Below are 1,119,484 nucleotides of genomic sequence, written 5' to 3'. Positions count from 1 at the left end.
CAGTTCAGGCTTGTACAATGAGGTGTCTACAGTGTGAGTGTCTATGTGTGAGTTTGGTGGTGAGGGTGCCATTATAACCAATGGTGAGCTACTATAGGATTCAGTTGCCTAAAAATGTGGTCCTGGTACAGTCTGAGATGCCTCCTCACCTCTGGGACATCCATGCAGGTCTGTGTGTATGACACAGTGGCCACAGGAGAAATTTACTCTTCTGGAAAGAGCAACTGGATGCTAAGCAAGATATATTTACTCTGTCCCTAACCTGTATTACCCGTATCTCCACCCCCTTTCAGTGTTCTAAAGTATTCCTCAAAGATAAGAGATCACAAATGTACACTGACAAGATGTGTGAACTTCATATAAACCCAGAATGTGTGTCCCAGCTGAAATTTCTGGAGTGAGTTCTGGAAAAGGCAGGCTGATTTTCTCCCTGTTGCTGTTCAGTGTTGAACACTGGCAGGTCTCTGTTACAACAGTTTACAGTAATGTAAATTTATTGGAATTCTGTTCTTAAAGTGATTAGAAAACGACAGGAAAAAATAATGTAAAAGAACGTCCTATAAAATTTCTGTCACCTTGCTATGGACACCCCAGTAGGTTTGGAGAAACATAAAAGACTTATGGCTCAGTGAGCCTCAGAACTTTTGTGCATTTGTTCATGAATTATTTCTACTTATTAAGACCCTTATATTGCTTTAAGACTCTAACTGCTGGTGGGGCCCGTTTTATTATAACCATACAGAAGGAAAACGTCTCTTCTCTGAACAGCTTACAGTTTACATAGGTGAAGAAGACAAGTGTTGCATATTTTCTGTGTATTTTCTCTAGATAGATGATCTGTTGCAAATCTAAAATGGCTCTAGAATGCAAATTTAGATGGGGATGGAATTATTTCCGATTAAACTAAAAGCCCAGTCAGACTCCATATACCCAGCCAGCAATACGTTTGTGGGAAACTCTATTTTTAAAAGGATTTCACAAGAGATCTTTGGAACTACTTGCCTGTTGTGCAGATGATTCTGTCACAGAATACTCCTGGAGTTATTCTGAACACAGATTTTGGAAGACTTTTATCAGCCCTTGGGTTCTGAGTGTTTTCTGAACAACAAATGAGCTTATCTGAATAGTATGAAGAAACGATAACCTGCAGCTGTCTTGTTAATACTTACATAACAGCTCCTTCAGCTGCTGTGCTGATTTAGCATACAAAGTCAAATGATTTATGTGAAAGCGCAATCCTGAAAGCTTCACGTTCAATTGATTTTTTCAAAATTTAAAAAAAACCCTTATGAAGTAATTAACATTGTAAAAAAAATTTCTAAGCAAACAGAGCTGTTCGGGAGCTGATTTATCTAGGGCATACAACTTGCGAGGGTTTGGAATTGCAGTTTAGTATCAAAAATAGTGACTGTGCTGACAAAAATTAGCAGTTTCCTCCTTTTGAATGGGGGCGGGGGGAAGAAGAGACTTGTAAACTCCATGGTATGTGTAACCTGTGCTGGGGTCATTTAACTATTTCTCAAAACTTTCAAACTCCTTGTGATTTCCCCCTACTTCCTGTGTTTCTCAGCTGTTTTCTGTGATGCAGCCTTACAGGAGAAGAGCCATATTCTTCATACCATAGCCTTCACACCTACAGTTATTCTCATCCTTTCTCAGCTTTCTACACAGATTTTCTGTTGGCTTGTTTCTCCTGAGCACAACTGCAAATATAAAAATATCTAGATTAATATGGTGGGTCAGATTCAGAGCTGAAGAGGAAAGCCATGTATATTTCCTGACATGACATGCCGGTAAATGGGCACCCTCAGTAAATTCCCAGAGTCTTTGGACAGCCGGCTGGAGCACGGCAGCGGTCCACCATGGACATCAATGGGGACACGAATAAAGAGAGCAGTGACAAGGTCTGGGCACTGCTGCCTCCCCGGGGAGCAGTTTTGGGCTCCCTGTGCACAAACGCTGTCACTTCTGCCCGACGGCACAGAGCTGGGGTTGAGCTGGGAGGCACAGGGGTCAGGCTGGGTCTCCTGGGCTGAGGAGACCAAAAAAGTGAGGTGAGAGGAGGACATGACTCCTGTCTACATGAAGGTTTTGCTATGCGGCTTGTGGCATCAGGAAGCCCGAGGTGTGAGAAGACAGCGTTACATTTTCTCTGTGTGATTTTTCTATGAAACTTCAAGAAGCTCAGCGTAAGTTTTTAATCGGACTGTTAGAAAGAATCACACAGCAAAGAAACTAGAGACAACTGGATATTTCCCTCTTTGTGTATTTTCTTTTATGTTGAAGTAGAACAAATTGTGGACATCAGCTTTGACAACAGTTCAGGACCTGTATTTCAGGCTCCAGGAATTGCAGCACAAACAAATTATTTGAGTCAGTACTTTCCTCTCAAATGCACTCCTGATTTGTGAGACAGATAGAGAGACAGAAGGGGCTGGGATTTACTTATTATCGCTAATGAACTCTTCTAAATTTGAATTATTTTTAACAGGATATTTACTAAGTGATTGTCAATAGGACTTACTTGCCCTACTCTTACAATAAAGCCTGTTTGTTGCTTCGTGAAACTTTGCAAAGAAATGTAATTTTCTATATATTTCTATACTCTTTATGGTAGGAATTAGCCTCCATCTTTTTCTTCCAAGTTTCATGAAGGCTTAACCACCTTAATACTGTGAGAGTTGCCAGATGGTGTTTTTGCAGGTACTATTTACAAGTCCCATTTAAATAACAGTGTACTTAGACCTCGAAGAAATAATTCTTTTAATTGGGCTGTGGCTGTTTTTAAAAGCCATCTTAAGTTTCAAAGGCCATGAAGGCCACTAAAATTCTTTCTTTAACTCATTCAGCCCAAATTTTGGAAACGATCCTCTAAGAACATATGTAAGGACCATAGATACAGACTGAAGCAAGTGAACAAATGCTTTCCCAGAGCCGTGCCTGTTCTCCCCTAACCAAATCCCTTTTAGAGCTTGTCCTGTGACTGCATCCCATAACTCCACAAGCAACCATGCTCTCAGAACATGTTACAATGTAAGTTATAACGTGACTAATTATGAGGCACGTGCAGTTAAATTTTATATGTGCCTTTAAGTGGCCGTTTGCCAAAACCGGCAACAGTTATGAAACGTGTATATATAGGAGTCAGAAATACTCCAAATAGGCATGCTCATATGTACGTTGAGATAAACCCAGAATAGTTATTAAAATGTGTCTTTGTCAGTTATGGTTCTAAACCACATCTTTCAATTATTAACTGAAGTAAAAAAACATAACAATACAATGGCGTGCCATAAATAGGACTTTTGGATAAACTTTTGGCATCCAGGATTACAGGATTTAGCCTCTAATTTCCAACATCTGCTTCAGATTGATTAGCCGAGATAGTCAATACTAATTATTTTGAGGTTTAGCAACTATGTAAAACATAACTGTAAATCTTCATAATTTCATGGCTCTTAGCCTTCAATTTCTGAGCTGCTAGTAACCACAAAGCATTTAGTTGACACTTGGTGCTTTATTAAGTTTATTAAGTTTAAAGCATATGTAGATATGAGACAATCTTCTGATTTTCCTCCTGATTTCCTTCAACCGGATTATCGTACAGTTTGTGTTACTTTGGCCAATGGTGGGTGAAATTTTTGTGTTGGTGACCTGAATGAAAACCAGTCACAGAGCACTCTGCATGAAGTTGACATTGGGAGAAATAGCTGCACATGAGACAAAGAGCAGGAGCTTTTAAGTGCCTTACTAATAATTTTTACACTTCTTGTAAAGCTCAACACCCTTTACTTATAGCGAGCAGGACTCAGTGTCGTTCGTTGTCTGCCTACTGATTCTCTCCCCTTTAAAATTCTGAGTCAGATCCACCAGACCACTTTGCAACAGCTGGCTCTCAGGCACCCCGCCGCTCGTCAGCCCCACTGGCAAAAATGACAATGGTACGTGCAAGGGCGCAATGACCTTGGTGGCCACAAAAGCATTCACCAAAGACTGGAGGCATGGTAAACCAATAAGTTCTATGGCTTTTCGCCAGATGGCAAATGTAAGCTTTGGTAGGACTTAATCCATATGGATGAACGTGGAGCTGAACAAAACAAAATTATGTTCTTCCCAGGTCTCAGCTAGAGGAGGGCTAATATGGGATCGGTTTGATCAGTGCAAAAAGTTGTGGTAGGAGGTAAAAGTAATAAAGTTCATGGGGATGTCTGAACCTTCTCCTTTAGCAACTACTCATCAAGTTAGAGAGAAGTGTTGCTCTGTGTGGTTCACCTCCTGGTGAAGTATGAGCTTGTGAGGAGCAGATCCTCCCTTTCGCACTCAAGTTCAGCAACATGTCTTGTTTCTACCAATTATCTTTGTATAGAAACTGCAGATCCAAACTTGTAAATCCTGTTTCTCAGAGGTAGCCCTTGAATATGTAAGGGTTCTCACAACAGAAGCATACTCGTGAACAAGGAGTCACATCCCTGTCCCCAGTATGGCTGGTGATGAAAGAAGCTATTTAGGACTTTCCCTGCTGTTGGAAGCGTTATAGAATACAGATTCAAATTCTGCTTTCCATCTGTCCTCAGGAACTGTGCTTAGGAAACTCTCTTTAGCACCACTACCTTTAAAATCATCCACGGTGGGTACGACAGAGGTTGACTCCAGGTCAACAATCCCAAGAGCTGAGGGGGCTCAAAGCTCCTGAGTGGAGAACAATGCAAACCACGCTCCATGAAGGGGAAAACGGGTGTATGGAGTGAATCCTTATCTGGGTGAGGTAATCTGTGGTGCTCAAATACAAACATCATTACATATGGAGAAACTGCAGCTAGAGACAGAAATAACCAGAAATAATAATTAAAAAAATATTTATACTATGTCATAACTCTGATGTTCAACAGAACATTACAGCTCCTTGCAGAAAACCATGTATCTTCCACACAGTTAGAAAATAAAAGAAAAAATATTTTAACCCAAATGAAAGCCCTCAAATATATTTAAATATTTTTTTAGACACATCATTGCTGATTAAGACCTTGTTTTCCTCTAAAACATAGCAAAAAGAGAAGGAAAGTATAATTAGATGTCATGGAGCTATGACTGTTTCCAATTCATTGGACAGACTAGCTGACAGCAAGATAAATGAACTATCCACAGATAACTCACATCATTGCCATATTTATATGAGTGGGATTGAAAAGAGAAAAGCAGTCAATAAAAATTAAATTGAAAATGAAAATATTGTTGCAGGACAGTTTTGCAAATTCATGCAACGAGTGAAAATAAGATGTGACAAAAAGTGAAATGTGAAGTCTTTTGGTTCTTTCTACTATTCTTTATATGTTTTATTGTTTCTATGCCAAGCATCAGCTTGGCATGTTGGCTCATGAATTTTATGTGTTTCTTATTTAGACATGAGTGACATGGCTATAAAATGGGCAGATTTTCCAAAGAACTTTTCCTAGTGCTAGTACCAATGGAGAAACAAGTTTGTTAAGTTGAAGCAAGACACATAGTCTGGAATAGATTTGGGTATTTATACCAGACATTTTGGGGAAAAAAAAAAAAGTCTCATCTCCTCAAGAGAGGGTAATTATTGTTTAGCAAGTAAGAAGGTGAATAAGAGAGGATCAAAATATCTAACAAGACTAACTGAGGGATGCTGGGGAGAGAAGTCATGAGCCAACCCGATCAAAAAGGAATAAAGTTCCCATGCTTGAGCAACAGAAAATATCCCAACTTCCCTTTCTCTCCAGTGACATGAAGGAAACCTAGGCAAGCCTTCTGCAGCACCACACTGGATGTATTGCATGTGTCAAATCTCTTTGACCAGATTTTCTATTCTTAGCAATTTTGTTTTCTAACACCAAAGTTGAAGGCTAGTCTGAGAGGCGTGAGATGCTAACACCCATAAAATAAACTTTAATCAGAAATCAGAAGTTAGGGAAGAACATCTCCTGTACTGTACACTGCTGAAGAGGTATTTGTGTTGAAGACTCAGGAACTAAGAAGTTTTAAGTGTGGGAAGGGTGTGGTGCTCCGCAGACATGGAAAATGCTGAACAAGCTCCACATGTCCATCACTCCACGTAAGTACCTCTATAGCCCAATAGCCACCTAATCACGGTGCTGAGTCCAGGGGAAGCAGCAGAGAGGGTGTTACGTCACATTACAGTCCATCACACATGAGCTCTGGAGGAGAGGGTGAAGGAAGTTTGAACACAGAACCCAGCAGTCAAGGAAAGAACTTTAAAAAGACCCTGAGACCAACATCCCTCTGTGTGGATGAATCAGACAATAACACAATTTCTAGGGAGTACTTCTAGTGGGAAGCCTTCCAAATTATCAATATAATGCTGAATTAACTTGCTTCAAAACCATATATCTTTTATATAAAGAGTGCTGCCTGTTCTAAACATAAGAGGCCTGAGTCTGATCCTATTCACAGCTCGATGAATCAAGAACACTCCCTGCAAGACCCACAGAATTACTTTAATGAAGAACAACTGAGTGAGACTACATCCTGGGCTCATCCCAGGAGTGGAGCAGGTGACCCATAGTTGAGTCTTATTCTTTAATGATAAAAGGCTTTTTGAAATCCATTTAAGTCTATTAGTGCTCCCAGAAAATTATGCACTCACTCTTTTTCTCAAAATAAATATCCTGGACTTAATGGAGCGTAGTGTCCTTTCACTACCAGTACCCAAGAACTCCAATTATGCATTATTAAGCTATTAAACGGAACTGAACGAAAAGAACTGGCACTTACTGGCAAGATCACTGTTCTAAAATGCTCGGTAATAAGCTATGGAAAAATTAGCAAGCAGTTACAAAACTGCCGTCTCCTACCAGCTGTTATCATTTTGTTTTCTCTAACAGTTAGAACATATTTATGAGCACATCTTATGCATGCACACATATACACAGAGGAAGGCGCACGCAGAGGTCTACCTGTGCTGTCCCAGACTGAGCTAGCAGGGGATTTCAGCAAGCTAGCTCACTCTTGAGCGTGTTGTAGGCTGGTTCCTGCAGCATTTCCCTCTGGAAGTCTCTAAAATACCCTTTGAAATCAGATAGCATACAGGGCTCTACAGACTTTAGGACGTAAAGTGAAAACCTCCCTAGGCCCTCAAATACCTGACGGCATATTTTGATAACAAGTGAGTTAACGCTGGAGCTTCTTTCTGTTGATTGTTCCATTCGGTATGCAGGGAAGGTGGAAAGGGGAAAAGTCAGGCAGAAGTAAACTTGTTGTACTCTTGTAAGGTGCTATGATCCATAAACTTGAGATTTCCACAGAAAAAGCTGATGACAACATTATAAAAGGCTTCAGGGATGTGGAAACATCACAAATGATCATCTAACACTTCACCTGCTTAAAAAAATCAAAGAATAACTAAGTTATTGTTGACTTCAACGCTAACCTATTCAGTCACTTGCTCTATGCCTCTTACTTAGGCATACTTGAGCGCTGTTCAAAATCTACAGCCAACCTTTGCGATCTTTGCTTCACACTGTAGATTTATGGTAAAACAGTGCCTTCATTATTTTGTCTGCAACACTGACATCCATTATTATATATTTCATTTATTTTATTACTCTTTCTATTTTTATTTTCTGACATTGATTTTGTAGGTGACAAACATTCCCTTGAGTTATAACTGAGTTGCCTCCTCGCTCTTTCCCTCATGCATTAAAAGCATGTTTGGATCTGCTTGCTCAACACTGCCACAGTACAGAGTGAAAAGAGCAAATAAAAATGTTAATTAATTATGCAGAGCTGATGGTGGGACTAAGCCAGAGCTACTACCCCTCTCTACTTTTAGCCACACAATGCAGCTCATCTCCATGGAGTTTTATCGTCAATGAGTCCAAGAAGAAAATAGTCTCCTGAAAGGGTATAACAAAATATAAGTTTATATCACACCATATAAAGTTGTAAGGAGTTCAGAATGACTGGGCTGATTGCACCAATAAGTAGTTAGAGATTTATGACTGCAAATACATTTTTTCCACTGACGCATGAGCTCAGCACCCATGTCATGGAACACTGCTATGGGCCACTGCAGGCTCGTACAATGTACCAAGGCATAATCCGTTCATCTGCCAGACTGAAAGAAAAGCACTGAGCCCTTTCATGCATCTTCATGATATTCTCAGCCATTAACACCGTGAGAGGAGAAACCCTCTCCTACAGTAAAAAACATACAGCTATTCAAGTAATCATTATATTAAGGTAAGGAGGCATTGACTTTCTAGATTGCAAACAAGAATTTTGAGACATTATAAAAAAGCTTACATTTTTGTTACATATTTTGTACAAATAAGTATAGGATATTGTTTATTAAATTAATAAATTCCCCAAATTCTCTCACAGAGTTCTTATTAATTGGTGTTTGACAAAATGTTTTGTATTATAGATGTTTAAAGATAACAGAAAAAGAAAGCTGTATGTCATGAACTCTCCTGGAAAGCATTTAAATGCATGGGAATTAGATGCTCAGAATCAGTTTATTTGTGCTTTTTCATCTTCTGTATATTTTTGTTCATCCCTTCCCAAGCATCGTGGTTTAACCCCAGCCAGCAGCTAAGCACCACACAGCCACTCGCTCACTCCTCCTCCCCCAAGGAGATGAGGAGAAGAATGGAAAAAAACCCTTGTGGGCTGAGATAAAGACAGTTCAATAGGATAACAAACAAAGATGATAACAATAACAATAATAACAATGATAATAGCAACAACAACAACAACAATATGAGTGATGCAAAAATGCAATTGCTCACCACATGCAGAAAAAAACAAAATCCAATGTCCAATCTGTTTCTGAGCAGCAAATCTGCCTCCCAGCTAGCTCCCTCAGTTATATATGGACATTACATGGTAGGGAATATCTCTATGGCCAGTCTTCATCAGCTGTACTGGCTGTGCTCTCCCAGCTTTTTGTGCACCTAGAAGGGTGCGAGAAGCTGAAAAGTCCTTGACTTAGTGTAGACACTACAACTACCTGGCAACAACTAAAAACATCAGTGCGTTATCAACATTACTCTCATCCTAAATCCAAAACACAGCACTACATCAGCTACTAGAAAGAAAATTAACTCTATCTCAGCCAAAGCCAGGACACCAAACCTTCTTTGACCCTCCCTTCGTGGAATGTAGGAGGCAAACATATCCAAAGGTTAGTGACAGTAGAGAAATGGTTTTTGAGATAACCTGTAAAATAGAGAGAATACCACAACAATACTGTATTTCACATTGTCAGCCACATGGCTTTTGATTAGGAAGGGAAGAAATGAAATAAAAATGCTCCAGATGTTAAACCTTCACCATTTACCCCATCCTTTTTAATGCTTTCCTTTTATAGATATTTCTGAGCTCCTGAGTTTCTTATTTCCTTTGGTTCATTTTTCTGCCTACAATGTTTCTCCACTTTACTGGACTTACTAAGATTTTTCATTTTACTTGTCTCGGAGGGTTTTTTTCCTCTGTTCTTTAGGACCAGAAGTCTAGATGGATCAATTAACAATGTATCTGTTTCTTATCTGTACTGCTTTTTTTTCCCAAGCACTTTTCAGAGTATCAAGGAGCAATGCTAAGGAGTGTAGATTGGAGGACGATTAGTTTCCTGCATAGCTTTTGCCTCTTTTCTGCTATGCCACTTCTTCCATTCTTGCTGTCTCCATTGTACTGGCACTAAGGAGCTCAGTTCATTGCTACCATGAATCTTGTGTAGATGCTTATGCTCTGGCAAAAAAATGTTTCACCCACAACAAATTAATACTGCTGTGTTAAGTGCAAGTGGTGGAAAGAAATGCCCACCAGTGAAAATGTCTTTCTTTATACCTGGTTTCTGGTATTGTGCCATTAAGAGCTTGCTATATACTGGGTACCGCAGATGATACTGGATACTAAGAAGTGCCATGGAGCCCTCCTGAAGGAGCATCCATGTGCTGGAGACCACTGGTAGCACGGCGTACGGTGGCCTGTGACCTCCACGGGGTACCTGCACACCTGCCCATCTCTTGGGCCACGGCTCGAGTGGCTATGGAACGCAAGGCAAGGCTGTCGGGGCTCAAGTGGCCTGGATGATTTTGGGCTGAGTGATGAAAAACTGGAAGAGTTTTCACAAAATTATTCCTTCTTCACAGCAAAGATGCTGTCCCCATCCCCACCACCTCCCCCCAGCTCTGCCTTCAGTCAAGCGCTTTAGTCGTGCTCCTTTCGTTGGCCAGGTCTTTGGGAAATGGGGAAAGTGTATCATCTGAGAGTAGCCAAAAAAAAAAAGAGCCAGACACTTTGATGCGGTAGCCCGCCTGCTGCTAGGAGGCTCCTCAACCCGGGCTGTCCCGCCTGCGGGAGGGCAGCTGTGTGGAGGAAGGCGGGCTGCTGATCCGGGGACGCTGCTCTGCCCTTCCATCTGCATGGAGCGTGTCACCGTGCAGCCTGGCAGCTCGCTTCCCACTCTCAGCGCCCTACTCCGGCCCCACACTCGCCTACTCAGCCCACCACGATGCGCTGCTCCGTCCCCGTCTCCGTCTCCCCGTCCCGGCGCCGACACAAGATGGCGCCGCAGTCCCCGCAGTGCTGCCGGACGGTGGCTGACCGGCGGCGGCCGTGCCACCGCCAGCCGCCGCTGGGGTCACAACTCGGGCCTGACCAGCTCTCGGGTGATCGCTTAGGGAGGCCGAATTACAAACTCCACACAAATTCATGCGTTGGCAGATTTTTTCTGGCGTGCGTAGCCATAACAGCGAGCACGGCCGTAGTACCAAGCAGGGGAAATGGCAGCCTGACTTCAAAAACCTAGGCCTAGTGCTGTGATCACTAGTGGCTTTCCTCTGGGAGGGAGGTGAAGGCCAGGCAACACAAATATCCCCACCTTTGGGTGACAGTCAGGATGCTGGCAAAGGGACGTGTGCAGATGTCCTCTGCTGGGTTTCAGTCTGTGCCCCTCGGCTGCTGCCCCTGCAGATGGCTCATGCAGGGGCTGAGGCCGCCAGGTCTGGGGGCTCATTGGGGATCAGGGAGTTAGGTTTGCAGAGAGAAAAGGGCAAAGTTTCCCCCCACCACCACCCCGAGGCAAATTTTCAGAGGGGCCTGGGCATGGAGAAGCTGTTGGAGGATTTTGTGCCATGAGTATCAGTGGGTTACCCGCCTGTCCTCTTGGGACTCACCTGAGGGGTGAGAGAAACCATGAGGTGAAAAGGTGGCATAAAGCTATTTTAGCTGAAACACACTTGCTGCATTGAAGCAGATCAAGAAGCAGTCCAGCGTTACGTGCGTATAGTACACACATATGTATGTAATGCATTCTGAGGACATTACAGAGATTTAAATGCAGGGGGAAAAAGATGATGCTCTTTTTTACGAGCCTTCTCCTTCGTATGCTTCTGTGCCATCAAACACAGGCAAAGTAAGGCCTAAAAAAACCCTTTTGCTGGAAGAAAAAAATTAAGGAACACTCAGAATAAACCTCAGTGCTTCCCTGCCGAGTTTGCTTTTGTTAGCTGGGTTAGGTGAAAACTCAGTGAAGTTTGCTGCTGGGTCTCTGCTTTTCCAAAATCTGTTGCTTCTGTGGAGAGAGGGAAAGAGTGAAGAGGAGAGGGGCTGTATAATGCTTCACATGGCAGGGATGGAGTATGGACAGTGTGTGTGGTATGAAGGGGACTATGGCTTTATCAGTTTTTTGTGGTGCACCGGTGATTGTTAAGAAGCAGGGAGCCCTGGATGTGGGCCAAGGAGGAACGACATCAGGTTTCCTGCTGCTGAGTCACTGCCCAGCCATGCCTGGCACAGGGAGCTGGGTGCTGGGGCAGGACCTGTGTAAATAAACTCAGCGATGACTCCATGGATGTGCCTCCTCTGATAACAGCTCAGTTGAAGCAAAATCAGAATTTGGAAGTAGTGTGGAGATACAAAGAAGTGTGGGGAAATGTGGTGGAGAAAGGCCAGCATTAGCTGAAATTGGGCATAAGCAATGGCACTTTATTGCCATTTCCAGAAAGAGCCTGGCTGATAATAACGTTCTTTTCTTCCCTGCCCTTCCTTCCCTGAGTACAAAAATATCTCATTCGTCTGTGCAGATCTGCAAACTGAAGCCAAACCTGGAAGAGCTGTAGTAGTTGCAGATATGTTCTCATTTGGCAAGGGTGGAACAACGTCAAGAGCTGGATTGTGTCTGACAAAGCAGAACAAAGGATCACCGCAACAAAAAGCTCTGCCCCGTCTTAGGTAAAGTGTTGTTTGTTTTTGACTGCTGGGCTCCTGCTGAGGAGAAAACTGCAAGAGAAACTTAATAGTCCTTTAAGAGAACCCTTAAGATGTTTTTTTTTCAGTCCTGCAAGTTATTTTCATTAACAGGCTACTTGTACATGTTGGAACTTGCCTAACAGTAATTTGTTTATTAGTTATTTTTGTTATACTTTGCTAGAAAAGGAGTATGTAGAGACCCATACCTTTAAAGGTCTGGCAAAAAGGCAGCTAGATCTAGTTACATGGTGCAGAATTACGCTAAACAACATCATCCACGAGAATATAAACAGTGAGTGAAGCAGGATTTCATATGGAGCCTTGTCTCTGATGTATCGCCACGCAGCCCTCTTTTCAGCCCTCCCCCCCAGCGGCTTCTCTTTCAGTCACAGGCAAAAAGAGGGAAGAAAATCGTGGTATATTCTTTCAAGGCATCATCAAAGACTTTCACTACATTGTCAAAGGAGGGCAGTCTCAAGTAAAGCAAAAGACTAAAAAAGCCAAAGCCCTGTGAACCAGAGTGTTTATGAGTAGTACTGATAAAGATGCTCTGTCTGATGCTGAAAAGTCCCTCTCAGTACAAGCCACGGTTCCATTTTCCATAGCCGTAGGAGTGAATGGGCTCTCCCCCTTTTTAAGTGCTTTTATAGAAGATGGTGAAACAACAATGCAAAATCTTAATGGTTAAAGTGTGATACATAGCACAGTGATGAGCTGATATTCTAGTGAAAGGAACAGTAAATAATAAACAAGACTATTAAGAAACATGAAAAACTTAGGCTGTTCTGTAGCTAATAGATAACAGTGACAGTACCCTGAGGATAAAAGTAGGAGAAGGCAACTACAATGAGTCCTTTCATAGCAGTATATCTTCTTTTTTGTAGAATAAGAGGCAAGAAAATACAGTAAAAAACCCTCAGAAGACAAGTTGTCTGTATGTGTTATTAATGCAGGAGGAAGAATTGAAAGTGTCTTTGGCCCCAGAGAGGGATCTGTGTGCATCACCCGTCTGCTAAGAATAAGGGTAAGAAAGGCAAACTGCTGAATAGTGCAAGGAATAATGGATGAACAAAGACCCTAGACATAAATCTGGTCGTAGGATGAAGTATGAGGCAGTAGTCACAACTTGCTAAAATTAAACCAGTGAATCTGAACATTAAATGTATCTCTGGTGCACCTGACTTGATTCACTGAGAATACACTTGGGGTGTAGTTGACAAATGGTGTTTATTAGTGGGCTAATAGACTGAATTTGAACAGAGAGAGGGAAATAAATGATTGACAGCACCGAGCATTTTCACATGGTAATTTCTGTAGAACACAGTGACTTAGTATATACATCCCTCACATGCAGGTTGCTCAAGTCACCGAATGCTTCACACCAAGCGGCAGCACAAATGTCCACTCCTCCAGCCTCAGTGCCTCTGTGCCTGCTCTAGGGAGCAGCTGCTACAGCTGTGCCAGGTTTTTGGTGCATGCTGCGCTATGTGGCCCTATGACTATATCAGTTTACAGTACAGTGACCTCTAGGACCTGAAGCCCTCAAATAATTTGACCATCCCCAAATAAATGTCATATTTTAGGCACGATTTTGTTATTTGGTTAAGGTGTTTATTGACATCTGTGAATTTATTTTAAAATAAATGTTTTATTTAGACTAAAGGACAACCATAATTTAAAAAAAATTAGGACATGGATAAGAAAGCAAGAGAGCCTGCTGAAAAGCCCAAATGCAAGATGTTAAACTCTATGACAGTAATTCAGATCATATCTCAAATAAATGTAAATAGTCAAAGCCTGCTGTAGGTGTATACAGATGTCATATTGCTCTGTGATTGCCTTAATTCTTGTATGGTTTCTGCTAAGGATGACTTGCAGAGACAAGACACCAAACAAAACCAGTTGTAGCTGAGGATGACCACATTCTTACAACCGTACCAGGTGCCTTTTTGCAGAGGCAGTCAGGGTGGAACCTGGGTTTTTTTATGCAAGAGCACCCTGGAGTTGGTTGAATACAGGTTGGTTTCCATTTTAACCTCCCCCCCCGCCCCAGACCTGAGTGATGCTTTTGTGTAGGGTGGTGATGCTGAGCTGTCTGAATGCAGAAGAGCTTCCATGACACTGTGCTCTCTCTTTCTGTATCTCCTACCTAGTGGGGCAAAGTTTTCCATCCTGGCTTCCACAGCAAGAGAGACCTAGAAAGCGGGAGCTTGAAGGCAAGTCTCCAGGTATCTAAAGACACTGTCCCTGTGGATTCTCACCTGTAACTGGCAATTTGTGGGTGCAAATAGCCCACTTTTTTTTTTCTTTTTTTCTTCTTCCTAGTCTTTCCAGAAACGTAAAGCTTCACAAGTGTTTTGTGGAGTAGGCACCAGCTCAGCCTGGCCAGGATGCAACAGGTTTCTGTCTATGGCTGCGGCAGAATGTGAGAGCAGTTCCATAGCTGGGTGTGCTTTCTGGGTTACTGACTTCCTCACACTACCCCTAGTGCCTGTCTCTGCTCAGTACTCACGTTCAGGCACTTCCAAGAGGTTTTCAGAGCTTTCATACCTCTGGCCTGATCGCTTCTAGTTTTTCCTCTGTCTTCTGGGCATCCACAACCGTTCCGGTGAGCGTGAGATAAGAAGCTGTTTTATCTGCAGCCTCGGTACTACTCCCTGTATATGATCTGTGGTATTTACAAGTATTTGAAACATCAAGGAGCCTGCAAGGTACCTCAGATTTGTTGCAACACCTTGAAATCAGAGGAGACAGAAGAGGTTAGGCCAGCTGAGAATCTAGGCCACAGTGTAACTGTGATGCATTTTTCTATGTTCATTCAGTTGCTCATTACTTCTGTGGTGAAAGAGAAGCACTGAATAAAATGGGTGAAAATGTGAAACTGCAGAATACATGTATAACTTGTGTAAATTCTGTTAATGAATGAACTTCGTCCACAACAGTATAGCTTCTGAGCTCACTCATACGTTTGTCCTCCCCAAATGCCTCAGAATGCACTGCTATTGTCCTTGTTCTACACAGTGTTCAGGAACAGAAATTAAGTGAATTGCTTGATGGCAACCATGTCTAGTGTGTGGACTCGAAGATCATTCTCTATGCCACATATTACTAATTTTAATAAAGTGACCATGGGATACAATTTCAGACTTCTTGAAGCTCAGTCGTGGAGAATGAGATTAAATAAATTTCTCCTGTCTCATTCCCCATTGGTGGTATGCCATGGGCCTTCTCCAGCTCTCAAGCTAATTCTAATTTCATCTGTAATTCCTTCTCCCACATCAAGTAGCTGAGACAGTGGTCTAATACGCTGATAAAGAATAATCCTGAGAGAAACTGAGATTTGGTTCTGCAGACTGTAACTATTTGTGTCATTGGCTATAATCTCTAGAATTATGTTTCGTCCAAAAGCCACATCAAACTAAATGCACTGGGAAACAGGCTGTCAAAAATGAATAAATGTATCATCTCAGGGACAAAATCTCAGGTGTTGTTTTAAGAGAACAAAAGTGCAATAAAATCATCTTTTTAAGGTGCTTTTATGATTTTTAAAAATGATGGGCAAGAGAAGGTATGATTCCAAACAGTAAATTTTTGAATGATGTTGTGATACACCCTTTTCCATGTTGCAGTGCAGTGTGAGTGGATGTAACCCTTACACTGTCTCAGATCAGTAAGGGACCTAGTGAACCTTCCTGTGAGTTTTTTTGTATAAGTAGCCCATGTCACTAATCTTGAAAATTTTCTTAGGGAAGAGCAGTCACACTCCTTCAGGTGTGTGCAAATCTTTCTCTGCTGCTCTCTACATTGGCAAGGGCCCATTGCTTGTTTCCTTGGCAACTGGGGGAGAAATGGTGTTCATTTCTGGGAAAGTTCTGTGAAAACGCTCTTTCTCTGAGAAGTTTCCATTATGGGAGAGGAGTCCCACAAAGTCTATCTTCTTGGAAGTGAGCTAGCTGGAGCTCATGAGTGAAATCTTCAGTGGGAGAAGTGGGAAGCTGCCACTTGTGGATTTTTCCTCTGAATAAGGCCAGCAGTGGGATCTACAGCGCAGAGCCTGTCCCCTGGTGAGGAAGCGTCTGCCTTTCCCTTGTGCAAACAGAGGGCAAGGGGGCGGACTGCCCAGGGGCCGGCTCCCAGACTGGAATTGCGGTAGGTTATGGAGCCCTTCAAGTTGAGCAAGGGAAGGAAGCTGGGTCTCAGGAAACCTGAGGAGCACAAGCACCTCGGATGGGACTGAAATAATTGAAAACTGATCTCTGCAACTTCAGAAGGATGTGCAAGGACCATGAGTGGTCTTCTGAGGAAACCTGTAGAGTTGCAACAAAGAAATGTGATGGGAAAACATGATGTTAACTTATGACAGTTGCCTATTAATAAAACAACACCTTGCCTCTGCACCCATTCCTCATATAAGATTTATTGATTTCTAAACAGACCTTTGTAAGAGCCGTTTATGAGACTGGAAGGAAGAATTATCTAGTGAACACCTGACAATTTATGCATGGATTTCAACAGGAGAGAAGACAGTAAATTGTTGTGACTAGGTACAGTGCTGTGAGCAGATGTAAATTGCCAGCTCACCAATACTTCAGAGCCATTAAGTGCCAACGCTTATTGATTAGTATGTGCTTTCTCCTGCTAATGGCACCAATTTGTGAACAGCCAGGGTATGATTCTGACATTCATTATCCTTTCAGTGACTTGAAGGGGACTCAGCTAATTTTGCCCTTGACTTCCACAGAAATCCTCCATAGTGTCACTAGTGGTCTATAGACCCGAGTTACATATACAGTGACTAGAAGCTAAGATCAAGGCTGGAACCAACCACCACACTGAAAATGCAAACAGCAGCTGTGTGTAATAAGCTGTTTGTGTATAGTTAGAGAGTTCAGTCAATAATAAGAAGAAAGAATGAGGAATAAAGGCTGACAAAGCTTCTTTCTTCCCTGTCCACTCCCAAACCCACACAAACTTCAGTCATTTTACACTCCCTTTTGTGCCTTGAAAGAAGTCTTTTAGCTATCAGACAGCATCTTGCCCTGCAAAATCCTCAAAGATGACAGATTTCATGTTTCTGTTCCCTGGAAAAGGACACCATTGATCCCATATCACTAACGTTAACAGCAGCGCTAGGACGCTAAAATAGCCTCCATCCTCCCAAAAATATGTCAGAAACAGTCTTTCTGGGTCTCAACAGCAGTCATTTTTTGTCCTGGGGTCAGCCACATCTCACCTTTGCCTGGCAGAGGATGGGCTTGCAGAAGCACATGCTGAGAGCAAAAAGGCCCGAAGGAAGTTTTGGCTCAGGTCTCAGGAGCATTTGTGCCAAGATCTTCATCTGGAGGGCAGGAGTCAGAGAAACTATCTATGCACAGCTGCTTCTGGGGGATGGGAGCAGGGTCGGGATGAGCAGGAGGCTGGTGAAGTGGAGAGAAGCTAAGAAGTTCCTCCTGAGTCCTCTAATAGGACTCACCTGGGGTGCTGCATAGAGAAAAAACTGCATTTCTTCAGGCCATGTCCTGGCCATTTATGTCAGGTTGTGAAGCTGTACAAACCCGAAGGTTTGTTATCTGGAGAAAGAGGAAAATTTGTGTTAGGAAGGGAGAAGGCATAAAGCACACTTGCTAAAACCAACCAAAAACAGCTGCAATGTGCTAGACTGTGTGAGAAGCTGGTATAACAACTAAATACATGAGAAATGGATAATAGCTCTTCTTTTGCCACTTTTAAAATTCTTTTATAACTATTACTTAATTTTATCACATAAAAAGGTCAAAGAGATCTCATGTTATCACTTATTTAGTGCTGCCATCTCATTAGCCATTTTTTTCCAGAGGGAAGGGCTTCATTCTTTCTTTACAGAAGTTCAAGTGAAACCAGAAGAAAAATATTTGTTCTCACTTGTTATCACTCAACACTTGCAAGAGCCTGAATATCTACTGACCTCCTCACCCTCAAAAATTTATAAAAAGAAAGCTTTTTGTGTAGAAAGCAAACAGACTTTCTGGAAAGAATAGAGAAGAACAGTTTGCTTTTACCTATGTGATTAACATGGTCACTCCTTCCCAAAAGGTTTGTTCCTTTAAAATATGTGGGAATGATGAGGCTACAGTGAGAGGTCAGAGACAACTGGACAGTAGAAAGGTGAGACAAAGATCCAGAAATCCCATTTTGTCACGATCTCGAGTTTTACAGGCACATCCTGTCATGTAGCTAATGATTCTAATGGAGAGCAAATCATAGGTCTTTTTTTTAAAATTATATAACCCTGCCATAAACTTTGTAGAATGACAACAGGAAGAAAAGGAGAAGGAATAAGAGTGCAGCTACATGAACAGATGTTGTCCACAGAGCTTACCAACCAATGGCTGATACCAGCTCACAAAGTAGCTGAGTCTCAGCAGGTGTTTGCAATTCAGCTGCATCTGCCACAAAGTACAAGGGAAGAACGTCATGTGATTTTTTGAATGTGCAAGGACATCTCCTGGAGGAAACAATGTCCTTAATGATGAAGCTTTGAGGGAGTGAGAAAAATTCATTAGTCATAAAGAAATTCTGGTGAGCCACCCAGTCACTCAGGAATTTAAAATCATTCTCGTTCCCAGTAAGAACGCATATGAATTTCAAAAATATGTAAGAAGAATGAAGTGTTGCAAGAACTGGATGTGAAGGAGGGAGTAAACAAAGGGAATTAATTTTTGTATTTTTAAAGTAAATTAAATCCCCTGTTGAACTAGCAATCCGACACCTGAATGGTATGACAAATCAATGTGGCTGCCTTTCAAAGGCAGTTCTCCATCTTCTTTTGGTTAGTCCCACAGAAAGATGCAAACCAGCCTGTGCAAACTACTTCCCTAACTAAAGAGCAGTCTGGCCGCAGGATCTGCTTGTCGCGTTGAGACTGCAGGATAATACAGCTCACAAGTCATGAATCTGTGCCTGCTCCCATGTACACATTTTGTTTAGCTCTTCGTTTATCTCTGTTCAGGCAACTTGAATTGCTTGGCACGTGTATTTGGGACTTTCGAACAGGCTGATTCCTTGTTGGAAGATAAATGATGGATGTACAGTTTGAGGTCATTCATTCTTAGTTCACCTTAATCAGAGGTGGCCAAACCCAGGAAAGTGTGCTTCAGAGAAGCATGTCATTATTTTGACATTTAGTTTTGTTCCAGTTTGAAAGTAAATCGAATTTGTCAAAATTTCTAGACGATATTCTCTAAGAAGAAAAAAGTTACACAGCAAATACCAACAACATGCTATTTTTGCAGTGGAGCATGCATCCTCGAGAGGTAGGCATGCAAAGCCATTTGCAAAAGGAACGTGGAGATGGTGTTGCTCCAGACTTGGCGTAGTCTGGGAAGGAAGTCTTCCATGGATCCAAAAGTTCATCTTCACTTGAATGGGGCTCTGAAGGGTTTAGGGGCTCTCAGGTTGCTGCTTCCAGGACAGAAAATCTGGCAGTGCTGGTGGAGCAGTCCTGCACTGGGGTACCGTGCGCTGTACAGAGCTGGGCTTTACTGCCCCACTACTGGTTCATGAGGCAACTTCCCAATAGAAACTTGAATTCGATTCAGCTAAAGTCCTAATGGAACACAACTGCACAGCATGTTATGAGTTATGAATCAGGATTTTTTAATTAAATTTTGTCCAACAGTTACCTACCAGTGATTGTCGTAATCGCTCTCTCTGCATGCTTACACAGACAGAGCCCCTTCACTCTGAACAAAGATAGAAAATGGACGTGTTGGTTCTCCTTTCAGAGCTGTGCCAAAATTTGCATCTCTTAGTAGTTCCCTACAGTTGTGGCATTAAGTTAGTTTCCTCATCCCATGCTGATCCCATCTGCTTTGTATAAAAAGTCTTCAGGTCTGAAATGCACCTCTCCATGTAGGCATACTGCTTCCCTTCCCTGAGCCTGACTGTCAATAGGCAGCCCTGAGCGCTGGGTCCTGTGGCTTTTTGATGCAGGGTGGGTGCATAGCAGAGAGCAGGCTCTCACACACTTTCCAAGACAAATAAAACAAAAATAAAAGGAAGGAGATTGAGGTCAAGTTATTGAAGGGCCAAGCAGTTCCACGAGTTTGGATGATGGTCAGTATTTTTTAATTTTTTGGGGGCAATGATTCAAACTAAATTCTACAGTCAGAAGACTGCAGAAGACAGTCAGAAGAGCTCAACAATGCTCTTTGCCCTGTTGGGATAATTTTTCAAACTACTACTTTAGTGCAGTTTGTAGTACAAATTGGTACTGTATACATGGCTACTGCTTGATATATCCTCACTACATAAAGAGGAGGGGAGCGAGGGATCCCCCTGGCTGGTAGGACAGAGATAGATGAATGTAGTGTACTTTTGAAAATACTTTCATTGCTCTTTCTAGAATGTCCATGTCTAAACATTTATGGAATATGCAGCTTTTTTCTTGGTTAGTATATTTTGCTAAATGCTGCTGTGTTAATTCAGGAATGGGCAGACTTTTTCCTGAAGTGATTTTTTAACCTGACTTGGTAAGAAAATGTAAGTTAGGAGGTCATAATTGTGTATGTGCTGTAATATTTGAATCCATATATAATTTAAGTCAAAGCTTATGTAAGTTAGCCTTAATTTCTGGATTTTTTTTCTTTAGGATGGGAAGAAAGGGAAGAAAGATTCTATCAGTGTCCACAGTCAAGAACAGATCAGTGTGAATTCAGACCTTACGTGGGGAGAGAGAGGAAGGGAAGGAGGAAAAAAAAGTGAGGGAGAAAGTGAATTTCAGCACCCTGATTTGCATAAGGCTACAATTGCAACTTGTGCTTCATTAGCACAAGGAATCCAAACCTTGGTCATACTTAAATGGCTTTGGGTTTATGAGAAAGACATGAGGGAAAAGTTGGGATCGCTATAAATATATTTTATGTTATTTTAGGTAATGGATAAAGTGAAGCGGTTGTAATGAGGCTTTCTCGTCATGCTTTAAATATACTACGATATACAGTATGGCAGTCCTCTTAAACTACATTTACTTTTTTTTTATAATATGCAAACATGAATTTCCTGCATTTATGGAAAATTGTATTGAGGGGAATCAAAGCTGGCAGATTATCCACCCCATTTACCAACATAGTGAGTGTTGATGTATGTCAGTTATACACAATGCGTAGTAAAGAGAAGAGACCATGCAGCAAGTTACTCTATCCATTAGATGTTTGAGTAATGAGATTTCAAAAGCTTTTTGAAGGCTTGGTGTTAGCCTGGAAGATCTCCTATCCACTCTTTGTCTGCTGGAGATAACACATTTCTTTTAATTTACAAAATGATTTAATGCACTGGGGCTTTGAAAGAGATGGACTAGACATCAGTACTGCCAGAGAGAACTGCAAACTGCAGATAGCAAGAACCATTGAAAGCATTTCTGTTATGCAACTTGCCAGATGGGTTTTTTTTTCTTATTAGTCAAATATACTGTGACAATTTTGTAAATTTGCAATTTTAAGCAGCCACATGTAGAAAAGCATTCCAAGTTTTCCAAATGCAAAAGGAACAAGAGTATATTGTTATGATTTTATTTCACTTGCCAGTGGTGTAAACACCAGATAATGAGGATAATGCAGCACTTCTACATCCGTTGCCCATAGATCACCAGAACGTGCAGAAGGCACTTAACTCTCTCTGCTTTGACAGGTGAGCTCTGGGACCTTTCTGCAGTGTCTGAGGAGATTAGAGCCCACAGCCCTGCCCTGCCTCCCCCTCCATGGCTGGCAGGTGACTGGAAGCAAAATACTGCTGAGTGATACCTGCCCAGTGAGCCCAAATGGGAGCTCCAAGATCCCACGTGTTAAAATAGTGGTGTGTTAATGCACCAGTGGTTCTTCTGCTCTGAGGTGTTGTGAAGAAGAAGCAAGAGGGTCAAAAGATGGGAAGATCTCATATAGTCTAAGTTCTTCATTGTTCCCGTGACAAATGGCAGTCATTTGGAGTCTTATGTTAGGGTTCAAATTTGGATAGCGTGCTGTCACTATTTCCAGGGGAGCCAATTTAAGACTTCAGGGTGGAACCGGATCATAGGTCCACACTAAATTACACTTTTGTCTCGTTTCTCTCAGAGTGATCATTCTGATGTTTCATGTCCTTATTTCCACTCTTTTTATCAGGGTTGCTTACAAAACTGTTGAGTCTCAGTGGTTCTCTGATGAATTCTGGGGAAACTCAGAGTACATAGCAAAAAAACCCCAAACTACAGTAACCTTCTAATTTTAAAAGAAAAGTTAGGGGGGGTTAGCAAGCTTTAGGGACAGTAAATTCTGTAGACGGTTACCACAATGCATACGGGTGACACAGTAATGTACAAATGAGATGCTTAATGTAGGCTGAACTTGGACCTTTCCTCACTCAGAAGTATTCAACACACAGACCAGAAGTATTGAGCAAAGCTCTAGGGTCTGTTTATCTTGGGGTATGGCCGATTGATTGCAATGGGATTTAAAAATGCACTTTAGTATTTTACTGGTTAGGAATTAATCTATGCATTACTAGAAGCAGGCAATCAGAACAATGGGTTAAATTAGTCCTTGAATATTAACTCAGTTTAAATTTGGCAAATATACTACTGCATTACAGTAAACATCTGAGAGAGAGATGCCTTGCTCAGAGCTGGGTCTGTGTACAACAGGCAACAGCCCTGACACAAGTGCAGGGGGCGGGAACAGCCCTGAGGGGGCTGCTTCTGCAGCCTTGCCTGGGGTCTGCCTTACGGGTACCATTACTGACGAGCTGCAAGGGAAGATGATTAGCAAAGTCTGCAAATGAATCAGGGCCATTTGGGATGTTTGTGTCTGGAGAGATTAGTGAGCAGCAGTATAAGCAGTTTATTATACAATAAACAGGGGAAACGGTGGAAATAAGGAAGTCTGGTTTTCTTTAAGTCCATGTCTGATTTCCAGCGTTGGCCTCACTGCAATAATAGCAGCCTCCTCAGCATGTCTTTTACAAGAGCCTTGTCATTCCTGCAGCTCCCTCTCTACCTAATCTTAAGCTTCCTCACTGTATCTCCAGGCCCTTCCCTTCCAAACCCACACCTACCAGTTGGAAAGAGGCAGTACCTGGCTGTGGCAAGCTCTGAACTGCACCTGTGCTGCCAACTGACACTTTAAAGATGATGGATAAATGTTAAGCTTTATGCTGTGGCCGTTAACTCAGCAGGCAGTGGAGTTTCACAAAACTTGTTGGAATTTAGGACAGGATTCAGGTTCCTAGACATTTATGTCATTGCCTAAAGCTGGTGTGCTGCCCTAAAGACTTCCACGTGGGGCTGGACCTAAGATACAAAATATATTGAAGACTTGCACCTCTCTGGACCAGCAGAAGGAGGATAGATGTGAACATCTAAAATAGCTCTACATGCCTCTGTGAGCCACTGAATTGTCTCCTATTATCTATTAAAGCCTCTACTAAGTGTCAGATTTGATGAAAGTCAGCCATGTATTACTGGGATGGACAAACAGATAGACATCCAAATGCTACAGAATAGGCTTCATTTCCTCAGTAAACGGAGCTAAAAATGGTACTGAGTAGGCACTGAAAGTGAACGTTTGAGCTACCCAAATGTGTCATTGCTTGGTAATTAGTTAGTGAAGAAAAGTAACTGGCTCTACAAGTCACTGTGAGCTGCTTCAAAAATGTAGTCAATTTGCAGTGACATACTTGAAGAGGATCCCTCTGTCATTCTACATTTTTTCCACACTCCAACTTAACAACTTTTCTCCCTCAGACTTCTGACCAAATACAGGTATGCCAATAGTGTCTCCAAAATGGATGTCTCCAGACAACTAGATGGGGAACATTAATGTTCAGGGTGAAATTAAACCGAGATAACAACTTTTAATCTTAAGCTTAATAGGACAGGGTGATCTAACAGTAAGGTCTCTTTATTTCCAGAGTCATGAGTCAGTCTTCCCATAAGCACATATGTATAATTTTAGAATTTAGTGTGCAATAACTGTTCTTTTGAATTGTCCCCGAAAGCTTGCTCAGTGAGAATGATAACTATCTGGAAAAAAGGAGTCAGTGTATGCTAAAGTGTAGGATAAAAAATTATATGAATATGCAGCATGAACACTGCAATATAAAGTCTGTCTTTCATATAGAACCACGGAGAAGTTTCAGCTTCTGCCTGTTTCAGCTTCTCTCTTTCTCTCGGTCCTGTAGCCCCCATGGAGACACCCCTGTTCCAGCGCCATGAACTGAAGACATGGCAGTTGGTTGCTCTTGCTTACTGTGTATATGCTAATGACTCAGCTGGATCAATTTCTTCATCTCACAAAATTATGAAAGGTACTTGTTAGTGCCTCGTTCCATTAGGACAGGACTATTAAAATGCAGAAGTGATTTCTCCAGGGTTATATATATATATATATATGGCTGGCCGGGACACAGAGATAGGATTTATTAGTATGCAGTGTACGATAAGTAGCAATCAATACTTCAGTCTTGGCACAGTTTAACTCTGCAGAACGGTCTGAAGATACAGTTCATGCCAAATAGCAGCATTGGATTTAGTGCAGTACAGATGTATCTGGAATATTTTAATAAAAAGAGGGGTTATGGAAAACATTTGGCAGTTTCTGGAGTATGCAGCAAATATTACATTATATACCATCTGTAACAGTATAGCTGAGCATGTACGATGTACTGAAAAGATCTTGCATCCACATCCTCTAAGAAGTTTCACCTTCTGTAAAAATATGCCTATTTTTTAGGTTTCTAATTAGGCCAAACTTGTTTGATTTGGAAATAAAATCACATTTGTGCTAAGCTCAACCTATTTAGTATCTTCTAGATGAGCTTTCTAAACTCTTGGTGACAAGTTCTATAGTCTTCAATTAGAAATGTTCTTCCTAGGACAGGAAAAAATTAATTCTGGACTCTGAATCCCAAATGTTTCTACTGTTTTCAACTGTGGCAGCAGAAAAAGTCTTTTTATTTCAATTAACTGGTTTTCAAATGAGGCAGCATTTCAAGGACTGCCACTATAATGATGAAATCACCTCCTGAGCTCAGTCATGAAGCTAATGCAGCGCACAAAACATGCATGTTAGAGCTAAAACTTAGCTTATCCCTTAGTGTAGCACTTAGAAGGGCTACTGTATTAAAGAGTAACTGTATGCTGCTCCCCATTAAGCTTCTTGGGTCCCTTAGTGGTATGGACAATTGCGAGGAGATCCACATCTGAGAGGAAGTACTTTCCTTTGAGCCATTAGGGATGGAAGAAGACTACTGATCATCACTGCCTTCATTCAAACTTGAAATACTATTGATTTCCTCCCTCTTTTCAAGGGCGTGAGCAACGGTAGAGTAAGTAACATTATAAAATCCCAAATAAATGTGCAAGTAGAAACTTGAGCAGAGGAAATACTTACCAAATTCTGTTACACCCAGACTCATCTGAATAAAGCCAATCCTTTCTATTCCATACCTGTGCTGAATGCTAACAATGGGGTCCCTGTGAAAAAATGTAGTATCATGTGTCCCCTTCTCCTTTGGCATACCACAGCCCTAAATGTGTTACTGTCTCCCTTGCATCACTGCATATACGTGAGCAGGAAGGCTACAGGATCTCTAATCCTTTCCAGGCCCACTATGGGAGTCATTGGGGTATTCGCAAAATACTGACATCTGAGAGAACAGAGACTGGTGGCACACCCACTCCGGAAAGGCAACTGAAGAGCAGCAGATTGCTGCCAAAATGATGTACTGTATAGTGTGTTCTGAATGCACTGCAAAGCTTAGAAGTAGGCTTGTATTTCTGTGGTATGAAATGAAGGTGATTATGGCATGGGGGTAGTATATCGGATCTTTCACTGTCTGTTCTCATGCATTGCAAAATTGTCAGAAGGACTTTTGGGCAGTATCTGCTCAGTAGGAAGTAGAGAGGTGCTGCTACTGTAACCAGCGTGGGCAGATGTGGTGATTGCTTAAGTAAAATTGGACCTTGGTCTGACATGGGTCTTTCTCTTGATCTTGTGCCCTTTGCAGTTTCTAATGTCAAACCATTTCCAATGTCCATGCAGTGTTGGATTCCTACACGTGAAGACTGCCAAGAACTGAAAGCCCGTTGGAATGATACTTCATTGTTAAGAGCCTAAATTTGATTTTCTTTCTGACTTACCAGCAACACATGTAGTATAATGTCTGAACACCAATGCCGAACTACTCACTCCATTCTGTTTTGGTTTAAGGATGATTTTTCCTTCTACTACCACAAAGGAGTTGTATGGCATAGACATTCCAACTTCAGTGCTTGTACACTAGTTTCATATTTAAAGTATAGTCTATTAGAGTATTTATAGAGGGTTATGTTGCATGATGGATTGTGTTCTGGTGCATGTCATGGTTTTATAGCTGTATAAAAGCCAATGAAGGGCATATAAGAAATAGTTGGAAATGCATACTCTAAACCAAATCACTCATTAAAGCAGAGGACTGAATTATTTAATATATAGTAAGTCAGCCAGTATAGGTGTGTGACTTCCTTATGGAAACTTAGGAAATTGCTAATCTTTGACCAGCTGTCAGTACTTTCACTTGTTAAATTTCAGTGTGCAGAGCTGGCTTTGCTTTTCAGAATGTTTGTTCTGTCTCAAAATATTTTCTCTTGGAAGCCTTGTAATAAATGCAGTGGGGAATTTTGCATGTTTTTTAACTTTTGACCTTTAGATGAGATATTATTGATACTAATATTCCGGAAATACTTTGTCATGGTAGTGATGTCTTATCTAATGGTGAAAGAAATGTTCATTACTCTTACTGGATGAAATTAAGTAACAGCCACATTGTTTGGACATGTTCCATTTCTCCATGTTATCTTACGGCAAGCCATTACTACAGACAGTTTTAAAACGAAATGTGATGATGTATAATCTAAGCCCCTCTGGAACTCCAGTAACATTGAGACACATGCTGTTTCTGATTATAAAAGAGAGAAGCATTACTATATGCACGAATGGAGTGCAATATGTAATAGGTGGGAAAGGGAAAAGACTTAGGGTAGTAAGATTATGCATTTTTATATATATACACACACGTACATGTATACAAACACACACATACACATCCTGTGTGTTTCAGCAAGAATTTGATAGCACCCTCTCATTTTCATGTAAAAAACCTCCCAAGCCTTAGCAGTGCCTATTTCTAGTAATAGTTGAGGGCTTTTCTGGTGGAAGTACGTGAACTGGGTCTGCATGATAGTTGTGGAAGAACGTGGCCACACATTAGTGGGAAAGTCATGGTCATTTTTTCCATTAGTAATCAGTGATAAGACTGGTATAAGTGATAAGGTGAAGGAAGCTGGGAGGGTGATTCAGCAAATATAAAGGAATGTCTCTCAAGCAGGTCGGAAGTGGGGTGAGTAGGAATTACAAGGAAGAGACTTTAATTTGTTGGAAGAGAACAAGAGAGTGCTGAAATGGCAGAGAATCCAGGGAGATGGCATTCAAAGTTGGAATGAATTGAAAGGAGGAGATGAAATATTCAAGAAGTGAGCTAAAACTCCTGGCCAGGACCTTCCTATTTGTGCAAACATAGAAGGTTGGGCTCTTCTGGAGGCAGAGGTTATTATGGAGGAAGAAGACAGCTTGGTATACTTGCTATGTGGTACAAGAGCTGAGCCAGAGTTAAAGAATGCCAGTTCAGTCTTGGTGGCTTAGGGTTGTCCTAGTTTCAGCTGAAATAGAGTTAATTTTCTCCATAGTAGCTAGTATGGGGCTATGTTTTTGATTTGTGCTGGAAACAGTGTTGATAATATACAGATGTTTTTGTTATATAGAGATGTTTTCGTTACTGCTGAGCAGTGCTTACACAGAGCCAAGGCCTTTTCTGCTTCTCACACCACCCCACCAGCGAGTAGGCTGGGGGTGCACAAGGAGTTGGGAGGGGACACAGCTGGGACAGCTGACCCCAACTGACCAAAGGGATATTCCATACCATATGATGTCATACTCAGCATATAAGGAGCTGGGGGAAGAGGAAGGAAGCAGAGCAATGTTCAGAGTGATGGCATTTGTCTTCCTATGTAACCAAATGAGGGCAATCAGGAGTACCACACTGGTAAAAACACAGTATTAACTGAGTGCCACAAAATCTGCTTTGAAAAATGCCTATGTTGGAAGCTGTGTTCCTTGAGACCTTGAAAAAAAACCCTTAAGAGGAATGTCAGCTAAATGCTTCAAGTAACATAAATGAAAATGAGGTTGAGAATGACAGTTTATGTACTGAGTATGAAGTAGGCTTTTATGATTCTGTTGTATCTATGCTTTTGTTCATTATTCCCGGGCATTATTTTTTCTGAAATGTCACCATAAACACAACCATAACAACTCTTGTGGCTGTAGGAGGCTGTTTGGGATGTTTGACTTGGGAGTATCTATAGTTACTCAGAGTAAGCTACTTAATAGTCAAATCTTTCTGAGAACAGAAAATTGCATGAGAATTGTATTAATGGTATGGAAACATGAAGATGGTATTTTTGTGTAACAGGAGCTGAATTGAAATGGCTTCTCGTGCTCTGTGCACTATAGCTTTCAGACAGGCACTTTTGCTGTTCTGGGCTCACTAGCAATTAAATCATGGTAAATTAAACAGTGCCAGAGAACATTTCTTGGCAGTGAGATTTGGTCTTTTACGCTATTAGACATTTAAAGCAGTCCCCATCACAGCTGTGATCCAGGTCAACTAGCATTTCAAGCCCAGATTCCCAGGTACCTTTGGCAGGAATATTCCCAACAAGACTACCTTGCTTTGAGGGCTCTCAGTCTTCAGCTGTGCGGGTGCAGCCGTTCCAGTTGCATTGCCAGGGGATGGTCCTGGGGACACATCACTACTACTGCCAATGCAGCCTGGATGGTGTAATCTAATCAGTTCTAGTAAGCATCTCCATTTATTTTGGTGCACTGGCACTCCCTTTAAATTAAGAGCAGCTTGAATGTATGGATGGTATTACCAGTAATAATTCTAGGCCATTTGTTCATCAGAGCAGGTGTCTGACTCATTAAGCCCTCAGTGCACGTATTCACAGATGGACGTGGTAGGTACCCAGCAATTAAGCTAATGCAGAATTAAGCGAAGCTGCGCTTGACTGTTGTGTACATGCAGACATAAGAGATAGTCCAAAGTAGGTCTTTAGCATCCTATTTTTAATTTTTATTTCTATAAAGTGCCTAGAAGTACTTTATTTAGGAGATATGGTACCTTTTCTTAGGAAAAGTGAAAATCCAGAACTTTAATAATAAAGCTGAGTGTAGTGTACATCTTAAAAATGCTCTGCATGTGTTAGCTGGCTAAGCCCTGCAAAGCTTTTGTGAGGAAGGGCGGTATTTCTGAGGAGTATTTCTAGATGAAGGCATCAAAGCTAAGAAGTCCAAAAGGATTTGAAGTAGGAGTAGTATAGTTAAAGCTGTTAGTCCTGACACTGAACCCACCAAAAAAGTAACCTTCTTTCACTTGGCAGTCCCAGTCCAGAAGTTCTTCCCCAGATACCCAGCTTTGCAGGCTAGAGGATGATAAGGTTTGTGCAGAGAGCTGTCATAAAGGTGCTTTGAGATAGTATGAGTGCAGGAGCAGGTGTCTCTTTCTGGCTCACAGCTTCATTGCAGAATTTTGCTTGTTTGTTAGTTTTTTTCTCCCTTTCACATGTATGATCCATTTCCAGGACCTGGTAAATGCAACAGCAGATTTTCTAGTATACATCACTGGAGACGCAATAAAGGTGATTATTGGTTATTAAGACTTTAGTTTGGATTGCAAGCTGTACAGTTTTGAAATAATGTGTGTCCATGAGTCAAATAAGCATTCCGAAAAGATTAAACAAAAGCTATACAAATTGGATTTTTATATTGGAAGTAGATTTTCTTCAAGAGTGTTCACAGGTTCTTGTCCTGGTTTAAATTTCAATCTTTGATCTTGCCAAAAGACGTATCAGCTCTTATTTCAGGTACAGTGGGGGTGAGATCCTCAACAAAGTGCAGTTAATGGTAAGGAAAGATTAACACGGGGATAGATGGAGATGCATTTTTTTTACAGCTCCATAAGGCTTTTTCTGTGGAATTTTTTTAATATCAGGCAATCCCGATAGCACTGGGAAGAGCTCATTCTCTCCAGAGCACCTGCACATTATGCAGCTGCTTCACTGATTTCAGGGTGCTGCTTACTCATCCAAAGGCCTTGTGCATTCAGAGGGAGAGTGAGGACTATGGTTATTTCATCCAGGGTATTTGCCAATTATTGCAAGCAACGCTGGTGGGTAAATTATTGCTAACTGAGTCCATTGACGTTTTCCACATTGGCAATGAACAGAAGGTCACCAGTTGCAAATTCGTCCATCTGTGCATCCTGAGATGGAGAAGGAGAGTGTTTGAAACTGAAATAACAGAGCTTAAAAAAGAAAGAAGAAAAGGTCAAAGGGTTATAAACATAACCGGGGCTGCTTGAGCCAAACCTGATCCTCAGAAGCACCTGGACATTTGTGCCACAGGCAGGGGGATGAGGGGGGTGCTACTGAAAATAGAATGCATCCTCTGTGTGTGAGATGACCAAATATTTTCCTCTGCTGTTGTCCTGGCAGATTACAGGAGGCCTGTCAGGGAGGCCCTGGCTGAAGTTGCCTTCCAGAGTTCCTGACGTTTGGGAAAGGTTCTGTGTGTTGGGTTTGCGTGGCAGGGTTTTGGTAGCGGGGGGGCTACAGGGGTGGCTTCTGTGAGAAGCTGCTAGAAGCTCCCCCTGTGTCTGACGGAGCCAATGCCAGCCGGCTCCAAGACGGGCCCGCCGCTGGCCAAGGCCAAGCCAATCAGCGCCTCTGTGATAACATATTTAAGAAGAAGAAAAACACTTAGAGAGGGAGAGCTTTTGCAGCCGGAGAGAGGAGTGAGAAGATGTAAGAAACTCTGCAGACACCAAGGTCAGTGCAGATGGAGGGGGAGGAGGAGCTCCAGGCGCCGGAGCGGAGATCCCCCTGCAGCCCCTGGTGAAGGCCATGGTGAAGCAGGCTGTCCCCCTGCAGCCCATGGAGGAAGGATGAGGGGGTGTAGCGATTCCACCTGCAGCCTGTGGAGGACCCCACACCGGAGCAGGTGGAGGCACCTGAAGGAGGCTGCGGCCCGTGGGAAGCCCACGCTGGAGCAAGTTCCTGGCCAGACCAGTGGACCCGTGAAGAGGGGAGCCCATGCCAGGGCAGGTTTGCTGGCAGGACTTGTGACCCCGTGGGGGACCCCACGCTGGAGCAGTTTGCTCCTGAAGGTCTGCACCCCGTGAGAGGGACTCCATGCTGGAGCAGGGGAACGATGAGAGGAGTCCTCCCCCTGAGGATGAAGAAGCAGCAGAAACACCGTGAGATGAACTGACCGTAACCCCCACTCCCCGTCCCCCTGTGCCGCTGAGGGGGGGGAAGGTTGAAGCCGGGAGTGGAGTTGAGCCCGGGAAGATGGGAGGGGTGGGGGGAAGTGTTTTGAGAGTTGATTTTATTTTCTCATTCCTCTACTCTGTTTTGCCTAGTAATAAATTAGATGAATTCCCTCTCTAAGTTCGGTCTGTTTTGCTCGTGACGATAATTAGTGAGTGATCTCTCCCTGTCCTTATCTTGACCCACAAGCATTTCGTTATGCCTTTTCTCCCCTGTTTAGTGAATGAGGGGAGTGAGAGAGCGGCTCTGGTGGGCACCTGGCCCCCAGCCAGGGTCAACCCACCACATTCTGACATACTTCAAGATCTTCCATTAGACTTTGAGCATCTCATGGGTGCTGGGGGGGGGAAAGTTTTGCAATCATTTGTGCCTAGGTAGGTGTGCTTGTTCTCTTGAAACTGCCTGGCTATGGAGATTATTCATACATCTTAAAAAAGTGGAATTTGAACTTCTTTCTTACAATACCAGTCCACAAGCAGACACTTGTGTGAGAGTTAAGTTAGTGGCAAGGTTTTTTTCTTTTTGGTTCCCTCTACAAAGTGTATAAATTTCTTTAACTGGCACTTAGAGATACACAACATTCACAGTCCTAAAACTCATTATTTGTAAGGTTTTGGGTATGTTCTCCAGGCATACCATTTGTTTTGTTTATTTACAAGTAGAAGAACACAACAGTGAGATTTACTATGGCATTGTCTCCCATGGATTACAACATGGCTTAGAGAAAAGTCTTAGATAAGATTTTAAGGATCAAATTTCATAATTTATGGGATTGAGGACCATTTTTCTCATGAGTGGTCCTTTCCCTTAGGAACTCAGACTATAGAAGAGGAAGGACCCTTCTGTTTATTAAGCCTAGGCCCTCCACTTTAATGTGGAACCGCGTCACATAATATCATGGCCAAAATTTAATCAAATAGTGTCTTAACATTGCTTCTCATGCAAATAGCATTGAGTGCAGTTGGAACACACAAGAATGTAAGACAGATCTGAGCCTTAATCTTTCCATGAGTGTTTAACATAACAAAAGCTAACTGGTCAAGTAAGCTGATGGAGAGCCATGTGTTTAGTTAGAGGAGGGAGACAAAGAGTGAAGCCTTCCAGCACACGGCATGATTCTGTACCATTCAGCTGCAGTTTGATGAGAACAGAATACCTCCTACTTTACAGAGTCTAAAACTGCTTTTGAAAGGGAATGCTTGTAATAAATGCTTGTATTACATCAAGAACGACTTTTTCTTATAGAAGAGGCATAAGGGATATTGTTTGAAAATGTATCTTCAGAGTGAAAGTTTATATTCCACTGGGGAACGGAGCAATTTTTTTCTGACAGGCATTTTGCTGAAGAGCATGAAATAGGAGTTTCTGATGCAGATAGATTAGTCTTTGAAGCAATCCCTGAATGCACACAGCAATGAAATTGAACTTTGGGAAGCTTAGATAGGGGGATTTTTTTGTTAGATCACGTTACTTTCACATGTTATTTTTCTTTGAATATTACATGTTGAGATATAGGAACCAATTCCCACTGAATGATACTGATAATGTAAAAAAAGCAGGGACATTTTAAAGTGCTTTGTCTGTTCATATTAGCAAAATAAAGTATCTGTTGAGCCTGTATTGTTAAATTTTAACCATTCTATGATTTAATGAGCCACTATTGGATGCAATGACAATGAACTTGAGAGGTTTCTCAGCCCACAGGCTTAGCTGTGTATTTGTGTCCCACCAGAAATTACAAACCAGATTTTCCTTTGCAGTGAGGCCACTGGCTTTTGCTATGTGGGAATACCAAGCTAGCACGGGTACCTCCGCAAGACACTGCGCCGTGCCATTTCTGATTAAGGTTGGTGCTTATTAACCTGGCCAAAGAGTTTCACTTCCAGCTCTGACCTAACTGCCCAGGCAATAGATAAGGCAAATCTGCATTGCACTACCTTGCGCTACATAAACATACGTCAAGCAACGTCAAGCAAAGTTGCACTGAACTAGAATCATGTTTTAAAAATCCTTTTCATGTTAAGGCCTATGTAGGCTTATTTAGTTCACTCTAAGCTGTCTTCTCCCACTTTAGGATACGTGTCTTGCTGAGGCAAGCTAAGGCAATATAAAATAATTTAAAGCTACACACACACACATTAAGCTTTGCAGTGGCTTACCTAGAGTGTTTTTTAAACCAGTTTAATTAAATGGGTACAATCTTTGTGTTTTGACAGGCAGAGAGATCCCAATGCTTTGAAGTCAGCTGGACCTTTGCCAGTGTAGTCAGGATTATTTGTAAGATCTTTATGTTGTACCAGTGTTGGGAAGTGCCATATAGAGAAAAGAAGTTACAGTCTCAAAAGCTTATCTGTAAACTGAAAGAAAGATCTAAATTAACATTTGCAATGAGCAACTTGTGCCTTTATAGTAATTAAAATCTGTAATAAAATGGTGGGCTCATTTCAAAATTCACAAAGTCATTGTACTCCTTCAGTGTCTGATAAAAACAATCCAAGCTCCTAAAACAGAATTAAAAAATCTAAACCCCAAACCTCGTGAAAATAAAACCAATCAAACTTTATGGAAAAAAAACCCCAAACAAAATAAGCCATCTGCCAGTCAATCATTGATCTGGACATGGATAAACCACAGGGCAAGAATAAAATATTCATAGTAATTAGTGGTATAGACAGAATAGAAACCTCTTCTTTGCACTTGCTGTTGTTATGGTGATTCTTCCTCCAAACACTCTCTCCTCCCCCCAAATGACATTGGCTCTCTCCACGGCTTTCCATCTGCCTCTTGCTTTCTTGTTTATCCCAATGAAATTAGCTCGACTGCTCATTTGTCACCTTGGAGGTGTAGTCGCTGTGAACATGTGCGGTGCGAGAGAGCAGGACAAGCAGATGGTACTTGAGAATAGATAAACAGACAGATGCATTAAAGAGACAGCAAAATTGTTGGTATGAAATAGTGTCTGGAAGATGATGAATTGGGTTTGTGTTTGGTGAGGCACGGCTAACTCCTGCATGCAAAGAAGGGTTGTTCTCTCATCCTTGTTTTCTTTTAGGCTGCTGGCACACGCTGAGGGCTTTCCGAATTGCTGAAGCTCATGGATAAGAAGAATCAGGGATACCGCGTTTCAGATAGTACGCTGAGGTTTCATGTGAATTGCTGGAAAATATAACACATTTTCCTGGCTGCTTCTCCTTAACAAAACGAAAAACACAGCTCCACAAATCTGCACAAATCACTTATGTTATTAATGTCTGCTTTTTGTCCTAGAAATAGCTCAACTCAGTCTGCCATTTGTGATTTCTGTGGTATCTTATTTATATGTAATGACTATGTGTATAGGAAAAATGATAATTTCATTATACATTCATTTAACTGCATTAAATGCAGAGTTAGTCTGGATTTATGTCAGGGATCAAAATCTCTTGTCCAGAAAGAAACAATGAGAGTTATCCTAGAAAACCTATGAGGAATTAAAGACACAAGCAGAGGGACAGTGTAGATGCAGACAGAACAGAAAAATAAGAATCATCATCTATAAAAATGTGACCTAGTTGGCCCTATCCGCTAGGCCAAAACCAATCTTTTGGCCAAATGAGATTTTTAAAGATAATGAATATGGCATGTTTATGTGTGTGGCACAGGAAAAGTACCTATTATAAAAGGATATTGAGACAAAAGCGGGATAATATTTACTTTCAGAAACTAACACTACATTCATATTAGTTACTGAGGTCAAATTTCTTTTTCCTGAAACACGAATGGAGTGAAGTTGGATACTAAGGTCCAGCAGCTAACAAACTTTACTCCATGGAGATGTCACAGCAAGATTGCCAAGTTGCAGCTGTCTAGACCTATACACAAACTGTCACACATACACACACATAGCCTGGATTAATGAAGAGGCAATTATTTAAAAAGGCCAGCAGTGGTGAAGGAGCCACTTCCAGTCCCTGTGCCCTGCCAGGAGGGAGCGGTGGGTTGGAGCTGAGGGTGCAGATGGAGGGGAAAGGGCAGAGGAGGTTGGAAGCTTGGGTGGAGCACACAGGTTTGGTGAGCCCATGTCTGTCCAGCACAGATAAGGAGCAAGATGAGGATGTGGAAAAGGAGAGGAGAGGAGAGGAGAGGAGAGGAGAGGAGAGGAGAGGAGAGGAGAGGAGAGGAGAGGAGAAGAGGGGAAAGGAGGGGAGGGAAGAGGAGAGGAGATTAGAGGGGAGGAGAGGAGAGGTGAAGAGAGGGGGGGAGGAGAGGGGAGGGGAGGAGAGGGGAGGGGAGGGGAGGGGAGGGGAGGGGAGGAAGATTGAAAAGGGCCAAGGAGGAAGTGGATTGAGAGACAACCATGTGTGTTGGTGAGAAGGAAGATGGGTTGTGAGGACTTCCTCAGCTACTGGAGGGAAGGCAGAACTGGAGACCAGCTGGGAGAAGACAGTCTGTGTTAGACAGACTCACAGACTGCATAGTGATGGGCCTGAACTGCAAAGGGAACAAGTGCTTTAGCCGTAACTCAGCTGGCAGAGTAGGGATGTCTTTGCCCCTGGTATGTGGTTTGGCATCGTCACTGTGAAGTCCTCCTCCTTCTGTCCTGAGGACAAGGTAGTATCAGCTTTTGGAGGGAGAAAAAGAAATAAAAATCCCTACCCCTTGTACTGTATTAACCATCTTAACTCAGCTACGTCCCTCTTACCTTGTGAACCTCTTCCCAAGTCACCCTTAAAGCTTGTTCTGTTGCAAGCAATGAGGACAAAATAAATTATGTAGTTCCTTGTTCATGGTATGGTGAAATTCAGTTTTGACCACACTGCTGAGAAGTTGGAGCTGACTCTGAGGTAAACACACACAGAATCTGAGAAAATAAACATAAAGTCATAACTGTTAGGATTAATTCTTTTGGAAGAGATTGAATATTGTCAAGGTCTTATTAATGGGCTAGGGAGTTTTCCAGGATTTCCACGAACTAGGCCTATAAGAAGTGGTGATTTAATTTAGTGCATTTCATTGGACTTCATTTCCACCACCATTTCACCACCACCACCCCAGCCTAGTCTTTTTTACCTACAACTATTTTAAAAATAACTGTAGTTATGAGTTATTGAATGCATTTCATTTTCAACTGAACACCAAAAACTCTCTTAATGCTTTCAAGATAGCTTTCAAGTAGAAGCTAGAACTGCTGGTGCTAACACTGACATTATCTTCAAGCCTGGCCCTGGAAGAAGCAGTTTCTGTAACTGGCAATAATACAGTGTGAATTCATGGATTCTCCTAAAAACAAACAGCTCAGCACTTTTCACATGCTAAGAACTGCCGTGGCAGGTATTAAGGGGAAGAGGTACAACAGACTGACTTGCCCACTTGTCAGTGATTATGTGCATGTGTATGTCTAGTTCCTCTCAAAAATCAAAAAACATGCCTTGCTAGGATCAATAGCCAACAATAAAGGTAAAAAATATCAGTAGAATTTTTTATTAAAACAGTAGTTTCCTGCTTGTGAAAATTGACATAGCTTATTGTGCTCCAAAAGTGCCAGGAGTCTCAGAAGCCACTGGAGATTGTAGCTCACTCACTTCCCATGCTAAAAACCAGAGCGTTGTGCGTGCCGTTCTCCAGGGGACAAGACCATACCCAGGCTCGAAGACCACGTTTGAAAATGAGGATGGTTCAGGCTTAGCATTTTTGCTCCTTGATACTGCCATGGAAAAATTGCCTGGAGCCAGGTTGCAGCAGCCTCTGTATGTTCTCCAGGCCTCAGAAGCTGCAGACTTTGTTTTCCGTGGGCCAGGAATGCTAATCCAGCTTCCAAAATGGTCAGTGCACATTTCAGAGCAGCATTTCGTGTGCTCAGAACACAAGTGGAATTGCCAAGTGAATACTCTCATTTAATCTTCATTTGTCATCTCAGGGATAAGTATATGCTGCTTCTCTGACCTCAGCATGACACACAAAGTGCAGATTACAGGTTGTTGAAGTGCAGCTTTTATCCTTTTGACTGAGTTCTTGTCTTTGCTTCTGATTTCAGGGAACTAAGGTGGTTTTGTCCACATTTGAGCCTTACTGGTTCGTGTTTCCCTGGCATGAAATAGATTCCTTGTTCGTTTTGTCCTGGAGACAAAAGATTTTGCTGCACAAGGAATGCTCGTTTTCTTGCCTCACTTGCAAAATGTATCGCTGTTTTATAGAACAAAAATAGCTGATATGCAGAAATTAGAAAGACTTGATTTGGGGCTAGTCTGTTGGTTCAGAGACAACACCTTAGGCACCCTGGACATCTTAAGTGCCAGATGGATTATTTTTAGCCTCACATCAGTGTTGCATAGTGTGTAATTCCACCAAGTCTCATCCACACGCTCAGATACAAGCATATTCAACACACTGGTGCATCTCAGTCACTCACACCATAAGACGTGGCGTTATCCTCCGTGTTACAGCAGGAATGACAAATGAAGGGCAGAGTCCAGCCTCCCATCATCCCCCCTTGGGAGGTGGGTTAGGTGCTCTCCTTGTCACCCTCGCTCTGTGCTTGGAAAAGGAAGCACAGCAGCTCCTGTGCTTGCCGAGGGGAGGAACTGAAGAGAATCCTCCCACCTGTCTTTAGTTTTGCAGAGAAACTTTGTGCCAAATATTTGAGGACTAAGTTAAGAGTTGCTGAGTTAAGGGTTTTGTCTTGCAGACATGTTAGGAGAACCCTACCTCTGAGTAACCAGGAAAGGTATGTTTAAAATTCGTAGACCATAGCTAAACTGTTTGGTGATATAGTATTGTAACTGAATGACGGGAGGCCAGCGTGCTTCACATGTCTGTTACGCAAAAGAAAAAAGGAAACTCCAGAAGTTAAATCCAAAGTTTGCTTTAAAATGCAAATGTAGTCAAGTTCTCTTGCAATTCCAGTTTGTCCCTTTCTATAAAGGGAGTGGCATATAGAGACATTTTCCATACATAACATACACTGATTTCCTTTGTAAAACAGAGATTAAAAAAAATTTTAAAAAGAATGCTGTATACTAAAGGGATTTGCATACATCATAGCTTCCTAAGAGGGTTTGCTGGCTCACAAATAGCAAATAAGATCACCTAGCACTCAGGCAATGAGAAGCACTGGATAGAGCAACCACAGTAGTATCATTATGTTGATGCATTTCATTTTAGAAATGAAATGATGGGCTTTTAGTTTTAGGGTCTTTTTTTTTCTAAGGAATTATGAGGACAGATTAAATGGGATGGAAAGGAGCAAGGAAATGTTCAGGAAGAACACTCCTTCGATCAGAGTTTGCTGCAGGATTTAAAATGATATCCAGGATTTCCAATATTCTGTCAGACCTTCCAGGAGAAATAGACTTCATCTTTTAGAATGAATTTCTATATTTATATAGAAATACATATTTCATACAAATACCCTTGGCTATGGCCAATATGCAAAGTGCATAAAAGCAATTTCAGTATGAATTTAGCATCTTAAACTCCAATAAACCAACATTTATTATTTCTTGAATTATAGGGATATTAACTGATGTTAGTAGTACATGCTAAACTTTTAGGTAGGACACATGATGGAAGTGTTAATTACTTCGTAAAAACAGGTAAAGCTTAGTCAGGGGAAGGCAGATGAGGTGCTTCCCCTTACCCTGCTGAGAGTCCTCAAGGGCAGGGTAGCATCCTTACTGTGGTCTGATGGCCCCACCTCTTTATGCCAAAGAGAACAAGAAGTACTTTCAGTGAAATTCAGATGAATCTTCTTTAATGTATTTTACCCTAGGTGCTACAAAGTAGAGGACCAACATAGCTGTAAGAATGAGAAATGAAGCCGTTCTTCAGCCATCACATTTTAGGAGGAAACAGACCCTTGTATATTCCCAACTGCCTATCTTGAGGAGAATCAGCATTCAAATAGTTGAGATTCATGAACCTAATGATTCAGCTCTCAAATCAACAACTGTCAGTGCAACAGGAAGAACTCCAGGAAACTCATGGCTTGTTTTTCTGCTGCTGTATATCATGCTTGATCCCAAAGATGGACATAAAATAAATTTACAGTTGGTTGTGCATGTGCAAATAGTGTAAGGGCAGAGAAACGCCTATCAGTCAAGACTTAATCACAGTTTTTGCATGTTCCCTGTCTCCCATAAGGGGAATGATTTGTTTCTGTATCATTAACCTGGCTGAGCATATGATGAAGACTGTGATGGGAAGCCATGTCCTGCTAGTATTCTAATCCCCCTAATGTTTGACAGATTGGTCTGTACTCCTAACTGCTGCAAAACTCAATGGTATCTGGGGAAAAAAAAAAAAAAGATTTAAAATCCCAATACAGGTACAAGCTCATTCTTGTACTAGTACCTTACTTCTCTGTAAATTGCATGCCAAGTTGAATTTCCTATGTGAGTGTGAAAACTAAGAGGATGTGTCATTCAGCCCTGTGGAAAGCAATGTACTGGGGAGAGCAGAGGCACGGGAACAGCCTAATATCAACTGTCAGGCCCAAGGGTCATAGTCACATCCTCTTATCATCTACAATTTACATGTCTTCCTTTTCATCTTCTGAAGAGAGAAATGGCAACATCTGGCAATTGCTGAAGAGTACTTGGGAGCATGGATTTTGTCACATCGGATAGGACGGTTTATCTATCTGTGACCAGCCATTCTCTCTGCAGCACATACATCAGCTCTCTAACAGCATCCCAGATCTCATGCACCAGGGGTTGGAAGTCTTCTATAAAGCAGTGGTCTCTATGGGATCTGATGAAATTGTGAGATCTTTACTGGCATCGCTGAGCAGTGACTGACTTGCATGAATCATCCCAGTGATTTCAGCTGTTGAATAGCTGCTCACTATTGTGAGAAAAGGCTTCCCAGTTTCACGTTTTTTGCTGGTTGCTGCTTGTTTGTCATGCAGTATGTTAAATCTTCCAGGTAAGTTTGGTATAGTGGTGGTGTTATGACAGCTCTACATGGAACAAACCAGGAAGGACAAAATGAACAATACTGAGGCATATGAGTATTTTTAGAGTGTTTGATCGAGGGCTTACAGCAGCAGTTCCTTATAGCGCTGCCAAGTCACTCGAAAGATGGGAATGCTAAACTAAATGAGAGGTTATTTAGTCATAGTCTTTACATCTGCAGATGATTTTAAGATGACTGCTCTTTTTAATGAGTAGGTGTGATGCTAGAGCCTGAAGGTACAGCCAGAATTTGAAACCACAACAATGAGTCCAAGAGAAGAGAAAAATCTAATTGGGAGAATGAGGCAGGAGATTTCATTTCTACCATGCCAAGGGCTTTCTTCTACGCAGAGAGTGGGAAGATAGGATGAGGCCAAGGACTGTCTAATCTTAATATCTGTGTGTGGAGTATCCTCACCTTTAGCCTCTTCATTATTTCTGTTCAGTGAACCAACATTTTGATGAGCTACTGAGGCAGCATTTACCTTTTGGTCTTCTTTTCATCCACACATAGAGTAGGAATGAACTTGGGCCAACTGAGACAAGGGCTAACATGAAAGTGAGACTCGGCTAAGAGTAGGAAGCAGGGAAGTACGGACATTTTCTCAGCTCCTTGCACTAAATAAACTTGCTTACTGTCTATTGTAGTTTAGAAGTTTTGCTGGAATATCTGTCCTTGGTGAATGCTTAGACATAAGGTGGAAACTAAATTGTTCTTAGTGATATCTATGCTTGACCAAATTGGATCTTTATCATAATTCTTGCTTTGGCCATCTTCTGGACAGATTGCTATAACACAGTCTTAGATAAAGTTATTTCTGAAGACTGTGAATGTAGTTTTGCCAGCTGCTAAACTACCGGAGAGAACTAACAGAGGAGGAGCTATATAGCTTTATATGCATTTGAAGAGGAGTACCACAGCTTGGTGTCGTCAGCAAACTTGCTGAGGGTGCACTCGATCCCACTGTCCATGTCGCCAACAAAGATGTTACGTACTGTGTTTGTTCAGTTCTATTGCTCATATATTATTGCGGCTACATCTTCACTAGGTGAATCACTGGCATCTGTGAATTTTGGATTAAGTGTAGCTTAGAATTCATAATTATAAATCTGCTGTGTTAATGGTTACCATTTTAATTCCAGAGAGTAGTCAGACAATGTTCAAGTATTTGTGCCAAGAGTTACAGGATATCAAGATTCTTGTAGAAAAGAAGATACTCAAAAAGTTAAATAAAAAAAAAATTGTTTAACTTTTCCCCTCCCACTTCTTTACCTAGATGTACTAAATGAAAAGGAAAATAAATCCTGACTTTGAAATGGATGTATTTTAGAAGAGCCTGAAATAAATGGGAAATTGGATTGGAACTACCCCAGAGACTTTCTCTTGGAAATAAATCTTTACAGGACAGTTATGTCTTCAAAGTAAGTTTGCTTGTCCCTCTGAAAGAGAGTATGAACTACATTACCACATTTCCCAACTGCTTTTGCCCAAGAGATCCTAAGAGTGAAATAGCTCTTGGGAATCTTAGGCAAAAGTACCCATTAGTTTAGTCTGGCTTGTTGCTAGTTAGTTAATGGGGAAGGTTGGGCTGTTCCGCAGACCAGTCCAGAGCATGGTCAACACATCACCTGAAATGAAAGGAGAAGAAATAGCACAGCTTACCCTGAGTCATCCAGGCTGCAAACCACATGGTAAAAGGGAAAGAGAAAGATCCTCCCCTGTTTCTCACAGGGGAGAAGTACACGGAGAAATCAGTGATGATTAATAAACATTATTCAGACATGAGGTAGGAAGACAAACAGCTTTCCAAGTAACTCCCTTTACTACAGTAGCCAAGTGGAAAGCAAGCCAACTCCTTTAATTAGGACATGATATCTTGCTCGCTTGTTACCTCATCAGCCAGCTGCAACTTATCATAACCTAGTTTACAAGCTCCCAAGGATGGAGAGTGTATTTTACAGGAGGCTGATGCAGTACTTACTGCTAGAGAACCTGCTCTATAACTGACATTGTAAACACTACTACTACCGCAAAAGCCAACAGCATAAGATGGTTTGGAGACAATATTACCCCCAGGAAAATGTATGTAGATATAAAGCTAACAAATTAGCCTGGTTATATATGAACTTAATAATAAATCCTAATAAAAACAGGATCAGGAAGAAAAATTATTTTCTTTTAGCTCATGTAGTAGAAGGGAGAATGGTTGCATGATCTGTGAAAACCCACCCAGGCTTATGCAAGGTCATGCTTACCCTTAGAGCTACTGTTGAGAAAAAACTAACCCAAACAAAAATAAAAATGCCTTCTGGAATAGAAATGTTATGTACATTGCAGAGAGGTGCACTTCCATTATACATTATTTATTGTCCATGAATAATTTGCTAGAGCAGTCCCCATGCACCTTCTGTTACACAGGCAGCACTATTGCCGAGAACATTTCACCACAAAATGTTCACCTCCTGGGATGCTTCCAGAAATGAGCAGGCACCTGGTCTGTTACAGAGCTGGGGATTTTTTTCTTCTTTTTTCAACAAAGTAAAATGGAGGGAACCCAAAATGAGGTTTAATTGAAAATAAATATAGCTGCGCACAAATTTGCTAGTCTTTTGAGGTGATCTCTTTGCTCTGTGTGAGGCAGTTCTTGCCTCATCGTTCCTTTGCCCTGTTCCAGAGATTTCACTTCCAATCTTGCATGAGAGAAATTTGACATGTTGAATCGTTCTTGCATTCCTGGTCAAATCATAAAGACTACCTGTCCTCATTCTGCAGGAAATAAGATCAAGTAAACATTTTTTCAGCTCCTCACAACTCATCAAGGTACCTCCTCCTAGGGTTGGACTCATCCTTCCTCCATTGCTTTCCATCAGTTTCCCAAGTTAGGGACTTGAAATTCTCAGGACTTCTGCATCATCCAGTTACCAATGCTTTTCTCAGGAGATGAGCTCTATCTGGCATGATGGCTATAAGCTCTCCTAACCCCATTTTGAACAATGAATAATTTCTTATTCCCCTTGCAGCTCCAGAAGTTCAGAGCTTCCTAACCTGTATCCAAAATAGAAACAGCTTCACAATTGTTTCAATGGCTAAAAAATGAATGGCTTACCCATCTGAGGATGGATTTTATCATTGCAACTATTTTAGAGCAATTTTTATCACACAGTCTTTGAGACAGCTTACAGGATCTGTTTGTTTTTCAACAATGTCGAATATTCAGCTCAGTTTTGATAAGCAGCTAATGATGGAGGTGGTGAGCTGAGATGATTTCCAGAAGACCCGTTTGTTTTTTGTGGCTGTCACTGGGTGTCAACATCTCTGCAAATATCTCACTGATTTAGCATTATTTTGGGCCTCAGCAGTGATGACTAACTTGGGAAAACAAGTGACCCGGCATAGCACCTTTTGGAGACAAACTTCTGCTTAACACACAGGCTAAGGCTTGGAAAAAGAGAATGCCTTGAAGTCCGTGCAGCAGCTTCATAAATTTACTTGACTGCTGCTGCTTAGCTTTCTGCCCAAGATTTTGATATTTCTTTTTGCTAAATGAGTCTTCATTCTGGAGAATTTGTTTTCCTAGTTGTTTTCATGGGGCACTTTGATACTCATGTAACTCTTGTGTTTTTATTGTTTTCTCCACTCGTTCTCATAGCCGTGCAACAAAAACAAAAAAGATCTCAGATGATCAGTAAGTACTTACTGTATCAGAGCCTTTGATAATTGCACCATAGGGAATGCAGCATCTTATTCTTTGTGATCAGTCTTGAAAAGAGAATCGGAAGAGAGAGACCTGAAGTGAAAATCAGGCAGTGGCAGGTTTCCTCGTGCAGATTCCTGGGCCAGAAGAGAGCATGGCAGAGCGAGCAGACTTCTTTAGAAGAGGAATTTGCAGACATACTAGATATATCTATCTTCCACATGTATACCACATGCTTATGTCTTCTGGAAGTATGGCATCATTTTCCTTGGTTCTAGCTGCCTGTCTGTTGAAAAAAGGAGCTTAGGAAGGTCCTACTAAACTCCATAAAAAGCACCAGCTTCTTCTGTGCTAGCTGCAAGGAGGAAGCCATTAAAAAAATATTCTGGGAAAGACTTTACAGGAAAATCTCAGTGGACAGTGCAGGTGTAATCAAGTAATCAAAACAAAAATGCTCCTGAACAGCTCTAAAATCCTGAACTGCAAGGCAAGGGTCCAGACATGGTTAATTAAGAGCTGCACAGAGTTGATATCTGCCTGGTGAGCTGGGACTTCTTTTTCTCTTGTACTTAAAAAGCCTTGAATTATATAATTTGAAATGTATATAGGCCATATGAATATAGTTCTTTTAATTTCAGGTCTTTGCTTTTATGTTTTTGGTGAGTTATGAATTCTCTATATGATGTGAACACCAATGAAGAGATCTAATGTCTCCACTATTAGGACACATTTTCCCTAGAAAATGGCAGATAGAATGCTAGATCGAAGTTGTCTCAATGTAAATAATCTCATTTCTATTGAAAATGTTATCCTGCAATCAAAGCTGTTGGTTGGGTTTTTTTAACTATTATAAAGACGTAAGCTCTCGGAAGCTAGTTCCTTAAGAGAGTACTGACTAAAACATATTAAAGCAAAAATTTGCCAAAAGCTAATATGTAGATCCTATCCATATAAAGTGAGATCAACAATAACTTTTATGTCAGAGAAAGAACAAAACTATATTTAAGGTGGGTACTATAGCAACATTTATTCTTCAATAAAACACCAAAAAAAGGTTGTGATTCTTTTTCAGTGTTGGAATAAGGAACTTCACCTTCATTGCTTGCAAGCTATGTGGCCTCAGGCCACTCGGAGTTCATATAACAAACACATTATGGGAAGGAGAAAGCGTGATTCCTGGTGGAGTTGCGTGCATTCATCATGGGAATCTAAAAATACAGTACTGGAAAGAAAAAATAGGAATTTGTGATGCCCTGAAACTCTTGAGCTCTGCTAAAGAAAGCAGCAGCAATGTAGGTAAGTATTTTTTAGTGAACCTCATGCTGTTTTTCAGGGAATTTTCTCAGTGATGTTGTGAATAAGAGAAGAAGAATATCAGCAAATAGGTTGCAGAATGAGCAATCATGCAAGAAAGCAAAATGTCTCTCTAAAGGGTAAAAACCATCCTTTATTTAAAAACACCTTTCCTCCATTTGTGAACTCTTATTTGGTCTTGGAGGAGAAATGCATCCCAAGAACAGTACCTGGAGTCATGGAATACAAGACATCCAGCACCACAACAGTGAAAATTGCCAACCTCAAGGTACAACATATTTCTATCAGGTGTTTGATCTGAGAAGTAGACGCGGCTGAGAGGCTGGCTACAAGTCCTGTAAAAGAAAGGTTCCCCACAAAGTGTGGAAGCATCCCTACACTGAGCTCATGTGGAGGGACTTGTGAGGTCTTAGTCTTTGTAACTTATACTTAAGGCAGGAAGTGGTAGGGAAGGAACAGACTTTCTTTCCCCCAGCCATGGCTCTTGCCCATGCTTTACCAGAGGCATGTCTTAAAATGTGCAAGAAGCCATCCTCAGGGTCCAGTGAGGGCTCTCTTCAGAGAGTGCCAAACCACTTCACATTAAGAAGGCTTGGAGATCGCAGAGGTCATACCCGCTGGTTTGGCATCTAATGGACAAATTTGCCTTTCATTTTCACCAGAGCTTATATTTTGGATTCAGTGTCTCACTAGTCTTAATAGGTGCCTTTTAGCAGTGCTCCAGAAGGGAGAACTTTGGCATTCTGGGATTTTGTGCAGAGCTGTGAAGTTTCTCTACCAGCTGTTATGTGCAAGAATTGCTGTAGTACTTGGTTGTTCACATGAATACCTCTTACCTGGCTTCACAAGCCCCCCCGCTCCTTTTCTGTCCACCCTCTGTCATCCTTGTCCATGTCCTGGGATGCCAGTTCCCCACTTCTGCCTGGACATACTGCAGCACTCTGGGTGGCTGCTTCGGGGAGGCATGGCAGTGTTAAGTCTGCTGAGTTTCTGTCTCATTCCTCTCTCCCCTCACACCAGACTTCCTGTGCAAACAAAGCAAAACTTCATTTAACAAGACCCAGAGACCAGGTTACAAGTGAAATCGGTGTTAGACATAATCCAAGCCCCAGTAGTTCTTCCTGCCTGCTTTGACATCTCTCACCCAGAGGCTCTACAGCATCTTTGAGCTTTGTATAGCCAAGGTGTCAAGGTCTTTACAGTTGTTTTCTTGTGTTACTACTCAATCCAGATGGAGCTACTAAACCGCTCCCATTATTTTACTAGATCACAGTTGTACATATATTCTATACAGCTCTAATTCTCAGCTGTTTTTTCCTCCAGCTTTCTGTAGACCACACAAGATTTTATTAACTAGAGAATGGGTTGTGTTACTTTTCTGTGTTACAAGTTTATTAATGATGACTGAGATGAGGTCCCTTCTGGGATGGTACCTGCCTTTTCCATGATAGTTGAGACAGCACAAATTGTTTTAGGAGATAAGCTGAATGTGCTGAGGGACTGGAGTGTGATTGTAATTACATAAAGCAGAGCAATCGACGTGTAAACATTCAGGCTGTCAAGGCTTCCTTTCTTAAAATTTGGAATAAACTCATTTAACATCTCATATATGACTCAAATGTTTACAGATCTCATGTTGTGTACTAAGGATTTGAAGCAAAGCCTAAAGAAAACAGCTACACAATAAACAATTCATTTTATAGACGGGGCTGGCACTTTCTTTTATGAGAGCATATGGTGAATATTTAGAAGACAAATATATGCAATTCAATTTCACCTCCAATATGCATATTTTCCAGTGAGTGGCTTAAGGCCAAACAGGATAATATCCCTTGTGGAATCCCCCACACCGCTCTCAATTGATTCAAGACAAAATATTTAATGTGGGCTGCCAGTCATTTCTGGATTCTGTAAGTTGAATGCTTTCCCAGATGTTAACCTCCGTGGGACTAAGCACTCTCCTCTCACTGGTTCACAGGGGAAAGCTCCCATGATAGCTAGATGTATTATTTCTGATATGATGCTAATTTATGGGTTTGATATTCTCAGTGCATTGAGCCTCTGTGACATCTTAATATTTAAGAAATCCCTTCTGTTTGCATCAGGAAACTGATAGTGGATTGACTCTTAGCAAGTGTTAACAAAAATCAAAGCATTTTTGTTATTAATGGTATTTTCTCCTGTAATTCTGCCCTATTTCTCTTGCTTTGAAACCACAGTGCTGTAACAGGATCAGTATGAGTGGGTGCCCATGAAAACCCTTACTCAGAAAAGCCGATTGCAAAACCAGGATTGCTATTTACCACTGCTTAAGAGGTTTAGAACCAATATTGCTCTTCAAAGCATTTTCTTGACTTTCCTTGACTGCAAGAACAGTTTGAACCATTTTTTTTAAGTGGAAGTTAAAATTCATCACCCTTTTTACTATAAAAAAAAGGAAAATTGTGTCCCTGACAGAACACCTTCCATCCCGAAGGCACCAAATATTTATTGGGCTAATGGCCCAACCATAGAAAAAATATTGTTGTCACACTGTATTATCATGTATCTTTATCAGTATCTTTATTTTTATCGTTATCTTTAATATAACGTGGCTGAAATAATGCAAGGTTGCTAGACAGTGAACAGCCTAGAAGACAGTGCCTTGAACAAAAAGCCTTACAAGTCAGAAAAGTTTCTGACTCTAAAATACCTCTCACCAAAATCTAACGTTTTAAATAGGATGAAAATCAGGGGAAGAATCGTACCTCTGGGTACAGTTTGAAATGGAGTGGAAGGGAAGAGACCCTTGGACAATTCCAAGGGGGTTCTTGCAGACGTGGCTGGCAGCGCCCCGGTCTCTGCGCCTTCATTTCCCCCGTGCGCAGGGAGCACAAAAATGGTACCGAGTCGATGTATCTGGGCTGGACTCTCCACCTGAGTCACTTCGGTGATTCTCAGTGGAGATAGGAGAGTGATTTCTGCAAAGAATTTCACCTGTGGGCTTTTTACATAGATCTAAATGGCTTCAGAAGTTGCCAGGAGGGTCAAGCCTTGCAATATATTTGTTTGGCAAAGTTTTAAAATCAGTAAAAATGTCTGGCACAAGCCAGGGTCTTGGTCTGGATCTGAAACATTTGTGTTCTGGTAAAGAATGAGGTGTGGATGCGCATTTTATTTTGACTGTGTGTAAACCTGAGTTTCTGGCCTGGGCTTATGATAGAATTAAGGCAAAGTTTAAATAAAATCCTACTGCTAAATGTGGACTCTGAAAATTACAGGCCTGGCCTTCACGCTGGGGCTTTGCGTTACTGGTGTGAAGGCACGATGACAGTTAATATTGGGTACCTCCTTGCCCTAGGTTAGCATAAAGGGTAGCACCCAGGATTTAGGGTGCTGATGCAGCTTCTCCTAGAACTAGAGCAACAGCTGAAACTTTGGCTGCAAATAAGAAGCTGCTTAGGACGAATGTTGTGGATCTTATGCCAGCATGTGAGAGATGGAGGCACCCATGGATGGACAGAGGAAGGCATCTGGGAGGAAGAATGGCTGCAGATAAAGGTATCTGCCAGGCCCTTAGCTTCATCAGCTATCTGCACAGCCTGTGAAGGCAAAGTTAGTACTCCACCACCATATTGCCCATGCTGCTCATCTTTATCACGTAATGGCAGTTAAGCTACAGGCTTCAGATGCACCCACACATAGGACGGTTAAGTTTTTTTTATCTGGACACTTAGCAAAGCTTATATATGCGTTCTTCTTTTCAAATGTAATGTAAAATGGAGTACGATGCCTTTGATGAGAAGTCTGGATGCAAATCTCAAAGGCACCATGAAATGCCCGGGCAGCTTTTTGTTCTGCCCTCGCACTGCGTCTCGTCGTGCGCAGGGAGCGGGTTCTGTTTCTGGGCTCTGGTACAGCGATCGATCTGCTGCGAGAGCCAGAGATCTGCTGTAAATGCTGCCAGCTGGGGCCCCAGCGGGAGCAGATTTCTTTATCCTCTGCAAACTGCCAGGGCCTGATCCCGTATCCTTTTCCTTGCTAAATCCCTCAGGTGCTTTAGGTACATACGGAATGGAGAATTGGGGCCCAAGATCAGGGAAGAAAGGGAAACCTACTTCTGTGAAGAAATTACAGAATTACCAGTACTTCTAGAGCCCAAGCAGTACAGTTGGCCAAAGTTACTGAATCACACGAGGAGGGGAAGAGGCAATTTGTAATACTCCGTGTCTGGCTTTGTTTCTATCTATAATTTGAATGTTTGAAATTTCAATGAAGAATTATGAAGAAACATGAGGGTAACATTTGAGAGGACTGGGGAAAAATCAATTATTAATAAACTGAGCAAAATTAGAATTCATAATGAAGAGGGCTCTAAAACCATGACCTTTCTGCCCTTCTCATCCTTCAAGGCAGAATGCAGGCTTCCTGTTGTTCATGCTAAAGGAGAATATGGTCGCAATGGCATAGCTGCTGGGTCACAAACATATCAGGATTGTTTAGAAAGCTTTGTCTTGTGAAATTAAAGTTGTGCCCCAACTTTGAAACCTGACCTTATTGAGAATGTGTGAAGGAATAATTTGATGCTTTGATAATTGCTACAGCAAACATTCCTCATTTCCTAGAACAGCACTAGATTTCCAAGAATGGTTTTGGCACCATTTCCCTCTAGAGGAACCCAGCGCCCAGACAGTCGACGCTGGAGTGGTTTCACAGCGTTCAGCAGACAAGAGGTACTACATGAATCCTCTTTTTCCATGCCAGGCCCCGGTGAGCTGAGTGAGGATGGGACTGAGAAGAAGGAGTGCTCTGCAGGTGCTTGGGTCTCTTTCAGCACCGCAATATAACGCCGTCCCAGCTGCTTTGCTGGACTGGTTCTCATTGCAAAAGAATATATGCACAGCTTCTGGGCTCAGACAAGCAGGCACAGACCAAAACTTGGTGCCACCCACAGAGCTAAATGTGACATTAAACGCAATTGGCCTTTTCGTTTTAACCCCGGGCCTAGTCCTGCCCTCAGTGCAGGAAGCGTAAGGAAATGGATCGAGGTGGTACTGGATTTCATTTTCCCAATCTGCAGCACCATGCTTGCTGTACAAACAGCTCCACACAATGTCCCTGCTGCTTGCCAAGCTGGCCTTTAATTGTGCTGGGCGATGGCAGAAGGCCAGCACCACCTTTGAGACTGATGTCACCATCAGTCCGTGACATGCCTGCAAGCAACATATTTTCATAAGGATCCATGCTCCTCATTTACCACTGAGACCTGTTCTTACTTGTGTTTAAATCCCTATATATGGCAGAGTGCCACCTGCAACTCCCAGGAAATCCTCAAAGATGCTGGCTTGAAATGGAAGGTGTTTTCCATGGTAGCAGTTAAGGCACATTTCACACTCCCAGGTTGAAAATCGGATGAAACACAGCATTTATGATGCTGTTGTTTTGTGCTGTCCTTCTTGGAAAAAGCAGGAAACATAAATACAGGCAGATCTGTGAATACTCCCGCTCCAGCTGCCCTGCTCATCTTGCTCCGCTCTCCCTTGCGTGCCGACCACGCGGTGCAGCAGCCTGGTGGGAAGCAGGTCCTTGTCCGGGCGCTGGGGAGCTACCAGCGAGGCAGCAGCAGAAAGCCCGTGGCCTGGAACCTTGCAGCCAGAGCTGCTCTCTTCATGGAGGGTGCCCAACAGCACCCAGAGCTGGTCTCTGTTTGGGCGGTTTCACCTTGACCAGGACAGTGCAGCCCAGAGGAATCCAGTCCAGGGCTACAGTCCCCTTACAGCGGCTGGAGGTCATGCCCGTGGCCGTAACACCTGGTCTGCTCTCACCGGTGAAGCTTTAGGCAGTATAAGACGTGGCTCTGTAACTTTCTTAAGGCACTTATCAACTAAAATGCTTGGCAACACTAAGAGACCTGCTCCTTAACCGCAGAGGGATGCTCTCCTCCCGCAGGCTCGCCTTCTCTAGCCTGATGGCCCCTTCTTGTTTCATGGAAAAATGCATAGGATCCGGAAGCTTTTATTAAACCTTGCCATTGATCTGCTGTAAGTGCAAAGGCAGCCTGCTGAACTCAACACAGCCTAGGATGGAGCAGGAATGGGGTGTTTTCCAAGCCCTGCTGCACCTCATTAAATACATCATTTAACTTCTAAATGCCTCAGTTTCCTGGCTGACAAAACAGCAACCGTCACAGGAGAGAAAGCACACTGCCATACGTCCCATCTGTGTAAGCATTGTCTGGGCTCGTATAGGATCTGAACAGGGAAAACAGTATCAAAATTCAGGCAGGTACTTAGAAAGAGGCTGAAAGTCAGACACAGTCCTGCTGGGTGCTGGTGGCTTGCATCCTTTCATCTCAGCTCCTGGAAATGGGATGGGGCAGATGTAGTTTCTTATGGCAGTTGTCACTTATTCTTGCTGTAATGCTGCCTGACGCCTCCTGCCCAAACCTGCTGAGCTCTCTGGATTAGCAACTTTTCCACTGCTGGATTTCCCATCCAAGATAAAAAAATACAAATACATCTTCACAGAGAGCACACACCTCTAGAAAAATGGCCAAGAGCATTCCTGTCCTCAGTCATAGGACACAGCCAACGAAAGGGCATCCAGCCTGTGTTATGGAAATAACTAAAGTGGATCTTTTCTTGCATAGCACCGCTGCTACATTAGTGTATGTCCTGAATGGCTATGGATTTTCCCCATTCAAAGAGGCCAAGTTCCAAAAAACTCCTTGTAAATCTGTTTCTCTCACTGCCAGAAACAGAGACAAAGACATTCCTTTCTCCTGCCTCTACTTGCTCAAATTTAATTAGTACCACAATTTCTTCCTGTACTGAGGAAATGGCTTCTTCTGCAGGTCACTCCAGCACAACAGTATTGCACAGAGATTCTGTCACTAATACAAAAACAAGTTCCCAGTAAAATACAGTGCTGCAATATAGAGAAAACTTTTTAAAACTGAAGAAATCCTGATATATCATTACTTGTCAAATTCTTTGGCTTTACATTACCAGGCACTGTATGTAGCAGCTACAGCTAAAACCTATGTAAGAGACTCCAACATTTCCATAACCACGCGGTCACACGGGTCACCAGGAGCATCCGGTCATTTGTGCTGCTGGAGACAACGTGCCGCAGCAGTGCCCTGGCGAGAGCAAACACCTTCCCAGCACAACCGTGCTTTATCCAGGAGAAGGGCGAGGTGTCTCTGGTGAGGCAGCACCTTCTGGGGGCCCTTCTAGCCCCGTTCCCACAGCACAAACCTCAGCACTCCCTGCCCTAGGTATGAGGCACTTTTGCTTTCATCTCGCCCTCGCTGACAAACTTAGATTGACGTGTGCGTGCTTGTGTAATTAGGTATTTTTTCGTGTGTATACAAAATAAAAGCAGTCTCCACTGCACATGAGTCTTTCCTGAGGGAGAAGATGAGTATATAAATTATGGGACAGATGTTAGTCATGCTGCTTATTAAACCGTGGGACGGTAGAGTTCAAATACTGAAGTGGTAAGTGTGGCAGGACTGAATAAAACAGACAAAATTATTTTTAGGTGTCTGTTTCCTATAACCACACTTTCAGAGGGTGTGAGCACACAAAGCCTCTTTGATTTCATTTGGGACATAATGTTTCGTTTTCATTTCTCATTCAGAAAATACTGGGTTAGCTGAGGGCATCCCTACCCGAAGCGACACCTCCCTGTGCAATGCAGTTGTTCCAATCAGGTTGCCCTTGGCCTTTCCAAAATCTTCCAGTGAACTCTAGTGCCTTTTTAATATTATTTTTATCTTGCTGCTAAAACCAAGTGCCAGCAAATCCAGTCAATAAACTAAACTCCGGTTAACTTGGTTTAAACTGAGATCTGTGCCCATTTCCTCTACTTTCTGATGTAAAGCATTGGGAGGACTAATTGCTGTTTCTTACGGCTTTTGAATATACTGCTGAGGGTATAGGTATCTCAGAGAAGGCTTTGCAAAACATGTGCTCCGTTAATGCAATGCATGGCCGTTTTTAACAGCCATCGTGCCATAGCTCTACAGTATTTGACAGATGTTTTACATTTTTACAATCCGGTGGCACGCTGTAAACCACGTCTTCAGTGGGGAAGGATTTGCATGCTGTTTGATGTATGTGCCAGCCCGTGGCCTGCTGCTCCCTGAAGCGAAGGCTTATTTGCATAAAACATGCATCAAAAGAAGTTTTACGTACGTGGTAGCACACTCAGATGCCTGCTGGAAAAAGGAAACTGGCTGTGATGGAGGTGGAAAGCCAATGTACACATCTTTTGATAGTGTCTGTATATTTAATCTGATTGCACTGATATGGAAAAGAAATAAAAATTTATCTGCGTAAATGATATAGAAAGAAAAGCAACAACAACAGAACCGACCACGGCTTACACACTATTCCCCAGACAGTTCTTCAGTCACCATCTTGCCTAGTCCTTCATTAGTACAGAAAAAAATGCTAGACTTTAATCACAAAGACTTCCTGAGTAGATTAAAGGCTAATTTTCACTGTCCATTTAACTTATCTTTAAAGCTCTGTATTGTATTTATCTTCTTAATCTGAGCTGAGCTTTTATACACAACTGCTGTTTAAAAACAGCAGAGCAAATACTATGTGGTGACTCAGCTCTCTTATTTCCAAACACCAGCTTTGCAGCAGTCCGCGGGTAAAAGTTGAGTGGTGCTGATATGGGATAGAAAATGATGCTAAAAGATGTGGAAAAGTCCGGCTGGTCAGCTTCTGTGCTGGACTGAAGGACATTTCCTCCGCCCTGTTTTGGAAAGACCATTTTATAGACCATGCAAGGTATTTGTTCTTAGGGGTCTGGTTTTAACCTGTATATGCACGTATACATAACTAGATGCAAAAAGATAAAATAGACTTTCTGTTTTATAGATAGATAGATAGATAGATAGATGGACAGACAGACAGACAGATAGATAGATGCATCTTTGTCTGTCTTTCTTTAGGAGACTGTTTTCAATACATACATTTAATTGTGTTCTCTTCTGTGACTATATCAGCTGTTTATAAGTGGTTGCTCTTTAGCCGATGTACTTTTAGAAGGATTTAATGCCCAATGTGCTGCCTGATGTGGTTTATTTCTGAGTAGTAGCCATGGAGGTGCTGCCTCTAGGCAGCTGGCAATGAACTTTCTGCATGTAATGCATTATTTTCTGTTTAAATTATTGTTTCTAGGCTGTAATTACTGTGTCTGCACTGCAATATGCACCAAGGCTAATCAGTTCATCTGTCAGCATTGTCTGCTACCCTGACAAGAGATTAAAATCATTGCAGGCCTGACCTAATAGATGTCAAGGTTAAAAATTTCTCTCTGCTTCTTCAGATTGGCCGTTCTCTGCTGTAGGACCGATGAAGGCTTCAGAAAAGTGTGCGTGGATTTTTAAACTAGATTTTACTGAGTGACCTGACTCCCACAGAAAGAAGTATTTCCACATATCTAACGCTTTCTGGTATGTAGGTCACGGTAAATTTAGTTAACTTGCTAAGTAGCTCAAATGATAATTTGATTTTGGTGGAGGGTGGTGTGTTTTTGTTTTGTTTTCCATTCAGGTCAGGAGTGGCCTCAGGTAACAGTGGGCTAGTTCCTTACTCCATTCCCCATCCTGGCTCCATTTGGGATTCGGAGTTGCCTCTGCCTAACCTGAAGAACCGGCACCAGAGGGATATTTTGTGCTGGTGTTGGGGTGATTTCAGGGTAACTCACTCCAGTGGGAGAAACCAGAAACCCTGGTAGTGAGACTGGCTAAATAAACCAGTTCTGGATCCGGGAGCTGGTGCCGGCTGAGCAGTGCTTGTGGGACAGGGTCGGCAGCCCACAGAGGTTCTCCCGGTTCTTTGGGAAGGATTGATGTGAATCACGAGGGCTGCTGGTCACCTAAGCCAGACCTGAGGACCAGGAGCTCCGGCAGATTCTTCCAAGCAGGGAAATGTTTCTACTAAATTATTTAACTCTGTGCTAGGAGGATGCACTAATTATTTGCTGAGTAAAAGTAACCCACATACATGAGGAGGTGTTGTACCATAGTGCTGCAGTTTCAGAATAAATAATTTTGCTTCTGTACTTGATGTGAAAAGGGTTGTATCATTCGGGGAACAGCATCCCACCATTTCTCCTCCGTTGGGTGCGCTGCGTTCTTCAGGGTGTCGCTGCTTGGCAGGTCAGTCTGTCCTGCTGAAAACTTGAGGGCTTGTTGGACAAATGCAGCGCACAACAGCTCCATCAGCTCGGGGTTTTCCCCTCACTCAGACGTGGACTGATTTTGAGAGACGCTGTCAGTGTTACAGACAGGGGAGGTCTGTAACCTCGTGTGGCCTCCCGTGCAGTACAACAACTCAGGGTTTGCTACAGCCAAGCCACAGGTCCAGGGCTGCTCCCCGGGAAATTAGAATCAGGCCCGTTATTTACCGAACACAGTTCAAGGTGCTGATTTCCAGGGGCTAATTCTGTCTTTCTTGACTTCTTATTGTTGTTTTCCTCCCAACTATTTCATGGTCCTACTACTTTGTAAAAAATACGTTTAATATGGTTTTTAAAAATATGACTACACATCAATTCCTATTTGTAAAAAATTTAAGATGCCCATACAATATATTTGACTTGCATTTTATGTGCACTTAGTGAAGCTGTAGTGTTGTCAGAGGCATCATGGACTGAGGGGAACACAGAAAATTTGCGAAGCCAGGGCTTTGATTTTTGTCTAAGATGTGATTTCCATGACAAACCACGGTGACATTGTACTAAGAAAATACCCTCTCAAAAGTCTTTGGTTTTGTCATGGAAATAGCTGTGACAAAATCATGGCCTTTATTGTTCTTCCTCTCATTCATATATGCAAAGTGGATTTTTTTTCTGTCCTGCCAATGCAGCATGCAGAAAATTGAGCGAGGAACAACACAATACATGTCTTCTCTCAGACAACATCAGGAATCAAGGCCATATTTTAAAGACAAACACACTGAAGCTGTAGTCAGAGACTTGTGATAAAAGTTCCCAAAATGTCTTGGTTACTTAAGTCTGGGCAGAAAATCAATGAGATTTATGTCCTTAATTGCTAAGCACTTAACATTGCAATTCTTAGTAGCTAAAATATATGGACCGCCCCTCTCCTATGTAAAGTGGGAACTTTTTCAACACCCCCAAATAGTGCTCCATTGCCTGTTACTGCAGGGCTTAGTATTTTGGGGCCAAGTTGGTTCCAAGCAACTCGGTGAGGAGGAGGTGCCTGCTGAGCGACGCCTGTGGGATGAGCCTGTCCACTTGCGCTCACCTCTCTCTTCTGCAGCCTCATCCAGAGGGGTCACAGCGGGGGGGGAGATGCAGGAGAAGGATGAGGAGAGTACCTGGGTCCGTGACATCTTTCTGTGTAAACCTATTCTAAAGTCTTACTGTAGGGATTAAAAAATCCAATTAAGGTATATATATATTTTATATGTATATATACATATGGGTTTAAAAGGACAAAACAAAATTTGCTATTGTTGGCATTTAATAGGATTCACATTGCATAGCCTAGCAGCACTCTTCCCTTTTAGTGCAGTATCCGCTTACATTGCTCAGCCAGGCTTGCTGCCATCAAGAGACATATAAAGCTCAATATCCAAACTGCCGCCTTCTTCTCATTCAGATATCCATCTACTCGCAGCTGCCAAGGACATTGTTGGTTTTTTTGGTTTTTTTTTTTCCTATGACCTTCTTTCCTCAGATCTCAGTCCGTCACCCTGGGCAAGACTAACCCAGGCACGTGGGTGCTCTGTCCGCAGCAGGGGAGCGTTTCTGCCACCCACCTCTCGACCTCCTGCAACTCCAACCTGCAGACGACGGCTGCCAAACCAGAGAATTCTGAGGAGCTGCATTGTGGCTGTGAATTCCCAGCCCCACCTTTACCTCCAAACAGTTACTCTGTAGGGAGCACTGCCTTTCTTCAGGCCAGTTCCAGGACAAGTGGCTGCACTGGCTTTGCTGGGCAGCCTGTTGAGCCCTCCCTCATCTGCAAAATCCTGCCCAGAGCACCAAGTTCAGGATTTCTCTCACATTTTTTTTTCCAGAGGATGCCAGGATTGCCCTCCAGAAGATGTTTGTACACCAGAAGAGAATGAATAATGAGAGGAAAAAGTCCTAATTCTGCTTGGCTAGAAAAAAAAAAAAAAAAGGTGGTTTTGAGCAACAGGTGATAATTTTCTTTTTTAGAGACATCTATAGCAGTGCGGTAATCTCTCTCACCCACACCTGAAGGCAGAATGTCTCATACCCTTGCAAGGTGGCTAAGAAGATGATAAACACGGAAGGGAAGCAGACTTTGCTTAAAGACATTAAGCCTCTCCTGAAAGCAGGCTGGGCTGTGTGGATACTGGAGACATTAGCTGTCATTTCATATGAAAATTATATGTACTCAGCAGCTTAATAATACTCTAGCAGGTTGCAGTGATTTACATAAAAGGAAGACAAAACAGGGGAACAGAGAACAAGCAAGAGATGTGGTACCTCCAAAGAGAGCATGGGGAGCTTGATGGTTCCATATATTCAAGGAAGGAAGGGAGGGAAGATATATCCCTTGGGGTACCCACGTGCACGGAGATTTCCTCTGCGCAGAGGGGGACGTGAGGGGAAGGGGATGGTGGAGAGGGATGGGCCAAGCCTGGTCCTTGTCCTGATCTTGGAGCACAACACAGGTGTGGTGTTGCCATGAATTCAGACACAGGGCCCTATTTTGGGTCTTTCCTTGTAGACCTGGGTAGGCGAGTTAAGAGGCTGTACACCATTACCAGTGACGTCCAAGCCTGTCTGGTGTGGAAAGGGGAAAAAAGGAAAAAGAAAAAAGAAAAGCCTCTCTCAGCTGACTGTGGAGAGGCATGAAGGAAAGCAGGAGAAAGGGGTGCCCTCTCCCCCTCATGGTGCCCACGTGGACTCTGCAGTGTTGTGGCAGGTGGGACACCCCGACACAGCTGCAGCCCCCCTGAAGGCCGGCTGGCCTGGGAGAGATGCTGCGGATCGTGGTACTGCTCCCAATTCCCGCTGACATCAGGAGTGGGCGATATCCCAAGGCCAACGTCTCGGGCACCACAAACCCCTGGATGAAATCCAGCTATCTATTTCAGCCTCATCAGGCGAAGCTGTGACAGACATATTCACATCCCCTTACACTAATTTGTGTGGCAATTTGTGAGGCTTCTCCTGCCCTGACTATTCATGAGGCAATAATTCAGATACCTCACAGACAGTGAGATGCAGACCTTCTAAAAAGACTTCTCATTTTTTTCATAGAAGCTTTTAAAATAACCATAGATGTACTACAGAGCCATCATTTATTTTATGATTTATTTAAGTAATTCTGGAATGTGCTGGAATAATGGGGGGGAATCCTCCAACCCCACCAGCAGGAATATTGGAAGATAAAAGCCCTGGTGTTTCTAAAGAGCCAGTAGAAATGTGATATTTCTTGATGCTGCTGTATTTTCTAATTAGACTAGAAAGGAGCTTATGTTTAATTAATGTGATTCTTTTTAAGATCGTCCTCAGAATTTCTCTTTGTGCTTAACCTTCTCCTTCTTGCTATTGCTTGCTGTCTCGCTTTTGTTTCAGCAATTCCTGCTATTTCATGAGCACGTTACCTGTCAAGCCACAGGCAGCTGCTTATCCTCACAGACCTTCCTATTTCAGGATGGCCAGGAGCTAATTCTGCAGGCTGGTGTATCCTTGATTTGAAAGGCAAATACCATTTCCTGGTATCAAAGCCACAAATCAGTCACCTGAATTTTCTTCTGCATCATTAAAAAAAAAATTACAGCTGTCACAAGAAACAGAACAGGATTTTTGCGTGCTGGTAGTCAACATTGCTCGTTCATTTGCAGTTTTAACTTACTTCATCTAGGAAAAAGAGCTTTTAAGGAAGCAGCAACCCCTCCCCGTCTCCCTGCAAAGCTGCTCCTGGTAACTGAGATTTTGAAAACAAACAAGGATCTTTCAGTTGTGGCTTAAGTCTTCTTCAATAACCATTGCAACTCTTCTTTGACCTTCTAAACACTTCTTGCACATGCTCCTCCTTCCACTCCCAAACTGAAATTATTGCCGCAATTCAGCAAAGTGTTGCAGCAAGAAGATTTTCAAGCAAGTAGGATGGCTACCATCAGACTTTGGGGGGGCACAGGGAGTCAACTTAGCACTTAAAAAATGATAGTAGTGAGGCTTTGGGACAACTGGGAAGGCAATTAGCACCTAACATGATTATTGCTGCTCAGGAGCGACACTGGATGCCATTTCTTTGGCTGGTACAATAGTACTTTTTAGTCACTGCCTGTCTTGGTAAGTGGCAATTTTCATAATGATGACCCACAGGTGAACATTTTGACACTGGGTTAAGAGCCATGGTTCTAACAGATGTGGGAGAAATCAGGCCTCAACTGGCTGATATCCGGGAGCTGATCCAACAGCCAGGGAGGTTGTTTGCATCTAACAGATGAATTAAACTTACTAGAAAGCCGGCCATGACGCAGCCGGATGGGATGCGAGGGGCTTATCGCTCGGCAGAGCTAACCGGGGAAGGCTTCTAGGGATCCCAGATGGTGCTCTTCCACAAACCAGCCTCAGAAAGCCTCGGCAAAGGAAACCAAACAGGAATGAGCCAGTTCAGTGATGGGATAACCAGTCAGAGCAGTTCTGGGGCTCCCAGAGAAAGCACATGGCCAAACAGATGGTCCCTGACAAAGTAGCTTGAGAAGCTTCCACCTCTTGGAAGCGCACGAATTCTCAGCTGCATTTACTTCTCAGTCTTAGCCACCAGTTTTACAAAAGCCCTGGGTTTATTGGTCTCTGTGTGTAACGGAGACAACATGTAAGCTTGGATTAACACAGGACATGTCATATTTTTGGTATTATGTTTAGCTGGCTGGTTTTCACTCCCATGAACAACGGAAAGCAACAAGCCATACGGCCTCGTAGGAACTGAAAAGATGGGTCCCGCTATCTGTGCGAGCAGCTGTTTCGCAGAGTTCAGTGAGGGAATTTAGAAACCTTCCCATGGCCTGATCCAGTGCTCACAGGAGTCTGTGGGGCACAGCATAATATTTGGCTTTGCCATGATTTATTTCATATAAAGAAGCATTCTTCTTCCCTTATGAAGAGGGGAAGTTTGGGGGCTTTCCCCTCTTCCTCAGTTAAATGAACCTGGGAAGTACCATCAGAAAAAAAAAAAAATCACGAAGCACTCAAGCAGCTTGTAAATACTGAGGGTTTTATTTCCACTTCACATGGTCTCCAACAGACTTTTAAACAAGACCAGTTACAATTCGGTATGCCCAGAGATCTCCACGGTTTTCCCAAAATGAAGGAAGTTCTCAGTAAACACTGTACATAGCCAGTTGAATTGCTAACAATAATTTAAAAACTCTTTTTGTATAGTCAATGCAAGAATACCAACAATAAAAGTACAGTACAGGTAAATTCACAACAATATTACAGTGAAACAGATTGACTCACATTTATGTGATGGTACAGTAGCAGTATGTACATGCACTAAAGTGCGAGGACCCAGAGGCATGCAAGTCAAGTATTGTAGGTGTATTTTACAGCTAACTCCATAAGACTTTCTGAGGCATTCTTTTTTTTTACACTTCTTCTTGTGTTTACCTGTATTCCCCTCCATCTCAATTAATACAAGTCTAGTGAACTAGCTTAATGGCTTTCTTCACTACTTAGAAGGTATCGCTTCAGACAGTTGAAGCATCTTTAAGAAGCTTACTTTTAAAAACCAATAACACTGACATTAAAATAGAATAAAATTAACTTAAGACCCTAGTTTTACAGGAAATAAAAAAAAGTACCAACCCAAAAAACCCAAAACCAAAATCAAAAACATAACAGTGCAAATATAACCAAAAGGCAGTCAGTATTTGGAGAGAGCGTGAGCACGTATTCAAATTCCCTTAAAACTTAATTTACATTTTATTTTAAATCTTACTTTATATCATTTTTACCCCCTTTTTTTTTTTGTTAATATACTGTATGTAGAAAAGATGGAGACAAAAATAGTTTTCTCAGCTATGAAAAAAATTAAGTTATTACAGGCACATTAACTGTTTCATTCTAGAAACACCTCAGTTTCCCAGGTCGGACATTCAGCAGCTGCATCTGAGAACTTTCTTTGACCTTTCCAAGCGGACCTCTCTCCTTCGCGGCAGAGACGGCTGGCAGGCGACCTGGCGGAGGTGAGTCGCAGCCCCCCCTATTCCCTTGCAGAGTCAGGCCGGCTCACTTCCCTGGCTGGGGGTCTCTGCCGGCGGCTCCTTGCTTCCGCTCTCCTCTGAGGAAGTCAGGTCTCCGGTGGACTGCGACTGTGAGGCAGTAGGGGAATGTGAAGCCCATCGCGATGGTGGGCGCCGGTTCGCTGGTCTCTCTGGCCGGGAGAAGCAGGGTTGGAGGGACGGGGCTAGTGCAGAACAAGGTAGTTCCTTGGCAGCCAAGAGAGCAAAACAGGGGTTAGTGACTCGCATTAGAGGCCGTCTGGGTGCGCAAAGAATTAAGAAACAAAAAATTAAAACTAAAGCTAAGCATCTGTCACGTCGCGGGACAAAAGCAAGCAGCACACGTCTGTCTGTGTGTGGGCTCCAGGTATCTGCACGTATGTCCATGATTTATGGAACAGGTAAGGAGAGAATGAAAGAAAGAGGTTGGGGATGAGCCGGAGTAGCTGACAAACTTCCATTTGCTAATTCTTCTTGTGCTAGAAAGAGAAGAGCTGTAAAGCACATTTGCATGATAATTCAGGAAAATCCACTATTCATCACAAATGCCAGGTTTGGCATTTGCAGGTGGGGTGAAAATCAACCACTGACTCCTTTTGTCTGCTTCAGAGTGCAGACTGACATGCAGGAAAGACTTCTTAGCAGCAGCAGAGTAATGACTACAGGACTAGTTATGATCTCCCGCTGGATTAAAGATCAGGCTTACCTACAGATTTCATCTTCTGGAACATCACTCCTTATGGCCATCCGCTGAAGCCTGAATTACAGGACTCAGTGGTACTGTATGTTAAAGATGACATTCACAGAAATGGGAAAAACCTGAAATTTTATTCCTCTACCAACTTTCTACTGTTCAGGCTTTGTTAGCCTGCCTTTCTGATTAGAAACAATCTGCAGTTGTGATTTTTCACCCTGGCACTAAGTTGGTAATAGCTTCTAATATTTATGGACTTTGCTCATAGCACAGCAAGGCTTCCCGCCTTGCTCTGAACGCTCCTTACATCAAGATGAGTGATTGTGGGAGCAAATCTGTCTTGTAGTGCCAAAGTCAAACTTCTAAATTTCGCTGCATGCTTTGTAATTTAGAAAAGCAAATCAGAGGAGTTTGTCAACCTATGGAAATGCATACACTGAGGACCAGTCACTGGAGAGGACAGGAGAGTTCAATAAAAACCAGTCTCAAAAATAGAATGCAAACCAGTGATAAATGTAGAGAGACACCAGAAACAATACAATGCAAAGGAAAAGCTCTGGCACAGTAAGGCACAGGGAAACCAAGGCAGCAGTAGAACGATGCAGTAGGAAGCAAAGGAGAAGGAGAAACGTGACTTGGGATGGAGAATATTGGAGTAGGTAACATGATGTGACTGGCAGTGAACAAACACGGTGATATGCCATTGAACCTCTCAGTTGCAGTGGGAGGACCAAACATGAATGTTACATGACAGAGAGATCAATTTTGAAGACACAGAGCTGAGGTACAGGAAATGGAGCTTGTGCAGGCATGTGTTTCAGAGAGAGCGCGTCGTCAGACTTGGGGAAGCCTCCGTGGAGGGTGACCCTCAGTGCCTTTGGGCAAGACGCAGCCAACAGGGTAACGTGCCGTTGCACATCACCGCTCGAGGCAGAGCTGTGCTCATCTGCCCTCGGCGCTCGCAGAGCGCAAGACTAGGCAGCCGCCGCAGGAGCTGCCTCTCTGCATCCTCGCCCCCTGCCCCATCTCTGCACCGTAAACTTCACAACGACCCTCGCTAAAACAACGGTAGGGCTGAAATATAAAATCTGTGCTAAGAAGAAGATTGACTCCTTGTCCTTACTTCACCTTATCCCATTGCGCTTGGGGCAACATATGGTCTGTGAAAGCTGCCACTAGACTCAGATTCATTAAGAGAAATCCATATGCACAGCAATACTCACAGGCAGCGCAACACGGTGAATTGAGGCTATGAGATTTGCGGGTTTTGTCTTAGCCTCTTTCTAAACAGCGGCTTAAAATGATATTTCTATAGCACTGCTTGATTCTGGCTGCTTTATCCTAGTTTCATAGCAGAAAATGAGAGTCAGCATGGTGATAACAAAATTTATTTCCACTGCTGCCTCCCAGTTCAAAAGCCTCTCTCCAGTACGCTGGCAGATGTTGGTCAGCTTTTACCGAACGGCAGGGTTAAGCTCATCTTATCTGTGATGTACACATGCCCAGCACAACGCAAGGCTGGGCTCGCGATGGATGTTACTCCAGGGCCGACAAGTGACTGGCAGCGTAATCTTATAACGTGCTGGCTGCTAAGTCAGTCACCCCCACCCGCAGCGTGGCTTCCTCAGCGTGCGCTAAGGAAATCCAGCCGTGACAAGGAAAATATCCGGAATGGTTTATGAAAACCCCTCCTCACTTACCACATGTAGCTGCCATAGCTAGAAATGTTTTTTAAAAAAATGAGTATCCTGTGGGTAATTTAATTTGGTGGTTGCTTGGGGGGTGTAGCTGGACAGGCTGCACTTCTTAGCCCGGACATTGAAAATAGGAAAGATGATTTCAGCTTTAGTTTCTAGCTATTTCCTAAGCCAGGCTGTCAGCCACCGTGGCTATGCCTATAATAATAAATAAAAAAAAGAGTTTTCTGGCTCTGAGGCAGAGTGGATGGTCACAGCTCATGTCTGCACAGCTTCCCCCCTCCCTCCGCTGCAGCAGCCCCAGCCGCTGGCCAAAACTGGGCCGGGAACAACTTAATGAGCAAAGGTGACCGTCAGCCACGGGCTGGTGCTGGAGCCCCCTCCGCAGCTCTCTCCCCCTGCTGCTGTAGCCATGGCCGGGGGAGTGCACCCTGGGGGGCAGCCAGAAGCCCTGCGCAGTGCTGTCTCTTTGTCAAAAAAAACCCAAAACCAACAACAAAAAAATTTGTTATAAATCTGAATCCTTCCCCAACATTTTTGTATACCTTTATGTTGGGCTTAAATTTTGCCAGTTTTTGAAAGTTTACCAAAACGCCCCAACAGTAAAAGTTTTGACCTCTTCATGGCCCATGCTGCCGCCGGAGACGGCAGATGGGCTCCTATCCTGAGCGCTTCCTGACCGTCGCATACGAAGGACCCCACAGAGATGTCGGGTGCGTGCTGAGACCTCTGGAGCTGTGGTCATTTATTTCCCTTCGTTGTTAACCCACACGTTCAAAAATGACCGTTTTCGGAAAGCTCTGGAAACAAGGTAGAAAGGACTTACAGCAGTGAGGCAGGCAGGGTTAAAGTCCCCAGGGGGCAGTTAATAAGACAGTTTGGTTCTGGACAGAACAGACAGAAAAGAAAAAGAAAGCAAGTAGGTTGGAAAGAACTGTTTTAATCAATTATTTTTTTAAAGTGAAGATTTCATCTCAGCAAGGAAGAATTCTCCAGATGTTACTACCCATTCAGATCATGTTACCGCTGTTATCACAGGGAAACTAATAATCAAAAATAAAAGATAAGCCACTTGCAGGAAAAGATTTAGAAAGGAAGGAAGCAAACAAACCAACCTTTTACAATCCTAGCACAGTCTCAGAAGTGGACATAGCATTAAACAAACCAAACATTTCTACTCAGCAGAGAAAGACATCTGTTATCCTTTGCCAACCTTGATTAGGGCTAGGGAAAAACCACGTTACTATGAAAGAGGAATAAAGCTGTATTTTTTTTCCTTCATTTGATTTCAAGAGATAATTTCTGCTTAGGAAATCTTTAACAAGCAAATAAAGCAATTGATATTGTGTGTTACTAATGTTTCTCATGTTGCTCATGCTTACAGTGCTCAGGTTTCATGAGAGCCCTTTGCCTCACCCTTCTCCCGTGTTCCTATTTAACAGTGACACTGGATGGGAGACTCAAACTAAAGCAAAAGCCCTTTAATTCTGACACCACCTTCCCTTCTTTTTAACATTCCCCCTCCCATGCTGAACGGCTCAGCAGCAAGTGTGCGGCAATTGCTCTGCCCCGGCGAGCAGAGGACGCAGCAGCCGCCCGCTCCTCCGTGGGTCTGTACGGATGGTCCTTTCCCAGTGCTGTCTCCAGAAATGAGGCTGACCTCCAGTCCAGGACTGTTGTGTAAACTCTACGTTTTACACCCTTGCAAGTCATAGAAGAAAAATGTTCATAATGCTCTTAAGTTGTTAGTTAGGTAATGCTAATCTGCATTTTTAATAGTAATATTTATAAATCCCATGATATGCAAGTAAGATAGTGTTTTATTGAATTATCAGGTTAATACACTACTAGGCTGCGCTGGGTGGGTATGAATTTGCTTGTAAGCAGCTCTAGGCAAGTTAGAAAATAGGGAGTTATTACTGCTATGTATGCATATACATTCACATGCACACATATGTAGGTAAATATATAAATATATATATATGAACTAGATTTCATATTTGCAGCAGGAATATAAAATGAAATTACCTAACTAAACCACTCAGAAGCTCAAATTAAAGAAAAGCCACCAACAGCTGCTCCATGTCTAAAAGTCATTAATATACCATGCCATGACTGCAGAAACAAGAAGGCGTTTGGTGGTAAGAAGGTCACTTCTCTTGGCCAGAAACCAACAGGTGAGGGGGGAGCAGAGCAGGAATCTACAGGAGGGTGGTAGGGGCAGTGCTGACACGATGCTGCCCCAAGCACAGCCTGCCCCTTCCAAGATCAGCATTTGCTGAACCACTACGTCTGGCTTCTGTGTTAAGCAGAATTTGTACAAAGTGTAATTTCTGTGGTCAGTGTAATCCATAAATGACTCAAGGCATCTGCAGAGTCTAAACTTTTTGCAGTTTTGTTTTCAGCAGCAAATCCATGCTCCACTAAGTGCATCTTGTAGAGCATCACCTCACCTAGGAAAAGCTAAGCTAAGCTCATCGTGTGAACGCTCACAACCTTCCTTTTCAATGCACATTCCTGAGAAATGACAGGACCACCCAAAGATCATAACCTGTGCATCTAGACAACACTCATAACAACTCAGTAAGAGCTGGAAGGAAAAACAAGTCTTAGCTCTGAGGCTTGGAACTCAAAAAATTAGGCAAAAGATACTGAGAATTCACAAAGAAGAGCAATTTTCTGCCAGGTTGACGGTCAATGAGTTTTTGCTAAACAGCATTGACCCAAATCTCTCTGTGCATCAAATTCAGGTACAGATGCTAGTTGTATTTTGCCAACAGCAATTTGTGATGATGCGGGATAACATCTGTTTGCTTATACTTGAAATCTGCTGAGACATTTAAAAGATGCAGGAGGAAATCAAGTTTCCAGGGATGCCTTGAAGACAAAGCTGAGTTGAACCTGTAAGAGTACAACACACTTTCTAATAAGGACCGGTAGTGCATTCCCAGTATTTCAAACTAAGGACAAAATACAGAGATAGCTAGAAAGGGTCAAATAAATGGGCTGCTTTCCACTTTTATTCACTCTGAGGTTTGTGGACAAAGCCCATTTTCATTCACTGTTATTTATAATGTGCATGTGGTTTCTTTTTTATATGTACAAACTTCCCTATTTATATCTGCTAAAACTGCATATAGGGGAACATATCCTCAGCTTTGAATCCTCTGTTAGGCAAAAAAAGATCATGTCCTCTGAGCAGTACCTACAAAAGAGGAACCAATTGTCCATTGAGAACCACCCACCACTGCAAGGCAAACTGCAGACCAAAAGTCTCAGCGCTCAGGTCCCCACAAATCCCTCCAGCCAAATGCTGAGTTAGAAGATGGGGTTTGAACCTTCCCTTGAGTCTATCTGAGGCAGCAGTGGTAGGAGTCAGCCCAGTGAGGCCCAGGTGGGATGTGTGGGGTACACAGGGGTCGAGGAGCTGCTGCCCTGCAGCCGGGGCCCACCGAAACATCAGGATGCTAAAGGGGCAGCGTGGAGCAGAGAGCATGACGGGCTCCTGCCCCTGCCCTGGGAAGTATCACATGCCATTTCAGTGCTGTACCAGAAAGGCAACGCACGCTGGTAAGAGCTTCTCCAACCCTCCTCAAGGCAACACTCTCATGTGCACAATGGTTCACCAGAAACAGGAGGCTAAGACACTGATAACTGAAAGCTTTTGTCCATCATTACACCCTCTTTTTTGTTGATTGCTCTAGCACATTACTGTACCTGAGACTCTGACCCCCAATACCTGGGCATACTTGCTGAGACAGATGATGACTGTTACGCTGTTGGCAGCAAAATATCAATAATGAGTTCTTAAACACTAAATAGATATGTGCTTAGACTAGTTGATTATCTTTTTTCTTTTTCTTATTTTTGTGAAGCAGCCACAGTCAGTACCAAATGTCATGCCATCTAATCACGTTCACAGACCCGAGCCAAACTTAATCAGATCCATCCAGAAAAGGTATGCTGAAGGCCCTGAAGTTTTGAATCAGGGTATTGTAAAGACTATTTTTCACACAAACTTGTTAACACCCATTCTTTTGTAGGAGAAAGAGTCTACCTTTCCATCCAGCATAAAAGAGAAAATTACTCAAACCTAGAGTCCCTAGAGCATCTGTAACATGTGGTGTGTTTTGTGACAGAAAACCCTTATCCCAGTCATTCAGGGGAGAACCATTTTTATCCTGTAAAGGCATCTTTATCCTGTAAAGGATAAAGCTCTTCTGATGCTTTCAAGCCCGATAAGCTGTCAGGATAGAAACTCAATTCTTTAATGAGTTCTTCAGTTACTAATCCAATAGTTTCATGACTGGGACTCGCTGGTGGTACCATGACAGCACTAGGATGTTCATTGTAAATACTCACTAGGACTGCAAGAGATCTCATAATGCGTTTGTTCAAAGAAGAGTGCATTTAGCTATAGGAGGAAAAACAAACAAACTCATTACCTCTATGGACCCTGGATCTACTTTGACAATTTCTCCTGTGCTGTTGTCATTGCTAAGATTTGGTGGGCTGTGTGAAGGTAGCCTTCTCTCTTCCTTTAAGGCATGCTCCAAAAGTTTCTTATTCAAGATCCTGGCAGCATTTTCTGTAAGTGTGTACCCTGGAGGAGCAGATAAGTCCTGCCTGATACTTGTCACCTCAGTCCCTTCTTCCTTTTGCGTCTCTGTCCCCAGCCGGAGAGGACTGGGTGATCTGCCACGGGCATTTGTACATGGCTCCTGCACTGGGCCCAGTTCTGGTCTGGGTTCTGCTGACCTGGACCGGCTGCTAGACCTGGGACATTTCTGGAAGGTCTCATGAAAGATGGGGCTATGGTCAATGATGTTGAACAAACTAGAGAGGCCATCGTTGATGGTAGTGTGGACAGGACTCTCCCTTGTAGTAGTTGATCTAGCCCAAGCGGACTCACTGAATCCTTTCTGAGGTGTGCCAGGCAAAGTCCGGTTATTTGGCTGGTCTGATTTGGGAAGGATTTTTCTTTGCAACTTTGGAGAGCCATATTTGGGGGAGCAGCATGTGCGTTCAAACTTAGCCTGGACCTTTTCAATGACGGGGGTCACTTGCCTGCTTCTTAGGCTTCTGGACGGCGAAGAGACAGGCGTGGACCCCCCCTTTGGTGTCAGACACTTGTGTGGACTGCTGGTGATACTGCGCAGGGTTTCTGTCTGCAAGCCAACACTGATCGTCTGAGTGGTCTGTGTCCCTGTCGTTCTCATACCATTGGTTTGACATGCGGTGTCCTTAAACTGAGGCTCTGTTGAATTAGAGTTAGAGCGTATTGCATTTCGGACAGAGAAAGCGACCTCCTTCATATCATCACTCATGTTTTTGGACATCTCCAAGCTGTGCAAAGGTGAGGCAAAGCCCACAGTAGTGCAAATAGGACGTTCAATGGGATGAAGACCACTCTCCAGAAAATCCTTATGATGTTTGGCCAGGTCACAAGACCATCTTCCAAACATATCCGAGGAAGCACCTTTTGTCTCAGCAACATTCCCCATAGCTTTGGTCACAGAAAACAGGTAGTCCGGCTCAACCTGGTTTTTCCCTTCACTCCCAGCTATCACTGAGTTATCGAACCTACGGACAACCGGTGGGCTGTGAAAGACCCGAACTCCCATTTTTTCAGTTACACCGTGACTCCTTGTTGGCTGCTTTTGGCAGTGCTCCGGGCTGGTCATGGTGTTAGTTGTCATAGTGACACTGGTGGTGAGGTACCATGATGATGCCTGGAAGGGATCTGAAGCAGGATCATTCCCAGCTTTCCCAATTTCTGTCCTTTCTGCCCAGCCTTCTGCAGGCTTCTCGGTGGCCCCACCATGGTTCCTAGTGTTACTGTAATCCCAATTTTTGTTGAACTCCTCAATATATTTCAGATCATCAGGAGACAGGGGAGGGGTTATGTCGTCTTTGCTGCTGGATGAAGGCAAGTTTTTTTCTGGTAGAAATGGAGAAATATCCATCAGGCGCTGAAATTCTGACATGGAAGAAACGGACATTGCCCTGGAGAGGGGAACACGAGAGTCACTCACAGGCTTGGAAACTCTCATAAAGCGACTTATTTTCAGTAGCATACTAACTCAGGAAACCCAACTTTCACTATGTGCTTTTATATAAAACCACTTTAGCCCTCTCTTTCATTAAAGTTCCCTTTTATTATCTTTAAAATAGCTGTGAAATGCAAGCAATCCCGATGTGTCATTACAAGTACCAAATGGATTGTTAATGGCTCTTAATTTACTGCTTTCTCCTGGATTACTGCTTGGCAAATGTCTGAAAAATGGAGCAGTAGGATGTATTTCAGAAATATACCATTCACAGAAAATAAGTGTTTGCAACAACATGAGGCACGTTTTTCAAAGCAAGTGTGGAATATTTCTGACTTGCTGGGAAATCAGCAAGTCCACTCCCACTCCTGAGATTGCCCCGGGCTGCACAGCTGGTGCGTAGCGACGTGGGACATCAAGCCCCGATGCTGTTACATTCAACTGGCCTGGTGAGTTGAGCTCCTGCTAAAATTCAACCAAAGGGAATCGCTATGTCATAATGCTGGATTCTTGGCTTTCCTGCATTTAGCTAGCTTGTGCAAATCACGGGCATTCAGCCAAGTTCTCCTACTGCTTTGTTTTAAATAAAAAACAAACAAAAAAAGAATCCTTCTGAATGGGACTACTTAAAAATGCAAATGAGTGTAGTTATCAGAGTCAGCTCAGTGAGGTAACTCCAGCTGGGTGAGGATTCAGCAAGCAGTGGGTTTTGTATGTCAGTGATCCGGAGGATACAGTAAAATCACGTTGTGAGTTTTTAATCCAGAGCACCAGCTGCAGTTATGATGCATCTACGTTAGGGAGTTAGGTGACATCAGGAGTGCAATTTTGAAGCGGATCTCCTATTCAGATGCTCTGGTTTGCATCAGGGGCAATCTCAGAGAGCATGGGCTGGGTTCCTTTGAGATGAAAGTGAGCTGGAAGATGGTCTACAGAAGCACAACTAATGCACTCTAGGGTTAGGTGGCTATTCAGTCCATGGGATGAGACCAGAACTAGTCCAAAGCAAAATATCCCTGACATGCAGGGGCATGCCAGGTCCTCAGCACCAACTGTTTACCTCTATGTATTGATGTCTACAGATCTGCACTAGTTGCTAAGGTAGGCATAGCCTTCAGTGTAAGCTGCAGCTTCATACACTTTCACACAGTCTGATCTTTGTGCACCACAGCTGAATGTGGCCCAAGTTAATCAGAGTAGAACAGAAGCATGTTGAGACAAATTAATCCTTGGGTAAATCCATTAATCTGGCTCACAGGCTGCTTAGGAGGCAGCACAGCTATGCCCCAGGTCTGTGGTTTAGGTGCCAGAGAGCTAGAGCTCTGGCAGCTATTTGCTGCTTTTTTCCCTGTAAGTTTTACTCACCTTTGAAGATTTCCTTTGTGCGTTTCTTCCTCCTGAAGAAAACCAGAAACAAACAGGATAAGTTATTTCTGAACCTCTTGGTGGCGTTAGCTTTTGGCTGTCTTGTCATTCACTTCCCAGTGGTTGCACCAGGTATGTTTGTCTCTAAAAAGTGGCTGATTTTCCCTCTGATAAGGAATCTTAAGTTGCCAGTGGGAATATTCTTCCCTTTGTACACAGGCAGCAGAATGGGCAATCCCATCAGGACAACAGACCGCACAGGGAAAGCCCGTATGCCAAATCTACAGCAGCCTTGAACTTTTATAGTCAATCACAAATGAAAGTAAGCTGCAAATGGCTTTTTTCCACATGTACAACATATTGTTTTGGACCACGTATCTGTGAGTGAATTTGTTCTGTGGATGTAATCTGCTTTATGCCAGAGACCTAGCTGTGCTGAAATAAGAGATAAACTGGAGTTCTTTGACATAAGATTTCATTATATGTTCTCTAGGAACCAACAAATGGCACCAGTTGAAGCTCATTAAGCTAGCTATATTAAACGTGTGGGAAGACTATTACTTGTTTCATAGGGGGAATACCTATAGCTTGCTAATGGCATTAAGATGTTTTTATGGCAATTATTTCCCTGTGACAATTCCCATAATGAGTTGGTTTTGGTTTTTTTAATAGATACTTCTGAAGCAATTGCTCCACAGTTATTATTTTAACTATTTGTTTATGTTTCTAATAAACTATAGGGAATACAAAATATGATCAGGAAAAAAAAGAGTACCTATTACTTTTATTCGACCTCATGAAATCAAGAACATTACTAACAGAAATGTATTTCAAATTCTGACTATTCAAAAAGAGCACCGCTTAACTCAGCAAATACCTTTCTGATATTTATCCAGAGTCAGGGGAAAAAATAGCAATAAACTGATCCTCCTTGCATTCACTCTGGTGTAAGTCTGGAATGATGTTAGTGGCTTCAGTGGAGTTACTGCAGAGTAAATCTGATCTAACTGAATGGAGAATCAGGCTGAAGACTGGATTGACTTCTACTGCAGTTAGTACCACAAAGAAAATACAGTGGAGAGGAAGAGTCAGCAGGCTGCGGTTGCCTCTGTGCATCTTCAGTTAAGCTATTCATTAAACTCCAATCGGTCTCGCTTGAGCAAACCCTCTGAGGGGAAATGACTTTGCCCAGGTTTCACTAAAGCATGCTTTGAAGGAAAGAAGCTATGCAAATATCACCAAGGACCAAATTTTGCTGCCAACACTTTTGCTAATGGTGGTAATGTCTGAAAAAACAGAAAAGAGGAGAGCCATCTCCCTTCTTAAATATCAGACTGAATTTGAAGGAAAGAAAATAGCAATCAAAATTAAACACAAAACATAGATCCCTGACACTGGTACCAGTATTCTTCACCAAGCACTTGGAAATGTATGAAATAAAAGCTAAGAAATAATAAATATGGGATCCCACACTGCCAGCCATACATTTATAGCACTGAGAGAGGAAAATCTAACAGGAACACACAGGTACCTACAGCTACTTAAAATGTAAGAAGGGCAGTCACATTTCTTGCCTCTCTTAGTCATTTTTTCTCTTCTTCCTAAGAACTTGATTTCCCAATCCTTTAGCTGAGTAACAATGTTGTACATCTCAAAGAAATGCTTGGGTCAAATTTTCACAGGTGCATATGTTCAAGTCAAGGCGCACCAATGAACCTGGTCCTGCAGTGAGCTTGAGATCTGACCTGTTGACCAACTCTTTTCCAGAGTGGTCAAATTTTCAAGCCAGAGTACACAGATACATCTTTGACTGGGAAGTTTCTACTTCCCTATTTGCTATAATGATGTGCTCAGAGCACAAGCCAAATCTCTAAGCCATGTACACAAACCTGAATTTTCAGGCAAGAAGAAAGTACTCAAAATTTGCATCAAGCAACGTGCTGCCTGCTTGATAATTTTAACTTCTTGGCAGTCTCTGAATGCTTCTAGTTCTGTAACAGCCACTAACATTCAAGTAACAATAAAAAATAAAGGAGAGATTAGCATTTTGAAGTTGTAATATGTTTTTAATTTCACAGGAGCCATTAAAATGTGTAGTTGTGGTTAGTGTGAACGTTCTCAGCGCCACTAATATCATACGCCAGTTTACAGGCTACTTCATACCACCATATGGGGGCAGGGACTCTGGGTTTCACTCAGCGACAATATAAACAAAACTGTGAAGACTTGGAACTGGTGAAAGTAAGCCTGTGGTGGTGCAGATTTTAGCAGGATACAGACTACATTCACTATGGCCCAATGGCATCTCTTAGCACTGAGTTTTACATCTTTATAGATTTATGGTGTGATCTCAGAGTAGGCTTTGCTGATGAAGAATAACTATTTTTTTAACATCTCATCTCACTCGTGCTAATCTATTGAGAAGGGAACCACAACGGAACAACAAGAAGTGTCTCTCTACAGCAGTTACTGCTTTACTAACACAATAGAGCCTGTGTTTCTTCATATATATGTATCTACTTATAACTGGAAGAGATCTAAGACCTTCTAAACCTATATGTTGTGTCAAATGTAGTTATCATACATAATACAAATGGCCACAAGGTGAGGTAATCTTTGGGACCTTTAGGCTGGCTCCCAGCCAGATTGACACTGGTCTAATCAGCTCCTAACAAGGAACGAAATCTTGTCCATACCAAATTCACTACTGGGTAACTGTAAGCAGTGCCTGTGACACAGTATCTCACTCCCTACAGCAGAGATGATGTACCAGTTCTGACATGAGAGACAACACACCGCCTTGATAAAAGGTAGAAGAGTGCGTACTTCCGTTAATCCGGTCAAGAATTTCTCCCGCTCCAGCTGCCGAGACCGGTGCTCATCAGACTCGTCGGGGGAATCAAGAGACAGAGATTCCAGAAAGAGGTTTTCTGTGGCGCTGCACCGATCGCTCTCCTTCAGCTTAGACACTGACCGATCGTCAAACTGAATGGCATCTGAATCAGAGTAGGATCTTGACCCCATCGGACGAGACATGTGAAGGTTCCCCTGGGTCATAAATGGACGAAGGTTACTCTCCTTCTGGTCACACAGAAAACCACTTCCTCTTCGTGGGCTCACTTCTTTCTGAAGCTGGAGACAAGGCAAATGAAAAGGACCAGCAATTACTTATGTAACGTACGGCATTCTGCAGAACTCACCCTTCCCCAGGAGCGAGGCGCCATGAGATCACCACCTGGCTTCAGGGATGCTGGCTCTGCTGTACCGGTCCTTCCGCAAAGGGAGGTGTCTCTAGGACTTTGATGCAATTACTCATGGGATTTTTGAGTGATTAAACATGTGTAGGTATAGTTTTGCTTGTTTTTATATATATGTATACATATATACACACTGTGTGTATACACACACATGAAATAATCCATCTGTCTGTAATCTGATTTTTAAGGAAACAAATCAACGCTGACTGTTATTTAAAAGCAAACCTAAAGCAATACAAGTAGAAGCTCAAGGAAGGGTGAGTGACTTGGAATCTCAACAAAACAAGCACATTTTTCTTCTGGTCAGCAATCCAAAGGTTGCACTTTTATGTACATCACTTGTTTCCAGAGATGGAAAATTCCGCTTAATAAAAGACAAAAGCTTTGTTTTAGAGATGGTCTAGTCCTAATGCGTGGCTCAAAAGTTGACTATTGGTACAGAACAGCATTGTCAAAGGGATGAATTAGACATGCAAAGCATGTCTGAAGAAAATGCATATTTATAGAAGGGCCATCAAAGCTATTAACTCTATACTTTGCAAAAGCTGGGTGAAGAGAGGGCGAACCACTAGTGAAACTGCCAATCTTAAAATCAGGTTATGTGATCAACTTCTCCTTTAGTTGTAAATACAACAGGATAGATGAAGTAAGTGATATTTTAAAACATGATGAATGACAGCAGGAATCTGATAAGTAACTCTGATGTTTTGCTGGAGCAGCGTGCTAAGATTAGTGACAATAACCTGCAAACGCAAGTCATTCCCTAGGATCCTGGAGACTGAGGACCTACAAAACATATTATTTTAAACTTGTTGCATGTGTTTGGAAAAATAAACAGACATTGGATTGCCTAATGTAGATCAAAACATTTTAGATCCCAAATGATTAAATATGCCCTTTGGCTGAAATCAGTGAGATTTTTGCTTGATTCAGGTCTACAAAAGGGGGATGCATCTTCAGTGTTTTGCTCATAATATACAAAATCTGAAGCAGTTTTACTAAAAGGAGCTAATTTAATATATCCTATAAAGGTAGGTGCTGGAAGGTTTATCTCAAGAGATCCCATAGTCCATTCCCCAGCATATGGGCAAGACCCAAAGCAAGGAGAAATGGTAATCACATGTTTTCTGTATGCAGAGTTCCAAATGCAAGTCCTTCCAGGTTTTTAGAGATCCTATAAGGATAACGATGTGGGAGCCTTTATGAGAAAACAGTATAGATACTGGCTCACTCTCTGAATCTCAGACAGCTGACAGGAGAATTAAAGTGAGAAATACTGGCCTAACTTTTCAAGAGTGACTGATGATTTTGAGTCCCCATGTGTTTCCACTTTTAAACACACAACTTTACATACAGGTGATTTTGTGGGTTTATATATTTGCTAGCACGCTCTGTGCACAATTAGCTTTAGGAGCAGAGTGGAGGGAGATTCTCTAAGGGAAAACAAAGTGACAGTGTACTTAAAAAAAACCCACACCACTTTGAGTTCCGAAAAACTAGGTCATCATGTTTTTTATATGCGAGCAGTATTCCCATAACCATCCAGAGTAAAGTATTTTATATATTTTATACATTGGTGTGAGCTTCCCCCTTATCATACATGTATTATTCAGGAGCTGCGTGAAAGCAGACAGGCACAAAGCATTAGTATGAAATTTGGCACACACGCTTCTGCTATCTCTTAGACTCTGTTTTTCAAATATACACACTGGTGTAGTCTCCTCATCCTCTATGTATTGCCATACATGGAATACACACAGAAAAACCCTGGGGAGAAGGACTTCAGAGATATACTAATTGTTTCCATATAAAGCAGGGCATGACTGCAATCTGAGAGGATATTCAGCTAAAAGCCTGCAAATATTTGGAAGCTTCCTGTCACACAGGGAAATGTTTGATTATAAGCAAAGATGGAATTATGAAGTTTTGCAGGCAGGTAGCCAAGATTTCAAATGCTATTTCTAATCATCTAGTCCTCTGAAATTAGCTTGATGTAGTATTTTTTATTTCCCCTATCTATTGCTAATTCTGTGTACAACTCTGTTGTACAGTAAATATATAGTTGAAGCCTAGAGATTTCAGAATAGTAACAAAAGAAATCAGCTCCAGGACTAGTTAAGAGCTATTTTGTAGGATATCCCCAGATGACACTGAGAGGTTATGCCAGGTTTAAAGAGAATTAAAGGCTAGGTAACATTAACAGGGATTTCTCTGTTGCTTCCTTCAATGTGTCCCATTCCCAGGGAACAGAAAAAGCAGTCTTTAACCAGGTTAAGTCCCTCAAGCTATTGAGGATACACTGAAGAGATAATATTAAAAGATAGAGTTCATAGGGACAGCAGCAAAAACATCCAAAGAAGTACCAGTGACTCTCTGAAGAAAAGTTTGTGTCCATATCCTTAGTATATTGGGAAATTTTCTGAGGGTTATTTCATTCCCATTGTGCATGAAGAATCCACAGGAAGCAGTTTGGCCACTGAAACTCAACAGTTAGAAACCAGCCCAGTCAAGCCATGAAGAACTTGGCACGTTCTGCCACAGAACCCTGGAAACCAGGTAATTTGGATGAAGAGCTCTGCTACAAGCCTTCCTAGCTCATAGGCATCATTTTTATTATCTTAGGAGACGTACCATTGGGCTGCATTATAAAGGCTACCTCAACAAGCTGCATGAACTATACACAAAAACCCTCAGAAAAATGGGAGATTAAAAAATGCAGAATATCATTGGTTGATATTTTTAAATTTAGAAGCTAAAAAATCACCTTTCTGGTCCATAACCGCCCACTCAGACCTACACTTTCAGCAGTGATTTTAGAAATATCTGTAGAATATAGGATTGTCCTAAGTGCTTCTCTGTGGGTTTAACAGCCATAGCTTAAACTGAGGTTTAGTCTTGCACTCATAATATTTACAGCCTGGTGTCTTTTCTTTAGCTTCTTGTTGCAGCCCAGGCATGGGAACATGAGACACATAAAATGAACTCTTTTCAAAAACTGGTCATGAAGTTACACCAGGCTTTCATCAACTTAACCTGTGAAGCTACTTTGTGCTTCATTCAAGCATAGTGCTCCCTAGAGAGCACACACAAATCTGGTGCCATTCCATTTCTGATGTCCTAAGGCCAGAAAGCATTCAGTTAATTGAGGACCCACAATTTCAGTTGTTTTTCTTATTTTTCCTGGAATGCATGACTCCGAGCTGAACAATGTTCAGTCAAAACCGGTGTATTAACTCTCCCTCATTAAACTTCTTATTTTTTGTGTGGCTTCCAGCCAGATAATAAATTCATTAGGTGTAATTTGTCTCTAATACTAAGCCGATAAAAGTACGGATAGGTACGAAAAACAAGGGGACAGGTATGCAGTTATGAGATTTGCAAATGATAGCAGAGGTGTGCACAAAATTCATGTGACTAAGGTCAGAGGAGTCCTCTGAATATTTAGTATTGATAGTTGTTTATTTGTTATCAGTCAGGGCTCTTCATGTGAACCCCCGGGTTCCTTTGCTAGAGAAAAAGAATTCACTTGAGACCGAACAGTTGCAGCAGCTGCATCTTTGGTAGCTAATTCACAGATAAACAGACTTTTTTGGCAGGAAGCTGTATATCAAACTTTTAATAACCCTGCATGTGGGATTGAGTGTTTTAGCACAAAGAGATGCACAAAAGCTTTCAAACACAATGAATCGATGTGACCATGTCTGTCTGGGGTAATTGAAATGAGGCAGGAAATGGCCTTTAACTTGGAGTTGATTTCTTGTAAGTGGTTTTTTATAGGGATTATGAGCATTTTCCTTTTACTCCCTTGTGTATGTAAATTGTTTTGTAGCATGAGAAACACTGATGTAGCCAAGGAACCAAAATTGTTCCTGTGCTGCTGCTTAATACAGTCTCTTCACCTTGGCCTGAGTGTAGTAATGGTGCAATGCCTCATGCTTGCAGCCAGCCATTGCCCACCCCAAGATGACTCCTTACCTGCTCTATCCGCCTGAGCAGCTCCTTCTTTTGACGCTCCCATTCTCGCCGGTCTCTGTCAAGCCTGTCCAGGAGCTCCACCTTTTCCCGGTTCCAGTTCTTCTCACTGTGCTGGATTTGCCAGCGGAGGTCCATCACCACACCATGACTCTCAGCCAGAAGCTTCTTGTGCTCCTCTCTTTCCCGTTTAAAAGCTCCCTTTGCATCAGAAGCGAGGCCTGTTTCTCCTGAGGTGTTCTCACTCTTCCCTTCCAGCTGGCATTAAAGTAAAACATTACTAGGACATAAAACTTTCTGTGATAAAAACATGTGTCTGACAATGAATTAGAGTTAAAGACCTAACTCCACAAAGGTAATGGCAAAATTATGTCAATTCTTAGATCGGAGGATCTCGATAAATTATCAAATATGTTCAACTCGAAAAAAGTTTTAAAATCAAGACAGTGAAAACCATAGTGAATAATTTCTCAGACTCTACCAGCTCATGCTATTAAAACATCAGTTATGATCTTTCTGATGGGAGTGTGGGTACCAGCAATGAAGGAAACATGGAGATAAACTACAACCTCATCATCGTCTCTGAGACAATTGCCAGGATAACGTCCTCAGCCACTGCTCTGCTTTTGTGCTCTCACTCAGTGCACCCGAAACCTAAAGAGAGTGCATTCATCTTCTGAAGAGACTTCCCAGAACAATCCTCAGCAATGGTCTTATTGTACAGCTCCTCACACCTTCCAACAAAAGGAGCACCAGAAGGACATGTATCAAGATCATTCCCCCATCTCTGCAGGTTCTGGTGTCTAAACTGATTCCCGGGGCAGTTAGCTGATGCTACCTTTCCTCCCTTCTCCTTCACTTCATGCTCAGGGGTCAGCTTGATCAGATCAGAAGAGGTGGCCCAAGGTACTAGATTCACAGGGTGTCACGAGGTCTCCAATCCAATGCCCTGCTTCCAGCAGAGTTGGCTCTGAGATCAGATCGGGTTGTGCAGGACTTTGTTCAGTTGAATCCTGACAAACCTCCAAGGGCCACGATTGCACAGCCTCTCTGGCCAACCTGGGCCACTGCTGGACTGTTGTCAGAGTGAAAAAAAGTGCTCAATGGTTTTGTGTAAATTCAAGCGAGTGAAGAATTCATCCCTGAAGCCTGACCTTTTGTTGACAACTCAGTAGATATGTGCATGACTCAGAATGGGATACGTCTCCATCCCCTGGCTCTGCAGGTGAACTGGAGTGAAAAGCGGCAAAAACTCATTTCTGCCTCTGAAGTTAAAGTTGTCCTCAAAAAGAAGAGGCAGCAGGTCTGCTGGGAAACATGCTCCTTTAGCAAGAGAGAAGGACAGCACCTTCATCTTGCCCTATGTGGAAAATAAGCCCAAACTTTCTGAGCAAAGGGAAGTTCAGACTCGATTCAGGAGTGAAGCTTAATAGTCTCTGAAACAGCCCCTCCAAATGAATGGCTGAGAGGTCATTTCTTGAGTCATTTAAAATTGTACTGAACTGCAGAGAACATCCTGTAACAGCCACTTGCATTGACAGGGAAATCTTAAAACACCTGCGTCCTCTACCACTAATTTCCAAAGTCCAGTTGTTTCCAAATGACCAAACAACCAACTGACCAATCAATCAAAATAATTATAAAAAAGCAGCATCCTATTTTAACAAAGTTCACATGACACTATCTTTCTCACGCTTCTCCTATTTGTGCAGTGTAAATTTGTGGGACCCGCAGTGATGTGTGAGAGGCTGTCCTGCACACAACTGCATGGCTTGGTGGCAGACCAGAGGTGCTGTGGGGCAGAAACACAGAACATCCCATGAGAGACACATCTGTGCTGCAGATCCATGATGGGAGACACCATCCTGGGCAGCACGGCTCCTCAAGAAGCTGGAAAGCTTTGCTGCCTTCCTACCCACTACCCAACACATTGACTGTCCACATGTAGTTCAGTAACATGTAAAAATATCACTGCTAGCTTCCAAACTCACTGCTAACTTCAGGTAATGGGCCTCTTGCCCCTTGTGACATCTTTCCTCTGTCCATCCACAAGTCCCCAGCTCCATTTCATGGTGCTGTGGGAGTCAGCATTGGTGCTGCAGCCAGGGTCAACAATGTTTGCACTCATCCTTTTAGGTTTGTTTGCTTTAATTTTACTATTCTGTGCTCCTCATCCTGGGTCGCTCTTGTAAGTTCCTGCTGGGTTTACTAAGTAGCTGTGACACTAAATAATCATGACTTTCAGGAACGTCACTACAGAGCTGAGATCAGCCAAAATAATAAAGCACTAATGAAGTAAACTCTATACAGTTTCCTTTCACCTAAGCCTGAGAGAGGGCTATTTAGGACTTGTTCTTTGTGATATACGTAAGTCATCTTTCAAGGACCTTTGATGCCCCCGCAGACTTCTCATCTCACAATAGAAGCTCTTAGGGAAGGTTGCTGGAGTGTTTTGGGTCAATCCAACTAGGCTGGAGTGCAGACTCATCCTTACAACTCCTGGGGAATAATGCCACATGCAGCTGTAGCTATGGCTAGCATGCTAATTTGCGAAGACACACCAATGCCTGCGATAAGCTCTTTAGCTGGCATGAAGCATGAAAATGCTAAAAGCAACCCATAAAGCAAACAAATGCTCAGCTGCAATAAATACAGTTTGTATGATTATCCTATAAAGCAAAGTCCTCCTTCCATTTTTTTTGAATCTCAAAAAAATAGCAAAATATTGAACAAGACTCATTCTCTCTTTTCCCTCACACCACCACTGGGCAAATTCTCAGCCTTTCAGTTTGCAAACAAGACAGGCAGTGGTGCCATCAAGAGTGCCATGCCCAAGCTGCTGAAATACAGTAAGTCATCCTGTGCCAGACCATGGGCTCACCCAGACCAGAGCCCTGGCTCTTGCCCCATTTGAGAAGAATACAGGAAGTCTGCAAGTACAAAGATGAGTTCAAAACCAAGGCAAGTAGAATAATTTCAGAATAATTTCCTGTGATTTGGGACATAAAATCTTCTCCAGAGGTGGTGTCTTTACACTCAGAAGACGGTTCTTGGTGCCTATGGAAGGCAGAACAATGCTCCTGGCAAGGACAGAGTCCTTCTGCCTCTGTTTTGACAAAACAGCTCCAATCATGGAGGAAAGGTCCATTGGTGACTCCTTAGCATGAAAGTCTAGAAGTGACTTTCCTAAACCTGCTTACTGCTAAGGACGGCCATATGCCTCTCCTTGTGGACCACGGCTTATATTATCCCCAGGCATCCTTAGGCTGGACCATTGCTCAGAGCCCTAGTGAGGGTCCGTGTCCTTACATGCAAGTCCTCAAAGCACATGCAGGGTTTGGCCCCTCATACTAACTCCCTCCTTCTTCCAAACTTTTCTCTGTTCCCAGAATACTGGGATTTTTCACTTGCCCAGCTGGAGGCTGAGAATTATTGGGACTCCTTATTGGGTCAGCATTATCACAATCCCATACTTGGGAGCAATCTCATTATTTCTTATCTTAAAAACAATGCCTAAGGATCCTTCTGCCAAATAAGATGTATATGCATTTCTGAGAGCCAAGACTTCTATTTTTAATGATATATGCAGTGCTAAAGCTCCAAAGCAGCAGGCAACAGTACATTGTCACCTCTGATATGCAGTGCTTTTGTATCAAAAGAGTTTTCTTTCCTTTTTTTCTTTCTTTCCTATACAGAGAGTTGAAGCATCAAAATACAAAACCATTGCCAGTGACTATTAATTAGGAGTTGACTCTCTTGAGGAAAATGCTCTTGTTAATTGACCTACTGCTTTACAAAAAAAGTGGAAAACAGCAGCAGTGAAGACAACAGTGGAGACTAGAAAGGACTTGATCCTCTGTGGGCTTGTCAGGGGGTTGGCAGCTGTATACAAAACCTACGGTGGGAGGGCTGTACAGCCCACTGCTTCATCACTACCAATCAAAGCAACAAAATGACATCATGAGAGGTCCTCCTACCCACACCAACCTGCCAGGCTTGGCTATTTGGTTAACACTGTTGTTATGCCACATGTTGGGCACAGAATAGCAAAGGATGTTAACGTGACTATCTGTAGTGCTGGTATTTTACACATTGTTCACTAGCTCCTCCCATTTTGAGCCTGAAATTGAACCTATAGTGAAAACAACCCATATTTTGAATCTTTAACATTAGAGTTAAATTTATGTTTGTGTTATATCTATTTCAGGCTTATTATATTATTATTTTCATATTTAGATTTTTAATTGCCTCCTTGCAATTGTGAGCATGTACACTAGACCTCAGTGGGACACTTACATTGTTTGCCCTATCCTAACTGACATTCTAATGATTGATGTGCTATCTTTTTGCTAGTGCATTAGGGACCTGCTTTTACTGTGAAAATAGAAACGTTGTGGGCAATTGGCTAAGGAAGACAGTTTTATGCCTTAAATATTGACTGGTTTCATTCTTTTCATTTGCTTGAAAAAATGTAAAAAGTAACACCTATGGCTCAGTATTTACCATATGTTATATATTATTACCAGTGGAGGTAGCAAAGAGCCTGATAAAGCCCCCAGAAGGAAACGTGCAAATCTTTTTTCTCCCTGGGCAGGAGTGGCAGCACCGTCCTTGTGCTGAACACCAGTCAAAGCGGCAGCCTGGAAGTTTACTGCCCATGCAAAGGCAAAGCATGCAAGCTCTAAATTGGCAGTTCATTGTCAGACTAACTTTCTCTAAGTTTCGTTCTTTGTTGCCATCTCGAGTTTAAGGTAAAATTGTCACCAAGGTTTTATTTTAGGAGGAGTGAAATGGGAATTGATTTTGTTTCCTTTTTTTTCAAGTGATCAGTTTTCTGAAAACGTGTGTGCACTAAGAAACAGCTGAACTGAGAATCTGAATCTGGTGAGAGATAACTATGCTAAAATGAAAGCTTCTTCCTTCATTCTGGGAAAGCAGCCCACAGTACCTGGACAGGAAAAGCAGTGCTCGCATCGCAGCTCTGTGCGTCAGAGTGAGTCTCCGACATTCAGTAAATCCTCCTAAATGTACCACCCTCCCGGCAGTGAATATTTTTATTATATTTGTCTTCTGCAGAGATGTGCTACACCTACAAATCTTTTTCTCAAGACCTGAATGTACTAATTCTCTCACCCCTCCTCTCTTCAATGCAGATAATTAGAGCTTTTACGCCATCGGCTTTGGAAATCAACCCTTGTGGGTTTTTTGCCGATTTGTTTTCATATTGCTTCAGAAAAAGCACATCTTCTGTGAACAGCCGTACGTGACGCTGAAGCACCTGGCACCAGATTTTATATACATATTTCTAACAGTATCCCATGGCGGGTAGCTCTCTCTTCAGTGGGGTACCATCCATCACTAACCAGTAGCTTTGAATAGCTGGTTTAATATTAACACATTGATCTATCACTTCAGTATTATTAAATCACTCTTTTCTCTCCTGTGCATCAAATACTGCAGTTGTTAGGTGCCAAGGCACAGTGACGAGCTAATTGTGAGCACAGCAACATCAAGACATTTTTCTCTCCTATAAATGCCAATAAATACAGACATCTGCATGTCTCATTACCACAGCTGATACATTACCAGCCAACTCTTCTGAGAAAATAAGCAAGAAGAAGTTTAGTTCCTGTGTCCTTACCTATGTTACACAGTACCTTCTTACATGAGCACTCATACTGGGACAACTGGAGGCCAACTCAAGAGGCAAAGCTTTGCTCAGGCTTCAGGGGGGCTTTCAGGCACAGGGTGAAATGAATAAATATAGTCCCTTTCCTGGCTGTCACAGATTTCCTGTTTCATTAAGCACCTCAGCCATTTTTTAGCGGTGTTGGACACAGGGGATGTTACCTGTTCGAGGTGACACTTCAGTTCAGTCATTTCCACCTCCCAGGCTGCCTTGTGCAGGGCGTACTGCTGCTGGAGACCCTGCCGCTCACGCTCCTCGTCCCGCAGCTCCGAGCGGAAGTCATCCAGCAAACCCTTCACAGCGTTCAGGAGCTTCCGATTTTCACTTGCCTGCCACAACAAAGCAAACAAAATGCTGTCATTGGAGGGCTTTAGCTTCCAGTTTCATTTTTAGGAGGAAAAAGGCCTGTACGTCCACTTCATGGAACAGAAAGTGCCTGGGCTAACTTTTGGATGAGAAAACTAAGAATAGCAATGCCTTCTCTGTCTACAGGCTGCCCAGGGAAGTGGTTGAGTTACTATCCCTAAAGGTATTTAAAAGACGTGTAGATGTGGTGCTTAGGGATGTGGATTAGTGGTGGACTTGGCAGTGTTAGGTTTACAGTTGGACTTGATGATCTTAAGGGACATTTCCAACCAAAATGATTCTATGACTCTGTGATTCTATGGTTCTACGTCTTGTTAGCCCTAGTCCTGAAGCACCCATGAAAGCCAAAGATACTTAAGTCACCCTGAAAAATGCACTAAGAATCTTTCTGGATTGAGGACATCTATAATAACTTCTTTTTTAATGCTGTACACCAAAGCTAAAGTATCATTTCTGAGGTTTGTTGGATAGCTGGATGTCTCATATATACAATCATTGCTCAGCATCAAACCTCAAATATTTGTAAACTACATATAAAGAAAAGGGATTAATTTTTGACACTTTTATATTATCAGATAAAATTACTTTGGAAAAAAACCAAAAGTGAGGTTTTGAGTTGAGTATCTCTGCTAAAGTGTTTCATTAGTCTGTACTTCATATTTCTGCTCAGTCCCAGGCAGCTGCACACAGGTTAGCTTTGCAGCAGCACCCTGTTTGGAGCCAAAGGCAGGAATGCCAGGTAGGCCACTTTCCCTCTTGCGAATGGGATCAAAGAGCAAACCTCCATCCACATCTTGTTGAGAACGTCATGGTCATACTGACAATGTTGTCTATGCTCTTGTGCTAGCCAGGAGACAAGAATGGAGTTAAATTAAAAGTCTAGCCCAGAGATGACATCTGATCTTGGCAAGTACGGAGAGACAGCATGTATACTTATTAAAATCTCTAATTTTTTTTCCTCAGTTTTGGTATTTACTTTCTGCAAATTCTCTGGAGACTTGCAAAACCTGTCATTTGTATGTTAAATATTGAAAAAAGTTTTTTAAAGATTCATTCTGGATCAGTAAAACAAAAGGTATCCTATTGTTTTTTACAGTCATTGAATTAGAAAACAGAAATATTTAACATGATTTATTTATCCAAAATTTAAATCAAATATTCCCAATGAGCCTCTCAAAGACCAGGGAGTAGCCAGAGATTGTATCTGACAAGTTACTCTGAATAGAAAAGACTTTTAAGAAAATTATACTTGATTAGCAGACACAGCATGAGCAGAAAAATGGGAAAGCTTACTCAACAAATGCAGCATTTAATCACCTGGTTCTCATGAATGCATTGGCTTCCTTGGGAGGGCCTAACTCAAATTAGCTGTCTCGATTCTTGCATGATAATCTAACTGATTTTATTTTTTTATTTATTTTCCCAAGTGGAGGCTTCCTGCAATTCCTTTTATGTGGTGTTTCATGAAGTACCTACATGGGGGTTTCTTTGTAGACAAGTCACGTAAACAGATGTATGCAAAAATCTAAATAATTTTCATGTGCTTTTTTCAATAACAATACATATAAAACTTTATGCAGACAACTAAGCTGATTTCGTATGCTCATCACATTTGGCATCACTGAACCCACCTCACCCACTTTTGTAATCACTAATCAGGCATACCATGGTGCCTTTTTTCTTTAAAAAACAAACAAATCTGGTCTACTTTTCCCAAGCTATTTGGTTCATCAGCAAAAATATGTTAGATGAAGGGAAATGACTGCAGGTGCTCATTGAGTGACCTATAATCTGTTTGGGCTAATGAAATGTGATGGTCTACAACATGGGGTTTTATAAGAAATGCACCCACAGAAGCAGAATTAATTCCATTAACATTTAATGCCAATTAGCAGTTTCCAACTATACAGCAGCAGTCTCCATCATGCATATAAGATCACCTATTTTTCAATATGTAATGAGATTTTATGTTTCCATAAATGAATTTTCGCTCTGATACCCAATTAAGGCTAAATTCTCCAAACATTTCAAGCCCCTTGTGTAGTAATCAGAATAAGAGCTCTTTTGAAGATTTGTCCTTAGTGTCACAACAGGAGCTGCTGGGTGTTGAGCGCATCAAAATCTGGCCTCATCCTCTTTGAAAACCCAGACCCAAAATGTCTATGAAGTGCTTTCAGTCAAGAGCCACGTTCTGTGTTTTCTGGTATGCTGCATAAACCTTTCTCTGGCAAAGTAGTCTAAAGGCTCCACGAGGGAAATGAGGCAGAAGAAAAATCAAACCGAGTAACACTAAAGCAGGCTACGTCCCTCATTTCTGTGCATACATTTGATAGCTTTAGAGTCCTGTAAAATTAGGTTTGTAAAGAAAGAAGTGACGGACTAGTACAGAAAGGAGCCAAAAGAGCCTCATTGCAGGTTTGTAGCCTACTGGGATGAGGGCATGTCTTATTTCTAGAGGCATTACATCAATGTCGCTGTTATGAGACAAGTACCCCAGGTGCCCCCTGGGCTTGCTGGGATTTTAATTAACTTGCCAATATAAATCAAATTTTGGTTACAAACTTCTAATTCCTACAGAGAAGTCTCTTTTGCATGACTTTGTATTTACAGTCTGAAGTTGGAGAGATCTGTGAGATTGTTTTTTTCTGTTTTGCCAAACTGGAGTGTTTCTGGAGAACAGACAAAGTACTTCTGAGACAATGTGCTCTGAAATACATTTACATCTAGACGTGCTTTAGATTTCTGTTGGTAAAACTGCCAAACAGCTTCTGCATAAGTCCCATAGATACATAACGAGGATTGTTATGGTCTTCCCCTTCCTCCCAGGGATGTTCTACAGGCAGAAGAAAGGGGGCATGGCTGTGATTCCCTGGACAGTCTCCCACACAAGGACCTGACTCTTTAGTACCTTACCAGTTACCGAAATGTAGAGCATGGAGGAATCTGATTCACAACTGATTTAAGACATGAGAATTACAAAAGCAGTTTAAAGTCTTGTTGTATCCACAGCTCAGGATTTATAGGTAAAGGAAACAACAACTGACAATAAGTAAAAACTTAATGTAGTAAACCTCAATTAAATTCCAGGACTTCGGAGTCTTTACTAAGTTGAGTGGACCCCAGAGATGGGAACCTTCAGGTCTAGAAAAGTTTGAGACCAGAGCAGTCGTTTGAAGCTTGCTTTTGCTTTTAATCACAATTCTTTTTTCTCTGAGAGTTTCATTTAAGAATTCAGCCACAGTCTGGTCTAACAAGCAGTTTAGTACAGCAGTCAACTAAAAATGCAAGGTCAGGAGCCTAAACAGCGAACAAGAACTGTGCATGTTCTCTGTCTAATCACAGGTCTAGGCAAAAGTGAAGCTGGATCTTGGTGCAAATCATTTTAGTATATTTAAGTCTTAATTACTATTCCTTTGGGTTTTTCTCGTAGCTAAGCTTTGAAAACAAATATTGTATGAGCAAAAAAAATCTAATTGGGGATTTTCTTGACAACCCCCAGCAACAACACAAGTATATTGTTTTTTAATGCTTTTTCCATTGGACCACAGATGTGTAAACTCTTTTCTTCTTACTTCCCTGAACATACACCATCCAACAGGCATCTCACCCTTTCTCCTCAACTGAACCAAAGCTCTTCCTTTTCCACCAGCTATTCTCCCTGATCCCTTGCTACACACATAGAAACGCTGGCTTACAGCAAGCCCTCCTCTACTGTGCTACCAGCCCGACTTGCCTGCTTATCTCCTGCCCATGACCAGACTTCCCGCTTGGCTCTTGAGCCTTGCCAGTTCCTTCCCCGACCCTTTCTGCAGTGCGCCCCAGCTACCAGCCAAGGGACAATGCCATGAAAAGGAAGATGAATTGGCCCTTCTCAGAGTCCCTATCTACTCTGCCTCTCATCAACTAATCTTTTTTCTTCCCTTTACCCTTTTCTGTGCCTTCATCCCTCCACACACTGGCCACATGAAAATCCCAGACAAGTGAGACGTGCTTTCCACTGAGCTGAGTACCTCAAATCATAATAATATAAAATTAGAGGCTGCTTGTTGAAATTAAGCCTGCAGGGTTTATCATTTTTTCTCAAAACAATTCCACTTTCTAGGCAGGGTAAGAAAGTCAGCAGCAAGAGTGCAGGCTGAAAATACAAGCCATTAAATATGAACATTAAATGTTAAAAATAAATATGGGTTACTTCAAGTTACCGTAAGCCCTTTCTTTTTTCTGACCTAGTTATCTCAGCCACTCCTAGACTATCGCAAAATTTCCTTCCTAATGTGAAACAAGTGCTGATGCATTTCACCTCGGAGCTTGCCAGGTAGAACCAACAACTTAGGGCTCTCGTGGGCATGTGCAAACCTTGGAGACTTACAGCTTCACCATTCACCCCAAATTCTTCATATAAACAGTGCTTTTTTCCAGCTGCGGTCTTAAAGAACCTGCAGAAGACCCCCAAAACCCTGGGTGTTTTTCAGCGCAGCCTGACTGGTCAGTGGTATACTGGGAGGTGAGCACTGCTGAGATCCACCCCTTCAGGAAGGACATGCTCTGGGTCTGCTGATACTCTCAGAGCTTTTAAAGCTGGGACAACACAGGCAAAGCGTTTTCTTGCTCTGTTTTTGTTTAGTTAATGTGTTTTGGGATCATATATGAATTAAGTGGAGCTGATGTTTATGGGTGAAAGTCTGTCGTGTGTGTAGAGCAAGGACCAGGGTCTGTGAGGTTGGTGAGCACAGCAAAGGTCCTGCACGCAGGAGGTTTGCACAGCCAAGCCATCCACCATACTAAGATGGACAGTTCAGGCCCAACTGATACTAAGGTGTGTGAGGGCAGAGCAAGGCTCTGGCAGAGCCTCGAGGGTGCAGGACGTGTGCAGGCAGCTACTCCTCTGTCACAGTCCTCCAGAAGACACTTCCGATGCCCTGAATCTATGAGAGCATCAGAATTAACCTATACTAGGGCTTCCTGCTTCTGTGCCAGAGAATAATCATAATCCTGTCTTGCAATTGACAAATACAAGCCCCCTGGCACTGAAAACCCTTTTTACATGCCTGTCAATAAACACAGTGCTTGTTAGAAGATTCACTAGCGTGAGTGGGCAAAATAAGTAATAGTGCTTAAAATGAGAAATATTTAGCAAACTCACTCACTCTTGCAGTGAGGGAAACAACACTTTTTTCCTGGTTGGAAGGCAAGAAACCTATTTCACCTTCACAAGTCCATTTGGATATCATGCAATATTCAATATCAAGAGGGGTACTGAGATGTGGTCTGTTCCTACGGGTCATTTCTTTAAGCAAGATTAGCTAGAACTGATGCATTAGAACATCATGCAGCGTATATAAAAATGAATTATAAGCAATCCTACTTCCCATTTCTGCCACTTTAATTGAGATTAATGCCTAAGCAATGATTATTTCAAAGAGAACATAATTTATTTGAATGTTCTTGGTCATTTTAAGAGATCTATATGGAAAGTTAGCACATGACAGTGTTTGTACTGAGACAGTATGTTGGTTTATATTTATTTTACTCGTTTTAGATTAAATCAGTTTACAGATGGAATGCAGTTAAATGACGTGCTCAGGAGCATCTCTTCCATGGCCGCCTTCAGCCTCTGCAGAGAAGAGTTTGCTGATAGGATGACAGTGATGAGTCTGGGTGACCGGCAAGGTATGTCCTTGAAATCAGCAATGTCTGACCTCCCACAGGGTCAGTAACACCAGAACCTTTCCAAATGACAAACTGATCAAAAGAATACTGCCTTGGTAGTACACTTCACAGAAAATAAGAGCTAGAGAATGGAGTTGTCACCTAGCACTATGAAAAAGGAAAGCAAAAGAGTATGTAAACTTAAAGTAGAATATGAAGTAGCATAAAGACCACAGATCTCTACTATTTTTTATTCAAACAGAAATTCTAACTGAAGTTACATCTTAAACTGGAGAGGCAGGTTGCAAGGCAGCCTGTGCATCTCCCAGCACCTGCCTAGCCTTGTTATAGGATAGAGACTTACTGGTGCCTGCTGTGTATCTATTAGACCATACAGATAATAAGTAAACAGGTTGTACATAGTCGTGAGAGTCTGGGGAATTCAAGGCAAAGATCTGAAATGCAAAGACACACACCATCCCCAGACCCTGTGGAGAGTCCAGCAAAGGAATGTGGTCATAGAGAGTACATATTTGTCTGAGAGCTCTTGTGGAGTGGGCTCCCAAGTCAAGGGCCCAGATAGAGATGGGGCATAAGGCATAAAGCTTCAAGACCTTTTTGACTGAATATGTGTTTTACACAGAATTCTTGCTCCATTCTACTTACGATTGCAAATAATTCCATCTAACAGGATGCTCTCATCTGAATGTTTCCCATTTTAAAAATATAAGAAGATGCTCCTGAAGAACTGTTGGAAGCCTGAAGTCTGTCCCCTTTGAATGTTTGCTATTATTATTGTTAGGACGGTGGGTATATTAAATGCACAAAGGAAAAAGCTAGGATACATGGCAGCGCTCTGACACACACAGGCAGGGCACAGGAGACGTCAGGGAAAAGTCAGCATGATTTGCTTTTAGGCATTTAAACACAAGCCCAGTAACAGGAAGGAACTTTTGCATTGTTTTCCCGTCATCTCTAAGGGAAACATTAAATACATGTACCAGTTTCTTAAATTATTTAAAGGAAATCAAATCACCTCTTCTTGCTAAAAGCTTGACAGTAGAATACAATAGATATGCTCAGGCAAGAGGAGCATGTAAATTCTGTAAACCATCACATACTGATAGATGTTTCTGGGCAAACAGCCACAAGAGGAAATAGGATTTTTTTCACTGATAGCATCTGCCAACAGGAGAACAGTAATCACGTGGCTGATGATTAAATATAAATATAATGGGTGAAATCCACTGTAATTGCTGTGTAGCTAGAATTATTTTTACAAGTATGATTCTGGGTGATTTAACACAGCAGCAGAAGAAAATGAACTCCCTTGGAAAATCCATGGTTTTTATTCCCAGGGCATAATATACAAATGGTATAGTACCTGCTTCTGCTGCTGCAGTAATTCTGCAGTCTGCAGCTGTGGTCCATGATCCGTGCTCTCCGCGGTGGGACGCTGGGAGAAATCTGTCAGTGCAAACACAACATCCTCTTCATCCTCCTCTCGCTCTGCATCATCCGCCTTCTGCTCAGACTGAATGCCAAAGTCTGGGAGGGCCTCGGGGTGCTCGATCTAAAATGCAAGAGACTGGATGCATCAACACTCTTCTGCCGTTTACCTCAGGGGGCAGAAATCTATTGAAGGGCTAAGGGAAGCGATTATCTTCCCCTGCATCTCTGCGGTGGGATATATTGACTTCTATTCTGTAGGCGACAGGAAATGATCTTTGGGTGATATATGGCACGTTGCATATGTGAACACAACACTATGCAGGCCTACAAAATAGGAGATCAATGCAGCTGAGAAGAGGGCTGTACAACTGTAATGTAGCATGATGGATATAATCCATCACGCATTAATGAAAAACCATACAAGACACAAGCGTGTTGTCTGCTGAAGATACGGAGATCAGGAAATATCCAAATCTAGCACTTTATTCCTCTGTGATGCGTTTGCAAAACACATGACTCCAATAATGACTGGAGGTGGATTGATTGTAAATTAACCAGTCAAAAAATCCAAACAGTGGAAAAATGAAAGCTATTTTGATATTAGAAGATGAGCTAGTTTACATAGAAGCAAATTAGTACTGCTGAAGTAAAGTAGAAGCAAATTATTTCTAAATAGCTACTCATCTCTTGCTTCTGACTCATATTACCACAGCAGATGAAGGTAAAGATGTTCATCCACCTTTTATCTAAGAATACAAAACATTAGAGTATTCAACTTAAGCATACTCCTACCAGACCTGAAAGGTTACTTGTACTGCCAAATGCAGCAAACACTGAAAAACACTAGCCACGTAAGTATCAGAAATACTGAGGATAATTACTGAGTTGCCTTAGCAAATGGATTCAGAATTGCATGAACCTGCAAAATAAATCTATTATTCTCAAGAATTTTGGAGAAAACATCAGAATGGGTGAACACATTTTTCTATTTATTTTTTCTTTAGGTAAGATTTCCAAAGCAAATGGTAATTCTGGATGTGCAAATCAACACAGTCTTAGCAGCACCTTTCTTCACAGTGCATGTTGGCTGGCAATCACACCCCTGCTGAGATGTGTCAGCTTGGGGATTCCAGGTTGTTATGTACTTCTGAAATTCCTGATCTTAATTTAGTTGCTACTTGGAAAATCACCGTGATGACTACTGGCGTACTGCTGCTGACGGTGATAGACGTGTGTATGGAGAAGAGGAACAAACAAGAATGATTCACTGTAAGTTCCCACAAGAAGCTGTATAATTCTCCTGCCAACACGAAAACAGAGCTTCCCTCCATCTGTATTGCTGAAGGCTTTGTAAGGAACACACTGTGCACACGATGAGAAAAACGACAGCTCTCAAACCATCTAAATAGATTTGACTCCATCAGCTCACTAACGTAGTTTTCTTTCCCAAAATTTTTCAGGAGTTGTATCTGTCAGACCTAATTAAATTTTCATTTACTATGAGAGAATTTTTCAGGACCAGATGTTTGTACTAGTTAAGGGTTTAGCACAAGCCAACTTAAAAAAAGGGCTTCATGTTTAACTTGAATCCCCCGTAAGTCTATGTGTAATTATAAAGCTGCTGAGGCCACATCATATTTACAGTCTACACTTAAAGAAGGGACACCCCAGTACCCCCACCGCTTGCACTTTCATTGGATTAATAAGGTGGCACAGTTACCTCTAATATGTCCTCCCCTTCCTCCTCCATTCGCTTGCCTTGCCGCCAATGTTTCAGCAGCCACTTCAGTTTGACATAGAGGAGAAAGGTGTCCTGCTTGAAATGCCTGAGTTCTTGCTGCAGCAGACTCTTCTCCTGGCTCCAGGTCTTCTCTTCCAGTTTGTTCTGCAAAGTCAAGCTCTGCACTTCCAAGTCTTTCCTCCGCAGGGTCTGCATATGCTCCTCCTCCAGCTTTAATGGAACGACAGACACCGTGTCAATGGGATGGTGTCCTGGGGCGGTCACCAGGACTTGTACTTTGCTGGGTGAGACAAACTGAAATCTCTAATTTTCATCAGTAGTGAGTAGGTATTGAGTTTGGCTCAATAAGTTCCTCAGCAGTTATGACTGTTGAGGAAATCAGAGGACAGCAGCCGATAAGCTTAGATAACCATATCCAAGTAACCTGTTGTGGAAGTGGACAGTTTGTTTACTTAAAAGATGCATGAGACCTTTGCTGCTGCTTAAACTTTGTATACCGCTCATTATTCCTCTCTCGATTGTATCCCTGCAGTATGTTCCCAGCACAGCCACCACCGCACACTGCTGCACGTACCACACCTGCTAAATGCATTTGCAGTCATTCCTACAAGGTGGGACCACAGCTGCCCTTCAGACAACCTGGAATATTATCCTTGCCTTTTCCCTCCCCAATCACAGACTTCATCCTTTCCTCTGTGTCTATGTGTCCCTCTCCTGGAAGGGCAACGCTTCCCAAGGAACCACATCCAGTATCTCAGATACAACTACTGGTCCCTCACTTCTCACAGTTCATACTCAGAGGAATCAGAATGATTCACAGTAAACAGTTTCATTCTGATATGACTTGATCAGAGATGCAGGAACCAAAAAGACAGCAATAGACTGCAACTCGGCATTCACCATGTCTCTCAGTTTCAGTACTGGAAACACCAAGAAACGCTCGTTCTTTGGAATTTGTTTCAACACAATGCCCCCTGAAATATTATTCTTTAAACATGACTTCTCCTTCAATATGTCAAAATCAAACCATGGCATGACCTGTGCCCAATAGCACATGTACAAGTTAGTTGTAGAGCATCTCATGTTCTACGTGGATGAGATGGTGCTTCCACTTCAACCAAGCTGTGGTTCACATTGATGAAGAAAAGGCTGATGGAAAATGAGTACAGAGCCACTGCTCACAGATACCAGTCTCTACTATTTTCCATTCTGCGGAACAGCCTCCCCCTTTGCTGACCAGCTCCATAGATGAAATCTGTGAAAGCCACAGTATGCTAATGACCACAACGATTTAAACCATAAGAACATACCTTGCAACAAACAACATTCACAGAGGAATGAAGAATACCTCAGAGATTCTTCTTCATGAGCATGGAGCCCCTAGCAATTAATACTGCTAAGAAATATATGCTTGATTTTCATGGCAACATCCAGATGCTTCCAACACAGGCTACTGGTCCATACTAGATGGTTTACTAAGGACTTTCCTGCCCTTTAAATAATGTTCTCTGGCATAATGCAAATTTTCAGCATCTATGCTACTACATCTTAAAAAATTCCTGATAAAATTATTTACAGTAGTTGCTAGCTTAAATGGGCTTAAAATGCAGCTTAAAAGTCATCTGGAACAAATTAGCTATAATGGCCCAAAAAACATACATGCAACTCATAATAACACTCATGGACATTGTACCCTGCTAGCGCACATCAATTTAATGTCATTAAACATTGCCAAAAATGACATAGTAAAAAAGGGGGTTCTTTTAAATTTAATTTTTACAGGAAGAAACAAATGGATTTCGTGTTGATGCAAGTTCTTCCACCAAATGAAGTTATGGTTAAATACAGCAAAGATCTGAGTCATTTCCACCAGAAATCCTGGAAGATGATAAAAAAGGAACAATATCAACAGGATGGGCATAATCTGGAAAAAATGAAGAATCCAGAAGATGCTTTTATTCTTCTATTTCTACTGGCTGTCAACATGAATAGGTATCTTTGATTTTGCTGCATTTTTCATACAAGCTGTTATGATCTAAGTCCCTGTGGTCACAAATTCTTGCAGAAGACCCTGGTGGAGGTAGCTTCATAGAGTATTATGCTTTTTTCAATGGATAGCTATTGCACAAGAAAAGAACTGTAAGAGGCAGGCATAGCTTCCAAAAAGCTTTCATGGCCAAGACAGCTAGGAAGGAAATCAATTTACTGGTTGCCTTCAAAAGCCTCCGTGAGAAAGCTCCTATGGAGATCAACTGGAAATTAAAGCTACTTATGAAAAAACGGAGAGTTACCACTTGGGCATAATGAGATTAGCTGGCACAAGGAAAAATGATTTACACGATGCAACAATTATGCTGAATTTAGTCTATGAAGTAAATTTAAAAAGAAAACTTCTGTTAAGAGCCAAACAGCCTGCAAAAATTAGCAACAGATTTTTTTCGCCCTAGGAGCTAGAGATCACAAAACTATTGACTAATATGTTCCAGCCTTCAAAAGAGCAGGGGAGCCCCTGTAACAAAATATGATTTATTCACCAGTTATGAATAACAGGGTTGGAAGCATGGGGTACTGAGAAATACAAAATGTCCTCATTTGTGTCTCAGTTATGAGCGTTTAACAACTCATCTGACTTAGAGAAGTGTTGGGTTTTCTTTGGGCTAGGAAGGGTCAGAATAAGGCACAGAGCCACACTGCGATCCCAGAGATCAAACACACCCTTCCCTAGCTCATGGGAGCTGAAGGGGCTGATATATTTCCCCATGCAGTATTTTACATCTCTACCTCAACTTCCCCTGCACAAGGCAGGACAAAACTTCTCTCCACCAAGCACAGAAGCCAGATTCAAAGTGGCAAAATAGGCTTGAGTCTACATTTCCCCAACTTCCAGATTCTTCATTTACTCAGATGAGCTCAGACAGGCACAGCCATCAGGACACAAGTTCCCACGGTCCGGACAAACAAGGTCCATGCCACACATCTCTCCCAGCAGGCGGGTTTCGTATTTACCTGGATGATCCTTTCTGTAAACTTTTCTTGCTCCTCTCGGTGAAGTCTCGTCTCCTGCTCAAGCTGAGCCTGAAGCTCCTGTATCGATACATTCTGTACAGGTAAAACATGGGAATCCCTGAGCTGATTAGCAGGACAAAGGGATAGGTTTAGCAGAAAACCGTGGTGTAAAAAAAAGGAAAAAAGAAAAGAATTGCAGGACAGACATCTGCACAACTCACGGTTATCAATAGTTAAAACCAAAGCACAGTGTGCAAATAAACAGCAATGACCTAAATATGTGTGGGAATTTCCTGTGTGGCTTCTTCTGAAAACTAAAGCTACGATGCTGATGTTACATGTTGGATATTCCTTTCAGGCCTCTGCTCTGGGATTGCGCTCGAGTAGCTGAGACAGCGCACCATCAATGACGTTTGCCAGATTAGCTTTTAGAGTATCGCGTATTTGGTGGCATATTTCTCTACGATAATCAATGCTATAAAGTTTTAACATCTCTGCAGATGATGCATCTAATGCACATATATCAAACCTAATTATTTATTCATTTGCAACACTTCTGATTAGGCAGATAATGGGATAGCATTTATTAAGCCAACTAAGCATATAAGGTCCCTTTCTTCAGATACAGGACAGCTCTCTGCACAAGTCAACTTCATTCTCTGATTTTGACTCCAAATAATTACTCCACAAATGTCACGGTGATAAGCTGTGTGAGCCTGAGATCTGACCAAAATGCTTAAGTATCTCCCCTTTCAGGTCCAACACTTAATACTTTCAGTTTTATGTTCTCATTAAGTATGGCATCCCATCCACTTTACTTCTGAAAGTTACTTAATTCAAACATAAAGACCAAAGAAGGCAGAGCCACAGACCTCATTATTTATACTATGTTAATTAATCTTGTGGCACTTAAATTCCTGATCAGAACTTTCTACGCCCTTCATTTTCTGTCTTTCACATTGGAGCTAAACCGGATTTGTCTGTACAAAGGAGATGCTCGGCCAGACGCCATCCTCTTCACGTGCGTGACCACAGAAAACACTACAGCACCAAACTCCTACTTCCCAGAGTAAAGACGCATTTAAAGAAGGGATCACTTCAGGCTTCAAAGTGTAATCCCAAATTCTCTGCTGGCTGACGTCCAGCACGCTCCAACCTCAGCAGCTGCAAGGATGTAACACAGGTCATGGGACTGCTCTTGGGGCGGGGGGGTTGCATAGCCATTTCCCCTCCAGCATCAGCCCCAGCACCCGTCTCCTCTCCCCAGGCTCTCCTCCTGCTTCCTGAGGGCAAAACCAGCTGCTGCCGCTGCGGCAGCCCTTGCTGGGAGAGTTTTGGTTATTCAGAAAGTATTTGCCACTGGAACAGATGCTCCTCTCCTCCCCTAGGGAAAAAGGAGATGAGGCAGATGGAAGTATCCCACAAACCACCCGCAGGACCATACTCTGCTGAACAACGGAAGTCACCCTATATATACTTTCTGGGCCCCGTCAGTTCCTTCTTTACTTGATTCACTTACTGACTTGTGCACGTCTGTTTTGTACCTGAGGAAGGGATACTTCCAGCCCTCTGAAAGGTACACTCAAAGTGACCAAGAGCACATTATCTGCCTTATCGATTTCATCTTACGCCTTAATGTGTCTGCAGACATTTTTTATTGCACAAGGCCAAAATTCGGGCTCGCAAATAATTTGGAAAGAACTGCTTGCCAGTTTTGCGCAATCATTTGTAAATCATCAGTTTAATTTTCTCATCCAATAAAGGAAAAATTACTTTCATCAGAAATTTCTGTATTCTTTTATTCTGATCAGGCTTCTTTAGGAATATGGCAAGTAAAACCCAAAGTACCTAGTTAATTCAGGTGTAATTTAAAAAAATGTGTGTTCTTTCTTTTTATAAATTCAAAATCAGCCAAAATCATGCAAAGTCAATCTGGTGAAAACAGATACAACATGGCAAGGCTCTTCTATTCTCACTAATCACTGATCTTAATATGCCTCTCCTTGCAGTCATATGATTACACGTTTAGATAGTTAGAAATATTGTTGTTCTCGGGATTCCTGAAACTGGAAGCTGAATCAAAGCAGCAAAAGTTAGCAGGAAGGTAAGGTTTGAACTTTTCACTATTCACTTCACACTTGCGTTTTCCAATGAACAATGACTTGCTAAAAGATCATTTGTTCTACTTCAGACTAGTATTAGTTGGAATCACATAGTTACATATATACACCACCTTATATCTGGAAAATTAGGGCAAGAAAATGATTAACTCATGCACTTTTTCAATAAACATGCAGCCCATGCAAAGCCAAGTTTCAGGAAACTTGGGCGCTGGGATTATGTGATAACTGTTACTAAGAAGAGATGAAATGTATTATAAAGGCAGATAGACTATTCCATGCACACTATACAGTGCAAATGTTTTTACAATTGCTTTGCCTCTTTAAGGATGATAGATTTTTATAAGCGACAAAGTAAACATGTTGAAAAGCAGTTAATGTATGAATGCAGAGCTGCACACCTTTTTCCTTCCAGTGCAACCTGAGGACTCTTCATAGTCTATAATTTCATATAATGTCATTTCTACCAGAAGCACTGGGATTCGTACTGCTCAAATCAAGGGAGATAAGGCTGCTTAAGCGCCTAATAGATTGCTGCTAAACATCTGGATCATGAATCAAAAATATGTAGAAATGTATCGTGATATTTGTATATGCAGTTCAGGTACCTGATATTGCACTAACGGATGTCTATATGTTTATATATAGAAACCAGGCCCCTATCATAATCAGCAGGGTGTAGTCTGTGGCACAACTGTGCTTTTGTTTTGGAAAGCAACACTGGTACAAAATGGACACAAAAGTTGATAACCTGTTAACTTCCATTCTTTGTTTCCTTTGTTCTCATTAACGAACGCACTACACACGGACGGAAAACACCCCGAATATGACAGCCACCACACAACATACCGACACCACGGAAACAGACACAAATGCGCTACAACAAGACATACAAACACACTATGACAGGAACTACGAGGTAGAGCTACTCCAACACAGTGCTGCAGAAGCAGCTGCACTTCATCCACAGCTTGACACCGACTGACAGTTTCCTACAAATCCCAATTATTGCATTTCCAGATCCATTCCCATGCCCGTCCTCTCGGACAGGCAGTGCCAAATCCTTCTGCTGACTCCTTTTCTCTCACCTGTTATCACTCCAGGACAAGCTAATCCATGCTTATGTCTTTACCTCAAGAGGATATACAGAGAAAAGTCATCCATGCTTTGGGGGCTTCACCACTGCTCCCTCATTGCATCGACCCCCTTCTGCCCCTTTCAGTGTGTTGAAGGCTTTTCAGGTTACTTTCCAGCTCACGCAATCCTACTTTTCTGCCATGACTTGTTTTCACGTGATTGCCATGCACCATGAGGTATGGCTGGGTTTTACTCATCTGTTTTCTTCATTTTACCATAGCTAATTGCAATCTCAATTTGCCTGCAAACTTAATTGGTTTATATGCAACAACTGTGAACATCAAATTTCATGGAATCTTTCTTTTTAGCCATTATTTTTCAGGAGGAATGGAATAAAATAATGCCTGAGGAGGCAGGGTAGAAAGATGCTTTCCAGCATTTGTGTGCAATTCCAAGGAAGCCAAAAGATGAACATTTTATGCTGTTCATCTAATGCCACATTGTAATGCTTTGATATTTGGACCATACATTTGACCATGCAGTCTAAAAACTGCTGCTTTTTCACAGGAGACAGTTGACCATTGCACGCATAAAATCAACCAGACCAGACAGGAACTTCCAGTGCCTTTTGTTTTCCTTTTCACATGCAATACACATCTAACTGAATTCTCAGAGGCTGCTTCTGAAGATGTACTCTTCTCCCCTCCCCCTTAAAAATAAATGACGTATATGCCATTTGCTAGGTTACAATAGGCAGTTGTGCGGTTATTTGTCTGTGCTTATATGGAGACTCTCTGATTTTGTGAAAACACAGAACACTGCTCCAAGTCTTTAAAAATCCATCTTATTGTATAAATAGTATACAAAGTCTCACCAAGTTCAGTTAGGATCGGGATATCCAGATTTACATCATAAAGGGTCTTTTAAGCCATTATATTGTCAACCTTAACAGAATCTTGCATAGCAAGAAAGACTACAATTCATCAAAGTAAATTATTCTTGCTGCCCCTAATCTTGGTGGGAAGGAATACTGTCAGCACCAGTTTGCCTGTCTTCTTCCCACAACTATGCATTGGAGGAATAATGGACACTGAGAGATACAACTTTCTATGTGGTCCTCATTTGTTGTTTGGTTGTTTTGTTGTTTTGTTTTTTTCAGAAGAAATAAAAATCGCAATGTATAAAACATTTACTGTTTCCTTTCTGGGAAAACAAAATCTTAAATCAGGGCCAGAGAAAAGGATGTGCAAACTTTCAGCACATGGCTGGGAGCTGCTGCAAAAGCCATCCAGCTGAAAAGCTCTCACATGGGATTATGAAAATTGCACAGAAGGAGTACAGACACACCAAAACCAGCTAAAAATAGAACATTCAAAATATAGACCGAAATTCTCCACGTATGTCCAAAATGGATCCATACAGCAAATGTGATTCAAAGCAGGTGGTAAAGTGACTTACCCAACTTGCACATCACTGTATCTGGTTGGTCCACACTTAACCCAGGTCTTACTTTACAGTAATAGAGATGTTTTATATTTATTACAGGCGTCGTAAGTAAGAAAAAATGGATAAACAGATATAAAAATGGCCTAGAAGAAATTATTCCTCAGTGTGAGCTCTTCCTACTTATTACTAGACCTTGTGAACACTTGCTTTTTAAGACACGCTCTCACCTTCTCTAGCCTGTCTGCTTTTATTTTAATTCTCTGGTGACAACTTGTTCCTTTTAAGTTAATTCACTCCAGTGATTCTTTTTCCATAACCTGAGAGTGTCAAAGATTTTGTGGCATTTTTCTACACAGAAACAAATGTGTAAGTTTTTAAAAGCCATGTATGAAAATAAACAGCGTAATCAAATCTGAAATGCAAAGATGAGTGCTTTTGTCTTCGGTGACGTACTTACTCAGATAAGGGCAGAACTGATACCCTTTGAAGGAACAATCAGACCTATGCGATACAGCTCCATTTAAAAGCATCAGGTATCAAATACTGCAACAAACTATATTTGGTCATTTGAAAGAGTGAATTTTTTTCTTCTCCAGAATGTCTTCTTGATTCTGAACAAATGGGAGGAGACTGCTTAAGGAAGCTGCCTTTGGTTTATGGATATTCCACTGGTAAAAAGGGTAAAATTCACCAGATGAAAAATTATTTACCATTTTTCTCACTGGTTTCCATTTGTTGCCATAGTAATCTTTTGATTGGTGCCCAGCATTTGCTCCATGAAGCATTGCGTTACCTTTTTTAGTTCCTCAGTGTCTTTTAGTCAGGGCAATTCTCACTTGTTCACTCGCTTTTTCTTTGGATGGTAAAGAATGATTTCCCCCTTCCACCGTAACCCTGCTCTGCTAAAATCATGAATAATGGATCGAACAACCAGCCCAATGGGCTCCAACCTCCCACAACAGCAGCTGAATGGCTTGTTTCAGCAAGAAAACAAAGCCCTGCTCTTAAGGCAATTTCAAGATATAATTTCCCTTGGACTCTGACTCTAACCCACCTCTTTAACATGCAAATACATTCTAATAATACTGTTGCACTAACAACTGCAGTGCAAAGCCCAAACAAAGGCAGATGTTTACAGTTAGGCTATAGGGTAGTTTCAAGCACAAGTCAGTCTGCATTTATTGTGTTTAATCAAACAATTAGGCTCCCACGATGCTCCTTTTTAAAAATAGGAGAAATGGCTAAATGGAAGCTGCTCAGCCTTGCTTGGGAAAATTTTCATTTAAAATTTAGCTTGGAAAAAGTGAATTTAGAAAAATGGGTTTGCTTGCTTAAAAAGAAAACATTTGCCTCACTGAAATGAAATGTGTTGTTCTCATGCTGAAAGTCCATACGCAGTAAGATCATCAATCAATGTTATCCACTGGCTAGTGCGTATATTTTCACTTCATAAGTTAAAGCAGATAATGGCTTATGTGTTGCCATCTCTGGTATGGGCATGAAAGGTTTGAGTCTCCATCTGAAATGTCTGTGGTAATAAAAAAACCCTTTGGTATTTGAATTATATTTGGCACAAAAAAATGGTAGCTTTTGCTAGTGCAGTGTAGGAAATTTAAAAAGAAAGGACTAAAAATGTTACCATACAAAATTATTTGGAGGAATCTTCTGCTTCACTTGGGTTTGACTATTACAGATTATAAGATTTCAATTGGCTGCCCACTCACTGAAAAGTTTCCGCATAAAGCAGTGTGATATTCTTTGTTGCTTAAGTAAACTTGACTGGAACAAACACCATAGTCTTCAACATTTTCTCAGGTTGGGTCATTTAAGCCCCAGCTGTGTTCATGTTTTGAGCACATCTGGACCTCAGCTGGATATTCTCTACCTTTGATTATAATAACTGGTTTGTTCCTTGTCAGGCTATTGTGTGAAAACTATCTGTCCTCTGTTTAAACACAGTTTGCTGTACACAGTTTACACATCATCCTGTCCTGGGAGAGGAAAAAAAGATGTTGTGCCAAAATTACCCAAATCCCTAATCTTAACAGAGGGCGCACATATACAGGGCTTAGTATAATAACAAGGCGGATGTAAGACAAGGGGGAATTAATAAAGATGACAGAATTTAAACAGAAATATTATAAACATTTTCTGTGGTCATTTTCTGACCTAATCTACCATAACTATTGACCAATACAATTGCAAAAGGATCCATGCTGAACAGCGGGGTTTCTCTACCTCATCAGCCCATTTCATAGCCGAGGAAGAAAGACCTTTCAGTGAGAGACTTACGGTGTCCTGGGTTTATACCTTTCCTGAGGTTTATACCTTTCCTGAGGTTTATTATCACTGGTAAAAGTGAAACGTTGGAAAAGAAGCTGCTGAGCAAATGAATTATTCTAATACCACCAAAACTCTGCACTGGCAGGATGGTTTAAAACAAACAAAATGAAACCAGCAAAGATTTACCTGTGTTATGAGACGAAGGGTCACTTTCCCTTTGATATTCAGCACAGCATTGTGCCGCATGGCTACCAGCCGCCCTGAACCTTTCTCCTCCTACCCCTGCTTTCCAGTGCTTGTCATCGCTTTTACCCACAAACCCAGCTGTCCCAGCCAGCATTCTCCTTTCCCCAGACTCAGTTAGGGGTTTCAGATACTATATATGTAGTGTATCTATATAAGGCCTCTGTGTGTGTCTTTAAAATTAAAAATATACAAAAACTCATCCCTCACTAGAAGCTACTCTAACCACCACAGTTTCAAGGTGGATTTTGCTTCCCAGTGGCCAGCAGAAAAGTTTTTCAATGCTCCAGCTTGCCTTTGCAGAGACAGGTTAGAAATTGTTTTCTTCAGGACCAGTTGTAGTGTCTGGACAGTCTATGTTGATGAGAAAGCAGCTAAGGAGATGTTAGTGAGGCTGATATGGCCTCTGCATGGATGAAGATTTAAATAAAAACTGATCAATGTTTTTGACGAATGGAAAAGTACTCAACAACTCAAACAATGGAGAATTCTTCTTTAAATAGGTTTTTTTTGGAAGGTGCAGGGTGCTGTGTTCCCTGTTGAGAATCACTATGCACACCAGCATCAAACCCTCTCCTGCGTGGACTACTGCCAGGCAAAATGCAAAGCAGTGCCTATCTGTAGACTTTGCAGATTTAAAATATCCAACAAGGTGAAACCTGGAAGCATGATCTCACATAAAGGATTACAACCTCTTCCAGAGATCTTTCATTACTATACTCAAGTATAGTGGGTCCCTGGGCCATATTTTCCCACTTAGCGAAGCTACTAGGAGCAGGGTGATGAGTCCAAAGTTAGGACCAATTTGCTTCTCTGAAACTGCAAGGGGGAAAAGAGGTCAACCACAAATTTCACAACAGGGGTGCTGTGTGTGGTCCAATTTACTCCCCCAACCCCTGGTTTCTGTTACTCATCTCCTGGCTAAGGCAGCAGGAGGCAGTGAGTAAGGTGGGCTGCTTTGCTGACCTCTAGACTGAAACAGCCCTTGTCTCCTGGCCTGTAGAGTTTAATGTCTCCATCAGCTCTGCGGTGTGAGTCGGTGTTGGCTCGCTGGTGGTGAATCTCTCGCTCCTCTCCACGATCTTGTTTGAGCTGCCACTCCATCTGATCCCTCAGTTTGGACTGTTAGGTGCATGGTCGGTTTATAACAAAAAAACAAAAGGACAGGAGGGAATAAAGAAAACAAAAATGGGTAAGGTAGACGACTGAAAAACTACAAGACAAAGAAAAGCGTGAACAGAAAAACCAACTTAAATACAGTGGCATAAGAAAGTGAAGAAAACAAAACCAAAATGAGGATGAGCAAAATGATGGGCTGAAACATCTGAAAAGCAAAAAAGAGAAAGAGAGGAAAAAAGAATGCAAACACTGGTTATGAGGCGCATGCAATGAGGATGCATGAGTCAAACCAACAGCAAGCATACAAGTCATGAAGGATACGGGACACAAGGCTCTTCCTTCCTTACTTGTGCTGTGCAGAAAAGCCATATCCAGTGTGGCAGTTGTGGCAGTTTAGACATGCGCCCATGGGCAACGCTTTAGGCAAGGCAGTCCTTCGCTGGCTACAGAGCTTCTCACTCGCTGCTCGGTTAGGGGAGTGAGCTGTAAGCAGGCTTTTCAAAACACATCACTTAGAAAACTGCGTTTGGTTGGGTTCTTTTGGCAAGGCTTTTGAGAACACGCCTGACCCTTTTACGAGAGAGCATAATAAAGACCTTCTTACATTTCTTAGCAAGGCTGCTAGTTTACATTCATCAGAATTTATTTTTTTTTAAATTAATCTCCTCTTTCACAGGGAAACACTGCTGTTACAGACAAAACGAAGACAGATCTCTATAGCACCAGTGGATTAGCCTTTTTGCCATGAGGAACCGCCTCTGAATCAAAGGAGTTGTGCAAACAAACAAAAGAAAAAAAAAATCTATAAAGTGTTTGTTTAACATTACACACTTTAATACATCACGGGTCTGAAATCATAACAAAGCAGCTGTGAGGAAAATTAGCTCTAGGGTAGCAATGCCAGCAAGAAAGAGAAACAATAAACAGAAAGAAGGCAAACAAGGGGCTGGCCTACCTGGAAGTCGGTGATTAACTCCTTCCCCAGGTTACCAATGGGAGAGTCTCGAGACATGGATGTCATTGTGGATAGAAAACTGGAAGACTCCGTCAGATGCGGAAGAGGGGAGAGGTCCTCCATCTGCTCCTTAAGGCCCTCTCCAATGTGATCAACCTTCTCCAGGAAGGTCTGCAGCTCCTTCCGGAAAGCTTTCATCCTGGAGTTGATGGTATCCAGAAGCTCTGGTTCATGCTTATCTTCTCCCCTTTCTTCACCACTTTTGAGATCCTGCTCGGTGGATGGGCTGCTGGTTACATGCACCTTTGCATCATAAATCAAGCTGTCCGTATCGGTGATAAGGCGGTCCACAGTCCTTTCGAGCCGCTCAGCCTCGCGTTTGATGTTAATTAAAGACTCAGTGTCCTCTTTCACTCTCATGAGCTCGGCAGAGCACAGGTCACTGACTTCTGATGGTTTCCCACTCCCAAAACCCGACGTCTTCTCATAAACTTCTTCAGAGTCGCTCTCGCCCCCAATGGGCCCCTCTCTCTTTGGCTGGGGCGGGCGACCCTCTTCGCTGTCACTCTCCTTCTTCCCGGCATCGCTGTCGGCATCGCTGTCCCTGGGGCTGGAAGTACGCAAGCCCAGATGAGAGGCAAGATCATAACGCTGGACATTGGACATCAGGACCCTGTTCTCATACTGGAGCTTCATCACTTTCCCGCTCAGCTCGTTGATTTGCAGCCTGGCCGACTTCAGCTCCTCTTGCAAGGTGCCACCGCACTTGGACGCCGCGTCATCCAACCAGCCTGGCTCCTGGCCTGGCTCAAACTTGAATTTGTTCAGCTCATTTGTTAGCTGCTTGTTGTGATCCTCAATTTCGGAGATTGACCGCCTCAGCAGTTCTGCTTCCTCTTCCACGAACTGCAGATGCCGGCGCAGCTCTGTGGCTGACTCCACGGAGTCGCCATAGGGCGAGGTAGGAATGCTTGAAATGTGGTCCCTGCTGAGACACTCTTTTTCATACTGGCATCTCATATCCTCCATCTCAGCCTTAATCCCCCTGTTCTCTACCTCCAGTTCCACTATTTTCCTGCCCAGTATGTTGGCTTCCTCCTCCACCAGCTTCAAACGAAGCTTCAGTTCGGCCTCCCTGGTACTGGGCGGACCCCCTGCCTCCCCGGTAGGCAGGGGACTGTCCACATCTCCATAGATGGACTTGTACTTCTGGAGCTCCTGCTCCAGTTCATCCTTTTCCCTCCCCAGTTTGGCCATCTTCTTACGCATCAGCGCTGCCTCCTCTTTGGCAAACTGGAGCTGGCACTTCAAATCAGCGCTGTCCTCCTGCCAAGAATAATCACCCCCCACCAAAGATTGTATTAGAAGTACAATCAGTTGCTCACCTTCCAAAATGTCCACCTTCCCACCCTCTGAGCTGTATCTGTTAGGTATGCAAACGATACACAGACAGAGCTGCGCAAACCACACAGCTGACACATCTCACGGCTTGGTCCTGGTTAAATTGGCAAAGCAGCTTGACTAGAGTTAAAGAAGGGGGAGGAAAAATCAGTGTGCCAGGGCAAGTGTTCAGTGGTGCAAGGGTGCCAGCACAATGCTTAGTTTTTTAATCAAATACTGAGCAAATTTTGTGGAAAATAAGAATGACTTAAATGAAAAGGTGCCATGACTAGTTGGCACTTTCTGTTCCATTTATGTTTACTGGTATGTTTGCTCCCTTTTAGCATCGCAAAGACTACTCAGATGAATTTGCTCATTGTAATCCCAAATCTTGGACTTCTTCAGCTAGAAAGCACAATAAATGTGTGCTAAGATGCATGGTTGCCTTGCAAAGTGAAGACTTTAATTACTGCATCTCACAATGCTGTGAACTAGCTGGAGTGCCCAACTCCCTTTCTGAATAGGAAGCACTACTGTTGTTTCTGCTGCTGCTATTACTAGGATAGACCAGACTGTGATCACCGTTTCTGGTATGGACAACAGTTCACAAGGGAGATTGGTGAACACATGTGAAAAAGGAAAGAAAAATTCATTAAACTGTAGTTACATCCAAATCCATCCCATGTGAAAACCTGCGTTTTTCAGGAAGCACCAGGGTATTAAATGAAACATTGTTTTTTTGGTGTGTGATGGGCATTTTAAAGCACCCCTTCTCAACTCAAATGAAAACTCCAGTGTGTATTGTGCTGAAAGAAGACAAGGTTAAGTAAATTCTAAGCCGATGAACAATTTCTTTGCATGAATCACTTTCATGAATTGTCATGGAGATACAGGCACTTGGCCTCGTAAGAGACACATTTATCAGCATTAGCAGTATAATGGCAGGCAGGCTTTGAAAGATGATCTCCTGAGACAGCAGATTTCGTCATTGTTGGTAGGCCATGTGGACATATGTGCAATTATCTATGGAAACTTCATTTCAGTCTCCGGAGCATTGTTACCTTTCACAAGCACTATTTTGTTATAATTCCTAACAATGGAAACCAAATCCAGAAGAAAACACAACTGACTTTAATTGTTCACCCAGATCAGGCTATTAAAAAAATAAAAAGATTTACAAAACTAATTATGGCTCAGCAATCTGAGGAAATGATTTAATTTGCAAAGCACACATCCTTGCACATTGGTAATGGTGTCTTTTATATCACCTAGATTAATTTCTCCCCATTCTTTTTAGATATATATTAATTATGTCTTAATTTCAGCTATTAATACCTAAACAGTCACAAAAGTAATTGGTTGTATACTTCTGAACTCAGTCAGCTTTCTTACTGATCCTGCTTGGTGCAGGTTGGAACTTTAAAATACTAAAAAGTGAAAAAGTTATCTTAAATGTTAGCAACATGATAGAGGTAAACAATAGCCAAAGTTTCTGTTAATGTGTGGTTGTCAGTGATAACCAGGAGTCAAACACACCTGCAATCAGTTGATCAGCTGACTGACTAAAACTCTGGTCATTGTGTCTCTGGCCCCAGAAACGTGAGTTTTCTATGAATACAATCGAGGTGCATATAATTCATTAGAAGCAGAGCCTCTAGAAGATGCACTTTCTTTGCTCTCTATCATCTGCTCACATACACACACCTCTTTTTCACACATATATTTGCAAATTGCTTTTCTCTTTATAACTCAAAACTGCAAATTAAGTATCAGATTTAAACCTGGCAAAATTCCATGCAGCCTCCACTGGAGTCAGTCTGAATTTTGGTTGCTCTGCCTGGGTAAGGCTGTATGATTAAAGCATCATCTTTGATCAGGGCTGCACAATACATTACCTCTGGTTTTCCTCTCATCGAGAATCACTTTATCTCTGCAGCTGTAGGCTTTGCTTTTAGGGAAACACAGAGATCACAAGGAAGGTTACATCCAGACCAGTGCTGCACGTCAGAGCTCACAGGTGGGATGATTACTCCAGTTTATTTGTCTGTTAATAGCTTGGAAATAATCACAGCTGACATTTTTCTTATTCTGCCTTTGTAATCCAGCATTTTTCCCCGTGCTTCTTGTCTACCTTTGGCTGCAAGGTCTCAGCCATCAGTGGCACTAGCTGGTGCCTGGCACCTCCCTGGCTGCGGGTGCCTGGATGGACGCGGTAGGGAAGGGCCAGCCTGCCTGCACCCCTCTCCCCTGGCTGGGAGCAGTAGGGGCCGGCTCCTCCCAGGGGTCAGAGGGGGCTCCAGCCTGACGCACACCGCGTTTCAAGCAATATAAACAACAGGCACCGAGTCGCACTCAGGACAACGCACTCAGCATTTTGAAGCCTTTGAAGAAAAGGGAAAGGCTTGGATGGGTTTGGGGTCAGGGGCCCAATGTTTTTGCTCGGCATCACTGCACGACTCAATGCGTCTGCGGAGTTAGAGTGTTATTACAGCAGGACAAAACCACCATCAACTTCTTATAATGGCATTACATTATTGCTAGGTTTTGTCTATGAAAAAAAAAAAAGGACCACATTTGTAAGTTTTTTCACAAGAGCTGAAACAAACAAGATTTTTTTCGTTAAACAAACACAAGCCTCATACAAAACAACAGAGCTGATGGATGTTAATCTTGCCTACTAAATATGGATCCCATCTGGAAAGGTGAGAAAGCTCTAGATCTTCCCCACTTCTCTGCCAGGGACCATGACTACTGAAAATCCCATTCCCTAGACAGCTTTTTTCCAAAGGAAAAGAATGGTCAGGAGAGATTTATCAGCCAGATCTAAGCATGCCAGAAGGGTAGGACTCCAACCTTCATGCATCTGTCCCTCTGAAACTTTGTGTACAGAAATATCAGTGATTTCTTGATCAGTTGAAACCAAGTAGAAACAGCAAGAGGGTGAGACACCCACACAGGCAAGTAGAGTGTTGACATATAAGGCAAACTAAGGAGAGGCCAAATCACCGAAATTAAGACTAGTTCATTATTAGTTAAATCACAAATGAAAATAAAGGGCGGGGGGCGGGGAAGAATACAGTCTTTCCACCATTTTGGAGGAACAAGAGGCTTGAACCCGAGGCTGAAAGCTGGGCTATGGCACAGCCTGACTGTATTTCACGTCCAGTATGTGGACACTTCCCTAAAAGGTGTACATAGGGCAGACCATATAGAAAGAAAAGAAGGAATGACAGTGCAAAAATGTTCCATCAGTAATGGTGCTAGTCATGGACTTTAAGAGATCATTAAGGATAAATAGTAATTAATGATTACTGATAGTAATTATTTGCATGCAATAGCATCTCAGCTCTGCATGGCACTTCAGAGGGATGTTAATGGAAAAAAAACCAAAAACAAACAGAAAGAAAAAAAACCAGATCCTTCCCTACAGAGTCTGCAGTCTCATTTAGACAAATGTAGAATGTAGAGATAATAAAATGAAGCTAAAGGGAAGAAATGAACTTAAATTCATTATGCAATGTAAATGATGTGATGAGAATGAAGAGCTGATCAAAAATTCCCAAATACGATATTTCTTTTCTGGCAAGAAGACACAAAGATAGATAGAGACCAACGCCATCTCCTCTACCACCACCACCGGCTCAAGGGAACTGCCAGGCAGAAGATGGGTAAGCGGTTTTGGAGTTGCAAATCTGACGACAGGGCAGTACGACCAGCACCCAAGCATCTGGCTGAGGGCCAGCACTCCTACCTTGCGCTGGAGAACCACTTTTCTTTGTGTTTTGCTTGGTGCCTGGTATTTTCCAAGAAGCTCCGTTTTGCAATTCTGCTGAACAAAAACTTTTTTTCTTCAATACTGCTAGAGGCGGGTAAGCGCTACTATGAATTCTGCTTTTACACGACTTCAAGACAATCAATTTCACAGGTATTATTTACTTGGTGTGCCCTGCGGTGGGTGCAATGTTCCAGCTAGTTTCATGATGAGCTCCCAGTAAGTAAAATCACCGGTCTTGCTATATGCTATACATAGCTGTAATTGTGCAGATGCACAGAATCTAAGTTTGTGATTGTTTTTCACAAAACATGCGATGGGTATTTGAACTTATTTTAGGTATTTAGGGTGGTCATCCCTGAAAAGCAGTGTTTTGAACCTCCTGGGCTGTGTCTGTACCAACCCCCAGGACCCGGGGCTGTTTGACCAGGTCGGGCACTTGCTGTGTTGTGCTCTGGTCTCAACCAGCACATAGCTCTGAAGGTAGGTTTGAGGACAGGTCTCAGAAGCACTCTAGAGTTGGGAGGTAGCTAGGACATGCACCTATAGGCTGGGCCATGTCAATATATAAGATTGTTTCCCAGTCTTTCCTACCCTAAAAGAACTGCTGAAGAAAACTGAACGGCCACCTTGCATAGTGCTGTCACAATGGTTTTCATTTTCAAGCCCTAATCCTTTGCTTCTCTGAGTTACAATGTGTGTGTACAGCGTAAAGGGGTTTTCTCCCCCAGGTGGTTTCTGGGATCGCTTCCCCACGTTGTGACTGAAGCAGAGCTGACCCAGGGTTACTCGGTTAATTTGGTGAAGTCCTTTTTCAGACTTTCCAAGGCAAACTACAGCTGCTGTCACTGCCTGGATTTGGGCGGAGGAAGCAAGCACAAGGAATCCATTCCCTCTGCACTGCTCTGTATTTCCAGGAATGAGGAAAGGAAAGACGGTGCCGCCCACAAACCCCAGTGGACGCAACCTTGCCTTCATGTAGCTTCATCTGTAATCTGCATGTGTATGGGCATACATATATATATATTTCATCCACATATTTTACAGGCTTGCAGAAAAACAAACTCTCTGACCTGATGGACTGACTTAAATAATTCTCCATAGCAGGCGCTGCAGGCAGAAAGCCCAGTGCCCCATTTTAAGGTCTGATTAAGCCGCATTTGTATCGGCTCGGCAGGGACGCTTGGTCTGCTGTGTCCAAGGAAAGCAAGCTGCAGCCCCCTGCCACCATGAGTCGCCGGTCTGCTCACCCTACCCACTCAAATGCAACATGTTGTAATGATTTATTATGGTTATTATTACAAAACAATGGATTTTAAGACTCCATCGACTCAGAGAAAACCCATAGGTCTTGGTTGCATACACTGAGCCTGCCGAGGGGGCAGCAGGGGAGGTGCAACATTTCTCTAACAACGAAGGCACGATGTCGCTCTTGGCTCCTTTCGCAGCGAGGTGAAACACTATCCCCATATCTCCGGCTATAAACAGTAACCGTACGGGTGCTGGGAAAAGCTTTACCTCCTACAGTCAGCACAAAAAGCAGAGGAAACCGGGCAGACTGCTTCCCTGAGAAGGATCAGCCTACGGGATTTCAGTAAAACTGGTGTCCAAAGGGAGACTGAGTGGGTATCTCAGGCTCTGTAGTGTATCTCGGCTTGGGGGAGCACAAGTTCACATGCTGCCCCCCCACCCTGACACCACAGAGAGATCAAACCCGGGGCTGCGACACAAGAGCTCGCGAGGTGTCGTTGCAGTGTGTCAACTGTGTTCCCTGCCAAGATGCTCATTAGCACAAAATCTTTGGCACCGCATATAAATTTAGTTAGTCCCTAAGCTGCGATCCAATTACTTTGTGATGCAAGGTGATTTTTCTCTTCTTGTAGAAAACCTGCAGCCTGAATCTACTGACAGAACCACAACGAGCCTGAGAAGCTGCACGATTTAGAGATCACACTTGTGTCCTAAATTGCTTCTACATTATCTCTGGGAGGTCTCAGTAGATTAAGGCCTAATTGCACTCTACTTAATGTGCCTGATGGTACTGTCAACACCCATAAAAATAAATTTTCAGTTTTATCATGTGATTTTGTTCAAAATTGCATGTTTTGAAAACCATACCTGGGTAAATGCCTTTTTTTCTTTGTGCATTTCTCTGCTGCCTCTTCTCTTCAGGGAACTCTGCAATAGAAGCAAAGCTGAGTTATTGATAAGATAAACAGAAAGCCTGCAAGTTTGGTGGGACTTACCACCATAAAACTAATTAGGGAGAAAGCAAAGATATTCTCCTGAGCAGCTGGGGATTTAATTTTTCATATTAATCATGAAGAAACCAAGATGATCAGGGCCTTGTTGGTGAATTTTTCAATGCACAAAACTTCCCACCAAAAAAAAAAAAAGAATAAAATTAGTTAAAAGTTCACAGAGAAAAAAAAAAATCTCTTTTCTTCTCCTCTGGACCACTGCAATTTTTGGCAAAATGTTCTTTTTGCATGGGGCAATGATTTATGTTTGATTAATCCACGGCAGAAGTCCAAGAACGTTACTCACAGTGGATGTGAAACACATTGTGGAAACCTCAGAAGAAAGCAACCCAAAAAAAGGGAAGGACATGCTTGTTTAAGCTATGTGGCATAACATTATTGGTTAGCCTGTGCTAGCAAATGTACTGAGGAGCCCAGATAAAGATCAGGTAATTTGCCAGGTATTTCTGAATTTACTTTAAAAATTAGATTTGATTGGCTTTGCAAATCTTTATATCCCTTTATAAGCAGTTTTTTCAAGATGTGGGAATGATGTCACCACCACTGCTTGGTTTTCAGAAACCTCTCAGCACCCAAATGGAAAAGCATAGTTTTCCTCAGAAGTGGAAGGTGGAGCACCGTCAGGACATTACAAGTGTTTGACTTGTGTTTCAGGACCAAGTTCAAAGCAATGCAAGCTGGATCTATTCAGAAAAGGCATAAATTTGACTTTTGCAGCTGGAAGTACCAGAACGATAGATATTAGGCAAAAGAAGTGGGAAGCTAGAAACTGCAGAGTCATTTGAATTCAAAGCCGGCCATATTGCGTTGTCTGTGCCCAGAGCCTGAAGGCTGATACTCCCCAGCAATCACCCTGACATTGTGGCCTCTTTTATTTACGACTCCTCTTTATACTTGCTCTGTGGGGGACAATTTCCAGCTGAGGCGAAGCCTGGGCTGTCATGGGCTTGCTCACAGCATATCTCCCCTCTGGCCCATGCGATGGAGCACCGTGCCTGGACCACTGCCAGCTCCCACGTCCGACGGGCTAAATCCCGGTCTCTGTAACCCACACTAACCCAGCGCTGCAAACCTTGAGCCCAGCGAAGAGGAAGGGAAAGGAGGAAGAGGCATCCTGTTAATTAGCTAAGTCCAGTCTCGTGCTCGGCTGTCAGCTGGCAAAAAACACGACGTGAGCCCAGGGACAGGCGCGCTCACTCCATGCAAATCCCAACCGAAAGCTTTCCATGGCTTTGTGGTTTCTAACTGTTAAGCTATGCAGCTACTGCAAATTATAATTATTCCACGCTAAGACAAATCTCTCCTTCTGCTCTTTGTTATACACAGTTAAGTAGTTAAAACCCATTCATACGTGGCACCATATGCCCAAGACATACTACAGTTTATTTTTGCTAATCTGCTCTCTACTTTAATCCAGTGATTTCCTATAACTAATGAAGCTGAGTAAGAGAAATGGGGTATTTTTGGATAGTGAAACAGTTTAATGAAAAAAGTCTTTAAATACTAAAAACATCATATGAAAACCTGCTACACAAGCTTAGCCAGGATAAACAGTTACTGTTTTCTCTTTTTTTTCAAAACGTGGTGTTATTCTGGAAACAGATACGTAACTGAAAGCAGTCATCAGTCAGCAGGATCATGTCTGGGCGCGCAAGAGTGGTCACTATGGTTGAAGAGATATGGGGCACAGCCCTGGCCCTCACACTCACTGCTTTTCCGTGTGACTTCAAGTAAGAGCAGCTTGAGCAAGAAGAGGTTGGTTAATGCATTTAATTTGTAAGCCTTTAGTGTCAGGGATGAGTCTACCAATTTATGCATGAACGTAGCAAACAGCTACCAGGCATGCTAGAAACGCAAAACCTTGTGTCAAATCCTAAAAACCTCTTGCTCTTACCTTTAAGCAAAAGGTCACACTTAGACACATCCAACTTGAGAAACTAGGGGATATAAACACATGGGCTACCCAGTGCATGAGAAAGTAATAAAGCTTTTGCTCTGTATCTGCAGGATAATGCTTAGAAAATAAGGAAGGAAATTAAAATTTAGGCAGGAGACATGGAACACAGGCTGAGAAACAGGCAGGCTGTGGTCTGGCTTTGGAAGCTGTAAGTTCCACTCGTCACTGAAAAAATGGATTTCACAGGTCCAGACTAACAAGTTTGTAACATATTGCCCTAGATGGGGCCTTGCTTTAAGCATTTTCACACTGTCCTGTTTGGATTTGCGTAAGAACCACCTTCTGATCAGTGCTCCGCTGGGAGATTGCTTTGTATTTCCACAAGGCACAGACTCAACCTTAGGCTGAGTCTGTCCTCAGTGTAAGAAAAAGAATGGGATATTTACCAGTGGATTACAGGGAGAAACCTCCCTCCCACGTGTCAGTGGAGGACTAGAAACACAGGCATGGCAACAAGGGACTGCCTGGCCAAAACCCCCAAGCCCTGTATAAGAGCAAGGAAAGATCTCCATTTCACCATGCACGTGTGTACGAAACACCAACCAATACAGCCGATATTTCAGTAGGACTAAGGGCAGAGGATGTCACTGCAAGCAGAAATAGGTGGAATGCACTACAAGCTTAAATGATTTAAAATGTAAAATGGTGCAATAAAGGAGCATTTCTCTTTGATGTGCAGGAGATCAGCATCAGAAGCAGATATGAATTGACACTAGAAGGAAAATTTCTATACTACTTTTTATACTCAAGAGACCAACAAGGGTTGGCTGTCTACCAAAAAAGTCTTTCATTGGTAGTTAAACAAGATTTTATTAGCCCTTTGGCTAACATAGTGTCTTAGGAAAGAGGTTACTCGCCGGACATTTTCTACCTTCATAGCTTCACTGCAGTTTGTCACCACACCTCTTGGCTACCAAGGAGAGCTAATATACGGGGGTAGTATATTACCTGGTGTTTTAAAAGTTAAACTTCCCAAAAGATTATTGGATGTAGCAACTACAGTATTAATAGCAGGAAAAGACACAATTATTTTCACTTTCCTTAGGAGCCTAGCATGGACAGGAAGAGATAATTTGTGTCTTTCAGTGAATTCCATTTTTAACAGGTCTGAGAAGAGTCCTGCAAACTGAACATTGAGAGCGAGAGTACCCACACGGGGAACAGCAAGCAGGAGGCAATGCACTAGAATTAGAGGTTGAGCAAGACATGGAAATGAAGTTTGAGTTAAGAGCAATCATACATGTAAACGCATGACATGGCCCAAGTTTTCATACTGAGGCAAGTGCTGAGCAGGATAAGAATAGAGCTGCGAACAGGCAGCAGTAGAGAAGGACTTGGAAAATAAGAAGAGAGAACCAAGAATCCCTAAGAGCTGCCAGCCTGTCACTTTATTCACTGCTATTAAGAGGAGCAAGTCATTTTGGGTGCAGTCTGGCATCTGCAGGCAAGCGTGGGCTTGCTATCATATGCGCATCAAACTGAACCTGCAAAATCAAGTAGTCAGCCATTGAAGTGACAATGTCTGCGACTTAAAAACAGAGAGGCTGGCTTGGAAAGTCCAGCCCCGAAGGCAATTTCTATCACTGTGATGTGTGAAAAATTATGCACGAGCACCACTGGGGCTTATGAGCTGTATAAATAACGTTCTGTGCCCAATGATGGCTTGCTACCAATTGCTTTGAAATGGATAATCACAAATTTCATTTGCATTCATTAGAAAATACCACCTGTGAGAGATCTGACAGTACTTTTAAAAAAATATGCATGAGTGACCAAATCCACTTGCTCTAAATGCAGCAGTAAGTGAAGCAGATTGCTTTCAGATTACTGGTATCTGACAGGCTAACAGCTTCAGAGTTGCACGTTGGCATTTCATAGTAAGAGTTAACTTCTTGCTAGCTGTTAAGACCCATCATGTTCAAGAATGAAAAAAACATCCAGAGAGACATAATCTCTGCCCCACAATACATGACTCATTGGGAAATCTTGCCAATGGACCAACTCTCTCATAGCAGTTACTCTCCAAGAAGCATCAGTGATTTAAATGAAGGTAATTCTGCTTGGCATGAATGTGAATCGGAAGAAAACCAGATCCACTTGTAACAGATGGTCAGAAGGTGGGTTTATCCCCAAGTGATGTAAACCAGCGTTCATTAACTGCATCGCTAATCACTGCTCAGGAATGCCTTGCTGCAAGAGTCTTCCAGGCACTGTGCAGGACTGCATGGGAAGATTATGGCAGAGGATAAAAAAAAGCAGGAGATCTCCGTGCTCCTTCTCCAGCAAACCCTCTCCACACAAATCCAGCTCTGCTGGACGCTGCAGGCAGCTTTCCTCTCAACTTTTTGCATCTTTGGACGTGCCAGACCCTGACATTGGGTGGGGTGCATGATTCCCCTTCATCTCACTGCTTCAGAGCTACCTCTGCTTGCCCAGTTTGGTCGATAAAGAAAAAATCCTTTGTGCAGAGTTCTGTCACTCTCAAACCACTAATGAATAAACTCTTCTAACAAATGCAGCACTGAAAGAACATGACCAGGACCTGTTTCTTTAGGAGGAGCAGCTTTCAGCTATCACACTGCAGCTTTCTGAGATCTTCTTCCTGGTACCATTACCTGCCCATTTGGTGAAAAGGAAGCATTTCCCATTTCTGTAACAACATCCCTTCTGGTTTAATGGTAGGACAGGGTAGCTTTCCATTCTTTCTTAAGGCCTGGAGCGTCACTAAATTCCAAGTATCCCACTGAAGTTTTGCTTTGCTGCCATCCTATGCTTCTGTATTACAGAAGGCTGCGCAGTGAAAGTACGGTGGCAGCTTCTTCCATGTGGACTCTCGTATGTATCCATGGGATGGTTAATGGAACTGGAAAATACAATGAAATTCTAATTGCTTTTCACTTGCTGTAGGCCCTTGAAAAAGATATCTCACCAAGCCCTGATAAACCTGGGTTTGACGCAAGTGATCTATATCTGCATTCATTCCCATGTGCGTTTCATTTACTAGAAACCTCTAAATACTGCGATATTCATCATTCACATGACCTAGCAAAGCAAGCCATGTCTGAAATATCATAAGCATTACAGTTCAGGATAAAAGCCATCCCTTGAGTAAAAAAGCTGCAAAGCACACTAGCTTTCAGCACCAGCTTAAATTTCCCTAACGCTGCATTACTCTATTGTGTAAAGCTTATGAATAGGGGCTTTGGAGGAGCCTCTTTCTTTTGCCTTTTACTACTAACACACGGCACCGGCTGTCTGTCATGGCTTCCCGGTGCCCTTCACATGTGGACTGATACTGTCATGACAATAGCTGGCTTGGTGCTTACAAATAATTTGGTGTGACAGGTCTGGGAGCGTGCTGCGGGGAGGGAAGCAGCAGGGTTGCACCCGTGGTCTGAAACCCTGGAAGGTGAGACGGCAGCTCTTGGGCAGATGGGACACAGCCGGACTGGCTCAGCATTCAGCTCACAACACATCACAACACAACAAACTTCATGTTTGGTTAGTGGAGGCCGACAAGAGGACCTGGAACCAGTATAATCATGTGTAGTGATATGATAATTACCTAATAATCATTATAGTAATAACTGGTAAACAATTATAGCCCAGAGATGTAATACTTGTTATTAATATAATAAACAAAATCCCGCAAGACAGCTGAGATCCTAAGCTCTAACAGATCTGTCTTATCAGTGCTTCTGCCCAAGCATTTTTCTTAATAACTTCTTAAATTCTGTCCCATTTTGTTAAGACATAAAATACCCAAATTACATCACATGCATCACAATATATAAAGAAAATTATAACACAACGAGACCAAACTTTCCTTTTTTTTGGGGGGGTTCCTATTTCAGGTGAAGAAAACCAGAAAGAAGCCAGGTAGATCACTGCAGACAGCACAGTTTCTCCCCCTCCCGCTAAACCAGCGCTGTGACACTGATGCGCCGGGAGCAAACATGTCCCTCCCAGCCTCGTCACCCCTCCATTTGCTCAGCGTGATTTCCCCACGCTGTGCCAGTCCCTTGGCCCCCACATCACAGGTGCACTTGCTAACCCTCTGCCGTGGCACCACCATGTCCAGCCCCTGTGCCAGACGAGGACACCACAGCCGCATGTCCCTCGCAAATCTGCCAGGCAGGAGCGGTGGCAGCACCGACTGGCTGCATCTACCAGGGGGTCACTGCCAGCCCTCCACTTCTCCGTCTCCCACCATATTATGCCCACGGTAATGTGTGCTAGCTGGGAGCGCCTGCCCTCCCCCCTTCGCCAGTGCAGGAGGCAGAAGCAGCACCCCAAATTCCCCTATATCAGCTGAGCTGCAGTCATCAAGCACCAGCCTGCTCCTGGTCCCTACAAACGGGCCATGACCCACATCAGCTTGCACCCCTTTTGGAAACAGCTCGTTCAAGAGCTGGGCCTAATCCGAGCGGTATGTGCTGCGCTGACACCGCCTGAGCCCGGTAATTACCTCGTCAGTGTTAGATCATAGCAGACAGCCCATGAAAAATGCGCCGGGCACTATATACACACAGAAGCAGACCTGTCCTGAAACGGCTTGCCAACGGGAACAGTACTCATCCTCGACCACAAAACCCCGTGTAACAATACACGCCTGGTGCCCGTAGCCCAGGCCAAGCCTCAGCACACCCAGAGAGAAACGGTGTCCCCTGTCGGGAGGGCGGGCGCCCACCCTGCGGCCAGCTGTGCTGCCTGGGGCTCTCGTCATCTCTCTGGACAAAACAGGAGTTGCAAAACTGCCGGAGAAGATGAATCAACTTGTAGACTTTTTTAAGCCTTTTTTTGATCTTGTGAGGATACTTACTGCAGCAGCCTGGGCAAACTAGACAATTTCTAGAGAAAGCAAACTCTTGGAAGTTTGGAGTATGTCCCCTGACATACCTGCTCTGCCATCCACCCTCCACGTCGCGCTGCTTGGCATCGCCCGCATCGCCCAACGCTAGATGCAGACTGCCTGAAAACAGAGGTGAACTGCCCTCTCCTCCTCTTCTCCCTGAAAAAATGCTTTAACCCCCAAATCTTTCCTGAGGGACTGCAGCTGTCACGTCACCGGCCTTCCAGCTGGGTGCTGCCAGGGCTGGCTTTACGAAATTGGACTGCAGGTCAGGTACTGCTCAGAGAGGGGATTAGGAGTTTACATTCCCAAGGAAGACAACATGAGAGCATTTGCTGCTGATCAATGCACAGCCAGCCTGGCATTTCCTGTAGCACAGGTGATCTGTTACAGTCATAAATGTTGTTTTGTTTTTTTGGTTTTTTTTTCAGAAGAAGACTAAGAAGGCAGTATATGCACAGGGATAGAAACCTGCTCTCCAATTGCAGAGACAGAGCCCGCTCATTCTCTGCCACCAAGAGCATTCAGAAAGCAATGCTGCATAGCTGGTGGTCCCAGTATCAGGACAGCCTTCAGCACACCAGAGAAACAAACTGGAGAGTTTGACAGTGATGGGGATGCAGCAGAGTTAGACATGATTTGGACAGTGCTGGTAAAGGAGAGGAGGGGAGCTGAGCGAAGCGCCAAGCTCGTACTAAGTAAGGAGGTTACTGCAGCAATTTACAGCACTGGGAGAGGGAGAAAACACACAGTTCTGCAATCTCTGTAGTGTTCAAGGTGTAAGTGTAAAGAGCAAATCTCACAGAATCTAAAAAAAAAAAAAAAAAAAGAATATTTTTGGAAGTCTTTTTGCAGAGAAAGATATTCAGAGCTGCGCAACATCTGCGCTTTCTGCACTAATAGATCAACAGCCGCAGATTGTTTTTTGCATTGGAGATGGAAAGAAAAATTTTCCTTGAGCAGACAACTATAAGTACAAGCATAGTCAATCTCCCCTGGATTAGAGCAACTTGCTGTTTCTATAAAGTATTAAATTAAATTCTAAAGAAGCTGAGAGATTAAAGACCAACTGCAATGATCCCCAACAAAAGTGTCCCAGATAGTCTTTGTAATCCTCGGTTGCCTGTCTATTATTTCACAATTTTAAGGACACTGCACTCTGAAAAGGGGCTTTATAAAAATAGAGCAAAAAGACAGCAAATTCACACTTTGGTAGCTGGTGACATTTTTGAACCTCATATAGTTGCTACCTGTGACACACTTTCCTATATGTCATTCAACACACAACCATTTACTGACAGGTCTTGGGTCACCCCCAAGACATCCATATTCAGCAAGCCATAGAAGTCACAGTTCAAGCACAAATCAAGTTAGTTCTGCTGCAATGAACAAGGCCATCAATTATAGGAATTAAATTCAAGCCAGAGTGTAACACTTGTAATTAAGAAACGGCGAAGCCTAGGCCAGGGCAGGCACAGGAGACGAGAAGGGGATGGAGCTCCTGCGAACACGCCAGCCCACTGGTGAGCTGTAGCACACGATGCTCCAGGAGCAGCAGTGTGATGTTCACCTGCTTTCCCAACATTTCCTTAGTAAAACCGGTCTATAAAGACGTGTCAGCAGCAGCCCTGTAAATTCCAAATGAAAAACTCTACATGATGGATATAGCTTCACAAAGATGCACTTGGAAAGGAGTATGACAAGCCCAAGTGGGAACAGAGCGCTTTAAACACTGAAATTAAAAATGCACAGAAAAATTATAAAGGTGCCACAGATATTAACAGCAAAATATGCCAGTGTGAAGCACATTTCTGAGGAGACCCCAATCTGGGCGTGTATTTGGGTTATCCTTAACCATTTTGCCTGCTCCTGGGGCTGGGTGGTGATTGCCTGGGAACCCATTCCCATTGCATGTGGGGAGCTGGGGTGACTCTGTACGTGTGCAGGGGCTGCCCCCTCCCTACAGGGCTACTGCTGCTTTGAAGCCTAAACGAGTTGCCTCGGCTCCTTGCCGGGATTCATGGTCCCTGCCTCTAGATATGGAGGGATGTTCTGACCTCGAGGACCAAAGCACAAAATGAAAGGCATATTGTGCATTACTGGCTCTTAGGTGGGGAAGGGAGACCCGGGAGCTGGTCTTCATGCTCTCAGAGCTCTGAGAGCAAGTCTCAGGGAGATGGGTGAAAGTGTGGGGTGAAATAACGCTTCTTGGTCTGCTCTGTTGCTCCTGGGAAGGACAGACGGCTTTCCCATCCCTCGGCGCAGCACCTGATCGCCCTGAGCCTCCCCACTGCAGTGCCTCAGTGCTTCGGGGCGCTGGTTTCTGGGGAGGTGACGGCTTTCAGCACCTGCCCAACAGAGGAATTCACGGCTTCAACTTTGTTGGTATTCATCCCTCTCTAAATGCATCCTATTTGGGGCATAACTGCTGTACTTTGTTTGGATACAGATTTGCTATGAAGCACTATATTTTATCTGTTTTTCCAAAACAGTATAGAAGAGAGAAAGAGGATGACCCATTTACATTTCCTTAAACCAGAAAAAGGATTGGTGTCCGGATCACTCAAGTAGCAATAACCCAAGGCAAAAATCTTTATTCAAGCAACATATTGATTTTAGGATACATGACTAAGAGACTTCGATCATCGCTTCTTAGTTTAAATTGTTATATGAATGAAACATTAAAAAAATGGATTAGGACATCTTTGCTTGGACACATGCTTGTTTTTTTTTTCTCACTGTATATTATTCCCACATTTTTGTTTAGTCTAATTCATAACTTACAACTTTCATCACTCCTCTTGACAATTTAGTCTATGCTTTAAATACTCCTGATAGAGGAGGACCTCTCATCTCTGAGAACTTATTCCATTGTCCTCCTTTCTGCCTCTCTTGCTAATATCTAACCGAGTACAAGAAGCCTAAAATGGCAATTTGCATGCACTTTTTTAAAAAAATACAATCATTATGCCAAATAACACCCTATGTTTCCATTCCCTTGTGTAGGGTGAGGAGCTGGCACACAACCAGGGCTGATTTCCGGGAGCTTTTTCTGGATAAGAAACCTTATACCCTCCAGAAACTGGAGGACCTACCAGAGCGGCGCAGGAAGGTCACCACAGCCACAACCAGCCCTGAGCTGAGGCACCAACCAGGAAGGGACCGTGTCTGCACTGCGTTAGGCTGCTTGGGAAACTTCTCTTCTACTATTTCCTAGCCTTTCGAGTGACTGAATTTGTAACCCTAGTCACATTGTACACGGTATTTTTTTAATGATAATTATTATGATAACAAATGAAGATTGACAGCACTTGGGTTCGATGGCTTTCTCTCAAAAGCTATAAAATTATGCCCTTTTCTTTGTACTTTTATATACCTGCTGTAAAATGTGTGTTTTGCTGAGAATATATACAGTTTATCAATGAAGTGGCAAAATCCTACTCGAGCTGTCTGGATTGTGCTGCTGCACATCCAATCTCAAATACAGAATGTAATACGAAAAAGGTGAGCAGCACTGTTGACTTTATGCATCCCTGAAACCTGATGCCAGTTGGTGCATCCTTGGTTGTAACCATGCACCAAAGCACATAAATTACAGGGAAGAGCTTTTCTCAGTTTGTTCATGCCGCTGCCTAGTAAAAGAAGTGTCTGAAGATGATTGAAAATCAGCTTCTGAAAAATAATTTTTAGACAGTAATTCCAAAGTCCTTCTAATCTCTGGGTACTTCTCGTGCCGAAGTACCTCAGAGCAGGAATATCCTTGTGTGTTGTGTATTTGATTTGTCTACTCCAAAAAAACCTCTTCATATGTGGAAAGCTTTGCAAAGCAGCAATGGCATACTCCTGCTGGGGACTGCAGGATGGGAAAATATTCAGGGGAAGTACCTTTTTAATATACTTCTTGACCAAAAAGAAAAGGAGGAACTTTTTTTTTACTATGGATCAGCATATTAAGTACAGGGATTTAACCATCTACAAATGGCTAAATACCAGATACCACTGTGGAATACAATTCTGTGCCAAAATCACACAAATCTCCACTTTTTAATGAGTTTTTTTCAACAATATCTCCTCACATTTTCATTAACTTCAGTGAGGCCTGCACTGAGGCCTCAGGCAGTGTAAGGTTCTCATTGTCTTCTCTGAAATGGAGGGTTGTAGGAGACAGGGGTTCATGCAGGGAGGTACCTAATGGTCACTAATCCACGACTACTGCTTTTCTGCTGGGATGCCTGATGAAAGGACATGATCAGGTCATGTCCTGAAGCCATACTGAGTCTGACAGGCAAGAGTACAAATTTAAGATTATTTTGTGAAGCCTGAAGAAACAGCAAGTGCTGATTTGTTAGGAGACCTGATAAACCTTCACCTCTTTTCTCTGACTAGTCAGGCAAAACAAAAAGGGGAAAGAAAAAGGAAAAACCTCAAACCATCTTGCTAAATATTCTTTCTCTACCACTTGTCAAGGCAAAGGTTCCCAAAAAGCTGATATTCTCCTGGCAATAACAAAATGGAAATGTCTAAGCTACACCGTTCGATGAGCTGTTGACTTGAAACATGGCAAGTAACAGCAGAATACGCTTCATCTCAGCCTGGGTGCAGAAGATTAATGACTACGAATAATATGTATGCATTAGAGTGAATAATGACAGCCCAGTGGAAGGACTGCCAGAGACCCGCATCTTTTTAGATCATTATTTCTCAGATGACAGAAACTATTAGGAGGAAATTCATGCACTTTTCATTTTTCTAATTAAAACACGAAAACTGTTTCTCTCTACCACTTAATTCATTGCTTGCTCTTTCTTTCTGTGTCCTCACCCACCTGGAAAAAGCAGCTCCTCACAGGTAAGCTGTTACTTAGCTGAGGGCCCACCCTATCTCAAAGGGCGCTGTGGTGTCAATGCTTAAAGGAAGGGCACAAATAGCTGCCTTAAGGATTCCCACAGCAAAATAACTGCATAATTTGAATTCCTGGTAGTCCTAAAGCAGGCATGCTGCGGTGACTACCTGGGTGCACGCTCTGCCCACTGACCGATAAGGGGAATCAAACTGCATATGCGACTGATCTTCCAGTGTGGTTGCTGATTAGCAATGAAGAATTCATGTGATCAGTTTTTATGGAGGATCTCAACAAAATATGCATTTCTACTCTGTTCTTAGAAATCTTGGTGTGCTTTTTTTGTTTGTTTGTTTGAGAAACCTGAAGTCCCCATACCCTTTTAGCAGCTATTTTCCAAGATCCTGGCAGTCTTGACACCTAAAACATTGGGAGGTAGAGAGTGAATAAAACCACAGGCAATTAGCAGCCAGTCTCAAACAAGACATCAGTTCCAACCCTTGCTTTTCCTTTTCTTGCTGCTCCACCTTGCCAGGCTCCCATGAGCCCTGGAGGGAGCTCTGAGACAGGCTCTGGATAAACAGAAACAGAGAAGTACCCACTTTTTCTCCCAATAACTCTCTAAAGCATGGCAAAGCCTAGGTCTCCCTCTCCAGACATTGTTTCTCCCTCATCTTTTGCAGTGTTTTGCCTCTAAATGCAAAGCAGGAGCTGCAGGGCCCTCGTCTTTTCAACCAAAGAGCCTCACACGTGTATATTGAGGCTTTTATTCAGAGAGTCTTGTGGCGTGCATTTGGCGCAAGTTACTACACACAGCGCGTGATGGGGACATGAAGTTATAAAAACTCTAAAAAAAAGGAGTTCAGTGAAACGTAGAAACCATCACCCCATGTGCTCATGTGCTCTCTCACACAGATGTGCACAGACACACGAGCACGCAGCTTTCCATACTGTTTCTCCATCAGCCAGCAGCATTGCAGCCAGGCACGCAGCGCTATCCCTCTCCCGTACACACGTCCCCATTGCTACTTGGCTCATCAGTGTCGACGCCAGAAAAGCTCTTCCTGGTCACCCCAAATGCCCTGAACGACACCCAATTTCCTAATCTGGCTTCGTTATTTTATCTTTATTTTGCATTTAACTGAAGTATGAATTTCTAACGCATTTTCATTTACATGGAAAAACTGGAGAAAGCTGTTTGTGCCCCAGAAGGAGACAAAGAAACTTGAAGCAAAAGCAGATCTAGAGTTAAGCAAAATACAACTCTAATTGAAATAATTATTTTTAATGACTTGGAACCAAAACTCATCTGGATGAATCCTCCTCAGACTTTGCCTATTCATTTCCCTAACTGTCAATATAAAAATGGCCAAAGAGTCTACAAAAACTAAAGTGAAAACTTGTTGCAACCTGAAAATCTAAGAGGCATAAATTATCAATTTTATTAGAAGGCATATACTTGTCTGAAATCTCTTCCCACTTTCCAGATAATAAAACTACTCACACTTTAGGAATAGCAAATAATTGATTCTGACTGGTGCTTAAAGAAGATACTTCTTTTTTTAAACCTCTCTTTCTGCCACTGGGCTCTTGTACAGCATTATTGTATGCTCTGTATTACTTGTTGCTATGATTCCAGCAGTGACCTGCAGATACCGCAAGGTAAGTGGTTCTATGTTCCTTCCAAATAATTCAGCAGGGATTCTCTTCAAAAAGAAATTTTTTGAACACCATTCAGCACTACTGAGACAGAAAACAAAAAATTCTCTACTCCCAAATAAGACAAAATAATAAGAAAAAGTAAAAAATAAACCCAACCCACAACCAAAATTCAATAACCATTTTTATTTCTACAGAGCAAAGGGACTCTATAGTATTCGCAGCTCTTCAGGCTCCAAAATTGTGCTGCACGTACTGATGTGAGTGGTTCATTATTAGTCATTCAAGGCATCCCACTGACCTCACTTCAGTAGGAACTGCAGAATCACAGCCCTATTATGGGCAGGCCCAATATTTATGCACACTTGTCAGATTTCACACGGCTCCTCTGAATGACATGCTCTCCTCTGGCCCTGCTTTTCTTTTCTTTAGGCACTTCTTTCTTTCCTCTGCCCTCTAACTTCTATGTGGCTTTTCAGAACAAGTGTGAATTTAACCAGCAAGCCTCTCTGCAAACTCACATGTAGGATTGTACAGTTCTCACAAGGAATGCCAGACATATTCATTAAGACCCCAGGCTGAAATATTCAGTCACACAATAAACTTGCAATGGAAGGATGCAACGCTACAGGGCTGAGCCCAGGGTAAGAGCTGAGGGAATGGAAGAGACTTTTAAAACTTTGCAATTACGGTCTGCAAATAGGTTGCTGGAAATACTCCAGGCTACCAGCTGATCATACTTCTACTAGATGTTTTAAAAAGCAGCTTTGACAAGCTTTCCTCTAAACCAACTGCTGTTCCTCCCAAATTTTTCTGGAAATAGTATTCTCCATAGAAGCCAGGGGACTCTGATTTTCCCAGGAATAATAATGCTTTAATATCAAAAGTGTTGGAGATTGGAAGGGATGCCAGGTGCCCCTGCATGCTGCGTGGAGGCAGCAATGTCCCCATTAACACATTCCCAGTGCAGAACAGCACTTTTGGATATATTTCACAGCAAGAAACTACACGGGGTCTAATGCGGGAATAATCTGCAGAAGCAGTGTTTTCCTTTTGGCTGGATTTTAACAATGAATGCAAAAGCATATAGGCTTTTATAGTCTGAATGTTTCTATTCAAATCTTTTGATTCAAAAGCCTTTTTTTCTCAACCACTGATCAAGAAAACAGAACCTAAAAACCAACCAGTCCTTTTCTGAATCAATATTCTGGGTGCAATGGTGCAATGATGTCACCTAAGGGGTTACAGTTTTTAACATCATCGCTAGCTCTTACATTTTTCCGTGGCTATTTCAGTCTTTCTAAAATGAAAACAGAGTAACCTTCACGTAGAAAATCCTGCAGTTTTGAGATGTTTCTTAGGATACTAGCTTGGTAGTATACTGTCAGCTGGCTGCTCCCAAATTAGAGAGAGGCTGGTGTTTTCAGCTCTTCTGGCAATTTTTTAATTTTTGCAATTTTGTTTCCTTATGATCCTACTGTTGCTTTCCTATCTGTCAGTGTGTCACCACAGAGAGATTAGCTGAAATTTCAGACTCCATTGAAGTCTCTTTGTCCTCTCCCACATGACGCATTAGCTGCACATTGCAGTACCCCAAACAAAAAGGGATAACTGGCAACGAAGTGGCCCAGCACCCACACGGCTGATGCAAATTTCTCCAAACACGAGTTTTATACTTCATTACTCTTGGATGTTGGTGCATACGTGCCTGGATCTTTGCGCGCAGTTGTAAAAAGTTGCTAAATGAAGAAAAGAAATACTGATTTTTCTCTTCTTCCCTACAATTGGATATTTATGATGCAAACAGCCCCTAAAATATGTCGACTTCTTTGCAGAGCCTTGAAGAGGCCGCACAGTCAGCAGAGTCCGAAAGTTCAGCTGCAAAGGTCAGGCAGACACATAGAAAAAGGAAGAAAAATGTCCTGAGACTACCCCCAGTTCAGAGAAGAACAAGCAGATCATTCTGCAAGAGAGCTCACGATTTCAATTTCTCAGCAGCATTATTTCTACCCCACACAGACAGACAAACGAAGCAGCGGGTGCAAGCATGGATGCGGTGAAGAAGAATGCCGAGTTCTAGTTTAACACCAATTTTTGTATCTCCTGATTTCTGGACTGCAGTTCGTTCATGTATGTACCTCACAGGATTGTTGCAAGGATTAAATATTTGCAAAGACTAATCTTTAAATCTGTGTTTTGAAAGGATCTGCATATTATATGTAGAATAACAGCTATAGTTAAGGTCACTTGATTACTCTCCAGGCAATAGAAATTAAAAGATCAGCTGATAGCTATTGTGTAATTATCTTACATTGCCTTTAGGAAAACTCTCTCTATTATGCTGGGATAAAATCTGTGCATAATTTGGCATTACTTAAAAAGCAGACAGGTATTGCAAATTAATATACCTCAGATGATTTCACAGTTACACAAATACTAGTCATAATTCATTCTTCAATTCCCTTTGATGTTCCCCCACATATGTGAAAACACATATGTCATTTCACATTATGGCAGCTATCCTGGAAATGAGCCAAATTCAGCATCAGTGTTAATAGGTGCAACCTGGCATAAGCCAGCCACGATACAGCTGCTGCCAACAGAGATGAAGTTGGTTCAAAGCTCTGTCAAAACAGGAGCGTGCCGGTTTTACACCTTTGTGGTCAGTGTGTGCAGTTCTGCTCCCCTATGTAATTCTATACTGCTGTCTTCTTAAATGTGAAGCATTAAAGAGAAGTGAAAAACTAAAGAATGCCGTATAGATAAGAAGCTCCCCACAAAAGACAATGGCCAGATTTATAGCTCTGAGGAGCTACTCCTCACCAGCGGTCCTGCAGTCAGAGCCATTCAGAATCCCTGTTGTAAGCTCTGACAAAAGACAAGGACCTTCAAAAAGAGAAGTGCGTTGAGTTCATTAGAATAGGCTGCTGCTGGTATGAAGACTCATGCAGAGAAACGAGCATGTCATCCCTAGGGACAGAAGTATGTTTCCCAAGGAGCCCTGTGTGTCCCTGGTGACCTCTACTTCTGGATATAAGACCATATAGGCTGCTTCAGGTGGAGGAATTTTTTTCAAGTCACTTCTATTAGTTGCTACCAGTAGCTTCACAAGAGCTTGCAGGGCCTGAATCGCAGTGGGACCGACTGCAAGGGTCCTTCCTTTCATCTGGAAATGAATATGCAGGGAAAGTCTAGCTCAGCAAAGAAAAAGTCTATGGTCTAGAAACCTACATTAGGGAAGATCCCAAGAAAAGTTTACTTGTAAGGTCACCCTAGTGACAAAAGCAACAGCAACCACAGACTTGTGTAAAGTGGTGAGAGCGGCATGACAGTGGTGAGAGCTATCTGGCAGCAGAGACAATAAACGCTTAAATCAGATTTATATTTGGAAGTAACACTCTGACCAACAATTAATGAGGCTACTCTAAAGTCCGCCCCAGCTGCTGCTGATCTAGTCCATAACTAAGCTCGCTCTTCCATGTCCAACCAGTTCTTCCAAGCCACTTCTGGAAAAGTGAGAGAGCGTGTTACTCAATCACATCATTTGCCAGGGAAATGCTCAGTCCCTGCTCTCTGAAAACATCTGCCATCTCCACATCACAAGAATAGCAAAACACTCTTCCCTCTTATCTGCAGACCAAAGTCTGACATCAGTCCCACGCTGGCCTGGGCCCTCGAAGCTCTCGGTGGATGCCCAGGGGTTTTCCACCCAAGAGATGATTGATTAATGCCCACCCATGACGTCCACCAAGGACGTCAGCACGCTCTGTGCTCCCCTGAATACTGTGCAATCATAGGATTCAATTTAAAGATCCTAAAGACCAGCAATAGGCTCCTCAGATGCTGATCTACCAAACAGTAGGGTGCTCAGCTACAGAATAAAGGAAAAGCAGGAGAGGGCATTTCAGGAGTCTATTGCTAATGAGCGAACCATCTGTCTGTCTTCTTTGTGAAAATTGGCTATTTATTCTGACATTTCCTTTTCCCCAAACAGTTCTTCTGCTGATGACCTTATTATTTTAAAGTAATGTAATCTAATCTAATTTTAATGCTAGTACTTGTCAGATTTTTTTAAAAAAGCAATAAAGATAACTGTAGCTATCTAAGCAAATGGAAAAATAAAAATGTACCATGCCCATGAGATAGAAAAGGTGCAAGCTATCCAAGCTGTGAAGTCCCACCACAAACAAGCCTAGCTGGTGATAATTACACTCATTATTAAGAATGAAAACCATGGTCACAGCTGTGAAATGAGTGACCAATACTGAATTCTTCATATGGGATCATTCTTCCATCACAAATGAAAAAAGACGCTGAATACAAATTAGAAAAAAACAAAGGAAAGTCTCACTGTCGGCAAAAGCTTATCGTAAATACATAAACTGGGATAGACTCTCCCTGGTCTGCCTTACCCAATTTACGTCTCTCAAAGGAATGGGTTCATTTCAGGACAGCAGACTGTCCTTGAATGCCTGTAAATGTGAACAGCATTTTAGCAGAAATGTAAGAAGAGGATACAGAAACTAATCAAGTTGTCCATCCATCTTCCGGTATCACGTCTCTGGTGCAGACACAACCAGCTGCTTCAGAGAAATGAGAAAGAAGCCTGATGGTAAGTTAATAGGGATAGTCTGCCCAGCCCGGAAGTCTCCTCCTTATTCTTCCCAGCTAGTTTTAGACCTCAACTATGACGTTTTGTGGCCCTTTTGGGACTTTACTTCAGAGGGCTTTTTTGCCTGTTTTCAAGCAGTGCCATTACAATCCTAAATCTGAGCAGCTAGGCAATGCCTATGCACTTCTAGTAAATGAGAATATTCTAAAATATAAAAACCCAGAGTATATCAAATTGTAAAATGAGGTCTGAGTACATGTGAGTGGTTATTTTTGGATCCACACTCCCTTTGATCTGTTATCTCAAAGCAGCAAGCACGGGCCAACTCAGACCTCAGAAGCGAAGTCAGGGAAGGCTGTTTCTTTGGATGGGAAGGTAGAACTTGACAGTATTTCTCCAACCACCTTCCAATATTCATTTTCATCTCAGCTGAGCCCGTATTTCTTTGTGCATGGGTTTATGCCAGGTAGTAAATGAAGAATGCTGCATTTGGACTCACATTTGGACTTTGGTGAGGCAAGCATTTACCCCAAATGAACACTTTGCTAAGGAGCTTTGTCAGCAGTGGCATTTTCTGATGCTTGAATTGAAGTTCAGTTTGCCGGACTTATGGAGTGGAAGGAGAGATTTATGGAGAAAGGACCTGCTGCCATGAAGGCCTCACAAGAATGCACAGCTCATAACTACGTGTGGTCTCTCTTTCTTCAGCCTGATGCCTTCCCCATCAGCCTTTGAGATGCCTGTAACATGCAATGAAAAGAGGCATAACGAGCCTTGAGGTAGTACTAACCTAACATCTTTGGGATGCAAACCAGCTGTCAGGGATCAGCAGCACTAAGTAATATAAAAATGTACAAATCAAGGTGGTACAAGAACTACATCTCTTTTAATAACCTATGGCTAATGAACACAGTCCAGTACCAGGACGCTGGTTCAGACCCTTGTGTTAAAAGGAAGAAGCTGGTCACCCCTGGTTTGTATAGTGTGCTACCCGATGTGCTAAACAGTGTCCTAAACCACTGCATAAAGTCAACAGTAACCAACATTTTTCTTTGATTAAGCAACAGAAGACACCCAAATAGGAACTGCTAAGAGCAACCAAACTGGCACAAACTTCTCTTTTGATGGTGAGTAAAGCTTAAGGGACTCTTGCTTATCTGGTGGTTTATATAAAGCACCTTGAGTATGTTCACTTGTCTCTAAAGGCACTGTGGACAACTGCTCCAAGCAAAGCTGCTTCACTAAAAGGGGACTTCAAAAATATCTTGTTAGCATTCATCTGTTCCTCATTACTCCAACTGAATACTAAGTCTGAACAGATCTGGAAAAATGTACTTCCTACACAGACATTTTTTCCTTATTATTGTCTCTCTAAGTACTGAAAATGCAGCTGAAGGCGTGACCAGCTGCACTACTGGAAGCAACAAATATTCTACTTATGCAGTAGCGATGCTGGAATAACCAGAGCACGCCACTACACTTTTTCCAAAAGGAGAAGTTTCAAAAGTGAACTGCTAGAGCAGATTTTCCTACTGCTTTAAGAAAAGTAAGTACTCCGGGGACATGTGTTCATCAAACAACAAGACATATATTTCTGGTTTTACAATCTAGTAGAAGAGAATGAAGGCCTAAAACCTCCACAATAACCCAGAGTATGTCTCGGCAGCTCTATTCTAAGTTGCTCCTTTGGAACATTAAACAACGTGACAATTTCTTCTTTTTTTTGTTTTCATTAAATGATGAGCCCAAGTGGTATTGATGGCAATGTGACCTGGGAGGGAGAAGGACTCAAGACAGCCTAGTTACCCACTGGCATCCACCGCCAGATTGCTAATTTTATTTGGTCTGAGAGTGACTGACTCAGGAATACCAAGGCTATTGTTATAAAAAAGCTACACCTCAAAAAATGGAAAAAAATAAAGAACAAAAAATGAGGCTGTGAGGTTAACTGACTAAAGGCTTTATCACAATAAGCATAAAGACCTGGAGAGGATCAGAGGAAGGACAATAGATGGAGGAACCCAAGTAACCTAATCAGTGAAATCAGAGCACGACAAGTGCTCCATCAAAGGAGATTAAGCTGTTGTTGCTGGAGTGAAACCCACGAAGAGCTGAGGGGAATAAACTTTCTTCCTGGACTGCCGTGCAAAATATGGGGGTTACTGCCTAAAGGGGCATAAGGCTTATTATGGGATGCAGGGGGAAGCAAATCTGGGGATGGTGTATAACCTATTCAGTTAGCAGTCTGTCACTTTAGGAAGATGAAATACTGTATTTTGCAGATCCACCTGCTTAAAGTGGGCAGAAAAATAAGTTCAGGGAGAGAGATACTGCCACTAGACAATCCTTACATTATTTTCTTTTTCTACTTGTCATTGTTTATATATCTCCATGGATGTGCCCACAAAGTCATAAGGTGCACTATGGCTTCTACATGCCCTAAATCTGTGTATTTTATTTATAGGGCTGAATAAGACAGCATAGATACTTTTACTGATCCATTACAGTCTTTACTAGCTGTGTTCAATTTCACTTAAGTATCTTATTTTTACATTAATGGGCTGTAGTCACGTTCACCTGTTCCGTGCTCACACTGAGCATAAGACCTCTTCATGTAAGTTTCCAGGAATGAAAAATTCACTCAAAAAAAAGGGATTGAGGCCACTATTGCATAGGATGAATAGGAATCACATGCCTGCTGCCGAAACTGGAAATCCCATTCTGAAGTTTCTGGTGTTCTGGACAGGAATCCAACACAATCTCCTAAGATTACCTCAAATTATGAACATCGGCTTACAGAGGGACTGTGAATCAAGAATTGTTCCAGTGGGATAAGATACACAACTTCAAAGAACTAATTGAATCCCTCTTCACATAATTCACCAATATGATCAGAACATGAGGAATCACATGGACTTTACCCATTCTCGCCTGAATTTAAGCTTTCAGTACAAAGCATCCAGTGTGAACGGAGATGTAATCCAAGGAGCTTTCTCTACCTCTGCATACAGAGGTAGAAGCGAAACACACCTTCTGCTTTCACAAACACTGCACGCGTGCTTCTGACATGGATTTGTTTGTACCTGCTCCTTTGGGACAAAAGCCTCCTTGGGTTAGCCATGAATTTTGGAAACAGCATAAATTATCTAAACCGCAGCTGCCAATCTTAACGTATTTGATATATGCACACTTTCTGGAAAACAGCTGGAACAACCTCTACCAGAATGTGAAAAGCAACTGAATCAAAGACAGAAGCCTTTTTTTTTTTTTTTTTTTTCTTTTTACATCTCATTGACACTGTGCAGGAGGTCAGTACAAAACTTCTTGGTTTACAGAGGTACTTTATCATCACTAAATTAAGAAAGAGAGTCTGTTAGGGAGAACAATGCTGCAGCCACATTACAGGAGAAAATTGGAAGAGAGAGATTGCAAATGTTGCTTGCCTTTTCACAGTTGGCAATATATTCCCCTGACTCACGCATACGTAGGAGATCTGCCCACAGTCTGCGTCTATGCAGGAGCTTTGAGTAAGACTTTATTACAATCTCTTTCAGTACGTACCCATAAACAAGTTTGTCTTCTCGGCATAAATCTTCTTTTACATTATGTTTATGCTCCACTGCATGTCTCAGGAAAACATTAGAGGGTTTAACATTGCTAAAATTTCAGATATACTACAGCCAATGGTTTAGAAAATTATTCATTAGCTGTGAAAACAGTTAATGTAAGCCTCGCTTTTAAACTATAGAGTCTTTATGACAAAGGACCTGTCTTCTGCCTTTTCTATGAAGTATTTGGGATATTTTGGGGCCACATAAAGTGATAACAATACCCTCACAATCAAGGTAATGAGACTTAGCATTTTGTAATGGTCTCTCTCATAGAAAAAGTGTTCCAGAAAAATTCTGGCATGCCTATGTCTAACTGGAAGTTTTATTTGTATTAAAAAAAAATATTTCTACCTTGACAGATGTTGATTTCATACCCTTCTACTTTTAAACAGGCTTTCACTTTAAATCATGCTTTCACAGGAACAAATGGCTTCAAGTTGAAATCTCTTTATTCTTTGCTTTTCCCCCTCCCTTACAAAAAAATACCATGGAAATAATGCAAATACTGGCCTCCTTGCCATAGGTCAGCACCAGAAAAATCTGAAAGCTTTAACTTTTTACATAATACTCCTTCTGTCTGCTACATACATTAACATTTATGATGGAAAATGTTGAAGACCTCCCACCTCCAGTTGTTCAAGAATTTCTTGTTTAGCATCCACTGCATACTATAACAGATTTGCTGGAATACACATCTCTGCATCCCCAGATGAATACCCTGTGTGTTTGCAAAGGTCTAAGGGATGGGCATGCCAGAAAGCAAAGTTTGTTAACAGCTCCAGACAGTTCTCACTGGAGTTTCTGTGTACCTCTAATACACATCTCAGTATTCACCTAGAGAAGACCATGAGTAATTTCTCTGCAGAGCTAGAACCTCTGCAGTGGGTCAAAAGAGCCTTGGGGTTGATATCAATAGTTCCCTGCTATTCCATGTCCTGGAATATTGGCTCAAAGGAACAGCCTCCAGCAGTTCAAACCTTCAGGTTTTCTGCCTTTTTCAGTTTTTTGGTAAAGACCTCCCAATATTACCTTTTCCATCTACCACTTGAATTCTGACTGAACAGAAAGAACATGAGTCAGAAGTAGACATATGAAGCATACCAAATTCCTGAAGAAGAACAAAATCGCATCTCACTGCTAACCTGATGAATAAGGTTCTTTGCAAATCAGTGATTAATCCCCCTTTGTCTGACTTGATTCAAAGGGAGGGGTGTGATAGGAAGCACATACTTCCTTCTCAGATAGCCTTCAACTCCCAGATCCTCCATGCCATCGCCTACTCTTTCACATGTGCAAGGACTTCTAAATCAATTCTACCCACAAAGAGGGCTGTAAGACTCACTTCAAGACTGTCCTTGTTTCCAAGTTCCCATACAGTGCGGAGAAAAGTGGTTCCTGCCCGGGCCTGGGGCCATTTTGGGTGCAAACAGCAACGCTGCTCCATTTTCCTGTGTGATAGGGTGAGGGAAGGAGCCCGGTGCTGCCATTGGGCAGCCCTCTCCTAACAGCAGTCCTTCAGGGAGGGCAGCATTAGGAGAAGGACACGTTGAATGCCACCTTTGCAGTGACAGGCGCGTGGCTGCTTCCCGGGCCTGCTGCATGGTTTGGGTTGGGCTCCAGCTCCAGGGGTGGCTTTGAGCCACAGGGTGACTCCCTGTTCCCAGGGATTTACATGCTGCAGCCCTGGTCCCACCAGCACCAACCCACCAGGCGTGCAGTCTCATGCAGGCACCATCCCAGCACCCAGCAGGAGCAGGAGCGTGTGTCCACGCACTGAGAGGTGGGCAAGTCACTCACTCACATCTCCTGCATGTTAATAGGATGATGTAAGTGTAGCCCACAAATGAAACAACCATAAAGGAAGCCCACGTTTCCAAGGCACAGCTTCTTTGACAATGCAGCACTCTTTAAAATTGTAGTAAAACACATATGAGTATTTAAATTAACCATGCACATTAAAATGACAGGTGATCCAAGGGACTAACTGATGAAGTTACCTATTCCTGGGGAGAGCAGAGGAATAAGTCAGGCAAGGTGAGTTTGCTGTGAAGGTCTGCCTGGAGACCAGTAGTTTGTGGGAAGCAGTTAAGCACTGCTGTATTTATTGAACTCATACAAAAATCTTTTAATCCTACCTGCCCGTCAGTTCTAGCCTAGAGAAGATACAGTCCACTGGTCTCTTCCCCAAGTGACTCAGGACACTATGAAATTCAGCATAATAATAAAGATGTAATAAAATCCTAAAATCTTCCAGGTCGAATTTTCCAAGCAGTGCTGAGGTGGCATGGGATTAGTTCTTGTCCTGTTCTCACTTCCTCAGCAGTGCCACCAACCTGTACACCCAGCACTTAGTCGGTCTAGTTCCTTCCTTCCACTTCCCATCTGTGTGAGAATAACTCCTGTGCCTTGGTCATGCTTACTACTCCTGTTTTTCCTATATTAGATATGATAATGTAAAGAGAGGACCAATAGATTTTGTACAACCCCTGTCCAAAGGACTTAAAAACTTGGAGGACACTTTTTAACACAGTTCAGTGATCAAGGAAAAGGACGACACATAACTCCGCATGGAGCTTGACCCCTCGCTAGATTCGGCTTCTCCAATCCCAGCAAAAAAAGCAGTTCCCACTGGGCTGTGCTGCGCTCTGCCACATCGTGTCCATCCCTTCACGTCCTGGAGAAGGAGGCTGGCCTGAGCCTGGCACTGAGCAGCAGCTCTTCCCCTGCACAAAGCCAGAGTCCAATTTCCCCCCGTGACGGTGCAGCCCACAGGCTCCACAAGCGACTGTAGATCTGTTATGCAGCTGTTCCTCTCAGATACCTACCCACACAAATCCTGTTTACTCCAACTCTGCTAGGAAGGTACAGAGCAACACTAAATCCTATTTTACTACAGTCAGGATTAAGCTTATATATCCACGATGATAGTCTAAACCTTGCTAAAAAGCCCTGTTAAAGCCATGCACCAGCTAAAAACTGGACTCTCAGACTTCCTAGAAATTTTGTAACATTATCTTTCCCTCATTCACCACTGGGAGAAAAAATTAAAAATAAAGACCTTGGTTCAGTTGAATTACTGACTAGACGTTCATCTAGCAGTTTCCATTAAAAAAAATAATCCATCAGTAAGCAGCAGGATTATACAGACTAATTTATTTTGCCAGAGAAAAAAATTACACAAGCAACTAAATTATTAGGATTTACTATTTTTAATTAAAGTTCCTGAGGAGAAGATAAGCATCAACTAAGAAAAGCCAGCCATGTCTGGAAGCTGTATGGAGAATAAAAAAATGAGATGCCAAAACACATTACAGAAATGGACTTTTGACATTTGAATGAGGATTTCTAATTGCTCAGATGTAGGAAGAATATGAAACCAGAGTTTCAATCTAGAGCTGATTCAGACGTAATCCCTTCTGTTAGGGATTTGGGGCTGTGAAGCTTCTCAGCTTCAATGAGTATGTTTTTAGCAAGGTTATACATATCAGACTGAGAGATACCTGCACGTTCCCTTTGGGAAGCAAGCTGGGGATGATCACCAGTGGTGCCCAAAAGAAGCAGCTTCTGCAGGAAATCCCTTCAAGCCAATGGGACCCCAGGTAAATCTCCAAATTTGACGTGCACTTAAATCCTAAATCCAGTGTTGCCTTCATCCCTAAAACTTGGGGTAATATTTGCACCTGTATGACAGGTCTGGTTGCTCACTTCATACAGATGCATGCCTGGCCTCCTTTGAGCCTCCTAAATCCTTGCCCTTCAGTGATAATCATGTAGCAGTGAGTTTCACAGACTGGTGACTTGTTTACACTGTCTACCCAACAAGTTATTCTGCAATAGCTTCTGCCTCCAGCAGCTCTCTGTGCCAGTATAAAAGTCACTTTGTCTTGGAATGGAGGAGCAAAGTAAGCAGCAGCAAAAACACTTTTTCGGCAGTAAACATCGAGGAAAAATAATGAGAGTTTAAAGATTGCTGTTAAAAGCTGTGATTTGGAGCGCTGTCAATGAAAGGATACCCAAACTGGGCAGACACTCTTTAGCCACACACATATTTTACAATTCTAATCTGAAAAACAAAATAAAACTGCTTCCAAACATATCCCTGGACAAACTACTGTAGTTGCACTTCAAGGGTAAGAATTCACTGCATAGTAGTTGGGCCTCAAAGTCCAGTGGCTATCCCTACTCAAGAGATCAGGAACAACAACAACAACAAGTAGCAGCATATGTTCTAAATAATCCTGTGCTTCACTATTCCCCATCAGTAAGCCTGGGATAAATCACACAGAGAACTCCATGATGTAATTTATTAACTTTTGTGAGTTACAGTGAGGGTATCCAACTGAAAACATTTTGATAGCCCCAAACACACTACTGAGTGTCAGTAAACACCCTGAAATACCTTTGTTTCATTTTTGTGGGTATGAAAGAGCTACTCATACTTTAAGTAGTTACATTGGTTAAAAATCTGTTTAAGATTACTAGAAATTCTTGCAAACACAACAGCCCTGCACATTCCACGTTTTTTTCTCAATGACTGTTTTCTTTGTAGTAGCTGTAATAGTAATCAAATCAATAGTAGTTTAAATTTATTTTCAGCATGCTCTTTCTTCTTTTTTAATTTATCTTTTCCCACTATGGTTGAAATCCCCCTGGAGCTCAGTGGAGACAGTCCTCAAGCTTGACAGCATTAGCAGAGGATCTACCTTGCACCTGAAAGGAGTCTCAGGCTGATGTTAGACAGGGCTCCTGGGACGTGGCTGAGGAGCAGCTTGCACGTTGCTATTCCCTACCACACCCAAATATGAAAACAAGGCATCCATCTCTGTTTCTGCCATTGCAAGGAATGCTGTAAACATCATGATATCATCACAGGAAATTCACGTCATAAAAAAGCAGGGAATGAATAATACAAACAGATGAATGCTTCCAGGCAAATAAACTTCATACCAAAAAAAGGGGGAAGGTGTTTTCCAACCTCTGCTGCACCAAATAAGAAATGACAACAGCAAATTAAAACCAGAGTGCTTGTATTTCATTAAGGTTAGGAAGGAAATTCTGTCTGCCCTCTGATAGCTGTCTGTGCCAGCCGAAAGTGAATTTATGGCATAATTGAAATTACATTCCTTTGCTGCTACTCACTCGCTTCTGCTGAGCATCATTATGCTGATGCAATTTACCATGTTTTATATTTGAAAGAGTTGTTCTATTTCCACAATCCCACCCTTTGTACCATCACTCTCTGAAAATCTGGGCATTATAATCTTCTCCCCCCCCCCCCCCCCGCCGTTCCCCTTCACGAAAACTCTGCAGACAATTATGAGACCAAATACAGAGGACACGCACAATCCCAGATAACTATTAAATCTTTGGAGAATTAAGACATACTTTCACTGTCACGGGTGAATTTTCACTTTGAGCTTTTGGCTTCAGTGTGTCTCATCTAGCAAATGCTCCAAACCTACCAAAGAGCAGAAGCAGACAGCAGAAGAGAGGCAGCAACCTGCAGCTGATCTATCTGTAAGTAGGTAAGCACTGTGCAACTGCCCCAGGCGCCGGCCACACAGATCAGGCGACTGTTCTACGAGAGCAACATTTGTACGTGTAGTTCCCCCGACGCTCGGCAAAGAAAGGAGACATATTCACTTCCGTTCCTCCTGGCAGGCAAATGAATTAACATCCGCTACTGAAGGCAGAAGCTGGTGGGTTGGCCAGTGCCCTCAGATGTGTTACTGTCAGAGGAGGCTGCCTCCGCTGATCATAGCAGAGAACGGTCGATCCATGCCAAGGAATACAGTCTGTAGAACAGGATGTGTTTTTACTATTGTTTATGAATCCCATGCTGAGATTTCAGGACTGGTAATCAAAAACTACACTAAATAGATTTACTTTGAAGGTCTGCTTGATCAAACAGCGAGCTCCAGATGCTGCTTTACATAGCATTTTTCAAGAACAGAAATACCCTTTTAAAGTAGCATGCTCAACCTCACCTAGTCCAGATTTTAGTTCATTACCTGTTGCCACAACGCTGGCTTGGCAGTCTGGAGTTGACAAAACGCAGATGGGGAAAAGGGACTGCGTGGTTGCTGGATCCCACATCATTGGGTAGGAGTAGGCACTCCACCAGAAGATGCTAATCGGAGGTTTTTAAAGTCAACTATTGAGAGTATCCACAATTGCAAGACACTGAAACCTTGATATTTTATTTGGCTGTAATCAAATTACCTTATCAACCCTCACACACTTGTTTGCTATTGAATATCAAACTAAAATAGTGGGTGCTTTAATGCATATGTATTAGTCTGAAGGATTCATTAGGTCTGTAAGAATAATCAACGGTTCGAGACAGAAAAAAATCTTTTTGTTGGGTAGCCTGCCTCCGAAGACTGTCACTGTTACCTGGGAAGGCTTGACTTGCCCTCGCCACATAGCCGGCTTCTTTTTAAAAACTACAGACAGTAATCAGACCTTTGACCCCTCCAGAGATACAATTGCCCTACCTCCAATTCCTTGTAAATATGTAATATTGTCATCAGTTTCTCCCGTATTTCAAAATTCCCATGAGCTGAATGCTACAGTCCTAAAAAGCTTAACAAGGACTGATTTTTCCCTACTTGGGCAGTAATGTGCTATTTCACTTTGCATTTCTTCATCACATCATTCCCCAAGGCTGCCCTTGTAACGCACACTCAGTCATGAAAAAAACTAGGTCTGAAATGAAAGAAAGAACACAAAGTAAAAAGCCAAAGAGCTATTACTCCATGAGCTTAAAAGAAAAAAAAAAAAGGAACTACAGGTAGCTATGATCATTCTGACATCTGCTCACTTCTGGTCAAATTCTCCATCTCCTATCAAAGAGGAAAAGATAAGTTGTCACTACTATGCATGTAATAGAGGCAGAATCTAACTGCCTGGGTATAACAGCTAGGAGTGCTGTCAAAAAAAAACCCCTAAATGCACAGTCACTAATGATTTCATTATGGTAAATCTTTCATTTGAAAATAATAGTCAGTACTTTAATGGAGAAAATAGAAACTCAATAAATCCTTAATGATGCCTAGTCTCTTTTATGCTAGCAGTTTTACATGGTAAAAACAATTCTTCTTGCTAATGTCAACCTGCCAATCTGGTTTAAGGTTTTAAACTTTTATGAAGAATTTCAGAAGGAGAGTAGAAATATTACTGTTAATGGCTTTGTTTGAAATGTCTTGATTATGGATAATCAGCCACGAGCAGTTGCGACACAAGAAGCCCCTGAAAAGAAAATTAAAGCTAAATCAGAAGTATTCCAAGGCTTTCTATTCCTCACCCCCTATCACAGGTCTCCAAGTGGTTACTGCCACATCCTCCTCGCCCAGCAGTTCCCACTTCTGAGACAGGAGTAAAACAAGCCTTTGGTGGTGGGCGATTTATCTGAACTATTTCCTCTCCCGATTGCCCAAGCGGAAATCTCATATTCTCCCCCTTCTCTCTGAGCTGCCGAGTAAAACTCAACTCCAGGACCTCAGAGCAAGAACTGGAGTGACCAAATGAGGAACCAAATCAGCTGCAGACCAGGAAAGGGATGAAAAGACAGCTTCAATTTTAAAGACCAGACTGTAATATGATAAGAATGACAACCTTTGCATTCTAATTAGTGCTCCCGTCCCCTTCAATTATGTCGGCCGATGACCTGGAATAAAGGTGCCAGGATCCAATCAACACCCACATTTAAAACCAGTTAACAGACTGTCAGGTTCAGTTGTGAAAACGCCTTTATTAGTAACCAGTCTCAGTGAATCCTGGAAATTGCTGTCAGTCTTTATACGCTGAGAATTACATGCTGGTTGGTTTATGAAACTGAAGATAATGTATGGAAAGGTCTTCTTTTTCCCTCTCTCTTGGTTTGCGTTCACTATGAAAAATCACGTAGTAATGTTATGGAGGTCTTTCTGTTAATACCAGATTCTTTGAAGAAGTACTGTACTTCTTGTGGAGCATTACATTGTGGATCCTTTGTGGAGTATCACTTGTGGATGCTTGTTGGGTATCACATCCACAGCCTTTGTATTGCCCTTGCTTCCAAGGAAAGCATCCATGAAGACATGAAGCACGGCATGTCCATGCCAGCAATGTTCATTCCCACAAGGCTCCTCTTCCTTTCCTTTGACTAAGAAAATTACTGCCAAAGTTTTTCCTGATCATCTTGTAGCAAAGAAACAACAATGCTGAAGGTCTCTGCAGTGCTTGTTCAACTGGACTTTGAAGGACAGCAGTTCATGCAATGTACCTGCTTCTTCCAACAACCCAATAACACAAACCCATGTTCAATGAAAGGCAGCTGCAGGAGTGCCGATGCTTTATCTTCCTGTGCAGGACCACAGAAAATCCTACTTTCTACATTTTTTCTCCCAAAGAATACACAAATTGCTACGTATGGTTACTCTTACAACAGTTGTGGCCAAGACAAGCAAGAGATATCTCTGAATTTGTGCTACCTGAATTACTGTCTCCTTTATGGCTGTGTGGACTGATGGACTATCCACTCAAACAAAACTGAAAAGATGCAAAACTTTACCCAAGAGTGAAATGAACACCGTAAGATCAAAACCACCCTGACTTTAATATTCACTGACGTACTGGTTTTCATTTTATTTGGTCTTTGCAGTTATTACAGTCAGGACCAGAATGGAAGTGACAAATTATCCCAATAAGGGAATGGTCTCAGAGTATTTCCAGAGAAATTGAGAGCAAATGGAACCAGAAATAGCACAGAAAAAATTCCCTGTTTAAAGATTTTTTTGCTGGCCTGAAGCCCTGACCTAGGGGAACAAAAACTTCTGGCAGTAGCTGTAAAGTAACTTTTCAAATGGTGTAGCTCAGCTCCCAGCACTGGAGACTGCTGTCCTGAGGTGTGCCCGAAGTCCTGCCCATCACAGCTGCCCCTAACCTCAAGGGCTGGTTTGTGTATACTGGAGAACTGTGGGTTTGACTCAGTATCCGCATCTGCAATATGCAGAGGAAAAGCCTAAGGTGAAGAAGAGAGGGAAGGAACAAAAGATGTGAGAATCCCACCAAGGAGAGACCAGTAGAAGGGGAGGGAGAAAAGCTGATATGTTTGGCCATCTGAGGAGACAGAGGACACCAAAAGGGAGGACTGGTGTGCCGGGCATTTCAAAGAGGCATTCCAACTCTTTTTTTTTTTTTCTTTTTTTTTTAGGAAACTAACCTTTATTTCTTTTTCCTTTCCCTTGTGAAGGTTATCCAGAAACTATAGTCACATACCCTGACAGCTGACCACAACAGTGGAGAACTTAAGAGTTATCCTTCTATAATTTTGATGCGTAATGGTCAAGGTACAACAGTAACCTCCTTCCCACAAGTGATTTCCACCATTTCACATCCTGATAAGTACTGTAGGACCTACGTTTCAGTCCCTCCCCAGACTAATATGGGAGCCTTCCCCCATAACTGTCCACAGTTCATGATGCTTGTGGCAATATGCACTACATCTTCTAGTTTGGGAATAATCAACAAAATAATAAAATCATCATAAAAGACACATGAGCATGGCGATGGAAAACCAGAAGGACTCCTTTAGAAAGGAGGACCCTGGGTACTACTGACCACTCAGCCTCACCTCTGTACCTGGGAAGATCATAGAACAGATCCTCCTAGAATCTATGCTAAGGCACATGGAGGACAGAGAGGTGATTCAAGACAGCCAGCATGGCTTCACCGAGGGCAAATCTTGTCTGACCAGCCTAGTGGCCTTCTATGATGGAGTGTGGATGTAATCCATCAGTGGACAAGGGAAGAGCTACAGATGTCATCTATCTGGACTTGTGTAAGGCCTTTGGCACAGTCCCCCACAACAGTCTTCTCTCTAAATTGGAGAGACATGGATTTGACAGGTGGACTGTTTGGTGGATAAGGAATTGTTTGGATGGTCATGTCCAGAGAGAGCAGTGGTCAATGGCTCAATGTCCAAATGGAGGGACGAGTGGTGTCCCTCAGGGGTCCATACTGGGACCAGTACTGTTTAATATCTTCATCAGTGACAGAGACAGTGGGATTGAGTGCACCCTCAGCAAGTCTGCAGATGACACCAACCTGAGTGGGGCGGTTGACACGACTGAGGGATGGGATGCTGTCCAGAGGCACCTGGACGTGGCCAAGAAGTGGGCCCATGTGAACCTCATGAGGTTCTACAAGGACAAGTGCAAGGTCCTACACGTGGGTTGGGGCAATCCCTGGTATCAGTACAGGCTGGGGGATGAAGGGATTGAGAGCAACCCTGCCGAGAAAGACTTGGGGGTACTGGTGGATGAAAACCTGGACATGAACTAGCAATGTGCACTCCTGGGCCAGAAAGCCAACCGTGTCCTGGGCTGCATCAAAAGAAGCATGACCAGTAGGTCGAGGGAGGTGATTCTGCCCTTCTACTCGACTCCCATGACAGTACCTCACCTGGAGTACTGGGTCCAGCTCTGGGGGTCCCCAGTACAAGAAAGACATGGAGCTGTTGGAGTGGGTCCAGAGGAGGGCCACAAAGATGATCAGAGGGCTGGAGCACCTCTCTATGAAGACAGGCTGAGAGAGTTGGGATTTTCAGCCTGGAGAAGAGAAGGCTCTGGGGTGACCTTACTGCAGCCTTTCAGTACTTAAGGGAGGTTTTAAGAAAGATGGGGACAGACTATTTAGTAGGGCCTGTAGCAATAGGACAAGGGGTAATGGTTTTAAACTAAAAGAGGGTAGATTTAGATTGGACATAAGGAAAAAATTTTTTACGATGAGGGTGGTGAGGCACTGGAACAGGCTGCCCAGAGAGGTTGTGGATGCCCCCTCCCTGGAAGTGTTCAAGGCCAGGCTGGATGGAGCTCTGAGTAACCTGGTCTAGTGGAGGGTGTCCCTGCCCATGGCAGAGGGGTTGGTCTAGATAACCTTTAAAGGTCCCTTCCAGCCCAAACTATTCTATGATTCTATGAAGCACCAGACTCTTGAAAACTGAAAGGAGAGATGAACAAAAAATTCTCAATTATTTTTGATACAAAAATATATTATATATGATGAAAAACATTAAAGAGAAAAGCAACTTAAAGGCATTCAGATTCAAATCTGCCTTAGAAATGTTTATCATGCCATTTAATTACTTTATTCCCTCCTTCATCACTTCAAAATCTGCCATTTTGACACCACTGAAGTCAGGGACAGGAATTTATCCTGAACTCCGCAGACAGCGATGGTGAGGAGAGCTGCCTTCACCAATCTCTGCACAAGACCCAGTTTCTCTCAGCACAGCTGACTGCAGCAAGAGCACGCTGAAGAGATTGGACTGTAACTATTTTGGAGTGATCCCTGAGAAAGAGGCCTTAAATAGACCAATACGTACCTCTGGCAATCTCAGATGGATCATTGTGCTCCTTCTGCCCACATAGACATTATGTTGGTGTCCCTAAATATCAAAACAATTTACCCTCCCCAGCTCCAGCTACTATCACTGGAGCAAGACCTAAAATTTTCATATTCGGGCAAGAATATCTTGCAATGCTTATATTCATTTGGGCTCAAGCTTTCATTTTGCAACAAAATATACAATAAAAAGGAGACACAGAAATTACAGGTAATGTACCCATTAGGGGCAGATAGCATCATTTTTCTAGATTGAATGCATCATCATTACATGTACTAAAAGAAACCTCAGGCTTTCTCACATCAAGGCACAAACCCAAACGCAAATCAAGCAAAGGCTTTGCCATGCCTCCTCCCACAGAACAGAAACTGTCTCCTTCCCAGGCATTTCTTGGGAGGCTGAGCATAGGAACAGGGTGAAAAAACATGCCAGCTTTGCAATGAGCATCCTGGCAATATAACTGCTGGCAAAACCCATGGGGATCTGTGGGATGTAGGGATCACTCCTATGGGAATGAGAAAGGGGCTGAAATACTGCATGTGCCACCGCTTTGGCATGAATTGGGTTTGCGAAAAGAGCGAGATAGGTGAAAGGATCCTCATCTGTGGCACAAAGAAAACAGGTTCTTTACAGAAAGCAGCAAAATGTGCTGATTAGAGGTTGCTTGAAGACTCCCAACTGCTCAATTCCACCTCTTTGCCACTTAAACCCTTATCCTGACCTACTTGCACCAACCAATTCCATTTTTTCCAGTCCAGGGGAATGGAGAACTTCTTGATGGATCCAGGCAATGCATGATGCACCACTAAGCTGGGCTGCCTGACAGCCAGCAAGGCTTTGGGGGGCAGAGCCAGGCTTTACCAGCACAGTGCCAGGCATAGGGAAGGGGGAAAGGCCAGTGCCATTGCATGTGGCAATGCAAAACTTGCCAAGACGATCAGATCTTTCCCCCTCATTCATCCTCTGACAGCTTGAGTAGTGTGATGTTAATAATTCATAAGTTATCTGTGCAATAAGTTACGTTCTCCTTTTAAAAATAGAGCTAGAGAAGCAAGCGTAAATAATTAATCTGAGAGGAGAAATAATCAAATAACCCTTTCAAAGAAGGACAAAAATCAATAGATCTGACTTTTTTTCACCTGCCTAAGCATTTCCTGGCAGCCATGGGGATACAACTGTCCGTACTCCGATGCAACATGTATTCCTACGTGCAGTATCACCACAACAAAAACCACAGGCAATCTGGGAAATTTGGTAAGAAACTATGCATCTCACAAAGCTCCTCTTCTCACCCTGACAGACTGTCTCTTCCTCTTTTCCATCCCGCTACCCAGAGCTACAGATGCTGGGATGAAATTACCGGTGATGTGAGATGAAAACAGTTGGCGCCTGCTCACCGCGAGCCAGCCAAAGCGTGGCAGGAAAGCTGCACCTCACAGGATTAGCAGCACCGAGTTTGCTGGTGATGCCAGCTTGCACCGAGCCCCAAATGAAGGGTGCTTTTTTACAGGTTTATATACCCTTTCTCCTTCAGCTGGAGCTTCCTGATATGCTCAAGGCCAGATTCACTTAAGATCTGTGCTGGCTCCTCCGAGTCCTGGGAGGAAAGCAAGGAGGGCAGGGCGTGAGACATCTCTGAAACCGCGATGCCCTGGGTACCCATCTCCACCCCGAACACCATATGACACTTCCCATGTGAACAGTTGCCAGGCAGTGGCTGATCTGAATTTCACTGGAGAAGGGAAACAGTGGATATTCCAGCTTTAAATCCCAGCTTCTGCTCACAGAACAGCAGTATACTGCGAAAATTTGCTTACCCTAGGACAAAAGCTTGCCCACACCTTGGCGGGGAAAGAAAAGGGTACTGTCTTCACCAAGGACTTATGCCCCAACTGAAAAGTGATTTAGAAATTGGAGAGCATGCCCTAATTTTTCCCCCCAGAGCTGCACTTGAAGGATTTGTTACCAATTTTTCACAAGGGCTTGCTGAAGAAAACCTTTAATTGTGCTGTGGATAAATTAAGGGAAGGAATCAAAAATAAGCCCGTCTTTTTCCCATGAAAGTTTTATATAGATGTCACAGAGGCTACAGTTTGCACTGTCACTGCTGAAGCCCATGTGACAGACAGCAGGATTATTTTTGGTAACTGAGTGGAGGATGGGGAAACCGATACACAATTTGAGCTCCATGGAGGTTATCTCCATGCCAGTTTTTTTATTGAAAGAGTAGTAGTCTTTTAGTTACTGAAAGACTTCTGATATATAGCAAGAAAAATACAAGACAAATGGGGCATAGAGGAATTTCAGTTACTATACAAAGAAGGTTTACTTGTAACTAACTGGTACCTGGACAATCATGCAGCTACGGTAAATGCCATCACTTACATGTCATTTCTCCATATGCCAACTGAGGTCCACCAAAGCACTTTAGACCAAGGCCATGAAGGGGGTGAGTTACAGGAAGCCCACGCCTGGGAGCAGAGGCTCTGCTCAGGCTGAGTACCAGGATGCAGGGGGTTTTTCATGACATAAAACTCTGGATCTGATCAGCAGAGTAACTACTACTTTCTCTCAAAAACCCTCACTTCAAACATTATAGTAGGATCTAGAAGCAGTGTCAGATGATTGCTGGCAAATGCGGACAAATAACGAATGCCTAGAAAATAAAGGCTAGCCAAAGCTTGGTGGCAATTTATCTGGTAAATCATAAATCCAGATGCACATACTGGTGGCGGGTGGGGGAATTTATAAGCATAAGAGTCTGGCACAAAACTTTAGTCAATTTTGGGTTCTTTTCTTGTTTATATATATTTTTAAAATTTTTAAAAAGAAATATGGACAGTGCATTAGAAGATGTATAGTATGATTCCTTGGGGAAAAAATAGTTATGTTTCTCAGTTTGTTTCTTAACTGCTATACATTTTGAGTCAAGCCAGATCCATTCCCACGCCTTCCCTCCACCCTGTTTATTGGAATCAACACTGAGCAGACTATTTCACTATCTGTACAGTTCCTGAAATGCCATAATGATTATAAATCATTCACTGTGGCTTAGGTACCAATTCATTATTTATCACAGTGAAAAAAAGATACCGGAGACAAAATGGTGCTGCAGTAAAACTTTCATGCAGTTAATGGTTTTAGTTATGATTATTGCAGAAGACTTCATTACTTATAACTGTCACAAGCAGTAACTTCTAAGCAGGGTTACTGGGTCAACATGATGATCTTGCTTAACCCTTTTAATGTTATTTGAATCTATAGCTTACCAGTCTTCTCTTTGCTCTCTCTCAGCAAATTCCCATCATTTAAACTTATTCATAACTAAGAAAAGTCACATACTACAAAAAATGTATATTCACTCTGGTGAGTAGAAGAGTTTAATTTGAGAAATGACTGAAGAAAATTATGTGCTACCTTAATAAATATGTATGAAGTCCTAGCTAATGAAAACAAGGGCATTAGTTTCTACAAACAAGTATGTTTTCACCAAGAATAATTTCTTCACTCTTTGTGTACTTCGTGCCATATCTAAGTATTTATATCAGAGAGAAAAGCAGGAAAAGTGATTTCAGATTGGAATAATCACACTTTACACACATGCTGCATGTATTATACCCTACTTAAAAGGTTCAAGGCAATGAAAATCAGACTGTCATGCTCAGCTCTAAGAAGTAGCCTCCAGATTTCATTTTGCTATATTATGTTTATAGAGCTAAATTCTTCTATCGGCAGAATGCTCTCTACCTCTAGTGATGTTAAACAGAGTAGTGCACATGCACTTTGGAGCAAAATTTGTCTCTAAATAAGATGCCTGAAAGATGTTTCATCTCATCTCATATATTTCTATCATTTCTGAAAGCATCTGAATGCAGCTTTTCACTCTGTTAAAAGGAACAAATATCTTAACAAAAAAATTACATTGACTTTAAAGCAGCAGTTCTTGAACTGTGCCTCAAAAATCAAATGCTGCAGGGGAGGAGGAGAGGGTAAGTTCAGGCATGGTAGCATCCCCATTAGCAAGTGAGCCTTGGATGAAAGAGCCTTGAGAGAAGCCACTGCCCTGGTAACCACAGGTAACCTGGGAAATCCCATTTACAGTATATACTGGTTTTCATCTCAGTCCGTGTCCTAGAGAGATGTGTTGGAGACATTATTAATGGCCAGCAGACCTGCACTTCTCTCCTCTCATGCAGAAATAAATGGAAATGCTATTTCTTGCCTTCCCAATTTGCCTCTGCCTTTATTTGTAAAAACGCCAGTGAACACGAGCTGCAGTTGTGGTTCTCCAACCACTGGAAGTGATTTCCCGAGTTGACGTGCCTGGAAAATGGCACTCATACCTCTAATGATCCAAACCACCTGGAGGGCTCGAAGCACAAGTGATTTCAACTGAAGTAGGAGCTGGCCCAGAAAACCTCGGTTTCGCAGGGGAGGTTGCCACTAGGTCCTTGCGAGAGAGAAAGCAACACCTCCGGCTGCTCCCCCTCCGGTCCTTCTGCTTTCAGGGGCCATACAGAGAGACTGTCACCTGCTTAGTGTGGCCATCCCACAAGCAACAAATGCCCCTTTCTTCCCAGTTACACAATTCTCATTCGTTACTCACTAAACTGTTTCATAGCACTCATGTCAAATCTTTCGGCAGCTGCTACCCCTGTCCCTAATCCTCCCCTCTCTTTGTCTGGTTGGGCAGGGCTACCCTTCCCCAGCAGCGTCGGCACTGCCACAGCCATGCCTCTTTCTCTTCCCTGGCTCACAAAGCCAAACCCAGACAAAGAACACATGAAAATACATGTTTAGTAGCTGTGAATAAGTGACCGACTCATTCTCCCCACAGGGAACAGGAGCGGGTCCTACGCCATCTCAGCGCATTTCTACAGTAAGCAGCAAAAGTGGTTTATTCTTACCCGGGTAGGAAGTTTTTAGAGGGAGGATTATTCTGAGAGGTATTACTTGCAGGGGAATTAATGATCACTGTATATAAAGGCACCTGGCACCTGCCAAGCATGATTTCACAATTGTTTAAACTTACACTAGGTAGATCATCTAGTTGTGAAATATCTTTGCTGAGGGATTGCCTCAAGTTGTGGGACGAGGACAAAAATTGTTCAGTCCCTTTCAAGAGTGGGGCTAAAGAAATGTAAGGAAGACGTTCCCTAAAGATGTCCTGGTGGCTCCAAGGAAATGATGTTTGGGATGGGTTAGATGTTGAGTGGAGGATGTTTAGATCTCAAAGAAAATCCACTTGCTGTTATCAAGCCTTTGAGAAAAGAGCTGGCTTGTAGATGCTCTGGAGAGAATTGGTAAGAGTTGTGCATTGGTGCAAAGAAAGGAAACTTTGGAAAAGCATTTTCTGAATGCTTGCCGGTTGACCAAGTTAGATTCTTAATATACACCAGTATTTCTCATGAGCTGAATTAGGAAAGGGGAAATGATGGTTGCAGGGATGTTGCTGAGGTAATCTGTTAGTGAGGGAGTCATTAATTTTTTTGTCTTCTGGCAATCTATTGACTCAAATGACCATGTTAATAATCTAGACAAGAAGAGAAAAAAGCAAGCAAGCTTTGGCAGTAATAGATACACTCATCAGATCTTTGAGGTTACACTGCCTTTGCTTTTAAAGTTATAAGGAAGAAGCAGCTTTGGCAAGTCACATAAAAACCTAGCAAATTCCTAGAAGGAACAGTTCTTAGAGACATCCCAGTTTTGCAAGGATATGTTACAAAGAAGTGTTCACAGCAGTAGGAAAACTCTGAAGGTCTGATGGAGAATGCCACAAAAAGGCATCAGAGGGAGGCCCAAAACCAGTTGAAAAGTTCACAGTAAAAAAAAAAAAAAAAAAAAAAAAGATTTGAAAAAGGCAAAATGAAAAAGTATGGTGAACATAATCGTGGAAAAAAATTCAATGAACCACAGTGCTGCAGCAGACTGGAAGACTGAAGCAGAAAAACTTCGTATAGTCAGTAAAGTTAAAAAATGTTCAGAGAAAAAACATTGTTACCAGGTGAAAGAAGTAGCTTCAAAAGAATCAGTGGAAGTATTTCAGGCAAGAGTAGCAGAGTGGTGAACCTACGCCGTGATAAACAAACCAGCTCTGGAGTCCTCAGTACAGGAAAGTCATGGAGCTGTTGGAGCGAGTCCAGAGGAGGGCCATGAAGATGACCAGAGGGCTGCAGCACCTCTCCTGTGAGGACAGGCTGAGAGAGTTGGGGCTGTTCAGCCTGGAGAAAAGAAGGCTCCGGGGAGATCTAATTGCAGCTTGCCAGTACCTGAAGGGGCCTACAGGAAAGCTGGAGAGGGACTGTTTACAAGGGCATGGAGTGACAGGACAAGGGGTAATGGCTTTGAACTGAAAAAGGGCAGATTTAGATTGGACATAAGGAAGAAATTTTTTTATGATGAGGATGGTGAAACACTGGAACAGGCTGCTTAGAGAGGTGGTAGATGCCCCCTCCCTGGAAACATTCGAGGTCAGGCTGGACGAGGCTCTGAGCAACCTGATCTAGTTGAAGATGCCCCTGCTCATTTGTGCAACCCCCCCTCCCCTCTTGAGCTGCTCGATACTTGGCGCAATTTCTCCCCTTTTTTTTTGAGCCACATACCTGAGCAGCAGACCAGAGTGTCAAGGCACGCCCTTAATGTGTCTGGTTCTTGCTCGCTTGGTAGCAAAAATGGCCTGGTACACCTGTGCTTGAACCATGACATTCTTGTTCCCTCATTCCTTGGGAACAATAGTGATAATCAATCACCTCCTGACAGCCTGGTACACCTGTGCCTGAGCCCTGGCCCAAAACGGGGAGATGCCAGAAAAGTTCTGACTTTGCGCAACTGGTGGAAAGTACCAGAATATTTCGTCATCTGAGCTGGGCCAAAGTGGAAAGGTACCTGACAAAATTATCTTGGATTCTATAAATAGCAATTCTAAGTGAGACCCTTTAGAGCTCTCCTGGATTGCAGCAGGCTGTGACCAGTATCCCCCCTGAGCTGACACACCTCTCAGGTGCAAACTTGGTGAGAATCATCTGCCGGGGCAAAGCCAGCCTTCTCCAGTCTCAACTGTCGCCCCTTGAGGAATGCCGATGCATTGTATTTACTCTAAACTTGAGGAGGGAAATCTTAACTATAAGCTGGCTTCCAGCCTTTTCCAGTCTCAGCTATCACCTGTTGAGGAATGCTGATGCACTGTGAGTATTTACTCTAAACTAAAAGAGGGAAATCTCAACTATAAGCTAGCTTCCTTCATCCACCTCTCTACTTACATACGTGTTCAAATACATAACATTTGCCTTTACGAGTGTGGGTGGCATATATCACTGGGCCCAAATATCTCTGTCTGTCTGTTTGTACCTGTTTGTCTTATGTTTTATGCAGAGGGGGTGGACTAGATGACCTTTAAAGGTCCCTTCCAACCCAAACTATTTTCTATGACAAACAAAATCAGAAAAAAGAATTAGAAAGCATTGTGGGAATGGAAAGCACCATATTATCTTTTGACTAAGACGACTGAAAAAAAGGAAGTAGAGTGGCATGATTAAGCAAAGTAAATGCCAGGGTGCTGATGAAAACACTCAGAGAAGAATGGTGTCTAACTGGAAGATATCAGAATTGGATAAAATCCACAAGTATTTGTTAAAAATCCTTACTGATCCATATCTTAGCTCAAAGCACATCTATAGGAAATGCTGCAAAAGACTGGAGGGATGGAGCATTGCTTTATGGAAAAAGAAAAAAAAAATAGAAATGGAAAAGAGGTGGCATTACCCTAAAAACCTTTAAGTGACTCACCTATGATCCAGGAGCTCCTTATTGAAACAATCAGTGAAAAACAGAATATTTTGATGATGGAGAGTACCTGGCAGATATGAGAACAAAACAAGACTCTAGATGTGGTTTTGACAGATTATGGAAAAGCTTCTGAAAGCATGTCATGAAATGGGAATTCAGAAGCATCTGGGACTGGGGAGGAAAGTGCATTAGCTACGACACAGCAGTAGAAGAGGAGATAAGAGCACTGTGAAGGACATGGCAGGTGACTTCGTGTCACCCTTCCTCTTTGTTGTAACTTTACTTCTATTAATTGCAAAGATGAGACACACTGAGAAATGCTATTTAGTGACAAAAGAGGAAAGCCTATCTCACATCTACTTAATACAACAACTTGAAACTATATGGTCAGGAGGAGGCTAAAATTAAGTTCCCAGCTGGAACTGCAAGGCTTTTTTGAAGAAAATAAGAATTTTATTTAGACAGAGCAAGCCTGTATATATTTCACACAAAAAAAAATCCTGTTGAAAGCATCACAGGAGATCGAAACAGGTACCAAGGTGAAAGAATACATAACATCACTGTGAATGTTAGGAATCCTTCAAAAGATTATGATAAAATCCAAAGATGGCTTTAAAGAAAGAGTGCTTTCAGAGATGTGCACAATTCCTAAAGATATTTCAGCATGCAAAATACATTAGAAGCAATCAACATATATGCCATCCACTGCAGTGAGAAACTGGACCCGAGGGAATTGTAGAGCAGGACAAAGCAGAAGCACTGAATTAAGCAATAAACATGAACATGGATGTGAGAAAACTTTTTTGTTGATCAGAGGATGACAGAGGAAAAGGGCTGAGAAGAGTCAAGGATATTACAGAAAATGAGCATATGGTGACAGTGAGCGAATACTGTCTAACTGGGTCTCAGGCAATGCTCCAGGACTGGAGAGGAAAGACGCTCCTTCTAAGTGTCAGCCTTCAAATAGACAAGACGCATAGTCATGGTGGATAGGGAAGAAGCTACATGGCCTTTGGGTCACTTTTCTCCTGATATATAAAGCACTAGTTTTCCCACTGGCATGTCTATAATACATTCCTTTAGAGCTTTGTACACATTAAATGTTTCTAAAGAGGCATTGCTTCTGGTAGTTACTTGAACACATCTTGAGACAAGAATTTTTTTTATTTTTTTTTTTATTTTTCAGCAATGTCAACAACGTTGGAAAACACATACTTATGCGGCACACATACCGCTCTGTTTCTCCAACTTTTGGCTCCTCTGTCCTTGTGTGACCTGCTGAGGACCCAAACCTCCATCTTCTCACCTACTGTGGCCTTGTGAAATCCTGACTCCCAGAGAAACCACCACTCATGCTATGAAAAGAGAGACTCTCTCTACTACTACTACTGTGTCTTATGCTACATCTTATGCCCTGCTGTGCCTCCAGATCAGCATGAACACATCCCATCATTCTACCTGCCACCTCCCCCTTTCCCTAGCTCCCCTCCAGCCTTTGCCTCTTACAGGACAAAGTCTGCTTCCAAAGTAACAGTACGTTCATTTTGACTTGCAACGCAGCAGGGAGTTGAGCTAGTTGGGCTTCCCTGCCCTGCTAGGCTGCAGCAATCTAAGCAGCAGGGTAAATTCAGCCTGGATAGAACTAGCTTCAGGCTCCAGCACTGCTGGACCAGTTTCTTTCCCACTGCTCACCCACAGTTTAGTTTCTCAAACTGCTTGATCCCAAAGACCATCAAGCAGTATCTAGTGGACCTGTGTTTTAATCAACAAGCAGCAATACCTTTGGTTACGTGGCTGATGTTATATATAGACTGCAGATGCAGTAACACGGTATCATGTCCATTAAGCACAGCATTCACAAATAACATTGAGAAAGAAGAAGAATAGCTAAAACATCATGCAGACTTTCTTTTGTGTCAGGCTACTAAATAATCTGAGCAACACTGATATTTACACCAGCTGATGATCTGTGCTGTTAGTTACAAAATGCTCCAAAACTCTTGCACTGGACTCCTCATAACCCAAATGCACAGAGAAATTAAACAGGGGTTGTCCTTATAAAACAGAGGCAGGCTTTGTGCCAGTTGACTCGCAAGCATTGTTTGAAAGATTAAAATAACACATAATTGCACCAGCTCTCTAAATCTGACCAGGGCTCAGAGGATAAATGCCTTACCTCATTATGTTTAAATGCTCTATCTCAATCTGGTTTAAAACAGAGCAGAGGCCATGAGCTGCCAATCTGCTGTACTGTTAAGAGAACAGAAATACCCACTACAGACTGGGATGTGGGCTCTGGCAAAGAGCCATGCTTACTATTTGGCTTTCCTTTACCGTCCCCTGCTCCTCAGCTCACTTGCCTCCAAGGATCGTCACTTCACGCAGTAGGACAATGTGTCAGCTCCAATTGAAATGATCCCTTTCTCACCAGACAGCGCTTCTGCACCTGAAGTGCAATGTTATTTATACAGTACAGACCACATTCCTGCTCATGCTGGTGGCTCCCACTGTCACCACTGAAGGGCACCAGCCAAAGCGGCGGCTTGCCTATCTGAAGTATCCTCTCAGAGACAAGTCACACATACCTCATTTGACTCTCAAATAGGTAGAAGTCCCATTCTGCTTAAAGGAAAGTTAGTGCTAGTGGAGTCAAACCAAAGATAGTTCTGTTCCACTAGGAAGAGAGGCTTTGAGGAGCCAGTTTAAAATGGGACAGAAGCCCTGTGAGAAGCCCTGGACAAAAGACCCAGCATCTCTCCTCTACCTCTCTATTGTTTCTAAATTGCCAAAACATTTGGGGCATGCAGCCAAGGTGAGGAGACCTTCTGGGCAATTGCACAAGCAATACCAGTAGGCATTGCATGTAAGAGTTAGTCTAAGATGCTTGCATGTCAAATTCCCCATCTAACCCAGCAACACCGCTCTGCATGGCCTTCCTGACTATTGCTTACCTCTTTTAACTTGTCCAGTTCATTTTGCAGTGTCTGCTTGGATACTTCCACCTCAATAATTTGCTGCCGAAGGATTTCATTTTCATCTTCTGCTTTAACACGTTTCTCCTCCACGCTCTCCAGCTCATGGTGCAATCTGACAGAAACATCTTTGGCTACCTGGTCAGAAGAGCACAAATGCATGAAGAGGATCCATGAGGAGCAACAGCTACAGCATGTCTCCTACACAGGAAGCATATTACAGCCCTAGACAGCTGAGAGATTTTTAATTCAATTATGACACTGTTGATGAAAGACTCCAAGCCTTCCAGGTACCAAAATGAATATTCATTTCTAATAAAAAAATCCAAGATGAAAATATATTTGATTACCCATCTCCAGCTCCCTCTCCACATTATGCTAAGGCAAGGTCATGAACAGCAGGAGGAAACAAGCAGATACCAAAGTCCCAGCATATCATGTCAATAAAACAAAAGATGAGGAATTGTGCTGTAAAGTTGACAGGTCATCGATCAAAGCTGCATCCATGCAGCAGTCTCATCCACCCAAATTTGCTGCTCTAGCAGCAATCACAACTAGGTAGGACTGATATGAAAGCACAGAAATATATGCTAGCTTAGGTTTTCTGAGTCCAGTCTTACAAGAATAAATATTTACTCCAAAAACATTTAGAAAGGTGATTCATCACGCAAAATGATGAATTACTGAATTACAGCAAGTCAGCAAAAATAAAGCAAACAAACTAAAAAAACCCCCAGTATGTCTTTCACTTGAATCTATGTACAAGATTTTTACCGAGTAATGTATCATTCCTATTATGATAAGGTTATCATTTGTGTTCTGGCATAAAATAGAAAATTAGGTCTGACATTTTGAAAAGTTTGATGACTTGATATGTCACTCTCATTTCCACTCCTGGGAACCAATCATTCCACCTTCCGAAGGTCTTATGTTTTGCATTTTTAAGTACAAGTTGCTTAATAATTCTAGTGGTAAGCAGTCCATCTCTACAGAAGATATTTTCAAAACGGCTACAAGATAGCGATATTAAGAATGATGAGTAAAGCTAGATAAGCATCATGCCTATACAAAGCTTATCCTTGATGGAAACATTTCTGAAAAATATGAACACTGTTTCAGTATGAACATGATTTTTACAGGAATTTGTGTTTTCATGGGAATAGAATTTTGATTCTGTATCTGTCTTGCTGAAATATTATAACAGTCTGTTCCTGTTATGAGTAACTCATTAGGCACTAAGAAATGCAACTTTGACTAGGGGTTTTTTTTTTCAGTTATTTGGCATAAGCAAGAAGAGAAAAGGAAGGAAATGGCATGAATTGAGAAAAGCAGACCAGGTTTTGTTTATACAGTTTTGCAAAGCTAAGGTTTTCAGTAAAGCCAGTAAAACAAAATCCTTTAAATCTTTCAAATGCGCAAATGTAACTTGACTGCATTTCTTTCATTTTGAATCTAAGCACATGTTTTTTTACTCACTAACACATCTTTCTATGATGATAAGCTGCATATTTGTTCTCCATGGCAGAAGAAGGAAATTGGTCCTGACATTTGGAGAACTACTGCCTGTTTCATGTGTCACGCTCCCTTCTATTGCAGGGAGCCCAATCCCAGTCTGCTCTCTTTTGCTGTGAATATGAATCTCTCACTCACCTTTAAATCTTGTTCCAGGCTCCTAATGAGCTCTCCATCCACATGGCCTGTTTGTGCAACTTTCAAGCTTTTCTGTTCCGCTTTCCTGAGACGATATTGCAGAATGCGGCAATTCTTGTTTGCCCGGTCCAGCTCTCGCCGGAGCTCCTGCAGCTGGTAAACATCTTCTTCTAAATAGCTGTCACGCATTTCTTCCATTTCAGCCCGGAGTTCATCCAGCTCATCCTGTGAGAAATCAAAACAGTGCTCCATCATACCTCTAAATCTCACCCATGGGAGCAAAATAGGAAACATGCTCACTAGGATACCATATTAATGAAGTGACACAGATTGCAACACACAGCTCCAAAAGTCATAGGAACAGAAGTTTTATCCCAACGTTGACTAATTATGCTGAACTGAGTTAATGAATACTTATTATATTTCTTAGAATTGCTTTAATAATTAAAAACAGATTTTACCATCTCTAATTAAAATAAAAAGTGCATAGTACTTTGCCACTATCTGAACTGATTCCTTGCTCTAGTTAGACTACAGTAAACCTACTTAACAGAGTACCTCAGCATCTCTGTGTGATGTGCCTTTTCAACAACCAGTACTTCCTAAAACCAAAATTGTTCCTTGCAAACTTTAATGAATCTTTACGCCAAATACCGAACTGCTCCATATGAACATGCTGTCCCATCTGAGCCTAGCACCATGTACATGCTTCATGACAGATGGGTTGGGTGTGAGAGAAAGTGGGCTTCTGTTGTGTGCGCACACACGTCAGTAACAGGACCACAGGGACAAAATAAAACCTGTGCCCGTGGGAATAATCTGGTCATTCTTTTCTGGGCATCATGAACTGTCCCAATTCCACATTATACCATGAGCAGCACATGTTCTCTAAAGTCAGATTTAAAGATTTATGGCTGAACAGGATAAGCTCTATTATTCCCATTTGTTTAATCTGTGCACGACTGAAGCTCCAGAGGTAAAACTCTTATAAAGGTCTTCCAAGCACAGGGGTGCAAGCCATTAAACTACTGTGCGACAGGAAAGCTATGACTCTACTAACTTTGAGCAAAGTTGGCCAAAAAAAAAAAAAAAATATCAAGAAAAAGAGCCAGGAGGAGAGATTTGAAATGAACTAATAATTTTTAAATTGTTTTCTTTAAAATTGCATTTGATATTATAAAGACTAAATTTTCTGTGGAAAACATAGCTTAAATAAGATTCAGTGAGAACTTGCACTGGGGCTAGTTACACTGTCACCTCACTTCAGATCTGTAAATGACACTTGAAATAGCAAGGATGGCTGGAGAATATTTCACACCTGTGTCGGGTGGAGAAGACACTGGTATGGAGTTAGCTCCCTTGACCAAGCACCCACCAGGCTGGACCATCTCTGTCTGGTCCCTCCATGAACATGCCTGCCTACATCCCCCTGGTAGTCCTCTCAGCCAGTCCTCCTTCCCATGGCCTGAATGGATGCATGGTCATGATTGTCCCTGTATTCATCTTGCTCCACTGCAGCTTTAGTAACAAATGAAGGACAGATCTTGTCTCTGAGCACAGCCCTGACCAAAGGAAGTCATGTCAAACTTCTTTAGCCTCATTAACATAGTTATGTTAAAATTATAGTGTTACTCCTACCAAAATCCCATCCACATACAAAGCCTCCAGTATTTAAAAAGCTATGTTTTAACATCGGTTAGTTGAGCCAGCATAAGTCAAATTTTGGGTAAGCACAAGGCTTGTTATTTCCAAAATGACCACTCTGGACTCAGCAGCAAGGCTTTGCTCCACCAGTACAGCCCTCCCAGGGCTCTACACAGTTCTCCCTAGATGCTCAGGAAGGACAGACGGGCGTTCTCACAAGCCCACTATATCTCTACACATTCTCACTATATTCAGATTTCTGCCGTAGGGGCATCCTGTCCCACAGTCTCCCTGGAACAGCTGCAGGAGTAGGATATTTGTGGGGATGGAGAAGCTCAAGGGTTACTCCCCAGTGAACTGGAGCACGCTCGCGCCATACACTGCCTGAAAAGGAATAGTGTAAGCACAGTAACAGAAGTTACCCTTACAGCAATGACATCCTCAGAAGTTGCAAATACATTAATTAACCACAAACAGCAGACTGCAAGGAAGCAAACGAGCTCTGCAGACCAAACTCAGCAGGATTCTTTCAAAACAATTTACGGTCTGCGCCCTATCTGCTCTTCCTCAGGGTATAGCCAAATACTCTGGCCAGTTTACAGCCAACACAGTGGTGAAGTTTTGATAAATGATTGATATTTTTGTGCTTGAGTGAATTGGGGGGGAGACCTGTTTTTCTTTTTAAAGTACATACTTTTTCACTATGCTTCACATTTATAGACACTTTCAAGAGGCAAAGTAAAAGTTTACCCAGTAAAGATGGAGATGCAGAAGAAAATGTCAAGGGTTTAGAAACTGGTTAGAGAGTAGCGGTGGCTTCTGAATCTAAGAAAAGGAGTACAGTTTTGTGTCACCAGTTTATTAACTAGGTATTTTGGCTAAGGTACTCACACCAAAAGTACAGTCTTTACCTGTCAGAGCTAATACAGCCCTCTGGGATGAACAGGACCAGAATTATTGGTTAGGGCTGTCTGCAGACTCAGGAGTTGAAGCTAAATCAACTAGACTTAAGTTCAATTAACTTTTTAATATCACCTTCAGAATGCTAATGTTAGATTAATAATTTGGTTGTAAATTGAGAATTTTGAAACACAAATCCACAATAAAGGAAAACATCTGTCATCATCAAATTAATGGGATCTGGTTTATAATCTGATGTTTATATTTAAGAACTAAGCAATGGCTTTCGTGTATTAAGTGACCTGCAAAGAGCAATTCTAATGTTACTGCTCATCTCTTAAACCTTCTTCTTATCTATATCAGATTTTGGAATTAGTAAATCTGATTGGTTTCTAAAGACAAATAATCCACGATATTTCACTTCAAAGTATTTATTACAACTAAATTTGGAAAGTGAAATTCACATCACTTTAAACAACTCAGTCCCTGAAACAGTCATCCCATTGAAACTGAATATTCCCAAATCCTCTCAGTAGGCATGGGAGCTCTCCCAGCCTTAAGAGTCACTCTGTCTCTGTTGGAGTCTTGAATCCAATGTCTTTCCTCCCATCACAGAAGTTCCCCAAAGAGCTGCACATGTTGGCATGAGTTATATTTCAGGACATAGGCCTGTCTTTTACCTCCAGAAAAACTGAAGTTTTCTCAATCTCCCTTAACAGCACAACTCTGCATGTCTGTGATTTTTTTTTTTTTGTTATGCTTACTTCTGGTTTTGGTTATAAACACACGGTTTGTTTTTCTCTACTGTAATTTTGCAGATAAACTAAAGTTTAGGATAAAATCAAGAAAGCTGTACTTTCAAAATCTGAGAGGAGAACTGTGTGAGGGTTTTTTTGACTGAATTTTCTTTTCCACACTTAAATTTTCTTTTTACTCCAAAACTTTCATATAGAAATCAGACTGTATCCTGACCCCTTGTATTTAGGAATACAGCATCCTCTGGACAAGCTTTAAAACACGGCAACATACATGCAAACACAATGAGGGCACAAACAATTTTGACCGTATAAGGAGCAGAAACCTCACCATATGGGCTGCACGCAGTGCCAGCCCAGTTTCTGCTGTATTACTGCAATGCCTGGGCTTGGACCTACGTAGTCTGTCTAACCCAGGGAGGAAAAACCCAAATGGGACAGATTAAATCTTTTTGATTAGCAAGATGAAGTCCTATTTTTAGATATTAAATATATATATACACGAGCATTTCACCTCTGAAATGCCAAAATATAGGAAAATGATACGTGGTTCAAATTTTGTATGATAGCATGCAATTATGGATGCTGGGATAATCCTTTACTAGTTACACTAAAGACATAATCTTGCTCTCAATACAGGCCACAAAACGAGTCGCAAGGGTGTAGATGCTTCCAGTTCATAACGGCTTATTCTCCTGGGTAGGTACCTGTGATTCTGCCGTAGTCACTGAAACCTTGTGTTAGCATCTCCTAAGTCAGAGACTTTATGCTTACACCTACAAAACCAGGACAGCTTAAACTCCTCTTCAAGTGATGCATGCACACAAAACACAGGAAGCTAAGTTAAAGACCCAGGGAAGCAGAAATTACAACTGAAACAATGATGGTCCCACTTACTGAACTGGCAAACCTACCACTTTGAAGGAAAACATGTCAATCACTAGTGAAATCAAAGGTAAATGCAGCAAAGCCAGAACCTTAAAAATCTCAAACTCGGTAGTTGACAAAAAAGATGCTTTGGCTGCGAGGCAGTTGCAAATACTAGATAAACCCAATCCCTGACTTCACTAAAATGTATTGTTCTTATTACTATTATTATTGAGAGTGAAAATTAAAGTTCTTTCTCTCGGGAGGTATTGAGCTTCATACCGTGGACTTTATATTGTAAAACTGAAAAAAGAGATCAGAATAGGCACTTAAAAGTAATTAACATAAACAAGTAAGAAAACAGCCATCCCTCTTTGTGCATCTAAAAAAAGGAGAGCCTGCTGCCTTCCTTAAACAGGGAGGACCTGTTCCTGCATCCCAAAGTGGCAATTGAAATTAGGAGGTTAAGTGCTGGCATAAGAAGCTTCACTTTGCTGTACGTTCCTGTAGGGGATGAGAGCCTTCTCTTCATCCCTTTTAATTTAATGGTAATTATGTTATTAGTTTCAGTAAGAACAGCACCAGGCAGAGAGTCCTTGAAGAAAGAATATTGCTTAGGAAAAAGCTAACCTGCTTTTCTTTCCAGATGTCACCCTGGTCATCGGAAAGAAGAAATGGAAGTGTGGGAAAGAAAGCAACTTTCTAACTGGCAGCTCTTTTCAAATTTGCAGTAGAAATCCAAGTCGCTCGTGCTCCTGAGTCTAACCACTTATGGTTTCTGGTACTTGGCCCAAATGACTTCCTAAAGGCCAGTTATTTGGGGTCTAATAGGGATCGCTCACCTGAGATTCATGTGGTTGCTGTATGAACACAAAGCCACACTTCAATAGCTGCTGCATTTGCAGGATTCCCCCAGACTCCAGTACAAAAGCAACAGAATTAGGATTCACTGTTTCCCTGTCAGTCTACCAAGCCAAGGTGAGATGGCTGAAGGAGGAAAGCCTGTGTGCAGTTTACATCGCCGCGTAGCCCAAACACATACTGATGGTGTCATTTCACATCTGTACTGAGCAAATTGAAGACTTGCCTGGCAGAAGAGAAGCCATTATCTCATTAATACCTTTACTGATGTCATGCTTGCTTATTATTGATTTAATTTCTAATGAAGTGTAATTAAGGGTAAATTATAGGAATATGCCTTGTTTAGGATTCTTTAAAAAAAAAAAAAAGAGAGAGAGAGAAAGAGTCAGGCCATGCAGCTATTACACTAAGTAACCCATACTCTTATGAGTCATGCCCACTGAAAGGACCAGGAATACTTGTACAACCGCAGGGCTGTGTCTACCCAGCCAGTCTGGTTGAGATCCATAACGAGGTCTGAAAGTAAATTTTCCAGTCATCCCCACCGACTGCGCACTCATTCAGCCCACAGAGAGCGCAAGAACCGGATTCCTTCTGAAATAAAATAAACAGAGATCTACACTCCAGGGGTGCACCAAATGTGCTCCATTACTCTTGAGTCCTCTGGACAACTGTAAAACACATGCACAATTGGAGATATTTCATTCAAGGGGCCAGACTAAATACAGTCCAAAGTAAGACCCCTAAACTGCATATAAAGACAGAGGTGGAGGCATCAGCACCAGCTGCATCAAGGTCAGCCTGCTGATCTACCCCCACTGAGCTGAATTACCAGCTAATATAGAAAAAGCTCTTAACTCAGAGTGTGAATAGACACTAAAAACTGGAACTCAACCACAAGTCAAAAAAAAAAAAAAAAGAAGGAATTTTGGAAATTACTAGTAGGGAGAAATTACATGAAGAAAATAGCATAAAAGATGTATGGATACTGAATTAATTACTATGCATTTATAGTTACTTATATTAGCAAACTGAAAGTCTTTAGGCTTCAGTGAATTAGAACACATCAGTGTCCAGAAGTTATATACTAACTTGGAAACATCTGCAAACTAGGAAGACAAAAATATACAAAACCAACAAACTGTATAGTATTTAAGAAAATGCAAATGAAGGATGAAATTAAATTGTCTATGTACAAAATGTAAGCATTTATTAATTCAGCCAAAAGTCATATTTTCTAAATAGAAGGTTATTTAATATACATTAAATCAAATGAGGGGAGATTGAGGAAAGAAGGAGGGGTGAAAATTACAGTGGGTGGCTGCTATTGTGTTGACGAATCCACAACTTCCAGAAAGTCCTTGATAAATCTAAGATTCACGAACTGTGATTTTATGTAATCTCTGTTTTCGTATTTTAAATATCTCAAACCGTCTGTATGTAGGAGATGCTGCTGCTGCTAAGGAATAAACACATCCCCCATATCACTTTACAGCAGAATCGCAGTGGGGATAAATATGCTCTAAAAGGCTTTGATTGGTAAGAAAGCAACAACCATTATTTTTGCCTCTTGCAAAATATGTTAATGAACCTAAAGTCCCTGGGCCCCTGATATTATTGTTTAGCTCTCAAATCAAACTACAAGTCATGCACCAACCTGACATTGAAGCTTGTGCACCAACCAAGATGAGAACCAAAAAATCGTAGGAACGTGAGCACCTGTTGACTTCAGGGCTGGTTTAAGTTTGCAGGATCCGAGAGCGAGAGCAGCGTCTGGCAGCTTTTCTGCGCCATTCAAGCACCCCACCATTGTTTCAACGCACTCCCTCGACTGGGGCGGCTGAAGCCGTTTCGAGCAGTCATCTGGCTGGTGCAACATTGATACCGTCTATTGAGGGCCACCAAGGGAAACTACTGCCTGGTGCATCGCGCAGCTAATCCCCTCCGGGCAGCGCAGGGGTTGACGGGGACACAGCTGGGGCTAACAAGGCACATGGGCTCGCTATTCTCCCCCAAAGTGACATCTCCCTCCAACAGCTGACCGTCCCTCCGGCCGAGCCCAGCCACGTGGGTTCTGTGCCCCAGGCAGGGTTATCGCCTCCATCCTCTTCGGGACCGCCAGTCACCAGGTGGGAAAATCAGCATGTCAAGCAGAGACAGGGGACGAGCTTTGTTTTGCTAACCCCGGTAACCTTCACTAAATGGAAAAAAATTGCTCCTATCACTTCACGTCATTTTTGCTCTTCAAAACCCTTTGACATACACAACTCCCTGCAGGTTAATAAAAGAAACGGTGGTATTACTCCTCATGAGTTCATCCCAGGCCTACAGAGTCAAAGATGTACAGTTTCAAGGGAGCTGAGAAATACAATGTAACCTCATATGACACACACTGTGATTTTAAACAAAAACGAACATCCTTTAGATGTATCAGAGTAGAATAACGGGCCTGGAGTGACCCCTTATTCAATTTATATCCAGCATATGTCTCAGATAAAAATGAATATAGAAAGAATAAAGACAAAGCAAGATAAACAAGACCATTATCTAATAAATCCAACATAGTTTAGAATGTATTTTTGTGCTAGTACACACTTTAGAAGTATTTCTGGTGTGTTGAACTTACACCAACACGCGCACAAAGAGGAGGCCCGGTAAAGCAAAGCCGAGCAAGCACCAGTTTTGTTTTAAGGGCTGTACGAAGTGTTACGCCTCACGTAGAAGGCTGCTTTCACATTGTGGCCATGAAGGATGCAAAGAGAAAAGGGGCGTGTGTCATGACAAAAATACCACTGCTGTTTCTGCTAGCACGCTTATTTAATCAAAAGAGTCTGAATTAAACTTTGGCCGAGATAAAGCAAGAGCATTTTTCATTGCTAAAATTTGGGCCCTTTTCCTTAGGATTCCTCATCCTTCAGCGAGCTCTACACCAGAAAGTTTCTTTCAAAGTTTCCCAAGGACTTGTGTAGTGCATGATGCTTCTCCACGTGCTGGACACTTTAAAGTAATCCTGAAAAACAATCACTTGTGTGGGCAGTATTTTGCTATTACTAACAAGACTGGCTAGCAATAAGTAAAATTTTACCTTCCACTAGCACTTAGCGATGATCTCCTGGCTCCACAGAGCCAGGTACCACAACACAATTTCTCTCTTACACATCAGCAAATAAGAGATACCTTCTAAATGCTGCTGTAGTGTTACAGTCTTGCCCCATAGGTAGCTGAAATAAGGTTACACAAGAAATATATGAAAATGAAATCAATGATGAAATTTCAGAGGTAGTAGAAGAGACACTTTGCAATGTAAACACTTCTCCTTGGCCGCTTCACCTACAGATTTAACTTTACAGATAGTTGGCCACGGCTGGAGTCAAAGTCTCATCTAGGGTAAAGTCACAGCCCCTGGAAATATATAAGGTGGTAACTTGACATCAGGTTGAGATCTGGCTCACAGTATATGAAGTCTGAGACGTCTGCAGCACCAACAGTTTGCTCTGCAAAGGCTTCCATGGAGCATTCTGGGAGACTTCCAAGCACTTCTTAAGTAGAAATAAAAACAAACAATTGTGTTTGGTTTGGGTTTTTTGGTAGCCCTTTAATCTCCAGTAATCTTTAGCACTAAGTCTATGTATATGCATATATATACACTATGTTCTATAACCTATGTTCTAGACATGTGAAAGATATGTGAAAGACCTTCCTATGTGAAAGATAAATTTCCCTGAAACAGGCTTTAAAATTATGCGCACTTACTGTTGCACTCCAGCTGCAGGGAGGGATAAGGAGGAGTGAAAACTACAAAAATTCAGCATATGGCCATGCTCAAGAAATTAAGTTTCTTCTGGGATTTATCTAATCATTTGTCTATTTACAGCTGACAGCTTCCCCATTATCCCTTAGCCCCCTCCAGTTAAAGGAGAAACACAGCTCGCTCCAATACCACCCAAGAGAACTGCGTTGTAAGAAACACGACGAACAAACCCACAAGTAAACAACTCAGGCGATGCTGTGGTTTTGATTTGCAGAAGATTTTTATAGGTTTCCCTAGGAAAGGAAAATGAAGTTTGTGAATTTTCCCAATAACTTTTGCACCGCTGGGCTGCTTCCAACCGTTTCAAGAGAGGAGCAGAACTGCTAAGACTTCATGCACCCGGGTGGCCAAGGAGAGCAGACAGACCACATACTCATTCCCCTCAGAAGAGGTGACAGTGTGAGCTCATGGCTTTCCAGGAACCAGGACATGCCCACTGGCAGTCAGCTAAGACACAGAGCCCCAAGAAATCAGTCTGTATTATCCTACTGGTCTCAGAAATACTTGTAGCCTGAAAAAGTCATAGTCCAAATCAAAAAAGGGCTGGGACACAATTGCTGTAGATGATGAAGACATCAAGGTGAAAGACCTGAAGACACTGTTGCACAACATGAGAAGTTTGAAATGATGTAGAACAAAGTTCTTTACCCAGGACTTGCCAATGACAATCAGGTCCCGTGATCAGAAAGTCCCTCAGGTGGGACACCCTAACAGCGGTCAGTCCTAGACAATTCAGACAAACTCTTTTTTTTTTTCCCTCCAGTTTCCCATAGTTAAAATTTAATTTCAGTATGAAATAGGAGGCTTAACACATTCTTCATAATGGGTTAAAGTTTAAGTATTATAATTGTGCAAATCCTGTAATGCAAAGAGATGCTCTTGGGCTTTTGGTCTGCATGACTTCTAATGGCAGTGCCAGTTCACCCACTCCTAAAACAATTCCTATTATCAATTCAGATTTCATTATATCTCCTCTTGTTTCTGGGCTGCCAAGCAAAACAGAAGCTTCTGATAAAGGTTCTCTATGCTGCTCATCATTTTACAGACTGTTACATTTCCCTAACACACTCCGGAGTTTTCCATCCAATGAGTGCTATAAAAGCATTGCTATACGCCAATAATTTTTATTGGTCTCATTCTGTATTATCCTTTTCTAGATGACCAGCAGTGCCCACAGTATTTCAGGTACACCCACTGATCTGTGTCACAGCTACAGATCCATAAAACATTGTAATATTTTCTTTGTTATTCTCTATTCAGTTCCCACTGAAATCTAACATAATTTTTGCCTGCAGTTTCACATTGAACAGAGATTTTCATTGCTCCTTCTCAGAGTTAACACAATGCATTTAAAACCCCGAAAAGTGCATACTTCTCTCAAAGTGCTTCAAATTTTCAATATTGAGATTTATTTCCTACCCTCTGTCTTCATTTTTCACTCATTCCTCAGGAGGGTGGGGGGTAAGTCAACAACTAAGTTCTGTCTGGTCTTTGCTGGGCTTGACTTAAGATAAAAAAAATCTTAATGTCATCTGAAAATTTTGCTGTATCATTGCTCGTTCCTTTTTCCAGTTCATTAAGCAGCACCAGACCCAGCAAAGAACCTTGCAGCACCCCTGCTGTTAACCTTTCGCTATGCCGAACATCATTTCTTGTCCCTTAGCCAAAACCCCTTAACAAGCCCAGTCTGCATCTTTACCACCCTTCTTTCCCAAGGTTATACCCAACTCCAGTCCTTACCCTAGCAAAACTCCCATGGATTTCCATGGTCATTTTGCTTGACAACAGGGTGTTTCCAAAATCAGGGAACAAAGATTGTTCTCACCAGCAAGAGTCAAACGGTACGGTAGCTGCCGTTACATGATTATCTCAGTTTATCTTATTTATAGATCTTTATGGATGTAGCCTCTTTGCCAAAAGATCAGATTGTAAGTGCAAGTCCAACTAAAGGTTCCCGCAGGTCAACCCAGCTCAGAGCACGCCTGAATTTAGCTTTTCTGTTTCTCCGAGGACAAATGCACACAGATGTACTTTTCTACCCGTACAAAGATGCAATGACACTTTTTATCTCTGCTCTTGTTTTTCTATTAGTACTTCAACACGAGTGGCTTCACTTTCCAATGATAAAGTAACACAGTAAGTGGACAACATAACGCTGGCATCCTTTCCACATCAAATGAGGGAGCCGGTTTCTTTGGCTTTTCTTAATGGGTGATACTGAGGAAAACAGTTCCTGGAAAGCAAGGTCCAGCTAACCAGTAGAGTGTTTGTGGTGCTTTAGAAAGAGTTGGGGTTTGCTGAGCTACCACCACGCCAACCAAACGTAACGTTGCCACAGTACACGTTGTACCTGACTTACGTTCATCCAGCCTCCACAAATCGGGCTTTTGCAGGGAGCCGCGATCACACGCCTAAGTCCCTTATCTGTCCGTAAGCCGTGCCACGGCCCCGCTTTGCGGGGGCGCGCCGAGGCGCCCGGCTGCGCTCCCTGCCCCTAGTTCCCTCCCGCGGGTGAAATTGGGCATTTGGTCCAGCGGGGGTGGGGGGGTCCCACGGGAGGTGACTTCAGACTGCGCGAATCCCCTCGCCACTCCCAGCGCGGACCCCGCAGACCCGGGCAGGAGGGGGCTGCGCCTCTACCGCTGCCTCCCCCTTCCCGTCCCTTCCCTTCCCCGGGCGGGGACCCGCCAAGGCCGGGCTCCGCGGGCGATGCTCACCTTGAGGTACTCGTTCTCCGAGCGCAGCTCCTCCACCTCCCGCTGCAGCTCCTCCGGGGCCGCCGCCGCCGGCTCCCCGCGGCTCGGGGCTCGCCCCCCGCCCGGGGGCGCGGGCAGCGCATCCCCGCGGGGACCAGGGGGCGGAGGGGCTCCGCGCCCGGGGCCGGTGCCGGTCGGCTCGGCGGCGGGCTGGGCGGCGGGCGGCTCCCGCTCGCGGTCGCTGGAGCCGGTGCCGGACTCGGCGTCGCTGCTGGCGGCCGGGGCCAGGCGCTGCTCGTCGGAGAGCGGCTCGGAGGGGCAGTCGGAGAGGTCGGAGCTGCTGTCCGTGTGGCCGACGCGGGCCAGCGCCGCCGCCGCATGGCCGCTGCCCGCCGCGGCGCCCCGCTTCCCCTTCCTGCCCTTGCCGGGCGGCGGGGCTGCCTCACTGCCGGGCTGCCGCCCCCCGCCCCGGCCGCCGGGGCCCGGCTCCGGACCGCGGGCCGCCCGCTTGGCGCAGGGGGCGGCCTTGGCGCCCGCTCTGCCGGCGGCGGTGACGGCGGCGGCGGCCTTTCCCCCCGGGGCGGCGGGGCGGCGGGAGAGGCGGCCCGGCGCCGCCAGGAGCCCCGCGGCCGGCGGGTGGGCGCCCGGGTGCGGCGACGGGGGCGCCCGGCCGGGGAGGCCGGGGGACTTGGGGGGGGCGGGCGGCGGCTTAGCGGCGGCGGCGCGGGCGTGGAGGTCCTTGAGGAAGGGTCTGGCAGGCGACGGGGCGCGGTGCAGCCTCTTCTTCTCGGCGTGCGGGTGGTGGTGGCCGGGTGAAGGCGGCGGCGGCGGCCGCAGCGCGTCGCCGGGCCCCGGGCCGGGGCCGGGGCCGTTCAGCGCCTCCATGGCGCGGGCCGGGGGCGGCGGGGCGGCAGCGGCGGCCGCGGGGGCGCCCGGCGGCGGCAGGAGCGGCGGTCCCCGCAGGGCGCAGCAGCAGGACGGGCAGCCTCCTCCAGCCTCCCCGCTCGCTCTCTCATCACTTCTGCTTCTCCTAGCCACAGCCCTCACACTTTTCTTTCTCGATCCCCCTCTTCCTGCCCCCCCACCCCCACCTCCTCCTCCTCCTCCTCCTTCTCCTCCTCCTCGCTTCTCTCTCCCGAGCACTGATTTGTTTCAATAAAACGAGCCCAAATCCCCCGGTGGCAGCCGTCTCCTCCTCCTCCCTCTCCTTCCCCTCCCGCTCCCCTCTCTGCCTGGCTCAGCTTGATGCAGCTCAAGTTGTGATGTAGCCCCCCCCCAAAAAAAAAAAACCCCAAACCCTCCTTTTCCCCTCAATCTGAGGCAAAGGCGTGTTTCCCGGCTGCTTTCGCCTCCGCTTGCAAGCCCCCGCTCAGCCCACCGGCACCGCTAACCCCATGGCTGCCCCCGGCCCCAGCTCCGGCCGCCGCCTCCGCCCGGCTCCTGAAATAGCCCCGCTGCTGCCGGGGCCGCTCCGGCGCGGCGCTGCCCGCCTGTGCGCAGGATCCGCCCCCTCTGTCAACCAGCCAGGCTGCTCTCCCTGCAAACTACTTTCCTCGCACGCTTTATTATAGGGGCGCCTCTGCCAGCCGCTTCCTATCAGAAAGCCTCATTTGGGGAGAAATTTTAATTTCCCAGCCATCAGCCTTACAGAGTTGCCTGCGTATTTTTTTTTTTTTTATTCCGAGCTCAGACTTCATGAAAATCCTCTCTCCAGAGGTCGGCAGCAACAAAACAAGAGCCACCGCATTATCTCTTTGCTCAAGGCAGACACAGGTTCACCCAGAGGCAGGGCTGAGTATCCGAGGGAATCAGCAAGTTCCTGGCTGTGGCTAAACTACAAAAGGCATGGACCCATCCTTTTGGAGCACGGGGATATGAAATTACAGCCCTTACATTTGCAAAGCACCCGGAGAGTAAATGAAAGGGAGGGAGAGGCTCAAGCGTGGGAAAGAGGCACAGCCTAATGGGTAGAAGCAAGAGCAGCAGCAGCCGGGATGTTTCTGACTCCTCCGCTCGGGCACAGCGGGAACTTGGACAAGCCGCGGTGGCTCCCTTATCTGTCAAAAAAAAAAAAGGTGGTAAACGCGTGCTTAGCTCATGGAGTCCTTGGGATGCTCAAGTCATCCACGTCTGAACGGCAGCGACTGCAGCGCGCCCTGGGGAAAAGCAGTCCCGGGGGTTTTGGGAGGGCAGCATCCTAGGGCGCTCCAGGTCCCCCGCTCCGCTCATCTGGGCGCAATTACCCCGAAAGGTAAAAGCCCCAGGGACTGCTGGAGCCTGAGGGCACCGCACGCCATCACAGCGGCAGTCAGGGTGGCCAAGGTAAGAGCAGGCAGCTGGCTCTGGCAGCCCCGGTCCGGGTCCGGTGCCAGACGACGTGGGGCACCTGGAACGGCACGGGCCGGCCTGCCTGGGGCAGAGCTGGGGCGGCGCTGGCATCCCTGCACTCCCTGGCTCGGTACACGAGGGGAAAACTGATTTATCCTGCTGAATAGCAGCACCGCACGAGTATGCAACAGGTAGTCCTTATTTTGCAAAGACTGCAGAGGTGAAAAAAACAATATTCAAATCAGAGCTGTATTTGCAGGTCTCCAGGAACAGGGAGCAGCTCCTCGGCACCGCCCCGGGCAGCCGGCGTGGGCAGCGCCAGCCGGGAGAGCGCGGTGATGGCCGGGCGTGGGGGCGGCTCCAGGACCCTGGAGAAAGCCGGGGCTCGGGGCCGGCGGCGGGGGGCGGTGGCCGGGGTCCCTCCCCGTCCCCGGCCGGTGGGACAGACCTCCCCGGCAGGGCGGTGCGGTCCTTCCGCGAGTGGGCAGGAGATGAAAGCCGCGCTCCAGGGCACCCACCGGGCGGTTTGTTGCTGTCGCTGGGTGCGTTTTTTTAATCTTTTGGCAAATTCAGCTGCTGTTACTGCCCACGGTTCTCTGCCCCCGCCCCGTTGGCATCGGGAGGCTCGGTTCCCGCATCCAGATGTGCCTTTCAGGTCACGGGGCAAAGTATCTTTTCTGGCAGAGATGGCACTTGCTGCTGCCGCTCTGTACGTCTAGCAGAGCTGCCGGGAAGACTTCGTTGGGCCAAGGCCTTTAAAATTTCTACAAAATACTGTGAGGAAAGGAAAACACGGCAAACCCACTTGCGGGTGTAAGCCCCCTCATTCTCCCTCCCTGTACAACATTAGTAATGGCTTGTTGATTGGGTGAGATAACCAATTTATAGAAACCATATGAAGTGGCTCAGGTAGATTTTGATCTAGAAGAATGACTTATGAAATATAAACTATTGTTACATTTTAATGTCATAGCATTTGTGTCAGGCCATCGCACATTATCAGACTTTCCTACCAAGCTGCTGTGCTCTTAGTTGTTTTTTTGGGTTTTTCTGGCAATACACTGCTGGTCAATTCAACTAATCCTCCTTTTCAGGAATGCTTGAGAGTGAAAGAGATGGCGGTTGCTGTATTTTGTCCTGAGAAATAGTAATTATTGTGGAAATAATAACAATAATTATTATGGATGTCGCCCTAGATGAGAGGTATCAGAAAGGTTGTTTTGCTGTACTATGTTGCCACTCTCACTTGGTTTTGGTTATAACTTTCAAGAACAGATGGGAATTCCAGTTTCACCTATGAGATTTGCAATGCGTTCTATTCCTGTGATGAAAGGGGAACTGCTCTGTAATAATTTATGGGTGCCCTGTTTTGACTTTGCCCCATGAACAGAACAGTCCAAAAGAAAAATGAAAGGAAAAAGTACGGCCCAAGATAAGCCACTTTTCTACAAACAATAGCTGAGAGACAGTGCCAGGCTTCTTTGCACTAGAGGGGAAAAGAATTAGAGAGGTGAAAAAAGGAGCACATTCACAAAAGCTGGGAATTGTCTGGGAGAATTAATCTGAGACACTTGAGTGCCTGACAGAGTCTAGTTTCCCGTGGTTACCTTGCAAATTTTACATTGCAAATACATGAATAAATACAGTTTTTGCTATTTTATGGGTTTTTTTTCCCAATAAATGTTTTGTTTCAAGTGCTAAATGCTTTATTTTTAAGATGTCTTGTTATATCGCTGTGCATCACTGACTACAAGCTCCTAAAGGCAAAGAGGACTGAAACTCAGCCTGACTTCTGAGGAGGTGCCTCAATAAATAGAGCCTCAGAATAATTAAAGGCGCAAGATGTGACAGGGCAACCTCAGATCAGAAAGAGGACTGGAGAGTGGATGCCTCTGTAAACATATATCCTTGTGCTCTGTGCATCTTCCTCTCACTGAAACATACAGTAAGGTTTGTCATCCCTTGCATTCAGAGGCAGTGCCAGTTCGACTAGGCATCCTAATAAAGTGATTTATTTACATTGATGCCCAAGCAAAATAGCTGTGGAAGTGAATACATGCAGCAGCAAAACACGTTAGGCTGAGACGAATGCTCAGTCACACTAAGATCCCTTTACATTGTGCTGGCAGACTAAAGCATTTAATAACAAAGAAATGCAGTCTCGGTAACCCTCACTGGGCACGTGCCTGGCTGGGTGCAGATGGCAGATTTGTGTGGTATGAGGCCAGCTGTAGCATTTTGGCCGCGTTCCTCTGTCCTCTGCTGTCTGCGATGCCATTTGGAGATCCCTACGAGAGTGGTGTAAATAGGCATGGTGTGAATGAGAATAAGACCCTACTATGAAAGCTAAGTACATACCACAGAAATCTCCATTGGGCTAGGCAAATGCCCAGTGAAGATTACTGATATCATATTTCTTATTTATTTATATCAAAACATTTTTTCCTTTACTTAAAACTCACTAATGGTTCTCATAGGAACATGGAGGCACAGACTATCACGCTTATCCTAATTCTTCTCTCCCTTTCTTTTTATTTGCTTGTAATGTCCAATTGTTTTCTCTTATCATAAATTAGTCATACACTCCCTGGTGGTGGAACGGGTTCTTATATCCTTGTGTAGCCCTTAACATAATAGGACATCTGGGTGTTGGTTGAATAATACAAATAATCAGACATAACACTTTTACAACAAATTTATTTTGGCAATGCTGATATCCTTTGTCTGATTAATGCAGACATTTGATAACTGAGTTGTATTTGCACAAACAATTATGAAAAGTCGATGCTAAGCCTGACTACTTAGATTAGCTATCACACATCTTACAAAACATAAGGCACAGTTTTTGGCAGTGCAGGGCCGCCTAAATTCTTTTCTAGGGTTGAGGCACGAGAGAGTTTACAATTACTTAGAGAAGATGTGAAGAGGCTCAATCTAAATGTAAATTTTTCCCTCAGCTGGCCCATCTTACAGTAGCCTAAGCCTAAGCTGTTATTTTTCTCCTATTTCAAATCCCTATTTGAGATCTACTTCAATGACACCATAAGAGCAGCCAACTTATAACGGTTGGGCTTGGAGTTATAAGGGAGCACTGACATTTACGGAGCTAAAACAAAATAGTAAATGAAGACACAAATGCATCCGTACAGGCCATACGTATGGATAAACCAGCATATATCTGGTTGAGTCTATCATTATTCCCTTTATATGTTGCAGATCATGAGTTGTAATTTCTTTGTGGCCACATTGTGCTCTGTGATTATACCATCCCAGAGGAATCCTAATCAGGGCCAGCAGGTGTTACAGTAACACATTAACAACAGCGACGAGGCACAGCTTCAACAGAAAAATGCGTGACATTTTCAAGTTCACAAATCCTTTTTTTTTGTGTGTGTGTGCAATCTCTCCATGGGGGATTCAAAGCCCTGAAGACCTTTTTAAAAGCTTTATTCCTGGTCCCAGGAGTTATGTCTAGATTGTGATTGCTTGCTCCTTATTTGTATAAAACCCAACTATTAAAGGTCCCAGTTCTTTACCAGAGCCTCTATCCTACAGTAACAATATTAGTGATTGCCATAATTCATTCAGGCAATGGAAATAATTGCATGAACTAGCTCCTGTAAAGGACTTCAGTACCAAAAGAAGGTCTTAAGGAGATTTTTAGTCACCTTCATCCACAACTGTGATCCCCAAAGCCCATCACCCAACCCCACACACTCCTAGCTCTGTTTGCTATCTTAATTTTGGCCATAAAGGTCCATGGACAACCAGAGCTTTTCCCTTGTATGTGCCCACGTCAGCTCCACCAGAGCCTGCCATGGAGCCCCCACTAATGCTTTCTGGTAGCGGTCTGATTGGGGTCCCCACAAAACACAGCCACAATCAGCTCTGTTGAGAAAATAGCAGCACCCCACGTCTCGCAGAGGGCCTGGTGGCTGTGTGGCAGGGCAGCAAGTGGGAGGTCTGGCTTCAAAGCCTTCCTCAGCTTGGCAGGGATTAAAGACCAAATCCCCAAATACCAAGGGGCTAATGGGGCTCACTGAGTGCTATCAGTCATTCCTGCTGGTGCTGAGCCTTTGTGTGCCTGTGTGAAACCTCCTGAGATCATGGTTGGGAAGCAAATATGGCTCTTGCACCCTTGCTGGGGAGAGAGTTTGGGCCTCCCTGTGCAAGCCGAAGTTGTTTCCCATGGTTGAAGCCCTCGTACCCTTCCTGAGCATGGAGCTATCCCCTCTCCTGGTCGCTCCAGCTCTGGGTTAGTCAGCCCTGCCCAGGCTGAAATCTGCAACCCTGTTACGGGCAGCATTCCCAAGTGTGCATGGTTCCTCTTTCAATGTCCAAGGAAATGCCAAAGAGACAGAATGTAAAGTCCTACAAGTTCAGTGTTACAAAGCAGGGTTTTTCCAGTCTGCTGTCCGCTTGAGAGTCACAAAAGTTCATGCTGAGGCCTGACTTGGTCTGTTACCCACTGTCCCACCTCTGCACAGTACAGCCAACTGTAATGTCCGATGTGAAAAAGCCTCCAAAATGAATATATCATACTATCATACCAAGGGGCATCTGTGAACCCCAAACACCAAGGAGTGCATACCATGCTATTAGAGTTATTGCCTGGTTTAGAACTAACCAAGGCAAACATGCAGTTTCCAATATTAAAGAATTTCTACTCTTCCTCCTCACAAACTACCTGTGACCTCAATAAACACATGCACACTTTAAAATTTATCATCCACTCCCCATTGCAGGCACAAGTACCTAGGATCTGGCATTGTCTGTAGCATTGCACTGCGTACCACAGATTTTCCAGCTCCCTAATTTTCAAGGGATCATTTCTTGCATTTCAGCAAGTCTCTTTTAAAGTAGAATTGATACGACTTCTTCTGTTTCTGGTTAACTCTTACATGCTACAGGTACAGCTCAACCCAGTTGAACATTACTGTTTGTTTTAGGGTTTGGGGAGCTTTTTTTTGGGGGGGGAGGGGTGTGTAACTGTACTAAATCAAGACTTTCAAAGCCATAAAACCTTTGATTGTTTTGAACTCCTGGATGTTTGGTGACATTCAAAAGGGAGAGACCAAATAAGTCAAGAATCATTGAGAATCAAAGGCTGGCTCTAATCAGAGGTCCAAAAGAGGAACAGCGGATTTTGGGTCTTCCTTCATAGACAGTAGAAAGCTGGCACAGAAAAGTAACATTAATTTATCAGGCATTCAATGAGGAAAAAGAAAGATGGGTCATATACTTGTTACTTACTGAAGACAGATGCTTTTCACAGTTTCTGGTTGTTGCAACTGATACGCATTACTGGATATACTGTTTGTAAGATAGAGTTTGATATTATCTCAACACCAGAAATATTTCACAGAATTATGAAACATATTTTAAAAGCCGAGGAGGCAGACTAATAAGATGACTGTTGGTTGGCAGTGTTAGTAGTTTGGATATTCTGCAAGGGAAGTGTCACCTTACACTGAGCAAAACATCAGTCTTAGAATATTATAAATTAGCCATTTCTAATGGTACAGTTGGCTGAATAAAGCTGCAGAAAATATCATATTCTGCACACACACCTCTGATAACTAACCGATATCCCAATATAGCAAACATTTAATAGGATTAACTTCCTAGATATATATGTGCCAAATTTAGCAATTAAAGAATCGGTATTTTTCCATAGTGTTTATTCCCACTGTATTATTTCCTCCTACCCCTAGCACCTCTTCGACTATTTCTTTTCTGACCATGATTAAGGAGGCTGTTCCCAGCAGAAACTAAATCCCAAATTTTCTTTCATTCCCACTTCAATTCCTCCTAAGATGCCATGGGCAGACATGCTGTATTCTTTATTTTGTCTCTTTTCAGTAATTTCAATTAATCTACCTCCAATTGATCCTAAACCTTTAGGACCTCTGGCTTTAGTGCCAGTTCCCTTCAAAGCTGTAGCTAGTTTTGATTTAAGTCTGTTTTTTAAGACAGCTGCTCCCTAGTGTTTTGTTTTGGTGTTTTGTTTTTTTGGTTTTGTTTTTTTTTTTTTTCTGCCTCTGAAAATCCCCAACAATTGCTTCTTACAAATACTCTGTGATGGTTTAGGAGTTGCTTTGTCCTTGGTGCACCTGCTGTTCTGTTAGGGCACAGGAAAGCTGATTACTGAAGTCTGCTTCCCTGCCTGTACTTCTACATGGAATTTCCTCTCCAACTCTCCCATCCAAATTTGGGGCACGTCATTGCATCCTCGTGTGACAGTCAAACTCTTGATTATGCAGCATCTTTGAGGCAAGCCCATAGTTACCTCCTGCAGTTCAGGCTCAGCCGAGAAGGCTCCACAATCAGTTGAGAAATAAATGATTTTTAAGGAACATGCAAACTCTCACCCATCAGTGTCTAAGTACCAAAAAATAAAGGCTCGGATCAAGCAGAAGCCAATGAGCAGGAATGCGTTATCCTGACATAAAGTATAAGCAAGTAAGATTGATTTCCATATATCAGAGGGATGTTTGGAAGACAGACCATTGATTGCAGGGGAAGATGGAGGCACAATTTAAGTACAATCTAAGGACAATATAAATCACTGAAAATAGTATTAGTGGTTATGTTCAGGGTTCCACGCTCTTTGAGCAAATAGGTAATTCACTTTAATTTGTGAATTTGAATAAGCACTGTGAGCACTTCTGATTCCAAAGTTGAAGAATCAGCTTTGATTGCTTTCTTAACTTGTCTCATAGCGTATCACAGTCTGTTTCTGATCAGTAGCAGAACTGACAGCGTTGTTTCCCTGAACAAATGGTTCAACAATAAAGATTTTCACTAAAATAGGGAGTTAATGTTCACTAAAAAATGTTTTCAGATCAGCAGATGCCTGTAGCATATCCAAGAAGTGTCATTAGCACTGTATTATTAGAATTCAAAAAAAGGCTCAAAAATTAGACATCTGTTTTATCTTTACAACACTTTGGGGCTCTTCTTTTCTGAGGCCAGTTTGAAGCAGTTCTATATGTTGTTTAGTACTGGAAATGCCTACATTTTATAAAGAATAAGATACAACCTGATAACCAAGTGATTTACTGCATCTCAGTTTATAGGGTCGAGCTCAGAACTATGCTGAAGTGCCCTGCCAGGGCAGGGAAAACAGGTGGGAGGAAGAAGAGTGTTCTAGTTATCTTATCCTGTAAGAAAGTTTGGAGTCTCTTCTCCAGCTTCTAAAGGAAGAAATATGTTTTTATTCAATTTCTTGCTCGGTAATGGAATTAAAGCTCAAATATTCTCTATTTAAAATTGTGCGGTGACAGCACGGTGCTAGCATTGACTGGTCTTAAGATGATAAATGTATTTGAATGCCTTACCTGTGCATAATTAGTCCAATATTCATATGAAGATCTTTTTACATTAGAAACAAAATAAGCCAAAACCTCAGTTACTTAGATATCTATCTTGGTCTGGGAGCAATTACAAGTTCCCACTGCTGTCTTTCTTACAGTACCACTGTAACTTCCTAAATTCATTTCTCCTCGGTAAGAACAGGCGCTTGTCGGAGGGACGCCGCGGCAGCGGGTGCTTCGGGAGCGTTATTGCTGAGGCAGGAGTGAGCGCCAGCCCTGCTGCGAGGTGCGGGCAAAGCTGCCCGTGTCTGCAGGCAGCGGCGCTTGCCCCAACCCCGGCCCCTCAGCCCTGAGCTGGGGGGAAACAAGACCAGGGTTCGGTTTTCCACCCTTTCTCCCGTCTGTGCTGCCCTGGGCTTGGCTCTCTGTCCCAAGGTTTTGCGTTACCCACTCCCCAGGGAGGGATTGGTGAGCCGGGTGGTTTGCACATCTATAGCTAGCTGGGCCACACAGATGATCTGGGAGCGCGGGCTGGGGTGTGAGCTGGAGCCCTGCGTGCGCTGGCTCTGCTGCTCGTGTCCGTGCAGAAAGTTGAATCCATTGACTATGTGGCACAGCTTGTGACTCCTGGGGTAAGACTAGATTAAGCCCAGAAAAAAAAAGGAGGAGGAAGATCTCCCCTACCAAGAGGGGATACCGGCACAGAGGTGAAATCACAAACCAGCTACCGCTCTGGCATAGTGCAGAAGAGGATTCAGCGTTGGGTGTAGCACAGATGTTAATTAAAAATAATAAAATGAAACCGTCGAGACTTTCATGGAACAGCTAATGTTCTTCTAAATACCAAGAGTTTATGAAATGCAGAACAAGCAGCAGCTGCCATTTATTTAAAATTTTCTGAAGGGATAAAAATCTGTCATTGGAGGTTGTTGACAATTCGTCTTGTAATGAGCTGAAAACTTACTGCAAGGTGGGAAATATGTAGGGGTAACTGGCAAAAATGGAAAGCTGTTAATCATTTAATTTGTCAAGGAATATCACAATACAATTGGCATTTTCAATCTATTTATTTGCAATTTAGAAGAGGAAGTGAAAGTCATCATTCACCAAATATGCCGATGGCAACATTTTATTCTGGTGGCTCAAGACTGTGACAGACTCTAGGAAGACCTTAATGAAATCAGGTAATAGACAATTTTGTGGTAAATTTAATTTAGACCCATGCAAGATTAGGGACTAGAGATGAATAATTATTTCTAAAACATATTCAGTGTATTTAACTTTTATATATGTTTGCAAAATGCTAAAGATCCACTTTTGGTTTTCCAAAAGTCATTACTTGTTTCAGTTATTTCCAACATAATTGTTATGAATAATTCTCAATTAAAAAATTGCTTATGGCAAGTTCTGACCATTTTATTACGTAGGACCTCAAAACACATGTCCTGACTCCTGATTCCAGGTTGGTGGTATCTGGAAACAGCAATGCAAACTGATTTCTGTGCTTTTAACCCCAGAACATGCTTCATTTATGCATTAATTAAATATGATAAAGAGAGATTTCTAAACTTTTAGAATTAGCTAAATTAAGGGAAGTGAAGGCAAAATATACAATAAAGTAGAAAATGCAATGGCAAGACACAGAACATCGATCAGCCTTTCTTCTCTTGTTTTGTATGAGATGGAGCTCTACAGGATTTTTAAAATATAAACTAAAACTCTGCATCAGAGCTTAGCAGCAATAAGGAAAGCTAAGCTAATAAACATAAAATTAAATTTAGAAAAATTACAGGAGTAAATAGTGAATGGAGGAGAATCAATCCTAGTATAAATGATGTTTTTGAAGGAGATTCATAGACAGACTGTAGAAAAGCTCAGAGAGTTTGTAGGACCCAAAATGATCAGTCCATTATCACCAGAACCTCTTTAATGTTGTCATTTTATCAGGATGGTCAATAAAGATTTTAATAGCTAAGAATAAAATTTTAGTTTGCTTTGAAAAGGGTTAAAAAGTAAGAAAACTGCTGGTCAAGAGGATCTAAAACCCCAGCCATTTGGGCTAATGGGCATCCTAATTGTGTGTGCTGAGAACAATTCAGAGATGAGAACTGGATCAACCTTTTGCCATTTTATAAAGATCTGTACTGAGCCTGTCTTGGCACACATCACAGATAACAAGCATTGGACTGTAGGTCATACTGCACACCTAGATTTCTGTAAATCTACCATCATACAGCGAAGTGGAGAATTTGGGGGAAAATGGGAAAGAATCTGGATGAGGAGAAAAAGAGAAGCAAGCTTACAAATCAAATTCATTTGATTAATAAACAATTAATAAAATACCTTTAGGTCTAGGGCATACTTCCCTTTAGAGTACATTTGGAAAACTACCCCAGTGCAGCCTGACAATGACTTGTCCCTCCCTCTCTCCCCATCCTTCCCATGCCCTTCCCAAGTGGATGAAGAGGAACCGCGCAACGGAGGGCAGGGATGAGAAAGGGGCTGGTGGAGGCCTTGCGAGACACCACGGCCGTGTACAATGCCTGCTGGCAGTGCCTCCCTCTCACAAATTCACCCTAAGCGTCACCGGCCTTTGTCGCACGAGGATGTCCCTCCGCCTTCCATGTTCACTGGTGCGAAGCCATTCACCCCTCCGAGGGTAAGCAGCTTTGCTCCAGGGAGTGCCAGCGTAATGCGGTGCTCCGTGAGGAGAACGGCAGCGCAGTTTCATTTTAACAGCAGCGAGTTTATGCTTGTGCCACCTCTCATTTTTAATTCACTGTCACGGATGCATTAATTTTGTATCATTTGCATCATAAACAGAGCCTTTCCTGCAAAAGGAACACTAAAGGTCCATTATTTTTATCTTCCCCGCCAGTCTGCTTTGCTGTTATTCACATTTTCTACATGAATCAATGTTGTTTCTCCAAAAAAACAGGCATGTGGAATTTTTTCAGGCAAAGTGTTGATATTAAAACCGGGGCATTTCCCCTTGGCAATAAACAGTGAATGATAACGTAAAGCGTTACCACAGGCAAGCCATCACTTGAATGAAGAATACGCACCTGACTCATCCTTTTTGCTGTCTGTCAACGATAATGTATTCATATCTGTCAGTGCCTCTGCATGCCACGCAACAGGTTGCGTCTAATGTCCTTTGGACTTGTGTACTAAGAATCTGCATTACCACACTCCAGAGATGTGCATTGATTTTTATAACAATTCTGTTCTCCACTGAAGAGCAAGGAAGATCTTTAACATCTATTAGATCAGCATTTGTCACTAATTATTTTTAAGCTCATCATCATTTGTAACTTTAAAGCTCTCTTTAGTTGCTTTAATTTTATACACCATCCTTTTTCCATGCAAGAAAAAGAGTTTGTCATCTCAGGAGGCTAAGCCATGTATTATTTTAACAAACTTCCAAAGAGATGAAAAAGTTATGGATGGATCCTGCAGTCTAGGCAAACACCTACTATGCTGATGTGACTGCATGAAAGATATCAATACAAAAAAGGCAGGTTCACTTTTGGCATTAAGTTTCTCTTCCTTTACTATGCTTTCCTTGAAGCATGCCTGTGTCTTTGCTTATTTCAATCTTCTTCTCCTCCCCTCCCCTCCTCTCCTCTCTTCTCCTCCCCTCCTCCCCTCTTCTCTTTTCTCTCCCCTCCTCCCCTCTTTTCTCTTCTTCTCTTCTCTCTTCTCTTTTCTCTCTTCTCTTCTCTTCTCTTCTCTTCTCTTCTCTTCTCTTCTCTTCTCTTTTCTCTTCTCTTCTCTCCTCTCCTCTCCTCTCTTCTCTCCCCTCTCCTCCCCTCTTCTCTTCTCTTCTCTTCTCTTTTCTCTTCTCTTCCTCTTCTCTTCTCTTCTCTTCTCTTCTCTTCTCTTCTCTTCTCTTCTCTTCTCTTCTCTTCTCTTCTCTTCTTCTCTCCTCTCCTCTCCTCTCCTCTCTTCTCTCTCCTCCCCTCCCCTCCACTCCCCTCTCCTCTTCTCCCCTCCCCTCTCCTCCCCTCTCATCTCCTCGTACAGAGTATCAAAATCGCCTTTGCCTTTTGGGCCATGTTACTCCTTCCCAAATCCTTCTTGCCTGCAGTGTAATTTTTAAGGTCTTATCCTCCCATCCTCATGGGGTTACGCACGCTTCCTGCTTCCTTCCAAGCATAAAATATGAAAGATGCCATAGGCCCACAGAGTTTGAAACCATTATGTTTAAGTCTGGCAGTGGGTCAAGACACAGATGGAGCTGCAAAGCTGCATTTTGGTATATATTTTATGCTTGATCTGTAGTAGAGGTGGGCTGTGTAAATTACCTGTTGAAATCTTTCTGTGATGGAAACTCACAGTGCCACAAAATATACCATCAAAAAGAGACCAGGAAGGAGAGGGAAAAGGATAACTGCTACTCAATCAACCCATTACCCCAGTGTGGGATGAAACAAGGTGACCAGGAAAACCTGTTCACGGGTACTTGGCAGTGCTCTCCTACTTTACCTCCTCCAGAGCAAGTAACATCCATTCACCATGGGGATGGCAGTCATGGCCCTCCAAATAAAGTTGCATTTCATGGTGGATACAAAATATGGCTTCAATCTCTTCTTTTGTGCCAAAAATGCCACATTTATGGTGCTCGCCCTTCAAGAGTTTTCAAGAATGTGTACTGATTAGTTCGATGTGATATTAGTTAAAGACTAGGAATGATGGCATATGTATCTTGTATCATGCATGGGATACATTGGGAGAAATTAGGTTAAAGTTCTGCTAAGTTATTAAATGCTCTTTTGGCTAGTCGCAGTGAGTGTACAGACTACAGGCAGGTTCAGGACAAGAGTGCAGGTAACTCTTCAGTGGTCATTGTGCGATCAGAGATAGGGCAGCTACTCGCTTCTCTACTTTTGAGCTACAACCACGAAGGCTCGTACTCAGGCTCTGCTGCTCTTACTTCATACACTATTGGTCTCACTGTAACAGTCCTGCAACCTCACAGATCAGCTCTAAAGCTGGAGGCCAGATTCACAGGTTGTGTCTCAATTGCTTGGTAATGTTCTTCTGACTATGGGAAAAAAGTCATAGGAAAATATAAGCTGTTGGGAAAAAAATCATAGGAAAATATAAGCTGTAAACTCAGCATTACTAGATGGTGTGCTTTATTTTGTATTCTTTGGTATCTTGGTGAATTTGCCCATAAATCTGTGTTGCTACTGCATGTTTTATCTAATAAGTGGTATTAAATAACGGTATGCTTTTTGTTGAGTTTTCTTTGAATCAGCATGCATAGGTGAAATTTTACGTTGTATTAAATGAAGAATATTATCCAAGAAAAGCTATCAAGTATAAGGTTAAAAATTGAAATCTGTATTATCAACTCAAGGCTACCACACACTACAGAGCAAAGCCTTTTAAAGAATACTATACAATACATTACAGATCTAAGCTTTTCAAAGCAGGATATGCAGGATTAAGGCTACATTTAAATCCAAACATGATAAAAACGAAAAACCAAATAGGCAAAACATGACTACTTTATAGCGATGTTATGTAAGAACTTACATGGGGAAATAATTCATCCCCTGGTTCTATCTTATAATGGTATCGCGGGGAAAAAGATATTTTAAAACATTAATTCTTTTTTTTTTTCTCCTTATCTAATCTGATACCATAAATACTAAAATACTTTAATCCAAACTGTATGGCTATCACCATCATAGTGCAGAGCTCATTTTGTTTGTGAGCCTCAGTCCTGTATTTTCTGTTTCAGCACACTTTGATTTCTCTTCAGTACCATCTCAGCTCTGACATTTTGGGAGTTTGTGACCACTGAAATACTTAGCTTCATGACGCTTTTCAAACAACTGCAGCATTATCTGTACTGTATTCTGTTTTCAAGTTTGTGACAGATATTGTCAGCACTGACTCAGTCTTGAAGTTACTTGCATTTTCAGGCAAAAATGCTAAGATTACACTATCCTTTGGGACTATGTATACTGCCTACATAATATGTCTATTTTGTAAGCTGCTTAGGATAGGGCCCGTGTATTATATAAAGCAGAGTGTATAACCAATGCCCTTATTTAGTAATAACCCATGCTCTCACTCCTTCTGACTGTAGTGCCCGGTGGCAGGCTGGGATTTATTTGGGAGAAGATGAGTGGTAGCACAATAACATCGACTAAAACACACTCATTATTCCTGCCTTTCTCGTTTGAAGTTGAAGACAGCCAGCAGCCAGCGGCACAACCTCCTTGGTAATCGATATGCGTAAGAGGCTCCTAGATCCTCTCTGTGTCGTTCCATCTTCCACATCCCCAGGAGGAAATGCTATGACGGAGACGGCAGCATTATCCGCAGGAGCGTACAACCGCTCCCCTCCTTCCCTCCCTCGCTCTCTCCCTTTCCCGGGCTCCCAGAGAAATACGCTGTCTTTGAAACTCATATGCCAGGATATTATTCAAAGACTTATGGTTCCTGATTCTCGCTACAGTCCGCTCTTGCCGCTTTGTTTACTTGGCAGGCTGAGGGAGGGAGGAGGGAACTAGATTAGCCTCCAAACGCCACAACAAAAGGCAGAAAAGCTCTGCCTTAGGCATTTAATAATCTGCATTTCTAGAGAATTACTGAATATGCCGGAATTATCTCCAGAAAATTTGGCGTATTTTAAAATAGTTATTCATAGCACTTAAACACTTCACATTAAAATAGATTTGAAACCAACAGGAGTTTTGTTAGTTTCGTTCTGATCTGGTAACCACTGTCACATACCATAAGAGAGGAGAAAAACAAAATAATCACACCAGGCTACGGGATTCGCTGAATTCAGTTATTTAAAGTCTTTGGAGTTCTGTTTTTATCTAATTTACCTTTAGAAGCATAAATGTTACACAGATAAAAGTATTCAGAACCACTGGGATGGGACTATTGGGAGAAAGAAGGGGAAACATTTCAGGGTTTTGGCCAAGTGAACAATTATCTTCCTATTTATAAAGACCTTTACAGCTGAGAGAGGACTGCAGTATTTCTCTGAATGTAACGTGGGGAGACGACTGGGGTATTGTTTTTGTTGAGGTTTTTTTTGACAGAGGAAGAAAACTAGCTAGTCTTTGCTCATGGTATTAGACACGTATCATGCAATGGCTCAAAATGCTAATTTGCTTAATTGCATTAGTCCACTCCCCTCCTGTTATGGGAATTCAAGCTTCAATGGCAAATTCAACCTCCTAATGAGATTATGGTGACGTTCCCAATATGAGGCTGTAGGGTGGCAGTAAGATGGGCAAGGGAGCCACGCGTTTCCTTGGTGACTGGCTGAGTGGTTAACCCTGGTAAGAAAGGGTGGAAGGAAGAATCAGTTTGAGTGACAGTACTTCATCCTTTAAACTTCAGTTCATGGCTGAGCAAAACAGAAATAGTGCCAAGCAACGACCATGGGGAAATTACCCTTGTTTTAATCTCTGTCTCCTCCAGCTGATGTCAGTAGAAGGGGACAAGACAAAGGACCTCAAGCTGTGGTAAAGATCATTAATACAGAAGAATATAAAGCCACAGACACCACTGTGCCATCTATTAAATATTAATTTCAGTTGAATGCAGATATTTTTCTTTGTTGTGCTGTTTGATGCTATTATTATTATTATACCTTTAATCCATTTTGTATAGTTTTATTCCTTTTTTAACCTCCCTTGTAATGAAGGTGCCTTCTAGTCAGCTCCACCAGCTAATCAAATTGCTTTCTCTTCATTACTCACATTGAGCTTTCAAAGCCAGAAGCCTAAGCTAACTGGAATATATGGTCACGATTTAAGTTCTGTGGAAGAGCTGAAACTATGCCAGAATCATAGCACATAGCTATGTTATTATCGCTGTCATATTGAGAGCAGGTGAGATGCTTTTGAATTATGGAGTATTCAATCACAAAAATGCCCAGTTAATAATAAAATATGTGCGTTTATCATTCACAGTGTTCAGTAGAAACAACTAAGAGTCCTTTTTGCTGTTTATCCAATAAATTGTGTTAAGACAAATACAGGGCAACATTAAAGAGATTATTTCTATGAATGGAGAAAGACAAGGATTTTTTCTGGGATATTATTTTTTCCCAAGGCAAAGCTATTCCTGAGTCAGAGGACAACATTGCCCACATGCAATAAGCAGTCTATAACCCACACACATGGATCCCCCGAGCCTGGTTTAGTTCACAGCAGTGCAAACCTAGAGGATTTCCATCGCAGCCAGTAAAGTTAAGCTGTTGTTGAAAACACTCATAAAGGCAAAATTGTTCCCACTTTCACAAGACTGCGTATGCGAGGAAAGATGGGCATTGCGGGCCCGTGAGTAAAACTGAATGAAGGGCTCCAAAGGCTATCCGAAAGTGATAGAAAACTTACTTTGACCACCGAGCACCACCGGCGGGTGATTTGCCTCTCTGGCATGCGGCTGCTGCCTGGAAGGACAGCAGCGGGGAACAGCATCCTGGTGCAAGGGCGAGAAGAAAGGGAGAGACTATGTGAAACCAACAGCAGCAACTTTTAATTCCTCTACACTCTAATTTAGTACCACTGGGAGCGTCATCAATTGCTGAAATTTTTTCACTATTTTTAAACCTTAGGGAGCAAATGGAAATCACGTTTTAAAGGCAGAAACTTAATTAGGGTTTTTGAGAACCAGTCATTTGCTAAAGGACAAGCGACAAGGCCAGTTCCACATTCCTTACCTCTTTTCTCCTCTGGGAAGGTTTCTGATGTCTGCTGCCAATTCACCCGGTGTTTCCTTTATTGTGGCTCTGGCTGTGATGGCTCCTGGCAGATCATTTTGATGTAGCTGGTCATCAGCATTAAAATAGAAGAATCAATGGGGTTTTCAGTTTGCTTTTGTTTTTGTTTTCCTCCGTGTTTTTAGAAAAGCCTGTAATTCTTATAATCGCATCCTGACCTTTGTTCTCAAGATCTTCTATTTTCGAAGATACCAACATTGTAATCAAAGTTGCCATTAGGGCATGGCTAGGTATACCTGCAGCGGCTTTCATCTAGATAGATTCAGATTAAAGGTTTCTGCAACCTTTGGGCTGCTGAAGCCAATAGCAGGGACAGCCCCTTACAGACCCGCAGGGAACGCTGGGCATCTGCTTATGAGGGCCGTGGGCTTGGTGGCCCTTCCAATGACAGCTCCTGCCTACCTGGCTCTGCTGGAGTCACACCTTTGCCTCCTAGAAATACCTCATTAAGCCCATCACGATCAGATTCTCTGTAGTTAGGTCTTCAAAACATGACCTTCTTCAGTCCTTCAGCCCAAATATTCATGAAGGGCACAGACAGTTGTGCTCATTAAGCTCTCACAGTTCGTGCGGGCTGAGAGTTTAGCTCCAAATGTAGCAGCTACTGTTGTGGCTGTAACACACATCAGCATCTCCTCTTCAGCTCTGTTTGGGTTTTTTTCTGAAACTTTTTCCTTCTCGGCTTTCTTTAAGCTTCTTTGTTGTTTCTTATTGGTCTTGAGCCCGAGAGAAGATGTTCTGGTGTACTTCTGAAAGGTCAGCAGGGTCAGTAAGTTAGCAGCTTAAGAAGTTGAGAGGCTGGGAAGAAGGCAAGATATTCACAACAACTTTTTAAGGTATTTGATACATAATCAAATACAATAAAAAAATTTGATAAATAAATTAGGAGGTTAATCTCGCTTGACCTTCCTAGCAGTGAAAGAGATGACTCCTCCTGAGTTCACTTGGTGAAGGAACCTAATTTAAGCATCCAGATTTAGATGAGTTAAGTATATGATGTGATGACTCCTTCCCACTCCTGTTCATTTTTCCCCTGCTCACATGGGTAGGAAATTCAGATGTATGTTACTATTCTTTTTAGCCATGTGATGTGACCCCTTATTGCTAATGAGAAGAGATTAACCTTTTGAAATATGAGGATGAAATTACACTCTCTTCAGGACTAGAGCCATGAGCTAATATAATCACGTAGAGCCTAGGAAAGAGATATGGAGACACTAGAAGCCCAGATATGAAATTTGTGTCTATAATGAGAAAACTAGAACCCTTATTAAAGGGTTATTTAAACAGGCTTGGGATCACAATCCCAACCCATTCTGCTTTGGCCAGGAACAGAGAATAGTTAGAGAGTAAGGATGTGAACCCAGATCTCCACCCACAGTTTCAGTGGGAGAAAAGGCCATCTTCCAGCTGGCTTTTGCCATTCACTAATCCTGCAACATCAAGAATTTTGATTTTCAAGGAGAGACCTAAGAACTAAAATGAGCTCTTAAAATGCAGCCCCAACACTGTTTGGAACCGAGTTTTGGGTGTGTAACATACACTCACGACAGTCTTTGGCTGTACTATGTCTTGAACACAGCTGCAAGCACTCATGCAGTCATTCCCTTAGAAACATCCGTCTTGGCTATGGAAACATTAGCACTATTACAAAATAACTACTAGCCATTAGGAGAGAGCACCCTCAACTGACCTTATGCTAAGAGAAGAACCATGCAATATAGGCAATATTAGGCAGAAATTTTTTTTCAAAGGGGTGTAAGGGCAAAGAAAGGCCAAGATAGAACTTTGTTGTGTTGCATTACCATAAAATATAAATAAATATAGCAAAATGCACTTATGATTCCAATTCAGAATTTGAGGATTTCCTTAGTTATGGCTCTACCAGAGGTGAATGGTCAAGGACACTGCCCTTCTGATTGCCAGCAACATTTTCAAACTATTTGACATATGCTTAGGTGCTTGTGAATCCACAGGGGAGGAGTAAGAATGTACAATGTAATGGCATTAAGTAGATTTATCCAATGCAGAAAATACTTACCTACATTAATCCATCTCCCTTTTGGTTCTGCTGTCTTGTGCATCAAATGGGATGCCAAGTCAAATATTGCAATGCTAAAAAGGAGGTTTTTCTGCTGTTATTGGCACAGTTTTAAGAAAAGCAGAGGTCGAGTTTCCAGCGCCACCACAAAAGTGGCCCCACATATGTTTTAGAAACAACCAAAGTATCTGCAGTTGGATTCTAGTTGAAAGATGGTTCCACTTACATGCTAACAAATTTCTTGGCAAGATCTAGACTACACTCTTAATATTATCAACATTTGTTCCAGATTCCCTCTTCCATTCAGTCTATCTGCTTCTTTCTTCCTTCTTCTCCATCCCTTCTAATTCTTCTGCTTCCATTGCAATACTGCTCTGGAGGCTCCTGTCAGTCCCGTCCTGTAGGTATGAAACGTGCAAGAGACTTCCACGCTACAGCTCCTTGGATCCTGGCCCGAGGATCTGAGCCCTGCTCGCTCGCCGGGGGTGCCTGGGGAGCGCCTGTGTGCAGCCTGTGTGGTGCTCAGCTACCCCCCTTCTGACTGGCAAGAGGCTGCTGATGGTTCATCTGGGAACACCAGGAGCTCCACCTGGCTCAGCTAGTGCTGACAAGGTAGGCATCACCCCCCACTAATTCTGACAGGCTGACAATACAGATTTAATACTAACAAGCACAATTTCCTCTCCCAGTACCACATTAGTATCTGCTTGATTAGTCTCATGCCTTCTTCCCTTGCTCCCCCACTTCCACTCTCTCATCTAAATTCAATCTACTTGCAATACGCTCCATCCATTCTCCATTTTCTCTTTGTTTTCTCCTCAAACACTCCTCTAATTCTCTTGCCTAAAGCAACAGCGGCCAAGCGCGCTGAGCAGTTAAAGCACAGATAAGTGGCTACCGACCTTCTGAGCCCTCACTAACACAGCCTTGTACGACTCAAATGAGAAAGAAAGGGACATGATGGGTCTTGTGCTCAGGAGAGAGGTCAAGGTGCTAGCCACGGCTGAGACGTATTTTCTAAAATCTCCCTTTTAAGGGAGATCAAAGACGAGGCTGACCAGATGTGTCAGTGCGCAGTGTGCCAGAGGAGGAAGAAAAGAGGTCCAGGTCCCTGCGGTCAGCCTCCGCTGAAGCCCCTCACAGGAGACTGAGGGGATGTAAAGAAAGATGGAAAGCACAAGGCACTGGATGCCTCAAGCGACGCAGGGCAGATTTGACTCTCAGCTGAATTACTACTTGGCATGCGACATTTGAGATGTGAGGTTTGACTGTCCCTCATCCCTACTCACATTTGCATTGTCCCTCCTATTAATTTTAGTTACTCTTTTCTTTTGCCATGTAGGAAAATGGGAACCTTACTGCTTTCGGAAAGCCATTACAGCAGCATAACCACCCCCTCTTTCACTTCTCATGGCAGAGCTGGGACACGTTAGACCTTCTCTGGAACCACTGACTGGCGAAAGTTTTTTGAAAAACTGAAACATACCAAAAAGCCCCATATGAATTCGATGGGAATTCAGTTTCTAGATGGTGGCAGGTTAGAATTGAATGGCTGATTCAATTAATATCAACCCTGATGCCTGCTGATCAAGCTGATAACTGATGTAGTCCAGGGACTGCTTTCTGACCTCTTCACAGATGGGCAGGCACCTGGAGGCAAATGACTAATTTTCATTTGGACCCCTACATGAGACAAACCCCTCTTTTAAGCCTTCTGTCTCTCAAACACTGATATTTACTTACGATGCTTACTTAGAGTTGTGCAATGCATAGTAAAAGCTGATCTTATTGCAGAAAACCTGAAATTCTTTTTCTCACTGACCTAATTGCATGCTGTTGCCATTTACTGGGAAAAGAGAAGTTTAACCGGTCAGGATAGCTCTCCTCCATCCTCCTTTGGGTTCCATTATCAACCAAATTTTTAATTTCAGCAGATACTTTAACTTTCTTCCTGAGCTGCTAGCACAGCCTAGCACAACTGCAATGATTTAAATCTATCCTATCCAAATACATCTTACCCGTCAGTATCTTACGACCCAGGAAGACATAAAACTCAATTTACTCATTAACCTTAGCTTCCTGAAACTGCAATTACTGCCCTGTGGACAGTCAGTAATTGAATTGAATAAGGGTAGCATGCAAATGCTAGCTGGTGCTAGCTACTGCTAAAAAGATAATCCCGCATGCCTAAAAAAATTGCATGTGGCACACAGACAGCAGGTAGCAAAGCAGAGTATTAGAAAGGAAAATGCATAAAGTAGCATGTGAAGGGATTAAGGAGATGTGAAAGACCAGACTCACAGGAACCCACTCAGTGGGAATAAACACAATATTATATGAGCTTAGGTTTACAGTTACAGTTAATAGCATGCAGTTATTAGTTTTGCATTGAAAAGCATCTTCTGAGCGTGTGGTTTCACCGCAGAATCAGATCTTGTTTTTCTCCCTATCTTTTGTAATTCAAGATGTTAAATGGCATTTTCTATAGCCTAGTATCCCTTGCCCCAACTGCAGCGGAAGAGATCGAGACATGACAAGTAAGGACCAGAGTTAGCAGAAGGAGATTCAGTCTGAAGTGCACTTGTCTTTCAACATTATTACTTTGCATTTTTTTGCCTCCCATTGAACCATGAGTGTATGCTTTTCCAGGCTTGTGGACAGAGCTTTTGCATTTTTCAGCTTGATCTAATTAAAGCGTAGATGACCCTGGTCTCTTACAGCTACATTTCATATCTCACCATGGCACTTGCAGAAATATCTCCCTGGCTGGTTGAGCACATTTACTGTGCAACTTCATACTCCTCTCACATTTAATCGTTTTGTTTAGTTTCCTGGTTCCAGTCCTAATTTCTTACTTTCCTCCTTTGCTACTGGAAGATGCTTCCGTAAATAAAAAAAAGCCACTTAAGAGCTTTAATCACCATGGTTCTGATCCCGTGTAAGACACACCTACATTAGTATTTTAATTCAGATCAGGATCATCCCTTCTTACTGCACCACACTTCACATCGCAGAACCGTGTTGGAGAAAATGAAGTGGATTTCTTCTAGAGGAAACTAAACCAGATGATTTTCAGGAGCACAGGTACCAAATTCCGACCGATCGGCAGTCAGTGCCCGAGGCCACACCAGTGCAAGCCCAAAGCAACGCCTTCCCTAGCAATGTCCATGCAGACTCCCAGCACCAGTTCAGTCTGGCAGATCTGTTCATTTTGGATCACATTACTTGTTAAGATTGACATACCATCCACAGCATACATAAGTATACACAGCTTTCTCCTGTTTTAATTTGGTGATGCCTTGTAAGTATCTACAGAGGATCTACAGCTATCTATAGAAAACAATATGGGTTTTGGCTAATATTTTTGTTGTAAGTGATGTCTCTTCAATCTGATGTTTGACTCAGAGTAGTTGTCTGGTTCTCCTCTTTGGCTGAACTTGTCTCAGCCTGACTAAGAAGCCTTGGTGTAGCTTGCTTAGCTGTAACATTTTTTTTCTTGTGATCAGACAGCTGCTACCCATTCTGTGTACTTTTGCCTATTTTAAGCATGTAATGTAATAATTTTTATAGAGATAGTAATGTCAGTTGGTTATTCTACATAAAGACATATTTAGGACTCAAACATACAGCGGCCAGTGTATTTACGTAGAAATAGAGGCGAGGTATGACAGCAAAGGTCTCCAAAGTGGGGACACTGGATGTGATTTAGACAAATACAGGCCTGGGCTGATAAGAGAGGGCTCGGGATAACACTAAGGATACAAGCACTCACCCCTGGGCAATTAAAGATATGCACAATTTGGAGCTAGGCAAAATGAGTAACTGAGCAAAAACTGGTATCCAACGTATGTAAAATGCACTGTATACTGTAAACACAGATGCAACGTACTTGCAGACCAGTAAAGCAAGAACAATATATTTTCCTGTCAGCAAACAGGAAAATAGCCCCAAGGGGAGCCTGGAGTGATGAAGAAGCTGCCAACATCGCATTCCTCCTGGCAAAGAGGAGGAGTAAACCGGATCACCAACATCACGCTCCACCCCACATATGTGCACATGCTCGTGTGTGTTTCTCTGCAACAATTTAAACTGATTTGGGGTTTTTTGGTTGGTTTTTTTTTTTTTTTAAACAGAGAGAAGTATTCATTTAATTAGATAATTAGGACTGTGAAATTTAGTAACTGGACTAATCATAGTAGCTGGTTATTGCATTTTATTTAAGTCTACTAAAATTTCAATTAGACCAACAATAAATTCTTGGCTTTGCATATAAGGTATGTCCCCTTTTTCCCCTATAACAAGATTTTGAGAATAAGAAATTGATTTCAATTAAGATTTATTTTGTTGCCATTTTGAGTAATCCTTGCCCGGATGCAGGGAGTTCACAAGAACCTGCGAAGGCGAGTTATTTCGGTACAGATTTGTATCCAGAGCAACGCCAGTGCTGTAAGTTAAACGTAACCAAATTTAAACTTTTTAATATGTCAACGTGGAAATTTTCACGGCTTTTAAACTACTTTCAATCTGCTCTTAAGCTGACAGAAATAGTGCGACCTGCCTGTGCTTTCCTTAGAATGATGACTATATACGTCTAGTGCAAAAACTATCTTGTCTGTCCTCCCACACCCGTTCCACTGAAGAGAGTTCTTTAAGGGACATCAGACTGACATTGATACAGGGTAGTTGGCAGATACTGTAATCAAAGAATAGGAGACATGTAGAAAAATGACATTGGGGATCTAATAATATCTGTGATATCCAGCCATTATAGACCGCATGAAGAGAGAGATCCACTTGATCTAATCTACCTGGATTTACGAAAGCCGTTCAACCACATCTCTCATTGAAAACTCTTAGAGATACTAAGATGCCACGGGATAAAAGAAAATGTCCTCTTCTGGATAAATTACTGATTAAATGATAAAAAGCTGTTATGCTGCAACCACATTTTTGAATGCAATGCTGGCTGCCTTGAAAAAAAGATTGTATTAGAAAAAAATGTACAGATGAGGGCTGTAACGATGTTTAAAGGTATGAAATGGCTTCAATAACAGGAACAACTGAAGATATTAGGACTTGTCAAGCCTGCAAAGAATATGACTGATGGAAACATTTGATAAAGGATCTTAAAATTATGGGTGGCATAGAAAAGGTGAAAAGGAAACAATTGTTCCCTGTTTCTTCTGGTAAGAGAATGATGGGGGATGAAATGAATTAGCAGGTGATAGGTTCAAAATAAAGGGAAGGACTTTTTCCCATGGTGTATAGTTATGCTGCAGAACTTACTACCACACTATATTGAAGATATCAATAACCCACATGAGTCTAAACAATCAGCAAGCAATCAGACCCATTCTTGGAGCAAAAATCCATTGTGCTATTACGATTCATCAGCTCAGGGACAGCAGAAGTTTACCATCAACGTTTCCTACCCCGCAGGGAAAAACTTTATTTTCTTTTAATCCTTTTCTATTATAGGATAGCAGTGGGGAAAAAGCATCTATTATATGTTTGTCTATAATCACAGGGGATTGAGTTAAAGAGACCTGAGCAGTCCCTTCCACTTCTCTGTTCTTAAAAATCTGCATTGGAGCAAACAAAGCCATGCCTTTATGCAGAGGTCATCACTGGCTGCAGATGGATGTTTTGGTCTCCCCTTTCTCCCAGTGGTTATCAGAGCTCTTTGGGGATTTTGTCTCCCTCCTGACATGCCACTAGAAACCCCATTAGGGGCAGCTGCAGCATCCTCCAAGGAGGAGTGACTATAGTCACAAACCCATAGCATCAAGTAAGTAATTTTGTAATTTGGCAGGTAACACATTTTGGTTGCCCTACTACCTTCCCTCCTGCTTGTCACTGAAGCTTCAACAATTCCATAAAGCCTGTCTTTACATAGCTACCGTGAATTTGCATCACTGTCCCTGAGAAAGAAAACTGACTGCTTTCTTCAGTACTAGTCAGCTTTTAGGGACGCATAATTTTATGCCAGCTAGGGAAGGTGTCGGGATGATTGCGTATACTAACACACTGAGATACACATGGTAGATTTTATACATAATACAACATGAGAGAGCTTTAGAGAATGTGATAAGAAACTCTGGGTTAGAGAAAAACATAGCAATTTTATTCTAAAAAAGCATCTTAATTCCCTCACAACAACAAAAATCAGTCAACACCAAACAGGATTCCTCCTTTCTAAGAGACCAAAATCACCTTCAGGAAATAAAAACTTAAAATAATAAATAAAATAAAATCTAAATATTTCAGAACTATCTGTTAGGATCTATAGAAAGCTGGATTCTTTTGCAAGGGCTGGCACTTACCCAGACTAACATAAAATTTTGTTTTAGTAGCATTGACCCTGTAATCCTCTGTGACAGAAAAGTATCCTTGAAGAATAATGTGTAGAAGTGGACCTCTGAAATACTCAGAATTAAAATGAAAATTTGACCTTAACAATTTTAAGGAAAAACACCTTTCATCAGAGATAGTTTACATATATTTTGGCCAGAGTTGGAAGGAAAAATAATTTTACTCAAGCCCACCTAGTCAAGTAATATTACAAAAAGCAGACTTAGGGGCAATTCTAAGATATTATGAGTCCTGATAGAAACACAAGTAATAAGCCACACTGAGGTTTTTTTGCATTTTGATTCATTTATTAGGAAATTAAGACGGCCCATCTGTATACTTGATGACTTTTTAATAAGTCATCGAAGGGGGTCCCCAAGAAGTACAACTAAACAAATTGCATCTATCATACAGATGACTGGAAGTTAGCTAAAAATATCCTGTCAGAAAGGATACTTAAACAAACACAACTTCGCATAGAGAAAGAGAAATGTCTACTTTTAATCCTTCGATACTTCCTTCCTTGTATGAACACAACACGTTCATGCATTTCTTTGGCTGTATTTTCAGACTTACTGCTCTTCTACTATTCCCTCTATTATAATTTAAGTTGCTGCTTTGGGAAAACCAGGAGTGTTAACAAGAGAGACATTTACTCAGTGGGAAGCAACAAGAAGCAATTGCTAATCCGACAGGACAGGTAACAGACTCCTTCACTGGCAGAGCTTCAGTGACCCCTAATGGACAACCTCCACCAGTGCAGGAAAGCCAAGCCATGCCATAAAAACTCGTAGTACTCAAAACTACTCCTTTCAGTCTGATATGAACTGTGGCACTTCGTCTTTTCATTATTTAGTGCGAACATATTTATAGCTCACTGTACCTACTAGGGTGCCACCTTTGTATTTTGACCATTTGAAATGTTCCAAGGCAGAAGGAAGAAAAACGTGAACGAACCCCATGGTGAACAAACTCCACATTTAACGCAGTCATTCTGAACAACTAGTTGGGACAAAGCAAATTCAACTTTTTAAAAACCTAGAGCCAACTGGGTTTACACCTTTCAACAAGAAATAAAAAATGCTGAGGACTAACATCTCAAATTGATCCATTTAAACTATTTTAAAAGGAAGGCTTGCAATCAGCACACTCGAGTCTGTATAAACGACAGTAGTAATCTGAAAGATACAGTCCAAATATTTCTGCCATTTCTTCCCAAAGTGAGACTATACCTGCCATTAGTACAGCAATGAGCCATTTTCATTCCAGGAAAAGGATTCTTTGCTTCAGCAAAACTATGACCATTTCCACTGAATGAAAAACTGCCACAGAATGAATTCATGCTGGTTGGTGCAGTTTCTTTTTGTCTTTCACAAACTGCAGAGATGAACATGTGTGAATGAACTCACAGTACAGGAAAGCGACCGAGCTGGAAACGGGCTGCATTCCCCATTCCTCTTCTAGAAGAGGTTTTTGGTCGCATTCTTTCTTTACCAGCTTGGTTGCTCTGTTCCCCTTTTCCTACCTACCTTGCTTTCCTTCTCACCTCAGAAATGTACCTGCTATACATCTTCCTATCTCGGTGAGATTTTGGCACACAGCAAGGTAAGGTCATTGAACAAAAGGATCACAGAGCTGATGCTAGCACCAACAGCTAGCAGAACAGCCCCGTTGAGACAACCAATAGCACTAGTCTGTAAAACAACTATTGGCTTCCAAGGCTAACTGGATTAACTAGAAATCCTTGCCCAAATCAGAAAGACCTACCAAATTCCCAATCTGACTTAAATCTAGCACTCTAAGTAATGATTAGTTTATGATAAAAAGGCAAACCAATCAAGGCAAACCCTTCGCTGCCAGAAATTCCTGCCCTTTCAGTAAGGTGACATAGTAGCAGATTAAATGAGGGTATGCTGAAATCTCACGCAGCCCTAAATTTGCTTTAGCAAGTCACTGTATCCTGGCTTTTTATTTCCAGTCCTTTTTTCCACCTCCTTCTCATCCCTCCTTCCTCAGAAGTACCAAATGTTGACATTAGCTGTGTATCTCAGCTCTGAATGAGAAGACCTGGTGAAAGGAAGATGTGACTGTCACCATTCCTCTAGCGCCCACAGCATACCAGTGCATAATTCAAGATGCCCTGGTAAGCCAGGGGTTTTCAGCTTTTTCCATATCACCACTCACTATTACAAAAAAGAGAAATTTCCAGTTTTCCTACTTCCCTTCTGTTCACCTATGAAGAAACAACCTGTTAACCCACTGGTTGAATGTCCATTATAGGCAGATCTAAAATTTTATGGACACAATCAAATATTGTATCAGTCTCTTGATAGAGATGAACTTTGAGATTGGTACAAGACGCAGTGCTAACTGGACATGCCACTGAAACTGTGCCATTTCAGGAACTTACTGAATTAAATCATAACCACTCTGAAATCAGTGACAAACCACCATTCAAGGACCACGATCTATCTACCATTATTTCATGAGAGTCAAGAAACCACTACTACTTCGGAGCAGATGTTAACTATTCTGACACTCTTGTGATTTCTGCTTGCCATGCTTATCAAAAGACACTCCAGCGTGAAGAAACTGCCAGGGACTAGAGGACCTTGGCAGCATCTGATGAGTTCAGTGGTAAAGCATGTTCAGCTCTGTATTAGAAGGAAACAATCCCCATATGCACCCTGAAGAGTGGGAATGGGTTACCCTAACCAGGGCTCCTCAAGAACAGCAATCTGCTAACACTTAGAACAGACTTAAAGCTGCATCTAGTGCTCATCTTCCCTCTTTTTCAACCTGTGGTCTTGCAACGGTTGTGCAGACCATTCAAACAGTACAGCATTAGATGTCAACAAGGGTTAGGCTGACAGCTGAACTTCCATGTGAGGCAATGGAGCAGCAAGAATAACTATTTTTCCCACCCATCTTTCCACACCACACTGCAAATGCCTGCTGCGTGAAGCAAGGACATAAACGAACTTTTTTTTCACTCATTATAAAAGTTGCAGAGGTAAAAAATTAGGAGTCAAAACCCTCTTCAGTCTCATAGTATAATGGATGCAAAGCAAACAGGTTTCCTGAACTTTTTATGATTTCCAACGAATAATCAAATACATTCAAGCATTCTTACAAAAATACATCTTTCTTAAATGCAATCATGTTTAATTTTTGGTACAAGAGACTGGGATCCCAATCTACCTATATACAAACAGCACAGAATTACAAGAAAGTGTATCTAAGTCAAATTTCTTAATTTTTATTAAATTCAAAAACTGCAGGAAAAAAATCACAAGTTTCTAAGTACAAATAAAAACAAATCAGCTAAAATAAAATGGTTGTCAAGTTAAAACTCATTTTCCATAATTTTTCCTTCCTTGCTATTGCCCACAGTACCATCAGAAATCCCACAAGAGCTTTAGAAATTGATTCTATCTTACCAATGATAGTAAACTGTAAGTTTACTATGTAAAAAAGCAAACTGTTTAGGCACAAGGTGGCAGAAGACATAAGCACACATATCAACCATGCTTCCTTAATTTGCCAGTTGCAATCTGGATGTGCTAAAGACCTGCATGGTATTGTATTCAGAATGTCAGAGCTTACTCAGCGAAATAAGGGCTCAATTTTTAATTTTATTTTTTAATGTTAAGTTTGTTGTGTCTTTTTTCCTTCCAGAAAACAGAGAGAAGCTGTTTAAGTCAGTGGTATACCTTACTGGTCAGTGCCAGTGTTCTGGCTAGCAGAGTGGCAAAAGTGACAAAATGGGTTCCAGCACCAGAGAACGAGAAGAAGAGAAGCTGTAGTGTGAAAAAGACTGGTTTGTACTTGTGTTGCCAGTGTAATTAATAGTTTGGTGACCACCTGCTAAGATAGGATGACAAGCAGTCACATGCTATTTGAAGATATCAGCCGGGCTAGGTCATCAGCTGCTCTCCCAACAGAGCAGTGATCAAGGTGAACAACTAATGTCTGCTGCTCTTCTAACTACACCTAAAGGAACTGTCAAACTGAAAATTAAATCATAACAAAATTAAAACAAGCGTTGTTCCATATTCCAGATTCTACCTTTTACCCATCATTTGATACTTGCCATTCTAATAACAGGTGCAGTTCCACTGTCATTCATAAATACAAAATTTTATTTGCACTTCATTAGTTTAGAAAGACCACAATGTTTTTCAATACCACAACATTCAGGACACACCAAGTTATTCAAATATGTAACTACTGATTTACCACAGCTAAACTAAACAGTGCATTTTAATAAAAGATATACCAAAGATATAATTCACAAATTCATTATCAGACAAAAACCTAACACAGTATTTGCTTGATGGGAATAATTTCCACCATTAGGAAAGAAAATAATTTTATCTTAGGTTCCCTTCCCCCCAACCCTACAGATGTCCAGACAAATACACATATATATTCCTTAACACAGGAAAATGTATCATCTTAATTTTCTTTTTTTTTTTTTTACAAGAATTTGTCTAGGACAGCAGCATTGCTTTTTATACCTTCTTTTAGAACTTGAATATATCTTCATTCTTTTATTGAAACTTAATGATTCTTGCAACCAAGTTTATGCTTACGCAGAAAATTATATATGCTATTTCAGAGTGCAATCTTAGATCTGCACCAGATGTGATGCCTTGGTACACAAAGAAAGGGTGCAGCATTAAACAAAATAAATAAAAGACTGCCAAAAATTAAACTTAGCTTTTCAATAAATCCAGTCAGCAGAGGATGCTACAGCCAAAAATGTTTTCACTACATTAAAAGGAAACATAATGTTGATTATGGAAGCTTTATACATAAAGTCCTCTGTTTTTAAAAAAATTGTCTTTAAAATAGTTAGCAAAGCACCATATACTTGTCTTCATACCAGAAGAGCTTCTGCCTGCCTGTTTATAATAACAAAGAACTATTACAACATTTATGTCAAGAATAGGTATAGATTTAATTTCTCCTCCTCCTCGACTGGAAGTGTGGTAAACCCCCACCGACTGTACAGTATTTATAACACTGGGGCAATGAATGAAACATCATTGTGAGGGAGGGGGGTAATAATTAAATGTTATAGCTGAATCCTACACAGGATTGCATATTTGCATATTTACAAGTTAGTGTGTAGCTCTGACTCGAATAACAAAGTGCAACAAGAAACTGCCAAATGATTGTAGTGCAGAGTAGTACAGATACTTTCTTTACCCTCCCGCTCCTATTTTTCACTCTGTATGGAGTAACAAGTCAACAGCAACGGACATGTGGCCTTGGAGGAGGCAGTTCTGGTGGGATTTCTGGCTCTGGTTGCAGGGACAGGATACTGTTGGACAACTCATTTCTTATAACATCCAGTGGCATCTTAAAGAAAAGAAAAATTACCTGTAAACAGTCATCTGCATAGAACTCAGCGCAAATTGCTCGTTTCAAGAGTCCATTGTCAGGCAAAACCTCAATTTAACGAGCTTTTGGTTCTTATTAGTGAACCACGTTCAAGTAAGTCACGTTAAGAATTTCTTTCAAAGAAAAGTTACCAGACATTGTTGAAATAAAGCCACTTCCTAAAGCAATTACAACAAATTACAACAGAACTGCCCGCAAGTGAAAGCAGGCAGATGTAGAGTCAGTTGCTGATATAGAGGAAAGAGGAAGTATCGCGAATAGGAGCAGATGTATACCAAATTCAACAGCAGTATTTATTAACTGAAGGGTTCGGCAGAGCCTGTGAACTACATCATACTCACTACATATTAACGAAAAACTTCACCTGACCCTGTACGCTTGCCCTCTATGTTCTCCCAACAAGAACCTGCAGTCGTCATTTAAACATCGACCATTTAGGTGGTCAGAGGAACTATCACCTGAATAGTTTACCTTTTTCAGAATGTCATCAACAAGTTTTAGAAATATTTCATCCACATTAAAATTATCCTTGGCACTTGCTTCACAGAACCGCATCCCAGTTATTTGCTGTGCAAACTGATGGAAGAGAAAATAAAATAGCTACATGAAGATATGCACAAACAGCAACAAACAGCAAGCATACACTCCTCATAAAACCTTTAAAAAACCCCACAACTTTCCCCAAATCTGTGACTGAAGTCTAATTCAATTAATAATCCTGAATCTTCAAGGTACAGAAAATATTGCCACATATAGCTAATTTTCACTTAAAATTGGTTTACTGGAAAAGCGTGCTGCATTTTTCCAGACTTAAATCTGAGAAATTTGTGTCTTCAGCTGACATGGATTGCTGTAGATAGCCAAAAAGCAAGAAAAGTTAATCTCAACCTTATTATTAAAATGCAGAAGAGGGAAGTACAGATGTAAGAGCTAGCCTTGACTCTCTAAAAGAAAATGCTTCACTTCCAAACACATGATGGGTAGCTGAAGGAAAATGTATGTGTATGTCCATACTGATAGTGTTCTGATCAAAATGGTGCTATGAGTGTCATGCTAAAACATATTCTCTTGTCAGGTTCCTTACAGCTTTTGGAGTTGAAAGTGAACAAAAGAAACACAAAGCCAAAAGGTGAGCTAAGTAATCAAGCAGGGCTGTTGCCTGTCCTAAACTACTACTGAAAAGCAAACGTCTAGAAGGCTCACAAAGATGTCCTGAGTAGAGATATCTCCATTTGTAATTCAAGTCTTCACTATATCCTCTGTCAGAGCCCAAAAAGGAGTATCCCCTGCACTACTGTGTAGTGTAAGCCAACTTGTACTTTATTTTTTCTTCAGAGGAAAGACATGCTGCTCCAGCAGGAAAGCATATAACTGCACATTCTATAAAATGGTTTTTGACAGATTACCACCACTCTCAGTATGCTCCTTAGGTCTAACAGTGTGAACAAGAGTAGCCATGGACCATCAGCAGCAATGCCACAGCACTTTTGCTTCTAACAGTAACTAAGAATTTGGTTAGACTTCATCTTACCTTTTCTCCCTGCTGTCGAGTAATCTCTCGATCAACTTCACAGTCCAGTTTATTTCCAACTAATAGAAGCTCTGCATCTTCTGAAGCATACTGCAATTAAACCATTTTTAATCAACTAAACCTAGAAATGTTAAGATTTTGTAATGCCAACACAATATTAAGAAAGGGCTGTTCCTTAGTATAGGAATATTTAGTATAATAGGGAACACCTACATAATTTTCTTCCAAACATTATTTCAACAATTTTTAACTTCAATTTTTAAATTACATTTTTAAAACATGACTCAAGAACTAGTTGTTCCAGTTTATTTAAGAGTGAATATAATGACCTTATTTCACAGACAAGAAATAAAACTTTTTTTTTCCCCCTCAGTGCACAGGTAAACGAGTAATGTTGCAGATTTCCACTGACACTTCTAACTGGGTTGATTCTAGTTTGAGGAAGCAGGAATGGACAACCATTTTGCAACAAACCCACATTAATGTTAAATGCTGGCTAACAGAATCCAGTAGAAAATTAGTTGGCATTAGTTTAATAATCCTATATCAATGGTGTTAAAAGTCTTACAGAGTACCTTTGAGGAAAAAAAAAATGCTTCTTAAAAAAACACATGTAAAAAGAAAATACTTAAGACCTACCTTATCAATCATTTTCATCCATTTTGGTAAATCATCAAATGTTTCCTTCTTGGTGATATCATACACCAAAATAATTCCCTTGGCACTTCTGTAATAAGCTGAGGTAATGCTGTTGAATCTCTCCTGACCTGCTGTGTCCCTAAGAAGCAGCAGCAAACATTGGCACAAATATTTCACCAATTTGCAAAGTACAGAATAAATTTATTTACATTTTAATAAAAGCACCCTCACCCTCATTAGACACTCTATATTGAACATTCCCTTCTATATATTTGAATTTCAGGCAAAAAAATGGAGCAGTACTTTCAATCATAGAGTTTTCATATGGGGACAACGTATCCCACACTAACTTCACCAAGAAAGGCCACCAAACAGTTCTACATGTGCCTGGGAATGAAGCTGTCCAATGAAAATGTACCAGCAGATGAAGCTGTTTTTGTGTTGCTGGTTGGCTGGGTTTTTTTAATAGCCCTGAAAAAATGAAGAAAAGAAATGGATACATGCTTATCAAACTAACACAGCCGGACACCCAACTATAAAATGAGCAATGCATTGGTCATTATGATTCAAGCTTTCAGAGCATTTTTTGGAGCAACCACAGCAATTCAGCCATGGTTCTAAAACTAGCGCAGAGGCTATTGGCAGAAGTGAATGAAAAGAGTGAGCAACCACTCTGTGGCATGGCTTTTGAAAGTAGATACGTGGCTTTCACACTTACATCTACAAATCTGAGGTGTTCAAATAGCATTTCCATTCTCACTTCCAGCATTGTGTGTATTTTAGTCTGGGTGCATTTACACTGGAGACTATTTTCCAGCAAGGACACCACCTTGCCTGTACTGGCTGTAGTTTATATTCCAAACTAGATGAGACAGAAGGGTGATTTTTTACTGAACCATGAAAACCTGTGAATTGCTTTTAATCATATAATCAAGCCCGCTTATGGAAGATTTTTGGCAGTTATATTAAAAAAATAGCTGGTGCATACCTTAAGTCTTAAAATGTGACTGATATCACAACTGGAAGATAAGTCAGCATGCTCCAAAGCAATCAAGCATTTGCTGCTTGAGTTCAGCTCCCAGAGTCAACAGATAATTTTGAAATTTCAGTGTTAGAGCAAGTCAAAAGATGGACCAAAATTAAGGGTGGATGGGGGAAATGTGAGCATGTGTGTAGGGACTCAAAAGTTCAAAGGAACTCTCTTTAGCAGTCACATTTTAGACAAAAGGAGGAGGAGGATGAATTTGGGAATGAGATTAACAATGGAGACCTGAAACACTTGTTACCAAAAAACCAAGTTATGTTCACAAAATGCCACATTGATTGTCCTGAAGAACTAATTCTTTTCAAGTTTATGCACAGCAAGTAGTAGAACAAGCTATCACAAACCTATCTTGTGCTTCACAAAATCTTTAAGGATCTTAGCTAAGCAGGTTTAAAAGTGAAGTACTTAACTTTCTCCTGAAATTGCCACAAGCGTACTTGATAGCAACAAGTCTTTGCTAGTGGTTTCACAAAGTAAAGCAGTGTCCACTAGAAAAAGATTTGAAATCTCTGCTTTGTAGCCTGTGGAAAAATATTGCCTAATAGATCACTGCAAGCCAATAGCATTGCAATATAGGGCAGAAGAGAACAAATTCCTATTGCATCCATTTTTATTTTATTTTTATTCAAATCTCATTCTCTACTCAGAACTTCAGAATTACATTCATACAAACCTTTGGGACCCCACAGAATGTAAAAACAGGTAGCTTGTTTCAATAAGGTAAAGCTCTAGTAATATTTCAGACCAGCTTTAGATGGTTAATTGGTTGCTTATCACTAATGAGGCATTTTTATTAAAGCAATACAAGTTCTGGCAGCTGAAATTACATATGTAAGTATTACTCAAAGCAAATAATTCTGTTTTTCTCCTCCATTATGTCCTTGCTATGGTCAGATTTATTTTTTGAAAGGTCCTTTGGATGTTCAGTCCATGAAAAATTTAAAAATTCTAGTATGAACCGTTGATTTTCCACATATGGATAACATTGCTTCAGTGCTTATGAACAGAGTTCTAAGAATTATGACCTTGCAGAGTAGCCCCTGCCATCTGTTGATACTGTCCAGCCTACCAATCAAGCTTACTAAGGATGGCATCGCTTTAGTTCCATCGTTCTGAGCATATATAACTAGGCAGCAGGTGGAAGGGCGTACCCGACGTGGAAGAATGCACCAATTCTAGCTTTGGCCAGAAAAATGGAAGAAGTTGCCTTTTTTTTTTTTTTCCTTTTTCTTCCCCAGCTGGTCTGCCCCTACCAGAACACAGAAATAAAGGGGGTATTTCCAAGTCACCTGGCTGTGCCCACAGGTCAGTGCTGAGGACCTTTAGCAACACCATCACAGAGGGGCTACCAGGGTACCAGATCACTCAGTTCCTATATTAGAAAAACAGAGGGGAAATAAATACACTGATGTTCAACTACTCTCTCTGAAGACAGTCATCAACACACTGGATAAGCCTAGGGGTAGACGATGGACCCAGCTGCACAACATTACACTCTGTCACTCCAGCTATCTCCAACCCTGCATTTCCCCTAGCTTGCCAAGTGTTGTATCTCTATCTTCAAGTCTATCTGGTATTATCAGCCTCTCCTCACCCCACAACACCCTCAGGCTCTTAAGTTTATAGTATTCCCAGGTTGCTGCTCCTCTGACTGCTGTACCCTGAGGTTCTGCACTCCCCATTGAGTAGGTCATTCACCCAAGTATCACACAACTGGTAGTGTGGCTTGCTGGCTATCCGAGACACAGCAGGTGCAGTGGCCACTTTAAAACACCCATGGACAGCCTGGCTGCCCACTACGTACGTTACATGGCCAGATGGCCGCTGACTGTCACCTGCCAGTCACATTAACTACAGTGAATTATGGGTGGCTGACTTTGTCTTGCTTCAAGTCATTGACTTTCCCACACTTCACACAACCAATGCCTCTACTGCTGCAGAAAGTTTAAGTCAAACCAGTCAACAGGTTTCTGATTGTAAGCATGATATTAAAATTTTTGTTTCCTTTGAAAACTGGAAGAAAATAAGCTGAATTTGCAGTCTCTAACATTACATTAACATTGTACTAGCCTACAAATAGTAAGGTGAAAATTGTAAAATTATTTCTACAATAAGTTTAGAATGCAACCCCAAACTACTTAAATAAACTGCAGTTTGAGAAGAGTGTCAAGTTGATCTTTCACATGGAAAATCTCATCTTCTACCAGGTGCTATCTTCTTTTTCATGAAAACATGCAGTAAATTCTTCCAATATTCAGGAAAAAATGGCAACCCCTAACACAGAGCTAATATTAAAAGCATATCCAACTTAAAATGCCTTCATTTTATGTGCAGTGCTGGAGCAATTAAGTTTCTTATGCTATTTTCATCAATATATTACACTCCTGCAGCTGGAGTATTTTAGTAAGGATAGCTATTGAAGCACAAATGGAAAGCTGGAAGAAGAGATGAGCATTATTTAACGGGGCTAACAGTATGCAATTGCATGAATTTTGTAAGTGATACTTACTGCTGCCTAGTTCTTTATTTGCTCTGGTCAGAATCAACATAATAGAGTAAGTCAGTTCAATTTTATTCAAACTCTAGAAGTCCAAATAATAAATTACTACAACTTGATCAATGATTTGGCATCACTGAAAAAAATACAGCAGATTACTTTTTTAATGCTAAAAGCAGTTTTCTTGTATTGATTTTTTCAAGAAATTGTTCTAGTGGAAAAACACTGGCATTTCTAAATTGTAATCAGAAACAGAGTATGACTCCTTGACTATCTATAATCTGCAATAATAAAACCCCACTGCTTGACTCTGTTTTTCTGCTTAGAAAACAGAAAGTAGACATCACTCCAAAAATACAAACAAACATTACACCAAACAAAAGCAAATAAAAAACCCACACAAAGTCCATTTTTAAGTGTTGACTTGTCATATTCTCACTATTTCACACTGCATGAAATACGATACAAATACAGTTGCTCTTAAAATAGGTTTGGATAATCTTTGTTCTACATAGATTTTTCTCTGTGTCTACCTAAAACAGTTGCTTGAAACAAACACTTTGGCTCTGAAGTTAAACTTTTATGAATGGTGGTGTGAAGTGGCAATAGAAAGGAAAATATTTTTAAACATAAATAAAAATTTAACACTAATTTAACACTTTCACATGCTCTCTGCTTTTATGGAACCTACAGGCAACATTTTTAAAAATGTTTTTAAGTCAATTTAGAGGTTAATTCTGCTTGTCAAGCTGAGCTTTTTCCTCCCATAAAACCCCACAAATATATTTAAGATCTTTTATTACATGAAATAATTTATTTCAGAGGTACTGAACAGAAGGAACTACATTCTGTTATATTCCAGGACAGGTGATCTTTTTCTCAGACTACCCCTCATCCCAGAGATTTTCCAAGACAATAGTTGTCCATTAGAAAACGCTGAGCTGGCAGAATGTGAGAGATGCACCAATTTAAACAACCGTCAGAAGCAAATCAAGACTGTTTTCTTGCCAGGTCATTGGCTTCCTTGGGCATTAAACCTGTAGAGATACCAGACAGCCCCTTTGACTCCCCAGCAGGAAACTGGGTGCAGTGGCACAGCACCACAGCTTTCAGTAACCAGGTCCTTCCAGAGAGTAAGCCAGAAGCTGACTTGTGTCAGCTGAGTGCCCAGATTACTCAGTGTCCTGGTTTTGGCTGGGATAGAGTTAATTTTCTTTCACTGATGTTTTGGTTGTTGCTCAGCAGTGTTTACAATTCAGTCAAGGACTTTTCAGCCCTGCCAGCCAGGAAGCAGGAGGTGCCAAAGAAGCTGGGAGGTGGCACAGCCAGGACAGCTAACCCACACCGGCCCTAGGGATATTCCATACCATATGATGTCATGCTCCATATGTAACTGTGGGGAGTTGGCTGGGGGGGTGGTGTTCACTGCTTGGGAACAGGCTGGGCATCGGTCAGTGGGTGGTGAGCAATTGCAGTGTGCACCGCTTGTATTATTTTCTCTTCCTTTGCTGTCCTATTAGACTGTCTTTATCTCAACCCATGAGTTTTACTGTTTTTTCCATTCTCCTCCCCATCTCACCAAATAAAACAGTTTTTTTGTAGTAAAGTTACTGTAATCATTGTACATAAGACTACCAGGAAGTATGAGCAACCTTATACCTGTTTCTGTGTAGGTATGAAAGGAGACCAACTGACTTAGGATCAACCATGCAGCTTAAGTCTGCATTTCTAAATTTCCAAATGTTTGACTTGGTAAATTGTTTTCCTCTTTCAATCTAACAATTGAAGGTACAATAAAGAGCGGCTGAGGGAACTGGGGTTGTTTAGCCTGCAGAAAAGGAGTCTGAGGGGAGACCTTATCACTCCCTACAACTACCTGAAAGAAGGTTGTAGCCAGGTGGGTGTCGGTATCTTCTCCCAAGTAACAGGACAAGAGGAAATGGCTTAAAATTGTGCCAGGGAGGTTTAGACTGGACGTTAGGAAAACTTTCTTCACCAAAAGAACAGCATTGGAACAGGCTGCTCAGGGAAGTGGTTGAGTCACCACCCCAGAGGTATTTAAAAGATGTATAGATGTGGCACTTAGGGACATGGTTTAGTGGTGGACTTGGCAGTGTTAGGTTTATGGTTGGACTCGATCTTAAGGGTCTTTTCCAACCAAAATGATCCTATGATAATACGAGTTTATAAATAGGCCCAACAACAGACACAACTTCAGGATAAATTACTTCAGAATAAATTAGCAAAAGGAGTGGTTATCTCATTGCTTTTCCAAAAAACTCAGAAGTATGTCAAGACAGTTTTAAGGGTTAAGTACAAGAACAGCATTTTAACAGCCACTGTTGGAGAGAGTGACACTTAGGAGCAGCATGTTGTGTTCATGGATTTTATTATATTTTAAAATATTATCTCTTTACAGTGTGTTTTCTCCACTATTTTAGCAGGGTTTTGCACAGAAGTAATGGTCACATTTTAACAACCTATCTATTTTTAGTTTTAAAAGTTTCCTATATCCTACTAGCATATTCTCAATATGTGGAAAATAATGGTTTAAACATCTCTTTTCCATCAAAACATCTCTCCTATATTTATTAAACATGAAGAAATTGTTTGATAAGCTTAGCACATTTCATAGCAAGAATTCCTATCAGGCGTACAGTAGCATCTCCATATCAGAATTTTTTGTTACCTCTGTCAGCTCCAGCAGACCCTGGCTAACAATTGCTGGCTCAACTGCCAGCCTTGTGGTGATAGGTTTCCAAACAGGGACAGATGACGGATGAAGACATGCCACTAACATTCAAGTGTTAGGTGACTGATGATACCAAAGATGAAGCAGCAGTTAACTCAGAGGGAAGCAAGACAGACACATGGTGTGACAGAGTTGATGGTGACCTGCCAAGAGGAGTTAGTAAGCTGAATTCACTGCATCCATGTAGTTAAGAATGAGAAACCACCAGAATATCCCAAAAGTGTAACAACAACTGTATTTAGAGGTTTTTTTCCCCCCCTCTATGGATTGTTAGCAGCTTTAACAGTTTAACTACAATGCCAATTACAAATCAAGCACTGTTAATAAACCGAAGCTAAGCTTCTACATAGTAGTACGTAAGATTAATGTATAGAACATAGCTGGCTTATTCTCTCATAACAATGTTTATGTATTGTACTACTCTGCAAAACAAAGGTGCTCTTAAGCTCAATAATTTCCAAACAATATAAATTGTATTAATCACTGACATGGAGAATCATTATCAGAAAACATGTAACCTACTCCAGAAAGGAAAAGCTTAGCTCAGACTGAGCTTTCTGTAGTAGGACATAGGTACCTGTTAAGGTATAGAGTCTTATTTGTATGGGATTGTTCTGCTTCTCAGTGCTGTTTAGAGTGGATATAATTTACTTAATCTTGAACGCCCTTCACCTGAAAGTTATTTAATATAACATTGAAGAAACAGCACCGCCTATACCAACTTTTAGAAAAACACCTTAGAAAATACTTCACAGTTGTTTTATAACTGCTGTTACAATGAAGGTTAGTTTTAAACAGTCCAGAAAATAAATAAAAAAAACAAAGGGTACTTTCTCTAGTGTCTATTTAACACAGTCACCTTTTCTTGTTTGTAGAACTCCTGTTCTATTTCTTGTGTAGGTGATACCATTCTTCTTGTAAAAGGGGCTCAAGACCTCTGATGCATTAGCATTTCAGTAATTACATTCATGTCCTATTTCTAACTTTATCTCTCCTCCTCTTTTACCCTCAGAAAAATCTAAGAGCTCTTTGGTTTTGCTTAAGTCTTGTGGGAATGAAGGAGAGGAGGAATAAGGTAAGAGCTAAACCAGCTTATAACAGTTAATAGTATTAGACAAGCATATTAATTCATGCTAGAACATAAAAATTAAAACATACTGCTGGTTGCATGTTTGTTTTACTTACCAGATTTGTAATCTAATTTTCTTTCCTCTTAGCTCTACTGTTTTGATTTTAAAATCAACACCTATAAATAAAATACAGTAAACAGAAAAGGAGGAATAAGAAGCAAAAGTAATGAGGGTGTAATTATTATTTTTGTGATTTTTGTTTTTTAGTATCAACTAGTAACAGTCTGAACAAGCAGAAGGGTTTGCACCATTATGGGTCACCTCAGGAACATCATGGGGATGTGACAACGGCTATATAGTTATGTGAGCCATCCAATTTGGCAGCATCACAACATAAACCCTCTACTTTGTTCAACACTTCCAGCAGCTGGTAAACCAAACATAACAGTAAAACAACAGGCACAGTATGTTTGTTTCTCCCCTATTCACCTTGACTGTCAAAGACAAACCTGCTCTACTTCCAACCGGCACAGATGCCCTGGAGGCATGGAGCAAAACCAATACCTCCACATCAGTTTTGCTATCTGTGAAGTGGGAACAATACACATCTGATTTCCAGGCTGGATGCTTAGCATCAGTAAAGCGCTTTTAGTAGAAGTGCTGGAATTGTGGTTGGTTTATGAAGAAGTTTATCAGCACTGTCACTCTTACTTCCTGTAAATATTTATTAGCAAAATGCTTAGATTTAGAGAGGGTATTTGACTTTTAAAATTTCATTTATACCTGTATGGTACTTTTATCCATCATCTCAAAACTCCGGCCACATTTTGAATGCATGCTAAGTATCAAAGATAGAACCATGAAGACCTTGTTATACAGAAAGATTTTACATCTATAAAAAAAATAATGCTGGCAATCAACATGTAAGACATACTATGGTCAAACAATACCCAGACACAAAAGATTACCACCTCAACTAACAGAATATTTCAGGGTATAAGTGTCCTAGAATATCACAACGTTTGTAGATTGTGAACCAGTTCATTTTAGTATACATTTGTATGAAGATTTTTGCTTCAGTTCTTCCTTCTGAACACCATCCCTCCTAACAGTGCTAAATCAAAAAAGGGGAAATAAAAAGACAAGAGAACATGGTTCAGACTGGTACACTTAAACTCACACAGAAGTGTAGAAGCATAACATGTTGGAAACACTTTTGCTATTTCACGTACAATTGTATACCAAGGATAGGGATGAAAGTAAAGAGGAAAAAAAATTGTATTTTCTCTAACAAAAACTACACTTTCTCCTAATGTCTACCTGTGGTAAAAGCCAAGTGTCCCTGCTAATATTGCTAGAGTCAAGACTGGATTGTAACTTTACTAGAAAGGACTGAACTTGGCCCTTATACAAAGCTTTTCAAAACTCCTGAAAATTTAGGTAGGGGAAAAAAAAAGTGCATTTTACATCCTTAAAACCAGTTACACATTGTTGACTTGCCATTTATTTCAAAGCGCTTTTAAAGATAGTTAAACCATGAAAACTGTAAAGTTGTTGGTACGAGACAACAAAATGGACTAAGTTTAAAAAAAACAGATACACTTTACTAATTGAAATGTAAAGAATACATTCAATTCTATTTGTAGTTTGCAAAGCAGCTTGCCACTGTTCAGCTAGACTAAATAAACAGAAGGATCACTGATCTTCATTCTCCTAAACAAAAATCCCTTCAAACAGCTTGCGGTTGCACAATACACAGTGATAAAAGCAGTGGTTACCACCACGGCATTTGTTCTCCTTCTCCATGTCCTTAAAAGTGTCTAGCACACTTACTCACCAATTCTTGTAGAGCTTTTCAGGACATATGATGTTTACACTTCACTTACCAAAATGTATCCCATTCAAACCCCAGCAGGGTTCTCAGGCAATACAGGAGCTAAAGCAATAAACTGATTTGGACTATACAGTCTTCAATTTGATGGTAATTTTCAAGTATTCATATGCAAATTGAGGAAAAAATATTAGAATGATTAAAATTTCAGAGCGTTTATTAATCACAACTTTAAGAAATATTTTTCTACACTTTTGAAAAACCACCACCTGTGTTAGTGTAAAAGCAGAAGAAAGTAAAATGATCCAGCTATGCTTTATCTAAAATGTGGGAAATAAGAATTCTTGTAATTACTGCTTTTCTATTAATGAGATATTTTTTTTTAAAGAAACACACATCCATTTCTACTGTTAAAAACCTTTTCTCTATATAAATGCACTTAAACTATAACATGCAACTGTCTTAATGGTCACGGCTTTGTCTACTAGAGAGCAACTTAACTTGCTAAAGAGATGATCAGTATTAACTGAAATTACTTCAAACCTCTCCCTTCCTCAAGGAACTTCGAATATAATTTCCCCCATGTCTCAACCCCAATCCTGCCACTATCTCATAGACAAGATACTATATGATTTGCCATTCACCTGAAACATCTAGTGTTTCTCTCCCACAGAAACATAACTAGAAAAAAGAATCTATGATGCTTATACAGGTGGGTATACTTGTCTTAGGCTAACAATTATTCTTGCAGAGGAGCTTGATCTGAGCACTGAGATACAACTCTGCTGTGTCAAGAAAAAGCCCTATTGTCACACACAAAAAAGAAGTCTAAACTGCCTCTAATCCAAAATTGTGTATTAAAACCCATCACAGGAATTTCATGTAAGTTTCACCAACTTTGTCAACAAAATATTTTTATTTTTACAGAAGTGCTTAATATACACTGCTGTCTTACACAAACCAAGGAACAAAAAGGTTTTGTTCTATTTTATTAAAAGGAATAATAATGAACGAACTATGGAGAGAAAATCCAGCTGTTCCAATAAAGTAAATTTTCAACTCAGGACTTTCTGGGACTAACAGGCACAACATATGAATGAAATGAAGTAGAAAAAAGCCTACATATTAAGGAGATGGTTTCAAAATAAATGTCAACAGCATTCTTATTTCAAAGGCAGATCTTTCTATTAATCAACTTAAAGTCATACCATGAAACATTTCCCTACTGTTAAATTTTGCAACGAACAATGCAAACCAGTACCAGTTTTGGAAAAGCAGATTCTTCTACAGAACTATTTGAATCATTTAACACTTATGTCAGATAGCTTGCCAGAACTAAGCAAAGGTTGCTCAACTACTTTTTATAATTAGTAATGCTCTGCAAGCATCAACACAATACCAAAAGCTTCATGCATGCCAACACCCAAGGAAAAAAATCTGGCAACTTTCCTTTTGCACATGAAGAAACAAATTTGTAAGCCTGTCAAATTTCATTACCATGCTTCACCATAGACCTGCCAAAGGTAGTACTTTGAGTTCACATACAAATTGATAATTAAAACAACAATACAATAATTTGTTTTCCACTTTAATTTCAAATATCATCTCAAGTTAAGAAAAAGTTCAATGAAACAAATTATTTAGCTTGATCAACATCAATAAAAATACCTAAATGAAAAGTTTTGCTATCCACACAATTACTCCAGTTATTAAAAACAAGATGAAAAACTATTAATATTCTCTGAAGTCAATCAGGAAACAAACACTTTGCACTATTACAGATAACGTACTTATTAGTCACATGTGACATTGAGAGCTGGACAACTGCACCTTCCCATTCGCATATGCTTAAGCCAGTCTCACGTTCTTTGTACTTGCAGTTGTAGAACACAAGATTTGGACCAACTGCTGAAAACTCTCATTCTTCAGCAGAATAACTGTAAACAGTTCTTTTAAGCACCTCTATTCAGCATGGGACAGAGAAGGTATTAAGTCTACTCTTAGTAAATGGTGGGATTTTTTAAAGAAGTACTTTGTAATATTACAGTGTTCATGCCAGCACTATTTCAGAAATTCTTTAGAAACCCTTGCTTCGACAAACTCTTAATTTACAGTTGCTCTAAGCAAGATGTGTATTTCTCAGTCTCGTTAACCTAATTGTAAGACCTGTTAAGCACAGGCACATTCTCAGGAATTTTTCAAGTTTCATACTGTTTGTAATGATACTGGTAGTCCTTGCAGTCACTACTCCCTTAAGGCAAATTCCAAACCACAAATAACACCCAAGTTTATGAAACATTTTTTCTGTGTTCGAACCCACCAGAGGCTGCTCCAGTCTTGAAGCTATATAGCTGCACAAGCAGTGGTGTGCTGGAACGTGTGCACTGACAGACAGGACTTACTCGCCCTGGCATAACACTCTACTAGCACAGCTACACCAACACATTCCCCACCATGCGCCTCCAGTTATGGCTGGTATCCCCTAAAAGGATGTCAAAAGCAGCTAACACAAACAAGCCACTTAAGCATCTCGTGTCCTTAATTATGCAAATAGAACCGAGGTCATGGTTTTATATATAGTTCAATAAAACAGAGGAATCAATAATTACTGTTGACAATTGCATTAAATCTGAACAACACATCTTATAAAAAGAAAGAATTTTACAAGGCTCTCTTTAGCTGCTACAACCTCAACAAACTACTGCTGGTTTGCATGCTACCTAGTTTGCATTTTAAACGCCTGCTGGCTAATTTACTGTCAACGAATAACCAAATGTACACATGCCACTGAAGCCAACAAGTGCATGTGCTTATGATTGTACTGAAGTGTGCCCTTTGCCAGGTCACAGTGATGTGAGGGAAACTAAAAAGCTCATCATAATCTTCCCTCCCATTAAAAAGTCAGCCTCCTCTCCATACATCAGGCTTGAATGGACCACAGGCAATCAATGCATTCACTTTTTCTATTTCTAAAATTATTACACTACACCATGGTAAATCTGGACCATCACCTCTATTAAAGGCGTGCATTTTGAATGTCAGATTTTGACCCCCATTTTTCTCTGGAAAGACCTTTTTCAGTAATCCAAACACACAGCCCATACATATAGAGGAACTAATGAAAAAGGCACAGAAATACAGATCTCAGCCTCTGGTTTGGGTTTCTCATTTTGTATCTGTTAAGCATTTCAAAGTATACTGATTCAGCTTGCCTTACCACTTAAAACTGCAAATGAGCTGCTGCCCTCTTCCCGCAGGCTAGACATATGTCAAATAAGGCATTAAGTACAGCAGCACTTATGTGGTGTGTGTAAGGTTATTAGTTAAGGATTTTCAAAATTTTATACAAAGCATATCTTTTTGTTACTAGCACATGAATTAAAAATTTGCTTCATGCAAATGAGAACATCTATTACAACATGCGCTCAACTGAAACTATAATTTTTCCAGGGAAAATAAAGGACTAGTAGAATAGAAGAGTTTTTTAAAAGTATATTAAACACACAGCTAAGCAAACTGTCTGCACTCCTTTCAAAAATAAACAGCCTTAAAGAGAACAGACACTCAAAATAGAAGTGCACTAATGAAGTTCTAGATAAGGGCAAGTTGGTGAGGATGACATATCTTGTCACTGAACCAAACTTGAGCCTGTTCCAAACTTGAGCCTGAAATTCAATAAAAAAAGAAGTCTAGGCCAGAACAAATTACGATATACTAATTTTTCACCCCAGACAGGAACTAGAAGTTATCGACTAATGCACAAATTGAAACACACACAACTGGGTCTAGCCTCTCTCGTTAGAGCTAAAAGAATTTGTTTAGAAATAAAACAAACAGTGCAGAAATGTCTTCCTATGCATTTTGCATTTACATTTTCAATATTTTTTTTCCTAAGCGGCAGAAAAAGGAGGTGGAAACTGTTTTGCTTAATGCACACAGAGTGACCTTTCGGAGGCCAAGACTTCCTGATAACAAAGTTAAAGGAGGAACTGGGAAAACAGATGGAAATAGAGCACAAAAAACACCCTCCAACTAAAATCAATTCCAATAGATTAAATTTACAGAGGCCTATTAGTGATTTGCATCAAAGCAATTCAATCAGTGAAAAATAATCAGACCACATTAAAGAAACATAATCAGTTTAAAAATTCAGAGGTTGTACACTAATTAAGCATTAGAACAGACATAATTCTAAGGCTATGACAGTTTAATTTGTACATCTGACAGCATTATACAGACAAATTTTCTTACTTCTGCTACAATTGACAACTGAGGTCACGTGCTTATTGAAGTAAGAACCATCTTTATTAGTCCTGGTCTGTAACTAAATACAATTCTTACATCTATCCAGAAACTACTGAAGTCAATGAAAAGATGCTCAATAGTTTTGATACTGATTTCTACCATCTTGCTTGGGGGGAGGGGAAGCAAGCAATAACAAAAGGCACATGTGGGGACAGGGGAAGGTTATGAAAACTGTTTCAAGGAAAAAAACCATAAACGTTGTATCTTATTTTAATTGAAGCTGTAGGACATGCAGTAAATTTTAAAACACATTAAAGAAAAAATACATCTTTCAAACTGCATGTTATAAATTCAAAGAATTTAAAGAGAGATTTGGAAGCACTGTTAGTCAGATATCAGCCATTTTGGGGATTGTTTTAAAGGCAGGTAAAATACGTTGTTCATAAAGCTTCAGCATGTAATTCTAGAATGATTAACATGCAGACATTTGAGACTGCTCGCCTAAAATAAAAGTGTACCCATATCTCAGCTGGCAACTGTGCTACAGACCAGAATGAAACAGATACACCATCAACAGAAAAAACCCAAAGATTTGGTAATATACATGCAGTGACTACATTTTGAAGGTGTAATTACAATGAGGTTTTAGGAAACTGTCAAGTGATTTTTGAACGTCCAATACACAGCTTCTAAAAATCTCAGATGCTTGGTCCAAAATCAATGAGAATGGAGGAAGTTATTTCTTTACATTCTCATGGACAGTAAGGTTATAAAGCCTTTCACAAAATGTAGGCTTTTGACACTATTTACAGTACTAAGTTCAAAGCATGCACCAGAATTTTGATAAACAGAATGAGGTGGAAGGGGAGCTTGAAAGGAATAAGACTCTTTGTGCCTTCTTGAACAAGTCTTATTTTCAAGACTTCCAATTACAGAACAGGAACACACAGTGAGCTATTGGTCTACAAGTACCTAACCTGAAAGAAAACTGAATGTGAAGAAAAATCAAACTTATTTCATGAGCAGCATTATCCAGATTTAAAAAAGGCAGAACCTATTTCAAAATGAGACTGAACTTAGCATTTTGGTTTGGGTATCAAGTTTCCCACTCCTTGGGATATCAGAAGAAATAAGTTGTAAAAGTGTTGCTATATGCTGTTAAATACTTGCAATCTTAACAACTGGGAATACTAATCCTCTTTCTTGTTTATGGACAGCCTCGTGAAGACAGTTTACAAAGATTTCAGGATTTTTGTAATGAAAGGCACTCTAAAAAGTCTGTCTCTTCCATTTTACGGTTTAGCAAAACCCACAATTATTCTGTATAGTGCATGCACTATTTTCATTAAATCAACATTTAAGGTCACAATTCCCAGAAAGAAATAAGAAAGTCCGTAACCAAGAATCATATGGCCCTATTTGCTTTTTTTCCTTCACTACTGACGCGCTCAGCTGTTCACAGCGGAGACTGAGTTTGACAGCTGCATTCCACTCTCCTTGCAAACTAAACTCCACATTTGGCACCATTCAAGTGGCCTCTTCATTTTGCCTGGTGTTTTACTTGCGTATTCTCATATATGTACTGACTAGGGACTACACAGTACTCTGACAGTTCTGTAGTGTTGATATAACCCAGTACCTCAATATTTCTATCAGCTGAAGTTAACATCTAGTTTACAAATGAAGAAAACAAGGTTAATTTCAAATTTACTCTTTTTCACAACTTCTTGTTAATTAAAAACCCCATACCTTCCCAAAACCCTAGTCCTGTACCCTGATAATTTATATAAACTACTGACTACAGTTTCCTATTTTAGAATATAGTTTTGTTACCTTATGAGGATTCAAACGATTATGCACAAAAAACAACTGCTGACTACACCGAATGCTGTAAAATACGCTTACTTGACACATCCAGGGCAATCACCTGCCAGGTGCTTTCAGTTGCTGTAGTCTCTAGTGTCCATTACAAGTGACAACACTGCTCCTAAAGGTGAAAGGCAGCTTCCAGGGAACACAGGCTTCTGTTGCATTTTTTCCTAAACTTACGGTTACAGAATTGAAGAAAAACAAGGCAGGTTCGTACATGCTCCCTAATTATCTTAAGGATTTGTATAAGACAAAATAGTTTTCTGTGCAAGTCTCCAGTCTCCCGCTCTCCTCTATTGTTGTTTGTCAAGGAATTGCAGCACACCATTAGTAAGCTATTTGTTTGTTCTATTTACACGATGCTGCACTAGCCAAAAAGCCAATATATAAGAACAGATAGGTATTAACACCCTGCACATGCAAAGATAAGAAGGATCAATTTTCACAGAAATACTTATCACTGATCAGAACTTTCTTCCTTTTTTTGTACAAAACCAGCAAAAATTTCTCAGTCTGAGTACAGAGCCGAGTACAGAGCGAGGACATCTTACTGATACTCTCTCATTATGTGCTTTAAAGCAAGAGACATCTGTTTCTACCCCTTCTTCCCTCTCCCCACCCCACCTAAGTTTTCAGTGCCATCTTATGGAAAAGAAAAAAAATCTTTAAAGAAAAATTAAAATTAATTATACTTGTCAGAAAGAGCCCACAGGCACATACAACATGTAGCAAAAAGATAAATGTTCATACAGTTGATGTAGGATGTTTTTCTGAAAATTCTATGTAGATTGCTCTTCATCTCAGATTACATCAAGTTACTAGACTTGGTTTTAAAACATAATTTTTATTATAATTTACTGAAAAAAATATTTTTCAAAAGGTTAGTAAGCCACATACCATGTTTACAGTGCTTGTGAGAATAAATACTGACTAGGTAACTAAAAAAATTACAAGCCACTTAAAGGGCAGTTCTGAAAAATGACCATTGATAGTCTTTAAATGAATAGGCTGATCCTTTTAAATGAGTATGTTTACATTATATGACATGCTTATGAGAATGAAACTTAAAAAATGTGGACCAACAACTTAAATGTTAAGGATAAAGAGAATGAAGAAAGGCTTTGAATTGTGACAGAACCCCCAAACAAGCGTACATATGTGTAATCATATATATGTGTATATATCTTAAAACCAGAAGCTGCCTTACTTAAGATTGCTCTGGTAAAAGATAAACCTAAAGTTTTCACCATCACTATTGTTGACTTGATGGACGTTAGGCATTTTGCATGGACATGGGTATTTTAATAAGAATTGATAGGGAAAAGACTGCTTGGAAGAAAAAGCTACCGAGTTTGGTAAATCTAATGAGTTCCCAACTTACATACCATTTCACACGAACATCAAAGTAAGGTGAAACAAGGACAAAGAGCATTTTTGTAAAGTCAAAGGAGTCTTCCACTGCAGTGCATTTGCATGCCACTGATCTGGATCCCACAGGCCACAATTAGTCCAAAACAGATCAGAGGTCACAACATTCCCATCCTGATCCACAACAAGCCTTCCCATTACAAACTCAGCTAAGTAACTCTACCTACGATTTTGCTTGTAAACCAGGACTGAAGGAAGCTTTAGCATTTACTACAAGTGGTGCTGTAGTAGCCAGCAATGACCACAGGGCACCCAAAGTGTTCTGATAGTATCAAGGGCAAGGCCTCTTTCCTGGGGTGCTTTCAGACCTGGTGGAAAAGAGCTAAAGGGTAAGACTAGGCCTCAGAAACTTTCCACACTAAGCCAGCACATAAAAGAAAAGCTGAGGAGCTCAACTTGATTTGAGGGAGCAGGAGAGTCAGCTGCCTGAGAGGTGAATCTCAGGTTTGGGTGAGCAGGAACCTCAGGTTCAGAGATTAAAACCCAGAGAGAAGCATAATGCCTGCAGGAAAATTAGATGGGCAGGAAATACTGCTGAGTACAGGAATTTTGTAGATCTCTCAGGGAAGAAAAACAGGAGAAGGACTGGGGATGAGCTAAGATGTGGTGGATGCAGGTAGGACAGACACCCGTGACGCTGAGCAGTAGCTGGGCAGAAGGTGAGAAGAGAACAGAGGACTTTGAGAAATAAAGGGACTATGACGAAAGAGAGGATGAGATAGCACCATTTAAAAATTAATACATAAATTCTAACAACATCACTATGGAAATCTGAATTAAGATGTATTTCTTTTGGGATAAGAACTACTTTTGGGGATAGAAAAAGAGGGAGGGGGGAAGAGGCAAAGGCAAGAACTCTTCCTTCACGACCCATCTTTGAATCTTCTCACAAATGTGGCAATGAGTATTTATCCACTACCTTTGGAAAGGCCATCCTTTTTCATGCTGAATTTAGCATACTTGTTTTTAATTGTCAAGAGTCTGAAAAACCTTCATGTGATAGTTTTGGATTCTGCTCCTGTGTGAATAATGCAGGTGCATGGGGGTCAGGTAACAAATCATAAACAGAGATTTTTATTTTAAAAGTATATGTATATATATGTTTGTTGACAAAGCCAATATGATGCCAATATTACCCTCACATAAGCATTCCTCCATTATACAAAAGAAGTTACCGTAACTACTTTGGCTTTAACACTGGCATGAAGAGAGTAATTTTACATCATTGCAGGTACAGAGGAACATTTCTAAAACCAATTTCTTTGCCCAAACAAGGAACAAAAATAAGTTATAACCTAATAGTAAGAACAAACATTCAGACCCAGCACATAAAATTGTAAACAACAACATCTATTTCTCATCTGACAACCACATGCAAAAATCAGTAAATATTTGAGCATATTGAGTATTCTCAGTACTATGTAAATAGCAGATTAAGTAGACACAATATTCTATGCAACTAATTTAATGCCCAAAATAAATACATCAAAAGAATTTTAGATCAACAGCACATTGTGTGCCGTTATGAATAATGTGCTGAAATCTGCCAAGCTATTTTCGAACACTTTCAAAGAACTTCAGTATTTGAGATGAGAGAGAAGACATGTTGATGTGTTTTTATTATAGAATTTACTTTACCAATCTGGCAATGTAGTCTTCTTAAATTAGCATTAAAATACCATATCTTTCTTAATTGAATCCACACCTTGAACACTCCACTTCTCAGTGACACGGCATTATTATCCTAAACAGCATTTAGGGACAGGAGACAGCTGAAGTTTTTGGACGTTTGCAATTGTCCCACTGTTGGAGAAGACATCCAAGTAGCCTGTACACTTTCATACAAAAGGTTGAGGTGTTAAATGTCGTTCTGTTTGGCCTATACTTACACAGATTTAATATAAAATCATAAAAGTAAGTAATATCAAGGTAAAGGAGTAAATATGTATTCTAGCATTCCATGTGAAATACAGCTTCGCTAATATAAGGTAGATACAGCAAATTTTAGTTGTTTGTTTGGTTACATAGTCTTCAAATTTAATCTCAAGGTATATTCAGTTTACATAACTTCCTCTGAAATTAGATCAGTCACAGGGTTTTCAACAATGTTTCAAAACACATTCTCCACTTGTAATTCTTGAAAAACACCGCAGTAAGTGGTGACAAAGAAAGTGCTTTATGATTTCAACTGTGTATTAAAGTCTGAACTGAGGTCATTTTAGAGTGCGGGTTATTTTCAATCTACATGAAATATAAATAGCAGAGGTTACTTTTTCTTACTCTATAGTGCAAAAAAGCAGGGTGCAAGCTGACTATGAAAAGCTCTTTCATTTAACAGTCAAAGGATCTGGGGGAATCTCAACAGCTCTCAAGTTTAGTTAGAGGACCTTGAAAGAATGCCATTACTGTCAAGTCTTTCTACGTGTATTCTGGCACAAGTTGATTTTCCTATGTTGCTTTATGTTGGCACACTTGGTATATCAAACATTACGTAATCTGCTGTCTAGCAGCATACCATCATTTATTTCCTGTTTCTTTTTTAAAACAAGGAAGCTTCTCTGCTTCAATCAGTGTCTCTGTTATCTAGCAAATCAGCTTTGCTTACAAGGCACCTGACTGGAAGTCTGGACCAGGATCAAGAGTACTTCCTCTTACTTCTCAAGATTCACATCTGGAAACTAATCCTAGTTACACAGAGCAGCCCAGCCCTGAAGGAACCCTTAATGTAGGCCAACCCAAAGATGATGCACATGAGTTCAAAACAATATATAGACCTGGAGAATTTATAAAGAATACATTCCAATATTCTACTTCCTCAGCTGTACCATATATTAAAATCTGCCTGTCGACAGAAGACATCAGCATTTCTTCATTACGACACGCCACTTGAGGATTATGCCTCTGATATGCTACCACTGTCTTTCTAACTTCTACAAGGTTAAGTTACCAACTCCAAAACAAAAATGTATTGACACTAACAGTGCTCATCTGCACTACCAGATTTGGATCTTTAGAGGACCTAGGAAAGAATGAAACAACTGACAAAACACACATTAAAACTAAATTAAGAGTAACTGTGTATTAATTTGTCATGGCAAGATAGTTTTGGATAGTAATAATTCCATTTCTAAAAGGCAATGTAATCACTTTCCATCAGATACTATAAGTTTCCTCGCATTCCAAGCTACAATTAAGCTAAGCACACGTGTTTTCCAATGACACAGACTTAACAGTTGCCTTGCTGCAATACTCAAGAGTTCAACTCCAAGCGTAGGACTCTAATAACAACGCAGACTAACTAGCTTGTTTTCCTCCCTTTACACATTTGTGTATTAAAAGACAGCAGGCATTAAATTACCTCCAAGACTCAGTACAGATGACTAAACCATGAATAAGACGGCACACTATAGAACTAGGAGGTTGCTCTCCATTTAGTTCTATGAGGAGCAAAACACGCAGTGTGCTCAAGAGGTACTACTCTTCAAGAACCAAAACATCAATCTCCTTGGATCTAACATCATGGAGCGTTTCTCGATGAAGGTATAACAGCAATCTGGAGTTAATCAGACTATGGTCTGGAAGAGTATTTGAAGTCCCATCAACCACGCTGAATACACACTGTACAACTTTTCAACTCCTGAAATACTTCTGTTTCCCTACACGCAACATCTAAGACTTGAGCACAATAACCTGTTTTACCAACCACCCCTATTTTTTTTTAAACTGTGGGGTTTTTTTGTTGTTAGTAATGCTGAAACAGGATACCCCATACCTTCTCAAAACTTGCAAAGACAACTAGGACCTCCACGATCTTTCCATCAAGAGCTGGGAAGTCTGACACCAAGGGCTCCCTCAACATAAACCCCACGAGTTTCCCACTGTGAAGCGGCACACGATCAAGGAACCCACCCGGGGCGACGCAACTCCACTCTGGCAGGCGGGAGGCTGGGCGGGAAGGGGACGGGGACCACCACGCACCCTGAGGGGAAGGAGGCCTGCGAGGCCCCTGAGGGGAAAGCCTCGGGCAGGCATGTGGGGAGGGGGCCCACACGTGGGGGAAGGCGGGAGAAGGGCCAGGGAAGGTGGCCACCACACCGAGCCCCGTGTTTCCACGGCCGGGCCCTGCGGCAGGGTGGGCACAGCGAGGAACGGGACGGGGCGCGGCGCGGAGGACTCCCTTACCCACGGTGGACTTGCAGGCCTCGCAGAAGGTGTCGTCGGTGAAGCGCTCCATGAGGCTGGTCTTGCCCACCCCCCGCGACCCGATGATGATCACCTGCAGCTTGAAGTCGGCCGGGCGCGGCGGCTGCTTCCTGCGGCGGGACTGCCCCCCCGAGAGCGCCGGCGACCCCCCCGCCGAGCCCGCCCCGAGGTCCAGCCCGCCGCCCCCCACCCTGCGCTGCTGCAGCCCCGAGCCCGGCTCCATCAGCGACGCATGCGGCGCCGCGCTGGCGCCGCGCTCCCTCCCCGCCCCCGCCGCGCCCCGCGCTCCCGCCCTCCTCGCCACCGGCACCGACGACTGCGAGGCAGGGGGAGGAGGGGGCAGCGAGGACGACACACAGCCGCCGCCCGGCCCTTCACCCGGCCCGGCCCGAGGGGAACGGGAACAGCAACAGGAACGGGAACTGCGCCGCCGCCGAGAGCGGCGCGCCCAACCCCGCGCCCGGTCGCGCAGCGCCCTCTACAGCGCCGGAGCCGCGGCCCCGCGCCGCAGTGCTGGGGGCGGGGAACGGCCGAGCGCCCCGCCCTTCCCCCGGGCTTGGGCCGGCCGGGGGTCCCCGCCGCCTTGCCCGGCCCTGCCTGCCGGGCCCCGCCTGTGTGCACCCCGAAACTGGGGTGGGGAGGGCGGCCCCGGAGCCCGCCCGGAGCGGGGCTGGCCGGCGTTGCCTCAGTCGCTTAAGCTGAGGTGGTCTGTGGTGGACTGCGGCCTCCTGGGCAGGTAGGCCTTGCTCGAAGCCCAGTGCGAGCTGTCCCTGCCGGGGCAGTAGGCTCTCCCCTAAATTTGCCTTCAAGTAGTCAAACAGACCACAGTCCCGGGTGGGCCCCCGGCACACGGCAGCACCCGCGGTTCTGGTGTCGGCTGGGGATGGATTTCGCTATCAAATCCAAACCTAATACCTGTGCACCAAGATGACATGCTTGCACCTATTTATAACAACCACCTATGCTAGCTCAGTTGTTCAAATTCCCAGGGAAAGGAAAAATGGCATTAGAGGAAATAATGTCATAAATCATGTGAAGGAAAATGATCGGGATGAGTGTTGCTCACTGTAATTTTTGAGGAAATGTCTACTCTCTAAGCACTGAAGACCTAGAGTTCACAGAATCCAGATTTGTCAGCAACAACCAGTGGAAAAGACGCAGCCCTGGCTTCCAGAGGTGGGAAGGATTCATTGTTTTAAACGAGATCTACAGGTAGCTCCAGTATGCCTCTGAACATCAGAGGTGAGGGCAGCCAAAGCTAGTGGGTATTTGAGAAAATTTGGTTCTATTTTCTAGATTCTCACTACTATTTGTAAACTAAGGAAATTCCATAAGGGAATGGAAATTTGGACTTTACACATAGGAAACCATTGCTGTACAGGAATGATTTTTTCAAGAACTAATTTTCTTGAAGAAACACAGTTTGACAGTAAGGCTATATTGTTAAGAACAAAAAACAAAAAAAATTAGAACTAGTTTAGCATTTTTCTTAATTGTCACTAATTTTCATCACCAGAAATATTGGCAGTTCTTCAAACAAGTAGAGTGGTCTAAACCTTAAAAAACCTCAAGCTTCACAAATCAATCCCAACACTTCTTTTGTGTTACTCTCACCCCACCCTCTCCTTACTGATTATCTGTAATGCTATAATTAGGTATTTGAAGGGGCAATCCATCACTGAGAGTGAAATAATCTAGCAACTAGAGCATCGTAACAGGATACCTTTTTATTTTGAGTTGGTTTTTCCCCCCCCCTTAGGTCCTTCCTCTCGAATTATAATGTTCTTCAAAATCAGGCACTTGCTGTGACCCATCTGTAACTCTGGTAGATGCTCAAGATTGCTCAGCTCTTCCTAAATTGTGCAGACGATTAGGTATGTTGTAGACTGTTCCTCCACATTCATTATCAGTCATTAGAGTAGCCCCAGTTCCACATACACATTATGTCCTACTAACTCGCTTTCAAACGAGGTAATTCAAATGAATCTAGGTTGACCGTTCTATTTGTGTACCTGCACAAAGATATTCAGCAACATCAATATTCATTTTCAGTCCCTCATTAAATGAACTGAACTGTGAATACCAGGCTTCAGTTGTGTAGTCTTGAGTGGTCTGTGTTTTGAGCAGCAGGAGAGCTTTTTCCTGATTAGTCAACAGCTGCAGAGAACCCACATATATGAAGTGAATTCATATATGGGCCTCTAGTCTGTCACGTTTAGCAGTCTGTCACCAGCCATTGCCACTCTTCCTTTTTATTTCTCTCTGGCTGTTTGATGGGGCCATCTAGGCAAAAGCATGCATAGATTTTTTCTTGTTAGCTAGTTTGTTCAGCCTGGAGGAGAGGAGACTGAGGGGAGACCTCATAGCGGCCTACAACGAAGGGGCAGGCGCTGATCTCCTCCTCCTGGTGACCAGTGATAGAACCTGTGGGAACGGAATGAAGCTGTGACGGGGGAGGTTTAGGTTGGATATTAGGAAAAGGTTCTTCACTGAGAGGGTGGTCGGGCAGTGGAACAGGCTCCCCAGGGAAGCGGTCATAGCACCGAGCTTGACTGAGTGTTGTGCGTTCAAGAAGCGTCTGGATAACGCGCTCAGTCATATGCTCTGATTCAGCTGGTCCTGTGTGGAGCCTGTGTGGAGCCAGGAGTTGGACAGTTCTATGATTCTATGATCCAGACTTTTCCTTCAGCATCTGTTTTCAGCTTTCCAACACTGACATGCATAGTCAACTACTGAGTATCATAGAATCATAGAATGTCTCAAGTTGGAAGGGCCTCATAAGGATCATCAAATCCAACTCCCTGCTCCATGCAGGACTACCTAAAACTAAACCATATGACTAAGAGTGTCATCCAGACACTCCTTGAACTCTGACAGGCTTGGTGTTGTGGCCACTTCCCTGGGGACCCTGTTCCAGTGACCGACCACCATATCAATGAAGAACCTTTTCCTAATGTCCAATCTGAACTTCCCCTGACACAGCTTCATTCCATTTCCTCCTCTCCTATTGCTGGTCACCAGAGACAGGAGATCAGCACCTCCCTCTCTGCTGCCCCGCTTTGAGGGAGTTGTAGACTGTGATGAGGTTACCTTCTCCAAGCTGAACAAACAAAGTGACCACAGCTGCTCTTCATAAGTCTTGCCCTTAAGGCCTTTCACCATCTTGGTCTCCCTCCTCTAGACACACTCTGATAGTTTGATGTCCTTCTTATACTGAGGCACCCAAAACTGCACATGATACTTGAGGTGGGGCTGCACCAGTGTGGTGCACAGTGGGACAATCACCTCCCTCACCAGCAAGCTCTGCTGTGTTTGATGCGCCCCAGGACACAATTGGCCCATTGGGTGCCAGGGCACACTGTTGACTCATATTCAACTTGCCATCAACCCAAATCAATAGACCCAAAGACTTGCTATCAACCCAAACCAACCAGTAGAGCCAATATGTCCTTGTTTGTCAAGATCGAACTACAAATCTCAGGCAGAATAACAAGCATTGGGACAAACTGCAGTACTGCAGAAATGAGTTTGTCATACCCTCAACTATTTCACTACAAAGAGAACAAGCATTTTTATTGCAGGTTTTTGTTGTTTTGTCATGGTGTTTTTTTTCCCAATAGCTGTGCTTGAATCTATTTGACTGAGGGCATCATTTTTTTAAACCAAAATAATGTTACCTTTCATGATGTGAATACTCTTTTACTGTTATAAAGACTTTTATCTTGGTATGGTTCATACACTTTCCCTAAATGGGAGGCTGTATGTATGATATATTAAGTGTATGTGCATCAGTAGAATCATAACTACATGAGAAGAATGTACTGATTTACTGTATAAAAAAGTTTTGGTAAAGCTGTACAACTTTTATGGATACCCTGGCCTACACTTCAACTCATTTATGTACACAAATACAAGATCAACATGGAAAAAAAACCCCAACAACCTAGCTCAAAAAGCAGAGAAAGAGGTGGGATTTTGATTTCCTTATAATTGGTGAAAAATGATCAATATGCTAGTAGGTAGTGTAGTCTGAGTGGCAACGTTTTCATTACAAATTAAATTGGTATTGGCCAGCAGAAAAAAACTTGGGGCAGAGCTCACAGGATCGGTACCACAGCATGGTTGAAATAGAAAAAGAGCTTCTGACCTTCTTTGCTTCTGAAGCGAAGAAAGAAAGGGGAGGGAAAAAAAAGCCCCCAAACCTCTCATTTTGTTAGTAAGTAGATGTATGGAAAAAAAGACTATTTTAATACATTTTCAAGCTGTGTTCTTAAGGAAAATCGTAGTTAGTATTTCCATCCTTCCTCTACAGTCCAGATACTCTTAGGGCAGCTAGTACATGTGTTCATGTTTAGAAACGTGAAAGGAGACCTGCTTCAATGTGATGAGCTGTTTGGAGATGTCGCTTTGTGTCTGTACAGTTGATTTCCACTGTAGAGCCTTTTGTATATGCCCCTAAATGCTAAACTATTTTTCTTCTCATGCAGTTTCTTTTGCCTTCTGCTGTCTTGTACTCTTCTAGGTTTGATCCAGGTTGAATTTATTTCAAGAGAAATACTTAAAAGAAAATACATGAAGTATTCTTTCGGAGAGAGGGGTGAGAGCAGGGTTGATTGGCTAGATCAGCCTCCATGGCTGTCAAACCCAGTCTCTCTGAGCTTAAAGGATATTGATGGAATATTGACAGACCAGTCATCGTTCCAGTGGAAGGCACTCTTGCTACTCAACTGAGTACAGCAGTATAGTTAATTTAGATGTCTCTTTAATCAATCTTTCTCACAGTCTGTTCTGCAATACTTATAACATCTGAACTATGTTACTCTTCTAATTAATTTCTCTTTTCGGTACACGTCTAAAGGGATAGCATTATGCCCCTATTACAGATGGGAAACTGAGGCCCTGATATTTTTGGCTCTGTACTGTTTTAGACTGCTTTGAAAATTTTTAGATGGTTATTTTATGTATTAAGTCTTGAGGATTTCCTTCATGAACTGGTTGGAATTTGCTGTTTTGGAAAGGGTGGCAGAACAATTTTTAAGACAATGGCAGTCAAAATGAACACAAGATAGGGACTGCAAGCTTACATGTGTACGCTGCCAGAGTAGAGTTTAAGAGCAAGATTTCAAGGCTTGTGCTATAATGCATTGGAAAAGTTATATCACTTCAGAAGAGTAATCCAAGAAATAGTAGTCTTGAGCTAGCAAGAAATGCTAAGCACAGGGGTATAGCTGACATCTCTCTTCCCCGTGGAGTACAAAGTTTTATACAGCTTCTTCAAGGCCCATAGCAGAATGCAGATTCCTCCCAGATTAACATCCTAAAACAATCTCTTCTCAAATATAAATTAACTCAGTGGCTTCTGTTAACTTCATTGCTCCTTTTTCTATGCTCTAAATTTGTGAAAAGATATTAACACTCTGGATCTGTATGCAAGTTTTTTCTTTGGTGGAAATAAACAATTACTTTTTTTTCCCCTGTTTTCAGAAACTTCATCTACTCTGAATATTTTCCCCTCTTTTCTTGGGTGGTCAACTGTGATTCCCATGTGAATTTTAGATATACTTTCTAAACTGTTTTTATTTTGACAAATACCTCCCCTTTTTAATATTTGTTCCCTTCCAGACTTGAATATTTTATTTACTGTGTGAATGAACTGAAAGAACCATTTTCCTAGGCCATCAGAACCCATTTGAGGATTTAAAAGGATAGCAATTTTGAGTGATATCACACCCTGGTTTAGTTCCTTAATATCTTTTTTTCCCTGAAAATTCAATATTAGCATTATTGCATCCATATTGTTCTCATTTTTGACAAATTCCATACAAGCGTGGGATATTTATCATCCAGTATCAACATGTCAGATTGAGTATGATTAAATCAAAGAAGAAAACAAACAAAAATTAGAAAAAGTCCTACTGTAAACTGCTCTGCAGATTCTTTATTGTACTATTGATTTTAAGCAGGTGTCTTCATTGATTTCCGTGGGGAGTTTGGTTAAAAATCAATAGTATGAGCTGGCCTCCTGATTGTACCTTAAAATTTGTACAAAGACAATAAAAGCATATTATGTGAGGGAGAGACCTTTTACTAGTACCATTAATTTGAGAGTTAATGGGGTGTATTCTGATCACTGTCACTTCTGAATAGGTTTCCTTTGACATATCATGCAGATCATGCACATAGAGAACAGGCTATACGCATGTAACCCATACCTTTCTTCATGCAGGAGTGAACAGCTTTCTACATCTTCCTGGGATCAGGATTGATTTCTACATATGCAGAGACCCTTGGGAGAGCTGGAAGGAAATAAGCAGGACACAGGTTAGACAAGGGACTCACTTAGCCCTCACTTTTTAACAAATTTGAAGATGCAGAACACCTAATACCCTTTAGCTATTGCCATGGGTTTGTGTGGTCTGCACGGGAACTCTGGTCTGTTCTGTGAAGGCAAGCAGCTCTCCATCCCCAGTGAAAGGGTGTTTTAGAATTATATTTTGCTGAATTCCTCGGTTCACAGAGAATTATTATCACAAAGGTTTTCTCTTCCTTGACTTGAGTGGAATGGCTTCATAGTTACACAGTGGCTTCAGATTTTGCCTTTATTCTGTTGTCATGCTTTACATTCAGCTTTCCAGTTCTGTATTTGTTTTAAATGTAACAAGAGATTCTTCGTAAAAGAAGATGGCAGTACACGTCTAAGAAATATGAAACTCACTCCATCCATCCATCCATCAATCCATCCATCCATCTGTCCATGCAGGTAAAGCTGGCTTACTCCAGATGGACTGTGGGATGTAGTGAGGGAGAAGAGAGAAGTCCATCCATGGGCAGTAAGTGGCTTGAATGGCTACTGCAGCTTCTGGTCACCAGTGTTCAAAGCAATTCCCACTCTTCTCTTGGTCCACCCATGTGATGGCCTTTCCTGATACCCCTACATGGAAACAGAGACTGTGTTCATTGACTTCTATGGAATCAAACCAGTGGGTACTTCTTTTTTGGGTTGAAGTTTCCAATAAAGTTCAGAAGAACACTAAAAAATGTATGGAGTGGTTTTGCTGATGCAAGCATATTTACCTCAGCCCTGTTTGTAGCAATACTTCAAATAGTCTTAGATTTAATATATCTGCTATTGAAGTGAGAAGCTCAGTAGAGAGCAAAAAATAAATCCTGCAGATAAATGGATCTACAAACAAATTCTTAGAATAAAATTAAAGCTAATGATTCAATAATCTCTGACTACTGTAATATGATAAAACTTGAAACATACCTTCAAGGTATGCAATCTTATGGAGCTCAGATTGTTTTAATAAGCTTAACTGACCAAGTTTCCTCCTTACTTTTAGTGCTATGCTTTTCCTAGCAATTCCAGAGAGCTATTTGTTGGATAGCTTTCAAATGTTTGATTCATTTAAACAGAAATAAATTCTGAGGTTTGATAGTCAATATTGCTAATTATTATGATCAACTTGGAAGCCTTGAATTTAAAATGGAAGGGTTACAATTAGATGAAGGCATTACTTTACTCACTATAAAGAATAGCAGATTTTTTGTAAAATTTGTGGGGTCTTTATATGGGTTGGCTCTTTTGTAACCAATGGCTTTTAAAAACTCAAGAGTTTGTTTTCTTCCTTGTATTTGTCTGTGAAATACTAAAGGATAAATTCCCTCCAAATGAAGAGCTAGATCACAGAGCAAGTCAGATATGGAATGTTTTCTCTCCCATGCAAACACACAAACACACACATGCTTACGCATGCACAGAGATACACATATGAAAACCAACACTTGCTTTTAGTCCATGAAATGTTTATTTCAAGAACTTGAACTGTTTGTGCATTTCAAGACCACTAGGTGCTGCCTATTCACTGCAGCAAACCTCACAGTCTCTTAGAGTGAATGAAATATGTGGATTATTCTTAGTATCAAACTGAATTTGAGGCCTTTTGCTTCCCAGTGTAGTCTGAACAACTGAGAATAAAGCTAAAAATATGGTAGAGGGCTTAAGTTAGGATAAGCATTTCCTCGGCCACTTAGTTTTGAGCCCTCAATTACTGACATGGTGAATGAAAGGTATCAAGAAAATCCTGCAAAAAGCCTTTCCAATGTTTTAGGAAAGGAAAACAGAAAAAGCCCTCTCCTATTCTGGTCTGACTAGCATAGGAGGGATTTACAGTCAGGCAATTACAGAAAATTGAAAAATCTAATTAAGGTTCACTTAAAAGTTTCTAATCTCACTTTAGCTCTGATGCTCATTATCATCTTAAATGTGACATCTATTGTTTTTTAAATAACACATGAAGAGCTGAATTCTTACAGTTAACACTCAATCCTTCCTAATATACTTCATTACCTGCTAATTCTGTACATGCGACTGCAGATTAAGGACAGGCAGGAATAGAAGAAGAAAGTTTTTCTGCATCGTTATAATAGAAAGAAAGAAAGAATACAAAGCTCTAGCTTTAAACAAGTCTGTCCATGATAGTTGTAAATATGCTTAGGAGTGAAATTCCAACAGCAATCACAACATGTGAGTCACCTATCCCCAGACAAATGGAAGCTCATGGTTGCTTGAAATGGCTTGGAAACCTTTGTGATTTGGTTCTGCTTAACCAACCTGTATTCCTATCTTCTAGAAGATGTACTGGTTTAAAAATAAATATGGGACAAGAAATAGAAGTAAAGGGCATGGATAGTGTGTCTATATTAGCATATTACGATAAATGAAACATCAAAATAAAGTGTGCAGTATGCAGAAAGCAGGGTTATTGCTACTATGTGTGTTTGATACCGCTGTGCTCTTTTTCTAATGAAGAAGAGATGACATTTCATTCTTCCTTTGACTCAAATAGACCATTTTTTCAGTAGGAAGAATAACAGAGATGCGAAACTAATGTTGAAAAGCAGACTGAGCATTATGAAAAGTTTTTTTGCAAAGATTTAGATAAAAAATTGCAAAAGAACAATTGTTCTCTCCATGTCAGTAAAGTGACCCTAAGAATAAGCTATTCTCACATTGTTTTCAAGGTCTGGAAAAAAATAATAAAGCTCAAGTAAACAGTAAAATATAGTAAATTAGTAGCCTAGGTGAAGAGATTAATCAGTTCTGTAAAATATCTATTAATACCTCATATAAAAATTGTCTTAAGGGAATATGTAGTCAGGTGATGGAATGTCCGAGGGAGCGGGCTAGTGGTAAGAGCTTGGGTAAGATTCTGAAGCAAAGTTTAGAAACCATAAAACCCTGCACGTTCAGCCTTCAGTTTCCCCTCTCTTTAATTGCAAGGTGCAAATTATATATCCCAGAATGATGTTATGATCCAGAAGACGTAATGTGAATCAAAACACACTCCATGTTATATTTATCAGCGGGAAATCCCAAATCCTTTTAAGCTAATGGGAGGTTATTTTTTTTCACCTCTAATTTCAGTGTAGCGAGGCCTCATCCATCAGTGCTTTGGCTGTTCTTTTACTTTAAGCATTGGCGAGGAAGTGCAGGCTGCTGCCAGTTGTGTGGAACAGGCACGACATTCCCATCCGTGTTTCTGAAACCCTTGTTTTTCACAGCCACTGCCAGGTTCGGGGCCATACAGTCACAGTGTTCTCTGCTGCAGATGTTCTCTAGTTTTGCAGAGCAAGAGACTTGGTGTCAGCTATTCACACTGGCAGCATTGTGTGACATTTATACAAATGTGGTCAAAAGAAAAATGGTATCTACTGGAGGTGGGAACAGTCAGGCTCATCTGGTCCATGTCACTACTTTATTGTAGTGCACATTTTGTCTCCTAGCAGTATAAATAAGCATGATGTGGGGAAGACTCTAATTGTTTGCATCATTCCCTTTTTCAGGAGATCTGCCAGAAAAACAGCTTTAAATCATGTCTGGGGTACTGAAGAGATACTGGTGGCAGAGCCTTCCCCAATGAACAGTGACCAGCTGTGTGGTGTCCAAGCTTTAAATTCCAAATTCCTGAAAACCCATCAGCTATTTAACGATGTTATTTTCAGTTACACGTGGCAAGCTTGACCAAAGAACCCGCTTAGTGAATGTCAATGTTCAGAGATTAGTGTGTAAATGCCAAGCTTGTGTCTGATCACACAGTTGTCCAAGTTACAAGATGTAGACCTTTATTTGTAGTGAAGCTGGCTTCTTTATGACAGTGATGATAAGATCACCATTAACAAACATCTCATTTTCTGGATAGAACAGAATATTTACTTCAGGAAGGTAAAAAGGAGAATATCTGGTAGCATCTTCTAAAGTTAAATATATTTGTATCAGTAATTTATATGCTGTTATTCTTGAAGTGATATTAAATAACACTAATTTTCAAAGGATCTTGGAAATCTGAAGACAATCCAGTGAGGATTTCCAGCATTGTTCTAGAGAAAGTGAAGGAAACTCAGGGATCTGCTTACTTGCTTAAATCCCGTAGAGAGTAACGAACCAGTTAATTTTGTTAAAATTATAAATTTAAACTGTCAATCAACATAATTTTATGGAAGGTAGATGTCTCTTTCCAAACAAACTCATTACATTTATTTTATAGTGAACAGTGGATCTGATGGAACAAGGTGGTTATATCGATACAGTAGTGTTGGATTTCTCCAGTGGGTTTGATATAATCCTGCACATTCTGAATAAAAGATGTGATTTATGCAGGACAACCAGCGTGCACAGCATATAGATTTAAAACTGGATTACTGAAAGGCCTTGAAATGCAACTGATACCAGGTTGACAGAGCTGGGTGTCTCCAGCAGGTTCCAAAGGGGTCATTAAAGTACTTCAACACTCTTTTTAAAATCAATTGTGTAGATGATGATACAGAATCTTCACCTGGATGGTTTAAAAATGACATAAAGATCGACCAGGAAGTAGATAATGAATACAAGTTGCTTTACAGAGAGGACTTAGTTACCTAATTAAATGCAATTACCCAGTCCAAAGAACTGTGATTCAGAAGAGCCACATCTATAACTACGAGTCATTACGGGGCACAGCAAAATCTGAGCCGGCGCTGAGTACTCTTCAGCGGGGCTACTTGGTCTTGGCACGTGATTTTGGCTATGCTGTCCTTCGTATTCCAATTAACTCTAGGAGCTGCCTCGGGTATGTCTGACTGCGTGGTGTAGACTTGCTTACTCTTTGTCTTGGTAGATGAGTGTCTCGAAGAGTTGAAAGTTCACTGTAGATGATCATCTCAAAATCAAGCATTAAGGCTAGGTTTTAAGAAGAAGGAGCAAAGGGAAATGGCAAAGTGACTTAGCCAGTACACATATCAACAGTAACAGCATTACTAGAATATTGTCTTCATTTTTCATACCTATGCTATGAAAAGAATGCGGAGATATGGTTGAAGGATACAGAAGGGTACAGAGCAATGTCGTGGCTATGTCTGCTTGGATTATTGGCTTCTAACTTTTAGGGAGTTTGAAAGAAAGCAGAATGCCTTTCTACCAGTGGCCCATGTTCATAACTTCACTTGTGGACTGTTCATTACTTGGTTAGAAAAAGTCTGAGCTAAAAGTATTCAGCATTGTTCTGAGAATGAATCTGTCTGTTCTCCAGTTTGTGTCCGAAAGCAGAGTTTCTCTTCAGGGTTGACCCATCCTTGGTCCTTTTCCTTGTGCTTTCCCTTCCCCATTTGATTCTTAAATGGTCCTTTTCTCATGACCTTCTTCATATGAAAGCCTGTTGTGCACCTAGAACAAATATCAGATAAGGTGAGCAGAGGAGATTAACTAAGTCCCACACAGGCAATTGCATAATACTGTGCTTTTTAAAATTTGAACCTGAATTTTTTAGAAAAGATGCTAATCATTGTATACTATTCTAAAGACCCTCTGTAATTACCTTTTCATTTTCACTGACTTCACTGATAGCAGAGCATGGACCAGTAATGATCTTTGGCTACACAGTGCTTTTTTCCTTTCAATGAAGGGACAATAGATAATTATAGCTTATTAATGGACAAAAGAACAGTTATATACATACAGGAAAAATGTTAGAGTCTTATTCAAAGCCGCAGAGAGAAAACTCAATGCATAGAGGCATTCTGTTTTATGGAAAAACTTGGGTTTTGTTTTTCCTCTGAACAGTGGTTTTTCAGAGGCTCAGTAACATTTTGCACGCTGCATTATTTTGTTATTTAGCACTGTGTGAGGATTTGCATCTTATGGAAGGGGAAATCTACCAAAATTCAAAGCAGTTTCTGAATTGTTTTATTGACTTTGGTTCAGGTGGGTCTATCTTTTTTTCAGTTAACCACAGATTTGAAAACAGGAATTTTAAGTGTGATGTAAAATGTACCTGCCACTGAAAACTCGTAATCTGCAAGCATCCCATATGACATTTTGATATGTGCTTTTGCTATTTTTAAAGATCAATTTTTTATATAACTCCAGTAACAACAGGTATTACTTGAATTTAAATGTTTTCCAGATTATTTAGTAAGTCTTATGGCTGCAAAAAACCTATGTATATCACATTAATAAAGCTAGACCACCTGCCTCCTGCCTTGATCAATACATCAGCTGTTAGGGAAGGGATAAATCTGTGCTGTAAATTGTAGCTATTTGTTTGTACTCCAAACCCTTTCAATTCAGTCTTTTAAAAAGGAAAGAGAAATATATCCTCTTCCCCAGTCCCTAACAAATATTGCTATGACTTAGAGGTGCAATTTCAGATTAGGTTATTTCCATTTCAAAAGGAGCTTTGAGAAGAGCGGATACATGGAAGATGCAAAACCACCAGAGTCTTTGTGGACCACAATTTCTGAACTGTAGTAGACTTTTATTATTTAATTGTTAATAAGATGCACCACAAGATGGCTCTCTAACAACAAAAATGATCAAAAAATCCAGAGCTGGTACTAAAGATAGTTGTTGAGCTCTGACTGGGAGCAAGTTCATTGGCACAGACCTGTGTGCAGTGCTGTTGGAGCTGAGGAGAAACAGTTTAACCACCCTGACAATACCAAATGCATTCGTGTTTTTTTCCTGCGTGGCGTTATTTGCTTACAGGAAGCAACTAGAATATAATAGCACTCGCTTAAATGTTCAACAGTAAATAGCCATGCCCACCTGGGACAAGTTAACAGTGTATTTTTTATGTGGATGCTGAGTGCGATGGCACAAGAACTCAATGGCATTTTGTGGTTGGTTGACCCTGGCTGGAGGCCAGGTGCCCACCACAGCTGCTCTATCACTGCCCTCCTCAGTTGGACAGGGGAGAGAAAATACATCAAAAGGCTCCTGGGTTGAGATAAGGACAAGGAGAGATCACTCACCAATTACCATCACAGGCAAAATAGACTCAACTCAGGAAAATTAATTTATTACCAATAAAATCAGACTCGAGGAATGAGAAATAAAACTAAATCTTAAAACACCTCCCCTCACCCCTCCTTTCTTCGCAGGCTTAACTTCACTCCCAATTTCTCTACCTCCTCCCCCGCTGTGGCACAGGGGGACGGGGAATGGGGATGGGGTCAGTTCGCCACATGTTGTCTCTGCCACTCCTTTCTCCTCAGGGGGAGGACTCCTCACACTCTGCCCCTGCTCCAGCTTGGGGTCCCTCCCACGGGAGACAGTCCTCCATGAACTCTTCCAACATGAGTCCTTCCCACGGGCTGCAGTTCTTCACAAACTGCTCCAGCGTGGGTCCCTTCCATGGGGTGCAGACCTTCAGGACCAGACTGCTCCAGTGTGAGTCCCCCATGGGGTCACAAGTCCTGCCAGCAAACCTGCTCCAGTGTGGGCTCCTCTCTCCACGGGTCCACAGGTCCTGCCAGGACCCTGCTCCAGCGCGGGCTTCCCATGGGGTCACAGCCTCCTTCGGGCATCCACCTGCTCTGGTATGGGGTCCTCCACGGGCTGCAGGTGGAATCCCAGCTCCCCATCATCCTCCATGGGCTGCAGGGGGACAGCCTGCCTCACTATGGTCTTCACCATGGGCTGCAGGGGGATCTCTGCTCCGGTGCCTGGAGCACCTCCTGCCCCTCCTTCTTCACTGACCTTGGTGTCTGCAGAGTTGTTACTCACATATTCTCATTTCTTTCTCTGGCTGCAATTGCTCTTGGTGTTGTGCAGGCTTTTTTCCCCCTTCTTAAATACATTACCCCAGAGGTGCTACCACCATCACTGATGGGCTCGGCCTTGGCCAGCAGCAGGTCCGTCTTGGAGCCGGCTGGCATTGGCTCTGTTGGACATGGGAGAAGCTTCTAGCAGCTTCTCACAGAAGCCACCCCTGTAGCCCCACTGCTAGCAAACCCTTGCCACACAAACCCAATACACATTTTTAGCTGAAGAATAATTTCAAAACAATTTATACCACTTTTGAGTGAAAAAAATGAAGCATTTGTTCTTATTTTGTACTATTTTGTTCCCTACTGTTCTTTTGAAAAGAAGATAAGCATGTTCCAAACTTCCATTTATTTACAAAAATTATGTACATAGCTGTTACTTGACCAATATACAGGTTTGCTCGTTGGAAATGAAGATTTGCATATGTACAAAAATGTGGGGAGACATATGCATGTGAAAAAGACATACCAAATAAAAGTATCAACCACAAACTTGTGTGCAGTAATAGGCCTAAACAGGTACAGTCAGAAGTGTCTACTAGGAAGGGCCATCTCCCAAGAACTATGCACTGACTTTGCTAAAGATGAAGTACCAAACTTTTGTATTTTTGTCCTTCATCTCATAGGTTATTGCCAAAAACCAGAACATCCCTGCCTGTAGCAAAGGCTAAACCAAACTTCAGTTCTTTTAAAGGCAGTGGCCATTTTTGGGGAGACATTGGGTAGGTCTACACAGTCCCAGCACAGGACACTTCATGTCCTGGACACCCAAAAGACAAAGACACTAGTCTAACTTGACTACTCTAGTCTAGTTGAACTCCCCTTGAAACTTAAGTGCAAATTTAAGAATGCAGTGGAAGAAGCAGGGTCAGCATCTAAGACTGAGTCCTCCATTCTTGCTGAGCAGACCAGGACACACGGAACCCAGAGAAGAAAGTCAGAAACTGTCCTTAGCTGCTCCTCATCTATTAGTCATGGCTGATAGCAGCACTTCAGTAATTGCTCGCGTGAGCATTTCTGTTCCACGTGAGGACAAAAATCAAACAGATTAGTTTAAATTCACCTGTTTTAATTTTCCCCTAGATGGAGTAGAAGAGCTCTTGTAGTCAGTTACCCGCTCTCAGCTATGAGTTACACACTATCCAATTCATAGCAAGGCAAAAAAACGGATTAGTTTCAACTATCTTCAGCAGCTTGTTAAGATAACATGTCCTGAAATGAAGTGCTCCCATAGTCAGGCATAGCAGAGATGTGATGCTAGAATCTCTTTTTCCTTCCCTCTCAGCTGCTAGCTGCTGTTTCAGACCCAGTACCTGACTGCAGAAAGGCTTAGGGAGTACTAATAAATCAAAGGCAGGCACAGATTTAATGTGTTAGTGGGTTTGCCTGTGACTGAACTTGGGATAGAGAGCTTAGCTTAGCCACAACCCATTGTTATTATGGTTTTGAAAGAGACCACTTCACAGAGGCTTGTGCTGCTAGTAATGAAATATAAGAGGATTACTGTTTTGGACAGAGATTTATATCTAGTCTTCCCAGCTCTAATAAGAAATGGTCCTAAGCCGCATAAAATGGGATCTAGACTTTCCTAAAGTTTAGCGGTGTTCTGAATGGGGACTTTGGTTCAGGGAAAGTATTTATAAACTTACCGATCCTGAAGTGTCTACTCTCTGAGACTCCCTAGTCTGCTCTACAGCTCCCTGTGGAGCAGTCCAGCAAAATTACTATGATAAAAGGTCTGCCTTAAAGTTCTTCAGCCCTAACCCTGTCCAGGATACTCATAAAGGGCTCTTGTTGCCGAGCTGGCCTCTTTTGTTACTGCCCTTCAGGTGAATCATCTTTCACAGGGGTGAGATAAGGTTACAGACAATGCTAGTGGAGATCTTCTGATTTGTTATAATGTGACCACTGTTTGATTGCCCATGTGAAATCATGGGATAGACTGTGTCTGTTGATTAACACCAAGCGAGATGATGTATTAGACACTGAAATGGCTGGATTAAACTGGTAGTCATGGCTGATTCCTTCCCTACTACTCATAACACCCTGACCACTCTCTTCACTGGAAGGGTAACCTCCAGTTACAATCTGTTGCAAAACTTAATCTGATGAAAATGGCCCATTTTAGGTGGTACTGGAACAAAAAAGGATCTGTAGATCTGCGGGATGGACCAGGCAGGTTATATCCATTGCTACACAATCCCAGGACAGTTGAGGTTAGAAGGGACTATCTGGTCCAACCTCGCTGCTCACTAGAGCAGGTTGCCCAGGACTATGTCCTGACAGGCTTTGAAGAACTCCACAGATGGAGACTCCACAACTTCTCTGGGCAACTTGCTCCAATATTTGACCACCCATACAGTAAAAAAGTGTTTTCTTGCGTTCAGATGGAATGTCATGTGTTTTAATTTGTGTCCTTTGCCTCTTGTTCTGTCACTGGGCACCACTGACAGGAACCTGTCTCTGTTGTCTTCACTCCTTCCCATAAGTTATTTATATAAATTGATAAGATCCCCTGAGCCTTCTCTTCTCTAGGGTGAACAGTCCCAGCTCTCTCAACCTTTCCTCATATGAGAGATGCTGCAGTCCCTTCATCATCTTAATGGCTGTTAGCTGGACTTGCTCCAGTAAGTCTATTTCTGTCTTGTACCGGGGAGCTCAGAAGTGGACTCAGCACTCCAGTTGTGGTCTCACCAGTGCTGAATACAGAGAAGGGATAACCTTACCTTCTGGCAACACTCCTCCTAATGCAGCCCAGGACACTGTTGGCCTTTTTTTGCCACAGTGGTGTATTGCTGGCTCATGGTCAGCTTGTTATCCACCAGGAACCCAACGTCTTTCTTGGCAAAGCTGCTTTCCAGCCAGTTGCCCCCCGTGTGTGCTGGTGCCTGAGATTATTCCTCCCCGTATGTGGCATTCTGTTTCCCCTCTCTGCCCAGTTCTCTTGTCGAAGTCCCTCAACAGTGGCACAAACATCTGGTGTATCAGCCACTCCTCCTTGTTTTGTATTATCTGATTATCTGTGAACTTGCTGAGGGTGCACTCTGTCCCATTGTCAAGGTCATGAATGAAGATGTTGAAGAGTATTGGCTCCAGTATTGAGCCCTGTGAGTTGTGCCACTAGTGACTTGCCTCTAACTGGACTTTGGGCCACAGATCACAACCCTCTGGACCTGGTCATTCAGCTATCTTTCAATCCACCTCACTGTCCACTTTTCTAACCTGTATTTTATCACCTTGTCTATGATGTTGTTACAGCAGTTGATGTCAAAGGCTTTAATAAAGTCAAGGTTAACGGTGTCCACTGCTCTTCCCTTGTCCACCAAGCCAGTCACATCATTGTAGAAGGCTATCAGGTTGGCCAAGCATGTTGTCCCCTTTGTAAATCTTTGCTGACTACTCCCCATCACCTTCTTGTCCTTCACATATTTGGAAGTGCTTTCCAGGAAGATTTTTTCCATCACCTTCCCAGAGACTGAGGTGAGGCTGACTAGCCTGTAGTTCCCTGGATCTTGGTTCTTGCCGTCCTGAAGACAGGAATGATATTTGCTCTCTTCTGGTCTTCAGGAACCTCTCCCGGTTGCTATGACCATTCAAAGATAATCAATCCTTGGAATGTCAGCCAGCTCCCTCATCACTCGTGGGTGCAGCCTGTCAGACCCCATGCAGTTACATATATCCAGTTTGTTTAAGTGCTCCCTAAATTTTTCCTCCTCCACCAGGGTAAGTCTTCCTTGTCCTAGACTTTTGCTCTGGTCTCAGGTGCCTGGGATTCCTGAAAGATGGTTTTCCTGGTAAAGACTGAGGCAAAGAAGGCATCGAGTACCTCAGCCTTCTCTGTATCATTTGTCACCAGTTCCCTTGCCACATTCAGCAGCGGGCCATGAAGGCCCTTGGGCTTCTTTTTGCTATTTATGCACTTGGAGAATCCTTTCTTATTGTCCTTCACATCCCTTGCCAGACCCAACTCCAAGACAACCTTGGCTTTTCTAACCCTATCTCTGCATGATCAGACAGACTCTATACTCCTCCTGGGATGCCTGCCTCTGCTTCTACCCTTTGTTCACTCACCTGTCATAGCCATGTACCTGCTGAAAATACTTCACAAACATGGAGAAGAACAACAAGATTCTTCACTCTCCAGCAGCCCTTTGCAAGATAGGCTGTGCTGAGTTTGTTAGCTTCTCCTTTCATTTGTACCTATGGACTTAGCATGGTTGTGACACCTAGCCGCTGTCAGCAGCTTCTGCCCCAGAGCGTGCAGCATCACCGGTGCATCCATGGGAAACATTGGGGAACTGGGCTCTATTCCTGCTCACCTGGCTCAGAACTGAACTCGGTGGCACAGCGGTGAAAACACTGCCAGTCCAGCAATGCCAGCACTCCCAGCAGCGCCAGGAAAAGTGCTGTCAGAGTGTGATTAGAAACAAGAAATTGGTGTCTCTAGTGGGGATAAGACAAAAGGAAACATACACTCACTTCTGCAGAAAACCCAGTGGAGCACTTTGCAACCAGCTGGGTCTTCTACCCACTGTGCAGCACAGGTTGCACAAGGGCGTCCGGGCCCTGGTGTTGCTGCAGTGGGAACAGGAGGAAGCACAGTGGCTGCAGCAGCATCTTGTGATCTGGAGCAGACTTGCTGCACTGGGCAGTGCCTTTGAGATGTTACAGCCCTCTCCCGTGTTTATCTTTGGTAAATCCTATCATGGACTTTTTCATATCCTGCTATATAGTTACAAGAAGAATGGATTTTTTAATATCTGAAGGATAAGGATAAAGAACATGATAAATATGTTACATATGTTGTTCCATTTATTTCTGTTTAAAAACTTGTCATTGCAACTTAAAATGACAAAAGTGGCTTGGCCAGTTGGAGCATGCAATCTGCTCTATTGCTCTTTGGCAAGTGATGTTTTGGGATGCACAGGACAAATTATCATTACAGTTGGTGTATCATGGAGACAACTGGAAAAAAGATACAACACAGTAAAAATCTCTTGATCTTGTTCTAGATTAAAATCCACAAATCTTTGCAGATTTAAATGGAGGAAAAATGTCTTTTTAAAATTGTTTTATGATTAAACCATAGAATATTAATATTGAAAACAATAGCAATGCCTCGTAAATAGAAATGTAACAGTATATTCTTTGCATGCTCAAAAGTTAACAATTTCAATGAATTCAGTATAAATGAAAATAAAACACAATAAATTTTATCTGTGGTGTTCAAATGTATCACTGCTATATTGTGAAATTTACAGTCTGTGACTCAAGTAATGATACTTGAAAGTCTTAAGTGATAAAGCACAAAACAGTGGCTCAGAACACAGAAATTACATCAACATGGGCTCAACAGGTAAAGCCACAATAGAGAACAGGAAGGGAAATTATGGAGATGCCCTCATTGCTTTCAGAGACAATGTGAGGATGAGAGGGGCAGATATCTGTCTGAGAAAAATACTCACTTCCTAAAAAAAAATCTGTTGACTTAATCAGCAGTGAATAGTATTCTCAGGGTATTAAAGCATCAGCCAATGTATTTCATCTTTAACATAAGAAAGACATGGACCTGTTGGAGCGAGTCCAGAGGAGGGCCACAAAGCTGATCAGAGTGCTGGAGCACCTCTCCTGTGAGGACAGGCTGAGAGAGTTGGGGTTGTTCAGCCTGGAGAAGAGAAGGCTCCGGGGAGACCTTATAGCAGCCTTCCAGTACCTGAAGGGGCCTACAAGAAAGCTGGTGAGGGACTGTTTATCAGGGAGTGTAGTGACAGGACAAGGGGTAATGGGTTTAAGCTGAAAGAGGGTCGATTTAGATTAGATGTTAGAAAGAAATTCTTTACTGTTAGAGTGGTGAGGTACTGGAACAGGTTGCCCAGAGAGGCTGTGGATGCCCCCTCCCTGGAAGTGTTCAAGGCCAGGTTGGATGGGGCTTTGGGCAGCCTGGTCTAGTGGAGGGTGTCCCTGCCTGCAGCAGGGGGGTTGGAACTAGATGATCTTTAAGGTCCCTTCCAACCCAAACCATTCTATGATTCTATGATTCTGTGATTCTGTGATTCTATGGTCTGTATCCTTAATCTATACATGCCTCCAATGCAATACTAGGTTATGTAGGTGCATGTGGGTTTTCAAAGCGTGCAATATTTTCTTAGATCTGGCAATCTCTGGGAAGATGTCTCACCACTAATCATCTTTAGAAGAGGCAACATTTTTTCCGCCCTCCATGTGGGGAGTTTATGTTCCTAGACAACTGACAGGGCACAAGAGACCTTTCTTGTCTCATTATTAAAGCTGAGGATTGCCACCAGCACATGCCAAATTTTAACTGAAAGGTGTAATTCAAAGCTAGCGATGAAGATGTTTGCTGAAGGGATACACTGAATGGACAATTTGACTTCCCAGTGCTTGTGCAGCTGGACCTGTATGGGAACTGAGGGCGCCTGTATATCCTCACATGATCAAATCTGATCAGACATCAGGATTGTTAATTTTCAGTTAGGAGTTGAAGTACTGAAGGTCAGGCTGCTGACACACCGTTGAGCCATCAAACCACACGTTCCAAGACAATGCACATCAGCATCAGGCTGCTCTCGAGTGAGTAGCACTGGAGTGGGCAGTCCCCTCCTGGTTTTCTCATGCACTCATCCAGCTAGGAGAAATAAAAGATTAGCCCTGAGTGAGACTGCCAGTATCTCTTTGAAGAATATACATCAAAAGCCAAGAAGCTGTAGCACCAAATCCCAAAGTGCATTTCCCGAGAAAGAATAAATGTTTTCCACTATACACCATAAATTCCTCATTGATGCAGGTGTAAGAACTGAGGTTCAAGATTCCCAGGCTTTATTATGCTTTGCCACACAATAGTTTGTGCGTTGAATACAATTGTTTTCCTATCAGTAGATACAAGGATAGGTGTATACAGTATTTTAGACCTACCTTGAATGTCTTAAAGCCATTCCTGATACCTGGTAGTGAGTATGTCTGGAAGAGTGTCTTGCCTGGTTCTCTGTTGTTGTGCCAGAATTTTCAGATGTTCTTTAAAAACCAGTGCTCTATCTAATATATTCAGTACAAATAATACCTTGGAGCTGTTTTCTAGTGAGGATGTAGCTATTAGCAGTGGCAGCAATAAATAGTTTAAAAAACCATGAAAAATCTCTGCATCTAGTAACAATATATTTCAGGCTTGTATGCTACCACATACACTCATAGCAGGTCTTCCAGGATCAGTCCTCTAAGCGTGGGGGTGCACGTGTTTCTTCATACAGATAACTAATCTGCAGCAGAACTAATGCCCTGGAAGGAGTTACTCACATGCCGTAGCGCGTACAGGACTCGGCAGTTCTGTATTTGCATCGTGCAGTTACAAATGCCAAGTTGAATGGTATTTAAGCAGTTAAATTTTTGCATGAAAGAGATACCGTAACACTGTAGTAGACGTCTGTGCATTGGTCCAAGGCAGTGTTTTCTACAAAATTCTGTACTAAATTACAATAATAATACTTTATTTGCTTAATGTCAAGCTATCATCAATCCCATACAAATTGTTAGCTTTGCAACAAAACACCATGTAATTGTCACTACAATCTTAAGCCTCGGCAGTCTTGATTTTCAAAATACTAGTTCATCAATAAACCATTGTAAAGGCTTTAAGCTCCAACAGGAATGCAGTAAGGAAGCGCTTTTCATCTGTGATGTCAATAAGTTGAGACAAGAAACTAGATTCATCAAAGTGACAAGTGGATATATATATTTTAACCGTAATGAATAAATGACATCCCTATTAATGATTTATCTCCTTTCAACTTTAACAAACAGTTCTAGTGATAATGACTAAATTTTTTTTTGCATGAGGAAAATAAACTGACACATACTTAACATAGTCAAATAGAGCCTAGTTTGATATTCATAAATGCTAGCTTTGTATATGGAACTCGAGTTGGTAATTACAACCAGAACTATTCATTTCCTTTTTAAAAAGTAGATACCTGGGAATGCCATTTAGTCATTACTCAGAATTACTTGTTATCTTTGATGAACTTAGCCTGTGCTTTCATCTGGTACCAGACTGCATGCTAATGCCAATCAAGAGTGTAAATATGCAAAGAAAAAAAAATATTTGGGAAGCGAATTTTAAATACGCTTGGTGTCATTTTCATTCTGTTCCCATTGAATCAGAGACTGCAGTGGCAGCACCCTCTTTAAAAATGCTACCGTTGGGGCAAGACGGGATATCACCATGCTTAGAGAAATCCATCTCTATTCTTGTGACAAGAAATGCACTGTAAATGGGCATTTTTCCTATCCCTCAGTCCATTCCATTTGTTCCTATTCTTATACCAATTTCGAGCCACTCACCCATACCCTGCCCATTAGAGCTGGTTAGTACGTGCTGTTCATTTATCATACGGGAAATAGGCTGCTTCAGCGGTCAGATGTTTTACGGGAACGTATCCATTTCAGTGAGGCTTTTTCTGAAGGCTTGAAAAGCAAGGGAGAGAGCCTGTGTCCCAGGGCAGCCCCACAATCTGAAAACTGAAAACCTTTGGCACTGCTCTATTTCGTGCAAACAACGGAAACGGGTTGTTTTTATCCTGGTACGGAATAAAAAACACAGCAGCAACAATAAATGTCACAACCTGAAGAGCTGCCACAAAACAGAAATGTTATCCTCTGGTCAACTTTTGGAGACATTTAGTTTGGAGATCTAACTCGGTGTCTGAAAAAAAAAGAAAGGTGATGTAGCTGTTTTTCTGCAATCGGCTTCTATTTTTTTTTTCACATCCTTATAGTTAAAATATCTGTTTTAAGCTTTCCTGTAGTCTCTGTCATCATACCCTTTAGGTAGTGCAGAGGAAATTTTGCAATACAAATACTCGATAATAATAATAAAAACCAACAATAACAATAAATATGAAAGTCAGGGAGGCAATTACTCCTATTTTTGCCTTTGAAAAGCTCTCCCACTGAATCATTAAACATCCCCAGTGTTCTCTAACCTCAGTATATTTATCTGTAGGGAGATTAACGCTCTTTTGAAGTTATGGGTCATTCTTCAAAATGTTAGTTTCCTCCTGTTTTTTGTTCATTTTTCTCAAGATGCCTCTGCTCTGTGGTGATGCTGGTTAGTGCATTAGCTCTTCACCTCTGAAGAGCTGGATGAAAGATTTTTGCCTTTCATACTTGTCCCTTATATTTACTCAGTCATAAACTACAGCACAGCTACCAGAAAAGCCGGAGGAAATACAGAGCAGAGCTGGAGCAGGAGGCACGGTGCAAGCTTCGAAAGGGGTAATGTTAGTACAGCTGCGAGGAAAACACTTTTTAATGCCAGCAGACCTAGTTAAACCTGACTTGGGCTGTCAGCACTGAGGTCAATGCATTGTATCAGCTAGACCGAGGTGAAATCAGAACTTAACACCCCTTTTTCTGCTGGTTGCAGGTTTGGTGTTTTGCTCTAGCAAGACTGAAGAGCTCTCTTCCCTCTTTGGAGGCCAGACAGTAACCTTGAAGGATAGTTATTTGCATAAAATATGTTGCAAATACTGGATTTCTGAACACAGGCTTCTGTTAACATATCTCTTCTATTTCAATAAAAGCACACTAAAAAAAAGATGGCTATTTGGAATTGTCATGCATTACAGTGAATACAAATACACTCTTATAAATGAATAAAATGCTAAAGCTTCTTATGTTAGGATCTGTCACTCAGTCTCAGTGGAACTTTATCCTCTTCGTAAAGGCTTAAATTTCCTACTGAAATAAATATAAATCAGCACCTCATTCTAAGTCATTGAAATGGTGGTTTGCTTTGTTTTTCTTGACAAAAATCAGATGGGATCCAGTTGGCAAGCTTTGCGGTAAATGCCTTAGTGGTCAGACTAATCACCTTTAATCATTTCAAGCCCTGAGCCATTCTGACATAAAAAGAGAAAATCCAGGCATCGCTGTCTGCACCTTCCTGAGAAAAACTCTGTCTTTGGGCGCAAAGCCCAGTGGAGGCCATGGCCTAGGAAAGAGGGGCCAGAGGGAATAATAAAATACTTCAGCCTAGCCTGGAAATGTTCTTTGTCCCTGTGGGGACCTGCAGAAGGCTCGGGAGGATGCATCTGTTGCCCTTCAGACATGCTTTAACCTCACCAGGGAGGTGCGGGGGAAGCAGACGGATAAACGACAGATAGTGCCTCCCGTCACAGTGTGTGATGGGCTGTGCAATTAAGCAGAGCGGTGCTATTCAGGCGCTTCAGAAAGCAAGTTTTGAGAAGCTGGTTGGCGGGAAGAAGCGAGTGTGTTGTTTGTAATGGCTCGCTCCCAGGAAGAGGGCTCTCAATCTCTTTCCCAATGGGGATCTTTTACAGAAAGTCGTAGCAAACATCAGGCCAGGCATCAGCCAGTTCTGTGGTCTCGCTGTCCTCAGATAGCCATCATATAGTGTGTATAGGCCATTTTGTTATTTACACTGAAAATCACGGCTTCCTACTAGAGACTGGGGAGGTTAAATGAGATTTGCTAACATCACTGGAATTCCTGCTGGGCTGAGGTCCATGGTCTGCATGCAGGTGTTGATAGTGTCTCTGTATGACAAGGAGACAGCATATAGAAATCAAAATGGTTGTTCAGTGCGAATGTGATTTGCCACCACAGACTCTGCAGTACATATGAACCATCTCTGGTCTTGTCTTAATAAGATGTAGAGGAAAATTTCCTTTAAAAAAAAATGTTAACAGAGCTTTTCAAGTGAGGTTTCTACCCTTTTGCCCAGCTTCTTTCAGTTATTATAAGAGTTGAGAAATACATGTATTTGCTTCTCCCCCTCTCTCCCTCTTTCAGCTCCCCCTTCCCCCTGCTCCTCAGGCTCTGCCAGGCTCTCACTGCTGTGCCTGAGGAGCTGACTGGTTCCCAGCAACATCTAGGAAAAAACTTCTGAACTGGGACCAGAAAACAGCAAACGGAAAGGAGGGGATAAGGTATGTGTTACAGACCATTTGTTTTCAACCTTTTCTGTCCCTCATGGCATCATGCCATCGGTTCTTGATTATCCACATTAACAGAGACTTAAGATGGCTCATGTAAAGCAAAAATGTAGCTAATACAAACCATATGGCAATTAGACTATCTGAACATTCAGTGAAAGATATGTCAGGAAAGGGAAATAAGGCCAGTAAAACTCCCGAGACTGGAGCATGGCAGTCCCCAAGCCAACACTGATTTGAGCTGGTGAGTCCACACTGCGCCATGGCACCTGCTTCTGGACGTGTGCAAGATCAGGAAGAGCTGTGGGAATCTCTCTCTAAGAGTGAGTTACTTGTTTACACCTTAAACAGTCTGCTAAAAATAATACAAAGGTAGTGATGCCAAAGAAGGCGTAGAACCTCCTTTCTTCCTGCATTTCAAGAGGAGTAATGATCACTGTCCCCTGAAGTCTGTCCTGTCCTAAGACTGAGTTCAGTAAAGAGTCCTTAACAGTCATGTCCTCCTTCTCTAGCTGATGGATTAACCCGGTACCAAGTTGTTCTAATCTTCTTATTGATAAAACTAAAGAAAACCTCACAGAGGTCCCTTGATTTGCTAGTCCCTTACCCAGCACAGTTCAGAGCAAGATCCAAGCCCCAGGCTTAATTTTCTTCCACACAAGCAAAGGTTTTGATCAACTCCTGTTCTTGAATGCCAGTGTAAAGCACAACCCTCATCCTTCAGCAATTGCATTTCAAACCTGCCACTTGAATAACTGGGCTTGAAAATTATTAATCCCACTGTGGCTTCTCTGTGGGCTCCCAGAATAAAAGAAATCATTGTCCATGCTCAGCAACCATCCACTGCAGAGTAAGTTGCCCAGTGGTCAGCACTGAGTGACATATGTGCCAATCACAACGAGTGAACACCAGTTAAACCTGGAATGTGAAACACCCCAGCTGCTTAATGCCCTGGCTGAGAAAGGAAGGGCCCAGGACCAGAAAAGGTTCCCGTCTGATGAACCGAAAACAACAGCCTGTGAGCAGTTCATTGTTTAGCAGCACCATCAGGCTTTATAGTGCTTTACTCACCTAGAAGATAAAGCTGAAGATATTGCTTGACCAACATGTGTAAGAATATCATATTAGTTTGATGAGAAAAAACATATTTTGCACGTTTGCCATGTCCATTCTGTCCTGGTATTTTCCAGTTCTCAGTGGAAGGAAACAAGAAATACTTCCTCTTAAACGTGATTCTCTTAAAAGCTGCTGTCTGCTGATAGTTTGATCGAGATACAAAACCTCTGTGCTGTCTGGGAGCACTGAGCGTTACTCTACGGGATTAAAAGATTAAAAGGATCCTGGGGTTTCAGGAGATAGCAAAAACATCCAGGGGGATTTAGATATGAAACTCTTGGGAGGGAAAGCAGTAATCAGGAGTCTTGCAGTGATAGGGCTGAAACCACCAGATTCCCCGTGTGCTATAGGACATCACTTATCTTGAAATCTAGTCTACTGATTTCCATCATACTGCTGTAAAATGACTGGAAGGATCCTGCAACCTCTTGTACCTGCCACGGCTGTCAGTGTGCCTTCTGGTGAGCCTAACACCAGTCTGTCATTCAGCAACAGAATACTTAGGGAAAAGAGCTCTGGGAGATAGAAAACCCCCAGAAAAAAAATCTGTTTACAAAGAACAAATTGTACCATCCAAGACAGATTATTTTTTGATAGAATTACTAAATTAAGGGATGATAGGAATGGAATCGATTAAGCAGTTCTGAGCTTTTAGTAAGGTATTTGATACAGTGTGTCACAAAATCTGGTGTGAAAAATGAATAGCCATCAGAGCTGCAAAGAAACAGTCATGAGAGCTGAGGATTGAATCAAGGACTTAAGGGGAGGGAAAGAAAGTTCAAAAAATAAATGACAGTGACAAACCAGAAAGAGGTATTTGCTTGGGGCTCTCCAAAATCCGGTGTTCGTTTCACTGGTATTTCATGCCCCGTTAGGAGCTGTTATGAGAGGCGGAGGTGACAGTAAATTAGGAAATTCAACTGAGTTAGAAATACGAGCAGGAATTAGTAGCAAGATGTATTTCCCCACAGCCCCAGATTCACTCAGCAACAGTCCCCCGTGTGTGTCCCCCCACCATCTCCCCCCGCCCAACCTTGGACACCCTGTGAAAACCCAAACGAAATCTAATACGCTGGGAGAAGGGGAAGGAAAGACAGCAGGACTGAAACATGTGCCTGGAGGGAGTGACATGGTGAGGTCAGCATGGACCTTGGTGTAGAGAACAAGAGGAGACCTCTTGACCGGTTGGCTGCTGGTTCAACCCGTCTTATCATCCAACTGGGGACCCCCCAAGCCGTGGGTTTTGGCTCTCTCTCACAGCTTGCTTGATCTGACAGCCATACTCTGCTTGGAAGACTGAGAAGCCGGCAGAGACCTATAGAGATGGGAATTGAAGAAAAGAAAAATTAGCAATCCCACTCACATAGCACAGAAAAAGGGTATTTTAAGGAGCGTGCGGGAATGTTTCATATCATGTCACATGAAGGTCCTGTCTGCAGAGTGCTGATGAAACTAGGCTTCACATACAGCTTTGCTGTACTGATTTTCACTCCCATTTCTTTGTCTCTTCAATAATAAATAGCATCTTCTTTCCACCTCTCAGGTAAGCTGCACCTTTTGAAAAGATTACTTCTTGAAAATAAACAGACAGGTAACCCACATCCTCCGAAAGGCCAGGCGGGGTAGCAGTGCCCTACCCTGCTCAGTGCCAGGGGAAGGGTGTGAGGAACAGTTTCTATGCCACGTCACATAAAAGGTTGCTTTGCTTTGCCCTCTCCTGTATTCACTGCTGCTAAATTAAAGATATCTCACAGCTGTGCACATGACATCTGTACTACCAGCTTCCAAGGAAATACTCAATAATGGGGTAGATAGGATCTTCTTATTCTTTGTGTCCTACACCTGGAGAAATGAGAGGTGACACAACCAAGCTAGAGGACCAGCGTGGGTCTGTGGCGTGGACAGACCCCTGAGCCCTCAATGCCTTACACTGAGTGCCAACACTAGGTTTTCTAAACTCTTATTAACACTTAATTCCCTCCTTCCTCCATAATATTAACATTGTTTTTGACTAAACCGAATTGTAGACCTGGAAAGTGCCTTTTATTCCTTTATATGCATTGTAGCAATTTCTATTGTGAAGGTCTTCAGGTGTTTTTAGATTTTTGAGCAAGCATAGTAGCAACCGTGAGTGATAGCAAAACCTTGCCACACAGAGACACTAATTTTCTTCTCTTACAGAGATTAATGTTATTCTTTCTGGATACAAAAGAAGTCTCCTGGCTGATGAACTTTGCTATGACACCGAACGGGAATGGCTCCAGACTGTTATTCTCTCTCTTTCTCCAGAATCGCTTTGCTCAGCAGCTATTTGTAGGATACTGAATAAGCCAAGGAGCCGTGCCAGTTCCTGCTGAGAATCAGTGATCAGCTCTTGTGCTGGGGGAAAAGGCGGTAGGAGCGGAGCCCTTCTGAGGGAAAGCTGCCTTATTAAAGACCTGTCAGCTGCTGCCAAAACCAACAAGGTGAACAGCCCTCGTGGGCATCCGTGAGCCCGTGGGTTGGGAGGTCTCTGCTCGTGGCACAGTCCACTGGCTGAAAGCACCTGGGGTTTGAAGGAGCCAGTGGTCCTTTCTGATTAACAGCCTCCTACAAAACACATTTTCATCTAATTTACCTCTTTTGGCTTTCAAATAAGCAAGTAATGTCACACCTGCTAAGCAGCTAGAATTATGCAGCATCATAAATTAAACTTTTTAATTTGCCAAAATTCCTGGCTTATACCATTTATCATTCAGAGCCGTCCTTCAGAGAGGCAGAAGAATTTCCTGCGTGGCTGTGCACGAGAGGCGAATCTTTTCCCTTCGCTCCACAGCGCAGGATGAGGCACGGATGACGGTGGGCAGTGAGTGCCAGCACCAGGAGAAGCTCTCCAGAAAGGTGCTTTGTTAGTGAAGTCATTAACCCCAGGACACTTGCGTGGCAGTGCTGCGTTTTGCACCACATACCCACGGCAGCTGCTTTAGGCTGAGAGACCGGCGCGGTCCTGCTGTTTGGGTCCCCACGGTGCGAACCGAAGCCCTTGGGCAGTGGGGCGGCACTGAAGAGGCAGCTGCTTTGCTGCTGCTAGATACTCTGAGACATTCTTACAAATGGGAGCACGATGCTCAGATTAGTGATGCTTTTCCAGCTGAGTAGGCTGGCATCAGCTACAAGCACTCTGCCATACAGGGAGGGAAAGTGTCTTTATCAAGTTGGGTAGTTTTGACCTCCCTCTTCCTCTCCCTTGACTCAAGGCTCAAAGCTACTTAGCCCATGAGGCAGGGAATCAGAGAGGAGGCTATTTCTATAAATGCATTTCACTGATAAAAGCTGGGCTTTGAAGATTGATATCTCTTGAAAACTCTTTAATACAGTGAATATCTGTTGGAAAAATATTGATGAGAGTGGGTTTTACATATAAGAGCAAGGTGGTGCTGGTGCTTAGCAGAAGCTTCGTGGACACGAAATCAGAAATGTGATCTTGTCCCAGGTCTGGTAATTCCAGATGAAATGGGGTGCTTGCAATGTCTTTTTCCTGTCAAAACTGGCAATGGATTTTCCCCCACTGCCTTTCCTTTCAGGCCAAATGATGAACCCTTCTCATTGTTTGGAGAGTGGTGGTGGTGTTCTCCTTCCAAATGAGAAATAAAACCTCACTTATGGATTACAATAGTTTGAGGTGAGGGATGTGGAGTGGAAACACTATAGTGAAAAAATACTTTCCTGTTAAAGAAATATTTGAAGCCACAACAATTTGGTTTTTGAAAAATTTATGAAGAGTTGTCTAGGCTGCAAGTAATACAAATGAGTTAAACTACTCATAGGCAGTTGCCCTTTTCCATAAGCAAAAAAATCATATCAAAACAAATACAGATATATGTGAACGTGCTTATGGTAAAAGAACTGCGTTTAAAGAACTTAACGCAAAAATGGTGGCACCACAGTCTAGCATAAAAAAGAAGATGAGGGCGGTTTGTGGTACCTTGCAGAGAGAGAGTTTAATTTGGATGCTACCTCTTCTTTCTGTAAAACATCCGCATAGCTGCTGGGAAAATAAGTTGGGAAGGAGCCAAGAAGAACAGCAGTGAATGGCATGAACACCACAATGGGAAAACAAAGTCCACCCACCGCGTGCAGCGCAGCGTGACGCAGCTTTCCCTCTCTGCTGTCTGCTTTCCTCGGGCCAGAGGTGCAGCCCAGGGTCAGCGGGCAGAAGGTGGTTTTTGTGTGCTGGCCTGGCTGCTGGGACCCTCCTTCCATTAATTACTAGAAGTCTTTGGAGGACCTGCAGCTTCTCTTGACCTTTTTGCTGCCCGCTGTACAGCACCGCTGTTCCGGCAGGGGACTCTGCCGGGGCCGTGGCCCCGGGGCTCGGAGGAGATGCCTGCGAGCCAGGTCCTGTGCTCCTATGCATGCTGCGTCTGAGCCTGCGGTGCAGTGCTGGCTGATACAAGGTGGTCCTGTAATACACTAACTCACAGCCAGATCTGCCGGAAAAATAGCCTAAAAAGGCTACTGTTCCTAATACTCCAGGTGCAAACATCAGTGAGGCTGGAGGTGTTTGCCAGTTGCTGTTTGCACCCGCTTGCCTCTGTGTGTCCTTGATGGACAGCCTTCTCCGAGCAGGATCCTGAGCTTGTCAGGGGGAGAGAAAAAGAGCTGTGAAGGCTCAGAGATGCACTCACTGAGGTACCAAAACTCCTCTTCTGATCTCAAGCAATCAGGATAATTCATGGAGGTTTTATCTTGGTGCGGTCTCTACTGAGGGAAGACCAGCTCAAGTTCAGTATGCACATTGCCCATGTGTTACTGATAAACGATCTTCTACGCTGTATCCCTGCTGTTAGGGATATAAAAATCCTTTGTTTAAATTAACACTACATTATTGCTGTTCACATCTAAATTAAAATGTGGAGACCAAGCCTGTAATAGTTACACACCTCTCGTCCCAAAGCACTGCCGAGCCCCTCTCAGTCAGCAATGCGAATGCGCGATGTGGGTAGCAGAGCGTGCTCCAGCTTACTGCCGGGTCTGGAGCAGCAGTGCAATTCCCAGTCCAGTGGTGGAACAAGCCCATCCCTGTGGGTCGGTACCATTAAACGTCTTCTGGAATCTAAATCAAGTAAGCTGGATGCACATAACCTCATCACCATGTGAAGTGTATTTAGAGCTTCACACCTGTGAGTTATAATAAAAAATATGCTAACATATACAGCAATAAGGTGTGATTTGTGATGTTAATGACTTTCCCATCTATACATTTACTGACAAAATATATTGCATAATTTATGAAATTGCTTTAGCACTGAGAGGACAAACAGTGCCTCCTGATTGGCTAAATTCAGTGCCATATGTTATATTGAAAATGTATTTATACTCAACGAAGATATAAATTGTAAGGAAGCCTTGAGTACAATGATAAAATTATAAACACATTTTCCGCCTGTTGAACACAGAATTTATATTTGTAATCTTATCTTGGTTGTGTTGCAACAGTCAGCTTGGCTTCTGTTTTCACCCCTAAAGGCTTTCTTCAAATATTCCCTTACTAGAAGTGTTTTTTGAAGCTCTACAACCAGACAATTAAGTGAGTACAAAGAGCACAATAATTACTTCATACAGCCAGTATCGTGCCATGTGTGGTAATGTCTTTCTTCCTTTTAGTTTATTTGATCTAGTGATATGCTACACCAATAGACTGGCTTCCCATCAGTTTTTAGAGAACATTGCTGTTCAAAAAATACATAAATGTGCAAAAGCTTGAAAACTGGAAAGAGTTAAAGTGATCCAGAGATTTTTCATTCTCATTAACTGATAAGAGCATTTCAAATTTGAACTCTCCTGTTTTATATATATATATATATATATATAAAACTCCATTTCTCTGATTGTTTAAGTTACATTATCATATAACAAGTTACTTTAAATCTAACCAGCAGGTTTATCCTTCCTGAGAGGATTTAGGTGTAAAATATATAAGGGGAGAGGAGAGGTGATGGTGGCCCTTGTTACATCAGCCTGTGGAGGCCGACAGACTCCTTGGAGGACGAGTCACCCTGTGGCTGTCTCTGTCTCCATGGAAAACAGTCTTGGGGTTGGCAGACTCCTACCAGGGTCCTCGGTCAGGTGCTTAAGATTTAATGACAGAGTCAGAGCTTTGGCACGTGTGTTTCATTTGAAATACAGCTTTCTGACAATCCTTGTAGACATTGGCCAAGTTGGCCGAGTCGGCCAAGTCTTTTTTCTTTTTTTTTTTTTTTTGTCCCTGCCTTTCCAGAGAGAAGTGAAGATCCATTTAATTGGTGTCGACTTCATTAGCTGATTGATGGGCTTGCTGGCCTGGCCGAGCACTGCTCTGAAGGTTAGGTTTCCTGAACACAGAAGCAAACCCCCCCATGACCACTCTGGCACTTGTAGAACAAGCAATTTATCTGACTGGCTGCTGAATGTATTAATATTTGAAGTTAATTTGTCTGCTTGAATAATCTAGTGCCAAATCATGTAGCCATTTATCACCTGTAATGGGAAGACGCTGCTCTTGCCAGACCGCCTCTAGAAGGTACCCACCATAACCTCAGTACATTTGACACAGCTGATTGTGGAAAATTACATCGCAATATTGTTCTGACTGCTTGGTTACAAAAGGTATTTAGTAGCTTTATGTGCAAGGTTGGACTTAATTATATCTCCATAGTCCAGATGAAATGCGACAAATGAATTTGCAGTTGTACCAGCAGTACCGGTTAGGGGAGGGTGTCTAATTCTTCCTAAGAGTCTCCGCTAAATGGAAACCTCGTGCAACAAGTTGAAAGAGTTCTCAGCAGAGGTTTTGGGAGGGGAGAGAATGCTTTATTTAAAAACATGGAGTGTAAACACCACCCAAGCCAATAAAACTCTGCCCACCTTCGGCAGACAGAGCTCTGCTCCAGGCTGCGCTGCTGACAGATGTGCTGGGATGGTAGATGGAATGAGAGCCTTTGCTGGAGAACATGCATTTGGCAAAGCCGCCTGTCAAAAAAGACGCGGGGCGACCACACACTGGTCCTTGTAGCGTAGTCAGAGATTCAGAATGTGGGTCGGGGTGAGCTGGCAAGCAGAGAGGGAGGAAGAAAGGGAGGAGTGCCTACAGAAGGAGAGGGAAGCTTGATTTGACCAGCAGGCTTTGTCATCTGATAGAAAGACAGTACAGTTTAATATATTGCAAGTTTTTATTCGAATCAGTTACAACACCACTCACTTACGACCCTTTTGGCTGTCAGACTGAGGCGTAGCTCCACGCTAGGCAGCCTAAAGAAGCCAGAAGGCAGACTGATAGCAGTTCATTCATTTATTGTTGTTGAAAGAGATAGAGATTTTTGTTTGTGCTATCTTCTTCCTAGATCTTAACGGAGATTGGTACAGGCAGGCTAGAAGTACCAACATGTGAAGAGTATATAGGTTGGGGGTTGGCTTGTATTTTGCTTATGTCCTATGAAGAGAAAGCCAGTGTATACACAAAATGAATATCCTGAAGCAAAAGAGTTGCAAGCCATTGACAGATTTTTTTTTTTTAGCGGTGCTATCTCTGTGGAGTTGCTCAAAACCTGGTTGTTTTCAGATGGACTGTCATCTTTTTACCCCAGCCAGCAGCTAAGCCCCACACAGCCACTCTCTCAGTATCCCCCCTGGTGAGATGGGGGAGAGAATCGGAAGAGTGAAAGTGAGAAAACTCGTGGGTTGAGATGAAGACAGTTTAATAGGTAAAGCAAAAGCCACGCACACAAGCAAGGCAAACCGAGGAATTCATTCCCCACTCCCCATGGGCAGGCAGGTGTTCAGCCATCTCCAGGAAAGCAGGGCTCCATCACGTGTAACGGGGACTTGGGAAGACAAACGCCATCACTCCAAACATCCCCCTCTCACTTCTTCGTCCTTCAGCTTTATATGCTGAGCATGATGTCATATGGTATGGAATATCCCTTGGGTCAGTTGGGGTCAGCTGTCCCAGCTGTGTCCCCTCCCAACTCCTTGTGCACTCCCAGCCTACTCACTGGTGGGGTGGGGTGAGAAGCAGAAAAGGCCTTGGCTCTGTGTGCGCACTGCTCAACAACAACAAAAACATCTCTATATAACAAAATCGTCTCTATATTATCAACACCATTTCCAACACAAATCCAAAACATAGCCCCACACTAGCCATTATGAAGAAAATAAACTCTATCTCAGCTGAAACCAGGACATGGAGACTGTAATCGTTCCAAAATACAAGGCTGCAGTCCACCAGTATGGCTGAATATGTGCTGATCCTCTGTAATGGCAAAGCTACATTTTGTTTTATGTGGTGTGTAATATGGATTAAATTCCTGTACATGGCCAACAAAGGTCACTCTCCTTACTGCTGGCTGTGCGAGAGTTTCATGGGCGTTCCCACCAAACTGTGCGGACTGGAGAACATGGAGACGAGCAGATAATGAAGTCTTCAAGGACCAACATCAAATTTCATCCCACCTCTTCTGTGGCAAGGCAGTAACTATATTTCATTCCCAAGACTTTTCATCCCCAAAAGTCTTTATGTAATAGCCTGATTGTTATATACCATATAAATCAGACTTTGGGGACACAACAGCAGGTTAGTTCTCTGTGTTCAGCTCATCTTCTAAAGATTACAAATACAGAGTAATGAGGCTGGTTACATCCCAGTGTCTCTTCAGAGGCCGTAATTACTAACACGATGTATAATAAGAGTATTAAGCACGTGATGCACCCGTGACGTGCATTCATGGCATAGCAAAAACACTAGCAGATTTTTTTTTTTGTCGTAGTAACTGCTGGTTAAAGACAACACTTAAAAAAAGTTGAATACCACACACAGAAGGCCAAGTATCTGTCCCACATTTTTGGCCACACACAATTCAATTCTATGTTGTTCTTACTTTGAGTGGGTCAATCTGCCCCTGTCTATTTGGGTTCATTTTAATAACACGCTTAAATCATGTGCTTATATTTAAGGACCTAAGGAATCTCATTCATTTTATGACAAGTAAGCTCATATTTAACATTTTTTTTATTTAAGCATGTTGTTGACTGATAGCTGTAGATCTTAGTCCTACAAACACTTCTATGCTGACTGTGGTGGGTTGACCCCAGCCAGCAGCTAAGCCCCCCACGGCCACTAGCATACTTCCCCTACACCTGATGGGATGGGGCAAGAGAATAGGAAGAGCAAAAGCATGGAAACTCGTGGGCTGGGATAAAGATAGTTTAATAAGCAAAGGAAAGAGGAGAAGAGAGGGGAAAAAAACCCCCCGAAACAATTGCTGCAAAGGCATGCACTCCCCACCTCCCACAAGCAGACCAATGCCCTGCCAGTCTCTGAGAATTGGCTTCCTTCCCCTCCATCCCCATTTTGTTGCTAGGCATGATGTTATATGGTATGGAATACCCCAGGATACCTTCTTTGGTCAGTTGGGGTCAGCTGTCCCAGCTGTGTCCCCTCCCAACTTCTTTCCCACCCCCAGTCTACCTGCTGCTGGGGCAGAATGAGAAACAGAGGCGGCCTTGACGCTGTGCAAACACTGATTAGCAACATCTAAAGTATGGGTGTGTTATCAAAGCTGTTTTGGTTACAAATCCAAAACACAGCATCATATGGTCTGCTAGAAAGAAAATTAACTTCATCCCAGCCAGACTTAGTAGACCATCATAGAATCATAGAGTGGTTTGGGTTGGAAGGGACCTCAAAGACCATCTAGTTCCAACCCCCCTGCCATGGGCAGGGACACCCTCCACTAGACCAGGCTGCCCAAAGCCCCATCCAACCTGGCCTTGAACACTTCCAGGGAGGGGGCATCCACAACCTCTCTGGGCAACCTGTTCCAGTGCCTCACCACCCTCATAGAAAAGAATTTCTTTCTAACATCTAATCTAAACCCACCCTCCTTCAGCTTAAAGCCATTACCCCTTGTCCTGTCACTACACTCCCTGATAAACAGTCCCTCACCAGCTTTCCTGTAGGCCCCTTCAGGTACTGGAAGGCTGCTATAAGGTCTCCCCAGAGCCTTCTCTTCTCCAGGCTGAACAACCCCAACTCTCTCAGCCTGTCCTCACAGGAGAGGTGCTCCAGCCCTCTGATTATCTTTGTAAATGACATCATGACATGACATGTGCAAGGACTGATGAGCTCAGATGCAAAATGTGTCTAAGTATTGGATTGATTTTTGTGCACAAATGGGACTAGACAATAGGATATTAATGTGTTTGTGGGACTAGGAGTTCCGATGGCATTTACTCAGGCCTGGCAGCAGTATTAACGTATGTCTAGCATGAAAGAGACTTACGCTTTAATTGTGGCCCCTGAGAACAACTTCACCAAAACTCAATTACTAGAAATATCACGACTGTAGAGATACAGTTAGAAGTCTTCTAGCTACTACTGAAAACACATCAATAGAAGTTTCAGGAGTAAAATTACCATTGCTTGGAAAGACTGTCAGCGAACATGAGATATTAATCTCCCCAGAGACATTCCCTTAGATGAACTACAGCAAACATCACTTCACTCTTCATTGTCAAAGCCCACCTTTTCTGTGCTTTGTGTGTCAAGTAGTATCAACAATATTGTAAAAAAATCCTGTTTATAGACCCAAACCTCTTCCAGTCTCACATCTTCATTCCACCTGTCCAAAGTCATATTACCCAGAAAGAGCATCACGTGCTGCGGTGACAGGGCTGGGAGGGAAGCAGGACGGAGGCTCACGGGGCAGGTTATACAAGATCCTGGCGTGAGAGGCAGGACCGTGGTGGCACCAGAAGGCAATTCATCTTCCAGGAGGACCCTTGGAAGCTCTGGTGGAAGATACAGACCTGAAAGCAGAGTAGCACCACAACTGTCCTGCTCTGCCCGGCCAGAGAGATGTGACAGCCTTGCCCTGGGAGTGGGTGAGGAGCTGGAGAGGCACTGGAGGAGGTGGGGGTGGCAGGGGTTGGCTTTCAGGCTTAGGGTGAGTCTGGGGAGATACCCCACGCAGGAGCTGCCTTTTCAACCTCCCACAGAAAAGTCTGCTTGGAAATACCCAGCAGGGATGAGGAAGGCATTTTGCTGTTGCTGTTTATTGCACTTTGCGAGGAGCTGACAAGGCTTCGGAAAGGTGCCTTCGCTTGAAGTGGGCTGCAACATGGAAGGAGAGCAGCAGCAGTGTGCGGGAAGGTGAGGCAACGCAAATGCACACATCAGCTTCTAACTTCACCATATAAACAAGGTCTAGGTTATGAAAACCAAACAAACAAGCTCCAATATAAATGGTGTTATTTTTCACACGGTCTGTTGTATTTTACTGGGTCTCTGCCCCAAAAATGACAGTGGTCATTGGCTTCCTTAACAAGCATCAAATGATAGAACTAAGCTGTATATTTTTCTTCTGTTCCTAATTTTTCTTTTAATATAGCTGAGTGTCTGGAATCCAATATGGGCTGCAAGAGATTTTATAGTCTAAGGCACCAAGTTGATAAAATAAGTATTGTTCATGAAGGCAAATGCACAACTTGGAGAGGTAACTCTGGGAGGCAGAGCAACCAAATTAACTTTGAATCAGAAAACTAATGAGGCTCTTAAACCTCAAGTAAACTTTCAAATCACTTACTTTCCTTTAGTCTTCCTTGATTTTGGGGTGGGGGTGGGGAGACAGAAAACAGCACAAGGGAAAGGAGACTCAGCGGCTGATCCTGCTGTGAGTTTTGGAGTGAGTACTGCCGAGGGGCTTTCGGTTTGCTACTACCATTACAGCCTCCCTGAAGGAAGCCGCGTGGAATAGCTGCTGCTGGAGTGTCAATTTGTCTTCATTGTACACCTCAAAGAAGAAAAATCTATTTGTCTCTTGCTATACGCTGTTAAAGGGCCAGTGTTGACTGAGAACAGGCATATATAATAAACTGTTTGACCTGGGGGGACACCCACATACAGTGAAACAAGAAGTGATAATTTCAGAGATATTAAAGGACATTCAGCTGAAGGATAAATCCTAAATGAAGATGGTCTTGATGCTGCACAGCACCTTCAGATCAAGTCTTTGAGACACAGAGACCCTTTTGAGCCACACTGTGCACAGCTGGGTGGGAAGGTTTTGTATTTTAACATTGAGTGCATTATCTATGCTTTTTTTTTTTTAATCTTACTATATATGTAGTCCTTAAGCTTTGGGTTAGTACTCTGTGAAGCTACCCTGCCAGTGACAGACTCATTTTGCTGATAAAGCAGCCCAGGAAGCCGTTGGGAGCATTGCTGTTAGAGAGACAGATAACCTGCACACGATCACCCCTCTCACCATCCCCATTGCTGCTCTCGTGGAAGATCTTAGCAAAAATCATCCACCTCAAGTTCTGGAGAGATGATGAATTGGGTGATACTTATGGATAACCATTTAAAGTATCTCTTCATTTATGTACCTCTTACATAGTGGGGATTGAAGAAAACATCCTTTCCTCTGTTCCTCCCAAACTAGGACTGATGTCTCCCTAAGTCCTGCAGCTGTACTGGGCTTGTAATTGTGTAACTTCTGAGAAGGGAAGTTGGTTTACGAACACTTAAACCTGCTGACACTGCTCTTTTCTTTCTGTGATCTCCTCTAAAACAGTAACTTTCATAAGCCCCATGCTGCTTCTTGAATACCTGCCTTCCACGTTCATCTCTTCTTTCTGCTCCTTTCTGATTCCCATTTTCTCTGTTCCTGGCTCCTGAAGTCCTCATCTGATTTTCCTTCTTGCCAAAATACTGTTTTACTGAAGCCTGGATTTCTCTATCATTTATATTGATTGATAGCTGTTGTATGAGAGTGAGGACACAGAGCTGCTCGCTGTGCTTTCTTTAGCTGGCTCCCATTTTAAGGCACTGTAGTTCACAGAATGCCTTTTGGGACAACATCACACAGATTCTGTAACACGGTTTGGCTACACCTATGTCAGAATAACCAAAAAACCCCCGTAAACCAGTAAGAAACACTGCAGAACTCTCTCCTCCTCGTCTCCTCCCCGCCCCCCCCCACAAGACCCACCTGTGCAAAGTACGTCTGCACAAGTACAGCATCTGAAATAATGTCTGGCACACACTGGCAGTCTCTGTCTTTGGGAGGGATTGCCATGATTCTTGCTGCATTTCAATAAATCTCATTTACATTTGGGATCACATTGCTTGTGTCACCTTCTGTCCTAGGTTTCCTTCAGCACACTTCACTGTCTTCCCTATACTTCTTGAAAGCATCAGGAAATACTGGACACATACATATTTATTTCAATAAATGGTGGAAACCAAATTTTTAGTGTCCCACAAAGCAGCATGCTTGGCTGGCATACCTGCTCTGTCAAGCTGGTTGTGAGGAATATGATGTTAGAGGTCTGGATTTTGTTTCCTAGCACCAGAGTTTCCAAATGAATCAACAGGCTGAAGTGCTACAGGGTTTATCCAAGGACCATCATTCTTCTCAGGGCTGGGGTGGTTTTTCCCAAGTTCTTCAGGACCTCTGTGCAATTTATAGCAACGGCCGGTACCTGCCAGCTACATTTTAAAGCAATTTTAAGAGATGCTTTCCAGCTGCAGAGGATACCTGTCCTCGTGTCTTCAGATCTGAAGCTTGCAATAGTTTTCAACTGGCAGCTGACAAACTGTGAGTCATTCTGTTCAAGCTGGATCTCTTAGATTTAGAGGCTCTCAAAAACATTTTGACTTTGATACATTTATATAGATACTGCCCCCATCCCAGATGGCTAGCACATTAAAAGGATCTTTTTAAGAACTGAAATACTTTGCAGTTTGCTGCTTTCTTGCATTGGGTTTCCATATAGCTTTGGAAGGCTTCAGTTCTGAGCAGCTGTCAATGCCTCCTTGATACTGTTGGGGGAAAGAAAGATCTGCAGTTCCAGCAGACGGTGCAGCGAGCCATTGCGGGCTCGTTCCCCATTCTTGCTGCTTCGCTGCTGCGCTTCCTGCATCCACGAACGTGAGGCAAGTCCCACCCCAGTGAAACACTGGTGAGTGCTTGGGAGAAAGGGGAACCATCCAAGCGCAGTGCAGCCATTCTCAGGACAGGCAAGAGCTTTAATGATGTAAACCTGTCCCCTGGCAGAACCGGTAACAGAGCACTTCCACTCACTTTTTAACTCCCCCAGTCATTCAAGTCTTGGTACCTTTAGCACGAGGAATTACTTCACCCTCAGGGCAGTCGTTCTTCCCAAGAACAAATGCACCGTCAGCCCTTTGGTAGCAGCAGAGAGCGACTGGCAGGGCATGCCCAGGGCTGCAGAGGAACGCTGTGACAAGTCTGAGTACGGCAAGCCCAACGTCATCTCTTCTTCATACAGCAGGACAATTTTCAGGCTCCGTCTTTGTGCACGTGCTTCTTTAAACGTACGATTCACCTTTTTTCATATATTGGCATGGCACATCTTGCTATTGGCTGGATCAACACTGGATCACAAAGAAATGCGCTCTGGAGGTAGCTCAGTATTTACAAGAATTAATCTGAAAAGAGGCTTAGCTGAAGGCACTCAGATGCCAAGAGATATTAAATTAAACGAGATTTTATCATGTATGTAATTATTTATTGAGCTGAGAATCCATACAAGGTAAACAAATGTTTACACTATCATACAGTAAGCATTTCCAGGGCTTAATAAAAATGATTGTCACTCACTGTGCTTCACAAAAAAATTCATTTTAATGAATAAATAATTTGATGAAATCAAAAAATATTTACAATATAAACAAATGAAAAAGCTTTGGATATATTAATCTGAGCATCCTGCATTTTGCATTTTCTAACTGTATTTCTATCAAGATTCTCTCTCTGAAATGGTACAAAGTGGATAGAAATTACAACTCAACGAAGTTAACATGATTTGGTACATGTCTTTCCATTAGTTCAGATAAGCTACATATGATTCATTTATTATGCACGTGTTAGAATACAAACGTAACTAAAATCATATATTATCAAAATGCAGACAGCATTCTCCACAGAACAGAAATGTACACTAGGCTGTGACAATAACTGAGAATCACAGGCAACGAAATATAACAGAAAAGTACAAATTTCTTCATAAGAATATAATTGTGCTCTCTTATTTACCAGAGGACTATGCTGCTTCACCACGTCAATGGCTATGTATGAATACAGTGTTCAACAACTGCCATGTGGTTTGGTGTACGCTCATATGGGTGTCAAGCAGCGGCATTATAGTGGAAAATGGGCAGTGCAAGCAGTTTTATAAACATCTTTTCGGGCTCCTCAAAAGAGCCAATTATACAAAGCAGTATAAGCATAACACTGAGAAGTCTTCATCTCATTTACACAGATATCATGGAGCGGCTTGCTTTGTTCGTGGTGGTGAAAGGAGGAACTTTCTCTGTGCTGTTTATGCAATCAGCCAGAATTCAAGTATTCCAAAGCCACTTCATAGCAGAATTTGTATTGATCCTGAAAAATCAAAAGAAAACCACAAAGTCAGATATTGAAAGAACTTAATTAAGGGGATCAATATTTCTCTTCTGTTAAAATTATTTACTATCAGCATTTGTCAGTGGAAACCAGTTTGCAAATCCAATTTATATTCAGATAAGAAAATCTTTATATTAACCAGACAATAGACACTACACACAGTAACTTAGGGTACTGCTCACATTAGATGCCTATTTAGCTGCTCTAATACACTCGTACGAGAAAAATTGATTACACGTAAGCAAATTGACTTGCAACCCTTCTGCCATCTGTCAAAATGCTCATGTAGCACTTTACCAGAATTGGAGTTACTAAAATTCCTCCCTGGAAATGTTTATCTTAAAATAGACCCAGTGTCTAGTACTTTCCAGACCGTAACTTTTATTTTAATGTTGATCATATACTTGCTACATTTCAGGGCGAGAACTGTTTACTGTTCCTCCTCTATGTGCAGCCCAAACCCACAGTGAAATACTGTCCTCTCTCAGTGCAACAGGCAACTGGGAGATCAGGTGTGAGCGAAATGGGAGGGTGGAAGCAAGGGCAGGTAGCCTGGGAGGAATACAGAGAAACTGTCCGAGCAGCCAGGGAGCAGGTTAGGAAAGCCAAAGCCCTGACAGAAATTAGTCTGGCCAGGGATGTCAAGGACAACAAGAAAAGCTTCTATAGGCATGTCAGTGATAAAAGGAGGACGAGGGAAAATGTGGGTCCCCTCCGGAATGAAACAGGTGACCTGGTTACCCAGGATACGGAGAAGGCTGAGGTACCCAATGACTTCTTTGCCTCAGTCTTCACTGGCAAATGCTTGAGCCACCCTGCCCAGGTCACAGAAGGCAGGGACTGGGAGAATGCAGAACCGCCCACTGTAGGAGAAGATCAGGTTCGAGAATATCTAAGGAACCTGAAGGTGCACAAGTCCATGGGACCTGATGAGATGCATCCACTGGTTCTGAGGGAACTGGCGGATGAAGTGGCCAGGCCACTCTCCATCATATTTGAGAAGTCCTGGCAGTCTGGTGAAGTTCCCGTCGACTGGAAGAGGGGGAACATAACCCCCATTTTTAAGAAGGGAAACAAAGAAGACCCAGGGAACTACAGGCCGCTCAGTCTCATCTCCGTGCCTGGCAAGATTATGGAGCAGACCCTCCTGGAGACTATGCTCAGGCACATGGAAAATAAGGAGGTGATTGGTGACAGCCAACACGGCTTCACTAGGGGCAAATCATGCCTGACAAATTTGGTGGCCTTCTATGATGGGGTTACAGCGTTGGTGGATAAGGCAAGGGCAACTGACATCATCTACCTGGACTTGTGCAAGGCATTTGACACTGTCCTGCATGACATCATTGTCTCTAAATTGGAGAGACATGGATTCGATGGACGGACCACTCGGTGGATAAGGAATTGCCTGGATGGTTGCACTCAAAGAGTTGCGGTCAACGGCTCAATGTCCAAGTGGAGAACGGTGATGAGTGGCGTTCCTCAGGGGTCGGTACTGGGACCAGCACTGTTCAACATCTTTGTCGGCGACATGGACAGTGGGATGGAGTGCACCCTCAGCAAGTTTGCTGACGACACCAAGCTGTGTGGTGGGGTCGACACGCTGGAGGGAAGGGATGCCATCCAGAGGGACCTTGACAGGCTGGAGAGGTGGGCCTGTGCGAACTGCATAATGTTCAACAAGGCCAAGGGCAAGGTCCTGCACGTGGGTCGGGGCAATCCCAAGCACGACTACAGGCTGGGCGAGGAATGGATTGAAAGCAGCCCTGAGGAGAAGGACTTGGGGGTGTTGGTTGATGAAAAGCTCAACATGAGCTGGCAATGTGCACTTGCAGCCCAGAAAGCCAACTGTGCCATGGGCTGCATCAAAAGAGGGGTGACCAGCAGGTCGATGGAGGTGATCCTGCCCCTCTACTCGGCTCTTGTGAGACCCCACCTGGAGTGAGTACTGTGTCCAGCTCTGGGGGCCCCAGTACAAGAGAGACATGGAGCTGTTGGAGCGAGCCCAGAGGAGGGCCACAAAGATGATCAGAGGGCTGGAGCACCTCTCCTGTGAGGACAGGCTGAGAGAGTTGGGGTTGTTCAGCCTGGAGAAAAGGCAACTCCGGGGAGATCTAATTGCAGCTTTCCAGTACCTGAAGGGGCCTACAGGAAAGATGGCGAGGGGCTGTTTATCAGGGAGTGATAGGACAAGGGTAATGGCTTTAAGCTGAAGGAGGGTAGGTTTAGATTAGATGTAAGGAAGAAATTCTTTACTGTGAGGGTGGTGAGGCACTGGAACAGGTTGCCCAGAGAGGCTGTGGATGCCCCCTTCCTGGAAGTGTTCAAGGCCAGGTTGGATGAGGCTTTGGGCAACGTGGTCTAGTGGAGGGTGTCCCTGCCCATGGCAGGGGGGTTGGAACTAGATGGTCTTTGAGGTCCCTTCCAACCCAAACTATTCTATGATTCTATGATTCTATGAAATTAATTGGATTCATTCCAATTAAGTTTTAGCAACTAAATTGGGCTCTTAACAGCTCTTCTGTTACCCAGGCTACGTTTTTCAGGTGCCAACCCTGTGCTTCAAACACAGACCTGCTGGATTTATTTGCAGCTGCTTGGAAATGGGGCTTATGCCAGGGAAATCCCTTCCCACGGCATGCAACCCCAGTTTGCAACCTTTGGGGACGAAGGGTTGTGACTTTGCACCCTTCACATCTTCAGCGGTACAGAGAGGCCAATGCTTTTGACTGACCCTCGCTCACTCTGCAACTTTAAATGATGCAGTCACTGATGACTTCACAGTTTTGTGTGTGCACACATATCCCTCTTCTGTTTTCATTCTTGCTACTTGCCATATTTAGCAATACTACAAACATTTCAATGAAACAAAAAAGCTGAAAGAAATGCTAGGTGAGGATTCCATGATTCAAAATGCTCTGGCTTCTAAAAATTTGGCTTGGAAATACCTGCCAGTTCAACAACTATTTTTACCACTGAAATGCCTTTTTCTCTTACACACTTTAATCAATTAATAACAGTTAACCAAGCATGTACTGCTATATAGTAACAACAACAGTTAACTAGCTGGCAGCACTCAGTCTTCACCTTCCCAACCCGACAAGTAGGAAGCCTACAATTGCACTTTAGATACGTTCTCCTTTCCATTGAAGCAAACATTTAAAAGGATTAAGTCTGTTGGCCTGTACTTGTGATTTTGGGTCACATTTTAGCTGAGAAGAGAGTCCACCTTAACATTTAAGAGACCGAATAATATGACAACAATCAAAAAGCCATTAACAAGCATGGACAATTTCTAAGTTCTTTTACTGAGAGCTATCACTAGAAAACAAAACAACTCTTAGGTGCACATATCACCTAAGTTATGAACGAGCTGTATGTGAGGTTTGAAGATCCTGCAGGGTTCCAGAAACTGCTTGTGTCTTCTTCAGAATGAGAAAAGAATAAAAAAGAAGAAAGGAAAGAAAGAAGTATTATGTAAATAATTCCTTTTCTGCTTTTATTGCATATATGTTTCTAAATAAATGACAATTACTCTATAACTACATAATAGAGATTGAAACAAGAGATCAGCTATTTATCCATTTCCATTTTTCCATGGTCATTTTATGCTGATTTACTGATCCAGCAGAATAACTGTCACTTTTAGTAAACCCAATACCTGTCTTAAAGAGCAGACATATATTATTTCCCACTGTGTTCACTCATGTGTGTCCTTTGCACATTTTTATTATTCACTTGATGGTGGATCTTAGAAGTCTCTTTACATTAGCTACCTTCAGAGAGGTATATTTAGATTTTTTTTTTTTTCTAGGATACCTACTGGTAGGTCCAATAACATTTATCACAGAATGCTTTGGGCATTCTGTAAGAGACATTTTGTAATACCATGTGCTACCTCTGCATGACGGCTGAAGAATTTCATAGATTTCCATGTTGTATGGATGTCGCATTGAGATTTTTACAAAAAACAAAGTTTTCAATGAAATTAAGAGATGAATCTCTAGGTGTGGAATGTAAAGATTGCCCTTCATCTAATCAGAAAGTGCGTAACAGGTTTTGATAAAGCAGTCTTGAAACTATTTTTGTGAAATACTGTTATAATTCTGAGCATTTAATCTTTTACCACAGTATTTTACAAAGGTAGATGAGTATTATTCTCATTTTTCAGATGTGGAAACTGAGGCAAAGACACATTAATATAAGAAAGGTCACAAAGGATAAAGTCAGTAACAGGATCAGGAAAAGAACTCAAGTGTCCCGATTCCCTTTTACCATGAAACAATCTGCATGGAAATTGAAACCTTGCTAATTCAAATATTTGTTCCTACAAAGGAGTGGACCATGACTGAAGAGATGTAGTTCTAACTCTGCTTTGTCAGTGAATTACGTGATAATGGGGAAAATTCTGATCATCCCCTGCCTTCATTCCTCTACCTGTAAAATAAGGAAAACGATACTGATCTCCTTCACAAGTGCTTTGAAATCATCTAATAAAAAGGCCTAACAAGACCCCAATGCCATCCAGACATTCTCAATACCATCCTCAATTTACTAAGAGCTATTTTTATATTCTAAAATAATACATTTAGCTTTTGATTAAAAAAAAAATCTCTGCTGAAAAATGGAGACAGCTGCCTGATAAATTTACACCTGGTGAACTGTCACGAACGGGAATTTATAGAGAGCATTTTCTTCAACTGTGCATCTTCACACTGGTAATTTTCTTTTTATTTCTATAAAATAAATGAATAAGAGATCAGTGAGTTCTGTGGACTTAAGCTCTGGGAGAACGGAGAACAGCAGGCCTGCCAAGTCTCTATCCAAACTATACTATCTGAATGAAGAAGTAGGACATTTTTCTTAATATCTAGGAAATAAAAATGTATGGTTCTCAGCATGATGATTCTCCTCCTGAGAATATAAACCAGAGGAAGAGGAGCCAACTGAGCTGCTCCCTCCCACCACTGTGAAAGCGCAATAGTTTCTCACTGATACAAGATTCATAGTTCCACATTTGCTGCCTCATGGTGCTGCTTGTAAACTCTCTCCTCGCTTTGCACAGCTGGCCTCATCTGGCTTTTTTCCATGAGCCTAGCCAGAGCAGCATCTAGGGGAGGGTCTGGGACTTCACAGGTAGGCTAGATGAGAGCACTGCAATGGAGGATGTGGTGGGAGCCGTTCTTCTATGGGACAGATAAGGTGCAGTGATGGTGGGGAAGTGGGTGTCCCTACCCATCTATTCGTGAGCTTGAAAGCCTCACTCTTCCCAACAGAAATTCCTGCTTTCTGCCCGTTCTCCAGTGTGTTTCACACCTAGATCTCAGTAGCTCATCTGAGAGAGGGGGGATCTCTCCTAAAATTACAAGAGGCTGGACCAGCTCTGTGAGATGCCTACTCTATGCACTCTGTAGAAAAGATGTTGAAATATGACCTGAAGTTGTTTAACCAGAGCTTGCAAAATTAGCTCAGATTGGTTTAGCATCCCTGAAACTGCCCAGATGCTGCTTCCTCCTGCCTATGATGCTAAATTGAATACAGCTGCCTCTTAAGCAGCCACCTCTACAGCAGGATGTTGTAAAACAGTGTCTTTTATAGCCCAGGCTTCAGAATAGGGTATCATCACGCTACACCCATCTCCAAGTACAGAACTACACACTGGAGTGTAAGAACCTGCTGGTTTAAGCTGTTCCGCAGCTCTTGTGGCATAGCAGCTGGCACTTCAGCAGTTCTCCATTTAAAAAAAAAAGGCTCATAAAACACTCTCTAGGAAAATAATTGCACATGGCCCCTTGTTTCTGAACTTCTTTAATCTTTCTATGAGATAGAGCAACCATAATTAAATGCAATATTCTGGATGTCAAACTGAAATTCATGGCTTTGATAAATATTAGGCGATTAAGCTATTTATAAAATATATAATTTGAAAATCTGCCATTTCATTTTACATAACTATTATTTCTACCATGCAAGGGCTGCTCTCCACTTGGCTCAGCCTGCTAGAAAAGAAAATTAATAAGGATGTTCAGCTGAAAGTTTAAAACTCTTAAAAAATTCAAATGAACAGAGACAAAGTCTCCTTGGGAAGAAAGCAGTGTAAAAATACTCTTACAAGTGAAGTGACTTCATTATCCCCTTTGAAAATTACTTCCTTGCTTTGTGAACAACTCCCACTGCAAATCTTGGAAATCTTACTGAGTCTTCTGAGAAAAAGGAACATTTTCTATTTAGTGGTGCAGTTAAAAAGCTCGTACCAGAAGGTCCACCATGTTAGGCTTATTATTCCTCAGTGTCTTCACAGCATGGAATACGTCAACAGCCCTCTGATGTCGAAGCATTTCACAAACAATACTGATTGCACAAAATGTCCCACTGCGGCCGCCTCCATTCCTACAGTAAAAATGATAAAATGGCTCGGTTACAATCGACTCTATGTTACAAGTTCGTACAGCACCAGGGATGGCTACAGAAGGCATGAGTTCCAGTAGGGAGAAACCACAGAACATTACTGCCCCCACAGACTGCCAATCGCTAGGCAGAATGTGATTTTTAATTGGAATTAATGGGCTGAATGATCTCAAAGCTATGATTGAGAATTCAGCAGGCTGAAAGCCTGGATGGAATCGAACGGCTGAGTTTTACATCACCCTTCAGTAAGCACTTGAGGCAGCACAAAGAGGATGCTAACATAAGAACAAGGTACTTTTAGATTCAGTTCAACACCCCTTTGCACTGTAAACACACAAGGTTGCAACGAGCATCAGGCCTGGAAATGTTACAGACAAAGTGGATCTTTGAGTTCTTCTATTCCAGATCCTGGTGCTTTCCTCCTGGACCCAAAGGCTTTTTAAGGGAACAGCAAAAGCGCCCCGAGTCTCATTTGTAGGAGCCCTTCTGGTGGCTGGACATTTGGCATGGCACGAGGTGGTGCTGCCATACTCCCCTGGCAGCTGCGCTCAGCCCCTGGCAGTGGGCAGCGGCTGCCTGGCAATGCCTGCTTCCGACACGGTACGTGTTCCCCCTCCACCCACAGTATCAGAGGATGAGCACCCAAAGTGACTTGCTAACAAAGAAGCCAGGCACAAACGTTCATATGCATGATCAAATGCAGTATTTAATAATACTTTATCCCCGGTTATTTTTAATCTTTAAGAGAATCTCTTTCTTTCTGGAAACCCTATTATTTCTACAGCTATTCTAATCAGAATCTTTAGGCTGCGCTTCATCGAAAATAATAAACCTTAATAATTACCAGAGCGCAGACTAGTTAGGTAGCAGGTCTTTCAAACCAGCTTCGCAAATGGTTGATTTTCAAAGGAAGATACAACATCGCACATCTGTCACATCCAGGCAGTATGAAAAGAATGCTCTCTGCTGCCAAAACATTGCCTGATATTGTGGGACTCTTTGAGAATTTTAATTAAAATAAAGTCATTTAAAAGGATTATATTAGAGCTTTTTCTTTCTTTACTGCCTGGAAGTGACGCATGTGTGATGTTGTACAACTATTTAATATCATCAGCCACCTCAGAGATAACAGTAATTTGCACTTCAAAAGGGTCTTTTCAGCTAAAGATCTCAAAACATTAATTAATCACACTGCACAATGCTCCTTTGATGAAAGTATTATTATCCCCATTCTACAGATGGGGAAACTGAAGAGCAATGACTTGTTCAAGGTCAGTGATAGTGGGAATTATTAATACACTCTTAGATTTTCCTCCATTGTTCTAACATTGGGACCCAACTTTTGAAAGTGTGTTAGCGTGTGCTTTTCCCGTTAGCATGTCCCTTCTCCATCATGGCAGCATCTTTAAACAGATGTTTAGAGGACGAGGGATACAACTTCAGGCACTGAAGATTCGGTCTCAAAAGATCGGCTACTGCTGAGGGCAAACAGCGTGTACAAGTATTAAGCCATATCAAAAGAAGGATGGTGGCAGAGTGGATGAAACCCTGCCTCAGTGGAGCAGAAAGGTCACAGGGGGACAAAAATACATGCCATTACTAGAGAAAGGTAAGGCAATTACAGGATCATCGTAACTGGTCTATCACGCCACTTCTACTTCTGTGCTTTATGTCTGGAAGAGGAATCACCCCCCCAATACCACTTATTTCTACAGTCCTTATCTGTAGAAATAAAAGGTACGTTGTTCTGAAGGTACAGTTTTGATTCACTTTGAAAGAATATGCACCTTTTCCATTTGCAAAAGTCACTGGACATCTTTATATAAAATAGAGTTAACTTGTACCCATCATCTTTTCACAGGGGTCTATCAAGGGACAGAGAGGGAAACTAATGACCCTATATAACAAAATTATACAATTCCTCTTGTATTCAAAGCTTTTAAATGAGCAGTTGTATTATTTATCCAGTTCAAGATCAGATAGATGCCTCTTCACCTCTTCGCAAATCTTTTAAAACCTGGTACAAATTCTGTAACAGTGTTCCCTTACTTTCTCTGTTCTGTTTCCAGTACTTACAAGCAATGTACAACCGTGCGTCCCTCTCCCCCGTTATATTCTTCCTGCCACTTCTCCACTTGGCGGATGAGCTTCAAGAAGGAGCGTTTAGAAACCGGAGTGTCTCTGTACATGGGCCACCCCAGGAACTGGAACTGCTGCACCATCCGATAGCCATCTTGGGGCTGTAGAGATTGACACAACAAGCATGAAAAAGAACAGCTTTTGTTTTGGGGTTGGTTTTTTTTTTTTGGTGCATAATTTAGATATTTGTATCAGTGAGGAACGTTGTTCAAGCAGATCACTGCTGACAAACTACTAATGTAATTTCAACTGCTCTTAAGGAGTTATGACTTTTAATTTCCAATGGAGTTATTAGAACAACAGGTTTTAAACAGAGTGCTATACAAATAGACTATAATAGTGCAATGGTACAGCTGGAGGATCAAGAAAATAATTAATTAATAGCAAAGCAGAAACTTGGTAGCAATGAGGGAGCTGCAACACAACTTCAATTATATACCTTTTTTTATATGCTTCAGCATTTTGAAGAATGTTTGCGTGCTTCTGTCTGTCTTTACAAGAAAGGTCAAAACCTCTCAAGATATTTTGAAGCACGAAACATTTAAAAAACCAAACAAAACTCTCAGATGTTTCCAGCTTATAAAAATATCCAACTACATTTTATTTGATTGTGTGCTACTGCAGCAGTCAGAACCCCTCTGGTGAAACGTTACTGAACAGTTGCTTTATGGTGATTTAAAATAAAAAAGGAGCATAGAACAAGTGTTAGTGGCAGAAAATTACAGTCCTTTGAAAAGGGCATAATAAACGCACACACACACACGAAAACTCTTTTTGTCGTCTAGGATTTGCCACTTTCACTTCTGTGCAAAGTGAGGGCATTTAAGTGCCACTTTCAAAATGAGCAACACACAGAAATGTTGACATTACAATTTTTTCTCTAGAGTAAGAGGTAATAGAGAGGATGTAAGATTAACAAGATATGGGAATAAACCAAAGTGGATGCAGCATTAGATATGTTCTTCATTGGGTTTTGTCTACTTTATGTCAAAATTTGGAATCTACTGATTTCCTGGCCAGTTTCTTTCAGCTGATGGCCCCACTTCCCAAAGCACATCAGCCCAAGCCAGTGCCCGCTAGAGCTCACATTAACGCTGCTGGAGACTGTGTTTTTACGGCACCACATTTACTGCAAATGCAAGGCCTTCATAGTATTAAAGAATTATCTTGCAGCTTACAATCTGCTTCCCTGTTCAGATATTAGCATGTTTTGGGGTGTGTTTTTGAGGCCTTTCATATCCTGAGAGCTACTGAATCTCAGGGCAGTGCCCCACTTATTTCAGCAGGGAGTGCTGCTTATTCCTAGCTACGGTTCTTTGGGGCTGGATCCCAGTCCACTGCAAAGGCTGTCTCCATCTGGATGGGAAGAGATGCCTGGTCCGTGGTGGAATCTTTTTTCCACTCAGCTTGAAAGACATGCCTTGTTTAGTCTTCTGTCAACTTCACGGGAGCATAACAACTGGGTATGAGAACGTACTTGTCCCTCTGAAGTGTTTACATATACTGTGAAGTGTGATTAGTGGGATAGGATCTTCACTGAAAGCCTGGGACTGGTATTGAAAAACATAAAACATGCCTAGTATTGGTGCACAGCTTGCTTCCATGACACAGGATACAAATAAGCAAGATGGCTAATTTTAAACTGCTGAAATGAGCACCGATTTTGGCATTTCTTGGCTACCATACAATCTGAACACTGCATTTATTTCATTTGCATTTAACACACTTGAAATATTTTTTACTTTAATTACACAGAGGCGGCTTTTTTCTCATTGATTATGGTGTGACTCAGTATTGCACCATTGCTTTCAAATAAATAAGCTGAAAAATGAGACTGGTTTTACGTGAGTTTAACTTTCATTTTTTGTGATTTGAGTAGACTCAACTCATCTACTGAGACAGAATTGTTTTGCAAATAACATCCTTACTCTGGCTGCATTATAAATTCGGAATATCCGGCTGATTATGTCTTCTTCTAAATCAGCTGACACAAACTCCACCTGAATAGGACCGTGTCGGTGTACTCCATTTTCTGGCCAGTACTGAGGACACAGCTAGAGAAGATGCAAACACATAAAAGCACAGTTAATCACTTTGAATTTCATGCTGCCTCAATATAGTTTTCTAGATTTTTCTTTGCGCTACATTTATTACTGAAATTCTCACACAGTATCTTTATGAAATACACAGTGCACCATCCTCCACCAGTTTCGAGCACTTCGCTTTTACTGGTGCGGAACAAGTTTAAACAAATGCCTTTTCACTTAACTGAACATGCTATTGCTTGCCGCTCTACGCGCCATTCTCCAGTATTTGGAGTAACATGTTTCTGACGCTCAACGTCAAACCCGCAATACGGTATGACAAGACGGGGGATGCTGTCAAATATTACCATATCTCAGACACAGCGTGAAGCCTAAAGACCAAAGGCCTGGTATCTCCAACTGTCCTGAAAAGTTGGTAATAATTTAAGCTACATCAGAATGTGTGCTTTATACGATGAAGGGTGCATCAGTTCTCAAAACTCGGGACTTAACTTTCACATCTGTTTCAGCCGTGACGGACAATATTGGCTAGTATCAGCATTGCTTTGAATTTTCAACAACTGCTCAATTTCATCTTATGAATGCCACCTGAAAATAGTAATTATGCTTTCTTTAGTGCTCAGAAAACATTACTTCTAGGTATCTAAAGATCACGAAGTAATATTGCCATTATCTTGCACAGTTTTAGTGTCTAATAATATCATGATGGCTTAATCCAGGAACCAATTATCATCTGTGTTAGTAGTTTAAAGATTAAATCAACACTTTGCAGGGAGGTTTTTGAAGCTAGGCTCTGCTTGTCCATTTCTTTCTATAAAAACCCTAGTGATTTTTTTCCAGGGATATTTAGAGCAGTTCAAGTGTGTAGCTTTTGCAAGCATTCACCAAAATTAAGTATGAACTCATGAAATTTTGTTTGCTTGCAGAAGCATTGATGTCATATTTGGAACTTTATTTCATTCAGTAAAACAGCTGTGGTCTTCATTCTGCTGCCTTACTGTTGGTGATCCAGAGCTGAGCTGACAAATCACATTTACTCCAGATGTTGTTTTGCATTTCTTATAACACTTAATCCTCAACAAAGCTGTTTAGAGATGACTACATTTTAGGAAAACATAATCATTTACTACATCAATTAAAAAGAGAACAGGATCTGATTTGCAGGAGTTCACTTTAACAAGTTAAAACCAGAAATTTCAAGTAGGAAAATATATTTTCATTTATTTGAAAGCCCCTGCACGATTCAGTCTGCTGAGCAAATTACTTTCCAAATATTGTCTAAATCTTACAGAAATTTTTATTATGAAATATGCTAGCGTACAGGATAGAAAAATACAATGCGTACAACTAATGCAAATGCCAGGGCTCAGATCATTTAACATATGCACAAGTTAGTAGACGTCTTTCAAATATATAGGAATACTGTTCTAACAGATCTTTGAAAAATGCTTAAATGATAATAAGCAGAGCTGTTTGCTGGAGCTGTTTTAGGAAGCCAAGATTTTCAAGTTCCAAAGAAACCAAAAGCATTTAGGTCTGCGCATTTTGCATGCATGTGATGCTTACGACTCTCTTGAAGTCAGAGTCACTGTGAAGGGTTGAATTTCATTTCCCAGCAGAGCATAACAATCCACATAAATTGTAATATCTAAACAGAACTGTAAACACTCCATATATACATAAATAATAATGATAACTGTAATTGTTAATAAATCTGAATGTAATGCGTGTTTTTAATAAGCTCTGCCCTCTCTCCGCTTCTGTTTGCTCTGAGGGTTTTGAGATTTATTCCTAATGAAAAGATTGTTACTCACATTAGAGGGAAAAGGTTTAACATACTGCAGAGGCAGGTGCATTAACTGCATATCCCAATAGCTTTTAAAAGCCTGTGAGGCTAATAAACGCTTGAAATAGCCATGCACTATTGTAAATTCAAAACACAGCCCACAAATTAAAAAAACTCCGTTCAGCAGTCCCTAACAGTCTGACTCCCTTGAGTCCTTCCTTATGCATCAGAAAATAATCTTAGACTCATGAATAAAAGTTTTGTCTTTCATTTCTATTTTTCTCCCTGTAGACAGTTAAGGGCTTGGAATCAGAAATTCAGTCTTTAAAATAGTGTGTGGATTTTCCATGCATTCCTTTGAAAGACAAAACGAAGATTAGTATGTTTTAAAAACAAATTCTTCATGTTAAAAAGAAATAAGAGGAAACATTTTTCTAAGTATCCACAATACTCCACAAAGCAAAAAAGATTCTTGATCATATCATGAATAAAAATGACATGCAGTCTGCTATAAAAAACCAACAATTGCTCTTAACCAATAATTAGCAAATATTTACATTTGAAGAATCCAGATTACCACTGCGTTATTCCAACAGACGGCTGGTGCAGTTTGTTGGAACCAAGGAAGTTATATCTGCGTAAGAATTTGGAATTGCGCAGTTGTGAGCCAGGCTCTAGGACGCTCAGTGATTAATGCTAGTGATTAAATTGCCAAACCAGTAGGTACGGTTTTCCAATTCTCTAAAGAACATGTACAGCATGCACAACTCTTTTGTAAGGTAATTACATTCCCCCATACATTTTGTTGCCTTGTTTTCTCTTCCAAAGGATGCTTAGTCTCCAATCTTGTTTCGTTTCTATCTCCTTGCTAACAATGTCATTTTGTGCCAAACATAACACTGATTTTCATGCTGGGAACACCTATCGCCCAGTAAGCAGACCAAGGTCATTGACCTGTTTCAGGCTGTTGGCTTCTGTTTATGACTTTTGGCTATTATTAGTGTGTTTCAGATTTGAGTCAGAATTCTACAAGCATCATTTTCTGGTTTTTAGCAGCTCTTCCCAAAGCATGTTTTCTTATCAGACTAAATTATGGGTGCATGCATTTATGTGTGTCCGCATTAACATTTTGGTGCAGACGCTGCTGATGGTCTGATTTATTCCTCTTTCCCTACGTGTATCTGCAAGGTACAAATAAATTTTTTAGTGTGTTAGTATTTAATGTTGTTTTATAAAACTAATTATGTCCTAAAGCTTTTCTGAAATGCTGAGGCACTAGCACTCCTCTTTTGAATGAAGCAGTCTTCTGGACTTACTTGTGCAGGATCCACATCGTTCAGCATAACTATTGAAGTGCAGTGATAATCTAGGACCAGTCTCCAGAAATCTTTGACGGTATTTGGTAAGGGATGCTGCGTAACTATAAAAGCTGACGGTTGCTTGTAGCTCTGCAAAGAAATAACAAGACGGTGAGAAGAATGGCAAGACATAAAAATCCATTTAGCAGAATGCCAGTCATAGCCCCCAAATTTTGGGACTGAAAGCATTATTTCTATTTTCTATATAATTAATACATTGTTTTCAGCTCTTTCCTGAGATCCTATATGCTGCGAAGTTAATAAACTGTATTTGGGCAGAATATAACTTCTGCAGATGTTCTGTTTCTGAAACTTATTTCATGCCACAGGCATGGAGTAAAATCATCAGAGGTTTTTGCCTCCAATACAACTCCTACAAAATTTTGAGCAACAGTTTTGTATTGAGCTGTTAATGGACAGATTAATCTTGGCTGTCTGCACTTAGCTGTTAATTTGAATGATGCCTGTGAAAGGAAATACTTAGTTATTTTTCAGAAATATTGTTGAAATTCTTGTCTTTCTGACAGCAGCGAGGATACCCAGGGGATAAATTTTAGTGCTCTTTGGTTTTTTCAGTACCAGAGCTGTTGTTGACTGAGCTGTCTGGCGGAACTGTTCCATTGCGGATCTCACACCAGCATTTTCACTTACGTCCTCCTGGGTGTTGAAGGCCAGCATGGCCATACTGAGACAATTGTCGGGGGGGGTGCCATTGCCTTCATTAAGGAGGGCAGAGAAGCCTCTGCATGCCCTGAACTGACGTATTTGCACCCTGACAGAGATATAATCTGATCAGCTATTTGCATCTTTCTTTCAGAGGCAGTCACTGAAGAGACCGCAGAAAATGAATCCAGTGTGTTTTGGGGTACAGATGAAGATGTGCAAGACTTCAGCTCTTTGTTTTGGTTTCAGCAAACTGCAATCAGCAGGTGTCAATGCTGCTGGTACATCAGTCAGCCACCTTCTATCCTACTGGTCCTGTCTTGCTGGAGGTTGCATGCAGATGAGAGATGGTCAAAGGGCTCTCCATTACTCCCTCTCTTAGAAGCCTCAGCAGTTTTTTTGGGAAAATTGTTCTCAAACTCATTCTAATACTGAATAATGCAAATTATGCTTGCTACCCCTTTTGCTCCAAGTGAGCTCTAAAGGTTTATATGAGGTGATCCAACTGCATCTCAACTGATGCAAGTGGAGACGGTGAAACGCATCATCTTGCCTGCTGGAGACGGAGTGTTCAGAGGGACAAATGTCTGCTCTTGTCCGTCAGTGCAGGGACACTGCAGGAGCCTGGCTGGGGTGCGTCAGGTGGAAAGTGACCCAAATCACCTCCTCCCTCGGATCCTTTTGCCCAGACGCACTTTTGGATCCAGCTCATTGTTTCAACAGTGTAGAAGGGAAGCACTTTCAAAGCAAATATTGAGGCACTGCTCTTTCTGAGCGGTACTTAATTTACAGAACAAAACAGTACTGAACTCTCCGGGAATGAAGATGATGTAATGGCAAGATTGCAAATTGCAGATCAAGGAAGCTCCGTTCTAATACGAAATGTCGTTGACCTACTGTGAGAACCTAGAGAAGTCACTTAACTTTTGTTCTCACTTTCTCTACATAGATAAACATAAAGATAATACACTTTGCACAGGAGTGTTTTGAACTTAGGCTTACTTTACGAAAATGCTTTGAGAACTTGGACTGCTATAAACTGTTATTACTCTAGCTTTATTTTTGAAAAAAGGCCATTTACAATGTATTCGTTCTTTGCTAACCTCTGTTTTGTTGTTGTTCATGTGTTTGACAACCGTAATTACTATAGCTCTAAATTGTCAAAGATAGGCTATAAATATCTACAGACTGTAAGGGTGGTTTAAGTGTCTTTTTACTGATATTCTATTAGCAGGATTAGAATTATCATAGATGCATTAGAAAAAAAAAAATTCTACACACACATGAAGAGAAACCATTCAGACAAACGGAAACACTGAAGTAATGGCTTGTGTATTATCTTGTGCTGACAGACAATTATTTTTTTTGTTAATTACTGTTTAAATTAGAAACAAAGGGAACTAAAATATTGCTGCAAACCTTATTATCCTATTTAACTGCTTCAGTGTCTTAATAGGTAACTCTTTTTTTCCTAGGCCAGATGGTTAAAAATTCAAGCACTAGGGAGAAAACTAGACACTTTTAATCTATCAAAACTCCCTAACTTGCTCTCTGAGCATGTCTTTGGAACCTTGGCTGTGACATAACATATGTGGGATCCTAAATGTACTTGGGAGTTTAAAGATTTTGTGCCATGTTTTTGGAAAACAAGCTAGAAGGATTTCAGCTTTCTTATGCTGACTCCACTTTCTGGCATTGCTCAGTCTGGAGGGCTGCTTATTCCCTTTTTATTATTAATGATGTAGTGGAGACTTACATCCATCAGTGCAGCATTAATGTAGTTACTGCTCTCCCCATCTATCGTTATGAGGAAAGGCAGACATCTGTCTGGAGGCAGAACATCCATACAGCGATTCTTTTCATGATTTCGTGGTAAAAGTGCTATGCTGCAGTCTTCTACACGCAGTGTCGGAGTCACCATATTTAAAGTCTTTCAAAAAGAGTAAACAATACAACAGAAAAATTAACACAGCAGTGAAAGCATCCCAAAATATTTAAGAACAGATCAGCTCACCATTCAGTTTCAGTGGGAATCAGTATGCAGAGAAATGAAAACACATCACAGTCAGCAGGGTTTGGAAGGAAAAAATCCTGGAAGCATACACATCTGAAAAATAACCTCAAAGACAGCTGCAGAGTAACCTGCCTTCTGGAAAAAGGACAGCAGAAGGTATTGACATACCTCCCTTGAGTAAAAAGGGAAGTACTCCTACCCTATTGAATTCTTTTATGATTTAGCGTAATTCAATAGCAATTAGAGACATCATACTATTTTCCCCCTTTTTTTTTTTTCAGTCCTTCCCTCCCAGGCCTGCTCCAAAATTCACAGGGTAAAAAGCAAGCACTTAAGCAGAAATCTTCAGTATAGCTGAATTGTATGGCTTCTAGATACTGCTAGCCACAACTTACCCTAAATTCCTCTTTGATCTGGCTGGAGTTAGTCTGAGGATCCAATTTATTCATTTCGTAGTACACAGACCTAACTTGAGAAGCTGGAATAGATGTGTCCCCACAAAGACAGGCTTCCAGGATAGCATCATGGATGAATACATACTGTTCCTGGTAAAGAAATTAAAATAATTACTGTCAGAGAGAACATATGCTATTAGAATTTTGGTTAAACCCCCCCAAAAAACCCCAATATGTTTGCCCCACTAATTCTTTCTGACTTTAATGTCACTGAAGCAAGACCAGAAGGAACAACAGCAGGTAACAAAACTTTATCCCATTCATTTAGAAATGAATACAGAGGGACTGACTCAAACTAGTTACAGTTACAAACAGAAGTGCAATAATACTCCATGATAAAACTCAAATGTTTCTGGTTTCCTCATTCCTCTGCATAGTTCTGTAGGTGCTATCACGTAACTAAGCCTCAACAAGAATCAATCTTCCCTGGAGAGGAAACACTCATGATTTTCCTTTTTATAAAAGCCACTGCAGCACAAACTAGGCACTTGTTTGGGCAGCAGTTCTTCAAGTTTGTGCGTGAATTATTTTCTGCATATAATTGAATAAACTACCTTCTGGATGGTGCCAACCACAAAGAACCTCTAGTTTTATGGGCTAGAAGAATATTTTTTCTTGCAAAGCATAAGGCAGTATTCCAGTAGATTAACAATACCTCGGTCTGCACCATGTTAACTCTCCGAGATCGAAGCTCTCTCACGCAATTGTATATGTCTACAACACCTTCTCTTTCTGCCATATCTAGCATGATGTCAATAACAATGAAGCATCCAGTTCTGCCAGCACCAGCACTAAAGTAAAAGAAGAGCACAGTTAATGTTCAGCAGTGTACTGGAAAATGTAAAGCACAAGGGTTCATCTTGCAGGTACTTGACCAGTGGGATGATTACTGAAATTAAGCCTTGCATTCAGGCATTTGCAGAGTTTCAGACTCATTTTTTCCATTCTTTTTTATATTTTAGGTATTAAGTTATTGTGAGTAGAGCTCCAGTGGTTTTAGCAAGCTGTGTGGGGATTACACGGTGCAGGAGAAGCAAAAGAAGGTCCTGAGTTTAGCGGACAACACAACAAAGGGATTTCTGTTCTGCCTACCTGCAGTGAACAACCAGAGGACCAGCATTTGGTGGGCTCTTGGATTTGACCTGCCGTACAAATCCCAGCAGGCCTGTTGCGTGGTACGGTACACCGTGGTCTGGCCAGCCAGTGAAGTGAAACTGCCGAATTTCTCGAATCTCATGAGCACCTCTCTGTTGAAAAGACAAGGGTTGAAAAAGAAAAAAACAAGCTGGAATGTGAAACAAATTGGACGAGAGGCATTGTAAGAATGTAACTTCAGAAGCTTGAGCCTTGCTGAAAAAATCCTCCCCTACCAATACCCCTGTCTCTGTGGATTGTTGGAGAGCTTTCTCATAGCAGGAGAGCAAGTCCAAAGGTTACGTATCAACTGGTTTCAAAGCCTGACAACAAAATTGACTAATTTAGCACTAGATTGGTTAGAAACTTTTAGCAACAAGATAGACACTCATCTCTATATTTAAGCACTGGGTTGCTTTGAAATCTGTGGCCTTAAGGTGCATGCCATGATCACAGAACAGGTCAGCAGCGAGGCCATGAACATACAGCACAGATAACATTTTTTTCCCCCACTGCTCTCCCCAGGAGTTTTGCTGCTGACTTCAGGGAACTACAATTTCAGCATAATTTTCCTTATCATTTGTCTCCTTCTTGGTCTGAAAGAAACAGCTGAATAGTAAGAAACCTTTTCGCACCTCCAATCATAGGGGCTGCATTTGTAGCCCTCCGCATGCTCACCCCTCAAGTGATTTGCCACAGCCTACAAGGACATGGATATGGTAAGACAGGTATGAATGAGAAGCCGACTGTGTAAGTAATTTCCCATGTGACTTTCTGGAGCAGTCTGGATATTAGAGGTGTGTAGGCTAAGTTTGATTTTCTTAGTGCTTGTATTTCCCCTTTCCCCTCTAAAAATGTAGCTGCCAGTATTTTATTCTCATTAGAAATCCACAGACCAGAGGCCATCATACATATTTCATAAGCAAACAGCAAAATTATGACATATCATGTCTAGGCTGGACTAAATGTCAGTGATATTAATAACCGGTGGTTTACAGTTTTTCTTCTTAAAGATGTATTTCCTGTCTTGAGCTGGTTTGCATATAAAAGGTCTAATTCTCTTTGCATAATGAAGGAATATAAACTTCCTAATTTATTGCTAGTATGCAAGCTGAAAGAGTCTGGGATTTTCAATGGTTGAGAAATTTTGGCTGTGCCAGTACTACGTGACTGGAGTGGGCTTGGTGTATTTTGGAGTCCTGCTGCTCTGACAGCTCAGGCTGGGGCTCTGTGGAGACTGGGCATCTGCTCAGAGGAACATCCACACTCATCTCCCTCGGAAACTGCGACACAAAAAGGCAGGCAAGGGAGAAGGTTGAAGAGCGTATGCGACACTGGTGTAGACTGAGTGGATCACACCCTTGCAACAGAAATGACCTTATATCCTAAAAACCAATTTTAAAACATATTGAAACCCAGGAACAGACAAAGAAATTTGCATTTTGAGACAGTCCAGCAAACATTCAAATACGATTTGGTCTCAGTACTCTGGGGATTTTAGAGTGTGTTAGTTAACACATCTTTTTGCTACTGTAAGCAAGGCCTCCAACTCTGTAAATAGCTGTGCGTAGGTGGGGTATCCATATCCCAAACACTTTTATATTGCTCATGACAACTGCCCACAACCCTCCAAGAAACAAAGTTCCCATACAAAAAAGCAATGCCATGACTACACAAACTGAGGACTGAAACGAGCACCCCACACAAATTCTTCATGCTGTACGCAGCCTTGATTTTCAAGCAACTTACAAAAAGTAAACTGCCCCTCCAAAATAACGTGCCCAGCTGTTGCGCAGATCAGGATACGTCCTGTGTATCTTGTGCATCAGTTTTGAAAATGCTGTCTGTCATACTGACTGCATTTTTGTCTATCGTTGGTAACACTCAGCTACTTAGAAAAGGTTTTGCATATAGGGTACTTTTATAATAAGTCTGCTTATTATACCTACAAAAGAATGATATTCATGTCTGTAGCTTCCCTGCTGGTTTCTAAACCCAAAATAGCAACACAACTGCATGAATCATAAAAGCATATGCTCAGCTTGGGAAGGCTGTATTTTGTACTTTTTCTTTCAGCTGAAACAAACAGAAAATGGTGTACATTGCTAACAAACACTAGGATGTTAAAAAATGCTACAAATACTTATGGTGCTGCTGTATGTTACTATCTGAGTAATTCATCTGAGTTAACTGTTGCACTGTAAAGGAACTGCTCCAAAGGAACTGCTTATGCACACAACATAAAGCATATCTAGGAAGTGGTCTTCAGAATCAAAGTGTAATTTTGGATTCAATTTTCTTATCATTATCCCCCTACTCCTCAATAATTACCAAATAGCTATTTAAAAAAAATAAAATAACTGATCAATTTATCTCCAATCAAATCAACTTCTAAATTGTATTTTAGGAGCAGGTATGAGATGTTCATCCACAAATAGAAAAGATGGTCAGAAGGGACCTCTGGAGCTCTCCAGTCCAACCTCCCCCTCAGAGTGGGTCTATGGCCAACACTAGATCTGTCTAGCTGAGCCATGATGACCTCCAAGAACGGAGATTCCACAACTTTTCTGAGTAACCTGCTCCAGCACTGCACTACCCTCCTCCTGAAGTTTTTCCGGTGCAAGCCTTCCATGCTGCAACTTCTTGGCCATTGCCCCTTGTTTTGCCATCCACTACCATTGAAAGGAACGCGGAGAATTTGGTGTCCCTGATTCTCTCAACATCTTTGAAGTAGTTGCAGGCAGCAGTTAGATCTTCCTTACCCCTCCTCCTCATCTCTACCACACCGAACAAGGCCAGTTCTCTTTTAACCTCCCCTTGCAGCTCATATGTCCTACATCCTTAATCATCTTGGATGTCAGATGTTGTCCGAAGATGTCACAGCCTGTACTGACACATGGGTTAGTCCACCAAAAGGCACAGAACTTTGCATTTTTTCCTTATTGAATTACTAGTTTCTGTTGGCCAAATCTTCAAGTCCTTTGGAACTGAGGCTCCAGTGTTCAGCATTTCAACACCATTCTTCACTTAGTATTATTTGCAGATTTGCTTAGGGTGCACTCTCTCTCATCGTGCAGCTGGTCTTAGAGAGTCTGAAAAGTATCAGTCCCAGTACATCAGCAATATAAACTTGAGAGAATTATGGTGGAAGAGATGTACAGACTTGACCTTCCAGTACCATTGGAAGAGTTAAAAAATATGGAAAATAGGGTAAAACCAAATGTACTTTACTCAAACTACACTGACACTGCTTTTAGAGGCTTACTGAAAAACTACCAACTATTAAAAAGCAGTGTCTAAATGAAATCTTTTGAGATGGAGCTTTTTTTTAAGAAATAAAATGTTTAGTGCCTTTTATCTCTATCTGCTCTAATGCACTTATTCAAGACAGTTTGGTTATGATCAACTGTAAAATCCTCTAGGTCTTTTTTTCCAGTCCCAGTTAAGAAATGAAAAGCTAACATCAAAGCATGAGCTTAAAATTTGCAGAATAGAAATCAACCAGTGCTTCATCTACTTCAAAGTGTAGCCACCGTTTCTCATCTGTTTATTAAAAATATCTAAATGCAAGGAAACAACAGGCTTGAATGGCTTCAATGTACAATATGTATAGTGGTAAACATGATACAATATTTCAGTTCATTCAAATCGCATAATTCTATTATCATTACCCTCAGGTCGCTGTATGGATGCATATTTAAGTATTAGATTGAAGAATAAAACAGGAAAAAAACTAATTCCTTTGTTACTGAAGATGTATGTACAGAGACCCTGTTGGGTCGTCTTTTTGGTGGTTTCATCTACTTGGGTGCAGGATTCTTTGATGCTAAAGATTATGTTCTTCAAAACCATAATTGAATACCATTTCATCATTAGAGAGAACCAGTATATCACAGGTACTGCAACTAAATCAAAAGGAGTTTTCTAAGCTAATTAGTTGAAAATCTACTCAGGGTGATACTGAGGGAACATTACTTCAGTGTGTCATTAGGAATATCAAGTCTTCCAAAGAGGTCCTTTCCTTGTTGCTCTGCAACTCAAATGAGTCTTGACACATATACTTAAAACACTTCTGTCCTTTAATGAAGTCTGAATAAAACCCCTGAATTGACACAAAATGCATTTGTTAATTGTATGTTGTCCATATATTGTAAGCTGTTTGGGAAGCACCAAACAAATTCATGGCATCATTCTAATAAACGGTAATACAACACACTGATTGGAACTCTCCATATAAAGACGGATTCCACAAGAAAAGTGAAATTGCCTTGAGAAGAAAATGAGTGTGTTTCAACTATGCTTCTGCAGACCAGGAACACACCGGCCCAACAGATAACAGTATTCTCCACCATGGACTTCTGAATAATGGTGCATACAGCCTCTGGTACAGACAGAAAATGATTGTGGGGAACATTAGATGGGAAAACAGCACGAATGTGTTTTTCAATTGATTGCTGGGCGGGAGGCTTCGATTTCTCCTAGGCAAGGAACATCACTTTTTCTAACTCAGGCAGGGACCAACAGTGATGGAAAGCACAGAAAAGTTGCTGCATTTAAAGAAAAACAGAGTTTACCATAAGAGGGCAGTAGTCGTTTACCCAAAAACCAGCTACAAAACCGGGATGTCAGTCAAAAGATTTAACTCTCCCAAGTTGAATCTGTATATAAGTTACTGAGGCAGATACCATTGCATTTAAGAAAACAATCTGGAAACTTACCTTTTCTACCGCAAATGTTCGAATCACATATTCAGCCAGAAGCTCTGTTTCTATTAGGGTAACTTTAATGTCTTTATATATCTCTGTGTCATCTGGCCAGTATTTGCAGCATTTGACCTTTAAAAAATACAAAAGAAATTAAGGTTCGTTTATTTTAGAAGGTTCATACTGAATCCATTCTGTATTCTGTGCAATGACTTCTGTTTTAAAATGCAGTCACGCGCAAAACAGTCACATTTTCTGCACATGGAAATGATTAATGTTTAAGGGACATTGCCTCTTCTTTTTTTAAAGATAGCTTTCAGAGTCACAGGTGAGATTTGTGTTGTGGTTAGTGAAGTAAGGCAAATTTGTACGGAGCACAAGGGATATTTATACCCTGCACAACTCAGTTACAGTAACTGTTCATTTCCTGTGCTTTCCGGGGCAGGGTGTGCCCAGAGGGACAACTACCACCAGAAGGTTTTTTCCCTAACCTCTAGTTGGTGATTTGTCTCAAAAGTATCTTCTTACCTTCTAAAATGAAAATGTGCTTTTTTTGGACAGGAAGGATCTTCTCTACTGTTAGAAAAGTATCAGTTTTCTCAGATTAACTTTCCAAAGGAACTGATGAGAGGTCAAATGGCAAAACTCAACACTTGAAGTCAAGAGATGGGTTCTATGTCTGGGCTTTAACACCAATTCACGAGATGACCCCAAGCACTATGGCTGGGATTCATCTCAGCTCAAACTAAGATGAGTAGAACGGATGCCTTCTAGAGGTGCCTTTATTTTTAACTGTGAAAAGAGTCTAGATACCTTCGCCTAGGTGTTTGGCTTCTTGATGGCTAAGGTTAGGGGAGATGAATTCCCCCTTCCCCATACTGATTTCAGTAGGCTTCTGGAGCTGTGCGTTCTTGGCAAATTGATCCTGGGATATGGAGATCGAAAGATAGTGGGGTTTGTGAACTGTATTTCAGATTTTCTGAGCCCCGGTGTGGTCCAGATGGGACAGACTTCACAGTATTTAACATATTCAAATGTGCACTATTATTCTGCTATTTTTTAAAGCGAGTGGTTGTGGGGACTGTATATGATGATGTAGATAGTTGACAGACTTAAGAATTTCCTCCTCCTTTCCATTTGTGTGGACAAGACATTGCGCAGGGAAGCCTACATATTACTTACATCTCTCTCTTTTATTCTTTTCTCTCACATTAATAGCTCTGCTACCACCACTGCATCTGGCCATCGTCCAGTAGTGCAGTACGTGCTAGGAGTAGCATCTGTTATACATCTGCTGCACGGAATGGTTTCTCTCTTTCTTTCACCGAAGGGAAAATGTAAATTGGATCTTTTAATACATGTGAATCTACTGGTTTACTTAAATATACACTTAAATGGGTTGGGTAAAAAAACAAAACACTTCAAATATTTAATGGAAAACTGATAGAAAAATAAAAAAAACCCAAAACTTCACAACTGGTAGAGTATTTCTCAAACCCATGTTCATGCCAAAATATTTGGATCACTATCATGTCTACTCTTGAGCAAAAGGTAGAACTGTTGAACGTGTGTATAACCATACAGTGAAAACTGTAATGCATGATTCAAATGATTTATTTATACAAACTCCAGGTTCAGTATATAAAGGATTACACAGAGAGTCAAACCTTGTCCTGTCAGGCAGAAGAAAATACTTTCCTCAGAGTTTGTTTGAAGTGACGTAGCCAATAATCACGTACAACCCCTCTTTACTGTCTGGACAGAAGAGAGGTCTTGCCACATCAAAGTAGTAACATCAGCTGATAAAATAAAAAGTTTGTCCAGGCAGGGTCAGTAGTTCCGACCCTTTTTCTGACTCTTTAGCAGGATAAAATTTAAATCTGAATAGAACTGAGCTGAAGGGCTGGAAAAACACAGTCCCACATCAGGATCCTCTTCAGAGAAAAAGAGTAGCTGGGTCGTAAGCCCTAGCTCCCAGCCACAAAATTATACAAGCATCCTACCAGCTTATTCCTGCTTACACAGCTGATGGAAAGCTCCTGGAGCAGAGCTGAAGTTCAGGTAGCTACAAGCAGGTTTTTATTTATTTCTCTATGCTTGTCTTCAGACCTAGTAACCGCATTAGTATTGGCTAAGAAAAATTCTTTACATTCTTCACATTTCATCTGGTATGAAGCATGGTTTCAGGACAAGTGGCAAACACCAGGTTATACAGTTCCCTTCCATAGCGAGCGGCTCGGAGCTGGGACACTGAACAGTCCTCGCAGCGCTCAGCACTCCTCCACCAGCGCAAGGGTAGCAAGACTGCTCTCTCCCCCCCCGCCATGCTCACCAGCCCGCAAGCTGACAGGGCGTCAGTGTGGATGAGAAGGTTTCCACCAGCCAAGGGCCAAGCCGAGGGCCAACCCCAGGGTGCCTGAACGGCAGGATCGCTGGCAAACGCATATTCATCTCTAAAGCTTATCTATCAGCTGTAAGCAATGAACAGCTATTTCAAAAGCGTTAAATGTTGCTGCAAGCAGTTTAGTAGTTGCTGCTGCTATCTATTGTTGCATCTACTTGATATTTATTCAGATTTTATCTTGTTTGCATATATTTCCAAAAATCCTCTGGTAGAAGCTAAGCGAAAAACATTGAATGCTCAGTGTTTTGTCTGTGTTGTTAAAATAATCGAGAAAATTCACATTGTTCAAAATCCCTTAGGCCAGCAAACTGACTCTTTTATAATCGTTGCCAGCTACTGTCTGAAACAGGGTTTTCCTACCTGTGGCTAAGATGATTTTTCGACTCTCCGTGCAGAATAAGGCAATTCACACTGCCTCCGGACTGGAGCAGTCCACTTACAAGCCCATCTCTGGAGCCGATTCCCTTTTCCTGCCTGTTCACTTATCCTTTCCATAGGTGGAACCTGAACCACACGGAGACGGCCAACGCACGTAGGAAGGGAGCAGCTGCAGCAGTGATCCTAGTAACAGCACTACCGATCAGCACGTCTCTCTGTTGCTAACTTTAGCCTCGTTTCTTTCTGATGGGCGCCTGCTATCCTCAAAACAGCTCTAGTTTTGTAAAATAAACAATCGGGAAAAAACCCACCCAACCCTGGCTGAATTAAATTGCTCAGCCTTGAAGGAAAACATGCCTGTTTCTAACTTGGTAAGTCTAGACAGTCTGGATTATGACTAAGAACTAGGGACATTTAGAAAGACCAATTTAGAAGAACACAGTCCCCATCTTCTTATGCCTCAACTGTTGGATTTGCTTCCACTCTTTTTTTAAACCTTATTTAAGATGATCCAGTGGAATAATTAGGGAAGCACTGGGGGGATGTTGCACAGAAGTTATAGCCTTTCGAGCCTCGTGCAGCTTGGGCCCGGCGGGGACTTCTTACTCTGCTGCACAGGGGATTTTGGGCACGGAGCAGACTGGAGCTGAGCAGAAAGATCCATGACAACACAATTTCCTGAAAACTCTCCCAAGTGGAACAGGGGCTGTAACAGCCATGGGAACGGTGCCAGAGCCGCAGTCAGAGCCACAGACCAACACTAAATGATTCACTCACTGGGAGGGAAAAAAAACACAAACCAACCCACTTTTTTTTTTTTTTTTAAATTCAGGCTTTTTTCCTACTTTTGGCTCTTGTTCTGCAATGCTGCTGCACGTGCTGAGCTCTAGACATGGGAACTCTGTGGACTCCTGATGAGCTAGAAGTTAAGTAAATGCTTAAAGACCAGTCTCCCATGTTCTCCAGGACCTCTCAAATAATTGCAAGGTGTCTTGAAGACAGAAGTAGATTAAACAGCGTAAATCAAAAATCACACTTATAAATGTTTATTGGATCAGGGCCTTTATTTGTACAAGGAAAGACAATTGCAACAAAATAGAATATGGTTTTACTCATCAAATATGAGAAACACTGCTGGTAACATATGTTTGTTCATTTTTTCTTTTTAGCACAGCTTTAGCTACTGTGACTTGATGAATCTCTTTCCCTTTTTATAAACATTTGGTACATGTTTTAGAAAAAAACCCCTTCTAACAGAAGGTTTAGCTAAATAATTGATACATGAATCCAGAACTGAATATTAAATGCATTGGGGTGTTTTTTTTCACACAGTTGCCACCATAACAGTAAATATCGTTCACAAAGTAGAAAACATAATTTTGAAATCTCATCTGAGCAGAACTATAATTGAGAGTTTGTTCAGATACACCCTACATTTATATCCTAACAACATGCCAAAAAATACAGATGTTCATCACAAGATGAGATAAAAGGGCGATTGCCAGAGACATAATGAAAATGCTCCGGTTTAATCTATTCATCCCAAGGTACACTGTCCAATTGTTCCAAACATGTTTATTTTACTAATAATTTTAGAGATTTGGAGAAGACAATTATCTATTTCCACCCCCTAGCTCCATCTCCCAGCAAAATAGTCTAATGTAAGAAACTAAGAATTAAAAATGAAGGTGGAAAGTTGTTGTTGCTACGTCTAAATATAACAAACAATGTAGGCAGTGGATAGCTAATGAACAGAAATTGTGACTTCCGAAGCTGTATATTTAGCCATTTGGCAATGTGACATATCTAGCTAAAGGCAGTATGAAAGCCAGGACAGTAATTCATTTACTTAGAGGTTTGGAATAGGATGAATATTACAGAATTAATACGTGAGCTGGCTGTGAAATATACTTTGTAGTTCATACAGAACAGTTTAAATAACACTGATTATTCAAAGTTTCCAATTTCCTTTGATTCTGAAATATCTTAGCAAAGAGGTGATATAACTGGCTATGCAGTGCATGGATTGTCGTTAGTGAAGAGCAGTATTATATATTCTAATTTAAAATTAATCCTGAACTAAGTAATGATGATAAGTCAGGCATAAATTTTGAAGTGAAACCTTTAGGATATAAAATGAAATAGCTGACCAAGCTCATTGGTGAAAATTTTTAACAGATTTTTTACAGATGTAGCTAGGATAACATCATATACTTTTATTTGGCTGACTTGAAGTAAAAGGACATCCAATAAATGAAAGTATTTTTATTTAAATGCTTTTCAAACAAAAAATGTACTGTGATTTAAGAACATTTTATAAGTTATAAAACAACCTTTGACAGAAGGTGAAACCCAGTCTTTCTTTTTTAATTTTCTTTGCTTTTGAGTAAGTCAGTTAATTCACGTATAACTCATTTTACAGTTTTCTGAACAAGGTATGGAAGAGTATTGAGAAATACAACATTTAAGATACTCTTTGGCACTATCAGATCAATGGGTCTGTATAAAGGCAGCCAGAAGTCTTCACATTGTTCACAGCTCCCAGAGGGGGAGAGATGTCTCCAAGAATTTTACTAGCTCGGTCTAACTTCTTCCAGTGACGGCTCAGAGCTGATATAATTCTCCACCTTTTGCTGCCCTGTGTTGTCCCAGCAGCGCACTCCTAGGTTGCCTGGTGGATGCACTCTCATTCAACTTCTGCCCAGAATTGCTGGCTTTCTGGACATGTCCAGAGGTAGCCATACACTAATGCTTTCCACCTGAGGGAATGAGTATGATCCCTTTGTTTTTAAGAATCAGGTATACTGTTAGCATGCCATCAACCTGGTAGCTTGGGTTCGATGAAATTATGCTGACAGGCCAAAGCCATGGTGTGGCCTTCCTTTGGCCATAAAAAAGAATTAGTCTAGAAGAATTGCTTTAAGGTAAAGGTAACCCAAGGTAAAGCTGTTGCAGTGTTCCTGCCTCCATTGCTACACCAACAGAAGAATATGGATAGCCTCTATTTCATTGCTTATGTTTAGGCAATTTTGTCTCCCCCTGGTCATTGAAAAAGGCTGTAACTTAGTGCACCTTAGTACAGCTCTGGAGGAAAAAAGGCTGAGCAGAGAATACATGAGAAGGGTGGTCTCATGCCAAGATGAAGGATGGTTACAGGATTAGCTGGAGCTCCTCAAAGCCTGTCTTAATCCCTTACACAACTGTTAAATCATGGGCATATTGCTCAGATCCTGTGCTCCGAGGACCTGATGTGCCTGCATCGAGCAGAACAGCCTGTGCTCTGAATCATGCTTCCGTTCCAAGAGCAAAATCATGCCATTAGTTGAGCTACAGAGCACCAACAAGTTAGTGGATTGCCTTCTGCCTCTAAAACCTGATCAGCTGATGTTAGGTTAGAAAGCTTTACATGTTACTCTACCGGGTAACGTAAAACTGCATCGGTGCCTCCAGGATACTTTTCCTTCACAGACAGACCGAGAGATTAATTTCATGAGACTGCTGAGGTGAGGAGACTTGCAGTAATAAAGCCATTTCGCTAGCTCCGAAATTTAAAGAAGAACTTGAAGCCCTCTTTGCAAACTGTACTTATACTTGCATCCTACACCTTGGCAGCACTTCAGCAGCTAGCCCAACAAGTGGGTCGATGCATTTGTGTATCCTTAAACCTCTTTTATTTATTTTCAAAGTGAATTATCTCAATTGCATTAGTAAGCATTAAGATATTAATCTCTGTTGATTAACATTCTTTGAAACATAGCTTTCTTTTACTGGAAACGAGAATGCATCAAAACACTGAGAGCTGAAACCATGTCTGCTTTGAGTGATGTGGGACAGTGCTGAACGCTTGTAGGTTGATGTCCTGTTTGATGATGCTAACGTTGCTAATCTGGGGACATCTTTATTAAATGATTGCAGAGAGTCCTTCCTTCTCTTTCCTGAAGAACAACAGCCAATTTTTTTCCCTACGGGCTCCTCCCCTGCTATGTATAATGGAATAATGCCAACTTGTTATTTCTGGTTAGAAGTCTAGAAAGCTGAAATCTGTTTTGACAACTAGAAGGATTCCCTGATTTGAAAGATTAACAGGAGTTTTAAATTGTGTTTGTTTTCTTTTTTTTCTCATACTATGTGAAAGTGTAAACTCTATCTAACAAGAGATACTGGAATTACAGTGAAACCAAAAGTAAACCAACAGAATATATAATAACATATATGTATGATAAGCAGAGGTCCCAGGTTTTCTGGGAAAATGTGATTAAGAAAAAAAATTTCTCTAGATGGGGAAGGACACTATTCATAGGTTTTAGAAGCTGAGAGTAGAATCAACTAGAGATAGGGAAGGGTTTCATACAGCAACCTTTCTCCCTCTCATTTAGAAAATGTGGTTTTGTTCTTTCAGTAGAAAAGATAAAATGAAATCTTAGTCACCAGTATGCCTACAAACTCTTTGGCACACCTCCTAAGGAGTGCTAATGCCAGTACCCTGAACTAATTCCAATGTAGGTAATTTGGTTTATTACATTTAGAGGCAATTTCAATTAGATAGAGTGTTCTTCCATTTATACTAAATACAAATGTGCTGTTTGTGAGACATGCTAAAGAGTTACTGTGTTTCACCTCTGCAATATCTCTGTAATGGGTGATCTGAATCTTAAACACAATTTGAATGTACCTTTGTTTATTAGTGGGTTCTTGCGCATGGAAGATTCTCAAAATTTGTAAAATGCGTAAGTGCAAGAATAGCTTTGTGTCAAAAAAATTCCTTTTTTATTCTAAGAATAGGTGGCAAGTCCGTTGTTAGAAATTTTGCACAGTTTTTATGTTGCTGGAATTTCCCACTGGTTCTTGCAGTATGTTTTCACTAAGAAGTCTTTGGATAGGGCTTTATTTGGGAGTTTTTCCTGGATATCTAATGTCTGCCTATAACAGAAACAGAGCATCAGGTGTATCTGAAGAAGACCTGGTTCCATATAACGAGAAACCATTTTAGAAATCTCTTGAATGCCGACCAAGGCTGCACATCCTGAGCAGCCAAGGCCCAAGCACATGCACGTATGACTGCTTAGGCCTGGGCCCATACAGTCTTTCCTGAGAACAACTCCTTTCTGACAGATTTTATCTTACATCAGGGAATGCTTTTTAGCCAGCTGGCAACAAGGAGATACTTCCTCTCTGCCAGAAGACCATTGTATGGGTCTCCTCAACATCATGTGGACCCCAATACTCTTTTAAGCATGAAAAGTCAGAGACATCAACGTTTTTGCAGCAAGGCAGATGAGAGGGCCATGTATGTAACATGTCAGCTGCAGGTCCAGTAAAACAAGCAAAGGAAAAGCTAAGCCACCGTTGTGTTCTTTCTTTTTCTGTATGCAGCTACAGTCCTGCTGGCTCCTGGGAGGAAGAAGTCACCCAGGAGGAGTGTGAGATGGCTATCAGGGAAGCACCACGCTCCTGAGAGGTAAGATGGCAGTGAGAGGCTGTTTCAGTAGCGTGAAGGCGTGCGTGCAGGCACAGGGGCTATTTACCAGTCTATGGCTGACCTTCATTCTGCTGTTTGTGACACAGCCATTCTGTTGTAGTCGACCTTGCCTCCTTTCAAAAAAAAGGGGCTTTTGTGTCCTTATTAACACTATTAGCACTGGCTGTTTTCTAATTCCGGATAATAATTGAGAAACTCTAATTACTGTAATTACTATGCTCCTGAGGTGAGGTTTTACTTTTTATAATTATTTCTAGTGATTTTTTTTGTAAATACTTTGTTATATTAAAAGCATGATAGACAATCATGAGTCCTCCAGTGCATTTATATATCAACCACCTCCACTGAATTTCATCAGTGCATTTCACCATTTATTAATCAGATATTACTAAATTTCTTCTGCCTCAAGCAAAAACAAGGAGTGGGAGAGAAAGTGACTACTGACAAATGACAAATGATGTGACATGCCAAGTTTGATTCTGCCAACCAAGTATTAGTACCAGCCCAACAAGAGCAAAGATGGAGGTGACAGCTAGATGGCACAATTGAATATATTCTAAATCTTCGCTGCCTTCTTCTTCTAACTCTTTGAGGAGGAAAGAAGTGTTTTAATGTGTGCAAACATTGAAACACTTCAAGAAGCAACTTGAGACTTTGGCCAGTACATAAAGACCTTGATCCAGTTCCCATTGCTTTCCACACAAGGATCCAGCTCTGTCTTTTGGAGTCTGTACTCCAGAGCAGTCTCTTGGAATGAGCAAGATGTTCTACTGTGTATATTTTCCCATCATTCCTACACTGGTGGGATAAAAAGTTTCGTTTCTTCTAGAATAATCCACCAGATTATGCTAAGTCTCTCATGAAAAGATGTTGTCTGAAATTACCTACTATCTTCAGTTGCTCTACCACTTACAAACATGACCACGGAGGTCTCTTGGATTAACATAATCCAAAATATATTATTTTGAAATAGCTTGTGGTCACACTGATGTATTTTTATGAGTCTTGGTTTTGCTTTTTACCTGTTAGTGTGTGGTTTGGAAAATTCTGATTCTTGCACTAAAATGTAGGCATATTATACCATTAATTACTTGTCATTCCTTTTTGCGAACTTCATTGTGAGTGGAAAGTTGTTGACCCCAGCATGAAGACAGACTTTTTTCCAAGGCTGCTTCAAGGGCTGCTTATTTTTTCAGATTTTTTGTAAAAGTTCTTATGTCAACCTAGGCCAATTTTAACTAAAATCCACTTCATCATCTGTTATCAAAGAACTGTTCATGCAACTCAGCAATGATTTTTCTAAATGACTGTGAGACCTCATTTAGATTTTAATAAACAGTCACATTCTAATGAGGTCTTCATAAAACTGACTAAATATGTTTAGAAATCATTAGCTTAAATTACCAGTACAAAAGTCTCCTTAGGGAGCCCTGCAGATTTTGTGATAAGACTTCTGGCAGATGGATTAGTATAACAGCACAAGTGAGTTCTGAATTTCCACACGAGCAGTGTAAATGTGAGTGACTGGGTAACAGGCTACTAGATAAAGAGCTTAATGTCCCTCAGGTGGGTTCATTAAAGAGAGAAAACAATCAAAACACATTTCTGTGCCATTTAAATACCAGGTGCACAGCAGTCTGCAGGTGCCAGAAACATTGACAAGGGTCCCTTGCTGGAACACACATGAGCTTAAAGGGATGCACGGTTTTGACAAGTGTGCCTCAGATAATGACAGATATTGGCAGATGTACCCGGACCCTGCTGGAGGGTAATGCGGGGACTGAGTCATTTGCAGCAGGTGCTTGTGTTAGGGACAGCCTCATGGTGATTCCTCCATCCGCAATTAAAACAGTCCTGATGCATAATGCTCCAGGGCAAGAAGCAAGTTCCTAGCACTGATTTAATGACTATCCAGCCAGTCCTGGTAAACAAATACACATACGCCCCCTCAATGATTAATTCATGAAGGACATACACTGTGTGGCAAACATGTTAAATAGATATTCCTCTTTCCTGAAAATATAAAGGAATTTTCCTCCTTGGCATACAATTGGTCAAGAGGGTTAAAAAAATAAAAATAAGAAACCCCTATAAATCTTCTATCAGCAATAGCAATTGAAATAGAAAACCTCAAGGTTGGGAAGGCGACAAGGTTTGCCATGCAGGAATGCTACCGAAAGGTCCATTAAAATCATTACTAAGCAAGGTGGCGCAGAGCTTGTGTTAGGGGTTGTGGGACAGATGGTGTGTTTGTAATATGCCTCCTTGTTGCTGATGGTTCCAGCTCTGGGAGCGGGACAGAAGCACCAACGGAGGAGTGGTTGCATTGTTCTGTGGCTCATACAATCTCATTTCCATTAAAAGCTCATTTCATTTTCTGCTCTCTGATCTCACCTATGTTGGCCTCCAGAGAAAAGTGAGAACAAAGTCATTTCTACCACTGCCAGAAACAACAAAGCTGCAGATCTGTATCCCACTAGGACTCTTGCACCCTGAAGAAATCTCCATGGTGGCCCAAACTGTTGCTTGCTGCTAAGGGAATGTGCTGCGTACCTAAACGCTGTGAGTTGAGGCTGCCAACAATGGCACCAAGACTGGCATCTCCCTGGCTGATACCTGACAGGACACTCTAATTGATGCTTTCAAATACTGACTTTAGGAAAACAGTATTCGGTTTCATGCAGTATGCTATTTTTGTTCTAAGGCTTGTGTATCCTTACTCTGAAAACATCCCTTTTTGTGTGCTTGGGTACTTATGAATGTGTAAAAAGCTTTAACGAAGAGGTTTGCTGGAGAGCTTCCTATTCTTACAAATCCATCCGTTTTGAATTGATATGTGACCATCCAACTATTTCTACCTTCTCCCTCACTCAAGGGACTGAATTTTTAGAGCGGCCTCCATGATCCTTTTTTGCCTCTGCAATTAGTCGTACATGTGTTCCTGCAGCAGGTGTTAATTGCAGTCACAAACCCCATCTTTTTTATATCTAAAAATAATACTGGCACCTGATCTGTTGGCAGGCTTAGGCACACAGATATCTAAACGTTAGGATTTATATTAACAATTGGCAAAGGACATAAGGAAGACTAAACTGAGATTGTAAAACTGGACTTGCTAAAAAGGAGACAAGATCCAACATTTTGACTCACACCACATAAACAGTGCTTGCTCTCCTCATGCAAATGCCACAGGGCAGAGGGGTATCAGCCACTCCACCGCCGTGAAATTAAAAACATCTCTTAAAACCATGTGGCTCACACCAAGATATGTGCACTTGACTTCTTATTTCAACACTTTGATTTACAATAATTGCAGTAGTGGCAATAAAAGCAGTGATGGGTTTGTTTTTTTTTTTTTTTCATTCCAAATGAAAGCTAGACACCCAGTTCCCAAGCAAATTTTCTTGAAGAAAACATCCCAGATGAGAACTAAGACACCAGTGTATAGATAAAGCAGTAAATTAAAAGACTCAGTTATTGATGGTTGTAAGAAACAAAGAAAATGGTTCCATTCAATACTTGTTGAAAACAAAATTAGCCATAATGACTTGAGTAGGAGGCCTGCTTTAGAAGTTATCAAGCAGAGAAAGAAAAGTACACAGTATCAGCCAGGTAAGTCAGGCTTTCCTTTACTACTCAGCTCCTGAAGAAGACTTCCTGGTCAACGAATTTAATGTACTAATGAGTAAAACTAATTTTTTCTGTTTTAGTCCAGAAGGCTTACAGGAAGGAAAATGCAAACAAACCAGATATTGATTTAGACTAATATACTATGAAGAAGGTGCAATTTCATAGTTTAACTACTTATCTCAGTAATCTGTTTCAGAATTACTCCCCCTCGGCCTCCCTTTAAAAAAAGATGACTCCATACCTTGTTCTGTAACCAGTTCCCTGGTTTCCCTTAACAGAAATGGTATGTCGAAGATATATACAAAGGCATGACGCTTTCCCTCCTTGGCAGTCTTTGCAGGCTGTGCTTTACCGAATGCAGCTTTATCAGTTATTTTTTCATTGTGCTAATGTTATCAAAGCCAAGCATCCAAGGCATGTTTAAAAGTAATTGATAATGAACCTCTTAGCATAGGCAGTCATAAATATTTTATGTGCTATACTCAGTATACAAGCATCTTGTTGGTCTGCTATTTAATTTCCAAAAGCAAACACCTTGGAAGTCTTTCATTGTTTTAAGTACAAAAATCACTTACCCTTCCCACTTCTACGAGATTAGTAACCATGATAATGCTGGCTGTGTTTTCATGCCATACCATTCTCCAAAAGTCATATATTGTCTCCTGCATTGGTCCTGAAACAATAAATCAAAGGAAAAGTTACTATCTGAAAGTCTCATGATTGGAAGCTTGTCTCTGGGGTACTCCGAGAAACCGTGACTATACACATATATTCATATCACTATCATCATATTTTTCATTTAGGGTCAATTTCTTTTCTGTCAACCCACCTACCTGCATTTCAGTATTTTTCCCCTGAAACAGTGCTCTGACAGAAAGTTAGTTCTCCAGCATTTAGGTATTTATCTCCATAATACCCAGAAGTGGAATTATAAAAAATGGATAACATTACTCTTTCTCTTAACAATTGGATGATAACCTAGGGAAGGTGCATTTGGAATGAAATGAGCCTCAATGGACTATGTGGCCTTTCCTGGTTTCTAATATTTTTCTTAGTATACACTATCCATCAAATTACCCCAGCTCCTAAATTGTACTTCCTGAAGTGAGACAGAAGTTATAGTTCTCTCCTGCAGTAGATCACTTTGCAAAACAGCGGGGAAAGCGGTAAAGAACCCTGGGATGCCACGGCAGCCACGGCCACTGCAGCGCTTTCCCCAACAACCTGTGCACTTTTGTAGGCGAACACACAGAACTTCCTCTAGCGTCACGCTAAAGCTGAGTACCAGCCCACAGGAAACGTTACAGAAATGTAAAATGTTGAGAACAACCACATCACTTTGCGTATGCCGGGTCCTGTCTGTTTCTAACCCACATATCTTACCCATGACGTTCGGTGTGCCACTCTGATTTTAAACCACTGCTTTAAAATCACTGATCCAATAGAATAAGCAAATGTAAAACACTATCAGGTACTATAAACTTAACATTGATACTGAATCCATTACTGAACTGCCACACTGCAGGAAGCAATTAGTGGTTTATTTAGAGGAATGCCTTAAAACAGCTAATAGGAGGACAAATGGATAATGTATTGGCCTAAATGTTCCTCTAGTGAACAAACCAACATGCTTAAAGCATTACAAAACCATACAGTGACAGATTTGGGTAGTCTGGTACCAATGTTTTGGTACTTTGAGCTCTCTTCGAAAACAAAATTTTCACTCTGAAAGTCAACTACTTAGTGAAAAATGTAGCGATATTTTATTACTTGTCCTAGTTTCAGCTGGGATACAGTTAATTTTCTTCCTAGTAGTGGGTATAGTGCTGTGTTTTGGATTTAAGATGAGAATAATGTTGATAACACACTGGTATTTTGGTTGTTGCTAGACAATTTTTTCACTAAGTAAAGGACTTTTCAGCTTCTCATACTGCCCCGTCAGCGAGGAGGCTGGGGGTGCACAAGAAGCTGGGAGGGGACACAGCCAGGACAGTTGACCCAAACTGGTGAAAGGGATATTCCATACCATGTGATGTCATGCTCAGAATACAATTTGGGAGAAGCTGGCTGGGGGTTTAGACCATGGCTTGGGAACTAGCTGGGCATTGACGGTCTGCGGGTGGTGAGCAATTGTGCTGTGCATCACTTGTTTTGTATATTCTTTTATCATCATTATTATTATTATTTATTATCATCATCATCTTCCTTTTCTATCATATGAAACTGTCTTTATCTCAACCCATGAATTTTACTTTCTTTTTTCCCGATTCTGTCACCTATCCCACAGCGTGGAGGGGAGTGAGTGAATGGCTGTGTGGGTGTTTTAGCTGCCGGCTGGGTTAAACCACGACATTATTATATTATCATGGCAGGGGGTTGGACTAGATGAACTTTGAAGGTCCCTTCCAACCCAAACCATTCTGTGATTCTATGACTTTGTGATTTTATGGTATTATAGGCAAGTCAAAACCAACTCACTAGGCAAATAACATCACAGTTATGACATAACTTAGAACTCCAGTTTAAGATGATGGTAATAGTCTAAAACCTCTGAGTTTTTAAAATTTCTTTTTATTTTCAGCAATTTCAAAGGACAATTTTATCATCCATAATTTGCATAGACCATTTAAAGAAGTTATGTATTCTCCCCCTTACTTTCTCTGCTTTTAAAAATGCTGCATATATAGTTTCACAGGTTTCCCTGTAGTCACTCAGGTTGTCTTTTACTTGCTTTGGTGGTTCATATAACAGGAGAAAAAGCCATTTAAAAAACCAGGAAGCTATGACTGTTAGAACACAAGAAATGTCAGAAGGTCTCAGAGTAGAAATATCAGGAGAATCTATAAGTACAGTTTCTGAAATTACCAAAGTTGAGCTGATGTGGCTACAAAACTGACACCCCCCCCCTTTTTTTTCCTTTAATTTACAGCATAAAACAGTTGATACTTTTGTGAGATTTCATTCTGAAGTATGACAAGAGTTAAGTCACTCTCCATCATATGGGAATTTTCAATAAGTAATTTACATCTACTGAAGTGTCCTGGATATGGAATACAGACGTGGTCCAAATGCAATTTTGAATGTCACAGTATGATAATTAATATACATTATAGTGAAAGTTTAACTTGCGTGTGTTTTAATAATGTAAGATTCAATATAGCTTTTTTGGCAATTAAAGTCACAACAGCGTTAGAAAGGTTTTGGGCCAACCTCTCCTACTGGTAAAAGGAAGGAGACTATTTTACTCACTGTAGGAAAATACTATCTCTGCATAGCTCCTTCCTTCCTCTCAAATCTCAAACAAGTATTCAGCAAAATTACTATTGCTATCATCTTTGAAGGAGTGTAGCTAAAAATAGGATTAGGGAAAGGCAGTTTTCCACAGAGCAGTGTCCTGGAAAGAGTCTGCCTATTCATGACACATTATTAAGATTATTTAAGCTTGATCGAGGACAAAAAATAACACCACTATTGCTTCAAGAATCCTGATTCGCAACCTGGTTTAATGGAGAAAATCTAAATGGCTCCACTGCATTCTGTCACCACAGGTTTATGTGATGTTTCAACATTATGCATCTGAATATGTTTTCAGTAAAGCTGCAGGAAAGGTGAGAAAAGATCCTCTGTCCACACAGCCCTCTTCCTTCCCTTGCAAGAAGCCAGAATCTCTGAGAAACTGAGGGGCAACGTGGCAAGTTTCTTTATGTATTATTTCAGTTTTCTTTCCTACAGATTCACTTGAGATACAAGATGGTTGGGCCCTACTTTGTAACAGTCATTTCCTTTTCACAGCTCTGGGATAACCTGCAACAATTTATTCCTGGTTTTTGGGGGGTTTTTTTTGGGTTTTGATTTTGGGTTTTTTTTTTCTTTCTACAGACAGCATAATTTGTCTTGTGATTTAATGATTCCTACATTTCAGATCCTGAAATCACCAATTACAACTGGGGAGAGATCCTAAACACTGATTTCTTCCTGAGATTTTGAATTTGTCATTCTCTATAAAGAAAAAAAAGATAATAAATTATGAGAAAAATCAGTCTTTAGAAAAAGTAATAGCATTTTTCAGGCCAGAGAAAGAGCTGAGCTCTGATAAGTCTTTCAAGCTTGATTCCAAATATTCTTCTAGAAGAAATGTCCTATTCTGCAGTGCAGAGTACGCTCTTCTCAGTCTTACTATCCAAATGATAAGACAATCATAATTAAAAGTGCTTGAGCGGATTTCCTGCTCTCCTCAAGCATCCTCAAGTGTTTTCTTGCTTTTCCTCTCCAATTCTTACATGTAGCCTCCAAAATTCTTTCATGTTCAGGACACTGAAAGGAAAAAAAACACCCAAAAACCTACCTTAAAGTGTCAGAAAGTAATTCTTTTCTACCCCATTTTTCTTTTCTTCTTGACATTTTTCAAATTATTTTCTGACATATGAATAAATTATTACTTGTCTCCAGCCAGAATTGAAAAGCATTAGAGGCTAGGTAGGGTTGGAGGATTTATTGTCATGAAGAACTGAACAATTTGATTCCAGAGACTCGTGGTAGGGAGAGAAAGAGCCTATAATTGTTCTAAGCATCAACTTAACAGATGTGTGCACAATAGGCAGGAAGGTTATTCTCAGCAGTTGCCCCCTTGCGGGAGGAGAAGGTCTGAAGAGAAGGTACTGTGCTGCCTTACAGTAAGCCTGAGGCGTAACCCATTAGCTACACAATATAGTAGCTGATATCAAAGATTTCTACTGTGAAAAAAAAAAAAAAAGAAATCAACAACATACTGCAACCAGAAGATGAAAAGCAAAGGAAAAGAAGAAAAAGAAACCAACTCTCCAAACCTCAAGCTAATTAAAAGCATTATTGAAACAAACTCAACAGAAATGATCAGTTGTGTATATCACAACTGTTAGTTGTATTACTAGCAGTTGTTAGTCGCTGCTCTGGGAATGCAAACATATTAGGAAATGGAAAATCACACAGCTTGTAAGAATGGTTTAAACTTTTAAGAAGCTGCTTCTGTAGAGAGAGCTTTCTAGAGCCTCTATTTCTGCTTGTTATTGTGAGAATCCAGTTCTAACAACTGGCATTGCTGCTGGGGTATGTGATCAATTCAAATGTGATAAACTAGCCCAGAATACAGGAAAAAGTATTCAGATGTAGGAAAGAAAGCAAACACACAAAGAAACAAGTAAAACCTGAATCCTGAAATAGTCCCAGCACTTACTCAGACAGGACTTGTAAATCTATGGGTCATTTTTCAATTTCTAGAAAAGCAAGCAGCTTAAACAAGGAACAAATAGCTTCTGAAACATTTTTCTAGCGTAGAATGTCAAATCCACGAGCTAATGCTGGGTCCACCTGAGACCAAATCCAACGATAGCTATTAAAGCTAGAAACGTGCAGGAAATGAATAGATACCTTTAAGGTCCAAAGGCTCCCCAGGGACAGTGCAGGGGCACTGGTAGCCGTGAGCATGTGTTGATGGAGGCAGCAGACAGACGAGATACAAGACTTATATCTGCAGCGGTTAAATTCCATCTTGAGAAGAGGGCAATAAACCTCTGTCCAGCGAGTAGATGCGTCCACCCAGCATGAGGAGGTGGTTATAAAGTGGTCCCCTCACCTCACAGTTACTGCAGTTTCTAGTAGCAATGACAACTGTCTTCACATTTTACTGAAGCAAAGCTTGCTGCTTGCTATTGCAACTGCCTGCAACTTGAGCACTCAAGGACAACTAGCTACTATGCCGGTGTAGAGGGAACTGCATTTTAGCCCTCATTCTTCGCTATGGATGATCCCTTCAAAATGAACTTGAGATACAGTATTTTTTTTCTTATTAACAGATACGGTTGCATGGCAAAAAAAAGCCCAAAAGCAATGATTTCTTTTGCAAATGCACTGTCAAAAAACCTCAAGCCCATTATAGCGCAGAAATTGTTCAAAATAAACATGAGAGTATAACACCAGGGATTAAAAAAAAAATAATTACTGGAGAACAGAATACAAGCTAATAGATTAAAAACTTCAAGAATGCTCCTTTTCTTAATGAACCTCTTTAATGGGACAGACTAGCTGTTAGTAGGATAACTTACAGAGAATTTCACAGGAGGAAGCAAAATTACAGAGTTACTAATGCTCTGCCAGTCCAGTGATCTGATAATCCAAAAGTGCATGTTATTTGCTCTTTTAACCACGCTAGAATTCAGAGGTAAGAACTAAATGCCCTTTCAGAAAAAGTTATGTAAAAAACTGCAGTTAAATGTTACTTTAAACTATAAATATCACTGACTGCGGGCAAGAGAACATCTCCCTTAACTGAAATACATTTTTCCCTACTCAGTAAGGCAACGTGCCCAAGATTTTATCAACAGGAATCTGCAGGCGCATCATTATGTGATCAGGTTTTCATGAGCGTTCAGTTCTGTAAGCCTCCCAGTTACCTCACGGGAAGCCCTTCAGAGGTCAGCAGCTCTGCAAACCTGGACACCTCTTTGTGTGACCAGGTGTAGGAGTGTAAGAGTGGGTCCCACTTTTTCATAAAGTGAAATGAAACATTTCTTGATCTTTCTGTCTAAAATAGTCAGCATACTATAAAGAAAAGAGATAGGTCCCAGTTGTGCTGATTTAGTCAGAACAATCATATCAACTGGCACGATAAACTGCTACTTCAGTACTTTTTTGTAACTCCTCGCCCCTGCCACACAGCAGTACAGCTGTATGCTGGCTCATCTCCACCCTCCCCAAATAAGCTGGTTTCTGAACGGAAGATACTTTGAAGATCTGATCAGTTGCTGATAATCTGATTTGTCAAGAGCAATCTTTACCATATGCTTGTTGAATAGGTATGGTAGCATGCATTTAACTGCCAGGAGTTCCTAAGGGTTTAGTGCCTCCATGGAGGCAAGCAAAGTCCAGAACAAAGCTCTGCTATCAACACTTAAGAAGCTCAGGCAGTGATCACGCAGTCTTTCTGCTTCTCTCAAAATAGGTTTAGACATTTGTTTTCTACCATAACATATACACTTAAATTGGCTTTAAAGGCTTATACAAGAGTCTGTTTTCATAGGCACAGTACGTATGTTCCTATAAATACTGTGAATAATTTTTAAGTCTGAAATAAAACTGTGGTCAAGATACCACTAAACCGTATGGGCCCACCACTCATCAATAGCTATCCAAATGCATATAGATCAGTCTTTCGTATTTTAGGGTGTCAAGAAAATAATGATGAAAGCGAATCAGTTCATTTAACCTGGATGCTTCCAATGCTTTAATTAAAGTCCTCCCAAGTCCGTTCCAGAAACTAAAACAGCATCGAGGGTAAAACGTACCCCAGCGTCACGCACCTCTTTACTTTTACTAAAGTCTCCTATAGCGCTGTAAGAATTTGCACACTAAAAGGCAACAGACGTTTGTACTGGCAAAACTTGGCCATAAATGCTTCAGTGTTATTTATTAATTGCTGGTTTCTAGCTGCCATACTTCAGTATTAATTATTATTTGTCGCTTCTGTGTATCCCAGCCCCAGACATTTTGTGCACTAAAGAATCTCAGTGAAATTATTAAACAAAAACCCTGTAATGAGCTGAAAAAACACAGTCTTGCTTTTATCACTTTATTTCATTTGACTTATAGTGTTGATACAGACTGTAATGGCATTTAAAATGCACTTTCTAATTTTAGCCTTACAAATATTAATTATTATGTAATCTTCGGCAGGGCTATATTGTAATTATACAGCTATGCTGGCTTTCCTGATAAAACTTCCTTGGAAATCTCTCTTGCACTGGAAAAATACAAATAAACAAAGCTGTGGATGAACTTCCAATGAGGTTGGGTCCCTATAAGTATGTTAAGCCAGCAGGCAGCCCAAGCAAGGAAGCCTGCTATGGCTACTCTTATGTGAGGTATGGAAAAAACCTCCCCCTCAGTTTTAAACCTTATTTTAACCAATTCCTCCATGGTAGTAGACTCAGAGATGGCGCAGAGAGGAGCCACTTGCTTGCAGAGGCAGTAATTAATTCATAGTCAGGTCAGAAAGAAGACCATTTTGTAAGCAAGAATTCTACCAGAACTTAATTAACAAACGAATAAAAAATGTTCAGTTGCTCCTAACACTAGTTTTAACCCAGGTTTCAGAATATACCATGCATATTAAATATATGCAGAATCTATATCTGGGTTGTAGTCAGTCCACCATTTCTTTTTTTGGCCTTTTGCAATGACACCACCTTACAATGCAAAAGAAAGAAAATGGAATGCAGCCACACCATCCCACAGTAAGTCACCTCAGCTACACTCAAGTGGGTTAATCAGGTCTGAGCTATGAATTTAAAATGTGCTTTTCATGATTTCCTCACCTTAGATGGATTGTCAATAAGAAACAGATCTGACTGAATCTTGTTAGCTTGACATTTCAGGAAAACGCTGCTTATACAGCAAGCTGAAATGCTTTATTGGGACAAATCCTGCTCAGTGCAGCTACTGGCAACGTAGGGGCTTTCTACAGTATCCTTTGCTCAGGAAAAACACAGCCTTCTCTCATTATCAGCCAAGGGATAGCACAGGGAATAGTAATTGGCTGATTTTCAAGCACAAACTAAATCCTACCTGCTTTGAGCTAGCCAGTCAGCAAGCCCTGCTGCCTGCACATCGTTGTGTGTGAAAATTGGCTTTCACAAAATGAAATTTTCAAAGTGCTTTCAAGTCCCATTAGCGTTCAACAAGGCTTAGATTACTAAGTGACTGAGGTGCACGTAGAAATTTTATCTATAGCTCCCATGAGACTGACCAGCGCTTTGGCTGGCTTTCTATACCACCTCCTCCTACATTTAGAGCAGTCAGCACTAGACCTTTCACACGATGAAGGAAAGGAGGAGATTGACCTGTAAATTCTCCACTTCTTTCCAAAGAACATATAAAAACATTTGGCCTGTAACATGCCATTTACAATGTACAGTAGTGATAAGCCCCAGTCCTATTGTTTTATGAAATATGTGCAAGCGTCTCACAGCTAGCTAAAATAAAAACAACCCTCTATTCTAAATTCCCAGTTTAATATAGAGATGCTTAAAAAAATATATCCTTTGAGTAATGACAAAACTGATTATTCCAGAGAATTTTTTCTTTAAAATTGCTCATTTCACAAAACTAGATAATCAGTTTGAAAATACATATTTTATAAGCATGTGTATATGCACATACATATCAACTATTGGCTAGAGCTGGATCATTTCTCTTGCTGGCATTTCGTCTGATCCTATTCTGCAGCGATTCTGTGGGTAGTCAGAAGGTTTCATGGGAATGTGGTATTTATTCTCTGGAATATCATACGGCATTTTCTTTTCTTTATTGATACAGATCTAACCAGGCTGGAAGAGTGCACATCTCTATGCATTATTTTCTCTGCATTATGGTACCATCTAGAAATCCCATTCTGGGACTGGAGCTCCACTGGAGCGGGAACTGCATTACATTTTAAATGTCCATGAATACACAAAAGGTGTTCATGCCCCTCACAGTCACAATCCAAACATACCTTGAGAGACAATAGGAAGCAGGGTAGGGTTCAAAATAACTGAACAGGCTTGGTATAATATACAGCAGCCACAATATGTCAGCTCCCTAGCCATTTCTGAATAATCTTACCCGTCCCTGCTCCACATTAGTATTTCCACCATGTTCAGAAATAAGCCATTGCTGCACTTAAACATATTTTTAAGTCTGAGACCAGACTTTATGTGTGCACTCTTGGCAGGTGCTATTTAAGACATTTTTATAACACTACAGCTAGTGCTACCAGCTAACTTTCCATCTAATAAAGTGTTACACACTTATTGATTGACATTTCTCCACTGCTAAATTTCCAATACTAGCTCAGTTTGTTCTGTATCAACAAAATAAAATGGAAATGCCATATGATTTCCCAAAGAATAAATAGCACATTCCCGTAACACCTTTTGACTACTCACAGAAGTACTGCAGACTGGAAACAGAGGAACTGGCAGCAACAGAAATGGTCCAGATTTATCCAGTTAACCTGAGATCAGGCAAAGCTGAATGCAATAAAAGCTGTGTACATAGTACTACTGGCCATGTATGTACCATTACGCCATTCAAGAAAACTGCTTTTTCTGATCTCACCTGCAGGGCATTAAAAAACCAAACCAAACAATGTAGGTGTAGTTTAATGCAGTTCATCCAGTACAACTGAAGAACTTCTTTCATGCTTTTGTTTGCCACACAGTGGGGATGTAAAATGGTCTGTTCCTCTCATTAACATTTTCTCAGACTGGATAAATCCAGTATCTTCCAAATTCTGCATTACCTGTAGCACTCCCGGCGGTTAGGGATCCCCTAGCGAGGGTTCTGTGGGATACCTGAAGAAGGCCAGAGTCTCGAATCTTTACCTCACACAGCTTTTAAGAGAGCACTGCTAGGCAATGGCTTGCAGGGAGTGTGTTTCAGTTTTTTCTGCTATGAAACAGGAATATTTTGAGTAACTAGAATTGTAACTAGAGGCCTTGACGTATTTTCCCAGTGGACTGTACTGGCTATAGAGAAATAGAGTTGGTCTCACTTGCACATGGACTCTCTTTCTCTCTATGCCCTACACACATTTAATTGTTTAATTACAGTCAAACAAGCCGGGAGAATGACAGGGGACTCGTGAGAAACTGAGATGCAGGTTCAAATTGATTCAGATCAAATAGCGACATGAGGTATTGGCTCTCCATCTGAGGTCATAGCTCTGACTGAAGGCTTATTTCACGAGCCTTGAACCCACATGTGAACATGAACTCTGTTTCAGTCCAACAGAAAGTTTCGGTTTAGCTGAATCAATGTTTTCCAGTAAGAAAGCTCTTTTAGTTTCTAATTTGCACATTCTTCTCAATAATGGTGATTTGTATCATAGAAACATGAATACCTATTAATCACTCATTCTAAATAGTCCATCTGAGCTTGGGAAGACTAACAAATATGGAATTTATTTTGTAAAAAACATGCTGCCTGTAATATTTCCAACTCAAAAATCTTAGGTAATTGACTTGTTGGACTGGGTTCTTCATATCAACTTGTAATGCAGAATCAATTTTGATGATGGATGAGAAGTTTAAGATCATTTTATCCCCTTCAGTAGAAGGTTCCTTAGGGAATGGACAAAAGAACCTAATTAGTCTTTTCCATTTCTACTTTCTATTTTCATGTTGAGTCAATCATAAGCATCAGGATGTAATAAAATCATCACTATTCTCTAGCTCAAAAATATGAGTTCATTTTGGCTACTTGTTTCTTTTATTTTTCCCCAAGGATCTTATTGTGAAGGAATATTGCTCATGCTTGTGAGTAAGATATTCAGATGCTGTATTTTTTAAACTTGTGCTGGGAGCTTAAGTGCATTAACATGAACACTTTACCCAGATGAACAAACAAGATAATTTAGTCTACATTAAAGCATAAGTAAAATGCTAGCAAAACCAAATTTGTCATAATTTATTATCCTGATAGGTATCTCATGAGTGAGATATATCACTCACAATATATTTTTCTATTTAAGGCTGGAGAATTTCGGTACATTCATTTCTTCCTCAGTCATAGAAAAATAGACAGAATCAAACATCAGTCAGATCAAGATGTGTGTGAAGGTCATTAACAAATAAATGTGTATCTGGATATTTTTTCCTTTTAACGTCAAGATAATCATGGTAAAAATTAAATCTGCATGACAACAAATTCTCTTAGCACTTATTTATTGTTATTTTTGGGAGCACATTGGTTATGTTCACCACTTCAAGTAGGAAAGGGCAACGCTAACCTTTTAATTCTATGTTTGATTATATTTTATGGGAGACTGCAGTATTTGATGTACACTGTAAACAAGGAAAGCCATTCGAACATGCGGAGTGTATTTGTGCTTAGTACAGACACAGTAGCACGAGCACGCTTGCAACAGAATGAGATTTAGCAGCAGCAGAGGGAATTTCCACAAAGTCTACATCTGAATATGCAACTGCACGGAAGAATACAGATGGATAGGGAGAGAAATTAATCCAATAAGCCTGTATCTTTTTTTTTTCAAAGGCAGTGCATCAAAATCACCCAGGCTGTCATGTGCATTGGTGGCCATATCAATATAGAGATTTTAGTTGCCACCAAAGGATACAGAATAGAGAAAAGATGACAGGTTTCAAAGATTGGGATATGGTGACAAGACAAAAATAAGCTGCCTTATTTGTTTCTTGATACATTTGTTTCCGAAATACATTCTGTTTGTAAATTTGCTACACTTTTTTTTTTTTTTTTTTTTTTCCCCAGCAAATGAGAAGACGGAGAAGCCTTCTTACGCCTGCTGCCAAGCTTCCACCAGGCTGCTGAAGACTGGCTGGAAAATAAACTTCACAGAAAAAAAGATGCTTTGACTACGTGATTTTCCAGACAAACTGCGTTTCTCTGCTCATCCTTCTGCTTTAGTATTAGGCTTCCCTGATTGACAGGCATGTTAACTGTACTCTGTCAAGAGTGCCAGGTACCTTCCCCATCAAGCCCAATTTATGGCTGATTCTTTATCGAGGACAGAAACCTTATCATCAAACATCAGCTTTCCATAATTTGCATCCCCCCAAAATGTGGATATGTGAGGTACATTTGTAAGGCCGATGCTGTACAAAAGGAATTCTAGTGCATAATCTAGGTAATTAGGAGTCTGAGCAGCAAATACACTAATACATGGCCATCTCCATAATGTTCTTTTCTGAAAGTGTGTTTGGATCACAAGGACAGTTTGCTCAGTTCTTGAGTTTCAGGTAGATGATAACTTCCTCGTTTCCAGGACATATTTCATAGTCACATTTTTTAAAAGAGGAGAAATATATTACTTTTCACGCAATCTTCTATTTTCTGCAATACAACCTTGAAACATTTCCTTTTGCCTGATTCGCCTCTTTGTCTACTTAATTACTGCAGTCTCTCATTTTTCTTACTTCTTAATTCTGATATGCAAAAGCCTGTTGTAGCTGTTCTAAACCAACTTCACAACAGAGAAATCAAACCAATATCTTGCCTTTGAGACAGAGATCTATATATGCTCTGAAGACCTTTATGTCTGATTTCCTGCTGCTCAATCTTTGCAGGGGAGAGGACAAGATTGCTTTTTTCTTCCTCTGTGGCTTTGACAATGGATTAGAGAAAAATCATCAGTTTCTCCAAATGTTGTTTCACAAGCCACATTAAAAGAACAGCCTGCATGGGAGGGAATTTATATTAGCAAATAAATATTAAATAATTATTATAATTTCTAGAGCTTATTTGTACTTTCAAATAATTTCTAAAGGTTTATGAAAGGCAGGCATGTATTCTATGCAAAATGTAGCCACACGTATGTGAAGAAGAATGTAAGCAGTTCTACCTAGTAATGGATCTATCGGCAGTTTTCCAACAATGCTCCTGTTTCGCTTGGCCTGCACACGCATTCAGAGAAGCGACACGCTGCAACAGAGCCGAAGCCAATTTTGTATCTATTAGAAAACTATGCTAGCTCTGCATTTACAGCCTTCTACACTGAATGGAAAGCAACAGGGGCATCTCATTCCCTGTGCAGACAAAACTACCACACGGCTGATTAAGAAAAAGACAGAAAAATAGAGGAATCATGAAAATGATGAAAGATAACTGTTCTAATACAGTTATCACTAAAATCTCCTATTATAAACAAAGAGGCAGAGAGAAACTCTGGTATTCTCATGTATCATAATGTGCAACTGTTGAAACGTGTTGAATTTGATAGTTACCAGTTTTTACTACACACTGTCTCTTTGTTCTCAACACTCAAGAAAGTACCAACTTTTAAAAGGTGCTCAAATGTTGCAATTGTCATCATCAGCCTTCGGTGGGAAATGGTAGTAAGAGAGCTCTGGTGAATTTGCTATATGGCTTCACAATATAAGCTGGAGATATCACTTCCATATGTAAAGGGTGTATTACTTCTGTAAGCATTTGGCTATGGGAAAAAAAGTAACTGCTTTGCCATTCGTCACTACTGTTTCAATGCAGGTGAAGGACACGTTTCAGAAAGCCTTGCCTATTCAGCGTAGTGCTCAAGAATGAGTTTAGCTCCTTCACTGAAGACAGATGGTTTCAATCACCTTTTTAACGTTTTGATGATTAAGAAGTAAAGAACAGCATCAAACACAGTTGAATCTTCAAGATTAATACAGGTGTACAGAATTCAATCACTTTGAATATATATCAGGAAATCAGCCTGACTACCCTACATCCTGAAAAAATGACAGCATATATAAAGCTGAAAAATTGCATAGAACTATCTTGCTTCATTTTTTTTCCCCTCAATTCTCCCTGAAGTCATTTCAAATGTTAATTTTCATCTGGAGGCTAAAACCAAGGCAGTAAAAGTTTCTTTGTGAAGATAGGTGTGGAGCTTCCACACTGCTGTGGTTCTGACAATTTTCTGCAACATAAAAACAAAAAACATGCCAAGGAAGTTAAGAGTATTATTATTCAAAGCAATATTTCTGCTTCAGATCCCTGAAAGGGAACTTTCAGTTTGAAAGAAAATGTATTTTTGTTTCTGAAAACCCTTATTAAAATGTTCACACAACATATACAGTTGTGTGTGGAAGAAAGACACGTATTTTGCAGAAAAGAGAAGGAATATGAAAGGGGTTATTACAGTGGCAAGTTTATGCTGCTGTAGTGAAGACTGTAAACACTTCCATTGTAAATATTTATTTTCAGAAGTTTATAATTCACACCTAAAAAACTCCTCCTGACTGAAACTTGACTTGATGTCTGTCTCCATAATCAGCAATACACAAAGTGAAACAGTTTAGCATCTGCTTTAAAATTCGATATAGACAAAAAAGAGGTTGCAAGGCTACACTGGGCTTTTATATCTAAAGCTCCTTTATTTTCAAGAGTAACTTTTTACAGTCATTAGGATATGCTCTGAAGTACTTCCACAAAGCATCTTAGATTCGGTTCCTCTGCGTGCTGCAGCAAGCAGAGACAATCTGACCCGTGAGGAGCATTCAAAAGTCAGAGATGCACAAATGAATGTACCTCGTATATTAAGACATGCAGCTCGCATGTGAGTATCCGCTGTTTCACACACGATCGATCTGCTCGAAAACCAGCCGGGTGGAAATAGCAATGAGCAATGCTGTAGAACTATATTAACATTTGTTTGTCACTCATAATTTACAGTTGCTGGTGCAGTGGTGGAGGAAGCATTACAAAACCTTTGATAGAGACTTGCTAAAAGAAGCTAAGTCATAGCTCAGTTAACTACCTGAAATTCAGGGGATACAGAACAAGTAAATACAAAGAAGATTAATTCTTCTTGCTTACTAATCAGTGTGAGACATGCAAGATCAACAACAGTCCTCCAATAATAAGAACACCCAGCAGTGTGTGTGAGAATAAGTACCATACAGATATTCAACCTAATGCTCTCACTAAAGGACCTGGTTAAAATTCATTGATTACCTAACTCCTGGAAAAAAACCATCCTAGCTGCCAGCAAATTGAACAGATCATACAAGAGCTCGATATTCTGCTATAAAAGAATTTTAAAGAATTATATCCACGGGAACAAGGGATACATAAAACAAAGGAGCGAGTTTTGAATTCCACCAGCTTGCTGTTTCTGCATGACCCAATATGCCGGCTTATGATGAGAGATTCTTTTTAATCATGGTGACTCAGGTGCGGATCCCATTTGTTGATGCCAATTACAGCAGATCACCAAAAGTCTTCATTAGCTGTAAATTTGGTCTACCACTCACATTATACGAGGAAAAATGATGTTAATTTTATAATTGAAATTGCATGCTCTGAATGTATTACTCCTAAAATGGAAGTAAAACCTTTTTTGATTATTAGTTGAGAAAGCCACCATTAGCTAAGTCTTTTAAAAAATGTTTCTCCTCCTAATTCAAATTAGCAGCAGGATGCTATGAATGCCAAGGTGGAAAGATACCAGTCTGTATGTCAAACTCTGGTTAGTATAGAAGACACTAATACTTAATAAACAGGTGATTATGCAACTCCCAGCTCTGTTAAAAGCAGATTGGTAGTCTATTACAAACTGATTAAATTTGCCACTTTTTCACTTCAAACAATTTTATTTGCTCATTAACACTTGATGTGTTGAATGCAGCTTAAGAAGAACATACGAAAATTAAATATCAATCATTCTAACTCCTCAGAGATTTAAAACTGACTCACGTAATGATATTTTCCTTCAAAGAACAATAGGCATGTGCACCTGTGAAAGTTGCGGTGGAGGAGAAAAGGGAGAATGGGAAAAGTTATTTAAAGACTGATGTAAAGTAGACATCAAGGGAATTAAGCACGCAGCTTAACTGTTGTGCTGCATTGATGTGTTTATACAAATCTCTGTGAAAGTGTGTTCTAAAACAGAGCATGAACATCGTTGGCTATACCGCAAGCCATGGCTCATGACAGGCTTACTAGTAAGGAAGACATACAGAGGCACAGTCTGTTTGACATGTGAAATGGACACCTTTCCTTTCGTAGTTAATATAGAGCCTTAAAAGAGTTTGAGAGATTAATCCCAGTTACCTTATCACCTCTGCAAAACACAGAGATTGCATCTTACTGGAAGTGTTACTGTTGTGCAAAGGCTTTGTCAGGAAGCTGGGATATTGGAGAATAACACTAACTAGCCTTTACACAGCTGCATCTATCAGGACATTGCAGAGAACTATAAAAAGCAGATGAGTATTTTTAACCCGATTCTGCAGATGGGAAAGCTGAGACAGAGGAAGGAAAAAAAAAAATTCTCATGATTCTTCATCAGGCCAGGGACAGAGCCAGAGAGAATACATAAACCTCTTAAGAGCAGTGCTCTTCATTCCTCCAAAATGGAGATACAAATCTGCTTCCCAACTGGCCTTAAAAAATAAGATGTTAAAGATGTAATCTGCCAAAACCCTCACAGGTAGGTGACTTTGAATTTGCTGTAAATTTTATGCCCATTTAAAAATGAATTTTGTATCCTTCAGGGAGTCAGTTTCTCACTCACTGCACTGTGGGAGGGGTCAGGCATCCCTGTGTGCACTCAGCTGCAACTACACAGATGAAACTGATGGGACCTGCCCCAAAGAATCACAGCTGAAACACTCATATATCCTTTACATCTTGGAAGAAGACTTCTTTCTACTCCTCTTATTCTCCTTCTTGACTAGGTACTTCTTGACACCATATCAGGAAAAAAGTGTGGCAAAGAAACTGTTGGGACTTGCTGGTGGATCTGGTATATAGACTTTCAGTACATTATTCATACAGTATTACTTACTGGGCTTTAAAAGCCAAAAGTACAAAAACCTCAAGCTTGATATTTGCTATTCAAGTATTACGATGAGTGATAAAGCTGCATTTAAACTTGTTTCAGACAGGGATCTCATATGTCTATCAGAAAGCTGTCAGGGAGATCTGGTGAACCTCCTGATGAAAACAACTGTATTAAAAACTGCAAGTAAAATGCCAACTGCATATCTTTCATTTTAGGATTCAATTAAAGGTGAAAAACAATAGCATCATCATCTAAAGGTTAAATGGAACAATCCATTTCTTCTCAGAAGAGAAGGGTGTAAAAGCTCAAAGCAAATTAACCGAATGCTGCATTTTTGTCCTAGTTTTCCTATCTGGCTCATCTGTAGAAAGCCTGTGGACTGAGGGATGTGGTGGGTAGGTAGCAGAAGTGGAAGAAGAAGCACATTTAAATGGCTTGTATTCCAAGATCACAAACTCTAATTCTGGTCTAAAAGTGTAATACTGACAGTAGTGAGGCAGTTCTAGAAATAAGATCTGCGTCCTGCCCCACTGTCATCTAACACAAAGTAGCACCTCACTTGGGACTGTGGAGAGCCGAAGTACAGAAAGGCAGAGATACAAAAGCTACCACTGGTAGAAGTGGAGACTGGAAACTGCAGACTCTGGGTTACGTAAGGGAAAATTGAAATTGCAGTAAGACCTCTTATTTGATACGGCCAACTTTTTCTCTGCTTTGATAAAAATTCATTAAAAAAGTATACATCGCCTCTAAATCCAGCACATGGTAAGATTATTCTGAGTATATTATACTTAGTACTCCAGCTGGCTCTCTTAAAAGGTTGGGCATGTGTTGAAATAACGTACGTGGGTATAGGTCAACTTCTTCAGATCCATGGGCAAATGCAGGAAGCTCTGTCACAGAATGCCCATTACAGAGAAGATTCCCTCCAAGCGGTGGAGGAACTATCAAATTTTCACATGTATGCTATCCAAACATAGGCAGGAGATTGGCATATTGTTCAATATTATGATTAAGCAGTCACAGAAGACTCATCTTTCCCACCTGTTCCAGCTCTGAACTTGACCAAAAAATAAGTAAGAACTGCATCAGAATGGGCAAATTATGTCTTTGAAGACAAGTACAAATTGAAAATTAATTTGCGTTTTGACAAAGGAATAGGTTCTTGTTCACAAGTAAGCTTTTAAATGATGGCCTGTAAAATTCTCTTTCTAGATCCCTTTGAAGAATCCCCCTGCAAGTGTAATATGTCGTTGGGTCCTCTACTAAAATTTGCTAACTTAAGTGTTTTGTATTTTAAGGACCTTACACCTAGTTATCATTGAACAATTAAGAGAACATACATTTTCATGACTCTGCTGTCTCTCCAAAAAGTTTACTGAATATTTCTACCATGACTTATTTTGCTTTTCATGGGTAACAACATGTTGAGTGACTTCTGCCAAAAATTTGCTTTTCTACTCAAAACCTATTTGAACAGAAAGGTAAAGGACTGCTTACGTGACATACCTGAAAATTAGATAATAATTCAAATGCACTCACTTCTACTGAAGTGATTGAGCGTACTCTGTCCTGGATACTGACTGTGGCAAGAATGCGTATTAGAGAGTATAAACTGTAATCCACATACCAAAACCTCTTAGCCTCACATAACCAAAAAGAAAGGGTGATAAACTTACCTTGTGTAGCAATGTAGTGATTTGGTCTATGGTAACCCTAAAACAAATTGAAAAACAAAATAAAAAATAAGCAATATGCACCTGGACAATGTTGCTATTAGTGAAACCTCATTTAGAGTAGTATTCAGTACAAATCACAACAGTACAGATAACGTATTGGATGCAAAAGTTCTTTCCAGTGGGGGAAGGGCAAGGGAGAAGGGGAACAAGAAGCAAATGTGTTTTCTGCAAGATACTTAAGTTGCAGCCTTGTACATTAGGGGACAGAGGTAATATGTTCTTTCAGTCCCTTGTTGGCTCTGCTGAAAATGAACAGCATGAAATCCTCTCTAGCGCTTGCAGCTAATGGCATCAGATGCTCATGGAGGCTGAGATGTACCTCCAAGCTATTGCTATTGAGTGCAAAGCCTATCCCTTTTTTAACAGCTAAAGAATGCCAGATTTGCATTCAGCCTGGGGAAGGGTGGGGGGATGTTCACTCTGTCCACTGCGATTTGTTTAGGTTTTATTTCTGAACAGTAAAAAGGAGAGTAAATTCTTTGACTAAATGGTTTGTATGAATACACTTGTTCACATCTAAATAGGAAGAACACAAAACAATTCTATGTTTCTCTGATGACAAGAGCAACTTAATCACAAGCTGCCTGTGCAATAAAGACTAATACTCTATGGATTCTTTGCAACATTGAATAGGTTGCCAACAGGGAATAATACTGTTTTTATAGTATTTGAGTTTCTGATGTGATGGGAGTGTCACCAAGGATTTAGATCAAGCACTAGTATGTTGATAAATTCAGTTATACCAGTGTTGATCTTTTAATAATGGTTATGATGCGTTTTCAGTCATCTACAGGAAGAACTTAAAGCTGCAGCTTGCATGCCACTACAATTTCTTTGTAGAAGAACAAGGGGCATGGTAGTGATGCAAGATGGGAAAGACTCAAACCAATTGAAGATACCTTGAATATTACAGAAAGAATAGCATGAATTACAGAATTGATTCCTTTACATGCCATTGAAGTAAAATCTGGAAGTCTATGAACTGAGGTTTGTTCAGATAGCTATGGAGTTGCTGTTTTTCTGCTGTGTGTTATGTAATATCCCCAGTGGCTGGGATCAAATGATTCTGTTTCCCAGTGAAAAAACGCATGGGAAAAAAATACAGCATAACCATTGCCTCTCTCTCTTTTATCCAAGAAAATTTCATAGTGTCTGTGACGGTGCCGTTCCCTTATTAACATGTTTATTCTGACAACACGATAACTGTACTAATAATCGCATGCAAGAGTAAAATTACAGCTGCTTCTGTAGTAGAAAACCAAGCATTTCTAATGGAAACCTGCCTAACGAGATTGTAAACAAAAAATGCTGTGTTTTGTGGTAGAGTTGTCTTTGGAAGATGTCTGCATCATGAGGGAGAGAATTTTTTCTCTCACCCATTGTTTCTCACCCACTGCTTCTTTTAAAGCCACATTCTCTCCATCCTCTTGCACTTCCATAAGCAAAAAAGGTTGCTATGCAGCTATCTTATCAGCATTTTAAATGAGACTGTATGGTCCAAATCCTTATTCCTCACAAGAGGCTTTTAATATTTAGAGTCATCTCTAAATCCACCACAAGAACATACTAGTAGTCTAAAATGAGAACAATCCTGAATGTTGGAGAAAGTGAGACAGTGAATGCAAATCTAGGTCCCCAACTCTTTCCTTTCTTGACAGATTACTCCCTTCAGAGTTTAGTGAGACATCTAAGTAAATATATTTCCATATGTACCTTTACCTCTTGGTGACTGTGCTATTCTTTCAAACAGCAAGGGACTGAACAGAAATCTGAGCTTAACTTAATGGTTCTTGAACATGCTAATAAACAACAATAGAAGGAGGTATCTTCAGAAAGTTACAACTTCAGACTTCAGATTGCTACAACTGAAGTACCTGCTTTTCTTGTATCGCTCTAGCTGCTTCATACTCTTAGAAAAACATCTGTTACATTCCTGTTTCATATTAGTGATAAAATTTGAACTGCAAACTGTGACACCGTTTTTCAAAGATGCCGCTGCTGAACAAGAAATCTGTAGCAGAGACAGTTTCCTATGAAGCAACACTTGTTTTACTTAGTCTAACATCTAGCACTTCATGTAAATAATAAAATTATTATCTTTGCTATCCATAGATTTCTGGCTCTAGATAGTATTGACTGTCTAATGATTTTCAATTCTACTTTTGAGTTCATTCTTTCAACCCAAAACACCTTGTCTCTTAAAGAATTTATTCTAATGTAAAACATTAAGTTAACATGATGCAGAATGAACAAAGAAGCCACCTTCAATAATTAAACAGCCTACATATTTAATGAAATGTCTTGCTTGCATTAGAAGTACTGGTTAACAGCTGCAGAATATACTTTGAAGGCGACTTAAAAGTGCAGAGATGACAAGAGATTGCAAATCTCTGCATTAGGCATTACAGAGTTTTGTCACATTAATATGCAAACAGCTTTCTTTTAAATGTGGAATGATGCCAAGCTGTTGACAGAAAGTGAAAATAACATTTTGTTAGCCTATATAAGCACCAGCAGGCAAAGTAGCCATACAGTGTTGCTGGCAAGGTTTCAGTCTAGTGGCAGTTTGAGGAAACGGCTCCTTTCATTTGCTTATTGACAAAACCTTTGAGGCTTTTTTTTTTTTCCCTCTAGTGTACATCTCGCTTCCAAAGATAGTACTTTCCAACAATGTTTAGCAGCTGATATTAGCTGTGATATCTATTACAAATTATGAATAACATGCGAACAATAAGAGCTGCCTCTTTGACTGAACACAATGTTAAGTTTGTTGACTACATCAGTATACGCACATCAATATAATTTCCATTGATGTAATCGGAACTTGTTTCTCCTTCAATGGGCTGCAATCTCACTCGAGAATGATCATCTGAAACGGGAACAATGGAGAGGAAAAAAGTAATTAAAGTCACATTCAGTAACAAAGCCTTCATCAAAATACTACTTTAAAGTCAAACTAAAACCTCAGTATTTGCCAGTTCATGCTTGTGTTGTTGTCCATGAAAATACTGTATCTACATTTAATCCTCATTTCAGTCATTCATAAGGCTTTCCAAACCCCCTCTGGTTTTCATTCTGAATGTCTTAAATATTTCTAATGTGAAATCCACTGCAATTATGGGTTTTTTTGCCTTGACACCCCCCTCTCCTTTTGTCAATAAAATAAACAACATTAAGTTTTCAAAGGTTTAGTCATTTGGAAATGCCTCCGCCAGTAGTCAAAATAAGCTGAAGTCATGCTACAAGACATACACCTCACAGCTTCTCAAGGAAGGGAGAAAGCAAAACAAAGTAATAACAAAACCAAAGCAGTCAGTTAATGGCTTTGTCACTGAATTTTGCTGCACTGTGGCCATCTATATCTATCCAGGAATGTGCAAACACTTCCAACTCTATTTTCCAAATTCCAATCCAAAACACCATGGCATGAATTTGTTTCTTGTCACCTGCCTCATTTTCTTTATGATACCACAGCAGTGATTAAAAAGTGCTAGAGGCTAGAACCTCCCCCCAAAACAATATCTGTATGCTGGCAGGGGGCTTTTTCTTCTCTGAGACTTCATATGCTCCTCTGGATTCTCTTGGTTCAAAAGCAACCAAACACAATGGCTTTTCCAGAATGCTGCACAAGTTGTTGATAAAACAATTTGAGGGTATGATCTCAAGGATGGAGAGATGGTAAATAAAATAGCCACTTTACTGCTGCTTTGTTTACAAGTTACTCTTGCTAATTAGATACCTGTGTATTATTGTTTTTGAATGCTGCTTGATAGTTGAGCTAATTACTTGAAGCTAATGACAGACCTTCATGACTGTCATTTTGTTGTAAATGAAACTTGCCACCCATGTTCCGAATAGCTACTTTTTTCAACTTTAAAAATCCTAAGAGATAGCAAATGAATGAAAGAACATGAAGTGGCTTAAAAACCTAACTTCATTATAAGTAGCATAATACTTGCCCACATTATTGGGGAGGAAGGAGAAGGCAAGTGATTAAAATAGCATTGTTTTAGAATTACAAGTCAAGAGGTTTTCAAATGGCTGAGTAGGAAAGAAAGAGGCCAATTCTTTATTTCATCTTCTTTTAAGCTTCAAGTCACAGGGACTACAAATCTCAGAGCCTCATTTGTTTCCCTGGGATTCCCCTGGGAGAGAAAGGGCACAGTTGTAAACGAAATATAGTAAATCAGAATGAATTAAAATTCCAGGTCTAGGTTCCACACAGCTCTTATTCTGCTATTTTCTTGTGATTATTTCACCCAATAGTCTTCAGGAATGAGTTTTTCCAAATATGTTGGAATATTTAAATCGACTATGTTAATAAGGTCAGCCTTTTCAGTCTCTTGATTTGCTTTTCTAAAAAATTATAGCGATGTGACTCTCCATTACATAACTCATACTGGTCTGACCCTACCAAGCTATGCTCAACCAAGTGCTGTGCTATTCTCTGCTTAATGAAACTATTTATTAGTTTCTTCAGAACAGAGGTTTGGCTCACAGGCTCTTAATCCTAAAAAATCCATCTTACTTAAGAAAGATACTACATTAGGAACTTTCTAAGCTCCAGACATGGTTGTTGCTTTTAAAGTTTTGGGGCCTGATCCAACTTCTGCTGAGCTCAGCAGACTTCGGAAGTCAAGCTTGCTTGGACTCATGGTATGTCTTCATCCACATTTTCATTATTTCCTGCATCATTGCCTTAAAAGCGTTCTCACCAGGACAACTCGGGCTAGTAAAGATCTCCGCTTTTACATTTCTTGAATTACTTAGGGCAGAATTCAGTTGTCTAAGCACAAGCATCTCATGCCACTTTATATACCCCGGGATATTCTGCCTCGCTTTTACCTGCCACTACAGAATAACACAAATCTCTCGTTTAGTGTGTCACATTTGTTGGTCCTGCACAGATGTCCTAGGTCACCTAAAATGGTACTACATGCCTACGTTTAGGCAACTGAATCCTGTCTTTGACGACTTGCACACTAATGAGTTCCATATTGGGCAAACCAAGCTTAAATTTCCCATTAAGTAACATCTTAAAAATATAACTTCCTGTTATTTCTTTTAGAACGATTTATACAATTGAATAATATGCAGTGGTATCTTTTCTTTACTTTTCCTGTTATTTTATTTTCTTATTTTCCTCCATTCTTTCCTTGCAATAATTTTTTGCTTTGGCTTGGGCAAAACTAGATAAGTTACTGCATAAATATATCTTCATATCAACTTTTTGCCCTGTTTTCTCCTCACATGCATCCTTTCTAGTACTGCATTCTCAGCTAAGTTTCTGGGAATTCTGGAGGTAATGGACTGTTCAATACCCATTCATTTGCAGTGGAGCTGGAGTGACTTCCTTTTTTTATTGATTTGAAAACTCTAGTTAACCCTTTGCTGCATGGCAACACCTCTTAATTTGAAAAAATTCTTTAGTCAACAAAAAGAAATGTTACTGTATCTATGCCTGCGCTTATGTCAAGTAGATTTAAACCTAAGAGGCACACGAGGTATATATTGTTCCAATATGTATGCTGATTCTTAAATAGCCTCTAGATAAACTATCTAGATTTTTAGGGTAATTTTTTCCTTTATAATTCAGCTGCTCTTGACAATTTTTGTAGCTTTTAAATACTCTCTTTTCCAGCTCATTGTTATTTCGATACCCCTCTATTAGGAGATCAAATTTAACTTTGCACTGATCACTTAAGCTTTCAAAATGAGTTATGTTAGAATCCATTTGTCTTTGTAGAAAATGGTAATAGATAATGAATATGAGCATTTTATTCTTGCTTCCCTCACGTTACCTACAACATGTATACGCCAGCCTGCAGACTGTGATCTCTAACAAGCCCCTTGAGTAGCTGGTTGATTAGCATGCCTAGCCAATGACCCTTTCTTGGGACGTGCCTTGCCGATTCTTTGCAGCTCAAGCCTTTTATAAATGTCTCACCTAAAATCTTTAGCTGCTTTTAAAAGCTGAGATCAATATTCTCCTCTCATTTAGTCAATATTGAGTTAGGTAAAAATAAACACAGAACCCCTCCCATTCTGAAGTGACCTCAAGATCTCTCCTGAGGAAAAACCCATAGATTTTACCAAAATCCATGCATAACCCTATGCAATTAAGGCAGAAAAGGATCTTTTCTTAGGTGAAAAGAGATTCATTTAGCAGATTCATGTAGGTGTTAGTTCCTAATGAGAAAACACAAAAAAGCTTTTTGTGTTCAGTGAAGAAGGAGCATGTTTCCTGTGAGTGACTGGGCTGTGATCAAGAGTCAGCTTGCTGATGTTGTAGCCACTTTCATACAGTGGGTAGGGCACGCTTGTAGCCAATTAAACGCACATCACTTGGGTAATGTAAAGCATATTGCCATTTTGACAAGCTCCTGCAATGCTGGCCGCTTGGTGCTATTGTTTTAGTTCCCTCAGAGAACAATAATGACTACAAGCAATAATGTAACAGTAGTATCTTGGGGAAAATTTAAACAAAGAGGATAAATGGATGGAAAAAAACTACATTAGATGCTTTACAGAAAAAATATACTTTTCATTATAATCATGTGCCCATAGTCAGTGGCATCTGAACCATCGTATTTTTAAGTCTTTAAACATAGCATAAAAGGGCAATTTAGTAATATGCTTTTCAGCTAAAGCAAATACTTTATACAACTATTTGGGGAAAAGTTTCAAAAGTAGACTGCTAAAATTGTACTCTCAGACTCTGAGACAAGGGATCATTTATCCAGCAGAAAAACACATCAAATAATTAAACAGCTAACTACCCCATTTGCATACATGTATTTAACAGACGACAAACTGTGGGCAGTTTCAGCCTCTCTTTTAAGATACTGCCTTTAACTCTAATGGATTTTAATTTTAACTTGTGTTATCTGTGTTTTCACAGCCACATAAATAGGAAGCGTTATTGATAACAACTCCATCCAACTCTTTCCCTTTGCTAAATACTGAGGACATTAAAAGTAAATTGAGATCTAAATGATCTGAGTTATATTTGCCCTCTCAGAAAGCCTTCAGTATCACTTGTAATTGCCATTGATTTGTGTATCTAATATCTTTTACTTGTTTTCCCTTGGCTACTCATCACTTCATTACCTCAGACATATGGCACTAGTAGTCTTCTGTTTTCTTCAACTAAAGGGCGTCAAAGTGTAAGGCGGTGCCTAACATGACATTAAAGAGGGGACTGACAACACTAAACCTGATGAAAAGAGAAGATCTATTGTCATAGGCTTGGATTGGAAATGAAATTTCATAAAGGAAGGATAAACATAAAACTTTTTGGCATTCTTATTTATGCCTTCAGTATTTTTACTTAAATGATATTAGTCATCTAATGTATTCCTCCATCCTCACAAAATAACAAGTATGTTACACATTAAAGATTGCTTGGAGGGAAACAAGCAAAACCACATCTAGCTGACTTATCTTCTTTTGCATATGCTCCAGCCCATCACGATATTCGCATTTTCCCAGAAGATTTAATTTCCTTTTTCAGTAAGTAAGTAGCACAGTATACACCCAAACTACACAGCAATACTATCATGTCCATTCAAAATGATGTGGCAGACAGCATCTCTTGCTTAACTTGCCCCTGCCTCCACAAGCATTTCCTGTGGGCTCTCCTTCTCCTTCTGCAGCAAGTTACAGAGCTGTTTTCTCTTTGTAGACTGTCTCAGCCCAGCTGGGCCACAGTGATACAAGGGCCTATTCATACTTCCTACTGTAGGTCACTAAGTTAGAAGTTGGTCTCTCTAGACTCATCATACAAGCACAGCAGAGAGGACCTCCTGAGGTGGGGATTCAGAAGTATTGAAATGGGTTCTATTTCTAAAGCATTTCCCTAGAAGAGCTGTCCTTCTCTCTGTCAAGTCCATGTGGTTCACTGATAAGGAAACCTAGGTAGATCTGTGCCCAGACAAGCAGGTAGACAAGGTGCTGAAGTTAGGCAGTGTAAATACGCACGACGTACCCCTTCCGCAGGTCTTCCGAATGTTCAGACAATCAGCACTGTTTATTCTTCTATGCTGTGCCCTGTACCTAGGGTTATCTGTGATTTATAAACTCCAGCAGTACCATTAAATGATCCCCTCTTAAAGGCCATCGTTCATTTTCATGCTTACAAAACTTCTGACATGCTGTGACTGCTGCTTATTTCTCTGCTTATACCTGCTTCATGGTTATTTGTCTGGGAGAAACACATATCATTCATATCTTGAACTTAGATTGGGAAGGAACAATCAGGGAAGGGATCATCACCTACATACACACTGGGAACTTGCCCTTTAAGTGCAACAACATCAGTGTGCAAATAATAATATAATTTTACTGAACTTGATATATTTCCTGCCCCCATGTTCATGTGCAGCATCTCTTGCCGCCACATTTTGCAATCTCATAATGCCAGATTTAGGGGTCATTCACCAAAGCATGCTATCATCTCCTCAAGTTATTATATTATTAGTACATCTAATCTTTATCAAGCTTGGCATTTTTAAGTAAAACATACAGATTCTGGTTTTTTCCTTACGGTCTGTCTAGCATTAAGAGGGTAAGTCAGGATAGCTGTCACTGTTATTATGGAATATTTAAGCAGCAGTATTGTCCACTCCTACAGTATCCAGAACCCAATATCAAGGTACTGATGTGATCATGGGAACTCTCTCACTAAGCTGCCAGGAGCAGTTTGGGAGCTGTTAAGAACTAAGTATTGGTTAAAGGTGTCATCCTCCATTAGCCAGACGTTGATCACAGGATGGAAGGTATACAAAGGCTAGTTGAGAAATGCATTAAGTCTGACAGTTTTCTCAAAAAAAAAAAAAAAAGTAACATCTTCCCTCACTTTTATCTTCTTAATTAGAGAAGAGGAATATAAGCCTGATGTGAGCATGAGGCTGGTGGTCATTCTTATCCAATTCTGAAGGGAAGTTAACACAGTGCACAATTACGTTGTCAACACTTACATGCAATGATATTCCCGTATCTATTTTTCATTCTGTTCTCATCTTTCTTAGCCGAATCCCATGGTGCAGACTGTCCTTCAAAGAAACTCTAAAAAAGGAAAGAAAGTGACATTAAGAAAAGCATGCAGCAACAATTACCTTTGCAGCAACAATTACCTTACAGATAACCAAAGAGAAAGGCAAACAGTACTTGCAGGTATTGTTGTTAAAGTGTCATTTAACCAATTCTTTTATTGAGCAAAAATATGAGTCTCCTTTTTAAATGGTATTTATGCATAGCTCCAGATGTTATCTAAAATTTGACACAAGATTATTTGTGTAATACCAAGAAGAATTATTTGCATGTGAAGTGCTACTAAACCTTTCCAAAGCTGCATGCTTGCAACACTAAGAGTCTTTCATTTGTGCTATCGAGATTCTCTGCATAGTTCTCATACACACACATGAAGCTGAAGGAGCTTCATCATCAATGTTGGAGTTGCTCCAGTATTTGAGAACACAATTACACACTGTACTAACACGTTTTATTTTTGACATATCCACAAGCTTCAGTTACTTCTCAGCAGACGACCTCCTGGATCTAAACATATAGGCATTTAAAAGAATTTGGATTCAACTAGCATGCATCTTTTTCTAAACACAATTTAGGATAGGACCAAGATGATTATTTTGTCAGAGGGGAAAAAAAAGTGATTTTGTGAAAGATATAATCTAATATTCACCCAGGCTCTGTGCTGTACTTAATAAATTTATTGTAAATAAGAAAGTTGAAGGTGTTAAAATATATTTTTACATTAATAAAACACATACGCTGTCAAAAAGGCAGTAAGCAAGTTGTTAGGTCCTATCTGTCCTGTGCGTTCTGTGGTCTAAAAGAGCATTTGCACAATTTCTTAATTTATACACTATATCTGTAAGCCATATAATGTCGATGAATTTTATCATATTGAAATATTAATCTTGCGTTAAAAATATTTAGTTGCCATAAACCCCAGTGGAATTCTACTAGGACAGTGGCCAGTCTTAACTGATGTTTTGGTCTTTTTACTAGAATGATCAGTAGGTTAAATCTCTTGATTCAAGAGGGATGTAGACACACATGACTTACTCTTCTGGCAACAGAAGCCAAAAATGGCTACATCCCAAACTAAGCAGGGAAAACCTCAGGAAGTTTGTGTCTCTTGCAAGACCTCAACACATTCTGAGTGGTTTAAAATAGATAATGCCCATTAGACGGACTATCATTAGTGTCTTTTGCCCTCATAGTTGAGATGTTCAAATCTCAATGATTTCCATCAGTAAAGAGCATAAAAGTCAAAATAAACCCTTGATCTCTTGCTGAAGTCAATGGAACACAGGGGCATGCAGTGTCTAAAACAAGCTTTTCATAAGTTCACTAGAGTGCTGTTTTCCAACCTATGATATGGAAACTCCTGGGAATCCATGGATTTCTTCTAAAAAGTTTGTAAATAATAACTTAAGAAAAACAGAAGCCTCGCCGAAAGGCTTCAATTTGTTTGTCCTTCATCTCTCCACACTTCCTTAGAAAATGTTTAAAGGTTTGCAAATTGAAATGATTAAAACCCACTAATATAAATAAGTTTCTCCTTAATCATGGGGTACCATCATTGGGTACAGCTCTGAGAAATGTAGATTCCTGCCAGGATAAAGAAGCGGAACCCTGCAAATCCTAAGATGATTTACAGCTTTGTGGCCGTTTGCCAAAAAGGTGCCAATCATTATCTGATTATGTATCTGCCAACGATGTCTAAAGCAAGCAAGCCCTCCCACTCCAGAGCTCTCTCAACTGGATGGAAAGTACTTTTATAATAAGCCAGATGGAACTGCATAAGGAATTACTCTCCACGGGCAAAGACCTATGTCTCAATATCTTGCAAAGTTCCCACGTACTCTCAGTAAGAAGTGGATCATCACTGGATGATGAACAATTAAACACAGTTAAAAGCAAAACAGAGATGGAAATGTTCAGCAACAAAGCTCCAAAAGCAGAACAAACTAACTAATCCTTCATCCGATCTAAAACTTGACCCATTATCTTCCCCAGGATTTTGCATTTCAGTCAGCTAGATAGACTACAGAGAATTCTAGTTTTCTTACAGTCCTTCTGCTAGAGACTAGTTCACAGAATTGATTCATAAGATATTACCCAGCAAGTGGGTTTGGGTTTAATTCACTAAGCATTACACATGCTGTTACAGAGACAGTCCTGCTGATACAGCTTCCAAGCTTACACCTTGAAATATGGAGGACCCAAATATACTCCTAGGGAATTCTCGCTTCTCCCTTCCTGCTAATGAACTTTTAAAAAATTGCTTTAAACCGATCGATTAAAGTAAATCTCTGGAGACAACTGGGAAAGATTTGCACAGTACTGAATTCAGGGAAGATATACAATAGGCAATGTACTGGTTTGGGCAGCTCATCTGCTTCTCATCTCTTAATGCACGGGTTCAATTTCTCACACCTGTTTGGAACTTCTGAAAACAATGATAAGCTTAATGAACCTTACAGATAAAATAGCTCCTAATAATATATCTACAACATAGATAATTCTGTTCTTTAGAATACATGTATCTCAAACCTCACACAATAACAAAAACCAGGAGACAGATTTACATTTGCAGCTACTGTATATGGACTTCATTTTCCTTATTAAAAATGTATTATAGAAAAAGAACTCCAGATATATATTTTTCTTTGGGGTTTTATCAATAAATTAGTGAATGAAATAAAACCTATCATCACATAGGGAAAATAGACGTAATTTATGTAGATCCATTTTTCCTTTTAATTCATTTTAGGATACACACAGGCATTTCAGTTAGAAATGTACAGAAAAGATAATTTGAAGGAAGAGGTATTACAGTGCAAAAGCATAAAAAGAAACAGTTATTGTAAAAGACAGCTGGAGTGTCATTTCCAAAATTCCCCATGTGCTGCCATTACACAAACCGCAGCAGAACGATAATCCACAATGAATTTATAAGGAGAAATCCCATTTGTCCCACACGGAAGGAACAGAGCAGATACCTCATAACAGATGATCTGTCAAGATCTTGCCTTACTTGTGAGAAATACACGTTTCATTACAGAATTTTTTTTAATGTCTTTCCTGACATATCACTCTCCAGGGAGACTGCTGCACAGCAGCCCACACATTATCTTAGTGGCTATTCGTTCTAATTCATCCTTAAAAGTTTCTTAAAAATATGGACTATTAGGAAGAAATATGCCCCCAAACAGCTTCATTCTACTAAGTGTCTGGCAAGGGCAATGGAGAACCAAAAATGAGGCTAGGGCATTTCTCAAATCATTTAAAGTAAGTATTTCTTTAACTCAAACCTTGGCTGCCCAGCCCCCATGTTCTACTTGAAAGACGAAACACTTTTCAAGCCAGCTGTTGTTACAGCAGACATTTCAGTATGCGATGTCAACTGTCATCCTGTTATTAGAAAATATTTCAATAATCAGGATAAAACAGTTTCTGAAAAAAACCTGAATTATACAGAACTGCTGTAGATGCAACACGAGAATCGGTCAGTGTTGCAGCAGCAGCATCATCTTAGGATGAATGTGAAGCTTTTGCTTGCTTTAACTCAATGCTGCAGTGGTTTCCATTAAAAATTAAGTATTTGCCAAGGGCTAATTCACTGTGACCCTCAGACTAGAAAATAACTGCAATATCTCAAATGAGAGGGGGAGATAATCATTGCAAATACAGATTTTTTAAATTATTCCCTTTCCTCATTTAAAATTCATAAGATCAGAAAATAGTGGAAGGGACCTATATAAAAGTACAGTTTGAAGAGGCTGGAATGTGGAGAACAGGGTGAGATCTTCAGGATGCAATTTGTACCTCTGTCATTTTTGGCAACACACGTTCCATCCTACGTTTTCATGCTTCCAATTAAGGATAGTAAAAATAATGCATCTTTGTAAGCATTTTAACATCTACAAATGTAAAGTGTTGAGTGGAATTACTATTTTTATTATTAATCCAAAGCCAAGCAGCAACTTTTTCAAAAAAATACTTCATAGTTGCTAGGTGACAACAGTGTAGTCTCCTACAATGTCATTTACAAAATGCAAGCTCTCACAAGCAAAGAAATGAGAAGTTAAGGATATCATAAATCTTGCTCTGCCTGCTTAAGAAGCAAGAATATTATTCATAGGTCCAAAGAAATGAGTATTTCACTGTGTAACAATCTTAAGTTTGATCTGTGGATTTGTTTTTAAATGTATGACTCTTTATGATGTCTGATTTTCCTGATTGATCCTAAGTTTCTCCACTGGTAACATCCATTTTTCCATTCTTATTTCTAGATAACCAGATTAAGATGTGCTTTAGCAAAATGAATTATCTGACCTATTCAGTTATAAATGCCTCTGGATTTGTTTTTAAGCTACATGCAGAGAGTTATACATACTGTCTACTTTAGACCAGACCAGACAACTAACAGTGGTCCTAATGGAGGTCCTTGTCTAAACTCAATTAGCTATAGAAGAAACTTACGTTTCTACCATAGGTCCTTTGAGTTGCCGCTAAATTAGATGCCTAAAATGCCCTGAATTGGATAGTGAAGATACATCACTAGTTTTACCTAAATATATCACCCTTTACTACTGCTGTGTCCACTTTATATGTGGAGATTACAGATGGAAAAAAATGCATCCATTAAACTCCGAGTTAAGATCCCTGTGCATTAGACTCTCCTTTGTATTTATAAACCCTAATAAATACATATTTTATTTTAAGCAAGTCCATAAATGTTTGGAGGACAAGGACCTTCAGGCTCATTTAATGAACAGTGCAATATTTATGAGTACAGTAAATCTGTCATTCATTGTTTTTTCTGTTTTAGAATCTGCAAAATATCTGGCATGTGAGGACGTTCTTGTTACTTAACAACATTAACTGTTTTTTTCAACAGAAAATTGAAACAATCAGAATGTTTGTTGATAACTGAGTATTTAGATTGCTAAGAAATTAAGAAAGAAGAGTCATTGATAGTTATGTTAAAGAAATCTGCAGAGAGGTCCAAGCTATGAAACAACATTTTTTATCTTCTAGTCACTTTGAGGAAAGATTTTATCATTGAAAATGCATCACCTGCAAGTAATAGATCACCCCAACTGTTTGTGAGCAGTGGTAAATGATTTCACTGATGGCAGCCCACTGTATGCAAGCAGCTCTTCATACTTCAATCATTGCTTTGGTCACTGAAAGCATCTGTGGATGACAGCGTGCCACTAGAGAATATATTCACCACCAGCTTTTTCTTCTCTGTCAGCTTCAATCACTGAGAATTATGTCCAGTTTTCAAATAATGGAATTTAAAAAACCATTTTAGTATGCCTGCCCTTGAAAACTGTCTGTCGCAAGAGCCAATGTGAAAATCTATCTAATCAATGTAAACTGCCTTAAGCAGTTATAAAGCACTTAGCAGTGTGTTACTGTAACCTAGGTCTGAACATGGAAGAAAAAAAAAACCAATGAAGACTGTTGCAAATAGAATATATTGATGTTATTGCTGAAACTCCCTCGTTCCATTTGGAATTTTCTGGAAAAATTAGGCTGATGATAGTTTACATAAGGTTTTCTGAGTGCGAGATCAGTCTTAAAGCAGACACAGTTACGGTCTGACATACAGCAACTCACTAATATTGTTCCTAATGCTCCTTTATGTGGTTGTGTCTCCTTGAACTGATGTTAAGAAAAAAAGGAAACATCCATTCATAAAGGCTTGCATAGCCAGAGGTAGGAAACAAGAGTCTTTTCCTTCTCAGGTGCATTTAGGTTAGCCTACATTACACACAAGAAGAAGAGTATGAAAGCAGAAGTCCTTCTGGTCTTTTGGGACACTAAACATCATAGTCACTGCCTACATTAAATGGTGAAATGGAAGAGGAACCGTTATCTCCTCCACTGACTAACTGCAGCATGACTTATCATTTGGATTTAAAAAAAAAAATTACTAAAACCATGTGGTAAGACAAAATCTGGTACTAATTCTGTCATCGTATTGGTGTGCTCATTTTTCAGGTGCAAGACGCTTTCAATTAGCGTATTTTCTAATACATTTGTACTTTTAAAGTCACAGGCTCTGGTACTCCCTGGACAGCTGGCCAGTCTAGTCAAGCTATAGCTGCATAATAAAAACATATTAAAATGATTGAACTGCTTTGGTATCTTTAATGACATAGACACTTGTAGCAGTTAGCATGAGTTAGCTCTAGTTGACAACAGTGTTAGCAAATGCACATGAAATTTAGTTAACGCTATAGGATAAGAGTAGCTCAGTTATAAGAATAGAGAAGTAACGTAAGTGAAAATGACTTTTCAGTCACCGTGGAAGTTGTGAAGAAGCTGAACACTTGCAGAAACAGCAGGTTGTGAGTGCCAGCCATGGTGAAAGCTAGATTTTAGGTGCCAAGTGCATTTGAACAAGATAATCAAGAATTAGATATCCTTTTCTACCCTGTCCTCTATCTGACAGTGTCCAGGGTTGCTCAAGGAGAGGACCCAGAGGACAAGGGAGGAGGCCCCGAGTGACATTGCAGGAGAGCAATGACATGGCTGGAACCACCACGCAGATGCACCTGACTTTTCTCCTGGGCCGTGTCCTCTCTCCTGTAGAACAGGGAAGTCGTGCAATTTCTAAAATTGCTCTCAATGGACTGAGAACAGCCCTGAGGAGAAGGACTTGGGCGTGCTGGTTGATGAAAAGGCCAACATGAGCCAACAATGTGCACTTGCAGCCCAGAAAGCCAACCGTATCCTGGGCTGCATCAGAAGAGGTGTGACCAGCAGATCAAGGGAGGTGATTCTCCCCTTCTACTCTGCTCTCCAACCCCACCTGGAGTACTACATCCAGCTCCAGGGCCCCCAACATAAGAAGGACATGGAGCTCTTGGAGCAAGTCCAGAGGAGGGCCACAAAGATGATCAGAGGGCTGGAGCACCTCTCCTGTGAGGACAGGCTGAGAGAGTTGGGGTTGTTCAGCCTGGAGATGAAAAGGCTCCGGGGAGACCTTCTAGCAGCCTTCCAGTATCTGAAGGGGCCTACAGGAAAGATGGTGAGGGACTGTTTATCAGGGAGTGATAGGACAAGGGTAATGGCTTTAAGCTGAAGGAGGGTAGGTTTAGATTAGATATAAGGAAGAAATTCTTTACTGTTAGAGTGGTGAGGCACTGGAACAGGTTGCCCAGGGGAGTTGTGGATGCCCCCTCCTTGGAAGTGTTGAAGGCCAGGTTGGATGGGGCTTTGGGCAACGTGGTCTAGTGGAGGGTGTCCCTGCCCATGGCAGGGGAGTTGGAACTAGATGGTCTTTAAGGTCCCTTCCAACCCAAACCACTCTCTGATTCTATGATTCTATGATATATCTGTGATTGAAATATTTTGGTAGCTGAGTACGTTTAGTCTCCAATGACCAATTGTCATTTGGTCTTAAACTATGACAATACTGCAGAAGAGTGTCATGGAGTACTTCTATAATAACTAACAAAGAATTACTTTCCATACAATTTTTAAACCAACCTATTTATGAGATCTATTGATGTAATTTCTTATCTTGGTATCTAACACTGCCACACCTGACATTCACTTGTAAGATTCAACAGCAGGAACAGAAATCTTTATAGATTCTGTGGAGTGATCTAAAAATTTGATAGATAATCTAGTTTCTATAAGCTTTCAGAGCCACTTCTATTCTATCTACTTAAGTTTTTAAAACTCCATTACTTTAATTCCTTTAAAATTCTTTAAGACTTCTGTATAACGAAAGATTTTAGAAATATGGTGAAATGTGAATTAGTAAGAGGACTGCAATAGAACATACAATTAAAATTCTAATTTAGAAACTTATTCCCTGGCATATTAGATAGCAATAACTTAACCTCATTAATCTTCCTGATTTATCTCCAGCAGAAAAATATAGTATGTTGATGGGATTTTATGATCCTTTTTTTTTAATAGAAAGGACCCTCTGGGTGTAATATGCACCCTTGCACTGTAACTAATGTGCAAGATATATTATTTTTAACTTGTGTGTTAAAAAAATTAAAGTTGGTCTCAAGCAGTGCTTATTTCCTCTCATAAAAACAGATTTCCTCCTTTTGGAGGATTTAACGAATAGTTTTGATGAACAGCATGTGGGTTTTTTATATCTCTCTATTCCTCCACCACTTTCATTTTAATACAATATGTAATTAAAAGTTTTGTTCACAACTATCATACCTTGTACATTTTCAAGAAGATAGTGAACTTAAGCAACACTCATGCATGAACACAGGCTACACTGAATACCAACTACTTCTGTGCTTTGATAGGAAACCTCTTCTGGGGAAATACAGACGGACATTGATCACCACATAGGCATTACCCATCCTTTTGTGAACAAAATTATCCGCTTCATTATTCAGTAAGTCTGCTATCTCCTTGCTTCCTCTCTACATTGTTCCAAAGGATGTAATTACACATTAATTGCACACTACATGAGTGAAAGATGGTGCAGTTATTTATTTCTTAATGAGAAGTCCTACTTGCCAAGACACAGGTATTTACACAAAAGGAGCAGGACTCAAGGTTACATTGGAAAACTGTGGAGTTTTCTCTTTTTTTTTTTTGTTTCCAATTTTTAATCAAGAAACTCTTTCTTAAGTGCCTTTCTGCCAAGCAAAACATTCCTTCCACAATACTACTTAGAACTCAGAAGCATATCACTCCTAGATTTACTCTGTAGAACTCAGAATGTTAGCAGGCAGGTGGATTCTACAATGTGTTTTTAGGTACCTTAGAGCTTTGAGAATATTATTTTGGATCTTTTTGTGCACTTTAATTTTTAATTCAAAAAACTAATAGAAGATTTAAATATTTCTTCTGAGTCTAGCCCATTTTTCCTCCTAAAGATTAGCACTTTGATATTTGATTTACTTCACAAATAATAAAAGCTTGCCCCAGGGAATGGTTTCAAAGAGCTAATGAAATGTTATTAAAGCAGAGCATAAAGATACAATGTGCTATGAAAAAACTAGGCAAGAACTACAAATTTTTTTCTTCCTAAAGAGAAAAGTTTGCACCTGATTTAAAATATAACAAGAGATAAAAAAAGGAAAAAAAAGAAAAAAATAAATGAAAATGAAAAAAAAATATATATATAAAGACAGAGAGAAAAAGAGATAGAGAAGGGAGAAGAAGAAAAGAAGAATTTTTAAGTCATCAGAAGAAAAACAATAGTGTGCATTTAACTGAAGTAGTAAGCTTTGTGTTGTAGTCATTATAATTTTATGTTCACTCATGTTTTATGTAGTGATTGATGACAGCTACTCCACTCATTTCTTACATATGCTACGTAATGCACAAAACGAGGCTTCAGGATTCCAAGAAACTCTCTCTGAAGTAAGTGGGAAATACTTACTTTCCATGGCAAAATACTTTCCGTGATTTAATTGACACTGTAGGCCAGGACACTACGCTTTGAGCAACTATATTAGTCGAAGAGGTACTATTTATTTAATACCTGTGCATTTCTGTTATCTGCTTGCTGAAGATTATTTCTAATAAAAGGTGATCAACATTGAACTGGTGGACACATATGCTGATAAGAAAGCTGGCTTCTGATACGTTTCTAGTTAATCCAGTAATATTTTTGCCTGATTTTATCTGAATAAATCATTGTAATTGAGACAGCGTGCTGAGCTCAGAATTCACAGGAACTGACTGACTCTTTAAATTATCAGCTGACCCAAGCCTAGAAAACCTGATAACATCTTCAAATCCCCTGTAAAGACAAACTGTTTCTGATTTAGAACCACACAATTTGGAAAAACCTTGAATGTCATAAAATTCCCCGAAGCAGAAGAACACAGCATGTGGAGAAACAAACCAAAAGCAAACAAATGTTGAATCTGAAAAGTGAACAAAACTTTCATCCGAGTTGTAATGTACACACAGCTGATCTAACCTTTCAGAAGTGATAAAGCACCCCTCAGATTTTGCTCACTGAGTGAGCCTCAAGGGTTTTTGTGAGTGTATCTAGGTCACTCCAGTTAATATAGTTTGGATAGAAGATAAGAAACAAAGCTCACATAATAAGATTTTAATTCTGCTACAGGGCGACACTGACATCATATTAAACTACAAGATAAAAGACAGTACACTGGTGCGCACAGACAGAGCACAAATATTTTGCACACTGTTGTTTTTCTTAGGGGATAAGATAGTACTTTCAAGGGAAGTAAGAGTAGTTGGGTAGGCTCAAACAGATAAGGGTCTGCTTGCAGTGCCCTTTTAAAAAAAAGATAGCACTTCATTGTGCTGGTTCATTACATTTTTTGATCTTCACAGGAAACTTTGGTGCCTCAATGTCTGCTTTGCAAATACACTATTCGCTAGCATACATAAAGGTAATTATTCATTCCTCTAGGCTTGACTTGTAGCCCAACATTTTCCTTGTTCTAAAGAAAAAGATCTCCTATCTAAAGCTACGTGTCTACTTTCCGCTTTTCCTGGCTGGCATCCAGTCCCTGCGCCTGTCGTTTGCTACACTGTTCTGCTCAGGGGGGAGCAGGAATGGGTCACAGTAGAGCCGCTGAGTGCTTCCACAGTGATGGGAGCTCCTGCTACTTCACCGTTCAAACTCCTGGCTCCGGCTTTTTAAAGTTATGTTGCCTTTTCCCAGACATCCCTCTGCAGGCTCTCACTCTGTGGTTGCTTCCTGCCAATCATCTTCCTTTTGGACAACTGCACACTTACTGGAAAGGAGTGGGCAGGTAAAAAATTGAAAAAAATGCTGTTGGTCTTAAATGATTCCACACCTCTCTGAGAAACTACTGAAAGAATAATACAGAGTATTTAAGAGCATATAATCAGCATAAAAATAGTAGCGGTAGTAATGGGATTGACAATGATGACAAGTGTTGCTGTCAATTGTTAACCGAATCATTTTTAGCAAGCTCACTGCATACTGACAGACAGCAGCGCTTCAATGCAGCCCCAAGACTACTCGTTAGAACGAAGAGTGTCTGGTTAAGTGCACTAATGAATAGCAGCAGCTCACCAACCTGAATTGTCCTGTTTTGATGTTCAAAATGTATAAACAGCACTTTAGAATTCCAAGAGAGGTATCCCTGCAGCAATTCATCAACCAGTCTTAAAACCAGACACTTTATTCAAATATATAATACATGGGATCACAGGCTACTCAAATGACCCAGACTTAGCTAATGGATAAACTGAAGTGGAATTACTCTGGGCTAACAATGAGGGAGGGGCAAAAGGGGTTGCTGTCCCTAAAGGCTGTCACTTGAGGACCACTTCTGCATCATTAAGCTAACATCAGCTATGCAGTACCAGTATTTTGTCAATGGAAAAGTACAAACATACCATACACAAGTGACAGTTTCACCATGGCAGGTGTCCCTAGGGTGGATGTCAAGAGGAAGGGGCCAGACTCTTCTCAGTGGTGCCCAGTGACAGGACAAGGGGCAATGGGCACAAACTGGAACACAGGAAGTTCCACCTCAACTTGAGAAAAAACTTCTTCACTCTGAGGGTGACCGAGCACTGGCACAGGCTGCCCAGAGAGGTTATGGAGTCTCCTTCTCTGGAGATACTCAAAACCCACCTGGACACAATCCTGTGCAACCTGCTCTAGATGATCCTGCTCTAGCAGGGAGGTTGGACTAGATGATCTCAAGAAGTCCCTTCCAACCCCTACCAATCTCTGAATCTGTGAATCTGTGAATGTACAAGTAAGAGCATAATTTAGCAAACTAACAAACCAAATGTAATATTCACAGAAAACAGATGCCCCCCAAAAAAGGGAAGAAAAGTCTCTGTGTTTGACAGAACAGTCTTTTTCCCAAAGGACAATACAGTGAGGACATGAAAGTGAGTTGCTTGTGGGGTAAGGGAGCTAACTAACAGTTAAAAAGTGCATGTAACGCAAATGGATTATGAAATAAGAGACTTAAACAAATAAAGGGTTAGTCATGGAGATAAAATAGTGCAAAATATTGTTTACATTCACAGCTTTAAGAATAGAAAAGAAATAATCATAGTTCTGCACTTAGATCCCACCTATGACCTTACTCTGTGGATTATTTCCTGACGTGCAGGACCCTTGTGAACATGTCACCTAGCTACTCTTTTGTTCAGATTCTGATCTTGCTGAGTATCAAAACAATTCTTCAGTAATGAAGATTGAGGTTTAATGACTTGATGTATAATTTTGTTTTTTGCAATCTGCTTCTTCATTTTCTCTTTTGCATAAACTGAGGAAAATACAGCAATTTATCAGCTCTCCGTGGACATTTCAAGATTTATATACATTGCAGCTCTACGTTTTTATTCTACATTTCCTTTCATTAGAACACTGCACTCAAGCTAGATTAATTGAGGCAAGCCAACATTATAAAAGCTCTGTTGAATAGCAGCAGATGCTTTTATTCTCTGCATCCCTCCATAAAACAAAACTTTTAAAAATTTGAGTCTCTATATAAATATTTCTCTTACAAGACAATACAAAGATTCCAGGCATCTGTCTCTCATTAAGCCAATTACTAGTTGTTTAAAATAATCCAATAAAGTCCATATTTATCAGATTTCTTATTAATAAAAGTATTGTTAGACTCTGTATGCCACATTATGCCAGGAGAATCAGAGAAAACGATGAAGAGTGAGCTAGATGGACAAGAGGAACTTGGCACGGAGGCATTCCAGTCCCAACACTTGGTGGAAGTTCCAACTTTGTGACAAACACCCACTTAAACAGCAGGAGAAGACTTACTGCTATGAGATTCAGAGACGTCAGCTCAGCAGGGACTAGACTTCCAGCTGATGCATTAGGGAGGACATATACTAGAGACTACACAGCTGGAGTGCTAGGGAGGTCAATACTGGGTCCTATTTCATTTAACAGGCTCATTAATGACCTGGATGATGGGGCAAGTCTGTGACAACACCAAACTGGCAGGACTGACTAATGTGCCAGAAGGTTGTGCTGCCATCCAGAGGGACCTCAACAGGCTGAAGAAATGGGCTGACAGGAACCTCATGAAGTTCAACAAGAAGTGCAAACTCTTTTACCTGGGGAGGGAACAACCCCATGCACCAGTACATGCTGAGGTCTGACTGGCTGGAAAACAGCTTTGCAGAAAAGGACCGGGGTGTCCTGGTGGACACCAGGTTGACCATAAGTCAGCTGTGTGCCCTCGTAGCAAAGGCGGCCAATGGTATCCTGGGCTGCATTAGGAGGAGTGTTGCCAGCAGGTCAAGGGAGATGATCCTGCCCCTCTGTTCAGCACTGGTGAGGCCACAGCTGCAGTGCTGGGTTCAGTTCTGGGCTCCTCCGTACAAGAGAGACATGGACATACTGGAGAGAGTCCAATGGAGGGCCAGGAAGACGATGAAGGGACTGGAGCATCTCTCCTATGACGAAAGGCTGACAGAGCTGGGACTGCTCAGCTTGAAGACAAGGCTCAGGGGGATCTTATCCATGTATAGAAATACCTGAAGGGAGGGTGCAAACAAGATGGAGCCAGGCTCTTTCCAGTGGTGCCCAGTGACAGGACTAGGAGCAATGGGCACAACCTGAAACACAGGAGGTTCCCTCTGAACATCAGCAAACACTTTTTCACTGTGAGGGTCACTGAGCACTGGCACAGGATGCCCAGGGAGATTGTGGAGCCTCTTACCTTGGAGATATTCAGAAGCCATCTGGACATGGTCCTGGGCAACTGGTTCTGGGTGGCGCTGCTTGAGCAGGAGGTGTGGAACCAGATGACCTACAGAGGGCTCTTCCAACCTCCACTATTCTGTGATGCTGTGACATAGGTCTTGGAAAAATCCCTTAGGGACACCAGTATTAAACTTGGGGCAGTAGAGGAGAATCTGTTTCTACTGAGAACTCTCAGAAACAGATACTTATCCTGGAATTGCATACTATGTCCCAATTTCTTTTAATATTGGATACAGGAGTCGTTTGAATGCAGACTGTGGTACTGAAATTTAACCTGACAGCTTAGTGATTAGGACACCTTCCTGATACTAGCGATTTGCTGGACATGGGACATGGTATTCTTTAAAATTAGGTTTCAGCCCAAATTGCATTGAAACTAGAAATGTCCTGAAATTACCTAACTTAAGTTACAGGAAAAGAGTTGTCTTCCAAAACCAAATAGGCTCCTTGGACACTGGGATGGTAAAAATAGTCAAGTTAGTAAAAGATAGTCAGATACTAAAAGACAGTAAAACTGATTCAGGCTCAGTGAACCTTAAACTCTGGTTTTCTCCCACACTGCTAACAACATTTAAAGTTCCAGGGGAAACCTTTTATTAGCTGTAAACTGCCTGGATTTAGTGCAAGTCTGTCAGTGTAACATGGTGGTCCTGTGTCCCACTCTGGCTCCCTACCTAGCCCTAAGCCAACCTCTGTAAGCTTAATCTTAGTTCCATAAGAATATATTTAAAAGTATATCTGAGACAATATCCCCCAAAATGTATGGTTTGCTTTTTTTTGTATTAGGTAGCTGAATTTGGAAGTTATCATTCTTGGTAACTTCACTGCAGTCATTCAAATTTGCCGTATCAGTTAAAATACAAATACTTGATCTGACACCAGATCAAACTTGCATTTTGCCATAAACAAAGATAACTTTTCTGTTTTTCATTAGAAGATGCTGAAACTTTGCCAGGCGTAGGCAGAACTGCATGGTGAATGGAATACTTAATTTCTTTATGCACATGCATTTTCAGCTTTTTAAAATGTGGTGTCTATTAGTGGCATTAAAAATAGTACTTTCTATAGCTTTTTTTTTTTTCTTTTTCCCCGTGGAAATAGAGAGGAAACCAATCTTTTTTTTATTATTACGCTACTAAGCTTGAGCACTCCAACACACTGCTCCTCCATGCTAAAACAGTCATATGAGTAGCACCATTCAAATCTTTCATGACACCAAAAAAATCCTGTTACTATTAAACTTCTAGATTAGTCAGTCAGGTTTCTAGGGACTCTGGTACTTGCTGTTCTGCAAAACTGGGGAAATAGGACACATGAACAGGTGACCTTTTCCTCCCTCAATCCCAGAGACACAGAATCTCTACCCTACTATAGTCCCACAGCTGTTTCCACACCTGGCCCCCCTCAGTCAGCAGATCTTCACTGTTTTTCTGGGGAAAAAAGAGTGCTGCTAGCTGAAAGGAGTGAAGTAGGAAAGTAGTCCACCTCTCGCTCCCCACTTTTCCCGGTGTTAGGGAGGAGGACCCCCCCCTGCACTGTCTTGCCTGCTGCACTCAGGAGAAGAAGGTGGCAATGGCAGAACCTGGATGAGAGATGCACGGTCGGTCTGGGCTGGACCAAGTAGGGAAACATAAAAATTGTATCATACCTTACATATTGTTCAGCATCACCTCCACTGAAGGCAGAATCACTCTTCCACACTATCCCCGTGCTTTCAAATACTCCTGCAACAGCTATGGGACCATAAATGTTTTCACCTTACCCTCCTGTGGCAGTCAGCTGGTGAGTAATGGGGTCCCCACATCTAGGAGGGGTTGTAGTGAAAGGTAAAGATTTATCTGTGGGGAAGGTTCCTGGTATTGGAGGGAGCACTTCTGGGGAATGAGTGTAAATATTGCCTAAGCAGACCTCTGTGTCAGTATGTAGCTACACAAAAGTTTTGTACTTTCACTCATTTCTTGGCCCTTGAACAGGGCTATTTTAAAAAGGTCCAACCTGATCCCTTATAAGGTATTTAAGGTAATTCCACTGTAGCATACCTGAGCTCAAAGAAAACATACTCCTAGTTATGTCAACAGGAAAGACATTTGCTTCCCAACTAGGCTGTCCTTCTACCTCAACAATGTTTAAAAATCGATTGATGGCAGAATCATAGCGTTTTGAAAAAATGTCACAAAAAATAACAAACACATAGTCTCAGTAACAAGAAAAAAAAGCAATCCACAAAATAGTTAAACTTCATAGAAGCCCTAAATGCTGCAGATAGCATGGCCTTTTTTAGCTTGCTTTGTGTGCCAGAGATACATGTGCTTCGTAAATATAAGTAAAATAAACACAAATGCTGTACAAAGAACTGACAAATGGAGGGAAAATATGTCAATCTCTAACCAGATCTACAATTAAACATATAAAAAGCATGAGCAATTTATGTGAATTTCCTTGGATTCAAACGTTTTTGTATGTTCTAGCTACTGTCGGTTCTATAGTCTTGATTCACAATGCAACCATCAAAACGTAAAATTCAAGCTGGTGATGTTGTAAAAGAAGAGACAATTAAAAAGTCAGTGGTAAAATTGAAGCGTGTATAAAACTACCAGGAAAGCAACAAGACACCAAATTTGCTCAGATTTGAAATGTTCTCCCCAGTGCAAAACCAAAGCAAATGCTTTGATCTGGTTTGGAAGCTCAACCTGCTCAATTTCAAAATTCATATAACTGTCCCCTTTTTGCTCTCCAAAAGGCAAGAAGTGGTTTACTGCCCACACTAGGAGATTAATTCCACTACCTCTATGCACTGTAAGTAACACTACTCTCTTGAAAAGGCCTAATTAATGTAAACAAGATTCTTTGCAGAATAAAGCACTGCTCAGAATAAAGGCTCAAGGATTAGTCTTTCGCATAGCAGCTATATGCATTTTAAATAAAAACATGTTACAACTGAATTTCTATTTCTTCTCTTTCCCTTTACAGCATCATTATCCTGCATTTCACAGTCCAACAGCAAGACAGTGGACCAGCAGAACAGATACTAAAGTGAAAGAACTAGAAAAGACCATGGATGCTAGCTAACTTAAAGAGCTCTTTGTGTTCTTTATAAACTAATGTTAGTTCTATAAAATTGACTACCGGTAGGTAAAAAAAAAAAAAAATTAAAATTACCATTTCGCATCACATTGTTGGCTTTGTACATACAGAAGCATTGATTTATTTTCTTCTTTATGTGTGTTAACAGCCATACTGGGTCAAACCAGAGGTCCGTACAACCCATTATTTTTTCTACAACAGTACTAGTAGCAGGTGTTTACAAAAAAGTATGAAAAACAGAGCAAATAGAGAGTGACTCTTTCCCCAGCATACCCTCTTAGCTTCTAGCAATCAATGGCTTTCCTGAGCAATCTCTTCCTCAGCCAGAGACTGCACACAGCCATTGTGTTTAATAATAAATTTGTCTAGCCCATTTTTGAACCCATTTATAATTTTGGCTTCACAGCATCTTGAGGCAATGAGCTCCACGATGTAATTATGTGCTATGTGAAAAATATTTCCTTTTGTTCACTTTAAACCTGCTGCTTAATAGCTTTGTTGGGTGCTCCCGATTCCCTATATTATAAGGAATAATGAATAATTGTTGTTAGCATTGCAGAAGTAACACTGATCTCTGGCACAGCTCAGAATATCCTAAGGGGGTATTACAGCAGCCAGGAATGAGTGATATTTCACTGTCCTGGAAACAAGGTAGAAACTTAGTACTGGAGCTGATAAAGTGGCTCTGTGCCACTTTAAGGATTTCCTTACTCATCGAATCTTTGCATAGTTTATTATGCCAACCTTACAGAAGCTGTGTACAGCAGTGTTACACAGAGCATAAAAGCTGAAGTATGAATGGGTGAATGAGCAAAACTACAAACTGAAAATGCAGAGGTTTAATGTAGTTATTTGTTCAACTTGACCAGAGACACCAATGACAAATAGAATCAGGAGCAGATAAAAATCAAGGCTAAGTGAACAAAAGCTCAGCTGATATCGCAGCCTCATGCAGAGGACAATGTTCTGAAACACTCTTCAAGCAAACAATACACTAAAGCGTTCTGGCAATGAATAATGGTTGACAGCACTTGGAAGAGCAATACCGGTATCACAAAAGACTGAAGGACTGTTGCATGCAGTCTTTCTCAAGATTAAAAAGCATATGTCTCAACTTGACAGTCATGCTTAGATTCAGAGGATCTTGGAAGGACATGAAAATCTAAAAAGAGCTTTGCACGACAAGCTTTTCCCCATCTATTTAAGTCATCTCGTTTGTTTCCTAACAAACGAGATGTGGGGTTGGAGGTGGCTGCTTTTATTGTTCTTTCCAGAGTAGAGGATATAGGATCTGAGCTACCTTTTCAACATTTGTTATGGCATATTGGAATTTTGCTGCTTTGTCATCATTCTTGGTAAGGAAAAGTATGGAGGTCGCTCATGTGCAGGTATTTACTGTAAAAATCTGATTGGTAATATTTTTTCACATCAAAACTCTAAGCTCTGCGATACAGCCAAATATTTAAACATCAAAGGCAAAGTATTCCTGTTGCCTTCACCCAGATTAATCACACACTAAAACTTCACGCTTATTTCAGCAACCAACACTGCACACTGCGTGGAAGCTTCCACCATCCCAGAGAAAGCACTAGGAGGCACCGCATTCAGAAGGGAATCCTGTCGCTGTTTGGGTAGGACAGAGACAAACCCCTACCATTTCACTAAAAAGAGGACAGCTTACACCCCCTTTACTGCAGGCTACCTTTGTTAGCAGAAGGCAGCCACAGCTATGGCTGCTGAGAACAGCCCCAGCCTGTGCATCATGGAAGGTCCTCACTTCTTTTATCTGCCTTTGACGTGTGGTCTAAGAGTGGAGATAGCCTGTCTCTTAGAGACTCAGACCTCTCTCCTGTAGATAAAAGAGCTTCTTTTCTGTTATATATTAAAAGCAGTTATTATTGCACAGGCAAGCACCTGAAAGCTAGATGAGCTCAGCTGGTACGTGCATTTTAACCTTACATAAACAAATGCTACATATTTTTTTCCACAGACCAAAGCAGAGCACTGTCAGTCATGAATCTTTTTAAGATCTTAAGGGGAAGAAACTGCACCATTTTGGTGGACAGATATTCAAGCTTTGTCACCGTTACATGAACATGTCAAAACCATTATGGGTCTGATGCACCTGGTGTTCCTTCCATGTAAGTGAATGGTAAAATGTAAACCAGGAAAGAATGTATATTAAAAACAACTTTAAAACAGTCCCTTACATCCCTTTAAAACCAACTGGACTTGAACACGTGCTTAAGGTCTTCCCTGCCTTGGACTCCAAATCATGCTGTAAGCCTAAACCTTTCAGCTCTTGTGAGTGGATTTATGGCAAGTGACTCCAGTGTGCTGTTTCTGTCCTGTGAAGAAGTGTCAATATTACGAATTTTCATCAGTCCTGAACTGAGCTGCAAACCCAGTAACTCCAATAATTTTACATGGTTGATGCTGCCATCATGTAATTTCTGAAATACTGACTCTCTCACTGATGGTATTTCGCAAGTCCCCAAGGTCAGCCTGCTTTTCCTTCTGCCCACCTCCTGGGCTGCTTTGTTTCCATGAGTACTCCCATCTTCCCATCAGCTTTGGATGGGGGGACAATTTTATTCCATAGCTGCCTGGCTCATCTTTGTCTATGCCTGACCAAGTTACCCACATCTTCTCATGGCTGTTTGCCAGGCTATACCCTCTTTGCCTCTCAGATGACTTGCTGAGGACCCTGGGCTACCTAACTGCTAATTAATAAGATGGACGCAGAGCCAAGCCGTTGGAGAACAGCAGTAGCCCCGCAAGAGTGTAGGCAGTGCTATCACTGAGGTCCTGCGTGACAGGTAACTGGGGCAGCAGCTATCACGCAGAGACAGAAGCAATGGCAGGAAACCAGCAGGAGAGACGGGAGGCTTGCTAAACCCTTGTCTGCCCAACTATGACCCCCTCCCCCGATTTTCAGTGGACTTAACATTTCCCACAGAATCTTTTGAGCCCACCAACTCAGTATGTTGTAACAAAAAAATCATTCCTGCTAGAAAATGCTGATCATCTGCTCCACTGACGAGAATTACTAAAGCACTACAGGAAGTGTGTAAGAAGTCTTGTATTTCAGTTAGAAAACTTTTTAAAAGATACACTGAGCCACAGGCTACATAAGAATACAAATTTTCATTTCCTGAAAAATTTATAATGGCTATTTTAACTTATTTAAAACAAATGCATTATAGAAAATAATGCATATTTTAGGCATGCTGTGGATAAACTGCTGCTAAATGAAAACTCCTAATAGCTAAATTATGCTAATTTGATTTGAAAAGAGTTCCTTTCACTTTACAAACAGCCAATAATAATGCTCTGGTCATGAAACCAGCAATGGACTAAAATGCCCAATTATTTGTAGTGAATAAATACAATCCATAGAAAACACATAGGGTGTATATATAATTAATAAAGAATAGATTATAATTGCATTTAACACCATTTGCATAATTTAAAATTGAATAACTACATGACTGATTTTTTATGTCTTTTTAAAGGGCACTAATAAAATATGAAGGAGGTAAGGAGGCTTATATGAGTAGGAAGTAATGAATAATATCTTGAACATTAAAGCACAATATATTATTCTGTGCACATAAATTGGACCAATTCATTTTTGCAGGTGCAATAGGAAAAGTATGGTACATCAGCAGTTTTCAAAAGTAAATAATATGTTAACTGAAGAAGGGATTATGGATTCTGATCAAATATTCAATGTCTTATTTGAATAATTAACACATCAGTCTGGTGCAAATATGCAGTATATAGCCTGCAATGTTTCAAAAACTTTTCTTTCTTTCAAATCATACTTGTCACTAGCATTTAGAAAGTTTAACCTATCACCTTATCGCTGTGAGCGTTAAAGCCATTCTTGTGGACTACCCTCTGGAAACTCACGTTATGAGTGAAATTAAGTTCAGTGGCCTCACTCAGTTTCCTGCCGTGGTGTTCAATAGCCCATAATGATGCACAAAGTGGCTAAATCTGAAACTAAACCCTAATTTCAAAAGATACAGAGAGAGCATAGATTTGATAGTAGTAAATGCATAGTAGCAAGATCACTCAGCAAAAATGACTTGCCTAACAGACAACCAGAGTACAATATAGTCTGAGAAGTCTGCTTCGTACAGTTTGACTGTTTCTCAAACTGTGGCTGCCAAAGGGGAGGAAGACAAGACAGGCTGGAAAATAATGGTGCAGCAGATTTCACATGCTAAAATAGCAATGGGTGAGTGTTGGTTATTAAAGGAATAAGCATGTACCTCTGTGTACATCCAAACACAAGGAAGCAGTAAGATGGAAAAGGTAAATTCTTCCCATTAAAATTATATAACCCCTGTGTTAATTACTCGGTGTGGATACTGGATTTCTGCTCGGTGCCGAGTTGACAACAATCAGTGAAACTTGGAAGCTACTTCTTTTATTGCTCTAATTTGACATTGCATATGCCCACAAATCTTTCCAGTATAAAATGAGAAAGATTTTGCAATGCCTTCATAGAATAAAAGATCCTAATGATGGAGTCATAGGTCAGGAAAAAGGGGAGCCATAGTAAAACAAGTTTTGAGAGACTGCTGTGGCACCTGGACCCAAGATAGGGAATAACCCCACAGCTTTGTAAAGCAGATTAAAACTTTATTGCCATGGGATAATGACAGACAAGAAGCACACCCACAGAATTGTGTGCGACAGCTAAAATGATTCCATTTTAAATGCTTAAGTAGACTCACTCATTAAGAATCAGGAATAACGTCAGAGGTGCTTATCATGCTGTCCTGGTTTTGGCAGGGATAGAGTTAATTTTCTTCCTAGCAGCTGTTATAGTGCTGTGTTTTGGATTTAGGATGAGAATAATGTTGATAACACACTGATGTTTTTAGTTGTCGCCAAGCAGTCAAGGACTTTCCAGCTTCTCATACTGCCTTGCCAATGAGAAGGCGAGGGGTACCCAAGAAGCTGGGAGGGGACATGGCCAGGACAGCTGACCCAAACTGGCCAAAGGGATATTCAATACCATATGATGTCATGCTCTGTATATAACTGGGGGGTTGGCCAGGAGGTGGGGTGGCTCAGAAGCTAGCTGAGCATCAGCTTTGGGTGGTGAGAAATTGTGCTGTTCATCACTCATTTTGTATATTTTTTTATCATTACTATTGTTATTATTATCATCTTTCTTTTCTTTCCTATTAAACTGTCTGTACCTCAACCCACAAGTTTTACTTTTTTTTTCCTTTTCGATTCTCTTCTCCATCCCACTGGGAAGCGGGGAGTGAGCAAATGGCTGTGTGGTTCTTTTAGCTGCCAGGTGGGTTCAACCATGACAGTCCTTTTGGCGCCTACCATGGGGCATGAAGGGTTGAGATAAGGACAGATCTGACCAGAGCGTGTTAAAACAAATTCATTGTAAGCATTCATTATATTAGTTTAATAGTTTCTGGTCACAATGTTGTAGTATTTGTTCGCATGGTTGTGTCATGTAAGTCCTTACTTGCATTATGTATTCCCTATGGTGCTGTTTATCACCTCTGGGAGCTGGATGAAAATGTTTCTTTTGCTGCACTGTGTACTACTCGCTTATGATAACATAACATTATTGGCCATGACAATGATTTGGTCCGTGTACTCAGCACTGCTGTCATTTCCATACTTCAGGCACTATCTCTCTGGAATTATTAATAATCACACTCTCCTTCATCTCTGGAGAACCAATCTATGGGTAAGACAGGGGGGAACAGTTTCACCTTCACCTTCCCTTTTTCCTCCAGGCTAGTTACAACAGCTCTTGAGAATTTTGAATATCCTTGGGATGTTCAGACCAGCATGTTCCTATTGCTATGCCTCCTGAATGTGTTTCGGGTCTTGTTTGGGGTTAAACAACTATTTAAAAATACCACCCAGGGATCTGCCCCAAGGCTGGATAGTTATGAGTGACAGGGTGTGCAGGATAGCATGGGCAAACGCCTAGGAAGGTGGGCACCTCCAGTGTTTTGGAACTTCACCCCTGAACAAGTGCAGAATCCTGAAGAACTAGTAGAATATTTGGAAAAAGTATGCTGTCACCCTGGCAATTCCAAAGAGACACAAATCACTGCAATGTGCTGGGGCCTGGCCCATGCCTACCAAGCCCTGTTCCACACTGTTCAGTACCCTCAAAGGGAAGAGGTCTCTGGATCTGACAACAATATGACAGGCATTGTGCCCACTCCAACCCCGGTGACAGGCAGTGCAGCTGAACCAAAAAAACAACCTGTGCTGGTATCAGTCGCCCCTATACAGAAGAAGAAATATGCAAAAAAATGCGTTCATTTAGTAGGGGATGACGATGAACCAGGACCATCATGAGAACAGGAGAAAGAGGCAGAACCAGAGGTAATCACTTGATCCCTGTTCCTGAGTGAGCTGCAAGATACGTGAAAAGATTTTTAGCTGCTCTGATGCTGGGATAATGGGGTCAGTAGCCTGGAATTAGAGAGCAGGGAGGCCAAGCAGCTGGGATCCCTGTCTAGGGAAGGGGGCATTGACAAGGTAATTGGGAAAAAGACACAAGCCCTCAGCCTCTGGAGGTGACTTCTGTCAGACGTGAGGGAAAGGTATCCCTTCAGTGAAGATGTTGTATGTCACCCAGGCAAGTGGACCACCATGGAGGGAGGTATCCAGTACCTGAGTGAATTAGCCATGAGGGAGATGATTTATTATGACCCGGACAATGCACAGTTACCCACAGATCCAGATGGAGTCCAATGCACACAACCCATATGGCGGAGGCTTGTATGGAGTGCGCTATTGTTGTACGCCAACTCATTGGCAATAATGGACTGGGAAGGTGAAGAGGGGCCAACAATGGATAAATTGGCTGGTCAACTCCAGCAATATGAAGAACATCTCTCTTCCTCCCTGGAGAAACTGGTCCAGCAATTAAAAGAGGATATGTCCTACTCCCCACTTGTATGGACCAGTATCTCAGCTATTAGGGGTAAGCATTCCTCCGCTCAGGAGAGAGGATATAGAAGGTATACATCACAACGCACCCTGTGGTTTTAGCTGCATGACCAAGGAGTAGACATGAGCAAGTGGGATGGAAAACCTACCTTGACCCTAGAGGCAAGAGTACACGAGTTGCAAGAAAAAACAATCACAAAAGGGGATTCTTCCAGGAAAAATGCCACTCCAGTTTCCAGTGGGCAGTTCCCCAGAGTGAGTGGGAGGCTTGATTGTACTTATGATCCTCTGGAAGGGACTTCCAAGTCATTTTTACAAGAAGTGAGTAACGAATACAATGAGCAGGATTAGAGAGGCCCTGCCTCCAGCCAGGTGGAGGAAAGGGACAACTGAGTTTATTGGACTGTGTGGATCCGATGGCCTGGCATGTCAGACCCACAGGAGTATAACGCTCTAGTGGACACTGGTGCGCAGTGTACCCTAATGCCATCAAGCCATGAAGGGGCAGAACCCATCTATTTCTGGGTGACAGCGGGATGCCAACAGCTAACTGTACTGGAGGCCAAAGTGAGTCTAGCAGGGAATGAGTGGCAAAAGCCACCCATTGTGACTGGCCCAGATGCTCCGTGCATCCTTGGCACAGACTACCTCCTGAGAGGGTATTTCAAGGATCCAAAAGGGTAGCGGTGGGCTTTTGGTATAGCTGCCTTGGAGACAGAGGAAATTGAACAGCTGTCTACCCTGCCTAATCTCTTGGAGGACCCTTCCATTGTGGGGTTGCTGAGAGCTGAAGAACAACAGGAGCTGATTGCTACCACAGCTGTGCACTGGTGGCCATAGAGACTCCCTGGTTCCCATCCATAAGCTGATTCGTCAGCTGGAGAGTCAGGGAGTCATCAGCAGAACTCGCTCACCCTTCAACAGTCCCATATGGCCAGTGCGGAAGTCTAATGGAGAGTGGAGACTGACAGTAGACTATCGTGGTCTGAATGAAGTCATGCCGCCAATGAGTGCTGCCGTGCCGGACACGCTAGAACTTCAATACAAACTGGAGTCAAAGGCAGCCAAGTGGTATGCCACAATTCATATCACGAATGTGTTTTTCTCAATCCCTTTGGCAGGAGAGTGCTGGCCACAGTCTGCTTTCACTTGGAGGGGTGTCCAGCACACTTGGAATCACATGCTTTACATTACTTTTTGATTTTCAGTCCAGCTATGCTGAAATATGAAATGAATGTCTCCTAAATATCTCAACATGGAAAAGACTCCCAGGGCATCTTCAGGACCATGAGAACTGACAGGTTACAGCCCATTTTTTATTGCTGATAGATTTTGTATTCATTCGTATGTTTGCCACCCTGTACACCAGGAGTACCAGACTCAGTAGAGGCAGAGAACGATTAAAATAGCTGCCAGAGCTCCTACATAAGAACAACTTGCATTCACTTTATCCATCCAATTGATCAGCTTAAGCACCTATATCTCACGACTTTTGAGGGGACCAACACTGTTCTGAGTGGATCAATATCACCAGTCTCTGTTTTAACTGCTTAGAGGGATACAAAGGTCATGAAAGATGCACTTAAAAGCTACCAGGCTTTCCTTAGGACACAGTCTAAACTTTACGTACAAGACTGAGTCTGGCAGACTCACATGGAGAAAAACATTGGGCTGAATTAGGCATAATTGCTCTTGTTAGGCATCCTTGCTGCCTGAGATCATACTCAGTTCAGACTGCTCAGGCTACTAAGAAGAAGAAAACAGGAGGTTCACACCCAAGCAAATCACAGACTGATCAGTACCAAAAATAGCCGTGTCACAGCATGAGGAAACAGCTGCCCACACCCCACTGAGAGTAATCCTAAGGATATTGGAAGCATTCTAGTCTATACACCTCTGCAATTTTATTATTCAAACAGATAAAACCCCAAAGCCTTTCTAATGAAGCCACGACCCACCTAAATCTATAATCTGTGTTAAGAATAAATTCTAATTAAACCTGCTTAAACAAAAACAAATTGGAAAGCTGTTTCTGCATATACATGCATTTTTATTTAAATTGGAGAAGGCGGCATTTAGGAAGAGTGGGAGAAGGAAACAGTGAGATTCAGAAAGTCCTGGGACACCTTGATCACTGGGCAGTTAGCCACACTGCAGTACAGGGCTGGGTCGTGTGAATGATATTAAGCACTGTGACAGCACTTCTCATACATGTGAAATCTGTTAAGAACAGAAATTCACAGCTATTAAGAACAGGTTAGAATGGCATAAAACTGGCTGACGCACCAACAGACATTCAGGAAACTAAGTGTCTCTCCTCTGAACCGAAAAAAACCCCAAACAAACTCCTATTAACTGCCATCCAGCTAAAATTGTTGACAACTGATTCTTGCTGATCAACAACTGGAAGTCAGCCATTCTGCTGCAAGACTTATTAAAGAATTAAAGGGATATTGCATGCACTGGGAAGTTGTGTCACTAATAACATAGGCTATTTACTAGTGAATGTAGTTTCTGGTTTGGGATGACTTTATTTCAACAATTTGGTATTGATCTGGAGTATCTTAGGATTTCCAAACCAAAACATGCTTTGTGGACATGGCAGCTGCTCATTTTTACTATTGCTTTTGACCTCTCTAGATATGATCTCCCCAGCACCGAGGCTTCCAGTGAGTGTCCAAGAGTCTGGGATAAACCCAAGCAAGAACAAGTTACCTGGGATTCATGGAAGGCTGCTGCAGATACCATGGAAATCTGACGAAACTGGGTTTTTCTGAAAAGAATCCTTTGATAAAGGAGAAATACCTGTCTTACATAAAGGACCTTTATATCACCATTATTTGTGGTTATCCCTCATTGTGCATGGGAGAGAACACTTACATAATAATCTATGCCTATAATCAGACCACGGCAACTTTACTGTATTAAAGATTAAAGATTCATCTGCCATTCAGGAGATTGTTCTGAGCTCCATCTAAACAGATGAAACTTCACAAAAAATAAAAGCTATGTTCTCTACAAATGAGTATTTCTAACAATTTCCCACACCGTTTTCACAGGACAAATTCCCACTATTTTACTTCTGCTTCTGTTATGTTAACAATCTCTAATGAGTTTTATTTTTATTACAAAAATAGAGAGACAAACAGTTACCTGTTCTCAGTTCTGGAGGACGCAGATGTTATCCTTCATGTATTTACACTGTGGACTAATGCCCCCATTCCCACCCAATATTCCAAAGTCTTTCTGCTTTCTTTGTAATTTGTGTCTTGTAGGATAGAAAATAACCTGCACTGATTGTAGTATTGACTGTCTCAGCTGGTGCTGCAGAATATAAAGTAAAATCAGAGAAAACGACATGATAAAAATGTACAGGTTGGAGGTGAGACAGGCCAGTTGCAGTCACAGGGAACACATACAGGAAAAAGCAGCACCAGCTGAGTCCTGCCAGTAGCTATATCAACACAACATCAACAAAATACTTATTTTTCCTACTATTTCCAAGATTTCAGAAGAGGGCCCCAGAATTACAGGGTTTAGAAGTGTCACGTGGCAGCAAATTTGTCTTCCAGGGGGAACCAAAGAGGAAGAAAAGCTACGACTGGAGGACTGGGTTGGAGTGACAGGATTCTAGCCTGTTACGTGTTTGCATGACAGCAAAAAATGGAAACTATCTTAGACTTCTGTCCTAGGTCAGACATTTATCTGATAGTGGTTTAGAGAAAAGAAAACCTTAAGCGGCCACCTATGGGTTAAAGTTCCTCCATGAAAAATTTCCATCTTCCCTGCAATATTTTCTGCCCCCCAAACCAACGATCTGTATTTCTGCTGGTTTTACAGAGGTTTTTTCCTATTTTGTTTCTTAAAACCATTTTCTATTTACCCCAGATATTTCACTCGCCAGTAGTACACTGCGTGAAAAACTGTTTTTATTGACTATCAACACATCTACCTGCATATCTTCTGAAGTTCCATTTCAATTAATATATTGCTATGCAGACAGGATTTCTTTCATAACCCCAATTATTCTCAACACTCACCTCCAAATCCTCTTCGAATTATCCATTTTTTTATGATCATCTTTGACCACAATCCCCCAACGTATAACTGAACAGTGACCATAACCACATAACCTATTTTAAAATACTTCTACCAATCTATAATAGCTTCTAAGAAGTGCTAAACTGAAATGAATTGTTTAACATACATTAGATAATATATTTCATGTCCCTGACCTTGATAGGCCCTCTGAGCCTGTATCCTCATAGGTATCCATCTATTTAACTGTGGTGATTTAGAGATTAATACAGTTACATTGGTGCACCCCCCCAGAGTGGAGACCATGCAGCATAAAAGGGGCATAATCAGTTTATCCTGACAGTATATAACTTCACTCCATTAGGAATAGTATTGGTTTAACGATATTAGTATAAAATCATTTCCTGACTGAAACAGTTAATGGCCACAAAACCTTGAGAAAGGATTGGTTGGACAGGAGCGGGGGAGAGGGAAGACGAGAGAGACAGTAGAGGGAAAGGCCTTAAAGTTAAAGCTAGATGGAGGAACCTTTTTTTAAACTCTGTTATTGACACAGCCCTGTTAGTGACAGTAAGTGAGGCTGATCTGAGCAGGATACCTTTTGCAAATCCTGGCTTTTCAAAGGAACCTCTGGTTTTGAGATAATGGAAGCTCAGAACTCCCTGTCATGGAACATAATGTGAATTGATTTTGCAAGGCTTTATCTACACTAAGTTGCACTGGTTTAATTAAAGGTGTGTTTTTAAATCAATTCTGTTAATCCAGTCCAAGCTCCTGTGTGGACACTCTGAAATCGATTTGAAACTGTCTTGTGCCAACTAACCTTAATTTGGCAAAGAACCAATTTACACTGAACAGGCACCAGTTTTTGCTGATCCAAAAATAGGGTTAAAAATAAATCTTATTTAAAATGATAAGATTTTGATGAATTTCTCTGTTTCTGCCCTAGCTACGCCAAGCTATGCTGGCCTCCAGTAGCCTAGTCCATCTGTTTAGGAAAGAGATGAACTCACTTCTTTGCATCTATGTGTTTACAGCTTTTTGACAGGTACAGGTCCTTGCAAGAGGATACAGTGTAAAGCACTGTGAAATTAGGGAGTTTAAAACCAAAAAGTGGCAGGTATAAGGAGAAAGAAGTGATGAACTGTAGAGACCACTTTCACTCTCCTTTTCTATTTATTTTGTGTCTGTAATGCAGAAAGGAGATAAGCAGTGAGCCCCATTCATGATCAGTAAAAGCGCTCTCATGCTGTAGTATTGGGGAGCAGCTTAAATAACCCCCAATTAGTGTAGGGGTGCATGTGAAATCAGGCCAACATTATCCTGTCAGTCTAACATTGCTGGAACCCAGACAAAATCTCTCCTTTCTTAAGGGTCTGGCAGGGGATAGAAAGGATTTTAAAGATCTACCGCAGACTAGCTGTGTGGAAATTTCCCCGAGTTTAAGGATTTCTGTGCAATCCTTTGCAATCATTCACACTCTACTAGGCCGCAAATGAAGGTCTGCATTTGAGTCCGCAGCTTACACAAACGTATCCACGTTACTTCCACACCTGAGAAACACATGGGAAAACGGGCAGCGAACCTGTTACCAACGTGCTGCTGAGTACACGTCTGTATTTGCTCTCGTTCTACAGGCACAGCCAGACGCAAAATCAGAAGCTGCACAGCTACATCCAAGAGCCAGGGCCTGATCCTGCTCTAGGTACAGGAACCTCCGCACCTGCCATCCCAGGAACAGGGCCAGGCTGTGAGATGTTTCCCTGCTGATATTCAACCAAAGCCTTTTCAGTGATGACAGCCAAAGCATTTCAGCTCCTCCCAGAAGGAGAACAAAATGGTGCAATCCTGCAAAGCATGGTGTTCCCCCAGCCAAGCTCACGTATATTGGGAGCTAAAGATACTCAGTATCTCAAGCAGGTAATCCTGATGCAGAGCTCAGCAGTGAGTGACTAAGTACCTGCCTGCCCTTGCTTAAAGGTGATTTTTCAACCTTTATCCTTTGTGTCAGTTATGTTACTCCAAAAGCTCAAGCATGAACCCAACAGGACTTAAAACTATGTAGATGTGCTTAGATTGTGAACTATAGCGCTAATTATTGAGAATAGTGGCCCTAATTATTAAGTTTTATTTTAAAGCACTTATAACTATGCATGACAGTAAGTGCTCTGTATCCTTGCACTCCTCTGAAGTGCTGCTAACGGGTAATGTGCTACTTTACTTTCTGTTCAGTTCAACAGATTTATTTTCAGAGTGAATCCTGTGTGAATTTCTCCTGAATCAAACTCTTTCCCTGGTGAGACTATATAATCCTGCTGTCTTGTTAGACCAAAAATCATCTATGAGACTTCATTCAAAACAAATCCCCTGCCAAACTATTTCTCTCTTTTCATTTGGACAGTTATCCTTCTGATAATTTATAAGGAAAAAGTTCTTCCGTTGTCTAGTCCAACCTTGTAAAGAGGACACTACCAGTCTGACAGCAGCGTAAACAGAGATTCGCAATCTTAGCAGTGCTGGAATATATTGGGTAGTTTTTCATTGCATATGGAGGAAAACCAGCAATACTGCAGTAGTTCAGTGGAAAAAAAACACTCAGAGATATGGCTAGTTATGGTTCATTCAGATTATAAACAATTTCCATATATAAACAGCACTTTTCCAGACGCAGCTGCAGTATTTTAAGTCCCCCTTCCCTGCCACTACTAATAAACTGCACCCTAATGCATTGCATCTACTGGCATTAGTCTGACTACACCTACTGTCTGTAATGGGATGCCATTCATCAGCATGGTAAACTCAAAATTAAGTGATTTTCCTGGAAACTGTTTCTTAGCAGCATCATTTGATCTGCTGTAGTTAAAAAGCCATGTCACTGGTTGCATTATAAATTCCATTTTACAGTCATCCTTTTTTTTTTTTTTTATAAATTAATTGTAGCTTTCCTCTAGGCTTAATGCTGGTATAAAAGGTTTTGGCTGATGAGAAAATCTTTTGCAAAGACAAGAATTTTCAATTCTATCATTTTTAAATAACAGTGGCATAAAAAACCCCTCACAGGAACAAACTCGTTTAAGTCAGCTACACAAATGAAAGTTGACAAGTGATTAGCTCCTTCTGGGAATGAATTGTTTTCTACGTTTTAGGGGGAAAAAATGTCATCAGTGATTTTGAAAGTGGCCTGAAGCATGGGCTTTGAAACTCTAATACTACAAATACCAGTTTAAACAATTACATATTTAAGCAATTTTTATAACATGGAGTTGGCATGACAAAGCACAAACTTAAAAAAAAACCAACTCTTGTACAATGCAAGCAGCATGCACACTTGTAAAAACTCAGCAGTGTCCTAGTAATTGTATTAGTCATCCTGAAGGTCCTACAACAGTGAATACATCAGTTTCTACCTTTAAAACTTAAGTATGGTATATTGAACCTCTGGGGCAGTGCACACTCGTGCATGCCCAAAAGAGAAATTGTTGCTTGCCCTACAGGGTGGAAATGAGTTTTTCTGGTTGTCTTCCTCCCTTTTCTTTCTATCAGATGAAAGAATGAGAAGGGATCTGGTTTTGGGTTTTTTTTTTTTTTTTTGGCTGGCTTCTACTTTGAGAAGACAGAGTTAAAATTGGATCTGTATCATTCTGCTTCTCACTGGCTATGTCAGAGTCACATCACAGCAGACCCATTTACACCTGTTCCTCTGATTTCTCTAATTCTAGTTTCCAAGGAAAGGAAATTTAGGACTGTGTACTGGGTTGGAGATGCAGTGCAATTTGGACAGGTTCCTCAACTGGACAAATGGACGCTACCACACACAGAGGCAGATACAGCCTCTGTCAGGTGTGGCTTGCTCCTGGAAATGGAGGGGTGGGCTACAGGTGATCATTATTTGTGTCCTAGACCACATGGCAAGGAATGTTTGTTTCTTTTTTTTTTTAAATCTAATCACATCCTCTTGGATCATAGTCCATATAATGTATTAAGAGTTAACAGAGTTTTTCAGAGGTGACAGCTTCAAATCTGTCTACAGATCAGACCCTACAAGTTCTTATGCCATGCATCTTCCCACCTGACCAATCAAAAATTATCTCACAAATTCTCATACACTCTTATGACATTTTTGACAATTTATAGTCCAACTCTACACATCAATCTTAGGTTTCTCTGTGAAGTAATATATTTATGCTACTTGTTTTTTGGGTTCAAACCTACTGAACTGTAATCTTGTGGGAAACTCAACTCACTGCAGACATATTAGAGTATTCCTGTATGTGAGAATCATTCACAAGAATAAACTCCTTAAAATCTGAGCTAAAAGGCAGAGAAAAGTGGACAAAGGACATTTATTTTTATGCCCTAACAATTAAAATATTGGACCTAGAAGATTTTAAAGGGTCTCAAATCCTCCCTTAGAAAAGGAACCCAGATTGATAAGTCTCTGTTTATTCAAATACATGATTTGGATGAGGAGTGGCGTGTTCTTGAGACTCTCACAAGGAAGACAGGATCTGCAGTGCAATGTGCTGCGTTCCTACAGTATTTGCCAGGAGGTAGTGGTCATGACATTTAAAACTAAGATGATAACAGGGAGGAACAGGTCACTCTAGCATGAAATGAAGAAACAGAAGTTGAATCAAAAAAAAGGAAAAAAGAGGGCCTATAAATTCATATGAAAAATAATGAGGATTAGAGATAGCCTCTAGCTAGTGGGAAATAGTTCAGGCACCACAGAATAAATTTTATAGCCCTACAGGCCTCTCTGAAGATTTGTGCACTTCCTCTCCATGATGAATACTATTATTCCAAGAAATACTGCTGGTAGAACTTGATTTCCAAGCTAGTATCGTGGTACAGGGCAACTGTAATTAGACATTCTGTGATGTAGAACTTTGGAAAAAAAAGCTATATTCTTCAATAGTAAAAGAAAAATATGGCAAGTTCTGGGAGGACACTAGTGGACTTGGTTTTTTTTAATATACAGCTTTATGCAATTAGAATTAGGCAGAGATTTCCAAGAAAGGTTTTTATGTCTCACTCCTCATCCTGGTGGTTCCAATCAGCAAATTTGCTCACTGTAGAGATGATCCTTTCCATTCAATATCTTCCCTCACACAGCATCTGGCTTACTTGGTTGAGCAATTATTTTTCCTGTTCTGTGGTACAGGTAGCAGACAGATAAAGCCAACAATGCAGAAGATGTAATACTTAGATCATTAGACCTGACACTTACTTCATACTCCTCTTTGAATCCATAGCCTTCTGCACACTTCATTTGCGTGATGTGCTGTAGCAAGTCAGCCACACGGATAGCTGGATGAAGCTGTCCGGTCTGGTAGGGCACATCCACTGGATCTCGCTTCTTGTATGTATGGGATTGGACCAGGCTGCTTGTGTCACTGACCATCGTATGGGTTTCATCTAAAAAAAAGAGTATTTCATAATGTACTGGCTCATTTTCACTTATTAATAGAAATATAAATTACACAGATTTCTAGAGGAATGGCAGAAATCTGACACCATCGGTATTGCTTCTGTCTGTGAAGGCTACAGAACAGTAAATCCATGGAGCAGTTTACACAGGGAAATCGCAAGACTGATTGGAATGAGGCAAAGTCCATGGTTCTACAATGGAAGCATTGCAGAGCAGTCCGAACTCTAATATTACTTTGAATATCACTAGCTGATTACAAACACATTTTAAATTAGGCATTTGGTTCTAAACTGCATAGAAGTTTCATTCTGAAACTTCAACAAGTCCCATGGAATGAAATTGGACTTGTATTCTTCTCAGATTACTGAAGTGCTATATTTACACTGCAAATTTAGAGCAAATGTTTGGAGTGAGCAAAATAAAAAGATGCACAAAATGGCTTATGGTTTCATCAAGCTAGGACTGCAATGGAAATGTAGATCTGATACAACATTTGGAGACAAACTACAAGAGGACAAATGCAGAGGATCATCTGATCGGGAAAAATGTCTTGACTGGCTGCTGAACATGCTTTAGGACCACAGTATATCATGAGCCATCACATTAGGCATGGAATGTTATATGTAAACTGACATGCAAGCCAACAAACAGGAGAACCCAGTGGGCTGGTTAAAATTTTTATGAGACACATACTCTCCCAACCCTCCACATTTCTTCCATGGGGCAAATGGGCAACTTACCATTGATTGGCACTTTTAAGAAGATACATATCAGGAGAAAAAAAGAGGAGGAGAAAAAGGAAACAGGGCATAAGCAACAGTACTACATTAATAATTACAGGTAATTTTATGTTTGTAATTTAGTCTTTACAGAGTGATTTCCTAAATGAGTCAGATTCTGATCTCAGTTTCACAGTGTAAATTAAATGTACTGAAACCAAGGTATCTTACTGTGAGTCAATTCACACAGATGCAACTGAGATCAAAACTTATACTTAGCAGTAAATAGACAGATGTGAAAGTGCACTCTACCTAAAGGAAGCAATATGACTTTCTTCCTGTTTAGATGGAATTTTAAAAATTTGTTCAGACTTGACAAGAGAAAAAAAACCAACCCAAATTCTAAGGTCCAAGTATCATCATAAATATTTTCTCTGTTTCCCCAAATAATAATTTTTACATATCTCAAAGACTTTTTGATTTTTAACTGAAATTGTTAATGTGGTGCTTTGACTTATTCAAACTACTCCTTTAGTGGCTGCACAGTAAACATAGCAAGGGGTTTATAAAAATACTACATTTATTAAAAACTTATTACTTTGTGAAATATGTTGTATGAAGGGGAAGCATTAAAATAATATTTCCACATTCATAAATTAGATATACTATAGTAGAAAGATCCACAAATACTCTGGATGAAAAGGTACCAGATTCTCATGTGCACACCAAAAATACTACCACACCTCATTAAAGGTGAGATTCTGGTCTTAGTGATACCACTGAAAATTGATGTCAAAGCCACAAAGCTCAATGAGTCATATTTCAAGGATGATTTTATGCTCTCTCAGTTCACACTGATACTAAGATATATGAAATCTGGTCCTCAGTAAGCATACAGTCAATATGAACTGTGCATTTAAACCTAAACCAAAAATAACAGAGAAAAATTTATGGGTATGAGTATGGGCATTTCACTATTTTTCCTGTCCGTTTGCTAAGCTGATCTAATGCAGAGGAAAGGGATTCATCCTTTAGTCAAAAATTTGACAACTTCTGTCTAATGTGCGATAAATTTGTACTGCAAAGCACCTTGGGATGCATGGCATGAAGCGTGGTATACAAGTGTAGGTACAGTATGTTGCTGTTGAAATGGCACCTGAAAATTACAAGGTGGCTAAGACACAAAAGACAAAAAAAGTGTAGGAAGTTGATCATGATTTTTTTTGGTTAGCTTATTTCAATTTTGGAAGCAGGTTAGAAAACTTGGGGTTTTTTTTTTTGCAAAATACAGAGTTCCTTGTAACAGACTGTTAGTAACTAAGATGAAGGCAAAGTTATCAGATAGCAGGGTCTTGTGCTATGAAAGCAGCCGTTAAATCCTTACGAATCTTTTTTCCATGAGTTCCTTTGTTTTACAACAATTTTCCTCTCTCCATTTCTTTACCTCTTATAGCTGCATTAATACTGTTTTCCTCTCTTCGGGAGTGATCATTTAAGTTGTTATAAATAAAGTGCTTTCAGTCCTTGGTTTATATGGTACATTAGGAGCCATGTATATTACAGTTTTTTGCAGGTATAACAGTCCACTGTTTTTCAGAGGGTGAGCTTCTCCAAATGCAGTGTTCATATGCAATGGGAATTTTGTTCAGCTTAAATACTCCTACAGCTGCAGTTCTACTCTCCACTTACACATTCCCATAGAGCTGTACAATACTTATTAAATAATAATATATTTATTTACTAGTTATATGAACTCACAGTATGGAAGGTATCTGGAAGTCCAGCCCAATATCTTTTCTGGGCTGAGGCTCTTTTCTTTCTCCAATTCAGAAATATGCACATTGGTGATACTAGATACATGACCTACACTCATGCTCAGCAACTATAAATTTAGCCACTGTTATGCAAAGTGTTATTTTAAATCTCAAGCTTTCACTTAGGTTATTAGGGTAAGCATGAAAAATTTCCCTCAAATGTAAGAAAATTTCCTTGCATCTGAAACTAAGTCAGACTGTTGCCTTTTGCATCATTTAAAGAGTTCACCACTAATTGAGTCCTTTTTTTTTTTTTAATTGGCTAAGAAGTTTCTACTTTGCATGAATAGTCCAAAGATCTTGCTGTACATAAATTTGGAAATGGTGTGTTGTGGCCTTTCTAGAAGATTTTGAAAACTAAACTCAACCATTCACCAGATCTGTACCCTTCCCAGGAGGTCACACTGAAAAGTCCATTTAGTTCTAACTATAGGCTTGACCCTTGCAGTCTGACACAACTTCTTCACACATTGGAAGACAGCAAGAGCAGGCATTAGTTGCAATTAAAACCCAGTATTTTTTGGTAATAGCTATATTCTTCTACCAACTCAAGCATAGCTAATTTGATTTACCTCAGATAAAACACTATTCCTATATAGACAGTCATAAAGACATTTTGGGAGAGAGAAGTGGTCTGAATGAACACCACTCATAAAAGAGTACTAAATTTTTAACATGTAAGGTTACAAAAATAATAATTTTCCACAGTGAAATAACTGGAAGATTTTCTGAGATGAGTAAGCAAAGGTTCCTGTAGTAGACCATAAAACAGATATCTAATTAATTCAAGGTTTTACAGACGTAGTAAAAACAAAGATTTTTTTTTCCCAGTGTGTGTTTGTCTGATATCTGAATTACTTGCTTAGAGATTATTTCTTGTGGGGAAAAAAGCTAACAAATAATTTCACCATCATCAGCAAAGGATCACAAAAAAAAAAAAAAAATCAGAGAAACCGTTAACTAAAACTTAATAATCCAGATAGGAAATCTCAAAGTTTTTCTCCTGATAATAGTACTTTTCTCCTTGCCCACCCACAAGGTCAGAAAGAACATCTACTGGATGAAGCGTTGAATGAATGCTAAAGCACACAAAAAAATCTAACATCTCAGGCAGTTAAAAGGCACTGCAAATTTCATTTGCATGCAGATTATTACATTGTTACAGTCACTACCGTTACCTTCTCCCAGATTTACATAATGTATAAAAAAGCACAAGTTCCTTCTCCAAGTTATCACACTGAAATGCACTGCGCTAAACATTCTTTCACAATAAGAAATTTTCAAGATCACCTTCCTAAACTTCTCCTATGCTTTGCCCTACTTTTACTTAAGCCTGTTTAACGTACAGTTTAAGGGCAGGAATCAGTTAAGAGGTCTTATATTTTTTACAGTGATTTGAAAAAAGAGGAGAAAGAAAAATATTTGTTGTAAAAAAATCGATCACTGTAAAAAGAGTAAATAGATAGGCTTAACATTGGAGTTTGAATTCTTGCTGAAGTGCACTGTTATATTTTGACTTATTATTTAAAAAAAACCCTCACTGTTTAGTTTAAAGTTAGTATGGGAAGGAGGTGTAAATGAATACAAGCCACAAAGCAGTTAGAGTTACTTAAGCATTGAAAATGCAATAGCACCTCATGCTTATTGTTTTATCACTGTGCAGAAACCTCTCTCCTTTTGACATTGGACAATAGCAGGTTCTCCTAAATTCCCAGTGGAAATGCTTTACACTTTAACTGTATGTTTTTAACCTACAGTTCTACTGTTTCATTTCGTTCCTGTGACACCTGAGGCATAATAAACTATATACTCTAAGTGTCATGTTATCATTTTGCTGTTCAAAATACTCTCTCTCCTCTGAAACTTCACTTTGACAAGCATGTCAGAAACCATGCGGTATTGTGAGAAGAAATGATAGCTGGTGGATGGCCAAAACTGTCTGATTTTCTGTATCATGAATAGTCTAATTAGGAAAAAAAATTTATTTTTAAGAAGTGACATCTTCAGTTCTGAGATAAAACAGAAAAAAAATGAGGGAAACTACTTCAATTGCTGTGATAATCAAATTCTTTTGTGTCACTCCAAATACATGCATAAACATTTCCTCACAAATCCACTTGTAAAAAATTATTTTTCTTTTCTCCCCTGACTTGCACTATGACAGTAGTAATCAAGCCTGATAACTGTCCTCAGCATTCTCGGTGTAACCAAGCCTACCACCCCTCCCTTTAGCATAAAACTCCGTTTTTTTTGCCTACTATTGTCTGTACCCCGAGAACTGTGACTTTCTAAATTACTTCAGCAATAAACTTTGATAAAGGGAAATGTTCTCACCTAAAATTGCAGTTGGCACAAATGGATCTGTCATACATCATAAGCAGGTCAATGCAGAAAAGGTAAAAAGAGAGAGAACAGTAAATGATTGATAAATGTTCCCGAGTTTTCTTTCAGAAAGCTACTGTAAGCAACCAGTGTGTTGCTTATATATGTATTAAATTTCTATGGCAAGAAGTATAATAACATAATTATATATGCTTTTATTATGAGAAGTTCTCTATAGGGTGGAAAGCAAGAAAAAAATTGGTTACCTGGGTAATAAGAATTAGGCACTGTTGTGCTCAATGTGTTAGTTTTCATTGTAAATGAAGATGGTGAAGATACAGCTGCAAAGAGAAACAAAGCTGGTTAGAGACAGCTTAGTGCTATGTGGCTACTCAAGCCGAGTGATGCGGCGTATGTGAGTGACTTGGTTTGGAGTCCATCCTGTTGTGTTTGTTGCACTGGAATCAGGACCTGGGGAAAACCAGGTGCATCTAGTGAATAAAATAGCTCACTGAATTTGATCAATTCTCTAAAGAGAAATGTCATCAGAGAAAGCATTTTGATTGGTGATGACAAATATACATCTTAAATCACAAGATTAGACTGAATACTGATGCTTGAATAAAGACATCACAATGACAACAGGTGTTTTTGACAGAAGCTTTGATCATTAGTAAGTTTACTTAATAATACTGTAAATACTGTATGTAAATATTCTACTATAGCTCATTTTTTTCCTCTCCCTTTTTCTTGATTTGTTCAGACAGGTGGATAATGTGTACACAGATACTATTATGCCCTGAATATTGCTCTTTGTTTAACAATTGTTTTCAGGGAGTGATACCATGCTCGCATTGGTATTTAATCATTTAACCATTTGTAAAGCCTATGGCAAAAGCCCAATGCAACAAATTAAGTTCAGTTAGTTCCCTGGTACACAAAGATCATGTGAATTACTGTTGAAAGCACAGATACATTCAACAGGTGGGCGTTAATCACAACATTTCACAGGATGTTCAGCCAAAGAGTCATTAAAGGCTTTTAAGCAAAGCTCATTGCAAATTCAGCCTTAGTTGCTTGCCTACACAGCTCAAATTCAGTCGGATCACTGAAGGTAAGCACATTCTGGATACCTATAAACACACTAACAGGAATTTGTGAAACAAAAGGAGAATTGAGGAAGATAGGATCTGGTGGATGAGAAGGAGTGAGATTACTCCTGCTGTCTTTCATCCGTGGTTTTTTTGATTGATCTTCTAGGGCATACAGTTGCCAGTCTTTGTTAAGATGGAGCTATCTGAAAACTGGCTTAAATAAAGCTGGCAGTTATCATTTATCCTATAAATGAATATATCTGAGACTACTTTCCTTTGATGATGTCTCCTGAATCACTGGATGGAAAGAACAGAGTGATATTCCTTTGGGGTATGGATGCAGAGATTAATTGAGGTCAGGGCTGCTGCAGCAAATAAAACTGGCTAGATACAGAATGCAGTCAGGAAATAAACTTTCACAGGAAGTAGGAATGTTCAAAATCTCTTGAGAACAAAAGGCCTTACACAAAGATTATTCCTAAAGACTGTCAGACTGCTTCTTCTGGTGACCGCATTTCTTATGGAAAGTCTAATTAGAGGTTCTAGCCCTCAAGTGGTATAAAATACTTGCTGTGCCAATAATTTCAAATTGGTTTAAGGTGGTTTACACAAAGAGGATTTAGTCCCAGGAACTCATTGCAGCTTATTTGGTGGTTGTGACCATTCAGTAACACCACTGGAAAACTACATCATGATGACGGAAGATGAAGTGAAACTTCTTGATCTCTTCACAGAAGTAAGCAATCTCATTAACTGCAATGGTATATTCTCACCAGAAAGGCAAGTCAGATTTTGAAAGATCTATTTCACAGCAATTTCTAAAGTAACTCAAACGCAAATTAACATTGCAAATTCTGAGCCTAACGCTGCTGAGAGAAGTCTCATTGTATAAATCTCACAGAGTGTTTGTACAATTGAGCTCATCAAAGATAAGTTCTTAAGCATATTATTAAAGAGTGGGAGTTGGGCCTTGCATACTGTTAGTACTTGAAACAAAATTCAATCTTTGACAAATTCTGAAGATGTTCAAAAACACTGCTATACAAGAAAAATTGAGGTTCCTTAGGAACTACAAAAACCAAGAAAGTTTTTTGAACATAGTCATTTTTTGTAACAATTATAAAAAAATGCTGGTTTTCCTGGTCTTTGCTTAGTGCTAACCCCCAGACAGGAGTCAGTCCTTGACTAAAATTCTAATAAAGGAAATTTTATATCCCAAATTTTATTTATTTTCAGGGTAGATCCAAGAAGACCCAGGATATTAGAGAATCTCTTATGAAATTGCAGAACAGATAATTCCACTGAGTTCTTCCTTTGTACAAGCAACAGAAAGAGCATCATCTAGAATTGGAAATAATAAGACAATCAGATCACCATTATTAAGTTATGACATTCAAAAATAAATTTCACCTAGAAAAGAAGAGTGAGCAGGGAAGCATTTGAAGGACTTGGGACAGCATGAGGGATATAAATTTTTTAACATAATAGAGATTGGAGAAAGGTAAAACTGCAGCTGTTTCAGTAACGTCTTTGCTGTTCTGCAGAAGAAAAGGATGGACAGAAAAAAGCTCAATTATCCTTATTATTTTTAAAGAAGTCTATTCTTGATGTCTGACTGTCTTACTCATTCGAATACACACTGTAATGTTCTGCACAGCGGGAAGCTCTGGGTCCCATGGATTTTCCATGACTGAGTAATGAGGAATATTTTAAAAACCATTTGCACCTTTCTTCCATCTTCAAAAAAAAAAAAAAAAAGAGAAGAAAAAACTTACATCTCCCATTTAGATTGTGCGTGTCCATGAAAGAGAAGGCTTCGTCACAGTTGGTGCCTTGCTCAGTGTAGCTTTTATCCATTGAATTCACCATCACTGTCATTTCCTGCCGTGTACTACTCAATGTCTCTTTCCGCTTTTTAGCCAATTTTCTTAAGAAATGAATGTTGAGAGAAAAAAAAGAAAAAAAAAAAAACCACTCAGTGAGCAGACATAGTCTTCATGTTTAGATTGGTATTATAGTTTGTAACCACATTGTTAAGTAACAAATTTACAATTATTCCTGCATTTCTGGAGACGTAAATTAATTTCACACTCATGTCTTTCAATGGCATCTGTTAATCAAGGGATAGTTGCCAATGCCTTGAGTTATAGTGAACAGCACCTCAATCCTTGGGGACCACCACTGAATTAAAGGGGACTACCTGGATACAAAGGCAACGTGAGCTACTATATCAGAGGCTACGTCTGTTTAAATACATAAATAAAAATAATAGGAGAGAAGACTTCACTGGAACTGACAAATCAGTAACAATTTTCACTTCACATGCATAGAACTGTCTGGAGCTGTTTCACTGAGACACCATACAATACAGCTAACTGGTTTACATCATACTGTATATTATATGTCTAATCTCTTAAGACAGTTTGTACAAGCAAGTGACATTTTAAATTGACTTGCATTTCTTAAGACTACTTTCTATCACTCTTGATTTCAGGGGAATTAGTCACAAGAGTTAGTTGCTTCTCAGCAGGAGGGGTCTGCCAGAAACAAGATCTTGATTCTGATACTATAATAGTGATTTGTTAAGCTATAGAACTGCTTTTGATGCATATACCTCTTTTTTCCAGATCTGTCTGTTTCTGTCTAAACTAAAATTTCATTCTGTCTCCCCCAGAGTTATGCCTAGCTACCATCACAAAATAACATGTCCAAAACGCTTGATTTTTCCTTCAAGCTCTGCGATACGTCTGTGATCCTGATGATGGTGAATCCCATGCCCATTTGGCTTGTTTCTCTGGCCTGCGACTCTGTCTTAAACCAATCCTTTCCCCAAGTCCTTGCCTACAGCCTTTGTTTAAATTTTCCAGATTCCTTCAGTATAGCATCTTCAAGGTACGGGTTTTACACAGAAATAACTTCTCCACAGACTTTGATCTTCTCATATCTGTTTGTTCAATGACTTTTTCTCTGTGGAAAACATAATGAGCCAGCTCATATCCACCTGTGAGAAAGACCTTTTAGATATCTTCTACAAGAACTCACAGGAGCTTATTATCTGATCTATGTTTCCTTCCACTTCTAGAGGCCTACTGCATCAAGCATAACCAAGATGCGCTAACTCTCAAAGCCTTTGTCTTTAACTCTAATTCAGTATGGCAGAACATGAAAATGATTCCCACCACAGACAATAATTTTATACCAGCCTCCATTAGATTTTCAAACAAGCACATGTTGTCTCCCCTCATGTTGCATGGGAGGAGCTTTCTGTAAACCTGCCTACTGGTCGCTCACTGTTCTGCTTCAAATCACTGCCTGCAGACACACTATGCAAACTACTGATATTACTGCCCACTGTGCTGATCAGTATTGCCTCAGAGTCTCCCCATGCTCCTCATCTCTCTACCTGTTGTCTCTTACACCTAGATAACAAGCCATTTGGGGAGGAGCTATGGATGTGTTCTGTACTGATATACTACCAAGCTCAGCAGTACCTTAGTCCATGACTAAAGCTCAAAAGGCCTTTGAAACTAAAGTCTTGCTGTTAACAGAAGTAGCAAATGCAGGCACGGTATTGGGTCATTGCACACAAAAGTTATTAAGGATCACCTTTGGCCCTCAATAAGCTGCTGGATTGCCACTCCATTCATGAGGGCATGTCCCCATGACTGAAAGTGATTGAAATACTCTGCCTTAAAAACCTGCTAAAGTACCGGCAGTAACGAGTAGTGTGTACCTCTTTGCTCATCCCCGCTCCGAAGTCACCTGCGTTACCTTGAGCCACCATGAACACACTCTAGATTGTGACTGATGCTGAGAAGGAGAGCGCTTATGGTCAGTTGGACGGCAGCCACTTGTGGGACTTGTACTACCCTAAGCATTTAGACGTGCAACAAAAAATCATCCATAAATGCTACTGTGGATTTCAAAATTCACTAATGATGATATTACAGTCCAGCTACAAAAGAGTGTAAGATAAACAGTAACAAGTCACATCCTTCCTGTAGATTAAGTTTAACTCCTGATTTTGCCATTTGGCATATCATTGGGGGACAGCAAAAATAACTCATAAACAATGGTTTTGTTTCTAAATTTTAATTTCATTTTAATTTAACGAGAGTAAATGGAGGAACTTAACAACTCCCTTTCTGATCAGCACTAATTTACTTTGCAGACTTGATAACAAAACTGGTTCTTTATTACTTCACAGTGAATAAATGCAGAGGGGACCATTAGATAATCTAGTCTGAACTATTTTATATCAGAGACAGTAAAATTTCACTCAAGTACCATAAGTAAAACAAAACTCTCACATCTTCGCACCCTTCAATCTCCCCTCTCCCTTATATCTAATTGTAATGAATGACTAATATATTATTTAAAGTAGAATCTGAGATGTATCTCCTAAAGCATGAACAACTTAATGGAAGTCATTTATAAGGACAGGCTTATCAAAGCAGTAACGTGAACTGGATATATTTTCTCCTCTTTCCACCCTTAGCTCAGATGGCAACACATTAAGTCATGCACGGCTCCTCTTCTGATCCTCTTTAGCATTAAGCTGAAAATACATACAGCTACTCCCACCACCTGCAAACCACTGGGCAATTCCCAGCTTAGCTGGGTTGTGAAACCAGAACTGTGGACAGTGTGGTCACTGAAACTTCACCCGTAAGGCACATATCATACCTAAATTTTATTTCACAGCTGTGCAGATCATAGGAAAGTACTTCAGGACAATTCAGCACCAGAGCAATGCTTCAGGAAGGCATGCAGAAGCAGCTTTTCTTCACGAGTCTTCCCTCTCTTCAGGCTGGAATGAACAGCTTCTCTTTAACCAGCTGTCAATCCCATTAGCTACCTAGACACCGCACACTCACTAAAGCCAGGAAACTGCAGTATATAGTGGCCTTCCCTTGCCCATCAGCGGACCTGTGAGTACTATCTCTATTCACAGAAGCTTTAATCACTGTCAATCTCACAAGCTCAGCACTTTCTCCAAGAACTGTTGCATGCGAACAATGTACTGGTGAACACGCAACAACTCTTCCTTAACAGTTTTCTAAAGAAAAGTTACTAGATAATTGCCTTGGGCAACATTATAGTGATACTGATCTGTATCTGAAAATCCACAATGTGGTAAAATATATGATGCCAGCCACTCAGTGGGATTACAAAAAACCCCATGCTCTGTAGGGTGCACCTCTTAAGCATCTGCTGCTACAGGGAATGTCCTTTATTTTACAGTAAAAACTGTATTATTCCCAAGGAAAGCCAGAGTTCTTGCTTATTACACTAACAATATGAAGCTCAAATTTTATAAAAAGTCAGCTAATTTTCTTAAAGAAATTACAATAACATTTTCTCATTTCCTTCATTTTTGGTTTTGGTCCCATAATCAAGCTATAGCAGATTGTTTTTATGACAGTAACAACTGCACAGTACTTCTCAATCTGAATCTAATTCTGGAAATAGGTCTTGTGGGAAAAGTTCAAATCTGAAACAACTGTTACAGGAAGAGAGTGATACCAGCCAGACTTTTGTACTGCGAACAAAAACACCCACTGGACTTAGCCAAGTAAACTTTAGCTGAATATAACATTTTTTACATCCGCAGTTTTCAGATCCTGCTGAAAGTGTTGCAGTGCTGCAGTCTCTGTAACTCATCCATTCCTTGGATCTCTCAGTCCCTGGGAGGCTCTAGCTATACAAGGTTTAAGAAACTCCTGGTACTTCACATCCCCGTCACCACTCATGCTCTTGGATTTGAAGTAAATTTTAGGGGGGGAAAGACTTAAATATTTGATTGTCTTCACTCACGGAAGAAATACTTCATAGCTACTCTCTCAAATTTCCTCCTTGTTAAAGGAAAAGAGATCTACAACCAAAGGAAAAAATAAAACATATGGAAGCTCCCACGATGATTACCTAGGGTGAAATTCTTTATGTAGGGAAATCAAAAATGATCAGCTTATCACACAAATAGTGTTACCATCACTATGAGGAAAGAGAATATACTGTACCAGTCTCAGAAAAGAGGAGCCTGATATTCAGAACAATCTCAAGACTAGCTAGGAACTGTTGGTATTTTAAAGCACAATAAATTGCGTGAAGTGAGCTGGTGTAATGGTAAAAATATGGTAAGATACAGAGCAGACAAACATACAGACTCACCCAAAAAAATTGTGTGGGATTTCGGGTATCATTTACTCTGTTCTGTTACAAATATTAATAAAATCTGCCTAGGAAAATAATACGCTAACAACTTCATCACAATCTGTCCTCATTTTATCTGTGACCATGAAACTCTTAAATGCTGCATCTTCTCCTGCACAGTCCCTTCTAGCTGAAAGGATCACTTTGTAAAGCCTGACTCAGTATCTCCCTCAAAGTCCTTCTTCTCTGTGATTTCTCCCTCAAACCCTCCAACAAACCAATGGCAATAGCTGTTAAGTTGCTGCTATGTTATCAGCCTCTGTTTGGTTTATTTTCCATCTACTTACCTGTATGCACTTTCTCTCTCATGTCTTGACTTAAATAACAAGCTCTTTGGGATCTTGCTTGCCTTTTCCCTTTGTGTTTATAAAGCACTAGTTACAAAGCACAAGGCACAATGGGAAACTACCATAGTTAAAGGAAGGTAACAACAGTAAAAAAAAATAGATGACTGGGGCTGATAATCAGAATCAACTCGGGCTCTGAATAGGCCTTCCATTTCAATTTCGGAACAGTGAGAAAAGCATATTTATTTAAATCAAGCAAAAGCACTCACTTCCTTCTTCCCAATTCCAAACTGAGTGGTACTCCCCTTTTTGTATCAGTATGCCTCCTTTCTTCCAAATAAAGAAAGCAGAAACAAGATGCTGCTACTTTCCACAGCTCCAGGAACACATTACCATCACCAAGATATTAATAATACAGTGAGATGAAAGTTCTAATAGTGTTGCTAAAGGAACTGGGCTGAATTTTCTCCTTTAATTAATTTGAGGAACTATTGCACTAATTGTAAGTTACGATAAAATAACTTCTTCTTATATACATAGTTTTAAATTTTACTTCTCTGTTGGTGGACAGGTCACATAAATGGTTGTGATAAAGAAAGGACTGGGCTTTAACGCAACCCACTGGCGTGGTGCACTTGTAGTTACAAAAGCTTTAAACAGTTTGCTCACCAAACCCCTGAAAGAATCTAAACTCCCATCAGAAAGATCCTTTAGTAAAATAATAGCTGGTTAAAAAGATATGATACAAAGGGTAGGACTAAATGGTCATTTTTCACAACAGAGATACATTACTAGTATCCTACAAAAGTGCATGTTGGGATTTGTACTATTCACCATCTACACAATGATCTAGAACAGGGCAGAACTGCAGGTTCACAATGTCTTTGGACAACACACAATGGAGTTTAAAAGTTACAAATTTATCTCATGAGGTAGAGTGACCGGATATTCACTTAAGATGAAATTCAGTGTTGACAGATATAAAGTCATGCATATGGGAAAAAGTAATCCTAACTATGTACACATAATATTGTGTCTAAATGACTTCATAAACAACAGAAGAAAGAAATTTATTAGTCACTGATTCTCTGAATACAAAGGTTCAGTGCTATGTATAGTCAAAAAGGCAAAAAGAAGTCAGAAGTGATTAGGTAAGGAATAGAGAACAAAATGGAAAATGTCATTAAGCAGCTGTATAAATCTATGGAGCTCCCCCATTTTAAACCCTGCATGCAGTTCTGCCATGTGCCCATCCAAAAAAAGATTTTCTCAAACTAGAGAACGTATACAGAGAGGTGATGGGAAGATCAAAGGAACAGATCCTACCAGAAGAGCGGTTAGTCTTTGTAGAGAAAGAGTCCCCAGTTTAAAATCATAGAATCATAGAGTGGTTTGGGTTGGAAGGGACCTTAAAGATCACCTGGTTCCAACGCCCCTGCTGCGGGCAGGGACACCCTCCACTAGACCAAGTTGCCCAAAGCCCCATCCAGCCAGGCCTTGAACACTTCCAGAGATGGGGCATCCATAATTTCTCTGGGCAACCTGTTCCAGTACCTCACCACCCTCACAGTAAAGAATTTCTTTCTAACATCTAATCTAAATCGACCCTCTTTCAGCTTGAACCCATTACCCCTTGTCCTGTCACTACACTCCCTGATAAAAATAGAGGCAGTTGAACTGGGAATACAATAAAAGTATATAAAAAAGAAAAGCGTGGAGAAAAGTAAGACATTAAGAAAGAATTACTATTTCTCAACAATGTAAGAACCAGAACCAGAGGTTATACAGAAAACTTTTACATATAAAAAACCCTTTTATATATAAAAGTAAGTACTTTCACACAAACCAGATAATTATGGAACACATCACCACAGGACTCTAGAGATACCAAAAGTAAATATCGGTAAAAGAAAAACTGATTAAGGGCTGAGCAGAGGACAGTGAATGCATTACCTTATCTTCATTCTGTTCCCATGTTTGTCTAACAGTTTGTCACTGGCCACTGTCACAGACATGATGTTAAGTCTGGTGGACTTTTAATCCAAAATTTGATGCATTTTTTTATTATATTAACAATCCTGTACAGATTATGCAAGAAATGGGATGTAAATACCTTATATGCTTTTCTAACACTTAGAATGACTTAACTTTTTGCCTTGTTTAGGCTACTCATGATATACCAGGCAGGATTAATTAACTCAGAAATTAATTACTTTGCCCATGTATTTTGGCTGTCTATGATACGCTAAAAGAATACTCATAATTATTTTGGGGAAAATGCTTTAATCTGAAATCATTTAATGAGCATCACTGATTCAGCGACACTCAGTCTGAATATGTAATTTAATAAAAGCTCTCCAGAACAAGCGTATAAGAAAGTCTGCAAATGTATCTGACTTAATCCCTGTTTATTGTGGTTTTATACATTTTTCATACTTATGTTGTGATTATTTTTTCTTTAACCACAAAACAGTCCTTGTCACTAACTGTGATTGTTTTCCTGCCTTCAGCAACGGGTCCTCTAAGGAGACACAAACCCAAACATCACACATCACTGTGAGAATGACATGAGTATGACAGACTTCAGGTTTAGTCTACCACCTCTAGTTTGCAATAGGACACATTTGGTAACACTGGGTATTATTCTAACCTGCATTAGAAAATTCAAAATACTACTTTCTATTTTTTTAGGATATCCTTTTAAGGGCATACTATGAATCTCCATTGCCTCATCTGTATTCTTTATGTTACTTTTCATTGTTAAAAAGTCCTCGCGGAAAACAAATTTTAGGAACCTGAGTATCTAATCCAATTTAATTGACATGGTAAATTTCTTTAGGTGTTATTAAATAACTATCATTATAAGTAATTAATGCTTTTATTCTGCTTTATATTTTTTATCAAAAAAGCAACATGCTGCATGGAACCCTTTATATCTCCCATGAATGGACTGAGACACAAATATGAAGCAACTGAAATCAAGTGAGGCAACAAAATGGAAATAGTATGGCATTAGTGATAGTGAAGTTCTGCTCATAGCAAACTTCTGTCATTCAATGTCACATTTATATGCTTTATATTGAAATGTAATATGCTCAAGAATGCAATTTCACAGTGACATTAAACTGTGTACTGTCAACACTCTATCAGACAGAAAATAAAGTTAGGGGAAATATTTTTAAAGGCACTACGTTTTGCAGCAAGAACTAGCAAGCACTTAATAAAATGCTTTCCAAGTTTTTCCCACTTCAGGAACCAGCATTTCTAGAGAACAACCATAGGGAAAGTAATTGTCAAGAGAATTACAAAAGGAAAAGGTAGGCAGGATCCCACTGAATTGTGCTGTTCCTTGCTTAGGATCTCTTAGTATGCAAACCTGTATTAGATTATAAAATTATTCTTTGTCCTAAGACGTCCCACATATATTTTGTATTGACATCACAACACAGTAAAGCTACAACAGTATGGAAAACCAATGTAGAGATTATGAATATTTGACTATAGCCATGGGTGCATAAGCCCTTTTACCTGACTTTATAAAGGGGTGGTTTATTATAATTTCTTTTAGTTGCCTTCTCTTTGTTTTCATTATCAACTTCCTGCTTCAGAGCAAGTGCCAACATTATTCATTTCATTTTTATCGTGCTCTTGCACTCTCTGATAAAGACAAAAGAATGAACTTTAAAAAAATCCTGTGATGCTGCTTGAATTTTGAAATCAGTGCTCCTGATACCATAGGATTTAATTTCCCCTGCTTTCATTCACTGTGGCTTTCATTTTTGCCACACAGACTTTGGAAGGTCTTTCAATAACACCAAAACAAGTACTGGGAGACGAGGAAGGCATCCCAGTACTAGCAGGACTGGCTAGAAAGGCAGAAGGAGAAAGAAATACAAGTAAGGCGCGGGGGCGGGGGAGGATCCATTAACTTACAGAGTTACACGTAATGAATGCAAAATGAGTACAAACTTCTTAAATGAAGGTGGAGGTTAACAAAAATGGTTTTGATTTCTACCAGCATAAACAAAAAACGTTTTGACTTTCTGTATTTTTTACTTCCCTTTTTACTTATTGCATATTAAAACTTTAATGGTCTTTTTGCACCTTGTTGTAGTAGATTGGTTCATTAGTATCACATGAGATGAAAACAAAAAGAAAAGTTGTTTGGCTACATCCCATTTTCAAGATACCAGCAGTAGCTCACCAGTAAAGTATGGCATGATTTAAGAAACAGTGGATCAGAAAAGAGAGAAAGAAAATATGGAGGGGAATGGGAAATGAGAAGGAAAAGATGATGGAAAAGTAAGGTACAGCTGCAGTCACAGACACACAGCTCACCTCCTCTTTCTGCTAAGAGTTCTTACTGGAATTCAGGTATTCAGCACATGCTTTGACATTTGCTTACAGTGACATCATCATAAACTCTGCTTACTTGTTTCTTAGCTTCCGCTTTGTATGAACTCCTACATCAGGTTATCTGAGTTTCATAGAAATGTAGAATCTTTAAGGTTGGAAAAGACCTCTAGGATCATCAAGTCCAACCGTCAACCCAATACCACCATGTCTACTAGACCGTGTCCTGAAGTGCCATGTCTACATGCTTTTTGAACACCTCCAGGGACGGTGACTCCACCACCACTCTGGGGAGCCTATTCCAATGTCTGACCACCCTTTCAGTGAAGAAATTTTTCCTAATATTCAACCTAAACCTGCCCTGGAGCAATTTGAGACCATTTTCTCTTGTCCTATCACCTGTTACTTGGGGGAAGATACTGACACCCACCTGGCTACAACCTCCTTTCAAGGAGTTGTAAAGAGTGATAAGGTCTCCCCTTAGCCTCCTCTTCTCCAGACTAAACAACCCCAGTTCCCTCAGCCACTCCTCAGAAGACTTGTGATCCAGACCCTTCACCAGGTTTGTTGCCCTTCTTTGGACACGCTCCAGCACCTCAATGTCTTTCTTGTAGTGAGGGGCCCAAAACTGAACACAGTACTTGAGGTGCAGCCTCGCCAGTGCTGACTACAGGGGGATGATCACTTCCCTAGTCCTGCTGGCCACACTATTTCTGATACAAGTCAGGATGCTGTTGGCCTTCTTGGCCACCTGGGCACACCGCTGGCTCATGTTCAGCCAGCTATCAACCAGCACTCCCAGATCCTTTTCCTCTGGGCAGCTTTCCAGCCATTCTTCCCCAAGCCTGTAGCATTGCATGGGGTTATTGTGACCCAAGTGCAGGACTCAGCACTGAGCCTTGTTGAACCTCATACAGTTGGCCTCAGCCCATCGATTCAGCCTGTCCAGATCAAGCTGTCCCGCACAACTTGGTGTCGTCTGCAGACTTACTGAGGATGCACTTGATTCCCCTTGTCCAGATCACTGATAAAGAGATTAAACAGAACTGGCCCCAATACTGAGCCGTGGGGAACACCACTTGTGACCGTCCACCAACTGGATTTAACTCCATTCACCGCAGCTCTTTGGGCTTGGCCATCCAGACAGCTTTTTACCCAGCGAAGCATACACCCATCCAAGTCATGAACAACTTGATTTAGTTTAAGTCTGCTTTGAGCAGGAGGTTAGAAAAGATGATCTCTAAAGGTCCCTTCCAATCCCAATTATTCTAGGATTCCCAATAAATGTTCTGATAATAGGGCTTTTTTCATAAAAGGAAACCATGGGGATTTAAAGGATTACAGATTTGAACACAATCCTCAACTGTGCTCCTTCTTTCGAATAGTACTACATGTGAGATGCACAGTCAGAATCAATAGAGGATAATACTAGCAAAATTACATACGGTCAAATAATTAAATATGATGATAGATATAGATTCTTGTTAATTATTTATTTCATTTTTCAAATAGTTTTTTTCTCCCACATGTACTAAACCACTTTTCTAACTTACGGAGCAAAGCTTGTGTAAATATTTTTATCAATAAAGCTTTTTCATTAGAGAGCTAGTTATATTCACATTGAACTGCATAATGAGAATGTGATAATTTTCCATGAAAAAAAGCAAATTATATTTGGATGTTATAATATGGTATTAATAATATACATGTTCTCATTTTAATGAAGATGAAATGTTCCATTTTCCATTGTGTTTGATTTATATTAATTTCTGCTACATTAATTGTATATAAACATACAATCACATTACACTACTTTACATGATTTCTATTACACTGTTTCAACTTTATTGAAATGAAGTATTTGAAGTTTCTGAAGAGATCTTTTTCTAAAATGTATGGTCACACCAAAATTCCACACCTGACCTTTCCTTTTGCCTGAGGATACTTTTTTCTCCACAAAAAGAAATTCCATTTTCTTAGCTAACTCTATTAAGAACAGTAAATGAAAATTTACACAGAACCTGGACTTTCTCTTTTGTTAGCATATATGCCATTTTACTTATCTAGACTTAACATGAATACCTAGGTTCTTTTGTATGCAAATGAACATACATACCTAATTTCATTTTAAGAGATAACTCTTAAACAATTTAGATGAATGAAAGATGTGTATGTCATATGAGGCTTAGAGAGACAGATATTTCCTTCGTAGTACTGTGTAGAGGGGTATTAAAGACTCTGCACATGGTACAAGAATACCATATTTATAACATTTTTTTTAAAAGATATATTTTGCATTTGACATTGCAAGTCTTCCCCTCTCTCTCAACAGCCTTTCTTTTTCTTCTTTTCCTCCATCATACTATCATATGATCTGAATCAAGAACTCAACAGACAACTCTGGGGGCTACTCAGGAGGAGGTAGCTGTGTTATGTGTAGTACCAGACAACATGAACATGAAAGCTTTTCACAGAAGTACATTCATGACAGATTTTTAAATTCTCTTCCTGAAACTAATTATCATTTTAGAAAAGGCTGGCTAATGATGAAAGAAAACACCTTCTTATCCCAAAGCTGTCAGTTTTAAGCAAAGCCTCAAACTTCCAGGGTGGTGTGCACCGCAGGTGCCCAGAATCCCTCTGCTGTCACAAACTGAGACAAGAGGTGGTGTTAAATTGGTGCAAATTTGTTCTGAGATGCTTTTCCCTACACCAAATTTTCACCACATTTTCAAAGGTGTTCTCAGCGTGAGGCGTTACAGAGCTATATGGCAGATGTATCTATTATGTGGTAGTTTCATCATCGTCTCTGCTCACTAGCCTCTCTCTTTGAGATTTGCGATGATATTCCAAACTCCTTAAGCATGGCCAGGCAAATGTCTTTTTTTAAAAAGTAAATCTGCCACATAAGCGGTTCCTTTCACAAATAGAAAATCCCTAATATCACAGTACATCACTACCTGAGGCTGACCTGGGTACGGTACAGGTGGTTTTTATATGAAATAACTTGTGCAACTGTGGCAGTTTTAAATATAGAAAATATTTTTCCCTGAAGGTATTTAGGTCCCTGCACAGATCGATCTCTCATTGGACAGAAAGTAAGGCATTTGTCTTTATCAGTAGGAGGACATATAATACAGTCAAAATAAATTGTTTAAAGTTCTCCAAAACATACCTTAAAGGAATTCATTATATATATTATATACATGCATGTACATATGTAAATATATAACTAAATATACGTAGTAGCGTAGTGCAGAACCAAAAGCACAGATTTTGATAGGCGTAATCTAATACAAGCCATTAATTGGCTTGCTGCTCCCTAGTAACAGAATACAAAACAGCCAAAGGCTTTTTGCTGATGAAAAATTCTGTTGTATGAGTACAGATGTTGTGATAGACAGACAAGCATCCTGACCTAGCTCCCATGTAAGTCATGCAGTGGGAGGTACTTCTTCAGTTCCTGGGTATATTGCCTTCTACGCAAGACGGTGTTCCTTGCTCACGCCGACTTTCGAACCACAGTCCTTTACTTCCTCACTTGAATAGATAATTTTTGCCTCTTTGTATCCCAATACAGGCAGCAGCCTGTACAACATTTTTGCTAGACCTGGTAGCAAGCATTCACAAACTCGCACATGATTTCTTCTGTGCTACCCACATCTCCATCATCTGCCTTTCACTTTTTCAAACAATTATTTCCCTGAATCCATTTTCCCTCCTTCAAGACTTTTGTAATATTCAATAGACCTCAGCAGTTCAAAATATCCAGCTGCATAGGGTTTTAATCAGCTTTTTAGAGGAGTCTATCTTCCTTCTCTTCCACAAGAAGAAATCTGTCTCACCAAAAGTCACTGACTAAAAACGCAGAATAGGCAATACTCAGTCATGTAAGAAAGAAACTCATTTTTTCCCAAGGGGCTGCTGAAATTGAGCCATCCCCTTAAGGCAGGTAGAATAACTAGTGGGATGCATGAAGACACACCCTGAGCATAGCGTTCTTAGTAGTGCACTCATTTAATAGTGCTCTGTGCTCACTGGGGGAAGGCAGGCACTAAGCAGTGGTTCTTTAGCAGCATGTAGCTCGTAAACCACTCAAGCGCTCTCCCAAGCCATGGGTATATCATCTAATTGGCAGTGGAACTGCGGTGACAGATGGACTGCTGGGAATCCAAAGCCGTGACGACAGGAGTAAGTGGTCCAGCTGCGACCTTGTGAGGCTGATACTATTTGGTCAGTCTAAGATGCAGCTGCACCCTCACTCCTATCTTGTCCCACGCAGAGGAAGGGGGCTGCTGGGAGAAACTGTCATTTGTCCCCTTTATAAACAGCTAATGAAATTGTCCAGCCCCTACTTCTCTCTTAGCAGGTATGTGTGTTGGGGTCTTATGCCCTGTATTCAATGGCTTATAATGAAGATGTTAATATGAGGCTTGTATGGCAAGGAAGGTTGATTAATCCAATTTAGGGGCTCTTTATACCACTGCGGAAAGGGCAGCTGATGCCATGGTGGCTTTAGGTGAGAACATTTCAAATACGTATATTTAGATCACTTCATTTCTAATTCTGGCAAACTTGAACCTATTAACACCAAAGGTTTTCTTAATTAAAAGATGTAAAAGGTGTCAAGGAAAGCTTCTTTAAATCTTTCTAATACAGTTTCATCTGAAAAAAAATCAGTTATAGCCACAATAACTTTAATAGTTGAAAAGAATTTTAATTAATGATTGCATATAATATGGGATTTTCACTCAGAGCTTTGCCACCCACAAGCAGTATGATAATCCAAAGACTGAGGAATCAAAATTTTTGCATGGAACCATCCTACCTTTAAGTCTATACCTCTGTCACAGAAACAAAGAGAAAACAAATGCCTTGTACTTTTTCTCAAATCTAATTCTAAATTCCATGAAAATACACTTTTAAAGGCAGAAAGACATCTTTTATCCTTGGAAAAGGAAAAATTTGAAACTTCTGAACAGAGCTGGCATTGTAAAATTCCTTTTCAGCAAACAGAGTAAAACCTATAAATAATGTCATAGTCCTTCCCCGATGAAATCATCCATTACAAGAATACTATATGTATTAACATGAGTTGCTAGGCACTGTGCTGTTCTTCAGAATGCAACAACCCCAAACAACTAAAATATTAGTACATCATTAAAAATATCAGTCATTTGGAATTTACAATTTTAACAGCAGTGATAGCTGCTGCTCTTACAACACACAGCCCAGTACTTCAAATGTATTGGAATATTACAGTTTACAGTAGTGATGTAATACAGCAAGTATACTGAGTTTTATAGAGATACACAGACCTGTCTGAAGTGTTGCAGGGAGGTGGCAATGAAGTCAGAAATAAAACTAACAGGCTTTTGTGTTGAAAATAACAAACCATTCCTTTGCACTCCTCTAATAATAACAATGATGACATTTCTAAGATACAATGTGGTAGTGCTAAAATTAACTCTCCAACTCCTTATTTACAGAAAAAGGATGTAAAGTGTGACAGCTGCAAGGAAAACTGCTCTTTCTTTATTATAAAAAAATCCAACAGAATTTGATAATGAAGAAAGCAGTACCTCTGTAGCAAAATTTAAGAGTTCCATAAGAATGATTCTGCACTCCTGAAAAATTCAATAGTTAATAATATCCTTTCTATGAGTATTGAATAATACGGCCAGCACAGAATTCTCTGTTAAAGCTCTACATGATTTAGGAGATGGTACTTGAGAGGGAGTGTCTTAATGCCTGTAACAAACTGCAGGTTAGGTCAGGAGACGGGTTTGGGTAGGAGTCCCATTAACAGAAATTAGAGGGGGAGGCTATCAGGATATTAAGTTGCAAGACATCACTACCAGCAATTCTGTGCAATTCACTGGGGACAGACGTTCACTATTTAAATACTGTCTTCCTTCAAAACACTGTAACACTATAAATAACTGTAACTAAATAAGAGTGGCAATGACATTGTAATAATATTTTGATGCAGGTGAGGAGACTATAGTGGACTTTATATAAGAAGCTATGGTAACAAGAAGCCAGATAAACACGAGATTTCCCAAAATCCAGATTCAGAAGTGCAGGCTGAAGGAGATACATGGACATCTGGTTTGGACACTTGGACATGAGTTTGGGTAGAATTTTAAATGGCAGTAGAACAGTATTTCCTCTACTATGATAGCTGATTTCAGAAATTAGGTACAGTTTCTCAATTACTGCCATTTGCAGGTAAAATTGAAAAAAATGGCTTATTCTGCCAGAAGCAGACAGAAATGTTTGCATAATTTGGAATATCTTGTCTACATACCAAAATAGCATATGGATAGGAATGTATGAATGTTGTGGCCTGCATCCGATAAGGACATCTTATCTTCCTGCTGCCATCCCAGCCTGAGTTTGTCTCTACCACTTCTTTTTTTTTTTTTAACTATGGTGATCTATGAAGTTCGTGTTCCTACACAATGTAAGACTCTCATGCTATTTTTTCACTTTATTAATATCGCTCCCTTCACCTGAGGAGTTTTAAATATTTCACGGAGTTTTACTAATTAAAACTTACATCACTCTCTGTGAAATATGTATGGTAAGGGGACAGACTGAAACCACTTCACTTCTCAGTAAAAAGGATCTTGGAAGGAAGTTAACAGTAGGCTGACAGCAATGTTACTCTTCACACAGAAGATGGAGAAGACTATTGCATTCGGCTGACAGATGAAAGGATTTCAGTAGGATGAATGTTATTAGCTAAATGGAGGGTTGGTCCAGAAAATGGAAGCTTTGCATTTTCAAACAACTTTATTCATGAGCAGAACAACTAATGGCTTTGAGCTTTCCATGGATGAATGTCCTGTGTTCCCTAAGTACTGTGTTCCAAGCTCTCCTTTGGTCCCCAGCACCTGCTCCCCAACATTTCCCAGCTACCTCTCCTATCTCTAAAACTAAGTAGCATCACTTGCTAAACAGCAACAAAGCTAAATATAGGATGAAATTTTAAGTGTCTCCAAACATCTGTAACTTCCCCTTTTAAGATGATCCAACAGATGGGCAGAGTGGTCCTTAGCACTGCACCAGACAGTGATTCAAAACAAACTTGTGGCTTTCAACTTACATAATTTTACATATAATTTAAGCTTGATTCAGAATTATATCTAAAAGTGCTGACCTTCAAGCAATCACGTAGTGACAAAGGTTATGGCAGTTATGGACCACTCTCACTGACATACTGGGAGCTAATCATCTCTTGCTGTACTTATTATTTTATCCCCTCTGTCCAATGCCCCTCACTTAACTTACCTTGCCCACTTTTTATGTCTGGTGTTTTGGATTTCAGGTTCAGCAGTGGTGACACCTTCACTCATTAGGTGTTTGACAAGAAATTTTAAATTAAATAACAACAGGTAAAAATAGCACAATAGAATATGACGTAAGCTCAGTGCCCTCTGGAGGTTCTAATTTGTCTCCAATGTCTTGAAATGGAAGCCAGGGATAGTAATGTTTTGTATTATGTATATTTACTTAGGATTTAAATTAGATGGAAATAATCTGACCCTAATGACTTTAGTAGGACATAATCTGGTACACAAAATCAAACAAGTTTTCCTAGTCGGGGCACACTAATGCTAGAAGTAGTTCGGGGCTAAAAGTGCTTTGGGGTAGAGAGATAGGCAGACATATTAATTATATTTTTATTTCAGCACTGGTCACAACACTTTCCCTGTAACTGCCAAGTAAGTTGGCATGACTGGCTTAGGCACACATGCCATACTAGTGCTTCCCTGCTACTAAACCAGGTCCTGAGAAACAGGCAGAGTAACTCCTGGTAATTGTATTCAAAGAACTACTTTGCATGCATAACCACATCTGAAATATTTTGATCTGCTTCTTGGAAACAATGAGTTTTATTACTCACAGGTACTGCCTACACCACATAGGAGGTAAAAATTAAAAAAAAAAAAACCTGCTCAGTTTCTTCTTCACTGCATGCTATCATCACGCTTTCTACCGGTTTCAGAAGGAAAAAGGAGGAGTGTAATGGTTAATCTATTGTTTATTCAAAACCACCAACAGAAGTTAATAGACAGTTATAAACTAATTGAGTGCGTCTGTAGTGCTATCTCCTCATTCATCTCGCTTATTCAATTTAGCTCTGTTAGTGTTCCATATGGTACAGTGCCCCTGCTGCTAGGAACAGTCATTCATTGCAAAAACCCCCCTGTAACAACAGGAAGCTAATAGTTTAACTGTTCCTCTAAATTTGTTTGACAAAACTGACATTTAGTACGCCACGTCACGTTGTCAGTAATCTGCAATTTACCCTTAGGCAGGCAGTGGATGCTCATTTTATTTACCTCTCGTAGTTAAAAGCGTAATTAATATTCCACTCTGAAATAAAGATTAGAGATTTGACAAACACTGCAATTTAAATTCTCCATTATAGCAAACATTAAAATCAAACATCTTTCACACACCCCATTGCATAAAGGACACGTGTAGCTGTAATTTAACTTTTTAGTTTTTAACACCACAAACTAATTTCTGCTGTCAGTTTAATGAGGTGGAAAACACAAATCTTGTTGCTCTCTGTATGCACAGGCTGGGACGGTTAGACTGCAGAGAGCTTGAATCAGTTTGCTTCACAATGTTTCAGTCAAAATCCCCAGATTATTGCGAGTCTAAAAAATAAAAAGTCTGAAAAAAGAAAAGTCTTAAAGACTTTGTTTAACAAAAGGCTTCAATAAACAAATATTTCAGGAACAAAAATACTGTAGCACCACAGCAGTTTTCTGAATTGTCGTAGCATTGCTGAAAAACTCCAATAATCGCAGTCCAGGCTTTAAGTTTGCGGCAGTGCTACCTGTGGCACAAAGCTAAACTCTCCAAAGATTGCGTCAGGAGGGCATGTTCCCCTTCTGGGTCGTTGACCTCCTTCATCCTGCTTTACGCCCAGTCAAGGTTAGGCAGTCATTCAAATCATTTAATCATGGGCTTACAGCAGAAGGATGTTGCAGAGATTCCTGACCTGGGTCAGCTGTCAGGCTGAAGGCAGGGGCCAGGCTGGCATTGTCTCTGCCACCTTCCCTGTTCCTTGCAGGCCAGGCCAGCATACTCCTCCTCCTCCTCCTCCTCCTCCTTCAGCCTTCGCTCCATGCCCACAGATTTTACATGTATAGCAAATTGAAAAACAATAGCAGTGCTTTCTACTCACAATAGTTATGCTCTGTGTAAAAGTCCCATAGCAGGCTGCTTGGTGGCGTTTGCGTTACAACCGATTTATTGCGCCAGATTCTGTGACAACAGGGCATGCTATCAAACTGGCAAAGTAGGGGGAGCTCTCAGAGAAAAAAATGACTGCGGTTTCAACTCATGCTAATTTCAATTGGAATTCTAGCTCCATAAATTCTGTGTGACTGATTAAAATTATTAACATGTACAACACCTTTAGGCAACCACGCTGGCTCATTAAACATGGAAGCCTAGAATTATCTCCACTGTAACAAATGTGTGTGCGCGAATGTGTGTGTTCCAGAGACATACATCAGGAATTTTTAATTTTTTTGGAGGAGATTTTCTTCACAGAAGCACTGATAATGCCAAAAAAAAAAAAAAAAGACAGCATAAACTCAACAAAGAGGCTTCTGTTACTCTCTTCTCAATCCATCCTATGTAGTAACCCACTGACTCCTGACTCCTTCACAAGACTTCATTAGTCACTGCCAACTTCAATCTGCTTCAGTTATTTTGCATTCAGCTCCCAAAGGAAAAGCACTCTCCCCACTGATCACAGGCTAAGCTAAAGATAAACTGGCTCATTTTATAACACATCAAGCTAACATGTCCTGAATCACACCAGCATCACAAACCAGGAATGGAATCTCTGAATGTATCTAACCCTGTCACAATACTAAATAGGAGAGATGCGCATTTCTAAAACTGGGTCTCCAAAGCAAGAATTTAAGTTTTAGATGCAGGGAGGTCAGTGTAAGCACATTATTTCTCTCCTAAATGTCAGAGGGTATTTTCTCTTTCATAATGAAAGTCTGCATACGAAAAAGTCTTAATAGTAGTAGTATACTTTAAAAGAGTGCTGTTGATGTACAATCTGAGATTGTGTGAACAAATGAGTTGAATGTCCCTGTTGAAAGCAAATATTTGACAAGGTTATAGCAATTGAATGAAAGTTATTTAGATTTTTATTTTATTCAAAATGAGATGCAGGTTACAAAAATGTATAAATCAGGAGATAAGCAGCAGAGTCACAAAGGTCAGAATCACAGCTGTTGATAAAGGGAACCTCATTAATCATAACCTAAGAATTGCCATATTGGATTAGACTTGAGCCCCACTGGTCTTATATCCTGTTTCTGTGAAGTTCTGGGTGTTTTATGGAAAGTATAAGACATACCATAAAATGCAGATGTGGAATAAAACTGTTTCAAATCCCCTAATGGCAAGAGATTGCTCTAAATTTCAAAATATCAAGTTTTACATGCTTTCCAAAATGGTTTTTAGCAGTATTTACAGCTGAATTTTAACAATTTTACCTCTGCATATTCTTCAAATCCACAGAGATATCCAGTTCACCTTTGAATCTTACTATAATCTTAGCCCAGGCAGCACCTGGTGACAATCAGTTTCATAGTCTAATTATGCATTATATTAAAGTTTTCCCTTCTATTTTAAATGCAAGTTAATTTAAAAACCTGTTCCCTTCATACTTGTGTTAGCTGACTTACAGAGAACAAAAATTCCTGGTACGATCTACAATTTATTAATTTGTTTACTTTTACTGTGCCTATTTTTATCTTTTTCCTTACATGGTCAATCCCAATCTTTCAGTCCCTGCTCATACCTTTTTCTGTGCCTGACTCTGAAATTTCTCTCTCCCCTCAGTATTTTTTTCAGATGAAGACTGACCAAATTAAGAGCGGTTTAGAGTTGTACTACTCTAATGTGCATTTGCCCCTTCTAGGTTGCATTCTTTCACTACTTTATTCTAGCTTGAATTCTTTCACTTTGTTATGAGATTGATGGCAGTGCAGACTCTCGAGAAGCTGGCTGAAAGCCTTTTTGTTTCTGAACTGGTCTAACACCAAGGGCTGGATTTTGTAAGAGCAAATTAAGAGGGAAACTTGCACAACAGGAGAATATATTTCTTTCCAAATTCTAAGTAGCAATGCTTGACTCGACACCGTTAACTTTTCCTCTTCCAGGTAAATGGAAAGTCAAGATGGCCTTCAAGGAAAATTGAAGGGGCAGAGGCACATGTTGGTAGCCCTCACATGTAATTAGTGTGCTGCATTGGCTTGGCATTACCATAGCAAGAAGAGGGAGGGACTTCTTCCCTTGGGAGGTCTAGCATGACATAAAATCCATTCCATCCTCGGGGCACCACATTTTCCACAGACAGGGGAAAATGGGAAAGCCAGACCTTCATTGGAAAAGCTAATAAACATACAGGGAATGCTTACAGTTTTCTCACTTGTGTCAAAAGTGAAATCCCTAAGTGTCAGGGACTTGTAAAAATCTGTTTTATAGCTGTGGTGGACATGGAGATCACAAGGTTTTCTGTAAACTAGTCAGAGCTGCTTCTATCTGCCATCCGAATCTGCCCCCAGGGTCAGTCTAGCAGACTTCAAATATGAAGACTACCAATATTCTCATTAGGCTTTTTGGGAATTCGGTTGCGAGGTTTGCTCTGTGTGTCACAAAAATCACCTGCAGTTATTTTGCCTGGGCTTTGCATGCCCCTCCCTCTCCATAAACCTTCTCCCTCTGATCATGCTACAACAAGCTAGGTAAACCAACACAAGTTACTCTGCTCAGTCAGGACTTTTATGTAGCTTCATGAGAAGAAGAGGAGAAAAACCACATTGGATGCACTTACCAGTTGTTTTCTCCCCTTGCCCTACTTTTAAGAGAGAAATTAAATATACAACAATTGCTGTGGCAATGGAACAGCAATAATTAAATCCTTGGCATTTTCATGCTCTTCTATGTGACATGCTCTAATCGAGAAACCTTTCACTTCTGTGAGAACGGTCTTCAGAAGAGACAAAGGCAACTGTGAATAAAATACCCAGTTTGAAGGTTCCACTTGAAATGCTCCTATCTTTGAATGATGTCAAAGGTTTGTTTCGACATTTGCACTCTAAACGCTGAGAAGAAGAGTCTGGTGGATTCCAACTAGCACAAAGTTCTTTTTTTTTTTTTTTTTTTGCCTAATTTAAACAGCAACAACAAAAGCACGTCTTATTTCCTGAGGCATTCAAGAAGTTCTTGACTCTACCTGTCCCACTCTTTTGAGGTACAATCACAGGAGTTCAAGAAATTATAGAATTCTTACTGATAGTGTCTTTTTAGCCTAGTCTGTGGGAATCTACCATCAAAACATTCAGCTTGCTTTCTAACTGTAAGCCACTGCAAATGTTTTGCTAAAACTGACAAAAGTAACTTAGATTTCTAATCTTTTGCCATAAAGCTTCTTCTCAAAGAAATGTAATTTTCTCAAGAAGGAAAATGTCACCTAATATAAACCCCACTTAGGAAACTGAAGTTCATTATACACCTAAAATGAGACTTTATCATACTATATAGAGTATGCCAACATTATGTCCACAGATGACTAGGCAGGCAATTAAATATGAAAGCTAACTGAATAAACAGAGGAATTCATTTTTGGCAGTCTAGATAACAGCTAAAAATGTCCTTTTTCTGATGTGTCAAATTATTTTCATATGTATGTATAACATACATCAGTGTACATGCATCTTTGTGTATTACCAGGCTAATGGTACAGGGCAATATAATATAATAAGACTTCCCACATTTCTGTTATGTATCTCCTTATCCAACCTTTTCCAACTATAAACTCACATTATATGCTAATAGACAGTTAACTGACTTTACCATTATATATTTAATTTGATGATGCTTAGGGCTTCTTTTTAAAATCTTTCCCAGTGAACTAATTCATTCCATAAACTTAAATGTGCTCTAGGACATTACTGTAATGTAAATTGTTTTTTCCTTCACAAAGGTCTATTAAAAACTTGTGAATCTGCTCTGCCATTGACATTTGGGGATTATGAGTGAAAAACTTGCATTAGTAACTAACTACGTGAGTGGAAGCTATGTGTGTAAATGCTTGACACATCTTGGGAGTCTGTACCTCAAATCATTTATGAGAAAATTTGCTTTTATAATAGCTATAGTTTATTGAACTTTTCTTAAAATACCGAATTATTCATTCAGCCCACTTATCAATTCTTTTAGAATTTTCAGGAACTGAACAAAACTCTCCAAATACTCTCTCATATTCCTTTTAGAACAGATGATTTACAAATCTAAAGTCTTGGTGTGAAATGCACAGAAAGCTCTGAAGGGAGTGTTTAGATTCCAGCAGCTAATTTAGACATTTATCATTGCAACAGATAAGTCACAAGTACTTATTTATTGTTCAGAAATTTTGGAAGCCCTATGATTGAGTTGGTTGTATCTGAGAAGAATGGCAGAATCAGAGACATAGCATTATTTTAACACTTTCAGAGTTGATTTGTGTCAGTACAGATGTAAACAAAAATTTCCTCTTGATTTGTTGTGAGTGTACAGTTGTACTGTACATCCATTCACTGCTTTATCCCGAGAAGGGTGCAGATTGAACCTGTGCTGATTGGATTCGACATAGATTTGCTGTAGAGAGTGACACAGATAAAGTTTTTCATCAGAGGCCTCTTCTAGTGCAAACACATTTTTCTTTCATCTCTAGGTGTTTCTAAAGTTCCAGGGATTTTATAGTTTTTCTAAGGTGCCTGGCAGCTAGCTGAAAGCTGGAAAATTTGCAAAAAAGCTCTTGCCAGTGAAGTCCTACTCATGTATGCTGTGTTTAGGTTCTGTGTGAATGTTTGTATGGCTATGATGGATGAATCATTAGGTAGATAAAGCTAATTGAACAGTATAGAACTGTTGTGTTGAAAAATTTAACTTTGCCTGTTTCAGATAGTACCAAAATGTATTCCTTTGACAAATGACTACAACTATGATGGTTTGGTGTATAAGGCTCTTACCGCATTTCAGTCTTTAATGGAAGCTGTATCTCAGTTCTCTGAATGCTACAACACTCTCAGCACTTGAGTACACTCATTGTATTTTGCTCTTTTGGCTCGAATGCTTATCTAATTGAAAAGAAAATTCAATAAACTGTATTCACTTAACTGGCCAATAACACCAGAGAAACCACTCCATAAGAGCAGCAGTAAAGTTACAAGCAGTACAGGTACAAGCAACCTCAGAAATTAAGTACCTTTTGAAGTTTTCATATAATCTTTTTGAATGCCATGGCTAACTCCATTACTTGACCTGAGCCTTATAGATCACAGAGAACAGAGGGAATTCAAAGGAATAAAAGTAACTTGGAATGAAACAATGTTGAAGAGAATAAATCAGCATACATGGACTAATAGGTTGAAGATGATGTATAGATATGGAACTTCCAATCAGATCACTGTTCTGAATCAGGTCCAAATACAGCTTTAGACAAGTTTTAAGTGAACTACAGAAGACTGTCCTTTCTTACCATAACACCTTCCATTCGGCATACTCCACTGATGCGGATACTAGGCTGAAAACCACCTCCTTTCATCTCTGCATCTTCTTCTCCCTCCTTTCTCCCCTCCTCCCCTCCAGCCCCCACCCCTCAGAAAACTGTTACTGACATCAAGGTATGCTCATCCCTTCCCCCCCCATTTTGTAGTCTGTAAGCAGCCATTGTGCTTTCAAAACTCATCTTCTTTCTATTTATATATCAATAAAAAAAGCCTAGACTGCAGCATTTCACTAAACAACTTCAGGGATTTGAAAAAGAAAACAAGCCTATTTCACTTCAAAATGTCAAGATTCAATTCACCCTACCATGCTATTCAGCACACACAAAGAAGGGATAAAATATATCCCAAAGTGTAGTGAGTGACTACCAATCAAAAATGTCACATTTAGGTAGACAGCTATTGATAAACCTCTGGGAAGAACAGGAAGAAGTGGATACTAACGACGACAATTATATACATACAGACCCCGAGAGGGGGAGAAAAAAAGTGATAATTAGGACTGTAATCTGTGTATCTAGAATAAATATTAACTGACACTAAAGTAACAGAAATGAGTTCACTATTGCTTCTGTTAGGCATCCACAACACAGTGATAGCATTTGCCTGTGTTCTTGTCCTACTAAAGCAGCAATGGCGGTTTAAATAAGTAGAGAGACTGTTTGAAGTTTTTTGAAGGTTTTTTTCCCCCCCTCTTTTCTTCTGTCTTGGAAGAGTGCCTCTATTCTAAAGAGATGATTGCAAAATAATCTGAGGAAGATACTTTCAACTTCAATACCAGCCACTAGAACTCCTCTGTGTCTTTTTTCTCCAATTTTCATGACAGCATGTTTACTAAGAGCAAATTCATAGACATAAGCCAAGAAAGAATAAATCACTCCTAGATATATAATGAAGGTTGGGGTTCAAAGCACCACTTTTAACAGTCTGCAAGGAACTAAACATGGAAGGACTGCATTTCAGCCATTAAAGGTATGTTCTACATAATTTAGAATATTTAATTAGCTGCTTATTTATAACATCAACAATGCTAGCAGAAACCTCTGCTGCTTTAATGCAAAGATATTTTGATCGCACAACATGTTTTCAGTACATATACTGTACCACTCAGGGATCTATTCTATTCTTGCTTGCATTGTGTTGTAATGACTTCAGGCAGTTCAAAGGAGTAATCTAAATACTGCAAAGCACACACAGAGATGCACGATTATTTTCTGCTGTCAAAATATCTACCTTTTACTTAGCTTTAGATTAGCACAAGATTGTATGTACAGCCAGGAGAAACAGAAGAGCCTATCTGGAGGAAGGCTGCACATCAGCTAAATTAACAAAGATAGAATCGGTGCAACTTGCTTCAGTGAACCAGTTATGCCTTATTCTCCTCCTGTGAAATCTTGTCCAAGTAAAGACCTGGGGCTGCATGAACAGTGATTATAACCCCCGAAAACCCAGGACTGAAGGACAACACTGCCAACCAGCATACCATGCCACCTCTTGGTCTCCTAGCTAGCAATTGATATGCATACTATGTGTTGCTGAAAGGCATTGATTATAAGATCTTGAACTTTCTTACTTACTACTAAACTCCACCGTTCCCTCTCTGGCGCTTCAAGGTCCCCAGTTCACCCTTCGATGTATTTATAATGCTTGCTAACTCATCAGTAAACTTCATTAGCACACTTCTATTTTTTGGTGACATGAGGAGTAATGGCATATCAGAAAAGATCAGTCTTTAGATTGACACTCAAGAAGCTCTCATGTCAAAAAGAAGATTTTGCCACTAATATAACCAGCCATTGCTATCTCTCCTTTGATCGCTTTCTTACGTATCCTACAATTTCTGTAATAATGTCCATCTTGTCTGGTTTAACTAATACACATCTAAACGGCACTGCACCTGTTGTCTTACTGAATTCCAGACTGACCAAATACATCCCTGTTGTGTAGCAGATAATTTATATTATTACAAAACCCATTCTATTGATTTGGATCAACCTGCCTTGGTAAATCTCTTATGATCCTATTACATTTAATCCCATTTCCAAATTTTCTTCAAAAAAATGTTACAAAGTCTTGAATAAAAGTAAGATTATCTGAGACAACAGTTGCCCATGCAGCTTTTTTCTTGAAGATGGGCACTACATTCAGTATTCTCCGGTCATACAGAACCACTCTGACTCAGTAGGTATATTACAGATTATTGCTACGGGACCTGTCATTTCATCTGACAGTTCTTTTGGAATTTGAGAAGGTGGAATTTGCTTCCTCCAGCTTGGGTGCATTGTGAGTTTTGAGTTTTGCTTCCACCTTACAGGGATAATTTCCATTTCCATACCTTCATTCTTCCGGACAGGCATTTATCCCCATGTTAATCGTGATCATTAATTGTATGTTTATCTGCTGGAATTGGAATGGGGACCAGTATTTGGTTATTACGAAACCATGCAAAAATGGTATATTTTAACTAAGTTTTTACACTCTTACAAGTTATTTTTTTGATTGATCAGCCAAAAAGAAATGACCCAAGATGGGCCAAACTTTGCTACCACCTAACTAATACAAAGGTAGTTAATAAAAACTACAAAGAAAGTAGAATATAGAAAACATGCTAAACCTTTAGCTTGTGCCTTAGATTTCACTCAGTCACCAAATTTTACAGATGAATTCAATTAAAACTAGAAACTACGTGAAGAGTGTATGGGTTAAACAGTGCTGCCCATCTTGATTAAGTGGAGTATCTTTATCAAGCAAGGACAGAGGCGACCTACAGTTCTACCCTGTTACTCACCTCATCTGATTTATTCCAGACAGAATATTTGTACTAAGAACCGAGTGAGCACAACCCTCTGTGACAGATTTCAATAGAAACATGGCTGATCTGCAGACAGACATTCAGTGCTAAAGACAGTAGCAAACATAACCAAGGTATGAGTTGAGCAATGCTGATCACATGTAAGGTTTGAATTCCGTTCAATCTGCTGCATAAGGAGGTACTTTAATATAGTAAATCACTGGACATGTTATGTACCCCTGCATCTCATAAATGGCTTGCCTGAAAAGTCAGGACAAGAGGCTCTATTCTTAGAAAAGATCGTATTACATTTTATTATATTAGAATATGATATAGTATATTACTAATTTTAAAAAAAATCCTTCCCCCCTTAGCATAAGGCTGAGAATTGCAGATTTACAATCAACCCTGACTTTTAGTGAGAGTTATCCATCTGCAGCTCTCTTGCAACGCTGCTGCCTGAGATAGTAAAGGGAGTTGGTGATCTAGCAATGCTTTTTTTTCTCGTTTTACAACCGAAATCCAAAACTGAATCCAGCTGTGACGGAACAGAGCAAAGCTCAAAAATGTGTTTACTAAAACTGAATGTCTGGCGTTTGGTTCTACTTCCAGAGCGTTGTGCCTATGTTGAAGGGGTAAAGTGGATTTGGGATGTATACAAAGACAAGTATGGTTTAGGCCTTTCACGACTAAGCTGGCTGTTGTGTTTTTTTTTTTTCCAGGAATCAAGAACGTTCTCTTCTTACTCCTTAGAAGTAGATTGGGAGGATACTAGAAACAGAACAGACTTGTATTTCTATTGCCTTTGCAGTGGACAATCACAGCTAAGGCTGCTCGTAAAGTCTTTACCTCTAAGATATCTCACTTAGAACAGTTGGATCAATACATTCCAGCTGTATTTTTCTGCTTTAGCAGTGGAAAACAGACATAAAATTGACTTAACTGGGTAGTTAAGTCCAGTTAATGGCTGATTTGAATCTCCAAAGTATCCCAAAGCAGTTGGAGTATACTAGTGAATGTGGCCTTTGCAGTTTTGTCTTTAATACCAACATTCTAATGAGGTTCTCCTGTGTTTAAAGTATATTCATTTTTACCTCAAGTCTGTCTTAAAGTATTTTGGGGGAAATTTATGATGCTGAATTGGACTTTGAGATTTTAAAAAAGTAAAAATCCCAAAATAAAATTAAGTTTCTCCTATGAAGCCTTTTTTTCCTCAGTCCACATTTTAAATAGTTAATATGTACACAAGGTATCTTATTTTTTCAACTATTTTATTTTTTTCACCCCTTTACACCAACTGCAGTAGCAAGCAACTATTTTTTCTGTATTCTGCAATTTACCGTTAACAAACTATCAAGTGATGAATTATGAAGTCCAAGGGCTCAGATATAAAATGGAAAATGGGTTCTCATATCTGTAATGAAAGAGACAGTAAAAAATATCCCTTAATAGATGATTTATTTTAAAAGTTAGTTGAGTTATGTATTTTATTTTAAACACTGTAATTTTTAAAGGTCAGTGCATGTTGGTCTTAAATAAGTTTATAGCAACTGGGGACAAATGCAGAGGCAGGTCAAGATGCAGGAAATCTGTAGCACAGTCTGGACGATGGACCCTGAAAATATCTTGTGAGATGTCTGCTTACATAATATATTGCCATATGAGGGTCATTTGCAAATTAAATGCATGAAAATGCTGATGCTACTCAAAACTGTATTAGCAGAATCACAAGACAGCATGTGGCCCGATTAATCTTATGAACTTGACATAAGCATATTACTAGATCACAATGTAGATTACACATTTATGAGCATATCAACATCTGATGCAGAGTAAAATATGCCCTGGAGCACCTCTCAGTGTAATTTTCTTCTACAAATGAAAACAAAGGTTTCAGAGCAATGGCTAGTAGCACCTTCAGGCTCAACAATAATGTGGTCATATTATTATCAGTTGCCACAAACGGTTGCTTCAAAATTCTATCTCCAGTTACAGATTAAGTCTATCATGACAAAGTTTAAAAAAGGGAATGTACATACAAGGATTCATCTTCCATACAATCCCCTCTCAAGATGTATGGAATTCAACACTTACCATGTACACACATGTATTTTAACATGTAGCAAGTCAGAAGGCAAGAGTGGAACACCTTGAATTTAGTTCTCTGTGCTGGTGGTATGTAGTTAAACACTGAAGGAAAACATGCCACGTACTACTTAAATGGTAGTTATGGTCTAAAATAAACAAACAATAAAAACATCTTGCCTGCCATGGCTGAATCGCATGATTTCTAATGTGGCCTGTGGGATCGGTGCTACCTAATATTACTGTCCAACTTTACTGTGGGTGTAACTGAAATATTGAGAAGATGGGTAACAGTATCAAATTAAAGGCTGATCAGGAACTAAATCTATGAATCTGGGATCTTAGATCATGCTTGATATAATCTTGATACAATGTTCTCAATATTTCTCAATACATGGATACAATAGATCTTTCTTGCTCCATTAATTTTGGTAAATCAATTTTAATATTTTCTGATTCAAAGAGACAGCCTGTGTGTGCAACATAACTGCTTTGGGAGGGAGTCACATTCAGCCTGGCTTTGAGCATAGATCCACCTGACCAGGTTCCAGGCCCACAGCTACAAAGGGCCCCAAGATCTACTCAACAATATTCAGTAGGTCTGACAATCAACATGCCAAAATTATTGTTTGCTTTGGATGCACATGTAACTGTGATGCAGTGGGTCTACTGTGTTGGGAGCAATCATGCTCAGTGTTTCCATAAATATTCAGGCAGCTTGACTAGCCATGAGATAAATTCCCCAGTGTCAGAGGGTCCGATACAATGGAGAGCTGGAAAGTTTTGTCTTGTCCTTACTCTAAAACTAAATGCCCATACAGTATCTATCAGGCACCTGACAGAGCTGATACCAACTACAGACAAAACAGGAGACTTGGAAACAGCTCTGGGGTCCTGGCTCCTTGTGCATACCTTGAAACTGCACTGAATTGTATTGGTCTAATTCCCTTCACCCTTCATGACTTGGTTTTCATGCAAACATGGAAAGATTTGAGTCTGGGGCCCCACAGTGCAAGCTCCTTCACATCAGCTTATATATTGCCAGTGTGGTTTAATTTATTCCGGAGGAGAGCGCTGACTCAAGATACAGCCAGCCTGGAAGTGTGGGGATGCAAAGATGTTCTTTCCAGCACGCTTTCACAAGAGCTTCCTTGAACACACTTAGAGGGCTTGCTGCTTAATTGCAACACAACTGACAGATTTTTCATATTTCATTTAGTGAAAATGATTCATGTAACTCAGCTATAAACTGATGATACAGCTCACTATCTAATAAACTAAACAGAAGAAGTAAAGGTTGAAGGGATAAACTTCAAAAAATTCAGATATCTGAAAAGCAATTCAAATATTTGGAAGGTCATTCAGAATGCCAAAAAGCGGTGATGTTATTTCCTGCTTTATTTCTAAATATCTTAGGATGCTCTGCTAACAAAATACGTATCACAGCTGCTCCTAGCTTTTGTCTTCATGATTTACTGTGCCAGATTCTGAACGCTTGTGATTGCTCTATCAAAGGCATTTCTGAGTATACAGAACATTTTGCTAGAATAGACCCAGTGACTTCCACACAATGATATGATGGGGACGATGACTGTTGACAGACCAGATGCCCTCACAAAGTACCTTCCAAACTAAATTATTCTGTAAGTCTGTATCTGCTTACCTACTGATACTTCTGATGTTCGGAGTAACCCAAACTCATCAAAGAAATGGCTACATGTAAATGAAGAATTATGAAAAGCCTTATCAGGAGTTTCACTGCTCTTCTCTAGAGGTCTGGATACTTGGTAGGAAATTGTATATAGCTGGTATCTCAGTCCTGGGGGAGAAAAAAACTCAGAAAAAAATTCCCCTTACCTTTCCATTAACTACAAATACCCTGCTAAGAAACTCTTTTTCTGCGCTCAAGCCAACTATTTTTAATTTAGTCAAAAACCAAGTAAAAGTTCTACTGAGAAATATTTTTTTCCTTCAAAATTTAGATCTTTGTCTACCAGAGTTGATAATGCACTCAAATACATGCATATAAAGACATAGATTGGGCAGAAAGAAATAAATTGACTCTTCCTTTTAGCACCTATGTGAAAATGAAATGTGGACTTGAAAAGAAGTAATAGTGTGCCTAGCCCGGAATCCTTTGTTGCTCAAATATTATAAAGCAATATGAGATAAAGCAATTTGATTATGGGTGCATTCTGCACCGCCTCACTGTAAGTACATGCCATTAACATAGTAGGGTATAGGAAGAGCCCTATTTCCACAAAAACCCCCCATTTTGAATAAAGTACCACAAAGGTTCCACCATGGACTGGAGTTCCACATTGACTCTCACCAGATGGAAGAGGTGGGTAGGTATCAGCTGCAGCAGTCCTTCCTCTTGCCTATGCTATTTTCAGACTGAGTAGGCAAGAGACAACTCCTCTGCTACAATCACAGCAAATAAACAAGGCCTAATAAATAACCATTGCTACGTTAGACAAGTCAAGGAGTTCCTGTTCATAAAGCAGTTTGTGTATATTTTTTCCATCATATTATGCCCTTGTAGTTCATACTAGAACAGACAGAAAACATCCTACTCTTTGCTTTGTTACTTGCTAATGGGGCAGGTGTTGACTGTGGTATTACGTAAGTTTATGAAACATCGTACATTAATTTATTTTAGAGTTCGCTCCTTTTTTGTTATTATCTGCTGACATTCAACCCCACAATAAAACACTGTATTAAAAATTCAGTTTCCACTTGGCTGACATAAAAATACGAACATATTTGATGTGAAAATACCATTTATGCAACTGGTCTTCAAACAACTGTTTTCTAAGCAACAGAAAAATATAATGTCTGCAGCCTTATCATATCACCAAGTATTGTGAATGTCTGCAAAGTAAAGTGAGGTGTTTAGCAAACAAAAAGGATAAGGGATGAGGACTAAGTATAGCTGGAAGATGAGATACAGCCACCTGACTTGAGAAATAGCCATTTAACTGCCAACTGTATAATGAGAGTAAATATCAGGTGAACATGAATTCACTGACACCTATTGAAAGAAAAATAGTTGGTGTCAAAACAAACCAGTACCACAAAATTGCCACGGTAGGCTGCTTTTCTTAATAACTTGTTCTAGCTGGATTCAGCTTTTCCGCAATTGTTTAATGTCTCTTCAGAAAGATGGTCTGTTTCTTTGCTAAAAGTCACCTGCTGAAGAGCTGGCTGAATGGAAGGTTTGTTTGCAGTTCTGATTTGTTTATCTTCGATCTGTTTGACATAATTGCATATGTGAGAGTAATCATTAGATTCCTGAAATAATGCTGCATCTATTTGAACGGAGCAAAAAGGAAAAACCTTCATAAATAATAGTGAGGTAGGGTATTAATAGTCAAGAATTCTCTGTCCCTGGAGCTCTCATATTTGGATGAAGATTGAGCATCGAATATAAGAACTGCAGCATGTGCAAGCCATGCATACATTAAAAATGAACAGGAAGGCAAGCATTTAACTGCTGAAAACTGAGGGACATATTTGGCTCAAACATTTTTTTATGTGAATAGCAGAATAGAGATACAGAATGTTGCTTCTAGCTTCGCCTCTGATGTTCTTTGTGAAACTTCATTCTTTTTAAAATCCTCAATGGAATTTGTTCCAGAAATGTAGCCTTTTATACTGCTACATCAACTTAACTTCTGGAAGCTGATTCATCTATCACACTTTTAACCTTATTATCCATGTGTAACTAAATAATGATATGAAAAATGCATTTTCTGAAAATGAACATTATCTTCAACTGCAGGATCACTGAAAGGACTAAAGTACAGTGCTCTCCGCTTTTGTTTGTGCTGTTATTTACTTGGGTACTACTCATCCTTCTTGCTCCTCATTAAGTCATTTGTCACCTGAAAATGTCACAAGAATATGATTTTGTACTGTTATTGTTCCATGTCGACATGAAAATGCCATTTCCTTTAGCATTCTACATGCTGCCCAGAAATACAGAAAGATGTAGAGGCCTGGTTCAGTATAGCGTATCAGTATTCACATGCACATTTCTGGCTGAATTTGCTGCAAAATTATGGGTTGGTTTAATGCTATGGAATAGAAAAATGGCAGCTGCTGCTGCTACAATGAAGGGTAGCAAAAATTCCAGCTGTGGATATGCAATCCCTCTTTCAGTGTAATACAAAAAGTGATATTTCCTATGTCTAAATGCAATGTGCAACTTTGGCTTGTTTCTCTCTAATCTTGTGTTTTCAGCTACTCAACTTTCTTCAGGATCGAAAAAAATAGATGCTCAATGCACCACTCCCACAAACAAAAGTATCCATGGAATAATTAATGAAAGCTGTGTAATTTCTTTTTTCTATTTGTGAATCAACCCGTAATTTCAATCTCTTCTGATTTCTGTATAAACATTTATTTTTAGCTTCAGAGATGAAAAGCTGACAGGCTTGGTAAAGAGACATTCAAAAGAAATAAGGCCAGGAAAATTTTAATAGCTATGAGATATAAGCATAAAAATGCCATCTGTATATAAACTCCAAGACGCATATAGGAAGAAAAAAATGCAGCTGACACGTTTAAATGTCTATATTTCACTGGTAAATTAGCTACTGTAGAAATTTTTCCAGTATTAGTAATAAAATAAAAAATACGACAGTGTCTTGTAGTAGAGCTGACTAGATGGTGAAGGAAACATAACACTGTCCTATTCCCTTAGATTTGCAAAGGTAGAATGTAGTAACAGACTGTTTTGTTGCATTATGTTGCAGACTAGAACACCGAGAGCTGTAACTTCAAATTTGGCCCCTCCTGAAGCTTCTGTGGACCTCTGCCACCTGTTTCTCCAAAGCTTTGTAGGTCATATGGAAAAACAGGAACACCACAACAGGTGGCAGGTCTCAAGTTCCCGCTATGCCCATCTCCACTTCAGTAGTACTAGAAGGGTGACTGCCTGGCACAATGTTGTGACAAGGTGTGTGAGTATTGTGCCAAACAGGAGAAGGATCCCGATTACTTTTCCTCCCACAGCATGCCTTTGCTGCTGTATCACCAAGAATTACAGTCCATGTGGTACCAGCTAATTATTTCTCTGGTCAAATGGATACTTGTGGGTGTTGTGCTGTGAGGGAAATTTGTCGGCTTCTGAGGCACTGTCAGCTGAAGATTTTCAATGCTTTTCCTTCTTCTACTGAAAGTACTGCTTCAGTCTCACAGGTATTTTCTTTCTCTGCTTTGCCTCCCGGGACATTTATTTCCCTTAGCTGTTCCTTTCAGGGCACGTTTGTCCCTTGATAAAGCATATAGCTGTCTCCCAGCTCATGGCTATACTGAGGAATCCAGGAGTGCTCATTAGCCCCACCAGCCAGGTGCATGCCCTGACTTCATCCTGACTCTCAGGTGAAACTGAGGATGGTCATCCCAAAGCCCAGGGGATCTGGTTTCCTGGCTCATCCAAGTTAACCAACATGCTCAAGAAACTAGCACCTATCGTAGTGTCCACCTGTCTTGCAATGGAGTTCCTGCAGGACGGGCTCAGTGGCTGAGGACACACTGGCCTTCCAGGAAGGCATCAGGATGTCAGCAGGATGACATGGCCCATTGGCTGTCACCAGTTCACAGCTATGTCTTACTATCTGGTGTCTATATGTGCTGCTTCAGCTGCATCCTGCAGTAAAGCTGGTAAGCTGTAAATTCCTACATCTTGAGACTCGTGACAAGTAGAATGAAATCCCCTGAAGCACCTCAGCACAGGCTTCCAAATTTTCTTCTCAACGAGTTGTGCTGAGTTACAAGACAGAAATGTGAAGAGCTGAACAGCTTGCTTTTTAAAGACCATCCATGCAGATATTGCATGGTCTGAAAGGAGTATGAAGAAAAGGAAGGGGAAAGCTTGTTTGAAGATGAGGTCATAGCAGGCCATGTGCCCCTCTGCAGTAAAATTTTATAGCTTGTCGCATCATCTTAAACCCATAAAAACTCTATTTCAGAATAGGAGAGCGAACTTAACCCACACTGCACTACCTCTACAATAATCTGCAATAATAATGTTATTACAGAAAGTCACAGGACTAAATTAACCCCCTTAATTAAAAAAGCTGGTGTACATGGATTATCATCAAAATGTTGGCAACTAGATGTTAGTAAGACTTCACCCCAAAAAAGTCTTAAATTCTCTTCTTCAAAGCTTGACAAAAAGCCTCAGCACAAAATCAACAAATGGAAAAGACTCAAAGGAAGCACTTATTTACTAGTTCTTGGGACAAAAACTCGAGGAGGTTTATTGTGCAGAGCACATGTACACGCACACCTACAGAGCCTCAGATTACAGCTTGCATAGAGGAACAGAGGTATGAAATACCTGACATTAGTACTCTGGCACTTCACTTCCTTCACTTCAGATGCAGCCTCAAATGATATAAAAATAGACTAGCATTACTTTCTGACGTGACTAAGAATCTTTAGTTTTGATCTACATACAACTGCATTAATAATAGATTAAGGGTTGCTATCAAAGTGTGATCACATGCTCCAGAAGGAAGAAACTACAAAGTACAGCTGTCAAATCACTCTCACTAGCTAAAGCAAGGGCAAACTAACCACATCTGAACTTCTAGGACATTTGCTGGTCTATTCAACCTCTCTTTAACATTTCATTCCTGAGCAATGACTTGCATGCACATGACACAAACTACTATTTTTCTTACTGACCTTGGACAGGCAAGGAAAGAAAAGACATTTTTCTTTAAAGGTGACAGTATCGTTGCAGGACATAATGCAATAAAACAACAGCTTGCAGAGAGTAGAAGGAAACATAGCATTAACATTTTGTTAGTTGTTACTGAAGAAGTAGCATGTGACATGGGTTTATTTAGTTTCTCAATCCAATTTCTCAAGGATTACTCAATATTGAGTGGATGATTCCACTTCAAAATGTATAAACTCTGAGTAATCATTTAACTATTTCTTGTTTTCTTGTAAGTATACCACCCTCTTAAACACACACCCTAGTCTGTCTGGCCTGTAAATGTTTTAAAAATAGCTGGTTTGGTTTACTGTCTGGTAAGCATCTGACAGCAAAACAAGCAACAAAAAATAGCACCCCATCACTGTCTTTCCTCAGAAAGGCAAAGTCTTTCTGCCACAGCCCACTGTAGCATCTGCAAAGTGGGCATTTCTCAACACCAAACAGAAATCAAGCAGACAGAAGTTACTAAAATGAGAACAGATGGCTAATATGCACGGTGATCCCCTTTGTCACAAGCAGGATCTGCATCAATATTTATGGAGAAGATCCCAACAGGAAAATCCTAGATCACAGGTACTGCAGAGGTTAAGGAGACATGGGGAAGATGAAGACAGGCCAATTTAGCTTTGAACTTTTGGTGACTAATCAGCAATCATGAACCAGGACAGTGACCTTTCCTGTGGTGTTTTCATTCCTGGTTAGTTACTCCAAAATACACGCATTTCTTGGCTCTCGGATAGTGAAAGGCAGAGTAGTTTTTCATTTGCAGCAAATTCACAAGTACCAAAATAACATCAAGTGACGTTTTATAGGGTTTTACAACTTTTTGGACCACTGCATTTCCTCACCCATATTAAATGACTGTGAGAAAGAGAACTGATTTGACTAGAAAAGTCTAGGTTCTCCATGATTAGTCAAATGCAAGAGATACGTTCTGAAAATCCTACACTGTAAATTTAGCCTAGATTTTCATTAGACTCTGACAGGATACAGAAGGAAAAACTAGGCTCCCAAGAATCTCCACAAAAGAAAAACATCCCAATATTAAAAAGGGAGAATCAGGTGACCAAAAAAATTAACTTGTCAATATTTTTAACCCATCAGGCAACAGTGTCCTGAACGGAAACACCTACAAGAGATGCAAGTGATGCAGAAAACAGATGCAAGTGATGCAGAAAACAGCACTGCTCAGATGAATCTGTTTATGACAAAATATGTAAACACTGACAAATTTGATAGGGTATTAATGGGACGAGCACTAGGACTGCAATAAACATTTCTTGTGGTACTAAAAAGCAGCATGAGTTAAAAGGAAAGCAAAAATAAGTTTTAATATTTGGATTCTATTTTAAGGATGTGCATTCCTCGGTAAATAATCAGAATGGCAGTTCTATGCAAAGTCCATAGCCGAAAGTGAAAGATGTGATCAACCAAGAGCAGCGTAACTGGGAGTGCTCATAGTGGACAGTAACCTTTTATTTATCATTGAGGTTAATTTCCCTTTCTGAGGGTCACTAAGTTGATCTTATTTGCTTGACTTACTGTTGATCTTCTTTAATGGTAGCAAAAAACTGTTGTAATAATGCCTCTCTGAATGCAGCTAATTTAATCGTATGACCTTTTCCATCTTATTTTCACCCTATGGCTATCTGACTTCTGCTAATCAGACAGCAAATGATTAGACTCTAAGCCGTATAGTGCACTCAATTATTTTATTTATGCATTTCTGAAAAACATGAGATGCTAAATTATTGTATTATTCTGTTGCACTGTTTTCATACGTTTATCCAAGGAATCTACCACTGCAGTATCTGGGCTTTAAATAATGATTTTTTTGGTCAAGAGAGTAACGCACATGCACAAGGGTTCAAGCAGTAAAGCTCAGATGCTGATTACTCCTACTGTGGGAAAGGACGCAGCTCTGCAGTCACCGAAGTGTCAAAGCAGCTAGTGTCAGAGAAAACACTTTACACCTCCCCTGGTGCTTTTGTAAGGGCTACTCGTAAGAGAACATGTGTTTCTGCAAGTATATGTGGCTAATCCTGTCTTAGCTGGTGATGTCTCCATCACTGATTTTCAGGTACTAATATTCCAACAACATATATTTTCAGGCAGTGCTGGCTTTCTATTTAGAAACACAAAGACTGAATGTTGTGAAATCCAAGTGATGACAAAGGAAGCATGAAGTATTGTGCCTCTCTGATTACCAGACCTCCAATAGCCCTGATACCACTGCTTTGCAGCAGTTAATAGCAATCAAAATTTAATTAATGTGGAGAATATGGCACCCAAAGGTCTAAGAACTTTCATCAGCGAGTTGGTGGCAGAAATCAGACCTCTTGATTCCCATGCTCTTTCCATAATCTATTTGGAAGCTTATTTAAAAAGCAATTGCTATTATTAGATTTTCATGCCAAGAAGAAGCCTACAGGAAAGAAGTGAACGCCAGGATTTCTGAAAGGATGACTTCAAAGAACTGTAAAGTTATAGGCCCTTCTGGTGTGAAAGGTTTTGCGGAAGTATTTAAATTACAAAAGCTCTGGAAATTCTGGGAAAATTGTAGCCCTACTTCCACTGAATCACCAAGTTTTTCATCTGTCACCATAGCTCCATCACTCATCAGTTAATTTCTCTTATATTGCATTGCAGCAGCCATGGCAATATTTAGAAGTAATCAAAACTTGCTTTAATCAGCTATCATTGGCATCTGAGAGAGGACGATGATGTTCGTGGTGACTTTATTGCCTTGCCATAACTATATCTCTCTTTGTTTTTAATAGCAAAATGTAGAACTGGGCCACAGATGATGTTCAGAAGTCAGTATGTAGAAACAAAAAAAAGTCCCTTATGAAATCAAATCTACATTCTACCCATGTATGCCTTGCAGCATTACATATTTATATGAAACACAGTAAACTAGCTAATTCATTACACAGCACAAGACAGTGATTTATTAGTCCTTTGTTACGCTATGAGAAAATCTGGAGTCTCTTGAATTTCAGTCTCCTGTAGTTAGGTTTTGCAGCTTCCTAGCAAGTCTGTCTGGTTGAAAGTAGCATCTGACCCCATGCAGAACACATTCCACTCTTCCTAAGGCAGAGAAAAGATGGATCCCTATTCTTTAACCTTTAATTAGTACATAGTTACATTATGCATGCTGAGGGCAAGATTAGCCATAAATGCTTCCAGAGGCACTGTACACTTACTAGTAACCTCTGCACGTAGAAAGTATGTATTTCACCCACAACCAGCAAGTGGAAAAATATGTAGCAGAGAGGGTTGGACAGCATATAATTAAACTCGCTTTGCATATTAGGTGAGCAACCAAAGTAGAAACCATTACTCTCTGTCTGCAAAGCAACTCCCAAGGTTGTTGCAGGCAAAACCACAGAGTATATGTCTTGCAATACCACGTATATGCTGCATATGACCAGTGAAAAACAGGCTTTTTCTTATGAAAGGGCTGAGGCATCCAAATACGGGACCAGATTCTGCAAGGTGCTGAAGTCAACGGGGATTGGGGGCATCTAGCACCTAAATGAATTCACACAGCAGGGTATCAGAATGGTCCTTGTTTTAGATATTTTAGGCAATCAAATTTAAGTGGTTAAGCTGAGTTTGTTTTACTCATTTGATGTTGGTTTTATCATTCCAAGATTTTAAAGCAGAGAAGCTTTCCACTGTCTAGTCAAATTACCAGATGTAAATATGACATTTTATTTAAGGATATGATTTTAGGGAGCATGCTGATTTCATCACATTATATGGTGGGGGAAAAATATGTTTACAATCTTAAAAATCTCATCTAATACAAAGCAATCATACACCAAACAACTAAAGCAGTATGTTCTACTGAATCCTTCTGTGTTGTTTTCATGGGTATGTCAGCACTTTGTAAATTTGAATACATCATCATGGACTCATACTCACTAACTTCAGCTATGAACATTTTTTTGTGAATAATACTTTCTACTTCTAGACTCCATGTCATTGAAAAGTCAACTAATAATGATGCTTAGAAATTAATTTATTTCAGGTATGCTATAACAACCATAATCAGCTATAAATCCTTTTGCCCTGTTTGCATTTACTGAATTTGCCTTAATTATACCGCTGCCTAATTATGAAGCTCAATCTAGAGGGGAGCTCGCAAGAAGCAATGATGCAGAAAGCAGAGGACAGTTTATTCCACTTCATGGATTTACAACTTTCTACTACTGCAAACCGTTTGGAACAGACTCTATTTCTGAGGTCATTAACATGTAAACAGTGTCACACTGAAGATGCATGGCAATGACCTACCATGCTAATGAAAAGTGATATTGAGTTTACTAATTCAGATAAGGGTACACAGATTGCCTTTTCTCTAACGCGCAAAGGCCTGTCACAGAAATAAATGCATGGTCCTTGTTGCAATTAATTTGATTCCTGTTCTTTTAAAGCTTTACTTGTAGATTTAATTAAAGCTTTCATGCAGCACACACTTTCAGGAAGTATCTATGTTTAATGGCTTTTTCTCCTAAATTAAAGAAACGAGTGAAGGTTATGATTCAAAGAACAACAGGGAATCATAAAATGAAAAGCTATTCTTAATACAGTAAGCATTATCTTGTTTTGACATAAGTAAATACACAGTGCTGTGGGTGTTAGAAGTATACTTCTTATAATTAATACTTAATTAATATTGCAACTTCCATGATGACATCATTTTCAATTGCTTAAGATAAATTTTTTCTTTTTTTGAATGTAAAATATTGCATGCTAAGTTTCAACCTGGAGGTGAATATTTTTAAAGCATTAGCAAAATCAATTTTTCGATAAGAAAAAATGAGCAAAGAAAAACAGTGCACTGTTTTCCCATGAAAATAAAGAAACAATCCCCAATGCAAAAAATTCTCATGTAGACATTTAACTCAGTCTTTCCTTAATTTTACTGTGTTAAATGTTCCCACAGAATAAGTCTATCTAAGCAATAGCCCTTTAGTAAAAAGCAGAATAAAAAGAATTACATAAAAAGGTTGCACAATAACCGAAGGATATTCTGACATTCTCAGATTTGCCTCTTCTTCCCTTCTACAGGTCTGAGGAGAGAGACAGTAGGACGTGGAGCAAGAACAAATGATGAGGCAGCCTGCTTTAAGTCTCAGGAGACAAAGCAGAGCATAGAGAAAGAAAATAAGGCTATTTTAAGAAAATATTTTTCAGGACAGGACAACCAGTATAGCATCTGGGGGAAAAGGGGCTAAAGGAAAGGAGGAGTAAGTAAAAGGAGGAGCAGAGGAAGCTGAGAAACAGAGATGAAAAAGGAAATAGTGAGCAGAATAAGAAGGCAGGCTTAAGAGCTAGGCACACACATTAGTGTTGAAAGAGAAAAAGAAGCTGGAAGGAAGACAACAGTAGGATCTAAGGAGTAAGTTAGATAAAACCCCTTGTGGACAGAGAACTGGCCAAGGCACTTCCACAGTACTCCTGCCTCAAAATAGGTTCACAGTGCTTTGGGTTTCAACAAAAGGCAGTTGAAACTGCAGTAACTTATTCACCAAAAAACTAAACCTATTTTTGCTGGGAGCTTGTAGTAGGATTCAACATGCAACCAATGTACCTTGTTCTCCTTTTCATTTATTTTTCTTAAGCACGTAATCCCTGACAAATTTACTAACATCCTTATGTGCTTCTCTTATTCTCTTAGTTTAAAATATCTTCTATAATCTTCATCTGGAGAGTATTAAAATGCAGACATGACTCTTCCCTATTTGGTAAGCAGAAAGTAAAGTTCTACTGCCAGTAACACCTGGATGTTACAGCTAAGGATCAGGGCCTTATTCTATGACGTATCATAAACATGACAATCTTACCTTACAAATCTCAGTAAATACAAAGCATTCAGTATTTCATCTGCTTTTGAAAATACACTGTAAGCCATGAACCTAGTCCCTTTGAAGTGACCTTTTCATGGACAATTGCCAAACAGGACCACCAACTGCAAAACACATTCCATTATACCTGAAGTAATAATCCAATACACATCTTTCAGCAAACAAAAATCTATCTAGCCCATTTAAACCCTTACTTGCTGCAGCCAATATGCATGCATTATTACACCCAATATGAACATGTTGGCCAAATCCATACTGGAAGACCTACTTTTGGCTACTGATGTCACCATGCAGGAGGAAAGCACACTATCACTTTGCAATGGGAGATGCGGAGTGGCATCATTGCTCTAAACCAGCTGATCCTCTCATTCCTGTACAACTGTGAAATGCACAGGTTAGTGAATGCTTTGCTTTGTCTTTCCTTCAGACAAGCCAGAGATACCTCTGGTAGCTCTAACCTGTGTCTTCATGATCAGAGGAAGCAGGGAATGAGGAAGGAGAGAAGCTAACTCCCTTTGCAGGTAAACTGAGAATAATTTAGATGCCCCTAGACATTTGGTTCAATGTCTCACCGAGGGATCTCAGATTGAATGCAGAAGTGGTCCTGAGTTTCAGCTGCTAAAAAGAAAAACAAATGTGCTTCTTTATGTTCACCAGCTCAGTACTCACAGGAGCAAGTAGCTCCTGGCACAAGCACTACAAAACTGCTCTGCTCCAGCTACTGCCTCTTTTTATTTGGATCACTGCTGCTGTCTGGTTGGCACAGGAATTGACTAACAGAATTATGCAAGACTTTTCTGACAGTCCTACAGATTTCTCTCTGTACCATACACTAAAAGCTACAGTCTAATAATAATAATAAAACCTTTCCTGCACATTTGTAAATGAGATAGAGCCATGATTCTAATACCTGTGATAAGTCTTGTAAAAGATATTCATTTCCAGCAGGGTATCTGGGACTGATGAAATGCCAGGCTTTGCTGGATTTGTAAGCACCCGGCACAGTCCATTCCTCTGTTTCCTTGCTTGATTAGTTTTTGTGAGGCTCAATTTCACAGCTGATGCAATCTTCCTAGCTACATTTTGCATGTGGGCTATTGTCCTGAAATTAGGAAGGACCCTGATCAGAGAGAATCCTTGCACAGACTCTCACAAATGGATGCAGAGGGCCCGAGTGACCAGGAGTGGCAGAAGAAAGCACCTGAGGTATGGTTCCTTATTCCCTCATGCCAGAGTTAGGTAATTCATTGCAGGAAAACAATGACCAAGAAGAATGACAGAAAGAAAATTTGGAAATGAATGATGCTTCTGTCGGCTAGACACTACAGAAAGCAAATGGCCACTGTTCTTCCCTCCAGGGATCTGGCAGTCTAGACTTTAAGGGAGCTCAAGGAATACTGTAGATAAGAAAGGAAATGAAAAGGAGACGATGGAAAAGGAGCCAAGATTAGAACATTTTCATTGTGAAATTAAGAGCGAGCACTAACAGATGCTACCTTGAGGTGGACTATCATTAACCTGGCCATAACCCCTGCAGATAGGCTCAACAAAGGTATTTCAGCCGAAGCATCTCCCAGGGGATTCAGGGGTCAGGGAAAAGATTACAGATAAGAAGCTCAAACAAAAATATAATCAGTCAATAGAAATTATTGCAATACTAATGACTACACCACCTCAGTACCCTGTGCTGACATGACTCAACAAACAGGAAGATCTCGTTACAGTTGTTTTTATCTGTATCACAGAAGTGATTAAGCCTGTGGTTTACTGGAGCAAAGAAGTCTTACGCTAGATTCATCATATGATTTCTTCTACCCACTTTTCTTTAAGCATTTTTCTGCTGCTTGCCCTCCTTGAGTCCAGGAGAGATACAATGCAACATTCACCTTATTCCTTGTAGTCCCACCTTTTGCAGACATCTTCTGTTGATTAGTTCAATATTTCATTAAGACATTTTGAAAACTAACACTTCAATCTTTTAGGAAAAATACAGGCCTTTAGCAACATAAATTATGAAGTGAGTTTTTGTCTAAATATGCAGTATAGCTTCTTTACTTTTACATATTTACAGTCACAGAAAGTGTAAGGGCAAGTTTGGGTATTACAGAAAATAGGTTTCCAATGTCATTACCCCTCTTGTACAATAAACGATAATACTAAAATAAGGAAAATCTTTCCTTTCTATTTGGATATTTAAAATGAAAGAATATGAAGTCAGTTTTGAGCCATCTATGTATACAGAAATGCAATTTTGGAGTAAAAACTGCATGAATTGCACCTTCTTCCTGAGGGAAAAGTCTTAAACACAGCGAATGAGAATGATTCACCTTATACTCTCTTTCAAAGTCTAATTTGACACTCATGGTACATAATGGCAAAATCTCAGTGCCTTGAATGACTGCTGTATACAGTAAGCATGACTGCTTTAGGAACCAAATTTTTTTGGGAAGCTAAAAACAATGTCAACAGGCTAATTGAGGAATTAATTCAATCCGTAATTTTATAGAGAAGACAGTCCACCCTGGCAAATCAGTAACATTAACTGAACAAGACTCGATGAGGGAGAGCAATACAAATACTCAAATTCAAAGGTAACTTCTTTAACATATATCTGTCCCTATCCTCTCTTCTCCTCCCGAAGGTATGCATTATATCTCAGTGTTATATATAATAAAGATAGGATTCAGGCTTATCCTACAAGAGTATATGGAATCCACAATTTCTAAAAGCAATCTCAGCATTCAATTCAAATCCCTGTATATTAGTTTAGAAAAGCAAGACAAAGCTTTTACTAATGTGGAAAGAACCAAGATGTCTCTAGACTGCATAAGCATTTATTTTTCCTACAGTTACATCGGTTCCCACACTAAATGTCTGGTACCTTCACAAAACGAGCAATGTAAACTGAAACTGCCCCTTTAAGCACAGAAAAATCTCCAAACCCCAGCTCATCTGCAAATTTACTGCTTGACACTGAGGTAGCAAGGACAGTAACTGAGTGTGATTGTGTGACCAGCATAGCAATCAATCACTTCTGATACTTCACCTCACTCTCTCTGTAGTATGCATTTATTTTGAAAAAACCAAACTCGCAGCACATTACAGATTATGGTTTCGCACTCAACACATCTGGGATAATGTGATTTGGAAAAGTCTGGGTAACTTCAGAAATCACCATGGGTTTCCTATGTGTAGGTATTGGAAAAGTAACTTGGAGTGAGTATCTAAACATGCCCAGAAAAGATGAACTAAAGCAGAACTATTCCTCCACATGAATGACCTGATCTCTGTTGCACCTCAAGAAAGCTATTTCATATAGTCAGATCACTGCCCTGAGGGGCTCACGAACTTCAGAAAGAGCTAATAAAATAAAATAAAAATAAAGGATTTCATAACTGGGAGTGTTAAGGATTACCTGCAATTTGTGCTACAGAGAAATGAGAATGTAAGCCTCAGATCCAAAGGAATCAGAAGATACAAGGAATCAGTATAAGAAATAATGACTTCAGAGAGATTTCTAGAAATGATGTGGTGTATTTTAACTAAAAATAAAATTCTGATTCTGAGATTGCTTAGTATCGCCGCATGAAAGCTAGATATCTTACCTCTGTACTCCAAGCATATGGCACATAGCCCACTTATGCATTCTTCAGCGATGGCGATTTAGTAAAACACCCTCCTTGCTATTTTGGGCACTGCATATTATCCAAAGATTTCAATATGTTGGCATTCTAGACTTTGCCAGATGCAACTAAATTCATGGGACATCCCCAAATCATTTAAGTCTGGCTTACAAGACAATTACTGAAATCCACATTTATTTTGGGTGACATGATTCTATGACACAAGTCTATGTAACTATGCATATTTAAAGATTCAGGAGAGATCACAGGCTTAGTCTAACACATCAAACAGTTCAAATGCATTCCTGTTTTTCTGTTCAGTGCTCTCCTCCACCTGCAAGATGCAAACTGATGAACTTATTCTAGTTCCAGGGACAGCTACAGTTGAGAATACAGGACTATTTCTAACATCTCTTGCTATTTTCAAGTTACTACAGAGGTTTAAAATGTGATGACTACATTTTTCCTGGAATTATCCAGAAATCACTGTTAAGAGTTTCGACATCATTGATTTCTTGGAAATTTTATGACTGTGATTATTAGAGTCATTTTACAAATTTGCTAACCTTGTGATTTCTGCCAGAGGTACTAGGTGAATCGCAATGGGACTGGGGAAATAAGCCACAAATGAAGCCTCTATACAGAGCTCCATAAGCCAGCACTGAAAATCTGCTACTGAAGCAAGAGGCACAGGGATGACTAAACTGAGAACAGACTCCCAGGCTCCTGAGCTCAAGTCAGATACACAAGACAAGTGTCCTTCAACTGGGTCCCAAACTACCAAATTCTCATGAAAAGGAGGATATGTTTTTATTCACATTTTTATGAAAAAGCTCAATGTTTGCAGAATTAATTTTCTTGTAGGAGGAACTTTGTCCTCTTTGAGTCATATACAAAGTACCAGGCAATAAGACCTCTACTCATATAGTCCATTTTAGTAATGTTTTAATATTGTATTAAGCTCCTGGATTGAGACTTCCATACAGAGGACACTTCTGTCATAAGTCACCTAACTAGATGATTAGTGCTGGAACAGACAACATCAGATTTCATACTGTATAAGATCTCAACATGATTACTATTTTCTAAGAATACTGGGCAATAATTGTCTCTTATTTCCCTGTTTCACCTTTCACAAGGTGAAATGACTTGTGAAAAGGCACCAAAATAGAATAAAATTATGCACCTAACTGCTGTGCAGCACCGTTGTTGCATAAGTACTTAATTTCAATAATAATCATAACATACCATTTTGATATCAAGTTCAAATTCAGGGACAACATCAAAAGCTACCTTCACAACTCCGTATTTTAATCAGCCATCCATCCTACTCATAGCAATGTAATGAAGCCTTTTCTTGAAAGCAACCTACAACAGCCACAATCTCTAACTATCTGCCCCAGAATTTGAGGTAAATTTAATTCCTCAAACTCCCTATCAGGTGCCAGCATCCCGAGTAAACTCAGATGGTCCACACACTCCTTTTGCTGTCTGGTGCTTGAATGTGTATGAATCTAGTTATTTTAGCTCCTGACTGATGACTAATGATCTCCAAGGGCAGAATCTTTATCAAAATGAAAATCTCAAATATAAAAGTTAATGGCCATCGGTCAGCACAGTGGCGCTCGTTGTCACCTGAACAACAGGCTTGTCTAGTTCATTTAACCATAATAAACTACTAATGTACTTTTCCTTCTCTGGCCAATGTCGCAGGGGTTTTGCCCATCGGAAAATATCTCAGGAGAAAGCAGAGTCATGCCAGCATCAGCTGCCATGCTGAGAACACCAGTCATTACAAGTGTCACTAACGACACCATCTCCACTCTTCTTTTTTCCCACCTGGAATCGACTGCAAAGTCAAAAGACCTGCTACAGAGTTAATTGGCACTATTAAATTTGCTCTAATCTTAAGAACAAAAGAACTCATACAGGACTAATTGTGTCCAGACAAAAAAAAAAAAAAAACAAACTGCTGCCTGACTGAGGTGAAAGGTAAAAAATGCAGCAGTTCTCAGGAAAGCAAGAGTGGGAAGAAAGGCACTGGCAGAGGTACTTAAACCCATTAACAAGAAGTATAATTCTCAACAGCAGTACTCAATTCCTTTTCTGTAACATCTCTCAACTGGCTAACTAGTAAACACGAGATAGAATGGAAATAATTCTCTGCCAAATATGCACAGCTGCAGGTCCATCTCTGATGATTCACCAGCAGTTCTAGGCATCTGCCCATTTTTTTCTTTTTTAATTTAGGATGGATCTAGAAGTGGCAGAGATTGCAGTCTGCTAGGGAAAAGGAGCCCACAGCATATAAGGAAAGCAGCGCATAAGACAATAGTAACTATTTCAGTGCATAGATGCTTGCTTGGATGTCACAGCTTGCATTTACAATGACTAATCAGTAAATTTGAATATGATACTCAGTATAGAAGTGGTAAATCAGCAATGGCAGAGTACTTCAAATTGTGTTTCTCAAAATATAGAACATTTTATAATACATACCAACTTCCTCAGCTAAAAATAAAACTGGAATGAATTCTGCATTCATCTAAGATTTCCACTAATTTCAGTGAAATTGCATGGTGCGTAAACAGGTGGAGAATTTGGTTCAAAATATTTCCTCCTACTGGGGGCCGACCTTGTCTGCTCCTTTCAGGGCTCTTACTTGCCTTCTTTTGCCAGACAGGGAGCAAAACAATACGCAGTCAAGATCACACAATTGCTTTTGGAAGAGTTAATGTACTCAAACTACAAAGTTACTGAATTTGTATCACATTAATAAGACAGATCTTTTCTTGAAGCCACTGTGAGAATATTGCAAATAGTCAAGAGAATCCACTATTAGCAGTCTCTATGATTGCAAAAGCTGTTTGTAAAACTTATAGAAACATTTCAATTCACATATTTTCCACTCTCAGTGGAACAAAAGAGAAAAAAGATATAATCCAGTTTCTTTGAGTAATGAAACAGTGTTTCATTTAATGTTCCATTTGTTTCAATTTTGTTTTTTGACTTCGCCTTGAGACATGAATCATATTAAAAAATTAATTTAAATATATTTACTTATTATGGCAACAACACACTATATGACATACTATATTATACTCTTTTGACATTTTAAAAACAACATTTAAATGGTCCCAAACTGAATATTTTTTAAGGCCTATTTAATGGAAAATATGGTCTTTTCATCTTGGGAACAGAAACAAATTCTGAAATACTGTATCTGTGGAAGAGATAATTTTTTCTGACCTTCACATTAATACAGTGCTTTAAAGAACAGTTTAAAAAAATTGCACTATATGTAAAGTGTCAAATACTGTAATATGAAATCTGAATTACCAAGTAAACGAGCAGTTCAATATATTCAGAAGGCTTAGGGAATTTCAACTAAGAGGTTTAAATTTTAGTTGCTTTAATTCATTTGAAGCATGGTTCTGCTTACCAAGTTTTCATGTTGGAAAACATTTACTAATTTTTCCATAAATTCTATAAATGAATGTTCGATGCTTTTTCAAAATATGAATTGAAAAAGTATTTATTTCAAAAGTTTGAAGAGCAACTAAAAAGGAACATGAGAAACTTCACATTGTTTTTAAATAAAAACATTACAGAAATGTGTTCCTTTCAAGACCATGCTACTACCGTATGTACCTGAAAACTAGTACTACGGTCTGTCTCATGCAAGTAACACCCCATCTTCTGTAACTATATGAAAATATCTTCTAGTTTCCCATGACTTTTAAACCTGAGCTTCAAAGACAACATATCTATTGGACAGCTGATTTTTGCTGCTGGCCAACAAGATTAAACAAGCTTAAACGCATCTCATTTCTCGACTAAGCAAGACCCCTAATATTTTGCTAATCCAAAAACTATCATGTACTCCTTGCACCTGGAAAGCGAGAAAAGGTGAATAGCCTCAGAGAGGGATTTGCTAAATTCTCAGAAGAACCCTTCTCATTCATCACCTGCTGACAGCAGGGAACGAAACAAAGGCTTTGGGTAAATAAAGAATCACATAATGGTATTACTAAGGACTGTACCAAAATGAAAACTTATTACTTACTGAAAGTTATGCTTCATCTTGCCCTCATTTTTCAGTGCTCTTTCCTTTTAAATTCACCCCAGTAATGGTGACTCATGACATTTACGCATGATCATTATTCATGAAAAAGTAGTAATATGTACACAGCAACAAATGGAAATGCTTGTATGTGTCTAACCAATGCTATATTTTCAACAGAACAAATAAGAAAGAAACCACTAAATAAATTCTAAAAATAGTTACTTAGGCATGAAAATTTGTCATAGACATGGTAGCGATATTTATACCTACTACTTTTCAATTAAGAAAATTTGTTACATTATGATATTCAAAGGACTCTAATGCATAGTATGAGGCATAAGAAACTGCTATAAAGCTAAATATTTCATTACATTATTGACCATGTTGTTTTTATCTTGGTAAAGCTGTTTACAAAGTTTGTTTTTATAAAGGAATTTTCAATATTAGCATTTACTACTTATGCATGGAACAACATGGCAGAAAGTGTGTCTCTGATGACAAAGAAGTTACTTACAGGTAATAAGTGTAGGAGTGATAGCTTCTTCTGCCATGATGGTGGAAGGATTAGGCAGTGGTGGAAAAGATGAAATGGAAGGAAAGAAAAGCCAAATATTAATGTATGAAAAATCAAGATGAAACTGAGACCAGAACTGATGACACAAATGAAAGGTAGCAAGAATGCATATCTGAGCATATCATGCAACATGTCTGGAACAGACAGATGACATATCCAATTTCCACAAAACTTTAAGCAATACAATATATTATGCATCTCCAACTGTTAAGTCAAACCACCTTAAAGCACATCTACTATCTAAGTAATATTAGATATTTAATGTATATTTATCTCTGCATATACTACACACACAAACATTCCCAAATTGAAGTGATAAAACACCTCCAATTACACCTCAACTGCATTAGGAATAAGGATACAGAACTGCTAATATGGTGTTAGAAGTTTAAAAATGCAGAATTTCAGAACATGTATTAAGTAGCTTCTCTTCCTGTCAAAGTAGCGTAGAATCCTTGAATATACCTTTCTTTACTTAAAGAAATCAGTTCTGCCATTGACAAGACTAGAACTTGTTTCCAAAGGGGAAAAAATCAATGGCCACAGCTTTTTTAATATCTCAGCTTTTTTAATAACCATTTAAATTCTGAAGAAAAATTTAGTTTCTACCATGCAAATAAAAAGGCTATCCTTATTGGCTAAAATTATTTTAGTGTTATTTGCCCATGTGGCAGAGGAAAAAATAAGCACTGAGCCTGTATCCCTGTTATTTCTGCCCACATGAATGTCACAAAGAACAAGCTGGAGACCTAGCACAACCATCCTGAGAAATATGGACGCAGCCAGTCTTTCCTGCATCATCTCTCGCACAGCCAGACCCTCCATCCAGACATGCTCTGCATGAGCACAAAGTACAGAAGATGTCCAGCTATGCTCTTCTGCTTTACGTCTCTCCATCCCTGTTACGAGCCCACTGCAAGCAGGACTGCAACTCTCCAAAAGGGGCAAGTTCCAGCCTAAATGTTTTCCATATATTGGCTGCAATTAAAAAGAGGCTGGAGATCTTAAAACATTTCTGAGTATAACATCATGTAGCATCCACATGTTGGTATGATAAAAGACTGAAAGGAACCGCTTAGGCATTTGTAATTTTTACAGCACATGCATACAGCCCTTTGACTACAGAGAAACATGTAAACAGGCCTTGCAAGGGACTATAACTAACGTTAACTTGCCTCTGGCTACATGCTTCAGGCATCCCTTTGAAAACTAGGCTTTCATCAATTTTTCTCTCTCATCTTCTTTGTGTGAAGATGCCGTTAGAAATATTTCCCAGTTTTTATTCCCATTTTTTCTGATGCAAACAGTATTGTTCAAACACAGGAGGTTAGATACAGAATATTTAATCACGTGGCACAGCTGCAAAAATGCACACCTGTTAAAGTTGAGTTTTAAAATATATCTAAGAATAGAGGAAGGGGAAAGCTGCAAAACACTTAAACGCTTCTTCCACCAGCACATACCCCATTGCCTTCAGTCAGGAGCACAGGATCAGGTCCTATCAAAGCAGATCGACTTACCTGCTCTATTAGCAAGGGGTTGTTTTCTGGTTCAGTCATAATTATATCTCCCCCCCCTTCTTCTTTTCAGAATTACTCATTCTCTCACTGTCATTTAGAATCTCATAATACTGCCAACCCTGTTTCTTGCCATATGTTGCCAAGACAGAGATTTAATGTAATTAGTACAAATGTTCTCGTACTTCTAAAAGATGTATAATAATTTGAGAAACAACAATAAATACAATTAATCAGTGAGGCACTGCTGGTACTTATATGCAGAATTCTGCCAAATATGTTACAGAGATAAATTATTCCTTATGAAAAAAATGCTGAAAATCCAGGAGCTTTAATTTGTGTAAATGTCCCATTAAAAATTTGTATAAGATGAAAAAAACTAGAAGTCTGAAGCTCCAGTTATTTTAATATTGTTACAGTTGTGAGATTTTCCATGTGAAAGTCCTTGAAAAAGAGCACTGTGGTTTTTGACTCTCAAGAATACCAGACACTGAAAAAAACAGGTAAAAAGAATGAATTAAAAACCTACTGAAAGTTTTAGACTTGCAAGTCCTCAGGCCACATGCAAAAGCACCATTTATAATTAAAAAGATTTAGCTTTTTTAAGAAATATGGACAAGTGCCATTTTGCTTCCTGCATAATGCATACAAACTTACTCTCTCTACATGTGTGAAAAGACTTTTTCTGTTAAAGAGAGTGACCCAAAGATTTTGGCCAAATTTTCTTCTTTGCATGGCTCTTCAGTCACTTCCCAGTAAAGAAGTTATTTTATGTCAAGAAATTGTTTCTGTGTATAGCGAGATAATATAAAGCACTTTTATATCCTTCAGGACTGAAGACATAAATAAATTTCATAAATATCACTTGTAGAATAAGGCCCCGCTATAAAATTTATCAAAACCAACACAGCTGGCCACAGGAGGATTGTCCCACTAGAAGGGAAAACTTCTGGAACTATGTAATTACCACAGTGAAGTCTTTCACTGTCTCTCTTTTGTAGCTGGCCTAGAGGGAAAAACAAGATTCAGGGGTAGTGCTGGGAGAAGACTGGAGTTTTCCTTCAGCCCTATTATCTCCAATTTCTATCCTAACTGCTTGAAATTGTTGGCAAAGGTGTATAACTGAACAGCCTGATTTGCTCTCAGGAATGGGACCAATGCATTCTCAGCCCAGCTCCACCAAGTACAAAAGGCTTCCTTATCCGCTGCCAAGAACCTGGATCTCTGCGTTAAACAGATGCCACAATTACATACATTAGAAAATACTGCAAGGCTCAGGCATAGAGACAGCTGAAAATAGAAACTAAAGATAGGCAAAAGAAAATAACCTTTTGACGGAGAAATGCAATGATCAGAAAAACTCCATTCTACAACCGAAGCAGAAGCCATTGCAATTTAATTTTAATAACCGCTTCCTTACTGCACTCCCACTGCAGCAGCGAGATGGTTGCCCTAAAAGAAACACCTGCCCCAAAGACATATATACTTTTAAGAAAACCTTGGACCCATAAATCCAATTTCTCAACTTCTGCATATTTTTTAAACTTAGCTGAAATAGAATATAAAAGAAAAAAAGAAAAAAAAAAGAAAAAAGAAAAGAATAAAGCAGTAAGGTTCTGATTTTTTCAAGTCTTTATGTAATTGCTATTGCTTTTCCAAAGGTTGTGGGAACAGTTCTCTCATTTTCACTGCTCTACTTTAAGTTGACCAAAAGGTGAACTTGCTTGCTGCATTTTTTATTTTTTTTATTTTTTTATATGCAGGTATATCAAAGACTGGCAGAGATCAAGGGCCTTGCCTGAGATTTAATATTCAGGATCAGATTCAAAATCCACTTTATTGTGGAGCAATATTGTGGAAACACATGTATTGGTTTCCACTGACTTTGTGTTAACTCTTACATGAGAGATTCAGAGCACAGCTGAGGAGAGAAAAGCCTACTGGCATTATTCTGACTTCACAGAGAAGAATCATCTCATTGATATGACCATACTGGTATCAGGAATAGCTGGCAGGTTCCTAGTCTACATTACATGACATCTTTATGCTGGAATGTGGTTGAATGGATAAAGGCAGAATAGAACAGATAAAGACTTCTGAACAATCAAGTGGGGAGAAAAACAGGAAAGCACTAACGCTCTTTCCCCGACTCAAGTGACAGGCATACAAATCTGCTTTACTTTAGTCAAAGACTGAGCGTCCATGCAGAAAATGTATTAGCGTCCATGGTGTTCCTACCCTCACTAGTGACTCCATACGATAAACTGAATAGTTAGGCCACCTAATCTCTCCGTGACACAGTTTACAATATAACTACTTCAGAAGACCATTATATAGTGAAATTAATAATGGTGCCTAATGCCTATGGACATTTGCAGAACTTCTCTACCTAGTGTTTCGATAGTGACCATATCCAAAGCATGTCTGTGCTGCACTGAAAACTCTGCTTTGAATGGTGGTCTTCTCTACTTGGCTACTGAATTATCAAAGTCAAAGAGACTGATCTGTGAAAATCTGTGCGCCTGGCACCGACCAAGCAAAGAATGGTCCTGGCTGAACTGAGGTGGCTATTAAAGGAATATGTTGGACAAAGACATGGTTATCATGTACAGTAAAACCGCTTTCCAAATCTCTTGACAATGGAAATAAATGGTTTGAAATTAAGTTAATTAAGCATTGTGAAGCCCCAGAGACAGAGTAAATTTAATCTACTGGTGAGATCTGGAGATCAAGTCTACAAGGACCCATTTCCATGAAAGAATGAATAACAGACAGTATACGCCTTGGGATAGTGGTGTTTGAATGGGATATCGCTGTAGCCAACTCCAAGTAAGACAAGTTTCAGAGCACGTAGACTCAGCGCAGCAAAACCTAGCATTGTAGCCCAAAGAGTCTGCACATAATAGCACAGAGAGGAAAGTGCTTCTCAGGGGAAAGGTGCCACTGAATTACAAGGTGCTATTTTATTTTTTCAATCAGATCTTTATGCCAGTAAAACTCCTGATAAAGTAAATGAAATAAAATGATCAAGTGCAGTAGACACGCTAGCTTGATAAGATTGTTTCACAAAGTAGCACCTAAAGTATCATAAAACTGCAAAAATACTACAGTTATACTAAGCTTGCAGAATGATTTATACATTTTCTTCAAATGCATAATGTATACACAGTAACTGAACCAAGGTGAGACCATAGGGGCTCTCAGCAGCATAGTGAATTAATGCACCAATAACAATTTATTGAATAATCGGTTCATCTTTTGCTTAAGTCATGAGTGTAATTGTATTCAAGACCTTCTATGCTACAGCATCTGCTTTAGAGGTCTGGGACACAATATACCTACCTTCTGAAACTCTCATTAAAGCCTAGTCACATCCTGTTACACAGATGAACCATTCTTACTTTTTAATATTCACTTCGACTCATTTCACAGTTTGTTTTGTTCAAGGCTGTAGCATCATTCTGGGATATGTTTAAGTTATGGGTATCATTCTTTCTGTACTGCACAATGAAATTGTATGTCTTTGGTAACAGAGTTCCTGGACTTGTACTTTCAATAGTTTCATCTCTGTCACAAGCAGATTTATTCCAAGTCCCAAAGAAGCTCACATAATGCACTTTTCTTCTAACAATAGAATTACTATGAATAATAATTACTGTGCTATGGTAGACTGAAGAAATAAAGTATCCTTCTGTATTAACACGCAAACACTTAGGATTTGAGCCTTCCTGCCTCTAACAATTAGATTATCAAAGAGTGTTTCCCCAGAGAATGAAGCAAGAGTTGGCATAGCATCCATTTAGCCAGAGATCCTGACACCTTATTTACTTTGAAACTAATTTGGATGATTTTGCAATGCTCTCCCTTCAAGATTAAGAAGAACTTGTCTCCCTTAGGTGAATATATTCTACCTTTGGTGCAAATGCTTAAGGAGAGGCTCAGAATTGGAAGAGAGAGGGTGATGAATACTGGTCAGGAATTGTGTGAAGGATTGGCCAGACAATGCGAGAAGCCTTCCTCCCTGCATGCCAAGTGCTGCATCTGGCCCTAGGGAGGAGTCTGGGAGTTCAACTGTTAAAATTGAAGGCATGAATGATGCAAGAAATCAGAAGTGGGAAGAAAGAAATACTGCAAAGTCAGAACAGATTTCAACTCTGCTACACTGTACTTTATTGAGAAGGTTTGGTTACTGGGTCTGTTTCATTGCCCCAGCCAGACCTACCCTGGGGCTTAAAGACTCAATCTCTTCTGTATGGCAGCTGTTGACTGCTTTACCTATCTCTTGTCAACGACCTAACCCTCAGCCCTGGCCACAGCTCACCTTTCTCTGCAAGGAGCCCTTCTAACTCATGGCCCCACTTCTGTCTTCAAGGAGAGTGAAAAGCAGCTACTTCTGTTGCCTGCCCTGAGGCACTGTCAGGCAGCTGCCTCCTTAGCCGTGCACCTCCACTGTTCAAATTCTGGAAGAATTTCGGGCAGCTCAGGGGTTTGGACTATCTCAGACCTGCCAAACTAGTTAATGTACAATTAAATCACATAGTGCTGGGATGAGCAAAATCAGGTCAAGAATGCTCGCAAAGGAAGAAAATGGCAAGGAGGTGAGGCGTTATGGGACAGTAAGAAGACTATGGCAGACATGGAAGGAGAACTCATGACTCAGCTCCTTTACACAGCTCTCACACATTCCCAACCCCACCTCTACAGCTGCAGGTCTCACATCACTCAGGACACAACCTAAAATCTTAATTCTATTTGCTAATGAATTTCTCCCAACCTAGACTTAGCCTCTATCATCATATGGATTTTTTTCTTACCTATGAGATATTTTCCCCTTTATTGTTTTTTCCTTTTACAGTGCTGAGAAAGGCAACCAGGTTTAAAAGCCTTACACTTCTAATGTTGTAGCAGTTTTCAAACAATATTCAAAGCAAAACAATCTCAATGTGTGTGCGTGTGTGTTGAACCAGAATCTGGAAACATTCAGCACCATTGTAACATTTCCATTTGTTTTCAGGGAACGAAGTTTATGCAGAACAATATAGACCCCATTCTTAGCACAAATTACTTTAGCTCTAGTTCCTGTTAGACCGAGGATTTCTTTTACACTCAAGAATGAAACTACATCTAACTTTCAGCTGATCTGTTGAATAGAGTGGAGCCTCACACTTTCAGGATAGAAATACTATTCTATTATTAGAGTCCATCATGCAGTACTAATGCATAAAGTGCTAGAATCATTAATCTCGAGTTGTTTTGCTTCTATAACAAAGCCACAAACCTTAATTCTTAGAAAATACTGTGGGATGAAACAGACACTGTGGTTTTATAAAAACCCAACAAATCTTTGGGGAAGGGACGGAGAAGTACTTCCTAAACTCTGTGGCAAAGGGCACAAAGGGGGCTGGATACTTTTGCCAATATCAAACTAAGAATTGCTGTAGGAGATGCTGTAATATGAGTATATACATAGAAAACATCTACTAATTTCTCACCTTTTCTTCATTACCAGCACGACCCCCAGAAATATAATGACGAACAGCAAGATGCCTGCAATGACTCCAGCAATTTTAACAGTATGGTCGGTCTGCTTCTCAGGCTCTGGGTCCGGTTTTCGAGTGGCAGCCCCTATGGAATCAGTCAAAGGAGAAGAGGAGAGAAAAAGAATAAGGATGTTATTCTTTCGATGTTTATACATTTAACCGACCAATGTCATTAGTCTTATCCAGGGCCAACAGATATCAATGCTTGATCTTTTAAGAAAAAATCCTGCTTTCATATGCATTGACAGGAATATAATTCTTCATATTGTTCCATGACATTTTGCAAGACCACAACACAGGTGGGATACCACAGCCAGCCCTTACCATTTTATAAGAGCCTCTTCAAGGATTCACAAATTTCTGTATTTTCATTATCTGTGCTGGCTCCCTTTTCTTTCTGCCATTTAGAAACTTGCTAACAACACAATAACTACCCTAAGCCTTTATCCAAATTTGATTTGCTGGAACATTTTCCTCAATTATTTTTCATAAATGAAGCTGTAATTCCATAACATATTAGCTTAAACACCTGGAAAAGTGAGATAAGCTCATTTACCATGCATTTTACCCACAATTGTTTTTTACACAATAGACTTTTTTTTTTTGCCTTTGGAAATCTAAATCTAGGTCACATCTGGTAGGCAAAAAGACTCCTTCTAAGCAATTTATTCACAAAGTGGGAAGCAGCTGATGATCACACCACTGGCACCCACATTTAATATCTGTTTAAATGAGATAACCAGTGCCTTACAGCAGCTACTGTCTTAGCTTTTCCAGCTTCTCCGTTTAAAAAAAATAACATCATTTGTACTGTTTACTGTATAATGTGATGGAACGTCAAATCCATGTCTGATGAAATATCCATTTCCTCTACTAAATGAGTTCAGGATGAAAAATGTTAAGGAAGCAACATTCAATTCATGAAACTGATTTTATTTTTTTTATGGACTTTTTTTTAATCAAAACGTGACAGCATTAATCATTTGAGGCACCATGCCATAAAGTGGACACAGGGATTTATGGATCACTTTCCTGCTATAACTTTTTTGGGAGGGGAGAAGGAAGACTAAAGCCTAAGTGAGGTGTAATATTTTAAGACCACATTCTTATCTCACTGCCCGGGTTTCACAGAGGATTTTGAAAGCACCAATTATATTTTATTTGTTTCTTCACTTCCTTTTTTTTTGAAAGAAAGCAAATTAGTGATCAATTTACATGCAGAGATATTTCCTGAAAAGTACCATGAAGACATTTCCAATGTTTCTTCTCAGTTGCAACCAGGATATTCTAAGATGGTGAGTACTTCTGAGTGCCCACAGTTATACTTTTGGCCTCCATCTTCAAAATTCCTTACCAGGAGGAATGCCAGAAAAACCTGGCAATTTGTATTGCTGCCAGAAAAAGTGATAACCTTTAATCAAAATATATCTAAAGCTAACTGCAGAAACCAAGTTCTTTGGAAAATTCTGGCCACGGTACTTTGTGTGAGTGCTAAGTCACTAAGAGAAGATGATCTGCTGCCTGTCTCTGTGGCTGGTCCCATCAGAATATTAGTTTGATAGCAATACACTGTATTGCTAATACACAATACAATTCCGAATTAGCAAAATTCTTACTTCGTATGAGTAAAGATAACAGGATCTGGCTTTGTATTTTCTTCAGTGCGGATTTATAAAATTCTGTTATAAACAGTGCCATTTTTATTTTCCTTGTGTCATATATAAATAATTTTGTTAAACTCTATATTGCTATAATCTGCACAGCATTCAAAAGGCTAGCAGATATTTAGAAGACATCTAGAGTATCTTTGTGCAATAGGCAGCTATTGAGTTGAACTTGGCAAACAGGAAGCAGTGAATCAAGTATGATGCAAAGAGTAAGCCATGATAAGGACTTCACAGTCCTCTTAAATCTAAAACCCAAGCAAGGAAGAATGCAAAGTCAACAACAAGCAGTATCTTTTTAGATGTAATTTCTAAGACTGGTTCCTTCCAAAGCCTATTCTTCATATCCTTCAGGCTACCTCACCCTACTGGAATGCTCATCGGTAATGCCTTCTTAAAATCAAACTCTGCCTTACAGTTTCATTGCTTTCACTAAGGCTTCCAGTGCTAGTTCTGGGATCATGAATGCTATACATTAAAAGTAAGTGAAGGCAGCCTTGCTACATTTTCACAAAGAACTCTCAACTATCCAGTGTGTTTTATCTCAGTGTCATGTCTCTCTTTGACAGCACGGGTCCTCACTTCAGTGAAATTAGCTAGACTTACACTATGCAGAGGAGATAATACCAAAATCGTATTCAGAGTACACACATTTTCTGCATATCTTGGAATGCAACTTTCATGAAATGCCTTCTATGACACAAAGCGTTACCCTCTTGGGAGTCATGGACAAGCTGGGAAATCCACCACTACTGCAAATTCTCCAAAGAAAGCATACACAAGAAGAGATACAGAGCCTAACACGAGGACATTGAAACTCCCATATTGCATCATATATTGATTATCCAATTGGGGGATCATCTGAAATTGTCTAAGAAAAGTGCATGCAATGCCACACCAAGTTAAAAATAGAATAAAGCTTCTCACCATGATGGACTCAGCCTGACTCATAATGGAGATTGTCTTAAACTGGAAACATGCCTTTTAAAAACTCCTATCATTAATTATTATAAAACCCCCAAAACTGGCATTATCTCAATTCTCCTTCAGTTCCATTCAGCATGTCATTTGTTCCCTGAGAGAATGTTCTTGGTGTCAGTGGGTTCCAAAATCCACTTGAGGAAACGAACCAAATTTGCCACATTTTGTCTTTCCTGACCTGAATCTCTACACCTCTGCTGAACACTAAATAGCATTCACCAAGACTGAAATTTGAGTTGGTACTACCTTCATTCAGTTTGCTTTTGTCCTGCTGAAATTCTTTGCAGTCCTGTATGAATTCTGCTAACCCACAGCACCTAGCATCGTACTCAAGAGCTGCTGTCTCAGCACTTACTCTTCCATGTATTTAACAGACATACTGTACAGCATATAGTATTAAACCCTTAAGTGCATTAGCCATGATAAAAGCTGGCAGTCTACTTCTCTCTGGTTTCTGTCTGATAGGTAGATTTTGTTCCAGAGTAATATGTGTAATATTACTTTTAACCTATAGCCACACAGGCAATTGCATTCGCACCATGGAGAGAAAGGTGAACTGTGTGTAAGGAGATGGAAGCAGCTAGGGGCAGTAGTTCTGGAATTCATTTTGCCACTTGATAAACTGCAATGTCAGTTTGTGCTTTTAGTTTTGTTTGTATGTTTTCAGGAGAGATTTGGAAAATTACTATTGCAAGTCTAAAAACGTGATGCCGTGCTTTCTCTCTTACTCTGCTGTACTGACACATACTAAAAAAGTTGAGTTAAATGTAAACTTATTTTGCAGAAGTAGTGTTAACTATACACTATTGTATCATGATATTATAGTCCTGGTGATTTATTTTAGTTATTGTTGTTTCAACCAGTTTGTCTGACATAGTCATTTTTAATTTCCTTGATCTCCCTAAAGCCTTTAAAAATATATAGCTACAAGACTAGTGGAGTACTGTATCTCCAGTAAGTTATCTGTTTATAAATTTATCTCTGTCATTATCTGCTTATAATGACAGACTGCATACTGTTGCCAACAGCTGAGCTAAGCCCACTGCATTTTCCTCAAAACACTGCACCTAACGACTTATATGGGTTTTTTTTGCTCGTTTTGAGCTTTTGCTTCCACCCTTGTACACAGAAGCCTGACTTTAAACCTTGCACTATAACCTCACTTCTGTTTTTTTACGGAGACTGTCTGGGCTAGTGGAGTTAGAAGAACCAAGGCCAAACTGACACATACACTGTGGTCTAGCTCTAGAAAGGCAATAGGTCAGTAAGGAGCAGTGAGTGCAGGACAGCTCAGGGGAGCTGCTTAGAAAATGAAAGGACAAGGAAATGTTTCCTGCCAGTTTAAAAAGGAATAAGGTGCTGACTTTGGAAAGTCCTTACTTGATGAGAACAAACTAGAGTGCTTCCTGCCAGAAGTGAAAAACAGAGATACACTTATAGATAAACTCTAAGGTACCACAAAACGCAGCAAAGTATTTCACAGCCTTCCTACATTTAATAAAGTGGAAGACAGTAATATTGTTTGGTTCCATACTCTTAGTTATTTACTTTTCTAATTAATCTCAGCGATTCCATTTTCCCTTTTACTTAATTATTGCCCATTCTTTGTGGCCTTCCTACAGCAGCATTTAAAATGTGAAGTATCTGTTTTTTTCTTCAGTTAGAAAAAATGGCATTCAGCTGGCCTGATTTATGGCTTTCCCTCATGGGTCCCATTTTGTTCAGTACTTTGCAAGACCTAGCGATAATATTTTTAAATAGTATCCATGAAACACCTAAAGATTTTATTTCACTTATTTTTGACTCTCAGACCTATTCCATTAACTTTTTCTTAATATTGGAATCCCCATTTCTGAAGTTTAGTGATTACTCAGCCACTTCTTGGCATCTTACCTCCTCTTCAGATTGAGAAATGAATTATATTCTAGTCTCTAACATTTAGTGTCTGCCATACTGTGAATTCTTAAATTACTTCATGCAGTGAAATTTCTATTTCTGTACTGTGGGTTAGAAGACTCTGTCTTTGAAGAATTTCTAGTTCTCATCAGAGATATACAGGTCTGGTATTAGTATTAAAGGAATAATTTGTGCTTTTTTGGAAAATGTTTCTGCTGCTTCTTTGGGTGGAAAATTTGCCTTTACTTTCTCACTCGGAAGGCACATATGTTGTGTTATTGATCAACCCCAAAACTTCATAAACAATAATCTCCTGTAGGTAGTTTATGGATAGAAAAGTTTGAGCAGAACTATTCCTCATTAAAATGGAAGCTAAGACTATTCACTGAATGAACTAGCCAAGTAAAATACCATTCTTTTAGCTCACATGCAAGCATTATCTTGTTTTTCAAAACCAATGAAAATGTTCTTCAGTAAAAGAAATAAACCTCTACCAATTAAACAAAAACTCTCTCTCTCCTTCTCTCTTTGTAAATAAACAAAGTTTGGCCTTGCTTTTCAATGTTTATTAGTCCCTTCCAAAAAAACGTAGTTAGAAATGACTGATCATTGTCTAGAAAGGAATGACCAATAAAATAACCCTGGCTCAATAGTCTAGGAGCTGCTAGTTATACTTTCAGGAATGAGATTAAAACTGTTAGTACTAAAAATTAGCTATAGGTTGTTTTGTCTAAAGCAATCTTTAGAAAATCCAGACATTTCTTCTCCTATTTGAGTCAATAAATAATCCCTTCCATTAATTAACTAGACTGGTCTCATTTTATTTCTCCTACTCAAGGCTGACCATACTTGCTGCCTTTTGGACTTCCTTTCTGCAGCTTTAAGCTCTCAAAAGGTACTTGCTTGATAAGTCACTTGCAAGCCTCTCCAACTCTATTTCATTCATAGGTGTTCCAGTGACCAATGTAATGGCTAACTTGACAAGACTTTAAAGCAATAACACAGTTAGTCTAGATCATCCTAGTTTCCAGTCAAACTTGAGACTAACTTGTTGTGTTAGTAACTAGCCCATGATTTCTTTATGCAGGCAGTGTGATTTCACAATCACATCTCAGCACCTACTTTTAACTTGTTTCACAGAGTGAGTCAGGGAAATGAAACATTATACCCCTGTGTGACAATTGCGCTGTGGTTAGGTGGTAGAAATCATGCAAAAGGGTACAAGGCAGAAGGGAGGCAGAGAGGTGTGATGCTTCCTTGGAACATCCATCACTAGGATCCTATTGTCCCTGCCACAAAGTAAGAAGACTGAAAAGATCAGAAAACTTGGCTTTAAAAGCTCTGCCCACGCTCTCCAAAGACAACACAAATTACAGAGGCTACCATCGTTACTACTCTCTATTATTTGTATGTAGTAGGATCAAGAAGCTCTAAATGAGACTGGGAGCCCCACTGTGCAAACAACAGTGCAAGCACACAGCTAAGCAACCTTTGCCACTAAAAGCATACTATCTAGCCGAGCTAGGCTGGAATAGGTAGGTGCAGCAATCGCAGGTGGGAGGGGGAGGTAAATACCCCTATGAAAATGCATTTACAATATCCAAATAAATGGATACTTCTATCCTCCCTGCTCTTTTAGCTAGCTGGTATCACTCAGCATTTCCAGTAAGTAACACAGCAGAAACAGATCTTCAAGAGTGATTTGAGGGACAGAGTAATGTTTTGATGGATGATGTTGGTTAGCGTGTTCCAAGGAAGGAAGTAACATAAAGGTTCATAAACATAAAGGTAGGAGAAGCAGAGGTGCCAAAAGTAAAGGGCTGGGATAAAATGCAGTATGACAAAATAGTCATAGTGATAGTACACAAATATGTTTGTGCTACTGGTATGAAAAGAGGTGCTCCACAAAGGTAGGTCCTTCTTATAAATGTCAAATGATCATCAGCAATTTCCAATCCTGTATCACAGACTGAACAATACACCCGAATGGGGCGATAGTGCAAAATGCCCAGTTTCCCCCAGAAGTTTCCTCAGCATTTCTACCCCATTTCCCCCACAACTGCAGACAACTGTACCCTCATTTTTAAGTTTGTAGCAGTATTACTGGTGTTAGGAAAAGACAAGCCAGTCCAACATGCTTTTTATTTGAGTTTCAAGTTAATTCCAGATGCCAGGATTTGTGACTGTCTTGGAGAAGACCCAAAACACACACAGATTTGTAGATGAAATGAATTACCACCCTGGCTAGCCTGTTTATACTGTAAGTGATTGGCATGCAGTCCTCATCTCCTAGCCAACGTGCATTCTGCTAACAAAGTCTTTGTTTTATTACTCCTGGTAGAACTCCAGCTAAGGGAGAAAGTTCTCCCTCCCCTTCCTCATTGTTAGCTTTCAAATCAGTGTTCCTAGTTCTCCTTCAAAACTGCACTGCTTTTTTGTCCATATGGTAGAAGCTACAAGGTGTTGTTGGGCAGGGTATAATTTGTGACAGAAGGTGGTTTTGATCAGTATTTTTTTCAGTTTTCTCTCTCTACTTCATGCCATATTAGTTTTCTAAATGCCTCAGAGTAAGGTCTGCTTTACTTCTCTTTTTACTTCTATTTTTCCCTTTCCGTTCCTGGCTTCTTTTTGAAATGCTCATGTATAAATTGCATTTTCCATGGGGCACAGATTATGGCTTTTTTTCTATTTTGCTGAGCACAGGAGTCATTTAAGTGTTGAAATCAATGCATCCTGATTTTCCCTCCTATGACGTGTTAGTGCTCACTAAATCTATTTTTTCAATGTCTGGGAAAGAGGGCAAACAGCACTTACATTTTCACAGGAGAATATCTTCTCCGTAATTTATGATCATCAGTACAATACATATTGCTATGTACAGATCTTCTTTTCCTAAAAGAGATTTCTGTACTTCTACAAGACAACCAGGCTGATTTGGTACATTGTTTATTTGGTGTTTTTTAAATGCAGGAAAAACCAGTCTTGTTAAAAGATCTATGCTAAGAAGGGACTATCAAAATAAGGCTCCACTGTGTAACAATAATTATGAATTATTAATTTTGTTTGTGATATTCTTTACTAAAATGTAAATATGGTTGACAAAGAACTGCATGAAAAGAAATGCAAAGAACTACTTTACTGATGAATATAACTCATTTAACTGACTATCAACTAACTGTATCTCTCACTGGTGGATGATTCATGTTGGTGCATGTGAGCAAAAAGACTCTTTTTGTTAAACATCTGTGTTTCTGGTTGTCAGGAATAATAATATTCTTTACAAAACATGCCTAAAACAAATAAAGTTCCCAGTTTGATGAGTATCTTTTGGTCTCATCACAATTTATTTTTTAATGGGATTTTAATCCAGGCTCCTTAGACTGGATTTTTCTGGAGACTGTGTTTTTTTAAAAAAGGAGTTGGAAGAAAACAAGCAAGCAGGCCTTGATAAACAGCTCATTTGCTCCTTTGCAATAAAACCACCAACCTTTTTGGTAGCTCTTTTTTCCCCTTTTCTCTTAATCAAGGAAATTTAAATAATTAAAGTTCATAAAAATTTTCCTCTCCAGTGGGCACCCAAGCAGTTGGAAGCCCTCACTCATACTGGAAGAAAGAAAGTGTAAGTCCTTGCACTTTAATAGCACTGAGATCATTAAGGGATGCTTAAAGCATACTCAACAGCTGCAACACAACCAGAAATTAGTAAGTCTAGAATATACAGACATGGTGTATCTCCTTCTTGGAAATAAATAATTTCCTAAGGAAAAAATATAAAGTCTTTGGAACTTTAAGATTTCAAATGGCACTAAAGGGTACCCCCATACACTTCAGTCTAGAAAAAAGTCTGGTTACGTACGTATAAGGACTCACTTTTTGTGGCCAACGAAGCAGCCACAATGACGCACATCACAGACCTCTATGTCAACGAAGGGAAAAGTCATGGCAGCATATTTGAAAGACAGACCTCGCCACTGAAATAAAAGATAAAATCCTCCTGACTACTATGCAAAGAAGAAACTGGACTTCTTCACCAAACTTCTAACTACCCAAACATGACAAAGGTCAATATGACTCCAAGCGATGCAAATTTCTGATCAAGAAGGTTGACTGAGGAGCAATGAGAACACACTTGCATCAAATTAGTTGTATACATGTAGGTCTCATACTGAATAAGGATGAGGAGGTCTGAGAAAGAGGCACCAACAAGGCCTAGAACTGCAGGTGTCTCAGTACTTTGAAATGTAGGGCTGGTTACCAGCTGATGCTGTGTGAAAGAGGTCCCACTTGCAGCCACTGGAAGTGCAACAGCATTTTATAAGGCTGACTTCTATGAACAGGAAGACCTAGAAGTATAATGTGCAACAAGGGGATCTTTTAGCCCTAACACATTTGATTTTATGCTTCTCTACATAACCTCAAGACAACAGTACTCAGGGCAAAAAAGTGACTCTTTCAAATTAGCTCTACGGAAACGAAAGCAGTCAGTCCAGACTGTCCTGTTCATACATAATGCATTTTCTCAGCAAGTCAGCACCACTCTTCTAGCCACTCTTACAGAAGTAGCAGATAATTTATCATCACTCTCACCACGGAAATTTGAATTTCACTTATTGCTGAAGGAAACCTCTGGTTGACTCTCATGCTTTCAACACCAGATCTACTCCTGAAACTGCACTGAAGTGTCAAGAAATGTCAGACATCCCTGACAGTTTATTTCAACTATCTTCTACAAACAGGAAAGGTGTGGGTTTGAAGCCTGAAGAAGACTCTGCCCTCATTAGAGGAGGTAAAATGTGGTTTTGTTAGGACTTAGTTGGCCTCCACCAGTCAGGGAAGATGTGAAGTCAGATCACAGTAATGCTTCTGGAGCCGACTTACTGAGGGTGAAACTCAGCTATAGAACTAGATGCTCTTGGCATGGACAAACAGAACTGTTTTATTTTCCATCCATGAATGCAAGGGATCACATCCAGCATGGGAACTGAGTAACCTGAAGCTATGGGTAGGAAGAAGTAGTGGAGTGAGGTACTGTCTTCTGAGCTTGCTGCCACTGAAGACTTAACTACAGGAACACTAATGAACAGTTCCAAGTGGGAAGTCAGTGAAGACCTGGTTACTTTGCCATTAGGAAGAATGGGGCAGAAGGACAATGTAGAACAGGAATCCCAGTGGTATGTCTGCACATCCATGCATTTTCTAGCCTATGCTGCCACTGGCTTAAAGATGAGGCTGACGTTCCCAGTGATTTCCGCTACCAGTCTCCCTCCCCATTGTATCCCTTATGAAGGATTCTTCAGAAATCCTTCAAAACCAGTCACACTCTCAGAACTTACTTATCATTACTCACCACCTACCTATTTTCTTGGAAGAAAGCATAACATAACTCATTCTACTAAAAGATAAATGGAATTATACACACAAAGATGCGCACAGAAAGATAAGAATAAATGTATAAAAAGCAGGGAAAAAGACATAAAACTTTTTTTAAGCATTTCCAGAGTCAACACCATTTTGGGGCAGGAAAGTTGGCTAGAGGAACTGGAAAGAAGAATCAGCACAAGAAAGGAAAAATAATTCCACAGAATTCTAAATCTGTCTTTGTGCCAATACAGTGTAGCAATTCTTTTGTTCACATTTCAGAAGCATTTACAGTATTGCCAAAAAAACCCCTGTCCAAACTGAAGCAATGTTAGATGAACCAAGATTCTAGTACAGGGAGAAGAACAGACTGGGCCTCCTCTGAATGGTCATCACCAATTTACATTCATTTTTCATATATTTCGTGTAGATTTTAGGGGTTACAGAAAAATCTCCATCTGTCCTATTTGACAAAGAATGCCTTAAATAGCTATTTTTCTCATCTGTTCTTTTCATATCACTTTTAGTTATTGACCCATTTACTCATAACCAGAAGCTGCCTAATTCAATGACAGCATACTGGAAAGTGCAAAATATAACCATTTTCCTTCAAAAAGGTTTCATGAATACTTTGTTTGCTTCTGACCAATGACAATTTACCATTTTTCCTCTGTTTCCCTTTGTGTTTCCAATGTGAACTCAAAAGATGAAACAGAACCTGAAATTACTGTATTTCCCCTCTTGTCAGCTTGAAACCATGTGAGACAGCAACTTCCACGCACTTTTATGCAAAACTGTGACTCAACTTCCATTTGCATGGGAGTTTTCTATTTACACAAAAACTTCTTAGTGGTCAGCAACAGCAGAAAATCAGATGAAGAGAAGGAAATGAAAGTTCAAAGTTTTGCAAAATAAAGACTTGAAAATGCACACGTAAACTTGAATGCCTTTTCCAGAGCTCTAAAATCATCAGCTCTTGCAGTCAAACTCTCATTACTGCAAAGAAGGGCATTTTCAATATAATGTCTGGAGAAGAAGATGTTAAAAACCTGTCAGTAACTACAGTCATGGCTTGCATAGTGTTGTTACTCCAAGCAGACAAATGCAGCTTAGATATTTATAAAGTTTTCAGTTATGTAGAGGAATCTAAACTCAGTGAACTGCTGAAACATTATTTTGCCCAAGGTAGCATGTTCTGTGTCTTTTGATTAAAGTTGGCATTGCTACTCTCCTCTTTGCTGTACTACTCCATTTAACCATAACACATTTTAATGTCCACCTATACATTAACATAGAGGTAATCCATATAATATTGCATTACACATTTGTTAAACTCTCTGGTGATACAAGCACCAGATTTGCAGTTCTTAAGAACTACAGGTTATTTTATCCACAACTGGTCCCACATTTTCTTTCAAATTAAAATTCTAATTGCTTAGCGTTTTATGAATACAGTCAATAACTACAGATGGGAAACATTGAAATTCACAGGTTTTTTTAGTTACTAATTATATCTCTGAGTTTCTCTCCCTTCCCTTGTCTCTCCTTAATTTTTCATTGTGGTACATGCAAAACATGTTCTGCTTTGAATTTAAAAATCAGAGGCTTTTTTTTTTAACACAGAAATGAAATAACATACTATATGATATACAATCACGCTCTAAAAATTACCTACTGGTATTTTTGCTTTTTTTATGATTTTTTCTTCTCTGTATATTGCTGATGTTGAAATATTTTGGATTAGATGTGATACTCACCAGTACTACACAGATGGCAGAGATTTCTTCAGTTTGTTAAGAATTTATCCTGGTCAGTTCATTCATATTGTTATTGTCATGACTGGGTTTTATGTTTCCATTTTCCGTAATGAGATTAAGGAAAGCACCCTTCTCCCCAGTCCAACCTCAAATAACCTCAGAGATATCCTCATATTAAGAGTTCACATTGCTGAGCAACTACATTATTTTTCAAGCTAGAAACTGAACAGACTCATCTTTAGTGGCTTAAGTTAAATTTTGTTGCACTTTCTTCATGAAAGAGATATTTGACATTGACACTTGGAATCATGTTCTTCTCTCAGCTATAGACTGGAACACTCAAATTTCCAAATCAGTTATGTACTTGAGGGATGTAACTCAGCTCCTGCAACAACTGATTATTAACTCTGTGGCAACCAACTTTTTAACTCCTCTGAATAAAAGATAGTCTCTACCATGCAAAACATACCTAATTAGGCTACTTGTCTTTCTGAAAGGGTAGGGAAAGATTGATACTTTCTTCTAGGCCATGGGATCTTCTCCAGGTGTTCCCGTTCCAGGTTGGTAACATCACTGGCTCTGGTGATACAGTGCCAGGGTAACTGATGAACTCATACCTCCTTGGGCCAACTGTAAGCATCAATGGCTGGAGCAGAACTGTTGGTGTGGCCTTCTGCAGTTTATCCTCCCTACTCTCCTATTTAAGAGGGAGAGTTGCAAAGGTCCCACTGTCCCCAGCCCAACCTGTTCAGAGTAACAGGAGCTGAACGGGAAGAGGTCCTGAACCCCTGATCAGTGCCTCTGGCTTTTCTGTAATGATTTGAACACATTCAAAACTAAGGCTGCTAATTTATTTTCAGAAAACCTTGTAGGAATTCTTATCATTGTAAAACATGAACTGGAGAACTTAATATCACTAATAGAATTGCATTGGTAACCGACTTCTAATCAGCTCAGGTTCTCCATTGTCTGTATCCGGAAAGGGCTTGTATTTATATTACGGGTTATTTCAGCATTTGTGAATTGTTATCAGCATTATTTTTGTCCCTCTTTGTCTAATTGTTTAACTTCAGCTCTTCTTCAGGTGCTCTGTGGAATATGTACTTATGTTTAAAAATCTAGATGCTTTGGCTGCACTGTCTTAGAAACAGAAAACCTGACATTTGACTCTGTAATGTACTAGGAAAAAAAAAAAGGAGAAAAGGAAACAGTAGCTCCCATGGCACTCCTGTATCCTCTTAACATTTTCTTGTAACTATAGTGTTTTATAGATGAAACTGTCACCGCAAAAATGACAAATATAACACATAAAGGAACAAAAATGGGCAATAAATCACAAGTGACACTCCAGCCCATTGAAATGCATTCAGCCGGTGCTGCAGAAAGTAGGAAGATTTGCATTCTGCCCAGCTGAGCAAGAGGACCAGAATCCTTGAACAATTGGTACAACACTGGGACCATCTAGACCTTAAGGTATGCAGGGTAAAAATCATTTACACTTTGAGATTGCCACTATCTTTTTTAAAAAACTCTTCCCAATTCTTAAGTATTAGTTATTCTACAAAACTTCTGACATATCTCGTATCTGATTTGTACCAAGAATTTTGTCTATGAAGAACGTACAATACAGAACTCTCCCTTCCAGCTGCATGTGTAATTAACAATGGGTAGTAAAAAGGGCGTTCTATGGAAATCAGTCTCAATAATATCCAGTAAAGTAGTGGCTGCTCCACTAAATCACAAATGGAAATACTTTAATTTAAATATAAGTAGCTCAGACATATTTCAACAATTAAGAAAATGCCTGAAAGAATGAACACCCTAATCATAATTCCAAGCATGCTATTTTATCAGAATGCAGACAGAACAAAATAGATGAGGGCCAAGTGAATACCAAATATGGCCAATTTAAACCTATTACATGAAGTGTCTCTTACAAAATAGTGAAGCAAACTGCAAATGCTTTCAGGCTTTGTCAAAAATGTGGATTTGTTATTCAACTTTAAAGTCAAGATCATACAGTCCCATATGTATGTGATAAGTTTTTTGTTAACATTCTCCATGATTTCAACCGTGCTGTTAAACCATATTTGTTTATGAAAACATGGAGACAGTCTCATGAAGACTCATGTATACATAGTCTTTTCTCCGGGTTGACAGATGTTATGCAGATATTCTCCCTATCTGTTGGAGGATAGGGTCAATTGAGTGGATTTCAAGTTAGTTACTTTTTGTAAGGTTGACTCTGAAGGGTAAATGCTATCCCCCAAATTTGAATTTAGTTACTAAGTTATGGAATCAGCGATAATAATGTATTCACTAATACTAACAACACTAAATTGCCTATTTTGGCTTGTAAGAATCAAAATGCCTTTACAGCATGTTATATTATAGTATAGCTTAAGGACAACTACATTGTAGGTATTTAAGTGCAACTGCAAGGAAAAGTTCCCTTTGCTACAAGCTGCAAAGGAGTACTGAAGAAAGGAGTGGCTGTGGACATATTTAGGGCAAATAGCAGGTAATCCTATAAATGGTAGTCATCTTATTTTTACATAAAAAGGAAGGAGCAAGGAAGGACAAAGAGGAACTAATAATGCATTGTTTATAAACTGCACCATTAAGGGCCAGGATGAGTTGACAACAAGGGTGGAGGAAATGAGTGCAAGTACGGTTGGCTTGAAAGCTGAGCTGTATTATCATGATCTTTCTGAACAGAAAGACCTTTCAAAATTGGTAACAATATTCAGGAATGCAGCCAAGATTTTAAATTTTCATTATGCAAGAAGCATCATCTTCCCACCTGAAAAAAAGAAAATCCCAACTCTGACCTCCCCACTGCCTGTTATGAATCTCCTCAAATGCTAAAAGACCAAAGTAATTTCTTGATCCTAAATGTAATTACTTCGGTGCTGAGCAAAATAGTGAGGAAAAAGCACTGAATAGAAAATGCTAAGTAACATTATTTAAGAGTTCCAGATGTAGGGCTTGTGGTAACTACAGTTAGCAACAATCCTATGATTTCCACATAAAGAAATCCTTTCACATGTAGATCCCTTCCACACTCCGGGAATTTCTAGGAGAAAGGCGTGGGGAGAATGTGCATCATTCCCTGCTTCCTCATGTCCAGTCCAGCTCCTGTAAATCTCCGTTAAGAAAATCTTTGGGTTCCTCATGGATACTGCAGATACCATTATTGCCAGTACTGCCCTGAAGTCGAAAAGCCTGCCTAAGGGACCTCTACACAGTACGTATCTGTAGAAAACTATGAATTCCTGTTGCTGTCATGGGACCAACCATGTGGGCTGTTTTTTTCACTCCCTATTGAAGTTGTGGCAACTGAGAAGGAGGAAGATGCTTCCTTCCTTTTGATCACAGTCTTTCAGGTATGAGAAGGGGTTGCAAAAATGATGAGGGGGATTTCAGAGACTTTTTAATACATTTCACTGATAGCCATAAATGCTGTTTGCAGGTATAATTTGATTTTTCTTTTTCAGTATCAAAATTAGTTTCTGATAGAACAGATTTATTTAAAAAAAAAAAAAAAGGGAAATAAAAGTCACATGTCTGACAGACAACCACAGAGTGCCAATGCTATAAGCCACCAGTGACAAAGCAACTAAATAAATACTTTGCTGGCTGTCCTATGCTAGCTCTATCTCTGTTCTCTCATTGTTAACTACTGTAGTCATCTCCCTTTTCTGGAACACGCATATGTCCACTGTTTCCTGTAGCTACCCAGTTTTGCATTAAAACAAATAAAAAAGAAAATAAGAAAAACATTTAATTCTCCATATGGAAAAATACATAAGCTTTTTTGAATCCTGTGATGAAGAAATCAAAACTTGTTGAAGTTCAAGGATATGGAAGAGATGTTCTTTGTCTCTTCAAAGCTTTATTTGTATTCACAAGTAAAAAATAATTGAGCTATAAAAATGTATGTGGACAGAGCTTCTGACAAGCAGCACTAACAAGAACAAGCTATTAGCATCATCTAAATGTGTTATTCTGGTTAGTTCATATGTTATTACATACTACAAATAAACATGCAACAATTTTGTCTTGATTGACATGGTAACTTGGGCACTATGGATCACTCAGCTGTGTTATTATAACACATACCCCAGAATTAAAAGCTATGGCAGACATGTCACCAATCCTCTTAAGCTGAATGATTTAACTCTCATTGACTATAGCAGTATTCAGATGCTAAGCACCTGAACTCCTCCTCGTCCCTTAGACACCCTGGTAGCAACATTTACATGCTACCCTTGTAACTATGCCAGTGTTCTTGAATAAGGCAATGATTTTATCATATGCTAAATGCTGATGGACTAGGTCTAACTTCCCTTGTTACATATTCCATCAAACTCACCTTAGATTCTAGAGTTTTTAATGCTCTTTGCTTCTGTTTGAAAATAAAAAGGTTTCTGAATCCCTTAAAAGTTTTATGCATGTATTAATTTTCTGACAAAATGAATCATTTCCCCAAGTTCATACAGATTTTCTGGTACATTCTGAACTATTAATTGTCTCATTTGTGTACTGAGTTTACTTTGACAATTAGATTTAAAAATCTTACCGTCTTGTTCATTCTCATATGTCATATGCTAGGTTATTTTGTTTTAATCCTAGAACTCATGTATGACATAATTAAAAAGGAATCAATTTTATTTATTTTAAATTTTTGCATATTGAAATTTACAAGAAAATACAATCTTCCCAACATTCTGCAGTCAAAAAAAATAATCCATTAATACAAGATCTTTGTCCTAACTTACACATGCAACTCTTGAGCCTAAATTATTGAGAAATTCTAGTGTCTTGATCTAAGAACACAGAAAAAAAAATAGGTACACAAATATGTATCTATATTCAAACTGTCATTTAATTTATGAATGGAGCGAGACTAGATCTCTTTACATCAGGCTTGAAGGAACATTTGACAGATCACACACACAATGGGCACATGCAGCGGAGTTGTACGTACAGGGATGTGTGTGTGTGTTTTGGTGCCAAGCACACAATTTAATTTAATGGAGCTGAAGAAAAATTTATAAACAAAAAGAAACTTTTAACATAGAAAACTATTTATGAGCAGAGAATGAAGAAACCGTCAGGGAAAAGGAGCCAAAAAAAAAAAGAGACAAAATGGGCATGATGACTTGTCTATACTTGAACGTCTGACCTGTTAGTTGGTCGTCGCCTGCAGCAGGGGCGATGCGAATGTATGGTGTTGTAAGCTGAGTCACGATTATCGCAGCTAAGGCAAAGGAAGATTTCCAGGTCAGCATGCATGAGGGAAAAAAAAGCCAGACTGAAGCTAGACCAGCAAGAAGAATCTTGGTCAATAGTTTATTGTCTGAACTTCTTACAAATAAAAACCAAAAAAACTCCCACAAGTTCTTTTTCATCTTCAGTTGTTAGTTTGGTTATTCTGCAAATTAATAGGCTTTTTTATGTGACTTTCATTCAGGAAGAGGACTCAAAGCACATTATTTACATATAATGAATTTGAGGAAACTGGAGACTGACTCTGCTAGTCACAGCACTGGGCTCTAAGTGAAAGTCAACTGCTTATTCAGGTTACTCCAGTCTTAACTTCTCCAGGTAGTTTGAACTAATTTCACTTTTTGTTTTCCTATTTCATAACAGCATATTTTTCCTATAATTCTTTTTAAAGATTATTTTTATGTGAAATATTTTTGAGCTAGCTAAGATTCATTTTTCTTGTATCCTCTTGGGTCTTTGTTCTGATAATGCACACACTGCACATACACTTAACTTTCAGCATACAGAGAATGACCACTGAGAGTTGGCACGCTTTTAGTTAGGTATGTATGTAACTATTTGAGTTTCAAGTTCATGTTTTGCCACTAAGACAACAAAAAGCTGAAAAACCTGAATTCTTTGTGTGCCTCAAGTATTCAGACTTTTCCGTCAGAGCTGTAACAATCACTGACTGGTATAGATAACTATTACCATGGCTCACATTAATAAAATCTCATATTTCTTTGTTTGCCAGCAGTTCTATGATTGCCTCTAAATGGTTAAGCACACTATGATACATATATATTAAGGAATATAAAAAAAATTAAAAGGTCAGATCCAACATGATGCAGCTGGAGTATGATGCAAAGAAAAAATATTGGAAAATTAAGGACAAAATTATATGAAAGATCACTCATTTACATAGAACAGCCTGGGTGCTATTAGAAATGTGGCAACGAGTGAGGAAAATAGATCATCTACCATCTGCAGACAATTAAACTCAAAACTGCTGCTGCATAATATTTTGAAATATCCCTCTGCAACACTGAAATGCAGTGTTGATAGTAGCTGCTAGAGTACTGTTGCTATTGGATTTAAAATATTATAATATCCTTTTCTCTCTCATAATTAATGAAAGCCTTCCAATATTGCAAAATTAGAACAATGATGTCTCCCTCTTGAGAACTGGATTCCTAGGAGATAACCAAGATGTTTCTATCCAGACAGTGTTATAAGTCATATCAGGAAATATAATCTTAATATAAATCACAAAACACCACAAAGTTGATGGCAATAAACTTGGAGGAGTTTTGGAATGTTTTCAACTTCATCTGCTGAGATTTTACAGTCATTTAGCTCGAAGAAAGAGTAGGTATATGAAAGCCATATTTCAAGCAAAATATGACAACCTTTATTACCATTGGTACAAAAATCTCTTCCTGATTTTTGTTTGTTTGTTTGTTTAATTATCTTGTCAAAAATAATGGGAGTGGAAACCATGCAGTCTCCACATTTGTATATCCACCAAGTAGTCACAGAGGTCCTAGAAGCCTTTCTCTACAAAAAACTAAGATGAGAAGACTCCGCATCACAAAAATATGCTGTCTGATCCTTCTCCTAGCAAAGTCAGTGCCAAAGGTTCCCTTTGACTTCAGTAGGAGGAGGAGAACTTTCAGCTCTATAAAGCCCAATATTCTGATCCTAAATTACACTTACAATCATTGCAATAGGGATTTTTATATGATCTCTAAAATACACATTTAATGGAGGTTTCATTAATATAAATGTAATGGTCATAAACAAGAACATTTTTAAAAATGTTACAAATTGAGGTTGTTTATATTTGATGGAATGAGAAAGTATTATCCAGCTACTGACCCTGCACATGCATTTGACCCAGTAGAGTCAGGCTGTACTTTTCTAGAGGTAGGCTGTCCTTTTCTAACAAGAAGCCTGTCAATACGATAATAGGCTATCTGGTGCACTTTGGCTCTGATCCAGCAACACAGTTTAGTGTGTGCCAGTTGAGCACATGCTTGACAGTAAGCACATACATTATTCCTATTGACATCAACTAGAGTGAAGATTGAAGTACCTAGTCAAGGGTTCTGCTGGATCTGGGGCAAGAACACTCTGTATCTTTGTATTACACTTACTCATTTATTTTTATTTTAACAAAAAATACAAAAGCATACAGTGGGCCATGGAATGAACACTACAAAACTCAGTGATAAAACATAATCTCAATGATCTTAGGAAGGTCTCAAGGGCACCGACAACTTTTAGATTATCTGGAGTTGGGATAATTAAAGGAAATACAGCTAGCAAATGATATAGCTATGTTCATGTCATGTTCTGAACTCCCATATTGATCCTGAGGGCAAACTTCGAACAGGCTAACCACACACCCTTCATACATACAACAAGGTGGCTTAGCCAAGCTCAGCTGCTCAGTGGAGCAGCTTGGAGGTTGCCTTGGGTGACCTGGATGCTAGGAAGGGCTGCCAATGGGCTCGGTGCAATCCTCAGATTCCCTGGGAATGGAACTGCAGAAGCTTTCAAGAAGAAAGCAGACAGTTGACTGCACTGTCATGTTTGTTTTACAGGAATTACTTTATGGCACAGGTTTTTATCCAGTAAAATACTTACATGGCTACTTTAAGACAGAATATTTGTAATGTAGTTAGTGCTCAAAATTAGGTACATAACTGGCTTGATTAGGGCCTAAAAGCATATGGTTTCCTCCATACATATTAAATTCCAGCGCACGTCTACTAACTCCAATAACCTACACAAGGCTGTAGATATTTTCAGGACCAGATCTTAATTTAGAAGAAGACTGAACATACACATGAATGGCCTAAAGCACTTCCTTTTAGCTTTAAAACCCACCAAACTTGAACTTTTAAAGATAACAGAAGCCCAGAATACAAACATTTCAGAAATGTTATTAGTATACAAAAAATAGATGTTTTACTGCAGAGCGTTTGCAACTTTATTTGTAAGAAGCGCTGTAATAAATAGATGGACACAACGAGCACATGATAGAGCTTAAGTAGCTTACTGTCTAGTAGCTATACTAGCTACTAGAAAACTACAACAAAACTCTGTGGAAAACAGTGCGTTATCTGTAAGACATCAGGCAAAGCGGTCAGAGCAGCTTTTGTTTCCTGGGGTACAGGCAATGTGAATGTTGTACTAAGCTGGTTTGGGGAGTTGTGGACAGAAGTCCTCACTACAACCCCTCACCTTATTTTATAGGCTTCATAAAGGTATTACGAAGAATTCTGAAACATGCTTTTGAAACAGAAATGTATGGAGATTTGTTTAAAATAAAAGCTGCATTTGTCACATCTCCATTGCCAAATGGGTTAGCTCAAAGTAGGTTGTTGCTATGGGAGCTATGCCAATCCATAAAGTTACCCTCGCTTCTCAAATGAGAGAGTAAGATTTTTCAGTCAGTCAAGTAATTGAAATAGTTGAACATCCATTAGTGATTAGGAATACAAATCTTCCAAATAATTTAAAATCCATTCCTCTAATCACCTATTATGATTTCTGAGGTAATGTAGTCCACTCCTGGTATCACTGAAGCTACTGGAAAACAAAACCACAAGATTCCATTTGAATCTGGAATTAATCTCTCATCTACATTTTATTGGGTTGTAGTTTAGATATTTGAAAGTTTTCTGTGGTTTCGTAAGCACTCAGTTAGTAAATTAGAATTAAAAGACTTCCTTTGGTTTAGAAAAAAACCACTCCAGGAATCAATTCAGAGAGCCATAAAAAATGTATTTGTCACATTAGGGAGGATCCGGCCTTTCAACAGAGGCAACTGTATGCTAACATTTCTGTTACTTTTAAGTAATGAGATTCTCATCTATCCTACTTCGATTTAGTGGTGGTGGTGGAATTGTGAAGTCTACATGTAAAGGAAATCATGGTGGAATCAGTTATGTTAGGGTTAGTCACTATGAGATATGCATGATCTCCTGCAAGGAACAGTGGTACAGGGATGAAGTAGGTTTTGTTTCATACTCTCACCAGGTGCCCAAACTGCAAGGTGGTATTACCTGTTCCTACTCACAGCAGTACTTTCTTTCCTTTTCCCCTATTACAATCTCCAAATAATCATACTATCCCATCACTTCTTTTTCAGTCTTTGAAGTTGCCACCAGCTAGAGGTACTAAAAAGGTGAGACTACAAAGATAATCACAGACAGATTATAGCCTCCAAAGTTAAATATATCAGCAGCACGTTTATCTTTCCCTGGCTGGGGATTAAACCTATAGCTAGCACTATCTCAATTACATAAACTTGTCTCACAAATGGTAGTATCATGTGCTGACGGACCAATAAATATAGCTGATCTGTACCATGAAAATGAAGAACATGATTTCTCCACTTCTCTTTTATAAAGCAATTAAGATAAGATAATTGCTTACGAGTAAGGGGTAATTTTTCACTATGGATGCAGCTAGTATGCACTCTGCAATTGGCAATTTTACAACTCTACTATATATAGAAAAGTCCAAAATATTTATTGCGAGATCATATAAAAACCCACAGAATATATTTTAAAACCCCTGTGTTCAAGTAGACGACTAAAAATGAGCAATATGTTTATTATTAAAAACAAACAAACAAACTTCCTAAATCTCAGCTAGAGATGCAAATGAATAATTTAAAATTCTGTAATAGGTTTAGTGATGCCTTTTAGCAATATAAACACTTCTGGAAGTTTGCAAAGACCATGTGAAGGAAAGGTCAGCAAGCTGAAATACAGAATACATGACATAATATGAACATACCTTTTGTGGCTACCCTGACGCAGTCGATTTTGGTTTCCTGTGTCAAATAAAGAGGAAAAAGGTCACATCTTGTGTTTCTAAGCAAAGAAAGTCATCCATGGTTCTATTCTTAAAAGTACTGATAAAATGTCAGAGAAGTGTTCCTTTAATGTGCCTCATTACATATTTAACTGCTTATTACGCAACTCCAACGTGCTTTCATAATATGGACAAACACTGCTTGGGTATGGTACATAAATATTTCACGTAAGATTCCTCTAAAAGTAGAAAATATGTGAAAGAGAGTCACAAGAGCACAGGCAAGTGCTCAGCTTTTTTACTTTGTCAACATAATGACCTTGGGAGATTTTTCTTTTTCTTACAGATAGTATAGTTCGAGGTATCATGCTAGACAATTTTAGAAAGAAAAAATAACCAACGGTGTTTCACATTTCTGCACTGTCAGTGCACTGTGAAAGAGGGACCATTATGGTTTCTGGCAGAAAACATTTCCAGGCTGTCAGCACAGACAGCCAAAGCTTATCAAGAATTGAAGGGCTCTGGGTAGGTCTGTCCAGGAAATGAAAAACAATTCCAGGAAGAATTAGTCCGATGAAACATGATCTGCAAAGACCTTTTTACACACTTTTCATTTCAGTTCCTTCTACTTATTTTTCTTTTACTGTTTGCAGAAATGGGGACAAAAAGTGGTTTCTAATTCAGTCAGGGCAACCAAATGAGAAAATGGGAGTTCAAGATGTTACAAACTAAGGTAATGGGACTGGACAGGCCAAGACAGATGTGCTAAAATCCACAATCAAGTTTGGCTTAAACTTAGCAAAAGAAATCACAACACTCTCCAAAGTAAGAAAACAAAACCAACAAAGAATGAAAGAAAAAGAGCCAAACACACTCATTGGACAGCTTTTAGATAGTAAGACAGAATGGTAACGCACTACTTTGCCTTCTCACTATTGACAAAATGGGCTGTTTTCCCCTCCTCTTTCCTGTAACCCTTAATCATTAAGCAATATTGTGCTAGGAAAACTGTTATTTTTTAAACTCAGCGTGTTAAATTTCACAGTTACTTCATTTTCTCATTAGCAACTAAATTGGGCATCTTGCTAGTTGGTGCCAATCATCTATTTACATACAAATACTGTATAAAACCACACCTGTCATAAGACTTACCCCATTAGCTCGGCTAGCAGCTTGAAAATAGATGCTGTAGCTCTTATGAGGAAGAAGCGGAGTGTTCCAGAAACCACTGTAGGTTTTGTTATCACCAATAGTAAAAGGCTGAGCAGATTGTAAACCATTGGCTGGAAACTCTGCAGCAAAGTAGTACTGAGAATTCAAAAGCGAGGCATTCTGGAAATGAATGGGCACTGGGTAGCACTTCAGGATTTCAGTTGTCTTTTTGGTCCTCCGTGGGCGTTCTTCTTCAACAACTATTTGATAGACACTAGAGTGTAGAAAGGAAAGAACAAAGGAAAAACACGGTTATTTTAAAACTTGGGCAGTCAACTCATTCTGAAACCATAACAGCATACCAGTATTTATGGAAAAAACCCTGCTAAAAGCAAAGCATATCGGAAGAAAATGTCATTTTGATATTCAGGTGTATGAGTTTGTGGAATAGCTTCATGCTTTCAAACAAATTCATTTTGTTTTGGAAAAACAAAATTAGCCATACACGCCACAGCTTTTCATATAGCAAATGCACAGAACACTTTCTTGTTTGAACTCTTGTACAGAAAAAACTTGCTTCATTAGTGCTAAGATGTAGAATTAAGTATTATTTTGTTCACATAAGTAAGTATAAAGCTGCAAGATTCCATTCTCTAATGTGTTTATCTTGTCTAAACGAAATGAAATCAGTAGTAAGATAAAAATGAAGAAATAAATTACAAAGAAACGGGGAACAGTATTTGCTTAACTGTTGACATTATAACTATTTACAAAAGCACATATAGAGTAAATTGCAGTCTTTTAAAATTTCGGTGGCATATTGACTGTTACTGAACAAGAATAGAACACTTTCTGATAGAAGTTATTCTCACTCAGGAAAGCACTTTTACACATCTTAGAGATAACCATATTTTTAAGTGTTTCTGCATTCCGCAAAGCAATTCAGTTTCTACTTGCATTCTTTGCTGTACTGGGACCTATAGGGAACCGTCCATCCCTCTCCACTGTAAAAGTGTTATGGACATTCAAGCAGGAACAAAGAAACTGTGATTTCTGCTGTACATGCAAACTGTGTAATCATTATACCCTTGCAGTTGCTGTAAAAGCCTGAGTCAGTGCTTTCAAATTTGTGAAGTGGGAAGTCCATGTCTCTAAAGAGGACTGGCTTGCAAGTTTATTGCTTCACTGGGGACCAGTGATTCTTAATCATTATTTGTCTCCTGGAATCCTGAATCCCAGTAAGCAAGTCAGTATTGATAACTGATGTTAAAGCAGCAATGTGTCCACATTTTTGCACATCACCTACATCTAATAAGAATTTATGATCTTTTAAGTTGATAATTCATAACAAGCAGCAATCTCTGGGTAGAGTATGTTTCTTAAAGATGAAATATCCACAGAGTCTTCTGACATGTTGTTCCCACTCCATCATCTGTAGGTAGATGATTACGTTTACAGAAGACTCTGCCCAAAGCACAGGGGCACTCGGGCTGGGTCTCTAAGTCTCAGTCTAGACCCAACAGGGTTTATTGGCTTAGTCATATCACTGAACAGCTACAGCTATTCCCCTTCTGGTTTAGAAATAAAAGAGATGACTCTGTGCAGTCACCAAGCCAGCTCATAGCCAGTGAGCACTGCACCTGCTGGGGCTCTGCTAGACTCAAGTTGCTTTGAGTGCTGGCACAGAGCTCTCCAGCTCTTGCACTCTGGAGCCTTACCAACTTGGTGCACAACCAGACTAACATACTGCTTCTACACTCGAGCTGCCTTTGCACGTTTAGATAATGCTGTGTGCTTGAATGATGCCCCATCAGTGGAACTGTTCAAGGTCACAATGGATGGAGCTTTGACCAACCTGATCTAGTAAAACATGTCCCTGCCCACAGCAGGGGGGGTGGACTAGATGATCTTTAAAGGTCCCTTCCAATCCAAACCATTCTATGACTTCACGATTCTATGACAGCATAATGCTAGGTTTGCAGAACCTTCATAGCTGATTATCACCAAGAGGCAGAAGAATGGCAATTCTCTTGGCCACCTTACTGTTTTTTATCAGACCTACTGATCATATGCAACAGACTGCATTCATTACGTGTTTAAGATCTAGCATCTCCAGTAGGAGATGCTGCACTTCCTATGCTCATAAAAAATGCCCAGAAAGTTAACACTGCGAATGCTTAATACCTCTTTTTTTGCCTGATTTAGACTTTCACTATAGTGGAGATTTAGTTTAAGACACTTAAATTTAAGTGTCTTCATGAAGATGTCTACACATCTGTAAACTCCCATTACAGTCACTGGAGAGCTACTCAGTACAGGCAACAGATCTTAAAGATCTGACCAGTGAGGAGGCATCTACTTTTGGGTCAACTTAATTGCTGTCTACACTCCACTGACTATAATTACTAAATACTCAGCTCACACGTAAACATCTACCAGTGGACATCTGAATTTAGATGTTTTAATCTGATGCTGAACCCCATGCAGAAATCTAACCATGTATAAGTTTGGTACAGCCAGGGAGACAAACAAAAGTCTTAGGGGTCCAGTAGAAGGCCAGTGTCTGTACATTTTGCAGATCTGTGCAATAAAGTCTACATATCTATCAGAAAGATTTTCATTAGTTGATTAATTCCATGCTGAGTAGTAAATGAAGGTCAATACAAGGCAACCTTTCTTTCATCCTATGAGAATTGATCTGTAAAAACTAGCCATGAAATATCTACATTACAATCTTGTTTTTTCTCTTCCAAATCAATGTTTGACATGATTTTAGCAGTTAATTTTCTAGAACAAAACACAGTTGCTTAGAACTGGGATTCCAAGCTAATTTGAAGAGACCGTGTTGCCTCCTCTAACTACAGTGTATCTACAATAAATATTGTCTGCAAATTTAAATAGAGTATTGGAAAAAAAGTAGAAGGTGATTTAAACATCTATTCTTGCAAGGCACTGAAGCATGATGGATAGTAAACTAAGTTATTTGGCTGTCGCCTTCAGGACAGTATTGTTACCTTTTTTTATTGCAGCAGGACTGAATATAAGAGGGACCTCAGACCAGACAAGGTAATATGACCTGTTTCAGTACTGGTTGAAATGAGGATTCTTCTCATTTTTCACTCAGTGATTAAAGCTAAAGATTGTAGATATTTTAGAAACAAATCTATCATTTAAATGCTCCTTTTCCTCTGGCAAATTCATGTTAGTTATACCACATGCACTACTCCTTGTATATTACATTTTAAATGCCTGCCATCTATTCATCTTCAGATACATTAAAAAAGAACTAAGTTGACTGGAGCAATTTCAAACTCAAAATGTCTTTTCATCCTTACGCCACAAGACAAATTAGATTTGCAAGCATCTAGACCTCAAATCTATTTGCTCTTTAATAATTTAAGCACTGAAAGGTCAAGCAGCTCTTTTCTGTTCCCCTTTATCAAAGTCCAAGTGCTAATGAAAAATAACTAAATCCTATCTGCTGCCCAATTTCCACACACTGCTGTTTCTCTGATGTAAATTAACACATTATAAGCACCTGGGTCAACAGAAACCTGACAGAACTTTGAGTGATACATTTTACATTTGTACAAATGAGATCATCTTGCTAATGAATTTTACAAAATTACCCCAATTACAATTATAATCCAAAAGCTTCCTCTAATTCTTACTATAAAAATTGCTTTCTTTAATACATAACAGCTGAATTGCCTACTCTGAAAAGGGTTCAAGCTTAGTGAATTGAGCTAGCACTGCATCAGGATTCTATTATTCCTCTTACGTATTAGTCAGATTTCCTGCTTGTTTGAAGTTGCATTATTCCTTTTCCATACCTCTGTATTTCAGAGAATAAAGTCTTCCTACCTGTAATCCAAAGAATAAAATCTACACTACAGTGAAAGCTGCTGAAAGCATATTGGCTATTGGCAGAACTTAGATCAATTTTTCTAAAGGAAAGAAATGCAATTTAAGTTGAATTCATGTTACACAGTTCTACTATAGAATTCCAATGCCTTGGAAATTGAACACAAAATCTAATTTTATATAGACTGAAACTTGCTGTTGCATCAAGAAAGGAACACATGGGAATTATTTCTAACAGGATTCAAATATTTCAAATTTGGGGATTAAAAAAGGTGGAAAAGAAAAAAATGATGTAATTTTTAAGATATTTTTTATTTTAACAATTCCAAAACAGTTCCAAATTTAAATGATTATGTGGAGATACAGATCTGAACATAATAAGGACTGTAATTTTGCTTAGAAATTAGACACATTAGGCTTCTCAGATATTTACTGAAATTGGGTTGCTTAAATTAAAATGATCTGTCAATGTCTGCTAAATATACCGATTTTTTTTCAGACAGAGTTGAAAAAGAGACATGAAAGAAGAAAGAAAACATGTTAACACAATAATCAAAGATGCTAAGAATACTTAGACAAATGAAGCAAACAAAACAATTCAAAAGACTTAAATGTATATCTATTCTTAAGTACGTGAAATAATGGGGTTTAGTAAATTGGTGAATCAGGACATTATTCCATATTACTGGAATGCAGTAAATCAAATTTTAATTAATCAAAATCTCATTTAAAGTGACAAAATAATTTTCCATGAAGACCCTATTGGATACAAGCACAAACTTCAGGATTTTTAACACAGAAGTCCTTAACATGTACAATTTAGGTATTTATCAATTCAGACTTATGAATTTATAATTACAGCTCCACCAAAAGTAATTCCAAATCTAAACCAAAGGGAAAACAAGCTTAATTACTTCATTATTGAAATGTTAGCTCTATTTTTTTCTCTGTTAAACAGTCTTGATGCTTCACCAAACTGAAGCCATAAAGGATTTTTTAAAATTTATTTTACAGAATAAATTCAGGCCTAAGGACTGAATCTAGACTAAGATTATCTGAATTTATTTACTAGTCTTAATACAATTGTTGTGTGTGATCCAAGGCAAGTCAATTAAATATTTTGTGCCTCAGTTCTCCAGCTGTAAAATGAGAATGAGAAAATTTTTTATTCCCTCTGGACTGTTTCAGCAGTTCAAAACTAAAACCTCTTTAAGACTTCCTTTTTCATTACTCTTGAAAAAATAGGGGGTTGTTTCCTAGGAAATGTACAAAGCCTGCAAAGCTGTTAATCTCCACTAACAGTGCCCTGACTAGCTGTGTAAGCTCTTGGGCTATCTTTGCAGACTGTCATGGTGACACTGTAGAGCCTAATTTGAAGGTTTCTGCTCGTCATAGTAAGTGTCGTCTTAGTCTCATACTTTATTATACACTTATATAACTGGTACTTTTTATAGATCTATTTCTGTATCTCAACTTGTATGCTTGCTTTGTTTTAATGCTAACAGATTTGAACAACAGGATAACATTTAATCTACATATTGACCACTGTTTCACTTATTCCCATAGCACCAATTTACCTATACGCTAGAATGATCGAAAGATAGAATCATAGAATGGTTTGTGTTGGAAGGGACCTTAAAGTTCCAACCCCCCTGCCATGGGCAGGGACACCCTCCACTAGACCAGGTTGCCCAAAGCCCCATCCAACCTGGCCTTGAACACTTCCAGGAAGGGGGCATCCACAACCTCTCTGGGCAACCTGTTCCAGTGCCTCACCACCCTCACAGTAAAGAATTTCTTCCTTACATCTAATCTAAACCTACCCTCCTTCAGCTTAAAGCCATTACCCTTGTCCTATCACTCCCTGATAAACAGCCCCTCGCCATCTTTCCTGTAGGCCCCTTCAGGTACTGGAAAGCTGCAATTAGATCTCCCCGGAGTTGCCTTTTCTCCAGGCTGAACAACCCCAACTCTCTCAGCCTGTCCTCACAGGAGAGGTGCTCCAGCCCTCTGATCAGCTTTGTGGCCCTCCTCTGGACTCGCTCCAACAGCTCCATGTCTCTCTTGTACTGGGGCCCCCAGAGCTGGATGCATTACTCCGGGTGGGGTCTCACAAGAGCAGAGTAGAGGGGCAGGAGCACCTCCCTCGACCTGCTGGTCACCCCTCTTTTGATGCAGCCCAGGACATGGTTGGCTTTCTGGGCTGCAAGCGCACACTGCCGGCTCATGTTGAGCTTCTCATCAACCCCCAAGTCCTTCTCCTCGGGGCTGCTTTCAATCCATTCCTCGCCCAGCCTATAGCTGTGCTTGGGATTGCGCTGATCCACGTGCAGGACCTTGCACTTGGCCTTGTTGAACTTCACTGCGGTTCGCACGGGCCCACCTCTCAGGCCTGTCAAGGTCCCTCTGGAGACCCTTCCAGAGAAGGCAGCTACAAGAAATTGCCACTAACTCTCCTCCTACTGAGCAAGAGTCTGTATATTTATTATAGGTGGCATTAAACAGAGGTGATAATGACAATCCTCAATGTATCAGATGTCTTACCACCATAGTTACATAGGCTTTGCCAGTGGGTCAGGAGTTCTAGCAATACATAGTATATACTGAACAAAATATACTCCATGTGCAGTCATTTCCAGTACAGATGTGAAGCCAGCGAACCAGCTGAACAGTAGTCCTGTCTCTCTGACCACTGTAGAATTTTGCACATTTTGGCAAAGGGGGAAGCAGACACTGTTCAACTGTGCTTTGTCTACATATCAAAGAGCATTGCTATAATCAAGGTCAGCATTTATAGGCTGAAAGAACGGGCTGCAATAATGCCTGTTCCTAGAGAGGGTATGGTCTCAGGACAAGAGCAGTCTGAAAGAATATAAAATGTGTAGTTCAATTGGGAGGGGTGACTTTTCTTGTCCAAGCATTAGAAATGAAGCTATCTGCATGAGTCTGGAATTTTTTTTTTTTTTTTTTTTTTTTTTTTTTTTTCTGAGAGTGAATCGGCATTGTTACAGGTGGGTTAGGGATTAGATCAATGACTCCATAAACTTGGCATTTATGGAGTAGAAGACAGACCAGGGAGTTTTTGATTAGCAAAAGCACAAATGAGTATGCCTACTAATGATGGAGATGCCTGCTTAAGGTAGCCCCCTCTATTTCAATAACATTTTATTTGGGAGATCAGAGATTTTATGGACTTTAAGAAAAATACAGCCTTGTTTGCTATAGCTTCTAAAATGAATTAAAAAATGAAGAATTTAAAAAAAAAAAAGCCTTGCATAAATGTAAGGTTCAGATATGAAAATATAGAATTTACAGTAAAGAAAAACAAACAGACCAAACAAAACTTCCAAATTAAGGCTGCTGTACAAATGCCAACAATGATGCAAATATTGTTAAAGTAATATACTGAGATCTAATTCATAAAGGGGAAAAAATAAGGTGAACTAGGCCATGCTGCAAATAATATTGGCAACACAGAAGCAATCAAAGTTCTTGCAACTGTTCACATTTAAGTGCTTGACATACCAGTGTTAAAGGTGTACTGCCTCTTCTTTTTGTGAGTGAAGGGAGTCTTTATCCCAATAACTTTTTGTCTGCATCTTTACTAGAAGTCAGGAGGTTTTATGTAAACAAAAATTCCACGATCTTTGGCAGGTTTGTAAGTCTGCAGGACAGTTGGTGCTTCCAAAGTGCAGGAAAGGGACTAAGAAAAGAAAATGCTTTGTGCCAGCATCTTGTTGAAACTTGAATTGAATGATTCTACTTCTACACCTGGCTTTATTTACTGGCTTTGCAAGTCAAGAGAGAAGTCTGGTTAGATTCTCCAAGGCAGGGTCTGTCTTCATTCTCAGGAAACACTATTACTGGCACCTGAAATTTCCAGCCCATGGGAAAAGTTAAATTGGAGAAAGCCACAAATCTTTCAGAATCAGACCTGGAGTGAACACAAGAGGAACTAATATTATACAGCACCTCCATTGTCAGGCAAGGAGCCCTATTTCTCAGATCAATCAAAGCAGAAATACCTAAACAGCTGTAAAGGAGGAGATAAGACAGCTTAGGTTCAGCCCCTAGAGATACTGCCAAATGTAAACTCTCAGGTGTCGTAATAAGCTTTATCTTCACAGACCCACATCCATTGGGGAACGGTATCTGGTTTTTAATGTAGAACTCCTAAGCTGCTTTGTGACTGCCCAACTCTTTCGTATGGACAGTCTCAAAGACTTAAAAGTCAGTATTTACAAAGGGGATTTTCTGGGAAAAATACATCCAAGCAAACCTCTCCTTAGCATTCCTATGGATTTATACAGGAAATCCCGACAGTTCTGTCACTGGAAGTTAAAGATATTTTGCTTGTTCTTTCCTCCAAGGACAGCCACCAGGGAAGGATATGACAATGCATTCAGTTCCTTCAAGAAGGAAAGCAGTTGCTACATAATATCTTAATTGCGGAAGAGTCAGATGGGCTCTGAATATGGTAAAGCCATGGCCACCATAAGTTCCTCATGGATTTAAGTGTTTTTTCCAAACACAGAAGAACTGATACATTTCTCTTTTGCAAGTTTGGACTCTCTAGGATTTAAGGGAAACATCAGAGCCTAGGCTCCAAAAATTCTTGGAAGAAAATCTGCAAGAAAGGAAAAGGAGACAATGACGCACATTTCTTCCACCTTCCAGTGGCCAGATGGGTGCCACCTAGTCCTGATGACACAGTGTATTTAATTTTTGCCTTATTTTCTGGTGTATGGATTCACTGTTTTAGAGAATCTAAGCACACTACATTGGGACAGAGTGTGTCCAGTAGATCTTCAGCCTTGTAATTGCAGGCAATCATGCACTATTCACGAAATGTTTGTCAAATATTTCTGCCTTTAGATTTAGTTATCATAAATGATGACTCAAAATATAACTTTGTTTTGTTAGTAAATAAATCAGAGGAGGAGAGAGAAAAAAAAGTCTTTTAAGGATTTCAGTTTGCAATACTTTTGGTTTAGAAGGATAATAAAAGATTGCCAATATGTAAGTGCTAGTAGATCATCTGTATTCCATTTTACAACATATAGCGTGCTGATGGACTGCAGTTTTAACTTTGTCTAGTCCATCTTTTGCAAAAATCAATAAATTCAATACATATGCTAACCTACCCTTATTCAAAGCCAGTATTAATTTACTACTGAAACAGCATATTAAAATTGATAAGAACCGTTTGATCAACACATATGTTAAGTAGCAGTTAGACACAATGCCAACAGTAACTGTGGCAAAGGAGACTGCTCTGCTGTTAACTGAGATTCGCTGGCTGGCAAGGGAATCAGAACTGTTATCTTAACCCTCCCAACACCCTAAATCCTTGATAAATATTGATGATTTTTTTTTCCTCCCTGGCTATACAGCCCCATGATTAATTATTTCTAACTATTTAAGTACTGGTGCCCAGCTAGGACTTGGGAATGATACTACTGTACTGGTATACAAACCTAAAAGACTGTCAGAATTACAGCAAACAGGATGACAAGGACACAACTATGTTTTCACAACTGTTACATACATTTCTACACCTGAAATTCCTTAATCCTGAAATAAAGCTTCCCCACCCCCCCTCTCCAAGGGACTGACTACTACTCTATACTGATACAATCAATTTGATGGAGGACAATGCATTAGCAAGTCTCCATGTTCAGAAATAACCACGTATTTCTACCCTTTTTTTCTATAAAGATAAGCATATACCTATATTGAAGGTAAAGTTTTTCATTATTATTTCTTCTGCTGAAAAAATTGTTCTAAAACATTGCAGGCAACAAAAAAAACCTATCATCAGAAACATACATTTTCTTAACCACTTACAACCTCTCTGTGGCTTGTGCTCTCAATACTTAGTATGGATTCATGTATTCAGCTGCTTTTTCTTCAAATTACAAATGTGAGAAAAATACTGTGGTGGGTTGACCCTGGCTGGGGGCCAGGTGCCCACCAGAGCCGCTCTATCACTCCCCTCATTCACTAGACAAGGGAGAAAAAAGATATAATGAAAAGCTTGTGGGTTGAGATAAGGACAAGGAGAGATCGTTCACTTAAGTATCGTCACGAGCAAAACAGACTGAACTTAGAGAGAAAATTAATCTAATTTATTACTAAGCAAAAGAGAGTAGAGGAATGAGAAATAAAATCAAATCTTAAAACACCTCCCCCCACCCCTCCCACCTTCCCGGGCTCAACTTCACTCCCGGCTTCAACCTTCCCCCCCTCAGCGGCACAGGGGGACGGGGAATGGGGGTTATGGTCAGTTCATCACATGTTGTCTCTGCCGCTCCTTCCTCCTCAGGGGGAGGACTCCTCTCATCGTTCCCCTGCTCCAGCATGGAGTTCCTCTCACGGGAGACAGTCCTTCATGAACTTCTCCTACATGAGTCTCTCCCATGGGCTACAGTCCTTCACAAACTGCTCCAGCGTGGGTCTCTCCCACAGGGTGCAGACCTTCAGGAGCAAACTGCTCCAGCGTGGGGTCCCCCACGAGGTCACAAGTCCTGCCACCAAACCTGCCCTGGCGTGGGCTCATCTCTCCACGGGTCCACCGGTCCGGCCAGGAACTTGCTCCAGCGTGGGCTTCCCACGGGCCACAGCCTCCTTCAGGTGCCTCCACCTGCTCCGGCGTGGGGTCCTCCACGGGCTGCAGGTGGAATCTCTGCACCCCCTCATCCTTCCTCCATGGGCTGCAGGGGGACAGCCTGCTTCACCATGGCCTTCACCACGGGCTGCAGGGGGATCTCTGCTCCGGCGCCTGGAGCACCTCCTCCCCCTCCTTCTGCAGTGACCTTGGTGTCTGCAGAGTTTCTTACATCTTCTCACTCCTCTCTCTGGCTGCAAAAGCTCTAACTGTTTTTTTTCCTTCTTAAATATGTTATCACAGAAGCGCTGATTGGCTTGGCCTTGGCCAGCGGCGGGCCCATCTTGGAGCTGGCTGGCATTGGCTCTATCAGACACAGGGGGAGCTTCTAGCAGCTTCTCACAGAAGCCACCCCTGTAGCCCCCCCCGCTACCAAAACCTTGCCATGCAAACCCAACACAAATACATAGATTTTGTACATATTCTGTAGTCCTGCACAGAATAAAGTGAATGCAAAATGAAAATAAAATTAAATCTACTTCTAATGGTACTGTTTTACACTGACTTCAAAGTCATTTTCTACAGGTCTAAGTAATACAAGGCAAGAGAGCATTTGGCTCTATGTTCATAAATTCTCTCAGCTATTAACTGTGTATTTGCTGGAAAAGCAAAATACATCTTTGATTACAGATCTCCCCTAATGTGCTCCATACTGTATCAATGAGATTTAGCGACTAAACACAGACTGTAAGTGACAAGCTAAGGAGGGCACCAGGATTTGGCAGTGGATTTTTTTTTCTTTTTTGTGGGAAAAGTAATGTTTAGAATGAAGAGACTGTATGGACACATTTGAATAGTTTTAATTTGCAGATAAGTAACTGTGCATATGAAAATGGAAAGAAAAACTGAGCAAACAAAACCAGAAAAAGATTGAAACATTTAAGAATACAAAAGACCATACAGGGTACAAATGTAGAGAAGAGGAGAAGAAGAAAAGGGAAAATAAAAGAATGGATAATATACTGAAAACACGTTGAGATGTACCATCATCTTTGATAAACAAGAAGTGAAAGAAAAAGCAGTAGTAGGAAAGATAAAATAATACAGATACACTTTAAACAAAGCATTTTTAACAACTTACAGTCAGCTACTTTTTACAAATTACATGCAATATGTTTGAAAAGGTGTTTGATTTCATAATTAAATATACAGTTATAAAATCAAACATATTTTCAAACATATTGCATGTAATTCATTAAACTACTATATTTCATAATATAGTTATAAAATCATGTCATATACTTTTATAAGACTGGGGGACATGAATTGTTTATTCAAGAATGACCGCTACAAGATCTCTTCAACACTCACAATGATCTACTAAGTATTTTTTAAACTGTGCTACCAACTGATACTTGGCTTCTTCCATAAATAACTCAGGTACACATAAGCTGATAGTCTTTCTAATAGGTATATTTTTGGCAAACATAAAACTTCTCTGCTGATATGTCTTTCATGTACATGGGACCACAACATCCCATTTACATTGATCCAATACTGCTTTATTTAAGCGCCATTTGAAACAGGAGATGCTTCAAAGCCTTAAAATAGACTAAGATGCTACAAGTTTTACACCAAGAAGTTCAGAATGTGTACCCAAGAACATGCCGTAATCCCATTTATATTCCACGTGTTGTCTGTGATACCCAGCTCCCACCCTCAATATGCCCAGCTCCTTTTAGTATCTCCCAAATATTGGCTGGAAAAGAGGCAACACATGCTGTGACTGCTTCTGGGCTACATATGGGCTTGCTGGTATGTGAATTGTAGCTCTCTACTGATGAACCCAATGAAATGAACTAACTAGTTCACACCGTAACACAGCCTATCCTTCAGCATGCTAATCTGGGTCTTTCCTCTGCACCCAGAGATTCCAAAATGTGGAAGAAACTTACTATTTATGCAACATTTAAACTATTTCATATATGCTTGAAAATTTCCAAGAGTCCCAATATTAATGAGGGAAAGAAGGAACATACAGGCAGGTGCACAGTATGATACATAAGCGTTGTTTTTTTAGGAAATCAGGATAAAATCAGGTGTAAGCTTTAACTTAGTTATGTTATAGAAAGTGTAATTCTTATCTTGGATATGTTATATACCATACACAAGCCAAGGAGCACTTCCTTCCTTTATTTTACCAGTGAACAGGTTTTAGTCCAACTGAGTGTTAAGGGCTCAGTCCCTCTAGACACCAGATACTATTGATCCCACTCCACAAGGCTTTATGCTCTTAATTTAAAGCCCAAGCAGCAGTATCACTAACTTAAATGATGCTGGTCTAAACTGAACTAACCTAAGGCTTCAGATTCTCCAGGGCTTTGAGACTGACTTCACTACAGAGCAGTATAAAACAGGGATGCTTCCTACCTCCTTTGTAATCTGCTCATAACATGGCTTTAGAATGAATGAAAACCAGGGATGGACTGTGAGGATAATAATTCCACAAAATATTCCACAAAGCCACTATCCTAAGATCTTCTGGTGGGCATCATGGAAGAGGTGAGTTAAAAAAAAAAAAAAAAAAAATTCTCTCCAGACGGTTACCTATACATACAGCTGGTTATTACGACACTCCTCACCATTGCCAAGTTCTTCAGAAGAATACATAGATATAATTTCCTCTTTTCCTTTAGAGAGGAGAATGCTATTTCCATTTATATTAATTTTAGAGATAGGAATGGAGAGAGCATGATATGTTGATTTGCAGAAAGCTATACAGACTGTCCCTACTTGAACCAGAAATAAAACCGTGCTCTCATCTGCATCAAGCCCCAGTGCTGTATCTTCTAGGCCATCCTTCCTACCACTGTAAGACTATGGTTTTCAGTAACCTTAAATACACTGTAATTCATCTCCTGGCCATCTGAAGAGGCTTAGCTCCTCTTCAGCTCTACAACAGAGCTCTCCCTTGGGTAAGATGGGCCTACTCATTATCTGAGTTGTACACACTTTGTTGTGTACAAATAAATAAAAATAATTTAAAAAAACTGTTGCAGAGATACATTTCAAGAGGCTTTTCCGCTGATATCAAAGAATTAACAAACAATTTCAAGTACAGAGCTTCTTCACTATCCTGCCAGTGACCTCTGTCTTAATTTGAGTGTTTTTCCAGCAATCACCTATTCAAAGCAGGGAGAGAAGGAGGAAAGGAGGAAGAGAGTGAGAGGGAGGTGGGGGGAGAGAGGTATGCAGAGGAAAAGAGGGAGAGACGGAAAGGGAGAGGCAGAAGAACAGACAGAGATTTCTGTAAAATCCTGCCTGGAACAGGAATGCCAGTTAGTCCCAAATTATGTGGAAGGCTTTTATAAAAAAAACCACCGATCATCAAAGTTACCTACGTTTAGGAAACATTTCTCTCCAATCTTGTTTACAGTTATTTATATGATAAGACTGCCTCAATCTTTCAAAATTTGTATTAAAAATGCCTTCTTTCTATCAGAATATTTTGGAGTAAGAAAAAAACCCTCAGCATGCACTGCAGTGAAAGGAAGGCATTTTGGTTTATTCCAGTGTAAAAAACAAATAGCATAGCAACTTAAATGCTCAGATTTTTACATCTGTCATGCTGTGGAGGTGTTCATGCTTAGCAAAGCTCAGAGAACAGTGTGTAACTCTCAGTACAAAAAGCGTATGACCTAAACCATTCTTGCTCATAAAATATAATAATGAAAACAGATAATAGCTGGTCTTGCACAGACAATTTTTGTTAGATGCCACGTGTTTGATATAATAACACAGTGTTGAATATTTCATGCTTGTAACTTTAATTTCTCTTTGTCCTGGTTTGATCAAGATAAGATCAGTCCTAAATTGCTTTGGAATATTAGCTGGGTACCATAAACGTATTTTGTATTCTCTCAACCATAACTCATTACATGGAACTTGCTTGGCATCCATAAGTCACTATCGCTTTTGTGCGTGTAAGCGTGTGTGGGAGCGTGTGTGTGGCTCAATACCCTGCTGCTAGGCTATTTAGTGATAAAATCTGATATAATAAAATATTAATTACAGCTGAAAGGTTGGGTGAGAAATATGAACTCAATTACAGTCCCATATTGTGAACAAAGGGCAGGGTGAAAAAATCCTTTAGTTATAGAGGTTTGGGATAATAAAAGAACAACTAGAACATTAGACTCAAGCTGAGTGCTCCCTAAAAGGCCACCTGTTATTAATCTTCACATCAGGCGTAGAATTTCAAGTAAATTAGGTCAAGATGAAAGATTTTTGCTGCTGATTTTTTTTGACTTAACTAATTTAAAGATTTCTTTGTCTGAGCATTTTTTTCTTTGATGTCATTGCAATTTAGTAATTAGAAATTTGTAACAAGCACCAGGACACAGCAATTATAATTAAAGGTTAGCTATCACACATGCTATGTAAAATGATCACCTTATATGGTATAAAAATCTATAAGAACCAGCAGTTGATTCTAAAAGTATTTGTTTCAGTCAGATTGGCAGTTTCTCAGCGCTGAACCGTAGCAGATGTGGTCCTACCATTTTAGAAAGCCAAGGTTTTTTTCAAAAAATACCAGCAGTGGAATATAAATTATTTTAAGATTTCTTAATAAATTTATAAATTATTTACCTGAGTGTGAAGTCAGATGAATTACCAAAGATTTAACAGAATGTGACCAGATCGTAAACAAGCACAAGGTTAGTCCAAATCAAATAATATGACCTTGAAATCCTATGCATATTAGTGAATCATAAGAACTGCACAATCTTATCTATTATTGCAGGCTAAAGTACGCCATTATATCATAAAATAAGATTTTCATTGTCTGAAGAATTGAATCCTTAAGGTTTAAGTTTTTAACAGTGTTTTCTATTTCAATGAATTTTGCTGAAACTATGGCGATATATTTTGGTACCAAGCCAGAAAACATATTTTCAATCAATTTACATTTATGATACTTGGAACAATCCAAAGAGCACTTCAAAGCTTCTTAATCAGCTTTATGTTCTTTGCCTAATTTCTTTTCAAAAAGAACACAGAAAAATGATAAGTTCATAAATATGAGAGAAAAATATCTTGGTACAGCAAATGAGGTGCTTTTATAAGCCAATATTACACCATTCAACTCACTAGTTTTCAGGTTGCCGAGGCCAATTTATAAAGCAACTGGAAAGCATGGAAAAAGGAGTAAAGATTAAAAGAAATTAAAGAAAGCAAAACTGTCTAAAATAATTTAGTCTAAATAAGAACAAAGTTAGTGGGGATCTGAAGGAAATATTAAAAACTGAAAGCCATGACAGAGCTGATCCTTTCTTTTCGATCTGCTGCATAGAGAGAAAATATTGATGCACAATGCTACTGAAGTACAGATCAATGAGGAAGAAACAAAATGAAATTCCAGGAGTCTGAACACATGCAAACCAATATGCAACAACCTGTGAGATCATGCAGCCCATCTTATCAGAATCAGTAGTAGCATTTCTGAAAGTGTATGCTTGACTATCTGATATTCAAAGAAAGCTCACTACTACTTGCAAATTGTAGGTCTGCTTCTCACTAGAATGGAAAGATTTGTTACAACACACTTTCAGGTCCAGCAAACTCATTGATGGTACCCGAACCATCAGATTCCACCTGGTTCCTTCCTGCTATGTAAGTCAGGGTGCAAAGAAGAAACAAACTAGTTATTTTTCTTATTGCACAATATGATCCAATGCTGTTACCTAGTCTTCACAAATTAGGTAGAGAATAGATCTAGCAATGTCTAAATGAACAGTTCACTTGTATTCCTGAGAAATCAGGAAGGCAGACTCCCACCTAACAGGGACATTAGTAGTTCTTTAAATCTACATGGGATGAATGTGTTATGCCATTTCAACTAGATAATTTTGAGATTCAGGTATTTTTTTTAAGAAATACTATACTATGTTGTTATTGTTCTACAATGTTCAGAGCTCCTGGATATAATATGATAAAACACTCTACAGGAATTAAAAGGAATGGAGTAACAGAAAAAGAAGGAGTCTTCATGCAAGAGCCTGCCTGAATCATTTTGACTTTCAAAGCAAGCCAGGGCCACTTGTAAACCACAGGTTTCTTCCTGAATAGCCCTGAAGAAGATCAGTAGCTACACAAAGTATAAAAATAACAAAGAAAATACTTTGAGAAATAATGTGATAGTCTTAAAGAATAGGAAAATTTCCTCAGATCTAAATCCATACATCAATGGTAAGATGCACTATTGCTCATTTTCCTGTATTCAGCTCCCTATTTATGTTTATTATATAAGACGCTGCATCCTAAAGCAGTGGTTTTCATTCTGTTCTCTGCAAATTCCTAAGGATGCAGTTTGCAAAAGATAGGAAAAGCACACATAGAGCTTATAGATTTAAAATCGCAACATAAAGATCTGCACTGCAATATCTGCAGAGGTTTACAAATTTTAAAAAAATCACTTCTACTAAGAAAAATGGATTAGAAGTAAGCAATACTCTATTTCAATATTTTCTAGTAAGCCATAAACTCCTGCAATGTTGTGACTATGCCCTGGGGAGTGTCCATGAGGTGTGGACACTGCAAATACAACAACGTTCACATGTGTAACTATGGCAAATTGCACAGCTCTTATTTATGAATGCAAAATAATATGCACGTGCAAAGTGATCAAGGAGACCGGATATTACATAGAAATGAAGAACTGGTATTTAGAGCAGGAGATCAGTTAATGGATTAATGACCTAAAACATTAAAACACTAAAAGAACGAGATCTTCCTATATTCTACAAAGCCATGCACTGGAAACTCACTACTGAATTGAGCTGGGGAATTAAGCAAATAGATGTATTAAAATGAGTGGTTTATAAGTAGAAGGAGAATGCTTATTTTCTCCCTTTTTTAAGGATGCTCTGCAACCTGCTGGTTTGTGTGCAGCACAGAAAGAAAAATATTTGCTGAGGCAGCTGAATGAATACACAAGCCAATTTCAACAGGTTTTTTGATTCAAAGCTTGAAAACTGTTTACTGCTCATTAAAGCACTCACAGAGGATATAAAGTTTTTAATCTATTCAACCAGGGGATACAACATGGAGCACAGAGAGACTAGCTCAAACAGGTCCGCTGTGGTGGTTTAAGATGTTGTCTCGTTTGTCCATTTTCTCTTTCTACCAGATGCTATGCTTTCATGGGAGACTTGGTGGAAAGCAGCACGTGCCTGTGCTTCACTTACAACAGAAAAGCCTAGCGTTATCACTTAAGCAACCCGAGGCACAGACACATTTTCTCCTGCCAACTCTGCTGTGGGAGAGTAGGACCACAGCAAAAATAACCACAACAAAATTCTCATCTCTCAATGCTATCATCTCTTTCCACAACTTAAATGCAGTGGGTCCTGGTCCAGCAATTTGGAAGCAGAGATTACTGTCTGTGTTCATTTTCATCCTTTCTTCTCCACAAAAAGGCTCTGCAGGGCACTCTAATCAGCAGTGCGGAATGATGCAGGCAGATACAGAAAAACAGTTGGGTTTTGTGGCATTGTCCCCAGTTTCTCAGGACTTCTGTGGATAAATACAAGGCTGACCTTCTATTCTGTCAGTGAAGGTATAACTCTTCCTCCTCCCTGCATTGGGAACAACTCTGGTAGGATTAGGTGGCATAGAAACCCTGGCAGCATGACATTGTACAGCTCTTCCCACAGGAAATCTGGCCATAGATAAAAGATTCTGCACAGTTCAGGATTAGCACAGCTGTTAAATACAGATGAGATTCTGGCCTTGTGCTTCTACTACCCTACGAGACTAATCTTGAAAACAGCTTCAACTCTAGATGTGAGAACACGGTTAATTCATTCGCCCTCGTCTGATTTCCCCATGGTAATTTCTCCCTAAATTCAACATTTTTATAATGCCTTAGACATCTATCCTACCGCTCTCTGAGACTGTTTTAGACTGAGGCATTTATACTGCTCCTGACTAAAGAGTTGCTGCTTTCAGTTGTAGAGCCCAGTAAGTGACTCTAATGTTTCTTTATGTCATTTAATGTAATCCAGTTGAGCAGATTAGCTTTTACTTAGTAATGCTTTAGAGTCATGATGCTTGTTGTAAATGCCAGTGATTTCCTTTCCTGCTTAAATGAACAGTGTAACAGAAAGGAAGTTTTCATGTTAATGTTCAGTAAAATGAATACCCTTTCAGCATCCAGTATGGGAAATGACAGTGTTTCACTTGGAGCACATCTATAGCTTTTCTTCTTCTTTCCATGTAGTATTCCTCTTTATTCTTTCATCTCCTTTAATACTACTTAATATCAAATAAAAGCATTCACTTGTTTGCTTGCAATACATGATCAAAATTCTTTAGTACACACAGAATGGGTCAATCAAATATTATTTATACTGAGAGTTAGGAATTCCCCCAAATTACTTTGTCCTGGAAACCAGAGTCCTCTTGCCATATATTTATGTATTAATAACAGAATCTTTTTTAATGCAGCCATTTAGTATTTACTAGTGAATAAAGGGCTCATATAAACTTGCTCAGAAAACACAATACTGGAAGAAAAAATCCTAAGGTCAAAGCAGTATGACAATGCACCACTGTCAAAGAATCTATGGAAAAAGCAATTAAACAGGTACAGGTTACTTCTGTGTTGTAACCTAGATTATGCAACAAATGCTGCTGACTTTTGGCTCCCTGATGAAGACGACCCTAGTAAGTGAGCATCTTGACAAAAGCTTGTGCTTTTTTAGGGGCTGATATGTACGTAAAATTGAAGAGGGACTTCGGGCACCACAGTGCTGTGTGACTAACTCTCACACAACACCACATCACATAACCATTTCTATAAATTTATCTAGCACCACCTTCCTGACATTTATATCTGTACCTGTTTCAGAGCTTCAATTCACCACTGGGTAGAGACTTTATATTTGAGCTGTTTATTTACATTCTCTCTGAATTGTAATTGCTCTTGGAAATTGTCCTTCTCTTGGCCTTAACTGGCTAGCTGAAACAAGTCTAGTTCTCTCGGTCCCTCCACTAGTAACACAGGTTTGCCAATTCACTGATCATTTATGCCATAACACTTTGCTGCTGTGGTCCTAGTAAATTGGCATTTCTTGGTAGATCAGATCTAGGCACAGGAGATCACATGAGGTCCTGCCAGTGTCTTGTACAATGGCATTTATAGATTGTCACCTTTGCTGGAGACCCCACCTGCTGTATACGGCCTATCTGCTTATTTTACAGTCATGTCCTGTCTTGATGATTCACAGTCACACCACAAGCCACCAATACGCACTTTCTTCTGCTCTGTTATTTCCAAAAAAGAGCTTCTATCTTACAACATGCATCCTTGTTATTAGTTCATAAAATGTAAACTGTGCATCTCATCCTATTTGTAGGAGGTTAATCCTAAAGGCTACTCAATATTTTCTGTGCAGCATTCCAATCCAATGCTGCAGCCAGGATCTACTTTTACTGCCAAATGGGTTATAATGTGTTATACTTATATTTGATATCCATAGAAAAAACATGCTGAATATTATTGGGTCACTTCTCAGTTGATAATTAGGTATTTTGCAATACAACACAACGAATATATATTTACATCATGGCAACTGGTATAGAGCTCATGAGCCACTTAAAAATACATAGTCAATTTAAATACTTGTGAAAGAAAAATCTCAAGAACCATAAAGCATATGACATGGCTAAAGCATAGAAAGACTGATGTGCAACATTGCCAAGGCTTCAGTACTAACAGGGCCCAAGCAGCTATGGCTTCCAATGCAACCTGCAAGACTGACTTGAGTGCTTATTTAGTCAAATGGGTGAACGAGCACTAAAACCGATTCCCTACTTTTCACTTCAGACACTTCACTTCAGCATCCAGCACCTGAGAGCAAAAATACTGATGAGATTCAAAACTCCACGAAAACAAAAAAGGGGTTTGTAGTGAGATGATAAACCACAGCAGAAAATCTAATTTCACATTGACATTAAGGATATGGGAAGTGCACACACATAATACACAGTAAGATCAACAGGGAAAGCACCCACAGACAGCAATGGGTTTTATGTGCCTGACAGTTCCTAACTGCAGTTTCACAGGAATTCAGAACGGGTCAGCACTGTGGCTACAAACATACAGCTACTGTGATACACATCCTCAGAAAATGACTTTAAAATGTCTCCAGAAAGTACATCCCCGCATAATCCTGTTCAACAACCACTCGGGGAAATGTAGCTGACTCACATACTCCCCCTTCAATCCTTCCACAGCACACAGTAAAATGAAAACAAATCCCTGACATACTTCAGTAAACACAGGGCAACAGCCATCTCTTTCTTACATCTTCAAGGAGTGCTCTGGTTGTTCTGTGTTTGAACTCTGGTATGTATAAACTGAGTACACTTTTAAAAATCATATAATGCAGTAATTTCCAGTGATGTTCATAACTCTTTCATTAAGGTCCCTAAATTAAGCACCTCTCTCCCTGAAGGTAAGTGCACAGAAATATATACACTTGAGCCCCCTATACACTCAGTGGGAGAGCAAAACACGTCTCTGTACAACTCCAGAGGGCTACTCGGAGATGAAGGTGGGATTGTACCTCTCATAGTGTCTCTACGGGGCGATCAATGTGCCCATAATTGGGAAACTACCTAAAGTTAGGCAGAAGTAGATGCTTACATTTAAAGACCTGAAAGGTACTTTATTTGAGGCTTTATTGTATATGTCTAGATCTGCTTAGGGTGCAAACGTCTGAGCTGTCTCATGACAGATGTGACAGTCATGCCACCTTTTCCCACAATAACCTAACGACTTGAACATGTTCGCAGAAACTGGAAGCCAGTGTTCAATACGGTTTTCCACCAGAGAGGCTTCCACCATATTGCTCCCAGCCCTCTGAACAGTGTTACTGTGGTCTCCTGCTAAGGCTGGCCTAGCGTGCAGACAGAAATACAGGAAGAATCAGAGAACCAGAAAGAGAGCATTCATGAAGGAACCTGCCTAATCAAATGGAGACTTTCCTTATTCTGTCCATTATTTCTGTTTTTATTCAGTGACCATCTAAAATAAACCACATGAAAAATCCTGTGAGAAAAGAACATGAACTTCAGGTCTCTTGCTTGCCTAGGAGGAGCTGCAGGAACTTTTTGCTCCTAGTTAGAGGTTTCTGCTGGTTTACTGAGAACATAGCGATACTTGAGAACAGTCTGGTGGCTCAGACTTGCTAACACTGAGGTGCCTAAAATCCATCTAAGCTATATGCGTAACAGGAGATTAAACGTAGAAACACAACACCATCCTTCCTGTTAAATGGTTTGAAAGGCCCCCAGGAAGGCTTTGGCACCAGCCAGGTACCTCTGTCACCAAAATTTCTAGACATGAATCAGGGCCCATTCCCAACTGGCAGTCTGTAGGTGGTCATTGTGCCAGGGAGCTCACCAGTATGAACATGGACTGTTTTCAGCCAGTTGGCCTCCATACCAGAGAACAGTACAGGGCATACAAAGTGCACTAGTAAATATACATGCCAAAAGTCTGAACTTAAGTAAGCTAAGATGAGCTGAGTAGCCATTCCTTGGAAAGGGAACATGGAAAAATGACACTGTTCTGTTCCTTGCATACTCAGAGATGAGCTGTTCGATTTAGGAAGTAGATTTAAGAAAAACATGTTTTATCAATTCTGACTGAAGTTGGTGGTCCAGAGCCAGCAAAACAGGCTATGAGTTCCAAGAGTTTATCATTCACCAGTTGAATAGCTGTTGGACTTCAGCCTTCACCAGCGAGACTGGAACAACCCAGTGGTCCAAAGGATGTTAGCAGAGAACTAGCCTATCATGCTGTCAGAATGAGAGGTAAGCAATACAGAGAAGATTATAATGTAAAGATACGGTCTCCACCCTACTTAAGGCCAGCAGGTAGAAGGAAGGTTAAAAAAAAAAAAAAAAAGCAGAACCTCATAATAGTGAAGCAAATTTTTCAGTTGTTAATTATAAGCAAAACACTTGAGAAAGTATTGGTGAGTTATGAAACTGAAAAATAATCTCTTCAGAGATATGGAATAATCTATTCTCTCTTTTATTCTGGAATTGCTCTAGCTTGCTTTATTTACCATAGATTAATTTTTGTTAATCACATTGCTAAATGACAGATAGCGTTACATGCTAGGTTCTCAGTGACACAAATTACTACTTAAAGGAATCAAGAATCAATGCTCCCTTTACCCAGGGACTATGTGAGAAGTGACAGTAAAAGGACCATAGAAATTTCTGAACAAGCCAGCAGGACATGTGAAGCTGCATCACACATGCCCAGGCAACACGTACCATAAATTCTAACTCAAGTCACAGTAAAAATCCAGGGACAAGTTCTACTGCATAACAAAAAAGAATTACAGCATTTTTACAGCATAAGCAATTATTGTACTGTTCCCTCAATGAAACTGAAATTGACCCTTCTGCTGTAAATAATTATCCTTGTTGCTATAAAGAAGTGACAATTATGGGCATTAATAAAACCCCATCCCTCCTGTATCACAGACATCCTCAAACAAGTTTACTGGCTGCCTTACAGGTTGTAAAACTATGATTTGGAAATACAGTTTGCAGGCAAGAGCTGACCCTACAGCATACAATTCAAGTCTTTATGTTTACAGACTCTTAAACAATAGAAAGGATGCTTGCAGCAAGCAAATTAAAGAACAGACAGTAAGGTCCCTTCATGCTCTTTAGACCTTGTAGACCACAGTATTGTAGACCACAGTATTTCAAAAGGCTGTATTTTGAACATGACATTTCAGAATACTAGTGAGTTAGTAATGCTACTTGAACATGTACAGTAACATTATTTCAACATAACCATTTCTTCATCATAAATCCACCAAGTATCTAGACTGTTTTATCAGTGAGCTCTTGAAAGGCCAAAGTTCACTCTTCATTTTATTGGGAAGCTTCCCAAATCTCTCCCGGTTAATGCACAGTTTTGATATTTCTCTCCTCAGCTGTGTCTACATGAGATTTTCTTTTTTCTCATTACTGCATTACCATGTAATGTCGTTGGGCATAGAAGGAAATCACAATAACACGCTAGTATTACATAACGTTCTAGGTAGGAATTGTGAGAGGATAGAGCCGAAAGTACAGATACTGCAATGCTTTTATTTGCATGTGCTGTTGCCATGTTTTTGCTCACACAGAATGCTAACACGTCTCTTACTGTGCAAATCAGCACTCTGCCATTTCAAAACTCATTTGTTCACTTATTCTGAATTTATAATCATACTCATGATGTCTGCCTCCATAATTCATGCATGGGAATTAATGCTGCCCTCTTATCATGCAACACAGAGAATCAGACTGAGATAGCAGTACCTCTTCTTCTCTGAGAAGCAGATTGCAACTTGGAGGTCCAGCCCTGTGGCTTCCATGTACTCACAACAGCAATGTGAGTGCCCCGTGGTCTCTTCAAGGTTATGGAAAATATCCTGAAACTTTTGTATTCAGAGTACATGAAGCCCTGCTGCTTTTTGAGTTCCAATGATCTCTGCCATGGGATTCCAAACAGCCTGGCTAGCTTGCTAGCTTTTGTTTAGATTTCTTGATTGCCAGTGAAACATCTGCTGATGTGCTAACCAGGTGGGTGTTTTTGTGAAGATGGTAAGTTTCAAGAATAAAGGTAGGTAGTGGCTTCTCTGGAAGGCTGTCTGTCAGATTGGAGGGTCCTGCAAAAGGTCTCTCAGGCTTCAGATGATCCCATTTCTTTGTATGGAAGTGTCTGAACAGTATTGCACACCCTAACTGACATGGCACAAGGAGTGCACACTCCTGCTGCCAGCCGATGAGAAAGTGAGTAGACATAGTGACAAACCAGAGGGGATGGCCAGACATGCAGACGACTGACCCTCCTGGCACCAGTCATGCTGAAGGAAAGAGATGAGGCGCTAAGACATGTCCTCCTACCTTGCAACATGCGTGGCAGGGATGGGGAGGCAATTGTGACCTCTGCTTCATGTGCAGCATGAGGTGGGGAACTGTTGCATTATGTACAAGTCTTTGCGTTTCAAAGGTGACCACCTCAGTTTAATTTACTCCTTCCTGCTGCTAGGTAGTGGGTAGGAATTAGGTGTCCTCTGTCATTCATTTAAGAATCATTATACTCTGAGTGCTGTTGAAATGGCTAAGCCACGTACAGAATGAAGTACCCCCTGGATTTGGGCTGCAAAAGGTTTCTATACATCATGCATCTTCCTTTGAATCATGCTGTTCCTACCCCAGAGACTGTGTGCAGATGGCGTTAATTCCACCTCTGACAATGAACCTAGTATTTACAGGGTGCCTTTAAAGGTCTGGATTAGGCCAATAAGAAATTCAAATCTCTGTGGAATTTAGACAATCTGAACACATCAAGAAGTGTTTACCCAATGAAGTAGTAGAAAGGAGTGCTTATCACTTTAGATAACATGTAGTTTTCAGGTGCACTTCAAAATACTTAACAACTTAATATAGTCTTTCGGGCTGAAATATAATATACATTACATTTTCAGATTAAAAGTATGTTTCAAAATTAAGCACTTCAAGTAAAGAGATGTTTGCTTTATTTTCCCAGTAGAGTTGTTGTTAAATAACACCCAAATTGCATGGAGGAGCTGCTGGGCACACTGATGATAAAGGGGATGAATTGAGAGTACATAGACTGCCTTCACTCTAGCACACTCTCAGCTTTCAACTCATATAATTCAAAGTTTATTTGCGTGTGGTTTCCTTCGTGTTTTCAAGGTACTTTTAAATTATATTACTTGGCAATTGCTGCAATTCTCTCTCTCCCTCTCACCCAGTCTGGGCTTTGCAGCCCCAGGGGCTTCAGGACTGATCCCACATACTCAGCGAAGAAAGTACTCTGGCATCCTAAATGCCCAAGTATTGCATCCACAGAGCGCTGCTAGCTGACACGCTTGGCCCTCCTGTTCTCTCACTTCAGGCTGTAAGAGGAAAGTACCAGCTGTCTGTGGTGTCTGTGAGAGCAGAAAGGGTGGCTGAATGGGCCATTAACTGATGAGAAGGGTTTAATGGGGCAAATCCAGCTGAGCTGAGCTCTGTAATGTAGTATGAGAAAAAGATCAGGAGGCAGAGTAGAGCCTAGATGGTCTTGCCCTCTTTCTTACCCTTCTTGCTCCTTTCCCCAGCCTGCTGCTCCCAGAGTGCTTGCTGTCGCCAGGTGGTTCCAGTGTTATCTGGGTCACAATGTTTGGGGTTGTTTACTGTTAAGGCTTTTTGAGGATGTGGCACAGAATAGCAGGAGGAGGGTGGTATGCTGACAGCATTTTGCTGATTATGTAAGTGAGATAAAGAAGTGGAAATACTCAACCTTTATCATGGTAAGACTGAATGGAAATCTACGCGACAAAGAAAACTTGCTTCTCCCTGCTGAAGCTAAAAGCTTGCAGGCAAACTTTTCCAGAGAAGGTCACAAGAACCTTTTATAATGGAATGCGGCAAACAATCTAAAGCTCTTTCTAACATAGACGGATATATAAATAACACTAAATACATGCAGTCACCGAGCATTATATTTTTCATTCCCCTGTATGAACTAGATTTTTGAAATAAATTAGCATTCCTTAGTAAATGGCACTGACCAATCTATGTACCTGCAAACAATTTGGTCCCAGGGTATTTTAAAATTTAGGCTAACTTGCCCTGAAAAAGTAAAAGGTACAAATGATACTGCCTTGTAAGAGTGAGTCCTTCAACAGATGCTGAAAAGCCCTCATAGAAAAAATATTTGCATTTGTATGCTTTTAATGCAAATTCTTTAAAACTTTACTGACTCTTACATACACTTATCTTTGAAAAAAAGAGAATATCCACAATAAGACATATATTACACAATTACCACAGATCCATCACCTTAAATTAAAAAAAAAAAAAAGCCTTGCAAATTACAGTCATTCTAAAAATCAAAATAGCTTAGCCAGCTGTTCAAGAAGTGCATACATTCATCATTACTGAATGCATTACTGCTTTAAACATGCAAAATTCCAAAATAATCTCCTTGAAATAAACACAGCAACAGCCATAAAACATGCTGGACCTGAAATTGAAGACAAAGCAAGCAGTATTTGTTGTATTAAAACTCTGACAAAATACATTTTAATCATGTCCAGTCTTACGAATTCTAAAACAACCTGGAATGCCATTTGGCCTTCATGATTAATGTGTACTTTATCACTGTAAACAGAGCTTCCTGAACATTTTTATAATGTCTGCTTTTTGAGTCAACATTTAAACAATCAGCATTGCCCTTTTTCTCCTTTTATGTTGTGGTTGTGTGAGGATTCTAAATAAGGTAGAGGATAGCAGGATTTTTCATATTTAAGTAGAGAAAAGAATTTAATCACAGAAAAAAGCTGCAATTCTGAATGACCTCAGGTATCAGCTTTGCTGACTGGAATGGCAGAATTTGTGCTCTCCTTATCCATCTCAGGAATTAAAGAATTTTATGTGACATGGCTGATGTGTCGATCAATAAAACAACAACTATCATTTACACTGCAAGTTTAGTGCAGTTTCAGAAGTCTGCATTAACCAAGCTGGTAGTTGTAGCAGAATCAATAGACAAGGCATCTTGCTTAGTGGTGTGCATAAATGAAGTATGGCTAAACTTTTAACACCCAATGAATACAGACTGAAATGATAAAATCCGTATGCAGAATGTGTTCTGCAAGCTATGCAATGATGGTGTGCTTGAGAGTGTAATGCACAATAAAATGTTAAAAGTTTTAAGAAATTCTTACTTTAATTTGCACTCTCTGCTTCGCTCAGTATTTACATTGTGAGTTTGCTGTCAGCACTCATTTTATTTTAAGACATGTTGCAAAGGACCTCGGTAAGTTTGCTGCTGTGTGTTCACCTGTCAGTTCTATAGCTTCATGTTACTTTAAATCTCTCCTCCTATTTTCCTAATCACTCATCCCCTTATTTGGCACACTTTAATCTCCTAACTAGATCCTTTCTATTGTCAGTGAAGTTTCTGACATGTCACTACTGCTATAGGAGTCAATCATCTTTAGTTCATGATGCAGATAAAAGGGAATGGAACTGATTTTTTATTAATGGTCTAATATGTTTGTGTTTAAGCAACAATGATTCCAAGCGGTATTATTTTAATCCAGATGCTTGAATTCAGAAGGACTACACTATAGCTTTGTGAGATAAAGACAAACATAAAATCACTCTGTTTCTAATCTAATCTGCTAAATCAAAGTTTCATTAAATCTCCTTTAATTGCTTTCTGTTGTTTTTTTTTCTCAGCTTGTTCAGACTTCCCCAAAGTGTTGCATTTTCTTTTTGAAAAGCTGCCTGAATGACCAACAGGATGACATTTCCTAAATGCAGATCTACATACATACAGTATAGTAAAAAAACCCCTAATTATATGAAACATTGAATATTCTGAAGAAACCCAAAGAACATTTATTTTCATTCACACATACACGAGTATACTAGATCTGTCTTTCCCAAACAAACAGAAATTACCAAAAAACATAGCATCATGATGAAAATAATTGATAGCTGTTCATTATAGGGGGAAACTCTTCCTACAGTAACAAAAAAAATTTACCATTTTTGATGATACTTGATTAGCCAAAAGGAAAAACATCCTAAATCTCTGAAAAATTTGTATTTCTCTCATCTGTATTTTCATTTATTCAGAGTATTGAGCTCATTACTGGTTCTCATTCAAAATAATCTAACCATTCCTCTGTTTTGTTCACTGAAAAGTGGGCATCTTGTATTCTAATCAATGAAGGACTTACACTGTAGTTGTGTATCTGGCTGTGAAATTAACCTCTGCAAACTGGAAATTCATTAACGGCTACTATATAACACTAAAGAAACTACTGGTTTTCCAGGTTGATTTTTTTTTTTCTATTTCTACTACCATGGTCAATTAAATGTAAATACTTTATGAATGTTACAGTACATATTGTCTAAATTGGCTAACTTACTAAGAGTTGATTATCTTAAATCTGTGAAGTAAACAAGAGTGAATATTAAAGACAGTAGTTCTGCATAAAAAATGTGATATGCCCTTGAACTTATAACACTGCAGTAAGCAATTACCTTAAAGAAGCCACCCACACAACAGAACTATGGCTTTGTTCCTTATCTTCAAAGAACAAGCCACTTGCATCTGGTTCAAATCCTTTAAACAATACATGAACACTCAACATCAAAGCACTTTCATTTTCTTCAGTTATTTAATTTAATTAGAGCTAATACAGACATGAATTTAGACACTGATTGCTGTGTAGAAAATCCCCAGAAAACATGTTCAAGAAATTAATCAATTTGGTTTTAATTTTATAAAGATTGTTTCCCCAGTACCTGACAGGAGCGCCTCTGCTCTGTGCAGGTTTCAGCAAGACTGTCACAGTGCTGTCAGTTTGATTCAAAGGTGTTTCAAGTTCATATGGTGGCATAGAGGGTGCTAGAATAAGAAAAGAAAAGAGGCAAAAATAATCATTATTCCTGTATTTCTTCTTTCAAGAGCTGTATCTTTATTTGAATAGGTAATTTTAAAGACTTCTTCAAATACAAAGATCATATTATAGGTCTAAGATGCTTTCTGTTACAAGTGCGAGACAACTGTTAAATAACTTCAGCAAAAAATAACACAAACAAAGAAATCCCAGCTCACTGCCAATTTCAAGCCAGCAAACAGATACTAATAGGAGTAAGTTTGCAGAAAGTATTGAGAATCCATGACTTGGAAAGGAAAAGTTATCTCAAGAAGAGCATCTGCAAATGTGCATGCTGAAATGACTGTAGTTTTTGAAACTGAGCCCAGCTTTCTCAGTATGTCAGTGGCATTAGGATACACTCTCAGAATTTGTCATTCCAGGAATTCTACCTAGTGCTGCAACTGTCTTGGGTCTATTGTCCACCACAGACATCATTTACAATAACGAAGCAGGATTATCACCATGAGAGCTTATCTTGGTTTGAAAGCACACTCAATAGCACTTTTGCAAACTGTGTCTTCATTAAGGAATTACAGTTGTGATTAAAACAAATGGTGCCTCAGTCATTGTCTTTTTCTGTTGTTACTTTTTTCAGTGCTATCATCTAGTCGCATTTTTATCATTCTATTGGATGGAAGGCTGCTCCGTTAATTGGTTGTTTAGCAGTCTGTTGTATCCTTATTGTCCAGTTAATGATGATACACAATTACCAGATTTAAAGGCTATAAAGCAAAAAGTGGTCATAACAATGATCTTTTCTGACCACAGGAATAATGCAGGGCAGTGAACTTCCCTAAACTAATTCCTGCTTGAAAAAGAAAACACATTTGGTGTGGGAGAAGATCTTTTCTTTCACAGGTTCTTCAATGGCTAATTATACTTTATGTTGAACACGGAGACCTATTTGGCATCTCAACTTGTTTAACTTCATCTTCCAGCCACTGGATACTTTGTGTACCATCCTGATGAAGTCACTCCACAGACATTATGCTCCACATACAGATAATATCAACCTCTAGGATCCTCTAGCAAATTAAAAAGCTCCAACAACATGAGTCTTTCCTTCAACTCTACTTTCCAATCCTTTTCACCCTCCCAGTAGTAGCTGCATCTACTTGAAAGGTATATGAACTTCTCTCTCCTTTATCCATATTGCCCTATATAGCCAAGTAAGAATTGCATTAACACTTTTGTGCACAACTCTTCAGTCTGCTGTGAAAACAGTAACAACATCTTCATTGCTTTTCATTGATATTCACCAGTTTTAAAATGTTTCACAAACAAAAAAAATGTTCAAACACCTCCTTGTAAGCTGAGAGGGTTTTATTCTGTTTACAATCCTGGACATAAGGCACAAACATTTAGACTATTCATTTTAAGTAATTTGGGTACCCACTTTGAGAAGCCTAAAGACATAATATTACACAGTTCTTTAAAGAGCCAGACTCAGTTTTCACATAATTCAGTTTTGCAGTTTTGAATATCCAGAACTTGTTCACGTAATGCCCCATCCTGAAAATACGGGAAACACAGAGTAACTGCATCTCCAAAAAGCTGTATGAACTCCGAACATTTTTGGAACACTGTAAGTGTAATTTCCTGCCCTCCGTCTCCTGCCCACATCTTGACAAGTCTTGTAATCTTCCTGACTTATGACTCCTAGGTCCCTACTTGCACTCTTTACTAATCTTAGTCTCCCTCCACCAAAATTGTCTTCCTGTCCAGGACAGGAGTTGTGGTTCTCCCAGTTCCACATTTTACTCCTGGCTACTTTTTCTCTTCTCCACAAATACTTGGACATTATCTATTCTTACACTCTTCCTCCGCCACACTGCCCGCATGTAAAGAAGGAGCTTATCAATAAGCAGAAAACAGGAGATACTCCTCCTGTTCACAGTGTTTGCAACTGCACACCCTGGTCTTCAGCAGCAGAAAGCTGAGATGCACTAAAAGATAAGGCCCTTAGAGACTCTCTGTCTGTGTTGGGCCATACTTAGTTGGTGAACACAGCTAAGGCTCTAAAAGCTTGGAGAACTTAAACCTATCTAGTGAGCACGGCATCTATGGTGACATTCGCTGCTCAATTCTGTCATGTTTCCACCATTTGTGTGCAAACTGCAACATTTGCAAATTGCTTAAATCTGGACAGATTTTCAGAGTGATGGCTCACAGTAATGTCTCTCTTCTTGCTAAATATTTAAATCCTGTTGAAAGCACTTCAGTAATGTATCAGTCAACAGAATTTTTCATGATGTCAGCCATGTTCCTGAAATGGATGAGATTCTTCTTAGTATGGAAGGTAGCGTACAAAATTTCAGCCTGCACAGCTGACTTTTCACAAAGTTATATGCAACAGAACAGAGTCTTCTAATAGAGTGCCCATCAATTTTGATAGCATGCACTTCTCCAAGCTCTGCTTTTGGTAATACGTATTTACATACAGATCACTTCATCCATCAATGCTAATCACACAACTGTAGAATGAAACATGGAGAGCTGGAAAAGGACTGTTTACAAGGGCATGGAGTGACAGGACAAGGGATAATGGCTTTAAGCTGAATGAGGATAGATTTAGATTAGATGTTTGGAAGAAATTCTTCACTGTGAGGGTGGTGAGCCACTGGAACAGGTTGCCCAGAGAGGTTGTGGATGCCCCATCCCTGGAAGCATTCAAGGCCAGGTTGGATGAGGCTTTGGGCAACTTGGTCTAGCGGAGGGTGTCCCTGCCCCTGGCAGGGGGGTTGGAACTAGATCATCTTTAAGGTCCCTTCCAACCCAAACCATTCTATGATTCTATGGCAACTATTTACAGTACAGAATAGTACTATTCAAACATTTCAGACAGGAAATTAAGAGTATTTTATTCAGGTGAAAATGTAGTTTAGAGTCAGATAAATTAAAATGCAATGACTCAGTTCAGAAATTGGTCAGCATGCACTGTTGCCACCTCATCTGTTTGAAAAAAATAGTTAAATCTTTCACTCATAAATGTTCAGCATTTTTGTTTCACATCTCTCCAAAATGGAGAACACTGGCCACATCAAGAGCCTCAAAGCCTTATAGCGAGACAATGAGATCACAGGCCAATAGCACTGCAAAGAGGGTACCATATTCAACAGATAAAATTTCGGTTGTGATTTTTCAGTGATACTAGGAAATGTACGCATTCTGCTTCTATTTTAAATTCATCAAGAGATTGGCTTTAACTACTCATGGATAAGCCATAAACCTTGCCTGTTAGTACAGTAACTAGGACGAAGTAATGAGAGAGTGGGGTGCGGAAAAGACAGCTTGCAGTCTCATTCCCAAGCATGCCTGCAATGTCTGTTCACATTAATGAGTTTTAGCTGGTGACATATCAAATTTAGAAAAGAACAACAATTTAAGATCCAGCTCTATTCCCAAATACCCAGATTCTGATCCACTGTCAATAGTCTCCTTCCTTCCTCATTCTAATAAAGGCTGATTCTGCCATCCTTATCAAGTCTTGCTACATCAGAAATTGATTTCTAACAGAAAAAGTTTCCGCACAGTATAGGAAAGGGGATGGAAAATTATCCCCATCTTTACTGAACAGTGTTAATTATGTTTAGACTTTCTACAAAGAATAATTTCCTAACTTGAAAATTAATGACTTTTTTTTCTCTCTACAAACACCTGTACTGGCAATAATTTCCACCTTACATTAACCATCCTTTCCTATAATAAGAAAAAATAAATTGCTGTATTTCTGATTCACACTTGTTACTTTTTTTCATTCCAGTGAGGACAGAAAATGAGTGATGCAGAAAAGTACACAGAGTGAGAGTAAAAGTGAAAGATTTTGTACCCAAATGATTTCTTTTAGCCTTTCTGAAAAGCAAAGTTGACTACAAATAGATAAGGCAATTTTCTGTAAATATAATCCAGGGGCCATAGTTCATCTTTCAGTTTAATTCCCAAGGAGACTGTAAAGAAGTCAAGAGTAAAGGGATTTCAACTGTAACTTTGCAAAACATTTTGTCATCAATTGCATAAGCATTTTAGACTACGTAATAGTATTGCAGCCCTTCAGCTAGAGAAATGAATTGTTCCTCTGCCTCTGGGAGGGCTTTAAAATATTGCTCGTGAACCTGCAGAAGTGACAGAGTCATGCTGCTATTATCTGAAAACCACTAGTCTTGATGTTCTTGTCTAATACAGTTTCATATCCACTTCAGTCCACACGCCTGCTAGGAACATACGCAGGCTGGCAGTTAGCTACACTTTCTAAGCGAGCGCTAGACGTATAGTATTTCTGCTCTACTCTCAATTGTTCATGGCTCATTAAAGAGATTTTCCAGCACCGTTACTGTACTAATTTAGAATCATGTCAAGGCTGACTAAGCTCTGAATGGAACCCTCATCCTCATGTCCAAAAAACCCTATGCTAAATGTTGCAACAGCAGCTGGCACTGACTGCAGGCACATAATTCATAGGGTTTCTTGGGTGATAAGTTACAGTTGTGAATAGGAATTTCAAAGGACCAGTTGATATTTAAGCACTTGGAAGTTTTTCAGATATGTTAATATATGTCACTTTGACATCTTCAGGGACGAACGTGTATTTTACTTTTTCAATTTGCTGCTTGTTAAATCCTAAAAAAGAAGCAAACAACAAAAGAATTACCCATGTCATTATCCTAAGCAAACAATAACATTCTTTAATCAAGTACCTGATATTTTAGTGGTGAACTGATTTGTGATTGGAGGTCCAAAGCCTTTAGCTGTGCTGGCTCTAATGGTGAAAGAGTAGGTAGTGCCAGGATACAGTCCAAAAAAGAGATAGTGCGTTTCATTTCCTAGCTTTGAGACTCGTCCGCTTTGATTGGATAAATCTATTTCTGGGTCAAAGGAACTGACTGCTTTGTAGGTGATCTGCAAAAGAATAAGAAAGTTATAAACCGCCTTGAGCAGACGGACAGAGATTGCATCTTTATCCAGTAAACCCTTCTGATGTATGCGCTGTCAGACATTTTATGATAAGCTATCTTACTCTCTTATACTCTTCAAATCCCGAATCCCACGAAGGGACACAGAAACTCAGCCATAACTGGTATGAGTTATTACTTTTATAGATACAGAGACTTAGAGGCAGCTAGATTACAACTCTAAAGGATGGGTTCAGGCTTACATTAATTCCTTCAAGAAGCTGGCTTTAACAGTGTCATTTTTTGAATTCATCTTACTGTTGGTTTTGATCAGCAACAATAACAAAACCAAAACAACCAGGTAAAAACAGATAAGTGAATAACAGAAGGTGTGGCCCCCAGTTCCAGCTGACTTCACTATAATTACACTTTGCTCTGAATAAGATTATCCGTAAAAGATGATAAGGGCAGCTTAAGGCAAATTTTTCAGCAAGTGGGTAGAGCTTGTATTTTAGTCTGAAGCTTAGCTATTGTAATTGCTAATTTGGAATTTTTCAGGTTATTATATTGTACCTAGGTCAGATTCTCATTTGGAGGAAAGGAGAGATAAAATGTTAAGTAATATATACAGAGTGTATCCTCGGTTCCTTCTTTGATTCAAACAGTATTTTTAGCTTTCATTAGAAATGTTAATATAAGTTCACAGTAAAACTTTATCCAGATTTCTTCTATTAATTACTAATTTCCATGCACTGTAATGAGAATTTAAAAATAAGAAATCCATTAAAAAATTAAAAAGTAAAAATGATTCATCTCTCCTTTTTACTTTTAAAGTTTCATTTCTATGAGAATAATTCCAACTCTTATTATATAAAGTGATAATTGACATTCTTTCTGCTATATTTATTCCATATCATTACAATTAAGAAGACACATAAAACAATACATAGAAACATCTAAGTGTCAGCATTACACACCTTAAACACTTGTAATTTCCTTAAACCTCTGACTTAATGAAAATTGATTTTTATATGACCCATCTAATATAACAACAATAAAGTGCTGAAAATTAGTAATAAAAACTTTGATAACACCTAGATAAACCTCGACATTATTTCAGTAGATATAGGCAGATCCTCTACAACTCTTCATCCATAAATTGAAGTGAAAGTGCCTTAAAAACCTCTCAACTAACCCTCCTAATTATAACAGAAGAAGATTACTCTACCAAATATCTGAACTGTTATCAGTAAAGAAATTAAGGTTACATATTACCCAAAACACTCTCCCTCTCTGATGCTAAGTGTTGTTATATCTGCTTGTGGGAGAGTGGGTCATAAATTTCTTTGGAGATTTTAAAAGACAGGGTAGACAATTATATCGCAAGTATATTTTATATACAGCTGATCCTGTTCTGCAGCAGATATGTGAACTAAAGGACCTCTTGCAGCTCTCTTTAACTCTGGTTTTTAGATTTCTATGATTCTTAACTGGATTTTCCAAATTATCATGTTAGATTCTTAGAAATTTTTTGCAGTGTTTAGTTATTAGATAGCTAAGTGGCTGACGTTCTGTAACGAACTAAGTTCTTCCATGGATCATGCAGAACACATGAAAAAAGAAGTTTTTTGCCTGGCTAAAATCAACTTGCACTGTTTCTGTATTTTACTCCCATCTGTAAGACTGTTCCTACTTTTTTTTTAAAAAAAACCAACCCTATTTTCTTATGTCCACCATTGCTAATGCCAGTTCGGCTTTGCAGTGATGAAAAAAAAAAGGGCATAAGGGTCATTTTCTTTCTGGATGTTGGGTATTTTTATCAAATTTAGATGAAACTTTGTCCAAAGGACTAATCCCTTTATTCCTACAACTATGGACCTGTACTGGTGATAGAGGAGCAAAATGGTACAATTTGTCATTATGTCATTTTTTCATCTAAAGACTTTTTTCATTTAAATATTGGTAAAATAATTGGATTTGCACTTAATTTCACAATAGCAATGAAGGCTTTAATACTTGATACTTCGACACACAGTTTTTTCCCACCACATACATCAAAAGACTATCTCCTTCAGGCACTATAAACAAATGTCTGGCCCCAGAAAACAAGTTATGAGATTTTTAACAACATAGAAAGTTAGGTACGCAGAGTAAGAAATGCTAGACGCAGAGGTGAGATTGAGCTTTCTCTCTGGGAGCAGGGATGGAGACTCAGGACTGCACGTTAAGTTCATCTATCTGCTGGGAACAAGAGCCTGGGACCTCCTCCTGAAAAAAAGTGTCTGCGGCTGTAGTCTTAAGGCTGCCCCTATAAAAAACAGTTACGAGCTGATGAGCTTGCCCTGGAAAGAACCACCTTGCTCCTAAGTCTGACTTGGGCTTATATACTTGCAGTTTTGCCTCACCCAAGCTGCATGTCTTCAAGTCTAGACTAAAGTACCCAGCACTCTCGTACTTGCTTTCCTCCTGGCACTACAATTCTTTCACCTCTGGTTGTGTACAACCCAGTGGCGAGTGACAAGTGAACTGGAAGAGCATTCACCCCTTGCTGTGGCTCTGTGCCTGAGTCACTTCCCTGCAGGCAAGATTATCATGAACTGGGGAATCCCTCAGGCTGAAATGTCCCCTACCCAGGCCTCCTCCTTACTAGGTTAGCGCTCATCAGCTAGGCCATTCTCTGAAAGGTGAATGCCATGAGCACTATAGTTTTCACGAACATACCAAATATGCCGTATGTTTGTATAAGAGCAGATTCTGTGGCAATGCTTTTTAGACCAGGATTGTTGATGTACACACAGCCAAGGCTTAGATGCCTTTTTGTCTAAGCTTTGGCTTGCAACAAGGTGCAGGGAGGAGCTAGACACCTTACTTTTCTCAAGCCTGGGTGATTTGGAGCTGTGCTGGATGCATTACGTTAGCACCACAAAGATCAGCCAGAGAGGTGCCTACTGAGACATCATGGGTAGTCTAAATCAACCTATAGAACACAGGTACCTAAATTCCATCTAACTTTTCTGGATCTTATCCTGTGAGCTACTTCAATTAGCTAAAATATATCTGAAGTGTACTTTCATATTTCAACTGAAGCATATGTTTAAAATAGGTAAAATGTCTCTGTGATTCACTGTGTATATTCCTTAGCCTCCAGGTAGTTTGCCAGTCACATTTATAAAAACTTTGTGATACATTTTAGGCTTATAAGCAAACATCAGGGGAGAAAAAGTATTGACAAACAAGTCTTCAGCAACTAGGTGTCTGTTCATGTCCAACCACCTGACTGGACTGAGTTGGCATCTTTAGAACAAGGGACGGTTTGGTTGCATCAGTTTGTTGGTATCTTTTACTTAAACACTAATTAAATCAAGTTTCTGATTTAACTGATTGCCTTTCTCCCTCCGTCTCTGCTTTGAGGCACAGTAGACCAACTGTATAAGGAGATATGAGTATTTTCAATATTCTCCTCACTGTTGGAATGCTAGGTCCTTTTGATGTTCAGACACTTGCACGGGCCTGACTACCTTAGAAAGTCTGGCCAAGAGATTGTTTTCCACCTTGGAATACACCTGCACAACTCCCATTACAGCTGATGAAGTTACGTATGAATATATATTTAAGAATGAATTGCATGTATACAGTGCATATACTCCTCTGCAATGTAACTAGACACGCATGCATGTTCATAAGCAGCAAGATGATTCAGCACTGTGTGTTTCTATGTACATAAAGCCCAACATCAGTAAAAACATTAACATATAAACTAAAACATTCTGATCCCTGAAGATAGCCAACTGTTGAATGAGCTGGAAAGTAGTTAGCTTTATAAAAAATCAATCCATACTTTTTCATAACGTTTTACCCTCTCACAATAAAATAGTTTTCAAAACAGTATCAATAGGTTACCATTCAATTTAACTTTTCTTTTACACCACATCTCATTTAGGTGTTGGGTTTTTTTTTTCTTTTTAAACAAAGCATTTCAATACCAATTTTGTAGTAAGGTCAGGTAAGAAGCTTAACAGTGATTACTGTCTGACAGCTTAATCTGTGCAGTCTTTTGTCAATTTTTCTAAAAGGTATTCAGGCAGAGGTTCCACATGAGGAAAAGCAGTGATTTTTAGACATCTAACAACATATAATTTTGTTGAATTTGCATTTTAAAAATGCTAGATTTTTTTTTTAATTATGTCTGCTTGTTTCTATTACAATAGGCTTCCCATAATGAGTCTTATCTAAATGTGATGTTGACTGTCACCACTATGTTATGTCTCCTATTTTTTTAAAAATTCACTAAGATCTGTCTTTCAATCTTTTAAATATTTGATCCACAATACTAGATAGAATGCTACATCACATTGTTCTAAAAATAGCAGTTTTCTTAAAGCTGATAATCCAGGGACATTTTGGGTCCTGCAGTAATTCACTCCTACATTATATATTTGATTTTATTACTTTGTAAGTGCTATTATCTTTAAAAAGAATATTCATTTTACAGAAACTGGAAAAAAATATTTTAATTTTCTTACTAATTATGCACTTTTGAAAATCAAAACTATACATAAAAATTAAAACATGGAAAAATGCTAGGTACCTCATACAAAGTAATGACACCATATGTTTGCGCTGGTTCTCTCCACTGAAGAAAAATCTTCTCTTCAAAGGTACTCCCTTGAATGGATTCAAGTGGCACAGCACTTGGGACTAATGGGTAAGAAAAGGAAAAAATACTGTTTTGAGAAAACCTTCAGAAGGAGACACTCTGCTTAATACTTGCACTGCCGTGGCATGAAACCCATCCATCCATCATGTCTCAATCTCTTGTTGAGATATAGTACGTATTCTGCAGCATTTGGTGAACTGCTAAACAGATCACATATAACCATATATAACCTCCTCTTCTCTCTGAGTAAACCATCTCAATTGCATATAAACTCTTAGAAAATAGCACCCATTATTATTTCTCCAAGACTGAAACAGAGACCAAGCGTAGCTCAGGAGGAGAATGATTTATTTAACATGATAGTGCCATTAAGGAAACATATGTGTCACCTTCAATATAAGAAGGAGTTAGTGAGCGTCTCACTTTTTCAGTAAAACACTCCTGATGAAAGAAAAGGACAATTCAGCTTTTTATAAAGAATTAGGTGATATCTCAAATATAAATTCTTGTAAATAAAATCAACTTGTGATATCCACTTATCAATAGTGTTACTGTCCCATAGTGAAAAACATATTAAACATTCATATATGAAAATGGACAAGCATTGAAGTAACAAGGTATAATTTCAACAGAATGAACTAGAATGGTTAGCTTGGAAAGACGAGCCACATGTTGCAGAGAACAGTGATGCTTACTGACATTAGGCCTGAAGACCTACAATAGGATGAACATAAGCAAATTATGAAGCAGCCAAATTGAAAATTTGTCATTATTCATTTTTCTTAAGGTGTCTTAATTTAAAAGAATGACCTCTGAAGAGTCAGGGATGTCAGAAGGTTCTCATAAAAGATATGTCAAGGTATATACTTCTGTTTCCTGGTTGTTCTGCAACAATTACCTTATCCCCGAGCCAACCTCAATGCAGTTTTCAGAGAAGGAGATGTGTAAACAGCACATGAACATGTATCTGAGATTTTATTTTTGTAACAACACTTGCAACGGAATATGAAAAGAAAACTCTGAAAAATGCACACAGGACTGTTGTGAGGGAACAGGCATTGATGGGTTAGCAGTTTTTCACAAACTGCCTGTGAAAATCTAACAAGAAGATACACTTAACATTTTCCACATCCTAGAGAAAGAAGGTGGGAACTATTTGCTGCAGTGGTTGAAATAACTTCTCAGATCCCTTACTGAGATTTATCCAAATGGTTAAAGAATAGGAAGATCTGCAAGCAAGACAGCCGGTGACTCCTTCCTGCTGCTAGGTCTGGTAGAGCACTATCCTCCTCCTCCATGCTGTTGGTGTTTACATGGTTTGAGACTTCATAATCGTCACTCCATAGCTCTCTGCAGAGTCCCTTGTTCTACCAAGGGCAAGCTCCAAGGACATAGGTGATGGTTTCTGAACTGTCTTACCAGTCCTGTATGGACCAGTAAGATTATGCCTTTACAGCAACCTTAAGTCTGGGCACTAAACCTTGCTTCCAAGGAGCAGACAACTGGCAAAACTCATTTGGAATCATGGGGTTAATTCTATACATGTAAAGGGAGAGGAATTAAATATAGTGTAAATAATTTGGAAGTAGAGCAAAACACTGTGGTAACCCTCTAAAATTATCCAAAGGCCATAAACTCTGAGGAAGGTTAAACACTGGCAGAGGCTACCTAGAGAGGTTGTGGGATATCTGTCTTTGGAGATAATCCAAACTCAGCTGTACAAGAGCTTGAGCAATCTCCTCCCACTTGATCTGCTCTGAGCAAAAGGCTGGACTACATGAGCTCTGGAGGTCCCTTGTAACCTACATGATTGTGTGATTCAAAAAATTATGATAATTGTTTGGGTCAGTATACTTCGTTGTGTTACATCCAGATTGATGTACCTTACTGAAAATGTATGGTACATTAAAAAGTTATAATTTTTGTTCAAGGTATTCTCTCAACCACTGATGCTGGTTTTTAATAGGTCTTGGAATAATATACAGTTCCAGAGGGCCAGGAATAAGAAAATATTACACAAAATCTTAGAGATAATACATAAACGGCCCAGATAACAATAAGGTCTTTAGCTTTGTCATCCTATAATTGAACCGAATAAAAATTAGAGGATGACAGCAAAATTAATTCTAATTAAACATTTTTTTGTTAGCTATGCTCTGTCAAATCTGTTGCAACAGCAACTATACATTCCTAAATTGTTTAATTTATTCCCTCATATATTTTGATTAGAAATTAGTACTACATACACAAAACCAACACAGCATATATTAAATTATTGAATGGTTTAAATGACAGACTTCAAGTATTTATTATAAGATGAGCTCATCACTGCTGAAGTCATTTCTAGAAATATTTCTAACATGTTTGCAGTAAATCTATCGCTGACCTGGAAGAAAACAGAAAGCCATTCCTGTTCAGATTGCAGATGATAAAAATGGGAGGAGGACAGGTCTGTTATATAAAGCAATGCCAGTCATTTGATAAGGTTTCTTTGAAGAGTATGCATTTTAAAACGGGTAAAAGCAAGGTCAAACCCCCTACGGTACACTTGTAGAGGGCACTAAGGGGCCATACCTCAGTATCATAGTGTTCTCGAAAGGTGAAACTGATTCCTGGTGCATGACCAATGCAACAAGGAAGTCTTATTTTGGTATCATAGCTAACAGAGCTCCAGTAAACTCCCTGCATGTATAATCACAATAATATTACAGAGGACTTAGGAGGATGGTATAACCTTTTCATGCAGTATTACTACAGCATTACAGAGACACAGTAGCAAATTCTGCTGTCCACGCTTCAAAAAAGACACTCACAAATTGTGTTATTGCTCAAACTGAGAGATCCGAAAACCCCACGTCAGCTGAAAATTATTAAAAGGAAGGGAGTATCTATATATTTGAATGTCTGTATATGGAATATATTGTCTGAATAAGCAACTAAGCATCCAATGGTTGGAAAGCTAAAGCTAGAGAAATTGAAACTGCAAATCAAGAACAAATATTAAATGTTGAGCATATCACTCAATAGAAAAGCTTACATGATGATACTGGGGACAATCACTTGAAATTTCTTCAAATTGATACTGGAATTTTTAAGAGGCAGAACATAGTTCAAGCACAAGTTATGAGTTTAATGAAGAAATGATTAATGATGTGTGATGTTATAGGTTATGTAAAAGATCATTATGACACTTTTATGGACCCTTTACTGCCTTAAAATTGCTGAAGTTGGTGGAAAATCTGTTACAGATTTTAGTGAAAGTAGAATATGTCATTACATAGAAAAGTGTATTGATTATCAGGTAGTATGCATGTACAATGTGTATATATATGTAAATACAAAAACTCACCATCTTCATCAGTTTGTACTACAAGTTCTTGGCTTTCTTTTCGTCCTTCGGGATTCATCAGTACTAATTTGATGCTGACATTTGTGTACGGTGACAGATTAGTAATTGTGTGCTGGGGATGTGAACTTTCTGTATCCCAGCTTACTTCTTCTCTCACTTGCTCTTGTCCTCCAGCCTGGTAACGGTAATGGACTGTGAGGTTGTATCGATGGCAACGTGTGACATTATATCCAAATGGTTCCCAGCAAATAGTGATTTGTCTAGATTTGATCTCCACAACTTCTAGGTTTCGTGGCCCACGCATTGGATCTGCAAAATTACCAACATAATTCTGGTATGATTATTTATTCATATTATAGTAAGTAACATGAGTAATAAGAAGTTATACAGTTCTATAAATATGACATATAAGCAGAAACAGAAATGCATTCCTTTTAGTGAAAATGACTGAAAAATCGGGGAAAAAAACAGTCAGAAAAGGAGACAGAAGTGTCTTTTATGAAAAATGAAGCACAAACAAAATACCAGAAAGTTTTTATGCTTAAATTCAAACTGCATGATACAGTTTAAATGACGCTTACTTTTTTACTTATCTGTTGCTCACAAAAAATAAATATGGCCAATTTTTTTTACAAATTAATTTGTGTTAACACATTTAGAGCAAAAACCTTCACAAAACAAGTATCTAGAAAGAAAAGGTAATTTTAAGGAAAACTTGCAAATACATGGTGGTTTTCTCCCAGGACTGTTTATACAAAGGAAAAGTGTTAGGTGGTTCTTCAGCTATTTCGTACTCATTTGTTTTTAAGTTAGACTGTATGCAATTACTCGATCTCTATTTGGCCAGGACATTAATATTCCAATTCCTTTAAAATAGTCCATAGGGTTCTTTTCCCATAAACATTAGTTGTTAATAGCTTTTTTTTTTTTACCACATCTAGAATAAACAGTGCAAATAGCTCAGATTGTAGGAGTCGTTTAGCAAAGAATCAAAAGAAGTGACAGGAGGCACATCAGCCAATATCCTACTGCATCTGACCTTTCCTCAAGATCTCCCAGCTGATAACCAGCCATAAATCACATCTAACAAAATCATACCCAAGAACTTATGGCTATCTATATACAAGAACCACAGATTGTGGTTGATGAAGTTAAGTTTTCTTCAGTCCTACTGATCCCAGCAATTGAGATAGAAAAGTGAATCCAAATTTCCACCATATTACAGCAAAAATAAAGTTCACACCCCTCCTCCATTTTCACCCCACAATAATCTGGGTTTTTTTCATACTGGAGCCATCAACAAGATTAAAGATAATGTCTGGTTTTATCCACTGCTTCACTAGTCAAATGCTTAGATGACTTTTAATGAGCTAGAAGCCTCTTATACGTAAACAAATTAATATGCATCTTCCTTCTTTTATGTTTATTAATCAACATGTCTTCACTAGGAATGTTCTAAACAATTTACACAGGATTTCATCTTTTTACTTTTTAATAAAATCCCTGCATGCTTGAAATATTTGTTCAAAGATGTTATTCATCTTAACTCCTTGAAGAAAAAGTGTTAAGAAATTGCTTGTTCTCTCTCATCTACAAAGCAGGGTATTTTTTTTCCTCTTTCAAATCCTCCAGCTCCTTCTTTTTTTTTTTTTAATTAATTGCCACTACCCAACAGTCTTGATCACCAATATAGAATATTTGCCAATTGGTAACAAAATGGCAAAGCAAAACAAATTCAGTAACAGATCTAATCGTGGTCTCCTTTCTAGTGACTAAACTGACTGGTAAAAATGTCCTGACTGAGGATAAGTCACTACAGAGCCATTTATTTGCTTCCAAACTCAGATACCCCAGCTAAGAATCCTGGTGTTTGGGACACTTTTTATTGGTATAACAATTAATGACAAGCAAACCTCAAAGACTGGCAAGTCCTAAGAGTTTCATGTCTTCCTTAAGCATTTACTTCTGCATAATTCAGACATAAATTGCATGAAAAGGGAGGGGTTTTTTTGGGTTTTTTTGTTGTTTAGTATCAGCTTCTGAGCATTTCTTCATTTAGGTGAGACTATGAATAGCAAAGGACATTTGATGGGTATTGTGTAACTATAATACTATCTGAATGAGCTAAATAGGACTAGAAAATCAACAGAATTGAGGTGACCCTGACATACAACATCAAGCAGTTGAACAAAGCTCCTAGCTGCAAGAATATGCAACAGTCTGCTTAGTTCCGTAGTAGGCACATTAGATAATTCACAGGGGAGCTGAGAAATCATTTTGTTAGAGACATAAAACTAATTCGTAGCATTTTAAAACTGAACTCAAGTGGCTGTACAAAAAAACTGGATCAAAATCTATGCACGATTTCTGCTCAGGGGGAAGATATTCTTATGTCACGTTATCTTAGTAAAAAGTACAAGTTAGCCCTCTAGTTAAATCTTGAAGTCATTGCTATGAGAATGACAGATACATTTTCACTTCTAACAAAACAGACAAGGGAAAAAGGAGATTAAATTGTAAAAGATGGAGACAATACAAGCTTTTGTTGATATTCACAGGATAAAGCTCATCAGAGAAGGCAAATGCCCTGGTTGCTTTGGTTCCTGACTTGCTTCTGTAATCTACAGTATCAGACAGGTACACAGCTCATATCTTTTTCTTACCATTCATTCAGAGATTATGCAACTGATAGGGCCCTAATGATCCCTTCGTGGGCTAAGCCTAGTGTGTCAACCAGTCAATGTGTCAACCAGTCAATGACTGAACTTGGTGGAAAGAAAGGGAAAGGTAGGATATTGAAAAAATCCAGGACACAGCAGAGAAAGACATTTAAGCAAAAATAAAGCAAGACCTTATATGATGCATCAGGTGGGATAACTGCTGGTTTATGGGGGATGTCCAATGAGAAAGTGAGGTTGAATATTCCAAAGAGGTTTGTCCATGAAAGAGCCTCTGAAGATACAGGCCTGTACTCCAAAGAATTTACCCACTTTGTGTCCTCTCACTCTTAAATTCTCAAAATGGACATGGTTAGTGGAATAGATGATGCTTTATTGTTTCTTTCATTAAATAAACCTAATTCCTGGACTACCACTACTTCATTTGCTTTATTAGATTTTTCACTCCAATACCACACTACTTTCATTTATCAGACATGACTTCATTACAGACCTGAGGATATCAGTTCTCATCTGCTCTATATAGTTGAGTTTTCAGTCACAACAGATCCATACGCTTCAAGTACATGACAATTTTTGGTTAAATTCAGTTAATTCATACAGTAAGCAGAAAAGAAGTTAAACATGTCTACTTTTAACCAGAAAAAAAGGCTAAGGTAACAATGGAATTTTGAGATTAAAAAACATGTGGCTCAAAAAACAGCCATGAAAAATAACAGTTATTGCAACAAAAAATAGATAAAGAAGATTCCTTTTATCAAGTTAGCACTGAGCTTCTCTGGAGGTATTGTTGTGTACCCCAGAGGAAACATTTAATGTGATATGGTTCTGAGAGCATAGTACATCGCTTCCAATACACTGGAAAGTAGATGCTCTTCATCATGAAGGACGTAGGATACTTGGGGAAAGAAAACTGTTGAGCAACACAAAAAGAATGACAGCTAATGACTGTGGTTTAAAAGGGAAAGCTGAATTAATTACCACAGCATGATGATTTCATTTAGTTGATTTTATTTTCTGCAGGATCTTTTTATCACTTTCCCATGGTAAGTTCCCAACTTTAAGTGAAAAAGTAAGCATTCTATAGAGATGCTACTGCTGTGCTCATGAGACTTGGACTAACTATTCATGTAGGACTTGAAAGTTGTCATCCTAGCAATGGTCTACTGTTGTGACCTTGCATCAGGTAAGAAAAGGGATAGCTACATAAAGAAGTGTCATTTCACAGTGCTAATCACAATTGAAATCACATTTTTTTAGAGTAGAAGATGAATAAGGAGATTAATATGACATACTGATTATATTACATGCAACATAGACACCTCATACCACAACAGCTATTTGCTGACCTTTTGCTTTTGCCTTCCTTGGTAGAGGCCCACCCGCAGAGAGGTTATACAGCCAGACCTCTCCATTCACTCTGCTGTTCTCTAGATGAACTGAGCCTCTGTTGTTCCTCAGTATTCCAGCTATTTTCTTATGCCTCACTGGTACAAATCAGGAGGCGAATGGGGAAAATAAGGCCTACCAATTCACATGAGAAGAGGTTTTCCTCCCAAAGGACTGCACTGCCTGTCATGCCTGAAGCTTAGCCAGGTAGCTCTTACTAATTCCCCTGCTGGCGCCTGCAGCATTTTTCATACTGCTCTCCTTCTGCCACCTTCAGCAGGGTATCACGCAGTGAAGTCTGACAGTTGCAGCTCTGACCTGAGGGATCAGCAAGCCCGGTTCTAGCCCTGGCACTTTAGCATCCCATTTAATCGGTGATCTTGGCTCCTTCTCTGGTCCCTTCTGTTTTCCTGAGAATATGGAGCAGAGAATGACAGGCAGGATCAATTTCCATTGCAGCTGCAATTCACAGCTCATTTCTCTGGAACTTCACACTTTACCTCTTACCACAAGTACAATGCTTTTTCAGAAACTCAATTTCAGAATCACAGAGACATTTAGGTTTATTTTTAGCATCCTATCATTGATCATCAAAACTTGGGTTTAGAACGAAAACTCAGACTGGAAGTTTTGTCTTTTCACCACAGACTGCACAGACCTACTGAAATACAAGAAGAAGAAAGGAAGGGCATGGTGATTTTCTGCAACTCCATGATACTCCAGTAGCTGCAGACATCTGGTACATGTTAGATACCATTTGAAAGACATCTGAGCAATAGGAATGAAGAATTTACTTCTTATCTAGGAAAACTATTTAGGGCGGTTTAGCTCTGTAATCACATGTGATTTAAATTCCAGATTGGACTCTATTGTTCTTCAACAGGAAGTAAAGGATGAACAGAACAAGAAAATGTAGAAGTTTAACATGAAATCAGAATCATGTGAAATTTAAGATATTATCCACTACAGCTCTTTTAAACACAAAATTTAACTAATGATAATTAAATGTACGGGCTTTGTCACAGATTGCCTATGCAGTCTTGTTCAAATTAATTAACATCTTTTCACATCAATTCCCTCTGCATAAAGTGGGAGTCATAGTACTCTAGCATCAGTATCACAGGATGTCGCATGTAACTTCATGAACACCTGCAAGGAACTTGCATACTATAGTTATAGAGACCATAGGCACATACAAACTCTAGACTTGATTCCACACACTAAATCAGGGCCACATCTTATTCAGCAGTCAATTTAAGACACATGCTTTGTTTCAGACAAGGCTACATGTGTTTTAAGTCAAACACATGCTTTAAGAGTTCACCAGCGCTGGTAAAAGTGATCAGGCTGCCAGTGCACTTTACTGAATCAGAACTACCTTCCAGGGAAGAACGAAACAGAACAGCTGAGGAGGAGACATGGGAAGATAACTTTTCCTTGCAGAGAAACTACACCATTAAATGCTTAAACATTTTTTAAAAATGGAGATTACAACTCTTACTTTATATATATTTATGCACACCATATTTCATCCTTGCTTCTCCTTACTTGGTAAAACCACACCTGCAGAGGTTATAAAGCCAAACTTCTCTACTCATTCTACATTTCTCCAGATAAACAGATGGTCTGCTGCTCCTCAATAGTCTATATATTATGTTATGCCTCAGGGGCACAAATCATGAGGTAATGAAACACCATTTCATCTATATGGGTGAAATATCATTTCATCTATTGGACAACAGACTATATGCCTCCTGAGCCAGCTGCTATCAAAGTAACAATGTTTGCTTTGTTTTCAGAAGACAAACCTCAAGATTTGTACATCTATAGTCAACAACAAACAAGAAAGTAGGTAAAATATTTTACTTGTGTTTGATTTGATTTGATATCCAATCTACACATGACTGCAAACAATTTGAGGTTGTTTGCAAACTTGATCAGTCAGTTTTGTGAAAGATCACATTCAGCCGCGATGGAGTGATTTTTGTACTGTAATTATTCTTCCTCTGAGTTCTTCAACAACAGATTGAAGTTCAAAAAGAGCTTTGCTTTGCTCAAAATATCACGTTTTATCAAATCTGGTAATAGATCACGGTTTTTCAAATTCCAATTTACCAAAATCTGCAGAGCGCAGTGAGGAAAAAAACAGTGGGCAAGATTTTGGGTTGTGTAATTTAACAGCTTTGTAACAAATTTTTATTTAGGTCAATCAAAACACATTGGTTTACTCGGTTGCATCTCAAATCCAAAGGAGCAGTTAAATTTGTTAATATAAAGAACTGCTTTGTGGTTACAACTAGAGGAAGAAAAGGGGCACTTTTCTTGATGATTTTTCATACTGTCCCTTATTTGGGTTACAAAAGAAAGGAATCAAATAAAGAGGAGGCAAACGAAGAAACAAAGTGACAGATGACTCATAAAATGAGCAAAATCAAAATCCTAATATTATGTTGCTGATGTCACTGTCCTGCTGAGTCCAATCATTTTAAAGTAAAACAAAAGACTAAGCTACACAAAGCTGTGAAAGATCCAGAAACAACCCTTGGAGTAAAGAGGGGCACCTTATAGGTTGGTCATCTTATCTAAGACCACAGTGCGTTGTGGCAACAAGCAAAAACGTTAAAAGCAGAAAAGAACAATCATAAATTTGTAAAAAAACTTAAAACACTGGTTTCATCTGGTATATCTCTACCTCCTTTTACCGAGCAGCCATGGAAATTGATAGCAATAGTTACCAAGATTATTTAGGTAAGAGTAAATGACCACAGAAGATACCTAGCATCTCCTGGAAAGATTTCAACTTATGGTATTTAAAATTCTTACCAGTCTTTCACTGTTACTTGCTAATAGCATTTCCAAAAGCACACGTCCCTCCTTCTGCAAAAATAGATGCCTCCCACAGAAAAGCAGCACTTCTATCAGTCTTCTAAACGTACTCCCTGACACTTTAAAAAATGTTAGGATCCAAGCCCTGCAGAGCTTCAGCGCTAACCAGAGAAAGAACTATGAGACAGCAAAACTGAAATGATAGTCACCTGCAATCCAGAAGAGGAAGAAATAATCAGTTATATGTATATATATATAAGATGCTGAAAACTGGACTATGCCTGGTTTTCTTCAAGCAAATTCTGGAGAAAAAAAAAAGCTTATCTTTATTTTTTTTTCTAATTTTCTTCTTTTTAATTATTATTCATTTATCTTCCACAGTCAAAGTGCCAGTGAAGGAAGATGAACACAAGGGTGTATGTACCGTAAAGTTATCAGGATGCTAACTTTGAGCAGCAGCCTATGGGTATCCCTTCTGCACACTTCCAAGTTATTGCAGATTAAGAGCACTGAGAGGCAGGAACAAGCTTCCTGCACCTCTGTGAATGAGATCAGCATCCACAGTGTCACAATGGAGAGAAGGTGTCAATAAGACAAGACTTAAGTATAAAAAACCACATCTCAGGGCAACCCCACTACAGATAATTTTCTATCTCTGGACTAACCACTTCACAGCATTTGAGAACTGGAAGATTCTCGTTCACAGCATGTGCTCATACGCAGCCTCTTTTTCCTGCCAGGCATGCCAGCATTCTACTGGGCAAAAGAGAAAAGCCAGCATCTCCCAAACTATCCTGCTGTCAGTAAGATTATAGCTAACACCATTCTTCTTCAGCATGGAACGAGATGCAAGACTGTGCTTCCACTGATTTTGTTTCATCATATATTTTGGGAGTATTGTGTAGTTAAACCTTAGGTATCTGTATGAGGTACGACAATAGCATTTCTCCTAGTTTATATACAAAGAAACTGAAGTTCAAAAGAAATAAATTATCTGCTGAAGGCTACAAAGCATCACCAAAAGCTGTGGAATCTTAATTCTCAGTCTCGTTTCTTACCCAACAGGTAAGAAACTCAACAGGTTTTTCTGTACTTTGTGGCCAGAATTGGTTAGTTCAACAATGTGCGAGCTCAGAAAACAATATAGTGCTCACAGCAATAAAATGAGCAGGGCAAGTTTTTAAAATGAGTCCACTTGAATCCTCATTCACTTCTCCTCAAATTCAAATGTGAGATATAGTAGAGTTCTACTTTTTCCAGAAAGGATCATAATTACTAATAACAGCTTCTGTCATGGTTTAACCTGTCAAGCAGCTAAAACAACCACACAGCCATTCACTTACTCCCCACCCCCCAGTAGGATGGGGGAGAGAATCAAAAAGAATAAAAAAAGGTAAAATTTATGGGTTGAGATCAAGACAGTTTAATAGGACAGAAAAAGAAAACAACAACAACAATAATAAAAATAATAAAGAATATACAAAATAAGTGATGAACAGCACAATTGCTTACCACCCAAAGCTGATGCTCAGTTAGTTCTTGAGCCAAACTACCTCCCGGCCCACCCCCAGTTATATATGGAATGTGACGTCATATGGTACGGAATATCCCTTTGACCAGTTTGGGTCAGCTGTCCTGGCCGTGTCCCCTCCCAGCTTTTTGGGTGCCCCCCACCTTCTCGTTCGCAGGGCAGTATGAGAAGCTGAAAAGTCCTTGACTGCTTGGCAACAACTAAAAAATCAGTGTGTTATCAACATTATTCTCATCCTAAATCCAAAACACAGCGCTATACCAGCTGCTAGAAAGAAAATTAACTCTATCTCAGCTGAAGAAGCCAGGACAGCTTATCACTAGGAGAATTCTTTTGTGATATTTCTAGCTCAAACACAAGCTAAAATTACAGGAATTCTTGGGAGAGAACCATGATATTTAGCCAATTATCAAAGATTCATTGAAAGCACATTCTAATAAGCATCCAAGACATCAGCTCACTGCTTACAAAAAGTAAGTGTAGCTCTTGCTTGAAACCAGATGAGACATTTGATTTAAGCTTTTAGTAATGTATTATTACAAGCACTGGATACAGAAACATGAACGAGTGATGTAATCCTGCCTGAGATGGTGTCCTTAACTTTTTCATCTCTTGTTCTCCAATGCATGGCTACACATGTCCCATGAGGTCTATATCTTCAGGCTGACATTCACAGTTGCAAAATATATTGGTCTAATCATCAATAACACCCTTTTAAAGTTAGCAGTATTTTTTAAGTGTTAGTTTCTATACAATGTTTTCTTTCATGAGAAAGCTGATATGAACTTTTTACTTTATAGTAAAATTTAAATATGAACCAATGCAAATTGAATCCAATATTTCTTTATGTTGTCATTTTATAGGTATACTCTGAATGGTGAGTCATTTAAATTCTAATACATTTAGGTAAGGAATGAAAGAAAAATATCATTCTGTATATTTTTGTCAAATTACCTACATTACATGATTACTCCTCCACAATCAAAATCAGATTTTAAGTATGAATGATACAAACAAGATTACATTCTGAATCTGCAACAGAGATTTTAGTTGCTTGTTTAAAATGACATACCTAGCTATTCAGTAATCACTTTATAATAACCCCTTTCATTTCTAAATCTACTTAGCCATCAGCCACCAGTAAGGAAAATGCTGGCAGTGGTTTTTACAACTACACATTAGTTTTACATTTCATGACAAGCTAATTCTAGAGAGTTCGAAAGACAGACAAGCATGTGTTCTCAAGGTTTTCTTTCTTTTGCATGAAGGAAGCACACATCTAACTGAGAAATGAAAAATAAAGAGCACAGACATATACTTTTCACTTCACACATATGGCAGTGACAATTTATCCCAACCTCACCCCAGGAACCTCCGTGAATATGTAAATCAACAAGAAATAAAAGGTTGCGACAAATAGCTCTCAGAAGAATTACTATAGTAAGATGGCAAATAAAGTGCCTATTTCTGGTAGATGCTACCTTTGGTAGATCTACCTTTGGTAGATACTTGGTTCAGAACGATCTCTGAGGAAAATTAAAGTCAAATGACCTATGTTGCATATATTGTCCCTCTTGATTGAATCACAGGCATTTAACCCTTTTTCTGAGTTGATCACATGGCTGGTTTACAGTGTCATTATAGTCCCTTCCTATCCCATGTCCATCGTATGTTAACATCATATGTTAACAAAGCAGATGTCATTATCTCCTGATCTGACACACAGACACATTTAACCAGACATGTACCTCCACACTCGTGACACCTTCAGAAGTCGGCACAGGTAGCAGACTTCCAGACCAATTTATACAGCGAGCAGCCCACATGCTGCTCATATTTGAGAAGCCACAGGCAACACAAAGGAAGCTGAAGGTCTGAGGAATTGCTCTTGTGGCCACCTGAAATACCTCCTTCATGTAGTTAGCACACAACAGTACTGTCTTCACTGAACATGAAACCATCTGGTAATACAGGGTCAATACAGAAACTTTCAGATACACTGAAAGATGGTGCAGGTGGCTGGCTCATAATTAAGTCCATTCATGAGAACAACAGATGGAATTTGACCATGCACCATGAACAGGGGAAATGGCATTAATGTAGCATACACTCTTCTACTCAGTTGTCAAAAAATGGGAACCCAGGAGAACAGTATAAACATTTAGAAGTTCTGGTGTGAGGGAAATACCTTTTTCCTGGAAATGGCTGGAATACATCTATGACAATGTAGTATGGCAAACCGTTCTCTTTATACACTAATACTGTACATGTATTTTTGTACAGAAAGTGCCACAATCACCTTCTAATTGTGACTAATATTAATGGCAAAGCATGCACTGTTTGCTCTGTAGTGTGACACATTAGCATGTTTAAACTCATTAAGTTTTATGGTATAGCTTCCTGAGTTGCCCCTGAAGTCAACTGGAGCAAAGATAAACCATTGTGTAAATTAGTGAAGGTTTCAGCTGCTCAATACCTGCCATTAAAGTAGAAGCCCAGAGACTGTCTATTATGTTGCACAAAAGAATAAATGGGCAACGCTGTTTCACAGATCAGTCAGAGTAAGATGTAGCAGCGTGTTCTGGTTATCACTGTGGCCTATTGCTACTGACAAATCGCATTAATTCAGAGCTGTTATGTACAGTGGTGTTAGCTAAATTGGGGATTGAAAACAAGCCTTTATTGAACCTAGATGACAGGACAACATGGTCATATAAATCTACGTAAAAGAGAAAATGCCACCAATCAATGTTACTCGTCTAAAAAGAATATTTACCATTCTTTCTAATCTGACATGTGCAATCAACCTTAACCAAATGATGTAGAGTGAGATCAGTTTTGACAAATAACTCTCAAATGCATAAACCTGATAAATGAATCAAATTCTTTGTAACAACTGGTAAAAGAAACTTTGAACTTACATACATGTCAAAAGGGAACAGAATATTCTGTTCTCCTACTACACTATTATGTGCTAACTACTTACTAACATGTAAGCACAATATTAAATGAGAGGTAAGTACTGTAAAGTTGAGAAGATCATCTGTTTAATTTGTGATGAGACTCTTTTCCCAAAAGAACCTGCTACGTAATTCTCAGTCAGTCTGAATACAGCCTTTAACTTTCCTCAGGTTAGGCCCATTCTCAGGACTTTTCCAGGAGCTTCACACAAGCCTGAGGAGTTACTACCTACTGAGTAAATGAAGGTGCTTTTACAACCATCAATACAAACTACCGTCTTTGTCTCTGTATGCTGTCAGTAACTAATAAATTGGGCTTCAATATCAGCTGCAACATTGAACTCTGATTCCTTTCTCAAGCTAGCGCAAATGAGAACAGTACTTTACTCAGACTTTGTTAAAAGAAGCAAAACACAAACTTCTCCTATGCTATCCTTCAAGTTTTGGATGTTTTAATTTAGAATGATACAAGACCTGACATAAATGATATCGGTAAGGTAAATTTTGTTTTTCTGTTTATCAGGACACCTTGTATGAAAGGAATTTCTTGCTGATTATCTTTCCCATTCAATAACTATACGTAATGTCTTTATAGAAAAGTACCTACATTAAGAGTATACACTGTTGATTCTGTTGGTTGAATATATTCAGCCTTTTTTTTCCTGCTATATCAAAATATCTAGAAAATGTCTTGAAGAACTCCCCCAAATTGTTCCCTCTCTGGCAGATTTCTCTGAACTTTCCTGTGACAGCTGAAGAAATTATTTGTCACCAGCACTCTCTGCTATACCATTTCCTGTAAAAAGCAAACATAAGAAAATATGCTTGCTGATGAAGAGAATTTATAGTGTTACACTGTACTATGAAATACAGAGGAGACCAGCCCATCCTTGCTTCTGGCACATTTGTAACAAGGAAAGAAACTTTCATTGGAAGAGGAAGGAGAAGAGCTGGGAAAAAGGGATAGAGTGGATGGTAAACTGCTTCAAAGTTCATTCTCTTTTTCCTCATAAGATTTAGCACAGTCCTAACATTCCCACAGAAATGCATATACTTAGGACTTTGAAGTCTGCTTCAGATACAGATATACATGATACTACTGACAAAAAGAATAGACAAAGGAATACAACCATGGAATAAAGAAGAAAATAGGAAAAAAACCCCATGCTTTTGTGTAACATGTATCACAGGTTAGTTAAGCCTGTGTTGTTTATTTCCTTTAAGCCATGCTTTATTTCCACACATGGTCTTGAGCCTGTGTTGTTTATTTCCCTTCTCTAGTCATAAAGATTAATCATTTATCAGGACTACATTTCCCTACATTGCCTGCAGCATTCCCTGCTTTAATCACCACAGGTCACTTTGCATTTGGTTATGTCCTTCTGCTTCCCTCCCCTCTTCTAAATTTGGCCCTGTCAAATGGATTAAAGAATGTGTGCATTTATGCCAGAACCATAACTGACATGGAAGAACACAAAGCATCCATCAAATATTCAGGAAAGTGGAGGTTATGGGAGGTTGCTAAAGTACCTGCGATACTAAGTGAAGGAGAGGGGCCAGGACTAGATTACAGTTTCACTGGTCAAAGACAGGCATTTACTTTACCGTCGAGACATAAGCCAGCTCCGCTGGTCGCTCAGGAGCCCTGGACCACAATTTTCCCACACAGCTCAAGGAAAACACAGAAGAGGTGACTGGTGAAAGTCCACCAGAAATAAGCTGGTGTGACAAATTACGGAGCTGCATATGACAGCAATTACATAAATCTGAAAACTGTCTAATTCTATCACCCGTGACCTAGGACTCAAAGTCCATTAAGCATTGTTTTTTCCAATTGAACTGAACTAATGGAAAATAATTGCTAGTCTGAAAAAGGTCATACACAAAGTAATAAAAAAGCAAGTGCTATACAGTCACTATTTATATGTTACTCTAATTGGAATTTATAAATTGCTGACATCTGTTATAAATCATGCAGTTTTCTTCCAAGCACAGAAGTTTCTCATCACAGGCTTTGTCCTGTCTGTATCACAATTATGAAAGTAAAAAAATTCAGGATAATAATTTACATGGAGTTTGTGGACTACTCAAGTGTTCATCTTTAAGGGTGCTTTTCACTAACAAAACTGGGAAGAGAGTAAAAAGGAATCAAAGAAACCCCAAAACTCAAGGCATAAAAAGCAACAGCTTAAAATCAGCAGCTCCCAAAGCTTCTGGTCATAGAATAGCCACAGAGGTGTCCTATTTAAAAAATAAAATAAAGTTTTAAACTAGTTTAATTTTAGAAAATAGGAAATATTCAGAAAGATATAAAACACACATTTTAAGTATCAAAATTTGCATTTGCATGATAGGAAATGTAAGCTCTTATTTGTAACTCAGAATCGAACCAAAGGAGAAAGCGACCTTAGAAGAGCTGCTGCTTTTGCATTTGCAGAATGGTTTAGGGGTTGTCTGTTATACTCTTGAATTATGATGATGCTTGTTTTTTTGTCAGTAATCAACATGGGCATAAAAATGGTTTGCTGGATTGAGTATACGTAGGCACACAAAATCCAGAAATATTCATACAATGTATAACCAATTTAAGCTAGAAGTTTCTCCATAACTGAGCATCTGCTTTGTGCTTATGTAAGTCTGCACAACTGCATTTTAAATTACATTATATCTGTAGGTAAAAATAATTTCATTGATTTGTAAATGAGATGATTGTGATATTCAGAACTCCATTTCAAATAGTTAATCTGAAAACATGGAATAAGATGTTACAAACATTAATTGCTCTTGTACTAGATGGTGCAAACACTCATGTGAGGTCTTCCTGACTGGATCTCAAAGGTCAACAACAGAGACAAATTGGGAAAAAAAAAACCTGACAGAAAGACTATATGAAAGAGACTTGAAGTCAACAAAAGCTCATTTGCTCACTTGCCCCATCCAACCCATCAGCTGAGGTCTGTGTGGATCAGTATTATTCACACAGGTGATAGGGCTTAGTGGAAATATCCCTGTACTGGGGATTTTGAAACCTTGGCTCGGTTTCTGGATTAGGCACTCATCACTGGAAGATCGTAAAAATCCCACTCAACACTTCGATTTGAATAACTAAATCCTCTGTTTGTAAAGCACTTTGATATTTATGGCTCAGAGGTGTTACACTGGAAGAAGATATTTTCAGTATGCTCTGAAAGTTGAAAGGAAAGCAACATGAAAGTCAGGGCATCTCTAGCTATTCCACTGCTGAGGACGCTCACCAATTCATACAACCGCGCCGCAGCTAAAGGTATGCGGTAGTCTGCTTCACTAACACACGACTTCAGAAACGCTGACAAACCGATGCCAGGGAAGGCAAGAGCTGAATTCAAGACAACCAGGTGCGTTAGGATGGTGTACGGGGTGCAGGTGCCCAGGCGCTGGCAGGGGGGCTGCAGGCCGGCCCCTGTGAGGAGTGGGTGGGGCTGCCCGGTGCCAGACACAGCCGGTTCCAGCCGGCTCCAACCCACCCGCCGCAGCACACGGCTGTGAGGAGGGGGGGGGGGATTTTGTTGCTTCGACTTGTCTTTGATTCTCACTACCCAAATCCATTTCAACTGGCAACAAATTAAATTAATTTTCACCAAGTTGAGTCTGTTGTGCCTGCAACAGCAATTGGTAAGCGACCTCCCTCTCTTTACTTTGACCTAGGAGCTTTTCCATCTTATTTTGTCCCGTCCCACCGAGGATGGGGAGCGAGGGAGCAACTGGGAAGGTGTCTGGTGGCCAGCTGTGGTCACCCACCGCAGATGGGTTTGGTATTTTGAATATTTAGGTCGGATCCGGGTACAAGTGAGCGTTCCTCGAATGAAGAATACAGTTATGAAGACCTCAGTAAAGAGCAGACAAAAATAGACAAGAAATTTTGCACTGTACAAATTTTTTTGTTTAACTTTTGATGAATTCACAGTGTATTAAGTATTGGAGCAGAAAGCAATCATTTTAAATTGTATCAGCACTAGCAGCATGTAACCATGGTAATTAAAACAATATTATTTTTAAAAATTACAAAAGACCACTCAAGACATATAAAAAGGAAGTATTCAAGAAAGAACATCTTTCTTCTGATAACTACATTTCTGTAAGTCTGCAAAATTATTAAAGACAGACATTTTTTACTCCTGCTAAATAGTTAGTTAGATATGCTACAGAATAATGATTTTAATTAAGAATTAAATTAAACAGAGTTTGCATGGACAGAACTTTCAAGAAGCCTTAAAGCACATTACCGTTAGATCTCTGACAGAATATTTTGACCAGGATTTTTCTACTCCTTATTTATATGGATTTCACTACCTTAATGCCTATTTACAAGTATTCTAATACAACAGCAGTTCCCAATTGAAAAACAAAACAAACCCCATAAAAATAAGGCCTTTTAAGAGTTAAAGCAGAAGGTGCTCACATGACAGCTTAGAAGCATTTAAGTCCTTCCTAGCCCTTTCACTGAACACTGCATCTAATACTACCATTAAGAATATAGGGGAACAGGGGTTGGAGGGACTGGTTCCTCATGGTGCAGTCCTTGCTTAGGACAAGAGAAAAAACTCGGCAGACAACACTATGGAACTGCTTAAGGGGTCGTTTATATAATGAAGTTTAGCCTGGTACAAATGTATTCTTGATTTAACTTCACTAATCTGAGGCTTCTTGAGCCCATGAGGAGAGGTGCCATGCTGGACCTTATTCTCACCAATAAGGAGGGCCTGGTAGGGGACGTCAAGCTCAAGGGCAGCCTTGGCTGCAGTGACCACAAAATGGTGGAATGCAGGACCCTCAGGGCAGCGAGGAGGGCACGCAGCAAACTCACTACTCTGGACTTCAGCAGAGCAGACTTTGGACTCTTCAGGGATCTGCTTGGTAGAATACCATGGGACAAAGCCCTGGAAGGAAGAGGGGTCCAAGACAGCTGGCTAATATTCAAGGGTCACCTCCTCCAAGCTCAGGAGCGATGCATCTCAACAAAGAGGAAGTCAAGCAAATCCACCAAGAGGCCCCCGTGGATGAACAAGGAGCTCCTGGGCAAAGTCAAACAAAACAAGGAGAGGGTGGAAGCAAGGACAGGTAGCCTGGGAGGAATACAGAGAAACTGTCCGAGCAGCCAGGGAGCAGGTTAGGAAAGCCAAAGCCCTGACAGAAATTAGTCTGGCCAGGGATGTCAAGGACAACAAGAAAAGCTTCTATAGGCATGTCAGTGATAAAAGGAGGACGAGGGAAAATGTGGGTCCCCTCCGGAATGAAACAGGTGACCTGGTTACCCAGGATACGGAGAAGGCTGAGGTACTCAATGACTTCTTTGCCTCAGTCTTCACTGGCAAATGCTTGAGCCACCCTGCCCAGGTCACAGAAGGCAGGGACTGGGAGAATGCAGAACCGCCCACTGTAGGAGAAGATCAGGTTTGAGAATATCTAAGGAACCTGAAGGTGCACAAGTCCATGGGACCTGATGAGATGCATCCACTGGTTCTGAGGGAACTGGCGGATGAAGTGGCCAGGCCACTCACCACCATATTTGAGAAGTCCTGGCAGTCTGGTGAAGTTCCCGTCGACTGGAAGAGGGGGAACGTAACCCCCATTTTTAAGAAGGGTAAAAAGGAAGACCCAGGGAACTACAGGCCAATCAGTCTCACCTCCGTGCCTGGCAAGATTATGGAGCAGACCCTCCTGGAGACTATGCTCAGGCACATGGAAAATACGGAGGTGTTTGGTGACAGCCAACACGGCTTCACTAGGGGCAAATCGTGCCTGACAAACTTGGTGGCCTTCTATGATGGGGTTACAGCGTTGGTGGATAAGGCAAGGGCAACTGACATCATCTACCTGGACTTGTGCAAGGCATTTGACACTGTCCTGCATGACATCATTGTCTCTAAATTGGAGAGACATGGATTCGATGGACGGACCACTCGGTGGATAAGGAATTGCCTGGATGGTTGCACTCAAAGAGTTGTGGTCAACGGTTCAATGTCCAAGTGGAGAACGGTGATGAGTGGCGTTCCTCAGGGGTCGGTACTGGGACCAGCACTGTTCAACATCTTTGTCGGCGACACGGACAGTGGGATGGAGTGCACCCTCAGCAAGTTTGCTGACGACACCAAGCTGTGTGGTGTGGTTGACACGCTGGAGGGAAGGGATGCCATCCAGAGGGACCTTGACAGGCTGGAGAGGTGGGCCCGTGCGAACCGCATGAAGTTCAACAAGGCCAAGTGCAAGGTCCTGCACGTGGGTCAGCGCAATCCCAAGCACAACTACAGGCTGGGCGAGGAATGGATTGAAAGCAGCCCCGAGGAGAAGGACTTGGGGGTGTTGATTGATGAGAAGCTCAACATGAGCCAGCAGCGTGCGCTTGCAGCCCAGAAAGCCAACCGTGTCCTGGGCTGCATCAAAAGAGGCGTGACCAGCAGGTCGAGGGAGGTGATCCTGCCCCTCTACTCGGCTCTTGTGAGACCCCACCTGGAGTGAGTACTGTGTCCAGCTCTGGGGGCCCCAGTACAGGAGAGACATGGAGCTGTTGGAGTGAGTCCAGAGGAGGGTCATGAAGCTGATCAGAGGGCTGGAGCACCTCTCCTGTGAGGACAGGCTGAGAGAGTTGGGGTTGTTCAGCCTGGAGAAAAGAAGGCTCTGGGGAGATCTAATTGTGGCCTTCCAGTACCTGAAGGGGCCTACAGGAAAGCTGGTGAGGGACTGTTTATCAGGGAGTGTAGTGACAGGACAAAGGGGTAATGGCTTTAAGCTGAAGGAGGGTCGATTTTGATTAGATGTTAGGAAGAAATTCTTTACTGTTAGAGTGGTGAGGTACGGTACTGGAACAGGTTGCCCAGAGAGGTTGTGGATGCCCCATCCCTGGAAATGTTTAAGGCCAGGTTGGATGAGGCTTTGGGCAACATGGTCTAGTGGAGGGTGTCCCTGCCCGCAGCAGGGGGTTGGAACTAGATGATCTTTAAGGTCATTTCCAACCCAAACCATTCTATGATTCTAGGATTCTTCCAACACCAGCTTGTGTCAGAAACAAAAAATACCATTCTTGGATGTGTTACAGTTGTTCAGTATGGCCACAAAACTATCCCTGGAGAAAATCTGGTTTCAATTACGAGCTAAAATAAGAGAAGAAATATCCTTCTACAAGCATAAATGTAGTTCTTTCTCTGAATTCATGGGTGAATTCAACCACTGCACAGCCTTATGTGTCGCTGTCATAGCAAATCTTCTGTAGCCCAGTACGCTGAGGGAAGATTTACAAGTTCAGAAGACTCGAGTCCTTTGCCCTCTCAAGCATGCCACAGCACAGAAATTCCCCACAGAGTCCAATGGTGCATAGGATCCCTGTAGTGGTTTTCCACCTACAGCAATGGGACTTTAAAAGCTCCAAGCCCCACCTGAAAGGCATTAGTGATAGCAGGCTAGGAAAGGCAAGTTTTGCCTTAATGGAACAGGAATGCGGACAAAATACCACTGTAGGTGAAAGAGATAAGACAGACAAGTCTTAAGCACTCTCAAGTTTCCCATCAAATAAGAAATCATTACCAAAAGTCAAATTACAATACTGTTACTAACACCAGAAAACTGGGGCATGGAAGGTTAACCTCCTACCACATTCAGGGAACTTTTCATCCTTCACGCTTAGGGTTGTGTTTGAACATGCAAATGCGCTAGGAGAGATGGTTACCACAGGACTATGCTGTACCCCTGGGCATGTGCCCAGTACCATGATTGACATGAAGTCCTATGCTTTGAAGGCATCCCAAGAATTTCCATCCTTCCTGTCTTGTTTCCTGAGTGACAGGTGTAGTAAAAGCCACTGGCTCACACAAACAGGAAAACACACTTTCAGTTTTCTTCATTTCTCTCCATTGCCCTTGGCAAAATGCAGCAAGAAGTGGAGAGCAGAACAAAGGCTTCAGCTATTCTCAGCTGCCTCTGGGAAGCGCGGGGGACCCACCACAGACAGACATGTAATCGGATAATGAGGGAGCTCAAGGATGCTGGAAACCTTTGGTTATTCCTACGGCCATGCAGAGATGCTTAGTGAAAGCTTCAAGTTAACCAGACTGTCGGCTAAGAAGCAGAAGTGCCAAACGTCTCATCAGAAAGCCTATTCTCAGTACTAGCTGATAGTTTAATTTAGCAGATTCAGGGCATGTGAAAAAACCAGCTGAATAAAGACAAAGGCTCTTTATTTAAATTAGGCTTTGGCTCAGAATGTCACCTGCCACTACAGGGAAGCTCTATATGTCAATGCTATAGGTGAAAGACCGAAACAGGCAGTGTTTCTGTGTGCTGTGCAATGTCACATTACATATTTGTAAGACAAACTAAAAGCTTAAAAAGCTGAACCTATTATTAAGGAGTTTCTGCCTTCTAGCAGAGGGAAGTCTAAAGCATGGTTATGGCACCTATTTTTACAAGTTTATGCCAAATCACCTATCCAAATTTTCACTAGAAAAATTTGCAGTAATGACTTTAAAAACACATAGAAGAAGTTAGTTACAAATGGCAGAACAAACCCTAGGAGGCTTCTGGCAGCTTCATAGGCATTAATCATGATCCATATATAAAAGTACTCCCTGTGAATTCACATAAAATAAGGCAGTAATTCCATCTACAGTTTCCAATGACATGAACAAATGACTCAAGATGCAATCCTGTTGTTTATGATGTTGCTAGAATCTCTTGATAAAAGTAAAGCCTAATGTTTATAACTATAGACACTTTATTCTTTACAGTATGTTCAGCAGACCATGGGATTACGTAAATGACTGTATGTTGTTGAAACAGTTTTACTCTTGGTACAACTGAAAAACTATTTAAAACTACAATAAATAAACCCATTTGCTTCAGCAGAATTTGCAACTCATTTCAAATTTTAAATATTATTTCAATTATCCTGATCTTAATGTAGAGCTATCTCTTAAGTCAAGAGGGAAACATATGGACAACAAAATGAATATAGCAATAGTATGGAGACAAAAGAAGTAGGGGCATGAAAATACTTTATTCTTGCCTAAGGCACTGTCTGGAATGTCCTGGAAGAAAATTCCTAATAGCTTGTTTGAGCTTTCTCCATTTCCTTTAATGAAGAATGAAAAAGAGCATCTGAAACATTCTGAAGGCAATCTACCAAAACCAGACTAATACAGTGCTCCCTGTAAAACACCCAGTAACAATTATAAAGATCACAGTACATACAAAAATGCCATTACAAAAACATAATCAACAGTCAGAAAAATGCTAGACAGACATCACTGAAAATCCTGAGTTTGTTTATTTACAAAAATTACAGAATTTTATTGTTTCTCAATAAAGCTACAGAAGTGCACAAACAATGCTGGTATCAATCTGAGTGCTCTTGTGCTTATCTTGTGCATGCCTTTAGTATTATATTTAGAGGTAGGTGTAGCTGTTTGTCTTACCAGGAGAGAAATTTAGCAGTGATCTGCAGATATTTCACTCCTGTGTAAATATATTTTTATATGCATTTAAGTCTGGCAGTCCATATGGCAACACTAATGATTGCTGTTTCAATTTAAAAGACATCTACATATCCAAAATTTAAGTAAGGCAATGTCAGTACGTTATTTTTTATCTTGAACTCTATTGTTAAGTAATATAAAAATGCCATATTTAGTAATTTAGTATCATTGGCTACGTTCTTGAAAATAGACAAAATAGCTCATAAATACTTGCTCTGTAGCTGAAATAGAATTGGATCATTATAAAAGTTTCGTATAGAAAGTAAAGAAAATTCACACACTGCATGAAGATGCAAACTGAAGAAGAGCAAAGAGGGACTACTATCAAGACTTAGGGTAGCAAGCAAAAGTCTCTTTTTATTAGAAGCACAATTTTGCAAAAGACAGGATTTGGGTTCTTGACTCCTGTCAAGTTTATGGCTGCGATCTCCTTCTCATATGAGATGTACATTGATAAGCATGTGCGGTGAAAAAAATTGGGCTATTCCCGTGACAGCTGATGTGCAGAACTGTCCTAAGCCATTGCAGACTGCAGGTCACAGCCAGGCAGTCCAGGCACGACTGCTCAGACAAGCTGCAAGAGCAGGAAGAGACGTTCCCAAAGGCTAGGGAGGAACACTGAGCTTATGCTACACTGAGTACTTACACTGAGTACTCTTGTCTGAGTACTTCAGACAAGACTGAATTTTAAGGAATGGAAGCTGCCAGTCAGATTCCGGAGGAAAAGAAAAGAAACATTTTCTTTACAGAAGGACTTGTAAGAGACAACCATTAAAACAGAGAAGAAAAAGGAAAGGAAAAAAATCTTTAATTAGCAACTTTACTTAGCAATTGTTCCAGCCAGAGAAGTATATGGACAGCACAATCCATACACTTGTTAGGGTGTGAATAGTCATTGCTTTTCAGTTTGAGATTGTTTCTGTAAATAAAATATTTTTTTCAGTACTGTTGTGGAAATAGAAAATTTAACTTTTATAATACAGTACCTGAGGTTGAAGAAGAGCAGAAGTGCTTCGTATAAATCACACATTTATGGCTTGAGGCATACGGCAAAATAAAGCTGGTCATTTTTAAGGTTTCCTTTCTTTTTGCAACTGACTCTACTTTCTAAAATGTGTGTGTTTCACTTTCATCCAAAACACAAACAACTTAATCAGATGGCAAATGGCTCACCTTATGACCACAGGCTAACATCTCAATCTTGTATTATAGTAAAACATTGCCTATAGTAAAACACACTCCGTCATTTTGGTTCAGGCAACCTGATACCTCATGTACACATCCAGGGGCAGAATTTGGCCATGTGAGTGCAAAAAAAATAAATCTATCCTTTCAGGAAAAGACAAATTACAATGTTACCAAGCTAAGCCAAGTATATTGCCTACGGTATCTGCAAACTGCTTGCAAACTGTTCACCTACTAGTTGTAGAGTAAGAAGACAAAGGACTAGAGGCCCTTGTATCTATGGTAGTACAGCAGACCTGAGGCCCTTGAATCTTCAAAAAAAGCAGTACATTTGAAATAGTTTTCAATTCATTTCTCATTTTTGTTAAGTGCGTATTTTCACTTAATGGTTTTCCCTTACTCTACATGATGGTTCTTTAATCTTTCATGCCAATTTCTAGCATGATAAAACATAGTCAGCATCCACTTTCATTAAATATTTGATGATTACTTAGCTCTCACAAGGTGAAAAGTTTCTATGATTTTTATTGTAGGTTTCAGATGTTCTGTAAAATCCTAAAAGTACACCAAGAAGAGTTTATCCTTTAAAACTTAGCTAGGTATACACTGTGATACAGAACAGCTAGTGTGCATTGTATCTGAGAACTGCGTTCATTCAAAATAATACACGAGCATTTAATATGTGGCAACCAAACACTTGAGAATACAGCTTTTGTTTTACCCATTCATTTCAACGTCTACCAGAGCAATACACCTTGTCTTGTTATTACGCATCATTGGTTTATTTTACTAACAAAAGTTATGAAGGTGTTGCCTATCAAATGAAAGCATTTACTATAGTGCCTATCTCTAGGAATAGTGAGAAGACTCCATGAATCTACCTTCCCTTTATTAAAGAAATAATGTTGGAAGTTGATTTAGTCTGTAAACTCAATCTGGAGACATCTCTGCCTGGGAAAACATTCTCTCCAGTCCTCACAAGCTTTGTTGTCTTTGCTTGTTTGGCAACACAGCCCTGCAAGTTTGCGACTCCCCAGCAAATGGATTCGTAGTAGGTTTGGTGCTAATGATATTCTTATCTTGCATATGCTCCCCTGTAATGTTCTGATAAGTTCTTCAGGAAACCACTGTAACCTTAGGGTTTGGAAAGGGTGCAGCACACACCTCAAAAGTCCATAGGACAACTAGATTGTTGTGATTGCCAAGCAATGAGGCTGTCCTACTGGACTGATGACAAATTTAGTCTTGCAATCTGTCATGACACTTTCCTAGAGCAATTCAATTTTTGTCAACAAGCCAGATTTGCTTGGTCATTTTCCTGCAAGGTAGAAGGCTGGCAACTTCCTTTACCAAAGAGGAGCACGTTTGTTCGGCTCTTAATATCCGCTCTGAGATGAAATATCAGATCCACGTTTATCCACTGGGCAAAAGATTTAATCTGTGTGAATCATATGGCTTCCACATGTGATAAAAGGCAAAACGTTAAGTTTACAGATCACCCTACTGGAAAATGAAACAGCAAGGAACAAAGAATGTTGAAGCCTGAGATTTCATGATGAATGTCAAGGTTCTCCAGGGAGTCTAAGACCCTAACTGGAGTATCGAAAGGGCATTATCACCGCTTGAAGCTAATGCCATAAAGCCACAATAATTGAATGGAGTATTCATTCCCTATGTGCAATCTTTGCTCTGCTTTGCAGGAATACAGATATATCAGGAAAATACCATTTCTGGAATACACTTATTTCTCCTTCTAGAAGGCATGGAAATAGGAGTATATTCTCGCTTTTGATTGTAAAGTTTCCCTCAGCAGTCCACTGACTAGCTCATGATATCGAGACGTATAAGGTGAGAATTGCCTAAAAGCCTCATGGCTGTGTTTTCAGATGCCTAAGGTTCTATTAGGCCTAAGGTGCCTAATTGGAGGTCTGTACCAAAGACGTGGCATCTTTAGCAAAACCTCCTCATTTATTAGCAGTTTTGATAACGAAAGCAGGCAATAATTTCAGATTCATTTAAAAGACAGGCATACCATAATTCCTGGTCCCATGCCGATTCTTTTTCTCAGGTGACATATGGAGTCTCAGGGAGAGAGCAGCCCTGCACATATTTCATGTCTTGCTTTCTTTTGCAAGAAGAATTGTGCTAAAATATCCAGACTTTGTGGTTTAGTCACTATAAAGGTATAATTGGAATTAAAGGTCAAGTATGTCTACTGCAAAACACTGCAAGTGTACAGACATGTCAGTTGTAAGCTGGGAGCATGTGACTGACATCTTCTAACTGTTCATAGAGAAACAGCAGAGCTTCTGTATTGGGTTTCCGTGGCAAGGTTTTGGTAGCAGGGGGGCGACAGAGGTGGCTTCTGTGAGATGCTGCTCTAGAAGCTTCCCCCATGTCCAATAGAGCCAATGCCAGCCAGCTCCAAGACAGACTCACCGCTGGCCAAGGCCAAGCCCATCAGTGACAGTGGTAGCATATTGAAGAAGGGGAAAAAGCCACCACGAGCAATTGCAGCCAGAGAGGGGAGTGAGAATATGTGAGAGAAACAGCCCTGCAGACACCAAGGTCAGTGCAGAAGGAGGGGAAGGAGGTGCTCCAGGCACCGGAGCAGAGATCCCCCTGCAGCCCGTGGTGAAGACCATAGTGAGGCAGGCTGTCCCCCTGTAGCCCATGGAGGATGATGGGGGAGCAGATATCCACCTGCAGCCCATGGAGGACCCCACACCAGAGCAGGTGGAGGCACCTGAAGGAGGCTGTGACCCCATGGGAAGCCCACGCTGGAGCAGGGTCCTGGCAGGACCTGTGGACCCGTGGAGAGAGGAGCCCACGCCAGAGCAGGTTTGCTGGCAGGACTTGTGACCCCATGGGGGACCCATGCTGGAGCAGTTTGCTCCTGAAGGTCTGCACCCCATGGAAGGGACCCACGCTGGAGCAGTTTGTGAAGGACTGTAGCCCGTGGGAGAGACTCACGTTGGAGAAGTTCATGGAGGACTGTCTCCCGTGGGAGGGACCCCATGTTGGAGCAGGGGCAGAATGTGAGGAGTCCTCCCCCTGAGGAGGAAGGAGCGGCAGAGACAACGTGTGATGAACTGACCCCAACCCCCATTCCCTGTCCCCCTGTGCTGCTGGGGGAGGAGGTAGAGAAATCGGGAATGAAGTTAAGCCTGGGAAGAAGATGGGGTTGAGGGAGGGTGTTCTTAAGATTTGGGTTTATTTCTCATTTCTCAACTCTGATTTTATTGGCAATAAATTAAAGTAATTTTCCCAAAGTTGAGTCTATTTTGCCCGTGACGGTAATTGGTGAGCGATCTCTCCCTGTCCTTATCTCAACCCACGAGCCTTTCATTATATTTTCTCTCCCCTGTCCAGTTGAGGAGGGGAGTGATAGGGCAGCTTGGGTGGGCACCTGGCCTCCAGCCAAAGTCAACCCACCACAGTATCATGTATTTCCCACAATTTGTAGATGAGAGTTGTAGCAGCTGCTGATGCATTTGGCGATACTGGGACCTGGTAGTGATGGAGTGGCTAGGGTACCTCCAGTTATCACTAGAGGAGAGAGGAACTGCAACTTGGCAAGTGATGGAAAGATACCTTCCCAGCGTAATGTGAGCAGCTGATCTAAAATGACCACTGTTACCCGGTGCCAGACCTGAACTCTCCACACTACTAGAGCTGCAAAGCCCTAGAGTTTGGAAAGACCCTTTTCCAAAATGATGCCATTATTTCTATATTAGCATAACTATAAACAGTATTTTTCATCAGCCAGTGTGCTTTCAGCACACATTATCTAAAGTGTTTCCTAAGCTTAGGAAGTATAACTAATAGCAAAGACCTGTTCTGTTCCGCCTCTTCCTTTCTGTTAAAATGCCTGTTGGTAGATAGGTAAACTTGAACCAGTACAACAGACTGCAGAATCAGTGCTTTCTGATACACTGGAGAAAAGCTTGCTATCTCTTACTTTAATATGGTGCTTGTTTCTACCTTTGATTATAAATCACATTTTTAGAAGAACTTTTATTTTTCTGTTAGTGCTTGTGGATCTGGTGAAGAAATGTGTTTACATTTATCCTCTATTTTCTCTTTCTCTGTCCTCAATGTTTTTTTAAATCCTACAATACCTGCTTAGAGTTTGCATGATCACACAGCTCTGGTTGTCTTCTGAATAGGAACTGTTAGGAACACTGAAACACACTGCTTTCCTCATGACATAATTAAACAAAGTCAGCTCTTAGAACATAATACAAAAGAGACTGACTGAGGCAGAGAGCATATATTTTGTATTATGAACTGCAGCTTTAAAGAAAAGAGAGGGAGAAGGGAATAAACAAGAATAGATGAACATATTATTGAAGGACTCAAGCTCACAAGCGAGAACTAGTGTTTCTAACTTTTTCATCAGTTCCTCACATACTGAATTTGACAGAATTACTGCAATGCTCCCCGACACAATCCACTGGCCTCCGGACGTCATGACAGTAATGTCCCTGTCAAACCTGACACTTGTTTTTCATTTCCAGACATTGATTCTCCACCTTATAGCCAGTGTATTTCGTAAGAATAAACTGTTATCATTACCAGCAAAATATTGATTAGACTGAAATCCCTACCTGTAAATTTATAGCCTTAATTTCCAGTAGGTTTCATCAGTTATCTTCAAGCAGATGAAGATGTAAGGGAGTCATTAACACGTGTCAAGCAAAATATTAGCTAGTCTCTCATGTATTTATTAAAGTTTAACAAAAACAATGAATAAATAATTACTTCTATATAATTGGAGAGAAAAAAATGAACACACACCTGTTTAGGGTCAGACAACAGAAACTCAGAATTACCATGGACCTTATAGCTAAATAATAACGTGGGCAGAAGCCTACAAGGAAAGAGTAGAACTCTTCTAGTTGCAGAGCAAGATGTCAATGCTCCCCCACATCAACATCAACATCAACCTCCTCTAAGTCCTTGTACACTCAGCCTGTTACCAAGGCCAGTTCTCTCTGTCCCTGTGGTATTATCAAAACCCAACTTGACTTCAGCCCCTGGGTTTCTGAAAGCCTCCATGCCTGAGTTATCCTGGATAAATGAAGTCCTCTCTGGCCTCCACATTTCTCATATTCCACCTGAAATAGCAGAACCACCTTTGCCATTTGTCGCTTTACCCTGATATATGCTATTTTCAGTTTCCCATGCACTGTTTTATTATATGTAACCTCCTCATCATGGGGAGATATTAATTTTCCCTACTTTTTTCCACAGTCAAGATCCTCCTAATTCTCTCCTCATTCACTAAGCTTGTACTAATTATTTTCTTCATCTCAATTCCTCACCCTTGGCCCTTGACTGCTCTTTGTGTGGATCAATGTTCTCTCTTTCCTGCGTCTTTTTTGCCACCGTTTTCACATTCTGCCTCCAGCTCTTTTTCCTGTTATTCTTCAGGGCCATGATGCTAGTTTGCTACTGTAGAAACACTTTACAACACCTGCTTGTAAAAGGTATTGCAACAATCATTGTGCTTTATCATTTCGGCAGGTGCCTTATTTTGTATGTGCAAGTTGAAAACTTGGACCTGTAACCTTATGATCATTGAAGAGCAGGTCAGAATTAGCTTCTTAAAATGCAGAGCGCTTTGCCAAAGCAGCCTATGAATAAAAGCTCTTCTGAGTCTTAGACACGCACGAGAACACTTTCCACCATACAGTGCACCTCTGAGATGAACAAGACCTCTGGGAGATCAAGGGTACTCTTGTTTTCTCACTACCCTTAAAAAAAAAATCCTTTTTTGCTCCTTCAGTTACAGATCATCACCATCAGGCCAGTGTACATCTGAAGAAAAAACAGGGCATTTTCAACAGGAGCAAAAAGTAAACTGTATTTCTAGAAATTACACTGTGCTGATTTAATTGACTCAAAATGCATTTAAGCGACTGAACTAAAGATCAGAAGCTTGACTTCTTTTTCACACAAACCTCTGGTTTTGCTCATTATAGCTGAACAAAGAAATGCACGTGAATGTACATATTAGTCGTGAACCTTGTCAATTGTAAACATGGACAAGTGCAATTATAAGTGGCAATTTATAATGATGCGTGAGGTTATTTTCATGAAACATATATTCCAGAAGAATTTGAAGTCTCAGTGCCTCATATATACTAACAAGGGCTCCATTAACTTACAGAAATACATTTCTGATAAAGTAATCCCAGAAACCTCTTTCTCTGTCCCTCCCTATAACATCTAATTCCTCTATTTCTTTTCAATTATTCCTTAAGAAGTTATTTTACTTACTCAAAAGACAAAAACACTTATCATTTTTATATTGAAGATATCAATCTAAAATAAATTTATGCAACTTATTTAACAAACTTGTGTTGTTTCCAGCTGCACTAATACTGCTACAGCTAGGAATGAAAATCCTATGTATTCACACTGCACTTTTCATATTGTAAATAGAATAACACACCTTTCATTCATTAACCACAGATTATAAGTCACAAATTTGAAAGAGACAAAATAACCATAAGAAAAAATGCTAAATCTTGGCTATTCATTTTTGTCTAGCTCTATAATATTCTGGAGCTCTTTCATATGAACAGACTCAAAATTCTCTGGAAATCAACAGATAATAAATGAGATTTACCTGCTGAAACAGCAAACAGCATAAAATTCAGGATGGTACTATACAGGTTCGTCAGGAAACAAATATATGTACCTTTTTCAAATGATATGCAAGTCATTTACACTGCTAATGTTGATATGCATTTCAGTGAGAGAAAAATGCACAGTGTTCGTTGTGACTGACAGAGTCGTGCCTAAAACCAGAGCGGCAGGTCATCACTCCTTCAATTTACAGTGCATAATACAAATTTTGCAACCTGTAAAAACATTACACTCTGTTCTATTCTGCTGTGCTGGTAAAGTAGCTTATGGTTGGTCAGACTGACATTTTTCTTTTGAATAATGCAGAGAATCAATACTCTAACACAGAAGGGGAGAGAAGAAAGAATGCAGTGGGGGACTTGCAGGAAAACTGTACGTGAACTGTGTGTCTTAAACAAGTCCCAAGAGTCCACAGAGTAATACGGATACCTAAGCAACGAGGTCCAAATCTGCTATAAACTTCTCTATACGGAGACCGGAGGTTTTTTTACATTTCTTTCTTTATAACCTATGAAATTCTCATAGACCTCTAAATCTTGAAAAGAAGATTTCATCTTCTTTGGAGCAAAGAAGATGACGGTTAAGGAGTTATTCAAGTTGTTGCTGAACCTTAATTCTGTCCATTGGAAAACTTGAGAAACTCAAGTGGAAACTTTTCTGTACTTTCAAACCTTATATGTAAGAAGGAAGCATGTGACAAAGTTGGTCAAATCACTAAGTACAGATGCCTGGCCACAAAGACAGCATCAGTAGGGTGCAGCAGAACTGTGTAACTAGCACAGAAACAATGGTAAAAAGAATACCAAAGAGAAAACTGGTTTGCTATTGAACAAAAAGAAAAAGTATTCAGTATGGACATCAAGGCAACTGAAGTATCTAATGTCCTTTTTGTATCAGTCTCCTCTAAAAAAATCAACTATGACCTACTGCTTATCAAAAATACAAATTCAAGTATCTACAGTAGGGAAGACACAGGTGTGCTGAGGGGTACTCAGATAAGTTAGGTATTTTCAAACCTCTAAGCCTGTTGCTCATCCTGTTTACTTCAAAATTGACTGGTGGTATCTACAATTTATTAGCATTTATTCTGGAAAACTTGTGTGTAAGGTCTCAAAAAGGCAAAAATAATGCTGTTTGGTATTTTTAAAGGCTATTTCTAAAAACCATAAAGGAAGAATCACAGGCCAACTAACAATTACAGAACAACTAACCAGACTACATGCAAGACAGAACTCATCCCTGACAAATTAGTAGAAGACAACATAGACTTGCTAAGAACAGATCACATAGAAAATTACAAATGTTTATTTCTGTGACAAGGCAACAGGTCCTGAGTTTGGAAACAAAGTAGTAGATACCTATGTCTTGACTTTACTAAGGCTTTTGATACTATATCAGGTAACTTTTCTGTAACCCGAAGAAGCTAAGGAGGGTTAGACTAAATGAAGATACTACATTGTGGACTCAAAGAAAGAACCCATTGGAAAAACTACACTGAAAATTTAGTGGTCTGGTACCCTGCCAAAGTGAAATGTGGCTAACAGGGATCTGTCTAAGATCTAGTGCTATTCAAAATTTTCACTAATGGTGTGTGCAACAGCAAAGTTGAGAAGATCCTGGTCACCAAATCTGAAAAAACCCCACCAAAAACAACTCCACCCCACCACCAACCATCAGGATACTATTCATAAGTTAAAATTGCAAGATGCTACAAGGTAGGAACAACAAATTGCACAAACTTGACAGAGGGAACAACCACTTCAGCTGCATTTCTATAGAAGATGATCTTGGAGTTAGTATGAAGTCTGCACCGTTAGGGTCAAAGGGTATTGTTCACCAGTTTGAAGTCTAACCGATAGCTTGTTAGAAGTGGTACTCCTTGGGAGATGATACTGGAGCTGACATTGTCCAGTATCTGAAGATCTGAAGAAAGGAATGTACCTCCAAGCTTAGAGATGACAAAATTAGGGGACCACTTGCTGTGTGGGAAGGTATGACTACTGATCAGAGGGATCTCAACCAGCTGAACCTGGAGGAATTGCCCAGCCTCATTAGGGTGAACAGAGAGAGATGCAAAGTCTTGCACCGAGGATGGAACAACCCCATGTGTCAGGACCAGCTGGGGACCAATGAGCTAGGTGGCAGCTCTTCAAACCTAGAGAGCCTGCTGGATGGCAAGTCAAACGTGAGACAGGAAATGTGCTCTTGCTAACTACATACGGGACTGCATTAGGAAGCCCACAGCAAGTAGGTGAAGGACAGCAATTATTCCTCTGTATAAGGCACTGGTGAGGCTGTAGGTATGTGCACATGTCTTGCTTCCTCAGTACATGAGATCTGACAATAAACTGGAATGGCTCAGAGGGTGAATAAAGTGGCTGGGATGCATCAAATAATGAGGAGAAGCTGAGGGAACTGGGCTTGCTCAGTCAGAGAGGCATTTCTAATTGCTGTATTCCAGTACATGAAAGAGAATTGCAGAGAACAAAGTGTCAGACTCTTGGATGTGCAAAACAAAAGGATGAGAGACAACTCTCACCTTGGAAATTCCAGCTCGCTATGAAGAAAAAAATTCTTCACAGTGGTCAAGCACTGTAACAGGCTGCCCAGAGAGGCTGTGGAATCTCTGTCTTTGGAAATACTCAAAACATGACTGAAAAAGCTCTGAGCAAGCTGACGCAGCCTTTTAAGGACTGCTTGAAGATGGAGATTGGACTGGATGATCTCCCCAGACAAAACTCTGTGATGATTCTTTGATTTTACGTTTTAGCAATATCACATGTGAAAAAAAAGCAACACTGCTAGGACTACTTAGGACTCAACTAGAATGCCATGTTCAGGAACGGAATGACCTTTTCTCTGTGTCTACAGCTGAAAAATAACAGGTTTGTACTGCAGCAAAGATGACTGGCTTAGAGATTAGGAAAACACCTAACAGCAAGAACTGCTAGAATAGGTGGGATGAAGAATTTAATTCCTTTGAAATCTTTCAGAGAGCTAAACAAAAAGATGTCAAAACCAACAGTAATATAGCTGACATGTTATACAGCATATTTCAGGACAGGGAAGGAACAGAAGGCCTCTAGTAAGTCTTTCCATTGTAGGACCCTATGAAAACCAAACCATGGTGACACACAGAAATGGAAAAAAATACTTAAAAATTTATTTAGGGCTTTTTTTGTCATAGCTTTTACTAAGAAATATTCAAATATTAGTATTGCGCCATTATTTTGAAACACAGCTCTCAGTTACTAACGTTGTTTGCTTTGGGCGAGCCCCTAGGAAACTCGATTCGACACTGTTTCCTTGAAGAAAGTTTCTTAGCCAAGAACATGAGCAATTCAAAAAAGAAAACAGAGATAGTGGCTTTCTTTCTATGCAGAAGTTTGCCATTAATTGTCCCCTCCCCTGCTTACCTTTTGAAATGCAGTGCTATGTATGGACTAAGTACCTAGAGCTTCCAAAAATCCAGACAAAGGAAAATGTAGCTTGCCCATTGGCAATACCTGACATCAGCATTAGAAAGAAAATGTTACGGACTCCTTTGAGACTGCAGTATGTGATGAACAGAGAAAACTGAGAGCTCCAGGCTGACAGGTGGAATGCAGCAGTCAGCCTCTTCTATATTTTGTGATTGTAGCTTCAGAATTCTACCTATAGTACTGTGCTCCAGTTTTAATTTTAGCTTTTAAAAAAAACCCCACCACCAAAAAACTCAAACCATCTTACATTTGAAGTTTTTAAAACAATCACGATGATGACAATAGCCTGTACACTACACATTCTTCTTTAATCTGCCAGTAATTTAAAACAATAGCTTTAGGACACTTAAATTCCAACTCTGATGTCAACAAATCCTTAATTCTAAAACCTATCTACACATGAACATTATTAACTCCTTGCTCTTGCTGACTAGATATTCTCCCATCTTTCCTAAGGTGAGGTTGGTGGCCACTCTGATGTCAAAATTTGGGATATAATCTTTCTGAGGTCTTGTGTGTGTGCAGGAGAATGCACACAGAGGTCCATGAACTTGAGTGATCATTTACAAATTAGCACTTCTCTCTGCTAAAAGGAGGTAGTTCACCTAGATATGAAATGGCATCCTAGTTTCTTCAAGTTGGCATTTTCTTCATCTTCTCAAGAAGCTTAAATGTAATGATGTCATGCCAATAAATGTTTCATTTCTTCCCATAAGTAGGCCAAAGTAGCAGGTGTCTAGTTTAGCCTAGAGGAAAAGACGTTTAATGGTGTGTGACAAATAAGAAGAAATAAAAAAAAAAAAAAACCAAGCAACATTTTTTCAATACTACTTACTTTAAAAACGTTGCTTTATTATTTAGGTTGTACATCCCTACTTATGTTGCATTAGAATGACAGTCATAATTTCTCATTCAAGACTGGGTATTAAAAATCACCACAGCAACCTTTAATACACTTAACAGTTATCTCTCGATTTTATTAAAGTCTTGACCCACCACGCATCTCTTGAATGGCCATCTATCAAAAGTGAAGGAGGATTATGGAGATAAATACAAGGAATCAATTGTATCATTCCTGTCAAGCCCTTCACACACATACTTTGCCAAATCCAGTCGACTCACTTGACTGGTTTAAAATGCAACACTGGTTTCCCAGAGAGGATAATGGACTAGTGTATAAACAGAAATAAATAAATAAAAAAAAAGCAACAAGGCAACACAAGTGATAGAAACCTTTCGGGGGAAAAAAAAAATCATCTTTTGAAAGGGAACAGACACTTTAGATACTATATATTTTTCAACAGCAGCCTACTAACAAAAACATGACACTTTAAATATATTAAAAATAATATGTTCTATCATTAAATGATCAACAAAGCAGACAATATTCTCCCAGTAGTGCCTAATCTAACACCAAAAATAATAATCACTTATACTACCAGTGGGCCTAGAATATATAATTATTCAATATTCCATTGACCTAGGAGCTAAATACATACAAAATTAAATGATGGCACCTGTCCCTTGTTTACAATCTCAGTAAAATGGAAGATAAAATCAGAGACTGCAGAACAGATTCAGATACAGGGATGGAAGAGAACAAGTGAAAAATCAGATAATGTTAATTACATATACAACATGTACTCCATGCCAGGAAGGAAAAATTCCTACAGTCTATATTTTTAAACTTGGAATATTGCTCTACATATCTCTGACAAATCTCTCGGGTAGCTGTATCTTATCTGGAACTCATTTCTTTTCACATAGTGGATAAAGGCCATACAGATTTAGATATGGAGAGATTCTGATCATCTTGTTTTTCATTCTGGATAGTCCATTAAAAATACTTAGTGTTATAAAGAATACAGTTATAGATATTATGGTTTTTTGAATAAAAATTTGCTAGTATGGCTGACTGGATTCTTTAATTCACTTGATCCAAAAAATTCGCTACAGTATTTATGCAGGGCTCTAGCATATGCTGTGATCTCAGAACAACAGAGGGGAACGGGACGACAGCACAGGCCTGGAAGGGACAACCCTCAGCACCAAACCCTGTCCTCCACAGCCCACGTGTAGGCTACGTTCCTACCTGTCCCTTTTCACGGCATATAACATTTAACAAACCTAAATGTGTTTCTTCTATTTTTCACCAAAAGTCTTGGGCACAGAAACAAAATTTGTCTTTCACTGCTCAAATCTTGGCATGTTTTTACATTTCACAAAAATTCAGTCTAGTCTGAACTCTAAAAGTCCCTTTGCAGAGCAACGCAGAAAAGGTGAGATCTTAATTTAGGATGCTCCAGAAGAAGCTTTAAGAAGTAAGTTTACTCTCTTTTCGCTGTTAAGAATGAAATAAGTAAAATAGTAGTAGGATTTGTGAATAACCCGACGTTATTTTGACTAGTATGTGTTGCGAATGTTGTGTAAGGCATTCTGTCAAAGCAGTGATTGGGGTCAGCATAGAAAGAACTGTACACATTGTACTCGTTATTACATACGCATTTCATGCCCTTCCATACTGTGATTTGGTCAGCAGAGGATGCTCTAAATAACATGTGTAATTGTAGATTTATTGAAAGGAGACAATTTCAGCAGTTCAGTGAGCTTATCAGAACGAGTTTTGCAGATGAAACTGCACAGCATACTTAGAAATGAAATGTGAGGGACAGAGATGAGCAAAACCCTTTTCTTCAAGGCTCTGGCTGGCTACCAGAGCATGCAAGTGGATATTTGTAATTGACAATTTTTCTCTGGATTCATAGCAATACATTACCGGGATGCAACATAAATGCTGAACAGTCGCAGGGCATGGTGTATATTTTCCACAGTAGGAGGTTTTTTTGACAAGATTTGCAGACTTGCCTGACTGTAGACTCACACTCATACATCGAAAAAGTTCCTCATTCAGAACCTACAAGCAAGGAACAGGTTCCCTTCTGTGAAGCTCTTGCCTTTATTATTACCTACTTTGATATCAACTTTTCACATTTCACTTAGCAGTAAACAACTGAAGCATAATGTACCCGTAAGAGGCAATTATCCTCACAGTTGTAATTTCTATGTCATACTTCTGCACTTTAGAGTAATAGAATACAAATGTTTGCCTTCTGCAGAAACAATATAAGGATCAAGATGCTACTGCATTTACTATCTGGCAGACAGACCAGAAGGGACACTACAAGGAATCTCCAAAGATACTCACTAGCTGCTTGTGTTTAGGGAACTGAACTGAGCCTTGTGACAAAGGGCAAACAAAGTAAACATCATTAGTTAGTACTTCTTAAATAAAGTTTTATCATACACAGGGTCCAGACTATCAGAATCATGCATGAAAAGAACTGAAAGCAACAAGAAAAATACTCAATTATAGGTTTGACTGCCCCAGACTGCTATTTCTATTATAAATCAATATATTCTCTTTTCTTCTTTAATATTACAGGTATAATGAGAATAAAAAAATAAAAAGTAGGAAATTATTATACCAACTGCACACACCAACCTAACACATTGTCATTTGAATAACATTAGGTTTACTTCAGCAAATATATCTGTGGTCTAGCTTGACTAAGTGGACTGAAAGGAGTAGACAAAATGAAGCAACAGACTCAGGGAAGTAACTCGGATGAAGCAACAAGAGAATCCAGGTTTATTCCTTGGTTTGTGATTTCCTTCCATATCCACTACTGCTTTATTTCTTTCTTCCATTCTTCATAAAGCCATGAAGGTAAACTAACAAAACTAACTACACAACAATGGAAAAGAATTCCTTTAAGTGTTAGTTTTGTTTCAGCAAAGTACAACGTTACATGTCTGTGGCTAGGAAAAAATTCAAGGTGTGAATGTGAAATGAATGCACATGAATGGAGGCACACACCAGCAAAAATTAGCTTTATGTTTCAAAAGTGGCAGCAGATTAAGACAAGTGAAAGACTTCGAAGTAAACAAATTATGTGGCTCTTTCTCAATCTTCTGTGCAATTACAACTGCATTTTACACTGATATCATCAAGGTTAAGCTTCGCAAGCAAAGAAGAATTTTTATTCCAATCACAATATGCAATTCCACACTGCTGGAGGAAATGAATTAGGGAACATGCATATTGCCCTTTGCAGGTTATTAATGTGCTTGCCTGCTTGAAAAGCAGTGCTAGAATGTATTACCAAAACATACCTTGCTGCTCTAACTGTGGGTTTTTTCATCATCATCCCTTTAGCCATTTCCAACAGCATTTAAAAAGAACCAATCGCCTCTTAATTTTGCTTTTTGGACGCTGATGTTGATATGATATTGTGTTGGGTTTGCATGGCAAGGTTTTGGTAGCGGGGAGGGTCTACAGGGGTGACTTCTGTGAGAAGCTGCTAGAAGCTCCCCGTGTCTGATAGAGCCAATGCCAGCCGGCTCCAAGACGGGCCCGCCGCTGGCCAAGGCCAAGCCAATCAGCGCCTCTGGGATAACATATTTAAGAAGTAGAAAAAACAGAGAGAGAGCTTTTGCAGCCGGAGAGAGGAGTGGGAAGATGTAAGAAACTCTGCAGACACCAAGGTCAGTGCAGAAGGAGGGGGAGGAGGTGCTCCAAGTGCCGGAGCAGAGATCCCCCTGCAGCCCGTGGTGAAGGCCATGGTGAAGCAGGCTGTTCCCCTGCAGCCCATGGAGGAAGGATGAGGGGGTGTAGAGATTCCACCTGCAGCCCGTGGAGGACCCCACGCCAGAGCAGGTGGAGGCACCTGAAGGAGGCTGTGACCCCATGGGAAGCCCACACTGGAGCAAGCTCCTGGCAGGACCTGTAGACCCGTGGAGAGAGGAGCCCACACCAGAGCAAGTTTGCTGGCAGGACCTGTGACCCCGTGGGGGACCCACGCTGGAGCAGTCTGCTCCTGAAGGTCTGCACCCCGTGGAAGAGACCCACGTAGGAGAAGTTCGTGAAGGACTGTAGCCCGTGGGAGAGACTCACATTGGAGAAGTTCATGGACTGTCTCCCGTGAGAGGAACTCCATGCTGGAGCAGGGGAACGATGAGAAGAACCCTCCCCCTGGGGATGAAGAAGCGGCAGAAACACCGTGTGATGAACTGACCGTAACCCACATTCCCTGTCCCCCTGTGCTGCTGGGGGCGGGGGGGGGAGGTTGAACCTGGGAGTGAAGTTGAGCCCGGGAAGATGGGAGGGGTGGGGGGAGGTGTTTTAAGATTTGATTTTATTTCTCATTCCTCTACTCTGTTTTGTTTAGTAATAAATTAGATGAATTTTCTAAGTTTGGTCTGTTTTGCTCGTGACAACAGTTAGTGAGTGATCTCTCCCTGTCCTTATCTCGACCTACAAGCATTTCGTTATGCCTTTTCTCCCCTGTCTAGTGAATGAGGGGAGTGATAGAGCGGCTCTGGTGGGCACCTGGCCCCCAGCCAAGGTCAACCCACCACAAATATGAAGCCATAGGACAAAAGTCTGCTCTCAGCTTTCCAGCTTAGAAATGCTGCTCTAGTTGAACGTGGAGGACTCAGAGATGTTCCTCCTTTGGCCCCATGTGCCTGGGTAACATAAGCTGAGTCAAGCTCTGCAAAATGAATCTGAGAGCAGCATCTGCTTTCAGAGCGATATACCTTCATGCAGGCAAAACTAATGTCTACATTCACGTTTTTTAAGCTTTTGTGCAACATAAAGCCATGGATAGGTGCATTAGCAGTTTTGTACGGTGGAACAAGTGGATAGTTTTCCTTGTTTGTTTTAAGTGCAACACCCAGTTCCGAAGAAAGGAGTGAAGCTATGAAGAGAACCAGAAGCTATTTCTGTTACTATTACTCCATGGAAAAGACAGCCATCCATTTGGGAAAAGAAAATCATGTGCTTTCTTAAACACTTCGTAAAAGTATAGTTAAAAAACCATTTGTTTCTTAACACATTCACAGTGCAGTATGAAGAGGATTGTCTTTTTCTTTACGGATCTGTTCTAAAAACAATACATACAGACAAAAAGAAGAGGGGTTTTTTTTTCCTCAAAAGTTTTATTTTAAGCTTAACAATGAGACATTTCACCACCTTTCTTCCTCACCCATTAATTTTCCCATAGTGTGTCAGCAGCTGTTTATTGATTTTTTTTAACATCTATTTTGCATTGTACGGGACTTCACTGTCAACCTCCTACTGTACACATCTGATAGTCTGCAATTTCCATGATATGTAGGAGGACGATCTGATATTGGTAGTTAACATGGCAGCAATATTAGCACCTCACTAAGCTGGTGAAGACTTCTTATGTAATGTTCTCGCTAATGTTCTTTCTGCTAATTTACCACATACTCAAATCATAACAGGCTGAAAACTATTCACCTACATTTAACAGTTCATCTCCATACCAAAATACATGCTGATCCTCTGAGGGGGCCTGTCAGGGCATATGCCATCTAAAATTTTTGCAATCTGCATAACCAGGCATGGATGGTAGATAATTTTGCAAAAATATTCCAGAACAGTACTGAAATTCTGTCTCTTTTCTGAACATTACAAAGATGTTTGACAGCATTAAAAATTAAAATGCTTTATTTTCCTACAAAATTTGCATCATACTTGAGTTAGTATTATAAAGGTTCATCCAAGTAAGGATTTTAGTTTGTTAATATGCCCCAGAGTCACAGCATGCCCCTATTAGTTCAGAAGCTATAAAAATTAAAATGCTTTCGAGTATTATCTGACTTTGCCCCTCAACAAAACTACTGTAGTTTGTGTATGCAGGTCATAATGATTACAGAAATCAGTTTTGTTTCCATTTCATACGTTTCTTAACCAAGTACCTCCAAACTGAAGTCAAATCTGGCTACAAGAGGTACAGAAGAGACACAGAATTAAACAGTACATGTCTGGTTCTATGGCACGTCACCAAGTCCGGCAATCCAAAAGCTTCTGGTCAGACCTCGAGAGCAGAAGCTGCAATCCTGATACATCAGACTTCCTGTCACCGCTTAGAGCCTACCGCTCAGGAGGAGAGAGATTTGCCAAAGCTCTTGTTTAACCAAATAAACCATTTTTGAGAACAGAAAGTGTGTGAATATGCCTCTTCTTTTATGTTTTAAAGCTTTAAACATCCCTGGGGACTAGTTACTTCTTTCCTTCAAACTGATGAGTAGGATTCCACAGTTCACATGAAACCACGTAAACCCCTAGATTTTGTTCATTATACATATACATGTATATATACGTACATATACATTATAACAGGTTTAAAGGAATTATAATTCAGGTTAGATGGGCCATAATTCAAGTGTCCACAGACATAACGTTCCGCCAAACCACCCTAGACTAAGGTTGTGGAAACTACCCCGGGTTAGATTTTCTTCTCATCACGGCTGGCTGAGAAGGCAAGAAGCATGCCCACCAGCAACTGAAAAAGTCCGCAGCAGTTATACTTGCGACTACTGAGAACAAAAAAATCCTTACAATAAATAGAGGACTGGCAAGATGCAAATCTTAACCATTTCAGATAAAACACTCTAGCCCTTTGTTCAAATTTGCTTCAGAATGGCTTATTTAGCCTGAACCAGTTTCTAGTTACATTAACATTATCTGAAAATTAAGAGTGTGCACACAGATTTTACTCAAGGCTACACCAGGCTTATATACAAAACTAGAATAAGAGCATCTTCTGAGACACTTATGCTAAACATTATGCCAGGTTAACAAAGCTGCACACCATCTAGACATTGTCTGATTAGCATTTGGCCAACGTGTAGCTCATGCGTCAAAACCAATCTACGGCCAGAACTCCAATTAAACCAGTACAGCCTTACAGGCATATCATAAACTGTAGTGCTAGTCAAGTTTGCATGGCTGTGAGCAACTAAAATGAAGATACAATGAATTATCTATTGTTCAGAGTAGTGGTAAGATGAGATAACTAAGACAGAACAAAAACTCTCTGAGTGATACAAAACATTTGTAGAAATCAGGCCACTGCAAAGTTGAAATAGGAACGTGCAATACAGGTGTAATGGAGAAAAGACAGATTGTGGAGACCAGGCTCAGGAGGCGACGCCAATTCAGCCCAAGGGCTCCAATGTGCTATCTCATGCAAACACAGCCACGTGGCTTCCAGACCCCAGCTAGCTCACTGGCAGCCAGCTTCGCATTTGTGGCACAACCTACGGTGAAATTGGATAGTCTACCAATGGATAACCATGGGCTGTGTGGCTCCATTTCCTAGAAATGTACTTTGTGATGGCAGATCATTATAATGGGAATTGCTGTTGCTAGAAAAATGCTAGCTGAGAAATAAGCAACTCAAGGCAGTGAATGAAGAAGAAATATTTAGCGTTGTGGGCTTCACCTGGAATTTCTTCCTAGTCTATATGTCATATAGAATCATATATTTCCTTCAACGTATATAATATAGCTACTCATTTTATGTGATATAGCTATCACATATGGATAAAAGTATAGTATTAGGTAGCAATATAGCTAAAATATAGTATTATAGTAAATACTATATTTAATATAATATAGCTACTACTTTTATAACCCAAATAATTACTGCTGAGGGATAACACTACTTTTAGAAATTTGTTTCCTTCCTTGGCCTTTGTTATTGTTTAATAGCATATGTATGGGATTTTGTTTTTGAAGGGTAGAGGGGAAAAAGCAAGCAAGCAAACAAACAAACAGATAAGGAAATCATCACAGATCATTTTGTCTACCTGAATTTCTGAAGTTGTACTATATCTATAAAGAGGGTACAAACTCAAGAGGATTCGGCTTGCATAAAAGATTCTGAACCCTGCCAGCACAGGCTTGATGTTTATTGAAAAACTACAATAGAATACCACATCCCTAATTAGAAAAGTTCTTTTAAACTATAAATGATTTGTCTAGAAAGAACAAATTAATATGGTAAGTCACTAGTGCACACAAGCATAAACAAAGCTTTACCTGTGTTCGTTATTCAGGAACATATGTATTTTAGAAGAAGCTGGCTATAGAAGTTTGTGGGATGACTGTATTCCAAGAACTTGAATATTCAAAAGTTACTGTCTAATGTCTAAGGGTATTGTGCAACCACTGAGCATTTGAAGGATCCATTTCTTCTACTATAGAAACATTACTCAGCTGGTAAACTTTATGAAGCACATACACAGTAAAAGTACATTTTCTAAATTTTCACCTGTTTTTCACAAGTAGTTTTCTCTTTTTCCATGACTAAAATTTTTACAGTTTCTTTTTTGTTTCTTAAAATCACTCACAGTAAGTTATCTGATATTCCTTACTGATACCTAGAAACAAAATGTACATTATATTTCATCTTTGAAAACAATGCTAATCAAGCTTTACCATATGGAATGTATTTTTTGTGTGCCGAACAATGAATATCAATTATGATCAGCAATTATGGCACACGCTGTTTATGTGAAGTTTAGAAAACCCTTATGACATTCAGATGAGGAAACTTTTTTATGTTGAGCTATTTTAGGTACCATAAATTTGCTATTATAAATGCTTTATAGTAAATAGAGTAAATAGGCCTAACGTTTGTATCACTACTACTGCAAATTTCTGATCTTATCACAGTGCCTTGAAACTGAGGCCCTCAGATGAAAACCCCTGATCTCTTGTTGCGTGCCTCTGCGGGCAGGGCTGGGTTTCCCCTTACTGGATGTGAGGCATCAGCAGAGCTGTCTGAGCTTTAAGACCTCCTAACCTTCACCTGAGGTGCTACGCTGAGAGCACAACACGGCACTGCGACGTAACTCTTCCAAAAAACACACCGTGTTTTCTAACCTCAGCAAGAGAAATAAGGCAAAGACGAGTTTTAGCCCAGCTCACAGCCTACAGGCCGCCTTCTCTTAGGAACCCTTACACAGACCTTATCTGAGTTAAAAGAAGTCTTACCTATCCCCCTACTCCTAGAACAATGTAATTCCATTTTCTGTGTCTCCCATTATTCTTTAGTCAGCACATGTCTTTAACCCATGCCATTCTGAACCGAATATTCAGAGATGGTCAAATAAAAAAGTCTTAAGGAGTCTTGCGTTTTAATAAGAAGCTACAAGCCTGGAGATGTATCAGTATTGCTTCCTTTTTATGCAGAATTTAGCACAGGTCTGAACCATCTGCGCTAAAACACACCCTAAGCTACTGAGTAACAATCATGTGGATTTACAAAATTTGTAATTCCCAAAATGTCACTATCCGATTTAGTCTAGATTACACAGTTTACCATAAACCCTTCTATAAATCACCAGGATCGGTGTTTCTCAGCTGAGATTTCTGGGGCTCCATCAATTGCTTCTATGTGATCCTCAGCAGGTAACTGAGCAGACCTCTAGTCAGTAGGCTTATAGGCATTACACAGAGTGCTGTACACAGTAATGGCACAGCTGTACAGCTGTTAAAATTTTTATGGAGGTCTGCAAATCAAAGATACTGGGGGAAAAAAAAGAAATAAAAATCAACTGTGCTTTACCCAAACAGATGAGTGAATCATTAAACTTTTTTGCTTTTTTATCATTACTTAATAATTCTAAACATCTCTGATTTACCAACACAATGAAAGTACAAATTAAGAGCTGTAACCTCCACTTTGTCTTGAAGACTAATTTTGAAATTAAAGAGTGCATGAGGTTACTAGCCATTGCTGGGGCAAATATCAATTACAAACCAAGCTCTAGTGAAATCACCCCTCTGCCAGCAACTTTACACACGAGTGTTTGTTACCACTATCTGCACCCAAGACCAGGCAGTTCTGACACCCACTAAAGGTCAGGGCCTGAGTCTTCTCACGTTCACAGTGATACTAACGACTCTGGTAACAGCAAAGCTCCTGCAGAGAAGGTAAGACCCCAAAATCTGGACTTTTTGTCTGCAGTCTAGTAGAGCCAGTTCAGCACTAACTTGGTATAGTCATGAAAAAGCCAGGAAAGGACCACACACGCAGTAAGAATTTTTCAGATATCTAATTATTAAAAGGAAATCACAAACTGGTAACAGAATCGAGCACAATTAAGTAAAAGCATGAAAAAAACCATGAAGACTACGGTCCGCAACCATGTTGCATATTGATTTTACACAAGTTATTACGGTGAAAGTCACATGGTGTAATTAGTTTCTGTATCATTAGCGCTATGTGTTTTGGAACCACACTTAACTACAGGTATCATTAAAGTTAAGGAATTGCTTCTTTTATGAGGACAGAAACATTTGCAGCTCTACAAACCACAGACTAGCCATCAGGGAAAACATCCTAACATCTGATTTTAATCATATGTTCCTTCCGTCTCAACAAATGGATTTCAGAAAAGCTTAGTACCAATGCAATGATATCAGTCCAAGATGAGGAAAAAATTCTTGTGGTTAAAATACACTTGGATTAAATATTTCAGATGTTTTTGTAGCTGGAACTGCCATTTTCATGTGCCAAGCTTCCCCCAGATTAAAGTAAGTTCATAAAGAAAATGAAAACACTTTTTCCATCTACTTTTCTCTGCCCAGGTTTTTATTTGCTGCTTGTATGCATGTGAAAGCAAGTTGCTTTTGCAATGTGAAATATTATGACTTGCAGATTGTTAAAAGGATCATTACATATTTCCTCTTATTTTTTCCTTTTGCTATTAACACTTTTCAAGCAGTAGCTATATTCTGCATAACTGTATCTTGACAGCAGATCTTTACACAAGTCACCGTTTATGATATAATCCATGACATTTAAGATTTGCAAGTGCTGTTCCTACCTGATGGTGATCCTGTTATTTATTATAGCACAATCTGGTTCTATAAAAAGTGGCTGAATAAATTTGCTAACTTTTTCCAGGAAAGGATAAGGTATCAATTCTGTATTTTCAAAAGATCTTTCAATCCATGACGTAAGACAAATTTCACTATATATCTGCATGGTAATAGGATTTCTATAGGCTGCAAATCTCTTATCATCCCCTTTTAGAAATACTGATTTCATGATTCTTAGAAGACCTGGCACCAAAAATAGCTTTCTCTGAATATGTGAGTTCTCTCAAAATTTGACTTTCAATAGAAAAGTAGGAAGACTGAATGAAACTGGTCTGTAAAAAAAGGAAAAGACCTCCAAGCAAATATCTTGTGTCTATCTAATGAAAAAATCTGTGGCTAAATCTACTTGGATGTTTGTTATCTGCATGACAGTTTTCAGCTCTACATTTCTAGAGAAACTATGGAACTGGTGAAAAAATTATGGGAAAGCATATGTGCTGGGGCCAGAATCCAATCTTTTGGGAAGCCAATACTTGTCCTTATGTTTTTCTGCAAAAATACTATTTGAAGCTAGTCCAGGAACTATTTCCTAAAAGAATTCTCATTACCAGGGTCTTTCCTTGCCGATTTAAGACTCTCATATTCCAAGATGCTGAGGCTGTGCCTTCTTCTGGCTAATGTCCAAATTCCTAAGCTTACTCCTCTTCTGAATGTGCTCTGAATTCCAGAATGATGCTGTCTACCAGCGGACCCTCCTTGTACGCAGGGTCACACAAGGTTGTGGTCAACTGGAATATAATTAACCGGATCCCAGCTGCTCCTTTGCACCCAGGAATGGTTCCATGCTCAAGTTAGCACTATTTGAGCAGGTGCAATATCTCTGTGGGGAAAAAAATTGTTAACTCTGAATAATCCAAAACATGATGCATCTCTGGAAATCTGTGCGGAAATACAGCTTTCATTTTTCTAAATCTCATTTCTGAAAGAGCAGCTCTGTCTCTTTTGGTGTTTATCTGAATCCCTGGAGGAGTCAGCGCTCTACTGAAGATGAGATTGCTTTTGTCTAGATTTATTGCAAATCAATGTGTGCTGAGTTCACAATTCACCCTGGCTATACTCTAAATGACTTTGCACTCGGATGATGGCTTGATGAATGTGTCATGCAACTAAAGAAAAAAGTTCATCACCACAAGTTTCAAAAACACTTTACAAATTCTTGGGATCATAGAGAAACCAAATGGCACATATGTATCAACAATAGATGTCTTTTCAATGCTGAAACTATAGGTTAAAAAAACCCCTCCCTGGTTTGAAAAAACATCAAAGAAACTGTCAAGAGTTTCTTGGATCAAATTCAACTCTGAAGCTGCTCTTTATTTTACAAGGAAGATTAACCAGATGAGGCAGGACATTCACATTTCTTTGATTCCTTTGACAGTACTCCCTTTGGGGTTCTTCTGATCTGTTTCACAGGGCAATTCCGCTTGAAGTGCCTGAGGAGGGCCTATGCCAAATATAATTCCTCCACAGGACAGAAAAGAGCTGCTTCGCCCTTATTTGTTGGCATTCCCTTTGGAGACTTCAGCAGACCTTGGTTGGCGAAGGACAATGGACCGCAATTGAAAGAGTCACTTAGCCAAAGCTTCACACAAGTTTCTAGCCCCAAAAGTGGAACTAAGGAGAAATGGAGGTGGTCATAACATGATCTATAAAATCCCAGCACCATTGTTAGGTGTCTAAGGCTGGGAACATTTTTGTGGCTATTGCTATGGCCAAACCTCTTCTATCCAGTGACAATTCACATCGCTTTCTGAAAACATTATAAAAAAAAGTTTCATCATTCTACAAATGAGGCATTATATTTGTTTTATTTCAAATAATGCCTCAATAGCCTGTATTTTTAAAGAACTCTTTTGAACATTTCTGGTAATTTGAAATTTTTTAAATCCTATATGTATTAGCCTAGATTTTTTTTGTTAAACCATTACCTATATGAAGCTGAGGGGGAAAAGAAAAAAAAAATAAAGGTCCTGTCACTTAGATCGTCATCCCTTAGGTGCTTTACTTCTAGCATTTCCATTTCTGGTGGATTGGATACTAAGAGTAAAGCAAACATACATTCTGCATCTTAAAACAAGATATATTTTCGTACTTTCACTCTGCTCAGTATTACCACGGCAAACAGAATAAAATGCAATAGCATAAAATTTACCACATTCTTTCAGGTGTGCATATTTGCTTCAGTGGGACTTAAGTGTAATGTGATCCTAAATGCCTTGCTAAAGAGGAATGGGTTGTCTGAATCTGAAGCTAAATATGCAGCAGAGGAAGGAAAGGAAAAAAGTAAAGATTCTAGACAAAATAAGCAGAAGTACAAGAAGAAACAAAGTGAAGAAATAGGCAGCACAGGACAGCATTCTAAGAATAATTTGATAAACATTTGCAACATGTTTTAAAAAAATCAAGCATCTCAGATTTGAACCTACTGAACCTAGAATGTATTTTGGTAAGGAAGGGGGAGGTCTGGCATGCCTATGATTTTTCTTCCGTTGTGTCATCCTTTTTTCAGTCCCCTACAGTCTGTTCAAGTGCCTTCTCCAGTCTCTCCCATCAGGTTTGGAGGGTGTGTGGGTAAAAATCACAGATTTGTTCTCCTAGCCGCCACTTATGTATAAAGTAAATCTTGTTTAGACCTATCAAAACATCCTGAGAACACAAAAAGTAAGTCATCTCAGTACATGTACTGTAATTTCAAGTCTAATGTGGCTATTAGTGGTATGTACATGCGATGCATTTTCACCCTTCAGCTGCAGTGTGCACAAAACCTCTACACTCAAAATCTACATTGGTGTTTTCTTAAAAAAACGATGTGGACATATAGGTAAACTATTGGCATAGTGTAATCTGGGAAGTTATTTAGCTGCAGCAGTGTGTTGCATATATTTAAAGGAATATAATATAGTCTTTTTCACTAGTTTTGACCAAAACGACCACCAAAACCTCTTCCTTCCATTAACATCTGTTTAAAAAAAACCTATAGCAAATCTTTCTGACAATATGATAGAACTATTTTTCCTTTCTTCTAGAACGTGAAACTCTGCCGGTAATGCTACTGTTGTCAGCTTATTCTTAAGCAGCACAGTTCCCTGGCATCTCTCACAGTATTTCAAACCAGTTGCATAAAATCCATAGCAACTAACTTCAGAATTCATCTTTTTTTTCTGGTATGGAAATTTCCTTGTTTATATTAGATGTTTGGACAACTTCTAACTCCACTGACATAATAAATAGTATTATCCTTGAAACAGCCATTGAGAGCAAGCAGAGTTGAAGTGTTATACTTTAACCTTGGCAATGGCCCATCTAAAAATGAATGGACACAATCGTGAAGATTAAGGAGTCATTTGTCTTCTCTATTCAGAGTAAGAATACATTCTGCTCAGATTCAGAAAGTCAAAGCCCTATTTCACGTTCTAACACAGAACTTAATCAACAATGGCCTAAAAGTAAGGCTTTAAACAAGGTGTTCCTGACCTTATTTTAAGAAAATAACTGATTTTAGTCCTTCATCAATGGACATTAGGACTGATAGTATCGCCATGTATAAAGCCCAGGCAGGTCTTTACATATTTTATAGAAGCAGCAAATCTTATCTTCATTCTAGAATGTTTTAACTTTATCCCCAAGGAGACTTGTGGGCATTTACGAAGATACAGGAGGTTAGTGTCCCTAGAAGCTTTTTATCATCAGTGGAAAGATGATAAAATTTAAAAGATGAATTTAAAAGATGAATAAAAAAAAGATTCATTTAAAAGATGAATAAGGACACTTTGTTTGGATCCTGTTCTGAATCAGCCTCTTGCAAAGCCTGTCTTTCCATGTTGACCCCAGAAGTTACCAAAGATACACACTGAGCAGCACAAGCACGGTTCCTGAAAGCATATGTAAAAGGTGGAGGTAATTCTCAATTAGCAACCCCTTACTTCTGCCAAATCTTAGAAAATAATTTTATGGGAGCAACATTTATTGTTTCCATAGGCCCTAAGCTGTCTAAGGAACCACAGTATTTCCTCAAATTACTCAGAGCAATTCTGGTGACTTTGCCAGCAGAAAGTTTATTACAAAAATATCAACAAAACCTTTCCAAGTTTGATCACAGAAGGCAAAATTAGTCTAGTCTTACTGGCTTATATTTACTTTCCCCAAAATAAAATTACTTGAAATAACAGCGTGATGGCAATACAATTATACGGCATAATCAGATTACTTATTAGTACCTTGAAAATGAACATTTCTTTGCATCTCTGATTAGTCCTGATAAATACCACAGATTTGCCTCGGAATTTGTTTTTCAGCAATAGATCATTATTAGTTTAAAAAAAAATAAAAAAATCTAATGTTATTTGAATTATTACTTTATCAACTGTGCTTTTCAGGACTACGCCTACATAACCTATTGTGTAATACGGCTTATACATGAAATGCTACCCAAAACTGGTGTCCAATATGATGAATAAAATGGGAAGGGTAATGAGAAGGAGGTAAAATGTTTTCTCCATGGACACAAGCAAAAGAAAATGCTGGAAATAAGCAAAAAATGTGGGCCCAGGCTGGACTGGATTAATGAGCTTCAGCCGAAGCAAAAGTTTGATTTTTGCCAAAGCAAAGGACTCAAAGAGTCTCCTGATCCTCATCTAGAAAGCTTCTATCTTAAAAGAGCTTACTCCTTCTCCTCTTCCCTCCTCAGTAAGAGACTGATTCCACATGCACTTCTGTTCATCCACCCACCTGAAAAAGCTGTTCTGCTTTTCGCCCTTTTTGTTTCTCTGTATGAAGAGTTAGGATACGGCCAGAAAGACTGTCAACTTTTGCAAGTCTTAAGCTCTGAGCAGGTAAAGGCTTACTGACCCATGACAGCTGCTGTATCTTCCTGCAGGCTGTCTCATTCTAGAGCAATCTTGAGTTGCAGCACATTTCAGCTTCTGGTTTTCACTGGGAAAAGCGATTCCAGTCATAATCTCGACATCTAATACCACTGCAACACTGCTGAAGCCTTCTTCCCTCTCCCAAACAGCAAAACGTTTTTGCAATCCATGGAAACTTGAAACTGAAAATAGGCAAAAATTATTTTTCTTCTACATGATGTGCCCTGTGCTTTTAGTATAGCATGACAAAATTCTGATTTGAATTCATGGTCAATTTTGTACTATCCAAGACACACGACATCACTTTAAGTTTCTTAAAAAAACAGTATCTCAATAGCATATACTCTTTTAACATTTCATACTGAATAAAATCCAACCTATTCACTACTACTTTAAATGATATTCAATGTATTTTATTTCAGCCAGGATTGAGGCACTGCATACTAAAATAAAGCAACTAAATATCTTCTGAAGTCATTTGGTAACCTTAAATTTGGTGTTTTGCATGAAAAATAGCACAAGCGAGTATACGCCTACAGGTACCAGTGCACATAGCTGTCACATACGTTTCGTTATCGGTCTCTTACCAACTCTTTGTGTACCTTTGCCAAATATTAACAATTTAGACTGAAACGACTTCTCTTCCTCTTTTATCATACTGGAAAATTTTAGCAAACATAGTTCAGCTTTTTCTGAGAATGAGTTTAAAATTAGTTTATCCAATGTTACATGGCTTTCCACCATCATTTAATAGCTCTACCATCCCTTTAGGCTCAGAAATAATCTTGTGCACAAAATTAAGAAGAAAAAAAAAGAAATTGGTTACCTGTGCTCATAAAAATAAGCCTAGATTTAGGAGATATAAATCTGAGAAATAAGCAAGCCACCGTTTACGTCCGATCTAAGAACTTCATAAAGATTCACTCCAATCAATTGCTCAGCTGTACTAGATGCACCCATTTTTGATCAAAATACTAAGCTATCCCCTAGGAAGAACTAATTAAATTTTTATGTGGATCTGTGATGTACTGATGTTCACAGAATTCTCTGAGGGCTACCTTTTCCTTCTTCATGCATCTTTAAGACACTGCTAAGGCAGAATACTGTGTTGCCCTGCCATTTCAGCATTTCAACTTGTCAAATCAACTGATATCGGAATAGAATTATTACAGAAGACATCTAGGGCCATGCCACTTAAAATTTCTCGATAACAGAAGACAGCTCAAACCTTTTCATTTTAAGGAAAAAAACTCTAGTCTGATCCACTGGAGAACTGTGCATCTATAAAGCTCCCAATGCAGAATAAAACCTTAAGATGTTATCGAATTGCAAATTGTATAGTTTTAACAATCAAGGCATAAATCAGTTTGCAGAGATTAAAGTCTGTGGTCTGAAGGAAAAGAAAGTGTCATACAAACTGGCCTCAGCACTTGCAGTAACATCCAAGAAGCAGCTACTGCAGAGCATGAAAAGGAATGCAGAACAGTACTTTTCTGACAGATTTTAAGATATTAACACTGACTGCTTTCCTAAGCAATGGTCTGTAAGTCAAAAGACTAACAGTAAAGTGGTAGTACACACAGAAGTAAATGAACACTTTGTGTTTTAGTAGACAGTCTCTGAAAATTATTGTTATGAAAATAACCTATTTTCAAGTCAGTTGTTTTAGGAACCCAGTACAACATTGTACATTAACTGCATAGCAGAGATTGTGTCACTGTAACACAGAATAAAATAAACTAGCTTTGGAAGATTCATGCCAAACTATTCTGTGATGCTAGTAAAGCAGAAATAGATCCATTGTTTTAACAGATTCATAGGTAAGACAAAAGGCATTTTTACTTAGTCAAAGGTCCAACTTTTCTGTGTATGTAAGAATCACATCTCGAGATTAACAGCATATACACTTCGTTTAAATAATGAACAGATAGTATAGTAAGAGGAATCAGTGTACAATGAGTAGACTTGTGTCTAATTAACAGTGATAACAAAAATACACAAATAAAGAAATTCTGTAATTCTTCTGTAAATACGGAGCTCAAATTAGCATATGGAAGAAGCATTACCCATCTGTTAGTTAAATGAGAGTGATTCCAAGCTTTGCAGTTGCCTTTGAAAATCCGGTGCCAAAACTTTTAAAAATATTAATGTTTGCTGGAGCTCCCTTTGAAAGATTACGTACGAATGAACAGGGTACCCTCCTAATGTTTTTATTAGTTTTCTTTGAGACCTCAGTATCGGAAAGCAAAGGGTCCATCTCAGTCAATAATTGGAGAGTTTGAAAATCAGAATACGTTATCACTTCTTGTACTAGAAACAACTCTGTTCAAGAGCCTTGATACGATGGTCTTATAAAGATCCTACTTCTTCATGAACAGTCTTAGATATAGACGGAGATAAAGTTAATGTCAATAAAAACAGACTGAGAAACCCTATCTGCATAATATTATTCTGAATTACTGCAAGATTTGATTCAGCCACCAGAATTTTTCATCTCCTTTTCCAGTGTGAAATAAATAACGAAAGAATTTTTAGGGTTTTTTTTAAAACAACTAACAATGCAATGCTATTTGTCAGTGAAAGGTTTCTTGACAAAAGAAATGCTTTCATTGATTATCCTGAATTATAAATTATAGCTCTCTAATTCTTCCTCTTATAAATGAATACTCTTCACAATCTAGCCTTACATGTCAGACAAAAAAAGATGAAACTTTTATAATGGAAATTTAATTATAGTACAATTTTTGCCAGTTGTCATTCCAAAGTCATCTATAATTATGTTCAGGTCATTAAAAGTTATTTTTCTCATTTACTTGGCCAAACATGGCAGTTATGCATTGGGTCATCCTCTCAAATTCAACGCCATACAACAGTAATTAAGTAAATTATTGATTTTTTTTGGTGTTTTTTTAAGCTAATTGCAAACAAAACATCTGCAGAAACAGTCAAAACAAAGAGCAACTGACAGACAGTTTGAATTTTGTTTCCAAAGAACATAAATTTTTAGAAATGAAAAGACACTTCTGCATGTCAAGAGTAAACACTTATTACTGCCTTTTTGCTTTACATGCATTTTTCCCATACGTATAATACTAAAAGATAACAGTCCACTATAAACATCATTTTCTACTGCAGAATTTCTGGACCAAAACATCTTCAGAGAGCTTTTTGAAGGTGATGAATCATGAATTAATGGATAAAACTGAACTTTCCCAAAAGAAAACCCTCTTTTTTCCTTGCAAGGAACTGGATCAAGCTTAACAAAATGAGTAAGCATGAACTAAATGCACAGATAGTTTATAATATATTTAAAATAATAAAAAGAGTGCACTAAGGATGGTAGGTATTGAAAGACAGCTAAATGCAGACATCAGAGGTATAAATTTAAAACCACAATTATTAAGAGTATTTTAGATGGTTGGTCATATTTCTCATTTTAAATAAGATCATCGTATGGATGAAAGAACATGAGTACCGAAATGCAAGAGCCCTAAATGATTAACTTCATTGGCAATCTTATTTTAATCTGCATTTTATTCTTTTAATACAGTACTTCATGATAATGCTATGCACTGCATTTCTCAATTTTATTTCTTATTTCCTTTCAGATATTTAAGTATCTGCTTGCTTAATGTCTTCATAGTCAAATGTTTTCTTTTCTTTGGGCAAGAATCCATCTAGCCATGTAGGTACAGAGTAGCAAAAAAGAATATAGAGCAGCTTTTTTCCCCTCAAACATTTGTTGCCTGTAAGAGTCTGGAAGAATCTCAGTTCCGCAGGGATGCCCCCCCTGCCTAACCAACACACTCAGCAGTAATTAGATGGATTACCAAACAAAACTAGTATTTAAATCTGTCAAAATGGAGGTATAGCGCTCTTTGAACTGTCTAAATTTATTTTTCTGTAGTTGTAAACAGAAATGTGATGCACACTTGCTGACCAGAAGAAATCCTCGGACTGTAGGACAGCATTACCTATTCACAGCACTGCAGTGACCTAGCACCCTGAAGAGAGAGAAATGTTTTTTTCCCTCCAAAGGCAGGATATTTCTTCATTGGGATCTGCCCTGACTTCAGGTCTCAAACTAGACATCTAGTCTACAGTCTAGGTTAAAGTTCTAATTGTACGTTACGGCAAAAAGTAGTACCAGAAAAGCCAGAACTCACAGCACCAGTTCTTCCTGGGAACCTTCAGGAGGTTGGACTGGATTCTGCGTACAATTCTACATTTGTAAAACAAACAGCTTCGCAAAGCCAAAATGCCCCCCAAGTACTGAAAAAATTAAAAAAAAAAAAAAAGCATCATCTGAGTGGTGTCATTGCTTGTTTTCCTTTGAAATGAGGTGGAATTGATGAACCATTCATTCTGCAAACTTTTGCTTTTACTGTTCTGTAAGCAATTTATTTTTTTTTTTTTTAAAGAAAACTAAAGATTCAAAACTTAAGTATCTCAGTGTTTCTACATAATTCCTGGATGTTTCATGCATCACAGATGCTCCAATAGAATTGTGCAGTTATGTGTTTTTACAACTGGCCAAAGCTGCTGGACAACACAACACACGGTCTAACAGTCTCAAACAAAAGGGTGAGCCTTAAAATAATAAAACAGAGGAGCATGCCTGTCTGTTCATTCATTTCCATCTCTCAATACACTTTAAAACCATTGGCAAATTTCATTCAAATAATTTGTTTTAAACGAATTTCACGCAGTCCTGCCAGAATTTAATTCCCAAAGATGAGAGCACCAAACTAGTGCCCTCATTCAGGAGGCTCAGGGCAGACAAGCAGAAGTCTAACATCAAATACTACATTTGACAGCAGATTTCTGGTTAATTGGGTGCTACCACTTGCCTTGCAGGTCTCTCATAAGGGAAAATGGGATTACCATCATAAGGTGGCGATATTTAGTGGACAAATCTTTCAGAAATTAGGCTTACATCCTCTATGGGACACCTTGTTTTTCTGGCTCCTAAAACAGAAGTTCACTCAACCTTTTTTTTTTTATTACAAAACCTGTTCTTTAGAGTCTAAATCCCGTTTGGTTACAGGGATGATACATTCGTACATATATATGAAGGAACTGGATTGAGGGGTTGTGTGTGTGTGTGTATGTAGATGCACACATACACACCGACAGACATGTTCTTTTAGACATAAATTGAAGAAGTAAATATACTTTGGCCACTTCAAATGTATAAAAGATTTTGTTTTGGTTTTGGATAAGACCTTCTCCATTGACTAAGTCAGAGGAAAAGCCATTCTTTCCTGTTTCATTTGCTAATGATTTTGCCAAAGGATCAGCATTATCAATAATGAAGTCAAGTGTGCTTATAACTGGAAGGCAGTGTGGCATAACCAGATGTGAAAACTGGAATAACTGATGTGAAAATTGCCCTCAGAAGAGGGGAGAAAGTGCTCACCAGAAAGTTGTTAAGGATAAATTCAGGACACCTATGGAACTCCACAGGGAAGGCACCTATACTCAAAGCATTTCCTTTTCTGTATTTCTAATTGCTTTCAGTAACAGAGTATCAATGCACTTACTTAAATCTGCACTAATAATACTTCTGAAAAGAGAGATCCAAAGCATCCATGGACTGGTTCATGTTCAATTTGTTCAGAACAGAATAATACTAAGGAAGGCCCTATCAATATTTTTCACAAGTATACCTGCTTTACCACTTCTATTAAAGGCGCTCAAATACCAGTCTTTTGCTTACAACCAGTACACTCCCAACTTGCTGGAGTTTTTTCACCCCATACTGAGAAATTCTTCCTGAATCAAAATTGGGTAAAATAATTTTTGGGTGTGGGTTTTTTTTGAGCTTATCCTCATAATTAATAAGAGACTGCAACAAATCTGGAGATGAAGATATGTCACAGGAGAAATCATATGATCTACTTTTTCTCAAGTGTCATTAGGTTTTCCTCACATTCCCTCTACCTGGCAGATGTGAAATTAATAATTTCCCCCCTCAGGTTTGCTATAAGATGGTGAAGGTTCATTTGTCTCCAAGAGTAGGTTAATTTCCTCCTCTGCAAATGTTTTGAAATTCCATTCCATTTATAAATGCCAGTCTATAAAACTCCGTTTATATGACTGCTTTTCACATGACCAAAGACAGTCCTACCTGACAGTTCTTTTTACAAACACTCAGGTTCCATCCCTATATTAATCCAGCTATAATTGTCAGGAAAGAATCCTAAATGCTTCTCCTCGTTCTAATGAGGAACTCCTCAAAACAAACCGATCTGACAGTCAGGTTCCATACTCCATGTTCTTATCATCACTAGAACATGTCTACGTTCCTTATACACTCCAGCCCATGTGTCAGAGAGAGGGCCAACAGACCTAGATCTTCACAGGAGTCTTCCTGTCCTCTTCCTGCTAGTATAGCCCCCCTGCAGCTGCTGGGGGCCTGTAAATATGCTGTTTCTCCAATGAGATCTCTGCATGCTTCAACTAAACCAAAAATATGTATTTAGGGACTGATGAAGACACAAAAGTGCAGGGGAATAGTAATTTCTACATAGCACCAGCTCATTTGGTTGCTGATGTTAGGAAAAGTGCTTGTGGGCATAGGTTGAAGATTCACTGAATGGAGAACCAACCTGCAATTTCTCCTGCAAAGGAAAGACAAACTTGGGATGAAAGGGCAGATACCTTGATAACGTTTTATTTTATAAAATACAATGTTTGGTTTTCCCTATCATTAGCAACCACAAATCTGAAGAAGTATTCAGTGTGATGTGGTGGTACTCAAACTTTTGTGTATGATAAAGAGTCTTTCCATCATGCTGCACCTCACTGTTCATACAGCCTCGGGGAAGGACAGTAATACAGTGGAGATGTCATGATACATCCCTGCTTGTGAAAGCAGAGTCCAGGAGAATTTAATAGATACCATGGTGACAGCTGCTCTTCCCAGAGTTAGACAGAAACTCAGAATCACAGAATGGTTAAGGTAGGAAGGGTCTGGTCCATCTGGCCCAACCACGCCCTACCCCACCCTTGCTCAACCAGGGCCAACTAGAGCAGGCTGCTCAGTACCATGTCCAGTTTCTGAATATCTCCACTGCTCTCCCCTCACCTACCAAACCACTTGTGGTGGGTTGAGCCTGACTGGGGCCAGGTGCCCACCAGAGCCGCTCTCTCACTCCCCTCATTCACTAAACAGGGGAGAAAAGGCATAACGAAATGCTTGCAGGTCGAGATAAGGACAGGGAGAGATCACTCACTAATTGTTGTCACGAGCAAAACAGACCAAACTTAGAGAGGGAATTCATCTAATTTATTACTAGGCAAAAACAGAGTAGAGGAATGAGAAAATAAAATCAACTCTTAAAACACTTGCCCCCACCCCTCCCATCTTCCTGGGCTCAACTTCACTCCCGGCTTCAACCTTCCCCCCCCTCAGCGGCACAGGGGGACGGGGAGTGGGGGTTACGGTCAGTTCATCTCACGGTGTTTCTGCCGCTTCTTCATCCTCAGGGGGAGGACTCCTCTCATCGTTCCCCTGCTCCAGCATGGAGTCCCTCTCACGGGGTGCAGACCTTCAGGAGCAAACTGCTCCAGCGTGGGGTCCCCCACGGGGTCACAAGTCCTGCCAGCAAACCTGCCCTGGCGTGGGCTCCCCTCTTCACGGGTCCACCGGTCCGGCCAGGAACTTGCTCCAGTGTGGGCTTCCCACGGGCCGCAGCCTCCTTCAGGTGCCTCCACCTGCTCCGGCGTGGGGTCCTCCACGGGCTGCAGGTGGAATCGCTACACCCCCTCATCCTTCCTCCATGGGCTGCAGGGGGACAGCCTGCTTCACCATGGCCTTCACCACGGGCTGCAGGGGGATCTCTGCTCCGGCGCCTGGAGCTCCTCCTCCCCCTCCATCTGCACTGACCTTGGTGTCTGCAGAGTTTCTTACATCTTCTCACTCCTCTCTCCGGCTGCAAAAGCTCGCTCTCTCTAAGTGTTTTTCTTCTTCTTAAATATGTTATCACAGAGGCGCTGATTGGCTTGGCCTTGGCCAGCGGCGGGCCCGTCTTGGAGCCGGCTGGCATTGGCTCTATCAGACACAGGGGGAGCTTCTAGCAGCTTCTCACAGAAGCCACCCCTGTAGCCCCCCCGCTACCAAAACCCTGCCACGCAAACCCAACACACCACTTCATCACAGAAGGCTACCAGGTTAATCAAGCATGACTTTCCCTTTGTGAATCCATGCTGACTTCTCCTGATTGCATTTTTGTCCTTTGTGTGCCTGGAAATGGTTTCCAAGACTAGTTGTTCCATCACCTTCCCAGCGATTACGGTGAGGCTGACCAGCCTGTACTTCCCCGGGTCTTCCTTCTTGCCCTTCTGGAAGATAGGAGTGGCATTTGTTGCAGAGGCATTCATTGCTGTTTACTGCATATTTTTTTTTGCTTTCATGGACTTAAAGGACTCCCAGAGGAAAATTTGAGAAGAATTTGAGGAGAACTGAATTGAAAGACTTTTTTTTTTATGGGAGGAGAATTTGGATTATTTTGTTTTTTCTTCACCTAAGATATCCAATTAAAAAAGGGAAGGTTGTTCTGTAAGACAGCATCAAAGAAATCAGCTCATTAAGGAACAACCTGGATGCTTGCTTCCAGGCAAGTGGCTGCCAAGGGGGAACTTTCATATAGTAATCACAGCTGGACATGATTTGTGGGTCCTTTCCAAGAAGATGCATTTTTTTTGTTTCCTAATCAGATGTGACAACTGACACAGAGACATGGTCATACATCCCGCTAGGTAATATTTTCTTGGAATTCTATCAAAATCTATCATCTTACCTTCTGCACATCCAAAAGCTGTGATTCACCTGCTACACTGCAGAAAATCCAGTAATAACTTTTAACCTTATGAGAAAGTGGACCTTATACGGGAATGATTTGTATATCAGAAAGGCATTAGGAAAAAGGATGGTATTCTTCATTTCAAATTTCTATTAAAACTGTAACTTACTTTTACAATAAAACCATACATGAAATGTAAGTTCACTGTGGACTTCCTGTTCTGAGAAATCAATGCAACTGCCCACTAAAGTTTATTATAGCTTCAGGTTTGGAATGGCAACTTTAGAAACACCATTGAATTCTTCCATGGAAAAGAAAATGGTGCAACATCTGCAACCCTCCTCCTCAGGGTTCAGGTGTCTGTGATCTGAGGTCTAGCTCTGATACAACACAGCTGCACAACCTTAGTTCAAACTTCTGAGAAAATTGCCAAGTTCTGAGAAAGAGCTGTAGAAAAGAACCTGCAGTACGGCTTCAATCTGACATGTTCTTGTGATCACAAAACTAAGTGACGTTAAGATTCGTTATAAACCTGAAAAAAATTGAACCGTTCGCTGGCACTCCCCCAAGGTATAGCAACAAGAAGGAAGAACTTAATTCCCAGTGACACAAAGATCCGTCCTCTTTTCTTGAGACAAAAGGGTCAAAAGATCCAAAGAAGCCTACAAGGACAGAGAAAGGCAGACACCATTTCAATCTACAGAAGTTCTTAGGAAGGAATTAATCTTTCCTAATAGTTATACAGAATGGGGAAGAGCATGGAAATAAGCTGTACGTACCACTGAGATTCAAGACAGGCACGGCATGAACACTGATAAAGGGAGAGACTAACTACAATGACAAAAGAAATGGGAGGGCGGAAAATGGGGAAGACCAACTGCAAAGATGACTGAGTATTCAGAATCTCATACACTAAGGGCTGCAGACTGTTCATCTTGTAGGACCTGGCAAGTGCTCCGTGTCATGGGGCAGGAGAAGAGTGGTGGCATGGAGTACGAGCTGGCGTACCTGAGCACACAAGGTTCAAGACAGTTGCTGGCCCGTACTGCCTGCCTAAAGATACTTCTGTCTGTTGCAACCTAATGCAGTTAGAGAGCGTATGACAGCAAAGTACTGTAAAATTTGTAGGGACTATATAAAATGGGTAGATGAGGAACATTAAGAGTTTTATACTTTGGCTTTGAATCAGGCTACAATTTTCAACAGAGTGAACGTATGTTGCCTATGTGAATACTGTATTTCCATACAGCTTTTCCAATGGCTATAGACCATATATGCTTGTAAGTTATGCACCCCTTTTAGCAATGAAAAGGAGAAAACAGGGAACTTAGTTAATATTCCCAAGTAGAAGTAGGGTTGTTGCTTTGGTGCACATCTGATCATCCTCAGGATCTGGTAACGGGAGGTGAGGTCTTAACTGATCAGAGGGAAGAGGATGCTCATTCCATTAGTGAGCATTTTGGCACATGTTGATTTTTTCACAATGCCAGTGAATGCCAGTGGGCAGCACAGAACTTGTGAAGTAATTTTGACACCTTGGAAAATTACCCAGCTGAAGCCAAAGCAGTGAATGAATACAATGAAGAAGATGAATCTTTAAGAGTGGGGATTTATAGAGTTCCTCTGCTCTGTTCTTCCAGATTGTAACATGCCTTCTAGGGGTAACAGACAGTTTACAACTAACCTGCAGCAGTGATTCAAGAGCTCAATTGTATTGGGAGTAAGAGCTTTCCTCCTGACAAGCTCAGGTGATAGGACAGAAGAGACAGCAAAATGAACTATGTTAATTAAAACACTCCTGTTAGTTCCTTGTATGAGGACCATGTGAATTTTCTGCCTGGAAAAATATTGGTTAAATTGACAGTGATTGTTTTTGCAAATACTCCCAGACAATAATTGTGTCTTAGCAGAGAGAAGTAGAGTTCCGACCATTGAAAAAAACCCCACAATTTGGGGATAGTCCATCAGAAGTTTCTTTCATGGTAGTCTTTTTATTTATTTTTCATTTTCTTAAATTTCAATAGAATTTTCTGGTTCAGGAAAGGAAATTATGCTAATTTTCTATGATTATTCCCAATGTCACAGTGAAAAAAGAAGCACGATGAGAAAAAGCAACCATTTTCCCTAGAATACCTTTAAAATCCCCTCCCTTAGCAGGAGAGAGGATTTTATTTTACTTTTTCTTCCTAAGGTAGCTGGCTTTAGCTGTATCTGTGCACCAGCAGACTCAAGGAACAACATTGTCTAGAAATACAATTTCATAATAGAGAGCCCACAGCAAAAAAAAATTGCAGGAGCTTATTTAGCAGTTCTGGATTTTCCAGGAGACTGTTTTAACTGGGGCCTCACCATCAGAGTGCAGGGACACATACTTGATCAAGATTTGCATCATGCAATGCGTTTCAAAGACAAATCACGTTGCAAAGCCCTGAAATAAGTAATTCTACCAATGGAAATATTGATATTGATAAGATGAAACTATAAAACATAGTCTGCCTTGTTAATCCTTCAACATTCCTACTTAAGTTTTTTACTATGGACAGTTCTACTGGTTTTGGGTCAGATTTCAAAAAGATTTGATTCCGGACATTTTCAAGCACAAGAGGATTCCTAATCTACTTCAGTAAAGGATAACAGGGTGTGGTGGGTTGAGCCTGGCTGGAGGCCAGGTGCCCACCAGAGCCGCTCTCTCACTCCCCTCATTCACTAAACAGGGGAGAAAAGGCATAACGAAATGCTTGTAGGTCGAGATAAGGACAGGGAGAGATCACTCACTAATTATCGTCACAGACCGAACTTAGAGAGGGAAGTCATCTAATTTATTACTAGGCAAAACAGAGTAGAGGAATGAGAAAATAAAATCAACTCTTAAAACACCTCCCCCCACCCCTCCCATCTTCCCGGGCTCGACTTCACTCCCGGCTTCAACCTTCCCCCCCTCAGCGGCACAGGGGGACGGGGAATGGGGGTTACGGTCAGTTCATCTCACAGTGTTTCTGCCGCTTCTTCATCCTCAGGGGGAGGACTCCTCTCATCGTTCCCCTGCTCCAGCATGGAGTCCCTCTCATGGGAGACAGTCCTTCATGAACTTCAATGTGAGTCTCTCCCATGGGCTACAGTCCTTCACAAACTGCTCCAGCGTGGTCTCTTCCATGGGGTGCAGACCTTCAGGAGCAAACTGCTCCAGCGTGGGGTCCCCCACGAGGTCACAAGTCCTGCCAGCAAACCTGCCCTGGCGTGGGCTCCCCTCTGCACAGGTCCACCAGTTTGGCCAGGAACTTGCTCCAGTGTGGGCTTCCCACGGGCCACAGCCTCCTTCAGGTGCCTCCACCTGCTCTGGCGTGGGGTCCTCCAGGGGCTGCAGGTGGAATCTCTACACCCCCTCATCCTTCCTCCATGGGCTGCAGGGGGACAGCCTGCTTCACTGTGGCCTTCACCACGGGCTGCAGGGGGATCTCTGCTCCGGCGCCTGGAGCACCTCCTCCCCCTCCTTCTGCAGTGACCTTGGTGTCTGCAGAGTTTCTTACATCTTCTCACTCCTCTCTCCGGCTGCAAAAGCTCGCTCTCTCTAAGTGTTTTTCTTCTTCTTAAATATGTTATCACAGAGGCGCTGATTGGCTTGGCCTTGGCCAGCGGCGGGCCCGTCTTGGAGCCGGCTGGCATTGGCTCTATCAGACACAGGGGGAGCTTCTAGCAGCTTCTCACAGAAGCCACCCCTGTAGCCCCCCCGCTACCAAAACCCTGCCACGCAAACCCAACACACAGGGGTTTTTTGTAACTATTGATTCTCAGATCCTCAAACTTACTATATCCCATATAGCAGAGCCACTGTTGGTTCTGCGCCTACATACAGGGTGATTTCTTTGGTTCAAATATTTGTGCACCTATTTAGCTGCTGGCAATATCTGGGTGGTTGACCTCTCTATAGCAGTGGTTGGCATTGTGAGCCTCACACCAAGCTACCAGGCTTATTCCTCAAATAACTGTGTCTGAAGTGTGAAGCATTATGATATCCTGCCCCTAAATAACTCTAATTGTGGGTGACTACTCTGTAATTCTTATTTACAACTGTACCAAAGTGAAAATGTACATCAGAGTAATTTGAGATATACTGTATAATGGAAATGTTCTGTCATGTATCTCCTGATGAATTTTCTTCCGATCTCCCTCCGCCTCCCTTTTATTTTAAATGTCAGCACTCTTCTAGGTTCATAACACCATATGAGACAGCTGTGGGAAGAGGAAGCTTTGAGCACAGCAACAGATGATTCAAATTCCAGACAACCTGAGGAGGCCTTGATTTCAGACCTTGAAACGAGAAAAAAACCTTTTTCTGAGTCTGACTCAAATGTGGTTCACAATGGCCAAAATGCATTAAACCCCTCTTTTTCAAACCTGAACTCCATGTTCTAGGTTAAATCTAATCCAGATCTGAATGTGATTCCTCGGCCTTCCTGAACATTACACTGAAAGAGCACTTACATTTATATTACACTTTATCAAAAGGAAGCAAAGCACTTTAGAAAGCATGCAACTGGTCCACTAAGGGTGATGCAGCCAAGTCTGGAGAGATTTTTTTTCTTTGCATTCTAATTATAGATGCTTTTATTTACTAAAGTTACAGATAGGACTTGTCTATTACAAGCCTCTGAAATCTCATTTTGCTAAAATGAAAACATATTTCAAATGCTTTGGAGAACTATTAAGATTATTGAAAGTCTAACATACTGCTTCAAGTCTCCAAGTGGTTCACTAGACCCCTAGGGAACAGGCAAGCAGCATACAATTATCACAGTAATTAAAAAGGTGCAATGACTCTTCTCTTAAAGACTCCTGTTTTATTAATTCTATGGTAAGCGTTGGAGACTGGCATTATTTTACTCCTACCCAGCTTAATTATACCGTCATTAGTTTATCTGCATCTCTTTTTAAGCCCTGGGGCCAGTTATTAGCATGTCACTTGCTAAAAGTTAACCAATAACCACTACACCTTCAAAGCAGGATCTTCTGCTATAAAAAAGCCAATTTGCAGAGAAAGATTTAATATCATCAATTTAAATTTTTCAATCAGCCATCACTTTCTGCTTTTAATTTAAGAGGGTTACTGTTTAGTTTAATGAAAACGCTAATAATGCTGATGTATTACAAGACATTACCAGGTAATAAAATTCTTCCAGGACACAGTAGTTTATGAGACTGAATGCATGTTTTAACACTCAACAGTACGTACCATGAAAAGACCAGCGAGCATACGACGTTCTTAAATGTAACTAAAATTCTGAATTTCTCTCTCTACTGGATCTGGTTGGGATGGAGTTAATTTTCTTCACAGCGGCCTGTATGGTGCTGCATTTTGGATTTGTGACTACGACAAGGTTGATAACACACCAGTGTTTTGAGCGTTACTGAGCAGCGCTTGCACAGCCTCAAGGCTTTCTCTTCTTCATACTCTGCCCCCACAGCGAGCAGACTGGAGGTGGACAAGAAGCTGGGAGGGGGCACAGCGGGGACAGCTGACCCCACCTGACCAAAGGGATATTCCATACCATATGATGCCATGCTCAGCAATCAAAGTTCAAGGAAAAGAGGAGGAAGGGGGGATGTTCACAATTGTGGTGTTTGTCTTCTCAAGTAACCATTATACGTGCCGAGGCCCTGTTTCCCAGGAGGTGGCTAAACATCTGCCTGCCGATGGGAAATAGTGAATAAATCTCTCATTTCACCTTGCTCGCGAGCGCAGCTTTTGCTTCAGCTATTAAACTGTCTTCATTTCAACCCACGAGTCTTCTTGCCTTCCTTCTATTTTCTCCCCGTGCCGTGGCAGAGGTGATGGGGTGAGCGGCTGCACTGGGTACTTGGCTGCTGGCTGGTGCCAACCCACTGCATCCTCTAACTGGTCACTTACACAGCACCCAGTGTTACAGCAGATGATCAAACTATGACAAAAACTGATTTAGTTTTAAAATACGTGAAGTACTCGTGTATGAAATACATACTTACCTTGACTAGACAGATCATTTTACAGTATTATGAAAGGCATAGTGACCCAGAAACCCTCCTGCTGAAGGGAACTCCGAGTTTTATGCCTCGCTTTTGACTAAGCTGAAGCTACCTTCGTCTAGTAAAGGAAATCTTATAAATACGAAATACTTAAATATTACTATAACTTAGCTGTACTGCATTTTGGTATTTTCAATAAATACTTCTTTCCAATAATGAGAGGAAGAAAAAAAGAAAAAATATCAAAGATGTAGTACTTGTATAAGCTTGCATCTTCAAAACATAACACTGGGATTCTGACAGCAACTACGTTTCATTCTGTGTTTGACATCACACCAATCCCTTCAACTGAAGTGCCATTTAGCCACTGACAGGTGGCCAAGTAACTTTGCAAAAAGTAACTTTACTTTCATATGCAATGGAAATACAAGATTATTTCTCTTGAAGTATGCAAGTTTTCCCGTTAAAAAGACAAATGACACCGAGCCATTCTTTAAAAGATTAGGATCAATAAGCTAATACCATTTGCTTAGTCCCATTTCCTCTAGGTACACTTCCGCCTATCTTCCACCAACTTAACAGCAGCAGAAAGAAGGTTCAAAATATTGGGGGAAAATACTAATGACAAAAAAAATTCCAGGTCACAGTATACTCTATTATTTTCTGAGCGACTGAATCCCAAATTAATATCACTGCCACTCTTCCTGAAAATTACTGTACAATTGCTTTTCTATAATAGGTCTACTTTGTATCTTTTTACAGTCAGAGGTCAGCACTATTAATTATAATATCCAAAACAGGAGCCAAGACTGCTACACAGCACAAATCACACTGTCTCATTTAATGAAAAGACATGCTGTCAGTCACTCAAGAAAGCAGTCCTCTGCTAAACCACATCTGCTAATTGAGACTTAACAGTGCTTACTCTTGCTGTGACACAGGATCTCTTTCCACTTTATCTACAAGTTTGATATACCTGACACTGAAAAAAGGAAAAAAGGAAACTTTATCCAAAACAACATTCTTATCAAGCTTGGGATACTAGCCCAAAAAAAAAAAAAAAAAAAGAACTAACCTGAAACCCAAACATACACTGGCAAGAGAGATGCGTAATGAAATGGAGAGAGCTCAGTGCATACCTTATAGTAAAAACTGTTTATTTATACCACACTCTACACTGACCACTTCAAGGCATGCACAGGTATGATTTCATATACAATCTACAGTGGCACTGAAGGTTGGTTTCAAGGTCACCGTAGCTGGAAAATGCTAATAGCTTATACTTCAAAGCATTCAGTCTTAATTCCTGCAGCCTGCTGCTTTAAGGTAGACAGTGAAAACTGCTAGTGAAATAACTTAGGTTTTCGACCCTAGAAAGACGCTTACAACTTTCCAATCACCTTTGAGTACTCACCAGCACATTTTGTTCTTGTTTTGAGAGCTGGGCCAGGAGATCCAGTTCCTCCTTCACCTGGTCTTGTCAGTAATACACTGATTTCATATTCTGTGTCAGGATCAAGGTGCCCTATCTTATAGCTGGTGGAGTCCACAGGTTGTATGTCATACCAGCTTCCGCTTGAAGTTCGATACTCAACTTCCCTTTGAATAATGGGTCCATCCCCATTGATGGAATTGGCATTCAACTGTATCCACAAGTAAGTTGCACCGACTGAGGACAGCTGAGGTGGAGCAATGGGAACCGGTGGCTCTGAAGCACAAGAAGTTACAAAAAGCAGCAATGATTATGCTGGCATTTCTTCTGTTTCTAAAACATTCAAATAAACAATGGGGTTTGTACTATATTCGAGGTGAAGATTGCATACAAATATGAAGAAATCATCACTACAGATTAACCTCTTTCCAATAAACTGCAATATGCAAACTCTTTTGCTTCTGCACTTGGAGATTTTAACATGAAGCTTTTGTTTTATACCATATAACTTCAAAACGGGTGCAATTGGAATTCTATTCACTAGACATTACATGGCAACTTTTAACTTCCAGTTTAAAAAGAAAGATAATCTGAGGTTTTCTTATCAAAACACAGCTCTTACTGGATACAAATATAAATCTTACTCAAAACTAACATTTTAAAGCTAAAATTGATATTGTAGTCTGTTCTTAGACATTGCCAGAACAGTGATTTCTGCATGAAAACAAAATGAATTTTTTATTCATTACTTCTCATGGACCGTACTACTCAGCCTTCAGATTTTCAGACTTCTGTGTAAGCAAAATAAATACAGTATTTTTTCAAGTTCTACATCCTGGTTAAACAGAAAGAGCTTCTAAATGAGAGCTGGGGGAATTCTTGAGTCTTTACTACGACTCTTATTTCATGCAATGGCTTATTTTCACCAGCTACCAACAGAAGCAGTACTCTGTCTCAAGCATGTGTGTGATCTCCTGACAGTTTGCATTCTGATGATTTTAAAAGTGAGCAAAAATTTTAAAACCACTTTCATTTATTAGATGTTAGACATCTCATTTTAAATTAGACTGCAGAAATAATTAGCAGACATCATCTCTTTTTAAAGGTAAATAACAAATTCATTTTTTTCCTATTGATTAATCAGGAAATTACTCTGCTGTTTCATGCATCACATCTGCATAAAATTCACCCTTCTATTGGTTAAATATATTCATGTAGAATGAAACCAGGCCACTGTAATAAGGCACTGTTTGATCCAATATTCTTAACATATCTATCAGCAAACACTGCCACCTTCTTAAGGCTACACAGAATACATAATGAATATAGAACATCTGTCTTCCCTAAGCTGTAGATTCAGATTTATCCTCTTCTGCTAACCATTTCCCAACGTGTTGAGATATAGGTAGTCAAACAGAAAAGAAGCTGAATTTATACATTTAATCATTTTCTCAAGGACTTCAAAGTCAGAGTTAAAGCAAAGAACATAAAAGAATGAAGTACGAAGGAGAAAGGAACTCTGGAAATAAGTCTTCATATTTCCTGAGAAATAGAATTGCTATTTTAACAAACATGTAATTACCCTATGTTATGCTACCTTTTTCATTTACAGAAACAGTACTCAACTCACAGAGCACTAAGTACATTGAAGATTAGCTGTGCCTCAAATAGTGTTTCTAATTAGCACTGTACACTTGGACGTAAGCTTCAATGTGTGCAATCTGTTAGTAATTGCTGAAATATGACATCATAAAACAGCATACCCAGGCATCAGCATTATGTATTTTCATCTTAACAAAACTAATTGATGACTATCATGAAGAATGTGATACAGTGGGAAACAATCCAGAATGTCTCCGAAGATGTCTAATTATTAGTGACTGGCAAAGACATAAAAATAGCTTAATATATTGTGGTAGATTCCAGTACATAAAGGAAAGAATATTGTTTACATTTCAAAATCACTAGGGAAAACACTGTTATATGTCAGTAGCAATATATAGCAAACTGATGTCATCTTTCAGTTAGACACATACTGCAGTTTTATTGAAATTATTGTTCCTGAAGTATATAAACTATGGCTTCATACAACGATAGCATGTCTGGAAACAGTTCTGACTTACTCAAAATGATTTAGCATCAATTTAAATCATTAGGCTGTTTTGTGAACCAAGACATGAAATGGAACTTTTATAGAGCATCCTAAGGCATTTACTTAGCCATGCTGAAAGAACAGTTAATTACTTTCAAGTTTCAAATGCTACTAAAGGCTGCTGAAGTGCCATTCAAAATGCAAACTCAGGAGTAGGTCACTAAGGTTAGTGCTTACACCAATTCATTCCAAGTATTACAAGTACTTGAAATAGACAGTATTTTATTGTCTTTTTATCCCTCGGGGCATATTTTTCATTCCTTTGTGACCAAAGTGCAAAAGGTTAATGCAAGCGGCATGATTTCAGCAAAGCCTGCATATACTGCAGTTTAATACTAGGAACGTAGCTTAATACTGAAAGTAGTCTTCTGACCAGAGATTGAGGTTACATAAAATGAACCTTTCATTACAAATATGATGCTTGTTGTTAAGTGATTGGTTAAATACATGAGACCCAGAGTTAAGCAGATACTTTAATACAAACGGTGTACTACCAAACATCATAAGCCCATTTCATGACTAAAGTATGAAAGTTGTTCTTCTGACGTACTCATTTATTCCTTCTTTAGGCAGAATGATTTAATTTCTTTAGGATACTGAGTTTGATTCACTTAATCAGGTTACATACCAGACTGCAGCACACCATCTTTCACTGAAAGCAGTTTTACTGGTGGCCACTGGGGTAGTCTCAAATAAGTACCATGCCAATTATTTTCCGATTAATACCTCTATGAAAATGGTACAAAAGGCCTGTGATTTTTACAGCCAGCCGTCTACATTCAAGGAAGGAATTTCAACTGATTGCAGAAACAAGTTTGGAGCCGTGGCTATTTAGTATGATGGTTTAGTTTAAAGAGGAGTTCCTCCTTGTAGATCTCTCTTGAAACAGAAGTAAACAAAGCTATTCAGTGCTGTGAAACCCTTTAAAGACAGGCCTTTAAAATAGAATATTAAGTCAAAACATGAAGGTAAGATCATCCATAATTTCAAATTTAATGCTTTTTAGACTCTGGACAGACAGGTGACCTCTTCTGGAATTCTGTGACAAATGGCGATGGGCATAATCCCTTATGGAAAGAAAATAGTGGCCGCCTTACAAAGCCAGAGGTCTGCAGATAACAGACAGCTTTAGGGAGATGCTCCAACGTCACCCTACGTAAATGGATCATTTACAGTAAATATGAGAAAAAGATAAAGCCTTTATGATAAGGAGCAGCCCTTCTCTTATGCAAAGGATAAAATAAATTTAGCTGTACATGCATATAAACTATTTATTCTTATGCACTTCTATATTAATTGGAAACATACTTGAAACAGCAACTCCTTTATTTACACTGCTTTGTGCTTTAAATTATATAGAATTTGCAAATATTTTCTACAAGATCCTAACATCTTTATGTTTTGCAGTTCTTTTAAAATTTTAATACAGAGGGGAAAGGCATCACAAAGAGATGCCAGTGGAGACGAGGTAAATCTCTGCGATTTAAGTGAGTTATAGAACACAAAAAATAGGTATTTCTTCTCTGTGGCTCAGAACAGCTAACTTGAAAAAATCTACTTCAATAGTAACAATAACATTTTTCAATTTTTCTTTTGACATGAGAGAGTGGGAGAATGGAACCACATTACATTTGCAGGGGAACAGGGAAGAAACATTTATCCTGCAAGCTGATTTTTTTTTAATTAAACAGTAACTGTTAGAAAGACAATGCCAGGATATTCCCACATGATACTGTTCAGCACATCAACAGTGGGTTATGTGATAAAAATAAGGTATAAACCATCTCTGATGCTATGACCACATTAATAATGTCTTATTATAAAACTAATCAAATCATTATAATTTTATAGTCTTGAAATCAACTAAACAGCTTTAATAATTTTTTCTTCTATTTTCCTCTCTATTTTATGGGTTTTTTTAATATATTATTGCGTTCCTCTTTTAAGCGTGCAAATGATTCCATCCCTTTGGAAACAATGGAGAGCAGTGCCATTTTGCAGCATTTAATTGTGGATGAAGGGCAACAAGTCCCCCACTGATTACAAAAGACACGACAATGATTTTAAAACACCACAGTTCTTCAGGCAATATTTTTTTTCAAAAAAGGCTTTAAATAATTCCGGCCAAAGCATTGAATTATTTAATTAAACAATACCTCTAAATAGTATGATGCATATCATGTCAGCTAATTTTACACTATTTCTTTACTGAGACTGTTCAAGATGAAAACTTGACCTGACCCGGGATCCCAATGTTCTTAAAATTACTTGTAAATTCATCATTTAAGAAAATGTCATTGTTGTATTTTATACAGATTTTGAAACTGTACAGAAAAACAAGTGTCCTTGTACTATACACTGATAAACCTACACAGGTACAACCTAATTAGTTGGATCTTAGTTGATATCCTGCTAAATCCTGTAGTAGAAGGAGGAGGAGGAGGAATACCACCCCTCTGTAACTAGGCAGAAACTGTTCCTCTCCCCAAACATGATTCCTCCCAAACCCAATTGCTCTGACTTGCCCGCTCCTGACTCGCCAATTCTTTTAAGACAGCGGTGCCTCAGCCTTCACTTGCTCTTGCTCCATCCTCATCCACTTACCTAAGCGGTCTAAACCCACCTACCCTTCCCATTCCCAGCTTTGCTCAGTTTTCGTTTTCTCCCCACACTATGGTCACCATTCCCACATTCCATTGTTGTTTTTTTTTTTACCCTAGGCTGTATCTACAAGCTGTGTGCCTGCTCCTCTCCCTGCCTTCCAGTCTGCTGCTGTTCTTCTAACCATGCTTCTACCTAGCACCTGCTTTTCCTCTCCCCTCCTGCACTAGACAGTTCCCTTTTCCAGACAGTTCCCTTTTCCACTGGCCTCAGCCCCCATCCTCATCCCCTACATACATATCCATGTATATACACACATATGTATTTTTGCATGTGCATGTATGAATATATGTTTATCTTCCACCCTTTGTTGTCCTTCTCCCTAGTTTTTAGTGCTTATGTAGTCCCGATTTTCACCTACCTCCCCCTCATTTCAAAACACCTCCCAGTTTGCCATACCTTTCCATCCCGACACTAACACCTCATCCAAGTACGCAGCTACTTGCTTTTGCACCCCTCGCTATCCACATCCTGCATCTCACCGTTTTACCCTCACCGGGCTCAGCTGTGCATGAAAAGCACAGGAATGGTAAGCTCACAGCTTTTGTTTCCTGTGCCTGGATCCAGCCCTCCCCAGAGGAGCTCAGATCAGTGCTTGCATTTAAATTCCATTCACTGTATCTAGAATTTGGGGGGAATTAGAGAGTTTAACTCAGAGAAGTCTCCATTGCACAAATCAGAAAGACGGTCTTGGTGGGTTTTATTTAGTAGCTTGTAAATTGACTATGCTTGAAAACAGATTTTCACAGGAACAGAAAAACAGTATTCTTGACATAAATATTACCCTCCTGAAGAAAAGTTCCTGCGTCAAAGCCCAGAGTCTTCAGCACTTTCCTATGGCAAGTTTGCTAAGATGGCTGAACTACCTCAACTGTTTTGGCTGGAGGTTTTCTCAAAACCTTCAGGCTGAGGCACACACCCACACTCAAAATATCAGCCTGAAGTCAGTTTGCCAAAATATGAGTATTCGAAAGCAGGACTTTATGACAGGAACTGTCAGGTAATGGTAAAAATAAGTCCTAATACCACCACTCTTTGTACAAAAGGGTACAGACAGACTGATAGATGCAGCACGAAAGGCTGGTTGGCAGAGAGAGAAAACAGACATTAAGTACTGAGTATACTTAATGTATGAGAACTACTAATATGACAGATAAGCAATCTTTAATATTTTCTTCCTGTGTCTTGATCTCAGAATGATTTTGCCCTCCAGAATAAGTTCTTCACTCTAGAGGTCCAGAAGAGATTTGGTTCTGTTCCCGGTGGTAAATCTTCCATTTGGAAAGATGCAGACATTTAAGCTGCCAGCATTCCAGATGGTTACCTTTCTATGCTCTCACTTAAAAACCTAGCAAAACTCCTTTTAACCAATTTGACACCTAGGTTTACCTTGTTTGAACTCAATAAGCAGTCTGAACTCTGTAATAATCTGATGTCTGCTCAGACAGGCTCATTCTGTTCTCCTGAATCTAATCTCTGTTGGATCTGCCCACTATTACAAAAATTCAACCTTGGGAGTGCATGTAGAAGTCTAATTTACTTCACCAAATACATTTAATCAATTCCACCCTACTATTTTCCTTTTGCTCAATGTTTGATTACTTTTATGTCACCTATTAGATACGAACTGCTGTTTTTTACAATAAGTGGGTGATCTGACAAGGCCAATTTCATGTCTCCCATTAGATAAAGTGACATTTCAATCCAATTCTCTGACAAACTTAGATGAGGATACTGTGTAGTTTGAGCACACACAATGACAAGGCACTTGCCTTTTCAGCCTTTCCTATCAGAACACACACTTGGGTAAATTGAAAACCTCCCCTTCAGGATTTATTTAAATAGAGCAATCAATACTTTATTTCACCATCCTCTAAAAGGCATATGAGATAACACAAACAAGTTTTCAAAAAAACCCCACCTTTTTTCCTTCTTATTTAAGGCCAGACTAATTGTTCACTGACAGGCTTTTTACTCATTAACTAGACAATATTCATGTTTACAGTTCTTTAATAAGATAACATGGGATTAACTGACAGCTCTTTAATTGCTTCCCCCCACCCCCACCCCCATACAGATTAAACCTCGCTATAACCATATCTGCTCAGGTTAGAAAAAGAAAAAAAGGAAAGAAAAAAAAGAACATTCAGCAGTTTCTTACATATCTCTCATGTTCAAGATCTGATTCCTATTCCTTCGTGATTTCAGGTATGGTTTGCAGCACCTGACACTAGTGGCCTTTCAGCCAATTTAAAAAGTTCTGGTACCTGGTCTCCAGTGCCACACAACATCCCGCCGCAGCAGCACTACAAATCTTAAAGAGGTTTACATAAGAAAGTAGCTGGAATGTACCTAGAGTAAGTTTCTATTTAGTGAAACTATATCTACAATGAAGTAGAATGAACGCTGCACGGAGCTGTAACCCACTCTGCTGTGCAAATGTCCGTCTTTAAAAGCAAAGATATTTTGAAAAAATCCCAGCTCCAGTGCAGGATTTACTTATTTGCCACTTGAGTTACAAGTTCAGTAACCAGAATGAAACAGAGCACAGTAACTGTGAAGAATGGTTTCTCTTTAACTTACAAACGCTGTGTTTGACTCTCCTGTCATCCTAGCAATGTAATTCCAGGGAAATTCCTCTTAAGTCAGCTTAGTTACACCAGCGTAAATGAGAAGAGAATTAGATTCATTGTTTCCAACAAAGAGTGGGGAGTAATTACACCAGTGTTTCTACACATACTATTATTAACCCATCAGTAATTCCCATGTATACTAAGCATTACATGCAGTATGGGTAAATGTACATTTTTTCATGATTTATTGATGGTAATGGATGAAAAAAAAAGATATACCTGCACTGAAATCAATCCATTATCTTTGAATTCTGATAACTAACATTGCAGAAAAGCTGCTGAAAAAATTAGGAAATAATTTTTTTTAATTATACACCATCAATAAGAAAGTGTATTTACTAATTAGCCCCTAATGCTGCTATTTCAGTGTAGTCATCTAAGGTTTTACAGCACAATGTTTAAAATGCGTCTTTTTAGGTCAGAAGGACTGACCTGCAGGTGGTCTCATAAAAGCTCCAATACAAGCAACAGGGATTACCATAATTACTTTGCCACTCTACGAGCAGTTAATGGGATTACACCCGAAGGCTATACGCTTGTTCACAGTGCCCAGTGCAAATTTTCTGAAAGAATCTGAGTAAGCACAAATGCTTTAATGGTAATGCTTCATAATTTCATCCACTGCACCATAAAAGGAGCTCTAATATATTAAAACAATCTAAATCAAAGAAATTGAAAAAAATCTAACTTCTTTGGCTTTCTGTACCTCCTGTCACTGATACAGTCAATCTTCCATCTGCCTCCTTCAGGCAGTCTCCATTCTTCCTTGTTTCCACTGATGTTAGGTCTGAAAGATGCTTCATCATTCCTGTCGGGGTTCATACTCCAACCGTTACTGCTCTCTTTGTTGACTACCATCCATTTCCATTTTTGGCCACTCCTGTTATTTCCTTCTCATGGTATCTCTGCTTGGACTGGAATAACCTCATTTTTTCCACCACGCCTTATAATTATATTCTCATATCACCTTCTCTATTTGTTTCTTTCTTCATCTCTCCATTCAAATAGCTCACCTAAGTTTTCATACTACAATTTGTTTTGTCATGTTATCTTCATACTCTGGTTATTCACAGCCTCTTCCTCCTCTTCTTGTCCTGCTTCTCTCCATTTTCTCTAAAACACACCCACTTTGCTTTTTTAATGTCCTGACCTGATTCTTTATTTATGCCACTGTGCCTCCTGTCCTTCAAACCCCTCCTTTACTGCTAGCTTCTTATACACATGCTTTCTATATCAACTTCGGAAATAACATCCATGCTACATTTTCAGACGTAACAGTTATCCCACCCCTTGCTTATTACCCTGCATGTAAGTTGCCTTTAGGAAAGGATCACATCTTTAAAAAGTCCTGACAAATCCCATATAGGTTTATAAATATACAAAATAGTTAAAGAGTTAAGAGAAAGAAAAGAGCAAATCCCAGATCAACTAATAACAAAGCCCTTTATCCAGCCTGCTGTCTGCAATCAGAACTGTACAAGCTCTTATACTGCAATAGATACTGATTTTGTAATTAGATGACTAAGTCATAAGAAATGTTAACTTGTATCTTAACCCAGAAGATAAAACCCAGAGCAGAATTTGGAAAGCAGAGTGACAAGAAGGTACTACACCAAAGTTAATTTCTTGCTCCTGTTACTCCCTAGCCTATAAGTTTCTTTAATTCTATTAGAACAGCTGTAACGATATCATCCGTGATAATCCGAATGCTATCCCCAAAAGAAAAAAGTCCTATCCACTGAAGGATACTGTTTCTAAAATCAGAGAATGCATAATAGATGCAAATGTGTCCTTCCTAATTCCCAGAGGAAAATTCCACACCTGTGCTGGATTTAGTTTCAGGGTACTTGTTCACTCCTTGCCAACTTAGATCAAATTGTTTTCAGAAAGACGACAAAAAGTCTTTAGAACTCCATCTCACTTCTTGTTTGTTAGGCACAGAGTGGACCAGACAGACATGACACACAACACAATAATCCACAGCTTAGGTGCTACAGAATCTGGTTTTGACTCTGAAAGAACAAAAATAAAATTTTGTTCCTCCAAAATACTAGTAGGAAAATAAGAAGCAATCAAAATGCAAATTAAATATAATGAATGTTAAAAAATTGTTTTAGCGCAGTTTTCTATAATAAGGATGTACATACCTGTAATGCATTCTATTTACGTTTAAGTGTTTCGTGCTGTTTTTAAAAAATCCCTCCCTATGTTGAAATATGTGTATTTTATGTGTTTATTTTAATATAAATCTTTCATATTTTGCAGCAAATATATTTTAGAATGCAGTCTTTATAAAGGAGGTAAATAGCCAGTATTATGTTCATACCTTAAAAAAAAACAACTTGCAAACATAAAGACATATAGTTCTAAACAGTGCATTTTGGGGAATTATTTAAAACAACAATCAACAAGTAACTAGTTAATTAGCCCTGGCTCATTTTGTCATTCTTTCGTTACAGCTGGATAGAGTTTTAAGATTTACATTAACCCAGTCTATTTACTGAACCTCTTCTCGACTTTAACAGGCTCTGTATGACATTCTTACTGAAGGAGCAATTACAAGTCCTTATTCTATACACTAAGCATGCAAATACTGATAATTTTATTGTGAAATACCTTTGACTATCAGTTCTGCATAGTTTGATACACCAACTCCTCCTTCTGTCCGAATCATGCAGCGATAGTTGCCAGCATCCCGCTTCGTAGCATTTACCACACTAAAAAGAGCTACAAATCGGCGAAAGTTGAACACTTTTATGTCCTTCAGAGGTGCATCCCTTACATAAATACCCTAGGCAAAGAAACAGAAATAAACAATATTGTTAGTCAGTAATTAAAAAAATTACTGAAAACCAGATTTATTCCTCTCAAGTTCCCCAAGAGAGAAGGCAAGATGAAGGCAGAAGTCTGTATGTTACTTTTACAGATGTTTACGCTGTGTGAGACTTTACTGCCTTCCCATGTGAGTTAAACCATTCATCATCAGTGGGCAACCACTCATCTGGAACAGCTGCTTTCAACTCTTTATAGATTAACTAATAGAAAGATTTAAGAGTAATGTAACATTTACTTGCTTGGCTTGCTTTACACAAATATTTAAAGTTTTTTCTTTTAAAGAAACATGAAACCCAGCCTGTTCAGTCTCTGCTTTCTCTTCCCCTCCACAACTGCTATTTGGCATATGTGTCTTGCACAGCTTGCACGGAAATGTCAGTGGATGGTTCTCATACAGCAGCACCAATGCACGGCATTATCAGCGACTCGGGTGGATGAGACTAGGCACAGATTTACCAGGCAAATGACCAACAAGGCTGAAGTTGTCTCCATCTCCCACTTCCTCAGCATGGCACTGGGAACAGGGCAGCTTCTACCTCAGCGCAGCGTCTCGCCCTCAATTCAACATATTGCACGCACAGCACAAGAAAATGAGCTACATAACAGCTGAGGAGCACAAAGCCCAGCATAAATCCCATGCTAATGGCCTGCTCCGTCGTGTGATCCAGTGCGTGGCTGGAGGAGGGAAAAAGGGAGGGTAGCAGACAGAAGAGGACAGGGATGACATCTTGCCATGTCCTCTGACATAAATGAGGGCAGAAAGACTTGGCTCTCAGATCCTTATCAGAACTCATGCTCCGCCTGCCCATGAAATAGGATACATGCACGATGAACACTCAAAAACCCTCAAAAATGTAAAATCATCAAATTACTAGAGCTGGCTAAAAAAAAATAAAAAATATACAAAACCTAGTGATAATGTTTACTCAAACAAGCAAAGAAGAAAGATGGACTTTTCACAGAAACGTATGCATTTCAACACACTGGAGACTACAGCCATTATCAAAACATCGAGAGAAAATGGAGAACCCCAACAAGCACCTCCCAAAAGACAATCTTCAGGAAGGCATATGCATAGTTTGATACTGGTTATTTTTAGTAGGTTTTTCTGACTTCAGGAGCTTCAAGCAGGGCAAGGGTCCTGCACTACTGAGCTTCTCTAAACCATCAACACAGCTGGTGATGTCTGGTTTTCTGCCCTAAAGTTTGTAGTTTGTCCAGCAGAAGTCAAGACCTATATAGGAAATACTGACTTCAGTTTGTTATGGCCTTTACTTGCCACCATAGTGAAAGCAGCCTTAAATACCAGTTATAAAGAGTTTTGAATACCAGCCACATGAAATTAAACTCATCCATAAATCACAAAAGCGAGTCAAAGTTAATCACGCCATTAATGCCAAAGAAGTAGCATAATTAACACTAAATACTGATTCTCATGCACAGTAAGGCAGAGTTATTTCCTCTTTAAAAATAAACGTGGGTGATGCACAGCTTATTTAAAAGAAGAAAATGCTTGTAAGATGCCTGAAAATCAATGTACTATCATGCCTTAAAAATTACCCAGTCTTAAATTATTACTTGAGAATTCCTTCAGATAATTGCCACCTCCTTAAAATTCCTAGAATTCTGAGCTGCTGATAAACCGGCTTCTCAGACGTGGCAGGGCAGTCACTGAAAGCAAAACTTGGAAAGAAACATTTCAAACTACTATTTCAAAACTAGTATTTTTAATACTTTTGCCAAGAATGGCTGCAGATAGCAGGAAGCAAGCAGAGTGAGTTAATAAAGATTTTGGAAAATGAATATTTCTTAAAAACAACATTATTTTTTACTTAAGGCAAGAACTGATTAATCCTAATTGTCAGAGCTGCTGACCAGTTACAAACTACATGGTTTTAAAGTGAGTTTCTGCAGCTTTCAGACTCTTTAAGGACTCTGTGCATAGCCAAGTTATGTGCTTACATTACATCCACCCACGCTAGTTTTTCCTTTTTTCTAGTCGCAACATCAGGAAGCTTTACACAGGCTATTTTATCCTGCCAAGAAATAGGGTAAGTTATTCTCTAGGGAACAACATACCACCACACACACTGGTTAATTCTAGTACCTAAACTAGCTCAGATCATTTAGAGTGTGAACAAGCGCCTCCGCACTCCAGCCTGCACAGTACACCCACCCTTCCACGCAGGGCACCTACATCTAGAATTTACCAGGACTCTCATGAGTTATAACACAACTGAAAAACCGTGTAAATATTTTAAGAATTATTCCTTGCTGTCCCCTCCCAACGAAGGCTACAGGACCCTGCTGAAGGGAGAAAGAGGTGAAGGGAAAGGACTAGGCAATGCCGTGAGGCAGAATAATTCCTGCCTTAATCTGCAGCCTGTGAGGAGAGGAGACTGTGGAAAGGTATGATGGATGCACAGTCCCCGGCTGACCTCTCACAGAGGACCATCTCCTACCACACCGGCCACCTCAGGCCTCCCAATGGCCAGTAGAAATTGTGAACACCACAGCCTGGGTTACCCTATAAACTGCCAGCAGCCCACGAAGGGAACTGCTCAAATACTTGGCCCCATAGGACATACTTCCCATCTGTTTCTGTGCATATGTAGAATGAAAACTGGAACTGATCAATGCATTGCGGCATTTATAATAAATTATTATTTCACTGGGGTCCCATAATCTTTTTCACCTTCTGCTTATTCTCGGAACACACTAATCTCACCTCATTTCAAATGTCTTAAGTGCTGTTCTACAAGAGGAAATCTTAGTTTGATCAAATAATCGACTATATGGCCATGCAACACGTGCTATCCATTCACATGTCAATAATTTTGACTGAAAAAGAGAGAAGCTGAGGTGTATTTCAGAGTCAAACATCATTTTGCTCCAATGAACAAGCTACATGAGCCTTAAATGTAACTCAGCTTGGCTCTACAGAGGATTTGAGCCTTTTTGCCCCCCACTGAAATCCAGATGTGAAACAGGTTATTAATGGTGGCTTCAAAATTCATGGAGCTCCAGAATAAAAAGCCTTTATTATTATAACACACCTGTAAAATATATGTTAGATTATTATTAATAAAGATTATCTTGACTGACTTCTCTTAAACATTACAAACTCACAGAGGCAAACTGTAGAGTGTCTAATTATATGTTAGAACTCAAAGAGTCCCACAGAAATCACTGGCATGACATTTCCCACTAGAACTCAAAGGAGGAAAAAAAAAACCCAACAGATTTTTTTCTTTAGTCTCTTTGGGAAAAATATTTTCAAGGAAAACATAGTGTCTGGAACAGACAAAGACTAAGAAACATAATTGCTTTACTTTCCACAAGAAAAAATACACCTCAAGAGAGCAAGTCTTCCCTCTCTTCTGGGACAACAGCAAATGAGTAGGAGAGCCGCCTGATTGATTTAAGCCTGAGCATAAAAGAATGGTAATGAAGGTAATGAATTCAAGTATAAGTAAAATTCAATCCACAGGCACTGGAGAAGAGAATTTAAGGGGGGAAAAAAAAAAGAAAAAAAAAGATGCTGCATAGTAAAAACAAACAAACAAAAACCCCAACCAAGCCCAAACCCACACCTAGAACCTCTCCCAAACACTTATTTCAGCAATGGACAAATGGCAAAAGACTATTTTTAGTCTGAAAAAATGCTATTTATCATTTGCTATACAAATAGAAAATGGCTTCTGTTTTAACTGTACCCACACGGCCAGCTTCACTCCCTTTATTTGTGATTCACATTTTATTCTGAGTTACTGCACAGTGACTTCAGGAAGCTGCATAGGTATGACAGTGTTGGTTTTATGGGTTAGTTAACTATCCAAAATTTGAAGGAGAATGTCAATATTTTTTTCCCATATTTAACAGGCCCCTTTAAGCACATTGTATGATAAATGACAAGCTCTCAGTGCCAATTGTCAACAGCTATTTAATTTCGAACATCTAGAAATAACTTATACCAAATGAACATTCATTTATCGAAATGTATTAGTACATCCTGCTACAATTTTTTTACAAATTATTTTTAATAGCATTCAGAAAATTAAGCTTTTAACACTCACTAATGCAACATTCTGAAGTCCCACAAATAAAAGAGATCACATACAATCTATTGCTTTACTAATTATAGTCATTAAAACCTTAATCTCAGTTCTTTTAAGATAGATTTTGAAATTTACTGATAGGTCTTGCAAACTACCAGTTTTTATGTGGAAGTCTGAGTCTTCACAAATGTATCATATCTTATTGAAAATTAAACGGGGAAAAATAAAGACAAGACTGTAGTTTACTAACCCCATTCCAGAAAACTGTATAAAATTAATGTTTTACAATGCAAGACTGTGGTACTCTATAATAAAACCCATTAAAAAAGGTTGTCAGAGCAACTTTGTAGTGTCCTTTTGTTTTATGAGTGGGGCAGTTTGTTTGTTCGTTTTAAATACAATTCAAAAATAAAATAGTTCTTTTTACTTTTTTACTTTAGCCCTGCTTTGCCATGTGAAGGATTGAGGCTTTACTACAGATTAAGTCTGCTAGCTCTTCCTGCCTCTGGGACTTGGAGAACTGTGTGAACAGGACACTTCATTCTTTGGAAAGAGGAAACTGCCGTAATCATTTAATGCTAGACCTGCTTGGACTAGAAAGGCCACGTCCCCAGGGCAGAGCTATCGAACCTTCTTAGAGCAGAAGAATTTTGACCACAAAACAAAGATTGCAAGATGTTGAGATCCGAAAATGGAAATAGCAGATGCCACTGGCTGCTGAGCAACCTGTGTGTTTTCAAATGCTCAGAGAAAGCTTTTAACAAAAGAAATACACATAGTCAAAAATGCTATTTAAGCCAACTGGTCAATCACTTGTAAGAATAAAATTTGGATTAAACAATGTGTTATTTAATATATAGGGGGATATAAAAAAAAAATCTTAATTTAACTCCAGGATATATACAGCTTGAAAATCCATATTCCTAATACCAGCATATTAAATGCATACAGAGACAGCTTAAAGCGCTTTAAAATGCACATTATTTTTCCATTTTAGGCAAGCTAGAATGAAAAGAAATAGGTTGATGTTTATTTAAATTAGACTTACAGTCTCTTTTAGGCAATGAACTAACTCTAAGTCTTCTAAATGAACAGCAATTTAGCGGCAACAAAATATATATTAAACCTTTCAGAAATACTTTCAACAAAAATGCAGCAGTAATTCAAAGGGATTGAAGTTCTGGGATGTTATATCCAGCACTACCACGGCATTAATCACTCTCAAGGCATGTTTCTACAATTTTGCCAGAAGAGACTGAAAAGGAACCATTGGTCAGTCTCCCTCTGTCCGTACAGGTAGATTAGGCAGCTTTCCAGACATTTAATGAAAGAAAGGGTTTGCATTATCCCACTTTCAAATATGCACATTTATAAAATTGTGATTAGAATCATACCAGTGGGATCTCAAATAACATCAGCAGTGCCAGAAGTAATTTTGTTTAAAAGAGGTATAAAATCTAAATCAAATAGTAATTAATACCTCAGCAAAATTGCTTTGCAGAGTTCATATCATTCCAATAATTAAGACAGTTGGCTCTACCTCTGAATTTCTAGAGCTGCTTTCATAACCAAGACAACTGTGTGTCAGTCTAGATTAGAACCACCACAGATCCTGTGATTATCCTGTATTTATTCCATCTCTGTAAGTTAACAAGTGTATTTCATTCAAGTAATGAGGCCGTGCTGGAAAAAGATTATTATTGTCCTATTTGGAATTATTTTACTATGAACTAGAATTGCACTCTACACATGTAACTAATGGGCATTCAAGCAAAATGTTATTATTTTACCTTTCAAGAAAGATTTCAGCTTTCGGTATTTTAATGTTTGATAACTGAGCCTTTTCTTCAAATCACATAGCTCTCCATAAATCTCTGTTTATTATGACTAAGCCTAAATGCTGGCTGGCGCTGCCAGGTAATATTGTAAAACGTGACTGAAGTTACACATCAAGGAATCACATTACCAAATATTAAGCAATAACATCTATCTGAAGATACAGTTGAACATAAAGAAAGTAAACACAGTATTGCATTTTCTGGAGTCATTAAACTTAGTATAACTTACCCAAAGCAGTTACTCTGTACTTACAAACTGAAATTGTTTTGTATCATTCTGACAGGACCAAATCTGCTATTACTAGATAGAGATTTTACAAAGGAAAAAAAGACAAACCCTGCTCAATCTATTTTTTATTTTTACATTAAATAAAATGAGAAGAGTTAATATTCTCTAACAACTTGTCAGTGCTCACAAAATATGTAAAAATTCCAAACCTTCTTTCCATTCATCTTTTAAAGCACACAATAGAATACAAAATTACTTGTAGGAAACTACATCCTCAGAAACACCTGGAGAAAACAGAGCACTAGGAAATCTCGCCCTAATGGAGAGGTTTATACTTTGGATAGAAATTATGGCAATGATCCATGTATCTGCTAGGCATTTTGCTGAACCCGTAGCCCTACTTACAGTCATTTAATTCAATACTGTATCTTAATTCTTTGAAATAGGCAATGCTAAGTACTTCTCATCATTCTTTTATTTGTATTAAAAATTCCAAGAGTTCGGATGAACACCTTGCTAAAAAATGAAGAGAATATACATAGGATTTTAAATACTCCGGCTTGGAGTTCTGCAGACACCAGGCTTACGGAGGGGCTGGGAAGGAGCAGAGCAATGAGGAGAAAATGAGAAAGCAAACATCATTAGCATAATTGTCATCTGTATACACAACACAAAATACACTAATGCAGGCATTTGTCCACCTTTTCCAGTAAAGCACACCACAGGATAGTTAAAAACCAGTGTGGTCGTGTCCCACACTCTCTTCACTGGAAAAGCATTACCTTGTTGGGAAGAAAAGCGGCATGGGATGAAGAAAGTCCAGCTTGCAAGTTCTGGGGACAAGCTCCAGTCTATTCCAAAGTTATGAACCACTGGAATAGCAGGCAAAATCAAAGTGACACCGAGTCCTACAACGCAGGTAAGGAAGAAGTGGCCAAGAAAGAAGCACACACATATTTGATGATGAAAAACTCTGTTCAGTGGCCTCCTGAAAAGATCCTTTCAAATGGGAGGAACGAATGGCAAGAAGAGACACATGCCTATGGTTAAAGAAAGCTAGAGTAAACCCCTTAACAGTGACAGTGCAATTTGTGAATAAAGACAACCACAGCAGTAATAACCAATAGTAAGTTAGGTACACATCAGTCCATGTAACAGAGCAGCTCATGTAGAGCGGTTTGGATGGAGATGTTTCAGTCTTAATTACGGAGTCTGTCACATAGTTTAACGGTTCCCACCCCCAACAAACACCTCCTCCAATGCTCTGTTTCCTTCCTATCATCTTCCCTTTGGGTTTAATTTAATCTTTACTTTGGTTCTCCTTGTTTCAAAATAGCTTCAACAGCCCTTGGTCTTATAAAAGAAACTTCCATTCAACTCCAATTTGAACACGATACCTCCCAGCAGTAAGCTTGTACATTTTAACTACAGTATTCATTGTAAAGGTCACTGTTTCTTTCTCCCAAAGGTCCAAGAGCACAGTAGAGAAAGCTTATTGAATTTACTTCACCAATTGCCTAATTCGTATGTGTCTCTAAATGATTCTACTGCTGCTGAACTGTGCTTCATAGTAAGGCAGCCTTCAGGGTCCAGAAACAGGCATACCTAACACTCTTTTTAAAAGCAAGCTGGATTTAACCAGCCCCACGTGGCTCAGGTCAACTGTTCCACTAACTCTGAGTTTTGCTAATCACCATGTACTATATTATTTAACCCTCCAGAATAACTGGAAGATTAACACATCAAACTGAGTTTCTTGAAAAGAGAACACTACTTGGGTCACTTCATTTTCAAATTCAGATACCAAAAAGGTTAGATTGATACAGGTAATCCCAGAACAACTTTTGTTATAGGTCACATCATTAAATGAGAATATATGTGGGTATGGATAGGGATGGAGGAGAGAGAGAGATTTATGTGCATCCCCTCTAACTTGCATATACCTAGAAATATCTGCAGGTAAGCAAATTTGCTGCAAATAAATGTATGTAGTCCATTCACTAATATCTGGTATTTTCTGAATACTTGAGACACAGTTCTAAAACAGGGAAAAAAGGAAGAAGAAGAAGAAGAAGAAAGAACAACTACCTGTTACCAGAAGCTTTTTGTCCAGAATCCAAGTTTCATATCATCCTTCTTAAATAAAAATAACAATGGCTCTCTTAGGTGGCATTTATGACTCTCTTTACAGATACAAGGTGCAACAGGGCATCTTCAGCAAATGAGGAGAATCAAAGTCTACTAATTTTTCAGGTAAATTGCAAACAGACTTTGCCAAGCTGTCTCCAGCTGTCTTAAGGTCTTGCACTGTTGTCCATAACCAAAGTTCTAGTGGATTTCATAGTTTCCAGTGTAACTCTAAAAGCAAAACTACTACATTTCATGAATTTTTCAGATCTACTTTTTCCCAAAAATCTCTTTTGGTCACAGGAGATTGCCAAAGAGACAGAGGATTAAGAGTTGTATTTTTGTGATAAAAAGGCTTTTTTTCAAGACAAAAATTTTAATACCTATATTAAAAGTTTTCAGATTCCACATTCCTTTCATAATCAGGAACAGTTGGCATACTAATTGAAAACAAAATGCGTATTTCAGTGTCACAAGCACACTCTTGGCAGAGCAGCATCCACCTCTGCTAGACTGGTGCTGAAGGAAGGCCTTTGGAGAACACCACCCTTTACCACTCCTTGCAAACTGATGGATGACCATCTCTGCACCGCTGCAGAGACAAGCACCTCTCTCCCCTCTATCTACAGTATTTTTTTTCCTACTGTATCAAGGGTTTTGCTTAGTTTTCTTGAATTAAAATCATCACATTTGCTCACATCCACTGAAGTTTTTAGTTTCTTTTTTGGTATCACTACCTATGTGGTCTGCAGTGCTCATTGATCTGAAGAGTTTCTAATTTAAAGGTTTTGACTGATGTCATAATGTAAAACTTTACAGCTGCTTCTCTCAGGTATTTTCAGCAGAAATCAATTATTTTGGATAACATTTTAAGCTTCCACATCACTTAGGAATGATGGAGCTGACTCATGAGAATAGGAGCGAAGTTTATTCTTCCATTTACCCTTATCTGTATTTTTTTGCTATTAGTAACAAAGCACACTGACATTTCTTCTTCGTTACCAACATTTGGCTCTTGTGCCAGGCAGGGCAGTCCGGGTGGATTGGGAGTAAGCAAAGCAGCTTTGCTGGCCAGGCTTCTGCAATATTTCTGAGCAGGAAAATATAAGGCTCATTTTTGTCTCCGCTATTAGAGTGGCACCATCTCATACAAGCAGTGTAATGCCAGAATACAGATTCAGAGTAGCTATTGCATCATGAGGCATTTTAGTCTTCTCAGTAGTTCATTTCACTGGTCATAGTATCTCTGTGAACCCCAGTTGTGATACACAGGAAGCAGGTGAAAGTAAGATGTCAGTCCAGCATCCATCAGTGATTGTACTGGGGCCCTGACTTACCAAGTTGGTGTCTATTCTTCTGTTTATTCAATGGTTTATTTTTCTTAGGAATATGCAGAAATCCCTTGCAAGAACCAGCCCAAGCAGCACACTGCTGCGGAGGAAATATTTTATTGTGCTTGGATGCAAGAACAGGAGGACGGCAGGCTGGCAACCCATTTCCAACACTTCTGAGAGCACGTCAGTTCCCTGATTTTGAGAATTTAGTCCTAAAGCAATCTCAACACCCAAAGAGTCATGCCAGTGATAAGACTACACAGCACCTCATGTGCCACTCAGACTTGCTGATACTAACCTATAAAGCAAAAGATCGTGTCCAAGGAGGAAAGTCAACTTTACTGTACATTCCTACCACGCTCCAAACACATTTTGTAAATTCAGCTGCATGCAGTTTACTAATAAAAACACTGGGCTGGATGATTTCTGCTGGTCAGCTCCGAAACATCACTGAAGTCAAAACACCTCACAGATACTTTGATTTCAAGATATCTTACTGTTTCTTGTATATGTTCACTGGGATCTGTCATTAACAGTCCATAATTAATGAATTTCTCCTAGTCTCTGGTATCACTAATAATTGAAGATTCTGTAAGAGAAATCTTAGCATCAGAGAAAGATTATTCAAATCTATATACACATCAGAATAAAACCTGTAAGCCCAGGCAGAAAAGCCTGGCTGGTGTTATCCCTGATGGGAGATTGCATCCCAACAGACAGAAGAGAGAAAAGGATTGCTCTAAGTGTGATGAAGCCTCAGCCTATTGCCCAGAGGGAAGAGATGTAACTGTTCACAACAAAGCTTCTCACATAAGCAATGCATTCGTCTTCCTCAAAGGATGAGCATCTAACCTAACAACTCTTTTGTAACAGGAACTGGTTTGGAAGTTTAGGTACGTGTGTTCAAAAATGTATTTGACTTTTCATACAATCTAAATATATACTGTCTTAAGGTATAAAGCTTGTAGTACATGCATTTCCTCACAGCTAGAGCAGAACAATTAAAATAAACGTAGATACTCCATTCCAAAAATTTGGTGTGGGATTTCTAATACATGTGAACATGCTTTAAAATTTTATAAGTTTGAGTTGATGTTTAGAAAGCTTAGATTTGTTACAGTTTTTTCTTATGCCTCTCTTTAGGGAAAGAAAACATGTAAATTACACTAAATCCTTCTATCACATTTTATCAAAGTTCTTACTATGCAGAAAATCAGAAAAATTGAAGTTTGCCTCCTAAAAAATTATTGTGACAGTTTGTGCAAATTAAACCTCAAGCAGAATTAAAATAAATGCAAACCCAACTAGCTAACACCATACTGTATGCAAATGTTTAGAAAATTATGCTGTAAAAATTATGTGAGGAGGAACAGGGATATACAGCTAACAATGCATTGTTCCACAGATGCTTCAAAATACCTACTCTTTGCATTTTCTTTACTTCACTTTCGTAAATCATATGAAAAGGAGCTTCTTTTTGCCACTTCCTGTACTACTGGCATTTTATACATGGTACTAGACTGCAGCCTCTGCATTAACTGATGATTTTGTATTTCTGACACTCTCCTGGCAATATACTACTCCTCTCATGTAAATTGCTGGAATTTGAGTGTGATCAGAGGTTTAATAGGTCAGTGTTCATTGACAGCCAAAGCCTCATCCCAACTGTTTTGCTGGGTTTCCTCTCTGTGCTCTTATTGCTGAGAATTTCCTTCCTCTTCCTTTACGATCAACGGAAGTAATAAGAAGTGTACACTGACAGAAATAAAAATTAACAGAAAAGACAGACCAAGAGGTTAAAATGGGAAAAAAGAGGAATCCTGTCAACTACTGAAAACCAGTGTGCGTACACAGGCACCATCACACCTGACCCAAGAAACTCCATTTCAATATTTCCTCATCAGTAAAGTTGCCAAATGCTACAGATGAGAATAGTGATTTTTAAATATTTTCACAGAATCATAAAATAACTGTGGTTGGAAGGGATTTCTGGCGATCATGTAGTACCAGCCCCCCGCTCAAAGCAGGGTCAACTACAGCAAACTGCTCATGACTGCATCCAGCTATATTTTTAGTATCTCAAAGGACAGAGACTCCCTAGCCTCTCCAACCAGCCTGTTCCAGTGTTTGAACACAGTAAATTTTTTTTCCTTCAGTGGAATTTCCTGTATTTCTGCTTGTGCCCATTGCCTCTTGTCCTGGCACTAGATACCACTGAGAAGAGTCTGGCTCAGTCATCTCTACTGCTTTTAAGATCTCCCCCGATCCTTCCCTTCTCTAGAGTCCCAGCTCTGTCCTTGTATGTCAGATCCTTCAGTCCCCTAACCGTGCTCCAACATGTTGGTATCTTTCTTGTTCTAGGGAGACCAGAGGTGGACCCCGCACTCTAGATGTGTCTCCCCACTGCTGAGCAGAGGGGAAGGATCACCTCCCTTGGCCTGCTGGCAACACTCCTAATGCAGCCCAGGAGGCTGTTAGTCTTCATTGCTGCAAGGGCACATGGCTAGCTCATGGTCAACTTGCCCACCATGATCACCAGGTTCTTCACAAAGCTTCTTTCAAGCCTGTCAGGCCCCCGTGTGTAGTGGTGTATGGGATTACTCCTTCCCTAAAGCAGGACTTTGCACTTCCCTTTAATGAACTTCATGAGGTTCCTCTCTGCTCCTTTCTCCAGGCTGTCAAGCTCCCTCTGAATGGCAGTCTGACCCTCTGGTGCACCAGCCACTCCTTCCAACTCTGCATTGTCTGTGACCTTGTGGAGGGTGTACTCTCATCCAGGTCAGTAATAAAAAGGCTAAACAGGACATGTCCCAGTATGGATTCCTAGGGTAAGCTACTAGTGACTTGTCTCTGTAATGCCTTATTATCCATTACAATCAGTTGTATTGGGTCTGGCTGAGATGGAGTTAATTTTCCCCACAGCAGCCCTCACAGTGCTGTGCTATGCACTGGTAGCCAGCAAGGTGTTGGTAACACACCAGGGTTTTGGCTACTGCTGAGCCGTGCTGGGATGGCATCAAGGCTGGCTCTCCAACATTCTCCCCTTCACCAGCAGGCTGGGGGTGGGCAAGACCAAAGGGATATTCCATACCATATGACATCTGCTCAGCAATAAAAGCTAAGAGAAAGGAGGAGGAAGTGGGGGCATTTGTCGCAATGTTTGTCTTCTGGAACAACCACTATGCTTAAGGAAGCCCTGCTTCTCAGGAAGTGGCCGGACCTTGCCTGCTGATGGGAAGCAGAGAATAAATCTTCTGTTCTCCTTTGCTTCCATGTGTGGCCTTTTGCTTTATAAAGCTGCCTTTATCTTGATCCACAAGGTTTTTTCCATCTTATTTTATTCCCTGTCCTGCTGAGGAGGCGAGTGATAGAGAGGCTTTAGTGATGAGCACCTGGTCAACCCACCACAGTCATTTTTGGTGTCCAACATGGGGCACGAGACAACAGCAGATTTGTATTAAGCATGCTATGGCTATAGTAGTTATTAAGTGGCAAGTTCCTGTGTGGGTCACAGAGTTTGCTGGCTGCACTGCTTATCTCTTCATTTTGCTGAGCTTGGGAACATGTTAATACAAACAATGGGTCTGTGCTTTGCCCTGGCACTGATGGCCTTGCTGTGCTGGGAGGAGCTATTTTGTGGGGAGGATGAAGGAATGCATCTCCTATCTGTACCGGGATTGATGTGGATAGTTTCATTATGAAGGCTCCTGACATCCTTGTTCACCGTTATGTGAGCTGTTTAACACTACTAATTAATACTGTTGGCATATTATGGGTTTTGTGCAATCTGGTGTCGTCCTGGTGTAAGAGAAGAAAACTTTTGGGTGAGGCAATACTGAAACATGCCCTGAGGCGGCCAGTCCCTGGGTGGCAGGGTGTGTGGAAGGATTTGGGCAAGTTCCTAGGATGGTTATGACCTCCCATAACCTGGGACTTCACACCTGAACAGACAAGCAACCCTGGCAAACTGACATGCCACCTGATAGAAGGGTGCCTTGCCTGCCCCAACGAAAACCAACAGCTTCTAGCACTGTACTGGGGCCTGGCTTGTGCCTATGGAGCCACAGTGCAGTACTCTGAGAGAGCTGTCGTTGAGACAGGGACCCAAAATGCATCTGAGGACACCATGGTTGATACACGGACCCAAATAACAACAACTACGGTAATTGCCCCAGTAGTATAGCTGGGACAGCTCACCCAAACTGACCAAAGGGATATTCCATGCCATATGACATCGGCTCAGCAATAAAAGCTAAGAGAAAGGTCGAGAAAGGGGGGGCATTCTTTATGATGTTTGTCTTCTGGAGCAACCACTACATACACTGAAGCCCTGATTGCCAGGATGTGGCTGGACATTGCCTGCTGATGGGAAGTAGAGAATAAATCTTTTGGTTTTCTTTTGCTTCTGCACGCAGCCTTTCGCTTGTGCTTTATTAAACTGCCTTTATCTTGATCCACGAGGTTATTTGCATCTTATTTTCTCCCCCTGCCATCATGCTGGGGAAGGGAGTGATAGAGCATCTTTGGTGGACACATGGCATCCAGCCAGGGTCAACCCCCCACATCAGTATACATAATGAATGCTATACATAATTGCTAACATGTGCACAAGTTTTTCTATTAGCCAAATACAAACATGGTTTTAGTTTAGTTTTCTTCTTTCTTTCTTTTTTTAGCCTAAGATAAGGAAATTGGTAAGAACGGTCAGGCTGTTCGTACATGTGTTACTTTTTCATTTCTCCTCAAAGAACTTAAAACCTCCCCAAAAAATCCAGGCAAATTTGAAGGAGTATTTCAGTTCTTACCATGTCTGTAAAAATAAACAGCACAGTTCTGCAAGGTTACCCAAAGCATAAACTATATTATAAACAATTCATATTTAAGGCAGACAATGAAGGAAAAGTTTTGATCAGAGATAACAGCTCGTTAGACATTGGGTAACACAAACATTACACACATCACAAGCCTCCTATATTCTCCTGTTCATAGAACTTTTTCTGTCATATATTAAGATTACTATGCAATCAATGAAAAGCAACTAAAACTGATCAGTGATAATTAATGGAAAATATACAATATTGACTGCAAGAAAGGGACTACATATATACTGGAGTGGAGAGGGGAATACAACCCAAAACCTGGAAATAATACGAAATGGTTACTAGAATTTAAAAAAAATCAAAAAACTTTCATCTGTTCAGTAATAGATAGTGCCCCTTCCTACAGGGAACTAATTATCCTTCTAACAGTAAAATAATCTCGGGTTATCTGCAAAAAAACCCACATCAAAACTGTATACTGATATTCTAGATGCCTAAGTCTGGTCTTTGAGGTCAATTCCCCAAAGTACTGGCCACTCGCTATTGCAACTAACAGCAGCGGACACTGAGCACAGAAAGTGCTCAGTGCCTTACATGCAGAGAATCAGGTCCAGATGTCACAGAGACTCTTTCCAAAAGGGATACATTTTGCTTTTGTTTCTCATTGTCTGTGTTCCTCAACTATAAAATGAAGAAAATATCAATCCAGCCCACAGAAACAACTTAATGTTGTGAAGCACTAAGATTACTAGAAAAGATTCCATTAGAAAATTGACGGAAAATTGATTTGTATAGCATTTAGTAAGCAAAGTGAAAAGCCCTTTATTCACACAAGTGAATACACTTGTGTGAAGGAACCCACATATTAAGGAGCTATTAATCAAGTGAATATGTCCCATATACTGAACAAGATGGAGATTCTATAGAGAAAAAAAAAAAAAGATGTTAGCATGTACCTTAAAAAAGGTAGGCTCAAGAGGTTCAAACTTTTAAGGCGGCAGAGGCACAATGTTTCCAAAGTACTGCCTTGGAAACATTTATTGTAACATTTAAGCAGTTTTCACTTGATAATAAATTTAATTTTAGTTACCATTAAATATAATATTTTGTATATGTAAATATTCAATACATGACAGTTCAAATTTCATACACTTGCAGAGAAGAAAATCTATGTATGTGTATATCTTGGGCTCGCAGTGGAAGAAATTTACCTAATTTTAAGTAAATATTTTTCTAAACTTCATTCTAACTTGCAAGCTACAATTTAGATTCCTGGCTCAAAGATGTTGGTGGAAAGCAAAATGTTTGCTTTTTCAATGTTCTAGTCTGCACCAAAAGCAGTTATTGTGTTCCGTTTTGGTCCACACCATACAAAAAAAGATGTGGACAGGCTGGAGAGGGTCCAGAGAAGGGCCACCAGGATGAACAAAGGACTGGGAAGCCTGCCATAGGAGGAAAGGCTGAGAGAATTGGGTTTGTTCAGCCTTGAGAAACAAAGGCTGAGGGGTGACCTCATCACCATGTTCCGGTACGTAAAGGGTGGCTACACAGAAGATGGAGACTCCCTTTTTACAGGGAGACACATGGAAAAGACAAGGGGTAACGGGTGCAAGTTACTCCTGGGGAGATTCCGATTGGACTGTAGAGGAAAACTTTTCACAGTGAGAACAATCAGCCATTGGAATAATCTCCCCAGGGAAGTGGTGGATTCCCCAACTTTGGACAATTTTAAGGTTCAGCTGGACGGGGTGCTGAGCCATCTTGTCTAGATGGTGCTTTTGTCTAGACAGAACTTTTATCTAGATGGAGCTTTTGCCAAGAAAGGTTGGACCAGATGATTCTTGAGGTCCCTTCCAACCTGGTATTCTACAATTGTATGAAAAGAAGGTTACTTCCAAAAAAGAATTCTATCCTCTTTCTCCTGAAACAGAGATTTGTGTTTCTTGTGCCAATTTACTAAATGCTAATAACTAGCACAAGCTGTTCAGAAGACACTGTTTCAGCTGCTTTCACTTGACCATTAACTGTTCTGTGTTAATTTTTTTTCCAAATTCTAACTCTGGCTCCCACCTACAAATGTGTGTGTGGGGGGGAGTTCTGAAGTATATTTCCATTCCTTGGGATTCCCAGCTCCTTTAGTGCCTAGTTCTTTATCTTACCGTTGGCGTCAACTTCTGGAGCTTGTAGTTTCAAAGAGGAATTTGTTTAAATAAAACAAAAAATAGAGCAATTGCTACAGCACTTACAGTGGGAGCACAGGAAAGAGCACAGGAATGGCGGTTTTGCTCAATCATTCAATGGAATAGAAAAAGTCATTTCATGCTGACAATAACCTGTGTTGTCCATAGATGTGATAAAGAAAATGTAAGCAGATGGGACACATCTGTTAATTATAAACATTCCTTCATTAGTGTCATCAGACTTCTTTCTAAGGTATGTTTCTGTTTAGAACATAAGCTAATGAGGACATGAATTCATAAACATACAATCTAGCCAATGACCTTATTAATTGGACACTAGTTACAACAACAAAACCAAACTTGTATGATGCTGCGTTTGTGTTCTTGAGTCCTTTTGTTTGACTTTAACTTGAAATGATATCACTGAAAATACCCATAATTTGTTGTCAAATTATCTGACAAGCCTGCAATCATAGCTCATGCACTAGGGTGCATGGGTGCTTAGCAGGATCAGGAAAATTGTTTTTCTTGCAAAGCACTGCACTATGGAATAGGTAAACAGCTTTCTGTCTTCCCTTTCCCAAAAGAGTAAATACTGATCACAGCATCATGAAACAGATTTCATGGCTCAGTGGTCTAATTTGGGCAGGTAACCTGTGAATTGTGGTTCCCTCATCACCCTTTCAATTGCAAAAACTTCCATAATACTCCATAGATTAATAGACTTCATATTCCATAGGGAATAAGAGTGAGATAGACTTAAAAAGAAAAAAAAAAAAAAAAAAAAAAAAAGGAGGGAAATAAAATATGATGTATGGGTTTCACTTCAGACTGCTTCAAGGCCTGGGCATTATTAAACTAAGAACATCTATGCCATTTGCAGCAACCACTCAGCAAAGACAAGGAGACTAAAGTAACCAATCAGCTCACAATTATTCATTTGATTTAAGGAACCTAAGTCCCTCACAGTTGAACAGACTGTGAAAAGTAAAATATTTCTTCACCAGAAAAACGTATACTACTAAACTTGAAGTCTTTTGTGGCGTACAAGTTGAGAGGTACTATATAAAAGAGACAGAAGTAAACATAGAAGTAAAATTCTGCCACCTCTGGAAACAGTCAGAAACATCACTGAATTCGGTGGTTTTGTGATTTAACCCTGGCAATTCATCTATACTTCAGACTAACAATTTCGATCGGAAAAAAAATGACAGGTACTGGAAATCATTTGGGAGCAAATTATCTCATGATATTTTGGAACTCCCCAATCCAAACAGATTAGGCCTCCTGATACGACTTATGTTGCAGAAATGCTGAGAAGCCCTTGACAAAATCACACAACTGTATTTATTTATTTACTATGGTTTGCTCTTAAGGATTTATAAATTTAAGGAAACAAACCATCAAAAGGATGGTAAAAAGGGCTTAATATTACTGGTGAACAAACTAGGCATATCAGAGAGATTGCACGACTCATTCGTAGCACGACTAAAACCCGAATCCCTATTACCTGAGCACTATGTCTCCAGAGAATGGTGTTCATTTTATTCTGGCTGTAGTGTCTTTTATTAAGATGTTTTGTAGTTGAACATCAGTTCTACTGCTACCAGGAATGAAAGGATCTTTCGTGTCCATTTAACCAGTCATATGATGTGGAAGATGGCATGTTTTCTGACAGCTATTACAAATAGCAGCATTGTACTCGTGGTACTCTGGCAGCATCATGAGATGTTATAAGCAGGCGTATACAAAATTCCTCAACATCACACCGTGAAACCAGATGGTCTCAGTCGGTTGATGGAGAACTGCAAGGCCTGGGGATCTGTTACCCAATAGTGACCTAGTACACTAAAATACAACTAACCCTGTTGGGAACCGTATTTCATAGCCTTGCTTTGCAGCATCCCACATGTGGAGCTGTCTGATCAGCCTTACTCTAAGTTGCAGCAGACATCTGTGGAAACTGGCAAACAAGTACAAAAATAAATCCAAGCTATCCAGGAGATCCTGTCAGCTTTTAAAATGTTCTTACACAAAGGCACACCTGGAATTTGCACAACCTTGGGCTGATTACCAGAGGGACCTGTGGTTGTATGGGCAGGATAAATAAGCAGTGGCCCTGCAGGAAGATGAAATTCCTCGACAAGTCAATCTGTCACTACTTTCTTATCCTTCATATAGAGAAAAAAAAAATCTCATAATCATGTATAAACAAGGAATCACTTAATTAAGGTCTGCAAAGAAATTCTGGAATCACTATTGCTGTTTAGAAGAATGATTTTATATTACATAAAATCTAGAAAGATATTTAATTTCTAAAATAAACAAATTACATTCCAGCCATGCAGAGAATTTATGCATGTCCTAAATTCTGTGCAAAAAAGTTAAAGCTGAAATTATACTGTCCTGAAATCTGTGGAGAAACTGAATGGAATCAGGATTTCCCTATACAGAATTCTACCTTCAATTTTACAAAAGACCATTATGCAGAAGTTCAAAGGTCCTAGAAAGGTTATCATTGATGAAATAACCCATTATTTTCCCATACGTGCTAAACTCTTTTCATGACTGGAAAAATCATTCTTTCAAAAAAATCTCAGTGGCTTAGGAAAGAGAGGAGTCTAATACTACCAATTCACCACTGTAATGCTGGCTTTAAAGGGTTGGAGCATTAGAGAAATATCAGCCTTATATCAGCACAGAGGTGGAAAATACCCATGCAAACCTAAATAAAAACAAAGGAGATTTCCATTGCCTTCTACTGTATCTGATCAGGCTCTTTCTGAATAGACATAACAGTTCATCATTCATATAAATATGGGTCTTTGCTTTTCAAATGCTTTTACTTATTTGTGTGCTAGTTTTCTTACAACTACTGAGGTGTTTAACCTGTCACACTTAAATGAATAATTTCTGAAATGTTTGACGAAATTTTGCACCAAGTGCAATGTGAAAGGAAAACGATAGTAAAAGCCTGAAATTGTTGAAAGAACAAAAATAGAGAATTCAATCTCTAAGTCCCACCTGTTACTACTGCTTCAATTTCTCCTATCCCTTCTTCTCCATATACTGCAGTTTCATCTGAGTGATGTCCTTAGGCATTGGTTTAGGCATCCTTATTTCCTTCTCACTGACAATGTTCCAGTTCTAGCATGTTGTTTTTCACGTATGGAAAGCATAGGGATTTAGAGGTTAGTATATCCCTAATGCTAAGTCCAAATACAGACTATTTGCTGTAGAGAACAGACAACTCTGAAATGATGGCAGCAAGACAGCAGTTTAACTTGTACCCCCATTAGTAAAAGAGATCAAGTAAGATGCATGATTTTGATACAAGGTTACACATATGGATAAGGGAAGACTGTTTTTACTGAAAGAGGAGGAGTTGGAGACAGTCTTTAAATCAAGATTTGACACCTATCTAGAAGCTACATCACTCAATAAGTAAAAAATTATGGACTCAATGAATATAGGTAGGATTCTTTGGCTCTGTAATACAAAAGGTCAGATTTGACTGTCAGACTGGTCTTTTCCAGACTTAAAAAGTAAGAATGCAATTTTAGCTGAAAATACTAAACAGAGATAGGGGTAAGCCAAGAAAATCATTGTGCGTAATGTTGCACAGCATAGACATTATGAGAAAGTCATGCGCTCTTCCTTGGGGATTTAGCCTTTACTCACGACCGCCACATATAACAAAACCAGTACCTTTATTTTTAACAAGGCATCCCATTGAAACAAGGGAGTAAAATCTTCCAGTATCATTTTCTATAACAGAACACCTACTACACAGCAGTTCAAAGGCGCTACAAAATCTAATATTGATGAAACAGACAGCCCTATCATTTTTCATGTTTTACATTCCTTTGAGAGGGATGAATTCCCCTCCCCCCAGATCTCAGTGTATTAGGAACGAAAGAAATTACCTGTAACCAGAGTCTGTCACTTGAGTCTGTTCCACCATTGGCAGTGCACTGAAAAGTAGCAAACTGTCCTGCATTGACTTCCACACTCTGAAGACGCAAGAAATGGGGAGTTTTTGCTGTTGGAAAAAGATAAAGTATTGAAGTTATCCAAAATGGAAGTATTGGCTATGAATAATACACTGAGCAAATTAAATAGCCCTGCTTTAAAAGGTTCAAAACACTGACTACACATTAGATTTTAGGTTGGTTTACTTGTGTACGTGGGAAAGAGCAAAGAGAAGGGTGCTACTTAATTGTTCCTGCTGTGTAAATTATCTTAGCTCAGCATCCGTGTTGCAATAATACTCTATTAATAAAGATCATATTGGAAACTAATTATGTTTTGAACAAGAACCTATTAGATACTTACACTACCAACTAGACAAAACAGGAAGAAGTTGAGTGATGTTGTCAGGGAAACAGGTTTTTCTTTTTAACCAGGTGCAGTGTCTATAGAGGAGATGCTTTCGAAATGTAGCACACTGAACAGCTAAAATGCTAACATAACACTTCTGACCACCTACAGCTGTATTCTTTAAATACAATTCTTTTCAATGACACTGCAGAAAAAACCCAAAACACAATGCATTCTCCATACCAATACTTATTTTTCATTTAAGAAAGAGAATGGTCCAGGTAAAAATCGAAGCAATACAGCTACAAATAACCTAATGAATGAAATAGATAATCAAACCAGAACTATGTCCACTGAAGGAGGAAAGATAGCATGTGTATTTTTGTTTTACTGGAAAAAGTCAACCATGTGACACAAACCCCCATAAATTTGATACAGAAACTTATCCTTGAAAAGGCAGTATTCCCCAACCATTCAAATCGTACTTCTGGCAAGGGGACTTTTTGCACTGTCCATACTAGCAGATTAGCCAGGCTCTGAACATTTTTTTCAGACATGGAAATCTTAGTACTAGCAATAAACTGGCAAACTAAACATACACTTTCTAGCAGAGCATCACACTCATTTAAAGTTTTGATGACGTTTTCTTAAAAGACCTTACCACTGGGAGAAATTGCAGTTTTAAGGAATTTATAAATAACCAGCTACCAGAATTCAAGAAAAAGTTACTTAATATCCAGTGCAAGGTAGTATAAGAAGGAGGAGATGGAATAAAATAGTCCAAATTAATATCTAACTTTGGAAGGAAATCTTTTCATGATAACTGTCCCTATGGCAAATTCATTAGTTATACTGTGGTTTTTTTCTTAAACACTTCCCAGTTAGGACAACAGATTTAGGCCAAAGTCTTCTCTGCCTATCAAACTATTACTGTCTGATTATCCAGTAAAACTCTTCAATAAATTCCCCATTTCTCAGTCACTTTTTTTTTTTTACATCTGCTTTTACCCCACTTGTTTTTTTTCCTCTGTCTTCGCAAATTCTAGAAAACTAGTCTTTCTGAATTACCAGGTATGCCCTAAGTGAGGAGGGGCATTAGGTTTTAAAACCAAACACACACAAGAAAATCCCATGACATAGACAAGAAAACCCCACGCACCCACCCACCACAAGCCATCCCTTTCAATTCTATGTGCTTACAACTTGCTTTCAGCTTGGTCTTTGTCTGTACTACCTAGTACAACTGCCTAGCAAATATTTTTCCCATTTCAATTTTTGTTTAAAGACTTAATAATTCAAAAAGTTTTTTTTCTGGCAATATACAGAAAGAAGAGCATTATAAATCTTGCAGTTTTAGACACATGGTAGTTCTATTCCAATTTTCACACTTTTTCAATTTTCTTGTAGACAATGTAACTGGTTTGATGTCTTAATTTCTAACATTTTAATTACTTCAAAGAACTTTTCATTAAAGCTTTTTCATTTCAACACTGTCATGTTAGAACTCTACACACTATGGGGTGTAACTTAGTCTTCCTATTAACGAGAGCTACTTGCAGGTTTTGAGAATTGATTGGTACAAATGCACAGATCAAACCTCTCAAAATCTGTATAAGAAAAATTATTAAGCTGATAAAATGCTGTTTTAGACTTATCCTACTCGAACCAAAGATATAAATTCAAAATGCAGAAGCACAAATACTGCCTAACAACATGAGAGCCTGCTGTGTTTATTAGAACTAAGTGATTTAGAAATAATAGCTGCTGATTCTGTGTAACTGTCTCTGCATTTGAAGAAATGTCTGTGTCTTCTTGACACTAACACTAAAACCATTTTTATGAGGTGCTCTGGTACTAACCAATAAACCACTTTTTATTTTAAATCGCAGCTCTTACAAGCCGCAAAGAATGCATATAAGTACAATGCAGTATAAGAGGAAGGTGAACAGTTACACAGAAGTTAGTGCCTTTTTCCCCACTCATTCATTTGGTCAATAAGATTACCACCTACAATTCTATGTATGATCTTAATACACCTTATTTAACGAATAGCAAATATGTGGAATAATCATTTATTTAAGTAGTCTGTTCAATTACCTCTGGATTACTATATTAAAGCTTTAATTTACAACGTTTTGTTTTGACATCAATTTTTTTAAAAGAACTTAGGATAGTTTATATGTCCTAACTAACAGGACAAGGAAACATATCTGAAACATATCAAGTAAAACAGTGCAGAAATTGAGCCCTGAACCCAAAGTACAATACCTGGGGAAGTACCCTAAGTAAGCTTGCTTAGCAAAGCCTCGGCCCTCAGCCAGCTGAGTCTTCTTTCCTCTAAGCCTTGGAAAAAATAATCATATATATTCAGCTCTTGCATTGTTCATCTGCTTTCGCTAATGCCTCAGCTTGTGGCTGCACTGAATTTTTGATGGCGATAGAAAACTGGTCAACAAATCTTGATGACTTGTGCTCTGAAGGAGTCGCTAGATGGCCCAATTAGGCTCTGGGGCTTATGCCAAGCAGTGTACACAAGGTGCGTATAAGAGAAGTCTTTAAAGCCAATAAGGTGCAAGCGCTCAAATGCTAGCAATGCTTTGTACATACTCAGCCTATATTTATAGCAGTGACATTGTTTTCTGACATTTTCTGTATCTTCTGCTCCACATTTATTGAAGCACAGTGGCACATTCATTTTAGAGGGCTGGCTTTAAAATAGTGGAGAGGTACTTACTACATGGGTGTCCTAAAACTTTCACTTCATCAATAGCCACATATCCTGGGTGACCTGAAGTGACCACTTCAAAAACAACCTGAGAAGCAAAAAGAGAATTTCAGTTAGCAGCTTTGTAACACAGGAAATATAAAAATATTGTGTTATGGAAAAATACATCAACTCTTCTAACATGTTGAGAACACCTTGAAAACAAAATACAATCAAAAAAACCCTCAAAATGTGTTCTTATCATTAGAATGAACCAAAACATAAATCACATTTTTTCATGTTTATACTATTTTTGGGGATATACAAGTCTGATCATATATAGCTCACAATGAGAAATAACCAAATCCACCCAAGTATTTGGTCTGCCAAAGAAGTTACCTAATAATAATTTCATTTTTGATTCTTTGTCTTGCAGAATAAACTCCTGCTTTTATTTAAAAAAATGACAGTTCTGCAGTATACAGAGATTTGCACAGTATCAGACACAAACATATCTATTTTTATGAATGTATTTTCCATGCTCTTAATCTTCCACCAAATGTAGTGAATTAAGTAAAGCAGATCCATTTGCCACGGTTTGTTTAATGGCTATAAATAGGTCACAAAATAAATGGACCGTTCTTGTTGTTTGAATTAAGTACACTCAAAAGCAAACCTCTCCAAACTTTGGCAGCCTTAGCTTTGAACGTCCCAAGAATGTTTATGCGGAATAGAAGAAAATATGTCGGTAACATTAGCAGGTACATTTCCAAACCAAGGCTCAAGAAGTTCATGCTCAAATCCAGGTTATGATTTTTTTTTTTTTTTAATGCTTCCCTTTTGCTTGGAAAGTTAACTTTAACTGCCTCCTGTAACTAGTCTCAGAAGTACACTGAGGAAGACAAAGTTTAGAAACTATTTTTCACACATATGCTGTACTTGACCTTGGAACAGATGCAGAAGGACACAATGTAGCATATCCTTTACTGCAATTATTTCAGCAGGAAGAGTCTGATACAGAATACAAACATGTCACAAGGATAACATACAGCCCTGTAATATTATATCACAGTTTTCTGGTGCTGAATAAATACTGGCAGAGCACTGATTCTGATTTTAAAGCAAACCTTGAGATGAGCAAATTCTTCACAACTTCTTGCCTCAGCCTTCTTCCATCTTTCTCATTCCTCCATCTGTGGACACCGATCCTGTTCTCTCCCAGCTATCATGTTCCTAAATACTGTCCATTTCTCCCTCTCAATCTCACTGGAGTGAAACTGCCATAAATATGGCTTTAATTCCATATGGCTAGCAAGGAAAAAACTACTTTTCATTCTAGTTCTATCTCCTTTCCACAAAAAAATTTCAACCTACAGTGCCAATGTTGCCCCCAAGTGAACCAAGCAGCAACAAGAAAATACAAGACAGCAAGGAGAAAAGTCTGAAAGCTACCAAACAAATGTTGTAGAAAAAAAATGCTGCAAGAAACTGTGGGTGAGTCACAAGCCCCAGCCTGTGGCCTTCTAAATGCCTGATGACACACTGATGGAGCTTGAAGTTGATATTGCTGATCCACAGCAACAGAATGGACAGGGTATGGCTCCCAGCATCCAGCAGAGCATCCAGAGCAAAATTCTCTTTCCTACAAAGAAAATCTCCTGGTGGAACCAGTCTTAGGAACTATCTCGGGAAGCAGAAGTACTTAAAGAAAAAAAAAGCAGAAGCTCTTAAAGAATAATTTGCATCCAAAGACCTGAAATAGCTTTTCCAATCATAATCACTCTTACCCTCATCTTAACAGCCTTGAAATGGAAATACAGAGAGATAGGTAACACGCACAAAGTAAGCCTAAGTTTTGATGGCAACGCAAGTCCCAGAATGCAGCTCCTGTTTTCACTCACTGAACTTTGAAACAAGAACCAGCATTTGTCTTTATCAGCAAATGTGACAAACAGTTGTACATTCTCAGTTTGTGTTACGCTTTCTGAATAGAATAGCTATGCAGGCGCCCATGGAAGGAGGAGGAGACTGCTCCATTTCCTGAAAAGCTACCAAGAGTATTCAAAACAGAGAAGACCTAAAAGCAATAGCCAAGCTGCTATCAACTTTAATGACCATAAGTTTTGGTCTCTTCTGACATAAAATATGCAATTTTTAGTAAATGGAAAGAGACACTACAGCCATTAGTGACATACCATCATCAAAGAGACATTGCCTTTTACTTCATATATAAAAGAACACGACATCTATTCCAAGTACAGAAATATAATTTCTGTTCTGTTCACAGGCTGTGAAATACTAGCAACTGCTGTATCCAAATCCAGTATTTTGTTTTATTTAAATTAATAAATGAAGATTATGGACTAAAATATCTGCTTATCTAAGCATTTTCCCTTTTTACACTGAAAAAAAAGAATTTTATCCTATGCATGACATGTTTCTGAAAGTCCTAGTGAGTGTGCTGCACACTGTAAGGGGGTGCTCAGGAATGGACCCAGAAACACTTCTGGTGGCTCATTTATTCATTGAAAAGCTTATATTAGGGATGTTAAGACTATTCACAAATCTGGATCAGTTTTGCTAATAATTTCACTAGAAATGAAACCTAGAAACTTATTTCACATCCAGTTTTTTCCATCATTTCACATTTGAAAAGTTGCTTGTCTCGTAAAAGTTAACATTTTTACTCCCGCCTCCAAACTTTGCCTTTCCTCACGGCTGACGCAACCCCTGCAGGCAATATAAAAGACCCCAGTCAAAATAGAGACAACACTCCAGCAACGTCAGAGTGGGCAGCCCTTGGAGTTTTTTGGCTATTATTCCACCACCTTATCAGTCCGGAAACAACCGGTTAAAACACTGAATTCATTTGCTCAGGAAAAACTCTGCCGCACGTTGGCCTGAGAGCTGTTTTACACCACTCTCCCCCTTGCAGGCCTGCCAAACAGGAACCAGGGAAGCGGCTTAGCACTGCACTGTCCCTGATCCTCCCTGCTTCAGTGAAGAGCAAAATTAGCTTTTCATTCCTGCCACTTCCCCTTTCTACATATGAACAAAGAAAGGGGGTCTGCTCACCAACAGAAATGCTTACAGCTGAAAATGTGTGACCCGAGATAACTTGTCTGTTCCAAAGAACAATAGAAATAAACAGGTTTTGTTGCCGCACAACCTCACTCCGTAAATTCCTGCCTTTGTTGTTGCAAAATTACAATGCTTTCAGTCAAAAGGTGGATTGTACCTAATATAAACACTCTCTACTTCACACGACTTAAAAATAGCACTTTGCAAAAACAAGACAGAAAAGGAGTATTAATAAAGCTACTTAATGTCAGGCTGCAACCCTGCTCTCCGGCACCCCCAGGAAGCGGGCAGCAATGCATCACGCGCTGCCCACAGCACGCACCGCGCTCCCACCCTTGCCTGCTGTGTTTTACCCCACTGAGTGCCTTTCTTTGACTGTGTTTTACAAGGTGTTGGGAACAATCTCCCTCCAGAAAATTGGGAAAATCACAGCGATTGCTGCCTCGTCAAAGCCACGTGAAGGGAAGGAGGTTCCTGACCTGGTCCTTCCCAGGCCCTGCAGAAACCCCCCACAGCTTATTGATGTGGGCTGCCTAAAATGTGGTCAGGCCTCCCTGGCTGGGAATTCGTGTTATGCCATTTCGCTCCCCACCTCTCACTCCTACACAACTACCATTTGGCACTCACATGTGCACTCAAGCACATTAAATGACATTTTGGTGGTTGCTGCCAACCTGAGACTCCAAAGAAACCTCTTACAGGTGAGCATCACTGAAAACTGAGCATCTGACATTAAGGCTTATTAAATCCTATTCTTCTCTTTTTGTTTTTAAATCAGTTGTCTTACCTTTCTCTACTGAAGGCCCGGAAGCTTTCTTGGTTTAGGAACAAGGGATGGGAGAAAATAACAGTGCCTTGGGTCTATGACAAAAAGTGCATGCCTGCTTATTCTTGACCATTTTTATACTGGTAGGGTTTTTAAATTTAGGTATGCGGTCTGCCCTGGTGCATCTTTCTCAAAATAACTATTTCCAAATCACCCAAGCCAATGAAGAAAAGCTATTTAAGATGCCTGACACAGGGTTGTGATTCAAAATGCAATATGCATTTCAAAGTTCCTTTTGAGTTCAAAGCGCAGTTCAGGAACCGTATGCGTGCAGTTGAATGCAACACGCACAACACGTGAGAATGTAAGCCTGACCTTTACTGCACAAGCACCTTAATTCTCTGTCCGAGCTGGTGACTTAAGTACATTGCATGAGCCAAACTCCAAGCAAAGCATGTACAAAGCAGGTTATGAAACAAATGAAAGTTTAAGTCCAGATTTGAAAAGGTAAGTTGGATCTACCGCTTCTTATTCCCTAAACTCCTAATTTACAGGGGAAAGTGTCAGAACGGTAAAGGGTAAATCTCATCTCAGTGTGAAGTGATACCACGTAACTCCTTTGTGTCCTAACTAAAAAAGATCAGGAATTACTGCCAGGCTCTTATCCTATTTTCTCATTCCAGCTTCATAGGAATTTATGTTTAAAGAAGGTGCAGCGGCATAGAGAGTAGCGTTACTCTATTGGAAGCTATTTTTAATCCTTTCAATTCCATTTCTGGATTTTAAAACCACAGTGTTTGTTGTTTTATTTAATCAAGATTTGTTTCAGCTCACTGCTGCCATGCCTGACTCCCAGCAAAGTACAAAGCAAATAATTCAAAATATAAAAACTGATAGGGGGATGGCGTGTAACTTGCAATGGTGCTGTGCCAAATTGCTTGCTTGCAGGGTGAGGAGCTGAAAATACAAGCCACTCACCAGACTCAACCCTGTAGTGGCATTTCGCATATTGTAAAGTTCCCAAACTGCAATGCTTCAAAAAACATAATATATATATATAAAATGCTACTAATTGGTCTGAGAATCATTAACTAACCAGGGGGTGGGTGGGGGTATGTGTGGGGGGAAATTAGTCCCTTCTCTTCCCAAACTGACAAAACAAGAAAAAAAACCCCTGAAATCAACAGATTTTCCTCCTGCTAAAAGATACAATGAGGAAAAAATCAAAACTTCAAAGAAAATAAAAACTAACCCCAAAAAACCCTTCCACCCTCTCCCCGCTAGAGGAGCAGCCTTTTCAGGACTTACTTGTATGTCAAAGCATCAATTTTAGAGACTCTCAACCTATTGAGACTGCTCCCCAAGAATCTAAAACCAAGCTCTCCACTACCCATAGAAATCAGCATAGCATTTAATCCTCTTTTTCTGTGTACATCCTAACTCTATTCAAGTGAGGATGAGGGTGAAGGTCTCAGTAATTATGTGAAGCCTTGTTTTGTTTGCTAGGCTGTCTCTAATGGCATGACAAACTCCTTGATGCTCTTGCTTAAGATGCACCAAGTAGACAATACCTCAGTAAAGCAATTTCTCCTGTGACCAACGATAAAAAGAGGAAGCTCCCTCAGGGGAGCACTCCTAAAGGGGTTTTATAATACAGAAATAAGACCAGCTCCCATGGAAGTATCCCAGCTAGTTCGAAAGTAGCTCAGAGACCAGGAGGCATAGCAGAAAAGAACAAACTGCGCTGATTATCTTTGACCCTCAGAAGGTGTTTGGCAGCTTGAACCTGTGTTACTGCAACTATACTGTAATCAGTAACTGGACTGCAACGCAGACATACCCTGAAGTCAAAGGCAGATGTTAAGCAGTAGCACTTAGAAGACCATTAATTATGGAATTAAATATATCCTTAATCACCAGAATACTTGACAATTTAAGTTTAAATAAGCAGTAATTAAACTACAATTAGTGTTGTTACATGCAGGTTATCATTGTGATTTATATATGTAGTGCAGCTTTCATATGGGGTGAAACCTACACAAATAATTACCTAGTAAAAAGAAAAGTGTACACAAAAAGAAAGTAATTACTTTGTTCAGAGACTGTACTTCTAAAGAGTCAATTCTAAATGGAAACTCAACATGAAAGGTATTAACAAGCTTGGATAACTGGTGCTACAATAATAAAATACTGTTAATTATGAAATCTTTTGAATGCTTTGCATATATGTGTTAATAATATGTGGTTTAAACAAATAAATCTTTAGAATTTGGATTAAAATTCACTCCACACTACACAATCTAATTTTTACTCAGCTACCATTAGTGGGAGTTATTCTGCCTATGTTTTTCATTAATCAACAGCAAAACAGACCAACACCACTGTTTTTTAAATCATCCTGAATTGTATAAATATTATAACTCTGAAATGTTATCATGTAATTTGTCTTCAGAGTTCTGTAGTACATTTTGCTTTCATTTGCAGTTAGACACCTTGTAGGTGTCCTACTAAGGGAATGGAATTATAAGGCATTCACAAACATGCAGATGCCTACACGGATATGTGATTTAAAACACAACAAAGAAAAATCACATGATTACATTGCTTTGTCTCTTCATCTGCAAATGTCGAGTCCTTTCCTGAACATTACTCATGGGAAAACTACCAACCTTCATATATAAGAAGTTACAAAGGGCCCTTATCAGTCCTTAAAAATCTTCTTAGCAGATTTTTTCTTAATTTTGTTCAATAAGGTCAGACAGCCTCAGAAAAACCCTGGGAGGAAGTCTTGTATGTTTTGGAGGTTATGCGAGAAACACGCGGATTTGTGCCAAAAGAAGTCGGAGTTTTGGAGTCAAATGAATAACAGGTTAGGAAAGATACCTGGTGGTAGACACCTGTCGGGTCCTCTGCCTTCTCTCACCCTATATGCAGTCATTTGAGCTCTCACCTAACGTGGACACACTATCCCACAAGATCCACATATACCCTCTCTCTCCTCTTCCTGACCTCCCCTGCTGCTTGCAGCTAACTGTGTCTACCCCCAAACCAGACCCTTTGAAGAGGAAAAAAGATGAAAACAGATGAAAAGAGTTCAGAAACAATGAGAAACTGCAAGTGCTACTGGGCGAGTGAGGAAATTGCATCACAGATTTCTGAGACGAAGGAGGCAACCAAAATGGAGAGAACTGTCTATAACCTGTCAACATGGAGACACAGCTTCTTCAAGAATAAATTAGTTTTATCTGCAATAAAACCAGTGAAGCTACACTATTTTACACTGTTTCCTTGCACCACTATGGACACTACTATAGCATAAGACATTTTGGCACATCAGCTAAATTGCAATATATAACCAGGTATTATTTTGGACTGTATGCAGCAAATACAAAGAAAATGACTTACTATACTCCTCAGTGAAAGAAAGATTATGTAAAAATTTCTATATTTCCAGAGGCAAAGAGAGCACATGGAATCCATTACAGACAGACTCAGGCGTCTATTATATATCAGCTGATGCATGGTAATTTGCTAAACTGCAGTACCCCATCCAAGCACACAAGGGTTCACCTACAGATAAGGGTGAACAGACCAGATGGCAGGTCTCAAGGAGAACATGGACTAGAAAGGTTATCTTTCTATTACTATGGCCAAATATGCATGTTACCCAGACACCAGGTAGATGTATCATATTGTTAGAAATCTGACACAGATTATTACTAATATCAATAACATTTAAAACTGTCCGAGCTTGCCTGTATTTTTATTAACACATTAATTTAGCTTAAATTTACTGGTCAGAGTCTGGGCTTCTATTAAAATTCCCCCGTCCACATTAGCATTTTGGTTCAGAGCTAGAGTGAAGCTTTGAAGCACAATCCTTGTCCTTACTGACTGCTGGTTCACAGAGCAGTTCTGTTGCGTAAAAACCAGACTCCTTTCAGAAGAAAGGAAATTGGAAGCTCCTCTACTAATTCACTCCAAACCCAGATGGGGACATTACAGTCCAGACTTAGGCATAAGCAACACAGTCACCCATTCACACAGTGTATGCAAAATCTGCATGCACCACACGATGCTCCTGAACCACCCAGCATGCTCACAAAGCCCTCCAGTAGATCCCATGTTACAAACCACCCAGAGTTACATTCAATTTCACCCATGAAATTGTCTACTCTACTCTTCTCCCACCATCCACTGAGACTAACAACACAGACTAGTCCTCATTATTTCAATCAAAATAGAAAGGCTCTTTGGCATCACTGGAGGGCATTCTCAACACTGACATCAAATCATTAATGTGGGGCCCACCATCTTGCAGTAAGGTCACAAAGTCATAGAGTATCTTGAGTTGGAAGGGACCCGTAAGGATCATCAAGTCCAACTCCCTGCTCCTCGCAGGACTATCTAAAACTAAACTATATGACTAACAGTGGTGTTGAAACACTCCTTGAACTCTGACAGGTAACAGAATACACACTGCCCTTTTACCCTGCAAGACACAAAGGTATGGCTAAACCAAGCTTGGACTCCGTCATCAGGACACAGCCTCCTGCTCCAGAGAGGCAGCTAGTACGCAGCTTCTCCCACAATGCTGAGGTGAACCTCAACTCTCATACGCCTGCCTTCTGGGAAAGGTGCTGGTATTCCCTCATTGAGTCCACGGACAGTTACAGGAGATCCACTTTACAAGTCCTCCCAGTGAAACTTCGTGAGATGTCCATAAACTTACCCTGAATCCTCTCCAGGAAGCCCTGATGATGCAGTTGTAGCAATTCCTAGCCACTGTGGGCAGAGCACTGGATGCAAATGTGGACCCTGTCAAGACCCTCTACGCAAGCTAGGAACACACTATCTGAGGCAAGAGGAAATGAATGAGTGTGCTCTTTTGGGTCTGCACGTTGTACACGCACTGCCAGGTATCCCTGTTCCAAGGACAAGATGATCCTGGCAGGCATTCCAAACTCATCTTCTGGACCATGACTTTCTGTCAATTGTGGGTGAAGTAATCACAGAGGGAAAGACTCCAGAAAGTTCTTCAGCTTGTTTTTTTTTCCTTAGAGGAAAAAGGGCTCAAAAGGAACTGCTTCAGTTCCATCTGGACTTAAACTTTCATTTGTTTCATAACCTGCTTTGTACATGCTTTTGCTTGGAGTTTGGCTCATGCAATGTACTTAAGTCACCATCTTCGGGACAGCTTTTCTTCAGAAAGCTTCCAACCCTAAGTATGGTCACAATGTTCAGCACAGGGGACCAAATAAAATCCAAACTAAACTTTCTAAACTGCAAGTGAAGATGAGAGGAGCCTCAACAACATCTTTGATCTACTGGTCTGCTCTTACTACACCAAATTACTTGCTTGTGGAGACATAGACTATATTTTCATGGCAAGAAGGAGAAACACTGTTGAACTACCGTACAACAGTAAATAACTGTATAATCTGTAACCTTTCCTACAGAAAAGCAGCACCCTAAGGAACTGTCAAGTGAAATTCTCCCTAAATCTTTAGGATGTAATCAGAAGCCCATTCCTAAGATAGCCACTGTTATATTTATGATTACTACTGAACAGAACAAATGGATATTGCATTCAAACTGAAAACTCAAACTGAAGACTCAAAGGATTCTGCTGGTTCTAAAGCAACAAGTATTGCTGATCTAAATCAAATTTGAAGACTCTACTGCAATAAAATCTATTGGCATTCAATTTCAGCATCCCTAATGAACTGAAAGAATGAGTGAATTTATTATAGAGAAACAGAAGTAGCTGACTAAAATCAATGACAAAATTTCTAAATTGTTTCAATACAATTATTTCACTCACATTTAAAGCATGTATGTGTGTGTGGATACATTTCTATAAATATACATAAACATATAAACACAGTCATATATACGTAAAACCAAACATTTAGCATCATCTACAAAAACATAATTAATGTAAAGATCAACAAAACATACTGAAAAATATTTTGATTTAAATTAAAAATTATGATTAAGAACCAGGTGACTATTAAGAGAAACAAAATTTCATAAAAAGTAAAACATACCTGATAAAAATTGGGCCAGAAAGTGCTAATTGCCAGTTCTGCTCTGTTCCAAGTAGCAGTGATAGATGTGTTCCAGACTGGATTACCAATAGGACCATCATTAACTTTCACATATATATTCAAAGTGCCAGGGCTAGATCCACTCTTGCTTGAAACATAATAGTGGAAATCAATACAATGTGTATCATTTTCTTTCAGATGGGGCAGCAGGAGGTGAGCTTTCTGTCCCGCAAATCTCCCAGATGTATTCACCAACATGAAAGAGCCTGCAAAACAAAGTCACTAGTTCAATTTCTTCTTTATTTTCCTCTCCCTAATATGGTGATCTATAATGAAAGCATCATTAAAAAAAATAATAATTTTGCTTTGCTTCTACCAACATAACAGTAATTTGTATTCAGTAGGCATTGAATCTCAAATTACTTCTGAGAAACTCAAGATTCTTTTCCAAAGCTAATAAATATTAGAATCTTTATTTTACAACTGAAGAAAGAAAGAGGTAAACAAAAAAACACTGATCTGCACTGTGCTGAATCTACAGATGTTAGAAGAGAATCAGTTGCAGGTCCCAACTATCTAAGCATTTCTATATGCAGAGTCTGTACTGAATTTGCATGGCAAGGTTTTTGATAGCAGGGAGGCTACAGGGAGGCTAATGAGAAGCTGCTAGAAGCTTCCTCCATGTCTGACAGAGTCAATGCCAGATGGCTCCAAGATGGACCTGCCACTGGCCCAGGCCGAGTCCGTCAGCCATGGTGGTAGGTGCGCAACAGCAACTGCAGCCAGAGAGAGGAGTGAGATGATGTAAGAGAAACAACTCTGCAGACACCAAGGTCAGTGAAGGGGGAGGAGGTTCTTCAGGTGCCAGAGTAGAGATTCCCCTGCAGCCCATGGAGAAGACCATAGTGAGGCAGGCTGTTCTGTTGCAGCCCATAGAGGTCCACGGTGGAGCAGATACCCACCTGCAGCCAATGGAGGACCCCATGTCGGAGCAAGTAGATGCCTGAAGGAGGCTGTGAACCCGTGGGAAGCCCACGCTGGAGCAGGTTCCTGGCAGGACCTGGGCCCCGTGGAGAGAGGATCCCACGCCAGAGCAGGTTTACTGGCAGGACTTGTGACCCTGAAGCTCCTGAAGGACTGCACCCCATGGAAGGGACCCACGCTGGAGCAGTTTGTGAAGAACTGTAGCCTGTGTGAAGGACTCAGGTTGGAGAAGTTCATGGAGGACTGTCTCCCATGGGAGGGACCACAGGCTGGAGCAGGGGAAGAGTGTGAGGAGTCCTCCCCCTGAGGAGGAAGGAGCGGCAGAGACAATGTGTGATGAACTGACCGTAACCCCCATTCCCCATCCCCCTGTGCCGCTGGGGGGAGGAGGTAGAGAAACTGGGAGTGAAATTGAGCCTAGGAAGAAAGGTGGGGGGTGAGGGGAAGATGTTTTAAGATTTGTTTTTAGTTCTCATTATCCTACTCTGATTTGATTGGCAATAAATTAAATTAAAATTTCCCCAAGTTGAGTCTCTTTTGCCCATGATGATAACCGCTGTCCTTATCTCAACCCACGAGCCTTTCATGATATTTTCTCCCCTGTCCAGTTGAGAAGGGGGAGTGATACAGTGGCTTTGGTGGGTACCTGGCATCCAGCCAGGGGCAACTGACCACCAAAGTGGCAATGAAATCTAGGAGAATTTATAGAATCACAGAATGGTTTGGGTTGGAAGGAACCTTAAAGACCATCTAGTTCCAACCCCCCTGCCACGAGCAGGGACACCCTCCACTAGACCACGTTGCCCAAACAAAGCCCCATCCAACCTGGCCTTGAACACTTCCAGGGAGGGGGCATCCACAACTTCTCTGGGCAACCTGTTCCAGTACCTCACCACCCTCACAGCGAAGAATTTCCTTCTAACCTCTAATCCAAATCTATTCTCTTTTAGTTTAAAATCATTACCCCTTGTCCTATCACCACATGCCCTTGTAAACAGTCCCTCTCCAGCTTTTCTGTAGGCCCCTTCAGGTACTGGGAGACTGCTATAAGGTCTCCCCAGAGCCTTCTCTTCTCCAGGCTGAACAACCCCAACTCTCTCAGCCTGTCCTCACAGGAGAGGTGCGCCAGCCCTCTGATCAGCTTCGTGGCCCTCCTCTGGACTCGCTCCAACAGCTCCATGTCTCTCCTGTACTGGGGCCCCCAGAGCTGGACACAGTACTCACTCCAGGTGGGGTCTCACAAGAGCCGAGTAGAGGGGCAGGATCACCTCCCTCGACCTGCTGGTCACCCCTCTTTTGATGCAGCCCAGGACACGGTTGGCTTTCTGGGCTGCAAGCGCACACTGCCAGCTCATGTTGAGCTTCTCGTCAATCAATACCCCCAAGTCCTTCTCCTCAGGGCTGCTCTCAATCCATTCTCTGCCCAGCCTGTAGTTGTGCTTGGGATTGCCCCGACCCACGTGCAGGACCTTGCACTTGGCCTTGTTGAACTTCAAGGTTTGCATGGGCCCACCTCTCCAGCCTGTCAAGGTCCCTCTGGATGGCATTCCTTCCCTCCAGCGTGTTGACCACACCACACAGCTTGGTGTCGTCAGCAAACTTGCTGAGGGTGCACTCCATCCCACTGTCCATGTCGCCGACAAAGATGTTGAACAGTGCTGGTCCCAGTACCGACCCCTGAGGAATGCCACTCGTCACCGTTCTCCACTTGGACATTGAGCCGTTGACCGCAACTCTTTGAGTGCGACCATCCAGCCAATTCCTTATCCACCGAGTGGTCCGTCCATCGAATCCATGTCTCTCCAATTTAGAGACAAAGATGTTGTGCGGGACAGTGTCAAATACTTCGAACAAGACCAGAGAATTACATGCGCTCAGATGGTGAGATGCAGTATATGATGTAGATGGAGTCTAAAATGTTCTCAATTCCTTAGCCTTACTCTAGCTCATCACCAGCTATGCCCTTCACTGAATTAAGGGTGACAACTGTCTTGTGGCCTCAAGAGCTGAGAAAAGAAGGAACAAATGAAAAGGGTGGCAGTGGTGAATTTTACGTTATGGTCCCAACATAAATGACAACAAGAAATGTAAAGGTATAGTTCAAATGACCCTCACATGAACTGCTAGTGAATTTATGCTCTATTTTTCAGTTCCTATTAATTGAAGTGTATCTTCAAAATAATCATGTTACAGAATAGATGTGCAATTAAAGAATTTGAATGACTGTGTAGACATATTACATTACAAAAATACAACATGATTTTCAAGACATTCATATTTCTGAATTGAACAAACCCAAAGAAAAGAATTCTATTAATACATATACTATGATACCATAGAAGGAAATAAAATTCAACACAATGTCTACTTTGGAAAGAAAATATATCAATAAAATACAGGAAGTAATTTAGACCCTGTGTTTTTTCATAAAAGTCAAGAAATGTTATAGGTTATAGGTGCATGCTGTAAATGCATAGCTAAGTGCTCTTATAAAAATATAAGCACACACATTTCTTAAACAATTCTTAGAAAACTTTTTTGTTTTTTTTTTTTTTTATTTTGATGGGTGATGATACATTGGAATGTCAATGAGATGCAGCCTTCTAAGTCATTTCTTGAAACGGAATGTAAGTGTTTAGAGAATCTTGGTCCAGACTGCACCTTTATCTTAAATAGGTTCAACTATTCAATAATACAGGTTTGCAGTTCCTTTAAATTATTTATCAAGCATAACTTCTCATTAATTTTCATTCTAGACAAAATAACTGAGTTTTTAAAGTTGACGAAAATTGAAATTAATTGCGATACAAAGGAATCTGAATGTTTTACTTCCTAAAAGGCATTACTCTGTACTAAATTTACAGACTGTTAGTTACTATAACATATTGGGACAAATCCATATTCACTAGTAATGTAAGCAGAAGTCACTGGAAGTGTTTTCCGTACTCTCCTAGAGAAAACTTAATTTTTAATGTAGCAGAAGGAAAGAAAGCAAGATTCACGTGTTTTTTCATGCAAGGACTGCTTTCTACAAGTTTCTGATTACACTACCCTCAAATCTATTTTATGCACATCTGCAACACTATTTCTTGCTGTGTTTCAGTAATCTAAAATGTAGGAAGGTCATAATCAGGAGAAAAAAGAACACCCCCCACCCCCCCCCCATTCTAGATGTAGCAGCCAAGAGGTGGTAATCTTGCTCCTAACTTATTGGCACAAGCACAGAAAGGAATACTCTTTATTAGTACTTTTCACATGTGCTCAACCCTGTTTCAGCCTGCCACAACAGCACACCATTTTCATATAGAATGCACTATGTGGTTTTAACTTGTAATACAAACATCTTTAAATACTCCAATGCAGAAAGAATCAAATTTACTTCTCTAAAAATGCAGCAAGGAGAAGACTCTTTATCTTATACAGAGGAGACTAACCAAGTTAGTAGTCTTTGGTCTTTCCAATACTTTCTTTAGTATGATGGTTCCTCAGTTGTTCACAGTCTTGGGTTGATAAACGTATAAAATTTCCCTGTGTTGGAATTTTTGATCCTGTTGCTCAGTGATTAACTAGGATGCTGAAGGGTGAAGAATGAATAGACACCCAGCTAGAACATGAGTAAGTTCTACTATATTACTTATAATGCATTTTCCCATCTATATAACACAATAAAGGGTTAAAAATAAAACATATTTGGATACAAAAAGGAAGCAAGTTCTGAGTTTAGCCACATGGATCTTTGCTTAAAACAGGCAAGAAAGAAACCAATAATCCTTCCATCAGTTAGGACATGCCTTGCCATTCATGTATTTAAATTTTAAACCCTTAATATAGTTATAATTTTGCTAAGTTATCAAAACAATACTTAAAGCATTCACGAGTTCACTAAAAATTAACTGGCAAGCTTTTTTAAATCTTACCACCGAGAATGCCACGGAGAAATATCCATCTTTTCTTAGCCACCTTAAAATTTCAAAAGAGTATGCTCCTGATAACCCAACCAATTTTATATTAAGTGCTGCTAGGAATTCTACAGTCCTTGATAGAACTATATTTTTAAGAACTATTTAACTTATAGCATCCCGATTAATGCAGTATGTATTGCACAACTGAACCATGTGAAAAATTATCAGTGGCTTAAGAAAAGGAATATAGTCAGCCTATTTTGAAAATCTGCCTGTAACTCCTTTGTTTAAAGTGAAAAAGTACAGAAGAATGTCACTGTAAACAGAATAAACCCTACTTTCCCTTTTGTAAGAAAATGGAATCTTTAAAGAGATCTAAATTAAGCAGCAGTATGTCATGCAGATGTGCTGGTTTTGTTTTTCTGCTAGAAAGTATCGGGTAAGCTCTTCTTATTTCATGAGGCAAGGAGTAGGAGGTAAATGCATCCTTTTAATTGTTTGACTAACCTATCGTCTGAATCTCAGGTAATAAGACACCTAGTAGTGCCACAACAGGTAAACTACATCACATAGGTCTTTTGGGACAATTTGATTTCCCACTTGTGAAGGTCTCACCAACTAATGTTTTCAGAAGCTGAAATTTCTTCTGTTCCAGCGCACCCAGAGCAGCACCTTCACTCAAACAACTTCTAACACAGCTGAAAATCAAAAGGACATTCAGCCATCCAGTGTGACCTTCTAAACCCATGGTTGATTAAGTAACATGTAATAGCTTGTTGTATCAAACATTGTAACTTCTATTCTACCCTAAACATATCCTCTAGAAAGTGTTTAGGGAAAACTTTTCCTGAAGAATGTAGGCATCTAGATGATGGATCCAGGAACACACCCAACTGCAAGAGCCTGGTTTCAGAAGAGACTTCTTGCACCAGACACAGGCCACAACTTGTGACTGTGAAAATGAAATCCTAAGGTGCCTGTACATTAAGCTATGTAAAATCAGCCCGTTTAATGCAAAGCCATTTCAAGCTAGCCAATGAAGAAAAACTGAATATAGACACAACTGCAACATTACTAATCTTTGAAATTGCATGGTTTGCTCAAGGTACAAGAATGTGCTCTGTCTTCCTAGACTAGCTAGCCTTGCTTTTTTGAAGATAAATGCTTAGGTTTCTTCTTTCAGTGGGCCAGATGAACATGAAACACAGATGCAAGAAGTCTCAGGTACACACAACCACCATCACCTAGGCATATCTAAAGTTCAGGTTTGGGGAGTTTGACTAAGGTTAAGCAAAAAAAAAACACGGATAATAAATTTCATGGAAGCACCTAGTTGGTGCCTTAATCCTTTATTAGCCTTTGTCTTTGAAAGGCTGCCATCTCATAAAGGAATTCAATATTTTGTTTGACAGTATCTGTTTTTCCAAGCACGTGAATTTTTATAAAGATCAACTCACCTTCTACACCTAGTTTTAACTATGGATCTCCTCACAAGAAAAAAAAACCTAATATGTATAAAAATAAAAAGGCATAATCATTAGACAGAAATCATGATACAAATTTTACTTAAACCCATACAGTGTGCATAATGAAAAGATAAAAGTGAATTGAATGCATTAAAATCTTTCTTACAATGTTGTTTTTTCCAAATCTAGTCAACATATCTTCAGTGTTAAGTCATGTAGAAATCGTCTCTTTCAACTTTTACTATTATCATTTGTTAAAGGGATTGCTGTAATAATACTATGCCAGATAGTCATATAAATCTAAAGCATGTGGATTAACTCAATACGCAAATAAACACTTAATTTTGACCAAAAAAAAAAGAAAAAAAGGAGGTTCTCAGCCATGAAAAAGAATAAAATTTAAAAAAAACCCCAAACCACGGCATACTTTCTTAGAGTATCAGTTCTCCAGAATCATTTATCACATATTTGGGCACATGAGAAATACATGCAAAAAATAACTGCAACTATTCACTGGTGTATCTATTAGGAAACAGTTATCTGCAAAGAAATAAGGATTCAGCAAGAAAACACAGAATATTATAATCAATTCAGTATTCATTCATAAGAAGAGCTAGCAAGTGCACATATTACTATAAACATATTCCTTTTAAAGTGACTGATTTCCCTAGATGCACTTTCACATTTAAACACATGGATGATGATAGTTTCCTCAGTCAAAAAGTTTAAATGGGATTTACTTGGGTTCAGTGCTTAGGTCTACGTTCAGGCACTACTTCCAATTTAATAGTTCGAAAGTACACACTAAAATCAAAATGAGAATAAAATCTAAGGTAGCTGATGGTGCTCAGCATCCATTAAATTCAGGCTTCTTTAATCCACAAACTTGCTAAATCATCCATATTTCATCATTTTACCCAGAGGGTTTAAATCAACAAACTGGTAAATTTGCTACAGTTGCTGCTGTTGTTTACAGTTCCTCACTGCAAAATGTTTCAGCAGTAATTCAGCAAATATTTGGTTCATTAAAATATTAATTCTAAGATGATGCAATACTTGCAAAAGAAAAAAGACTAGAGTTGCTCCAGACTACGTGCGCAATTGAACATCCTGGTAATTCTCATTAGCATCAATGGAAATTTTCTGTGAAGTAAGTGTAGAAGAAAATGAAGTTTTGTACACAAAAAAGATGCCCAAAAGAGTGACACAAGAACTGCCAAAGAAAAAGCGTTTAAAAAAAAAAAATATCTGACAATTGGAAAAGCAATGTACTGTCCTACAAAAATGATGGAAATGTCACAAGAGAGATTTTCTAGTCACTTCTGCAAGTTTTCTCCATGTCATATCACCTTGTTAAGAGACACTTTTTATACTTGGAATGTCAAATTCAATGAAATTGAATGCAGTATCATTTTTCATGCATGAAGAAAATGTGACTAGTGAGCAAAGAAAGTTACTCTGTTGATTTTTCACCAGTCTTATACATAGTTGAGGACAAATGATTAGTTTTCCTTCCAGACTGTGACAACAGACATGACCTATCCAGGTTATAATTGCAATCCTATTGCGATTTTATTGACACAGTTATAAATGTAAGTAAAAAAAGTACTGGTGTTTAACTTATTTAGGCATCAGTATCAGTTGATTTTGACTCCCAATATTTGAAAAATGTACTAAATGAAGGACAGCGGAAAGTCTGATTTTAAGCACAAATATTCTGTGTATTACCTTATTAACAAAACACCCTTCAGGTGCAGAAACATCTTTCTGTAAGGCTGAAAGGCATCAAAAATACCTTTTATCAAAAACGTGGGGATTAGGTAGATACAAAGGATTACTTTTTATTAACAAAACAGCATTCCCTAAATGACAACCAACGCTACTGCCATCACTCACACGAGTAGCTACCTTTTACCAGTAAAATACCACAGCCTGTGACTGCTGCCAGCACCCAAGACTGCGTATGTGACTGACTGAGATACTGCAACTGCTGCGCATGTGCAGATGCATTACAAGGCTCAAGCATAATAGGCCCCACTTTCAGACAAGGCAAAGTCAATATATATATGTTCTTTTGTTTATTATATTTTATAAACATGTGTACAGGCCATCTTGGAAGTACTGCAGAAAGCAGAAGACCTAAATTTAGTAACAGCCAGCCTTGGAGTTTAATTCCCAAAGCTAGTAAACCGGTGCACTTTTGCCTTCAGTATTTTTTCTTACTAGTTACTAATTTTACAAATAAAGGAACATACGTTTTCAGCTAACATTTGAAAATTATGGAGCTGCTGTAATTTGAGAAACCCCTCAAAGCATGACTAGCACTACGTAAAGAAGCCAGAACTTCTGCTCAGATGCACCACTCACTTCCAGATGCCATGCAGTAGATAACTGCACATAACCATCAGTGTCGCTTGCACCCCTGAACTGCCATAATGTGGTGTGCCAAAATACACCAGTTGAGTCTTCCCTTCCCCTCAACTAACACCCATCAGTTCTGTTCATTAACTTACAAAACATTATTGTCTCAAGTGAATTTTAAGCCTTCTTTGGAGTAATATTTACTCATATTAAATGTCATGTTATAATTTTTGATCATTATTTACTACGAATCCTAAAAAAATCATGAATCACCTCAACTTTCAAGTTGTTTATCTTCCAAATTTTCAACTAGTAAAACTCTTGGAAAAAATCCTTTAAACTATTCCATTATAAATTCTGTATATTGTTTGAAAAGATCAATCTACTTCTATCCATCTTCGGTTTAGCAGAACAACTAATAAGCCTGATAAGCCTTATAATTCTTTCACCAAATTCAGTTCTTCAAATTCTTCCTCATCTCATATGCACAGACACATCTTCCATTATTTTATTAGAAATTGTTTTGATCAAACACAAACATGAAACCACATATTTGTGAATCACGTATTTCTGCAGTCCCTTTTCCAATAGCCAGTAATATCTAAAAGAACTGCTTCCTGATGAATGCTGTTTGTTTTTTCAATCCTTTTCAATATTTAAAGATTTTCAATATTTAATGAATTTCACTGTTCATCCTATAATCTTTGTTCTGCTTACTTCATGACTCTTCTACTTTTCAAATACAGTATTGACATTTTGAAGGCTGTTTCTTATATGACTAATATTACCTCTTTGCAAAAAGCAAGCCATGTATAGAAAGTCCACACACAAGAAGTTCACAAACCGTTAGAGAAAACAACTGCACGTGGACAAATCCTGAGAGATGTGTCTAAAGTTTCAGACTCAACTTCTGAGCCAACCATTGCATTTTAGAAAAAACAGAAAGCAAAGTAAGAAAAGGCAAATTATCCATATGCTGGAGTACACCATATGTTAATTAATGAAAATAAAAAAATATCTTCTGGTGCAGAGCTCACTTGAAAATAACAATACAAAGGTTATAGGTGAAGGAGAGGAAATGAAGTGAGGGAGGATGGGACGGAAAGTGTTGGGGAAAACGTATCGTGAAAATTCATGACTCCAGGACACACAAACTCAGAGCCAGGGAGACTTAAAATGCAAAGCCATCCAGCAGCATCTCCCCAGGACTGGAAAAGACAAATTCAGGTTGAGTATACTAGAGCAGGGAAATATTAAAAATTATCTGTTTCAATTAATTAAAATTAGAGGACAATGTTGATCTTTCCAAAGTCTCCTTGACATAAAGTAATACAAAAAGGAACTGGACTCATTTCTACCCTTGAGCTTGAAGAGAGACAGCCTTTAAGAGAAGGGATTCAGCATTACTGAGATGAAGGTATAAAATGTTCACCCATATGAGGCTGTCAGATCAGTAGAGCTCCAAAATAACCTCAAAGATCATTCTTTGAATATATACATCCACACTGGGGGAAACTATGTAAAGTTGATAGTTTAGGCAAAAAAACCCCGAAAAGCCAATAGTATTGTCCTAGAGCTGGATGGTGGGTGTGCAGAAGATGATGAGTCTCTGTATTGTGAACGACGTCACAGAATCAAAGAATGGTAGAGATTGGAAGGGACTTCTAGAGATCATCTCGTCAAATGCCCCTGCTAAAGCAGGATCACCTAGCGCAGGTTGCACAGGACTGTGTCCAGGTGGGTTTTGAATATCTCCAGAGAAGGAGAATCCACAACCTCTCTGGGCAGCCTGTGCCAGTGCTCTGTCACCCTCAGAGTAAAGAATTTTTTCCTCATATTCAGGTGGAACTTCCTGTGTTCCAGTTTGTGCCCATTATCCCTTGTCCTGTCGCTGGGCACCACTGAGAAGAGTCTGGTCCCACCCTCTTGACATCCACCCTTTAGATATTTACAAGCACTGATCAGATCCCCTCTCAGTCTTCTCTTCTCCAGGCTAAACAGACCCAGCTCTCTCAGCCTTTCCTCATATGAGAGATGCTCCAGTCTCCTAATCATCCTCGTAGCCCTCCGCTGAACTCCCTCCAGTAGTTCCCTGTCTGTCTTGAACTGGGGAGCCCAGAACTGGACACAGAACTCCAGGTGTGGCCTCACCAGGGCAGAGTAGAGGGGGAGGATAACCTCCCTCCACCTGCTGGCCACACTCTTCTTAATGCACCCCAGGGTACCATTGGCCTTCTTGGCCCCAAAGGGCACACTGCTGGCTCATGGAGAGCTTGTTGTCCACCAGGACTCCCAGGTCCTTCTCTGCAGTGCTGCTTCCCAGCAGGTCAACCCTTAACCTGTACTGGTGCATGGGGTTATTCCTCCCTAGGTGCAGGGCCCTACACTCGCCCTTATTGAATTTCATATGGTTCCTCTACGCCCAATTCTCTAGCCTGTTCAGATCCTGCTGAAGGGCAGCGCAGCATTCTGGTGTGTCGGCCACTTCTCCCAGTTTTGTATCATCAGCAAATTTGCTGTAATGTGCATGTAAAGAAAGAATACTGAAGAGAACATATTCTTCTGAATTGAAAACACCATGCAGAGTATTAAAAGAAGGGAAAACTAAAGCTCACAGGTTTGAATGTTACCTGCAGTTAAAGATCCTGTAAATATGACCTATCAGAAGCCTCTCTGGCTTCAATGTTGTGGGTATAGAATATTGTTGATTCAGAATAAAGATAAGTTAATGCTGAGTTTGTATAAAACCTTCTGAAGGGTTCGCATTTGAACTGCAGTTCCATCTATGAAGGCAACCGGAAAGATTTTTTTTTTTTTTTTTTAAGAGGAAACCTGACTTGCCTGAATATAAGGCAAATGCAATTACAAGGTAGCGCGCTCTCTATTTGATAAGGGGGGTCGGGTGCGGTATGGACAACAAAGTCTCCAAGGAGTTGTGCTACTCCTCTTGCCCCTGGAGGGCCATCCTCAATGCAACCCAGCCCCAAGGCAGCTTCTACAGCCAGTGAGAAGTGTGCTACAAACTGTTAAAAACAGTAAACAGACTTATAAAACGCGCTCACAACAGACAGCTTCCCACAAATGATACACAAAGTTTTCTTCAAATTCTCTAAAGAGTCCTCATGATGCAGTCAGCTGGATTTCTTTTAAAGCTGGCCCAATACCTTTTACCAGCTATAACATTTCTTAACTTTTCTCCTATGTCTGGATCTCAAATATGCCAGAGCTTTGAGACAGACCTGTCTGCACCTTGTCTTTAAAGTGAACACACCAAAAAATACCAAAAGAGCTTTGAAGAAGTGATGTTTTATTAGAACATAAACTTGAACAAACTTTCTTCTGTCTGAAAACCCTGTTTGTTTCGGGTGAGAGAGATAAAATACAGCCATTTGAAAACAAATACCTTTTCTGCCCAACTGTGTCTTTGCAACAAGGGCCCTTTTCCTCCAGACCTGCTTTTCACACTAGCAACTTTCAATACTGTCTATGGTTTCAACAAACTCTACTTGTTCTCCTCCAGGTCAACAGAAAAATCTCCGCTCTTTTCATCATCTCTGGCCTGGTTTTGTGTCTCTTCCCCATTATTCTAAGAAAACTTCCCAAGTGCGAGCTCCCCAGTCAGCACATCTATTACTGCCTGCCCTGTTCTTCCCTGGAAAAGCTTCTCCCATGGCCAGGTACTCTTAAAGAAGAAGTCTTCTCCTCCCATTCAAAGAACTGCCCCAACCAAAAAAGCATGCAGTTACCAACCATGGACTTACCACAGCACATAATGTGCATAGCGAATATAATTTTAAAAGACATCTTGAGCCACTACCTCATTTGTCACACACGGAATGACAATATGCATGAAGTTTTTTGCACGTTCCTTCTGTTATCAAGGAAGTAAGATGATGTGTCCAACCTCACAGACAGAATAAAACTTGTTTAGCACAAAGGCTCTTTCCCTGCCTCTGAAGGCTCTGCTCACAGATGCTTCCTTGCCTTGTCTGTTCCTAATAGCACACAGTTCCACCAGTTGATTCTTTACACTGGCAAAACACCACGAACTAAGTGGCCAAATCCAGGCTACTCTCAGGATGCGGGGCGAGTCTTCTCCCAGCCTGACAGGCACAAAGTTGCTGCAGTTCCACATCCCCAGATCCAGCTGGTGGTGAGGCCTCCCAACACAGACAGACATACACATTCAGAGAGATGGCCTCACAGATCACATACAGACAGAAAAACCGTGCCTTTAGCAGCACCCCCATAAACACACAGAGCACTCAGACAGCACGGACAAACCCACTCTGTTCCTCCTCTCCAGCTAATACGAATTTCATTCTGCTAGTGGAACCCACACCCTGCTCCTCCCCAGGTGCAGACCCAAGACCCCCTGACTGTCATGGTCCCACACCAGCTGCTGGCACTCAAATCTCTTCTACTGCTCTCTGGTTAGCCTAGTTTGAAGTTCATGAGCATTCACACACACCCTGAAAATGAGAGTGCACCCACACACAAGATGGTTAGAAACAGGATTTAATAAGAACACAGGATAGACCGCAGTGATGAAGCATCAGGCAGAGTCACACCAGCGTAATGAGTGGTCAGCTATTTACAGTTGGTGAGACTCTTTTATCTCTTTATCCCTCTATTTTTCCCATGCTTGCTCCTTCCCAATCCAACTTTACTCCTGCCCTTGGTCCCTAAATTAACAGTCACACCTGCAGTGAGGGCAGCAAGCAAAAGTATAGGCCGTGTTTTCCAATGAGTTGCTTAACTATCAACTTGTATTTTATTATAATTGGCAACCAAAGCATGAGACAGTTGTTTTGTCACTTGAAGACAAGTATCTGTAAAACTAACCAGCAAATGCCAACAACTGATGCTGTAGCCCAGAAAGTCTCCCTTCTTTTCTAAGCACATTCTCTTTGCTGCACCACCACCGACATTAATCTTTATTTTTGTAAACCATTCAGCCATGTAATTCAACATTTAAGAAACAATACTCAGGAGATAAGCAGAAATCATCTTTCACATGTTTCAGGGGAGCTCCTGGGGTAAATTAGTTGCTCTTCAGGTAAAATCTATGGGGAAGTAAATATAATAAAGGGAGGTGTGAGGGAACATGGGTTGATCCTGCGTGTTACCCTTATTGAAAAGGGCCACCTCCAAGAATGGGGTTAAGTGCTACTGGTGCTCTTCTCCCTTCCCAGTGACAGGCTGAAAGGTTTGTTAAACACAAAGGTTAATATAAAAAGCTTCTCAAGCCACAAAGACAGTGAGCTTTACAACTTTTATAGAACTTCGATTTTGTTTCAGCTTTAGGTTGCTAGGTTAATGTTTGACTAACAATCATACCTATGTATATTCTTCCAAATTTTATATCACCACAGCAATAAGTTACTTTCCATTTAAAAGCAGACTGTCATTGTTCTTTCTGCATACAGTATTCTCTGGAAAGAGTACTGCCACCTGGCCAATTACCAATTTCCTAACTACTGATAAAGGCAAATTGTCATCATACTACTATCAAGTGTTTAAACTACTACTAAGGGGTTGCACAGATTAGCATCTGCAGTAACACAGCACATGCAAATAACATCCATCTTTCAAATTCCACTCTAACATCTGATAGTTTGTAACAGACCTGTAAGACAGAAAACAAAACACTACTATATTGCCTATGGCACCAAATCCCACAACAATGCAGAGCCTTCTGAAATCTTGTTTGACATATCAGTAGCTTTAGAAGCATATTAGCCTCAAGGGCCATTCTGTTACTGGAATAATTTACTCCTGGTTTTATGAGTGTGAACAAAGGTAACTCACAAGAAATCTACCTTATCTATCAAAGGGTAGGGTAGAATAAAACCAAAACAACTCCACAGATCTACAGTAGTCTACAATGTAGTGTTTAACCTACTCTTTTGAATCAAAACAACCTTTTCTCATCTGTTTAATACATTAATCTGAAACCTCCCTTATTGTGGAACATATATAGACTCAATTCTTTTACTTCCACGTAAAAAATCCTGCTCAGCAATTAGAAGCTTGCCAGTATAAGTACAATTAGATACACTTCCCTAAAAGATACTTTTATATTTTGTTTGCTTGTTTGTTTTGCTGAGCTGAATCACTGGTTGAAACTACAAAACACAAGTAGTGGGCTTTTTTCCCCAGTTAAACTATAAATTATTTTAGATTGGCATTTACAGCATTTTTCCCTCCACGGAAACACTGCAGAAACCTTAGGTAAGGCTTGCTGAGTCAAATTTTAAGCACATCAGGGCCTGTGTTTAGCTGATGAGCAACAGGATGGCTCGGGACCTTTCATCTTGAGCCCCTGTCCCCATAGGAACGCACTGTGTTATACCACCATAAAGGCACTCACCTGCCCCATGGCAACCACATGACAGTTTAAGCTTTAACAGATAAGCTACTGCACTTTCCACAGGCTGTTACACACTTTAGATATCTACCTTTCATTGTCTCATAGCAATCAGTCTGCACAGTCAACCTATATTATAACAAGATGAAAGCTTTAAACCTGATATAATAGCATATGCAATTGGGTCTGTTACTTCAATCTTAAAAAACAACAAAACAAACAAGAAAACCCACCACGGTGAATTCAAAATCTCCTTTTAAATTGAATTTAAATCTGGTCTACACCAAGATTTATATATGTGTGTGTGTGTGTGTGTGTATATATCAGCTTGAAATACTGCATTACTTGGACTTACTCTGTACAGGAATTAGAGACTCATTACATCTCCATTCCTGGATTTCCTTCTCTCTTTTTAAAGCACTTACGCCTTTGTCACAGAAGCAGCTGACAGCATTTTCTACAAACTGGTATAGAAAGCCATACTTCACTTAGGTTTTCTCCTCTTAGGGATCCTGTTACACTTAGGAATGATAGAGAGAAGAGTGACATATGTTAAGAGTTCAGATTTTTTTCCTACCTGATTTCCAAATTCTAAAGCAAGTAAAAAGCACAGAGTAACTTGTTATCCTGGGTCTAAGTTATATGACAGGGTTATATGAAAAGGTTTCAGTGCATGACAAGTGAAAAAAAAAAAAAACATTTAAGGCATAAGGATTGTATTTCCTTAACGAACATACTTAACTATTAATTCCACAAATTTGAAATCTCACCTCTAAAATAAAACTGGTTTTGCACAAAACACATTGTTGGCATTCCATGAAGAAAAAAGACTTATTCTCAGCTATTTTATTTTAGATATGTAAACCACAACTTATCTTTCAAGTCTCTTATCTAGAGGAGATTACGTCACAGACTACATCACAAATAATGAATACTGTGCAGGTTGCCAATTTATCTGTGTTTATTCACACAATAATTTCCTTCACTGTGGCAACAGGCAGACTTTCCAAAGCTATCTGCACACTGATGAAGTGGGAATTTCTCTTCTCATTCTTTTAATGAGACTTTTTCCAAGCCCCAGAAGGAATTGGTTTTAAGTCTTGTATTACTATGGCTATTTGCTACGTCCTAGTTATTCACAACTTATATCCACCTTAAATACAACAGAAAACATCCCTAAATCATTTATCTGGTGTATGTAATTAAGTTAACAAACTTACCTCATGGAACTATATATTGTTTTTTTTTCCTGTGCAGTCCCATGGAGGATATCGTTAGATATACCTACTTTCAAGTTCTAGTCTGCTAGAGATGCACAAAAGATATTAATTTCAGCCTGATTCATCACTGAAATAAGCCCTCCAGTTTCCATGACTCTCAGTCCCAGGAAATAGATTGTCACTCAAGAGAACAACAGGATCGGGTTTTTTTTCCAAGAAAGCAAGCTTAAGACTCTAATTAACATAAGGGCTTAACGATGTGCTTAAGTACCATTCAGGAAAGCACTTAGATACTTAATTTGGCTTGAATAGGATTAAAAATTGAGAAGGTACATGCATAATGTTTCTGCATGATGCATTCTGGAGTTCTGACATTTCACAGCTTATTTGAAAATTGTTAATTGAAATACCATTGTATTCACGAATACAATTTTCAAAAATACCTAGGTAATACAGAAATCCTAGAGTTGATTTAATGAGAGCTAATTTGTCAACAAAGCACAGTAGTTCAAGACAGCAATTTAGGAGCTGCAAGCTGTAAAATTATATTGGTACATATATATTGGTACATATTAACAGAACATCTGAACTAACCCTTGCCCCGAGAAGGAAGTGCTAATTAATTCAGCAAAACTCAGACTCCTAAGTCCTAAAACTACTTTTTCCAACAATATTTAGGCATTTCTCAGTGGACTTGTAACTCCCAAATTACCTAGAGCAAATGAACCATGCAGAACGATATTCAGCACCATTCAGTATTGTATTTCAGTTACACTTTATATTAATGGTGGGTGGCTGGTGGTCCATAAGAAAAGTTAAGGCTTGGTAGCAGTGCTCAAGCCAAAAATGTTTGGACAACACTAACTTAAGCTCTTGAAAAAAAATTTCAAGCCCAGGATTTAATCCAGATGTTAAATATTAAGGCATGTGAGTGATTCTGAAGGGGGAAGAGGGATAAATAAGTGTTTTCACTGCTGTGAAAGGGGAATGTGTATTTACATGTATTTAAAATATGATGCAGGATAAAGCAGAATCAAACAGAAACCAAACTAAAAGATAACAAATGCTCTGCACTTTTCTTCTTCCTTGACTTTGTCTTACCTTTAAAGCTTCTAGGTTGAAATTTGGACAGGATACCAGAATCCCCCAGATTTCATTACACATTATCAAACAAAAATTAGGGAACTAAAGCGACAGGTTTTGTAGATCATCACCTTTTTTTTTTTTTCCTCAATAATTTTAGTCTGTTATCCTCATGACCCATTCTACTTCTCCATGCTCCCCATGGAAATGTGTCTCTCCCCTCTGCAGCTTTCAGGGATGACTCCCGAGCGAGCCCCAGGCTGCCATTTGCAGCCACCCCTCCATCCCGTCCCTGCTGTGGCTGCCCCGCCGTGCTGGGCCTGGCTCTCAGGGGGACGGCAGAGGCTCCGGCCAGGGCCGTATCCCCCGACAGAAAGGGTGCGCAGCCAGGAGTCCAAGGCAGGTGCAAATTCCCGCCAAACGGAGGATGGCTCCTGACCCTCAGGCCTGCCAGGAAGGAAGCAGGACGCCAGCCGAGCCCTTCTATTGCACCCACAGGGCCTACAGCTCAGACCTGGAAAATGGCAACATTACACACGGCACATTCACTGCCGGCCCCTTCCCCGCTCCTGGGATGTTACACATGTTCCGCTAATTCTTTTTTTTTAATCCCCATTTCAACTGTTTCTTTCAAGTGATGGTTGTTGTGGTGCTGCTGAGTGACATGAAGCGTCCATGGCCGGTCCCCCACCAGACCAACTTGTCCCCAGTGCAATGCTCTCTGCAGCAGGGAGGTAAAGGCTGACCGTGGCCATGACAGCCACAGCAGGGTTTTACTACAAATATGCCTTAACGCTTCTGCCTGTCACTCACCATTAACCTGTTTCACATCAACAGCTTCTTCTGGCCCCCTAATATTAAGAGCAAATTGCATGTACAAGCAGGCAGCTTTAAGCTGAGCCTTGTATCCAGGTAACGACAACAAGCAATGTAGGCAACAGTTTAGGTGTAGGTATGCCAAAGCACTCACAAAGTAATGGTTCTTTATTTTTAACATTTAATAAAAAAATTAGTTTCCAAACTGACTTATATTTATTGTGTCTGACTGTAATTTAGGTTTTTTTGACTAAAATATGACTTAAAGTCTCAATTCTATTAAACTTCCTTTCCCTGTCTGCAAACATGAACCATTTGAATGTATCTTCTGAAGTACTGCAGACCTTTTTTGTTGTTATTTTCAAAGCCTGTTTCACATAACTAAATAAGCTATACTTCAACAGCATATTATGAGAAAAAAATCTTCAGAAATATTATGAAACATTATCATAATGAACCAGATTACATTAAAATATTAAAGGAAAATGAAAATCCTAAACTGAATAATTGCAAGACTCAATTACCCTTTACAATATAATAAATACTTTGTTTTTCATTCAGACTATATCTTGGTATCAAAATCACGAATGCAAAGCACAGTGACATAAATTCATTTTTGTGCAAGTAACAGAATCACTTGGCGTTACTGGAGACACTGTAGCATTTGTTTTCTCTCATCTCACTTGTCGCCTTCTTATTTAGCCTAATATAATTATTTTACTTAACATAATTTTGGTTTGATTTACCAAAAACAAATTTGCAACACCACAGTTCCTTCTCCTGGATTTTTTGCTGTGATCCTTTGAAACTTTTTAGGTGTTTTAGTGGTGAAGTTTCAAATAAATGAAATATGTACCAAATTTTAAAGACTTACCTGCAATCAGCCCAGGAATAATTTGCCAAGGAAATCATATTAGAGGCAGAACATACTCAAACTAAAAACTTCACTTATAGCCCAGATATTTTTTTTTCCAATCAGCTACTATTACAAGTAATACCTACAGATCTAGTACTTTGCCAAGATAAAAATAATATAGCCCGCATTTTCCAGTGTATTTTGTATGTGTATAGGAACATCCAGACTCCAAGCTATATATTCAAACCAAAATGGAGATGGAATTGAAAAAAAAAAAAAAAATAACAGTGGTAGGTATGGCACAGTAAATACACTTTCTAAAACTACTTTGGAAGTTAACTTGTTTTGAAATAGATGCCTACTCTTCCAGCTTCCTTAAGAGTCCTAAGTCCCTTCTTCAGAAAAGCTAAAAAATAAATTTTAAGTAAAACCACCCCTTACAAAACACCCACTCTGTGAAGCACAGTGAAAAGCCCAGATCCTCAGGCAAACCAGATTGTTTGCTAAATCTGTTGGATTAGTCTGAACACTGAGCACTGCTCGCTCACTCTCTGTTACACCTGTCATATTTTTCCAAGTCATCTGTCTTCTGTTCCTTCTTATCAGAAGAGGAAAGTTGAGAATAGCCTACTAAAAAGCGAATGCACACTCAGTTAACAAATGTCAGCAATATTTTTCACATGTCGTACAATCATGGATTTACAAGTTCAGAGATTAAGATTTAAGAACACATTGAAAACATTTGAAATAAAATTCTTGTAAATATATTTCTTGAAGCGTGGGGATATTTTAAAGAAATATTCTGAAATGCTTGCTGAGCCACAGAAGTTACTATGTGAAGCCCAATAAACAGCTACGTACTGACCGCCGTTTATGCACAGAATGAATTCTTGGTCATGTCAAAGAAGCTGTGCACCGCTGTTTGCATTTTGTTTAAATTTTGCACTAACTTTTGTAACTAAAAAAGTCTCTTGAAAATTAATCCTCTTTTTACTATGTTATGGAAGTTTCTAGAGCTAGAGAGGGGGTTTCTTATCATTTGGAACATCCTTATTTTAAAAAGAAAGAAAACTTTTCAGTTAGGCAGCAACATCATCCATTTCATAACACTCAAACTTCATTTTTTGTGCAGACTGTAACTCAACAGACTTCACCATATGATGAACAATTAATAGATAAATGCATCCAGGCTATTCCTACTCTTTGCTCATCATTTTGATAAGGCTTGTCATGATATAGGAGGTAAAACTGACTAAGCTTTAACAGAATGTAAGTTAATTTCCTGAAAGAATAATGTAAGGAAGATTTTTATTAAATCCTAATTACTTCTACTTCATTATCACTTCAGTAGGTGGATTGGCTGGTATCATTATTGTAATGGAGGTCAGTGAGAATGAATCAGTCCAGTCTTACAAACACACTGCTTCCTCTCATTTTTTTTAATAGTCTGTCACCTCTTCTTGTATTTCAGTAATAAAATTCACAGAGGTCATACTGGGAAAGTGAAAAAGCAATGACTGAAAAGTGTCAATGGTAGGCAAGCTCTTACTGCCTTCTTTAAAAAAAAAACAAAAAACTTCATCCAGAACTTCCTCTAGTTGTAGGGGCTGGCACTATTGCCAATATGAAATAATTGAACTTTCAGCCTGGTTTGGCAGATGAGAAGAATGTGTTATGAATCTCCTTGTTTTGTCAAAAGTCAGGGGCAAAAATTCTGGAATATATTCTGACAATGGCTACTCCAGGAGCGACCTACGGCTTTGCAAGTCTAGCTCAAGCAAATAGATAGAAATAAACTTGAACGTCTGTTTTCTTTAGAATCCTCTTTTTTCCTCAGCCAAGTATTTTAAAACAGAACAAGATCAGCACTAACACTAACTTAAATGATTACAATTTATAAGCCTGTTTCACTGAATTAAAAATCTTTACACTTAATTAGAAAAATTGCTGTTTTGATACCTCTTCGAGTAAATTTTTCATGAACAGAAGTCCATAACTACTGTTTTCCACTCCTTCAGAATAAAAAGCAAAGGAGGAAACAAAAGTCTAGGAAAATAATAAAACCCTATAAAACCTAATTCCTTTAAGAACTATAATCTGTAAAAACTATGTATTTTCATGAAAAGCTAGGATTCCTAACAATGGATGGGTTGGGGTTTTTTTTTTTAGTGTAGCAAGTTCACTATCTTGTTATTATTAACAAGTACTTCTGTTTATTTCACACCTATAAAAACTAGTTTAAGATTCTCACAGTTTATGTGCCTAATTCCTTCCTTAAATTTCTGGAGTTTCTTGTCCTGCCACACTCTACCCAACTTCTTTGCTCCGTCAGGGATGCCAGCCTCAACCTCTTCGGTTTCCTCCTGAGAGTCTCCCTGTGTACGGCCCCTCTGCGCCAATATTCAACAACTCACCCCCTTTCTTTCTTCCACTAAATCAGTTTGAAAGGGCGCTCAATATATTAACCCGTTAAAGAAGTTAATTGTCAAATTTTGCTTTTTCCTCTGCCTTGAATCCCGATTCCTTAATTTCTGTTAATGGGGGCCACAGCTATCATAATTTCTGAAACCGTCGGTGGATCGTATACATAAGCATTCATTCATACTGTCTAGTTTGTCCTGAAATCCTGAGTACCAGGAAGATTGCTACAAGACAGATGGAGCCTTTGAACTTAATTAGAAGTAAGTGAAACTATGCAAATAGCAACATATACCTGAACTAAACACACAGTCAAGGTCTTAAAGCGATAGAACACATTCACATCCTTACATCCATCAGTTATCTACCGATTATGTGTGCTAAACTACATGTGAAAAGGATTCTTTAGACGAACTAATTTTAATTCTGGATTAAACAACAAAAATAATATTTCATACCTTTAAAATCTCAAATGATTTTCTAACAGATGGAAAAACAGTGGTTGAGCCAAAATACCAACACTTCAGTTATTCTCTGTAGCATTCTTTTTATTTCATGGCAACTAAAAAGATTTCTTTTTTTCTTTTCTTTTTAAAGAATAATACTGTAGTTCAGTCCATTTAAAAAAGAAAAGGAAAGAAGAAGGAAAAAATTGGAAAACACTGAAGATTTTCTGAGATGCTAGTAAAAATGTTGCTTAAGGGTTCTCAAACGCCCAAGAAAATCATTACCAGGAAATTACTTTTTAATCAAGCATGAGGAGGAAAGGAGAAAGTATTTTATTCCCTACAACAATATAGCACATGCTTAAACAGTTAGAAAACATTGTTTGCACTTCAAGAGAGACCATATCCCCAGAAATAACTAAAATGCTCTAATATTCAGCTTTTATCCACAGGGAGACAGAAACTCATATTTTCCCATAGCTTACCTTTCCTTACAAATTTCTAGCATAAAACATGTAGTCGCTCTGCTGTTATTTATGATTTTCCATCTGTCTCAACTAGGACAGCAATTATAGACTAGCTATTTTTCCTTTTACACTATTTAACTTCAGTTAGTAAGGTTACTGAGACCTAGAGAGAAACCTGCAATCCTCAATCCTCCCCCACCTTTCTTTTCATTTCTTTTTAATTGTCTGAGGAAAGGAGGAATGGATACTTAGTACTGTAATTACTTAATAATGGCTCCGATACTTAAGTAGCACAGATAAGTAGTATTTTAGGGTTGGATGTGTCATGAAAGCTCAGCTAATATGATAATAGAGTAATATAAACATTCACTATTTTAAAAAAATAGCATTTTACTAGAAAATCCAGTAGAAATAATTCTGCTGAACAGTCTACTAAAAGCTCTATAATTTATACTTTTTCTTTATCCTTCTGCTTTGTTCTTCCACAGATCTTCACACAAACATTTTGGAGCTTTTAGCCTCAAAATGGTCAAATTGATCCTAAGTAAGAAGAGATTCCCAAGTCTTGCAAATCACCACCAAAGATGCTGAAAAGTATGACTAGTGCCCACATACACCTGCACAGTGACTCGGTCTCTAAAATCAAAGACTTGGAAATGGAGACTTAGAAATTTCAATTGCCAAAGAAAATCCCTAGTCCTTCAAAAGCAATCTGCATCACAAATCTGTATCACCTGATAATACTTAGAAATTTAAAAAAAATATCTTTCATATTGTTGGCAAGTGATATCAGAATACTACCGTTTATGTATGCCTAGAAAGTAAAATGAATCTGGAGAGAAACCTTCAAATTTGGAGCACCTGACACAGTGCTCTGTCTCTGGGTAAAGGCTGAAGAGGTGTAGTTCAGGCTTTCTGAAACAAAACTCCCTAAACAAGGACTTTTGTCAGCCTTGCACTAATATAAAGAGAAGCTTCACCTGAGTCAACTGAGAGCTGGAGCTCACTGAGTGAGAAAGGCAACATTGGAAGCCAAATCAACATCTGTCACCTCATGCAGATGCTGCATTGCTTCTAGTGCCTTTCTTTAGAGTAATGACCCTCTCCTGCGTGCAAACATCCATTATAAAAACTCTGTATTTTACCAATTTTTGTTAAGATTGGTTTTTATTTCAATCAAAGTTAAAGGTGGATTGCAGACTTTCAGTCAGCATTGGTGTTTTAGAGTGAAAAGCAACGTAGGCATCCTCTGTTAGGAATCATGAACTAGCCTAAGTACCTCTCAGCTTTATTTCACACTCTGCCACTGACTCATTATCTCATGGTAGTCACTTAACCTGCATAGGTCAATGAGATCACATCTAAATTATTGAGGATACCACAGGGCCTCATGGTTGTTATGAGGTGTTACTCGTTCCTGGAAGAACATTTGACATTCTTGGATAAATAAGAGTGTAAATTTTATTACTGCCAGCTAACGAGGAATTAGCTTGTAAGAGGGACACGCTGTGTGCCATTTGCAGTTATTTTGCATGATAAATGATTCTCCCAAATAGTCATCAGTGGTGAATGTCACTTTTCTCAATCCCTGCCCTATTTTTCATATTTACAAGCTTCTGCACTAGGCATGCAAGAAGACAGGCATGAAACAAGGACAGTAATTGTCAGTTCACACAGAACTAATACAAAAATGGGGACACGGCATCCACAAAAATGAGATATAGCGTTCATTTTGTTCTGGAAAGTAAAACAAATAGTAACATTTTACTCATGATTACTATGTCCTTGATTAATTTTCTTCTTTCCTGAAAAGTAGAACCATACTCCCTATGTAATATTGAGTCCAAATACTTAGTTTACAGCATACTATTATTTATTTGACAGGTATGTTAAAACCAAGCCTGTTGAAGCTGTTTATATGTGGTTTACGATTTTATTATTATTACCTGAAGCCAGAAGCAGAAAGACTGTTTACTACACTAATAGGCAATATTTGGCATTAGCAGGCGTAAGAGATATGAAGGACATCGACTTGTGGTGAGGGAATACACTTTCATTGGTTGACTCATAGGAAATATCTTATTACTAACACCTTCTTCTGGGCTTTTTTTTCCCCCTTGTTCTAATTAAAACAGGTAGAAACTGTTTTCCAGTTTTGCTAAACAAACAGAAAAAAAGATCACGCTGACAGAAGGAAGAAATGGTCTTTTCTCAGGAGACATTTCTTAAATGCAAAGCCTTCAATAACCTTCAGTTTCTCTAGGCATAACATGAAATTTTGTCTCAGTCAAATGCAATTGTTTTTTGAAATGGCCAAAGAATTGATTCAACTATTAGTGATACACCATCTGTTAAGTAATGTATCAGGTAGAGATGCAGAACCTAGGCTAGAAAGCACTTCAAGGCCTACCTCTGTAGCCAAAATTGCTCGTTAAGCCATTATAGACCAGTACTGCTACTGAAAGTGGACCACACATTTCTACTGTGCCTTCCTACTTCTGTCCTATGAAGCTGCACAGTAAACCAAGTCAAGGATCCAACTGATCTTGTTTTGGGTTTTTTGGGGGTTTTTGGTTGTGGGTTTGGGGTTTTTTTTCCCAATGCTGGGGATGTGAGAGGTGGTGGTGTCAGGTCCCCAAGGACAGCACCGGCCTGTACTGCCCCACCCCGCACCCGCCCTGCAGCCCCATTTCAGCTCAGCCCTGGGCCGTCAGTCCCTACCCAGGGATGCTAGAGGAGCACCCGACTCCAGCCCTGTCTCTGGCCCCGTCTCCTTCGCATCCTGCCCGGGGTCCCAAGTTGGACCTAGGACCTTGGATCCCACTAGCAGGATGTTACTTCCGTTACTGGCTCTGCCAGCTGCATTTAGATGGTGTGGGACTGTGTCCCATCTGTGAGGACACAGCCAGTGCTGGGATCACCCTTGGCTCCCAAACTCCCTTTCCCTAAGAAGCAGCCAGCTCTTGCTGCCCCCTCATGGGGGAAGGAAGGGGTTGGTCAAGTTGATATAAGCATGTGTGGAAACTACTGCCTAAAAATGAGGCTTCATCTCAGCTCATCCACAGGAAATAATAAGTATGTACTTCCTCTTCAGTTGTACAAACCTCAGTAAGAAATGAAATCCTAACCAACACTGACATTTAAAATATCACATTTGTTGTGTAAGACAGCACTTACCCAAGAGCTATTGTTTCAGATCTTCTGCAAAAGCAGCTGCAGCAAAGTTAGACTTCCATCACATTTTAAACGTTTGCAGTATAACAGCTAGAGAGCCCCTTCTTCATGAATTTAAGTGAGCAAACTGATGCAAGAAATCTATCCCTACCCTGACAACCACTGGTCCTTTATCTATCTTAAGCAAAACCATTAAGGCCCTCCTAGATTCATGTTAATGATAGACCAAGAAAACTGACTGGGATGAACAGATAGGGTCTACCTCCAAAACAGCAGCTGTGTCGTCCATTACCCTTCTTTCTAAGGATGACCTCGTAGTACAGGAAAATAGGAGCCAAAAGCATAGCATGATCTTGAAAAGCTTCTAAATGCAGGAGCTATTCTACTCAATTTCAAAATGCTAAAGAAAGGCGTTTCAGGATTAGCAAAGTGGATTCATTTGACAGAACCCAGGAAGGCCTCATTTCAACTTTAAATTGCTTTAGTAAAAAAGGAACTGCTGAAAAATACTAAAAAGATCCGCTCTGAGAATTTTAATATGCATTAGACTTGAATGAATGTTAACATACAGTCTTCCAAAATCTTATTGCATGTTTTATTTTTTAAATGTCTCTTGCCCTCCAAATTCTATTCCAGCAGCTATCAATTCTATTGACTTATTGACTTGCCCCACTCAGAATACAATATGATCATCTGCTTATCTAGCACAGATTCTTCTAACTCCCATGACAAGATAAAAAGGGACAACATTTATCAATTGGATGGTGTCTTGAACCAGACTTCAAGGCTGATTGTTGATGGACAGAGCGCTCAGTGAAACAGAAAATTAAGGAGTTTGCCTGACACCAACAAAACCAACCCAGTACCTACTACAAGATCATAAAATGAGTACGTACATTTTTCTAATACTTTTTCTTCCAAGCACCCCTTTCCAGATTTGTATCTAGTATTTGTTCTTTCCCCCAGCCACATATAACTCTATATGTGTGATCAACGTGTCTTGCTTCTGATGTAATTTCTTACATCTAAAGATAGGTTGAAGAAAAAGCTGATTTGATCATTTAAAAGTTTCCTGAATCCTTAAAGAATGAGGCATTATTTTACAGTATCATGTAGCTAATTAAGAAGGTTTAAACTCCAAGAGGAGCCTATCTTTGAGGACTAAGTCTGAGCAACATTTCAGCTCCTCTCCGTATTGAGAAGTCCAGCAAACTACTGAGGGGAACTGCAGGAACCTCAGCTGTGGCAGTAACAGGTTGGATCTGATGTCAGCCCATTCCAGCAGCTGGCAGAGGAAGTCCTTTGGAGATAGGGGCTACAAACCCTAAAGCAGGCTGGCCTGAGACAATCCAGGCTCCGTGTTAGTCTTTTCCTCACATCTAGTAGTCAAAAAACAAGTTTTAGAAAGGCAGAGAAGCTAACATTCCCAGCTTAGTGACAAAGCCTACTACAACACTATGCAACCATATGGTACACACCGCTTCATTGACTTATTTTTTTTCCTTCAGCAATTTGTGTGGTAACATTTAATATCTATTATATATTTAGCACATCAATATTTAAATATCATGCTACTTCATTACACAATTGTTTGTATGAAAGTAGATGATTTATTGTTTCAAAGACTGGAATGGGTTTTGTTTACTGAGGTTTGGGGTTTTTTTGTTATTGCTTTTTAAAGAAACCTAATATTCCACTCTGGTTGACCAGAAGTAATACATAAATTTGGAAAGTGCTGTTGTCTGAGTGCACAGAATATTAAGACATATAGTGCGATACTTGTAAAGAAACAAGACCCAAAAAAAATCCTTCTCTTCTCCTAAAGGAGCTTAAATAAAATTAAGAAGTACATTCCCATCTGAGTGTCCAAGTAAAAATAGTTCAGGGTTACTTATAAACCATTTGGAACTGCAAAGTAAAACTACACTTACGTTTCCTCAGTGTAACAGAGTTATAAATACAATCCCCCAAATTAAGGTAAAATAACTATAGAAAATAGGCTACTCTTTCTTTGTTGTTATTGAAAAAGGATGTGAAGGAAGAGCGAGGAGTAGTAAGAGAGCAGGAGAAGTAAGAATGACACAGAAAAATTATTTTACCATGTTCTCTTTATAAAAGTTTATCATTATTTTGAATTACAAGCAACTTATACTCACAAAATACAGTCCATTACAACTTTAGTTGTGGGCATTTGCATATATCTAGCCTAGCATAAAAAAATGATGTCCAGGTGAAGTCAATGGCAGTGATGGACAGGGGAACTGTAATTCAGCTTCAGCCCCTAGTCAGATACAATGCGTTACTAAAAATCAACATGTTCAAGTTTTAAGTACGTTGTCCTCACAACTACCATCAGGAAGTTTTGTCTTATTATAATGAAACATTCTGTTCCAAAAAACCACTTTAAAATTTACTTAGAAATTTCATTTCCAACAATGAGACTTGGCTCTTTTAAAAGACCATGAGAATATTTGAGGCAAAATGCTTTTTGATACCATAATAAAGAATGTACTGAACAAAGAAAAACAGTAATTATACTTTTAATTACTGTGCTATAATTAACACATCTTGTATAACAAACTTTAGAATTGTAGACAAAGAATATCCGATGAGGGCAAAACTTGGTGTCATCTGCTGCTATTTGCACTTAATTAGCAACCTCAAAATTGCAGAAAAATGGTATCGGTTTCTAAAAACATGCTTTTTCACAATTTAACCTTGACATGGGAAGAAGCATGTGTTATGATGCTTTGTATTAAGTATTGAAGAATGCCTGGAAAAGAAGATGACTGTAACATCATTTATCTTGAATCTAAGTAATGCATCTGTGCATGTGGAAGCCAAGTGAAACTGAACGTCTTCATGTGTTTGTTTCAAAGTAAAGGCAACTACCTTGCTCAGAATATCCTGTGGCTCAGCAGATCTATTGAAAAATCAAGGTGGTGATATCCAATTGCTAGTCAGCCCTTCTGGAGTCAGAATACACGCAGCCATAAATATTAATGTGTGTGCTTTTCTAGACCTATCTTCAAATGTTCCACCCAATTTTCTTTAAATGAAGAAAAACATAAAGGAACACATTTTAATAGGCAAAGCAAAGCTCAGGCAACTATTAAGTAAAAAAGGATATCCCAGAATCCTTCAGGGAATCTGACAGTCTGTGCTTCCCTAGGCTTGACATCATTGATATGCTAAAATGCAGTGCACCAACAGAGCTTTAGTTAGGAAATGAATCTGTGAAAAATAATAGTGCTTAGAAAAAACATCTCGAGTTAGAGGTGGCAAAAAGAGAAATTTGGCACACAACAACAAACACGACAGCTGATGCAAAACGTAGAGTTTGTGGCTAGTGTATTCAGCAGAATTTAGAGAGGCACTATGAAGACTTCCTGACCGCAGAAATCTCATGCACATACTAAGCTTAAAGCAGAAGGAAGAGAGAATGAAATTCTTGCAAATAAGTACATTCTCCCAAGAAATATTATGGCATATGAACTGGACAGAATAGGAAAGAGAACAGAATCTTGAAGGAACAAAACCTCAGAATCTCAAAAGTAACAAAAATGAATAAACCTTTTGGCAATTAAGTTTTGCTTTCATTACAAAGATCTGTAGATCTGTCATTTAACAAATGTAGTACAAAAATTAGGACTTCTGTTAGGTTTTAGCCTTACAATAGTATTGAGGGTCTTAAATGGCAAAATAATGGAAATACACAGCTTCATCATAAAAGCAGCCTACCTATTAGCACACAAAATAGTGGCCTCGGGTTACATAGTTTCAAACACTTTTCTTCTCAATAAGAAAATTCACCAGTGAAAGAAACTAGACAACCTCAGATTACACAGGAGGATTTTCTATATTCCCTTACACAGGATAGGCTCTATTTGCCAAACACAAAAGATAAATAGCAGCACTCTAGTCGCTGAAGCATCATTGCAGTATCAATTTTTATTTCCATATTACAGGTGGAGAACTAGCTTTTCCAAATGAGTATTTTCATGATGACAGTGATACGGGTAAATAAAGGATCTCAGAGGAGCTCCTTCCTGGAACTTTAGAGGCAAATTCATTAATGGGAAAAAAAACCCACAAAACTTTTTATTTATGTCTAGATAATTTCACATGTGCATTGCTAAATATCTTTTAGTAGATCATAACAATTATAGATTTCAGATTCCTGAAATAATCTGCTTTGGAGAAGATTTTTTTATGACCCATTTGCTGTTGAGTCAGTTTAGTGAAAACAATCTCTACCAGCTATAAAGGGGAATAACTTGATAGAATAGGATGCATCTAAAATGAACCTTAACACTACAGAGAATGTCAAGTAAAAGTTGGAGGCATTTCCAATACGTACAGTTTGAAGATGTGGAGTAGAAGAGAATGATGAAACTGAAGGGAAGGCTGGACAAGGTTAATTGACAGAGATGTTTAACACCAGAGAAATACTGTCATCCTGCTGGTGGTGTGCAGCTGTTAAGACTACACCTAACGTAAACTCATTTTAAACATGGAGAAATCCTAATGACTGACTTCACTGGTGAATACACACCATATCCAATGTTTGTGTATTCCAAGGGCTTCTTTTTTCTATTTTTCTTTTTAAATGACCTTTGCTTCTTTATATACTTGCACACAAGGTAAAATGACCTGGTTTAATACTTTATGTTAAGGTAAAAGTACAACTGGATGTAGACTACTACAACAATTAGCATGGGTAATTTAAAATCAACAGGCACTTTACTATGCGCTGGCAAAATATAGCTTTTCCTTGCTGTAACTAAAATAATAATAAACTTCTTACTAATTATATAATTGTTGTTATTGCTACACTAAAAAGCAGGGGGGGAAAAATCTGCCATGCGCTCAGTAAAGCTGCTTACGTTTTGCAAGCCATGTCAGTAAAATGCTTGAATTGACATTTCTCCAAACAACTTTCTGCCTTCACAAACATGCCTCACACTAAAATTAAACACGACAACAAAAATACCACAGCATAACACCTAAATATCATTGCTGAAAGATACCGCATCTCTTTATACATGGTACATCAATTTATTCCACTGCAAAATTTCAGGGTCACAGGCTGCCTTAAATTTCACATAGCGCATTGTGCACTCATGAAGAGAACTTGGTGCTGCCGCTGACCAAGTCTACTCCAGAACATGATGCTTTGCTGTTTCAGGCATGTAATCATTGCTAGTGCTGTTACATGATGAGCTTCCAGAACTCAGGTAGCATCTTCACGTTGTCCTGCATGGTGCTTTGTGGATTAATCAGTTCCCATAGGCACTAGCTCAAGAGCAGGTGCACAATATCCCACTGACCTACTGAGAACAGGACCCTCATCAACCCTGGCTGGACCTTTCCAAGGCATTTCATTTGATGTGTGGCTGCTTAATAAGGAAACCTCATAAGAAAATGCCAAGGAAAGCATCAAGTTTTACATCCCTTTCTTCAGGTACCTTGCTAGCTTCTGGAAAAGCACCCACCCCATTTGGGATACAGAAGAGTTCAGAATCCTCCTCTGAAAGCCTGACCTCTCCTTCAGTTCCTTCTTCGGATACCACTTGTAAGAGATTGCAACACCACCTTTTGAAGTGGCAGTACAGTGGTAGAATCCCTTTCCTAAGATGTGAGAACCACAGGGTCAGTACTATTCGCCACTCAAACAGTAATTAGCTTTGGTTCCTATTAACGGACAACAGCTAAAACATTGTAGAGGTAAAAGACTGGAACGAGGTACCTGCTTCTCTTCACCTGCTGTTTTCCTTCCAGAGCCTTCTCAAGTGCCTGACAAATCTTGATTTCTCTTCTGCAAATTGATTTCTCAGGTTGATTTCTCTTCTACAATAGCTCGCGTGCAAAAGAAGGGCTAGTGACCAACTTAGGTTCTCATCTTGGAGATGGGGCCATTTCCTTGCAACTGCAAGATGTAAATTTTAAAAAGCTTCAGAAAGGAGCATCTCTAACTCCTTTGAGCAGTGGGCTGATCGCACAGGTCTTGCATAAAAGAAACAGCCTCTTTAGCAAATTCCCAATTCCCTTCCTTTCTTTTGTGGCTCTTAACATGTGAGAACTATGAGAATACATTAAAGATCATCCAATTGTCACTATGTGTTTGATATATTTCTTGTGCAATTGCAGGAGACAGACATTCTGGAAAGAAGAACATCTGACTCCTGAGTTCACGCTGGCGCCACAGTGCTCACCTGCATAAATACCAGGCACTTGGAGAACTCCCCTTCGTTACCCTGTGACTTACACAGTGCTTAGGTGCTTCCAGAAGGAGGTGACAACCTTCCACTCTGTAATTCTATCAAGGAGTTTCCACCATCGTTATGAACTTGTGCACCTTTATTTCACTCTTATCCTATTGTGGGTTTCTATGTGCCTCTTTGAGTCTAGGTCTCACTCTCACCTTTTTTCTGATCTGGAAGTGTTTGGGGTGTCGGGAAGAGCCAAATGCCCCAAAAGCAACTAATGAACTGTGAAGTATATCCTGCCCAGTCAGGCTCCAGCAGAAACCAGAACAAGGCAAGAGCTGACTTTGACATCTAGGAGAGGCAAAGACTCTAAGAGTACGGGGAAATCAGGAACTCAATTTTGGCAGGACATTCCTCCCCTCTAAAGTAAAGGGAAAAATGAAATAGTGAAATTTTAAGGAACAATACAATAATGTTTGAACTTAATACAAAATCATAGTATATGATGTTACTGGTAAGAAAAGTGCATCTGTAGTTTCCATGTTCTAATATGAATATGTATGTATTAAAAAGCACTTTTCAAATCTGCATCATGTGAGACGCACAGAACTGTGATCAATTGCTTGCATGCAATTATCACAAATATTTGATGTTATTAGCTGCTGCAACATTATGACTTGCATAATTACCTGCACCTGTTTTCTCATAATTAAATGGCTGTGTACATCATTACATTTTCAATGAGGTCCAGACAGTGTTTTTTTCTTTTGTGCTACTGAAATGCAGTTGATTAGAAATGTTGTGACTTCTAGATGAAGAATGCATTATTTCAGCTGGTGAGGGAAATAACTATATTGCTTTAACACTGAGAACAAAAGTACTGAGTTCTTTAATTCAGCTCATGGAATTCATGAAAACCTTTTAATTGCTTCTTCTCCAACTATGAGTTCTACAGACATATGCAAGGGAATTAAGACTGTGCCTGATATGTTGGGAAATCTGATCGCTTCAAATACAAGAGGACTTAAATACAATATAAAAACAATCCATCCATTTTGCTTGTGTACTAAGCTAGCTCTGCAGCTACATTTGCCACCTGACATGCTGCCACATGACTGTCCTCAACTTGGGAGCAGAAGTCCAAAAAGTATAGACATCGGGAGACACTTGAAGCCGCATTGCAAGCAGAAGTTCTAGGTGGCTATACGTAGTCTCCTAAACGTGCTGGTTTTAGCTGAACCAATTCCTTCCACTAAAGAATGCTCTTTGCACCCCCACACTAAGTGAAGAAACTTGACTCTCTGCAAAATTTTAGACATTTTCCAGTACACTTTGACTGTGTATCAGATTTTAAAATATTACATAGAGTATTTCCTATGAGGCTTAATTAAGGTTAATGAAGTAATTTAAACCACATAATTCTCTGGTAAAAGGAGGAAGACAAAGGGAGATGCTAAAAATATGTTGTTCTTAAACTGTGATCAAAATATTGGTTTGGTTGGAATATGGGCCTGGTTTTTGATGCTGATGAGTAAGAAGCTTTCTTTATCACTATCTTGTTCTTTGGATTGAATTTGAAATTACTCTGAAGTACAAGTATTCCGTGAATGACAGGTTTGCCAAATAGCTTTCTGATGCAGCATTTAATGACCTCTGCCTCAAATCACTCAAATCAATGACTTTTTGGCCGCTTTTACTATAGTTGCAGCTCGAGCTGCTAACAACATGCTATCAGTCATCAATGTCTGCCAACAAATTAAGTGCTGTAAGAAGGGATGAAAAAAGTCTCCCATAAATCTAATTGAGACAAGAATTCCCTCTTTAATTTCGGCCAAAAACCTTAAAATAATATGCCAAGAAAATGATTCCCTGAGGAATCATAATGTTTGAGCTCCTAAAGAGGAGTGATGGAGTCCATCTCCACCTCAATGGCATTTTAACTGTGACTATGACTATGATCTCGTCATACAGAAGAACTGTCTTAAGAGATAAACTTCTAACTCAGGAAATAACTGACTTAGGCCCTGAAATGGAGGCAGTCACGTTACACACTTTAAAGCCTGTAGATGCAAGGAAAGGTTTTGATCCACTCTTTATTAGTTTCTAAAGGGCAGGATGGATGAGAAGAAATCTAATGGGATAAGCATGAAACTGAAAGAAAAGCCCCGAGGACTGCAAGAAATTAGGAGGCTTTTTTTTCCAGTAGATTAATTACTAAACAAGAAAAAGCTTATTTAGGAATACTCTGATTATTCCCCTTCCTCCTGATCTTGCAGTGCTGTGAGTGCAGCTCCTAAAGGAGCATCTTCAGACTCACTGTTTATTCACAGTACTCACAGGCTTTTTATTGGTCACAGCTTTTCTCGAACTGGCTAAGTATTTTTCATTCTCCAAGAGAAGAAAATAGCCAGGCAAACAAGCACAAAAATTGTATTCCTACTTAATACAAGTCTGCTGAAACTGGAACAGAAACTGCAGTGGTTTCAGTAAGGCACCCATGGCAGGGAAGGTACAGTAACATAGTCTTCAGCACTGAGCACCTAGGGAACCCTATGGTCAAGCACGTGTTAACTTCATTTATATTACTATGGGGTCCCAAACTACTCAGTTTAAAGCTTTCTGAGGTACATTTACATGTCTCAGGCATATCCCCAGGAAAGAAAATTTACATTCTGTGTGGTCTTTACTGACCCAAGAGCCTTCACTGGAAGTAACTGAATTTTTCTTTTCCAGATGAAAAATGCCAGCTCACCAGAAGGTAATGCAAAGGTAGCTGTCCTGAGTCCCCAATAAAATATTTAAATCATTATTTACTGGCTTTACAACATGAATCACTTTCCCAGTCTCCTATTGGGATTCTCCTAACCTCATCTTCCCTCTCTCCTGTTGGGATTCTCCTGGCTCATCCCAAGGAGCTGCTCATGAACGGCTCATGAGGGAAAACAAACACACAAACAAAAGCCCACTCATTCATGGTACTTCTAATTTAGCAGGGAAATCTGAAACAAGATTCTGATGCACTTAACCAGCAGGACAGTGTCTGCCACTATGGGTGGAAGATGGGAGGGAGACAGGGTTTCCAATGTATAACAGTAAAACTTTGTAATCCTGAACATTTTTGTTGTCAAGAGATCCATTTCAAACCCAGCTCCAGTGTCTAGCTTATTATGTTAGCTGCTTCTCAGCATATATTATGGCAGGTGTTATATATAACCTCAGCAGGAAACATGTAATCACAGTAAGGGAAATGAGTTAGGCTAGAGGGCTTGCTTAGCACTGTGTGGCACTACATGGTGTTACACAGAAATACCCTCAGCAGTCAACTCTGTCTTCAGGTTGCTCTGAGAATACTCTGGTTTAATGAGAAATGAATTCCCAGACCTTTCATACAACCTCTGTCTGTCTTCTGCAGAAAAGGAGAGTTCCTCAAACATTAAAAAAAGTCATAATTTATCACATCATCATTTTCCAGTCAAACATCTTTAACAAATCTTTATCAGCTATTGGTGGATTCTAACACAGCATCTCCATGAACTGCAGCATGTTCTGCGATTTTGCACTCAAACATCGGAGGGCTGCTGGAATGCATAAGAAAACAGGACATCTGTTATCCTCCTCCTGGTAAGTTAGTTATAAATTCTAAAGAAAGCCCTTTGCTTCAAACAAAAATCTAAAAGTCAGTCACCTACATTGGATGTTACCTCATGAGCCATACTGTTTATATTCAAAATACTTTGTTCTACAAAAGAAAAAAGTGTAAAATAAGTCATATGTAGAAAACATCTATGACAAAAGATTAAATAGATGATTAGCATATTAACCCCACTATTTTATCTGAAAGCATGTAGACAAAATACATTCAAGTAACTTGTCTAGTTGCCTACTAAGCAAGCTAGGAACATTGTCCATCAGTGATTCAGCATCAGAGATTCTGATGCTGATTAATCTTTTACTTCCCTTTGCAAGAATACTGGATGGTCAGTATTTGCAATAAATCCAGTATTTGCACCAGGTGCTGAAATCTGTAAGTCAGGTCAGAAGTCACAGAACTGACCATAAGATTCCTGTAAGTTATCACAAGAAACGATAACTCAGACGTAGCTAGTGGCATTATTTTGGTTGTTGAACAAATACGTTAAGTACACTACTCACTAAGTCTTTAGGTATGCTTTTAAAGTAGCTAACCTCTTTGGTGCTTTGCACTGTAGCCATGGCAGCACAGAGCCAGCTGGGTCCATACTAGGGTGGTTTGCTCGGGCTGACCTCCATCTTGCTCCATATTAGCAGCAACTGATATTAGCTTATGCAGTTAATTGGAAACCGGCTTAAATGTGTCAATATGAGCTGCAGCTGCTTGCAAAAGAGGCATGTCCTTAATGCCTGCAGCTACTACCTGGATGTGCAATAAAATGCTAAACATGCTAGTGTTCCAGGTCGAGAAAATTCTATGAAAAAATGTAACTTGAACACAGCAAACACGGTGCAACTGCCACACCTTGGTAGTAATTTACATTATCTCTGGATAGCATTTAAATGAATTAAAAAATGCAGCTATTTAATCTGGAAGAAACAGCATTGAACAGGAAACAGATTTAATTCTCTTCTATATGAAGGTAAACAGAAAAAAAGCACCCCTGCTAACGCAGAACACAAACACAATGCAGGGCTAAAATATACTTAATGATAAAATACCCATCACAATGGAAAGTCAAAGTACTGTAACTTTCCGTGTTAAGACACTGCTGTTGGCTTTAATATAGACTTGCCAACTGATCACTTTATCTGTCTTTTTAAAAGGACCACAACTCTTCTACACACAATTAAACAACAATGTATATTTTTCACACTACTACTCCACATTCTATGTATTAAATACTCCTTTAAATCAGTATCTTGGCTTATGGAATATCTGCTAGCTGTGCATGTCTGCTAACTAGGTATCAAAAGGCCATTTTAAATCAATAATATAAGCGTTATATGCATTTTCTGCAGACACTGCATAGACATTGCTAAACATTAAGCAACACTAGATATTCAGGATACAAATAACCATAGTAGGCCATTCAAAAAATTACATATAGCCATGAAAATCATATATTACCATCTCAAATAGCACAAACAGAATCCTCGTCCTGGCTTTGACCAGCACTACGTTAAACACAGAACTCTTCATTGCTGAAAACATCCTTTCAATGCACTGAATGACAGCCTGTGAAGATTTGATTTATAATTGATTTTGAGCTATTCTAAAATGAATGAAAGGCTGACGCCAGTGACTCATTGCAAATGCAGTGACATCAAACCAACCGCTGCATTGAAGAAAAACGATGCTACTGTCCTTTAGAAATCAATTGGAACCATGAAACACTGTAGAAAGATTTTACACAACTGAACACACTGTTTTGTAACAAAATACATGGACACGACAGAAATGACATTCAGCAAATGACAAATAGAGCAGACTCTTGACAATATTTGCATTTCTTACAATAATCTGTAAAATTCTAATTGCATCACTGTCAGTGACAAGACTCACTGTAGCAGTATGTAAACCAACACAATGCGCTCAAATATCTCAAAAATTCTGTTTTGATTTGAAGTTTGCATACTTCTGTTTTGTTTGTTTTACTCACCTGAGTTTTCTCAAGTCTTAGCCTACTAATTCCTCAGACTACTGCAGATCCTACCTACCTCACTGTTTCAGAGCTCTGACCCTGCACTGCTGTCTGTATTGCCAGTTGTTCTCAATCAGTTAACTGGCATCCATCCATACATGTGTTTATGTGTCCACATATATATTTACACACATTAATTCTTCAGCTTGTACCACACACACCCCCTTTATTCCAACCAACACCTCTGTTGCTCTCGGTTGTTCTGTTCTTCCCTTCTAGCGCACGCTGCCAGGTGTCAGAGAGATGGCTTCGCTACTGCAGTCTCACACACTCAGCCTGCATTCCCTCCTATAAACGTCTCAGACTAAGCAATAGTTTTGAGTTTTAATGTAAAGCACCAGAGTACTCTGTGGGAATGCCACAATGCTGACAGGCCATGATGAGGTGGATGGGACATGAGCATAAATTGGACTACGGAGTGAAAGTAGGGCAGGCAGAGGCCAGAGAAAGAAATCAAGATCTGGGAGATCAATCAAAAATCAGATTAGAAATGCAGGAAGAAAAGCTCCAGAAGACTGTTTATGTTTATTTGCATTATCACAGGATCTCGGAGCACTAAACAAGAACTGCTGGGTAAACACAAAATAAAAAAATGGAACAAACGAATGACGAAAGAAAACCATACCAATCAGAACAGTGTGAAAGGATTTAGACATAACATTTTTTTCTAATACACACAATGTCAAAAAAGTTTTAAAAACAATGAGAAGGCAGTATGTGTTTAGAGGGAGCACCTTCCAACCGTGAGGCAACATGAAGGAAAGCATAAAGATCTCTCCCTGAAAATTTACCAACTAGACAATGAAGACCCCTATCACGGTGTAGAAGAAAGTAAAACTGGCATAATGACACTTATGCTCATGAGATAACTAAGGAGGTAAGAGACAAAGAATCAAGGTAAGTAGCTCGTATTTGATGCAGTACATAAAAAAAAGAGTCAAAGCAACTGGTTTGGAAAAGGATCTCTGCAACTACATTCTAAATGCAAAAAATAGTTTGTAGATACCTGTGGGCGTAATTCTGAAAGAATTTGGCATAAATAATTATGTTCTACATATTATATTTTCTAAAAGAGAGCCAAAACTGAAGATGCTGTCAATGTGACATAACCAACATCAGAAAAGTGGTGCTACTGTCCCCACTGATCAAAAATGTCATTAAAAAAAAAATCTAATCCAAGTGATTAATTGGATTAGAAAGGTCTTTACTGGTGGGTAGACCTTGGCTGGCTGCCAGACACCCACCCAGCCGCTCTCTCACTCCCCCTTCTCAGTGGGAGGGGAGGAGAAAATGAGATGAAAAATCTTGTGTGTTGAGATAAAGACAGGGACATCACTCAACAATTATTATCATGGGCAAACCAGACTCGAAGAAAATTAATTTAATTTATTGCCAATTAAAAATAGAGTAGGATAATGAGAAACAAAGACAAAACTAAAAATACCTTTCCCCTACCCCACTCCTCCTTCCCAGGTTCAACTTCACTACTTTGTTCCTAACTCTTCTACCTCTTCCTCGCCAAGTGGCACAGGGGGATGGATAATAGGGGTTGTGGTCAGTCCATAACACTTCATCTCTGCTGCTCCTTCCTCCTCCTCCTTTTCCCCTGCTCCAGTGTGGGGGTCCTCCCGCGGGAGACAGCCCTTCACAAACTGCTCCAACGTGTGTCCCTCCCACGTGGGATCTTCAGGAACTGCTCCAGCATGAGTCCTTTCCACAGGGTGCAGTCCTTCAGGAAGGTACTACTCTGGTGTGGGTACCCCACAGGCCACAGGTCCTGCCAGAAAACCTGCTCCTGTGTGGGCTCCTCTCCACAGGCTGCAGCTTCATTCAGGGCATGTCCACCTCCTGTAGCATGGGGACCTCCAAGGGCTGCAGGTGGATATCTGCTGCAGCGTGGTTCTCAATGGACTGCAGGGGACAATTTTCTTCACCATGGTCTTCTCCACGGGCTGCAGGGTAATCTCTGCTCAGGCACCTGGAGCACCTCCTGCCCCTCCTTTTTCACTGACCTTGGTGTCTGCAGGACTGTTTCTCACATATTCTTACTCCTCTCTCACAGCTGCTGCCCAGCGTTTTTCACCCTTTCTTAAACATGCTGTCCCAGAGGTGCCACCAGCATTGCTGAGGAGCTCAGCTGTGCCCTGCGGTGGGTCCACTGCAGATGGCTGGCACTGGATGTGTCCAACATGGGGCATCCCCTGGGCTCTTCTCACAGAGGCCGCCCCTGCAGCACCCCCACCCTGCTGCCAACACCTTGCCAATAGAGTAATCTACTGTTTGGCCATATTTTTCTGAAGACATCTTTACTGCACTACAGCTAGAGGGTTTACAGTTAGCTGTAACTGTAAATGTGTATTATATAAACACATTAATATCAAACTACTGTAACTGTTCTGTAGGACAGTGCAAGATGGTATTAATAATGACTAAGTGCTTCTAGAATTATAGTTTTGAACACTATTATAAACATACATTCTTGGAAGAGAAAGACGAGAAAGAGGCTGAGAAAAGGGAAGAGCCACTCTTCCTACAGCATTTACTCCATCTGACTCACAGAACACTTGAAAGAGAAGAGCAGTGGATTAACAACTTTAATCCATACGAATATATACATGTCATTCCTTTTTGGGTCTGTTTAACACAACTTCAGATTAGTACTGACTCATTAAAGGTCATGCTTATATTTATCAAGAAAATTAGAGCACTAGCACCCTACTTACTTTAGTAGCAATAACTCCATATTTTTCTACTATAGCAACAATCCAACAAGGACTGAAGTCCACTGTAAGAAACACTTTTAGAAACTTTTTATTATTATCTTTGATACAACTTACCAATTTTCATCTAAAACTAGAACTACTAATGTTAATTAAACAAGAACTATTAATGTTCACTAACATGTAAATATATAGTATGTACATTAATGTGTGCAGACATACGCATGAATGTTGTATGACACTTCTTTTGTCCCACTGAAATAACATATCAAGCCAAAATATTTATTTATCTGAAGTACAGCTATGCTATCAACAGTCTCATGTGGATTAAAATAAATCAAATGCCATAACTAGTGTGCTTCCCCCTGACTGCCACCAAATTATACAAAATATTATATATTGACATCAACTCACTCACTGGAGCATATTGCCTGAAATTAGGAATGCTATGTGCACTAATTTTTCCTACTGGCAAGGGACTACAGAACTGAGAGTTCTTATTTCAGTCTAGTATTACAACATTGTTGCATAAAGCATTTTGCTTTCAAGCCAAGAATTCCCTACAAACCATTAATCTAAGATGTTCTATTCATTATCATCTGAAGTTATTTTTTGTAAAACATAGCTGAGAAACTGCTGACAAACTACTTGAGATCATTTTTTAAGTGTATCACATAACTCTCTGGCTAAGGCTAACTGAAAACTAATTAAAATCATTACGATGATGATTTGAACAAGAACAGGAAAAAACTGTCTAGATGAAATTATGAGGAAAAATTAGATACCACTTGACTGAATCGTGCCCTCAGACACACTGCTTCTCATTTGCAAAAAATGAGCATTTCTTTCCCTCTCAAAGGGCTTTTTGACCTTTTAAGGCACCAATATCCACAACCCTCCTCAGACTAACTCGTTCATCTTCTGACCCAAGACTCCCAAAGCATATTTCACTTCCTTCATGAGCAGAAATAAAACTCCCTAAACTCTAAATATAATTTATTACCAAATTTAATATCTTTTTACTTGATCATCAGAACATTATTTTAGTCTTCTGATAAAAAGGCAGGAAGACAAATAAGAAACTAGTTGTATGACATCCGGTAAATAAAATTACATAGATATCATTTTCCCTCCATAAAAATACCAGTCCCTGCTTAGTCTTGACTCTTGCCCTTGGGGGGAAAAAAAGAACAAAAAAACCAAACCAAAAAATCTTCAAGCCTATGATCATCACAGCAAAGAACATAGATTCGAACCTCTTCTATCTGCCAAGATGACTGAACATATACCGACAATTGTTTCCACAAAATCCAAGTGGGGAGACTAATGAATGAAATTTGGAACAGAAAGAGAATTTCCAGTGGCGTGATTGAGAAAAAGAATGTATAGCTTGTACTGCAAGCCAAGATGACTGATAAACTATGTGTGTTAGCTCCAACTTGAGAAACAGTATTAAGCACTAATGAAATAGTCCAAAAAATTTTTAGCAGTGTGTGCCAAGACCATTGGACAAGAGCCAGTTTAAAAAGGAATTTGCAAGAACCTCCTTTATCTGGGGTGATGAACTCAATCTAGCATGATGGTCCAAGTGCCAGGACTGAGGCAAACTGAACGTTCATCTTGAAGTTGGGAGTCCTACCTTTACCAGTGGAAACCAAGCGGTCAAGAAAAAGGCACTTCAGTTCAACCATCAACTTCAGATATGAAGTTGTCCACAACACATGGCAACATTGATAAATCTATAGTGAAGATCGCTGAGACCGTTTTTACAAGTGAATGATATCTAGGGGCTGATTAGTGCATATCGTACATTAACGCATTCATTTATTAGTCCACTAGTGATGACTGCATACGTTCAGGTTTTGTTTACATAGTCACTTCTGAAGATTCACACTGTTCATCTCCTATTTCCCTATCCAAAAATAAGGGAGGAACATTTTCTTGGGAAGGACAACTATTAAAGAGATTTTACGCAAACGCCAAAGTACATTACGGGTGCTTTAAAGATCTATTTAAAATGGATGTGAAACACCAGGATATCTGCAATGCTTTTAAGTGTTCTGGATATATTTACACTAAATTATGAGGCTAATGCAGAAGTCCCATGATGCAACAAATGGTGAACGGTGAAAGACCACTTTATGAAGTGGTCTTTTTGGTTTGGCTAATTTTAGGTGACAATAGCCACAGGAGGCTCAGTCTTTAAAAGCCAAAGAAGGTGCTGAGGTGGGCTGCAGGCAATCATTGCCCAGGAGATGGAGATAAGTACATGGGGGGAACTCTTAACATGCCTAGATAAAAACATGAAAAAAGAATAATTAATAAATTTTAGCCTAGTGAATACTTTAAAACCAATGGTTAGATGTTATGGATTTGTGTGGGTGAAGTGGTAACGGAATGACTGTAGTACCAAAGTTTGTAGTTCAACAGAATGCAAGGGTTGTTGCTGTGGAACTAGGTCCAACTGCATGCAGTGCATGAAGTACATTAAACAGTATTATCACAACTGTCTTTTAAACACAACAAACACATCATTGAGGCCCTTTGTTTTGGGATACCTCTCCTCTCCTTTTTCTCTCACCTCTTTTTCGGTTTCCATTTCTTTTCAGAACAGATTTTGATTAATATGTCGTTTAATGACAATGCCTAAGGCCACCTTTGTTTTATCTCTTACTATTGTCTCTTCCTTTGAGTCTTCCTGACTAGTCCTGTGTGCCTGTTTCTAGTAATACTTCATATTCATTTTCATGATATCATTCTGTTTTCTTTCTGCCTTCCATGATGACACCAAGTTTCTATTTCTACTTTCTAACCTTTATTTTCCCCACACAACAAAACCTTTTCTTTACAAAATATCCCTCAGAAAAATCACTTGGAAGATCTAAGTATTGCAATTAACAAACAGATTTAGACAATGCAGCATTCTAACAATAATACATAAGCCAATGTCAAAGAGAAACAAAGGAAAATGAAGACCAACCAGATGGCATCCCTTGACCTGAGGAGGGCTTTATCGGTGTGTTCACCTGATCCCAGTTAAGATCATCATCATCTGACTGACTATAGCCACAGGAACTAAGAGGCTCATCAAAAGTACAGCATCCTGTAAAATAAACACAAAGATAAAAATCAAACAAGGCATGCAGGTAACAGATTATGAATCTCCAATCCTAACAACTACAACACAATTCAATGCAAGTTGCAAAATTTTTAAATGTCTTTTAATACAAATTATCATACATTTATTAATCATCACTTTTTTTAGGGGGAATAAAACCTTCTTCCATGAAAACAAAATCTCAAGGGTAACAGAACAAATTTAGAACTGCAGATATTTTTTTCCTATGATACGATCATCAGGTATCAAAACCAAATCAGCAAAATAAAAAGCAGTAAAACTCAGAACATCAAAATATTGAACGTTCAGCATTCTTTGGGAAAAACAATCTACTCCATGCCCAAGATTCCACATTTCAGAAGAAAAGCATAAGCACTGAAACTTCAAGTGGCACTCATCTATCTTGGTTTCCAAGTAAGGGAAGGCGTAGATGCTCCCAGGTGCACTGCACTGCAAACTAGTGCCAGCCTGGGTGTTTGTGGGATCAGCGCCCCTGGCACAATACAGCACAGCTACCTCGAAATGCCCATCTATGCGCAGCCTCAAACTCTCCGGAAGAACAGTATTATTTCCTCTCTTTTTCCCATTCTCTTCCAAAGTCTTTTCCAAGGAAAGAATAACATGTTATAAAAGCTCACACTATCCCAAGCTGGGGCAGAGAAAAAACTAATGTAACAGATTTAGAAGAATGGAATCTAACACTATCCACAAAAACACAGAAAAGCTTTGCTTTCTCCCTTTGGTACAGAGAAAACTTGTCCAGCTTTTTTACATCATTCTCTTCTAACAAGAGACTAACATAGGGTTACAAAATTCTGTTTTCTTTGATGTTTGATGTCTCACTCCAGTGAAGAATGACATCTTTCCTATTCAGGAAAACAAATATAACCCTAGTCATAGATATTTCATTCCATATTAAAGTAAATTCTGCAGCTGTTCAAACAAAACTAAACTTTAGGGCTATTCATCATCTTTGCTATCTGTCCACTGGCACAGCAGGCTTAGCCTTGCCAAGCTGTATAAAAATAGGAAACAGACAAAAACCTAGCTTTAAAAAAAGACTTTAAAAATCTAAATTTTCCTAGAATGTTATAAAAGGCATTACAGAATACCTCATCAAAAATAGCACAGTAGAAGACAAAATTTCATCATACCTGACAAGCTTCACCTACTTGAAGTCCAGCCTTCCTAACAGCTAGTCCTAGTTTAAATTTGAGATTCATGACAAGCACTTTGCAAGCATATAATCTTCAATAGAAATTAATTTTATATGAAATCACCAGATAATGTCATTTTTTGTTCTCTTACAGTGCCATTGGTCTTTACAAACATACCATGTTTGCCCTGCCCTTGGATACAGGTCATCCTATACTGTTCTCTGTTCTAAAATATCTTTCTAGAGGAAGTCTTCATTAGCTCCAGGTATATCAGGGAAATTAGCACCTCTGGACACCACATCTTTCTGTACAATTTTAAGTGCACCATAGAATCATAGCATCATAGATTGTCCTGAGTTGGAAGGGACCCATAAGGATCATCGAGTCCAACTCCTGGCTCCACACAGGACCAGCCGAATCAGAGCATATGACTGAGAGCGTTATCCAGACGCTTCTTGAACTCAGGCAAGCTCGGTGCTGTGACCACTTCCCTGGGGAGCCTGTTCCAGTGCCCGACCATCCTCTCGGTGAAGAACCTTTTCCTGATGTCCAACCTAAACCTCCCCTGTCGCAGCTTCATTCCGTTCCCTCGGGTTCTATCACTGGTCACCAGAGGGAGGAGATCAGCGCCTGCCCCTTCGCTCCCTGTCGTGAGGAAGTTGTAGGCCGCGATGAGGTCTCCCCTCAGTCTCCTCTTCTCTAGGCTGAACAAACCAAGGGACTTCAGCCTCTCCTCATACGTCTTCCCCTCTAGACCCTTCACCATCTTTGTTGCCCTCCTTTGGACACTCTCCAACAGTTTTATGATCTTTTTGTACTGTGGCACCCAAAACTACACACAGTACTTGAGGTGAGGCCGCACCAGCACAGTGTAGAGCGGGACAATCACTTCCCTAGACCGGCTAGCAATGCTGTGCTTGAGGCACCCCAGGATATGGTTGGCCTTCCTGGCAGCCTGGGCACACTCTTGGCTCACGTTCAACTTGCTGTCGACCAAGACCCCCAAGTCCCTTTCAGCATGACTGGTCTCCAGCGTCTCATCGCCCAGTCTGTATGTATAGCCAGGGTTGCCCCTTCCCAGGTGCAGAATCTGGCACTTGCCCTTGTTAAACCTCACGCGGCTGGTGATTGCCCAGTTCTCCAGTCTGTCCAGATCTCTCTGCAAGGCCTCTCCACCCTCGACGGAATCGACAGCTCCTCCCAATTTGGTGTCATCTGCAAACTTGCTCACAACACCTTCTAGTCCTACATCCAAGTCGTTTATGAAAACTTTAAAAAGAACTGGCCCTAAAATGGAGCCCTGGGGAACCCCACTGGTGACTGGCCGCCAGCCTGATGTAACCCCGTTTACCATAACTCTTTGGGCCCGACCCACCAGCCAGCTGCTCACCCATCGCACTATGTTTTTGTCAAACTGTATGCTGGACATTTTGTCCAGAAGGATACTGTGAGAGACAGTATCGAAAGCTTTACTGAAATCTAAAAAAAATGACATCAACTGGCTTCCCTTGGGTCAACTAGATAGGTGACCTTGCAACTCCAAACTCTAATATTTCACCTCAGTGATAACAACAGATATAAATGATCTTTTTCCTAAAGTTAAACAAAATCAGAAATAACAGAGATTTGTATAAAGTATATCAAATAGCATCTGTAACATTTCCAGTGGGAAGGCTTAGAAAATTAGGCAGCCGTTTACAGATTTGTTCTAGTACGTGCATAAATATTACTTTGTACTTAATAAAAGCTGCCACAAATTAAGTTTCAGACACAAAAGCAAAACATCACCTTTCACAGACCTATTTGTGGTTTAAAAAATTTAAAAAAAAAAAAAAAACCCAAACCACTGGTGAAGCAAATGGTAGTTTCCTTGCAATGGTAATGCAAACAATACTAGGACATAAATTTAGATATCAAGTTATGTAGTGTGCAATGTAGCCAAGCTTGGTAAAAAATATACACCCAAAAAAAGCTGGTAAAAATTAAGAGTTTACAGTTCATACACAGAACTAATAAACGTACAGAATAGCTCCCATAACTCATGGCATCGCACATATCTCTAGCAGTTAGAAGACACAGGAAAGTTTAAAGTATTTTCTTGCTCAAATCCAGAAGCACAGCCAAGCGTTGCAAAATGTCCAATACTGTAAAAAAGGGAAGAGTTTGTGATTCCAGATGGTTAATAAAGGCTTCTCTCCTTCTTGCTAGTTAGGAAGATGTCAAAAACTTGGATAAATAGCACGACAGTTCTACTTGTCCAGACCATTTGTCTGTCAACACAGGGCCGTTTCTCACTGCTTGCTTTTCTTCATTGCTCATGCGAGTCTATCGCTAAATCACTGTCAGGATTTCTTTTTTTCTTTTATCTTTGCCATTTACATCCTTCAAACCTTTGTGAATTTACTATCTTATGACTTCCGCAAAATGGGTATCTAATCTTCCCATCTGCTATAGAAAGAGTTTAAAAAGAACCTTTGAACTCCTCCTTCCATTCCTAAGTCACTTCCCTCCCCACCAACTAATAACCAAACTGTAGCAAGTATTACTACAAGCAATCAAGCTGAACAGCCACCTATCCAGAGAACTGACTAGCATATATAAGATCTTTTAACAGCACAGACGTCAAGCCACGTTTCTTTCTACAGCCAGCTACTAAGGATAAGATGAATACTACTGAAGGCTTTGCACAGCCATGACTTTTTGTAAAGTCTTTTGTCGATTAAAATAGCATACATGACATACGTAGATGTTGGAAGTATAGACAAATTTATAGATTGAACTATAAGAATAGCACAGAACATCTTACTGGAACAAAACGAAACGGGGGGGGGGGGGGGGGGGGGGGGGGAAGCTTATCCAAATTAGCCAAGTAACAATTACTGTAAATCAAGAGTCCTCGACAGCCCTAATGGCTTACGCCTGCTCCCCGAAGTTCTGTATTACAAATAAGATGAAGTTCTTTAGAAACGGGTCACGACATTTGACAAAACCCTACATTTGCATCTTCCCAAGCCCTCCTGCCTTCTTCTGCAGTGCTTTGTGTATTTTCTAATCACAATGTTCTTACTGTACAAGGTTTTCACTTCATAAAAAGTTACCCACATATGATATCAACAAGGGCTAAGAATGTCTCTCATCATTTGCACTGTTTTGAAACACGAGCCACTGCCAAGAAAGGCAGTTGTTTATAATCAGCTAGCACATTTGAGAAATTCTGCCCATTTTTTGCTATTAGAATTTATAACAACATTCAAAATGTGTGTTGTCTGCTATATAGTTTAATCAAGCAAAGCAACTTCCATGACTGTTACACTGGCATTACAGTTTGGATAGCCGAACTATATTTTAAAGAATGACTTCTGTGCTGACTGAAATATTTATAAGTAAAACAGGAGATACATATCCCATTAATATTCTTTGGCTTATGCTGCATTTTATAGATATTTTTGGATTCCTAAGAGGAACTGAATTGACAAATGCACAAAATGCAACACAGTCTATTACAGCCTTTCACCTGTTCTTTCAGCTGCAATTATCCATTTAACCATCATGAATCCAGTTCAATATAACTATGCCATTGCCCAAATGTAGTCTTTTTTGCACGTTTCTATTTTTTATTTGGTTGAATTATTTTAGATCTTGAAAACTTTATAAGCTTAAACCAGGAAGATAATTTAAGCAACCAATTAAAGTAAATGGGATAAAGAATACACTATATTTTTCCTAATGTGAATAAAGTTTTATTCAAAGTATTCTCTGTGTTACAGATCATCACATCTGTTATGAAGTATTCTAGAAGAATACCTTATAAAAAAGTAGAATAATAGAAGAGAAAATCAGTTAAGTGACAAAAACTAACATAGAAAAAAGTTCAACTTATGCTGGACACTGCTTTATTTTTGTTGTTGTTATATACTGCAAAGCTCTCAGATCAATATGTAGTTTTCATCAAAAATTTGCTGCCAAATGTGCAAGTGCTAAAACTTGTAATGCTTATGAGTATCAATGCTAGCATTGGCAGGGGACATATATGCATACTAGAACTGACACAAGCGCCCTGCTTTGGGATAAAATACATTTTTTATTTACAGCAAAACCTTGTGGTTTCTGGTCTGCCATAGTACCGTGAATTCAGTTGCAGAATAAGTGAACGCAGAAGATGAGTTCTGAATCCCATGTTTTATTAATAGTCTGCTTTATCTTATTTTTAAGGTATTCTAAATTCTGTTGTCTCTGTATATTCAGTTTCATACTGGACATGTATTTATGTTGATTAACTCTAAGTACAATGTTGCTATTCTTTGAACAGAAATAAAGATTTTGATAGCTGATCTGAAAGCTGGGTGTCTAGACCACATGTCATATTAGGGGGCTTTGATAATGTAGTGAAAGATTAATTTCTTATTAGGCAATGGAACTTTTCGTTCTCTGTATAAAAAAGGAGCCTCTGCCCAAACCAAGCTATTGCTGCGCCCAACAGCAATGGACCAAGCACATTACCTGGACAACATACCAAGGCAAATTAAAAGTGAAATAACTGAAAAATGTGACAAACTGCAATTGCTAAGCTTGACCAGCTTTCATCCTCAAGGGTTACTGCTCAGGATGATGAGGCAGCATTACTGTGCTGCCCTGTGCTGCTTCTACATTTTTAAAATTTTAGGTTTCAGGGCAATCATCCTATCTAGACACTCTCATGACAATTAAAAAATTATCTGAGAAACACAGCATTAGGAAAACAGGATCCTTCTTAGCTGTGAGGGTGGTGAGGCACTGGAACAGGCTGCCCAGAGAAGCTGTGGATGCCCCCTCCCTGGAAGTGTTCAAGGCCAGGTTGGATGGGGCTTTGGGCAACGTGGTCTAGTGGAGGGTGTCCCTGCCCATGGCAGGGGGGTTGGAACTAGATGGTCTTTGAGGTCCCTTCCAACCCAAACCATTCTATGATTCCATGATCCTGAGCCTCTAGCTGAAATCAGAGAATAAGCAACTACTCCTTTGGGGGCAGGTAAAAAGTCATAAAATGGAAAATAAAAAGCCATTCTCAATTCTAAACTGGCTAACAGAGAAAGCAAAAGTGGGAATCAATGAATAATTTTTAAGATAAATTAAAATGCTGTGTCTAAACCTGTATGACAGGTCTAGTCTGCTGTATAACTTCTATTAAACATAGGGCGATGACAAAAATTGTCTAATGCAAAACTGTTCACCTCTGTGAACTCAATAAATGGTTGAGCCAATAAAGCTTCAAGTGAACTAACTACAGCTAAATAAATGGATGGCTTAAAGAACATGTTAGAACCTGGACATAATGGCCTGCCTGGATTCTGCTTTGTGTGTAGATTCCCAGCAAAAAAGGCTCTATCATCTGCCTTTTCAAAGGTGTTACAGCATTATACATTAAAAGGACTTTCAAGACATGCTAGCTCAGAGATATGTAGCAAAAGAAACTCTTTTCTGCGTGCCTCCAAAGTGCACAGAGAGCTGCCACCTATCTGCAGTGACATACGCCAAAAAAAATCCTATCCAGGTTTTACAAGTGAGCTTTCAACAGTGAGTAGTCTGTTTTAAAATGCAACATTTTGGTAAATATACCAAGTTTTTGATTTATGCTAGAGGCAAGTGTTCAGAGCTGTAAAATAATACTGTAATCTAGATTACTGGTCAGGGAGTCTGAAAAACCATGTGCTGCATAAACTCAATCTAATTTAAAACTGTATCTACATTTTGTTAAGTCTGCATATGCACCAGGTTGAGGGAGAAGAGCAAGAGAAAACAGATTTTACAATTAAAGAACTTCTCTGATTGCGGCTATGCGCAGAAAGGGTTTTGAAAGAGGTAGAGGACGGAAGAATTATCTGGAAAAATCTCATGAGTCAGAGCAAAGATGATGAGGTAAAAGGATGTATTTTGCAACTAAGAAAGGCCAGATATTAATTCTAGCTGTAAAGGAGAATAACAGACAGAAAATGATAGAAAATTGTGCTAAGATATGTGGAAAAGGCAGTATGAGACTGCTAGAGAGTTCTGAATTCACAGACCCAATTCCAGCAGTATTGCAGGTGATGACAGTAATACAGAAAAATATCGTTTCAGATAAACATTTAAAGCTGTTATTTATGAGACCTCAAAAGCTCACCACATGTTCATAAAACATTTACAATTGTTCTCTCTGTTCTCCCTCCACTTACCTGACAGAAACTGAATCAACACAAATGTCTCCAAAACCGCTTCAGTTTTGGTGACGCGGGACATGGTAGTAAAGTTGCATTTTATGGAAGACATATCTGTCAGTTCTAACTTCCCCTAGAAACCTGCCCACATTTAGGCAAATAAAATGTTTTCTAAAAAAATTACACTTGCCTAATAGATACTAAGAATTATTCAAAATTTGGGTTCCTGGATTCTACTGAAAAGCCTTGAAAAAAGGGAACAGTTTCCTCTCAAAATGTGCATTTAAACTCCTTTTAGATATGAAGGCATAGGAACAGACACCACTCACCAAGGATAAAAGACAGGACATTGAATAAGGGCTCCTAAAATAAATATCACCCATCTCGTGTAAGCAAATAATATGCAGGCCCGTGGGAAAACGGGTGCACATTAACATTCTGTGAGCAAGCTTATTTCTGGCATTTTTTAATGCCAGGGTGTTTGATTTTGCATTAGTGATAGCTTTTCTTAATGTATGGCACGGATTATACAGGCAAGTGCAGATGTATGCTTACATACACAGATTATATCCCTGCTGGCAGTTGTCATTAATTAGAACACATCTACCAAAAGAAATATTCGAGTGTTCAATCTATAAAGGAAAGTATAGGATAATGCAGAAATGTATTTAGGAAATGCTATTTTGAAAGGTATTATTAAAACAAGCATATTTTCAAAAGTCACTTGGATTTTATGCTTTAGTAATAGGGAAGGATATCACGCTGGGTGTTAAAATTATTAGCTGGTCTTCCAGTCCAACACAAGTTACCACTAAAAGAGACACTCCTACAAATAGCTGCTATGGATAAATTGTGGCAGTTGGGGGGTTGATGGTTTGCAGGGTTTTTTATTTTGGGTTTTTTTTTCAGTTTCATTTCTTTTTGTATACATAGCTTTGTACCCTTTTTTTAATTAATGTAATGATTAAATGGAGTTCCAAATCTAGGAATTTACTTTATAAATGTAATAAATATTGTTATGATAACTTTTTTGAAAGAAAGCCTTGTAAGAAAAAAAATCTCCACAGGATAAGTACTTCAGAATGACTTTTCAAGAAAACTAGAAGTCCAATTTTTAACATAGATTTAACCTACAGATGTATATAGCTTATTAAAAAGATCACATTGGGCATACCAGTTGCAAAAGGGAGACAGGTGATGTACTTGTGTTTTGGACCTGACTCAACCTGCCGAAATTCTGGATTGTGGTCAAAACCACTACAAAAATGAATAAATAAAAGGCAGATTTCCCGTATGGTTTATATCTTGTTTACCACAAATATACGACAAAACCGTGCATCAAAATCCATAAACTGCCTGAAATGTTTCGACATAGAGCTTTGACCTATAAATAACTAACAAAAGGAAACTTCTTTTCACATACTTAAAATAGAATTAAAAATTCAAAACATATTCTGCCAGTGGAATAAGCCTCCTGAGAAAAACAAAAATGCAACTGAACACCTCCTTCATATAGTTTATATCATAGGATTCACTTAATTTATTTTTATAGCTACCACCCAGGAGTGCACAAAACCCCTTTATTAAATGTGTAAAAGCATTCAATCACCTCTGTTGGCAAAGAAAACAGATGCTACAGAAGAGAGATGTGGGAGAGGTATTTTTTTTCCCCCATTTACTTGAAATGGAGACTAGTAAGGACGAATTGGGAGGGCGGGAAACAGATGTACACATTGCAGTAATACATACAGAAGGTAACAACTGGGTATACTTCCTTTTGACAAGTTAACATGCAGTACCTCTAAAAGGACTCGAAATGACACCTCTGTTTTGAAAAACTACAGTAAAACACATGACAATGTTTTCTGTGCTCTTTCCTAAGGAAGAGAAGAAAGAGGGTAATTTTCAGCCCTGGCTCCCGGGCCATACATTAGCCAGTCGTGACTTTGAAGCAGTACTCTGCAGCACTTCACCTGCAGCCGAGGGACAAAATACATATCACAGGTATCTCTTTTCCACTTGGCAGCTACTTGTGATTTCTTATGTTGGTAACCGAAGCTGCCCCTATTAATTTAATTATTATGTAGAATGCCTCTATCCTTTCCTCACTTGGATTTTCTTGCAATTTTACCTTCACTTCTCCTTTCAGCTCACTGAGGAGAGCTATCACCAAAACATGCCCAAGCATGCGCAGCTAGAATTAAAAAGTGAACATCTAAACATAGTAAGAAATTACTTATTTGATTTCTTTCTTTTTTTTCTGGTTTCATTTGCTCCTAAAGAGCTACCAAGGCCTAGAGGCAAAAACCTAAATTGTTTCCTTAGGTAAAGTGCTGCCCTGAGAAAGGGTAAGCTGAAGAATCACTCACCATTAATCACTCAATATGGTATTTAGGAGGGATGTAAGCAGTTCTGCTGATCTGTTAAAGACAGGCAAATTTCAACAAAAGGAAAGACGACGGCTATCTGCTTTCAGTAGCTCCACGTTAATTCCACGTTTTAACTGTTTATCCTAAAACCTGCTTACTCCATTTCACCTCATTTGAGTACCCCAGCATCTTTGTGTACCATCACAGTAGAGCTGCCCCAGAGAGATTTGTCCAGAGGAGGGCAGAGGAGAGCAGGGGAAGGCGTTTGAGAAACAATACAAAACTGTACAAGTGGGAAACAATACAAAACTGCACAGGGTCACCTGTGCAAGAAAGAAATGTAACACTGGAAAATCTGCGATGAAATAACATACAGTTCAGAAGGAAGGAAAAAACGGTGGGGATACTCAGTCTTCCCCCCCCCCCCCCCCGTCCCTAGCTAGGAGGAAGGGATTTGAAATGCATACCCTGCAGCCAAAATCTATCATAATAAAGGGTCTGCTCACCCCGACACTTTGCTTTCTTTAAAACACAGCGTAACCTAAGAAACATACAATCAGTAAGGCTGTGATTATGAGACCACACCAAACCATCTCTCTAACATCCATCCAGGAAACACTGTATTAGATTTTCGGTTTGTCATGAGGACAAACCTTTTCATGCTACATCCATCCTAAGGCTCTGGGGAAATACGGCCTGATAACAGACAGTCGAACCACCTTCCCCACAGCCAGCACTACCAGCCATTCAACTCACAAAACCATTAAGCGCCTGATCCCAGCGTTCTCAGATTGCCACTAAGGTACTTCTTAGTCATTTTGAAAAATAGCATTTTTTTTTCCTTAAAATTACTAAAAGCCAACATCTTCATTCTTAGTTAGTAATTGTGCTATTCAATTATCCCCCCAAAAGTTTCCCCCCACGTTCTAATGGATGTACATGAGTGAATGAATGTGAACAAAGGCAAGAATAAGCAACACAGTAAGCAGCCACTGCTCTTTTGTCTGCAGTTGTGCCAAGAGTCATACAAGTTTTCACAAAACAAATCAGCCTTCAGCTGCATTTCATGCTATGAGACTGTGAGAAAAACCACTGTGTTGCTTCAACACATTTACCACATAAATTTACAATTCAGATTGAGTTAAAGAACGCTTGCTCTGACTGAAAAAAAAAAAAGTCTTACTTCATAGGTCAAAGTTGCTTTGTTCGTTCCTTGCCATACAGCGTTAGGTCAATGGACAGACATTGACAAGCAACCTTCATGCTGTTATAGAATAATCAAAACCTGTGATATTTTAAATTAACTACTGTATAACTACTACAACTGTATCTGTTAACAGCACAGATTACATCAGAAACAAATAAGAAGCTAAATTCTGATTATAAAGCTCAGTATCATGTTTTTCTAAGGTCAATGAATACAACAGTGTGAAATAGTTCAAAGCCTTGGAACAGGTAAAAGTCAGCTCTGAGACACTGGGCCCACAGCAAACCCAGATACCACAGCTGGAGTGCCAGTACAGTGTAGAATATCCTCAAAGTGAGCCCCAAGACTCATTTCTTCTCTGGCTTCCACAACTTTCACAGACAGTTAATACTGCCTCTGAAGTTATCAGTTAGCAGGACTGAAGACAACTTGTTTTATCAAATCCAGTTTTGATAGCTAAGAGATTAACTATCATTTCATCCAACTATCAGGACATTCTGAGCTCAGTAAGCTTTTTGTTTTGGGTTTTTTTTTTGTGTTGTCAAAAGCTACTACAATATCCTGTTTATCTATATATAAAGGGATTTCATTGAGAAACCTGACAGGATTCTTCTCATCTGCCAGTTGATCTTTTAAAATGTATCTTCACCTTTAAACTCTCCAAGCTAAAAATCACAAGTGTACTTCAAGCTCAATCATTCTCCCTGGTGCCGCTCATTTTTAATGAGCATCTTGTCTTTACGTCTCCCAGAAGACAGACTCCAACAATCTCAGGTGATGTGAAACCAATGCTCGATGCTTCTCTAAACCTCTGTCTTTTTGAGCCTGAAATCTTCCTGCTAAATCCATATGGAGCTGATGGGCCATTTCAGTCAAACCCCATTTCACTTACTTATCACAAGCCCCTACTTAGAAACTCTACTGTGAATTGCTTGTACACACAATCTGTTTCCAGCTTTGAACTTTAAAAAGGATTTAAGCAGTCAATCTCAATATCATTATAAATCCAACATGCATTACTTGCCTATTGATTGTGAGAAAATAAAAGTTTGAAGCTTGATTTCAGGACTAATCTTTCCATTTGTTTGATGAGTTCTGCAGTTGTTACAGAACACTTAGTGCATCCTGTTAGATAACAGCATATTAAGCTTGGATGAGAAATCCAGACTATTTACAATACACTTCTAGCTTTAAGTAAAGAACAAAGGCAGTGTTAGCTTTGCTGGTCTCAGAGGCTTTTAAGCTATACCACAATTGAAAAAACCAAAACAAAAAACCAAACCCAAAACCACAAATAAAAACCAAACAAAAACCCCCCACTAAACATTTTTGTATAAAGGATTCCACAACCTTAAAATATTTTTGAAGAACTAATAATGTTAAGATTGATTTTATATTTCTTCTGCCCGATATATCAAACTTCAATATATTCTGTCCAAATCTAGACTTTTATATTCTACTTCAGCAATGCATACAGCAAATGAAAAAATAGGCAGGACACATTGGTATTCATTCCATTTGTTATTAGACTATCTTACAAATGGTATTTTTCCCTATAAATTTTAAGTGAAATAGTTTATCATCTAATTAAATGAGCTGTTTATGTCCCAGATTTTAATGCATATACTGAGCATTTGAGAACAAATGCCATAAAAGAATTTTATATAAAGAATTCAAATAGATATTGAAGCCCATGGAGCCCCTTCCCTACCTGCTAATCGAAGAATTCCCCCACTCTTATTTTTTCTGTTTTAAATCTCCAGGTTTTCTGCTGCATTTAATCTGGGTGCTTTCCTTTAGGTGAGAGGGGCTGTTACTCATTTTGTTTTGCTTTTTAAAGTTACTGTGTATGCGTTTTCCCATGCAGTGACTATGAACTGCTACAGATGCCTCCCAAATCATTTAGTTCTATGCTACAGCTCCAGCTACTCGATCAATAATTCAGGAAAATATTCATCTCGATTTAGTTACTGCTGTCAGTACAACTCTTTGTGCCTGGATGAAAAGAGAGCAGGACCTCCATCTGGAGGTTTTACCTGCGCTGCTCAATGAATTAACCTGTAGGAGGTGCCACAGTGATGAAGCAGTCAAAAACCTCCAGCAGGCAACTTCATCACACGGGTAATTAGTTCACTACATCAATAACGCCTCCAGTCGTTAGCAGCGCCAAGGCTGAATCTCAGGTTTGCTTGTTAAATTCAGTCAGCACAACAGGCTTTCACTGTGCTACAGGTATAAATAACTTTCTATTTTTAAATGTAGTTAGCTACTGCTTTTTTTTTTTTCTCATTTTTAGTCATTATCTCTTGCAATAAATTATACTTTATTTCATTCATCACGTCTATAACCTCCTCCCAGAAGGAGAAGAAATAATTAATTTTAGAAACCTCTGACATTTTCACAAGGTCTATCAACTATAAGAGAGACCCACATTTTTGAGTCTTAAAAACACTACTGCTGCAACATTGACATGCCCAAGCTTATATGACCCAAGGAGCGACTTCTTGAATCTCCCACATAGCAGAACAGGGCGCTATCACTACACTACCCAGATAAAATAGTTACTTTCAGTTCTTGCCTATAAGAGGATTAAGTCAGTAGTAAACTCACTGAAATGTTGTACCACCACAAAAAGACAAATCGAGGTCACACAGACCTTCATGCTTTCTAAACCTTGTAGAAACCATTTCAGGTCTGTGAGTGAGTGACTGTGGTACTTAAGTACTGGCAAATCCAAGGACTGGCAGGTTGATTCAAATTATTTTTTGCTTTCCACTAATTCCTGCTCCATGCCTGGTAAAAGGGATGTTTTGTCCAGGTAGTAACACCGGGATAACCATCTGTGATCCTTTATGAAAGGGGTCCAATATTCCTGGGACCCCAGGACGTTACTAAATTGGGAAGGTCTTGCCCTCTCAGTTGCCAAAGTTCACTTCAGGATAGGATAATCTAATAAACGCTAAATGTACACTCATGTCTCCAAACAGTATAGATTAGGACAGTATCACTGATTTATGATAGCTTAGACTAGCTCAGAGTTTTTTGGCTTAATTACTTGAAAGGACCCACTTTTTATTATAGTATTTTAGTAATATCACATAACTTGTTATTCAGTGTATACAGATACTTCACAATACATGTAAAAATGTATCTGCCTTAGTTTACCTTTAATTACTTACAGAGAAAACAATAAACAGTTGAGCTTTTGGGGCAACTTTCTTCTTACGTAAATGCATCTTTCTTAAATGTTTAAAAATCTTAATAAAAGTTAGGTTTGGCCTCTGTTTTTGAGGTAACCGATAGGTCTGAAGACTTCAGTGAGTGCTAAGAATTGTGTGTCAGGTGTCAATGCAGTCCAAGCACAGGGATATTTCAAGTGGATGTGAGACACTCATATATTCATCTGTCATCACCCAGTCTAACCCAACGTACAGCACACACCTCAGGACTTAAAGTAATTAATTCCTGCCTGAACCAGAGCATATCTTTTAGTGACATATGCAATCACATATTTTAAACATTTTAAATCACAGAGATGTCATAGTTACCGAGATAACTGCATTCTCTTCTTTAATAATCTATTTGAGCACCATTTCAGTTCTTAGCTCTCAACTCTGTTCAAGGGTAGAATTCGGTATTTCTCCTAATGTCATGTCAAATCTCAGACTGCAGTCCCCCATCCTACTCTCAGCCAGCCTGACCTATTCACATCTTGCAGTTCCTCTGCTCCTTTTGGAGCCAAGGGTGATAGCCCTCAACTGAACAGCTTGGAAAAGCAAAGTAATATTTGTTCAAGTTAAAAGCGTGCTAGAAGAAGGGTTTAATACAGTAAGTCAGTGTGTTTTGCATGTATGGGATTTTTTTTTCCCATAATGTTTAACATTTTAGGACTTGGAGGTATAATAATTTTGGGGTTTTGGGGGGAGGTGGTTTGTTTTTTGGTTGTGGGTGGTTTTTTAACTTCCTTCACAAAATGCCTCTCTCTCCCTCCCTCCCTAATAATGATGTACAGATCCTGATGATCAGTTAAATCTTTCTCACTTCAGCAAATGTTCCTAACTGTTTACAGCCCTTCAAAGTACTGCTCCCATGAACTAGCAGGACAACCCTATTTTCACACTCTTTCAGGTGTGGAAGCATGACAGTCCCCTACAATTGTCTCCTGTTATTATGTCCTCTTCTTGTTTGTCTTCCTCTCTGCAAGAGGCATTTGCACAGAATAATCCAGTTATCACCACGACATCATCTCAAACATGTCACTTAAATGTATTTGTAAAATTACTTCTCAGCATTTTTAGATTCTTGAATCACAGAGACACAGAAAGGTTGAGGTTAGAAGAGACCTCTGGAGGTCAAACATGGACAGCCTAGAGCAGAGGTCTCCAAAGTGGGGTGCACGCAAGACAATCCATTGGGGTGTGGGAAGAAAACATTAGAACTTCCAGCTTTTTTTTTTAAACATAAAAATAAGAAAGAAATTAAGCTTTACTAATATTTAATATACAGCTGGCACTCTCACTTGGTCCGTATGTCAGACATTCACGTATTTCCGGGGGAAGAGTGGGTCCTCCCTAACACGGAGGGGGTGACAGTGACACCATCACTTGATCATTTGCTTTAAATTGCAAGGTATTGCAGTTCCAGGGTCCCTGATTAAGTGGATTTATGGATATTATCTAGTTTTAAATAAAGTAATCCTCACAAAATGGACAAGTGGCTTACAAAAATTCCTGCAAAGAAACCAAAGTCTGAAGATGACACTAATAATGCAAGTACAAGTAGACAAGAAAATGGCAGAGCTGGTATTTCTCCTCAGTAAGAGCTCTTTGTCAGCAACATTACGAGGTTAATGACAGTGACTACCTAATCAGATCTCACAAGACCTCAGTCAAAAAATTTTGACGTTATCAATATTGAAATAAAGTGAACTTAGAGGCAGACCTTCGAATTGCTGCATCATAAAGTGTTAAACCAAGATTTTAAAAAATAAGGAAGCATATACAATCACATAGCTGTCCCTAAAAATGCATTAATAATAGCAATATTTTAGCTAAGAGAATAAAAAGGGGTCTTTTACCATTACTAAAAAAAATTCAAAAATACTGTTTATTTCATCTTTATATTATTGTTTTAAAATTTCTTTTTTTGTGCATGTTTTAACTGTATTAATTATATTTGTATAGTAGTATGTGTATACAAATTATAAATTATTATACAAATATTGGGAATGCACGCTCAAAAATTTTTTACTGATTTTTTACTGTGTGATCAAAAGAGTTTGGAGGTCACTGACCTACAGCAGGCTGCTCAGGACCATCTCCCGATGGCTTTTTACTATCCTCAAGGCTGGAGGTCATCTGGTTCAACCCCCCTGCTCAAAGCAGGGCCACTCACAGCCACTTGCCTAGGACAACATACAAATGCTTTCTGAGTATCTCCAAGGTTGGAGACTCCACAAACTCCCTGGGCAACCTGTGCCAGTGCTCAGTCACCCTCACAGTAAAAAGAAGTGTTTCCTGGTGTTCAGAGGGAACCTCCTGTGTTCCAGTGTGTGCCCATTGCCTCTGGTCCTGTCACTGGGCACCTCTGAAAAGAGCCTGGCTCTGTCCTCTTTGCACCGTCCCTTCAGATGTTTATATACATTGATGAGATCCCCCTGAGCCTTCTCTTCTCCAGGATGAACATTCCCAGCTCTCTCAGCCTTTCCTCATAGGAGAGATGCTCCAGTCCCTTCACCATCTTTGTGGCCCTTTGCTGGACTCTCTCCGGTATGTCCACATCTCTCTTGTACTGAAGAGCCCTGAACTGGACCCAGCACTGAAGCTTCCCCAGAGGGGAAGGATCACCTCCCTCGACCTGCTGGCAACACTGTTCCTAATGCAGCCCAGGATACCATTGGTGGTCTTTGGCAAAGACACATTGCTGGCTCATGGTCAACCTGGTGTCCACCAGACCCTTTTCTGCAAAGCTGCTTCCCAGCTGGTCAGACCCCAGCCTGTACTGGTGCATGGGGGGGATGTTCCTCACCAGGTGCAGGACTTTGCACTTCCCCTTGTTGAACAACTCTTTGGTTTATCAGCCACCTCTCCCACTTTTGTATCATCTGCAAACTTGCTGGGGGTGCACTCTGTTCCATCATCCAGATCATTAATGAAGATGTTGAATAGGACTGGACCCAGTATAGACCCCTCAGGTACAGCACCAACTGGACTTTGTGCCACTGATCACCACCTTCTGGGCCTGGCTGTTCAGACAGTTTTCTACCAACCTCACCATCTGCTCATCCAGCCCCTACTTCGTCAACTTGTCTGCGAGGATCTTATGGGAGACAGTGTCAAAAGCCTTCCTGAAGTCTAGGTACGCAATATCCAGTGCTCTCCCCTCATCTATCAAGCCAGTCATTTCACCATAGCAGGTTATTAAGTTGGTCACTTCCCCTTGGTGAATTTGTGCTGACTGCTCCTGATGATGTTCTTGTCCTTCATATGCCTGGAAATGGTTTCCAGAATTGGTTGCTACATCACCTTCCCAGGGACTGAGGTGAGGCTGACCTGCCTGTAGTTTCCTGGATCCTCCTTCTTGCCCTTTTTGAAGATAAGAATGATGTTTGCTTTCCTCCAGTTCTCAGGCACCTCTCCCAATTACCATGATCTTTCAAAAGTTATGAAAAATGGCCTCGCAAAATGACATCAGCCAGCTCTCAGAACTCATGGGTGCATCCCATCAATCCCAAAGTTCCCAAAGGAACGTCCACTTCAACCCTTAGGTTCTTCCAAAAATATTAATTCACCTAATTCTCAGCTAAAAATCGTTTAGTCATTCAGACTTGTTTTACTAGTGGCCTGCCACTATGCAGGTCTCCTCAATTATTAAACAGTGTTTCTCTACAACATGCTTGCAAATCCAGATCAAATATTGTACATTTGATTTATTGAATAGATTCTAGTGGCAGATTTAAGGAGTTCCACACACTTAATAGTTCAACATGGTTGTTCTTCTGAGCTCACTTGAGTTTATTGTCCTTCACAAGTTATGATGGTGGTTGAGCTAGATCAAGTATTCCAACGACACTACAAAAATGCCAAGTAATCCTCCTGGTTCAGATACTTCTAATCAGACATCAAAAAGCATGCCTTCCAAGTCTTTTTTCAATCACTGGTTCCTTGATAGTGTTTCTTCAGGCTGGAGGCATGTCTTCATTTCTGTGTCAAAACATAAAGTGCTTTCTTGCACTCCAGCTTTCAGGATCGCTTAGCTCTCCTCTGATCACTACTTACCATGGCACTAGCCCTGTTGTCATCTGCATGCTTTTATCAGTAATGACTCTATATTTCTTCGTCATCACTAATAAAAAGGTTAAACACTGTCAGATCTAAGATTAATCCTCAGAGGACCTCCACATACTCCACATTGATTACTGACTACAATTATGTTATTGAGACCTATTAGTCATTTTTTTAAAACACACTTGATGTATGCTGATGATTCTCTATCATTCCAATTTCTAACTCAACATGTCACGTGGCACCAAATCAAACATTTTACAAATATTAAATGTCACATATCTTTGAAAAGTCAAACTTGTTCTCTCAAAACATCACATTCCCTTGAGAAAAAAATCTTTTTCCCATAGCCTTGTGTTGATTGAAATTAATTAATGAAGAATTAAAGTTATGTAACACGGTTGACTCCCAGGCAGCCATTCTATTATTTTACACCAGATTAATGTCTGCTTGACAGACTTATGATTATTTGGTCAACCCATTCACCCTTTTTATGTTTTGTCTTAACAATTTTAAACAATTCCTAACTTTTTTTAATGCATACAGCTATCCATTTCTCCTTCCCCTCTTCCCCCCACTTTCTCCCCATTTTTATAACCTATTTTACTTTTCCTCTCTTCTTAACAAGGATAAACCCAACAATTCTGTCATCGCAACTAGTAACATTCTGCATATAAATTTGACTCTCTCTTCCTCTACTATTTCCAAATCCGCATTACTTCTGGAAACAGAAGTAAGCACCTATATATTGCTGGAAAGAAATGTCTTATTCTTATGACAAACAAGCACATCAGTATAGTTATGTGGTTTTATGATGCTAGTAGGTTTCATGTTTCACAAAAATGACATACATAGCAATACAGAGGAGTGATGTAAAACAATCACCTATAACAGACAACATCCTCACTGTCAGTGAAGTCACTGACCTTTCACAAACTCCACTAAGCTGGACTGAGACTTTTAGGAACTTCCCTCCCTGCCCCCGCCCCCTTCTTCACTTTCACACACTTTGTTTTATTTGCAAGGGGAAAAAAAATTGCAATAAAACTCACCTGTGGCATGAAATGATTAGCAGTGTTCTGGGAAACATGGTATTTTATTTAGAAAGGCATTGATTTGCAAACAATAGGGCTACAGAAACAGACTTCAACAAAAGTAAATAAAGGACTAAACAAGCATTCATGGAAACAGGAAATTCTGTGCATGAGAACTTTCTGGAAAAAATTTATAATAAGCTTTTGTTCTCTAAAATTGAGACTAGTAGTTGCAAGATGAATGGCCAGTTTCACTGTGTTTAATAGTTTCTATTCCTTAGAAGGTTATTTTACAGCTGTAAAATTTAAACCATAGTTGACAAAATGCACCTATTTCTCCACAGTTGTGAGAGTACTACAAAATCATGCATCTCCTTTCTGCAGAAAACTGCCTCATTTACAAGACAAGTGTCCTGCATTTTATACACACATTACATTCAGCCATATTTTCCAGTGTTCTTGGACAGTTTTTATTTTCTCTTCCCCCCCCACCCCAACCTCAGGTAAGCCTGAGAGCAACCAAGAATTAAACAAAAGCAACCACAATGACATAAAATTTGTATTTCTTACTTTTCTTATTGTTCGTTAACATATTTACCTTCCAATTTTTTAGGAAAGTATTTCAGTCGAGCTTCAAATTCGTGCAGACTGGAAACTTATTTAAGGTAAGTGCAGTATGAATACTAAAGTAATTTTCCTTTTCTGCTGATTTTCAGCAGTAGACATGTCCCAAAGGGCTAGTGGCATTCCTCCATTCCCACCCCTCCCACATTTCATAGAATCATAGAATGGTTTGGGTTGGAAGGGACCTCAAAGATCATCTAGTTCCAACCCCCCTGCCATGGGCAGGGACACCCTCCACTAGACCAGGTTGCCCAAAGCCCCATCCAACCTGGTCTTAAACACTTCTAGGGATGGGGCATCCACAACCTCTCTGGGCAACCTCTCCCAGTGCCTCACCACCCTCGCAGTAAAGAGTTTCTTCCTAATATCTAATTTAAATCTGTTCTCCTTCAGCTTAAACCCATTACCCCTTGTCCTGTCACTCCAGGCCCTTGTAAACAGTCCCTCGCCAGATTTCCTGTAGGCCCCTTCAGGTACTGGAAGGTCTTCCTGGAGCCTTCTCTTCTCCAGGCTGAACAACCCCAATGCTCTCAGCCTGTCCTCACAGGAGAGGTGCTCCAGCCCTCTGATCATCTTTGTAGACCTCTTCTGGACTTGCTCCAATAGCTCCATGTCCTTCTTACATTGGAGGCCCCAGGGCTGGATGCAGTACTCCAGGTGGAGTCTCATGAGAGTGGAGTAGAGGGGCAGAATCACCTCCTCCGATCTGCTGGTCACGCTTCTTTTGTTGTGGCCCAGGATATGGTTGGCTTTCCGGGCTGCAAGCATACATTGCTGGCTCATCTTGAGCTTTTCATCCACCAATACCCCAAAGTCCTTCTCCTCAGGCTGCTCTCAATCCACTCATTGCCCAGCCTGTATCCATGTTTGGGATTGCCCTGACCCATCTGCAGGACCTTGCACTTGGCCTTGTTGAACTTCATGAGGTTCACACGGGCCCACCTCTCAAACCTGTCAAGGTCCCTCTGGATGGCATCCCTTCCCTCTAGAGTATCAACCACACCACTTTTGCTTGTTTTTTGTTTTGTTTTCCCGAGATAAACACATTAAAACAGAAGAAATGGCCTACTTACAGTCTGTCCTTTGAACCAACCATACCTCAGAGCCAGGTAGATACAGGCTATGAGGGCAACGGGGATGTTGCACATTCACTCAGCTGCCCTGTGATCACATTATTCCTAGCTAAGGAGAGGCACTAGAGCCTCCTTATGTGCTTGCTTGTTGTTGACATTATGGTTTATATATGGTAATGCCCCAACTCTGGCATTTTCTTTGCAGGGAGCTAATCCCTGCGTTACAACATCCTCAGCACTACTGTAGACCCATTTGACATTCACCAAATCTGACAAGAACAAAATCGTTAGGTCTTTATGCTACAGCAAACAATAGTCCCTGTGAAGGTCCACCCTAAGCAGACAAACAAAAAATGAAGCAGCAAAGATGGCTTCACTATTTTAAAGAGGGCACACCACTATCATGCTCAGTTCCACCCAAAGGGAGTCTCAAGATAACATCTCAAATTAACACTGCTGCAGCAGTTCTCACAGATGGCGAATCAACAACAGCTTTGGTACTGTAAATCCTTTACTAAAAACTGTAAATCCTTGCCTTTAAGGCCCATGTCTCTGTATTCATCTCTGTTTATCTTTCACTACATTGCCAAAAGCCCCTAATTAGTATCATCTTAGGCTGCCTTTCACTGCCCCTCATCCTAATCAGTTGACTAATTACTTGCACGTAATCTCAATGTCAGGTTAGAAGATGTTTTTTGAATAAAGATAAGCATGTGGAAGAAGTCCCTTGCCTAGCAGCAATGGAAGATAGCCTGTAGATAGCTACAAGGAGACCTCAAGTAACGGGTAGGTAAAGCTAACTAGTCTTGCTTAAGGGAAGAAAAGGGGGAGGAAAGATGCAGTCCCAGCCACCAGCAAACTTACAAATACGATAATCCACAAAAGCTGACAGCAGGAAGCTTTTAGTGAAGAAGGAGAGTCAAGGGAAAGGCTGCAGTACGAAGAACACTCATTCTAGCACAACAGCAGGGAATGCAACTTTGGATTTCAAATGGGCTATACAAAGGAACACCAGCAGATGCTGCAGTAACTGATGTGGGAGGAGAGGAAAGCATACAAAATGGTTTTCTGCAAAGACAAGAAATGGACACATCCAATTTTAGGAATATATGAAAATATTTGGAGATGGTATGCATGTATGAGAGAAAAGAAAGTACCAGAGATGTACCTCCAAAAAAAGTAACAGGATTAACAAATCAAGGAGCATGGGAACTCTGGAGAGACCACTACTTGGGAAGAGTTAACTGCCCCCCTCCCCCCCAACTCTGACAGCATTGATGTGACTTCCTCAGCATAATGATGGTGCATTAAATAGTAAGGACAGTATGTTAAAGATCAAAAAAACTGGATTAAGAATGAAATCCTTCTCAGACTCTTCTGCAAAGAACAGACTTCATGACAGAAAATAAGAGAAGGAACAATTAGATGCACAAAAGTTAAAGATTTTTTTTAAAAAAAAACACTTCAAAACTATTACATTTATATCATATTATTGCACTTAGGGAGAGAAGAAATACAATATAAGGTTTTAAAAAATTTCTGATGACTCAAAGATTCCACCATGTGGAAACATCTTAAGGATTTCTCTGGATATTTTGAAAGCAGTACGGAACTTGTGAAGAATGCAGAAGAGCATTTCACAGACATGTAGTTATGATGTTGCTAATTCAGTAGTTACTTACCAAGAGAGTAAGCACTGCAAAGACCCCCCAAACTGACACCAAGGTAAGTTTGTGGGGATGACTTTTGACTATTAAATTAACATAGTTTCATTTCATCTTATGTAGTTTACATTAGTACATCAAGGAACACTGGAAGTTCAATATCCACAAGTTGTGGTTCCACCCCTCTCTCCTTTTTTTTTTTCCCCTTAATCAAAAAGCTTTTCAGAAATACTTCCATTTCGTGCGTAAGTGCAAGAAGAACTGCAGTACTACATTCAAAATTATGAACTCACTTGAAAACATAACAGCAACATTTCAGAAACAACATCTGTGCTCAGCACAGCCTCCCAGCAGAACACGGGGTGGGGGGGATTTTGCCCAACAGTTTGCTCCATCTAGCATTTCCAGGGGCAGGTCCTAAGCTTCTTCAAGCCAAGCCACACAGCGCTGAGTAGCTCTGCTGAATCACACCCATGCAGTTACACTGAGCAGCAGCCAAGGATGTGGCCCTGTAGTACAGACAGAATCTCCAGGCTGATGCCCTGGGTCCAATGGCAGCCACATTCCAATAGTTTAAAGTAAAGAAAGTCTGACAGTCCTTAAATCTGTCGTATTTCACATCCTGTTAAGATGATGAGAGGCTGAAGATTTAACTCTGCAGTTGGCAACAGTGCTGCAACACGTCTGTCCATTATCTGCAGACCTGGGCTGTGTCCAACAGCTGGTGCAGCCTGCCCTGTGGAGACACGACCAGCATTGCTGCTACCGATCCTCTCAATAATTTGTACCGATCTTCACTAGTCCCCTTCACAGTCAATGACGTGGTCCAGAAGCAAATACTCGCCCTAAATCATTACGTGCCAAGGTCTGGAATTCAGCGTTAGCACATCGCAATTTCTTTTCTGTGACAGTCTCTATGACAATGTCAGAACTCAGAAAAAAATTTGTTAGCTTTCTCTCACCTAACACACAGCATGTGAATTTGATTAAATGGCTAATTGTCATATATGTAGAAAAGTACAAAGAAACTACTTGGTTAAATGGATATTCCTCTTTATTTAGCTTAGTTTATATTAATGGGGAGAAAGTTTAGTTTAGCTAAACTATCATACCAGCAACGTACATTAGTTCATTCATCTCAACAAGGCAACAAAGAAACTGAGGCACCTGCCAAACCCAAGGGTTAAAGAGTCTCAGGATCGCAATGGGATTTACCTCCCCTTGACTTTGGACACAAATGCCTAAATTAGAAAATCAGTTCCCTTAAGGCCCTGGCCCTCGACCTTCTAATCCAGGGAACAAGCAGGTACCTCTAAAGGATAATTCAGACTTACAGTAGTATAGTTTCCAGTGTAGATTTTGTTGCTGCTATTTATGTGCTAGACACATATAATGCTTTATCTATGCAAGTTTGTTTCTCAAACAGCTTTGAAAAATCTCTAGTTCAAATTAAATGTTTTGCAAGAAATGTCAAAACTGTAAATCATTGAACAGTAGCAGTAAACTGATAGAGAAGATGCAACTTGCTCAATACAATTCTCCAAATCTGTTAAGCCAAAAGTTGTTTAATATAATTTAACTCACCCTGGAGTGCAGTTAAATAATTGTGATGGATGGCAGCTTGTCTTAGTCTTTTCCATTTGTTAAATTATGATAGATGAATTATGCACATTACTGAATTTCAATGCATTCTTTCTGTTCACCACCCCTGTTTCATGAAAAACATCCAGTCAATAAATAATCTAAATCCATCTCCATCAGAACGTTACGATGTTCTACAATTATGATAAAGAAGCTGAAGGCCAAAAATGTTTCAGAATAAGTCCCTTAACATTAAGAGCAACAATAAATGTATGCGTGTAATATAACTAACACTTGCTACTATCTCTATTTTAAATAAAGTAACTGAACCTATAACTGGTAAAATATTTGTTATACAGTGCTTTATGAGAACTTTGTGGGAGGGTAGACTATAATGAATCAAGCCCCCCAAAAGACATAGACATAGATTTTGGGGGTTTTTATTTTTAAGAATTAGCTGACATGGTATCAAAGTCACATATCAAAAATAGTGTAAAAATTATTTCATAAAAGTAGAAAAACAAGAAATATATTGCTAAACATAACATTTTCTAAGAAAATTTCACTTGAGCAGCAATTTGGTAATTATCTGCTCTTTGACAACACCTGCACAGAGACTCCTAGGATCTACAGTTTGTCATTTTAACATATTCCACAAAATCCCAGAGCACTAAGCTTCAAAAAAGAAAATCCATACTATCTACTCTTTCAAAGGTTTTTTATCTTGCAATAATTGTTGCATATGACTGCATCTGACTTCCAGCTCTTTCAGTATCCGTGCTCGACCAGCGTGGCATTTCAGAACATCTGTTTACTTTGAATTATGTCCTTCAACTAGATTGTTCTTCGTTTAACCACAGATATACAATATCTTAAGTTCCTCAATTTAGAGGAAATTATAAAGTGAAAATGGCTGATACAGAGGTTTTCTTTCGGAAAAGACAGCGTATGTCTCCATGTGTAACTGTGTGTATTTGTAAACTACCACAACTCAAAATGTCTGACAGATGTACGGGAAGATTAACAGAAACTGCTTCTGATTTCAGATGTGCTGATGTGTGCCAGGAGAAAGTCTAGGAAACCTATGGAGGTACATCAAGGAAAGACAAGTCTACAAGAAAATCTAGTCAGGCTTTAAATGTGTCCCTCAAGGCTTATGACAAAGGAAACAAACCCAAGAAAACAAAAGGATTTGATTTGGCAAAGTGCCACACATTTCAAAGCTTACAGGGTATTTAACTGTTGGTGAGGTATAATTTAATACAGCTGAAGAACAACATTGTGTATACAATTCACATTAACAGCCTGAGGTACCTTCCGCAGTAGGTTTTTGTCAAATATAGATGGAAGGAGGACTCAATCTAGAATGGCTATTTTAAAGGGGGGGGGGGGGAGCTAGACTATTAACACTTCACTAGCAAGTTTCTCCATCTTTGATGAAAAGACTTATGAAAAGTTTATGAAAGTACAGACATGAGGCAGTAGCTCTGTCAAATCTCAGCACTCCGGTCTGACTGACAGGTATACAGCTTCACAAACTAATCCTGACAGTTACACACACCGCGGCATAAGGAATCTTATTTTAAGTAAAGTTTGCAAAAACTAAAATGTGATCTTTACAAGATTTCTGAGAAGAAAAAAACCTCAGGGACAAATTCAATCTGTATTACCTTCATTTCATCCTAGTTTTGGTTAAATATATTGTCCCAGATTGCTCTTCTGATGTCTCCTATCTTGATACAGACCCAATGTCTAGGAACTACATTGACACTGTGAGTCTGCCAGGAGCTTTCAAAAAGCACTTTTATCTTAAATATGAAGTGTTTTCCTGCTGGTGAAATGGCATTAGATCTTGCAGAATTCTTCATTCATCCCAAGTGATACCACCTACTGTGGAAGGTTAGATCTGAATCATCTTCCTTAAAGGAAGCTTGACAGTTCATTTCAGAGGTTCCTTTTTCTCTCCAATTTCTAAGCAGAAAGTAGTGTACATTCAGAAATTTCAAGCAGCTGTGCACCACTGCAAGTGCCACAGAATTAAAATAACATTTCTCAGAATTAGTCTGTCATAGTTTAAAGCATCAAAATTGTTAAGCAATTCTCAAGCGACATTGTAATTACAGAGTGCAGCCTCAGTGATGCTATACTGAAGGTTGAAAGAGCTATTCCCATATAAAATCCCATTTTCAGTTTCTTGCAACTTTCTCAGCATCCTCCCTTTAAGGCATACCTGACACAGGGCAGTTAGAAGCACACTTTTTTGACACGGGCCTCCTTCACAGTTCCAATTTTTATTGACTAAACAAGCTCCTGTTCCTTAGAGAGGTTAATATTCAAACACCAGAAACTGCTATACATAAACCTTAGAGAAAAACAATTAAGTAAAATCATACATTCTTGTCCCACTGGGACCTACTTGGACGACAAAAGCTATGCATGTAGTTGAAAGCAGGTTATGATAGCAGTGTGGACACCATGAAATGGTAAAAAACTCAATTAGGTGTAGTACAATTTGGAGACGATTTTAACATGAAAATCAGTTGTTATCTGCTGTCTCTATTTAGATGTCCCCCAATCCCAGACTGCCTTAACTCAATGAGTGACAGAATGTTAACTCTGCGTTCCCTAGAACTAAGGCTACGATGAGCCCAGACAGGGTGCATGAAATGTTTGCATTTGACTCCTTGCAGCAGTCCAATTATTTTTGAAAGCTCAGCTGATTGACCAGGTATGAGTTCAGCCCTGCCACTCTTTCTCCACAATTCTAACTTGTGCTAGATACTATCAGCCCTACAGAGATCCAGAAGTGAGATATTTTTCAATCGCAGACTCCTGAGATGCTATTTGTAAGAGAGGCCATGCCCAGCACACATACCAGGGAAGGACCACCATACAAAACTGCAGTGCCTACCTTTCAAAAAGCAGCAGAAGAGGCTTGCCCTGACCATCTTTTCAAACCAACAGATTTCAGTTTACTGGCCAACGTAAACCCTAAATTCTCTGGAGGGAAGACACTCTTTAGTGTTCTTGTTAAAATGTACTACTGTGCAGACAAGGATGCTTGACTCACAAGTCTAAACACGTGAGACAGAAGGGTTGCTGATGACACTACAATCTTGTAATGAAAGAATTTATCCTAAACATGAAAAACCTTAAGATATTACATGTTATGAGAAAAACCATAAGCAGAAAAAGAGGAAGCAGACAATTGCGTTAAAGAGCAAGTTCTGGACTGTCAGGAAGATGCATATGCCAGAAGACCCACCAAAAGCTTTTGGGGATTCAGCTGTCTACAGTGTTTCCCTGCTGGACAGAGCTAAGAAGGCTTGGCAAGGCGAGCTGGCGAAGCTGCCTGGCTTTCTCCTTGTCCCACAGAGAATCCATCAAACGTATTAGGAGGACCCTGCATGCCCAACAAGAGTCCAGCATTTCACTGCAATACGCAAAAAGCTCTACGGTACGGCACCTAAGCTCTTTTAAGTATTTTTACTGGATTTGGATCTCACACTTTGTAGTAACAGCCAAGACAAAGACTGAACAGCATTTATCTCCCCCTTTTTGCACTAGCCTACAGTAGAGGAATACAGAGGGCAACAGTTTCCTACTCTTTCTCCTGAGCTTTTCATCACTTCTTATTATTCAACAACTTCTCACAGTACTGTAGCTTCTTCTGGGGCTTCTCAGAGAGTTATTGATTTACAAAGTTTCCCAGTGCAGGAAGTTATCAGTTTCTGTATGAAGGACAGGTTTTTTTCCTCCACTAGCAGTCATCTTCAGTAATTACCAGTCAATAAGCAAATTATGTCTATTCAGGCACATTAAAATTCTTCCCAGAATATATGATAACCATTTCCTTACCAAGACTGCCTTTTTAGTTGTCAAGGTTGACTGAAGAAATGAGGGACAGAAAAATGTTCTGCCATTCTTTCCATCCTACCACATCTACATTGTACTCAATCCAACAGACACAGCAATTTCTCATACAACACGTGCAAGATCACAAACATGTAGATTTTGTTACCCAGCTTCCACATTTCACCAGACGCAGTTGCTGAGATCAGTTCTTGGACTGCACGTTACAAGTGAACATACTAAATTTTCACTGAGATAAAAATAGTAACTTATCTTGGATTTATTTATTTATTTATTAGGGGGGTGGACAATATTTCTTTCTTGTCCCTAACTAAAGCAGACTGCAACTATCCTTAATTCCTGTAATGGAGGTCCCCAAATAGCAAGGAATTAGCCTATCTATTCTGAAGACCAGGAGAGGGAGAAGCGGAAAGACGTCTTACAAAAATAAATAAATGAATAAATTAAAAGGCAAAACCTACTGGTAACGCTGGCATCCTGGAAGTGAGGGCCAGTGATCTTAATAAGCAAGTTCATTTCAAGACTGCTAAATAAGAGAACTCTTGCTAGAGCTCAGACACCAATACTTCAAAAACAGTCCTGGATTAAAAAAAAAAAAAATCAAAATAAAGAGGAGTCCTCAAATCCTTTCTTTCTTAGAAGGAAAATTAAGAATGCAAAGGAAGATCAAAAGAGCCAAGCATGCAAACCAATTAGCCAGCAATCGTTCAAACCATAGTTAAAACTTTTCCTCAGAAACTGAGAGAGAAATACAGGAACTTGTGAAACGTACCACATAGACTGAAGAAATGCTAAATCATAATTAATATTAGAAAGAATAAAAATTATCTTTTATTAATTTTGTTTTTTTCCAGCTTCCAGTAATATAGCTCTAGATAAGTTTAAACAGCTTTGAAACAGAGCTCTTGAAAGAAGAGGATACAGGTGGAATAAAACCAGCAAATACTTTTTCCATCTGCCATGACAAATCATCAGAAATACACCAACATCAACTTACCACTCCCTTACTTTAAACTTGAACTAAAACTCAAATTAACATACTATCAACAATGAAGTGAATTTTATTAAAACTTAGTAAAAATGCTTTGTCCTTTGTATGCAGAGTCAACATGACATTTTTCCTTGCTCCCAAAAGCAAGAGACGTAAGAATTAATTTCATCTCATTATGCATAATCTAGGCCTATTTCAACTCTTATTACATTTCACCACAATAATTTATAGGCTGAACACTTGCAGTGACAAACACGAGGCCAGAATTTTTCAGTAAAACAATGGAAAGAGCACTGTTAGTAAATAACAAAAAATGTTTTCACCAAATAAATTGCTTTCTTAAAAATATAATCCCCAGTAAATTCTTCAAAAGAAGCCTGATTATAATTGGCAGTGCTGCAGAACACGTTAATTTAATATAAAGAAACTGGAGGCCAATTTGTTTAACAAATACTGTTAGTTATGTTTCACATAAGTTGTGGCCACAAAATACATACCCAATTAGCCTGGAACGCTATACCTTCTCTTAGTTCAGCTACCTTTTCCCCCAGAAAATCATGTAGAAATACCTACGGTATAGACAGATAGGGGTAGAACTTTTATAAATGTTCCTAAGAGAGGCGGTTAAAAAGTCAGAATCAGCCTTTCCAAAGACGAATATCCTCCAGGTAGAAATGGAGATGCTCCTCCACACGTTCGGCCTGCTGTCAATGCCTGACAGCAAGAGCAATCCAGGAAAAGGCACTCACAGTCCTTCCGCATACAGACATTTCCACAGTAATGGAGGTAACTACAAAACATATAGGTTTCCATACCAGAATAATCTACGATCTGATGTTTAAAATAATGCTGAACTTTACCCACTTCAAGGCTCTTCTGAGACAACTTAGACAAAGCCTGCACTCCTCCTGGTTTTAAAGCATAAAACAAATACAGGAATTTGCAGCTTATTCAGTGACAACAACTGAACGTTACTGCTAACTTCAATCTAATTAATAAAGATGTAATTTACACATTATATTTAAAAAAAACTACAACTGCTTGAATACCTCAAAGATTTGTCTTGCTAAAGACCAGAATACTGACATAAATGTTATTTTTTTTTAAATAGAACCTTTTTTATGGCAATCAAGCATTTAAGGAAATTAGTCAAATATTAGAAAATTAATTTTGTATCAACCACTACTAAAGTTTGGAAATAACACGACCAGACCTTCAGTATTCAAAACTAAAAATGCAACACTCAATTTATACATATTTTTCATTGTAATAATGTCATTTATTCCTCCTATCTTGGCAATTTGCAAAAGGTCAGCTTGTTATACACTAAGGAAAGAGTTCTTGGACCATAAATTAATAAAGTGAGTTACATGACATTCCTTATCAACCTTAAAGTTATTCCCCACTAAGAAAGTTTTGCAGAAAAACATTAAATTGCAAGACTTTTATAACTATACCTCCAAACTCGAAATGCTCAGCTTTTTGAATATATTATAAGAAGCAGGAGGAATATAACTTTTTACATCCGAAAGGCAAAGCAGTGACAGAAAGGAATTGTTTTAAAAAAAATTCCTAATGCTCCCTGTGCACTACAGAACATCAGAAATCTATTCTTTGATGATGCTGTAATGAAAGAAAGTTGCTCTAGTAATATATACAAAACCCCAGATAAAAGCTTACAGGATTAAAGGATTACATGAAGGTTATTAAAGGGGTTTTGGAGGGAGGGAGGAGGATGCACGCTCTTTTAAATAATGATCATCATTCTGTTTGGAAACATAAGTTGATAAGTTTGGTTTTAGGTTGTGTTTTAGCTTTTGTAATAAACGCTCTACTTACTTTGTTTTGAGCAAAACCAAACCAGTAATATATAAGGAAATAAGTGCTTAACTTGATCTTCAAATGCACAAGAAAGATTTGTTTGCAACATAAATCTGTTAAACTGGCATAGCTTCATTAAATAGAAGTTTCAGTTCTGAACTGGCACATTATACATTGCTTTTTTATCCATAAGACTGTCAAGCGCCGTATTTTCAGAATTTCTTCCTATGGAAAAACAGATCTAAATGAAAAATTGGCATATCAGTGTAATGAATTACACTATTTATTACTTCTAAAATAAATAAGTGAGTATCATTAATTTACACGTCATCCATATACATTATGCATGAGTTTCACAAAGTTTACAGTTGACCAAGATTAAATCCACTGTGGCCTCTTATTTTCACTTACTGCTGAAAGTAAATACAACTCATCATTCGAACAAACATCTTTTAAAAAAACTGGAGTTTTCTCATGCATCCCAAATCATCAGGTTTCAGCTCATGTCCAAAAGAAAATTCAAAAATTAAGAATATATAACTGCCTCCCAAGGGGGAAATCTTCAGTATGATTTGGAGTTATTACGATAACTTACAAACACTGGTATCACCAAACCTACTATGGTTTTATTGACTTTCAGTGTAGCTAAACTATTAAATATAAAATACTAACCTCAGCCATGTAAAGTATTAGGCAAAGGGGCTATTACTTTGTTCTAATGCACCTGTACATTTTACAATTAAAGCTTCCTTGAGAATTACCTGATTTCTTAAAATTATCAAAAACAAGGAAAAAATAAAAATCAAACATTATTTGATTCTAAATAAGAGGCCCCCATGGATGAACAAGGAGCTCCTGGGCAAAGTCAAACAAAACAAGGAAGCCTACAAAGGGTGGAAGCAAGGACAGGTAGCCTGGGAGGAATACAGAGAAACTGTCCGAGCAGCCAGGGAGCAGGTTAGGAAAGCCAAAGCCCTGACAGAAATTAGTCTGGCCAGGGATGTCAAGGACAACAAGAAAAGCTTCTATAGGCATGTCAGTGATAAGAGGAGGACGAGGGAAAATGTGGGTCCCCTCCGGAATGAAACAGGTGACCTGGTTACCCAGGATACGGAGAAGGCTGAGGTACCCAATGACTTCTTTGCCTCAGTCTTCACTGGCAAATGCTTGAGCCACCCTGCCCAGGTCACAGAAGGCAGGGACTGGGAGAATGCAGAACCACCCACTGTAGGAGAAGATCAGGTTCAAGAATATCTAAGGAACCTGAAGGTGCACAAGTCCATGGGACCTGATGAGATGCATCCACTGGTTCTGAGGGAACTGGCGGATGAAGTGGCCAGGCCACTCACCACCATATTTGAGAAGTCCTGGCAGTCTGGTGAAGTTCCCGTCGACTGGAAGAGGGGGAACGTAACCCCCATTTTTAAGAAGGGTAAAAAGGAAGACCCAGGGAACTACAGGCCAATCAGTCTCACCTCCGTGCCTGGCAAGATTACAGAGCAGACCCTCCTGGAGACTATGCTCAGGCACATGGAAAATAAGGAGGTGTTTGGTGACAGCCAACACAGCTTCACTAGGGGCAAATCATGCCTGACAAACTTGGTGGCCTTCTATGATGGGGTTACAGCGTTGGTGGATAAGGCAAAGGCAACTGACATCATCTACCTGGACTTGTGCAAGGCATTTGACACTGCCCTGCATGACATCCTTGTCTCTAAATTGGAGAGACATGGATTCGATGGACAGACCACTCGGTGGATAAGGAATTGCCTGGATGGTTGCACTCAAAGAGTTGCGGTCAACGGCTCAATGTCCAAGCGGAGAATGGTGACGAGTGGCATTCCTCAGGGGTCGGTACTGGGACCAGCACTGTTCAACATCTTTGTCGGCGACACGGACAGTGGGATCGAGTGCACCCTCAGCAAGTTTGCTGACGACACCAAGCTGTGTGGCGTGGTCGACACGCTGGAGGGAAGGAATGCCATCCAGAGGGACCTGGACAGGCTGGAGAGGTGGGACTGTGCGAACCGCATGAAGTTCAACAAGGCCAAGTGCAAGGTCCTGCACGTGGGTCAGCGCAATCCCAAGCACAACTACAGGCTGGGCGAGGAATGGATTGAAAGCAGCCCTGAGGAGAAGGACTTGGGGGTATTGATTGACGAGAAGCTCAACATGAGCCGGCAGTGTGCGCTTGCAGCCCAGAAAGCCAACTGTGTCCTGGGCTGCATCAAAAGAGGGGTGACCAGCAGGTTGAGGGAGGTGATCCTGCCCCTCTACTCGGCTCTTATGAGACCCCACCTGGAGTGAGTACTGTGTCCAGCTCTGGGGGCCCCAGTACAGGAGAGACATTGAGCTGTTGGAGTGAGTCCAGAGGAGGGCCACAAAGATGATCAGAGGGCTGGAGCACCTCTCCTGTGAGGACAGGCTGAGAGAGTTGGGATTGTTCAGCCTGGAGAAAAGAAGGCTCTGGGGAGATCTAATTGCGGCTTACCAGTACCTGAAGGGGCCTACAGGAAAGCTGGAGAGGGACTGTTTATCAGGGAGTGTAGTGACAGGACAAGGGGTAATGGGTTTAAGCTGAAGGAGGGTCGATTTAGATTAGATATTAGGAAGAAATTCTTTACTGTGAGGGTGGTGAGGCACTGGGAGAGGTTGCCCAGAGTGGTTGTGGAGGCCCCCTCCCCCGAAATGTTTAAGACCAGGTTGGATGGGGCTTTGGGCAACCTGGTCTAGTGGAGGGTGTCCCTGCCCATGGCAGGGGCGTTGGAACTAGATGATCTTTGAGGTCCCTTCCAACCCAAACTATTCTATGATTCTATAAAATACTGATATTCCCAATGTACTGGGTATAGCTGGTATATGAAGAAATGAGTGAAGTCATTAGAACAGCACTCTAGCTTTCTTCAGATATAACGGAATACAGGACATCACCTTGGGGACTCATTTGTTCTTAATAATTAAGCACGAATCGAAACTCTTGCTGAGGGCAGATCTGTAAACAAGTATTTACGGTAGTTATCTAAGAAAACAGGACAGTCGGTCTATTCTGCAACCAGCAACTACTAGTAACTTTTAAGGCAACATATGAATTTAAGTTCATATATTTGGTCTGTACTCAGTAAATGTATTTCATTTTACACATACCAAATTATTCCATTAATACGTTATGCAATTCATTCAAAAATAAATTGAGATAATTTTATCACTTTCCAAAAGCAGGTTATTTTGCAAGTTCACATGAGCAAACACTTTACAGTAAAGTATTTCTTCTACACCTCTTAGCATATATATTGTAGTACCTACTGAAACCGGTACAGGTACTAGCTGAACGCTTTGTGACCAGGTTTTTTTTTGCAAATTCTTAAACTAATCCATGTAAAATATATTCACAAATTACATAATAACTGAAAAGATCCAGAATATAGGTATGTCTTTGATGTCCTAGTTAAGAGGCATTTGGCATCAATATTTAAGTCTTTTTGTCAATCACCAAGTCATCTAACAGACAATAAGAGGAAAAAAGTGAATATGCATTACAATAATGAGATGTATGAGAAAGCCAGATAAAATAAAAACTGTACAATCAATACTAGGAGAACATTATTTAAAATACCAATTTTATTCCTCCAATACTCTTAACTTTTAACCTACTATCCTAATACACCTGCCAGAAAGATATTGCTAAGTAACCATGGATGGATACAGATGATTTATGGCAATAATCATATTAATATTACTGAGCACTACTAGTGTAAATAATTTCCAGGGGAAAAAAAAAATATAAAACTCCCAACACAAACAATACGTACATACTTTTGCTTGCATTTGTTATACAAGAATCCACTATTAAAACCTTGTGTTGCAGAGGTTGCACAAAATCCTATCCAGTACTGGAACACTCACATGTAGGAAATATTAAAAAAGGTGGTAAGAAATTTTCAAGTGCATAGAACATGACGTCTCAGTTTCCACCTCAACACTTCTTATGTACCTTACATTCATTAAAATAAGTAATAAGCTTTATGTCCATTAAAATTATCAAACACTCATAGGTCACTGGCCCCCATTCTGCTGGTAGGGAGAGACTATGAAAAAGCACATGCGAAGAGACACAGGCTGGAGCATATAAACAAGTCACACTTCTCCCAAACCATCCTGTCAAGCTCCTGGCAGGAGAACCAGTAGCAAGACCCTGAGCACTCCAAAACTGTCTTCTACAGCAAACATTAGTGGCCTGATAAAAGGGCACAAAATCCAACTGCTCATTCTGCAACTACACTCTGCCTTGGACCTTTTCTCTGCCAGAGTCCCACATTTCATTTAACCCTGTTCTTCACTGCAAACTCAAATAACCTATATCACAAGGGTTTTGCCAAAATCTCCTGTAGATGGATAGTAATCATTACCTTGGAAAGCTCTGAGATGTGGCTTGAGTAGTTTACTGAAACACATCACGGCAGTAGGTGCCTTCATGTATTTTATACTTTTTACTTGCAGTACTCACCCAACTTGCTCTAGTTATAAAGCTTCATACATATGGATAATGCTGCTTTGTACGTGCTAACAATGCTGGCAGGTTTCCCTTCAATAAACCACTCCAGATGTTAGTCTCAGTAATTATGTCTGACATCTCTCAGCTTTGGTAATGAAATACTGCTGATACAATTCCTTGTTTGTATTTCTATGGATCATCTTCAGACATAAAAACTACAGAGTTAAAACAGCCACGTCGATGGGCAGAGAATGAAAAACTGCTAAAATGAATATACAGCGATCGCATGATTAGCGTAAACAGGATAAATATGAAAATACAGGATTCCATGAGAAAACTATCAGTTATACAGTATATTTTGCTCTTCTGCTTAATAAAGATACCCTTTCAAATACTATATATATATATATAGACTACATGAAAGACAAAATGAGCAGTATTATCAATATCATGTAACACTGTATAAGATAACCTCGTTCTTGCTTCAAAGAATCAAAACTCAACTTTCCACAATGGGCCTGTTGCCAACAAGGTATGAGAAGAAAGATGCACAATGGAATTTCTAACCTGAGAAGTCAAGATGCAATACTTATTTTACCTACAATATTATCACATCAACTAAATGGAATATTAAAAGTTCCCAGGCAAAAAATGTGGTTAAATAATTTGCATCCAAAAAGCTTGAATTTTGCAGATGTGATCTTAGAGAATGCAGATTCTAGAAGGTATATGATAAGACGTGTACAGTTTCTACACTGATAAATAAGCCTGCTCAAGAAGTCATCATTGGCTCATACTACTCTCTTGGGGTTTTTAAATTATCATGTTAAATGTCAACACTAACAATAAAAGTGATTAAATCAGTACACAACTACTGCTGATGCCTGAAATTTCAAATATTAGTAGTTTTGCCAATGTTGTACGGAGCACACAGAAAGGAATTCAAGTAGGAGCTCATTTTGTATTAAAAATAAACATTTCTTATGGTCTTAAGCTGTGATACATGTCATGTAAATTATTTCTGCCAACATTATTTTGTTTCAGATAAGTTACCAAATAGTAATAATAATCAATATATCTTATATTTTTGTGTAATATATAGGAAAGCTATAAAGAACGTGTCAATACTATCTAGCAACATTAAGTCCCATCACTAAAAAGCAACTTTTAGGACCTACTCATCAGCGCAAACCAGTTTTCAATTTTTTTTTACAAAAGTAAGAATAATATAAAAGTCACTTTAACTACTCACTTCTGAAGGACTGAAATTACGCCAAAGTCACTTAGATCAGTAGGAACTTAAGGCACCGCTAATTTGCAGTCTTCTTAATTGAAAGTCAGGAAGCCACTCATATTTACTGTATGTAATGCAGTAATGCCACCATTTTCAGCACATAAAACAAAAGCTTCAGCACATACAGAAATGAAAGAACTTCCCCAAAGACTACGTGAAGTCTATGAAATGGGCTGTTTCCCAAATAGTATTATGACTGTTCATATTGTTATTCTGTAACTTAATACCATAACCGAAAATCATTTATAGAAACACACAATTGCAATAGTAATGTCCCATCACTGAACATTTTATTTATATAAGTATGAGCAAATGTTTTGAACAGAAACATGTAGACACACATACATCTGCCCATCCCCATGGCAAAAAAAGCCCACAGAGGCTCTTAGAAAAGCTTTTGTAAACTCAAGGTCAGCCAAAACAGTTAATGATTTTGAATTTCTCCAAGTATATTTAGGCATTTAAGTCAGCAAAATGTTTGCCTAACTACAACATTCAGTTAATGATCAAACACAAAACCCAGTACTAACTGGCCATCCATGACAAAATCTCATGATGATAGTTTACTAATGAAGCCATAATTATGTTTTGTAAGAAATAAGGAAGTGCATGTTCCAAAGGGATTCACGTATTACAAAACTCACTTTACTATCTCAGAAGAATGCACTAGGACTTGCCATGTCCAATGAGAGAAGAAAGGTGAAAAGAAGTCAGAGGATCATTATCTGCAATTCTGAACATCTGAGTTTGCTTATCATACGAACTCTGTTAACAATACCCACAGCATTTAAGTGAAAGAAGTGAATCAGTGCCAACGTTGTCACTCATAACAAGGTATCTAAAATGTCCTGATGATAAGGTGATTTTATTTAACCTAGACTGTGCTATTAGCTTGGCAGGTTATTTTTTTTCCTGGTAGGATGAAAGGATACAAAAGAAAAGGACTAAGAAAAGCTCAAGAGGGAATGGAAGGGAACGGTTTCAGCAAAATATTTTTGGAATATTTCAGTTTATTTTGGAAGGGGAGATGTTAGGGAAAATATATCAAATGCTTCTGATGATTCAGAAAGTTCAAGTAGGCAGGTGTTACAGACACTGTAGATTTTAAGACACCACTGCTATATCTGACTCTAAACAGAGAATCATCAAGCTCAGATATAAAAAAAAAAAAAAAATAATGGTGGACTTTTAAGCCAAAATATTAATTTTACAGATTCATTAAACTCCCTGTGTTTTCTTCTAGAAAAATCTGGCTGAAGCCTAGAACCAGTCAGTAGGAAAGAGCTGACACTGAGCCTGCCTGAGTACGCCTGAACTTACAAAGGGAGTCAGCTCCTTACAGCCCAGCACAGCACTGGCAAAGACTTTTCTAAGTCTCAGGTGAATAATTCCATGACCTATGTCGAAGCTGACGTGTTGGTAAATGAAATTCAAAGGCAAACTGTTTCCCTTTGTCCATGCTAATACTCATGACCCATCTTCAAGGTATACCGTGGAGAGGGATAAATCGAATCTCTCGGAAGAAGCAGCGCAGAGTAGCACATCAGAGGCACAGACAGAGCTTTGTCCTTCCATAGCCTAGGCCATTGACCTGTATTTTGAAATACTCACACCACGCAAAATAAAAATGTTAAATCTTCTATGTTGACTATATGAAAAGGAGAGAACAGTCAGGGAAGAGAAAACAGTAACAATGACTCTTTGTGAAAAACAATAAACTATGTGCTAGGAATATTTGATTATGCAGAGTGGATAAAACAATTTTAAATAGCTCTACAGTATTATTTTCTGTGTCTTCTCTGAGAGGAGAGCCACCTCCAGCTGAAGAACTACCTCTTGATCTCTCTGTTCTTCAAGTAAAGCCTTCCACATTACTAGCACAGCATACAAACACGTGCTTACTTAGGATCTAAACAGCATCATTATTTTGACAGGACTGCCTACATAACAATATGCTTGTGCTAGACTACTTTGCTTAATTGAGATCTAAAGGCTGAAGTAATGAGAGAAAAAACATGAACCCCGCTGCATTCTCTGAAGGTAAATTGACCAAGTGCTTTGTGAGACACCAATTTCTACAGCCAAAAGTTTCTTTTAAAAGCTTTTGATCTGTGATTCCTTTCAAAATTGCTTAACACTACAGCTTAAACATCTCAGTGTAAGAGGACTCTCCAGAGAGAAACCAATACTCACCACTCTGAAATCCATCAGAAAGAAGTAGGTAGCTTATGCCATGCCTGGAAATATTTGCCAAGCAAGGTTTTGCACAGGATCAAGACATTATGAATTCAGAGACAGCCTAGTTTTGTTTGTTCTCATACAATATTCAACAAACCTATGCTTTCACCTGTTTTCAATAAAAATATTCTGAAATATTCTAAAATACAGACTGCATCATTCTTCCATTACCGGGTATAATCATAGTTAACTATTTCAGTATGAGCCTCGAGTAAGCCAGTGTTAAAAGTTTTTAGAAGAAATATTAATGAATTCTTCAAAAGTTTCATTACTGCCTTTTACCTTTTGAACTGTGTAGGAAGGTGTGCACAAAACAAAGCCACAGCTTTCTCCCTCCTGGCCTATGTGGCACTAAACCAGTCGGCCATTCTTTAACAAGGCAGATTCCTATTTGTGGTACTTAATGCCAAGGCTAAGCTAACCGCATCCAGACAATAATAACTATTTTTATTACTTGGTTTCTGAGATAAGAGGATTCTGTCATTAAAGTGTTCCCTCATGCAGCACTTATTCCTGCTGTAGTATACTGGCTGAGACTGGGAAAGCTTTGAACTGATCACTTCCATTTGTTTTAATAAACTGCCCTACTTAACTCCCAAAACTGTTTTGGCTTCATTCTCCAAGAGGTTTTGATGATGTTGATTAAATTATGTCATTTGCAGATAATTTCTAACTCTTATTTTAAAATGCAGCATTAACTTATGATGCATTTTCTAGCAAACTGTGGTACACAAATACCCTATGTAAACTATGAAGATGTAAAAACTCTGTTTCTATTCTCAATGGAATAAATAGTACTGTGGACAAAGTTCCTCTATTCTCCATGCTCTATGATGTACAGAACTAAAAGGAGATTTGATGAAAGTGTCTCTCTTTCTGCACGTGAAAATATCTTGACAGCTGCATTACATGAATATTGTTATGTGTTTATATCATCATATGGTTCCAGTAGGTTTTGTGTAAGTTTTCCAAATATTTTTTTTTTTTTTATTTTTACCCTAGCAGTGCTGTACGCATGCAAGCTGAACACTGCTGTGGTTTACTGCAGGGAGCCTCATGTTATCTCCCCCCACAGTAAGTGTGCAGAACACGATCAAATCCCACCTCAGAGGCACACAGAGGAATGGGTACTCTGCAGCACCATGCCATGAAGGCTGCATCTACAAGTAGGGACAAAGGTCCACGTCTTCCGTAAGGAAGCAGGCTCCTGCAGCACTGATTCACAGCACAAGTGAAAGCTGGAGACAAAGATCCAGACATGAACAACTGAAAAAACCCCTGAATCTTCCCAGATCTCAGGCTGAACGCCTACGACAGAAGTAAAGAGTTGAGCTGGGGCAGAGGAAAGGTCTCACAACCTCAGGTTCTCCCCCATAGATTTCAGTGTTACTGCATTACCAACAAGTTGGAATTTACCATTTTCCCCCTCTATCTCCAACTCTTCACACCAGACTGGGCCCAGTTCTGGGCTCCCCAGTACAAGAGAGACATGGACATACTGGAGAGAGTCCAGCAAAGGGCCACAAAGATGATGAGGGGACTGGAGCATCTCTCCTACGAGGAAAGGCTGAGAGAGCTGGGACTGCTCACCCTGGAGAAGAGAAGGCTCAGGGGGATCTCATCAATTTATATAAGTACCTGAAGGGACGGTGCAAAGAGGATGGAGCCAGGCTCTTTCCAGTGGTGCCCAGTGACAGGACCAGAGGCAATGGGCACAAACTGGAACACAAGAGGTTCCCTCTGAACATCAGGAAACACTTCTTTTTACTGTGAGGGTGACCGAGCACTGGCACAGGATGCCTAGGGAGGCTGTGGAATCTCCAGCCCTGGAGATATTCAGAAGCCATCTGGACACGGACCTGGGCAACTGGTTCTGGGTGGCACTGCTTGAGCGGGGGGGATTGGCCCAGATGGTCTCTCCAGAGGTCCCTTCCAACCTCAGCTATTTTGGGATTTTGTGAATTGTGTAGAGACAGAACACAGGCCAACAATAGTGTCTGATCCAGGATTTGCCTGTAACACCCAAGAGACGAGAACATTTATTTTAAAATGTACATTATAGACCTGACCAATTCCTTCACATCTTGACTGCTAAGAGATGCATACAGTATTTTATATTACCCCAGTCAGATGAAATTAAATGATCACAGGAAGAAATCTGTCTTTTCAAGACAGCTGTGACTTACCATGTTTAAACTTCTGGCATATTTTGTGGCATCACATCAATTTTTAGAAACTCACTGAGGTTCATACAAAACTAAAGCACCTGATGAAACAGGAGTGAAAACAACTGATAAGCACCTGTACCTTACAGAATATTTACTATATGTTTTGGTGGGAACATGGCTAAAGTAATAAAAATCATAATATTATTTTGACTTTTAAAATATGGTATCTCTTATTCTGAGTTTCAATAGCAAATAAGATTTATTTATTTTCTCATTAAACAAATTTCCTTTTTATCTGAATATCTCATAATATGCAATAGAAGTCTGGCCATTATAATTGATTCATACTACACCGCATTACCATTTATATTCTAAAGTCACATAGCTAGCCAGTATCATCCCAAACATAACCCATCTAACTTATTTCCTGCATGTTTGCAGGAACATTAGTTTAAGAATCTATTTACCAGAAAACGTGTTTTTCTGTAGAAACAGAAAATACACTTTCTTTTGCACTAGTTACTCATCGTAAAGCAAATGCTGCAACCTGTTTTGCAAGCTGTTACTCTCCTACTTGAATTATATTATATCTTTCAGCTTTCTGTAGCTGTCATTAACTTTGGCCTCTTCTTTATCTTCAATCTGAAGTTAATTCTCTGGCCAGCATGTTGCTTGCCGCTTTGAGGGATTAAATATAAGGGTTTATGAAGAAAAGGAGCTTTTCATACAATGCTATTAACCCATGATAGCTTTCACAGAAATTGTTGACTCTCGAAAAATGCATGTTAAACACACATGTTGTTCATTTAAAAAGAAATATTATCATATTGTAAAATAATAATAAAGGATTATTTTAAAGTATTCGCTAAAGTTCTATGCAATCCTATTACAAGAAGCAGACAGGAACATACTCATATTCTCAGCCCAGCACACAGACATTGGAAATGCTGTTTGTTGTTTATACACATTGTACAATTATTCTTCTAAGACATATTCAAAATAATACCTAAGTTTTTACTTCTAAAGGAAATTCTCTTAAGAAAATGGTAAATCTAGAGGATCATTCTAGTGTTACAGAGTTACAAATCCGCGGTCCTGTTATACCAGCCTTTCATTTTATCTCACTTTAGATGCTGATGAAGTAAGGCATTCATCTACAGACCAATTTGGAAATTTAGGACAGTAATTAAATGGTTTATGCTAACCATAATATAGTGTGCCTGTGCTAACGTCTAAGATCTGTCTAACCAACGGATGCAATAACAGAGGAGAAATGTTGTGTATTTGTGGACCACATGTCCTTTCACACATGCTTCAAAACAGAAACTCACAAATAATTCTCTGGTGATAAAAATATATACATACTTTGATTTAAAAAATTAGCAACTTGAGCTGACCCTGCTGATCAATCGGAGCATCAGTAGAGTATCTCAGGCTTTTCAATTACAAACAACTGGGAAAATCTTAGAAACGTAAGCTACACATGAGATGCTAGCCAGACTTAACCTGGACCAGGTCATCAGTTGCAAATAATGGCAATATCACTCTTATTTCCCTTCCCAACATGTTTGCTGTCCCATAAAGTGGAGAATGGTGTAGGAAGCTGCAAGAGACAACTTTGCTAACAATTTAGCTACTGATAAGTCTCTGCAGTTGAGGGAATTTTCCACAGCATTAAGCAAGAGCCTTGTGTTGGGTTTGCGTGGCAAGGTTTTGGTAGCGGGGGGGCTACAGGGGTGGCTTCTGTGAGAAGCTGCTAGAAGCTCCCCCTGTGTCTGATAGAGCCAATGCCAGCCGGCTCTAAGACGGGCCCGCCGCTGGCCAAGGCCAAGCCAATCAGCGCCTCTGTGATAAGATATTTAAGAAGAAGAAAAACACTTAGAGAGAGAGAGCTTTTGCGGCCGGAGAGAGGAGTGAGAAGATGTAAGAAACTCTGCAGACACCAAGGTCAGTGCAGATGGAGGGGGAGGAGGTGCTCCAGGCGCCGGAGCAGAGATCCCCCTGCAGCCCGTGGTGAAGGCCATGGTGAAGCAGGCTGTCCCCCTGCAGCCCATGGAGGAAGGATGAGGGGGTGTAGAGATTCCACCTGCAGCCCGTGGAGGACCCCACGCCGGAGCAGGTGGAGGCACCTGAAGGAGGCTGTGGCCCGTGGGAAGCCCACGCTGGAGCAAGTTCCTGGCCAAACTGGTGGACCTGTGCAGAGGGGAGCCCACGCCAGGGCAGGTTTGCTGGCAGGACTTGTGACCCCGTGGGGGACCCCACGCTGGAGCAGTTTGCTCCTGAAGGTCTGCACCCCGTGAGAGGGACTCCATGCTGGAGCAGGGGAACGATGAGAGGAGTCCTCCCCCTGAGGATGAAGAAGCAGCAGAAACACCGTGAGATGAACTGACCGTAACCCCCATTCCCCGTCCCCCTGTGCCGCTGAGGGGGGGAAGGTTGAAGCCGGGAGTGAAGTCGAGCCCGGGAAGATGGGAGGGGTGGGGGGAGGTGTTTTAAGAGTTGATTTTATTTTCTCATTCCTCTACTCTGTTTTGCCTAGTAATAAATTAGATGAATTCCCTCTCTAAGTTCGGTCTGTTTTGCTCGCGACAACAATTAGTGAGTGATCTCTCCCTGTCCTTATCTCGACCTACAAGCATTTCGTTATGCCTTTTCCCCCCTGTCTAGTGAAGGAGGGGAGTGATAGAGCGGCTCTGGTGGGCACGTGGCCTCCAGCCAGGGTCAACCCACCACAAGCCTAAACAACACCTATCACTACCTAATACTATACATTTAAGGCCCCGAATTCTGCATCACAAAAAAATAAAGCAAGCCACCAAAGGAACACTTTTGTCAATGTGCCACCAAGCCTGTTCTCTGTGGAAAGAACATGCTGCAATGTGATTTTGTTTCACTGAAAAACATGTTGTATGCAAAAACTAATGTACCTATCTCAGTATCTTCTACAAGCAATAATCATCCAGATGTGTTCTCTTGTGTCACGTGCTCTGAACCACTAAAATAAAGACTATTTCTAACTTCAGTTAATTTGCACTGGATTATAGCTGAGTGACTTAAGTAAAAAAAAATATTATTAATATTACATCTGTTACAGATGGAATAAGCATGGATAAGCATAATCTTTTCATTGTTTTATGGAACCACAATCCACCAGCAAGTGTACAAATCCGCATGATATCCTTGAGTGCTTGATTTAAATTGGGGTCTCAGAGAGAGGTGAAAGATGTACAAGATCTTAAGTATACAAAGAATCCTTAGCTGACTACACATATAAGCTAACTTCTGCAACTCCTTTGCAGGGATAAAAGCACATCTTTATTTCAGCATAAGCAACACAATTTCTCACCTGTTCCTGATTTTCCAAACAGTACAGAGAACAAACACCCAAACGGGTGCAACTGGGGACTCAGGAACCTGTAGCTCACTATGGCACGCTGCAACATCCCTCCTGCATGCCCTCCAGGAAAACCAGAGATGAAAGTTTTTCTGGGACAGGTCAGCAGGCAAAAGCCCCAATATATACTTACATACCCATTCAGCAAGGAATATTGACTGTTAGAAAAGGCATTTTGATTTCAGTGTAACTGCACGTACACTGGACTTCAACACTTAAGCGCTGCAGAATAAGCAGCCTACATAATGTGTACAGTTATTTGTACTTTGAAATAGGCAAATTCCCATATCTCACTTTTCTAGATGACACTGTTATTCTTGAAAACTTGAGTTTAGCCCTTTAGACCTTGGCTTCAGATTTAAAAAACTCAACAGTACAAGCACCTCTCCTGAAAGAGCTCTGGAGGACTGATACATTAAAGATTATGAAAAACACTGGATAATCAGACAGAATTAATAGTAAATGGCCTTACAGCCAGACTTCTGAAGCATCGGTACTTTCCCGTCAAGTACAAAACTACTCTCTCTTTCCCCTAATTGTCTACCACTGATGATGACAGTAACTTTCCAGATGGCTCTTCAGCTCACCTTCCATTTTTAAATATGCTGAATATGCAAGCACAAAATTGCTGTTATGCCCATCCGCAAGAGATTTTACTTGGTGGAGTACTTTTCACCTACTTAGCATGCATGGGCCAAAGGGGAAGATAGTAAGCAGTCCATCATTTTTACATTCCTTGTTTTCCTTAAATACTTCAGGAAATTAAATCTGAACGTTTCTTTAAAACTTAAGTTACATAAAAGGCACCTTTCTCCCTGCTGACTGGTTATATATTAGACCAGTCTTTGTATTGCATATTCAAGAGATGATGGACAGCAGACAATCCACGTGCCCACTCTGGAAAGTTTACGAAGACCAGCACTAATGACAAAGGCGCAGAACTGAACAAGTAACATATTGCCACATAACCTACAAAGATTAGCAAAGTAGCATAGCCCAGCAATACTCACCAATTACTAGCCACTGGAAGTTGGGGAAAAGCCTTCCTTTCCACCTCTAAATGCGATAACCAGCACGACCCCTCCACCACCCCAGAAAGAGGGCTTTAATACTTCAGCATCTGCCCTTCAACAGGCAGCCCACTGAAAGCCCAGGAGAAGCCTTCAACTAATAGAACCCTATGGCAGGGAAAATAAATGGCTCTTCCTTTTCAAATGAAATTTAGTCAAAACCTCACATATATTGTTATTTATTGTGGGTGGGTAGGGCGTGTTAACTTAAAAGGGCAAATTAGATATGAGGTTCAGAGTGAAATCTAACAACATGTATTCGGTCACTTCCATTAATCAAGCAGCATTGAGACAGTGCTGATCTCTTTGAATGCTGCGCTGTCTGAACACTGGCTTAGCATGTATGCGAAATCCAAAACTGATTTACTTAATTATGATTTTAAACTAGGTATGAAGCAACTGAAACTTACAGTATGGGTATAAAAATGGACAGTAAATAAACTCTTTACAGAAAACACTAGCATGGAAGTCTACAGGATAGAGTGTTACACAAACAGCAGATGAATGATTATCTATTTAAGCTTGCCTTGCAAGCATATCCAAAGAAGCTCTGAGCATCAGCTTCTCACATCAAACAGCTGAAAAAAACAGAAAAAATTGTTGACTATACAACAAATTTTGTCTTTGTAATGCTGACTACCTAGTGACATATACACCACTCTTAAAAAATTTGTGTCATCATTCCTCTTGGCTGACTACTAATGTTATCTGCACAACTGAAATAAGCCATGATAGTTAATAATACCACAGAGACCTGTAAAAGCCTCTCAATGGCTTGAAATAGTAATTTAAAAATAATTTCATAGTCCCAGATCCTAAACAAAATAAATGTATTCTGAAGAACTTCAAACTTGAAGTGCCTTGCCCAGGAAGTTTTTGGACACCATCAAATGCATACCGAAGCTGTCAAATCGTAAGAAACGCTTGTCCTTAGGAATCACCTATTTGGACAAGAATATTTTCTTTCTTATCTGTCCCTCACAACTGGGTCACAAAGCATTTGTGGTTGAAGCCAAGCCCGACATTTAGCTCTCAAAGGTGGTTTAGATAGAACTAAAAAACAACAGCCAAAAAACCCCCAGCTAACATTGAGGAACACAATGTAGCAAGTTGCAGGTTTTTAAAAACCGAGAAAAGAATTGAATCCAGTTCAGAACGTCCAGCCTGATAATACGAAGACAGAACCCCAGAGGAAATATCCTGCTCTCTGCAGAGGCTATCCAGTGGTTGGAAGCCTTTCCCTAAATAGCTATCTGAACTCAGCTGAGAGAATAAGATGAATCAACTTTAAAACATAGCTTTACATTCCCAAAATTAAAGGTCTACTAAAATATTAAATAGATTAAAATAATCTTGCGAGCACACAAGTTTCAATTAAAATCTTAGTGGAAAAGTGAGACAGCAATAAAACATAAACACGACATAGCAGGTCAGTTAACCTGCTCTTAACGCTGGTAAGAAATATGGAGAAGTACATTTCATACAACAGAAAACCTACAGTACCTATAACTCAAGGACAACGAACCCGTTTACACAGCACGGACGCAATGAAGACTGGGAACTGACTAAGTCACATGCCTTCTCAGAGTCAACACAACGGGTTTGGTTCAATACCTATCTGAAATAACAACTGTGGGCTACAGGAAGCAGGTGAAAATATGGTGGCAATTATATTAATGCTCATCACTGAGAACATACTAACACACTGTCACACTTCCAGGGCATACGCTGGTAGCTCCTAGGCTCGTGCTGGGCATCCGTGCCAAAATGACTGATCCAGCCCGGGGCACACGCCGCATTCTGAGACAACAGCAAAACTGAAGCTTGCGTAGGATGCTGTGGTTGCTTAACAAGCAGAGCTTCACATCATAAGATTCAGAATGTCAGCTGAAATTCAGATTATCAGTATTTTACAAAAACCCTCAAATGGTCCAGTTACTTTATAGACCAACTGCCTTCCTCATCCCTCTTGGAGAAAACAGATGGATTCTAGTAAGAATTCCCCTCTCCTCAGAGGACAGAGAATTCATATGCCAAAGTTTACTGTAAAAGGCTGTTAATTTTGATACTTTTTCCTCCATTTCCATTCCTCACTAGAGCTTTCTTTTTGCAGCCTTACAGACTGTATGTAAGATCTGATTCCTTCTACTCCACCTCGCCTCAGCTTTACTCTGTAGGCTGAAATCATTGAATTTATCATACTTGCTGAAGATGTTCATTCAGCACAACTAAGGAAAAAATCCTTTATTATTTATACATATGTATTTCTTGCATGTTCATTCTTTTAGTCACATGATAGAAGTCTAGAGTATTGAGTAAATACCTTGAGAAAAATATAGAAGAACGTATTTGCAATCAAAATCATTTGGCTCCAGACCACTCACCTAGTTTCTCCCAGAAATGGAATTTTTGTTTAGTTTGGTTTGAACAGAGGAAAACCAGGAATTTTTTAGGTAAAGGAAAAGTGGGTCAATCTGAATCTCAATTGTTCATGAAGCAGAGGATGGCTCAGTGTTGTGTGTCAGGAACATAACTGGTTTCAAGTCTGTCAACTGTAGTTTCTCTGACAAGGGCTGGTAACAAGTCAACTTTTATTCTTTTACCCCAAGGCTGAGAAAAGAAGAAAATTCTTAAAAGAACATTTAAGCTGACCTCATAGTGCTAACTCAGTCCACTTTAAAGTGATAAATGACCAGCTCTACAGGGCTCCACTTAGAAAAACTTTAAATAGCACAGCTGACCACTAACACTAAAAGGTTTTGCAGTTTTGACCTACACTTTTCCTGTACAGATGCAGGGAAAGGGAGGGGGAAGGATTTTGGCCTGAGGGCAGGGAAGAGATGCTGACTGAAATTTTAAATGGTACTTCCACTTAAGACATTAGAGAATATACTTTTTTTTTTCATGTCACTGAGAGCAATAAATATACTCACTGCATGTTTAACCTTGACTACTAAAGTTTTTCTTAAACCACCTGAGACACAAATATGTTAATACATAGGCTATATTTTTTTCCTGGTACATAACCGCTCAAAGGTTTTGCATTTAATTAAAATTGTTGTTAATTTATTGTCCGTTCCAATTGACTCCACTGTGGAAGTCTGCAGCATTGATTTTTTTTTTTTTTTTAAGGAGAAGTTTGGCAGGGTTTTATGGGGGTTTTTTGGGTGGGTTTTTTGGTTTTTGTTTGTGTGGGTTTTTAAACAACAATTTACTCATAGCATTGTCATCAACAGTAGATATGTAGCTAAATCAGCACTTTTGCTTACACCCTTGCAAGGACCCGCTCCTCCTATTTGAGTAAAATGACTGTTTCCTGCTGATATCAGAGTCCAATGAGATTATATGCATTTTCAGAAAGTTAAAAAGTATCTTTAAGAATATTGAGTTTACAAATCACAGTTACATAGCGGTATGGAATGCCAGTTATAATATTATACAAACTCCGAACTTCCTGTTGAAGTCTTGAAAATAAAGGACAAGTTATCCCTAAGAAAATAATTTCATAAGGTTGACGTATTTATTACAGATCTTCCAAAGTAATCTCTTATCATTCCTAATCCCACTGAAACGGTATATAGTTATCCACATATACATATAGAAACTCAGGCTATGAATACATAAAATACAATTAGATTTGAATATGCTACATATTGAGGAGAGTTACTGATATTTGACGCACTTACTTCAGATACACACTGTGTGATCCTTCAGAAGACATAGGAGCTTTTTTCTCCAAATGAATAAAATGTAAGATACACCCCTACAAGTGCTTTCACTCAAAAAAAAAAAATCCTATGTAGAAAAGTAATCAGGAAGTTATGGTGATAAGTTACTCTAACAATGTTCTGCTGGACTCAACGTGTCGAAGTGAATAATTGATCGACTGTGACACCGCAATAGCTGTGACTATATAGCAAAAGAGAGACAAAGATCCCTAAGGACCAAAGTGCACATCTTTGTAATGGGAGCAGCTGTAATAAATCTAAGCTGACAAGTATTCAGAGACTGAAGCAATGTTCCATCAAATATTTTTAAAGTCAGTTCCACACAAGTCAACCCAGCTTCGCCTGGAGATTTATCAGACATTTAGCTGGTGCACATGTGATCACTTGTTAAAGTGAAGGGGAAAGCTAAAGAAGTGGACAAATGAGAGATACTAGAGCAAGGCACAATAAGATTTTAATGCCTAAGGATGAACTTTCACATTTCATTAAAGTTTAGAAACATTTAAAAATCCGTTCTCGTACCTCACATTTTTTAAGTATCTTTTTGTTTCCCCTAAAGGTTTTTAAGGAAAAGAACTGAGAAATTATTTTCTTTCTTTTCCTAAACTGATGAATGTGTCTCAATCAAAGCTCTTTTAAAAAAATAAATAATAAAAAAAAAATCATTCAAGATACACATTTAAGTTGCTGTTTATTTCCTAACACAGTTGCACATTTTTAACTTTTGAAGTTTTACAGAGAAGTTCATAAAATTCTGCTGGGAAACCTGACCAACTCAGACAAAAGACATTCATTTAAAATAGACTGTAAAAAAACAGTACTAGAAAAATAACATATCATTCATTCAAGAAAAATCAGTTTACTAATATCCTTCACTGTATTGGCTTAAGCAAAAGAGTAAGAACAGTCATGGACTCCCTGTTCAAGAAACGCCATCCTCAATAGCAGACCGAGCCTATTTAGTATTGGGAATTCTTCAAAATACTTACCAAAAAGGACAACGTGACAAATCCTCCTGATGTCAGCAAAACCCCCAACATTTGGCAGCAAGAACAGATATATCAAGTACCTGACTATATGCCAGCATGATTCTGTATCCTGCTTCCAACTGCATTCACATGAGAAAAGTGAATTGAACAGCTCTCAAATGTCGTAACTCAACACGGTTCAAACACAGACATTGTTAACAAAACTCCGCTAAGATCAAGCGTTCCCCAAAATACAGAAATATGTAAAATGATAAAGCAGTAAGTGGAAGGAGGAGATGAGGCAGAGAGTGGAGTGATAAGAGAAGAAGAAGAATCAGCGAAAGGTTGTGAAGTAAGATGAGAAGGCAGGATTCTGCATCATTTCACAAACACCGTTCAGGGATAGTGGAGCTGACCAGAGCATTGGACATTCTCTGATGTGAGCCCTGGATCCGCGCTCCTTCTCTACCTACCTCTGGTCATACCACACAGTGCAAGCACGACCCAGTTCATAGTGTTACTGGTAATTTCACACTAGTGAAACATAAAGATACAGTGGAAAGTGGTCAGGGGTATTCCAGACTGGAACAGGCTATCTGCTCCCCAGAGCTTCACATTTGCAGAATTCATGAAGCTTCATGTTCTGAGTCAACTGTTTTAGGGATCCAGAAGTCTGAAGATATTTCTAAAGAAAGTCTCTGAATCTCACCGCCAGCAGGAAATTCTGTGGCTCTTCTATTTATTCACATTTTCATATCCAAGTTTGATGACAGCCATCTACTGACAATTAGGTTTATGGACTGAACAGAGATGGATAAACTGTCACACAAACTGACATTCACATTTCTGCTCATCCGATGATGGAAGCTGGCACCAGTTTGTCTGTACGAATGAGAGAAGACAGCACAGGGTGGAGATGTATCGTAAGGGGCTGCTGAGGTCCCTGAACGCAAACACAAGCAGTTTATAATTGATGAGGTAAAGATGTAAGAGCCAGATGGATTTCTATCATGCAGTCTTTTTTGATCCTCATTTATGTTCTCTTCAGCCAAAGTATGTGGGAGTTGCTGGTTTCAGTGATGCAGTGCTACCCTACCTAACGCTCACCGTGGCAGAAACGCACCACTGCATCCGGCAGCCCTCCTGCCGCAACTGCCATGGGGAGCTGAGCACCACTCTCCACGACTGGGATTGAAATCTACCTCTGCTAAACTAAGATTGTCTCAGTCAACAAAGAAATAAGAGCTATAGCAAGGTGACCCATTCCATTTTGAAATATCAGGGGTTTTTTTCCTTTTGAAGCTTTTGATTAACTTGAAAATTACTGAAGTGAATACTTTCAGAATTTTGAAATTCACAGGTAATCATTTTTATAGACCAACACATATCAACTTCAAACTGATCAACAAAACCTACTTATGATAAGACTTAAGCACAAAAACCACATTTTCCCAAGACCATTATATACCCTTATTAATCTGGTATTTTTGTTACTGAGACTCTCCAGCGTTATTGAATTATTTACTAGTCTGTGTAGATACTAACACAAAAAGAATGATTTTTTTTTTTTTCTTCAGAAGTCACGAATACAGAATTACATGATAACTGCATTTTAATTCAAGCGATGGAGGGGTCAGGGACAAGATCAAGAAAAAAGCAAAGAGCACCCATTTATTTCTGCTTTACAGGAGTCCAACAATGACAGTGATGATAGAGAGAACTAACACTTAAAGGAAATAGCAGGATCATTAACTAGCTTAAGCCACATATCTAGTAATCTTAACCCTTACGTAAGATGTTTTAACAAGAACTAGCGTAAGGAAGGGTCAAGATGACCCTTCGCTCTGCTTGCATTTTTGTAACCAATCACAAGATAAGGAGGTAGTAAATCAGAAGGGATTGAACACGGAGGATTCTCTGCTAATTAGGAACCGGTCTGAGTAAGTTTTGTGGTGAAGGTGAAAAGTGCACAGTGAGGAAGACATACGGCCTTCATCCCTGAGACCCTGGCCCACGACCACCAAGAGGCAGTGCGCGTGTGCAGCTGAGAGGAGTTAAAGGCGGAGACAATGGAAATGAACTCATTGTAATAAGACCACCTTTCCGCGGAAAGATCATGAATATGTATAGGTGCTTTTTGAATATGTAACATTCTATCATATAAAACTCAAAGGGAAGTGCTGCAAGGCGCGCACGATTTTGGTGGGACGACCCCCCGTGCTGCCCAGCGCTGAATAAACATACCTACTTTACAACTTCACAGGTTGTGGAGTCTGTTTTCCGCGCGTCATTTTGGCGAGCCAGCCAGGAGACACTCTGCTCGGCTGCGGGATCGACTGCGGAGCGGACGCTCCTAGGCGCGCCCCGAGCACTTTTCTCGGAGGAGCCTCCACTTCCAGCCGCTCACCACGGGAGTAGACAACGACCTCCTGAAGTTGCGGATAAACGGTATGTTTAGTAAGGGGGCCAGTAAGTCGCTGGGGACGCCCGCGCTTGGCCGGGGCTGCTGGTAAATCGCGCAGAGACGTCTGGCGTACGGCATAGTCCCCGTATGGGAGGAGGGTACCCTGTACCTTAAGGAAAAGGGGGATTCGCTGACCGATAGAGCGGCCGCTAGCGATCTTGGGAGTAGATCGAGTGAATCCAAGGTTACCGCTGCATCCCAATATTGGGAGCCAGGACGGACCTGCTAATGACTGTATAAGAAGCAGGAGAAGGGTAAGCGGGCCTCTCTACTTGAATAATATTTGCAGCTGCTGGAGGGATAATAACTGGAGTGAGGATTGTATGTTAAAAGTTTGTTGTGTGTATGTATGTGTGTTTTGAGACACAGCGCTGCTGTGAAGCGAGTGGGAGTCCTGATTTGCGGTTCCGTGATTCCGCGAGGAACACGGCCAGAGACGGACAAAGCGCCTGGACTGTTTGTAAAATTTGTAAAGGCCATGATATATATGTAAGTTGGGTTGGGCTGCCGTAGTGTTTAGTCAATCTCTTAAGTATCGGGGAAGGTGTGTGGCTGATCAAAGTGGTAGGACAGAGAGTCACTCCTTTGGTGGTTTAGGGCTCGAACTTTGGGAAATTAAAACAAAGCACAATAGCTAACAAGAAAAGACCTAGAAAATAAGGATAAAGAAACAGAGAGATGGGTAACTCTCAGAACAAGGATATCTTAAGTAAAAGCCCCCTCGGTTGCATATTGACACGCTGGAGGGATATTGTTGGAACTGGGGGTACAGAGAATAAGAAGACCCTCATTAAATATTGCAATCAATGGTGGCCGCTTTATAAGCTGGAAGATGGAGCCAGGTGGCCACTTAATGGAACAATTGATTACAACACTATGTTGCAATTAATGCTGTTTTTGAGGAGAGAAGGAAAATGGGATGAAGTGTCATATGCAGATATGTTTTTCACCCTCCGAAACCATCCGGAGTGGCAAAGGGACTGTGGAATGGTGCCGCCACAGGACCCTATGGTACTTGCCCTAGAGCGGGAAAATAACAAAGGACTTAAAGGTAAACTGAGGCGGTGTTGCTCGGCATGTAGTATTGGGCAAAGATGTACTAGGAAAAATAAAATACACCTGGCATCAGAACAAGATTTAACTGATTTGTTTAAGCCTCCCCCTCGACCACAGGAACAGGATGTGGACTCGGAAGGAGCCTCCACTCCCCCGGGAAGCCCTGTATCCTCCCGTATCAGGAAAAAGTCTGCCCCAACAGTCTTACAAGCACCTCTCCGAGAAGCAGTAGGGCCTGACGGTGGGACGATGTTAATTAAGGTACCTTTCTCCACCACTGATTTGGAAGCATGGAAAAGGGTTGCTAAGGATTACAGGAATGATCCGGTAAATGTAACTAAACATTTCCAGTTTATTATAAAACAACACAACCCCGACTGGAATGACATACAATTATTATTAGAATATATGACTGAAACGGAAAAGCAATTAATTTTAAAAACTGCAGGGAATTTGGCTGAGGATCATTATAAAATTACGGGAGGAGATGTTAAAGAATATCTCCCCCTTCAAGATCCAAAATGGGATGCAAACAGATCCACGCATATGGAAAGACTGAAGGCATACCAGGGATGGATTTTAAAAGGAGTGGAGAGGGCCATTCCCAAAACTATAAACTGGTCGGCATTATATGCAATCAAACAAGGTCCTTCCGAGTCACCATCCGAATTCTTGGATCGACTAAGGGACGTAATGCGCCGCAACACACCGCTGGATCCTGGGTCAGAGGTAGGAACGCAACAACTAGTTTCTTTGTTTTTGGGCCAGTCTACAGGAGATATTAGGCGCAAACTCCAAAAGCTGCGTCCCACAGAAGGAAGGAACCTGGAAGTATTGCTGGATGAAGCGTGGAGGGTGTTCAGTAATAGAGAGGAAGATTACAAACGGGGACAAAGAAGGGTGGTGGCGGTCGTCAGGGAGGAGGAGGAAAGAAAACCCAGACGAGGACCGCCTCGATTAGGCAGAGATCAATGTGCGTTATGCAAAAGATTTGGACACTGGAAAGATGATTGTCCGGAAAAGCGGAAAAATAAGGAGAAGGGGCGGAATAGTCAGAAAGAAAGAATAATGGCTCATTTGAGGGAAGACTGACGGGGACCTGGGGAATCCACCCTAGCGGATCCACTGGTTATAATGAAGCTAGGGAAAAAGCAGAAGAAGGTAGAATTTCTGGTGGACACAGGGGCGACGTATTCGGTCTTGAACCAAGCTTTGAGGCCCCTGGGAAATGACTATATCATGGTGAAAGGGGCAACTGGCCAAAGTGAAAAGGTATATTTTTGTGAACCTCTGAGATATAAATTGGGAAAACAATGGGGCATCCACAGATTTCTGTACATGCCCAACTCCCCGAGAGCACTGTTGGGGAGAGATTTATTGGAACAATTAGGTGCGATAATTAAATTTGAAAAGGGAGAGATTACTCTGGAGGTGAATGACCAACAGTATATCCAAATAATGAGCTTATCCCTAACTAATGTTCCTATAGAGGGAAAAATCAGCGAAGAAATTGCGAACCAGGTATACCCCGGGGTCTGGGCCACTGATGTGCCCGGAAAAGCAAAAAATGCTACACCTGTGGAGGTCAAACTCAAAGAAGGACGACAGCCAGTAAGAATCAAGCAGTACCCCCTGAGGAAGGAAGACAGGGAGGGAATTCGACCAGTAATAGAAAAATTTTTACAACTAGGATTATTAAGGGAATGTGAATCCGATTTTAACACTCCCATATTACCTGTCCGTAAACCCGATGGGTCGTACCGGGTGGTTCAGGACCTACGGGCTATAAATAAAATAACTGAAGACCTCTACCCGGTAGTGGCAAATCCATATACCTTGCTGACTGTATTGACACCTGAACTAACCTGGTTTACTGTTTTAGACCTGAAGGATGCCTTCTTTTGCCTCCCTCTCCATAAATCCAGCCAGAAAATATTTGCATTTGAATGGGAAAATCCTAAAAGAGGGCGTAAAACTCACCTTACTTGGACGGTGTTACCACAGGGGTTCAAAAACAGTCCTACTATATTTGGTAACCAACTCGCAAAAGATCTTGAGTCCTGGGAAGCCCCGCCTGAGGAAGGGAAACTGTTACAATATGTGGACGATATCCTGATTGCAACCAAAACAGAGGACGCTTGTATGACCTGGACGGTTAGTCTGCTAAATTTTTTAGGGCTCCAGGGATATCGGGTATGCAAGAAGAAGGCCCAAGTGATGCAGCGTAAGGTGATTTATCTGGGCTATGAAATCAGTGCTGGACAAAGAACTTTGGGACAGACCCGGAAAGAGACAATATGTCAAACTCCGAGACCACAAACAGTGAAAGAGTTACGAACCTTCCTGGGGATGACTGGGTGGTGCCGACTATGGATCTATAACTATGGACTGCTTGTTAAACCTCTGTATGCACTGACAACCACTGAACAAAAACACCTTAAATGGAATAAAGAGACCATACAGGCCTTCAAGTTGCTAAAAAAGGCCCTCATGTCGGCCCCAGCCTTGGGACTCCCAGATGTGAGTAAACCGTTTTTCCTTTTTTCCCATGAGAAGCAGGGGATTGCCCTAGGAATACTAGCACAAGATCTGGGCCCGTATCGACGAGCAGTTGCCTACTTTTCTAAACAATTGGATGCAACTGCAAAAGGTTGGCCTGGATGCCTGCGAGCAGTCGCGGCTGTAGTACTAAACATCCAGGAAGCCCGAAAATTCACCCTGGGCCAGAAAATGACTGTGTTGGTGTCCCATACAGTATCTGTAGTACTGGAAGCGAAAGGTGGACACTGGCTTTCCCCACAAAGATTCTTGAAATACCAGGCTATAATGGTAGAACAGTCACTAACATTGTCAATCCAGCCTCTTTCCTCAGTGGAAACACAGGGGAACCAGTGCATCATGACTGCCTGGAGACCATCGAAACAACATATTCCAGCCGTTCAGACCTGAGAGACAGTCCTATGGAGAACACGGAAAACTGGTTCACGGATGGAAGCAGCTACGTCCTAAGTGGTAAAAGACATGCCGGATATGCCATTACCACCAGTCAAGAAATCATAGAGTCAGGGCCTTTACCCATGAGTACCTCTGCACAGAAGGCGGAAATAATTGCTCTGACCCGTGCCTTGGAATTGGCCCAAGGCAAAGCTGTAAATATCTATACAGACTCAAAATATGCCTTTGGAGTCGTACATGCGCATGGAGCAATCTGGAAGGAGAGGGGATTATTGAACTCACAGGGCAAAAATATCAAGCACGCAGAAGAGATCATGAAACTGTTGGAGGCAGTCCAACTCCCTGAGAAAGTGGCGATCATGCACATTAAGGCACATCAGAAAGTGAACTCAGAATTGGAAAGAGGAAATGAGCTGGCGGACAGAGAGGCAAAACAAGCAGCTAAAGGTGAAGTAAATACGGAGGGGGCCTTGGTCCCTGATGGGCAAATCTCCCTAGAAGGTAAGCCAAAATATACTAAGGAAGATCAGAAGCTTATCATCGACCTAGAAGGGTCGTATAATAACGAGGGGTGGGCTCTCACCCCACAAGGGAAACTAATCATTCCCTCTTATCTAACATGGTCTCTGATAAGGGAAGAACATAGGAAGAGGCATTGGGGGGCAGAAGCTCTATATAAACACCTGATTAGAGAGATTGTAGCTAGGAATCTATACACCACCGTGAAACAAGTAACTCAACAGTGCGATATTTGCCTCCAGACTAATCCCAAGAATACCCCTAAACCAGAAATGGGTCAAATTGGGAAAGGCAACGGGCCTGGGCAACAATGGCAGATTGATTTTTCAGAACTCCCAAGAAAAGGGGGGTATCGATATTTATTGGTATTAACTGATACCTTTTCAGGTTGGCCAGAGGCATTTCCTACCAGGACGGCCAAGGCTCGGGAGGTAACCAGAACATTAATACAAGAAATAATACCACGCTTTGGGGTTCCGGCAACCATATCTTCTGACAGAGGACCACATTTCATCTCAAAAGTAGTACAACAAATTAGCTGTCATTTGGGTATAGATTGGCAGCTTCATACCCCATATCGCCCTCAGTCGAGTGGCCAAGTAGAAAAAATGAACCACTTAATCAAACAGCAGATTGTGAAATTGGGACAGGAAACTAACTTGGCCTGGCCTCAGTCTCTTCCTTTGGCTCTCTTGCGCATACGAACCAGGCCAAGAGCAAAAGAGGGACTGAGTCCTTTTGAAATTTTGTATGGACGACCCTATGGAATACAGAAAGGGATGTCCACACAAGCCGGGGAGGAAATTATGACTTCATACATGGTGGCATTAGGCAAACAACTCAGCAGAATTCAAAAACATGTGGTTGGGACTCGAAGCAGGGGTTTGGATGGACCTGTACATAACATACAACCTGGAGATTATGTATATGTGAAGTCTCTTACAGAAAAGACCCTGGAACCACAATGGGAAGGACCGTTCCAGGTACTCCTCACATCCTTCACAGCAATAAAGATTAAGGAACAGAATGCCTGGATTCACCACTCCCGTGTGAAGAAGGCACCTAAATCTCCATGGAGAGTCACGCAAGTACAGCAAGGAAAGCTTACCTTGTCACGACGCTGATTGTAAGCCTAATAGGGGAACTTGAGGCATGGGAGAATAATGCCTTTTTGCAGCTACATGACAAAATTGCTAATGCCATGAACTGGTCTGATTGCTGGATTTGCTCACAATTGCCCACAAACATAGGACAGGGCCACCCGGTGGTCGCCACCAGTTTTCCCAACTCTTCGCAGATAGTCAAGGCCTTTAGTAATATGCCCCTCACCGAATACACAGAGATACCAAAAAGGAATCTTGAGTGGCAGATAGATTTAAGCACACTCTGGAACGAGACCACAGAAGTACCTTGTGTCCAGAGGTGCTACCTGGAAAACACCACAAAGAATATGGGAGGGAATAGCACAGATAAAAAATGTGGAAGTACAAGTTTTGTTGGGGCTTACCCTAATTGCACGAGTTATATCAAGTATGGAGGTGCAAATATGTGGAATAGCAACCAGACTCGAAGACACGTCAGCAGTACTCCCAAAGGCTGGCCCACCCCTGTGGGTCAGGGATGGTACTGGATCTGTGGGAAGTGGGGGTACAAAGTATTGCCCTTAGGGTGGAAAGGTCAATGCGCTATAGGGACTATAGTTCCTAACATTACTATTGTACAAAACTTAACTAGTTCAGGCACACTTGGTCTATTACGAACTTATATGAAACCCGTGGCCCATCCAACCCGGGGAAAACGGAACCCTTTAGTAAAAAGACCAACCAGCTTTCATAGCTTTGCAAGGTGGTTTATCCCATGGTTGGGGGTTAGTGAATTAGAAAAGGCCTTAGTCAACATTTCGGCTACAATGGAAATTATTAATAATGCTACAGCTGACGCGCTCACGGCTCTACAAAAGGAAATCTCTTCTCTAGAACAGGTGACACTCCAAAACAGGCTGGGGTTGGATTTGCTTTTTGCTAAAGAAGGAGGTTTATGTACGGTTATTGGTGAACATTGCTGTACCTATGTTAACCAAGACAAAAGGATTGAAAAGGATTTATCTCAAATTTGGGAAAAAACCAAAATCTTGCATGAAGTGGCCCAAGATAACACATCTTGGGGGTTTAGTGACTTAGTGGAAAGATTAACATCCTGGTTACCGAATTTGACATGGTTGAAACAATTGTTTGTTACGACAATTACGGTTATGATTCTGCTTATAGCTCTGTGTGTAGTAGTTCGATGTGCTTTAGGGTGTTGTCAAAACACGGGGAATTCTTACAGCGAATGGAAGAAATATCAACTAAGGCAAAGGTTAGAATCAAATAAATATTTTGAGAAAGTATTAGATAAAGAGTCATTGTATTAGCTGTAGTAAAAGAATTTACTAACCTTTTTGAAAAAGGGGGGATTGATAGAGAGAACTAACACTTAAAGGAAATAGCAGGATCATTAACTAGCTTAAGCCACATATCTAGTAATCTTAACCCTTACGTAAGATGTTTTAACAAGAACTAGCGTAAGGAAGGGTCAAGATGACCCTTCGCTCTGCTTGCATTTTTGTAACCAATCACAAGATAAGGAGGTAGTAAATCAGAAGGGATTGAACACGGAGGATTCTCTGCTAATTAGGAACCGGTCTGAGTAAGTTTTGTGGTGAAGGTGAAAAGTGCACAGTGAGGAAGACATACGGCCTTCATCCCTGAGACCCCGGCCCACGACCACCAAGAGGCAGTGCGCGTGTGCAGCTGAGAGGAGTTAAAGGCGGAGACAATGGAAATGAACTCATTGTAATAAGACCACCTTTCCGCGGAAAGATCATGAATATGTATAGGTGCTTTTTGAATATGTAACATTCTATCATATAAAACTCAAAGGGAAGTGCTGCAAGGCGCGCACGATTTTGGTGGGACGACCCCCCGTGCTGCCCAGCGCTGAATAAACATACCTACTTTACAACTTCACAGGTTGTGGAGTCTGTTTTCCGCGCGTCAGTGATGACAGCATCGATGGTGACACCATGCACCTGCAGCACCGTATCTGAAGACAATTCCCAATGGCTTGAGATGCAAAAAATACCAATGTAACCACTTACTGTTTTTCAGCTCTCTGAAAGTCATTATTTATGCTAAGTTAGTCATTTGCACTCTCTTTATTAAAGAGGAGGCAGCCACTCTATAAGGTAATTCATCCCATGCTAAGAAAGCTAGCCAAGAAAAATGAGATGAAAGGGAGACCCTGTAAGAGGTCTCTTGCCACTAACAACTGGAGAAGCCTAAACAACTAGGTTATGCAAGATGTCTGACTTCAACACAGAGTCAGAAGTAGTAAATCGGTTCCCTGTTCATGAAACTGAGTTATGGGGCTTGATTTTATGTTAACTGCACCACTGAAGAACTTAATTCTCATGATCTGCTCTATCTACAAATAGAAACGAATGCTTCAGAAGAAGCAAAAAGCAGACTCTGAAATCGATTTAAAAATTAGTTCTAGCTCTTTGTCATACTTGAAAAAAACAATGACAACTCAAGGCTCTTTTCATTTACACAAATGCTATTAAAAAAAAAAATCACAAAATAGATTGGCCAAAATTAATTTTAAAAAATTATATATATTATCTTCCTGTTTTTCTGTAGTGCTTTTTACAACAGCCGAGAGGCAACATGGACATTGCCCGCAATGGCTATTGCAAAGCACAGAAAGAGCTCTAATAAATTTTGCACTTGTTTTGGAGAGGTCAGAGGATTGAATCCTTATCTTAAACACCAAACATGATTAATTTTATTCAATGGGACTACTCACATTAGTAAAAACATTTGTATATATGGCTGTTTGTAGAAAGAGACCTAAAGCAATTTTGTTCTTGACATTCCATTTCATGCAGAGGCCTTTTATTTTCCATATACAACACTCATATTTTATACATGGCAGCTTGGAGAGCCCCCCTTTCATCAACCTCGGCACCTTTCTGAAATCCTCTGATGCATTACAGCTCGTGTCACAATATGGCAAGTCTGTATTCTGCACTTGAAATAAAGGAGGAAGTTGTTTGAAAACAGAACATAGAAGAGTGAGATAAAATGTATAATTTGGCGAAGAAATTTTAACACATGATTCATGCATCTTTCATGGGTTTTAAGTCACAAAGAAAATGCATGCAAAGTATACGTACATTGTGTGAGATGTACTCAGATAATTAAGGACTAAAAACTGAATAAAAATAAGTAAAATAATTATCTGAATAAGCAAACATTAATAGGAAATAATTTTCTTCATTTTCACTTCTCTGAATAATTATACCTGGGGGCTATTATGAATAATTTATGAGATGGCATGCAGTTTACATGTAGCCCTGAAAACCTATGCATTTATAATACGATCATTCCAAATAATTCTGGGGCAAACCATGCCTGGTAAGTGACTTCTGCAGTTTTTCAGCCTTAGGATACTTTAAGCTTCTGTTAAAGCAAGGCACTTTAAAAAAAAAAAAAAAAAAAGTATTTTTAGTTTATTTAAATCTCTCCCCTGCAAGTAGCATTCAATAATTCATTAAAATCTTGTAAGTCCAAACTTCCTTTAAGCTTTGCGAAATATTGACTAACTACTTTATATATTGATCTTTACAGTGATTAAATTTTTAAGGCACTTGAGACTAAATTCTGGTAAAGGCAATATCCTCTTTTTCCCAACAGCATACAAATTATGTTGCACAGCCCAAACCCAAACCATTCTGAGGACCCTGCACTAGTTTTAAAAGTACAACACTGTTTCAAAAACAAAAACCTGACTTATAACTCCAGCGTTCTATTTTCTGACCGAGTGGAATATATGGGGAGCATTTAAAACAATTACATACCATTTCTCTATTGAAAGTCCTGTTTGCCAAGAAATAGTTTATTGTACATACTAAAAAAAAAAAAAAAAAGAATATGCAAAACCCCTTTCTTTTTTAATTTTTTGGTCTACAGTGAATTTCAGTCTTGAATGAAAATGAAAAAGCCACTTGCAAGAGTACAATAGGACTACACATTCTTTTCTCTCAAAATCATTGTGCAGATTTGTAAACACACAGTACTTTGTCTTCCAGCGTAAGTAAACTATACTTAATGACTAGAGGAGTATTGTATAAAGAGATAAACTAGAACAAGTGACATTCTGCAAAATACAATTCAGTCTTTATGCATAAATTATCCATTCACAATACTGGCGCCTTTTAATAAATTTTGGCCTTTAAAGTAATTTTTTTTTTTTAGCTTGGTTTGTTTCTAACATATTTACTGTCTTCATATACATTTTACTCCTTCCTCTTCAAGATGCAACAGAAATAATAACCACCAACAGAAACTATTTCCAAAACCTGTAAGTTGATTTATGAATTATTTTTTGCTTAAACTGTGTATGTCAAAAATATGTCTACTGTGTTCCCATGCACTTTCAGTTATAAAATCATGGAATGGTTTGGGTTGGAAGGGACCTCAAAGATCATCTAGTTCCAACCCCCCTGCCATGGGCAGGGACACCCTCCACTAGACCACGTTGCCCAAAGCCCCATCCAACCTGGCCTTGAACACTTCCGGGGGGGGGGGGGGGGGGGGGGGCGTCCACAACCTCTCTGGGCAACCTCTTCCAGTGCCTCAACACCCTCATAGAAAAGAATTTCTTTCTAACATCTGATCTAAATCAACCCTCCTTCAGCTTAAACCCATTACCCCTTGTCCTGTCACTACACTCCCTGATAAACAGTCCCTCTCCAGCTTTCCTGTAAGCCCCTTCAGATACTGGAAGGCCACAATTAGATCTCCCCAGAGCCTTCTCTTCTCCAGGCTGAACAACCCCAACTCTCTCAGCCTGTCCTCACAGGAGAGGTGCTCCAGCCCTCTGATCAGCTTCATGACCCTCCTCTGGACTCGCTCCAACAGGCCCATGTCTTTCTTGTATTGTGTACTCCAGAGCTGGACGCAGTACTCCCAGTGGGGTCTTACAAGAGCACTGTAGAGGAGGAGAATCGCCTCCCTCGACCTGCTGGTCATGCTGGTTTTGATGCAGCCCAGGACACGGTTGGCTTTCTGGGGTGCAAATGCACATTGCCAGCTCATGTTGAGCTTCTTGTCCACAAACACCCCCAAGTCCTTCTCCTCAGAGCTGCTCTCAATCCATGGAGTTCACAGACTGGAGTGTGTCTTTTTATCTGTATTTCACTTGTAAGCAAGAAGAAGGTTCCTGACAACAATCCAAAGCCCTGACATAGCTCCATCTTCCACCCAACACATTTTGCTAATTATATCTCAACAGCTCAGCTCTCAAGACAGAGAAGGAAGCAGATGACACTGTCATTATGCCAGGGGAAAGAGTAAGACAAGTAAGCAAGGGAACTCCAGGAGTGAGGAGAATCTAGATTTGCTAAATTTTGTAGCAGCTACCAAAACCCAGCTCAACTGTATGTAAAGATTACACGTGCTTCAAGCCTGCGCTGCAGCCACTGTATGCCAAGAACTACCATGCATATTCCTTCTGTGCCAGAAAAGGGTGGTTTGGACACAAAATTTCATGTCAGAGTAAAAGATGCAAGAAGAAAAGAAAAAAAAAAATTGCCTGGTCAAAATAACAAAATACGACTCAAAGCTTGTTCCCCCCTTAAAATGATTTCCTTTGTCCTAACATCCTCCATCTCCTACTACCATGTAGTTTTACTTCTCTCTGACATAAACATGGCCTATTTGAGGTTGGACTACTGTATCTCTGATATCTTCTCCCTTTCAGGATCATTCAGTAACACTAAGCATCTTGCCTAACTTCATCCAGAGCCACTCATCCTACTATTGCTTTAAATTACTGAACACATACTAAAAATACTGATTTGCACAAAGTTGGTGCTGGACTGATGACAAAACTTAGTAACCGTTAGCCTTGCCAGGAAAGGAGGGTGAGCAATACCTACCCTGCTTAGAAGCTGTTGATGTATTTGAAAAGTACATCAACTTCCTTTATAAAAAAAAGTAAAGGTCACTGGCCAGAGAACACAATTCCAGATGTCCTTTCTTGCCTTTGCTGTTTGCCATTTTGCTGCAAGAGTGATTACCGATATAGAAGTCTCCTTCCATAAACATATGTTACATCATATCCAAGCATATGCTTAAGTTGCTTATAACGTTAAAGTACACTGGGTAGTTTCATAATCAAAGCTCTAGTATCCTCTTCATTGTTTCATTTATAATGTTTAAGATTCTTAATCTAGAGACCCATTTAAGGAAGGGACAAGGAGAAACAACACAGCTATGTGGCACTTACATGTGATATAAATGAGGAAAAGTGAGTTAACTTTGAATGGGGGGAGAAGCAGCAAAACAAACATTCTACTTTAATTCTGAATCAGCAATTCAAGCATCCACATTTCACATTAACTTACTCTTCCTTGGTATCTATTGCCAATGGCACACCACAAGAAAACTTCAGCAAGATTAGTAATACACATATAATAACTAGAACAAATATCTATGGGCAAGGTATCCCTGCCTATTACTTTTAATGCATGAGTGAGAGAAAGAGATGCTGTTCCATGTAATGATTCCTTTGATGGTATACCTTAGCCAATTTCATATCCTTTTAGCAGAAAGGGCATGTCAAGAAGAGATGTGACAAGACCAAAACACCACATTCAGCCATATCCTAGCAAATGCCAGTATAAAAAGAGCATTAAATGCAAAGATGATTCAGAGGAATTCAGCTTAACTTTATGTGAATGCCAATTCTGTTATACAGTTTAAAAAAAAAAAAAAGCAATGCACTCTGTTCCTCTGGTATCACACTGCAATTGAAAGGGGAAATATAACATATGATGCCAAACATTTTCTGTTTTATAAAGACACAGATGGCACCAAACAGTGTGTAATTTCTTACAGAAATACTGATTTTTCATCTTTACTGAATAAGTGGCTATGCAAAAAAGTTAATTTTAAAATAACCTACATTGCTTGAAAATCAGTTAGCAAGCATACTCTAACATAGCAGCCTTTTAACTTGGCAGAGGTTGGAAAACTGAAAATGCCTCAGCAGAAGAGCAGCAGACCTAGGAGGTGGCCTAGATATCACATGCCAGATGTTGACCATCCATCATTTCCATGTGACTTTTATAAAAAGAAAAGCACTGCAGCATTCTGGTCTGTCCCAGAACCAGCTGAGCGCTTTCCCAACAAGGAAGTGGGTAATTTTCATCCTCCTCTTAGGCAAGATTGGTCTCGATTACCTACACCAATCCACATTTCCTCACTTTTCACTGCAAGGAGAGACTAGGAGAAGAGAGAAGCCAAGTCATTACTCCTTGCTTAAGAGTTATTTTTGAAAGAGGAAATGGAGACATTGAATTCCACCCACCCATCACAAGAAGCGCCTGACATCTCACCAATATTTAAATGCAGCAAGCAAAGAAACCATTTTAACTAGAAGCAGAGTCTGAATTTTATCCATTTGGTTATTCCCTATGAAACATTCTACCAAATTGCACCTTCATTTAGTATTACCCTGTTCCCTGAGAAAAGTATTGGCCAGTCTTCAACAACCTATGCTAGAAATCATATGGGAATAAACAAATTTCAGAAAGCACAGAGGTCCACCAAATACAGAAGATCCAGTTAAGTGCCAGTCATCAGTCAAGCATACTCAGGAAAGACAACAGTCAGCTCCTGAAATGAGACACAAAGGGGCAAGCAAACTCCAACATATTTTTGAATCTGAAGTGCTCTAAGCATGATAATACCAAATGAATAGAAGATGCAAGCTGCTGTAATAATTGTATGTAACACTTATCCTCCAAATAGGGAGCTATTTATGAAGGCACTTACAGAGTAAATCAATTTAGCAAACTTTTAATAACTGAAGACTTTACAGAAGTCTTATTTGCATGGGGTACTGAGATTCCTGAAGCCTACAAAAAACCCACAATACTTGACATTTTCTAAGAGTATAAAGTACTACCAATTTTTGCTACCTCCTTAAAAATTCCGAATTCTCTTTTTTACATAGACTGGTGTTGCTTTCTTGTCCAGATATTATCCAACTAATAAAGAGGGTAATTTTTGTAAATCTCTGTATTCTGGAAGTTAAACATATGTGCATCATATATAGAGAAGCATGCAAGTCTGATTGGAGCATCTATGATTAAGCAAATATAGTATCTTGCCCTCATTTTCACATACATTTAAGGATAAACCTGCAAAGCAGAGGAAAAACACCTAGTGCACAAAAAAAAAAAAATTAATTTATGTTTGTAATGAAGTAAAGAAGAAATGCTTAAGGGGGAATGTATTTTAAACCAAAAGACAGTCAACACAAAGAAGGCCTAAACATTTATGGCATGCAGTATTTTACTACATAAATACTAGAAACTAAAGCAAATAATTTACCAGAAGAAATCCAGATTTTCCATATGGGAACCTGGTGCTGTATCATCACATATGAAGTCTAAATCCTGCCAGGTACTCCTCCTCAGAGTACAAATGTCTGGAATCATACAACCTGAAATAAGTAATTATTTTAATGCAATCAGAAACATTATCTGCAAAACTCTTGCTAGGCACCCTGTACTTTAAATGGTTTATTAAAAAGGAAAGCTGACTTATCTCTAGAGATCAGTCTTTCAAATTAATATCTTTTATGTTCTAAATAATATATTGTAGCTAAGTAGCAGAGAAATTGGAAAATTCATGAGTAACATTACAGATGGTTATAAAAAATTAACCTTTCCACTTTTTTCTTGAAAGAATCCAGCATACTATTCTTTTTAAACTCACAGTACAGTATCTACAAATACTTATGATATTCCTTCTCATATTTTCAACTAACCACTTTTGTGCATTAATACTCAACATGCAATAGCAGTATCCTCTTTGGGAATATATATGATTTTACATGCAGCTAGCTATAAAATAAAGCTGGAAACCAAAGCAGTCACAATGGTCAGCAGAGCTTCATAACCCAGTGTAATGGATTTCTCAGTGTAATAATAGACATTATGAGCATTTTCATATTTTCAAGAACAGTGGATTAGAGATAAATGAAAGATGCCCATGCCTGCAATACCTATATAATGGCCAAGCTTTCCTCTGCGTTCGTAATCTGTCCCATAGCAGCACAATGCGCAAAAGGATTAAACAGCATAAATATACAGACACCTGAAATATCAGATCTAGCCGGAGTGACATATTTTGTCACATACCAACTTCCCTCCCCCCCAAAAAAATGTTTTGACCTTAATTGTGTTGTATAAAGAGGAAGAAGAACCATCTCTTGCAGCAAATAAAACACCCCTACCAACTTTAAGGAGCTTAATTTATCACGTTATTTCTTGAGACAAGTCCACGTTGTAGTCAAAGACACATATTTTTCTTCTTTTTTGTCAAAGAGCAAAGCCGTTATAGCTCTTCATGATCCTTGAGTAAATGAACATATATTACTAAGTTCTTCAGCAATCAAAATCCACAGCTTTCACTTCCCATTATTTTCAACCATATAAAACAATACAGAAGACCCACATACTCCCTTTATAACTGAGCATGCTACAGTTTCGCTGGTCTTCAGCCTGCAGGTGGGCACTCTCAGCTTAAAGAATCCTGTAATATTTGATTTGAATTTCTCTGAACTGCATAAAGAAAGTGCATTACCACAGCTTCACAAACTGTTCCACACTATGCACTGGACCATCTGAAAGGAGAAGCAATAAAACAGTGGAAGCCTCATTTTCTTTTAATTCACCCTTATCAGTGCCATTTGTATCTTCTTTTCTGTGGGTTTGAGTAGATAAAGATTATTACCTATTCCAAAAGCCTACCTTCCTTCTCCTTCCAGATTAGGACTTCAGCAATAAACCCACGCTCACAGTGTGGGATAGAACACTTGATTATAGATTTCTGATGAGGTCAGTATTTCCTTCTTAACAGAAATCACCCTCAGAAATACAAATGAAAATGTAATTCTCAATTCAAGTGTAAACTGAATATGCATAAATGGACAAGGATTTGAATTATCCAAGATATCTAGTATCTCCTTCCCAGTTAAGGGTGTCTCCAAGTAACAACAGATTTCAAGCTGAAATCTCTGCACAATATTAGTGCTGTTAGTCAAAAATCTACACTAATGTATACCAGTATCATCAACTAGAATTACATCTATTTTAATCCACCCTTATTTCAGAGCACAAGAAGTATCAACAATGAGTTGCTGAAGATACTTGCAAGAGAAGAGCCTCCTCCACCATCTTCACAGAAAAGGTCTGGAAGAAACAGAGGTGGAGGCTGGGTGATGGAAAGGCATGTTTTGCTTGCTGGTATGAAAGATGAAAGCTAGGATTTTGGTGAACATACCCATCAAGGAACTCATCTCATGCAGTGAGATCATAGTTGCATCATAGTTGTTGTGGTTCTTCTGAGAACTTCTTCACACTACTATGAAAAACATCAAGCCATGCATCGCCTTGGCCCCTAACAGAGACCAGAACTGAGATTATCACTAAGGCACTTTTTCTCCACTATCCAAGTTGGCCAACATTTTAACCCCTCTTTGTCTCTCAGTCATAGAATATGCAAAAAATACATAGAAATTCTCCCCTAAAGACTCCTTCCTCTGCCATGTGAGCTTCTATCTTCTCAGAACTCTCAGGAAGCATGCAGAACACTGATTTGGAAAATACATGCACACTCACACATTTGGTCTATAAAGGAATCTGTTTTGCACTACACTTTCCAACTTCTGTATTAAGATCCCACCTGAGCAAAACACAGTAATAAGACATAATAAACATGAGAGTCTGGAAGATTATTTTACATGCAAAGTATATTTTGATAGTGGTACTGTGATTGTACTAAACTCAGAAAAGAATTAAAGAGCAATAAATTGAATACCTGGTATCTATGCTTCATTAAAAATAAATAAAAACTCCAAAACAAACAAACAAAAAAATCAACAACAAAAAAACCACTTTATCCTGAATGATAGGCGCATAAGGTCAATGTCAATTAAATCCTAAGTGTTCCTTTCATGGTTCAGCTGGTGAAGCTTCCTATATAATTTTGCTAGAACATACAGCACATAAAATGAGTAATGGAGCTTGTATTTGTATTCTGTCATTCTCTATTACTGTTGTGTACAGAAAACAAGACCCAAACAGTTAGTGATGAGTGAGGTGAAGAAGGGAAATGAAAATGTCAAATGCAGGAAGAAACTGTTAAATGGCACCAAGTGCCGGGGTGAGGTGTTTGTCTACCCATGTGCTGCTTGTCTTTCTCAATCTATCATCAGAAAGGACAAGGAACCTCAGGAGGGATGAATGTCCTAAGTCAGAAGGATGGAGTGGTCTACATCCTTGACTGCCTCAGGCAACAGCATGCTTGCCCTAAACTGTCAGTTTATGGTCTTCACTGCAATCTGCCTCCTGTCAATGTAAAATTCAGAAATTGAAATCCGATGTGACTTGTAGCCTTCAAAAATAAGACTATACATTTTTCTTTTTCATATGATAGAACAATGATTACAGGCATTTTCAGGGGGGATCACAGCATGGGAGAGGACATGCATTCCAGTATACCGGCTTGTCCTGTTTTTCACTCAGACTGATGCTGAGAGGTAAGAGACTGACTGGAAGCAGTTGCCCCAAATGACCATCTGACCATGAAAGAGAAATATGGGCTAGAATGTGAAAGGATGTCCTAATGGAAATGTAAAACTGAGAAACAGCACTGCGAACAACAGAAGGAAGTTGATCAAAATAGTTAAAAATAAGAAGAGACAGACACAGAAACACGCTTAAGTTTCTGCATGCCGGTTCACCCCTCCTGTTTCACAATAAGCAAAGAGATGACAAACAGGAGGGAAACTAACAGGTTGCGTACTCACTATTGCTCTCAGAGATGGGCAACACAAGCAAAATTGAAAGACCACAGGCCACCTACTTCTACAAATGATACCATCATGAACATGTTAGGTGCATCCCAGTTTATCCTAGTTCTGCTTTGCTTTTTTCTTTTTAAAGTATTTTTATTTTTACATGTGATACTGGGTGTTTGAATACATGGCCAACACAAGAGGTCTATATGAGCTTTCACTTCAGAATGGCTGTCTCCCACTTACAGCATGAAAGCTCACTGAGAGGATTATATCCTATTTCCATAACAAAATAGTGATTTAGATTTTTATTTTGTTAAATCTGTCTTATACCTAGGGATTTTAAAGAGTTATTTGTGCATTTGCTAAGAATATTTCATAAATGAAGGTACAATATTAATATTAAATATTCTGGAATACTTATGATAGTACCACAAACCATGGAAGTCATCCCTCAGTCATCCACAGACACAAAGTCAAAGCATAGATCTGACAGTATTTTACCAAGAGACCCTAAAATTCACAACTGTTTAATGAAATCTGGACCATACCGAGGTCTTGCACTGAAAGTGTTCATTATAGAGAATTCTCACTAATTTACCATGTAGCCAATTAAACCAACTGAATTTGGTTAAGATCTCAAACAATGACTTCCACTTACAGTCAGTTTACAACTTAAAAAAATAATTTTATATAAACTTCTACAGTCATAAAAATCAACACCACAAAATTTCATAAATTTTATATTCAGAAGCATCCTAGATCTATTTTTGTTTTTAACTGTACTCCATAGCCAGGCCACCATCAAGTTGAATGGCTGCACAATTAGATCATAGTTAAAAGCATCCAAGACCTGAACTCTACTTCCATGTGATAAGGATGAATGTTGGAGTCTTTTGGGTTTTACATGCAACATATTCAGGACTGGAGATTGTGCTACAACAGAGCCTACTGCTACTCTCAAGCAAAACTGGAGGTATGCCCTTTTCATATCAAGTCGCCAAAGCCCAGGGAAACATATGCTGGTAATTTAAGAACAGGCAGAACAGGTGAGAAGGATGCTGAAGACACAGGCAGGAACACACTAGCTCCACTTGCCAGATGCTTTAAGCAGGAATCCAGACAACCGGCACCCAGTGCAGTTCCTGTCTTCAGGGCAACTGCATCAGAATTGACAAGATTTTTTTGAATGACCTCCAGAACCTTAAGTGGTTGCTGGCATAGGTTACACCTTGGCAAAGGCACATGCTTTAAACCTGACTGTGTATTTCTGACGAGGTCTTGTGCCAAGCCAGGCTATGTTTTCACCTTCTCCCCTACATGGCGAGCACTGCTTCCAACCTAATATCCATATATAAACAGGAAATAAAACAGCTGGTGGAAGACTGTCACACAGCATGACGATCTGTTCTGGATTCCTCTAATGGTGCTGTTTGGTGCAAGCACAAAAAAACCCCAGGAAAGCTTAGTTTGTCAATACATATATTAATGCAAGAATTTGCAACCTATTTATAGGTATTAAGAGATGTAACAACTGCTTAAATGGAGAGTAAGTCAAAGAAAGGGCTATTTACACACTGGTTTTGGTTTTGCAGTGTTACTTCTATTATTTGATCCAATCAAAAGAAAGCAGCTGAAGATTCAAACTCTGCAAATTCTATCAATTTTTGTTGGTTTTGTTTTTAAATGCAAAATTGTCTGAATATCTGAAATTATAGCCTTTTCCACTTACAGACACACAAATATACATATATACAGTATGCGTATGCATGTGTGTATCCGTAGCTATCTTCAGCCTCACCAATCACCAATTTGGTGTGAGATCAAGTAACAGCATCATGACACCTTCTCCCCCTTCCATCCCCCCCAAAAAACCCCAAAGTTAAAAATGAACTTATCCACCTTACACCCTCACTCCTTGGAAAAAGCGCCCTAGCAGAAGGCCAGCCAGTTGACTTAAGACCCTCCACCCCCCTTCTCTCCCTGCTGAATCCCAGCTTTCTCTCCTTCACCCTTCCCAGCTCCCCCAGCTCTGACCCTTCCCAGGCTGGATTTTTGCCTCTCAGTGCCTCTTTCCAGAAACTCCCAGGACTCTGCTTTTGCACAACCACATACGGCAAAATATGTTCTGTAAGGCCCACAGGTAGAAATAAATGATAAAATTATTTTTAAGGAATTCCTCAACAGTGTCTCAATATTCACTTTCACAAAACGAGTAAATATAGTAACACAGCTAGGATTGTCAGTTCTCCCTCCACCAGCATAATATTCTCTACGGGTAAGAAGGGAGGGAAACAGGGCGGGGGGCCACGGAGGGAGGGGAAAAAAAAAAAACCAAGCAGCCTCAATGACTTATGACACAAAATTTCTCTCCTAGCAGGCCTAATCTCCATTAACTCTACTAAGATGGAGCTTCTTTATGGAACACTTCATATACGGCAGGAGATTATTGATTCACCATCCATCCGAGACAATTTTTATTTTTTTTTTAAGCTTGATAGCTTTACAGATAAGAGTTCTACTGGATATGTGTAATAAAATTGTTTCTTATTTAGTGGATTATTCTCAGGTGCAATAATAGCACCCCAAATTTAAAAGAAATTCAGCTTTACCCTCATCCCACCATAACTATATATCTTTCTTAACAGTACAATCATCACTGACCACATCCAAGTTGCCACAGGTCAGATGAATTTGCAATGATCTTACGATACTAAAATAATTTAATTTGAAGGGAAGAGAAAGCCCCAGAAGATACGAGTAAATGGCAAATTGTTCAGTTGTTTCTTCTAACTGCAACAATCATGGAAAGAGCGGCTCGCTCTCAAGACAGACGGAGTTTTCTAAATGAAAATGGGTTCTCCCTCCTGCCCCCAAACGTCAATCAATCAGTGAAGCCAGGAAAGGCTCACAAATAGCCAAAAGAGGAAATGCAGCTTTTTTTATTCAGCCCAGTGGAAAACAATCCCAATAGCTTTTCCAGTCTATGCAGATTCTGACCACAAAAATATTCTGTTGGATTTTATACTGATATTTTTTTTTTTTTTTAAATACGTTATTATTAGTCAACTGTCCTCCAAGAATGGATAGTCTCTGCAAAGCCTTAGCTAAGAGTTCCTCTTAGGAAAATTACAGCCAGCCAGTGCATAAGGGGACACATTAACAGTCACAAAACTGAAAATGCAACTGTATCAATTTTAAATTTGAATACACTACTGTGTTGCTTTTACCCCAGCAGCTCTGATAAGTTGCTTAAGGTTCTAGTTAATAAAAGGTCACTCTCTAGCAATTTTTTTCTTTATTTTTTAATGTCAGAGAAATCCCCAGGGCTGTTGCAAAGAGCTCTGCAAATGCCATAACATGGAATGGAAGGGAACAGCTTTTGGGCTGGGGGTAGGCATCTGTGAGAACCCAAACCTTCTTGGTCCCCAAGGCGACAGTGAAGCCGAATCCACTGTACAGACTTACGCAGACGGACAGAGCTACTGAGGGCTACGATGCTCTGTTCTCAGTGCCCTTACCAAAATCTGCAGAACCAACATCACCTTTCCACAAACTTCTACCTGCTTATAGCGTATACTAATCATCCAGCATTTCACCAAGTCAGAAGATGAGAGACTTGGAGAGGACAAGTACTGAAAGCACACGATTCAACCAGAATCATTCAAAAAAAGTCACTTGGAAGACAAGCGGTTCAGCACGATAAACTAATTTCCAGACAGAAAAGTCTCACTGAATAAAACTACAGTGCTGTATGAAAACGCTGCACATCAGTAAGACTTCTCAGCACACCTAGGCTCTGCTGACTCAACCGTAAGGATTGATATTTATTTCCTGAAAGTACAGTTCTTATTTACAAGAAAACCCAGGTATAAAATACTTAAGCGCAGTATTACTGCAAATTATCAGAGCTGCTTAGACAAGTTTGCTTCCCTTCTTCAAGAATTAATGAGCCCAGAGAAATAGTTAATGTTTAAACAAAAAGAAGGCTTAGGTTTGATTTTCCTTACTTATATCCTATTTTATGGCTATGCGAGTCAGAAGGTGAGGAAAACTGGCAACAGAAAAGAGTTCCTATTTCTAGTATTTAAAACATGGACTAAATATGAACCAGAAGAAAATGGCATGTGATTTAGGGGAAGAAAAAACCCCAACACATTTTTAATGCAAAAAACCAGAACAAGAGTTTTCCTTAAACATCTTACCCAGTTAATTTGGAGATTTTTGGTTTTCTTTGAGATAGCAAAAGGAATGAGTTATAAAATCCTGAGCTTTGAAGTTCTGTTCATTTGATATTTTACATTTCAGCAAGTATTTTTTTCATTATCCACTGATCTCCTTATAATATAAGGCACAGCTATAAACTCAGACTTAACTAGCTCATACAGGGCCTCAATATCAGGATGCCATTTGGCTACTTAAGAAATGCAGAGAGATTCTCCATCAGCCAACAAAACCAAAGTCAAAGCACCAGGTTCAGAATGAGATTGTAGCAAGTCAAATTATGGATGCCATCACTATCAACTTCAGCTATAATAAGCATTTTTATTATATTCTACTTTTAGAATAAATTTTCTTGAAAGAAAAGCAGTAATTAGATATTGAGTAGATAAGTGGCAAAACAAGAAATTTAGAAGTAGTTAAAAAAAGAGTTTCCATCTATTTTTCATGCTATTTTTATTCCTCCAAGCTGCCTCAGTATACAGAACAGTACATTAACTTTCCTTGCCCAGTTCTTAATCTTGAGTCTTCTCTCATCTACCTGTGGACAGGAAGATGCTGCTAAACACTGTAATTATCCTCTGTAGAAATTCCAGAAGGAACTTACAACAGGCAAAAAAGAATGAGAAGGTAAAGCTTAAAGATTAAAATCAGTATTTTTTGCAGAATGAGGAAAACCAAATTACTATCATCTTTACACATAATATTGGTAACAAGAAGTGGTCATTCAAAAATACGGAACCCATGAAACTGGGTATCATAGCACATTTTTAATTCAGTCTAGCTTACGCTGACCGTACTACTTCGTATGTCCTTCCACTGAGGGGAAGAAAAAAAATCCACACCCAACTGAAGGCAGCTGCGAAGACACAAAACATTTCAGACCAACATAGAACTACAACCACGTCAGCTTTGTGTTTCACATGGTCACGACCAAAATACAGTACTCATTTTTCCTTAAAATGTGAACACTGAAACAACCACCCGTGCCTGTCTCTCGTCCATATTAGACAGCTGATGCTGCGACGTAGCCCACAATAAGAAATCACTTTAAACTCTGTGCAGAGCTCCACAGCCCATACACCAGAAAATGTAGTTACAATGGGTACCAATGGCATTAACATAATCTCAAAGTAGACTGGCCCTTATTTATCTCAAAACTCTCCTTTCTTCAAGAGATACTTAAGTCACTCTACTGCAGGTGCAATAAATATGATGCTACAACTAGAGCTCCAGGTATATAGTGGATGAACAATTAACATGGTATTTTCTGATTTTCTAGGCATACTGCAAAGTTGCCATATGGCCAGAAGCACAGAAAACCTGAAACATTTTCATGATAAAATTACATTTGGGCATTTGTTACCACTGGTAAGAAGTTCATGTAAATGGTCAATTTTTACACCATGAGCATATAACTAAAAATTAATAAACATGTTTGCTGAACAGCATGCAGAGCTCTCATCTCAGATGGCCAACGGCTTTCATTCACTTACCTTAAGGTGTTTTGGGGTTTTTTACATTGTTAAAGTTTTTAATGACCATGTTTATCCCAATAGGATTCTGATTTGAAATATCTTTAGGTCTACCTATAAAAAGTAACACCTGTCTGACATTAGCCATTTTTGCAGAAGTAGTACCATTATATCCAGTCTAACTATTCAGAAGTGCAGATGACCACCACATCAATGTCAATAAATGCAACAGATAATGGAATCTAAAAGTAAAAGGTTTGTTCAAGCAGCTGTAGCTAGTTTCCAATTAAGAATATAGGGTACAATAAGAAGCCAATGCACTGAAACACAAACAAAATTCCACCTGGCTTCACATCAGCTGATACATTTCAAGATAAGAAAGAAAAGCAAAGAGGTTCACTACTCTCCCACCCACCTCTGTACTGCATCCAAGCGGGGATCTGTTTGGCCCTAGCAAGGACCAGGATAGGACTGTCCTCAACTAAGTCCCGGTAACCCTTCCAGGAACGGGAGATCAGGCAAGAGTACATCATGGCAAGTGGATTTATATATAGGTCATGGCTGCCCTGGAGGCTGTGTTATTTTGGAAGAGGAATTGGGATGAAGCCCCCAGCTCCTCATTTTCAGCGGAGCGGAGCCATCAACACGACCCGTGCTACGGGCCGTGCAGTGACCCTGCAGCAGGAGGGCTCAGGAAAGAACTTTCCATGTTGGGGCAGACCCCGCATCAGCTGCGGCTCCCTCTGAGTCCTCTTCCTGACACAAAAGACAAAGGAAGACAGGCTCCAAGTGGTAATTTTCATTTGATGCAACTTAGGCAGGTCTACCAACTATTTTACAGGTGAGACCAGAGGGAGTTTGAAAGCCAATCAACTCACCTAAAAAACAAAAGATACAAAAGAGGTTAGTGGACCTGGGAGCAAAGCCAGTGGCTGACCTGCAACGAGAAGTAACCTAACAGACTTTGAGCTTTACGAAAAGTAGGCAGAAACTATCTGGCTACAGTACACAACTTCTCCTAACTCTATGCAGCACAACCCTTACATGGGACTTCGATATTTCTTAGTAATGGACCTAATATACACTGTCAATACAGATGAACTAGAGCTCATTTATAGCTAGTTGTGATTATAGCGCAGACAAGTTGCTATCTGCCATTCAGTCCTATGTGATCTCTCTCTACCTTGTTGATCACTTCAACCGTCACTGCACTTACAGCATTCTTGTGAAAGTACTATTCAATCAAAAGGAGAAAGCACCTATAAATCCTCTTTTATCTCTATAAGGGCACAATAATTTGCAAGTTCTATATACTGCATAAGTTACAAATTAAATCAACTGCTAGCATTTTGAAGAGTTCTCATTTTTAAAAGCTAGTGCTTCAGCACAGAAGTGAAACAGCTCCTTCTAAAAGCTTACGAGGAATATAAAAACTCGTCTGGTTTGGTGTAACTGCTAGGTTTTATAAGGACCAGACATTTCAAATGCATTTTGCATTAATGATAATCTAGAAGCATTTAACTATGAAAAACAAAACTGAACTCCTTTCAGTATGAATTTGATATCAGATGTGTTACGGCAACATTTAAAATAACTGCCCATGATGTTTCTTGCTTATGTATGCATACAAAGCTATTCAGAATTAAGTCCTATAGGGATTTTCCAACATGAATGCTGGCAAGTATTCTGAAAGTTCAGAGTCTGTTGATATAAATGGATATTTTGTAAAGTTACTTTGTGGAGTTGGGTTTATTTTAACTTGGTAAAACAAATATTTAGCGAATACAGTGTATTAAGTGATTCATACAACAGGGGAATATAAACACTAGCAAAAATACACAGCTATTACTCAAATTTATGTAAACTGCAATACCTGTTTACCAGCTTAAAGGTACAAGACAGCAAAGCTGTCATTTGATTTTAGAATATCAACCGTGCACCACGTATCTGCTTTAGTGTACAGTTCTACCACCACTGCTGTTAATGACACACTGATGCATCAGAGGCTAATCCTGAGGCTTAAACAAACGAGTCCCTATTATCTCTTGGTCTTAGAATGTGCCACATCAGAAATCTGATGGATTAATGAAACACTGCTACTGCTAATTGCTGACACAGGAATATTTAGGGGACTGAGGCAATCACAGCAATAAAAAAAAAAATAAAGAAAAAAATAGAATGAGAGAGAAGTTTCCTAGTTTTCCTCCGCAGTACATTAATCACTCATGCTACGTCCTGTTGTGAAAGATCACTAAACATATGCTTTATTACTTGGTCCCAAACAAAGCAAGTCTTTTCCATATTAAGTGTTCTTTGTTTTAGCAGCTGCATGACTAACAACCAAAGATACTAAACACTGACACAATACAAAAGACAAATAAAGAAATGCTTTTACATTTACTTCCTGTAAAACTGTGTATAATGCAGGAAGAGGCTAATGAAAATGAGAAAACTACATAAAATTTGGGGCCCGATCCCTAGGAAAAAGTGCAGGCAAGTTTGCAAGAGTGCACTGATCAGCTTTATTTTCACTGACTTAAAAAAAAAATAAATCTAAGTTTGGTATTAAACAAAAAGGCAGACAGACAAACAATTTCACTCAATAGAAATCATAGCTTATTTTGCAAAACAGCGTTGGTTCTTGTCAAGAGCTGCAAAGGAGGTAAGGTGTTTTGTTCTGAGTGAGCCACCAGAAAAAGTCCTGAAATACACAGACACCTCAATGACTGATGATCAGTGTACTTGGTGTTTCCGCACTCTCACTGATTTACCCACTAACAACATAAAAGCTTAGTAAGCTTGGTACACTTAGATCCAGCTTGCTCTAACATCCCTTAAAAAAGCCCCTCCCCCCCAAAAAAAAATAAAAGAAACAAAACATATGCTGGAAATATGCAGATTACGAAGAAGTATACAATGGATTTTCTTTAATAAAAAAATATCAGTCATTTTCTGTGATCCACTAAACACCAACGTGCACGTTCACTTGGGATACCACAACTGATAGAAACAAAAACCAAAACCATAACTACCTCACATACAGGTGAACAGAAAATATGTCCTGCCACTCTTGGCCAGAGACAAACCACTAAACTGAACAAGCTATTCAATGGCAATGAGAAAACATGCTTAAAAATCTTCCCTTCCTTTGCCTGCACAATGAGAAGACAGGACCTTGTCATGGGAGGACAAGGCAACACACAGATGAAATTTAAAGAGATCTGACAACATTTATTTTGACTAGAACAATGTTTTAGTGGTTTTGTGGCTTTAACTTAGAAGCAAGACAAAGTAATTAATGAAATACACATGTTGACTAATTCCTCATGATTTTGTGCAATGACCCGAACATACAACCAACCACTCCTAAATTTCAATTCACGAAAAGCTAACATAACAGTGGTTTTTGCAGCACCATACACTGTTTAGGACTTCCAAAATTCACCAAACTCTCCAACTGCCAACACCTGCATGCGAAATGGTGAAGCCGCAGGGAGAAGCGGCCTTCTGAAGCGAGCAAGAGCCTGTGGAGCCTGTGAGCGGGGGCTGCTCCGCGCCAGCCCAGCCTCCAAGGGCCGGGGCGCAGAACACACCTGGGTTGTTAACTGTGCCGCAAAACATGTTCAAAGTGAAGCAACCACAGCATTTAACGCCTGGGTATCCCACAACCCTTATCTGTGGTTTGCTATAGAAACTCTTGTGGCTTTTCATGACCAAAAGTGGTTGAAATTAGTCCCCGTCATCAGTAGATTACTGCTCATAAAACTGACTCCCGTGAAAGTAAGAACTTGAATTTAGCCACGGACATCCTGCGAGAGCACTTCTGTTTTATCTCAAAGAATGTCCGGTGTCATTAAACAAAAACGCGAATGTCGAACCTCTAGAAAAAGTGATATTAAAGAGATCTACCATCTCTCACTGATATTACACAGATACAGGGAGATATTCCTGCTTCTTTTCAGTGTCTTGAAGAACTTTTCTAAGCAGAACAGGCAGAAGTAGTATTTGCTAACTTAACTGGTCCACAGATTAAAAACAAGAAAATAAATAGTCCAAAAACAGTAGTATGTTGAAATTCTGATTTATTTCTCTTACCATACACACCTCTACTAAAAATATCGTTCACATGCTCTTACATGTTATTTTCCCATATTTTTTGTTGTTCAAAGACAAAACTCCATCCATCTTAGAAATGAATATGAAATATCATTAAAATTATCTATTGTAAGATCAGATGGTGTTTGAAGATTAAAAAAAAGGAAAAAGAGAACTAAGATGCTTTGCTCTTGGAAAAAAAAAAAAAGAAGCCTAAGTACGAAGACTTGCTGTACTACATTTTTGAATACACACTGAAAAAATGGCTGGAAAAAAAATTCTGAAAGCTTGATACTAGTATACTGGTAATGATAGTTAAGTTTCATACAATTAAACGTATTGCTTTTTTAAAACTAGATATTTATGAAAAATTTAACACTTAGAAATGATTAATACAGCAAAGACAACCTTCAAATATCAAGATTCCCAGCAATATTACAGTGTGCAGCATTTTGCTGAAGGTGAATAACATCTGAGTCACACAACTTCTGGCTGTCACTTCCAAATACAAGCAAGTCAGGAAGTGAAAAGGGACTGCTGGAGGACAGAAGATTATTGAAGATAAGACTGGATGATACTGAACTAATACATTGAATTTATACCAAAATATGGTTTTGAACTTAAAAGTTGTCATAATTTTTTTTTTTAATCACCTGAAATTAATCCCCTGGTGTTCTAGTACTAATGGAGTGTCAAGAAAACAGCCACTAGACTTCAGCATATGATGCAGCTCTGACTTCCATTATGTCATAGGAATTGCTGCACTTCAGCAGCTTGTCTATCCCAGTAGCAAAAATCAGGATGATCACATGGATTTTGTTAAGCGCAAGTGAAACGTGTTTTGCTTCAGAGCATACGCTAATTCAGTACTCCTAAATACATATTGCTCTTTTTGGTTTGCAGTTACCCTTTGGTTGTGGCTACGTCAAGCACAGGACCAGTATCTCACATCAAGCCTTTGCTTTAATGACTACTCCGCAGTCTTCCTGTGGTGGAGGTGCGAGAGCCAGCAGGTGCTGGAGCATCCGAATGAGGTTGTTACTATACGCACACCCAGCGCGGACCCGGAGAAAGACACCGAACTTAGAGAGTCGCTAAGCGACTCGGCAACATCAACCACTGCACTCCGTATGTGATTCCAGCAGACCACCTATGAGCCTGCAACCAGACCGCTCCCAGGTTTAACAACGCACTGTGTGCCTGCGCAGTCTCTAGAATGGAAAACTGAAAGATTGGAAGTTGTAGTTGTACAAGCTGGGGGAATGGTTTCATCGCATTATGATGTTCTTTAGCAGATCTATGACATTTAGGATTCTGAAGTAATGGGATTTTCATATTTATACCATAACGAACTTTTGACAGGTACATAATTTCAATAACTGAAGAGCTAGGAACAGGAAGCTACTGAAGATATAATAAATACATGATTTTTTTTTAAAAGATAGCAATAAATAACCTCATTACAGGTAGCATTAAAAAAAATTGCAGAAACTCTAGCAATTTTCTAATTCACTTTCTAGCCTATGTCCAAATGTTACCAATTACCTAAATAAATGCTTACAATGAACTGGGACTTTTTTCCCCAAACTACATTTCAACTGATTTTAGTAGCAATTAGTTTCCATGCTTGTTGCTGTGGGAACAGTAGCATAAACAATTAGAATAGTGAATGACTGAGTACGTAGAAGTTGATAGATAGGAGTAAAACTTATGGTCATATAAAAATCTTCAGGACAAAAAAAAAAGGGGGGGGAATAGAGAAGTGACACTGTGCAATGTCATTTAAACTATTAAAAAAGGCCTTAAATCAGAAATCTTGTCATTTATAATACTTAAATAAGGCAACATATTTTAGTGATTCAAAAACTCATCCCTTCTCTTTTTTTTTAATTCAACAGATAAATTAGTAGAACACTCATAATGTGTCATTGCATTTCAGCTAATCTTTCCATCTAATAAAGGTGTAACAGTAATTTTAACTGAAATTATCATCCAAAAATGGTAAATTTGTCATTTTGCAAAGATCAGATTTTCAAGGGGTTTTTTTCAAGACTACAAAGATCCTTTATTTGCCATAATTGTCTTTCAGGCTTTTTCAGATAACACCATGACGGAAATACCTTTTCTACTGGGAAACATTTATTAGTCAAAATCTGACTGTGAAATACCAAAAAGATATTATTCCTTCTTATTTTACTACTGTTCTGAGAGAGCAACCACATCACCTACTAATATTTAGAGTAATTACTTGTGGTATTATATCTGCTCCTGACTAGAATGGTTACATTTTGATTTTAAAAGTTTGTGGCTGGAATATAACCAAGCCACTATTATTCAGCAAAACTGAACCACAAAATATGTAGATGAAACTTCTTTTCTCCCCCTAGCCCAGTAAAAGCTATTCAATTACTTAAAAATTCAGTTTAATTTTTGAGGACATATACAGAGAGGGAATCTTCAGAGACAACAGTAATGTCTCCTCTGCTTAATTTAGTTCTTTAAATTAGTATTGCAGTCCTAATGTTTTCATTATTTGCACTTTAATCTGCTGATTACTTTGTTGATGTAGGTTTATTAATGGATAGGCTTAGTGCCCCCAATTAGTGCCTTTAATTATTGCTTCCTTGCTGGATTTCTTCCTTCCTTTTGTAGTTGGTAGGCAGCCTTCAATTGTGGTGGGTTTTTTTTAGTTTCTTCTTCTGCTTTTGCTTCCGTAACAAGTACAAAAGTATATTCATAACAGCAGTGAGCATTAAACAACACCTTCATAACTGGCACTCTTACCAAAGTCATTACATTTGAACATTCTTCTTTGTTCCCTTGTTCTTTGTCATCTTTGTGGCTGATGCTTTCACGGCTAAAACCTCATTCACATGTTTTATTTTCACTTGACTCCTCTCCATGTTATAATGCAGTTCTTGTAAAAGTCGTGATGTTATACTGGCCACAAAGCAACACATCTGTTTACTCATATGGTCTCTGATTTTTGCTATACGGCTGCTGATTTCCAAGGGTTCAGTGAGTTATTTGTTAGGGGGAGAGGGGTGGAGGCGTGGGGTTGGTAGCACTAACACTAATTTTGAGTCAGCTACTTAGGAAAACACTTTTCTTTTTGTATTATACTCTGACAGGGCTTTTCAGCAGGGGATGCCTAACTCTGAAATTGGTTGATTCTGCAAAACTACACAACACTGACCTTCATGAAAAGATGCAAAATGTTCCAGTTCTCTCTGGATTTTTCAAGGAGAAGATGGCTATTAAGGAACAAGTAGATCAGGAAGGCCCTGCAGCTTTCCAGAAGACAGCTGTTCTTAATATAATATTTTTGTTCCTTCCACTAGGTTAACAGTACATTTCAACTGCTGGTCAGGTAAATATTTGGGGATACTATTTTATTTCAACTAACTTCAGTTGCCTTTCTTCTTTGTAAGAATCTGACTTCAGAACCTCTTGTATTTTTGAGGATTTTTTGAGTTCAGGGATGAACTAAAACACAAGCAAGCCAGAAATTCCTACAATATAATTCAACTTCCACACAGAACCCCCATTAGCTGCCATTCAGTCCACAAGCAAAAACGAGCCAGCACCTTGGTGGCAAGCTGCATGAGGGCGAAGGTCTTAGATGGTACTGTGCCTGTCAATCTGCAGTTCAACTTGTCCACTTTATGTCACTCACGACAGAAAGTTAACAACCCAATAGCCAGATCATATATCTAATATTTAAGTTTAACCATGTTGAAAGCAGTATCACCTTTTTTTCATGAAACCTTGTTTTACATTCTTAATTTTTAAGCAGCATCCAAGTTGCTGAGGTTTTCTTTTACCCAATGTTTTACTGTGTTTCAGTCTCATAGGTATCAACCGAGACTTGTATGAAAACTTCATTTTAGATACTGCCCAAAATTACCTAGCTTCAGAGCAAAAACTGACTTCTGAAAATAAGTCTAGCTGACCTTTACCTCTCCTGTCTAATACAGCATTAGTTCCATGCGTAGTTCAAAGTACAGACCCCATAATTTCTCATTTTCTCAATTTTTGGGGAGTGGAGGGAAGCAGTCTCACTAAAAGCAGAGCTCTTAAAAAGAAATGAAAATTGACAGGAATGTAAGTAGCCTCCATATTTCTCCTTCTTCTGTCGTCTATCAGTTTTTGTTTAATTTTTTTTTTTTTATAACTACCATGAAAATATATAATCCATGCTTTGTCATGTTCATCTCCTATTTGTGTGTAGGCAAAGACTAAAACAGCAGTGGCGGACCAACCAGCTAATCATATTCTTCAACTTACAACCTCAGGCAAATGACCTTAAATACTGCAAAACATAATCTTCATCAAGTCCAAATAAAAGTAATAATTAATTCAAAAATGTTAACATAGAGAAGCTTAAGAACTGTCCTCAGGACACAGTAGAATGTTAAATACAGTAAAAACAGCTGTGAAAGAAAATACAGCAATGAAGAGCCGAAATATCTTTCTCAGAAGCCTTCTCTACTACATGCCACTGAAAAGCAAATTTTATCTTACATAGCTGAGTTCTAGCAAAGTTAAAGGAAGAAAATCAGCACTGTGTCTTTTTCCACAGTGGAACAAATACAAGTTCTAAGAAACAGCCCAGGACTTCCTGCCACAAATTATCACAGCTCATCACAACTTTCACAAGGTTTCCCTCAATACCCCTGATGCTCACTCCTGTCTCCCATCAGCTGCACCAGAGAATCCCGCAGTGACAGTTCCAGGTGTGCAAGCGGCCGGCCAGGCTACAGCTGAGCTTCTGCAGCAGCAGCCATTTCCCCTGGCATGAAATAACTTGAATCTCTCTCTTTTACTCAGTCACGAATTTTCACACAGCTAACAGAAACTAATTACCTCTGAGGTTTTTTCAGCTGTTAAATGTGGAGAAGTAAGTTCCAGTATTGCAACGAGGGACTGACAGGGCAACATGCAGAGCACTCACATAAACAGCACCACTTAGGACAGTAAACTGCAGATATAATGCATCTGGCAAAGCTAAAGCTTTCATTTCTGACTCAAGGTTTACATAAAAAGACTGTACAGCCAAGATAATCCATCCTTAATTATGCCTGAGATTTCCTGACCTTTGCGTTCAAATAGCACACTTGGTGACAGTAGGGTGCAAGATTACAAGCCAGTTTTTATTAGTTACAGCAGTATTAATCACACAGGTATAATCCCAGGCACCTTCATTTGCTTCCACTGCATTTCCCTGGTCAAATTCCAGGGGAATTTGGTTAAAATTACCCAGCTGTATTACTAAGCGCCAAGCACAGCCCGATGAACCTGATGAAGTTACTGGCTGCTTCTGATCATTTACTAGGGCTGAGGAACTCAAAACCAGAAAATGATGTCAAGTTACACAGTTCATTAAATGAAGACGTAACTAAGGTTCAGTTTTACAGGCTTGCTTTAGCCTCTATATATGAGGAGCGCTAGGAAAAGCATCCAAGGCTACAGATACGTTACCGGTGTCTACGTAAAGTATAGACAGGGACTGTCTGTCTATACAAGAGCAGGGATTGAAGTCCCACACTAAATGCTGGGGTTCAAGGAGGAATTAATTGTGGAAACTGCTACGGCCTAGAGTACAGAGGCAGACAGACCAACCCACACGCACCCACCCCCAGTCCCTTCTGGTAATATAATCTACAAACCATGTAACAGTTTCCATAACCCAAAAAACAGATTAACTTCCTTTGAAATGAAAGAGAAACAAAAGAAGGAAACTGGCCTTTAACAGGCAGTTAATAATCTCTTAATCTTTCATTTCTTTTTGTTCAAAAATACTTTTCAGTTCCAATTTACCTTTAAGCCCAAAACAGACAGAAAGCCCTTGCCTAGCAAAATCAACTTTTCAGAACAACTTATGTTGATTTTTCTAAATTAAAAAAAAAAAAAAAATGACCTCCACAAGATCTTCATGGCAAAGGATACGGACTACTGAAGTGGAGTTTCTTTACAAAATTTCAGTAAAGCTCTTGTACAGGATGCAGAGGTCAAATGTGTGGATACTATTAAAGCAATAAAACACAGAAAACCAAAAAGCTATAAGAGGAGACAACCCTGGAGGTTAAACATATTCAACCGGCAGAAATGCAATTGTTATCCTCTGGATTTTTTCATGAGCTCTAGCAGCTTCCAACATTGCATATGTCACTGTGTTGTATGGAAACTAAACACTAAGTATGTATTATACGTACACAACTTTCTGCTTTACCAAAACATAGTTATATACATATTTATCTAATCACCAGAAGTTTCAAAGATGAAGAGGTATGGAAATTCACTATTTCTGTAGTGAAGGAGTAATGGCTGTTAGAGTATGGCAATGAGAAAGCAAACACTGCTGAGTTTTCTAAGCATTGTTAGTATCCGTAACATGACTTTGGCAGCACCAAGGGGGGAAAAAAAAAAATCCTAATTTTAAGCTTACTCAGGTAATATTAAAGTGCTGGGCAACAAGTGAGCCAGGTAACACTGATGTATAGAAACCACAGATAAGAGACATGCCTGAAACATCCATCTCTCACACCCTTTAAACAAAATAACTGATAAACGTATGCAAAATAACAACAGAAACAATAGACCAACACAAGGAAGGCTGAATTCTCTCAAAGGCCAACATTTATTCCTCAAATCCAGTACTAATAAGACTATAAATTGACAACAGCAACAGAGAGAGCTATAAGCCCGTCTAGCTGGGTTGCCTCTTAGCATGGGTGACCCTGAGCTCAAAATTTCCTGTTACATATTCGCAACGCAGGAGGCCCAGAAGACTTCGCAAGAGAGCCATTAAGAGTAGGTTTACTGTAAAAAAAAAAAAAAAAAAAAAAAAAAAAAAAGCTTCATGACACTGAATCAGTCTGCCCTAGACTATCTCGAGACTGATAAACAAAGATTTCACCCTAATTGGTGATCACTGGCAGACAGAGGATCTCTATTATCGTATTTAAGAGAAACAGAGAGTCATTGAGCCCACTATTAGCAAGAGTGTGCATACTAACCTGCATACACTACCAATTTACATTTCCAGAGTAAAGAGCAATTCTTTTGTTTTAATTCATTTAATACTCATTCTTTTGTAAATCAGTTAACACTGTAGAGTATCCATCTATCTGATTTCTTTAAATACCTATTATATTTGAATTAACTGAGTTCCTTTCAGCACCATTAGTTGTCATGATTTGTTTGTGGAAGACTTACACACCCACTATGGTGACATCCGTATGTACAGCTGGAACTTCGCCACGGGATTTCAGATTTCCCTCCCCTCTTCTTTTACAAGTACGCCGTGGAGAGGTAGCTACCGAAGATCAGGGGTTTGTAACGATCACATCACTAAACTGCCCAATCTGAGGACAGAGTGAGAGTGTTGTTGTTGTAAGATTAAGATTTCAGAAATCCATGCTTCTTTAAGAAAATAAATTCTCTACCATACACGTACTCTGACAGCAGCTGAAACATTATCTTTTTGCCAGCCTCTTCTTAACACTAATCCAGTTATTTCATCAGTGTCAATAATCTGATCATTTATCCCTCTGCAAGCCCATGTGACTGAATTGCTGAAATGGTATCTTGCCTATGAGCTCAAAGGTGAAGACCAGCCATCTGAGAAACAACTCTACTTTCTGGTTGACTCCAAGATTCACCAAACCTCTAACCCACAAGGAATTCATCCCAAACACTTCGCAGTGATACTAGCAAATAGTTACAAAACGCCTTACTGCATTGGTTCCCAAAAGATTCAAGCCAAACAAACCTGTCCCATTTCATATTCTTGATTTCAGAAGTCTTGTGCCTCACTTCACAACTGAGGAAAAAGAGTGCTTGACCTGGAAAACAGCCCTGCCTTTCTTTCAAATGGGAAGAGAAGCTTGTAAAAGTTGGCTATGCCTGAAAACATGAGCAGAATTGTAAGTAGGCTATTTCTCAGATAACAGGAGGTGACCAGTCTTCAGGTTCCCAAGAACATTTCAGAGTGTAGCTAAGGAAGTCTCTGAAGAGATACTAATTTTTAAAAGGCAAGTAAATGTAAAAATATCTCAGGACCAGGTCTGCTGACCTGAACAAAAGTACCCTTACTTCCACAGTGAGAGGCCACTAAATGGATTGTTAATCGAAGGAAGCCCTAACAAAAAAAAAAAAAAAAAAACAAAAAAAAACAAAAAACACACACACAAAAAAAAACAACACAAAAAAAAAAAAAGCAGGAAAGTGGCTAAAAGCTACCAATGGGTCAGAAGTTTTTCAAAGACTGTGGGAGATGGGACATCATTTTCCCATTCTCGCATGGAAACTGTGAATTCATCTTCTATTTCAGCTGAACCCTTACAGCACAGAGTACGTGTCTAGCTGGACATTTGAGACATTATCTGAAAGCCTTTTGAGGAAGACTTTCGGGGTTTTTGTGGTGCCCCTCATTAATATGGCTCTTTCTTAGAAATAAGCTAAATGTTTTCAATTGCTACACATTCTGCTTTGACTTCAGCCTCCTTGGAGGCAAGTTCTGCTCAAGATAGCACTATCCGCTTATCCTGGAGGTAGGCTTCAAGATACTTTCCATTTGCCATTGAAGTCCACATATGAATTTTTGCAGAAGGTGGAAAACAAGACCAGACTAGAGTAGATGCTCTTTTTACCCACAAGGGAACCCAATCAGAGTAATTCTGACTCCACTGCAGACTAAGAGTAATGTATAAGGTGAGGGAGTGTGTATCAACTATCTGAAGGGATCAATGGCAGATACAGGGTACCAGCTTTCACAATATCATCACTAGTAGTCGTAATAGTTGAGCTTTTTCATCAGACAGGATCTCCAGCCTCTTAAGTCTCAGGATGCTAACCTTTAATGGGGGTGGGGGCAATGTAACTCAAGGGAAATAACAACCTAAAGATTAAAACCGTGAAGCCCAGGTCAAAAACCTTCTACTGCTGATATTACAATCAAAATATTCACCCTTAAAATACAGTATCACTTCTTTTGGCTAGATAAATTAGCAGACTTCAGTGTACAACCAACACTTTTGGCAGAAAAAAAACCTATCATTAGAAGAACTGCAAGCGTTAATGAAGGTCTGGAAAATCTGCTATTTCATAAGAGACCTATGAAGTCCAGATAATTATTAATTTCAGAAAAGTTTAAGAGGTGATTTGCTCATGGTCTAAAGAACCTAAAGAGGAATGAGATTTCTGATAACAGACAACTTCTTCATCTAACAGAAAAATGCATAATGAGATACAACAGAGCAGAACCCTGAAGCTTAGACAAATTCAAATTAGAAACTGGCATTCTTTTAAATTCTCTAAAGGACAGTAATTTACCAGTGCAATCACTTACCTCAGGATTTGGCTTATTACCCATCAGATAAGACTCTCTGTATCAATACCTTTCCAGATACAGGTCCAAAAAAGTGCAAAATGTAATCGGAAGGCCTATGTAGGAAACATAGAAGATTAAAATCTACAAATCTATAAATGAATCTATTTGCTCTTGGACCTTCTTACAGAAGATTCACAGCAGAGACTTGATAGCCTTCAGAGGGACAATTAGAGAATCTCAAATTTAAGAGTTCAGCACCGACACAGCAATTACCATGGGCAGAAATTAGATGAACTGAGTAGGCAAGAACCTTTTCACAGCACTGAAAATTATCCCAAGTTTCAGGGTATTCAACCAGAATATTTTCTCACATTACATTTTGATCCCTGTAGTAAAGCTTCTAAATACTAGGTATCTCATTAGCAGGTTTAATAAGAAATTTAAAGGGGAGAAGGGGAAAGTGGTGAAAGGTGTTGTACCTTTTAAAATTGGAATAGTAAATAATGTTGTTCCACTTAGCAGAAAAAAAAGGAAATCCTAGGATATGTAAATCTAACATTCTTCCAGTGCTAGTAGCCTTTCTGCTGCCTCCTCTTTTCAAACAAAAGATGCACTCGGTATACTAAGTATATCTTAAACAAAAATAAAACTCAAACATAAAAAAAACCCCAAAAACCCCACAAAGTAAAAAAACCCCTCAAAATCTGATCTATAGGAAGAACTAGGGATGAATCTACCATCATAGATTGTCTATACACATTTCCTAAATGTTTAGTAAAGATCTTATAAAATACTATTTGTTTATCAAAATAATCATACAGTAAAGGAATTTAACAGCAAACATCTCAAATGCTAAGAAATATCAACTTTTTCATATTAAAAATATGAAATAATTCAATTGCAAGCCATCTCCATAAAGATAACATATTCCTTTTTATGAAGAACCTTTTTGAATCTTAAATACTTCTGTACAAACCTCAGTCAATCCCAACAGATTTTTTTTACTTTTTTTTTTTTTATATACTTTTGTTTTGTTTTTGAATCATCAGTAAATGTTCCCTGGGGCAAAGCTCACACAAAAAACTGCAGAATGTCTCCTGGTACTAAACCTTCTGCGAATCAAGCTTTTAGATACTTGCAACTCTCTGGCATCAAGACGTTCATACAACTCTGAATTATTTATTCACCAATCGTCGTGCAACTTCCCAAACACCAATGGAGACCAAGACGATTTCAGCTATTTGATGTTACATCTTCTCAAGTGGCTAAAGAGGCTATAAAGCACCCCATTGCTTAAGCCTGCCATCTCAGTTCCATTAGCAGTAAAGACCTCTCTATTCAAACTGCTAAGTAAATCCTCTGAGAGCCCAGGGACTGTTTCATGCTTGAAAGCAACTGTTAAGAATTTGACAACAACCAAACTGTTCCTATTTAATCCTTCTCCCAAGGTAAAAAGAATTATAGGTAAACATATGCCTTCATTATTTGCTTTGCTGCATTTCAATACTCAATCCCACACAAAATTGCCAGCCAAGGATTTAATGCAATCTCTTCTGTATTTCAGAGCTATTGCCTTTACAGAATGGAAAAAGCTTAATAAGGGTTATAGAGTTGGTTAGCAAACAACTCTATTTTCTATAACCCACACTAGAGATTTTGCAAAGGTAACTTTAATAATGAAAGGAGTTTTGGAACTTTTTTCAAGTTAGGATTTTCAGGTAAGCCAAAATAGTTTTTAATCCATTCAATCTGTCAATAAATATTTTTCTTTTTAATTAAAAGAAACAAAATTGATCTACTGCAGAGTACAACCCTAGTGTTACTACATACATAGATTTACATAAGCTTTCTTTTGGGTTAGTAATATGTATGTTAATCAAACACTAGAATATCGAGGAAAACTTCTTAGATACACTCTGGGATGCATTAAAATGCAAGTTTCAAGCCTTTGGTCAGGTTAATTCAGAAATGAAAGAACTTCAAAGTTTTTCCAAAGAGCCCAACACTTTGTTCGTCTCTTAGTGATGTACAGTGCTCTTGCCCACGCAGTCAGAGCATTCACTGTCTAATCCCTCTTCTTTAGGAAAAATGCAAACTAATACAAATACAGAATAACAACTGAACAAAAATAAACACACGGTTATGTTCTGTTGCAACAGTCACTAATTGACAAAAGGAGTACAGACATCACAAAGCAGCAATTCCTATAAACGGCTGCCATGGTCCTGGTTGCAGCATCATCACAGCCATAAGGGTTTCAAAACGAAACGGCGGGATGGAGGGCCCTGCTGAGCTGAACCATCACCCACACCGTGTCCTGACTTTAGAGTAACTGCAATGCAGTCTCAAGGACTGGACACCCATTAGCGTCAGAGGCTGATGCAACTCCTGCATTGCATCTCCTGCTGTAGTTTCATCCAAAAAAAATCCAAATTTGCAAGCACCAGGATGGTTTCGTAATGCGAACTGAGGTGTACAAACCAATTCCAAAGTTCGTTTCAAAGATACATTCCTGATTCAGACTAAAACACAAATGTAAATGCTGCCTAAGAACATAAGCGATGCAAGGATATAAAGGAGAGAGAACAACTGTATTAACCCAATTAATATTTTCAACTAAAAAACCCAAACAACAACAACAAACCCCAAACACAAAGAAACCCCACCAAAAGTGACAACCTTTCAAGCACGCAAGCATTTATTTAGACTGCAGTTCTATGCAGTGCTGGAGACAAAACAAAGGCTAATATTAAATTTAGGAGTTTGTTTAAGCAGACAAAAGAAATTCTGTGGGCAACTCGTTAGGCATTAGAAACCAAACGCTCAATCCAGATCTCTCATTAAATTTCGTGGATTTAGACTGAATATTCAGTACAGCAAAAGTACCATTTACATATAGCACAACAAATACATCCAAAACAGTTAGTAACATTTGTACCATGTCAGAGGACTTGCTTGACAATTATCCCCATTTTATCAAGAAGCAAAAGTGGTTTAGCTAATTCATGTGGGACAACTAATCACTGGGAACATAAAACCCAAAAATCAGAACTGTGAACCCTGATGCTTATAATGGAATTCAAAAACAAAATTCCCAAACCATTTTTCATACCCCACTTTTTTGTGGGTTTCCCACACACACCTTAGTGAGCAAAGCCTGTTGTTCAGTTTAATAACACTTCCTACAAGCAAACAAGCAGGTCATGAAAACAAACACAAGACTTGGAGACACTCAGACAGTTAATATAGGGCTAATTATGCTATTTAATGGAAAAGAAAGCCTTCTTCCTCACTTAATTTAAGAAGCAAGAAAAAGCCACCACTAGCTTTGAAAGCTGCAGCTCTCCCCACTATTCAATTAGGCTTTCTTCTTTTTTCTGCACATTCACACATTAAAACTTCTTGTTCTTTTCATAAACATTTAAATAATAAATTCCCTTTTCTGTTCTGTACTGCTTAAGGAAACGGGCACAGTACAGCCTTTATATTACTTCTAAGCTTTTTCGCCGTGTCAAGTCTCTACAGATGTCTCGGTTGTGCTTAACACAGTACTATAGCACTGCTGAACACATTACCACTGGAGCAGCAGATTAAAAGATAGTACCTTAATAGTCATTATTTTTCTTTTACGTCAACTCTTTAAAAACTTCTAACCCCAATTTGGCATTAAAAACCATCATCCTTTTTCCTTTCTAACTCATGACATCTGTTTTAACCTATGCTTCCTCTACAATGACATTTGCGTACTGCAGTGCACTAAATTGCTACCTTTCGAAAGGAACAAAATATAACTAATAATACATCATCCCATCCATGTGCATAAAGAAGCTCAAATGAGGACTTATGTGAACTGATGCTTAAGTAAATATTATGAGACTTCTTCAATATATTTAGCGTATTTCAAGTTTCTTGTTATTCTTCCTGAGAAACACTGCTTCTGCTATGCAGCTTGCTTGTTAGCAAAGCTCTATTCTTATGGAAAAGAGTAATAAACTAAGTGCAACAATAAATAGAACAAGCATGCACACCAAAATCCTTCATTCAAATGGAGATGGAAAAGGAAAGCAATGATGGAGAGTGAATGATCTTCCTTCGATGTATTTGCAAGGTTTTGTACATTTATACATGCTCTAAGTTCCAAACGGTATCATCTGTATTTAGCAACAACCATTAAAAACATTGCACAGTATAATAAAATATTTCACACGCATAGAGCAGTCAAGTACAGAGTAAGAAAACAAACAAAAAAAACCCCCACCTTTGTAAACAAATGTAAACAACTAGGCACTTAATAGTGCCATTCTTGACACACTTGAAATTTTATGGTTACTGCTAGACAGAGATTTCTGCTACATTATAAATAGGAGATAAAGCTAACCAGAATCTTGTATGGATGGTTGCTGTGGGGTGGGGGTTTTTTTTCAGAAGTTGTTCTAATAAAGCTGCCGTGATTAACATTTTGTTCCCCGCACTCTCAGCCTCGTCCCTTATCATCAGCCTGTAAGGTTCTCCCGGGCCAAAAGCATCTGCTGCTCTGTTCACACAGTGCCGGCCACGGTACCCATTTGTTTGGTTCTGTCCTGCTGCTCACGATGAATGATAACAGCTTTCCTGCTTTATCTCTGCTTCCATGCTCCTTCTTTCTACGTTGTAGTATAGCACTCCTAAACTATAATCAACTGTTCCCTTACGCTACGGACAACATTGGGGGACAAGAAACTTGAGAGATAGACTCACACACATCACGTATATCCCTCCTAAAAAATTCAAGGCTGTATGAGGCACAACTCATTTATATTCAAAGCCCCTACGTCTGTACATTTCTTTCTATAATTATGATATTGTATAGTCCACAAACAGCCTAAGCACTAAATGATACACTGTAGCTGTTGCTAAGGCAGCAGCAGATTTACATGGGTGAAATCTAGCCAGTGTACCACCCTTGTAAATTATCAATAATTAAGCTGCTTCTCCATTAAGGCTGCCACCACTAAAAAATAAAATAAAATAATCTTTATTTGCTACGAAAACTTGACATAAAATAAAATAAAGGTCCATACGGTAAAGACAGCAAATATTTTTCAGCTTTTAGAACATTTATGACAATCGTTTTCTGAAAGCACAGCAGCGACTCGCAGGCTATATGCCCAGTCACACAAACTACTTCAGGAAAGAAAAACACAAACCCAAAACCAGTTACACCAAAACTGTTTCATAACCGGTTTCGTTGTGAACCGGCATGCTCTATTCAGGTTAGCTGCATTGCAGGTATTCCCATCTTTGGGTAGTTTCAATAAACTCCTATCTCTGTCCCTTTAAGTCAATACAAGTACTCACAACAGCAAGAATTTTAAAGACTTTTCTGCAGAAAAAGAAATGTGCAGAGGAGGTAGCAATTTCTTCACTGATTTTTCCTAGCTTAAACACTTTCAGACAAAGAGTAAAAATAACAAGGAGATCTAATTTTGAAGCAGATCAGGGATAAAACCTTTCCAGAACACATTACTATTCTAGTGTAGAATATATATATTATTTATATTCTACATATAATCAAATCATAGTTAAGACCAACTGCAAGTAGTTTAACTACACTTTTCCAGAACTTACATTTCCAAAGAAGTGGCTGGTTTTGTCTGTACACGGTTTTTAGAAAATGGAAAACATACCTCTCAGCAAGTTGTGTACCAGAAAGTGAGCACAACAAACTTTATATACTCTAACACAGAGTACCCAAGCCATAGCAAATCATTAGTATCAGCCCAACTGATTTTATTAGAATTTCTTCCACTCATTATCTTAATAAAGAATTAGTGGCAAATGAGTAAGTCACAGTAGTTGCATTACAAGGCAGTGATACTTAGCATGATAGTTTAAATGAGACTGGTAAAAATATACTTAAGCAGAAGATTATTTGCACAAGGAGCTTCATAATCGATATAAATCTTGTTTAATTAAAACAAAAATTAAGCTAATTTTTCTGCTATCTCCCCAGATCGCTCCAATCAACACACAGCAGATAAGCATTCTAATCCACACCGTGGATTTTTAAAAATTCTATAAATTTCAAATAAAAGTTGCTTTGAGAGGTTTACCTTGCATAACCGTCTTGCTAAACAGAATGTGCTTGATGAATGGCAAAAATTGTAAAAAATAAACTATAATAAATGCTTGCCTTTAATTTTGGAAATACACACACACACTTATTTGACTTTTTTCCTAGCCATTTTTAAGAAGAGTTATCCAGAACTGTCTGGACACATATATTCTATAAAGTTTGACAGAACATAATAGGGTATAAGAGAGTATAGTAAGCATACTGGAAAAGTATTATTAAATTCTTCAATAGTATCTATCAAATTAAATAAATAATTCTTACAGTAAGTCATCCAACAGAATTAGATCGTAGGGATAGTTTCCTTTCAAATTCTACAGGCCTTTGCCACATGGAAGACTAGAAATGCAACTCCCTCTTTCTACAATATGGTAGCCACCTGCCAACTGCAACCTCTTTTTGCTGTGGGTAAAGAAGCTTAAAGTACGTAATACTGCAGCTGAACTGGAGATCAAGGCTGCTTGAGAAAGGAACACTTAAATTGCCCTGCTGTTAACTTCTTGGTTGTCTCATCACATCCTCAAAACTGCCCTTCAAGTCCCACCTGTGCCTACAGGGTATATCATAATCTGCTTCCATCCCCACCAACCACTTCCCAACTCCGGTTAAAGCAAAGCTTCGTATGTGCACAAATGTTCATAGCCTACGCTATGCATTGGCAATCAGTCCCTTACTCACTACCAGTTACAATCCAAACTAAAGATGGTTCTGGTTCATCATAGCCTGCCACTCACACTTTAAATGCCATACTACGAGTGTTATTTCGAGGCCATTAGCCATAACTACATCAGCTCACATGGCCGCCTAAAAACAGTCTCAAGAGCACACAGTAACCTAAAGCTACATCCAAAGGCAGAGATGGAGGCCCTCCTCCAAAAGCCCACCAGTGGTGACACCCAAGAGGGGCTCCTCATGCAGTTTGAGAGACAACTACATCACAAGAAGACAACACAACAGGCAAAATTTAATCAAAACTGTTTTGAAAGAGAGTTTCGGGACATTAGGTATATCCACTAAATAACCAAAAACATGTCAGATCTAGAATTTTGAATGTTATAACCAGTGCAATAGGTCACATTGCAACTTTCATAATACTGTGGGATCGACATCTTCCTACAGTTCCTCCATTACAGTACTGTCAAGTTATGCCAGTCACTAAAAAGAAAGTTGAAATAAGCCTTTTATGTTGCCTCAAATTCATGTATGCAAAATGCTACATTAGAAACCAAGTTTTACATCCACGGAGATTTATCCAGCTCCAATACCTGAACATTTGTAAACATTCTTTCTTTTAATATATATATATGTAAAAAAAAAATGTTAAATTATTTAAAAATGAACCCAGATAACCTTATTATTAGAGTGAATTAAAAGCTCACAACAAACACCACACTGGCAACAAATGGCAACATACAATGTTTTGCTTATTCCAAGGCTGCATTACTACGAAGTTCAAACATTTTGCACATCCATATAGAATTCTGTCTTAACTAGAACAATATGACTAAACCATCTGAAAACTGGAAAAGCACCAAGACATCGCTATTCTCTTAGGTTATTGTCAACATTTAAGAAGTATTCAGAAAGCAGCAGTTCAGTTGCAAATATTAGCTAAGCCAAGATAATTAAAAGCTGTTTCTCTAGACATTAAAAACCAGTATTTGCAGTGACCCCTAAGGGGATTCTGCTTCACCTACATCATCACTCTGATAGAGAACCTGGTTTTCCCACTGCATCCAGCATAACTTCAAAAGGAGGAGAATAAAGAAATATTTCAATTATACAAAAAAGTATGCTTCCTTTACCAGCAATGAAGCATACAACAAGCACTATGCCCATAAAGCAGCAACTATATGAGAGGAATTGATGGGAGATCTAACTAAAGTAAATTTTGACAGTGTCTGAGAACGCAAAAAAGAAAGGGGGAAATATGTTACAGAGCCTATTTAAAATATACACAATCAAAACCACATGGATTTGTATTAGGCTAGTATTAGGGCATAAAAAGTCTGGGCTCTATTTACAACTTAGGCACAAACTTCAAAGGGAGGTAGATGGTGTGGTCTGGTTAACGTTCCTGCTTTGAGATCTTCTGAAAAAGTAAATGAAGGACATTGCCTAGCTTCTGTTTTACTCATTAATTCACTCTTCAGAACTGTATTGGTGCAAAGTAAGAATAAATCAGTGTAAGAGTGCCTATTACAACCCTAAGCAGCAGCACTTGAATTCAAGAGGTGAGAACCGGACTGTATAATACCACAAAGAGGGGAAAAGAATGACTGAAGGTTAAACATGAAAAAATAGAGAAAAATTAAACAGTCACAATAACTGTCATATTTATGCATGCTCATCTAACTTTGAACAGCTGTGGCAACATAATTCGCACCAACAGCAACAAATTCTTGTCTCTGCGTGTATGTCTTTTACACTGTCTCTTGGGTTTTTATTGTTGTTTCTTCAAGTTCGTAAGATGCCAGCATCAGGAACAGCTACTGCAAGCCACCCAAGTAACAGATGCAGGGGAGGGGGGGAAATCTATAATCATCATCATCATCATCACGGTCTTTTGATCAACTCAGAAGACTCCTTTGAATCTACTACAGAAGACAGTAAGAGTGAAATAGAGGACAATATAATGAAATCAGAACTTTAAATCCATTTAAAATATGACACAGGATACACCAAAAAAAAAAATCTCAAGAAAAGAAATTTACAGTACAGAGCACCATAAAGATTACATAGATACTTTTCATAGTGCAGTTTGAATACCTTTAAACTGGGCCATTTGCTCTGCTTCGCAAGCACTGGTGGTTCACGCGACTATTTCACACACAGAGCCTTTCACGAACCTCCCCTTTACAGATGGTACAGAGTTGCCAGTACAATGTGAATTCACACCTTAATCTGGTGTGCAATAAATCTATTTGTAGACAAATCCTAAAAGCAAGATAATTTACTGCGCTTTTCAAATAGTTATCCACATTGTCAGTGTGTATTCAAAAGGGAATTAGTGCCATCTGAATTCACACACTGTAACTCCTGACCGCTCCTCTCCTGATGCGCATAGATGCAGCGTTACTTGTTCTTCGTTCAGCAGCATTTCTTGATTTGTGCCCCAGAGATCAGAGGAGATCATGATCTAATGGTTCCTTCTAGCCTTAAACTACATTATGTTATGCATTTGCAGTAAAACCAATGAGCCACTGGAATCCCACTATGTACTTAATAAATATTTAGTCAAAAGGTAATTTAGTCATATAGGGTGTTTTTTGCAAAAGGCAGAATTCTATTTTAAATAATTCATTCCATATAAATGTACCTATAAAAGGCTATATGCAACGCCAATTCACATTAAAAGCACCAGTTCAATCACACGTTCCCCTACAGAGCTACAAAGAAATGAAGGACCAATTAAACAAGTTACATTGTACAATCACCCAGATAAGATCCAAAATCATGTTTCGGTCACTAAACTTACATACACTGTACAAATATTTTTCACCGATGAAATGAAAATATGCATGATTAAAGCATTTTCCCACATTTGCCTGAAGAACTCAAACACCTAAAGTAAATACACAGATCTTTCATAGCTGTAGAAATTCAGTTTATTTTAATAATATAAATACATGTTATATTTCATTAAAATACATATGATTACAGGAATAAATTAGCTTAACTTCAACAGTGTATCTTTTATATATAAATCTCATCTCTTCTATAATGACAGTGACAAACCACATATACATATCTACCAGCCTATTTTGGAATATAAATTATTTGCTTTGTATATTCAGCCTGCTTGAGAAGTGGACTGAGCAACAATGATTATGTTTTTTTAAGCTCACTGTGTGTGGTTTTTTGTTTAAGTTATCATCACTATTGCTTCCGGAGGACATCAGAAAGAAAAGAAGAGCAACACATTAGCCTCAAACTTTGCCCCAATCCGGTTTTGCCAATATTGACAAGCCAGATAACACCAACTAAGTGAGTAAACAAATCTATTTTAATTTCATGCTCAATTAAAAGCACAGTGGGTTGCCCAGACTGAGAAGGGCGTTGAAAATTAAAAAAACAAAACAAAAAAGTTTCCTAATTTTAAAACATTTTTAAGGGCAAACTATCTGTGTAAACTGTTACATAACCCCATTGCAAGGAAAGAAACAATGCGATATCTATTTATGGCTGATATGCATACAAGAACTTGAAAAATTAACTTGACATCTGTTACAGAAGCAAATCTACCTGCTAGAGTGAAAAGTGCACGCATCATCAGTTGCCCAAAAAATACAAAAAAGCTCTTCAGACATCATGTAATTTGTTTAGTTGCAACACACTAAGTAGTTTTTATTAAATAAACTGAAAACATGGAGTTTGTTGCTGGCTCTCATTTAATTTTTCCCTTTCCTACACATGATAAATGAGAGAAATATTTCCGTATGTTCCACATGCTCCACACATTTGTTTTTCTTTTCTCTTCTCTCTGTCTCTGTTCTCAACAATTTCTTGCTCTTCTGCTTCGCAGGGTTTTCCATCCTGTGTTTTCTCTTCCCTTTCTTTTCCCAGTTCTGTTCATATCCTCTCTCTCTCTCTCCACAATTCCCTCGGTCTCCTTTCTCAATTATCCCTGCAATCTCTCCCTTATACAACAAGGAAGGGAGAGATTCTCTTACAAAGCTTCTCTTTTCACAACTAGGACAGTTTTACTACACTCTTAAGAACTAATGCTAATATGAAAAATTAAGAATATAGGCCCTAGGTAATGATGTGCTGGAAAGCAAATTTGTAGGTTCCAACTACGAAGGGAAAGGAAAGGGAAAAATCACTGGAATCCTAAGAAAAAGAACAGAGAAACACAAAAAAAAGACGTTATTTTCATTGCCCTGTTTGTACAACCCTCTGGCACCTGTGAGATGTGTGCTGCAAGTGCGGAAGCTTCCATGCTTGCAGCCTGCCTGCCACAGCCTGCCAGTATTTTGGTTTTTTTCTTCGCCCTAGTAAACTACCACAGTGCCTGCTTCTGCATTTATAGTTAGAGAGCAAAACTGACCTGATAATTGACAGTTGTATTGGTGTCCACAATGCTACACTAAAATCAGCATCCATATAAGAAAGATCATCTGTAAGCTGAGCATCACCGCAGCAGTTAGCATGCAGTTCATGGTTTCAAGCTTTCCTTTCCAACCATGTCATCTAGAAGCACTCCTTTACTGCTGTTAGCTTAAATTGTGAGTATGCTAACCTAACAGAAGGCTAGGACTGCATTCTGCTCATCAGAATCAGATGGGTTTCCAACCATACAATGAAACATCAAAGTTGAATTTCTCAGTTGTGTAACTTCTGCTTGTTGGTTTCATCAATGTCCCTCCTATATTACATTCTCACAATCCTGCTGCTACAATTCATGTCTCAAAATGAGGTACATCCTCCTTGTGAAATTTGATTAGATGTCCTGACAGCAGTGAGACCAGGATTACAATCCTGTTTCTCCCTTACAGCATTTAATTTCCAGTAGTTTCTCCATATTTCAAATCCAGTGCCTCTGATGTAGCACAACATTATAAGACAAATTCATTTAAAATATTCTAATAAAAGGTAATAATAGCCAAAAATACATGGAACTGTTGTTGGCAATTCTCAGAAATTCATGCCTCTCTACTGATAACAGCCTTTGTAAACAGCCAAGTTTTCTTGAGCCCAAAGCTCTCTTCCCACCCCCAAGCACCAAAAACCTGAGGCTGTTACCGCACACACAACCCACTGCACCAACACTTTTGTGAAGACGCTGGGGTCATCAACTACTGACATGAAGCCAAAGGAATAGTAAAATGGAAATGCAGACCACCATACATTGCCTGTTCTATTTCTCCCATGCAGGGATAATTTTCACTCTTACAACAAGTAACAGTTTGTGGCATAAAAAAGCTGCTGTAAAATCTGCCAGAATTTGAAGCTTCGAGTTGTAGCATCATTAGCTACTGCTCAAAATGCCCTCCTCCCAACAGAAAGCAATACTTCACTAAACAGCCACAATTACTACTGGTGCAAGGAGGATGGTAAAAAGTATGTTGATGCTGAAAAAAGAAAGGCTAAAAGTAGTGTATTGAGTTCTGGCAGTGTCAAATAATGAGACTGCAAACAAAAAGAAAGAGGATCTAAATTTAGGAGGTTTCTCTTTATTTCCCTTCTGGCCTAAGTCAAATATGCTAGCTCTGGGGAGATGTTCACAGATACCTTTTATGTACACCAACTCCATTACTCACAACTCTATTGATCTGCAAGTGTAAAGTGGATTTTTTAAAACTTATTTTTGTCTTGCTTTGAACTGACAGTTCTTAAAATTGGCATTTATGTGCCCATATGCATGTACACACAGGTTCAAATAATAGCAGCTACATGACTAAATGCAAGAAGCGTGCTACACGGTTTTCTACATTTTTATCCCCTGATAAGAGAAAATCAACACACAGTTAGCAAAATCAGCAGTAACTAAATAAAAAGAACAAAGAACTCCTTTGCAATATTTTCAAGAACTCAAAAAAAAAACCCACCCCACAACCTATGCATTTTAAACCGCGTAAGAATTGCATCTGGAATCTAGATTCTCAGGTGTCGATTCTACAGAGCCTGTTAAGATTCCCAAAACACAGAAAGAAAGAAGATACAAAATTATTTTAGTCATTCATGAAATCTCAGCTATAATACACCAACACCTAATTAGAAGTCTGACATGATAATTAATTTCAACACAGAATAACCCATAACCTTTTCACTGTTCAGTGATTACTAGCAAGATGTTTTTACTGTGACTATAAACTCTAGAATTCTCTGAAAACATGAACTTTAATCCCCTGGAAATGACCAGCATGTGTCATCTCATTACTTAGTGCATTTCTGGCAAGAACAAAATTTATTGCTGAAAAGATAAATAATGAAATAGAACAGCAATGGAGACTTATGTTAGATAAGTCTTAAATGAGCCAATACCCATGTGAATACCAGCACGTCTCAGATCCAAGCATGTCCAGTCAGGCCCATTTCTCTGAGTCTTTCTTAATTTGGTCTCCAAATAAAAAGAAAGGTTTAGGTTTCTACAGTGCTTGGAATGAACAGAACTCCACTGAAATGAAAGTCAACAATAGTTAAATGAATTAGGAAAAAGAAAAGTATAGGAAAAAATCTTTGGACACAGCATAATAACCTCTAATTCCTTTGCAACAGGAAAACATGTTTGTGCTTGTTGTTCCTTTCCGCAAACTTCACCAGAGGCATCACTTCTCCTTCCTCCCACTGTTTTAAAACTCCCCCCAGAGTCTCAAAGTTAAAAGTAACACCACTTCTTTCCCTGCCAGTGTTATCTGGGACAGAACTCAGTTAAAAATCTCTAGTTCTTATCCTTCAACTACTAATTTCCCTCAGCAGTGATTTTTTTTAATACATTTTTCTCATTTTAGAGGTTCTGCAATTTGTTTTCTGTTTAGTGTTGGTGCATATTTTCTCTTTGCTGAAGTTTTTAATTGAAAAAAGCATCTTCATTAGGGAGAGCTCCAGCAGCCTCTGTTATTAGAGGAGAATGCTGGTACCATACAATGAAAACTTCTGCTACGGAAGTAGTTAAGTGTATGCCTTTAAGCTATATGAGTTTGAAAACCAAATTAGAATGTTTTCTGGAACGACTATCTCTTATTTGATATAGATCATCATTTTGTTATTTGAAAAATAACACAATCAGAAGTGGTCACTGTTACAACCATATTCCTTCTTAACAAAACTAAACAGAAAGCAACAGGAGTTTACATTCCTGGCACCCTGAAAAGTATTTGTCAATACTAAAAAAAGGTATTTAGAAAGACCTTCCCGACAGATGCATTTCAAACATAGTGCCATCAGAAGCCTAAAAAATCCTTTACCTTTTATGTTTTAATATACTCTGGAGTATCTTCTCTCAATAAACTTTCTCTTGTGTAAAAATATTGCACTAACATATTGAAAAACTTTTAAAGCTCATATTTTACAAGTTCATATAACAGAGAGGTTCTGGAATCTCCCTCTATCCTTAAAGATACTCAAAACTCAACTGGACAAGGCACTGAGCAACACGACCTAGCTTTGAAGTTATGTCTCTCTGCATTGAGCAAGGGGTTGGGCTGGACAATCTACAGAAGCTTCTTCCTATTTTTAATTCTTCTGTGAGTCCAATCCCTTCCAAAAGCAACTGAAAAGAAACTGCAGCACATAAATGCAAAGCATTACGAGTGATGTCTTAAAATCTGCTGCTTTTGCCTTCGTGGGGTGTTGAGCAGGAAGGAATTTCTCCAACTCCACATCTACATTTCATAGTCTCTTAAAAGCTGTTTAGAGCAGCAATATTCATTCTTTGAGGTGAAGAAAATTAGTGAGTGTGGACTAATGCTGTGTTACTGCTCCTCCTCCTGGTTTCTAGCCCCACTTCTTGAAGGTAAAGCCTGTCAAGAAACATCCAGGGAAAAGCTGACAGCAAGACCCTCACGGTCAAGACTGAATTAGCAGGCAGTGGTATTTCCTGGCTCCCTCTTCCACCTCCACCCGGTGAGGCTGCCGGTCAATATTCCAGGAAGACAGTCGAACCAGCAGAGTGAAAGCCACAGTCGCCAAAAGTCAATCCTGAGTGAATCTCTCTCTTTTTAGATCTAAATGCTAATTCCTCTGGCATTAGATTCTACTTGTCACTGTTTAAAAGCAGGTGGCGTGTGAAGTACCCATCTACTCAAAGCTCACCACAACGAGAACATTTCTCATTTACAATTTTTGCCTATTAACTTCTGGTAACATACTATTAATTTATAACCAATTTGGCATAAACATCAAAGTTGTATATGTAAGCATTTTTGTTTGATCTAGTACACTATTTTTTAAGGGTTCTTCAGCACCTTTAATAAGCTATTTACAGAATGGGCTGCTATACAGCTATGGCTAGGAGCTGCTGTGTATCACTTCTTCCAAACAGCATCCAGCCGTTTACGTAGAACGCAGAGAAAAACAATTTCACTCACACTTACATACTTACTATGTAGTAGCCAGACACCAGAAACAAAAGTTTAAGTTTAGAACTTAACTTTTTAAAAATACAAATAGAAAAATAAATTCAGACATTCTTCACCAGTGATGCTTTTACTTTTTGCATTTAGTCAGCAAAACAAAACCGATGCTTCTTATTACTTTTTGACTTCATAAGCAAATATTTATTTCCCAACACCACGGGATTTTGCATGCAAACACTACAGGAAAATATTTTAATACATAAACTATGTTCATGAAGATATTTTTCAGTTTGCTAACTTTTAATTACGAAACCGCTTAAGGTTATCACTTTTATTTTTACAAACAAGCAGAGTTTCCTACTTAGATCTAAGTTCTTAACTGTGTCCTTTTAAATGTTTGTACTACCTAAGCATGTAAAAATACAATGGAGTTACACAGGTTTTAGCATACAAGGTCAAACCACCACATTTTCAAGTGCTGCACGCTGCCTCTGGCAGGGACCATTAACTAGAATTTCAGAAAATAAAATACCCATAATGCATCTAACTAGTTCTGTAGAGTTTTTCTTTGCACTTTAGAAAAACAATCCTGCCATCAACAAGTCTAAACTACTGCAGGTAATACAGTTAGGCATTATTAAAAGTTCTTAGTCTTTAACAAGAGCACTCTTAATCAATAAAAATGTCAAAGCCAAATCGGTTTTCCTTCTTTCTTCTACTTGATCATACCAACTTGAAAATTCCCTGTGCTACAAATTACCACTTCTAATCCCTCTCCTATACAGTAGCATCCCTCTTCCTTTACAGGGAGGGTCAAGGTGAAACGCTTGTGATGTATAGCTGAATCTTTGCGGTTCCCTATTTACCAAGCCCTCCAGACAAGAAAACTGGTGCATATGAATCAAATACAAGCAGCACTAATGCATTAATGACTGACATGTGGCAGAGACACAGACACACAGATGCAGCTTGACATTAATGGAGAGATTTGCCTGTGGTCATGCACATATAGAGAGGGAAAAAATAGACCCACCTGCCTCATGTTTTAACCTGAGTATGAAATCAAATGTCAGACAAGATTAATTAGATGCCTAGAGTTTTATTCTCTTCTGTTGATAGAAAAAGCACATTTCCATAATGTGAGGAAGCATTTATGTGGATAGCAAATCAGGTTGACATTGAGGGAAGGTTTACTTTATTGTGAATGCTAGCTGTGTGGTGCTTGTCAGTGCAATTACTTTCTACTCAAGTGGTTTGCTTTTTAACATTTTATTATCTTAACAATAAAAACCCTGGAAGCAATAATTATTTATTATGCTAATTCTTTAGCTTTTTTTATTATGAATTTCTGCCAGACCATTAAAACTTGCTGTTTTCCAGAAATAAACCAGATATATTAATATTCAGCCAATTAAGAAAAAAAAAGAGAAGGCAAAAACAATCTCTGTACTGGTAATTAGTTACTAACCAGTCAATTTGTACACTTATCAGCTTCCCCATAAGTTCTATTTTCATTTATTCAATACCCAACATTTCTTACATCATTCTGATTGCAAACAACTTCAAAACACTAAGTCCACTGCAGCATTTTTTATAAATAATGATTTAAGCTGTCTGAGAGGCAGCATGGCTTTAGACCACTCTGAAAATGCACTATACTCAAGGACTGCATTTTAATTATGGAAACCTTTTAGAACATCCCTGTTTTATTAACAGTAAGTGAAAGACTATAAACAAGGCTTCAGTATGCACCACTTCTCAATCCTGCCTAAAGCCCTCAAGGGGAAACAGCTTCAATGTGCTTTCATTTCTCCCCCCAAGCATTCTCATCTCTGAATGCCTCTTCTCACCAGCTTTAAAATTCATTTAACATAACAACCACACAGTTATGCTTTTTTCTTCCTCCTTTAAAAAAAAAAAAAAAAATACAAGTGTTCTCTCCTTTAGGAATAAACACCAAGGCCACAGCTCTCAAACTCCCACAACATAAGTGCAATATAGGAGACCATAAGCAAGTCTAAGCAGAAAAGCACTGTGACTAAACGTACCTTGAAAAGCTCTTAGTTTGCAATGCTTTTATAAAGCTTCATGTCCATGCACAAACTGTCCCTACATTTCACACAGTGACAGTGGTAGTAATCCCTGCAAAACTTCTGGAACAAATTCCCTAGCTCAAAGCTTAGTATCCCCCGAACCAGTACAGCACTAGTTTCTTCTATGGTAAAGATGCAATGCTTCAAGGTTTGTCAGAGCAGCCCTCCCAGCGTCAATGAACAATACATGCTGCCATGCTGCCATGCATGAGAGCAGAGCCAGGTTTCTCCATCGCTCTCTGCTTCTGAAACAGCTTTCTCCTGTACCTCCCACTGGGAGATTCTGCCCATGGCAACAAAAGGTCCCCTATTAATATGTAATATATACCATCATTAACACTGTAAAGCAGGTAGTTATCTCACAACTGTCCTCCCGTCCCCTCCCTCATAATCACAAAACTTTATTTGGGGGTGGGGGGGGAACCACCACACAACTTATTCAAAGCCTCAACTATTCATTCCTGACTTGAATCACTGGTATGCCATCGCCCACTGGATGGGCACAACCTAACAGGGAACAGGTAATTTGCTCTTTAAGCACCCATAAGTCTCCCTCTTCCCAGATACCTACAATCCAAACCAGACAACTGTGCTGCTCCCACCATTGAAGGAACAGATGTAGAAAGGAGGTGGGTATCAATAGAAGGAAGCAAGGAACAAAGTAAACTCGTGCTAGGAAGAAGTACGCTTTGCTGGAGTGGATGCTCTGTAAAAAGATAGAACAGGTTGTGGATGGAGCAACTTTTGCCCAAAAAAGATCTCAAAACTTAACTTCAGGCTCTACGGTACCAAGCTGGGACCATCCTGATCAAGATCAATGACATGGACCAGTTATAGACTAGGGTGTAAACCAGACAGGCACATGGTTATGGAGAAGTTTTGTTAAAACTATGATTCCTTGTTATGGAAGTACCATACCTCTCATGCACTCTCCCAACATCATCAGCTGCTTGTGTTGAGGGTTTAAAGGCCATATTTACTAAAACTCATAATCTGAAATTTTACTTCTATCCCAGGTCATTAAGTAGATAAAGTCATCACATGGAGCACAGATGTGGAAACACACAGAGACCCTTGTGACCACTAAACTCCCTGGCCACTCCATACCTGTAGCTCTCGTGGCCCCCTGCTATTTACTGGAACCTACTTCCCTTCCAGCCTCAAAAACCTGAAAAACAGCAGCAAAAACTTCAGTGGAAGTAGTTTTTCACACCTGGTTACCACATTATCATCAGATCAGGCACCATGTCTGAACTGCTTTGACCAAAGAGAACATAAAAATTCAAAATGCCACCATTTGAAGACACCAGATCCATATTCCATTCTCCATATCCAGGAAGAGTGTAACAAAACATTCAAGCATAGAAGTTCTCCAAAATCAATTAACAGGCCACTTCATTTAAATCAGTAGTTACATTTGAAAAGGAAGCTGTTATGCACAGTGCTACCACCCCTGAAAGATACAAAGCATGACTCAATGCTCTGTTTTCTGTTGTACTACCTCCAGTAAAAGACAGTTGTACTTAATAGTGATGTGAAATAATGCTGACCCTTCTAGTTTACTCTTCCCATTTTCTGTGGGAACCTGGCCTTTTGTAAAAAAAGAGCACGAAGAAAACAACCATAGGAATGCTACTTATGTTTGGTTACTACTTCTCATCCTAAAGGGGAAAAAAATAAAACCAAACTAACCCCACAAATAATTTTCTTACTCTGGCTTTCATTGGTTTTATTTATCAAGATTATTTAACAAAAGTCAGAGTAGAATGACACGCTTCATAAAGTACTTTTTAAGCACAGGGTCTAGAAATGGAGAAAAAGACAGCAAGTGGGCAGGGATGTGGATGTAGAGGGTCTTGGCAGCCTAGCCTGTCCTTTCCTGCTCATACACACCTAAGTCAATCAGAAACAGCATCTGCCTGGTCAACCTACAAACCAGTGTCGACACAAGGGAACAGCAAGAAAACCAGTTTCCTGGATAACATCCACCAGTGCTTTACCTGACAGAAAGCAAGGCCGGGTGTGCGGGGGTGTGTGTGTGCAAAATCCTTTCTTACAAGGGACTAAAGTTCTTGGGATGGGCACACAAGAATTCACTTGCCTTTTTAAATACATACACAGCATACTGCTTTAGTCCCTCCCAGGACATCAGGTTAGGCCTGTAAGGTTTATAACATTAGTTCAGCCTTTCTAACAAAGTATGTGCCTCAAGGACCTGCATTATTCTCTTCTATGGTAATAGCAGCCTGCTTTCATAGAATCACAGAATGGTCTGGGTCAGAAGGGACCTCAAAGATCATCTAGTTCCAACACCTTCCCCAAACCAGGTTGCCCAAAGCCCCATCCAACCTGGCCTTGAACACTTCCAGGGATGGGGCATCCACAACCTCTCTGGGCAACCTTTCCCAGTGCCTCACCACCCTCACAGTGAAGAATTTCTTCCTAATATCTAATCTAAATCTACCCTAATGATTTGGTACAATAATTACATTCCTAGCCACACCTCTGAGAAAGTGTGCAAAAAGCTTTGAAGTTCCGTCACTCCTGGATCCCATCTGCAAATCTAAGCCAGCGCGAGTCGCATTTGTTACCAAAGGTAGGTAAGATAAATTGTGAGTTTCAGCATGATTGCCTCCCTTCAGAAGAGGTTTAGAACGTAGTGCTCTTAAGCTTTGATCTCAAGATATACTGCATTTGAATAAGTGAATGCTAGAATTTTTTTTAAAAATGTACAAGAGCTCTCTCAAAAACTATTCACCTACCAAAATACTTTAATAAGCATGGTAATCAATTTGGGAGCTACACAGAAACCTCTAACAAATACAGGCTTCTACAGACACACCTGAAGACAGTCAGCTCTTGGCAATGACTTTCGGCCACTCTACTCGCAGTAACATAATGAATACACTGTGTAGGTTGAGAGATCCAGTGCATGTGGAACAGAACAATACAGAAGCCTCTGAATTTTCTCTCAGGATAGACACCAATTTTTTTATTAATATACTCTACAAAGTATATTACTAAATGTGGTGCAGAAATAGAAAGAGCTCTTTAAAAATATAAGATTATGTGACACAAGCTGTATATCCTATTTTCATTTATTGTCCATGTATTTCAAGTGGCACTAATTTACAACAGTAAAAAGCAAAGCCATTAAGTACATAAAGGACCCTGATAGCTTCAGGTATAAAATAAGTATAGTTTCTCACATCAGCTTAGAGTGCTGTTGTATGTAGAGTAAACCGTGTAACGTAAAACTTGAGAATTGCAATGGTGTATCTCATGTATAGGAGAATATAGGAAAATGTATGGGAAAGCTGTGAATATTTTCTCTTAAAGAAAATTAATTACCATGGGTACAATATTCCTGTATCAAAGGTGCAATAGTTCACAGCCATCTTCCACATCAACATAAAAATTTATTGCAAGTGATGTCAAAAATCCATTAAGTCTCACTTTGTTTATTACTGATCCGCCGCTGGAAGCCATCAGCTCCATCTCCAACCAGGCTGCATTAGCAGGCTGACTCCATTGCAAAGTAAGAGTGGGGAGCATGAACCACCTCTGAAAATAGTCTCAGTTGACCCAGCTAGATCTGCACAGAAACAGATGAGGAGTGCTCATGAAATCTAGCAGCACAGCTGAGCGATAGGGGAAGCGTTCTCCATCTCTAGGTGGGTAATGAACATCTTTGGAAATAAAAAGTGATTTGTTGAAGTTAAGAGTTCATCTACCTCAACTTCTTACAGGAATATACCTCTACCAAACTCATTATCCTGTTATATAACTGCAGCCATTTTAAAGCTTTTGCACAATTTCAGCAATTCCCATACAGCTAAATCTCCACACAGTGTATGTACACAAAATCAGAGTAACCCTTTCATATTGCCAATCATGGCCTCACTTCAGCTAAACACAGCTAAACACTGCTTTCGGATAACCAAGACCCCACCTGGAAATCTTCAGCTACTCTCAAAGTCACCCTGCTTTTCAGACTTAGGATTCTGTCAATATGAAAAAAAGACGCCAGTAAAACTTGCTCTGGAGACAGAACCCAACCAGTATTCAAGCTGCTCAAAGCTCTGTGATCTAATTCTACACAAAAGGTTTAATAAGGTTTAGACTCATAATACAATTAGTAATTTAGCTCACAAATTAGACTATCTATTAACACTCCAGCAGAGACATCAGGCATATGAGGATTAAGAAGGAATCTTCTGCTCTCAGTATGCATGGGAAAACTTGAATGCTTTAATAGACCACTTCAGCTTATGTGCAGAACATATATTGCATTGTACAGAATGCTGGGAGCATGGCCAGCATCCTGCTCACATATTGACCTTTCATCAGTAGGAACCATGTTAATAATTCCCACAGTAAGTAGAGAGTGGGAACTTTCAAACTCAAAGTACACCTTTAACTGGTAAAAATATGTACTGATAGCACAGAATACACTGTATATGCATTTAAATGCATTAGAAGTGCACATAAAAGCGAGGTACAAAATTAACATGTCAGCATGGACAAAACACAGGTACAGCTATTATACAACATTGAACTGCAGGATTTGAATAAAGAAGCAACCGTTTTCCAAATCTTTGCATACAACATTTATTCTGTATCTGTTAAGAAAGGAAGCAGACGTATGTAATACATATGCATCATCTCCCCACAAACAGTGCTCAGAAGATTTGGAAGAGACGATACCTCTAGCATACTACTTAATGACACTTTGTCCACACAGAAAAGAATTCTAGATGAATTTTCAAAGACAGGCTGAATAGGCAAAAAACACTCTACTTATTACCAAGGAACTAGAAATTTCAATTGCTGTGTCTGAAAAGTGCTGTTCCAATTTCCAGAAAGCTATACGTGTAACTACATTTCTACAAAATGCTGATATTGGTGTGCTCATGCTGACTTGTATTAACACCCGATTTACTTGCAATTATTATGTCAACAGGAGCTTTTTGTAATTATTTTCATAGTACGCCCCAAACTGACTGTATTCATCTTTAGGTTTTGAGCTTGTGTTTCTATAAATAGTGACAGTATTACTGATTCTTTTTAGCTTGTAAAAACAAACAAACAATCTTCATCAGTTTACTTCACACTCTAGTAAAAACTATTCACACTCAAATAATATTATGAATAACGTCCATCTGGTCTGAAATCTAGATCTGGCCATGGTATCTCATTCTCCACTAGCACTGCCTGCTGTTTTTATCAAGCATTCAGTGTGACTGCACTCAGTGCAACGTAAGACTTAAACTTTACTCACAGTACTTACTCATAAGCACATGCTTTGCTGGCATGCGTGTTAGCACATGCATGGGACCATTTTGATCTAATTTGCCTCGAAAAAACCCAACACACAAACAAAAAACAAACCCAAACTTGTTATGAATAATATTCAGGCAGTCACAAATTGTATCCCCAAGCTTCTGCCATAGCCCCTCCAGAGGGTCCAGGGCTTTCTCAAAATGTGCACATTGATCTCCAAACTGTAAGGGCAACAGAGTGGCCCACAGCACCACAGGGTATCCTAATCAGAGCTACCATCCTCCAGTCCCAGCTCTCCTCTCAGCCCAGTCACAGCTGCCCAAAGGATGGAGGTGGCAGAGGAAGGCACAAATGATTTGTGAAACGTGGTGATGAGGAGCAGATATGAACAGAGAAAAGGAGGTGGAGAAAGCCCAGGAGGTGGCAGGTAAGCAATATATTCTTAAAGGTGGCCTGGTGGTTAACAGCTTTGTTAAATATGTATGTTATTTGCTGTGGAATAGATGGTAAAGTGCAATTTTAGATGGAACTGAGAGCAGGTAAGAACCCTCCCTCTTCCTCTGCACAAAATTCCAGAGTACACAGCTCTAGCAGATTACTATAATTGGCCAATTCTTTCTTTTATTGCTAGACCACTGTGTAGAGTCAAAGCACGGAAATCATGTGAATAGGGCTGCTGGTGAATGTCACGTATTTGCTCAATGCTAGTTTCAAGCATACAGGTCTGATTTTTTTGCAGTTCTGCTCCCAAAGGTCCAGAAATACACATAATCCAATTCTGGTATACAAGCCAGAATTAATTTTTCACTGCTGCAAATCTAGCATGGCACTCTGCAGTTTGCGAAGACTTTAACAGAGCCAGTTTTGGAAAAGCGCGATTTCTCACTCACACTGAGTGAGTGGTTCCCAAACTGTGGTTTGCAAAACTCCTGTGATCCACCCACTACAGGCATTGATTTGAAGCAAACAAGCCTGTCAGGTACTACTTTTCCAAGGCAGATTTACTGTGGACCAATTCAGGAAGCTGTGAGTTTATATTCATTTTGAAATTGAGATCTTAAAAAATACAGACAGTTTTCATTACAAAGTCTTTGAGTTTGGGCTACACATCAGAAACTGATTCCATCTTTGCAATGAACACAACAGAACTGACAGCCAAGCAATAACTTTCAAAATACAAGTTTCCATGTTGCAGCCTGAACTGCAACCCATGGCACGTAACCAAAACCTCCGAAGTAGCTCCTGGCTGATGCCAGAATGAGTCCACAGCTGCTTTCTATTTCCATTCGTCACTAAGTCATAACAGGTATCTTCCAAAATAAAAATTTAGACATCCAAAGACTGTATCTGTTTCTCTGTAGAAATCTGAGAAAGAATTTCAAAAGCAACAGGCAATGCATGCACGATTTATGTTCCTTAATTCCCCTTGAAGCAACCTTGGCAACACAGCTAGACCAAGCCCAGACAGTCTTTATCCAAACTTCTCCATCTGAACACATGCAATTCCTGAGGCTTCACCCCTACTCCCAAGTCAAAATTACTGTCTGCACTTCGAGACTCCAAGCCCACTGTACGACAAAGGAAGGTACAGGTGAATAGGGCTGAAGCGCACATTCAGCAATGGATCTGCCAGCGAACGAACCCACAAGCACAGCAGTATGTTTGTCTGTGATTGAAAATAAAACAGAAGTAGCTGAGGAATATTATTCTTAAGGGGATATTTCCACATCATTTCCCTGCATGGATAATCTTATGCTCAATACTGGCTTACAACTTGAAGAACATTTCAAGGCTTTTTATGGTCACACCTTTTTGTGGTCGTGTAAAGTTTTTCACGTGGGTAACATTTAACTCCCCAGTATTTGGGATGCAAAGAAGTAACAGATGCTAGTGGACAAACTGACTTTCTGTTAAGCAATTATACATGTAAAGATGCAGCTCTGAAGCTTCTGTGAGGCTCGTTTAAAAACCCCAATCCACATCTGCTGTTGCTGCATGGCTGCTGCAGAAGCCAGTTTTTTATTAGTCAAGAGTGTATTTCAACTTGTCTTGGGCTTCTGGGCCCTATGCAATTTCAATGCATATTTACTCTAAAGGGCATGTGCTTGTCTCAAACACTCCTTAAATAAATAAAACAGTCAAACCCCAGTGTTTTCTAAACCCCCAAATGAAAATGCTAGGCTAATTCACATAAATCCTTTACTAGTCTACATTTATGTAGGCAATTCTAACAACAATTCTTAAAGTAAAAATAAATAAAACACACCTCATGAACTTTATATGTGGTCTTCAATCCACGTGCTTTGCTGTCACTATAAACAGAAGGTAGTAATGTTGGGCAATATACAGGCTTCCATTTCAAATTATCAACCTCTAAGGTTTTAAATAAATATTAACTTTAATTGTGTTTTGGTTTTGTTGGCTTCCTGTGACACAGACCTAACCCCAAAAGGTCGCTTTCACATTTAGAAAGTTGCTTGCAAAGGTCTTCTCCTGAGCTAGAACTGAATCAAGATGACACCTCTCAGACTCATAACGAGGGCATCAGCTGCACGGTACCTTAAAATCATTACTGGGACAACAATTTATCTTACATAACTGAGAAATTACTTCAGTAATAGCTGTCTCCGCAGAAGTTAAAAAGAAAAACAGCTTAAGTGATGTGTTATGTAAAGTGCTTATATTAAAGTGTTGAATGCAGTGCTTTGTAAAATAATCTTTATCTACTCTGCAGAATTCAGAAAAGGTAACATTAAAGGAAAAAAAGCTATAGCAATTCTCAGTCATTAACACAAGAACTACCCCACTGAGTACTATGGTTCCTGGAAATGTCCACAACTGTCTCTGTCTCCTAAGTGACAGTATTTAAGGACATTGTTGAGTTTCTAGGGAAAACTGAAGTTACAGGTGGTGACAAGTGACTGCTGTAGATTTTCTCTAAATACATTGGGGGGTTCTGAAATGTCACTTTCCTTTTTTTTTTTTCCCCCTTTTTTTTTTAATGGAAATTTAGCAGATGTCTCAAACATTAAAAAAAATCCTACTGGTCAAAACTAAACAAAAACCCACAAAAAGAACAGAAAAGCCTGGCTATGAAGATCCTCATCCATGTCACAGCCAAAAGCCAGAGCAGACTTAAATCCAGGTCTCCCACACCTACGTAGGAGTTCTGATCACTAAGCAACTGACTATTACAACAGGAGTTAAAATATATATCTGTCTTTTTCATGCTGTGCTCCAGTGGTATGATTCATGTTAGGCTATGTCATCCTAACGTGGAACCAGAAAAATCTCCAGGCTCAGAAAGTTCCACTAAGAGAAAAATCATTTCCTGGTTGAGATTATATGACACATCTTAAAACAGTTAAGTAAAGGAGATCTAAGACTATCAAAATAGTAATAACTTCCAAAAATTGTCATCATCAGAACACTGTTGTTCCTGAATTATACTGGTTGATAGAAACATGACAGTAATTACAATATATTAAGTATAGCCCTATACAGGTACACAAACAGCATCAAACCTTGAAATAAATGTATTTCGTCACAAATTTCTACCAAGCCTGGGAGCACACTCTGATCAGGCTGTAGAGTTGTTAGGAAACACTGGACTGCTCAGTGATTTTATTTACTAGAAGGATGGAAGAGGGAATAGGCAATAATGAAATTTTTCTTTTCAAATGAAACATATATACAAATCACATAAGAAGAGAGAGCAACTATACCAAACAACTACAGTTACGTCTGATCTGGGGCCTAACACAGTTCATTGAGATGGGAATTGACTTTCATGTGTTTTCAACTGTTAGTTGAACTGTTTGTCAAAACAGTAAAAACCGATGAACATGAAAATAGCAGAAGTGAGGCGAATAGGAGTTTCTACGCAGGTAGAGGACAATGTGAGTCCCTTTAGGAAATCTCTGCTTGAGATATAACAGGGTAATATTCTTTTTTCAAAACTGGAGAACCTCTTTCTCTACATACCCTCAGGAAGTATGTAGACTTGGTAACCAAAACTTTAAGATGTGCATGTAGATGACCATTCTTTGGTCATAAATGACTGTATCGGCCATAGTAGAATTACTAAGCATCAGCTCCCAAAATAAGCAATTGTTTTGACTTAAGTGAGATGACAAAGAGGGGAAAAAAAAATACACTCCCCGCAACAACCTCTGCTCCAAGTACACCATGAAAAGTGCAAAAATCTGCTAAAGGGTAATAATTCATCAAATTTTAAGACACAAACATACAAACTAGTGTATAGATGACAAGCATATATACAAGTAGAGAAGTGCATATCTTAGACTGAAATTACTTACTCAGTAAGACTTACTTAGTCTAGTCTATATTCACCACAAAAACAGATGTAAAAAGCCCCTCTATTCATTTACCTGTGAGAATAACTTCATTATAAAAACCTCTAGACATTACTGGTCCACTATCCATCCACCTAAAAGAGCATAGAAACTCCTGTAATATCCTCCTCGATCTTCTATTAGAATCTCATCAGCACAACTAAACAGTTCTTTCATCTCATCAGCCTACCTTTATGCACTACAGAATTAAAGCAAAGGGCCGCAGACAGAAGTATTCTATCCAGTATATTACTTTCAAAAATAAAGAGCCTAAACAATACTTGATTTTAGAGTTAAGGATAAAATAGGTGATAGGATTCAAGATAATAAAGCATGATCCTTCTGAAAACTTCCCCAGAATAACTGTGCTGTAAACATAAAACCCCAAAACCATCAAAAAAAAGCCCACCCCAAAACAAAACCCCTGCTATAATACAGGTGTGTGATGCTCTACTTCGTTCTCCTAGAAGATGAAGAGCTGAAGTGATGAAAGAGGTAATTAGCTGTTAGTTATTCCAAAGCAAAAACCACATTTCTTGTGATTAACAAAGCAGGGTTGTAAAAAAAAAAATAAAAAATAATAGCTTAACATTGAAGAAGATTACAAAAAAAAAGCAGGGGGAGGAGCCAATCTACCCCTCAAAACACCCTAGTGTAACCAAAACTTAGTGGTCTCTAAATCAGGGCAGACTACACAGGGAGTGGGGAGGAAGAAGGGGGAAACCAAACACACTCAGAAGCAAAATGCTGGGTTTACATCATTCAAACAGAAAAAAAATTAAAAACTCGTTAACATCATTACACTTAATCATATGTATAAAGATAATCAACTATTGCTATGTAAAGCTGTCAGAAGACATATTCAAGGCTTGAATATGTTATTAAAGACAAACATGTTCAAAACTAAGATGACAAAAATAAGAAAATGTGAATAATTATAAATCCATTTATGTTTTCCAGATGTACTTTAGCTCCCTTTAGGACTTCAGCTTTTTTCTAGAACATCTTCTCTTCCGCTAAGGTTTATCTCTTACACTTCTAGAAAACGTTATGCCTGCCTTCCCACCTTTTTCCCCAAACACACTAATTCTAACCTTTTTTCAGAACTCCCTCCTGCTAATACTGCCGTGGTTTTGTCTGAACAAATGTGGTCATTACTTTATTTCCTACCATTGCTCCTAACGTGGCAAAGAGTCACTGCGGAGTCAGATGCTTCTGGCTGAGACACTTCTTTCCTATTCCCTGCAGCTACGGAGCATGAGTGTGTGTTAGAGGCACAAATACACCTTTATTTTTACTGTTACTATTCTCAGAAATGTGGGCACAAAAATGTCTTTCCTTCATTTTTAAAGCCTGCATGGGGACTTACCCTCTGTACCTCCTCGTAACATTAATGGAAGTCACAAGGCTTAAAAAAACATCACAACACATTATTCCAAAATCAGTACAGAATTCCACTGACAGCAACATCATTTCTGAAAATAATTGTTTTGAATGGAACAGAAAGCTTCTTAATATGTTGTGAGAAGACATATACTCACACAACACTTAAGCTTTTCTTCAAGACAAGGATCAATCAAGATGGTCAAGATATAGCCTTATCGGATCTCTATAGCAATAACCCTCACATTTAAACCATGAGGAAAGTACTGTCAATTTCTTTGTAAGTTCATGCATTTTATTCTGTATTTTTATTATATTAGAGCATTCATTCATCCTTCTGTTGGATACTAACACTGATACTGAAATCAGCCTTTTTACAAGTTATCAAAAGTTCATTTGTATTATAATCAAACTGGTGCGAACAAGCCACCAATGGATTAAAATTCTCTAGGTCACAAAAATCCATCATATATTTTCACACCTCCTCAACTCCAAATACACCCACATTCTCATAAAGCTCAGTTTACAGCCCTTCCTCTTTCTATGCTTAGAAAAGTGGATTTAGAGATGCAGCTACACCTAGTGATCAGCAGCAGATCACAGCAGGCAAAACTCAGGAAGACACTACAAAAATCAGAAGGAAGAATGTGAATACAGTGGGGTGAATAAAGTGACACAGTAAAATTTATTGCTAGATTTCTTTTTTTTTTTCCTTTTTTCTAAATATATGACCATATGCTCCACATTGGATTTTGTTTCTTGAAATCCTTTTAATACATTGATAACATTACACATTAAATCATAAATAACAGTTCTGGAAGTTATCAGCAAAAATCAAATGAAAAAAAGAGGACTCTCTCAACTTTGAGCACGTAATTCGGCTGCATTCACACATTAACAAACAATTTATTCCTGGGAAAATTGTCAGAGCTACTTTCTTTACACAAGAGTTGGAGGTGTGAGCTGAAAGTTTCATCAATGCATGCCATTTTCTGGGGAAACATCTTTAAAACTTAGTGATGTAGCTACTTTAAGTAAGTGTTTGATATTGATACTAACGAGCTTTAAAACACAAGAAATCTCCCTCTCAAATGGCATTTCCTTTAGCGTAAAAGGTGCAACGTGTGAAATACCAGATCAGTTCACAGATCCTGACCCCACGACATCACTGGACTTTGGTCTATCAAGTCTACATCTATTATCTTCCCCTAGCTGAATCTCATGATGCCAAGTGAGCCAACTGTCTCAGTGGCGAGGTGTAATGCTGACCTGGCCACTGGCAACGAGGCTGTTTGACACACTCACTGGCCATCTCCGTGTATGGGTGAGCACGCATGAAAAAAAAAAAAAATATCTCCACATTTTTTCAGGTCAGACACAAATGATGTTAGTGAGATATAGTTCAGAAGCTTACCCGATCTATCCTAACATGTTTTGTGATTTGCCTGAGGATTTGGTCTCTCTAGCTGTCAATCTAGCAACTTCTGTGAGCACTAAATATATTATTTTTTTCATAAATGATATGCTGTTATATTGTTTCAAGACACTGTGATTTGGTTTTTTCCATGGATTCTGACAACTGCTAAATCAGGAGACCAAATAAACATCACAGGATTTTTTTCCCCAGTGTTATTAAATCCTACAAAATATTACAAGGACATATTTTTAATTTCTGATGAGGTTTCATCACTAACTTTTGACACTCGAACAAGACTAGAATAGTTAAATAAAATAAATTTAAAAAAAAAAAACCAAAACACGTACCCACCACACAGCTTCCTTTTTATTTTCCCCCCCAAAAAATGTGTCACTTCCAAAGCCCAGACTCTCATTTTAACCTGAAGCATTCTAAAGTACATCCCAGTTCACAGGGTACACAAAATTTATTTCATCTAACTGTCAAAATGTTAAAAAAACCAAAAAGACATATTTAGAATCTGATTCTTCAACATGCTTCCACTAATTGGCTGTACTATTTTAAATATAAATACTAAATAATATAAATAAAATGTGTAAAAACCAAACCAAGTCAGCCACCTATTCACCTGATAGCGAGAAGTTTGGTTTGCGAATCTTCTCCCCCCAGCTCTCACTGTTTAGCAATGCCAAGTCCACGCTATGAACTTCAACTGGAATAGCTTTGTTGATGAGCTGACAACTGTGTCAGCCACTAATAAAGCTGCATTTTCACTAGCATATGTTACTTGCCTTAGGAAGTGCAGGAATACGAACTTGATGGATGGGTGGAGAGGAAGGAAAGCAGGTGGAATAAGCAGCAGAATTTGTTAAAATGAAATATAAGCACAATTAGAGCTTTTTGCTGGTAAAGTGATCAGGATAGCTATTAAAGACTTCCAGACAGAGATCCTGAATGCTCTGAGAAATCTCTTTAAACACAGTTAATTACACCAGAAACTTTTTGTTTTCTATACATTGCTCCGATTACCAGGAGCTTCATTTCATCTTGGATAGGACCTATGAAGACTTAACCTATATTCTTTCTTTTCATCTTCCCTCTCTGCAGTCACCACACGTCATCACCACTGTAAGTTTCAACTTCAGCATGTCAAACTTCTTCCTTACATCTGTTTTTGGAAAATGTGATTCTTGGTTTTGGAGTGCCTACACCCAAAAATGAAATAATGAGGCACAACATCTATTCAGAATGCAAGTTTTTGTATTTCTAATCCACGAAATATCTTGAGGATTACTATTCTCTATGTAAAGTCTTTAATAGTCACTAGGACAAGTAATTTTCAATTTTTGTACAGCACTTTTTGTCCTGTTCTTCTCCTCATAATTGCCACTAGTCCTGATGCAAAGTTCATTAGGAATGGCCACGTACAAGCACTTGTAGTCAGTCTGCCCGTATCTCTCTCACTGCAACAGGACTCATCCCTTCTCAGAGAAAAACTAAAATTTTTAAAACCAGTACCATAGAAAGAGTGTGTTAATATACAGCCTTGTCACTTTCCATAGCAAAAGAGAATATAACAGCCTAATAACAGCCCTCCCTCAGTCAGATTCAGATTATAAGCAAGAAACACCAATTTCAGAATTCAGGCTGTGTGCAAATTTACATCTATCTGAACATGATGCCTTCATAAAAACAGATTCTGAGTTCTATTACACATATCCTTGCCTTCAATTTCAATTCCCCATTTTGGTATTTGACAGAACTCATCCAGACCCTTCATTTTATATAAGGCCTAATATTTAAGCTTACAATGTCCCTTCTAACTTTCCACATCTCTGACCTAAATCCTTTACAGGAGTGGATTGCTTTCCCTAGCCTGAATAATCTACCAGGGAGACAGAAGAAGGAACACGGTGGACTCAGGTGGGATTTCGTGATGGGAACGCCATGTTTCAAGAACTTCTGTAATGTTAGCATTCAGTCTTCGTATGGGCCCTCTTAATAACATTTATGTTAAAATTATAAACAAAACCCAGCCAAATTAGGTGTGCTACAGTTTCTCAGACAGAAACTAAAAAAAAAAAAAAAAAAAACCCACCAACAAAAAACCCCCACCAAAACAAGAACTGCCCTTGCAGAAAGACCCCAGCAACTTCAAAAAAAACCCTTAAGATAAGCAGCATTGTCCATTTAAGACGATGGTTTTAGTAACATCTCTTGAATTCAAATTCTTGAAACCATTTGCTTCTTGAACTGATGAATCCATAATTTTAAATTCTTTAGTTAAGGACTCAGAGAAGATCTCATTGTTATTAACTGTTAAGCTGCTTTCAAAAGATTACTTGAAAGCTTCCAGGCCTTAAAAAGCCAAGATCTGATCTTTCAGTAAGATTATTTTCTAAATGAGAAACTCAAAACAATAGCTGACAGTAATGTTAGAACCAATCTCTGTAAAACAAATCAGTCATTTTAGAAAAGGGTAAAAATAAAAATGGAACTATAAATGCCAAAGATTACTTAGCTCACCCACTGCTATTCTTTGCTTAGAACATGTGTGGAGTTGATTTTGTTTCTTTTTTCTTTGTTTTTAAACTTTTTATAGGTTAGTCATATAACTCCCATCTGCAACAAGGGACAGCTATTACAAAAGATAACTACCCAACTCAAGGACAGATTTTTTTGTAATTTAATTTCTATGACACTGATGCATCAAGCTTTTAACAAAAGCAACAGCAATTTCTTCCCTGAAGCAAAAATGACTCCCAGGCACGCACTTCAAATGGTAAACTACAAAAATGGAAATTTCATCAATTTTGTTCTAAGTGAGTACCAAGAATCAATATTTAAAAAAAAAAAAAAAAACCTGTATGCACATCTTCACAAATAATCTTTACATTCAGTATTTCACAAACATGTGCACACACAGGGAGAAGGCAGGGCAGATTCTGCATCCCGTGACATCCTTTGCAATTGCAGCCTTTGTTATTCAGTACTTGGGAAGGGCTGGAATTGCACCTTTGAATAACTGTATGCGCAGGTCATCTCTGAATTGTTTGTGGTTTATATCACAGTTCCTTCCAGCATGCGCAGCAACGGAAATGAACACAGCAGATACAAATCTAACGCTAATGTGGAATTGTTCTTCAGCAACGTGAACGGCACTTAAATGCTGACCATAATATAGTATCAGAATATCACACGCACAACTCATTTAAATATCCAAGAGTAGAAGAGTTGCCCTAGCTTAACTTTAAACAAGTAGTAAGACAGTTCACACAGGTCAGCAATGAGTTATGGATTTATCCTAAAAAAGCAAGAGCTCTCACTTAAGTCTGGACACTAGACTTCCAATATTAATGAGTTATAGGGCTAACATACATGAGTTCAATTCCATAATTCACTACAGAACACAGCTTCATCCTAACATGAATATTTGGAAAAGATTTCGTCATTGTTATATATCACCTCGGTACAAAACATTTTTCTGCTCAGGGACCTTCCGTCTCATCTGCAGTAAAAATGCTGGAGAGAAATTAGGGGAAATGCAGCTGCGTATACAAAAGGCCCCTGGAACCTAATATAAAACCCAGAAAATTTTAAGTTTTAAAAAAGTTTAAAACCAGATCTCCAATTCCTACCTGTAAAACTTGGTTTAGTTACAGTGCTGCATAGAAGCAACATGTAATGTACAAAATATAAACTATCCTGCAGCCTGAGCAACAAGGAAAGTCAAAAGTATTGCTTCCCACCAGATCAAAGCACACTTCGCATGAACTGAAGACCAGATGTCTTCAATTTAACGTGCTTTTCAGCTGCACTCACTTCATGTTAGGAACAAAACAAACAAAAAAAATCTGAAGTTTCTCTTTGCAGTGAAGCACACAGAACTATTTCACAATCCAAACTTCTGTCTAAAATTATGGGTTTCTTCAACATGTAAATAGGACAGGGGTGCAGGCGGAGGACTCGAGACCAAGATAACCATCTGCAGGTCTTGGACTTCAGGGAACAGAAACCCTCTGTGGATGGAGCACTTAGCCGGGCTCTCCGCTGGATGTGAATCCTGACACGCCGCAGACGCGGGCAGCTTCTGCCCTGCCCTCCGAGGTGACGATTTGGGGGGCTGAAGAAAACGAGGGGCCGGGGCTTTACCTCCGGCTCTACCGGCGTTTCACAGTCGCACCTACGGGCAGCGCGAAACGCGGGGAGCTCGGGGGGCGAGCGAGGAGGAACCGGCGGGGCGAGGCAGGCAGGGCGGCGGGGCACCCGCCAGCCCCTCCGGGGAGCACCGCAAGTCTTCCTTCCCCCGTCTCCAGCTCCGTCGCCGGTCGGAGCGGCGGAGGCGAGGGCGGCGGGGGCCCGTCGGCGGCTCATCTCCCCCCTCCGCCTCCCGCGTCGGGAAACTTTCGGGAAGTCGGCGGCGAGAAACCCCAGACCGAGCCCGAGTCCCGCCCGTCCCTCCAGCTTTGCCCTCGGGCTGCCCGAGCCCCGCTGGCCTCTTCCCTTCCCCTCAGCGCCTTTGCCGTCAGGGCACAAGGGCGCAAATCTAACAGCATCCCGGCGCCTCCCTCTCCGCCTGCCTCGGACACTTTTCCCCCCCCATGTACGCATCGGCTCCGAAGTGTCAGCCCCACCAGGGGAACGGGCAGGAAAGAAAAAAAAAAAAAAAAAACAAACAAAACCTCAAGTGACTCCGAAATCGCAGCTTCCCCCCTTGCCCTCCGCCGCCCCCGCCCGCGGGAGGGCTGCCCGGCCCCGGGCCAGGCGAGGCGGCTCCTTACCTGTGAACGTCTGCGCTCCCGCCGCCAGCAAAAGTCCGGCCAAAGTAACCAGGCAAGTTCCAACTTTCCCCATATTTCCACCCCTTCCTGCTCCGGATCCAGCAAAGTGCCAAAGTGTTTGCCAAAGTAGGAGGCGCCCCTCTAGCCCCCCTCCAGTCAGTGGGGCAGGCGGGGAGGGGGGAGCCCGACTCCCCCACTTGGTGCCCCGCGGGCTGTTTTCTCTTCCTCGCCCTCTCTTCGCTTTTAAGGGGCTGGGAAAGAGGGGTGCGAAGTGGCCGGGGGCTGCCTGCCTGCCTTCCTTCCTCCGGCCGCACCGCTGCCCTCGCCCCAGGGGCCGCGCCGCCTCCCCGCGCGGACGCCCCACGCCTTCCGCGCCTCTCGCCTCCCCCGCTGCCCGGGGGGGGCACCCTTAATCCCGGAGTCTCTTCGCCCGGCGCCGCCGTTAGTCCCGGCTTAGCTCGGCTCCCTGACTGACTCGCGGTCCCCCCCGGCAGGCAGGCAGGCTAAAGGGAGCGCGGAAAGTCACGCCCAGCCGGCGGCGTCGCCGCTCTCTCCCGCTAGAGGGCGAGGCGACGCGGGCTCGCAGCGGCGGGGCGCCGTTGACAGGGTTTCGTTACGGCTGTCGCCTGCGGAGGCGAAGCGCTCGACTCTCCTTCCCGCCGCCCCCTTCCTTCGCTGCCCCGAGAGCGGCTTTGTTTGCAGAGGAGGTGGCTGCGTGCCTGGCAGGACGATGTCGAAAGTTCCCGGACAGCGGGGGAGAGAAGGAAGAACCGAAAAGAGAAAAAAAAAAAAAAATGTTAACTAAGCGTCTCGGTAACTTTGCCGCGGGCCGGTCGCGGCGAGAGCCTCAGGCGCTGAAGTTGAGGCTGCCGTGGCTACCTGTCCCGCCGCGACGGGGCCCTGAGGGAACGGCTGCCGCCGCCCCGAGCGGCCCGGCCCTGGGGCAGCCGCCTCCCTCTCCCCGCACCCCCGCCCCGCCTCTCTGGCGCTGCTCCGGGGCACCGGGACAGGGAAGGATAAATCTGAGAGAGGGGGAAAGCGCTGGCTTTTCATAATCGTTTTGCTTTGTTTTTACAGGCAATCTGGAGTCTGTCGGAAGAACTAGTTAGAGGCCACTACTGTGTCTTCCGCGAAAACCGCAAGCGTGAGAGCCCTGCCCTCACAGCGAAAGGCTGATACTAAAAGGAAATTAAGATGTAAATGGCTTTCTCCGGGCTGGCGACGAGCGGCACTGTGTTGTAAATAAATTGCTTCTCGTTCGTGTGCTGCTACTGAAACTTCAGCGCCTCGCTCAGCCCTCGGTTACAGCCACCCTTCGCCCCTCCGCAGCGTTTCGGGGCGGCTGGGAAGGGTGGGCGGTGGGAAGGGACCCCTGGAGGTCTTTAGCCCGGCCCCCCGGCTCAAAGCAGAGTCAGCTTTTACCCCGATGAGTGAAGAATGACGTCATGAATTGGCAGGGTTAGATAGTGACTGATGGATGTAAAATCACGTTAAAATGGCAGTTACCTTTCGTTATTCGCAGTCTGCGACTTCTGGCATTTATCTTCTACATCGTGTGTGAGGTACAGCTGCTTGACAATCTTTTTCATTTTGGGGCTTTTGCTGCTGGTGTCCAAGACACTGCAAGGATGTGTTTGTTGGTTTTAAACCAGTTCTTTCTAAATTGGACTTGTAGAGGTGGAAATATTTTTGTTGGCTATCACTTTCAAGGAAAGCTTTCTTTTTATTTCAAGCGTAAGCGCTGTCAAATTTAATCCCTGTTTATTCCCTGAGGGTCACAAATAAAACGGTAAAACCAAGAATCTAGATAATGCAATTAAGGGTTTGAGCTGGCAAACACAAATATAAGAACGCAGGTTCTGGGTTCACAGTTTTCTCCAGCACAGAGCCTTTGGTTTTTATGCTACTCCAATATGTAATTAGCCAGCTTCAATCTCGTCTCAACTGAAGTCGTAACTCTACCCATCCCCCACATGGTAGTGGGAGTCACAACACCTATTAATGATTTGTGCATATTTTGTATTATTTTTATATATAATACATCTTCTTCAAACTTAGGCACACAGCTGTATCATTTCTAGTGATCGTCCAACCATTCTGTTGTCAGGACACTGCTATATTATGGTTTCACTAATGCATTTGTTATGTGATGCAATCTTCACGAGGGGGCATGAACTTTTTGATATGGGGGTAAGGCAGCTACCTCGAAAGTTAACGCAAGGGGGCAGAATAGCATTAATTGTTGTGTTTCCTGACGTCAGACTTTTTCTTTTGAATTGTGAGCATTCTCTGCGTTTATTATTTGCCCGGAACTTCCTACACTTCTCCCTGAAAACAGTAGCCTTAATTCCACAAAGCTTTGATAATCTTGGGGTATGTTGCAATAAAAATATTCTATTTTTTTTATTTTACAATTTTTTCCTGGATGCATAATTTATGCAAATTTTATATTCTCTAAAAGCTACAGTTACAGCTTCTGAAAATTGGAAACTATAGCTACTCTTGAAAGTGTTACCTTTGTAACTACAAAACTGTTAAAAAACCCTCAAGAAATCTCATAAGTAATTTAACTTACAGTAAACTTAACTTTAAAATGTGTCTTCTAGTAGATCTGTCCCTAAAAATTCAGAAATGAACAGTTAAACCAGTGCGTATGCTAATGATGACTTACCTCTAGGTTCGCAATGTACAGACACACATAAAATTATATCTCTGGTCAGCTAATATCAGATCTAACAGAGTGTGGTAAAGTATCATGTTCAGACATGTAACTGTAACTCTCAACCCTGACTTTGTTACAGGGAAACGAAAACTCCATCCGTGTATCCACAGCTGTCTAGTGTTAGTGAAGATGAGACAGAAAGTCACCGAGTTCTGTGGATTACAGAAGAGCATGTAAGTGTTTGGTTCCACTTACAGTAGGAGTAAGGCTAAAGTGCTTGACCTCCAAAGACATAACTATTCTGCTTTAATTACGGTAAATCTAAGAAACAGTTAAGCTCTGGGGAATAGCTGAACCAACAAGAACAATAGAAAACACAGGCCATGCATGGCTGATCAGGGATTTAGCTGTGTTTCGCTGAGTTTTAGTACTGGAGCATGTATGAAAACAGTCCAGAAACACTACAAAAAAGAACTAGAGCATCAAGAAAACACTAGACAAAAACCACAGGTTCACTAGTGGTTTGATTCCAAGAATGCCTTCAAGAGAGTTTATTAAAGGCTAAGCTGTGGCTGGAAAGGGGATTGGAAGCATCTGAAAAAAATAAATTACTTTGCTGATTGTTTCTTACTGACAGATACTTTGCATCTCTTCTTGAACTGGATCACCTCAACGAAATACCTGATTACGGTTCCCTACATACACACACTTCAGCTTAGGAACATAGAAGAGCACAAATATAGTTATTCCTGCTGAAAGGAGTCAAAGAATGAGACAGTTGAGTAGTAAGACGTGGAATAAGGAGAAAAAATAATCTGGAAGTTGTCACAACTATTTTCTAGATTTTAATGTGCATCAATAGGAAATGCACACAACCAGTCTTCATTGCAAAGTTTTTGTTTTATTTTTAAATAGGAAATTTGTACACATCCCACGGGGGGGGGGGGGAAATTAACCTGATGAAAAATTATGAATAATTCCACTGTTTATTATACAAACTTGACTGGCTCAGCTGCCCTCTCCCTGCTAATCATTCTCTCCAGATCAATTTCCAATATTTCCAGGTCTCTGAGCTTTTTCTGACAAACAATGTTTGAAAATTCCAAGCAGATAAGAGAATGAGATCTAAATACTTAGCATAATGTGGAAACAGAAGTACTTGACCAATGTCAAGGAAAAGTTCTTAGGACTGGCGTACATATATGCCTAACAATAACATATATATTGTGTTTTTCTATTTAGCTGTTACCTTTCCTTTAAGGCACTAATGTTATTCACAGTGCTATTCATTCTATATTACTGGCACAAGAACAAGTAAACAGATCTCAAATTCCGTAAGATATCAAGGCTATCCTGCATAATCCGTAGCATGAAGTCATCCTTCCTATAATGATACGAAGCAGGAACACTCTCTTGCTCATGTTACAGCACAAATAGAAAAACGAAGACTCGTATTCAAATACTGGAGGAAGGCCCAAACATCCTGCCTCTTTTTTGACCCCTGACAATGCTTATTAAATGGCCAAGAATGTGGGCTACAGGGCTGTCACCTGATCTTTTGGATCAGTAGCAGATAACACCACTCACGGCTCAAAGCTATTTTTTGTGCTGTAAAGTAGACAGACAAGAATGGTTTTTCACTAGCCCACTCCATCTTGTTCTAAAGCTCAGACATAACATCGTGAGTCTTTCAATGCCACTACTGTTTAAATATGATGAAAAAATAATTTTCTTCACATGACAGTCACATTTTCTTAGTTAAGTGCAGCTAATTAGCAAAAGTAAGATGTGCTTTGTTAGAAGACAGATAGACAATGATTCCAATTCTCTGTTTTTATCAAAGCTACTTCTCTGCTACAGTGAAATTCCAGAGCCAATCCTTGGTCAGGAGAACCACTTGATAAAAATCACATCATCTCTGTAGGCTGAGGGAGAATATGCTAAGCTTGAAAGGGGTTTTTTTCCATTTGTTACTCTTTCTTCCTAAATACAGAGCAACATCGTCGCCTTTTGCCAGTGTTCACTTGTCTTTAGGTAGCTTTACCTTCTAACCCAGATTTTGACTGATACTCTTCACCTTTTCACTGCTGATTTTTTCTCAAAAGCTTCAAAAAGAAAAAAATGTGCTTATCTATGTGACAGGATTTATTGATTGTATTATACTAAATTTTATTCTATTTCATAATGTTTACTATATCTACATCCATAGATGCTGTAAAGGTTTCATTTGTCACTGAAGAGCAATTTCAGTGATAAATATAGTGTTCTGAATAAACCTTCTAGTGATTATTCAAAAACCCAGGTGTGACCCCCCCCCCCTTTTTTTTTTCTTTTTTTGCGAGGTAGGGTGAGGACATAGTAGTATCCTTAAAAGATCATGTCCACCCCATACCCCATCTTTCCCTGCCTCCAGGGAACAACAGAGAACTCCTCAGAATCTAAGGTCAATCTAAACCAGCTGCAACAGTTGCTGCATACAGAATGCTCCATCTTCAGTAGAGGCTCATCATCGTTCCTGCTTATTGCTGCTGGGGCTTGCTGGCACTGGAATTGATCCCTGATCATCCATTTGGCACTGAGATGCGCTAATCACAACTGTGCCTGCTCCCTATCAGATATTGTCATGTGTAATATGACTGCCTTTTTTTTTTTTTTTTTGGTACTAATGATTTGTGCAAGCAATGATAATGATCGATTTTGTGCCAAGGACACCTTGCCTTATTCACTTGATCACTCTGAAGTTTGGTGGTAATAAAACCCACAGTCCTCTTTGTTTCCAACTGTTAAAAAAGAACATTTTTTATGACAGCTGAGGAAATTCTATATGGCCACTCCTGGCCTTGATATTAAACCATAGTTGGGACTTTAGAGAGAAAACACGTACAGATCTTTGAAAAAAAGTATTTAAAAGACGAGAGAGAAGCAATCTTTAATCAGAAATTGTTGAAATAGAAGTGAGAAAAAGGTCTGAAGTATCCAAGGAAAACAGTGGGAGACCTTTAGGATCTGAATGTCAGGAGGGGAGCGAAGAGCAACAGATAGCACTGTACAGAGATGAGATGGTTACTGCTAGCTCAAACCCAAGGACAAATAGCTGCATTGTTGAAGAATATCTATTTCATAATCTCACACTTTGCTATAATAAGATGGATAAGATAGAGTATAGCCTAGGCAGGTAGAAGCTTGTAAACTCATAAAAAATTTAACTCTCTATGCAATGCTGTCTCTTCTGCTGGAAGAAAAGCTTTTGATTCTGTGATCAACATAGTCTCCTTCTACCCACACGTGTGATTTGCATGGACAAGGAAGAACATGTACCTTATACATGGCTGTGTTTGATGCATTTTGATGCCTGCAAGCCAAATCCTGTCTTGTCTTCTGACCATCAGCATTTTATTAGAAATCTATTGTGTTTAACAAACTACAAAGACTTGAAACCATTGTGGCTTTTAACTCTACTCTTAGAAATATTTATCACTCTACAGTATATGTGAGAAGCAGGCCTCTTCAAACTTGGACTTTCTGTCAGAGAACAGAAATGGACAGCTGCTCCTAAGGGATGGGGAGCTGAGTGCAGTGACACCTCCCAGCAGGAGAGGGGCCAGGGGTCTGATCCACCAGCCCCAGCAAGTTAAGCAGGGTGGGGCGGGAGAGCATGGCCAGATTCAACCAAGGCTCCAGATCATCAGGCAAGTTCACAGTGATGAGGCAGGTCTGAGACAAAGCCAGAAAGATGATCTACAGGTCAGGATTAGGATCATGTTCGGTGATCACCAAGCAGGTCCACAGTGATATGAGAGGTCCAAGATCAAGCTCAGAAGTCAACCCACAGGTTGGACCCTGGGTCAACAGGGTCTGTGACCAGACACATGGAGACCTGTGTTCCTACAGCATAGCTCCAGCAGAGACTGAAGGCCCCAGGGTGAGCTGAAATGGGGCTCCTGGGAGGACTGGGCACAGGGTGTGGGTGAAGGCTCCAGGTTAGGCTGATCAGGGCTATTAAGGCTTATTACTGCATTCAGGGCCACCTCACTTTCCACTTCTGCATCTTCAAATATATTACATAGCTTTCAATATTTTTTCTAGCTTCCCAAACCTTGTAAAGAAAAGTATCTTCACTGTTCTTTTACTACTTGTTCTTAGCTTCTCCCAAAATGCCTATGTCTTTAACTGTGTCTCTGTCAACATTATCAGGAGGTACATACAGGAGACGAGAGCAAAATAGTTCAAATACCTAATACTGTTAAGCAAACACCTACTTATGCCAATGGAGAGTGTATAACCTTCAGATTTGTGTATGGCTGAATAGGATTGGTCAGGAACAGAATGAAACAGAAACACAGGATTGATCAAATGCAAATACTTGCAAATATTCATATATTCAGTCTTCAAAGTCTGTAAAATGCAGACTGTAATATCATCTTTGTCACTCGTTGCTTTGATCTTGTCATTCATCTGGGTTAACATCCTTTGCTATTACAAATTTAGGCTTAATTTCATTGTCTTCAAAGTTCTGTACGGTTCTACCTCTCCCTACTCATTTGAACTTCAAGTTGCTATTCTTTCTATTCAGTGCTTCTGTAATCAACCGTGTCAAGGAATGAGACCAGAAGAATCAAAATTTAGGAGATAAGCACTGTGAAGTAAGCTAACTTCTCAGCCTTCCAAGATAGAGTAATTGTTAAAAAATAAATTAACATTGATTACATAATAGAAGGAACACACACTGAGTTGTACCAGAAGAGCTATAGCTTTCTATTTTTTTCTGCTAAAAATACTCTAGTTCATCCCTCTCCATAGATAAACCCTTTTCCAGAGTGGGTTTCTCTGCAGGCTCCCATCAGATGGAACATTTCCTTTAACAGTAATCCCTAGAAATACTTGACAAGTTTGTTTTTCAGATGTCTTCATATAAGGCAGAGGACTGAAGCAGACAACTGGAGTAGTAACATCTGATGCCATCAGTGCAAACTTTGACTCATCACATCTGTGAGAGTCCTTTGGATGGTGTCTCCAGTTAGGACAACATATTTCTGACATCTTGGGGTCATTCCACCAAAAACGCACAGAAGCAAAAGCCAACTGAAAAACCATATTCAATATAAGGTTAATTTTCTTTCTGCCTGTGGATTTCTCTTGAGTTTGTTCGCTCACATGTATTTTTATTCAATAGCTCTGAATTAGCATCAGATAATAGTAGCTGTGCCTTGGCATAAGATTAAGTTTTTCCAAAAGTTCATTTACAGCTAATTAGGATTTTGTGAAATAGAAATGAAATATGCAGCTTCTTTCTTTCTCTCCGTGGGTCTTAAAAACAGTTATTGATAGATGGAATCAGAGTTCCTACTGCCTCTTCATTACTAACTCTTACTTAACGATGTAGCGTTCATGTTGTCAACAGCACCTCTAGACAACTTCGTACTATTACTTTGATGCAATTGTCGTATGAGATGCATAAGATGATATCAAAATGGATCTTATTGGAACATGAAGTTAAGATTTTTTTCCTACAGTTGTAGTTGAATGGAAGGAAGTGCACTTTATATCTTGTACTTGTCTTTCAACAAAAAATTGATTTAATTTTTTTCCCGTCAAGTCTACTTTAACAACAATTTACACTGTTGCAAAACACTGCGATACCATCTCATCAGAGGCAATTCTGAGCAGGCAGGCACAGTAGTCAGTGATGCAGAATCCATCAACGAGGCAGCATATGAGCATAGATGTAAGTACAACCTCTCACACCACCACCTGTGCTGACTGCAGGTTTTTACCTTAATATGTTAAAAAGTTGTTGATAAGTAAATCATATGTTATAATGATGACAGCTCTAAATCATGCAGTTTGTGTTAGTCATTTAGTAGAATTTATTTCATATTTGTGAAGTATTTGAATATTTGGAAATATTTGAATATTTGCATACTTTTTGGCAAAATGGTAATGGTGGGTCAGGGGAGGTGCTGCAAAGTTGAAAGGTTCACATGTAAAATCTGTTTATCTTATTTAGTATTTTTTCTGATTCTTTATTTTCTTTTTAAAATATTTCTTCTTTTTTAGAGAAGGGAGGAATATATTTTGATATACTTATGATTGAATTCTTGTTGGCGTTCGCTTGTGCAGAATGATGAAGAGGCGTGAAAGTTAAATGTGCTTCATACCATCATTTTTTCCTCTTGATTGCTTTCGTACCAACAGCAGATGTCCAGTGAAGGGACACAAATATTTCCCTTTAGCAAGTCATTCCACTGAAAATAATGGGAGCTTATTTAAATAGTGTGGCCCTGAGGAGACAAAGGGGGGAGCAAGCACAGGAAAGAATAAGAGCAGAAACATAGTCAAAGAATGACTTTATTTGCATGCAGTGAAATTTTTTAGTGAGTTACACATAATAAAATTAGTAGGAATTCAACTACCCATTGATTTGTCAAAAGCATCGGGAACGATGACTTGAAATTTGTTGTGGCCATGAATGCTATTGATTCTCCTGCTCTGTGCACTATTGTGCTAAAAAATCAATTATTTAATAATTGATTTTATACTAACTGTTAAATTATTTTATTAAGTCTAAATTAAGAATTATGATGGATACAAATGTATGTGCTAAAACATAATGCTGAAATGGATTCCTCTCACAAGTTTAAATAACCATTCTGATGAGACGAGAATGATTACCCAAATAAAAGCATGATAAATAGAAGTCAGGAAGGCTTTGCAGATGTGGTGAATCATTACATATTACTTTGCTTTTCAAAATGAGTGCTGATCCTGCTGTTGCTTATTGTGCAGAACTTCGATTAAAGTTAATGGGAATTCTATGCACAGGAAAGCTGCAGTGTGGTAGATTTGGGTTTTTTTACCCTCGCACCAATATTAATGGGAATTACAGGTGTGTTTTGGGGCAAAGCGAAGTCTAGCCACATTCAAAGGGCTACATAGTAGTATTAGTTACAGTTCTCAAAAAGATGAATCTCTGTGGCAAATGAGACAATGTTGTTTTTTCCCTTCTCCTATGCCGAGATCAGATACGAGCACTGCTGAGGAAAATTTTCTCATGTTGAGGAACTGATCAGTCATTGTCTGAAGCTATAAACTAAGGGTATGTTGTTCCCAGAGAGACAGATGCTAAATCAGAGGCAATAAGTTTTCATCACAAATCCTTATTTTTATTACAGTACAAACAAAGAAAATATATTAAAAGAATGCTACTAAAAATCAAGCACCAGCAAGTTATAAAACACCTATATTAAAGCACTTCTATAACTTCAGGGCTATACCTCTGCCAGATTCAAAGGTTCAAGTGCAAAAAATGAATTGACAGAGCTCTTCAGAATATAATCGAATGAATTATGTACAGTAACTTTTGTGGTCACAAGCATTGCAGACATGAGTTAAAAGTTTCCTAGCTTAGAATTTCTCCCTTCTGAGCACCAAACACTTTGGAATAATCCACATCATAACTGGAAGTAACTTCTTCTGTCTACTTATCTATAAAATCAAAATGCCTCAAAACCAGGGATACACAGTTTCTGGAACAGAGTAACTGGGGAAAAACTCAAAGGGAGAAATCAAAATATTTTTGCTTTTTCATGATCACACTAGTAGAACAAGCCTGTGCCTGATTTGTCTGCCTTAACACTTTCACTAGTATTACTGTTCCTATTTGATCAAGTCCCATTCAGAGTGAAATCAGTAGAAACAGCGCAGCTCCCTCAGCACTTACGCTGCGTTTGAGGATACTGAGCACCGTGCCCACCTTGTGACATCTCCCTGTTGTCCATATTGATTTTGCTATGCAGCTGTGCAGAGATGAGGCAAAGATGGAGGTGAAAGGCCAGGCCGAGGCCTATTTGGTCTCTTCATACAGAAGAGAACACACAGGGCTCCTGAACCCCATGAGTTCACCATCATGATTTATGGGAGCTACCACGTTGTGCTGACTAAGAAGCTACTTGGAGCAGATGACCTGCATGCTCTGGCTGAACAATCCCAAGATGAGAATAAGGAGCAACAGGCTGCCCAGTTATGCACACAAAAAGGCATGGCCCTGTTCTAAGACCATTCCTCAAACTGTGGACATCCACCAAAGTATGATGGTGGCAATATTCATTCAAAGCATCTTTGTGTCATAGTTCACTGTCAGAAAGCCATGGTTTTTGTTGTTTGGTTTGCTCTTCCTTACAGCACCTTTATTTTAGTCTCTGTCTCTGTCATATCTTTCTGCATTTCCTCTTTAGATTGTCCCTCCTACCCTGTGAAAGCAGTAGACCAAGCTGTCTGTTGCCACAATTCCAGGAAATATGCTAGTTAATGCTGTAGGTCCCTGACTGCTCTCCTGGAAAAAATATTCTCTTATCTCCCATTTTGATAAACATTCATTAGTTCTGGATTTTTATTCCCATCAACTTTGAACAGAGGAAGAAACCCTCCCTACTGACTACTCTCTGTTGTCTCCCATCTAGAAAAGCGTTTTCTAACATGTCGCTTGGAGAAAGTCACAGTGTGTGGCTTTTCATCTGTGCCTTTTACCTACAGTAGGGCTTCTTTTAGGAGACATGTTTCTCCTTTGATCCTTCTTGAATGCCTCCCAGGATAAATACCCCTAGGACAGTATGTCCAAACATGAACAACACCAGTCCTCACCCTCTGGGCACTTTACAACTCTATCTCATCCAATTGGTTCCCAGCAATGCTCATTCTGAACTTGCTGCAGATGTGAAGAAAATGCCTGCAAAAATATAAAGCAAACACTAGGCACAAATATGGAAATGCCTGTGTCATGGCAGATGCTGAAGCATGCCTGGAAGACCTGTATGAGGAGATCCTGTATGGCAAGAGGGCGCTTGAGAAAAAGAAGCCATAAATGTTCCATACTGACTGACAGAAATGCATCATATCCAAAACGGAAACCACTAGGCTTTCTTATATAGGCATAGCTTTATGGTTTTGCGCACTAGTTTGAAAATACAAGGAAATAGCACTGAGGCTTCGCACTGGCCTCCCCCTTGGTAGAAAGAGGATTGAGGAGAAGGGATAGATGAGAGGATGGCAGTGGAAACTGCCTTAGACCACTGGTCCACTGATAAGGCTGGCTGGAAGCATCCTGGGCTTAAATGCAAGAGATCACAAGGCTGACTCAGAGGGCAAATGTCTGGTGACCCCAGACTCTGTTATTCTATTGCTACTTTGAGCAGAAAACATATTTGTAAAAAGTAATTTCCAGCAAAGGCCAGAGTCAAAGTGAAGGAGTGTGGATTCTCGCTAGTGTGATGGTTCAGGTCAGGACTGTTGGGCTTGCCTGTCAGAGCTTCTGTGCTGCCTTATCTCTGCTTTCTCTTGTCTTGTTGCAGCCTTGTTTCAGAGTTGTGCAGCTGAACCTCTGAAGATACCATGCTATGGTCTATTCTGGCTGGTTTGGAATTAGGAGTCCCAGAAAGAAATTCACTGGGTCTTATTTTCCATCCTTTAGCAACATCTATAAGGGTTTGGAGAAGAGTTCTTCTCTTATCCACTTGTATCTGATGGAAAGCAAGGTACGGTTAAAGGCGTGCCCCTAACTAGTATGACAAAGAGTAGGTCCTCTGCCTGGCAGGACTGAGGCTGGTGGTGGCCCTGTGTAATGATACAAGGACAGATTGTGTAAACCTTGACCTGAGGAGGATGTCTGGGAAGACTCAGATCAATGCAGAGTGGGAAGTATTCCTGTAGCCGCAGCAGAGTGGATTTATGGGACCATGGATTATGCTCTCTGTTAGCTGGGGTGATCTGGAAGCTTTTTGCATTATTCTCTCACCAGTTTGGGGAATAATAGTCTGAAAATGGTTGTGAAGTTATTCAGTATGATGGTCTGTACAGTGCATTTGGCCTTAAGGCTGTCTCTGAAGATGCTCTTAGAAGATAGCACAGTGGTAGCTGTTAGAGATACAAAAAGGAAATAGCTGGGTTTATTTTTGTCTTTTTCTAGGTCCAGTTTTGAACTTTGTGTGTTTGGTTCTGCTAACAGTCACTAATGCCCTGGCAAAATAATAAATGTGATTTAAAATGAAATCTGACAGGAATCAAGAGGGATTAAAAACATAAAGATGAATGACTTTAAATTAATCTAACTTCCATAGGCATGTCAATATTTTTGTTAATATTAAAAATAGTGATTGCACAAGAAGATAATTTAAACAGTTACATGGCACATGATTAAGTTAGAAAGCTGTCACTCTGCACATTGCAAAAAAGAAAGACCCAAGAATTACATATAATTCTTCCTGTCATAACTTAACAGTATTTTTGCCCACTTAAGGTTATTTTCCTCAAACCCGATGTTTAAATCTTCGGTCACCGCAAGTTATATTTTGACCTTTATAAATACCATTTTGACATAAATGTGCTGCAGCTTCTTTAATCTGTTGCAGCTCCCATGGCCACAAGACTTTCTTCACTAATGGCAGAACACTAGCTGTATTAGCTGTATCTGTCTTTGATAAATCTAAGTGAAAATGTCCCTCACATTCACTGAACATTTTAGGTTTTACTGAGAAGCAAACATTTCTGGGCTGCTCCTGATGCCCTTGAGAACATTTTTTCTCATTTTTTTTAATTCTTCTCTGTGATTTGGTTTCTATGAAGAGACTCAAAGAAAAATACAACAGGCAGGGGGAGGAAAGGAGGGGAAGGATAGCAAAGAAACAAAGAAAGGAAAGTTGCAGTTAAGAAACAAACCAGCATGTAAGAGAAGCACTAATGAAGTGGGAAGGCATGGAGGGGGAGAGGAATCAGAGACCCAGAATAATGGGACCCAGAAAATGATGAAACAATTGTGACTGACATGGAAAAGTGGACCTTATCAGAAGCTAATATGAAAAATATACTCGGAATAAGAATGGTCCGCTTATATTTCATGGTCCTTTCTGTCCAGCCCATTTGAAAGAAATTACTGAAGGAGCGCTCTACCAGATACGAATGAAAGACACAGAAAGTGCTGATTATGTATAATATATATATATATAATGTGATTGATGATCTCAGTTGATGACATTTATCTTCATGAATTCACTGAGTTCTTTAGGTGGGAGAAATCAGAAAACATATCAGTGGCATTCTCTTGACTGCTCAGAGTGAAACAAAATGTCAGTGTCATTGTAAAGATGAGCTTTCATGTGTAATATATGTGTAGTATCAGGTTTCTGATGAATTACAGTCTATAAAATGCAAACTATTTTAAAGACTTTAAGAAATTAATGTTATGAATATTATTCATACACCAATAAAAGAGTTTTCAAAAGAGTGATCCAATATTAAAAGAGAAGTTTTCATGCATACAATGTTAGAATTTTTTAGAATGCTGCAAATTGTAGAAAAAGGGTATTTTTTTCAGATGTTGCAATGAAGTGAATTGTAACTTTATGAAATTAAGAGGGCTGCTTTGTATTATATACTGAGGGGATTCTCTGAGTTTATGTTATGTCATCCTCAGTAGCTGGCTTGCTTGAAAAAGACATTTAATGCTTCTCTGGGAAAAAAAAAATGTATCAAGAACCACCAGTTCTGACTAATAACTTTAGTTAATACAGGACTCCTGGTTTACCCTCAAGGACCAGTTCTGGACAGATTTAAGTGGGAGAATGATGGATTAGTGTGAGTGGTGATGTCTTCATCATCATTGAACAGAGAGAGGTCAGAGTGGGATTCAGCTGTGCAAAAGAGAGTACGACATTGTTGCATAAGGAGAGCTCAGGGAGGAAAGAAGAGACTAATCAGCCTCAGTTGCTGACAGAAAAAAAAAAAAAAAGAAAAGAAAACAGATCAGTTTAGATTAGGAGAAAGTGTGCCAAAGCACCTGTAGATGTCAAGAGTCTTGCAAGTTAAACTCAAAGGCATTTCTTTCCTGAACTTGAATTCCAGGTTTTTCTGGCACATGGAGTCTGAAGGGTATAAACTTGATCTGCAAACCACTCTGTCACAGTGCATGACCGGAAGGCTTGGGAATGTGCAGATGCTGCAGTAAGGAAGGCCGGGAGACTATCACTTTTTTTTTTTTTTTAAAAAAAAGATGCTAGACTGCTAGACAAGAAAGCTTAAGTTCAAGAGTGTTTATTTTCAAACTAGGAACTTGACAAACTATGAGAGGACTCAGAGCAGAGGCACTTTGCCTGAAAGCATGTGAAAGTGAGCAAGTTACTCTATTTGCACCAGTTTAATGGATAATGAGGTTAATTTGTAACTGGATAACTTACCCCATATTCCTGTGTACCTTGCTGCTGTATATGTGCTTATGTACAGCTACAGAAAGCAAGCATATTTGTATGGGAATAATTAAAACAGATACATGTATGCATGACCTCCACAGACATTCTTGGCAAGATCATTTGCTCCAAAGATTATATTCCTGCTGGTAGAATGGAGATCTGATTTCATTTAGACAAACCTTTCACTGCTTTTTAATAACAAATGAGAGACAATGCTATACATGAAATATATGGCTAAGATGTCACACATGCTGAGAGAAAGTCATTGTCAAAGCAAATGAGCATTTGGATGATACAATGATTAGAATAATGTAATTAAATTCATTTTCATACCACTGATTTTATCACCCCATTTTCCACACTGTTCCTTCTAGCCATATGCTTTGTTTCCATCCAAATCTGCTCATTAAGGAACAGTGACTAACATTTGTTACAGACAATGCTGAAGATCGGGTCCTGGGATTGTTGGAATAAGGTTTAATTCATCTGAAGAAGTAGGAACATAGTAAGAAAGAAGAGAGGGAGAAGCTGATATAAAATGGAAAAGCCCATGAACACAGCTGGGTAAAGAACTGGAGGGGCTGAGGAGACAGGTGATCAAAAGGATTTGGAAAAAGTTAAAGTAAGGGAAAATGAAAAAGACACAAACAAGGATGACAGGGAAAGAAGGAAAAAGGATACGAAGGGGAAGAATGAAAAGGAGCCTGTTAGTGGTAGCTGGAGATAAAAGGGGAGAGGGAGGATAAGGCGTAAAATGAGACAGAATTTAATTATGCATACTTTTCTTTAAATGGCCATCTAGCCTCCAGCCCCGTGGGCCAAGTGTCTGCTTCAGTTCAATTGGTGGAACAAGCGTGTTGTGTATCACAGCTAAAGCATTTAGCAAGAATGGTATGCTGAAAAGAGCACACAGTTCTCAGATACGGGCTAGGCAGGATGCGACGTTGAGGATGGGGCTGCTGGGAGCAGGAGCTCCAGTAGCACGACTCATCCTTGGGACTGGGCTGGCAGGATTTCACCTGCACTCACTCCTCTGCCAGTCTGAAAGTGCCACTTGTGAAACCGAGGGCTCCTTTACTCTTTCCAGAGAGTGGAGACATGCGTTCCACTATTTTCCTTATCAGGGCCCACAGGCCATTTGAATATTTTCTAAAGCTCTGGGTACCTGTTTGATTACAGCACTCTGCCAGACTATCTTGACTGCTGCAGCCCATCCTCCCATGTCTCTGCCTTCAACTGCACCCTTTGCTCTCCGCTGTGCATTTAGCAGCATCTTTCCTTTCCCACTCTCCAAATTAGGCGTTAAGAGGGGAACGAAGGAGTCATTCTCTGGTCAGAACCAGGCTGGTTTTTGTAAGACTTAGTTATTACTGTGCAGTATATTTACATAATCAAAGGAACGGGGCAAGAGTTAGGATGAAGCCTTTTGCTGTTTGGCATTTTTAGGATTGGAGGCTTGCTGTTATATTTAACCTATAGAAAAGGTTTTCTAATGGCTATGTTTATAAAAACTTACATTACAAATTTGGGAAGTCCTAAAGATCACAGATGAAACCTTCAGCTCCATCCTTAGATGAAGAGACCTGTCTGTATCCTCTTGGTGTGGTATGCTGGCACTTTAAAGGAGCTTCGTACATTCCTGTAGGAATAGCCAGTCAGGAACGGAACCACCGCTACGCTAAGAGAGGACTGACCTCTCCAGCTGAGGCCTTTTCTGGGAGCAAACCTCAAAAGAAACTCTATGAGATGCATCTTCTTTTTGTCCCAAATATTCTCAGGTCAGAGACTAAAAATAGTTTATTTTTCCCCTGTTCTGCTCTCTCAGAGAGAAAACACCATTGTCAGAAATGTTAAAAAGATTGCTTCAGAGTCACGATGACTCACAGCATTGGACCACTCTTTGTGATAGGGATAATAAGATTTTACCTTTTGAGGCCTTTTTTCCAGTTCAATCTATTTTTCTTTTAATATCTCTGGTACTGTTACAGTACATTATTTTCTTTGATAGTATAGGGGGACGATCTTGCTACCCTGTAAATAACATGCATAGGAAAGTGTAATACATGTCGTCTCTCCAGGTGTTTATAATTTATAATAGGACTGAGCCTGCTAAACAGTGAGGTCATAGCATGCTCTGGCCTCTTGGTCCCTTAGCAGCAAACCAAGGTGCAATGTAACATCATTCCTGCCAACACAAGCTTTCCTTGTTTTGAAAGGAAAATTGCACAGAAGCTAGTGGATGATGATGGCCGGGACTCACACAACAGTACAGGATGACGCACGTGCTCACGAGACTGGTCAGTTTAGACATAACCGGAAAGATGAATTTCCATCTTTTTCTCCAAAAGGCCACTTTGTGTAAGGCTATATTTACTTTCTTTCAGGCTATAAGGCTATAGCTTTAGGGCTATATTAACTTTGCTTTTTTCATTAGCTTTCTTTCCCCCTTGCCCTGTCATCTCATTTTTCTCTCTCCTTTCTTCACTTCTTGTAGCTGTGATTCTGCCTTCTCTAAGAAAAGGTTTCTAATAACATCCCACTATTTCCTAAATGAGCTCAACTCCGTTTGGCTTAAAACCCAAGTGCCAGCAGGCCACTGCTGACATTTTTAACACTATTTTAGATTAATCTCCTCTGAACCTCTTCTGAACACACTTGCAAGGTGGGAGTTTAAAAGGTCACCTAAGGCCTGATGCTAATGGGATATTCACATTCTGTTAGTACACAGTGTGTACATTACTATCCATTATGCAGCAGGTTGGTCATGGTTTGGAACTGAGAGAAAACCACAGTAAAAAGACAGAAGCCACCGAGAGATCTATCATACTGTTTTTTTCTACACTTTTGTGGAGGTATCATCATTTACTCAAGTCTATATACTTAGTATTCTCTTAGATAGGTATATAATTATAGCATCTGACTTGGCATGCACCTCTTTTGATGTATATTTTGGAAAAATATGTTTATCACTGCAGGTGAGGGAAAATCCAGTTTAGCCACTGAAGAGCCAGGCTGAATTCTTTCAGCTATTGGAAAACTAATTAGCAGCTGAATTTGTTCTTCTTTTTTTCCTGCTACTAAGGGGAAAACTAATAAAAGAATGGTCATAGGATATATAATATGCCAGTTAGATGTCTGAATTTAAGAAAGTCTGCATCTAATGCACTTTTATGGGCATTACAGCTACTACGCCAATCGGTTCTTTGTTTCACTTTCTTTTAAAATAACATGACGAAAAGACAGACAAAGAGGACACAGAATGTTAACTTGCTCTGTGGTGGGTTGACCCTGGCTGGAGGCCAGGTGCCCCCCAAAGCCGCTCTATCACTCCCCTCCTCAGCTGGACAGGGGAGAGAAAATACAATGAAAGGCTTGTGGGTCGAGATAAGGACAGGGAGAGATCACTCACCAATTACTGTCACGGGCAAGAGACTCAACTTGGGGAAAATTATTTTAATTTATGACCAATCAAATCAGAGTAGGATAATGAGAACTAGACCCAGACATTAAAACACCTCCCATCACCCCTCCCTTCTTCCCGGGCTCCACTTCACTCTCGATTTTTCTCCCTCTTTCCCCCAGCAGCACAGGGGGACGGGGAATGGGGGTTACGGTCAGTTCATCACACGTTGTCTCTGCCGCTCCTTCCTCCACAGGGGGAGGGCTTCTCACTCCTCTGCTTCAGCACGGGCTTCCCATGGGGTCACAGCCCTCTTTGGGTGCATCCACCTGCTCCACCATGGATGTCCATGGGCTGCAGGGGGACAGCCTGCCTCACTGTGCTCTTTTCCATGGGCTGCAGGGGAATCTCTGCTCCAGTGCCTGTAGCACCTCCTGCCCCTTCTTCTGCACTGACCTTGGTGTCTGCAGAGTTGTTCCTCTCACATCTTCTCACTCCTCTCCGGCTGCAATTGCTCGTGGTGTTTGTTTTTTCCCTTCTTAGATATGTTATCCCAGAGGCGCTACCGCTGTGGCTGATGTGCTCGGCCTTGGCCAGCGGCGGGTCCATCTTGGAGCCAGCTGGCATTGGCTCTGTCAGACACAGGGGAAGCTTCTTGCAGCTTCTTGCAGAAGCCACCCCTGTAGGCCCCCTGCTACCAAAACCTTGCCATGCAAACCCAATACAGCTCTCAGAGCCAAGTCTAATCTTTGGATTTAAACACAACCTCTCGAGGGACTTCAAAGAAAGCTCTATACAGTCATCTAGAGAAACAACTAAATTGAGCCACAAAAAGGGATTCCTCATACCTGGAATTCCTGTATTTATCAGTATTTCATCTTTAAACATTTTGTGGAGCAAGTATTGGAACCCAAATTCAGTTTAGACTAAAAGGATACCCTAAAAACTAGCCTATCAAATGATCCTTTTCTTTTTTATTTCTGGTTTGGTTTGGATTTTGGTTTTTTGGGTTGGGTTTTTTTTGCCTAATAAATATTTCAGTATTCCAGGCAAAAGTAAATAATATTACCAGAAAGATTTAGGGAGTTTGCTTTTATTCTAGAAAATGTTGAAAGTAGACATTTCAACAATTTATTAATTTTCCCAAAAAAAACAATGTCTGTTCCATAAACAGACTATTTTAAGTAAAAACTGTTTTGGTGTTTGATCCTTTCCAACAGCTTCCTCACTTGTAAAATCAGCATGGGTACATTGTTGTATTTTTAAGATCATAAACATGCATTGTTCTTCTTCAAGAAGCAGAGTAGAAAATTATTCTTTCTACTTCAGTCATTAAAATAATGTTCAAAATGACTCACAAATTTCAAATACAGATTTCTGGGGGTTTATATTTGTTTTGTAGGAAGTGGAAAACAAGCCTTAATAGACCTACAGAATGTGACAAAAGAGTTCAGACGTGTCACTGAATCATATTGTATGGTGAGAGAAAATAGTAAAATAGAATCATAGAATCATGGAATGGTTTGGATTGGAAGGGACCTTAAAGATCATCCAGTTCCAACCCCCCTGCCATGGGCAGGGACCCCCTGCACTAGACCACGTTGCTCAAAGCCCCATCCACGTTATATGGTAAAGAAATAAATCCCTATTGTGGAAAGAAAATGTAGACTGTCTTGTCCCCCAAAATCTACAGCTGGCGCTTACTCTAATTCCAAGGACAAGTACAATAGAGGCAAGCACTCTCAGTGATCTATGTTGCCACCTTTCTGTGGTAAGCAAGCATGAAGGAGGAAATATGTGCTATTCAGAGCCTGTGAGAGCTTGCCTGGAAGTTGATCTCTGCAATGGGTTTCAGAGGAGAATTAAGACAACATCTGCATTCCCAGATATGGTAAAATAATTAAAAAGCCATTTGGATTTTATTCTGCTGCTTTTAAAACCATGTCGTGTCTTGAATGGAATAAAACATTGGAGAAATATTTTTTTATCTAAGCTATTTTTAGTATAGAAGATGGAGTTACATCTTTCTTTGTTCTCCTTTTAACATCTTAGGGTTATTACTGTAGCTGCTTGAGGCAGGTACTAACTTAGCTGGCTTCTGCCCCAGCCATCATGGAAGGAGTGCAAGCAAGGCTACTATCAGTCAAGAAGGCATGTGCAAAGGTTAGTCTGGGCCTCTGTGTATTAAGTAATAGGAAGGAAATAGTTTTCCTTCTAATTATTAAGACTGATTCTGCACTCACTGTGACCTGCTTTTCTCGAAAATGATGGGATTGGTGTAGGGGAGGAGAAAAAATGTAGAGCTATGTCTATTCAGAAGTTACTCTGAACATTAGAAGATGTTTTGCATTCCCAAGTTCTGCAAATTCCCTTTGCAGTGTCAATAAAAAAGGCAACCTTTGATATACCTTTTCAGTAGAATACTATTTGTGGTTAGGTAAAAAGAAGTGCTTCTGGTGAGTTATGAATGCCAGCTATCTGCTCAATGGGTGGACCATATTGGCAGATGGATGTGAATTAACTGGACTGCTTCATCTGTCTTTTCTGACTCAGTTCTGAAGTATGCCAAATTTCAGTAACAGGTAGCTAGATAATTCATCTGTATTTTCCATTCTTTTCATAATTAAATAAAAATCCTCCTCTCTGTGTAGAGGCAATCTGCTTAAAAAATGGAAATGATGAAGTTAGGTAGAAGTTATTTAGTCATAACTGAAAAGTAACAATAAACAAAATAATTGCAGAGAGCAATTGCTTTGCAAAATTGATGTAACTGTACACATTTAAAATTGTACACAACTTTTATGTAGTAAATCATTTAGTAAGTTGTTTCATTTACTGCATCCAGCTTCCTACCCAAGTCTCTCCTTGTTCCCAGATAAGCTTTCAAGAATAATAAATACCCCCTTAAGGGGATATGCGTTAAAGCGAATAACCACTGCCAAATAATTTATCACATGTAACCACTGGTCTCCATCCTTAATTATGAGCATTTCATTCTACTCCTTGCTTAACAGAAGTTAAGCCTAATGCCTATTCTCTGTATATTCTTTTTTTCAAGAGCTTCTTTTCATCATGTATTCAGAGTTTGAACCAGACTGTCCCTTTTTTTGTGAAGAAAAGCATTTCTGTGGGACTTTGCCTATGGGACCCTGTGACAGAGAGAATCCTATTTAATTCTTGGCATGAGACGTATAAAAGAAGTCCTTGTTTCATTCAGGTTCAATAAACAATAGTTGGTACTTATTTGCATAGGGTAAGCTCTATGCTTAACTTCTGGATAGTTCAGGTTTTGCCTGCTGTTCAATATTTATTGCACTATCATATTTATTTCTTTCATTTATTTAATGCAGCAATATTTGGATGCTGTTTTTCCGGGAACTGAAACAGAATGGTCTGACTCCTTGTGGTTTCATTGAACTTTTTTCAAGGTCATAACAATTTACTAGGGCAAGACTGCCTGTAAGAACCAAGTTACCAAGAATTTATTCCACTTTTTAAGTGGTTTGGCTCTAAAGAAGAGGGAAGAAAAAAACCTATGCATTTGCACTATGTTAATGGGAGTCTAGTTTATGTCACTAAGAATACTGAATAACCAAAAGATGATATTCTACTCTCATCAAACAGATACAATTCCTCTGACATAGTGGACTTGTGTAAGCAAATGTCTTCCAGCTTTTGGTGTGTGTTAGAAAAGAAGTTTTAAATAGGACTGATAATTTTAAACAGTATTATAAATTAGCTTTGATTACACAGAAGTATGAGGTCTGCTCCTTTACTTGCAGTTTATTCTCCTAAAGTCAAATTTTCCTCTGGAATCATGGAATAGAAAATGAACAGGTGTGATCCTGACTATCTTCATTGCACTAATGGGTTTAGCTAGTGTCAACATCTCTTTAACCAACATACGATGCTGAGAGCTGGACTCTACAGTGATCTGAGCACTACACGTGGCTTAAATTGGATACAGTTCCCAGGACAGATTCAGGTAGGATCTGTAGCATCTAGGGAAGACTGGCAGCTCATCTGGATGAAAAGAGGAAAGAACAACATCTCCTCTGCTTCTGCCTAGGCTACTTGGGTCTTGCCTTGATGTAACCAAGACAGCACCGCTATTCAGGGAGACAGTGATTGACCTCAGCTACTGCCCACCAGTAGGTGGCTACAGAACAAGAACCACAGCGTCAAGAGGTACCTGTAACACTTGAGACCTCTTGGGGCTACTCTTGCTACCTCTGATCCCTTGTTCAGTGATCTAAATGTGCAATCTAACTTGCAGAATTAAACGTGTGTTCTCTTTGGGGTTGCAAAAGGGCTACTGACTACCTGTGAGTCATTACCTGCAGACCTGGGCTCTCCAGCTGCCTGGGGAGTATACCTGTGCAGGTACCTATTTAGCAGTCTATACGTGAGTACAAATTTTCACAAATGCAAGGACTAAACTGTTAAGATCCCAGTATTTTCATCTTTTAAAAGGACTAGACAGAAAACTTCTCTTTAATATACAGGTGGCAATGTAGCTCTCATTCTGAATGGCTTCACAGGGAATAGTAAGACTTGAAATGTTGCCCAGTCTCTATGGTGGAGCTGTAGAGAAGTGCACCTCTCAATTTCTCCCCCAAAGCAGCAAGATCTATAATCAGATAATGAAATGTTTTTGTGAATCAAAACTAGTGTATTTCATTCAAAGTATATTATAAGATAAAGCTATTTGAAAACTGGTTACACCATAACGAGCATGCTTTATGCTCAAAGCAGAGAGAGCAGGGCTGCATTTCAATCAACACTGAAGTTAGGTTAATGGATTGTTTCTCCAAATCTAGATATTTCAAAAAATAAAGCAGCAGTTTGTTACATTTTTAAGGAAAACCATCTTGGCAATACTTTTTTTTTTTTTCATATAAATATAGAAAAAGGCAGTAGATGTGCAAAGGAATATATTAGAATTGAAGCAGTAACATGTTTTAGTACCTACGGATATATGAATTAATTTTCTTTTCATTTGTTTGTTTCTCTTTCTATACCTTTCTTAAGTAGCTTGAGGATATATCTGAAGCAGTTATTCCCTATTTCCTCATCTGTTCTCACCAACAAATACTATAGCAAATATAGGTTTCTGCAGCTATAATGATTAAATAAATTCATTGGCTGTTCCCACAAAGAATTGAAATAAGTCCAGTATCTGTCTTTTCTTTGTAACAATTTACATACTGCAGATATTCATTTCAGAAAAGAAAACATTAAAATATATTCCCAAGTAAAAGATTAAAAATGTGTAAGAAATTGGATTAAAGTGGCTCAAATATTTCACAGAATTGCAAGAAAAATATGAATTGTGTTTTGTTTTGTTTTCTTAGACTGTAGGGAAGACATTATCTACAAAATCATAAGAAATAGTGCCAATATAACCTAGATTTATTCCTAACAGAAGACTATGTTAGAAAATTACAAGATAATCAGATCTCAGCTATAAACAAATAGGAACATTCTAGGCACATTTTTCTAAAGAACCAAGGGGCAATATTGACAGCATAAGGTTTTACTGGGAAAATGAAAGCAAACCTCTAGAGGACTGGAAGAATTCAATGCTAACTGCTGTGAACAGTGAAAGTTTTCCTTAGAGAGAAAATACCAGTGAAAAATTACGATTGGCTGTTTCCAAATGTAAGTTTGAAAAAATAAATGCAGAAAGCAAAAGGAAGTAGTGTGGTAATAGAAGGTTTCTCGAATGACGTATTGTCCAATTTTAAAACACTGACAGAAATTAGTAGAGAATTCATATTTGGTATTGCCTACCTCTGTTGCTTATTGCTTATTTTTATAGCTACTTCCTCTACTTCCTTAAGTAGAGGGATTTATACCCTTCTAGCAGTTATAGATTTAGGTTTTTCCATTCCCATTATTCATTCTTTAGAGACTCTGAAAATGCAGCAGGCATTGTGGGCCGTCTCAGCATTGTATATCAGGCACAATTGCATGAAGTGTTAGTTGAAGTAAGACCTGGAGCTTGGAGCGTGGACAGAGCTCATTTGCGTCCTGTCTGCAAAATAAATATGTTTATACCATACAGGTGGCTAAGACAGGCATCGCAACCGTTGTCCGTTGCTCGCAGAGGGAGTCAGTGTCTGGCGACCTTGACTATTATTAGGCAGCTTGAAGTGCGTATTGCTCTGTTGAACTTCGGTGCCCTCAGTAAAGCTGTAGGAAAAATTTGGCCTCTCGCAGTGTGCCAGACTGCAGCAGAGGAGAGAGTATTCAGAGTCGACGACCCCACTATTAGTTGATCCAAGCGCAAGTTTGCTGACCTTCAGGCGTACACAGATCTTGTCCGCTTACTCTGACTTTTACCCCGCAGTGATTGTGGGATTCCTGGAGGCAAGATTTTGAGGAAAATTCCTTTGAGTTGGTGTTTATTGACATTTGCTGTGAAATATCACACAAACAGTGTTTGATAGACACATTTTTATAGATCTTGAATTAAAACAAAATACCGCACTTTTAAAAATGCAGTATTATGCTTGTTATCCTATCCTAGTAAGCAGTTAGATATATTAAATATGCACATTACGGTTTTGGGTTGCGGGCCTGATGTGCTATCTAGAATCTTGCATATTAACCGGTATTCAACCATAAGTGCAGCGTGCTAATTGAGAGCTACCTGACTTGTTTTCTATTCACTTATTATTAAAGCAAAACTTTTAGTGAGCCTTATCATGTTCTGTCTGAAGTCCATGGGGAACTGTGTAGAACAAGTCTGTGTGGAAGTGTGCAGAACAGTATTTAATCTGAAAAAAAAAAAAATCTGTAAATTATTTGCTAATATAATACCAATGGTACGTAAGTTAGTCTAAATGTTTGCGTTACATGAGATGTAAAATGCAACATTTACTTTCAGTACATCTTTAAATTGTTTTTCTTACAACTGATTTTTTGCCAATGTTAGATAAACATAAGCAAAATATTCCTTTTTCTTCATGATTTTTAATTTACTTTAGAGGAGTACAATGACTGCTAACCATCAACTGCATGTTTATATAAATAAGTTGTTTAATAAGATGATTATATTTCTAAATGCTTTTCTTTCTTTCTATCTTTCTTTCTTTCTTTGAGGAGCAAGACCTTTTGTCATTATAAGCTATTCAATAAAGGTACTATCTTTCAACGTCCTCTTCAAGGGATCCAGTAATAAGAAGTTGTAAATTTAGCAGATTTTAATTTTAAAAAAAATATTTTTTTTGTCTTCACCAGCAAAATTTCATATTACCACCATTGTTATGGCACAGTTATATGTAGATATCTAAAAACTGAGGAAGAGGAAAGGAAAAAAAGGATACTACTATAGAAAGTGATACTATATAAGGCATATATGTATGATATATCCTCATCACATATTAAAAGATGCGACTTTTCAAAAGGAGCCAAATTTCTACCAACCAAAAGAAAGGTGAAGTGATGACCATCCCAAAGAACAAAACTGTAAGTACTTGATTTTTAAATGCCAATGCTTTCATTACTTCCCTACTCAAATCAATCAAAGCAAAATAAGTCAATGATTAAATTTGCAAGATGATAAATTGATCAGTACATTTTAATATATCATATTTAATAATCATGTAATGCCTTTTAAAGCATGCTAAAAATTCCTGATTTCAGTATGTCAGCACTAGTAAAATACCATAACTCATAGAAACCTTTTCTACATTTGTTTCTTCTGAATTTGTAGAAACCGTGTCCATTTCAAGCTTTTACCTGTCCAAAAATCTCTAAAATTAGCAGGTTTAATTTTATTTTTTGGATATATGCTATACTTTTCATATCACTTTAAGAATCTTAATCTTCCTACTAATCAGCATTGAATGGTCTAAAGAGGCATTCACGCTATCTACTTCATGCAGGAGAGAGCATGTTGAGTAGAGCAGTGAAGCCTGTATATATTAGCGATGTCACCAGACAGTGATTCAGGTCACCTGCAGCTAAAAATATACAGTGTGAATCTCTTGCTGGAGGTCTTACAAATATTCAGACTTAAGTTGTAAATTAGTTTTCTTCCAAGGGGCCTTTTCCATCACCAGCATTCGGTTCACAGTTCAGAAAGGAATTGCCTCTACACCCTCAAGCACGGGTAACAGCACCAAAAAGCGACAGAACACATATGAATGGCAAAAGCCAATCCTCTTGGCTGTTGCGGCTGCTGTTGTACGGGCGTATGCCTGGGAATACTTGTTGTGCTCTCAAACATGAAGCCTTTCTCTCAATCGTATTAGCAAATCAAATGTCATCTGAATGACGTATTACTTCAAATGTCTCATTTCTATTGAAATGCATAATTTTACACATTAAGATGCTTTTTTTCTCTTTCTGCTGCGTTTCTGGTTTGGCCATGCTTGCAAGATCATGCTAAACTGGATAAGATGTAATTTCATATACTCTATGGATTGATTATGAGATCAGATCATAACCTAAAGCTATTGGCAAAAATCTAATGAACCTCCGTGAGAAGACATCAGTTTTTAAATATTCCGTAAGCTAGTATTAAAAGGCATTGATCTCTGTAGAGATCCCTCTTGGACCTTGCTTTTCTGAATATGTGAAGGGTTTTTAATCTCAACCATTTGCTTTCCACCTCCCTGATGTTCCTTACCTATTTTATTTTACTTCATTGCCTGTCCTATATTTGAAAAGATCATGACACAATAATCCATCATGTCTAAAGTTGACTATACGTTTGTGAAAATCCAAATACGTTAAATCTGCTGGCTCTGTCTATACCAACAGTTATTTCATTAAGTACTATGATTTGTCTGAGACGATTTACCTTTCACAAATCCACGATGACTCATGCTTATTAAATTGTTCTCTTCCAAACTGAACGAATATTTAAGATAGCCAAAAATAGCATCTCAAAAGTTCTGCTACTATTGGCTCAGGCTTTGACACACTTAAACAGACTGCAAAGTATCTTCCTTCACTAATTTCCAGTTGGGATTTCTTTTTCAGAGTAAGTTATTATTAAGGCTGCATAAAGGTGGCAGAATCTTTCTCATGGATGTTTTTCTTAAGATTTAATATGGTGTTAATCGCTACAACTTCTGAAAATGATCCATTTCTGCTCTAGGTTACTTTTCTTTCTTTTCAGCTGGCGAGACATTTGTAAGTGCTTATTCATGATATTTTAAAGGTCTAGCTATCTAAGATGTATTATTTTTTGTTCACAAAGACAAGGCATTAGAGATGCCTTTCTACTTATCTATGGAGAGAGAGAAGCTTTAAAGCACTAGGAAGACTAGCTGTAATGAACTATTTGAAACACTTTGAAGAGTATTTATTTTGCCATCTCCCTTGATGAGTACAAAATGTCCCTGTTTTTTAAAACTATATTTATTTTACCATGACTATCCTCAGCAGTCTTCTTTTTCTAAAGCTACTATTTCTTTGTCTTTTTTTTTTTAATTTATTTTATTAGTCACACTTTTTATATGCCTTTCATATGCTGTCTGAGTTAGGGAAAGGTTAGTAATGCTTGTGAAATCAGTGCAAGACTTTTATCACAGTTGTTGTTTAAGCCTTTTTATACAGTGTTTGCTTCTTCCCCTGCTGTACTCAGTAAGTACAGGGCTCTTATTTAGTGCAGCCAGTTTTATGTAAGCTGTACAAGAATAAGAAGGCAGAGCTGGAGTTGAAAGTGAGCCAGCATATGCTAGTCTCCAAGACAATGAAAATTAATGGCTTACAAAGGAAAGAAGTAATGTCAGAAGAATGAATCAGAGGATCAAGAGAACAAAAACAAAGAGCAGGAAGGTGAGGTGACCACAGTACAAATGAAATCTTAATGATACGAATTAATTTTTGTTTGTCCCAACATGCTGCCCTGTTCTAATGATGAATTTGCCAAAAATCTGGAATTGTCTCCAAAACCCTGGGAAGCATCTCTAATTTGTGCACTGAAACATAAGAGAGCAGTCACTGGCACATGTAGAGACCGGAGACTTCCACTTACAGTGAGTTTCTCATATTTATGAATATATCTTCTAAAAACCAAAATTCACTTCATTAATTTCCTTGTCGACATCACTCAGTATTTCATTGAATTTGACTTGGAAACCCAACATCAACTCCTGCTTCCTCCTCCCCCAGCATTCTCAGGCCAATTTTTCCTTGTGCAACTCATTACTATAGAAACAATCTTTCCTAAGGTATTTCAGTTTCAGAGACCAATGCTATATTAAAGACATTCTGCTTATAGAACATTTTGTTTCTTATTGAAAATGTCTCAGGTGAAATACTCCACGACAATAAATGTTTTCATGAAACAATTTCCCCAAACACAAATGAAATGAGCATTGACTGCCATGGCGGTATTACCGCGGTTTCCCCAATAACACCAATGAAGGTCATGTAAACTTTTCTATTATCCATTTCATGTTTCATCTAGTTCTATACATATGTGTGTGCAAATCTGATATACTCTAGAAACAGAGGCCCGGGAAGATTCATGTCAAATAATTGCTTTCACAGAGTGATCAAGTACCACCTTAAACAAAAGTGGAGGCTTTACCTCAGAGTTCCCACAGAGCCTGGTTGTTAGAAAACCTCCTTTTCTTAGAATTAGAAATCCAGTTTCCACTCTGATTTTCTCCATGTTTAAGTTTCTTCCTCTCAGGCAAATTCAATCCTTTAGTTTAAGAAATTCTCTTCTCTCCCTGGTATGCATGCTTATAATGAAATTCTAGACAGCAACAAGATCCACACACTCTTCATTTGCCTAAGCAGTGCATGCCACACCTTCTATACTTTCTTCATAAGAAAAGATCTCCTTTCACAGTGCATTTTAAAATTTTTCCGGGTTCCTTGTTCCTCTTAATCCTCTTCTCGTTTTTATTTCACATTGATACCTTTATATTCCTGTCTGTCTCCCCCCTTCAACTCAACACCCCCCACCTCTTCCCTCTTCTGTCTCACCACCGCTTTGGAAAGCTATCTGCGATCTTTCTTCCTTGCCTGCCATCGCAATATTAGGCTTCAAGCAGCAGCTGGCAGCCTGTAACTCAGCTTAATTAAAAGCCACCCTTGAACTTCACAGGAAATATCTGTATTTGGGACCTCAGGACTCTAGCTGCGCTTGGAACGGTGAGAGAAATTTTTGATATGGTTCAGTGCGTTAATACTGCTGGTGCTAAGACTTCCAAAGTGTCTGCCAGAATCCGTACAAACAACCCCCCAGAAAAACAGAAAGAATATTTTTTTCATGAAATACAGCAAGTTCAAGGTGAAATGTGTGGAACAGAAAAAAAAAACCCCTAACCCAACGCATATGTTTCGCTACGTGAAATTAAGTCTTAAAGAATAACCAGTAATTGCTGTGATTCTGTTTTCATGAGCTAAACTTAGTTTTGCACCAGTGGCTCACAAACGCCTATGCCAAGTAAGATGTTCTGAGAGTTAAGGAGGAAGGAAAGAAGTCTGTGGTTTGGGAGGAGAAGCAAATCCATTCTCTCTCAAAGGCATCTGAGAAATAAAAGATTCACCATCTTCTGTTTAAAATCACTCTCCAGCTGGATCAGTTTTAAGTGTCACACATTCCAAATGTGTGTCATATATTTGGACAGAAGCGCTTTAATATCATGAGTCCTTCTGAATCATCTCTTCCAGTAGTACATCCAGGACTGTCTTCCCCAGCAGGCTGAGAGCAGCCCAGCCTGGGTTTGGGTTGCCCGAGTAGACACACACGCTCACGCTGCACTGGTGAGAACGGTACAGCGAGGAGAAATTCTGCCAGGAACATAAACGGCACAGGAAAATCCTGTCCAGCACTTATCATCACAAATGGCAAATTAAGAGATGCTTACGGATATAATATCTGTGAGCCAAAGAGAGGAAATTGTAGTAATCACCCATTGTGTTTGAGTAGTACTTTTGTACTGTGAAAAAGCTCAGCGTGAATGTGGTATATAACTACATTGCAGCAGGCCTGTCATTTGGAAAGTGGGAGGGAAAAGAGTTTATCCTATCCTCCACCCCATCCCTCATTTGAGTTTCTCCTTGTAAAGTCATGTCAACAGCAAACAAAAGCTCACGGTGCAATAAGCATGAAGATAATCAGCTTTCAATGCCCCCACTCCCGCTGGATTTTAACTAGCACATTCCCCTGAGCATAAGAGAGTTTTATCAGAGTGCTTTGTTAACGTGGGGGCTCTGCTGCTGAAGTTCAAAAGCAAGCACAGCTCTACAGGCATCTACAAGATTCAGACGTTCCACTGGGTATTGCAGTCCTTGCAAAGAGAGGGTCTTCCACGGGTACGGGAAAACTCAGGACAGCCCTGTGTACCCTTGTGGGGACTGATTACGTGCCTGCAAGTGGAAGCTGCGTGGAGCGGTGCTCACTGAAGCACGAGCAGCTGCCGCTATCCTGCACTCCCGGCGCAGAGCTGGAGATGATAACCCAGGAAGTCTGCCTTCGCAGATGCAGAGTTTCATTTGCTTTCATCTTTCATGTAGATTTTATAAAATAAGAGGTATTAAAAGAAAAAGGCAACAATTGGAAGCTCCAGAAATAGTTTATATAAAAAAAGCTATTTCCTATTATGTGAGCAAAGCTTGTGCTAGATTTCAATTGCCAAAGAGTATGCGAGCTGCCTGTGAAAGGTCCAACATTCTCATCTGGAAAAACTTTTAGATTTTATTCCTTTATTTGGCTTGAAACAGAGGGTTTTTTTGCTTTTGTTAAATCTTTAACTGAGGTCTGGGCCACAGGAAAAGTAAAAGGCGACATGCTGGCTAGAGGCCATCATTTTACATTTTAGAAGAAGGATTTGGAGTGAAAACAGATGAAAGCTGTGGGGGCCCTGGTCAGATGGCAGTCAAAAGATCTGCAGGAGCCAGAAGGAACAGAGTCCAACATATTTGAATCCTGGTTCAGAAGAAATCAATGATCAGCTGAAACTGGGGATGATGCAAGGAAAAATAAAAAAAACCCAACACAACCCAACATTCCTTGAGGTATTGCTTCAGCACTTTGTATAATGAATAATGGAAAAATACCATCAAGAGGAGATTTTCACAATTCTGGTGTCAAGAAATTCTGTGAAGTGTTCGCATTAACCACTGTCGCTCTGATGATATTTCTAAAAAGAACAGAAGCTGCAGAGGCACATAAAGCAAAGGATGGCCCAAAACAAACAAGATGACCTGGAAAACCAGAAGAGAGCAGACTGAAGAGTTATATAGAAATCTAGTCCATGCTCAGCACCAAATGGGAATTAGAGAAATAATCAGGGAGGAAGCAGACTGACATATGTTGGATGAAGTAAGCCATCAGGGCAGAGGAAGAATTTAGTTTGAGGAGGGCCATGTTAATGAAGTTAGTAGAGGTCATTGTTTTTGTGAAAGCTAATGAGTCGGTCGACGTACAGCAACTCCAAATAGCTGCCTCTGAAGCTTCCCATGACCTTGTTTAGAAGAGTCGTGGAGGTCACAAATTGCAAAGGAACCTTTTAGCTTCACTGCGTAATCTTAAAGAGGTGCAGCCAATGCAGGAAACACTTGCAAGGAACAGGGAAATCCTGGAGGTGCATCTGGAAACAAGCAAAACCCCAGCTAACAGCTTTTCTGTTCTCAGATTGTGAAGAAAAACAGTTCTGAACATTTTGATTAGAGTGGTTGAAGTGGGGGGAAAAAAAAAAGCTCACAAGAAATGTTTTACCTCTTTTAAAACTAAAACCTAAAGTGATTGTACAACACACTGAACATTGTACTCATGTGGTTCTCAGGTGGATCAGCTGATATTCCTGTTTGGAAAGTCTTTCACTCACAATGATACCAAAATATTGCTTTATATATTAACTATACGGCTATTATAGGTATTTATATTGCTATTGTTACTAGCTGTGCCATTTCAGTCAAATCCTGTTTCCTTTGACATCCACGTAGAGTCAGTGGAAGTAGGATATCCTCTTCGTGCTCTGGGGCACAGTTTTGCTTCCCTCACTCAGTATTGTTTTCAGTGGCAGTTTGTATAACCATGAAAAGGAGAACTGACCCCCTCTGTCGTTTCTGTGCTCCTCAAAAACACCGTTCAATGGGTATGACCCAAGAAAATTATCACTAAGTTCAGCTTTCACTGCAGTTCTGCAGACTCACTTTAAGCTACTGGGGAAAAAAGCAAAAACAACCAACAACAGAGAATTGGATCTTCTGGTACCTGACTATAACAACATAGAAACGAAGTTTGGAGTGCTGTAAAAAAAGCCAGCTGAGCTTATATAGTAACTGAGGTGGTGATGAGAGAGAGAAAAATATGTCCATCCTTCACATATCTCAGGACAGGCTGAGTTACCCTCAGAAATATCTCCCTCTGCAGACTATACATGAAGGCTCAGTTCTTCAGGTGTTTTAATTCTTGTTCTGCAGAACTGAGGTACCAAGAAGAGGCACACACTAGAGATTTATCTTCATCAAGTAGTTTGTACTGTTAAACAAAATTATTTAAAATTAAACAAAATGTCTAAGCTCACCCCCAATCCTTCCTGCTCCTGTTGACACTGAATGCCTCATATACACCTAATTTATTTTATTAATGCTGTATCTCAAGCTATGATATAAAGATCTTATATAAATTTACTGAGGGGACAAGGAGCAGGAGGGGGACAAGGCTGAAGGAAGTTAGATCTGAACATTCATTGTTTCAGAAATTAATCAGTGACTATTAAAAAAAAAATCATTTAAACAGTTTTCCACATGTGCTATTGTTAAAGCCTCTGCATGTCACACAGGAAGACGCCTTGCATTGCTGCACCGAGCCCTTGAAAGGAAATGGAGTGGTTCAGCCAGTCACTTCTTTCTTCAGTTTCCATCATTGTGTCAAGGCTAAAGTTTGTTTTCCTTAAGGATACCAACTGTAAACAAGCACCCACTAACACCGATAGTCTTGAAAAATCGTGGTTTGTCTTTTAACAGAAGTTAAAACATCTGTTAGTCTTTAAGATTGGAGTTATAAAGCACACTTCAGTCTAGCAGCACTTACACTGAATTTAAAGGACATTTCCTTCATTAGATAGTTTCCCTACAAGGAGGAAAAAAAAAACCAACCCATAAATGAAGTCTCTCTAGAGACATTTTGCTTTTAGTTGGTACCCACAACTGCCTTGCACCCCCCACCCCTCACAACAAATGCTCCCCCCACCTTATTACATGGCTCCATTTATCTGGACTTTCTCCCTAAAGAGGAACTAAATAAGCTTTATTTGTAGAAAGAGGGTTTGCTATCAGAAATAAATTGCAAAAATGCATATTCACAAATATGTAACCATTGGCTAAAATTTTTGGAAGCACAAAAATAAATATTGACAACAGCTTGTTTAGCAATCAATTGTTTTAGTCCATGCTGACTTGTAACAACAAAGGAGCTTAACATATTTATAACACTTGTACATTTTACAATTAGAAACAAAAGAATCTGTATTATTGTACTGCATCTGTATTTAATGGTTACAAAGCAGTGAATAAATGTTACTCTTTTTTTCTTTCAGTAGCATTTTCCTTGGAAAATGGAAACTGCTTTACAAACCTAAAACTAATACAGAGACTTTCTCTCTCCCTCCTTCTCCGCCATCATGAGTAGAATCCTCTCCGGAAAAACCCTTTCAGGAATATTACATTCTAAAGATCATTGATTGTTAAACTGTATTACATTCTTTTTCTATCATCTTCCTGCACTGAAGACTGCGAAGACGCAAATTGTTATTGCTAGCATTATTGCACCATCTCATGTTGTTTCCAGTGGCTCATAAATTCTGTGTATCATCATATCTTTTTCCTATGATTTTACATTAGCACTGTAAAAGCCCAGAATACGGATTACTATTTTGGACTTCATTTTCTCCTTTTTTTTCTGAATTATTTTTCCTGAATAATTATTTCCATTACGTGAAATGTATGTCACATGAACAGTGTCTTATTAAATAGCATATAATCTTTACAGATATGGTCTAACCCATCTTGAGTCGCCCTGGCACAAAGAGGTGCAGCACCTTTTCGCCACATTTGCGTTCAAGAGTCTTTTCCTCAGCCATCTCTGCTAGTCGTCTCGGCTGCTGCGAGGAAAAAACCTTGGGACTGTAAACAAGAATCTGACATTGGTCTGGGTCCGCAGAGAGCACTGAAGAAAAGATCGGGAGCCAAAGACAGTATTAGAAATAATTCTCACTGTTAACCGTTTCAGAGCTAATGAAAAAAAGCAGCAGGCAGGAACAAAATGCGAACATCTGCCTGATGGCCGAGAGCTTTACCTCGCAGCTTGGACAGGGCTGGGAGTGCCGCCTTATCTTCCCTCCCAACCCAGGTTAAATATTGACTGGACTGAGCTTAAGGCTGTTTGTTATTTGCGAGCCAAGGTCATTATTAATGCAACAGCTCGCAGGGTCCAAAATGTGCTAAGCACTTTACAGAGATGTAGGGCAAGCCAGGCCTCAATCCCACAAAGCTGATATGTCAGTGTCAATTTTAGCCACAGCGACCAAACCTGCCACCCCTCCCTCTCCCTCCTTCCCTCCCATACCCGTTTCCCTGGGCTGCGTTGCCTCTCTGGTCACTCGGAAAATCAGAACAACGCATTTAGCTTTAGGAAGCTAAAATTTGCCTCATTGTCTGAGTTTTGAAAACACTTACCCAAACCCAAGTATTTTTGCGAAAGGAATGGGGATTAATAGCAGGCTGTGGGATCAGTCACCTCTGGTCGCACAGTGAGTAGAAAAACCCTTCAAAGACTAAACAGATATTTGGAATCAGCTCTGCCTAGCTCTGGCAGTGGCCTCTTTGGGTAAAAGCTCCTGCACGTTGTGGCAAAGGGGGTGGGGAAATGGCAGCCTCCATCACTTACAAATCCGTCATTAAATTGTCTTTTTTTTGAAAGAAGAAATATTGTAATAATACAAATATTATTTCTTAAAGCAGCTTGATAGATACTAGTTCCAACTTGTCTGTGAGACACTGGCATAATCATAGCATTTTCAGAAACCAGGTTTTTCTTTCTCACGTGTTCTGTCTCTTAGTCAATTCAGTAGAAATGACAGTTCAGGGTGAACCGGCAAAAAGTTATTTAGTCTAGATCAAAGGTTAAATTTTCAGCTCCTCTCTCTAATCATAAATAAAGTTTTGAAAACATGTTTTGGAAATGGTATTTTGTGAAATGAATTTCAAGGTGGCCTTTTAGGGTAGTCGGTATTACAAGAGCCAACGTAACACACATTGTGCTGGAGAGGGAAAGAAAGAGCTCATGCATAAGGGATTTAAGTAAGCTTATCAAAACTGCTCTTGTTGAGTTGCATTTTTCTCCAGCTGAATTCCTGCTTGGTAGCAGTTTACCATTTGGGTCCTCCTCAAATTAAATCTACAGTTTTCTCTGCAAGGGAAGGGAAAAAAATAATAAATCAAAACTAATGAGGTATTCTTTATACTATTGACGTCTTCATTTTTTCTTCCTGCGTCACTGTTAGATTTGAAAGGAGAAAACAAGGCGTGATATCGAATGTGAAAAATGCAAACTGCCCACCCGGTGAAAAGAAGGGAAGGAGGAAATCAGGATGGTGAGTTAGCAATTCCTTAAGCATATGCAATGTCTTTAATTGTCAAACTAGACAATTGCACTGAGATACAGAGGGGAAGTGAACTGATTGGGAGAGTGTTTGCTCTTTCACAAACAGACTGGTGAGAAAAGTACATCAGTCATTTTGTCCAGGCTGTGTGTAACACATGCACATCTCCACCCAGGTGCAGAATGGCAGCCACAGGGGGGAGGAGGGTTCTCACCTGGTTTTCCTCCCCTGCTCGCTCTGCCTTCCCTGCAAGGAGAAAATTGACGCAGCCCTTCCTTTCCCCAAGAGGAGCCGTTAGCTCGAAATCTAGTCAGTTAAAACACTTTCCTTATCCTTGTCTAGATGCATCCACAAACACTTGTGCTAATTTTTTTTTTCCAGATTTAAAAGTCATATGATCCTACTTCTTCTTGAATTGCTTCTTTTGTTGCTATGTGATACTTTTCTCTCTCTCCTCCCCCAACCCCTCAGGATAACAGTGACTAGGCTGAGCAAACATTGACATAGGCAATGTACAGATTGCTTTCAAATGCATAAAAACCCAAACTCTGAAGAAAGAGATAAAAATTGATAGGTTTCTTTCCCCTCTCTTTAGTCGTAGGTGTTAGTATAACAATATAGGTAAAATATTTTCCGATGGAGGTGTGATTTTTAAATTGATAATATCTGTAACTTCAGACAGTGGTTGAGAAGTTGGAACTCATCAGTCTCTGTGTGCTGGAGCACTGGCATGTTAGGCAGAATGAAGACTGCAAGGATGCTGCACTGAGCTGTGCTCACCCATATCATCGCACATGATTAAGTTGACATGTAGCCTTTGTGCAGTTCTGTAGGAAGATATATCTAGAGTTTGTCACTAGACTGTACTGAATTTAGTGGGCCTTTTTGTTGCACTCATCTCTTGATTTTTCTTGTCTGGCTGCTTCTGATTGCTATCCAGAGAGCCATTCTAATGTCTCAGAAATTAATTGATGCTGTAGTCTTGCTAGGGTTTGTTTTCAGCTGCTACACTTAACTGATTATTTGTCTGAAGGCAGTTCTTCAGATACAGAAATTTGAATAAAATGAACAGTGAAACCAGAACATTTTCTTGCAAGCGAACATCTGTAGTGAACAGACAGACATTGAATACAATGTGTAGCATTCCACACAGGTACCAAATTTGTCTTTAATGCAGGCACGTATATCTAAGAGTCTTGTCCTTACTTCAGAGATGTGGCATACTCACAGCTCTGCCTTCAGCAGGGGCTGCAGGACACCAATTCTCCACAAACCTCCAACCTGCAGAAAGATAACTAACATTCAATCCATCTCTTCTACGAGACCAGGTATGTAGATGTATTTCCTCATGATCAGAAAGCTTCCATTATCTCCCATTTTAGGATATTTGAATGCTGTCCCTGTGCACCTATCTCAACAATTAGCTTACACTCTTACAGAGCCATCATTTGTTTTGCCCGAGAGGTATCTCTGTGTGTGCAGTAGAGGGCATTGGTATACATAAGACATAAGAACTCAAACATCAACCTGTATTTTTGATGAGGCAGTGCAGAAGATTTGGATTTGGGTCTAAGTCCAAGAACAAACAGAATTTATAAGGATTTGGGGTGAAAGAAAACTCTTTTGCTTGCACTTTCAGTTATTTTCTTTCAGGACTCAAAGGATCACCCTCTGGAGCCATCAAAAATTCCTCCCTTATATGACAGACTAGAACTAGAAGCAGAACCTCTGCTGCCAGACTGACTCATCTGGCTTCCCCAGACAAGAACAAGACATATCCTTATAGCCCCTCTCACTTTATATTTGGTGGATCCTGTAAGTGGATTGATAAGGCCATGTATCTTGCCTCAATATCTTGCAGACTTTCCAGGAGATTCAGGCAATCAGTGCAAAAATACGCTCTGACCTAGGGCCCCCCTGGCTTTCACCTTCAAGACAATACCTGACCAAGGTTTAAAAAGCGAGCATTTCTTTGTATTAATGCATTATAATTTGTGGGCAGCAGCACGTATTCCTCTGGTAGCCTTTACGGATCTCAGCACTGTTTTCAAGGATAAGGCATTATACGTTACAGCATAGAGAGAAAGGACAGTGTAGAAGCCAGTACAAGAGCCAACTCTTCCATCAAAGAAAAACTGATTATCAGTCAATTTTTTATTTGTCAGTGTAACACTCAAGACACCAATTAACTACCTGTCTTTCCCCTATTAGTAATATCTACACTGTGCTGTGCAGGAAAAGTGTCTTAGTCAAAATTAACAAGGCACAAAGCACTAGCTGGATAGCAATTAGCAGACAGTGTCATTGCCATATCTTGCTAATAAGATGAAACAATAGAGAAGGAAATGTATTCTGTGTGTCTAATGGATGCTGTAGATCAAATAACATCTCAGAGATTTCTGAAGCAGCGTAAACAGAACGACTCCCTGTTGTGATAAGTCATCTTGGATCAATGGTGGAACTGGAATAATTGCTGGCATGTAACTGATGTGGAGAAGGGAAAAATACAACATACTGAATTTTATGTTATCAGATGAACGGCTTCATTTGAGTCTGCAAGAGTGTTTGACCAACTCTGTACTAGATAGGAGACAGACACTAATGGGACTGGTTTGTTTTTGCAGACAGATGTCTACAGTTCCACCCTTTCTCCCTCTTGTTGCCCAACCTCAGCCCAAGATCAACATGATTCAAAAGCAGATTTCACTTATCTGACATCCACATGTGCTCCTTTAGGGGATAGAGGCTTAGATAAATGGTCTGGGTTTTGAGGTCATCTCTGTAACAGGATTAAAAATATTAACTGGCTCATAAATTTGTTTTACCAGGGTGGCGTTGCCTGACTGAGCCTGTATCATTTTTATTGCTAGCTACAGTTATGTTTATTGACAGACAAGGATTATAAAATGATGACACAAAGCAGTAGTTATTCTGGGTTCCAGCAGGAACAATAAATTCTCTGCCTCCAGTTCTGGAAATGTTTCAAGGCTTTTTCTTCATGAATAGTTACTCTATAAAGCCACAGTGTTTTCCTGACTAACATTACTCATTTAGTTCACCTGTGTTGCTCCAATCAGTAGAACAGAGATGCAGAAGAAAGTGGTATAATACTATAAAATTTACAAAGCCCTACATAGAGAGAGCTGAAATTATGTTCTTCTGTCAATCTTAGTTGCCAACATCAAGAGCAGAGTTTCGTCTGTCTAGGGATATTTCTAGACACAAAAAACCAAACTACCAAAAAGTCAAACAAGAAAACTTGATAAACGTGAGGAGCTTCAACTGGGGAAAAAGAAATAAAGAACATCTACACTTCTAAATACGCAACAAAATGACACAAAATCAAACATGCATCAGAAGTCTGTTGAACCCCAAGTTTTCAAATGTTAGTTATCTGCTTTAATGACACTAAGAAGTTGTAGGACATTTGCTGTCCAGTGCAACAAATGATACAGAGGTGACCTTCCTCACTTTCAGCCTGTTTCAGATGTCAAGTTTTTCAAGCCTCTATCATTTATCTTATTGTCCTTTTGCCAGTTTAATATTTGTTTACATCTTTCCCATAGTCTGGAGCCTGAAACTGCACTCTGAGGTATCACTAGTCTCAAGAATAGCTAGAGTTACACAGAAACACAGAAGGGTTGAGTTTGGAAAGGACTTCTGGAGGTCATCTTGTCCAACTCCTCCGCTCAGGCAGGTTCACCTAGAGCCACCTGAACCCTCTTGCTCTTTAGAAATGAAAATTAATATTTCTGAGAATAAGAAGAATCTTTTTTAACATAGTGTCACACTGTTGCCACTGTCTGTGTCCCCCTAACTTCTAACTCCTTTTCTGCCTTATACTGCTTCCTAACTGCTTTTTCCTCATTTCATGAACACAAAGCCTTTCTATAGCAATTGTATGTGCCTTTATCAAATTTCCACCAGTTGATTTTGGAACATCTTTCCAGTTTCTGGAAGTCCTTCCAAATTTAAAAGCATCCTCATCATTTCATCATGCAGATCATTGATCAGCAAAGGATTGAATAGAACTGGGCTCAAAATGACCCCATTTTAAATGTCCTCCGAGTTTGACAACAAACCATTGGTAGTTCCTCTTTGATTTTGTTTTCTCAACCAGCTGTGAGCCTCTTCTGCAGTGATTTAATCATATGCCTTAATTTGCTTACAAGAATGCTATGTAGGAGACTCAAGAGCTTTACTGAAGTCAAGATATATCACATCTACTGCTTCCCCCTTATTCACTTATCCTGTCAAAGAAAGAAATTAGATTGGTTTGATACAATTTGTCCTTGACAAATTCGCATTCACTAGGCTATTAGTACCCTCGAGGTGCTTATAAATTGATTGATTGATCCTCCACCATACAGCTTCACTTCAAGGAAAATCACTTCACCAGCATCTACTCTGATGTGCAGCTAATTGGGCTCAGTCCTGTGGTTTCAAATCTACTTCTCCTAGTTTGGTATTGCCTTCCTAAAGAGGCCTGTCTTGACCATGTCTTCTCTTCAGTTCCAAAGCTAACCAGGTTTTAGGAGCTTTGCCTGCAGTACTCAAGAGCAGCAGACCTACGAACGCTATCCATGCTCATAAAAAGACCACGCACACTCTAACTGACCTCTTTCTACTGTGCTATTAAACGTAAAATCACTACCTGTTGATGAGAGCAACTGGCCAGTTCTGGGGTGTCTGCTGCTAGGGTGCACGAGCAACAATTTTTTGTCATTTATGCAGAAAGATTTCAGCTGAAGAGCAGAACTCAGTAGATGGAGTTATTGGTAAGCAATGTTTGTAATTTATGTAAATGAAGCTGCCCAGAACTGTCTCGTCTCCTTTTTTCCTACAAAGGGAGCAGATAGTTTCGGTTTTCTAAGCCATTTGACCCTGAGGCTTACATTTGGAATTTCATGCTAATAGACACTGCATAATTATTATTTTAATTAGAAAAGCTGCAAAAATATTCTACCGAGTCTCTTAATTCAAATGATGTAACTGCCACATCGGGCTTAGTCCTACAATGGTTTCAGCACAGAGCACAGTTGGCTTTTTGCTCAAAACAAGCGCAATATTTTGGCAGGGCATCCTCACTATGCAGAATTAGGTTACCAAAAGAGTGTCTGAACCCAAGCTGACCACAAGTTGATACTTCACTATTAAATACTGCAAATTTGACTTTTACACGTACGACTTAGGAGTAAAGGATTTTATTAAAAATGTTAACATGCATAGAGACCTAATTTTATAGTTCTCGCTTGGGCAAAACTCCTGCTGCAACTAAGGAAGGATAGTACAAGCTCAGTGTGAGGTGATCTAGCTTCAGCCACAGTCCTGTCCTCAATCTTGTTTGATCTTGGCCCTCTGTTAGGGTCTGCCATTGCAAAACTTATGTGCAGAAATTCACTGGGACTGCTCCCACAAGTAACTAAGATTTTTAGGTTCACAGTATCTCAGTTTCCTATTTGTGAAACAGAAATGAATGCTGCTTTCCCACATCAACGTTTGAAAAGCTGAGGCACATTTTAGAGGCCAGGGAAGTACCAAAATAATAGACGATTTGTTTCAAAGATAATGCAAAACACTGAATAGGTCATTATAGAATAATTTGATTTGAAGAAACATCACCACAGAGTAAAATGAATAGATTAATGGTATAATTTTGCTATTTCTTTTCTTTCTCCATTTGCAAACATATAACAGATAACATTTGCAGAATGATAACATTTTTTTGTATTCCATCATCTACCAGTGCAAATATATCCATTTGCTTCATTTTATAAGCAGTTAAATTACTCTGACTCCTTATGTACTTCTGTGAAAAAAAGATGTCTACCTTAAGAGTTACATGCCCCCTCTCCCACTTATCACTAAAGGCATGTTTGTGTCTTGCAAAGGGATACAGCATGATGCCTGAGGTAGGTTTCATCCCAGCCTGTATGTCCACACATTGCTATGCAAAGACGGCTACTAACCTAGAGTGGAAGCAGTAGAATTCCTAAAACACAGCACTGTACCTGCACCCCACTAAAGCCTCGCCTCCCAGCAACTGGACTGGGACCTGGGCTGTGACGGGGCTGGGCTGCTTCCTTTTGTTCCATACAGACCTACTCCAAGAACAGTCCCATCACCGCTTTTATGTTCCTGCCACTGGTCTTTCAGCAAGATACGGAAGCTGAGATTATACAACAGGAAAACAAGCAGATCCTCAAATGTTCCATAAAAAAATGAAGAGCTTTATGAAAACAAGGAAGTAAGTTCAAAGATGCATTTCAGCTTAATTACCTATTAATTTGAATATGAGACTTGGACTGTATCTTGGTTCTCTGCCATAGTTTTATCTACCTAAGAAGCAGCAACAACAGGAGCTTTCTTTGTGGCTCTGTAAGTGCAGCTGGCTAAGAACATTGTTCCCAGGGCTGTGTGTGCCCCTCCTGACACTGCCAAGGTTACTTGTGAATAAGAATCACGTTTGCTTCTGCTACATCAGAAAACAATTAATCTTCATTGTTTACCAACCAGGAGTAATCAAAAGCAGTAGGGAAACAAACTGTATTTTCAGGTACCTATGAAGATATTACAAAAACAAGGGCAAAAATGCAAACTAAAGCTGAGGAAACGTCCTAGACTGCCTCTTACAGGAAAATGAAGATTTAGGTATTTAACAAACAGATTATTTTTTTTCACATTTCAGTGAAGACATATTTGATGGTGTAAACTCCATATGTAAAGTAATCCAGAATACCTTATCTGCTCTGGAAACAGTTAAGGTTGGAGCAGATATTCAAGAGCCGCTTTATTTGTTTAGGTTTGATTTGTGAAGGTGATTTTAGCAATACCAGTGGGGAAATTTGGCTTCTTTTTACTAGAGTAGAGGAGAAAAGTATTGCTGTGAGTAACCAGGAACGCACTTGTAAGGTACTGACACACTGTTCACCACTGTAATTACAGGGAGAGATAATTATCTGGCTTTGAACAGAGTGCAGAAATTAAGAGAGTTGAACTGCTGACTTTATATTAAACTGAGGGCTAGAAGCAATAAAGGACTTATAAGTCCACAAATTAGGCACTGCTCTGCCCAAAACAGAAAACACCCACTTCAGTGAGCAGAAACTAAAATCCAGCTGGTCCAGAAAACCCTGAGCAGGTAGGTACCTGCTGTCAGCTAGTTAGCAAGAACGACTAAACTTCAGACTGCATGTCACACCATCCAAGGGAATGAAGGCCCCTCCAGGTGATGGGGACCCAGAGCCTGGTACCTCAGGTGAGGAACCGAGTTTTCTTCCTGAGAAGATGTGAGGAGATGTTCCCACCATGCACCTTTTCTGTGATAGCCTGTGCTCAAGTATCGTGCTCAGAGGCCTGCCAAGCCGGGGGGAAGAGGAGAAGAGATGGGGAGCAGCAGTTCAGCAGAAAGCAAGAGCACTTCTGATTTCTGTAGGGTCCGGTCCAGCCCCAGAGATGTACTGGTTTCTCAGAGGAATTAGACTGTGCCATGATTAGCTTTTGGACCTCAGTGGAAAACGAGTAAGAGCTGGGACAAACTTTCTGGCCAAAAAAGCCCAGCAAGTTTAGATACTGCTGGCTAGATTCTGAGTTGGTTTTAAATTAAATAAAAATCATAGTTTCAGATTTATATACCTAAATGCTGCAAATGCATTTCTAGGTTCTGGAGAACTTTCTTGGGTTCAGCATCACATGCTTCGCACTGTCCTTCCAGACCACAAGCCCTACACTACAGCAGTTCACCACAGTCTCCTGCGCTGCAACCCACATGAGGTTTCTTCTGCCACGTGCGGCACGTGTTTGCCACAGGGACTCTCTATCACTTTAACTCAGTCGTAACTTCCTTTAGCAGAGAACATTCAGCTACAGATTGGCTTTTCTTAAAAAAAAAATAAAAATCACAGACTTGGAAAGGTAAATCTTATATCAATTTTAAGCAGTAAGCTCACCGTAGCAGAATATCATTTGGAAAAAAACCCCAAACATGCTGACAGTCAAATCAAAAATGATTCAGTTTGTAGTAAATACCAGCAGGACAACAGACTGCCTTTCTTAGATTCAAATCCTAGGGTAGTGTTATGCACATTGTTAAAACTTCTTTCTACACGTAAGTTTTCCTGCAAAATTTATCCTGGAGTATCTAAGCCTTGTACAGCTGCTCCCCCGCTACTCTGTGATTATCTGAGAAGCCAGCTGAAAGCTCGGGTTTAGGCTTCTCCTTTTTCACGTGGTATTGCTTTACTGTAGTCATTTGATGAAATGCTGTGTGTGACAAAGAGACGTGTTTCAGAACATAAACAGAAATACCCTTGTAAAAGTATTCAGAACCTCGGGCTTGTTATTAAACTGCTCACCAATGATTCTGGTCCCCATGAATACTGCTCCCATGGGCACCGCAGTGGCGCAGAGCTCCCTGGGCATGAGGCAGGATTTGAAATGGGGAACAAAGCCACAAAAAGCAGGAGAAGACGTTGGAAGTTGGAGCGGTGATTTGAGATGAGTTAGAGAGGGGGTAGGTGAAGAGAAGGGCAGCAGACAGCGGTGCAGCAGCAGTCCTTTTCAAAATGACAGACTGCGCAGGGACGCGGTGCTCCTCTAGTCAGGCACCCTAGGCTGAGACACGGGCATAGTACATTACCATATGCTAATAGATATCTAATATGTTAATCATAACCTAGTAGATCTGTCCAGCAGACTCAAGCAGGAGCCAGTATCTCCCTGTGTGTAAGGGAGCTAGCACAGTCAAAAGCGAAGAAAAGAGGGAAAACTAAGAGAAGCTTTAGAAATAATTAGGTCTGTAGATGAAACCAGCGCTAGGTCCTGTTCTGCTGCCAAAGCGTAACTCTGCCAGGAAGCTTCGTGCTGTTTACCTTACATACTGCACGGCAAAATTTCTTCTAGGCGACCACTTAAGGAGCTGAAAAAAATATTTTTTAGGAAAGATGGTCTTCAAATAAAGTGAAGCATAACTACTCAACAGGCTGGGAATGCTTTGGGACAGTCTGTTAGGACAGATGGCTGCTTAACAAGAATGGTCTCTTGACCAGGTTTCTCTGTCTGCATTCCAGGTGCCTGCACGTAAGGAAGCAGATCACATGTGCCATTTCAAATGTGTATCGATTTGCCAGTGGGGAGAGAGAGAAAACTCTGTCTTTGATAAAGAATTTGATTTGATGATCATTTACAGACCACACCACATGAAGTCTTGACACTGTTTCTTCACCCTAATTACTTTGTGAGCCATCTGGTGCACCTGCTGTTGCAGTGAGGCAGGAATAACAGTTTTACACCCTCCCTCCCTTTTCCTTTTTCTCACACTGAGATGGATCTTTTAAGTGAACATCCACCTGACGTGGCCAGACAGTGCAGATGTAGACGCAGGTGCAAACTCGGTCAACCATGCCTCCAGATGGCTCTTACTTATTAAGACAGCCAAAGTAATAACCCCAGACAAAGGGCCTCCAAGAAAAAAACCCAAGACCATCCTGCAGGAAAATGCTAGGTTCAGAGATGGAGTTTATGAGGATCCCGAAGAGGTAATCAGCTTTGAATCTGTGGTGAAAACAGGACTGGTCAAGCCCCCTTGAAATTTGGATGAAATGACAGATTGATAATTGAGCAATCGGCAAAATGGTTAAAATGCAATAGTCTCTCCTAAAGGCTGATTGCATAAGCATAAGTGCCAGTAGCTAGATGCCAAGATGAAAGCCGTGGCTTCCTTTTCTCCTGCTGAGTAATATGCTCTGCAGCTGAGAAAGCCAAGAGACAAAAGCAATAGGATATTTTATAGTCTGGTTTCTTTCAAACATCAGAGGAATCACACTTCCAATGGCTGAACTCCAAACAAACAAACAAGCGAGCAAAATGAAGCAATTGTGCCCTCCCTCAACCTCTCCCTTTAATATCTTTAATTACTGGCCCACAAAGTGTGAAAGTTCAAAGGAATGAGTTTTAGGCTTGGGAAGCTGCCTCACTAAACAAGTTCATTTGGGCAGACAGGAGTCCAGAGGCCACCTCTGCTTCCACAATTGAATGAGCTTCTCCTAGTTAACCTGGATGCTCTGTAGGGGAAAGGCATCAGAAGGAAAAACATCTTTTTCAGCCAACTATTCCAACATACCTTCTTCGGGACTATCACAAATCACTTGGGGCTTTTCTGGCCTCGAGGGACAGCATAAAAAAAGCACCCTCCTCTCCAATGATCATCCCAGCAGCCATGCTGCCTAAATGAGTGCTCTGCTGAGCAGAATTAATTGCTGCTTTCCACCTGTATTTTCTTGAGAGTGGATTTGTGGCAGAGTGCCCAGCAGACGCTGTGCTACTTGGGACAGCGGGTCCAAAAAATCAGCATGCAAAAGTGATGTGGGAGGTGCGGATCCACAGGCAGGGCTCCCTTGGCCCTGCCATTCTGATAGTGACACACAGACACCTTCGGGCTTGGCCGAGGAGCAGAGTCCGCCCTGCTCTGGGCACTCTAAAAGGGAGAAGGCAATGAAGGGTAGGGGAACTTCACAGATGCAAATCTTACTGAGAGGTGGGGTTACCATACAGGTCATGCCAAGCTCCCCAAGTCTACAAGGACTATGAAAATGGCCTAGGCATATATCTCCTCTGATAGGTGTTCTCTGAATTTTCCTGCCTAAAGGGCTCCTTAAAGCCTGAGGTCTCAGGGCCATCAGCCCAAATATTCCCAACACCATGAAGGCGATGAGATCCCAAAGCTGCCTGATAATTCCTGACATACCCCAGAGAATCAAATCAATTCCAGTTCTCTCATGTGTCTGGGCAAGAACAAATATGCGATCAGCATCTTTTGTCCAGCTTGCTTGCTTTCTCAGTGGCTTAGTCCCATTCTTCTAGAGAAAAGGTACAGTTTTAACCACAGCTTCCACTGGAACTACAGATTTGATATTGGGATATAAATGTTATTAGAGGCACAGGTGAAATATCTTGAAGGGCAGCAAAACGGGTGGAGTTGGAGATTTCCCCACATCTCTGACCCTTGTTCAAGGTGCTTCCCCAAAGCAGCGCCTCAGGTGCAGCTATGCCGGAGCACAGTGGTAGGTCTGGCCCTGCCTTATCCCCTGTCCTCCCAAAGCACAGAAGGCCCACAACAGCCCTGGGCAGTGGAGGGGAAGAAGTGGAGTTTGAGGTTGCCCGTGCATCCCTTCCCTTTCTTTTCCCTCCTCTCCTCGCCGCCAGCAAGGTCAGGGCAGCACACAAGGCAATCACAAGCAAAGAGGAAGGCAAGAGCAGGCCAGGGGAGTTGTACCCTGACCCTTTGTATGAAGGTGTCTGTCACTGCCGTAAACACCACTTTGCTGACACAGTTGAGAAACCTTGAAAATTATTATTATTATTTGTAGAACTTAGAAGTAAGAGTTTTATCCTTGGATTGGTACCTTCTGCAGTGAGACATCTCCCTACCGCAAGAGCCTTAAATGTTGTGTATTAGGCAGCAGATGGAGACGGGGAGTGTAAGGAGGCAGTAAGACCTTCCCCACCAGCCTGATAGACACTGTTCTTAGCACAGGAAAACCTAACTGTTGCCAAGTTTTTATAGGTATGTTGAAAAAAAGGAGAGTTTTACTGAGGTTTTGAAAGAGGATAATGCAAACAAGAAATGAACCATCTTCTGGATTATCATGTTTTTTCAAAAATTCTTTTTAACACAACACACAGGGATAGCAAACCCACTTCTTAAGTCCTGTACTCTGTGTTGTGAGAGCAAGCCTTTCCCCAGAAACCCTGTTTTATTTATTGCCCATTCAGTTTTCTAGCCATATGTAAAGCTAAACCTTTGCTAGTCTTCCTGGAAACTAAACCAGCCAAACCACTGAAGAGATATATTTAGGATGGAGGAGCTGTAGGGGACAGCTGGAGCATATATCTTATACTTCTTTACTGTGGCACTATTTAGCCTTGTCACTGGGCCCGAAGTGAAATAGCTGGTACTCAGATTTTAATGAATGACAGCCAAGCAAATTCAAGTGATGAAGTTGTGATCAGCTCTTCCACAGTAAAACAAGAATTTGGCTAAACCTGTATTTGATTTGGCCTATAAATATATTGTCCTGTTAACGACCTCACCCAAAGGCAGCCTTAAAACTGGAACAATTTGTTTTTCTGGAATTGGGGCTTTCAGTGAGTGTTTTGATTTGGATGTAAAATCCAAGGACAATGCCTGTGTTTTTTTGACGCTAAAGATTCACTGGGCAATTTCTGAATTCACTAAGGGGTGGTTGCTACCAGTACTGGGATTTGCATGATGAGACTGTGCTATGCAGGATGGATTTGTTTTACAACGTTGTCTCTTTTCTGGGCTCACCGTGATCTACCGTGCATGTATATCAGTTTGCATCCTGCATTCTGAGTGGACTGCACTGGCAACAACACAAATTTTATATCACTTATTAGTGATATAAATCAAACATTTCAGCTCCAGAATAATAGTTAATCTGAAGTCCATAACCAGGGAAGGGAAAGCCAGGATCCTCCTTTCAGGGGAACAGGATGATTCCTGCAGCAACTGCTCTTAGCAAGCTGTCTCCATCTCCACCTTTTTCCTTCCCCTTTCGCAGCTGAATTTCCATTCGGAAAAGCAAAGTGACAGGGCTAAGTGAGAGCCTTTGCAATGCACTGCAGTATGAAAGAAGCAGAAGGAAGAGCTTACAGCCTGGCTAAAGAAACCCAACTCCAGGGCAGTGTAAGAAATGAGCACTGAAAATCGTTCAGAAATTATTTTCGGTAGCGTTGAATTTACAGTTCCCATAGAGGCAAGGTTCCCAGTGGTTTCAGGTAGCTGGGGGGACAAACTCTCCACTGAGCAAGAGTTCAGGGATCGCACTGAAATCTGAAGGATTACTGCATTCAGAAATTTGTCCTTTGGCTCTCCATTCACACTCGATTTTCTGTCTAAACCCGTGATTTAATTTGGGTGAATCCTGATTTATACCACTATGAATAAAAGGGAGCTGAGGCCATCAGTAGTATAAATAAAGTCTTAGCTCAGTGGTACTGTTGCCTCTGTGAGAACTGCAGGATCAGGCAGTATAGTCCTGGTAGCTCTGTGGCATTTGATGAGCAAGTTACCTTTATTTATAACATGGTACAGCAGGACGTGTCGTTGTGATTGACTTACAACAACTGCAAGGTCAGAAGTTGGATACGCTGAGGGAAAAGTGTCCTGGCAACGTATATCTAGAGATTGTGTTGAATCAGGGATATGTAAAAGGTTAAATAGGGTAAGTCTAGAAGCTTTGGGCTTTTTTATATCTCAGACTAGGTTTTTAGAAACATCCTTGGAGGATACTAAAGAGCACCTTCTATAGCAGAATGCTGAATTCACCCTTTTTGGCACCTTCTCTGACCTTTTCACCACCTCCTTACTTGTGCTTTGTAAAACAAGAACCACTGAAACAACCCTGTCATCAAATCCACAGCATCTATTCCTTCATTGATTCTTGAGAGGTGATAACAAGCTCAGCTAGGAACACACTTTAATAATTATAGAGCTATAATTATCATTTTGGCTTTGCCAGGATTTTTGAAAGATAAACTGTGCAATCTATTTATAAGCTTGATAAGCAGGAGGACCTAGCCCCCTTTCCTTCTAATAAATCCATGGTAAGTCTCATATGCAGAGTGAAATCATCTAAAAGAGCATCAGATAAAACAATGAGGCTTCCAATTAAGTGTAATCTTGCAGCAGGTAGGTGCAGTAAATACCTCACCAGTGAAGGCAAAGAAAGCATCATATTCTACACAGAAATACAGATGTCTCAGTAAATACTTAGAACATGGCAATGTTCCATGAGTAGTCCCATCCACACTAGCACTTATCCCAGGACAAATGGTGAGGGCGAAAAGCTATTCCAGGAATACCTTTGGTGTATACCACGAGGATACATTTTGAAGGAGAGCTCCATTTTACACAGCTGGTTAGTTACATGATATGTATCTGCTCATTTGCAAAATTGGATTTTGTAAGCAAAAACAAATGGAGAAAAATAGCCGGAAAGACAATGAAAAATGGAAACGCAATTTCAAAGATGTCAGAGCAGGGACTCTGGGTAAAGTATGAAAGCAGTCCCAAAGACAAGGCTTCTGGGGTCCTGCTAACTGTTTCCTAGCAACAGGAATACTATTAAGGGGGATGCTGAAGTCCAGTTTAATACGTTTATCCAATGCTCTGAAGGACAAGTAAGTAACATCAAATTCCTCTTTTTATACACGGCTACTCAGTCAGGTTCTGTAACAGTCTATACAAGAGTTTCTACAGAAATCAGTCCTGCATATGTACGTATACATACCTATATATATAAATATCTTGGCCCTTTTCCAGCAGAAGAGGGAAACAATGTCATGTCTTGGGATGCCTGCTTTGGGTTATTTGATTAGATACAAGACTGCAAATGAATTAAACATAATTATGTAAAAGTAAACTACAACACCTTCCACTTTTATTTCTAGGATATTTAGATTGCTAAGCTCACAAAAAAATCTGTTACGGTATTTACAACTGACTGTCATAAAAGCTAGTTCATGGCACAGCTTTAATATAGTTGAATGCAATTATTTCTAGCTTAGTTGTGAAGTTGCTTTAAGTAAACAACTGCTTATCCCATTTTATTATACTTCTCCTAGTAATGCTAATCTAGACTAAAACTGTAGTTCTCTGTTAGAAGGTTTTTCATGTTAAAGAGAGCTACAGAATATATACCTACAAAAACTATAGATTGAACACTGTAGACTATGTTATGTTAGAAATTTATTTTAAATCTCTGAGTAAACTTTCCACAGAATAACCACCCAAAGGAGAGGATAACACCATGTAAACTTTTGGGAAGGAATTTGATAACTTGGTTAAAAGTATCGCGTAATTCAGTAAAACTCCTTAGAGTCAAAGCTCAAGAGCAATATTTATGCATGCATTGAAGTGACTCAGACTAAAGCCAAAATTGAATCAAAATGTTGGAAGGCATGGAGAAAATGATTCAAGAGCCAAGCACTGAAAAAGGGTAACTGCTGCACGTCATCTTGCTTATGGCAGTGCAGTCTTACTTGAGTGAGCTTCAGCTGTAAATATTTCTTCATCACCCTATCCCCAGTAGCTTCCCAAGCCAATCCTCAGAGGTCTGCCATCTGATTTCCATGGCAGATGACTTTTGAAATGGATTCTTCATGTGGTTTCAGGTTTGGTTTGGTTTTTTTTTTTTTGGGGGGGGGGGCGACAAAAATTTGGTAACTTTTTTTACTCTATTCTTTTGCTGTTCAGGCTGAGGTTCTAGTTAGTATCTGATATTTATGTTTCCAACACTGTTTCAGAGGTCTGATTCTCTTGTTCAGCATTTGGCAGATTCCTAGACCTAAACAGCAAATTCTGAGCTCCATTCTTTCCACAGCCCAAAATAAACACAATGCAAATAGACTCTAAGACCCACAGCTATCCTCTGGGAAATTTATAAAGTAACCCTGGGTAGTCAACTGGCTTGCTATCTCTCATTTCCCATTTGGAGCATGGCATTTAGTTAGCCAACAGATGTAGAAGACTAGACAGAATCACTGCTAGGCTCAAACTGGCAAATTTTCAGGGTTCTCTCATTCAAGCAAGACAACAAATATTTTTGCTGCATTCTCTCTATTTCCCCCAAAGTAAATTATTGGCTGAGTTCACCCCCCCTTTTAAGGCAGGGGTCTCCAGAGGGGTTAGAAGATGGATGCGTCCCTATCCTGTCCCATTTGACAGGAGACCTCAGGAGCAGGCTGCAGCCATGCCTGCGGGCAGGCCCTCCAGGTGGGCCTGCTGGGCTAAGAAGCTGCCTGATGGCATACTAAGCAGCCCAGCAGCTGGGAGTGCTTGAGCCATCAATTCAGGTGACTCATACCAAAAGTACCTGCATTTTCACAAGCTATGGAGAGCAGTCATGTCACTTTTTGGGTTCGCTGTCAGCAACGGAATGAGACAAAGCTGGCAGCCATAGTGGAAACATAATTTCCCACCTAATTTGGCAGGCTGGAAATCCTGCAACCATCTTTGCTTCCGCAAATGTCGCCGTGCTTTCTCTGTATGCCTCTCTGTGGAAGTCTGACTAGAAGCCAGTTTACATCACTTAAAGGATGGGACAGGCACTTACACAAAACAAGGCAGCAGACAGCTGCTTTCAGGCTACATCCTTTCTAGAAGTGAAAGTGTAATTTTGAGAAATTAATTGTTTTACTTTTTTTTATCCTTCTTGAAGAAGTTCCTGAGTTTGCCTGAAAAAAAAGGTATCTTTTTTTTTTTAAGGGAAGTTGAGGTGCAATTAAGACACATACACAGAATGAAACATTTAAGCAGTGAAATCACTTTGCTACTTTGAACCCATCTGCAAAATAACCTTGTGTACAATCTCTATAACCTTCCCACAATAAACAAAACCCCTACCCAAACACACTTCCATGTAGAGCTTTAGGCACTTTAAGATTTTAGTGAAAATATTGGGACGCTTACATGTAGGCTCCACTGTCACCCGCAGTTGAAGGAAAGCCAATATCTTTCTGTAGTGAAATACATTTGATACTTGTTCAAGTCTGCAGCTCCTATTGCTGATTCTCACCGCTTTCGGTGTCAAAACCACAGGCCTGTGCCACCCTTTTTATCTTTACACCTGAACACTTGCTCACAAAATTGTAGTGTTAACATGGAATAAACCAAAGGAAGAAAACAGCTGCTGGAGCCCTGAAGAAATAAACTGCACGAAGCACACGCAGGGGTTCACACTTTTGCTCTTCTAGTTAGGAACTGGGGAAGGTTGTTATCATCTGTTCCTCCTTGTGGGCTGGTGTTTGAAAAATGACAATATTTTCTACCACCATTAGCTGTCTGTGCTCCTTTTTTGTGGTAGCTGAGGGAACCGATACTTGGGGAATCTAAAGGTGTCGGGCTTAAGTCCCTGCTGAGTTGGATTCCTCACAAGAGCGCAGCAAGGAAGTGCCAAATGAAGGGGTTTCTGTCTGACATGTGCACAGGTTGATAGAGAATAGTTTATAAAACATCAAATGATAAATAATCTTTCATTTCCTCTGTTAGCTGCCTAATCCTTATCTACCTCCTTAAAATGCAAACTACAAAATCTTGGCAGATCTAGCTTGCCTTTTACACGTTCTTGCAGATGATCATAGATGGGGATCCTTATATATTCGATATGAACATACAATTTAGCTGTCTAAATTTGATCACATTAAGTCTTACCTGCCTAGATCTGAGACTGAATGCCAGATTTTGTTAATTGCGGTGCTATTAGTGCTTTAAGATTTTAAGAGACTAAAAGGTTGCACATAGGTTTTGGCACCACGTCTTACTGCTCCTGCTGCTTTAGAAGCAAACACTGAAGAAGGCTTCAAATGGATTAGAGACTGTGGAGCCCATTCTTTAGTGTGTGGTTGTTATTAAAAGGTTATTTAGGGACTCTCTTATGGGGGTATCTCTGGATTAAGGATTTATGGAGATAGACCAAGGATTTCTTGGTTGGTAGTTAGTAGTTACACATGTACCATATGTTGCTGTTTTTGAAGTTTCCCTGTGGTTAATAGTATTACTTTTTTGGCTTTTCCTTAACATTATTTGCAGTTAGGTCAGAGGTCCGTGATCCTAAACCCTGATCTGAAGGCACTGCAAACACAATAGTGTCTGAATCCAGTGCTTTTCAGTAAGCCTGTATGAGGTAATAATCAATTACTGGGTGAGCTTAACCTGTAAACAGACATGGATTGCAGGACACAGGTCTGATAACGTCAAAAGAAGTAAAGTATAGAATACCACTTGTCAGAAAGTCCCTGTAAGGATATTAGGGACTTCATGAAACTCATGGTGAAATTCCATTTGTTTGCATCAGCACGGGATGCCGTGAAAGAAGTCAGAAGAGAAAAACCTCACCATTCCTCAGACTGGAATGAAAACAATATTCAACTTACCAATAATAATTTCTACCACAAGACCTATCGAAAATCAGTTGGTCAATGATGCTCAGATGCTCTACAACGAAACAGATAAACACATGTGCGCACACCCACAAATGCAGACATGCGTATTTCATGTGCATTTGACTACGTCACCCTTTGATTGCTAGTTTTCATTTATCAGTCATATCCTGAGCTTATAAATACTTCACAATTATGACCCTTAGATGTTTGACACAGTTCTTATAGTAAGAGCTTGATTTCCCTGTGTTAAGTTATATGTACGTCACTTGATGTGGTGACAGAGTTTTACCTGCAGGAATGTTTTTGAACAATAAAAAATGCTCGCTCTGTCAAAAAATGCCTTGATTAGCATAGGCAGAAGCTTGATTTTCACCTGCTTGCCTCCTAAGTCTGGGTAGAGCAGGTGTGAAACATTCTGTAATTGAGCAAGTGGTTACATCTGCTCTCAGAGTCCCAAATGAAATTATTAAAAAGAATTAAAGAATGAAATAACCAATGAGGACTGGAAATAGAGCAGAGTATTTTGCTTCCATGGAGGCTTGATTTTTTTAAATTTTTTTTTAATGCTGCTGCTTAGGTCAGTTAATGCTCTTCTGTTATTGGTCACAATCCCTGTCCATGAGTCCTTTTCAGACACAAAGATTTCATTATTTTATTTTGGAAGCTCTACTGATTTTTGATAAGCAAATGTCATTACAGATGCTGTTATTGGCAAATCATGGCAGATCTTCCTATGAAGTTCTTTCACAGAGTATGACTCTATTGCCAGTATTAGACTGCGGCAGCTTTGCTGCCGCTGTGACAAATTTTAAATTAAATTTTAAAAAGCGCAGGAAGATAATGATTTCCAATAAATACTGTGAAATTCACTTCCTGTGGTAGTAAAAGACACACAAGTTACAACCACTAAAATTTATACATTTGCTGCAATTCACCTTTAAGGAACGCAAGAGGAAAGTTAGTGATTTTGAATAGATGATGTGTTTTATTTTATCGTTTGGAAGCATGCCCGTTATTCAGGATCACAGAACTCATGAATTGATGATCCGAAGGGAGGCTTTTTTACTATTGCATCTCCTGCATTGCCTCTATAAATATCTTTTTTTTATTATTATTCTGCAGTTTTTAGATTTGTTTTATGGTGGTGGTTATTAATGTTGTACCTCTGACTGTTAAGAGGATTCATAGCTCTGTTAGAAGTCTGACATATCTGGGAGATTTGCTTGTGTATGTAGTTTTCTTGCAGTAAACCAATCTGCTGGACAGGGAGGGGAATATTCTGCCTTTGATAGCAGGTATATTTCTGATTACAGTTACTGAGAATATGTGGCTTCAAACAAAACCAACAGCCCCAAAAGTTTAAATTACTGCAAGTCCGGAGTGAGTAAGTTTTTGTATATGATTGCATAGCCTAGAAAAAGAACAAGGAAATAGCTACTGCTATTTATCCCTACCAGAAAGTGAGGATTGGCATGAAAATCTCATGCTCCAAATGAACTTCTCTGGGAATTTAGAGGATTGTCCAGCCACAGGACAAACAGTGTCTTCAGCTCACCCAAAACTGCAGTTGAAGGCGATCGATGTTACTTACAACATCAACATTTTCTGGTTTTTAAAATCTCCATAGTTTCTCTTCCTCTCCTGCAAATGCTATTGTGACTATATTGAGGCTCGCCTTCCCCTGCCCTTGGGATATTTCGGAGCCAGGAAGGTACTAAAATTTTAGAAGATGTTATGCTGTATTTTACTTGCATCTTTGGGGTGTAGTGAAATGACAAAACACAATGATAAAAAAGTCAGCAAAACTATGGCAACAAAGACTTTAATTTCTCCAGCAAGATGGACTAACTTGGAGTCTGCAACCTACCGCAAATCATCTCTAACACACCAAGTGATTCACAGACATTTAGTGAGTAATTGGATAGCTGCTGGTGCAGCACCTTGACAGCAAGGTTGGTCAGGAGCTGGTTTATCCATGAAGGCTGCAGTTAAAAAAAAAAAGTGCACGCCTTTTTTTTTTTTTTTTAAAAGACTAATCACCCAGGAGGTTAGATAGCTCCTCCCCTCCAAGCGTGACCTTCAAAACAGAGTGAGTTTCTGAGTTTGAGGTTATTTCCTCTCCGAGAAATACTCACTGGAGAAAAAGCAGAGGGAGAAAATGCATGCATTGCTTCTTACAGCATGTTTTTTCATTCTAGGGTTGATGAGGATACCTGGGGGAGCTTTGCACCTGGCAGCTACCTTTATACCACACCTTTCAAAGAGACAGACAGACGATCTTTAAAAGCCCTAACATCAGATTTAAGATTGTCTCTGCACTGGGCTTGTTTTGTTTGCCTTCTGGCCCTTTCCCCTCTGTGAGGAAGGAATATTTCTTTTGACAGAAGGCCCCTCCCCAGACAAGCAGGCATGAGAAGGCTGGTTCTTGTGGAAAAAAGCTGACGGTATGGTCTGGACTCCAGCTCTCATGGGAGCTTTGCTGTTGACTTTAGCTGGGCCAGGATTTCACCCGTTGCTTGTGTCAAGTTTGGCAAGGATTACTGGCATGAAACTGATCCTGAGGGAAGAAATCAGACCGCTTTTCTACACAAATGCCCAAATGTCCAATGTGTACGAAGAAAACTGGAAGGATCATAAAAAAGACTAATCTTTTAGACGTGCTTAGCAGGCCTGATGATGCTCCCACCGAGGCTATGGGAGCTGACTTGAGGAGCAAGCACGGCATGCCAACACAAGCACTTCACCTCCGTCCCTTGTCAGGTTTCCTTTACAGCCCTTGCAGGGCAGCTATTGCCTCACTCTACAGCTCCAAATGAAAGAAGCCAGAGTGGCCCAGGAGACATTTAAGCTGGTCACCGCAAATTGATTCCCGCAAGTGTCTCTGGTGTGAAGATGTACTACTTCTTAAGCAGCAAGAGAAGGGAAAATGAAATGAAGAGGTTGTATGGCTGCTCTCAGGAGAATGGCAAGCTAACGAGAGCAGATTGGTGTTAATTTAGCTCAGAAAAAAAGCCTCTCTTCTTTTAGTGCTTGAGGATTTGAGATTCCAGCAACAGGTTGGTGAGGTAGGCAGGGGGAAGGAGTGGGAGGGAGATTGCTCTTTCTTAAGCGATTGCAGAAGTGTGGAAGTAGGTTATGGCAGGTTAGGGAACAGGAAGAAAAATACATAAGCAAAAGAGAAACACAAAAAACAGGGAGAACACAAATCTGGGAGAGCAGACGACTCTGCTTCTAAAGTACCTCCATTGGGAGAGCGGGGCAGGAATTTGTTGCTCTGCTCCACAAAATAAAACCAAAACAACAAAAGAACAACAACAGAAGAACTATTCCCACTCTGTAGCAGGACAGATCCTATATCTTGTCTTTCAACAGGGTAACACTACTGTGGTGGAAGCACAGTAGTATTTGTTCTTATCACATAAGACTAGAGCATGGCAGGAGCAAGCTACAATTTTGTCTTTATGTCAGTCCAAGAAAAGATGTCCTGTAGCCATAATCCTATGTACAATCTGAGCAGTTAGCACTGCCAGTGAAAAAAGCAGTTCCCTGTCGTGTAGTCCCTACTTCCCCTATCTACTTCAGTGCAAAACCCCTAAATAGCCCTGCCAGCACAGGCTTCAAAGCGTAACAAGTGTAAATGGGTGACTGGGGGAAGGGACAGAAGGTTAACCCGCTCTTTCAAAGTCTTAGAGTGTGTGCGAAACTGTAGCTCAAGAAAGGCCTTTTGTACAGATAAGAGAATATCCACCTAAGAGGTACTTCTTTCTGGACAACCAGAAATTTCCGATTAAAAGCTGCATTTAAGAGATGCTAAACATAACCTTGAAGAGGAGTACTGCTTCATATCTGATAACATGACATAGCGTGTGGCTTTTTTAATACAGTATATCATGTATATGATGATAATAATAATAAAAGCATAGGTGATTTTGAGTCTCCTGCATCCTAGGCTTATTGTTATTCTGGTTTGTACTGTCAAGATAAAGCAGAAACAAATGGTTACTCAACTGCTGAGTATCCTTGAGAGAGCTAAAGAACAATTTTCTGAAGATGGAGAGAAGGATAGATTGTCATGAGGTAAAAGAGACACCTGCTTCAGTTCTTTTTGTTGATCCAAAGCTTCTGTTGATTCAAGGGATAAAAGAAGTCCCCTGATGGGATGTGCCAAGAGACACTTTTAATCTCTTTTTGCTGGTGAGCGAGAGATTCTCCTGCCAACGCTTGCAGTATGAACTTCATCCAGTGTTTATTGTCTGAAGAGATGAGATGAAGGGGCAGCCTTCCTTGCACCCTTCGGACTTAAACAGAGGTAAGTCCAAGCTAGAACCTAAGATTCACACCCTTTAATCTTTTAGGGAAAGGATAGAGAAGAGATACGGGTCCAAATCTGTAGGTTCAAATTAGTACCTACATCTTTAGATCTCTGAAGACCCTTATTTTTACATTTAATGTGTCCAATCTCCTGAAGAATGACTGGTTTATTGCAAATTTAACTCAACGTAGTGAAAAAGCAGCTTTCAAAACATCAGCTGATGAAAGACTGAGCGAAGCAAAGGCCTGGGGCAGCTTCATCCTGAATTCAGGGCAGAACAAAGTCCAAACACACCATCTGGAAACTTTCATACCTGCCTGGTTACATAAGGGATATTAATGGCTTCTTATGGCTCTCTTCTGTGGAGGACAGCAGTTGCATTTCTTTCAGTTTCTGAAGAGGTTAACTTGCATGCTGATCAGAACAGTTAACTGAAATGCTCTCTGGTAGGAAGCGAAATTCATGCCGAAACTAGGTATCTGTTATTCATTCTAATTTACTTTACTTTCCCTGATTACAACAGGAATCAAACAAAAACACCTAAAGAAACAAAAAAAAAGGCACAGAGCAGTGATCAAAGAATCTCTTTGAACAAGCACCCAGCCCAAAAACTTTCCGGGCTTTTTCTCTGAAGCCATTCTACCCATCCTTCTATACCTGATGGTTTCTTCTTTGTTAGTCTGTTGTTTGCTTCCTCCCTTTTTTCAGTATCTCTGTCCTTGCAGCAGTTTCTCCTGCAGATACAGAAAATTTCCAGCAGAACAAGAAGGGATGAGGCAGTTCTGCTCCTGGGTGCCTGTGCTCCATCTTTGGGGTGTGGAGGTGAAGCTGCTATGATATCAATTCCCCCATGTGAAAGAGAAATCAGAGCCACTCACTTGTTTTCTTGCAACTATATTGAAGTGGGGAACTGTGATTAGACATTCTCCCAGCTGATGGTTTCAAAGAGGTTTAACCAAGTGTATAATTACACAGCTATTTCACCTTTACCACTTGGGGCTCAAAATGTAAACAATTCCAGATTGTAACCACTGGCAAAGCCTTATTGCATTTGACTTTGTCAAACATCTTGAGTTTTCTGTGGGATGCACTTAATCCCTCTGCATTTGGGAGTCTGACCCAAACACTTTATCTTAAGCAGAAGAAAACAAAAAGCAGCAAAGAGAAAAAACCCAAATACTTCAAGACATCAAGTCAATACATTCTCCAGTAGCTTTGCCATTACAGGCGTGTTCCTGGTTGGTCAACTTTGTCACTTCTTGTGAAAGCAACCTACTGAGAGATTTGAACATATTCTTTCCTGCCCAAAATCTTTTTTCCTGTAAAACATTTGGCCCATCCATTGTTGTATCAGACTCCAATGTAGACTTCTCCGTGTTGTCACCTTAGAAGCGGGCCCTCAAAGCTGATGAAAAATTAAGCTCATTAAAATGTCTGAGTATGCTCCATGTACTCCTCTTTGCAAGGTACTGTTGGACCAAGGATTTTGCGGTAATTTGGATTTGAATGTCCTGTTTTCTGAGTCAGTTTTCCACATCATGCCTACATTACACCCAGTAGAATTTTCTCTCATCTTTGATAAAGGCTTTGCGGCCCCAAAATGTCCAGGAGTTTTACAATCATTTTATAACTTATAACTTAATCTCCCCTGTTCCTCATTTAACTGCTCTCTTGAAGTATCATGTCTCAGCTTATATCCTTCCAAATTTGGATGAATGAACAACACTGAACATCAGAGACAGGCAAACACTGTAATGGTTTTATGAATATTCATCTGTATTTTGAAAGGAACTCTGCATTTCCTTGGTTTTAATTTTCACGCCATAAATTTTCTGACAAGTAATATCTGTACAGAAATATTTGCCAAAACAGCATATACTATCATAATAGTATCAAGTAGTACTAAAATGTTAAAATTCAAATGAATAATTGATATTCACATCAAAAAACTGAATCAAAGAATTATCCAATTGAGGCAAGAAGACATGCCATGTGATCTCTGTGTTAAATTGGATCAGACTGAATTTCTTCTTTGAAAACCTGCAATAAACTGCCTATGAATGGGTTTCACTCACTGTAAATCATTCTGAATGACAAACAGACTTGCAAAAACATGTTTATAGACAATTTTCAAATGGAAAAAGAGGCAAACGCATTAAAAAAAGTATTTACACTGAAATATTCTCCCAGCTGAGCTCTTAGATAAGTTACTGTCAGGCAATCCAGAATGGTGCTTTCCCTTTGCATTCTCTCTCTCTTAAATCATGCCAATTCGAGGAGCAAAAGATTGTGCTTTGACCCTGGCATGTCAATCTTTTGCTTATTCGTGCAGAAGACTACCTTGGAGTCAATGGACTTTCCTTATTTAAAGTACTCTTTCACTCCCTGGCCAAAGTGTGTCCATATAGGGAGTTAAATTATCCACAAGTATTCTTGCTTCACCCACTGACCTATATTGCTATGACCATTACCCAAGGTGACGCCTTATTAGTATTTCCGCTCCAGTAAATGAGCATTCCCAGGGCTAAAATACCCTTTATCAAAATATTACAAGGAAGCAGCAGTATGTACTAGAGTAGTCACCAATAAGAAAACACCAATCTTTTTCTACAGAAGGTGATTTTACAGAATATTCTCAGTCAGCCGGGCAAAAGGACGATTCCCAGGTGAGCCAGTGCTGCTTCATTTCTCTCCTGGGAGAGAAGGCGATAGCCTAGTACAAAAGGGGGGCAAAGGAAAGGTCCCACAGGCTGTGGCAGCCCTGGGGTTTGTCTAGCTGGTTTTTCCAATTAGAGGAACACAAGAGAAAACAGAGTATGCTCTGCAGGTCTTTGAGCAGCTTGGTCATGCAGGTTGGGCCATCAATATGCAGTTATTGACAGTATTCAATGAGGTAGGTTCATGAAAGGATGCAGTAATGAAGGGGGGGTGCACTGCTGGAGGTCCTGGGGAGCATCCGTCCATCTGCCAGCTGCAATGGGAGGGCTGGAGTGGAGCCAGCTCATGCTCGGTCACCTTGGGGCATGCACAATACAGAAGAGTCCTGGAGAAAAGGAGGAGATGGAAGCAGCACTCCAGACCTGTTAGTGAGACCAGGGAAGAGATGCTGGGCTGCTCTGGGAAGTTGGGCAAGCCATGTGCTTCTCGTGGTCAGCAGGGCTGCCAAAGCCAGTGTAGCGGATGGGAAGCACAGTGAGGGCTGCAGGAAAGCTGAATCTGAAGGTCAAAATGCCAACAGGCATGGGAGGAGGTGAGATGAGTCACAGGCAAAGATACTACGTGTGCAAGGAGCCGTTCAGAGTAAGGGGAAATAATCCATCTGACAGCAAGCGGTTTAAAGACCTATTTGGGTCATGTTTTTTAAAAAAAGCCAACCAAGCAAAAATCCCATGTTGTAGGACAGGAATAATACTTTGGGGGATTGTGGTACACCACCTGGCGTGGCTGGATGCAGCACAAGCCAAGAGTTAGCCTGCAGTAGGAGACAGGCTGGCTGATAGACCTGGAACTCTGAGAAAGGAAGGTGAAACCTGGGTCTGTTGGATCAGCTTTCCTATGTCTTTTTCCCAACATGATCCCTAAGTGAATTAAGGAAATTTGGTATCCTTTGGCTCACCCCATATACTTTTAGGGGCTGTGTGCCATGCATAATTGTAGGAATACTGTTATATTAATTGGCTTTTATTGCGTTCTCCATGCCTTACATATAATAGTAGCCTTCTGTTGAAATTTGGATGCAGTGCTCCTGTCCCCCTTGCCTTTGTTTCTACCCATGAGCTGTATGATATCAGAATTGTTCATGAATCAGTGTCATAACACTTAAAAAAAATCTGGTTTTGATGTCACTGCTCTTGCTTTTTCTGTCTTCTAATATTTGAGGTAAGAGGAGAGCAGACAAATAGCAATACAAACAAAACCAGCAACAAAATCCTACTCTGAAAACATGTAGTACCCTATTATTTGGAGAGAGACCTTTGAAAAGACAGTCTTTGCTTGCTGCATCTTTACATGTGTAGAATCGTGAACACCCCTGTTACTCCCAAACGAGGTAATCCAAGAGACTGGTGGCAGTTCGCTGCAGCTTTTTAACACAATCCACTTGCAAGTATTCAATGCAGACAGATGTTATTGGGCAGCGTGTTCTGGGAATTATTTCATCTTCCTACACAAAGGCAAAGCCATTTATCAGCTCAGATCCATTCATTATCGTTTTCTATAAGACAATACCTTTCTACCTAGATATTGCCTTCCAAAGCCCTGGCCATATTGCATGAAACAATAAACACTGGAGCTATCACTGAAAAGCATCTTTCCTGGCTTTGCCAGCAAAGCTTTTCTTCTGGGGAAATGTGTGCAGACAGGATGCTCCTCCTTTTCCTTCCCAGTGACCTCCAAGCCAGCAGCTGTCTGAGGACAAGGGGCCTCCCTGACTGTTGTGATTGCTTTTCAGCTGGGCTTTATAGGCCGTGATTAGTCCATCTATGGGCAAGTAGGATATTTCATAGGCTTTTGCCATCCATGCAAATTCTGGATTATTTCCTCCTCTGCACAAATATTATTGCAGTTTAAAAAAAAGAACAAACAACCACCCAGAAAAACAAAACCCCTTCTTCCTAATTTGTTTACTCATTGACTTTCATATAATACAGGAACTGGCAACGCGGTCCCTGAGCTAGCTCTTCCAGTATCAGCACATCAGTATTCAGGAGTCCAACTGCTGCTGTTTGCAAATCTGTGTAGATGAATGCAGTCCAAAACGTACAAGTTGGACCTAAACATTAAACTCTATTTACTGTAGAATTAAAGGTAAGTCTTCAACAAACAAAAAATGAAAAATGTGGATCTGCAAATATGAGCAAATATAAAATTCTGATTTTAATATACTGGGAAAAAGGATTTTCATACAGTTTCTGTCTCTGAAATTCCCCTGTTTAACATACATTTCCTCTCCACAGATGTGTCTGGACTTTAAAAAGTAGATTTTGGAAGCTAGGTCTTAAGTTGTAGCATGAACTGTTGCTGACTTGAGTCATTGTCGATAAAAGTTGTGGCCAAAATTCAACAGTGTTGATGCAGAAGATTAAGCAACTAAACTGATGACTCTTCCCCCTGCCTGGCAAGGCATCTTAGCACATGCTGGACTTCACACATGTGGGTACACACACCAGTGCCCAAAAGGGTACTTCTGATCCTGCTGTGAAGAGTGCTCTGCAATGGCTTGTGACATGAAGGCCTTCAATAAAGCATTATTTTTTTGGACTTGCTGAGTATACCTCTGTCAGATCAATATTACATTTTCTTACACATGGTAAGCTTTCTTCACTTTGGGTGTACTTGGCTATACAGGTTGATTTTAAATGCCCTTGTAATTGAGCCCAGTGTAATACACTGGTGCACAAATGACAGAGGAAAGCCATTGGTGATGTTTGTGCTACTGAAGCACTCCCTTGATCTGGATAGAGGAATTTTGAAAAGACATACTCTGTATTAGCGTTAAAAATATCTTGACACCTGGAAGATTTGGAGGCCAGCCCAGGGTAAGAGTGGGACCTCTAGGCACTTGAACTTCACGCTGATGGAACTTGAGGAGCATCTTGACAGTGATGGAAATGAACCCTAGACTGAAAGCTGAAGTGGAGAGGAGCAGTTAAATTAATGCAATGGCTATCCAAAGTACAGAGCATCGCTGAAGCCAGCTGTGTCACAACCCAGATTGCTTGTGGAGGGAACGCGAGCCTCTGAACAGGAAACCACCAGCAGTGCCACTTCCACTCTGGCAGATAGATGCTTGGGGAAGAAACATGCATCCATGGAAACATGCATCCGTGGAAATATCCTCTGTGTTTGAAAGCTGTCCTGTCTCCCCAAAATGCACTTCATAGGGCGTGGTGCTATCTGAAGCATGTAGAAATTCATGTGCAAGGAACCAACAAAAGCATAGATAAGCTGGTAAGTGGAGTGCCAGGAGCAGCTGGATGCCTGCATAGTTTCATGTTTAGCAGGGGAAAAGAAAGAGTAAATATTGATTGCCAGTGTGGGATTTTGATGATAATATGAGTCTTTCTGTGGGTAGCCACTGCATTGCTTGAGCACAGGAAATGAAATCAGTCTGATCCCTGATGATAGGAAGCATGGATCTGACTGACCAGCCTGTTAGATGCCTGTAACACTCTCCAGACACAACCTTACCAAGCTGGTTCTGCCCTAGATACCACACTGCAACTGCCAGGCTTCTCCTCTGGACATGGTGTACACCTGGATCATTGCCTTTCGGCACCCTGCAAATTAATTCCTTCTTGCCCTGGATAGGAGGAAACGGTTTAGTTGCCCAAGAGCAATTCACAAGTGTAACAACAATTGTTAGTGTGTGTCAGTCATTAACTGGGGTTTGCACGTTTTGCCTAGTGTCCACAGTCAAAGCACACGCATGCACACACTCAACTTGACCGTGAGTCTGTTTGAGCTTTCTTCTTCCAGTGACTAAAGAGAACAAAGGAAGTAATTTGTCCTCAGATCACCCCAGTTTGCCTGGCTGGATGCAACCTTTTGAGGGTGCCAGATGTATCAGCGGGCAGGTGGGGGGGGTCTTTCTTTCTACTGCTTCTCTGAGTAGTGACTCTGGTCTAAATGTTTCTCTGCAAAGATGACGCATCTCATCTGTCTTTGTTCCTTTGTGACATGAACATAGAGAAAAGCTAGAGAAGACTGGCCAGGCATGTGTCAGACTTGTTTGTGAAGGTGATAAAACTGAGAAACAGTCAGAGAAACCAGTAAACTACTAATTAAGTATGACTCCAAATAACCTTGTATGACCTACAGGCTCAGCCTAGATTGTTATGAAATTTTAGCATCCAGTCAGAAAGAATGGATGGATGCCTGGCTTTCTGTAGATAGTAACTGCTACTTCAGGTGCCTTTGGCTATAGTCTGGCCTGACGTTAGGAGGTCTAACTTTACAGATTTGGCTGTGTTTTACATTTGTTTGGGTCAAGTCTGAATTTAGTCTTGAATAAAAAAAAAAAAAAGAAAAAAGAGTCAGAAACAGGACAGTTATTTAGGAAACTGAAAAAGCCAAGGGAGCTGTTGGATGCTATGCTTCTCTTCCCCATCTTACTGCATGCAAATAACAGCTTTCCTTACAATTTCCGACAGAAAGTATTTGGAGCACTCATTTCGACTTCCTGATTTAAGTGTGTGCTTGACTCTGCGCAAGTGGCTACAGTTACCAAAAGCGCTGAAACATAATGCTGTGCCTCAACATGAATATTCAAGTTCTTTCAGGAGGACACCGCTAAGATCATTACAATTGCTAATTATAAAAGTGGTAGCCAAAACTCCCGCTTCCTTCTATTATTCTTACATCCTGCAGATGTCCTTATTTAGCCAGTTAATCATCAGATTCTCTTGGGAATCATCTGGTCGTTCAGTTTTCTGTTTCTTTTTTCAAAAAGAAGTTGCTTTGAATTTTTAGTGTGGTGTTTCTCATTTTCTCAAATGTTATGTTTCATTTCTTAAATATTGTATGTGATGTTGCATTTCTTAAATAGTGTGCTTGGCATGTGTGCATGCACTTAAAAGGTCCCTGAGACCCATTTTTAGTTCCTGGGAAAATAGCACATATCCCTTCAGTCAAAGCAGACATTTCATTTTGCCTTCGATCATTATACCACCTGCTCACTCTCAGCTACAGCAGGTCTTTCAATAGCTCTGTCATGTGGTTTCTGTAAGTTTTGTTTAAATCTGAAAATATTGCTCCTGCGCAGCAGCACATCTGAGAACCGTACCAAAGGCTGGGGTGTGCTTGTGGGCTGGTGTGATGCCCTTCTCCGCAACAGCGCCTTGTGAAACAATGTTTGGGGGAATGATAAGCAGAGTGAATGGCTGGCCAGCGTCCCCTGCCTGTTCGAGCACTTTTGTTCTACCTGTCAGCTGCAGATATCTGAATGCCTCCTCATCTTTTCATATGCTCTAATTTTCCCACAGCTAATGAGATAGCATGGGACTGCCGCGCCATAATCTGCGAGGAAAAGGATGTGAAGGGAGGAAAGGTCACCTATTAGGAAACCATAACCTCGAGGCCTAGAAACACATAACCGTTGTGTTCCACCTACTGTCGCAAGAGGCTATATTTGTAAAGCATTTGTGCTGTATTATGTTTGTAACGCACTGGTGGTGTGGGATTCACTGCATGGCATATTCTGACACTGTGAAAACTCATATCCTTTGAAAAGACCACTAATGGAGAATGGGAATAGAGATAATTACAAGAGTTGGCAGAGCTAAACCATCAGATCACAATAGCAAATTTGGCCACGGAATTGATTAGCAGCATGAGAGACTCTTCTATACCAGAACAAGTTCTATTTTTTCCTCCCCCTCTTTTTCCGATAAGCCAACAGAGCTCAGCTCCATGGTTGCAACAGAGTCCACAGATTATTCTCTGTGCCTAACTCATCTCTTCTGTGTTCGGTTTGTTGTTTTGGTTTTTTTTTCAGTAAACAGCACAAAAGTTGTGTGTTTATTCCTTCTGTGTGGGTTTATGTATCTGAAGACAAATTCTCTATTTCCCCCTTGCACATGCACAAACCTCTGTGCCGCATTACTACCAGGGATTTGAGTCCCAAACTGTGTGTGTAGGGGTGTAAACCACAAATCTTATCATGTTCCTGTTATTTGCTGATTTTTTCAGTCAAGCCTAAAACTACTGGTAGGTCACCTTCCTGAAGCACTGGAGCTCACTGCTCAGAAGCCGGCCCCAGAGACACACTCCAGGCTCTTCAGAAGTGATAGCCAAAGCCATGGGAAGAGAGGATGCATGAAAATGGAAGAGGAATGTGAAAAGCAAGATTGGTGGGTAAAGTGGGTGATAAAAGGGATAGTAGGGGGGAGGGAAATAGGAGAGAGAAGTAGCTCTAATGAACCTTGAAAAAAAAAAATCTCACACTGTGGTGGGTTGACCCTGGCTGGAGGCCAAGTGCCCACCTGAGCCGCTCTCTCACTCCCCTCATTCACTACACAGGGGAGAAAAGGTATAACGAAATGCTTGTAGGTCGAGATAAGGACAGGGAGAGATCACTCACTAACTGTTGTCACAAGCAAAACAGACCGAACTTAGAGAGGGAATTCATCTAATTTATTACTGGGCAAAACAGAGTAGAGGAATGAGAAAATAAAATCAACTCTTAAAACACCTCCCCCCACCCCTCCCATCTTCCTGGGCTCAACTTCACTCCTGGCTTCAACCTTCCCCCCCCTCAGCGGCACAGGGGGACGGAGAATGGGGGTTACGGTCAGTTCATCTCACGGTGTTTCTGCCGCTTCTTCATCCTCAGGGGGAGGACTCCTCTCATCGTTCCCCTGCTCCAGCATGGAGTCCCTCTCATGGGAGACAGTCCTTCATGAACTTCTCCAATGTGAGTCTCTCCCATGGGCTACAGTCCTTCACAAACTGCTCCAGCGTGGTCTCTTCCATGGGGTGCAGACCTTCAGGAGCAAACTGCTCCAGCGTGGGTCCCCCACGGGGTCACAAGTCCTGCCAGCAAACCTGCTCTGGCGTGGGCTCCTCTCTCCACAGATCCACAGGTCCTGTCAGGAGCTTGCTCCAGCGTGGGCTTCCCACGGGGTCACAGCCTCCTTCAGGTGCCTCCACCTGCTCCGGCGTGGGGTCCTCCATGGGCTGCAGGTGGAATCTCTACACCCCCTCATCCTTCCTCCATGGGCTGGAGGGGGACAGCCTGCTTCACCATGGTCTTCTCCATGGGCTGCAGGGGGATCTCTGCTCCGGCACCTGGAGCACCTCCTCCCCCTCCTTCTGCACTGACCTTGGTGTCTGCAGAGTTTCTTACATCTTCTCACTCCTCTCTCCGGCCGCAAAAGCTGTCTCTAACTGTTTTTTTTTTCCTTCTTAAATATGTTATCACAGAGGTGCTGATTGGCTTGGCCTTGGCCAGCGGCGGGCCCGTCTTAGAGCCGGCTGGCATTGGCTCTATCAGACACAGGGGGAGCTTCTAGCAGCTTCTCACAGAAGCCACCCCTGTAGCCCCTCCACTACCAAAACCTTGCCATGCAAATCCAACACACACACAAAGAAAGTTTTAGGGAATGAAAAGATGTCAGACTTCTTATTTATTCTCTTTTCTGTGGATGAGCACAGAAAAAAAAATGTATCTATATTGAATGGATGGCATTACTCTGGAATTCGCATTATCCAGCTGTTAGGATGTTGTTTCCTCATTGCACCCCTATGTCTGTGTGATTTATGATGCCATTTTAGAGGGCAGACACTGAAGTCCCGAAGAGTTGGGGTTTCCCTTCGCTGCTGTCTTGCACTGCATCTCATCATCTGCATTGGTGTGAAACACTGCCCGTGGGAGTCAGCAGCAGGCAACATCTTCTTTGCGCTGGAGTAGGTACCTGCATAAAGAAGCAGAAGTCCATGCCCTCAGTATCCTGCCCAAGGCCATCCAGCACACCCAGCCAACCTCCCAAGCCCCACTTATGTGTCTGAATCTCAGGAGCAACCCTCCTCTGCTAGAGCCATGTGGTGCACCAAGTTGCTATGTCCCCATGCGAGCAGATGGTCTACAGGACCAGAGTGAGCTGCCATGCAAAGTTCCCCGAGGGGACTCAAAGTCTTTCGATCCACAGTTGCTTTTTTTCATGAGTGCTAAGGGTTGAAAACGTACAAATGGGCAAGCAATGGACGTTTATGATGCCACGTGATCTCCAGCCCGCTGGTCAGTATATCAGATATTTGAGCTGCCTGTAGTTTTGCTGCTTGGTGCAAGAGGCTTGGCAGCTATCCAGCATCCATCCCTCCTGCTGGACTGCGTCCTCCCACATCGACCATCCTACGCATCTCTTTTAACCTTGCCTTTGTGCAACACGTCACATCTGTGCTGTGTAAAATCAAATCCTTAGATAGCTTTCTTAATCATCATTGAATTCATTAGACCAGATTCTTCTCTTGGTTACTTGAGGCAAATCCAAATGTTCTCCCAGGTATAGCTGAGGGGAAAACTTTGTTGATGATGTTTTTGAATGTCTTCCTTTGATATAAACACTGGCCTTGGAACAATTCTTCCCTGCTTTGTGAACTTATTTTTCCCCATTTGGAAATACTGAATAAACTGAACAACTTGGCGGCACATTAAAGCTTGTTTGAAACCACACACAAAAGATTTTGTGCAGCTCAAATGCCAGAGAAATGTGTTCACATGTGATTGAACGTAATAGTCCAAGATTAGCAAATCTAGCAAGAAGCAGGGGGATTAAGAGCATGCTCTTGTGAAAACCTTCATAACTTCGTATGACAGTCAACGCAATGAGGTACCCAGATGAGACTAGTTTGCCGAATCGTATCACTCTACCACAAAATAAGCAGTGTGAAAAGGAAGATTTTACTCATTTCACTTCCACTGTTATCCTGCATCTAGGCATGAATATAAATTTTTAAAGCCTTGCAGTATTAAAGCTATACATTTGTGTCAGCAAATTGTACGTAATCTGTTTTGTAAATATTAGGAGCTCTAAACCCTTGGGCCAAATTCTGTGATGAGATGCACACATACGGCTCTGATAGTCTTCACTTGAAGTTATGCATGAAACAACAGAAAGCGTAATTTGACTGAGCCAAATCCATTCCTTTTAGTAGCATAAAACATTGGAAAAATAAGTGGGGCTAAATTCTGATCTCAGATGCATTATTATAATTGAGATAATAACACCATCAGCTAAGTTACTGTCATTTAAAAATATGCTAGCAAAAAGAGCAAAATTATAGCTGTTTGTTGTAGAGTCTTACAGAAAGATTCTCCTTCTTGATGAGATGCTGTCTCTTGAAAGAAAACATTAAAACCTCTGTTAAAAAAATGAAATTCTACCTAAGTTAAGAGTTTTATGCATTTAGATAGAATAGAACTGCAAAGCAGTAAGTCATCAAACAGATCTCATAAACTATTTTTTCCTGTTCACTCCACCAGAAGGATTGTCATGGTTTAGCCCCAGCTGGCAACTAAGCACCACGTGGCCACTTGCTCACTCCTCCCACCCCTGGTGGGACGGGGAGGAGAATTGGAAGAAAAAGGTAGAACTTGTGGGTTGGGATAAGGACAGTTTAATGGGTCAGCAAAGGAAGAGGACAATAACAGAAGCAATAATAATAAAAGAATATACAAAGCAGGTCATACACAATACAATTTGCTCACCGCCCAGAACCCAAAGCCCAGCCCCCGAGGAGTGATCCCTCCTCCCCAGCTAGCTCCCTGCTTTAGGTACTGAGCATGACGTCATATGGTATGGAACATCCCTCTGGCTAGTTTGGGTCAGCTGTCCTGGCTGTGTCCCCCCCCAGCTTCTTGTGAAAATTAACTCTATCCCAGTCAAAAACAAGGACAAGAATGAATCTGTGAGATCAGCTACATTTGTGTGTGACTCAGTGTTGTTACGCCTTGCTAGTGAGATTAATGAATGAGATTAGAATTTTCACCCACTGTATCCTGAATAAACCAAAATGCTATATTCTTCATCTGAAAACTTCTTATGTTTCAGTGCTGGCCTGCATCACTCTGTAATGGAGCTCGTTGTTCTCATGACACATGTCTATTCTCATGAAATTAAAAAAACTATGTTTCTCTATAATTTTAGAACCATCCCATAGTTTTGTAATTCTCTAAGTCTCTGGAAAGGTACCAGTTCCAGAAAAAGAATTAGAGAGCTCAAAGTGAAATTCATCAAGCCATCCTGCATACTTCTCCTCTGCTCCGCACTGTAACAGAGCCTTCTAGTTCCCATTTCTTGAAGCAATAAAATGAACTATGTAGTTCTATCTTAGGATGGCCCTGAACTGAATGATTTGATCTTTGGCACAGATCTCTAGGTGGAATCATTTAGATTTTTTAAATGTTCATTTTCGGAACAGAGAAATGTTTCCTTCTTTATATTGGCTTATCTTTTTGTTTGCAAAACTAGCATGTGGATCTAGAACTGGATTTTAAAAACTGTGGTCAGGAGCTGTCTGATCTAGGGCTGGGGAATGGGTTCATCTCCTTTTATCTCTGTGATTTATAGAGTTTTCTTGCAAGGACAATAAAGTGTTATTACAATTCAATGTGTGTTACTACTGTCTAAGGAAAGGGCAACCTATTAGGAAAAAGACACAAAACCCAATGTAATTTGAAAATAACACAGCATAACTGATATTTCTTTAGAACAGGCTTATATGGAAGGGAACCAGAGGTTAATTGTGCAAAATAATATTACTGCACATCCAAATGCCATTTCTAAATGTTATAGTACATTAAAGTATACTGCAGTGAATTAATAGTCCTAACAGTGATGATAAGCATGAGTGGACTTGAGGAGGTATCCTGCAGCTGCTTTCTGTCAAATATAAGTAATATTAAGGAAGCAAGCGTACGATCGCTTTTGATCAGAGTTAATGAGACATTAACAGTGAATAAAGCAACTTTAACCCAAAAGTTCCCTATTATCTTTTAGCAAAATTTTACTAAACCCTTTTTCTGTAGTGACAGAGATGGAATGACCTTGCAGAGGAATTTGGCAAGCCTCTATAATGTATGGGTTGCTTCCCCAAAAAGATGTCACTAATAGGGCTACCTCATGCCAAGCAAATTTCCCTCCAGCCTTCCTTGATGCACCCTGATGATCTTTCCACGCTTTGACATCACTGTCAACAGTGGATATTGGTGTCACGTTCCCAGGACATCTGGACCAGTATTCAGCAAAAGTCAAGTCAGTGCAACCAAGGCTGAACAAATAATTCTTGCCAATGGCCATGTTGAACCAGTGGCTTTCAGCTGCTGACATGTTATGAGAAACAGCGTAGGAAATGGTGCCTGCGTGTCTGTCCTGAGAGCCTGTAGCTTTCAGTGTCACCTGGCTCACAGCAGCAGAGGTCATCTTTAAAGGAAGTTACTCAGTGCTGTGGAAGGGTAAGTGGGCTTTTATGAGAATTTTTCTACGGTAACCAGAGGACTCAAACGCCTTTTATCTATTTCTTTTCAGAAAGTGGGGAGCATATGCTCTGCTTTTGAAAAGTCTTCCCTGGAAAGGCTCCAGAAATGTATTGGAAATTCTATTGCTCCACAGCCTCTCCATGGCCCCAACGCTCATCGCTGCTTGAGGGAAGGACAGAGGCAAAGGGCTCTTAATGGATTGTGTGGTGTTTCAGGATGCGCGAGGTTGTATTTATAAACCACATCTGCAGAAACCCAGATTACAGGAGTGCCTGCCAGTGTTCCAGGTAGCTGCACTGCTCAGTCCCTGTAAGAGAGAGATGCGTTTCACTCTGCTGCTCGGTGCAGTTCGGAGCTACGTTCTCCTAAATTTGGGTGAAGATTCCAGAGGCACTGAATAGAAGTAGCACAGAACTATCAACTGCAAGAATACCGCACTCTGCCAAAAGAAAAACTTCTCTGAAAATTGTCACGCAAGTTACCATTGAATGATTGCAGGGAGAAACTTAAATTTCTCTGAGTTTCACTTGCATCTATTTTAAGGAAACTTCTCTCAGGTAATGAGGCACAACAATTTCCTTAGACTTTCATGTATGTACTGCTCTATTATTGCCTTAAGCAAAAAGGTACAGCATAAATAACTGCATTACAATGCAATGCACACTCTAGAGCATTGTAATCGTAGACATAATTGTAACAGCAGGTCTATGTTGTCCGGCTAAATAGACATCTGTAATTCAGACCATGCAGAATGGAGTGTGGTTTGTACCTCTCAGTATCATAAATCTAAGGTGGGAATTTTACTCTTAGCGTGCTACATTGCAACTTTCTTCACTGTGCGGTATTGCCATCAACTAATGGCAAGGATAAGCTCCTACATCAATTCAGTGCTAATAGGACTCCCTGGGTATCATCACCCAAGTGTCTCTGGCCAATTAAAGTTTTTAACTTAGTCAATCCAGCATAAATATTCTTTAATACCAATTAACACAATCCATTCATCATTATGAGAGTTTTACGATTGTGCCAGCTTTTGCAGACCTTGGAATACATACAGTACAGAAAAAACCCCACAGCCTGAATGAAACATCATCTTGTTATTGAAATAGCATCCCGGTATTTTTACATGTAATATGATATCAGAGAATGAATGAATGCTCCAGGATAGATGTTCAATTAAATCTCTTGTTTTCATTCCTGAAAGACCACCGCTGTACATTTTAGATTGTTCTGCTGTACTATGTTATTAGGAGCAAAATATATTATTAAGGTTTTTTAAAGAAGGTAGCTCTTCCCTTTAAGCAAGTGGTACTGGGAGGGTTTGAGGGTATTTTTTCAACCCCAGTTATATTACTTCACCCAAACAAGATTGTAATTACAGTGTAAAGGAGAAAAAACGGATTTATGGTTTGACGACAGTGAAGGCAATAATCCTAACAAATAGAGGACAGAGCCTAATAAAAAACAGTTATGATTTTTGCCTTGTCCCTGACTATGTAATTTCCTTGTTCTATCTGTGGGAGGACACACATTGCCTGAGCTACTCCTGAGGCTCTCCAAAGTCATCTTTCACTCTTACATTTCAGCAGCAAGCACTTACAGCAAACTTTCATTCCATCTAACAGCTGCGTATTACCTAAGAAACCTCAGCTGCAGGATTGTTCAGTGTGATTCTTGGAACATAAAAATGATTGTTTTTCATTGAAATGTTCTGGTCCAATTTGACCCACTGAGACCAGGAAATAGCGAGTGCCTGAAATAAAGCATTTTCAGATGACAGGAGAAAAGGACTGGGAATTAGGAGACTGAGGGTATTAATTCTTGCTCTGCCACTGGCAGCCTACGTGACCTTGGCCAAACTGCTTGCTTTCTCACATTTCCTTTCCCCTGTTCTCTCCACTTCAATTGCAAGCTTTCTGTGTGTGTTTGGACGGACAGTAGCACAGTGCAATTCCATCTAAGAAAGGGCGCGCTCACAAAACCAGGCAGGCTTTCTCTCTCTCATTAACTCTGGCAGTCTCATGTTGTTGTGGAGTTTGTTGGGGTTTTTTTAGGGATGAGGATTCGGAACATCAGCTGCTGAAAAACGTATATTTTTCTTTTGGGAGAAAGTAATTTTCTGGGTTTTGAGCCCGCTCCCTCCTTCCTGCTAAGCCATGGGTTACAGGGAGATGCGTGTGGCCAGGGATGCTCGTAGCCCCTGGGCAGGCAGCTGGGAAGGGCTGCTGGCAGCTGCTGGTGCCTGCTCCTCACTGGGCTGCCTCCCTGTCCTGGATCCACTTCACCACAACTGAGAGGGCAGTCCCTTCACCTGGCTTCAGGAAAACACTGCTTACTTGGCTCAGACATAATTCAAACATGGATTTGGTAGAAGAATTACAAGGAAGGTGGAAAACAGAAAAGATGCAAAGGCCCCCTCACACCTAGATTATGCTGGGACTTGTATCTGGATAGGTTTTTAGCATGCTGCAGTCATTACCACATTTTGTGAACTCAGGTAATTTTCTTCCATCACCAGATTGATTGAGACGATGTGAATTTTTCCACCTTTCCCAGGAACCTGGCTGGGTCACTAGAAAGAGTAAGTTCAGACTGGCCCATTTCAGCAGGGGACAGAAAGCCTCTTCAGACACTTATCTGATGAGGAATCTGGTACCTTGCTTGATAAAGCCAAATCAGATGAGAGCGCAGCGGAATGCAGAGCTCCTACTATGTCACTGGAAGGAAACAATCTCCTTTTTCTAGGCCTTTAGTCCTTGAATGATTGGACATTAGGCTGGGGAGTAGCTGTAGAAAGGAGCAAGGGAGGAGATCTCCATAGGAGAGGGACATGATAGGGAGTGGGGTGGCAGGGAAGGAGAAAACAGCCTTCCAGCAGGTGAAAACAATTAGGGAAGAGACTGTGACCTATCCTGCAGAAGTTATTAACAGTAGTTCCCAGATGATTTTTATTAATAAAATTGTGGCCTAATTATGCCACCTTACTTGAATTTTGTTTTACTTTCTGTGCTTCTGGGACAAAAAGCAAAATATATTCAGCAGAGATGAAAAGAGGGTCCTGGAGACAAAAAATCCCTGACTTTTTTAAAGGCATATTAACCAATATACTAGCAACTTTCTTCATGGAAAAGCAGACAAAATAATGAAAACAAGGAGATGGGGACTAGAAAAAGAGAAGAAATGGAGCAAAAGGAAGACCAAAGCAATGTGGAAGAAATGAAGGACACAGTGTAGCTTCTTAACTTGTAAGGGAAAAACATTATTGTCAAATACCATGCATAACATGTACGAACAATGAATACTTGCTAAATCCTGTACAGAAGCGTGAAGGGTATAGAAATGTCTGCCAGTGTATCCTTGCCTAAAAAGATCCATCCATCCAGGGCAAAATTATGCAGGCAGCCTCACAAAAGCACACTCTGCAGAGGCCGGTTGTCTCCCCTCCTGTCCTGTGGTGTTACTAGAAGAAACCTGGGAAAAAAAGCATCTTTTTTCATAGAATCATAGAATGGTTTGGGTTGGAAGGGACCTTAAAGATCATCTAGTTCCAACCCCCCTGCCATGGGCAGGGACACCCTCCACTAGACCACGTTGCCCAAAGCCCCATCCAACCTGGTCTTGAACACTTCCGGGGGGGGACATCCACAGCTTCTCTGGGCAACCTGTTCCAGTGCCTCACCACCCTCACAGTAAAGAATTTCTTCCTTACATCTAATCTAAACCTACCCTCTTTCAGCTTAAACCCATTACCCCTTGTCCTGTCACTACACTCCTTGATAAACAGTCCCTCTCCAGCTTTCCTGTAGGCCCCTTCAGGTACTGAAAGGCCACAATTAGATCTCCCCAGAGCCTTCTCTTCTCCAGGCTGAACAACCCCAGCTCTCCCAGACTGTCCTCACAGGAGAGGTGCTCCAGCCCTCTGATCAGATTTGTGGCCCTCCTCTGGACTCGCTCCAACAGCTCAATGTCTCAACTGTACTGGGGCCCCCAGAGCTGGACACAGAACTCACTCCAGGTGGGGTCTCACAAGAGCCGAGTAGAGGGGCAGGATCACCTCCCTCGACCTGCTGGTCATGCCTCTTTTGATGCAGCCCAGGTCACGGTTGGCTTTCTGGGCTGCAAGTGCACACTGCCGGCTCATGTTGAGCTTCTCATCCACCAACACCCCCAAGTCCCTCTCCTCAGGAAGGACTGTTCTCAGCAATGCAGTATATAGACCTTAATTTATAAAGACTTGTTCTGAATAGTCATACTGTAACCTCGATGGACTCTTTGAGGTTGAGAAAGTTCAAAAACATTGCAGGTTGAATATATCTTTTTCTTCTTTTTTTTTTTTTTTTTTTAAATTTTATTTACTTACAGTTTTCAGCTTGCTTTTAAAAAGCCTTGTGCCACTATGGTTATAACCGTGATGGTCAAAGGACATCGGCAAGCTAAAGTTTGCAGGTCTTTGCTGGAAAAACCTAATACAGTGGGAAAAGGAGATAATCTTCCTGGCGTGCAAGCCCTTCCTGTCCACTTCTTCCAACTGTGCTGATTGGTCTAATAAAAGATGCTACTCCTACCCTCAAACCTTATCTCTCCTGTGAAAAGATTGTAATGCATTTACCTCTCTTAAGGCCTCATAATACTATGGGTTTTTAATGCTGGAACAATCCTGAACAATGTGCCTGTGTATTTGATAGTCTAGATTTGAAGCACTAAAGGCAATTTGTGACATAACTTACACAGCTTTTTTTTTTTTTTTTTGGTCTCAAATGCATAGCTTAACTCACATAATCAGAAGTGGATTTACAGAAGCCATTGCATCTTTAATAGTTGAAGAAGCATTAGCAATTTAGGAAAAGGTAGTAGATAAAAAGACTGGAAATTTTAGAAAATGTTAATCCTTTTCCTTACTGAAACACACTTGCCTTGCCTGAGGCGTCATTCCTAGGGAAAAAAAAAAAAAAGGAAACCCAAGCTGCATTAAGATATAACTGCAGGCTTGAATTTAATTTTGTTTTATCACATTTGTACACAGGAAATGTATGTGAATAACTAGTCCTTCCTGCAAAAGGTATCATCAGAGCCTTGTCTGACACGTTTGTAATAGCTAATGCAAAGACTGGGGAATGTGATGGGGAATGTGATGTCCCAGCAGTGGTAAACTCTGTTAAAATCCAGCATAATATAAACTATTGCTAGGTATAGTATTTGAGCAGACCAGCTTAAAGCATATTCATTTGCTGCTGGTGCAAGAACAGCTCCTCTGTTCAAACACCGGCAGAAAGTGAACACAAAGGAGGCATTTTGTTCATCTGTAGAACATAGTTACAAATTATTTACATTTGGGGTGAAATCACATCCTGTTTTGTCTTTATGAGAGTATTAAGCATGTTTTTGATACTGGATAAGTAGTGAACCCAACAATATTAAGGACATAACAATACATCCTGGGTACCTATTGCTGCAGTAGACAAGCACCTTGGCAGATACGGGTAACGGAGACAGAGACATTACAGATTCAGCTGTCATTTTGTTGTATCAGCTTACCTTCTAAACCTGTCTGGAAGAGAAAAGGAATAAGCTGCTGTTTGACATGCATGCAAGAAAATTTGTTCTGCTGCTTATATGCATGTAAGATTGAATGATTTCTTTTGGGTTTATTATTAGCATAATCAGAAACATTGCACTCCATCATTTTGGTATAGTAATCCTTGTTGTTGTAATAGGGACAAAATAGACAGCAGAATAAACCCTTTGTTCCCTTACATTGGGACAAAGCCAAAATAATCATGTTCATAACAGATTTACTCTGGAGTTTACATCAGGGTAAATGAAATCAGAAAACATTGCAAACTTATATGTATTATGGACAGTAATGGGTACCAAGTGTAGAAAATGCAGCGTTACCACTTGAACTCAGTTTTACCTTTCACAGCATTATTGGGCTGCTTTTTTGCTCATGTCAGCTGCTCAGAAGGCTAACATCTAGTAGAAAAAACAAAGTGAATTTTATGTAACCAATATCTTTTAAGTCCTTGGATTTCCAGATTTCATGCTTCATCCAATGTGATTTCTTATGAGATCCAAAATCCACCACCTTTTAAATTGACAATATTATAGCTGAAGCAAAAGTTAAATAGAACTCCTAGGACTGGATTAGCATTTTTTCTGGCAAAGATGTAAAATTATATTAACAAATTTTGCCAAGGACTCTGCTATGTGTACTTAGGGAGCAGGCAGTCTGAGAAGCAGTCGGTACCTCCAGAGAAGTAGTTCGTCGTCGGCTGGGTGGTTCTAAATGTACCAGCTTGTTTAAATAGCAAATGATTTTAAATATGAAAGGAGGCTTCTTCCAAGAATTGTTATATTGAGCATCACAAAATTGCTGTGGGTTTTTTCTTTTTTTTTTTTTTTTTCCCAGAGAGCTAACCTCCATCTGTTTCTGAAAGAGCTTAGCATTCATAAAGTAACAAATTATATTTCAGAGCATAGCTCTTTATCACTCACCAGTTAATGGGGCTAAGAAAAGATTTCAGAAGATTCTTCCGACTGCAGTGCAGGCTCAGAGAAAACAAAAGGAGCCGCCTGGAGATGTCGTAAAGGCATAGTTATTTGGTTACAACACAACCTCTTGCAATCAGAAAGCAACAAAAGGACACGTGGCATTTAGATCTCTACAGAAAATGCTGGCATTAAGCTGGCCATATTTCAATGGAGTTCTGAAGTCTAAAGCGCTATTAGGCAAGCAACAGACTGGAAGGAATATAAAGAGAGAAAGCACTGAAAAATGCAAGAGACCAATAGCAAAGACAACATATTCTAGAGAATACACAATTTTCAATTCCCCTTTCTTAAAGCTGGTGAGTACAAGGAAGCAGTGATCGAGTGATCATTTAGTACGCCGTCAATGGAGATGTTTCAGGGACTTGGAATTCTTCTGTCTTCTGTGACTGCCCAGGTCGCAGAAGGCAGGGACTGGGAGAATGCAGAACCACCCACTGTAGGAGAAGATCAGGTTCAAGAATATCTAAGGAACCTGAAGGTGCACAAGTCCATGAGACCTGATGAGATGCATCCACTGGTTCTGAGGGAACTGGCGGATGAAGTGGCCAGGCCACTCTCCATCATATTTGAGAAGTCCTGGCAGTCCGGCGAAGTTCCCACCAACTGGAAGAAGGGGAACATAACCCCCATTTTTAAGAAGGGAAAAAAAGAAGACCCAGGGAACTACAGGCCGCTCAGTCTCACCTCCGTGCCTGGCAAGATTATGGAGCAGACCCTCCTGGAGACTATGCTCAGGCACATGGAAAATAAGGAGGTGTTTGATGACAGCCAACACAGCTTCACTAGGGGCAAATCATGCCTGACAAACTTGGTGGCCTTCTATGATGGGGTTACAGTGTCGGTGGATAAGGGAAGGGCAACTGACATCATCTACCTGGACTTGTGCAAGGCATTTGACACTGTCCCGCATGACATCATTGTCTCTAAATTGGAGAGACATGGATTCGATGGACGGACCACTCGGTGGATAAGGAATTGGCTGGATGGTCGCACTCAAAGAGTTGCGGTCAACGGCTCAATGTCCAAGTGGAGAACGGTGATGAGTGGCATTCCTCAGGGGTCGGTACTGGGACCAGCACTGTTCAACATCTTTGTCGGCGACATGGACAGTGGGATGGAGTGCACCCTCAGCAAGTTTGCTGACAACACCAAGCTGTGTGGCGTGGTCGACACGCTGGAGGGAAGGAATGCCATCCAGAGGGACCTTGACAGGCTGGAGAGGTGGGCCCGAGCGAACCGCATGAAGTTCAACAAGGCCAAGTGCAAGGTCCTGCACGTGGATCGGCGCAATCCCAAGCACAGCTATAGGCTGGGCGAGGAATGGATTGAAAGCAGCCCCGAGGAGAAGGACTTGGGGGTGTTGGTGGATGAGAAGCTCAACATGAGCCGGCAGTGTGCGCTTGCAGCCCAGAAAGCCAACTGTGTCCTGGGCTGCATCAAAAGAGGGGTGACCAGCAGGTCGAGGGAGGTGATCCTGCCCCTCTACTTGGCTCTTGTGAGACCCCACCTGGAGTACTGTGTCCAGCTCTGGGGGCCCCAGTACAGAAGAGACACTGAGCTGTTGGAGCGAGTCCAGAGGAGGGCCACGAAGCTGATCAGAGGGCTGGAGCACCTCTCCTGTGAGGACAGGCTGAGAGAGTTGGGGTTGTTCAGCCTGGAGAAGAGAAGGCTCTGGGGAGATCTAATTGTGGTCTTTCAGTACCTGAAGAGGACTACAGGAAAGATGGTGAGGGACTGTTTATCAGGGAGTGTAGTGACAGGACAAGGGGTAATGAGTTCAAGCTGAAGGAGGGTCGATTTAGATTAGATGTTAGAAAGGAATTCTTTACTGTGAGGGTGGTGAGGCACTGGAACAGGTTGCCCAGAGAGGTTGTGGATGCCCCTCCCTGGAAGTGTTTAAGACCAGGCTGGATGAGGCTTTGGGCAATGTGGTCTAGTGGAAAGTGTCCCTGCCCGCAGCAGGGGGGTTGGAACTAGATGACCTTTAAGGTCCCTTCCAACCCAAACCATTCTATGATTCTATGATTCTATGATTCTCCGTGTGCATCTGAACGCGTTGGAGAATTTAACTTCCTATGAACCACCCAACTCCAGATTCTGCCTCTTATTGGTTGTTGTTGCGATGTTGGTGGTTGGTTACTGTATATTCGTGGCCTCTGGCAGGTAATGGGCCACCTTCCCCGTTACCTGAGTGTCTCTGAGCCAGCCATTACTTAGCAAAACTCTTCTCTGTCTTGCTAGGCGTCATTTCAACCCCAGGGGGTTAGTAATGGGAAAATTCAGCCTCAGCCCTGAGATGCCTTTTTGATGACAGTTTTGACAAAACCAATGCATTTCCATAAGAAGTTTCTACAGGGTGGCCTAAGTCCATAAACATTTTGTTGGAAAACTGCTGAACAGAGCTACCTGAAAAATAGAAACATCTCTATGTAGTTTCCTTTCCAGTCTTACCTTTCCCCTGTCCTTCCACATATGCACTGCAACACACCCTAAGTTTGTTGCAGATGATACTATTTTCCTTTGGTTCTTTATCTCAGTCAAGACATTTGAAGGAAGGTCACCCAGTAGATAAATATTCAGTGCATCTTACTTATCCAGCCCTTCAGTGGATAATCTTATGTGTTGGTTGCTCTGAACCTTGAATGCTACGTAGAATTATTACTTTCTGAATAGGTTACCTTGGTTTTAATTTTTTTTTTTAAATTAAGGCAAAGAAATACATTTTTCCTTTAATCTCTTTGCCAGTGGCTGAGCTCAGTAACAGAAATATTTGCTCCCTCCCACCACCAAAATCAAGCTTCAGGCATAAAAAAACGTGAAAAGATCAAAAAGCTAAAAGCAACTGAAATCCTGGATCTGATAATAGACAATTTTCCGTGTAGCTGTCACTGTTGGTAATACGTTAATCCTTTTGTAAACACTCCCACACCTCTCCATAATGTACATAAATGAATACCACATACAGTAGATAATCACAAATGTTGTAACCATGACAGTTTTATTAGTGCTAATGATACTATTTTATATACTCGGAAAACATATGGCAAGCAGGTTAATACTTTTAAATTGGCTGAATCTCTCTCATTTGACAGTGCTATACTTGCCCTAAATTTCCAGAAGGATTTATTGCAGTTTTGGTCTCCCACCTTCAGGGCAACCACTTAGAAGTGCCCTGGAGGGGCTCAGCATTTAGCAGCAGATCAGCATTTCTAAGGGCAGCTCCTCCAAGGTAACTCACTTTGCAGAAGTCAATGTGTAAGACACATATAGCACTGCCAACAGCATAAGAGCAGCTGTGGTAGTATTCAGCTGAAACGGGGCGAAAGGATGCATTTAAGGAGACACAATACATTTCTCCGGTTGACTTGGCATAACCTGATGCGATTTTCCTTTCAATTTGCTGCAGTCCCACATGCAAGTCAAACGGAGCAGTAACGCGTGTATCTGCAGCAGCTCTTACAGTAAACTGGCTTGGACATCGCTGGTTTGTTGGTGGGGGGTTGTCTGGGGGATGTTTAGAGTATTTTTTTTAATGTGCAACTTTTGCTATGACTTCAGGATAGTGATGTCATTTAATTCATTTTTAATAGGGTATATTTTCACCTGATGATGTGTTGCCCTTACGGTTTGACTGATGTGTGTTTACTAGAACAGCAGTAATATTTTCCCATTCTTAGTAAACTGAGGGCAAATCGGAAAAGAAGGTAGGATTTTGGAGGATTTTTATTTTTTTTTTACTGCTAGCATTCCTGATGCCCCTAAACCCTCTGGCTGCACTACCCACACTCAGTTCAAAGGTACAGTGGAAAGTCTCATCTTGCAGTCTAAAATAGCATCGGTCTTTTCCATTGCGAAAGCAATCTGGCAGACTAAAACCTTTACAAAAATCAGTTCACTAGGGTTAAGTGAGTGCCACTCGGCTTTTAAATATCACGTTGTGAAATTCCTCTAAATGAGGCGGGGAAGGAGGGAGTTTGTTCTTTCAGTGTCGCAAAAGCCACGGCCACGGGATGCCATCCTCCTGCTCTAGGAACGAGCGGTCCACTGGGAAGAGGCAGCTGCTGAGGAGCGCGGAGACGGTCACAGCCAACAACCGGCACTCAGGAGCTATTGCCGGAGATCCTTGCCTAGAAATCTTGCTGGCTTTACCAATTTGGCAAGGATCTCAAACCTGCCCCTGGGAACAGCAACCCCCCCCACCCCTACCTCCTGCCCTTAAACCATTTATGCCCACGTAATGAAAAAAAAAAAAAGGGCAAATAATGGCTTGCATACTGTCCTGGCACGCTCAGTACAATTAGAGCACAAAGCACGCAGCCCGCGCTGAGCAATTCTGCTGTTCTTTTGGGTAGCTACAGAAATGGCTGAGAGCATCCTCCTCAGCGATCTCCCTCTTAAGTGTTCGGCAAACAAGAATTTGCGTTGTCGCTAATGGAATATAATTTCTGATACCTTTTAGCTCTCCCACGGTGAGAATGGGGACAACCTCTAGAGACAGCAGTAAGAGTGTCTGAAATGTGGGTGATAAAGATGCTGAAGTCTGCAGATGTAAATGGTTTTGAATGAGGGAAACTGAAAACAAAACCAGTATCAGCTGAGGGGATACTTTTGGAGTTCTGCAATTCTCATCCTTTGTGAGGGAGAAAAAAGCAAAACCAGAAAAAAAGCTTTAGGCTTTTGATTTTAAAAAAGTAAATCTTATTATTATTATTATTATTATTATTATTATTATTATATAGTTAAAAGCTGAAAATAATAGCTTGTGAGAAGTTTTTTTTCCCTCCAAAACAACAAAAGCCTGAAAAAAACAACTACACTTAAAATTCCTCTTCCTCTGTATCCACACCCAAAATGTTTGAATGGAGTAGGAAGACTTTTAGGAAAGTAGTTTTGCACTAAACAGACAAAATGAATCATTTTACAATTTAGCATATATGATGGCAATTGCAAGAAACAAAAAATACAGGGGAGAGAGAGAACTAGAGAGAAGTGTGAGCACACGTGCACATGTATGTGTGCATGCATGTGTGTGTGGTTGCAGAATGAACTAGGAATACGTAAAAAATGCAACATACAATTGACCCTACCACTGCGATCTTGATAGATAAGGTAGTTGGACAGGAGTTGTCAGATGTTACGGGAAAATATTTCCTTTGGAAACATTTTAGCTGCCTCCCTCTACTGAATACCTTTCCATCCACAAATACCTCATTTTCCATTTTACTAAAGAGAGAAATTTTTTGCTTATTTGCTTGGAAAGCACTGAAATGTACTTAGGCATACGCTGCTTTAAGGCTTAGAGCTTAAAGAAAATAAAACCTACCTTATTCAGTAGCATGAGCACCACTATTGTTACTACTGCGTTTCTGTTAGATGTTTTGGTCAAATATGCTGCAGAAGTAAGTTTGCTTTTTATAAATCATAAAGATGGCAGAAACACTTCCATGGATTTCCTGCTAGAACTGTAGTGATAAAACAAAAACAACAATCATCACCAAAACAAAGAACAAGGAGCCCAAAGAAATTCAGATTTTGCTACATTCTGACGGCATGTGAGAAAGTCTAACTGAAGTAAACTGGCAGTACTGGGGTTGATACCATTTAACAAGCCCTGAATGATCTCCATCACTGTCCTGATTGATGAACACCACCAGCAAGCTTGTGCCTAGACCTAAATTAGGGCGAGGCATCAGAGCATTGAAGGGCACAGTTGTGACTCACGCAAGGCTCCACAAGCAGGAGAAATGAACTGAGAGGAGCCTCATGAAATTCTAAGAAGTCAAACACAAAGTCCTGCCCCCGAGATGGGTTAGTCCTATGCTTTAGCACAGGCCAGGGACTGGCGGAGAGACAGCTCTGCAGAAAAGGACTTGAGGCCTTGGTGAACAACAAATTGCACAGGAGTCATCAATGCAACCTTGCAGCAATGAAGACGGACCTCACGTTGGGCTGCTTTAGCACAGGCATAGTCAGTAAGCTGGGGAACGTGATTAGTCCCCTCTACCTGGTGCTGGAGAGGCTGCACATGAAATACCGTACTCAATCCATGGCCACTCAATCCAAGAGAGACATGGACAAGCTGGAACAGGTTGCCCAGAGAGGTTGTGGAGGCCCCATCCTTGGGAGTGTTTAAGGCCAGGTTGGATGAGGCTTTGGGCAGCCTGGTCTAGTGGAGGGTGTCCCTGCCCATGGCAGGGGGGTTGGAACTAGATGATCTTTGAGGTCCCTTCCAACTCAAACCATTCTATGATTCTATGATTCTAAGCTGGACCAAGTTCAGTGGACGGACATCAAGGTGGTTGGCAGCTGGAGGACACGATACATGAGGAAAGGGAGCTGGGGTTGCTTTGTTTGCAGAAAAGAAAGTCAAGGGGAGAACTAACTACCTTCTACTGCCTAAGGAAGAGTTATAGAGAAGGGAAAACAAGCCCTTCTCAGAGGCACAAAGTGAAATATGATAACAAGTTGCATCCAGGGAAATTCGGACTGGATATTAAAAAGGCTTTTCTTTAAAGCAAAAGTGTTTAAGTCCTGGAGCCAAGAAAGTTTGTGGAAACTCCATCACTGGGGATTTTTAAAGCTTGACAGGTAAAGGCCCTGAGCAACCCTGATCTGACTTTGAAATCACTTCTGCTTTGTAGCAGGAGGTTGGACTAGTTGACCTCCAAAAGTCCCTTCTGATATAACCTTTCTATGATACTACACTTCTTTGAAATGATTTATTCACATGGGAAATTTAACTGTCCAGGATGAAAGAGAAGCAAAAGTTTACAAAATCCTATAAAACTGAGCTGAACTAATTAAAATTAGAAAACTGTTTCTATATCATTGCCCTAAACTCCTGATTCATATCCATATAGCTAACTTAACTAATGCAAGCACTCCAAAGACTAGTACATAATGATCTAGATCCAGAAATGAAGTTTAATGCAAGTGTGGATCAGTCCAGGCACTGGGAGGCAAGGGACAGCTATGTTTTCTTCCCCATCAGTCTCTGGAGATTGATTAAATGCTGTGTCTGAGTGCAGATTTGCATCCTGACAGTTTGACTTGGGGCACAGAAAATTTGAGCCCTAATTCCATCTTTGTCTTTGAAATATGGTGAGGAGCTGCCTGTAGGCTCTCAGTGGAATAAGCATGTGGATCAGGACTCTGAGAAGAGAACTGCCTATGCCAGCAGACAGAGTTTTGTGAGCAGAGCTGTCCTTAGGCCTGCAGTCCTTGAGACAGGAGAAGTGGATAGAGAGCACTCAAATGCCTCTCTTCTCCTAGGGTTTACAGCCTGCCACCATCTGAAAGTGGGTATGGACAGTCTTTCTTTCAGAAAGAGCTAGGCAAGGCAGAGGACACTTATTGTATTGTCTCTTTATACAGTAGCATAGAGATTTGCAAGCTCTTTGTGGAAACTTTCTCAAAAGCAGCACCCTCTCTCCCACCCCAAAGCTTGAAGTGTGTCTCATGTCTTAGAACGTGCCCTAATTGTCAGTCTACAGCTTTGTGAGGGAGGGAGGAAGGGAAAAGGAGGCATTCCCATCTCTGCTGTGAGAGCTCCTCAGCTGCTGAGAAAGGTTGGGTTTTTTTGTTTGGTGGGGTTTTGTTGTGGGTTTTTTTTTGAAAGGGAGTGGGAGGGAGGAAATTTGGTTTGGTCACATCTCAGAGGCTTATGTTTTGCAATTAGACATATACACTTCCAATAAAGGCTAGTTCTGTGGTCCTTACCAGTTTTTGATTACTCTGCCAAATTACTTACTGGAAGACATACACGCAAGCCAGAGAGCATTAGAGATGTGTTTTACTTTTAAGAAGCACGTTCACAGAAAACAGCACCCCCAAGCTCAAGTATACAGGGAGCAAGCACAGGTCCAGCAGCCCCATTCTTGCGTGATCCCATGGCACCATCACCTTCTATATTTACATGAGGGGCAAGAGGAGGAGGTCATTAATTTCATGGATACAGTCAATGTTTTTTTTCAGGGGTTCTTCTTCAGGTGTATTCCCCAGTGCAGGGCACAAAGGAAACTGCAGCGCTGATTGAACATGTGAGTAGTGACAGTGCTACAGAAGAGTGGTGGGAGCAATAGCTCCTGATATCCCCTAGTGAATATGTGCTTGAGTGTTTTTGCTGGTAAGCTGCTGCCTGTGGTAATGAGTAGGTCAGTGTTGTGTGGTTGTCCTCTATTTTGCCAGTGGCAGCACAAACCAGAGCTATATCCTCATGAAATGGGAGGTTTAGCTGTGGAAGTCTAGATAACTGACTCCAGTGTGGTTTAGGTTTTTTATGTTGACTAAACTATACTCTGATTCCACTTTATCTACTAGACAGCATATTTACTTATGTAGCAAACTGAACAGAGAAATATCGTCTCTGTTACCAGACACTTGATCTACTAATGCCCTATGACCTCAATAATAAATTATTTCAGGTTTATGATGCCACATATATGCTTGCTCTGACTATGCAAATAATACTGTGTAAACTGATTTGCCCCTTTGCAATGGCCTTGTGCAACATTGCCAAATATTTTGCATACTTGTTAGAAATTCAGAAGTATTTATTGATTCAGGAAAATTCAGAATCCAAACTGATAACAATGAACTCACCTGCAATGGGTGGTTTTTTTCAGAAGAAGATGGTCCAAGATGGTTGCTGAAGAGGTCTTAAATTTGCATTTTCATGAAAGTATGTCCTTACTTCCAGACTTCTAGCAAATCTGCTTACGTTCTTTAAAACATGATGTACCACATCTTTTCCTTTGCAGAGGTGAAGCCCTGAACCTATCAAATGAGGCAGAATGTGAGTTAAGATAAGCAAGGATGTATTTTTAAAATCTGCTTTGCCAATGGGCTTCAAGATCTAACTTGCCCCAGTTACTCTGACAGTTTCAATCAACCTGGAAGTTCACAATTTCTTTTCAATTTATAAAAGCTGCATTCACATTATAAAGCAGAAGATAATCCTTGTGAGTTAAGATAAATCCATAGACAGTGCTCACTTTAGTTCTAATTCTAATTAGAATCTGCACATTTATTATGGAAAATGTAAGTTGTATGATTTAATCTTTCATATTGCCAACACTGACCATATTATTTCTGTATTATAAGTTTGCCTTTCACATATATAGCAATACAAAAAGGATTATTAACTTAAATCCTGTATTACAAACACTGTGAAGCAATTACATTACAGCAGTTAAATATATAGGGGCATAGAGCTCTTCCCACCACAGTCAATAGCAATTTAGCCATTACCTTAAATGAAAGCAAGATTAGGTCTGCATTCAAAAAGAGGTAAAATGCACTTTTATAGCTACAGTTAATGACAATGTCAAAGTAAAAATAACGAATGATTATTCATTGTGTACAACTGCCACCGCTTTTTAAAAAAAACCCACCCAACCCAAACCCCTTTATTGCTGATGGCATTTATATCATCAATCAGAACATTTACAACATCTGGAGAAGATAATAATTGCTTCAGCTTGGATCTACACTTCATCTTGGATTTAAGTCCAAATAACAATTGGCTGGGGCTCATCTTCATCAGATCTGAGAGACATCAAAACTCTGCAAGCTGCTGGGGACTTGTGCCTGCCAGTTCCCCATGCGTGAGGAGCTTGATGCGGTAGATGGGCTCTGAAAGTACACTCTGAAAGTTGTCATTAGCCAGAGCTGCCTGTCTAAACAACCTAGAGTATTCACTAGTTCTCTTTAAAAAGATGATATGTTGCTTTCTTTCCATTCGTGTATCTAAGGCTGAAAGCTCTCACCTTGGAAATCAGAAACCAAGGTTCAATTCTCTCTTCTGCTCTGACCCTGATAAAGGAGGGATTGGCCTAGCTCATAAACTAGTTCATAAACCAATCTGGGGTAGAAGGTCCCTTTCCCCTTGCTGTTGAAGTGATACCATCACACACAAAAAGAAATGAGAATACGCAAAGTGAGCACAAAAAAGCCCACCTGTAAATGCAGAAGCACCTACGTGGTCACCTAGAAGTGAGGTGAAGGAACCTACATAAGAGATTTCTTGCTAATGGCTCTCACAGATGCATGAAACTCTTGTGCAAGACAAAATGTCTTCACCAACAAGCACTAAGGCTTTCCAGCTTTATTTCTCCTTAGCTATTCCGTGCAATCAGCTTAAATTGAGCATGTAGCAGGATTCTCTGTGAGATTAAGAATTATAGTTTGATTTTCACAGGCCACAGCAGAGAAATGAACTTGTGTTTCTCATAGCCAGTACTCTGACTTCTGCATGGTGTTATATTTTCTGATCACATCAGGGCTTTCAACAATTTGAATATGGATTTCTGGCTCCATCTCTATGTGAAGTAAACCTGTGCAACTTCTTTCTTAAATTATTTGTAAAACCAGGGACTAAAACCTGATAGCTTCCTAGAATGGTAGCTGTAGGTCTAAAACAAAGGCTGGGAACTACTAGGAAACATAAACAAGACTTGGCAGAATTGGGAGTTAAACACAAACTTCCAGCTCTGTGCAGATTCCCAGAGGCTGTTAGGCATTTTGTATTTTTGCAGAACATTGCCTGTCTTTGCAGTGCAGGAGATGAGGCGGTCTATTCAGCCAATATGAAGAAAATCTGGCAAATCCAGTATACCTAACAGGAATGAAAATATTGATATTTTCTGCCCCAAGGAAAAGCTTGAGATTAAATAAGAACAAAACAGACCTTTTCCTGTCTGTGAAACCAAACATTAGCAAGAGTTTTTTTGATGCTTGAAAATACCTCTTTTATTCCTTTCTTATGGACATTGCTGAAGAAATGAGTGGGTGGTGATGTATTCAAAGCATGTCTTGTCATGTCTAATTGGCTATATAAAGAAATCAAATAGCCTCCTTCAAAAATATATAGCACATTAATAAGAAATTATTATTTTATTGATAGAGCTGACTTTCTATTGGCTAGCAGAAAAAAAAATTGTTCTTGACGCTAATCAAGACCTGGATTTTCCAAAATGTTACAGAGAAGAATTGTCAGTCAGCTGTCTAAAGCATCCTTCAATCAATTTATTTAATAGAAACAATATCATTATAATAAAATATTGTCAAAGAATATGTCTCATAGTTTGAAAAAACATGCCTGTGACTTTATTTTATAACTGTCCGTGATTTGTCTTGGGCTTTTTTAATCTCACAAATGGAGACCATTCTCTTATGATAAAGTTCTAGCCAATTGACATTATCTCTTAATTATTTTTATAATGTATTCATTGCAGAATTTGTTCAAGTAAGAAGTTATTGTTTAATTTCCATGATGGATGTGCTCATTTCATGAGTATTAGATTAGTGGAGAGTATACAATTTGTATTAACATGCATATGTCATTAAAGAATACATTGTTTTCCAGCTGTCTTCAAACAAAAGCAAGCCTATGAGATACTGATTTGCTTTTGCAACATCTACTCGTGTGGATAGTTCCTGTTTATATTCATGTGAGTAAGGATTACATAATTCAATCTACAGGTTTTATATTTATTTTGCTTTGTTTTGCCTGAATTTTCTTTCGTGTTCATTCTCCTAGAAAACACACACACGCGCAATTTTTTCTTGAGATTGCTTTCCTAGTAAGATTAATTTTGATGCTAAATGCAGCCAGAAGCAAACCAAAAGGGCAAGGCTTTTTGCCTAAAGAGAATGAACATTTCTGTGCTGCAGGGAGCAATCCTGCACTTCTAGGAAAACTGAAGGGAGGATGTAACACAGGTCTTTCATTCTCTAAATCCCTTAATGTCAATTAACTCCTATAACAAACAAAAGGACAGAACATTTACAGGGTGACAAAAGGGCAGCACAGACTTTTAGGATTTCATGCCAAATTAGTAGTTCCTATCCTTTCCATTGTCCTAGAAGCCAGGAAGTCCCCGCATCCACAGTCATGGGCGTTCCTAATTCAGCCAGTCCATTGCTCCCATGTGCATCCCCAAGGATTACATTTTATTATTCTTGCCTTAAGGCTCATTTAGATTTACAATTCTGGGTGACATGCGGGCTTCGGGTGGACACAAAAATCTGGACACAAAATTGCTGGGGCTCAAACATGCTTCTAGCTCAAACCTACAAGGCAAAAGTGATGTGGAAGATAGTACTTTCAGTAATCCTGATGCCCCCAGATCTAGACTGGGATATGCTGAGTTTCACTGCATCAACCTGCAAGAAACTTGGGGCACAACGGGACTCTGCAAAAGGATGATGGACAGCAAGGTTTGTCTCAAAATGACAGCAGTACATGAATATGGTTTCCCTCAACAACAGAAGGTGGGAAGAACTCCTGGCTTCCACAGCATAGACATAACTTTAGTTAACAAAACAAGATTTAGTACCTAATTTCAAAACTGTGAATGTGAACTCAACACTCAACAGTCAACTAACCCTGGTGGCACCTTTACCAAGTACCTTCTTTTTCACTCAAAATGGTGGGAAGCTCGGGTCCAAAGAAGAGCAATGCCTCAGCTGCCTGAGGGGACCCTAACTTCCAGGATCTCAAGCCAGGCTTGCTTTGATATTGTATCTTCCATGAAAGTCACTTTTCTTTCTCTACTATTCCACCACTTCCACAGGAAGAGGTAAAAATAGGTATGAGCAACCTCAGCCTGGGGGGAAGGTTTCCTACTACTCAGAAAAATACTGAAGTACGTGCCAGCACCAACACCTCATGTTCCTCCCATGTTCCAGGGAAAAACAGTGATCCATGTCCAGCTCAAGCAAAGGAGAAACGTGGGTGAGTACCCTCAGACAAGAGTTCTACCTGCCAGATCCAGGGGCACAGCAGAGCTTGCCTGCAATTTTGGTTCAGGCAACAGGACCTGAGCTGGGGGGGTGCAATCAGACACCCCTCTGTGCCTGGGCTTTCCTATTAACTAGGCAGCTCCCATTTCCCTTGTAGGACACTCACCTCCCTGACCTGAAACACCAAACTCTTTTTTTGCAGAAATGGTACCAAAGGGTGGGACTTGGTTTCCACGCAGGTGGCCAGACACCTCAGGGTTACATATTTTGGCACCAAGCCTATGGTTTTTAACAGGACAGAGTCCCGTTTGGGTAAGCATTTGCCAGAATAGACATCAAGCGTTTGCAATTCCTCAGTTATTTTTTTAATGGCTAAATCTCCGATAAGTTTCCATTTGCCTTGATGCTGGTTGATTTTAGTGGAAGCTTTCAGCAGATTTCAGGATAGGACTGCATTAAAAAGCCAGCTCATGCATATGCAGCTAGTGGTAAATAAACAAGTATATCTCTAATTAAAACACGTCTAGGAAAGTCTAAACTAATTTAACATCTAACTGACTGATGATAAAGGGGTAAGGGAAACCCAGAAATATTTGCCTTTTTAAAAATTGTTTGGTGCAAGAATTATAAAATGAATGGAGATAAGCATCAAGGCATCTAGCATGAAAAACCAAATGAAAAAAAATTGCTGAGACAAAGTTATAGAAAGAGATAAAAGTCTGTGTGCGCTGCAAGTGAAAAGACATGGCAGAAACGTGCTCAGCTTCCCCAACATGCTATTAACATCCGAGAAAAACACTACCGAAATGTTACAAACTAATTAAATTGGGCATACAAGGGAACCAATGGGAATAAATTATTATGCAAATGCAAGGTTTTCCCTACATAAAGCAACTGCTAGAAGTCGGTGTGGTGTTAAGCAAGGAGCGGGGTGGATGCGGGGCTGCCCAGGAGGTGATGCTCGCACCGAGGGACTCCGGCTCTACAGCATCACGCTTGGGTGTGGATGGACCTCATCACAGAAAATGGGGTGAAATCCCACAGAAGGAGGGAGAGTAGGAAGCAAAAATGTACCTGGGACTTCCTGCAAAGGGAAAAAGAGACCGATGCAGGACTGCTGAAGCAACAGTGCCATCTGCCGCGTACTCCCCTATGGAAGCAGGCCGATTTTAGCTGTCTCCTGCTCTGCTGCAGCGATGGCAGCAAATCTGAGAGTGCCCATGTAGCACTGAGCTGAGGAGGGAAGGATGACACCCACCCTTTCCTCCAGCCCTGCCTTTGTACCCAAATGTGTATATAGGCCTCCTGAAGAAACATTTCTGGACTGTGCTTGTTAGAGACATTGCCCATTAATAAAAAAAAAAAAAAAAGGTTTTCTCTCTTTCAGAATAGCAGGACCCCATGCTCAGACACTTGTGAAGGATCAGTCCACTATAAAGCAGTCTGTCAGCGAGACATACATCGTGAATGTGTAAGCAACCAAACAGCTGCTGTCCAATCTCGTCTATGATGTATCTCTGTCACCTTGTAAAAGGGCTTTCTGTTGCTTGTGCAAACCTGGTGTTGGTTTCAATCCATATTTTTATGTACAGTCCTTTTCACAGTGTACATTACATCTCTGAATGCCTTTATACATTATATTATCTGAAGTAATTATAACAGAAAAGTCTAATCAATATTATGAATTTTTATAATGCCTTTCATCATAGCTCTCAAAATTCATGTCTAAAGATTGAACCTGACAGAACTCATAAAATACAGGTGTAGCCACTCCGTGCACAGTTCTGGTGGATTTGAGTCTGTAATCCACAAGTCTATGTTTATGCATCTCATACTTTTAGCCTTTACTCAAACACCCTTACTTTTTTAAAGAGTTCCCCAAAAACACGTCCGGGACAGAGTAGGGATGGAGTTTTGATTAAGTGATTCCCTGTCCTATGACCTCCTTCTAGATGCTCAACTTACTCCTTAAGGACATTTGCAGGATGGATAGTCTAGCATTGTTAGCTCAGGCGGTATTGTATTTAATGGGTCCCATTAAAAAAATTCCCCATACTAGGACATCCGTCTTCAAAAATGTTTGTAGGAAAAAGGCTATTCTTGACATACTCCAGCATCTACTCATTTTCCTCATTAGACCATTGCTAGGCACCTAGTCTTGTTGCACATGCGCTACAGAATCCCTGCGATTTGTCTGCTGTGGGTGGTTTTCTGTTAATTTGCAGACTTCCAAGCTGTACTCTAAGTCCTCTGCTACTGTTCCTAGACTCATTAAAGACGCGTGGAGGCGAGGCTTTTGGAACTAGACAGTGTGGGATTCTGGGGCAACAGATGCTCTGCGGTAACTCAGAGATGCTTCATATTTGCGGACCCGATCTTTGCAATCAAGGGTCTAAATTTGAATTTCAGAAAGGGATAAAACTTGTGATGAAGTGTTTGCTACAAAGAGAGATGGATTCCAAGAATTCCTAGATGAAGTCAGCTCCTACATGGTTTCAAAATACGAATCCCAGTCTCTCCTGGTAATGAATCCCAGTCTCTCCTGCACACTCCATCACTAAAGTACTTGAACCACTGCCTTAGCACACATAGGCTGCATCAAGGACGCATTTCTTGTGACTTTATTTCTGTCTCTTTTTTGGCTTCTTGGAACTTCATATGATTACTTTAGCTTGGAATAGCTGTAAGATCTGGAGGCTTCACATTAATTATTAACCTCAGTATCTGACTCCTATATTTTAAGATCTACAGCTCTGAAAGAGGAGACACTGCTGGCAGTAGCTACTTTGGGAAGGTTGAAATTTATTATAAATCAAACTAATCTATACTGTCTCCTGCTCAGGAAATTGAATTCTGGGAGTCAACTCAGAGTTGACTGAGACTCCTAATTCACATAGATGAGGGACATTTGCATTGAGATAAGAAAAATCCGTTGATCTGATTCTCATTACAAATCAAATCTAGTCATTCTGGAACTCAGTCTACCATATTTAAGTTAGTTAGTGGGACCTTCAGAAATGGAGAGTGGAGGCTTTGTTCTTTAAAAATAGATGCAACTAGATTATCTGTTAGAAATAAGAGATACTCATTTTGTGCATGTTTAGCCAACAGATACTTATAATCAAAGAGTGATAACAAGTTCCCATCATTTGGTTATGGGCCTCTGCTGGCTGAGGTCCCACAGTGGCAATTTTTGAGAGAGTTCTTTGTACTCATGAGCTTAATCAAAAACAAGACTCAGCTCTGTATTTTCCTCCACAAAGTCAATGGACTAAACTCATCAAAGTCATAGGGTTAAATTTAGCTCAATGTGTCTTTATTAAAATGTTTATAGCGCAAATGGTGGCTATTCACAAAAGAAGTAACAGAGAGTCTGTAGATGGATTTGTTTCTTTGTCACCTCACTGAGCAGCTGGAAGGTATTTCCAGAAAGAAATATAATATATGTCTTCTTCTCAGTCTGAAAAAAACCCCACCCTCCTATTGTGTAAATTCTTGGCCGCCCATTTCCAAGAAGATGATGGGCAACTTTGTGTCATGCTTATTAGTTACTGTTAAGAAGATAATTATAAGATCATAGATGTAAGTTATTCTAGCTAGTGCAATAAAAACTAAATAAATTGATGGACGTTCCTTCTGAAGTCAGAAGATACAGCATTTTCTCCGCCTTACACCTGCAGAGGGAAAGTCACTGAACTTCAGCGAGGCCTCGGATGGAAAGGGCGGCTGTGGGAACTGCCTGGGGGAAGCGCGGAGCCGCTGTAACCCCTGCCAGTGGCACCGGGGCCGGTCTCAGGCACCTTTGTCACGGCAAATGCCTGCAGGGATCCCGTCTGCCTAGAAACAGCTTTCTGCTGCCAGCAGCCCTCTAACCTGGGATGAAGGCATCTGACACTGATGTTAAGCGAACGAAGCCTTTCGAAGCAACTGGGTCCCGGTGCCACAGGCATGCTCTGTGTTTGAAGCAGATAGTGGGGCAACTCAGAGGAAGGTTGGGGCAGGGGGGATGTATTAAGCTATCAGCAGTATCTCCATGCTCTGGCTAAACCTATGTGAGTGCTGCTCCTGCTGCTCCAGCTGCTCCAGCTGCTCCAGCTGCTGATGCGTTCTGTCAGCAATGAGTTAAATTTTTAGTGCAGACAAGGCTGAAGAGGTGAACATTTCTTGATTTCCAGCTTTGCAAACACCTTTGACCAGCATCTCAAAGTATGACAGCCTGAGAGCATATTAATGAGCAGCTACTTCCCAACGGGAACTGTTGTATCAGCATTTCTTCTCCCTGCATTGTTTCCTGCCGCTATCCTGAGTGGTGACACAGAGGTGCGTGAGCAGCTCAGGGATCACTACAGCAGCATAGGTATCTAAAACAGCCAGGAGGGCTTGGGATACCAAATCAAATACCCTAACCTTAGAATGACAGCTCTCTTTCATCTGGACATGGGGTTATGAATATAGCATTTACTTTTATACCTGCAAATAGAAAAGATAGCATAATGGACTGGCAATTCTGCTGTTATTCTGCAGCTATGAAAGCACATAAACTGAAAGGCCAAGGGAATGAATCTTTTGCAGTTAGCCTTAATTCCTCTGCAGGTACAGAAGTATAATGGAAAGCCAGAAATGGTCCTCAGCGATGCCCTATGTAACCTATGGGAATCTTTCACTAGAAGAAGGGGTGGGCACACTGTGTCAGAAATTATATACAGTGCTAATGATATATTAGACAGGAGATAATAAGCCTTTCAGGGATTCCTAAATGTATTGCTTGTTAATTTAGAAGGTACCCTGGGTTCAACTTATGAGGTGGTACTAATTTAGAAGGTATCATGAGTAACTCTGCTTGCTGGAGGGCTGAAATGTAAATCCCATTGTTCAACAGGGAAAACGAAAATGCTCCTTCCATTAAGTCTGTGATCTGTCCTTCACTTGCCATGGGGAATAGCATAATTTAGAAAGCTGCCTTCTAGGACGTTGAACAATCATGCCTCATCAGTGAGATCTCTAGATTAAAAATGTGAACATTTTTACATTACTAGAGGGATTATTATATCTTGCTTAATATTTCATATATTTGACATCAAACTACCAAGTAACAAGTATAATGTATTAAAATGCCCTTCTAGTCATATTATTTGCCTGCTTTTATGTAATAAGACTCTAACTGCATTTGTTCAGTGATACTGTACAGTGGTTTGATTTATGTTTTGTAGTGTCGGGCTTTGAAGGGACTTTGAAACTGATTGTCATAGTCAGTTCAGATCTGTCTCTGAGTTTCTGCGGATCCTGAAACAGGAGGTTCTCCTCAGAGGCAGAAGAGTTTTTGTATTCTTCCCTTAAATGCAAAACTGCTGCAGTTCCCACTGTACTCAATGGGAGGTGAGGCTTGTAGGAGCAGTTCCCTTGGTTCAGCTTTGCTGGGGTGAGTACCCCATGTCAGGAGAGCCCCCCACTCCGCCCTAAAAAAAAAAAAAAAAAAAAAAAAAGAGAGATCCCCTGACCAAGGCAGTGCTGAGTGCTGAGCTTCACACCACACATGCGCATCAGCTAGGTCAGTCCAAACCAGGCAAGCAAGTTTGTGCTTCTTTACTGGATGCTGTTCTCTTCCATTTCTGGATGCTGTTCTCTTCCATTTCTTTATCCTACCCTTTTTCCTCCTGTCCTGAAGTTAACGTGAGTACCTCTCTGTGAACAGCGTAATTGTTACCGCTCCCTGTAATTGCAGCAACGCATCGTTGCTCCAGCCTCAGACCGCAGCTTCCCTTTCAAAGGGCTGACACCAAAGAGTAGGAGTGTATTACACACAGGTGAAAGGGAGCGAGGTGGGCATATTTTTACAGCAAAAAAGGAGAACTAGACATAAATCTCACCTTCTACAACACATGGCAAAATCTGAGGCTAGACAAGAGAATCTGTTCCTGCTTTTGTATGTTTCTAAATCATTCTGTAGCAATATGACAACCAGGGGGACCGGAATTCCTCACCTGCAAAACACAGGTAACAGAGGCAGTGAATTTATGTAGAGCTTCTCTGGGAACAGGAGGGGACCTCTGGAGAATAACTCAGGCGAGGACAGGAGTTCTTGTTTGTTCACAGTTGTGACTCTTTCCTATGTCTTTAGGACTCTTTCCTATGTCTTCAACATTTGTTTTAGCCCTTCAGTAGCTGGTTAACATAAACGTCCACCTAGAATTGTATTGGAGACTGAGGATTTACGAGCTACAGGGGCACAGACAAATAGCACTAAGTGCAAAGGATATTCTGCTCTTCAGGCTAGATACTGCTTCCTGAGGTTTGTTTGCCATTTTTCACTTATTCTATTTGTTGTTTTGCTTTTTTTGCTCTTTTGTTGTTGTTGTTGGGTTTTTTGTTTTGTTTTGTTTTGTTGTCCCCTTTGTAGTTGATGAAGATAGGCCTCTGCTAATGATTAACTTGTTTTGGAGGGCAAATTCAGAAAAGGAAGGTTGAACTGGCATCAGTCAAGCAGTCAACTTTAATTAAAAATGTTGAAACTCCTTAATGAGAAACAAAGAGGCAAAACAAAAATAGGAAGGAGAGTGGGTAGCAATAGAAAACAGAGAATGTAATAAAACAAGGAGGAAAGACAAATGAAAAGAAAAAGGCAACAGAATTAATGGAAAAATGCAGATAGCTAGTATAGAAGAAACTACATCAGCTGTCCTGGTTTCTTAGTAAAGTGTAATGTCTGGCAGTAGCCTCTAAAGTGGCAATTCTTTCCCCCTTGCCCCTCTTATATTTATTACTTGTCTCATATTTTAAAATATACTGTTGTTAGTATGAACTATAGCAAGGCAAATGTGGGGTATTTGTTGCTGAACATGCAGGCAAGCCCAGGTCCTGCTCAGAACAGCCAACTGATGGTTTGGGGTGTACGAGAGAAAGGGGGACTGTTGCAGAAATCTCAGTTTGGTGACTCATCACCCTGGCAACACTGGCAAGAGAAAAGCGATGCTTATCTCTATCCAAATCTAGACTATGCTAAATTGATGTAAATGTGAAAATGACTTACTGAGAAGAGCTATTAGCTTCACGGATAGGGCTTGAAATGTCACTGCTTTGCAACATATTAGCCTAGGTAAAGAACATTAAATAGCCTCTCTAATGGCCACCTGAGACACTAGAGAGAATTCCGAGTCCCTGGTGAATTTCCACATCTTCCCCTAAGGCTAGTCCTTATAAGGGTTTGGACATGGCTTTAAACTGAAAGAGAGTAGATTTAGATTAGATATTAGGAAGAAATTCCTCACTGTGAGGGTGGTGAGGCACTGGAACAGGCTGCCCAGAGAAGCTGTGGATGCCCCCTCCCTGGAAGTGTTCAAGGCCTGGCTGGATGGGGCTTTGGGCAACGTGGTCTAGTGGAGGGTGTCCCTGCCCATGGCAGGGGGGTTGGAACTAGATGATCTTTGAGGTCCCTTCCAACCCAAACCATTCTGTGATTCTACGATTCTATGCTGGATGAATTTTATCACCCATGTACTCTAATATCTGCATGCCAGTCCAAGGTAGATGAAACATCTTAACTGTTGTAAATTCATGACTTTGAGCCAAATGAGAAATAAATCAGATCTAATCCTGATATGGGCTTTGTGAAACTGAAAACTTAACAAGTCTAACTAAGAGCATTCATTTGCTTTCTGTCCTCCAAGTCTCGAAGGATCATTGAGACCACAGCAACCTCTGGTCCTCCACGGAGGACTAGAAAATGAAGTCTGTGAGACATTGGCTTTATGTTTTCACAGAGTGTAAGAACAGGCTATTAAGACTTATAGTAAAGACTGGTATATTAAGTTATCCAAATAAAACGTGGAGATTGAAGGGGAAGGTTAAAACATATACATCAGCTTTTGATAAACAACCAACTACTGAAGTTCTTCTGTAGTTAAACTAAATTTTGGACCCCCTGTCTCTAGGAGTAGCCAAGACAATTGGGTGCAAAAATTCCCTAAACCTTTCCATTTGAGCCTTCCACAAGGATTTGGCCCAAACTGAACTCCAAAAGTATTCAGTCTGGTGTCAGATCTATAAATATTCTTAGACAGGTCAGGCTACATAGAATTTAACTTATTTTCTTCTTTGATGAGCTAAAGAATGCATTTCAAATAGTTCACTGCAAGACCTACTAAACTTTTAGCGACTAACAGAAAATGAATGTATCTGCTTGTATGATTATTGATCAATAAATATACTGACCGAATCCAAATTATTCTGTATTTTAAACCTCCACATTGCTTAACAAAAGTCCCAATGAACTTTGTGATATCTAACACTAAAAAACACCCAGAAAAACTAATGTACAAGAAATTCAAAAGCAATGTAATTTACCACCCTGTGTTTTAAGTCCTGCTTTGATGCTAAATTACTGGCATTTTATTTGCAGTGGAATATGCTATTTTTCAGTCAGCTCACACGTATTCCTCAGGTACTACATCACAAAGCATTGTAAAAACCTCCCAAATACCTCCAAACATACGCACACACCAATGCACACACACACACAAATGCGTGCGCACACATGCTCAGAGGGATATTTCTTTTAATGACTTGAATTCAAGGTTAGTATCTTTGTAACTTCATTTGTATGTGCACAGAACACACAAACACCACCTTACGATTTATTCTTTACAGTGTTATTTTCCAACTGGAAAGAAAAGGTAAGTGTGCTGAAGGATATACGGGACCCTTGTGCATAGAAATGCCTATGGAAAGACATTATCTTAACCAAGTCACACTCAATCGCATGAGTTTCCCGAAGTGAAGGTTTTATTCTTCTGGATTCTTCAGCTCTCCCATCAGTGCCGTTCACAGAGAACTATATTACTCTATGCCAGAGAGAGTTGTCTGCTTACGCAGGCAAACAATTTAGGAACCACTAAGAGCCTCTGTTGTCCCTTATAGGGAAAATACGTATACACGTATGGACCAGTACAAAAATGTATATATACATACAGAGACTTCCGTTATGGTTTAAAAACAAAAAGGACAAAGAATAAGCCAGGAAATTATAATGAAAATAACTTTGTTTTCTAGATGGAAGCGATTTTTTACTGTAACAGTTTGCTGTTACTCACTTGGTAATTTCTCTTAGCTGATTTTGGAATGCTGTTTTAAAAACTACAGAGACTTCTTCCAAACGTGTCCTGCTTACCCCTGTTTTGAGGTGGAGCATTTTAATAGCTAGGGAGAAAGGATCTTCTGCCATTGGAAACATTTGCCAGGGGGCATTGTAGGTGTGTTGGTGCTTCTCTGATGTATCTTCCAACCCTTCTCAGCAAGCCTGAATGTTTTACTATATTGAGAGAGAGTGCTTCGTGTCCTGTGGACACGTGCTGCAGAGGCAAGGCCAGGCGATGGAAGGTATTTGTAACCCGCAGCTTCACCAACCTTGCTTCAGATGCCTAAATGAGGCTGCAGATGTCCTGGGGCTCTTTCTGGCCAGCGGGGAGGGACCCCAGGACAACACGGGGCACTTCAGCAGCACTCCTTTCCCGGTGCCTCCCGGGAGTGATGTCTCCATCTCTATCAACTATGGAAACGGTGTCCAGAGGCTAACCACCGTCTGAAACCTCTAAGGCAGGCGCGTAAAGTTGGTGTCACGAGCACGACACCTGTTTTGGGTAGATTACCCGTCTCATGACCGGTGGTTGTGGAGACTGCCAGCCTCCTCCATCCTGCCCTCCTGGCGTGGCAGGCGAGAGATTGGACCTTCCATACATTTTCACACCCACCCACACCTGGCAACACTGGAAAAGCAATTTGTTGCTTCTGTGAATACACCCATGACACAAAAGCTGGAGATCAGGAAGAAAATGTAGCAACATTTATTTCCCTGAAAGAGTTGTAGCAAAAAAGAAAATAGATAATATTTTTTTTTAATGTCTGGGAAGTGGAAATTAAAACCAGGCTATCCATCAATGAATTTACGGTATCTGAAACTCCTCTGAGCCCTGGGAAAACATGTCCTTTGGTCCTTTCAGTCTGCCTGGGTAAGCTCACTTTATGAGGCAGCATAATTTGCAGTGACCTTTTCTGAAGCTCTTGCTACACTTCCTGCTTCACTGGAAACCACCTCTTTAGCCATGCATGACGTGACTCCCCATACATTGGAGTATAAATTTCAGGCTTTGTCACTAAACCCTTCACAGTAATCTGGTGCCGTAGGTGGCCGAACCGGTGCAGGCCGGTGTTGGTACCACTGGGCTGCAGAAGACAGAGCTGAGGGATGGGTTTTGGAGGCTGGTTGGCCCTTGTTGCACCACAGATAAATGCATGGAATCCAAGGGAGGGGGGATGAAAGAAGAATTTTAAACTAATAATGTCAACAGTCTGCTTTTGTCTGGATTGCTGGGAGGAGAAAAAAACCATTTCTTATATATTTCCACTTTTAAAAAATCTTTATATGAATTTGATTTCCTTTTAGGACATTCAGGGTTTTCAGATAACCTAATACATTTCTAAGGAGAGCTGTTTCAGTCTCTCTTTTTTCATCCTTTATAATTATTATTCTGCCTCTTACTTGTACAGTGGAAGGATTATGCAATTTTATAAAAGGATTCTCAAACTTACTCCACATGTGAGTATTAAAGCTTACCTCTGTCCCAATATATCTAAAGCCTCATAGCCATTTAGACATCCTCTGAGTTCTTAAATCTTGTTTTTGCTGGATATAAAATGGTAACTGAATATATTCTTATAGAAAGGCAGGCCCTTCTGCAGTCACCAGAAGTTTTCCTTTGGCTGCAACTGTTTCAGGATTTAAGCTGCCACATGGATGGACTGCAGAAGTACATGTGATGTAATAATACACATATTTTCTAATATTTTAGAAATTATTATATATGTTTAATTATTTTCATACATATTAATTATACTATATAATTATATATAGTATAATTTGCCTGTGCAAGGCAGTCTGAAACACTCCTTGAATCATTCAAGAGCTGCCGTCTGAAGGCTGTGCAGCAAATTTACCCTTGGAATTTGGTGAAATCGTACTGACCAGATGATTAGTTCATTTTCTTCGCTTTCTTTATCTCTCTTTATTTACCTTTATTTATCTCTCATGTGGTGAAGACCTTTGAGGCTTCTTTTCTCCTTTGGTTAAGGAAATAAGCTAAAGTATTAATGATTTTTCTACTTGCAGAAATTATAAACTGTGATGTATTTTTTCAAGCAATGTGCTGGCCTAGCAAAGTCAAGAATGTGTTCAAATCTCTCCAGGATCAATGCAACACTTTTTAGATGCATCCTTGTTCACTTGAATGACGGTTGTAAAGTTCTTTGAAATATTAACAAAATATTAACTGAAAGATATGGTTTCCTGATGCTACAGTGTGGTAATAGGAAATTAACTCATTTATGTTCTAAAAAGCTTAAACTGCAGAATGCATATTCTTATAGTAAAAATGTCTAGAAACTGTTCTGGGTTTTGGGAAGAAAAAAGAAAAAAAGAGGAATTTTGATGAAAATGAAGAAAAGTATGGAGAAAATATTGACAATTTGGGAAAAAAATTGTAGACATATTTTTCCACCAAAATCATAATCATAAAATCTTTACTCTGAATTCTGAGAGCTGTTTTGAAATGCCACCCCAAGCGCATCTTGGAAATTGGTCTGTGTAGGTTCTTGCCGCTTCACTCACGTAACGGGCTGGTGCTCCTGGCCAGGTTACATGCCCGTGGGTGCCCCATGGGGCTGCTGGGACATTGCAACGTATTTTGGGAAGGCACCAGCCACAAGCAGCATGAGGAAGTTTGCCCATGCGGCAGGCTTGGCCAGCAGCCCAGAGCAGCAGGGACAACACATTTCAGCCTTCGCTTCCAGTGAGGTGTTGCCGCAACGCTACAGATTAAAAGGTTTTCCTTTCAGTCAAAGGTTGAAGTCACTAACTTTGGTTCGGCCAAGAGCCCGAAACCTTCCTGTTTTCGAAAGTGTTGCTTTTTGGCTAGACTTTAGACTTTTCACAGGATGCAGCTTTCTTTTCGATTTAAAATAAAAATAGATGGAAGCTGTTCACCTCACCAAATGTTCCACCAGTGTATTTGATCATACCTGGGGAGCAAATTGTATAGCCCTGTTGCATATTGCATTTATCCCAAGCATTTGACCCCTGACTATGTTCTTTCTACATTGTTCTTGTGCTTTGCCCTTTGTTTTATCCATATCAAGAATTTTTCTAAGCTCTTTGAGAGCTTCTCTGAGTGATAGCCATAGAAAAGTCATCCTGCCAAGACAGTATCCTTTCCACAAGCGGATCTCACTTTTTCCATTCCTTTGAAGAACACCACGACAAATTACAACAAAAATAATAGATACATCAAAAGTTAAGCTGCTGTGAGACTTAGGATGAGAAAACTTCAGTGAGTATGAGAAACAAGTGTAACATTCTGCATATAGTTCTCTGAAAGATTATAAGTCAAAATCTTATCATTTAATATACACATAGAAATGGTACTGTTGCCATATATCATGATATATGACTACAGTCCCTGCAGCATTTCAGCTCTGTTTTTTTCCCTGTCGTCTGTACAGCTAATATCAGATGACAATGCTGAGATCCACCAATTCTTTACTAATGTCCTGCTCAAAACTAAGGCCAGTGTATGACATCATGCTTTCTATCTCCCTCCTGCACCTCTTGCTTGCTTTTGCTACCTTGCTCCCTCCCAGATGCAAATACATATACCTTTATTTGCATCTCACATATATTTCTATACATTAATAGTGATACACAGTCTTTTCTTTTTATGGGAAGAATTCAGAACACTACCTTTAGTCGTGTGAGATCATTTTCTGTATCTCTGAGAAAGCTATTTATTAGGGTCTTAATTCAGAAATGAAAGAAAGACTAAAGCAGTTCAGTAGAAATTATCTTCTTAATGGTAAAATCTGAATTACACATTAAAGTACCATTTATTCAATGAATTTTATTATTCTGAGGCAGAGACTTTTATATATTTCATACGCTTACAAAGGTTTATTAGCTTGAGTAAAAGGTTATTATTATTCAATTGAATAATTGAATTTTAAATTATTAGCATCGCACTTCATATTATAACTGCTTTTCCAGATGCATTTGATTATGTCAAATTTGCCTTTTAATCCCCTGTCTGGAGACCATTTTCTTGAATTATACACTGTTTCTCACCCTCTGTAGTGGTATCCTAATGAACACTCGGAGTCCAGTCTCAAATCTTCCACGTAAATTACTGTGCATACCTCTTCCAGTCAGATCACATTGGAGGCTATCTGGTGTCATATAATCCTGGATACCGATATGTGGAAAATCTTTTCAGGTGATTAATGCCATAGGCATCTAATTTTCCTGCAAAGCACAATTGCGGGTCTGCAGTGTTTACATGAACGCTGGACTTAGGGACATGAAGTGGACATTTAGAAAAGTTAATAATCTGTGCCTAATCCCCTCCAAGAATTATCTGTTGGTATTTCTATAAATAAAAGCAGCTTTATTTCTTGTCACTGATTGAATCACATATTAATTTATTAGATGTATTGTTCATTTAAAAACTTGGAACTTTGCTATAAATCCCATTGCACGGGTGAAAAAAATACATGTAAAGCTAGATATAAAATATCTTTGCATTTGAAATATATATTATGTAAAAAAAGTCACAAAATAACTATGCTTTGGTGTTGGTTTCTTTGCTTTGTTTGTTTGTTTGCTTAATGCTTGAGCAAAAGTGCCCTTCAAAAAGGTTTCTCATTTGCTAGAAACATAAGATTTGTCCTTGACTGCACACTTGGAAACTGCGGTTCCTGTTGTAACACTGAAATTCTCTATTAAGATAACAAACGGTACACAAAACAATCCAACATAATAAAATATCAGGGTAAGCAGCCCCAGAGTGGAATATTCTGTGAGCACCGATTCTTCATTGCTACGTTCAATACCGCACTGATAATGTTAGTGTGGCCAAAGGTGCTGCGTTTGCTTGCATGTACCTACGAATTACATAATTGTCTGCTGTTATCAGGCTGCTTCTACCTCTGCTGAAGGGTTTTTCCCTCAGCCAGGGGCTGCCCATTAACTTCACTAGAAGCAGGATCAGCCTTCCACAGCGTTCCATAATTTCGAGCAAATTATGTTTTAGAAGGTAATCATTGATTCCTGAGATTTGACATAGGATAGGAAGCACTTTAAAAGTGGCTTTGAATACTCTTAATTAGCTCAAGAATTACAGGCTCATTCCTCTCTTACGCTGCCATTACAAGCATTTATCTCAACTGATTTCAACACAGTGGCTTCTGTTTTACACTGGCGTGAGGGAACAAAAAAAAAACCCAGGTTGCATAAATTGTTAACAGCTCTTTCATACTGCCTCTTTATTACCAGATAAAACTTTGATGAAGGACATTCACAGAAGATCAATATGAGAAACCACATAAGACCTGACTTTTATGCTGCTGGCTGATACAGAAAATCACAGACATAACTATTTGTTTTTGAAGCTCTTACTTAAGCTGATGATTGGTTTGATGCTGCTTTTCCTGAAAGCAATATTTCACCTTTAGGAGACATACTGCCTCCTGAGTAAAGTTACTCCACGGCTCCGGTTGCAGGGATGCAGGAAAGGGAACGGATTGCAGTCGTTCATCGAGTAACGAGCAACTTCATCTGACAGCCTTCGTTAGAGGCAATAAGGACCCACGTTCATTTCTCCACTTGGCGCGGATGCTGCTCTGGGCTGATGCGACGCCCCGCTGCAGGCACCCGAGGAGGCTCCGCGGGAAAGGCTGCGTGTCTCGGGAGGGGAACTAGGGGCATTGGGGAAGTTTGGGGTCTTCTTCCAAAGAATTGGGAAATCATCTCATCGACTGCGATCTTCACCTGTAATTTATAGAGGGCAGCTCACAGCTGTGGGGTAAACAACAAATGGTATTGAACTGGCTGGTAATATACTGTCTGTGGGCTAATATAGCTCAGGATATATTCACTGCCAAAAGTAAATTAAACATTTTCCTGGAGATTCACTTAGATAGCAGTGTTTGTTTATGTAGTGGTTTATCTGCGTATGAGGAAGTGAGCAGGAGTTAAAGTGCAACTGCAATCACATATAGTAAATCTCATTTATACTAATATTCCTCCAACCTAATAGCTGGCAAATACATGTATCTGCACTTCCAGCAGTCTGCCTTAATTTATTTCTGTCAAAGGAAGAGCAAACATTTTATCACAGGTCTGTTGTTTTTTGGTTGGTGGTTTTTTCTTTTTTTTTTTTTTGTCCTGAAAAACCCCAAACACACCAACACTGAAGGTTACAGAGGTGGATATTTTTAGAAAGTTTACTGTTCACACACTTAATCAAGACTATCATACTTGCTTTCCTCCAACCGTTACTAAAGCCATCCACAGTCTTCAAAATCCAAGCGTTATGAAGTGCAAATGCCTGTGCGGGAAAGCACTCCGGTATGACTGAGTCTTGATGACAGGCTTAATCCCAAGTTCAGCAGAAACTCAGTTGTGCTCCTTTTTCTCCCTGAGGTAGTTGAAGAGGACATCCAGCCCCCCCTCGACAACCTCGGGCAGGGGCCGGGACAAGGGGTTGTGGGCGATGTGGAGGCCTTTGTCCATCGGGTTCCACGCAATGCGTGGCAGCCGGCACAGCAGGTAGAGGTCATCCGGGAGAGTCTGTATGGCGTTGTAATCAATGTTTAGTAACTCCAGAGTGGTGATGAAGCAGAGGGACCGTGGCAGGGTGCGTATGTTGTTATTCTCTATGATAAAGATTTGCAGATTGACCAGATACTGGACACTTTCTGCGATGTTTTCAAGCCTGTTGGACCCTAGGTGCAAGAAGTCTAAGGTCCTCAGTGCAAAAATGCAGAGGGGAATTTGCACAAAGCGGTTGTTACTGAGGTTCAGTTTCCTCAAACTCGTCAGGTCTGTGAGGCTCAAAGGCAACTGTGAGATGCAGTTGTGGGAGAGACTCAAGACCTCCAGCTTCCTGCACAAGCTGAGCTCTGCTGGCACTTCTGTCAGGCAATTCATATTGACAAACAAGACCTTCAGGTTCCTCAGCAGCCCAATCTCTTTAGGCAGACACTTGAGGCGGTTCCCACCCAAGTTCAGCACTACCAGCCTGTCCAGTTTCCCCAGTGAAGGAGGAATCACCACCAACTGGTTGCGTGAAAGGTTCAGTTTCTGCACCTCGGGCAGTCCCCACAAGAAGTCAGGCACGCTGGTCATCCCTTTCATTATGAGGCTCAAGCTGACATAACGCAAGCCCCGTTTCAGCAGTGACTTGGGCTCTTTCCCTGAGAGAAGAGCATCTTCCCACGCAGGCAACTTTGGACCTTTCCTCAGAAAAAAGGTGCTTCTTCGCCCCTCGTTCTTCGAGTGCTCAGTTCCCATAACACCCCGTATCCCTCCTGAGAGATGAAGTGAGGCTTTCTTCCCTTGCAAGTGCTACACCAACATGCAAATGCCAACAGAGGATGACAGCTTGCAGGAGGCAGGAAAGTCAAAGCAAGGAGATAAGGAGGAGCCTGTGAAGTGCAGTTCAGTCCACCGGGGCAGTTTCCATAGCTGCTGAGGGAAAGTTTCACTTTTGGGGGCTTATGTTGGTCTTGGTGCACAGTCTGTAATGAAATACTTGCTCCTGACTTGTGAGCAAACCTGTTCAATTCAAACTGAATGCCACAAGACAGCTGTCACTGTCATTTGGCCTGGGCTTTATTGGACAGATATGTATCTTCACTGCAAAAAGGTCACAAGGATGCTGTATATAACTTCACCATGTCAGCTTTCTTGCCTATCATCTGGTACATACCATGGCTGCAGGACAATTAACAAGAGTGACTTCAAAAAAAGCCCCAAGCAATCCATAGAAGAAAACAAGCAAACAAAGAAGCCATCATTTCAATTCAGATTTAAAGGACATTTTCACAATAATTTTTATTTTGATGTTCCTCATTTCACTGAAATAGTTACCAGTCCACCAGAAAACTGCACACTGAAAAAATGTTGGTAAAGACTTTTTGTGTGAGCCCTTGTTTTCTGTTTAGTTAAAAAAAAAAAAAAAAAGTTAATGCTCATGAAAAGTGTTAGCTTTTATGTCCCCTTTGTGGTGAGGAAAGGCCTCTTTCTTTTCAGAAAGGGTACCACCTTCACTGCTGCAGCAGTGACATTTTCCAAGTGGTATCTGCGCCCACTTGGATGATTGCTTTCTACCCACGTTGCCAAGTGTGAGCAGTCACGCCGCGCAGTTCTGCCCAAATTACTCTGTCCTTAATGTCCTGTGCTACTTTCACATCCATCAGCAAGATTTTTGGGGTCTAGTTCTTTTGTGCTGCTGAAAATGTAGCCACTTGATGTCCCTTTCCCTGTGAACTTTCCTGTCTTTCTGGGCTATTCTGGTGTACTAGCAGTCAAATAGCTTGAACTATAAATGACATTTAACTCCGGGATAGAGGGACTGATGGGAGAGGAAGGAAGCAGTGAGGTATAATAATACCCAACAACAGCTGAAGCTAGCTCTGCTGATGAAAGGAAATTGTATTGCTGCAGGAATATACAGTGAATTTAAACTCGAAGGGACCCTAAAAAGGATATGCTTCAGGCACCATTTAAACTAGGTGAAAATTGCATTAAATAGTACAAGACTTTCAGGGCTTTTCCTCTCCAGTGGATCTGTGGTGATGGAGATGTTTTGCTGTTGCCTGAGAGGTTTGGTGATGGATGTACCCTCCCCACCACCTCATTTCAGATACCCTCACCTTAAAACCCTGCATTAGCTCAAACACTAAAGGACTATGTGTGAAGCTGCAGCTGGGATTTGGGGCACACAGAATCACAGAACGGTAGGGGTTGGAAGGGACCTCTGGAGCTCATCTAGTTCAACCCCCCTGCTAGAGCAAGATCACCTAGAGCAGGTTGCACAGGACTGTGTCCAGGCGGGTTTTGAATATCTCCAGAGAAGGAGACTCCACAACCTCTCTGGGCAGCCTGTGCCAGTGCTCGGTCACCCTCAGAGTAAAGAAGTTTTTCCTCATATTGAGATGGAACTTCCTGTGTTCCAGTTTGTGCCCCTTGCCCCTTGTCCTGTTGCTGGGCACCACTGAGAAGAGTCTGGCCCCTTCCTCTTGACAGCCACCCTTTAGATATTTATAAGTGTTGATGAGATCCCCTCTCAGTCTTCTCCAGGCTACACAGCAACTCCAGCAACCTCTTTGGAGTCAGTACCCACAGTCCCTTCTGAGGGGACTTCTTTGGCTTCTGAGCCAAACACCGCTCAGTCTCTTTTCAGTTTTGGGTCCCTTGTAGATCTGCACCTGCTTGGGTGGAGAGGGGAGAGAGGGAGCACCCCTGCGGTAGTGTCTGGCGAGTGGGGTCCTACAACAGGAGAGGAACCAGGACCACAGCGAGAAGTGCGAGATGGTGATGAGCTGAGTGAGCCATGCAATTAAAATGTGCACCTTAACTGGGCTGTATGGCATAAGAACAACTAGTCCTGAGGCTGAAATATTGCATTCCCTGGAGTGCCTGGACAAGACTGAAAAGGGCTGAGGCCAGTTGTAGCTGTTTGGTTAGAGCGGGTTGGCAGCCTGACTGAGAGTCATAGATCCCTCCCTTGCAAGTACTTTCCGCCAATATTTGTCAGTTTGCAAGCAAACATTATATTAAACCTCATAGCAGCCATAAGCTCTGACTCAGTGTTCTTGTTAATCATCATCCAAACGCGTTGCCCTGCTGCTGTAGGCAGAGGAGTTGCTCAGTGGCGGAGAGGAAAACCCAATGGCAGGCCAAGCTTGGGCCAGATTCGGGCTTGCACAACAGGGGGACTAAGGCTAAAATGTGGTCCTTCAGCCCAAGCAGGTGGAGAAGCAAAAACAAGAGCCTCTCATGAGTCCTGACTGGATGCCCAGCTGCTGTTAAAAATGCACCTATTATCAGAGAGCCTACATGGATTCGAACAAGGCATTCCCTTCTGCAGCGGCAAACACGAAGGGAAGAAAAAAGCCTTTTAGAGAGCATTTACAAAGTTGGGCATTTTGCTTCTTTTAATTGTACTGCTGGAACGAGGAACCTGCTGCAGCCCTGCAGAGTGGCCGGCGTCCCTCCCCGCGCGGCTGGGCTCACGCGCCCACGGCCCCACGGTCGCTTCAGAGCTCTTCCTTCTGGAGGTCACTTTTAGTATCAAACGAAAACAAAACACAAAGGAAGCACAGTCTCCTGTAGCCACAATCTCCCCCTGGCTGGCCAGACATTTTTGGATGAGAACATCGTCCCCATCTCCAAAACAGATTAGAGTTCACAGCCTGGGGACTTGGCAGGGCGCAGTCCAGCCTTTCACCACAGAAATCCCCATTTCCTAAGAGCGTGACTCAGCCAAAGTGCTCCGTACCCTTCCCTGGTTTTGCATCGTGCCGCCTATTTGAAACTAAGCCTGCACAGTCTGGGTCGGGCTTCAGCCGGGGCTTTCTATCAAACACAAATGCTTGTTCTGCTTCAGTCTCGCAGCTATTGCATTGCCGCATCTCCACCGCCTCTCAGGCAGCAGCGGCAGCAGCAAAGGAGATTTATAAAAGAAATTCCACATCTGCAGCTTCCATTGTCCAGTTCTCTTCCTGCCTCCGCGAGTACCGTAACTGCGCTGTGGTTACGGAAAAAAAAAATAACCATTTCCTTTTCTTTGTTCTGCACCAGAAAAACAGGCTATTTAGCACACTTGCAGTTGTGGAGACGGGAAATTCTGAGGTAACCAAATTAAATTCCTTTCTTGAAATCGGGATAATAAAACCACAGTGGCCTCATCTGGACATTTCAGGAACTAAATTTCTCAACAAAAATAGTCCCTTATCTGTTGGTGTCCTGAGCTGGTTTTGTTGAAACACTTTTCTGTTCCCTTTTCTCAGAGTTGCCTGCTGCCCTGCCCGGCGCCGCGCTGTGCTCTGGGGACAGACCCATGCCTTTGGGCTTCCCTTAGGGAGCCGCGCAAACACAGACCTGTGTCGGCACAGCCTGGCAGAAAGCAGAAATGAATTTCATGCATGCAGGTTTGGCAGGGGGGGAAAAAAAAAATCGGTGGGATTTACATGATACAGCGTAGTTGGTAATTGCTTCGTGGATTAAACAAAAATGTTAGTGTGCGGGGGGGAAAAAAGGACCCAAAACTTGCTGAAGAACTTTGTAGTCTAACTAACATACAAAGAGAAACTCCACTATTAGCAATGATAAAAAACTGGTAAGCTGACAAAAATGACAAGCTATATTTTCTGATGTTCTTTGACAATGCAAATGATTAGATTTTCTTTTTTTTTTTAAGGAAGCAGGATTGTCGGCCCTGAAAAAAAAACTGTAAGAGGAGTTCACAAAGACCTGGAATTTTGAAATCTATTATCTTTTATTTGCCTGCAGGTTTGGAGTCTCTAGAATACACTTGGGAAACATTTTCAAGCTTTTCTCTGCAGCCAGGTGGGGGGGGGGGGCTGGACAATTGCATTGTTTTTAAATAAAAGTTGAGATCATCACATAATTACTTTTTCATAGGATTTGAGCTTTTAATGAAAAATCTGATATCATCGAGCTTTTAATGAAACCATAGCCAACTTGACACACTGAATTCAAATTTTGTTTTCCTGCAAAACCAAATTCTGTCATTGTCTTTTCAATTGGTGAGCATACAATAGATACGTATAGTTTCATCAGCATAGGTTCATAATTGATCTTGAAGCAAATTTCATGTTCTCTATGGAGTCAAAATCCCACATAGTTCCTCTTGCTCAGCTTTATTAAAATAATGTATTAATATAACAAGGAATAGTTTGAATTTTTAAGCATAGCCTTTTCTAAAATGCTGGGAAGTTCAACCTATACTCTTTTGGAAAGAAAAAAAAATAATTTTCATTTATTATTTAGGTGTTATAATAAACACCTTGCTGAATGAGGATGCAGAAACTACCCGACCCTTCCTGTAACCCCAGCTGGCAACTAAACCCCACACAGCTGCTCGCTCACTCCCCCCTCCCAGCGGGATTGAGGGGGAGAATCAGAAGAGTGAAAGTGAGAAAACTCGTGGGTTGAAATAAAGACAGTTTAATAGGTAAAGCAAAAGCCACGCACGCAAGCAAAGCAAACCGAGGAATTCATTCCCCACTCCCCATGGGCAGGCAGGTGTGCAGCCATCCCCAGGAACGCAGGGCTCCATCACGTGTAATGGTTACTTGGGAAGACAAACGCCATCACTCTGAATGTCCCCCCTGCCGCCTTCTTCCCCCAACTTCTTATGCTGAGCATGATGTCATATGGTATAGAATATCCCTTTGGTCAGTTGGGGTCAGCTGTCCCGGCTGTGTCCCCTCCCAACTCCTTGTGCACCCCCAGCCTGCTCGCTGGTGGGGTGGGGTGAGGAGCAGCAAAGGCCTTGGCTCTGTGTAAGCACTGCTCAGCAGTAACGAAAACATCCCTGTGTTAGCAACGCTTTTCAGCACAAATCTGAAACACAGCCCCATAGTACCTACTATGAAGAAAATTAACTCTACCCCAGCCAAAACCAGCACAGACGGGAAGGATGCTTTGGCCAAAAAGGGTTAACTTGTTTCAAGTTCAGCAGAAAGCAACAGTCATGCAGGAGAAATATTCACTATAAATACAACTGCGGCTACTGAACCATCTTCTCGTGTGCTGTTCCTTTCCTCTGAAGTAAATAAAGGCTTTTAAAAGTGTCAGTGCCATGCAGACTGTCAAAGATATCCTCTGGTCTTCATGGTCTTCATGCTAAGGAAGCAAATTTTGTAGGTTTTTAACTACTTTGTAGTGGTTTGTTGATCTTGCAGCTATTCTGAAATACTAAGTCAAATTTCAAAGGTAATTTGAGATTTATGAGATGTGACACAAGACAGGAACAATTCTTAAGGCAATTTCAGATTTCCTGTTAATTTGTTCTTAATTATGGCACTATTAACAGCCTTTAATGCCTATGTGTCCCTGGAGCTTTCCTGGAATGTTTTATTAAGGTCCCATGTGGAGCTGCTGGATCGGCTGACCCATGAAGAATTGGACCTGGAGGTGAACGACTGCCTGTGCAGGGGCTCGTTTAACAAGAGCTTTAGCAAAGTTTTTCTGCAGACCTCTTGACAGAAGACCAAATCAAAGTATCCATAGTATGCAAGAAAAAGAGAGAGATTTGGTTTTGTGTGTGTATGTAGACTAGAAATGACAGGCTCGATTCCTCCCAGTAGTCAGTGGCCAGCAGCAACTCTCATGTTGCATGGAATTACAGGAAGATTTACTTCTTTTCTGCAAACTTGCAGTAGTATTTTGAAATTTCAGAAAAATGCATAAATGACCGGTTGGTCAGCTCCTACTTCTGCCACAATTTCCCTGTGTGTACACAAGCCAAATAGCCAGTCTGTCTGGCTATATTAAATAGAGGCAGCCCACGATCCCGCGCTGTGGTATCACCCACGTCCCATGACCGTTCTCCTGGGTGCTGCCAGAAACCACTTGCCTGAGGTGCTTGCTCACTGCTCTGCAGGGAAAGGAGAGCTTTAGCACATGGACGTGCCCAAGGGCAGGAGCACACCCAGGGCCCTGTCCCGCTTTATTCACTCATCTGCGCACAGCCTCTGTGTCTCAGCCTTCTCCTCATGTTGGCATGGTGACAGCTTAGACGCCATTTATAAACGTATTCGAAGTCATTACACAGAGGACACCACTGCAGTATAGAAAGCATTCGCCGTTCTATTATTCATCACTGCATTTATGAACAGTCACATCTACGTTCATAAAGATCCATAAAATAGCTTGTACCTGCCTGTTAGCAATATGGACGTTTGCTAAATGCTGCTCGTGGTCTGCAGCTTTCTGAATCAAATTGAAAGAAAAGTTGGAACAGAATCCGCAAACTGGATGAAGTAGCTTTTAGTGTAACTGCTGCCACATCACCTCTGCCACAGATGCTTTTTTTCACAGAGCACTTCAAGGTAATTTTGTTACATTTTGAATACATCATAAGAAAGAAAACAGCAATTCTTGGAAAGTAGAAGACAGAGCCTGAATTCTCCTTGCCTAAATCTAATCTGATCTGAAAAGAGGTGTTTCTTGGCCTATCTCACAGCAGGGGTCTGATCATCTACATGTCCATCACATGCCTACTCGGTTGACCTTCGTGCAGAATGCATCAATACTTTCCTTTCTTTCTTTCTGTCTTTATTTTGGACTACAACTCCTCCCAGACTTCTTACAGTGCCCGGAGCAGATTCCGTTCAGCCGCCGGTTGTGTACAACCCCCAGCTCTCTGAAGCATCCCGTGGCCAGGGGCTACACATCGTTCTGGGTTGAGGGAATCTCCCCACCTCTCCTAAAACTGTTGCTCAAACTAGCAGACTTTTCTTAAACATCTGTGCGTGCAGACAGTCCAAAAATAAGCAGGACTCTGTGGTCTGCTGGCAGAACTCCCAGTCCCTCCTCCAAAGACTGTTTAAGTATTTTACATTTAACAGGGCACTGTAGTTCCGTACTTTTCTGGAATTTGAAAATCTCTGTTCTGGAAGCAAAAGGCGGAGATGACCTTGAGGGTCCTGAGCAGAGAGAATAATTTCCACGGGATCCTAAGTGTAGTACCTGTAATGTAGAGACAGACAGGATTTAAGCTAGACCATTAATTCAGCATTATCTAGTAAGAGTCTTACAGACTCTCCCTGCTCAATCTGCCAATATGCCAATTTTGATAGACTGTTTTTAAAGCAAGTGATTCTCTCCAGGCGTTGTTAATGTTAATGTGTCTGTGTCCTGGCTCCATGGGGTTCTGCATGCCACAGTAAAGACCAGGTGACTGAATGTTATGTATTGCAAAGTTCATTGCTGCTGTGCCAATACCCCTCTTTTTCATTCTAATCGCTTAAGTGCGTTTGAAAATTCTGTTATTTCATAAAGTCTTAATGGACAAAGCCAGAGGGAAGTTGTAAAGTTACTTTAGAAATAAAATCAAACCTCGAATGATTCAGTTTTTCATGTCTGATATTGCATTTAAAATAAATGCATGCTTCTCCAATTGAAAGCACAAGCCCTTTTTATCTTAGTCTTCATGAAATTTGGAAAATCAGTCCTGCAAATCAATGTGACCCAATGTGAAGGGGTTTAGGTATTTCCATCCAGAGTCCATTACAATAATAACTGCGAAAAAGAACTTAGGAAATAATTCAATCAAAGCTGCTGTGGAGCCTTAATCCCAGATCCATGAGTCTTACACATATTTTACTGATATACAAAGAAACTGTGCATTTACCTTCATATGCCTGATAAATGATAAAACAGAATCTAATTAAAACTCCCTAAAATGCATACCAGTGCCTCAGTTTGGGATTTATCAGAGACATTATAAAATGAAAGGGCAGGCATCCCTCTAGACATTTGAAGACTCAACGCTGACAATTAACAGCTTGACTTTTAAATTTTCCAAGCTCTCACTTCAGGAAACATATTGGATGCTCAGCTTCCAAGGGCTTGAATGAACAAATAAAACTTCTCAAGCAATTGGTAAAGCAATGCATCTAGGTATTATTAGTATGGCAGCAACATTTGAAATCCTGTGAAATAATATGGGTCATTGTATGGTCAAGCAAAGGCTGGTGAGATCTGAGTCAAGTTGCAGTCAAGGGGAACTAAGGGCATCGCACAGAGCAGAGCCTGGAGGAGAAGATATAGCCCCGTAGGTGAAAAAAGCACATGAAAAGCAACTTGCATAAAAAAATTACCTTAAAAGTAATAAATAGAGCAAATCAAAGGGAAAATAAGATCTTGGAGCTCAAGTACAGGGAAAAGAAAAAAGAAAGGAGAAGAAAGGCCCACCCATAATCGTCATCTCTCTTACTTTACCACCTCTAATGAGCAACTTCCTGATAGAGAGAATCAAACACAAATCTGTTCTGTACCTGAACATCACAAGAGATTAATTGTGGTGTACAACCACGGGGTTTCAGCACTTATTGGACTGTGGGAAGGCAGGATATCGTAGTTAATGATTCCACCTGAGGTGGAACGACAGCACATTCAGCACCGTGGAGGTAAGCGGAAGGTGAGCGCTGATGCTCTGATGTGTGGCCAGGTCAGCTAACAACAAGGTAAGCTTTTTCGAAAAGGCAGAAAATGATGGGTGGCTCGAAAGGAACGCACACAAATGGCAATACCGAAATTTAAGAATGAAATTAAAACAGGAGGTTGGATTGGGGCAAGCAGGGCAAGGGGTTGGAATATTCTATTTTTAATCTTATCTTTCCGGACCAGAGAAGATGACAAGCAATATTTGCAGAGGATTTGAAACAACACTGCCAGCCTGTGCATTTGTCATGAAAATTTACTACACACAGACCTCAATAAACCGATGAAAGGCATTCTATGATACGGTTGCCTGTGAGATCTGGAGATGAGACCTGGTGACCCATATTGTCTCTTCCCACGCTGCGGTCTTAAATCCGACCTGGTCTCCTGCTGTCTTCAACTCCCCTACACGTGCAAAATTCAGGAGCCTTGGCTCACAGGCCACTGCGTTCACATTATCTTTGGTGCTGATCTACACGTTTTCTGCCTCGCTGCATTTCACTTTTAGTTTATTGGATTTGAACAAATGTAGGCAATCAGAGGAAAATGCAATTATAACAGCGTTGCAGCTAGTTGTTTTCCAAGTGATAAGAAATCTTATCTGTAGCCAGGGCTGGGTGTCGACATAACCTGGGCTGGTGGGCTCAGAGCAAGGTGCTGGCAGATGCTGGCAGAGGGTTACAGTCTGTTTCCCTCTCTCACCTGTGGAAATGGATTCCAGTTTTCCAAGGTTAATGAACTTTGCTAAGCCATTTCATGAATCCAGGCTGAATTTACAATGCATTACACTTGTCCTAATTGAGTCAGTTTGGCAATACAAAAATGAATATACACGCGCAATCTTCGTGAGGTATATTTAACTGGCAGCCTGGAAACCACCAGTGCTCTATGGGTTTAGACAGGTCACATTTCAGGAATATAGATTTTGGCAGCTTCACCTTAAAAGCCACAGGTGGAACGGAGCAGCAAGAAAAATATTTCTTAATATGCTGTTTTTACCTACCCCTCAAATGATGGTGTCACGATACTGGAGTAATATTGGGTAATATGTGGTGACAAAGGAAGGGTGATATTCCCCCACTGATAAGGCAGAGCGAACAATTGTCTGCAGCCACCCGTTCCTGAACTTCTCTAACTGCACTTTTTCACTGTCTCACTCTGGAGTAAACTATGTGCAACACAAGTGGAAAAGAGCTGAGTGCTCTTCCTTGGGTGGAAACCGAAATGGAAATACGGAACATTGTCTGCTACCTGACATAAATACTGATCTAAAAATACAACACCTTCCCTCAAACCCTCACTTTACATCATAAATGAAGCATAAGCAGACCCTAGAAAGATTGAAGCAGAATGTCTACTGAATTTATGATTAATAAGCATGCCAAGTTTTATAACAGCATCCTTATGTGGACACAGCTAATGGCCTTAACATTGCTTCCAGAATCAAAATTGAATGGTTGAGCAGACTTAGCCTCGGGAAGGCTCACGGTGATAAGGGAAACATCAGAGAAAATAGGTGTACGCATTTTTCAACCTGTCAAGTAAAAAAAATCACAGATGATGATAAGTCAAGGATATGCCCTCTCATATATGAGTTGTATGAATGTTTGTGCTGAACAAGGCAGCCTCCTAAACAAGAGGGAAAAGGTGAATGTAAGCAACAGAAAGCTGCGTGATTATCCAGTAAATTACACTCACCCAAGAGCAATAATTACTCTGAATCAGCATTTAAACAGGGAGGGAGTTGTTTTGTGCTGCTCAAAGCTGTTGTAAATTGCTAACCCTGTAAGAAGCCAGGAAGAAAGAAGCACACAGGTAGGCGTGGCAAAAAGGGAGCCACAAATTTGGATAAAGCGACACATAGACTTCAGAATTACGCAGATTTTTTGGGAGGATTTCACCTGCCAGTGTTATCAAAGGCTCTAGGAAATATCTCAGGCCCCAGGGACCGAGCCAGGCTGTGGGTGCTGAGGATTAGGAAACGGTAAACTGGAGGAAAGTCTAAGGACCTGCCAATTTGATGTAAATTTGCCTTCCTCCGAGGCGCCTGCTGCTACCTTGCTGCTGAAGATGGGACCGAAGGGATTGTGCACCAGCCAGGTCTCATACAGAAAGACCCAGATGCCAAACGTATTTTTTGTCTGTTTCTAATTAGCAAAATGATGCGTACAAGCATGGGCATGGGTAAAATGGAAAGCACTGGACATGGCATGTTGTCTTTTAATATTGATAATCGCTGACGTTCTCCTGGGTCAGTCTTTTGGGAAGGACAATAATCGACTAGAGATGTTATTTGTGTTAGCCCAGATTCTCCCCAGTAAATGTCATAAACAAGCCTTAGCTATTACTATAATGCTTACATGCTTTATTAGTTTTCAAATAAACGCTTTGAATAAAAAAAAATGTTGTAAAGGTAGAAGTCATAACTTAAGCAGAATTCTCCATTAGGAGCGGTATAGAAGCATAACATGTCCTTGCAGAAGTGATACCCAGATAACTTACTGAACTATCCAGGCAATCACTGAAAGACATTGGAAAAGGGGCTGGCATTTGTCTACGTGAAGCATATAACATCTGCTGCAGAAATGATAACTAATTTTGTAAGAGATTCTGTTGCTATGTAATGAGCACAGCTCTGCACCACTGATTTGTGAGAGTATCAGTTGTGATAGACCAACAGTCCCTCTCCCATTTCACAGCCCTGCAAACTTTTTTTTCCCACTGTGCTCTTATTAGGAAAGCCTCGCCCTGTGTTTTACAGGACCGACGAGCAGCGTCCAACAGTGTTACAGAGGCAGTTTTTTCCTAACTGGCTTCTGAAGGGTGGCTGTACCTGCAAGCAGGTCTATATTTCTTCCACTACTATATGTACAGCTTGTAGGAAGTATTAATTTTTACAATTAAAGCTTTTAAAAAGAAAAGGAAATACAATTAGGCAAGACACTGCAGCAATAATCCCCAGCCTCCTCCTGATGTGCTCCACGGTGAGTCCTTCTCAAGCCACCCATGACCATAATTTCCACTGCACAGCTCAGCTGAGGTGTAAGTTTTGGCAGCACCAAAATTTGTGATGGCAGAGCTCCATCCAGTTCCTGCTCCGTGCTGACTTGAAGGCAAGAGTGGCCCCTGATGAAGGCTTATTTTCTGAGGCATTTAGGCAATTTGGGGGCTTCTAATGCAAGTGCTGACAGATCAGCTTTGTTTCAGACATGAAGAATACATGTGATGATAGAGCGAAATAGTGAAAAAAAGGTTTTTTAAAAAAATTAAACATAGTGCTGAGTATTACTATGACCTCAGGTTATATCTCTTTGTAGACGGCCACTATTTTTATAAGGTATAGAGCTACACTGTGTATTTCCAGCACTATTAATAAAATTCTTATGTTCTAGAATTAAATAACTTTTTTATGCAATCCATTGCGTTTAGATAATTTGAGAACACCTGTGACTGTGTGAAGGTATTTTGTATTCTGGGGCATTAACCAGACAAAAATATTTTCTAAACAACGGGCCAAATTCAGAATCAATGTCAGTCAACGTTGTTTATTTTGGAAGTCGCACCTGTTAATTCGCAGTTGGAATGTGACCCTCTGGCTTTGCATCTTAAACATTCACATGCATCCCAAAGTCAAAAATGGGGGAGACTTTTAGGATCACATCATTGCAGCCCTTCCACGCTTCTGACACTAGAAAGAACTCTGTCTACTGATCAATAGAAAACTATGCCTGAACAGCTGATTTCCTTTTATTTAAATTCTCTGTTGACATTTTAGCGGCAAATAACTGTACAACATCCATTGAATTTGTTCAGTTGTTGTGGCAGTTAAGACAGAAATGTGTGAGTCTCTACATCTTCATTGAACAGAGATTTGCACACACTGCTGAAGTTATTAAATGTACATGATATAATTTATTAACTGAAAGCCCATTAGTTCCTGACAAAAGCTAGGAAAAGGAGTCACAGTATAAATATTTAAAGTATTAATTCAAAGACTTTTAAGGAACATGCAGACGATGCTGGGGTATAGAAACCAGGCTTTGTGTAAGGCTTGCCGTTGCAAGATTTGTTTGTGAGATTTCTCCTCTCTAAACTACTGAGCATCCTAGCAGAGCATAAAGGAGCCATTCAAGTACTTCGTCAATTATATAAGAATAGGTACTTAAATATACCAAAAGATAGGTACGGTTCAGTAGTTGTGATTTTATTGATTGCCTCAAATGGTGATGTGATTAAAATACGCCAATGATGTGTGTTTATAGGAAATATTCAAATTCTGCTTGCATTCAGATTAGAAAAAATAAGACTTGAAGCCAATTATAATACTGTGGTTACTGTTGTGAGAATGTCTTTTATTCAGGGAGATGCTGAAACTGGGATCTGTAGTGTCACTTGGTGGCTTAGGGCATTGCCCACCACTGCCTCCGACTGTGTCTCTTGCTCTTCCAGCTGGTCTGAGGCTGCGTGAGAAGCACAGCCTTTTTTTTCCAAAAAGCTAAAAAGCCATAGCATGTACTGACTTTGCTGTTTGCAAAAGAGGTGATGCCATTTGGAAACATAAAAAGAAAATGTTCAGTTCTCCGCACACAAAAGGTGTTGAGCCAGTGTGCTCTGGCCAGAGAGGGGCATTCAGCTCCACAAGCAGCATCTGACCTGCCTTTAAATCGTGTCCCGATTACAGCCGCCCCTTCATCCTCCGCCTCTGGAGGTGAAGGCAGCAAAGCCTGGGCCAAGAGAGAGCGGGCAGCGCAGACATGCTCTGTCCGCTGGCGGAGACGCGGGCGGGAACCCGGTAGCTGGGAGCAGAGCCCTCGGGTACTTGTTGTGACCCAGAGCCTTTATTTCGGAGGCATTATTCCTGGTCTAGCCGTGCAAATCCCAGTTCACGTGCCTTGTACCCACAACGCATTGGTGGTTCTCACTTTGGTTTTAACCTGGGTGCATTTCTGCGTCTCCAGCATTTCTGCAAGAGGAGTTTAGGTGGCGTATGGCTACCACTACGCTGTACCCAAATCCCCTCATTGCGTCACCGGCCATTTTCTACCTCTGCTCTGTGCAGTCTCGTCCACAAAGCAGAAATTTGGGACATTAGCTCTTCAGAGAACAGGGGGAATCATGACGGCAGAAATATAAGTGCTCCAAACCCATTTCCTCACAGTGCCTCAGTCCTGATTCAGAAAGATCACTTTTAGAGATAAAAGGATAATTCAGTCATCATTTAGTTTCCCTTCCTCTGAGACTCCCAGGCAGGAATGATTTATTGAAAATTGTCATGATAGCTGTTATGTTTCAGACATTCTTGGAAAGGCTCTTTCATAATGTGTAGCCAATTCGCATGGGCACGAAAATGAACTTTATTTTAAAGACAGGTGTTTTAAAATATGTATTAGAGCAAAAAAAAAAAAAAGACATTTGAATTTAAACTGAACAGTTATTAACTTCCCTAGATAGTCTTTTTTGGTAACAATTGCCTATTAATTATTTATTGCTAGCAAAAGATTTGATCTGAAGCAAATTCTTTGGAATTTGTTGGCTTCGCTGCAGTAGCTGCTGCAAAGTCTGGCACGTGGTAATTCCAAATTCCAGTCTCGGTTATTCACTTTTTTTTTTTTTTTCCCCCTGTGGTAAAGTTCAAACTGACTTTAATGAGAGATTTGCTTCAGCAAGGGATGTGGAATTTATTATTTTGCCAGTATTCCTCCATATTACTCAAAATATATAAAAGTTAAACCCGTTACCTTGGCAAAGCAATTAAACCCATCAACTTTGAAGGCATCCTAGTTGTCAAAGGAAAATAAGCTAGTTTAGTATGGTGCCAGGAGGAACTCAATATCAGAAACGAAACAATGAAAGTTGTTTTTCTTTGTTTTTCAAAGAGATGAGGCTAATGCGGCATGCAGATGAAGCAGAAGATAGACACTATGTCCTTAAATGTAGTGAAATGCTATAGCCAAGAAGCACCCATGGTACTCGCATGCATTTCCAACCTCGCAAATTAGCTCCTGCGCCCACCCGCACCCTTCTCCCACCCACACTTCTGCAACCTTCTCTGCACTCTGCTTCTTACAGAAACGCTGTCAGGGGACCGGTGTGTGAAATAAGCCGGATACCGTCAATCTTCAGGCACCCTAGGCGTGCTGAGGACATTCATGCAGCCAATAACTTACATAAGGCAGGTGAAAAATAAACACATAAAACTCGACGCTTTGTGAAATAAGCTAACGCTAAACTGTTCAGCAGCAGGAAAACTCCCCTACAGACAGCCTGTCTCATCATTTTTTCCATCAGAGTGGCTGTTTTGTCTGCCTGAAGCATCCAGGGCTGGCCAGCCTCCCGCCGGGTACTGTCAGCGCCCAGGCAGCAGCAGGGGCTGTGTAAAACTGAACCTGGGTTTTCTGATTTGCTTTGTGAAAGGGGTGGGAAAAAAAAAAAAAAAACCACAAACAGGGAAAAAGTTACCAGTAAAGAGGAAGCTGGTGGGCTCTGCTTTGTGAATACATGCTGCATTGATTTCATCAGCACGTTACAGGGGCTGTTAGTAGGAAAGGAGTTAAAGGTTTCGACTTGCAGTTTTACAGTGCCATCCAGTGGCTATTTCAAATCACTGCAGAAAAAAAAAAACCAGGAAAATTGGAGCTCGCTGAAGATTTCACTATGTAGCAAGACTTTCAGATTTGAAGAACATAGGGCTTAAAAGTGAAATTACATTAAATTGATTAACTGCAGTTTATAGTTGTTGGTTTTAATAATTAACTTTTTATTACAAGTGCTTACTCTTTAATATGTTTTAAGCACTTCTCTACTTTTAAAACAAATGTATTATTTGTATTAGTATCAAAAATTTGATTACAAACCCAATTAAATATCCTGTAAGAACAGAATTCACCAAGGCACAGCCTCGTCAAATAATTTAGCAGTGTCTGAAAATTGAACCAGTGCTAAAAAAAAAAAATCTCATTAGGAAATTCTTAACCTACATGTTCGTGATCTGGTTTGGGATTTAAAGTTTATTTAGGCTCTTGTGTTTGTGGTTTCATTGTCACCCCAGTTAATTGAATCTTATATGTTGTTTGTGTCATCAGCTTACAGAGTTTATAGAGTACTTTGGAAATGTTACAATATAAAGTATTCACCAAAAATCACTGGGTAAACTCTCTGTGCTGATTTATTTTATAATTGGCTCATTTTCAGTCATTCTTTGACAAAGCAACTTTCAATCTTCTGTAGTTCCTGCTAATTTATCAGAAAACCTACACCAATAATAGCTATTTTTCCTGCTCCTTGCTAGTACTTATAAAAGAGCCTTTGAAATAATAATAATAAAAAAAAAACCCAAAACATTTGCTTGGTTGTATTGTGCATGCGATACCAGTCAGGGGCTTTTTTCCTCCTACTTTTACAAATGAGAAAAACTGAAAAAGCAAGAAAGTGCCGGTTTCACGGCAGCTCAAGATGAGATACAAACGTTATCTTCAGGTGGATGGTGCCTCTGACCAGAGAGGTGCACATTCCTGCGAGCACCTGCGGCGGGGTCACCTCCGGCTGCACGACAGCGGAAGGGAGCGGGGAGGGAGAAGAGTTTTGGCAGATGGGGAAGAATTTTAATTGCCACTCGTAGGATGGCACCTCTGCCTGCTCCCTGCAGACGATCAGAAATCTGCGGGAAGGAATCCAGGATGGGTAAATACAGCGCTGCAGTGTTGCTGCAGATAACCATTGACTAAAGCTTGATAATGTTTTCATTTGTTTAAACACAGGCATTTCTTGATCGAAGTCAAAGACAGCTAGAGAGCTCACCTCCTAAGCTCTCCCCTCATCAAATTGATTGGCTTCGCGTCTCGTTCTCCAAAACAAACCTCTAATTAGCAACGGAGTTTACACAGAAAGACTACCTTAGTAAATACAGCCTGACAATCCATCCATCGTGTATAATATTTATGTAGACACACTTGTCTCTTCTTGCTATGCAATTCAGATTCTAAACATTTCCAGTCTCTCATGAATTTTTTTATTATAATTCTTTTTTAAAGTGGAGCTGATACCTCACTAGATATCAAAAAATGTTAGACTGCTGCTTCACTGATGAGCATTGGTTTACACAGCACCAAAGAGACAGCAAATGCTACTGTCAGGCTCAGTAGCATTCAACACTGATTTTGCACTGTAGATAGCTACGTAAGTAGAAAGGGAATCAGAAAGTAAGTTCTAGTCAGTGCAATTTAATTTGACAGTAATTAAAATAAGATTGCCCCATAAACTTTGTCCTTTTGCCCAGATTTATTTATTTATGAATTAATAGGGCATCTGATTTCCCCTATTTTCCAAGTCAGGCTATTCTTTCAACACAACTTAAGGACCAATTCCATAACTACCTGTGGTTAGTTCAATGTAAGTGTATTTAATTAAAAAAGATATACTTCAATTAATGCAGAGTTAATTTTAAAGATAAAATGTGTTAAATCTGCTTCCATTCTATATATTAATGGTAATGTTTGAGTAGCAGAGGCTCTCTCTAAATAGCATTAGAAAGGTGAAGCACAGGGATTTCCAGACTACATCGGCCTTTTTTTATCCACTTGTGAAAATTCAATTGAAATACATGTAAGGGTACCCATCAGGTAGTAGAAATGCACATTTGTCTGTTTTTATAGACAGGAAGAGTTAGTGCTGGTTTTGAAATGATGCTCCCTGAACCTCACATCTGGACATTCCTACTGCTCCTCAAATTAGGAACCTGACATAGTATTTTTGGATTATTATTGTTTAAATGGCTTCTGGTTTCAGTCTTTGGCAGGGCTAATTTCTTGAAAATTGGAAGTGATAAATTATTCAGTTTGCTAATAATGGCTTTCCAGATAGGTGTAAGGCACTTTCTTGCAATAGCAGGAATGGCAGTTAAGATTAAAAAATAGCTCGCATTATGCGCATATTTCCTCCCACATTAATAAAGTTAAATTGCCTCTTGCATTAGATTCTATGGCAAATTTCTATAACAGAAGCTGAAAGCTGACATCAAATTCATGTTTAAATGTATAAATAAATGACTTCATTTTAAAAGTTACAGAAGACAACTGGAGATGTTCATTGTTCCACAAGTTGGACTAAGGTCACATATTTAAGCTTTCATCTTCTGCTTTCTCGAAGTTTTGTTTCCTGCATTATCTCTAGATATTCTACAAAAAAAAGGTGATGAAACCTTGCTGATCTCACATCAAGGTGCCTTCTTTTAACAGAGATTTTGCATAGGTAGGTATATGTCCCCGGGCAGCAAAATCTCGGCGCTTGCTGTTAAAAGCTCAACCACTGGAACAACACTGACAATCTACAGATCTTTTCCCAGCTGCATACCCGACTACGCTTGAGAAGAAATGCAAATTCACTGAAGAAAAGATCAGAGGGTATGATTAACTGATTAACTCCTATTTAACATTTTTTGCAAAATAATAAGGAAGCAGAAATTAGTTACAAAGTGTAATCTGCTCTCACAAATTAATTGTGGTTTAAAAGTATGAACTAAGTTATTTTATAAATTCTCTACCCATTCAGAACTATCTGAGATGTTAGGAGGACAAATTAAATGCCATTCAATTTGTACATCTCTGTGAGGGCCAGGTTATATTCTCTCCCTTTCCTAATAGAAATTGGAAGGTGATGGGTTTGGATCCTTCAAGTCCCAAAAGTCCTTCCCACAAGTCCAAGATGAGTTTGGAGATGATCAATAAGATTTTTCCTGATGTTAACACTTGCTCTTCATGAACTTAACTGTGGCTGTTCCTTTGCCTGCATGGGTTACTGGAGCCTTCAAGCTCTTGCAAACGGTTTAATCAAAATGTAAGGCAAAGTCCCGTGCCCAGACTGGGAACGGCATTATGCTGATTACCAGTAGTGACAGTATTGTATTCCCTATTGCTTATGGATTCCACTCTTTTTTCAACAAAAGAAAAATTAATGTGAATTGACTGTGATTTTGGGGGAGGAATATATTTGCCATAACGCAATATACCATCCAATCATTTCTGTTGGACAATAATCACAATTTCCAGCCTGTGAGCTGTTCACAGAAAACATGCTGAGTCTTGCCTTCGACACCATTGATGCCAATGAGTCAGTTCTAGTAGGAAAACAGCAGAAACCAATCAAGAGAAAAACATCACTGCTTATTTTGCAATGTATTTGATTTCAAAACAGGGGGTTTGGGGCAACTGTGCTGCTTGCATCAGGTCTATCTGATGCTGCATGAAAGCAGGGTTCCCAAGATGAAGAGATTTAAGAATTACTCACTATCTATATTCCCCTCCTTACTAGTATCTTATTACTAAAGCACTTTTATTACACTATTTGGTGGTGCGCCTTTCTTACTGAGATCGGGGAAGGACCCTGCACATTCCCCGTGCAAGAAGAGCCAGCGATGATGCTTCTGTGCTCTCCTAACCCTCTGTGTTACGGTGGACTTAACTGTTCCGGCAGCAGAGTAGGAATTTACACAGCTTCCCATTTTCTTGCTTTCGCTCCTCCTTTTTTGCATCCCAGACTGCCCTAGAGCGCCTGCTTCGCTGCAAAGCCAGCTCTCCTCTGGTGAGCACTTGTGTCCAGGCAACTCCTGAGGTCAGTGCAGCCTGTACCATGAAGCAGGCAAGCCCTTGAGGGACCATGTGCCCCGGGGCAGCTCACACGGTGCCTTTTCTGGCCCGGTGGGAGGCATTCAATCCACTCGTGCCTTTTCCACTGGCCTGTCACAGCTCTGTGTGGACTCTGGAGCTGCTGTTTCCCAGGTTCCTCCAAACCAGCAGATTTTCTTTAATCCTCATTGAAGCCTTTGTCATCTCAAAAGCCAAATTATCGTCACATGTATTTCAAATTACAGCTTGAAATCTCTTTCAGGAATAGAAAGGGCAAAGACTTTTAGTGTCAGGCTACCAGCCAGGCAGGACTTGGGAGATGCCCCGGCCCACCCCTCTTTCCTTGGCTTGCACTTCCAGCCCATCAAGCTGCAGAGGTGGTGTCTCTGTTGCGAGGAAGTTGTGGGCAGGGTGCGCTGTGAAGGGCCTTTTGCTTTGAATTTACTCCTCTCTTTGGTCTGTCACAGCTCAGATTTATTAACCTCTGGACATACTTTGCCGAGGGAGGGAGAAAAGCACTTGAAGGGTTCTGGGAAACAACTGAAGAGTTATCCAAACCAGCTTTTAGTAGCGGCTGAACGTTTATTAGAGGCAGACAGGCAGTTTACTGTATTGTTTTTTTCCCTCCAATTACAAGTGATAATTATTTCCAGAATGCTTTTTCAGAACACTTGGGTGGTGCTTATGAGATAATGAGGCAGAGAGGCAGAACGGATAACAAGCGTGTGCAAAAAAGCCCAACAAAACCCAGCTAAAAATTAGAGACCCTTTGCCGTACAGCACAGCTATCGATAAAAACCTTCTTTAGCCATTAACTCCAGTTCTGGGTGGGATTATCGACTGGTTATATCAGCGTACCTCCTTCTGGAAACGATTCCGAATCTCTTACCCCAATTCCAGCAGATACTGCGTCAATGGTGTTCACAGTGTAGAAATGCCCCGATGTAGAAGTGCCCCGATACGTGGTGAGGAGAAAGGATCATCGAGAGTGGGATGGGTGGTAAGGTGGGAGGTGGGACGTGCAAGTTATTAAATGCTATGGCTGAGGAAAAGCACCGCTGACAGCTACCAGTGCCCCCGCTGCCCTCCAGGGTCAGGAGGTGACCTCATGCTCCTGAGGGGCCTGAAGGGAACCTGCCATTAACACAATAGCTCTGCCTTAAGCACGGCAACACAGACAAAAGCTGAAAAAACATGTTTGGTGTTCACTCGGAGTTTACTTAGGTGCAGGATAACAGAGTGATTCCATTCAGACTCTGTGTATTCTGGCTTTCTCCAGTTTGGATTCTCCCAAACCTCTGTTTTTGCCAAAGGCGATGTTTTTATCCATAGGTTGTTATCCACAGATGGCTAGATTAACATATTCACTTTGTGCTACACCATCCTAAATATTAGGATTTTCCATTCCTTTGCAACTGAATTCCTTAAGGCAATTTTAATTTGTGAAAATTGGTGAGAGAGAAAACAAGATTTTAAGAAGCTCCTTATAATCAACTATTTTCTGCGTATTTACAGACAACCTTTTTCTTGTCTCACATAGCAAACTTTACTTTTGTTTTATTTAGTAGTAAATTTAAATTAGCAAACCCAGTAAGTGTGAGGCATTCAGAAATTACCCTTCCTAAAGTTTGTGCCATCTCTGTCTTTCTTTCAAGTGAAGTTGGAGCAGTAGCAACTTAATTGTTTTACAATATAAAAGTCTCCTGTGCTATTTTAATTTGCAGTCCTACTATCTATGTTAAGCATGTACGATATAGTAGTGATCAGAGTTTCAGTTTATGCAGATGGTTTTCGGGGACTGTATAAACTTGCAGGAAAGTGCAGTGCCCTAAAATTCTTGAGCACATTTCTTGACTCATTCAAGATCTTACCTGTACCATGGCATTCCATTTTCTCATCGGATTTGTTTGTCAAAGACTAAGAAATTTCTGATCTTCAACTTATAATACCAAATGCACTCGCTCGGTGTAAATGTGCAGTGGAGTTACACTTGCTTAAGAAGCTGATACTCTCATCTAACGTCACAGTCATTCAAAGCTCATTAGAAACCGAGGTTAGGAAAGAATTCTGTTCATAGTGCCATGTCTTGAACCAGGGATCATTCTGATTGCCTGGTACTTTGTAATACCAGCAATGAACTGTGGGGAAAGGAACCATAGAAAACACAGTAAACCTCTTCTCCAAGAAGGTACGTACTCAAATGAAATTTGAGAAGACTCAGTTTTCTTAGGGAATGGTTATAATATGGACACTGATGTAGTCCTGCAGACCAATTCAATGTATATATTTCAGTTACAAGTTGTATAGAGATGTTTAGTTAAACTATAATAATCGAGTCAGATGATAGAGTCCAGATCTGGATCTCAATACACATTCTCTAGCCCTTGTGGAATATGCTGATGAGGACAAATGCATGTAATAATGAACTGGCACTTATCATTGCATGGATATAAGATAGTACTCTTCAGCTTGCTGTAATTTGAAGAAATAGTTAATCTGATTAAAAAGCTTTAAACCGGCGGGATTTTATGTTGCACAGATGCTCCCTCTTTCCCTTTCCTTTGTACTTGGCTCCCAACTGGTACATGCGATCCTGCACTGTGGATTCCTTAACCTGACCTCTATGATTTTAGAACAAATGACACTTTGGATCTTGAAATTTGTTGACTTTTCTCTCCACAGATGTTTTGCTTTCCTCCTCCTTGCCTGTCCTGAAATTTAAGAAGTTCCTGGTGTGAGCAAAAGGCAGATCTGTTGGAAGGGACAGATGTGGAGTGTTATTTATTCGCAGGCTTGAAGGCCTTTGATATGGTTTTATGGCAGAACTTTTTCATTTTTTATCTCCTTGACCCGTAGATTTTTTCTATTCATCTATGTTTTGAATATAAACATTGCTATGCTTTCTCAAGTATAACTTGTAACTCTCAGTTACGTGATAAGAAATAGCTTTATTTTATATAAAATCTGTAAACGACTATTCTTTTCCTGAATTCCTTTACCCCGATCAATAAAACCAACCAGCCAACCAAGCTGAAGTCTGAACTCCATGAGCAGCTGCCCCCAATTTGAAGAACGCACTTACAGTCTAACTCCACTTATGCAACTCATACACGTTATTGTACTTTGCAACATGGTTTTAAATGCAGTCCCACACAGAGCAGCACAATGTTTTCCTAAAAAATAAGCAGCGTGCACTGTTAGCGGGGATTTGCATTTGAGAGACAGTATCTTTTGAGTAAAATTCCCCCATCTCAACCAATTTATTTTGGGCATACAACTCTTTTCCCAGGAAAATGTCGTCCCTTGCTGCAACTTACTAGAAATACTCGTTAAGGAGTACTGTAGATAAAAGCTCTGCGACCTGACAAACTTTAACACAGGAAAGTCTGATGGGAATGAACTTTCCTGAAGTATTAAAGAAACACCTCTATCTTGAGGAATTTCTATAAGCTGATCGTTAACAAGTTGCAAAGACTCCCTACGGGACAAAAGTAGTTAACCTCTTAGTTTACCAACCGGGGAGAGCTCGTTTCATTTACAAACATGGCTGATGGCTGTGTTTACGTGGAGAGGAGGCTCGAAAAGTATCAGCACGGGCATGAAGTTTCAAAGTTGGGGATGACAATTTTACAAGGAAAGCCTCAGCAGCTGAATGGTTTTTAAACACGTGAAAATGTGAGCCGTATAGGAAAGCTGCATATTGAATTAGCTTAGCGATGCTTTCTTCCCCCCACGCACTTTTACCTTGTTATTTCACATTCTCACCTTTCCCTTCTCCCCCTCCTTGTAAAAAGTCCCAGTTCATTAATTACAGCTCTCCAGAACTTTTTAGGCACCGGACTCGAACTCGTCGCACCCCGCGCATCACCCGCAACGCGCGGCCGGGGCTGCGAGCGCTTCGGGGGCGGTTTTGCGGGGACGGACACGTGCGGTGCGGGGCCCCTGAGCGCGTGTGCCTGTGTGGGTGTGCGTGCGTGTGTGTGGGGGTGTGTGTTCGTGAGCGTGTGTGAGCGAGCCCCGGCGGAGCGGCCGCGGGGCGGGGCGGGGGCGGCGGGGGAGCATATAAGGCGGGCGGGCCGGGCAGTGCCTCTCCCGGCGGCGGCGGTAGGAGCGATGGGCAGCGGCGGGCGGCTGCTGCTGCTGGCGTTGCTGGCCGCGGCTTCGCTGCTCTGGACGCCGGGGCACGGCCAGCCCCGAGGTAAATGGGGGGGTCCCGGGGGTGCGGTGGCTACGCAGTGGCTACAGTGCAATACAATACAATACCTGCAGAGTTTGTTTGCAGCCGCGTCCCGGTGCAAGCTTTCGTCCCCGCGGGGCTGGGGGAGCCTTGGCGGCGTGCCTTCAGCCTCCGCCGGGCAGAGCCGGTGCCGGAGGGGGGTGGAGGGGGTGTGTGGAGTAGCGGGGGGTGGGGGGGCGTGCTGTCCTGCAAGGGGAGCCCCACAGGGGGAGGCGGGCTGGGGTCCGCAGCGCTGCCCGTTTTGCTGCCACGCTCTTCCCTGCGCCCCCCCACCTTTATCTCTCCTTTCCCCTCATCTCCGCGCTGTGCAGCCGCCCTCCCCCCCTTTCCTGGAGCCCTTTCTTCTCCCTCGGCGGCGGGGGCCACTCCGCCCGGCCGCCTCCGGGGCCGCCCACTCCCTTTGTGGGAGCCGGAGTCGCTGTGGAGCGGCAGAAACCCGGGGGAGGGGGCGGCCCCGGCGGCACGGCCGCTGCCCCGCTCCTTGGGGTAGGGGGGAGGGCTGGCGGGCGGGCGGCCTGGGCCCCCACCGTCGCCCACCTCGTCGCGGCGGAGCCCCGGCGGGAAATGGAGCCGGGCAGGGGCCGCAGCCCCGGGGGTCCCGTTCCCGTGGAAGGGAACGGAGCGGGCGGACCCGAAGGATGATGCCTCACGCTGTCGCTAATGTAAACCAGATTAAGCTCTGTTATAAGGAGTGAGAGGGGCTCAAAACCACTTTACAGGCAGGAGACAGAGTTAGCACGAGGATGTAATGGAGATAATTTACGAAAGTTTTCTCTTTTTTCACACGTGGGGCTGGCCGGTGCATTGCAGCCGGGATACCGGAACGCTCCGCGGCGAGTTCTTGCTCTGGGCGTAACTTCCATCACACGCATCCTCTTTGTTTGAAGCGCAGTGCCGGGTGTGCTCCTCGGCAGCCTCCTCGAGTCCCTGGGCAGCAGCAGCGGTTCCCTCTCTGGTACTGACTGGGTCAACAGTAGTTGACTCTGCGGCGTGTTGGGTTATGAGGGAAAAGCACTGGTAGGCAGCAGATGCTGTCACCTTTGGCTTGATTCAGCTCCTGGTGGAGTCAACAGCAGAATTTCTACTGATCCCTACTCCCTGCACATGAGTTCCCAGCTGCATTAGGTCTCTCTTAGAAAACAAAAACTGGAGAATGGGAAATGGTTCGAAGGCATATGTTGTGCAGATGCATGAGTTAGCTTTCTTTATGGTCAAGTGTGGTGTTCAAATTGGATATAGTGTGGGAGATTAGCATCTGGATGTTTACATGCTGCAGTAAAAGCAAGGGTGTTTATTACTATCATTATGTGTACAAAACTTCATCTTCCAGGTAAGGAGGACAAAATCAAACACAAATAAATTGTAGACTCCATATTTCAGCTTGTAAATAAATAAACTTCACCTCAGTTATGAAAATTCAGTTTTAGAAACAAACAAAAAGCCAGATAAAATGTTGCAAAAATTACTTTTCACAGTTGTTTTTGTAAGGTACCATCTTATGTACACCAAATAACCTTATTTCACTATTAACTCCTGTTTAAATATGTATGTTAGCACACAGTTTAAAAAGGTAACAGTTTTCCTAAAGCTGGTCAAATATAGGTGACAAGAGTCCACTTTTTTGTAGAAATTTGCAGTGATCACACTGCAGTAATCTGTTACAGCTTTTGCAAATAGTTTAGTGCTGATATTCCAGCTTTTATATAGCAGCTCACGTTGTTAGAGGCATCTTAGTAAAATGCATATTTTTATTTTAGTGGTCAAAGATACCAGTATATTTGCTTGCACCTAATCCACCCATCACAGGGCAATTTAAATTCATGATTATATTTTTCTAGTTGAAAGATCAGGTCAGGAGACCATTCTTCCTATTAGATTAAGTTGATAGAATTTTTTCTCAGCATGAGAGCACAGATCATCTGAGGAAGCAGTGAGTATCAAACCCCCCTGATGGGTAACTGCCTTACAAAAACCAGAATTCAAGATAACTGATCCTAAAACAATGTGAAGAATGCCATGCAGATTAGAATAGTCATGTTGCTTTTGCAGAAAGTAAACAACTGAAGCTCAAACTTGTAAGCATCTTGATGCAAAAATACAGTTTGTGGTGAGGCTGGAAGGATTTCTCAGCTGTTGCAAGAACATTGGAGAAGTTTCAGGGAAAGGTATGCCCACAGAGAGTACCTTGGCAGAACTCTCAGCACTTCTTTTTTTCTGTTCGTTCCTGCTTTTGTCCTGTCAGCAGATGAGGAAACTGGAGCATAGGATGGCTTCAAGGGTCTGTCAGAAATTGCTGAAGTCAAATCTAAGAGAGAGAAACACAGAATAGTGTAAAGTCACTGTACTGAACAACTTCAAAGGTTAATAATTGGTTCTTTCAGCCTAAAGATTAATATCTACATACCTATAAAATTTAGTTGGTATTTTAATTGGAGTTGTTTTGTTAAAGTGTCCCCATCATTTTGAAAAGTTGGGTTTGTATTTTCAATCGAGTCTCTTATATCCAGTAATGGAGTAACTCTTCATGAAGTGTGTATCACTAGTGTCCGGATCCAGATGAGAGTTATTTTACAATCTTGGAAGGAAATAGCCATTTTGGAGGCTTATGTAGCAGCTTTTCTCTGCTGGAATGCATTCTTAAATTATACTGGAGGTAACAGTGATACAGGTCTACAAAGTGGAAAAGGAAATCAGTTAATGGTTTTGCGCACTATTGTCTATATTTCATAAATTTTATTCTGCTACTGGTAGGTAATTTTTCTGTAATTAAAAACATCCTGCTACTTTAAGTGTGCAGTAACAGTAACTTTCAAGGCTGTAGTTATAGACTAAATGTTTCCTCAGCTGCATCTCACCTCAGTTTGTTTTTGTAAGCTGGTGTGCTGCAGTAGCCTGCTCTGTTCTTGCCTGGGGTTTTGGAATCAATAGTCCTTAAGTGCTGATTGATGCTCCAGGGGATTGAATGGCTCCAGGAAGGTGCCAATGGTGCTTCACCTGGGCAGAGCTCAACACAGGTATTTCTCATGCTTATCATTTGGGTTTCAAACCTACCTTGCGTTAAGAATCTGGTTTAGTAAGTGCATTTAGGCTATAACTGAGACAAGTTTTTAACACCATGGTCAGCAACCTGTCTCTTTTTTCTGAAACATAAGTGATATAATTTGCTTATAAATCAGATTGTTAGAGCACTTGCCCAGGAAGTGGGGTACTTAAGTTAATCTCCTTACTTTGAGATGGTTTGAACCCACATCTCCAATTTCTGAATAGTGCCTTATTACCAAGTTGCTGTGACAGGCATTGCAGGGGAGGGATGAATGAAATCTCTCCAAACCTCTGCTTTAAAGTGAGCTGCTGTGCAACCAAGAATGCAAATTTAATGGGTGCAGAAGGTGAATGGGCAAGAAAAAAAGCTGATGCTACAGTTGGATTGTTAGGGTGCTCGAGGATGGAAAGAAAATAAAATTGCAGGCCTTCACTTGTATTTATTTTTTGAAAGCAGCAATCGGGCATTTAAATTCAGGAGAAACTTTTTTATTGTACCTCTGTCTGCTGTTTTTTCTTACTGGGTCACTCAAGCGTGGCACCACTTGATGGGATGACTGTGCATCCTATTTAGTATAGATGGACTTTTTTGGTGCCTAATTCAGGATGGTGAGTTCCTTCTCAGATGTGGTGTGCTTTAATTGTAGGTGTGGCAGCAAGATTCTTGAGTCTTTTTGGGTTTTCACATCTGGCCTTTAGTCTACAAGCCTAGCTAGGTAGATCTTAAACACATAGTTGCCTCCCTTACAGCTTTATACATTCAAAGGTGTTTTGTGGGTTGATGTGGTTTCCTCTAACACTTTTGAAGCTGAGAGCCAAACTTAAAGAATGTACTTGGATGACTATAAAACTTTGAAGAAAGTTGCCTTATACCTTTAAGATGGGCTGGACATTGCATTCCCAAACATTTTCTGTATGAAATGTAAAGTCCCTATGGTATTTTTCAACTGCCATACTGCATTGTAGGTTGGTATATGCTAATGACTTGAATAGAGCTTGTTTCCATCAGTCTTAAATACCAGATTTTTCAAAGGGAGGGGTAAGAAACCTGCAAGGAAGAATTAAGTGATACAGGAAATGGGAAGGTTTCTATCCACTGCAGAGTTTGTTTTTATTTTTAAATATTTTCCTCTGCTGTACTTTCACTGGTGTAAATATTCTTTCCTGATAAGAGACCACTAAAAAACTCTGATGTCCCTTAAGGCTTGTGGAAAACTTAGCGCTGTTTGCAACTTGCAGGGTAAGACAGGAGGCTGAGCTAAAAATATGGTAGGAGTCTGAGGCAGAATCCTTTAATGTTGTGGTAAGCTGAAAACTTTTTATTTTTTGGCAAAATTGGGCAGAATGGTATACTTGGCTCAAGTTGTCACTTTCTCCTTGGGTTCAAAACCTCAGTTACAGTGAACTTATACACCCCTTGTGTCCTCAGGCAAGTTAAGTAGCAGGGCCACAAGATACTTATTAACTGTCCATGCTTTATTTAACTTGTTAGACTCTGTGATAAGTCTCAGATCCATGCACGCAAAGGAGCACAAAGGAACAAAGTGAAGCAATCCAAATAATAAACTCAGAGAAATGAACCCTCTTCCAGGGCTGTCTCAGGACCACCATCAGCCCATGGGCCAGGGGTGATACCCATCACCATAAGTTATGGGAGAAGCTCTCCAGAGTGTGTTGTGTGGGTCTGTCTGTGTGATTGCTTGCAAACATCGAGCCAGGTATCAAAGCTGCCGTTGTTTTGAGATGGATACTGGAGAGACCAGAGGGTCTGCCAATTGGCTGCTGGAGAGACCAGGAGTTCCCAGGTAACTACTGGGTAGACTGTTGTGGGGTCTGGGGGTCAGCCAGGAGACCCATCTGCACAGTGTGTCTGTGCATCAGGCAACTGGTGATGAGAAGACCCAGCTACCAGGTAAGCAGAGTGCCTCAGTCAGTAATTAGAGGGATCCATAGTGGGTGTGTGTTGGGTGTGATGAGAGGGTGGTGTGTGTGCAAGGCAGTCTATGGACTAGCAGCTGCAGTGGAGCTGTGGGCGTCAGGTGCCCACATGCCCAGGTGCCAGCAACAGGGGAGACCTGGAATCCAGGGGAACAGTTACTGGATAGTCTGAGTGTCCAAGTCCAGCTACTGAAGGAACCCACATTGCATGTGTGTATGTATATGAACACACATTTTCTACTTAAGGTATCTCATCCTGATCAGCTGGAGTGGGGAACAGGATGAGAGTGGTGGTGGTAGTTGCATTTGTGTGTTTCTGTCTTTGCTGATCTATATCGCTGGCCATATGTATATGCATGTATGTGTTGTGTGTGGCTATGTATGTGCCTGTTGGAAATACATGCTTTACTACTGCCTGGGCCTGGGAACGTGGAGCTGTAGCAGCTGCTTCTGTTGGGCTACAGGACTTGGCACATCCCAGCAAAATGTTGTAGAAGAGCAGCTGTAAGTCTGATGCTCTGGGCTTTCATTTTCTCTGACAGTCTGGCCGTTGAAGCTGATGGTAATGGACTTTGTTCTTTATAGTACTCTACAAAAGTCAATTTTAGATGACCTGTCTACCAAATCACCTCAAACAGAGGCCACATTGCATATCCCCAGGAATGCGGACTTTGTGGTTACCATTGTGTTAAAATAAGGTTCCCTAAATTCATATTAAGCAACACAAATATATTTTGAAGTCTTTATGAAATAGAAATAGGGCTCAGTCATTCAAAGGAATTTGTAGAGTAGAAAGGGTAATGTAAAAGGTAATACATCTTTAATAAGTGCAAATTTTCATGATTGAGGCCTGTCTTTTGAGGATGAGAGAAAAGGAAGAACCGTAAGAAATTTCAGGTTTTTCTGGTGGTCTGGAAAGAACATCTTAGACATTTTGTGGGGGAAATGTTGTGCTTGGCCTGGATTAGTGTCCTAAATTTTAATTGAAAAAAACAAAGCAGACTTATTTTAAAAGAAAGTAAATACTAACAAGCGACATACTATTTCTTCTGTTCTCAGAGTAGAGGTATGTGAAAGAAAAATCCCACGAAAGCATTTTAAGTAGACTGAAGATTAAGATAAAAAAACATTTGTCTGTCATAAATATTTTCTCCATTCCCTGAGGGCTTAGTAAATGCATCTCTGGAAATTCAGGAGTATCAGTGTGTTGATCAGTTGTTGGTATTTACAGCAGTCTCACATGGGATCTTCAGGTGGTTTGCAGCCCTCTCCTACATCTGTTTTTGCTGTCCTCCAGGCATCCCTTCCTGACCAGATAGAGGAATAACATGTTGGAGAAGCTTTGCAAGATGAGATTGGGTAGGTCAGGAACTGTGGTTTGTTAGTTGGCATAAGCCTTAGGTGCACATCAAACTTCCTGTTTATATATGGTTTGGAGTACTTAAGTGATATCTTAGAGGTTCTATACAGTGCCTCTGGGCACTGAGATGTGGGTACAGCACTCTGGCTTTAAGGTTTGAGGTGACTGCTTCATCTAGTTGTGGGTCAAAGCAAAAAGGTTAGGTACACCTGTTCTTTTGTAGTTGCTTTTGCTATTTTAAGGACTTTAATGATTTTTTTGTCATTAATATCTGAGGTTTTTAGAGGGGGAAAAACTGCTTTTGCCCTGTGACTGTAGCTATTTTATACACATTTTGGGGTATTAAAGGCTGTATACATCACAATTATACAGGAAAACGAGAAGATTTATTTTATAGTTACAGTAGATATAAATAACACTCTAAAATTAGAGAACATAGAAGTGTAAGGCTATAAAGACTATCAAAGTCTAAGCCTTTGATATCCTTATTACAAAGCCATGTAGATGCATGTAATCTAGTCTTACCCTCCTGATGTGAAACAGCAGTTCTGATTCACAAGGAATTTTCCCTTGTGTTCCTGGTGGAGCAAAACAGACTTCTAGGATGCTTTGGTTTCACCCAAGAAGCTGATTTTTTTAGTCTCCCTGGAAAATGCCTATTGCTGTAATGGCTGTGTGAGCTCAGAGGGCTGTTGGAAGGGAGGGGGGAGTCTCACCCACTGCCCTTTCCACAAGTGGCCCAACCTTGCAGGCTGCGTAAAGCCTGTAGGTTGGTGGACTGAGTTTGTCTTGATTTTTTTTTTCTGGGCTCTTCTTACCAGGCAAGGCCATGGAGATCCCATTTCTGCTTTGTGTAGGCAGAGTAGATTCAGCCTTCAGCAATTCCTTCTGTTTTATCAGCTTTAACTTGTTAGCGTTTGATGATTTTTTAAACTGTCATTTCATCAGAGATATTCCCTAACCAATTCTTTTAGATGAAAGTTTCAGATTTGAAAGTTTTGCTAGCATAATGTAATTCCTTTCTGTGAGCTCATTTATTGTGCTGTGAGATCCAATCCCCCTCTTGATTCCCGCATGAGAATAAAGGTTAAAAAGCTGTTTAAGAAATGGTCTTCCTGAAGTGGAAACTTTATTTTCCCCTTGGCTCTGCCTGCATTTTTACTGCTGTTTTGCTCCAAAATGACCTTGAAGATAGGCCTGTGTCCACTGCCGCCTTTATCATATTTGTGTAAGCTTTTATTTGCTGAAAGGCTGAGGGAACAGTGCAGAACCTGTATAAGTAATCTGAAACAACTTCTGTAGTCTTGATTATTGCATGTTTTTTCTTGTGGACCTGATTAAGCAAGAGGTTTTTAATAGCAAAATCCTAGCTCTTTATAAATCAGTGGTGTATGTCTTAATGACTGTAACAAACCTTGGATTTCAACTACTGAGCATAAATGCAAACTGGAGCTAACACTGATGCTCGCTTAGATTAGTGTTGATAACTTTTTCAGTTTTCTGAAAGCACAACTGGCAACTTTGCCTTCTGTCACAAAACTCATCTGATCAAAAATGGGTGTAAAGACATGTTTGTGTGGTAAGGAGAGGAGGAAAACCAAACCAGTAGTGACTGGCACTTCCAGTGCAGTTTGCTTGTGCTGCCCTTCTGGGTATGGACTGGAGCAGGGGTCTGAGTTGTCCCTCATTTCGTTTACAGGAGCACTGGCAGAACAAGCTTTGTGGCCACAGTGCAGGGTGGTGGGTGCCCAGGACGATGGTGGGCTGGGGGGTCTGGCTGTGCTGCTCCTTTGCCACCTCTTCCCCAGGACAGAGCTGCTGCAGCTTGGCTGGATGGGGCCTGGCCAGTCTGCCCTGACTTCTCTGGGTTATTCCAGGAGTATCTAGACAGTGAGTGAATCTATGAGAGCCTAGCGCCAGCAGTAGGCCTGTGCTTGAACAATCAATTAATCAAATTATGTCTTCTGGCTATTGCTTTACAGAAGTGAGAAAAACAGCTCCTGAAGGCGCTTCCTTACTAGTAAAACCGGGGAAGAGTCTCCATTGTGTTTTTCTTGTCTGTTTTTCCCTTACAAACGTTTCTCATTCAAATGCATGGATAGCTAATGTGTGTTTTGTTATTCATGCTATGCCATTCATATATTTTACTTGCCTTTACATTGCTGCCTCTTGCATATCGTGCACTCTTGCACTGTTGTAAGAGGGGAGAACAAAAAAGGCTTGTAACTGTGCTAATGCCTCTGATTAGGTTGTTTCTATTTTACTGGCTGAGAAGGGCTAGATAACAGAAGTTTGAAGTGAAGTTTCTTTGAATTGTCAGGATCTGTGGAAACCCTGGTTTAAATTAGGGTTATGAAATACATGCTATTGAAATTTCTAGGATTCCTTTTATTTGCTTTAGCCTGTAGAGTGTCTAAAATGTGTACTCGATGCCTTCTAGAAAACATCCTTTAAAATATGCTGAAGAGAAAAATTTTGAGAAAATGGAGAATCAAATGAACTCCACTGACTTTGGGAGAATTGCTGTGAATTTACATTTATCTACAGACATTTGTTCATTCCTTCAGTAGTTGCTAAATATTGTGTTGATTTGGTAAGGCTCTTTTTTAATTGTCAGAGTAGTCCAATTTGCTTTTAATGGGGTAATATCTCATTTACAGGATTAAGAAACATTTTTACAAATAGAAAGCAAATATGCTGTGTATCCAGAACTCTGATTTGTTAATAAAACTGGGTATTTTTAAGGGTTATTTTTGGATATTAACAATAAATCTCACTATGGGTTGATCAGGATTTTAGAAACTATAAATTTTTTTGCTAATGCAAAAATATGAGCTTGTTACTGAAAGGGACTTCAGAAGTAAACATGAACTTTAAGCTAAAACGGAGAGGATTAAGTCCTTCCAAGCCCTATCCCAATTTATATTCCTTGAAGTAGTTTACAGTATGTCTGCCAATGTCCTCCAGAGCAAGTTTATCATTGCTAAAGTCATGCAGGAAATACAAATACTAGATTCAAATGGTTGACCACTTCTTTCTTGAGAGTGGTCACACAAGAGACAGCTTAGTGTCTTGCATATTTGGTAATATTGTAATGGGGACATTTCTAATTAAAGAAATGATTCTACAGAGTACAGTGCAGGTTTTCTGTGATATGGAGGAGGCTGCTCTTTGCAAGCAATGAGAAATGTATGCAGCTGGGCAGGGAACTTCAAGATGAATTGTGTGGTGACTAAACGAGAATAGATCTTTCCATAGTGAAGAGTGATAGTATATGATCTGAAGGAAGCAATGAAGCAGTAGGTACAAATTATGACTGCTGGTGGATGGCTGTATTCAGTGTGTATCTTGGCACGGATCAGAGGTTGCCATACAGATGTTGAGCTCCAGTGATATGTAAGGTTGCTCAGAAACTTATTGTGATACTTATAGTTGGTTTAAGGATCTGCTATTGCTTACTGCCACAGCCAATAGTGGTAATGGACAAATCCAAGTTTGGGTATCTCTGGCAGGCTGAAGATCCTGCTATAATGATAGGAAAAAGAAGGTAAGAAGGGGCTTGCTTCTTGGTGGTGCAGTGGCAGGAAAAGGTCTGGGGTGTTTGCTCCAAAAAAGAAAACCCCTTCTGTATACTACATAGTATTGACTGGCAATGCAGTCTCTCTAAAACTTGAGCAGCCTTCCTCATCCTTTCTGTTCTTAAGGATAATGAGACACCTTCTGCCCACTCGGCAGCTCTACCTGTATGATTGCTGCATTTCCCACAGCAATCAGCAAAAATGTTTGGGGTGTTTCAGAGTAAGATCCAAAATGTGCCTTGCAATTTTTTAGGGTCACTGTAGCATTGCTGAATTTTAAATTAAATTACTTGAATGCTCAGTCCTGGTCTTCAGGCTGTTAGAATTCTGTTTAAAAATTGCCCTTTGGGCTGAAATGCATCATTCTTGTTTTCAGGCCAAAGGCAAAATACTTTCAGGATACTTGATTAAAATTCCATGTGGCTGGTTGAGTTATTGAGCATTGACAGCAATACAGAAGAGAACTTTTTAAAAGTTGGCAGTATTGGTTGGTTTTTTCCCCCTCCTTATTTTTGTGTCCTTAAAATGACACTTTTAAAGAAATTTATCCTGTGTGACACAACTTTGATTTTCATGAAGGCATTTACTGTAAAAAAAAAAAAAAGGGGGGGGGGGTTGAAAGTGCTGAGGGTTTGGAACATAGAAAATATGCAACAAGTGACTTGCTAATAATATTTTTAAAATAGTTGCAAGATGTGCCTGGTACATTTGTTAGCCTGTGTACCTGGAGACCAGCAGATGTAAGTGAACAAAGCATGGCAATTTGCAATTCTACTTTTTGCCTAGAGTAAAAAGCCTAGGAAAAAAGTAGCAGGATATGTTTTTCTCTTTGCAAAGAGCAGAAGGCCACCTCTAGCATGTTGAACAGTTGGTTGTAACTGCAAAAAACCCCCAACCAACCAGCTACAGAGGTTTTTCCCAGTTAACTATTTAAATCAGATTGTGAGATCTTGTCAGTAGAGATAAGGGAATGATCAAGTTTTGCATGTCTTCAGTGTTACATGGCTGAAAATCCTTTCAGCTCCATTCAAGTTGGAGGAAATGTGCTCCCTTCTACCCAGGAAGATCTGGCAGTGATACAGGGTGGTATGTGTCCTGATAATGGCTTTGTGCCTGCTGGAATGAAGACATTTTTCTTCTATGTCTTAAACCCACCTATTTGTAAAAACAGGAGAGCTGGTAGTTTTGAGGTGCCAAAAGCTCTTCAACTTGAAATAGCTTTTGTTCATTAATGGAAAAAATCCACTTATTTAAAATAAAAATCTAACCTCATCTAAGGCAGATGCAATTTCTAATATTAGATATTTTATTCATAGTAGGAAAGTGAAAATTTTTTTTAAATTAGGAAAGTGAAACTTTGGTTTTATACATGCCTGGTGAATAACAAGTTTAAATGAACTAAGTGAAAAATAGATTTCAGAGTTCCTTTGTAGTGCAGCTGCTTGCTGTAAGACTTCATGTATGATCTCCAGTGGTCCTTTATGTTTACACAGGAAAAGAAGTAGTAACATTTTGTCTGGTTGTGATACTGAGTCACAATACAGAAATGACTGGGACTGCTAAACCTTTAAAATTCTTCTTAAGCGCAGGTCTCAAACTTTGAAAGTGATAAGTATAAATTTGGAATTGGGAGAAAGCTGATAGATACTTGGGTCATAACTTCCTATTTATTATGATAAATGGTTCAGTGTGAAGCCTAAAGCTGCAAATTTAATCAGGATTAAACCTGGACAGGATTTTAATTTACAAGGAAGACTGTTGCCTCAGGTTGAAAACTGGTGATAGGAAATGTGCAGGGTGAACCACTATCTATTGAGATAGTCATAGTAAAAGGTGGTGGTGGGGAAGGCTACTTTGGATGCAACATCAGTAAGAACAAAAATGTTCTGTCTTGTTGATATTGGGACACAAGTGACAAATGACTGAGGTCCCTAGTCTTTGACATGCCAATCACACTGCCAGTGCTACTGTCATATTGATCTAAGCTAATATTGTGTCTTAAGCTGCATAAAAGCAAAACTGGCAAGACACTGAAATATTTAATAGCTGTGGCTTGTATTTGCTTCATGTTTGAGTGAAAATCGTTCCCAAGATCAGGGTGACTTTAGGGAAAAAAGCTAGTGTAATGCTAAAAGAAAGAACAACCCCCAAACCAACAAACAATGATGTAGACTCCTCAACATGTGGAAAAAGCTTTGGGTGAACAAGAAAGAACTAATTTCATGGTCTGGCAGGTTTGTTGTTCCTTGGCAGCCTGCCCATCTGTCAACTTTTGGCTCTTTTGCTTTGGTGTAAATGCTGTGACAAGTTCCAGGCAGATTCTTGAACAGGCCAACACCATACAAAAAATTAATACTTGTAAGACATGATTTGACAAACGTATTGATTATACTTTGAAAATGCATGATATATAGAGTACTCACAAATTGCCCACCTTGTACATCAAGTTGTACTGTCTGATGAAACTAGCATGAAAACTAGTTTTCTTCTTTTCTTCCTACTGCCCCTTAGTTTGTTCTGATGGAAAGAAAGCAGCAAGTTACTGCCAATATTAAAGGTGTGATAAAACTTTGTGGTTTTTATTGTCCCCAAGAACTCAAACTTTTTTACCTCACATCCCTGAAATTTGTGAAGGACCAAGCCATAATATGAGAAGCCACATTCAGGGCTGTGATGTAAGCTATTAAACCTATTGTATTTACCAATGTTTTGTATTCTCTCAAAACCTTCAGCTGAAGGCTCTCAAGGGTGATGTGCACTCTTTTGGGAAACAAGGTAGCCCATTTGTAGGAATCTCTGGATGGGACTGACAGTCATCCCTTCAGTGTTAAGAATTTACACACTGGCCTATGTCTTTGCATACTTATCCTTTCTACATCCAGTGTTTTAGTTAGTATTCAGTCTAAACTAGTAGCTAACCCATCTGTGGTGTTAACCTCAATACTGTAAGAATGTTAGTTACTGTGTAACTGGCAGAGGTGACAAGCTTAAGTTTCTTGTGCAGAGGTGTTAGTCTTGGTTGGCCTTACTTTTTTCTAAACATTTAATTTGGAAGTCTGGGGTTTTTTGTTATAGACACTTCTGTGAGTTTGATAATTCCCTAATTTTAACTATGTCTCTCCAATACTGCATATTGGGAAACTTAGCATCTTACAATTAAGACTTAATTGGGATGTAATGCTTTCCTCCCTCTTCCTTTATCTTAGTTTTCCATTGCCTTTTATGTTCAGCATGCTGCTTGTTACACTTCAAAATTTAAAATTTTATTAGGGTTCCGGTTTTTCTGCCCTTATGGAAAAAACATTTTGCCTTGTTCAAATTCTCTGCTACATTTTGGCCATCAACCTGGCTGTGTGCTGGTGATTGAGAACTTGAAGGAAGACATGCAAGTTATGCTTGGTAAGGACTCTTGCTCTTTAACCTTCACAAACTATCTGTAGGAAACTAGTGGAGGGGAGAGTAGTACAGCTGATAGTCATTCTTGAGTGAGTGAACTTTTACCTTCTGTGTTTACAGTCTGAATTTGACAGAATGCATCCTTATTCATTTGCAGTGTTACACTTTCCAATATATCTCTGAGCATGTGATGCTAATTAGCCCATCATCTAGCCCAAGGCAGACCACAGTAGGTAAATGCCTGTTGCTGCAGTACCCTGTCTCCATTAAGGCTCATGTTAATGCCAAATGCCCATAAGCAACAGCAGAAAATATTTTGCAGAGAAGCCCTTTGCCATGCGGACAGAGGAAGGGGCAAGCTTTGGTCTTCGGTAGCTTGTTTGTGCTCTAACACTTGCAGGGTTCAAGCAGAATGGTTTTGGTCACATTAATTGCTGTAATGGATTTTTTGTTCGTTCTTCTGGCACTCTGATTGGGTTGTTTAAATGTGATTTGCAAAAGCTTGACAGAATCAGAGCTGTAAAATAATCACAAACTGTTCTGAAAGCAAGTGTTTTGAGTGTTCAGCAAATCACTGCAAAGTAGTCTGTTTTACAGATAACCTGAGTTCATCGCAGGGCCTGATGTGGAGTACACTTTCGTGACTGACCAGGCTGTAGTACAACAGAAAAGGATCTTTTATTTACCTTAGAGTGCAATGCAAACCAAACCGTAGTGCCTTGAAAAGAAAACAGGACTTATTCTTGGGTGTGTTAACGAAATGATCAAGAACTTAGGAAATTATTCTACTCCAGTTGGTGCTGATGAGGTCTGAGGAGCCACACTGTTGGAAAAATGCAAACTGCCAAGAATTCAGAAGGATAAGAGGCTTAGAAAATTGACTGTGGAAAGATTGAAAGGGTTATTTACTTAGTCTGGAAAAGAGAAAAGGGTGTATGATAACAGCCTTTCAGGTAATCAAAAGGCTGTAATCAAGATCATGAAAGACCATGAAGGCAGCAAAGAGAATTAAAAATTTGTAACTTTTAAAGTGATAAAGCACCAGAGTAGACTTATCAGGGATGTTGAGGAATATCCCTCATTGGAAGCTCTTGAACAGAGTTGATAAATTTAATATGTTCTTATTTTGAAAACTGATTAAATGTGGTATTCCCCAGCTAGCACTTCTGTGATTGACATATTAGTCAGTTTTGCTCTACAGTATGAGAAGAGATAGAGAACAGGTTTTAGAAGATAATGGTGTGTCATGGTGGTGAGGTTTCATTTTAATCTGAAATAGTTTAAACATTGCCAGTTAAAGATTGCAGAGGTGCTGCTAATAAACCATACGCCTTAGCTCCTGTAAACTTCGTGTTGCGCTAGTAGAAATTCTCCTCTGTAGGGCTACAGAAAAAGGATCAGTTTTCAAAATTATTTCTAACTAGTGGCTTGCCACCTAAGCCTATTGTGTAAGTTGTAGTGAAGGTTTCAGCTTTTCAAATGGGTTGATGGCTGCTGCTAATGCATACTTTTAGGCAATGTCTCCACAAAATGCATTCTAAGGCAGTTTGGGTGTTATACCACAGATTTCTTCCTGACTTTAAGGACAGGGAATTAGTGCCTTAATTCCTGCAGTTAGAAGTTAGGGATTTCAGCCCATTTACTTTAAAGAAATCAGCCTAGGTTTTCATTGTGATTACAGGATAGGATTGATGAAAATGCATAGAGAAGGTTAAGCTAGGGACATTCGCTGGTGAAATAAAATGAGGGTAAATTTATTAAGCAGGCAAGGAATCTGAACCCAAGCATGATAGTTCCAGGGCTTTTATTTAGTAAACTTGTTTAGTCCAAAACTTGAATAAGAGAGAACTAAAACAAATCTGTGCTATTGAAAACTGTCTGAGAATGTTACAAAGAATGTGACCTCAACTTCTGCAGTGTAATGCTATTACATGTTTTATACATTCTAATACTCTATGGCATTTTATTACATTTTGTCCTTAGCCTTTTGTGTTGTCCTGAAGTGCATCAAACTACTGTGAACAACTGTCACTGTGTCCTCTGTAAATGTTTTCAGTAAACAGAGAATCTATTGCTTGTGAGCAAACTTCAAAATTGCCTGCTTGTTATGAACCACTGATTGCCTTACATTTTTAAAAATGCTAACTTGCAAATGAGATTAGACCCCTTCAAGTATTTCTGTGTTCTGAGACATGACACAATAAAAAGCTCATTGTTAACTGCACACATCAGCTCTGTTTTTAAGTCACATCTACTTTGTTCACTTGTGAACTGCTTTACTACTGTCAGCACAAAAAAGCCAAAATACTTGGGGGGAAAAAATCGTAGAATCATAGAATGGTTTGGGTTGGAAGTGACCTCAGAGATCATCTAGTTCCAACCCCCCCTGCCATGGGCAGGGGCACCCTCCACTAGACCAGGTTGCCCAAAGCCCCATCCAACCTGGCCTTGAACACTTCCAGGGAGGGGGCATCCACCAGATCTCTCAGTAACCTGTTCCAGTGCTTTGCTACCCTCACAGTTAAAGAATTTCTTCCTAACATCTAATCTAAATCTACCCTCTTAGTTTAAAACCATTACCCCTTGTCCTATCACCAGTGGTGAGGCACTAGAACAGGTTGCCCAGAGAAGCTGTGGATGCCCCCTCCCTGGAAGTGTTCAAGGCCAGGTTGGATGGGGCTTTGGGCAACCTGGTCTAGTGGAGGGTGCCCCTGCCCATGGCAGGGGGGGTTGGAACTAGATGATCTCTGAGGTCACTTCCAACCCAAACCATTCTATGACTTGTGCACCTTCAGGTTCCTTAGATGTTCTCGAATGTGATCTTCTACAGTGGGTGGTTCTTCATTCTCCCCAGCCCTGCCTCTGCCTTCTGTGACCTGGGCAGTGTGGCTCAAGTAATTGCCAGTGAAGACTGAGGCAAAGAAGTTGAGTACCTCAGCCTTCTCCATATCCTGGGTAACCAGGTTGCCACTTTCATTCTGGAGGGGGGACACATTTTCCTTCATCTTCCTTTTATCACTAACATATCTATAGAAACTTTTCTTGTTGTCCTTGACATCCCTGGCCAGATCTAATACTATGTGGGCTTTGGCTTTCCTAACCTGCTCCCTGGCTGCTCGGACAGTTTCTCTGTATTCCTCCCAGGCTACCTGTCCTTGCTTCCACCTTCTGTAGGCTTCCTTTTTTTGTTTGACTTTGTCCAGGAGCTCCTTGTTCATCTATGCAGGCCTCCAGGTGTTTTTGCCTGCCTTCTTCTTTTTTCTTTTTTTTTTTTTTTTCTTGGGATGCATTGCTCCTGAGCTTGGAGGAGGTGACCCTTGAATATTAGCCAGCTGTCTTGGGCCCCTCTTCCTTCCAGGGCTTTGTCCCATGGTTTTCTACCAAGCAGATCCCTGAAGAGTCCAAAGTCTGCTCTGCTGAAGTCCAGAGTAGTGAGCTTGCTGTGTGTCCTCTTTGCTGCCCTCAGGATCCTGAACTGCACCATTTTGTGGTCACTGCAGCCAAGGCTGCCCTTGAGTGTCACATCCCCTGCCACTACCACCTTGTTGGTGAGAAGAAGGTCTAGTGTGCCACCTATCCTCATTGGCTCCTCTATCACTTGGAGGAGGAAGCTATCATCAACACGTTCCAGGAACTTCCTGGATTGCTTGCGCTCTGCTGCCTTGTCCCTCCAGCAGATGTCGGGGTGGTTGAAGTCCCCCATAAGGACCAGGGCTTGTGAGTGTGAGGCTGCTCCTATCTGCCTATAGGGGGTCCTGTCTGCTTGGTCTCCCTGGTCAGGTGGCCTGTAGCAGAACCTCCACTATGATGTCCCCAAATCAAGCTGCTGTTTTCCTGAATGCCTCAGAATTGCTCACTGAAGTCTTCTTGGGAGTCTTCACTGTATACTCTGATGAACAATCCAGAAAGCATTGTCACCTTCTGGACTTGGTTCCTGACTTGCTTCAGATAATATTTTGTCTTCATTTCCTGTCAGTTTGTCTTCTGATTTCTTAAAAAAATCATCTCCCTAATTTATTTGGCTTTCTGGGATATCAGACAGGTTTGTGAATCTGGATTCAGAGGGAAGCTGTCTTAAATGTGGCCTTCCTGTAAGAAGTTTTATCATCCTCACTGTATTGATCAGGAAACCAAAAAGTATTATCATTTTTACTATGCTTATTGAACATATTTGCTGTGATAGTGAAGCCCATGTAAAGCAGAACTCTCATATATATCCTTCTGTTTGTACAACTGCATTTGTAAAATAAATTCATTTAATCAGCTACGCCTCTGCTAGGAAAATCGTTATTCTGAGGCATGTCTCCCTCCACATGCCATCTGTAAAAGTGAAGTACAGTTTCACCCTGTCTGTCAGTCATATTGTGAGAATCCATACAAACATAGTCAAAACCACAGACAATGTGTGGATTTTGCCAAAATGCACAAATCCACTTTCCTTCTACCTGAAACAGAGCAGTGATGAAATACTATTAATTTCCTGAGTGAAAAAAATTATTAATCAGGAATAGAATTGGGGTTTCATTCAGATCTAGCTGTATAGAATGCAGCTAAGGGTCCTAAACTGAGGATACTTCTTAAAGACAAGGGAATAAATATGTCTAAAAAGCCTTTCATAAATGGCACACAACTGCATATGGTTTCCATATTTCTATTAGTGATATGTATGTGCTGTGGTCTGAGCACAGAGCTCAGTCTAATGTCTTTGGAGTGCACTGATGCTCCTGTACATGGGCAGGCTGAGCTAGGCAAAATGTTCAAGTCCAGGATGTATGAGATCCACTGTGGAAATACTATGGAATTGGTGTGCTCATTTGTAGTAAACCAGGTATATCCAGAAGGTATCAACAGATGTGCACTGGTCACAGCTGGGAGTAGCCAGAACCCTGGAAACATCCCAAATCCTCAATTCTTCCTGATGAAAACTTCAGGGGTGCTTAGTAGTCTATACCTATAACAAAATCAATTAGCTGAAGAAAACTTATAAAATCACAAAGAATTAAATTGACTCTCCAGGGAAGATGATGGTACTTATCGCTGCAACAAGGAGCTTGTGAGGACTTCTGTAGACCTTGGTTTCAAGTAGAATAATTCCCAAAGAAGTGTGGGCCATACGATAAGCCATAAACTTCACAATAGAGGGATAGCTCTCCTGGTTGCAGACATCTTTTACTTATGTGTTAATGTATCTGAATCCATGATGTCTTTGTGGGAATTGTCAGCACTTTGAATCTAGCCAATAAGTTGCATGCTCCAACTGTCCCTATTCATTCTGAAGGGTTGGAGTCAATAGGCATATTGAAGTACGTGAAATAGAAGTTGACTACCTCATCTACCTAAAAGCTCTTTGCCTGTCTTCCTTTTCCCTGGTGTACTGCATGCTGACCATCTGTTCATCTTTCAAGTACATTACAACTGGCTTCATTATGATTAAGGCTTTTTCCTGGCTTGGTGAAACATTAATGCTATGTCCTTCATGACAAGGTCTGCCTGCTGAGCTATACATGCAATGAATCCATCTAACCTTTGAATTCTTCCTTATTTGTTTAAGAATTGTACACCATAGAGTGTGAATGTGACAAATTCTGCTATATCCATGCTGCAGACCAAGTTATTAGGAATTTGATTCCTTCTGCTTTCTCTGAGCTTGGGGTGTTTTGCTCCTGTAGGAAAGCTCTGAATGACATAATTCTGACAGTACCCACTCAGGTTTTCAGTTTTCCTGAGTAAGTTTTGGTTATGTATCTGGCTAAAATCAAGTACTTACAAATGAGAGCAACTTGCTTGAACATCTAATGAAAACATTGTGCTCCACTTTAGTGCCGAGCTATAGCGAACCAGTTGTTACTCTTTATTAAGGTCAAGTTAGCATCTATACACTATTCATTTTCTGCTGTTGAGTGGTGTGTGAATCTCTGGTTTGGGGCAGATGGGCAGCTGAGTAGTTGGAAAAAAATGAAGTTAAAGAGTTTACCTTACCATGAAAAGAGCTGGCCAGTAGTTAGAAGTAAATTAATTTAATTTAAAAATTCTTCCAGCTTTTCTCAGGACCACTATAGTTTCTTGCAAAATGCTGAACAGTAATTGTCAAACAGAGGTGGGCTCAATGGTGGAAAGATGAAGTAGCAAGTACTTATGTGTAAAGTTGGCTGCAAGGTATTTTCACAAATAGAATATAGTCAACCAACCTAGATTAGTGAGCTGAGAAGTCTGCTACTGAATTCTGTACAGATCCATGCAGATTGGTTGCCATCCATCTGGACATCTCTCAAGGCCTGTTCAAAGCTATGATTGTCTACCATGATACTGGAGTCTGACAGCTCAGCAGTGAAACAGCAAGGATCTTGTATGTAGCACTTGCTACTTTCTAGGAATAAGTATGATAAATCCAATTCAATCAATCATTTGTGCTGGACTTCAGATAGCAAACTGTAAAAGTTATGTCAATGTCTTCAATAATGCAAATAACACTTGCTAAAAGTTCAGTTTAATGAAACATGGTATCTTCTGCCAGAGTTTTATGTCTGTTATGGCTACTTGGATTTTATAGCAGGATACGATGACAGTCGCCTATTTATCTGTAAATGGCTCATTTAAGTGACTGATTCTATGGTTGTTCATCATACCTACCTCTTCCTAAGAGAGATAAAAATATATTTTACCAGATGGTTTTATTCTTTTTTTTTTTTTTTTGGGGGGGTGGTGGTGGTGGAGGTGGTCGTGTGTGTGGTAGAGGAGCATCTAAGAGCTCTTGAACTCACAATTCTGAGTATCCAGCTTTTCTTAAGAAAGGACTGAAGAGGAACAATGTTCTTTAAAGGTGCAACTCGTTCCTTTGAAATTTGCCTTTTTTCCATTTTGTTTATCACAGATAATTATTGTTTCTTAATAAATCAGCTCCTACACTAATCTCACTGTCCCCTGAAATCAGTGGCCGCACCTCTGCAGATTGCCTTAAAATTTGATTGCCCTAAAGACAATCAGAGGTGAACGTAATCAGCTAGGCTTTGAAGAGATGCAGTACCTTGCAGGATGAAGCTGACAACCTCTTGCTTTTTATTTGGATCCTGGGGCAAGACTCCAGTGCAACTTAGTTGGATTGAAGTTTTCTTCCTTCTTATCTCTGTGGGACCCAGAAAACTCATCATGAGACCTTAATGTTACTGTACCATTATTCATTTCATTATCAATCAGCAGATTTATTAGAAGTCAGTGAGATACTTGATGGCGAGCAGACAAAAGGGCTGAGTCCAGAGTGAATGCTATGGTGACTTGAGCTTGGGGTTTTGGAATGAAGCTTGGCCAGCACAGTACTTGCCATCAGCACTTTTTCTTTAGAGCTTTGCTATTCCTTTGGCACAAGTCCCTTGACCAAAGGTTATTGTAGGCAAATTATGTCACTGTAACAAATGACCCTGGGGCTACTGTGTAATGTGAGTGAAGGTAATGAATGACCTGGGAAGTAATGAATAGCTCTTGAAGACTGGCTGATAGACCCCTGCACGAAGAATAATGAATACTGAATAAGAAAGATTTTATATCATTGGAGAGTAATGTAAAAAAGCATACCCTCTTCATCACTGAGCTTTCTTGTCCAATAGGAAAACGGAGGGTGGCATTTTTACTTTGCCTTCAGCTTTAGGTCTGGAGCAATACTGCACCCATGTTGCATGAGGTGAGAGAAGGCCATGCAGAAAACATGTTAGTGGCAGAAGAGCCGCACCAAAGTGGTCGATAGGATGTCTTCAGCGTCCTCATCTGCATCAGATTTAGGTATAATGAGAACAAGGTATCTGACCTAGCTTGGATTTAGCTCAAATGAAGTCAGGATTCAAAAAAATAAAAAGCTCCTTCTCCCTCCTGTTAAGTTTCAACTATAGCACAGTTGAAAACACACTGTTTGTTATTCATACTGTGGTGCAGAGGGTTAGGATTTAGCCACATTTTCAATAGCTGAAGTCAAGGTTTAAATAGCACTAAAACTTTTCTCCAGGGTAATGCAATTACTGGGCAAACAGACACTTCAAATTAAAGGAATATTTAATGTTGCCTTGTTGAGATGGACAGCTAAGAAAAGCAAAATATTAGTATTACCATCATTTTTGATGTAAGTTGTAGATCAGTGAAGTAAAAGAATTCAGTTTTGCTAGTGAAAAAGACATATTTTCACAAATACAACTGGATTTTTTTTTGTTTTCAGAATTCCTTATGCAGAAGAAAAACGTGATTTTAATACGTTGCTATTGCAAGAGTAGCAATTCTTGTGGCACTGTTAATACGCCATGCCAAGGCTCTAGCTTTGATTTCAGCCCATTGTGTTTAATCTCTAAAGACAGGACTCTTTTCTGAGTGGAAACGGTGTATCTCTGTTATACCATAACCACGCAAGAAATAAAAGCTTTTTAGCTCAGGAGGGAAGGCTGGAACCTGATAACAATGTTGCTGAGAAGCTGTGTTTAACTTTTTTCTGGTGCATGCAGCATTCTTTAAACTTTATCAGTAGCCTTCAAGCCAAAGTAAAACTTTACTCCTTTTAGAAAATACTACGGATTCCCAGTCCGGTAGCAGTGATCTTGAAATGCTTAGTCTGTTGTTTCATTCCAGTGCACAACAAGAGGAACACCGTTTGAAAGTATGGTAAAGTGTTTGTGTAAAGATTATTAAGTGGCAAGCAAAATATCCCTCAGACTTTATAAAGACTGCAGAAAAGCCCGGAGCAAAGGTCTAAAGTTCAGTCCTTAAAACTTGCAAGCCCCGGGTGTGTTGTTCAGGGTGGCAGTGCTGCTGCCACAGGGAGCTCTTAAACGCCATTTTCCACACCAGCCGAGTGCATGCTGTACAGTTAGTTCCTCCTCACTTCTGGTAGCCGGCCACTTGTCTTCCTGGTTTTGATCAACTCACAATGTGAAGAGAAGGTTTAGTAACTGGAAGAGTTAGTTTACTAGCTCTTGTGTTCCTCATCAATAAAGCGTCCAAAAGTGGAGTGAAACAACAGGGCTATTGCAGCCACGGGGGCTACTTGAAGGGCCATGGGGGCCCTGCCATGGCGTCGCTTGGGCAGGGGCTGATGGTCCTGGGGGGACTGAAATGGGGTCATGGGCAGGGTGGGGGGAGCCCCGGGGGGGCTGAAACAGGGTCCTGGGCTGTGGGGAGGGTTGGGGGAGCCCTAGGCAGTGGACAGGGACAGCAGGGCTTGCAGTGCCCCGGGCTATGATGATTGATGTGCTGGTGTCAGTGTGGTATGATAAGCTTTTCACAAAATAAATTATTTTCATTGTATTTTTTGTATCTGTGACTCTGAGCTAGAAACTTGTCAGGAAACTCTATGTGTTCAGAGTCCTGTTTCATACCTGTATCTATATTTTGCTCACCTTACGATGTGGCTGATAATCATTATTTCTTTCAAGGCCTGTTCCCCGCCATTTTGAACCTGGCCAGCAATGCTCACATCTCCACCAATGCCACCTGCGGCGAGAAGGGACCGGAGATGTTCTGCAAACTGGTGGAGCACGTCCCAGGACGGCCCCTGCGCAATGCCCAGTGCCGTGTCTGTGACCACCACAGTGCCAATCCCAAAGGCAAGTTTTATGTGGGGTGGGGTTTTTTTTATTCTTCCTTTTTTTTGGTTTCATGGGTTTGTGTCATTCTGTTTGACCCTTCCCTGTGAATACCGGGTGTATTGAGGTCAAATACTTTTTACTTTTAGTCTCTCTACTGCATGAGTGAAACTCCCTTTGAACAAAGAGCTGATAGAAAGCATGAGCACCTTAAATTACCATTAAGTACCACAGAGTCCAATGACAGCCTTTTTGTCTGGGGGCAGATTTCAGCTTTTTTTCATACTTCTTTATGATGGGAAGAAATTGTGCTCAGTGTGAAATAAATGTACTGGGTCAGAGAAAATGCAGTGAGTTGTATTTTCAAGAGATGTTCAATTTTTTGCTTTAAAACAGAGCAGCACCCAATTTCCAGTGCAATTGATGGTACCAATAACTGGTGGCAAAGTCCCAGCATTCAGAATGGGAGGCAATACCACTGGGTCACCATCACCTTGGATTTAAGGCAGGTGAGTAACATTTAGGTGAGCATCATTTGTTGTACGTAGGATATAAGCCAATGCAATTGATTACAATTCTGTGTTTAGATGGTAGGATATTTAGCAGTACATAATTAAACATGGATAGTTAAAGCGAATATGAACTGAGTTTAAACAGATGTGTTTTTAAATTGTTTTAGAGCATCTTGGAGATTTCATTCCTATCAGACTGGACTGGAAGTGACTATGTTTGTAAGCATATAGGTCGCAGGTGGTTGTAATTCATGGCAGGGTAACAATTGTATATGTGTGGATGAGAGTGTTTATGTAGGTGTTCCTTCTGTCTTGGTAACCTTCCTCTGCCTGACCCTGCTGTCTTTTCCCCATCAGTCCTCCAATATTGTTTTCCTCCACCTTTGCTTTCATGAAAGTTATTATGCAAGGTTATCAAAGACTTATTTCAAGCAGCAAACAGTGTTTTCAGGGTATCGTCATAAGTGCAGATTTTATATGTGAAGATGCATTTGTTTGTTTATTAACTATAACTTTCAGCCTGTCATCTGATCATTGTACAGTTTCTTAGTAAAAGAATAAATTATTTGGAGTAGGACACAGTAGAAACATTTGACATTTATTGTCAGAAAACAGAATACAATATACTTCCAAATATGAACTCTCCTGATCCGTAGGTATTGTAACTAAGATACTGAGTTTCAGAGGAGGAGAGAAAGATAAGTGACTGGAGGATTATTGTAGTCAGATCAATTATCTCACAGTAGACCTCAAGTTTAACTCTTTTGTTTAAATTTCTCAGTATTTTTGCATATGTAAACCTATTATTGCAATGTGATGGTCAGATTGAAGTGTAAAATGTCAGAAAGTTCAACTGCAGGATCTCCAGAACCCTGGAAACACAGACTTTCCTCAGTTGAGGGATATCCTTCAGGACTAGAAAGCACAACACACATAAAATGGGGCAAAGTTAGTGTTGCTGAAAGAAAAGCTGATTTATCACTTTCTGGGCTTCTCTTCTGGCTGATTCTGATCACCATGTTGTTGGAAGGAGCACTGTGAAGAAATGTTCTGTATTGTATCTTTTGCTGTCAGTTGTTCTGAAGTTAGGGATTATATCTCTAAAACAGTCATTTCTGAACCTGGGGAGGCTGGAACTGCCTGGGCAGTTGGTTCCTCCGTTTTGACACTTCACAGCAAAGCTTGGAGGGATTCATCATTCTTAGGCAGGAGGCTGCTAAACTGTACAGAGCATTTGCTAATTTATTAGTTTGTCTGTTAGGCATGGAAGAATCAGAAGTCTCCTACCCTGCTCCAGGAAAAGACAAAATAATTTCTGAAGAAAATGTATTTTTCTTGGCTTTTTCTTGTTGTTTTGCTTTGAACAGATATATGTGTTGGCCTGCCTAAGATGTTTGAAAATCATAGCTCAACAATCTGTTATTAATTCAAGGATGCTTCCAAACTCTGGAAGAAGCTTTGCTACTAAGAAATGCGTACTTGAGGTGTACAGTTGGTAACAAGCTTTTGCAAGATCTCTAGACCCTGCTTTAAAGTTATTTTAAAGGTTAAACCAGAAGGTTTAACTTTGATGTTTTAAAATGAAGCATAGGTTAAACAAGCACCTAGTTTGCTCTTTAATTAGAAAGCAGAACTGTTAGGAAAATAATCACAGGGTATCTTTTGTCAGGGACAGAAGGCTTGGATATGACTTTCTTGTTGTTTGAAGAGTTGGCTTTGTGTTTGGTTTGTAAATGGACAAACAGGAAGGAAAAATGGAGGAGGAGGGAATGCTTTAGTTTTTATCCTCCTAGAACATCTTCACTTTGGAAATAGACCGGCTGAGCTGCACTCTAAATCTTTTATTCTCCAGCCTTAGTGCTGTTGATATTTCACCGAATACATATCTTTGCTCTCCTGACACACACTCAGTTTCACTAATTCGATTTGAAAAGTTTCCCCCAAGGGGCCTTTCTTCTGTGTTTTCCTTGGAGAGTTTGAGAGAGAGAAGGCATCTAGGGCTATGCAAACTGAATGTAAATTACTGCTCTGTAAGAAAGGAGTTGGTTAATAGAGATTGCTTGAAGTCAGTGAGTTATTAGAGCTGACTTGGCGTGCTTACTTTAAGTGAGTCAGCACAAGTAAAGAAAACACAAAAGAAAAGTGTATAAAGGACCTTAGTAACTCCTTACTTCATAAATTTGCTTGAGAATGAGTTAAAATACTCTTTTAGGACCTCTAAAAGTATTACTGAAAGTCAGTATCTGTAACTATATATGTTACAGCTTATCTTTAGCATTAGTTCTTTTTTTTTTTTTTTTTTTTACATTTCAAGCTTTACACATTAAACCTGTCAACGTGTTAAAGAAAATGTGTCTTTTAACTTTTCTTGCCAGAATATAGAATATATTCATACCCTTTTGTGATGTGAAGAATGACCATCTGGTTATTATTTATGTTTTTTTCAGTAATTACCAGAAGTTGTAGCAGTAGGAGGAATGAATTGTTTCTCGGGATTGTTACCCATGTAGAGTTTAGAGATATAATCTAGCAGTCATGTTGGTGAGTGCTGGAACATAGTCTTAGCTGGCAAATATGGGGAAGATTTTCTTAGCTGGTGAAAACTGGCTCCATTCCAATTTACCCTCGGTGAAGTTCTGGCCACAGCCTGTGTCCTGTATCCTGTATTTGGCTGCATTCATCTCTTGGCTCAAAGAAGGGAGCTGAGGGTATTCTTTCATCTAATATTCTACCTTGCACTTAGTTTATTTAGTCTAAAAGCAGCTGGACTGAAGAGCAGTTTGGTGGAATCTTGTTAAGAAAAGAAGGCTGGCTAATAAAATCAGTATCGAAATTGCTGTTCTGATCTTTTTCCTTTGCAGGGTCTGTGCTATTTGTAACTAGTGCTAAGCATTTTGTAAGGCTAGCCAGTGTGTACATCATGATTTTTTAGATCACGTGGATCATAACAACTAGGTGCGTGTATTCTGGTGTGCGTTTCAGTCTTTCCAGGACCTAGATATATGGTAGTCTTTCCTTTTCTCTCTTTCTCTCTCTTTCTCTCTCTTTCTGTCTCTCTTTCTCTCTCTCTTTCTCTTTTTCCCCTTTCCATTAAATGTATGGCAGAGATCCAGAACTGGGGAAACAGGAGTTTAGCAATGAGGTGTAGTATTGATGTACAAGATACCAAGATTTGATTTATGACCTTGCACTTCCTACACTGGCAATTCTACGGAAACAAAATGTGCAGCAGCAGTTTTAGATAAAACCAGCATTTTTGCCTGAGTTTGACTCCTCTGGACAGCTACTTTGTGAAATTATAATGAGTTAAAGTAAATGCTGACTATTATAAATGTCAGCAGTAGTGTGCTTGGGCCAGCTTTAAAATATTTCTCTGTCATGCCACTAAATGAAGAATACTTTCCTCGATTTTATTACCATGCTTCAGACTTTTAAAGGAATTTAAGGGTACTTTGTACTAGGCATAGCAGAAAGGCACAAATTTGTATATCACAAAGTTCTTGAATTGTAAAGCAAGATCAGTTGTTCTTGGAAGACCTATAGTATCAAGTTGAGAAAACATCTCCACTTCTGATTAGGACATAGCTCATGAATATTTCATGAGTTTGTATTACTACTCAGAGGCTGATGTAAGAGTAATTTCTAGTTTTTGCTATTAAAAAATAAAAAAGACTGTAAATAATATGATTTGTACAGAGCTTTTATCTTGAAATCAATTGGTAAGAAGAGATTTCTGTAAGGACAAATCCTTTGCTGATGTAAAAAGATATTATTTTGTTGACTTTACTGGACCAATGTTAATTTATCGTGTGTGGCAAGCTTCCTTAAGAGTCTTTCATGGCTTAGTAAAACTGATGATGCAAGATTCAGGGTGCTCATCTGTGCATTCTTGCAATACACAAGAATAGATTTTTCCTTCTATTCCAAAACAATGGTTGCACATAATGAATCAAAGCCTTAAAGAAAAGATAATTCAGGAGACTAGAAATTATACTGGATTTAGTTTATTTTGCAATTTTAATGTAACAGATTCTTCAGAGCAAAATGTCGCAAGCAATTACTAGGTCTCACAGTCTCTAATAAGAGCCTGAAGCCATCTTTATCCCTTAAAAAGACATTTCTGTGAACAATATAGGCTGATACTCAGAATATCCCTTCATGTAGTCTTCTACTCTTTGAGAGTTTGCACAGATTAATTTTAGATTTTTTGGACAGTAAACAGTAAAATGAAATATGAGAAAAAGAGGCTTTTCTGGTAACTAGGTTTATATGTGTTGACAGCACTGAACAGAATGGATTTTGCAGTTGCCTTTAAAATGTGGAATAACGTTGGTTGAAAGAAACGTTTTCACCACAGGACTTGTCATGCTATTTTGAAAAAACATACTTAGCTGTTTTTTAGATTCCCTTTCTTTACTCATCCTGAAGGAAAGATTTAGCTGAATTTGTAAAACTAGGAGCAACCAGTCTGCCAAGAGCCCTGCATTCCTCCAGGCTTGTTCATTTTGCAGTCTTCTGCTTTGTATGGTTTATGTTATGCCAGTTTGATTTCAATAACGTATTCAATAGATGTGTTGGGTTTGCGTGGCAAGGTTTTGGTAGTGGGGGGGCTACAGGGGTGGCTTCTGCGAGAAGCTGCTAGAAACTCCCCCTGTGTCTGATAGAGCCAATGCCAGCCGGCTCTAAGACGGGCCCGCCGCTGGCCAAGGCCAAGCCAATCAGCGCCTCTGTGATAACATATTTAAGAAGAAGAAAAACACTTAGAGAGGGAGAGCTTTTGCAGCCGGAGAGAGGAGTGAGAAGATGTAAGAAACTCTGCAGACACCAAGGTCAGTGCAGATGGAGGGGGAGGAGGTGCTCCAGGTGCCGGAGCAGAGATCCCCCTGCAGCCCGTGGTGAAGACCATGGTGAAGCAGGCTGTCCCCCTGCAGCCCATGGAGGAAGGATGAGGGGGTGTAGCGATTCCACCTGCAGCCCCTGGAGGACCCCACGCCGGAGCAGGTGGAGGCACCTGAAGGAGGCTGCGGCCCGTGGGAAGCCCACGCTGGAGCAAGTTCCTGGCCGGACCGGTGGACCCGTGCAGAGGGGAGCCCACGCCAGGGCAGGTTTGCTGGCAGGACTTGTGACCCCGTGGGGGACCCCACGCTGGAGCAGTTTGCTCCTGAAGGTCTGCACCCCGTGAGAGGGACTCCATGCTGGAGCAGGGGAACGATGAGAGGAGTCCTCCCCCTGAGGATGAAGAAGCGGCAGAAACACCGTGTGATGAACTGACCGTAACCCCCATTCCCTGTCCCCCTGTGCTGCTGAGGGGGGGAAGGTTGAAGCCGGGAGTGAAGTTGAGCCCAGGAAGATGGGAGGGGTGGGGGGAGGTGTTTTAAGAGTTGATTTCATTTCTCATTCCTCTACTCTGTTTTGCCTAGTAATAAATTAGATGAATTCCCTCTCTAAGTTTGGTCTGTTTTGCTCGTGACAACAATTAGTGAGTGATCTCTCCCTGTCCTTATCTTGACCTACAAGCACTTCGTTATGCCTTTTCTCCCCTGTTTAGTGAATGAGGGGAGTGAGAGAGCGGCTCTGGTGGGCACCTGGCCACCAGCCAGGGTCAACCCACCACAATAGAACACTGAAAGCAATCCTGAGATCCTAAAATCGTATCCTCCTTTCAGTTTTTTTCAAGATCAGGTAGAGTTTGGATTTGAATTGGGGTGTAGATTTGAAGTAGCAGTTGATACCTCTGTTCTTAATAGGTTAAACATTTCTGAAAATTAGGAGGAAAATGTGTTGGGACTCATCTTTCCCTTTAACTTTTCACTTTTGGACTCTGGGGCTCAAGTACTCATAGATGTGAAAAGACAGAATCTTCCCTTGTCTCCGTTTGTGTAAATTGAAATGTATAACTGGGATTCTTTATCCAAAAAGACTACCAGGAAAACAGTACTTGCCAGGGCATGTATCTGTGTGGGTTGTAGAGCACTGACCATCCCCTTTGAAATGGGGACTTTTGGCTAGCGTCTGCTGCGTGGCCACAGCTGGCTGAGTTTACAGTCTTGAGCAAAAAAAATATGCAAAACTTCCTGATGAATGGCGAGAAGGGTTCATTTGTAAATCTGTTTCAAGAATAATGCACTGGGTGTTGCTGGATCTGCGTTCAGGGAAATAAGGTCATTAAAAGGCTAAATAAAGCAGAAGTGACTTGTTATGTTGGTATTGCTGCTATGAAGAAGAGGTTCTTCAGTACAAGTTTATTTGGCTGGTCTTTACAGTTGGGACTGAAATGCCTGTAAAATAACACTTTTAATCTATGGCTGCTTGGGAGTTGCTAACTTGCTTTGACTTGTCCTTTTTACCCTTGTAGCTCAATCAGGAAATGAGTTCTGGGAAAGCTATACACTCAAATTAAAGTGTACAAATCATTAGCTCTTGCCACACAGCTCAAGTTTATCATGTGGCTGGTTGGTGGACACTGAATGGATGTGGAAAGTGGTAAGAAATTGCCTTCAGTGATGTTCAAACTTGAAGAATTTATAAAAGTAAAAATCTGTAAAGAAGTGCTGAAAGGATGTTGGAAAATCAGCTTGCATTGCATGGAGTTCCTGGTTCAGGTCCAGTTTATGTTGCAGAGGCTGTGGGATATGAGGTCTGCAAAACCCCTACCTACTGACATTCCTTAAAACATCTTCATCTGCAAACACTGTGGGAACACCTTAATCCTTTCCTGCCAGCTTCATTCCCTTCCTTGGGAGCATAATCCTTGAGAATATAACTCATACTGATAGGTTGTCTTATGATTTCTTGACTGCAGGAACATTTATACAAAATCCTTTTGTTTCTATATTTAACCTATATTATTTCAGGGAGTAACAAATTTTCCTGGTGTTGCTGATATTCATTATCCTGTGAATTTACCTATAAAGTATTTTTGGGTACCTATGGGCTATGTATGTAAGTGGAAGAGAGTTGAGAGGATCCAGGGGAAAAGAAGGAAATGTTTTTCTACACTGTGCATACTTAAATGTTTATAGAATCATTCACTGATTTTTGAATGCCTCTTTTGGGTTCACAGTGTGAAATATCTTCATTTCAGCTGTTGGTGAACTATAGGCATGCAGGAAAAAATCAATCCCTAGGTGTCTTGAGTACCAAACATGGTTGCTGTTTTTCTGGAAAAATGTTGACTTGAAAAGATTTAATTTATTGAGTAGTGCATTGAATATGTGCACAGTTGCTGTCAAAATTTTTATCTTTCAATGGCTTTTCCCTTCACTTCCCCCTCACCAAGAAACTTGATATTTAAAATAAATTTAACTTGCATACTCTCATGAATATCTTTTATTTCTGCAGCAATGGCTGCAGTTAGTTTGTGATGAAGGGTAGCTCATTGTTACTAGTTGGAACTGGATTTAAAACTAGCTACATCAGCTGCAGACTATAATGGGTCTTGAAAAATCTCGATGTAATCAAAAGTAGATCATTTGTGGTTCAGCCAACTGTGTAATAAGTAGGGAAGTAGTTTAGTTGATGACAGCGAGCAGAGAGGAAAAATAAATGAATAAAAGACACATAAGAGTTTTTGAGGAAAATTTTCTACCATGGCATTGGAAAAAAATCGGGGTTCCAGTCTTGCATCTTTTATGCATTTGAGAGAGATGGTTGGCTTCAAAGGAACTTGGAGATAAATAGCAGTTCCTAAGCTCAGTCAATAAAACTTCCCTAGTTTTAATAGTTTTCTGCAGTTCTCTTCTGTGATGGAAAAAATACCCATACAAGTGACTCTTGTCGTATACTAATGTCTGAAATGATGATACCCCAGATTCTGCCTGTGCATAACCCAGTGCGAAACAGGAATATAACTCAACTCCTGGTAACTGACTCAATGAAATACAGGTTTTATGTAGGGAATGCAGTTGCTTGATTTGGGAGTCTGCCCAAATTCTGTTCTTTTCCCTTTAAAAGCATGTATTTTAGCATTTTTTTTCAGTTGGAGCTTGTTGGCATGATGCAAATTTTATTTAAAAGGGGCTTTTCTCTTTATGGAAGCTGGATTGTAATTCTTGGTATTCACTTAACTTTGATGAAATTTGGACAACGGAGGATTCACAGACCCCAGAGAAATTTTCTTTGTAAGACTGTAAGGCTGTGACTAAACAGTGAGCTGACTTCTCTTTTTGTTTACTTCTGCGTGCATTGCTGAAGTTTCATATAAGTCAGAAGACAAAATCCTCAGTTTGTGTAAATTTTTATATTTATTGAAACAGCTGGAAATGTTCCCTTTATATGTGCTTGATGTCTCAAAGTATAAAACTGGAGTGCCTGAAAAGAAAATCAGATCAAATGAATATCATGTTTTAAGTTACATCTGATTTTAATCAAAACTGAGATTGTTTGACTTTTTATAAGGTATTAAATCTAGTAAGTCATTTGAAGATAAATATCACCAATTTTTTTTTCTTCTCATGTCTGCAAGATCTTCTAAGCAAAGCTCTGTTCACTTACAGATTGTTTTGCTTCAAAAGTAGTTTCCTGAATTGCACACACGATGCAGTTACTATTTATCTCTGTGTGTTAATTTCCCCATTTGACAAATCAAAATCTGCTTTTATGTGGCAAGGGCTATTCTTGCTCTGGCTTTAATCTGTATTGCAAAAAAAAAAAAAAAAAAAAGTCTGAACGAACTGATTGTGGCCAAATTGGATCTCAACACAGTATTAATATTGTACATGCAGACAGGAATTGTGATGATTATACCAGCGGACCAGACAGTCTGCTGAAGTGAGAATATATAGCTCTGAGATGGTTGAGTATTATGGCATTTTTCTTTCATGTAGATGTGGCTTGATACTATAGTGCATGTAAAACATTAAACTCCTATGCAGAAGTCTTATCAATTTACAAAGACAGCCTTTTTAAGTGAGGTGATGTAGTAGATATTAGGTAAGGAAGAAGATAGTAGCTTTGCAGTAAGTGCACTTCAGTGTTTAGTGGCTAATGCTGTAGCTGGTTGGGGGCCTGTGCAGCTTTTCTAGCTGCCATGACAAGGACATTTAAAAAGTGATATAAACTTAATTACTGCCCTGCCTACTCACAGAAATGCTGTCATGTGGATGGGGATTTTGCTTTGGACCCAGGATTTTTGAAAAAAATAATAGTGGAGATACCTGTGTAGCTTAGAGAATACACGTCTTAAAAGAGCTACTGTTCTTAAATAAGGTTATCGTGCTTATATTTGTCACATTCATCTTATTTGTCTCTGTTTTCAGCAGTGTAAATAGTCTTCTGCCTAAATAATTTTAACACAGAATGGAAATGGAATGCACAAAGTTTTTAATACAGGGTGTAAAAAGCTTATCAGAAATGCTGTTACTGAGAGGGTTAAAACTCCCAGCTAAAATGCGAAACAAGGAGATGTTTGGGCTGCAGCTGTTTTGAAAAAAACCCACCCCATAAAACAAACCCAAACTAACCCACTTTTTTAAACTCTTCAGTGGTTCAGCAAAGCTAAATAGCATGTCCCATAGAAAAAATGTTATACCCAAGTAATCCTGAAATGTACAGCGTGGTTATAGATTTCAGCTATTACATTAACAGTGAATACATTTAGTCTTTTTTAGTTACATAAATAAATGCTTTGTTTTAATGTTCCGAGTTTTGACAAAAAAAAAGATACAAATTTGTCTTAGTAAAAGATTAGACTGGCCTTCTGTCAAAAGTTTGTGCAAAAATTTTATCCAGAGGCACTGTACCAAATTTTACCCTCTCCCCAGGCAAACCATATACTGCTTTTAAAATTTGAATTTAGTACCCAAATTGGCTTCTAGTAGTCTTTTACAGCATAATGAAGTGTTAAAATTTTCTTGTTGCATTGTTTTTTAGGTCTTTCAAGTTGCATATGTCATCATCAAAGCTGCTAATGCTCCACGACCTGGAAACTGGATTTTGGAACGCTCCATAGATGGCACAGAGTTCAGACCATGGCAGTACTATGCAATTAGTGATACCGAATGTTTAACTCGTTATAATATTACGCCAAGAATTGGGCCGCCAACTTACAAGAGAGATGATGAAGTGATCTGCACCTCCTATTATTCCAGACTAGTTCCCCTGGAACATGGAGAGGTATGTTTGCGTTTGCATTTGTGGTTTGTGAGTAGGAACATGGACTGATGGCAATCTGAAAACATTTGGATTACAGTTACAGAGTTCTTCACCCTCAGCACTACTAGATTACCTGTTATTCTTCTTTAATGATACTATCTTTACATCATGTACCAGTCTAGCAAACTTTTAAATGTGGGGATGAAACATATCTTTGGCTCTATGTATTCCTGTTACTAAATTCTTTGTTCTCTCTCTCCACATAATTTGATGGTAGCTATTAGCTGTGAATTATTAGTTGCTTTATCCTGAAAGACTACAACAGAGGCTCTATGTTTTGCCAGGTTTTTCATTTAATAAAGAAACCCCCCGTGTTAGGAACACCTGGTTGTGTGAGATAAAGCTGCAAACACTGTTGAAGTGCTCGGCACAGCTGGAACTCCTAAACAAGCCTTGGCATTGTTTCAGGGATGTAGCATAATTAAAAGAGCTATGAGTTGTGCAGTCTCACTGTTGATTGTTCTTTCTTTTAACAAACTCTATTCATGGTACTTGTGTAATTTATTACGTGGAGGCAGCCACATAATGAAATGATACATTAAAACCAGCGGTTATTCCATTGTGAATGCTATAATGTAAGAGCGTGATAATAAATGCAGCGTTAGCCCACGGAGAATGCTAGTAACTCTTAGCTTAATAGAAGCTAATATGTTTTTATTTCTTGGTTAAAAAAAGACTGGAGTCTATGCAGCTAAGGACTAAAGCGTGTCAAATTTTCACGTAAACTTAAAACTTTGTTTCAGACAGAAAAAAACCCAATTAAATACAGTAACATCAAGTCCCATTCACTTTAATCAAATGTTTATTGCAGTGATGTAAGCACATGCCCCACTGATCAGATGGAACAGACAGAGAAACTTAACCTGTCTCTCCATGCAATTAACCAAAAAAACCTTAGGTTGACTCTGTACGAACAGTGCCTCTTGTTATGTGTGTCTGATATGCCATACAACTCCAAACCCAGGAATGCCAGAGATTTGCTTTAGTGACATTTTTTTCTGATTTATTTTTCCTGATGTACACAGAATTGGGTGACGCTATCCAGAACATTGCTTTTTTTCTAAGTGCAGTAACATAAAGGTATAAAAAATGACACAATTAAATTGCTGTCTACTACATAGAATCATAGAATAATTTAGGTTGAAAAGACCTTTAAGATCATTGAGTCCAACCATTAACTTAGCACTGCCAAGTCCACCACTAAACCATGCCCCTAAGCACCACACCTACGCATGTTTTAAATACCTCCAGGGGTGGTGACTCAACCACTTCCCTGGGCAGCCTGTTCAGTGCTTGACAACCCTTTCGGTGAAGAAATTTTTCCAAATATCCAACCTAAACCTCCCTTGGCACAACTTGAGGCCATTTCCTCTTGTCCTCACTTGTTACTTGGGAGAAGATACTGACACCCACCTGGCTACAACCTCCTTTCAGGTAGTTGTAGAGAGCAATAAGGTCTCCCCTCAGCCTCCTTTTCTCCAGACTAAACAACCCCAGTTCCCTCAGCCGCTCCTCGGAAGACTTGCGCTCTAGACCCTTCAACAGCTTTGTTGCCCTTCTTTGGACACGCTCCAGCGCCTCAATGTCCTTCTTATGGTGAGGGGCCCAAAACTGTGAACACAGTACTCAAGGTGTGACCTCACCAGTGCTAAGTACAGGGAGACATGATCACTTCCCTACTCCTGCTGGCCACACTATTTCTGATACAAGCCAGGATGCTGTTGGCCTTCTTGGCCACCTGGGCACACTGCTGGCTCATATTCAGCCAGCTGTCGATCAGGACCTCCAGGTCTTTTTCTGCCGGGCAGCTTTCCAGCCACTCTTCCCCAAGCCTGTAGCATTGCATGGGGTTGTTGTGACCCAAGTGAAGGACCTGGTACTTGACCTTGTTGAATCTCATATAGTTCGCCTTGGCCCATTGATCCAGCCTGTCTAGATCTCTCTACAGAGCCTTCCTACCCTCAAGCAGATCAAAATTCCCACATAAAAGCTGCCATTCACAAAGGACAGCCTACTCCTTCGAAACCGGAATGGCAGATAGACAGGAATATTCCCTGCACATCTTACAACCTGTATTAGTGAATCTTGGCACCCTTTTGAAAATACATATGCTTTGTAATTGGTTCTGGCCAACATATTGAATGTAAGTATGGGGCTATAGGAAGTCCTGCAGACAGTTGATCTCTACAAGCACCTGCCTTGTATCCAGCATTTGTTAGCACCCTAATCAAGGATGGGTTATCAATAAGCATGTGGAGGACAAGGAGGTTATCAGGAGTAGTCAACATGGATTCGCCGAGGGGGAATCATACCTGACCAGTCTGATAGCCTTCTATGATGGAATGACCAGCTGAGAGGATGAAGGGAGAGCAGTGGATGTTGTATACCTTGACTTCAGCAAGGCTTTTGACACCATCTCTTATAACATCCTTGTTAGCAAGCTTAGGAAGTGTGGGTTGGATGAGTGGACAGTGAGGTGGGTTGAGAACTGGCTGAATGGCAGAGCCCAGAGGGTTGCGGTAAGTGGTTCAGAGTCTAGTTGGAGGCGTGTATGTAGTGGTGTGCCCCAAGGGTCAGTGCTTGGTCCGGTCTTATTCAACATTCGTCAGTGACTTGGATGGGGGGACAGAGTATACTCTCAGCAAATTTACTGATGGTACTAAGCTGAGAGGAGTGGGTGACACACTTGAAGGCTGCGCTGCCATTCAGCGAGATCTTGACAGACTAGAGAATTGGTCAAAGAGGAAACGTGAAATTCAGCAAAGGCAAGTGTAGGGTCCTGCACCTAGAGAAGAACAATCCCATGCACCAGTACAGGTTAGGGGTTGAACTGTTGGGAAGGAGCACTGCAGAGAAGGACCTGGGAGTCTTGGTGGACAACAAGCTCTCCATGAGCCAGCAGTGTGCCCTTTGTGGCCAAGAAAGCCAATGATATTCTGGGGTGCATTAAGAAGAGCGTGGCCAGCAGGTGGAGGGAGGTTATCCTCCCCCTCTACTCTGCCCTGGTGAGGCCACACCTGGAGTACTGTGTCCACTTCTGGGCTCCCCAGTACAAGAAAGACAGGGAACTACTGGAGGGAGTTCAGCGGAGGGCTATGAGGATGATTAGGAGACTGGAGCATCTCTCGCATGAGGAAAGGCTGAGAGAGCTGGGTCTGTTTAGCCTGGAGAAGAGAAGACTGAGAGAGGATCTCATCAATGCTTATAAATATCTAAAGGGTGGCTGTCAAGAGGAAGGGGCCAGACTCTTCTCAGTGGTGCCCAGTGACAGGACAAGGGGCAATGGGCACAAACTGGAACACAGGAAGTCCCATCTGAGTATGAGGAAAAACTTCTTTACTTTGGGGGTGACCGAGCACTGGCACAGGCTGCCCAGAGAGGTTGTGGATTCTCCTTCTCTGGAGATATTCAAAACCCGCCTGGACACAGTCCTGTGCAACCTGCTTTAGGTGATCTTGCTCTAGCAGGGGGGTTGAACTAGATGAGCTCCAGAGGTCCCTTCCAACCCCTACCATTCTCTGAAACTGTAATGTTCTGCAGTCAGCTTGTAGTGCCCTGGTGTGAAAGAACTAGTAGGGTAGTAAGACCACACGTCTAAATGTGGATGTCACTTAATAATAACATTTTTTGCCAAATCAGACATTTTGCCAGTTTGGCTACTAGATTTTTCACAGATTTGAAGAGGTATAGCTGCTCTGCTGTAAGCTCTGTTGTTTACCTGATTTATACTGCTTGAAGATATGCTTCCAGAAATTTACATAATGAAGTCAGGGCTCATGATGAATTCCAAGGCTTTAACTACAGTTGTTTGTAAATGGTCGTTGTGGTTTTGAATTATGGAGAACAAGTAAGCCAAAAATATATCATACAAATATATCAGTGTATATAAGCCATATATGAGCAATATATTAGCCAAATATAGCAGTATACATGGAGAATCATTCTTTTTCTTCCTTAGTGTCTTAGTCTCTATCCCTACTGTTTCTTCCTTTCCCTGCTAGGAAAGATTCCTCTGTCGTCTCTATACAAATTATAGCATAATTATTACAGAATTTCTACTGGTCAAGTCAGTAGATAACTTTAGAGTTCAAATGTGAATAATGCTTCACATTTCTTCACTTGAAGGCACTATTTATGGGTAGAGAGAGTATATATTACCAGAGAATTTGAGATTTAGGCAGAAAAGACTATGCAAAATGAAATGGCATGTGTCGCGCAGAAGGTAAGGCCAGTTGGTTGCAACAGGGTTTTTTTGATCTTTAAGTCTCTGGAGTCCAAGTGATGAAAAGGAAACACAACATGCTAGAACTCCCAATGTTGTGGTTGGGTTCTCCTCTTTGTTGTGAAAATTGAAGGATTGCACTGAGACCAGCAAATTCTACATCTATAATTAAGGGTAAATGAGAGCAGGATGTGGTGCTCCGTGCTAAAGTTGGATTAGTCTATAGTGAGTATACGTGTATTATTTTTTTCAGTGGAAGTAGTGCAGTGATATTTGAATATTTGGCCAACAATTCTGCCTGGTAATTCCCAGCAGAAAACATGACTTCTGAATTAATATATCTCTGCTACTTTGCCTAGAAAGAAGAGACTGAAATGGGGTGGGCATGTTTAGTCTTAAGTTGCATAAAACATGGGTACGAGGACGAATAATCTGTTCTGCATGCCTGTGACAGGACGGAAGAAGTGATCTGAAATTGCAACAAAGAAAACATGGTTTAGAGATCAGGAGCATTTCTAACAACAAAGCCAGAAAGGACTGGAATAGATTGACTTGGAGGATTGTAGAGTCACCACCAGCAGTGGTTTTTCAAGAACAGATTGGTCAAACATCTAACAAAAGTCTAGCAAATCCTGCTTTGGGGTAGGAAGTGGACTAGAAGAATTCTCTGTGTTTCTGTGAGAGCTGAATATTATATCAGGTGGTGTTAATTTGCAGACTCTGACCTGGAAAAAGCTTTGGGTTTCATAACTGTTATTCTGCAGTTGGAAAATGGATGATGGTTAGTTTCTGAATGGACTGTCAGAAAAGTGAAATTCTTCGAATATTAGAATATTTAGAAGGAATAGTGATAACCCATAAATGGCAAATTTATAATGTTGGGAGTGTGAACTCCATTGCCAGTCTCTGTATGTGTTTGAAATAACACAGTTACTGTCTAGGAAGCCCTTAGCTCCACTACAGAATTAAGATTTTTTTAAAAAATAATAATAAAAAAATTCTTTAATATTTAGAAATATTTTCAAAGGAACAATTTGACGGTACTGGAAAAAGTTGAAACTATATATTCAAGAGTTGTATATGAGACACAATTACTCTTCATAAATGAGGATATGTCACGCACTCTAAAATGTAGCTGACAAGCCCAAAGCATGACTCCTTGTTTGTTGTGGACACCAGGTGAACTGTTTAACATTTGTTTGGCTTCTAGGGACTCATTTTTCAGTTTCTTCCATAAAACAGAGCAGGAACTGCATGGTCATATGAGACTAAATCCTTGTACGTTCCTAAGTTGCTTTGGAAGGAATGAAGGGGCTGTTGCCAGAATAAGTTGTGCAGCTCAATACTAAAAGCCATCTTAGTGGGAGAAAGATGGAGACCAGATGGGTTGGTTTGTGGTGGCACCTGTGTTGTGGCTTCCCACTGTGCTCTCCTATCACTGGGTGCTCCTTGCTGGTTGGGCAGCCCTGTCCCAGCAAGGCATAGGATTAATGACCCCAGATTGAACATGTGGGCCTTATGTTTTGCAATAAGATCTTTACAAATTACGGAGGAGAAATCTGGAAGAACAAAACTGTGCTTATGGCCAGAGTTACATGCTTCATCTCAGTAAGGGAGAGGAAGGAAGACCATGGAAACTAAGGACTAGCTTGTGGTACTGTTTTTCTCTTTGTGCTATCTCCACAAAAGTCCAGGAGACTTGAGATTATGATGAGCTGAGAGTGGTGGTTTCAGAACTGCATGAATCAGGAAGCAGGAATTCTACCTACTGGTAGAAGATGGGGAAGAAAAAAGAATTCCAGGTAGTTTAACATCTCACCATCCTGAGTAGCTGGAAAACAAGTTTAAGTTCTGTGTTTTAAATTCTCACGCTAAGATCTTTGTTGTTGCAAATGAATCACAATTATGTTTATAATTAAGCCAGTTCCTCTTTCTAGATTCACACGTCACTGATCAATGGTAGGCCTAGTGCTGATGATCCTTCACAAAAGCTTTTGGAATTTACTTCTGCACGATACATTCGCCTACGACTGCAGCGTATTAGAACTCTTAATGCTGACCTCATGACTCTCAGCCATAATGATCCTAAAGAACTGGACCCCATTGTTACCAGAAGGGTAAGCTGATTGTTCATAAACGGTATTCAGTATGACTTGATGGGAGACCCTTTTCTGATCTATTTGAGGAGGAGGCAGTACTTGATCCTTGCCATTCACAAAATTGTTTTGATAAGCTATTAAATAATTCTTGCCTTCTGTTTGACATTATTAGCAACAACACCTTGTCAGAAACAACTTAAAAAAATGCTTTTTAGAGATTGGTTTTTATTTGTTTGCTTTTTATTTCTTTGTGTAAATGATTGATGCTAGGAACAGTGCTTATAATGCTTTATCATCAAAAAAAAAAAATATGGTTTAGCTGACGGAAATCTCACTTGAGGTTCCTCTCAGTGGAACTGCAGTACCTTTTTTGGTGTATCAAGGATTTCAGGACCCAGTGCTCTGGTTCATAGAAATAATTATTTGAAAATGTTGCCATTGTGAATTTTGATGTCTAATGAGAGTTTTCTTCATTTTTTAAAGGCTGTTGTAATCAATTGTTTTAAAGCCTATGTATTAGTAATAATATAAAAAACTCAGAATTCTGAGAGTATTAACTGATCTTTACACATTTGATATTGAAACAGGGGAAACTGAGGCACCAAGTACTTAGGCTGACTTCTTCAAGCTCTCACAGGAATTCAGTATTGGAGCCCCTAATAATAGTGACTACCATGACTAACTGTTCTGCAGTATTTCTGCTTTGTATTTTGCCATTTTGACCCTCTTCTTAATTCGCCTGAGACCCATAGATTAGGACATCAGTTTTTCTATGAAGGTAGGCTTTCTGATGAAGACAGAAAACTACGAGAAGTGTTTCCTCTTCCCCTTTCTTTGTAGCTCTTTGCCTTGAAGAACGTCTGCAGGCAACTCCTCCTTGTGCAGCAACAAGCCTCTTGCGGTTTGTGACTTCTCTGACACAGGCAATCCTTGTGCATTGAGACTGCTTATATGAGGTCTGGCCAGATAGCTGGGTACCTGTCATGGCTTCACCCAGCAGGCAGCTAAACCAACCACACAGCCATTTGCTCACTGCCCCTCTCCTCCACCCTGACCAGTGGGATGGGGGAGAGGATTGAAAAGAAAAAGGTAAAACTCGTAGGTTGAGATAAAGACAGTTTAATAGGACAGAAAAGGAAGATGATGATGATGTTGATAATAATAATGATGATAAAAGAATTTACAAAACAAGTGTTGTACAGCACAATTACTCACCACCCAGAACTGATACTCAGCTAGTTCCTGAGCCTCCTGCCTCTTGGCCAACACCCCCTAGCTATATATACTTAGCATGACGTCATATGGTATGGAATATCCCTTTGGCCAGATTGGGTCAGCTGTCCTGGCTGTGTCCCCTCACAGCTTCTTGGGTGCCCCCCCATCTTCTTATCGGCAGGCCAGTCTGAGAAGGTGAAAAATCCTTGACTGCTTGGCAACAACTGAAATATCAGTGTGTTATCAACATTATTCTCATCCTAAATCCAAAACGCAGCACTATAGCAGCTGCCAGGAAGAAAATTAACTCTGTCATAGTCGAAACCAGTACAGTACCGAAGGGAGAAAGGAACTTGGATTTGGTCAGGGTTTGGTGGGTATTTTCAAGGCAGCTCTACTCTTACCTCAGTCATGGAGGTGCTCATTCAGCTGCAGCATTTCTAAAGCGTAAAATCTGGATGTTCTGCTTGATCTGTCTGCCCCATATAGGAATTGCTAGAATGGTTGACTGCAAGTGCAGAGTATTGGACAGCTGCTCCAGCTGTGCCTTGCTGGTCATAGGGAAATGGTTAATGCGCAGCCTGAGCAGGTGAGGTGTTCCCATAGAGCAGACTGGTAGACATTTAGGTCCGTTGATAGTATTGTAACATCAAGAAATACACCCCAGAAAGAAAGGCTCAACATAGAAGCATACAAACAGAAACAAGGGTGTTGAGGGCAAGCCGTTCCCATTGCTTTTGTAACACATACAATTGTGCAAGCCAGGGCTTAGTACAACCCCACCTAGCACTACTTAGTGCAGTTTTGCATGAAGAGCTACACATCTTCATCTTCACAAAATGTGGGTTTTATTGGGCAGGATTCCCAAATCCTGATGTCTCATCTTGTGTCTCACTGTGCAACCAACTTACAACCAAGATAATCACTCTCTGGATTGTGTTTTTGTCATTTTTGAAGACTTTACATCCATATGTTGATACCAATTGTATTAATTTCTTGTATGTAGTCTTGTAAAATGATGATTAGAGAGCTGGAGCCCTCTTCTGTGAAGGCAGGCTGAGAGAGTTGGGATTGTTCAGCCTGGAGAAAAGAAGGCTCTGGGGAGATCTTATAGCAGCTTCCCAGTACCTGAAGGGGGCCTACAGGAAAGCTGGAGAGGGACTGTTTATCAGGGAGTGTAGTGACAGGCCAAGGGGTAATGGCCTTAAGCTGAAAAGAGGGCAGATTTAGATTAGATATAAGGAATAAATGCTTCACTGTGAGGATGGTGAGGCACTGGAACAGGTTGCCCAGAGAGGTTGTGGATGCCCCCTCCCTGGAAGTGTTCAAGGCCAGGTTGGATGGGGCTTTGGGCAACGTGGTCTAGTGGAGGGTGTCCCTCCCCATGGCAGGGGGATTGGAACTAGATGGTCTTTGAGGTCCCTTCCAACCCAAACCATTCTATGATTCTGTGAAAAGATCTGATGTAGAACTTCTCTATGTGTTCAACAGCACCTTTATTTCTGTATGCTATATATTTATTTCTGTCTGTAGCATTTGATTAGCATTGGTCTCTCCTTCAACTTCAAGCTGCACACAGCTGCTGTGAACCATACACTGTGAGTTTTAAAGAAAACAAGATGAAGGAGATGAAGCAGGGAGTGCAGTGAGAAATATACCTCTGCTTTTGTCCTCTTACTTTTCTCAGTCTGGACTTCATTCTCTGTGGTGAAGGACTTACTGTTCATGATAAGTGCCTGAATGTTTTTTGTAATTCAAGCCCATAACAGTAAAAAAAATACTAAAATACTAAACTGAATGAAAAATTTAAAAACATAAAAAATTAAGTATTAAAGAGGTTAGTTTTCTCCAGCTCCAAGATCCTTCAAAGAAATAACAGTCCAGGAGTCAGCATGTCTGACCACCCAGGGCCACCTCCTCTTCCTGAACCAGATGACTGTAGGGTTGTTAGGTCTCAGAGTCTTGAACTCTTTCCTTAGAAGTGTCCTCAGAAAGTGTTTCTTTTTCGTTCCCCTGTAGTAGATATTTCCCAGGATACAAACAGGCCAACCATGTTGATACTGCAGCTGTAACTGAACCCAGATGGTCATTTCTTGCCTCTTCCTTGCCTTGGAAATTAAATCCTTTCCTTATGTATGTTGGTTTTGCACACCACCTGGCAATATTAATGGATTGTACTCTGCTGTATCACCAATTTTAAAGCTAAGAATTTGCATAGAATAATACACTGCCTACACACTAGTTGCAAAGAGCTGGTCTGGAAGTGAGTTCACAAACTGGTTTTAAAGGAGGGCAGAGTTCCCGTTTTAAGCAAGCATACTCTTGCTCCCCAGACTGAAATTAAAATACAGAAATTTGTTATGCTTCATGGCTTCTTATAGGGTGAAAAAAGGATTATTTTTTTAACCAGAAAACTTTGGCTGAGGTCACATTTGGTGGTCTTTCTTGAAACTGAGGAGTCGTGCATAGTTATTTAAAGTTAAAGGTCAGTTATTGTTTTGTACCAGTGAGGAAAAACGGGGAAAAAAAATTTCACAAAATGGAAGGTTTCCCCAAGTGGCAAAAATCCAAAGTTTCTTTTATGTTCTTGGCATTTTTCAAATCACAGAGTAGTTGAATGCTGGTATCTTATTTTCTAGAGTAGAGGGGAAGATGTAAATACATGCCAATGTCTTTTACTCATCCCCTTTTCAACTTTGTTTTTTGTAGTACTACTATTCAATAAAGGACATCTCTGTTGGAGGCATGTGTATTTGTTATGGCCATGCTCGAAGCTGCCCTCTGGATGAAATCACAAAGGTATTCTTTAATCTCATTGATTTATTTGCATAAAACAACTTTTCCAATTAAAAAAAAAAAGTACTTTGCCTAAGGAGAATAGCAGAGAGCAGGCTAAAAGAGATCTTACAGTATAGCAATAATTATAGCAATTATTTGCTACAATTTTCTTCCTTTTCTGTGTAAGCATATCTGGGTCTCTGGTAACTTTCTTCAAATAAACTCTTTTTCTTTGGCATTATATTTAAACAATTCAAGGGGCACAACAAGAAATAGTCTCTCTTGCAACACAGATTTGTCCCTCCTGTTCTAGAAAGGCTATTCCCCAGTAGTGGATATAGCGTGGTTGAGTGGTCTAATGCTAACTGTGGGGTATTTGTGGGTTTTGACATTTTTTGGAGTAAGTCTGATATTAGGCAGACTTTTGGCAACATTGGTTAAATTATCAATTAAAAATATTTCAAGGAATAAATTTTTTTATTCTTAGAAATTGCAGTGCCAGTGTGAGCACAACACATGTGGAGAGAGCTGTAACAGGTGCTGTCCGGGCTACCACCAGAAACCGTGGAGACCAGGAACAATTTCTGCGGGGAACAAATGTGAGAGTAAGTATGGACAGAAGTTAAGATAGTTTCATAAAGGTTTATTATGTTCTTGTTTGACGTTGCTTTTCATACAGATCTATACTAATTCCCCAGAAAAATCCAGAAACTCTTAACTGTCTTCATAGGATTGTTTAAAGGTAGAGGACCTACTTTTAATCATAACTGTTAAGATTGTTTTAAATGTTCTATCCAATATGATTCCCTGGCTAGCAGAGTTGTCATGTAGTAAAGCTTTCAGAGTCTCTTTTTCAAAGAGATTTGGGGATTTATTATACTCCTGTAAAAACTAGTAGATTTGCATCAATCATTTTGTAAGGTACTTGAAATGCAAATGTCTTACGTTGATCATAAATTTTTTCAGATAAACAACTTTGTTCTGATAACAAATGTTTTGAAAGAAACTCCTTATTGGCCATTTGCATTTCAGATTGTCTGATAGATTCATTTAAGCTGTGCCAGTACAGCTGAATGTGTTGCTAGGGCTAGTTAGTGCATTTTCTCTCTTCACATTGCTAATGCATAGCACAAGCTGCAGACAATTAAGAACCTTTTAGATAAAAAATTACAGTTGCAAATGGAAAAGTGTCTTTTTAGTTGAAGTCTTTACACAAATCTTAATATCGCTCTTCAGAAAGTAGGTGTTTATGATTGTTTGAACTGAAGTATCCTCTTACCTGAATCAAATTTATACTTGTGTACTGGCATTGCTGACTTCTCAGACTTTTGTCTATAATCCAAATAAGAGAAGAATTAGGCAGATTTTCTTCCGGAATGCAGAGGACAGAAAATGAAAGAACAGCTATTGGGCATAGCACACATCACTATTAAGATCAGTCCTGACAAGATTGTCTTAGGTAGATCTACAGAATACTGTTAAAAACCAGTGCTATTAAAGGGTGACATTGGTTTTGAAATGTACTTGCTAAGAAATATAGCATATCAAGACTGCTGAAACATGTAGCATGGTTAAAGAGAAAAAGCACACTTTTTAGATGAATTGATGTGCTCTTCTACTTACATTTTCCACTTCGAAAAATGTCAGTATTGTAGGAACTGTTATACAATGTAAATAAAAAAAAAATTGATTTCTTTTCCATTCCTTCTCAGAGTGCAACTGTCATAACAAAGCAGAAGATTGTTATTACAATCAGAGTATTGCAGATCAGAAAAGGAGTATGGATATTCATGGCCAGTATATAGGAGGTGGCGTGTGTTTAAACTGTACTCAACATACTGCTGGGATCAACTGTGAAACATGTGCTGATGGGTATTTTAGACCACACAAAGTAAGATTCGGAAAATACAATTACAGTGTTTTGGTGAATTACGGCATGATACTATGATGTGTATTTCAGCTCATTGTAATGAATATATATATATATATTTATCAGTTGCAAAATAGCTAAAACGTATAAAGGGTTTTTTTATAGATGACATACCACCAAAACTTTCGGAGAAAAACAAAATGCTTGTCCAGTTGTGTGGGAGGACAGGTCGAGCTGTTGGAGAAGAAAAGGATAAGTGAAGATGAAACTTCAAGTCCTAGTGTGAAAATGTAGATGTTCTGATAGGAAACCCGTTTCTCCTGTGGATAAAGCTCTAAAAAGTGCTAGTATTGAAGTTTCAGTGTCTTCAGAAGTGTCAAATTGTGTACCAACCTATATCAGCCCATTTCAACCAGTGTTAAAAAGGATCATTACATGGTTCTAAGATCAGACACTGTCTCATGAGATGTTGCAACAAATACTCTTTTTTCTTTTTGTCATGGTTGTTGCAGAACATGTGCTCTCTGAGCCTGTGTACTTTCCAGTTTATTGACAAGTGTCACTCTTTGGAAGAATTACCTAAACTCCACAAAAGACATTTGTTGAGATGTGACCAACAGAGTTAAACATATTAACTTCCTCCAGTGTTAGAGATCTCTGTATAATGAGACATACTGAAGGTCTTGCTTTGGCAGGTTCATGCATATTTTGGAAAACCTATGCTTTAGGAATCCAGTATAAATTGGTGCAGAGACCAAGGGTGAGTCTGCAGGAGACAGGTTAGACAGCAAGTACAGCTCATCCAAAGAAGTAAACCGGAGTTGGAGATTGTTTGTTTCACTTGCTGTAAGGAGTATTGAAGAAAAGTCTTCATAGCCAGTAAATGTGTATCTGGAGGTCATTACTGATTTGCTTTACATCTGAAGCAGCTCAAAGGAAAATTTTCCCTGAAAGAAAATAAAATCCTTGCCATATGAATTGCATTGCCTTATATTTCAAAGATGTATATAGATCAGGAAGTCAGAATGATTCTTCATGAATAATCTGTCTTCCCATTGAACACAGAGCCAAGGATTTCTTTAATTTCCTTCCTCTTTGAACCGGAGTATCTTTGTAAAAAGCATCTATTATTGTCTTAAACATTTCCATAGTATTTGGCAAACGATCACAGTGGTTAATTGCTGTTACATTTAAAAAAAGTCTATTTAGGCTGAATGTGTTGGGCTTCAGCTTTCAGTCATTAGCAGCTACTATACCTTTGTCTGTGCTATTGAAGACCAAATTCTGTTCCCGCGTTTCAGTTTTTTCTAGGCTACAGTCCCCTGATCTTCTGTTTGCTAAAATTAAACTAGTCCCTTGATCTGTTACTGCATATTAGCTTTTCCAGTCTTCATTCATATTAGCTCCAGTGATCCCAGACAAGAAAAATATGTAACTTCACTTTTCCCACTTAATAATTTGAGAATTTGACAGAGAACGTTTGTTTTTTAGGTTTCTCCTTATGAGGATCACCCCTGCTTTCCCTGTGACTGCGACCCGTTTGGCGCTCTGAGTTCTGACTGTGTTAAAGATGAGCACCATTCTGACTCACAGCGTGGTAAGGGAACGGGAAGCGCCTTTTCTCTAAACTTCAAATCTGGCTGTATTTCTGGACATTGAAGTTTGAGGGAACACTATCTACTTCTGAATGGTTGCCAGTTAGGTACCGCTTCAAAACAATGGTCAATATTTGGGAAGGAGAGGTGAGGCATAACATACTTCTAGGATTTTAAGGTATATCAGGTCCCTGAATGTGTTCTTGTGTGGGGATGGCAGGCTCTGACTATATAAAATGATATGAAGGATTGAGATCTAACACTGTTGTTTATGAAAGCTGTTACCTCTGTCACAAAATCCATTTTGCTGCAGTTTCTGTGCATCTGGTACTCTAAACATGAGAAATAGATGGTGAGACTGACATTATGCCAAGTATCTATGTGGAATAGAATGTGGAGTGTAATAAAAAAGGAATGCTAAATTAATTGCACCCTCTGAGACATCTTGAATCCAGCCTACTGCCTGCTCTTATTTATTTGTTTCTCTATTTTTGCTTTTCAAGGGACTTGGCCGGGTCAGTGTCAATGCAGAGAAGGTTACACAGGAGAAAAATGTGATCGCTGTGCATTTGGGTATCGGGGCTATCCAAACTGCCTGCGTTGTAACTGCAGCCTCATTGGTAGCATTAATGAAGATCCATGCACAGAACCTTGTCTTTGCAAAGTGAGTATTAAACTGTCATTTTTGTTTAAAATCGAATCAGTGATTGATTTGTAAACTCCTTTTTAATATGGGAAACGACTTCATTAACTGGCAACATCACTTCTTTTATAGGAAGTAACTTGGTGTAACTGTACACCTGACAACGTAGAACTTAAAATTACTCACTATTCTCTGTACTGAAAAATGTGATAATTTATGTTGAATAGTTCTGTATGTTACCGATACACCATTTTCTATAATAATGGGCCAGAATGACATTAAAATCAAATAATAACTGCACATGTGAGTTGTGAGGAAGAATCACAGAGAATGATAGTATGCCTAGCTGGGCTTGGTTTTAGGAATCAGCTGATATTTCTCTTCGAAGTCAGTGATTTCTTGTAAAGAAAGGATGCATTTATAACATCTGCTTCGTGTGAAGAAACAACATGCATTTGGAAAGAGCTATTGGAACTATTACATGAGATGTATGTATGAAATATGATTTAATTATTCGATTACAAAATATAAACCATAAAAAATGTTAAAAGAGGAGTTTTGCAGCTTTCTTTTATTTTTCTGGTAAATATCCAAACCCCTTGAAATATCTTGCAGCTGTAGATTCTGCTGAACTTTATTACAAAGCTGTGTGTCAATATTTAAAGAAGTTACACTTAATTTTCTGAACCAAATGTTAGCTAGTAGTTTATGTATTTGTTGCCAAGTATGATAGTGAACAGGAGCCAAAAACAACATGGTTTGTTTGACAATTTTTCTGAAACTTCTTAGTCCTTTTGCCTAGTTTATCTGATCCAAAATATCAAACATATAAATAACCAGAATCTGAAAGAAAGAAATATCTCCAATAGCCAATTTAAATACGAAAAAGGAGATTCAACCATTTTGCCTGATTTTGAGCTAGAGTAACACTATATCAGTTGATGCAGGTAACTGGTTAAAATTTTGGTATAAACTGGATGAGAAACTATCCCCTTTCAGGGCTGTTTAGAGCAAGAGCCTGGCATACTGAATTTTTAGGCCAGATCACTGAGAGTCTCACCAGCGAGCAGCCCACCTATAGAGGTGAAAGGCAGGAAGGAGGAAAGTTGTGTGCTCCAAATATCAAATGAAGGATACAGGATTTCTAAGCCTGTGCAGTCTCCGTGAACACAGTAGTGCAAACTATTCCTTTAGATATTCTGAATTTCATAATTTTTGATCTTTTGTGAAACACAGCTCTTGAGGTCTAGTCATCGGGTAAGATTTTTTTTCTTCATTAAGAAATAAATAATAATTTCTGTCTAATAAGTTACAGAGACAAAGTGAAATATGGGATCCAGGTGCATCCTGAAGACTGAGAAATAAAAAAAAGCTGAAAAAAGCATACAAATATTATTTCTGTAAGAATCAAAAGATTTTAAAATCTCGTTATCTCAGGAGGCCCTTTGACATTTTTTCTAAGTTTTGATGTTAACAAATAGAAAGCAGTCATCCTTAGCCTGTGAATCAGAGCTGGGGATCATAAATTTTTCATACGGTTTGCAAAAACAGTTTGTACTTTGCTTACAAAAGCACATATCCTACCTGTTTAGAGAGGTCTTATTTAAACTTGACATGCCAAACACGGGTCCAGAAGAAAAGACAGTTGGTAGTGCTGCCACCAAAGGTCTCAGATTTCTCTCTGGTAAGCTTGAAATTTGCTCCATGGGAACCAAATCTGATGTAAGTCTGAAATCTGGAGTGATTCTTTTGGCTGAAGTTACCCTGGTAGCTACTTCTGAAAGCAGAATTTGGTCCACAGGCTTTGCATTTCAAATTGCAATGCAGAACTCATACAGACCTCTTGAAAATAGCACGACAGGTATGCTTCACTGTACGTCCTGCAGGTCTGGTGTCCTAAACATATGTATTGGGGAATTTTGTGGGGTGATCTGTAAAGTCCTCTTTGCCTTTGTACTGGAGTTTTCCCATAGTAGAAACCAAAGGTTGAGATGGAGAGTGATGTGTGTCCAGGTCTTGTCCTGATACGAAGCTAGGACATGATCAGAAACTTGTCCCTGGCAGCAGGAAATGTTCTTTATCTTACTGCGTCGATATACCCGTGGGGATCTACTGTTTACACAGCTTTGTGGGCATTTATCGAATATTTTTTCTACTGATTTGCTTGTCAGCAGCAATTGTTTAAACTTTTTGAATAAATAACTACATATCGTCTGTACAAATTTTACAAGAAAAAAATTGGGGGCACTGTTTTGGATTCTCCCCCCCTGTAAATTCTACCTTGAAAGAGGTCTGTAGCACTGTGCTCTGAACTACCCAACTTGCATGGCAGCAAGCAAGCAATAGGACCTAAAGGAGTGGAGCACTCCTACTTTCGGAGTAAGGGTTTCTGGACCTTAGCCAGGGCATATTAGGAGGAAGACCTGTCAGCTAACCTTGAGTGTATGTGGCGTTCCTCCACGAAGAGGTGGCAGCAGTGGTGGGAATCACGGTATAAGTATTAATAGGTGGTTGAAGAACTGTTGTTTTGAAGCTGGCTGTGGTAGCTCCAGGAGCTTGGCCTTAAAGGTGAGCTATGCTGTACGTAGACTATCCGGACTCAGTAAACATGGGAACTTTTCTCCAGAGCAATCTACAAATTCAAGCTTCGAGAGAAGTAGACCGGCAAGCTGGCAGAAGCTTTTCAAACCCTGCCTGCGTGCTGAAATTTCACTGCAATAGAGCCCTTGCCAGGGCATGTTTAGATTTTGATGAACTGGCAAATTCTGATGAATTTTTTCAATCAGTTTTAGTTTTAAGCTTTGAGTCTTATTCAATAATCCCGCTGTGCTGAAATCTGTTTTCTTTTATAACCTTCTGAATGCTGTTATGCCTAAATCCCACCTAATCCACTGTATTTGTTACCATAATAATGCTGATGCGAAACAAATGTTATATGCCGTTGACAGGAAAATGTAGAAGGTGAAAACTGTGATCTCTGTAAACCAGGATTCTACAATTTGCAAGAAAGAAATCCCCAGGGCTGCACAGAGTGTTTCTGCTTTGGGGTTTCTGATGTGTGTGACAGCCTAATATGGCCCATCAGTCAGGTATTTATATGTTATGTCCATGACCTAATATTCTTTCCTCAGGCAGCTGCAAAATGTACTATATTTCTCTTTGACATGCACTCAAGTTAACTCCAAATTCTGGCATGTGTCTCCTTACAGAGAAATGGATTTTTAGTGTTATTCTGCAGCTCTGAGGTAGTCAGCGTGTCATCCCAGTGCAGACTTTGGCCCCACTGGCTTGCAGTATTACCAGAAGCATTGGGCAGTGGAGGTTGCAATAATGCACTGGAATAATGCAATTTTTTCTGACCTTGTGCTGTTAAAGTTTCTTTGCAGATTGAAGAGATGAACCCAAACCTGTTCCCTTGCTGTCATACCTATTGGGCAAGGCTAGAGCGACCTCTGGCAATGTTTCCAATACTCTTTCTTAGAAAATAGAGTGATTATAAATATCACTGTCTTCTGAATAGACATTTATTGAGTTAGAGGGCTTTGGGGACAATATTTTTCCACCAAATTCCTCCCATATCTTTGCAGAGGTAGTCACACTTTAGTCCCCTGTTTTGTGTGCCAATAAAAAGAGAGGAAAATGCATCAAATTGACTGAAATTCTAAGATGCTTGTATAAAACTTTTTTAATGAGAAGAACAAAGTTCTCTCATCTTGCTCCCTCCACTGGGACTCTGGATTTAACTGTCCTCCAGCTCAGCCCTATCTATAAATGGGGACGATAGACCTCAAAGCCCTTGGAGTTCTGTAATTCTCTCTCAGGCAATTACATAGGTGTAATGCTAATTTTATTGGGAGGATGAAAATCACACTCATTGTATTTCTGTTCCCGTCTAATAGAGAGGTAGAAACAATCCTAGTCTGAGTGGCATATTTGCGTATGTTGGGTGTCAGACTGGGTTAATGAAAGTGTTACAGATCCATCAGTTTGAGTGAGTATCTGGGGAGGGGTTAAGTTTAGTTACTGCTTTCTCAGTGGCACAAAGCCTGACTCTATTAATACTGCTATTTCTTTGCAGATATCTGACATGACTGGATGGCTTGTTACTGATCTGTATAATGCAAGGAGCGTGCAACCTCAGCAAAGCGAATTTGATGGACCCCGTCAAATAAGTATTAACAACACCGAGGCCGTGAAAGTACTAAAACATACTTATTACTGGTCAGCACCTGAACCGTATCTAGGAAATAAAGTAAGTTCTCGGCTAAAGTCAAAACTCCTTCATAGTTTCTCTATTTTAATCGTACCGTATTGCTCTCTCTATATAGTTTCTGTAACTAAAAATTATACATACACCCCAATATTACCAGAATTATCAATCTATCTCTGCTCTTCAAATCATAGTGTTCCTGGCCAGACATTCCCAGTACCCTTTTCTTGCTCTTTGCGCTTACTCATCTCCCCGCTTCCTTCTCTGGCTATCTTTGACACAATCTCTTTTTTTCTCTTGACTGTTACTAACTTATATGCTCACATTCCCCATACTCTTGGCTCCTGTCCCAAAGCTTACACCCATCACATCTTGTCCACTACAGTAGATAGGACCATTAAATTCCTCTTACCTTCCTCTTGGTTATCTCCCATTTTGCATTTATTAGTTTCCAACCATCTAGTCGTTAACTTTTGCCCTGGTTATTACCTAAAGCTCTGGGACTCCCATTTTTTTGCAACATAATCACAGAATAGTTGAGATTGGAAGGGACCCCTGGAGGTCATCTTGCCCAACCTCCCTGCTGAGGTAGGGCCACTTAGAGCTGGTTGCCCAGCACCATGTCCAGAGAGCTGCTTCTGAGTATTTCCAAGGATGGAGACTCCAGAGCCTCCCTGGGCAATCTGTGCCAGTGCTTGATCACCCTTGCAGTAAAGAAGTGTTTATTGATGTTCAGAGGCAACCTCCTGTATTTCAGTGTGTGCCTATTGCCTCTGGTCCTGTTGCTGGGCACCACTGGAAGGAGCCTGGCTCTGTCCTCTGTCCACCTTCCTTTCAGGTATTTATATCTATTCATGAGATCCCCCTGAGCCTTTTCTAGGCTGGACAGTCGCAGTACTCTGTCTTTCCTCATATGAAAGATTCTCCAGGCTCTTAATCATCTTAGTGGCCCTTTGATAGGCTCTTTTCAGGGTTTACATTTCTCTCTTGTACTGGGAAGCCCAGAACTGGACTCAGAACCCCAGCTGTGGCCTCCCCAGTGCTGAGTAGAGGGGACCTTGCAACCTCACTTGCTGAATTATTTTTGATCCAGTCTCTTTGCCCGTGCAGCCCAGTTGCTTAGTATGGTGACACAGTAAATGAACACATGTCGCAGAAGTGTAACATTAAAGAGTAGTTTTGCACAGGGCAACACTCACTCAAGTTCTGATCTCTTAGCCATTTAATACAGGTCTAGCTGTTGGTACTACTCTTTAACTTACTTTGAAATAGTCAGCAGCACTTGTGAAGCTAAGGAGCCTGAAGGGTGGAATATGGAATGTGACTAACTCGATCATGCTGTGCCCCTTGGCTAGGACGGTAGTGTAAACCTCTGCTGTTTGTTGAAAGTCCTGTAGGTGTTTCACTGAATGAGGGCACTTATCTGAATCATCTGTAGAGCCTTCAGCTAGCTTTCCCCACCTGCACAGCAACAAGCCAGCACTTGTTCCTGTGCTGATACACAAGGCATGTTAAATTTTCCCTGGGAAGTGGTACTTGTAAGCCCATGTACTCCTATAATTTGGATGTTGTACTGTCCAATGTCACTTCTTTGTGTTGGCTGGAGGTTATCATGTTGTTAAGACTTTGCTTTTTGTTATTTCAGCTCACAGCTTTTGGTGGAAACTTGAAGTATACGGTATCTTATGACATTCCAATGGAGAGTGTGGACAGTGATATAGTATCTAGTGTGGATGTCATCATTCAGGTGGATTTTTTTTCAGCTTGTTACTATTCAGACATTATTAGGAATCTATGCAGGGGTTAAAAAAAGGAAAATAATATTTATATAGTAGTAGTTTTGGCAATTTTAAATCCCTTCTTAAAAGTCACTGCCAAGATTTTGTTACTACTACTTTCTCTGCTTTTTCTGATCCATTTCTCCAAAATTGTAGGTATGCAATACTAGTTTTACATGATAAATACTTAAATTTTAAGCTTTGTGTAAACAGGTGAGCTATTCATTACCAAATGTACAAAGCTCTATTTACAAAAGAAACTACAATAAGCTGGAAGGACTTATATTTATGAAATAGATGAGTGTTCTTGCTGATTGCTTACTTTTCTAGATTTATGTTGCAGTTAAAAAGTAAGGTTCTATATTGAATCCAGGCACCTCTGAAAACCCCCGTTATTTTGTAAAACATACTTAGCAATAGAACAAAGGAGAAAAGAGATTCTGTTTTATAGAGGAGTTTGATTTTTGAAATTTAATTCAGTTCTTTTTCCAAAAGAAAATTAAACATTTCTGAAGTCTCTGAGCCAAAAGAGAATGGAATTGTAGCCTTTCTGAAGCCATGGAAAATGCAGACCTTTTCCTTTCTTTTTTTCTAGTGCAAGAAATCTAGTTTGATTGCCTCTTTTCTGTGTTATCTGGGGGTATAAATGACACTAAATGTAATTGCTAAATAAAATTTACATGTAAATATGGAAAATATTTTCTCTGTTTTTCAATTTCAGGGTAATGGGCAGATTTTGAGTACAAGAGCAGCGGGCTTGTCATTACAGCCATATGAGGAGTACTCTAATGCAGTGAGAATTGTATCAGAGAATTTCATAGACTTCAGTACAAAAAAAGCTATAGACCGGGAAAGGTTGCTGACCGTTCTGGTAAATGTGACCCATCTTCTGATCAGAGCCAACTACAACATAGCCAAAAAAGCTGCGTACAGGTAAAGGAGAAAAAATATTCAAGTTAATCTATATGCTTCTATTATTTTTGTGCATATGAAACACTATTCATAGTGGCAGTATTCCTAAAGTTTTATGTTAATGATTTGTAGAAAAAAACCCATTTTTTATGGAATTTTCTCAAGACCGGTCTTGTCCCCCACATACATTCATGTAGAATGTGTGGAAAAGGGCATTTGGTTGTTTTAAAGATATCTGATAGCAGAAACATTGTTTTCTGCTTTAAAGGAATACTACATAAAAGCCTTATTACAATGGCAGCTTTGTTAGAGGGAAATACCTCTGAAACTCTCAACAGTATGCTTATTTTGGTATGTGGCAAGTTAATCCATCACTGACTACTGAAAACCTGCCAGTAAAGACGCTGGTTGCAATTTCTTTTAATGTCTGTTTGTAGAAGTTATTGACACTCATCTCTAAGGGAGTGCTTAATAGGAAAATTGGGCTGAAATGGATTAATGGTCATTCCATAGTCTCAAATCAGCATTAGCAGTATCTGCATCAGTCCTAACAGATCTCTGTTTTACCTGTTCTCCAAGATGTACAGGAATAAAGTATACCGATAAGCCTCTAATAGCATGACCGGGGGGGGAAAGTTTTGTTTAAACCTCTCCACAGGAAAACAGACGATGGTAGTAATAATAATGATAACAGGAGGAGGGCACATCTACCCCCAGAATTGCAAACGCAGTGATAAAAGATTTGTGCCTGTTCCTCAGCTGTCACTGCCAGGGAGCAGCACTCAGCAGTGTTACTCCCCTGGAAGCAAACTTTCCTGTTCGAAATCAAGTTTGGGGAAACAAATGACGTGATGTTTTCATGCTTGATCCTAGGCTGGACTCTGTGACCCTGGATACTGCAAGTGCAAATGTTATAGATCTTTCTTCAGCACCAGATGTAGAATTCTGTGAATGTCCTCAAGGTTACACAGGAATATCCTGTGAGGTAACCTCTTACAGTGTTTTACGTGTGCAAAATTATGTCCTATCTGAAAGGATCTAGGTTTTAAAGGCAGGCTGCTTTTAATTATATTGCCATAAAAGTATATGTTGTGTGGTGAAATGCTGTCTACTGTACTGTACACAATATGTACAAAAATATGTAGATATTTTCTTCCAGATACACTAAATGGGATTTTAAACTTATTTCTTGAATTCTGTTTGGTGGCACTAAAAGATGATGCTACAATTTAGAACATAAGTGTTGTGGAGGGAGCAGCTGTAAAAGCTCTGTGAAGCTGTTTTGAGCTTACCTTACTCATTAATAGCACTTTTCATGTATCCGAATTGTGTACAGTTTATTTCTGGTTTATGTCATTAGGCTTATGGAGACAGTAAGGAATCTTAGCTGGGAGGAAGGCTAGTCTTTGGAAGACAAGGGTCAAAGGTGTTCCACAAAGTGGTGTCTTATCTGTGAATAGAAGATTAGAGAGGCAGAGAACCATCTGCAGAATAGCGACAATTCTTTTGACAAATAATTTCAGTATGAAGCCTTGTGCCATAGCATCATTAATGATTCTGCAGAGGAGGTAGAACATCTGTTTTTTATTGTCCCATAATAAAGAACTTCACATATTCAACTGCACAAAACTTATGTGCCTCCAGGGAACAAAGGGCTGAATCAAAGTTTCATGGTGTTAATTCTTATCCCCTTTATCCAGTGCAAGTAAAAAAACAACCACCAGAAAAGAGCTGCAGTGACATCAATAGAGTTGAAAGAACATTCAGTTACCACAATGTGAATAAGTCAGATGGTGGGTGGTCAGAAGTGGGCTCTTTGAAAATGTTTTGGTGTGTACTTTTAACACACATAATAATGCTACTGCTTTTTTCCCCTCGTTTCTTTTCAGTCCTGTCTCCCTGGGTACTACCGTGTGGATGGAATACTCTTTGGAGGTATTTGTCAACCCTGCAAATGCAATGGGCATGCAACTGAGTGTGATATTCATGGTGTTTGCTTTGTAAGTCATCCTTCAAAGTGTTTCTGTTTTAAGCATCTATTTAGGAATTAGGAGAGACAAGTCTACAGTGTATGTAAATTTCAAGCTATGGGTACCAAGTGTTTATTTTTCTTGCTTTTCATTGTTTACTTCAGAATATGTTCAGGGGACTCCATTAAAGTGTTGTCCAATAAAGGGTTTGTTTCAGTTTATCATTTCAAGTAGAGAGTAATCAGAACTAAAATAAAAATGTCACCATATACTGGCTAATAAAAATCTTAAATTTGCTAGCTGCAGGTGACAATAAAACCTTTCCCAAAAGGAACAAAATTAAGGAGTGTTTTGGGTGAAGATATATGTGCATCTTCCATGACTGACATCAGTGGAAACTACACATTACCTTCTGAAGAGAGAATTTAGCTTTCAGATCTCTTCTGAAATTTAAAGGTCACAGAAATACAATGGCTAAACACCAGTAAGAAATGTATAAGTTTGTTCCTGCAAATGTGTGCAATATGCAAAATATTAAGTTTGTGTATAAGTGATGTAGTTGGTTTCATGCTGTAAAGTGTATTCTAAAATGTAGGAAAGAAACAATTAGGATTTGTTGATATAACTCAGGAAAAAACCCACTTATTTTCAAGGTTCTACTCTTTTCTTCATGGCTGTCTCCTTGAATGTTATACTGCATGCAGACTCCTGCGGTGATCCCTCAGGGGCTGAAAAACCATCAAGAATAAACATGAAAAGATTTTTTCCGTGTCTCACAGGCTTGTCAACACAACACGACAGGACCTTTCTGTGATCAGTGCTTGCCTGGCTTCTATGGAAGTCCATCCCGAGGAACTTCTGAGGACTGCCAGCCCTGTGCATGTCCTCTGAGTTCTGCTGCAAACAAGTAAGTTGCTTATGTGATATTTTCTTTTGCATCTTCAGCAAAATCATACAGTGAGATGAAGAAAAAAAGTCATGAAATCTGAAGGAGAGAGTGAATGATTTCTTTTGTCTCTCTCCGTTTCAGTGTGTCTCATAGAAATATTATTTTTCCAGGTAGGCAAACATACAGGCTAAGCTAAGACAGGCTGAATGAACTAGTGCAATTTGTACATGAAGGATAAAAGTAATACTTAGACCTATCCTTGAACTTGGCAGCAAAATCACCGTTATCTTTCATGTTGTTTCAGAAAACAACAGAAGGACAGAAGTGTTGCGTGCGAAAAAGATAACTCAGTACAGAAATTAGACAGATTTGCTAGAAAGAGGGCTAGGTTTTTAGGAAGTTTTAAAATCTTCCTTTCTTTTAAAAGAAAAAAACTCAAGAAGTTTTTGAGAAGGATAACTTTATTTTGACATTTTGTAATTTTTCAAGCATTGATGTTAATCTAGAAAATTTGCTATTACATGGGTTATATAGATGGGTGCATGGACTTGAAGAGCGGATATTGAATGTTTGTTGAAGTCTTGTGATTCTGTGTATTGATACTGACTGCCATAAACATTGTTGATAGTTTCAGTCCTACTTGCCAGCTGAGTGAAGGAGGTGGAATTGTCTGTGACAAATGTCTTCCAGGCTATACCGGTTCTCAGTGTGAAAGGTATGTACACTAGCTTTGGGTAAAATATCTATATCATTGTCATCACTAACTGTTCATCATCCTACCTGCTTTGAGGTGTTCGTACCACATGTACAGAACATTCCTAATAAAATTTTTCTTCCTGTTTTGTCTTTGCTTGTAATACAGAGACACCTTAGATAAAAATTTAATAGGAAATACTCCCTTGGGTGGGAAGAGTGTTTGACATGATTGCATTCCAGCTGATAAAGTTTTTAATCTTCGGTGCAGGTGTGCTAATGGTTACTATGGAAATCCACTTGTGCCTGGACAATCCTGCACTCCTTGTCAATGCAATGGCAATGTAAACCCTCAAGAAGATGGCCACTGTGATGCCTTCACAGGACAATGCCTGAAATGTCTGGGGAACACAGCAGGTCACCACTGTGAAAAGTGTGCTGATGGGTATTATGGAGATGCAGTGATTGAAAAAAGTTGTCGTGGTAAGCTATTATTATTACTCTCAAAATTTAAAGAACACAAAAATGTGGTGTGCATGTAGCAGAATGGATAAGGAGATATGCACCTTTGCTGAAAGAGTTAACCTTCAAGTTGTGAGTTGGCAAGTGCAGGTTGAAAACTATGGGATTGGGTTAGCCTGAGGAAGGAATGGATTATGCTGGGGTCTGACACTTCATATTCCTGAAACTTATTGGCTTGCTAAATAGTGTTCCTTCAGTGCCCTGCTGTAGACATTTCCTACTTCCGAATGTTACATATAGGGCTGGAAGAAACAAACTTCCCCAATGTATCTTTTCAGAGGTGTGTTTTTGCTATTTTAGCCCAAATGTGTAGTACGGGCATTACTGGAGAGTATTAACATCTTTGGGATATAAACAGGTGAAATACACATTTATACCAAATTTGGAATTCTGTGTAATAAAGGATGCATATATATACACACATTAATATTTTTTATTTGGTTTCTTTTTGTCTAAATGTAAGCCTGTGAATGCCATGCAAATGGTTCCCTTTTGAGTACTTGTCATCATGAGACAGGCTTCTGTCACTGCAAATCAAATGTGATTGGAGAAAGATGCGATAAGTGCTTGGTAAGCAAATATTTGCCTGTTCCTAATATCTGCATCTTCTTGTATCTTGGTCTTCCTGTTTATCTATAGATATTGATTAGAACAGATATAGAGAATAGCAACTACATTCAGGGGAGAGGGGGACCTGTTGCTGGAGCAGAGACCAAAGGTTTGTCTGCACAGGCTTTTGCAGTTGCAAATTGCTCTCCCTGTGCTCTTTGCAGATGCGAAGCTATGTAGTTGACTCAGCATCCTTCTGAATACGGCTGTAGGTTTAGTGCTGTGCTGACTGGCAGCATGCAGTCATGTTGACTTACCAAAAAAACAAACCGAACACTGGTAACAGACCTGAAGAGATCTTAGCACCGTGCTTCTGCAAAACAAAGTCTGAGTGGGAATATCTGAAGAATGCAGTTGGTGATAATAAATACATCATGGCTGAACACCAAAAAGGGATCAGCTAAAAGACAGGCCTGTTATAAGAACAAGTAGATATTCAGTGGCGATACAAAACAGCAGTTTCCAGCCTTTGCTAAGTGTAGAACTTCATCAGAGACCAGACAGGAAATGCGTGCCCAGTTTCTGCCTTTGTGCCAGCCCAGCTGACTGCCTTTCCATCCACATGTACCATAGGTCACGGACCTGCTCTGGTCTGGTCTTTCATTCACATTCACAAAAATCTGTGCCTGATCAGCACAGCCCACCTTCACCTCATGCAAGCCTTTAAATTAAAATAACCTCAGACTTTAAAGCATAAAGTCTCACTGATGAGATTAGAGGACCATGAGACCATTTCAGTGTTTGCTTTTTCACCCAAATGCATATTTTTGCATATAGCTGGGAACAGCAAAGAGATAAAGCCAGGGAGTCTTCCCACAGCAGTCACACAGTGCTGGCCAATATTCATGCAGGCCAGAAAGCAGGGAAAGTAAACAAGAGAAAATAAGAGTGTGCATTCTATTGTTTTCAAAAGTTTATGAAATACAGTTCAAATGTATTTACTTCCTGTCCAACAGAATGGTTATTATGGCCTGCTTACTGGGCTTGGCTGCATTCCCTGCAACTGCAGTCAGTTTGGCTCAGTCTCCGAGGACTGCGATCATCAGGGGCAGTGTCAGTGTGTACCAGGAGTGGCTGGAGAAAAGTGTGATCGCTGTGCTCATGGCTTTCATGCGTTCCAGGATGGTGGCTGCACACGTAAGCTCTAATCCATGATCCTTTCAGGCTTCGTCTGGAATTTCTTTCAGCAATAGATTTTATGTTAAACTCTGGCAAAGGTCAGTTGTTTTGATGACTATATGGAAAAATCTGTAGAATGGTCTCCTAATACTTTGATTAAACTAGGGAACAAAACATTTCTTTGCTTATTGTGTGGTTCCTTGTAAAAGGTGGTGACTGTGAAGTAACAACTCGTAAAGGTTGCATGAGAGAAATATTACATCCTCAATAGCTCCTTTGTCTCTGTTCTTACAAAACACTTCAGTCCTTCAGAAAGAATAGAAACTTCTTTTCTTCTGCAGTTGTAAAAGTTAAGAGCTACTTTTACAGATTTTTACCTTGTTTTTTCATTTAATTCTTAAAAATATATTTTATACTTTGAAAAGATGTCATTGACACTATTTTCCCATCACCACCTGAGTGTGTACAATTTTTAGTCATGATACAGAGGAAAATCTTAATCCAAATGGAGAACATGCCATCAAAAGACCTAATTTATCATGTTATTAAGATGCCCTTTTCAACACAGTATAGCTAAAGGAATGCCTATCTTTTCTCCAACCTGGCAGAAACATTTTTTCATGCCTCAAATATGAATATGAATAGTAATATGAAATCTGCAGTGAGATTATGTGATAGGATTATGTTTTGGAACATATATACTGTGTCTTTACTAAGAATCAGAGATCCCTTAGGTACCTTTAACCATTTCAGTCTTGAAAATTTTGTAAAGGTTATTAAAACAATTAATAAAACCATTTTTATGAACTTCTTTTTAGTAAGAATAGTATTGCATTTCTTAAATAGACAAGTGCTTCTGCAGCAGTTAGTTATTATAAAAATAGTTATACACCCCTATTATTCACTAAGCAGTTCTTGAAAAGTACTAATTCCTGAGATTAATCCTTTCACCTGCTTGAGAATGTTATCCTATCTCCTGATGAGCTTTGTATCCTGTAAAATAGATTTTTTTTCCTACAAATTTACTCTCCTCCACAATAATTTTGTTTGATTCCCCTGTGGAAATGCAGCACTGCTTTTTAAACGACCAAACAGGTTATGTCAAGAAGTGGTAGTGGGCTTTCAATAAAAAGATGACATGTCACTGTGGTCGTAATTTGTTTCTCAGTCATTAGGGATGGCAAGGAGTTCTTAGTGGAATGGATAAGCTGTACTGCATAATTAAGAAAAGTAAGAGTATCAGTGGTCTTGGAGTTTCTTCTCTGTGGATAATCATTCAGTCCTATTTCTTTTGCAGCCTGTGACTGTGCTCATACTCAGAACAACTGTAATGCTGATTCTGGCCAATGCATTTGTCCGCCTCACACTCAGGGACCAAAATGCGAACTCTGTGAAGAAAATCACTGGGGACTATCTCCTAAACTTGGCTGCAAGGTATGGTAGGCTGGCCAAAAAGCCATGGCTGTTAAAAGCAATTCGCCTTGTACTAATGTCAGAATTGGACTCTTGTTTTGAGAACCTCAATCTTTATTCTCTGTCTCAAAGTGTTAATGCAACATGCTCACATTAAAAAAAAATAATCAGTCTGTAAAGTGTGTATTGTGGAACTGTGGAACCTTTTAAGAAAGCTGTCTTTGTCTGATCAGAGTGTCTATTCTGGATAGTTGCATAGGTCATATTAAAATTCTGAAGTGTGGATTCTAACTTTTAATTGCTTATATAGCGATACTAAAACAGATTTATAGCAACAATTGACAACAAGGAACATAGTTTCTGTGCTAATCAAGGAGTGATGGTATGGTTTTAAGAACAATGAAATCTAGTTTATCTTGAAAGTCACTGCCCACTTTATTTTCAGAATATTTAAAATTAAAATTAAAATGGTATAAGGTAGTTAATGTTTCATGAATGGAAAAATGGTAACTCCCATTTTGATTAAGTGGTAAAATGCCAACTCAGTACAGATCCAAGGAGTAGCAAACATTTACACAATTACATTCATGCAGTAAATTTCTGACAGATATGGCATTGGGCCAATCTTTATTTTATAAATGATGAGATTTTAAAAAGCCTCAGAATTACATGAATGTAATGGGTAATTTCACTGGAGAAACCACAAATATAATCAACTTGACAAGATCTGTCATTATATGCAGTAAGTACTTGACAAATACAAGTATCAGCCAAATTGTTTTCTTTTTTCTCCCTTTAATTTTTTAGAGTAAGGATGATAAAATAGTCCAATAATACCTCTTCAGTGTTTACTATCTTAGTGATTTATAGAAACTTACTTGGCAGCCAGTCTTTAAACTACTGCTTTGTCAGCTACCAGCTACTGTCATTCTTACCTAATGTTCTGCAAATACGATGTGCTGGTCCCTGTGAATTTCCCTTGAAGCATTCCTTTCGTAGGGTGATTCCACAGCACTTGCCAACAATCACGTTTAATTAAATATGTAACTGCTCACTTTTGCTAAGTTGCTTAGCATTCCTTTTGGTTACAGCGTCACAGTAATTAACATTAATTACTCCAAGGTATTTTAGTTACTTTCTTGATGCAACAAACAATACTGTGATCGGCAGGTCACAGTCCCAACAGAGGTTCCCCTGTGCTGAGTAGTCAGCTGTGGCAGGTTGAGATTCGGTGTGATGTCTGCTGGCAAACCCTGGAAAGGCTCTTGCATGCTCTCTACATAGATGAAATGAGGGACATGCTCTCAGAAACCCAACTGGTCTTTTTTTTTTGCAAGACTGCATTAGCAGAATACTTCATCTGGCTCCATTTCTTGCAGTTTTCTTGGTATTCAGCATCCATTTCTGGGTGCAGTGATGGAGCAGAGCTGTAGTCGTGTTTTGCTTACAACCCTTTTCGAGGGTGCTGCAGCACAGTTAATTGTACCTTAGAGTCCTTATTTAATCTTTATCACATATGGATAGATTGAAGTACACATAAATTATTTCTATTATTGTGATTCTTAAAATAGGTTTTGACATTCAGAGCTGTAGAACTTGAGTGGTATCTGGGAGCCAAAGTTGCCAACTTGTTTGGTCATAAAGTGTATTAAACTAGGCAGTGTAGTACCTAGTGCTTGCTCCTAGAGTAAAGACTGCTTAATACAAAGACTACTAATGGTGGGCAGCAAACTTGTGAAGAATGCTAAAGGATACATAGTGATGCTAATAGATTTTGTGGGTCTTTGTGTAGAGTCCTTTACAAGGTAAGACTTTTCATCTCAAAGGGAGATGATGAGGAACGAAGTCTCAGGGAAGAGACTTGCAGTCAAGTAATGATAGCTGAAATGTACTTTTTGCCCACACTGTTAGAAATAACCACAGAGCAAAATTGGACTTGTTAAGTAACCACAAATATGAAATTAAGACTGAAGATTAGATCCAGTCTGCTTCAAAAAAGAATGGCAAATGAAGTACGTCCACTTTGCATATTTGTAATAACAGGTCCATAATGAAGGATAGAAACAAAACAACCCCATTTCTATGTGGAAGTTCTTCCCTTTTATTATTGTATAGTAGTTGTTGGCAAGCATTGAGTTTTAAGGGCCACTCTAAATTTACTGTGCTGTTTCTATTGTAACAAAATTGGTTTTAAGCATGTGCTATTTATGAACATTTCTTCTTTTCATCTAAGGCTTGCAACTGTAGTGATACTGGTTCAACCAATCTCCAGTGCGATGTATTGACGGGTCAGTGCCAGTGCAAAGTTGAATTTGGAGGACAAGACTGTTCCAGGTGTGCATTAGGCTACAGGGACTACCCAGACTGTGTCGCCTGTGACTGTGACTTGAGTGGAACCAAAGCGGAGATGTGTGATGACACTAAAGGACTTTGTGGTTGTGAAGAAGAAACTGGCATCTGTACCTGCAAGGTACTGAAGTATTCAGAAACTTTTGGAACAGCATTGTGGTTTTCTGGTCATTTATTATATAAAAGTCAGGGAAGGTGTAGGGCTGAAAGGACTTCAAAAGGCAATCTGCATCTCTTCTTTGTACTCCTAAATCACCCCTAGAGGATTTTCTGTGCCAGCACTAAACAGGTCTTATATTAGTCAGCTGTGTTAAAAGCTGCCAGATGAGGTTCTCCACTTTGGACAGACACAACACAGCTGTAGGCAGAAGAGATAGCAACGTCACCAACATGGCATTGTTATTTTGTTCTCAGAAATTCCTGTGACAACACTAGACAGTTAGTCTCTCCTACCTCCCTTTGTTTTGTTTTATGTAGCCAGGTATTTTGATTTCCAGTTTGTGGTCATAAAATTATTGTGGCACAGTACTGTAGTTCTCTTTTAGATGGAATTCATGGAATTTGATGTGGATGTGTGATAAGAAGGTAGGATCAAGACACATTGTATGCCTAATCATGAAAAGTAATTTCTAGCTGACTGATGCTGAATCCTTGCTAAGTTTGCAAAACAGCTACTGATTAGAAAGATGCCAGTCATTTTCCTGTCCTGTACAGGATTTGGCATATTTCATGGCTATGGTCTTACTGCAGTCCTAAACTCAAATAGATTACATTTATTCAACATAAGATCCTTGTGTTTATTCTCTATTAAGTGAATTTCCGTAACCACATCATTCTTGTAGTCCTCTTTTTCATGGATTAGTATTGTGAGGTAGAAATGAATGAGGATGCATTTGTCTTGCTTTTTCTTTTGCTCCTAAATTTCTGTCTGCCTCCTTTTGAATAGGACAAAGCACTGGCCATGAGTTCTGGGACAAAATTTTGTAAATGTTGATAAATATATGAGAATGGTGCTAGCGACTTCAGTGTCACTATATTTCTCTGTATGATGTAAATGCCTTCTGATACCAAGAACAATGCTGTATGAACCATTTTTAATGGTACAACTTCTATATGTTATATTTATCTTTCTCGCTTTTTTCCTACAGTTGCATTTTGCCTTGCAAATAGTTTCAGTAATAATTGTTTATAACTCATATGCATTATTTCTTAGTTGCTATTTAATATTTTTCTCAGTACGTGTAGAAAATTAGAGAAGAACCAGATTTAATAAATAAAAATATTCTGATGCAATGAGCAATACAGAGAAAGTGTTTCTACCTCAAGCCAGAGAAAACAATTTCTTCATAGAGTCTAGGAATACTTTGCTGCAGGAGTTGCACTTCAGCGTGCAGGACACATTAATTGGTATCATCTTGAAGTTTCTGAGCAGACAATCTCTGATAAAAAGGTTGTGTTTTTCTTAACTTAAAAGCATGAATTCCCTACATGCTGTTTTGGCAATTAATTATTTCATTCTCTATGTAGAGATAGATATACAGCACTTCAACAGCTTTTTCCATCCTAGATGTGAAAGCATTTTAAAATACTAATTAAATGTTACAAAACTCCAGTGAAAAAGCTATTATATTCTTATCCTCATTATATAAATGGAAAAAATGAAATACAGAGAAGTTTTTTCTGCGCATACATACATGGTTTTATTCAGTTTGGGAACAGCACATTGATTCAGATGATGTAGCGTGCTCTTTTGAAAATCCAAATGATAATGATAAAAAGAAACCGATAAAAGCAAAATGGAGAATCTCAACATTTCTAAAAATGTGGTTATGTTGCAAGTTCAAATTTCTTTCCTATGCTGTAACCAAAGGCAGTGCTCAAGAATAACTCACGTATATTGCTAACAGTGAAGTCTAAATTGACATTCTTGTGTAAAAAAAGGAAACATTAAATACAGCTACTTAGTAGTAAAGATTTTTCTGAAAATATGGGAATTTGTTCTTGAAAGACTGATAGAAAAGAATTTCAAGGCAACAAATGTATGCCTTCATAGCTCTTTCTCCAATCTGGTTAAAGGTGTCAGTGGGCACTGACTGTAGTTTTGGGTGTTTCTTCAAGTTATACTTACCAGTTGAGAAGTGAATGCAAAAACAGACACTTGAAAATATGTCCCTGATTCCTGTTCATACTGAGCAATTTCTTCGGCTTTGAGAGCCCATTTTCCAGATGGAGGGGTGGAGATTTTTTCTGTCTTAAATGGAAGTGTATAGTTGCTAATTTTTGATAGAAATTCAAATAGATGACTTTAGCTTGAATGTTCCGTGTTTTTTTTATTATTATCAAAAAGTACTGCATAGTAAAATAGATACAATAACTGACTTCCTGTTATGTAGTTTACCTAGCAACTACTTTTTATTCCAAAGAGAATCATCTTTCATTCAGGTAGCAAAGTAACATGAGTGTGCTGTTATGTTTTTTTTTATTTCCTCCAGGAAAATGTATTTGGTCTACAATGCAGTGAGTGTAAACCTGGAACTTTTGCTCTGTATGCTAACAATGCACTAGGTTGTACTCCGTGCTTCTGCTTTGGGATGTCCACGTTTTGTTCGGAACTAGAAGATCACGTGAGAATTCCTGTAAGTGACGTGACATAAATATACAGACACAATTTGGCGTTAGCCTCATGTTAGGCACCGCACTGGTGTGCCTAAGGTTGTGTACGTTTCATGAACCAGACTGAATGAAATTGGCTAACTTGTGGAGGCAGTGGCATATGGCAGAACAAAGAAAGCAAATGATAAGTGGTCATAGTCTTATTTCTGACACCTTGTTTATCACTCTTCTCTTTAAAAAAACCCAAAAACCCAAAACAAAGATGTTTCCCAATTTTTTGGTTTGGGCATTTATTACTCTAAGATGGACTATTGACTATCTCAAAGCAGCTAAAACTGTTAACAGTATATTAGCACAGAGACAGAGTATTTTTGTTGAATGAATCTTTTCCTCTTTGTGTTGCAGATAACCTTAACTCCAGATCAGTCCATTCTGCATGTGGTAGCTCAAAGTAACCTGACTGGAACAGTGGAAGGAGTATTTTCCCAATTTCCTGATGTTTTGCTTGATGCTGCCATAGTCAGAAAATACTTAAACACAGAAACATTTTACTGGAGGTTACCAGAGCAGTTTCAGGGAGACCAGGTAAGATCATTAAATAATTAGAATGCTTTCTAGCTAATTCCTTTATTGTCTAATAGTCACTCCTGTATTGTATAATAGTCACTTTATCTTGTTAAGATTTTTCTGCATTAGTTCTATTCTTGTAAGTCATAATATTATAAACATTCAGTGACTGAACTTATTTATAGCAAGCACAAACAATATGTTTACATTACCCTTTCCTAATGAGATTTTTCTTGACCCTGTAAATTGGTAACACCCATATTTAATTACTACATTACTCTTCAGAGATTGTATAGGGGGGAAAGATGCGATGTATTCAATTTTACTTTAGAAACTGGAAAGAGTTTTCGACCTTGACACTAGATTCAGTATAGATCATGGAATACTCTGTTGCTTAAGAATTAAGTGAAAATTGAGTGCATGCCTTGAAAGAGCCTAAAAGAAGAAACTGAGACTGCTTTTCAGAAATACACATTTAACCTTGGTGCAAAAACTGTAAGTTTAAGTCAATTTTCATGTTTTATTGCCAATTCTTCAAAGAACTGACAGTTTCCAAGTCTTTCAATGATGTTAAAATATTTTCAGCTACTAGCTCTAACCTTGGAATAAATAATAAAAGTAATATTTTTTTATCCAAACAGCTCATGGCCTATGGAGGGAAGCTGAGATATACTGTTGCTTTTTATGCTTTGGATGGCTTTGGAACCTCAAATTTTGAGCCACAGATTTTAATGAAAGGAGGTCACACCAGCAAGTTGGTCATCTATGTAGACATCCCTTCTCCAGAAAATGGAGTAAGAACTGACAAGGAAGTAGAAATGAAAGAGGTAAGCCAAAATATCGGGGTACAAATATTTTCTTTCTTCTATAAGCTTTTACAGAAAAGCTCTATATATTTAATTAAATACTCTGAAAAAGGCATATCTGATTTCAAATAGGCTGAGTAAATAACGCTTGAATTAAAATGCATCTATTTTAGGGGAAAAAATGGCTGGAGATATCGTGCTATAGCAGCAAATAACATTTTGACATTGCTTCCTCTTTTGGAAGTGCTGAAGGTGTTGCTGTGGGAAGCTTTTCAAACACAGGCTCTGCTTTCAGTGATAAATGACAGGTATTGTCACTCTCAGGCAATCTCTTAATTTTGTAGCCTGTATGTTACACTCACAGCCCAGGGGATGTAAATCTTAGCCTAGCAGGAGCAGTAAGTTGCAGTAGTGCCCAACTGGACAATTTCAGAGGAGATAATGATGACCACTTTTGGTCTCTGGGACTCTTTCTTGACTGGGGCTGAGGTGAGGTTTAGTCTGTCTTCTTGACAGGAGGCAGGACACAGTTACAGCAGCTGTTTCTCACTGCACATAAAATAAGTCCTGTGAAGTCCTGGTCTTTTGGCTCTCCAGGTTCTCCAGATCTAGCCAGAAAAAGCTGTGCTGTGCAGGTCTGGACTGCTTTTCTGTAGAAACTGGTTGTGGAAGTTGAGTGCAGGGAAGAAAAGGAGAGGAGAAATGATATAAAACCATGTCTCGTTCTAACATGGAGCAAGATTTTGGATTTTCTGGGACCTAGAGTTTAGACATAATCACCATGACTGCATTTCTGAAAGAACACATAAGGAGCAACAGAGCATTACCTTAAAGTGAGCTTGGACAGTCATGGTTTAACAATGTGTTATGTTTCTCTAGGATTCTTGGAAGTATTTTAACTCTGTGTCTGATGAGCCTGTCTTACGTTCTGACTTCATGTCTGTGCTAAGCAATGTTGAATACATCCTTATCAAGGCAGCTTATGGCCAAGGATTACAGCAAAGCAGGTAAATCAATCTCTGATTGCATTTACTTATTATGTTGCATTTACTATAATTTTACCTAGAAATAGTCCTAACAGAGCTATACAGTAAAGATTTAACTCAAATTAGAGAAATTTCCAGTTTTCTATTTATGACTTTTGTTCTTCCTCTGATAATAAAACATGACCTTCAATGGCAGCAGAATCCCTCTTAATTCTTTCTGTGAAACATTAAATGTCTGTGCTGCTTACTTTGGCAGAAAAGCCCATAAAGAAGCACAGAGCCTTACAGGGGGATGCAATGTTCTGCAGGATGGGTGATGCAGTTGGATGTTTTCTAAATTATTTTTCCCATCTTATTTTTATGGATATTGAATTATGGTATTATGGATTTTGAATTTTTTTTTTCCAATTGAAACTCATGGTCCCCATAGCTCTTGTGTTTGTACCAATCTAGGTCTGTCCTGTAGCTTTCTGCACTCTGGGCAGTGGTAATAAAATATTCCCACCTCAGAATGGTAGCATTTTACTGCCATTTTGAACAGAACTAGGTTACTAATGGGAAGGAGGAGATGGGATATCGTTCTTGTGTCTGTCAGTTTGGAAACTAACAAGACAAGCAGAGATGCATCCCATGAAAACCCAACATCTATACATCTTCACAGCTGTGAAGAAGTATGGTTCCACCTCCAGATTTGGGATCATTTTTGATTCAAAGGTCCTCAGATATTTTTTTTTCAGCTCTGTCCAAAAATCTGTGGGACAAAGTATTTCTGTCTAGGGTTTCTGAGGCAGAATTACATACTCTTGCATGGTGGGGTTGTCAGGTTTTGCAAACCAATGGGAATCAATGTATATTACTTTGAAGTACTTCTGATTTGTTTGTAAAGAACCTTCAGATTTTCTTGAGATATTTGCATAAGAAAAAGGGGATCATGGGAAATTATGTGTGGTAGCCCTGACCTTGAAGCATAAAAATATTTGGATCTTGGTTTTGGTGCTAGGACTTCTCCAGGTGTTCACGTTGTCTTCTGCATATGTCTTGCAGAATTGCAAATATCTCAATGGAAATTGCAGTGAAGTTTGAAGAAATGCATCTAGGCAGAGCTAGAGCTCATCTTGTAGAGCAATGTAGATGTCCTGCTGGTTATGCTGGATTGTCCTGTCAGGTACAGATTCATTGAATCCTTTTTGTGTGTCTAATAGTGAAATAATAAAAAAAGTCACTTAAATGACTTTTCAAATTGTTTGCAGCTGTTGATAGCTGTAGTCATATATTTTTTTATTTCACTCCCCTTGCAAATAGAGCTGTGCTCCAGGATACTACAGGGGAAAGCATACAGAACTTGGTGTAAAAGACCCTCACACACTGATAGCACCTTGTGTGCCATGTCAGTGCAACAACCACAGTGAAACCTGTGATCCTGGAACTGGAAAGTGCTTGGTATGTACAATTTATACATTTTTCTATTGGATTCACCTGAACATACAATGGCAGTAACCTATGGAAGGAGTTTCTGGGAGAAGTATATGGCTGTACTATTTGTATAAAGTATAATTCCACCCCACCCCCCCCCCCCCAACTCTGAAAAATGTAAAATCTGAGTAGTATTTCCCTTAGGGACTGTTCAATAAAATTATCAAGCTTTTCAGGAACTAACATCTTCAAAATCATTAATTATTTTAGTTTTACTTTAAAAATAACTCATGTATCATTTCAGTTTGTTTTTCTGTGAGACTTTTTGAGCTTCTGTCCTTGATCTGGCCAAGGTTTGCTTAGTCACACAGAAGTAAAGGAAGCAGTAAGCCATACCACATCATAGACTACGTCAAAGTCAAATTCTTGGTCTCTCAGGAAGAGAATCCTTTGGGCAGCTTTAAGTGAGGCTTTTTTAGCTCGCAGAGACTGAAGTAGTATAAGGATATGCGTCAGCTAAGTTAATTTGCTCGCTTCTTTCATTTTATCCCAAAGGTTGCAAAGAGGGGCCACATCTGACTAGCACATTGCCTCTCTCTTGTGGGCTGACAGCCCTGTAGACAGCAAATTCTCAGCTAACCAAATAAGGCACATTAAGTCTGTTCTCTGGTATGGCTCAGTATTCTTTCCTGAAGTTTTTTTTTTTTGTTTGTTTGTTTGTTTTTCCAATGGTGAGTTGGTTAGTTCAAAGTCAACTTCTGCTGAATTCATTCTTGAAGTCAGTTTTTAAAGTGAGTTTCCTTAGTCCTTCAGGCTTTTGTAAACCATTCTTTCAGGTTTGTTCTAAAGTATGTATCTCATGAGTAAGAACTATAGTTCTCGTTTCTACAAGGCCAAAACACAAGTCTTTCACACTAGTGAATATTAGTCATTCTTCCTCTGAGCTTCTTATTGCGGGGTGGCAAGTCATCCTTGTGTTAAGAACACTACTTAATGGTAGTTAAGTGCTACTACTAATGGTGTAGGTGAGAGAGAGATGGTCTTCACCTCTGACTTCTGCTTCCATACAATAGGAGGCTGCATTGCTACTGGTTACTGTCTTCAACTAACCTCTAAAATATACACACTTGCAAGAAGATGAATTGAAAAAAAAGGAGAAAAGAAAAAAAGAGAGAAATTGAATTTTATTCACTTAGGGGACTAGTCAGTTAAATTATGTTTACAATACCAATTTAGTGTTTTAATATTAATAACACTAGCTGATGATCAGTACTGTTGACAAATTAAATATAGTGTCTGTGAATCCTAAGTGTGGACGGTCCTTGGTTTATAGCATTCAGATGCATTTGCTGAAACATTTAAATGTATTTTTCATCCAGATATCCTGTTTAATTTTTCCATCAGTTGCTACTTTTTTTTTCTTTCGAGGAGTTTTTGCTTTGTAGTATGATTTCCTGACCTGAACTGGATTAATAGAAGGAGAAATACATAAACCTTAATGGAAATTTAGAACAGAAATTAGGTCAGCGTGCCTGAGGGGGCATTCACATAAGAGAAAATATGCTGGCAATCTGCTTATTTTTGCATAAAATGTTCCTCCACTCAGAGAATGCAGACCAATGGGTAGTGACATTTAGAGATGATTGTTGGAAACTGTATATACGTTTATTGATTGGGGGAAAGATAGAGTTCCTGTTGTTGTTTGTTGTTGTTTTAAACTGTCTGAATTCCTTTTTGTGTGTCAGAACTGCAGAGATAACACAGTTGGTGATTACTGCGATGCTTGTGCCCCAGGCTACTACGGGAAAGTAATTGGATCTGTCAATGACTGTTCTCTTTGTGCCTGTCCCAGAGCCAACCCTGTTAGGTAACCAGAACTTATTAAATCCAATGCACATTTTAGCATTCCAGATTTCTTGTGCTGTATGTCCCACCTGTTACTCCCCCCACGCTATGACAGCAGGAGTTAGTTATCACTACATGTCCTTAATTTTTAGACATTTGAAAGCTACCTATTTTACTAAATGGAGCTTACATTCTGAGTTGTTCACAGCTCATGATAACTATGAGGTTTTAAAATAAAAAGATTAACTGATAGATAAGTCAATATTTTCTCTAAGACTAGATCAACCACATAGAAAGTTTTATAGATAATGGAGTTAGTTGCTCTGACACGATTTAGTTTCAAACGTGGGTCTCTCTCTTCATTTGAAAAACAATGCTTTTGTATTTACAAAGATTCAGTCCATCTCCAGTCAATGCAGGAACTTTTCATGAGATCAATCCTAGGGGAAGAACAAGTACTCTTTTGTTTGAAATTTAGACATCTGTTTGTTTGGTGGAGGAGCAGTTAACTTCATATTTTGAAACTCAAAGTGCTGTGCAGGCTGTTTTTTCTCCAGAAGCTTGAAAAGCCTATTTGTTGTTTGCTTTTGGATAACTGATTCAGAATAAGAGTCTAGCAACATGGACATTCTCATGCAAGTCTCAGTTAGATATATACTATAGTCATATCATGCAGCATCCATTTTTCATTGTTTTATCTTTTAAAAGGAAGGCCATACGGTGCTTTAGCATGTTATACAGTAATGGAGTCGCATTGGGAAAGCAAAATTTTAAGCGAGAAATAATTTAAAACATGAATTCTAGAGCACTGCATCAGATTGAGCAGAGGATGCTGTTGTTTACAATATTTAACCTGTGGCTGAAAGTGTTCTCTGTCTTTGTATGGTCTTCCATTTATGTGCTAGCAGGTATTTGTTTCTCTTTCCTCCAGTTTTAGTCCCACTTGTGTCCTGAAAGGTGTTCGGGATTACCACTGCGATGCTTGTCTCCCAGGATATGAAGGACAGTACTGTGAAAGGTGAGTTAAGCATGATGTCCCTATTTATCCCCAACTCCCAAGAACAGTTTGATTAATATGAGCCATATTTGTACTCAGAATAGATTATTCAGTGTTCATAAATATATATATGAATGAGTGCTCAAGGACTTTAGACTGATCTGTTTGTTATTGTTAAGAAGCCATTAACTAAAAACCTATCAGTGATTCTCAAAGATAAACATAACATCTAATTTCATGATGAATATCTCCTGATGTTCATTCAGTGTCCCATTCCTCCCCGTGTAGGTGTTCCCTTGGCTATTATGGTGACCCTCAGCTTCCCGGTGGCAGCTGCCACCCGTGTCGGTGCAATCCAAGCGGCTCTGTTCATGTTAATTGTGATCATGCAACTGGTCAGTGCCTCTGTAAGCAAGGTGTGACAGGACAGCTCTGTGAGGAGTGTGAACTGAGACATCTTCTTGTGGAAGACGAGTGTGTCTGTAGGTGGTTTTTAAATAGTTTACTTTCCCAATGGTTTTAGGTCTATTCCAGTGATATTTATGTGCACGTGATTATTCCTTGAATGTTTTTATGATGTCAGGCCTTATTCTTTCTATGAAAGGAAAGAAACCAATATCTCTCTAAAACGGGAGGCGGGGGGTGGTGGTGTTGGACCAGATATTCTCCAGAGGTCCCTTCCAACCTCAACCATTCTGTGAACACAGGAAACCACAGTAGAGATCACAACGTCAGACAAGCAGTTAATCTTTAAAATGGCTTATTTAGTTTTACAGCCAAGTTTAAGGAAAGATAATTTAAATACTTTTTTGCTGTCTGTAGCATATCTTTATTTATTTGAAAATGTTGAATTCCTATGTCATTGACCCTTTGGATGTAAGGTTGCTGTAATAATACCTTTGGAATTATCCCAGGTATGTAGGCATTCTCCACCAATAATTAGTCATATTCCACCAATAATTATTAGAGGGTGGATAGCAGAAAGACAGAGCAAGGACAGTAATTTGCTTTTACAATGAATTGGGATTTAGGACTCAGATTTTGTTTTTTATGAGTAAAAAAACCCCTAAGGAATAAATGGAATTACACCTCTAGGCTTGAATTTACTGTCTTCCTAACCTGTTTGGGTGAGTGTGAGTGACATCACCTGGATTTATAGCAATATAGCTAAATAGGCTCAGTAACCTTATAATACAGAAAGCAGCTCAGTAGCCGACAGGATCAATAAGGCTTGAATGTGTGCTAACCTAAGGAGAGTGTATTTGGAACAGGTCCTCTCTTGGGGCAGGAAGGGAAGGGCAGTACTACAAATCTGTGTACTCAAAATTACTATACTTAATCACTCAACTGAAAAAGTGAAGGCACATACTGTGTATATCAAAATAAATTTCAGTATTTGGTGGCTTCTTTTAAATACTAATATTTCTTCCTCCTCTTAAAATGGTTTATTTAGCTTGTGATGACAACTGCACAGGAGTTCTGTTAAACAGTTTGGATAACCTCAACAAAGCCATACTTTCAATGAACCTCACTGGTGTTGCCCGCGTGCCCTATGGGATATTGTCAGAGTTGGAGAATACAACAAAACATCTGAAGGTAAAATGAATGCACAGATAGTAGAAATACTTGGTCACACCTTTAAAGCAAAACTTGCACCCACTCATGTGTGCCAGTAAGTTAACAGAAGCCTTCCTGAAGTTCATGGCTTGAATGTGTGTACGTGTAAGTGATACCAGATTAAGACTATTACGTTTGGTGTAGAAAGATTCCTTAAGTTATTTAGCTGCCTGTATTACTTTCTTTTGATTTGTTGTACTAGCATTTAAAGAAATGGATGAATATATTTTTCAATCAGCACTTTGATTATTGAATGTGCTATATCTATGTGCTTCACCTGGATTATGTGCATCCCTAAGACTGCCCAGACCTACTGAAAGCAAGGGGAAGAATTTTCAGCAGTAAAATAGAAACATCAGGCCAGGTCTTTTCCCTTTTCGGTTGCTTTGCTGAAGAGCTGCCAAGGCACAGATCTCGAAGTTGTTCCCCTAGAGTCCTTGGGAGGAATGGGTCTGGCAGGCTGCTTCTCCATTAACCAGGGTGCCTGGGATGCAGCAGCTTGCTTTCCTTTTGGTTCAGTAGCACTCCAAGTGCGAAGTCCTCCATCTCAGGACACAAAAGCCAGGTAGAATGTTTCAGTGTTGGAAACTTTCAGGCTGCTTGTGGCAAACTCCTTCTAGCTCCACTCCCCCTTAAAGAAAGCATAAAACACCTCATTTTGTGGTTCTAGAGGGTCATTTATTGTTGCTGAGGAGTAAGTTCATGTCGTCTCTGCACAAAGCCAGAGATAAACAGAATCTTCCCTACTTCATGACCACTAAAATATGCATATTTATTGATGAGTCTGCTCAGCAATAAGTTAAGCAAGACAAGCTCTAAGACAGAAACAGAGCTATCGTTTTTGTGTTCCACCATATCACAACAAAATAAAAATCATGTGAGCCTTCTTGTGCTGCTGGATTTGGCAAATTAAGAGTTTGAATTAAAATTTCTTCTATTTAAGATGTAAGACAGACTGAATTCCAATCAATGTACTTCAAAATGTTAATAATTACAATATCTGAAGGCAAACTTGATTAAATTACATGTTTATGCTTCAGCATAAAGCTTCTTATCCTTTAGATGGTAACAGTTATAAAGCTTCAGTTATGCTTCCCTTCCTTTATGTCATAAGGCATAAACACACAGAATTGTTGTAATACTTTAAGGATACAATTGACTTGCTTTCTGTAATTGTTTTGTGTTTGTATAGGAGAATCATCTTCTGGGACTATAAAAATTATTCAATATGTAACTTTTATTTAGCACTTTAATTATAAACCAAAGTAAAATCTTAGGTAAAAATAAAAGCAATTTAAATTTCTCCTTTAGTACATACATTTTTTTAATATTAAAATCAAATAAAAGCCAGCTGTCACTTTCTCGAAAGTGGGATGTTAAAAGTGATATAAAACTGCTTGTAAGTATGATATCAGTTCTATTTATGTAAGGCCACAGTAGTCTTATGCAACTTAATCTTGAGGGTAAATTAGTAGTCTTGTAACTTTTCTCTGTTTGGCAGCAGGTATCCCTCTCTTTCTTGCTAATCAAAGATTACCTTCCTTTTTGCCTTGTACCAAAGTAACTGTAGCTGGAAGCCAGAAAATCCCCAAGTTTGTTTATGTGAATTACAGATATTCTCCCTGCACTTTATTGCGTCTTTGCCTCATGCTGGTGGCTCAGGAACTCTAGTATTTCCTCTTTTCTATGCATTAGGCATGAGTCTCTCAATAATGAGAAAATTATCAAATCAGATCGTCTACTCCTCATCACTTCTGCATCTCCAGTCCATCTGAGGACTTCAGTAGTTCTGTTTTTCTAGTTAAAGCCTCCTGGTTTACTCCTCCTCAAATACCTAGACATACTTGCTGTCCCATTCTGGGTTTTTGAACTGAGCTTTTAAAGAAATGTTGCTGTGCTTTATCCCAGGAGGCTCAAGAGTTTCAGCTTCTCTTTCCTTACTCTGAGGAAAAAGCTTTGAAATTTCCTTTTGACACAAGGCTGTTGGATAATCCTATGTATTACTTCTTTAAAAAGCTGGGCAGAATGATACTTACTATGGTGTTTACAATGGTTGGCTCTGAAACATCTGAAATCTAAAAATAACCTTTCCCAGACTTGCTCTCTTTGATGAGATGCCTTAAGTTTCTTTGCATCTTTAGAGAAGTGGTATTCTGTTGCAGGCCTTGACTGTATCAAATATGATACGCTTGGGTACGATGGCCTATTTGTTGTCATATAAGGTAGTTTTGAGATAACCTTGAAGCCACATACAGCCTATTATTCTCTCTTACTGGTGAGAGGATCCGCAGGGCTCCTTGTGTTAACTTAGTGCGTCTGGACGGCCAAAATCCTGAACTCCTGAGTGCCATCCACTGGATTTTGACATTGAAACATAGAGCTCTTCAGGGTCATCCTCACAGATATACCCTAGATGCAGCTGCTTTGACAAGACCAGCTACCGATACAGTAGCAACTGTGGGACTGGATGGAAGCATTTAATTTGATGGGCCTTGGAACTTCTCAAAGTAGCTTATTTGGGCAGATCAGACTGTGGTGAAATTGAGACTCGGGAGAGTAGAAATTGTGCTTTTTTCTTACTAGTTGATTGAAAGTACGACATGGCTGGATCCTTCTTTTCTTATTTAAAGAAATGACACCTTTTGTTGCATGAACTGCATGCATGTAATTACTCTGTCTTATGTGCTTTGCAAATCAGTCATTTAAAATATATGAATAATCTATTGTGCATAGTTATGTTCTTCCCAGAACTTTTCTGGACACACAACAAAGTCCTTACATTACAGTGTGTTGTTTCTTCTTGTTTCTTATAGGCATCTATAGTTCCTAGGGAAGATCCAACTTACTCATTAGCTACAGCAAAAGAAAATCTTCTGAGTTTATCAGGAGGAATTGATCAGCTGCATGAAGAGGTAGGTGTGCTGGCTTCTTTGTTCTTAGCCTTTCTGGAGAAATCCGTTGGTATTTCATAGCATGGTACATAAATGCCAGAGAGCTGTTTAGAAATTATTTTAAATCTATAGAGTTCAATGAAAGAATTAATTCATTCTGTAGTCTTTCTGAGGAGAGGAGTTGATTGGTCTGTGGAATTCTGCAAATGACAGTATTTTATGATAATGTACAGGAGATTTCCATGGTTTCTGTTGAAGTTGGGAAGCTTTTTGAACTGTGATCATTTAAGGCCCTAAAACTGGAGAAATGGAGATACTTTCTTCTCACTAGTTTTAATATATGGAGCTTATTCCAAATTATGTCATAGCTCCATATTCACCAAAAGTCTTTGATACCTATAGTATTGTGTTTAAAAAACTCTCAGCAGAAATAAATCTGTTGAAAATCCACATAAAAAAGTAGACAACATTTATATTCTTTATTCAGTTTTAACACAAGAAAAATTGTAGGTAGAAAATTGACGATAGTACTTCAGCCATTAGATCTCATTTGCTGACCATGTGTACCTATAATTTTCTGACCATATATATGTAATCTAACAAGGTGCTTGCACTAACAGTGTTGTTATTGCTAAAAGTGATGTATCCAGAAGAGTGATTTTCCTAAGATACATTAATTGTAGCTAAAAATATATGTAATGTTTACTTTGTTAAAGAAATAGCTTTGGTAGTTATGATCTTATTGATTATGAAAATAACAATATGATAACACAATTCTTCACTGATATCAGAGGCTGGAACTGTCAATATAATTAAGGCATCTGCAAGCATGGAAGCATCAGAGATTTATGAATCAGCTAGGTCTACATTGTTTCCTCTTACAAAGCATTCTCACTATTGGGAAAAAAAAGTATAAAAACCATAGACAAATGTCATAAATTAATCAATGTTTTAGGAGGACTGTCAAAGATTATCTCTGATTTTATTCTAGTCATCTAGATTTTTGAAAAAAGCTTGGCAGCTTAACACAATGACTCAGGAAACCAGGAATAAAAGTCAAGAACTGACTGGATTTATTGACACAGTACACACAACCATCAAAGGTATCCTGCTTTTAAGATATTTCCATTTCTTTACAGAATTTAGAAGGGAATTTCCTTCGCAACTTTAAAAGAACTATTGACATGAGAAGTGCTGCAGTTTGCACAGGGGGTTCCCATATATTCTTTTTTTAATGGTATGACTAAATTGTTTACTCTCCTACTTAGTACTTGCTGAAGTTGCTGTGTCACTAAATGAAACACTGGGCCTGGATCTCCCTCTGTCAAATGCTACATCTCAGAGCCTGCAGGATGATATTTCTGCCCTTTTGGATGCGTTGCGCAAGAAAGATTTTGTTCAACAGCATCGTAATGCTACCAGTGTCCAAAAGTAAGCCTGTTCTGCTGAAAACTTTATTTCACATGTCTATACTATGCAATAGTGCTTTTTGGAGAGATATCTGGAGAAACATTGTGCCATAATAAGAAGCAGTGCGATGGATAGGTAGCCCAGGTGGAGCTTTATGAAGTCTGGGATTACGTTATTTGAAAATATTTGTGGACCCCATGCGATACTCACGTAGCCAAAGCCTGTTGATCTGGATGTGATACAAAATGCCATTGCAATAAGTGGAAAGACTCACTGGTTTCAGTTTGATTCAGATCTGGCCCTAATACACATCTCCTTGTTGCTTTTGGCTAGGAGACCTCGTAGAACTGTCTCAGTCATTTGCAAGCCCAGGACATGTCAGGTCTGCTGAAGAACATGACAATTTATTGTCACTGGAATATGTATCACATAGATTTGCAAATGAAACCAAGGCACTTGTTTCAGCATTCTAAGCCACTATTTAGGATTATATTCCATTGTCTTGATTTGTCCCCAGTTAAAGGCTATTTTAAAATGGCTTTTATATTCATTATTTATTAGTGCTTATTGCCAGACTTGGCAATACAAACATTGACTGTTCCAACAGTCAGCAAAATTTTTGTTCCAACTTCAGAAATACAAAGTATTGCCGTAGTCCACCAAAAGCTGTAAGAACGTTAACATTGGTTTCAAGGGACAAAGATTTAGACCAGAGTGGAATATTTCTGAAAATTTGACTTTTCTTTATTAAGTGCTTTGGATTAGACAGGGTAGAATGTTTATGCTGGTAGCATATCTGAGTTTTTCAACAGACTCCTGTGCTTGTCCTTGAACTGAATATTAAATTGTACAAAAGCTAAATGGACTAGAAATGTACCATTTATTCTTATATTTACTAGGAACTTCAAATAGCTTCTTTGTACTTACAAAAATGTCTCAAAATGTCCTGTTGCATAGTAACAGAATGTTCTGACTTTCAACATCAACTTTTGAGTTGTTATACAAGGCATTTGTAAATTAACTTTCTCAATTATAGGCTTTGTTGAAATTTCTGAAAATTCTCTGATAAGTGTCCTTTGACAGATTGAAGAAGAGAGTTAATAAGATTTATAAGATTGTTTGCACTGCAGAATTTATCATGCAATGCAGCTGTAAAGTTAAAACTGATTTAAATAAGCAGCTTTTGACAGTGCATTTTTCAGGGAGCAGAGGTTACCACATGGCTCACAGTGGACTGAGCTTGTGATGACATATTGTTAAGCAATGTTCATAACCGAGGTCTCCCCATATTTGCCATGTAAGGGAAAGTTCCCAAATCGTTTGGAATATAACCTTTTTACTCTACACTGAAATAGGAGCCATTACTGTCTGTAAAATACTTTCATTCTTGTAACTTTTTTAAGACTGGCTTCTGAGTATAAGGACTCTGAATTATTAGTGTTAAGAAATACATGCAAATGCACATGTTAATAAGAAAGATGGAAGTGCGTTTTGCTGTATATAATTGTGAAATAAACTAGGTTTCTTTTGCTTTGGCTAAAGATCTATATGATTTCAAATCTGATTAAAAGGGACAAACATTTATGGAAAAGTATCATTACAGGAGTTGTAGTGTGCAGCATTTATGCTGAAACAAAGAGAAACAAAGGAATAGACTTTCAGGATCATTTTCAGTTCAATTCCTTCAATACTGGAAAGTGTTCAAATGAAGATGGAAATATTCCCAAATAGAATAGCTGAAGCAATTAACAACTGACAAATTTGGGTATATTTGATATTTCCCAGATAATGTCTGTTACTGATTTCAAAAGATCAGTGCAGAGATTTCTCATTTCAGTGTTCATTTTAATAAGGCTATTTGGTTTTATTTGAAATTTAAAATTTTCAGGACTCTTGGGTATATGTCTTTCAGTGCTGATTACTTGTTTCTTTCCAATGTCAGTCCTTATAATTGATGTTTTGATCCTACATTCAGAATATGAATCACTACAATTAAGACATAGAGCAGTCCCAGAGAGATGTTTCACTGAGGTTTTGATGTGGGGGATGTCCCAAATCAGTCCAAGCAAACGTGATTCATACTAGCCCCTCTCCCCTCTAGTCACTACATACAAAGTTTTTGAACTGCATTCCTGCCCTCTCCCCCAGACACTCATCTTTTTGTATGGTAAGATGAGTAACTAAGCTAACGTGTGTGTATGTTGTTGTAGAAAAAATTGAAGACTTTTGTAAGAAGATGCATTTAAATTAATTTCACGTGACCCCAATTTCTCCTGAAGAAATCCATGCCCGAGTGTCGTCTTTGCTATTTATTTATTTTTCTGATTCCTCTCTTTGTCAGAGCTGCAGAAAATTTGTTGATCCGGGTTCAGAAAGAGTATCTTAAACCCCACCAGGAGCTTGCTGAACTAAAAAAGGATGCAAGCCAGCTCTTCTCAAAGCACAACAGCAGACTGCAAGATGCCCAGGAGATGGTGAATAAGGCGCTTGCTAACGTCAATGAAACCAATCGCTTGTTTCCTCTTATCTCTAGCAACCTGGCAGAGTTAAATGTAAGACTGGACAATCAGTGTTGTTGCATAAGAAATATCAAATATGAAATTGTATTTAAAAGCCACTTTATAGATTTTAATAAGTTTGTACATGTTTAAACATGTTAATATATGTGATACCTTAAAAACTCAAAGGAAACCAGACCTCTGTTTGAAAACCAAAAACTGAGTATGTAATATGTGAACTCATCTGCACTAGCTGACTTTGCAGACTACTGTAAAACACTTGATTTATGCTATAGGATAAAAAGCTAAATATAAAGGAAAGTGAAGAAGACTCGGCCATGTTCATTAAAGAAGGGAAGGTCCTAGTGAACGTTGCTGCTGCTCTTGCCCAGGATGTAAAGAACTCTACATCTGTAAGTTCTTAAGGGTTAACATCCTCTTTGACATTATCAGGTGTATTTTGCTATTGGGAAAAAAAAAAAGGCAAACCATTTTGTTGTGCAGAACCTGGAAGTCCACCAGGATGGGTTAGTCCTATGGAGCACCAAACTGCGACACCATGTGGATGAACTGGTGATGCAGATGTCTGTGAGAGGAGTGCTTGACCTGGTGTACAGAGCCGAAGACCATGCTGCCCAGGTCCAAAGACTTGCAGATGCACTAGAGAGGTAGGTAACTTGACAAATATGAACTCAGGAGAGATTTCCAGTAGTGTCTGTCAGATTTGATTTAAATAGGTAGTAGTTTAATCTACTAAAGGAGTTCCCTGTCCACAGCAGGGAGGTTGGACTACATGATCTTTAAAGGTCCCTTCCAACCCAAACCATTCTATGATTCTATGATCAATTTTTATTCCCCTTTAATTGCTAGTGCTTTTTACTTTTAATGCTGCGTACCTTTATTAAGTGATATCAAGGGGGTTGATTAGTCTTGCATTTCATGTGGCTGACTTACACAGTAACTAGTAAATTATTAAATGCTCAGTGAGCATATCATCATGTGACTAGAAAAGCTTCTGGTCTGTGTATGCATACTTGACAATATATCTGAATCTCATCAAGAAGCTATTCCTGCTATGCCTCTGTTATTGTTGCTTTCAAAGCATCTTGCAGAAATGAGTGGGTTGCGATCTCAAATCCACTCAAAAACGCACTCTTAGAATTTGGAAGTTGCAAAGGTATTCCAGTTAATTCAATGGAAATTAATCTTCTATCCCAGGAATCCTTCTAGAATTCTTGCTCTTTTGTCTTTCAAAGTCAGCAGATCTGTATGTTAAAAGTGAAATCATATCAGATTGGAAAATTTACATGTATTTAAGTTCGTGAACAGAAAATTTTGTTCTGTGTAACACTGAGCAACTCTGCTGACTTCATTGCAGCCAGATAAATTCAATAAAGCAAAAGTTAATTCAGAATAGCTTTCAGATGCTTATAATTTCCTCCTAGGTGCTGTATTTCTCTACTTTGCTTTTGAGCTCCAGCTAGGAACCTGCTTTTGTTCTGTTTAGGCGATGTGATTTATTTGTTCTTCATGCAGTCACTTAAGTGGCTTTGTAAATTGAAAAACTGACCAAAACAAAAAAGAAACAAAATAGGAAAAAAAAAAAAAGCTTAAAACCTTCTTTGAACTGTTTTTTTCAGTTTAAAATGATGAACTTAAAGTCCCTTACACAACACAGGGCAAGGTGTGCTCATTTTTTCAGAGTGCATTATATATTCTAGAAAGATGTGCATGTTGTAAACGAAGACATGGAATTTAGTGCTTGATTAATATACTGTTATGGAAAGAGAATTACTTGTTAATTCCCTATTTAGTGGCCTGTCTAAAGTAAGAAATGTGACTCTGAACACAACTGCTGCTATCTACGCCCACTCCAGTGTTAAAAGTGTGATTGAAAGAACAGAGAGTTTGGCAGATGATGCATCTAGAGTTGTGAATGGCCCCTTGGATTTAGTAAGTATCAATATTAGTATTTTAATAAATGCGTTTCCCTTTCTCATTTTGGAATATTTATTCTAATTGCTTTTGCATGTACTGAAATTTGAGGCTTCTTCATGGAGGCATATATGACAGCCTGTCCTACCAACTAGTATATACTGTATCCTGAATCTGTACTCCAAGTCAGTACTGGTACCAGATTTCATGTTCTGTTTACCTTGCTTTTCTCTCTGCCACTGTACCATTTCCCTTTTTTTTTCGGTTGGGTTTTTTTAAATGTCTAATGTGTGGTTAGCTGGACTGAACTTGATTCTATGAGTGTTTATATCAGTCATCTGACATGCATTCCTGTAGAACTTAAGTTCCCAAACCTCTGGTGCTCCTCTTCCACCTTTGGAATTATTCAACCATCTGCTTATTTGACCTGTCCCTCTTCCATTTCTATCTAGATATTGCCAACTACAACTATTTTGCTTAGTTGAGAACCTTTCATAACCAAATGTATGTTTGTATCTCAAGTGCCATCCCTCTGCCTTGCAAAATTATCAGGTTGTTATTGAAACAGTAGATTAAAAAGACTAGTTACTGCTCTGACCTTACTACTTTCATATTATTCTATTTCACCCCTTTTATCTCTTTCTGCTTTTCATGATTGTAAACCCAAGGAAGGAATGAGCTATGTTTTACAAGTGTCATGCACATTATGCCTGGAGAAACAAATATGTGACAATGTATTTTACGTGGTAGTGATCAAAATAGTTTATTTGCATTGTTTTGTGACCTTGTATGTTATTTTATAGCACTCTGTCTTATTAAAGCTTTGTACAGCATGAGTCCTTCAAGGTACTTTTCCAGATTTTCCAGCTGGAGAAATGGATTAAAAGAACACTTTAAAGACTGGGATTTTGAGGTATCTCACTTTGAAGGGCTCAGTGCTGGGAGTTTTGACTTAGGCCTCGATCTAGAATTATTGATGTTCCAAAAGACAACACTGAATCAGTAGCAGTGTTCAAACTAGAATTTGGTAGGTTTTGTTTCAGTCTTCTCTTTTTTATGAACTCACAAAGAGATTCAAAGTCACATTCTTGGAAAAATAATTACAACTTGTATTTTTTTAATTGATGCTTAATAAGGTAACAATATCTCATAAATAACAAGAATGTTCAGTAACTTGAAGTAGACATCTGCAGATATTTAAATGTTTTCAGTTGAATTTCTGTTTTTCTTATGTGGCAACTGATGTCTCTGTTTTTCAGCCAGAGGAGTCTTTCAGTCTTCTTGGAAAAGAAACTCTACTGCTGAGCTCCAGATTTCAGAATGAAGCTAAAAATCTGAATAAAATAGCTGATGGTCAGTTCTTTAGAGTTCACATTTTAATGGTTGGACTTGATGATCTTAAAGGTCTTTTCCAACCAAAGCAATTCTATGTTTCTATGATATCTGCTTCTATTTCTTTTTCTATATCCTGTTTTGTGGTTTTTAATGGGGTTTTTTGTGGTTTTTTTTTTTTAAATGAACATAAACTAAGTTAAAATACTGCATATGACTATATACATGTTTTTATACAATTAAGAATAATATATTATGGAGTCATGTATAATTTTACTTTTTTAGATAAGAATATATTTTTTCTCTGTAACCATGTAAAAAATTAGCCATTACTATACCTCATTTACCTCCAAGCAATGCTTTCTTTAAATGGTTGTTTTTTCAAATGTTATGAATTAAATCATCAGGGATTGTGCAGTAGATGAAGAACAAACATAATTCTTGAAGAAATATATTCATCCAATTTTATCTAATAAATCATGGATTACACAAGTATGGAGGAGGATATATTTAAATCGTAATCATTTTTACATGTTTCTTCTACACAGCTGAAATATAGAAACAAGCTGAACTTGTTTTTATCTGTACAAAGTGCCTTTTGGCTCAGAGTGCCTCTATAAATTCCAGAATCCTTTCATTTTTTTGTTACTCCAAAGATACCAGCAAGGCATCGGAGTCTGCACCATGGAAGTTCGAAAAAGCATTTTGAACACAGACTTTGTGCAGGAGCAGAGGCTGTCCCAAAAGGAAATTTTGAATGAAATTGGACAGAAACGGAATGTTTCACAGACATAAATTGTAACTGTAAAATAGTCTTTGCTTTTAAAACCAATAGCTTTACAAATATGTATACGTTTTATGTAATTCACATGGACAGAATGCATACCCTTTTTTGTTCCTTCTATTCTATTCTACATATTTTAGTGTGAGGATTCTGCAAACATCACAAATGTATAAAAGAAAAGCACTTCTTTGAATGTCTCCTGTCAGACACCACAAAAAGTGAAGAGCATCATAAAAATTATAAGGGTTCGCAATCATGTAATCATTTTAATTGATAGTATCTTCCTGACTATGTTTCTACCAATTCAGTCTGATGGAATTGGCCAGAAAGGATAACTTTGAAGGAAGCAATGCCCACAGGAGCTTATCTGTGCATACTGCATTCGTTTTGCATTCCTGTTTGTAAAATGCTCTTTCTCTTGAAAAAAACCAAAAAAGTTGCATTGATAAATGAGTGAATGCTTGTTATCCCTATACATAGGGTTTGTGTGGGTTGTAATAGTATTTGTTTATGCATAGAAAAATCAGTTATTTCTTCCAACAGGCCTTTTATTTGGATTGAATGGGTTGAACAAAAAGGTAGAAAAGATTCAGGAAAGTACTAATACAATTGTCAACCAGCTTAATGATTCCCTGTGGACACTAAGAGCATTGCCTAATGGTAAGTGAAATTTATATTGATATTTTCCTTATTACAGAACAGTCTAGTACAATCGTAATAAAATCCTGTTCATTGTTTGATTGCAGAGACCTAGCAATAAACTATACTGGAGACTCATTTAGCCTCCTGCCTCACAAGGAATATTTTCCATTTTTTTAGTAAACCCATGAAACATAACTGGGTTATCACTTAAGGTCTGTAGTCTTATTCCCATTTCACACTGCTGTAAATCAGGAGCGGCTCTGAAAGCAATATAATTACACTGATGAGAAGAGAGTGAAGTCCTAGAATATTTAATCCCACATGGAGAGAAACTTATATATGGAACTATGAGGTTTTGCTTTCTTTTGATAGCTTGTTTCAAAATTGTTTATACTGCGCTGTGAATCTTATCTGCATCTAAATGTTTTCTTGTTGTAAAAACTGACTTCATTTAACTGATTAAAATGTTCTTTCTGTGCTTTTCCAAAACAAAAGAATTCCTTTTAAAAAAAAAAGTAATTATTTTGGATAAAGGCAAGACCTAGAGTTCATGGAAACTAATAGAGAAAATGTCTTTGAAGTTGCGAATAAGAGGGTCTGAAATACTTTGCCAACCTTAATAATGTTTTTTTTTAAAAGTAGAAAAACACTCATAAAGGCCTTCTGCCTGAGTTGTTGGGTTGTACTGTATTTCCAGATTATAATGCTGTCCAAAGCTTTAAAATACCCATTTTACAACTCAGGCCCTTAAGTCACACTAAAGGGTGATATTAGTAATAAAGTTACACTGGGTATTAATTGCAGGATGCTATCTAACATAAAGCTACACGTGGAAAATTAAGGCATTATTAAAATCATAGGACAGTCCTTAACTCGCAGTTTAATATTGTTTGATTTCAGTTTTGTTGTTACATTTCTTGAAGTTTTCTCTTTTTTTTTTTTTTTTTTCATCTGGGCAGAGATTCATGGTGGTTGCCCTCTGTCTAGGGTACTGGTTGTGAAGAAGGATCCCTGCAGAACTAAATCAGGCCTTTTGTGCCAGCTCCAGCATCTTCCCACTATTTCGGGCACCGGGGATGTAAAGGGCAGGCTGAGATTGGGAGTGGTGCACTCACTATATAAGTGATTGTAACCCAAAGCAAAGGGTGTAATAGACCTTCTGCCTCACCAGCTTTCTGTAGGATTTAAAACATAAGTCTCAGATTAGTGACTCTGGGTGCCAGCAGTCACTGAGGGAACTTTGAAGACTATGAGGCTGATGTGTTCATGTAATCTTCTTGTTGAGATAGGCAGAATCAAGTTCCCCATCACTGCATTCTGTGTCTATGTTGTATTCAGAGCTGGTCATGAAAAATAAAACACACTTCCTAGAATTCAAAACTTGGATTAATCAAGTCTTTTGATTAAGAAGTGAAAATCTAAACTGATGAGCCTTAATTAAAATTGCTGCAAGTTCTATTATTTATATATGTGTGTAATATATTTTATTATTATATACCTCTGTGTATGGTTATGAACAAACATACATAGATGTACAAGCTTCTTCTATAGGTATATCCATATCTGTATCATCAGCTTGGGAACATTTGCCATGTTTTTTGTTCAGGGCCGTAGTCGTGGCCATTTTCTAACTTAATAATCGGGCAAGAGGAGTTGCACCAGCCTTCTGGCACTCCAGTGTCACAGCAGGTAAACCATGACGCATTCAACAGTTAAGTGAAGTTAGAACACAGTAGGTCTTGGTTTGGAGCTCCCCTCAGAGACAGAAAAATACAAACAAACAAAAATATAACTCTTACTATGAAAGGAACATAACCGACAGCATTTCTAGTGTTTTGACTATGTTTGTAACTGTGTTATGAAGCCAGGCATTTATTACTCCTGAGTATGTATGAAAGCTGTGAATTTTTTTTTTAACCTGGGAACTGTGTTTCAGATACAAGGAAATACATGCTTGAGGTGAAAGAGCTGGCTGTGTCTGCAAACACCAGTGCTGTGGTGGGTTTAAGCCACTTTGGGGATTTCAGTCAAAAATTGCTGAATGCTTCTTCTACATTGTCCCGAGTTAATGACACATTGAGGAAAACTAGTGAACTTATAACTGATTCATCAAAAGCTGGTAAGTTTGCTGCTTCATTGCTCTTTAGAAATATCACTGCTTGCAGAAGCAGTACTAATATTAAATTTTAATAGGCATTAAATATGAGTCTGATGGACTTAAAATTTCTTCCTAATTCAATAAAAATGTTCTAACTTTTAAAAAGACCTCTAGAGGAGTCACATGGGATACTCTTAAGTATGCATATTCCTTACTGATGTTTAAAATTGCTGAAAACAAAATGATCAGAAAAAGGCCACCTTGGTGAAGTATTTCAGCAATGGACAGTACATTTCTCTTTCAACCTGCATCAACATTTAATTTATCTTTTGGCAGCAGTCACAGCTCAAAAACAAGTTAAAGAAGTGGAAGCGCAAGCAAGTCTTTTATTGGATAGGCTGAAACCTTTGAAAATGCTAGAGGAGAATCTGAACAGAAACCTGTCTGAAATTAAAGAGCTCATCAGCCAGGCCCGCAAGCAGGCAGCATCTGTAAGTTCCATCATCCCAGACTTAACTGGCTTCACTTTCACTTTTAGCAGGGAAGTTCTTTGCAGTAAAGAGCCATTTGTCTTTGAGATAAAGCTGCAATCCTTTTTAGGACAAGATGTTAATTTCTAAGCTTATTTTAGAGATTGATGTGGGGTGCCTCCATATAACATCAAGTATCATTACAAATTTATTAACAAGAGTGTTGATTCTATCAATAAATTTGCCATCTCTGCCCTGCCATGTCCGTATGTTGTTCTTTGCAAGAAGCTGCTGTGCATCCAGAATACTTTAAGACAAATAATATACTTGTTTTTAAATCTCTGCTCCCTCCTTAAAGACAACAAAAGTGAATCAACTGTATTATGGACCTCATTAAACTGTGAGGGGAATATGAAAATAACTTTGCATTCGGTAATTTTTGGTATGCCTTTGGCTTTAGTATGGGTATGTTATTGTAAGGTTTAGGGAGGTTTTGCTTTAAAAAATAAAAGGCTTTCAGTTCTTTCTGCAATCTCCTTAATTATATGGTTATTGCTTCTCTGTCACAGTCTACTGAAGCTTAATGAATCCACTGCAGAAAAGGAGGAGTAGTATTTTCTGAAGTGTCATAAATCATAGAGGTTCCTAGCAGGGTGAAAAGAAGTATTAGCAAAATCCCCTTTTCTAATTTGAGAGTTTGTTCTGTTGTTTTGTAAAACTTTTACTAGAGGAGAGAAACTTTATATATCTGTGTCCGTACGCATATACACACATAAGCTTTATGTATTTAGTTATTACAGGCATATTCAATGAAGTTAAGGCTTTTCTGTTGTTAAAATGGGTTTTCTGTCATTATGCTACCAAGCTTCTTGGAATTTGGTTGTATTTAGCTTGAATTGATTTGTTATCAGTCTACTAGACAGTGTTCAAAGGAGTTAGTGGTATGACAACAGGAATATGAATTTCTCTTTTAAAAAAGTTTAACTTGTAATATATTCACAAATGTATTTTTTGAATACTCCTGTAAACTGTTTTGTAAAACTTTTAAATAACCAGAATTATTGCAGACTGTCTGCCTTTTAAATTTAAAAAAACCCCAATATCTCAACATAGACTAAAAATTGTTTCCTTTTTTCAAAAGGTTTTGAATTTCTGTCTTTATTTTCTGATATTATTACAGTGCCTTTTACTGATATATGGGCTTCTGACCCAAGATTTATTGTTGTTTTCTGAAGTATTTGAATAGTTTAATTTACTGGCTTCAGCTCTCCTAATTGAATGAGTGAATTATGACAGATTTCATTCTTTTCTATTTGTGAATCTTTGTCAAGTGATACCTAGGAGATTGCTAAGATCTAACTCAGGTAGCAAAACTCAGATTGCATGAAAGTATCTCAGCAAATGGCTTGCATTTGTTGGTCAAAAACTAAGTACATATTTCAGAAATATGTGCTGTGTACAGACAGACTTGTTTAGAATCCATTTCCTCCTTTCTTCCCCAGATTAAAGTTGCAGTATCAGCGGACAGAGATTGTATTCGTGCCTACCAACCCCAAATTTCATCTACGAATTACAACACCTTAACGCTCAATGTGAAAACTGCTGAACCAGATAACCTACTTTTCTACCTGGGTAGCAATGGAAAGGTAAGTTCCTGGCATACATTTATTGAAGGTGATGGTAGTCAAATGTTTTAAATGGCCATATATATGTTTTTTCCTACTTGACTTCAAACTATATATTCAAGTGAGGCCCCTTGCAGGCAAATGTGTTCACTAGGGGTGTAAATATTTTTGTGCCATAGATGATTCCAGAGATTCTCAAAGGTGGAGAATAAAAGCACCTGATTCCTTAGCATTGCCTCTTGGCCATGTCATGAAACTTCCCCTTCTTTTTCCCATGCTGTGCATTTACCTCAGTAGAGTGTAACGCTATGTGATGCTTTCATATAGCATGCTGGAGTATATCAAGCAATTTGCCTGGTATCACAGAGAAAGTACTTGAATTTGACCCTCATGAGCATGGTGCATCTACCCACTTGAAAAGGAGCATGATGGCTCAATGTCACATTGCCCTCCTCTTCCTTCCCTCTGTAATCCTAATAAATACATTGCTATTAGCTCCTTGTGGCATGCTATCACGTGATAGTGCTTTTTCACAGACTGGTAGGTCACTTCACGTACACTCAGAAATGTACTTTTCTATATGTCTACATGTTTGTATATATCTATAAAAAAAAATCACCTACTTGTATATAAGCTGAGGTTTTTTGGTTTCATTGAAAGTAAAAATGAGTAAAAACTTACTGGGCCTGATTTTGCTAAAAGTCAACTCCCATAATATGGGGTGCAAGGACATGAGTCTGGAAAGACTTTCTCAATGTTAGAGAAATTACATGTCCGATGCCATGTCCTAGAATAAGCCCTGCTGTTTTTCAGACAGACTTCCTTGCGGTGGAGATGCGACGTGGTAAGGTAGCTCTTCTTTGGGATTTGGGCTCTGGATCAACAAGAGTGGAATACCCTGATTTTCAAATTGACAACAACAAATGGCACAGAATTCATGCAACCAGGTAATTAAAATGAGAATAACATAAGTGTTGGATAGAAAAATTGATTATTATTGTTTTAATGAGTTGGCTGTATTGTAGAAATGTCCAGCTACTTAGTGAGTGAACTTGGCATAAACAACACAAACCATCTTCTGAGTTTTCCAGTGACAAGATTTTTCTTGTCCTTGAAAAGAGAAGCCAATTGCAAGTGTTGATTAAGCCTGGTGATTTCTGAAACTATGTATTGGATCTCGCTGCGGTGGAGTTAATTTTCCCCACAGCAGCCCTCACAGTGCTGTGCTGTGCATTGGTAGCCAGCAAGGTGTTATAACACACCAGGGTTTTGGCTGCTGCCGAGCAGTGCTGGCACAGCACCAAGGCTGGCTCTCCAACAATCCCCCCTCACCAGTAGGATGAGGATGGGCAAGACCTTGGGAGGCGACACAGCCAGGACAGCTGACCCAAACTGACTAAAGGAAAATTCCACACCATGTGATGTCTGCTCAGCAATAAAAGCTAAGAAAAAGGAGGAGGAAGTGGGGGCATTCGTTACTTATGACATTTGTCTTCCAGAGCAACCACTATGTGTACTGAAACCCTGCTTCCCAGGAAGTGGCTGGACATTGCCTGCTGATGGGAAGTGGAGAATAAATCTTTTGTTTATCCTTTGCTTCCACGCACAGCCTTTTGCTTCTGCTTTATTAAACTGCCCATGAGTTTTTTCCATCTTATTTTTCTCCCCTCCCTGTCCTGCTGAGGAGGGGAGTGATAGAGCAGCATTGGTGGACACCTGGCCTCCAGCCAGGGTCAACCCACCACAAACTGTTAGTATTTGTACTTGGCAGGTTTGGAAAAACAGGTACACTCAGCATAGAGGAAATGAACTCCAATCAGAAGCCTTCATCTAAATCTGCAGCCTCTCCGGGGACAGCCAGCATACTGGATGTTAACAAATCAACCCTAATGTTTATTGGAGGACTTGGAGGGCAAATCAAGGTTAAATTTCGAGATCAGCAATCTGTAAAATGTTTTTGTCATGTTTAAGATATACTTTAGACTTAGAAGTAATTGCATGCATTGGTTACTTCATTAAGAAATGCCAGGTACTCTGAACATAAAGCAAAGATGCTATAAAGATGTTCTAGTATCCTGAACTTAATATTCCCTGGAAATTTTTGCATAAAGTGTTAACCAGGCCAGGCTGTGCGTGCATGCGTGATACATAGACATTACACAATGAATTTGTTTTTCGTGTCCTTCTTCCATGGCTTCTTTAGTTTGCCATTGTTATTCATGCCATGAGGCATGTAAGTAGGTCAAGGACATAGTTATTTTACTTTTTCACTTGCTGCAAAACTGATCTATTCTGATTTAAGTGATAATTGTTAATAGTTATGCTAAAATGTGTTGTTCTTTTATTATGATTTATGTCTAACCAAGTTAGAGTTCAAGGAAAAACACCAAGCAAAAATTTGGCTGCATAATTTTCAGAGTTCTTAACATTAATTCTATTCATGAAGTATTTCTTGTTCTACAGAAATCGCCTGCTGTTAAGGTGACCCATTTTAAAGGGTGCATGGGAGAGGCATCCCTGAATGGCAAATCTATCGGTCTTTGGAACTATATGGAAAGAGAGGGCAAATGCAATGGCTGTTTTGGAAGGTATTTTGTCTCACTCTCTTTTTTTGTAACAGATTTAGTGTAATTTACATCTGTATTATATATTTCTGTGCTAGCTAAAATAATGAACTTGGACAAATTGCAGTGTTTCATTGATCATTAACTTACAGTTCTGAACACAGCTAATCTGAATGTGCCAGTGGTGTCAAATAATTTCAGCATATGGAATTTTGTCACTTCATCACTTTTTCAGAGGAGTTCTATTGCTGTGGTCTATTTTGTGCATTGAAAGTAGGGACTGCCAGTGAACCAAACTATTTTGGAATGTTTGCTTTCCTATAATTCCCAACAAGACAAATTTATTCTTTCCTAGTATAAGAAACAGTGTAAAGCACTCATATAAAGAAAATGCATAGCAAAACTGTAGCCACTGATCTTGCTACCCCTCTTGTAGTCATTGTGAAAGGGGATTGCAGACTGTATTATTTTTATGTTTAAGGAATTGAAAAGAAATATGTTTGACCATATTCCCTTTTGCAGACTGTTTCATGTTGAAACAGCAGAGGGTGCTGCTTGATTGTATATTTTTTTAACAAGTATTACATTGCAGGGAAAGGGGCTAATAGAACATTTATTGTAAGTGCAATTATGCAAAGCATGTTGATAAATGGATGACATGTTTTAAGTAAGAGGGTGTATGTTGTAACAATTATTTTTTCCCTTAAGAAATTGTTGGGTTTTTTTCATACACCAGGGAAGAACATTTTTTATCTCGTATACATCCTTCCCCACGGCTAAATCATGTATTGTGAGATTCTGTAATGAAAATGGCCTTTGGCTGGAATCCTTCAGTTATTCATAACATCAAGATTCAAGTCTCTTTCCACACTTTATAATCATACTGCCTGGGGGCTGCACCAAATGATCTATTTTTTCATATATTTTATATAAAAATGACCGGAAAAACACAAATCTTCAGTTAATATTTTTAACTGTTTTCTACTTCTGTAGCCCACAGGATGAAGACACTTCATTCCATTTTGATGGCAGTGGATACTCAGTTGTGGAGAAGGCACTCCGCTCGACAGTGACTCAGATAATAATATTTTTCAGTACCTTTTCACCTAATGGGCTGCTTCTGTATCTTGCTTCAAATGGCACTGTAAGAAAATGGATCAGATTCTTAAGCTGTCCAAAAATATGTTTTGATCACTTGCGGGTTTCTTGCTTTCTTCTTTGTTATTTTTCAGTTTACGTACATTAAAAGACTGTATTATCTTTTTATAATTACCACCTGTGATTGACATCATAAGCCAAGGGAGTAAAGACAGGAACCCTAGAGATAACTCTTTAGAGCAAATACATATAGTAAGAGCAAAACTAAGCAATGAAAATAATTCTCCATAAATTGTTTTAATTCTAGACTTAAATTAATGCTTCATATGTCATGCAGTTTACCTCATACTTAGCTGGTGTTTTTCTTTTCCTGAAGCAGGACAAAGCTGTGTTTAGATAGAGATTGTCACTGCATTATTCATTTGCTTTGTAATGTACTCACTGCCTGAATACATTGCACAGTGATATCTGACTTAAGTTTTACAGTGCAGAGGGGGCATTTTTAATACAATTCCAGAAAGTCTTTTTACTGTGTGAAGAAGCTCTTTGCTTCTTGCAGAAAGAACATTGTAGTGTTTGATCATTATCTAACAGTCAAATCAAATTACACTCAATTTCATCCAAAAAAAAGCAAATGTGACGTGTTATTTAAACCTTCCTCTGCTGAGTAATCAAGACTGATGATGCATTTAAATAAGAATACCAACAGAACAAAACAAAAAGAAGTCCTTGTGAGGTACATGTAGCTTAATTTTCCTAAACATAGCAAAGGTCTTAGGCCTAACAGAGTCTTGGTACAAGAGTTGCCAAACCTTTTTCACACAGTAGCCCAAACCTGCCAAAAATGCATCCTTTTGGAAGATATTATTTCCAGAAATTTAATCTGTTGTTTGTTTGTTGGGTTTTGTTTTGTGGTGTTTTTTTTCCTTCCCAGAGAGATTTCTTGTCCCTTGAGCTTGTTGATGGCAAAGTGAGACTGACCGTTGATCTAGGTTCAGGAGCTCTTGCTCTTACAACAGAAAATCGTTATAACAATGGAACATGGTATAAAATTTCATTCAGTCGGAACAAGAAACAAGGTAGGCCACAGACTGAAAAAAACCAGATATCTGCACATTTACAAACACAAGTATCTAAGACAGCCACAGGGAACCTCACTACGACCAAATTTGGTCACTTCCAATGCAATTTCTTCAGCAGCCACATCTATGTTGCTTTGCTTTTAGAAGCACAGCAGTGTAAATCTTGTGCTTGGTTTGGCACATCCTGGAAAAAGCAGGTAGAGCAGAAGCTGCCAGACAAAAACATATCAATAGTCCTTAGAGAGTGGAAGATCTTTGTCCAGGTCTGTATATCAGGGATCACATTTTCTGTTCTGCGTTTTAATAGTATCTAGTACAATAGTATTTTGGGGCCTATGTTTGGGAAGTAACGCATTACAAATAATACATGTTAGATTTGGTTTTGGCAGAGAAGAATGAATGACATTAACAGGATAGCTTGAAGTACAATAAATTACTCATTCTAAAAATAAGAAGATTGTCCATACATGTTTTGAGTCAATGAATACATTTTCCTTTATTAGAGACAAGATTGCCAAAATGGAAGAACGGGTATTCATGTCCTTCTCCAGACCTTTACTCTTTTCTTTGCAGGAATTTTGGCAGTCATGGATGCATATAACCTTAATTATAGAGAAACCAAGCAAGGAGAATCTCCCGGGGTTGCCTCAGACCTGAACCGCTCTGATAAGGACCCGATCTTCATTGGTGGGCTTCCAAGATCGAGGACTGTGAGGTAAAGTGTCCTCTCGCTTTTTCCCCTTTGCTAAGACTCTTTTAAGTAGGGGGAAAGACTTTAACAAACTCTGCTATCTCCACTGAAATGAGTGAAAATCAGTGAAGTTGGAAGTCTTGTTTATGGCTACGTATACCATAGAATTATCTGTCCTTTGCCTTCAAACTCTAGTATGGTGCTTTTCACTGGTAGGTCTGACACAGCAGTTCAGATCAGAGACAAGCTGATGGTTTTCCCCTGCATGGGTGATTTCCATGAAAGCAGCTGCCACAGTAGCCACCTGCTTCTTGTGTCAGACTGCAGCAAGCATTCAGCACTGCTGCCTGGAACGATGCTCCTTTGATCTCTTACCTGTGTGAGCCTTGTGTTTTCCAGCTGGTGTTTATGGGCAAAATTGTGGTTCAGGATGAAAGTTCTACTTCAGAAAGGAACTCTTGTAATTCCATTTTGAAATTTGGATCAGAGGAGAAACAGTTGCGAACAGATCAGCAAAAAAACCCCATTACAAATATATATATTTTATAGCATGTCTCTAGTTTATACTTCTTGTATTGCACATCCCTGCTGAACTTGTAAAGTCACATTTCTTCCAGTGGCTTCACTTTGAAAGGATAAACATGGCAAAAGAAAGTCTAATTAAACTGTCTGCATTCTCTTGACAATAAGTAAATTCCAGGACAACACTGGTGTCTCTGCAGTTATTGCAGAGGTGCAGACTTGTTAATCTTAGCTGCTATAGCAGCCTGTAAAGATTATGGCAGGACAGACTTAGATTTCTCTGACTTAAACCTGGAACCAAATTGGGCATCCTCCAAACTCAAGAAATGAAAAAGAATTGATAGGTAGTAGAGAGCTACAGTTACCCTCTCACACAAAAGCCATTACATTTCAGCTGAAGATTCACCTTAAAGTTTTGAAAATTGACCTGGCCTAGCAACACAGCACTATACACTTGTATGTTTCCATTTGAGGACAATGTTATCTGAATCTTTTTAAGATCACAGTTAATATCTGCTAAGAATAAACCCCAAATTACCCCTGTTTTCACTTAAACTGGGCTGACTGCGTTCTTTAAAACAGATCTGTCGTCTTCTTATTGAAGAGAACTTAATTCTTTACTCCCAGGAGATTCCAAATACTTTACTGTTCCTTGGGAAAAAAGTCTTGTTTTGTGTTTCAGGAAAGGTCTTAATAGTAGAATGTATATGGGATGCATCAAGAATCTGGAAATATCCCGTTCAACCTTTGACTTGCTTAGAAATTCATATGGAGTAAGAAAAGGCTGTGTATTGGAGGTAGGAGACTTTTAGGTTTTGTGACCTGATCTTTATTTATATTGAACAATGAATAGTAATCTTTGTGAAAGAATATAGTGAGTTGAAATGGGTTTATCTTGAAGAATTCTAGGATAATCTAATCTATAATTGAAATATTTTTTTTTTTACTGGGTGCTATGTAGAGACAAAGTCAGTAATTGTTTCTCTTCCTCATTAAATAGCCTATTCGTAGTGTGAGCATCTTGAACAACGGATATATTGAGTTGGTACCTAAGTCCTTAAGCCCAGAATCAGAATTGATGGCAACTTTTGCTACAAAGAACAGCAGTGGCATCATCCTTGCTGGACTCAGCAGGGGACTGGAAAAGCGACGACGTAGACAAGCACATTTGGCAAGTACTGAAAACAAAGATGTTTTGTTTTGGTTTTGCCATTTTTATTTTGTAATATCAAGTTAGGTTTTTATGACTGTAACTTGCGAGGAATGAGAGAGAAAAATTTATTCGGCTTAGGAAGGTCCAAATACAGAGGCTAGATGGGGAACAGAGGGTATTCATTGTAGCAGAGGAGAGGTGAAGGATCAGTTAGCAGAGACCTCTTATGGTTAGTAGGACCCAGAATGCTTTTGCAACAAGGAGGAGAACGGTGCATGAAATGCACACAGAGCATTACTTTCCACTTCTGTTAGCCAGAAGTAGTTATTGAAGGGTTTGGGATGAACAGCTGTCTTCTACCTAGTGGGCTGTTTTGGAGCTCCTGGAAGCCAAGGACAAAGTCTTAGTAGGAATACCTGCTCCTTCCAGCTTTCATGTTTTCTGTTAGAAGGTTTTACACTCTGACAAGTACCAAAGCATGCCTCCTAGTCGTTGAGTTTCATTAAAAAGTTTGTTTACAACAAAGTTGGAGTTAAATTTTTCCACAGTATGTTCTACTTAAATGCTGAATGAGTGGCAGGAAATTGAGTTATAGTTAAAAATTAATCTTCTGATTAAATCCACAGCCCTTCTTTTCCATCATGCTGATTGATGGTCATCTTGCAGTGCATGTTAATGCTGGAGATAGAGCGAGTACTAGAAAAGTAGTTCTTCAGCCTGCTAATGGAACATACGGTGATGGGCAAGAACACTCTGTCATCCTAATCCGGAACAAGAGGTACATGTGACTGCGAACAGTATTACCTGTTTAATTTATTGTATGCTGTTGTCAGTTCACTGCGCTCTCTGAGGAACTGCCTTTGCTAGCTCATTAGGTGGAATAATCAGGGCTGTGTTGTTCTGTTGTTAATGGAGTTGTTCTGATTTACATGGTAATTGTATACAGCATACAGCCACTGATGAAGTTGTAGTTAAAAGCTCTCAAAATCTCTAGACAGCTTTGGCCACCAGAGTAAAGTATACTAAATAGTATTAGAAAAAATTACAGCTATCAAAATAAACTCTACATGTTAAAAATTACCTAAAGAAGAAGGTCTTTTAGTTTTAAGATATTGGAAGGATTATCAAAGTGATGGAATCTTTGTTTCTTAGATGCTGAAAGGAATGCTTTTCATTTGAAAATGAATGTCTAAGGCCCTTGTTGAATGTTTTCCCTACCTTATCTTTTTCAGGATCATAACTGTACAGGTGGATGAAAGTAATCCTGCAGAACTGAGGCTTGGTTCATCAGCAGAAATGAGCCACATGAATATTTCCAACTTCTACGCTGGTGGCATTCCAGCAGGAGAGGGCATCTTAGGGCTAAAAATGGCTGGCTCCTTTCATGGCTGTATCAGCAATCTTATTTTTAACAAGGAGTAAGTCAGAGGGGTAAATGCCCTATTTAGGAAAATTGTGTATAGTAATTATTAATTGTAGTTTGTAATCTCTTTCATGATATTGTCCATTTGCCTGGTTTTTAACATAAGACAAGCATGATAACTGACAATTTGGGTTTTATAACAGGCAGAAAATGGATACTACCAGCTACATTCCCAAACAGCATCTAAAGTGTCTGTAATGTGTATAGAGACGCTGCACAAAATGCAGCTTTCTCTACTGTAGTTTCATCTGCACTCACAAACAGAATGGTTTTCCAAGAATATTGTCTATTAATATTGTTCTGTGGACAGATTACTTGCTACTTCTCAATCTTTATGTCCCAGCATGCCACTTCTTTCCCTTACTCCTGTTACTAGTGAAAGACCCTGTAAAATACTCTCCTTGCACTTGGGAATTGTGGGGATTTGGGATTTCAGCTCTTAAAATGCAGATTTTTGAAAACGCAGGCTTTTGTATTTCACCACTTCCATGAAGTACGAACATGTGGATATGGACAGCTGCTTTTTGTCAGAAAAGCCTAAACCAGCCATACAGCCAGAAAACATTGAGATTCAACCTGAACTTCAGGCTTTACCAGTTCCCCTGAGGCCTCTTACAGATACAAAAAAAGTATGTATTACAGCAAAGCTCTATTGCCTCTTCTGGGAAAGTGTTCAACAGTAAGATGCATTTTTAGCTTTGTGGAGAATTTTCAAAGTATAGACTGTGTATATTTGCGTCTTCTATGGTATGGAATGGTTCAATGAATGTGGATTTGAAATTATTATTTCTTATAGAAAAACTGTGATATAAAACTTTTAGCAGCCTGTTGGCCTTTTGGAAGGGAAGTGTAGGTAGGTTTATTGTTGTTCAGGCAACAACACTAAAAAAGAAAAGAAAAAGTGGATTGATAATTCCCCAGCAGAAGTACTTGACAGTAACTAGTATCTTTAGTGTGTTCCTGCCAAAGTGGCTCTGTGCTGAGATATGCATTCGCTGTGCAATTCAGCATTCACATTTTCCTGGTCACACACGCAGTCTCTGCTCTGTGTCAAAGAGGAGGCAAACACCATTTCAGAGACACACAGTGTCTGAATGCAGCTTGCATGGCACCTGTTTCCTCTCACACAGTCCTTGTTCCCAAGAGAGAAGGCAGCATTACTTCTCTCCTTCTGCAGCTGCACATCTTTATAATGAAGTGTTTCTGAAGCATCCTGAAATCATTTTTCTGTGGCAACAGAAAGCAGGATTTTATACATTTCATGCAACTGAGGCTATAAAAAGAAATAAGCTGTCCTTCTCAGAGCTGAAGTATAGCTTTGGCTCGTACTCTGTTACTCAGCTCTCCATCCCCCAAATCATAACACAAATGTGCGTCCTCACTAAATGGGAAAATATTTCTACCAAGTCCATAAGATTTTCACACCAAAACTGTACTCTGTGTTCCAGCATTTGTTATCTAGAGGGCTATCAATTAAGACAAATGGTGAATGAATACTTGTCAAACTACGAACATTTCTCAGTAGAAAAGACCGGTGCTGTCCATGAGACATAGCTTAATCATTAGAACTGGTTCTTTTTGAGCATAAAGATAGCTCAGAATGATTGTGAGTTCAGCTAATTGATGTTGCTGTATACTTTGTGGTTATCATGTGGCTCAGATTTGCTCCTTACAAAGTTCTGCATAGGCACATTGCCATTCAGCACTTGCTGGTCAGCACCTGGTACTATTCTTAATAAAGTCCTTTCATTAACAGGTCATTTGTGCAAAGGATGAGCTACCTGATCATGTTCAAGGTGCCCATCAGTTTGGACTTGCCAAAGGCAGCCACTTGACACTGCTCTTCAATCAGTCTACTATCAGGAAGAAGTGAGTATGTCCCGAATCACACACGCACACAGTGTGTTATGTTGTATTGAGCTACAAGAAGTGCAATGATGGTTTTCATGAATGATCACTGCATTACCAGCGTTGAACATGGCCCTCGCTTCAGGTTTCTGAGGGTTCCTCATGGAAGAAGGTATCACGACCACTGCCATGTATTTAATGTGTCTTTCCCAGATTTGTGGTTGTGAGTTTAACTCATGGTCAGAGTTCCGCATTTTTTCCCCTCAGACTTAAGAGCCCCACAGTGCCTTCTCTGAGTATTTAGATTTCTGTTTTCCACATACAGAGCTCAGCTGGTCCCTACTCCTTTGCCTGATGCAGATAACATCTCAACCTCTCCTCTGGATTTTCTGCAATTGCACCTTCCATGTGTGCTTCACTCCCCAGGTCACTGAAGGAGCTAAGACTACTGAGAGGAATCATTTTGTTGAGACTTAATGTGTGATAACCACTCTGCCACTCTTATTTGTTTGAGAGGCTCCCAACAAGGTCCCCAAAACACAGCCTGCAAGCTGCTTGCGTATGCTTCTTTCAACTCGGGAAGCCTCTGCAGGCATTAAGAGAAGACTCTTTTTTTGCTTCTAGCCCTTCTATTGAACATAAGGACATCGCAGAGGATTGATGCTATGTAGTCTGAACCTAGTGTCTCTGTAATAAATGTCTCAATCAGTTCCTCTACCTTTTAAGCCTCCTTCTGTTCTCAGTCTGCCCATTATATCCCAGCAAGTCTGGCTAATAGTAGTGGATGGCATCACATTATCCTGGAATTCATTCCTTTCTTGGGGTAATAGGCAAGTCTGCAGTCACAAACAGCTGAGCCTGTCCCTCCTAAAGCCCAGCTCACTCTGTGGCAAGCACTTTTTTTGTCTCTGACAGGTACAGCACTGATTTCTGTTACAAAATACATTATAGGTTATGCTTTCTTAGAATCAATGCAAATTCTGGTTTTTTGGCCTTCATAATAATAAATTTCCTTTCATAATTATAAATCGGTTGAGGCTGTTCTCTGCCTCCAGAAAAGCTTTTTATCAATGCAAAAGAAAAATCTTTCAGTAACACTGAATTTTTATCGTCTAGACTTTCTGTCCAGCTGAATCTCAGAACCTTTGCCTCCAGTGGCCTGATTTACTACATGGCTCACCAGAACCAGGTTGATTATGCAGCCTTACAGCTTCATGGGGGACAGCTCTATTTCTCATTTGATCTGGGCAAAGGAAAAGCACTAGCTTTGCACCCTGCTGTTATCAGTGATGGAAAATGGCATACGGTAGGTAGTCACCAATCTTGTACTCCATTTTTCTCTTCCCTGGAGTTACTGGGATGGTTTTTCCCTGCCTTTCCTGTATGCTTTCTGTCTTGCTTGCAAAGTCAAACAGGTTTTAACCCAATCATGAAACCATTCAGATAACTTGCGTTTGAGTATAATTATTTGCTTTTAAAATTCTCATTAATTATGCATCAATTCCAGAATCCAACTACTGTCAAGTATCTCAGATTACTTAGAAATAAAATAGTTCACCAGTTATGTAATAATGGTCATCTTCACCAGAGAAGAGCCCAACAGAGAGGTCTAGAAGCTCTTGACTTTTTCTACAGAGAGCTTTCCATGCACTGTCACCAAAGACCTGCAACTGAGTGTGGGAGAAGGTGAAAAATTTGTGAGTGAAGTTTCTCCTTTCTCCCATGTATTGCTTAATACCCGAGCATGTCATAGCAGCTAGTGCTAACAGAGAAGCACTCTCTTTCCTTCCCTTGGTTGATGCACTATGAGAAAGGTGGATGTTTGGAGTGAATGGAGGTTGGAGGGCGAGGACTTGGCATAAGGAGCGTTTGAGGAGAAACTATGGCTACAGCTTTCAGGTGTCATGTAGCATTCAGGGCCTTTGTACAAAGACTCTGTGATGGCCTCTGTTGGCCCGGTTCCTCTGAGCAACCCACCTGCTGCTGGCTCTGGCTTTCTTCATGAGAAATGACTGTGGTGTCTGCATGAGTTCTAAAAGTGACTCTGACCACATTACTTTTCCTCAAGGCAGGTGAGGATGACTATATTCGTCCTGCTAAGCTTCCTTTCCCTGTTCATATGTGAAGCCTTAACTCCAGGAAGTGGCTTCTGTGGGACAAAGTGATTGATGACGCAAAGCTGCCATCTCTCCTAGGTGCCTCGGGAATCAGCAGAGTGTTGTTTTTCCTTTTCATATATATTCAGCAGAAGAAAACCCAGCAAAATCTAACATCAAAAAGCAAATGTGAACTTCCGCAGAAAAAGATGTCACAGTTAAGCTCTGCTGCCTACCCTGAAAGGCAGAACACTCCAAGATCTACATGTTTAAAATTAAATATACTCATGTAAAGCTCATACTCACACTATCTGCTTTTTAAGAGATGAACAGATTCCATATGAGAGCTGACCTACCTTTACTACCCAGGACATAAAAACATGAACTTGAACCGTTTTTTCTGAGATTAAGGCTGAATCACACCACTTCACAGCTGGAGGTGATTATTGCAGTAGCTTTACAATCAGTTTAAGCTAATTGCTGCTGAAAGACGCACTTTCCATTCTCTGCCATCTATTCATATCACCCAAATGTTCGTGATACCTCATGCTGAACCTGGTTGGGATTCTGAGTGGGGCTAAAAGTAAGCAAGGAAGAATAAACGGCTAGCTGGCTTCAAATAAAGTCCCTCATCTGCATGTGAGCAACAGCTTTAGTGCAGGGAAGGCATAGGGGCATGGATGAACAAGATGGACGGAACTGGAAAGCTTTTCAGTCATAGCAAAGTCAGCACTGCGCATCATAAAATAACAGCATAGGAGTGTGCTCTTCAGAGAGCTAAGATGGCTCAGCTGGTGGGCACCACAATAATTGCAGAAGACCAGCACAGTACTCCCCTTTTCAAACTCAGTGATGTACACATATCCTAAGGCAATAAATTAATCGTTTTAAATAGTGCTTGTTAAGACACTGAGAGACTTATGGAGGACAACATGCAATCATTGTGAGCCCTTGGGCATGCAAGGAAGCAGTTTAGCTGCTCAGTTGCATTCTGGAATGGCCTCAGTCTCACAATGAATTTTAAGAGAATGCCTCAGTACAGTATGTCAAAGCAATCTAACCACTAAAAAATTGTCTTGCTTATTTCCGTGGCAAATGATGGCTAGGTAACTGATTCAGCTTACTGATTCATGTTTGCATGCTCTCATTTTTTTCCAGGTAAAGACAGAATACATTAAAAGAAAAGGTATAATCATTGTTGATGGACAGGAATCGGTAGCAGTCAGTGCTCTGGGAGATGGTAGCACTTTGGATGTGGAGGGGAAGCTCTACGTGGGAGGACTCCCCTTAGACTACGTGCCGAAGAATCTTGGGAATGTAAGAAGGTTTGGGGTGGTGGGGCGTCTCTGACATTTTGCAATACTAGAATGGGGTATGCTCCATCAAACTTACCTAATTCAGTATCCAGTCTCTGATGGGGGCAAAAAAAGTACATGAGGAAAGAAACAACAGAGAAAGTAATGACCCGTTATCAGATAAATCTTTCTAGCTTTCTATGGCTTAGCAACTCTGGCTAGAGCTTGTGTCCTTGTCTTTTAGTAATGGTGCTTAATAGACTTTTTTCTCCTATCAGTCTCTTTGTTAAAAATGGATAAAGAATATAAATTCCTGTACTTTTTAGTATAAGATAAAAATATGACCTAGAATCTCAGACATTTTGGTATCTAAGTCCTATTGCATTCAAATATGAATTAGGTGCCTTAAATATCTCTGAAAGACTGGATTTAGCTGTCTGAGATTAAAACATACTTTGTACACATGCTTTTAGAGGGTAGGCTTTTCTCACCTTCCTCCTTGTGCAGCCCATTATCTCAGGGAGGATTCCGGTGATGATGACAATGTTTCTCAATTCCTGGGCATACTTTCTTTACCCATGCTTTTTAATTTGATAATGGGGCTAACAAGTATTTTAATACTTTGAATCTGTAATTGCTGAAAATAGCAATAGGGAGAAATTCTAATGAATCTTTTTGCTGGATAGAACTCTGGTGGTCTATACTTGCAAAATGTCATACAAAATCTCGATTTACTTGTTAATTTACTGAAGTGTGTGTGGAATGTCTTTAAGTGTTGGGCATATCCCTGCTTACATTCAAGCAAATACAATTCTTTCTATATGTTGTAGAAAGCGTATACTGTGTTTTTAAACAATATTTATTTTGACTCTAAGACATTATGTACCTTTGTAAACTTATATAAGTATATGTAATAATAGAAATGTAATTTAGATCCTGCTGTGTTTTGTTCAGAGAATTTTTTATTTACAATAACATCGAGTGAATCACTAAGTATTGCAACAGTTTGTATTACACATTAACTCTTATATTTCAATATGCTTAGGTGACTCACAGTATTCCTGCCTGCATTGGTAGCTTGACGATTAATAGCAAACAACTGGACAAGGAAAGCCCAGTCTCCATCTTTGCTGTGAATAAATGCTATGTAACTGTGCAGGATGGTACTTTCTTTGATGGGAGTGGCTTTGCTGCTCTTGGTAAGTGTCATTAAAAGAAAACAGTACCTTACTGAATTAATGTTAATGAAAATGTACTTTTTTTAGGTCTTGCTGAAACTGTGTGTAATTAATTGACTTCTCACACAAAGAGTGCATACCCTGCATATGTATTGCTAACTGAGTCCATTTTCTCCATATGTCCAAAAGTGGCCATTTCTGCAAAGGGCTATCTTCCACAAATGAAAGAGCTTATGATTATAGCACTAGGAAAGAAATGAACTACCTCTCTCTTCAACTAAGAATATCCGTGTTTGTGATGTTACGTTAAGGTCTGTTAAAGGGTATGGAGACAAAAGACGTAGAGGACTTCTGAAGTAGCATGAAGGATTACATTTGGGCTCTTTACTGTTTCTTACAAATGAGATAGAATGTATTAAACCTAAATTAATGAAAGAAAACTTAATTGGGAATTTATCTTTTCCAGTATAAATGTGAATTATGACTTTGGAAAACTTACTTTCCAGAGGTTCCACATGGTCGTATCCCAGCAGAGTAATTAACAAGCTTTTTAGGCTTTTTAATCACAACGTATGTATTCTACTTTGCACTGTGGGTTACAAGTCTTCTGTTAGAAGCTTATAACTTCTTTTCAGTCAGAGAAGGTTACAAAGTACGGTCTGATGTGAACATCACACTGGAGTTTCGTACAACAGCGGCGCATGGCGTTCTCCTCGGGGTCAGCAGTGCTAAGGTTGATGCCATTGGACTGGAGATTGTAAATGGGAAGGTAGGCTGTGCTGTGCTGGCACGCTCATTTCGCAAGGCTTGCTTAAAACTGGGTGGCTAGAACTGTTGGGTAGCTCTAAATAGCCACCAGTGAAATGTGATGGAGGCAAAATGTCTGAACCAAATCCCCACCCAACTAGGATGAGACAGACTTTCAGTCTCAAGGTTTCTCATCACCATCATATCATAAAATGTGAGATTAGCAGAAGTCACTGGAACGTTTTCCTTTTTAGTTAGTATAATTTATGTTAGTCTGCAGTAACTGTGACCTCCTTTACTGCATACCTGGTACGTTAGACCAAATATATACCTTTCTTGTAGCTTAATACTTTTTCTGCTATAGACCTACACTTGTCCTTGATAAACATATTATTACATGTACAAAGCACACTGTTTTGTAATATCTTTTTTAGTATTCATGGGCAATTAACTCACTTCCTACTTCTATTGGCCATTAAGATCCATACACCTTTTAACAGTCAATACATAGTTCTCCACTCATCTCCTTCATAAAAAATGTATACTTGATTGCTCTTAAGTATTTCCTTTTCTCAGAAATAGCTCATTTTTTATTCAAAACCTCCTAGCTAGAGACAGTGTTAAATATCACTGTTGCTGTGGGACATGCTTTCTCAGTTAATATTTACATGTTAAACCTCACCACAGACTTGAGGAAATGTCTACTGCTTTGAAAAATGAATACATAAAATAAATCAATACATGTATTGGCAATGACAAGTACTTTCAATCTATTCTCTTTCTCTTCGGTTAGCTACAGTGCATCTTTCAGATCTGAAGTCTCAGCTTCTGTGAAAAAATGACTTGATTTGTATTTGTAAGAAACATTTAAATTCCAAGTGAAGTATATATACCAAGCTAACACAATGGACCATTGCATGGATAGGTCTAAGTCTTTTAGATTTTAAAGATACTTCAGTAAAGACACACTCTATCCATCAAAGTAAACATTAGCTTTGCATAATTACCAAACTTTTATTAAAACGGAAATCTCTGCACCAGCATGATTGTGCTATTATCTAGGAAAATTAGTTCATTTATTCTTACTTTTATATCTTTATTGGCATCTGGCTGTTTATACAGGTTTTATTCCATGTCAACAATGGAGCTGGCAGAATAACAGCTACGTATGAACCAAGAGGCACAAATAGTTTGTGTGATGGAAAATGGCACAAGCTTCAAGCAAACAAAAGCAAACATCGCATTTCACTGATAATTGATGGGAATTTGGTTCAAACTGATAATCCCTACATCCAGTCAACATCTGCCGATACGAACAATCCCATTTATGTTGGAGGCTATCCTGGTAGGTACAATAATATTTCCCTTCCCTTCTCACCCTCCTGCTCTCACTCTCTCTCATAAGAATGACTCTTAACACATGCTGTTTCTCCCTCTCTCCCACTCTCTTTCCCTCGCTATCTTATCTGATTTTTGAATTTCATGATTGAGTTAAAAATCATAGTTGCCATTTTCCACATTGTCGCTGAGATCACAGCATACTACTATTTGTGTATGCTGTCTTTGTGGAGGACTGCGTGTAGCTGTTGAGTGTGTTGGCAAGATCAACTGAACTCATATCGCTTTCCTACACAAACCTGCTCCTTAGTTTCTGAGAAGGATTTCCTCCACATGGTTTGTCTTTCACAGTCTCTCTCAGACTTCATAACATCCCTGCCTGTGTATGCTGAGGTGTGGTTCTCCTGCAGTCAAATTCATATTAAGGCTTTACTTCATATGCATCTGCGTAAGGTTTCTATAGTGCTCTTCTCTGCTTTATTTTTGCTAAATTTTCGTGTCAGGGGCTGTGCAGGCAGAAGTCAAGCTGCTGCATGTTGAACGTGGATTTCCCTTGTTCTGTGCATATTCCCCTCTGAAGTCTGTCAATCGTACTATGATGGTAATACAAAAAGACAGAAACACAAAAAATATAAAATATAATTAGTTTGCAGTTTAGTTGTGCAATTCATTAGTTGATAATTTGAGCCAAGACAATGTATTCATTAAGAGGACTGAATTTCAAACATGATGAGTTTGGCCTTTTTGCAGGCCTACCTTTTAATGAACACGTCAGTACTGAGAGTGTGTAGGCTTCGTATGGTTTTGAATATCTTAGGCTTTTAAACATAGCATAAAATGCCCATATACATTTGTCTCTGAAACAGCTGTTACAGTTTATCAGTTCAGATATTTCCATTTGTGTGAAAACAGAGCAATGATGTCTGAAGGGCAAACTCAGCTTTTAAATATTTGGAAAGCTTTAGGGATAATAGCTTGAAATGTTACAGAGCCTTCTGTTGGACACTGTTTTGGTGCTTTATGAAAAATGAATTAATGCTAATTATCCAGATATTGATTAATATTTGGTCTTCCTCAAATACCAAAGTGGTCTTATCAGCATCTTGTGAACCGTTTCTTTTTTCTTTTTTTTCTTTAAATAGGGCAATGTGATACTAATTGTTCTTTCAGTGCTTTATCTGTAAAGATCAGGGCTCATAGAGAAGAGAGAAGTTCTTCAGTTTAGTTGAGTACTGCAGAAGTGGAATGAATTGTTTCACAGGTTGTATGGAAAAAAAGAGTTGGACTCGCTCCCAGTCTCATGTTTTGGTTTGCCAATGGAGTCCATGACTGCATACGGCTCAGCTGTTGCTTCTGATTCTGCCTGTTTCAATTTTAACTTGGAAGAACCTATGCAGAGTGGCTTTCTCCTCTCTTTCTCCCTCTCTTATCTCCCATTGTCCCCTGGGACATACTGTTTCTGCAAACTCTGCACGAGTTATCCCAGTGCATGGTTTACACTTGAAGGCAGCAGTGACTGACTGTGGTGGGATGTCCAAACATGAATGGAACTTGGTGCTGCTCAGGTGTTGGTTTTATGTCTCGTTTGGGAGGGAGGGGAAGCAGTTGAACAATAACCTGCATCTTTGTATTGTTTCTATTCACTGGAAACAGATTCTACATATTTCACATTTGTTTTTCAGTTGATGTGAAGCAAAACTGCCTCACGAGCAGGAGCTCATTCCATGGCTGTTTGAGGAACCTCGTGCTGACCAAGGGCCAACAGGCTGAATTGTTTGACTTCAGCAGAGCTTTTGACCTTCGTGGAGTCTTTCCTCATTCCTGCCCTGGGGCTGAGCACTGAACTGCAGCAAAGCCTGTCTGGACTGAGAGGGTTTTGGGGGTTTTTTGTTGATCTGTTATTTTTCATTCTCATTTCATAATGAAAAGAAGAATTGTTGAGAGCCTGCATCTCTTTGATTTTCTGGTTGTTTTCCAACTCAGGTCACTTAATTTTTTTTTAGTCAGAAGCTCTATGTCTGCATTTTAACGAAATGGTTTTAAACAACAAATACCTCTACTACAATGTTAATGGCATTAATAGGGTATTTTTCTTTTGGGAATTTTTATTAATCAGTGTTTACAGTATGTTTTCTTTTGATTACTTGACAGTATTTCATTTTATTGTTTGTTTGTCATTTTATGAAAAGGTAATAATTTTGGACCACATAATAAAACTGCAATAAATTGTGCATTATTTCATGTAGTTCAATTGTCCATACATTTCATTTAGAAGAAAAAGAACCAGAAGGCTAAATGAAAAGTACAAGTGGATAGAGTCCAGCAGAGGGAGCAGGAGACTAAAGGCATAATTGCAAAGGTCTCAGATTCTGAGTTTAATGAATAGAAATTTCCTATTTATATTTTCTATGGTAGCTCCAATACCTCTTCCTTCTGCCTTAATATCCAGTGCTTCTGACCCCCATTATAGCCACATTATCTAGGAGGGTTATGTTCCTGTTTATGCTTTCATATAATCAGCTGCAGGACAAGCAGCAACTCCGCAGCACGGAGACACATATGAAATGGTGTGTTAGTGAAGAAACAATTTGGGTCTGGCTTGGGAACAGCTATGTAATTTGGGAATGAGAACTAATGCAGCTTTCTTGGGAAAACAGTGTTTCTTGCAGGACACAGGGAAGAACCTTTGATGCTCTGCAATTCCTAATTCACAGCCCAGTCACCAGTTTCTGTCTTTACCTTTTCCTACTGTGCCCGCCTCTGTTTCTAAAAGGAGTCTTCCAGTAGTTGTGCTTGAGCCAGGTTTGGGGGACGCGCGCTCAATCTGACTCAAGGACATCCATTCACCAACTGGCCGGATCATTGAGCAGTGACAAACACATCTCGTGCTTGAAGATGCATCTATAATAAACATAGTTCTTTACAAGTCACGTCCATCTCCTTTTCTGTCCTTGAACTAGCAGTATTTTTGTTTGCTCCTTACAATTTCGTTGGGCTTTTACTATACATTTGTCCAATTCTTTCTAAAGTCAGTTTTCCTTTCTGTGTTTCATACTAGTTTAAAAAATACTGGCTCAACTGAAACCCCAAAGCAGTTTGTCATTGATTTCAAGGAGGTGGGATTCCAAGCAGTGTCATTTTGTACCTTGCATAGAGGTAATCCAAGAGAAGAGCTCCTGGAGCAAAGAACTGCTCCGCTCGAGCAAGGATGGCAGAATGTGGTCCTTTGTGTAGCGAGCTGTTCAGGTGCTATAACAACAGAGTTGCTTTTAAGACAGATTCACCACTGCTTTTTGCAATCTCTGTCACCTGCTTCTCTCTCAAAATCACGTGTTTAGATTTGAAGAGCTTGCTTTGTTGGTATTGTGTTTATTTTTGACATGGATACAATACAATGGACACATTCTGCTGTACAGATATGCTTACGTGTGGGCTTACTTCAACAAAACACATAACATAATGAGGATTGTAAGGGAAACGTACATACAAACATTTTGCTTTGATTAGTGGCATCGTATTATTTTCCAGAGAAGACACACATTAATGGAAAGCCATTGAAAAATAAAAACTGAAATACAGTATGTTTGTATTTGTTAGCTATTAATCCCAAGATCTGATCTCATAAGGTTCACATTACAAGCAGTAATTGAGGCAACACGGTTTGGATAAAATTTCATCCATATCCTGAAATATATCTTTTAATATATATTTTTTGATAAATTCCAAATCTTGCCCCTTAGGAGGAGAAACATGTTATCAATGTAAAAGACTAGTGGCGAGGCGAAATTAATAATGGAAGGCTTTGGAATACTAAACCTCTAAGCCAAAATATTTTTCCTGGAAAATGCAGAGTGAGGTAGTTAATATTGTACACAGACACTGACACATTTGCACACACACTCACACATTCTAATGACATTAGCTGCATGAACAGGTTAGAACATTCCAGTCTGTTTCCAATCCCTACTTCTTGCAATACACTCTCTCTCTCTCTGTGTTTATATGCAAAATGCTGTCTTTGTAGAACCATGGAGTACATAAATGCTTGAGGCGTCTTTGGAGTTTGCTGAATGAGTTTCTCCCTGCTTGCTACCACTTTCTTATTAATAGCTTTCCACATAGGTTGCTTTCTGTTAGGAGACGATCCCATCGTAACTTTGTTTTGACTTCAGCTGCTGTTAGGAGGAACAAAATCCCAAGTGCCTCCACCAGCATTGTGAAACAAGGCCTAAAGCTGAGACCTTGGATTCAAAAATGTTAGATTGTTCAGTTTGCTGTATATTAAATCAAGTTAGTGTACCACAACAACACAAAACAACTTAATGTCTAACAGTATTAACCAGAGTACCCATGGGTCATTAGGTCCATTTGTATCCAAAAAGACTTTTGTCATTCTGTTTCAGAGACAGCAAGTATTTGGCTATGCTGTAGTAGTCTGGGCACTGTAAGCAGAATTTGGTTCATCTGTCAATATGCATGTCTTATAAAGTTCTAGGCAATTTTAGTGTAAAACAAGTGTTCACAGGATGGATTTCGTTACATCAGATTTGGCTTTCCTAAGTTGCAAAGTAGTAAAAGGTGAAAGTCTTCCAAAACCCCCTTCTATCCTGTACGGAAACAGAGAGATCTGTTTCAGAAATAGTTTGATGAAGTTCTCACTTCAGGGTCCAGAACGTGCTGAGCAAGTTACAGTGTGAGCATGAGTGCTGCGTCCTTTCCCTTGCATGGCCATTGAGAACAGAGGGTGAACTGAGCATGCAAGATGGAGGAGATCATTGTGTTTGTCTGGAAGTACTGTAGGAAGAGTTCTCTCATTTGCTACAACATTTCAGATTCTTTAGTTAATGTTTAGGCTTTCTGCATAGTCATAAAAGCTCTTTCCTTGGCTATAAATATAACGATGCTTAGCATTTATATGATGTTCTTCGTATTCAAAGCACTTTCCACATAAAATCCCTTTGCTGAGTTTGTCCTTCCTAGATGGATGTTCATAACTGCTGTTCTGTTCAGGAAATTGGCCGCATCTGAGCGCAGAATTTAACTCAACTAATTCTCATGTTACCTTTATAAGGAAAGCACTCGTCCTGTTTTACAGCTAAAAGAAAAGGGCAGCACAGTAGAAAGAGTTGTCCATTGCTACAGAGGGAACTAAAAGGAATTGGGAACAAAGCACTTGACAAAACGTTTATGCTTAGTCCCATGAACAAACCACAGATCTACTATCTCTCATATACTTAAAATAAATAGTTGTCAAAATAAGCAGCGTATTTTATAATAAAACTGTCCTGGTCTTAACCTGGATGCAACTGTGCATCCATTAGTGTTTATTAAAAAAAAAAAAATAAAAATTGGAAAGTTAAAAATGTTTTGAAGAAAATGAAAGAATAATATTGCTAAATTTTATCATTTTTTTATCTCAAGAAGGTACGAAAGACAGACGGGATCTGCCCTCTGCAGACATTATTGTTGCTGGTAAGATTACTGATTCAATGTTGATTTCCTTCACCGAACACTAGCAATGAAAATTAACTACTGCAGAACATGAGTAACTTTGAACCAAGAAGTAGGGTTTCTAGAATGTGAAAATCTTCATTGTACAGCTTCAGCGGAGCACCACAAGTTACAGGTTTCTCTGTAGGACAACGTTCTTTATGTTCACCTGGAGGACTTGGTTCAGAATGCTTTTACATCGCTACCTGGCAAAGAAAGCACCAGCTTCTGCCTCATCTGTGTGTCCAGATGAGGAACAAAACTCACAGATTGTGGGTGAATTCATTGTGCAATATTGTCATCCAATGATGGAGACATTGCAGTGCAGTTGGAAGGCATTAGTTCCCATTTTTTGCATAAGACAAAGATGAAACAAATACTTCTTGTTTGCCAGAGACTTGTGATTTGCCTACTAAACAAGCATGCTTTAGTTCTATAAAGTACAGCCCAAAACCAAAGGATTAGGTGAAGAATGGTGCTTGCCCTTGTGACTGGCTGCAAACTAGACATACTGTCTGACATCTGCTCTGCTGCATTCCCAATGCAGTTGCAGCCCACTGTTCTCTTGTCAGCCTCGGTGTTTTCATAGACGGCATGCTATCTGTAAAAGGAGCTGTACTTTGCTACGTATTTGTAAAACCTCCAGCACATCTGGGCCTAGTTTGGCTATGGTTTTAAGGCCCTAATGTGTAAATGTTAAATAAGAGTATTAAATCCCTCTGCTCATTGGATGCTCTTTTTCTTCTCCATGCTGTACTATACAAGATCTGGACAAAGATCTCTCTCCTCAATGCAGCTGAATAATATAAAAGTTGCTTACATATTAAAGCTAAAATAAACAAAAGAAAAAGAATTAGGTTACAAATAGAGAAACTATAATGTTTAACAAAAAAAGGTGATGGCTGTAAGTGGCACCATTAACATGTATTTTGTATTATGGCATTACACAGACTTAAATCTGAGTGTATCAAGTGAAAGATGGAGCCAGGGGAATATGCCCCTTCCCTCTGAGCATTTGTCTCCCAAAGCTTGTGTGTGTGACAGGGGAAGGAAGGAGAAAATGGTTTGTGGCACTACAATTGCACACAGTAATGTGATCCAGACAGACAATTTTGAAAGTCTGGTAGTATTATATATGGTGGTACATACATAAAGCAGTATAGCTGTCTATAGAGTAGTTCTTTCTCTGCCTCCCTCGCTCCCCCAGCATCAGGTACTTGTGAGGAGTGACTGAGAGACATAAATATTGCAGTAATGCACGCTGTACAGGTTTACTTTCAGCAGAAAGGTGTGATTTTGTCACACAGCTACGTCTTGGCACGGCTGCAGGTCAAGCTCCTCTCTTCCATGCTTCACATATGCTTTTCTTGAATGTCTCTGTGATGCTTCTGTGTCATGTTGTGGTCGGTAGTGTTTTATGCATCCGTGAATCCCACTAGATTCTTCCCAAAAATTCATGTTCTAACACCAGGTCAGGAAACAAGCAACTCCTTGTGCGACAGGTTGTTTTCTGTGCACCGTACCTTGGTCTGTCCTCTGTAACTCCTGGGCCAATTGGCACAAGTGTAACCCATATGAAAGCATAACTGATGTGATATTCTCAGATGGTCCAGAAGCTGGAGTGATAATGTTTATACCAAAAGTAGTGCATGGCGACCATCAATTGGACAGGACAGTAGGAAGGAATGATATCCTGTAACTACCATTTTGTTTCATCTCTGCCAAGAGCTTCTTAAAATGACGGGCATCACTGTTGTCCATTTTGCTGTTGTCCAGTACGCCACAGCCTTTCTGCTTCAGCTTGCTTTTGGTTTTATCACCCATTCTGCCTGAGGATTTGCACGGTAAACATCTAACATGTATGCATCCGGATCCAAACAGTGCTGACCTGAAACGGAAATCGACAGCCATGAATCATAGGATGTTTTGAGGACATTAGTAAATGGGACAGAGCTACGTTAAAATGTCCTTGAAAATATCTCTGACTCGCACACAGCGACCCTGGTTTGGTGTGTCCAGCTGACAAATTGCCTGGATACAAACAGGGGCTTTGGTAAATTTGCCAGTGATTTTATTCAGTGAGAGTCATGAATTCACTTTCACTTCCAGACAAGATATGCTGCATCACACGGAGTTAGGGACAAGGCATTTAGTCTAATGGTGAACAAATATTATGGTTTGTTTAGAAGCATTAACAACACTGTTACTGTAAGTGCCACAGTATGGGGATTTTTTTTTTATTTCTTTGGATTTACTGGGCTGGAATTACAACTCTGTGACTTCATTTCTACACTATTTTTAAATGCTGAAAATATAGCTTTGTAAACCATGTGTTCCCATCCAGCTAGGACCTTGCAAAGAAATATAAGGAGTATATAAGGTTTTTGGCAGTTACTGTTTTGCTGATTAAAAAAAAAGAAAAAAAAAAAAAAAGAGTCCTCTGAAGTCTGGCCGTTTGAGGGTTTCCTCAGGTGGTAACTGAGACTAGGAGTTGGGTGGTTGGGGAGTCCCTGCTGCCTTTGCCACAGAAAGAGGCATTTGGTGTCTCTTAATTGAGTAATAAGGCAATAAATTCTTGAGTTGATTTGTTGGACTATATTGCATTTACACTGGATGATGAAGCTATTTAACTGGTGAGTTTACATTGCTGTGACACAAAGGGTTATGGTAAAATTTCTGTACAGTTACTTGTAAGTAACTGCATAATCAGTGGACTGAAGTACCCAGAAAGATCTAGGACTATAAAAATAATTTTAAATGAAGATGCAAATTAAATGTCCAGATTTTTGAAAGAGCAAGGTGGAAATACTTGGGATTGTTTCACAAGGCCTTTAGGATCTTCTGCTGTTTTGGCATCGGTTGGTCATCCTGTTTAGCCAAGCAAAACAAATCACTAATCAAATCTAGTTTTCTATGAGTGTATCTTCAGTAATAAAGACTTTGCTTCTTGACTGCTGCTGAAGCAAGTCTGTGGTGTTTTGTAATAACTTTATAGAAACTGTTTAGAGCTGAATCTAGAAGAATTAAGGAATAATCTAATCAGACAGTTGACAAAACATTCCAACAGACTATCCAGAATTTTCATATGAATAGAGAAAGGAGAGAGCCAGGACTGTGCAATATCACATTAAAATCTGGTTTTTGACCTTTAAGCCAGGAACTTGTGTGGCAAGCCACTGTTGTTGTTATTACAAAAATGTCACTGCATGAAACACGGAAGACGACAAAATCCCTACTGCAAGGAATTTACAATCTAAATAAAACATATGGATTAGTATGAGTGTAGTACACCCATGCATGCAGCAGCTGAATTCTCAATTCTCTGTTTTTTATCTGGAGGAGGTTAACACTTATATATAGTGAGGAGGAAATAGGTCTTGGGAAAAGGCTTGATAGTGAGGTAGAATGTACTTGCGAGAGGAAGACTAAAAATCTCTTAACCATGGAAAAATGCTCAATTATGAGAGCGAGAGAGGTAAGCAAAAGGTCAGATGAATTTGGCAAGACTGTAAGGAGTCCTGCTGAGATCCAGCCATCGGTCATTATCTCCTGCGGGGTGCCCTTCCAGTCTCACTGGAGTCAGAAGGAATCGTCACATTGATTTCAACAGCTTTTGGGTCGGGCTCCTCTCCTGCACATGGACTGGAGGATAGAAGAGACCCAGCTGTCTGAAAACAGCACTGCCCTGAGGTGTTTTAGGAGGTTAAGGACAGTCAGGTTTGAGTTTTCAAAAGTGAGACCCACCTATATTTCCTCCAATTTCATGTAAACTTTGGATCTGGCTTCTCATTTTCTGTGATGATCCGTGGCTAGGATGGAAAAAAAAGATTCAGTTTGTCTTTCTGTTATAACCACTGTCTTATCAACCACCACCTATATTAAGCTAAAAATTGATTTTTTTGCCCCTGTGAACTTACTTATCAAAAGCAAGGACTTCTACCAAACGGAGCACTGCAGAATACTGCATCTGCTACAGAGGTAGATTATGTGTTGGTTAACTAAACCTTCTATTATATTATTTATATTTTATTATTTATTTAAAGAACAGAATTCTGTGGTAACATGGGAAGGCTTTGCAGAAAAGACTTTCAGATACAATTTACCACTTCCCATAACTGTTAATAATTATTACCTTACAGAAATAAAAACATTAACATTTTATGGGCAGATGTAAGACAACCGCTCTGGGTTCTCTGTGCAGCAAGTCTATAAAACATATGTTTTTAGTAGTGACATAACAGAGGGCAGATTGATTCTGTATAGGAGCCAATTATTAAGTAAAATATAAAAATAAAATCAATGATTAAAATTTCTTTGACCAACATAACCATAAATTAGCAATATTAGATTAGAAAAAGAGTTCTTGTAACACAATGAGTCTTTGAAAAGGGAACAATCTATTCATTAATGGTTCTGACATTATTGTTCAGGAAAAACAAAATGTTCTGATTTACCCACCTGTTTTCACAGTGGAATCGAGCCAGGATGTCTTTGGCTTTTGTTTGGCTGTTGAGTTGAATTGCCATAGAGACTTTTGAATGCAGTGGAGCATAAACTCTTATCACCCCCTCGGGTATGTCAGACTGCAGGTATGGGGGAAAAGTGACAGCTCCCTAAAATCAATATTCAGTAGAGTAAGTCTAAGGCAAATATTGTTCTAGTTCCATTCAGAAGCAGTTCTGCAATTCTTTTGAGGTTGCTTGCAAAAATCACTGGATTCACTTGATTATTCAAAGAACATATTTACAGTCATACAAATGCAAATTTGTAGATACAGTATAATGAGATACAACACAAAGACACAAACTCCTTGGTAAGTATCACATAAATGCACACAGAATAAAGTAAAGCCCTTGCATTTTAACTGCTTGCGGTAATATTGAGTCAAGTTGTTTTCTGAGATTTTTAAAGTTATTTCTGTTGACATTGGTCAGTGAACCAACTGCTCATTTAAAAATACATAAAAATGATTAGTAATAGCTGCTTTTCCTTTTAAAGATGAAATTCTCCTGAGGCATGAAGATCCAGTTCTCTGTTTCTGCTTCCTATAACTTCAACTAGATTGACGCTTATGTACAGTAAAATATCAGAGTGCCATATGGTTTCTGTTAATTTGAAATTTGACCTTGCATAGGGTTCAAACGATCATCTATGAAGTTTATGCACTCTTCCATGATTAATGGCAGATAAATCAATTAGCAAGGTTTGCATTCCAGTTCTAATCCAGTTAATACCATGCTGAGTAGAGTACAATAGTCTCTCCAGTCTCTGTCCCTGTGTAATTTAGAACATCTGAGACCCGGGGATTGTGTTAAGTGCTCTCAAAATTCAACTCAGTTATCCAAACAGAGTTTGCCTCCAATTTACCCTTCATATTTCAGCTACCTGCCATGGCTAGTCTCGTTTTTATTAGATGCAAAGCCAATTACTATGATCAATGAACTTGTCTTCTCGAAGGTGCAATGACTGCAGTAATTGACTCTCCTCAGATGCTCTCACTGTATTCATTCCAGTAATCTACACCACCGTTTTAAACAAACATCTATGTCTCCATCTGCAGCATAAATGTGTGTCCTACCCATAATATATTTCAGTCAATGCTGGCAAATGAATTCTCCAAAAAGCTAAACTAGCATGGATTCACAATTCATACAAATAATTTCTCTTTCTATTTTTTCCCAGATGTTCTCTTCTGCATTTTCTCTGTTGTCTGTATTAGATGGCTTATTCTCTATTTCTTATAATCTGTTAATATCACTCCTTCCTAATTTATCTTTTCTTTTGTTCTTCAAGACTATTCTTCAATAACTGTAGAGTCTTTGACCAGTTCCTTGATTACTACTCTTGCAATTCACCACCTCCATTCTTTTAAACCTCCATGGAAGACTCTGAAGATTTTCTCTCCAAGTTATCAAAGGTATTTACCACATGGAAATACTACATATAAGCTGCTATAGGGACTGTATATGTTGTGCATGTGTACACAACATGCTTTGTTGCCCAAATTATATGTTACACCTAAAACGTAAGTTAATTTTAGGTGTCTATAGAAGTAGCATACCTCAAGTAAGTTCCTAAACTTCATATCCAGGCAGTGGAGAAAAGTTGGTGGCTTTAAGACCTCCAAAGGAAGGTTTTTGTATCAGACTTTCCTAAGTCTGAACTGCACCCTGAGCTCTGGAAATCCTCAAAAGTATCCACCTCTCTCCTCTGACTAGATGGAGAATAACAATACAAACTACTTTGTTAGGCACTTAAAATTTAGATCCAGTTTTGGTATCCGTGTTAGGCAAACTGGATTTTCTCTCTGCTTAGGAAGTTAGTGCAAAGCTGTAAGACTAAAGCTTGCAAAGAGAGTATCGAGTGGCCTGGACCAGGGCATGGGTAAGTGCAATTAATGCTAGTGTGGACCATCCTACTACTCAGCTACAGATCCATGCATTTGTTGAACATCTACAGATCGTTGCTGTCAAGGACAGTCCACATATGACCATTTTCTTATAAAACAGGTACAAAACCAGCATGTGTTTGTAACAGCTTATAGCTTGGGCTGCTAGAAATCATTCTGCCTTCCTCACCTTTTCTCAATCAATCCCCAAAGCATCGTATGAAGATGTTGGACTGGGAAGCACATCTTTCAAGATAGCTCCCAAATCAGCTTATTTTTATGGCAAAATTTCCTCCCCACCCCCAGAAGGTTTTATGAGATAAGAAAAGAGGGAGGCTGGTTAAAGCTGCCCTTGAAAGTGGTATATTTTCATCACACCTCTGGTCTTTCAGGTCTCTCCCGTTCCATGGTCTTTCTCCTCAGAAGTTTTCTCACTCCTTTGTCAAACATCAGCTGCCTCTTGCTGTTGTTCATTGCTGCCTCGTTCATTTTTCTCACTTGGGAAATCAGGAAGGATGGGACCTAAAGGGAGGAAACCAGAGCTGGAAATATACAGTATTTTTTCCCCCCGTAAAATTGGTGTTAGGGCTTTAGAAAGGCACCAAATTTAGGCAGCAGCAGATCTATTTATTCCCAAAAAATACATGCAATTAGTACCTCCCTTGAAAAACCCACAGTTATTCCTTTGGTGAAACTGTAGATCATCTTTCATACCATATGAAACTTTTCAGTGATGTTTGCAGTTGTAGGAACTTCATTAGGAGGTTGTCTTTGCAATCCCCATCACACCCCCCCTCTGTTATGAAGAAATGAGCTGACACTGTCATCATCTTCATGCCGACCTTCACAGTCCAGCAAGGACTATGGGCTAAAGTTTAAACAGTCACTTAATCTCATTCCAGTCTAGATATCTCACCTAAGCATCTAGATTAAATCATTCTCCTGTATAATCAATGGTGTGGGATAGTTACCTCCAGAGGGCAATGCGAGCTAAAATGGATGTCCTAGATAGGTGAGATAACTCTCCATCCAGAGGTATCTGTCACCCTATCTCATTCTAGATATCGAAGACTCCAGCCAGTTTCCAGAGAATAGCTAACTCTTCTAGGAATGTCAGTTTATTCTGATTTCTACCGAGCTGCTGCATATAGCAAAATACTTCTCTATACTGGAGCCATAGAGAGCGAACCAGTGTTACTCACTGTCCACAGGATGTCCTGGTACCGAATTAAAAGCCGCACGATGTGCGCTGTGGTGGCTGCTGCTTGCATTTCTTGTTGGTTTGCACGTTTCCCTTTGTAGATGAAGAGGTTTGGTGCAACAATCATAGAAACATTCCACAAATTCATTTTATTTTTCCCTTCATTAGCAACCACCTTCTTCAGGAACTGAAGAAAGGCCTGGAAAAACAAAACTTGTTATGCTGAGTCTCACAAAATAGTTTACTTCTTAAATGCAGCATGTTCAAATGCATAACATGTGTGGCTCAAAAGCTGCTATATTTGCACTTGGAGGTGAAATTTGGGGGTTTTTGCATTCTAATTGGAATCACTCTGATATTTGCTGGCACAACCACCTGTTTCAATCACAGAGGAATAGTTAATGTTATCAACATATACATTGATAAATTATCTATCACTTAAAGCATAATCCCAAATCCATAAGTCAAGTACAGTGTCTGCACTAAGGTTCTGAATCCTGTAGTACAAGAAAGATATTAAAGCATTGCAATGGAATAGTTAATTTCTTCATAGATTTCAAGGTGTCCATTTTGATATATTTGGCCAAGGCTTTTTATATTGCAGTCACTAGGGTGATCAGCCTCTCTTCAAATGTGCACCAGTCCCATATATCATATTAGCTGAAGAATTTCTGCCAGCAACCTCCAAACTTTTATTCTGGGATAATGAAAGCAAGAAGTGCTCAGTGGTTGTTCGTTGACGTCACTTCTGCACATGCATGGCAGAGTCAAAGGAAACTCATTTCCCTTTTGGGCAGTTTATTCAGAATTTTGCTTGAGTGACTGAATAGGATGGATTGCAGCTGTGGTTAGAGTTGGGGTCTGCCAATGAGTCCTTTTGCAACACTATACCATTAAAACCACTGTCTTTGTACCCTGACATTGTAATTAAAACATTTTTACAAACCTAGGAATTACAAAACAGAAACTGTGTTGGAGAAATTTCTAAAATCTCATTATAGATATCAAATAGAGATGCGTTCAGTTTTTTCATCACTGCTATTTTCATACAAAAGCCTAGTAATAATTAAGGCTACTCATCTAGCATGTGTTTTACATGTACTGCTCTATATCAATATGGACTTTGGTAGAAGAAATAACCCCCATTCTTCAGAGAGCACTAGTAGACCTCCAAAGGCTTTAAAGAGGGTTGTTATTCTAGTCCCTTATTTTTGTATAAATAAATACAGGTAAAGAAGGCACCTGGACTCATACAGCTGTATCTAAACTCACCAGTGGGAGACTTTCAGAGGTGGGGGACCTGCATGGTCCTAGTGAGAAGAGGACTTGATGCAATATCTGGGAGTTCCTGGGCAGCTTGTTCACCTAGGTTTCCTTTATATGGAAACAAGTCCAAAGACGCAACCAGTGTCTCTTAGGGTCAGGACAAAGCGGCAGCCAGATCTTGGGGCTCCCAAGCACCTAAAATGCTTGTAGCCACCGTGTCTGTATCAGGAAGGAGTACGTGGGTGTGGGCATAGGTTTGTAAGGCAAACCAGCTGAGGCTGCGGTCCTGACATCCGTTTGTGTTACAGATGGATGTTTCAGGGGTTTTTACTTTGGACTATTTCCTCCTGTCTGGTCCAGTGCCCTGGGAGCCCTTCAGCACCGGGAGTGCACTAGGCAAGCTCTTGTTTAACTTCATCCTGGAGAACTTCATTTATGCAGAAACCCAGAAATTGAACGCTTTTTTTCCAAACTATGTGAGGAACTTGTCCCTTTGAAATGGATGCTCCAGAATAAATCATGCATGGGAGCCATTTACTAACACCAGCAGTTGGACACCTCCAACAACTACTTCTTAATTGCTTGTAAAAGAAATAACAGCCAGGGAATTGGAACATCTTTTCAAGGAAATGATAAAAACCACAGATTAATACTTTCACGGTGCTGTGTCTGATCACTGACTGTTAGAAAAAAAACAGATCTCTCATTTAAAAGTCAAAAGAACCACAGATGGCAGGTGGTAGCAAACAAAGAACTTACCTTGGCTGTGTCTCTGTTGGCTTCAGGCAGCAGCATGATCAACAGGTGCAAAGCTTGTAGCTGTAACCTGATCTTGGAAATTTCTAAGAATATGAATAATTATTTTTTTAAAAATCCAGTTGCATTTGGTTTGTTCTAAAAAACTTGTTGGTCAGCAGTTCTAGAAACACAGCAACCACTGCCCAGTTGAGACTAGCATGTTTAGGTGTTGATTAACCATAACTCTACCCAAATATAAAATCAATTTAATGAGTGGGGTTTTCCTCATCATCTTGGGTCTTCATCACAGGGGCAGACAAGGGTCTATAAAGTTCTGTCTAAATAGCAAGGAGCCAATATTTTTCCGTATTAGCCAGTTTCTCTTCAATATTACGGTTAGAATGTGTTGTGAATATAGTTCAAGTATTTTCCCCCTTTCAAACTGAATATTTGTTTTCAGAAAATTTTCAGACTAATGTTATTGAGTAAAATTTGCTGAGCACTTGTGCCATTGGAGTGCAGACTGATTGCTCATAACTTAAAAAGTATTTGTCCCAAATTTAGCACGCTAGTTAAATGTAGAGCCCCTTGGCAGTTACAAAATAGCATCATGTTTTCAGCAATTGGTATATATTGATACTGTGCAAAGCTCACTAGAAGAGCTGGGGTGGAGAAAATTAGAAGAATAATTCGTCATTTGCGTCCACTCAGGGAGGATGAGAGAGGTTTGCAGAAAAAAAGAGTGCCTGTTGTGGACAGGGTATCTGTTGGAGGGAATAAAGTCGCTTCATTCTGCACAGACACCTCCTGTTGAGTCTTCTCCTCTAAACTGCTAAGCGATCGTAATTGCATGCAGTCTGGGACTCACAGTGCTCGGGTACATAAAGGTTACAGGAAGGAGTCACCTCCTTGTGTCCTTTAAACTACCTCATGGAGACACTGAAAACTTGGCTGCAACCTTATATAAAGGTTCTAAGTTTTCTGTACCAATTTGCCTGATAAAGTCACCATCCTGATAGTTTTACTCTGTCCTACCTCAAGTGAATTTACAATGAAGTAATAGGTATTGCAAGGTATTACTGCATTCTTCCTGGAAGAGAAATGAACAAAATGTCCTGAGAATGAGAGGGTGTATGTACACTGAAAATAAAACCTGACTGCCCGAAGCTTGCTGTGATCACATATATCTTTGTACGAATATTCTGACCTCAGCATAAACCTTTAGAGAAATAAAATAGATCCAATAGATAGCAGCTAAAGGGCAGTGACTTGAGTTTACCTTGCAGGAATTTTCATTTGTGAAATCTATAATTTGTGTGAATTAGAGTCCATATATGAAAGTCATTGCTCAGCCATCGTTTGCTCTCAGGTTTCAAATCTCACATTAAACAGCATGTCACTCACACAACGAGTCTCTACTATTAGCTAAATACAGAGACTTTTTTCCATTTGAAAAAGAAAGCTTGCAAAAAAATTAAATGTTCAGGCCAGGTACTCGGCCTTTTTTCCTCTTCACTTCAGCACTATTACATTTTATCTAGATCAGTTCATACTAACTCCTTTTCCACTTACTTTCTACTAGCGTGATGAAAGCAGGCAGATATTCTACTGTGAAAAGCGGACTTGGGAGTTCTCTTATAAACATTTTCAGCAGTCCTGCTGCATCATTATTTCGTACTTGGTCCCAGTCAAAAGTGTCTTCATAAAATTTTGCCTCTAGTTCTTGATGGAGATTCTGAAAGACAAAAAGAATATCTGACCTTTAATCATTCATTCTGACCCATCTGTCTGAGATCACTTCAGAAATCCTATTACAAACAACAGACAGGTTTACACCGTAGTTAAATTATAGTAGCCCTAAACCAGTAGCAGTCTAGGTACAGCTGCATGGAGTTCAGAGTAGGTTAATAGATTGGATTCCTGAGGATATTTTGTAACCCAGGTTAAATTTGGTTTGCCGTAGCCAGTGACCCATTTTAAAACAAGACAATTTTGTGCAACATCTTAGAACTAGAATCAGAAAATTCAGTTAAACAGGATTTTTAAAACAGCTGTTCTTTTTGTTTAAAACACTCTCCAGAGTTTTTGACCCTTAAATCACAAAGTAGTGGCATTTCTTCCTTACTGCCAGTGAACTTGCTAAACAATCTGTTCGCATCTCAGTCCATGGGCCTTGAGCAAATAGTTTTAACTTCAGGTCTTGCTGTCTTTAGGATGTTTTCTGTTAGGTTTGCTGTAATTAGATTTGATCACATCGTAGAAAAATGAAGGTACCAAACCATTACTGTCAGAAAACCTCCACTTAATACGTGCCAAAAACCCCCTCAAAAACCACAAGAGATATCTAAGACAGGATTGATTATACTATTTCGGGTGCCCATTCAATCCTTTTGTTCTCCAGTGTGAGCATCTTGCTCTGTAACAGAAGTCTATTTAGTTCTGGAGGGTAACTGATCAATGTTTCACATGTGTGTGAATAGGAAATATTTAGTAAGGTTCCTAGTAGGAACAGAATTTGGCTTCAAACCCAGATCACTGTTTGGAAAATGCAAGCTCCTCAAAAAGTTTTTGTTTAATAAGGTTTAAGGAGGCTATTGTAATGTAAGGATATCCATGAATAATGCAGCTTTCACAATTATTACTGGACAAACACTGCCTTATCCATAGGAAGTTTGTCCTGCTTTTTGTGAGACCATTTATGACAAAATACATCTGTAACTAATATTCAGGTTTCAGATCATGTTTTTGTCAAATGAGCTTTAATATTACACAAAAAAAGTTCAGTCCATTCAGACAGAAAAGCTTTAAAAAATGAATTCTGTTTACCCTGTCTCACATGAATAGAAGGAAATTACATATCCAATATGGTCACACATAATGAAGTGAAATGGTTGGCACAAAAGGAAATAGAAAGTCATTCAGGATTTGGTATATAATGTTACAATCTCATTTTTACTAGCACATTTTACTGGTTGTAATCTGGGCTCTCTCGGCTTCCTCTGTATTCACATCCTTTACACATAATCCATACAAACACCTGGATTAAATTCTCTCCTGGTAACTGAATGGGAAATGTGGAACAGAAATCCTCACCTCATCAAAGTCACAAGGAGAGAGAAAACTACTCTACATTTTTCTGCTGAGAACTGGGGAAAAGCCATAGAAATAGAAAGCAAGAGTTTTGAAACATACATTTTACACAGGCAACCATAAATGTATATATTTATACACTCAACCCCCATATACATATATATATATATGCACCTAAGTACTTTAAAAAAAACATTTTTGCAAATTTCTTTTAAAACATGACTGATCCTACAGTAGACTATCATGCATTTTTGGTTCACTGGAGCTTTTGTTACAAACCAGATTACAGACAGAGGAAAACTTGTATTTATTTTTTCTATTCTTTGTTTTATACAAGAGTAACCTTTAATCACTTCCATATGCCTTTTCTTTCTCCAAACAAGACAGAAATAAAATTGGAACGTCCTCAAATCCTAATGTCCTAATAATGTATGAAGGCTTTGAAGGATGAAATCTGGATCCGCTTTAAAAAAAATCTGTCTTTTCCTGGCTGGCTTGTTGGACAGACTTAAATGAAGCCAAAACTCAAATAATTTAAAACTTTCTTATGGGCAGTTTGACTTACCACCCAGTACAGGAAAGTGACATACAAAGTCATATCTCATAGCAGTTCCCTGGATACAGGTTGTGAATAAGAAGTGAACAAGACACAGTACAGGATATGCAAGGAATATGAAAGTAATTTAATTAGTTAGAGCACAGCCCCACTGTGTAATTTCCCCAGAGAGGTTGGAAAAAATTGAGATTGTGTGAAATAATACTTTAAGTATTTGTATGAAAAAATGAGGAAGCTGCAAAGTACAGCCCAAATTAGGAGCTCCCTTCTGCAAGATGTGGCACTTTGCAAGGTGCTGAGTGCTTTTATCAATCCACAAAGGGAGCTGGGATGCTACTGCCTATCTTCAATGCATTTCATGTAATGCCGCTTTTTCTTGTACAGTTATTTTTATGATCCCCAGCCCATCAACATTTAGCAATTATTTCCAACATTACTCTTTGTGTGGCTGCCACGATGTTGAGACTTCCTGCCTCAGAAAGCAAGACAAGCTTTCTTGAGGATGAGAAAGTGGGAGTGGGATGTACTATAACAAGATGTTTAAACCAGATTAAAAAAAAAAAAAACCACAAAAAACCCCCCCAAAATCCAAACACCTGGAAAAAAACAAAAAACCTGGGAAAGAGGTAGACACTGCTAAATCTAGAAAAAACTTATTTTCGTAATTTGCCTCTGTCAAAGCCTTCCAACTCCTGGAATCGAGTTAGTCTGGAGAAACAATTGGAAGCATTACCGCACCACAATGTCAGGTTATTGGGTACCAACTATCCTGTGTTCATAGCCTGCAAATAGCCTGTGAAAATGCAGTACTTGAGGCTGCCAAACAGTGAATGCAGGCCAAATTTCTCTCACTTGGAACATGAAATTGTAAGATCACAGAAGATAAATGAGAATTAAAATGACACAAAGGTTAAAATAACATAGAATAAGATCTTCATCTGAAGTTCACTCAGTTTAGCAACTCCGGATTTCTGAAATAAATTAAAACAGAGATAAGATCACAGCAATTTTAGGGGACACAGATAAACTGAAAGCATCCCTCAAATTTTAGTGGAGAAAAACTGCATTCAACATCAAGTCTGTGCTTTATATAGAACATTAACAAATGCAAAGCAATAGACCACATGTTCTGTGATTTATTGGTTCCCAGGAACCAATCTGACCTTTCACTGGTAGGAATAGAAATGCTGATCTACACACATCAGTATTTATGTGCAGTGTGCATTTGTGTGTGCTGTATTATTTTACATAGGGTCTGTGGTCCGGGAGACAGAAAACTGGCATGGGCACGTACCTTGACTCTGGAGGCAGATCCAGGCACTCGTAGAATTCCTTCAGTTTCCAAACCTGTTTCCTCAAGCTTGAGCAGCAACTGAAAAAAACCCCAACAAAACCCAGGAAAATACTCAGAAGCATTAAAAAATACCATTAACTTTTTTAGACTCTAGATATCCTTGAAATTAATTTGAAAAAGATACATTTCTATGTAATATGCTAATGAAAATAAGCCAGCTCATATAAGCAAACCTTCCAATTTGTTCTCCATATTCCTGACCCTGAAATACAGAGTACGGAAAACTGATAATGCAATAGGCTCCTCTGTCCTTGATTTGAGACTTAGCACTAGTATAGAACAATTAACACATAAATGTATTAATAAAAGGGCAGATACACTGGGTAAAACACAATGGTGTTTTGAGGGAAAATTAACCTCTGAGAAATGTTTAAATCTTTCCCCGAGGAGCACAATGGAAAAGTCTATAGAAACATATAGAAACATACGTTTCTGGGAACTGAGAACTCAGATTAGAAAATGATCCCAGGATATTTGAAATTTCTGTGGATAAAGGAATAGGCTTTCCACTCTAATTCTTTATTAAAAAAATGAATATGTTTTGGTTCAACACAATTTAGAACAAGGGGAAAAAATAAAATAATTTCCTAGCATTTATTCATACAGCTCTGGAATTTCACCACCAGCTCTGCATCCTGCCGTAGCTGTTGGATCCTTCTAATTTCCCATGGTATCTTGACAGCAGAGCTGTGGAGCTGACTGCAAAGTGATGTGAATATTCAAGTCATGTCAGTCTTTCCCATGCCACTTCACACCACTTCCCTTTTGTCAGTATTTACAGGGAAATTTGTTATAGTTTTGAGTCCGTATAAACCTGTATAATTGCATGTGTGCTTGTGTCTGTGTACCTGTCTCTAAGACATCTGCTGGATGTCATTGTACTGTCAAATGACTTACATAAAAGATATTTTCCTGTCATACAAACCTCAATGAGGAGATACCACTTCCATTCTGGAAATAATAGCTAAGTAATACCTACAGTTTGAATTCAAGTGAAATTAAAACTCCTGAGACAGCTCATCTCTGCCACTTCTGCACACACACAATTTTGTGTGCTCTAATTTAATGAGAAAGGGAAACAGAAACCCAGACATTTGTTTCCCAAAGTTTTCTGTACAGTACTATATAATTACAAAAATGGACAGAGGTCCCCACCACCAATAAAACACACAAAAGGAGCAAATTTTGTCTCCTTGTCACAAGGTTTTCAAACCACAACATACAGACAGACAACCTGTAGACACCTTCAAGTCTGTAAAGCCTACATCTTCTTTTATCTGATGTCTGCTTTGTGTGTCAAAGCAAATGATGGAAATGTGAATCTTAGTGGCCGAGCAGGCCGAGTTGTACTCACTTTTTGGAAAATGAGGGGTACTTTTATTCCAGGAACCTTCTTTTGATCATTCTCCAGCAGTATGGTGAGAGGGACTCCAAACAAACCATTTTCTTAAAAATAATAACAAGAAATGTGAAAAAGAGGAAACACAGCCCTGTATGCATCTTCTTCACAACGCTGAGCGGCGCCCAGGTGGCTGCCATGGGGGTGCCACAGCACGGTACCTCGTCCTCGCACTCTTTCCACGCGGTTCCTCTTCAGCTCCACCCCCAGTGCATCGTAGAAGGCTGTTAGCTCAATCAGGGAGAGGTAGCGGATCTTCTTCATGTCTTCAGGAGACAGGTCTCCAACCTCTGTCAGTCCAAAACGGCTTTTCCGAACAATGAATTTCTACAGTAGAGATGGGTCGCATCTTTATTTGCACAAAAATTACAGGATGTGAATTTTTGTTTTGAAAGAGATGCCTGTATTGTGATAGGAAGTCATATTAGGGTAGATGGATAACACCGAAGAGCTGAACTACAACTCTATATATTGGCCTGGTATGTTGACATAACTTGCATCCATCTGAAACATAAAATTGAGCTTCTTGATCATCAGGTTCCCTTGCTGTTTGAGCAGTAAGCAGTGGTGGAACAGAGGTGCCAACCTTGGTGCCTATACTCCAGCTGGGACAAATGAGCTACATGCTTTTGCCCAGTTTTAGGAGAATATAACATTTTGCTCTGCTTCTGCCTCCTCTAGAGTGTCTTTGAATGCTGTTGAAGTAGCTGACACATTTCATCATGGATACAGTTGTATATCAATCGTGTGTGTGTGTAATGAATCCATGCCTGCTTTGCAAACTACTATTAATTTATGAGATCTTTTTGGAGAGTTTATACTAAAGACCTGAGGAAAAGCCCAGAAGCAAAATCACTTAGTCCTGATGCCAACCTGCCAATTTACTGGTACTTTTTATTACTCAAGAAGCATTTAGGCTTAGAAACAGTACTCCCAGCAGCTAAGAAATAATTTATTCAAGTAGGCTTGAACTAAATGATACTTAACAATTTGAGGGCATGTGAAGATGTCTACATATTTTAGAAACTGCAGTGTCATGGACCAGAGCCAGGAACGTTGTGTCATGACAGAAACATTTGTACAAATATCAAAAAGAACAAATATCCATCAGTTTTTGACATAATGGTTAGACACAGTAACAAAGCTATAGTAAAAAACATGCTTTTCAAAGAATTGTGGATCTTTGGTATTGTATGTTGTTTTAATTTTATTGTAATTTAAACCAGTAATTGTTACTCAGAGGTATAAAGAAATAGCATTACAAATCGTCTCCTCCCTTTAATAATGTTTTGCTTCTGGAGATTTCAGCCCAGTCCTCCCTTTTTTAAACAAATTTGGACCCAGTAGGTTTAACCCATCTTTAGATGAAGCCTGTCAAACAGATTAAGAAAAAAGCAATCAAAAAAAGAATTAAACTTACACCAGATTTCAAAAGTAAGAGAGGATAGAGGACACCTAGATCATGTAGGTTAGGACTTCCTAAATCACATTGCACATGGTCTTTCAATAGGAGTTGATCATAATTGGGCGAGAAAGAGTGCAGGAGATGGAATAACTAATTTACATGCTGTCTGGGGCATTTTAGGCTAGAATCTTCCATCCCTAGAAGGCAGCAATTCCACTGTTACTCTTATGCCAAGTCTTAATAACATAACAAAAACTACATGGAAAATAGTCTTCTGAAAACACATGAAATGCTAAAGAATATCCATGCATTTTGGTTCCAGTGATGCAAAAAGTCCAAACACAGTCAAAGCACAACGAATCATCTTGAAAATAAGAAACAATCACACAGTACACATAGATTTTCTGAGGGGAAAGAGAAGATGTATATTTGCCAAGAAAAAATGACAAAACCTCCAAAACCAATTACAAAAGGTAGCTACAATGATATTCCGTGGTGGCTGGTTGACTCCTAGGGTCACTGTGATGTGATGCAGTGTTAACACAAGGTTTGGGGCTGAGACTCTTTCTTTTGTCTTGTGTCACCATTTTCCAGTGATTTTTTCTTACAAACAGTGGAGTCACAATATGCAGCACTGAAGGAGGCTGTGCTATCCTGAAATAAGATTACTAGCATTTTGGCTGAGGATCATGTCTGATAATGTGTGACATGTTGTTTCTATGTGGAACTATACAGTGCACTAAGATGGGCCTGAAATGCCTACTGACTCTTAGTTCTGTAATATCTTCAACTAAGTCACATTGATCATGGTCCCACGTTGGGGAAATTGCATGTAACCCTATGCAGACAGTGATGTTGAGTTGGCTCTTCTGGGAGCTGTAGGGGACACGCTATTTTATGATATATAATCTCTCTCTGTGCAGCTCAGTATATGCCATCCATGAAGTTGGTTATGTTAATTTGTAAGACCCGCCCTGGAGAAAGTATGATGTTGTGTAGACTTCAGTCTGGCCCTGTTGGCCCACCTTGAGGAAGGAGGGACAGTCCATCAGAGTGCAAGTGACTGGTTGCTCTGTGTAACAGAGCAAGAGGTGATTTTTTTTTTTTTTTTTTGCTGGGGCCCATTATGGTCTGAGCCATTATGGGAAAAAACAAATACCATGAATGGCAGTGTATGAATTAAGAGAAATGCCAACATCAACAGCTACGATTGTTGACTTTATTCAGAAAATCTCTGTTTGTGATGAGCCGGCATATCTCGTGTACTCTTCCAAGCACACAAAATTATGTCCTCCATGCAGAATAGTTCATCTCCAGCACGATACCAGCCTTTTCTAATACTAATCAATTATGCATCCACAGGTCCATGATATTCAATGTGGCATCTTCTCTTTCCTGTTTGTCACCAGATTCCCTGCTATACCAAATGGAAATTGTCTGAGCTGTTGCAGAGAACAATTTGTGTGTGTGTGTGTTATAGTCAAGGCTGAGGTCCTAGGTTTGCTGTTACAAGGAGCAAGGATGAACCTTTGGTTTGCCAAAATCATCATGAATGCAGAGATATCCTTACTCTCCACAGGACACCAGGTTATCCCCACCACAAAAAAAAAACCCAAAAAAAACCCCCAAAAAACCCCCCAAAAAAACACAAACAAAAAAACCCACCAAAAAAACCCCAAACCCAAAAAACCCAAAAACCAGACACACTAAAGCACAGGGATTTCACACCAGTTGTAATCTACTTGGTGCCTTATCCCTCCTTTCAACAAGGAAGCTTACTTCTGCATCTCAGGTTCTTCTTCCTTGGTGGTGCCTGAGATGGACAAATGGGTAATTCTCAGAGAATTCAATGTCTGTGTGGATAGCAACAATTTCAGATTAGTTCAGGATCTCAGGACATCATAACATTCAGGAAATGCTTCCAAATAATTTACAGCTATTTCGTATTTCCAGTTTTCAGTAATGGAAGTTGTGAGGGCTGATGGAAATAGAAAACTGACTTCCTTGACTTCAAGAAATAATTCCAGATAATGACACAACTGCTCAGTGTATGTCTGGTTGGATGATATAATAAACTTTCCTTTAACCGTTCATGTAGTATCTCCTATAGCGTAAATGCACTGAATACTGATTGGAGACAATCAGTACTGCTGCAGAACTAAGGTCTGCTTTCCCTCCTTTATCCGTGAAGCAATTTTGAATCCATGTGTTAACAACGGCAGATAATCTGTAGGGGAATAAAGTAGGAAAGCAGACCGGCAGCGAAAATGATTGCCAGTTTTAGTGCCAGTAACTGGTCTTTATTTCTAATTGAAAAATGTGTGGATGATGCAGTATTTGTGGATTTAGTTACATCTGTGATGGGTACAAGTGAAAACCAGGCTCGGATATCCAGTTCAGCTTTGGTGCCTCTCTGGGAATCAGTCACAAATGGTAGACAGGCACAGTGGGCAGTCTCTATAAAGCACACACAGCAAAGGACAGCTGATGTATCTTAACAGACTCCAATGTGCTGAGGATATAAAGCAGGAAATTACTGGGTTAAAGAAAACAATGAGGAAATATGTCGAGAAAAAACTTACAGGCAAAGCAGAGTCTTCCTTTTTGAACCTCTGGTTTTTTGGCCATTCTTGGGTTTTTGGAAGGACCGTAATGGATTCTGAGAAAGAGACCTCATAGGAGAGCTCTTCTGTTACGGATGGGCTGCCTTTATCTAGTCCGCAGTCTAGACAGCTATTAGCTGAAAATAATGGAAACTATATATGAATGCTGAATGTATGCTTGTATTTAGTACAAAGACATTAAAAAATTGAACCAAGATGACAAAAATCTTGAGAAAGTTTGAAAGGAAGTGCTTCAAAGAGGAATTTCACTGTAAACCACAGCATGTTCCTGTTTTGTCTGGAGGAAACAACCCCTTAGAAATAAAATCCCTATTTTCATTTTAGATTATTTAACTTGTTGCTTTTCATGAGAAAGACAGTCAAGTTGGAACTTCCTGTTTATCAGGAATTATCAAGTTTTTGTACTCCGTCCTTGTCTACCCAGGCCAGCAAACTGTGGTGGCACTTGTCTAATGAACAATTAAAAATAAAAGTTCCTGACAGAAAAATGCTGTTGACACAGTTTCTCAGGTCATTGTTGACCTATTTACAATCATAAGACATTGTGCATATATTTTATATGCTCACATACATATATTTCTCACAGTTGCTAGTTTAGGTGTGTAGCACCAAAACAGGACACAACGTACATATTTCCATTTTGAAAAACACTATATTCACTGGAATTTCTGGTAGATATTGTGAAATGACTTATTATTCTACTCTAAAATTTAGTAGTCTACTGACACTAGTGGATGCCAGAGGAAAATTTTTTAAATCAGTGCAATCAAGTACAGAAATACCCTATTGTCATGAAGTCCAAAGTGTGATAACATGCATGAGTTTCAGTGTTGCCAACTTTCATGACTGACCTCTCACATTGCAGGACAATTTTTAGGTTTCCCTTAAGATCCAGCTCCTAGACTCATGCAATTGGAACAGAATCATAATTTTCATTGGAAGCAAAGTAAAATTTCAGCCCCCAGGACTGCAGAGGAGAGTTTACGAACATGACCCAAGTGCATTCAAAAGCCATGGAAACCAGAAAGTGAATTAACAAGCATTACATGTTTTATAAACATATGCATGCCCCATGATATTTGTATCATTGCATTTACAGATACAGAGAGTTAAACATTTCTTACAGCACCCTTTGTTTTGCAAGTCTGGGATGAAAAAGCTAAGTGTGTTATTAAATGGCTTCTGAACTGTGGCCTTAGATTTTACTTAATGGCCAAGCTGTTTTAAGATGTTCTCCATCTCTCTTGCCATCCTTGGACCTGGGACCACAGGCCATCCACAGTGTTCCTTGTAATTTGGTTCCCCATCTGTTCTAGTACAACTGCTGGCAGAGCAGAGGTATCAGCAGAGCAGCAAAATTAACAGTTTTTGCAACCAAGGAAAATGTCTGTGGCACTATATCCAGAGATAAACATCTAAGACACCAGTTTTGAAACTCAGGTATTGATATGCTTTTAGTTAAGCCCTGAACAGTGGTGATGGGAAGATCTTTCAAAATAAAAGATAGACATTCCTGTGGAAGGCTGCTGACAGTTACCCAGACACTGAGTAGAGCAGAGCTATCATTTTGATTAGCACTGCCAGTCACTGTCAGGGCAAAGTGTTTAAAGGATGTCCAAAATAATACCATTAGTAGATCAGAATAATAGGGCAGAACCAGAAAAAATGATAAATTTCTAATACTACAGTTTCTGCAGTACTGGAGAAGAAATGTTGAGGAAATATGCATCTTTTTTGTCATGATTTGCAACAAGAAAATACACTGCTGACATATTTTGGACAAATTCTGCACCTCTGTTTAGAGGTTATTTTTACATTCCCAACCTTGCAACAATCAGTACTTTTTAGACACCAATGCCTCAAGGGCAGCAGTCTGTGTCTGTACAACACCGGTCTTGAATGGGAAACTTTGGTTCCTGCATGACAATAAGCTGACAATAATTTTAAGAATATATATGCAGTACAGCCCCGACACAGAAGAGGGGACTAACCTCAGAACCACAAAATGATCTTTCTGTCTATCATTTTTCTAGGAGGAAGGGAACACTGGTTACACATTGGCATACTCACAGCTAACTGATTTCCAAACTGGCTTCTGCCCAGGAAGCTGGATGCCATTAGAAGGAACTGGTGACACTGGAACTGTCTCAAATGTGGGCTGATAGGCAAGGAAAAATGATCAGACTGCAGTGAAAGTAAACGTCTATGGACAGAAACTGCTACAGTTCAAGCAACAGCAAATCATTCTCAGCTTACACTCTTTTGCCAAGTTTAAACAACCTGTTGTGATTTGCCAGAATACGTTTTTCATAGCCAAGCCCGAGAATTACTCTTCCCCGGGCTGCACAGATTTGGATCATGTTGAGGTCAGTGACATTGCAGCTTGCTGTAGCTAATGAGTCCTGTCTTATATAATGACTGAAATTAGCTAAGTAAATTGCTGTCCATAATTGTACTAAGCAAAAGGTCCTCGTCAAATTGTAATCCATCCTGCTTTTAATCATTTTGGCCTCAAATCTTTTTGAAGACTCTCTGACACATGTCGAGCATTCACTGCTCCCAAGCACCTGTCAGAAACCAGGCTGTTCACTGCCTTTTGGGATTTGGGCACCAGCAAATTATTAATGGATGGGTGCCCTCCCACTATACTAACATTTTATCAGTGAACTGCAAAAACAGTTTTAGGGAAAAAAGACCTTTTCTATAGTAAAATTCATTTATTTCTGCTCCAGAAATCATTCTGCACTGTGTGAAAATGGGGGAAGCATGTGTGGCATAGCAGAGAAGGGACTCTGAAGCCCGGGGAGTGACTTTCAAGTACTGTCACCTCTTCTTGGCAGCGGAGTTTTGCTCTTGTTCTCAGCCGTTTTGGGTCTCATTATAAAGATAAACCTGAGAGTTTGTGTGTACACAGGGCAGTAGCAGCTCACCTGCATGTTCTTGGTAAAAAAAAAAAAAAAATAAAAAAGGTCAGGAAGTCAGGAATTTAAAAAATGCTCTAAAGGGTACTCAGTAAAAATAACTATAATGCCCCAAACCAGTCTTGTATGTTTTCTGCTGTCCTTTGCATCCCAGTGGGAGCCCTTGGAACCCCGCCCCCCCTTTCTCAAACCTGCTGCCTCACCCCCCTGAGCCTGATAGAGCAGCCCCAGCTTTCCAGTTGAACCTGCAGCTGAAGGCCCCAATGAGCCCACAGTAGCCGCTCTTTAAATTGCTCTTCACACTGCTAAACCGGCTGGTTATCGACAAGCAGCAATGCCTCAGGGCAGAAATTTTGTCTTCCCCATTTGTAGCCAATGCACAGGAGCAGCATTCAGGCTGCTAAAAAATGCCAGATATTTAAGAGATAGGCAGCTCTTCCAATTGGAAGCCTGAAATAATGTTGCAGTTGTTTTAGTCATTCTTATCCTCTGAGCTGTATGGGTAACAAAGTCAAATGTAACATGAATAAAATCTCTCCTGAGAGAGTCCATTCAATGGCCCGCAAACTTGATAGCAAACAGGATTTGAATCACATGGATTTCCTTTACCAGAAGACTGTAAGGATCATTGATTTTTTTAAAAAAGGAGAACTGTAGAATGCTTTTATGATAAAATCCCATAACATTTACACAAAAGGTTTTAGGGCATAAAAAAATGATATAAATTTCAAGTGGGGGTATGGAAGCAGAGGGGATAGTTAAACTTGCCTCAACAATTTGGGAAAATCAAACATAAAAGCAGCTGTTCTGCTGCTTAAGATCCAGATGGAGAAATTAATGGTAAACATTAGCAACTGGTTCATCTACTTTCACTGCTCAAAATGTCTGACCCTCTGAATGGTATTCAGAATAGATTTACAGTGAAGCAAATTTATTAAGGAAAAAAATAAAATCCTTCCAGCATTGTTACACAGGTGAAATCAATAGTGAAGCAGCTGCAGCAACCAGGTTTGGTAAAGTAGGGTGGAGCTGGAGGAGGGGAGCTGACAGCACAACTCTGCCTTGCACCCGGCAGCGCTTGCAACACCCTGCAGGCTGCTCTAGCTTGTGGCAATTGAATACTGTGGATCATGTACAATATCAGGGCTAGCTAAAAACATTGTATTTTAGGTCTCATTTCCCAGCATCCACAGGGAGACTGTATGAAGAAGCCAAATCTATGTCTCTTTTGTGAAAATGTCTTCCAAACAGGATCAACCCTCCTCCTCCCCCCCCGCTTTTTTTTAATCTTAGGATAATATGATGCAAAGAAAGGGTAGACTGGGAATAAAACCTTTTTAATGCATGCATTTTAAAGATCCAGATTGTTTCTTTAGTAAAAGAGATTAAAAAAATTTGGAAGCTCATGTCTTGATGAATGTGAAAGGCCAAGAGTCAAATTGTATCCTTAACTAAATTGGGACAGCTTTATTCATTTGGCTGGAGCTCCAGCAATGGCAAGACTTCTCATATCCTGATTTCTGACTGAAAGTGATTCATTAGACAGTTCTCATTATCCGATACTAAAAATGAGCCCAGTGTTTTCTGGCACAATATACGCAGGAATTTCCAATGGGAAGAACAAACCAGAAGAGCAACGATGAGATGGAGATGAGGTAGATAGTCCTTTAGTAGCTACCCACATTATAGAAGATGTAAACCTAAATCATTGGAGCACCAAAGCAACCAAATTCTATCATCAGCCCTGCAGCTAAGGGAAATAAAGGCAAAGGAGGATAGTCTTATAGCTCTGGTCAGGCTACAAGTTGCACATGCTTTGGATATATTCATATTTCTGAGCACTGTCATCACAAATGCCTTTTCATGCAAATAGTTCTGGGTTAGTTAGTAATTCTTCTTTAATTAGGATATGTTTTTCTCATGCACTGCTCAAGTAAAATGCTCCTAAAATTCTTGATGAGTTTTAGCTGATCGCAATGTACAAGGTTGGGCTGTTAATGAGCACGGTGCTTCATTTCCTCCCTCCAATAATAAAATCAATGCTTCTCCCCCATTTTTATTCTGCTGTTGATTTTTCTAGGCTGGAGCACTAGCAGAGCTGATAGCTTCTGATGGAAGCAGCAGGGTACCAGCAGTAAGGAAAATCAGGCCACTGTGATTAATAAACCATCCAATTTAAATCTCCGCAGTGTGGCTTTCAGTTGAGTCTGCTGCGTGTTGGCCTGTCTGAAGTAGAGCAGAGGCACCTTAGCTGGGGCAGGCTGCTCCACTGAGGCATCGCTCTCGGTGGGGCAAGGTACAAGGTATGGCAGGTGCTGCATTTCACCTTCAGTGAGCGTGGCACCTTTCCAGGGTGGGCAACAGAAAAAACCAACCAACCACCTAACACCAAACAAAACAAAACAAAACAGGAAATATGGTTTCTTTTCAGTCCACTTGGGCTGTTGAGGGAACAACAGAGAAAAGAAACTAGGCCAAATGTCTCTCTTCCCTCCCTCCCAGATGACAACTATTTATGTGTCTTTAGTGGTCCCCTAAATCTCATCTCAGGTGACCCTAGTTAGCTAATCACTTTTTCTCTCATCATTAGCCACAGAAGAGAGTAATCCATCCTGTGATCTAACCCTCTAGGCTCCTGCAATGCTTAGGTTGTTGGGAAGAGGGTATAAATCTATCCTCCTAATAGGGAAGATTATAGAGTTACATGAAGCAATTAGAGCTATTTTGCTATTTGCAGCGTGTTTACTTCTTCCCTTCCCAACTGAAAAGCAGGATGGGAAAGCAAACCTCCTGCACATCATTTCAAGCAGTCTTTTTACGAGCCTGTCTTCAGCAGCTGTGCTGAAAATATTTGCTCTTCCCTGTCCACTGTTGCTCTTCTTTTTTGGCTAGATTGTTTTCAGTCCAGATCACTTTCCCAAACTGATTCTTCACAAAGATTCACTGACAGCTGTAGTGTCATGCCTAAAGTTGCAGCAGAGCATGAGGGGCAGCTTCAGCTGACAACCCCTTACAAAGGACTGCTCAGAAACAACTCCCCCCACAATGTGTCTGTCCCTGAGAAGCTGATAATTAGGATAGACTTTCTAAATCCCATAATGAGCAGCAGAGATAGGAGCGATGGTCAATAGGAATGCCCAAAGAATGTTGGGAACCTTGCAGGCTTTTAGAAATACAATCTGTTTCACAGATCTGTTTCCATTGGAGGGAGGGGATGGTGTGCTCTGGAGCTGTATTTGTGTATCTGTGTTTAACGTTTAGGTAAGCAACTTGCAGAACTGCATATTTTTGTGGGAAGAAGAATTAGAAGTCTTAATTACTTTGTCAGTCTTATCTTTCAGACTTTCACAATGCAGAACTAGTAAGTGAGCTGAATTTCAGAGGAGGTAAACCAGTGATTTGAAGGGCAATGGCTCTGAACCTCCTGATTCCTTTAGCAAGTGAGAAACAGAGGTGAAAAATAAGCAGATCAAAGCCACATCAATAATGTGCCTATCTGAGAGAACGGGTATAACATTTATTTGGCTGATTGAAATTCATTAGGAAACTTAAGCTTTATTATAATTTAAAAAATTTTTAGACACTTTAAGGTTTACAGATACTTGAATTAGGAGAAGTGTGCTAATCTAATAAGTGCCATCAGCTTTTTAATGTTCATGCAAACATGCCTGATGATTTCTCATGCAAGAAAATCTGCCCACAGGAAACTGCTGGATGCTTCCACATATATTCGTGGGATATGTGCAAGAGGTTCAAAAAAGCCCAGATACTTAAATTGGAGACAAATAAGTTAACTTCTCAACAATTAGATCTTTGTAATTTTAATATAACTATGCAGCTACAATTTTGTTTCCCAATTTTTTTGTTTTAAATTCATCCAGGATGCCAAGCCTTGAGGAGAAGGTAAGACAAATAGAAAAGGACAAAGGAATTTCATGATGAAAAAATGTTTCTTGGCGTTTTGTAATGGCAAGAACTTTAATATTAATTTCAAAGGTGAGCTTGTGAGCTTATTGGCAACTCCCATTTAAGATATCATGAGCGACATATGTAAAGTCATACGTGTTGCTTTGAGCATTGGACTAAACTCACGCAGTTGACTGCATTCACCAAAATAAAAACGTGTAGGGATAAGCTTTGGTGCATTTAGAGCTATCCTCAGGGAAAAGTGGATGAAACCACCAGAGGCAATGCTCATTTCTGAAGCCATGAAGCAAATGAACAGTTAATAGATTTTCATTTGCTACGTAAGTGAAATGTAACTGCCAGTGTACCAGTTGCAATCATGCCGGCAGGTGTTTAATTGCTTATGCATATTTGAACCCCAGTTGCTTCATTAGAGAAGTTTTACTTCACCACTGAGACTGCTGAGTAAATTGTAAGTGTCCCTAGAAGCCAGCAAAAATTTGAATAGCTGCCAAGAGTAACTCACCAATTTCCAAAAAAGAAGAGAGTAAATGTTAGTCTTGATAGGAGATTGCAGGAGGAAGGCTGGCAACAGATACAACATTATGTCACAGGTTAGCTGCAAAACTGTGCACCATCTATTTTATTTGGTTTCTTCCTTTCCTCTCAAAATGTAGCAAATACAGCATTTAAAGTCTGGACTTAGTGTCAGGTACTGCTACTGTCTGTCTATACATTGTCAGCAGAAAAGGGTTCCTATCTGGTAGAAGCTTTGATGAGCTGCTTGCAAAATGCCTTAAAATTAAGCTCAAAAGCATTCGGTAAGATGCATTAGCTACTTACAGAAGAGTCACTGGTGCCAAAGATGTCTCGCACATCCCGGACTGTGTGCTTGTTCTTCTTCCTCAGGGTCTGAGTGTAGGTGTTGTACCTCTTCTGTACGGCAGCAGCTTGAGTTCGGGTCAGAGTGGACAGCAGGGCTTGGCCGTCCTCCTCTTCAGCTCCAGAGATCAACGTAGATAAACCTACGTCTTGCAGCCATTCTGCCTCCAGCTCCCCTTCTGCAGAGGAAGAGAGCATGTTACCAGGCCTGGCAGGGAGGGAGAGGGGGTTGAAGGAAGGGAGGTGGCATGGTGGATCGCTGCCTTAGCCTTTACCTCGAGAAGACTCCACTTCCAATCTTTCTTAGGCCACAAGTTTAACTTAAGTTAGTTTTGTCAACACACTGTCAATTTTCAGATTGTCAATCTCTGCACAGGAGAGGCTTAGGAGAAGAACAGAAGAGGCATTTTTAACCTGCGCATTAACACACTCAGGTGAAGAAGGCAGTAGAGGGCCTAGCTTGACACAGCAAGGTTGCTAAATCTAATGCGTCATTCAAGAGCGTAAATCCCTTCGGTTGCCATTTATACCATGGTGTATACCAGATAAAGCCATTTGTCAGGTGGAAATTAAATTGGTGTTCCAATTAAAATAAGCAACAATACCAAAGTGTTGAATACAATAGAACAATGTGTATGCACACTAAAGATGAGATTTAAGATACTAGTCAGCTAGCAATCAGACACCTAGTGACAATGTCACACTGAGAGAAGGGTGATGTCCGTGTAGTCCAATAGCTTGTTTTGAACAAGATGAGTAAGAGCCAGAGCTGTTCACTAAAGAGCAAGGGTCAGGTAGAATTAGGTGTCAAAAGGCCAGGCAGAGGTGGAAGATGCAGAAATAGCTATCCTTGCATGTTAGGTATCATCCTGATTTCTAGTAATTAAAGACTGGCTAGTACTCTACACCCCAGCATTTCTTGATATCTTGATTAGTAACTAATATCTTCTTGAATCCTGTTCAATACTTGTTTCTAACTGGTTCAACACTGCAACTAGTTCCATAGTGAGATTATGCACTGTGTGATAAAGTATTTTCTTTCCTGGCTGTATTAGGCATGAAGAAAGCTTCTGCTATCTTCTCACACAGCCACTTCTGCAGGTCTACACCCCCCCTGCCCAAAACCTTGACATGCAAAGCCAGTACAGGGTTTCAGCTTGCTACCTGTTACATTAAATCAATATTCCCTGTCACTGTAGGACAGGGAGAAGCTCCCAATCTACCTTCTCTAAATCATTTAGTAATTTTAAATCTTGCTGTCATTGCCTTTTTGTTTGTCTGCTTTTTAAAGTAAACAGTCACAGTCTTTTAAAATATCTCTTCACAAAGGAGATTTTGAGGTCCTTCATTTTAGTTCTGAGAACAATCCTAGCTCAGCAATACACTGCTTGACACAAGACAATAATTGCATTCCAGCTTTGTCTGAAGAAGAGGTATTACAAATAAACATGTCAAACAGGAAATGGATTAATTTGCAGCATGTTCTATGATACAACTAGTAATGCACTTATTCCTCCTGTCCCAGCAGTTGTCTTAATGGTAGGCTGGTATTTCCACTATCCCTTTACTGCCTCTTCTTGAGACCACCAGAATGCAGGCAGATTGATAGATACCAGTTTGCTGCACTTTGGCAGTTAGATAGACAAAAAAGAAAATTACAGGGCTGGATTGTGTGGACAAGTGAAAGTATCTTACACATGTGCCATCACTGACTTCATTGTTATCTGCCTTGTCTCTTTACAAAACTATACAAAAATATCTGCTCCTAAAACCTCTGCTCTGTGTTAGACAGGGTGTGACCAGCCCATGAACTAGCATGTCTCCACTCAGATCCTTTCTGCATCCACAGACAGGATCACAGACTGTTCCTTTCCCTTCTTTGTCAGCTTTGAACCAATGGGTATTCTGCTGTCCTCACTCTTCTAACAAGGTCTCATTTCTGTGTGCCGCTGGTCTAGCCACATCCATTCATGTTCCAGTTTATTAATTATATTCATTTTGGCTTTTGTCCTGACATATTCTTTCCAAGAATTTAGTTTTTAATCAAACTTGGCTTTCATGGTGCTATGAAAAATAGTAAAGCAGACATGAAAGTGTGCTTGCTTACCAGCCACCCCTGTGACTTGTTTTCTCTGGCTGTTGCCCTTTTCCTGTTTCCACCGCTCACAAACAATAGACTAAGAAATAATGACAACAACCAGAGGATTAAAACTATTAAAGAGAATGAATTTCTGCATCAAAAACCCCTCAGAATTGTATGACACATAGGTTTAAATAAGGGCTGAAATAAAAACATGTTGTTTTACAAAACATTATTTTTACAGTGGTAGCTACTTATACAGCCGGGTTTTGATACTGTGTTTGATTATGCTTCACCAGAAGACAAACAGATAATCAAGAGGATTCCCTCTGGTTGGTAATTCTCTTTTTCTCATAGAGATTGCTAGGAAAGAGCTGTGCCTTTCTTTGATTTTCAGATATAACGTCAAATAATTCACAGCATCCCAGCCGTGTAACACCAAGTATTAAAGCAGTTCTGCACATCACTGCCATCTTAACTACCCCATGACTTCCTCTTCCCCCTACATTTTCATCCCTTGTATCACTTGTTATGATCTTCTGTTCTTTCTTGACCATAGTTACTAATGTCAACAGAGTAAGTGTGCTGATGTCTTCCCTCTCACACGTGGTCTGGCAAAACCCAGCATTGTGGTTTTGACAGTATCAGTGGTGCCTGGCTGCTATCACCCTTTGGCTTCCTTCTCAAGGATTCTGCATCTCCTCGTCTCAAAGACGTCTCAAAAAGGTGATGAATATTTGCTTTTATTTTTCCCTGAGGACTTCCGCATTGATTTTCAGTGTTTTGATCCTTGGCAAGGAGTATTATCCTACTAGGAGCTTAATAGAACTCACTATTACTGCCAAGATTTATAATCCCAGGTTGAATATATTCCTGAAGTTAATAATTAGAACAAGTGCTGCCTGGTTTTGCAATATATATGTGTTTAAAACAACAGTATGAAGGTAAATGAAGTGTGGAGATGTATTGCATTTTACCTTGCGGTCTCATTTCTAATTCAGGACAGAGGGGAAAAAATCAATGCAGTGTAATGAGGTATAATCAGACAAAGGATAACATGGGACTGCAGCAGAGTTTGCGCTGCTGTGGGCTCCTGTATTGCCTTGTCCTACTCCCTTACCTGGCTTGGTAACTCACAGATATGTGACATTCGCTTGACCATGCAGACAAGTCAGGGACACCCAGTTCATGCTGATGATTCCACGAAGGAGACACCGAGAGGTTCACAATCTGTTTCTAGGTTTTCTAAGCTAGAGAGCATGATCAGACAGGAATTTTCCCAATAAGGTGAAACTGATTGAGGTAGATTGCTTTTCTGCCTTCCATAACAATAACCATAAAGTGTCAATGTTACACCTTGATTTATTTTTATTTGAGACCATAGGCCAGCACAAAGAAGTGCAGTTTGGATTTAAGCTGCCAGACCATAACCCTCATAGCAGATCGAGACTTCTGGTGAACAGAGGTCTTCTTTTGCTTCCAGGAGACCCCTACCTGGAACTAGTGAGTGGGAGGTGTTCCCCATAGGAACGGTACATGGTTGGAGCTAGATACCTCTGTGTGGGATACTTATCATGACTGGTTACATATTTGGTTGCTTAATAAAGTAGCACCTTTTCCCTCTTTTCACCCTTTTTCCTGGTAGCAAAATTAATGACATCTCATTGCACGTCAAAGGAAGAAAAATACATCATCACTCGAGTTAATAATTGTATGGATAGAACACACTGTTGTTTCAAAATCTATCCCTAGATCAGTAGTTTCCAGACTAGTGGCCATAATACACAAAAGGTTGCAGCAGTTACCAGTGGGTCATGACTCAAAAGAAATTCAGTTTCATCCTATAGTAACACCTGGTATTTTATGTTGCACAATATAATGCATTTGTAAGTGTGGTCATAATGGGAAAAAAATGAGAACTGCTGTTCTAGATGTTATCAAATAATCTAACACAAAGTTGCATTGCAACAAGCTAGTGCAGACTATTACATGTTTTTCCAAATACATTACGAAAAAGGAGAGGGGAAAACGTTAAGGTCACAGAATGAGGTAGTAATACCTTCAGCATAATTTATATGAGTGATGAATGAATTTTGACAAGTGAGGAGTCTGAATGATGTAGGCATCTATATGCTCAGACTTATCTCTAGTCTCTCCTTGAATTATATCTAAATTGGTCAATCTCAGAGAAACAGGCAGTTATACAATTTCTGATAGCACCAAATGATATCTAACTAAAAACTGCTTCAAGACTTTCATAGCTTCTGCATTACATCCTACCAAAAGCCAGAAAATTGAAAATTCCAGTATACTAAATGAACTTTTTGGTCCTTTTATATGTTTTGGGTTAGTTTATTTAATGCTGGAGATGAAGTTTCTATTTAGTGCCTCTCTTTTCTGAATTGCAGCATATCTGTCCTCCTGAAGCACAAATAAAATCAATACAAAAAACTTTACTTCAGAAGTGAATTACCAGCCCAGTGCATAAACCAGACTGAATTCTTCTTTCTTTCCAGTGGCGTCTTGTACATTGACTGTGATATTCAGAAATGGAGCTACAATGATCGTACACCCAACCTAGTACTTTTGCTCATACTAAATGACACAAGGAAGGAGGTCAGGGCATCACTAAAGAGATGAGGCAAAGCCAAGGTGTGAGGAAGAAGTGGTGTTTGTGTGCTCACCATCAGCAGGTTTGAACTCCAAGAGTGTTGCTTCTTCTGATCCATCTTCACTGCTCTCCTTGATGCTCTCCACTTCACACCAGAAGTCCTCCATGGAAGTGCTGTCCATAGAGGCCTGTGAGTTGGAGCGACTAAATGCAGGAGGAGGTGCCGACTCATTGGAAAGCATCCTGTTAATTCTTCGACAACGAGGGAGAGACTTTCTGAAAAGAGACAGCAATGAAAATACTCTATCTTTCTATCATAGAATCATCATCGAGTCCAACCATAAACCTAACACTGCCAAGTCCATCAATCATGCTAACTCGTACCATGCAGACAAAGCATGCAACTAGGTCTTCAACTCTGTACCAGGGAGGCAGGGGACAAGATGTTGGAGACAAAGTGCACAGTTCTGGTGGTCTCTGTTGCTCCTTACAGTTATGGCTGGAAGTGTATTTTGTTTCTAATAATTTATATCTTTAATGACCTTTAGTGTTTGACACCCTAGAGGGGGACTCACGAGATACAATTTCTAACACTGCTACTTGTCTAATGAAACACTGGAAAAGTATTTTAAATTCTTTGTGCCCCAGTTTCCCTTCCTGTTTTGCTTACTGGCTGAAATGCTTCTATGCAAACATCTTTGGGGGAAAATAATCAGACTTAGGAACCCTGAAATATTTTACAAACTCATCTTGGCTCTAGAAAAGAATTAAAACTTGAAGTATTTTAATTCAAAAGAATAATAACTTTTTATTTGAAAATCCTTTAAAAAAATCAATTTTTTCTTAAATGAAATTAAAATAAAAGAAATCTTAACAAAATTTGTCTTTGAAATGAAATAGTATGTTTTAGGCCAAACAATGTTTTGATCACAGGTTAAAAAAAAATATTCACTAAAAATCAAATTTCAAGTTATAATTCAAATCAGTGACTGAATCAAAACAAAGAAGTTTGTTCCTTACTCCTTTGTTCTTGTATTTTCCCACTGTAACTTCTTGCAGCTGAAGACAGTTATAAAAGTTCATACAAAATCTAATAAAATACCTACCACAGAAGTTTTGTCTGAATTTGCTCTTTCACATTATTATGGCTGCAATATTGTAAGCAGCTTTTGTAAGTGTAATTACAGTAGTTACAGTAAACAGTAATAATAACCACAACAGTATTTGTACAAAGGAGTCAGGAGGTAACACAATTATGGCAGAGAGCTAGACTACAGGAATTAATGGAAAATTCTGTCATAAGGTCTTCTGGCCTTCACTTATCTGAATTAATTCAAACGCAGTTTCCCTTTCTCTTCCTTTTCTTTATGGCATCATCCTGCCAACAGGCCTTTGTTTAAAACCACAGGCATCACTTTTACTCCACTAAAAAAAAAAAAAAAAAGATACTTCCTTTTCGGTATTTCCCTCCTTGTCAAAGTTTTTGCAATGGATGTATAAACAACATATTATTTAATAAAGCCGACTGGACATGCTTTTCCCCCTTTGAGCTGCTGTCTCTGCTGCATCCCCCTCTCGTCGGCAAAGGGCTGCCTGCTTCCCTGAGGCTCCTGCAGCCTCCTTGCTTCGTCTGGGTGGTCTCAGGCAATTCCTGCTGGGTTAGGTCTGAGCCCCAGGTTGGGGACCCGTGGTGGAAACAATGGAGCACAACAAATCCAGCTGTGGACATTATCAGTGCTTAAAAAAGGCAAAGCTCAGGACTTTGCCTCTTTTTGAACGCAGGGAGGTGTAATACGGATGATTCAGCTGCCAAACCTGCCCATGTGCTCTGGGACAGCTGCTGGGGAGCAAAGATTTCAGATGGGTGGCAATATTTCAGCAGAAGAAAATGTACTATAGCACAGTGGAGACACGTCCTCCAGAAAGAGAAGTGCTTTTTTCAGTCTTTCTATCTTTTTTTCCCTCATGAACAGCAAATGATTGTTTGCTATTAAACATAGGGCTGAAACTGTTATTGTTTTAATTAGAACAAGCCACAGTCACCAAATCTGAGAAGAATTTGTGACACAAGCGTGGTTAAAGCTATTTGAGTGCTTTCCATGTAGCTCTCCCTCTGGGGAGATGCAAGCTTTTTGGTTGGCTTTTGTTCGCAAAGCCTCAAATGACTGGGGTGCCTGATAAATCATAATTACTGGAATTATAAGCCTGGAAGTTGCGGCTTCTTTTTTTTTTTTTTTTTTTTTAATTAATTCAGCTACCTCTCGTCCCTGCATCAGCAAGGAAAAAAAAAATAGCAAGTATTATGGAACTTAAATATAATGCATTAATGCTGAACCAAGCATCCTTGAGCAGGGTTTTTAGCCAACAGCAGCAGAACCCCTGAGAAGCAGTCAGAACCCCCCCATCTCTTCAGCTGGGAGCTGGTGGAGACAGGGGAAACGGCTCCCACGAGCCAATTGCTTACTGCTGTGAAAAACTGCGCTCTTTTGTTTAAAAGGTGATAGTGAACACAAATAAGGAAAAAGGCAAAACTTCCTGGCACTCTAACGGCGTTTGGGGCCCCTTTTTGCTGGGCACTGTGCAAGCAGAGGGAGACGCCGAGGCCTGGTGTCAGGCCTGCAGTGGGTGTCTGTCAGGCCTGCAGTGGGTGCCCGTCCTCCCGCCACGGCCTGTCCCTCCCTCGCCTCCTCCTCAGCCTGGGGCTCTGCCGGAGCCCCCCACACTGCTGCCCGCTCTGCAATTCATGTTCCTGCTTAGTATAAACCTTTGTGAAAAATAAATCCCTACATCTGCTGTATAGCACAACCCAGAGGTCCCACACCAGCGATCGTAGGAAGAAATGCTCTCGCCGGTCTGGAATCAAACACGTGCTGGGACAAGAAGAGGGCTTTTTCCCTGATAGCATCACTGGCTCCCATCATTTAGTCATGGTCAGGGAATTTAAACATTTCCTGCCCTCCCAGTGTGAATACTGACCATAACCCTTGTGCTCTTCATGCACCACACCAGACTGATCCTTGGGCTTTGACTCCATCAGCACTTCAGCTAGCTCAAACCAAGGCTTTTAATTTCACCATATTAGGAAGAAAGAGGCTTGGTGGGTTGTTTCTTTTCTCCCCACAGTGAGTATGCTATTTTGTAATATTACTATACCAAAAAGCTAAATGCAAAACAGACCACGTAGCATGGCAACAACTGCTGTGGCAACCAGCTTTACCAAATACGTCTAAGGTTCCTGGGTAATTAACGTGCATTTACAACAATATTAAAAGTACAGAGCTTATTTGGAAAATCAGCTGAACAAAGTCTCCTGAGAACGTCATATCTGAGGCTTGTTATCTCAGCCCGGATTAAATCATGCTGTGTAAAATTCCTGTAACAAGAAAGGTTAGGCAGAGGTGCTTTATCCTTATCGGTAAACAGCTGAAGCTTGCTTCCAGGTGGTCTGCTACAAACCTTCTGCAATTATTTTGAGTCTGCCTGTTAAAAGCTCAAGTGTTTGAAAAGACCTCTAGCTGCTGTTTTGACCCATATACCTGTGGCTTTTGTCCTGAAGGAAGTGGTCTTGCTTTTATGTGATAATGGCAGTTGTCTCCATTTCCTGCTGCCAAAGCTGCTCAAAACAGTTTCAGGGGGAAAAAAAAAAAATCCTGCTGAGGAAGCAAAGCATATTCTTCACCACTTTTAATTCATTCTTGAAGGACACTGAATGAGCACTGACTGAGCAAGCTGCCTGCCTCTCTCAGAAACAGCTCAACAAGCCCAGGTTGCCTGTCACTTGGGAGCTCTTGTAGCAGAAAACCTATGTTACTGATACCTTTTTCATCCTCGAGGCTTTCTGGCTTGTTTGCTCTTTCTGTCAGTGTCTGTAGAGAAGTTTACAAGAATAAAATGTTTTTGCTAAGCCAAATCTGTTGTTCTTACAGAACATTTTCAAATCAGGCTTGTTAGGTAAGTAGCAGTCACAAAGCTGGTGCTCAGTTTCATTTGCTCCCTCACACATACAGGCACTGGTGAGCTAATCTGAAAGGCTGACTAAATTAAACACAGGAGGGATCTCAGATCCTGGCTTCCTAGATGGAAAATTCTGGGAGAGAAGGACGAACCTTAAAGCACTGAGCAAAAATTACAGTGACTCCGCTAAACTAGCTGAAATTGTTTTCAGGGTGGAATTAAAAAAAAAAGCCACACAGACACAAACACGAACCCTTGAAAAAGGAAAGAAAAAGAAAGAAGGGAAAAGTATACTACAACGGCCAATGATATCAGAGAGTGCTTCTATTACTGGATATTAGTCACAGAAAAAAAGGATGAAAGAGTCCCTGTAAGGAGAAATATGATGATATCATGTAGAAAGCTTTCTGCGGAAAGATTTTTGCAAATAAGCAGGGTATTTCCATGGGGCACAAGAAGGCTGATTCAACTGTGTGTGACTCTGGTTTTGCCCTGCTGTATGTTTATAATGCTGATGAAATGCAATAGCAAACCAGGCCCACTAAGCGTATATTTTATGTTCTGTATATGGTGCAGTAGCGTGCTATTCAGGATCTGACAGCACACATTGATTTCAGGATAGCCAAGCCAAATCCAATAAGCAATTCTTATTCTATCCCCAAAGTGAAGGTTCGTAAAACTGCAAAAAGAGTTGGTTCAGTGACATCTAATGCTTGCTCACAGGCTGACTAATGATAAAGTCAGGCTTGTGTTTTCAGTTTAATTAAGTAATGGGTGGTAAAGAATCCATAAAACAAATGGGAGCAGTAAAGCCATCTTGTAGTTAAACCCAGCATTTAATCCTTGTTTACACAGAGAGACAGGACATCTTACTCTTGTGGGTCATTATGCTTCATTTGATTCAGTGGGTCCTGAACCTGCTTCACCACAATTAGTCACATTTATAGGAATGGGGAAGATGAAGGAAGCAAATTCTCCTGATCATTTTAGGACCAAGATCCACATTTTCATATTGCAATCATTCTATCGGTATAGCCACCTAATCCAGTGAGGTCAGCAGCGCCTGAAGAACACAACAGTGGCAGAGTACAGCGCTGTTTCCTGTACCCAGATCTTTCTATTCTTCAGTTTATCATAACAATTCACCAACTTCTGACAAAAAATAATTACCCTCCTTCTACTCAGCTCTTCCCAAATGTAAAAAAGGGGATGGTAGCTTGAAGCAACGGGGAAACAAAATTTATTCCTCTTTATTAAGAGCTATATTTTTCTCTGTTCTCTGTTCTGAAATGTTAGGAATCAGTCATGTGCCAATATTTGTCTTGGTGGGTTTTTTTGTTTGTTTGTTTGGGTTTTTAAAATAAAATGTATACAAAATCCAGGCAAAGAAAGAGTGAAATAGTACCTTTGTGCTCAGTTCACGACTCAGTTCACTCTTGCCCCAAATCTCGTCTTCTGGCTCCTTTCTGGTGACTCTGTTCCAGCACTGTTTGCTGTCTATTTCTTTCTCTCCATGCTTGGTGGCTTCTGCTCAGAGAGGAGCTTATCTCAGACAATATCCCCCCAACTCCATCTGCATGCTTCCATTTCTGATTATCTTGCAGATGTTAGTCAAGTTGTAGGCAGTGGATCCTAAAGTTTCCCTGTTCTTTCTCTAACATCTAGCATAGCAAATAATTAACCTATCACGCTCATTGATTTCACGGAGGTGTCACCCACCTTCCCTTGTAACAGTGTGTTTGAGTGAGAAGCAGAATAAGATTTTATTTCATTAATACTTTCCTCATCCTGTTGCCTAGCAGAACTCCAAAATTGTATGAATCTCATTGCTCTTTGTTACAAGCTGAGTTTAAAAATAAGCTGGTTTTACCTTACTGTAGAGGCTAGGCTTGAAAACAGGAATTCATTTTTTGGACCAAAAGGACTTGTTTAATGAGTCTTAAGATTTAAAGACTTAAAAGAGAAAAGACTTACAAGACTGAACAAGATTTAAAGGAATTAAAAGAGTTTCATTTTTTTATTCAGAACTCATCTGCAAATCATCAAGGCACTAACAGAAGTTAGGAGATTCAGCTGTAAGGTTTGCATGTCAGGGTTACCTGCTAGCATTTAAAAATGCATTTCACCTTGGGCTCTTCAGCTCTCTCTTATGCAACTTTTTCATAAGTGATACGGAAGTCCCCTGTCTGTAACAAGGGCCACATTGTGATTGCTCTGTGGCTGAGCATGGAGATTGCAGAAGAATCTCTCTCTGTCTGTGTGTTTCAGTGTGAGAGCTCTCACAATCAGACCCTTTGAGCTAGGGGAGTGCAGGGAATATACTCTCTAGGTATTGCCTGCTGGCAATGACGACCTTTGGGGACATGACCCAGACCTCTCCTCCACACTAGCAATCACATCATTTCAGTGCTGGCCCGATGTGACAGACAGTGCACTACACGGCTTCAATGTGTCTGTCAAAATCTGAAAGGGACTCTATTTTGTCTTCATTCTGCTAATAAGGCTGTTCCTAAAGGGCAGCAGGGATTCCCAAATGATTAACACTAACATGAGTACATTCTGTTAACCATTTTTTTTCAAGTGAATTGGAAAAGAATTCTTTTCATATAGATTAAGAGGCAGCAGGGTAAGCCAGTTTTGAATGTTGAAGACTTAAGGACATGAACAGATCATGGCAGAGTATGTTAGATGTAATTTTCAATGGGTATGGGCAAGACAAGAAGCATCTGGACATGGTGTACAGCAGGCAAAAGCTGTTTGTGAGCAGGCAGTTTAAACATCTTAAACATTTACAACACATTTTTATTGTTAGAGGTGACAAATTCTTCTGTTGTGTTGGTGCTTGCTTAAGTCTTGATTTTATGTGAAACAAATCCACTTTGACAGACCAGAGTTTTCCAGGAAGAAACATAGGCATGTGGGCCATGTACTGTAGGCTTAGGAAATCCCATGCTTCCAGGAAATGTTTGGTCTACTGTGCATGTACAGTGCAAATGATTTGTGTCTGAGCATTGAACCCAGTGAATCTGACAGTTCACCGTATATATGCCTCCGAGCTGATGAAGGCCTCCAGGAGCACTGGGCTTGCTATGCATGCACTGTACAATTTATCCACTCATGTTGAGTAGTTGCCTCCAAAAATTCCAGCTATCTGGCACTCACCCGGAGAGATCACCCCAAAATCCAAGGCACACCCTTCAAATTCCACCTGGCAGAATTTGAAATCAAGATATATGAGAGCCCTGATCTTACCCTGATCTTGGTGAGCCAGTCCCTGGGACGAATCGCTTGGTTAAGCCACACAGTAAGGATGAGACAGACACGTTTCGTTCTGCAGCTTGGTGCAAGCAGCTACCCAGTGTCTTACCCAAAGTAGCGAGCAAAGATTAAACAGAGACACATGAATGAAAAGGAGAGGGGGAAGCACAAATGCACTAGATCCTGTCTAAAGTCTGGTACTGCACAAAGTTTAACGCTGTTCACTGCATTCACTCAGTCCCTCCTCAGAGAGCTATCTGTAGTAGTGAAGAAGCTCTCACGAAAGGCGGTGGAAAAGCTGTATTTCTCTCTTGCTTCCTACTGCTCTGGCAGTGTCACTTCTAAGGTAAGGAACAGCCCTGTAAGCACTCCCTGGGGATAGCATCATCTCACGCCAACTGGAGTATGTCAGGCCACTGTGCATGCATGTGTGTGTAACTACAAATACCAAGAAGGCTGGGAGAAGGAGGGTAATGTGTAGAGTAATCCAGAATCTTCTCTCAGAATACAATTGATAAGCCTTTGCCAGCAACCCACACTTAGCCAGACTCATTATTTATAACACAACAGGATACAGTTAAAACTGCAGGAAATGCACAGGTTTGAGAGCTTGGATGAGGCTTAAATCATTCAACAAGCAAAGAAGCAAACCAAGTAAAACCCACAAGGGATGTAAACCGGACAGTGTTAAAAGGTTTTGGGCTCTAGAATCAGAAACTATTTTTTCTAGAGAAAAAGAAATATTAAAATACTTATCAAGAACAATGAAACACTGAAACATACAGTGTCAAACTTTCTACAGCTTTCAGTACAGCTGCAGACATTGCCTGCATTTATGTAGCCATTGTGGAAGAATACTTGCTTTTATTTTAGATTGCTCTAAAGGAACTATCTTTTCAACCAGCATGATTATTATCATTAAGGAACTCACAGTATTCACTCTCTGAAACACTTCAAAAGACAAATTCAGTCATTTTAGTTGAATTAAGGTAACAACATAAAGAACTGGACCATACTGTCTACTGGAAGACATCTAATGCAACTACATACATTGCAAGTGTAAGCTCTTTAAGCTCCTGATGTAATCATTGAAGGGAGACAGATACTTCTAGAGAGTGAACATGTAAACTAAACAGGAGCTCAAAGCCATGCAATATGTCTTTGAAGTTGTTTTTGTCCTTGGCTTTAAGTGAACTCCAGCTGTTACTTTCTCCTGTCCTATAATTAATGCACCCTTTTAAGTAAATGTCACCATTCCACCCCAAAGCTTCAGGACCTAAGCAAACAAGCAGTACTTATTTTCATGAGATACTGGGTTTTCCTTTAAATGTGTTTTAATGTATATGAGAGGCAATGGTTGAGCTACAAAATATGAATATGTAAAGTCCCTAATGTATTCATTTACATTTTAGTCATGAATTGCATTGGTTATCCTGCAATTCATGAGAAAATATTTTAAACATTGTGTTTAATAGTATTCACAGGACTGGACTGAAGTAATGTAAAGCAACACATTGAACTTTTAAAGCTAAGCAACACAAAACTTTTCAAGATATTTTATTGAAAAAAAAAAAAAGCTTATGTGGTGAAGATATTGTTAAATCTTTTAACAGAGTGAGGAGCAACTTCACATTGTCACTATAAAAATCCTGGATCTGATTCTCAGATAGTAATAAACAGTTACAAACTCACTAGCTTAATTTATCTCTTATGTTTAAATTCACAACATCCTTCTTTATAGTACTGTTAATGTTGAAGTTATTACAAATCACAAAAATTTCATAAGCAAATGTACTTCTCACCATTTAGATTTTTCTCGGCAGCTCTGGGTTGGCTGTCAGGCAATTCTGAACCCTCAGCCTGTATTTTCCATGGTGTATTGTACTTTGTGGCATACTGAATCAGTCAGAAGGAATGAAAAATTTGCTGGAAAATGCTGTAGCCAAATAAAAATCAAGATGCGTGCATAATTCTATTTTTTTGCCACTCAAGCACGTTGATAAAGATTCTATGAGTTACTTTGGAAAAAGTCCCAAATTTGCTGACTAGACTGTTCTTTTGTTAATGAGGCTGCTTAATAAAGCACTATAGATGAAGAAAGTATGCTGAATAAACTAGTGTAGATGAATCTTGGAGAATATCTCAGAGAATTATGTTCCTATTTTTACCTGAAAAAAAATGGTTATGCATCAGCTGTAAACTGATGGAAAGTACATCAGCATGGAAAATACAGAAAAACAGATTTTTAGCACATTGTCTGTTGATTATTCTTGTCAACGTCCAGAACAGTCTGCGGCTTTATTTGGATGACTTGAGGCAACATGAGACCTGATTTCTACCCTTCCATCTCTCTACCTGCAGCCTACCCTGAACCCTGCCTCTTTCCCTTCCTTCTCCATTTTCCAGAAAGCAAGTGCTGCTGAGCTGGGTGAGAGCCTCGAGTAGATGTGGAGCAAGCAGGGAAGCTGATAAGGGCTCTGCGCAGAGAGGAGGTGATACCGATGTGGCACAGGGGGACCTAACACACAGGGCAAGGAATGGGGATTGCAGATGATGGGTGTGTTCCCATATTTCTCCAACTGCATTTGACCATCATACCTCCTTATCAGAAGAAGTCACACACCAGCCTCTCCTTCTATCCAGTTCTAAATATTTATAAAAAGCTCAGAGTCAAAGCAACTATGGTACTTTACATTCTAAAAAAATAAACTATTAAAAAATCCCAAACAGCTAGGCAATATTAACAGAGGTACAGCCTCTTGGCTCTGTGAAGCCCATAGAAGTTTTGCTACTGCAGTGCACATTTCACCTTCAAGTTTACAAAAGCAAGCTATATTAGAATAGTTTTTTGACCAACACTTTTGAGGGAAACATTGAAGAACTAATTTCTTGCTAATTCACTCATCTTCTTTTTGGTCAAAATTTTAGGGTGCCTCAATTAACTCAATTTAAAATTAAATAGTGGTATATTATTTGGTAACCTCTGCCATTCAGGACATCAATAACTGTACAAGCATAATTGTGTAAGCATAAAGCTGAATTAAGCAGAAGCTGGTAGAAGACTCCTATTGGAGATTGATCTAGAGAATTTCTATTTGTAATGTAGGTTCAGAAATGTGTTGGCAAGAACCTCTTGAGTTGCCAAATGATACTAGTAGCATTACCAGTACTATGAAATGTCATAGTAAGATGATGGGAGATGTAACCATAGGAGAGGACAGAACAGAGCTGAAGATGAAAAATGGAAGCTTAAATTTGATGGAGGCAAACACAACAGACAGGGAACACCAAGTAGAAGATCACAGGTCTCCAAAGAGCAAACTTCCCATTTTTTGAGGAATCAATGGACCACAAAATCAAATTCAGTTTATTATATTCTCAGATCTTCAACAGAGGAATGAACAGGGAAAGCAAAAAACAATGCATGTTATACTTTGGCTATACAATTCCAATCATTGGGATATAAAAGATTTTCTGTGATCTTAAAGTGATTTCTAGGCTTATGCTAAAGAGATAGAGGGAACATCTTCATGACAATTTTCAAGGCAACACCCTAAATTTCAAGTGGTATTTTTCTAATTTGTGTTCAAATGTTTGTACTATGTGCCTGTGAAAAACATGAACTTTCTATGTAAAGAGCAAAATGAATCAGCGATGCTTCCAAACCACTTGAACTCCAGTGAGAGCTGGAAATGTTTGACTAGGTTACACTTCTTTGCAATGCCTATAAAAAAGGCAAATAACAGAATAAGAAAAAACACCTCTTAAATGGGAATACTAGTACATGATGCACAGCAGCTTTCCAGTTTCCTTCAACTACTTTATTTTTCCTCCTGCTTATTTTATTTTAGAGGTTTATCTCAAATATTTCATCCATGAGCACTCCGAGGGAAGCTGCAGCATGCCTGGTATTTCAAAGGTAACTTTTCAAATATACTGCAGCTCCTGAAGCTCTTGGAGCTAAAGAGACCACTAATATTTACAAAACATGGTGCCTTTGTCCTCAGTTCCTCAGTGATATGAATAATTCTGAATCCTGCAAGCAGCCCAGCTGTAGCCAGCCAAATGACTCTTGTGCATAGGGTTTGGAAGTTTAAATGTCTTAATATTGATGTTGGGGGAGTAAGAAGTAGGTCTTGGAAATCTCTCAGGAAAATGGGCTCTTGCTGGAGTGAAGTCTTCAAGACTCAGAAAATGTAGAGGGACAAGATTATCTTAGCATAGGTACAAAATGCCCATTCATGTTCTCCTGGGAAGCAGAAACTCTAGATGGTCCAGAACCATACCTGAATGTTCTACAGCACCTTTTCTAGACATCATGTATTACAGAAAGGGATTATTCTTGGCTATTTTGACAGTTACTGGTTTGTGCTGGTTTGTTCTAAGCTGTTTTGGGTTTGCACCAGGTCACGTTGAGAGAACGGAAAGACAACTTTGGAGAATTGCCTCTTTAAGCTGTGTTGAGTTCTTCTCAGTCACAGCTGGGAATCTGAACCCAGATACCAAATCATCATGCGGTGATTAGTAACAGCAGAACCAAGAATTTGATAACTACTAAAACACCCCAACCACCCCCTGTACCATTTCATTAACTGTAAGGCCAAGAGCTAATTCATCATAACAGGACCACAGAGATGTTGTCAAGTAAGAATTATGGAGGGAGGTAAAGCGACATCTCTAAATTCACACAGATGTTTTGCCACAGAAGAGGGTTAAAAATACAAGAGCTAGTTTGTGACTTAAAGCTATGGTACACCATAAGTAATAGAACCGCTAATCTTCTGTAAGTCCTGCAGAGCTTGGCTGAAGTTTCTGAGATTTGTCAGCCCTATACATATTCTTAGCTGGATAGCCTCTAAAAAGTAATTAATATTGCTATACAAACATAGTAAATCATGTCTGAAAGCTCACATGCTCATGTCAAATGAGTACGACTAAGCTGTTGTGCCCTCTGTCATCGTGAGTACATGCTCCCCTTCCACTCCTGCCTAGATAACAGCCATGATCCATGATAATAGGTGAAGATTCACAGGGCATTCATCCATCTTTTAATGATCATGTTAGATCTTTCACTGCGCAGGCACTTTATGAATGTTGTAAAGCTGTAATGCTATCCTTCCCACAAGGACTCTGAATTACTTATCCATGCTTTTGATATAATGCATCTTGGCTGAACTGTTGCAGTTCGCTCTCTCTGGAAGATTTCCAGTCAAGGGCTATATTTACGTCAGCTACAATTGATTCAACATGCTTCCACAGGATCTTGAACAGGCTAACATATCTTCAGGAATTTAATCCAAAATAGAGACGATAGATGACTTTCCAGTAAAACACGGAAATAATCATGGTTGTAACTCTAATTCTTTGGTTTAAGTTGGTATCCCTGGTAGGTGTTCAGCCACTGCTTGGACCAGTATCTTTTCTGGACTTCAGGGTGACTACAGATTATGCTTCCAAAAGGGACTTAGGAGGGCAGTCACCTAACTCCCATTTTCAGAAAAGACTGAAGTATTCTGCAGTACAAACCCTATAGACTTACTGGGAGAGTAAATGCTCCTGCACACAAAATGAATTTTGAAGGTGGTATGTAGGCTTTTAAGCCACAGAAGCACTCTTGAAAATTTGCCTTCAACTTACTTGTATAGCATTGTGCTCTTTGTTCTTGGAGTTCTTCTTTTTCTGTGAATATTAAGCTTGCCCAGTTTTCTGGGATTTTGACCACCTAAATTTAAGCCTTATCTTTTAAATTTGGCTTTGATTAACACAGCTGTTATTTATTCTTTTGCTTGGCAGGAGTTTCTGCAAGACTGACATAAAGTCAGCCTGTTTGTATTTTATTGTACTGTTAATCTCCTTTTCCTTTATGACATACATACACAATATCCTAAGGGGAAGATTACTATACATATATATGGATTCATACTCACATATAAATATATCTATGAATACATAGCAAAGATGGGAACAAAGGGAGAGAATATTTTAGTAATCTCCTAAAAGCCTTTGTGAAAAAGTCTAGATAACACATAAAATGGAATGTTTTGTATGACATGAACCAGGGGATCAACGTTAATTGGTTGCTTAATGGAAGCATAATTCAAGATAAAAATGGAACAGACTTTATTCAAAGTAGTTGGAATCATTTTGGAGGGAGAAAGATCTGTCAAATTAAGAGGCTGTTATATCATTATGATCACTTACAAACAGCTCACCAACTAAGGTTTTCCAAAATAATGCATTTGAAGAGATTTCCTAATAAAAAGTAATTAAGAGAGTTATAGAAAATACAATGTTTATCAGAGTTGCTAGGTTAATTTTCAACAGAATTTGGTCATTATCTTAAAACAGCATCAACAGCAGAGAATTTCTAGCTTTCTAGAAACCTCTACATTTCTGTGTCTCACAGAGACTTTCTGAAATAGGAATCACTTTGCAATTGCACCGCAGAGCCCTGCCTGAAAAAGCCCTAACACCCACGAATGAGCTGACTTTTCATTGCATGGACAGGATCACCTTCACTGAGAACAAACAGGAGCAAAACCGGTGATAGGAGATCCCTCAGAATTCTTCCATTCATATGAAAAAGGAGTCACAAAATCACAAACAGCAGTTTGGACAATCATTTATGCCAGTAAGTCCTATCTCCCAGAGATACACTATTCCCAGAACACTACTGGGACTCATAATGACACTGTATTTGCTGAAGAAACTCTATTAGTGCTAGGAGCATAACTGTCCAGTAGAAATTCCACAATAATCCTGCTGATCTGATTCTCTTTTCTAAACAAATCAGTCAAGGATCTAGGTAGCAAAAGTTAAATCTCCAGTGATATTAGCTTCCTGGATTTCCTTTCAGTGAGACTTCATGTTTGACAAGGGAAAAAGAAAGTACTTGCTCTTTCATCCTGATCAAAGTCAACTAAAACCTATTATGTACTCATTGTATTGGACCATGATCATCATATTGTGCTGCTCTGCAGCATATGATGCCATTTCAGACTTCCCTCTGATCCCCTGTATAGGCCTCGTGCTGCCCCTACAGAGGGAATAGCAGGGGAAGAAATCCTTGAAAAGTTTTCCCCAAGGCAAGGAGTATTTTTTCTGCTGATGGTCATGACCCCAGCTCATGATATTTTGCTGCAGGGGGACTTTGGAACCAGAAAGGTTGCGCTGGCCATTTCAGTGTGTGCAAACTGCCATGGAGCAAGAACTGCTAAAAGAAACTCCTCAAACACTCCTGATGTTTGCTGTGGAGGTGCAGAGCTGTGAGCGTCACTCCAGCCAGCCAGCAAGAGAGAAATCACCTGGAGTCCCTCCGTGAGGGATGAGAGAGCCTGCCTGGGTGTGCTCGTTTGACAGTCTATTGTTTGCTTTTATTTAGACTACATAAACAAGCTTCTGGTTTCCTCAAAACAATGTGGACAAGTCTTAGTTTCCAGCTCCCTTGAATTTCTCCAGTTTTCATTACTAGGGAAACAGTTTTAGCTGCTCTTCACCACCAGTCTCCTGATGCCCTGGATTTTTACCTGGTTACCAGACATAAACACCTTCAAACTGAAAGTAGCCATTAGAAAGAGCCTGTGTTACCTGCAAATCCCCGCCTGCCGAGTGTACACAACTGAGCCAGATTTGAGCACAATTTGAAAAATGTGGATTTGGATAATGTATTTGTGAATGTGGAAGCCCTTTAGCACATGTAGCCATGTAGTCTGTATGAACGCATCACTTAAATTATCAGACCTGGCTTTCCTCCCATGAAATGATATAAGTCGTAAGTTTCTTCTTTCCTTACAGCTCGATTTGTATAAAAGTCTACTTTTGCAAGTTAAATTATGGTCATGACGCTGAGCTGAAATGCATATAATTATCACAAACATTTATATGACATCAGAAGGCAAAAGTTGAAAAAGGCAAATTTCTGACCCCAAATCAAATGAAAGCAAAAATGGGAAAAACTATGATTAATTCAATTTGAAGTAAAGATTCTGCTCGCTCTGGATCATTATTCCAGTGGCATGCATTTTTAAACAGAATAAACATCAAGGAAAAAGTTGTATTATAACAGAGTATAATTTTCCAGAAGCCCACCTTCTGGTGTCTATTAATGGGTCATGTTAATAGATTCTTGAGGTGTATTTTTGTACAACTTGAGTCAATGCAAAGCATGCATATGCCCATCGTGCAGTTGCTTTCGCCTGCACTGTGTCCCATGGTTTTTCTATAGTGGATCTTTTCTTTTTTTTTTTTTTTTTTTTTCCATCCCCCCCTTTCCTGCCCGGTAAAGCTGGAAAATTCCACTAGTGATAACTCTGACAGCTTGCTCCCCCTCCTGTCGTTCCTTGTTTAAGAAAACAAGAGGGAGGGAGCAGTGTCTGGAAGTCTGAGAAGTTACTGATTTAGTAAATTCTGCAAGTCTTACCTCGGAGCAGAATAAAGCCTTGATGTTATCCTTAAAGAGGCAGAGCAGAGTCCTTCTGAAACCCAACTTCTTCATGCTCCCAGTGGCAGTGAGTCCCTCCTCAGCCTATGATCACCAAGTTGCATATTCTGTGAGCTATCTGACAGCCTGTGATAGGATATTCTGCCTCTAGTCATACAAGGACTGAGGGAACAAAGAGCAGTGGAGCTTCTGGCCCTTGTGGGAAACAGACTGACGCTGCTCCGTCTCTATTTAAAGAGTAGATGCCTTCAGGATAAATCCTCTTAGTGTGTTTTCCTGTTTGTGTCAGAACTTAAACCTTTTATCCATTTCCTAAGAGGAGAAATAAAAAAGTAATCAGCACTAAGCTGCACTGTAATCCAGGAGAGTCCCTGTGGGGTGGCTCAGAAAAACACAGAGCCAATTTATGTATTTTGTGCTAAAGGGATATGAGACACTACCATTAGCATAACACAAAAAATCGTAAATGACTAGATGCAAATTAATGAGGAGCGCTCTCTGCATGGAGATGGCTGCTCCACTCGGAGCAGAAACATAGTGCACGACACCAGCGAGGAAGGAGAAGCAAGCCAGAGTACAGCTGTTAAGAAATCAAATATTTATGAGGAAGCTTTTCTTGCTTTTCCTACAGTGGGACAATCAGTGGGAGGCCTAGATGAATGCTGCAAAAAGCATGCACCAGGTTTTGAATGAACAGTGGCCCAGAATTGGGTTTTGGCCACAAGATGGATAAAGTCTTGACACTCAGGGATGATTTTGAGTGCAGTTGGGGGATGAGGAAACACACTGTGCAAAAGGTTCCCTACCACAGACTGTTAATGAAGTCAAAGGAGCCCAAAGAAATAACTCTTAAGCACAGAAAGCATATGAGAGGGTCAAACTTTACTCCCTCCACCAAACCTTTGTTTATCCATCGAAATGCTTAAACTAGTCTGTGAAATTTACAGCATTCCTGTCATCATTCTTCCTGCCTGAAATACAGGAGGAAAAGCTGACTTTCTGGTTATAAGCTTTTTGATATCCTTCACTTCCTCTAAAGACATGGCTAAAGCCCTTCAGCAGAATAAAGGGAAAAGAAAGCCTGTTATTTGATCAGAACAAGCAGAGAAAGAAAAAAAAAAAGCTGAAAAAAAAAAAAGAAAAGATAAGGGAAAGGACTTCCTGAATCAGTCACAGATTTCCTAAGGGGACAGAAAAGAGCAAATCCAGAAGTGGCTTGGTTTTACAATACATCTTGAAGTTAAATTTGCTTTATATTTAAATAGGACTTCGTGTTGCCTTCTCTTTCTTCTGGTGAACTGTTAGGATTACATAAGTCCTTGAAAATTTTGGAAACTTCCAGTCATTTACCACTGTCTGTGGGTCTGTTTACGGGCCGGTAGGTCATGCTTTAAAGGATAAACTGCGGGAGAGAGAGTGGCTCAGGAATTTGGTAGAGGTCTGTGGAGCTGTTCATGCTACACATCCAGCTGGTGGTGGTGGTGACCAGAAACTGCTTGGCAGCTGCTGTTGCTTTGCGTGAAGTGGTAGAGTGATGCTAGTGCATATCATCCTGACTAAATATCTCTCTGGTGTTACCGCCTGCAGACATTCAGAGGCCACCTCCAGGCTGCACAGTCATCAGACTGCCCTCCTCGCTTCCTTCAAGAATGTCTTCTCCCTCTTTTTAGTTAAGTGATACACATTGCTGCCACTATTACTCTCATTGAGTTGTTGCTGTATGAAGACATTAAAGTAATTTTATACCTAATTCTAGGCTTTGTCTGCAGTCAAATAAATATAGTCTTAGGATTGCCTTTTCCCAAAGTTTCTTTAATTTAATTTAAACAAGCCTTGGTAACAGTGACTTAGGTTTTCCTGGGAATTAAGGTGAGATTTGGTTGCATTTGGTTGCATTTGGTAAATATGAAGGTGCAAGTCCCTTGCAGCTTGCTGCCTGTGCGGTACACAAAAATGCAGTCTGGGAGGGATGGGAGGAAGGGGAGGTGGGCTTACTTTCAGCAATTCACCATGAACGTTTCTTCCCTCTGGCTGCTGTTGGCAATTAAAACACTCCCTGTATTTCAAGAAGTGCTGGATCCTCTCATTTAACATTAGGTGTTGAATTGGGACATTTGAGGTAGGACCCTGCTTGCCGCAGGCTCCTGATTACAGCCAGTGGAAAGTCACCTCCAAAGAGTAATTCAGCTCACCTATGGATGAGATGTCTCTCTTGCTGTCCATAAAGGGAGAGGACAGTGAGGGACTCGTCAAAGAGCTATTAAATGCAGGAAGTAGATAAGTGCTCACTGGGCAATATGTACACTTAAAATTAAGGGAACTGTGACCCTCTCCCTGCAGTGTCCTTGCACTTAACATATTTCACCTCCAAAATACAATATTTTCTGTTTTACAATTTAAACAAACCTTTAGGTTAAAAGTCCTGCCATAAAACTATGTAAATATGTTTAAACATCTTCCCCCCCCCCCAACTCTTTCTGGACCAGCACAATGGTGAGCCCTAATCACAGCTGTCTTATGAAAAATAAACAGTGGTGAACTCGTATACACAGGTGACCCGCCAAAGCCAGTGGAGATTTGCATGACACAGAGATCCACCTGCAATGGTGCCTTTATTCATATTTGAGTATTCTGTTTGTACAAAAATAGCTCTGAACTAATTCCATATATGGGACATAATATTTCAGCAGATATACTGAATGTCATACAACTGATAATTACAGACACATGTGGTTTCATGCTATTCTTTTTCTAGAGTTAAATGCTGAGGCATAAAATAGACCTGCTGTTGACTCCATTTTATGACTCCGGAAATACATAGATTATCCTTACACTGAGACAAATGTATAAGATTTTTGCTGCATCTGGATGTAAGAACCAGTCATAAACAATTAGCTACATGAATGGCCAAACAAGTAATTGGACAAAATCTTCATTTAAAGTTCATCTGAAACAAAGCCATTTGGTTTTCCTGTAGAAATTCAGAAGAACAAACAATAAACAGTTTGATCTCAGAGATTTATTTTACTTTTCTGTTGAAAGTTAAATCCACATAAATTAGAAACAAAACAATTCATTTAGAAGATGTTGCAATGAAATGTTTCAGCTTTTTCTGATTTTTGCCTATTTTTTACTTGGCTTAAAAAAAAGGTCTGTAGATTATTCTGTTCAACCCAGTCTTTTTTTTTTTTTCCCCTGAAAAAGAAATGTTCCTTTTTTTTGGTTCCACTTCTAAATACAGTCTCCTGTTTTAACAGGTCACTGCTGCTGGGAAATAGCTTTAAGGACTTGTCTAACTGATGTCATATGGCAAGCATGAAAATAAAACTACAAGGAAGGAACTGGAAGAATTATCATTGGATTAATTATTCCACAGAAATTAAACTGGCATGATCATAATCATGTGGTGGCTTCTTCTGAAACATGACTGCTATTTCCAGGGACTCTCTATATTGATCTGTTCCAGCTGTTAGTGAGCAAAAATCAGAGGCTCTTCTCCAGACTGGATTTTACATTAACACTGGGATACATTAAGCACACATGCTCCAAATTTGGCTTGTTTTTCATGGTAGAAAAATGGCAATATCCTAAAACTTAATAAGTGATGTATTTGAAAGCAACTATGTAGATAGGAAGAAGATAGTCATTCATGGCCAGGCAGTCCAGACTTGACATCAGCTGCTCAGATGCCATGACAGATTAAACCTCCTCTTAGGAGATCGCTGAAGATCTGCTTCCTCTGTCTGGGCTTTGGCAGGGGATCTGTGAAATTTCCTACCTACATTCATGATCGATTAAAATTTAATTGTGATCTTAGCTCTGCCTAGGAGACCATTAATTTACAGAATAGGGATTTTTCAAAAGAAACTACTTAACCTCAAGACCATTTAGACATAAAACCAGTCAGGCAAGAGAAGAGGCTTTACAGAGCATGACAAAAGAAGGATTGCAAAATGTGCAGTGCCGACATACGAAAACTGTGGAACAGAAAAATCCTCACAGTGTCTGTAGGAAGGGTTTTGTTTTGCAACGCCCCTGTGCCTCACAGGAGGCCCGCGGCCGGCCGCTTAGCTGGGTTTCACAAATACGCTGAGGCGGCATTCTTTATCTGCACTAATGCTCAGTGTTGGCTGCGAAGGTCACCTTGACAAATGAACTTGCCTGGTGGAAAAAACCCCTCCTCCACCAGTAAATTAGCAGGAAGGGACTGAGCTTGTTTTCCAGTGCCCATTGCGATAGCCACAAACCAGGGCCATATGTACACTGGAAACAGTATGTGGAGCCATGTGACGGGGGAGACATTCTTTGTGCTGAATTTACAAATGTAGAGGTTTTTCTCAGGTGGCTCTGTGATCTTTGGAGAAACACTGTTTCTCACCTTAATTTTCAGTCATATCTGGTGACTTTTGACAATATTCTCCTATTAGATCCTTCCAACAAAAGCCTGTCTTACTTCTTGCATGAAACTATATCATAGAGAAGCTGTTAGTTATCCTAATCCCAAGGATTTACAGTACACTTCCCTAGGGAAGCCACTTACTGTCCCTTAGAGCCATCATTTCTTTCAAAGCTAAACCAAGAAGGCCAAGAATAAAAAGATGACAGTGTGATGGAAGAGTCACTGAGTGAGGAGGACATGAATAACAAACCCTATCAGTCACCTGGCAAGATGAAGAAAATAATTACTTGTTGGTATTTCTGAATTTCAATGTATTTTCACTTGGAAAGAAGGACCTGAGCTGATAGTTTGTAATGCTACCATTTCCTACATTTGCCAGGACCAATTTCTGGCTTTTGCGCCTCTGCAGCAACAGCCTGACCATGCTTACAGCCTGAACTAGCTGTGGCCCTGGAGAGGCTTTTCTAGATACAGCTTGAATCACCCGCCAAGAGCAATGAAACTCTGACCCTTAAAAGTAATCTTTTTCACTGATCCTTCCCCATTTTGTGTTTTCTCATTCCAAACCATCTTTCCAAACTGGTCTTTCTGGTACTTCTTCCTGATGCTGCTCCATGTCTTTAACGCACAGGGAAATGTTAGGGGTAAGGTTCCTGCAGTCTAAAATGATTGCCTGCCTCTCTTCTCCGAAAAGATAATATTTATAACATATGATGTGGGCTGAGGGTTCAAAGATTATTATAGAGAGTATAGAAAACCCAGAATGCATGACATCAAGGGCTGAAGGATTACTGCAGCATGAGCAAAAACAGAGGAACTTTGTCTAAACCCAAACAAAGCCAAGCAATGGGTAAAAGCCCCGGCTTACTGATTGCCAACTGTAAGACATTTATTCCCCCTCCTCCCTTAGATGTTAACCAAGCACTGCTAAACTGACTACAGCTAAACCACTGTAATGTATCAAAGATATTTTTATATTAACAGATGTTCTTCACTAATGTGACTTTAAAAGTAACCGTAACTGCCAAATTCATATTTGGCCAGTAACCTTTATTTTAAGAACTGGGGTAAGTTTCTGCTGAGTTTCTAATGGTCTATCAACCAATTCACTTCTCCTTAAAGGTGAGGATTTAATTTGAACAAAATATCTTACTAGTTTCACCCATTAGGTAATGCTAATTTAATCAGCAATATTACTTGAGGGGGCCTGTAAATCCTGAAATGCATTCCAGTAAAAGGACTTTAAAGAAGTCCCTCACTAAATAGGCATTACATCTGAAAATTCTGTTGGACACAAACAGACAAAGGAAAAAAGAAGCTTTTAGTTTCTATACATAATTATGGCTCTGAATATGCTCAATCAATTACAAATGTCCAATCTCCAAAGTTCATTTCTTTAAACAGAAACATACATAAGTCAAAGACATATCTAATTAACAAGTATAATGTAAATATTAGGTTAGTCTAAAATTTTGTTAATTATTTGACATGAAAGCAGAACTGGGCTTGGCAGTCAAGCAGAGTTCAAGAGGCCTGTCTTGTACAATGCAGCAAAAAAGAAGGTAGGAGAAAAGAAACTTTTATTAGCAAGTTTAAAAGAAGGAACCCATGTTAACCACTACACTGTGAACCATCACAGACATTTCATAATAAAAAATAAAACATGAGAAATTAGAAAATATTAGCATGAGATAGAAAAAGAACAATAAAAACAGCAACGCCCCTTGAAAGCAAATGTGATACTATTGTTTACCATTGCCATAATGCATAGAATCGTAGAATCATAGAATACCAGGTTGGAAGGGACCTCAAGGGTCAACTGGTCCAACCTTTCTTGGCAAAAGCTCCATCTAGATAAAAGTACCATCTAGATAAAAGCACCATCTAGACAAGATGGCTCAGCACCCCGTCCAGCTGAATCTTAAAATTGTCCAAAGTTGGGGAATCCACCTCTTCCCTGGGGAGATTATTCCAACGGCTGATTGTTCTCACTGTGAAAAGTTTTCCTCTACAGTCCAATCGGAATCTCCCCAGGAGTAACTTGCACCCGTTACCCCTTGTCTTTTCCATGTGTCTCCCTGTAAAAAGGGAGTCTCCATCTTCTGTGTAGCCACCCTTTACGTACCGGAACATGGTGATGAGGTCACCCCTCAGCCTTTGTTTCTCAAGGCTGAACAAACCCAATTCTCTCAGCCTTTCCTCCTATGGCAGGCTTCCCAGTCCTTTGTTCATCCTGGTGGCCCTTCTCTGGACCCTCTCCAGCCTGTCCACATCTTTTTTTGTATAGTGGGGACCAAAACTGAACACAGTGTTCCAGGTGTGGCCTGACCAGCACTGTGTAGAGTGGGATAATGATGACTTTATCTCTGCTGGTGATGCACTTGTTTATGCAGCCCAGCATCCTGTTGGCTTTCATTGTTGCTACACCCTCTTAATGCATTTGATGGCATTAAGAGGGTGACAGTAGCTGAGGCCACAGATCTAACTTGCCTGACTTCAATCCAGAGAACCCACCATATTCAGCGCCTGGCACACTGAGTGCAGCCAAAATCCTGTCTGTACCACCTGGGGAACCGGGACCATCACTAGCGCTACTGAAAATGGTGTTGTTTTGCCCCTACTTGTGCAGGTCTGAATGGCCGCAACGGGTGCAAGGTAGTGGAGACTCAGGCCCCCAAAGACACTTTTATCTGCCTGAGAAGCAGACATACACCTTTTCAAACACAAATGCCTTCACAAGCCTGAATGAGATTTCAAGATTTAGAAATCTCTGGCTTCAACAGCACTGTCCAAACAACATATACCCAGACCCATGGTTTTCATGAACGGCAATTTATTGAAGAGCACTTCTTAAGGGCCAGCCGTCACCTGCTTGTTTCCAGCTTTTCTTTCTCAGTCCCTCTCACACTTGCACAATTCCAGCTGGGAGGCCTGAGGACACCAGCCGTGTGACAATGTCACAGGTTTCATGTGGTCCTGCAAGATAATTATCTGACAGTTATTTCCTCTTGCAACACTCTCTCTTGCATCAAAGTGCTTCAGCTCCCTGTTGTTGATGTAACAACTGGTACTGACCCCAGCGACAGTGGTTTCACCAGCAGGGCTTTTTTGGCATAGGCAAGACCTGAGAAAAATGCTGATTATGACTAACAGAAAGCGCTGGATCAGAGAGAGAAAAAATTCAAGATATTTGATAAGAGATGGTGTTTTGAAAAGGCTTTCCTGGCAGCACTGTCAAAACTGCAGTAACAGCCTCCTTTGCCAGCTGTTGGAACAGCAGGCAGCCCTCTTCAGATGCTCTGATGGATGAGTGTTTCACACGGTCCTGGTTCTTGTTTTTCTGGAGATCCACGTGAGTTGAGAGGGCAACTTACATCTTATAAGACGTGCATTATTAACTTACTTAGTAGTGGGTTATGGCAGATGGGAAAAAGCATCCGTTTTAAAGGGGGAGCAGTGAAATCTGACAATGTCACCCACACATATACAAGTGCTATCTGATGAAGATGCCTCTTGCCCCTTGCCCCAGCAGCATCCATGCCGGGGGTGCAAGAGACCTGCTGGGAAATCCCATGGGGACACGTCTTGGTAGGGCTGCAGTGCTGTGTCTAGTATTCTGGCCCAATTCCAGCGTACATCAAGGCCTGTTTACGGTACTCGTGAAATTTCAGTCTGCTCCTCACGCCACCTCTGCTCATTGCATTTGTTTCTGTGTGCTGTGAAAATGCTGTTGTTGTTGTTATTATTATTACTATTATTATTATGCACTGGAGGTGTGAGTCAGAAGCAAAAGCCTCCTGGGTGCTGTGCTTTGTACCAGCTACACTGAAAATTGCTGTTTACCATCAAGAGCCTGCAGCCCACCTCTGCCCATGCGGAGCACTCTGCTCTCTGGCCATGTCCTGATTGCAGTTCAGGCAGAAAATGTTGTTTTATAGCCCTAAGATAGCTACATTTCAGAGGTGGAATTGCTTCTTTCTCACTACATAAACTCAGAAAGAACTATAACAACAACAAATCAGAGTTTTTCCCATATTCAATTACAGGGCAATTTTAAAGCTTGGGTGCTACGAGGCATAGCACTTTGGTCCAGTGAAGAATTATTTCTAGCCTAGCAGGGTATGGACATATGTATGAACATACAAGGCCTTAATCTAATCAGTGATCCAGGACTATACTTTGTCTTTTTCAAACCCTAGGCCAATTTTATAACTGAGGAAAAGAGGTAAATATTTCCTTTATTTTTGTTTTTCTTTCTAGCAGGCTGCTTCGAAAATATAGCAGCTATTTGAAGATGGCCGGAGGTTTGCAATGCTGGTAATATTTTGTTGTGGGGGAAGTGGAAAGCGATCAGGGGGCAGGTGAGGGGTGGTGTTCCTGGGGAGTGTGGTTTTCCACATGGCTAAAATGCTGAGTGTCTGCATTTCGGTACCACAGCTGATGCACCGCAGGCGACTAACACACACCGCACACATACACACATGTACAAATGCACAAATGAGAACGGGAGAGACCAAACCATAGCAAATATGTACTCTTCAAGGATTTTTAAAGCATTGAGTAATGATTAGCTGATAGGGGAATTATGCAGCCTGACCCTGAAACTAAAACCTTTAGCAGACTTGCCATGACAGCAAAAAGTGTCTCTGCTTGCTTTGTCATCCCCTTCTCATTATAGTCTTCAGACTGGCTACAGATCTGACTATAAAATTTGAAAATTTGCTTAGGATTTGTAATTTACAGCTGCTCTTCGCAAAGATTCACTGTTATTGGGAAGAGATGGAAGTTGAGTGCACTGAAGGTGCACCTTGTGGTGACAGCCACGTTTAGAGTTATCGACTTGAAGTATTTCATGCAGTGTAAGCTGTCAGGCACACCACGAGTACTGGTTTTCTAGGGATTTCTTTGATTTGATTTAACAGCCCATTGCCCCTTTGGAATATATGCTGACAATGCCTGAGAATTTATTGCATGGTCTCTCTTCTCCTTTGAAGTTTTTCTTTTTCACAGGTTGAGCAAAAGGAATTTTGAATAACTCCAGGTAGGACCTTAGTTCAGGATAAAATATTGTCCCCTGGAGTTTCCTCAGAGCTGGTGGCTTATACTGGAGTTTCCATAGTGGGTAACCAGTGGTTTAACCCTGCTTGGCACTGACTATTCAGAATAAAAAAGAAAAAATATGGGAGTTGGATTGGGATGGGGAAGGAAAAGTCTCGGTCAGAAGTGCCAGGGAAAGAGCTGGAAAGTTTTTTTCTGCAAATCAGAAAAAATAAGCAAGGGCTGATTCCCGTGAGGTGCTCAGCACATTGGCCATGATCCAGTAAAGCACTTAACATTAAGCTTACTCTGGAGAGTACCATCAGGAACGGCCTGAGCACTAAGTACCCGGCAGGATCAAGCTCCAAATGGGGACCAGACATAAACCAGATGGCATTATGTTAGTTTTGCCATATTAATAAGCTCTTTGGTTTGCATTTTAATCTCTCTGTCTCTTATTTTCCCCATTCTTGCTTTGCCTTTTCTATAAAATAGTCCGTATATGCACTGGGAGAGAAGGGCAATGTACTGAAATTGCCCCTTATCAGTTTTTCACAAGCATGGGGTTAAAGCAGGACCTAGGAAAACTGCTGCTCGGTTTTAACTTAAATCAGCAGTGCTTGAACAAGGCCCATCAGGAATTTGGAGCTGCTGAAGGAAGGCAAATGCTGACTCTGTCCTCTAATGAGCTCCCCAAACCCATGTGGTGAGTGTGCCGTTGCGTTTGAGAGCACAGGCACCTGCATCAGAGGTTATTCCAATGCCTTGGGAGTTTTTTGAGATGGGGATGGGGCAGGAAGGATGGATGAGCAGGGACAACGGGAGACAGCGCTCTGCCTGTTCATAAACTGAGTTCAAGCTGAACTGAAGCGAGACTGCTGCTGCTCAGCACTCACTCATCCACTGAGGTCACCTGCCAGAAGGCAGAGGGAAGAAAATAAAACCCTAGTTGCTGCTTTGTTTTTTTAAACCAGCTCCTGGCTTTTCACTTCTTCCTTTCCAACACAGTTACAACTATCTCCAGAACTTCCTCAGACCTGTGATTTGTGCAAATGCCAGCTTTTACATGGATGTTTTTGAAACCGAGCGCTGCCTGACTGGAAGCCGTCCTAGTTGGAGCGGCTTTCCTGCAGGGAGGGCACAGCGAGCAGCCGAGGTGGGACGCGTGCCTCTGCCTCTGCGCTGCCGACGCTGCTGACTCTCGAGACAGGCTGCAGGCACCACTTGTGCTGGAGCTGTGCGTGCATGTGCGTTGTGCAGTGGGACTTAAGAGGAAAGTTCTGTGATCATTTTAGCATTCGGGCAACTGGAAAAGGAGCTGACAGAGGCGCCAGGCTTTTGCTTTCATGACTGCATTAATCTTCTCCTGGCCTTGGAGAGAAATTTTAGATGAACTTAGCACATGTTCCCAAAGAGCTTTCTTTCTCAAAGTGATTTGTGCTGTGGATCCTGCACTGATGAATGATAATGCCAGTGAAGTGGCCAATATAAATCAAACTTCGCTCAATAATCATTCTAGTAAGGATGCCTGATGCTGTGGTGTTATTTAAGTAGTTGACAGTCGACTACCATGGCCCAGAACTTTTGAGATACATGGATTAAAAAAATGTTTTTTTCCTATCTCAGAAGTTGGTGGTGGGGACACCAGGAAGCACTAATGCCCCTTTTCTCATATCTATGTTTCACCCAAACAAATTTCTTTCTTAGGTGTAGTTATTGAGTTCTTTTGGTCCAGGGGAAAGAGGTTCAGATGCATATCATTTTAAGAACTAAGACAAATAAGGTTATTGCCACTATCATGTGAAAGTTTAGTCCATGACAAATGTCGCATAATTCAGAGTTATTCTGCCATGAAAGAGGTAAAAGCCTAGTTAAGTTACTTTTTATTTGCCTCATGCTAAAAGCAGGTCCCTGGACAGTTACAAAAGCTCACAGTGTAAGTGGCGACTTCTTAAGTCATCCCAAATTGCTTGTGTTTCTGAGTCCTAATAAACTAGGAGGGAATGAAAGTAGTTTGGAGATAGCTGACTACCAGACAGCATCCATGGCCTTGTTGGGAATTTGACAATATTTTTTGATCAAACAAGGAACAAACTGAAACTAAGCCATTTTGTATTTGTGAACTGCCTATTCCTCTAAAGTTTCCTACAGAAAATGCTCACATAGACGTCACGGCTCCAGGAGGTACATGAGTCTGTGGTCAGCTGTTTTGTTTGTTTTTTCCTACACTTTATGTCCTTATGTCAGCCATAGGCAGAGCTACAGTTCTGAAAACTGACAGGGAAAGTTTTTTGACCTCACTGTAACACTTTGAGGCAATGATCTGAGCTGGGAGATCCATCAAGAGGACCTCAGAGCACCCCCTGGCACATCCCACAGTCAAGCTTAGAGGTTGCCTGAGTCTGCCTTTCATGAGCAACTGGACAACACAATTAATTCCCCCAAGTGTCCATCTGTGACAAAAGTAAAATTCAACAATTTTATATAGAATATTTCTATATGAAGCAGAATATGAATAATAATGTATTAATTGGACCCAGTGAACACTGTAGGAAACACAGGGCAAGTGCTACTAAGAATAAGTTTATGGTAAATTTTGTGTCCAATGAAAATTAGACAAATACAGCAACTCAAAGGAGCCATAGAGTTGCTCTCGTTATCTTGTCATTAGGGTTAAAACCAGCCCATCCACCAAAAGGTGTTCAAAGTGCTTAGAAGTGCTTAGAAGTAGAGCAAATCAGAAAACTTTCTATGGTACAGGCAGTAGAAGTGTATAAATCAAGAATTTCCACTCAAGATCTTATCTGGTTGGTTTCTTCATGCAAAATAAACAAATCTCATTTTCGTTAGGCAAACACTGGATTGTAGCATGAAGTCACAGCTAACCAAAAAGTTATTCTCTTATCATAATTTCCAGGGAAGCAGGACTTTCCTATTTACATATTGTATAGGATAATAGTCAGAACTCAAATACAGTGTAATAAATAATTTGACCATAGGCATTTCAAGGGTTGCATCAAAGAAATGTACAGACTTGACCTTTCAACAAACTTCTCCCATTATACCTGGTATGAACATGTATTTTCTTATGCTTTCTTTGTTGAAATGCCTAGTGAGATCAGTGTGTTTCAGTTACTTGTTTAGACTTCTGAGTAGCTATTTTGATTTCAAAATCAATATTTAATATTCTACTCATGAACTTTCTTTTCCACGTAATGCAATTACAGAACTTTTCAACAGCTTTGATTTCAACAAGTGCATGATTAAATCAGTAATTTAAATAAACCACCACATCAAGACTAAATGTTGAAGTCGAGATTCATTTTAAATAGGCTTCAACTAAAGAATTTTGTATGATCTTTCATCTACTTTCATCATGGTTTTGGTCTATCTTTCACTTCACTACTTAGTAATGGAACAGTGTATATACTCAGCAAGATCTCTTCCAATGCTGTCAAACATATCTCATTTTCAAAGACTGACTAGCCAAGTTTTGTTTCATGACAAGACAAATGCAAAAAAACCCCTCTTCCGTGTAGCAAAAGCATTCACATGAAAGGATGGTTGTCATAAAAGTAGATTTTAGATGTTTACTTTTTACTTATGTACTTCTTATTTCCTTAACTAATTGACACTCTATCCTTGAATTTTGAGTTGCTTTAGATTCTTTTAATGATTGGAAGATTTATTGGTTCGGCTTCTGATTGGTTGTTGTATTATTTTATTTTATCTTTGCATAAGCCGCACATTCTGAAAATATGGATAAGATGACATAAATCTCCACCAATCTTTTTATCTTAGGCACTTAAAAATTGTATTTCTATGCATTTAAATTGATGTCTATAATCAAAATCAATTCAACGATTCATCCCTAGAAGGCACAACATCGACTGCAAAGACCAAAATACTTTCCGTGTATTCAAAATCTATAGGACTTATTGCAAAACCACAAAAAAGGAACTCATCAAAAGTCAAAAGTAATATCAAAAGCATAGAGAATATTATGGGTAGAGGAAAAAAAATCCCACAGCTTGATACTTACAGAATTTCTTAAACTCTAGTCACTTCTTTCCAGCTGCTGCCCAGAGGATAGCTGTGCATGAGGCAGAGACGCAAACAGTACATCCTTTGTTACCTGTCCACACGGCTATTTGAAGTCTGCTAAGGAGCAAACTTCTCAGCAGTTACATAACGACAAAATAACATGAAGGAAAAACACATACATGATTTTGTATCAGCTCTTTTGCTTTCTGCACAGCAATTCCCATGAAGACTGCAATGTGGAATACTTTTTTGCTGTTAGTATTGCTCACTTTGAGTTTTTATAGTTGCTTGGAGATCTGCATCATTGTATTTGATTTCAGCTAATCAAGCATACAAATGAACAGGAATGCAGACACACAGCACTGTAAAAAACACAGAAGGAAGTTTTTTCAAAGAAAATCCCTCTATTAGGCAGTGGTTCCAGTGATGCAATGAGAATAGGAAGGAAAGCCTGTGTTACTTCATTGTTTTGTTTGGATTTTGGGGGCCAGTGCTAACTTGTGATAATATTTCCATTCGTAATTACATTTCTCTGAGGGCAATCCAAAAAAGTGACTGTGATGAATCTAGTAGGAAAAATATCCCATTAAACTTGCTAAGTTTTTCCATCATGAGTGACCATTATAGAATTGCCCCACTCAATTATCTTTCCTGTGTAGTTCAGTAGCTTCTGGATAAGTTTATTGGTTTTTATCAAAGTCCAATAAATGCACAAAGTGGATTCAACAGAAATGTAATTACAGAGAAATTCAATAACTGATTCATCCCTGTGAAGAATTTATGAGTTTTTAAATAAGAGAATGGAGTGAATAGCATGAATGACGCAAAAGAAGCACTGCAACATATATCAAGGATGTAAAGTTTGTTGCAGGGACATCTAGATCTTTAGAGACAAGCCCAAAGCCTACTGCTGCCAAGAGGAGTTTTGGATTTGACCTTAAATGTTGTGAGATGTCAATTACATTCGTAATCCAAAGATTCAACTTTCTACAACCTCCACAGTTCAACAGTTAAAGCAAACATGTCCTCTCTACAGACATGACTTATCTGATCGGCCCAGCACACCACATAATTCTAAACAGGATTTTCCAGGTGGCATGTACAAAGCACTGTATCGTCTTTCTGGCTTTAGGTAGCATGATTTAAATGTGAGAAAGGACAGTGGTGGCAGAAATGTTAGCTTAAGCAAACAGGATTTTTTCCTTACATCCAAACATAAAATGCACAGTGCAATTTTGCAAAGTGAACAAATTATTTTCATCAAATGTAAAATATATATTGAAGATTATGGAGTTTCCTCCCCTTCTGTAAGAATATGTCACTCCTCTCACCGTATGTAAATATGTGTTGTTCATTGTTTTCCCTGAGACTTACTCATCACTTTCAAGTGATCTTCAGAAGATGCTAAATTTGGTCTGCTGTAACCATATTATAGAGCATTACTCACTTTATAGGTTGTCACAAATGATGGAAAAGTGGTATTAAGTTTGTAACAAAATATAGATCACAGAAAAACCCAGGAAAATAAATACTGAGCTTATTATCTTCAGCTATACCAGTTGCTTAAGTATATTGACGTCAATGAATGTTGCAAGACCCCGTGAAGATGGCCAAAGCCATAAATAAGCATTTTCTGTAAAGATATCAGAAAAACTCTTCCCACTATCTATTATTTTCCTGGCTGTTTCTGGTACCTGTTGCAAACTGCTTTACTTAATTTAAAAGATGAACACAATACTAAGTTTAAAGTATTAAGATTGCCTGTCAAATGTTATTGCTACTGCTATATCCAATGAATACACGGGATGTGGATATCTGTGGGCTTTAGGGTAGACCCACAGATGCATATAATTTCAGAGTTTGGTTCCTTTCTATTGTTGCACAGCTTGAGGTCCCCTTTGGCTTGGATGAAATATAAAATCTATCCCAGTGATGGAAACTCATCACCAATAGTCTCAAAAGAGGTAACTTAATCTAGCCGTCCACTCCACTGATATAATTAGGAATGCACTTTGTCAGCCTTTGAGGGTTTAACTACAGCTGGCTGGGTTCAAGGCAGTCTGAGAAACCAATCTGTTCTTAGTAACACCATCTCCTTCACAGAATTACAGACATACTTTCAGCAGATATACCCAGCTAACTGTTGAATGATGTTTTTCCACCCACTCATGCAGTGGTCAATGTCTTTTTCAGCATAAATGAAGCCCTGGATCAATGCCATGAAATGATTCAGAAACCAAAGGCTGAACTGACAGCTCAGGAATAAAGGTTATAAACCTTATTTACAGTGTCTGAACATGGCTCAATTCAGCTTCTGAACATCATCATATTCCTGATCCAGCTGATGAGATTTAATTAGAAAAGAGTTTCTAATGGATAATCGGATGCTGACTGGCCTATCTATGGTTTAGGAAATAAAAGATATTTTAGGCTCTATTCTCTAGGAAAATCAGAACTCTACTCTTCACATGAATTAGCTAAGTTAGGGGAAAAAAGATCTAACCTAATAAAAATTTAAAATCTTCTTTAAATGTATTCGTCAGGACTACTTCTGGCTCCCTGCTGTACCCTTGACTCTTCTGCTGGAGTCTGCAGGCGTTCAGATGATGAATACATTCATAGTATTGTCAATAAACTTTTCTAACTGAATATCACAAGCACCACTCCTTTTTCATGTGTTTTGCTCTGGTGGAAATCTGATATGCGCACATGATTGAGATATTCTGTTATGGTTCAAGTAAGTTGGATAAAGTTTTCCCTCCAGCCTGCAAAATATTTGAGAAAAATGCAGTATAGCTTTCCACCTATTTGCTTTAAACATCTAGACCTGAAAATACCCAGCCTAACCTATTAATCAGCAGAGTGGCCTGTTCAGAAAAAAACATACCCTTTTTTTTTTTTCTTTTTTTTTTTTTCCTTTCTTTTCTTATCAGTCCTGAAGCATTAGTCTAAACACTTTGAATTCCAGCCTTCAAGGTTCCACCTACGGCAGTGTCAGTGGGCCGGGCACAGGCTGCCTTGGGCCCTATAGCTGCAGTAGCGCAGCGCTGCGTCTGATTATTGGCTTGGGCAAAATGCTGCTCTCACATCGCTGTACAGCTCCTGGACCTGGGCAAAGGGAAGTTGAATTTGCCAGTGGCCACCCCATAAAAAGATGTCCTGAATTCCTGTGTTATAATTGTTATGTGGTAATCATGAAATTCACTAAAGCTATGGATTTATTACCTTGCTGTTAAACCTTATAGTGTCAGACTGAACGTTTTGATTTTTTCACTGGTGTATTTGGTTCCTTTTTGCCTGTAATATAGATTTTCAATTGGTGTCAGGATATAGGCATCACAACTGGGCTTTACATACACATAGTACACAAATTTCAGTGTCCTGTGCCTGAGAGAAAAAAAAAAAGGACTGCGAATAATACAAAAAACCAATACACTGCCTTCTTGCTTCAGTAAGTCTCCATGTAAGTAGGAGAAAATTAACTGTGGAAAGTACAACTTATTGTGTCCTTTAGAATTCTTGATAGCACTAACTGTTAATTATAGACATCCTCATTACCCACATGAACGTCATACCCGTGTTTGAATCTGGAAAGAGAAAATGGGCCTCCAAGGACATCCTATGACAATAAACTCCCCGTACAAATGGGCGATTTCTTACAACTACAGTGACTCGTTGCATGGCACGTAATGTAATTAACTGCAGATTTACTTGTGTTCAGCGTAGTCTGAGGCAAGCTGGTTTGGTTTCTGTGGTCTTACTGCATTGCGGAATGTGACACAGTTAACTTCAGGCCTGGCTTAGCTAAGTCTTATAAAAAAAATCAATAGTTAAAAAAAGACATAAGAGCTGGAGCCCATTAAGGATGAAATGCATCATGACCACACAAAACAGCTGCAGAGTCAATGTCCCTCCCAAAAATCTGTGGTGTGCTTCCTAAATACAGAACATGGTGGTCCTGTATGTTGAAGAAAGCTTTTCAAAAATTGATGTAGTAGGTTCCTTTGTTTGTTTATTTTTAATTGCCACTCTTCATCAGAGGCAACAGATGGCTTGAAGAAATACGCTTGAAGAAGATTCCAGTTGATTTTTGAACTGTGGGTTAAGTCATTCTAATGTTTGCCGTATATACTGTGAATTGCGATGATACATGGGTAGCCTTAAGCTTCATGTTCTATCTATGGACTTTTGCATATTGTATACACATGTAAATAAGAATAAATCAATATTTCAAGAAACCTCACATTTCCAGTAATGTTATCCTTACATTCTCATGGTTTAGCTAGCTGAAAGAGAGAAGGAGGGAAGCAAGCAAGCAAGCAAGGCAGCTTCAGGGATTGCAACAGATCATTGGGAATTATGGGGAAATGCGTCCTCTGAGTGGAAGATGTAAGAAGGAACTTATACGAGGCGGACACAATTGTTTCAGCAGGAGACTAAAGATTGCCACATATTTAAAAGACCACTCTCCTGTGCTTGGGCAGCTGTCCCTGCTTCCTTCTACCCACCCTCTCTCCAAAAGCAAGTACTTTCAATGTGAAATCCTGCTGCAGCCTGAGTACAAAGACTTCCCTTGTCTCTGTTCATCACGATAAGCTTACTGTTTCCTTTCACTTCCTTGCACATGCACGATCTGGCCACCATCTGGCCCAGAAATGGCCAAGGACAGCCAAGCCTGCAAAACATCTTCAGAGAATGCCCTAGGCTCCCCTGCTCCATGTTTCACCTGTAACTACAGCGAAGATTTTATATTCATCTCTGGTACATCCAGACAAATATTTAGAATTGGAGTTTTCAAAATATTTGAATAGCAGAGGGAAGTAATGCAAAAGGAAGAAAAGACTGGTCACTATTATGTTTTAATTATCTAAGACTTCATACTGACGTGTTATTCTGTAATAATCCTATTAAACAGGAAGTCAGCCTAAGCTGAGACAAGAGACAGCATAATCAGATCATGCTTTATAAGCAAAGTTATTGACAAAAAAATCTGAGTTCTGATGGCTTGATCCCATTTCCACTGAATTCAGAGGTAAAGCCTCCATTACTACACCTAAGTATCCATTAACTCGGTCCATGTGTATAAACAAAGCTCATATCCCACTTGATGTTCCACTGCAGGAGTTATTATTGACCTTTTATTAGACTGGAATAGAAAAAAGAGCATTTCATGTTAGACTGAATGCTACAGCTATCCAGTTCTTGCTCTCGTACTAAAGTTAACCTTAAAAAGGATCTGATATTCTCACTTTTAGATTCCCTCTTGACCACTAGGTATGATTATCATGGGGTCAGAAGATAAGCCTAGAAGAGATTTGGATCTGAGCTTTCATCAGCCAAAGAAAGAGAAACTAATAGGGAGGAGGCTGTCCATCACCATACCTAGGGTTTGCATAGACTAACCCACAGTCTAGGTAACTGCGGACTCTGATGTCTGCAGGGGTGTTGTTAGTGAGGAACCTACTACTCAGTGAGTGAAATTCAGGCCTTGTATAAGTTTGTTATTCTCTGCCCAAATCTGTCCATTGGGAAGCTAGTATTTTGCTGCTCATGATATGCTCAGAGCAACTTCTGCAGAAAGAAATGTTATAAAAGGCTTGTATAGTCCTCAGGTAGAAATTCAATAATGGCAACACTTTGTGGCAGAGATTTCTGTCTCTCTTTCGTTCAGCCTTCTATTGTCTAAACATCCAACATAGGTCCATCCTAAACTGGATGATTTCACACATCTGAAAATCCCACAGGCTTACAGCAGCCGAGTATTGCATGCACATAACGTCCTGAATAAGAAAACATAACGGTTTTCAAACGAACAAGCTGATAATGGGCTCCTTGCTCCAGTGTTTGTTCCGCTCTCCTCAGAGACCAGAGGCTCTGGCAGTGTCTGGAAAGTTAACAGATACAGGCAGGGGAAGAAATTAATTACAGAGATGAGGGATCCCTCACAGAGCATCAGTCTTTCCCTTGCATTAATTACAAGGGATGCCAACTCAAGCCGTTCTGCTGACCTCTGCTAAAATAGTCGTTCAGAGTAACAGGAACTCTTTCTCAAACAACTTGTCTTTTAAACCATTTCAGATTTGACTTCAAAATCACCACTTACACATCATTCCAAAACCCATTGCCACATGTTTCTGGTGGGACTCGGGGGTCAACTGTAAATGGCCCCAGCACACAAAGTCCTTTGGGAGACATTTCTTTTCTCACTCCAACTCCTTTGATTTTGCACGCAAAGAGGAGAATCAGATCATACACCTGTGAAGGTGGTCCTTCTCCAGTCCCTTGCTCCCCTCTTCCTCCCACCCCCTTCAGTGTCCTGGCACATACAGTAGGACTTGAAAGACCACGATGGGGACTGTTTCCACCAAGAGAGAAAGGAGGCAGGCAAAGGGGCCAAAATCCTAGATAGGATGCCTGGCGTCGGTCACCAGCTTGGGATGTGACTCTGGGCACTCTTCTCCCAGATTCCCTCCCATGCTCTTTCAATGCACTCACCATGGTGGTACCTGAAGGCTGCACAGAGCACAGTCCCACCCTGGCGGCAGATGTTCTGCCTGCCAGCCTTGTTCTGTCGCGCTGCCTGGCCAGCTGGAGCAGAGCACTGCAGTGGGCCAAGTGGCTGCTAGTACTGTGGTTAGCCAAAATCCAGGATGTTAACTTGATATTGTTTGCTATGGATACTCCTCACTATTTCAGGATGTGATTCTATATTTGTACAGTGCTAACCAGATGCTTTTCAGATACTGTCCTAGCTAGGACTTTTACTAGTGTTCCATAGTCATGTCTTGCAGTTCCCACAACTGCACGTTTTCCACACATTTACACTGAATTATTTTGATCTATGCAAAAATAACACTTCACGGTTCTTGATTCCTGGCTGTTTGTTATGCCAGTGCTGTCAGTCTGCCAGATGCAATCTGAAGGTGTCTGTGCAGGGCACGCAGGGCTCTCAGGTCCTACGGTTTTTTTGTGGTCAGCTCCAACCCTCGTGTAATCAGAGATAAGTGACTTAGTTAAAAATGAATGGGGCAGCTGGCTAAATGCTCAACCAAACAAAATGATCAAAGGGACAGTGCCAGATGTTTTCCATCAGCTCTACATATGGAGGTACCAGGGAGAGCAGCAGGAGCACCAAACTAAAAAGAAACCAGAGAAGCCAACTCTAGTTTCAACCATAACATGAGGAACTGGCTATAAATACTACATTCCTCAGTGAGGCTCCCAGAGGACATTCTGTAGGTATTTCTAAAACCTACAGGAAAAGCGTGTCTACTATTGTCTGACTTTGTTATATGCATCCTCCTGGTAAATGTTTTATAAAGAATTATCACTCAGCATCTATAAAAATATGCATTTAAAAATCCTATTTTAGAAAGCTACTAGAATTTATAAAAAGCGTTTTTCTACAAAACATATTTTTTGCCCAACTTGTCTCAGTAGTCTTTTCTTAGACTATTGTTTTGTGGGATTTTCTTTTACCGCTTTTAGTACATTTTAAAATTTTAATTTCATAGGTTTTGAGTCCAAGTTACTGCAAGAGGCCCAAGTCATTTCAAGATTTACTGTGGAAAAGGAGCCAGCTTTTTATTTTTGTCTTCTCGGGAAGTTTATGGTAGAGTGAGATAAACATCCAAAATAGTTAAGGTTGTTTATCCTGCATCACTTAGAAGACATTCTTGACATCACTTGTATACAACTGAACAGGGGAGCTGCTCAATCAGCACTGACAGAAATTAAACCCAGATCACCCAGCCTCAGGGCATACAGACCTTACTTTGGTGTGATAAAATCTGCTTCTGTTGGGAGAAAAACAAGCCAAATTTTTGGTGTGTAAGGGCTCCTTTTCCAGTTTTATTTCAATCATTATTTTGGGACACTTTATCTCACCATGACATATCTCTATAGTGTCTTGGGGCTTGCAAGAGGGGGTGAATATTGCAAAAGGATCTGGTGCGATGCTTGTCCAGTGTAATGACTTTACTATTGGCCCCAAATCTGCAAGTGTTAGACTTGGAGAGCAGGGATCCTGGAAGCTATCAGCAGGGAATTCAAGGCAACATAGAAACTTCACAATTTTTTCCTGTTCTTTTTTGACTCTGTAGTTTAACGATGCCTGCCTGAAAGTCACTCCCTGACAGTAGGAGGAGGGAGACATCCTGAACATGAAGAGGTTGGAAAGGCATTTCCCTGAAACAACTGGAAGTGCCAGACTTGCCCTTGGGTAGGGGAGAAGCAGAGAAGGGGTCTTGGCTGCCTTGTTCAGTGGTGCTGAAATCCACTTTGTCCTTTACCTATGCAGCATGCTCCTAGCTTTGGTAGTATATATGCAGGTCTTTGCAAGAGTATTGATTATAGAGATGTTTATTCCGTGTATAAATCGCATGATGTGCCCTTTAAAAGCCGCTCTAAACCCATTCTGCAGGATCAAAGCATGTGAACATGCTTTTTCTTTCCTCTGATTCTTATCTCATGCACATTTAAGCGTAAGCCACTTATTGCAGTGGTAATATCTGTGATTTGCAGTGCAGGATGAGTTCTTTGCTGGTAGATGTACTAGTAACAAATGGGCTGAGGAACTCACTAACTCTCCTAGTTGAGTCAAGGAAAGCTTGAGCATGACTCACTTAGGAATGCTTTGTACTCCCCTAATTGCATAATTACCTTAGAGAGCTCACTGGCCATTTGGCATAGAGGTCATGCCTGTTTCCTCTGAGCACAGGAATAACTCCTCCTAGCTTCTCCTAGCAGGATAAAAAGGAGGTGTGAGGAAGACATGTGGCTATGCCCCCACTTTTCCTCTGTATAATCCAGGAGCGGTATTTGTGCACAACTACAAAGTCCTTCGTTCTCTGAAGTGAGGATGGAAAAGTTGACCATTACTTAACATAAATCAGCACTTTCGCCTTTGCACTGAAACAGTATCTGTATTGAAAGGGATAGTGTGATATTCTGGGGTGTTTGGTACTGGTACTTATGACATCTGAGTTCTAATCAATGGGATTAAAAAAAAGTGAGGGGGATGCCACAGGCACAGGAACCTTCCCCACTATAATCATATGCCATAGAGTTAGTCTAACTGCCAAGCAAAGAAAACAGAGCTCTCTCCAACGCTTTGTTCTCAAAAACAAAAAGAAAAGATGTGAATAATATAAATGCTATCAACAATTGCAATCATGCAAAGCAGGTGACAAGCGAAGTGAAGGGACCTGAATGCCCCATGAGAAAAATGGAAAATGAACTCGCTAGTTGCATTAACTGAAGTAAAGGAAGATTTGGCTGGAGAATTTTCCTGGACCTCTAGCAAACTCAACAGTGCAGTTCACCAGTGGAACTGGTAAAGTAAGTCAGTCTGCAAGATGGAACAAAAGGAGAAAGATAGAAATTAATTATATAGATAGCTGAGGAGGACATATTTAAGTATTGCTATCTTTAGTCCCCTGGTGGTCTCTTGTTCTGGAGAATGGCTGGACTTTGTGGTCCCTCTCCTTAACCTTTTTATTAACGTAAACCAACAGTAAATTTGGAAGATAGAATTCTCCATTGCAGATTGGTGACAGCATCACTATATAGTCGAACTTTCAACCTGCTCTCCTTTTCATTACACCTATGAATTTACCATCCTTCATTGCACACTGATGCATCTTCATTTAGAAGCAGCTAAGGCACATCTTCTCCTGTCCCCCTTACAGCCCACCAGCTAATATCCCCTAAGATATAATGGGGTATATACGCTCTTCTCCCACTGGGCTTATGAATTGAAATACCTGTGGCTGCTATACTTCATGCTGATGCTAATGCTGCTGGTGAACGTTTTAGACACGCGCCCAGGATGCTGCCTGATTGGCCCCTCAAGAGTTGTAGATGGATGATTAGTGTAAACTTTGGTGTCCATGGGCTTCTCAGCTGTGTACTTGGATTGGCAAAGGTGTTTAAGATTGCTCATTTGTTTAGAGGTTCATGATGGTTACTTAAACCTTTCCTTCTCTTTTATCAGCATCTTATTTAAATAGTGGGAAGCAGAGCAGTTTAGTGCCGACTGAGGCTGCATTAGCTTCCCCTTTCTGCGAGAAACCTCTGCTTACAAGGTTCCCAAAGTGAAAGTGTTTGCAAGAGAAAACATAGCTGGGAGACAGTCACATCCAAATCTGGCTCTGGTGAGTGGAGCTGTTCTGTTGAGATAAAGGGAGCATCACTCCAAAGCAAAAGAAAAGTTTTGGGGAGAGAAAAGAAAATGAAAGATCTTGATTCCTAAGCTGAAACAGAACTGGTCAGCAGTTTATCAAATTGAGGGCTAACATCCAAGACTGAGTCTGTTCTCACAGATAAATATATGAAGTATGGACTTCATCAGAGCTATATCTAACTAAACCCAACCGAATGCAGAGGGAAGTTAGGCCCTGGTTCCCAACTGCTTTTGTTGTCAAACAAACAATAGACAACACGTCTGTTCGTTGCATGTTTTTTCAAATCACTCTCCTGGAGAGTCAAGGAATTCGCTTGCCGTAGTGTGGGTGGCTGCCTCAGGGATCAAGGAACACCAGACAGAGTCGATAGTAAAGCTTCTTGCATTAGTATGGCGGCAGAGGAAACCATACAGAAAATGCAGTCCAGGAAAGAGTTCTTAGAAGATGAAGTAGGGATTAAGCTAGAGCCTATTTTACCATTTGCTAAAATGCTCAGTGCGTTTGCCTTCATGGATTCTGCATTCCAGAGGACTGCATGCTGGGTTAATAAAATCCCTCTCTTGAACAGGCTTTGGAAACTCAGACAGTCACCGACTGCCCATATGGCAGAATTTGGCTATTGCTGTTAGACAGCTGCAGGAAGTTGAGCACAAGAAAGGGGAGAGGGCACCAAAATCTTATGGACACACAGACATATAGAGAGACACACGGCTTTGCCTCATGGCTGGAGCTTCCAAAATACATTCCTCATCAAAATGCTAGGATCCTCTTTTCTTTTTTTCTTTCAGGAACAGCAATTTGCACTTCTGCTTTTCTTAGGTGATACGTATGTGATTTAAACCCTCATACACCCTGAGCTTAAGTTTCAAGAGCATTTTAAAGCAATTAGCACACCTACAAGAAAAATAGCAAAACACCACATTTCCGTTGCTCACAGACTCAAAGGGAGATTTCAGTTTAGCATTCTTCCTTGGGGAAGAAATGACATGCTCCCCACTAAGCCAATGCCAAACCACTTCTCTCTGTTTTGAGTAGCAAATTACATTCTTACTGCATTTTAAAGCCCAGACTGTGTTTCTTTTCTTAACATGAAATTGTGTATTTTGGTACTGCTCTCAAACAACAGTTTAAGAGAACAAAGGAGTTATCTTTATGAGACAGTCAGGGAAATACACAAAGAACAGGAAGATACAGCTAACCTAAATAATGACATTGAAAACAAAATAGCTATCAGGCTATAAATAAACAATATGAAGTAAATATAATTATTTTTATTAAGAGAAGACATGGACTTAATTCCTGGGAATAAAGACATCTACTGTTTCCTCAGACTGTAGCTTTCATTATTTTCAGTCAAGCCACAGAATAACATTTCCTACTTTCTTCAACTTTTTACAGTATGAACTTTCATACGACTTCTTTTGGAGAAAATTGCAAACCCCAGACACGTATGTTTAGGAGAAAGGTCAGTTTTTTCTAAAACAATAAAACTGCCCAAACTGCTATTTTTGAACTGTGCAAATACATGCATTCTCACAGGGCAGGGAAGTACACATACACATAACTGCACTAATTAAGACAATACTTAGTTTCCTGCAACCCAAAGAAATTTTCTTATTTATACTAAGTCTTTAACGATGCAATCTCCCATTGTGTGTAGGAGGGTGTGCAAAGCAGCAACTGCAACTTCACAAAAAGGCAAGGGCTGTTTCTGAGCTGGTGGGTGAATGGGGAAGGAATTAAATAATCCTCCAAATGAAAGCCAGAATCAACTTTCTGAGCGCCAGACTCAGTCACTCCAGCCTTCTCCCTTTCCATAAAATGACCTGAGCAGAAGCCTGATTCACGTGCTTTTTTTCCTTGGGATTGTCTTGTTGAGTATTTTGGGCAGGAAACCGGCCTGATCTGTTGACTTACAAGATTTAAAACAAGCACTCGCGTTTCTCCCTCCCAGTCCTGACCAGCGGCACTGGGCTGAATCACTTCCCCGGTGGAGGCAAGAAACGTGCGAGAGCAAAGCGCTCGCGAAGTGGCCAAGCGATCGGGAAACGCTCTCGGACTGACATACAGTCAGAAAAAACCACAAACAACCCCAGTGACATGTCAGGGCATGGTACCGGTCCCCATCCCTCAGGCTTTACCTGCTGGTGGGCGAATGGCTGGGGGGGATGTCCTGCACAAAGCTCTGCTCCATGCCCGGGATCCTGGCCGGGCTGTGGGGATGGTAAGCTGTCAGGACCACGCTGCCCGAGTCCTTCATCTCCATGGTCATAGGCACATGTTGGCCCCGCTGCCGGTGACAAAGACAACCGGGGGGGTGCCGACGGGCCCCGACGGGAGGGCGAGTGGTCCTGTCACGAGTGAGAGCGCATGGCCTGTCTCCGTAGCAGCCTCTTGCCACCGTTTGCTGTCAGGAGAGCTGTGTAACTGAGACACGGCTCCTCTCCCTGTCAGGAAAGCTGAATTAGCATATATTCAAAAACACCGCCCACAAAACAACCCATGAGGAAGTTACTACGTTCCTAGGAAACTAGAAACCTGAGATAATCCTGCATGCCACCGAGCGACTGCTGGGAAAACTAACTTACTTACTTTCTTTCCTTTCTTTCTTTCTTTCTTTCTTTCTTTCTTTCTTTCTTTCTTTCTTTCTTTCTTTCTTTTTCTTTCTTTCTTTCTTTCTTTCTTTCTTTCTTTCTTTCTTTCTTTCTTTCTTTCTTTCTTTCTTTCTTTCTTTCTTTCTTTCTTTCTTTTCTCTCCTTCTCTCCTTCTCTCCTTCTCTCCTTCTCTCCTTCTCTTTCTTTCTCTTTCTTTCTTTCTTTCTTTCTTTATCTTTCTTTCTCTTTCTTTCTCTTTCTTTCTTTCTTTCTTTCTTTCTTTCTTTCTTTCTTTCTCTCCTTCTCTCCTTCTTTCTTTCTTTCTTTCTTTCTTTCTTTCTTTCTTTCTTTCTTTCTTTCTTTCTTTCTTTCTTTCTTTCCTTTCTCCTGCTCCTAAAATAGGCTCGACTAAGTGAAATTATTTGCTGGTTAAGCAGCAGGATGAGTGGAGAGCACTACTGAAACACAAAACGTGGTTTGGCAGAGCAGGGAGTCACATTTAAGGTGCTTACATGAGAGATTCAGAAACTGAGCAGGCTCTGCTCTGTTTAAATAATCAAGGAGCAGGAACTTTGATTTCCTACATGCCAGATCATTTTTGTGGCAGGGAACTGCACTTACTTTCTCCTGAAAACAGATTAAGCTTTCATTTTGCCTGATATGGCTGTGTACATAATGAGAAGGGCACTGGAAAATAGTGAATTATTTTTACAATAGTATGCGTTCATCTAGAGCGATCCCATAAATAAATACACTCCGAGGTGCTCGATACTTTTTCATGCTTGCGCTTGAACTTTCTGTGCTAATTGAATGTTTTTCTAGAATGGAATGGAATGGAATGGAATGGAATGGAATGGAATGGAATGGAATGGAATGGAAAAGAGAAGAGAAAAGAGAAGAGAAGAGAAGAGAAGAGAAGAGAAGAGAAGAGAAGAGAAGAGAAGAGAAGAGAAGAGAAGAGAAGAGAAAACTGGTTTGGGTTGGAAGGGACCTTAAAGACCATCTAGTTCCAATCCCCCTGCCATGGGCAGGGACACCCTCCACTAGACCAGGTTGCCCAAAGCCCCATCCAACCTGGCCTTGAACACTTCCAGGGAGGGGGCCTCCACAGCTTCTCTGGGCAACCTGTTCCAGTGCCTCACCATCCTCACAGTGAAGAATTTCTTCCTAACATCTAATCTAAATCGACCCTCTTTCAGTTTAAAACCATTAGCCCCCATCTTATCACTCCATGCCCTTGTCAACAGATTTCAAAAGGAAACCAGCAAGCAAAAATATTGGGGTCCAACTCTGGAATAACACCCAGAGAAAACTCTGTAGACAAAATGAGAAAACTCACACAGACTTTCATTTTCCTCTCCTACTTCTTCAGTGTTTGGGGTTTTTTTGAAAGAAATGTTTCTGATAAATGTCTATTCCTGAAAACTATTGTCCTGCATATAAAATCATGGGAAGGATGTTCTCAATTTTACTCAAAGAACCATAGCTCTCTGAGGCCCTTGTGAGCACGAGCGAAACACCAGCCTCTGCATCTTTGTCACATCTGCCAGCAGCACCCCCCGGCACAGGTACTGTGCAAAATGCCTGCCAGGCTCCTCTTTCGCATCCTCCTTGCGTGAAGGTGCTCTCCCTAGCACTGCTATAGGGCTGCCTAAATTACACTGTTGGTCTCTCCAGCTCGTGAAGTAGTTCAGCTTTTGAAGGGCACGAAAATGATTCATCTCATCTCCACCTTCACACTGAGCTCTGTATCCTGCCTGGAGGGGCAGGACCTTTGCAGTCAAATATGTTGCTACAACTCATGTAGGCAGCGCCCAAGTTAATTTTAAATTAGCCAGCATAGGACACTGATAACAGTACTCTTGGCAGCACTTCTTGCCAGACTCACCCAGGAAGCATAAATATTTGAACATACAGAGCCTCTAGGCTTGCTCTTGCTATGCTGTTAACATGGCTTGGATTAAATATTTTAAAACCAGGTTGCTCAGGATAAAATCATAACTGCTTCCATGGCAGCATGGCAGCCCTCTGGGAGCCACCATGCAGCCATGTACATATGTTAGAAGTTAAGGAGAAGGCTCCAAGCTAACTCTGGAAGTATCGCGCACTTCCCGCAGCATCAGGACTATATCCCACAGTGCCACCAGAGAGGACCAGGGTGAATGCAATAACCAGTGAAGAACTCATTGTGCTCTGTGATTACTGGAGTATTCAGGAGAGGGATAGGGTCTGAAAAATTAGGGTAAATCGTAGATCTCACATCCCAACTTTGTGGAGCACTGACTGCTAAGTTGATGCCTGGCTGCCGGATGAGCAGGGATGCTGCTGCCAATGTCATTTTTTCCCCTTCCTACCCTGGCTTTACTTTCCCCTTCCTGGATCAGAAGGTGGGTACCCCGCTCCTCTGATGGGGGGGAGTAAATTATAAATATAAATTTATATTTGGCACAAGTGCAAATAGATATTTTGAAAATTAATCAGCCAAAATACATCTATCAAACTGAGAGCTAAAAATTTATAAATATAAATTATAAAATCCCTGCTGACAACCTTTAAGGGCATTCTTCACAATTTACTTCAAGAAACTAAACATCTGAAGAAACACACATAGTGGAAGGCACACCAAACACCATCAGAAACAGAGTAGGTGTCCTTCAGGAGATCAGGCTGCAGACAAAGTATTGGTTGCAACACCAGAAAAGTCTTTTTTCTCCCCTTCCTAGCATCATAGTACTAGGCTTTCTCCAGCACCATCAGACAACATAATGATGGTTATGAGCTTTAGGTTATGTGTAGATAATGCCCACAGTAGAAATACCATGAATTTTTAGTAATATTTATATTTCCTCTCTTCCCATAATAAAAAAAACCCCAAACACAAATATGACTTAGAAAAGAATAGTTTGCTTCTCAACAGTGAAATACATATAAAGAAAAGAGGCCCACACTTATTAAATGGGATTTTCTCTCTAAGAAAAATAAACATGGAAGATTTTATTTAGAGATTTATAAAGTGCTGGTGCATAAACTGGAGGCTTGTATTGAAATGGCAGACTGTTTGGCACAAGTACAAATAGATATTTTGAAAATTAACCAGCCAAAATACATATATCAAACTGGGAGCTAAAAATGTTTATATGCGTAATGGCTCTTGGGGTTAGACATCTGCATATTATCGAAAACTAAAAATGATGCTAAATCAACTGGAGATACACATCTGCCATTAATCCAGTTTAACTGGACTAGTGATACAGCCATAAGAAAAGTGTACAAGGCAACGCAGGCCAGATTCCTCCTTCAGTTCTATCCGTGCAATTCCGTTAGTTAAAGGAGAATTTGTTCTCCTGGTTTCTGAAGAAGCAAGTAGGAAAATATTTTAATCCAACATGCTTGTGTTTCTACAGGATCCTCTTCAATACTAGATCATCGAGTACTCAGAACTATCGCACTTCTAATATTGGGTTTTTTTCAGGTAGTTAATAGCTCCATAGACCTTTCAAATACTCTGGAAATGCCAGTTTGGTGAGAAATAATATTGTGAGGATGTTTTTGGTGGCAACCAGTAAACTGAAGTTACAGCAGAGAAGAATCTGTGGGGAGTCTGTAGCCAGTGAACCCACGAGCAGCTCCCTCGGGTTTGGTAGGCAAAGACCTTGTGCTTTCAAATTTTACGTTGTGCTTGTGCCAAGGGGAGCGCTTTGCACTTTCACAAATTTGGCAAAAGGGTTGTTTATATATGGATCAGTGGGTCCAGCCTTTGAGAACAAGGAGAGAAAAACCTTTATTAACCTATTGTTTCAGAAACATAAGTCAGTGGCTATATGGTTGTACGATGAAGCCTTCAGCTCTTGGGCTGAAGAAGATCTGTGACAACCATATACAAGAAGTATAAACATAGAAAGTCACTAGTTAATGCTTACAGGGATGAAAAATAACTTGTCATTGTTGTTAATAATATTAATATATATTTACATAATATTAATTAGTAAACTTTCTGGCAGTAACATGATGGGCAATTTTTGTGTCGCACATTTAATGTCTATTGCTTAGAGAGGAACTAATAAAGTTTTCACATAGATTTGAAACAGCCTTTTCTGGTTAAGTCCAAGGGGGGCTGTCACAGAGAGGAATGGGATTTGTCAGGAGTTCTTGCCCCAAGACGATGGGGACATGCACTATTATATCATACCAGTAGACCCACAGAGCCCTGGAAAGTGCAAAATTCCCCTTTGAACTACAACTCACACAAAAATCTCTTGGTATTGAATTGCATTGCTTGCTTCCAGCTCAAATTAGCCAGGACAAAGTTGGACAGAATTCACAAAACTTTGAAGTTAATTTTGGACCAGTTTAATGTGAACTTGGGTTAGATTAAGTTTTAAAAGGAAGCTGTGTAAAACACAGCATTTTTCACTGATTAAATCAAAGGAAATAGAGTGGAGCAATACACAGAAAAATGTCATCCTAGCGCTGTGCCTAAATTTCCTCATCCCTCTTATTCAGGCAGTAGCATGCAATAAATTTTGTGTCTATCTGTGTGAAAGAAACCAAAGCCAGAACCACTGCAGTTCTCCATGCTTTGGGGAAGGGGAAGGAAGGGAAAAAAGCCAACCCACAAACGTATCTCTTACTTGTCTCTAACTTGTCGTTTGGATGGAAAGATGCTTGAGGAGTGGGGGGCAGAAGGGCTCACTGCACCAAAGAGTTGGTGTGGATGAAAAGCACCTGGAGACTGAAAATGAGGGGTGCCACAAAGTCACATAAAAGTCAAGGACAGTGGTGTGTGAGTCTTCTACTGCTCAGTACCAATAACTCCCATAAAAAAACGCTCTGCAAAGAGGCTGACTCTTGTGTCAGGAAAATCTTCGCTGTGGCTTGAGGTCTATTTCCTTTAAAAGAATTTTATGCATCATGAAGGACAGTTTCTAATGCTTGATTTAGCCTCTGTGCTTTCTATTCCTGTGATGCCGGAAGGATTACAGTCTATTTTTTCCACTATAAAGGTGAGGTGTTTGTGTGCCTCGGTGTGGGCAGCTGGGAATGTGAGAGAATGGGTGAGATGCATTGGTAACATCAAAACACACCCACTGCTTTTAGAACATTGAAAAATTCATAAGCTAACTCCCCCCTCCTCCAAATTAAAGGAAAATCTTTGTTATTCTGCTTTCTTCATATTTTCAAATGGATTAAAAACAATATTGAGAAAATTTGCTTGTCCTTTACAAACAGGTTGTTACAAGGCTATTTAGGCAAAGAGAGTAGAAATCAGGTGTTGTGTCAACTGGTGGTGTTTCAAAGGTTTTTAATTAGAGTATGAAACAAAGCATTCATTTTTGTTAAATATAACCTCACATATTTCATTCCTAGGCCCAACTTAGATATACTTCATACTTTGGTGAACTTTAACATGTTCATTTTTTTATTGAGTGATTTACTGTGGATTCTTTCATCTTAAAAAAGACACAAAAGCATAGAAAAAAATTCTTTAGACAATTTTGTATAGCTGCTTGCTTAGTAATGACCCTCATTTATTTTCTAGGAGTTCAAAAGTTGGTCTCCTTAGCCCGGATTAGACTATCCATATATTATTCCCATGTTAATTATGTACAGAAAAGGAAACTTCCTTAATCTGTCTGCCACAATAGGGCTTTCTGGAGGTTTACTTTAAGAAAAAGCTCATATCCTTTCATTGATCCATTAGGTTCATGCTCCTTCATGACATGTTGATCTAACCACTTCAGCTGGGACAGCTGACATCCACAGCTGAATGCTGTGGTCTGTTTTTTTGTTCTGAGGCAGTAAGTTAAAATTACATGAAGGAGTGCTAATGTGGTTAAGTTAGGAAAAGTTGCATTGGGAGAGGCTGGTTGCTTCTCTAAAATGTTTCTGTGAGCACAGGCTGAAAATGGGGAACTGGTCTCTGCAGCATGGAAGGGGAAAAATGGACAGGGAGAGACAGCAATGAGCATTTTCAATACATGCGTATCCATCCTGATGCCTCTGAAACAGCAGAATTGGGTTAGGCATTTGAATTTGGTACAGGCAAAATGAGTCCTCATATTAAAATTGTATATATATTTATAAAGCCCACATCACACATTTAGGGTTGTACGAAAAAAAAAAAAAGAGTAGGAAGATAGTTTCTTGTATAAAAAGCCAACCAGACAGAGCTTTATAACATTATCCTTTTAAAAACTACTGTTTTTCAGGGGCCAGTCAAATACTTAAGCAGCTGTATGTATATGTATATATACAGCTATATACATATTTGCTTAGGATACGTGTAGATACACATATAACAGCCCCCCCCTGCCCCCAGACACACCTTTAGTCACTGTTTTAAGATTTAGGAAAGGTGTTCCTTTTCTTAAGTGCTATGAACAGCAAAATGCAGTTTTCTGAAGGTGGTAATAATTTATGCATCTACCTTTGCCATTGCAGCGTCACTTTGGTAGGGCATCTAAGACAACATTATTAAGAAAAAGTTTGTAGCCCCTTTCTTGTTACAATCATAAGTGATTGCACAATCAGGATTTTTGTAACACTTTTAATTTGCAAACCACTCCATTTCTAGGGAAAGTTTCACGTCAGGTAGAGTTGGTATTTCCCTGTAACTATGCCAAGGATTTCTTTCATCGTGCCATTTCGTAACCCAGTCTGTTTCCCAGGGAGCAGCAGTAGACCAGAGCTCTGCTGGTATACTGGAAAGTTGTAGTGAGCGAGACAGTCACCAGAACACCGCTCTCTTAACTGAACCAGACTTTGAGCTATGTTCTCAGGGATATGTGTCAAAATTGATGAAGCAAGGTAGAGAGGTATTAACACGAACTGCTGATGTTTAGCAGGCGCATAGCGAGAGACATGTCAACATCAGCTATCTTATATTGATTGCATTCTACTCCTTTTGAAATCAAGAGCTGTGGGTTTTAAAATTACAGAGCCCAACAGCATTATTAACTGGATTTCCCACACCAGCCCCCAAGAGGAGAAACCTCAAATTCTCCTTCCCATCTAGAGAAAAGGAGTGTATTTCAACAAAGCATAGCTTATATCTTCATCCAGCTTTGGCATTTTCTGACTTGATGACTTGAATTCCTGAAGTTACTAAATTTACTTTTGCCTTTCCTATGCAAAAATGAAGAAACTATTCTTATCTGCTGATTTCTTCACCGAACTACCATATCACTGCTATAGTAGTAATTGAGGTTGTTGGAGGAGTCACATACCGGTCATGCAAACATGATATCCCAGAACTTCCCTGAAATATCTGTGTGTGTACTGAAGAGAGGTGAGGATAAAAATAAGCTTTGTGATCTTTGCATGATAAGATGCAGAATGATGCACGTGTTCAAGCAGTGGGTGTGAGCTGGTGGATCTATCCATCTACTCCACGTAGCACCAACCACTGGGAATGCTTTGAGCACGTTGCCATCACCCTACAGCCAAGCATGCTCAAGCTGACCAGAGAACTTCATGCAGCATTCATTTCTCAATTTTGAAGAAACTCAAAAGTTGCCATGGTCATGACTGGGAATCTGTGAACTCTTGCATTCTGAGTTTTACTCACTCCTTTTAAAAATCTAAGTTATTGCAGAATGAAGTGGGTTTTACTCAAAAGTGTTGTCTCTCTTTTGATAGAGATATTTTTATAAATTAATAACTTCAAAGTTAAATCTGCTGCAAAAGTAAATAGATGTTTGTTGACTTACGCCAGCTCTAAAGATTTTCAGTAAGAGGAGGCACAAATAAACTTAATCAAAATCTTTATAAGTGAATTTAATGCTATCATTTATATGACAAATTTGTTATAATTTTAAATCCTAAGGCCTCTATTGTATATCAACAGTAAGAAGAGAATGTTCTCAAATTAAAATTAAAACAGTTTGAATATACCTAAATGATGTAATAGGCAGCAGAAAAGCACTGGAAAGTACAATTATTAATGGCCATTTGCATTTTGAGACCTTATTATCAAAGATATGCCTTTACTTTATAGTATTGTTAAATTAAACATATCTGTGGGAAAGGTGTATTTCATTAATCTCTGTATGAACACTCTGTGTTTTAGGAACAGAGACATTGAACTGACTTTTCCAGGAAAATGCAGGATGCCAGTGGCATAACCATAGGGGGAACCTAAGCTGCCTGGCTCACAGTCCTGTGCCCTAACCACATGTGAGGGTGCAGCTTAATTATTCAACAGTTTGGAAAGTGCTTTTGTAAAGGAATGGGTGAAAAAGATGATACATTTAATCGGCCACAAAAAGAGAACCACAACAGGAGATATGAAGAACATACCACGTGAGCCTCAGAAATGAGACATCTTCCCTGCAAGTGGCTAGTTAGCAATTTATTCTCTGCAGAGGGTGTGTGCTAATTTTGGTGAGACATCTAGGTAGACTAGAGGGCGTTCCACCTAATAATTATTAAATCATCCAGATTAGTCCTAAGCAGAAACTCATTAATGAACATAACTTTGCTAAGCACATTAACAGCAAAATTTCTAGGCCACTTTTACGGCACAGTGTTGAACACCATGAACTTAAATATGTTTTAGAAGCACTAGAAATAAATTTTGCCACTGCTCCAAGTGGGTGGTTGCATCACCATGGTGAGCTAAATGAGCAATGATAATCAGAGGGTGACAGAAGGGAATTTTGCAATGTAAAGCATCTGGGAATTACTGGTTTGGGAGATTGCAAAGAACATTTCCAGTTTTTGCTTAACAAGGTCAAGCATGAGCCTTTCTCTCTTTGATATGGGCACCAGGAATTTTGTTTCATAGTTGAAAGATACATTTGAGTTTGAGGACATGGAAATTTAACATTAAAGTTTGTCATTGCATATTGTTCATAGAAAAATAAGGATTTCCAGGGTTATTGTACCAATATTCTTAGTGTAAATTGCTAGCCTTCTCAACATAGAGACAAAAAAGGCATTTCTGTTAGAGGAAAAAAAAATAACATGCAGTTATTATTTATTTGTTTCATTTGGGTTTTGTTTTTATTCACATGTAATTTATTGGTGGCCTCAAAGGGCTACAATCCATGGTATGCAACCCTATTAAACAAAACAAAGTCCCACCAGGGGTGAAATGGATCCAGATTAATTTAATAGATGAATGTTTCACACAATGAGGAAGCCAAGACTGCAGATGACTTGTTTTTGGTTTGGAACTTCAGGGAACAGATGGGAAAGCGGCAGCATTAATATACATTAATGGATCCACAGGACTGCATTTATTATTTGGCTTCAGTTCAGGGTTTTGGGTTTTGTTTTGTTTTGTTCTGTTTTCAGTGACTGTGCCTTGCTGAATCACCTGAGTCTTTTTAGAAACTTTTTCCTTAATTTATTTACTGTACTTTCCCCCAACTTTTGATCCTACCTTTTTTGTTATGCTTGGTTATAGGATGCAGTCTCAAAAACCCCATGGACTGTCTCTAGCTGTTTTTGCAAAGTGACTATCATACACGAAGATGCTTGAAGGACTGAAGGGAATAGGCAGGAACGTGGCCTCTCGGCCCCTCTCCAGGGACTGTGGATACTGGGGAGCATCCCCAGAGAGCAGCTCAGCTCATGTGCTCTTCCCAACCAACATCTCCTATTGCCGCTGTTGGAGACAGAGGACTGGGCTAGATGGACGACAGAACTGACCTTATAGGGCATTTCTTGTGGCCCTGTCTTCTCAGAATTAATTTTTATTAATTACTGTAGAATAGGATGGGCACAAAACTGGACAGAATACAGGTTACCCATACAGGATAAAGTTTTATTTCCTGTACAGTTCTGGTCTCCCAAAGAGACACAGACAACAAACACAGATACTGATTATCATAAATTAAATACTTTTATTTGGGGGCATTGTGATATAAGAAGCCAAGAAAAACCAGCAGTATACTGTTTATTAAAAAGCTGTTTATATCCAGTTCATGATGGTTATTCTGTGCAGTTATAACAAAACTAAGGTGTGGGTCTCAGGCAGAGAAATGAAATTCCGAAGATTATTTTGAACTTTATTTTTGGAAACTTGAGTTTATGCTCCAGTACCTTTGGAACTGGAGGCTAAATGCAGGAGACCCTGGAGACAAGATGCAGCTTAGAAATAAAAAAGAAAACTTATGGTGGTGGTTCTGCTTATTTTTGCTTTTACCATACTTATCTGGTCCAAGTAGGTTCCTGTTATTAAGTAGAAAGGTGCCGTGAGCTTACCTGTAAGTGGCAGGAAAGCACGTTCACATATTCACCTCTGAACTTTAGTCGGCCAACGATCGTGACAACACCCCGTGTAGGACCTCAAATTCAGTTTGTAGCTCTGCTTGCCATTTTGGTCAGGAAGGTACTGGATAAATGTGTGTCTTGTCTACGTACACAACTCGCCTTCTAAACTTATGAAATCTTAGATTTGTTTCTAGCTTTACCAAAAGAGAGTGTGAGTGCGGTCCCCCCCAGGGATCTACCTTGGCCCATCAAACGTGCATTTGTAGCATTAATGAACCCCAGGACGCTTGTCTGCTCTCAGTCCACATGGCGCGCAGTAAGGCTTGGCTTACTTTTACACACAGGATCAAAAATCTCTGGACTGCTACTAATAGTGCTGTCTCTTTGCATATGTCTTCTGCGTGTTATGTGCAACATAATTTTCTTTTGTTTCTTGCAAACAGCAATTTCATTATATCTCTCCGGTTGTTCTGCTCTCTGACATTTCAATCTGTCTTACCTTCTACTGAACTGGAAAACAATACCATTAAATGAAACTTGAAAGGAAAAAAGAGAACCTAGCAAGCAAACTCATAATTTATTGTAATTCAGCATGACTCAAATAAGGACAAAGCAGCACATGGAACCCCCCCAAAAAGATTAGATACTGGTAAATGGGGAGTGGTTTGTCCTCCTCAAAGTATCATCATTTACAGATGATACTGAAGGTCTGTTACTACACTGAAAGCACATTTCTTGTGTAATCATGCTGAGCATGTTTGTCTCAGCAAAGATATAATGACAAAGACATGTGGATAAATCTGAATTACAGCAAGCGTAGGATTTTATTTAGTCATCCAAGTTTTTACTCAGCAACCTAACTGGCATGTCAAACCTGGCATTTGCTTGCATAAAATAGATAACTGAAACTCTGAGTAAGCCCCATTTTCCTGGGAAATTACTGGTATTGCAACAAACAAATAAAAAGGCTTTCACACGCAGAATGCAAGACCATGCATTTTCCTGGGTGATCCATTGTATCTCGTGCCCAAAGTATGCCTCACTCTCAAAACAAGAGCTATAAATAGGCAGGCATTTTGTGCCATTTTAATGCTGAGTATTACACATTCCAGCAACTTCAGTTTTTCAGCTGGTTATTTTTATTTTCCTTTGTTGTGACTGAGCAAGTAAGCCCAGCTTACTGAAATGCCACCCACTCCTTGAAAAAAAAATCTGGGAATATACTCAAAGATCAGGAAAGGGCTCTGCCTAGAAATACTCCTGAAATGAGGAGAGAACACAGAAAACTAAATGAGAAGGCTGATATGAATGCAGGAAGTATTTTGTTTGCAAACAGCAATGAACTTTTGTCTGAAAAACCCTGCCTTTTCTGGTGTTATTTTAAATCCCAGTCCCTAACGAGGAACATCACTAGACTCAGGAGGGATGAAGGAAATTTTTTATGGCAAGTCAGAAAACTGCCTGAAAAATGTTACTTTTTCTTTTTTTTTAATATGGCCCCCTATTGTTTCCATACCCTGGGATCTGGCACTCAGAGAGCCAGTAATTTCCTCTGAACGCTTTTAGAAAACACCAGGAATGATATAGAACATTAATGTCCCTTACAAAGAGTTTCAGTTTGCGGGGGAACCACTGCAGCATGAAGACACGTTTATAACGCACCACAGGGGCTGCCTCACCCTATTATCTTCAGCAATACAACCCTCAAACTTGCAATCACCATCCTGCTAGTGAAAAATTCCTAAATCTGCGTTCGTGTCAGCAACAGTTTCCTGGATGCCCTTTGTGTTAACACATCCCGGTGCAACGCCAGGTCTTTAGTTTTCACCTGACTGCTGAAATCTGTGCTGGACCTGCACGCTGGTGTCAGCCCGGGCCTCGTGTTGCTCAGACAGGCAGCCTGGGCTCTGGCTGCTTGGGAATCCCGCATCCCTGGGTGGCAGGCGATGGCACGGCTCTTCCAGGGACAACCACGGGCAGAGCCATCTGCTTAATCTTAGGCACTGCATTAAGGGCAGATGTGATGGAAAGTCGGAAGAGCTGCGTCACGCTGGGGCTGTTCGTTGTGAAAGCAACCGTGGAACTGTGTGTTTTGGAAAACCCAGGGTGTACACAATGTTTTTCTGGTGAATTTACCAGCTGGTTTGCCCAACCTGGTCTGTGAGAGCACTCTAGAAGATAAATGCTCAGCAAATCTGACCTTGAGCTAACAATACATTGAATAGCTTTACTGTCCCTCTGCTGGGGATTTAAAAGTTTAATAATGCAAAACTCCTGTTCCTGGGAAACATTGTCTATGTGGGATCATAACTATTCTGTATACTGGCAGACTCTGATCCTTGTGGTCTCATATTGATGTCACTGCAGTTTTATTCTGGGCTAAACTTTTCCGACCAAAATAGAATTACTCCTTTTTTTATGCCACTGCAAACAAGGTTAGCCCAAATGGTTGATCAAAGCAACTGCTCCAACTTCTAATGGCTGGGTTAGGACTGGTGCTGGGATCTGTGACTCCATGGTTCTGCACTGCTCAGGAGGAGGCTCCTTTGCACATAGCTTCAATATCCTAAAATAATAGGTCCTTTGCTAGACCGCCTTCCTAGGCTCTTGGACCTCATCCATCTCTCCAGCAATACTTCCAGCCCCATAGACAAGGTTGCACATTTGTTGTGTTGTTTTAGTTCTTCACTTTCTCTCTATGGTGAATTTTGTTCAGGGTGATTCTCTTTAGGCGAATGGGAAAAAGCCAGTTTGGTGACCCGCAAAGAACATCAAAGTGTTTACAATTGGTAGTGAGCATACAGCAAACACTACGGGCCACTGGACATCTGGACTTAAACACAGGAAAAGCCTTGAACATGACTGCATTTCCTGTGCTGCAGCCCGCACTCTAGTAACGGGTGTCTATGGGCGCCAACTTTTCCTTCATAAGCTGACGAAAATGGGTATTTGTGCTTGCAGCAGCTAGAAGGGCAACCATCCAAATGTGGTCTGCTGTGTAACACGTACAGGGCTCTCTCTGCACTGACAGTAACTCTTAGTGCTGCAGGTCATTTGATAATTTGCCCTTTATTGAATAATCTACTCTCGTTTTGTGTCTGAGAACTGTGTCATTCAAATTGCAAAATTATTTCAGCTTATGTGCTGAAAATCGATTGAAACAAGTTAAAGAAAATATTTTTTTTAAATTTCTTTGTGATTCTGAATAATCAAAAAGATTTTCTTGCTTTGCAATTACTGCACCCGCCAAGAGAGATTGTGTCCACCAGATCACTCAATAAAGTGCCTTTCTGTCAGAGAAGCTTGCTCACCTGATTTTGCTTCCTTTGCAGAGAAGATTAAAGAGATTTCTTACTGCAAATAGCATGCTGATTCTATTGGAAGACCATGTAACTATGATACTTATATACCATTTTAAATTGCAAGCAATCCCCTAAATGGCTTTAAAAAACCTGCTACACCGTGCACCAAAGGTGCAAAAAGGGAGACACGATCCCCAAAATTGGTACATGGCTTCCAACTTTGGCTCTCTGACTGCCGTGAATGATGACTTCTGTGCTGTCGCTTTTAGGTCAGCTAGCGCTAACTTACTTTTTAGGAAGGGCCTAAAGCAGTAGCAGTTATCGTTTGTATGGAAAGAAAAACACGAGAGCAAAGTATGCCCTTTCACCTGGAGTATATGATTAGAAAACAGAGAAGGCAACATAAGAAATGTTCAGCACAAGGACAGGAAGAGCCTGTCCAACTCAATATGCCCAGTCTTTTCTTCGTGCCCTTGTTTATCTGAAACTAACTTCCCTTCTTTTTTCACTCTGCTCTTCTAACTCATTCTGAACTTGTCTTTAATTTCCAGCACTTTTTCCATTAGCACGACATAAAATCTTGGCATAAAGTAGTTGTGATGGAAACATTTCCCAGTTTCTTCTAAGTTTTGAACTTGGGGGAAGCTCTAATCTATTTGCCTGTGGTTTTAAAGGGCAGTGCAGACAGTGAGCACAAAGCTTTAGTCTGCTAGCTGTCTGTGCATTGTAACTTAGTCCAGTTTTAAAATTCTCGTGCCAAATTAGATTAGCCTGAAAGCTGCTCTAATAAACTTTTCAATAGCCACAGTTGCTTGTGGCCATACTTGTCGACCAACATGACACAGAGCTGTCCCATCAGTCTTCCTTTTCCCATTTAAGCATTGTCAGGACAAGGGAATATTGTAAGAAATCCATAATTTTCCCTACACCATCAGATTTTAATCACCTTGGAAAATACTGTCACATTGCATGTGGCAGGTAAATTTGTGATAGCTGTGAGGGACAAAGTAGATATATTCCATCAGAAACCCTATTCCTTGATTTTTAAAAGTCCCATTCAAATTACTCATACCTCAATATTTTTTGAATGTTTAAAGCATATACTTCTACTAACCCTGCCATAAGTGGTAACCTCTTTTCCTTTTAATAATAGCTGTGCATCATTGTATTTTGTTCTTTATTTTAGGAGACAATTTTTATGCTACACTAGCTCTTAGCTTTTGTTTTATACCTTTTATCCAGTAATCTTTGATGTGGAACAATGCAAGCTATCTTCTGAAAACCTAATTAAATTAGAATTCTCCTTATCTATCATGGCAGCAGTATCTTCAAAGAATTCCAACAAATTAGTTAAGGTTGAATTCCTTTGCTTCAATATTGCCCAAGTGTCTTGAGATGTTATCCCCCTAAAAGAGAGCTCTTTAAAATAGCTTTCAATAAATCCTTAAAAGTCTTCAAAAATCATTGGATCGCCACCTCATCTTACCTCTCCCATGTAACCTTTTTGATGAATGACCTTACATTGTCTGACTTTGTTGTTTTATACGAGGATCCCACTAGTAAGTTAGTGAACTTCATATCAAAATTAAAATAAAATAAAACGTATGTTCAAAGGTTCTCTTTCTCCTCTTACCCATTAATGCTCATGGATACTGCTTTGATTAAATGAAATTCTACTACCCAATTACATTATCTACCTAACAGAATATATTCGTGCCTCTTTTTGAAGACTGATTCCTAGCTCTAGAGCAGTTTGCTTTGTTTTTCCTTTACAAGGGATTTTTAATAAAGATTTAATAATTCTATTATTTTTATCCCATAATAACCTCTCAATTTTATCTTTTCAAAATTCCAGTCAATGTGCAGATTTAATATATAGATGGAACAAGACCGGTTGGATTTATATGAGGTCTTAGAACTGAGAACTGTCATATCACTTATGGTTGATTGATTTTTGCCTTAAATTAATTTTAAAAATAATGTCTAGGCTTTGGTGGTTTTTTGTTTGGGGTTTGTTTGTTTTTTTTCCCCCTAACACTCTGGAAGTCCTAGCTTGCCAACTCATTTTTCACTTGCATCACCATAAGCATACCATAAGTTTACAGAGTCTCCTGGAAGAATTTCATTTTTTCTTAGCAATTTCACCTGTGCTTGCGCAGAACTAACCCAACGCTTGGCTCTCCTGAGCTGAAGGGCCAGCTGGGTTGATTCCATTTCTGCCGCTGCCTGGTGCTGCCCAGCGCGTGGTGACCTTTCAGTTCCTTTTCTATACCTTCCGTGTTTACAGTAAGGCTCTGTGCCCCCGCTAGCAATGAGTTAACCAGACACTTGCAGCCCTGCAAAGCACGGCTAATGGGCACAATTTACACAGCGGTGGCCAGGGAGGAGGAACCTCTCATCGGTGTCCTCGTTTGAGGGCTTGCAACAGCCCTGTTCTCTCCCGTGGTGTGCCAGGGCACAGGTCAGCTGGGCTTGTGGTGGCCTCCGTGCCTGATGGCTGCCAAGGCATGGATGGTGTAACTGTTTCTGTTTAAGCATCCCATACGAACTTTAATTATGCTCATGCTCTTGTTTAATTTAATCGTACTCTCTAGTGATTTGCATGAACTAAACAAAAGTCGTGAAAAAATCAGGGGTATCTTGAACTGAAAACCCAATTTTGAGGCTAATGTCTGTTTTGTTTAAGTAGGATATCCTTTTTGGCAGGTTTACAAGCATGTGTCAGACAAATGTTTTACAACAAAAACATTTTGCTACAATCACGGGCTGATAGAATGACTGATTATCATTTAAGAGAGCCTTTGTTCTGACTCCTCAGAGGTCTCCTCATGTGCTTACAGTCTGAGATTCATTTCTCTCCAAAATTGAATTCATATGTGCTGGAGAGAAAAATCCATGCCCTCATTCTTCTACTATGAGGTCTTTTTCTTTCCCCCCATGACTGATTTTCATAGTCCTGTACCTAATTTTCATAGTCTGAAATTATAATTTTGTAACTACAGTGAATGTCGCTCGCAGACTGCGGAAGAAGTGAAGTTCAGCCCCAGGAAGCAGGGAATTGCCTGGACTACCTGTGGAGTAGCTTGTATGGAGACACCCGTGTCGACTTTGAAAGAAGTGCCTTGGACACAGAAAGCAACCCAGCTGCTGCTTCACAGAGGGGACTCCCCGCTCTCATCCCTCCTAACGCAGACCTCAGGCACAGAGATTAATTAATTGCAGCCTGCCGAGGTAGTGAAATACTATACCTATAAGAGTTGCCTGCAGACACAAGCTGCGGCAGAGCCAGGAGCTGAACCCATCCTGGAGTTCCAGTCTGGTGCCTTTTACCACTTCCTTCTCTCACATGACTATTTACATTACTGACCTTTGGGGAAAAAAAAAACAAACCAAAACCAGGTACTTATATATGCTTATATTTGCACACAGGGTTCTTGCTTTTGGAACATCTTTAAAACCTCTGTAGTCCAAAGGTCTCTGTAAACCCCTGTGTGTCCAAGTGAAAGCACGTACTGAAAATCAAAATTTGAATTCCCCTGACATTTGAATAGAGATATAACCAGCCCGGTAAATCCTGTTTTGCCACATTATTTCCCTTTGGCAAAGAATCAAGGAATCTAGGGATAGCTGCTGGGTGGCTTCTAGGAAAAGTAAGAGTAGCAAAGTGTTAAGGTGGCAAGAGTGGCTTAGCTCTTACAGGGATTTCAGGAGGACGGTCTTGATTGCTCTCTCCTGCAGACCTCAAGCTAACCAGCCTTGGGAGGAGAGCACTTCCAAAGCTTAACAATGGTCTCAGCTGCCTCAAACAGCTTCAGTTAACCGTATTGTGAACAAGCCATCTAATTACTTTATGGAAGTAAACCCACTATTACTTTTTTGTCCTTTTCATGCAAATTTGTAAAATGTTGAATGTGTTGACTTTATTGGCTTAAAATCGAAATTTCTAATTCACTCTACTGATCTTAATGCCCCTCTGGATATCACAGTGTGTAAAATGGTTCAGCTAGGCTCTGCCATCAGGGTAGCTGCCTGACCCTCTGCAGAGGGCATGCTGAGCAAATATTCTGGCTTTAGCCTAGGTCTGCTGAACCCAGTCCTAGATCACCAGCCTCCATCACCAAATAAAGGATTTTGGCTTGGAGAGGGCACCATACAGGCAATGAGCAAATGTGGCATAGCAATCCCTCAGTATCTAGACAACCTTGGGGTCATTAGAAGCTACTGTAATTTAGAGGAGTCCTTACGTCCTCCTGGGAAGCGAAACTGCTGTAAAAGCAGAAGAGTGACATATAAATGCTCAAATTAAAAATGCAGAAAAACAAGCATAAGAATGACTTATATCTTTGGGTTTTCAGAGCTAATACATGTAGAAGTATTGTTTCAGGACATCAGTAGGATGTGTTGCCTTTTTACAGTGTCATCTAGCATAAATTAAACTGAAAAAAATTAACTAAATTGAAATTAAGGGAAAGTCTCAGTTCCTTGCCTCCAAAAAGCTTTCTCAGGGAATTCCATACATGGCTATGTTATCAGTTCATATGCAACATGAACTGATAGAGAAATATATGTAAAATACAAATACTGTACCTTCAGGCTCCTACATTCTAATGAAGGGTATGGTAGTCTGGAAAGAAAAAAAGATCTTTCTTGTATTGTACAGAAGGCCAAATGCACAAATGTTCTCCGTGTTCGTACACATGCGGTGAAATCAAAACACAGCTGTAAGGTCTAATTTTAGGGGCCACTAACCTTGATCATGCTCTTTTAATAATCTTCCTATTTGGGAATTCAAAGATTCAAGGAGGGCATAACCTTGAGGGTTTTAACCAGTCCTTGAAACTAGTATTCACAACATGTAATCTGATTTTAGAAACAATATTATCAGGCTGGACTGGTAAACAGTGGATTGACCGTGAGGTCTTTCTCTGGTGTAGGTACAAAATTAGGATGTCCTGGAAGCTGAAACGTCATCTTAAATATAAACAACACAGAGGGTTCCACAAGGATGTTTCAGCTGAAAGAAATGTGCTAGGAGTCTAATATCACATTCCTGTGTCAATCATAACACAGATAAAAAGCAGAAGTAAACCCCTTCCATCCTTCAAATCTGCTGCCAAGCTACCTCTCTTAACAGTTCATCCTTCTGAAGAGGAACTTTGTTAGGGTTTTCTGGTAAATAAATGAGGAATTACCAAAAAAGTCCTGAAATGAACCTTACGCTTGAATCTTCTTTCTTTTACTTCAGCATTCCCAGTTGAATCTCACCAAATTAAAGCTTTTATTCATTTTGGACCAGCTGCTGGTTTTACAAAAGTGCAGAATTTGCTGCTTTCAAATGTACTATTTATTCAAAACCTGCTTATGTGACAGCTGATTGACAGTAAGCAGACAAAAAGTGTATTTAAACAGTAACTATTCATGTAATTTTATTCAGTTAGAGAAACCTGTGATATGTAAAAGGAATGAAACGAACCAAGCGTATGCATGTATTTAAACATAAAGTGTAAGGGACGTCTTAGTCCCATCCTGCAGTGACACAGGAGCTGCATGGCAGCATTTGTGCAATGCCCTGCACACCCACCCAGTCTGACAATGCTAGAGGGACAATCCCAAGGTACAGTATTTCTCAGTACTATTAGGGAATAGTACTAAGCTGAGCCTGGGATGAGTTAAACCTTAACCCATCATATACAGTGTTCTCAGTTGCTGTTAAGAATCTCCTGCCTGAGCATCATCTGCAGTTTTTAGGTTTGCTTGTGCTGGCATAGATGAATAATATTCCAGTATGGTGTTAAAGGAAAGTTCCACAGCAAAATCCACTCCCTATCATTTTTCTACCTTATGACCACAACTCTGTACAGTCCCTCCTACATAACTGCCCAGTTGTATTTCAAAATCAGAATGATTCCCTACATTCCTGGTAAGCACATTCAGAGGTTAAACATAAACCAGAAACCAACACTGACTATCATTAAACATTCCTGTGCCAAATACCTCGCTGAAGCAAAATGATAAAAGCTCAGCACGTCATTCTTGGCAGGTATGACTGATTTTATTTACTTCTTCTTTTTTTTTTTTTATGCTTCTAATAATATTCTTGTTTTACTATGGTCTCACAAGTGCTTTTATTCATCTATATTATTCCACTTCATTCCAGCTCATTATTATATTTTGTAACGAACTGCTGTGAAGCTAACGTGATATCACGTGAGTTGGCAAAATGCTATGTGAAATCTAACTCTAAAAGGCAACCGCAGAAAATGGGCACCTATTTCCTCATATATTTTTCCCACTTAACCAGAATGTGCACAGGCTTTGTGTGATGAACTATAATTTGGTTTCTGCTTCCTACCCAAATTTATATCTATTAGCAGAGACTGTTCCCATCCAACTGTCAAACACCTTTCCACTGATTGCTTTCTTCAATATGTAGCAGTGTTTTTCCTTGCTACTCTCTTCCAGGGGCTCCAGACATTCCAGAAAAGGGTGGAAAGGAATAAGAAGTTCACAGGCCCCGATCTGTGCAGCTACAGGCCATGGAGCTGAACTTGCTTTCAATCAGTGAATCACCCATACAGTATTTTAAACCCTGTTATTATCAAAAAACACTCATTCCTGATGGTGCAAATTCCTGAGGTTTTCTGAACTTAGTTGAAAATGGCATCTGACGTAAAAACACAAAACTGAAAAATTTTAGCAAAAGCCTATGGGAGTAGTACAGACACATATGCAATGATGTACCATCAATCTTATATGTTATACCTTGCTGTTTCTGGTCTTCTCCATACTCTGATGCATTCATGTAGATTACAGGCCTGACAACAAGAAGGAGTAGCTCTCTCTGAAACATTAACAGATTTGATTATGCCTCTCCAGTACTCAGAAGTGACATACAGGCTGAGAGAGTTGGGGTTGTTCAGCCTGGAGAAGAGAAGGCTCCAGGGAGATCTTATAGCAGCCTTCCAGTACCTGAAGGGGCCTACAGGAAAACTGGAGAGGGACTGTTTACAAGGGCATGGAGTGATAGGACAAGGGGTAATGGCTTTAAGCTGAAGGAGGGTAGGTTTCAATTAGATATTAGAAAGAGATTCTTCAATGTGAGGGTGGTGAGGCACTGGAACAGGTTGCACAGAGAAGTTGTGGATGTCCCCTCCCTGGAAGTGTTCAAGGCCAGGTTGGATGGGGCTTTGGGCAACGTGGTCTAGTGGAGGGTGTCCCTGTGCATGGCAGGGGGGTTGGAACTAAATGGTCTTTAAGGTCCCTTCCAACCCAAAGCATTCTATGATTCTGTGATCTTTCCCAGCCCTATTCCTTCTCTTCCAAGATTTGATAAAAATGAAAATAGTGTCAGTACATAAAGTACTTGACAGTGCAGTTCATTCATTTTCTCTCCTTTGAAAAGTACGGTATTACCATAGATTCATAACACAATGGGTTCTGTTTATGCAATAAAACTCACCACCTTAGCTGTCCATTTTGAGTCTAGCAAGGATTGGCAGGTACAACTTCCAAGAGCGGCTGCCAGACACAGGCAGAACAAGTCATTGAAAAACATGGAATTCTTCTGGTTTTCTCTTCAAGTGGAAGAATTGAGAGAGTTGGGATTGTCTTTGTGTTTCCTTAATACAAATTTTCCTTATCTTCTTTATAAGGGTCACTTAATATAGCAAGAGGGGAAACATTAAAAAAATGCAGAAAAGTGTGAAATAAAATAAGTTATGGAATCCTCCTGAATATTTGAAATAGCTTTAAAAATTTTGGCTAGTATTGCTCAAATATGATTATCTGCAACAGGGGTTCACTGGGATCCTATTTAAAAACAGTAATATTGTGATAAAAATGGAACATGCTTAGCTTTTTATGGATTAGGTCAAAGAAGCTGCAAAGGTATGAAAGACTGGCAAACAAAACAGTTTACGCAGATACAGTTTCCTTAAAACACTGATTTCACTTCTGATTTTCAAGCTCCTTATGAAAATAGCCGGCGGAAAAAAAACCCGAAAACAAACCCGAAAAGAAAAAACCCCAAAACCCCCAACAAACTGCGCCCAGATAGTTCCTTTATAAACAAGAACAAATGAATCTTGGCGTAACAGGGATTTTTCATCTCACCTTTCTGATAAAAGTAATTCTGGTTGAAGAACTTTGTTTAAGCATTAAAAAGCAAAGATAATCTCTTCTCCCCAGGAGATCTTTGTCTTTTTTCTACTCTTCAAACTGCAGACACTCTCTTTATCTCCACAGAAAATCAAACAATATTATCAAAACTAGAAAAACTTCTCCAATGGTTTTGTGTGGTTCTTCTCCCTGATGATGTTTTCAAACACTCCAAATAAAAGCAGAATTTCCTTACCACAGAGAAATCCCCCAAAACACCGCTGGAAAAAGCTAAAACTGACATAGAAACTCCCCTTTAAGGGTTTTTTTTTCTTGCTAAACTCTCCACTGTAAGTCAACCAAAATAGTCCATTCTGCTTCTAAAAGATATCTCAGCATTAGTCATTTCTTTCACTGATTATTTTTCTCTTAGAAGAGGGAAAATTCTTGTATACATTGCTCTTTCTCACATGTGTTTTGCTGTGATTGTGATTGTCTAAAGCTTCCACCAATCTTGTCAGACTTAGTTGTAGAATTTGGGTAGTTTAGAACTTAGTTCTTGGAGAAATCATCCCAAAACAATACTTTATAATCTGGAGTTCTTATTTTATGCATCCCTGTTACATATGCTAAGAACTTTTGAGACTAGTAGCACTGATTTTGGAAGCTTTTCTGACTACATTTAAAAACAAAATGGAGGGAAAAGCATTTGGCCATGAACCATAGCTTTAGAAAATAGCTGTCTTTTGAAGGAAGGTCATTATTCTCTGTCTATACATCCTGATTTACATTAGCTTCTTCCTTTGTTCAGGAATGTTTTCTGTCATTGCTTGCTGCAGCATGAAAAATTAATCTCTAAGCCTTTGAACAATACTGTTTATGGACTGCCATGCATACAGATAATTTTCTCTTGCTTATTATTCTTCCTATTGAAATCAATATTCTGAACAACAATAATGACAAAAGATGTTTTGATCTATATTTAAAGATATATACATTTACTTCACTGTTTAAATCCTGTTCTCATTTGCCTGATGTCAACCAGAATAATTCAGTTGATGCATCATGCAGTGTGATGCATCAACTGCATGGTACATGAAAAAATGCTGAAGAATTTGATCAAGGAAAAGCATATTGACTTAGAAAGTAGTTAAGTTTCAAATGCAACTAGTGGGACATAAGAGGAGTAGCAGATGTAGTTCTAATACTGATTTTGTCCGAGGAGCAGCTCTTAGGCAGTCAGTAGACACTGCCGTCTTCCTGTGAAGCAGATGTAGGTTTTGTGCAAAACACCTGTCTGGCTACTGCTGGCTGCAGGCCGAAATACCTGTGACAAATATAAGCATCTGTTTATGAGCAACTGCTAAGCCTCTGTCACATAGGGTATGAGATGCGAGTGGAAGAAATTAATCTTGTAGCAGAAAATTCCAACATTACGAGATAGCTTATTGAGCATAGAATATGTTCTTAAACTTTCCTTATCCCTATTTAGAACAAAATAGAAATAGACTCTTGCTAAAAAGTTCTAATTATTATTCTTCAAATAAAAGTTGGTGTTGATTACATTTTTTTTTGTGATGGTATTAATGACCTCCTTTTTTTTTTTTTTTTACTTCTAAATGACCTTATTAGGACCATGTAATTTAATCTAATTAAATCTAGTTCTAATTCAATCTAGTTCAGCTCACAGAAGCAGAAATCCATCTGTTCACCTACTTTACATGTGAAACCGTTACGTAGCCTAGTTTTGTATGAAATATTAAGCTTAATATACTTTTCAACATCCCTGGGCTGAAAAGAAATGTGAACTTGTAATAAAATATGGAAATATTTGATCTGAACATAATGACTACTGAACAGTAGTCTGATATGCTGTGTTTTGTAGAGGATAGAAGTATACATGTGAGATGTAAGGACATCATGAAAGCATAATATTTTCCATTTGTAATGCTAACAAATGGTCAATTTATGCTCTCCTGCTGCTTATAACAATGTGGGCAGATGGATCTCAACATAGGAGAGATCAATCAAACAATTTTGTCAAACTGAACAAAAGTTGTGATATGAATAATCTATAAAATGAGACCAATTAGAAATAGTAACTCTGATGAAAATATAAATTAATGTAAAAATATTACTCTTTTGTAATAAGTGATCTGATATTCAACAGGATCCATATTTTTGACTTAACTTACCCATCCTATAAAAGAATTAGTAATGACAAGCCTTTGCAACCGTAATTCTTTCCTACTTTAATTAATCTTATTTTATAATCTTCAGACCATTATGAAAAAATTAAAGAGTCGGGTTGTTTTGAGACCAGAAGTAATTTCTAACATTGCTAACTTGCATGAAATGTTTTTTGTTGGTTTTAAGAATAGTTTTCTGAATGGATCTTCAGCAAGTATAGTTTTTTTACCAGGCTTTGGGGAATGAAGTACCAGAATGACAACCTTTTCCAAACGTGATGAAACGACCAGAAAGCCATAGCAAAACCAAATTTGCTAGATGAGAAGCCCTTGTCACTGAGAGGGAAAAATTCAAATGCAAAGCATTTCAATTCTTTAACCCATATTGCTATTTTAAGTATTGGCATCTCCGGAGTGGAGAAGGTCATTTTAGAAAGGGAATAACAGCTGCTAATTTGAGAGCTAGAAAGACAACCAAAGGTATTTATGGTAGTTGTAACAGTATGAAGTATGACCTCCACAAAATCTCAAGAATCTGCAGGGAAGCACTCCAGAATGGACTACTCTAATTATTAACAAAGCTTCAATTACAAGCCATACCACATGCCAACAGTTGTCAGTGGCTACCATATCAAAGATATTTAGTGAGCCTACAAGGATGTAGTATAAGCCTGGTTCTCTGTACCCCAGTTGTCAGAACTTATTTATTGCTAATAGTCCTGTGATACCACTCTAAGTACTTCAAACATAAAAGATTTTTTTTTTTTTTTGCCAAACATGAACAATGATAGACCTACTTGATCAGATCGGAAGCGTAGTGAACTGTCCATGAAGATGGAGGAAAGTATAGTGTTTTGGTGAACTTAATGAGTGAATTTTGAACTCCAGATTATATTCATGCTTTTAACCTGGACCTGCTTCTCTGACATCTACTGTCTCCTAAATGCCTCTACATCCATATGTAGAAATCACTTCTGAAAAAATAGTTTGCTTTCTTCCCAGGTTGGATATAATGATCAGCTATCACATTTTAATTTGTGGTTACTGAAATGACAATATCTTGAAACTTGTAAAGCCCTGTCCTACACAAACCAGAGTGGCCAGTTGATCTGCAGGAGCCACTGAAGCCACCAAACATTGAACAAAGAAACCAAGAGGTAAATCATGAATTTAAATAAGGATTCATAAGAGGTAAGCCTCATGCAGAGGTGGAAAACTTGGGACAGGAGGAGAGTGGAAGCAAAAGGACCAGCTTTCACTGGACCGGAGGAGTCCAGTTTAACTGTTGGCTGATATCAGCCAAGACAAGACAAGTCTCCTTCTGAACCTAGTTGCTGTACCCTCAAAGATTCCCTTGAGGAAGGCTGACTTACCTTTTACTTTCAGGGTGCCTGTACATATTCGGATTCTCTTTTTAGATAAAAGAAAGTGCTACAATTAGAGATTAGTGAATGGCATGTGTATAAAGCAGAAAGACTCAAAACTGCATGAGGGTCATGAGAATGATGGGTAAAGGGTGTCTCTGAGAAGTCTGTGCTGGACTCAGTGTGAGGTGGTTGCATCTCAAAGGCTTAATTGTCAGAGGAGATGGTAGGCAAGGGTCCACACTTGAAGAACAAGAAGGCCCACAAAAAGGAAATGCCTCATGCTTGTTGGCTTAAGCTGAAGTAAAGATTTTCAGTGAGCAAATTTTGATGAGAAATCAACCCTGGGAATCTGATGCACTGGCTGATTAAATGACTCACCTGGTATTACACCCAATAGAGCTGTGGCAGAACTGAAAGCACAACATTGATCTTTTCCTATGGCTTATTACTCTGTGAGTTTTTAATAACAGAAAGTCAAACTATTTAGCTTGCTTTACCATTGGTTCATGTCCTTCACACCTGTACCTCAGCCTCAGAAATCTGCCTACTGATCCCCTCAATGCCTTCAGATCCATCCTCCTGCATTTTTTTCTGAAGATTCTCGGAATTTCTCAGCAAATCTAGCTGCCCTCTTTTCTCCGTCGTTGGTCTGTGAGGTACGTGCCATAGCTTGGCCAGCAGCTTATGTGCCAATTGGCTCATTGGCAGGAAAAACAAGAGAGATGACCACATAAATTAGACTTTTGCTCAGAAAGACCACTAACTGGGTTTCTCTGCTCTAGTCAGGTGACGGTTTTCATGAAACTTGTATGAATTTAACTATCTTTTAGATTTTCATTCTTCCATCATACCTATTTAAATTGGCCAATTAGGTGGAATTGATTGGACAGGGATTGACATATAAGACGTGATTGCAATACAACCTGCCTCCAAAGAAATCAGTTAAAACCAAACAATCTAAACGAAATATAAACTCCATACATTGAGGAATAAATTGCTCTACACTGAAAAAGCAGAAATAAACATTTGTGGGATTATTCTTAAAACAACTTAGTACTAAGTTTCTTTCACTTTCCTTTGAAACTTCTGGTAATTGTGGCTATCTGAGGCATTATATCCGAGTATTATATCTGAGACTTCAAAAGTCAAGGCACAAATCCTTTGTTCCTATTTTTTCCAGTCAGAGGAGAAACTGCAGTAAGGAATAGATTCCATACGGCAATTGATCTATGAAGCTGAGCTAGATCGTTCAGTCTTTCACCCCTAATTGTTTGATAGATCCATTACACATCAGGATTTTTCCTAGCCAATTTTTGACCAAGAAAAAGGCCACTGCTTGACAAATGGTCCTTCTGTTCCAGTTCTGTCTGAGCCTCCTGATCTCCCTTAGTTTCCCTGTCTGGCATTAGTCTTCTGTTTGGCTGAGGTGCAAGTGGGTAGTGATATTGCACCAGGAGTGCTTGGCTTGTGTAGTGACATTTCTGTCAGTATTTATCATAACAAACACTTTTTCTCTTTCAGTGGATTCCTAATTAGAGTCTGAAAGCTGGCTCAAGGCTGTCTTAATATATCAAGGGCCCAATTCTTCTTTCAATTACATAAGAGTAAGTCCAGGGCAGTTAATAGAATCAATATAGATTTATGCCAGTGAGATCAAAGTCTAATCCAAGTTTCTGCAAAGGAATACATTTTCAACTATTTGGGGGAAATAAATAACTTGATGTATTTGTTGTGTTAGTAGCTTGATGAGAAAATGGCAGTTTCCTTGATGAAGATGGTTTTCCCTCTGCTTTTTTCCCGCAGAGGAAGTCTGGTTGTGATGAACACCTGCAGGCGAGAAGGCTGCAGGCAGCATTACTGCATGAGGGTTCCGGGTTAGCTGTCTGGAGCTAGCACGGGTTGAACACCTTGGAAGAGCTACAGCAAGAAAAAACAGTGAGGACAGGCTCACTCCACAGCTGGTGACAGGATTGTCCAGAGGCACAAGGTATTTTAGAGCCTCTATTGCCCCTTGCACAGATAATGTCAAGTACACAAGACAGATAAGGACATTTCTTGCAGGAATGTAATGTCTCCTATCTCAGAAACAGAGCGCTAAACTGAAGATCTATTCACACTTGAGCAAGCACGCTGGAGTGAGTGTGCTGGTACTCGGGGGTTACTTTAGGAGAACATAATACCACAAAAATACCAAGAGGACTTCTAGCAGCTTCCCCCCAAAGGGAATCTGGCATACAGACAATGTAGGTGGGGGATGTTTTTTTCACTAGGAGACACTTCATATGTACAGATGCCCTGTGAATGAATCTACTGAGAGTTGGAGATATTCACATAATCTACTATAAACACACAGCACAAATGAAAAACCTGGTCATTTTAGTCTTAACAGCAGACACAGGCTTGTCCAGCACTATCATGCTAATTCTTAAAGCAGTCTGAGTAGTTTTCTTTAACTGAAGTGTTTCAGAACAATCATAGGTGATTTTGATTATTTTCACTAAAAAATAAAGAAGTCATGCTCTATCATGCAAACAATCATAGGAGCTTTGCCTGGTAAAGTCTGATAGGGAAATAGATTCTTAATATGACATTTCTTCTTCCTTACATCAGTGTGAGTGGAGTTATTAATTCCCAAGACTGCTATTTTTCTGTTGCTTAATTTGATACTTTAGTTTTAATTCCCAATTTATTTTGCACACACCAGTTTATTTTAGTTACAGGACATCTGAAGTTAATAGTAGTTTTGTCACTGAATTCAACATGCAAACGTGAAATTAGGGCAGTAGAGCAGGAAGCAGATGTCCAAAAGTTTGCTGCCAAACCAAGGCTTAACTACATTAAGTCCAATACAAATGCTTAGCTCTCTGATTTTCTTTGATCTTGGGTCTCTCTTCTGACCAAAAAGGATCAGATTTAGACCAATGCTGTGTTTATTCTGACTTTTGATAGCTAGAAGGATCATAACAGAGGAATCAGTTGTTGACAAAGGATGAGAAGGTAGGAAGACAACCAGTGTGTTTACAGACTTGGTCAATGTTTTCTCTGAGGAACCTATGACATAGACTGTTGCTTCACACAGGGCAGGTATTTTTATTCCAGAAACTGAGAACTAATTAGTGCGTGTGTAATTCTGGTTTGTACCTCACTTTACCACCTCAGCCAATTGCTTATGGCTGCTGCGAAAAAACACGCTGTCGTGTGGAATCTTACAGCTCTATCTGTATTAATTAAATCTGAATATGGCACTAGCAACCCCAGGCACACGAAAAACACAGTGTTGAGATTTCCAAACACCTAGAGTGTTTTTCAGAAGTACTGTATCCTGATTAAGTGATTCATACCCTAGTTTACAGGAACCAATTGATCCCAGAGTATTATACTCTGAACAGCACATTCCTGAAAGGAATTTGCTGATGTATTAGCAAATGGTGATCCCAAGCTGTCCTGCTTTGAACTCGATCAAGCACTTGATATCCTAGCCACATATAAAAGGGAGGTTGAGTCCAGAGAAGAAAATGAGTGTAATCATTCGTGGAGCAGCAGTGGCATCTTTATGAAGGAAGCCAGCTGATGTGGCGGGGTATTTTCAAAACTTTTCTTGTAGACAGATGTTCAATTGAAAAAGCTCTGATTTTTCTGCAAACTTGCAGAAGGAGGCATAGGCACTTTGGGGAGTAGATTTGTTCACAAAATCACTTCTGGTTGATGTTATTCCTTCACACATGGATAACAAACAAGATAATCAAGCAAATGATCACGGCTGTTAAAAAACAACTGTGCCAGGAAAAAAGCATGCGCGAGGAATTTCCCACAGAGATGTTGTGAATAATACAGTTACATTGCTGTCCATCATGTAGATGCCTTTTCTCTTTTGCCAAAATTCTATACACAATATAAAGATACTTCACATAAAATTTCCATGTAAAGAATATTTTGGTTTTTTAGATTATTCATAGATAGTTATATAAAATTCAGCACCTTTCCATCACAGAAGTGGTAACAGATAATTTTAATAATATTTTACAGAAAGCTAAAAACTTTCTGTAAAAATGTAGAGGTAGTTAACTAACAGAGAAAGTATCGGTCTGATATTTGAGATTAAAATGTATAGCTGTGCATTAACTTTAAACTGCTAGTATGACAAATTTCCAGAAATCACAACTTCAGGATGGATTTCCAACAGCGATGTGCGCATATGACTGAGTTGAATGCTCAGCTTCTTTGAGAAACTGGTGTTTATTGCAGAATTTTTCAACTAAGGTTCACACTTCATGAAGTGTCATTGCAGGATTGCAGAATAGAGAGCTTCCATTTTATTTTCCTGTTTTTTCCGTATTTACACTCTCAGTCCTTTTGGAAATTAGAGTTCAGTGTTCCTCTCCCCAGAATTAGAAAAGGGATGTACTACTTTGGCATGTAGTTTTTGAAATGCATTGAAAAACTGGTGAAGTTTCCTCAAACGATGAATGAAAACATAAAGCTTCACAAATGATAGCAATATGAAAAGCACTGTTATTCTCATGGTAATAAAATTTTGCAAGAAATATCTGGTGTCTGGCAATAAATTGATTGTGGTTCATAAGAAATTCCAGCTAATCTGGTTTCTCAGTGTTTCTCATAGCTTTGTACCCAGGAGTTAGATTTTCTTATCATTCAGAATTTGTTGAACTTTAAGGCATGTTAAACTTTAAATCTTATTTTAACTTCAAGGTAATTGCCTTTCTTAGGACTCTACCTATGGGTGTTGGGGAAGAGATCATCCTGATTTTCATAGGTCAAGTCTTTATCTTTGGTTAATTGGTTTAATCAAACTGATTTGGTACTTTTAAAGTCATTGCATTCATTTAGGTGATTACGTTGGACATACCATCTTAATTTCATCAGGTAAATATTTCGCTTCTTCAGTGGGGAAATAGCTGATCCTCTTTTACTAAAAAATGTTGGATAGATTTCAAAATGTTTTTTTCATGATCTGTGATGGAGCTTGATCCAGCTAAACAGAGTTAAATGGAGCTAAAGGAAGAAGAAAAATTCTGCAGTTGATAGTGTTCAGTTTTCTGCTCCAGAACTAAAAGGAATGCATTTCTTAAGACTAATCTGGCTGTAGAGTGCAGCTATTTCTGGCCACCCAACACATTAGTTCATGTTTCCTTGCAGCCATTTGGTACATGGAATTTGGTTTAAATTTTATCTAAAATGTGAGCACATCTGGGAGTGTCTCTGAGGTCCTGTGTAGGGATGCACATCTGTGAGATCCTGCCTGAATGTTTGGATGGCAGCATTTGGGTGAGAGCTGAACCTACCCCTTTCCATCCTACGTTGAACGGGAGCCTAAGCACACATACAGGGTCCATACGGTCATGGAAGCAGGATTGCATATTCACTGTGGAGCATACCTATTCATGAAGTATAAACACAATTTCTGGGTCTTCAGTCCTTGAAACAAGTACACCTTCCAGTATAGGAACACTTATATTTAGACTTGGGCCTTTTAAGAGCTGAATTGATTAAAAATACGGATAAAAATCACATAGAAACATAAATAAATGGTCTGTGTGATATTTATAGCATTAAACAATAAATCACCTGGGATAGCTACCTTCTTTGAAGCAAAAGAATATGCTGTGTGAGAAACCGTACAAACAGAAGTGCCCATACTTTGGTAAATATTGGAGCTGAAGCTGCACAGACATCCAGACTAGTGCTGAACATGGGCGTAGATTGAAAATATGATCTGGCTCAGATAAGAGTAGAGGTAATGATGGCCTGAAACATACCATATATAATGTTTGCAATCTTTTTGCCAAAAATGTTCCCTTTTTTCTCCTTTTCAAAAGAAGAAAAGATTAAGCTGGGTTTGTTTACGGAGTGTGATTACACTCAGCTGAGTGCTGTTAAAAGGAAGCTTGTTTAACCTTAACTCAAGCCTGTGGAATCAGCAGAAATAAGAAACCATCATTTGAAAACTCAAAATCTGTGAAATGCTACCTGAGTTCTCCAGGTAGGACATATTAGGACATATGCTATCTTATTTTAGTGCTCTAAAACAATGTAGCTGCTTTAGGTTATTTGTCTGTGTTGTCTATTGCTCCAAGTCAATGACAAGAGAGACCTACATCCAGAGGGGTGACTTTTCCCAGCAGAAAAAAGAGATTTCTGAATTGACAGAATTTCCATTAGATAGGTCAGGAAATGAGCCATAGGATCACTCTGTATTTGTTCAGAAGGGCAAAAGATAAAATTTTCCAGACATTAAGTCTTACAATCAGTGCTGAAGGAACAGTGCAGTGATGATTCAAATCTGTCAAGTGTAATGCAAAATGAAGCAAACATTAATTGCAGCACCATATGATTTAAAGTGGATACAAAAGTACAATGTAATATTATTCCAAGGAAATTATGTTTTATTTTAACTATGGAAACAATAGAGAAGTTTAAAGCAAAATTTGTTTCATGTTCCAGACATAAAAGCAGTAAGATTATGTGTAACTATTCAAATATATATTTTAAGTAATATCACTTTCTAAACAGGAGATGCAGTTGCATTCCTGCCCTTAAGCTGTTAACCTTCTGTCCTAGTAAGACAGTTAAAACTGAGCTTACTGTAAATGCCAAAGCAGCATGTTCAGTGTGCAGAGACCATATTCTACATATCCTGGTATCTTCTAAATCCTAAAATGTAATTTATCCCAGTGATTCTTCTCCAATAAAAATTTAATTTCTTCCAATCGGCAGAGTAAAGGCTAATTGTGATAAAAGGGGAAAGCAAAGACCTCTATTAATGAGAGGATAGAAGAGCCTGCGTCTTGAGTTAGCTGCTGATTGTATTTGCAAAGACAAAATGAGGCTGAGTGATGCATACAGACTTTAATAAAACTTTATATTTTAAACATTATCTCAGAAGATTTCCTGTGACAGTACAGAACTCCGAGAAAGAGAATTCTCTTCCAAAAACCTAAGTACAATGAAAGATTTACATTTAGAAAGACAGGCTTCACATTCTAGTTTGTTTCATATATTATTCAAGTATTCTAACTTAAACCAAGTTCATTTGGTATTATTATTATTAGACCTAAAATATGTTTAAAAGCAACCATGCAGATCTTGAAGTGCCAGCAGACAGTGCAGTTACAACA

At 40.0% G+C, this 1,119,484-nt stretch overlaps 7 protein-coding genes and 1 long non-coding RNA gene across 30 annotated transcripts; 3 read left to right on the top strand and 5 right to left on the bottom strand.

Moving 5' to 3' along the window:
• Positions 1-60,847: 60,847 nt before the first annotated feature.
• On the bottom strand, positions 60,848-171,369 carry MTCL1 (microtubule crosslinking factor 1). 7 transcript variants are annotated; one of them, XM_054813982.1, is made up of 16 exons: positions 170,329-171,369; positions 158,774-158,998; positions 157,103-157,261; positions 113,304-113,363; positions 111,165-111,239; positions 106,034-107,359; positions 104,926-105,081; positions 96,791-96,883; positions 93,764-93,994; positions 91,976-92,164; positions 84,738-84,905; positions 78,891-79,145; positions 74,485-74,790; positions 71,659-71,690; positions 68,689-70,249; positions 60,848-62,059 (listed from the first exon to the last, which is right to left on the bottom strand). In XM_054813982.1, exons 1-16 carry the CDS (start codon positions 171,190-171,192, stop codon positions 61,850-61,852), a joined length of 5,910 nt encoding a protein of 1,969 aa, XP_054669957.1. In that variant the 5' UTR covers positions 171,193-171,369; the 3' UTR covers positions 60,848-61,849. The 7 variants fall into 7 exon arrangements, with proteins under 7 accessions (XP_054669957.1, XP_054669960.1, XP_054669961.1 ...); XM_054813989.1 differs by lacking the exon at positions 111,165-111,239 and adding an exon at positions 65,070-65,127 and having other exon boundaries at positions 61,920-62,059; XM_054813985.1 differs by lacking the exon at positions 96,791-96,883.
• Positions 171,370-201,228: 29,859 nt separating this feature from the next.
• RAB12 (RAB12, member RAS oncogene family) lies at positions 201,229-226,062 on the bottom strand. The gene is made up of 6 exons (XM_054816418.1): positions 225,603-226,062; positions 212,163-212,223; positions 204,684-204,822; positions 204,045-204,134; positions 202,985-203,089; positions 201,229-202,471 (listed from the first exon to the last, which is right to left on the bottom strand). The coding sequence occupies exons 1-6, from the start codon at positions 225,844-225,846 to the stop codon at positions 202,358-202,360; spliced, it is 753 nt and encodes a 250-aa protein (XP_054672393.1). The 5' UTR covers positions 225,847-226,062; the 3' UTR covers positions 201,229-202,357.
• A 98-nt stretch (positions 226,063-226,160) lies between these two features.
• LOC129202186 (uncharacterized) lies at positions 226,161-256,919 on the top strand. Its single transcript, XR_008575649.1, has 3 exons — positions 226,161-226,359; positions 227,383-227,497; positions 254,081-256,919. It is a non-coding gene; the product is annotated as an uncharacterized LOC129202186 (long non-coding RNA).
• A 9,400-nt stretch (positions 256,920-266,319) lies between these two features.
• Positions 266,320-769,287, bottom strand: PTPRM (protein tyrosine phosphatase receptor type M). Of its 10 annotated transcripts, XM_054814412.1 has the most exons (35): positions 768,009-768,026; positions 710,968-711,079; positions 644,194-644,316; positions 601,047-601,312; positions 591,180-591,258; positions 588,052-588,167; positions 567,321-567,495; positions 557,241-557,534; positions 492,180-492,488; positions 488,762-488,871; positions 483,979-484,180; positions 479,148-479,250; positions 450,263-450,536; positions 449,093-449,129; positions 444,198-444,272; positions 427,306-427,438; positions 420,237-420,266; positions 370,865-371,016; positions 368,262-368,336; positions 368,008-368,034; positions 362,940-363,127; positions 329,871-329,958; positions 323,685-323,761; positions 320,833-320,869; positions 302,409-302,506; positions 289,958-290,074; positions 285,198-285,352; positions 284,761-284,896; positions 284,046-284,195; positions 283,393-283,566; positions 280,932-281,063; positions 277,713-277,838; positions 275,722-275,885; positions 273,492-273,627; positions 266,320-267,216 (listed from the first exon to the last, which is right to left on the bottom strand). In XM_054814412.1, the coding sequence occupies exons 2-35, from the start codon at positions 711,011-711,013 to the stop codon at positions 267,163-267,165; spliced, it is 4,458 nt and encodes a 1,485-aa protein (XP_054670387.1). In that variant the 5' UTR covers positions 711,014-711,079; positions 768,009-768,026; the 3' UTR covers positions 266,320-267,162. The 10 variants fall into 10 exon arrangements, with proteins under 10 accessions (XP_054670387.1, XP_054670385.1, XP_054670386.1 ...); XM_054814410.1 differs by lacking the exon at positions 710,968-711,079 and having other exon boundaries at positions 768,009-769,287; XM_054814411.1 differs by lacking the exons at positions 368,008-368,034; positions 710,968-711,079 and having other exon boundaries at positions 768,009-769,287.
• Positions 697,198-702,747, top strand: LOC129202185 (protein NYNRIN-like). 3 transcript variants are annotated; one of them, XM_054814422.1, is made up of 3 exons: positions 697,198-697,248; positions 698,565-698,779; positions 701,912-702,747. In XM_054814422.1, the coding sequence occupies exons 2-3, from the start codon at positions 698,572-698,574 to the stop codon at positions 702,646-702,648; spliced, it is 945 nt and encodes a 314-aa protein (XP_054670397.1). In that variant the 5' UTR covers positions 697,198-697,248; positions 698,565-698,571; the 3' UTR covers positions 702,649-702,747. The 3 variants fall into 3 exon arrangements, with proteins under 3 accessions (XP_054670397.1, XP_054670395.1, XP_054670396.1); XM_054814420.1 differs by lacking the exon at positions 697,198-697,248 and having other exon boundaries at positions 697,258-698,779; positions 702,460-702,747; XM_054814421.1 differs by lacking the exon at positions 697,198-697,248 and having other exon boundaries at positions 697,258-698,779; positions 701,912-702,039.
• A 105,641-nt stretch (positions 769,288-874,928) lies between the features above and the next one.
• LRRC30 (leucine rich repeat containing 30) lies at positions 874,929-875,966 on the bottom strand. Its single transcript, XM_054817890.1, has one exon. It carries the CDS (start codon positions 875,823-875,825, stop codon positions 874,929-874,931), a length of 897 nt encoding a protein of 298 aa, XP_054673865.1. The 5' UTR covers positions 875,826-875,966.
• A 23,277-nt stretch (positions 875,967-899,243) lies between these two features.
• Positions 899,244-1,009,583, top strand: LAMA1 (laminin subunit alpha 1). 4 transcript variants are annotated; one of them, XM_054815282.1, is made up of 63 exons: positions 899,244-899,330; positions 922,091-922,261; positions 922,637-922,749; positions 932,623-932,865; positions 939,064-939,243; positions 943,150-943,239; positions 943,706-943,823; positions 944,931-945,109; positions 946,580-946,685; positions 947,187-947,347; positions 950,275-950,415; positions 951,405-951,578; positions 953,182-953,283; positions 954,036-954,247; positions 955,100-955,211; positions 956,116-956,226; positions 956,976-957,103; positions 957,714-957,800; positions 958,050-958,261; positions 958,764-958,870; positions 959,866-960,046; positions 961,326-961,462; positions 963,675-963,911; positions 966,283-966,426; positions 966,809-966,988; positions 967,612-967,797; positions 968,656-968,783; positions 969,807-969,927; positions 970,065-970,202; positions 971,921-972,042; positions 972,952-973,038; positions 973,306-973,499; positions 974,471-974,613; positions 977,448-977,546; positions 978,517-978,628; positions 978,794-978,956; positions 981,277-981,487; positions 981,730-981,846; positions 981,938-982,101; positions 983,248-983,386; positions 984,628-984,721; positions 986,028-986,144; positions 988,063-988,245; positions 988,561-988,715; positions 990,197-990,340; positions 991,133-991,266; positions 992,091-992,241; positions 992,783-992,907; positions 993,877-994,027; positions 994,916-995,060; positions 995,637-995,778; positions 996,959-997,073; positions 997,277-997,447; positions 998,056-998,207; positions 998,662-998,847; positions 999,319-999,481; positions 1,000,609-1,000,721; positions 1,001,817-1,002,006; positions 1,003,955-1,004,113; positions 1,005,137-1,005,290; positions 1,005,905-1,006,038; positions 1,007,139-1,007,361; positions 1,009,037-1,009,583. In XM_054815282.1, exons 1-63 carry the CDS (start codon positions 899,246-899,248, stop codon positions 1,009,195-1,009,197), a joined length of 9,297 nt encoding a protein of 3,098 aa, XP_054671257.1. In that variant the 5' UTR covers positions 899,244-899,245; the 3' UTR covers positions 1,009,198-1,009,583. The 4 variants fall into 4 exon arrangements, with proteins under 4 accessions (XP_054671257.1, XP_054671256.1, XP_054671258.1 ...); XM_054815281.1 differs by having other exon boundaries at positions 981,917-982,101; XM_054815283.1 differs by lacking the exon at positions 953,182-953,283 and having other exon boundaries at positions 981,917-982,101.
• Positions 1,009,584-1,009,690: 107 nt separating this feature from the next.
• ARHGAP28 (Rho GTPase activating protein 28) lies at positions 1,009,691-1,087,017 on the bottom strand. Of its 3 annotated transcripts, none has more exons than XM_054815286.1 (15): positions 1,086,723-1,087,017; positions 1,045,339-1,045,541; positions 1,040,536-1,040,753; positions 1,034,936-1,035,023; positions 1,032,824-1,032,981; positions 1,028,998-1,029,163; positions 1,028,792-1,028,883; positions 1,027,378-1,027,455; positions 1,024,010-1,024,172; positions 1,022,459-1,022,541; positions 1,020,435-1,020,632; positions 1,019,611-1,019,754; positions 1,017,303-1,017,457; positions 1,016,589-1,016,653; positions 1,009,691-1,014,732 (listed from the first exon to the last, which is right to left on the bottom strand). In XM_054815286.1, exons 1-15 carry the CDS (start codon positions 1,086,851-1,086,853, stop codon positions 1,014,641-1,014,643), a joined length of 2,034 nt encoding a protein of 677 aa, XP_054671261.1. In that variant the 5' UTR covers positions 1,086,854-1,087,017; the 3' UTR covers positions 1,009,691-1,014,640. The 3 variants fall into 3 exon arrangements, with proteins under 3 accessions (XP_054671261.1, XP_054671262.1, XP_054671263.1); XM_054815287.1 differs by having other exon boundaries at positions 1,017,303-1,017,427; XM_054815288.1 differs by lacking the exon at positions 1,086,723-1,087,017 and adding an exon at positions 1,060,897-1,061,153.
• Positions 1,087,018-1,119,484: the final 32,467 nt, after the last annotated feature.

This window comes from Grus americana, chromosome 2, assembly GCF_028858705.1.
Source record: "Grus americana isolate bGruAme1 chromosome 2, bGruAme1.mat, whole genome shotgun sequence".
NCBI lineage: Eukaryota > Metazoa > Chordata > Aves > Gruiformes > Gruidae > Grus > Grus americana.
The sequence above is the reverse complement of the archived record's forward strand: the minus strand, read 5'-3'. Positions and strand labels throughout refer to the sequence as shown.

Bases quoted from the DNA above. Each gene is read 5' to 3' on its own strand.
- ARHGAP28 (XM_054815286.1), bottom strand. From the start codon at position 1,086,853: ATGACCATGGAGATGAAGGACTCGGGCAGCGTGGTCCTGACAGCTTAC. The intron at 1,045,542-1,086,722 runs GTAAAGCCTGAG...GTCTCTTTTCAG, and splicing joins AGCCATTCGCCCACCAGCAG to AAAGTCTCTCCCTCGTTGTC. The intron at 1,016,654-1,017,302 runs GTGGGTAAATCA...TTTCCATCCTAG, and splicing joins CGATTCCACTGTGAAAACAG to CCACGGATCATCACAGAAAA.
- MTCL1 (XM_054813982.1), bottom strand. From the start codon at position 171,192: ATGGAGGCGCTGAACGGCCCCGGCCCCGGCCCGGGGCCCGGCGACGCG. The intron at 93,995-96,790 runs GTAAATACGAAA...GTTCCATTAAAG, and splicing joins TTACAGAAAGGATCATCCAG to CTGGAGGAGGAGCATATGCA. The intron at 92,165-93,763 runs GTAACTGTGCCA...CTTGCATTTTAG, and splicing joins AAGGGGAGGACATATTAGAG to ATCGAGCACCCCGAGGCCCT.
- PTPRM (XM_054814410.1), bottom strand. From the start codon at position 768,081: ATGGGGAAAGTTGGAACTTGCCTGGTTACTTTGGCCGGACTTTTGCTG. The intron at 275,886-277,712 runs GTAAGGATGTTA...CAATCTCTACAG, and splicing joins GAATTTATAATGCAGCCAGA to CCCCAAGATGGCTATCGGAT. The intron at 273,628-275,721 runs GTAAGTACTGGA...TTTTTACTGTAG, and splicing joins CGCACGGTTGTACATTGCTT to GAATGGAGGCGGCCGCAGTG.
- LRRC30 (XM_054817890.1), bottom strand. From the start codon at position 875,825: ATGGGAACTGAGCACTCGAAGAACGAGGGGCGAAGAAGCACCTTTTTT.
- LAMA1 (XM_054815281.1), top strand. From the start codon at position 899,246: ATGGGCAGCGGCGGGCGGCTGCTGCTGCTGGCGTTGCTGGCCGCGGCT. The intron at 995,061-995,636 runs GTAGGCCACAGA...TTTTCTTTGCAG, and splicing joins CAGTCGGAACAAGAAACAAG to GAATTTTGGCAGTCATGGAT. The intron at 997,448-998,055 runs GCAAGTACTGAA...TTAAATCCACAG, and splicing joins GACGTAGACAAGCACATTTG to CCCTTCTTTTCCATCATGCT.
- RAB12 (XM_054816418.1), bottom strand. From the start codon at position 225,846: ATGGAGCCGGGCTCGGGGCTGCAGCAGCGCAGGGTGGGGGGCGGCGGG. The intron at 204,135-204,683 runs GTAGGTCTTAAG...GTTTAATTGCAG, and splicing joins GGATGAAAATGATTGATAAG to TATGCTTCAGAAGATGCAGA. The intron at 203,090-204,044 runs GTAAGATGAAGT...CTCTTCCATCAG, and splicing joins CTCGACAGCAGGGAGAAAAG to TTTGCACAGCAAATAACTGG.
- LOC129202185 (XM_054814420.1), top strand. From the start codon at position 697,673: ATGGGTAACTCTCAGAACAAGGATATCTTAAGTAAAAGCCCCCTCGGT. The intron at 698,780-702,459 runs GTAGGAACGCAA...GTATATGTGAAG, and splicing joins CGCTGGATCCTGGGTCAGAG to TCTCTTACAGAAAAGACCCT.